This window comes from Hypanus sabinus, chromosome 17, assembly GCF_030144855.1.
Source record: "Hypanus sabinus isolate sHypSab1 chromosome 17, sHypSab1.hap1, whole genome shotgun sequence".
Lineage (NCBI taxonomy): Eukaryota > Metazoa > Chordata > Chondrichthyes > Myliobatiformes > Dasyatidae > Hypanus > Hypanus sabinus.
The window spans coordinates 54320030-55449540 of NC_082722.1; the positions used below are offsets into that span (position 1 = coordinate 54320030).

The 1129511-nt window shown below is 39.7% G+C and overlaps 4 protein-coding genes across 5 annotated transcripts; 2 read left to right on the top strand and 2 right to left on the bottom strand.

The window, feature by feature from the left end:
• Window positions 1-17300: 17300 nt before the first annotated feature.
• psmd7 (proteasome 26S subunit, non-ATPase 7) lies at window positions 17301-35399 on the bottom strand. The gene is made up of 7 exons (XM_059993122.1): window positions 35240-35399; window positions 33205-33296; window positions 32537-32629; window positions 31832-31929; window positions 30230-30310; window positions 28327-28418; window positions 17301-17929 (listed from the first exon to the last, which is right to left on the bottom strand). The coding sequence occupies exons 1-7, from the start codon at window positions 35311-35313 to the stop codon at window positions 17497-17499; spliced, it is 963 nt and encodes a 320-aa protein (XP_059849105.1). The 5' UTR covers window positions 35314-35399; the 3' UTR covers window positions 17301-17496.
• dhx38 (DEAH (Asp-Glu-Ala-His) box polypeptide 38) lies at window positions 35399-130707 on the top strand. Of its 2 annotated transcripts, none has more exons than XM_059993119.1 (27): window positions 35399-35494; window positions 46667-47051; window positions 48261-48451; window positions 49433-49582; window positions 53286-53460; window positions 54614-54732; window positions 55922-55998; window positions 61288-61443; window positions 63114-63275; window positions 64857-64964; window positions 70926-71038; window positions 74418-74555; window positions 81220-81406; window positions 82722-82907; window positions 83100-83240; window positions 85585-85695; window positions 89315-89431; window positions 90340-90447; window positions 91924-92036; window positions 100698-100906; window positions 103573-103727; window positions 106517-106672; window positions 108245-108379; window positions 109061-109186; window positions 110262-110357; window positions 116465-116586; window positions 126292-130707. In XM_059993119.1, exons 2-27 carry the CDS (start codon window positions 46732-46734, stop codon window positions 126374-126376), a joined length of 3756 nt encoding a protein of 1251 aa, XP_059849102.1. In that variant the 5' UTR covers window positions 35399-35494; window positions 46667-46731; the 3' UTR covers window positions 126377-130707. The 2 variants fall into 2 exon arrangements, with proteins under 2 accessions (XP_059849102.1, XP_059849103.1); XM_059993120.1 differs by having other exon boundaries at window positions 35448-35548.
• A 44886-nt stretch (window positions 130708-175593) lies between these two features.
• Window positions 175594-808357, bottom strand: LOC132406637 (early endosome antigen 1). Its single transcript, XM_059992439.1, has 43 exons — window positions 808137-808357; window positions 792224-792345; window positions 732727-732855; window positions 692615-692627; window positions 684687-684775; window positions 677145-677267; window positions 661673-661740; window positions 641208-641340; window positions 574261-574404; window positions 533208-533279; window positions 494138-494221; window positions 493701-493847; window positions 489732-489815; window positions 484375-484587; window positions 451166-451249; window positions 390491-390637; window positions 376597-376755; window positions 372344-372427; window positions 360460-360585; window positions 358702-358869; window positions 351588-351671; window positions 343206-343373; window positions 333613-333696; window positions 332193-332360; window positions 315580-315822; window positions 311972-312202; window positions 310017-310247; window positions 297454-297576; window positions 289589-289706; window positions 288130-288287; window positions 285903-286149; window positions 277983-278172; window positions 271309-271462; window positions 270287-270454; window positions 265317-265484; window positions 261351-261518; window positions 260421-260588; window positions 252258-252425; window positions 246695-246804; window positions 246037-246111; window positions 235882-235975; window positions 232899-232969; window positions 175594-176047 (listed from the first exon to the last, which is right to left on the bottom strand). The coding sequence occupies exons 1-43, from the start codon at window positions 808249-808251 to the stop codon at window positions 175960-175962; spliced, it is 5781 nt and encodes a 1926-aa protein (XP_059848422.1). The 5' UTR covers window positions 808252-808357; the 3' UTR covers window positions 175594-175959.
• A 303313-nt stretch (window positions 808358-1111670) lies between these two features.
• LOC132407205 (general transcription factor II-I repeat domain-containing protein 2-like) lies at window positions 1111671-1112788 on the top strand. The gene is made up of 2 exons (XM_059993488.1): window positions 1111671-1112579; window positions 1112665-1112788. The coding sequence occupies exon 1, from the start codon at window positions 1111973-1111975 to the stop codon at window positions 1112573-1112575; it is 603 nt and encodes a 200-aa protein (XP_059849471.1). The 5' UTR covers window positions 1111671-1111972; the 3' UTR covers window positions 1112576-1112579; window positions 1112665-1112788.
• Window positions 1112789-1129511: the final 16723 nt, after the last annotated feature.

Here is a 1129511-nt window from a genome sequence, read left to right on the forward strand (position 1 = left end):
TAGGAATAAAAACTGGTAGGGCTTGAAATAAGTATAAAAATTTCGGTAAAATCATCATTTTAATAGCATTAATCCGACCAATTAATGATAAAAACAAAGGAGACCATCTTGTAGTAAGTTGATGAATTTGATGAAGCATAGGTAAAAAATTCAGTCTAAATAAATCTTTATATTTCTTGGTAATTTTTATACCTAAATAGGTAAAGTTATCAGTAACAACTTTAAATGGTATCCTATCACTCAATAAAGTTTGTGCATTTAAAGGAAATAATTCACTCTTATCTAAATTTAGTTTATAACCAGAAAAAGTACCAAATTGAACCAACAAGGATAAAATAGCAGGAATAGACCTATCAGGGTCAGAAATATATAACAGCAAATCATCAGCATAAAGAGATAATTTGTATAACTTCTCATTACGGGTAATACCAAAAATATTAGGAGATTCACGAATAGCAATAGCTAAAGGTTCTAATGCAATATTAAATAATAAAGGACTTAAGGGACAGCCTTGTCTCGTACCACGAGATAATTGAAAAAAAGAGGATCTATAGTTATTTGTAAAAACAGAAGCAACAGGTTTATGATATATTAATTTAATCCATGATATAAAGTTAGGACTAAAATTAAAATTTCTCAATGTATTAAATAAATATATCCATTCAACTCTATCAAAAGCTTTTTCAGCATCTAATGAGATAACACATTCTGGGATTGTGGGTGGTGAAGTATGAATTATATTAATCAATTTTCTAACATTAAAAAAGGAATACCGATTCCTCATAAAACCAGTTTGATCTTCTGAAATAATCTGAGATAGTACTTTTTCTAATCTAATAGCTAAAATTTTTGTAAGAATCTTAGAATCTACATTTAATAGTGATATAGGGCGATAAGATGTACATAAAGTAGGATCTTTATCTTTTTTAAGAATTAGAGAAATATTAGCTTCATAAAAAGATTGAGGTAATCTCTTCTTAGCAAACGCATCATTAAAAATTTCACATAACCAAGGAGAAAGCAAAGAAGAAAAAGTTTTAAAAAATTCTACTATATAACCATCAGGACCAGGAGCTTTCCCTGAATTCATTGATGAGATAGCCTCTCCTATTTCCACCATAGAAATAGGAGCATCTAACAGGCTATGGTCTTCATCAGTCAGTTTAGGAATATTCAAATTGTTAAAAAAATTATCTATCATGGACTGGTCACCATCAAATTCTGAATGATATAAAGATTTATAAAAATCTTGAAAGGTATTATTAATTTCTTTATGATCAGTAGTTAAATTACCATCTGGTTTGCGAATTTTAATAATTTGTCGCTTAGTCGAAATAGCCTTTAATTGATTAGCTAACAGTTTACCAGTACGGTCACTATGAATATAAAATTGAGCCCTGGTCCTAATTAATTGATTTTCAATTGAAGAAGATAATAGTAAACTATGTTCCATTTGAAGCTCAACTCTCTTCTTATAAAGTTCTTTGGTAGGAGTCACGGAATAAATCTTATCAATTTCCTTGATTTTATCCACCAATAAAGCAATATCTAAATATCTTTGTTTTCTTTTACCTGCAGAATATGAGATAATTTGACCATGAATAAAAGCCTTAAAAGAGTCCCAAAGTATTCCTCTGTCGATTTCTTCAGTACAGTTTGTAGAGAAGAACAAGTCAATTTGCTGTTTTATATAAGTAATAAATTCTGGGTCTTGAAGCAAAGTAGCGTTAAGCCTCCAAGATCTGATATTATTGGAATAGTCCGAAATCTTAATAGATAACTTCAAAGGTGCATGATCCGAAATAGTAATAGAATCATATTTACAATCAATAACATCCGTTAATAGCCGATGATCAATAAGAAAATAGTCAATTCTAGAATAGCTATGATATACATGTGAAAAAAATGAAAATTCTTTATCTTTAGGGTTCAAAAACTGCCATATTTCTGTAATTCCCGAGTCAACCATAAATGAATTAATAAGTAGGGCTGATCTATTCGGAAGAGTACGAATAGGTTTAGATCTATCCATCGAAGGATTCAAACAACAATTAAAATCTCCACCCATTATCAACATATATTCATTTAGATTAGGAAGAGAGGTAAATAAAGGGACACTTTTAAAGCGTATATACGTGGACAGATTATTTCTTATTCTGTTGGTTTGAAGAAACGTACTAAGATGGAAACTCTCTTATTGGTTGATAAAATTAAAGAGATTGATAAGAAATATTCGATTGCTCCTAGTAAGGAGCTTTACAAACAAAGGGTTGAACTTCAAATGGAACATAGTTTATTACTTACATCCTCGATTGAAAATCAATTAATGAAATCTAAATCTGATTTTTACATACATAGTGATAAATCTGGTAAACTGTTAGCTAGTCAATTGAAGAATGCTTTGGTTAAACGTCAAATCACTAAGATTGGTCAGCAGAATGGGAGTCTGACAGTTAATCATGATGACATAAATAAGGCATTTCAAGACTTCTATACCTCCCTGTATCAATCTGAATTTCCTCAAGATCATAATACCATGTCTGATTTTCTTGGGAAATTAAATTTTCCAAGATTATCATCTGATGATCTTTTGATATTGGATACTCCTATTATGGATGTAGAAATTAAGGGGGCTATTTCCTCAATGAATTCCGGGAAAGCACCGGGTCCAGATGGTTATACAGTTGAATTTTTAAAAAAATTTTCCGCTACTCTTTCCCCTTGGTTAGGTAAGGTTTTTGAGGAAGCCATTAGATTGGGGAATTTGCCACAATCTTTTTATAGAGCTTCCATTTCTTTAATATTGAAGAAAGATAAAGATCCTACTAACTGTGCTTCTTATAGACCTATACCTTTATTGAATGTAGACTCCAAGATTTTTTCCAAGTTACTGGCATCTAGATTGGAGAAGGTATTACCCAAAATTATTTCAAATGATCAAACTGGTTTTATTAAAAATCATTATTCTTTTTTTAACATTAGGAGATTGTTGAATATTGTTTATACTCCCTCACATGACACTTCAGAATGCATGATTTCATTAGATGCGGAGAAAGCATTTGATAGAGTTGAATGGCCTTACTTATTTAATGTGTTGGAGAAGTTTAATTTTAGTCCGATATTTATATCATGGATTAAATTGATTTATCATACTCCAGTAGCCTCAGTGTTTACCAATAATCAAAGATCTCCCTTTTTTCACTTATTTCGGGGCACTAGACAAGGATGTCCTCTTAGTCCAATTCTATTTAACATTGCCTTAGAACCTTTGGCAATTGCCATCAGACAATCACAGGATATTTTGGGTATTAATCGTGGGACAGATATGCATAAGTTATCTTTGTATGCAGATGATTTATTACTATTCATTTCTAACCCGGAGAAATCCAATCCAGCAGTTTTATCATTATTGGCTCAATTTAGTGAGTTTTCTGGGTATAAGTTAAATCTTAATAAAAGTGAATTGTTTCCTTTGAATAAACGGGTCCCAATTTATGGAAATTTACCCTTTAAATTAGTTAATGACTCTTTTACTTATTTAGGGATCAAAATCACAAAAAACCATAAAGATTTATTTAGATTTAATTTTTTACCCTTAATTGATCAGATTAAAGGTTTGTTTACTAAGTGGTCAACTTTGTCTCTATCCCTAATAGGTAGGATTAATGCTATTAAGATGGTTATTTTACCTAAGTTTTTATATATTTTTCAAGTGATACCAATTTTTATCCTGAAATCTTTTTTTACTAATGTTGACTCTAAAATTTCTTCATATATATGGCAGAATAAAAATCCTAGGTTAGGTAAAACATATTTACAGAAGACAAAAAAGGAAGGCGGGTTAGCATTACCTAATTTCAGATTTTACTATTGGGCAGTTAATATTAGATATTTGTTATGTTGGTTGAAAGATGGGGGTGGATCTTTTGGCCCTTGTTGGGTGAGTTTAGAAACTAAATCGGTATCAGCTTATGCTCTGGGTTCTATTTTAGGGACTTCTCTCCCTTTTGCTCTTTCTAAATTGCTGAAACGAATTGACAACCCGATAGTTAAACATACTTTGCGTATATGGTTTCAATTTCGGAGATTTTTTGGGTTGACTCAATTCGTTTGAAATAGTCCTATTGTATCTAATTGTTTTTTTCACCCTTCCATTATAGATCAAGCTTATTCGGCTTGGAAAACTAAGGGATTACTAAGATTTTCTGATTTATTTTTAGATAATTGTTTCATGTCTTTTGAGCAATTATCCAACATATATAACTTGCCTAGATTTCATTTTTTTAGATATTTACAGATTAGACATTTTTTAAGTTCTGTACTCTTTACATTTCCAAATTTTGTGCCTTCAGATATTTTGGAGAGTTTATTTGAATTAGACCCTTTTCAAAAAGGGCTTATTTCAAAACTTTATAATATAATTATGAAGATACGTTTAGAACCTCTTTATAAGACTAAAAAGGATTGGGAAAGAGAGCTTAGTCTTAGTATTTCTAGTGAGAATTGGGATAGAATTCTTCAATTAGTTAATACATCATTATTATGTGCCAAACATTCATTAATACAATTTAAGGTTGAAAATAGGGCCCATATGTCCAAGGATAAATTAGCTCATTTTTACTCTCATATTAGTCCTATTTGTGATAGATGTCATTCTGAAATTGCGTCTTTAACTCATATGTTTTGGTCTTGTTCATTTTTGGAGAAATATCGGAAAGATATTTTTGATATTATTTCTGTGGTTTTGAATATCGATTTACAACCTCATCCTATTAACGCAATTTTTGGTTTACCGATCTTAGACTCACTGCATTTATCTTCTTCTGCCCGTCGAATGATTGCATTTCTAACTCTGATGGCTAGAAGATCTATATTGTTGAATTGGAAAGAAATTAATCCTCCCTCTGTATTTAATTGGTTCTCTCAAACTATGTTATGTTTAAATTTAGAAAAAATTAGAAGTGGTACTTTTGAGACTTCTATTAAATTTGAAAAGTTATGGAGACCATTTATTCAACATTTTCATATGATGTAATATGACTCTGTGCCAAGTTCATTTGATTTCCCAGCTTTTAGCTTATGTATTTTGAGAGGACCGGAAGTGACGGCATTGATGAATACTTATTTTTGTGAGATATTATAAACAGCCCCCTTTTTTTTCTCTCTCTCTCTTTTTTTTGCTTCTTTTTTCTTCTATATTAGTTATTAGATTAGATTAGCTACTTTGGCATTATATTTTTTTTGTTTTTTTTTCTTTCTTTTTTCTGTTTTCTTTATATCATATATTATGAAATATTTAGACTTATGTTCATACATATATTTTATGGCTTATGTTTTGGTAAACTCATTTATATTGTAACTATTATGTATATTTTTTTCATATGTAATGGAATTTATATGTTGGTAATTTCTTTATCAATATATCATTTGTATTCTGTCCATATTACTAATATTAATAAAAAGATTTAGAAAGAAAGAAAGAAAGAAGTCTGATGCAAAATACTTATTAAGCTCACTTACCATTTTTTTTTGTTCCCAATTACAACCTCTCCAGCATTGATTTCCTGCGGCCTGATATCTTCCTTCTCCTCTCGTTTACTCTTTATATATCTGAAAAACCTGCTCCTTTATATTGGTTATGTTGCCTTTGTATTTTGTCATTTCTCTCCTTATGGCTTTTTTTGATGCCATCTGTTGGATTTTAAAAGTGCTAACCGCACTAATTTTTGCTATATTATATGCTTTCTCTTTTGCTTTTATGCTGTCTTTGACTTCCCTTGTCAGGTAGAGTTGTATCATCCTCCCTTTAGAATACTTATTCTTCTTTGAGATCTATCTATCTTGCACTTTGTGAATTGCTTCCAAAAACTTCAGCCATTGTTGTTCTTCAGTCCCTGCTAGTGTCCATTTCCAATCGACTTTGACCAGCTTCTCTCTCATCATCTGTAATTCCTTTTATTCTGCTCTAATGACAATAGACAATAGACATTCGGCCCTTCTAGACAGCACCGCCATTCACTGTGATCATGGCTGATCATACACAATCAGTACCCCGTTCCTGCCCTCTCCCCATATCCCTTGACCCCTCTATCTATAAGAGCTCTATCTAACTCTCTCTTGAATGCATCCAGAGACTTGACCTCCACTGCCTTCTGGGGCAGAGCATTCCACATATCCACCACTCTCTGGGTGAAAAAGTTTTTCCGCATCTCTGTTATAAATGGCCTACCCCTTATTCTTAAACTGTGACCTCTAGTTCTGGACTCACCCATCAGTGGGAACATGCTTCCTGCCTCCAGCATGTCCAATCCCTTAATAATCTTATATGTTTCAATCAGATCCCCTCTCATCCTTCTAAATTCCAGTGTATATAAGCCTAGTTGCTCCAATCTTTTAACATATGACAGTCCCACCATTCTGGGAATTAACCTTGTGAACCTACGCTGCACTCCCTCAATAGCAAGAATGTCCTTCCTCAAATTTGGAGACCAAAACTGTGCACAATACTCCAGGTGGGGTCTCACCAGGGCCCTGTACAGCTGCAGAAGGACCTCTTTACTCCTATACTCAATTCCTCTTGTTATATAAGCCAGCATGCCATTAGCTTTCTTCACTGCCTGCTGTACCTGCATGCTTGCTTTCATTGTACAAGAACACCTAGATCTTGTTGTACTTCCCCTTTTCCTAACTTGACTTCATTTAGATAGTAATCTGCCTTCCTGTTCTTGCCACCAAATGGATAACCTCACATTTATCTACATTAAACTGCATCTTCCATACATTTGCCCACTCACCCAACCTGTCCAAGTCACCCTGCATTCTCATAACATCCTCCTGACATTTCACACCACCACCCAGCTTTGTGTCATCAGCAAATTTACTAATGTTACTTTTAATCCCTTCATCTAAATCATTAATGTATATTGTAAACAGCTGCGGTCCCAGTACTGAATCTTGCGGTACTCCACTGGTCACAGCCTGCCATTCCGAAAGGGACCCGTTAATCACTACTCTTTGTTTCCTGTCAGTGAGCCAATTTTCAATCCATGTTAGTACTCTGCCCCCAATACCGTGTGCCCTAATTGTGCCCACTAATCTCCTATGTGGGACTTTATCAAAAGCTTTCTAGAAGTCCAGGTACACTACATCCACTGGCTCTCCCTTGTCCATTTTCATAGTTTCATAGTTACATATAATGCTGATACACCTGACCTTAAGCTTCTTCCTCTCAAGCTATCACATTCTATCACATTATGATCACTGCCTCCCAAGGGTTCCTCTACCTTATGCTCCTTAATCTAATTCGTAACACAGCATCCTATCCAGAATATCAGATCCCATAGCGGGCTCAACCACAAGCTTCTCTGAAAAGGCATTTCATAGGCATTCTACAAATTTCCTCTTATTTTCCCAATCTACGTGCAAATTGAAATCCCTCATGACTATTGTAACATTGTTCTCTTTACATGCTTTTTCTATCTCCCACTGTAATTTGTATGCCCCCTCTTGGCAAGTATTGGGCCTATATACAACTCCCATCAGGGTCTTCTGACCCTTGCAGTTTCTTAACTCTACCCACTAGGATTCTACAACTTCCATTCCTATGTCACCTCTTTTTATCAATTTGATTTCATGTTTTACCAACAGAACTACCCCACTCCTTCTGACTACCTACCTGTCCATTCGATGCAATGTGTCTCCTTGGATGCTAAGCTCCCAAGTATGACCTTCTTATTGCCACAACTTTGTGATGCCCACAATGCCGTTCCTACCAATCTCTAACTGTGCTACAAGATCATCTACCTCATTCTGTATATTACATGCATTCAAATATAATATCATAATTCTGCCTTTTATTCTGTCAATTTCCTACCTATTCCCCCCTTTCCTATATATGGTTGGAACCTGTAATGTTTTCCCAGTTTGAGAAATTAGTCCAACAAAATATATAATGTAACAAAAAATCAGCTGTTACTTTTTCCCACAGATCCTGTCTGAACATCTGCAGGGTTTTGCTTTTATCTTAAATCAAAATGGCATGCTTTGGTAAATATATACAATATTATGTTACTGATCAAAGAGAAAATATGTTGTAATTCATTCTCAAACCAAATAAATTAAGAATGGTTAGCTAGACATTATTTTGTTGCTGTTTGAAACCTATTGTGTATAAGTTGGCTGTAACTTTTCATTAAAATGCCTTTGTCCACTTCATATGTGACAAGCTGGATGTGAGGTGATTTGAAATCACCAGGAATGTGAATGTTGCTGCATAAATATTATAAATATTTAAAAAATATATGTTTTCTTTACCCAAATGTAATGGACTGGTTTGATCAGACCCTGAAGACCCAAACTGATTCGAGTGTCCAGGAAGTGTGGTAATAAGCCTACAAGCACAATGAAGTACAAAGTGTACCTTAAGCCTAATTTATTATCATAAAACAAAGTATAAATAAACCACACTAAATACTAGTAAGTTACAAAGATTTCAGGACTCACAATTCTGATTGTTGCTGTCAACAGGGGACTTAATTGCCACTGTTGTTGGGGAACTCCGCATTCCAACTCATGAAATCACCCTGGGTCCATTTTCAGCGCTGATTAATCACAATTCCTCGGTCTAGGTAAAGTCCCAAGAACTGAGCAAAAGGTGCCTCAATAAATCGGGGTTCAATCCCCAAGCATTGAGAGACACACAGAGACAGATCAACTTTTTGGTCTTTTGTTCTCATGCACTTGTGCCTGAGTCCAAAAAGAATCCATCCAGCTGCTATTAGCAAACCAACATTATTTAACTTGTACAGACACCTTACATGCTGCAAGCTCACAAGGAGTTAAAAGTGTCACTTGGAATTGTTCAGACTTTCATCTAAAATTGTACAAAATTTAGTACACCATAACACACTAAAGTCTTTCTTTATTCAGTGATTTTTTAAAATCTTCATAATGTCCAAATAAATCAGTCTTAAATGTTGAGAGTTGCAGATGTTTGATGTACTACTGTTTAGTTTTTTTACCCAAAAATTTAACTTTATGAAGCTGAAGCTTATCCATGTCATAAAACAAAAATCACAGACACATTTCTCTAAACTATTCTACCTTTCAACTTCTAATACTCCTCAGGCTACAAGAAAACTTTTGAATAAAAAGTGAGACTGCTCTTTATCTGTCAATTTGAAACTTTAATCTTTGTGCTTTCTTTATTTTCATTTTTCTATTTTAACAGAACAATATGGGTACCATTCATCAGAAGAATTCTCTTTTCATTAAAATCTGCACACATTCCTTTCAAGTAGGTCTAACTCTTCCTTTGACACACTCTGTATCTGAGGTTTAGCAGTATTAGCAACATGTTGTTAGAGCACCATAATGGTATTACAGCACCAGCAATCAGCAATCAAGGTTCAATTCTCGCCGTTGTCTGTACGGAGTTGTACGCTCGTCCTATGATTGTGTGTGTTTCGAAGACGTATGGGTTAGGGTTAGTAAGTTGCGGGCTGCCTGCCCCTCAGCATATTTTTGGACTGTTCTGCCCGCAAATGACACATTTCATTGTATGTTTTGATGCTTTGATGTACATGTGACAAAGTTAATAATTAAAAACGTTAGGAACAAGTGTTCATGTAAAAAATATTTTTATATTCAGATTAAATTGCAGTTTTCTCCAATATTTTTTCTTTTGAATATTGAAATGGAAAATTTAAAGCAACTCAATTATTCTCTATTACCCAATGAAATTGTAACAACTTTGCTCATAGTAAATCAATGAAAACTGAATTCCTAAAAACTAAACAAGAACAGAACAAATTGATATAAGAATAGGCTATGTGCTTTTTTTTTCAGTATTTCCTTCATCAAATATAACCTGACTTGACCTCAGGTTCACTTTTTCCTCGGTTCCCTGCAATCCAAGACATCCCGAAAAGAACAAAATCAATCTCCAAGCCTTAAATATATTCAATAATTCAAACTTCACAGATCTTGAGAGATAGACAATTTCAATGATTCAAAGTTCCCTTAAGATAAATAATTCCCCTTTAGCTCCATCATAAATGGGCAACAACTCAGTTTGAAACTGTGCCCTGTAGTTCTAGATCAGAATCAGGTTTATTATCACAGGCATGTGTCGTGAAATTTGTTAACTTAGCAGCAGTAGTACAATGCAATACATAGAGAAAGAAAAAAAGAAGTAAATCAATCACAGTAAGTGTATATATGTATATTAAATAGTTTGATTAAAATTGTGCAAAACTGAAAAACATATTTAAGTTATTAACTCTGGGTGATTGATAAGTTCGTGGCCTAAGGTAGAAGGAGATGAGCTACTAACTTCAAACTTTCTGCATTTTCGCTCAAAGAGTTGAACTGCATGTGCATGTAATGAGAGCTGTATAACTCATTTCCGTCTACCTTAGGCCACGAACTTATCAATCACCCTTGCTGTGGACACTTTCTGGAGGTCCAAGATCTGTATGCTCCACGACCGCTGGACTAAGTGTGTAAGTGTAGGAGGGGACTATGTTGAAAAATAAATGTGCTAGGTTTTCTAAAATTGACTCCTTCCACCTTAGGCCCCAAACTTATCAATCACCCCTTGTGTAAAAATGAGATAGTGAGGGGAAGAAGCTGTTCCTGAATCACTGAGTGTGTGCCTTCAGGTTTCTGTACCTCCTACCTGACAGTAACAATAAGAAGGCATGTCTTGGGTGATGGGGTCCTTAATAATGGGCACCGTCTTTCTGAGGCACTGCTTCTTGAGGTTGGTATCCAAGATGGAGCTGACTAACTTTACAGCTTTCTGCAACTTCTTTCGGTCCTGTGCTGTAACCTCCCCCCTCCCCCATACCAGACAGTGACGCAGCCTGTCAGAATGCTCTCCATGGTACACCTGTAGAAATTTTCAGTCGATTTAGGTGATAAACCAAATCTTCTCAGTCTCCTAATGAAATATAGCTGCTGTCTTGCCTTCTTTATGGTTGCATCGATAAGTTGGGACCAGATCAGATCCTCAGAGATCTTGACACATAGGAACTTGAAATTGCTCACTCTCAGATTGCCTGGTGAGGGGCAAGTCTGCTGTCGGGATTTAATTTGCCAAGCCTTCTCAGAAACTTGTAGGTTTTCATAATATTGCCACTCATTTTTCTGATTACAATATTTATAGAACAAATCTGCTTAAAGTTTCCTCATGTCAACCACTTCATCCCAGGAAGCAGCTGAGCAAACCTTCTTCTGAACTACATCCAGTCACAGGTTAATCAGCATTTTATGGGGAAAGATGATGTTAAGACCGTGAGACATAGGAGCAGAATTAGGCCACCTGGCCCATTGAGTCTGCTCTGCCATTCAATCATGGCTGATCCTATTTTTCTATCTCCTCCTCAACCCCAGTACCCGGCCTTTTCCCCGTAACCTTAGATGCCACATCCAATCAAGAACCTATCAATCTCTGCCTTAAATACACCCAACGACCCGGCCTCTACAGCTGTGTGTGGCAACAAATTCCACAAATTCGCCACCCTTTGGCTAAAAAAAAAATTCTCTGCATCAGTTTTGAAAGAGTGCCCCTCTATCCCGAGGCTGTGCCCTCTTGCTCTAGACTCTTCCATGCATGGGAAACATCCTTTCCACACACACTCTGTCTAAGCCTTTTAACATTTGAAAGGTAGGTTTCAATGAGATCCCACCCACCATCCTTCTGAATTCCGGCGAGTACAGACCCAGAGCCATCAAACGTTCCTCGTATGATAACTCTTTCATTCCTGCAATCATCTTTGTGAACCTCCAATGACAGCACATCTTTTTTAAGATGAGGGGTCCAAAACTGTTCACAATACTCAAGGTGAGGACTCAGCAGTGCCTTATAAAGCCTCAGCATCACATCCTTGCTCTTGTACTCTAGAACTTTGAAATGAATTCTGACATGGCATTTACCCTCCTCACCACCAACTCAACCTGCAAGTTAACCTTCAGAGTGTTCTGCACAAGGACTCTCAGATTCCTGTATTTTCTTCTCCCTTAGAAAATAGTCTGCACATTTATTCCTACTACCAAAGTGCATGACCATGCATTTTCCAACATTGTATTTCATCTACCACTTTCTTGCCCATTCTCCTAAGCTGTCCAAGTCCTTCTGCAATCCAGAAATACTATCTGGGAGGTTCTGCTTCTCAGCTTTCTACGTCGCTCTCTAAATTCTCTTTTCAGGACCTCATTGCTTTTCCTTCCTATGTCATTGGTACCAATATGTACCAAGACATCTGGCTGCTTTCCCTCCCCCTCCAAAATGCTGTGGATGCAACCTGAGACATTCCTGACCCTGGCACCAGGGAGGCTACATACCATCTGGGTGTCCCGTTCACATCCACAGAATTTCCAGTCTGTTCCCCTGACTATCAAGCCCCCTATCACTACTGCTCCCTACTTCTCCCTCTTCCCCTTCTGCATCACGGACCCATGCTCAGTGCCTGTAATCTGGTTGCCGTGGCATTCTCCCAAAGTGGTATACTTGTTTTCGAGGGGAATGGCCACAGGGGTGCTTTGCCTATTTCCCTTTCTCCTGACTGTCACTCAGTTACTCACCTCCTAGAATTTTGAGGTAACTACTTCCCTGTAACTTTTATCAGTTATATCCTCACTCTCCCATACAAGCCGAAGGTCATGCAGTTGCTGCTCCAGATCTTCAAGGAGCTGCAGACGGATGCGCTTCATGCAGACGTAGTTCCCCAGGAGACTCTGGGTCTCCTAGTTCTCCAACATCTGGCACAAAGAGCACACCACAGCCATTTAAATGGTACAGTAAAAGAGAGGAAAAAAACAAAAAGGAAACCTTAACAGATGTTTTACACAGAGCCGATGCCTCTTCCGAGCTGAAGCCTCTTTTGAACCAAAGCTTATTGCTTCTACTCTCGCCTCTGGCCTGCTCCCAACAATGGCCGCTGTGTTTATCCTTTCTGTACTTTTATTTAGTCCGTAGAGCTCTGTTGATGCCACTGACTGGCCACGTACAATTGACAAACACTCTTGAAACTCTCTTTTTAAATAACCACTGCCAACCTGCAAGAAATCCCTCTTGGTAGAGCTCTGTTGAAGCCGTTGATGGGCCACGTGCTTCCAGAATTTGTTTATAATTTCAGATTTCCAGTATATTTTTAAAGTTTTCAGATACAAGGAGTGGGGTACGTAGGATATTAAGGAGAAAATTAAGAGAAAAAAGAATTTGACTTCAAACCAGACAGCTGAAGTTTTTTTTTCTGCACTATGTCTAAATGTTGCAGTCATACCTGATATCCCTGTAGAAAATTAAAACAAAGGGTAGTTTTGAAGCAAAATTATTCTTTTCTATGCAAAGGTCATATTACTTGGACAAATTGAAACCCATTGTAGATCTCATCCCTCCCCACTAATCTCCCTCCTGGGACAGCCCTGTAGAGGAAGAAGTGCTACACCTGCTCATTCACCTCCATTCAGAGCCCCGAATAGTCACCCTAGGTGAGCCAACACTTCACCCGCAAATCTGTTAAGGTCATTTCCTGTATCCGGTACTTCCAATGCGATCTCCTCTGTATTGCTGAGATCCTACACAGATTGGGGGTCTGCTTTGTCGGACTCCGTCACTCCATTCATAAAAAGTAGGATTTCCTGGTGGTCAACCATCTTAATTCCAATCCCTTTCCCATCCCAACATTTTGGTCCATGGCCTCCTCTACTGCTACAATGAGACCCTCTCAGGCTGATGAAGTAACACCTCTTATTCGACTGTACTTTTTTTCATAGATGCTGCCTGGCCTGCTGAGTTCCTACAGCATTTTGTGTGTGTTCCTCTTATTCTGTCTGGGTACCCACCCCCCCCCCCCCCCCCCAACTTGATGGCATGAACATTGATTTCTTCAATTTCCAGTAATTTTCTTATCTCTTGTTCTCTCTTCAATTCCCATCTCCCCTTTAACCTTTTCCCCTATCACCTTCCCCTGGTACCCTTTCTCCCATAGTCCACTCTTATCTTCTGTCAGATACCTTCTTCTCCAGTCCTGTAATGTCTCCACCTAGCCACTTACTTCAACATGCCACCCCACACAGCTAGTTTCACCCATCACCTTGCTTTTACTCCCCTCACTGCCTTCTTGTTCTGGCTTTTTTCCAGTCCTGATGAAGGGTCTTGGCCAGGAATCTCGACTGTTTATTCATTTCCATTGATGATGACTGACTTGCTGAGTTCCTCCAGCATTTTGTAGGTATGAGTCTCCATCATCCTTTCAGTGGGAAGAAGGGCATATTTATGTTAACTTCAGTCTGGGTGTCAGCTGCATTATGATTCTCTGCAATATTGGGAAGTTAAGTAGTTATAGTATACTGTTAAGAATTCACAAAAATAACTACACTTCACAGCAAAAGGAACCAATGATCTGCAGAATACTTAAAATATATGTTAAGATAACCTACTTATTTTTTGGTGGAATTTTTGGAATAATTCTGAATTCTGTTTCTCTAATGCACAATATAGTCTACCTTCAAAGGACACAGAAATATTTGAGTTTCATTTGTTTTATATTTCCACAGTGAGTGCAATTGAAGGCACCATAGTATCCAATGAAGAAATTGAACTATCACATTCTACATCAGATCTGGAAATACTTTGAGTGCAGTGTCTTGCTGAGGCAACACATGTACAGAGAACAAATTTACAATTACACAGTGCCTCTTTTTTCTCAAAAAAATGCACTTCACAGCCAATAAAATATTTCTGAATTCCAGCTACTTTGTTTTTGCAAGGAAATGCAAGTCATTTAGCAAATAGCAAGGTTTCAGAAATAGCACTGAATATATGCTTTCAAGTGATGTTGATGGAGAGATATATATTGGGTGGAACTCCAGAATTGCTTCTATTCATCATCATTTCATAGGATATTTTGTTCCATTGAAAGTAGACTTCCAACAAGAAATTCAAAGGACCAAATATCCAAAGAACAGCAGTCTCTGAGTGCTAAAGTACAAAGCCAGATATCATCTTATAACACTGGCTAACCATGACCATCTGATTCAGGGGCTTCAGAACATGTGCTTTCTCTAAAGGGAAATGAATAACCAGCAAATTGTTTAAATTCATCACATTAATCGATGACAGCGTTTTGCCAAATTACTTTATTACATAATATTAAACTCTGCACAAGGATGAGCAGTTTTACTAAAAATGTTACACAAAGTTGTTGTAGAGCAAAGAACATGCCACATATTCTGTGGTCAAGTTATCTCCTACTGTGCTCCTATAGAACTGTGATGTTTCCTGGTCCGTTTCTGAAATTGAAAATTGTTGTGGAATATGTGCATCCTGAGTTATTTGTACAGAAATGGTACTGCAACAAGGTTTTAAATATTGAGTCCATTTCCCCTTGTTGAATAGCTACAGGCAGCAGATGACTGAAGGCTCTCTCTTTGGACACGTTGACATTGTGTTAATTCCCTCCATGATCTCACTGTAATTTACCACTTTGGTTTGTAAATGGCTAGGTGCACACAGCGAGGGTATGTATTTAGTATGTGGCCTTTGTTACCCAATCTCTATTCACCTAGTGGTCCATCATTCACAACTCTGCAAATGCTAATACTGTACACATTGCCATTCCTCAATTAGAGAACTGATATGTAGCAAAACACTCTTCAGAGTAGCTTTTATGGCAAGTTTTAATTTAGAGTATCCATAATTGGTCTCAGCTATTCCTCGGTTAAAGTATTTCGGATTGTACTGTAGTTTAGCTTCTGTCGCGATAGAGTGAGATTTATCATTTTCCACTGCAGCCATTCTCACTGAAATCATCAGAAGTTAACTGGTTTCCTGTTGTGAAGGTTTTTTACCAAAGACCATACTTCCTCCATTATTATGAATGTCAAAGTCAATATTGTCAAATACAGCTAAGATTTGTGCCTATCTTTAATTTTACTCAGTCACTAAGTGTACTATAACAATCTGGTAGAGGCAGTTGTAGCTATCAAGCCCTTCATTTAATGTAACCATGACTAATGTATGATACTTTCAACTCCTTTGTGCTGTTTCTCCATATTCCTCTGTTCCTTAATACATCAAATGTTTGTCCACTTCCACTTTAAATATTCTTAATGCTCCACCTTCCAGAGCAAATAATTCTAGTGACTCACCAGTTTCTTGAAGAAGCAATTTCTATGTACCTTGGTTTAATTAACCAGCTCATTATCTTATGTTCCCTTGTTCCACACTCTCTCAATAATGAGTGTCCCAGCATCTACTGTCAAGCCTCCTTTGGATCTTGAGCAATACACACAGCATCTGCAGAATCTTGTGTTTGTGATTTGCCACTTCCTAGAACCTCAAATGCTTGAATAAGATCACAGCCCAAAGCTATTCAGTCTCTTTATAGGGCAATCCTTTCATTTATTGGCTTGCTGAATCTCATTTGTACTGGCCCCAGTAAAAAGTACAAAAGCTGTATGCTGAATTCCAGATGAGGTTTCACCAACATCCATATAACTTCAACACAACCTCCAATTCTTTTGCAATGGTCAAAATGCCATTTGCTGCCTTCTACTACTTATTGGATCTGACTGCTAGATTTTTGTAATTAATGCTCAAGGGCTCTTCCATCTCTCTTTACTTCACTTAAGTGTAGCCTCTCCTTTTGGATAATCTATCTTGAGTTCTCAGACTGATGTGCCTGACCTACATTGAACTCCATCTGCCAGTATTTTGCCTACTTACTCAACCAATCGCTATTCCATTGCAGAATCACAGGGACCCTCCACCTAAATCCATATAATCTGCAAATTTGTAAACTTTAGTTTTCGATGCAAATAAGTAATTAGTTGCAGGCCAAGAATTGATCCCTGCAGAATTCCATTTGTTACCTCCTCCCAGTTTGAAGAGGACCACTTATTCCAAATCTGATCTTCATGATACAATGAGTTTTCAAACCATTCTAACAAATTTTCTGCAACATATGGGTTTTTAACTTGTGCACCAACCTTTTAGGTGGCACTTTGCCAAATGCCTTTTGAAAATCTAAGTATACCACATACATAGGTTCCCTTCTATCAAAACTCATGTACCATCTTCAAAAAACCTGAGCAAATGAATGATGAATGCATTTTTAGTGCGGGGCAGGGTTGTGGGATTCTGATACAGGCTTGTTCATTCTTATTCTGAACATCAACTATGAAGTTGCTCAGACACATATATCCAGCCAGAAACAGGCAACATATGAAAAGCTTGGAACCAACTCATCTCAGTATCTTAAGGCAAATGGAAATGAAACAACCTAGAATAACACTATTAGTAAAGTAATATTTATAATGTTTCAAGATTTTAAACATGTACATTGTACAGATACAGAAAACTGCCCCATGCAAACACATCAATGGCTGAATATTTTGGCCCTTTTATTGCAGAAAGCCGAAGTATTAACATTCCCACTTGATGCCAAGTATTGCTGAAGTTCTGTTTGTCTTAAAAAAACACGGCACAATTTATTTTCTGTCTTTCTTTTCTTCCTTCTTTGATTCACATTTTTCTTTTTCTTTCTCATCTTTCTTTTCTTTTTTCCCCTCTTCTTTTTCTTGCCCTTCCTTCTTTTCTGCATCTCTGTTGGCAATTTTATTATTGATTAAATTGTGTAGAGCAACTACTGATCGAATGAGTGATGCAAGATACACCACCAACATCTGGTCGTTTGTCTTCAGGTAAAAAGCTTTCACAAACTCTTGCAAATTAACATCAGGTAGAAGATTGAAGACATCTTGCAGCTGGTAGATAATCTGATGGTTGATGGGCAATTTCCCTGTGGCCACTTTCTCCAAGTAATTCCTTATCTCTAAAATCTTTGAGTTCAGCCCTTTGAGGCCATGCACCTGGTTTGTGATTCGCTGTGACAGTGTTCCCACTGTGGTATCTTTAATATCTCTGTAATGGCAACACAAGCATAGAAAAAAAAGACTTTAGAGTCCATTTTTAGCAAATCGTAACAGTAAATGCATCATGAGTTTTATTCACTGAAAGTACATCTGCGCGGAGCCCAAATACAAAGTGTTCTTTGACTACAGACTATTTTATATCCTCAAAGCGCAGGTAATTTCTCAATGCAATTACTGAAATCAAAATATATTATGATCCTATTCTGTCAATCAATAAAATAGCTGCATATCAAATTATACCCAGAGAAGTTAGCAGTCATCCAAGTTGCACATTTATTTACATTCCAAAAAGACATTCTAAAGGGGGGAGGTAAATACTGAGAACATTGACAGAGATAAGAAAAGCGAGTAAGTCCCGAAAAGAGAATTTAGGAAGGTGGCTGAGAAACTGACGCAGGGGGATAAGTTTTAGATTTCTGTATCATTGGGATCTCTTCTGGGGCAGATTGCAACCAGAATCTGAGTGGGACGAATATCATTGCAGGCAGGTTTTGCCAGAGCTGTTGGGGAGGGCTTAAACTGATTTGGCAGGGGGGTGGGAACTAGAGTGATAGTTGGTTTATAAGTAGAGGCAACGTGTAATGAAACTGTCAGGAATGACAGGCAGATGATAGGCAACACACACAAAATGCTGGAGGAACTCAGCTGGCCAGGCAGCATGTATGGAAAAGAGCAAAGAATCAACATTTTGGGATGAGCCCCTTCATCAGGACTGGTAGGGCAAAATTTCAGTCAGTGGGATGAGTTGCAGTGTAAAAGAGGGACAAAAATAGAAGGGTGACAGATACAGGACTGAAGATGTTATATTTGAATGCACAGAGTGTATGGAATAAGGTAGATGATCTTGCGGCACAGTTAGAAACTGGCAGGTATGATGTTATGGGCATCATTGAATTGTGGCTGAAAGAGGATTATAGTTGGGAGCTTAACAACCAAGGATACACATTGTATCAGAAGGACAGGCAAGCAGGTAGAGGGGGTGGCATAGCTCTGTTGATAAAAAAAATGAAATCAAATCCTTAGAAAGAGGTGACACAGTATCAGAATACGTAGAGTTAAGAAACTACAGAGATAAATAGAACCTGATGGGAATTAAATACAGGCCTCCAATATCCAGCCACCATATGGGCTAGAAATTACAACAGGAGATAGAAAGCCATGTCAAAAGGGCAACATTACAATAGTCATGGGGGATTTCAATATGCAGGTAGATTGGGAAAATCTAGCTGGTGCTGGATCCCAAGAGACAAATTGTAGCTATTTTAGAGCAGCTGGTGGTTAAGCCCACTAGGGTATCAGCTATTCTGGACTGGGTTGGATTAGGGAGTTTAAGGTAAAGGAACCTTAAGGAGGCAGTGATCATATTATGATAGAATTCACCCTGGAATTCGAGAGGGTGAAGCTAAAGTCAGATGTACAGTCGGCCCTCCTTTTCTGTTCATGAAAATAATCACGATTGAAAATAAAGTGGAAGTAATAAAGCGATTGGAAAGAAGTGGAATGCCAATGGTCATCGGAAAAGTGTTAGGCTAGTCAGTCAATGATGGGAACAATTTTAATGGAGCATGTGAAAGGCCCTGCCCTGATGAAAGCTACAATTATTGAAATACGTATGTTTCTTAAGTGTTTTGTATGCATAGAAAGGTAAAATATGTACTATATATTAAGAAAAACATTTGACTGACACTAAATAGTACTGATTGTACCTGTTCCGACTTAAAAGACGGACTCAGGAATGGAACTCATTCATAACCCGAGGACTGCCTGTACTTTCAAGTCATTTCTAGATAACTTTTAATACCTAATGCAATGTAAATGCTATGTAAATAGTTGTTATACTGTATTGTTTAGGGAATAATGACAAGAAAAAATAGTCTGTACATGCTCAAACGAGTGCTGGAGAGAGAACTTCCCTGTTTTCCCTATCCGCGGTTGGTTGAATCCGCGGATAAGGAGGGCTGACTGTATCAGTATTACAATGAAGTAAAGGGAATTACAGAGGCATGAGAATGAATCTGGCCAAAGTTGATTACAAGGGGACACTAGCAGGAATGACACCATTGCAACAATGGCTGGAGTTTCTAGAGCAAATCAGAAGGCACAGGATAGATACAGCCCAAAGAAGTACTCTAAAGGCAGGTGACACAATTGGGCTGACAAGGGAAGTCAAAGCCAACATAAAAACAAGAGAGAGGCCATGTAATAGAGCAAGAGGATAATATCAAAGAGGATACCAAAAGTTTTTCAGATATACAAAGAATAAATGGTAGGTGGAAGTAGATATTGGACTGCTGGAAAATGAGAATGGAGAGGTAGTAATGGGGGAGGAGAAAGCAAAGAAAGGGCAGACAAACTAAGTAAGTATTTTTCATCAGTCTTCACTGTGGAAGACACTGGCCGTAAGTTCTAGAGTATCAAGGAGCAGAAGTGAGTACAATTGCTATTACCAGGGAGAAGGTAATTGCTATTACCTTAGTAAACAAAGGTCTGATGGGAGATAAGTCACTTGGCCAAGATGGACCCCAGGGTTCTGAAAGAGGTAGCTAAGAAATTGTGGAGGCATTGATAATGATCTTTCATTACAAGCATAGTTCAGGAGGACTGGAAAATTGCAGATGTCACTTCACTCAGGTAGTGGGTCAGAGGAAGCAGGGAGGCTGCAGAAGGACTTGGACAGACTAGGAGAATGGCAAAGAAGTGGCAGAGAGAATACAGTGTTGGGAAGTGTATATTCATGCATTTGGTAGAACGAATAAAAGCATGAACTATATTCTAAATGAGAAGAAAATTCAAAAGTAAGAGGCATAAAGGGATTTGGGAGTCCTCATGCAAGATTCCCCAAAGGTTAATTTGCAGGTTGAATCAGTGAAGAGGAAAGCATTCATTTTGAGAGGATTCAGAATCAGAATCAGGTTTATTATCACCAGCATGTAACGTGAAATTTGTTAACTTAGCAGCAGCAGTTCAATGCAATACATAATATAGGAGAGAGAAAAATAATAAGTAAATCAATTACAGTATTTGTTTTTTGTGTGCCATACTCTGCTAGAGCCTCGGCGACCACTTTCTTTTCAAGTGGTTGTCTAGGAGGTAAGATTCTGTGAGTGGTTCCCCACATCCTTCTCACAGCGCAGTGTTTTTTTTACGACGCCGAGTTGCTAGCCGGCACGGATGGAAAGTGTGCCCTGGAGCGGTCCAACTGGGTTAGAACTCGGGAACCTTCGCTCCGAAGTCCGGCACTGATGTCACTGCGCCACCAGCCGGCCCAATTACAGTACACATATGTTGAATAGATTAGAAAAACAAGCAAAAAACAGTAATACTGTATATTAAAAAAAAAGTGAGGTAGTGTCCAAAGGTTCAATGTTCAATTAGGAATTATTTGGCAAAGGGGAAGAAGTTGTTCCTGAATCACTGTGTGTGTGCTTTCAGACTTCTGTACCTCCTACCTGATGGTAACCGTGAGAATATCATCTTGCCCTCTGCTATCCGATTCCTAAATGGTCATTGAACCCTTGGACACTACCTCACTTTCTAAAATATACAGTATTTTCATTTTCTAACCTATTCAACATACATATACTGTAATTGATTTACTTATTTTATTATTTTTTTAATTTTTTCTTCTATATTATGTATTGCATTGAACGCTGCTGCTAAGTTAACAAATTTCACGTCACATGCCAGTGATAATAAGCCTGATTCTGATTACAAAATATAATGCTGAGACTTTATAAGCACTTATGAGGCCTCACTTGGAATACTGTAAGTGGATTTATGCCCATTATTTAAGAAAGGATGCACTGACATCGGAGAGGGTTCAGAGCAGGTTCACGAGAATAATTCTGGGAATGAAAGACATCGTATGAGGAGTGATTGATTGCTCAGGGCCTTTACTTGCAGGAATTTAGTAGAATGCGGGGGGGGGGGGATTTAATTGAAACCTATTTACTGTTGAAAGACATAGAGTGGACGTGGAGACGTGGAGAGGATGTTTCCTATGGAGTCAGGAGGAATTTCTTTTGCAATAGGGTGGCAAATCTGTGGAATTCGTTGCCATAGGCCAGGTCATTAGGTGTATTTAAGGTGGAGATAGATAGTTTCTTGATTAGACAGGGCGTAAAAGATTATGGGGAGAAAGCAAGAGAATAGGGTCAAGAGGGAAATGGACCAGTTATGATAAAATGGCAGAAGACTAGATGGGCCAAATGGCCTAATTCTGCTGAGAGTGATTTTTGGGTTTAGGTCATTTACATTTAGCAAACGGCTTTGGCTACCAGCCTTTTGTTCCTTGAAAATGTATTGTGGATTTAATTTGGAACAATGCATTCCTAAAAAGCTGTGAATCCCAGTCCAGAGGATGCTGGTGTCTGTGGGATGGATGTGAATCAGAAGGTGTTAAGTTTGTATGTAGTTTCAAAATCAGAATCAGGTTTATTATCACCGGCATGTGACGTGAAATTTGTTAACTTAGCAGCAGCAGTTCAATGCAATACATAATATAGCTGAGAAAAAAAAGTAAATCAATTACAGTATACATATATTGAATGGATTAAAAACATGCAAAAAACAGAAACACTGTATATTAAAAAAAAAGTGAGGTAGCGTCCCAGGTTTCAATGTCCATTTAGGAATCGGATGGCAGAGAGGAAGAAGCTGTTCCTGAATCGCTGAGTGTGTGCCTTCAGGCTTCTGCACCTCCTATCTGATGGTAACAGTGAGAAAAGGGCATGCCCTGGGTGCTGGAGGTCCTTAATAATAGATACTGACTTCCTGAGACAACACTCCCTGAAGGTGCCCTGGGTACTTTGTAGGCTGGTACCCAAGACGGGGCTGACTAGATATACGATTCTCTGCAGCTTCTTTCAGTCCTGTGCAGTAGCTTCCCCCATACCAGACAGTGATGCAGTCTGTCAGAATGCTCTCCACGGTACATCAATAGAAGTTTTTGTGTGTATTTGTTGACATGCCAAATCTCTTCAAACTCCTAATGAATTATAGCCACTGTCTTGCTTTCTATAATAACTACGTTGATATGTTGGGACCAGGTTAGATCCTCAGAGACCCTGACACCCAGGAACATGAAACTGCTCTCTCTCTCCACTTCTAATCCCTCTACAAGGATTGGTATGTGTTCATCTTACCCTTCCAGAAGTCCACCATCAGCTCTTTCGTCCTACTGACATTGATTGCAAGGTTGTTGCTGTGGTACCATTCCACTAGTTAGATATCTCACTCCCGTATGCCCTCTCCTCACCTCAGATTCTACCAATAACAGTTGTATCATCAGTAAATTTATAGATGGTATTTGAGCAGTGCGTAGCCACACAGAGTTATATGTATATAGAGAGTAGAGCAGTGGGTTAAGCACACACCCGAGGTGCATTAGTGTTGATTGGGAGTGAGGAGGATATTTTATCACCAATCCTCACAGATTGTGGTCTTCCAGTTAGGAAGTCAAGGATCCAATTGCAGAGGGAGGTACAGAGGCCCAGGTTCTGCAACTTCTCAATCAGAATTGTGGGAATGTTGGTATTAAATGCTGAGCTATAGTTGATTAACAGCATCCTGACATAGCTGTTTGTGTTGTCCAAGTGTTCTAAAGCCGTGTGGAGAGCCATTGAGGTTGCATCTGCTGTTGACCTATTGTGGTGATAGGCAAATTGCAATGTGTCCAGGTTCTTGCTAAGGCAGGAGTTCAGGCGAGCCATGACCAACCTCTCAAAGCATTTCATCACTGTTGATGTGAGTGCTGCTGGGCAACAGTCATTAAGGCAGCCCACATTATTCTTCTTAGGTACTGGTATAACTGTTGCCTTTTTGAAGCAAGTGGGAACTTCTGCCCGTAGCAGTGAGAGGAAGAAAGCATTGTATATACTTTGTAAATACGGAATTGTCCTTGGTGTTTAGTACATAAGTTGGGCCAGCAGACCTTTCCACTGAAAGAGTCTCCATATGATGCCTACTGTATCTTGTAATGTCAAATAAAAAAGCTGCTTTGTACCTACCAGTAATTTTCTCCAGCGATTTCATTCAAACAATAGCATTTGGTGTCAGGAGTGGGATGCCTTTGTGAACCATCATGTGGCCAGCTATCTTAGCAGTCTAAATGGGTGATTATTTTTAAAATTAGCACTCACACTTGCATCTGTTCCGGTTGATAGTGCACAAGAACACGAGGTATCATGGAGAGCTGGACTGATGGATACAAAAGTCGTGTGTGCGTGCATACGTGCGTGTTAATTCGGTGAGATGGAGCCACCAATTGCGAAGGGTGGTTACCGACGGTTTGGGACATCAGAGTGGGGGCACGTATACTTGTTTGGGGAGCTGCAGTTTAGTGTATACATTTTGCGAGTCTGATGCAAAGGAATACAGCAGGCATCATGGGTTCAAGTGCTCAAAAGTGGCAGTACATACTCTGCAATTTTAAGTATGTGCTGTTTAATTGGTACCCCTCTTTTATATTTTGTGTAGTGTGGGAATTAGTGTGGAGATATCTCAGGGAGGGGTTTTACCCAGAGACATCTACCAGGATGGCACCTATTGAGGTCAGGAATCCTGATGATCCAAGCCAGCCCTTGACAATGATTACGACCATTCATAAACCCTTCACCCTTGGGGAGAAACAGAGCATTTTGTCCGAGTTGCCCTCATTTAAAGTTGCCTGTGGGAATTCAGAATTCTGGCGTAAGCTTGAGGAAATGGTTGAAATTCACCAGGTACACCCTAAAGATATGCACATGTTGGTAAAAGCGAAGTGCCCGAGGAATATGTGGGATGGTATGGCCCGGGGGTGTGAGATGGGACATGGACAACTCCTGGGAGCACCAGTAATGAAGATATCGCTCTTTTAAAGTGGAAGTGAGGCAGTGACTGGGGGGGGATGGCGGGGAGGTTAAAGTAACCGGTGAGCCATAATGGCAATGACTCAAGAGAGCTGACGGGACAGCCATAGATTATGCAGAATGTAAATATCGAACGTATGAGTATTCCGGGTTGAATAATCCAGGGACAGACGACCAAGTCTTCCTGAAAATGCTGAAGGAAGGCCTGGGCTCAGCCCGCCAGGAACTTTTAGATTTACACATAATGGTGGGGTCGACCTACTCTGCGATAGTTTCGTGGGCCATTGAAATAGACTGAAGAAAGTGCAAGAGAAACCGTAAAGTGGCTATAGTCGATGCAGCTGCTGTGATGTCCCAGAGGCTTTGTTTTGTTTGCTGGCAACCAAGGGATGAAGCGAAAAACTGCTGCAATAGATGTGGACAAGTCAGGGACACTGAACATGTATAACCAATAGAATACACAACCTGGCTAGCATAGTCACAGCTGCCCCAATCATTTGAGACTGGAGCCAGCAGTTCCCAGCAGAGTGGGGTAGACACAAGCAAGACTGTGGTCGAGTGAAGATGAACCCATTTAAAATAGGGAGGGCCTGTGTAAACCCCATAAGCAGTACCCTATAACTGATGCACTGACTGCTGTTCAGGGTAGAGTGAAGGATCTAGAACACCAGTCACTCAGAGAGACTGCAGCAACCACCAACTCGCCTATATGGTCAGTTAAGAAGCCCAGTGGATCATATCCATTAACAATAGATGATACCGCCCTTAGGAGACGCCCAGATTGCATCCCATAGTGGCGGGCCCTGCAACATTCCTGAATGGCCTGTCTCCAGAACAAAGTTTCTCCAGTCGTGGATATTGCTAATGGATTTTGGGGGCTCTCCTTAGCACCCGAGTCCCATGATCAATTTGCCTTCACCTTGGGTGGGCAGCATTATGCATGGGCCAGATTCCACCAGATACTCCACAATAGTCCAGCCATTTTTCAAAGGCATGGCACTGACTTTGGAAAAGCTCAATCCAACAGGCACCGCCAACACTGCTGAATGGATTCTAGTTTAGGAATTCCTACCAAAGTGGGGAACCCCAATTTAGGTGGGCTCGGATCAGGGAGCGCATTTCATGGGGAAAGTGATGAAGGAAATGTGCTGACAGCTAGGGTTTTGACAACGGTTCCACATACCCCACCACCCTCAGAGTTCAGGAATGGTAGAAAGAAAAAAAAGCTATAGCTGAGACAGGAAAGACATAGATTGATACATTACCAGGAATCCTGATGAGATTGCGTGCAACCCTGAATCGCACGTTGGGTCTCAGCCTCTACAAATTATTGATGGGCCGAGCAATGCAACTCCCTTATGGGGTAATTATTGGTTGCGGGGAACCTGGGGCTTACAGGGATAGAATGATACATTATGTAAAAGATTTTTGTAACCAACTTGAAGTGTTGAAGGACTGAGCTAAACAACAGCAGCACATCGCTAATCAGAGAGAGCCAGAGGGAAAGGAGATAGTCCTTCCACAGCCCAGCAACCAAGTCATGGTGAAGGTGCTGCCGAAAAGGCCAGGGTTTGCCCCCAGATGGATAAGACCACAGATGGTACTCTTAACAAATGATACTTGTGTCTGTCTGCACTCAGCAAGACAGCCAGGGGAAACACTGGACTCAGGTTAAAGCATATGACTCACCCTCTTGTTGCTCCCACAGACAGAGCAGGGGATTAAATGTACCCAGTAACCATGTAATTAGAGAGAACCTAGGACAAGAACACTAGACAGCCACCCAGACCAAACCACAGCTGATGAAAACATACCCAGAGGAAACACAAAGGCAGAAGACCTCGGGAGCGTGGCAGAAGACACTGAGAGCATGATGGAAAACTCTGAACAGCATGCTAAGGTGTGCTGGTGATGGTACTCTGTAATGAAGGCTGGTTGCTGAAGGTAGTTGATTAGCTTATAGCATAGAATAGAAAAGATATTTGAAATAGATGGGGAGGGATTTTAAGTTAAAGCAGATTCAACAAGTTCCACAACTTCCACCACATTTCAAACTGTACACAGTATCTGAAGGCAGTCACCCCCAAGATGAATGAGGAGTAAACACAAAAGAGCTGAGCCCTTTCAGCAGTCAGGCCAGTGATCAACTGGGCAGTTTGGAAGGGGAGGGGTGCCACTGGGGAGAGGTCCTTGCAGTCATTGACTACCCCAACCCCTTCCTGTACATCAATGAAAGGGCCTGTGAGACTCATACACTTACCTTGCTGGTGCCCCTGAAAAGAGACAGTTTTAGCAACCAGAGAATGAAGGGGTGAAGACAAGGAATGAGATTAAGCTGCAGTTGGCCTGCAGGGAAACAGCCAACAGGCACAGGAAAGAAATTACATTTCTAAAGACTTGTTCAAATTTTTGGAGCAACCTTTCTGCTTCGTATTTGGTAGTTAGCAATTAGAGAACACTAGGTTAGATATTGAGGCACACAAAATAGGGGGGAATTTCAAGGCAGGGTGTTTTTGCTGACTACTTGAGTAGATCCTCCTAGGTTGGCCTTTCCAGGTACAAATTTACTTTTGTCCAGGAGGGCCAAGAGGAGAGACTGTTAGTGATTTTTGGGTTTACATTTAGCAAATGGCTTTGGCTACCAGTTTTCTGTTCCTTGAAAATGTATTGAGGATTTAATTTAGAACAATGCATTCCTAAAAAGCTGTGAATCCCAGTCCAGATGATGTTGGCGTCTGTGGGATGGATGCAATTAGAAGATGTGAAGTTTGTATGTAGTTTCAAAAGAAAGCATTGTATATACTTTGTAGATATGGAATTGTCCTTTGTGTTCAGCACATAAATATTGAGCCCCACGTTGGGCCAGCAGACCTTTCCACCAAAAGTGTCTCCTTAAGATGCCTGCTGTACCTTGTTTTGTCAAATAAAGAAGCACTTTGTATCTACCAGTAATTTTGTCCGGCGAGTTCATTTATGCAACCGGTCTAAGAAGAACAGGTTAATTTAGTATCCACTGGATGGTCATTGTAGAATTACAGAAGCAATTCTGATTATATCACAGGAAGGATGTAACAGCACCAGATAAATTATAAATAAAAAATACTCTGACCTTGACTGGGATAGATCATTTTAGCTGGGTGGAGAAATTAGCCAGACTGGGGTTGCTTTCCTTGGACTCAAAGATACTGCAGGCAGGTTTAATAAAGTGGGTAAAATGTGAGGGGCTGTCTCACAGTGACCAGTTTTCAGTCCCTCGGAAATGGATCATTGATTAAAGATTGGTTGAACAATAACAGTATTGAGAAAAAAGTATTGTGGTCTATAAATTATTGCCCAAAATTTATAGACCACATTGTATTTAAAAAGTATTTGATGTTTCATAGCCAAGTGTCCACTGATCAAGAGCTAGGATGCAAATTGGCATGAGTACACAGGCCAAACAACCCTCCTCTGTGCCTGGTATTTCTATGAAAGAATAACATAAAATTTCCATAATCTGGCCCAAAGCAAGAGACTGGCTCAGACAATGTCAATTTACCGTAGCAAATGCTCTACTCCAACTTCTTCAGCTTCTTCTGCCCCTATTTCACTGGTTACATGTTCAAATGTTTTGGAAGTTGGAGTTCCATCCTGAAGAGAGACCACACAGTAAACAATGAACTTTACAGCCACCCATTTGTTGCTGGAGAGGGTTCAGGTCAGAACACTCAATGTTATTATTTTTCTTTTTTAATTTCCCTTCTTATTTATAAAGCCCCAATTATTGTCCTGGTACTTAAGGATTGGTTTTGGGATCTCTACTTTTCGTGATTTTTATTAACGACCTGGATGTGGGGGTAGAAGGGTGGGTTGGCAAGTTTGCAGATGACACAAAGGTTGGTGGTGTTGTGGATAGTGTTGAGGATTGTTGAAGAATGCAGAGAGACATTGATAGGATGCAGAAATGGGTTGAGAAGTGGCGGATGGAGTTCAACCCAGAGAAGTGTGAGGTGGTACACTTTGGAAGGACAAACTCCAAGGCAGAGTACAAAGTAAATGGCAGGATACTTGGAAGTGTGGAGGAGCAGAGGGATCTGGGGGTAACTGTCCACAGGTCCCTGAAAATTGCCTCACAGGTAGATAGGGTAGTTAAGAAAGCTTATGGAGTGGTAGCTTTCATAAGTTGAGGGATAGAGTTTAAGAGTAATGATGCAGCTCTATAAAACTTTGGTTAGGCCACACTTGGGAGTACTGTGTCCAGTTCTGGTCACCTCACCATAGGAAGGATATGGAAGCACTGGAAAGGGTACAGAGGAGATTTACCAGGATGCTGCCTGGTTTAGAGAGTGTGCATTACGATCAGAGATTAATGGAGCTAGGACTTTACTCTCTGGAGCGAAGGAGGATGGCAGGAGACATGATAGAGGTATACAAGATATTAAGGGGAATAGATAGAGTGGACAGCCAGCACCTCTTCCCCAGGGCACCACTGCTCAATACAAGAGGACATGGCTTTAAGGTAAGGGGTGGGAAATTCAATGGGGATATTAGAGGAAGAATTTTTACTCAGAGAGTGGTTGGTGCGTGGAATGCACTGCCTGAGTCAGTGGTGGAGGCAGATACACTAGTGAAATTTAAGAGACTACTAGACAGGTATATGGAGGAATTTAAGGTGGAGGGTTATATGGGAGGCAGGGTTTAAGGGTCGGCACAACATTGTGGGCCGAAGGGCCTGCACTGTGCTGTATTGTTCTATGTTCTATTTATATATTTGAGTAATATTTCATTAAAGCAGTAAACTTATCATGGCCCATTCATAAACTCCTGTGGCTCTATGAAATCTGGCATGGCCCACATTGAGAACCACTAGATGTAAGCTTAGGTGATAAATATACAGAAGGATTTTAACAGAGTTTACAAAACAGCCTGTCTATATCATGTACCCCTTCAGCACTATTGATTTCCCCAACCATCAAAGTAAAATGATCAAAATCTATATATATTACTATTGAGATTCATTTTCTTGTAGGCATTAAGAAAAACAAAGAAATACATTAGAATTTACTATAAACTATACACAAAGATTGACAACCACTGTGCAAAAGACTAAGAGTGCAGAGAAAACAAAATACTGAGAATACAAGTTGTCAAAAGTCTTTAAAAGTCAGTCTGCAGGTTGTAGGGATGTAGTGAGTGAAATCATACAAGCCAGTTCACACTGGAACTGATTTGGCATCCATTTCCATCTGGGATCAGAATACACAGACTCATTGTTCTCTGAGTGAAGAGATTAAAGGAATTTTAAAAGAATATTGGAATGGATTTTGAAATCAATGAGGAAATTTTTCATATGTACTGAACAGAATACATCCTAAATTTGAGTTGGTTTCACCTTTTGAAGAGACAAAAATGACTGACAATATTTAAAGGGTTTATACAGAAGCCAACGAAGCAGCACTTACATCATGAACTTCTTCTACCGAAATGTAAGCTTCTGTAGGGAGCCCCAGATCTTTTGGCTTGACATCAATGATGACTAAAACCTTAAAGAATACAAAATCAATAGTTTCAATCTCAATGCTTTGAAACGTATAGTCCAATAAAAGAACATTGATTTTACTTTTCTTTTATCACTATCAGTCATGTTGGAAATACCTGAAATTAGGTCAACAGCTTATTCTATGACCATGTTACTTACAAGTGTTGCAAATTAATCTCAAAAGGGAAACTTAGGAAGAAGTATTTTACATTCTTTTTTTCTAATCAGATTGAAATAAGAGAAAGAACTGTTTGCAGCACTGTGCTAAAATTTAACATTGATTTTGGTAATCGATCTTTTTCAATTTGTTTCCATCTTGCCAAAGGTACAGAAAGTAGCCAACAAGGTTATTAGTTCCAGGGTATTCCATTTCCTTCAGTTGTATTTGTCCTGTAGCCTATTACTATTCTGTTATATTCCCATCCACTCTACCTTGATTCTTTTCCCATTTATCCACAATAAGAGGGTGATTTACAGGAGCCAAGAGCCAATTAACCTGCCTTCAAGTCTTTGGGACACATAAGGAAATCTGAACCTTCAGGGAAAGGTCTCAGGGAGAACATAGAAACTCTACACCAACAGTAGCCAAAGTAAGGATTGAACCAGGTCCATAGACTAACTCAGTGAAACTGTGTTGACTCTGTTGTATGTTCCATGCAGATCATCATTTAGTCATAGAAAAGCAGAGTACAAATAAAAGGCCTTGTGCCCAGGCAGTTCATACCAACCATGTCGTCTACCCAACTACATCTAATTTCCTATGTGTGGCCAATATCCCCCTAAACCTAACCACTCGCTGAACCTATCCAAGTGTTTCTTAAATACTACTCTGGTGCCTGTTTCAACCACGTCCATATGCTCACCACTTTCTGCATGGAATAGCTGCCCTTCAGATCCCTTTTAAATCTTTCCCTTCTTACTCTAACTCCCCGTTCCCTAGTTCTGAATTAGTTATGAACTAGGATCTCAATTTTTATCAAATCATTTTGATTTCACACTCGCTTAAAACAAAAATTTAAGCCAGTCTTTTACTCTGATCCATAAATTTTTGAAACCACCTTTCAATTCTTGCACTTTAAGGCTATGAATGTTTGATAAACAATTAATCTGTGGACATACTACAGGACTATTTATCTGACTGAACAACAGACTGAGAAAACGTAGATGAATCATCTGGTAGGAAATCATTTTTTCAAACTGAAATGTCATAGAACCACATACCCAGCAAGCACACCCCCCACCCCCCAAACATTGGATTTGTACAATAACATCTGGGATACTGCATATAATTACTTAATAGGGTAAAAACAAAATTATCACAATAAATCCTGAATATGACTGTTCAGTTAAAAGTCATTGCTACTAATTAAGAGATTTTGTTTCAGTACAGGAAAACAACAAAGCCACAGAATAATAATAAACTGTTTGGAACAACTGGTTAAATAATAAAAAATGCCTTACAAATTAATACAATTTACCACCAAACATTTAAGTTATTTAAAAGATGGAAAATCTAAAACCTTACGGAATTAGAACAGTATCGTTTCATGAGTTCATTGATGGCAATGTCATTTTTGTGCAACTTGGGTCCAGTGTGGTACCATCCAACGATCCTTTCCCTGGCTAAGACAGGTAGATAACCATCAGTTAAAATGCAGCTCAACGGATGTTAAAAGAACAGCCATCACACTTAACATTGATTGAACAGCACAGGGAGTGAGAATACATTAACAGAATCTACTTCTTTTAAAAAGAACATGAAGCATAACTGATTATATTTTTGCAAATTGAGCAACAATATTAATGAATCTTGTAACTAAACATTCCATAGTCTAGAATATTCAAAATTATTTTAATTATTTTTCTAAGCCAAGTAAATGCAGGTTTGAAACAGATTTTCCCAAATCTTTTTAAAATTTATTTTCCCTGCAAATTTGGCACCCATGGTTTTGAAAACCACCTTGCTCTCTGCTGCTCAGTTTATCTTTGATGAAACATATAATCTGTTCCATATTTCAATATTGCTTATGCCAAGGCAAAAAGTTTTCAGTGTTAAGAGAGGAGAAAGTGACAAACTTGTTTTCAGGGAAAGTCCCTGTATAATTTGTATTTTACATATCAATATGCAAATCCACACTGCCTGAATTACATTGATTTTAGTGCAAACTGTAAAGATATTCAAAGCTTGTAAAGTTTAAGCTTTATCTTCCATGTAAGTCAGAAATCTTACCATTTACTTTCTTAAACATCCCATACATATTCTCCAAATAATCATGATCCAAGAACCACACTGTATCATCCTTCTCATCTTCATCGAATGGAACTTGAGTGGAAATAAATAAATAAAGATGTTTTGAAATCCTGAACACTCCTGTTTGTGTCATATTGTTTATGGAGTTGCTTTCCACATTAGTAAGCGAATGCTGCAAAGCTAATAGTGCTTTAATTTCAAAACTCAAAGCAACAAAAATGTAAATTATTTAAAATGTGCATTATTGCTCATGATCAAAGTTTGCTTAAACTGCTTTTGTTGGAAGTGTAATGACTGGCTCATGTGTGCTTATCAAATAACCTTCAAACAAATTTAAAATTAAAAAATTTCCACTCAAAAAACCGGATTAATGATTACTGGCTTGTGAATGCGTACCAAACCATACAAACTGTTACACAGAGGTACATCACCTATTGTTCAAAGTTTGGGATTAATTTCTTATATGTTTGTATTCAATAGGAAAAAGCCAATTCCTTCAGTTTAGGAACAATATTATTGACATCTAGACTCAAATAGAACAATGTCAATTTAATCCCAAGTAAATAGTTGCAATTAATTTACAGGTGTAATGAAAGATTGTTAATCTGTCATAATTAATCTCATTCATCACTAGCTTTGATTCTTACCTGCAAAACTGTTTGAAACATCAAGTATCTTTTTGTGCCATGAACCCAGCAACACTCCAACCACTCGTTTTTGATTTCCAACTTTTCCTATTCTGAGCATTAAAATAAATTAACATAAAAGTAGTTAAACAATTGTAATCTTGAAAGATTCCTCCGAAACAGAATAAAAAATAAATGCTATTTCTTAGAGTAAGTTCTTAAATTCTTTTGTCACACAGCATCAACAATCATCAGTTCCTACATTATGGTGAAAACAACAACACTTAAATGTAATGTATGGGAAATTGAGTTTGTTACTGCTTTCATTTAGCTTTGTAAATTACTGCCAAGCTTAACCGGTTAAAAACCAAAACATTTATTTTGATTCATTTTGAACATTACTATATTTGCTCTGATTTATGAAAAGCGATAGGACAAGGTTTGTGGCAGCAGTTAGCACAGCGTAGTACAGCGTGCGGCAGCAATCCGGGTTCAATTTCTCTGCTGTGTGGAAAGGGTATGTACGATCACCCATGACTGAGTGGGTCTCCCAGGTGCTCAGGTTTCCTCCCACAGACAATGATGTACAAGTCAGCAAGTTAATTGGTCACAGTGGTGCAATGGGCTCATTGGCCTGGTTACCATCTTTAAATAAAACTTCAAATTGGTTAAATCAGTGTTTCCAGTGAAACCTATAATGTACAAAATATATTTTTCTGTAAGATTTTTTGTCTAATACACTTTATTTGCTGACATTAATACTTACATGCAAAAAGCAAAATTCGAAATGGTGTACATAGCAGTTTGTGGTGGCGGAGTAGAGGTACATCTCTACCAAAGGAGGTGTAAGATGATCCTTCCCTTCGCTAGCCTGCTGGTCAACCTTGGGCAAGGTTAGCACCTGTTTAGCCTCCCAGTCAGGGTCACGCGAAGCCAGAAGTCCTGATTATAAGACCACTGATACCAGGCAGACAGTCTCTGAAGAGTATTGATAATGGCTGGGCACTCGCCTTGTAAAGACATTGGCCAGAAGGCGGCAATGGCAAACCACTTCTGTAGAAAAATTTGCCTAGAACAATCACGGTCATGGAAAGACCACGGTAGCACTGGTTATATGACACAACAGTAACGAATGAGTAGTTACCATCTGTACTTAAAATTATTTGTCACTTGCATCCTGCTCAAAAGTCATATCAATTTATAGCATCTCATTTTAATTCATGTGTGACGTGCAGGTAAAGTGCTTTGCCAAGTCAATTTGAAAGGAAAACCTTGGATTTTTTTGACATACCCTCCAAGACATCTGATTACATTTTGAACAGTGACTACTGTTTTCAGTAGGAGGCAAAAGTGAAGTCTATGTACAATACATATAAGGTTCAGTACTGTCAATGAGTATCAGAAGAGTAGAGGTCATACAGGATTTGAACCCTTACTACCATTCAAAAACATCATGGCTGATATAATTTTGGCTTCTATTGCACTTCCCTGACGACTCACTGGGTGAGAATTTTTAACCCTTGTAGGGACGATGTCTCCCTTGTCACCAACTTAAATGGGCAATTCCTTATTGTCTTAACATTTACCGTCAAACCATCTTAATCTTGTATGTTTCAATAAAAATGCCCACTTCTAAGCTCCCAAATTTATACTCCGGCAGATTCACAGAAGTGTTCACAAACTGTACAGTGACAGATCTTCATTTTAAGAAAAGAATTCAGAAATTACCATTTCTTTTGCTAAGGCTAAAAATCTGGATCATAAACCAGCACCGAAATAAAGGATAACAGTTAACTTACAATTAACCACGGGTACAGGATCCAGTGCAAGATTGGGTACATGGTAACAAAGTCCGTATTTACGAAGAAAAATGGTTACCAATGCAAACTGCCAAGTAAGATTTGGGAGCGGATTTTGTGCAAGTGCTGTCAATGTGACTCAGCAGGGTAAGGCCTTGATCCCGCCCTACCGCGGCTCTATAAGAGCAACAAAAGCCCCTACAACGCCGCCGCACATACCACCACATGGCCCGGACCACCCCTCCTTTCCACCTTACCGATTGAAATGATCCACCACACTCAAGAGCACCAACGGGTGTACAACCACTTTCTCTACCACAGAATCCGGCATTGTGTCCGATTCGCGTTCAAATTAAACGCCGCCGCGGAGAGGGGAGAGAAAACACGTACGCACACACACACCGGAACTAGTCCCGGCGGCCGTGACCTCCCTTCCGGGGCTGCCCCGGCAACCACCGCGGTCCTGGCGTCACGGCGGCTGTGAGATGTGAAAATGTGTAACAGGAATCGAGGTATGTTATTAGGTTTTCTGTTCCTGGAGGCTGCGACATAACAGCGAAGCACAGGTGATGCTTTAGTGCTTGGTGTTTTAAATTCCTTATTCTTGATATGGGTGCCATTTGTCAGTTGTCCCGGAGAAGGTGAACGGCTTTTTAAATCCTTTTTGGTCCTTCTGAGGATACCCCTGTAGTGCTCTTGTTTAGATCCAGTGGCAATGAAGGAACCAAGTCAGAAATGTGTGCAACTTGGTGGTGGGGACGACCTGTGAGGTGTGATATTGATATACACCCGAATTCTTTACTGGTGTTGGACTGTACGGATTTGGGTGCTATCAAAGCAGTCTGCGTGAGCAATCCTGCAAATAGTACTGTGCCATTGTGTTGTAATGGTGGTTTGAGCAAAGGACTTCGATTTAGATAGTCTTCAGTGATTTTAGAATTGCACTCATCGAGACAAGTTCAAGTTCAAAGTATATTTAATATCAAAGTACCATATTTGTCACCACATGCTACCCTGAGATTCATTTTCTTGTGGGCATTCACAATAGATACGAAGAATCTCAATCAAATCAATGAAGAGCTGCACACAAAGACTGGCAAACAATAAATGTGTTAAAGATAAACTGCAAAAGAAAATCAATAATAATGCACACAATTAATTGATAGACAAATAAGTAATAAATAATAATGAGAACATATGTTGTAGAGTCCTTGAAATTGAGCCCATTGGTCGTGGAATTGGTGTTGAGGTGAATGAAGTTAACCTCTCTGATTTCGAAGCCTGATGGTTGAAAGGTTATAACTATTCCTGAACCTGATGATGTGGGACCTAAAACTCCTGTACCACCTCCTCGATGTAGTAGCAGTAGCAGGCCTGGATCACGTTGATCCTTGCTGATGGATGCTGCTTTCATCTGGCAGTGCTCCTTGTATACGTGCTCAAAGGTGCTTTTCATGTGATGGACCTGTGTCCAGTCAACAGTCAATATTCTTGCTACTGTGTATCAAAGTGAAGACTAAGCAAATTCATTTGCTTCAAAATATCCAGTTTCTAATCTGAGATAATTGCCAGTTTTTAGTGTTGGTGATCCAGTTAAGATATCTCCAAGATTCTGACAGTGTGTAAAGATGCAATTGAATGTCAAGGATTGGTGATCGTAATCTTCCACTTTTGGAGATGATCGTTGTTTGGCAGTTTCATGGTGCAAATGTTTTTTGGTACTTTCAAGCCTGAATATGATCTAGATCTTGCTGCACAGAAGCATTTACTGAGGAGTTATCAATAAAATTAAACATAGTGAAATGATCAGCGGACTTCCCCACCTCTCAACTCTCACTGATAAAGCAGCAAAAGATGGCTGGGCCAACAACGTTTCCCTGAAAACTTTCTACAGTCATGCCCTGGGACCAGGATGATTGTTCTTCAAGAGACACAAATATCTTCTTTCGTGCAAGCTAGGACCTGAGCTGTACAAGGATTTCTTCTTACTGTGCACCAGCTTCAGTTTTACCAGCAATCCTTGAAAACACACTTGCCCAAATGCTGTTTTTGGTGTCAATTACTCTCACCTTAGGTCCATATTTGACCATTGAAGTGACACTTGAGTGCTATTTGCTGGTTGTATTTATCACTTTACTGGTGATTGAGGGGCAATTAGCCAGGTGCATTTGTCCTGCTTTTTATGACATGGCAAACTAATTTTGGGCAAATTGTAACAGGTTGTATCTATCCTCGAGCAGATTGGAAAGAGGCATGAGATACTTGTGTGTTATTTTAGATTTCCAGCATGTGCAGAATCTCTTGAGTTTAGGATAGAGGATTTACAACAGTTGTAGTTCACATATCTTAGTAGAGGTGTACTTGTGAGGTAAATCAATTTATGACTCCACAGGCAAGGTACATTAGTCCTTCTACCGCTACTCTCACGAATAGATGCATCTGTCACAGTTCAATTGGTGAGAATGTTCAAGTTTGTATGTTTTTGTTTTTGGTTTTTTGCCTCCTTCTGTAGTTCCAATCTATGAGCTACTGTACATCCTTCACTACTAAATTGACCAGTTTTGATGCAACAGGGCCAAATTTTGTGATTGACTTTGAAGTCCCTCACTTATCCATGCTACTTTCAGTATTTTCTCCAAGTGTTGTCAATGTGTTGGAGCACTGATTATCTGTTCAGGCAGTCAGTGAGAGTCAGGAACTTGTTTGTGATCTAATGCTTTGGCCGTTAAAGGGGTCCAGTTTCTTTTCTGCCTGTGTGTTACTGTGATACTGTTACTGTTGGGTGTGCTTGGGAAGAAACAAATATTGTCATGAATGAGCCTGGCATGTTATCCCTGAGTTATGATTCTGAGGATGACTATTTTAAGCAGCACACTCAAAATGCAGGAGGAACTCAGCAAGTCAGGCAGCATTTATTGAACGGAATAGTAACAGTAACTATTTTAAGCTTTCTTTGACTAGTCTGTGGGGCAATTTTCCTAATTTAGATACCAGTCCCCAGGTGTGTACGAGAAGAAGTTTGCGAGGTTAGCTGGGCCGGGAGCAACTTTACTATGATCTTATTTGGTGCCTAGATTCATGCCAAGAGGTCTGTCTGGTTTTCTATTTTCTTGTTGTCAACATAACTATTAACATATGGCTAAGTTCGCCATTTCAGAAAGCAAAGTCAACCTCATTGGTCAGCAGATTTCCTCACCTGAAGGACGTTGAATTAAAGGTGAATAAGATGCCTTCATTGTTTGCAGTAATAATGTGTATGAGTTTATCACAGTGAAAGAAGGGTGAAAGATGTAAAGAGACAGAGAGCCTCGCTCTGTGCTGCAGAGTCTTCAATTTCCACTCTGGATTCTACTCTATGGAGCAGGATGAAAATTTATTGTAACACACACAAAATGCCGGTGGAATGCAGCAGGCCAGGCAACGTCTATAGGAAGAAGTACAGTTGACATTTCGGGCCAAGATGTCAACTGTACTTCCTATAGATGCTGCCTGGCCTGCTGTGTTGCACCAGTATTTTGTGTGTGTTGCTTGAATTTCCAGCATCTGCAGATTTCTTTGTGTTTGCGTGAAAGTTTATTGTGCTGCTTTTACAAAGACATTCATGGGAAGCTCATGATCAGTCAAGTGAACCCAGGGAATCTTCATCACTTGAGGGAGGGAGGCCCATGGTGAAGTGCTTGAGGGGAGTGTAATAGAGAGAAGTCCATTGCATTTGTGGGAAGTGTTGGAGAGTGAGCTGTAAAAAGCATGGTTCTGCAGTCTAAAGAACTACATGGCAAGGCATTGAAGGATACAGATCGAATATAGGCAAAGGGCATTAATGTAGATGGGCACAAGGGTTGGCATAGTCATGTTGGGTTGACTGTCCATCTCTGCTGTACAACTCTTGACTCTATAAAAAGACATAGGAGCAGAATTAGGTCATTCAACCCATCAAGTCCGTTCTGCCATTTCATCATGGCTGATCTGTTATCCTGCTCAATCCCATTCTCTTGCCTTCTCCTCATAACCTTTGACACCTTTACTAATCAAGAACCTATCAACCTCTGTTTTAAATATACCCAATGACTTGACCTCCACAGATGTCTGTGGCAATGAATAAGAGAAGTAATAAGACAAAGAGAAATTTTAGGCTTAAAATATTCTAAAAGGAATATTACACAAGTGTTCAAGAAGACTACATGGTATTTATTTATGGATTTGTACTATAATTATCCTTAGTCACAATTTTAAATGGCTATATGAACTTAAACATCCCTGCTAACTCGTTCATCATCCTTATCAATTCTTCTTCAATTTGACCCAGAATTATTGTGTTCCTTGCACTTTATTTCTTCTATTTTAGGAATTTAAGAAACATCCTCTCTTAGATCCTTTCCCTGCTTAGTACTAATTACTGCCATTAGTTGCCTAACAAATGCTTAAAACTTCAAAATTTGAAATGTTTATTATCAAAGTACATATATTTCACCATATACAACCCTAAGATCTTTTTTCTTGCAGGTATACTCAATAAATCCAACAACCATAATAGAAACAATGGAAGACCACACCCGACAGGGTGGACAACCAGTGAGCAAGAGACAACAAGCTATGCAAGTACACAAAGAAAGAAAAGAAAAAGACCTAATAATAATAAATAGAGAAGCAATAAATATCAAGAGCATGAAATGAAGAGTCCTTGAAAGTGAATCCATAGTTTCAGGAAACAGTTCAGTGATGGGCAAATGAAGTTCAGTGAAGTTATCCTCTTTGGTTCAAGAGCTTAATGATTGAGGGGTAATAACAGTTCCTGAACCTGGTGGTGTTGACAATGGTGATCAACCTGATGTAATGAAACAAGTACCGCAGTTGATTCTTTTCCACCTTTATTCATAGCTATGAGCAAGAACCCTCCTTTTGCACTCTCACAGAGTCAGCCACGGAGGTCTGTCTGTGAAAGCACAGAGATACAGAGTTTTTATACATCTTTGTCACGTATGCAGTAAACAATTTTTTAGCAACCCCGCCCTCCCCCCCCCCCCCCCCCCAGTCACATGCCCAGCAACTGTGATAGTCCATGACAAAGACCACTTGATCACCTCAAATAGAAGTAAAGTTCAGACACTGGGAACAATGTGCGCGATTAGATGATTGAGAGCAAAGTATAACTAGAGTACCACCTCCTGCAAGTGAGACAAGGAGACCAGCGGCGTAGCTTAACAGCTAATTCCTTACCTATCAGCAGGACAAAATTAACTCTTTACCATCTCAGTGTGAGTCCTGAGGGTCCTGTTACCTTCTACCCGTTAGCAGTAGTGAGAAGAGCATGTCCTGGTGAGGGTCTCTGATGATGGATGCTGCTTTTCTGTGACAATGCTCCATGTAAATGTGCTCAATGATGGGGAGGGTTTTACCCTTGATGGACTGTGCTGTATCCACTGCTTTTTGTAAGATCTTCTGTCCAAGGGCATTGGTGTTTCCATATCAGGCAGTGATGCAACCAGTCAAAATACTCTCCATCACACCTCTCGAAGCTTGTTAAATCTTCACAAACTTCTAAGGAAGTAGACAATAGACAGTAGGTGCAGGAGTAGGCCATTTGGCCCTTTTAGCCAGCACCGCCATTCACTGTGATCATGGCTGATCATACACAATCAGTATCCCATTCCTGCCTTCTCCCCATATCCCTTGACCCCGCTATTTATAAGAGCTCTATCTAACACTCTCTCGAAAGCATGCAGAGACTTGGCCTCCACTGCCTTCTGGGGCAGAGCATTCCACATATCCACCACTCTCTGGATGAAAAAGTTTTTCCGCATCTCTGTTCTAAATGGCCTACCCCTTATTCTTAAACTGTGGCCTCTAGTTCTGGACTCACCCATCAGCGGGAACATGCTTCCTGCCTCCAGCATGTCCAATCCCTTAATAATCTTATATGTTTCAATCAGATCCCCTCTCATCCTTCTAAATTCCAGTGTATATAAGCCTAGTTGCTCCAATCTTTTAACATATGACAGTCCCACCATTCTGGGAATTAACCTTGTGAACCTACGCTGCACTCCCTCAATAGCAAGAATGTCCTTCCTCAAATTTGGAGACCAAAACTGTGCACAATACTCCAGGTGGGGTCTCACCAGGGCCCTGTACAGCTGCAGAAGGACATCTTTACTCCTATACTCAATTCCTCTTGTTATATAAGCCAGCATGCCATAAGCTTTCTTCACTGCCTGCTGTACCTGCATGCTTGCTTTCATTGACTAATGTACAAGAACACCTAGATTTTGTTGTACTTCCCCTTTTCCTAACTTGACTCCATTTAGATAGTAATCTGCCTTCCTGTTCTTGCCACCAAATGGATAACCTCACATTTATCTACATTAAACTGCATCTGCCATACATTTGCCCACTCACCCAACCTGTTCAAGTCACCCTGCATTCTCATAACATCCTCCTGACATTTCACACTGCCACCCAGCTTTGTGTCATCGGCAAATTTGCTAATGTTACTTTTAATCCCTTCATCTAAATCGTTAATGTATATTGTAAACAGCTGCGGTCCCAGCACTGAACCTTGCGGTACCCCACTGGTCACAGCCTGCCATTCTGAAAGGGACCCGATAATCGCTACTCTCTGTTTCCTGTCAGCCAGCCAATTTTCAATCCATGTCAGTACTCTGCCCCCAATACCATGTGCCCTAATTTTGCCCACTAATCTCCTATGTGGGACTTCATCAAAAGCTTTCTGGAAGTCCAGGTACATTACATCCACTGGCTCTCCCTTGTCCATTTTCATAGTTGCATCCTCAAAAAACTCCAGAAGATTAGTTAAGCATGATTTTCCCTTCATAAGTCCATGCTGAACCGGACTGATCCATCTACTGCTATCCAAATGTGTCGTAATTTCCTCTTTTATAATTGACTCCAGCATCTTTCCCACTACTGACGTCAGGCTAACCGGTCTATAATTCCCTGTTTTCTCTCTCCCTCCTTTCTTGAAAAGTGGGACAACATTAGCCACCCTCTAATTAGCAGGAACTGTTCCTGAATCTATTGAATATTAGAAAATGATTACCAATGCTTCCACGATTTCTAGAGCCTCTAGAAGTAGAGGTACTGCCATGTTTTCTTTGTAATTGTACTTGTGTCCTCTGAAATGATAATGTTGAGGAATTAAAAGTTGCTGACACTTTCCTCCTCTGATCCCTCAGATGAGGACTGGCTCATGGACTTCTGGTTTCCCCCTCCTGAAGTCATAATCAGCTCTTTGGCCTTGCTGACATTGTGTCAGAGGCTGTTGTGGCACTGCTCAGCCAGATCTTCAATCTGCCTTGTATGTGCTGGTTCATCGCCACCTTTGATTTGGCCTGTGACAGTAATGTCATCAGCAAACTTAACTATGGTGTTGGATCTGTACTTAGCCACACAGTCATAGGTGTAAAGTGAGTAGAGCAGGGGGTTAAGCACACAGCCATGTGGTGTACCTGTGCTGATGGAGATTGTGGAAGAGATGTTCTTGCCAACTCAAACTGATTGGGGTCTGAAGTGAAGAAATCAAGGATCCACTTGCACAAGGATATGAACCCGAGGAGTTGAAGCTTATTGATTAGTTTTGAGGTGATACTAAAATTGAATGCCAAGCTGTAGTTGATAAAGAGCATCCAGATGTATGCATCTTGGATGTTCCAAAGCTGAGTGAAGAGCCAATGAAATGGCATCTGCTGTGGACCTGTTGTGGTGGTAGGCAAATTGGAGCAGATCCAAGACGCTTCTCAGGCAGGAGTTGAAATGTTTCATCAACCGCTCAAAACACTTTATCACTATGGATGTGAGTGCTAGTGGATGATGGTTATTGAGGCAGGTTACCATGTTCTTCCTAGACACGAGTATAAATTGAAGCCTCCTTGAAGCAGATGAGTAGCGCCTCAGACTGCTGAAGTGAGGTTAAAGAACTTAGTGAAGACTCCAGCCTGTTGATCAGAACAGGTTTTTAGTATTCAGCCAGGTACCCCATCTGGGCCGGATGCTTGCTGTGCCTTCACACTCCTGAAGGATGCTTTCACATCAGCCTCAGAGTCGAAAAATCACAGGGTCATTGGAGGCTGTGGGAGTTTGTGATGGTTCCTCAATTAATTCCTTTTCAGAGTCATACAGCTGAGAAACAAGTCATTCAGCCCACCTAGTCTATGCTGATCTTCAAGCATCCATGTACAATAATCAGGCATTAATTATCTCCTTGTACAAAGTAAATTTAATATTCAAGTACATACATGCCACCATATACAACTGGTGAGGTTTGTATTCTTGTGGGCATACTCAGTAAATGTATGCCTGTATTCTATAAACTTCCCAGATTTTTCCGCTCACAATGCTCTAAGGGCAGTTTATAGCTTCTGGTTATTAATGTGTCGATCAGTATTGTCTTTGGGAGATCAGAGATAAGTCACACAGTCAAAAGCAGAATGTGCACACTCTGCACAGAGTATGGAAGGTGAGGATTGAACCTGAGTTACTGGAGCTTATCTTAATGCTCTGCCTACATAATGCTGATGGCATGTAGCAGTGAAATTTACCTGAAGTTTTTTTTATGACTGCCCTTCAAGGTTTAACCAAATGGTTTAATTGTACTTTTACTTAGTTTTACAGTTATTACTGAGTCCTGTGGTTAAAATAGGTCATTGTGAAAAACGTTACTTTAAGTTAACCATGATGTAATTGAGGCTCTGCTGGGCAGGATGTAATGGTCTTATGATGGTGGAGTGATGTAATTTTCCCGCCAGTGAGAGGTCATGTGATGGCCTGTTTCAACAGGGTATAAAAGGAGAACCCCTCCCTGTGATGCAGGTCAGTTTATGGTTTAATTTGTCAGTGACTCCGTTCTGCTGTGTATTTGATTTTATGATGCAGCTTCGTTTTAAAAGTGGAGTTTTAATTTGTACTGTAAGAATTGTTGTGCCAGCAGTTCTGAAAGTCACTGCCAGTTAAAGTTCAGTTGGAGAGTGAAGAATTATCGAAGTTCGGGAAGCTGAAGGATCAAAGAAAGTTGATGTTGTCGACGGTAAAATAGGTTCTACCTTATTTAATCTTCATACAAGGAGTTAGTAACCTGTGTCCAAGATAGTTCCTGCATTCTGAAAGCAAAAAGAGTTGGACACAGCATTTTGCCAAGGAAAGGTCAGTGCCTTTAAGCTGTTTTATTTCATTCATCGTAAATCCTTCCGGCAAGGCATACTTTGGCTGGGATCAGCAGTAATGTCAAGAAAGAGAATTTATTACTTCAAGGAAAGTCTCTCCTAACTGCCTGCAAATCATTTTGGACTTTTGCAATACTACTTTAAAGAACTGAGTTCGCATTTCTCGCTTTAAGAACCGTTTGGGTTGCCGTATAGCAGTTGACTTCTGGTTAAGTTGGTCGTTAGTTTACTTTTGGGTTCTTTTTTGAGTAGTGTTTAATAAATGTTTTTGTTATAAAAAAACCTGTCTCAATTAGATATTCATTGTTGCTGGATCATAACAAAAATGCTAGATCATTGATATTTCAAATGTTCCCATTTGGACCCCATTTTCATCCCATTCTCCCTGCACAATTGCTGTATTGACTTGTTGCACCTTATCTAATGATATAATTTTTGTCTGGCTCGTCGGTCGTAATTAATCTAAGCAGAAAAAATGCAATAACACATTTATAGTGCAGCACAGAAAGGTTACTTTATCATTGTCTCAGTTCTGCAACATTCTCCTCGGGTAATTACAAAAACAGGGAGAACATAACGTATAATATGTGGTTTATGTTGTATCCACATCACCATTTAAATGTTAAATTATTTTAAACGCATTAACTCTAGCATCCCAAATGACCTCAACCCACTGCAGTCCACTTACTGTCAAAACAGATCTACACCAGACATCATCTCCGTGGCCCTACATTCATCTCTGGAGCATCAAGACAGGAAAGACCACCTGTGTTAGACTATTGTTTCTTGACAACAATTCACAACATGATCCTCACCAGTTTTTATCAACATACTGTAGGAAGCATCTATCCAGAAGCATCATGGCAATTGCTCTGCCCATAAACTGAAGAGAATTAGGGACACAACTTAACACATCACGGAAATCACCCTTCCTTCGGTGAACCATGTTTGTACTTCATGCTGCCTTGATAAAGCAGATCAGTATCAATCAACGATCCTACCCTCCCTATACATTCTCCCTTTTCCCCTCCCATCAAGCGAAAGTTACAACAACCTGAAAGTGTTTATCACCAGGCTCAAGTACAACTTCTATCCTGCTGTGATAAATCTACTGAATGCTTCCTTAGTATGATAAAATGGACTCTTGATGTCACAATCAGCCTCATTTTCACCTTGCACTTCCTGTTTACCTGCTCTGCACTTACTCTGTGCTGTAGCATTTTATTCTGCACTCTATGATTTTACCTTGCATTATCTCAACATATTATGTAATGAGTTGATCTGTATGAATGGTATGCAAGGCAAGTTTTGAACCAGTTTAGCAATTTATTTACCAAATTAAAAACTGAAGAGGTTAAATTTTGACCCATTGCTTCCTAGCTTATATATCTTCAAATTTCCATCTGGATAATATTTAAATATAAAGAGAATTTCTTACTCTAAGGTTGTGAATTCCAGACCTTTGTTACTTGTACATTGTAATTTTTTTAAACTTGGCATTAAACTTTTTAATTGACTTGAAGTTTTCAGACTTGATCTGTCAATTTTCCCTTAGTTATTGTATTCTGTGCAAAGAGAAATCATGTATGCTTCCAACAATTTTGTGTGCTTTATTTAATTCTCAATTGTTCAAAGAAAACCATGTGGCCTAGCTATAATTATTAATTCCTAGCAATATCATTGTATTCATTCTGGTACAATTATACCTTCCTGTGATCTGATGACCATCACTGGGCTCAGATCTCTGGCTGTAATTTCTGTCAGATTTTATACACTTATAGCTTGACTTCTACTGTTGCACTCTATATCACATAACCATATATTTGATATACTAAAATTGTTGAGAAATATTCAACAAACATACCAATTCTGAACTGCTAAAATGATTTTTGAGGATCATGTTTATAAGGGAGCATTAATTTTCCCCTCTGTATATTTTATAGCTGAGATTTATTTGTCATGTGTACATCGAAATATACAGTGAAAATGTCATTTGCATCAATGACCAATACAGTCCGAGGATGTGCTGGGGGCAGCCTGCAAGTGTTGCCACATCTCTGAACCAACACTAGCCTGTACTTCTTTTTGGAGTGTGGGAGGAAACCAGAGCACTCGGAGAAAACCCATGTGGTTGTGGGGAAAATGTACAAACTCCTTAGAGGTTGCAGTGGGAATTGAACCCCAATTGCAGTTTGCTGGTGCTGTACATTAACTGCTAATGTTTTGCATCATAAAGTGTGTCAAGTTTAATAAAGGGGAGCTTGGATGACCTTACACCTGAATAAAAGCTTAGATTACCGGCAAATGTGATCTTCTGTACATCTGCATTTAAATATACTCCCAAGATATGGGATAACCCATTTTACTGAGTAATGAATCATTGCAGTTACCCTCTCTAAGCATGCAGTGTTGATTTTTTAGTAGTTGTTCTGCTCATATAGAATAAAAGCAGCAATCTTGTAACTAATTTTGTGTATCTTTACATTAATGATCTTTATAATCTGTTTTTAGGTGCCTTTAATTAAATCCCATCAAGACGAGACCATAGTGGATTTTACGCGTTGCTACTTTCCGGCATGAATGATGATGATGCCATTCACAGGTTGGAGGGCTGTGACCCTGGCAGTCAGATTGGGGGATTGATAATAAAAAAGAAGAGTGCCACTGTTGATCAGCATATCTTCCGTGCCCCAGCACCAAAGACCTCACTACTGGGGCTTGATAAATTGGCTGCCCAGAAGAGAAAAGAGCGGGAAGAGAAAGAAGAAAAAGAAGAAAAGGAGGAAAAGAAGAAATCCAAGGTGTCATCATACAAGGATTGGGAAGAGGGAAAGGAAGACTTTGCCCCTGTTGATGACAGTGATAGCAAAGCTGGCAAAGCTGGTAAAAAGGAGAGGTAAGACTCTTTAGTTACATATGATACAATTAATGTTCACAATATTGTTTTGTTTTCTGTTTTATTATATGTCCAAATTTACACAAGCATCTATCCTTTCCATTTTGAGCATGGTAACGTAACACAGTTGATATCTGGAATAAGAAGATGTGAAATTTTCAGAATGTTTGAAGAAACCTTGATAGTATATTGCCTTTCAGAATCAATGGAGTACATATGAGTTCCTTGAAAATGGCAACATTGTGAAACAAGATGGTGAAGATGTCATGTGGCTTGCTTGTGTTCATTGGCTGAGGTGTTGAGTGCAAGGAATGCCAGTTGTATAGTGTCGGTTAGGCTGCACTTTTGTGTTCCACTGTAGTCAATTTACAGGAAAGATGTAATTAAGTTAGAGAGGGTGCAGAAAAGGATGTTGCTTGGATTAAATGACTTTAGTTATAAGGAGAGATTGGATAACCTTGGTCTCTTTTCCCTGGAGCAATGGAAACTAAAGCGAATGACAGAAATATATAAAATTATGAGAAGTTAAGTAAGAGTAGATAGCCTGAGCCTATTTCCCACAGCAGGTATATCTAAAGCTCAAGGGCATAGTGTAAGATGGAGGAAGTTTAAAAGGATCGAGGGGTAGATTTTTTCATATACAGAGTAGTTAGTATCTGGAATGAGCTGCCAGAGGAGATGACGGAGGCAGGAACAGTAACAATGCTGTACAACTCTATGACAAGTTTGATAGGTGTTGAATCCAGTGCATATAGTTTAGCAAACTGTTGTGTTCTTTTTAGCTTTTTCATTTGCAGGGCTGACCACTTTCATACTTCCCACCTTTAAAACCTCAGTCAGTTTCCACATGTATTGCAGAAGCCCCTATTGCCTAAGTGGCTCTGGCATTTAGGGCCAGGACAACTTTATACAGCATGTGTACAGTTGCTAACTATTATGTGTGAGTAGTTTATTGCTGGTTCCTAATTCTGCCTTAACTTAATAAGTAGATTGTGCTTAATTATTAGCATAAATATAACCAAAATTTACTGCAAAAATTAATGCATAATATTCTGGATATTTGTTGGCAGAAAAATTGTGTCTAAATCCCGTCTCAACTTCAAAATTTGGCGAGTATAATTGTACAGTTATTATTTAAGTTAATTTTAAATAAAAATTGTTGCAGTGTATTCACATGAGCATTGTCAAAAAGTGAACTTTTTCTTGTAGATACTATCGTACTTCTGGTGCGGAGACACCCTCACACACAGGTGGGGTTAGTGAAGAATTCAAGGAAAAGCATCGACAAAGAGAACGGGATCGCCGAGAACATGGAGTTTATGCGTCTTCAAAAGGCAATGATAAGGAAAAGAAAAGGGATCGAAGTAGAGACCATGATCGTGAATCAAGGAGGGACAGAGGTAAACTTTTAACTTTTTATTGGTGTTGTGAGTGTATTTGTCATGGTGGATTAAATTTTCTGCATCATTTTACCTAATTTTGCTGCTACCATTTAGGGACTTTGATATAATTTATGTTAACCTATGTCTCAACTTAAGTGCTTAAAAACTGGATACAGCCGTTTGTCCCCTCCTGACAGGACCGTCTCTCAGAAAGCTGATAGTTGACTGTCTACCTCAATACCCAGTAGCATTAATGGGACTGGACTAAGTCAGCTTGTTCTTATGAACGGGTTTAACTGGTAGGATGGATGAAGGAAACTATTGACTTTCAGGAGGCTCTTTAAAGTCCAATGTAAGTGGTGAATGTGCAAAATTAAAGCACATGGGATTGGGGTGATATGCTGGTATGGACTGAGAATATTTAAGTAGCAAGTAACATTTTATTTTTTCAATTCCATTATATTGAAGTTTATGAGTTCCTCTCATTTCAAAGTGTCTTAATATGTGGACTGTTATCTAATCACAAACAAGAGAAAATCTACAGATGCTGGATATCCAAGCAACACACACAAAATGCTGGAGGAACTCAGCAGGCCAGGTATCATCTATGGAAAAGATTACAGTCGCTGTTTCGGGTTGAGACAGGATGATCTTGGCCCATAATATTGACTGTACTCTTTTCTATAAATGCTGCCTGGCCTGCTGAGTTCCTCCAGCAGTTTGTGTGTGTTGCTTGGACTATGTTCTAACTTTGCTGTAATACAGTGTTGTTTAATTCTGATTATTGGATGTTCCATTTCATCAATCAATCCAATAAGTGATGTAGTATATCTGATTTGGAGATGATTTATAATCATCTGCTTCAACCATTTGTGAGCCTTTGCCACTTTGTTACTTCTGCAAAATACAAATTTCATAAGAATCTGCTGTAGTTTGGTTTCATGGGGAAAAAAATGTGATTTAGTTTCACTCAGGTAACATTTGTGTCGTTCTTTCTAGATGATCGAGAATGGAGCAGGTCCAATTCTTCTAGACTAAAGGACAAAGATAGGTCAGAGCGAAGTGAGAGAGGCTATAGAGACAGCTGCTCTGATCGAAGCAGAAGCAACAGAAAGGATGAACCAGGCACGCCCAGGCACAGATTGAAAGGTGAGAACAAATGTAGAGCAATATTCAGAATGAAAAATGTTTCTCAGTTTCATATGGAAGTAAGTGCAGTTTTCATGCAGTGTGAATATCGTTGAATAGTTGACCTGTTTCTTGAGATTCCATGTTCTTAAGAGAGTGGCTAGGGAAAGAGACATTAGTGATGATTTGTGTAATTAATGCCTGATTTTACTGGCATATTCACAGATCACAGAATGGTTATACCATCAATGGAGACCATTTAGCCTATTGAGTTCATTCTGACTGTATGTAGGAGTAATACAGTTGGTTCCACTTTCCTGCTATTTCTTCATAGTTGTGGAAATGCTTTCCCTTTAGATACTTTTGAACATTACAGTTAAATCTGCCTCCAATACTGCTCCGGTAGTGCATTCCAGACCGTAATCAGTGAATATGTAAGTCTAAAAGTTATCAATCATGTCAACTTGGTTTCTTCTGCCTGTCACCCTCTTTCTATCTCTGAAGGGTGTTGGCCCTTCTGTCAATTAGCTTATTGTTTTTTTCTTTCTGTTTCGTCTATACCCTTCAAAGCTTTTAAATACCTCATTAAATTCTCTTAAAATTTATTCTATTCCAATTAGAACAACCTCCACTTTTGTAGATAACAGATCTCCCAAAATGAGTGCAATATTCCAGTTGCGGCCAAACCAATGTTTTAATAATGGTGAAAACTGAAGACTCAGGTTCAATGCAAATTTTACTTAATTATTTTCAGATCTTGCTCTCTGGGAATAAATCCTTTTATATGACCTTATCTGACAGGATGATTAATATATTTCCACTTCGAGATCTTTTGCTACTTTACTCTTATTTTCCAAAATAATCTATTATTCTTAACAAATATAAAAGCTCTTAAATATCCATGTGAAGCTGATTTGCCTGTTCTCCAGATTTGTTTATTTCTATTTTGTCAATAATTGTGGAATATTGACACAACAAGAATTTAAGTACGTAATAAGGGTAGGTCAGTAAGCCTTGAGCTTGATCGCTATTCATTTTATGTGTTATGTGACCGGCAACAATGAATATAGAATTGAGTCAAGTTTTATAAACAAACATAAGCATTTATTGAAGTCTGCTCAACAAAAATGAAAAGTAAACAAATGACTAAATTAACTGGGAGTTAACTGCTATACGCCAACTTAACAAACAACCAAACTCTTGAATAGTTCTTAAAGTGGTAAATTTGAACACAGTCTTAAAATGGTAAATTTGAAAGGCCAAGTGATTTATACAGTCAATAAGGAGAGACTTTATTGCAACAACAATTTTCCGAAGAAAATGACGAATCTGCTGATCAAGAGATGCCTTGTCCAAAGGATTCATGATGAAGGAAATAAAATAGCTTAAAGGAACTGACCTTTTTCTGGTGGAAAGTGAACACGGCACAAACCTTCCTGATCTTGCAGGAGTTGTCTCAGATGCAGATCACTTTTCCTGAACGAAGATTCAATAAGGTCGAACCTGTATTAAACCGCCAAACGACACCAACTTTACTCGATCCTTTGGGTTTCCTGTACTTCGGTAAAGTCTTCACTCTCCAACTCAACTGAAAAGGTAAATCAAAGATGCAACAAACCAGAACCGGCAGAGATTGGTGAAACTGCCGGCACAACAGTTTTTGCTCCTTACGATAGAAAGTAAAAGCTCCACTTTAAAAACGAAACTGTGTTGTGAAACGAATACACAGCAAAACTAACAAACTGACTATCGAACAAACTCCAAACTAACTGCGTCACAGCAGGGTTTCCCCTTATACCTGTTGGAACGTAACATCATATGACCACACACAGGTGGGAAAATTACAACATGTGACCTCACACTGGTGGGTAAATTACATCACCCTACCATCACAAGACAATTACATCATGCTCACAAGATACTCAATTACATCATGGTTATAAGACAGTCACAAGATACCCACGGGGCATGTAACATTGATGTCAACTCCCCTTTTCTTTGCTACACTAAACCTATTATTTTGTTCATGCCTGAAAACCTGTCTTGGGTCTTGTATATCTTTAATGACTTGAGTTCTGCATTTCTCTGTAGTTGAGAATTTTAATGTTTCATAACTTTTTTAGATAAATAGTTCCTTGGCATCTTAGTATTAATTGGCTAGCTCTTTATCCTTAGGTTTGTATCCCAGTTCAAGGTTCAGATTATTCCTTTGTTTTGATGTTTTCCACCATGCAATTTAGATATTGCATTTTTGACTCTTAAGGTCTACCTTTTAATTCCAGGTGATTGACTGCCTTATCCTAGGGTGGATTATTATATTGTAGGTAAATTATTTGTATTACAATACCATTGCATACTATCACCAAGGTGGGAAATTTAATGACATTGAATAATGACTATCTCTTTGAAATCCTAATTGTTGGATGCTATGAGATCTACATTTTCTCTTTCTCTAATATTTTTCCTAAAATAGTAGTTAAGCTAACTTACCTAGGGTTGAGGAGTTTGCACTCCAGGAAGAGAATGAATAAACTTGCCCCTTGTTCACTGGAGTTTTACAAAGAATTTGAGAGATGATCTTGTTTTGTTATCAAAGGTTGTGAGAAAAATTGAGAGGTAAGTTAGGTAGCAAAGGTATGATGGCTGCCACGGTAGTGTGGCAGTTAGTGTGATGTTATTACAGCCTAGGGTGTTGGAGCTCGGAGTTCAATTCTGATGTTATCTGTACATAAAGTGTGGTAAATATGAAAATGTTTAACAATTTTCGTCTATTCCCCCAAAGCAAAAAAAACTGTTAAAATAACTATTCGAATGCAGAAGGTAAAATCCCTGATCTAGAGCCCTTCTGTCCACAGATTTTAAAATAAAAATAAAAATAAAAGCGTGGGTTTTCTCTGGGTCCTCTGCTTTCTTCCCACAGTCCAAAGATGAACCACTCAGTAGGTTAATTGGTCATTGTAAATTCTCCCGTGATTAGATTAGGGTTAAATTGGGGGTACGGCTTGAAGGGCCTGTTCCATGCTGTATCCTTAAATAAAATATGAGATGAGCAGTTTGCCATTTAGGATTTAGCTAATGAGATAATCCTTTGATAAAGGTTTGTAAGTGTATGAAGTTCTCTAACTCGAGAACTGTGGTAGACTCACAGTCATTGAATGTATTGAAGGCTGAAATCAGTGATATATTTTTGGCAAAGAATATCAGATGATATGGGGATGAAGTTAGATAGTGGATTTGAAGAACAGGATTAGTCATAATCTTGTTAACTGGAAAATATGAGTTCAAGGGCCACTTAGTCTACTTTTGCTTAATAATGTTCTTAGTTCCCTGGATGTATTCCAGTGACTTTCCTAAATATTGAGAAAGCTTTAGTTTTGTGGCAGACTGCTAGCACTGCTCTCTTTCTAATAATAGTGCCTCCTGCATTTTAGATTATTTTAAAATCTGTGGACAGAAGGGCTCCAGTTCAGGGATTTTACCTTCTGTATTCGAATAGTTCTTTTAACAGTTTTTTTGCTTTGGGGGAATAGAGGAAAACTGTTAAACATTTTCATATTTACCACCAGCCTTGCCAAAGCTACAATAAACTCTTTGTCTCCAGCTCTTTCATTTACAAGATATAGAAAGAGTGAATGTGAACAGAAGATACTTTGGTGGCTTAGACTAAAATGAAACAGGCCTGATTTTAATATTTTGTGTCACTTGACATTGCCTTGTTTTATAGATGCTCTTACTCCTTCCCGATCTAGCTGGGATGATGATGACAGTGGGAATGGAAGTTATTCCCATCGATCTCAGTGGGAATCTCCATCTCCTACTCCCTCACAAAGGGATTTGGATAAAAGTGAAAGAAGTTATCGAAGTTCAGGTCGGGACACAGATAGGCGTGATAAGGAAAGGTATGTAAATAAGAAATGCAAAATAAGAAAGCTACTTTTAAGTGTAAGTTCTAATACTGTCATTCTGCTGCTGTTTCATCTTTCCAGAAAGGAGCTCTCGGGTGATGAGGGGAGCGGGGGTGGGGTTGGGGGGAGATACTACTGCTTATGACTGATGCTGTTGATAAAGCATCTGACACTGGTACTGACTGCAGCAATGATTTATTGTTGAGGAACTAGCAATTTACATAGTTATATCAATGACAGTAAGCACATCCCCATGGATAGACAGGGCAAATAGACCAGTGATATTTGAGCCTGTGTCCATCGTGTGTTTTGCTAACTGATCTCAAATCAAACTCGTATAGTAACTATCTGACTCATTGTTAGTTGGTGAAAGTGTAGTGTAGCTTAATACAATATTTATATAAAATGTTTTTATTGAATTTAATTAATATTATAGCAGTATTCAGTGACCTGTGTTCATTTCCACTGCTATCAGTAAGGAGCTTGTATGTTCTCTTTGTGACCACATGGGTTTCCAATAGGTGCTCTGGTTTCCTTCCACATTTTGAAGTTGTATGGGTTAGTAGGTTAATTGGGTAGATGGGTGCAACTGGGCAGCACTGGCTCATTTGGCTGTTAGGGCCTTATCTCTAAATAAACAAAAATACAAGGATTACTTCTCTGTACATAGCAGGAAGTACAATGGAAGGATCTCACAAATACACATTGGATCTTAGGGAGGAATCGCATGTACAGTAGCTTTTGATTCCTCAGTGCAGTATTTATTTTATTATATGATACTTTGGCATGGATATGGTGAAGGATATTTATTGCAACCTATTTGAGATAGTGTAGATTATGCTTATCTGTAACATACAAAAATTTAATGATTGAAAGACAGTTGTTTTGTTGGTTATTTCTTGGAGCTAAAAGACACATTGTTAGAGACTTGCTGCAATATCTATATCTAGTACAATGCTTCTATATTAATTAATTGAATAATTATAATGTTTAACAAATCAAAAGTACAATGTTTTGTAATGTATACATGTGCCATCCTTAGACTTAATTATGTAGGTTAGAAGCTTACTGCCTTGCCAGGCAAAAATCTTAGCTAAATAGTTGAATGTGAAGAAAAAAATTAAGTAATGGGATTCGATTGGTTCAGATCTAGAAGGATCCATTATGAAGAGGATACACCTTTACTGACACCATCATATAAATTCAATGAATGGGCTGATGACAGAAGGCATCTGGGAGCAACACCTCGACTTTCTAAAGGCAAAGGTATATTTTCATGAATTTGTCTGGTTATTGAAATAGTTACTTTAAAAGCCTATTAATTTTTTCACAGAATTTTAGCTCTGTTGGAGCTAGATCTCAGTATTGGAGATCTTTATCTTGATGGCTATAGAACTCATCACAATAGGAGTAGGGATAGGCCATTAGGCCCTTCAAGCCATTTAATTTGATTCTGGATGATCTATGCTGGCCTCAGCTTGTTTGCCATTTCTCAATACCCCTTTTCTTCGATCTATCAAATACTTATGCATCATTACATTAAATACTCGCTGTGGATTGTTAAAATGCCAGAGATTCACTACCCTCTGCAAAAAGATATTTCTTTGTGTCTCAGTTTTAAATGAACAGCCCCTAGTAATTTTGTCCCCTTGTCCAAGTTTTTCCCGCTGGTGAAACTATCTCACCTCTCATTCTTCTAAGCTCAAGGAAACTGATCCAAACTATTTATTTCTGAAGGCTGGTCAACCAAGAGACTTAACGGAGTCACAGAGTCATACAGCACAAACAGTCCCTTTAGTTTACTCCAGACATGTTGACCATTGAGTATCATCTATTATTTGTCCATTTGCTTGCATTTGGTCTTTTATGCCTTGTGATCAAGTACTAATCTAGATTTTAAGCATGTGAGAGTTTCTGCCTCTACCACCCTCTCAGTACATTCCAAACTGCAAACACTTACAGGTTAAAAGAAAATGATTGAATGTTCTGTAATCTCTTGTTCTTTACATTGAACCAGCCCCTTGGTTAAAGACACCTCTGCTATAGGGAAAAGTTTACTACTGCCTATGCCCTACATAATTTTATACACATTTGTGTGTCCCTATCAGCTTTCTTCACACCAAGAAAATAAAGCCAGTCACTCCTCATACTTGAAACATTCCACCCAGTGTAACACTGGCGAGTCCTTGGCACCCTCTTCAGAGCAGTACCATCCCTTGTGAGGTGACAAAAAAAAAACTATCATAGAAATTGAATTTCTCAATGGAAAATGAAGGCAGATGTTAATTTCAACATCAAGATATAGAATTTTGTGCAGAGCATGCAGAACATTTCAGAACATGTGAATTGGAAGTTTAACATAATCAACTAATGGTTAAAAAACATTCCTGCCTTGCAACTTTGATTGTTGTTTTGCTGTGTTAGATTAAACTGTAAACATCTTGAATCAATTTAGGTAGAAGAGAAGAAGGTAAAGATGGCATTTATTTTGAGAATGAAGATGAGCAAAGGCAGTGGGAAGAAGATCAAAGGGTAAGCTTCATTTTTAATTTAAAATAAAAACTTGCACAAAGTATTGAGCACTTGTTTATTTTTTGAGAGTTGTTCAAATTTCTGTGCTGGATGACTTTTTTATCTGCCACTTATGCTCTATGTATGATGGGAAAAAGTATCTTTTGCTACATGGTATATGGAATCACTGGCAAAGTATATTTTTTATTGTCCATGCCTAATTGTTCTTTAGAAAATGATGTATAGCAGGCAGCTTTGTTGTGGATGATCTTGAATAATGCTGGGCCTGGACGTGCAGATACTCCTGACTTTGCTTTCTAGAAGCTTTTCCAGAGGAAAGACTTTGTAGAGTCAGGAGGTGAGTCATTTGCAATCAGATAGCATTTCTGATGCTTTTATAGCATCAATATTTTTGTGGCCTGTCCAACTAATTTCCTAGTTAGTGGTGATAGGATTGTGACAGTGTAGATCTTGGCAAAGGTAATACCATTGAAAATTAACTCTGGATAGTTGGATTTTCTTGTTAGAAATGGATATTGTCCAGCACTCATATTGTGCAAATACTTACTGCCATTTATTCATTACGTGTTTGAAGATTGTTAAGGGTCTCATACTGCATTTAGAAATGGAGTGCTTCATTTTTTGAAAAGTCAAATGCAGCATAGTGTAGTACAGCACAGGCTCAGGATCACCATGTCTGCACTAACTATGATGCCAGTGTAACTAATATGAACTGCCTGCATGTGACCTCATGTGCCTGTCCAAAGGTTAAGCATTGCTATTGCCGTCTTCCTTAGCAGCATGATCCAGGCACCTAACACACTCTGTATATAAAACATTGCTGAAGTTAGCTTGTGAGAGATGGTAAGAAACTCAGAAGGATGCTCACATGGATTTCAATAAATATAGTTTTGAATTCCTTAGCTTTGCCTTAGGCACCCAAGTTGTTGGTTGAAAAGAGGACAACTCTATGAACCCTATGAACAACTCTAACAACCCTATGAACAACTTCAGTGATGAGTGATTGGTCTGTGGCCTCTAACAACCCTATGAACAACTTCAGTGATGAGTGATTGGTCTGTGGCCTCAGTATAGTTTTTGTGCTTGGTTTTCATGCCCTCGATTCTCTCTATAGTCCCAAATTCTGTTTCAACCTTAAACATGAGTAATATCTCAACGTCAATAATTCTTATGGTTGAACATTTTAAAAAGAAATCACAATTTTCTGGGAGTAACATTTCCTCCTCATTTCATTCTTATGTGGTTGATCCCATTTCCTGACAATTTGTTCTTCAAGTTCCGGACACTCCTACTAGAGGAAACATCTATCAGCATCTACCTTGGAGTCTTGCAATGTTTTAAAAAGGTTGCTTCTTTATTGCAAACATTAGAGCAGGTGTTCCCAACCTTTTTTATGCCATGGACTCCTATTATTAACTGAGGGCTCTGTGGACCCCAGGTTGAGAACCTTTGCGCTAGAGAATATCCTATGCAATCTTAATCCTATGCAGTTTCGTAAATATGTGTCTATTGCCTTTAATGCATGTATATATGTCCTTGAATATGGAGACCAAAGCTATTCACAGTTGAGATATCACCACTGCCCTGTAGAGTTGAAGCAAAACTGTTCTATTCCCTCCTGCAATGAAGTCAGAATTTGTTATTTTGGCATGAGAGGCTAGCAAGTCATGGCCTTTGTTTATCTTGCATAGGGATGTACAGATCTCTTTGATCACTAAGATATTATAGTCATGCACAATTTGAATAATATTTTGTATTATTCTTCCCATACGGAACCACCTCAAATTTCACAATGCTCAATTTGTCTTTGATACTTCCTGTTTTCATTTCTAATTTAAAATTATAGCGAGAAATACAGTACAGAATTCTTTCTCCAATTTCACCAACTCACATAAGATCATACCATTCGGATAGACACAGAACAGTTTTCAGTGGTCAATTTTCCTATTGACTTTGGAATGTGGGAGGAAACTGGAGCACCCGGGACAAACTCATCACAGAGAGAATGTGAATTTGGTTTCCATTTACCATTGCATTGTCAGCAAACTTCTTTCATCACCTTTTACTTGTCCACCAGACCTCAAGACTACATGTAGGACAACAGAGTTTTGATCTGACTAATGGATTGTGCAACTGCTTTTGCTGTTCAGTGTGCATGTGAGAGTCAGTATTGGAACTTCAGCTTAGTACTTAGTCATTATGCAAGCCATGTTTCGTTCTCATGATGCCATTTTGTATCAGCTTTGGTTCTCTGGCAGTACAGGGGTATATTGGCCCTTAAGGTTGTAGATTGTGGCAAGTGTGTTAGGATTACCCACAGTGCCCCATATTCCCAGATACGAATTGCTACTTAATAATTGCTTTGATCTGAACACAGTGATAGTGCTACACAACACTATGGAGGGTATCCTTTCTGTGAAGATGTGAATTTGTCTTCTCAAGTCAAGAAGAGATGGACTTACAAAAGGTAGATTAGGAATACATTCAATTTGGATTATTCTTTGCATTGATTGGTTTCAACCTCTCACTACTACGGGCAGAGGTTCCCACTTGCTTCAAAAAGGCAACAATTATACCAGTGCCAAAGAAGAAGAACATGGGCTGCCTTAACAACTATCACCCAGTAGCACTCACATCGACAGTGATGAAATGCTTTGAGAGGTTGGTTATGACTAGACTGAACTCCTGCCTCAGCAAGGACCTGGACCCACTGCAATTTACCTGTCGTCATAATAGGTCAAGAGCAGACACAATCTCAATGGCTGTTCACACGGCTCTAGACCAACTAGACAATACAAACACCAGGATGCTGTTCATTGACTATAGCTCAGCATTTAATACCATCATTCCCTCAATCCTAATTGAGAAGTTGCAGAACCTGGGCCTCTGTACCTCTCTCTGCAATTGGATCCTCGACTTCCTAACTGGAAGACCACAGTCTGTGTGGATTGGTGATAACATATTCTCTTCACTGACGATCAGCATTGGCGCACCTCAGGGGTGTGTGCTTAGCCCACTGCTGTACTCTCTGTATACACGTGACTGTGTGGCTAGGCATACCTCAAACACCATCTACAAATTTGCTGACGATACAACCATTGTTGGTAGAGTCTCAGTTGGTGACGAGAGGGCGTACAGGAGTGAGATATGCCAACTAGTAGAATGGTGCCGCAGCAACCATCTGGCACGCAACGTCAGTAGGACGAAAGAGCTGATTGTGGACTTCAGGAAGAGTAAGACGAAGGAACACATGCCAATCCTCATAGAGGGATCAGAAGTGGAGAGAATGAGCAGCTTCAAGTTCCTGGGTGTCAAGGTTTTTGAGGATCTAACCTCCTCATATTGATGCAGTTATAAGGAAGGCAATACAGCGGCTATATTTTATTAGGAGTTTGAAGTGATTTGGCATGTCAACAAATATGCTCATAAACTTCTATAGATGTACCGTGGAGAGCATTCTGATAGGCTGCATCACTGTCTGGTATGGAGGGGCTACTGCACAGGACTGAAAGAAGCTGCAGAAGGTTGTAAATCTAGTCAGCTCCATCTTGGGCACTAGCCTACGAAGTACCCAGGACATCTTTAGGAAGCGGTGTCTCAGAAAGGCAGCGTCCATTTTTAAAGACCTCCAACACCAAGGGCATGCACTTTTCTCATTGTTATGGTAAAGTAGCAGATATAGAAGCCTGAAGGCACACACTCAGCGATTCAGGAACAGCTTCTTCCCTTCTTCCATCTGATTCCTAAATGGACATTGAAGCTTTGGACACTACCTCACTTTTTTAATGTATAGTATTTCTATTTTTGCATATTTTTTTCTTAATCTATGCAATATATGTAGTTGATTTACTTGTTTATTTATTTTTTATTTAGTATTTTCTTTCCTCTTTGCTAGATTATGTATCATTGAACTGCTGCTGCTAAGTTAACAATTTCATGTCACATGTCAGTGATACTAAACCTGATTCAGATTCAGATTCAGATTGTTACCTACCACATGAAGCCAAGCATCCATGTCCTTTATGATTAGACCAAATCAGTTAGTAATAATGTTCATGAGCAACTTTCAATGATGGGCATTTAACAACCCCATGCAAGATATATCCAGGGAATTTGACATATGCATTTGAGATATTGGCTGTGAGATATCAATGCGATAGCCATGGGGGATTTCAGTATGCTGGTGGATTGGGCAAATCCGGTTGGTTTTGGATTCCAAGAGGGGGTCTTTGTAGAATGCCTATGAGATAGATTTTTAGAGCAGCTTGTGATTGAGCCCACAAGGGGAAAGACAATCTGGTTTGGGTGTTGTGTAATGAGCCAGATTTGATTCGGGAACTTAAAGGAACCCTTGGGAGGCAGAGATCATAATATGATAGAATTCACCCTGCAGTTTGAGAAGGAGAAGATAAAGTCAGATGCATCAGTATTACAGTGAAGTAAAGGGAATTGCTGAGGCATGAGAGAGGAGCTGTCCAAAGTTAATTGGAAAGGCATGGATGACGGGAGAACAGCAATGGGTGGAATTTCTGGGGGCAATTTGAAAGGTGTAGGATAGATAGATCCCAGGGATGAAGTAGTATTCTAAAAGGAGGATGAGGCAACATCAGCTGACAAGGGAAGTCAAAGGCTGCATAAAAGGAAAAGACAACACTGTGATCATACAGTAGTCCTGTGGTACTAAGCAGGTCTGATAAAGTAAATATTTAATAATTTGCTATGTGATTGTTCAATGATTCAGCTTATGACTTAGTGAGACTCCTTTACTTTGCTCACTTTAAACTTGTGGGTTTTATTGTGAAAATTTATTATACTGCTGCACAACATCTTAAAAAAGTGAATTAAGTGTGTTATTAGTATGATTGAAATATTCACCAGTCTGAAATATCAAAGTCTGACGCCAGATTTTCAGAGCTTTAAGGCAACTTAAATTATGTTCTTAGTGGATTTGAATGCAAGATCAAGTATAGTATAACTGTAGAAGCCCAAAAAAACTGGCAGCGGACATTTAATCACTGGTGCATTATAAATTGTCAAGTCTGTCTGGAAAGTTTTCAAATGTGATTTTTCCATTGGTAATTTTGCACATTTTGATTATAGTCCAACTATGGTTGTAAGGTTTAAGGCAAGGCAATTTGCATTTACAGAATTTACAGACCATTTACAGAATCCTTGTAAAAGATTGGGTGTGAGAAGGTGGCTGGGAAGGTGCTGAAAGAAAACATAATTTTCAATTTTATTTGACAAATCATCTTAATATTATTTCATGTGTGTTTGAATTTTCCATAGCAAGCAGATAGAGATTGGTACATGATGGATGAAGGACATGATGACTTCCATAATCCTCTGGCATACACTTCAGAAGAATATGTGAGGAAACGGGAACAATTACTGCAAAAACAGACTCAGAAGAGAATTTCTGCTCAGAGAAGACAAATTAATGAGGTACAGATAATATTTTAAATTTATCTATCACCCTAGTTTGTTGAAAGCATCTAGAAAAAAAATCATACAATGTATAAATGTCCTATTCCAGGGTATTTCTAGAATATGCAATTTTAAGATGCATAAACCAACCAAAAACTCACTTTAAGAATCCAGTTGGTATTTTAAGAATCCAGTTGGTATTAACATGTGATGTTAGCTGAATCCTCTGTTTTCTATGCTTTAGAATTCACATTTGTCAAAAATTATAGATAATCATCAGGAACCTGTAAAAGATTTGGACAACTGCTTTCCATTTTCTTTCACATTTTATTCAAGTACAATTGATTCTGGTTATTGGGCCATCAGTTATTCAGGGCAGCTGCTAACTTTGGATAACAAATTAATTGAGAACAAAAATTAATCAAGAAAATAGCCAGGATTACATTTGTTTATTTGGGACACTATGCCACTTAATTGGGGCAGGAGACTTGCTGAGCAGCTTCTAACAAGTGTCAATCATGTGCACTTGTGTGGTTAGACACGACACTGTGCTTGGAGCGGACAATTTTTAAACAGTGTCTATTGTGTGTGTTTTCAAAGAGTAGTAGTTTTTGTCACTGATAGTTGGCAAGAAAAAAGCAGTAAGACAATTTGGAAATGTTTTGTTCACCATGGTTTCAAGCATTTAGGCTTGGAGACACCAGAAAAGGCCAGAAGTGAAAATGAAAAGATTTCACTACTTCAGTAAGTTAGGAATTATGAAGGACTTGAAGGTATTGACAATCATCTTGAATTTTAAAATGAATATGACTGCAGTCCATTATCTGCACTGGGTATCTGTGCTGATTTTGTTCAGTTGCAGTCCATCAAAAGAACATTGCAGCATATGGTAGATGCTGTATAACTACAGGTGGCTCCCGTCTTTTGAACGTTCACTTTACGACAGCTCGCTGTTATGAAAGATCTACATTAGTTATCTGTTTTCGCTAGCTGAAGAGTGTTTTCACTCATATGAAAAAAGGCAGCACGCGCCCCGTGCAGCCAGGCTCCTCCCCAGAATTGCATTCTAGCCACCGTTGCTTAAACACGTGCCTATGAACATCTGTGCTTTATCTCGATTTATTTTGTGCACCCATTAACAAGCTGAGTTCTAAGGTATCGGAAAAGCCTGCAAGAGCTCATAAGGGTGTTAAACTTAGTGTAAAACTAGACGTAATTAAGCGTTTCGATCGTGGTGAACTAAGTAAGGACATTGTCCGCGTATTGAACTTGAGTGTTTCCGCTGAGAGTGCTTGCGTGAGATTTTTGCTACACTAGACAGTGCTGCAATGATTGCAGAAAAGTATTTCTATTTTATATAGGCTGTGTATTTATCATATCATCCGTCTTCTACTATGTGTTACTGTTATTTTAGGTTTTTTGTGTTATTTGGCATGATTTTGTAAGTTATTTTTTGGGTCTGGGAACTCTCACAAATTTTTCCCATATAAATGAATGGTAATTGCTTTTTCACTTTATGACATTCCGGCTTACGAACCGTTTCATAGAAACGCTCTACCTTCGGACAGCGAGGGGAACCTGTATTAGGAACTAATACACAATGTTATAGTATCGTAGAGATTTTGGTAGTGTTCTAATTTGTTCTGTATTTCACATAAATATATAAATTGTTACTTGCTGTTTTGCAGGATAATGAGCGATGGGAAACAAATAGAATGTTAACCAGTGGTGTGGTTCAGCGTCTAGAAGTGGATGAAGATTTTGAAGAGGACAATGCAACTAGAGTTCATTTATTGGTGCACAATTTAGTGCCACCCTTCTTGGATGGACGGATTGTCTTCACCAAGCAGGTAAGTCTGATTTGAAGTTAGCCAACAGCCGGCTGTATTATTTTTAAAGTTTTTTGATAGCCTAAAATCAGGTTCTAAACCTGTCTCTGAATACCGTAATGCAGAAGTTGAGATTAAACAGAGCGTGGATTTATAAAAGGAAAATTATATTTAACTAATCTACTGGAGTTCTTTGAGGGTATGATTATTGGAATGCTTAATGGTGAAAACCAGTGGCTGTGGTGTATCTGATTTTCAGGAAGTCTTTTGATGAAGTCTCACACAGGAGGTTGGTCAACAAGGTTTGAATATGGATTGATAATTGATTATCAGATTGGAAACAAGAAGTGGAAATGAATGTTGGGTACAGTAAGAATTAATGCTTGGACCTCTGTATTTATGATTCTGATCAGTGATTTGCCTGAGGAGACCAAATGTTATGTTTCTAAGTTTGTTGATGGTACAAAACTAGGTGAGATTGTAAATATGGAGGAGTCTTTAAGAGAATATTGACAAATTGATTTGGTGTGTGTGATATATGGAAAATTCCGAAGATATCCACTTTGGTATTGTTTGTTTGTTTTGTGCCATTTATGACATGGATGATCATGGTCTTTCCATGACCATGATTGTTTTTGACAAATTTTTCTGCAAATGTTGTTACCATTCCCTTCTGGGTGGTGTCTTTACAAGACAGGTGACCCCAACCATTATCAATACTCTTAAGAAATTGTCTGCCTGGCATCAGTGGTTGCATAACCTGGATTGTGATATGCAGCAGCTACTCATATGGCTATCCATCACCTGCTCCCATGGCTTCACGTGACCCTGATCGGGGTGGGGGTGCATGGAGTACTAAGCAGGTGCCACACCTTGCTTAAGGGTGACCTGCAGACTAGCAGAAGGAAGGAGTGCCTTATACCTCCTGTGGTAGAGACTAAGCTCCACCCTGCTACCTAACTTTGGTATACATAACAGAAAAACGATATATTGTACATGGTGAATATTTATACACAAAGAGAATTAGGTAAAGTAACACAATGGTGCAGCAAGTAATTAGGAAGACAAATGATATGTTGGCTTTTATTGTGAGAGGATTTCTGTTTGGGGTAAATATAGTTTACTGAAATTAAATTGAACCTTGGTGAAGCTGCAGCTGGTGTTTTGGAATATATATAGTACTGAAAAGTTGCAGTAAATATTAAGAAGATAAATGTCATGCACAAAGGATGAGAAGTATGAAGAGAGATTGAGTAGACAAAGCTGTATTCTCCAGAATTCAGATGCTTGCAAAATACTACATAGTTTGACAACTTGGTTTATGTTTCCACTGGCTACAGAGTCTAGACATGGAGGTCACCATGTCAGAATTTTGGACTAAGCAAAAAAACCTCTTCAACGGGTGATGAATTTTTGGAATTATGAGTTCTCAGCCATTGATTTTATTCTAGGCAGAGCAGTTGATTTCTGGATATGAGGAAATCCAGAGATATTAGTATTGTGGAGGAAAATGGCAGAGCAGCCATGAACTTGATGAATGGTAAAGCAGGCTTGAAGGATCTTGTGTTCCTAATTCATATTCTGTTTTTTGTTTTTGTGCAGCCTGAGCCAGTGATTCCAGTAAAAGATGCTACATCCGATATGGCAATAATCTCTCGAAAAGGAAGCCAGCTAGTGCGTAGACACCGTGAGCAGAAGGAGCGCAAAAAGGTAAATGGATTGAAGAAATGTCTTGTAATTTTAATTGTAGGGATGACTTGTTACAAGCTGAGAGGATTGGTTTCTTTCAAAATGTGTAATTTGAATGAGAACATAAAGTTTGTAATTAAGAAACCTTTTGACTAAGAGCAATTCACTAATTCAAGATTTGAAGCCAATGTTTCTCTTCTTTAAATTATTAAGTAAATACTTTCCTGTGTAAACTTCAAGATGCCCACTGAATATCTTATAATTGTATGTCACTCTTTGACAAACACAATGGGACTTATTTACTTCTGATTACTGTATACGTTTTATATACAATATCTTTAGATTCAATTTTGAATAGTGCTATGATGCCTACCATTCTGGTATAGCTATTCCAAGGATTTACCATTGAATATATTTTTTGGAAACATAGAAAACCTACAGCACAATCCAGGCCCTTCAGCCCACCAAGTTATGCCAAATATACCTTAGAAATCACTGGGCTTACCTATAGCCCTCTATTTTACTAAGCTCCATGTAGCTATCTAAAAGTCTCTTAAAAGACCCTATCGTATCCACCTCCACCACTGTTGCTGGCAGCCCATTCCACGCACTCACCACTCTCTGAATAAAAAACTTACCCCTGACATCTCCTCTGTACCTACTCCCCAGCACCTTAAACCTGTGTCCTCTTATGGCAACCATTTCAGCCCTGGAAAAATGCCTCTGACTTCCACGCAATCAATGCTTCTCATCATCTTATTCAGCTCTATCAGGTCACCTCTCATCCTCTGTCTCTCCAAGGAGAAAAGGCCGAGTTCACTCAATCTGTTCTCATAAGGTGTGCTCCCCAATCCAGGCAACATCCTTCTAAATCTCCTCTACACCCTTTCTATGGCTTCCACATCCTTCCTGTAGTGAGAGGACCAGAACTGAGCACAGTACTCCAAGTGGGTTCTGACTAGGGTCCTATATAGCTACAACATTACCTCTCGGCTCCTAAATTCAGTTCCACGATTGATGAAGGCCAATACTCCATACGCTTTTTTAACCACAGAGTCAACCTGCGCAGCTGCTTTGAGTGTCCTATGGACTCGGACCTCAAGATTCCTTTGATCCTCCACACTGCCAAAAATCTTACCATTAATACTATATTCTGCCATTATATTTGACCTACCAAAATGAACCATTTCACACTTATCTGGGTTGAACTCCATCTGCCACTTCTTAGCTCAGTTTTGCATCCTATCAATGTCCCGCTGTAACTTCCGATAGCCCTCCACACTATCCACAACACCTCCAACCTTTGTGTCATCAGCAAACTTACTAACCCATCCCTCCAGTTCCTCATCCAGGTCAATTATAAAAATCACAAAGAGTAAGGGTCCCAGAACGGTTCCCTGAGGCACCCCACTGGTGACTGACCTCCATGCAGAATATGACCTGTCTACAACCACTCTTTGCCTTCTGTTGGCAAGCCAGTTCTAGATCCACAAAGCAATGTCCCCTTGGATCCCATGCCTCCTTACTTTCTCAATAAGCCTTGCATGGGGTACCTTATCAAATGCCTTGCTGAAATCCATACACACTACATCTACTGCTCTTCCTTCATCAATGTGTTCAGTCACATCCTCAAAAAATTCAGTCAGGCTCGTAAGGCACGACCTGCCCTTGACAAAGTCTTGCTGACTACTCCTAATCATATTATACCTCTCCAAATGTTCATAAATCCTGCCTCTCAGGATCTTCTCCATCAGCTTACCAACCACTGAGGTAAGACTCACTGATCTATAATTTCCTGGGCTATCTCTACTCCCTTTCTTGAATAATGCAACCCTCCAATCTTCTGGGACATCTCCCGTCCCCATTGATGATGCAAAGATCATCGCCAGAGGCTCAGCAATCTCCTCCCTCGCCTCCCACAGTAGCCTGGGGTACATCTCATCTGGTCCCAGCGACTTACCCAACTTGATACTTTCCAAAAGCTCCAGCACATCCTCTTTCTTAATATCTACATGCTCAAGCTTTTCAGTCTGCTGAAATTCATCACTACAATCACTAAGATCCTTTTCCATAGTGAATACTGAAGTATTCATTAAGTACCTGTGCTATTTCCTCCAGTTCCATACACACTTTGCCACTATCACACTTGATAGGTCCAATTCTTTCACATTTTATCCTCTTGCTCTTCACATACTTGTAGAATGCCTTGGGGTTTTACTTAATCCTGCCTGCCAAGGCCTTCTCTTTGTCCCCTTCTGGTTCTCCTAATTTCCTTCTTAAGCCCTTTCCTATTAGCCTTATAATCTTCCAGATCTCTAACATTACCTAGTTCTCTGAACCTTTTGTAAGCTTTTCTTTTCTTCTTGACTAGATTTATTACAGCCTTTGTACACCACGGTTCCTGTATTCTACCATCTCTTCCCTGTCTTATTGGAACATACCTCTACAGAACTCCACACAAATATCCCCTGAATATTTGCACATTTTTTCTGTGCCTTTTCCTGAGAACATCTGCTTCCAAATTAAGCTTCCAGGTTCCTGCCCCATAATTCCCCATACTCCAATTAAACACTTTTTTAACTTGTCTATTCCTATCTCTCTCCAATGCTATTGTAAAGGAGACAGAATTATGATCACTATCTCCAAATCCAAAATGCTCTCCCACACTGAGAGATCTGGCACTTGACCAGGTTCATTTCCCAATACCAAATCAAGTACAGCCTCTCCTCTTGTAGGCCTATCTACATATTGTGTCAAGAAACCTTCTGAACACACCTAACAAACTCCACCCCACCTTGCTGTACAGAGATGCCAATCGATATTTGGGAAATTAAAATCTCCCATCACGACAACTCTTATTATTTACACTAGAGCGTTGAGTTATTTCACTCCTCATGGGATTTGCCACCTTTATAAATTTATGTCAAAACAGCAGGTTATTATTGTTGTTTTATGATAACAGTTGAACCTTTATGTTTCAATTTTCCCTCATCACAAAATGCTATTTATGAAGATTGATTAATGAAGAATTGATTTTCAGGACTAGGTGAAGACCAGTTACACTCTATCCTTACTAGGGATAGAGGGATAGTGAGAATGGAAGAGTGAAATAGATGAAGTCTTTTGACTGTTATATGAGGGCAAACTGATTAAGAATATAGAGAGATATTCAGAAGAACCTGAGTGTAAAGTGCTGCCATTTGGAACAGATATGTCAGTGATGGAGGAACTATGAGAATGGAATGCAGTCTTTAGAGGAGTGGGTTGGGAGGACATGAAATATAAACTTGATAGGTTTAGATTTACAATGTGTTTGTCATTAACCTATTCCCTCTGATGGGGACAGGTATTGTAAAGAGAAGTGAAAAGCCCAAGATGAACCTTGTTCAGAATAAGTGCAGGTTAGAAAGTAGCAGCTAAAAGTTTTGGGTTCCTTAATGAGTGTAGAAAACAGCACTGATAGAGTCATCAATATACTGGAAAAATTATGTAAGGGAGGGTGCATGATTAGAACTAAACCTTGAGTTTTCACATAACTCATAAAAAGAGTGGTGTTGCTTGGGCATACGTTAGTTTGTAGCTGTGTCTTCCTCTGGATCAATACTTCCAGCACTTTCCTGCGGTACACTAAATTGCAAGAAGTAGAAGTAAATTCATGTGAAAGTAATGTAGATAAGTTCCTCAGTGATGGGAAGGATGAGGTAAAGAAGCATGTTTTGCATTTCCTGAAACTGCAGGGGTAGGTGTATCCATCCAGGCATTACTTTGAGATTGATAATCAATGCAATGATGAGTGATAACTTTTGAAATATCTTGGCTTTAAATACTTAACAATAACAAGTAATTTTACTTGACATCTGTAGCTTTCAATTCAATGATCTTGGTTTTATTTAAAAAATTCACATCTTTTCTGTTTACATTGGCTAAGGATTTGTTTGGAAAGCAGCACCATCTGTTTCATCAGCATTATTGATTTACTCTGCAGTCAGATCATGTTCAATAATAGTCTTAGAAGTTTCACAAAATGCCTCTGCTTCTTTTGGATTAATGATGTTCACCAGCGGCATCTACTGTTCAAATCCAAGCTCAATCTTGCACCAAGTGAACCATTCCTGTGGAAGGGCACATGGTTGCTTGATATTCAGTTTTCATTTTTTCATAGAGCCCCTTGGCTTTTTTTCCACTAGTGCTATCACTGAGCTGTCCTCCATTCTCTTAAGAAAAACAGTCAGATAAACATGATCAAGCAATCATTAATTTTTACCTTCTGCATTGGATAGTGCTTTTGAATGGTTTCATCTCTTTGGGTTCAGGAAGAGTTCTTTAATCTCTGTGTCTTAATCTTATAAATTATTGAGAATACAATGTTGAATTCTTTACAAGTTTATTAGGATTTTCACCTTTTCTAGTTCTTACCAGTTTCCATTTTCTGTTTCAACATTAGTACAATACAATCCCTCTCTGTACCTCTGATTGTACATTTTTCTGATATGGTACATAGAAGGGAGAAACATAGTAGAGTTAATTAAACTATTTAAATGCTTGATAGACTGAAGTTCGGCTTCTATGCTGTTGGTTTATGGGAGCACTTGAATGAAGTTGCAATGGAACACAGTGATTACACATTGATGTAATTTTTGGAAAAAGATTTATGAAATTGCCTGGAACGTTTTTCTGATTGCATGACAATTCTGGATGCAAAAATAATAGATAAAAACATTTACACCATTTGACAAAATCAGAATTCAGAGTAAATCTTGGTAAATAGGTAAGAAAAAGAACAGGATAATGGGATATACAGTAATAATGTGCAAAGGCAGAAAATTTGAAACTTTTCCTCCAGGTTGTTAAAAATAGCTGAGGAAATTGCAAATGCATTGGACAATATTTTCCAAAGATCATGGTTCAGAGAATATGGTTAGATTGAAAATTTGCAAGTATCATTTATTTAAGGAAGGCAGGGTAATGTAGCCCAGCAATGGCAGGTCTGTCCTTCAAATGTCAGTTAGGGAAAAGATTTAGGAATCTTTCTTTTGAGACAGAATTGTAGAGCAGGCCATCGTACAAATAAGTGAGCTACGATAATACTCAATTCAAAAGGCAAACTTATGCAACTTACATTTGATCCTATGAATGTAGGACAATGTCTCCACTTTTTGTATTTTTTCTTTCTTATCAGTTTCATGTGTTTTTGATATCATTCATTACAATGGTGTCGAGGAATGGTTAGCATGTTGAGTCATTTTGTGTGTATTTTATGACTTGTACAAAATTGACCTAAGGATGTCTGTAAAAACAGAACTTGTTCATTACACAGCGATGACCTAGGCATGTAGAATAATGTGAAGTGTAGGTTGCATCTCTGCAGTTGATTTTTGTGATTGCCAGGTGTGTGGTGAGTGAGGTGTTTGTGAACTTTCATAAGCCATTTCACGGCAATTTGTTTGGAAGATGAGTGAAAGAAATGCTCTTATTGATGGGATAATAAGCATCTGCATATCTTAAGGATCATTACTGGAAACTTGAACGTATTGCCAAGGATGTTCATCTTTGGATGCAAATCCAGTCAGTTTGGGTTGATATATTGCTTGGATAAAGTTAAAATCGTGTCATCTTCTGGCCATTGGTGAGACATTGCAGCTGAGTCACTCCTAAGGGATTTCCTAAGCAGAGATGAGCAATAAGCATTTCTCATGTTCACTAATTGTTTTTGATAACCATCGGAGGGTGAACTTTTGGAACTTACTCAGTGTAAGTAGCAGAATTTTCAAACTATAATGTAATATTGCTGAAATTGAAGTACAAGTAATATTTACTCACATTGTATTTATATTATATATATTGCTTTTAATTTGACAAATGAGACTTGTGGATTATTGAGTGAATAAAGATAATGGAATATGTTTTGCGCTGATAGAAGGTGCAACAATATATTGATAGGGCTAAAGTTTTAATATATTAATGCAAATGTCCTTTTCTTAGGCTCAGCATAAACATTGGGAGCTTGCTGGAACTAAGCTGGGAGACATTATGGGCATAAAACAAGTGGACGAGAAAGATAAAGATGTAGAAGAAGATGGGAATGTGGATTACAGGTACGTACAATTGCTGTTCCTTTTCATGCCTTGTGGCACATTGGGTGGCATTTTTTTCTATTTTGAAAACATTGACTGATTTTTTTTACAAGGCCGAGTTGCTAACTTGACCTAGCACAGATGGAAAGTGTGCAAGGAGCTTGCTGGATTTGAACTCGGGACCATTCGCCTCAACATCCGGTGCTAATGCTACTACACCACCAGCTGCCACATACAATTTTAATGTTTTAAAAATTCTTTAATTTTTGCATTTTTCTTCACAAATAATAACTTTCATATGTGTAACCTTTTATTTGGTAAAACAAAATGGTTGCTGGACAATAGTAGGAAAACAAGTTGGGAGAGACTATGATGTATGAAAAAAAAATTTCTTGATGGTAGAATAAGCAAAGTTGTGCAATTTAAGGCAAGAGTTGTGTTAATTTAAATATGATAAGATCATAAGATATAGGAGTAGAATTAGGCCATTTGGTCAATTGAGTCTGCTTTACCATTTCATCATGGGTGATCCATTTTCCCTTTCGGCCCCAATCTCTTACCTTCTCGCAGTATTCCATCATGCCTGAACTAATCAAGAATCTCTCATCCTCTGCCTTAAATATACCAAATGACTTGGCCTCCATAGTTGCCTGTGGCAACGAATTCCACAGATTCACCACCCTCTGGCTGAAGAAATTCCTCCTCATCTGCTTTCTAAAAGGGTGACTCTCTATTCTGAGGCTGTGTATTCTGGTCCTTGACTCCCCCACCATAGGAAATATCCTCTCCACATCCGCTCTTTCAAATTTGGTAGGTGTCAATGAGGTCACCCTCATTCTTCTGAATTCCAGTATGTAGAAGCCCAGAGCTATCAGATGCTCCTCATATGACAAGCTGTTCAATCCTGGATTCATTTTCATGAACCTTCTTTGAACCCTCTCCAATGTCAGCATATCCTTTCTTTGATAAGGGTTTCAAAACTGCTCTCAATGCTCCAAGTGAGGCCTCACCAGTGCTTTATGAAGACTCAACATTACATTCTTGCTTTTAAATTCTAGCCCTCTGGAAATGAATGCTAACATCGCATTTGCCTTCCTAACTACTGACTTAACTTGCAAATTAACTTTCAGGGAATCTTGCACAAGGACTCCAAATCACTTTTCACTCAGATTTTTGAATTTTCTCTCCATTTAGAAAATAGTCTACGCTTTTATTTCTTCTACCAAAGTGCATGACCATGCACTGCCCAACACTGTATTCCATCTGCAACCTTTTTGCCGATTCTCCTAATCTGCTTAAGTCCTTCTATAGCCGCGCTACTTCCACAAAACTACCTACCGCTCTACCTATCTTTGTATCATCTGGAAAACTTGGCCACAAAGCTGTAAATTCTGTCATCCAAGTCATTGACATGTAACGTAAAAAGAAGCGGTCCCAACACAGACTCCTGTGGAACACTGCTAGTCACTGGCAGCCAACTAGAAAAGGCTCCCTTCAGTCTGACTTTTTGGTTGCTGTCAATCAGCCAAAGCTCAATCCATGCTGGTATCCTTTCTGTAATACCATGGGCCCTTAATTTGTTAAGCAGCCTCATGTATGACACCTTGGCAAAGGCCTGAAAATCCAAGTACACAACATCAACTGATTCTCCTTTGTCTGTTCTTGTTATTTCTTCAAAGAATTCTAACAGATTTGTCAGGCAAGATTTTCCCATAAGGAAACCATGCTGACTACGGCCTATTTTATCATGTGCTTCTAAGCACCCTGAAACTACATCCTTAGCAATTGACTCCAACATCTTCCCAACCACTGAGGTCAGACTAACTGGCCTATAATTTCCTTTTATCTGCCTCTCTCCTTTCTTGAAGAGTGCAGTGACATTTGCAATTTTCCATTTCTCTGGAACCATGCCAGAATAAATTGATTCTTGAAATCCAGCTATATGTTTAATCTTGATCTCTACTTTTAATGGAAGAGATTTCTTTAGTGAGAGCTTGGAAGTGATTGCTGTAAAGCTATTGAAGGTTTAGACTCCCAAAGCATGATGATTTTGAAGTCCAGGTTGAAAACTGAAGGATCACTTGGATAGAACGGCAGTCATGGTACATCGAATCCAGAATTAAATCCTTCCTCTATTTGTTCTCATGTGGGTTCTTTGACTGCTATTTCTTTACATCTAACTGGAATGTTATTGGTTTGCTTGCTAAGCAGTGTCCTGTTATCCCTGAGTATCTATGTATTGGTACCTTCAGTTGGGCTTTCTCTGGAGATTAAGTATTATCAGTGTGTATTCTAGTAATCAGAATTGCATCTTTTATTTTTCATTGATGAATCACTACATCCAACTCTATGTTTAATCTTACCCTCTGCTTTCATGGAAGAATGAGGGCTTAGAAGGGATTGCTGGAACAGCTCAGTCATAATAGATTGTAAAAGCTAACAGAAGGAGACTGCAACTGTGAGAAAGTAGTGAAGAAAAGTTCAGAATAATACTGCTATGGTCAGTAAATTGTATAAAGGATTTGGAAATTATGAGCACATTATATTTATGGATGGCAGATTTCTTGAAGGGAGCAAATGCAGAGTGAAAGATGGTCACGTAATTTTCTTTTGCAAATTGTTCACAAATTGTACATGTGGCCATGCAAAGTAACAAATGAAAATTAGAAGTTATATTGCTTAGAGATTAAATAGTATAATTGTGATTCTGAACTTGCAGCAGACACCCTCTGGGAAATGCAGTGTGATTGCTCACAAACATCTTGCTTTATGACCTTTTGACTGTCAGGAGAAGAAACAACCTAATCTATAACTGAAACTGGCCTCAGCAGTGAAATAACAGTACTTCAATATACTCTGCCTTATGTTGTCTACATTCTCTGTGGTATCTTCATATATGCAAGTTAAATAAAATACTCAGAATATATATTCTGATCTCTGCAAATATAAATACATAATATATTTAAGTTGAATTTACTATCATGTGTAAAAGTGCAGTAGGTGCAGGTACAATTAAAAACTTCCTTGCATGCACTAGCATCACAGGCATGTAGCTACAAACAACACACAGAATCTAAATTATACATAGATTATACAAGACAGTGAAAAGAGAGAAAGGAAAAAAGAGCACAAAAACAAGACTTTGGTGTGTAAAAGTAAAGAGACAATCAGAGACAACTCCGTGGTAGTGTTAGAGGTGGTCCATTATGCTCTGTTGCTGAGGTAGGGTTAGGATTGTGTAAGTCAGTTCAAGAACCTGGTGATTGTAGGAACGTAGCTGTTCCTTAAGTTAGTGGTGTGGGACTGTATGTTGTCTCAAGATTCAAAAGTCATAGTTGTGCTATTGTCCTATTACTGTTGAACACACTAAATTGTCTTCTCTGATGTTGTTAATGTATAGAGTTGATCAAAAATTTGCCGACCACATGAAAGACAAGAATGTTGCAAACAGTGAATTTGCAAAAAAGAAATCGATTCTTGAACAGAGACAGTATCTACCGATATTTGCTGTCAGGGAGCAGTTGCTAAATATAATACGGTAAGTGATAATTTTATGCTTTACTAACAGATTAGTAATCTTTTTAGAAGAATGTAAAAGTCTTGAATGCCAATATGACCTGCCATTGATTTTTCTGTTTCATATGGTCATGTTCTTGGCTTTCTTAGGTTCAGAATAAGAAGCGCAATAAGTCTGTTCGTTCATTTTGAAAGACTCACATCTCATACTTCTTGTTTGATCCTATATCACTTGATTTCCATGGTGCTTAAATATCGTGTTCTTTGCCGAGAAAATTCTTAATCTGCAGCTTTCCAAGTCAGAGTTCCAAAAAATTACAACTGGCTAAAAACTTTACCTCATTTCTGTCTTATATGGCTAATATCTGATTCTGAGGCTTTGCTCTCAGTCACTTTCCTGATCTGTTCCTGTATGTAGTGAGAAGGCTTTGGGAGGGTAGCACTCCTGTAGAACATACAATCTTTGTTCTGCTTTTGTAGCCACTGTATTTATTAAGTTAGTCTAGTGAGTTTCTAATTAGGAATGTCCCATAACTGGTGGGGTATTTGATGACTATACTTTAATGTTATAAGGAGGTAGAGTTAGATCTGGAGGTAATGTTGTCTAGAAGGTTCTTAGGAAGGCAAGGATCAGGCGCATATCTTGCTGTTACAGCTGTTCATCATAGTACATGTCAGACAGAAGCAACCTATGGTAACAAACTAAGTAGAGAAGTAACAAAGAAACTGTAACAGGCTGTAACAGTAACTGCCTGTACAAATTGTAGCTAACTGGTTTTAACAAAGGAGCTTGAGCACATGGTTTCCTTTTATACTGTAAACCAATTTGGGACCTTTGAAGCAGGTACTGACACTGAATTACACTTCAACTTTGCAGACAAAAGCTATGGAAATTTATGAAACAAATAAATTAGAAAGCCAAGTTACTGAAAGTGTACAGGCATACAAACAAGCGTAAACAAAAGCTAAAATTACAAGTAAAAAACAATAAAACAATGGTCTTGACCCTAATCCAACAGATAGTAAAGTACTTCAATGGAAATGGCCATTTCCTTTGTCTGACCAAGTTCCAGGATCTTTGTAACTTAACAGTTCAAGCCTGGATAATGTTTAAGCTTTGTTGCTTGCACATAGGGACTGTTCCATTACTTGAAGAATTACAAATGAAAACTGAATACAGTAGTTATCAGAGTAAATTCTGACCTCACTTTTAGTTGGCAGAAAAATAATTAATAATACAGCTCTGGACACTTTAATTTGCTGCCCTGAATAATATCTACATTGATGTGTTGAGACTGGGGGATTGAATTCTAGCAAGTATCACCTTCTTCCCTAATGCTTGGAAATGTAGATTTTCTTCTCCCTCAAAATTTCTGTTTGTCGGTTATTTAGCATAATTCATTTGGCTCAAAAGAGGGAGGAAATGAGTGTGGCAGTTGCTTTAGATGCAGAAAAAGCATTTGATAGATTGGAATGGGATTTTTTATTTAAGGTATTGGAAAAATATGGATTAAGAGTATCCTTTATAAAATGGATTAAAACCTTAAATACTAATCCCAAAGCTAAAGTAGTGACAAATGGTCAAATTTCAACACCATTTCAGTTAACAAGGTCAACTAGGCAAGGTTGTCCATTTTCACCTGCTTTAGTTGTGTTGGCGATAGAACCATTAGCTGAATTAGTTAGAATGGACCCAGATATTCAGAGTTAACGAGGAGGAATATAAGATTAATTTATTTGCTGCTTTATTTAACAAACCCATTGTACTTGTTGCGTAAATTATCCTCTAGATTAGAAGAATATGGGAAAATACCAGGCTACAAAATAAATTGGGATAAGAGTGAAATTTTACCTCTTACTAAAGGAGATTATAGAATGTAGATTAATAACTCAATTTAGATGGCCGATAAACGGTATAAAATATTTAGGTATAAGAGCTGATAATGATATAAAGAACTTACATAAATTGAATTATTTACCATTATTGAAAAAAAATCAAGAAGATCTTGATAAATGGATGATATTACCAATAACTTTAGTAGGTAGAGTAAATACCGTAAAAATGAATATATTCCCTAGATTACAATACTTATTCCAATCCCTACCAATACAACTACCACAGAAGTTTTTTCAAGAGTTAAATAAATATGTGAGGAAGTTTCTTTGGAAAGGTAAGATGTCAAGAATATCGTTGGAAAAATTGACATGGAAATTTGATCTAGGAGGGTTACAACTTCTGAATTTTAAGGATTATTATAAAGAAAATCAACTTAAATTTATTGCATCTTTTTTTGATAAAGATAAACCTGCATGGATTAGAATAGAACTAGATAAGATAGGAGAAAATACACCATTAGATTTTATATATAAATGGGAATCTAAATGGATACGTGAAAAGAAAGAATCTCCTATATTAAAACATTTGATTGATTTATGGAATAAGGTAAATGTTGATGATGAGATAAAGAAATCTTAATTCAAAATAGACTTATTCCTTTTATAATGGATAATCAACTTTTAAATAATTGGTTTCAAAAAGGGATTAGATATATAGGAGATTGTTTTGAAGGAGGTATATTAATGTCATTTGATCAATTAAAGAATAAATGTAAAATATCAAATAACACTCTTTTTTGTTACTTCCAATTAAGGGCTTATTTAAGAGAAACATTGGGTCAAACAACGTTATTGCCAAAATCTAATGAAATAGAAACTTTAATCCAAAAAGGAAAAACTAAAAAATTTATTTCTTGTATTTCTTGATTCAAAAACAGACAATTAAACAAGGAATCCATAAGTCAAGACAAAAATGGGAAATTGACTTGGAATATTGAAATTGAAGAAACAAATTGGTCAAGACTATGTCTTGATAGTATGACAAATACAATAAATGTTCAGTTAAGATTAGTACAATATAATTTTTTACATCAATTATATATTACACCACAAAAAATAAATTAATTAAACCCAAATTTATCTGATCAGTGTTTCCGATGTAACCAAGAAATTGGTACTTTTTTACATTCTACTTGTTCTTGTTCTAAAGTTCAACCTTTTTGGACAAATTTAAGAGTTTTACTGGAACAATTTATTGGAACACAACTTCCACATAACCCAATATTATTTTTATTAGGCGATATTGAAGGGATAAAATCGAAACCTAAATTGAATAAATATCAGAAAGAATTCATAAAAATTGCACTGGCAGTAGCCAAAAAGGCTATTGTAGTTACTTGGAAATCGGATTCATACTTAAGTATAGATCGTTGGAAGAAAAATTTCCAGCTGTATTCCACTTGAAAAAATTACTTATAATTTAAGAGATAAATACGAAACATTTTTGAAAATTTGGTGCCCTTATTTACAAAAGACAGGATTAAGTATATAGGTGCTCCAAAGATAAAATAATTGGTTATTTGGGGAAAGAAATAAATATATATACTAAAGTTATTATGAACTCCGTGGAGCATGTGGGGATCTTCCAATATTCAGGCATTCTTTCTTACTTTCTTTTCTCTTCTTTTTCTTTTTCTTCTAAAGGCATGTTAAGGGGGAGAGGGGGAGGGTAGATAAATTTTTTTTTGCTTTCTGTAATCATTTGAAAACTCAATAAAAAAAAAATTAAAAAAAAATTCTGTTTGCTTATTGTTGTTAACAGAGTTTTTGGTACCGCAGTTGGTACTCAGAATTTTGGCTCTAGTCTCCAGGTGTTAGTGGGAGCTGTAAGATTGACAATGCTGAATGCTATATAATCTTATTGGATTTTGATACCAGGCTGTCTTTCTGGTTTTCTTTTTATTCTACAAAAATGAATTTAAGTTTTGTGTTTGTGCAATTAAGTGGCTTCCAAGGCTATTTCATAGAGCATCAATGATGTCACTGTGGGTCTGTCCATGTCAGTTAAGGACACCAGGTTTCTTCTGCTGTGTGCTATTAATAAGACACTGGAATCCTTATAGAACATTATTATTTTCTTACTAAGTTCAGCACACGAGGTGGCCATTTGGCCCACTGGGTACATGCAAACTCTCAGCAGAGTAAGTCCTTGTCATATTCCATCCTTCTCTCTTATCTGTCTGTGTGAAAGAAGTTTGTTAATGAAACCAAAGTCACTTGCAAAACAAAACTAAAATTAAAATTTTAAAGCTCATATGGACCAGAAATTGTTTTTCAGATGAATGGGATCTCTGATCCTGCTTCATGTTTGACATGTCATAAAAGTGGAGATGTCCAGCAATGTTCCATAGTGGCAGATAAGCAGCATTTGTTGCCCAGTAAGGCCTGACACAGAATATCTCTATAACTCTGTGTGTAAAGGTCTAAATGTCAATCAATATATTTCCCTTGGAAGTAGTAAAATATAAATAATGACTGACATAAGCAAAAACATAGTGGTGAAATGGAATTGAGGATCTTGTACGGGAGGCAGGTGGGAAGAAATTAAGAGTACCATTTACCGAGTACCATTAACACTCATTAGTGTATTCCAAAGCACTTTGCAGACTATTGGATAACACAAGTAGTAATTTACTTGGCATATGCAAAATCAGTTGCGTTTTTCAATGTTTACCACTGCATTCATCCTACTTCACATAAAGAAGTTAAAGTTGCCCCTCCCCAAGTATTTCTGGTTAATTGACAGTGACTAATGGTGTTCCACAGGGGTCAGTTTTGGGACTGCTTCTTTTCATGTTATATGTCAATGATTTGAATGAGAGAATTGATGGATTTGTGGACAAGTTTGCGGATTATACATAGATGGGTGGAGGAGCAGATAGTGTGAAGGAAGCAGAGTCTGAAGAAGGATTTGGAAAGATTGAGAGAATGGGCAAAGAAGTGATGGAATACAGTGTAATATGGGACTGTATGGTCATGCACTTTGGTAAAAGGAGTAAAGGGTTAGACTATTTTCTAAACTTGCGGCAAAATCGGAAATCAGAGATGCAAATGGACTTGGGAGCCCTTGTGCATGATTCCCTAAAAGTTAACAACAGGTTGTGTTGGTGTTAAGGAAGGCTAGTACAATGTTAGCATTCATTTCAAGAAGACGAGAATATATTAAAGTATGTAATACTGAAGCTTTATAAGGATGCACTTGATGATTTGTGAGCAGTTTGGAGCCCCTTAACTAAGTAAAATAACTTTGTGTGGCGTTCCACAGGAGATGCACAGGAATGATTTCGAAAATGAAAGTATTAATGTATGTAATGCTCTGTAAGGTTTCACTGCTGATGTAATGGTCTCTCTATAATGGTTTCTCTGTAGCAGCAATGTTTAGGTTATGATTAGAGATAATGGGGCCTTTGGAATGTATGTTAGCCAATGAGAGGCATGTTGTTCTTTCTTGTGGGTCTGGGAGCCGGGATTTCACGTTCTTTTGTTGGCGAGAGATAAAGAGAGAAGATGTGAGTGGACAGAGTTGGTAGACCGCTGGACGGAGTGGACTAGGAGCGAGGGTCTGAAGGTTGGTGACGTTTAGAGGAGGTCAATGGGAAACAACTGGAGGAAATTGTGTGTTCCTACGTGCACAATAGACTGTTCCATTAAAAATAGCCCATTTTCTTTTTACCTTCTTCACTAACCCTGTAATCAGATTAAGATTTGTAAAGTTCACTCGTTTAATTGCATATGGTGTGCTGTCTGGTATTTTGCGGTTTGGATTTGTAACCAGTCAACACATCATGCAGCATCCACACAAACAAGATTTCTCAGTTTGGTTGGGCCAGAGGCTGCCTTCCCCTAGACAGACACATGTTGGCTGAACCTAAGGGTTGCATGTATAAGGAGCATTTGATGGCCCTGTGCCCATGCTCGCTGGAGTTTAGAAGAATGGTGGAGGGGAAATATAATCAAATATTGAAAGGCCTAGATGGAGTGGACATGGAGAAAATGTTTCTGTAATGTAGGAGTTTAGGACCAAAGTGCACAGCCTCAGAATATGAGAACACTCTTTAGAATAGAGATGAAGAGGGATTTTGTTAGCTAGAAGGTGGAGAATCCGTGTAATTCATTGCCACAGATGCCTGTGGAGGCCAAGTTGTTGGGTATATTTAAAGCAGAGGTTGATAGGTTTTTGATTAGTAAGGTTATCAAAGATTATGGGGAGAAGGCAGAAGAGTGGGCTTGAGATAAATAATAAATCAGCCATGACGGAATGATGGAATAAACTCGATGGTCTGAATGGCCAAATTCTGCTCCTGAGTCTATGGTCTTATTTTGTAAGTCTAATAAATTATAAATTGGTACAAATGAACTGTGACAGCTGCATGCATTACGTTTTGGGGAATCTATCAGTTTGATAGCTGATGTTAAAATCTTGGACTTCCAACCAAAGGAAGACTTTGTTGCTCTTGCAATAATTGAGATACAGATTTATGGCAGAGAGTACTAACACTGTCTTTCTTTCTCACATTCTACCTGACTTACCCAATATTCTGACCCGGCCTAATGCTAAAGGTTTCTAGTATTTCTTGTGCTTATTTTAGGTGATATGTTGTTCACACTTAAAGTATACCTTCCATTCTGTGAAAGCAGAGGGATATTAATTCTTGAAGAAGTACTCAATGCACCTTGTGGTCAGATTGACTGTTAATTGTATGTTTAAGGACATAACCGGAGAAACCAAACTGTGGAAGGTGTAAGCAATTGGGAGCATTATTTAAATATTTTTTCCTTCATTCCTACAGTGATAATAATGTGGTCATTGTTGTTGGAGAAACTGGTAGTGGAAAGACCACTCAGCTAACACAGTATCTTAGTGAAGATGGGTATTCAAACTATGGTATGATTGGATGTACTCAGCCCAGACGTGTGGCGGCTATGTCTGTGGCAAAACGTGTTAGTGAGGAAATGAATGTGAACCTTGGAGAAGAGGTAATGAAATAATTTTGGTCTGCATTTTGTATGGTATAAAAATACCAATATGCACACTTGAGATACATGGCAATAACTTTTCTTTTTAATAGTACTAATTATGAAACAGTACATTCAATGTATTATATTCTCAATGAGAATTGAAAGCATCATCATTAAGTAAAGTTATTTAAAAAATTTTTGAATTTATTTTGTGCTCACAAGTTGTGCCTTACGTTAAAGAAAGCTTATCTATAATTCAAGGACATTTATATGCTTAGCTTACATTTACTTCAAGAATAGCATAGAATCAGATCTTCAGAAAAAGTCAGCTAATGAGAGTAAACAAGTTATGAACAGTGCTTCATCCAGATACTTGAACACTTTTTTAAAGAATGATTGTATATTGTTGCTAGTATTGTAATAATAATATAAAATGTGAGAATTTTATGATGCTGACATTTAGCTTTGATTAAATTGAAAATATTCAAATGATAAAGCACAATTAATAAAACATGTCAAGTCATACCTGAAGCAGGATTTGTATGTCCAAAGGAACAACTTTGCTATTGAGGGGTGACATTTCCCAGTGATAACATTCTGTATTCCATGGAGGATTATAACTCACTTGCAAATCTTCCATTCATTGAAGAGAAATCTCTACAAATTGGATATTGGTTCAGGCAGTCACGTTTTCAGTAAACAGATTTTCAAGTTGAGATGATTATTGAATCGATTATTTGAAGGGATAAAACAGGCAAATCTAATTGGGAAATTGTTAAGTCTTTGTACAGGTTTCTTGAAGCAGGGGAACATTCATTTGGAGATATTTTTTAAAAGTGTAGCAACTTGGAAGTGCAACTTTAAGATTATTTTTAGACCTGCCAACAATATGTTTATCAAAACTTTTCTATACTTTGATTTATGATATTATCCCTCTACTGCTTCATCCAACTGTACTCCATGCCTATATACTGAGATGCATTAGCTCATTGAAGGATAGCAAAACAGAAGATGCTGGAAATCCAAAACAAAAGAAGTGGTCAAACACCATACACAGACCTGAAATGTCAACAATTCCTTTCCTCCTAAAGATTGATTGTTCCTTTTTACTTTTTACTTTCCCAGTCAAGTTTTTTCACCTCATATCTAGGGTTGTTATTCCCGTGGAAGTGATCAGGGGTCAATTTAGATCAAATATCATTAATTAGGATATGAAATCGCTTCAGTCTAAAGGATAAAAAAGTTGGTTAATTTTTGTAAATACACTTCCTTTAAAATCTTTAAATTATTCATTATCACTTTTCAGAACTTCTGCATGTTATTATTTTCTTAGGTGGGTTATGCTATTCGATTTGAAGATTGTACTTCTGAAAAAACTGTCATTAAATATATGACAGATGGTATTCTACTTCGAGAATCTCTGAGGGAAGCAGATTTGGATCATTATAGTGCTGTTATCATGGATGAAGCCCATGAGCGTTCTCTAAACACTGATGTACTGTTTGGCTTACTTCGAGAGGTATGTATATTTTATATAAAGCAAAGCAAGTTATTAGTATCAGTTTTGTACATTAAGTATCTCACTTTGATATTTTTCTATTTCTATTTTTTGTTTTATTAGTTATGTTAAGTTGATTGACTTTATATTGATAGTAATGTAGAAATTTGAAGAATAATTGTTTCTCTGCAACTGATATCTATCTTTTTCTAGGTTGTAGCACGACGTGCTGATCTAAAGCTAATTGTTACCTCGGCAACTATGGATGCAGACAAATTTGCAGTGTTTTTTGGGAATGTTCCTGTGTTTCATATCCCGGGCCGGACATTTCCAGTGGATATTTTCTTCAGTAAGGTATAATACCTGTTGTAAATTTTGACTCATGTTGGTAGTTTAGTTTATTAATTTCTATGTGATATATAAGATGTCTTAAACTGCATAAACATAACATTGTAGATGCTGGCTCTCTAAAGCAACGCTCATGTAGAGGTTTAGCCAGAATTTGTGGAAAGCAAAACCGTTAACTCTTCAGATCTATGACCTTTCATCAAAAGCGGGAAGAATTAAAGAAAATGAGTTTAGTGGTTGAAGTGAGTGGAGAGGATAAAACAAAATAGAAGTTTTATGATCGAGTGGAAGGTGAGGGATAAAGTGACAAAAGGGATGATAGTGCAAAGTTACTAACATTGTGGGGAAGATTAAAGTCAGAATGTTTATCTGAAATTCTAAAGCAATTTGAAAGATCCTGAAATAAAAATATTAAAACTGCTAATTATCTAAAATTGTTGAACTCATTGTAGTGTTGGTTAGCGTGTGCTTTGTCCAGAAGATGAGGTTCTGCTCTTGTAGTTGTTATTGTAGGAGGAATGTAAGAGGGAGAGGACAGGAATTAGAGTGGATTGAGATGGAAGATTAAAATGACTAGTGATTGAAAGTTTTGAGTTAATTGTGAACTTAGTTGAAGCCTTTTTACAAAATGGCCACTTAATCCTTGATTACCCCAAGTGGAAGTGACCACATTGTGAGTAGGCGTTAGAGTAGATTAAGTACAAGGTTCAAGTTGATCACTCTTTCAGGCAGCTAATGACCTGTGTCCAGTGCAAACCCACGGATGCCTGGAGGTTTGATGTCTTTATCTTCAGTTCTGCTTCCTGTAGGAACGCCATTCTATTCTCCCAATTTTCCTGTATCTTTTGATCCGAAAGTACCAACTTTCATGCCATTGTTTCTGATAATAATTCCTCTTTACTCCAAGGTACAGTCTCCTGCACCATTGTTGACAGCACACTGGACTGATCCTGCTCTCAACCAAGAATGAGATTAAGAATTTCCTTGTTCTCACTTTGCACACCATTATCTTTCAAATTTAATAAATTATTTTCTGCTGTTCATTGTGCCTCCAATGTAATGGTACCACCAAACAAATCTTCCCTATTTATCTCCTCCCAGCATTCTGAAGGGATCATTCTGAGCAGTTCTCTTTGGTTCATTTTTCTATGTCCATCCATTTCTTCCCAAAGCATCTTCTTGTTGAACTACAAATAGAAAAGAAAAAATTCCAGGTGAGGTCCCGACATCTGCAGTTAGCTAAAAAATGAAAGATAATAAATGTGAATGTAAGAAAACAGGAGCATGAGGAGGACCCTCTTAGCTTGCTCAGTCATTCAGTATGAACATGACTGATCTATGTTAGGCATGATGTCCTCCCCCAAGCCAGTTCCCTATAGACCTTGATTCCATGATTTTCGAGAAATTTACTTATTTCCTTCTAAGTACTCACTATGAATTAGCCTCCGCAACCCTCTTGGATAGAGAATCAACACTTAAATAGCACAGTATATATTTATACAAGGAACAATCTATCTTAAAAATATTCAAAATCTGTGTCGTGGGCGAGTGATGTCTAATTTTTAAGCATTGATCAATCCACTTGAACTGTGAAGGGTATGGTTGCTGTGGTTTGGCATCTTATTTTATTGCTACTAATATAAGAAGGGAAAAGTCATCAGATACTTAAAAGATACTACTTTTTTCTTTTGGAGTATATATAGATTATACAAGATAAAATCCTGTGGCCGTCATTCAGTGTCCATACAGTTGCTTGTTGAATGGGTTCACTGGATTGATGACCCTAGGTCTTTATCTTGTCATTTTGATTTTTTTTCTGTATTTCTGTACATTTGCTAAGTAATGCTAGATAGTAAAATATCTAGTACAAACTTCATTAGAAGTGCCTATTGGGATCAGAAATCCTAATAATCAAACCCAGTAGTGCTTCAACTAATTTCACTATTCACTTAGTTAAGCTCTTATTAAATTACTCTTTTTCATGAAGCCCTCAATATATTAGACTTGCTCAGTTTCACTATTGCATTTTAAAAATCTACAAAATTAAGTCAATTACTTTCACGAATAAAATTAATAATTATTTTTGGAGCCCTGAATATCTTCTATGTACCCAGACTTTTCCCATGAAAAATGTTATGAATAATAAAATGGATTTAGGCAAATTATAGTAAAGATAATTTTTGGTATTTTATGGTTTAGCTACTAACTTGACAAAGAACCAAACTTTTACAAAACTTCTGTTATTGTTATTCTGCATAAATATAAAAGTAAAGTTAAGGCTGTTATTACCTATAATTGTTCATGTGTTACATTAGTGTATTTAGTGTTTAACTTCTGTATCATTTTACAGACCCCCACAGAAGATTATGTGGAAGGAGGGGTTAAGCAGGCTCTTCAAATTCATCTGTCAAATATTCCAGGTGACATACTGATATTTATGCCAGGTCAAGAAGATATTGAGGTAAGGGAGCCATCAATGAAGTTCCAAAATATTATAATTTCTTCTCTTTCATTTCTTTCACCCCTTTGACAAAATTCATAATGTCATAAAAAGGTGTCTTTTAATCACAATAAGTAGCTCTCTGAATCAGTAGGACATCAACACTGCAGAGAGCGACATTGTCCTACTATACTTGTGGAAAGCAGCATTGAATGATTGGCATATTGAGTGCATTGATTGCTGACCTTGCAGTCTGATGAGAAAATTGTCTATTTTTCCATTCAGCACCAAAAAAACAGTCACAATTAAAATCTGCGCTTTTTTTGTTCAAAATGACTATATGCTGTGATTTATTTTGCAAATTTGCTTTGGTAATGTTGGTCCTGAAATTTCATTTAAATCTTTGTGGAAGTCTGTTGATTGAATCGTAGCATAATTCAATCCGGAAAAAAAAAATGACATATTTATTAGATCACTGTTGTACGTCTTGACCTAGGACATGAGTGTGGATGAAACATTAGACAGTTGCAAAATTGTGTGCTTACTGGAGATATGGATCTGGAAAAAGTTCAGATTTGGGAATATATTTTGAGAGAATTCGAGTTAATGTACAAGGTTGATGATGTTTTATCAAAATTTGTCAAACACATTTTTTCCATGTGTTAGCTAACTGTGTACACAGTAATGTGTCTATCTGGGTCCACCAGATTTTTTTTATAATTCCCAAACCATTATTGGTTCATGCATTGATGTAAGTTAGGCATCTATCTTTGGAAATGCAATTAAAAAAATCCAGATTCTTCTTCTGCAATGCGCACAATTCATCTTCTTTGTTGAAGGACAAAGAGGTTGCAGTTCTTTTTATTGACTATATTTCAAGTGTAACCATTGACTAAATTGAAGTTGGACAACCATTGTGAGGCATCCTGTTGCAGTTGTACAAGATGTTGATTAGGTCACACTTGGAGTATTGTTTGGAGTTTTGGACACTCAGTGTAGAAAAGATGTGATAGAATGTGAACAAGTTCTGAAGAGATTCACCAGGATGTCAGTGTTGATAGGCTTCTCGACTGGCCAATGAAGAACTATGTTTTGTGCTCTATGACTTGATTCTAACCTCATCAATTTATTGCAAGTTGCAGTGAAAGCTTGCACCTTAAATGTAATGTCATAGATTCTTCATTTGTCAGTGAAGAGAGCTAGTGAGTGCAGGATCAACTCAGTAAGGAATTTCCAGAAGACTTTGGATTTGCCTGCATTAGGAGCCAGATATGTGAAAGCTTAAGCTTCCTTTGCTACCTTTTCTGTGTGTCATCTGGTGCTAATGTTGACTTTTAGTTAGAACATTGTGAAATTAAGTTGCACTTAAGAGTTTAGCGTCGAGCAGAAAAAATCTAGGCTGATATTTCAGTGCAGGATTTTCAGAAGGTATGTTAAACTGGCATCCTTTCTGTGCCCTCAGGATGAAAAGAATCCATTCTGAAGAACAAGTGAGTTATCCCCAGGGTCTTGCACAATGTTTATCCTTTGGTCAAAATTGCTTGAAAAATAAGCACATTATCTGATAATTATCACATCCTACGAGTATATAAATTGATTCTCACATGATTCCAGTAGCTGCAGTTCAAAGAGTTTAATCAGCTGTAAATTGTTTTAGGTTTTACTGAGGTTGTGAAAGGACTACATAAATGTAGGTCTTCCTAGTAGTCTCTTTGAGGAATGCCTACCCTGAAGAAGTTAAATCTTCTCTTTGGCGGATGTTCTCTCACTCCTTCCTCTCTATGATCTCTGCTGCCCTCCAACTCTTCGATCATATACTCACCCAGACTCACTACCACAGTATCTATCTTTCTTCCCTTTCTCCATTTCATCCTTGATGCCCATCCTTCTTCCCTTTCTCTCCTCTCCTTACAGGTTCTTTCCACTCCAGCCTTTTACTTTATCTACCCACCTGTCATCACCTATCACTTTTTAGCTTGTACTCACCCCACTTTCTTAATCTGCCATCTTTGCCCTTCCTTTCCTGTGCCGAAGAAGGGTCTTAGCCTGAAACGTTGACCATTTATTCATATTCCTAGATGCTGCCTGACCCCTTGAGTTCCTTCAGTATTTTGTGTATGTTGCTTTGGATTTCCAGGATCTGCAGAATTTCTTCTGATTATGATTTGCTGCTCCATTGTAAAGTCTCTTTGAGGGATGACTACCCTGAAGAAGTTTAAATCTGCTCTTTGATTGGAGTTCAGTGAGAACCTCTCTCAGTGTTCTCCCTGTGTGATCTCTGCTGCTTCCCAGCTCTTTGACCATGAACTTACCTAGACTTGTTATCACAGAATCTTCCCCTGGTGTTCCTTCTTTTCTTTCTGCCATGGTCCATTCTCCTCTCCCACCACTCTCACCAGATCTCTTCCACTCCAGCCTTTTACCCATGTCACCCACCCGGTTTCACTTATCATCCCCTTCCTTTCACCCTAAGCTCTTGTTCTGGCGTCTCCCATCCTTTCCATTCCTGAGGAAGGGTCTTGGCATGAAATGCAGACTGTTTATTCCCCTCCATAGATGCAGCGTGATTTGCTGAGCTCCTCCAGCGTTTTATGTTTGTTGCTTCTGTAGCGGTGTGCTACACACAGCGCTGAAATAACGACACGTAGTTGGTGAGCTGCAGTTGCAAAAGAGGCTTATTCAAACTTCGCGACCTCACTTTAAAGCCTTCCTGTTCCTGCCCTCCCCGGGCAGGAATGCGTATTCACAGTCCCGTCCCGCGTGCGGGCTTTTCCCCTTGCTGGTGAAGCAGGCTTGGCGCCCTCTTTGGGACCGGCCTCAATGCCAGCACGCGCCACTTAGTGAGCCGGTTCGAGGGCGCTGGGAAGTGGGTTGCCACACTACATTGTTTTGTTTCAGCTCGGGAGGCAGGTTAGCATGGTGGTTAGTGTTATGCCATTACACTGTCAGTGATCTGGGTCTGCTGTCTGTAAGGAGTTTATACATTCTCACTGTAACTGTGTGGGTTCCCTCTGGGTGCTGTGGTATCCTCCCGCATTCCAAAGATGTATTGGTTATGGAGGTTAATTGATCACATGGGTGTAATTATGGGCTTGTTACTTTGTGCGAAGTCTAAATAAGTAAAAGTAAATTCAGATTTTGTATTGAACAGAATGTATTTTCTTTCTAATCATGGTATTATTCTAAACATTTGTTTCTTCTTGCTCACTTGATATCTTGCTACTTCTGATGTCTTTCAACAGACCCAAGTTATGAGGGAAGGGAAGATATCGTAACAAATGTTCTGGCTAGGATAGTTAGTTTAGTTGAGGGAACAAAACTTTTGTCTTGGAAAAGATGAACCAGAAATGGGTACTCTCAATCTTGTAAGCTATAGAAACAAGGTCAATTGCCCAAATTCGCAGTCATTCTCTCTCTAATAGATTAGTTGATAAACTTCAGGATGCTTAAGAGGCCAGAATTGGATTAATGGTGAGAATGGAGGGCAGTAGTGTAGTGAGGGTTACAATGACAGTGACTAAATAGAAATGAATTAAACCATTAAACTTCACTGATTAATATTTGAGAATGGGTGTGAGGATTATTTGTTAATGACAAAATAGTTGATTTGTTTTAATGAAAACGTACCTTTTTCATCTAGGTGACTTGTGATCAGATAGTTGAACGTCTGGAAGAACTAGAAAATGCTCCCCAACTGGCAGTCTTACCAATATATTCCCAGCTGCCTTCTGATCTTCAGGCGAAGATTTTTCAAAAGGTACAAACATGTATTTTTCCTCATGAAGTGAGCTGAAAGTACGTGAGGTTTCAGTTTCTCTGTATTGACAAAATCTTAGAAATGTGTTGCAGGTGTCACCATTGAATTTGATTTGATGTTGCTGAAGAAAGTTGTTCAGATCCCTTTTCCTCCTCTCCTTGTTTTCTTGTACCCTTACAACTTAAGATTTCTTATAAATGCCTAGCAACCTCCTTGGCTTCCTTTTTGCCCTTGCGATAATTTGTAGTAGTCTATCAACATGCCGGCATATTTTTGGGCTACCATATTGAGATCAGCTTTTTGTGATCTCACATTCATAACAGGGTTCAATGTAGGTACTGTAACTCCCCGATTTATAACTTCAGTGTATTAAACTAAATTTACCCTCATCTCTATCTGAATAACTAAGTTATGTGATGTGGAGGACTTCTGCACATGTGTTTTTGTTTGGAAACATAGAATTGTTATGGCAAAAAGTGGAAACCATTTGGCTTATTGAATCTGCTTGAGCTCTTTATAAACGTTTTAGTCAGTTCCATTTCCCTGATCTTTCCCCCTCTTCCCTATAATATATTTCACCTTTAGATTTCCACACGCTGTCCATTTACATCTTAGCAGTTATATTCGTATTTTCTTCCATATTATATTCCATTGAAGCCTGGAAGATTTCACAATCATCCACTTATGAGAAAAGTTAGTTGTATGTAAATATGTATGTTTCTCTTAATGTACCGAACCTATGAATCACTAAGGACAAACAACTCTTGAACCCTCATTGTGGTTTGACTGAAAAACAGCAGGTTAATTTCCCCACAACATCAAATCAAAAGTTAAAAATAATACTGATGAGTTCACTGTGTCTGGGACTAGTGAAGATATTCATTTCTGTAATGTGCTTCTCTGTAAAGGCTCCAGATGGAATCCGCAAGTGTATTGTGGCTACGAACATTGCAGAGACGTCACTCACAGTGGATGGCATCATGTTTGTTGTTGATTCAGGATACTGCAAATTAAAAGTAAGTACCTACTAATAAGGAAGTGCTGGCAGCATCTGAGTAAATGCTTCAAGTTGAAGGTTCATTGTTTACATTTGGAAAGAGAAAAATTAATTAGCTCATTGTTGCAAAGAAGGTGGAGAGGGAATGGACAGAAGAAAGGGAATATCTGTAACTGGATGAGGGGAAATTGCCATGCTAAAGCTCTAAATATGAAGCAATCTGGTTGATAGATTAATGAGGGCAGCTAAGAAAAAAACAAAGAAACATGTAAAAGCTGTGAAACAAGGCCAACTGTCACAGAGAACTGAGGCTACATCCACACTACACTGGATAAATCCGTAACCGAGGCTTTTTCTCTTAGTTTTTACCCTTCATCCACACTAAAACGGCGTTTTCGTCCCCTGAAACCAGAGCTTTTCAGAAACGCTGTCTAAAATGTGTATTTTTGAAAACGCCGGATTGGCCGGAGCAGTGTGGACAGGGTAACCAGAGACTTCTGAAAACACTGTCAAATGGCCGTGCGCTATTTCGTTGTTTTGTTGAATGCAACCTAACTACTTCAGAACAGACGGCAACAGAACTGATGCCAGAAGAGTTAGAAATGTACTCACCAAATACTTTGACCCGTAACTTACTGAATAAATAACTATACTCACTTTGCCCTGTTTTCTGTCCTTGCTCGTATGAAGGTGGTTTACCTATTTATGCAAGTACTTTTCTGACAATAGATGTGTAACAGCCTAATATAACATTGTATGGAAATACAAGATAACACTGATGCAGACATATTTTATACATTTAACAAGGTGCTTTATTAATGCAACAGTTAGTCAGTTTTTCAGTGTTTGTCGTCAGCTGGGTCAATCTGTCCGTGAACTCCCTGTATGTTGCTTCCGTACGCTCCAGTTTTATTTTATTTTTAAGTTCTTCTGCGCGAAAGCCAACAGCTGTCCGTTGTTTTAAGTTTTTCTAGTCTGTAACTACACAAATGCACACTTTTATGGTGAGATTTGATACCAAACATGTTGCTTGTTTTTGGTAGATGTGTTCTGTGCATGCGCAAGAGGAGGAGATTCGCCAACATTTCCATTTTAATGTGGATAGAGATATTTTTTAAAACGCATAGTGTGGACACCTATCGTTTTTATGCGATACCGGCATTTTCAAAATTATCCCGTCTAGTGTGGACGTAGCGTGAGACAAAAAGGGAAGTTTTGGAAACCTGCAGCAGCTTGGGCAGTGTATGTGGAGAAAGAAAAGGCTGACTTAACCGGCTAATGTGAAACTGATTTGAGTTGGGTTTTAGAATCAATGAAATATTTCTGTAGGACTTGAAGTTGAATTTCTGTGGTTTTCGCAGGTCAAAATTTGATATTTTTCTGTCTGGCGTCTGGTTAGGAGAAGAAACAATATTAAAAAAAAAGTGTGAGAAAATTAAATGACTTGGTGTTCTAAGATACATTGCACTAATTTAATGTTTGACTTCTTATCCAGGTCTTTAACCCAAGAATGGGTATGGATGCTCTTCAGATTTATCCAATCAGTCAAGCCAATGCCAATCAGCGTGCAGGTCGAGCTGGGAGAACGGGTCCAGGCCAGTGTTTTCGGTAACAAATAATCTTTCCCTGAGTATAACTTTACAGATGTGCTGTATTTATATTTTGTTTTCCCTTTGTATTTCTTTGCATAATATTTGGAATCGGTGTCCCTGTGATTGTAGTATTGTGCCTAATCTGAATTGTGCAGTCTACTGGTATCCATTCTTAAGTAAGGATACATTAAGTACCAGTCCCTCCATGGAATTGCTTTACAAGTAAAAAACTACTTCATCTGAATATTAGCTATTGTCAACACATGGTAAAATTTCAAAAAACTGTTTAACTTTATAAAGCAATAAATAAAACCAGTGACTTTGTTTAAATTATTCTGGAATGACAAAAGTTGATGCTCTGAATCAAAGAAAATGGAAATCGTCTTCAAAAGTTTCATCAGTCTTTGCTACCAAATTAACATACACTTAGCCAGCTCACAGATTATGAACTTTTGTTGATTTGCTTAGTATTTAAACTTAAATGGTAATTTTATTCTTTCGTCAGCTATGGGTGAAGCTGGCAAGACCAACATTTAGTGCCCATCTCTAATAGTCCTCAATGAAATGATAATTAGCTACCTTCTTGAACTGATAGTAATTGTGTTTGAGAAAAGGTTGTTCCAGGAATTGGCTCCAGTGATAATGAAGGATTGGTGCTCTTAATTCTAGGGTTATGAAATATGTTGACTGGAATGGATACTTGTTTCTAGTAAATAGTCCACAGTCAGAGAGTTGTACAGTACAGGAATGAAACCTTTGTCCTATCACATCTATGCCAACATCATTGCCCAACTATACAAAGTAATTTGCTTGCATTTTTGATCTTTATCCTTCAATGGCTTAATTATTTAAGTGTCTGTAAAGGTTTCTTAAATGTAATGATTGTATCTGACACCACTACCTCCAGATAGTTCCACTTGGCGTAAAGCACATATTCTCTGTGAAATCTCAAATCTTCCTCATACCATAAACTTGTGCCTTCTTGCTTTTGATACCTCTACCATGGAAAGATTTTTTATGCCTCTTCTAATATTACATACCTCTATCTCTCAGCCTCTCAGGGAAAACAAATGCAGCCTATCCAATCTTACCCTATAACTAACGTGCTCTAATCTAGGCAATATTCTGGTGGATCCTCTGTGATCTCCAGAGAAACATACTTTCCAAAGTGGACACAAATCTCCAGGTGCCATCCAACCAGTGTTTTGGAAAGTTGCAACATGGTATTTTCCAACTTTTATATTCTGTGCCTTCTTCACCACCCAACCAGTTTTGTTGTTTTCAGAGAACGAGGGATGTGAACCCCAAGGTTCCTTTGTTCATCAGCATTTTCAGTGCCCTACCGTTCTCTGCATATATTCCAATCTCTGACTTCCCAAAATGCATCACCTTGCACTTGTTGGGATTAAATTGCATCTGTCAATGGTCTGCCTAAATTACTTCTGATCTATAACCTGCTGTAGCCATAAATGGCCTTCCTTGCCAGCCACACACCTCCAACTGTGGTGTAATCTGTATACTCATTAATCATGCCTTCCCTATTTACAGCCTTCTCATTAACATATGGTACAAACCAACCAGCAAAGGACCCAGAACTGATCCCTGCAGAACACCACTGGTCCAGCCTTCCAATAAAAAAAAACCCTTTCACTATCCTCCTCTGGCTCCCATCACCAAGCAATTTTGGATCCAATTAACCTGTTCATTTTGTATCCTATGTGTCTTAACTTTCTGGACCAGCCTACCATTCAGGAGTGTGTTAAATGCCCTACTAAAATCCAAATAAAGTACATGTGCTGTCCTGTCTTCATTAATCTTCTCAGTTACCTCCTCAAAAAAACTTCATCAAAAGTAGTAAGTGAGGCAGGATCCCCTTGCAGAAAGCCATGCTTGATCAGCTCCTGGCTTTCCAAATGTACATAAGTCCTATCCTGTAGGATTTTTCCAGTAATTTCCTTCTCATTTCTCTGAGGCTCACTAGCCTGTAGATACCTGGCTCACCAATGCTGCCATTCTTAAATTAAGGAACAACATTAACTATCCTCCAGTCTTCCGACATCTCACATGTGACTAATAGAGATGTACAAATCTCCATCGTGGCTCTAGCTATCTCTGTCTTTGCTTTTTATAGAAGCCTGATATAGATCTCATTCAACCTTGGGGACTTATTAACTCTTATGCAATCCATGATACCTAACACAACTCCCTCCTGTCTCCTTCTTTATACTGACTTGCTCCAGATTATCCACCTATCCTTCCCTGAATTCGATACATTTCATGTGAGAATCATAGAGACATGGAACACTACAGCATACAAACAAGCTCTTAGGCCCACCTGGCCTGTGCCAAACCATTAATCTGCCTGGTCCCATCGACATGCACCTGCACCATAGCCTTTTATTCCCATATCATCCTACTATTCAAGCTTCTCTTAAATGTTGAAATCAAGCTTGTATGCACCATTTGCGCTGGTTCCACACTCTCACAATCCACTGAGTGAAGAAGTTTCCCCTCATATTCCCCTTAAACTTTTCACCTTTCACCCTTAATCCATGAGCTCTGGTTGTAGTCCAACCCAACCTCAGTAGAAAAAGCCTGCTTACATTTACCCTATCTATACACCGCCTAAGTTTCTATACCTCTATCAAGCCTCTCAATCTTTCCTTATAACTCATATCCTCCAGACCCAGCAACATCCCTGTAAATTTTCTCTGTACTCTTTCAACCTTATTTACATCTTTCCTGTAGGTATAGTAGGTGTCCGAAACTGCATACAGTACTCTAAGCTTTACCAATGTGTTATACAACTTCAACGTAACATCCCATCTCTTGTACTGAGTACTTTGATTTATGATGGCCAATGTGCCAAAAGCTTTCGTTATCTTCTCCTGAGTAAATACAGATGCAAAAAAATCAGTTTAAGATCTCCTGCATCTTTTTGAGGCCCATGAATAGATTACATTTGTGATTGTCCAGAGGACCAATTTTGTCCCTTGCTATCCTTGCTATTCTTAGTATATCAGTAGAAGCCCTTAGGGTTCTCCTTCACCTTGTCGGCTAGAGCAACATCATTGTTCTCTTTTATCTCTCCTGATTTCCTTCTTAAGTGTTCTCTTGCAGTTCTTATTCTCCTGAAGCACCTCGTATGTTCCTGCCTACCTACACCTGCTATACATCTTATTCTTAACCAGGGCCTCATTATCTTTTGAAAACCAAAGTTCCATAAACTTTTTATTTTGACAGGAACATACAGACTCTGTGCTCTCAAAATTTCACTTTTGAAGACCTCCCACTTACCAAGTATACCTTTGCCAGAAAACAACCTTTTCCAATCCCTACTTGCCAGTTCCTCTATGATAGCATCAAAATTGGTCTTTCTCCAATTTAGAATCTCAACCCAAGGAACAGATCTGTCCTTTTCCATAATTACCTTGAAATTAATGAAATTATGATAATCAGATGCAAAGTGTTCCCCACACAAACCTCTGTCACCTGTTTCATTTCCTAATAGGAGATCGACTATCAGATTTTCTCTACTTAGGACTTCTATGTACTAATTAAGGAAACATTCCTGAAAACATTTGACAGTTTCTCCCATCCAGCCCTTTCACAGTATAAGAGTCCTAGTCAATATGTAGAATGTTAAAATCGCCAACTATCACAACCTTATGTTCCTACAACCTTATCTCTCTATAAATCCTGCAGACTGTTGGGTGATCTATATTATAATCCCATAAGTATGATCATACCCTTTTTACTCCTCAGTTCTACCCATAAAGCCTCATTAGATGAGCTTTCCAGTCTGTCCTGCCTGAGCACTACCTTAACATTTTCCCTGACTAGCAATGCCACACTTCCCCCTGTAATCAATTCTGCTCTATCACATTTAAAGAAATGGAACACCAGAACATGGAGCTGCCAGTCCTGCTCCTCCTGCAACCAAGCCTCACTAATGGGTATAGTGTCAGAACTCCTTCTGCTGATCCATGCCCTAGGCTAATCCACCTTTCCTACAATTCTCCTTGCATTGAAATATACGCAGCTCAGAAGTAGATAGGTTAATTGAGTTGGCAAGGGTCTGGCAGATAGAGTACAATGTTGGTAAATGTGAGGTCATCCACTTTGGAAGAAAAAAATGAAAGAGTTGGTTATTATTTAAATGGTAAAAATACCAGCATGCTGCTGTGCAGAGGGACTTGGGAGTGCTTGTGCATGAATCACAAAAGGTTGGTTTTCAGGTGCAGCAAGCTATCAAGAAGGCAAATGGAATGCTGGAGGGATTGATTTTAAGAGCAGAAAGCTTATGCTACGACTGTACAGCGTACAGGTGAGGCCGCACCTGGAGTACTGTCTTCAGTTCTTGTCTCCTTACTTAAGGAAGGATATACTGGCTTTGGAGGCGGTGCAGAGGAGGTTCACCAGGTTGATTCCAGAGATGAGGGGTTAGACTATGAAGAGAGATTGAGCCGCCTGGGACTATACTCACTGGAATTCAGAAGAATGAGGGGAGATCTTATAAGAACATAAAATTATGAAAGTGATAGATAAGGTAGAGACAGAAAGGTTGTTTCTACTGGTAGGTGAGACTAGAACTGGGGGACATAGCGTCAAGATTCATGGGAGTAGATTTAGGATGGAGATGAGGAGGAGCTGCTTTTCCCAGAGAGTGGTGAATCTGTAGAATTCTCTGCCCACTGAAGCAGTGGAGGCTACCACAGTAAATATATTTCAGATAGATTGGATAGATAAGTTGGATAGATTTTTGTGTAGTAGGGGAATTAAGGGTTATGGGGAAAAAGCAGGTAGTTGAAGATAAGTCCATGGCCGGATCATCCATGATCTTATTGAATGGTGGTGTGGGCTTGATGGGCCAAATGGCCTACTCCTGCTCCTATTTCTTATATTCTTCTGAGCCACAGAGCCATACTCAGTGCCAGAGACCTGACAACTATAGCTTTCGTCTGCTAGGTCATCCCCCAACAGTATCCAAAGTGTTACTGAGAAGAATTGCCACAGGGGTTCTCTGCATTGACTACCTATCCCATTTCCTGCTCCTGATGGTCACCTATTTACCTGTGCCCTGTACAATGGGTGTAACTACCTCCTTGTATGTCTTGTCTCAGCCTCCCAAATGATGCAGAGTTCATCCAGTTCCAGCTCCAGCTCCTTAATATCCAAACAGTAGTGTGGATATTGGGTACAAGTTGATTAGGGAGTTAATATTGGCATGTGCTAAAGGTAATGCAGTCGTTATGGGAGATTTCAACATGCAGGTGACCTGGGAGAATCAGGTAGGTGCTGGACCCCAGGATAGGGAGTTTGTGGAGTGTCTAAGGGATGTATTTTTGGAACAGCTTGTGCTTGAGCCAGCCAGGAACGAGGCTATTTTGGACTTGGTGATGTGTAATGAACAGGGATTGATAAGTGATCTTGAAATAAAGGAGCCATTAGGAAGTAGTGATCATAACATGATAAGTTTTTATCTACAATTTGAGAGGGATAAGGGCAGTTCAGAGGTGTCAGTGTTGCAATTAAATAAAGGAGACTACGGAGCCATGAGGGAAGAGCTGGCCAAAGTTAAATGGGCGGATGCCCTGGCAGGAAAGACAGTGGATCAGCAGTGGCAGATATTCTTGGGGATAATACAAAAGATGCAAAAGCAGTTCATTCCAATGAGAAGGAAGGATTCAAAGAGGGGAAAGGGGCCATAGTGGTTGACAAAGGAAGTCAGAGATTGTATAGCATTAAAGAAAAAGAAGTATGACAGGGCTAAGATGAGTGGGAATACAGATGATTGGGAAAGTTTTAAGGAACAGCAGATCTTAACTAAAAAAGCAATACGGAGAGAAAAAATCAGGTATGAGCTCAGTCTAGCCAGGAATATAAAAGGGGATAGCAAAAGCTTTTTTAGCTATGTGAAGAGAAAGAAGATAGTTAAGAACAATGTTGGCCCCTTGAAGAATGAATTGGGAGAAATTATTACGGGAAACAGGGAAATGGCAACAGAATTTAATGCGTACTTTAGATCTGTCTTCACCAGGGAGGACACAAGCAATCTCCCAGATGTATGGATGGGCCAGGGTCATAAGATATCAGAGGAATTGAGACAGATTGACATTAGGAAAGAAGCTGTGATGAGTAGACTGGTAGGACTGAAGGCTAATAAATCCCGGGGTCCAGACGGTCTGCATCCGAGGGTTCTAAAAGAGGTGGCTCAGGAAATTGCGGATGCATTGGTAATCATTTTCCAATGTTCCTTAGATTCAGGATCAGTTCCTGAAGATTGGAGAGTGGCTAATGTTATCCCACTTTTCAAGAAGGGAGGGAAGGAGAAAACGGAGAACTATCGCCCTGTTAGCCTAACGTCAATCGTGGGGAAGATGCTTGAATCCATTATTAAGGACGAAATAGTGGCACATCTTGATGGCAGTAATAGGATTAGGCCGAGCCAGCATGGATTTACCAAGGGCAAATCATGCTTGACTAATCTGTTGGAGTTTTTTGAGGGTGTAACAAGGATGTTAGACGAGGGTAAGCCAGTGGATGTTGTGTACCTAGATTTTCAGAAGGCATTCGATAAGGTACCACATAGGAGATTGGTGAGTAAAATCAGAGCTCATGGCATTGGGGGCAGGGTTTCAACATGGATAGAAAACTGGTTGGCAGATAGAAAGCAAAGAGTAGCAGTGAATGGGTGTTTCTTGGACTGGCTGGAGGTGACTAGTGGGGTACCACAGGGCTCTGTATTGGGACCACAGCTCTTTATGATTTATGTCAGCGATTTAGATGAGGGCATTGAAAACTATATCAACAAGTTTGCTGACGATACTAAACTGGGAGGCAGTGTGACATGCGAAGAGGATGTTAGGAGAATACAGGGAGACTTGGATAGGCTGGGTGCGTGGGCAGATACTTGGCAGATGTCATTCAATGTGAATAAATGTGAAGTTATCCACTTTGGAAGCAGGAACAAGAGGGCAGAGTATTGTCTGAACGGTGTAGAGTTAGGTAAGGGAGAAATGCAAAGAGACCTAGGAGTCCTAGTTCATCAGTCAATGAAGGTGAATGAGCAAGTGCAACAGGCAGTGAAGAGGGCAAATGGAATGTTGGCCTTTATTACAAGGGGAATTGAGTACAAGAGCAAGGATGTCCTTTTGCATTTGTACAGGGCCCTGGTGAGACCACACCTGGAATATTGTGTACAGTTTTGGTCTCCAGGTTTGAGGAAGGACATTCTGGCAATTGAGGAAGCGCAGCATAGATTCACTAGGTTGATTCCTGGGATGGCAGGGCTGTCTTACGCAGAGAGATTGGAGAGATTGGGCTTGTACACACTGGAATTGAGATTGAGAGGGGATCTGATTGAAACGTTTAAGATAATTAAAGGATTTGATAGGATTGAGGCAGGAAATATGTTCCAGATGTTGGGAGAGTCCAGTACCAGAGGGCATGGATTGAGAATAAGAGGTCAGTTATTTAAAACAGAGTTGAGGAAGAACTTCTTCTCCCAGAGAGTTGAGGAGGTGTGGAATGCACTGCCTCGGAAGATGGTGGAGGCCAATTCTCTGGATGCTTTCAAGAAGGAGCTAGATAGATATCTGATGGATAGGGGAATCAAGGGATATGGGGACAAGGCAGGGACTGGGTATTGATAGTGAATGATCAGCCATGATCTCAGAATGGCGGTGCAGACTCGAGGGACCGAATGGTCTACTTCTGCACCTATTGTCTATTGTCTATAAATATGGTCCATTAGAAGCTGGTTGGATTTCCTGCACGTGTAGTTGTCAAGGAGACTGGAGCTGGAAACTGGATCCTGGACCCTGTCTTCCCATGTCCCGTAGGAAGTGCATTCGAGTATCCTGTATGGCATCCCAGTGCTCTAAATGTGCAATAAGAAAGAAAGAAAGAATAAATAATGAAAAAAATAAATCTACCTATGGCCTACACCTCCCCTTGCTGAAGTCTTGATGAATCAAACTTTCAACTCCACACTCACACAATAGCTGCTCCAAAAATGGGTATTCAGTCTTAGATGTAACTACTTCTTATTGGTTCTTGCTAAGTGCCTAATTATGCAGAATCCAATATCTCTCTGGGAACTGTGGCATGCAAACTGTGCCGACTGCCCTTGCTCGCTTCTTTTAAGCTCTCCCTCTACACATTCTGGTCTCTTCTCGGAACAGTGGCACACAAAACTTGCCAACTACCCCCACTGTTTCTTTTTATACTCTCTCCCTCTATGCAATCCGGTGTAACCTCAGGACTGTGGCGCACAAAATGTAAATGTTCTGGGGAGTAAAGGTAAGAAATATTCATTTAGAATCTTACCTACAATACCTGGCTCGACACACAGATTACCTCTTTGGTCCCCATAGTGGCCACTTCTTTCCGTAGCTACACTCATGATTTTGTTGCTGCACGTATCATAATTGAGATATTGCATGGTGAACATTACGGTAACATCTTTGTACATTTCCCTAAACTGTTACTTTAATAGATTGCTGAAACTAAACATATTCAGTTTTAGGTGCATTTATTCTTGTGATTAATATTAAGTTTGACCAAGTATGCTGTTTACTAAAAATAATCTATATTTACAAATGGCAAAAGTGAATGAAGAAACATGTACTTTGATTTTCTTCAAATTAATAGATTTATTTATTCAACCACACAGGTTGTACACACAAAGTGCATATAAAAATGAGATGTTGACCACCACTGTACCTGAAATTCAGCGAACAAATTTGGCTAATGTGGTCCTGTTGCTTAAGTCCCTTGGTGTTCAAGATTTACTCCAGTTTCACTTCATGGACCCGCCACCTGAAGATAATATGTTGAATTCTATGTATCAACTTTGGATCCTAGGTGCTCTTGACAATACAGGTAATTAGAAAACTATACAGAAATTTTTCTAAACTTTCATGTTCAAATGTAATTGTCATCCAGCCATTCACATGTATGCAGCTAAATGAAACAATGTGCCCCTGTAATTTGCAAGATGCAACATCAATACATAGTCTCACACAGCACATAGCACATATAGTTAAAACTGCACATACAGTCACAAGTCCCTGAACAGCCTGGTCTGAAGTTTGATGGTGTATGGAAACATGTTTCTGCAAGAAAGAGCACACAGCGGTGGCTCAGCCGCAGTCAAAGGCAATCCAGCTTGTAATCCAGGGAGTGAACACTGGAGAACAGCACTGATGGGTGAACCATCCTGCAGGAGCCGCCTAAAACCGGCACGGATTCCAATGCACCCTTTGCGCCTCTGTCTGCGCATCACCCGAGGCCATGCAATTCCCCCATTGTTGGTATCCACCAGTGAACTAATAATTAACCAGACTTGCAGTATTTTGTGTTATCATTGTCTAACAGGGTCTTGCAATCACAAGAAAAATGTTTAAGATAAACATTTGCACCATTTGCTGTAGCTGTAGAAGCTCCTGTGACTAAACGCACTGCCATCTTACCAGAAGAATAGAATGCACTGTTCAATACTTCTGTGGGAAAATAGTGTTTAACCAAAGAATTATGGATTTTGCCAAGGGTGTGCAGGTTTAGCAATGTGACACTAACTTGCCAGATCTGTATTTAACCTAGATATGTTAGTTGGTGTTTGGGAAATCTCTGTGGAAGATTTTAAGTACAAATTTAATTGGAGTTCCAGGGTTTAACCTTGGATGCACGAATTCCTCGATCTCTTTCAAACTGAGATGCTAGTGAGAGCTAAATTATATGGTTTTAGAATGAAGGAGCTATTGTTGTAATCCCAATGGAGACACTTCAGTTTTCAAGCCACTATTCTGAATCACAGTGGATTAAGACAGCTGAGTGAGTAAAGGGGTTAAATTAATAGGCATGTGGATGAAAGAGCCAGTGTTCTTGTTATTACTATCAAGTAAGATTTATAAGCCACTACTGTTAATGTATTTGCGTGCAAGAGACGATTCTTAAGATTGCTGACTTCTGAAATCATGTGATGGCTGAGTGTTAACTTCATCTTTCTTACCCTAATGGTGTGTCTGAAGATAAGACCATAAGACAAAGGAGCAGAATGAGATCATACAGCTCATTGAGTCTGCTCCACAATTTGATCATGGCTGATTCACCATTCCCTCTCAACCCCATTCTGCTGCCTTCTCTCCATATCTTTGACACTCTTACTAATCAAGAACCTATCAACCTTCACTTTAAGTATTCCCAGTTACTTGACCTGGACAGCCATCTGTGGCAATGAATTCTACTGAGTGACCACCATCTAGCTAAAGAAATTTATTCTCTGTTTTAAAAGGACGTCTTTTAATTTGAGGCTGTGCCCTCTGGTGCTAGACTCTCCCACTACTGGAAATTGAATACATGTTTGAGTTGAAAGATGACTTGGAGATAAAAGGTCCCAAATTCTTGAAAAGTATTAAAGAACTCTGTAGCAAATACATTCCCTCATACAGTGATAAAGAAGATGGAAAAGTGAGTAGCAGTACAAATAAAGCATTTTGAGCTTGCTGAGTTGCTATTAGTTTATTAATGTCTTGCGTACTGAGATACAGTGGAAAAGCTGCTTTGTGTAGTCTTTGATTATGTTGTCAGTGTAGATGGAGGGCGACTGGTTTGTGTGATGGACAGGGCTGTGTTCACAATTTTCTGCAGAATTTAGTGTGTGTTGCTTGAGATTTCCAGCATGTACAGAATCTCTTGTGTGAGTGACACTATAATGTCCAGTTAAACTTTCTTTTGAGTATTTTGAATATTCAGAAAGTAGATGTGCTCACTTTGGAAGTACTCTGCCAATTTTTCCATCTGATCTATTTAATTTTGATCACAAGACGCAGCTACATCACACGCTGGGCCACATCTTGACAGTGATTGGTGTTTTTGAATGCAATTGCAGTTATTAGACCATTTCCTCAGAAACAACTCATAGACTTGCAGGGGCCCATTTTATTACTGTTAGCAACAGATGGCAGCAAATTGACCACAATTTTTAGTCAGTTGATTCCATTTGTCATCCAGCAACAGGACCTGGTTTTGCACAGACTTAATAACATTTTGCAGGGGAGTAACCTCTCTGGTAGGCTAAAATTAGAGATCTCATTCATTTCACTGCATGTGTCAGCCTGATGAATGGCGAAGACGATTATTATTTCCAATTATGTATCAAATTATTTATAATTTTCATTGCCTTTTCATGAAGATGTGCAAGTTTCATTACTTTGTTAGATTATTAATTGTTTACATTAACTTTAACTATTTTTAAATGTCCCTGAATATCAGACAATTTATTGTTAATATTATTTTTATAGCTCTACACTTCAGCTGATTTACTAACTGTAAAGTTTTCCTTTGTTCTGGGGACTAGGCTCTGGATATAAACCTCCATGCAACGACACTTGCTAACTGACTGCTGTGTACAGAGGGCCAACAATGCTGGTTTTCTGCATCTTGCCTAGATGGTACAGGCTTGTGGAAATCACAGCTGGTGATCTAGACGATGGGCCAAGTAATTTTATTAATCTGCTATTTTATGTAGTTTTCTTTTATCATTATAGGCAGCCTGACTCCAACTGGAAGGATGATGGTTGAATTCCCACTTGATCCTGCTCTCTCAAAGATGTTGATAGTGTCATGTGACATGAGCTGTAGTGCTGATGTCCTTATCATTGTGTCAATGCTTTCGGTGCCTGCCATCTTTTATCGACCAAAGGTATGTGAGAGAATCTGAAATCAGTACTCTTTTAGAGGTGAAACCTACTTTTACCCAAAAGATGCAATATTAACCACCCTCTGCTTACTCTTCATGTTGTCTTTGTTAAACTGACTGCATTAACATTTTTATTTATTTTAATTTAGAGATGCAGCATGTAACAGGCCCTTCTAGCTCAACTACCTCACGCTGCCCAATTACACCCATGAGACCAATTAACCTACTATTTTTGGAAGCTGGGAAGAAACTAGAGTACCCTGTGGAAAATCACATGGTCACGGGGATAAGGTATAAATTCCATACAGACAGCGGCAGAATTGAACCTAGGTCACTGACGCTGTTAATAGCATTATGCTAACTGCTATGCTGCTGTGCTGCCCTGAATTCAAGTAATATTATTTAATACGTGAAACTGCGGAGGCTGTAATCTGAAAAAATAATCAAACAGCTTGACCCATTGAATTACTCCAGCTGTTTGCTTTTTGCTGCATGTTATTTTAACCCTCTCCTTTTAGATAAACTTTATAGAATTAATATAGAATGATCATAATCATGAACAGAGGGAACTTGGGGTTTAAGTTCAATTTCCCTGAAAGTGGCAATAGAGGTAGATAGAGTAGTGAAGAAGTCATATGGCATGCTTGCCTTCATAGGTCAAGAGATTGTAAAAGTTGGTATGTTATATTACAACTTCACAAAACACTGTTAGACACCACTTGGAATATTGTGTGCATTTCTGGTTGCTGCACTGTGGGAAGAATATGGTTGTGCTGGAAAGAGTGCAAATGAGATTCACCAGGAGGTTACCAGGGTAGGAAGACTTGATTTGTGGGGAGAAATTGGATAGGTTAAATTTGTTTTCTTGAAGGAGGCTGAGGGATAATCAGATGGAGAGGTATAATATTACTTGGGGCATAGATAGGGTAGGTAATTAGAGTGTTTTACTGATGGTAGGGGTATCAGAGATCAGAGGACACGGGTTTTAAAGGGGATTTGAGGGGGTATCTTTCTTTACAGAGAATAATTGATACTGAATGCAATCATTATGTTTCAGAGATATTTAGACTGGCATTTATAAAGGTAAGGCATAGAAGGATGTGAGAATAATATAAGGAAGTAGACTAGTATAGATGGACAAGAATGTCAGCATAGATGTGATGCGAAGGACTTGAAGACTATGATTTTGTAATGTTATGTTTGCAATTAGGAGCCAGTTGTTGGATCTGGTATTTGTTTGTATTGTTTAAAGGTTCTGTGGATTTCAAAACTACTTGAAGTAAGCTTCAACAAGGTCTTGGTTTGAATTTTAGTTTTAGTGACAAAATCTGAATCTGATCTGCTGTCCAAATCATTAACTGTGTGGTCCCTGCTCCCAAGCCAAGCTGACCCTCCTTATTTGAGGGTCATTCTATAAATACAATGAGACCTTGGCAATGTTACCAGAGCCCATACACCCAGGCAACTCACAACATTTTGATGACAGTTCACCAATGTCAGAATCCATTTTATATTTACCCCACATCAAAACAGTTTAAGTAGACTTAATTCAATACTTTTAGAAATTAATTAATTCTCACTGTAATGGAAACTAATTAAAACATTAAAAAACAAGTTACCTTTCCTTTTTTTTGTGCAATGTTTCATTAATGATTGCCTACTCCTGCTCTTATTTTTTTGTGTTCTTGAATGGTGAGCCAATTCGAATACTACTTACAACAATTGGCTCAGATGTAAATCTAAGGGAGTGAAAGCGAATACCCCTGGCTCCTGTTTCTAATTTGTCCTTCACTGGTCAAGTGAAGTGAGAATCTGACCTTTCATTCACATCTGACGTACCTATCTCAGTGCCTGGCCATAGCTGCCTGAGATGGCCTGTAAGGATAATCAGTATTTTTCTGCTTAGGTTTGGATAAAGGTAGTTGCTGACAGCCCATTAATTACAATACTACCACATTTGAAAATATACCATGCTTCTACTTCAAGGTTTGAGTGTCATATGCAATAATCCCTGGATTATTTTTATAAATTAATTTAAGAAAAAATAATAAATAGTGATTTTATTGTAATTTGTGTTTGATCTACTCAGGTCCTTTGACTATTTAGTAGTTTAAATGTTGATTGTTAAATCATATTAAAATATGATGATGGCCATCTTGGTTAATTTTACCACCTTTTGCCACTTTAATAGAAAATTTATTGTTCTGTTAAATTCAAAATGGTGTTTTTATATTTCTTTTTAATGAAAAGCTAAGACCTCCATGTTATCTTGCAAATGGTGTGTTGGACTTCAGATTATAGCATGATGCAACAAACAAGTATCTCTTTTCCTCCACACCTTTTAACCTTGCAGTTTCTGAGTCTGATCTTCAAATATTCTCAAATCCATCTTCCTATTCAAATTTAGACACCTGTTTTCCTTTTCACCATCCAGAACCACAAACTGCCTGTTAAATGTTAAGATGATTTATTTTGATTGTTTATTTCCATTTCATATATTACGATTGTGGCAGCTGTGTTTGCTGTGTTTTTTTCTTCTTTGTCTAGATATTACTGTATACTTTTGGCCACCTTCGGTGGCTGCATTATTTATTTCAAAATTTGGTGCACTATTACAAGGTACACTGGAAAATAAATATTTGAAGGTCACTGAAATGGATGAATTTTAGTGTTATTTTACCCTTACAGGTGAAATTAAGTTACTCTGAAATGAGGACATCCATTGTGCAAAAACTGGTATCTTGTTTACTTGTGTTTCCTTCTCATGATCTGTATGTATTTAAAATTCACAGGGCCGAGAAGAAGAGAGTGATCAGATGAGGGAGAAGTTTGCTGTGCCAGAAAGTGACCATTTGACATATCTTAATGTTTACCTGCAGTGGAAAAATAACAATTATTCTACTATTTGGTGTAATGAACACTTTATTCACGCCAAAGCCATGAGGAAGGTAATATAATAGTTGATTTTTTGCTGTATTAATTTGTGTACATTTTAATGGGTTATTTGATTTAATTTCTTTTTGTATCAGAAACAATAAGGCCCTACTTAAAAACTGGAAGTTGTATGTTGTATATTATTAGCTCTTTAAGAAGCAAAACAGCCCTACCCGCCTAATTGTTGTTGCTGACCGCTGACCTGACTATTCCATAGTCCTTACTAAAAAGTGATGGTTCATAACAGCACTGTTATCATCAGATTTAAATAAGTTTTTCTTTAGTTTTTAAAAAAAAATTATTCTGTTTCCAACTCTTTTCTGCAGAAACAAATATGCCTACTAGATTTTACAAGTTACTACTATTATTTAAAAATGGATAATTGTCCTCAATTTTTCTGCCTCAAAAGCAACTTTAATTGATTCTGTAAATAGAGAACTGATATGGGCCTAATGAGCTAAGGTGGTCCCCTATGTCTTGTGGAAATCTGCACCGAAGTAACCAGATGAATTTCATGTACTGGATCTAGTCCCTTTACTGCAATATGAGAAATGTCACAGAAAGCCAGGCTGGACTGTACAGGTGCTCTTGTACATTCCAGCCTGGACATGTCATAAGATTTGTGCTTAGTTCACTTATATGTAGCCTTTACCATTGATGTTTTTTTCCAGATAAGTACTAATGTATTTTCCTAACCAACATTCAATCAGATAATCCCCATCCATTTTTTTTTATTTCTATAAAGCATATCCATAGATTCTTTGTTATAGCATCGGTACAAGATCCATCAAATATACCCATGATTTTTGTATCTTTGTTCCTTGACTTCTAGTGCTATAATTGTAGGTTTCTTTGAATAAAACACACACTTTTACTATATCATCTAATATTCCTTAAATGTTTTACATCCTGGTCATTTCATCTCTCAAGTTTGTCCAGGTTACTTTGACATCCAACTCTAGTATTGGCTTCTTGTTTCTAATTCACCTGTTTGTAAATGCCTTGGTGTGGATCAATGTCAATAAAGTAATATTTTTGTTTTTTTTTCTTTTCTAAGTTGCCCTCTTTTTATTAGTCCTCCTGGTTCTCTACCATTGCAGAAATAATTTTTCCTTGGACACAATTTTATTCCAATATGCAAAATGGCACTTTTCCAAATTCTAAATGGACAGATTACAGTTGAGTCTTCGGGCACTTAATTTATGAATGAAACAAATGGAAAATGCTAAATATTGAAACTCTTGCTAGTGACCTGATTGGCCATTAATTTATGCAATGGTCAGAAATAATAAAGAATTTATGTTGGTTATATTAAACCTATTTCCAGGTAGAACTGTTTGCCATGAAAAGCTGAATGAAAACTGAAATTCTTTTGGAAGAATATGAGATCTGAAGTATGTGGTCAATTGTATGTTTCCCATGACTGTCTGGAGAAAGTCCCGTTAGATTCAGCAGGGAACAATTCTGTATTGGATAGCTTGTTGGGGTTGACAAACGAATGCCATGAAGCATGAGAGGAAGTTAAAGGAAAAAATATGTATTGAAAGTTGTATTGGATTCGGTAACTTGCCTCTCTTTTATCAAAGGTTCGAGAAGTTCGATCTCAGTTAAAGGATATAATGGTGCAACAACGCATGAATATTGTAAGCTGTGGTACTGACTGGGATATCATCAGAAAATGTATCTGTGCAGCTTACTTTCATCAGGCTGCAAAACTCAAGGTCAGAAAGCTGTGTAATATGAAGTATGCTCTTTGTAGGTTTTGATTGACCATCTCCTCACATCCCTCCAATTGATTCTTTTATTTTTGTCAGTGTGCAGTGTTTATGGCATTATCACTATTGCTATTAACTGCTTCTTACTTTGGCCTCTTGTGCACTGTATAAGGAGGAAGTATAGCATTTTGTGAGTTGCATCTTCTTTATGGGTAATGATTGTTCTGAAGTGAAGTGGTTTTTGTATAGTCACTTCAAAATAATCTACTATGTGAATTTTTAACATAAAAAATCATGCCTTATTTATCTGCCTATGGATAGGTGCTAAAATTGATTATTTCTTACTTTCATTTTATTGCGTATATCATAATTTTTCGATAATTTTGATCCAGTTTTATAGTTCTTGTACTATTCTTAGCCTATATTGTGTTCCATGCCATGTATTCTGATCATTTGTCCTCACCCACATTAACTCCAGAATTTCTCTGAGGCGACACATCTTTTATATCCTTATGCAGTATAGACTACCACTAAACTCTCCACTCCCATCAGATATTAACTTTTTCCTAATACTGCTTTAATGAGATGACACATTTTGATAGGAATTCAGTGACAAAGGACAGCCTTGTAGTCATCAGCATTTTATCTATGAGAAGTAAGTATCTTATTTTATCATTTGCTTTGCAGGGTATAGGAGAGTATGTGAATGTGAGAACAGGCATGCCGTGCCATTTGCATCCAACGAGTTCACTTTTTGGCATGGGATACACACCAGATTATATTGTATACCATGAACTGGTGATGACTTCAAAGGTAAGCTTAAGATAACAGTTTCTGTTGAATAAAAATAGCAAATTATTTTTTAAATACTGTAAATTATATGTAACACTCTTCATAGTTTGAGTGAATTTCAGTGGAAAATAAATGGGATTTCAGTAGCGAAATGCATATGTGTTTCATCCTAGCATCTTGTGGCTACCCTGAAGATCTGCAAGGCTGTATAAATCTCCCAGTAAATTTATATTTTGACGTAAATACTTGTTTCTCTTTAAAAATATAGTGTCCTGTATTTGATACTCTGCTTTAATTTTATGGGGAAATATCAAGACCTGCTTGTACAATTTTCTATATTTCTTCACAAAACCTGCAACAATTTCGGAATTTCTACATGATTGCTGAATTTACTAGGTGTTGTTTTTGGGAGTGCACTTCAGTGTCAAAGTTCAGTGTTGCAGCAATTGCCTAGTACTGTGTGGAAGATCAAATCAAGTAATGCAGGGGCAGCTTTTCTTTTCAGCAACAGCTGCAAGGACAAGCTAAGTTTCATTAAGTACACAAGTTCATTTGAAATCTTTTTTCTTATTTTAAGTGCATTTTGCTGTCTTGCTAATTAATAAAATAAATAATAATTTTAATGTCTTTAGTAGTTTTGGAATGTTTCTGTGTGATAGAAATATTAATTGTTTTAGCAACTGCCCAAGATGGTAAGGTGTGGCTTAGCATGATGTTAGTTGTTTTTCCCTGTAGCTTTATGGGTGAGGCTTGATCTGCCCATTCAGATGGTGGCATTTAAGCATACAAGATCTGCTGCTGCATGAGGTTTACCCACTTTCAGGTGCAAATCTGTTCCCAGTTTACAAGAGTGCAGCAAATAATTTGGTACATTAAATCTCCATTTTGGTAGGGTATCTATCTGATGCCGGCTGTGCAGAGAAGATCTGAGGAATGCTAATCACCAAGGTTACTTGAATGAATATAGTGGGATGACTTTACTTGTACCAGCTACTTTGTTGAATGTATAATCTGTGCTTTTCCTCAGCAATATGTTTTTGCCAGAAAATATTTGAACTTTGACTTGATATGTGATGAATTCAATTCTTTTTTCTAGGAGTACATGCAGTGTGTTACTGCAGTGGATGGAGAGTGGTTAGCTGAACTTGGGCCAATGTTTTATAGCGTTAAGCAAGCTGGTAAAACGCGACAGGTATGATGGGGTAAACTTAATGTTTTACAGTCAATTCAGTGTTTTGCAAAATAGAAACATGGTTTGTATACTGATGATTTGTTCTTTTTTTGATTACCTGTATAAAGCAGAAGATTTGTGTATTTTCAAAAAAAAAATTAAAATGGCTGTGATGATAGAGGAATGGTGGATTCTGGTGTTAAAATATGAAACTTTAAGACGCACGAAGAAAATGTTAATTGACATGTGGAAACGAATGGGATAATGAAAGACAGCACAGATGTATAAAGACATTATTTTTTGCTATCTTGATTGATTTCACTGAAATAATTGAGAGGATAGGAGAAGAAGCTGCAGTTGATGTTATGTTTTATGGTCTTTTAAAGGCTTTTGGCCAACCACTTAATATGCATTAAAAAGACAGTAACAGCTTAGATATAAAATTGAATAAGTGTCATGCACATAAATTTTGTCTCCTCTTTTAATGAAAGGTTTACTTGGAAGTAGTTCAGCTAAGGTTCACAAGGTCAAGAAGAGTCATCTTCCATGAGTGGATGCAATGAAGGTATTTCCCCTAGGTAGGGACTCCAAATCAAGGAAAAATGAATTCAGGCGAAGGGACCACCCACTTAGAACTGAGAGGACTAATTCAAAATTGGTCTTGTATAACCATGAAGGATTAATAAGTGATCTGGTGGTTAAAAATTCTCTGAGATGCAGTGAGTACAATATAATTCCAAATACAATTTGAGGATGAACACTATTAGGTCATAACGAGTGTTTTCAATTTAAGTAAGGATAATTGCAATGGCATAAGGGGGGGAGATGTCTAAGATGGAGCTTAGAGAGAGGTCAGACAAGGAATAGTTGAAACGTATTGGAAGATATTCAAACACCTTGTTTATAATGCTCAACAAGGGTTATCCTAATCGATTAGTGAGATTCCATGAAGAAAGAGGCCTAATCCATAGTTAACGAGGTAAAGGTTAATGTTAAATTCGAGTCTAGATATGTCCAAAGTGGCAAGGGTTAGTGCTAGACCAGTGGGTTGTGAAGTTTTTAGGATCTAGTAGCAGAAGACTACAAGTTTCATAAGTAGGAGAACAATGGATTTTTGGAGAAAACTTGCCCATAGTGTTAAAAACAAACTGGAAAGATTTTTATGGATTTATAAGCAGTAAGAGGGCAGAAGGGTAGCAAAGATGTGTGGGATCTCTAGAGAATGAGGATGGTGAATTAATAACAGTAGAAAAGAAACAGCAGAATAATTTTCTTGAAGATATGACCAGTTTCATAAGATGTCAGGCAGACTAATGTCAAATAATGAGGCAGAACTTCCAAAAGTCCCAATTACAAGAGTGGCAGCATGATAGAAGTTGGTTAAGGATTGGGAAGTCCTTAGAACTTGTTAGACAACAGACTGGTATTTCAAGGGAAGTGGCTGCAGAGATAGTGCATTGATTGAAAATTTTCATAACTTGCTAAACTACAGGAGGATAACAGAAAATTGGAAACCAATCTGATAGCCTTTTTCAAAAGAGGAGAAAGTAGGAGACAGGGAATTACAGGCAAGTTAATTTAACAGCTATTATTGGGAAGATGCTAGAGTCAAAATCAAAGCAGGAAGTAGCTAACCATTTGGGAGAATCAAATGTCATTTCACCTGGTCAACAATATTTCATGAAAGGTAAATAGTGTTTGACAGATTTGCTTGGCTTCTTATGGAGAGTCAATAAACGATGTAGTGCATTTACTATATACATTAATGACATGGAGGAAGGAACCATATGTAAGTCTTCCACATTTGCCAATGATACAAACTCATGTGGAAGGGCATGTTGTGCTGACAATAGTGTGACTCTACAATGGGACGTTGATTGAGTGAGTGAGCAAAAGACTGGAAACGGATTTTAATTTGGGCAACTGTGACATCAAAATTTAATGTGGGGAAGTGTGAGGTCAGCCACTTCAGCAAGGAATACAGCCTTTACCTAAATACAGTAGTACCTAGAGGCTGTATAAAGGAGATTCATCAGTCTCATTCCTGAGATGAGAGGGTTATCCAACTAAGAGAGACACTATAGTTTGATCCTGTATTCCTTGGAGTTTCGGAAGAATGAAAAGTGACATTTGAACATATCAGATCCAAAGAGTCTTTGACAGTGTACACTATCTGAAGTTTCCATTGGTGAGGCATAGCTACAAGAGACTGGTCATTTAAAACTGAGGTGCATAGACATTTTTTCTTGCAGAAGGTTGTGAATCTCTGGAATTTTTTGCCCCAGCGAGTGGTGCAAGTTGAATCATCATAAGTATTTGAAGTGGAGGTGGATAAATATTTGATAGATTAGTGAATAGATGGGTATGGTGAAATAAGACCACAAGATCATAAGATATACGATCAGAAGTAGGCCATTTGGCCCATCAAGTCTGCTCTGTCATTCAGTCATGGACTGATCCAATTCTTCCAGCCATCCCCACTCCCCTGCCTTCTCCCCATACCCTTTGATGTCCTAGCTAATCAAGAACCTATCTATCTCTGCCTTAAATGTGCCCAATGACTTGGCCTCCACAGCTGTTCGTGGCAACAAATTCCACAGATTTACCATCCTCTAACTAAAGAAATGGTACAGAAGAGGTGTCAAGGCCAGCATAGATCAACCATAATCATATTAAATGCATGGCAGACTTGGCCCAATGGCTTCTGTTTTTTGTGTTCTGTTTTATGTTTGTGGTTCTTTGGAATGCTGCATCCCGGAGAGTAGTGGATTCTGAGTCCCTGTATGTTTTTAAGGCTGGGTGAAAATTGTGGGCATGATAGAAATGGAAGATTATAGGGACTGAACAAGTAAATGGAATCAAGACCAAAAATAAGATTAGTCATAATCCTGTTGAATAGTGGATGAGGCTTGAAGGGTGGTATAGCAGACTCTGGCTCCTGTTTCTTCTGTTCTAATGACAGAAATCATCAGTGTTGTGTTGTTTGCTGTTATTAGATGGAAGATGTGCCTAGGAACTGGGGTTAGGATCACTGCCAGATATAATTATTGACATTTTGGACATATGTGCACAAAGTGCTAAATTAATATTTCCATTTAATGAGAAATATCTCAGAAATATTGCATACAGTAGAGGTTTGTGATTGTCAGTGCTATTCTAGTGAACTGAAATTTCTGATCATGACTTGTGGATCCAGTTTCTGTAAGATTTGTTTGAATCTCATTTTGTTTTATCTCTTCTTTTGATAGTCTTTTCATATCCTTATCCATAATATACAAACATGGTAACATACTTTTATTTTATAAATGGGAGGGGGTTGGGGTGGGGTTAACATTATACTTACAGGGCTTCTAGCCACTAGGTGGAGATATGGCTAAGCTATAATAACAGATCATTAATTTCTGGTACTTTGTCCTACCCTGTTTGGAACGTAGTTCATTTTTTTCAGGAATATTTTATTGTGCATTTTAATTTTTTTGAGGTTCTTACATGTAACCCCCTGGGTCGCCTCAGGCTGGCTCAGCTCGTTTCGTCTAGGGGGAGCAGCCTTCGGCCCCGCCAAACTGGGTAATCAGCTGGTGTGGATGCTGTGTCATGTCCCCGCCTCGCCCAAAAACAGACAGTACACCATATGCGATTAAATGAGTACAATTTATAAAGGTTACTATAACTAAGTGATTAATAACGATACAGTATATATGAAGAGAAAATTAAAGAAAAGGCGCCAAACTTATCAAAGTCCAAACCACTTCGTGCACAGCCGTTGGAGCTCAATTACTGAAGGCTTCTGGCCACCATTCGATCCCCTCCGAACTCCTCGACTCGCAGCTCAGGACCCTCCGAACTCCTCGACTCTCCAAACAGCTCAGGACCCTCCGAGTGGTCAACCAAGCACATCTAGCTTCATCCCCCCCCCCCCCCCCTTGGAGAATCTCCCGGCCTCGGACCCCCCTTTGGGGTCCAATCCTCGCCCAGCTTAGAGCATTGCGTCCTCTCTCTCGACCCCCTCGCGCCGATCTGCCCAAAAGCCCGTCAACAAAAGCTTACAGACTCAGAAGAAAGAACATTAATCCCCATTTGGTTTACAAAGGAATACCATTCTCGTTATCAGTAAATTAGCATTCCTGCTAGTTAACAAAAAGAAACCCTTTCCCAACAGTAACAAAGAAAAAAGAAGAAACCCCCTTTACACACATAAACCTGATCATTTATGCCAGTGCCATTTTTTGTTCTCTGTGAAACGACTTTGACCATTTTGACTTTTTATTATAGGGTTGTTGATTTTGCAATTTACCTTCCTATCCTTCTGTGAGTAGCACCAGTTCCTGCAATAGCTGAAATTTAACTTCCTTTTATATGGGCTTCCAGAGCTAACGAATCTTTTGAACCTGGAAAATATCCTCTTGATGATTATAACCGTGTATCTTAAGATCTCCCTCTTCCATTGGTCTGCCCAGCTTATTTCCATAAATCACCTGTTTTAAGTCTTGCCTTCATCTGAGAAGATGGGAGGGAGGTTGTGTAAACAGGATGACAAGTTCAATGAAGTTAACTTGATTTGGACAGGAGATCAGATGCTAGATTATATGGTTCTACATGTCATTACTGAAATACAGTACTGTACAAAAGTCTTAGCCATGTATTTATGGCTAGGGTACTACTGTAGTAATTTTAGGTATTGCACTGTACTGCTATTGCAAAAAATAAAACCCACAACAGACTTGATGACATATGTGAGTGATAAACCTGATTCTGATATAAGACCATAACAAAAACACATAGGAGTAGAATTAGGCTATTTGGCTCATTGAGTCGGCTCCGCCAGTCAATCATGGCGGATCTCTTCCCTCCAGCCCCCCTCCCCCCCTTCCCAGCTCCACCCCTCGGCCTTCTCCCTGTAACCTTTGATGCTGTGGCCAATCAAAAACCTATCAATCTCTGCCTTAAATACACCCAATGATCTGGCCTCCATAGCTGCCTGTGGTAACAAATTCTACAAATTCATCACCCTCTGGCTAAAGAAGTTCCTCTGCCTCTCTATTTTAAATGGGCACCCCTCTATCCTGAGGCTGTGCCCTCTTCTCCTAGACTTCCCCCATCATGGGAAACATCCTTTCCACATCTACCTTGCAACTGTCCACTCATTGGAAACGCCTGCATACTTCAGCCTCAGAGCCGACTAAGGTGCAGGTTGCTTCGGGGGCTTGGTGCTAGCAGCATCAAACCGAGCATAAAAAAGATGTAGCTCATCTGGGAGAGAGGCAGTGATGTTGGCAGCACCATTGTGCTTATCTTTTAAGTCTGCAGTGGTGTGCAGATCTTGCCAGAAGTTGTGTGTGTTGTTGGTGAAGAGTTGTGTCTGGATCTTGTCCCTGTATTGTTTTGCTGCCTTGATGACATTGTGTAGATCGATGACATATCATAGGAATTTGACATTGGAGTTTAACCAGATAAATAACAGGAGGAATGAAAATGAAACAAAAATGCATATGATTTAATTCTGAACTACAACAGAGCACTAGAAATACTCAGCAAGTCAGGTAACATCTCTGAAAAGGAAACTGAATTGATGTTTTTTGTTAAAGACCCATCATCAGAACTGAAATTAAGAGTATAGGTTCTACCTTTCATCACCATCATTCAGGAGTGAAACCAGAATAGGATTTGGGCTAGTTACATTGAAACAGAAAGGAGAGAAATCAAGTTAAAGTAGTAAAGCAGAATATGAGTTGCAGGCAGGCTGTTGTTATTTCTTTAAACCAGTAGTTTCATATATTTTGTTTTAGAATGGAGTAAAATCTATAATTTTTAATTATGGGTTTGGATCCTTAATGATGGTAAATCTCTCCCCTTTTCTAAAACCAATATATTAGAGAGAAAATTTGATGAAATAAAATTGGATAAATCATAGAAGCATGTAGCATTGATTTATTACATCTCTAAACTAAATTCAAAAATCATGGTCTTGTTCTTGTCATGATGCACAAGTTGTGCTGTAGTCAGCAAAGTATTGAAGAGGGAGACACTGAATATTTATTCTCCAGAGATCAGTATATAATATTGCAATGGCTGTTCTGTGCTTTAAAATGATCCTTGAATTATTATGCATTTTAATGATAATCAAAAAGGAGAATCGTCGACGTGCCAAAGAGGAATTGTCGTCTATGGAAGAGGAAATGGCTGTGGCACAGGAACAGCTTCGGGCACGGAAGGAAGAACAGGAAAAAAAGAATAGTCTGAACAGTGTGAGGTAAGGTTTATTTTATATTTACCCCTAAATCATTCTCTTGATGTTGTTTTGCAGTTTTGTTAGCAGTTTTATAATATTGAATGTGCATATATGCTTAAAAATGTAAGCTATCATTGGAAATTTCATTACACCCTCAACTGCAAATGAATTCACCTGTTTTAGTGATGTAACAGCATTGCTTTGGCTTAGTACATTTCATTTTTCCCTGTAATCTGTTTATCAACTCAACAGCATTTAGTATTTAAAATAAAATGTCAGGCAATCAAAATGCATTTGATAGCTTTATTTTCAAATAGAGGATTAAATCTTACATGGTGTGTTTTTTTAAACATATACACACCAGTACTTGTAATCCTCTTCCACTCTAATCTGTTGTCCTAAAATTGCTGCTTTGACTTGTCAAAATTTTCAGAATAGCTTGAGAAGATAAATGTCAAGTTGAGATTTCATGTATAGGCTTCAGGATTTGAACAGAGAGCTTTCAGTAAATGAATATTTGCAATAGATTTTTATGCATGATCTTCAGCATACTGCAAATTTTCTTAATTTTTTGGGAAAAATATATTGAATTTTATTTTTTATTTTAATGCACCTATTGGAAAAATTCTTATTTTTTGCCATCTTTTCAATTTTGTATCTACAGAGGGCGCCACAGTTTCACTAGTACACATGTAATTTTCAGAATCCCAAACAATTGTTTGGGATTGAATGCGCTTCTAAAACCAATGTGGGGAGGTGGGGGGTGTAATATTGGTTTTAATTAAGGCTTTTATTGTGTAGACTTTCACAAGGTACTTCACAAGAGACACATTTAACTGCAGGTGTCATACCAGCGACTATTTAGTCCAGAGCAAGATCCTTCAAAATGAGATGTGATTAATTTTCCTTTTGGAGATATTTTTGTAATTTTTGTAGGACGTATTGTGGAAAATTCTCTTTTAAGCAGATTTTGTGATATCTTCCATTTGGATACTCAGGACTTCAAGTTAACTTCTTATTTGAGAGATGGTTCTTCAGGCAAGCAAGGGGGAAGAACTATAAATGTATTGCAACATATAATAGGAGCTGTAGAGATCCTACAAGGATATCCTTACTGGATTTGCTGGATGCATTATTTTTCATTCTTATAAAGGAGTATTTTTAAAGATATACTTGTTATTATTTTGCAGGCGGAAATAGAATGATGACTCTGAAATAGGAAACACCATAGTCTTTAAAAACATGTTAGGATATAATCTCTTATTTTAGAGTTAAGTTTGTATTTCCTAGCTGATTTTTCTTAAATAAATTACCTTGATTTTACCATCTGAATTTATTTGTATGGAAAAGCCCTGGGAGCAGAAGATTTAGTTTTATTTGGAACAGGGCCTTTAGCCCATGACCTGTATAAATCTAATCAACACTCAATCTAACCCTTCCCTTCTACACAGCCCATAACCCCACCCATGTGCTTGTCTAAGAGCCTGTTAAATGCCCCTGTTGTATCATCCTCTGCCACCCCTGGTAGTGTATTCTAGGCACATATCATTCTCTGTAAAACAAAAAAACTATCTCTTGATATCTCCTCTAAACCTTCCTTCATTCATCTTAAACAGATGTTTTATGGTATTGATATTTGCAATCTTGGCACAAAGCCTGAAATCTACTGTATTAAATGCTGCACTAATAGAGTCAAAAAGCCCTACAGCACAGAAACAGGTCCTTCAGTCTACTTAGTCCAAGCTGACCTGGTTTTCTGTCTAGTCACATCTATCTGCATCAGGATCACATTCATGTTCCTATCCAAACTTATCTTGAATGTTACAATTGAACCCACTTCTACAGCTATTGCTGGCAGTTCATTCACACTTACACCCTTCAGATTCTCCTACAAACTCCAAAGAAGTGAATTGTTGGAGAACCAGAATGTTAGGAAATTAGTGAAATTGAGCCTTAAACCAAAATCTGCTGAAATATTTGACACAAATAAAATAGGAATTGAAGTAAACTAATGTTACAACTAGGTTTTTCAACTTGCAGAAACATATTACATACGGAGAATTGTTATATAGTTTATGAGAATGAATAATAGTCATCTAACTGAAAATGTACTGTCAAAGAGTCATAGAACTCTACGGCACAGAAACAGGCTCTTCAGCCCTTCAATTTCATATCAGCCTGGTCTTCTGCCTAGTTTATTCTACCTGCTCCTGGACCATAGCCCTCCATACCTCTCTCATCCATGTACCTATTCAAACTTCTCTTAAATGTTCAAATGAACTTGCATCTACCACTGCTTCAGCAATTTTTTGTACTCGTTTTTATAATTTTTTTACATCTTTTGTCATTTCATTTATTGAGGAAAACAATTTTTGTACCCAGAGCATAATTTTCTTTTGGCAGAGAAACCAAAAGTTTTGCTGACCATAAATATTGATCCAACCAATTACTTTTTCTAATTCTGTTACATGTGTATCACATGCTCTGCCTAGTAAAAATACACCAGGACGCTTAAATGTTCTGCTATACTTAGATTTGTTGTTTATACTTAATAAGTTGCTAATCTAATTGAGGTCATATAACTCTCTCTTGTGACTCTTGCTCTGTGTAGAGTTTGTGCCTGAATTCAGCACAACACTTTTTCCAGTTCTTTGACAAGTGCATCTTACATTGATATGGAATTAAATTAACTTTTTACCACGCATTGAATTAAGACTTACCTGACATTACTCTATCAATAACCTGCCTTTGTACTTAAGGCAAATGTAGTTAGTGTTTTGCACATTATGTATGTCCTTATTTTGAAATTAAAGGCAGATATTAATCCTCTTTAATGTGTATGCGAACTGCCTGTGACCTTAATATAGCAACTAAATACATGGATTTGTATGATATATTTTTGATTAAAAAAGATCAATAAGTAATAACTCAGTGTACAACCTAATTAATCAAATAATTTATTTGCATCTTAAAGCTATATGTCAGTGAGCCAAAAAATCTCGGACATTTCAGTGCTGACAGTAATGTTGATTGGAATTTCTTCATTTGGAATAACATAATTAAAAATCTGTGCCTTCAGTTGTTTCCCAATGATCCCACATTCAAATGCAAATATTGTTATTGTCAGGTGAGCTGATTTCATTTTCACCATGTAATATGGAGTAACCTGATTACTTTAAATTATGCAGACTACAGTATGAACCTAACAAAGAAAAGAATTACTTAATTATTGCTCAGTTTCATCACTTCTAAAGTTTATATTGTAGAGGCATTTGTAAATTTCTCAAAAAACGAATCAAATTGAATTTAGTTGTATAAACCAATGATTGTTTTGGATTTTCTGATTTAGATAGCTGATGTTGTTTAAAATCATTGTTCTTGGTTTTTTTCCAGTATATTTATTGCATATATTTTAAAGTTATCCAGTCTACAGAATCCAGTAGAATTTTTTTATTTTATCTTCTGGTTTAAATGAAATGTGCTGGAGTAGTAAATATAACCTTCCAATAGTCTTGCAACCAAAATTGTATTTGCAATTCATTCAGAAATCACAAATGTTATCTGTACTTTGGATTCAAAAACCTCATTTCCTTGAATACTTTTTCCTCTTGCCTCTCCACTTTTCTATCAGAGGGTGACTTTAGGGTACATACGAAATATGAGAAATTACAATTTTAGGGATTTCCTTCATTCCCATGGCACTCAAATCATTTCTTTTCCACCCCCACCCCAAAACACCACCACTACCACCATCACCATGCATAGCCAATGTTTTTGTGGCTCGTAACAATAGCTTTACTGAGGAGTATTAACCTAATCAATATTAACAAATTCTAAATTAATTGTTACTTTAAAATTAACGTAAGGACATCTGTAAAAATGTATTTGTTTTATGGACATCTGTTTAAACTGCTGGCAGCGGCCTATATACCTTTTGAGATAAAACCAATAACTTCAGTTCTTTTTAAAATTAAGAGATTTAAAGCATTCTTAATATTCAATTTTCTCTACAATTTTCCCTCACTATTGTACATTTAAAGTAATCAGAGTAAGTAAATTGCACAAATGTGCAATCTATGATTCCGAGCAAAGGTTGGCATAGCCATATTTTACTTGCTTTTCCTTCTGCTAATTAGGCTCATGTTTTCATGTTTATTACTTTGAAGAGAGCAATAGCTTTTAAATACTTTAATAAAGCTGTGAAACTGAGTTACATTGGAGAAATGATGGTCTACCTGCCAGCCAGGGAATCTGGTATATTTTGCAGTTCTCTTCAAGATTGTTTCTAAGCATTTTAAGCAATACTGTAACGCTACTTACCAAAACATCCCCCATTGTGTCTGGAAGCAAACATTTTGTTCTTGTGGAGATCTAACGGGATTAAAAAAAAACAAAAATAGATTAAACTTAATGATAAAATTTGATTTAGCTTTGATGTAAACATATTAATCTCCTGATTCAGATGTTAATTTTAAGCACATCATTCTGACCATGACCCTTATGAAAAAAAATTCAAAATGTACTTAAGATATAATTAATTATGCATGCAGAGTTAATGTTTGAAGTATGGTTTTAACACAAGTTCATGTAAATATTTTAAATGTTCATCCCTCTGTTGCTTTAATCTGGTCAGTCTTTAGAAATTGTGATTATATTTTATGTTCTATGGGATTCTTGAGACAAAGCTGTTGTTAATTTATTAATCAAAAACATTAGAGGGATTTGTGCACATTTTTCATGTAATATTGTGGCTATCTACTATTGTCAGGTGGCCATCTGTGGTTGTACTCCCAAATAAATAAATAAATAAACAAACAAACAAACAAACAAAAACACACACACACACACACACACACACACGTATATATATATATATGTGTGTGTGTGTGTGTGTATATATATATATATCTGTGTGTGTGAGAGAGAGAAACTTTGATTTGGCAAATTGAATAGAAACAATATCTAGCACGAAAATTGCTGGGGGACCTGTCTGGCTTTTTCTTAGAGAACAGAATTGTTCCACTGACTTTCATCTTGGTTTTGATAGATTCCTTTAATGCAGTACCTCCTCCCCTCTTTTTCCCCCTCTCTCAAGTGAATGAAATAATAGCCTGCCATTTCTGGCACGAGAGATAAGAGCAATATTCTCTGATTCCATAGTCACCCAATATTGAATATAAAACACTGTGGTCCCTTTTTGAACTCTCTTTTGGGGAAGGTCACCTTTAGGGGTCATTGATGCAATACCAAATTATGATGCATAAAAAATGTGAAATCATAGCATGCCCAATGCATTTTGTGGATTTGCAAGCATTTTCAGTTAACCAGGCATTCTCACAAATAAGAATACAATATCTGTATTTTGCAGAAATATTTCACATGTATGCATGAAAAGAAAAATAATTTTATTATGCAGTTATCAGTGCTGATATAATAAAATATGAGCAAAGTGTATTGCAGAATATTGTGCAAGTGTTGAAAATGGGTGAATTGTAATTACTGTAAATTGTAAGGCAAATTATTCCAGGTCATCTGCTAAATAAGTCAACAGTCGTGAATTAGAAAAGAAAACTGTTCTAGATTTTCACTTTTCCTTCACTTAGCAGTAACTTAGAGAACATAGTATTGACTGATAATTTGAAAAATATGCAGGCCTTTCTTATTCAAAAAGGTGGTGTCATTGCATGATTAGATGCCATTCCTTTTATGATTTGTAGCTGGCAATGAGTTGGAGTGGGGTTGGGGGGGAAGAAACATTGGTGGGTTTCTTCATAGGAACTCATTTTTTTCATGGAGCCTGATGTCATTTGGACCTAGTTGAGGCTGTATTCCTTGCTTTTGTTTCTGCTTCATTTTCCATTTTCTTCACTCTGTGATCAATTTGTGAGAATATGTGGGCATTACAATTTAGGTGTACCTTGCCATCACCATCTGAGTATGTTCTATTTGATTGCACACTCTTCTCTTATCCCTTATGTGAAATCATGACCATTAATAGAACGAATAATCAGCCCTAAACTCTTTTTTGAAACTATACATGACTTTGTGTCAGTATTCATTGAACAACTTTTAGGTATGTTGATCTTTAACTACCTTTATTTAATATGTTCTTGAAAGATTCTTAAATGCATTTTGAACTCAGTTGTGGAGTATTATACTGTATTTAGTCATATTTGTCTTTAATTTTCACAGTATATTTTTGTTCACTTTTAAACATAGGAAAAGTAACATGCTTCTTTTTAATACTTTGAAAACCTTAAAATTGAAAATATTTAATGTCTGATAAAAGGAAATGAAATGATAGTGATGTGAAGTTAGCACATTATTTCCTGTTACTTCTGATGGTTAGCATGTCCTTGTATCTTTTATTCTCCTATCTTATTAGTTAATGGGCCACATTTTATTGGTATGGCCCTCTTAGTGCTAGTCACCTCACTGTAATTATATGCAAAATGCTGAAGGAACTCAGCTGGACAGGCAGCATTGACGGAAAAGAGTAAACGGTTGACATTTTGGGCCGAGACCCTTCATTAGGACCTGATAAAGTCTCTCATCTCTCATTCAATACCACTTTGGACAATATTGCACTTCCTCAGTTTCATTCCTTTCGTTTTCACTTCCTGGAGAGAATAGGACTAGAAATGAGAAATTTGTCATGAGGGGTAACAGAGCTATAAACATAAACACCACCAGCATTATCAAAGTTTCAACTGGATGAGTTCAACTGCGAGAGCTTATCACTTAATTGACAAATAACCTAACCAGTTTCCTGTATGGATAATTTGTTTAGGTAGAATGATGATTGCATTCCTCAGCAGATCTGGGGATATTACCTGGTAATGAATAAGATAGAATTTCCAATGTAATGCTTGTGTAATATACTTTCACATCTGATTATAATTATTGAATGGGTTAATGCCTACACAAGAACAATAAGAAAAAGAATGTGCTGTGAAGTGTCTGACAATTCACCAGCTGAATATTCTTAACTTTGGCATGTAAAATAAAATATTATCAACTATGCAAGTCTAGTAATGAAATCCAGACACAGAAGTATCACAAAATAAATAATCTGCAAATGTCCCAATTATATGTAATCGATACTCTTGTGAGACTAATACAATTTTTGGTCATATTTTTCAAAGGTTATGATATGATTATGAATTCCTGCAGAAAAATGACATGAATTAGAAAGCTTACACAGAAGCATATTGATTCATCTGAATGACGCTGTTAGACATTGTTGCGTTAAGTGATTAGCTGGTAAACGACAAGCTCAGAACTAATGTCAAGTTTGGGATTGATGCCTGGATGCAATTGTGGATGGGGAAGAGTTCTGAAGGCAAAATTATCTGAGTACTTGAGGAAGTAGGCAAATACTTTGGAGGAGATTGTAATGGGAATGATAGGCTAGATCACTTGAAAGCTCTTCATCATTTGACTTGATCAGCATAGAGAACCTGAATCAGGTTATTATCATTGGCATATGTCGTGAAATTTGTTGTTTTGTGGCAGCAGTACATTGCAAGACTATAAGTTATAATGAGAAATAAACTAAATAGTGCACAAAGAACATAAAATATAACCTTGGAAAACATCAGATATGTTGCAACCACAATATGCAGTCCAACATATGAAGAAACGTAAAGTAATGAAGCTAAAAATCTTAAATTAGTCATTATGTAAGATGAAGCAAAATACTGTGAATACTAGAAATCCAAATATAAAATACTAGAAGTACTCAACAGGTTAAGCAACATCTGTGAAGAGAAGAGCAAAATTAATTCTCAGTTCAGGTGATAGATCCTGGACTCTGATCTGAGCTGCTGAATATTTTCGACATTTCCTATTTTTCCTGTTTTAGCATTTAGATGCACAAAAGTGATTATTATTTCCATTGATTTGCTTTACCAACTGTGTTGCAAATGGGACACCCCACAAGTTGTATGTTCTGAAGGTTATAAGCATCTTTAGTAGAGAGATGGAGGAAGAACGATGGAATTGTTTGTACACAGCATTGATTCAGGGCTTGATGCTAGTGCAAAGCAAATGTCTACATTGTGATGCAATCTAATTTTCTAATTATTTGAATAATGCCTACAAACACATTTTTACAAACAAGCAATATATAAAAATCTTGTCAGCACGCATTCCCTTTGTTAGCAATTTCATTATAAATTCCTGTGTCCACATTGATAATGGAAACTGACTATGTAAACTGCTGTGCTGTAATTACACCTTTCTGCCAACGATACTGCTGGAACACCTTCTGAATGTGTACTCCACAGAAATACCGTTTGAGATAATACTTGTATTCTGAGTTTTTATCAGAATTGGAATTGGGTTTATTATCACTGACATGTCACGTTGGGCAGGTGAGGTTCATCAAATGTGGTTAGCAGCTCATCTAGGAAAAGGAAAGCTCTGATCTCAAATCTCCACTACCTTGTGGCTGAACCCATTCATGGAGAAGGCTTCAGGAGTAAATCCTGAGGAAAATTTTGGAGCTGGAGTCCCTAAGGAAGTCCAGCGTTGAGCTCAACACTGGCAGCTCCTGCGACACCTCTAGTGCAAAACTGTATCAGCCTCTGCTGTTCCTTTGGATTCATCAGCTATGTGAATGGGCAACAGCTTACTCTCTATATTGTACTGCCCAGATTAGTGTATCAAGTCAACAGCTGGGACCCAATATCCATGGTCAACCCCAGCCAATGGAGGGCACAAATGTCATGAAATGTGTTATTTTTTGGCAGCAGTACAGTGCAAGATATTAAAAAAAGACTATGTTACAATAAAGTAAAAAGAGGAATAGCAAGGGAGTGTTCATGGGCTGTTCAGAAGTCTGATAGCAGAGGAGAAGAAGATGTCCTTAAAAGGTTGAATGTGGGTCTTCAGGCTCCTGTACCTCCTTCCTGTTGGTAGTAATGTGATGAGTGCATGTCCCAGTTGGTGAGGGTCGTTAATGATGGACACTGCTGCCTTGTGGCACTGTTTTAAAGATGTTCTCAGTGGTGGGGATAATTGTACCTATGATGGAGCTGGCTGAGTATCCAACTCTGCAGTCTCCTTCAATCCTGCATATTGGAGCCTCCATGCCAAGCAGTGGTGCAGCTACTCAGAATGCTCTCCATGGTACAACTGTAAAAATTTGAAAGAGTCTTCGATGACAAAATGATTCTCCTCAATCTCCTAATAAAGAATGCCCATGAGCAGTAGCAGAGAGAAGATTGCCATTATATATGGAAGCTGGCATGTAATTATACATCACTGCATTAAGGAAATCTTCTCAATAATTTCTCTTTTAATCCTCTCATCAGTCTTGGACTATAACTATTTTGATGGCTGAGATTGTCTGAATGAACAATATTTGCTGCCCACCTGTTTTCTTATCTTCAGATTATGCTAGCCATTTATTTAATGTTGTTACCTGCAGTATATTGAAATTGAGCAGGAAAGCAAAAAAGAAAAGCTGCAAAAAGACGTTTGATAGACAAGATCATTTTACAGAAATAAAAAGCAGTCTGAATTGTGTTTTGACCAGGAACTGCAAACCGAAATTGAAGATTGCTTTATGCAACCATTCATGTAAATGGCTATTATTATAAACACTTTGAACCCAGTAATTAAAGGTGACTTGCCTTGTCTAATTTATACCTTTTCTATCTACCTTTCTTTTTCAATCTGAAATGAAGAAATATTCATAATGATTTTGTAATTGTTCTATAGGTCAGTCAAGATCTATACACCTGGGCGGAGGGAGCCGGGAACACCACTGACGCCACGCCATACACCAGCGCGCTTTGGACTTTGATTGTTTTTTAAACTTTTGTATAAAAACTGTCCAAATATTCATATCTTTAAATTTATATTTGTATATTATCCATGGGAGATAAAACTTACCAACATTTTTCTATTTCTTTAGCAAAACAAATTTTGATGTGTGGGTTTTTCATTTTGTTACAGTGGTATTAATGATGAATACATTTATCATCACTGTGGAGTGCATTTACGTCAGAACAATAGCAGTCTCTTTGCAGTCATCATGAGATTTGAGTAGTTGATCTGTGCCCAGGGAGTACAGGCAAATAACTTTCTTTGTGATGTACAGAAGAAACTTCCAATGGATATTTGAATTACTAATTTTTATGCTGCTGTTATTTCTTTATCACATTGCTTCGATTTGTAATTTTTTAAAAGAAGTCCTTGAAATTTTACTTCCAGATTAAAATGTGTGTAATGACACAATGCAAGATATTACAAATTGTAATAATCTAAAACATTGCCTTTTGCAAGGGGAATTACTGTACAAGAGATTTCTATCTACACTGGCTTTTATTGCATCTTCATCTACAAGAGATCTTCTGAACCAAACAAGTTTTGTTAAAAGGAAATGAAATGAACAGTCCTCAGTACAACAGAATGAACTTTTAAAAAAAGCATAAAGGAGAATACTGGATCAAACTTGGATTTGAAGGTCGAGAATAAATGGTAATTTCCAAATTCATGTAGTTGAAATCTTTTGCAAAAACAATAGGATCTATTAGGCATCCGATATTATTAGACAACTTTTAAGCAAGCAAAATTTACTTGCATTCCAATTATTTTTTTCTTTCCTACTCTTAAATTTGTCAAGCCAGGCAGGTTTTATGTGGAATGTTCTTCAAATATAGTTTTGCAACAGAGATGTAGCTTCATGCTTTATTAACAGAATAGTGCCAGTTTTCAATTTGTTATTTGGATGATTGAACAAAAACGGAAAATGCTGAAAACACTCAGCAGGTTAGGTAACATCCCTGGAGAGACGAACATGGTAACCTTTCAAATAAAGCAGAACATAGAACAGTACAGTATAGAACAGCACAGTCCCTTTGACCCACAATGTTGTGCCATCATTTTAACTTGCATCAAAATAAATCTAATGCTTCCCTCCCACAAAGCCCTCTGTTTTTCTTTAAATCATCATTTTTTTATTGGAACAGGGATTCCAGAAGAGATAAAAATGGTTTTAAGATAGGAAAAAGCTAGAGAGGAAAAGACTAACTAGAAAAAAAATAGAAAGAAGGCTGGAGCAATACTGTATATAAAAATGTATAATGGATAAATAACGATAGGACAAGATAACAAAAGCATAGAGCAGAACTGAAATGTTAATTCTCTTTTCTTTGCATTGATAACTACCTCTCTGGTGAATGTAACGAGTTTTCTGCTTTTATTTCAGATTTCATACACTTCTTCATTTTGCTTTTGAGAATTTGCACTCTAATTATATACAGTACTTTCAAAAGGTTTCTGTTGGATTGTTCTGACACTGAAATTCAAAATGCTTGTGATTTTAAAAAAGACAGCTAAAAATTTGCAAATCTTTTGGTTAACTGTTTAAATTTTTTAAAACTATTTGTATATTCCTAAAGTTGCATTCAGTAATATCTCAAAACACTTCTCAGCTTCTAATTATTACTCCCAGAAAATTAAATTTAGTTTTTTAAATATTCAATTTGCAATTTATATTTTATTTTAATATTTATTGCACAATTTTAGCCGTAAACTGGATTGCATCCTCCTTTAACATTCCTATTTCTCTGAACCCATCTTCATAAGCATGGAGTCCAAATGCCACAGTTAAACTGAGAGAAAATTAAATTTACTTGACTCTGCCATCAAGTTTTAACTTTGCTGAGGTTCTTCCATCCAACTGTTCTTAACTAATAGAGTTTTGATTTTGCACATCTCATAATATTGCCTTAAATGATATGATATTTTATGGTAGAAATCTGAATTTGAGTACTTGTACTTGACTGGAATCTCAACAGGTATTGCAGGGGTGACTTAAGAAATGAACTTGGACCATAATTGTCTGCAAGATCCCATTGAAATTCCATTGCATTTAGCTTCCATTTGTACTGCCCTTGGCCTCATCAGTGTTGTACAGTATTTCACAAACTTCAGCGGTAAAAAGCAGGTCAGGAAGGATCACTGCCTGGAATGTCAACTGTTTATTCCTTTCCATGGATAATGTTTGACTTGCTGAGTTCCTCCAGCATTTTGTATGTTATTAAGGATTAATGAAGACCACTACTGAAGTTGTACAGTGGTGCAGCAGTTCCTGTATATGGCTCAAAGGTCGAGAGAACTCTGTATGATCCTAATCTTGGATGCAGTCTGTACGGAGTTCTCAAATTCAAGTTTAATTATCATTCAGCTAAATGAAACAGCGTTCCTCAAGGTACAAAACAGTACCAACAATCACACACGGCACATAGCACATATACTGTACTGTAGTGCATATAGTTATGATAGCAGGAATATATACAGTCACAAAAAAAAGCCCAAATTTCTGAGTGGTATTGTCTGTAGATAGATGGTGCATGGGATGTTGTCCTGGACTTGTGCTTCTGCAATAACAAGCACATAGCAATTCCTCATCAAGCATTTTTCCCATTATCACATGAGGGTTTCTCCAAGGTTCTTTTGTTTCCATCCACATAACAAAGACATTTGGTTAATTGGATCCCAAAATTGTTATTAGTGCAGGTGGGTAGCAAGATAATTGTGGTGGGAGCATGATTTTGATGCTAGAGGAAAAATGGGATTAGATTAGGTGGATGGTTGGTGGTTGGCATGGATAAGTGAACCAAAAGGTCTGTTACCATGATTCTTGACTCTTATAAGACGATAAGATATCAGAGCAGAATTAGGCCACTTGGCCCATTGTGTCTGTTCATGGCTGATCCAATTTTCCTCTCAGCCCTAATCTCTCTTTTCCCCACATCCCTTCATGCCCTGACCAAACAAGAATCGATCAACCTCCACCTTAAAAGACTTGGCTTCCACAGCTGCCTGTGGCAAACAGTTCCACGGATTCATCACTCTCTGGCTAAAGAAATTTCTCATCTCCATTCTAAAAAGACGCTCCTCTATTCTGAGTGTCTTGTGGTCTTAGACTCACCTACCATAGGAAGCATCCTTTCCACATCCATTCTATTAAAGCCTTTCACCATTTGATAGGTTTCAATGAGGTCACCCCTCATTCTTCTGAATTCTATTGAATACAGGCCCAGAGCCATCAGATGCTCCTCATATGACAAGCCATCTAATCCTGGAATAATTTTCATGAAACTCCTTTGAACCCTCTCCACTTGCAGCACATCCTTTCCAAGATAACAGGCCCAAACCCGCTCACAATACTCCCAAGTGAGGCCTCACCAGTGCTTTATAAAGTCTCAACATTACATGTTTGCTTTTATATTCTAGTCCTTTTGAAAGAATGCCAACATTGCATTTGCCTTTCTCACCACAGACCCAACCTGCAAATTAACCTTTAGGGAACCCTGCAAGAGAACTCCCAAGTTTCTTTGCACCTCAGTTTTCTGTATTTTTTTCTCCAATTAGAAAATAGTCAACTCTTTCACTTGTTCTACAAAATTACATGGCCATACACTTCCCAACACTGTATTTCATCTGCCATTTCTTTGCCCATTCTCCTAATCTGTCTAAATCCTTATGTAGCTTTTCTACTTCCTCAAAACTACCCGTCCCTCCACCTATCTTCATATCATCTGCAAATGTTGCAACAAAATCATCAATTTCATCATCCAAATCATTGACATATAATGTAAAAAGAAATGGTCACAACACAGACCCCCGTGGAACACCATGAGTCACTGGCAGCCGGTCAATCTATATTTAACTAAACTTTAATAATCTTTCATTCCTAAAAAAATCATAAGCTGAACCTAAAAGTGAAAGGAAAATCAGTTTTAGAGAATTTGGAAGAGGTGAAAAAAAGCAAATGGCTGTACCATAGTCATGGTATGCAGAATTGATAGTTATAGTATAAGTTAGCCAATGGGAATATCAATTAGCTGTAAAATCGGCCTAGCTTCAAGTAGTGGAGAGTGATGACTATGCAAAGAGACAGTGGAGTGCTTCAATAGGCTGCCAGTTTCTTGTGTATAAAAAGTGCAGCTTTTTGCATATCAGTATCAGAATTTTCGTGTATGTTTGTGTGAAGCCATTCTTCAATAAATGTAAAAATATTTTACTGTAAAATAAATCCCAAATCCTGTGTTCGGAAACTTAGATTGTGAAAAATATGTGGAAGTGTTTATCCAATAAATGTAGAATTGTTTTATTGAAAACAAATACATCTGTGCTGTACCTTATGTTAAGTCAGAATTGCACTACAAGTATTTTTTAACAAATGACTCACTGATTGTCATTCCTTGAAAAGTTCAAAATTCATTAACTAGTCATCACTAATATTATGTAAATAGACCATAACAAATAGGCATTTATAAATCTTTTGACTTTGATAGTGGACCATTGTTAATGAAATCTATTCTACCTCCATGTTTCCTCTCCAAGACTTTAAGCCTTCTTTTTGCATTTCTGTTTGGTTGGTAGTTTGTCTTCTAAATTCCCTTTGCTGTGTTTATCTTTTACTGTGCAGCCGTGTTTGGGTGGCATGGTAGCATAGCCAGAGATCACCGATTGGTGTTCAATTCCCATTGCTGTCCTACAGAGTTTGCATTCTCTCTGAGATGCATGGATTTCCTCCCTGCTACTCTCTGTAAGGAGTTTGCATTCTCCCTGTTGTGCATGGGTTTCCTCCTGGTGCTTTGCTTTGCTCCCATGTTCCAAAGACACACAGGTTAAGTTTGGAGTTAATAAATTGTGGGCATGCTACATTGGTGCTGGAAGCACGTGGAAGTTATGGGTTGCCTCCAGCACATCCTTGGACGGTGTTGATTATTGATGCAAACAATGTGTTTCAACGTTTTGATATACGTGTGACAAATTTTAAAAAAGCTCATCTTTATTGTCATTCTTGGAATAATGTGGTTTTGCTCCAGAGATCTAAGCCAGTGACCTGGACCTGGAAATGATCAGAATGGAAAATGGTTGAGGGAACTTATGCTGGTGCACCTGAGGAAACCAGGTGAATTAGGATGTGACTCGTATCTGGTAGCATTTCTGTTGAAGGTTGATGTTTAGTGTTATTGGTTTATTAGTGTCATGTGTACCACTATACAATGAAAAGCTTGTATACTGATCAAAACAACTACGCTGTGCTTTGAGGTAGAATAAGGTGAACCAATAACAAAGCAGAATAAAATGTAAAAGTTGCCAAAGAGTGGGGTGCAAGTAAATGATAAAGTGAAAATCATAACAAGGTAGATCATGAGGTCAAGAGTACATCTTATTGTACAAGAGCACCATTCAAGAGTCTTAACAGTGGGATAGAAGTTGTCGTCGTGACTGGTGGTATGTACTTTCAGCTTTGTATCTTCTGCCTGATGGGAGAGGGGAGAAGAAAGAATGCCTAGAGTAGGTAGGGCCTTTGATTATGCTGGCTGCTTTATTGAGGCAGTGGGAAGCATAGATAGAGTTCATAGAGCAGAAGCTGCTTCCCGTGAAGTACGAAGCCAACAACTCTCCGCAGTGTCTTGCAGTCATGTGCAGAATAGTTGCCGTACCAAGCCATTATCCATTGAGACAGAATGCTTTCTATGGTGCATCAGTAAAAATTCCTGAGGTATGCCAAATTCTTTTAGCCTCCTGAGGAAGTAGAAGTGTTGAGGAGCTTTCTTGGCCATGATATCAATGTAGTTGGACCAGGATAACATATTAGTGATGTTCCTGCCTAAGAACTTGAAGCTGTCTGCCCTATCAACTTCACTAGCATCGATGTAGACAGGACCATGTGTGCTGCCCCTCTTTTTGAAGCCAGTGACCAGCTCTTTGTGTCCTTGAGGGAAAGGTTGTCATCACACCTTGTTACTAAGCTCTGTATCACCTTCCTGTACTTCGACTCATCGTTATTTAATATTCAGCCGCATGTGTTGGTATCATCTGCAAACTTGTAGATAGAGTCAGAGCAGAATCTAACCACGTATTATGAATAGAGTGGGAGGGGGCAGAGGATGCAACCTTGTGGAGCACCATTGTTTAGAATAATCATTGCCAAGGTGTTGCTGTGTATACTTACTGCTTTATTTGTGATGTTTTGGGAATGAAGTTGTCAGGGAACGGGTTATTTGGAATGGTTGGCTAAGATTACCAAAACAGTATTTATTGAGTTCAAAATTATTAGCTACACCCTATTGAGGTTGTTGATCAAATTGGGTCTTGGCTTTTGAACACTAGCTTGTGTCAGTAAAATAAATTTGAAGAAGTATTTTCTTCAGAACCAAAGTCAGGGTTGAGATAGAAATTGAGAGGTGGAAAGGTCTCTACAACACTCATCTGCAAAAGGAGAAGCTTGGAGGAAAGCCATGAAGAATGATTTCTTTAGGATAAATGATGTTGAGGTGAGTTTTAATTTAGGTTTATAAAATAGGGCTACAGCATGGATTGGACCCTGTCAACACTGGGTCTTAATGGTATGGATTTTGCTGAGTTTTGCTTTTAATGCTGCAAAGTTTTCACCCTTGTGAATTTAAGTCCTGAACTTTCTGGGCTACACTTTGTTTCATAATTATTAATCACTGAAATCATAAAGTTGAAGGAGCAGGAGGAGCGTGCAGGAATTTCCTTGCAATTGCACTGTGGAATTTGGACAAGATTGTGCTTGGAGAGGGGTTTCCAGGTCTGTTCATTTCAAGAGATTTTGGAGCTGCAAGGAAGAAAGTAAGAATAAGCTGTTGCATTTTTGTAATTATGGCCATAATAATGTTTTTGTTATGATTTTAAAGTGAATTGTTAAATTTACATTTACAATTTTAATTGTCTATTTCACTTTCAATAGGTTTTAGTGTTTCTGGAGCCTGTGGTACATCTTTGCTGTTGTCAACATGTTAGAGGAGTTTCTTGAGAGTGTTTCATTCTGACTTGTTTACATGGGCTGAGGCCATTATGCCACTGGTGGTTTAGCATCAGCAATAAATTTATTCTTACAGGTGCAAACAAGGTAAGTTTTAGCTTTTATGTAATTAAGAAATGAGACATTGTCACCAAACTCTGAGCGTAATAAAATCTCAGTTTTAACAGTAATTGTAGGTGAGATTTGGGTCAATGCCACAAAGGACCAAGAAATTATGGAGGCTGACAAGTTTGTCAAATAACACTTTCAGCTGGAGCTTGTTTGAGATACTGTTCAAGATGCAACCTCCAAAGTTCATCCTTAACAAAACTGCTTTTTAAGAAATTCACCAGCAATGCATAATTCTGAAATAAAAACAGTGCTGATTTCTAAATTGACAAATATTGCAATTATGCAGGTCCTTGGAAGATATTACATATTGGTGTATTTCACCGGATGCAACAATATAAGGTAGCTCAGATGAAGCTAGAGTGTTGATCAATGGAAATCAAATGTTGAAAGGAGAACTAGAAAATCTGAGTAACTTTTCCTCTCAACATAAAACAGAATTAATTCAGTGTCAGACTCTCAGTGACTGGAGTTAGCTACCAATATAAATGGCCCAAGTCTTCATTATAGTAGACCAGCTACCAGGAACATCTTTGTAACCATGCAGTACTGAAGTCAACAAATTAGTGTACAATATATAGACACAAGGCTTTCAGTCATGAGATCCATCAATGCTTTGTCTTTTTGTTTTTCCACAGTTTTCTTTGATGACTGTAATTGTGTTACTCTCTTTATTTACCATTATTTTGAAATGTATTAAAAGAGCCTTAATTTCTGAGGTTGTATCATTATCAGGATGTTAAATGCAAATAACGGTGCCATTTGTGGATTTGTTGGATGCTTTAAAGTGAGAATTACATCCTCCTTTGTGCATAGTTTTGACCAATTACAGGTTTTATTTCTCAAATTCTTTTGCTTCAGTTTGTTGATTGAGATACTAACTGAAGTTTAGTTTATAATACTTCTGGAAGAATTTATGTCTGGATTCTAACTTAATTTATGTCTTCAATCATTATTACATATCCTACCTCACCCTGTCCCTGATTTCTAAATTAATTAGCATATTTATATCTTAACATTTATTTACATAATACATAATGAATTTAAATCTGTTCTAGGTCATGGTTCAATTGCTTTTCTCATGACTATTTATACATTGACTTGATCTTTGTGTGCATGGTCTGTTTGGGTTCTCATCTGTGTTAATTTTCATCTGTGCTCAGTAATGAGTTAGGAATCCAATGCACTAACCTTCTTATCAAAAATTAAAAGCATTCATTCACTTTAACATATTTTACATTGCATAAAAACCTATTGTTTCCAATTTATCCTTAATGTGCAAACTATTAGGAGAGGGCAAATGATCCCTTTAGGGTTGGAGGAAACTTGGGGTGACTTTGTAAGGACTTAAAATTAATGATATTAAAATAAGACTTAAAATTAATAGAGAGAGTACAGAGAAGATTTACTAGAATGTTACCTGGGTTTCAGCACCTAAGTTACAGGGAAAGGCTGAACAAGTTAGGTCTTTATTCTTTGGAGCATAGAATGTTGAGGGGGGACTTGATAGAGGTATTAAAAAATAATGAGGGGGATAGATCGGGTTGACGTGGATAGGGTTTTTCCATTGAGAGTAGGGGAGATTCAAACAAGAGGACATGATTTGAGAGTTGGCAAAAATCTAAGGGTAGCATGAGGGGGAATTTCTTTACTCAGAGAGTGGTAGCTGTGTGGAGTGAACTTCCAGTAGAAGTGGTAGAGACAGGTTCGGTATAGTCATTTAAAGTAAAATTATATAGGTATATGGACAGGAAAGGAATGGAGGGTTATGGGCTGAGTGCGGGCCACTGGGACTAGGTGAGTGTAAGCGTTGGTACGGACTAGAAGGGCCGAGATGGCCCGTTTCCGTGCTGTAATTGTTATATAGTTATATGATAGACACACAGTCTGTTTGTGAGAAACAAGAAATCAAGAGGCCTCAAGTATATAAAACCAATCAAGAAGTTAAATAAGGGTTCAGAAGAAATTAATGCAGTGAATAGTACAATCTTGATGAAATTCACTCCCATAGGGAATAATTGAGGCTACTGGTACAAATACATTTAAGGAAAAAGATTTGGAAAATGTGCTGAGAGTTGAGTGAACAATGAAAGTTGATTGAGGTTAGATGACATCCCACATGTACTTTACTCCATTCACCTTAAAATTATGCACCACACATTAGCCATTACTGCCCTGGGAGAAAGTTTCTGACTGCTCTATCAATGCATCATCATCTTATACATCTCTATCAAGTCGCCTCTAACCTTCACTCCAAAGAGAAAAGTCCTTGCTTGCTCAACCTATCCTCATAAGACATGCTCTCTAATCTAGGCGGCATCCTGCTGTATCTTCCTTACACCCTCTCTGAAGCTTCCACATCCTTCCTATAATGAAGGGACTAGAACTGAACACAATACAGATTTTTATAGACCTGCAACATTGCCTCGAAGCTCTTGAATTCAATCCCCAAATCAACGAAGACCGATACACCATATGCCTTCTTAACCACCCTATCAGCCTGCATGACAACTATGGGAGATCTGTGTACATGCTCCCCAACATATCTCTGTTCTTCCACACTACAAAGAATACTACCTTTAATCCTGCACCTTGCCTTCATGTTCAACTTTCCGAAGTGTATCAGCTCACATTTTTCCAGATTGAACTCAGATATGCTACTTATCGACCCAGCTCTACATCCTATCAATGCCTCATTGTAAACTACAACAACATTCTACACCCTTCACAGCACTAGCAACGTTTGTGTCATCTGTAAACTTACTAACCCACCCTTCAAGTTCCACACCCAAGTCATTTGTAAAAATCACAAAGAGCAAGGCTCCCAGAGCAGATCCCTGGAGAACACCACTGTTTACTGACCTCCAGACAGTGGAGGTTTCAGTATTGAATGTGCCATGTCACTTCATTCAAAAATCTTATTTAAGAATAGGCCTTCAACTGTGACATTTTATCCAGTACTTCCTATATAAGTGTTGTAATCTTTTTTAATACATTGTTTTATTGTGGCCCCTGGACCTTTGTGATGATCAAATCTTATCATATTGGTTTGTATGGTTGGATTTAGTCAGGGTTTGCAATATAATCTTGCAAATTAACATAATCCTGCAAGTATAACATTCGTAATATTTAATTGTGTACTGTTTGACACTCTTGCTTGTTTCTTAAAAGTTGGTATAATTCTGTTGGAATGCTCCCTGTTTTGATTTCTACTCCAGTTTTGGTGATGTACAATCTGAATCCTTTAATGTCATAGTAATTGGTTAATCTGTCTCAATTATTAGAGATTAAAGATTAGCTTTAGTAGTCACCTGCACATCAGAGCACTGAAATGTGTCATTCTGAGGACTGTGTGGGGGCAGCCTATCAGTGTTGCCATGTTTCCGGCACCAATTTAGCGTGCACACAACCTGCTAATCCTAACCATATGTCTTTGGAATGTGGGAGGAAACCGAAGTACCCAGAGAAATCACATGCAGTCACATGAAGGACGTACAAACTCCTTACAGGCTGTTGTGGGAATCAAACTCCAGCTGATGATTACTAGCACTGTAAACCGATTGTGCTAACTGCTATGCTCAGAAAAGGAGACCCCCTCAGCCCGCTGCATGCTGTTATGAGCGAGAAGCTTGTCTTTTTCCTTTTAAAGTAAATTTGATAGTCCATTTCTAAATTTGTCTGAGTTTGCTTATTTTTTTCCATGTGATATTTACCTCAGCGTACCAGATAATTCTCATTAAATTTTGGGTGAATCTAAATCACTAAAGCTACAGTTCACTTTGAGCTTTGCAACAAAATGAAAACATGCCTGAACTTGGGATACTTGCAGTTGAAAGAAAGCTGAGGACAAACCTTCCTTCTCTGAGTCATAAAGTTCAAATACTTAAAATATTGAGCTTCAAATTTGTACTCATTTCTATATATTTGTGCTGATGACTTAACTGGTGGTGAAGGCTGCAAGGAACTGTGAATGCTTCTTGATGGTTTGAAGTGATTAAAAAGGGCTGGAGTTTTGCGGTGAAAGCAAGCTATGTTTTCTCTTACAGGAATAGAATTAGGTCATAACATCCTTCAACCTGTGGTGCCATTCAGTTAGATTATGACTGAGCTAGCAGCCGTTGTATCTCCATTTCCCTGCCTTGCATGTATGGAACTGAATACCCTTGTCCAGCAATCTTTTCAAACTTGGTTATGGAAATTTTAATTCGCTCAGAATCAAAAACATTTCTGGAGAGACAGTTCCAAGTCATTGTGTGAAATACTAATTTCTAACATCATCTCTTCTCTACCCTTTGTTCTGGACTAGAACACCTGAAGAATTTATCTTGTCTGTCCTATAAATTCACTAATCATTGAAGTTCTTCATGTTATTTTTGTTTGTTGCCAATGAAGTCATGGTGACATGCTCCCTGGAACTGCTGCAGTTCTTTCTATCATCAAATCACCGAATCATACAGCATAGGAATGAGCCCTTGGGATCATCATACTCCCATCCTGTTATTGGGTAAGGAGTTCTCGAAGGTAGACCAGAGATGTGGGAAGAAATCTCCTATATCTCCATGTCAGGTGTAACTTGAAGGGGAACCTGCAGGTGATGGTCCTTTGTGTTTACTTTCCCATTTTTCATCAGTGATTGACCATAGGTTTGTCAGGTGCTGTGAAAGCAGCCAAGGCGAATAACAATAGTGCATTGTGGCGATGATATACACTTGAACTAAGCAGTATCCCTGGCTGAATGCATGAACATTTAGTGTGGTTGATGATACGCAAATCAAACAGACTGTTTTGTTCTGGATCATGGGAAGCTATTGTGTTGGAGGCATAAGATTGTAGATGCTGGAATCTGGAACAACGAACTATCTACACTGAATGACTACACCAGGATGGCAATTCTCAGATCTTGGAGTGCTTTCTCACCTTCCTCACTTTAACCTCAGTGAATTGAATCCTGTTAGTTTATCATGTTGAATTAGTATTTTCAGTTATCTTTGTATTTCAGGTATTTTAACAGATCTGAGGATCAATATAAACGTTTCTAACAATATTCTTTCATATCACTGAGAGCCATTATCTATTCTCCAACTATATTTGTAAAATACTCCTGTAGACTTTATATTTAATGCAAACTTCTGTTCAGACTTTTGTTTTGTAATTTCTTACAAACTTTGAACCCCTGTCTACTTTGAGCAAGTCTCACAGTTCACAGGATCTAAGATTTTTACTTCATCTTAAGCCTTTTTAGTTTTAGTTTTATAATAACTCTCCTTTTTGTTTGAATAAGATTTTCATCTCAAATGTTGAGTCGTGCTCTTTATAAGCATGTAATATTTTTGCTGTAGCACCTTCGTTAAGGTCAGAATAAGTTGTGGATGCTGACTCTCAGGTGAGGTGTTAAAGTATCTGTTTTTTTAAGTGAATATAGGAGGTCCCAAAGAGCCATTTTAAAGAACATCAAATTTATTTCTGGACTTCAGAATCAGACTTAACATCACCAGCATATGTTGTGAAATTTGTTAACTTTGCAGCAGCAGTGCAATGATAAGATAAATATAGATAGATATTTTATTGATCCCAAAGGAAATTACAATGTCACAGTAGCATTACAACTGCACAGATATACAACTATTAGAAGAGAAGTGTGAAAGAATTAAAAAAATAAGTTACCTCAAGCAGTCTAACAGGAGGGGGGGGGGGGGGGTCATCACTTCCCCAGCTATAGGTTGACTCATTATAAAGCTTAATGACTGAGAGTAAGAATGACCTCATATAGTCCTCTTTGGAACAGCACAGTTGTCTTAGTCTATTACTAAAAGTGCTCTTTTGTTCAGCCAAGGTGGCATGCAGAGGGTGAGAAACATTGTCCAGAATGGCCAGGATTTTCTGTAGGGTTCTTTGTTCTACCACAGCCTCCAGTGTGTCCAGTTTGACTCCTGTAACAGAGACAGCCTTTCTGATCAGTTTATTGAGCCTGTTGGCATCACCTGTGTTAATGCCATTGCCCCAGCATAGAAGATGGTACTGGTGAACACAGACTGGTAGAACATGTGAAGGAGAGGTTGCATACTCCAAAAGACCTTGGACTCCTCAGGAAGAAGAGAAAGTAAATAACTATAGAGGGAAAAAATGGAATTACAGTAAAAATATACTGTATATATGTCTATTAAATAGTTAAGTTAAAATAAGTAGAGCAAAAAATAAACAGAAATTTAAAATGAAGTGGTGAGGTAGTTCTCTTGGGTTCAATGCGCATTTGGAAATCAGAAGCTGTTCTTGAGTTGCTGAGTGTGTGTCTTCAGGTTTCTGTACCTCCTTCCTCATGGGAACAATGAGAAGCGGACTTGTCCAGGGTGGTGGGGGGTTCTTAATGATGGACACCACCTTCCTAAGGCAACGTCCCTTGAAGATGTCTTGGATACTATGGAGGCTAGTAACCATGATGGAGCTGACTGATTTTACAAGTTTCTGCAACTTATGTCAATGTGCAGTGGTCTCCTCAACATCCCCCCCCCCCCCCACCTCACCGTACCAGAGGGTGACACAGCCAGTCAGAATGCTCTCCATGGTACATTTATAGATGAGTCTGATTGTTTTAGTTGACAAACCAAATCTCTGAAAACTCCAAATGAAATATAGCTGCTGTCTTTCATTTCTTTATAGCTGCATCAATATGTTACATCCAGGTGAGGTCCTCGGACACACTGACACTGAGGACGCTGACTTTGCTCACTCTCTTCACTTGTGTTCCATCTATGTGGATTAGTTTGTGTTCCCTCATCCTTCCCTCTCTGAAGTTTACAGTCAGCTCTGGTCTTGCTGACATTGAGTGCAAGGTTGTTGCTGTGACACCACTTAACTAACTGGTACTGTATATGTCGCTCTTGTATGCTCACTCATCTCTATCTGAGATTTTGCCAACAATGGTTGTATCAGAAAATTTATAGATGGAATTTGAGCTGTACATAGCCACAGAGTCATGGGATCAGAGAGAGTAGAGCAGTGGGCTTAGTGCACACACCTGTGTTGATTATCAGCGAAGTGGAGATGTTGTTTCCGATCTGCACAGATTGTGGTCTTCCAGTTAGGAAGCCAAGGATCCAGTTGCAGAGGGAGGCACACAAACCTAGGTTCTGTAGTCTTCTGATTAGGTCTGTGGGAATGATGACGTTAAATGCTGAATTATAGTCAATAAACAGCATCCTGATGTAGGTGCTTGTGTTGTTCAGGTGACCCAAGTTCACGTGAAGAACCATTGAAATCACATCTGCTGTAGACCTATTGTGGCGATAGGCAAATGGCAGTGGGTCCAGATCCTTCCTGAGATTAGAGTTGATTTTAGCCATGACCAACTTCTCAAACCCTTTCATCACCTTAGATGTGAGTGCTACTGGCAGCTGTCATTGAGGCTGCTCACGCTGCTCTTCTTTGGCACTGGTATAATTGTTGCCCTTTTGAAGCAGGTGGCATCTTCCGACTGTAGCAATAAAAGATTGAAGAAGAATGCCCTTGCCAGTTGGTTATTACAGGTTTTTAGAGCCTTACCAGGTACTCCATTGGTCCCTGCTGCCTTGTGAGGGGTTACCCTCTTGAAAGACAACTTGATGTTGGTCTCTGAGACAGATGCTGCAGGGATCCTCATAGTTGTGGTTTTATTCTACCTTTCAAAGCAAGCATAAACGGCATTGAGCTCGTCTGGTAATGAGGCATTGCTGCCGTTCATGATGCTGGATATTGTTTTGTAGGAAGTAATGGCCTGCAAACTCTGCCAGAGTTGATGTGCATCCAATTTTGCCTCCAATCTCTCTTGGAATTGTGTTTCAGCTCTCTGCAAGTCATAGCTAGTTTTCTATACAGACCTGGGTCACCAGATTTAAATGCCACAGAATTAGCCTTCAGGAGACTATGACCCTTCTGGTTCATTCACGTCTTTTAGTTTGAAAACAAGTTTTCGTAGGCACACACTCATCCACACAGGTTTTAATGAAGTCAGAGACAATTGTGCATACTCATCCAGACTCGAAGATGACTCCCTGAATATAGTCCAGTCCACTGATTTAAAGCAGTCCTGTGCTCACTCCTGTGCCTCCCTTGTGGCTGTTATTTATGCCTCAGCTGTGGATAAGCTGGTAATGGTGACATTGCTGTTTAAAACCATGTTATGTGCAAATAGGTAGTAAAATAACAATCCAAAATTTTTCAATAGGTGTAGATCAATCTAGAAGTCATGAAATATTATTTGAACTATTTTTCATCTGAGGTTTATAAAACTGTGATTTCCCCCGGTCTACAGTCAATGGGCAGTTTATTAGGTACACCTGCACACCTGCTCATGAATGCAAATATCTAATCAGCCAATCTTGTGACAGCAACTCCATGCATTAAAGCAGACAGACGTAGTCAAGAGGTTCAGCTGTTGTCCAGACCAAACATCAAAATGGGGAAGAAAAGTGATCCAAGTGACTTGATCATGGAATGCTTGTTGTGCGAGGTGGGGTGGTTTGAGTACCTCAGAAAACTGCTGATCTCCTGGGATTTTCACATATAGCCATTTCTAGAATTTACAGAGAATGGTGCAACCCCTCCCCCCCCAAAAAAAATCCAGTAAGTGATAGTTCAGTTGGTGAAAATGCTTTGTTAATGAGGAGATTGGCCAGAATGGTTCAAGCTGACAGGAAGGTGACAGTAACTCGAATACTGGCATGTTGCAGTATTGGTGTGTGGAAGAGCATCTCTGAATGCACAACCGGTCGAACGTTTAAGTGGATGGGCTGCAGCAGCAGAAGACCACGCCAGGCACTCAGTGGCCAGGAGGCACCTAATAAAGTGGCCACTGAGTGTACGTATCATCAGATTCAGAACTGGTGATTTAAAATCTTGATGCCTGCTCATCCTTTTTAGAACCACCATAAACTCCTACTACATAATGGTCAATTAATTAGATGATTAACTAATTCCAGCTCATTATTAAAATAAGTTGCTGTGTTCCTGTAACATGAAACAATCCCATCCTGTCAGAAGGTCTACTTTGGTTGATGAAATTATTATAGAATTAACTGAAAGTTATCGAGTGCTCTAAGAATTCCGGTCTCAAAAGTATAATGTAATTTTAATAGACTTTTTACTGTGGTAACTCAAACTCAGTTCAATTTCTGAAATGGATGCCAAAACAGAAAATGTGGGTAGCCCTAAGAGGTTTCGTTTTGAGGCTGGAAGGCTGAAATATGCTCACTTTCACAATCTTCATTCTGTGATGTTGTGAAAATAAGCTTGATGAACAACATCTTGAATTCTGTTTGGTCACTTTGCAGCCTTGCAAACTTGAACTGAACTCTGACTTCAGATGCACTTTGTCAGAACTGGTGATTCCTGCTCTGAGTCATCCATCTGTGATGTTGTCTCACTGTTTCCCTCTGCATTAACACAACCTGATGTGCTAGGTGTATTTTCCAGACTAGCATTTCACATCATTTTCAACTTCCTTTATGTTCACACTCTCTCATTGTTCTCATTTCATAGATTTTATTTTATTCCTCTTCTATTTTACAACAGTGACCAGACTTCAAATGTTCTTCATCGGCAGTAACTCGGTTTGGGATGCTTTATAAGGCAATATTTCAGTTTAAGTAGAATCTGATGAGGGGGTACTCAGTTGTTTAAATTGAACCAGATTGGTTCAGTTAGTAATCTATCCAACCATGGTAAATTCATCAATAAATGGCCATGTATTTTTCAAACATATAAATAGTTTGTTTATATCTTTTGTGTGTTATAGGTTTTTTTCACCTGTTATTGGACATTTTGAGTACTGGCCCACTGCTTTGCCACCAAACCACTAACTTCATTGATAAAAATCTTTGTATTGCCATGATGGAATGCAACATCATGCTTGCAGTGCATATCTACAGTTAAAAATTACAGGTCTGTTCCTAATTTGAGTTCCTAATTTAGATTCTGTCTTTAATTAAATGGTGTTAGACAGTGTTGTTTTCAATTACTTTCTGTACTACCGATGAAATGCTGCAACACCATCCCTTGTGGGCTTCATTTATTCAGATTCATTTATTTATCAATTACTCATCAAAGCACACAGTGCAATGCATAATGTTTGTTAACAACCATCACAACTGAAGGATGTGCTGGGCAGCCTGCAATTATTGCCATGCTTTCCGGAACCAACCACGTCCAGCAGAACAACACAAGCAACAAATTCAATAAAACTAAACAACATCCTCTCACCCATTCGGCCACTCGCACAGAGGTATGCCTCCAAAGCCAGAGCAGACCACCCCCAGGCCACCGACCTCCAGTCCTTGGCCCCGGACTGAAAGAATTACAGATATTCAGTCTCCAACCTCCAGTCCCTGGCACAGACCTCTGACCCTTGGACATATCAACTCGGGGGCATTGACCTTCGAGCTTTGTACTCCAAGCTTGTTAAACTCTGGACTTTGAGCTCTGGCTTCAGCCTCCAGACTTTGTCGTCCTCTGGGTATCAACCCCAGGACTCACTGGTCACGGGACTTTGAACTCCAGACCTCGACCTCTGGACTCGCATGGACCTCTGACCCCGAGAATCACTGAATTGGAGGGCTCACCAGCCCTCATCCTCAGGGCCCGCTGACCATGGGGATTCCTGGTATTTGCTCTTAGTGCTCGCCAACTCAAAATCCATCCATACTTCCCAGACTTAGATTACAAATAGTGTCAACTAGAATTCTCCTTATGAAGGACAAATTTATAGACATCCAGGATATTTTCTTTTCTCCAGAATGTTCAGCAAAGTTATTTTCTTGCAATCCCTGCTCATGCAGAGCCGTCAACTTTGTTAGATATGAAAAAAAACCTTTCTTGTAGGAACCATCAAGCTTCTCCATCATTTCCACAGCTCTCATCAGAAGGCTAGATTATGCCTTTAAGCTTTAGCATTGGTAACATTTTTTATAATGATGCAGAAGGTGGCCATTGTGTCTATGGTGTTAATGCTAGCCCTCAGTCCCATTCCTCCATTTATTCCCATGTAGCTTGTTTGCTTGATTATTCATTAACTTCGCTCCAATTCTCCTGCTATCCATCTGGACAAGTTGCCTAATGAAAGATTATCCTAATGGATGTAATCCTAGCTTATTCTTAAAAGCTTCTCATTGGAGATGTTTTTTACTTTATATTTTTTAACTTATTCATTTGCTGGATGTGGGCGTCACCAGCTGAGCCAGTGTTTATTGTCCATCCCTAGTTGCCCTTGAGAAGGCGGTGATGAGCTGCCTTTCTTGAACTGGTGTGGTCCCTGAGGTGTAGGTACACCCATAAAGTTGTTAGGGAGGGAATTCCATGATTTTGATCCAGCGACAATGAAGGAACAGCGATATACCATATTTCCAAGTCAGGATGGTGAGTGACTTGGAGGGGGATTTCCAAGTGGTGGTGTTCCCAGGTAACTGCTGTTCTCGTCCTTCTAGATGAGAGTGGTCGTGGGTCTGGAAGGTGTTGCCTTAGGAATCTTGGTGTGTGTTGCAGTGCATCTTGTAGATAGTACACACTGCTGCAGCTGTTCATCTGTGGTAGAGGGACTGGATACTTGTGGAAGGGGTACCAATCTAGTAGGCTGCCTTGTACTGGATGGTGTCAAACTTCTTGAGTGTTGATGGAGCTGCATTCATCCAGGTGAGTGGCGAGTGTTCCATTCCACTCCTGACCTGAGCCTTGTGGACAGGTTACATGCCACAGGATTCCTAGCCTTTGACCTGCTCTGGTAGCCATGGTGTTTATATGGCTAGACCAGTTCAACTTCCTATCAGTGTTAGCCCCCAGGATGTTGATAGTAGGGGATTTAGTGATGGTGATGCCACTGAATGTCAAGGGATGATGGTTACAGCCTCTCTTGTTGGAGATGGTCATTGCCTGGCTCGAATGTTACTTGCCACTTGTCAGGCCAAGCCTGGAATTTGTCCAGATCCTGCTGCATTTGGGTATGAACTGCTTCACTATCTGAGGAGTCACCAATGGTGCAGAACATTGTACAGTCATCTGTGAACATCCCCACTTCTGACCTTACGACGAAGGAAAGTCTTTGGAGTGATACAATTTGATCAGTAAAGGATCAAAAAATCAACTATTAGCTTCAAATAGATCACAGACTTATTTTCATCCCCATTACGTTTTCATTTTTCTTTGGGATGTGATGCCTCTGCTAAAATTGGCCTTTATTGTCCTTCCCTAATTGTCCCAGGGAAGGTGAATGGGCCTTAAACTGTTGGTGATGAATTGTCATCTTAAGCTCCTACCCTGCATGAGGTAGGGTGCTCCAGTGTTTTGAACTGATGGTATATTTTCAAGTAAGAATGATATGCGACGTGAAGCTTGAGACATAGCTGAGCCATGACTACACGCCTGCTGCCATAACCTTAAATCAATAGACCGTTGCGGCACAAAGGGAGACCATTTGGCCTTACAAGTCTTTCAATCCTGTTGTCCTGCTTCTTCATCCATGAAAAACATTTCCTTCTAAGTGGCTATCCAGTTCTTATTTTGAAGGCACTGAGTCTTTCCATTAGCAGTACAGGCAGAGGATTTCAAATCATCACTATTGTGAGAGGAAAATAGAATCTCCCATGCAGTTTGTATCTTAAGTTAATTGTTAAAAAAATGATTACTTGGTTTTTAAGTCATCTGTTAATGGGAACAGCTTCACTTTATCCTACTACCTTTATGTATCAGTTTAAAGTCAGACACCTTCACCTTGCCTCTGGAAAGTAATAGCTTTCCATGTTTGAAGTCAAGACTGGAATGAGATCTGGAGTTGTTGGTCCATACAAAAGAGCACCATTAGCACCATTGGTGCCACCTTCTATTAATTTGTTTAAGAGCAGAATAGCTGGATAGTAATTGGGTAAATTGAATCTGTTATAGAAAACCTATTTGACCTATCTGCATTTGTTGAGCATAATATCAGTATCGTACTGCAATAGCTTGGGTGGATATATGGTTGAGTTGAGATTGCATTGTGCTCTTGCTCATGTGGAAATCTTGAACTTGCATTCAATATCTGATAATCTAATTTTTAATGTGTTTGTAAATACCAATCCAAAATTCGCTTTATAAAACATGAGCAGAATTAAGCCAATCAACCCATCAAGTCTTCTCTACAATTTCGTCAAAGCTGATTTACTTTCCCTCTCAATCCTATTGTAATGTTTTCTCCCTGTAATCTTTGATGCCTTTACTAATCAAAAACCTATCAACCTCCACTTTAAAGATACCCAATGACTTGGCCTCCATAGATATCTCTGGCAACGAATTCTACAGATTCACCACTCTCTGACAAAAAAATTCTTCTTCTCTCTCTTTTAAAATGATGCCCTTCTATTCTTAGGCTGTGTATTCTGGTCCTGAAATCTCTCACTTTTGGAAATATCTTCTCCATGTCTACTCTAATCCTTTCAATATTCCAATGAAACCCCCCCCTCCACCATTCTTCTAAACTCCAGCGAGTACATGCCCAGACCCACCATTAACTCCTCATATAGTAATAATTTCTAACTAAAATAAGTCATTAAGCAGGTAAAGAAAAGTTATAGGAAGTTATAAGCAGGTATAGGAAAGTAAGCTGGCCAATAATATTAAGGAGGATACCAGAAGCTTCTTCAGATGCATAAGGTGTAAAAGAGCGGTGAGAATGGATATTGGACCACTGGAAAATGATGCTGGAGATGTAGTAATAAGGGACAACAAAATAGCGGATGAACCAAATAAGAATTTTGCATCAGTCTTCACTATGGAAGACACTAGCAGTATGGTGATAATTCCAGGTGACAGGGAGCATGAAGTGTGTGAAGTTGCCACTACTAGAGAGAAGGTTCTTCGGAAACTGAAAGGTCTGAAGGTAGATAAGTCACCTGGACCAGGCGGTGTACACCCGGATTTCTGAAAGACATTGCTGAAGAGATTGTGGAGGCGTTAGTAATGATCTTTCAAGGATCTCTCTATTCTGGAATGGTTCAGGAAGACTGGAAAGTTGCAAATGTCACTCCACTCTTCAAGAAGGGAGAGAAAGAGAGACAGAATAAAGGAAACTGTAGGCCAGTTAGTCTGACTGTAGTGGTTGGGAAGAGATTGAAGTTGATTATTAAGGATGAAGTCTCAGGATACTTGGAGGCACATGATAAAATAGGTGGTGGTCAGCATGGTTTCCTCAAGGGAAAATCTTGCCTGGCAAATCTGTTGGAATTCTTTGAAGAAGTAACAAGCAGGATAGACAAAGAAGAATCTGTTGATGTGGTGTACTTGGATTTTCACAAAGCCTTTGACAAGTGCCACACATGAGGCTTCTTAACAAGCTATGAGACTGAGGTATAATAGGAAGATTCTAGCATAAATAAAGCAGTGGCTGCTTGGCAGGAGGCAAAGAGTGGGAATAGAGGGAGCCTTTTCTGACTGGCTGCCTGTGACTAGTGGTGTTCTGTCTTGTTTTGGGACTGATTCTTTTTTCAATATATGTCAACGACTTGGATAATGGAATTGATGGCTTTGTTGCAAAGTTTGCAGACGACATAACGGTAGGTATAGGGGCAGGCAGTTTTGAAGAAGTAGAGAGGCTATAGAAGGACTTATGCAGATTAGGAGAACGGGCAAAGAAATAGCAGATTGTACGCAGTGCTGGGAAGTGTATGGTTATGCACTTTGGTAGAAGAAATGAAAGGGTGGACTATTTTCTAAATGGAGAGAAAATACAAAAAACTGAGATGCAAAGGAACTTGGGAGATCTCTTTCAGGATTCCCTAAAGGTTAACTTGCAGATTGAGTCTGTGGTGAGGAAGGCAAATGCAATGTTAGCATTCATTTCAAGAGGGCTAGAATATCAAAGCAAAGATGTAATGTTGAGACTTTATAAAGTGCTGGTGAGGTCTCACTTGGTGTATGTGTGCAGGGTTGGGCCTGTTATCTTTGAAAGGATGTGCTGAAACTGGAGAGGGTTCAAAGGAGATCCATGAAAATGATTCCAGGATTAAATGGCTTTTCATATGAAGGGTGGCTGATGGCTCTATGCCTGTATTCACTGGAATTCAGAAGAATGAGGGGTGACCTCATTGAAATCTATTGAATGGTGAAAGGCCTTGATGGTGTGGATGTGGAGAGGTTGTTTCCTATAGTGGGAGTGTCTAAGACCTGAGGACACAGACTCAGAATAGAGGGGTGTCCTTTTAGAACAGAGATGAGGAGGAATTTCTTTAGCCGGGGGTGTTGAATCTGTGTAGCTCTGCCACAGGCAGGTTTGAAGGCCAAGTCTTTATGTATATTTAAGGAGAGATTGATAGATTCTTGATTGTTCAGGCTATGAAGGGATAGAGGCAGGAGACTGGGGCTGAAAGGAAAATTGGATCAGCCATGATGAAATGGCAGAGCAGATTCAATGGGCCAAATGGCCTAATTCTGCTTCTATATCATATGGTCTTTCATTCTGGAATTATTCTCGTAAACCTGCTGTGGGCTCTCTCCAATGCCAGCACATCCTTTCCTAGATATCAGCCTCAAAAGTAACCCCAGTACTCTAAAAGGATTCTCGCTTTTATATTCTTGTCCTCTTGAAATGAATTCTAATATTGCTTTTCCCTTCCTCACTACCGACTCTACCTGAAAGTTAGCCTTTAGGAAATCCTGCACTAGGACTTCCAGGTCCGTCTGCACCTCTTATTTCCAAATTTACCCCCTTTTAGAAAATTGTTAACACCTTTATTCCTTTTACCAAAGTGCATTCCCTTCACTGATTTCCATCTGTGACTTCTTGACCTATTTTTCTATTGTGTCCAAGACCTTCTGCAGATCTCCTGCTACCTCAACATTACCTGTCCTTCCACCTGTCTTTGTATCATGGCATGAGTTTTATGCTTGCACATGAAATCTTGCTTTTTCTTTTACTTTACCCATTCATGACCCTTCCTCCCCAAATCTTGAGCTCAAAGTAACTTCATATAACTTGCTTCTCTCATGAATGAATTTATGTCATTAATATTCTTTTCTAACCATCCTTTTTGATCTGAATCCCAATGTCTTCAGCTTCTGATGACAGCCTATCTGGATTCCAATCATAATTAATATGACCTTTCTACTGTTGCATCAAAGTGATCTGGAAATATTTCTCAAACTTTCTGGTCATGTGGCATCTCCTCCTTCAGAGCTACACCTTTGACTGAAGTACGTCAAGTGAAGATCACTCTTCTTGATTAAGTGTGCAACGTCTTTATGGAAATATTATTGTCAATAAGAAAATCTTCTTGGTGTTTATTGGCTGTTTTAGTAAGCAGCTTCAAAGACTGTTCTAATTTTCTAATTGTTTAGGATTTTGCCAGGTGTTATTTTGATAAGGAACCTGTGATACAAAAGTGAGGTAGTAAAAATCTGAAGTTTAAAGTATTAAGTAAAATTGCTGGTAATCAATAGAATTATCATAGTAATGGTACAGGAAGTGATTGAGCTATTAGTCATCATTAAGGTAAAATTACCTGTTTTATTACCTGTTTTATGATCTAAGTCCAGGTCTTGTTTCTAATAAACGAATGAGCATTCATACACTTGGTGCAATTTATGTAATACTGATAGGAAGAACCAATTTCAAAAAATGAAGAAGTGTCATTGCTTTCTAGGGAGATGGGATTGAGGGTCATTATGAAACATTGGCAGCCAGGTTGATTTTAGCAATAGTTGGCTTAGATGAGTCAGCCGAACAAGCACTTGACCTAAAAATCACATCGGCCAGCATTAGAAGACTGTGGCTTCATGAATCATACTAGCACGATCTGGAACAGGCTGTTAATCTTACCAAAATTTAAAATTAATTCTCTTAAGGTGCACTCTTTGATGACCTCTTTAAAATGTATGCATAATTCTTTGGCAGTTGTTGACATTTTTTAAGATTGATAATTAACATTTAATTACTAATAAGTGATAACTAATTTCTCATGTGACTGGCATGATAACAATTTTGCATGCGTATTAGACAATGATAGAACAGGATTATGAATGTTTTAGTTTTAAAATTCGTTGTGTTTCAAATTTTGCTAAATTGTGATTTGTATTTCAGTATTAATAAACAATTAGATAATTCTGATCTAATGCAACTTTTAATAGCTTTCAATCTCTTTTCCCTAGGATAGCACGATGGATTATTTAGTCATTCCTGTAAAACTGTGTCAAATTATTAACAATGAAAACTGCCATTTACTTATGAGAAATCATAGGCACCAGTTGATGTTAACACTGGTTAATTACATTCTGTACAGGGACCCATGCTACCAATAATTAAATTATGTAGATACAGAAAAAGAATATTTAATTAGTGCTCGATCAACCAGAAAGGTGATTTGACATTTTCCATAATCATGATGGATGATCCTCCTTCTCCAGGGTGGCATTTTAAATCATGAGGAAACAAAAAAAAAAAATCAGCTGTTTTATGTTAAAGATGCTGATGTGACCTTTGCCTTTTCCATTTTCCCATCTGCATGTGTATCAGATTAATTTGTTTTATGCCAATTCTAACAACAGAGCAAATGCTCCTTTAATTCGCTTAATGAAGTGATGAGCCATCACACTATAGATTTTGCACTTCATCCATTTAAAAGAACATGCTCAAAGTGACCAGTCTGAAATATTATTTTATCTCCTCATTTGTTACAGTTTTGGCTTTGACTTTTCGGATATTATAGCCACAAAACTGTCAATTCTCAATTTTCATTCAGAGCAGACTGAAGTATTAATGAAAACTCTAAATGGTGCAGCCACTTTCCTAAAGCACGGAACTTCCCAAACCATAATGCATTTCAGCAACTGCAAGAGTTCCAATTTTCAATGTTTGTTGGGAGCCATTCATACTGGAATTTATCTTTTCTTTTGAGCAATTGCCTGTAATTCTTATCTTTGCTGTTGTATTTAAATATAAAACTATTTTCCTTATAAAGATAACTTTTCCTATTAATTGTCCTATAATAATGTAACTAACTGCAATTGGTTTATTAATTTTGGACCAGCACGGGAACACATGGAATTTAGAGCAAAAATGCACGAACTAAATACCAAGTGCATCAAATGTTATCTTGTCATTCTACACTTCTGTTGCTAAGGATATTCTGATAATCCCCTGATCCCGTGATTAAGAAAGCTCTTATCCAAACTTGATTAAGAGGTGGAAATTGTAAATCCTACTTGATTCTTACTGTGTCTTGTGGTTTTCAAGTTATCTTTGCATGATTGATTCCAAAGTCCTATGTAATTTGTTGTGGGAATTGATATAAAATTTAATAAAATACATCTTGGAAAAGTCTTTCTGAAAAAAATGTTTTGTTAAACAGAAATATTATGGATATCTAGAAGACTGAAATTGACCATTCTAAAGAAGACCTTTCACTCTGGTGGGATGCTAACTTTTTTTGTTATCTTTAGAGATATTGATGAAATTTCCTGATTTTGCATTTTTTCTGACTTAAGGCTTTTTCCCAACTGCCGACAATAAAGTATTGCACCTAATGAAATATATTTTAACAGTTAGAACTCTTATATATATCAGTTGGTATCCAAAGCATGTGAGCGCTAATGGAGCATAGGAGAGCTGGAGTACATGACCATACACCCTTGGAAATGCTTTCTTCTGCAGGTCCAGGTAAAATGAAGGGTTTAGAGAAATGTGCAAAGTTGGGATGGCACTAAGAAATTAAAATCTTCATCGATGTTATGGAGCTTGCTGAATAGTTGCTGAATGAATGGCTACTGCAGTATCCTAGATAATCACTACCCTCACTTTACTGTGGAGCATTGTTTTGCTCAAGGATTCCTAGTCTGCTTAAAGGCTACAGCATCACATACACATTTTCTTGTTTGAGCCCTGTCCCATGCATTATGTCCTAGAAATAGAGAGAAAGAACAAGGCAGCAGTAGTTGAAAAGGAATGTCAGGCTTGTACATAAAGTACATCCACTGGGGAAAAGAGAGCAAAATGGAATAATGGAAAATTGTCAATCAATAATCAGTTATAAAATTAAAGCAAAACCTATTTAAGAATCAAGAATCAATTTTTCAGACAAAGAATAGTCAATATCTGGAGCTGGTTCACTGTTAAATATTTTGAGCATTGGTTCAGTTTAAATATTGAAGAGTACTATAATCAAATTTTTGTTGCTTAAGGGTATTGATAGATACAGATTTAAACTGGTGAATTAACCTGAGCTGTAGACCAGCCATAAAGCTAAATGTGTGTTAGGACAGGCCCAATTGGCTAGTCCTGTTTTATGTAAATAGTACTTAGCATACTGTATGAGTAGATTTTGCATTGTTATATAAATTCTCCCATCAAAGGCTATGGGGTGTTCAAAATTTTCTTCAGTTACAGTTACCATCCAGATGACAACAATTTCATTACACTTATTCTTGCTGCATAACATAATTTCTAGGAGGGAACTGAATGAAAATAGGCAAGAATGCCATGATTTTACTGCCTAAAAATATGCTTAGTGGCCACTTTATTAGGTACACCTGTGCACCTACTCATTAATACAAAATATCTAATCATGTGGCAGCAATTCATCAGGTTCAGATGGAACATCAGAATGGGGAAGAAATGTGATCTAAGTAACTTTGGCCATGCAGTGATTGTAGGTGCCTAACAGGGTGGTTTGAGTAACTCAGAAATTGCAGATCTCCTGGGATTTTCATGCATGACAGTTTCTAGAGTGTACAGAGAATGAGGCAAAAAACAACAAAAAGCATTGAGTGAGCAACGTTTCTGCAGGTAAAAATGCCATGTTAATGAGAGTGGTCAGAGGAGAATAGCCAGAATAATTAATGCTGACAGGAAGGTGACAGTAACTCAAGTAACCAGCTGTTACGACAGTGGTGTGCAGAAGAGCATCTCTGAATGCACTGTATGTTGAACCTTGAAGCAAATGGGCTGCAGTAAAGAAGACCATACTGGGCTCCACTCCTGTAGCTAATGAAGTGGCCACTGAGTGAAGATCCTTGTTATTTTTAGCAGTTAGATTGAAACTGGAAATCTGCCATGCGAGAACTTTGGGGCTCAATGGTAACAACTCTAGCATTGAGTCCTGCTGAAGGGTCTTGGTCTGAAAACTCAACTGCACTCTTTTCCATAGATGCTGCCTTGCCTACTGAGCTCCTGCAGTATTTTGTGTGTGTTGCTTAACTCCAGCATATGGAATATCTAACAAATGGCCTGCTGTAGTTCTGTACCTGTATTAGTTTCTTAGATGTATTTGTATCTTTATTGAATGTATTTCTCTTAAAATTTACCAAGCAAGTGAAATAAGGAATATTTTCCTTGTAACATGCACTGTTAAATTTATTTTGCAATAATTCAACAGTACCTCCAAGTGTGTTTTTCCTTGTGAGCAGAATGCAGTAATGCAGAATGCAAACTGAAATGTGCATGGTAATGAACTATTGTTAAAATGGTAAATTCCCTAACTTAGACTCTCTATATACATGTAATTAAGCAATTAATACTGTTGTGTCTCAATGTTTTAAATGTTTTATTTGTTCTCAGCTGGTGCTTGGAAGTGCGGTCCGTTTTTGAGATACATCAATATACTGTTAGCTTACAGTATAAAACAAATTGCTGCATTGAAAGCTTCACTGGAGTGAGAAATGCTTCAGTTTGAAGATCTTCCAGCGGAACCACGAGAAGTTAGAAAACAATCATGTTTTAAGTTATTGAGAAATGGAAGAGGTGGAAGGTGCAGAAGGTGGAGAGTGTGTTACGGTGGATGCTAAACAATGGGTGAGAGGAATGTTACTTATTTAAAAAAACAGCTGATCTGTCTAAAGGAGAATAGAGAAGAGAAAGTAAGATGAGATTTAAGAAATAAAAGCAAAAGGAACTACAGGCTAGTCTATCAGTGGTGGCAAAATTACTGGAAGAATTCTGAAGTTCAGGGTCTACTAGCATTTGACGAGGAGGTTTCAGCATGGCTTTGAGTGGAAAGTGCTTGAAGGGATAACCAACAAGATAGATGATCTGCAGGGGATGTTGTCTATTTTGGACTTCAGTAGGACATCGACATGGTCCTGCAAAGTAGGCTGGTTTGGGAAGTCAGATCCCATGGAATCCAGGGAGAGCTAATTAGTTGGATTAGGATTGAGAGGCAGAAAATGGAGGGCAATGTTTGGGAGTTATTTCTCGGAATGGAGGCGGTTGACTTGTGGTGTGTTGTAGGGGTCAGTGTTGTGGGCTCTTGTTATTTGTTATTAGGTGACTTAGATGTGAATGCACAAGGCTTGATCAGAATGTTGATGGACGGTATGAAATTAGAAGGTGTTGTTGACACTTGTTGGAGATTACAAGAGGATCTTGTTCAGTTAGGGAAGAGTGCTGAGGAGTAAGAAATAGATTTCTCTACAAATAAGTATGAGGTGATGCAATTTGGGAAGTTAAAGCAACGTAGGATTTACATTGTGAATGATAGGGCATTAGGGAGTGTAATTGAACAGGGGACCTAGGTATACAAAAGCACAGTTCATTGAAAGTGGCATCATAGATAGACAGGGTGGTGAAAAGGTTGTTTAGCACGCTGGCCTTCAATCAAGTCACTGAGTATAGGAGTTGGGACATTACGTTGCCGTTGCATAAGTCACTTGTGAGGCTGCGCCTGGAATACTGTGTACAGTAGAAAGAGTGAAAAAAAGATTTACGAGAATGAAGCCAGGGCTAGAAGTCCTGATTTATAAAGAGAGGTTGGCCAGGCTAGGTCTTCATCTTTGAAATGTATTGCTGCCAGAGGAAGTGGTTGAGGCAGGTGCAATCGTGTCATTTAAGAAGTTCTCCGTTAGGCACGTGGATGGGTAGGATTTAGAAGGATATAGGCCAATGCAGGAAATTGGGACAAGATGGGATGGGCACTGTGGTTGGCACAGACTCATTGGGATGAAGATAGCTGTGACGTCTTACTCTGTGACTCTAGGCTGAGTAATTCAGTATTTCCCCACAGGAAGATGAGTAAAGTGTGGAAGTGTTTCTAAGTAAACCTGTTAATTTGGCAAATTTCTTTTCATGCTATGATCATGACAGGCCCCAATCCAGATCCTTCTGGTCTGGTGAACTGAATGCACAATGGTCACCTGCGTGTAACCCTGTCTATATCTTCCAGATAGGCAGCAATACAGACACAGAAGTGGCAGTACCTGGAGGCGGAGCCCTGGCCCAGCTTTGCTGGTGTTAATGTTAAAGTGACTTTAATTTTTTGAAAAGATAATTCAACTTCTCCTTTTCCTTACAGTTCCTATTGGAATCAATGAAGTCTTAGATCCTGTACCAGGTCTAACCCCGATCAGAATCTGAGAGGCCATTTCCTTGGCATTATGCAAAGTAATTCAAGGACTGAATGGATAGATTTGACCACCTAAATTTATCAGTGGGCATCAGAATTATGTATTTGATGTTGATTGCATGGAAGCCTGGTGCTTACTGTTGTATTACCAATTAAACAACAGCTGATTCCAGTAGCAGCACGTTCTTATAAATCAAAACCCATAAACTGTACATTACAATGTTATGTGAAAATTAGACAATAGGAATATGCTGCATTAAATAAAAGAATAACTTGGTACAAATATGTTAAGCACCCTTAAACTGCCATTTTGATCTTCTGGTTCATACTGTTTAACCATTTAATAGGTAGCAGGAATTAGGATCTGATATAATCATATCCTGATTCATGGAAAGTAACAGACTTGTAGCTATAGAGTGTCTTCCAAGACCTCGGTGTCCAAATAAAATTACTGATTAAACATGGGAAGAGTATAAGCTAGTTTTCACACAGCAAAACTCACAAGCAGTGATGTAATCTTGTGTACATAATCTGCTTTAGTGATGGTGGCTGAAGATAAATATTATCTGGGATACTGTGGATAATTCTGTTGTTCTTCTATACACAGGATCCCTTAGTACTATTTCATCAACTTGAGCTGAATAGGTGGTAGGTACCCCCAACAACATAGCAGTCCCTTGTTACTGCACTGGAGCATCAGCCTGGGACTTGAACCAATTAATTTCTGAGTAATGTGCTGGGGTAAGAGGTTTAGTTTCTGTCTCTTAAATTATTGTTTAATTAATTTTTCAGTGATAATGTGACAATCCAAGCCAATCTAATTCCATAATAATGATAGTGTTTTTAATATTTGGTAACTTAGTATAATAAAGAATGACTGTGTGTAAATCATATCCTGCTATAATTGTACTCTGGCTTAGCTCCTCACACTTATGCCTTTATCTCCCCAAGGCTCAAGTCACTATCTTCATACCACCCCATCCCTACTTGTTCTTTCTCCTGCCTCCATCACACCCTCACTTCTCTCCTTTGTGTTGCAATTTATAAAACTGAAAATGAGTGATAACAATCAACTATTACAATGAAAAATTACAAATTTTGTTCACCAACTAGTGTGGTGTAAACGTACTGCAAACATTTCTTGCCATTATATTTCTAACGGAGTTGTGCTGAACGTTCTACAGGTTTTTAAATTAAAATTAACACTATTAACATCTCATGGAAGGATGAATTTCTTCTTTGCATTTTGACTAGAATTCTGGCAATGCTGATATTGACAGCATTCTCAAATAAACTGTTAAGCAATTAGAGATTTTCTTTATTGTTCAGGTTGTGCAAAGACTGAGTTCTAATCTGATTTGTGGCAATTGAGATTGCTGTATTGAATGGCAACACGAGTGAATCTGCAGATGCTGGAAATAAATTAAAACACAAAATGCTGGCAGAACTCAGCAGGCCAGACAGCATCTAACACAATACCTTATCTCCCGCCTGGGTAGCCTCCTACCTGCCGGCATGAACATCCAACTCACAGTCCTCCATTGATACCCCTGCCCCCCCCCTTACCCCCAGCCCTATCTATTAATTCAGTCTGGATCTCTTTCTCTTTTTTCTCCCCTCAATATATCTCCCCCCAGCCCTACCTTTCTCTCTCTTTTATTTCCCATAATTCTCCACCTTCCCCTAGCCCATTTCCCTCCAATCTATCACTTCCTAGTTCTCTACTTTATCCCTGCCCCCACTTCTTATCCCCCCTTGACCATCCCATGTTGCTTCACTCCTGATGAAGGGTTTCGTCCTGAAACGTCATCACTACCTCCTCCCATAGATGCTGTCTGGCCTGCTGAGTTCTGCCAGCATTTTGTGTTTTTATTTGCTGTTTTGAATATCTATTTTAACTTTCCTCTAATTATGTTTCTCTGCAATAAGTGCTGGACAAAATTTCACAATGAATGTTTTAACATGCATAGAAGTTTTCATAGTGCAAGTACAAAGCTGCTATTTGTTGTATGTTCACTTTTAGTGAACTTCACTGTGTTGTTTTAACTGCTCTCAAGCATGTTGAAAGTTATATTGATTGAATCAGTTCAACATTAAACAATGGTAAGGGTATGGAAAGCAGCTTAAAATAAACATAAGTTGATAATTAGTGTGGATTCATAATCAAATTTGCATCAGTAAATTGGGAAGTACCAATTCACCTACATTTTATGCTTGGATCATACCAAATGGACTTTAAATGAGCAGCTGTCTGAAAGGGGTTGAAGCCACTTATGGTTTAAAGGAAAGTTTGGGGCATCTTCAAATTGTCTCAAGCGGCAGAAGAGATAGAGATTCAGGAGGTGGAGATGGAAGGTAAAGGTTACCTGAGAAAGCTAAATGTATGCACTGATTGTTAAGATTTGCAGAGTGTTGTCAGATAAGATACTGAATTGAGATTGAACAATAATTATAGACTTGGATTAGCTGGATAATTTTAAAGAGTTGGATCAGGCGCAATGACTCTCCTACTCTGTCTTTCCATTGTTTCTATTCTGATGCACCAGTAAATTGGTCAGGGTGTGAAGAGATATGGGGGCAAGGCAGGAGATTGGGGCTGACAGGAAAAATGGATCAGTCATGATGAAATGGCAGAGTAGACTCGATGGGACAAATGGCCTAATTCTGCTCCTATACCTCACGGTCTTGTGGTCTAAATGTGCACAATAGTGAATGGAAAAGGCTGGAGTTCAGCTGCATATTTGTACTCGTAGATCAAAGTGTTTTTATGCAAGTGAAATTTATTCTGGTTTTTAGTAACAGGAAAGCATACAGAATGGAGCAAAAACAGAACTCTGGAAGAACCCCATCATTGGGGGCAAGAGGTGTGAATTGGCATCTCAGACCCGACAGCAGGACTGAGAGGGAAGGAAGACAGTGAACAAGTGGCAGTACAGGGAGGGGGTGGGATAGAGAGGGGTCAGTGACAGGTTGAACGGGATGAGGAGGGAATGGTGGGCAGGTGAAACCAAGTGGAGGAGGTGGTGGAAGTCAGAGGCTGCTAAATGACTTAAGTGGAATCAGACTGGGGGAGGGGGTGTATGGATGGATGAACAAGTGGAGAAGAAATTAGGTGGATGGATGAGTGTGTGAGGGAAGAGAACACTGGGGCTGTGGGTTATCTGAAAATCTACCTGCACCTCTTACAACTTGGTCTATTGCATTTTGTGCTCTTGATGTGTCCTAAATGGACACAAGGCTTATCAAAGCTTCTAATACAGTTCCTCCCAAGGTTAAAAACTCCTGACTTATGTACATATGGACAAGCACTTGGTGACTGCGGGATGCATTTGTGGCTGCCTAGTAGACTTCTGGGTTACAAACGGTTGTCAGGAACCAAACAGCACCATAACATAGAAAGATCTGTAATGTAAACCTCTACTACTATGAGTCGCAGTGGGCGACTCATTAATCCCCAAGGCATCACCAGAATCTCAAGCAACAGTTAGGATTTTTCTGATTTTTGTAATAAGTGCCTGATATCAAATATTGTAAACAGGAACTCCAAATTAAGATTTTTTTTAGAAATGGGAGAATAGTACAATCAGTAAACATTGCTGGAGATTTTTAAAAAATTCATTGTCCTAAATGCACCATTAAATAAATGAAGATAACTCTTATTCAGTTCTACTTTGAGGCTTGCTATAACAAGTAACCATCACCTGCAGTAACAAGGTGTCACAGGAGACATCTGAGAAATAAAACCGCATTAGTAGTGATTATTGGCATCTTCCATTTCTTTCAGACAACTTAAGTGTTGTATATTGACTAAAGTGCTCTAGAAAAATGTTAGCTATTGATTTAGCTGTAAGGCTGAAAGTGATGGGGTGTTGCTCTGAACTAGTATGTATTAACCTTGACTGCTTGCAGTTAAAAGAGACACAGCAAATTCCTGAGCGGAAAACACTTGCGGTTAGCGGCAAATAATTTGTGTGACTTCTCTCATAATATACAACTTATAAATAGTTTCCTCAGAGGGTGATCCAATATTGCAAACTGTAATGGACAGACACAGTAGTTAATCCTATCAGAGGACCAGTTTATAAAGATTTAGGTACTCTCACCAGCTGTAATAGATTGTTTACCATTGAAATTCTTCTGAAACATTTTAAGCAAGGCTGTGCGCAAGGTAGGGTAAGCATTGTAACTACTCCCACCCTCAATAATCAACTGAATAGATACGTGCAATCAGAGGAACTGGACACATGTGCATGTTTACCAATAGCAAATGCGTTTACCCTGAGTATTAAGGACACATAGAGGTGCCACTCTAAAATCTGGTAAATTTGAATTCCTGTCGACATTCCAGAAATAGATAAAGGTGGAGGTACAGAATAACCAACAAAGCTCATCAAGTGTTGCCTTTATCTTCAGTGAGTAGCAATTTGAAAGTGGGCAATTGATATTTCAGCTACACAGATGTTTATTCTAACCCTATCAGGAACACCATCAGCACCAAACCTCAGTTGGAATATTGACCATGGAAGAGATGCTGCATATGTCAATCTGATTTAATCCTCAGTTTGATTTTATGTGGATAGATCACATAAACCTTATTTATTCTAATGAGATTAGAAGATAAGTTTTTAATTATTAAAGGAATTAAATAGACACATTTAATGAATATTTCATCTGGTGGGAGAAATGAAGCCAAATGGGCATAATCTGAAATTGAAAGATTTTGGAGTGAAACTTTAAAACAAAGTTTTTGTTATTAGAAAGGTAGTAGAAATTTGGAATTGCTTCTTCAAGACCTATAAGGGAATCAAAGTAACTGGATATATAGAGTTTCAATATAGCAGGGAGTTGGCAGAGGGTCGTGGACAGATAATGATAAAGGGACAAGGAGTGCCAAGATGGAATAGAGTGTAGGGAAGTGAATGGCCATGCACTTTGGTGGAAGGAATAAAAGCATGGACTATTTTCTAAATGGGGAGAAAATTCAAAAATCAGAGGTGCAAACAGACTTGGGAATCCTTGTGCAGAATTCCCTAATAGTTGAGTCAGTGGTAAGGAAGGCAAATACAGCATTAATATTAATTTCAGGAGAACTGGTATATCAAAGTGAGTATGTAACACTGTGGCTTTTTAAGACATTGGTCAGACTGCGTGGAATACTGTGAGCAGTTTTGGGCCTCTTAGCTAAGAAAAGATGTGCTGGCCTTGGAGAGGGTCCAGAGAAGGTTTACACATCTGGAGAGGAAGGATGCTTATGTGAGGATGCTGTTCTTGGACAACAGTTCAGCATTCAATGCTGTAATTTCTTCCAAGCTTGACAAGAAGCTCAGAGACCTCGGCCTTCACCCTGCCTTGTGTAACTGAATCCTGGACTTCCTGTCTTATTGCCAGCAGGTGGTAAGGGTGGGCTCCCTCACCTCTGCCCCTCTGACTCTCAACACAGGTGCCCTCAGGGCTGAGAACTAAGCCCTCTCCTTTTCTCTCTGTTTACCCATGACTGTGTCACCACCCACAGCTCCAATCTGCTAATTAAATTTGCTGACAATTTACATCAAATCTACATTATCTCAAATAATAATGAGGCAGCCTACAGAGAAGTCATCACCCTGACACAGTGGTGTCTAGAAAGCAATCTCTCCCTCAATGTTGCAAAAACAAAGGAGCTGGTCGTGGATTACAGGAAGAATGGAGACAGTTAACCCCTATTGACACTAATGGATCTGGGGTTGAGAGGGTGAACAGCTTTAAGTTCCTTGGCATCCACATCACCGAGGATCTCATGTGGTCTGTACATACTGGCTGTGTGGTGAAAAAGGGACAACAGTTGAAGAAGTTTGGCATGAGTCCCCAAATTCTAAGGACTTTCTACAGGAGCACAATTGAGAGCATCCTGACTGGCTGCATCACTGCCTGGTATGGGAACTGTACCTCCCTCAATTGTAGGACTCTGCAGAGAGTGGTGTGGACAGCCCAGCACATCTGTAGATGTGAACTTCCCATGATTCAGGACATTTACAAAAATAAGTGCATAAAATCATTGGGGCTCAGAGTCACCCCAACCACAATCTATTCCAGCTGCTACCATCCGGGAAACGGTACCGCAGCATAAAAGCCAGGACCAACAGGCTCCGGGACAGCTTCTCCCACCAGGCCATCAGACTAATTAATTCATGCTGATACAATTGTATTTCTATGGTGTATTGACTGACCTGTGGTACACAGTATTTATCACAAATTGCTATAAATTGCACATTGCACATTTAGATGGAGACATAACGTTAAGATTTTTACTCCTCATGTATGTGAAGGATGTAAGAAATAAAGTCAATTCAATTCAATTCAGAATGATCCAGGAAATGAAAGAGTTAATGCATGAGGAGTGTTTGTTGGCTCGGAATCTGTATTCACGAGACAGAGGAATAAGGAGGGATCTCATTGAAATCTATCAAATATTGAAAGACTTAGAGTGAGTGGATATGGAGAGGATGCTTCCTATAGTCAGAGAGGCTAGGACCAGAGGGCACAGCCTAAGAATAGTTGGCCATCCCTTTAGAACAGAGATAAGGAAGAATTTCTTTAGCCAGAGGGTGGTGAATCTGTGGAATTCATTGTCACAAATAGCTGTAGAGGCCAAGTCATTGGATATATTATAAGCGGAAGTTGATAGATTTTCAACTTGTAAGGACATCAAAGGCTGGAGAATGGGGTTAAGAGAGATAAGTTAGCCACGATGGAATGGTGGAGCAGACTCCATGCACCAAATGGCCTAATTCTGCTCCACTATAATATGGTTTAATGATCTAGCAATTGGCAAAGAGCCGAACATCTGACTCTGTTCCTCGATAGTACAAGATTTTAAGGAGCACTGTGTGACTCTTTAAAAAAAAATTACTAATGCTATTACTGGTCTGTGGTGCTCCAAAGTGTTTCAAGTAATGTTGGCTGAATATGTCTCCAAGTTGAAGTCAAGAACACAGAAGCTAATCATTAGATCTGTCTCCAATGCTGCAAAAGGTTAAATAATCATCTTAAGGTTCTTCGACAAACAGTGTTCCATTAATCTGCAATTCCCAGTCTGGAAACTGATTAGGGAGTCTTCTTTTAAATTGCTTTGCTGTAGATTAAGCTTTGTTGCAGCATATTGCACTAATGACTGTTTTAAACATGAACCTTCTACTTAAAGATCCAGAGCAACCCCCATGAGATAATTCATTGCAAAGAAGATCAGGAAAATCTGGGGATGAGGTGTCACTGGAGACTTTTGGCATCCAAGATCAGCAAAAAAAATTAGGCCTTAGAATGGAGAGAGGCTCAAGGACTGGACATTGATTCAGAGAATCACTTTGAAGGATTGGTGATGGGGGTTGTGAGCAGAGCTAGTGAGTAGACTGGGTTTATTACGGGTGAGTGGGAAGTCTGAAGAGTGCAGGTAAATGATTAGTGAGTTGGGATACCGGTCAGGAAACTGATCTTTTAAATTGTTTTGCTGCAGGTTAAGCTGTTCTGTTGCAAGTCTATTACACAGAACATAGGATAATACAGCAAAGAAATAAGCCCATCGACCCATGATGTCTGTGCTAAACACAATTCTAAATTCTAACTACAACTCTTCTGCCCACACGATCCATATTCCCCCATTTTCTGCATATTCATATCTCTACTTAAACATTTCTTAAACTCCCCGATCATATCTACTTCCACTACTAACCCTACCCCAACTTGCCCTACACACCCGCTTTAAACCTTCTTCTCACGTTAATTGCTAGTATTTGACATTTCCACCACTGGAAGAAGATTCTGTCTATCGTATCTGTGCCTCTCACAATGTTATAATTGTATCTTCTATCAGATCTCCCCTCATCCTCTGAAACTCCAGAGAAAACAATCCAAGTTTGTCTGGTTTCTTCTTGAAACTTACCCTCAACTTGAGCCAGCATCCAGGTAACCCTCTTCTGTACCCTTTCCAAAGACTCTGCATCCTTCCTGTAATGGGGTGATCAGAATTGTACACAATACTCTGTGCAGCTGAACCGAAGTTTTATAGAGATGCAATATGACTTTCTTACTCTTATACTCACTCTGACCACAGAAAGCAAGCACACCATACAACCTCCCTCCCACCCTGCCTACTTGCCACCTTCAGGGATCTTTGATTCAACATCAATACTACTAAGGGTCCTTTCCCTTGTATTGGACCACTCAGTCAGCAAAGACTCACATTTCCTGTCACTTGTTTGGGTTAGACCTCACCTGCCACCCTTATTTGTAACTGATCTACATCCTGCTGTATTCACCACTGTGAAAGCCAGTTCCGAATGAAAAGTCTCTGTGTATCCCATCCATCAGATTTTCTGCATCTTCTGTTCTGAGTGGTCAATAACTTAGCCTGCTTCAGAATAAAGTGGTCAGACCACGTCAGCACTGCCTGATGTGGTAAATACATTATTATTGTAAGCACGATTTGTGTGCCCATAGCTTTTCAGGCAAAATTCCAGAATGACGCAGTTTGAGCCTAAAACAGCTGCAGTCACATTTGACCCCAGAAAAATAATTTGTTTGAATTTTTATAGTATGATTTCTGCCTTATGCTGCAGTGATGAAGAAGGATCTCCCTCTCCCTTAATCAGTGCCCCTCTTGCACTCTTGCTCTCTCCCCCTTTCGCACTGTTACGTAACTGGATCACTTACCAGCAAAGATAGAGAGGTCCGTTGAAGTCTGATGTCACTATTTTCAAAAGTTTTATTTATAAAGGGGCACAAAAGTAAGGTTAATAGAAACATTCAGATAATGCACGTCATCAATACTCAATCTGAAGCACGGGTATAGTAATAATCATCATTAAGAAGTGAGCTCTACTGTTGTCTAGGGGTTAATAGATTGTCCGTTGGAAATATAAAAGTCACTCAGAAGTCTTGCAGGCTTCAGCCTTTTGAGAATCGCTGGGTTTCACGTGGGGCGACCGAGAGAGAGAGATTGGGGGAGAAGAGGAAAAACTTGTCGGGTCTTTATGAAGCTTCCTTGAAATCGGGGGAGTGTTGGTTCCCTCTCCCCGATGTTAGTTAAAAGCGGTTTTCTGTGATTCCAGCCACAAATTCCAATCCCGGAATCTGATGCACGTGGCTTCCTTCAGAATGGCTTCCCGCTGCTGCGGGATCACTCTCTCGTGTCTTCTTGGTGCATCTGAGTGGGCTGTCCCCCTGAGACTCTCCTTTATACTTCCTCACAGGGTCGCAGGTATCAATCAGGTTGGGATGATGCAATCTCTCTCTCAACCAGTCCACCTTGCCCGAGGGCTTTTCACATGGTCTCCATGAGACAATAGTCACTGTCGCCTTATTTTGCATCCCGGGTGGAACATGCTCTTCGGCACATTTCTCTCTCTCCCACTTCCTGAGTCTATTCAGCACGTCTCTCTCTCTCCCACTTCCTGGGTCTACTGACCCCCCCCTCAACGGGTGCTCTTGCGATTCTCACAAAGGAGGGGGCTGGGATCATAACAGCACTTTCTCTTGCTTTCACCCTCACTCACTCTCTCTTGCTGTCTTAATCCGAATCCCTCTTGCTCTCTCACTTTTGCTCTCTCTCTCTCGCCCTCTTTCTCTTGCTCCCTCTCTCACACTCGACCTCTTTCCCTCGCTCTCCCTCTCTCGCTCTCGCGCTCGTTCTCTTGCTCCCATACCCTTTCTCCCTCTCAGCCTCTCTCTCTCACAACCACTCTCTGGCCATCTCTCTCTCGTCCTTTGTCTCTTATCCCCTTCTCTCTCTCTCTCGCTGTTCTTCACACCCTTCCTTGCCCCTCTCACTAGCTGCCTTGTCCTGCTCTTGCACCCTTGCCTCAACACCTCAACTCAAAAACCCCTCAACCCCCTCACCACTCCCACTCACACCTCCCTCGATACCCTCTCATTCCTCCTGCTGCCCCTTCTCTTCCATTCCATTCCACTCTCATCTCCTCTCCTCTGCCCTCGCCCTCTCTTACCAACTCACTCTCTTGCACCTCCTCACGCCCACTCACCACTCTATTACCCTGCCTCCCCTGCTCCCCTCGCACTCCCTGCTCACGCCCACTCACCACTCTATTACCCTGCCTCCCCCTGCTCCCCTCGCACCCCCTGCTCACGCACACTCACCACTCTATTACCCTGCCTCCCCGGCTCCCCTCGCACCCCCTGCTCACGCCCACTCACCACTCTATTACCCTGCCTCCCCCTGCTCCCCTCGCACCCCCTGCTCACGCACACTCACCACTCTATTACCCTGCCTCCCCTTGCTCCCCTCATGGGCATGCTATGTTGCCACTGGAAGTGTGGCTCAGCACACCTTCATTCAGTGTTAGTCATTTTCGCAATGACATGTTTCACTATATGTTCGATGCTTTGATGTATAATACTACTCTTCAGAGCAAAAAAAAGATTGCAATCATATATGACTGTCAAATTATGTGTGCTTGCCAGCTATATTACATATGAAACAGTGGTTAGGCTGAAGCTACGACATTTCTATGACTTCAATAAGAGGTCCTTCAGCCTTTCACAATTATATTATGATGTGTGCTTTTCCTGCCTGTTCATTTCCCAACTTTAGCTGGCTTGCTGTTGAACATGTCCATGTAACCAGGACCTGATGGCAAACTGTCATCTGATGCAGTAGTTATTGCTACTGTAGCTTTTTCCAAAATATCAGTGTGCATATTGAACTGACTGAAATATCATGTTTCCAAGTACTATTTTCCATTTAAGTTGGAATTGATGTTTTCTCAAAAGTAAGATGGTATATCTTACAGAGTTTAACCTGTCATTGTCACTGTCATTTGTTTCTATGCTCATCATTCTGTTCTAGAACATACACTAATTTACATTGTTTTGCCAAATCCCTCAGACTGCCAGTGAAACCCCCCAATTATCTTTTCTGACTTCTGTTTACAGTCTAGTGAATAAGAACTGTGAATATTTTATTCTAGAAATATTTTGGACTTCTGCTGGCCTCTCCCTTCAGTTTCTCAACAATTTTTTTCAAAATAGGGCAGCTATTACACAATTTGGTATTTGTGTGTTGGATCCTTGGGATCTGACGTTTTCCAGATGGGAATCACTACATTCTGCATTTCAAATGTCACCTGCAGCTCAGAGATATTGTTGCGATGCATACTTCAATGCTAAAAACGCCTACATACTCCAAGCCAATATTGAAGGCGCTGATGATTTGGGGACATGCTATATATGGCATGTTTGTATTGCTTCTGCCAGCTCCTCATGGAATCATTTCCTGCTTCAACTAATCTAGTTTTTGTTTTGAGGATTGTCTTCAGTTCCGTCATGTATTGCAGATTTGCAAACTCACGTTTTGCATTCTGGGACTTCCAATAATTCCTTCCTCGGCAGCAGTGTAAAGTAGAGAGGGTGTTTGTGTTTCATATTTGAGAATAATATAAAATCGCTATGGCTGTGAACATTAAGAAAACTTGAGTCACTTGTGGCAATTGCAAGTGTGGAACCAATAATGTAGCAAGAGATGACCATGTGCCACAGTCTCTTAAAGTTGTAACAATCCACCGTCTATATCACCAAGGTAATCGTTGGCATCTGGCCCACTAAGTGATTTTAGAACTGGGACTACAGTTCCTACGCTTCTCCATCCACTCAATAGGTCTCAGAGATTACCCACTCCTCCACCCACCCACCAGGTCTCAGGGTCTCCACGCTCTTCCATCCACCACCAGGTCTCAGGGTCTCCACGCTCTTCCACACACGCACCAGGTCTCAGGGTCTCCACGCTCTTCCACCCACCCACCAGGTCTCAGGGTCTCCACGCTCTTCCACACACCCACCAGGTCTCAGGGTCTCCACGCTCCTCCACCCACCCACCAGGTCTCAGGGTCTCCACGCTCTTCCACACACCCACCAGGTCTCAGGGTCTCCACGCTCTTCCACCAACCCACCAGGTCTCTGGGTCTCCACGCTCCTCCACCCACCACCAGGTCTCAGGGTCTCCACGCTCCTCCACCCACCCACCAGGTCTCAGGGTCTCCACGCTCTTCCATCCACCCACCAGGTCTCAGGGTCTCCACGCTCTTCCATCCACCCACCAGATCTCAGGATCTCCATGCTCTTCCATCCACCCACCAGGTCTCAGGGTCTCCACGCTCTTCCTACCACTCACCAGGTCTCAGGGTCTCCACGCTCTTCCAACCACCCACCAGGTCTCAGGGTCTCCACGCTCTTCCACCCACCCACCAGGTCTCAGGGTCTCCACGCTCTTCCATCCACCATCCAGGTCTCAGGGTCTCCACACTCTTCCACCCACCCACCAGGTCTCAGGGTCTCCACGCTCTTCCATCCACTCACCAGGTCTCAGGGTCTCCACGCTCTTCCACCCACCCACCAGGTCTCAGGGTCTCCACGCTCTTCCACCCACCCACCAGGTCTCAGGGTCTCCACGCTCTTCCATCCCCCCACCAGGTCTCAGGGTCTCCACGCTCTTCCACACACCCACCAGGTCTCAGGGTCTCCACGCTCTTCCACACTCCCACCAGGTCTCAGGGTCTCCACGCTCTTCCACACACCCACCAGGTCTCAGGGTCTCCACGCTCTTCCACCCACCCACCAGGTCTCTGGGTCTCCACGCTCCTCCACCCACCACCAGGTCTCAGGGTCTCCACGCTCCTCCACCCACCACCAGGTCTCAGGGTCTCCACGCTCCTCCACCCACCACCAGGTCTCAGGGTCTCCACGCTCCTCCACCCACCCACCAGGTCTCAGGGTCTCCACGCTCTTCCACACACCCACCAGGTCTCAGGGTCTCCACGCTCTTCCACACACCCACCAGGTCTCAGGGTCTCCACGCTCTTCCACCCACCCACCAGGTCTCAGGGTCTCCACGCTCTTCCACCCACCCACCAGGTCTCAGGGTCTCCACGCTCTTCCTCCCACCCACCTGGTCTCAGGGTCTCCACGCTCTTCCACACACCCACCAGGTCTCAGGGACTCCACGCTCTTCCATCCACCCACCAGGTCTCAGGGTCTCCACGCTCTTCCACCCACCCACCAGGTCTCAGGGTCTCCACGCTCCTCCACACACCCACCAGGTCTCAGGGTCTCCACGCTCCTCCACACACCCACCAGGTCTCAGGGTCTCCACGCTCTTCCACACACTCACCTGGTCTCAGGGTCTCCATGCTCTTCCATCCCCCCACCAGGTCTCAGGGTCTCCACGCTCTTCCTACCACTCACCAGGTCTCAGGGTCTCCACGCTCTTCCACCCACCCACCAGGTCTCAGGGTCTCCACGCTCTTCCATCCACCCACCAGGTCTCAGGGTCTCCACGCTCTTCCATCCACCCACCAGATCTCAGGATCTCCATGCACTTCCATCCACCCACCAGGTCTCAGGGTCTCCACGCTCTTCCTACCACTCACCAGGTCTCAGGGTCTCCACGCTCTTCCACCCACCCACCAGGTCTCAGGGTCTCCACGCTCTTCCACCCACCCACCAGGTCTCAGGGTCTCCACGCTCTTCCATCCACTCACCTGGTCTCAGGGTCTCCACGCTCTTCCACACTCCCACCAGGTCTCAGGGTCTCCACGCTCCTCCACCCACCCACCAGGTCTCAGGGTCTCCACGCTCTTCCACACACCCACCAGGTCTCAGGGTCTCCACGCTCTTCCATCCACCCACCAGGTCTCAGGGTCTCCACGCTCTTCCACACACCCACCAGGTCTCAGGGTCTCCACGCTCTTCCACACACTCACCAGGTCTCTGGGTCTCCACGCTCTTCCTACCACTCACCAGGTCTCAGGGTCTCCACGCTCTTCCACCCACCCACCAGGTCTCAGGGTCTCCACGCTCTTCGTACCACTCACCAGGTCTCAGGGTCTCCACGCTCTTCCACCCACCCACCAGGTCTCAGGGTCTCCACGCTCTTCCACCCACCCACCAGGTCTCAGGGTCTCCACGCTCTTCCACCCACCCACCAGGTCTCAGGGTCTCTACGCTCTTCCATCCACCCACCAGGTCTCAGGGTCTCCACGCTCCTCCACACACCCACCAGGTCTCAGGGTCTCCACGCTCCTCCACACACCCACCAGGTCTCAGGGTCTCCACGCTCCTCCACACACCCACCAGGTCTCAGGGTCTCCACGCTCTTCCACACACTCACCTGGTCTCAGGGTCTCCACGCTCTTCCATCCCCCCACCAGGTCTCAGGGTCTCCACGCTCTTCCATCCCACCACCAGGTCTCAGGGTCTCCACGCTCTTCCACCCACCCACCAGGTCTCAGGGTCTCCACGCTCCTCCACACTCCCACCAGGTCTCAGGGTCTCCACGCTCTTCCACCCACCCACCAGGTCTCAGGGTCTCCACGCTCTTCCACCTACCCACCAGGTCTCAGGGTCTCGACGCTCTTCCATCCACTCACCAGGTCTCAGGGTCTCCACGCTCTTCCACACACCCACCAGGTCTCAGGGTCTCCACGCTCTTCCACCCACCCACCAGGTCTCTGGGTCTCCACGCTCCTCCACACACCCACCAGGTCTCAGGGTCTCCACGCTCTTCCACACTCCCACCAGGTCTCAGGGTCTCCACGCTCCTCCACACACCCACCAGGTCTCAGGGTCTCCACGCTCTTCCACACACCCACCAGGTCTCAGGGTCTCCACGCTCTTCCACACACCCACCAGGTCTCAGGGTCTCCACGCTCTTCCATCCACTCACCAGGTCTCAGGGTCTCCACGCTCTTCCATCCACCCACCAGGTCTCAGGGTCTCCACGCTCTTCCACACACCCACCAGGTCTCAGGGTCTCCACGCTCTTCCACACACCCACCAGGTCTCAGGGTCTCCACGCTCTTCCATCCACTCACCAGGTCTCAGGGTCTCCACGCTCTTCCATCCACCCACCAGGTCTCAGGGTCTCCACGCTCTTCCACACACTCACCTGGTCTCAGGGTCTCCACGCTCTTCCATCCCCCCACCAGGTCTCAGGGTCTCCACGCTCTTCCATCCCACCACCAGGTCTCAGGGTCTCCACGCTCTTCCACCCACCCACCAGGTCTCAGGGTCTCCACGCTCCTCCACACTCCCACCAGGTCTCAGGGTCTCCACGCTCTTCCACCCACCCACCAGGTCTCAGGGTCTCCACGCTCTTCCACCTACCCACCAGGTCTCAGGGTCTCGACGCTCTTCCATCCACTCACCAGGTCTCAGGGTCTCCACGCTCTTCCACACACCCACCAGGTCTCAGGGTCTCCACGCTCTTCCACCCACCCACCAGGTCTCTGGGTCTCCACGCTCCTCCACACACCCACCAGGTCTCAGGGTCTCCACGCTCTTCCACACACCCACCAGGTCTCAGGGTCTCCATGCTCTTCCACCCACCCACCAGGTCTCAGGGTCTCCACGCTCCTCCACACACCCACCAGGTCTCAGGGTCTCCACGCTCTTCCACACACCCACCAGTTCTCAGGGTCTCCACGCTCTTCCACACACCCACCAGGTCTCAGGGTCTCCACGCTCTTCCATCCACTCACCAGGTCTCAGGGTCTCCACGCTCTTCCATCCACCCACCAGGTCTCAGTGTCTCCACGCTCTTCCACACACCCACCATGTCTCAGGGTCTCCACGCTCTTCCATCCACTCACCAGGTCTCAGGGTCTCCACGCTCTTCCATCCATCCACCAGGTCTCAGGGTCTCCACGCTCTTCCATCCCCCACCTGGTCTCAGGGTCTCCACGCTCTTCCATCCACGCACCAGGTCTCAGGATCTCCATGCTCTTCCACCCACCCACCAGGTCTTAGGGTCTCCACGCTCTTCCATCCACCCACCTGGTCTCAGGGTCTCCACGCTCTTCCATCCCCCCACCAGGTCTCAGGGTCTCCATGCTCTTCCACCCACCCACCAGGTCTCAGGGTCTCCACGCTCTTCCACACTCCCACCAGGTCTCAGGGTCTCCACGCTCTTCCACCCACCCACCAGGTCTCAGGGTCTCCACGCTCTTCCATCCACCCACCCGGTCTCAGGGTCTCCACGCTCTTCCATCCACTCACCAGGTGTCAAGGTTTCCGTTGTACACCGACTACTCACCAGGACTCTGATTTCTCTACTCCCTTTAAACTGAAGTGCTGCTTGTTTTTGGTGTTCCTTTAAACTTAAACCTAGGTGTGATGTGGTAAGCAATACAACATTATTTCCTAATGGTGCTGCAGAATAATTCCAAGCTATATTCAGTTTTCAGGGATTTTCTATTTATTTCCTCATAACTTTCAAGGAAAGTTACATTTAATTCACAACAGATTCAGCAATTGGAATAAGAGCATTATTTTTAGTATGTCATCTGCCACTCATGTCTCCTTTCCCTGCCATCATCAGTTTGCAATTTAACCCCAATAAAAATAATCCACTAATCAAATAGAAATACATTTGACATTTTAATAAGTAAGCTTGATTGCCCAGTTAAGTCTATTGGAGGTCCACGGTACATAGAACTGGCAAATCTTAAGTGTCTTCTAATATATTGCTCACCAAGGTGATGTCTTAATAAATATGTATACCAAACATGGCAAATTTGACAGTCCTGAATGCATTGTAAGAAGGCAGTCTTCATATCTTACCTCCAATGTGAATCTGACTCGTAATGTCAAGAGACAATGAACTGGTAGGTTGTGTGACTGGCTGCTCTAGCCTGCTCCAGCATCACTGCATTGCTGTGCAGCCTTGTATACATTATAAGTGTACATGTATGTTTGTATGTGGCTGTTGGTTGCCTAGATGTTTTTCAATTGCATCCATGTATTCTCTCTACTAATATCAAAGCTGATGCATCTCATTTTGATGCCAAATTGGCAGTGACAAAGGCATAACAGTTCACTAAAAATGCTTCAGGAGAGTTGCAGTGACATCAGAGTAAATGGGCTCCTAGTTAAGTTTCAAGGTACACTGAGCTGGTTAAATCAAATTTTTATCATCCTATCCACTTTAGACTCAAATAATTGGCCTCAGTTGATTAGCTTCATGAAAGTAAAGGAAAATACTTAAAAGCTTCAACAACCAGTAGAGTTGTTGAACTGCCTGAGGATTTGGTCTTTTTAATCAGTTACAATTGTGGCATAAGATCTTTCTTTGATCTAGGTGGTTCTTGAAGTTAAAAGAATCACAGTTGTATGGCTGAAAAAAAGCAAGCAGTGGAGTAAGTTAACAAGCTGAATTTTAAGTCACCACACCATCTACAAAACATAATTAAGGCAGACAAAGTAAATATCATGCCTCCTATTCTCTTTTATATGTGAATAAGAAGAGATGGATACAATTCATGGGGTTGTCTATTCTGGTCTCTCCCTTCAGGAAAAACAGTGGTGTGAAGTTTTCACCAAAATCGAACAATTGCGTTTTCCAAAATAACCTTTATTTATCTGCCATAAACACAATCAGACCTCATCTCCCAGGTTTAGAGTAATGGTCTGTACCTTTCAACCTCTGTGATCTTTCATTTGTGCAGTTTTGTCTTGCTAGCTCTTTCCCATGTCAAAAAACTATTTTCTTTGACTATTGTTACATTTATTTCATGCTACCCTATCCTATCTCCCCATGATATTCTATGTATTTTCTATTTGCATTATAAAGTGATACATCCATATACAAGGAGAACAGTAGAAATGTTAAGTTACTGCTTTTGATACAGAACATAAAGATATGTGAAGGTGGCTTTCAGAATCAGTATCAGATTTAATATCACTGGCATATGTTGTGTAATTTGTTGTCTTTGTAGTCGCAGTACAATGCGATACATAATAATAGAAAAAATGTGAATTACAGTAAATATATATATAGTTTAAAAATTTAAGAATTAAAAAAAAATATTGAGGCATTGTTCATGGGTTCAATGTTCATCCAGAGGGAAAGAAGCTGTTCCTGAATCATTGAGTGTGTGCTTTCAGCCTTCTGTACCTTCTCCCTGATGGTAACAATGAGAACAAGGCATGACCTGGGTGATGGGGGGGGGTCCTTAATGATGGGCACCATCTTTCTGAGGCATCGCTCCTTGAAGATGTCCTGGATAGCATGGAGTCTGTTGCCCATGATGAAGCTGACAAAGTTTACAGCTCTCTGCAGCTCATTTCGGTGCAATATCCACTCCTACCCCACCCACACCAGATGGTGATGCAACCAGTTATAGAACGTTCTTCACGGTACATCTATAGAAATTTGCGTCATTGATGACAAACCAAATCTCCTCAAACTCCTAATGAAATATAGCCGCTATTATGCCTTCTTTGTAGCTGTATCAATATGTTTGGCCCAGGATAGATCCTTAGAGATATTGATATTCAGGAACTTGAAATTACTCACTCTTTCCACTTCTGATCCCTCTATGAGGACTTGTGTGGTTCTTTGGTGGTTTTCTGAGTGTAAGGTAGTTGCTGTGACACCACTCAACCAGCTGATATACCTTGCTCTTGTACACCCTTCTCGTCACCATCTGAAATTATGCCAACAATGGCTGTATCATCAGCAAAGTTATACATGCCATTTGAGCTGCGCCTGGCCATATAGTCATGAGTGTAGACAGTGTAGAGCAGTGGACCAAGCACCCATCCCTGAGGTGCACCAGTGTTGATTGTCAGTGAGGTGGAGATGTTATTTCTGATCCGCGCAGACCGTGGTCTTTTGGTTAGGAAGTCAAGGATCTAGTTGCAGAGAGAGGTACAGAGGTCTGGTTGCTGGAGCTTTTCAATCAGAATTGTAGGAATTATTGTGTTAAATGCTGAGCTGCAGCCAATAAGAAGCATCGATATTTGTATTGTTCGGGTGATCCAAGGCCAGGTGAAGAGCCAAGGGATCACATCTGCTGTAGACCTATTGTGCGATAGGCATATTGCAATGGATCCAGGTTCTTGCTGAGATAGGAGTTAACTCTAGCTATGACCAACCTCTCAAAGCACTCCATCATCGTAGATGTGAGTGGTACTATGTGAAAGTCATTAAGGCATCTCTCCCTGGTCTTCTTGGGCACTGGTTTAACTATTGCCCTTTTGAAGCAGGTGAGAACTTCCAACTGTAGCAACAAGAGATTGAAAATGTCTGAACACCCCTGCTAGTTGGTTGGCACAGGTTTTCAGAGCCCAATCCATTGAGGTCTGTTGCCTTGCGAGGGTTCACCCTTTTGAAAGGCAGCCTGATGTTGGCCTCCAAAATGGAGATCTCAGGGTCAGTGGGTGCTGCAGGGATCCTCATAGTTGTAGCTTTGTTCTCCTTTAAAAGCGAGCATCTGGGAGAGAAGCATCACAGCCATTCATGACATTAGGTTTTGCTTTCAGTATTAGGCTCATAACTATATTATTGCAAAGAGTATTTACCAAACAAAATGACTTGCACCATAGTAAATGGGAACATTCATCTGTAGAGTTGATCAAATATGCTTTATTTTTCTAATTACAAAACACACAAAGTTATGAGCTGACTGTTTATTAACCTGGTCTAAGTGTTTTTATGATTGTTAGGTCATTATTACACAATCAGTGCTTGAAAAAATATAATATTTTAAGATAATTTCTATAGTTTGTAGGCCCTACAAACAGGGCATTCAAGAAAAAGATGTAAACATTTTACATAAAGTCAGTACTGTGCAAAACAGCATTGTTTGTAATGGAAAAAGTTCCAATTTCATCACCACACTTAATGCCAACTATAAAGCATAGTAACATACTTTCTATCTTCATACTCAATATGATTTTTTAAACTGAAAAATAACTTTTAAAACATAGACGATGAATGATTCAATTTGGGCTTCAAGCAGGTAGACATCTCGGTGCTAGTTATTAATAAATAACTAATTGCTAATAAATGATTTCTTATTCATTTGAAATCTGACTTGGACATGTATTGAATATATAAAGATTAGACAATGAACAAGACTTATTGCTGCATACATAAACCCTACAGGAAAAAGGTAGTTGTCTTCATTTCACAAAACATTGCACCAAAATACAAACTTGTTTTGCATGTATATCATTCTGAATTGTGAACCACCAAACCATACTGTCTCAGAATAGAAGACAACAGTTTGATACACCCCATTCCCTGGGATTGCCCTGGTGCCTGAACAGGGTAAGTGTGCCCACACCGAGGCCCAGTCTGTATTTCTTTTCGAGTATCTAGTTGCAGGTCCAGTTGGCAGCAAGAGATTTGGGTTTTCTCGTGTTTTCTGTGCTGCTGTAGGTTCTTTTCATTGTGCGAAATGAGCTGAGGACAATAAAAACAAACTAAAGTAAGTCTATTTTCCAGATAGTAAACAGAAAATGCATTTTACTAAGAAAAAACAGATTTCTTGTTGCAGAAGAATTACTTTCAATCAATTATTCAAATGGTAAGCTGGACAAGATGAAATGCAGGATACTGAGGTAGCATCAGTGCGTAATGTGGCCTGTCCTTTAACTAATCTCACTGCTATCTCTGCAGAGCACCCTGAGATCAATAAGCAGTACTTTGCCATAGCAAAGTAGCTTGTAGCTCAGGCGATGGTATCAATTTCTAGCTCCAGGTAAGGAACTTTTGGCACCTTGAAATACAAGTGCTAATTATTATTTCTGGCCATTGAGTATCTGTGTTCCATCCTGGAGAGGTGGTGTGGTTGCTTCTCCAGCAGTTAAATTTGGGAGCCTTAGAGGGTGTCTACAGAAATTCATTGGAATGATCTTTGTGCTGATTTGGGAGAGGAGAGGAAGCCACAGGCAGGGAGGCACTCCTGTTCCTTTTGGTCAAGAGAACATTAAAAATGTACACCCTGGTGGGCCAGTTAAAGGCTTGGATCTAGATTCCTTATGTTTTGTTCAAGCCTGGAGTAAAAATAGTGGCGCTCAGATGATATTACTGGAGGCTTCTCTGCATATTTTAAGAGTTATAGAGTCAGCACGGAAATGGCCCCTCTGGCCCACTGAATCCACACCGATCATCAAGCCCCTATTTGCACTCATCCCTTCATTGACCCTGTTTTTTAGATGTTACACAATATGATAATACATTTCCCAGCCCCAGACCATCTCCAGGCGACAGACACCCATACACAAGAACAATCTCACTTGTTTATTCCAAAAAAAACAGTAGAGTTAGTTCCTTTTATCTCTCTTCACTTTCACTATTTGTGCGTTCTTATCAGCATTATGTATTTCTCATGCCATTCCTTACAATACCTTGGAGGTATGAATTGATTTTTACATTTTTTTCTGATTTATGGACAAAATCAAGTCAAGTCAACTTTTATTGTCATTTCGACCATAACTGCTGGTACAGTGCATAGTAAAAATGAGACAACGTTTTTCAGGACCATGGTGTTACATGACACAGTACAAAAACTAGACTGAACTATTTAATAAAAAAAACACAGAGAAAGCTATACTAGGCTACAGACCTACACTGGACTGCATAAAGTGCACAAAAACAGTACCAGCATTACAATAAATAATAAACAGTACAGTAGGGCAAGAAATTAGTCCAGGCTTCGGGTATTGAGGAGTCTGATAGCTTGGGGGAAGAAACTGTTACATTGTCTGGTCATAAGAGCCCGAATGCTTCAGAGCCTTTTCCCAGATGGCAGGAGGGAGAAGAGATTGTATGATGGGTGCATGCGGTCCTACATAATGCTTTTTCCTTTGCGGATGCAGCGTGTAGTGTAAATAGACAAGAACGTCTGTAAAAATGGAACCAATTTGTTACTCGGAGACAACCTCTAAGTAGAAAGGGAGCATGGACACTGAGGACACAGTGAATCGAAAGAGTTCACAGGAACCTGTCTAATTAAGTTTCCAGAAAGAGTGGCAAACTTTTTGTTTAATTGTATTCTTTATGATTAGTGTTTTTTAATGCTGCATCAAATCCAGAGTGGCAATCATTTTGTTCTCTTTTACACATGTACGAAAGAATGACAATAAAAAAATCTTGAATCTTGAAACATCATTTAGTGAGTCTGATGTTGAACCATTAGAATTTCTGCAGTCAGACTGTGGACGATCTGTATTTTTCACATTATATAACATATATAATATGAAAAGGAATGATCCCAACACTGACCCCTGTGGAACACCACTAGTCACCAGCATCCAACCGTTTATTCCCACTCCTTGCTTTCTGCCAGTCAGCCAATCTTCTATCCATGCTAGTATCTTTCCTGTATTACCATGGGCTCTTACCTTGTTAAGCAGCCTCATTTGCAACACCTTATCAAAGGCCTACTGAAAATTCAAATAAACAAAATCAACTGACTGTCTATCCTGCCTGTTATTTCCTCAAAGAATTCTAACAGATTTGTCAGGCAAGATTTCCCCTTAAGTAAACCATGCTGACTTTGGCATATTTATCAAGTGCCTCCAAGTACCCTGAAATTTCATTTTTAATAATGAACTCTAACATCTTCCCAGACAGGCTAACTGGCCTATAATTCCCTTTTTTCTGCCTTCCTCACTTCTTAAAGAGAGGTGTGACATTTGCAAAATTTCAGTTCTCTGGAACCATTCCAAAATCTAGGGATTCTTGAAAGATCTCTACCAATGCCTCCACAAGTTTTTCAGCTACCTCTTTCAGAATGCTGGGATGTAGTCCATCTGATCCAGGTGACTTATCTACTTTCAGACCTTGCAGCACCTTCTCCTTAGTAATCGCAACTATCCTTATTTCTGCCCCCTGACACTTTCGAGTTTCTGGCATACTGTTACTGTCTTCCACAGTGAAGAATGATGCAAAATGCTTCTTAAGTTCATCTGCCATTTCTTTGTCCCTGGTGACTACTCCATTTTCATTTTCCAACAATCTGATATCCACATTCGCCTCTCCTACTCTTTATACATATATCTGAATTTTTTTTGTATATTCTTTTATATTATTGGTTAGCTTATGTTCATATTTCATATTTTCTCTCCTTATGACTTAGTTGCCTCTTGTTGGTTTTTGAAAGCTTCCGAATCCTCCAACTTCTCACTAATTTTTGCTTTGACAAGCAGCTAGTCTGGACATCAGAAGTTTGGAGAGGAAGGGATTTCAATCAGGTCTATTGACTGAGGATAAAAGGCAGGAGAAGTTTGCAGCAGTGTAATAGAGCTTTGACCAGCTGCCAATTGACATATCGGATTAATTAGTAAGAGCAAATTAAAGGAAGGCAGAGGCAAGCGCAGTGACTGTCATCTGAGTGGACAGAGTCAGAGTGGTGATCTTAAGGTGTTAGATCTTCGAGGCTTCAATGAAGAGAAGCTTTACTCAGGGAGAAAAAAAGCTCAAGTTTTTTCCTTTTCTTTATATCTGCTCAGCTAAGTAGAGATAACAGGCAGGATAATGCAATGCTCCTTTTGCGGGGTGTGGGAAGGCAGGGAGACTGCCAGTATCCCTGACCACTACAACTGCGAAAAGTGCATACAGCTGTAGCTTCTAGCAAGCCGCATTAAGTTGCTGGAGCTGGAACTAGATGAACTCCCATTCATTCAGGAGGCTAAATGCATTAGTCTTTGCTGTGGAAGACACCAGCAGTATGGTGGAAATTCCAGGTGTCAGGGGCATGATGTGTGTGAAGTTACCATAACTAGAGAGAAGGTTCTTGGGAAACTGAAAGGTCTGAAGGTAGATAAGTCACCTGGACCAGATGGAATACACCCCAATGTTCTGAAAGAGGTGGCTGAAGGGATCATGGAGACATCAGTAATGATCTTTTAAGAATCACTAGATTCTGGAATGCTTCTGGAAGATTAGAAAATTGCAAATGTCACTTCTGTCTTCAAGAAGGGAGAGAGACTGAAGAAAGGAAACTATAGGCCAGTTAGTCTGAAAGTGTTTGGGAAGATGTGGAGTCGATTATTAAGGATGAGGTCGCAGGGTTCTTGGAGGCACATGAGAAAGCAGGCCATAGTCGGCATGGTTTCCTCAAGGGAAAATCTTGCCTGACAAATCTGTTGAAACTCTTTGAAGAAGTAACAAGCATTTTGATTTTGTGTACTTGGATTTTCAGAAGGCCTTTGACAACGTGCCATACATGAGGCTACTTAATAAGTTACAAGCCCATAGTATTACATGAAAGATTCCAGCATGGATAAAGCAGCAGTTGATTGGTTGGAGGCGAAGAGAGGGAATAAAGGGATCCTTTCCTGACTGGCTGCTAGGGACTAGGGGAGTTCCACAGGGGTCTGTGCTGGGCCAATTCTTTTACATTGTATGTCAATGATTTGGATGATAGTACTGATGGCTTTGTTGCAAAGTTTGCTTATGATATGAAGATAGCTAGAGGGGCAGATAGTTTTGAGTAAGTAGACAAGCGACAGAAAGACTTAGATAGATTAGAAGAATGGCAAAGAAATAGCAGATGGAATACAGTGCCAGAGAAGTGTACAGTTTATTGTGTATTGTGTACAGTTCTGGTCACCGAATTATAGGAAAGATATCAACAAAATAGAGAGAGTACAGAGAAGATTTACTAGAATGTTATCTGGGTTTCAGCACCTAAGTTACAGGGAAAGAATGAACAAGTTAGGCCTTTATTCTTTGGAGCGTAGAAGGTTGAGGGGGACTTGATAGAGGTATTTAAAATTATGAGGGGGGTAGATAGAGTTGACGTGGATAGGCTTTTTCCATTGAGAGTAGGGGAGATTCAAACAAGAGGACATGAGTTGAGACTTAGGGGGCAAAAGTTTAAGGGTAACACGAGGGAGAATTTCTTTACTCAGAGAGTGGTAGCTGTGTGGAATGAGCTTCCAGTAGAAGTGGCAGGGGCAGGTTTTGTATTGTCATTTAAAGCAAAATTGGATAGGTATATGGACAGGAAAGGAATGGAAGGTTATGGGCTGAGTGCGGGTCAGTGGGATTAGGTGAGAGTAAGCGTTCAGCACAGACTAGAAGGGCTGAGATGGCCTGTTTCCGTGCTGTAATTGTTATATGGTTATAAGTGTCTGGCCATCAACTTTGGTAGAAGAAATGAAAGGTTTGACTATTTTCTAAATAGAAAGAAAACAGAAAAAACTGTGTTGCAAGGAGACTTGCGAGTCCTTGTGCAGGTTCCCCAAGGTTAATTTGCAGGTTGAGTCTGTGGTGAGAAAGGCAAATGTGATATTAGCATTAATTTCCAGAGGATTAGAATGTAAAAGCAGGGATGTAATGTTGAGACTTCATGAAGCTTCTGAATACTTGGAGTATTGTGAGCAGGTTTAAGCCCTTTATCTTAGAAAGGATGTGCTGAAACTGGAGAGGGTTCAGAGGAGGTTGATAAAAATGATTCCAGGATCGAAAAGCTTGTCATATGAAGTACTTCTCATGCCTCTGGGCCTCTATTCACTAGAATTCAGAAGAATGAGGGGTGACCTCATTGAAACCTATCAAATGGTGAAGGGGATTGATAGAATGGATGTGGAGAGTATGTTTCCTATGGTGGGAGAGTCTAAGACCAGAGGACACAGCCTCATAATAGAGGGGTGTCCTTTCAGAATGGAGATGAGGAGGAATTTCTTTAGCCAGAGGGTGGTGAATCTGTGGAATTCTTTGCCACAGGCAGTTGTGGAGGCCAAGTCTTTATGTATATTTAAGGCAGAAGTTGATAGATTCTTGATTGTTCAGGGCATGCAGGGATACAGGGAAAAGGCAGGAGATTGGGGCTGAGAGAAAAATTGGATCAGCCATGATGAAGTGGTGGAACAGACTTGATGGGCCAAATGGCCTAATTCTGCACCTATATATTATGGTCTTATTATATACCCTCACTTTTCATTTTATGCTGTCTTTGACTTCCCTTGTCAGCCACAGTTGCCTCATCCTTCCTTTAGAACACTTCTCTTTGGGATGTATCTATCCTGTGCCTTCCAAATTGCTCCCCAAAACTCAAACTATTGTTGTCTGCTATCATCCCTGCTTGTGTCCCCTTCCAATCAACTTTGGCCAGCTCCTATCTTATGCCTCTGTAATTCCCTTTACTCCACTGTAATATTACAGTGTAGTATTGTAGTATATATGTAGTATTATGTAAATCATGTAGCTTCTCTGTCTCTCTCAAATTGCAGGGTGAATTCTATCATATTATGATCACTGCTTCCTAAGGGTTCCTTTATCTTAAGCTCACTAATTAAATTTGGTTCATTACACAACACCCAATTTAGTATTACCTTTTCCTTAGTGGGTTTCACTACAAGCTGCTTTTAAAAAGCCATCTTATAGGTGTTCTACAAATTCTTTCTTTTGGAATCCAGCACCAACCTGATTTTCCCAATCTACCTGCATATTGAAGCCCCCCGTTACAATTACAACATTGCCCTTTTTACATACCTTTCCTATCTCCGCTGTAATTTGTACCAAACGTCCTAGCTACTGTTCAGAGGCTGTATTTAACTCCCAGCAAGGTCATTTTAACCTTGCAGCTTCTTAATTCTGCCCACAAAGATCCTGCATCTTCCAATCCTATGTCACCTCTAAGGATTTGATTTCATTTTTTGCCAACTGAGCCACCCCACCCTCTCTGCCTACCTACCTGTCCTTTTGATACAATGTGTATTCTTGGATGTTAAGTTCCCAATTATGATCTTCTTTCAGCCATGACTCAGTGATGCCAAAGTCAATCAAATCAATTTTCCCTAATGTATTCCCTAATTTTGTTTTGCTGAGTTTAAGGATTGTAATGTACAAATACACAAACCTAATTTGAAGGATTTAAACATTATTTGTTACTGCCTTTGTGCATGGGAAATGACATCTCATGAATTTGATTATACCAAGAGGACGAATGAGGGCAAGACAATAAATGTTGTGCATGTGGACTTAAGCAGGTTCTTTGACAAAGACATGCTTGGTAGGCTGGGGTAGAAAGTACGTGCTAGTCAATTGGATACAAAATTGATTTAGTTGATTTTCGGATTGGAGATTTGTGCCAGCTATAGTATGGTGCAGGGATCTGTGCTGGCATCTGTTGTTTTGTCATATATGGTAATAATTTAGTTGAGAATGTAGGCAGATTGACACACCAAGCACTGGAGGAACTCAGCAGCCCAGGCAGAATCCATGGAGGGAGGTACGTTTGTAGATAGTTGACATTTCAGTCAAGATTTGTCATCTGCAGATGCAGATGATTCTGGCATCTGCTGTTTCCTATGTAGATCAGTAAGTCTGTGCATAATAACAAATTGATGGTACAGTGGATAATAAAGAAGGTTGTCTATGATAGTAACACAATATTGATCAGTTAGAAAAGTAGGCAAAGGAATGGCAGATGGAATTTAGCTTATGGAAGCGCAAAGTGATGCATTTGGCAAGTTAAACAGTGAATGACAAGGCCTTGGGAAGTGTTGTTAAATAGAGAGGCCTAGGAATACGAGTACCTAGTTCTCCAAAAGTGGTGGATGACAGGTGTAACCAGGGTGATGAAGAAGGCATACTGGCTTCATTAGCTGAGGCAGTGATGTCAACAGTTAAGATGTCATGTTATAATTGTACAAAATGCTGATTAGGCTGTGATTGGAGTTTTGTGTGCAGCTCTGGTCAATTTGTTACAGGGAAGATGTGACTAAGTAGAGATGGTGCAGAAAGGAATCACAGGATAGTGCCTGTCTTGGTGAGCTTGAGTTATAAGCAGGGGTTGGATAGGCTGGCTCTGTTTATCTCTGCCTGAGGGCTGAGATGACAAAAGCTATATACAATTACTAGAGGCATACATAGGGGAGACAGTGAGAAATTTTTTTTCCCCATGGTACAGATGTCTAAAACTAGAGGTCATCAGTTTAAGGACAGAGGGAAAAGATTTAAAGGTAATTTCAGGGGTAAACATTTTGCTTTCAGAGTGATTGGTATCAGAAATGAGCTGTAAGAGGAGATGTTGAAGGCAGGTACTATAACAATTAAGAGGCATTAAATCAAGTATTTGAATGAACGAGGCAGAGAGGAAAATGAAATTAATGTGGTAATTGGGATTGTATATTTAGGCATACGGTCAGAATGGCCATGGTGGGCTGAATGGCCTTGTTTCCATGCTGAACAACTCTTATAACTGAGTTTATGATAGAAAGAGCAGACTCAGAAATAAAAACTTTATTTTGCTTATAACAGTGAATGGGTAAGCTGTGACATTTATATTGTGACCACAGGATACAGGTAGATTGGTGATGCTAGAAGTAGGCAAATAGGGTTTAATGTGGGAAAGTGTAAGGTCATGAACTTCATTAAGGAGAATCAAAAAGTAGATTTTATAGAGAGAGAGAGAGAGAAAATGAATGAGTGGGGTACAGACTTGTGCTAAGGCTTGGTGATCTACATTCTTTGGAGAATGAAGGGTGATCTCATTGAAACCTAAGATCCTGAGGGGCTTAGAGTAAATGTAAACTTGTTTTCACTACTGGGAGAGTTTTGAATGTGGTGATATAGTTCAAATGTAATTTAAATCCAAGATAAGAAGAAATTTCTTCTTGAATAGGGTGGTAAATCTCTCAAATTCTGTATCCCAGAGGTTTATGGAAGCTGGACCTACAATTAAGTTGAGGTGGTTAATTTTTGAAAGATCATGAGGTCTATGTAAACCTGGCACACAAACACAGATGGAGTTTGAGGGCTGGATAGATCAGCCATGGTCATAAAGAATTATGAGGCAGGTTTGAGGGACATGGTGCCCTACTCCAGTTGGTATTATTTTTCTGTTTTTGTGTTTGGTACAGAGTATAAAAATAAAGTGACAGTTAGCTGTGCAGCTAAAACATAATCACAGTCTATATCTTTAATGGTGGAAAGAGACAGTGTACATCCTCTGCACGTCCACTCTATCTAGGCCTTTCATTGAAGGTTACCGAGTATTGAAAGGCCTAGATATATTTAAAGTGGAGGTTGATAGGTTCTTAGCAAGGAAGGGAGTCAAAAGGGAGAAGGTAGAAGAATGAGTTTTGGAGGGATAATAAGTCAACCATGATGGAAAGGCAGAGCAGGCTCGATGGGCCGACTGGCCTAATTATGCTCTTACATTTTATGGTCTTACCTTTCTCATGCTTTTTCCTATTTCTGACTCTATGCTGTTATAAATTGCCCATGATGATAAAACTATTTCTGTAATTGATATTTCACGAATAATCATGAATATCTTATACTGTTCAGGTAAAGCTATCATATAATACGGAAAGAGTTGTATGACAATTAGTTTCTTTTAAAAGCTCAGGATTTGTTTGCATAATATGTTCAGCACTAAATAGAACTACAAGTGATTTGCACCAGTGTTTGTTACAGGTAAATGATGCTTTATTGCTTTTGGATGATTTTGATGTAAATTATGAAAGGCAGTTGCAAATAAGAGGAGTGCTATTAACTCAGACAGATTTGTTTAACAGCTTGTCTAAGTGCCCATCATTATTATAATGTATGCAGGCATTTGATATTAAAGTGCTCAACATGGTGAAAGCATCATTTGTTGAGTTTAAAATAGACAGCATAGATAAGTCACCAGTTCTAAAATGTGAGCACTTTCTGAGATGGTATAATTGCAGCAATATTTAAATGAAACATTTAGAAAATGTCACAGTTTTTGTGAAATCTAATTGTTTTTTTCATGGTTTGTGATCATCAAAGTGAGTGTGAGCTGGAAAAATAGAATGCGTTTGGTTTTGCTGACAGTATTAATATCTGTGGGTTAGTTATGACATGAACATGTTACAGCATGAAACTCCCTACATTGGAATCAGAGTGCAAATGAGGTTTCCAGAAAATTCTCAAGAGACAGATGTCCATATCTTAATCTTCTACTCCTAAAGTTGAATATATTCCAATTACATTCAAATTTTCTCTGTAATATTCTGTGGGTGAGCTGTGATATAGGTTATTACTTATAGATCAAATTTTGTGTGTAACACTTGACTGTTGAGCACATACAGTAGACAGGAATGATATAAAGTGGTATGAAATCCAATTACTCTTGAAAAATGCAAACCAGAATTGAGTTCCTAGATTATGAATTAGTACTTTTCAATCTGCTTTCTAGCATGACTCTAAAGTTCTTTATTAAGTGCAGAATTGGGTCAGATATTACTCCTGAATGATTAGAGAAATGAAGATCTGACAGTTATATATTATCACAGAAGTGAGAAGCAGGAAATTTGGTCAAACATGCTCCAAACCAGCCTTCTGCTACCTTTTTATTTCATCCTATCATTATGTCCTTCTAGTTCTTTAACACTTGTGTATTACTAGCTGCATTTTAAATGTACCTATTACATTTGCCTCAACTCTGTAAGTGTCATTTCCCTTTTAATTCACTTCTAATTTTAAGGAGATTCTAATATTTATGACTCATTTTTGGGGCTCTCATCTACACTATGCTTATTCTATCAAACCCCTTCCATATTTTAAATAATTTTATCAGGTCTTCCCTTTAGCAAAAAAAAATCATACCTTATACAGTTTTCCTTAGGAGATAATCACTCATTCTGGTATAATCATAGTAAATTATTTTTGCTTCTTTCCCCATGACTCTAAATTCTTATTGTAACGCATGGAATAGACTTCAGTTCTGTACTTCCAGCTGCATTTGCATCCAGAATCTTGAGGACTACCTAAAGATCTCAATAGGAAATGCATCAATGCCCAGAATATCTAATATAGAATCTCATTGGCTTCACCAATCCACAAATGCAGCTCTTTCTTTATGAGGCTTATTCATTTATGAACCAAACTAACTAAAATGGAATCTTGGATATTTGTACTTCAATCATTCTCAATCAAAATGTGAAAATTTATTAGATGTCAAAGCCAAATTAGCAGAATAGAACGGTTAGATTTGTTGTCGAACCTGTAGGAATTAAATCTTGATTAAAAATTATATTGACAAGAAAATTAAGAAATTCATCATTTGTGAAACAAAAGTTTCAGAGTATAATAGATACCAAGATTGAGAATAAGAGAAATAATAATCAAAATATTGAATATTATCCAATACCTGCACGAGAATTACAAACAAATCACAATTTTTATTACTGGAGAGTTGGGGAAGAGGATAAGAGCACCATGATGGAAGATGAATGCTTTTCCAGGAATTCAGTGATATTATGTTTAGATGTCATGCAATGTAACAGTTCTGATAAAAAGACAAATAGCAGGGTTCTGTCAATACAGCCAAGGTTTTGTTTTTGGTGTTCTGAATATTTGCCCATTGGCCTTCCTTTATTAAAGTTTATTCAATGCTCTTACTAAAGCCAGAAAATATCTTTAAATCATTAAACAATATTGGAGAAAACTGAAATCTCACTGTTCTTTAGCAAAATTCAAAAGATGAAAATAGAAGCCTCAATCTAACAGTGAATTAAAATAATTTCCCTTGATTAGGCTAGGGTTAGATAGGTGGGTTGCAGGGCTGTGTGCCTGTACTGTGCTGTATCTCTGATTAATTAATTTAAAAAATCTATGTCCGGGTGCCTTTTAACTATTTTTAATATACCTGCCTCAACCACTTCCTTTGGCTGTTCATTCCATATACGGACCACACTGTAAGTTGCCCCTCAGGTTTCTTATAAATCTTCCCCTCTCACCTTCAATCCATGTTCTCTAGTTTGTGATTACCCAACCCTTTGAAAATGACTATGCACATTAACCTCATTATTGTACTATAAAATAACTTGCTCACTTAGGATTTTACACATTTCTCCTACACCCAATGATTACTTTCACCCATAACACCGTTGTTGATGACCGAAATTTAAATGGAATGAAGAGATGGATAGAGTGAGACAGATCAGCTGGTTGAATGGTATCGCAACAACTTTGTACTTAACATCAGCTAGACTAAGGAACAGTTTGAGGATTTCAGGAAGAAAAGTCAGGGGAACACATGATAGTCCTTTCTGAGGGGTCAGCAGTGGAAAGGATGAGGGGCTTCAAGCTCCTGGGCATCAATGTCTCAGAAAATCTATCCTGGGCTCAGTGCATCGATGTAGTCACGAAGAAGATATGCCAGTGGCTCTACTTCACAGGGATTTGAAAAGATTTAGTATGTCATCAACGACTTGCAAATTTCTGCAGATGTGTGGTGGGGAATATTGTGACAGGCTGCATCACTGTGTGGTGTGGAGGCTGCAGAGGGCTGTAAACTCAGCCAGCTCATCACAGGCGCAATCCTTACCACCGTCAAGGGCATCTTCAAGAGGCAGTGCCTCAAGAAGGCGTCATGCATCATTAAGGACCCTCACCATCTCAACGCTACCATCAAGGAGGTATGATTATTTATTTATCTTAACATATAGTATAGTAAATTTTTATGTCTTGAACTGTATTGCTGCTGCAAAACAACAAAATTCATGACATGTGTCAGTGATAATAATCATGATTCTGCCCTAGCCTACTTTACCTCAGTCCCCTGATTCCTGGCAACACCGTTGTAAATCTTTTTGCAGTATTTTCAGCCTAACACCCTCTTTCCTGTAGCAAAACACAAAGGCCAGCTGTCTCCATGCTGTCTAACTGTGACACTACATAATGAGTGTTTCCAGGCCTGAAACATCGATTCTTTATTCTTTTCCATTGATGCTGCCTGACCTGCTGAGTACCTCCAGCATTAGAACATAGAAATTTACAGCACATTACAGGCCCTTCGGCCTACAATGTTGTGCCGACCATGTATCTACTCTAGAAACTGCCTAGAATTTCCCTAGTGCATAGCCCCTATTTTTCTAAGCTCCATGTACCTATCTAAGAGGCTTGAAAAATACCCTATAGTAGCCAATTCCATCACTGCTGTTGGCAGTGTATTCCATGCACCCACCACTCACTGTGTGAAGAACTTACCCCTGACATCCCCTTGCTACCTATATCCAAGCACCATAAAACCATGCCCCCTCTTGCTAGCCATTTCTGCCCTGAGAAAAAATCTCTGGCTATCCACACGATCAATGCCCCTCATCATCTTATACACCTCTATCACCTCTCATTCTCTGTTGCTCCAAGGAGAAAAAGTTAAGTGCACTCAATCTATTCTCATAAGGCATGCTCGCCAATCCAGGCAACATCCTTGTAAATCTCTTCTGCACTCTCTCTATAGTATCCACATTCTTCCTGTAGTGAGGTGATCAGAACTGAACACAATACTCCAAGTGGGGTCTGACCAAGGTCTGATATGGCTGCAACATTACCTCACGGCTCTTGAACTCAGTCCCATGGTTGATGAATGCCAACACACCAAACACCTTCTTACAAAACTGTCAACCTGCGCAGCAGCTTTGAGTGTCCTCAACATAGAGCTCAGGATCTCTCTGATCCTCCACACTGTCAAGAGTCTTACCATTTCTATTATATTCTGTCTTCAAATTGGACCTACCGAGAATGAACCACTTCGCACTTATCGGGCATTTTGTATGTGTTACTCTGGATTTCCAGCTTTTGCAGAATCTCTTGTGTATGTCTAAACATGAATTTATTAATTTATATATGTTAGCTAATGTACAATGTCCAGAAAATAAAACTGCAGACCTCAGAGTAAGACTGCAGTACCAGAGGGACATCTGAGACATTATGTACTCCTCCTCAGAGAGAGTTGGCACACCCCCAGCTATCCAGACACAGCAATCCAACCTGAGGGGTTCACCATCCACAGCGTGGACCAGACAGTAGCACCAGGTTAAGGCAGAGGAGGGGGCATTTGCTTCATGATTAACTCTTTGTGGTTCACAGATGTGACGGTTCGGTCTCAGTCCTATTTCCCCAACTTGGAACATCTGACAGCTAAGTGTCATCAAGTGTTCTATCTTCTGAGTGAGTTCTCTGCTCTCATTCTAGTGCTTGGGTAACATCAGCCTGCCTCTGGAAGAACTGAGCACTGTAATGAATAATCACGAGCCAACGCACTCTGATGCTTTCCGATCATCGGGTGGTATTCAGCCAGGCCAGCTCGGAGAAGTCTCTACTACAACCAACAGGTCATCTGCAGAACCAGATGAACCAACACATTTGACAACTGTTATATCACCAACAAGAATGTTTACCATGCCATCCCACGCTCGCACTATGGCAACTGCGATCACCTGGCTGTACTTCTACTCTGAGCATAAAGGCAGAGACTAAGAACCACAGCACTAATGGTGAGGCATGGCAAAGATTTGGTCAAGGAGGGTGCAGGAGCGTTTACAGGGCTACTTTGAATTGGTGGACTAGACCATATTCAATGATTTATCTTGGAATGGAATGAAAATGCTGAGGCCATCACTGATCTCACCGAGAACTGTGTGTGCCTTGAAGGACATCCCAAATCAGAAGGTCTGGATGAACCAAGAGATTCACAGTCTGCCAAGTGTTTGACCTGTGGCTTTAAAAAAAATGGTGATATAGAATCCTGCAGAAAATCCATGCACAACCTATGGTGGCCATTGTGAGAGTGAGAAGGCAACTCCAAGTGAAACTACAGATAAAACTGGATGAATGACAGATGTGGCAAAGTTTTCATGCTGTTACTTCCTAGAAGGTGAAACCTAACAGCATAAATGCATGTGATGCTTCACTCCTTGATGAGTTCAATGCCTTTTTGTGTCTTTTGAAAGGGAGAATAATATGACACCTGTGTGAATCTTTCCAGTATCCACTGACCCTATGATCTCTATCTTGGAGGCTGATATCGAAACATCCTTTGAGAGGATCCTGACTGTGTACCTGTCTGGGTCCTGGAAACCCATACTGACCAACTGGCTAATGTATTCAAGGACATCTTAAACCTCTCACTGCTTTGGTCTGAGATTCTTAAGTGCTTCAAAGGCCAGAAAATCATTTCAGTGCCCAAGGAATGCAGAGTGAACTGCCTCACTGACTCTTCCCCAGTCGACCATAATGAAATGTTTCCAAAGGTTGATTATGGCTCGAATAAACTCTTTACTGAGCAAGGACCTGGGCCTGTTGAAATTCACCTATTGCAAACAGGTCTACATAGATGCAATCTCACTGGTTCTCTGCTGTAGTTCACCTATACAATTGCACGACATACTCACCATTCAACACCACATTTCCTCAGTACTAATCAACAAACTTCAAAACCTGGGCCTCTATACCGATGTCTACAATTGCTTACTATTTACAACTTTGTGTCGTAAATGCACCTTTTTATTTGTTACTTTATTCCTGGTAATATTACTTTATGTGTAATGTGTGTGAGTTATACGTACTGTACTTTGAATCATCTGAAGGAGCATTGTCTCATTTGGCAGTATACATGTGTACAGTTGAATGACAATAAACTGAACTTGATCTTGAATTCAATCCCTAACTTCCTTATTGGGAGACTAGTCAGTGCAGATAGATAGTAACGTTTCCTCCTTGCTGACGGTCAACATAGATGCACCCTAAGGATGTATGCTTAGCCCACTGCTCTATTCTCCCCACTCTCATAACTGTGTGGCTAAGCACAGCTCAAATGCCATCTGTAAATTAACCAATGGCACCATTGTCCTCCGTAGAATCTCTGATGACAACGAGGAGGCATACAGGACCAAGATAGATAGGCTGGTTGAGTTATGTTGCAATAACAACCTTACATTCAATGTCAGCAAGACCAAAGAATTGTAGACTTCAGGAGAGAGAAGTTGGGAGAACAGACACCAGTGCTCATTGAAGGGTCAGCGGGGTGAAAAGAGTTAGCATCTTCAAGTTCCTGGGTTTCAACATCTCGGGCCCAAATACATTGAAGTAATCATGAACAAGGCACACCAGCAGCTATACTTTGTTCAGAGTTTGAGAAGATTTGCTATGTCAACAAATTTCTAAGGATGTATGTATAGTGGAGAGCATCTGACCAGTTGCATCAAAGTTCAAAGTAAAATTTACTATCAGAGTGCATACATGTCTCCTCATACAACCCTGAGATTCTTTTTTTTGCCTGGTTTGGAGGCTCCTAAGCAGAGGATTGAAAGAGGTTGCAGAGAGCTGTAGACTCAGCCCTCCACCATGGATATAGTCCTCCCTACCTTTGAGGATGTCTTGTAAAGTCATCCTTCAGAATCAGATTCAGAATCAGGTTATCACCAGCACATGATGTGAAATATGTTAATATAGCAACAGCAGTACAATGCAATACATAATATAGAAAAACACTAAATAAAATAATAATAATCATAATCATAAATAACTAAATCAATTACAATATATGCGTATTGAATAGATTTAAATTGTGCAGAAAACACTAACACTATATATTAAAAAAGTCAGGTAGTGTTCAAGAGTTCAATGTCCATTTAGGAATCGGATGGCAGAGGGGAAGAAGTTGTTCCTGAATAGTTGAGTGTGTGCCTTCAGGCTTCTGTACCTCCTACCCGATGGTATCAGCGAGGAAAGGGTATGCCCTGGATGTTGGATGTTCTTAATAACAGATACTGCCTTTCTGAGACACCGCTCCTTGAAGATGTTCTGGGTACTACGTAGGCTATTACACAAGATGGAGCTGACTAAATTTATAATCCTCTGCAGTTTCTTTCGGTCCTGTGCAGTAGCCCCTCCATACCAGACAGTGATGCAGCCTGTCAGAATGCTCTCCACGGTACAACTATAGAAGTTTTTGAGTGTACTTGTTGACATACCAAATCTTTTCAAACTCCTAATGAAGTATAGCCACTGTCTTGCCTTCTTTGTAACTGCATTGATATGTTGGGAACAGGATAGATCCTCAGAGATCTTGACACCCAGGAACTTGAAACTGCTCACTCTCTCTACTCTGATCCCTCTATGAGGGTTGGTATGTGTTCCTTTGTCTTACTCTTCCAGAAGTCCACAATCAGCTCTTTCATCTTACTGACTTTGAGTGCCAGGTTGTTGCTGCGACACTACTCCACTAGTTGGCATATCTCACTCTTGTACACCCTTTTGTCACCACCTGAGATTCAAGATTCAAAAACTTTATTGTCATTCCAGCCAAACAATGGTTGTATCATCAGCAAATTTACAGATTGAATTTGAGCTACGCTTAGCCACACAGTCATGGGTATATAGGGAGTAGAGCAGTGGGCTAAGCACACACCCTTGAGATGCACCAGTTTTGATTATCAGCGAGGAGGAGATGTTATCACCAATCCACACAGATTGTGGTCTTTCACTTAGGAAATCGAGGATCCATTTGCGGAGGGAGGTACAGAGGTCTAGGTTCTGCAACTTCTCAATCAGGATTGTGCGAATGATGTTATTAAATGCTGAGCTACAGTTGATGAACAGCATCCTGATGTAGGTGTTTGTGTTGTCCAGGTGGTCTAAGGCTGAGTGAAGAGCCATTGAGATTGCATCTGCTGTTGATCTATTGTGGTGATAGGCAAATTGCAATGGGTCCAGGTCCTTGCTGAGGCAGGAATTCATCTAGTCATGACCAACCTCTCAAAGCATTTCATCACTGTCGATGTGAGTGCTTCTGGGTGATTGTCATTAAGGCAGCTCACATTATTCTTCTTAGGTACTGGTATAATTGATGCCTTTTTGAAGCAAGCGGGAACTTACACTCATTGCAGTGAGAGATTGAAAATGTCATTAGACAATAGGTGCAGAAGTAGACCATTCGGCCCTTCGAGCCTGCACCGCCATTTTGAGATCATGGCTGATCAACTACTATCAATACCCGGTCCCTGCCTTGTCCCCATATCCCTTGATTCCCCTATCCCAGGGGTCAGCAACCTTTACCACTGAAAGAGCCACTTGGACCCGTTTCCCACAGAAAAGAAAACACTGGGAGCCGCAAAACCCGTTTGACATTTAAAATGAAATAACACTGCATACAACGTTTTTTTTGCCTTTATGCTATGTATAAACAAACTATAATGTGTTGCATTTATGAAATTGATGAACTCCTGCAGAGAAAACGAAATTACATTTCTGCATGCAACAAAAACATTTTGAACTCCGAAAAAAAGACGTTGGGTTGAAAGTTACTTTTAAGTAAAATACTCAATGTCTATTTGAGTCCTTCTTGTATTTATGAAAAACGCCGAACTTAAATTTTCCGCCAGCAGCAAACCAAAAATATCATCAGCCAGCTGTCAGCCTGAAAAATAAAAGGACTATTTCACTGAACAATGAAAAAATATGAATATACATAAAATAATAGGCAATTAAAATATTTATCATACTTGGTTAATGGGATTTCTGCTCCTGGACCTCAGCGCACAGCGTCTGCACATCAGGGCTGTATGACGTCACCTTCATCTTTACACAGGATCGCAAGCTGTCATCTGTGAAGCATGCGCGATGTTTGTTTTTAATAAAGTTCATGTTGGAGAACACCTGCTCACATACATATGTGGATCCAAAGATCGACAGGACTCCAAGCGCATACTTTTTCATGTTTACATAAATGTCGGGCACAGCATTCCATGTTTCAAACACAAGTTGGTCCGGATTTGGAAGGTTTTCAATATCACTCCATTTGTGATTCTGAGCAAGAACGGCCTTCTGACGGGCAACATCTTCAAGGTCTGCTGTCAAGCGTCTAAACTTGGACACCCATATGTCTTTGTCGGCTATGTCGGCCAGTTCCATCTCAAGATCAGGTTGACTCACACCTGCCAATGCAGTCGTATTCAGTAGGGAAGGATCGATGCTTAAGGGAGTGACCGGGAAGGATAATGTGTTTTTTTCCTCTCTGAACTCACAGAAGCGTTTCCCAAACGATGTTTGCATTGCGATGATTGCAGAATGTAAATACTCCGAAATTATCATGTCGTGACCTTGTTTGAACTCTCTCAAATTGGGGAAGTGAGACAAAGTGCCTTTCTGTAAATCTCTGGCAAGCACTGTCAACTTGCGCTCGAATGCCAAGACATCCTCCAACATGTGCAGGGCTGTGTGTCCTTTCCCCTGAAGAGCTGTGTTCAGCGTGTTCAGGTGCGCTGTCATGTCTACCATGAAGTGTAGCTTTTCCAGCCACTCTGGCTGTTCCAGCTCAGGAAAGTTGAGCCCTTTGCTGCCCAGGAAAGTTTTCACTTCTTCCAGACACGCGACAAAGCGTTTCAGCACCTCCCCTTTGGACAGCCACCGGACTTTGTTGTGTAGCAGGAGATCAGAATATGCGCTTTCCATCTCGTCCAGTAACAAACGGAATTGACGGTGATTTAAACTTTTTGCCATTATTTTATTGACAATCTGAATGACAACATCCATTACTTCTGTGCATTCCGGAGGAAATGTTTGAGCGCACAGTGCCTCTTGGTGCAAGATGCAGTGAAAAGTCAGCAGCTTTCTGTCCAGCGACTTCTGCAGTAAAGCCACAAATCCCTTGTGCGTTCCCGTCATATTCGGAGCCCCATCAGTAGCTACTGACACCAGATGGGTGGTCTTTATTCCTTTGGCTCTTAAACAATTCAAGACAGCCTCACAGATGTCCTCCCCCCGTGTTTGGTCTTTTAGAGGTATCAACTCAATCAGTTCTTCCTGTGGCCCGGCAGAGTTTACATACCGGCAGAACAACGCTATTTGTTCAATATCGCCTTTGTCTTTAGACTCGTCACAGGCAATCGAGTAGGCCACAGCTGAATTGATGTCTTTAATTTGCTGTCTTGTGATGTCTTCTGCCATTTTTATGGTTCTGTCTTTGACAGTCTTTGCAGAGAGGGGCATATCCCTGATTTTCTGCACAATTTCACTCTTGTTTTTAAAGTCCGTGAATAGATGTTCTGAAATCTTAATGAAAGATTCTTTTATATATTCACCATCTGTAAACTGCTTCCCGTGCCTGACTATTTCCTGAGCGGCAATATAACTGGCGTATGTCGTTGATTTTCCTGACTTCATCCATTTCTGGAAATGATTTTTGCTCAGATCAACCTTCCGCATCAGTTCCGAAACGGCTTTTTTTCTCTCATCTCCATCCGGATATTTTTGAGCAAAGGCTGCGTGTTTACTCTGGAAATGCCTTGCGACATTTGACTTTTTGTTGTTTGCTAGTTTCTCATTGCATATTAAGCATACCGGTAAACCAGTCTCGTCAACAGTGAAAGCAAATGAATCTGTCCACGTATCATTAAACGTTCTGTTTTCTTCAGTCACTTTTCTTTTTTTAGAATTCTCCATAGTTGGCTTACCTTGGATCGAAAAATTAAAGAAATCGCGCACTGGCGGGTGTCAGGTATTGGCAGTGGTGACGTTTATTAATAGCGATAAAAACACGTTGCAGCGGTGTGTTCAGGCAGTCAGTAAACTGCAGTCGAATAACTTTATTCGAACTAAACAGCCTTGCTTCTAAGCCTCCCTCAACCCAGCCCCCATGGACGCAGATGCTGCAAAAGACACGTACTCACAAACCCCCGTAGGCAATCTCCCTTAGCCGGAATGCTGGCTAATTGAGAGCCGTTTCGGATGTGTCAGAAAATGTGTCGCCACACTTACATTGTACAAGATCACCATAATCTTCAAATTTAGAATTACATTTCAAAAGCTAACAAACTAACATAAAATACATTTTAATTAAATACTGACCAATTATTTCCCAAAGCCACAGGGAGCCGCAGCACAGAGGTGAAAGAGCCACAAATGGCTCGGGAGCCGCAGGTTGCCGACCCCCGCCCTATCCACAAGATTCCTATCTAGCTCCTTCTTGAAAGCATCCAGAGAATTGGCCTCCACTACCTTCCGAGGCAGTGCATTCCAGACCCCCACAACTCTCTGGGAGAAGAAGTTTTTCCTTAACTCTGGCCTAAATGACCTACCCCTTATTCTCAAACCATGCCCTCTGGTACTGGACTCTCCCAGCATCTGGAACATTTTTCCTGCCTCTATCTTGTCCAATCCCTTAATAAACTTATATGTTCCAATCAGATCCCCTCTCAATCTCCTTAATTCCAGCGTGTACTGTTATGATCCCAGCCCCCTCCTTTGTGAGAATCGCAAGAGCACCCGTCGAGGGGGGGGGGGGGGTCAGTAGACCCAGTAGGAGAGAGAGAGAGAGAGAAATGTGCCGAATTGCACATTCCACCCGGGATACAGAATAGGACGACAGCGACTATTGTCTCATGGAGACCACGTGAAAAGCCCTCGGGCAAGGTGGGCTGGTTGAGAGAGAGATTGCATCATCCCAACCTGATTGATACCTGCGACCCTGTGAGGAAGTATAAAGGAGAGTCTCAGGGGGACAGCCCACTCAGATGCACCAAGAAGACACGAGAGAGTGGTCCCGCAGCAGCGGGAAGCCATTCTGAAGGAAGCCACGTGCGTTAGATTCCGGGATTGGAATTTGTGGCTGGAATCACAGAAAACTGCTTTTAACTAACATCGGGGAGAGGGAACCAACGCTCCCCCGATTTCAAGGAAGCTTCATCAAGACTCGGAAGTTCTTTCTCTTCTCCCCTATCTCTCTCTCTCGGTCGCCCCATGTGAAACCCAGCGATTCTCAAAAGGCTGAGGCTTTCAGATTTCTGAGTGACTTTTATATTTCCAACGGACAATCTATTAACCCCTAGACAACCGTAGAGCTCACTTCTTAATGATGATTATCACTATACCTGCGCTTTAGATTGAGTATTGACGATGTGCATTATCTGAATGTTTGTATTAACCTTACTTTTGTGTCCCTTTATAAATAAAAACGTTTGAAAATAGTGACATCAGACTTCAACGGACTTCTCTGTCTTTGCTGGTAAGTTATCCAGTTATGGGATACGTAACAGTACAAGCCCAGTCTCTCTAACCTCCCTGTGTAAGACAGTCTAGACATCCCAGGAATTAACCTCGTGAATCTACGCTGCATTTCCTCTACAGCCAGGATGTCCTTCCTTAACCCTGGAGACCAAAACTGTACAGGTGTGGTCTCACCAGGGCTCTGTACAAATGCAAGAGGATTTCCTTGCTCTTATACTCAATTCCCTTTGTAATAAAGGCCAACATTCCATTAGCCTTCTTCACTGCCTGCTGCACTTGCTCATTCACCTTCAGTGATTGATGAACAAGGACTCCTAGATCTCTTTGTATTCCTCCCTTACCTAACTCTACACCGTTCAGATAATAATCTGCCTTCCTGTTCTTACTCCCAAAGTGGATAACCTCACACTTATTCACATTAAACATCATCTGCCAAGTATCTGCCCACTCACCCAGCCTATCCAAGTCACCCTGAATTCTCCTAACATCCTCATCACATGTCACACTGCCACCTTGCTTAGTATCATCATCCAAATCGTTGATGTAAATTGTAAACAGCTGTGGTCCCAATACCGAGCTCTGTGGCACCCCACTAGTCACCACCTGCCACTCCGAGAAACACCCATTCACCGCTACCCTTTGCTTTCTATCTGCCAACCAGTTTTCTATCCATGTCAATGTCTTCCCCCCGATGCCCTGAGCTTTGATTTTACCCACCAATCTCCTATGTGGGACATTATTGTCCTTGAATACCCCCGTCAGTTGGTTAGCACAGCTTTTCAGAGCCTTACCAGGTACTCCATCAGGACCTTCCACCTTACAAAGGTTCACTCTCTTTAAAGACAGCCTAACATCAACCTCTGAGACGGAGATCACAGGGTCATCAGCTGCAGCAGGGATCTTCACAACTGTAGTTGTGTTCTCCCTCTCAAAACGGGCAAAGAAAGCATTGAGTTCATCTGGTAGTGAAGTATCACTGCCATTCATGCAATTGGGATTCGCTTTGTAGCAAGTAATGTCTTGCAAACCCTGCCAGGGTTGTTGTGCATCCGATGTTGCCTCCAACCTTGTTCAGAATTGTCTCTCCACCCTTGAAATAGCTCTCCGCAAATCATACCTGGTTTCCTGATACAGGCTGGTGGTGTAGCAATGGTCCAGTGTGTTTTTTAGAACATAGAACATAGAACAGTACAGCACAGTACAGGCCCTTCAGCCCACAATGTTGTGCCGACCCTTAAACCCTGCCTTCCATATATCCCCCACCTTAAATTCCTCCATATACCTGTCCAGTAGTCTCTTAAATTTCACTAGTGTATCTGCCTCCATCTCTGACTCAGGCAGTGCATTCCACACATCAACTACTCTCTGTGTAAAAAATCTACATCTAATATCCCCCTTGAACTTGCACCCCTTACCTTAAAGCCAAATCCTCTTGTATTGAGCAGTGGTGCCCTGGGGAAGAGGCACTCTATCTACTCTATCTCTTCCACTCTACACTTCTACTCTACTCTGTCCACTCTATCTATTCCTCTTAATATCTTGTTTACCTCGATCATGTCTCCTCTCATCCTCCTTCTCTCCAAAGAGTAAAGCCCTAGCTCTTTAATCTTTGATCATAATGCATACTCTCTAAACCAGGCAGCATCCTGATAAATCTCCTCTGTACCCTTTTCAATGCTTCCACATCCTTCCTATAGTGAGGCGGCCAGAACTGGACACAGTACTCCAAGTGTGGCCTAACCAGAGTTTTATAGAGCTGCCTCATTACCTTGCAACTCTTAAACCCTATCCCTTGACTTATTAAAGCTAACACCCCATAAGGTTTCTTAACTACCCTATCTACCTGTGAGGCAACTTTCAGGGATCTGTGGATGTGTACCCCCAGATCCCTTTGCTCCTTCACACTACCAAGTATCCTGCCATTTACTTTGTAAAAAAGTTTCCTCTGGTATTGCAAGTGATCTGTTGATGGTAATTGCTTAGTGATTTTTTCAAATTGGCCTGGTTAAGATCTCCCAAAACAATAGTGATGGCTGTGGTGAACGACATATACCTGTCTGGACACGCCCCCTGCTGACTGCTCCTGTGGCCCCTCCCACTGACCCCTGTATAAAGGCGATTGGAGGCACTGTTTCTCCCTTAGTCTCCAGGATGTTGTGTGATGGTCTCTTGCTGCTGACAGTGCTTTCTTCCAGATAATAAAAGCCTATCTCTCACCTCACGTCTCCAAGAGTTATTGATGGTGCATCAAAGGCATTAGGACGAGCTGTTTCATGTTCAGATCATCTAAAGCCTGATTGACATTGGCCTGAGGTGGAACGTATATTACCAAAATTACCCCGGAGAACTTCTGTGGTTGATAAAAAGGTTGGCACTTAACTGCTAGATATTACAGGTCTGGTGAGCAGAATTCGGACAGCACTGATATATTTGTGGATCAAGAAGAGTTGCTCATGAGGCATACTCCTCCACCTCTGCTTTTGAGAGACTCTGTAGATCTATCCCTGATGGTAAGGACCCTCACCATCTGGTACAGTCCTTTTTGTTATTACATCAGGAAGGAGGTACAGGAAACTGAAGACCCATACTCAGTAATGTAGGAACAGTTTTTTTCCCTTCTACCATCAGATTTCTAAATGGTCCATGAATGCCTCCTCATTATTCCTTCCCCTCCCCCAACGTTTCCTAATTTTGTAATTTATAGATTTTTATGCCTTTGCATTGTACTGCTGCTGCAAAATAACAAATTTCATGCCACACATCAGTGATAGTAAATCTGATTTTGTTTTAGGAGATGACAATTAAGTATGGTTTGAGAAATAAGGTAAATAATTACTACATCGCAGATTATATGTTACTTTCAAGTTTTTTTGAATAAACTAGTTTGTTAGATTACATCTTGACATTACCCCCTGCATGGCAACAGAACACTAAATATTGCTGGATGCAAGATTTGTACTTTTATCCTGACAGCCCTGGCCCACAGTAGCAGATGAAATGTGGTTTCTGGTTAAAACCAATAGGCAGTTCTCTTCTAGATTACATTGATAGACACTGGGCCATTTCCTTTCTTAATGATTTTGGTACATCTAGAGATCTATTGGATTATTAGAATAATTTTACACAGTTTTATTAGAATAATATTTTTATAATATTTATTCAAATAAATATTAGAAGAATATTAGAATAATATTTGTTTTTTTGAAGTATTTCTTTGGCAACATATTTTTCAGATTGTTCTCAATAATTTGGAAAGCTAATGCAAACCCAGATGGATGTCAATATTGTTTTACTATTCCCTTCGTAACTAGGTGTAATTGCCTAAAATATTGTTTATCAGTCTGAGAATGGAGTGGTAAAAACATAATTGTTACACATAGCCGGACTGTATCGATATTTTATACCGATTTTTAAAGAAAATTCCCAACTGTGATTTTGGAACTGAATTAACTACTGGAGAGTTGAGATTGTTATGAGAAGGTTCAGTGCTTTGGCCCCATGAGGTCATGTGCTTATTATTTTGAAGAACATGTTGAACACAATGTGGTTCAGTCTATGGTACTTACAGCATCCATATTTAACAAGAGGCTACTACTTACACCAGACAAATGAGTTTATATTTCAGAATAGTCAAGGACATCGTTTTTAATACATTAGGCATGCAATTGTATTCAGTTCAACAAACAATTCTATGTTGTACTCTATTGCTGTATGATGTCATAGTTTAGAAACATAGAAAACCTACAGCACAATACAGGCCCTTCAGCCCACAATGCTGTGCCGAACTTGTAGTTACTTTAGAAATTACCTAGGGTTGCCCATAGCCCTCTATTTTTCTAAGCTCAATGTACCAATTCAGAAGTCCCCTAAAAGACCCCATCGTACCCAACTCCAACACCATTGCCGACTGTCCATTCCACACACTCACCCTCTTTGCATAAAAAACTTACTCCTGACATCTCCTCTGAACCTACTTCCATGCACCTTAAAACTGTGCCCTCCCATGTTAGCCATTTCAGCCCTGGGAAAAAGCCTCTGACTATCCACACGATCAATGCCTCTCATCATCTTATAAAATAGTTTGAGCCAGTTTGAGTCTTCAAGCTGTTTCAATCAACTATTTGTTTAAAATGCATTTACCTTAGTAATTGCAAATCATTGTACTCAAAATTTAGCAATTAAGAAAGACATTTCCTAGAGGTTTATGTTGCTTTTTAATATGCTGGTTCCTTTATAATTGCCATCCAATACACATAGCTATAAATGGTGTGAACTGTTTTACTCTGAACGATAATAATTAAGGTCTAGAAAGATTTCCTGGTAAGAAAGAAATCGAGAAATGCGGAGGCAGCCAGGTAAAATTGAAAATTGGTGATCTTGATGAAGTTGAAAAAGCCATGGCCGATTAAGTAAGAGAATTGAGAGCTGAGTAGAGACAATTGCTAGTATTATTGGCTAAGAAAGTGGAAAAAAGAGCCAAGACAAAGAAGATGTAAGAACTGACAAAGAGCAAAGACACTTAAGGGAAGTTAAGGACTGCATAAAAGCCAAGGACATATAAGATAGCAAAAGTGAGTGGGAAGTTGGATGATTGGGAAGCTTTTAAAATCCAGCAAAAGGCAACTATCAAAGCTAAAGAAGGGAAAAGATGAAACATTAGGGCATTAGGATGAAACAAGTCAATAATATAAAGCAGGATACTAAAAGTTTTTTCAGTTAAACAAAAAAATAAAATGAAGGTGAGAGTTGATATTGGACCACTGGAAAATGATGCTGGTGAGATAATAATGAGGGACAAAGAAATGGCAGACAAACTTAATGGATACTTTTCATCTGTCTTCACTGTGGAAGGCACTAGTAGTGTGCCAGAGGTCCATGAGTGTCAGGGAGCAGGAGTGAGTGCCATTGCTATTGCACAGTAAAAAGTGCTCGGCAAACTGAAAGGTCTTAAGGTGGATAAGTCACCTGGAGCAGATGGACTACATCCCAGAGTCCTGAGAGAGGTTGCTGAAGAGATAATGGATGCATTGGTCATGATCTTTCAAGAATCACTTGATTCTGGCATGGTCCCTGAGGACTGGAAGATTGCAAATGTCATTCCACTGTTTAAGAAGGGAGGAAGGCAAAAGAAAGGAAATTATAGGCTAGTTAGCTTAACCTTAGTGGTCGGGAAAGTGTTGGAGTCTATTATTAAGGATGACGTTTTGAGGTACGCGGAGCCTAATGATAAAATGAGTCAAAGTCAGCATGGTTTCTGTAAAGGGAAATATTGCTTGACAAATCTGTTGAGTTCTTTGAAGAAGTAATAAGCAGGGTGGACAAAAGAGAGGCAGTGGATATCATTTACTTTGATTTTCAGAAGGCATTTGATAAGGTGCTACATCTGAGGCTGCTTAACAAGAAAAAATCCTATGCCGTTACAGAAAATATACTGGCAGAGAAGAATGACTGACAGGCAGGAGGCAGTGAGTGGGAATAATGGGGCCCTTTTCTGGTTGGCTGCCAGTGACTAGTGGTGTTCCTCTGGGGTCAGTATTGGGACTGCTACTTTTCACATTGTTTGTAAATGATTTGGATAATGGAATTGATGGCTTTGTGGCAATGTTTGCGGATGATATGAAGAGAGGTGGAGGGGTAGGTAATGCTGAGGAAGCAATGTGATTGCAGCAGGACTTAGACAAATTGGAAGAATAGGCAAAAATGGCAGATGGAATACAGTGTTGGGAAATGTATGATAATGCATTTTGGTAAAAGAAACAATAGTTTGGGCTATTATCTAAATGGGGAGAAAGTTCAAACATCAGAGGTGAGGAGGGACTTAGGAGTCCTCATGCAAGACTCCCAGAAGGTTAATTTACAGTTGTGTCTGTAAGTAATGAAGGCCAATGCAATGTTGGCATTTATTTCAAGAGGAATAGAATATAAAAGCAAGTAAATAATGCTGAACCTTTATAAGACACCAGTCAGGCTGCACTTGGAGTATTATCAACAGCTTTGGGACCCGTATCTCAGAAATAATCTGTTGTCATTGCAAGGAGCCCAGAGAAATTTCACGAGGATGATTCTGGGAATGAAGGCATGAACTTATGAGGAGCGTTTGGCAGCTTTGGGCCTGTGCTCCCCGGAATTTAGAAGGATGCGTGGGGATCTCATAGAAACCTACCAAATGTTGGAAGGACTAGAGAGGGCAGATGTGGAGAGGATGTTTCCTATGGTGGGGGTATCCAGAACTAGAGGTTACAGCCTCAAAGTTGAGGGGCGATCTTTTAGAAGAGTGGTAAAGAGGAACTTTTTTATCCAGGGTAGTGAATCTGTGGAATGTTCTGCCATAGACTGAGGTGGAGGTCAAGTCCGTGGGTATATTTAAGGTGGAAGTTGATCACTTCCTGATCAGTCAGGGCATCAGAGGATATGGCGACTGTCGATAACACTGATGGAGGAACCAGTGGGTAAGAGCTGGCAGAGGTGTTGTATAAATATAGGTGAAAGAAAGTAATGCACAACAGCTCTCTGAGTGTGAAGAGAGTAAAAGATGGATATGATCGATGTTATTGGAAGAGATACAGGGAAAGAAGTGCATATATGATGATGCAAGTAATTATTATTTAATTGAAGACTGAGGTAGAGTTTAGAAATCTCAGTATTTATATAAATAATTGGGATAATTTCAACCAAGATGCTAATTTTAGTGAAGTTATTGTTTAATATGTTGGGAGGAAAGTATCAAATATAAATGCCAGTATTTGGATGTTCATCATACTGTGATCAAGTCTCTATTTCCAATTACAGCTTCCACAAACTGGAATATACATTGTAATGATGACCGGAGAGATTAATTTAATGGAGCAAAGATGACCGCCTATTGATATTACAGTGCAAGCTCATTCAGTTGCTTCAGTTCTAAGGTACTTATATCATTGTTTACTGGATGATTGGCTAATTAAAAATTGAACGTGATCTACTTTCTCTCTTTAAATGTACAAATACTTTTGTTGATGTAAAGTGGTTGCATTATTGTCAAGATATTGTCAGATTGGATGAGCTTCTGTACAGAATACAGATACTATGCAGGACGGTGTATTTAGACCCTGGAGTACTTCACCTGAATCCATTACAGTTTGAGCCCATTTCCATTTTCAAATCTCACCTTATAGCATTTTGGAATGGGAAAAAATCTGGTGCTCCAAATATAACGATAATAAATATAATTCTTTTCTCTCTGTTTTTAAAAAAACTTTGATATTTTATGATCTACTTGTGACCACAATAAATGTTCAATTATCTTTTATGCTAAATGGTACAGAGCTTGTGAAAGCACTCATATGTATCAAGTGCTTTAATCAGCTCTGGCCCCTGTTCAAAACCATGGTTAAGTATTCATTATCATATTAATTCTGAATCTTCAGTACTTTTCATTCTATGCCTGATTGTAGATGGGGAGCACAGTCTTGGTCGTAAATATATTTTAACTGAGATTCTGATATTAGGAAATCAATTTCTGTTTTTATATCAAAATCTTGTATTGAATCCAGAGACTGAGAATCACAGCACAGCTGTCAGTTTCCCTCATCACCAGACCTTCTCCCTTTCAATGCTAGTGTAGAGAGAGAAATTCGTGTTAAGAACTGAGGAAACAAATAATTCTGTAATAACATTTCAATCAAAGACAAATACTTTGACTAGAAATGTTCACCAAGTACAAGATACAACAAAGCTTGTCAATTTGTTTTTTGGTAATCAATGTTCCAATCTAACTCCATAGATATTGGAATAGAATTAGGCCATTCAGTTCAGTGAGTCTGCTCCAGCTTTCAATCATGGGTGATTTTTTTTCAAGCCCAACTTTCTTCCAATAACCTTTAACTCCCTTATCAATCTAGAGCCTATCAAGTTCTACCTTAAGTACCCCCAGTGACTTGGTCTCCACAGCCCTTTGTAGCAGCAAATTCTACAGAATCACTACTCTTTGGCTGAAGTAATTCCTTCTCATCTCAGTTTTAAAGGAACATCCCTTTATTCTGAGGCTGTGCCTCTGCATGCTCGATTTTCTTACTAACGGAAACATCCTGTCCACGTCCACTCTATCCAGGCCTTTCCATATTTGTAGGTTTCAATGAGATTCATCTTCATTTTTCTAAACTCCCGAGACAAAAAAAAGTCTTTCATTCCTGGGATCATTTTTGTGAACCTCCTCTGGACTCCCTCCATCATTCCTTAAACATAGAGCCCAAAATTGCTTGTGATATTCCAAATGCATCTGATCAGTGCCTTTTAAAACTTCAACAGAATATCCTTAATTAATATTTATTTAAATCGGCAATGATTATTGCCAACCATCATACAAATCTGTCATGCTATCCGGGTTCCTGAAGCAGCCAAGGAAATGTTCAAACACTTTTTCCAAAGCTGCTTATAATTCCAGTAATTACTAGTTTTGCAATACTGTTCTTTATGGTTGTTGGTATTCCTGAACATAATACCATTGTTAAAATGAAGTGAAAGAAGGATGCCATCATAATTATAGTACAGGACAATAAGCTTGTTTTAATTGAAAGTGAAGAGTATGTGATTTTATTAATCAAATAATCTTGTACTGCTATAAATTTCAAATGTTCTCATTGGAACACAAGATACTTTTCTTGTAATGATTACATGAGAAATTACTGTTGAGAATAGTAGCAATACTTCAAATATGTTAAAATCAAATGCCATATAAACATGTAAAATGAGATTGATAATTAGCTATAGTCATTTCCACTACTCCGTTCTATTAACCATCATATGGGCAGAATCCTACTTTTCAATCCTGTATTAGAATGGAAAATTTTAAAGTTTACATTCACTTTGCCACTTTTAAAGCATTTTTCTTTGAAAATCCATTCCAGTACTTCATGTCGCTAATGCCCACAAGTTAAATTTACCATGAGGAAAAAAACATGTTGCAAACCTGCATTTTCTCTTCAACACAACAACCTGTGAATTTATTTATGTTTCCATATTTCTTTATAAATATTTTATTACCATTATTACATAATTTGTTTCCATTACAAAAATTAGATATTTAAATAGAAAGCAAGAAGAATACTTTCAAAAGAAGAAGATATGAGATGCAGTTATCACAAAGTGACATCAAATGAATTAAATAAAAATAAGAAAGGCAGCATCAGAGATAAAACTGCAGTTGTTTAAATCGGAGGCAGCAGCATTAAAGCCAATTTCCTTTGATTCTTCTGACCTCGATATTAACTGAAGCTCTGACTACATTTAAGCGTCCACTTCTGTTCAATAAAATATGCTGCATAGTTTCAAATATATACAATCAAAACTAGAAGTACACATCAAATTGATGTTTCCTACTAAGCAGAAGAAATTTTGCTATTCATAGAGAAAGGTGAAATGCTCCTTCTAGGTTAAATGTAAGAGAACTAGAAGGTTGAGGGTGATAGTGAAAGAGAAAACATGAATTCTTCATACTCCCTTCAGAACCATCTACTTCTGAAAAGCTAAAGGAAATAACTGCAGACTATAAATCAGTGTCATGTTTGCCCTGCTTTAATTTATAGTGGAGTCCATGACAAAAGACTATTCTAATTGTCTTTCACTTTTCTGCTGTGACTTTGAAGGTCACAGTCCAATGAACTTAATTACTTACTGATGACAATCATGCAGAGCAACCCAGATTAACCCCTTATGTGCTAAAATGGTACTTGTGTAATTGAAGAAGATAGAATTAGTCTTCCACTGCTGCTCAATCCCTATGGAAAGAGTTAAGATGGAAAGCCACTTAATTGCAAAAATAGGAGGGAAAAAGAAGCTTTGAGTGCAGTCTCACAGCAGGAGGACTGACTGCAGTAGGATAGGAGATTCCTGTCACTTTGAATTAGATTGTTGATAAAATGAATGTGGCTGTGCTGTGAAATAAAGCAAGCAGAAACCGTAAGAATAAGAAAATAAATATTGCTATATTTTTATGATTTGAGAACCCATTTATACTTGTGAACCATTCTGCTTTAGATAACTTGCATTTAAAAATTTCATCTGATAATTGAGAATTATTCAAATGTTCCATATACAGTACATAATGCCACTTCATCAAAGTTGCTTTTAAGGATGGATAAGCCCGTTGCCACTAAACCTATAAATATAATTCATTCTTCTAAAGCAAATGCATGATAAATCAGTTATTATCAAATGAATAAATCATTTTTGATTTTTTAAAACATTTTTGGCTCAGTTAATTCAATTTTATGTTTACAGACTTGAAAGTAAATTCTTAATCTTTTTTTATTCTGTATTTTAGGTGTACAACTTAAGCAGAAAAAAACTTCTGTGATCATTATGTCAATCTTTTTCTTCACCGTCCATTTCATGTAACCTGCTTGCTCTTTTTTCCCATACACAATTTGTATCTTTTATTAACTCTAAAGAAAAGATATTCAGGTAGTCTCCATTAAGAATTATTGGATAACGATAAAGGAATAAATTCTGTGTGATTTTGCAATGTCCAATGATATTCTTAAATGAGATCAATAAACTCAACACAGAACAAAATGTTTTTTAAAGATATCAGCAGCAGTATCTTATATATATTGAAATAAGAGGTAAGCAGTTTAACTGAATTTAGATCCATTTTCATTCTCTGCAAATGCTGCTTGCTGCTATATATTTCTCAGAAATCCTGTTTCTATTTCAGATTTCTGGCATATAGAGAAGGATCCCTTTCTTATTCAATTCTTCCCAGTCTTTGGATCCTTTGGGATTCCACAGTGTCAACAGGAGGTTAATGCTTCTAATTTGTGTTTCATTCCATCTTCATTTCCTCTGAAGTTCTAACACAATCCTTGTCCATCTTTCTTGGAATTCCTGGTTTAAATCATACTAATTGGGTGTCTCCACAGAGTTGTTTGAATAATGTTATCCTATTTGATTATTTAAATGTTAATATATCATTTTCTGTCCTCTAGATCTATCAGCAGTCTTTGATACAGCTACTACATGGTCCTTCTCCAACCAGCTTGATGATGATGATGAGATCATATTTTCCTGGTTGTATTCTTATCTGTTTATTGGAGGCAGAGCGTTACCAGCAATGACCCCTTTTCCTTCAAGTACTGCACACCTCTGCCACTGGTTCTTTCAGAGGATTTGCCCTCAGTCCCCTCCTTCTTAATGCTACTTCTTGGCAACTGCTCCTTCAGACAAGGTACCAGTGTCTCTATGCAGACAGCTTCATCTCACCAATGTAATTTTGGTCCTTCCATTGTCTCTATATTTCTGAACTGTACAATTTCAAATGGAGACACAAGAGGATTTGGGAATGTGGAGCAAGGACAAACTGTTGGAGTCCTGTTATGGAGACTTAACGTGAAATTGACAATTCCTTTCGCTCAGATGCTGCTTGACCTACTGAGTTCCTCCGGCACTTTTATTTTCTTTGTAGGTTCCAACACAGTAGAACAGAAATTTCCTCAAACTGTTTATTCAATATTATTTTTTAAAACACATGCTGTGATTACATGTACAAATTTTAATTCTGCCTATGCAATTTTTGTAATCCAACTAGCTTGATGATGATGAGCATCCTTATTTGTCCATTGGAGGTTACAGCATTGTCAGCAATGGCCTCTTTTCTTTCAAGTGCACCTCTGCTGCTGATAAACGAAAGTGATGGGATGACTACAATGAACACCAACAATTGTTCTTGCTGATTCGAGCTGATTGTCTTGAGTTCATTTTGTTTTTTAATCAAATATAGTCAACCATATGAAGTGCTAATCTGGGTTCACACATGAACCAAGAATTTGGTTGGCACTCATGAAACTATAGCAATGTGATGGACCACATACATTATGTTCATGGGACTCTTGGAAGGGTGCAAGCTCATTTTTCCCATAAGATTTTTCTATCAATACAGCACAATCAAAAAGTTAAGATCTGGGGGTAGAAATGGAGTTTATTTGCGGGTGGGGTGGTATTGATACTATATGAAAGAGAGATTAGGATGGGCAGTAGTTGACTGTCAAGTTGGAAACATTAATAGTTAGGGAATGATGTGTTTGTTGGTTAATGTTTCAGAAATTGGGAGAGGACATTGGGATTGTTGCATCAAGTAGAAGATAATTAACATTAGGTGAGGGCTGTGAAGTTTTGAGGTATGGTGAAGTGAGTCCGCTACAGTTAAAGAAGAGTACAGAGCCCATCAGAGAGGAGTACTAATAAATTATTCACAGGGCCATTCTGAGACATGATCAGTGAGGTCCTGTTGTACTTCAGAAGGCTTTTCAGCTGTGGTGAAAGCTTATTTCTGCATGAATGGCCTGAGGGTGTCATGAGGGTGGTTGAATCTTATAGACCTGATGTCCAAATGTGCAATGGACGTCACTGGATGCCACTGCATATGTCTGCAGTCCTCTGAATGTCAGTACATGAGATACATCGTGTTAAAAGCCAGAATTGTGGATTTGATGGTAAGTCCTTGATTTTCAAAAATGTTCCTTTTTCATTGAAAATGGATAATATATCTCAAAGTAAAATGGAGCTTTGTGATGCAATTTCTACACAGCAATGACATCAGACCTATCAGCTTGTAATTGTTAGAAGTGGAACATTACTGAATGTAAGACTTAAAGATGAAGAAAAAGCATTATGTAAGTAGTATTATTTCAAAAAATTCATCTGTCAATAATAAACCAGGGTTTCCAGTAAATAATTGCAATTTTAAAGCAATTGATTGTGAATGTTAAATGAGCTAAAATACATGAGAAATATAAGAATAATGGACAATGAGAAAGAAACAAGACAAAGGAAAATGCATTTCTGGAGAAATATAGAAAACATCACAAAAAGAAATAGTGGACAGGGAATGGTTGTATAGTCTATTTTATCTGTGAAGACACTACTCATTTTTGAATGATATTGAAGGAAAAGTAGAAGTGTAGTTAAATACCATAACCTTGTGTCAGCAAAACAGTCCCAAGTTTTTCTGCAATTAAACCTGCTTGTCAACATAATTACTCACAACACTCCATATGAATGAGATATAGTTAATGGGCCAGATCTCTCTGACTAATTAATGGTGATGATTTTTAAGAGAACCTCAGCATTTAGATGGTAATTAATCCTATATATGCACACAAATATAGAAATTTTGGACCTAATTTCATTCAGTACCTTGTATCTGGTACTTAATTCCTCTGCCAGATTCCACATTAAATCTAATGGCAGAGGACAGTACAACTGAGCTTGGACTCAACCTTTGCATGTGCTGTATTAGATGTGATACAAAAACAGCTTCCATTGATTGGAGTTTTCTTTAGTTTACTGCTAATCATTCATAAATGTTTTAGACATTTTAGTTGACCATGATTTCTGAAATGTGTTACTAACATAATGTTTTAATTACTTCAGTTTTAATAGTTATTTCTGAATGCTAGAGCCACCAAAAACTATAAAAATGCCTCAACTTTTATAACTGGTAAAACTAAGGGCAGCCTTGTTGCAGCTGTTGCAGTTGTTCTAGGCCCAGGACCTAATCACTGTGCCACTGAAGATCCTGTTTCATCCCCTCCTGACAGCAGAACCCTGGCATTTGAGTCTTTAATGCAAGAAATACAGACCTGAGAACACTGGGTGGCTATTTCAGTTTGGAAGGGGTGTGTCAGAACATTACTGGGTCAACCACATTTGGATCAATGTGCCTGTCCTATTTAGAGTAATTTTTGCCATTCATCTGTCTTCCAGATAATTATTAAGCAAAAATGTTCACCAAGCAATTATCTCGAAGTAGGCACTGGATAAAATAAATTTCCTCACCTAATCCAACTTGAATAGACTTTTTTTAAAGTTATTTTTGCCTCTTGACCCTTTGAGTGTTTCTGAAAATATTGCAGAGAACGTGTTTCTATATTGGATTCCACAAGAAAAATACTTCTATTTATGTGCTTTGACATAAAGGATAAGGATGCAGAAGAGGTATAATGGGAGAGGTTTAGTTTATTCATTTGATTTAGAGATCAGCACGATAACAGATTCTTCTGGCCCAATGAGCCCATGCCACCCAATTACACCCATGTAACCAATTAACTTACTAACCATATATTTTTGTTTTACAATCAGGCAACAAAAGAGTGTTTTTAAAGAAAGGATGTAATTTTGTACAGTACACGCAACCCTTAGATGTTAATGGGAAATACTAAGTTGATGCCAATCACAAATGTTAAAGCCTACCACTGTGGAAGCTTCCTTGATAGTAAAATGAAAATCCTCTGTAGGGGTCATGATGAAAGTACAGATATTCTGAACTCTCATTTTTTAGGAGCTTCTAAAAGAAGCAAAAGTTTCCATTATCATCACTGCTTACATTTTCTATAAAATATTGTCAAACAGAATGTATTCAAACTAATTTATTTCAAAGCAGACTATGAAGAAGAGGGAGGAGAACCTCTTGTCTCAAGGCAGGAAAAGGTTATACAGAAAAAGATAAGGCAGAACAAGAGAAGCATTAGCCTGCAGATAAAGGAGACAGCAACATAAAGCTGGGTGATTTTAGTAAAGAAAAGCTGCAAAACTAAATGAAGTTCCATTATTCCCAAATGACTTAAAAAGATATGGGTTCCAAAGACTTCTATTATCTTACTTCCAAAATGTGAAAGTTATTCTCATATGCCATCATGTTGTCAAGATCTACAAGAACAGATTTTGAAGATTGCTTCAGATTTCGCTTTCTATATCTTCTAATAATTGCATAAGCTTCAACTGCAACAATATTTTACCTCCATGATTGCCCTTCACGTAGCTAAACCTTTAGAAAGGTTTGCTTGTGTGTACAGCATCCTAAGTAAATAGAAATTAGGAGTGGGAGAAGACCACTTGGCCCCTCAAGATTGTTCTGCCATTTAATAAAATCATGACAGATTAGCTTGCAATTCTTTTGAAATACTGTTAAAGTTAGCATGTAACCAACATAGTCACTTTGCACCTAGCAGGGTTCTACACAAAACAATGACTAGGTATTGCCCCAGAATTGTAGGGAGACTATAGTCAGTACTTTTTTTTATTTGCAAAACCTGAGCCAATATCTTGGTAGTTACCATGAAGCTCTGGGTACAGAGGAGTGTACGTAAACTACATAAGTCCCTAACTGGATCATGAGCTTTTCCTTCACTGGACCTAGTAGCATTTGAATATTTGACTCATTAATGTTGTATTTGGGTAAAATACAACATTATGGTAATTACTTAGCCTGAAATGCATGCAGCAACTTACGCCTGCCACGGAATCAGTTTCTCTATTAGGCATCAAGATGAAATAGGGCAGGCATATTGATCCAAATGTTGCTGGCTCAGGACGGCTGTAACCCTTATTCCTTCCCCACCAAACTAGCCATCCAATATCCTCAGGTCTGAATATCTGGCCAAGAAGGCAGAGAAGGTAAGGAGGTTGATATTGGCAGAAGATTCTGGGTCAATATGTTTTAATGATTTTGACTGAGGGATAAATTCTTCAAATAGCACTTTGTGACTGTTTATGTATACTTGAACAGGCAGGCAATATTAGTTTAATGTTTCACCCAATTAGAATCAGAATTAGGTTTACTATCACTGGCATATTTTGTGAAATTTGTTGTTTTGTGGCCAGTAGTACATTGCAATATGTAATAAACTATAAATTACAATATTAAGTATATATAAAAAAGAAAACGAGAGGGAATAAAGTGTTCATGGTTTCATTGTCCATTGAGAAATCTGATGGTGGAGGGGAAGAATCTGTCCCTGAAATGTTGAATGTGCGTCTTCAGGCTCCTGTACCTCCCCCTTGATGGTGGCAATGAGAAGAGAGCATGTTCTGGATGATGGAGGTCTTTTTGAGGCATTGCCTTTTGAAAGTGTCCTGGATGCTGTGGAAGCTGGTGCCCAGGGTGGAGCTGGCTGAATTTACAACTTTTTGCCAAGTAAAGGCACTTAAACTAATTCTGTTATGAGTGACGAACAGACCTGATGGGCAATGGGGTAAAGAGTTAACCATCCCCCCCCCCCCCCGAGAACCACAAACTATTACTGTTGCTATGCTGACCATGAGAAAGAGAGACAAAAAACATGGAAGAACATCTGCGACAGATAAGAGAGAGGGGGAAATTGCTGATTAACTGTATTGTGACTCCTTTTTGAATTATTTACTATTTCGCTGCAAGGACGATAGCTTGCTCATGGACATTCCTCAGTGGACTGCAGGAGTGGCCTGATTTGATGAACACAGTCATTCAGGATTGATGGATAGCTGAGTCCCCGTTAGTCGGGATAAAAAGACAGGTCTGGAGAGACACCCTCCAGACATGCCAGTGGACACTGATTGAGTGTTGGAACCCACAAGAAAGGTGGGGGCTTCGAAGACTGAACCAGGAGGTTGGTCAGTAAAGCTATCAGTATAAAAGCAGGGCTGGTGGGGGCTTGTGTGCGTGTCCACTCATGCCAGAGTGATGAGTCCACCACAGAAGAATGGTCTAGCTGGAGAACAGAGAGGTCATAACTGAATGACCACAATGATAGGACGGATTAAGAAAACAAAGGAAGGTTTGGCTGCTGTAGCTATTACATCTCACTCGCTCGCTCTCTCTCTCTCTCTCCCCAACAATTACAATACAACAACCATAACTACATCAGCACTCATGAACTGAACTGAACTTTATACTTTTCTATGACAATTCATTTACCCCTAGACTTCGATAGAGCTTGTTTATTATTGATTATTATTATTCTTATACTTTTAGGTTTATTACTGCTAACTTGTTTAATATGTATATTTGCATTATTGATGTGGTTTTGTTTATTTTTATTAATAAACACCTTTAGTTTGGTGCCACCAGACTCCAACAGATACTTCTGTCTTTGCTGGTCAGACACCCAGTTATGGGGTACGTAACAATTCCATAAAATAATTAACATCAGTTTAGATTAAGATGAGGCGGAGTAATAGAACTACATTTAAGATCTACTTCTGAGCCAAAAGTGCCAGCACTCAGCAAAGGCTAATTTGCTTAATTGCTGCTTGGCTTGCTCTTAATGTGCAATTTCTAAGACAAGCTGCAAAGTACGAAAGGGTTAAGATATGGATGGCCGCTGATTCATGGGCAATCTGCACACATGATGTTTTTTATTAATATTAAATTATTAATACTTATTTTATTAGTGATAATAATGATTAACATTAATATTTTTCACTATTAGACATTTAAATTGCAGGAATGCTCTTTCAATAGCATTTGCAAAGGTAAGCAACTGCAGAAGTTGGAAGGTCTAAATTTAAAAAAAAATTCTAATGAAGAATATAGTTCCTTCTAGCTACTACACAGAAGCAAATCATGAGCAGATGAAGTCTAAAGAATGGTTTCTAACATATTCTTGAGCCAACCACTAGCTGAGAAACCTACAGGGTTATATTCTTCACAATAATTGCACAATTCTAGCCAGCTGTCCTGATGAAATGAAGAAGTCTATTCATGATTGAGATACAATTTTGATGGCTGTCTGAAATGATTCCATGTATTGGGGATGCAATATGTAGTGCCAAGGAATTATAAAATGTGACTAACTGTTGAGTATCTGGTTATTTCCTTTGGACATAAGGCACGCTAAGTTTCAGTTCAAAAGCATCACCACAAACCAACCATCTCAGCCTGAGAAAGACATGTAGGAGATCCTAAAGAAAAGTAATAATCCTTACTAATTTATTTTCCTAAATGTTTTAAATGAGTTAGCAGTGACCATTATTTACTTTTTTGGAAAAGGTATCTAGTGATGGGGATGATGCTAAAATAGAAATAGGTTTGGATCATGAAGTATTTTTTCTCAAACCAGGATGACATTACTGTGGTTTTGATCCCACAAATTCATCAAAAAATTCACTGTAATGTGAATCTGCTACCATGTCTAAATATTCAGCAATTTAACATGGTCCAACATGAAAGCCTGCAGTCCAAAGCACTTTTGCCATGCTGCATTAAGTTCCACTCATTCATCACTGTAAACCTAATATCCTAAGGAGCTTTTCCAGTTTTTCAGCATGGCAGTTTGAAGCAGAGTCTCACCACCAGAGTGTCATTCTGGTTAACCGATACATTACAAACAAAAAGACAAAATAAAAATAACCAACATAAAAAACATGCTTGAATAAGCATATCAAATAAATATTTCATTTTAATCCCAAATAAATAGAGCATTCAATCGTTAAGAACCCCATCTGTACGGGCTAAAATTAATGAGGACAACTCTTTAAGCCAAACATCTGGGGACAGTGCAGCTTTCTCTTTATATTGCAAAGTCTACAAATTTCTATTAAAATATGGTAATTTGGCAAAGCAGGTGTGGTTTTCTGACCAAGAAAATTGCCTCGATTTTAACTTCAAAGAGGCTTAATTCAGATGAGATGAAATACTCTGTTGCATTAGTTTCACACAGATCTGAGGATTATAATGACAGTTAATAAAACTGCATCAATTACAGAACAAAGGATTAAATCTGCACTCAGTGCTACCCTTCTGATGTTTCCAACCATGTATGTGAGACAATAGAATATCTATAACTCTTAATTTTAAATAATAAGACAATATATTAAACGGAGGAACAACAACACACACAAAATGCTGGTGGAACACAGCAGGCCAGGCAGCATCTATAGGGAGAAGCACTGTCGACGTTTTGGGCTGAGACCCTTCGTTAGGACTAACCGAAAGGAAAGATAGTAAGAGATTTGAAAGTAGTGGGGGGAGGGGAAATGTGAAATGATTGGAGAAGACCGGAGGGGGTGGGGTGAAGCTAAGAGCTGGAAAGGTGATTGGCAAAAGTGATACAGAGCTGGAGAAGGGAAAGGATCATGGGACGGGAGGCCTCGGGAGAAAGAAGGTGGGGGAAGCACCAGAGGGAGATGGAGAACAGGCAAACAACTAAATATGTCAGGGATGGGGTAAGAAGGGGAGGAGGGGCATTAACAGAAGTTAGAGAAGTCAATGTTCATGCCATGAGGTTGGAGGCTACCCAGCCGGTATATAAGGTGTTGTTCCTCCAACCTGAGTTTGGATTCATTTTGACAGTAGAGGAGGCTATGGATAGACATATCAGAATGGGAATGGGACGTGGAATTAAAGTGTGTGGCCACTGGGAGATCCTGCTTTTTCTGGCAGACCAAGCGTAGGTGTTCAGCGAAACGGTCTCCCAGTCTGCATTGGGTCTCACCAATATATAAAAGGCCACACCGGGAGCACCGGATGCAGTGTACCACACCAGCCGACTCACAGGTGAAGTGTCGCCTCATCTGGAAGGACTGTCTGGGGCCCTGAATGGTGGTGAGGGAGAAAGTGTAAGGGCAGATGTAGCACTTATTCCGCTTGCAAGGATAAGTGCCAGGAGGGAGATCGGTGGGAAGGGATTGGGGGGACAAGTGGACAAGGGAGTCACGTAGGAAGCGATCCCTGTGAAAAGCAGAAAGGGGGGAAGGGAAAGATGTTCTTGGTAGTGGGATCCCGTTGGAGGTGGCAGAAGTTATGGAGAATTATACGTTGGACCCAGAGGCTGGTGGGGTGGTAGGTGAGGACAAGGTGAACCCTATCCTGAGTGGGGTGGCGGGCAGATGGGGTGAGGGCAGATGTGCGGGAAATGGGAGAGATGCGTTTGAGAGCCGAGTTGATGGTGGACGAAGGGAATCCCCTTTGTTTAAAAAAGGAAGACATCTCCTTCGTCCTGGAAGGAAAGCCTCATCCTGAGAGCAGATGCGGCGGAGATGGAGGAATTGTGAGAAGGGGATTGCATTTTTGCAAGAGACGGAGTGGGAAGAGGAATAGTCCAAGTAGCTGTGAGAGTCTGTAGGCTTATAGTAGATATCAGTAGATAGGCTCCCTACGTGACTCCCTTGTCCACTCGTCCCCCCCATCCCTTCCCACCGATCTCCCTCCTGGCACTTATCCTTGAAAGTGGAACAAGTGCTACACCTGCCCTTACACTTCCTCCCTCACCACCATTCAGGGCCCCAGACAGTCCTTCCAGATGAGGCGACACTTCACCTGTGAGTTGGCTGGTGTGGTATACTGCGTCCGGTGCTCCCGGTGTGACCTTTTATATGTTGGTGAGACCCGACGCAGACTGGGAGACCGTTTCGCTGAACACCTACACTCAGTCCGCCAGATAAAGCAGGATCTCCCAGTGGCCACACATTTTAATTCCACGTCCCATTCCCATTCTGATATGTCTATCCATAGCCTCCTCTACTGTCAAAATGAATCCAAACTCAGGTTGGAGGAACAACACTTTATATACCGGCTGGGCAGCCTCCAACCTGATGGCAACTTCCGTTAATACCCCTTCTCCCCTTCTTACCCCATCCCTGACATATTTAGTTGTTTGCCTGTTCTCTATCTCCCTTTGTTGCTTCCCCCACCTTCTTTCTCCCGAGGCCTCCCGTCCCATGATCCTTTCCCTTCTCCAGCTCTGTATCACTTTTGCCAATCACCTTTCCAGCTCTTAGCTTCATCCCACCCCCTCCGGTCTTCTCCTATCATTTTGCATTTCCCCCTCCCCCCACTACTTTCAAATCTCTTACTATCTTTCCTTTCGGTTAGTCCTGACGAAGGGTCTTGGCCTGAAACGTCGACAGTGCTTCTCCCTATAGATGCTGCCTGGCCTGCTGTGTTGCACCAGCATTTTGTGCGTGTTGTTGTTTGAATTTCCAGCATCTGCAGATTTCTTCGTGTTTGCATATTAAAAGGAGGTCCGGTCTGCCTATTTTTGAACATTCTGCTGGGCCATATTTAAAGTTCTGTGGCAGTAGTTTGCATTTTGCAGCTTGGCTGCCTGTCAGATGCACTACTTACTACAATGGAAAGGAAGGATATTAGAAACACATGACATTCTGCAGATGCTGGAAATCCAAAGCAAAACACACAAAATGCTGATGGAACTCAGAAGCTCATGTCCCTGTCCATTTGCTTAGCCTTTCTGCTGTATATTCCCTTGAAGCCTCTTTGTATTCTCCTCGTGCAGGACACTGCTGCTTGGCAATGCTTAAACACATGGTCCGCTCTAATACAGATTGTGAACTGCCAGCATCTCTACACAATCCCTATGGTTCACCACAGCTTGCATAATCTAAATCCAAAAAAATATTGCTTTCAGTCTATTAACCAATTGTCAATATATTATTCCCAAATGCCTGTGCTGCACTTCTGATTAATAAACTGTATGCTATCTAATCAAAGGCATTTTTAAAGTCTGAATACAACACTTTCTCAGGGGTTGTACTCTTCTGTCCTGGTTACAACCTCTAACAGAGCAGAGAAATGTGATTTCCCTGCCATAGATCCCCACACTATTATTTCTAAGTGCCTGTCATAATTTATGTAGTAATGCATTCATGCAAGTGGCCTGTAGCTTCCTGTAACACACAAAATGCTGGGGGAACTCCAGGCCAGGCAGCATCTATGGAAAAGAGTTCTGACAACGTTTCAGGCCGAGACCCTTTAGCAGTGCTGGAGAAAAAAAAGGATGAGTAGATTTAAAAGGTTGGGGGGGGGAGGGGAGGGAAAAACACTAGGTAAGATGGGTGAAACTTGGAGGGAGAAGGGTGAAGCAAAGAGCTGGAAAGTTGATTGGTGAAAGAGATACAGGGCTGGAGAAGGGGGAATCTCTTAGGAAAGGACAGAAGGCCGTGGAAGAAAGAAAAAGGGGGAAAGGAGCACCAGACGGAGGTGATGGGCAGGCAAGGAGATAAAGTGAGGGAAAAGGGCATCTGCTCTCAGGATGAGGTTTTTCATTCCAGGACGAAGGAAATGTCCTCCTTCTTCAAAGAAAGGGGCTTCCCTTCCTCCACCATCAATGCTGCCTTCAACCGCATCACTCCACACACGTCTGCTCTCATCCCATCCTCCCGCTACCCTATCAGGGATAGGGTTCCTCTTGTCCTCATCTACCACCCTACCAGCCTCTGCATCCAGCATGTAATTCTCCATAACTTCTCCACCCACTTTCTGCCTTCCACAGGGATCGCTCCCTATTTGACTCCCTTGTCCACTCGTCCCTCCCCATCGATTTCCCTCCTGGCACTTATCCTTGCAAGTGGAACAAATGGTACACGTGCCCCTACACCTCCTCCCTCAGTGCCATTCAGTGCCCCAAATAGTCCTTCCAGGTGAGGTGACACTTCAACTGTCAGTCTGTTGGGGGTCATATACTGTGCTGGTGCTCCCAGTGTGGGTTTCTGTTTATTGGTGAGACCCAACGTAGATTGTGAGACCACTTCACTGAGCCTCTATGCTCCATCTGCCAGAAGAAGCAGGATCTCCCAGCGGCCACCCATTTTATTTCAACTTTCCATTCCCATTCCAACATGTCAATACATGTCCTCCTCTACTGTCATGATGAGGTCACACTCATTTTGGAGAAACAACACCTTATATTCTGTCTGGGTAGCCTCCAACCTGATGGCATGAACATCAATTTCTCAAACTTCCGGTAATGCCCCCTCCCCCTTCACCATTCCCCATCCTTTTTCCCTCTCTTATCTTATCTCCTTGCCTGTCCATTGCCTCTCTCTGGAGCTCCTCCCCCCTTTTCTTTCTTCTATGGCCTTCTGTCCTCTCCTATGATATTCCCTGTTCTCCAGCCCTGTATCTGTCTCACCAATCAACTTCCCAGCTCTTTCTCCCTCCCAGTTTCACCTATCACCTTGTGTTTCTCCCTCCCCTCCCTCCAACTTTTAAATTTACTCCTCATCTTTTTTTCTCTCCAGTCCTGCTGAAGGGTCTTGGCTGGAAATGTTGATTGTACTCTTTTCCATAGATGCTGCCCGGCCTGCTGAGTTCCTCCAGCATTTTGTGTGTGTTGCTTAGATTTCCAGCATCTGCAGATTTTATCTTGTTTGTAGTTCCCTGTAATTTTTCCTCCCTATTTCTTAAATCATGACATGCAACCTTTCAATTTGTGAGAACCAGTCTAGAGTTGTTTTGTCATTGTGGAAGATGATAAATATTGTATACACTACCATTTTTTCCAAAACCTTGATACTTAGGTCATCAGATCCTAGAACTCATCAGCTTTTAGTCCCATTTATTGGTCCAAAGCCTTTCTCAACCCACCCCCAATTGCTTCCACCTCCTCATTCTCCTAGAACTTTTATCCATTATTTCCATGGAAGTTCTGCATTTCATTTTATTATAGCAGTCACAAAATATGTTTCTTTGTCATTTCCCTATATACATACATACATACATATACATATGTGGTGTGGGATGGAGATACGTCTCTACAAAAGAAGGTATAAGTGGCTCCTACCCTTTAATGTATTTGGCCCCACCACCATACCAGGCAGTGCATTTCAGGCATCCATGACTCTCTGAGTAAGAACCTTATCCCTCACATCCCCCTTAAACCTTCCCCCCTCACCTTCAATGCATGCTCTCTGGTATTGGACATTTCAAACTGGGAAGCAGATACTCCCTATCCACTCATTCATGATAAATAGAGGCTTTGATCTTACGGCTTATTCTTGACTCCTTGGTAACTCATGTTTAAAATAAGAGCTACAGAGAGAAATCAGAACTGATTCTTGATATTTACACATGAGTCTGTTTATTTTTGGAACCAAAACTGGGACTTTATTGGGATTAATGTACATGTAAAGACATGGATTACTTATATATTGTGAGAGATAATTTTAACTTAGTTCTTGGTTGCCTTGAGTTCGGAGTGATGCGATATAAATTGTGAGGGAGCTTGCCGACCTTTGTCCTGGAGTCAGCAGTTTTAACCTGCTCGGGTTCTAATGATATCATATTGCCCTGACTGCTGCTTTAACTGCTAGATTCAGGAGGGATACGGAGTCAGAATCAGAATCGGAATCATGTTTCATATCACTGGAATATGTTGTAAAATTTGTTGATTTGCGACAGCAGTACAGGCAATACATAATAATAAAAAAACTATAAATTACTAAAGAAATATTAAAAATTAAATAAAATAACTAAAATTAAAAAGAGAGCAGAATAAAAAGAATAGTGAGGTAGTGTACATGGGTTCATTGTCCATTCAGAAATCTGATGCAGAGGGGAAGAAGCTGTTGGGTGTGTGTCTACAGGCTCCTGTATGTCCTCCTTGATGGCAGTAATAAGAAGAGGGCATGTCCTGGGTACTGGGGGTCCATTATAATGGATGAAGCTTTTTTGATGCATCGCCTATTGAAGATGCCCTCGATGATGGGGAGCCAAGTGCCTACGATGGAGCTGGCTGACCTAGCAGCTTTTTCCGATCCTATGCAGTAGTTGCTCCCTACCAGATGGCGATGCAATCTGTCTCCACAGTATTTCTGTAGAAATTTGTGAGCGTCTTTGGCGACTTCTGAAGTCTTCTCAAGCTCCAAATGCAATATAGCCACTGTTGTGCCTTCTTCGGTACTGCACCGATCTGTTGAGCCCAGGATAAAACTGCTCACTCTTTACACAGCTGATCCCTTGATGAAGACTGCTGTGTGTTGCCTTGACCACCTCCTTGAAGTCCACGATCAATCACTTGGTCTTACTAACATTGAATGCAAGGTGGTTGTTGTGACACCATTTTTGGTTTTTGGTGTATTCAACATAACACGAAGATGAGTTGAGGCTGAATGAAGCCTAAATAAGTAAGTTTTTAGTATCATATGTAGAAAGTATGCTATTGGTCTGTGCAATACTTCTCATTTTAATCTTGGGCTATTGAAAAAAATCTTAAGGTAAATCTAAGACATCTTATCTTGGTGACTGGTGATAATGGTCAGAATGGCTATCAGGGCTTTTCTGCTAACCAACCAAAGTATATGAGTCTCCTATCCTTCTTAATTGTAGAGATCTCCAGAAAATCTTTGTGATTTTTCTGGTAGGTTACAAGCAAAATAGATGGACCAAATGTTATATCCTCTGTTGTGGCTACTGCATTTGCCTTTGTTGTGGCTACAGTCCACCTGAGGAAATTTGGCCATAGCAATTTGTTGCTAAAAAGGGACTAGGGTCCTTGTTTGCATAGGCAACCTATCTACCAGCAGTTTCAGATGGATGATCTTTGGCAATGTGACGTCTATGAAAATTTGAAGCCGACTGGCTATTCAATTCCATTTTTTTCCAGATGAATCTTAGGCAGTAACTAAGTCTTCTGACACATTAGTTCGTTTTAAATTTAGAAAAGTATTAATGACCATTAAGAAATGTTTATTCACAGATTACATTTTGGTTTAATCTTTTCAGGAATAACAGTGAATTATATTGAAGTCCAATTTTACTGTGTGGCAAAATGGTGCTGATGCTTGTTGTTCCAGGGGCATGGATTTCATCCTGCGTGGAGTCTGCTTGCTTTTTCATTGACTGTGTGGGTTTTCTCTGGGTGGTGTAGTTACCCCACGCATCCCAAAGACATAAATTAACAGGCTACTTTAACTGCCCTCTGAATGGCACAAAGAATCAAATGGTTGCTGAAGGGCCAATGTGAGAGACAATATGTAAGTTGCAGGGGTACATGGAAGTAAGGGGCCAATGGGACTGCTTCTCTGGCCTCTTACCGCGTCATTGAGTAAAAGGAAAAAATACTCATAATTATGACTGAAAATGTGTACGTTATATTACAATTAACAGCCTGACAATAATATCATTGCTTTTTTATAATATCATCCCAGGGCTGAAAGGGAATAATAATGCAGAGCCTCTAATAATGGCAGAGACTGTTTCACATATCAGTCAGAGCTGTTTTTTTAACTACATTGTTTAATAGCGCGTTCCATTGGAAAAGATGTCAATGCTTCATTGTTCAGGAGATAAATATGAACCAGGTAAAATGCAAGCAACTCAATAGAGTTGCTCCATGGAGGCTTTCTCAAAAAACGGAATGTTTTGTCAGGCCTTGTAGATATACACAGATGAAAAGCTGTTAAAGGCAAAGGATTTATTCTTTCCACGGCACACAAATCAATGGCCGCTCTTGGACAATTTTGGTTCTGTGTGCTCATCTCTATGTGCAGATTTTAAGAAAAATGTTGCTAATTTTTTATGCTCCAGAAATAATATTGAAATGTATAATATAGGTTAAGCTGTTACCTTGTATGGAACTGAGCCATTATTCGAACTTGCCCTGTTCCCAGTCATAACCTTTTGTGACTAAATTATGTTTTTGCTTTCCCGTTGGAATTAAATTGCCAAACACCATTCTCGCTGTGCACCAGCTAAATTATTTAAATGGTATATGGAAAATAATTGTATGCTACAAGTAGAGATAGGGTTAATTGGCTTTTTTCTTTGATAAGTATTTCATTGTGGAGGGTGAGTGACCTTTTGGATGTCAGTCATGCATTAAATTTTTCCCTTTAAGCTGGATAATGGAAAACTCTAGATTTCCTTTAAGTAAGAAGCAGTTGAATTGATTTTCTGTGGTGTAATTACCAGTCAATGACAAATCCTGCCGCTTTATTAAGCAGCTACATTAGGTTTCAGGTAAATGCTTTCACAAATACTTTTAGCTCTCAGGACTCTGAAAAAGACAGCCAAGCAAAAGATCACCATTGAATAGAAACTCTGCACTGATCCTTTTAACTTAAAGAGATTAACTGATCTAGTGCCATTAGTTACTTTGCAAAGTTTGCATCTTAAAAAATTTGCCCTAAACATTACCTATAATTACAAGTCAAAGATATTCACGCTGTTACAAAAGAAGTAGAACTGTCACTCACTACTTATTTCTTTCATCGTGACATCCTCTGTCATTTGGCAACTTCTTTTAGCCCTTTTTTTTGTGCCACAAACCAACACTATTAAGCAACCTGTCCTTGGACCCAAAGTTGGGAACCCCTGTTCTAGAGGTTTTGTTTATCATATGAGAGCTTGGATAAGTTATGCTGTATCGAGGAAATAATTTAGTGGGTCACTCAGCAACAGTGCCTTTATACCAAATGCAGCTTAGTGAAAATCCGTATCAGGAATGAGAAAGTGCTAGGAATTATAGAGCACATTCGGCTGGATAAATTCCCAGGGCCAGCCAAGATGCTAAGAATAGCAAGGAGTCTTTGAGAGCATTGTTGTCCAGATAAACCTTGGGGTCCCACGCAAGAGAAACTCTGCAGATGCTGGAAGTCCAAGCAGCACACACAAAATGCTGGAAGAACTCAGCAGGCCAGGCAGCATCTATGGAAAAGAGTACAGTCAACGTTTCAGGCTGAGACCCTTCAGAAGGAGTGGTAGGATGGCAGGCAGGACCCTTCCAGGACATAATTCTCTGGAACTTCTGCCATCCCTGACAGGATCCCATCACCAAGCACATCTTTTACCCCCCACCCCCAACTGTCTGCTTTCCACAGGGATCCATTGTCTATTTGTGACTCCATTGTCTATTTGTCTTTCCCCACTGATCTCTCTCCTGGCTCTTATCCTTGGCATCCTTGGCCTGATGGAATATTCCCCAGGCTGCTCCACGAGGCGAGGGAAGAGATTGCTGAGCCTCTGGCTAGGATCTTTATGTCCTCGTTGTCCACACGAATGGTACCGGAGGATTGGAGGGAGGTGAATGTTGTCCCCTTGTTCAAAAAAGGTAGTAGGGATAGTCCGGGTATATAGACCAGTGAGCCTTACATCTGTGGTGGGAAAGCTGTTGGAAAAGATTCTTAGAGATAGGATCTATGGGCATTTAGAGAATCATGGTCTGATCAGGGACAGTCAGCATGGCTTTGTGAAGGGCAGATCATGCCTAACAAGCCTGATGGAGTTCTTTGAGGAGGTGACCAGGCATATAGATGAGGGTAGTGCAGTGGATGTGATCTACATGGATTTTAGTAAGGCTTTTGACAAGGTTCCATACAGTAGGCTTATTCAGAAAGCCAGAAGGCATGGGATCCAGGGAAGTTTGGCCAGGTGGATTCAGAATTGGCTTGCCTGCAGAAGGCAGAGGGTTGTGGTGGAGGGAGTACATTCAGATTGGAGGGTTGTAACTAGTGGTGTCCCATAAGGATCTGTTCTGGGACTCTACTTTTCGTGATTTTTATTAACGACCTGGATGTGGGGGTGGAAGGGTGGGGTGGCAAGTTTGCAGACTACACAAAGGTTGGTGGTATTGTAGATAGTGTAGAGGATTGTTGAAGATTGCAGAGAGACATTGATAGGATGCAGAAGTGGGCTGAGCAGTGGCAGATGGAGTTCAACCTGGAGAAGTGTGAGGTGGTACACTTTGGAAGGACAAACTCCAAGGCAGAGTACAAAGTAAATGGCAGGATACTTGGAAGTGTGGAGGAGCAGAGGGATCTGGGGGTACATGTCCACAGATCCCTGAAAGTTGCCTCACAGGTAGATAGGGTAGTTAAGAAAGCTTATGGGGTGTTATAAGTCGAGGGATAGAGTTTAAGAGACACGATTAATGATGCAGATCTATAAAATTCTAGTTAGGCCACACTTGGAGTACTGTGTCCAGTTCTGGTCGCCTCACTATAGGAAGGATCTGGAAGCATTGAAAAGGGTACAGAGGAGATTTACCAAGATGCTGCCTGGTTTAGAGAGTATGGATTATGATCAGAGATTAAGGGACCTAGGGTTTTACTCTTTGGAGAGAAGGAGGATGAGAGGAGACATGATAGAGGTGTACAATATATTAAGAGGAATAGACAGAGTGGACAGCCAGCGCCTCTTCCCCAGGGCACCACTGCTCAGTACAAGAGGACATGGCTTTAAGGTAAGAGGAGGGAAGTTCAAGGGGGATATTAGAGGAAGGTTTTTTACTCAGAGAGTGGTTGGTGCGTGGAATGCACTGCCTGAGTCAGTGGTGGAGGCAGACACACTAGTGAAGTTTAAGAGACTACTAGACAAGTATATGGAGGAATTTAAGGTGGGGGGTTATATGTGAGGCAGGGTTTGAGGGTCAGCACAACATTATGGGCTGAAGGGCCTGTAATGTGCTGTACTATTCTATCTATCTATCTAAGTGGAACAAGTACTACGCCTGCCCCTACACCTCCTCCCTCACTACCATTCAGTGGCCCAAATAGTCCTTCCAGGTAAGGTGACACTTCATCTGTGAGTCTGTTGGAGTCATCTGCTGTATCCTGTGCTCCCGGTGTGGCCTCCTGTATATCGGTGATACCTAATGTAGATTGGGAGACTGTTTTGCTGAGGACCTACGCTCCATCTGCCAGATGAAGTGGGATCTCCCAGTGACCACCCACTTTAATTCCACTTCCCATTCCCATTCTGACACATCAATCCATGGATTCCTCTACTGTCGCCATGAGGCCACACTCAGGTTGGAGGAGCAACACCTTATATTCCATCTGGGTAGCCTCCAACCTGAGACATGAACATTGATTTCTCAAACTTCTAGTAATGGCCCCCCCTCCACCATTCCCCATCCCCCTTTCCCCTTTGCACCTTATCTCTTTGCCTGCGCATCACCTCCCTCTGGTGCTTCTCTCCCCCTTTTCTTTTTTTCCTGGCCTTCTGTTCTCTCCTATTAGATTCCCCCTTCTCCAGCCCTGTATCACTTCCACCAGTCAATTTCCCAGCTCTTTACTTCACCCCTCCCCCTCCCGGTTTCACCTATCACTATGTGTTTCTGTCTCCCCTCCTCCAGCTTTTAAATCTACTCCTCATCTTTTTTTCTTTAGTCCTGTCGAAAGGTCTTGGCCCAAAATGTCAACCGTACTTTTTTCCATAGATGCTGCCTGGCCTGCTGAGTTCCTCCAGCATTTTGTGTGTGTTGCTCAGAGTCCCAAAGCTCACTGAAAGTAGTGACACGAATGGAGAGGGTAGTGGAAAGGTATGAAACCAAGGAACTCAGTATAAGAGTTGGGACTTCATGTATAAAACTTTGGTTTGATCACATTTAGAGACTAGAACTGTTCTGGTCACCACACTACAGGAAGGACATGGTAGAAATAAAGACAGGTCAGAAGAAATTCAACAAGATGATGCCTGGAGGGATGTAGTTGTGGTGAACTATGTGCCTGTCTGGACACGCCCCCTGCTGACTGCTCCTGTGGCTCCTCCCACAGGCCCCTGTATAAAGGCGATCTGAGGCCTGACGCTCGGCCTCAGTCTCCAGGACATTGTATGATAGACACTCACTCCTGGTTCCTTCTTCCAGTCAATAAAAGCCGATATCTCGCCTTACGTCTCAGTGTGAGTTATTGATGGTGCATCAGTAGTTATTAGGAGAAATTAGATAGGCTGAGTTATATCTCACTGTAATGTAGGAAGCTGTGGGGTAGGGATGTAGGAATTCTATAGAGGTTTACAAAATTGAGGGATATAGATAGGAGTCTAGAACTAGAGTGCACATGTTTAAGCTGAGAGGGAAGAAATTCAAACGAGAGTTTAAGGGTACTTTTTTTTAACACACAGGGTGGTGAATAATTGAAATAAGCTGCCAGAAGAGATACTGGAGGGTTAAGATACTATTGCAACATTTGAAAAATTTGAAAGGATATTTGGACGTTTAAAAGGTCCTTAGATAGGAGGGCAAAAGGGATGGAGTTTAGAGAGACATTATGGTCAGCATGGTTGAGATGGGCCAGGCTGACCATAAAGTTTATTGATACCCATAAGTGAATATTTCTGTGATGAAAATGTCATTGACACAAATTCTTCAGGAATAAGGCAACAGTGAGAGAAATAACAAAAGAGGGTGAACAGTGTGGTGGCCGATCACAGTGTTTAGTTGAAAACAGTTGGCTTATGAATAAGGAATGGCATATGCTCAGAGAAGACCAAGTAAAGTAAATAAAAATAGGGATGCAGATTGAATGAACATAGCTACTGTGACTACCTTGTTTCATGACTCCATTTCTAATTTCCTCCAGGCTCCAAATTGCTTTTTACTTGGTTCTCTTGGCCAGGCACTGTTCCCATTTCCCACCCCCAAAACAAATAGGTAAGTGAAGATGATTATGATTATTGGAGGTCGAATCTCATCCTAGGATATCGCTGCAAGACTATTACAAATAAGCATTCTCATCCAGTCAGCTTCAGCAGCTTTTTCTTTGAACTTCCCCTCATTTTTTTCAGAAATGAGAAGGTATATTAATGAAGTAATCATGCAAAGTGCAGCAAGATTGAAGAACATTTGGGTCTGGACTGTTAAATGCAAAAAAACATTCAAACAACTCAAATTCCACGAGTGCCTAACAAGAAAATCTAACTGTATTATTTTTCCATTCAGATGTGTTATAATCACCAAACATTGCAAGTTTTAAGGGTTTGCCACTGACCAGAAACTTAACTAGACCAGCTACTTTAACGCTGCATCCATTAGAGTAGTTAAGAGGTATCCTGTAGCAGGTAACTGATCTCTTTAGTCCTTAAACTTTTTCTGTTATCTCCAAAGAATATGCCTGGATACTATATTATGTGGTAATATTTTTATTTTGCTCATTTTCTTTTAGTTTATTCTTGGTAAGCAAGCAACGCAACACTTTTAAGTTGAAGTTAACATCTTGGAATATACAAAGTTTAAAGGATCTGCACTCTCCATAGTTAAAGTTCAAAACAAGCAAACTGTGTTATAGATTGCTACTAACCATTTATTCTACCAAAATGGTGCAACCTAAGGATGTGAGCAGATTTTTGTCATTACATCCTGGGCTTTGTTAGACATATAGCTCTTAAAAAGTTTACTCCAGTTGAGGGCAGACTCAAGAACTAAGCACTTAGAACAAAGCAAAGGCGAGTCTTGAAGAACGTGAATGGATCTCTGTGGTTTCAACCTGTTCCTTTTATGTTTACTGATAAATTTTATTTATTTTTCCTGTAATCACACTGACTTGTGGAAACTGTGGTGATTTCTTTTGAACTTACAGTCCTTTAACATCTTGGACTATTTTTACTGTGCCCATAGTCTGTTTTTTTTAATCAATTATGCTATTCTTTGCACTGTTGTAACTATATGTTGTAATTATGTGGTTTTGTGCAGGTCTTGTAGCTTCAGTTTTTGGTCTTGTTTTTGTCTGGTGGATTGGGAGCTCCTTTCCGGGGAACACGCTAGACGGTAGCGTGATATTAATACACAGCAGTCTCTCCAGACTCTGGATTGGGGATTGCCAAATGTTACGTGGATTTTCTGGTGTAGTCTGTTTTGTCATATGCTTTTGTGATATCATTCTGGGGGAGCGTTGTCTCATTTTTTAACTGCATTGCATTTGTGGTTTCTAAATGACAATAAACTGAATCTGAATTTGAATTTCTTTTATGTATTGTGCAGAATGGGTGAAAAATAATAGCTATTCATATAAGTATAAAATGTCTTTAATATCAACTCCTATTGTGGTGACTATGCCTTGTGAATGAATATGCCACAATTGTCACTAGTTTCATTAGACTTGTGTAGATGAGTGTGTGCTTTCGAGAAAATACCAGACAACCCAAACCAAAAGCTTCTGTATTGAGAAATCTGCACTGAAAAAATCATGTTAATTCTGGGCCTGGCCATCGTATTTTTGTCGTTTACTACTGTAGTACAGTGTTAGCTAGTAGTATTCTCATACTCTAATCATGTAATGACATAATAATTCCTGTGAATTGGATTATGGCATTCAATGGAGTAAAGCTCAGAACCTGGCCTTTCAAATAGTCTTGAATGCTTTTCTCTAGCCCACAGCTCACTGAGATATTGCTGACCCACTTTATGTACCTTCAGAGAGTCAATTTTTGCCTGAGCTACTATGATGCCATAACTTTCCTGCTTATTGATTGCAGCACCTGAGATTGGGCTTAAACAAGTGGTGATTGACCATGGTTATTAATTCATAACAAAAATGGCAGAAGCAGATTAAATAATAGAGAAGTGTAGACAGTATGTTATGAAGTATCTGAAATATAGATTTGTACCAGCAGCAAGCAACCAATGGGTCTGTTGTGTGAAAAAAAATATTTTTTTAAGTGAAGCAATGAAACTGTCCAGGATCCTTGAACACTTGAAGAGAATACACTCTGATAAAGCAAAAAAAAAGAGCTAGGCTTATTTTCAGTCACTTTGTGAAACTTTCAGAAATGCTTCAAAACATGTTTGCCAGCACTTCACAACAAAACAGTGATGGTTTGTGTGCTTCATACAACACCTCATTGCTCATTGCTAAATCTGAAAAGCCGCATACAAATGGAGAAAAACTGATTCTGCTAGCAGTAATGGAGGTTCTGAGTATAGTTTACATAAGTCACCAGATCAAATAATTAACACAATTCCATTCAGTGATAACTCTTTTCAAAGACGAATAGATGAAATGACTGAGAATGTGGAAGACACATAATACAACATACTTAGGACAACAGAATTTGTTCTGCAATTGGATGAATCAACTTTGCCAGTCAACAATTCTTTGCTTCTTGGTTATACTCGCTTCATAAATGAGGAAAACATGGCTCAAGAATTGTTATTTGCAAGGGCACTAGAAACAGATACTAAGGATGAGTTAATATTTTGGGTTGTTGAGCAAGTTTTCTAAGAGAAGAGTATTCTCTCCTCCAACATTCTTACTTGTCCAACAGATGGACACTATCAATAATAGAACTCCACTGTGGAGTTAATACTTTCTTGAAAAAAGCTGCACCTAACATATTTACCATTCACTGTGTAATTCACAGACAACACCTTGTCATAAATCATTAAATATTGTTATCACAGCAGTAAATAAAATCAAGCCCTTTTCTCTCAATTCTCAACTATTTCCAGATCTTTGTATTGAGGATGACGAACAGTTTGAACACTTGCTGGTGCACACAGAAGTCAGATGGCTCTCTAAAGGAAACTGCCCGAGTTGCTTTTATGCTCTTTTTGAAACTGTGATAAAATCCTTTGAATACTCGAATGCTTCATTCAATACTCAACTCAAGAATATCAGGCATTACATTGCTTATTTGTCAGACTAATTCACAAAGTTTAACAAAATCAATCTTCAATTGCAAGGAAATAATGTGAATCTTAACAAGGGCAAATCAGTTGTTTCCATATCTCTGTCCAAATTAACCCTATTTAAGTGCAACATTGGGCATTGCTACCTTTTCCAATTTTCAAGCCTCTCTGAGTTGGAAGAGAAAGAAAAAATGATCTTCAAGTATACTGTTTCCACTTGGTTGAGCTGCATAAAGACATGTCAGAGTAATTTCAGGTTCAGGATCTTCTCTTGATCCAAATTCCAGATTGGCTAATAAATCTATTTCTTAACTCTTGTAATGAGGAACTTACAGGAAGCATAGAGGAAGAACTGATCTTGCTGTAAAATGACTGTGAGCTGAAGCCTAGGTTCAAAAAACCATACCAAGACTTTTGGTTGCAGAAAGAAATCTCTGAGTGCAATCCTGCACTGTAGAGAAAAGTCAAGATGTTTTTAGTTGCCTTTCCAACATCATATTTAGTGCAGTCACCTAACTTCTTATAGAGCAATAAAATAGAGTACGAATGTATGCACTAAAATTGTTTTTACTGTAATTAAATAAAGAAATAATTTTATTTGTAAATTTAAATAGATTTGAATAATTTTTACAATTATTTGTCACTACTTTGAATTTGCAGTTTCTCTTCTTTCACTGTGCATCAGAAATCAAAATTCTTTATAGCTGGAAAGGGAGAGGACGCCGCTGGGGATGTGGTATGAGAATCAAGAGGAATTTGATGGCTCTGGGCGTGTACTTGCTGGAGTTTAGAATAATGAGGGGGCATCACATTGAAACCTAGCTAATATTAAAAGGCCTAGATATAGTGGATGTGGAGAGGATGTTGGGGAGCTTAGGACCAAAGGGCACAGCCTCAGAATAGAGGGACTTTTCTTTAGAACAGAGATGAGGAGGAATTTCTTCAGCCAGAGGGTGATAAACCTATGGAATTCATCATTGGGTATATTTGTAATGGTGGTTGATCAGTTCTTGATTAGTAAGGGTGTCAAAGATTACAGGGAGAAGGCAGTAGAATAGGGTTGAGAAGGATAATAAATCAGCCATGATGGAAGGGTGGAAGACTTGATGACTAAATGGCCTAATTCTGCTCTTATGTCTAATGGTCTTAACATGTTTGAGGAGATTAGAATTTGGATTTTGAACAATTAAATCAGATTTCATTTGCCCAATATTCTAACTTGTATTCCTCTCCCTCCCCCACCTTCTTATTTTGACTTCTTCCCCCTTCCTTTCCAGTCCTGATGAAGGTCTGAGCCTGAAACGTCAGTGGCTTATTCCTTTCCTTAGATGCTACCAGACCTGCTGAGTTCCTCCAGCATTTTGTATGTGTTACTCTAGATTTCCAGCATCTGCAGAATCTCTTGTGTTTATGAGACCAAATCTATTTGTGTTAACTCATTGTTAGTAGATTGCTTCCTTGGCCTGTAAGCCTTGTGTTATTTATGAAATGAATTTGCTATGCCATAAGGAAGATATCAATGTAAAGATTCAGAAATTACATCAGTGAACGGACTTCAATTTGCTGTTGAATGTCAGTGCTCTTGTTAATTGAGCCAAGTTCAAAGTGTAACTGAGCTTTAAAAAAATGAAACATGGTAATATTCAGAGTAAAGTACTTACTCTTCATCGTGAAGTTGGCTCTGGAGCTGATGCATGACCCTGGGGTCTTCTGTTGAGTAACTGTGCAATGCCTGTATGAGAGACATAAATTAGCAAGGTTCAATAATTGAGGACAAATGGGATAGTTATTTTTCCAGGAATTATGTGATCAATTACTACACTGAAACAGAACAGAGTCCAGGTTCAAACCTTGTCTGACTCTATCATGATATAGCAACCTTAGTAAGCAGTAAAGGTTTATACCCAACCACTATTCCCTCTAAGCTACATGGCTGCACTCTCACTGAAATGCTCCCACACACATAGCCTTTGTTGCCACGCAGCTGGAATTTTGAAATATAATGTTAATATCATTTTGAAATTACGCCAACGTAATTTTAAAATCTATGCTAATAGAATTGTGAACTGCCCTGAAATTAATTATGTTAATGAATATAATCCTCACATTTTCTGAATAATAAATGTACCACAACCTTAATTTAAGTTTCAACCGGCAAATGAAACTTCTTATAAGGCAACATACACAAAATGCTGGTGGAACACAACAGGCCAGACAGCATATTAAAGGAGAAGCACTGTCAACGTTTCGGGCCAAGACCCTTCGTCAGGATTCGGCCCGAAACGTTGATAATGCTTCTCCTTATAGATGCTGCCTGGCCTGTTGTGTTCCACCAGCATTTTGTGTGTGTTGTTGTTTGAATTTCCAGCATCTGCAGATTTCCTCATGTTTGCTCTTCTTATAAGGCTGTGTTTTTAGGTATTTTAAAACTAACTAACATGATAGAAGTACCACTATTGTTGAAGCAATAAAAAAAAATATCAACAACAATCCTGATATTCAAAAGATGGTGATGTTTATGTCAGGTGGGGCAAATGTTATGCTTGAAAAGGATAATGGTGTGGCAGCGACTCTTTGAAGAGATATAAAGCAGCTGTCTGAGCAACTTTACATTGCACACAGAGAAGATCTGGGATTAGACAAAACACTGTTACAAACTGTGTATACAAAATTCAGCAGGTTATTGGTTAAAAAAGGAAAGGTAGAAGAACTAGATAATGTCACAGAATGTGAAGCTGTGTCATTTAGACCACTAAATGAAGTAAGATGGCTGTCATGACATTTTGTCGTTAATGCTTAGATAGATAGATACTTTATTGATCCCAAAGGAAATTACAGTGTCACCGTAGTATTACAAGTGCAGAAATATACAAATATTATAAGAGAAGTATAGAAAGAGTAAAAGAATAAGTTACCTTGAACAGTGTAACGGGGGGGGGGGGGGGGGGGGTCATCACTTCCCCAACTATAGGTTGACTCATTATAGAGCCTGATGGCTGAGAGTAAGAATGACCTCATATAGCACTCTTTGGACCAGCGCAGTTGTCTTAGTCTATTACTAAAAGTGCTCCTTTGTTCAGCCAAGGTGGCATGCAGAGGGTGAGTAACATTGTCCAGAACTGGTAGGATTTTCGGTTGGGTCCTTTGTTCTACCATAGCCTGCAGTGTGTCCAGTTTGACTCATATAACAGAGCCAGCCTTTCTAATCAATTATTGAGCCTGTTAGCATCACCCGTGTTGATGCCATTTCCCCAGCACACCATTGCATAGAAGATTGTATTGGTGACAACGGACTGGTAGAATCTGTGAAGGAGAGGCCTGCATACTCCAAAGGACCTCAGTCTCCTCAGGAAGTAGAGGCAACTCTGGCCCTTCTTGTACACAGCCTCTGTGTTGGTACTCCACTCAAGTCTGTCATCCAGGTACTTGAAGTTTTGATCCAGTATTGTAAAGAGCAAGTTAATGAAGGTAATGATCCAATCAACAACTACTGCCAGAAGATTTTGACCTGTCACCATATTGAGCTGCATTAACTGTCCTTAACGATGCTTTAGAGGATCTAGCATCTCTTTGCAAATTCCATCAGAAAACCTGTTTGAATACAACTGAAGTACTGCAGTATGCAAAAGGAAAAATTAAAAAGTTATGGTCACAGTCTCTTGGCGATATCATTTATTGGAGTGACAAAGTGAAAGATCTACATGCATCTCAAAGTTCTGACGTCAATACTATGCCTATTATTTGATTCATTTAATGTGTGTAAGTACTTAATTAATAGATGTCCTGATGGTGACTTAAGAGAATGGCAAGCTTTTGATCCTGTTGCTGTTGCAAATACAACCAGTTTTCAATTTGGAAAGGAGAATGTTGTATAATTGACCAAAAAAATTCAGCTACTATTACAAACTTCCATGAAAGTGTTGCCTCAAAAATATCACAGTAATACTGTGATTTCAAATTTGTTATTTCTGTTAAAGTTAGGACTGATTCAATTAAGACATTCACTGACATGTTGAACTATGTGTTTAGAAACAAAGAATTTGAAAAACTGTCAATTCTTGTTGACATCATTGGAACACTTCTAGCTTCTAGAGCTGCCTGCCAATGTGGATTCAGTCTTATGAATTCAATCAAATATAAATCCAGATACAGACTAAAGTGGAACATTTGGATGATCTAATGAATATGAAGATCTATCTTTCATCTGGATGCAAAATTAATTTGGAGAGTGTTTCTAGACAATGGATTTGTGATAAAGACAGATGAGAAAAAGCTTATAAAATGTGGAAGGTTTTCTTTGTTATACTGTATTTCATTATACCCTTAAATTAATAAATAAAATAATATAATTTTTCAATTTTCATTCTAAATATTCATAGCAGGCATATGATAAAAAACATTTAAAGTGCCAAATAGTTTTCAGGCTGTGCAAAAATTTGCTGCTCAGAGGAATGGTTGGCAGTTGTCAAAAAATAGTGAAAACGTTGCAGACAACATTTATTTATGAAACTATCAATTCAAACATTAATGCTGTATCACCCTTGCATTCCAATGACATCATTTGGGAGTTGAGGGGACACGAACGTGGACCTGCTATTACTACACCATCCACATGAAGTTCCTTTATGGAATTATGAAGCTCACCTTTAACCTCTCATTTGTTATTCTCTTCTCATTCATTTCAACTCTCAATTTCTTGTTCTCCTGCTGCAGTCGTTCATTTGTTTCCTGTAGATGGCTGTGTTGTGATAAAGATTTCAACAGCAAATATCATTACTACAGCAAAGATAAAGAAAACAAAGACAATGAAAACTAAAAATAAAGAACCAAAAATAAACATCTTGTGGTTATTATATAGATGAAAATGTACTACAAGATCTTTGGAAAACTGATTCATGCCATTACATTTTTATAGCTCGTCAGAAAATCAGGAACTAAAGAGTCCACATATTGATTTTTCCACTTAGATGGTGCGAGTGTAACTATTCTATACAAGTAATTTACAAGCCACAGAGCATGAATGCTACATTTCTGTGCACACCAAACTTCTCATTTATTCAATTTAAATACATATCATATGAGATCAAGAAAAGGCTTGCATCCATTGTAAGAACAAAATGGATCTTGAATCCGAACTGCATCTTTTACAGCCCATAAGTTAAACTCTCTAGATATCAGTGCAAAGGCAATACTTGGAATATAATAAAAACAGAATATGATGTAAAGATTCAGGCTGTCAGGCAACAACAGTTGATATTTCAGTTCAATAACTCAGAACGGAAAAGCAGAGGACTAGTGCTGCAAGCAAAGGAAATCGTGAAAGGATCACAAAAGTTATCCAAATGATGTGATGCATTCAGTGCCACCTTTTTCACAAATGAACTAGAGTAGCATTCGTGGATAGAGAAAAATTGACAATATTGAATCCCAAGAGCTGTGCAATGTTTCAATGAGGCATAATCTTGAGGAATAAACCTCCTGCTTCCATCTTGACACATTGCAACCTTCAATGCTGAAGTATGGTCATCCACTTGTTATATTAACTTAGTTTTTCTGTAGATTGTGGAAAATAAAACTGCCTATCCTGTATCTGATGGAATTTGTGCTAGGTAGTAACTCTCATCATTTGTGAAACAAGAAGATCTGAATAAGTACTAGGGACATTGAATAGTATTAAATTCTAAAATGATTTGTTGTTCAATCGAATCGGTGAAAGAAGGCTTTAGAAACAATCTATTCAATTGTTGATGGTATCGATGATTCAAGCTAGTACAACATTCACAAACTAGATCTGACTAAATGGCTGGTGTCAAGTTTCTATACTTCTTCCAAGATAGTAATTCTCTTTCTGAATAAGATTATACTTCTAACCTAGGACTACTTTGAAGAGATCCTCTGTTATTCAGTAGTTTGTTCACTGCAGTGTTACAGTTGCTAATCTTTAATCATAGGCCCGTGTATCTCGCATCAGCCATTCACCTTGTTTATATCAAATAGCAGCCAAACATAGAACCTAAATGTGTCCTGAAAAAAAAACTAACTATTCTTTAATCCTCTCAAAGTTCACTTTGTTTTGTTTTTGCATAATTGTTATTATAAATGACACAGCAGTCTTATTGCGAATATAATATACTGAAACTGCCTCATCCCATCTTCACTTTATAACCCTTGATGTTTCATATAAGGTAATATGTTCCATAGCTTATCAATGACGTTTAATGTGTTTGTAATGCCCTGGTTCATATTTTTACTGTTTGGCTGTGTGTATTTCATTTTGGCATTTCTGTTAGACCAGTCTGCTCTGTTTTCAGCTCATATTTGGGTTATTGTTGAAGATAAGAGAGAGGAAAAATGTGTGCCATCCAACTAGAATGGTCGGATTAAGGGGAGGTTTCTCTGGTGAGGGACACCAAGGTTGGGCTTGGGGCTTTTGTTTGAAAGGAGATGAGGAGAGAAGATGCTGGGGAGAACCAGTCCTAGCATACGATCCGGTGGGAGACCCGTTTGTTCAAGAAGGATTGCGAGGGACATTTGGAAGGCGGGGCGTGCTTTCACATTGACCGAGGACCCAGCGCATGAGTGATAGAGAAGTTCAAGATGAGCTCCCTTGTGCACATTTGACTATTTAATTAGAATGGCCTCTTTCTTTTTGTATTCTTTACTAACCCTTTAGTTAAGATTCATAAATATAATTCCTTTAATCGTATGCAGTGTAATGTCTGTTATTTTGAGGTATTAATCTGTAACAGGGTAGCAAATTACACAGCCTCCACACAAACCGGGGTTCGGGGTGGGATCGAGCGTGCCTCAATCTCATGAGTTTGGCGGGACCACAAGTTGTCTTCCCTAGACTTATGCAGCCAAGGAAACTAGGTGTGTTTCATTGTGGGGGCTCATCCAGGTTCGATTTGAGTGGAGGTTTGATAAAACGGCAGGCAAAGACTTTGTTTTAGTTTAGACTAGCTCTGACGTAACGGCAGTGGAAGTACCTGGTACTTTGTGTCCCCAGGAGTGGGTGGTCTGTGCGCTGTCCATACTTTCTGGGAGGAGGGGAGTGTAGGTGAGTGGGCCGATTTGCAAGCCAGCTCTCCCATAGTGGGGGGGCAGAGACTTCAAAGACAGGTTGCTCTCGTTTCTGCAGAGCGAGAGGAAGGTGTGTTCTGATTTGAAATGTCTAATGAGTCCCCCAGGGAGGAATGAGAATTCTGAGTTAGTGTCAGCCCTTATTCGCCATTCTCTGGCGAATAAATGGTCCAGCGCACAGACTGAGAGGTCCCGGTTGTTATCGGTGGGTGCAGCCACCCTGCACGATAAAGCTGACATGGAGTTGGACACCCTGAGGGGACGGACTAAGAAGAGGGGTGCAAGTGAATTGGTCCCGTGAGAAGGGGAGCAGGTGGTATTGTCCGTTATAACAGTTGTGAAGAGAGACACTTCGGGCGGGAGTGTGAATGATGGGAAACCCCTCTGAGAGTGAGCCTCCTGTGTATCTAAGCAGAGAGAGCCATTGGGAAACTTAGAGAGGGAATGGCCTGGCATCTCGGGGTGAACATGTTCCCAGCAATATATCAAGGAACAGCATAAAGCAAGAAACCCTATTCCTGAAGGCTTAGTGGGGCCAAGCTCCAGTGCATCACTACGGATACAAGGTGTTTATGCTAAAGCCATACTTGACACAGGCTTGAAGGTCACTTTGCTGTACTGTTTATTTTGCAACCAGTATGTGACACATTTACCATTGACGCCACCCAGTGCACTAGTGATCTGGGGTCTTAGTACAGATGCCCATCTGTATGATGGTTATTTATTGAAGCTGGAGTTTTTGGAGGCAGACGTGAGTAGCTGAGGCCCTTGATACATTAGATTTGGTTTGTCCAGACCCGGTCGAGAAGGACGAAGCTTCAATTCTTGTGGGGACTAATACACCTATTGTGAGGAGGCTCCAAGGCGAAAGTTGGAGTGAACTTTCATTAGACATTGTCCATTCATCCTCTGTTCCGAGCTGCTTTTGAGGAAGTGCGTGGTTGCATTGGGCTGGATGATGAGTATAAACGAGAACTGTGTGGTTCACTGAGTCAAAACCAGTTGTGTTATGGCCAGGGGAAGCAGCAAGGGTGATGGGAAACCCCAAATTTCCCAGAGTAACTGAGGCCAAGGCCCTCTTGGTGGATGCTCTGGAAGATCATGAAGAGGAGTGAGGATTACCTGCTGGGAGTACTGGTGAGTACCGAACTGCAAAAGCTTTTGGTTGTACAGGTGAATAGGATGACAGTGTCAGGAACACTTCAGAGTGGGAGGTCAGCCTCAGGCGGGGGATGCCAATGGCGCTCCTCTTCTCGGTGATGGCAATGTCTGGTGTCCCTGTGAGACAAGCCAGGGAGAAACTCTCTCTGAAAAGAGGAAAGTTGACTGCCGAGTCATTCAATTTTGGGGATTTCCCGGTACCTGGAGGTTGGAAGGAGGTTGATAGAGCAAATGTTGAAACTGGTTCCTACTGACGAGTTTGAAGTGGGTTGTTCCAAGAGCACTGGCTGCACCATCCAGGTGACAGAGGACACCACATTCAGACAAAGATTGCGGTGACTGGCACCTGCAGAGGTAAAGGACATTTGGCAGCATCTGCGGAAGCTGAAGGAAGCTGGGATCATCACTGAGTCCAGAAGCCCTTATGTGCCTCTGATAGCGGTGGCCAGGAAGAAGAATGGGAAGGTACGGATATGTGTGGACTTTCGGACTCTGAACAGGCGTACAGTCCCTGACCAGTATATAGTCCCAAGAATCGTGGACACGCTGGCCTGCCTGAGGGTGCAATGTGGTTCAGTGTGCTGGACTTGAGGAGTGGGTATTACCAGATACCCATGAGTGAGGCTGATAAAGAAAAGACTTATCTGAAGTATGTGTCTGGTATAAGAAGGGAGCTGAAAAAGGCTTATGAATTAGCTGAGGTTCTGACTGCCAAGCAGACTCAAAGAAATAAGAGGAGGTATGATCAAAAGGTTAGGTTCTGACAACAATGCCTGGAGAACAAGTCCTCATGAAGATTTTGGGGCTACCTGGTAAGCATAATTTGGCTGATCACTGGGTTAACACACCCTATGTGGTGGAGAGTCAGATGCCAAACGTACCAGTTTTCTGGGTGAAACCAGAGGATGGGAACGGGCCTGTCAAGATTCTCCATTGGAACCACCTTCTATCTCTGGGTCAAGAGGTGTGTGTTGACACCGAGCCTGACCTGGGCCCTACACCTAGTAAGAGGACTCTGTGGTGACGCGGAGAGACTGAAGGACCAGCAGCAGGAAAGGTTAGACCGGCCCCACCCCCCACCAACTCTGAATGGGATATGGACTTGGAGGATGAGGAAATGGAGGTGTGGTATATGCTGTTTTTTGCTAACTCCCACTAATTGAGGAAAAGTTTTCCAACCCTTCTCACACTGAGGCAGATGAAATTGGGGGCAGGCGGAAGCTATCTGTGGACAAGCAGATTTGCAGCTGGTCCATGAAGTGGGGATGAACTCTAAAGTAACTGGGAAAGAAGCTGAGCTCAGCCCAGTGGCCGAGGGACGGAAGGCACGAGGCAGGGGAGGCCTTGCTATGTAGGCCAGAAGTATCCCCAGGAGTGTCTGAAACTGAAGATGTAGATGATGGGATATGGAGGTCTCAAAAGAGTCAGGAAACCCCCAGACAGGCTAGCCTATGTAGCACTGGGGGAACAGGATGCTATGACTATCCGTCTGGTGAGATACGTCACTACTATTTACAAATAGACTGGAGGTGCTGACATCATGAAAGTCCTTTGAAAGTGGTGTTATTAATCTGAGATGACAAATTATTTCAAAGTTATGAGGACATGACTATTTTGGTGGGGGGAGAGCGCAATGCCCTGGTTCATATTTTTACAGTTATGCTGTATGTGTTTCATTTTGGTATTTCTGTTAGAGCAGTTTGTTCTGTTTTCATGCTTGTTTGGGTTATTGTTGAAGATACGAGAGAGGACAAATGTGTGCCATCCAATTAGGATGGTTGAATTAAGGGGAGGTTTCTCTGGTGAGGGACACTAAGGTTGGGCTTGGGGCTTTTGTTGAGAGGAGATGAAGAGAGAAGATGCTGCGGAGAACCAGTTGTAGCATACGATCCGGTGGGAGACCTGTTTGTTCGAGATGGATTGCGAGTGATGTTTGGAAGGTGGAGTGTGCTTTCACGTTGACCGAGGGCCCAGTTCATGAGTGATAGAAAAGTTCAAGATGAACTCCAACTTGTGCACATTTGACTGTTTAATTAGAATGGGCCCTTTTATTTTTGTTAATCTTTACTAACCCTTTAGTTACGATCCATAAATATAATTCCTTTAATCCTATGCATTGTACTGTCTGTTATTTAGTGGCATTAATCTGTAACAGGGTAGTAAATTACACAGCATCCACACCAACTGGGGTTTGGGGTGGATCGAGAACGCCCCAATCTCACGTGTTTGGTGGGGCTGGAGGTTGTCTTCCCTAGACTTACGCAGCCAGGCTATTTCATGATTTTTGCTGGATTTATTTACTTTTGCATTATTACTTTATGGTGCAAAAAGCTATTTTAAATGCTTAAGATCTTAAGAGTGAGCAACAGAGCTGCTTTATTTTCATACTAAGGTGTTATGTAAAGATTTCATCTTGTTAAGAGCTTTAGCTCAAAGTTTCAAACTTTAATACTTACCAAGAAAATGTGATTAGTTTTAACTAACCATTGTTTTGACTTTAATTTGAATGACATGGCCACTGGAATAAGTGATTATCTAACTCTAATTCTCAAGTAATATTGTTTGTTTGTTATGTGCCTTGTCGTATGATGTAGGTGATCATAGTCTTTCCATGACCATGACTGTTCTTGGCAATCTTGGAAGTGATTTGGTATTGCCTTCTTCTTCTTTACAAGATGGGTGACCCCAGCCTTTATCAATACTCCTCAGAGATTGTCAGCCTGGCATCAGTGGTCGCATAACCAGGACTTGTGCAATGCATCAGCTGCTCATAAAACCATCCACCACCTGCTTCCGTGGCTTCATGTGACCCTGATCAGAGGACTAAGCAAGTGCTACACCTTGCTCAAGGGTGGCCTGCAGGCTAGCGGAGGGAAGGGGTGCCTTACACCTTCTTTGGTAGAGATGTATCTCCACCCCAAGTATTATACTGTTAGCTTTACTTATTCAACCACTCTCTTGCAGTATGGTTACAGTGGTTGATCAAATCTTATGAATAATCCCTAATTACACATTATATCTAAACACGTAATATTAGCAAAACACATTTTGGGAAATAAAAGAATGAAAACTCTACTACATATGAATCAAAAGCATAATGATGTAGATGTTGAAATGTTTCAGCAATCCACAAAATTGGAGAGACAGAGAGAGAATGGGTGGTGAGTGAGCCAGCTTTTTCTGATACTTTAATAACCATCAGTGTCACACTTAGCCCTTAAAAAAACAAAGCTTTTGTCATCCTTGCTAGTAATTTATAATCAGTTTAAAAATATCCTTTTCTATACTTCTTTCCTTCCCTTTCTTGACATCGCCATCTCCATTTCAGGGGTGACTGATATCCTCAGAAAGGCCACAGACTCCTATAATTCTTTTGACTACCATTCACCCGGCGTTCTGCAGAACCTCCATTCCATTTCCTGATCTTCTGTCTCTCTCACATCTGTTCTTACTGTGCATCCTTCCACAGTAGTGCTTTCAAGATGCCTTAGTTTTCTTCAGCTAGACTTTCCACTGTTAGCAATGCCTTATTATATTACTTCCATTTCCCACACCTCTCCTTCCACCCAGAATAAGGATAGAGTTTCCATCTCTGGCTCCCACTCCATGAGCCTGCACAATCAAAGTATTATTATCCAAAGTTTCTGACGCCTCCAAAAATTGATACCATTACTACTTTCAAAAGCACGATGTACATTTCCCTTTGGGATAATCTGGTTAATACTTCTATTTCCACTAAATGCAGTCTGCATTTCAGAGGCATGAGTGATATGATACTTCCTCTCTTCTCATTGTCCAGTGACCATAATATTCTTTCCAGATGAAGAATGAACCACTTAAATTTTTTTCCATTTAATATATAACATTTAGTCTCTACTACTTTCGAGAAAACAATTCCAGATTGGATGATTCTTTTGTAGAACACCTCCATTCAATCTGCAAGAGTGAAAATCTATTTCTGGTGCTTGTTACTTTAATTCTCCATCCCATTCTCATCCTAGACTCTCTGTCTTCAATCCTTTGCATTGTTTCATCAAAGCTCAGTGTAATTTCTGCCTTTTAGCTCATATTTCCAGTGGTCAGTCTCTTTCTGTCTTGGTGATTTTCAATTTAATTTGTCTTCTCTGTTTGCTTGTTCCCACACATACCTTCTTAATTTCCCTGACCTGTATCCCCTCTCCTATCCAGTTCCAGCACACTTGCCTTCAGTCTCACCTGATATCCACCCAATCACAGAGCTCCCCATTCCATTTTTTGTGCAGTTTAAAAACTTTATCTCCTAACTTCTCCTGCTTGTGATGAAAGATTGACCACCTCGTATGCCTTTGTTCTTTCTCTCTACAGATACTTCCTGAGCTCTTGAGTGATTACAGCATGTCCTATTTTGATATACAGATAGGAATTATAGCAAAATTGTAAAAGCAAACCATAAAGTGTCCTGCTTGATGGCTCAATAATATCAGCACTGGACTCTGGAGCGAAGGTTCCCGCCTTCAAATCCAAGTTGGGTTGAGCGTCGAGCTAGCAACTTGGCCTCGTAAAAACAAGAATAGCTTGCTATGGAAACATTGTCATAACAGTGCCCCAATAATTCCACTGCCGTGTTAAGGGCTACTCTTAAACCATAAAGTGAATTCTAATATTAAAACTCAGAAAGTAAACAGCTTTATTCTGTTACTTTATTTAATACAGTGCCAATAATCATCGTCGTGGCTATCCCTCGAGGTCGAGGATGATGGTCTTTGTTCCATTGATCTATCACAGAGCGAAGACACCCGTGCGTGTATTTGTTTAACACGTACTTGATGTTGCACTCCAAGAACCACATGATACTTCACAAATCAATCAACTGAGTCCAATGGCATGGAAATCACGATGATTGCTAATAATGTAAAGATGGTTGATCTTAAACTACTCCTTTACTTTTACCTATTAATGGAGTAACCATAGAAACTCAAGAGACTGTAAATGCTGGAATCTGGAGCAACAAATAATCTGCTGGAAGAACTCACTATTTTAAGTGCACCTCAATTTAAAGTAAATAAGATCCAATTACATTCAATGTCCTTAAGTAGAGGTGAGAGGACAGTCACCGAGATGCCCACAGGTCACATGGATCATAAGGCAGGGGAGACAAGGAAAATATGATGTGCGGAAGAAAGGTAAAGTGATTCTATGACAGGCATGGGCAAACTACGGCCCGGGGGCCATATGCGGCCCGTTAAGCTTTTTAATCCGGCCCGCAGAACTTGATGAAATTATATTAATAAACCTTGTTAACGTTTTTTCCCCGCAATTCTGGCATTTTCCCAATAGATGACGCACTCTATATACATTGACCTTTGTTGAGGTGCAGCGTATTACTCCACATTTGCGCTTTACTCTTCGTTTGGCTCGACCTATTTGTGTGAACAGGTGTTCAGCATCATGAACATCAACAAAGCCAGCCACAGATCCACGTTAACTGACCAACACCTCAGATCCATCCTGAGAATCGCCACGACAAAACTAAATCCAGACTTTGATGCGCTGGCTAAAAAGGGAGACCAACAACATTGTTCCCACTGAAATTAAAAATAAGTTTCTTCGTTGTGTTATGTAAAAAATGCATTTGAAAATTTTTTTTCAATAAGCCTTACATGTTACATGTCATTTCTGTTAAGTGATGGACATGAGTAGTGCGCAGGTGCACGTACGTTCTCAAAATAAAAAATGCGCTCCAGATCAAATAACACGCTCCGCATACTGGCGCGCTGTCACTGTTCTGTCCTTGTGCTGGTCGTTGTTGAGTTTTGGCACAGGGGACAATTGAATAAGAAGGAGCAGGACAAGTAGACCTGCATCTCCTACCGTTTTTGAAATAAAGACAGGAGGAGAGTGATGATGATAATATCTTGAAGGATAACAGAATTTTCAGTGCTTTAAAATAATAACTGTTACTATTAAAAAAGCTGTATTTTATTCATTTAATTTTCAGTGTTTTAAAAGTCATTTCAATAAATAGCTAAATACCATGGGACTTCAAAGACAGATATTTTGTTGTAATGCATTTGTTCATTTTCATTTGAAATTAAAGCACATGTTTTCTACATATCCCATGATATTTTATTTTCTCTTATGAGGTGTATTACCAAAACACTCCGTCCATCTGCTCCTGGTCCGGCCCCCCTGTCAAATTTTAGAACCCTTTGTGGCCCACAAGTCAAAAAGTTTGCCCACCCCTGTTCTATGACCACATTTGCACAATCTCATCATTGACCTTGGCTTCCTGGAAAAATATTTACTTGCTTAGAAATATGATTCTACTTCTTAATAGTTAGAGTGATGTTTGCCCTGTCTGCTTTTGATCAATCCAGTTAATTGCTAAAAATAATTTTCTCATATTTGTCTCTGTAAGTCAATAAACAACAATGACCAAAGAGGAATTGGCTGTTTCCACTTTATAAATGAAGGAGTATTACCAGTCAGCACAGATCTGGTACGGTACTAATGACTCTGATATCAATACCGGGAAATCTGACATTTATATCATTAGTTCCCAACAACAGCACTTACTCTTTTTCAGTTGATAGTTGGAGAATTTGTTTAGTTTGCTCTTTGATCTTATTTCCAAGTTTTTCATTGGTTTGCCTGTGTGTTTTTGTAAATGGAAAGCATAACTTTTTAATTACTTGTGAATACGAGAGACAGGAAACATAATAACCATATTGAATTAGGCAAAGGTTACTCTAGTCTGCTATATCAATACCATCTCATTCTCTATTAAATAATAACTTACATCCTGTATATTCTGTCAATGTTTTCTGGTTTTATATTAATACTCAAGCATTCATCTTTTCTGTACGATGTAATGTTAAAGGGAAAATGTTTAATATTGTAAGACATAGGAGCAGAATTAGGCCATTTGACCCATCGAGTCTGCTCCAAAATTCAATCATGGCTGCTTTACTTTTCCTTTCAACCTCATTCTCCTGCTTTTTGCCACGACCTTTGACGCCTTACTATTCAAGAATCTATCAACATTCGCTTTAAATATGCCCACTGACTTGGCCTCCACAGCTGCCTTTAGCAATGAATTCCACAGATCCAGCCCTGGCAGAAGAAATTTCTCCTCATCTCTGTTCTAGCAATCAGAATATTAAACAATTACCTGCCTTAACAGCTATGCAGTTATAAAACATTAATACCAATGAAAATTCTCAGAGATACTTACTTTTGGTCTTTTACCCACTGATTAACATTTGCCACAACCAGTTCACTCTCTCGATGTAACCTTGAACTGTCTGACCTTGCACCATGCAAGGATTTTCGTAAGGTCTCAAGCTGAAACAACCCATCCAAAAGTCTAAGTTAAAATAAACTGATTGCAATATACTTAAAACTCAAACAACATAATAAGAGTACTGGCAGTCCAATGATGTTGTCATAAAGTCATAAATGTTTAGTGTATATTCATTCATGTATTCAGTTCCTTTTCAACTATGCAACTAAAGGAAAAACAGTAAAGTGCAAGGAATGACACCGTAGATGTGGATGGATAAAAGAAGAAAATAATGATCATAATGGAAATTAAGCTGTTAAAACTGGACGGAAGGGTTTGGTACAAAGAATCAGTAAATTGAGAAACACTGTGGCTATTGAATACCCCAAGGTTGAAAATTAGAAAGTGCAGAATTCCCCAAAAAAACCCAGCCCATGGACACTGATTGTATATCAGTTCACTTATCTAGTGGTTGGCTTTTCCTCCCATGCATCCATCCAGCCTCCATTTGCCTCAGGGTCATTGATCAGCACTGGTCCCAAACCTGATACTGGTCCTTAACCCTACTGCCCAATCAACTCTAATTTTCCCACCATTATCTTTTCCTTTCTCTTCATCACTAGCTGTTTCTAGTTCATTCAGCTGTAACTCTCCCATTATCAGATTGCAACTGGGACCTCAAAGTCTGACTCCACACACATTAATCACTTCTCATCCCCTAAAACTGCAAGGCAAAGCACATGAAGGCAATTGACCAGTAGTGGTTAAATGTGGTCCAAGGCTGTAGAATGCCTCTTTGGAGCATTTGATAGCATATACAATATTTCCTTGGCAAAACAGTTTTTTTCTAAGTAGCTCACAGACTATGTCAAAACCATTATCAGGTCCATAAACCAAATCAGTAATGACTGATACCAGCAAATAAAACAGGTGTAGACTAGTCTGGGAATTCTTATTTGAGAATTAATTAATAATAAGTATACAATACTAGTACATATATTTTGTATTTAGTACAAGCAGCCTTTCAGAAGTGTTACAAAATTAGTGGACTGAGTTTTGTATTCTAACTCCTCGTTCTAGATTTCACTATTTCAAATCACATTCATGTTAAAAAGTCTGGATTGACAGAAAATGTGGTATCCATATAAAATGAGATCAAATAATATTTCCAGTCATCTATTACCAGAAGACCCCTCCTGAAATAGAGACGCTGCAGTCTAAATTTCCCATTGCATTTAATTACCCAACAAAATATTTCAATATGAAGAATCTGTACTGAAACAAAGCATGTTAAAAAATAAGGTGGAAATAACCACTCTCTGGTGTCAATGAAGTGTTGAAGTGCAGACCAACACACTTTTCAACATCAATTTAAAGTGTGGCTGTGTGGTCATGAGGCAGTGTAATGAATATGGCAATTTCAGCCACTGCAGATAGCATGCTATATAAAAGCTGTCATGGTTGACAACATTCTGAATTCACTTTTTGTCCAACTGATGCACATCTCCTTTGGAGTGTCAATGAACAGACAGCTGGTAAAGGAATACAGCAGCTTGTTTTAATAGAAATCTTCATGCAATGGAAATTAGATTGAACTGTAATCTATATTTCTTACAAGGTAAGCTATATTAAGCAGTATATTTGAGAACAAATCAAAAAGGTTCTTAAGATGAATTGTGTTTAAGGGATGCTGGTTAATCCAAATGACACCCTATTTAATCAAGATGGAAAGAAGTTATTATGCTAAAACAAAACTGGTTGGTTTACCTATATTGTTATTTAACTGGGGGTGCTAATGAGGAATACTCATATACAAATGCCTTCATTCTTTCAATGGTGGTCTCCTTCTGATGCATTGCACCCTAAGGACAAACTATGCACTTGCATTTTAATGTTTACTTTCTCACAAATGTTCCACAGCTCTCTCACTCCTCTAGCTTCTTATTTTGATATGTGATTGCTTAGAAGTGAGGTGGAAGCCAAACCAAGTCTCATTTTAAATACATGTTTATAGAACTGAATTATGGATATGCCCCGTATACTCTCAGTGTTCTACCTATGCCAAAAAGAAATTAATTTAAATTGACAAAAAAGACTAAAATCTACAATTTTGAAGTGTAAATACAGGGAGTTTCTGCTGACTATGTGAAGCCTTATGAAATTTGTCCTCCTGAGTCCTATTGTGGTTTTTCCTTTGAAAGAGATTTATTACACCGAGTCATTATTCCTGATAGTGACGTGATGCAGCTCAGAGAGTTGCTGCCTTGTAACACCTGACCTTAGGTATTGTTTGTGTGCATTTTGTTAATTTTTCATGTTCATGTGGGTTTCCTCCCACAATTCAAAGACTTGCTGATTGATACATTAATTGGCCTTTGTTAATTGCCATGCTGTGTCGGTGAGTGGTAGAATCTGGGGAAGCTGATAAGAATATCAGAATCAGGTTTAATATCACCAGCAGTTGATATGAAATTCATTAACTTAGCGACAGCAGTACAATGCAATACATGTTAATATAGAAAAAAAAATACAGTAAATAAATATATAAATCAATTACAGTAAGTATATATTGAATAGTTAAATTTAAAATAGTGCAAACACAGAATTAATCAAAGTGAGGTGGTGTTCATGGGTTCAATGTCCATTTAGGAATTGGATGGCAGAGGGGAAGAAACTGTTCCTGAATCACTGAGTGTGTGCCTTCAGGCTTCTGTATCTCCTACCTGATGGTAACAGTGAGAAAAGGGCATGCCCTGGGTGATGGGGGTCCTTACAAATGGACGCCGCCTTTCTAAGGTACTGCTCCTTAAGGATGTTTTGGATACTACAGAGTCTAGTACCCCAGTTAGAGCTGACTTATTTTTCAACTTTCTGTAGTTTCTTTCAATCCTGTGTAGTAGCCCCCCCCTCCCCACACCAGATAGTGATGCAGTCCGTCAGAATGCTCTCCACGGTACATCTATCAAAGTTTTTGAGTCCTTTAGGTGACAAACCAAATCTCCTTGAACTCCGAATGAAATGTAGACGCTGTCTTGCCTTCTTTATAGATAAGTTGGAACCAGGTCAGATCCTCAGAGATCTTGATACCCTGGAATCTGAAATTAATCACTCTCTCCATGTCTAATCCCTCCATGAAGATTGGTTCGTGCTCCCTTGTCCTACTCTTTCTGAAGCGCATAATTAGCTCTTTGGTCTTGTATCGGAAAGTATGGAGAATAAAATGGGTTTATTGTAAAAGTTTTTGATTGGTGTGGACTCGGTGGACTACAGTCTGTTTCTGTGCTGTTTATTTGTCTCAATAAGTGTAACAATAGGAGCACTGACTTCCCATATAAAACAAAAATGTAGATAATATAAAGGTCCTCTCCTATGCACTGAATCCTCCTGTCAAAAAAACACAACTATATCCTATAATGTTCTAAAAGCATTAACACATATTAATAAAAGCATCAGCAGATTTCAAATAATTTAAAGGAATTATTATTTTATTATTTATTAATAAAACAATATAAAATAACGTCCTAAAATATACATACCTTTAATATAATAATCTTCAGTGCAATAACAGTTTGATGGGAGATGATGTGCCACTGAACCCTACATCTGCCCACAGTGATGTTGGGTGTCAGATTGATCTTTACTCTGGGCTAGCAATTGTTCACCTAGGATTTGGAGGCTGGAATCAAGATGGCAGCAGGGAAGAGGAATTGGTTCATCTCCCGTATTTTCAGCTGCCTTTATTTTTATAAAGAAATTGTGGAATATATCTCTACATATTCATGCTCTTTTGGAGGCACTTCTACCTTCATGGTGTCACTGAAACCATTTGGGATAGGGCTTACAGGTATTTTGGATCTCACATACAGTGGTGCTAGAAAGTTTCTGAACCCTGTAGGAATTTCTCTATTTCTGCATAAGTATGACCTAAAGTGTAATCAGATCTTCATGTAATTCTTAAAACTAGAAAAAGAGAGCCTAGTTAAATAAATAGCACCAAAACATTATATGTTAATTTATTTATTGAGAAAAATGATCCAATATTACATGTATTTGTTGGAAAAGGTATGTGAACCTCTGAGGTAATGCCTTCTACAAAAGCTGTTTGGAGTCGAGTGTTCCAATCAATGAGATGAGATTGGATGTGTGGGTTGTAGAGGTACCCTGCTCTATAAAAGAGACACACAAAGTCAGGTTACTGACAGAACCTGCACTTCTCAAGGAAGTTCTGGTTATTTGCACCATGTCTGGATCAAAACAACTTTTGGAGGACCTTAGAGGAAGAATTGTAAAGATGCATAAAACTGGAAAAGGCTACAAAAGCATTTCTAAAGACCTGAGTGGTCATCAGTCCACAGTAAGAGAAATGGTCTACAAATGGAGGAATCTCAGTACTGTTGCTACACTCCCTTGGAGTGGACATCCTGCAAAGATCACACCAAGAGCACAACATGCAATGCTGATGGAGGTGAAAAAGAACTTAAAAGTAACAGCAAAAGACCTGGGACAATATTCTGTGGACAGATGAGACAAAAGTTGAACTTTTTGGCAGAAATGCACATTGCTATGTTTGGAGGGAAAAGGGCACTTGAACTACAACACCAAAACCTCATCCCAACTGTAAAGCATGGTGGAAGGTTCATCATGGTTTGGATCTGCTTTGCTGCCTCAGGGCCTGGATAATTTGCAGTCACTGAGAGAACAATGAGTTCAAAACTGTATCAAGACATTTTACTGGAGAAAGTCGGGATAGCAGTCCATCACCTGAAACTTATTAGAAGTAGGATAATGAAACAGGACAATGATCTGAAAGACAAGAGCCAATCAAAAACAGAATGGTTTAAAAAAAAAAGAAAATTCATGTTTTGGAATGGCCGAGTCAAAGTCCTGACCTTAATCCTATAGAAATGTAGAAGGACCTGAAGCAAGCAGATTGTGCAAGGATTAACCAACATCCCAGAGTTGAAGCAGTTTTGTGAGGAGGAATGGCCTCAAATTCCTCCAAGCTGATGTGCTTGGACAAATCAACTGTTACTGGAAACATTTGGTTGAAGTTATTGCTATACAAGGGGATCACACCAGTTGCTGAAAGCAAGGGTTCACATACTTTTTCCAACAAATGTATGTAATATTGGATAATTTTTCTCAATAAGTAAATGAACAACTATAATGTTTTTGTGCTATTTATTTAATTGGATCCTCTTTATCTAGTTTTAGGACTTACATGAAGATCTGATCACATTTTAGGTCATGATTGTGCAGAAATAGAGAAAATTCTACATGTTCACAAACTTTCTAGCACCACTGTATCGGCACTGAAAATCAGTGGACAATCAGCACTGTATTTTAAATTCATCAACATTCAAAAAGTCTGTGGACAGTTATTTTCATTTTAAAAGTATTTGAATCTGTTGTTCCTTTTAAGATCCCAAATCTCAGCATTCTCTTGAGATTCCTCTTTCTAAATTAGACAGATACTGTATCACAAAAATTTTAAAAATCTGGCAAGAGATGTTACCTCTTCTGCTTTGGAGTGGTACCTCTCTCGAAGTGAAGTCAGTTCTACTTTCGTCATCACTAGCTCTTCTTCCTTGCTAGTAAGCTCCTTCATGGTTTCATGGGTCTTTCTCTGGGACAACATCACCTGGCTGCTGAGCTCCATTAATCGATTCTCATAAATGTGTGCCTGCAGTGTAAGAAAGATCTTTCAGTCAGATTATCTTTGCATTGCAATGAGGTCTGTTTTATCACCATTTTTCTCAATCTGACAACCACGTCTTGTTTATTTTCTTCTTGCTCTTAATCACTGACAGTGCATAACATATCTATCTGTAAAGGTGACTTTGTGCAACTTTCCTGACTAAATGAACAGGAAAGCGACTTGTTCTCAGGCTACTTATACAAGACTGTATTTGATTGTTAGGGAATATTTCACTGGACCTCTTAATGGGATAGCATTTGTCTTCTGGTTAGCGACTCCTTCACAGTTCTCAAGTTTTAGTACCAAGATTGTGGAAATACAATATCTGACATTTGATACTCAAAATAAATATGAAAATCTCATCAACTCATTGGAGATTATGGCAGATGACAGTTCAAAATGAGTTTTAAACCACAGAGTCACTCAGCACAGGAACGTGATCTACAGCCCACTGAGTCATTATCAGTTGTCAAGTATCCATTTACACAAAATCTTACGCTAATCCCATTTTGTTCTTCCTACCATATCCTAGCGCACATCTATGTACTAGGGTAAATTACAGCTAACTAAACTGCCCACCAACTCGTTTCTGGAATGTGGGAGGAAACTGGAGCACCCGAAGGAAACCCGCAGGGTCATGGGGATGCATGCAAACTCCACACAGATGGTGGCCGTGGTCAGGATTGAACCTGGGTGCTGACAGCAGCTCTACTAGCTGCACCACTGCGCCACCCCATAAGGATGGTGCAGAATACCTCAGTTTTAATGATTGAAACAGAGTGGGACAGGGAGGAAGCCATCTGCAGATAGCAGAGAGAATGGATGACATCCCAAACAACTTATCCTTCCATCCTGCAAAGCACTACCTACCCCACCTATGGATCCCCCATTAGATTTCAAAGCTTTCCCAGTACCTCTAGACTGGAGTGGAAATGCCATCATCCATGTCATGGCATGGAGCTCAGCAGCCAGGTGATGTTGTCCCAGAGAAAGACCCATGAAACCATGAAGGAGCTTACTAGCAAGGAAGAAGAGCTAGTGATGACGAAAGTAGAACTGACTTCACTTCGAGAGAGGTACCACTCCAAAGCAGAAGAGGTAACATTTCTTTCCAGATTATTTAAATTTTAGTGATATCTGGCTAATTTAGAAAGAGGAATCTCAAGAGAATGCTGTGTTGGAAAAAAGAGAGAGAGAGAGAGAGAGAGAGATACCACTTCTCCCTCTTCCAATGAGGCATAGAGAGATCTGTATTTACTGACAAATACCTTTATTGTTCAAACTAACAAGTATGTGAATTCATACACTAAATACCTTGTGTGCACACCTGCTAAGTATCCCTGACTCTCCTGGATAGTCAAAGAATAGCAAACATATTACCCGGGCGGAGGAATTTATGTTGGCCAGGCATTCCTTATTCCTTGTGGTCCCGATTCACTCTCCACGTGCTTCACGCAGGGTTATTCTCACTTGTATCTGCGATGGTTATTCTTTGAAGTTACCACCACCAACACCCACAAAGCATCCACTTTTATATCCATTACTTATCAATCCAAATGTTGCATTCCCATGTCATTGGCTGCAGGCCATGTGTCTGGCCTTTAACACCTGGTCATTGGCTCTGGTCCAAGCCAGCATCCATCTATTGTCCTCTTCCCATCAAGGGACAGTTGCTGACTCATGGCTCTTTGTTCTCAGTCAGCAATGAGCTTGAATCGCCTCAGGCATCCACAATCCTGCATGTTATAGCCAACCAAAGAACACCTCACAAATAACTCCTTATTTGGAAATGACCTCCAGTCCAGCAGATTACCTGAAGAGTCTTTGTGCCTTCTTTAAAACACTAATCAAGCCCAGCATGTCAAGCTCACAAAATGAAGAATAGAGTGTCTTCACAAAATGGCAGCCTCCACCCCCCAAACACACGGCAAGAACAAAGACCGCTCCCACTGTCCTTGATTTATTTGAATTCACTGATTTGAAGATTGTCATTCTTTCTGGCCAACAGCTGAGATTTGGGATCTTAAAAGGAACAATATGTGGAACAATTAAGTCCATTGCATTCTAAAGGAGGAGGATGAGCAGCCAGAAGTCTTAGTATATATTGGCACCAATGACATTGGTAGGAAAGGCGAGTAGGTCCTGAAGAGAGATTTTAGGGAGTTAGGTAGAAAGCTGAAAAACAGGACCTCCAGGGTAGTAATCTCTGGATTGCTGTCCATGCCACACGCCAGTGAGGGTAAGGATAGAATGAATTGGCAGGTGAATGCATGGCTGAAGAACTGGTTATAGGGGGCAGGGGTTCAGATTTATAGATCATTGGGGTCTCTTCTGGGGAAGGTATGATCTGTACAAAAGAGATGTGTTAGACCTGAACCCAAGAGGGACCAATATCCTGGTGGGCAGGTTTACTAGAGTTGCTTGGAAGGGTTTGAACTAATTTGGCACAGAGATGGTAACCAGTGTGATAGTGCTGAGGAAGAGGCCATTGGTTTACAGAGACAGTGGGTAGTGAGACTGCTAGCAAGGAGAGGCTGATGATAGGACAAAATTGCAGTTAATAAGATGAATTGCAAAGTAAAAGGCAGGCAAAACTAAAAAGGGTGAATACGGGACTGAAGGTGTTATATATGAATGCACAAAATATACAGAATAAGGTAGATGAACTTGTAGTACAGTTGCAGCTTGGCATGTATGACGTTGTGGGCATCAGTGAATCGTGGCTGAAAGAATATTATAGCTAGGAGCTCAATGTCCAAGTATACACATTGTATTGAAAGGATAAGCAGGTAAGCAGAGGGGGTGGGGTGGCTCTATGGTAAAAAATGAAATCAAGTCATTAGAAAGAGGAGACATAGGGTTGGAAGATGTTGAATCGTTGTGGGTAGAGCTAAAGAACTGCAAGGGTAAAAAAGACCGTCATGGGATTTATAGACAGACCCTCAAAGAGTAGGAGGGATATGGTCTACAAATTACGATGGAAGATAGAAAATGAATGAAAAAGTGCAATGCTACAATAGTCATTAGAGATTCTGATATGTAGCTAGACTGGGCAAATCAGGTTGGTGCTGGATTCCAAGATGAGGAATTTCTAGAGTGGCTACAAGACGGCTTTTTAGAGCAGCTTGTGGTTGAACCCGCTAGGGGTTCAGCTATTCTAGATTAGGTATTGTGCAAAATGAACCAGAATTGATTAGAGAGCTGAAGGGAAAGGAACACTTAAGGGCAAGTAATATGATAGAATTCAGCCTGCAGTTTCAGAAGGAGAAGCTAAAGTCAGATGTATCAGTATTATAGAGGAGTAAAGGGAACTACAGAGGCATGAGAGAGGAGCTGGCCAAAATTGATTAGAAATAACACTAATCACTAATGATTAGTGATAATCAGAAAAGAACACAAGAATCACTGATGATGGCAGAGCTGCAATGACTGGCATTTCTGGAAGCAACTTGGCAGTATATATACATTCCATAGGGGAAGAAGTATTCTAAAGACAAGAAGACACAACTGTGACAAACATGAGAAGTTAAAGCCAACATAAAAATCAAAGAGGAGGCATATAATAGAGCAAAGTGGGAAGTTAGAGGATTGGGAAACTTGTAAAAACCAACAGAAGGCAACTAAAAGAAGTCACTAAGAAGGAAAAAATGGAATAGGAAGGTAAGCTAGTTAATAGTATTAACGAGGATACCAAAAGTTTCTTCAGACATATAAAGTATAAAAGAGGGATAAGAGTGGACGTCGAATCACTGGAAAATGTGATAGGTAGAAATGGAGACAAGGATATGGCAGGTGAGCTGAATAAGTATTTTGCATCAGTCTTCACTGTGGAAGACACTAGCAGTATGCTAGAAGTTAGAGACTGTCAGAGGGCATAAATTGTCATTATTAGGAAGAAGGTTCTTGGCAAACTGAAAGGTCTGAAGATAGTTAAATCATCTGCACCAAATGGTGTACACCCCAGGTTTCTGAAAGAAGTAGCTGTAGAGATTGTAATGATCTTTCAGAAATCAATTAATTCTGGCTAGGTTATAGAGGACTGGAAAATTGCAAATGCCACTCCACTCTTCATGAAGGGAGACAGAAAAAAGGAAATTAAAGGCCAATAGTCTGACCTCAGTAGTTGGGAAGATGTTGGAGTCGATTGTTAAGGTTGTGGTTTCAGGGTACTTGGAAACACATGATAAAATAGGCCATAGTCTGCATGGCTTCCTCAAGGGGAAATCTTGCCTGAGAAATTTGTTGGAATTCTTTCAAGAAGTAATAAACAGCACAGCCAAAGGAGAATCAATGGATGATGTGTATTTGGATTTTCAGAAGGTCTTTGACAAGGTGCCGACAGGGGCTGCTTAACAAGTTAAGAGCCCTGGTATTACCGGAAAGATATTAGCATGGATAGAGGATTGGCAGATTGGCAGGAGCCAAAGAATGTTAAGAAATGGCTGCCAGTGACTAGTGGGATTCCACAGGGGTCTGTGTTGGGACTGCTTACTTTTACATTATATGTCAATGACTTGGATGACAGAATTGATGGATTTGAGGCAAAGTTTGTGGATGATAGGCAGAGGGGCCGGTAGTTTTGTGGATGTATGGAGGCTACAGCAGGAGTTAGACAGATTGGAAGAATGGACAAAGAAGTGGCAGGTGCTGGGAAGTGTATGGTCATGCACTTTGAAGGAAGAAATGAAAGGGTAGAATATTGTCTAAATGGAGAGACCATTAAAAAATTTGAAGAGCAAAAGGGTCTCAGAAGTCCTTGTGCAGGATTCCCTACCTAAGCTTTAATTTTTAGGTTGAGTTGGTTGTGAGGAAGGCAACTGTGATGTTAGCATTCATTTCAAGAGGACTAGAATGTAAAAACAAGGATGAAATATAAATATGATGCTTTATAAAGGACTGGTGAGGCCTGACGGAGTATTGTGAACAGTTTTGGGCCCTTTATCTAAGAAAGGATTTGCTGACTCTGACAGGGTTCAAAGGAGGTTTACAAAAATTATTCTGGGATTGAAAGGGTTATCATATGAGGAGTGTTTGATGGCTCCAGGCCTGCACTCACTGGATTTCTGAAGAATGAGGGATGACCTTATTTGAACTCAACGAATGTTGAAAGGCCTGAATGGAGTGGATGTGGAGGGGATGTTTCCTATGGTGGGGGTGAGTCTCAGACCAGTGGATACAACCTTAGAATAGACGGTGCCCTCTTAGGACAGAGATGAGGAGGAATTTCTTTAGCCAGAGAATGGTGGATCTGTACAACTTGTAGCCACAGATGGCTGTGGAGGCCAAATCATTGTCCTGTGGGGAGCTTAGCTTATTTTGATTAAAAGCCGCTTCCATTGTAATTGGTCAATTTAAAAACAATTTAAAAAATGCTTGAGTGCCATGTCACCTAGTGTTCAGTTTCAAACATTCTGGGTATAAAGAGTGGCAAATGTGGAACTTCTCTCTCCTTTCCTTTGTCTCCAGGGCTCCAGCACAGCACCCTTGGGAAAGAATGCTTCACATGCACTTTTAACTAATTATCTGCTTGTTGAATATTTACATATGTTGTTTGTGTAACTTAGGGGAACAAACGTTTGGTTTAATTTTTTACTGTTTGCAAATAAATGATCAATATACTTATTCTCAATCAGTGTTTCTGTCTTACTCACCAAACCCACGAACCTGATTCAATGTTACAGTCATTGGGTATATTTAAGGCAGAGGTTGATAGATTCTTGATTAGTCAGGGCATGAAGGGATACGGGGAGAATGCAGGAGATAGGGGCTGAGAGGGAAAATAGATTACCAATGAAGAAATTGGAGGAGCAAACTCGATTGACCGAATGGCCTAATTTTGCTCCTGTATCTTATGGCTTTATGGTCTTGTATCTGCTCACACATGACTGCACGGCCAAACACCTGAGGAATCACATCGTTAATTTCGCTGATGATATAACAGTGATGGGGCTCATCACCAACAATGATGAGACCGCCTACAGAGAGGAGATGGAAGAGCTCAAGGCCTAATGCCAGGCAAATAACCTCTTCCTTAGTGTCAACAAGGCAAAAGGAGATGGTTATCGACCTCAGGAGAACTTATACCACTCATCGGCAGCACAGAAGTGGAAACTGCAAGTAGTTTCAAACTCAGGGGAGTGCACATCTCTCGTACTCCTAGAATATATCCTGCACTGTCAAAGAGGCTGAAATGAGCTGGACTTTGCACATCTATACTCTCATCACTCTACAGAGGCACAGTAAAGAGGATCCTAACAAGCTACACCATGGCTTGGTATGGAAACTGCTCTACAGTGAAGAAAACGGATCTACAATGGGTAGTCAAAACCGTCCAATACATCACTGGCACTGGGTCGCCTGCCATCAAGGACAGATATTGCATACAGAAAGGTTCCGGAAAAGGGCCAGCAACATCATGAAGGATCCCACCCACCCTGCTTATGGATTGTCTGTCCCTCTCCCATCATGGAAGAAGCTACATAGAATCCACACCTGAACAACCAAACTGAACACCAGTTACTTTCCCCAAGCAGTAAGGCTGATCAACACCTCCACCCACTAATTCCACGACTACTTCGTTATTTCCCATCAGTCATCTTATGTACAGCCTCATGCCACTTTATGGACATACAATCAATCTATACAGTATATACAAGCTATCTTATGTATTTATTTTTTGTGTGTTTTTTATTATTATTATTATCGTGTTCTTTTTGTATTGTTTAGGGCTGCATTGGATCTGGAGTAACAATTATATGGTTCTCTCTATACTTGTGTACAGGAAATGACATTAAACAATCCTGAATCTGTAATTTTGAATGAGAGATATACTTTGAGTATCCTAAACCCATGCTATTTATTTACTAACTTGAAACATCAGCACGTAACCTTTATATCTAAACACACAGGAAAATCAATGGAAAACAGTTTATTACAGAAACTAATACAAGTTTAATTTGCAAAGCATTTTTAATTAAGTGTCTGCTGATTAAGCATGCTCGGAGTGTGAATACGTGGAGATGAGATTACATTAATATTGGCTGCTTTTATATTAGTGCCATATCTGGGTTAATCCTTAAGCAATCACTAAGTCACTTGGTCTATATAAAAAACATTATCATATTCTTATGTTTAATCAGTACTGAGGATGACCTTAGCAAAATTCATTGGGTCTGAAAAAAAAATAATTTCTTCATGCTTTTCACCTGCTACCATCTCTAAGGACTCTCAACGTAATTACATTTGTACAGTATTACAGAAATATTATAGTATGCCGTTCCTATTTCACATCTGATTTTGTTAATGAATCAGGATCTATTGTTTAAGATTCATGTTGGGTATATACTGCGAAAAAATGGACTTTAGGGTTCACCTTTCATTCCCTTGTTTAGCAATCCATTACACTGCTATTTAGGGATGATTTAATGAATGGTAAACTAAATTGAAGTTAAACTAAAAATATACAAGTTACAATAAGAATTCTGCTGAAATAGTTCACTTGGGAATTTTTTCAAAAGTGTGTCGATAGCTGCTCAAATAATGCCAACTCTGAGATACTTTTGAGCATGTATTCTACAAGTATGTTTATCTTGTGGTTTATAATTAGCAACTATTTTTATATGAAGTTTCCATTATATTTAAATTAACAAAAAATAATCATAAAGTAGATTATTTTAAAATAGTATAGCAGACTATTTATGTCATTGGTAAAAAGAAATAGAGCTGCTTGTTCTAGTTGAGTATGAAATGTACTTTCCCTTGATCTTTTTAACGGACCCCCAAAACAGAATGGTAACACTCACAAACAAAATTTATATCAACAGCAAATTGGTTAAGCTATTAGAGTTTGATTGCTGGCCCTAGAATCAAACCCAGCAAGAACTAAATGGATTAAGAGATAAGTAGATGTGAAGAAATACAGGTGAGAAAAATTAATCTACTGTGATGAAATGTAATTATATATCTGCACTTTTATATTACCTCCTCCTCTGCTCGCCGATTCAATTCTTGCACTTTTTTCAGTTCACCTTGCAATCTTTTTATCCTTTCCTCATAGATCGTACTTTCTTCTGTCAGTTGCATGTTCCTCTGTCGATTACATGCAATATCATTTTTCAGGCTTGCTATCTCTCGGCTCTTCTCAGATAACTGGAAAGGAAAACACAGCTAGCATTTGTATATCTAAAGGCAATGAGAGCCTAGGAATGAAGTGCAGTACTAATACATTAACCATTTTGATTAGTGGATATGGAGCTACCTTACACACCACTTTACTTTAGTCCACTTTGACTTTTAGTTGTTTATTTAAGCATCCTCTTACTATGTAACATTTCTAATCAAAGAATTTGGCAAGTAAGGTCATTAATTTTTTAATATAGATATAACCAATAGCAAAAGTGCAACATGAGTCAATTTTCCTTACTTCCACTAACAACTTTATCTTTAGTTTACATAAATAATCCAAATTATAAAAAAATAATTTTTACCTAGATGTACAACAGATTCTACAACTATTCTCCACAGCTCTCATCTGTTAGGGACCTTCATCTTTTTGTGGAGATGGTATGTATCTATTTGCATTAAACAAAGTGCAAAGGTGTGCCTCTAAATAACTACATTGAACAGAAATTGGCTGCTATGGTGGGATTTGAACTTGTATCTCTGGATCACTGGTCAGGTAATTTAATGGCTATGCCACCACCATATCCACTTATATTTTAAGAAAATGGTACTTATTTTTTTGTTCCAAACTATACAAGTGATCTAGATGGTGTATACAAAACTAATGCATAGCCTACTCCAAATATGGGGACAAAAATAAGGCATTCAGAAAACCAACAGAGGCACTGATTCATTGAAGCTTCGGAAGAAAGGAAAGCGCAAGTTAGCTTTAATTAACAAGTAACAAACCTGTTCTGTGTTTTCTTTCTGGGCGCCCTGACAAGTCGTTAGCTCAAGTTTAAGATCATAAATGAGTTTGTTTGCTGACATCAACTCATGGTTAGTCTTTTGTGCCTGTCCCTGGACTATGTCCAACTGAGACTGGAGCTTGGCAACTGCATCCTCATGTCGAGTCACCTATGGAATTACATTGTCAGCTTCAGAAAGTAAATCAGGCAACATATGAAACAGATAGAATTTTTTAACACAGAGAAACAGCATGAATATGCCTGCATTTGGTATTAAAGACATGGTAAACTTTCAGAAGCTTTTAATGTTTGAAGGTTTGAAAATGGATTGAATGATATCATGAATTTTGCTGCTATACAATCTAATTCCTGTGAGCAATAAAATGAGACACTTGCTTAACTTGCAATATCAGCTATATTTATTTCAGGTTCCACATGTAATGCATCAAGTGCCCAGAAGAGGCCAGATATTCATCTGCCAACTGTTTTCCTTTTCACGATTAACAAGCAATGGCCACCTCTGACCATCCAAGCTCTATGCCTTCCACTAAATTGTCAAGCCACCTGATCACCAACTCACTGATTGTTCATCAGGCCTTTGAAAAAATCATAGTTCCACACTCCTGATCGCCCTATGCCTCCATCTTACTGATCACTATTCATAACTGAAGCATAACCTGACCTACTCAATTCACTGTTCATCTGAAACCTTCTCTCCAATCTGCCAACACCAATCATCTGACTCCCACCCCATCCTGAAATTCACCATTTATCTATTATCCTCCCAGCCCATTGATCATGTGACTCTACAGTCCCTGTGCTGCCAGCCCATCAATTATCCACCCTCCAAATCACCAATCACAAGACCCCCAATTCTAATGATTATGTGATGTTTCCAACTCACAAAACTAACAGTCCTTAATCCACTATTTCAAGCCCTTAATCCATCAGTTCTTTGAATCCCAATCCATAAGTAACCTGACCTCAAAATTCATCAGTCACCTGACTCACAACCCATTGATCCTACATCTCCCAATTTAGTGACCAATCATTAGATACTCCAAATCTCAAATATGTGTCAGCCGTGTAACCTGCAGGTGCCCAGGACCCAATTTACCTGTCCCCACAATTCCCCAGCACCCAGCACTTCAATGGCACCACCCATAATGACAACCCACCCATTAGTCTCTGGGCCCCAGCTCATCAGTCACCCCAAAAACCAGTTACCCATTTTTTCAACTCAGTCATCATCAGTCAGCTCCAGCTCACTGATCATCTCTCCAGTCCCCAGAGAATTGAACTAAGTGACAACTCACCAGATCTTCTGTGTCTGCTGTTCTGCTGCCATCTCCCTACCCACAAAAATCAATCAAAAAACTCTCCCACTGATCATCTGACTAAAAGCCCATCAATTCTTCCAGACTCAATTTTTGTGTCCTATCTGGTTCCAATCTCCGTTGGCTATGCAGAACAGCCTTCCCCAGTAATGTTTCACAACTCTTCCTTCGCTACATTGATGACTGCATTGGTACTGCTTCATGCACCCATGCTGAGCTTGTCAATTTCATCAATTTTGCCTCTAACTTTCACCCGGCCCTTAAATACACTTAGTCCATTTCTGACACCTCCCTTCCCTTTTGCAATCTCTCTGCAACAACTCTGGATACAAACATCCTTTATAAATTTATCAATTTCCATGGTTACATTGACCATACCTTTTCCTACCCTATCTCCTGTAAAAATGCTATTCCCTTTTCTCAGTTCCTTCATCTTCTCCACATCTGTTCCCAGGTTGGGGCTTTCCATTTGAGGACATCATTAATGTCCTCCTTCTTCAAAGAATGGGGTTTCCCTTCTTCTACCATTGATGCTGCCCTCACCTGCATCTCATCCATTTCCCAAACATATACACTTACCCCATCTTCCCACCACCTTACCAGGGATAGAGCTCCTTTTGTCCTTCCCTACTACCCTGTGAGACTCAGCAACTAACACATCAACCTACTCAACTTCCACCATCTCCAAAGGGATCCTACCACCAATCATATCTTTACCTCTCTCTGCCTCTGCTTTCCACAGAGATTCCTTCTCCCGTGATTCATCCGTCTGCTTTAATCTTCCTACCGGCACTTATCCCTGCAAGTGGCCAAATTTAGCTGCCCATTCATCTCCTCCCTCATTTCTTTTCAGGTCCCAGAGATTGCTTCCAGGTGAGGCAACACCTCACCTGCAAATCTTCTGGGTTGACTATTGTGTCCCCTGCTCCCAATGCAGCCTGATCTACATTGGTGGGACCAGACAAAAATTGTGAGAACCACTTCATCGAGCTCCTCTGCTCCATCTGCCAAAAGCGGAACTTCTGATGACCAAACATTTTAATTCTGATTCCCATTCCTGTTCTGAAATGGCGATCCATGGGCTCCTCATGTTCCAAGATGAGGCCGCCCTTAGAGTGGAGAAACAACACCTTATATTCCGTCTGGGCAGCCTTCAACTTGATGGCATGAATATCGATTTCTCCTTCTGCTAAAAATATTTTCCCTCCCCCTCCCCTCTTCTTCTATTCCCCACTCAGGCCCCTAACCTCTTCTCTCCTGCCTATCACCTCCCCCTGGGTACTTTCCTCCTTCCCCTTCCTCTATGGTCCACTTTCCTCTCTTATCAGATTCCTTCCTCTCCGGCCCTTTATCTTTCCCACTCACCTGGCTTCACCTATCACCTTCTAGCTGTCCTCCTTTCCCCACCCCCTATCTTTTTATTCTGGCATCTTCCCCCTTCCTTTACAAGACAGGTCTTGGCCCATAATGTCGACTGTTTATTCATTCCCATAAATGCTATCTGACCTTCTGAGGTCATCCAGCATTTTGTGTGTGTTGCAGTGAATTTCCAGCATCTGCAGACTTTCTTGTGTTTATGAAATCTAAAAGTTTTTACCCTCTCTCAAGGGTTTTTACCATTATAAAGGAAAAGTAAAATAAAATACTCAAGTAACAGAATACTCTAAAAATATACTTAATAGAGCAGTAACAGAAATTTTATACTAGAAACTTGAATTTAGGCTGATTTACAACTTCATCGTTATTGTCTGAAATCGCCACATCACCATTAATTGTGTCAGCTAGTCAAAGACATTAAAATTATACAAATTGATTTAAATCATTAATTGTTTTAAAATTCTTTTAAAATACAATAATTAAAGACACTAAACTAATTCTGTTTAACTCTTCCATTGGCTAGGTATCTGATTCACTGTGAATCTACTCTCCCTGATTGAAACTACTAGTATGAACACAAAATGCTTCACAGCTCTGCTGCTAATCACAGTGGTGCGTCCAGCAGCAGAGAAACGAATTAGACAGTAGAAGTTCTGTTCTGGCCCTTTGGCCCACAATGTTGTACTGACCTTTTAACTTATTCCAAGATCAATCTAACCCTTCTCTCCCACATAGCCCTCCATTTTGCTTTCATCTACATGTGTTTATAAGAGATCTTGAATGTATCTGCATCTAACACCACTCCTGACAGCATGTTTCATGCACCCCACCGCTTGCTGTGTAAAAATTAGTTACCTCTGACATTTCCCCTTCCTCCAATCACCTGAAAATGATCTCTCTTATATTAGCCATTTTTGCCAAAAAAACTATTACATTTCTGAGATTGAAGTTAATTTTTGAGCAGAACAGAGGTAGCTTTTATCCACACAAAAACGTCAAGAAGTGCTCAAGGCCTACGTTGTGTGGCTGAAACCAACCTTCTACAATGATGAGGACAAAATCTGCAAGACTAAAAGTAATATTAAAAAAAGGACAGTATTGCTTATTATGAAAATTGGTTTGACCCTGCAATATTCATTGTTCTGTGTTTCTCTTATGTAAGAGCTAGATAAATATTAGGAATTTATTCCTTTTCCATTCAATAATGCTACAATACATCACTGATCCAATGGTGTGGTCACACTGACTCTTACCTCTTCAGCATAATATTTGCTTTGTTTGTGAGATGATAAAACATTTTTCTGGGCATCTTGTAACTCTGATTCACAGTTTTTGTATTTGTTACACAGAACTTGGTGCTTCTTCTGCAAGTTTGCTAAACTATTTTCAAGACTCAATATACAATCCTCTCTCTCCCTCAGCTGGAAAAGAGAAGATTATTTAATTATTTTAACTGGAGTATTTTGTTGCTTCTTAGAAGCTCTTCTCACAGATACTCTCTGAAAAAAGACTTACAATTATTAATCAAACTGCATTTAAAGTTTTTAGATATGACTATAAAACATAAGAGCAGAATTAGAGCTATGTTGAAAAGAATAACTTCATTGATAAGTATAAAGTCACTGATACTGTGAATTTGAATTTTTTAATATTTATCATTTAAACGACCAGTAAGTCTCCACTGAGGGAAAGTATGTAAACTGTTCCCAGGGTACGGCTTCCAATCCAGGACATCAGCGATTTTCTCCTTCTTCAAAGGATGCGGTTTCTCTTCCTCCGCTATTGATGCTGCCTTCAGCTGCATCTATTCCATCTCCCAAGCATCCACACTCACTCCACCTTCCCATCGCCTTAAGAGAGACAGAGTTCCTCTTGTCCTTACCTACCACCCTATGAGACTCAGCAACCAACTTTTCACTGTACAGTTCCTTGCAGCTGCACTGCCATTCAATAATAGTGTGCTTCAACTTTCATTTGGTCCTTGAGTTTTAGCATATTGATACTATTAAGTTAAAAATTAAACTTGTTTCAGTCATCAAAAGAAAGGTGCGTGGAATTTTTATTAGATTATCAAATGGTGCAATTAGCTTCTACATGTGTTATGCTTTGATTAAATTTAGAATCAGATTTAATTTAGCTTGTATGTAAGAATGATAATATGCCCAGCAATATTAGGGGAAATTAAATTGGAATGTTCAGTGCACTAAAGAACATTTCCTGAAAAACAATTGAAACTCTTGATGAATATAATAGTCAATAGAAGTTATTTTGACAAGGAAAGGAAATCATTAAATAAAAGGTAATTTTTAGTAAGAGGCAATCAGAACTGAATTTGTGAGAAAAAGTGGCTACACCTGAAATGTTAACTGTTTATTCTCTCCATAGATGCTGCCTGACCTGCTGAGTCCCTCCAGCATTTTGTGTGTGTTACCCCAGAACTCAATTTGTCTTTGTAGTAATAAAAATTCAACTCTGGTTTTAATTAATATCAAATTGTTATCACTTCCAGATGTTGTTATATGTAAATCATTGTAAGTTGTAAAATTTGTGTATGAATATTGCACTGTGATGTGTAGCCAACAGCGAGAGTGCAGGAGAGATTCACAAAGAAGTTACTGGGACTGGTGCACTTGTGTTGCACGGAGATATTGGACAGGCTGGACCTGTTTTCCTTGCAGCAAAGGAGACTGAGGGGTGACCTTGAAGAGGTAATGAAATCATGAGGGGCAGCGATAAGATGGATCGTCACCATCTTTTTCCCAAGGTAGAGGAGTCAAACACTGGAGGGCATAGGTTTAAAATGAGAAGGGAAAGCATGAAAGGACCCAAGCGTCAAGTTCCATATTCCACCACTGAGGGTGGTGGGATAGGGAACTAGCTGCCTTAGGAAGTGTTAAAGTCAGGTACAACTAGAGCATTTAAAATATATCTGTGCAAGTACACTGATTATTAAAAATGTAAAAGGAGACAGGTTAGAGCAGGGATTCCCAATCTGGTGTCTATGGACCCCTTGGCTAAAGGTAGAGGCCCATGGCATGAAAAAGGTTGGGAGCCCTTGGTTTAGAGGAATTCGGGCCAAATGTTGGAGAAGACACCTTGGTCAGCATGTATGAGTTGAGCCAAGATATCTATTTCTGTGCTGTATAACTCTATGACTAATTACTATGAAACATACTGCAACAGTTTTACTGAAACAGCTGTTTGATACAGAATGACAAAATAATACAATTTCTGATTAATAGGAATGATGAAAATAGATTTACATGGTTAGAATGTCAGTTTTTTATGCATTATATCCCTTCCACAAAAGGAGAAATTTACCCAAACAGAGCTTCATTTCATCCTGAAAATATTTTGTTTGGTTTATCCCAATGAAAGAGTTAATTTGTTTCATTTCAGGAGTCCAACCTAAATATATTCAGATCTATTCTACAGATTAAGATAATCATTTTTTCAATTAAATAATCATTTTTTTCAATTAAATATAAATCTCTCTCAAGAGAACATTCGGTTGAAGAGCAGATGTTTTCATTATTGACATTTACATCTATTTGTTTAACCTTTAGCAACCTGTTCAAACATATATCCAATATTAGTGAAGTTCAGTGCATAACAGCAGTTATGGTAATTCTGGGCTGTTCAGCATCAAAGTAACAGAGGAAATAGGTGTTATTACAATTAGTAATGCAATGACAAATGTGAATTCTGTAAAGGTCATGGAATTGGTGGGAGAGGAAGTATATCAGAAGTGTAGAGGACATGTCACCTCATAAAAAAAACTCTAGTGTGAATATTGTTCAGCATCAGAGACTTGCAATGTGTACTGACAAAGACTTCCAGCAATTGTTTGCTGGGGTGAGCTCTCTTAAAGCATGATCTACATACCAGTTACTTATAATGTGGACAGTGTGCCAACATTACAGTGAAATTTGGAACATGCAATAGAGACCTTGTCTACCTGCATTATACTCCGGAGTCGTCTGTCTGGACGGCATGCAGACAAAAACTGTTCATTGTATCTCAGTATACGTGACAACAATAAACCACTTACCCATTTGTAGAAGTGCTGATGCAAGAAGCAGAGTGGAGGGCTTGGGAATTATTTGAAAAGCAGAATGCCAGAAAAAATTAGGGGTACTAAAATGGATGCACCTTGGAATAGGCACGGAGATTTCAAACCATGATCTACATGCCAGTTACTTATAAAGTGGGCAGTGTACCAAAATTACTCTGTCCAATTGTTAACTACAGCCAAAACCAATTGCTCCGTTCATTGGCTGATATCTTCACAGGAAGCCCAGCTGCTTTTAGCGGCTAGCATCTCTTATATTTGGCCTACACAATTTAATTGGCCTGCTCTTTGTCAAGTAGGGGTGCAGTGCAGCTGTGGCATGTCTGGTGGGTGTTCTAGATCGTATTGTAATTGTGGAGAATATGAAGAACTGCACTACACAAGCTCAATGGATTTTGAATGCAACATCCCATGACATCCAGTGCAATGCTTACACACACAAGATGACAGCTGGATAATAATGACTTTGAATGCCAGCAACCATGCCCAGAAAACCTGGATGCAGACCTGCACATTTTCAATTAGTTCATATGTGGATATGGTCAGCGAATGTATTTTAAAATATTCAATTATCCCACCAAATAAGCCACTACTCAATGTACCACACATATCTCCATCACTCACATATATATTAACAATAGGGCTGAAATCTCTATATGCTTGTGCATTTTGCATCTCACCTCCCTCATCCCACAAGCTCTTCTGATTTACATGTTACAGATGATGCCAGCATTAACCAGCGGCTCATATATAAGTTCAGTAGAGCAGATGAAATTAGCCTCCAGCAAGTAGTCTGAACTAAAACCTGTAACCTGCTTTAGCCAATACAGAAACTTCAAAGTTAGGTGAGGACTGTGATAGCAATGTCTTTGAAGATCAATTTTGCCACTTCAGGCTTTGGGATCCTTCCAGGCTAAAGTTGGACATATTTGCAACATCTCAGATTTTTTACTATATAGGCATGATGTGATCTCAAACTACTTAAGATAATTTATCTGGCTGCCTTGGTGGGATTTGAACTCGCATTTCAGGATCATTATATAGGACGTTATTTAGGATTTAGGACAAAGGCAAACTTGTGATGAGAAAAAGAAAGAAAAGAAAGAAAGATGAGCTCTATTTATTACATGAACGTCAGAACAATGAAATGTGTTGTTTTTTGTTAACAATCAACACATTTCAAGGACTGTGCAGTGGCAGCCCGTGAATGTCGCCATGCTTCCAGCGTCAACATAGCATAGCACCAACACGAACCGCATGTCTTTGGATCATGGGAGGAAACTGGAGCACTGAGAGGAAAGATATGTGGGTCATGGAAAGAATGTACAAACTCCTTACAGGCAGCAGTGGAAATCAAACTCCAATTGGTGATTACTGGCACTGTAAAGTGATTGTGTTAACTGTTGTGGTAACCATGCTGCTTTGACCAAATAGCAAAGGTTATAAAAATGTGATTTGGAACCGTTAGGGATAAAGCAAGGTTAAAGGATCGAAAATGTTCTAGTGTCAAGTGATGCCCTCATCAGCGGCAGGTGTTAGAGCTTTGTGGGATCCTGCAGCAGCAGCTGACATGCCAAGCCAGAAGTAACACTGCTGTTCCCAGCATCATGGTGCATTTTTAATGCATCTTGCTTTATTATTGTAGGTGTGCTGGTTTATCGCAGCTGTTGACCCACAACAGGATGAGAAATAAGGAGCTTTTACCTCTAGAGTAGTGGCTGTGTGGATCTTTGCCCTTGACATGAGCTGTGCAATCACTGTTGTGGAGCATTTAAGACTTTTCCCAGATTTTATTGTCCATTGGATTACGAAGGAACGCAGACACAGAGCAGCAGATAACTTAATGAACGCAGCTTACTTACCAGTCTGCCAAACTCACTGTGTCCAAATCAATAGATTTCAATCCTGGTTCTATTTCATTTGTATTTAATAACTGTTAAAAGACTGCAATTAATGATAGTCAAATGAGTTTCCAATTATTTGTTACTACTGTACACTTCTGAACTATTAAAATAGAGTTGATGCAATTTTTGATAAAACTTTTTTGTTCAGAATTATATGTATTAAATATTTACTGTTAAATATCTAGCTCTTGGTAGTATACTGTGCTTGTAAAAAGATAATGCAGACATTTTAATAGTTTCTACTTACCACCAATACATTTGCTTTAAGCTTTGCATTCTGATTTTCAGTTTCTCTTTCCAGCTCTCCTAGTTGATCTTTCATTTTCTGAAAGTGCCTTTGTAAGTCTTGTTTTCTGGTCTGTTCTATTTTTAATTCTTCCTGCAATCGGTTGCGCTCCTCTTCCCTCTGTTGAATCTAATGGCAGGCAAAATTTGAAGAGAGTAACTGTAGTTCACAATAAAATTCTGGGTCATCGTTAAATCCCTCCTTGATACTTAGAGGATGGAGGGGAAAATTAATTGGGAGCAAATGAATTTAACTGCACCTTTCAGGTCCTAACCTATATAACTGCAACTGAGCATTGTAGGCACCCATGGCACTAACCCAAGAGTTGGTGAGATCCTCTTAAAAAAAAGCAAATCAGTCCAAATGATCTTACTGGGGCCTGATAATGGATATGGTAGCTGCTTGAATTTTCTGAGAATCCATGACCAGCTATGGTACACTGCAGAGAATTAAACTCACTGAAGCTGCATCTGATTTGGAGGAAATGCACCTCACACAGTATTCTGCAATGTGAATATCAATTAATTTTACTGTAAAGAGCTCATATCATTACGACATAACTACTGTACCCTGCAGTTACAAAATACCCACAAGCATACAACATTGTTGATTTTGCTAGAATTTCATACAGGTGTATGTATTATTTATTGAGAAACAACACAGAATAGGCCCCTCCAGCTCTTTGGGGTATGACACCCAGCAGTCCCTTTATTTAATTCTAGCCTAATCACAGAACAATTTACACAGACCAATTGACTTACTAATTGATACTTCTTTAGACTGTGAGAGGAAAGCCATGCAGTCACCGGGAGAACATACAAACTCCTTACAGGCAGTAGGAATTGAACCTGGATCGCCTGTACTGTAAAGTGCTGTGCTAACCGTGCTATCCCATACATATGAAAACTTCTATCAGGATTAAACTCCCTATTCACAAACAAGCTGAATAGAGGACATTACAGACATTAGAGAAGTTTGCTTACCTGGTCTTGTAATGTTTTAATTTGTTCTCTGCTGCTATTGACTTCTATCTCCATCTTGTAAATTGATTGCTGACGTATCAGTTCTTCCCTGACTGTATTTTCTTGACTCTGTTTATGCTGGGCATTCTCAATTTTGAGTTTTTCAATCTGTGTCCTGTGCATAGTAATGAAAACAAATTGAGAGCTCTGTTTGTCATCAAGGTTAAGACTTACCCATTAAAAATACATTTAATCTTTAGCATGCAGACCAGAGGTCACAAGCAACATTTTAGTACTGTAATAACAATGTGCCAACTTTAAATATCCTTTCCATACTTTACAATGCATTATTGACAGCCTAGCCTTAACTGATCCTCATATTAGAGATTCACTCCATGCGGTATTATTAAAATCATTTGAAACAAGAAGCAGTATACGTAACTGCTGTAATACTGATCACCTGTGTTTCAGTACTAGCTGTGTCTCTAGCCATACTGCTCAATGCAGTTACAATGCTGGCAAATAGCCAACAATGTAGAAAATTCCCCATATATGGCTTGTACGCTAAAAGCTGGTTTTCAGTCATGTCGAATACCACCCAATCAGTCAACTCTAAATATTCAGGAAAACAAATGAACGTATTATCAACAGTTCTGTCAGGTGGTACTCATGGACCAAGGGAATGAATTCCAAAGGTAAGTTGAGAATGACTGTCCATGACATCAAGGCAATTAAAGCATCAAAGAGCCCCAGTAAAATACTGAGTCAAGGGCTTCAAAATTTCAAACACTCTAATGGCTGGATCCATATCTCACACAAAGGGAGATGGTTGTGGTTGTTGAAAGTTAACCTTTCTCAGGCATTCCTCGGGGATTCCTCAGGCATTCCTCAGGCAGGCATTCCTCAGGGTGGCATCCTTAGCCCAATCCTTTTTAGTTGTTTCATCAATAACTTTCCTTCCATAATTAGGTTAGATGTGGAGAAGTTCACTGATGATTGTGCAATGCTAAATTCTATTTACAACTCCTTAGCAAAAGAAAAAGTCCAGAGCTGAATGTAGCAAGAGCTGGGTTACATTCAGATATGTTCAGATAAGTGGCAGGTAACATTCATAGCACAAAGCTGCCAGTATTCACCATCTTCACCAACAAACAACTTCGTCATCCATCTATCACGTTTGATTATCCCCGATAAATACTCTGAAGCGTTGACAAGAAACAGAAGAACAGGTTAGAGGTCGGATCTCCTGAAAGTGAGAGACTCCACGATCCACAGTGGAGTCAGAAGCATAATGGAATATTGTCCTCTTGCTTAGATGACTACAGTTCCTACAACACTCAAGATGTGTGACACCATGCAAAGTATCTTGCTTGATTTGTAACCAGACAATCATCTGAAATGTTCATTTCCTCTATAACTGCTGCATAGTGGGAACAGTATGTGCCACTTACAAAATGCATTACTGGCCCAGGAACTTTAAACAACACTTCTTAAATGCTTGACTTCTACCATTAAGAAACAAGGACTTCACACACATGGAGACACCACAACCTGTATGTTTCCCATTGAATCACACTCTTTCTTGACTTGGAAATATAAAGATGTCCTTTTGTTATTATAAGATCTAATTTCTGGAGTTCTTTCTCAACATTTTCATACCTTCACCAGAATGATCTACAACAGAACAAGAAGGTTTCCCACCAAGCTATTCCCAAGAACAATAAGGGAATAAATAAATTAACACAGTTACATTGATCTTCCTTGTCCTTCTCCCAATGAGGGTTTCAGAACTTATTGTTCTCATTTCACATCCACACTGAGCAACAAGGTTTAGTGCTTATAAGTATTGGTATGATTTTTAGGAAGTGAGTGCCAGGTGAGATATCTTTTGACACAGTGCAGTACAAATAATGCTGTAACTTGAGAGGAGTGGGGAGAGTGGACTACAGGAGAAAGGGAAAGAGGAGGGCCACCAGGCTGAGAAGAGGTATGAGGTCAGAGTGAGGAATACAAGAAGAGGGGAAGGGAGAGAATTTTGTTTCTCAGAAGGATAAATCAATATTCATGCCATGGAGCCTATCTTGATGGAATATAACGTGTTTCTCCCTGACCATGAGGGTGCCCTCATTGTGGCACAAGAGGAGGCCATGGACCGACATGTTGGAATGGAAATGGGAATTCCTGAGCCAGAAGTGATCAGGGTCACTACATATAGCAGCAACGTCAAATAATCAGGTTGTCCTGGGACATTTGTTTTACAGCAACAGCCAGGTTGACCATCCTATAATATGAAAGTATTGTCCTTGAAATGAAATTCTGTTATTGGTCATCCATCAGTTCGCTCTGCCGGCACCTCTGAAATGAAAGTACAGTCGTGCCAGGTGGCATATCCACCATTTTGTAACAGCTTCTGGGACTCTGTTTTTTCCAATGTTAAGTTTCCTCAAAATTCTATCCTAAAAGTACAGATATATTTCAGCCTTACTGCCCATCACAATGAAAATCATTGATTTGAAAATATATTGGATAATTCTGTTGTAATATAGTGCTACAAGTGTATTTCTAGTGGTGTTCAATATAATGGACAAAATGGTCTATCTATAATATTATATGAAATCACAAGAGCCACTATTCATATGGCACTATTTTACTCACTCATTCTGTCAGAGGAAATGTTCCTCATTGAGAAAATTCCCAATAACAAACAGACATCACAAACCACTAACTCCTAGAATGGATAATCAATACTGCCAACTTCTAGTCATTTTCTCCTCCATCCATGCCACCAGACCAATATAAATCCTAATCAATATCCCTGCAATTACATTTCCCAGGCTTGTGGCAGAAGATACTTAAGGAATTATTTCATGTCTGACAAATACCCAGTTTATTCTTCTTTCCATCACTTAATTACTGGTCCTACTTAATGCCTATTGGCATTTCATGTAGTTAACACTTCTGTTCACAGACTGTTCAGACATCCTTTTTCTTTAAATGATGATAGGAAAACATCCCAGCAGTGATGTCAGCTTGCTTTACTGATAATCCACTGAAGTGAATACTATTAATTTTATGGTTCAATTATTCAAAATTATTACAATGCTTTAACTAAAGGAGTTCAAGGCATATCTGTTTACTCTTAATGAAACTGAAGACAAATAAAAGATTTAAATTAAGTAAATGAAAATATTTAAAATCATGGGTACAATAAATGTTTTTTTCTGGAATACTATTCATAGTACAGAAATATGTAAGTTCAGGAATCTCTGTGAATTAACTTATCTACTCAAGTACTGTACTAATTTTTCAGGGGCACCCAATAACTTGGTGCAGGGACATTGGCAGGTCTATCTATTGAGCATACTGACCAACTTAATGCTAGTTATGTCAGTAAGATGTTTATAAGCAAGCCTGGTCCTCGAATGGACTAGGTCTCTTAGTGGGTTTATCAGTGACCAGTCAGCACCTTTCACCTACTACTCCCTCACTTTCTGTTCTGCAATTGCTATAAAGACATCCTTAAAATGCACAGGTGACTTACAGACCATTGCATCAGGAAGGGTAATATTATCGTCAACGATGTCTGCCACCCTTTTGATTCCCTTTTCTCCCTTCTACCTGCTTGGTGAAGATATTGGACCTTGAAAGCCCAGACAACCAGATTCAAAGGCAGTTTCTTACCCGCTACAAACTCTGCTATCAGAATTCTGAACCAAGCATCTTTATCAAATCCCCTCCCAGTAGTGCTGCCGAATGTTGGATCCTTAATTCTACCTCCTCGATTATTGTCACTTCAGCTTTTCTATTAGCACTACTATGCACCATTTCCTTCTCTTTGCTCTTGCTGCTGTATTTATTGTCAATTTAATATTACCATGTGCACTGGTTACTCTGAGTTTCATGCAAGCAAGGAATTTCATTACACCCTGGTGTATATGACAATAACCTAAAGTAACTAATTAACTACCTAACTACTAAGACCAAAATGATGACATTACAGTTTATATCATAAACAACAAAGGTAATTAATTACATTTAAATTTTTTGTTATGCTCAATTAAATTAGGTGAAAATGAAGCACAAATCAATACAGCAAAGTTGAATTCATAAGGCACATTACACAAAAGAGTCTCTGACATATGCACAGACACACTCTGAATATTTAGATACTATATTAGTTTGCTATTTGATACAAATTCTGTCAAAAAAAATGATGCTTTCCACCACTTGTGTGTGTGTGTGTGTGTGTGTGGGTGTGCGTGTGTATGTGACTGATACTGAGTTGAGATGTGTATTTACAGTGCATATATGACATCTTCTAATCAAATAGCCTAAGAGGATCTTTTCTTTCAAGACTATGACAGGAAACCAGGAGAACTTCACTGCCATGCTTAGCTCCACATTATGTACAAATCAAAAGCAAACCAGGACCATGTGAAGAATAAGGGTTTTTTTTTGTGCTAGTGATCCTTCATGTGTAGCACACAGAATCTGAAGAATAAGTACTATGATTAGATGAAATAAAGGCAGGAAGTTTTTCAGTAAAGTCCAAGAGAAGAGATTTGTGCACAAAGCGGTTGAGGGTAATGTACTTACGTGGATGGAGAGTTGGTTGGCAGAGAGAAAAAAAAGAGTTGGAACAAACATGCCCTTTTTCAGTGGTGGACAGTGAATAATGGAGAATTGCATGATTCACTGTGGGTATCACAACAAAAACAATCTAAATGAAGGAATTAAAGATAATACCATTGAGTTTGTTTTACCCATAAAGCTAGTGGGAGTTTGAGCTGGCTGGAAGATGTAGAGAGGTTCTGATGCTATCTGGATGGGTTGAGCAGGTGGGAAGTGTGGTATTACGTTGATTAGTGTGAGGTTAGGCAAAACCCTTTACATAAAAACAGGAAGCTAGATTATTATCCAAAGGGTGATATAATAGGAAAGTTCAAAGGTTCAGAGGTTTAGTTATTATCATAGCATGTATCCATATACAACTCTGAAATTTGTCTTCTCCAGATAGCCATGAAACAAAGAAAAAACATGAAAGTCAACAAAAAAATCTAAAGAGAACATCAACCCCCAAACATTCTCTCCTTGCAGAACAAAATGGAAAAGGACTGGAGATAACAAACAGAATATAAAAAGCTTAAGTCTGAAAAAGTTCACAGTCCATAAATGCAATAGTCCAATCCATAAACACAGAACCATGATACCATCCTACAATATCACCACCATTCATCGAAAGGCAGGGACATCACATGAGCATGGAGAAGCCTACCCGCCTGCCACAGTGCTAGGCTGCTCATAACCTCCTTCTCAGCAACGATCTGATACCTATATGTCCTTTTATACCAGTCAATTAAAGCAAGCATGCAAGAATAGCAGGTCATGAAGAAAGCTAATGATATGTCAGCCTTCATTACAAGAGGATTTGAGTATAGGAGCAGGAATATCTCCCTTTGTGAGACCACACTTTGAATATTGCGTAAAGGTTCACCAGACTAATTACTCGGATTGTAGGGACTTCTTCAAAATTCTGCTGGCTCCAAAAAGATTCTCACCAAACACATAATCCTCTGCAAGACATCAGTTCCTTTGCAACCTCCTTGTCTGCTCTTCTGTCCCACCAAACTCTTCCCATCATATGGCATTTTCCCCTGTGGCCACAGTAAGTGCAACAAATTCTTGTCTTCCCGAAACAGCCCTTCCAGATGAAGCACTGATGTGCTTATGCACCTCCTAATCTAGCATACTGCACTGGAGAATCCAAATGCAGTTTGATGATCATTTTGCAAAGCACCTTCTGTGGGCTTTTCCATTTGTATAGTCTGACTTGCTAGGCATGTCCCGCAGCCTTGCTATTGACAACACATGAACAATGAAGCATAATGTGCTTCCAAATGCTCCATTACTTCAATTGCTCTCATCTCATAAGATATTCCCCTTTTTCTACCCATCCCTGCTACACCTTCTTCACTGCAGAAAACTAAATTGTTTCCTCCCTTTTCCAGTTCTGACAATGGGTGTTAGACATGAAATATTAAATGTTTCTCTTTTCACAGATGCTGACTAACCTATGAGCATTTCAACTCTTCTGTTTTGCTTTAGATTCCAGTATTTGGGTAAGAGATTAAATAGAAGAGGATAAAAGCACACAACTGAATTACAAAATATATTTTACTAAGATATTGAAGGAAAATTGCTGTGCTACAATTTTTGCCCCAGATTATTATTGTAGGATAATCACAAAACAACCCAAATACACAATTCAGCTCTCATTTTAAATTCAAATCAATTGTCATTTTTATATTATAATGTAACTTTGTGTTGATACCATTAAATAGCACAGCAATTTTGGGAGCAGAAGAATAGAAATGTCGGGGGCAGAGTTGCTTCTCTGTAGGGAAAGGCTTAGATACAAAACTTAAGTGATACAGCACCACCATATGTGGGAGAGTGTAACTACAACTACTCAAGTTCATAGACAATTTCTGTTATAAATATAGGCATTGAAATTTATACTAGCAAATGCTGACACAAAATATATTCAGGTCGCTGGCTTTTAAAATTGATAATTTGCTTTTTGCTGCATCTGTGTTGATTAAATTACAAATCCACTTGATCTTTAACTGGAAACTTGAGTACATTAATTTATGATTAATAGGTCACAGTTGTAAACAATGCAGTAACTATTTTACCTGTAATATTCTTTCTCCTTTTGGTTCTTAACTGACAGCTCTTTCAGTGCTTTGAGTTCAGACTGTAATTTCCGGTTTGCCTGTTCATGTTGTACTGTTTCTGCAATACGATCACTGAGTTGATGCTGTGAGGTCTGCAGGCTGTTCTCCATCAATAAAAGTTTCTCCTCTTGGTGTGCCAGCTCCTGTGCTGTGAAGTAAAACAGCACTACTATGACAGGATTCATAATTTTGTTAATGTTCCAACAATTATCGCTGTAACAATGAAATTAATGCACAATACAATAGTCCCATCACTGTGGGAATTGTTTCATTATCAATCTATCATTTAAAATACTTACATTACTATTCTTATGCAAATATTCAAAATGCGAAACAAAAGTTATTGCTTGCTTGCTATAAATTGGATTTTAAATGTATATCAGACCCACTGGCAGAAAAGTAACAATCGAATATTACGAGTTTAAGGCCTCACTGTAATCTATTGAATTGATAATATAACTGGTAATGCAAGAAAGGAACAAATAATACATTTTATCCCCAAACTTGACTTATTTTAACAAAATGGGCCAGATTTTGTGACAAGAATGATAACAAGGCTAACAACATGCTGCGGGTTAAATCCAGAAGCTACTTTGGATAAATGCATATACCATAGTTCATTAAGGAGTACAGAGCTTCTTTTAAAGGTTTTGCACTTCAGCACAATGTGCAGCTCCTCTGCTAAACCCAATATTAAAATTAACAGTGAACTTGGGGATCAGTCACTAGTGCTAGGATTATAGCAGGAGTAATTGAACTTTCAACTTGATACCTACTGCCAAAATACTTCTCTGCCCTTTGCCGATTGAGAAACTATAGATACCACTGATCTTTTGGATGCTGTGCAGAATTACATGTAAAACTACACTCTGAAACCTGCAAATCTGTGAGTAGCTTCCCTGAATGTGCCATTTTTCATGGCCTATTGCAAAACACTGGCCATTGTACATAGGCTTAAAATTTTAAATGCTCCATGAATAATACTAGTCTTGTGTCACTTCTGTGATATTATGCATGTCCCAAAATAACATTTATGTAGTATGTTAAGCTGCATTGCCGATGTAAACCAATATTTATTGAATAAAATTTCTTTCATCATGATTTTAATACTTATTGTGTTTGCTAATGGTGAAATTTAGCTTTATCAATCTGGTGTTTATCTACGTAACAACAGGACTGTACTTCTAAAGTTGGATATTTATTATGAATTCCTTTTTGACATACTAATGGTGTAATATGTGATACAAATGCAAACAATTCTCTATAAATTGTATGTAATTAATATGCAATATCCTGCCAGAGTGAATAAATCTGAATAAATAACACTGTAAAATAAAATCAAATTTTTGCAGTGAAGAATGTTGCATGACTGACAAACAGATACCAATAAAAGATGTATAGCCTGGAGTACTATTTCTAGGATGGTTAGCTCTTTAAGTTGTGTATTTTGCATGATAATTTTGACCAAATTTTGGGGTAAGGTCACATTATTGATAACAAATTAAAGTTTTACACACTTTCAATAAGAATCATTTAGAAAATAATTTAAACATGCACTTGTAAAAGAGCTACACACACAAAATGCTGGTGGAACACAGCAGGCCAGGCAGCATCTATAGGGAGAAGCACTGTCGACGTTTCAGGCTGAGACCTTTCATCAGGACGATGTGATCCACCAGCATTTTGTGTGTGTTGTTGTTTGAATTTCCAGCATCTGCAGATTTCCTCGTGTTTGTAAAAGAGCTATTTGGTCACTTCTTTTTACTTAAACATTCAGCAGTACAATTTACCATGCAGTCCAACTAGAAGTATCAGATCTTGTGTGGGTCAGCAGGATTTGGGTATCTTTGTCATTGTTATTGTCATATCTTTAAAATTATCAGGTACAGGTAAGTAATGTTAATGCTAGTGAACACAATAAATGACCAATAGGATGTGTCAGCTACTGCTGTTTCAGTATAATAATGAGGTTTTCCTCCATCTTCTCTTCTCTCTGAGGAGGGATTACAGCCAACAGTTACTGAACTTGTCAGGTCCATAAATCTATGTTGAATGGATCAAAAAATTTAATTGTAGGGTAGGCAGAAGCTGAAAAAATCCTCATTTACTTCATTTCCACTCTTCTTTCTGGGGGTGGCATGATAAAACAGGACCTTTGTTCACGGAGGGAAATGTGACACACAAGGAAAAATTATTAGAGAGCAAAATGCCTAATAGGACTGAAATACACAAAATGCGTGAAGCACATCTTTATAAGCTACTAATTCTTGGTAATGATATCAATCTCTAAAGACTGTCTTTGCATACATAGGTTTTGGAATGAATCTTAAAAATAAAGACATGCATTTTAATTGCATAGGCAAATTAGCAAAATTATGTTAAGTAAAAAGGAAACGAGTGTTAAAATCTTTTCTTTTTACTTCTCCAATGTCTGAAAAGGATTGACCTCCTTCCATGGATAGTTTTAATAAGCTGCAAATTCTCATCCCTTGTTAGCAGAACCAGATAGTAAGAAATAAAAAGGTTCATCAATTCATTGCCCAAGGCAATGCTACATTTCTAATACACCAAAGGACAATTCTGATGATAGGCAAAAGGCTAAGAGATGCTGTATTTCTATAACGAGTAACTGATATACAAGGTTTCGAAACAAGATCATTAAGTCTTGCCAGGTCAGTCAGTCCCAAAGCAAAAATCACACAGCTTTGAGATACAAAAGAGGTAATCAGAATAATTACAATAATTCATTAATTATTTTTATACATTAGAGACACACTTTAAATCTTAGGTATACTTTAGTAATTGTTAACAAATGAGAGTGAAATGAAGTAACCTGAAGTAATGAAGGAAAAATGGCAAAAAACAGAATAATATATAGTATTTGGTGTGGTAGAGCAGATCGTTCAGGCATACGCATTTGGTGTGTGCAGAAATTGCAACATATTTCATATGGATGCATATTCCATATACTGTCCTAACATACTGCTAAATAACCAGCAATCAAAATGAACTGAGACTCTCAAAACAAATTTTAGTTTATTTGGTTTGTTATATTCATTTATTGAACTACAAGATAAACATTATTTTACATTATGGCTATATATACTGGAAATTCATATTCCATTTAAGTAATGTCTCTTTAGAAACAGTGCTTATTACCATAACACTATCTTCATATCGATATTTGTCTATATTTGTGTAATTCCCAGTACTACTTCTTGCCAAGTTTAACAAAATTAATCATATTTCTTGAAATCTTATTTCTACTGGTCTCTGTATGTCTAACAACAACTCTTAGAGCCTCTTTTAAGGGTATTAAAGAATACCAGCAGGAAAGCCTTCATTAAATTCTGCAACAGTGTCAATTGCAAAGTGCACGTGCATTTCTGAAGAAATTATTGAATCTGGAAAAATCATTGATTGAGAATAGATCAATTATCTCACATTATTATTGTACTGTTGTCAGAAATGAATATATTTAAAAATTATCCTTAATCTGTTACGTAAAGCACAACATGGGTTGGGTTTCATGAACCTGGGATACTACAAAATATTTCACAACTAACAAGGTATATCTTAGTATTATTGTTATGTTCTTTGCTAGAATCACGGAGGAAATTGACATTCTCTTGCGGCTGTACCTGGAATGAAATTTTGGATCGAAAAAACTGGGATTACTTTAGTCTTAAGTAGCAATCTTAATGCAGAATGTATCTGATTCATGGACACTTTAGGTAGATTGTCTTTTCTCATTTTATATCTTATTTATTTTTAATTCTTTCTTACTTTCCTTCTAATATTTGTATATCTGTGCACTTGTAATGCTACTGTGACACTGTAATTTCCTTTGGGATCAATAAAGTATCTATCTATCTTATTTTGTCAAATATGCTTCTCTTAACATGCTGAATATTTTGGTACAAATATTGACAAGGTTATTAGTATTATGTCATTCCTGTGTGAAACTGACACTGACTTGGGACTTTTACAATATGTGTAAATGAATCTAGTAAACCTGAATTGCTACCAGGGACTGATACTGCTATTTCCACCAGGAATGAGGGATACCATCAGTACTAATGTGAAGTTAAGCAACTTATAAGCTAGTCTTAGAACAAAGAAGTAGAGCAATACAACACAGGAACAGGCTCTTTGGGCCACAATATTGTGCTGAACTATTAATTTAGAAATCAAATGCCCAACTAAACTAATCCCTTCTGCCTACGCAATGTTTATATTGAAGAACTTAGTTCTTCATCTAATAATGACAAGCATGCTATATGGCTTCTTTAGTACCCTATCAAATTGTGTAGCCACTTCCAGAGACCTATGGACTTGGATCCAAGATCCCTCCATGCACCAATACAGTTAACAATTTTGCTGTTAATAGTGTACTATCCCTTTACAATTGGTCTTCCAAAGTGCAACACTTCACATTTGACTGGCCTAGCCTCCATCTGCCAATTCCTTGTCCATGACTGCAACTGATATATTTCTCAATGTATCTTTTGTCAATTTCCTGTGCTATTTACAACACTACCGATGTCCATGTCGTCTGCAAATGTATCAACCCACCTATCTATATTTTCATCCAAGTCATTTATATATACTGTTTCATAAACAGCAGAGGCCCTAGTATGAAATACTACTAGTCACACATGCCAAGCCAGAATAAGTCCCATCAACCATTGCCTTCTGTCTTCTCTGGGCAAGTCAAATTTGAATCCAAATGGCCAATTCACCTTGGATCCTAGTCACCTTAGTCTTCTGTATGCATCTCCCATGAAGGACCATGTCAAATGGTTTACTAAAACCCATGTAGACAACATCAGCTGCTCTACATTTATCTATCACCTTTGTCACATACTTGCAAAACTCAACTCAGTAGGACCTGACTTGCTCTGCACAAAGCCCTGCTGACTGCCTCTAAATAGGCCATGGTTTTCAAATGCACATAAATGCAATCCCTAAGAAGTTTCTTCAGTAACTTTGCTACCACTGATGAGACATTCACCAGTCTCTGATTACTATGATTATCCCAATTTCTCTGTTGAATAATGGAACAACATTAGCTACACACTATCCCTTTGGGACCATGCCTGTGGCCAGTCAGGACATTAAGACATTGGTCAAAGCCTCAGAAATTGTATCACTTGCTTCTCTCAATAATCTGAGATATATCCCATCAGTCTCTAAGGATTTATCCACCTTAATGTTATGAACCCCAACACTACCTCTTTCATTATCTCAAAATATCCTAGCAAATTAACATAGTCACACTGAACTCTGATGAGGACAGCTGTGAAGACTTGAGATATTGGAATTGGGAAGATCCAGCTCAAAGAAGACTGCATGTTAGAAAAACATCTTGACAGCCCAAAGGGGACAGGAAGCTAGGTGTGTTATCAGTGGATATGGGACCCTAACCGAATGTCATTGAACAATATTGCTGAAGGACTCATGAGAAAATGAAGACTCCAAGGCAGGTTCAAATAGGTAGAGACTTAGAATGAAAAATGCTGAAGATGGTCTGACAAGTGAAGTTAAAATTAACATTGAGTAATTAAGAATGGACTCAAATGAGAACTACCATATTCCTTTTAGCTAGACAATGGAAAAAACATTTTGGAGAGAAATGATTTCTCAACATTTCCACTGCTGCAAAGAGCAGAAAATGATAGTCCAGCACAGTGCAGGCCATTTGGCTCTTAATGCTGTGCTGACCTTTTAACCTACTCCAAGATCAAGCTAATCCTTCCTTCCTACATAGCTCTCCATTTTGATTTCATCCATGTGCCTATCTAAGGATCTCTTAAATGCCCCTAATATATCTGTTCTACCACAATCCCCAGCAATGCATTCCATGTGCTTACCATTCTCTGTAAAAAAAAACATACCTCTGACATCCCCCCTATACTTCCATCCAAATATATGAAATACCCTTTAATACTCTATTAAACTGTGTAGCCACTTCCAGAGATCTATGGACTTGGACCCGAGAACCCTTCATGCATCAATACAATTAAAAAATACCCTTTAATATCCTATGAAATGTATGGCTTCTTTTATTACCTATCGCTGCACTGGGAAAAAGGGTTATATAGCATGGGTACAGGCTACTCCATCCAACTCATTCATGTCAACTAAAATGTTCACCTGAGTTAGTCCCATTTGTGTGCATTTGGCCCATACCCCCCTAAACCTTTTTTATCCAGTGACTGTCTAAGTAGTTTTTAAACTTTATGATTGTATTTGTGGCTATCACTTCCTCTGGCCGCTCATTCAATTCAACCACCATCCTCTCTGTGATAAAATTCCCTTTAAATCTTCCCTTCTCGCTTAAAGTTAGGGTCGTCAGGTTTTGGACCCCCTTATCCTTAAAGATCATAAGATATAGGAGTAGTATTAGGTTATTTGGCCCATTGAGTTTGGAAGATGGTAAGCATCCACGTTTTCTATGCCCTCATGGTTTTTATAAGCTACTGTAAGGTCATTTGTCTGCTCCTGTCATAACAGACCCATCCTTTTCAATCTCTCTTTATAAATCAAGACCTCCAGTTCCAGTGACATCCTTGGGAATATTTCTAGTACCCTCTTTAGCTTTATCGCAAGAGTTTGACAACGACAGTATTGTTAATTAGTATATAATTTATCACTTTGATTAGGGCCATTTCAGTGCTGAGGGAAATGCAAGCTAAGTATTCTGTTGTAGAGAAGAAGCACACAGATTGATCTATAAAACAAAAAGGAAAGCAGAATTGGTACCACAGTAGCTGCTTAAAGGGGTCATGCATGGGTTTCTGAGATGGGAGAGGGGAAAGGGCTGTTAATATTATTAATGTGCGCAAGGTGCAACACCTTTCACAGAGTTAATGGAAAATGCTGAAATGACTCAGCATGTTGAGTAACATTTATGGAAAGAGAACTCTTATCTTAAGAATATGCACTGTGAAAGTTACTTCTCAGAGTATTATTTAAGCAATCTAAAACTTTAACCTTTTTTCTTTCCACAGATGTTGCCTGACCTGCTGAGTGTTTCCAGAATTTTCTATTTTTATTTTGGATTTCCAGCATATGCAGTTATTTGATTTTTACTAACAGCAGAGCATCTTAATCCCATCTGTTGGCAGCATCATCATACCTCTAAGTAATTTGATTGTAGAATCTTTAGAGTACATAAACAGGAAGTGTGTCTTAATATCAAATCAGGTACAGAAAGTGAAATAAAGAAATTTTAGGTTAAGATATTAGGTAGAAGTAAAAACTGAAGGAATTATACTTTATTTTTTATTTGTTTATAGTTAATTTTGAATGCAAGAGAGTTTTTTAAATATTGATTGTGATTTATTAAATTATCTAAAGTATTTAGACTGAAATGACATGACTGAACTCTTTGTATTTGGTTTAGTCAAGATCTACAATTACAGTATAGTAATTTCATAATATTTGATATATTCTGAAAGGAGCTAGAGGATAAGGTGGCATTGGGCACTTGCTAGATCTAGGCGTTAACTGTGCTTTCCAGAAGTTTCCAGAAGCTGATTTTCACCACAACATCTGGCCTTTTACTTATCACTGATGGGTGTTGCAAAAATCGGTGTCTCCAGTGAGATATCAGGTACTAATCCTTTTAGAAATTGATTAATTCAGTGAAGTACAAGAAGACCATGAAAAACCTGCAAGGAGAATCTTAAGTCATTTAAAATTAAGCATGCAGAAAAATATTCTGGAAAATGGAAATTGTACTTAAATAATCCAGATGTGATAAAAAAAGACACTTTTGGCAAGTAACTTGGGTATACGCTTGTTCTGTCAATGAGATAATGCATTTGAAATTTCATTGCATCAAATATAGCAGAAAATTCCAGCATGCCTTACCGAGCTCTCTACGTTGTTTGTTGGTCTTTTGTAGATCCTGTTTCAGCTGCTCTCTCTCAGACTTGATGGAATTGATATCATTTTCCTTTTGCTGCATTTCTTTTCCCAGCCTCTGAAGATCCATTGTTAAGGCTTTCACCATGCTGCCTTGCTTCTCAATTTCTCTTACCTTCCCTTTGATACTATCACGAGCCTGGAGCAGGTCTGCTTCGGACTTTCTCAAGAGGTCATCTCTCTTCTGTATTGCCTTTGGAGGAAACCATGGAGAATATGTACAGTGGAAATTCACTTCTAAGAGCATTATTTAAGCAGACCAAAACCAGTGCTTAATCACTTGGATCAAAAGTTGATTGTGCCCATCAGAGGCTGCATTAAACCTTAAATAAGGAACATCAAAGTGAGTATGCAGCTTCAAACACATCTATCACAGAAGAGCTGAATTAAGAATGCATCTACAGGCTGATGAGGAAGGCTCTCACCAGCAGATCTAACTTATAGCCCTGAAATATGAATCAACAGCAGCAAATTCATTAACTTAATGGATAGGGATTGAAATAAATTTTGTTGCTAAGATGTTGAAAGGCAACACGTTTTCTTTAGAATAAAAAGCTATTAATCATTGTAATCAGAAGGCTTTATTTAACTGAAAGGCTTGATTACTAGTTTTTCCTCCTTGTCAAATGTCCTTTATGATAATATTCAGTTATGTTTCTGAAATGTAAGTAGAACATTTTCATTTAGATTGAGTTACTGCATATAATTGACTACATTTTTAAAAAGCACACCATGTGTTAGTTTTATTTCACTTCAGAAAACTCCCAATGTATTACTAGGCAATTATAAATGAAAAACTTTTAGGACAGCAAATTAGTCACAAATTGCCTCAAGCTACTATCAGTTTTGACCAATGTTTATGCTAAAGTGTTAATGACTTTTTCCACATCATTAGATAAGCAAAGGCTGGATTAAACTAACTCTCAGGGGAATGCAACACATGTTGCTAAAGAGGGTAGAATCCTGAATAAATTAGTTATGCAGTAGGTTTTCCAGGAATTGGTCTAATGAAAATGCTTGCAACCACAGGCAGGTTGACCCCACTCATTGGTAATACATAGAGGAGAAATTCTGCCTTTGGGATGAAAATATATCTTCGTGAATCTCCATAATTCTTTGTATTCACTGTTAGCATTAATATTTATCATGAAAGAAAGATTTCAAATCTGCTATGTTCATTGTGATCAATTAATGTTATTAAAATATACTCAAATGTAATGCAATTTTTTGTTTATATCTTTTCTAGTTAGGAAAAAGACATTCAAGTTGAAATTGGTCTTGTGTACAATGTGCTAATATATGCATATTGAATTCCACCTACATCGATGTTACAATTCATTATCCTTGAAATCAAAGATGATTCTTGGTTGAATAGGTTCTGAAGTGATTATTGAAAACAATGTGAGATCTGCAGGTTCTGCCATAGTTGCTTGATGATACAGGCACCACCCCAAAAGGGTGGAGGTAATGCGCCACTTCTGCCATTTTCTTTGGGCTCCATTATGATCAGTTTCAAAAATATCTTTGTATTGTTATCTCTGTGCACCACGAACGTTTAGTCTTGGCAGAGCTCAGAGTGCTTACTTCAGGAGTTTTGATGTTGAGCATTGGAATAATATGCCCTCCCCCTCAGAGTCTGTGGTGTGTGGTTACAGCCTTAATGCCAGAGGTGTTGGGCCTGTGAGTCCACTGGGGAAGCTGAAAGCCCAATGGCTGTAAGTACGAGGTTGGAGGCCAAAGACGGCCTATCCTGGGGTTGAAAGTAAGCATGTGGGAGGAAGGAGTGGGACTTGTATTGGTGCTGTTGCTTTGTCACTTGTGTTCTGTGTTGTTCTGCCAAGCATGAAGAACATGCTACGTTGGCACCGGAATGTGTGGCAACACTCAAGGGCTGCTCCTAGCCAATCCTTGTGGGTGTTGGTTGTTCACACAAATCTCACATTTCACTGCATGTTTCGATGTACATGTGATAAATAAATGAATAAATCTGAATGTTGGCTAGGGGGAAGATACTGATTTGTTAATGCTACTAGTACAGTGCAATGCAAAACATCAGCTGATTAATTTCTACCCATTGCAGTTTCACATAAATTACATTTTCAATTCAGTATATTACTTTCCATGTTATTTTCAGAATAGACAGCTTGAATAATTTGTATTAAATCCTGCTCACCTGTTCTTGTTGGGTGCATAGTTTTTGACAGTTGTGGAGATTATTCTCCAGTTTCATAATCTGCTGTCCCAGTTTAGCTGTCTCCATCTGGTGTTTTTGTAAATCAGACGCCTTGTCAAGTTGCAGGTTTTGAGCAAACTTCTCCAAGTGTGTTATCTCTTTAGGTAAGGTTTAAATTAAAAATGTTACTGTGCGTTATGTAAGAGTGTAGTGGCAATTAAACTTTTTGTAATACCATTTACAAACTGCCAGTTGAGAAAGGATGTAGAAGTTGTTTTGAAATTAACTTTCTAATATATGACCATAAGATATAGGTGCAGAATTAATGAATTAGGCCATTTGGCCCATTGAGTCTGCTCTACCGTTTTATCATGGCTGATCCACTTCCCTCTCAGCCTCAATCTCCTTCATGCTCTGACCATTGAAGAACCTATCAACCTCTCCCTTAAATATACCCAATGACTTGGGCTCCAAAACCACCTATGACAATGAATCCCACAGTTTCATGCCTCTTCTCCATACTCAATAGAGCTGAATTCCATGCAAATAAAGAACATTCCAATATATCTCTGAGTGTGTGAAGTTATTTGCTGCTTGACTTTTTATGATGTCTTTGATGGTCTGGAGTGGATGTTGAGGAATCTATGGGTTTTTCATTCTCATCTCTATGTCAGTGTCTGTTAGGTTGCTTTTGCCAGAAGGATCAGGTGAGTCCAGGGGCTGTTATGGATGAGAAGCTTTGCAGATTGTCTGTAAGGAACAATTCTGAAAGTACCACTATGCCCGCACAGTCTGTGGGAACGATTTCCCAAATTAGGTCCCAGTTGTTATCATATTTCACTCTAGGAAAAATAAATGACTTACACTTGCATAACAATAAAAAAGTGTACAAATTAATTTATGGCTTTTGTTTTCCATCCGATTCTTCTGGCTCAACAGATTTCCTGGCCAGAGGTAGACGAAGACATGGAATTATTCAATAGGAATGTGGGAATGCATCACCCCTTCCTGCACCATCCCTTGTTGTCCACATGAACAATTTCCATGAAGGTAGAGGCATAATGTAGATATAAATCAGACAAAAGGCAGGTACACATCTTTCCTTTGTGGGGCCAGAGGACTGGTAACAGCCAGCCTGTCTTAAATTCTCAAAAACTCCCTGGACACCAAAGCAGTCACTTACTAGTAGGCAGACAAGCACCAAAATGGTTCTCATCTACTGGCAGCTGTGCATTCGCTCCACATGTATTCTGGCCAAGAAGTGTCAGAAATGCTTAGATAAAGTTCAATGTTTAAAATCACTGACATACTGAGCAGTTTTCTTGAGTCATATTTCATCCCACTTTATCTTACACATAATTCTCTTTGTTAAATTAACAAATGGTAAATTTATGAGTATTTAAAATATTATCAATGACATATTTCATCCCTAGATTGACAAGGAATGTGTTTATATTACCATTGTCCTTTTGTCCGGTTACAGTAGTTAACTGCAGGTTCATTTTATGCACTATTTCTTGGTATTTTTTGATCTCCTGAAAATATTCAGAGTTCTGAGTATTGGCTTGGGCAAAATCCTGGAAGTACAAATTTTAAAAAAGAAAAAAAAAATTATTTGATTAGCAAAAGTTAGCTCCCACTTTCATTTAACCACAGCAGCTGAACAAAAGCAATGTGGAAGATCTAGTTAAAAGATTTTAATTTAACTCTTCCCACATCACTGAAGTTAGTGGAGTTAATAGTATTGTTTCCAATAAATGCTGATTTGCACTTGCGCTTCGTTTATTTAGGAAAGAGTTGTGGACTTGTCATTACTTATCTCCAACTAAGCTGACAGTAGACTTGGATTTCTAGTTTCTGCCCACAGCAATCAGGCACAATGGGTACTATAACTCCCTTTTTATTTTTAAAAGGACATTATTAGTATTCAATGTAACAAAATTATGAGTCTTTAATAGATCAGGCAAATTGATCATCTATTAAACAAAATTTTTCCTTTATTTTTGGTGACTGATTTGCTTTTCAAAAAAATAATTTCAGGAATCAGAGAAAGCAAAACAATATCAACAGGAAAATGTTCAGAGTTCCAGGTAATGGTTTGTGCAAAATCCTGGAAGAACACATTTTAAAAGCAAAGAATGATTTGATAGCAATAGTCTGTCTTCACTTTCACTCAAATAATAGTAAAAGAATGTCAGCCAAGTTACCAACGCCATAAACTATATTGTTACTATTGCATGATAAACTAGCTTAGATTGTGATTCCTGGTCTTTTTTGCATCACTACATGTAGCTTGCATGAAAAGTTTCCAGGATTTGAAAGTACTGTTCATAATAAACATGACATGCTATATAATTTAAATAACATTGGTCGTATTTATTGCTGTTACATGATTCGAGTTCGAAGTCTGGAGAAACGCAGCTAAGCATTGCTGGATCTTAGGGTATTATAAGGTAACCCAGTGATAATGAGCAATACTCATTGCAATAATAAAACATTTATCATCCTTAACTTACAAATATAAAATTTTTACATGTTCAATAAGGTAGAGAAGAAATATTTATTTCACCAGATGGTGTGCAGTTAATGATCTATGCAAGACTATTTATTTTAATTGATAATATTCTATCTCTGTAAGATATGAGCTTGAAGCCTTTTAAACTGAGTATCCCATCTTGTTATGCAATGAACAACAACCTTCGTCAGAATGAAAATCTGGTTTATTATCAACGGCATGTGACATGAAAGTTGTTAACTTAGCAGCAGCAGTAGTACAATGCAATACATATATAGAGAAAAAAAACAAATAATAATTATTATTATAAATAACTAAATCAATTACAGTATATGTATATTGATTAGATTAAAAATTGTGCAAAAAACAGAAATACTGTTTTTAAAAAAGTGAGGTAATGTCCAAGGATTCAATGCCCATTTAGGAATTGGATGGCAGAGGGGAAGAAGCCGTTCCTGAATCGCTGAGTGTGTGCCTTCAGGCTTCTGTACCTCCTACCTGATGGTAACAGTGAGAAAAGGGCATGCCCTGGTTGTTGGAGGTCCTTAATAATGGACACTGCCTTTCTGAGACACTGCTCCTTGAAGAGGTCCTGGGTACTTTGTAGGCTAGTACCCAAGATAGAGCTGACTAAATTTACAATCCTCTACAGCTTCTGGAATATGTTGGCATAAACTGCTCTATAATATTTTGATATTCCATCATATTAAGAAGTTTGGATGCCCAAGAATATTTACATTATATAGCAGCATATGAAGTGAGTTCAATTAATGATGAAAATACCTTCATGATACTTGTGGGCAAAGGGCTGCAAGTCATTACTAATTGCTTGAAGAAAGAAAAATTTTCCTGCTTCACTCCTTTTCCCAAAATCTTTAATCTGTCCTCTAGTCTTTGCACCATTAACCAAATAGGAATATCTTCCTTTCCCTATCTTTACTAAGCCTGCTGTGATTTGTTATTTCTCTATTAAATCTCCTCTCAATTTCCAAAAGACCATAAGACATAGGTGTAGAATTTGGCCATCTTGCCCTTGAGTCTGCTCTGCCATTTAATCAAAGCTGATCCTTTTTCTCCCTCTACTCAGCCCCAGTCCCTGGCCTTCTCCCTGTAACATCTGATGGCGTGTCTAATCAAAAAGCTATCAAGCTCTCCCTTAAATATACCCAACGACCATGCCTTCCCAGCTGATTGTGATCATAAACAAATTTCACCACCCTTTGGCTAAAGAAGTTTCTCTGCATCTTTGTTTTAAATAGACAACCCTCCATCCTGAGGCTGTGCCCTCTTGTCCTAGACTCCCCCACCATGGGAAACATCCCTTCCACGTCTGTGACTTTCTTTACTCATGTAAAAACAAACCCAGCTTCTCCAACTCATCCACATGGTTAAAATCCCTCATACCATGAAGCAATGTGGTAAATTCGTCTATATTCTCCCAAGTGCCTTCTCATTGTCCTGAAGGGTGTGTCTAGGAGTGGAGTAATTGCATCCTAGTGAAAGCTTTGACAAATTTATAATAACTTTACTTCTTCTGTGCTCACTTTAGTTTATGAAGTCCCAATGTCTCATACATCTTAACTATTTTCTCAAAATGTCCTTAGTAGATTTATGCACTCAAATCTCCAGAACACTCGATTCCTGTATTTTATTTTTGGAACTGTTATTGAAAATGCCTAGACAGTACACAAAGATAATTGGAAGCAATATCACATGCTTTTTCATAGTTCTTAGCACAAAATGATTCCTTGTTCCTTTGAGTCTGGGACGTAGGTTTTTAAGACTGGAAATCCAAGACAAAATGCTGTAAATCTTGAAATAAGGGCATCAAAGATTCACATCAGAAATGAAATCACATTGTCTTCTTTTTTTTAAAGGTAACCATCACTATGGTAAGGGCAGCAATATCTGGTGATATTTGTAAAATCTAATGACCATATGACCATAAGAGAACAGAGCAGAGTTAGGCCGCTGGGTACATCAATTCTGCTCTGCCATTCCATCATGGTTGAATTCAAAGTTCAAAGTTCAAAGTAAATTTATTATAAAAGTACATATATGTCGTCATATACAATCCTGAGATTCATTTTCTTGCGGACATACACAATAATTCCAAGAAACATAATAGAATCAATGAACAGAGCGGAGAAGTGCCCAAAATGAAAAAGACGACGAACTGTGCAAATACAAAGGAAAAGTTAAAGAAATAATTATAATAATAAGTAAATAAGCAGTAAATATTAAGAATGTGAGATGAAGAGTCCTTCAGAATCAGAATCAGATTTATTATCACTGGGATGTTAACTTAGCAGCAGCAGTTCAATACATAATCTAGCAGAGGAAAAAAAACCCAATAATAATAATAATAAATAAACAAGTAAGTCAATTACGTATATTGAACAGATATTAAAAATGTGCAAAAACCGTATATTAAAAAAAGTGAGGTAGTGTCAAAGATTCAATGTCCACTTGGCAGAGGGGAAGAAACTGTTCCTGAATCGCTGAGTGTGTGACTTCAGGCTTCTGTATCTCCTACCTGATGGTAACAGTGAGAAAAGGGCATGCCCTGGGTGCTGGAAGTGTTTGCTGGAGATGTTCTGGGTACTTTGTAGGCTAGTACCCAAGATGGAGCTGACTAGATAAGCAACCTTCTGCAGCTTCTTTCGGTCCTGTGCAGTAGCCCCTCCATACTAATGATGCAGCCTGTCAGAATGCTCTCCACGGTACATCCATATAAGTCTTTGAATGTGTTTGTTGACATGCCAAATCTCTTCAAACTCCTAATGAAGTATAACCGCTGTCTTGTGATCTTTATAACTGCATCGATATGTTGGGACCAGGTTAGATCCTCAGAGATCTTGACAGCTAAGAAGTTGAAACTGCTCACTCTCTCGACTTCTGGTCCCTCTATGAGGATTAGTATGTGTTCCTTCGTTTTACCCTTCCTGAAGTCCACAATCAGCTCTTTTGTCTTACTGACGTTGAGTGCCAGGTTGTTGTTGCAGCACCACTCCAGTAGTTGGCAAATCACACTCCAGTATGCCCTCTTGTCTCCACCTGAGATTCTACCAACAATGGTTGTATCATCAGCAAATTTATAGATGGTATTTGAGCTTTTCCTAGCCACACAGTCATGTGTATATTGAGAGTAGAGCAGTGGGCTAGGTACACACCCCTGAGGTGCGCCAGTGTTGATCGTCAGCGAGGAGGATATGTTATCACCAATCCACACAGATTGTGGTCTTCCAGTTAGGAAGTCGAGGATCCAATTGCAGAGGTTTTGCAACTTCTCAATCAGGATTGTGGGAACATTGGTATTAAATGCTGAGTGAGCTACAGTCGATGAACAGCATCCTGACGTAGGTGTTTGTGTTGTCCAGGTGGTCTAAGGCTGTGTGGAGAGCCATTGAGATGGCATCTGTCGTTGACCTATTGTGGTGATAGGCAAATTGCAATGGGTCCAGATCCTTGCTGAGGCCAGACCAGTCTGGTTATGACCAATCTCTCAAAGCATTTCATCACTGTTGATGTGAGTGCTACTGGGCAATAGTCATTAAGGCAGCCCATATTATTCTTCTTAGGTATTCGTATAAATGTTGCAAGTGGGAACTTCCACCTATAGCAGTGAGAGGTTGAAGATGTCCTTGAATACTCCCGCTAGTTGGTTGGCACAGGTTTTCAGAGCCTTACCAGGTACTCCATCAGGACCTTCCACCTTGCAAGGGTTCACTTTCTTTAAAGACAGCCTAACATTGGCCTCTGAGATGGAGATCACAGGGTCATCAGGTGCAGCAGGGATCTTCACCATTAAGTGAGTCTATAGATTGCGGTAACATTTCAGTGATAGGGTAAGTGGAGTTGAGTGTAGTTATCACTATTGGTTCAAGAGCCTGATGGTTAAGGGGTAATGGCATTTCTAGAACCTGGTGGTGAGGGTCCTGAGGCTCCATAACCTTCTTCCAGAGAGCAGCAGAGAGAAAAGAATATGTCCTGGGTGGATTTATTATCTCTCTCAATTCCATTCTCTTGTCTTCACCCCAGACCTTTGATACTAGTACTAATCAAGAACCTGTCAATCTCTGCTTTAAATATACACAATGATTGGCCTCCACAACTGTCTGTGGCAATAAATTCCACAGATTCACCACCCTCTGGCTAAATAATTTCCTCATCATCTCTGTTCTAAAGAGATGTCCTTGTATTCCCCCACTATAGGAAGTAATCTCTCCATGTCTGCTCTGTCTGGGTCTTTCAACATTTGGTAGGTTCAAATGAGATCCTCCCTCATCTTTGTAAACTCTAGTGACTACAGGCGCAGTGCCATAAAACACTCCTCATGTGGTAACATTTTCATTCCTGGGCTCATTCTCCTGAACCTCCCCAGAACCCTCTCCAGTGCCAACACATCCTTTCTTAGATAGGGGGGCCAGAACTGTTTACAATGCTCCAAGTGCAGCCTGACCAATGCCTTACAAAACATCAACATGACATCCTTGCTTTTATATTCTAGGTCTCTTGAAATGAATGCTAACATTGCATTTGCCTTCCTTACCACTGTCTCAATCTTTAGGGAATCCTGCACACATTCTCCCAAGTTCCTTTTCACCTCTGATTTCTGAACTTTCTCCCCATTAATAAAATAGTCTTCGCCTTTATGACCGTAGTGCGTGACCATATAATTCCCTACACTACATTCCACCTGCCACTTCCTTGCCCATTCTCCTCATCTGTGAGTCCTTCTGTAGACTCCCTGCTTACTCATCACTACCTGCCCCTCCACCTATCTTTGTATGGCATCTTTGACATATAACATGCTTAGAATGCTTCGAGAAACTCCATAGATGAGTTTAATTACATGACAAAATGCCTGCCTATGCAGCTTCCCTTACAGTGTTCTATACAAGACTCCACTCTGAAATGCTGACTATGTTTTCTTTCCCACAGATGCAGCCTGATCAAGTACAGATACAGCACTTCCAGTATTTTCTTTTGTTTCTATTTCCATTATAAATTTATTTTGCTTACTTGCTTCTTTTAGAAATACATACATATATCTCTGAAAGAAATTATATATAAATAATTGGCAATAATTGGATCAAGGTCTTACTTCCTGTTAGTTCCAAGTTGCTCTGATCTTTCTAAAGATAATATTCCTTGGACCACTACTGTCTATCATATTGGTGTTCCCACATTGATGGCAGGAGGGGGATTTCAGAGAGGTTAGAAAGGAATGCAATTTAGGCAGGTCCATCAAAGGGAACGTCTGCTTTCTGTTCTATCTGATTGATAAGATGAGCCTTGGAAAGTAGCTACACTCCACTGTGAACAATTCTGTCCAGAGTAGAATCAGTTTTCCGTAGAGCGTTGTTGCACTGCACCCGCCCTGGCCTCTGTGAGTGCGCTTCTTATAGGTATTAAAGCTGGAAGAGGGGTGCTCAGCTATCCGGGGGTGGGAAGTAGTGGTTGCATAAGATCCGGTGTCTGCTCTAGCTTTTCAGTTTTGGTTTTAGTACGGGTCTATCAATTTACTTTGTGATGATCCCCACCAACTCTTTGTTCGTATGGAACATAATTGAGACGTTTTGATGTTAAGATCAAATTAAGAAATTTGGAAAGCCTTTTATTATCGATGATAATGAATACGTATAACCTGCCACACTTTTGAGGGGCAGAAACAGAGAGAGCTGGCATATTTAGGAAAAGCCTTAATGTATGTACGGGAGGATGAAAGGAGTAGAAAACCAATGAGACAGGATGGGAAAAGGCCCATGTGCAGAACAGATCTTCTGAGTCAAATTGATCATTTCTTTGTTGTAAATTCTATGGGAATTTTAAGTAATTTCAGTTTAATATATTGAGTTTTAATCTCTGAGTCATAATCAGGTTTATTGCCACTGACGTAAGTTGCAAAATTTGCCATTTTGTAGCATATTGCAGGCAATACAGATTACAATAAAAACCTGTAACTTGTACAGAAAGAATAATAGAAAGTAATAGAAACTTGCAAAATTGGTCAGCTCTATCATGGGTACCAGCCTCCGTGGTATTCAAGACATCTTCAAAGAGGGATGCCTTAGGATCATTAAAGATCCCTGCCACCCAGGACATACCTTCTTCACATTCTTACTGTCAGAACAGAGGTACACAAGTCTGAAGGCACACACTCAGCGATTTAGAAACAGTTTCTTCCCCTCTGCCATTCAATTTTTAAATGGACACTGAACCCATGACCATTACCTCACTACTTTATTATCTGTTATTTTGCACTATCTATTTTAACTATTTAGTAGACATATATATACTCAAAGTAACTCAGTTTTTTTCTCTATATTTATTTATCGTGTATTTCATTGTACTGCTGCCATAAAATTCACAAATGTCATAACATACACCAGTGAGATTAAATCTGATTCTGATTCCGAAAAAATAGAAAAGCAATGCAAAAGAGCCATAGTGAGATATTAGTCACGAATTTTTGGAGCGTTTGAAAATCTGATGGCGGAGGGGAAGAAACTGTTCCTAAAACATTGAGTGTGGGTCTTCAGGCTAATAGTATTGAGCAGAGGGCATGTCCTGGATGGTGAGGGCCCTTCAAAATGGATGTCTCCTTCTTGAGGTACCACCTCATGAAGTTGTCCTTGATAATGGGAAGGCATGTGCATATTTCTTAGTTAATGTGATATTAAAGTAATAGGTTGCTTCAGATTGTGCCCCATAGTTCTCAAAGTTACTGATGGCTTGTATTTTGAGAACAAGATTCAAAACATGTTATTCTGCAGTAAATGAGAATAAGGAACAAAATGGCATACCTTCTTTAGTTGTTCAAGATGAGCACACTGGAAATTGTACTCCGTATCAGCATGACTGTGTGTGGCTTTGTAGGAAGCAAAATCTGCTTGGAGTTTTACTACATTTTCTTCCCAACTGGCAGCCTAGAAAACCAAAAAAAAAACCAAGAAACACCTTTAGTTTTGAAGGACAGTAGAAACATAAAAAAAAATAGAACTCCAGGAAATACTCAATATGTCAGGCAGGGTCTTTCATTAGACCTGAAACATGAACTCTTATTTTCTTTTTCCCAATGGATGCTACTGCACCTACTGATTATTTGCAATTTTTTGTGTCTTCCTCTCAGATGTCCACATTAACCCACCACGTTTGCAATGGAATAAAAAAAATCAGAAAAATTCAACAGAGTTGTTATCACCCAGATTCATCTACACATCTACATAAAAACATAGAGAGAAATTTCTCATTTGCAAACAACCAACACACCCAATGATGTGCTGAAGTCAGCCCGCAGGTGTTGCCGCTGGTGCCAACATAGCATGCCCACAATGTTGAACACAACAACACAAGCAGCAACGGCAATGACAGCAGCACAAAACAAGACAACACAACCATATTAAGTCCCTTTCCTACCCTTTCACCCTCTCACACACACATGCCTACAACCCCAGGACGGGCTGCTCGTGGCCTCTGCTCCTTACACAAAAACAGAGTTAATGTTCAACTTAAAGTCTAAACTGAGAAAAACTAGAAACAAGTTTAATAATTATAGAGAAGGGGGCAGGGTGGAGAGGCCAAATGGAAATATCTATGATAGGTTGGAGATCAGGAGAGACTGAATGATGATGGTATAAGCTGAAAGAAGATGGTAAAGGATAATGTATAACAATAAGAGTTTGAGGGAGGTATAAATATAGAGAAACAAATGAAACCCAGCTTTAACAGAGGGGGAGAGAGGAAAAAATATCTGAATGCTGGGGATGTGAGCTATAGAAGTAGAATGGAGGGTTATCTGAAATTGTTGAACTCCTGTATGCATAATCAAAGATGAGCCGCTTCTCTTTATTTCCTTTATCACTGTTTTTGTTTCATTTCTTACTGTTCCATGCTCTGGTGAAAGGCTCTTTTTCTGAAACATTAATTATGTTTCTTTCTCCATAGATGTTCCCTGAGCTGCTGTGTAATTCCGGCATTCGTTGTTTTTATTTTACTTTTCCACCACTTGCAGAATTTTGCTTTTAAATTTGGCGGTGGATGCCTTACTAGAAAGTGTATCGCAGTTTACATATGTGCTCTAAGAATAAGAAAGAACTCTCTTTGGATGTATTGTGAATATTAACACTGAAATCTCTTCACAGTTCCCTTTTATATTATTGGCACAGCTGTACTATGTTCTAGGCTAAATCTATGCTTGATTAATAATATAAGAACGCCAGGAGCACAAATATTCCTCAGACAAAAAGATGACAGAAGTTGCAAAAGTAGCTCAAAAAGATGGTGAAGAAAACACTTTTTTTACATTTTTGGTACTTATAAATTAATGACAAATTGATATTTTGTTTACAGCAATGGTCTACCAGACTACGTCTACCTTGCCTACCTAAATAAATCATCTATTTTGAAAACACTCCATTGTCTGATAAAGGGAGAAGAACGAAATCTAGATTTGTTGTTAAACAAGTTATGAGATATGGAAAATGTGTTCAGAGGATTAATTTTAGGCAATGGCACTTCAATTTCTGACCTTTCTACAAATTCTGTAGTCATAGGACAATTAAAATATTCATGAGGATTTATGTTTTGATGAATAATTCTGATGAAATGCCATTGATCTAAAATATTAATTCTGTTATTTCCATTGTTACTTGCTAAGTATTTCCAGGAATTTTGTTTTTATTTCAGATTTCATAGAACATAGAGATGTCTAGCACAGGGACCAGCCCTTTAGCCTATCATGTCTGCATCAACCATAATGCCATTATAAATTAATCACACCTGCCTGCAAGTAGTCCACATCCCACTATTCCCTGCCTATCATGTCTGTCTAAATGCCTCTAAAATGTTGTCAATACAATATATCTGCTTTTAGCATCTCAACTGGCCGTGCATTCTAGGCACCTGCCATTCTCTGTGTAAAAGACTTGCCTCGCAAGACTCCTTTAAACTTACACTTTTCACTTTAAATCTATGCCCTCTAGTAATTTATTTTTCCATCATGCGAAAAAGGATTCTGATGATAAACCATATCTACACTTCCCAAAATTTTATATACTTCCACAGGTTTCCTTTCAACTTCTGATGCTCCAGAGAAAACAATATAAGTTTCAGATTACCTCGTCAATTCAGACTACCTGCATATTGATCCAAGTTATTAATATATATTTCAGGGCAGTGGTCACTGACCTCCAGGCAGGGAAAAAAACACTTCCTAATACTACCCCATCTTCTATGACAAATCCAATTTTGATCTAATTTACTTATCACAGATCCTGTATGACTTAACCTTCCAGACCAACCTAGCATGAGGGATCTGTTCAAACATTTTAATAAAGTTGATGTAGACACCATCCACTGCTTCATTCTCATCAATCAGCTTCATTGTTTCCTTGAAAAAAATTGATCAAATTTGTGAGATGTCAAGCAACCATGGTGTTATAATTAAATCAACTGAATAAATAATACATGGGACAATTTCAAAACCATATTATAGTGCAATTTATAAGAAAGAACAGTTGCATTTGTCATTTGTGATCCTATGGGCTGCTGATCGTGGGCAGGATAAACTAAAGAAAAATAAATATGGTTTAGTAAAAACACCCAAAGGAGGGCATGGGGAGGATGGAAGAGGAATCATGTAGCTCTAATGAGGGCTTGGGTGGGTAATACAGAAATAAATTTAAACAATCTCAGACTCATTGCAAACATGTTCTACTCTACGCTTTTATGGAAACAAACCATTTTTGAGCCAGAACAGAAATATAAATATTTAAATTAAAGTTGGCACACTCTGACTTAGCTTCCTTTACAGGTTTAACTGTGGCCCAAGTTCAGGAAGCTCAACATCTCGAAAGAGACAGCTTTGTGAGAACAGTCTTTGCGGATCAGCAGGAGCAGGAACACTACCAGGTCCCTATCTTGCTCCGTCTTAGACACTGGGAAAAGCCTTTGGCATTGGAAAACATCATCGCACCCCTGGTCAAGGATCACATCATTTCCCGTGTATCATGAATGGATTATTCTTGTCTGGGACGGGACACTCAGATCAAGGACTCAAACCCCATTGCTCCACTCATGACTTGGACCAAGTTTCATAGTCTGCTTCAGGTTGACTCGAAGACAAGACTGTCAATCAGGATGAGAATTAACCTGGGAACATACCAACAGCAAAAAGTTTTGTGTGTGTTGCTTCAGATTTCTAGCATCTGCAGATTTTCTTGTGTTTGTGATCCATGCTTTTAGCCAGAATTCCTCAGCATGTAATACACTATGCAGATTCTGGGATCCACATTTGAAATGTGGACACATAAACACACCCATTGATATGTCTAATTTGGATATCAACTGTCGCATTTGGGCTTGCGAATATCAAATAAGGTCTTTCCCTGTTTACAACAGGGTTCCATAACCTGAACGGTTGACAAGATGGAAATGTGACTCCCTCCCCCCCCCCCCCCCGGAAGAGCCAACTGTTGCCGTGCAGCAGCCGGCAAACCCAGCTTGCTAGTCTCACAAACGTCTGTGTCTACGTACCGGCCGTGCATCAGCCAGACGTTTCTGAACTGGGTAGTTGGCATTTAATGCCATATTCTGATGGAACTGCAAGTGAACTGGTAGGGTAGAGCAATTCAAGTCCTATGCTCTATCTCACTGAAAACTGTGGACTTAACTGGACAGATTTGCTCTGCTTTGTTCATCTCCCCTTTTAGTTACCAATGCGAAAGCTGAGCGGAATTCTTCAACATTCAAAATAGTTGCACTTCATCGGAGAGTGCCGCTTATACTGAATTGAGTCCAATTTTCAATTTTTCTTGCTTTTCAGGAAGCTTAGTTCAGTAATGGAACAATGTCCTCCTTGTACTGCTATGGAGTTAGTCCAAAATCAGAGTCTTTTGCCTTGATTTCATTCATTGTGCTTCTGCAGTTAAGCTTAATTATGCAATCTTCCAGTTTTGTGTAAAAATCAAACCAGAAAGGTCTTCAATCGTTTAAATGAAATGACATTATTCAATTTAGTCATGTTTATTCTATGGTAGCTAATAGAAATTTCCTGCTATTTTATAATTTTCAGAACTTGATTAAAAGATGTCAGACTGAATACTAATAAATTATTCAATGGGAAACCAATGGTCTGCACATGAGATATTGCAGGTAGTACAATTATTCCATCCTACTGTAGATTAACCAACCTGAGGTTAGTTTCTTATTTCATAGTACTACTCGCTTTTTGCACGATAGTGTCATTGGTTTGATTAAATGAATCAGTGGACAAGCACAGACTTTACTGGCACAAGCAATAAACTAAAACATGCTGTATCCAGGTAACCTAAAGCTGTAAATCAAAACTCCTGGCGAGGCTGAAAAATCAATCTTTTTGTGTTACCTCCAGGGCAAACACGATTTATAAATGCAGCATTCAGATAACTTCCAATTTAATGTTAACAAGGTTTTAAAGTCACACCTGTCTTAGAATGCAAACATTTTGCCTCAAAAACATGCAAAGTAATTTTATTGTGAAAACAAGAAAATTCATACCCATGATGATACATGGTGATCCAGTGATCCACATTTAACTTAGCTCTATAACCCATATCCATTATTGTACAATAAGCAATAATATACAAAGCTGTGTGCATCATGCTCCTAATGATCTGAGGGTACAGCAGCTGAAGATTATTTCATTAACATGAGAAATACCTAATGAAATATTTACTCCACAAACCACAAGAAGGACATTTTTCCAAATGAATCAGATAAAATAGAGGTTCTGCCACAAACGTATGCACTCAAAATATTGTAGAATGTCACTAATACCTCATTTCAAAATTATGGAGAAATTTCTGGAAACTCTATACAAGTTTCATCTTGTATATTGGGAGGGCAGACTAAAAATGAAATACTTTCTCTCACCCTTCAAGATCCTTTGTTTAATAAAGCACTGCATTAGTTTAACTTACTGGCTATCCTCCAGTATTTTAAGGTGAGATGCTGATAAATAGTGTCTGAAGTGCTGCTTAAGGAAAGCATAACATTTAAGTCTAACATCAGAATATTAAGACAACATGTAGATATCATCTTAGTTAGAATTTTTTGTGATTCAAGTCAGATATGTATGCTGTGGATTTAAAAAAACATGCAAGTCACCGGATTTCAGGCGGGTAAGCTGTCTGAAAAATGGATACAATTTAGGGATGAGTTTATACTCCATCTTGAGCTGACAATATATGATAAACTAGAACTGTCACAAAATAAAAAAAAATGCTATCATATTTCATTGGCAATAAAGTCACAGAATTGTACTGTTACTATCTGACCCTCAAATGAAACCTCAATGAATGCATTAGATACACAATATGCACACTGCAATCCACCTAGAAATGAAATAATCAACCTTATTGATTCCTTTCTCACCATCAGGAGTAGGAATACATTCTTCATGGAATTCAGCTGAAGGTGAAGTTAAAAAATTCAGATTATAATGTTTTTCCTGCTCTTTTCCAGACTTTTGCTATAATTTTCATATTCTTTTATCACATCCTTTGGTTCTATATTTGTTAAAAAAAACTTTCTTTTTCATTGACCCATCATCCTATTTTTATTTTAATACCTCTCATCCAATTCCAAATCTTTCCTTTGATTATTTCCTCCTATCCTCTGCTTCCCTGCTTCTGCATTTGGTTAAAACCTGTAACATTTCCCAATATTTCCAGTTCTGGTCCGGGTCATTGATTAGACACAGTAGTTTTCTTTTTTTTGCAGTGCTATCTGGCTTGCGAGTATTTCCAGCATTCCTGTTTTAATGACTCTAAATCTGATTAAAATTGCTCTAGGACATAAATTACAAATGTTAAAACACAAGCTGATATTAAGTCACATCAAAGATAATAGCCAATAAAACAAAATTATCAATCTCAGCTGCCTCAAAACAGAAGGTAAATATTTTGTGGGGCGCAAAATATGACAGTAATCTCATACAAATCCCCAACAGTTCCTTTAGTCTACTGTTATTATAGAAAATATCCATGAAGAGAAACATTCCAGGCAATCACTCAGCTAACAGAAACTCAAATCAATACTACCTTTCTGTCCAGGCGATTCAGTGTAACTAATGAAAGCCTTGTACCTTGATGACATATTTGCAAATTGAATTGTCATATAATATTTGCTTTGAAATCAATATGAAAACCCAAGATAACATAAAAAATTCCAATTTCACAGAAGCTTCATTTTTAATGGGTCATTGGTTTAGCTGTCGATTGAACATCTGATCTTTACCTTTTGGATTTAATTTGGAGTAGCTTAAGGTTGAAAAAAACTATCCTTGCTCCTAATTAAGGTTCATTAGATTAGCCCATGCAATACTGCATGTCTCCGGGGATTTGAGTATTTTCAAGTTTGATGATGTTTTTGTGTATGCTTTTATTATGTTGCATATACTCAGTGGCCACTTTATTAGGTACAGGAGATACTTAATAAAGTGACCACTGAGTGTATGTTTGTGGTTTTCTGCTGCTATAGCCCATCTACTTCAAGGTTCGACATGTTATTCATTCAGAGTTGCTCTGCTGCACACTGCCATTGTAATGATGGGGTTATTTGAGTTACTGTCGCCTTCCTGTCAGCTTGAACCAGCCTGCTTATTCTCCTCTGACTTCTTTCATTAACAAGGTGATATTGCCCACAGAACTGCCGCCCACTGGATTTTTTTTTTGTTTTTTGCACCATTCTCTATGAACCCTAGAGACTGTTGTGCATAAAAATCTCAGGCGATCAGCAGTTTCTGAGATACTTAAACCACCCCATTTGGCACCAACAATTATTCAACAGTAATAGTCACTTAGATTATATTTCTTCCACATTCTGATGTTTAGTCTGAATAACAGTTGTACCACTTGACTACGTTTCCATGCTTTTATGCATTTGCTGATTAAATATTTGCATTAATGTACAGATGTACTTAACAAAAATGGCCAGTGAAGGTAGTTTTGTCAGGTCCTTAGATAGTTTTTTCTTTTATCAATAAGTACTGACGTTTTAGGAAATTGTTATTTGAAAATGGATTGACCATATATTATCTTTAAAACTATTCTTCAGTTGTGTATTATCTTTAAATCTATACCTTAGTTATTTCCCATGTTAGCTCCTTAGTAATGCAACATTGAGGCACCTAAACAATAGAAATGGTCAATCTACATAAACATCAGAGTGAAAGGATTTGAGTGACAAAGGTTTCATGTTATGTGTTTCAAAAATGTCTATTTGAGTGCTTATCAACAGACTATCATTATGGTTTATAATAACAAATTATTTCAAGATATTTCAGGCCAGTAGATGAGCAGAGGGTATAAATTTTGAAGTCAGATAGATCAGGTCATACATCAGCAACAGCATGGTGCCCTGTATGTTGTTTTCATGGTGTCAGTTCAAAAGGGCTAGTTAAGGGATTATGCTCAGGGAAAAATGCAGTGCAGATCAATTTAAACACTTGAACTTGTTTTGGAAAAACATGCTATCGTAAACCCTGACAACTTCCTTTCTACATGACAGAACCAAACAAGGCATGTTGTGCAGCACTATCATCAAGCTGAAGTGGAAAAATTCAAAACAGATCTGGGAGCTCAAAAGAGATATCCAAGGGGCAACCCATTCATCGTAATAGGCACTTTCTATCCCATCTGTTGAAGACACTGGTTCTCACATTGGCATCATCAGTCACCTCAGAACCCAGGGAACCAGACAGGAAGCAATTTATCCTCAATAGCAAAATTCCACCCAAGAAGAAAAGGGTTACCAATGACAGCAGCATTACATTGCAATATAATCTGTGACCACCATAGATCAATTTGTATTGCACTGTGCACTTTGTATCAACCTAAGGGTTAAAATCCATGCTAACGAAGCAGCACTCTGGAGATTCTATAGGGTTAAATGTACCTGTTAAATAGCAAATAGCTTGTCATAGATTGCCCATTTAATTAACTGTACTTTTAGCCTTCTTGCATTCTAGAAGGAGGAAGCACCATGTAAGTCCTCACTTTAAAAATAACTGGAAAAGCTGAAATATTTTCAGACCTCTTTAATCAGATGTGCAGAGTTAACAATGTACCTTAGTTTTCTTAATTATAAAATATTGGGAACAACTTCCCTTTGGAGTTAACCATTAATAAAGGGACGAGTTGAGGTCAGGTCAAACTGAAGAAAGAATCTCAATACATTCTCTATGTCACATCATCTGCAATTTCTAACCTTTGTGTGCAAATCTATAAAGTCCTATCGCTATCAATTAGTTGAAAGAATTTGAGGTAAAATAACAGAAATTTAGTCATATTTTTAGAAAGCTTTGATGGGGAAGAGACAAAGATAGGAAAGGGGGGGGTGGTTGAGAGAGAAATACCAAATGCAGGAATTATCAGAGACTTTCTCATTATGCTTTGATGATTGTCATAGCTCAACATTTGTAAACCAAAGCATTTTGAAACAGACTAATGAAGCTTGTAAAGTTGGTCTGTAGTACTTTCAAGCTCGGAAAATTGCATAAATAGTTACAATTTAATGTAAGCTGTTGAATTAATGTTTCTAACTTAATTAAATCAATAATCCTTTTAGAGAGTAGGCACAAGGGAGATATTCACCCCCCCTCCCCTCTCCTAGTTTCACCTATCTTCTATTTGTACTTCTTCCTCCCTTCCCTTCACCTTCTTACTCTGACTTCTCATCCTTTTTTTCCCAGTCCTGATGAAAGGTCTTGGCCTGAAGCACTGACTGAAAGTTTCAGTGCAGGCCCATGACAAAATCATCATTAGCATCTCGTAGTAGCACTAACTTAATGTATCCATTTCGGACCAATGACAATTATAAAAGGATACTTTCTCATACTTACTTACCCAGTTATTTGACTGGGTAACTGCAACAAAACTTTTCAAAGCTATGACCACAAACACTAAAGGACAAAGGAAGCAGGATCATGAAACACCATAACCTGCAGATTCACCAATCTGATTTGGAAATAGACTGCATTGTTGCTTGGGGTAAGTCCTGGGATCTGACCTAAACCCTGTGCCACCACACTGAGAGAATACCTTTTACAAAAGGATTGCAGAAGTACAAGCTCTTCCCAAGGGCAAGAAAGGACAGGCAATAATTGTCAAAGGCACTCAATTCTCAAGCAATTGGTGTATTTAAAAATAATTAGAATAACAGCAATAATAAATTACATTAAAGTGCTGGAGGAAATTGGCAAGCCAGGCAGCGTCTATGGCAAGGAATAAACAGTTGACTTTTTAGGCTGAGAGTTGACTGCTTGTTTGTCTTCAAAGATGCTGCCTGATTTGCGGAATACCTCCGGCACTTTGCGCATGTTCCTCTGATCTCCCTCATGTGCTATCACAGATTTACACATATTCACAGGAAATACAACTATATATTGACAGCAGCTCAATGTGTGTATTTTAAACCTAACTTCTGAACTATATACGGTTAGACACCTTCAAAGATCTTCCAGTGATGGTATCCTTGGCCAGTTCAAAAATGAATTGAGAACTCTACATGAAAGCATCAGCATTTTCCAAGAGTTTCAGCTGAGTAACACCACAAGCTCAAGTCATCCATCAGCAATATTGCAGTGTACACTATTAAATTTTTAAGGTTATTTGATACTCAGGGTTCTTATTTAAGAATAGCAAGTTTGTCAATAACAACTTAGAAAATGGCTTCCTCATTGAGACCCCTGAGGATTAAGTCCAGGGAATATAAACATGAGAAGAATGAACAATTGATTTATGTGTGGGAGAATCCATTGGCAGCTGCAAGAAATATCTGTGCTTCTTGATACATGACTCTTTTTCCTGACTGGTTTTCCTTGCCACTGAATAAGCAATCTTGTTTACAACTTCTCTCTTCCTATCATAAATATGCCAGCAGTTAAAGATTTGTGGAAATCTAATTTCACAGTTCTGTAAATACCATCTCATCAGAAATACTTCCAAACCATGATAAGAATAATACTTCTACAGACACCCTCCATGACTTAATTCACACCAGAATCACTTCAAAGCAAAATTGTGCAATGTGTGAAACAAGTGACTGAATTGATCTAGTCAATCAGGCACACCAAGTTAAAATTATCTGTTATGTATTTTCTTACCTATTTCTTTTTATCATCGTTCCTGTCCATGTAGCCGATGAATGAGCAAACTCAAACTTGGTGTTCTGCCTAAGATCTTGTTTGGTAGGAAGAGTATGTGTTGATGTACTGTTACTTGTTGATTCTGGCACATGGTAATTTTGTGGATATAATAGTAATTGATTTCTCATAGTTATACAAATATGAAAGAAATTAAGCTTTTGTTTTATAATTGTCTAATATGCATTTGGCATTTCCTAAGTCACTTGGTCTACTTCATTGGACTAAAATTTTCATTGCTTTCATAACCTTCTTAGCACACTTAACTGAATGTTAATTAAAATGAAAAGTTTCAATTTGCATATATTCAACCATTATTAATAGTTTGCTTGTAGGAGCTGCAGATTACTCACCTACCAGAAAACTGTAACAACTCACTGCAATACAATGCTATTTACTTGTATATCAATTTAACTATTTTTGTTTTTTTACTGGTACTACACATACATCAGATTTTAAAGTTTTTCTCTGATTCTGATCGAATGAATAATTTGGGCTGATATTTACAATATAAAGAATATAGATGATGCAGACTATCTCCAAAAAGGTCTTAAATAGTTCCATCAAAAAAGTGATAACATGTGAAAAAAAATCTATTAGAAAGAAATTAGAAAGAAAGTCTGAAATCAAAATAAAGATGAGAAATTCATTTGCATAACACAAGGTTGTTCAAATTTATCCAATTAAAAGTCACTTGTTTTTAAAGGAAGAAACACAACAATTAACTCTGGGTCGTTTTTCTTACACAGAAAAATTGATGGAAATTTCCTGTGTCAGTCTTGTAAGCACTACATATTTCTGCACCAAAGCTTTGTGGGATAACATCATTCTCCATGCATCCCCCTTTTGGAGCATTGCAGAAGATATTGGTCCATTATATCCTGAGCATAAAATGGTCTAATGTTCACAGTGTCAGGGCCTGCAAGGTAGTAACTTAATTACATTAATGTGTCTCTGCATTTAAACAGTCCTCCCTCCAATCTCTAGGCTGCAGAGTACACAACCTCAAGACTCAACAATCCCTCTGAACCTCCACACGTCTGACTCGTAGCCTCAGATACTTCACCATTTGTAATCAATAACCCTTCCTCCACTGTTTACAGTTATCTAAACTCCTACTATCGTGAATCTTGGTCGCAACTGAAATTTGGTGCTTTTGGGGATATATGTCTGAATCAGATTCAAATTTATTATCACTGGCATATGTAGTGAAATTCGTTTTGTAGCAGTCATATAGCGCAATACTGTATACTTATTATATGTTACAATATAAAATATAGAAAAAACCTATAAATAGTGCAAAAATAGAGCAAAGTAATGAGGTACTGGTCATGGACTATTTAGAAATCTGATGACAGAGGGGAATGAGGTATTCCTGAAACAACGAGTGTGTGTCTTCAGGCTCCTGTGCCTCCTTGCTGTTGCTGGTAGAGTAGTGATGGAGCTGGTAGACTTGCTGCATCACAGCTCCTGATATTGATATTGAACCTGAACTCTTGTTCTGATTGTGCAAAGTTTTCACATTCTCCCCATGATTGTGTGGGTTTCCTCTGCGTGATTTGGTTTCTACCCACATCCCAAACAAGTGTGGATTAGGCAAATTAATGGATCTACATTAGGGTGTGGATGAGTGCTTGAATCTGGGCTGGGGAGAAATTGAAGGTAGGAAGAATAAAATGGGATTAATATAGAAATAGCAGGATTAGTGTAAATGATTGCTTGATAGTTGGTGTACACTTGGTAAGCTGATGGGCCAGTTTTCAGACTGTACCTTTCTACGGCTCGAAAATAAATTGAATTTAAATCTCCTCCCTTGCTTGGTGGAAGGATAGTATTTGAATGCTGTCTGTAACAAAATGCAAGTGGGAACAAATTTCACTTTGATTCCCACTTTTGCTGCAGGTGCCCTCGAATGAGAAAGTTACCATTGGTCAGTAGGCTAAGTTATGATGCTGTGTTCAGCATGCTGTGTTCAACATTAACACTTTCACATGGATTTAAGTCCACATTTTTCTAATGTTAACATGTTTAATTTATCTTTCAAATATTTGGTACTGTTGTGTCTTGCTATGTCTTAACATGTTAAATTCGATGAACTTTCCCATAAAATCCAAATAGGGGAAGTTTCTGATAAAATTTGTCAATAACTACAGTCAAAAGATGAATAAACATGCTCCTACTCACCTCATTGTGGTGAACTGCAGCCTGGTCCCGTAGACTACGGATGACCTCCTCACACTGGACACCATGTACTCTGTGTGCGGACAGATCTTTTTGTGCAGCTTGCAGCTGTTGAGTCAAATTATCAATTGCATCCTCGCAATTCTCCACTTGTCTGCATTTGTTTTCACACTGATGTTTCACTGTAATCAACTCATTTCGTAGCTTTTGGTGAATCTCATCTTGACTACAAAGCTAAATCAATGGAAGGGGAAATGAGATTTACAATCACCCATTCAACTCTTATTTGCATATTTTGAAGATGACTTTTGTAGTCAATAAATTAAAATTCCTCTTTGGGATACCTATCAGATGAGTTTCTTAATTCTCAAGACTCGGATATTAAAATTAATGAGCTTATATATTGTATAGCTTTTTCCTTAAAAGTGTTACCAATGCCATAAACAGAATATGAATAAGGAGGGGAATAGCATTTTTCTCCCTCATTACAATATTAAGAGATAGAGATTGCAATGATGATATGTACAATCAGAAAATGAATTGCTATAAATGATATATATTTTTGCTAGTTTATGAATAGCCCTCTACACAATTTGGTCCATATGTTTGTTTTTAATAAACAAAATTAGATTTTACTTTCATCCATTTTTCAAGATGGAAATGCTACTGACAAGGCTGATATTTATCGTGTTAACTTAAGAATGTGATGCTGAGCCAATTTCATGGAACAGTGAAGTCCTTCTGGAAAGGAACTCCCATTGTACGTAATACAGGGTAAGGGTTCCAGGATTTAGACCCTATAACAATGAAGAAGTGACAATTATTTCCATATAAAACTGATATGTGGCTTCCAAGGGAACCAGGAGGAGGCAAGAAGAGCAAGGTGAGTTGCCTCAATGATTATTGCCCAGTGGCACTCATGTTTACTTTGATGAAGTGCTTTGAAAGATTGGTCATAGTTAGAACCAATTTCTGCTTAAGCAAGGATCTGGACCTGCTGCAATTTGCCTATTGCCACAATATTTCTGCAGTGGATGCAATCTCACTGGCTTTCCACTCAGCCATGGATCACCTGTATAATAGTAATACTTATGTCAGACTGCTGTCTATTGACTACAGCTCAGCATTTAATGCAATTAAAGCCTCAGTTCTAATCAACAACCTCCAAATCTGGACCTCTGTACCTCCCTGAGCAACTGGATCCTTGACTTCCTGACTGGAGACCACAGTCTGTGCAGATGACAATAATCCTCCTCGCTGACAATCAATATCGGCGCATCTCAAGGATGCATGCTTTGCCCATTTATCTACACTCTCTACACCCATGAATGTGTGGATAGGCACAGCTCAAATGCTACCTGTAAATTTGCCGACGATGCAACTACTGGTGGCAGAATTTCAGATGGTGACAGAAGCATGATAGATCAGCAGGTTGAGTGATGTTACAGCAACAACCTTGCACTCAAATCAGTAAGACCAAGGAATGATAGTGGACTTCAGGAAGAGTAATACTGTGGTAATATCCTAATGGTTGAAATTGGGAGAGTGGAAGTACATTGCAATTACTCACTATATCTATTTGTCTAGGGCAGCTACCCTCCTTTGATTTCAGAGCTCTTTTCTTTAAATCTTAGCTTTAATTCATGATGCTGTTTTATACTTAGTCATTGTATTTTATAAGATGGACATTTGCAATAGTTGAATGTTGCAGCCACTGTTTCTTTTAATTTTAGAGTTGTTTGTTTTTAATTCAATTGTAACTTAGATGTCATTCTAAATAACTCAGACCTTATTTTAAATTTAGTCATTGTGTTTTAGTAATTGAATTGCCAGTAGGCTGTTTTGCACTGAATGGTGTAACACTTCAATCTCGTTACCCACAGCAATGACAACAAAGCTCTAACTAAAGATCTGCTATACTGCAGCCTTTCCAAAACAGACAAGAGAACTCAACTCACCTGTTTGTTTTTATCTTGCAAGTCTGCTTGCAGTTGTTGCTTTGCACTTTCCAGCTCTGTCATTTTGTTAACAGAAGTTTGGTGTTTTTGTTTATAAAGATCCAATTTGGTTTCAAGTGATTTGCACTTTTCATTGACTGTAGCAATTTGATTTTCAGAGTCAAGCTGCTGTTGTCTAAACTGAGCCATTTCTAGTTCTTGTTTGTGCACAATGTCTTTGAACTGGGATATCTGAAAGAAGATCCACTTGTGTATGTCAATTTGTTCAAAAGTGATAGAGAAATAGACATATTACAACTGGATAGCTCAGACTAGAAATGAACCTAAAACATTATATTAGCTCTCAGAAATATGACTAGATGTTAATTGATTATCTTTCAATCTTATTTTGGAACTGCTATCCCTAATGTTACCATTATGTCTATTTGCTGCTATTTCCCATTTGCACCTATTAGAAAATTGGTCTAACCTCCCTGGTTGCAAAGTACCTTACTTCTCTTGTCATTTTTCTGATGCAATTTGCACATGAGTACATAATCAATACACATTGCTCTCTGTGTCACCCTCTTGTAGCTGGTGGGAACTTCTGGCTGCAGCACTGAGAGAGCGAAGGTGTTGGTTGAAGTTGGTTGGCACAGGTTTTCAAAGCTCTACCAGATACATCATCAGGGCCTGACACCTTGCGAGGTTTCACCCTCTTGAAAGATGTTCTGACATCGGCCTCTGAGACTGAGATCACAGGGTCACTGGATGCTGCAGGGATTCACAGGTGTAGCTTTATTTTCCCTTTCAAAGCATGTATAAAAGGCATTGAGCTCACCTGGAGTGAAGCATCACAGCCACTCATGATGTTGGGCTTCTTTTTGTAGGAAGTACTTGCCTGCAAATTCTGCCCAAGCTGACTTGTGTCTGATTCAGTCTTTAATCTCAATCAGAATAGTTTTCTTACCCTTAAAATAACCTTCTGTTGTTTGCACCTGGACTTCTTGTATAGTTCTGGATCACCGGTCTTGAATGCAACTAGCCCTCGGCAGACAACGACACTTCTGGATTATCCTCTGCTTTTGGTCTGGGCATGTCTGGTATGTTCTTGAAAGCAGACATTCATCCACACAAGTTTTGATGAAGTCAGTGACAGCTGTGGTGTATTCATTCATACTTGAAAATCCATCCCTGAATATTGTCCAGTCAACCGACTCAAAGCCCTGACTAAGTGCTCCCCCACTTTCTTTAACCATACCTTCTTGATCCTCTCCACTGGTGCTGCAGTCTTTAGGCTCTGCCTATGTGCTGGGAGTAGAGGTACAGCTAGGTGATCGGACTTTTGAAAGTATGAGAGTGGGATGGTGGTGTAATAGTGGTCAAGTGTGTTGGCTCCTCTGGTTCTACAGATGACATATTGGCAGAATTAGTTGAGTGATTTCTTCAAGCTGGCCTGGTTGAAACCTCCCACAGTGATAGGGAAGGCATCAGGGTTCACAGTTTCATGTCCGCTGATAGGAAGCTAAAGCTCTTCCAGTGCCTGCCTGATGCTGGCCTGTGGTGGAATGTACACCACTACCAGGATGATGGGGGAGAACTCGTTAGGCAGATTAAATGTATGACATTTGACCACTAGATATTCCAAGTCAGGTGAGCAGGACTGATCATGCTGAGTTTATCATAAAACATATTCCACCTCTTCTGCCTTTGAAAGACTGAGCTGTCTTCTCTTTACAGAGAATGGTGATATCATTGGCTGCAGCGCTCCATCCAAAATTGCAGGTGTGAGCCATATTTCCATAAAGCAGAGTACACAGCAGTCCTTGATGTCCCTCTTGTACAGCAATTTTACTCTGAGGTCTTCAGTTTTACTTCTCAGAGGCTACACACTCACCAGCAGGATGGTTGGCAGTGGAAGTCTAAGGCCTCTGTATTTCAATCATACCTGTAGACCGGTGCACGTCTCTACTTTCGTTTTCTTAAAGGGGAACTGCACTCATGATCTGAATCTGCTGTCTTACGTTCATTGATTTTGAGTATCGATAAAGTTTAAAATATTTTAAAATAATATTGTTTATTTAAGTAGGCGTGGCTGTGACTGTGAATTTCAGCTGTAATAGTTTTAAATGGGAATATTTGATAATTCCTATTAGAGTTGCATGCAAAGAGTCACCTGTTAATGGTGCCATCCTACTAGATCTTACCTTAATCATGCCTTTCAGCTATCCAACATGCAGCAAATCAAAGGATCAAATTGGTATCCCTACATGAATAATGCTACATCGATCATTGTTGTGCTGCAATCTTCTCCACATACATCACTGATAAAGATGACAGCGTCTCTATTATCTGTCTCTGAGCAAGATGCTGTGATCAATGCTCATCCTATCATGATGTCTAACTGTGCAGAGGCTTGGGTCTATTTGACACATGTCAGCTCATTGGATTAGACCACTGAACCACTGCACGAAGGGGGAATGTAGCATCTCCAATCCCACTGCAGACCATTATTTTACCCCTCCTCTCCCACCATCCTTTCAGTTATCCTTTTCATTCCACTGAATTGATCTGGTAAATTTTAAGATTTTAGCCAGTTAACCTTTGTCTGTAATATGGCACCTGAATGAATTATGTAAAATGCAATGCATGCTTTTTCTTTGTGTTTGTGTCAATAGATGTGCCAAAGAACAAGCATGGGTACACTTAGTCATCTCAAGAACCAGCATAAGAAGACTTAGCTAGATACCAAACTCACAATGCCCTGTATTTTTTTTTTAGCAAGAAGACATCAGAACTTAGAAGTTATAGGTAACATAAGTGTATACAAGAACCACCACGAGTAGAAATATAATCATTACAACATGACATAAAACAGGTTTTTAAAAAAAAAAATTAAAAAAATACTGTATTTAACATTTGTCGTGAGAGTTTATTTTCTGATTCCAAGAACTATCAGCTGAGGAACTGCAAAGGGTGTAGAGAGTTACTTTTTTGATGTTATAAGAATTATAGTTTCTTTGAGAAATAACTTAAGTGTTAGATATCTAGTTTTTAAATGGAACTTCACCATTCAATGTTTGATTAAAAAAAATTGGCCATTATTTATTTATCATTATTTGATCAAGGCTTGGGCGAGAGTGTCTGATGTTGAAAGACCTGAAACACCTGATGGCCCCACGTTAGATCACTGATGTGTCCCATCGCATCCTAGAATGAATCTCAGCATCATAATAGAGCATTACTTAATGACTGGCATTTTCAGTTCTGTATCCATGTAACAGTGGGCATCTTAAACCACACACCTCCCCACCCCCATGACAGCCTGATCATTATCTGTGCAGCCTGCAGCTGATGTTCACAAGCTATAAATTGGGGCTTCAGCTGGTTTGACTTTCAGTTTTTCCCTTAAAATAAAATTAAAAAAATGATGCCAAAATGGTAAACAGACTATTTTTGTCCATAGTACCATTTATTTCTGCCTCACATATTCACCAAAAGATTTTATTATGGGAAGTTGGTGAAATATTATCATGCTGGAAAAAATGATACAACTAAAATATATGAGAACATTAATCTTTCATTAAAGGCACATGGCTACTGTAACAATATACTAAAACAATTCTTACTTCATGGAGCATCTCTTGGTGTTGCTCCTCTGCATTTTGTAAATCAGAATTTAGCCTGTCAACTGTGGACTTGTACTGTTGCAGTTTAGTCATCTTGTCCTGTAATTCCTTTGAAGATGAGTTAAGTTCTTTCCGGAGTTGAGCAGATTCATGAGTAAAATGATCCACACCACACTCGTGGGTATGCTTGAGAACTTCCAATTCCTTCTGAAGCTGATAAATGGATCTCTCTTGATTCTGGTTCTAAGGGTGGAATGGGAAATTTGAATTGCATTTTAATTAAAAGCTCGGACTATATTTTCTTGACCAGATATGTAACCACAGTATGTAGGAAGATTTTTCAAATATTGGTGCAATAGTGTTTGATGGCTCTTGGTCTAAGAGTACTTCAGATAATACCACCAAATATTTTTCTTAGTGGTAAGCATATTGAGGAGCATCACAAATGAAATGCATGCAATAAATGTTTCTAACACACAAAGTGATTCAGAACTTTTGGCAACCTTGGCTTAAATGATAAATTGATGACTCACTACAAACAATTGAGAATATGATCTAGGGTGAAGCTCTGAGCTATACTGAAGCAGCACTGTATTGTCACAGATGCTGCAATATAGAGCATATTAAAAGGAAGCACTTAATATTGTCACAAGTGAATACAAATTATCCCTTGATAGTATATGAAGATTTTTTTCCCTTCTGTTCCATTTAGGAGCATGAGCAGGAATTCAGATTTGGACAGATGGGTGGTTATACAGGTATAAACACATAGATGCACATAACTTATTTTTTTCATGTAAGATTGGGGTCTGCATCCATGCATGATTCTCTCTCCCATGTCCCTGACTAATATTAATATTTCAATGAATTCAGAAAAAAACCCATCAAACAGAAATTGCTGGAAACAGTCCACAAGTCAGGCATCATCTGTGGAGAGAAAAGCAGTTGGTACTTCAGGTTCATATCCTTTCATTGGAACTGGGAAATCAACTACGTCGCAAACATGTGGCTCATTAATGTTGGAATTATGCTGTGAAGAAGCAAAGATGAAGAGCAAAAGGGCCTATAACAGGATGGAGACTACTCAGTACTCAGACGTGAAGAAATTTATTCTCTCAGAGGTAATGAATTCCCTACTAAGTGAGTTGTGAAGACTTAGTTGCTGGATACATTCAAGACAGCAGCCAGCAGTAGATCTTTGTAACCACTCCAAAGAAATGTTTGGCCTTTGGATCATTGCTCCCCAGATGGATCAAGGTGTAGTTCTTAGAGGAGTTTTGAGATAAGTTTGTCTGACAGAACCTTCTCCTCCGAAAAGGAAGTCAAAACCTTTGCAGCTTTCTTCTGTTCCTGATCTTGATGGAGACTCATTGGACCCTAGGCTAAACAGCTAAATGCCTTCACCTTCAATATCTTCAGAATAGTCCAAAATCAATGCCATTCCAAATTTCTACCCCTGCACCAGCTTTCTTCCCAATAAACCTGCAACTGATTGGTTATGCATTTGACCAGCATTGACCAAGACTTCTACTTCTGATTAGACCTGACATCTTATGTGTAAACCACATTATGTGTTAAAAGGCAGATAGGAGAATCAATTCATCAACAGAGCATTGTACAAGAATTTCAGGTTATCCTATCATTGCATGAATTTTGTGCTCATCTGTTAGATGCACAGAACTTTATGTTACAATTGAATAGTAACATAAAGCATATACTCTGACAACTGAATTTTAGTGCATTATTTTCTGAGTACATGAACAATTACAATATAAAAGGATTTAGTTAAAATTTCCCATGAAATACCTTGTAAATTTTACTCAATTAAAACGTATAATGTAATGAAGAGGCAATGTAAGAATAACTGCACGTAAAATCTATCTGCCTAAATGTGGCGGGCTATATTTAGTATATTATTTAGTGTATTGTGCTTTTTCATAATTGACATTTGAATACTGGAAGAAGTTTGCTACTTTTTTTTACCATATACATCCCTTTCAGCTAATATTAGAAACATGAATTATCTTTAACTTTCCACAGGTGATTGTTACTATTTTGAATTACACACATGTACATATTTTATTTTATACAGAGAACCAATTAATTAATGAAGTTATGAACAACAATCTCAATATATATTTTAGATGGAATTTGGAATTCATGATCTTTGCAGATATTAAATATTTAAATAAATGACATCTTCCAAACCCTCATGCTAGGAGTTTAATTATGAATATCTGATTTTTAGTTTTGATTGTAGTAAAAGATGACAGCATTTTAAATGAATTCTCCTTTAATAACAAAGCTATAATGAATAGAGATGTAAACCACATATCGTGTTCCTTATCTTTTGATAATTAGTTAGTATCTGACAACACCTTCAGCAATGTATTAATTGTTCCCATGGCAGAACAATTTTAATTAAAGGAATTAGAGGATTCTACAATAAATGTAAATTTTCTATGCTGTGCAAAACATCATAGCAGTGCCCCCAGCACTGTTGAAACAGTGCTTTAAAATTTTCTTGAAAGTATCCTCAAAATAGTATCAGTAACGAGATGACTATGGAATACACTCATCACCTAAGAGGCATAAGTGCCTGAGACAGTAAGGAATTTCTTTTTTTTCTATAGCAATGGGATGTAGAATATCAAGGCTGTTGACAACAGATAGCTCAGAAGATGGAGATGAGTTAATAACTCCTTAACCGACTACTGAACACCAGCTCTTTGTTATATTGGAGTCTGAGAAATCTATTAGTACCTGTCACTTCTGTATCCTTATACTGGAAATATCTGAAATGACCACCAAGAACTTTACGTTAGCCACTTGAGATGAATGACACCAAAAAGTGGTAAACTTCGAGTTGTGGCACTGTGTCTGAACAATTAAATGAAAATGTGCATAAGACAGCACTTTGAAATACCTTCAATAGTATTGTGCCTTTCAGGCTTGCTACTTTAGGCTTTACATTACTTCTTTGCTTTCATTTTTATTTGATCATCAAGGTGGACTGTATACCAAGAGAATTTTTATAAATCAAACAAAGGAAGAGAGACATAAGAAATCAAACAATCTGGCTACATCAGACAGTTATCAAGGTGTCACTCAAAAGCACATTTTTAAATCTGACATCAAGATCAGATTTAAGGCCGCTGCAAATATTGCTACTAGTACATAAAGTAAGGCTGTGCTTCATCCTATAGGGTCACAGGAATAATAAGGTTAACATCCACCGCTTAGAATGCTAAATACTGTTCAGAAAATCCTCAAACACTGAAGAAAATTCAAGACTGCATTATCTTTGGATGATTTCATATAACCGCTCTCAAAACCCAATCTTTCTTTTATTAACCATATTAATTTAGACTTCTGTGTTGATCTCCATTTTTCAGCTTGCTTCTTCTTTGGACACATATTTTATTAAAGGTATAACATCAGAGGCAAATAATTGCTGATAATATGCATTTTCAAAGCATTCCAAATGATTATGACTCTGATAATAAGTACAAGGTTAATCACTTCCTTAAAACCTGCTGTCCCCATTTCCTCCTTTAAACACACCTTAAAACCTCCCTCTTCAATATCCTAATATTTACTGCTATACTTTCTTTGAAAAATGCTCCTTTGAATATTTAGCCACACCAAGAGTACAGTATAAATACAATTTAAAGTCATGAAGAATGTATCTTTTTCTCCACACAAACGTTTGAAGCCAGAGGAGTTGAGTTGAAAGTCACAACTTTATTTTTGACATTGCTCTTCATCAACTGCTTTTCATGATCGATATTTGAGTAACTAATCTCTCTCCCATATATAGCTTTTCTCTCAGTTTAATTTTCATCTGGTATATACATCCTGTCACAATTGGTTTATCTAACCTTTGTTCATACAGAACCTCCACCAATTAACTCAAACACCCTTTATGCATTCCTCTTGAATTATTATCTGCACCTATACTGTTAATCCACATGAACTACATATCTGGCAAAATATGTCAAATGACAAATTATTTCAGAAAACATTTCTTTCATGTGAAAGCACATAAAATATTTACATATGGCTATGAGAATATATAAAATGAAAATAGTTCAAAATTAGGCTATACTTAATATTGATAATACATTTCCCTTTATCCTTGATATGTTTGATGTTATAATATGTTGAATATTATCATTAATATTTCACAAAGCACTGCAGAGAATTTTCAAAAGATGAAAGCAAGGTGGCTGGATACAATATATTTATTTTAAAAAGAATCATTGATTTTCAAGACTGATAGGCATTGTGAGCTAATTTGAACAATAAAAAATAACTAAAACAAATACTTGTAAATTTGCAAAGATAAGGAAAATTAGGGAAATACTAGACAATTAAATCCACTAAATCTAAGCTCTTGCATAGTTGTCAAACCCCAATTTCTCAAGCTAACTAATCTGAAAACACCCTTTGGCAAATTAAAATGAGCCAGAAGTATGAACATGTTCCTGTGATAGTCTGCTTTTTTGCCCCTTGATTAATTTTGAATAGAGCTCAAACAGTATTTGCATATAATTTTAGTGTGTCAGACGTTGACATGGAACCCTTTCATCAACCAACCTTGTCAAACAGGAAATTCTGAATCTCATTTAGATTCTAATATAATTTTCATGATGCAGTGTAGAAAAACCGCCTAAGATAAACCACTTCATCAATCAAAATTAATAAACACTTTTCCAGAAGGCCGCTGGTCAATCAGAATTCCAATATCTCTGGACGATTAAATATACCTGTTTTCTAAGCCAGAGGAAAGAAAGCAAATGTCCAAATAATTTGCTGGCAATGAATATATTATTGCATCACCTTCAGTGATGAACCTTAACCTTGTTGCTTTTTTTTTGAGATTGTTGGCGTACTGGTTATCATTCTGTACAGGACGGCATGCCTGATTACCTGTAAAATGGGTTACCACAATCACTTTTCAAATGAAGCAGAAAGAAATCATTAAAAATTAATGTCATGCCGGTTGCTTCAATACAAGACAAAAGTTCATGTAAATCATTTTGAAATATCACATAATTTTCACTGCATAAGAATGACAGAAATGGATACACTATTATAATTTTAATTGTCATAATTTTAAAAGATAAAAGGTCAGACTAAAGGTACTAAATAATGATATTCCTAATGAACAACACTGAAAATTAACTGTTTTGATGCTATATATCCTCTTGCCAACATCTAAATGTACAGAGAATTTAAGATACAAGCACAGTGATGAAGCCTGTACCTTTGGGATTGACCTTGTAAGTGCCTTGGTCTATTATGATATGGTGCATTTCTATACTCTTAATACCACCAACACACATCCTACATTTCAGGTTTCTGTGTATGAAAGTAGAATAAATACACTCTGGCTAATTACAGGCCTATCAGTCTACTCTCAATCATCAGCAAAATGAAGGAAGCCATCATTAAGAGTATTGACAAATGGCACTAACTCATCAGTAATCTGCTTAATGATATTCAGTCTGCATTTCATCAAGAGCACTAGATCCAGACCTCATTATGCCCTTAGTCCAAGCATGGACCAAGATTGTACAAAGATATAATGGAGTCTGTACATGATATCAAGGCAGCTTTTGACTAAGTAAAATATCAAAAGAGAAAAATCAGCAATTGCTGGCAACATTTAACACTCAGTAGGCCGGACAGTATTGAGTGAAATTATGAGGAATAATGTCATAGCACAAATAAAAATGCTTATGATTCTGAAGGTCATTCATCCCAACCCCAAAATGTGCTCAGTGTCAGGAAAATGATGGTTAAGGGCTGTTTCTTAGACTGGAGGTCTGTGTGCTTCATGGTTGATACTGGTATCTTGCTTGTATATATATATAAACTACTTAGAAGTAAATGTAAGAGGTATGGTTACTAAGTTTGCAATGATACAAAAATACGTGATGTTGTAGACAGAATAGAGGATTATTAAAAAATACAGGAGGATCTTAGTAAGCTCAGGATTGGCAATGACTTTCATTCCAGATAAATGTAAAGTATTGAATTTTGGAAAATCAAAGTCGGGATGGACTTCACATAAAAGGCAGGGTCTTCAGGAGTGTTATGAAACAGGAGAACATAGAAGTGTTAATGCATTGTTCACTGAAAAAGGCATTATGAGTAGATAGAGTGGTGAAGGAGGTATTTGGCACCCTGGCCTTTATTAGTCAGGGGAATGAGGAGTTTGGAAGTTGTATTGCAGTTATATAAGATGATGGTGAATCCGCACACAGTATAGTGTACACTTTTGGTCATCCTCTTATATTATTGGAAAAACCTTATTCAACTAGAAAGTTTAGAAAATATTTACCAGGATGATGTCTGGAACCTGGGGAGAGGTTAACCTGAGTTACAGGGAGAGGCTCTATTGTCTTTGTTCTCTGGAATGGAGGAGTGACCTGATAGAGGCATATAAAGTCATGAGGGGCTTGGACAGGGTGAAAGCACATATGCCAAATGCTCAATCAGCCCGAAAACACACCAGCAAAACATGGACCACAGGTGATGAACAGTAGATTACAGGCTCCAACAATAGCAGGACCACATTTGCAAGAAAAAGACGTAAAAGAAGGGAAGGAAGTAATTTTGTGAAGAGAGTAATGCTCTGCTGCGAGCCACCTTAATGATCACCTTCTATATTGCACTGATAAAGGAATGTGACACGAATAAGGCTGCTTGTCTAGTGTTTTAAAACCAGCTCCAATATCTTGGGTCATATTACTGATGCCACATCATATACAAACTTAACAAGAACTTGCAGACTACTGAAATTTAGAGTCATAGAGAATATACAGCCCTTCAGCCCATCCAGTCCATGCCAAAATTCTTTAAACTGCCTACTCCCATTGACCTGTACTCAAACTAGAGCTCTCCATACCCCTGCCATTCATGTACCTATCCAAACTTATCTTAAATGTTGAAATAGACGTCACATGCACAACTCGTACTAGCAGCTCATTCCACTATCTGAGTGAAGACATTCCCCTCATGTTCCCCTTAAACTTTTAATCCTTCACCCTTAACCCATGAACTCTGGTTGTAGTCCCTCCCAACCTCAGTGGAATAAGCCTGCTTGCATTTACCCTCATAATTTTGTATACCTCTATTCAATGTTTCCTTATTACTCAGGTCCTCCAGACCTGGCATCATCCTTGTAAATTTTCTCTATATTCTTTCAACCTTGTTTATATCTTTCCTATAGATAGGTGAACAAAACTAGACACAATATTCCAAACTATTAGACCTCACCAATGTCTTACATACTGTGCCTTTAAAAAGTATTCACCCCCACCCCCTTGGGAGTTTTCATGTTTTATTGTTTTACAACATTGAATCACAGTGGGTTTAGTTAGGCTTTTTTGACACTGATCAACAGAAAAAGACTCTTTTGTGTCAAAGTGAATACAAATCTCTACAAAGTGATCAAATTTAATTACAAGTATAAAACACAAAATAATTGATTACCAAGCAATAGTAAGTAAAGGCAACTGGACTTGCTGTGTTGTCTAGAAGCCATTTCAACACTCATCCAAAAGGCTTCTTCAGTTCTAACCTGTGGTGAGTCGTTTACCGGTTTATGAACTCTGTGAGTTGTTCAGCAATCACATAAGGGTTGTTAAAAGTCATAGAGGTAATGAGAGGATCATCAGTCATATCTTTGCATGAATGGAGATGTGAACTGTGTGGAGACGCCTGGGTAGAGATATTAGAACTGCATTGTAGGTAGCTGATAGATGATGTTGTACCCAGCCCTTCTGTTCAGGGATGGGTTTTCCAGTTTGACAAAATGGCTTCTTTAACTCGTCTTTCAAACCACTGTCCAAAATGTGCACATTATTATCATCAAAGAAGTGTCACTTGTCCTTTAGGCGTAGATATACAGCTGTGTCTTGACCTGAGGTGGTAGTCCTCCTATGTTGGGCCCTCTGTTTATGGAGTGGTTGTTTTGTCTCACTGATGTACAGATCTGTACAGTTCTCACTGCATTGGATACATCTACAATATTGCTCTATTTATGTTTGGGTGTAGGATCCTCGGGGTGGAGGATTTTCTGACTGTGTTTGTAGGTGTAAAAAACACAGGGATTTGGTGTTTTTTGAAAATCCTTCTGTGTTTCTCTGAAACTCCAACTACGTACGGGGTGACTATGATTTTCCGTCAGCTTTCCTTTTTACCTCTGTCTGTTGGGCTGATGTCCTTGCTGGTTTTTGTTGTTGTCTTGATGAAGGCTCAGTCAGAGTAGTGGCAAGTTTTCAAGGCTTCTCTCAAATATTTGCTCTCCTTGTCTTTAGTACTTTCTTGGCATGGTGATGCAGTGTTCTGATAACCCCCAACTTATGTTCTAATGGGTAATGAGCGTAAAACTGTACTGATCTGTGTGGGTTGGTTTCCAGGAAACTTCAATATCCAGATGTTCATTTCTACTGACTACCAACCATGGATTAGAATTGTAGAAGTCTCTTGGATGGTGGTGAAACATCTTCTAGACAACACAGCAAATACAGTTGACTAGATTTACTACTGTTGGATATATAATGACCAAGATAACTGAAAACCTTTATAGACAAAATAATTGATTGCATAATTATTCACCCCCTTTTAATATTGACAAACCAAATCATCACTTGAGCAGCCAATTGGATTTAGAAGACACATAGATAGTTAAATAGAGATCTGATTTTGGAGACCTGTGTGCAGTTATGGTGTTTCATTTGATTGTAGGAAAAATACACCTATATCTGGAAGGTCCAACTGCTGGGAGACAGTACACTGACAAAAAGTACAGCATGAAGACAAAAGAACACTCCAAGCAACTCCATGAAAAGGTTATTGAAAAGCTCAAGTCAGGAGATGGAATCAAGAAAATTTCCAAGTCCTCAGAATCAGAATCAGGTTTATTATCACAGCAAGTGTCGTGAAATTTGTTAATTTAGCAACAGCAGTTCAATGCATACTTAATATATAGAAGAAAAAATATGTACATCAATTACAGTATATGTATATTGAATAGATTAAAAATCATGCAAAAGCAGAAATAATGTATATTAAAAAGATAGTGTTGAAGAGTTCATTTAGGAATTGTATGACAGAGAAGAAGAAGCTGTTCCTGAATTGTTGTGTGTGTGCCTTCAGTCTTCTGTACCACCTTCCTGATGGTAACAGTGAGAAAAGGGCATGCCCTGGGTGCCAGAGTCCTGAAAAAGAGGATGCTGCCTTTCTGAGACACTGCTCCTTGAAGATGTCTTGGGTACTTTGTAGGCTAGTACCCAAGATAGAACCAACTAAATTTATAACTCTCTACAACTTCTTTCAGTCCTGTGCAGTAACCCCTCCATTCCAGACAGTGATGTAGCCAGTCAGAATGCTCTCCACGGTACGTCTATAGAAGTTTTTGAGTGTATTTTTGACATAGCAAATCTCTTTAAACTCCTAATGAAGTATAGTCACTGTCTTGCCTTCTTTATAATTGCATCGATATGTTGGGACTAGATTAGAACCTCAGATATCTTGACACCCAGGAACTTGCAACAGCTCACTCTCTCCACTTCTGATCCCTCTATGAGGATTGGTATGTGTTCCTTCATCTTGCCCTTCCTGACGTCCACAATCAGTTCTTCGTCTACTGATGTTGACTGCCAGGTTGTTGCTGCAACATCACTCCACTAGTTAACATATCTCACTTCTGTGGGACCACTTGTTACTAGCTGAGATTCTACCAACCAATGTTTGTATCATCAGCAAATTTATAGATGGTAAATTTAAAGAAGTCACTGAATATCCCTTGGAGTACAGTTAAGTCAATCATCAAGAAATGGAAAGAATATGGCACAGTTGTAAATCTGCCTAGAGCAGGCCATCCTCAAAAACTGATTGAGATTGCAAGAAGGGAACTAGTGATGGAGGCCATCAAGAGGCCAATAAGTCTGACAAGTACCTACAAAATTCTCAGAATTTCACTTTTGAAGGCCTCACATTTGCCAGAAACCAGACTGTCCCAATCCACACTTGCCAGATCATATCTGATACCATCAAAATTGGCCTTTCTCCAATTTAGAATCTCAACCTGTGGACCAGACCTATCTTTTGGCATATTTACTTTGAAACTAATGGCATAGTGATCACTAGATGCAAAGAGTTCCCTGACGCAAACTTCTGTCACCTGCCCTGTCTCATTCCCTATTAGCAGATCTAGCATCACACGCTCTCTCGTTGGGACTTCTATGTACTGATGAACACATTTGACAAACACATTTTGAATAGCAGAAGTCCCAATGCAGAGCTCAGTTGAACTCAACTCATAACAGAAAATTAGATGTACTCATTGTGTTGATCCACCACTTCACATCCAATTTAATTGCCTCATTTTTGTTAACAGGCACCTTCGCAACACTTTGGCAATAGTTTTTTGAAAATTATGATATACAAGATAGTCTGGGTTATCTTTATCCAATTGTCTGGTTAAAGAATACAAGCAAATTAATGAACCAGGTACTGAGAACTAGCTTCCCTAGTAACTGTAACTAACCAATCATCAACTGCATATTATTCATTGTACTTTCAACGGGTTTTCCATGACTAAAGTTAAACTCCCTGATCTGCTATTTCCACAGACACTAAAGGTTCTGCAGATATTGGGAATCTAAAGCAACACACACACAAAATGCTGGAGGAACTCAAAAGGACAGGTAGTGAGCTTCTTCCCCAGGCTGTGAGTTGGTGGCAAGCAGCGTAGCAATTTGCATAATGCTTTACAATGCCAGCGACCTGGGGCTAATTCTCAGGCTCTGTTTTTACCTGTGAAAGCGTGAGTGTTCCGGTTTCCTCCCACATTGCAAAGATGGGCGGGTTAGAAGGTTTATTGGTCATGTGGGTATAACTGGGGGGCACCAGCTCGTTGGGCTGGAATGGCCTGTTGCTGTGTTGTATCTCTAAATAAATAAATATAAAGACTGATAAATACCCCAGCACCACTGAAGTCTCATCACTAGGACTGCGAGCTGTTTACTGTTTGTGGCAATATTTTGTTTCATGTGCTGTGTAATATATGCATTGTGGGACCACTGTGGTCAGGAGGAATGTTGTTTTGTTTAGTTTCTACATATGTACAGTCAGCCGACAATGAGCTTGAACTTGAACCTGATCAATAAAAAAGAATAAATAGTTGACTTTTAGGGCTGAGACCCTACATCAGGACTGGAAAGGAAGGGGGGGGGGGAAAGCCAGAATAAGAAAGTGGGGGAGGGGAAACACATGCTTGAAGGTGATAGGTGAGGCCAGATGGGTGAGGGAGGAAGTAAGAAGCAGGGAGTTGATAAGTGGAAAAGATAAATGGCTGGAGAAGAAGGAATCTAATAGGAGAGGAGAATGGGCTGTGAGAGAAAGGGAAGAGGAGGGACACCAGGGGAGGAGATAGACAGGTGAGGAGAAGTGAAGAGGTGAGATGGGATTCAGAGTGGGGAATGGAAGGAGAGGGGGAAAGTATTACCTGAAGTTCAAGAAATCGTTGTTCATGCCATTAAGTTGGAGGAATATGAAGTGTTGCTCTTCCAACCTGAGAGTGACCTCATTGTGGCAGTAGCGGAGGCCATGGACCAGATATTTCCTATGGTGGGAGAGTTTAAGACCAGAGGACATAGCCTCAGAATAGAGGAATGTCCTTTAGAACAGAGATGAGGAAGAATTCATTTAGCTAGACAGTGGTGAGCCTGTGGAATTCATTGCTACAGGCAGCTGTGGAAGCCAAGTATTTTTGTATAGTTAAGGCAGAGGTTGATAAGATTCTTGATTGGTCAGGGCATGAAGGGATACAGGAAGAAAGCAGGAGATTGGGGCCAAGAGGAAAAATGGATTAGCCATGATGAAATGGTGGAGCAGACCTGATGGGCCAAATGGCCTATTTCTGCTCCTATGTTTTATGGTCTTATGGACATATTGGAAAGGGAATGGAGATTGGAATTAAAATGGTTGGCCACAGGGAGATCCTGCTTTTTGTGGATGAAACAAAGGTGTTCAGCAAAGTGATTTCCCAATCTACTTCAGGTCTCACCAAGGTAGAAGAGGACGCATCGGAAGCATTGGATATGGTAGACAATCCCCAATACATAATTTGCAGATTAAGTATTCTTCTGGAAGGACTGTTTGAGTACCTGAATGGAGGTGAATAGGTAGATGCAGCACTTCTTCCATTTGATGAGATAAATGAAGGAGGGAGATTAGTGGGGAAGGAATTTGGTATGTCAAAAATCGAAAACTTCTATAGATGTACTGTGGAGAGCATTCTGAAGGTTCCATCACTGTCCAGTATGGTGGGGGGGGGGGGTCTACAGCCCAGGTCCGGAAGAAGCTGCAGACTTAGTCAGCTCTATCTTGGGTACTAGTCTACAAATTACCCAGGACGTCTTCAATATGTGGTGTTTCAGAAAGACAGCATCCATTATTAAGGATCCTCCAGCACCCAGGGTATGTCCTTTTCTCACTGTTACCATCAGGGAGGAGGTACAGAAGCCTGAAGGCACACAACTCAGTGATTCAGGAACAGCTTCTTCCCCTCTGCCATCCGATTACAAAATGGACATTGAATCCTTGGACATTATCACATTTTAAAAATATATATTATTTCTGTTTTTTTGCATGATTTAAATCTATTCAATATATGTATACAGTAATTTATTTATTTATTATTTTATTTTTTTTCTTTCTTCTAGATTATGTAATGCATTGAACTGCTGCTGTTAAGTTAACAAATTTCACGTCACATGCCGGTGATAATAAACCTGATTCTGAAACAAAGAACTTGAACATTTCAAGCTTCTAGTGCTGACTGTGAATGAGGATTCAGTCTTATAAATTCAATAAAATGTAAATCCAGGAGCAGTCGAGAAGTGGAACATTTTCATGATCTTGTAAGAATTAACACATATCTTTCATCTGGATGCAAAATTAATCAGGACAGTGTTTATAGACAATGGATTTGCAATAAAGACAGACAAGAACATGTTTACAGAATGGGAAAGATTTTCTTTGCTGTACTATATTTTATTATACCCTTCAATTAATGAATAAAATCAAAAGTATGTCATGTTTCGATTTTCAGTCTAAGTATTCATAGTATGAATATTACAAAAAATTTAAAAGTGTAACACAGTTTTCAGGCTGTGTAAAAATGCCCTGCTTGGAGCAATGGTGACTGTGCATCTGTAAAAAGAAGTTATAAGGAATGTTGATGATGTGCTGGATATGGAGCCTCATGGGTTGGTAGGTGAGGTCAAGAGGAACTCTATTCCTGTTAAGGCAGCATGAAGGTGCCGTGAGGGTGGATGTCTGGGAAATGGAGGAGATGTGGATGAGGGCAGCATCAATGGTGGAGGAAGGGAAACCCCATTCTTTGAAGAAGGAGGACATCTGTGATATTCTGGTAAGGAAAAGTCTCATCATGGGAACAGATATGGTGAAGACAAAATAACTGAGAAAGGGGAATGGCTTTTTTACAGGAGACAGGATAGGAAGGAATATAGTCAAGATAGTTGTGGGAGTTGGCAGGTTTATAAAAGATAGTGGTTGACAGTTTGTCACCAGGGATGGGGAGAGTGGTGTCAGAAATGGACCAAGTGAATTTAAGGGCAAAGTAGAAGTTGGAGACAAAGTTGATGCCGTTGACAAGCTCCATATTCTGGGGAGTATAATCTGCAGTAGAGCTCAATATTCTAGGGAATATTAAGACCTTCCATCACTTAGTAAAGTCATCTTTTAAGTGATGTTTTCCTCATTTACAACTCCCTGTCATTTCATCCTATTGTTGCCTGATCCTCATGGCCTCACAGCTGCCTGTTCTTTCCTTAATGGAAAATAGCTTGATTGCTTTAAAGACGTGAGCATCCTTGAAAAGAAAGTGCAGGTAGATAACATTCAGGCACTGCAGATAATTCAAAGGGAAATGGAATATTGGCCCTAATTGCAAGGGGGCTGAAGGACAAGCTTAAGCAAGACTTCTTGCAACTATATATGTCTTTAGTGAATTCACACTTTGAGACCTGCAAGCTATTTTGTCTCCAAGGGAACAGAAACATTGAATAGATCGGCCCACACTCTCTGGAGTTTAGATAAATGAGAGAGGTCATGGTCTTGGACACCATGAAGATGTTTACTCTGGTAGGAGGGTATAAACTAGTAAATAATGGACTGAAAGGAGGAAGAATTTCTTCTGAAAGGCGTTTATGAATTTATGAAATTGATTTGCAACCCTTGGCATACCCCAGATAACTGTGGCAGCAGAGTATCTTATTCATTATTAATGTCAGATACTGATCCAATGCTGATGCAGCACACTTTTGCTTAAACTAAAATAGAAGTTGTTGGTGAACATAAATGAATATGAAAAGTGCTTGCAAAATAAATTAAAAGGGCACAGTGAACTGAGAATTACTTATGCACTCAGAGCCTTACAAGATGTGGACTTCATTGTGGTGAATAACTCCCATCCCATCAAGCAATCTAGTATACAGAAGGCTGAAGTCTTTCACTACATAGTTTGGAAACTAATCCAAACATATTCAAAGCTTGACTAATTTATAGAAAACAGATCAAACAAAATGAGATCAAGACTCCTTTTTTAAAAACTTTTAGTTGTTCTCAACACAATTGGCCAGACAATGGGAGCATGACTCAAAGCAAAATGTAAAGGTCTATGAAGCTTTATATTCTGCTGTTACTTACAGGACAATTTATTGAGACTCAAACATTTCAGCAACTATGTTTCTAAGAATATTAGATAAGAATATATACAGTATATTGACAAATACCATTATAGTATTACCATCATGGTAGCAGTGTATATTCCACCTAAGGCCAATGGCAGGCACAATCAGCAATCACACCATGAAGCCTTCCCTATCATTGCAGGAGATTTCAACCAGGTGAAACCTAACATCATGAATGGCTGTGATGCTTCATTCCCAGATGAACTTCATGCCTTTTATGCATGCTTTAAAAGGGAAAATAGAACTACATCTGTGCGAATTTCTGCAGCATCTGGTGACCACGTGATCTCTGTCGCTGAGGCTAATGTCAGAACATTTTTCAAGAGGGTGAACCCTTGCAAGGTGTCCGACCTTGGTGGTGTACCTGGTGGGTATCTGAAAACCTGTACTAACCTAGTTGTTCAAGTCATCTTTGATCTCTCACTGCTGCAGTCAGAGGTTCCCACTTGCTTCAAAAGGGCGACAATCATACCAGTGCCCAAGAAGATGAGGGTTAACTGCCTCAACAAATATTGTCCAGTGGCCCTCAAATCTAATGTGATGAAGTGCTTTGAGAGATTGGTCATGGCTAGAATCAATTCCTGCTTAAACAAGGACCTGGGCCCGATGTAATTTGCTTACTGCCATAATAGGATTACAGTGGATACAATCTCTCTGGCTCTCCACTCAGCTTTGGATCACCTAGACAATAGCAATACCTACATCAGGCTGCTGTTTATTGATAACAGCTCACTGTTCAACACAATCATCTCCTCACTTCTAATCAACAAGCTCCAAAACCCGGGCCTCTGAACCTCCCTCTGCAACTGGATCCTCGATTTCCTCACCGGGAGACCACAGTCTATGTGTGCTGGAAATAACATCTCCTCTCTGCTGGTAGTCAACATTGGCACACCTCAAGAAGGCCGGCTTAGCTTATTGCTGTAGTTTCTCAACACCTACAATTGTGTGGCTAGGCAAAGCTCAAATGCCATCTATAAATTTGCTGATGACACAACTATTGTTGGCAGAATTTTAGATAGTAATGATGAGGCATACAGGAGTGAGATACATCAGCTGCCTGAGTGAAGTTGCAGCAAAACCTCGCACTTAGTGTCAGTAGGACCAAGGAATTGATTGTGGACTTCAGGAGGGGCAAGTCAAGGGAGCACACAGGAGTTGACATCAAAGGACCAAAAGTGTAAAGAGTACGCAGTTTTAAGTTACTAGGTGTCAACATCACTGAGGATCTATCCTAGGCCCAACGTAATGATGCAATTACAAAGGAGACGCAACAGTGGCTATATTTCATTATGCATTTTAGAAAAATGGGTATGTCACCAAAGACACTTGAAAATTTCTACAGATATACAGTGGGAAGAATTCTAACTGGTTTCATCACCTTCTGTTATGGAGAGGTTTCTGCACAGGATCAGAAAAAGCTGCAGAATGCTGTAAATTCTGCTAGCTCGATCATGGCACTTGCCTCCCCAAAGTCCAGGACACTGTCTTCCTCTCTGCCATCAGATTTCTGAATGGACAATGAACCCATGAACACCACTTCAGTATTTTTTTGCCTTGTTTTTGCATTACATATTTAATTTAATTTTTTTATATATAAACTTCTTATGATAATTTATAGTTTTTATTAACTATGTATTGCAAAGTACTTCTGCCGCAAAGCAACAAATTACACAACATACTTTATGCTGGTGATGTTAAACCTGATTCTGTTCTCTTCAGTTTCATGAATTTATTTTTGTCTATAAATTTATAGGTGCTCCCCACCATTTGATTAGGATCCTTACTTTTCACATCATGCCAAAACTTATCTCTCACCTGCTGGTCACTGATGATCTTCTCATGCTGGAGGTCCTGTAAAGCCTTCTCCTGCTGACGCATTTTCTTATCATGCTCTCTGCAGGCTTCGCGTAAGTTCTGTTCTTCAGCCTGTAGAGTTTTTACCTTTGCTTTTAAATTAGCTGCTACGCCTTGCTGGAGTGTGAGCTACAGGACAAGCAAACAAGCAAATTACTGAAATTTCTGTATATAACAATTTTCAAAACCAGTGAGGAAAGAAAATAAAAGATAAAGTGGTTGCTGTCACTGTTTGTCAAAATATAGTTCCTTCCATTAAATGATGCTGAATAAAGGGAAAACAACTAAAAAAGGAAAATGGCCAACTTTAAGAGCGTTGTAGTGGTTAATTATATTTATTTATTTATTTAGCAATACAGCATGGAACAGACCTTTCCATGCTGCCCAGCAACCCACTGATTTAACCTTAGCTTAATTACAAGACAACCTTTTAATGTTGTTGATTTATTCCAACAGTTTGAATAAAAATACGGTGAGTTCTTTGATAAGATTTGGTAAAGTTTCAATAAAATCATTCCTCATTCCCCTGAGCTCCAAAGAATATAGACTTTATTTCTCCAGCCATGTGATAGGACAAACTTTTCATCCCTGCAATCAGCCAAGTGAATCTCATTTGGTGACCTAGCTGTTGCAGTTTGTACTGAGGAACATCTTTATCATTGTGTGTTCCTCTATTAGAATCTTGCAAATAAAGGTTCTAGTTCTTGCTTTGTGAATCTTCTTACTTGGTTCTTTATCCTCTTCCACTTTCCCACATCAAGTTCTAAGTTTTCTCCCTTCACTTAACCTTCCTATATTCTGTTGCAGAGTTGAAATATCCTATCACAATATGCCCATCTGCTAATTTTCATGTTATGGGTAAACTTGAATATTTTATACTCTGCATCTTTCTCCAGGCTATTAAAATACATTGTAAATAACTGAGGTCCCAAAGCTGATCTTTGGGCTCATAAATTACCTGCTGGATGAACTCAGTAGCTCAAGTAGCATCTGCCGAGGTAAAGGACGGTCAATGTTTCAGGATCCCGCATGTGTCTCAGGGCTATTCACTGCTTACATCTTTCTAGATGGAAACATACTTGTTTGTTCTGACTCTGTTTTCTTTATGAGAACCAGTTTGTAGTCACATTTCACTGAGTATAATGTGCTCTTGTACATTAATCAGTCTCTTATGTGGCACCTTGATCTTCTGGGATTTGTTTGATCACTTTAGGGCATGATAAAGGATTTCCCAGAGTTTAATTTGGACCATTTTTTTCTATTTCTTTGTTTATCCTAAGCTATTTAAAAAAAGACAAGTTTCCTGAATCATTGGTCCTTCAAAATAACTAAAATGGTGACATCAGAAGTAGCCTAGGGAAATAACTTTCATAGCATTTACTTCCTCCTTTGCATTCCTCAAGTTTTCCTTGGCAGTTTTTAACTCTGATTCCAGCTTCAGAATAGTTTGATCCCTGATGTGAATCTGTCGTAAAGCAAACAGTTTTGGCCATGTTCATTAAAGGCATTTCAGAATAGCATATTTGTACAAAGTTTGAATGACAGCTTTTATCAATTTGTACACAAGAACACCTGTGTCATTCTGGATTCCTCTGACAGAGTCGTGCTGAGAAAGGTTGTGTGTTTTGCTCAATGAGTCATCTCCAATTCCTCGTCTTTTCACTTTGCCGCATTAAACTCTGTCAAGTTTTTATCATTTACTCAACCTAATTATATGCAGGTAGAGACCAGATATCCTCATTATAATATGCCCTTCCATTTTCATACTATGTGTAAACTTGGATCCCTGGTACTCTGTTTCTTCTTCAGGTCATTAATATACATGGCATTTGAATCTCAGAATGCATATATTTAGGACATTTTAAAACTACTAGGAAAAAAACTCAGGAACATTCCATATTCAATATTGAACTGAGCTAATCAGACTTTTTCGAAGAACCTTATATTTTCTAAAGTGCACTCCTTCCAAATAGAACAAATTTCTTTGAAGACTTTATCAGATTTCTTTTCCTTTTTATAAAGCATTATTTTCAATTATATTTAAAATCATTTTTAATTTGGACCAGGTCAACCTGAAACAAGTCCGGTGACCTTAAAGCTTTCAATAGAGAAACCGAAAAAAGTAAGAGTTTCCATCTTAATTGTGTTGATTTAAATGTATTTAATTATTTTAATGTTTTCTAGACATTTGAAGTTTAAGAATTTTACTTTAAGTAGTATTTTAGATGGTTAATGGATTTTTGAATGTTTCAATACATGGGCTTTCACATTTAACTCCCTTGGTAGTCTTTAAGCATGAGTAGAGGGCGAGGACCAAGAGATGAGGCTTAACCATTATGTGATTCACTATGTCAACGGGAATCTCAATGGCAAATGTCCTTCAACTCATCTAAATGTTATGCTATGCATGACAGTCACAAAGTTAAACTAATCAACATGACATATAACATGAAAGGAAAGATTCTTGAACCAGTCACCCACCACCCATATCTTGGTATTGAAATTAGTAAAGATCTTAACTGGGCATGTCACATCAATCAGATTACAGCCAAAGCAAACAAAATGCTGGGTGTCCTGCGAAGAAACCTCCACTCATGTAGTGAATACGTCAAGGTCATGGCATACAAGACACTCGTCCGTCCAAAGCTTGAGTATTGCGCAGCCATATGGGATCACCATCAAGCTAACAATAAGAAGTCCATCAAAAAAATCCAATGCTGCGCTGCTCGCTTTGTGCAAAATGATTACAGCAGGAAATTCAGTGTCACCAGCATGCTCTTTAAACTTCAGTGGGAACTACTTGAAAACTGACGTACTAAACTACGGTTAAGAAGATCATAACATCACTCCATCAAACATCCAAATTCATCACAGGGTCAGTTCAACTCGACAGCAAACTGGACCTTGCATACTGGAAACCCCCTTGTTCAACAAGATTTGCTCCCAGTTCTCCCTCTCCCTGAGATCAACAAGAGAGTGGAATCTTCTGCTGTCAGACCTGCGCAGTATTTCTGACATTAATATTTTTAAAGATAGACTTAATCAAATTAATTTAGGGGATCTAGTCAAAAAAGCTCACTTTACAATTTAGCTTTCACGCCGTTCACACCGACTGCGCGTTATAACAGCCGCTCGGCAGTGCTTGAACAGTACCAAGCAGAAGCAGAAGAACCAGCTAGCAAAGCAATACTGGGGGCGGGAATGCCATTTATGCTGTGGAAGGCCCTGCACAGAGCCTAGCCAATCAACTAAGAACTAGGATTCCAGAGCACTCACTCAAGGTAAGAATGGGCTTCCAGAGCAGATGATAAATGAGCTTAGCTGGCTCACCGGACAGCACAACTTCTAGGCCAATCTTTATTTTTAATGAATTTCTAAGAGTATCTTATTATCAATTTTCAAAACTCAAGTAATAAGACCTAACTGAATTAAAAATAACTTACTAAAATTAATTTTACCTTAAATTTAACTTAGCAAAAGCAAACTGATAATATTTTGAATGTTTATTCAGTTGCATCAACAGTAAAGTATATTTTAAGCCAGTTAATATCTTTGAACTTAAATCTAAATTTAAGTTTTATAAATATAATGTGCCATAGATATACTGAACATTCAGTTTAAATACTTATTACAAACTATTTTTATTATTTCATCCTTCATGAAATGTTACCACTAAGAAGTAATACATTGTGAAATTGGTGGTCATGATAAGCCTTTTAAAAAAATTAATTGTAAGTGTTTCTCGGATATTATAACCCACCCTTTCATTGTATCTATGTTTAAAAGAAACTATAACTGCACATATTAGCTTTAAAATTTAAAACTTCTAATGAAGTAGAGTCCAAGAATATAGAAAAAGAGTAATTTTCAAACAATAATATCAAAGCAGATTTTATTACTATTTATTGAACCCTGCTGCACATTGAAGTTTTAAGTACAGTTCATAATTAATTAGCTTTAAAGTGCATTGAAACATCTTGAAGACATAAAAGATGTATTAAAAAGTTTTTTTGTTTGCTTTCATTAATACATAGCACCATCTTCATCCAGCAGTTAAAAAAAATTGATATTACAGAGAAATGGGCCCTTTGGCTCAATTGGTCCATACCAACTACAGTATCCTCCCTGCCATGTTCAGCCCGTAACCCCGTAAGCTCTTCCCCTCCATGCACTTAATCACATGCCTCTTGAATGTTACAATTGTACCTGCCTTGATCACTTCCTCTGGCAGCTCATTCCAAATGCTTACTTTCCTCTGTTTAAAGAAGTTACCTCTCATGTCCATTTTAAATTTTTTTCCCCTCACAGCTTGTATCTGTGCCCTGTAGTTCTGGACTCTCCTTCCCTAGAGAAAAGGCAATGGCTGTCTTCCTTATCCATAGCCTTCATGATTTTATAAACTTTTATGAGGTCACCTCTTATCCTCCAATGCTCCAAGGCATAAAGGCCAACCACTCCCAATAACTCATGCACTCTAGTCCAGAGAGCATCCTTGTAAATCTCTTCTGCATCCTCTGCAGCTTGACAACATCTTTCCAATTGTGGGTGACTAAAACTGTACATAATGCTCCAAGTACAATTTTACCATTGACTCATATAAATGCAACATAACGTCTCTATTCCTAAAGTTAGTGCTGCTGACTGATGAAAGCCAGCATGCCAAATATCTTCTTTATCACCCTGTTGACTTATACGGCTGCTTTCAGTGAACTATTCACCTGTTTCGCTGAACACCTATGCTCGGTCCGCCAGAGAAAGCAGGATCTCTCAGTGGCCACACATTTTAATTCCACGTCCCATTCCCATTCTGATATGTCTATCCATGGCCTACTCTACTGTCAGGATGAATCCAAACTCAGGTTGGAGGAACAACACCTTATATACCGGCTGGGTAGCCTTCAACCTGATGGCATGAACATTGACTTCTCTAACTTCCATTAATGTCCCTCCTCCCCTTCTTACCCCATCCCTGACATATTTAGTTGTTTGCCTGTTCTCCATCTCCCTCTGGTGCTTCCCCTCCCCCTTTCTCCTGAGGCCTCCCGTCCCATGATCCTTTCCCTTCTCCAGCTCTGTATCACTTTCGCCAATCACTTTTCCAGCTCTTAGCTTCATCCCACCCCCTCCAGTCTTCTCCTATCATTTCGCATTCCCCCTCCCCCACTAAATAAAATCTCTTATTATCTTTCCTTTCAGTTAGCCCTGATGAAGGGTCTCAGCTTGAAACGTCATCAGTGCTTCTTCCTATAGATGCTGCCCGGCCTGCTGTGTTCTACCAGCATTTTGTGTGTGTTGTTGTTTGAATTTCCTGCATCTGCAGATTTCCTCGTGTTTGCTCTGAACTGATCACACTCTCTTTGTAATTCATTCTAACCTGCTTCGCAAGCAGCAGACCACCTAACTTAGTATCATCAGCAAATTTGTTAATTGTGTCATATACATTCACATCCATATTATTTACATAAATAATGGATAATAGAGGTCCCAGCACTGGCCCCTGGGGTACCCTACTAGTCATAGGTCTCCAGTTACAGTACAGACATTGAACCATCACCATCTGCTTCCAATCTGAAGCAATTCTGAAGCCACCACACTAGCTCCCCATAATCTTGCAGATCAGCCTGCTATGTAGGACTTTGTCAAAAGCCTTACTAATGTCCATATAGACACCATTCACTGCTCAACCTTCAGCTATCTCCTGAGCTGCTTTGCTATCAAAGGAAAGACTCCAAAAGATTTGTTAGTCATGACCTCCCACGTACAAAACCATGCTGACTATTCCTGATCAAGCCTCGACTATCCAAGTAATGGTAGCTCTTGTCATTCAGACTTCCCTCCAGTAACTTCTCCACATCTGGTCAGGTTCACCAGCCTGTAGGTCCCTAGCCTGTTCTTACTCTCCTTCTGGAACACTGGAACAACATTAGCCACATCTAATCTTCTATAACTGTACCAGTATTCAGAACACTCTGAAGTTTTCCTTATAATGGCATTGAAATTTGCATGCCATTTCCTAGTTTCTCAAAATTTCTAAAAAATTAGTGGATTCCACATTACAAAAAACATCACCTTGGTATCATTTCCTCAGTCTTTTAATTATTTCAGGTTCATTAGCAAGTTTTGTAGATGATATCACCATAGTGGGCTGCAACTGAAATACCACTGAGTTGGAGTACAGGAAGGAGGTAGACACCTTAGTTTCATAGTGTCATGACAATAACCTTGCCCCTCAATGTCAACAAAGCAAAAGAGTTGGTCATTGACTTCAGGAAGGGGGAGTGGTGCATTCCTTTTATGGCCAAGAAAGCTCCCCACTGCTTCTACTTCCTTAGGGGGCTGAAGAAATTTGGCATGTCTCTGTCATCCCTGACCTACTTTCACTGATGCAACATCCTATCTGGATGCATAATGGCACATGACTGCAAGAAACGACCATAAAGTTGTAGACGCAACTTAGCACATTGCAGAAACCAGTGGTCCCTCTACAGATGCTATTTGTACTTTTCACTGCCTCAGTGAAGCAGTCAACATAATCAAAGACCTCACCCACCCTAGATACTCTCTCTTCTTGGCTCTCCCATCAAGTAGCAGCTACAAAAAGCCTGAGGCACAAGGCTCAAGGACATTCTGCTGTGTTTAGGAGTTGAATGGACTTCTTGTTCAATCAGATGGACTCCTGACCTCAAATCTATCTTGTTATGATCTTGCACTTTGTTTACATACACTATATATTTATGTAGCTCTGACAGTTTATTCTATATTGTTATTGTTTTAGCTTGTTCTACCTCAATGGAGCATGTAATGATTTTATCTATATGAACAGTATGTAAGACAAGATTTTCATTGTAACTTGTTTCATGTGAAATAATAAACTCATTCCAATTTTAGTAGAAACATTGCTTCCATAAGACTGGACAACAAAGATTTTGCTTCTTGAATACTTTTGGATGTATCTTAAGGATTCTGGGCTGCTGATAATGAAAATCATCATGAAATTTCTCTATCATGCACCATTTTTTGTTATTTCAATTCATATTTCTAGTTAGAATAACTGATGCCAAGATTAAGGAAGGCATTTTTGTTGGTCCACATATCAAACAGGTCATCAATGACAGGCAATTTGAAGAACTTATAGTGGGACCTCAGAAAATTGAATGGAAGGCATTCAGGGATGTTGTTGAAAAATTTCTTGGCACTTACAGAGCACCAAACTATGTGCAGCTGGTTGACAACATGCTTCAAGCATACAAAACAATGAAGTGCATCATGAAGATTCATACATCAGGATACTCTTTATTGATACAGCTTGGTATTTAACACCGTCATCCCTCAAAACTGATCAGAAAACTCCAAGACCTGGGCCTCAATACCCCCATGTGCTATTGAATCCTGGACTTGCTCACTTGTAGACCCCAGTCAGTTCGAATTGGCAAAAACATCTCCTCCACAATCTTCATCAGCATAGGAGTATCACAGATATGTGTACTTAGCCCTCTGCTCTACTCGCTTTCCACCCATGACTGTGTGGCTAAGTACAGCTCCAACACCCATATGCAAGTTTGCTGATGACACCACCGTTGTGGGTGATGAGTCAGCAGATAGGAGGGAGATTGTAAACTTGGCTGAGTGGTGTAATAACAACAACTTCTCACTCAATGTCAATAAAACCAAGGACTTTATTGTAGACTTCAAGAGAGGGAAAGCAGAGGTCCATGAGCCAGTAAGCACTGGAGGATCAGAGGTGGAGAGGGTCAGTAACTTTAATTTCCTACTATCTTAGAAGACCTGTCCTGGACCCCTCATATAAATATAATTGAAAAGAAAGCATGACAGCATCTCTGCTTCCTCAAGAGTCTGTGGAGGTTTGGTATGTTATTGAAAACCTTTGCAAACTTCTATAGATGTGTGGTGGAAAGTGTGCTGAGTGGCTGCATTATGGCCTGGTATGGGAACACCAATGCCTCTGAGTGGGAAATCCTACAAAAGGTAGTGGATTCAGCCTAGTACACATAGGTAAAACCATTCCAACCATTGAGCACATCTACCTGAAACGTTGCTGTAGGAAAGCAGCATCCATCATCAAAGATCCTCACCACCCAGGCCATGCTCTTTTCTCACTGCTGCCATCAGGTAGAAGGTACATGTCCCTCAGGACTCGCACCACCAGGTTCAAGAACAGTTACTACCCCTCAACCATCATACTCTTGAACAAAGTGGAACAGCTACACTAATTTAAGGACTCATTTAAGGATCCTGTTATATTGTTATTTCATGCTCATTATTTACTGCTATTTATTTATTTCTGCATTTGAATGGTTTGTTTACTCTAACAGTTCCTGGTGTTTACATTTTACAGTTACTGTTCTAAAGATTTCCTAAGAATGCCCGCAGAAAAAGAATCTCAGGGTTGTATGTGGTGACATGTATGTACCTTGATAATAAATTTTATTTTGAACTTTGTCACTAAAGATTCATTTTCTGCATTCCCATTAAGTCTTCTTCCCTGCAAATCTTGGCACTGTCAGTGATGAGAATGGTGAAAGGTTTTACCAGGACATTGCAGTCATGGAGAAATGGTATCAGGGCAATTGGAATCCATCAATACTGGCTGATTATTGTTGGACACTTAAGTGAGAAGCTTCAGACACTGAGGGCAAATGAAAATCATCAACAAAGCAGTTTTAGCTTAGTTGATTGATTGCAAAGTGTTAGCACCATTATGCAATTAAAAGAATTATATTAAACAAAAAGTTAATTTCTTTTTTCTCCAAATTACTACATAATAAAATTTGTTTGAAATTATATATGAGTTCAGTTTCAAGTGGTCCATCATAAACTAAAAAAAACTTCTGAGGAAGAAACACTTTTGAAAAATTTGTGGCCCTGTGTTATTCCAAAAGAAGCAAGAAAGCAAGGGAATTATAAGATGAAAGGCAAGTGCAAGGTACTGTACAGTTGATTCTGGTTAACTGGAACACTAATTCATTGAAGTGGCTGCCCCAATTAGCTGAAGTTTTATGGAAATTGTTAAAAAGGCATAAAAAAGATAAATGCCATTTAACTGAGTAACAAATTATGCTTTTAAATAAAATACAGAACAAATTTTAAAAATTACCAATACTACTACGGTACTATAAAAATGTGTATTGGTTCTGAATAGTTCTCAACAGAGGAATTCATCCAACGTATGCTTCCGTGTTCTTTTGATTGGCTGTAAATGAACAAAATTGTCGCAGACACTTACTATAGATAATGGACTGTCTTCATATAATGCATTTGATAATTGCATCTTCAAAATCTTCATTTTAATTGTAACCTTCAAGATGATTGCAAATACCTTCAAATTTTCCGTAGTTCCTAACTTGTTGAAACAGTGAAATGATTTCATTTTCCCTCCTGGCCATTTCTGGCATCTCCAAGCCTGAATGCTTGAAACTGCAGTGAGCAAAATGGTTCTGAATTGTTTTACTGCTTACTCCTTGCCCACTATCAGTGACAAAAATCATTGCTTCTAAACGCAAACACAGACAACTGATGCTATTTAAAAACTGTTTCCTTTAAGCATGGTGTAGCGCTAAATGGCCAAGCAACTGCACATAACTGATGTTAGTTAGAAATTGTTTGGCAACTGTCTCCTATCCCAATTGAACAAAGGGAATCCTGTCTCAATTAGTTTTTGTTGCTTAAACGTTGTCACAAATAAGTAGCTGTCCCAATTAACCAATGGCACAATTAACCAAAGTCCACTGTATTTTATATGTTTTTTAGAACAATTTAAAAAAATTATTGCGATACAGCATGAAATAAGCCATTCCAGCCCTTTGAGTCACGTCAGTCAGCAATTCCCTTGATTTATTCCTAGCCTAATCACAGGACGATTTGCAATGACCTATTAACCTACCAACTGATATGTCTTTGGACTGTGGTGGGAAGCCAGAACACCTGGAGGAAACCCAGGGATCACCGGGGAGATTGTACAAACTGTTTATGGGAATTGTACCTGGGTCACCAGTACTGTAAAGCATTGTGCTAACCACTACGCTGCAGTGCACTCTCCTAATTTTAATCTTAACCTCTACAACAGGAGTAAAGAAAATGGGATTTAGTATCTTAAACACAGGAAACTCAACATTAGGAAATTCACTATCACGTTTATGACTTGCAGATATCAGTGCAGCAAACTGTCTTATGGAATGGCAGGATACTTAATTAACATCACTTCCACCATGCTATTGGAAACATAAATTAAAGTGAACAGCTGCTGCACCGAACTTGTAAGGGTCAGTAAATCTGGTGATAAAGAAGTTCTGGGTTGTATGGTTCACAAAGTAAGTGCTTTTCTCTGTACCCCTTGATGGCTTAATAAAACAGAAATGTTTCTCTCTCTCTCTCTCTCTCTCTCTCTCTCTCTCTCTCTCTCTCTCTCTCTCTCTCCCCCCCCCCCTCCCTCCCTCCCTCCCTCCCTCCCTCCCTCCCTCCCTCCCTCCCTCTCTCTCTCTCATCACTGTTCTAATGCAGTGATGATCATGGCCTCTCCTTTGTTCTGATCATTATATTCTATTTTCTGCCTGCCTGTATGTTTTTCCTTTCTTTCCACCACCAGTTCCTAATAACTAGAGACAGTAATGACACACTACTGGTGAGCCAGAATGTCCATTTTACTAGCAGTCAAATAGAACCTATTGCATGGCAGAATGCCATGAACACAAGTTGCAGGGCTCTTCCATTGTTTTTGTCTCTATCTTTCCTCAGAAACATGGGAGCAGTAAGTGTAACAATGTCACTCATAGATGATTTAACAAAAAACAAAATTATGATACAAAATGCTGGAGTAACTCAGCAGGCCAGGCAGCATCTATGGAAAAGAGTACAGTTGACATTTTGTGCAGAGACCCTTCACTGAGAGTGGAGAGAAAAAAGATGAGGATTCAGAGTTAGAAGGTGGAGGTGGGGGTAGGGGAGGAATTATGATACCTCTTGTTTAGATGCTTTGTTTTTCTCATGTAATACAGTCAAATCCATGTCTAGCTTCTGCTTCTCCAAGGTAAAGTTGGACAGCTGAAGTGCACGTTGGATTGATTCTTCAATTGCAGCTTCAAGCTCTTTCTTCACCTTTTCCAGGTTATCTTTTTTGAGCAACAGCTGTAAACAATAAATACTCTTTTTATATGTCATATTATAAATCATAACACATATTCCAATTATCATGTAAATGCAAATATAACAGTTACTATAGCAACAACTCAACTCTGCAATTTATAAAGATTAACCTTAGCTTTATTCATCATATGCATGTCAAAATATCAGAACATACAATGCGTTGTTTGCCTCAGATCAAATCAGCGAGGGTAGGGGCAGCTCGCAAGTGTCACCCTATAGCATGCACACAACTCACTAACCCTCATCCATACATCTATGGAACATGGAAGGAAACCAGAGCACCCAAAGGAAACCAGCACTATTATGGGGAAAACAGACAAATTCTTTACAGAGAGTGGTGTGAATTGAACCCTGATTGGTGATGGTGGTCACTGTAAAGTGATTGCACTAACGAGGAGGTTCATTTTACATCACGGGATTCCTAACCCTGAATCTGTTTATTAGTTGTGGCTGCTAGCAGTGGTGTGTATCACTAGGGCTGAAGAAACAAAGGAGTATATTTACTATGTTTCAAACAAACCTAAGTAAATTTTGTACCTAGCATTACTGAAACAGGTCTGCATTCAATATATACTCACTAACGGAGCCTGTAACCTGCTGTCAACATATGGGTTTATAAAATCTTTGCAATGCTCAAAATTTCAAAGCTACAAAGGGAAAAAAAAACATTTAGAAAAACCTGAATGTCTTATTTAATTAACAGCTTCTCTCACATATAGACTATGGAGGGCCCTTTCTGTGGCAATTCTCAGTGCTCTTTTGGTACCCCACTTACAGAGGCATCATCACCTCATGAGATTCTAAGAAATTTATTATGATGTATCACCATCTATGTAATTCTATTTTATTTTCTTTCTATTGGTAAACAATTGAGCTGATGAACTAACTATTGTCATGATAAATCATTCTTGTTTATGTGCCAGCTCTTTTCCTCTTCAGTTATGACAAATTATGTTCTCCATATTTTGGCGTAAAGAAGTGATTACTAAATTAGCTCTTCATTTAATCCACTGCTGACAATGTAATAAGGTTTGATGAACATTTTTGTTGTCTTTATCTGATGCTGAAATTTCAAAGGATTACTTTAAACATGCAATATCTCCATAAAGGTTTGTTTACTAATTTTATAATGAAAGTACTTTTAACATCATCCCTGAATATCACAATATTAACATAATTTAGCAGTTGAGATAACATTATTTTCAGATGGATAGATACTTTATTGATCCCAAAGGAAATTACAGTGTCAACAGTAGCATTACAAGTGCACAGATAGACAAATATTAGAAGTAAGAAAGTATAAAAAGTAAGTTACCTCAAACAGAGTAACCGGGGGGGGGGGGGGGGGGGAGGGGTCAACACTTCCCTGGCTGTAGGTTGACTCATTATAGAGCCTATGGCTGAGGGTAAGAATGAGCTCATATAGCCCTTTTTGGAGCAGTGCAGTTGTCTTAGTCTATTACTAAAAGTGCCCCTCTGTTCAGCCAAGGAGGCATGCAGAGGGTGAGAAACAATGTCCAGAATTGCCAGGATTTTCTGTAGGGTCCTTTGTTCTTCCACAGTCTTCAGTTTGACTCCCACAGCAGAGCTGGCCTTTCTAATTGGTATATTGAGCCTATTGGCATCACCCATGTTGATGCCATTGCCCCAGCACACCACTGCATAGAAGATTGCACTGGCAACAACGGACCGGTAGAACATGTAAAGGAGAGGCCTGCACACTCCAAAGGATCTCAGTCTTCTCAGAAAGTAGAGGCAACTTTGACCCTTCTTGTACACAGCCTCTGAGTTGGTGTTCCACGCAAGTCTGTCACTCATTGATTTTACCTTATTTAGAAATTCAGTACGGAAATAAGTCTGGCCCAATGAGCCCACACCACCCAGTTACACACCTGACCAATTAATCTAATCTGTATGTCTTTGGAATTTGGGAGGAAAGCGGAACACCCAGAGAAAATCTATGTTGTCACAGGGAGAACCTGCAAACTTCTTACAGACAATTACAGATTTGATCCCTGGTTGTTGGTATTATTATAACAGCTAGACTATTGTGCTGCAAAGCCCCAAAAGTAACTGAACCCATGCAAGATAAACAGTTCAGGTTTGAATTAGGTGCCTAATTCAAGTTAGGTGACAATTCCAGACCAATCTCGACAGCTGTGGCAGAAATTTAATACTCTCATGTCCTATAAAGTGAAACCGAGTGACATAGGTGACGACAAGGTTTCACTCCCAGATGAGCTGAATCAATGTCTTTTATACTGGCTTTGCCATCAAAGCATGGAGGAACTATCACAAACTCCCAGCAACCCGATGATGCTATGATTTCAGACTTTGAGGCCAACGTGAGATGGTCCTTCAGGAGGGTGAACCCACGGAAAGAATCCAGCCTAGATGGGGTACCTTTATGAGTACTAAAGACCTGTGCTGATCAACTGGCAGGTGTGTTCACTGATATCTTAAGTCTCTCGCTTCAGCAGTCTGGGGTACCCAGCTGCTTCTAGCAGGCTTGAATTACACCGGTGCCTAAGAAAAATGTGGTAAGCTGCCTCAATGATTATCGTCCAGCAGCACTTACATCCACTATGATCAAGTGCTTTGAGAGGTTGGCAATGAAACATATCAGCTCCTGTATGAGAAGCGACTGGGATCTGCTCCAATTTGCCTACCATCACAACAGGTCAACAGCAGAAGTTATTTTGTTGGTTCTTTTCTCAACCCTGGAACATCTGTTCAGCAAAGATGCATACTACATCAGAATGCTCTTCATTCACTATAGGTCGGCATGCAATACTCCCATCCCCTCAAAACTAATCAATGAGCTTCAGTTCCTAGGCCTCAATACCTCCTTATGCAACTGGATCCTTAGTTTCCTCATTTCCAGATCTCTGTCAGTTCAGATTGGCAATAACATCTCCACAATCTCTATCAGCCCAGGTACACTACAAGGCTTTGTGCTTAGCCTCCAGCTGTTCTCACTTCACACTTATGACTGTGAGGCTAGGCACAGCTCCAATGCCAGATTTAAGTTTGCTGATGACACCACTGTTGCAGGCTGAATCAAAATAAATTAATCAGCATATAGGATGGAGATTAGCTGGGTGGTGCCTTAACAACAACCTCTAACTCAATGTCAGCAAGACAAAGGAACTGATTATTGACCAGGAGGGGGAAACTGGAGGTTTGTGAGTCAGTCCTCAATGGGGGATCAGGGGTGGAAAAGGTCAGCAACCTTAAATTTCTCAGCTTTATCATTTCACAGCATCTGTCCAGTATCTGTCTAGTATTTAAGTGCCATTAAGAAGAAAGCATGGCAGACCCTCTACTTTCTTCGAAGTTTGTGAAGATTTGGTATATCTTCTAAAACTTTGACAAGCTTCTGCAGATGCGTGGTGGAGAGTATATTGACTGATTGCATCCCAGACTGGTACAGAAACACCATTGCCCTTGAACAGAAAAATGTAGTGTGTACAACCAAGTCCATCTCGGGTGAAGGCCTCCCCACAATTGAATACATCTACATAGAGCACTATTGTAGGAAAGGAGCATCTATTTTTAAGGGCCCACATCATCCAGGTCATACTTTCTTCTCGCTGCTGCCATCAAAAAGCAGGCAAAGGACCTCAGGACCCACACTACCAGGCTCAGGAACAGTTATTACTTCTTAACCATTAGGCTCTTGAATCAGAGGGGGTAACTTCACTCACCCCATCATTGAACTGTTCCCACAAACTTTGGACTCTGTTTCAAGGAATCTTCTTCTTATGTTCTTGATATTTATTGCTTAATTATTATCATTATTAAGGTTTTCCGTTCTCTTTGCATTTGCAGTTTGTTGTCTTTTGCACATTAGTTGTTTGTTCATCCTGTTGGGTGTGGGTTTTCATTGATTCTATTGTGTTTCTTATATTTATTGTGTTTGCCCACAAGAAAATGAATCTTAGGGTTGTATATGGTGACAAACTTGTATTCTGATAATAAATTTACCTTGTATTTTATACTCCATTGATCTTTATGTTCATTGAAAACAAAGTTCAAACTATTTTTAAACATTTTCCACATATCTTATCTACATTTATGCCATCTCATATATCAAGTTTGTTGTATATACTGTAGCTCATACAAATTCAGTTGTATTTTTCATGCCAATTAACATACCTGTATCCTAGGCACAGGGCAGACAGAAGAGTCATAAGAATATAGATTTTAACAAGCAGTTATAATTGCAACAGTATTTTCTTTCTACCTGAGGGTAGGCATCATGCCAAATGACAAAAGGCGCAGTCATAAGTTTGTACTGCAAGTCTGACAATTTCTCTTACATTTCATTATGTTTGTAAGCAAATAGGAAAACTTTCATGCTTTGAAAGGAAATAACCATTCTAACCTTGGATGATGACTAAATGTAAAAAATGTCCTAAAGTTGGAAAAAAGACCCTTTGGTAAGACGTACATTTAACCTAATGCCATTTCCTAGCTCTCAACCCATTTCCCTCCATATGTCCATATGCTTTCTAAGTGTATGTAATGTAATTGCCTCAACCACTTTCTCTGATAGCAGGTTGAATATATCTGCCATCTGCTGTGTAAAAGGAGTTGCCATTCAGGTTCTTATTAGACCTTTTCACACCTAATCTTAAAACATTATCCTCTAGTTTTCAATTCCCCAACTGTAGTAAAATGACTGCTTACGCTAGCTATAACTCCCATGATTTTATATATTCTGCGAGTTCATTCCTCAGCCTCCTGTGCTCCAAGAATAAAGACCCAATCTGTCCAATCTGTCCAATCTCTCCCTGTAACTCAAGACTCTTGAGTCCTGGCAAGACCTTTGCAATTCTTTTTTGCACTCTTTCCAGCTTAATTGCGTCCTTTCTATAATAGGATGAGCAAAACTGAACACAATACTGTACAAGGCAGCACTCTTAGATCTACAACAGCACCAGGGCTCTTCTGTTCAAAACAAAGTTCCTACCTTGATTTGTCCTTCCAAAATGAATCACTTCACACTTAACTGAATTATTCCATTCTCTGCTCCTCAGCCAATCCATCAAGATCCTGCTGCAATTCTTGATACTTCTCTTTACTGACAACACTCATCCAGCCATCCATTTTTCTTTCATTCATGTACTTATCCAAGAGTCTCTTAAATGTCCTTAATGTTTCTGCCTCTACCACCACACCTGGCAGTGTATTCCAACATGCTTTACCACTGTGTAAAAAACCTACCTCTGACATCCCCCCTATCCTTCCCTCCATTTGCCTTTGAATTATATCCTCTCGTATTAGCCATTGCCATCCTGGGAAAAAGGCACTGGATGGCCACTCCATCTATGCCTATTATTATTTTATACACTTCTATCAAGCCACCTCTCATCCCCTTTTCGCTCTAAAGAGAAAAGCCCTAGCTTGCTCAACCTTTTCTTGTTAGGCATGCTCACCAATACAGGCCACATCTTGATAAATCTCCTCTACAGCATCGCTAAAGTTTCCCATCCCTCCTAAAAAGAGGTGACCAGAACTGAACACAGTGCAGAGAGAGGGGGAGAGAAAGGGGGCATTGATGGGGGGGGGGCCTGGCAGGGAGAGAGAGGGGTCCTGGTAGGGAAAGAGGGGGACCCTTTTGGGGATAGAAGGGGGCCCTGGCAGGGAGAGGGAGGAGGGTCCTGGCAGGGAGGATATTGTCTGGCCTGCTTGGGGAGTGGTTGTTCTGGAACACCATCTTGCTGTATATTTACGTGCAGGATGGGGTGGGGTGCCTTTTGAGCTGTTCTGCATTTGGGGGGATCTGTAATGGGGTAATGTACAGGGCTTTATGTGAGTTCAAAGAAGAGATATCTTCCCTGCTTTGTGTAGTTTTTGGTGCTCTCTTTTGTATCTTGTTGAGTTTGAGACCCCAGGCTGGATTAAACTAACAGTGAATGTGTCACCCTATTCTCAATGCTTTAATTTTATAGACCTAAACAGTATTTTTAGGCCTAGTTATTAGGCTTAATTTAGACTATTGCTATTCAAGGAGTAGGTTTTATTTTTAGGCCTAGTTCTTAATTTTAGTTTAGGTCATTTTGGGAGTAGGTTTATTTTTTTAGGCCTAAAGTTAGGCTTATATGACGATCAGGTTTGTTTATTTGGGTCAATTATTAGGCTTAGTTTAGACTGTTTTGGGGAGTAGCTTTGTAATGTTTCAATCTAATTTCTTTTCCTCTGTTTCTTTGAAGGTTTGACCAGTTCATGCTAGTTTCCAGGCCCAGGATCTCCAAACACTGGATCCCATGCTGCTATTATTGTCTGCAGATAGGTCTGTTCTGGTCTTTCCTTGCAATATCATTGACTCTGTGACTCTGACTCTTAGGCTGTTGCCGGTCTCTCCTATGTAAATGATGTGGCATTGCTTACACTGAATTTCATATACTAACTTTTTCTGTTCGCAGGTTATCCTCTGCACTCCCTGGAGCCCACTTTCCTGGAGCTCTGCTGTGTATGATTCTTGATATTATAAGTGTTTGCATGCCTTACTGTTCCTCCCCCCACATTTTGGGGCTAGATGTAATGTAGTACGTCCCTCATGTTCCTACATCTCTTAAAAGCTATCACTATTATGAATTGAGCCAGTGGATCCCCCTCTGCCATGCTATTCAAAATGTGTTTTAATTATCTGTGGAGATTAACCACCATCCCAGCTGTATCGAGCTATAACATTGACTTGTGGCTCTTGAACTAAATTCCCCCTCTAATGAAGGCTAACATACAGCATGCCCTTCTTTTCAACCACCCTATTAACTTGTGCACTGCTTTGAAGGAGTTATGGATGTGGACCCTAAGATCCCTCTGTTCCACTACACTTTTAAAAATCTTCGACCTTCCAATATGTATCGCTTCATACTTTCTGGATTAAATTTCATCTGCCACTTCTCAGCCCATCTCAGCATCCTGTCTATGACCTGTTCTAACCTATGACAAACTAGCTACAAAATCACCAGCCTTCGCGTTATATGCTACTTCCACACCTAAGTCAATTATATAAAAAAAACACCATCAGGAAATTGACTAGTCACAGACCTCCAGGCAGAATACACCCCATCTACTGCCATCCTCTTCCTCCTTTGGACAAGCCAATCCAAATCCATGCAGTCAAGTTTCCATGGATCCTATATCTCCTGACTTTCTGAATGTGCCTGCCATGGGGAACTTGTCAAATGCCTTACTGTAATCCACATACATGCACCACTCTACCTTCATCAATTTGTTTTGTCACTTCCTAGGCTTGTTAGGCTCGTGAGGCATGACTTGCCCCTCAAAAAGCCTTGCTGACTATTCCAAACCACACTTTGCTTGTAAATTCTGTCTCAATCTCTTCCCTTGTTTTTGTGTATATTCTGTTCTCTCTCAGGGACTAATCTATCCTAACGTTTTTCAAAAGTTCCAACACATCCTCTTTCTTAACTTGAACATGTTTCAGCATATTAGCCTGACTCTCATTATTCAAGGTCCCCTCACTGGACCTCCCCTACCTCCTCAGACTCCTACCGTCACTCTAGTCATTCTCCTGTCTTTGCACATGTGTAGGACATCTTGGGATTTCCTTAATCCCACTCATCAAAACCTTCTTATGCCCCATTCTAGCTTTCCTGTCCCTTCTTAAGCCACTTCCTCACTAGATTATACCTCTCAGGAGCTCTGTCTAATCCTTACGTATGTTCCCTTTTTCCTCTTGACTAGATGTGGTAATTCTCTTGTCAAGTTTGGTTCCTTCGCCCTACTATCCTTTCCCTGCCTCAGTGGGACAAACCTGTCTATAATCCATGCAAGTGCTCCCTAAACAACTTCCACATTTTGGTTATACACTTCTCTAAGTTTGCGAATTACACACCCAAGTTCCTGCCTAGTAGCATTGTACAGTAATTTGTCCTCATCCAATAAGATACTTTCCCATACTATCTGCTCCTTCCTCTAGCCAGGGCTATGCTAAAAGTCAGGGAGTTGTGGTCACTTTCTCCTGACACAGCTTGAAATAATGTGTGTGATCCAAACCAAATCTGTAGTACATGCATTCACGTTGACGGAAAACCCTATCATTTATCAATGATTGGTTCTGATTAATGTCAACAATAGGTTCCAAAACTGGAAAAGATTCGACATTGACCTTGCTGAATTTAATAACTCAATGAGTATGAAAGGCAATTCCAGAACATTCACCTCAGAATAGCAACTGCTATATTGATGTTGCAAATTCTCTCTGCTGCTCTGCAAGGTGGACAACTTCTCTTCTCTGTTTGAAACCTGCAAAACATTCATGGAAATAGTTTAATTTTATAGCAAAAGAAATTTCTCCAATTTTAGCTGCATCTAACCATGCTGACAAACAGCCCAAATAATTAGAAAAAAAAAGTTGAAGACCAAGTAAGATCTTTTCTCTATGACTTGCATGATTTTCTAATTGTAGTGTCTAAGTAAAAATATAGTTCCCTTTAAGACAAGTTTTATATCAGCTACTACAATCTTTTCTCACAGTGGATAGTTCAGCTATGCTGCCAAGCTTCTGTTTCACTTAAAATTGCCTGGGTGGACAACAGTTAGATAATAATGTTCACTCTGCTTACACATTCTATTCAAACAACACACACAAAGTGCTGGTGGAACACTGCAGGTCAGGCAGCATCGATAAAGAGAAGCACTGTTGATGTTTCAGGCTGAGACCCTTCATCAGGACTAGCTGAAAGGAAAGATAGTAAGAGATTTGAAAGTAGTGGGGGGGAGGGAGAAATGCGAAATGATAGGAGAAGACCGGAGGGGGTGGGATGAAGCTAAGAGCTGGAAAGGTGATTGGTGAAAGTGATACAGAGCTGGAGAAGGTGAGACCCGATGCAGTCTGGGAGACAGTTTCGCTGAACACCTACGCTTGGTCCCCCAGAGAAAGCAGAATCTCCCAGTGGCCACACATTTTAATTCCACATCCCATTGCCATTCTGATATGTCTATCCATGGCCTCCCCTACTGTCAAAATGAATCCAAACTCAGGTTGGAGGAACAAGACCTTATATACTGGCTGGGTAGCCTCCAACCTGATGGCATGAACATTGACTTCTCTAACTTCTGTTAATGCCCCTCCTCCCCTTCTTACCCCATCCTGAAATATTTAATTGTTTGTTTTTTTTCTCTCTGCCCATCACTCTGCCTGTTCTCCATCTCCCTCTGGTGCTCCCCTCCACCTTTCTTTCTCCCGAGGTCTCCTGTCCCATGATCTTTTCCCTTCTCCAGCTCTACATCACTTTCGCCAATCACCTTTCCAGCTCTTAGCTTCATCCCACCCCCTCCAGTCTTCTTCTATCATTTCGCATTCCCCCCCCCCCCAACTACTTTCAAATCTCTTACTATCTTTCCTTTCAGTTAGTCCTGACGAAGGGTCTCGGCCCGAAACGTTGACAGTGCTTCTCCTTATAGATGCTGCCTGGCCTGCAGTGTTCCACCAGCATTTTGTGTGTGTTGTTTGAATTTCCAGCATCTGCAGATTTCCTCGTGTTTACATTCTATTCATTTTGTTTTATGTAGCTATTTAAACAGTTAGGGCAGTGCAGAGAAAACAAACTGATACTCTGATTTGACGGTGACTGAGAGGTTGTGTATGTGGAGGACCAACATCTTTTACTTCTCAACTCAAAGGTCTGGTCAATGGAATACTTTTACTTATTACACAGCTTTAATCTGACTTGGCTTTTAACTCAGAAGTCTACCTCATGTTTGTATTGGTCCAAACTACTAGTCCCAGACAAATGGATCGTGCAGAAGGGGGCAGATCCAATGGATTTATTAATATTAATATGGAAGGAAGGTCAATTGGACTTTGTGCTTGTTTATCTTCAGAATTGTAATGTTCAATATTTACTTTGGAAGAGCCAGTGAAAGTGGTGGCTTTGGAAGTTCCTTAAGTTTATGCTGCTCACAGACAACCTGCGCAGAACCCGGCTCAAACAGGCAGCGGCCAACTCTAAGATTGCATCTGTTGCTCTAAAGGACATCGCTTGCTGCCCCTGCCCCATCAGCCAAAATCAGCTGTAGAAAAAAGTTTTTGAGTTGAATCTTTTGTGAAAAGCCTCATGTGCATGCCATGGACTCGGCAGCTAACGTACTGACTGCTCTGTGACCTGAAGGCTGTGCAGGTTTTAAGTCAGTATATTTAGCAGTCACCCCATCAGTAGGAATTGTCTCTGGATGAGTAGCATTTCACCTCATAATGTAACCATGCAATTCACCTTAGTCCGAGGCTCAGGGGTCCTGCTGTGCAAGAGAAACCCCACCAGAACCTGAGTCACTGAAAACTCAAATCACCTACAAAGTCTGGGACATTTCAGGCTCTCAGCAATGAGCTGGCTTCATCAGCAAACAGGTGGCTTGCTGATCAGCTCTATTATCATTAAATCTGCTGACTCAGGCAATGTTAGAATAACTCAAGCCTGCTGTATATTTCTACAGATGGAACCGAATTGCAAATGCATTTATAAAATGGCACAGATATCAAAAAGGCAAAAGAAAAATGATCATTATTTCTTCCGAATATGATATTGCTATTGTACTCTACTAGCAGATCAACCTTGATCAACACTTTAAGGCCTCCATCAAACACACTGGGCAAATCTTGTTATTTTTTAATCACTTCAAGTATTTTGATTATTGTGCATTCAGAAAGGCTCAGCATCTCCTCAGGAAATCAAATGCCCAGGTAAACTTTACATTAGTAATAATTACCATGGTAAAGATATAAATAAGCATAAATTTAATAAGGTAAGAATATAACTACATGGTTTTGCAGAATATTACTTACTGACTTTGAATGTTATTCTATGGGAAACATTAAAAATATCCATTTGAAAACATAAACGATAATAGTGTAATTTAATAAAAGCAATGAATAGATTAGAATAGGAGTTGATTTTCAGTAAAAGGAACTTGCGCTCCAGTCTCTGTATTCCATGAGAAGCCAAATGCAGATTGGGTGACAGCTTTAGTGAGTGTTTGCATTCAGGGGTGACTCAGAGCTCCCTGTTGACTACCATTTCAATTCTCCACCCCGTTCTCATTTTGACCTACCTGTCTGTGACCATCTGCACTGAAATAATGAGATTATTGTAAACTTGAGAATCAGTGTCATATCGTTTGTCCAGGAACATTGTAGCTGTCTGTACTCAATACTGAATTCTATAACTTATGGTAACCAATGATTTCTCTCCGTGTCAGAGCCAGCCATATATGTTGCAGATCATATATTGATGATATAGGCTCTCAATCCGTTAACATAGCTGGGCCTTGCTGGACAGAGGCCTGTACTTCACTACTTTTATGTCCCTTTCTATGTAGTCTCCCTTTCTAACTGCCTCACTAACATTTCAGAAGTGGGTAAGTATACAGGAATTAATCTTTGGAATTCTCTACCCCAAAGGTTGCAAAGGCAAAGACACTGGAAGCACTTACAGGGGAGGCAGATAAATTTTTGAAAAATCGGGGAATTGAGGGCTTGGTGGATCTGACATAAAAAAAAGTTGAGTCCTGGGGCAGATGGCTCCTGGTTTGCTCCTTTTATACTGAGTGCTTTCAACATTTTTTTTGTTTCTGTCAAACTATATAAGCCTTTTTTGCCATGTACTTTACAATTACATTCTAATGCCACTTTGGACTAAAAATTAAGGAAAGAGACTCATCTTTGCATCTTGTATTAATCCACAAGGTAGTAATGGATGTATATGACTTCAATGGAAGTACATTTCAGATACAATGTACAATATTCTGCTGCTAGTGTACATTTGCAGTACCAACAAAGGGTGAATTTATAAATTGGACTTTCCAGGTATATTATCAAACACAGTGGTTTGCGGTTAATTGGGACATATTGGGACCAGCTGCTCTAATTAGGTGGTTTCATGGAAATAGTTAAAAAGGTATAAAAAAGAAATTTTTGAGTAAAAAAAATGTATTTAAATGAAATACAGAACATTTAGAACACTATCAATACTACTACAGTTCTATAAATCTGTGTATTAGTTCCAAATAGTTATCGATGGAGAAATTCCTCCAGTGTATGCGGCTGTGTTCTTTTGATTGTAAATGAACAAAATCAATGCAGGCACTTAGAGCAGATAATGGACTGCCTTCATACAATACTTTCAACTATTGCATCGTCAAGATCTTCATTTTCATTGTGCCATTCAAGATGATCGCTGATGCCTTCAAATTCTTCATAGGTCCTAACTTGTTGAAGCAGTAAAATAATTTCATTTTCACTCCCTGACCATTTCTGGCATCTCCAACCCTGAATGCTTGAAACCACAGTGAGAAAAATAGTTCTGAATTGTCTTACTGCTTATTTCTCACCAACTGTCAGTGACAAAAATCATTGCTTTTTTTTAAACTCAATCACACACAGCTCATGTTATTTAAAAACTGCTCACTCTAAACAAAATATAATGTCCAATGGCCATTAGCAAAAGCATGTGACTGACGCTAGTTAAAAACTGTTTGGCAACAGTCTTCTGTCCCAGTTAAGTGGTGTTGTGTCCCAAATAAACAAAGGGAATCCTGGTTATTTTCTCAATTAATTTTTGTTCCTTCAGAATTGTCCTAGATAAGCTGGTTGCCCCAATTAATTAATAGCTCAATGAACTCAAATTCACTGCACTAAAAGCACACAAATTTATTTTCCTGAGTGCAACTTAAAGAGCAGACTGCACAAAAGCAAACTTCTATTAATTGCTTCAGTTCAAAAATGTGTTGTATGTGCACCTTAAAAGGCACACTGCCCTGAGTCTTCTGCAAGAAATTTCTGTAGCGGCCAGTCACAGAGGTTGGTAAACTGGAAGATATCAAGGATCAGAATCTGGAGATGAAGACATTCTGGGGATCAGGCTGTTTAACATTGTGGCTAAGAGGTTTGTAATATATAACCATATAACAATTACAGCACAGAAAAAGGCCATCTCAGCCCTTCTAGTCCGTGCCGAACACTTACTCTCACCTAGTCCCACCTACCTGCACTCAGTCCATAAACCTCCATTCCTTTCCTGTCCATATACCTATCCGTTCCCCTCTTTTCCTTCGCTACATCAATGACTGCATTGGCACTGCCTCCTGCACGCATGCTGAGCTCGTTGACTTCATTAACTTTGCCTCCAATTTTCACCCTGCTCTCAAATTTACCTGGTCCATTTCCGACACCTCCCTCCCCTTTCTTGATCTTTCTGTCTCCACCTCTGGAGACAGCTTATCTACTGATATCTACTATAAGCCTACAGACTCTCACAGCTACCTGGACTATTTCTCTTCCCACCCTGTCTCTTGCAAAAATGCCATCCCCTTCTCGCAATTCCTCCGTCTCTGCTGCATCTGCTCTCAGGATGAGGCTTTTCATTCCAGGACGAAGGAGATGTCTTCCTTTTTTAAACAAAGGGGCTTCCCTTCTTCCCCCATCAACTCTGCTCTCAAATGCATCTCTCCCATTTCCTGCACATCTGCCCTCATCCCATCCGCCCACTATCCCATTCGGGAAAGGGTTCCCCTTGTCCTCACCTACCACCCCACCAGCCTCCAGGTCCAATGTATAATTCTCCGTAACTTCCGCCACCTCCAACGGGATCCCACTACCAAGCACATCTTTCCATCCCCCCCCCTTCTGCAGGGATCGCTCCCTCTGCGACCTCCTTGTCCATTCGTTCTCCCCCATCCCTTCCCACCGATCTCCCTCCTGGCACTTATCCTTGTAAGCAAAACATGTACTACACCTGCCCTTACACTTCCTCCCTCACCACCATTCAGGGCCCCAGACAGTCCTTCCAGGTGAGGCGACACTTCACCTGTGAGTCGGTCGGTGTGGTGTACTGCATCCGGTGCTCCCAGTGAGGCCTTTTATATATTGGTAAGACCTGACGCAGACTGGGAGACCATTTCGCTGAACACCTACGCTCTGTCCGCCAAATAAAGCAGGATTTCCCAGTGGCCACACATTTTAATTCCACGTCCCATTCCCATTCTGATATGTCTATCCATAGCCTCCTCTACTGTCAAAATGAATCCAAACTCAGGTTGGAGGAACAACACCTTATATACTGGCTGGGTAGCCTCCAACCTCATGACATGAACATTGACTACTCTAACTTCTGTTAATGCCCTTCCTCCCCTTCTTACCCCATCCCTGACATATTTAGTTGTTTGTTTTTTCTCTCTCTCTCCGCCCATCACTCTGCCTGTTCTCCATATCCCTCTGGTGATCCCCTCCTCGCTTCTTTCTCCCTAGGCCTCCCGTCCCATGTTCCTTTCCCTTCTCCAGCTCTGTAACCCTTTTGCCAATCACCTTTCCAGCTCTTAGCTTCATCCCACCCTCTCCGGTCTTCTCCTATCATTTTGCATTTCCCTCTCCCCCTACTGCTTTCAAATCTCTTAGTATCTTTCCTTTCAGTTAGTCCTGATGAAGGGTCTCGGCCCGAAATGTTGACAGTGCTTCTCCCTATAGATGCTGCCTGGCCTGCTGTGTTCCACCAGCATTTTGTGTGTGTTGCTCATATACCTATCCTATTTTTTTTTAATGACAAAATTGAACCTGCCTCTACCACTTTGGATGATTTGGATAGTCCCATCAAACATCGTGACTCATGTTGGAAAAGAGCCTGGTCAAATTCTTGGAGTAAGGGCATCAACTGAGAAATGGTTATTATCATGTTTCACATTGCAAAAATATATATTCAATTGCAGCCCAAAAATTAATATAAAACAAATTCTTGGCTTTTAATGGAAATATCTAATGAGCCAATCATGTGGCAGCAACTCTATGCAAAAAGAATGCAGACCAGATCAAGAGGTTCAGCTGCAGTAGAGATCAAACATCAGAATGGGGAAGAAGTGTGTTCTAAGTGACTTTAACCTTGGAGTGATTGTTGGTTCCAGACAGGGTGGCTTGATTATCTCAGAAACTGTTGACCTTCTGGGATTTTCACACATAGTTCTCAGAGAATGGTGTGAACAACAAAAAAAACATCCAGTGAGTGACAGTTCTGTGGGTGAAAATACCCTGTTAATGAGAGATGTTTGGGAGAATGGCCAGACTCATTCAAGCTGACAGGAAGGCGACAGTATCTCAATTACCACACATTACAACAGTGGTGTCCAGAAGGGCGTTTATGAATGTGCAAAACGTTGAACCTTGAAGCTACAGCAGCAGAAGACCACACTGGGTTCCACCTAACACAATAGCCACTAGTGTATATACATGCACACTATTACTTGTTTAAATAAAATATTGCACAAGCACAACAAACTGGATATACAGTACCTTGCTTTGAAGCTTCAAGATTTCACTATGTAGAGTCTGAATTTCATTTTGCAGTTGGTATATCATCTCATCTTTTTGTGCTGATCTCTTCTCAACTGAATCCTGGGTATTGTGGATAGATAAGAGTTCCGCATTCAACTGTCGAATTGTATCCTCACATCGATGCACCTACAAAATTGATAATCATCAATCTATATGATATTCACACAACCAGCAAGGCTCAAGGACATGAAAATAATTGTGTATAAATAAACTGAAATACCTGATGTAAGTATTAAACAGTAAGGCATCCTTATAGTTAAAATACATTGGACTGCTACTAATTAAAAAAATTATGTTTATTTCTTAATATACTTAGTCTGACGCAACCAGTGGAATTCATAAGACTTCAAGTGGTTTCCTCCTAGTAAGATCACATTTTTCTTTTGCCCTGTTACAAGAGGAGTCTATAGATGATTGTTCTAGATTATGTTCAGACATAATTTAGAATGCAAAATGACTTTAAGAGAAAACTATAGAGTGCCAGAAAATGTATAGTTAACTACTGTTGTATGGATTATTGGAAAAGTAATTGGATGGAAGGAAGCAGATTCACATATTACAAGAGGACACACACAGGCCCAATCAGAAATGTTACTGCACAGCACAACATTGTAGTGGGATAGGTCACAAATTCGTTCTCAAAAACCTGATTGTTTAAGGCTGTTGGGAATGTGCAACGATATCAAATAGTGTACAACATTCATTTGACTATGCATAAATAAATGGCTTGGGCCCTGAATGCTGAAAAAGGGTCTGATCCTACAGAAAAGTCAAGACATCAGTTGGCTTTGGTTAATTTCCGTCATTAAACACAGTTAGTAATCCCTCCCTACTCAATTGCCCTCTGGTCCTAATTTCTTCTTTAACATTTACCCACCTTACTGATCATCACCCCATTATACCACATTTTTTCTCCCATACACACACCCTTTCACCTTGCCAATTCCCTCCATAATATTTTCAATCTCACTCATGATGGCCCCTCCAAATATCTACCCCAGTCATCTTGCAATCAATTTTCATATATTGTATCTCAAGTGTCAGAATTATAAGATATCACAGAATATCAGAATCTGTGGCTTTGCACATATTTGCCATGAAATTTCTGTGCAGTGTCACTTTAAGATACATTTTTATTTGTGTTACAGTTCTTGGTCAAAATGCATTAGAGCCATTTTCCTCTGGGTGAATTATTCTGAAATTTGATCAAAAACCATCTTACCAGGGCTAATGTCAGCCAGGTGCATGAGAGAGTGTGTGATGTATTGAGTTGGTAGAAGATGGCATTTGATGATATATTCACTGAATTTCTCCACACCCATGAGGTCAATGAAATTCTTGAAGCAGTGTATTCAGATCTTCCGAATATTACTCCTGAAATTGACTACCACTACCTATCTTCTCCCATTGATTTCTGAATGTATGTCTGGAAGTTCTTAGAGTGGCTAAACTTAAAACAACAAATTAATGGAAAATCTTTTCTGGCTTTTTTTTTACCAAGTTAAGTTTGATTTTCCCAGCTTCCAAGTATCAGAATTTTCAGGACAACAAAAGATTATTTATCTTAATTCTTTTTAATATCTCAGTGACTTGTTTCGTATTTTAGTGTGCTGTAATGGGACCATATCTCCCCTCACATAGGTGATGGATAAACATGTTACAGGAAAAGAACATGATACAAGCTTAATCAAATATAGCTCAGAATAAAAAAGGCACCTCTTTTGTGGATTCAAGATGGAGAGATCTATAATCTTGCAGCTGTCTCTCTAAGTTCTGCATTGCCTTAATGCTGTCATCTCTCTCCATCTCTGCTGCTTTAAGCTGTTGCCTTAGATGTTCCATCTGCAATTCAAAATGAAAAATCTTTTGAATAAGAGAAAATTTATGACAAATTATTTTGTTAATGGACTGTATTTTTTAATAAGCAAAACACTAAAGAAATGAAGTTTGCTAGAGCTGTTCTGGAGGGTTTAAACTAATTTGGAAGAGAGTTGGGAACCAGAATGACAGTGTGAGATGCCTGCCAAGGAGCAAAATTGTATTCACCAGGATGAGTTGCAATGTAAAAGGCGGACAAAATCAAAAAGGGTGAACACAAGACAGCAGGTGTTATATTTGAATGTGGGTAGTTATATGGAATAACGTAGATAAACTTGTTGCACAGTAATAGATTGGCATGTATGATGTTTTGGGCATCACTGAATCCTAGCTAAAAGAAGATTATAGCTGGGAACTTAATGTCCAAGGATACACAATGTATCGAAAGAACAAGCAGGTCAGCAAAGGGGTGGCATAGCTCATTTGGTAAAAAATTAAATCAAATCAAAAGAAAGAGGTGACATAAGGTTGGAAGGTGTTGATTTGTTGTGGGTAGAGCTAAGGAACTGTAAGAGTAAAATGACCTTGGTGGGAGTTCCATTCAGGCACCCAGACAGTAGTAAGGAGAAGCTAAAGTCAGATATATCAGTACTACAGTGTAAAGGAAGTTACAGAGGCCGGAGAGAGGAGCTGGCCAAAATTGATTGGAATAGGACACTGGCAGGGATGATGTAGATCAGCAATGGCTGGAATATCTGAAAGCAATTTGGAAGACGCAGGATAGAGACAGCCTAAAGAGGAAGAAGGCAAGATGACACAACCATGGCTAACAAAGGAAGTCAAAGCCAAAATAAAAGCCAAATAGAGGGTATGTAATACATCAAAAATTAGTGGGAAGTTAGAGGATTGGGAAGCTTTTAAAAACCAACAGAATGCAACTAAAAAATGTCATTAGGAAGGGGAAGATAGAACACAAAAGTAAGCTAACCAATAATATGAAGGAGCTCACCATAAGTTTCTTCAGATATACAGAGTGTAAGAGAGGTGAGAGTGGATATAGTGGATATTGGACCACCGTAAAATGATGCTGGAGAGGTAGTAATGGGGGATGAGGAAATGGCAGACAATCTTAATAGATATTTTTCATTAGTCTTCACTGTGGGATACACTAGCAGCATGGTGGAATTTCAAATATGTCGGGGGCAGAAATGTGTGAAGTTGCCATTACTAGGGAGGAGGTTCTTGGGAAATTGAAAGGCCTGAAGGTAGGTAAGTCACCTGAACCAGATGGTGTACACCTCAGGGCTCTGAAAGAGGTGGCTGAAGAAACTGTGGAGGCATTAGTAATGATCTTTCAAGAATCACTAGATCTTGGAATACTAGATACAAGAATCACTAGCTACTGGACTGAAAGTGTTATATTTGAATGCACACAGCATAAGAAATAGACCAGACAATCTTCAAACTCAGCTACAGAACGACAAGTATGATGTTGAGGCCATCTATGAAACTTGGCTAAAGGATGGCTGTCCTTGAGAGCTGAATGTCCAAGGATATATGGTGTATCAGAAAGATAGGTTAGTAGGCAGAGGGGGTGGTGTAGCCCTCTGTATAAGAAATAATATTAAATCATTAGAAAGGGCTGATATAGGATCGGAAGGTGTAGAGTCTTTATGTGTTGAGTTAAGAAATGGTGAGGGTAGAAGGACCCTAGTGGCAGTTGTATACAGGCCTCTAAACAGAAGCCGGGATGTGGATTACAAATACAGCAGGAGATAGAAAAGCTGTGTCAGAAGGTCAATGTCATGACAATCCTTTGGGATTTTAACCTGAAAGTGGATTGGGAAAACTAGACCAGTACTGGACTTCAAGGGAGAGAATTTATAGAATGTCTAAGAGATGGCTTTTTAGAACAGCCTGTTGTTGAGCCCACTAGGGGATTGACTGTGCTGGATTGGGTGTTGTGCAATGATCCAGAGGTAATAAAAGAGCTTAAGGTTAAGGAACCTTTAGGGAACAGTGATCACAATATGATCAAGTTCGCTTTGAAATCAGGAGAAACTAAATTCCCATGTGTTGGTATTTCAGGAATAGAGGAAAATACCATGGCATGAGAGGGACACTAGCAGGAAGGACAGCAGAGCAGCAATGGCTGGAGTTTCTGTGAAAAATGAGGGAAGTGCAAGACAGATATATTCCAAATAAGAAGAAATTTTCAAATGGAAGAAGCACACTACTGTGGCTGACAAATGAAGTCAGAGCCCAAGTAAAAACAAAAGAGAGGGCATACAAGAAAGCCAAAACTATTAGGATTGGGGAGCTTTTAAAAACTTGCAGAAGGAAACTAAGAAGGTCAAGGAAGGAAAAGATGAATTATGAAAGGAAACTGGTGACTAATATCAAAGAAGATACTAAAAGCCTTTTTAAGTGTATAAAGGGTAAAAGAGAGTTGAGGGTAGATATAGGACCAATAGAAAATGACGCTAGAGATATTGTAATGAGAGATGCAGAGATGGTGGAGGAACTAAAGTGTATTTTGCATCAGTCTTCACAGTGGAAGACATCTGCAGTAAATCGGACATTCAGGAGTGTCAGGGAAGTGAAGTTTGTGCAGTGAAAATTACGACAGAGAAGGTGCTCAGGAAGCTTAATGGTCTGAGTGTGGATAAATCTCCTGGACCTGATGGAATGCACCCTTGGGTTCTGAAGGAAGTAGCTGGAGAGATTGCGGAGGCATTAACAATGATGTTTCAAGAATTGATAGATTCTGGCATTGTACCGGATGACTGGAAAATTGCAAATGTTACTCCACTATTTAAGAAGGGTGGGAGGCAGCAGAAAGGAAACTATACACCTATTAGTCTGACATCAATGGTTGGGAAGTTGTTGGAATCGATTGTTAGGGATGAGATTACAGACTACCTGGAGGAACATGACAAAATAGGCCAAGGCCAGCATGGTTTCCTGAAAGGAAAATCCTGCTTGATTAACGTACTGCAAATTTTAAAGGAAATTACAAGCAGGGTGGACAAAGGAGATGCAGTAGATGTGGTGTATTTGGCTTTTCAGAAGGCCTTTGACAAGGTGCCATATATGAGGCTGCTTAGCAAGATAAGAGCCCATGGAATTACAGGCAAGCTACTAGCATGATGGAGCATTGGCTGATCAGCAGAAAACAGAGAGTGTGAATAAAGGGATCTTATTCAGGCTGGCTGCCTGTTACCATGGAGTTCCACAGGGGTCAGTGTTGGGACTGCTGCCTTTTACAATGTACTGTATGTCAATAACTTGGACAATGGGATTAATAGATTTGTGGCTAAATTTGCCGATGATACTGTTATGAAGGATGCACAGCTCTGATGGGCAGAAGGGTGCAAGGTTGCCCATGTCCCCCTCCTTTGGGAGAATTACAAACCATTACTGTTGCCAGGCTGTTAATGAGAGAGAAAGAGATGGAACAAAACATATTGGGACAGGAACATTTGCTTCAGACAAGGGTGAGATAACATCGGGAGAGAGAGACCATATTATGACTCCTGTAAGACTCACGGCTCTGGAGAGGGCTGTTTACTTGGTACTATTCTGTTCATTAAAATTCCTCAGTGGACAGCCGGAGTGGGCTGGTTTGATGGGCTAAGCCATTCAAAACTGATTGACACCTGAGACCCCGTGCATAGTGATAAAAGTGAGGACTGGGGAGACACCCCTCAGACACACCAAGAGACACACTAGTGTTGGAGACACACCAAGAGACACACTAGTGTTGGAACCCACGAGAAAAGTGTGGGGCATCGGAGACCGAACGAAGGATTGGTCAATTTTAACTCAGTGTTTATAGCGAGGCCAGTGGGGGCTTGTGTGTGTGTCCACCCTTGCCTGGGTGACGAGTCCACCATGGAAGAATGGTCTAGGTAAAGGACAGAGGGGTTATACCTGAATGGCCACAACAACACATCGACGGATCAAGAAAGTAAAGGAAGGTTTGAATGACTGTAGCTGTCACTGTTTGCGTGCCCTTTCTCTCTCTCCCTCTCCCTCTCTCCAACAATTACAACAAAAGAACCAACAACTACCTCAGCCTGTATGAACTGAACTGATCTTTATATTCACATATGACAATTCATTATCCCCTAGACATCAATAGAGCTTGTTTATTATTGATTATTATTATACCCACACTTGTAGGTTTAGTTATTGCTAAGGTGTATTATCTGTATATTTGCATTGTTGATATTGATTTGTATATTTTACTAATAAACACTGTTTTGAAAATAGTACCAGACTCCAACAGACACTTCTATCTTTGCTGGTAAGACATCCAGTCACGGGGTATGTAACAATACAAAGTTAGGTGGAGGAGTGTGTAGTGTTGAGGAAACAGCGAGCCTGCACTTAGATAGCTTAGGGCAATGGGCAAAGAAGTGGCAAATGAAATACAATGTTGGAAAATATATGCTCATGTATTTTGGTGAAAGGAATAAATGGGCAGACTATTATTTAGATTGGGAGAGAATTGAAACTGCAGAGATGTAAAGGGACTTGGGAGTCTTTGTGCAGGATACCCTGAAGGCTAACCTTCAGGCTGAGTTGGTGGTGAAGAAGGCAAATGCAATGTTGGCATCCATTTCTGGAGGTATAGAATGTAAGAGCAGGGATGTGATGTTGAGGTTCCATAAGGCACTCCTGAGACCTCACTTGGAGTGTTGTGTGCAGTTTTGGGCTCCTTCTTTTAGAAAGGATATACTGACATTGGAGAGGGTTCAGAGAAGATTCATGAGAATGATTCCAGGAATGAAAGGGTTACTGTATCAGGAAGGTCTGGCAGCTCTTGGGTTGTATTCTCTGGAGTTTAGGAGAATGAGGGGGGAGCTCATAGAAACATTCCAAATGTTAAAAGGTCTGAACAGATTAGATATGGCAAAATTATTTCCCATGGTAGGGGAGTCTAGGATGAGAAGACACGACTTCAGGAATGAAGGACGTCCATTTCGAACAGAGGTGTGGAGAAATTACTTTAGTTAGAGGGTGGTAAATCTGTGGAATTTGTTGCCATGAGTGGCTTTGGAGGCCAAGTCATTGGGTGCATTTAAGGCAGTGATAGATAGTTTCTTGATTAACCAGGGCATCAAAAGGTATGGGGAGAAGGGAGGGGAGTGGGGATGATTGGAAGAATTGGATCAGCCCACGAATGAATGGTGGAGCAGACTTGATGGGCCGAAAGGCCTACTTCTGCTCCTATATCTTATGGTCTTATGGAATGTTTCTGGAAGACTGGAAAATTGAAAATGTCACTCCACTATTCAAGAGGGGAGAGAGACAGAAGAAAGGAAATTATAGGCCAGTTAATCCCACTTCAATGGTTAGGAAGATGTTGGAGTTGATTGTTAAGAGTTGTAGTTTCAGGATAGTTGGAAGCACACGATAAAATAGGCTTAAGTCAGCATGGTTTACTTAATGGAAAATCTTAAGAAGGTTTGTAAAAATTATTCCAGGATTGAAAGACTTGTCCTATGAAGAATGTTTGATGGCTCTGGGTCTGTACTCACTAGAATTCAGAAGAATGATGAGTTATCTCATTGAAACTATCAAACGTTGAAAGGTTTTGATGGAGAGGATGCTTCCTATAGTGGGAGAGCCAGAACTGAGGGGAGTCTTTTTAGAATGGAGATGAGGAGGAATTTCTTTAGCCAGAGGATGGTGAACCTGTGAAATTCATTGCAACAGGCAGCTGTAGAGGCCAAGTCTTTATGTATAATTAAGGCAGAGTTTGATAGATCTGTGATTAGTCAGGGCATGAAGGGATACCAGGAGAAGGTAGGAGATTGGGGCTGAGAGGGAAAATAGATCAGCCATGATGAAATGGTGGAGCAGACTCGATGGGCCAAATGGCCTAATTCTGCTCTTATATCTTATGACCTTATGGTCTAAGTCTAAACAATAAAGCTTTCAATTTATATTGCAAATCAAAGTTCTGAGAAACAAAAATAACCCTGCAGTTCTTAAAACATGGTACTCTACATTTAATATTAAGGATTAATACTTATAGACTAATAACATTTTCTAGGATTTGACGGCATAAACTACAATTTTATAAAAGTTTAATAAACATATTGATAAGCAGTTAACTTGATGTTCTGCCGTTGGCCTCCAAGACAGACATCACAGTGTCACCGGATGCTGCAGGGCTTTGTACAGGTGTAGTTTTATTTTTCCTTTCACAGCGTGAAAGGTATTGAGCTCATCTGGGAATGAAGCATCACAGCAATTCCTGATATTAAATGGTGACGAGGAGGCGTACAGGAGTGAGATAGATCAGCTGGTTGAGTGGTGTTGCAACAACAAACTTGCATGCAATGATTATGGACTTCAGGAAGGGGAAGTCAAGAGAACATAGCGCAGTCCTCATCAAGAGATCAGAAATGGAGAGGGTGAGCAGTTTTAAGTTCTTGGATGTCAACATCTCTGAAGATCCATCCTGGGCTGAACATACTGATGCAATTACAAGGAAGGCACGATAGCAGCTATATTTCATTCGAAATTTGAGTCAAACTGGTAAGTCACCAAAGGCACTAACAAGTTTCTACAGAAGTCCTGTGGACAGTATTCTAACTTACTGGTTGCATCACCGTTTGATCTAGAGAGAAGAAAAAGCTGCAGAAAATTGTAAAATCTACCAGCTCCATCATCAGCACTAGCCTCCTCAACATCCAGGACACCATCAAAAGGTGATGCCTCAAAAAGACGGCATCCATCATTCAGGACTTTTTCACCCATTACATGCCCTCTTCTCATTGCTACCAACAAAAAGGTACTGGAGCCTGAAGACACACACTCTCAACATTTCAGGAATAGCTTCTTCCCATCTATCATCAGATTTCTGAATGGACAATAAACCCATGAATACTATCTCAGTATTTTACTTCCTTCATTTTTTGCACTCTTATTTTATATATATATATATATATATATAACTATACTGTACATATTGCAATTTTTAACAACAAATTACTTATAGTAATTTATCAACCACAAAACAACAAATTTCATGACACATACCAGTGAAATTCAACCTGATTCTGATTTGTTCTTGGTAAACCAGACAGCATAATCAAAGTTCCCATCCACTCACTCTCTCTTCTCTGTCCTTCCATCAGGCAGAAACACATACCAGCACAAAACACGTACTATCAGGCGCAAGGACATCTTCTACCCCACTGTTATAAGACTATTGAACAGTTTCCTAGTACAACAACCACACCCTATGACCTTGCTTCTTATTGCCAACCTGCAATGCACTTTCTCTGTAAATGGAACACCATTCTGCACTCTTTATTGTTTTACCTTGTGCTACTTTAATGCACTGGTGCAATGAATTGATCTGAGTGAACAGTATGAAAGACATATTTTTCATTGAACTTTGGTATATGTGACAATAATAAACTGATTTACCAGTGGTAATGGGATGCATCAGAAGTTGAAGGTCAAGGAGCTGAAGATGCAGAACAGGATATAAGGCTGAAGAATAACTCATGGATTACATAGGAGAAGATTGTCGACAGTTTTAGTAAATAAGGGTGAGAATGTTAAATTGAAGGTCAAGGAATAGAAAACAGTCAGGAGTAACTTACTGTGTTTCAAAGTGGAGCAGATTTTCCGAAGGTGAAATATATAAAGATTATCATCGAAGACCAACAAAGGAGGACTGGAGTATATTTTAAACTTTGATACTCTAGATGGGTCATAGCAAATCATAGACTGAGTTCAATATCTGTCCCATATAAAGAACAAAAGTAGGAAGAAAAATAGTGAGGCAATGAAAAGGCAGATTGATTGAAAAAGAATGGACCAAGAATGATACTAATACAAAAAAAATCCCATACTTTTGAGAATCAAATCTGGCAAAAACATGTCACACCACATATATAATTTTTCATCAGATCATTCAATGCAGAGGTCACCTTAAATCAGGTGGGAAATTCTTTGAAGCATTTTCATTCCTTTTTTGAATTCATGCTTATGTTATCAAGATGCATATTTTTAACCAAAATTTGATTGCTTTTTTATGAATTATTGGAATTGCAATAACCTGAAGCTATATCAAAAGTAAAGAGTGCAGGCTATTACCTAGCCCACAGGGAAACAAAAGTCATGAATAAGCTACAATTTCTTAAAGAAAAAAATGTACATTCCATCAATTAGTAACCTAAGCTAAATCTATTCATCACTGGTTTATAGTCACCCAACTTACCCTCAATTGCAAACAACTAAACCAAACTTTGACCAAGAAAACTTAAGATAAAACAGAGAACATGAGATTATAAAAAACACTATATAAGGCTGTACAACTGGGTGACACACATAAAATGCTGGAGTAGCTCAGCAGGTCAAACAGCATCTGTGAGAATGCATAAACAGTCAATGTTTCAAGCCAAGACCCTTGTTCAGGACTGGAAAGGAAGGGGGAAAATGTCAGAATAAAAAGGGGGAGGGGAGGGGAAGAAGAATAGCTAGCAGGTTAATGGTGAAGCCAGGTGGGTAGAAAAGGTAAAGGGCTGGAAAGGCAAGAATTAATAGAAAGGGGAGTGGACCATACAAGGGAGGGAAGGAGAAGGGGACTCACGGGAGAGATAATAGCCAGGTAAGAAGTTAAGATCACTTTCTAAACAACTCTATTGCTTTTACACCCTTCTGTGATCTGTCTACATATCTGTTCTTCTAATTCCTACTAGTATGACTCCATCAAAGTGACTTCCAATTTCTTATTCCTAAGTTCTGTTCATATAGCCTCATTGACCAATCCCTTCAGGATATTCTCCCTTAGTAATACAATAATGTTCTACTTGATCAGCAGCCCCTCTTCGAAACTCCTTTTGATCACACAGGAATATTCTAGACCCCACTACATTGAGCTGTGAGTCCTGCTCTTCCCTCAATTATGATTCTGTGATTGCAACAATATTATAATTATACCTGCTTGTCTACACTTTCAGCTCATCCGTATTATCTGTGAGGTTCCTTGCATTAAATTAATTGCAGTTAAGCCTACCAACTATCACAGGCTTTTTTTTTGTATCTCACTACTCTCCCCACTGGACTTAAGTGTTTTATTTTTTAAATATGAATCAGTCTTCCCATTATCATTTTGGGCTCCATCACCCTCTTTACCAGTTTAAACTTGCCTAACAAACCAACATTGGTCCCCCTCTAGTTAAAGCTGTAACAGGTAATTAATGTACAGGTTACCCCTGCCCTAAAACCTAAAGCTCTCTTTCATAAACTGGAACTTCAACCATGTATTCACTTATAAGACCATAAGATAAAGGAGCAGAAATAGGCCATTCGGCCCACCAAGTTTGCTTCGCCATTCAATCATGGGCCGATCTAATTCTTCCAGTCATCCCCACTCCCCTGCCTTCTCACCATACCTTTTGATGCTCTGGATAATCAAGAAGCTATCTATCTCTGCCTTAAATGCACCTGTCCTATATTTCTATACAGGCCATTCCAAGGTTATGAATGTCTGATTTATATAACATAGAACAGTCCTGCTCGGTACAGGCAATTCAGCCTACAATGTTGAGCCAACCTCTTAACTTACTCCTGGATCAATCTAATGCTTCACTTCCACATGGCTCTCCATCTTCCTTTCAGGCCTGTGCCTATCTCAAGGGTCTCTTCTTTGTCCCTAATGTATTTGCTCTACCACCACCCCGGCACTGTGTCCCATGCACCCACCACTCTCTGTGTAAAAATCCTACCTCTGAATTCCCCCATACTTCTCTCCAATCACCTTAATTAAAATTATGCTCTTGCCTGGTAGCCATTTTCACCTTGGGAAAAAGATGCTGACTGTCCATTTAATCAATGCCTCTTAACCAGTCACCCTTTAGCCTCTTTCACTCAAAAGAAATTTGTGACCACTTCTACATATAAATGAATTCTCATGAAACTATCAAATCTAAAAAACAATAGAAATATTTCTCTCTCTCTACTTTCAGTAATTGTCTCAGTGTTACGTGTTTTTGGATGCCATTCATTGCAATACTATGGAGGTATGATTAGTATATCACGTTATTTTATAAATTTTATAACTTATGGACAAAATCAATTAATGGATGTCTACAACAACAGAACCAGTTCACAACATAGGGGCAGTTTGTTCTCACTATTCCCTCTGCATGCTTATTATGCCCTGCTCTTTGATTCTAAAACTAGGGTCCATCCTCTGAAGTAGGTTTGTATCTAAGGTTGCTCTGTCACCTATTTTTAAGGTGATTCATTAAATGCAGCTTGTCAACCTATTTATTACAGGTAAGTATATAAGGAGAAGAAAAATTTGCCTTGCGGTCTTTCACCTTCTGGGAATAGATACATGAGCATGAAAGCCTGAACGTGCAGACTTAATGGCAGCTTATTCACTGCTTCTATCAGTTTTCTAATCAATCATCTTACCAAGCCCCCATCCAGATATCAGTTTCAACAATAGTAGGCACGAAGCAGTAAAATGTTATAAAAACTGACCTGGTGTAGTAAAGAACATTTCCTCTTCACTGACCACTCCAAAGCTATGTGCTTAGCCCGCTGCTCTACTCTGTTTACCCCATGCCATCAGCTCCAATATCATTTAAAAGTTTGTCCACAATGTCACATGGCACCGGAATGAGATAGAACACTTAGTTAGGTAGTGGTACAGTCTCTTGCTTATTGTTAACAAAACCAATGAACTAATCTTTAAATTCTGAAAGGGATAGTGTGAGACCACATGGCAGTTCTCATTCATAAGACAGAGGTGGAGCGAGTTAACAACTTCAACATCCTGGAAGTTAACATTTCAGTTGAGCTGTCCTGGACCCAGCACACTGATGCAATCGTGATGATTTGCTGGCACCTCCACATTCTTAGAAACTTAAAAGAGATTTTGCATGTCACCAAACATCTTAACAAATGTCTACTGATGCACGTTTGAAAGTATTATGACTGGTCGTAGTATGACATGATATGATTTCAACTTTAAAGCACAGCCATGCCCACCATTGAAGGAATCTACTGTACATGAAGCACTGCCTGAAGAAGGCAGCATTTGTCATAAAGGATCCTTATCTGAGTCATGCCTTCATCTTACTGTTACCATTGAGCAGAGGATATATAGACACCTGGATTCAACATCATTAGGTTCAGGAACTGTTACTTTCCTACAAATATCAGGTTCTTGAAAAGATTTATTACCCATAGTCCTCACTCAGCAATAGGACTTAATGGAACACCTCTTGCACTACAATGGACTCTGTAGTTTTTGTTGAAATTGGATCTTGTTTTGTACAATTTGGTATGAATAATTACAACAAAATCATGCTAAAAGATGATTCACTCACAAAATTAAATCATCAATTGGAATAACAGCTCTAATCCTTACTAACAGCATTTACAATAGGAACTACTGTACATATACAAAGTTACTATGTTGTCATGATGGTGTTGCACAGTTCCTTGTAAAGGTTTATTTATGACATAGCAGTTTCTATTATAAAAATTGTTTCAATAAAACAATTGTTTAACAATATCGCTACTGTAATTGTAATTTATTTGTCGCATGGTCATGTACAGATGTAGGGAAATCCATACAAAGATGATAATATTAATAAAAACAAAAATAATATGATAATATTTTGGTGAATTGAAGTAATTCACTTAGCAACTATATTATACTTAAACATGCTATTATTTTGATAACTTACATTTTCTTATGTCAAACTTTTGAAAGAATACAATACAGAATTCTTACTGTTTCTTTAGTCTCATTCGCTTTGTCCTGCATGACAATCCTTTCATTTTTTAGCTTGTGAATCAATCCTTCTTTCCTACGTAACTACATAAAAAAATACAGTTAGCAAAAATAGATTTTTTACTTTATTATACTCATCCCACCGAGATGCAACACTGAGCATCATACTAAGTCATTCCTGCCTGTGGCCATCAAACTTTACAACTCCTCCCTCGGAGTGTCAGACACCCTGAGCCAATAGGCTGGTCCTGGACTTATTTCCACTTGGGATAATTTAATTATTTATGGTTTTATATTGCTATATTTCTACACTATTCTTGGTTGGTACAACTGTAACAAAACCCATTTTCACCCAGGATCGATAAAGTATGTCTGTCTGTCTGTCTGCAGCGACAATTCTATATTTTCTTCTGTGAAAGCCAGATATAGAAGAACATACATGTCCAAAATGGAATGGTGTGTGGCTTAGAAGTGACCGTGTTCCTGTACACGTAAAATCATAGAATAATATGGAACAAAGGGATTCTTTCCAGGTGGGTCTTGATAGAGAGCAGGTGTTGTGTTTATTCATATCTAGATGATGTAAGTTGCATGTTTTGAAGGCAGGGATTTGCATTTTGTAAATAGTAATCCCTGCAGTTAGAGTATGGTGGTGATATTGGACATGAATACTCAAACATATGGCTGATAAAGTGAACAGCTGCTTTCAATGGACTGTGTTAAGCTTCTTTAGCTTTCCCTGAAAAGGGAAATGGAAAGCATTCCATCACACTCCTAAATAATGACCGCATGTGATTCGAAAGGGTTCAAAAGATGAATTGCATCCAGTGATCACAGTGGAGCAACACAACGTAGGCAGCTGTTTTGAAGAAAACACCTTCATCCTGTCCACTGGAGTGATCCTGAGTTTCAAGTTGTCTGTAACTCTAACATTTTCATTCCATTCTGTTCATTTTATACTTCACCTCTTTCATGAAGAACAGCATGAAATCTTTATTCTGTACTCATTGCTGTGTTCCGGTCTCTAAACTGAATCATACCATTTTAGATAACTAAAGTATTCAGTATGTGTCTGCTGAAATTAGTAAGTCTTCATCACGCCTGTTTCAGATACTCCTCCATACTCTCCCTCTTCCCTCCAACTTAAAGCACGCATCCTTACTTTTCTGAGCTTTAATGAAACACCATAAACTTTAAGCCTCAACTCCGTCTCTCTTTCCATAGATGATGCTTGAGCTGCTGATGTTTCCAGCATTTTCTGGTTTTATTTCAAATATACTTAAATGATTATAAATAACCAATTTGGCAAAGGGGCCTGAAATTGGCATTAAGAATCCTACTTATGTTTTGAATGAACCCCATTTCAGGTGTGTAATCTTATTGTCTTGAAGCAGTTCTAATCAATAAGGACAGATGAGGCACGTGTGTGTGTGTGTGTGTGTGTGTGTGTGTTAGAGAACTGTGCACATGTGCCACCAATCATTTTGGAGGTTGACGACTGCTGGAATTGGGACAATTAAGACTAGGAAGAAATAAACCTTGGTGAAAATGATCTACAAAGCCGACATAATTAATAGGAAAACCGTAGAATATTTAAACACGATTTCTTTAATATGTAGCAAATTATAGGTTTGATGCATTATAATTTTCTTAAACACAAGGCATTCTGCAGATGCTGGAAATCCAAAGCAACATACTCAAAATGTTAGAGGAACTCAGCAGGTCAGGCAGCATCCATGGAAATGAGTAGATCACATTTTGGGCTGTGACCCTTTTTGGGTAGGATTATAATTTTCTTTGTGGCTTTAAATATACTGTATGATCAACATGCTGTTTTCCCTTTGAAAAGATTAAGAAACATAGATGCTAGTTATAAGCATAGCCCTTAACTAGTGCAAAAGCAACTATATTCACTGGGAATACCCAGAAAAACGCAAGAAGAATGATGGTAGGTTGAAAGTTACTAAATGCATTTGGGGCCAACTGCAACATTATTTTCATTCACTTTCACCAAATGCACCAAGACATGTGATACAGGTAGTCCCCAAGTTTCGAACGACCGACTTACGGACAACTCGTACTTACGAACTGAGGAAGGAGAATGCCGTCCGCCATTTTAAATCATTGCCGTTGAGTGTTTAATTTTGTACTTGGCTTAAATTTTTCTTAGTAAGATTCACCCTGATCCCGTCCTCCCATTCCAGTCGGCTGGTGGCGCAGTGAGATCAGCACCAGGCTCGAGTTTGATCCAGTGACAGGCCACTCCCGTGCTGGGTTGATGTCAACCCAGTGACTCCCGTACCATCCGTGCCAGGTTGATGTCGAGCTCGAAACTCGACCTTGTAAAAAAAACACTGCCACCTCCAGTTTAAGTTCCCACACGGAATATTGTGGAGGATCAAATACCCAAACCCAGCACAGCCCCCACTTGTCCCATTTAGCCTGTCTCACTGCGGTGGAGTTTCGGACCCGGGGAATTCAGTACGGTGGTCCTTAGGACTCAGTGGACCGCAACAGCCAGCGCAGCTCGGGACCTGCCGCCCGCAGTGTCTCTGTTCCATTGACGAGAAGCGATCGTGATTGAAAATAAAGTGGAAATAATAAAGTGTTTGGAAAGAGGTGAAATGTCAGCGGTCATTGGAAAAGCATTAGGCTACAGTCAGTCAATGATCGGAACAATTTTAAAGGAATACAGATAAAGTGTGAATAATGAAGCACGTGAAAGGCCCTGCTCCGATAAAAGCTACAATTATTATTAAGCACCGCAGTGGTTTAATTATTGGAATACATATGTTTCTTAAGTGTTTTATATGCATAGAAAGATAAAATATGTACTATATACTAAGACAACTGTTTGACTAACTGACGCTAAATAATACCGGATGTACTTGTTCCGACTTAAAGATGGACTCAGGAACGGAATGCGTACATAACGCGGGGACTGCCTGTATTAAAATGAAGCACTGCAAAAAGCCGTTCCACTTTAAAGTGTAAAGTTTTGAGGTTAGGCGATGTGATACTGCTGGAAGAGTGTTATCAGACCACAAGATACCTTAAGTGTTAATGCCACAAAATTGAGAAGAAAAGTTTGGTGGATAAAGATGGTACGTCTGCTTATACTGTATTCAGAAACCGGATGATGATCCAAACTGGCACAACACCTGTAGCTTATTAGCAACTACATACAGATGAAGACAGTTGCTGAGATGAAGAGCCTGTCATTCAGAGGGAATAGTGGAGGCTACAGGTGACAGCTTTACTGTCACCTGCCATGAGGAAATGGCAAAAAGAAGAATTTATGAAAATATTCCTGAAATAAATAAATAGGCAATGACACTTAGTAAGACATTTCTCAGGTAAGGACATGTTCAGCACAGCTTTGTGGGCTGAAGGGCTTGTATTGTGCTGTAGGTTTTCTATGTTTCTAAGAAGAAATGCAATTAAAGCTATAAGAATACAATCAAAATATAATGTAAAACTCATGCTTGAAACAAAAAGTACACTTGATTACAACTGGTATACATCTAGCAGCCTTAGTGTAAATTGCTTTAAAGAGAACAAAGCCAAAGACAATAAATATGGAAGGTAAAAAATATGGAAAGCAACAAATATGGAAGGCAGTGTTTAACCTCTTCTCTCACGGGAACTTCACAGGGCCTTGACCGACAGCTTTCAGTGCTCACGATCGTGACTCACTGCATAATGAGTAAAATGTTATCTACATAGGTACTGCTGTACATGATTGCTGATGTAGGGATATATATTGATCCTTGCATGAAAACTAAAATAGTCCTCTCAGGAATAAGACATCATATCGAATTATTGAAAGATACCTTGTGTATCTCAACATAAAATCTACAAATCCGGCATGCCTTACATAATAAATTGAATTTCCAGGTCAATGGTTCCTGAGAAGGCTATAGTTCATGAAAAATGAATGGAAAGAAGTGGTAGAGAAGGAATTATCACACAATAAAGGAGATATGTCATTTGATATAGACAATCATTTGAAATAGACAGTATATGAAAGTCAGGATATACTAATGATATTTTTGTAGATATATATTCACAAGTATATGAAGAACAAGTACATAGCCTGCTCAAAATACAGTATTTAAGGAAAATATATGGCATTTTTCATTTTTCAATATAACATATATGTTATAACCTTATAACCAAGTATATATATATGTTAGAAGGTTAAAACTGAAATGTGGATCTTGATGATCTATGAAGCAAACCCATCAACTGACCTCTGTTGACATCATATTCTGCTCAGTCTGCACAGCTAAATTCTCCATCTCTAGCTGTACATGAAGCTGCCCATTTTCTTCAGTCAATTCATGACAATGTTCCTGCAGTCGGGCTCTCTCATCCTCAAGCTGCTTGATTATCTGTTCAAGTCGTATCATCTATAAAAATGAGAATGTACTATGTAAATTTTAAGTCTTAATTTGACACATTGATGTCACATGAGTGTTTACTTTAAAGGGTCCATTTTTGAAACACAAAACCATTATCATCTACACATGCCCTAGTTTTTATACTATAATGTAAGTTGGTATCAAGAAAATAATATTCAATACTTGTTAACCTCCCTTCGAGTAAGTGACTATAACTTTATCAACGACATGGTGACACTGGCACTGCAAAGGTGGGAGGAAAAGTAAAGACTTGATAGCTTTGCAAGCATGGTTCTAAAGTAATTCTGGAATGTTGTGGACAGTTGATGGTAAGTTAAGATTTATTGCAACAATATATCTTTAGTTGCTTAGTGCAAGCACACTATAATCCAGTTAATGCCCAGAAAATGAAACCTTTTTTAATAAATTTTCATCAGTCATGAGGTATAATATTTTACATGCAGAGAGAAACCTAAGGAATAAAATTAAGAGTAGGCATTTTGGCTTCTTGTGCCTGCTCTGGCATTCAATAAAATCAAGTTTGATATCCTACCTTAGTCTCACTTTCCTGCAACCCACACATTCTTAACATTCAAAAAATTAATGAGGCAGTAGAATACATATAGAGGGAGCTTTTGAAACTAATATCCGGTAGTATAAGAATTTTTGAATAACTTAAAATTTAACTGTACATGAAATAAAATAGCAATTTTAGGAGCTTGAAGTATGATGAAATGCTAGGAGTAGACCAAAATAAATACACATATTTTGTTAACTGAAAATTTTATGGGTTGTTGCTTCCACACAACAGTTCAACCATATTCTGCAATAATATGCAGAAATTAACAAATCTGGGCCAGAAATGACCACATTCATCTTGAAGGATAATATTGTTTTTACTCTACATCACAATGCCTTAGAACTGAGCAAAATCTTAACTGTTCCTAATATTCATTACAGGCAAAAAAACTGCTAACACTTAAGTGGATTATTGAGCATAATTCTCTGCATGCTCACAGTCCTGATGCATTATGACCTCCAGTATCTGATACACAGGAAGGAACTATGTTGCACAGGACAGGAACAAGTGAAATGACACCTGACCCCTGTAAAAAACTGAGAATGAAAATACAACTTTCCAACAAAATCTAAGGTACTGTTGCACTTTGAATTTAACTGCAATGCATCAGTATGGTGATAGCAGTGACCTTTTATCAACAGTTAATTGTTTTAATAATATTTTGGAACCATTGTTTCAAAAAGACAATTTGTTCTTGAGGCTGCTGCAATCTATTATCTATTTTGCCAAAGCACTCCGAAAATCCCATGATCTCTTAACCTAATGTAATAATATTACTGTATACTTCTGTTAATTTGACACCATAATTTGCAAGCATTTAAGTTTTCTAATAACATAATGATGCTTTTATGTCAACTTAACTAATCGAAATTGAATCTTGGTCATTCAAATTAAATGACATTCTTTAGAATAAAATGCTCTATATTGCAATGGAAAATTGAAGTGAAGCAATCTATTTTTTCATTATTTTGTTTGCTTTATATTGTAAAATTCTTCACTCAATAATATGAGGCAGGAAAAGGCAGTATTCTCTAATACTGAGATCAAAGTCATCACTAGAGTCTGAAATGGTGATCAAAAGGAGTTCAAAATCAATTTGACTATTGATTGACTGGTTAGGAGTTGTGCTGTTCTGAATGAATTTTCAGTCATGGGATTTGCTATTGTGAAGATGTGCAATAGGAAATTAAGATTTTTATGTATAGTGACATAAATCAAATAACACTATAGAACTAACATGTTGTGGAGTATCATCAGATGGATATTGAAGCTTTAAGTGATTTGGTTAAGTTATGACAGCTTCAGAAGTAGACACTGATTTTAATCAATACTATGAAGAGAAAAGAAGAGTGTTTCTGAATACAATATTGGAGCAAGTGATGGGAGAGTAGAAGTTATACATCGTATAGAGGTCTTCATGATGTCACTTCATCTACAGAAAATCGTTTAAGTAGATCAAAGTGCAAAGTAAATTTATTTGTCAAAGTACATATAGGCCACCATATACAACCCTGAAATTCATTTTCTTGTGGGTATACTCAGTAACTCTATAAAATAATAACCATAACAGAATCAATGAAAGACCATGCCACCAGGGTGTTCAACCAGAGTGCAGAAGACAACAAACTGCAAGTACAAAAATAAGAAATAATAACAGTAAATGATAAGTAGTGAAAGTAAATTTAACAAGAGGCATGGAAGGACTTAATCTTTACAGACATAAAAAGGGAAATTTCAAAATAGCAGAAGGCCCAATAATTAAACTCCCTTTGAGGTGGTATGAGTGAATTGCACAGGAGATTGACTAAAACTGATGATCTTAAAACAATCATTTAGTAGAGTTTTGACAGACTTCTGAAAAAAAAAGACAGGTATCAACGATTTTTGTATCATACAAATCTGCACTAGTCACTAATGGTGAATTTGAATCATCTGTAAAACCTGATCATCATGTGATATGCTCCCATATTACTAATCAGGAATAAAACCTGTTAAAATAGAACATATCAAGCTTTGCGGTTCTCATTACAATTTCTCTAGGAGATTCAAAAAGCAAATATTGAAGGCCTATTTATTTATTTGGAGAATGGTAAGTGTCATTTCAGATTCAGAAACAGGTAAAAAAAAAATGATTGAAGAAACCTTTTAAATCACATTATTTTTTTCAATATGGCCAAGGAATAAAGTTGATTTTGAGAGTTATTCTCCTCATTTAAATCTGCCCAATATGCCACTTTGTATATTGAATAATACCCTGTGAAATACCAATGGAAAAGTACCAGAGAAAGAACAAAAGCACAAAATTCATTATCGTTGAGCATATATATTATTGCCTCTTGTCTTACTTAGTCTTACAAATTCAGTTTTATTTAGATTGGGCCTCAGAAGTGCAGTACAATGCCGCTCTATAGACATGTGCAGTGCAAGTGACCGGCAAAGATATCCATCCCTTTCAAGTCTGCTAATTTAAAAAGTGACTCTGTCAGTATATAGCATTAATGTTTCTTTAAAAGTCTGGTATGTAAACAGTCAAGCTGAGGTAGATATGATATCATATCTTAAATACAGGTAGAAAGATTGCCCAATGAGAAGAGATATTTTATTCTGGTATTTGCTCAAAAATTTTATGAGTGAACCTGTTAATCAGATCAGTAATCAAATAGAATAAACTAATAGTCAACACCACCATTGACGGTCCCAAGCCCAGCTGTGAAAGGAGGGGGTTTGGTCATGGGGCAAGGAACCCCATCCTTTAAACCTAAAAACCTAGAGCTACAGTAACTCCGCCAGAGCTCCAAAGACCTCATTCCTGGGAGTGGAAGGATCTTTGCCTAGAATATATATGAAGTCGAGTGGTGAAAGTGGAAGTCACAGGGCTGATCAGCCTTTCATTGGCTCAGGACAGCGGAATCTAGTGAGCCATTGTTGAATGCCCTATGCCCCAGTATCCAGCAAGCTGTTAAGGCTTTAGAAAAAGAAGAAGAAAAAACTAATGATCATAAAGCTACAGGAAAATGGAGATACTGATTTGCATTTTATACCTGCAATTCTGGTAAAAGCAATATTTCTGAACATCAAATCTCAATCTCTGTCAAGATTGTAAAACAGGTAATGAGGGAGCTAGGAGATTTTTTTTAAAGTTAGGTCCTGGTTGATCTAATTATGACAGTGAAATTAGCTTCTGCAGTGAGAAGTAATATTTGGGATGGAAAAACAAACCTGACCAGAATAAAACATAGCTTTCACATAACTTGAGTATCAGTCTTTCACCATTTAGGATGCAACATTTCTCAATCTTAATAATTGCACCTGAATATTTAGGTTCACATGAGATACATCATTCTTGAAATGTAAAAAAACTACAAAATTTCAAGCCTTCCTTCAAAGACGAGATAAGGGTAGGCTTTCTTCAATTCTTATATTCCCTAGTCACAGACATCAATGAATTCTTTTTATAAATAATATCATAATGAATAAACAGTACAAGGTATATAGCAAAGAAATGACTATACTTGTTTAAGTCAGAAGCTAACACAACAATATTAGGATCTCACTATAATAAGACAACGTTCCTAAATTGCGATGGAGTGAAAATCAAGAATCCATCAGTACTAATCCCTTTTATCATCACTTTGTCCACAGCCTTCAATGGCATGGTGAGTCAAATGATTGCATAAATACTTGTGAAAGCACATGCCTCCACCATCTTCTGTTTACTATAGGAAGAATTTGATTAAGCTAGAGAAGGTGCAGAAAAAAAATCACAGGAATATTGTGGGACGGGAAGGCTTGAGTTATGAGAAGAGAGTGGATAGGCTGGGGCTGTTTCCATTGGGGTGGAGGTGGCCAAGGGGTGACCTTATTTATATTGGTTTATAAAGTCAATGAGGGGCCTAGATTTGGTGGATGATCACAGTCCTTTTTCCAGGGTAGTGCAGTGAACTAGAGGGCATTGCTTTACAGTGTGAGGGCAAAGATTTGAAAGGAACCTGAAAGGCAAGTTTTTTTTTACACAGGGAAGACAGATATATGGATGAGCTACCAGAGGAAGTGGTACAGGCAAGTAGAATTTAACTGCTTAAAGACATTTGGACAAGTTCATGGATAGAAAAGGTTTAGATGGAGATGGGCAAAATGCAGGCACATGGGACAGATTCAGAGAAGCATCTAGGTTGGTAAGGACAAGTTGAGCTGAGGGGCCAATTTCCAGTTATACGATACAACTCTAAGACACCTACTTTGGCAGTGCTTTCCAAATTCCATCTTTCTCCTTTGGGTCCCCATCGAAACCTCTTACCCCATATCCTAAACCTCTTCCCTCTGGTTTCAGAAACCTTAGTTACATGGAAAAGTTTCCTATTGTCCACCCTAGCTATATCCCTTCTAATTGTGTGCACTTCAAAGCTCAACTTTATTTCTTATATACATATTTACATATATTAGCAATCTGCTGTGGTGTGTTGGCACTACATGCGGAAAAACTACAACATTCAACAATTATAAAGAATATATAATTATATAAAAATAAAGTTAGAGGTTAAAGTATGGATATGGAATAAAATGAGCTTATACACATAAATACCAGTAAGTAGTTACAGTGTAGACAGCATTATAAAAAGTGGTTAAAGTGCACTGCAGTGTCTGAGGTAATAGAGTGGGGTGGGGGGGAATAAATTGAATAATTGATCCGATTAACTGCCTGGGGGAAGAAACTTATAAGATGGTATGAAGTTTTTGTTTTAGTAGACCTAGAGCGCTTTTTGGAAGGGAACTTTTGGCAAAGGCTGTTTGTTAAGGTGTTCAGTGATATTTCCTGCCCACCTCTGTGTCCTGGACACATGCAAGTCCTGCCAGTGATGGTACACTGCAGCCAATGATATTTTCTGCTGGCCTGCCAGTTTGCTGAGGTTTTCATATACTATGAGGATGCTGCACCAAACCAGATAGTAATGGTTGATATGACGATGCTCTATCTTATAGTAATGTAGAATTGCACCAGGATGTGCTGGGGAAGATGTTATTTTACCAACTACAGCAGGAAGTGGATCCTTTGTCGGGTCTTTTTTGTTGATGAACAAGATGTGGTTCACCTACATGAGGTCCTGCAAAATAATGATGCCCAGGAACCTGAACGCTGAAATGGTGTTGACTTTAGAATGATGGTGCAGAAGATACACATTGCTCCTGAAGTCAATATGATCATGCCAAAGGTGTCAATGAAGCTCATGTAGATTACATGATCTGCGGTGTCCACATCAAGGCATTTTGTTAACTATTTAAAAAATTCAATCAAATTGGTTGGATGGGATGTCTCCCCACTCCCAACAAAATTACGCTCACTGGTTTGATGAATTCCTGCCTTTGCGAACACAGATTCGTTCTGTTTTAGGGAAAACATTTTTCCCTAAAACTTTTCTATCCATTCCATGAGTTTATCTAATGCTGTTTCCCAAGTGATGGTAATGCTATTTAATTCCACTCCACATTATTCAGTGTTAACAAGAGTAGGATCTTCTAATGCAAATACATGTAAAAATACCTGTTAACTATTTGACTAATATCTTGTTTCTCATAAGTATTTCTTCAACTTCATTCTTTACAGAGCTTTGGAACTTTCTTTTCCTTCATATACACTTAAGAAGCAAATAGCGTCTGTGATTTTTTTAAATATTCCTCATAAATTAGTTTTCATAATATAATTCTCTCTCTTTTCAATAGCTGGATTTGAATACTTAGAAATACTTTAAAGTTATGGGGTGAATTCATTTAAGTTTTTAAAATATAATTATGAACATGGTGTTGAAGACTAGTTTCCAACCTTTTCCAATTACAGCATGGCTTGTTCACACCTGGTTTTTCCTGCACACCTAATCCCGGCTCCAGCCACACTCCTAATCACATCAACGTGGAGTATGGAGTGCTGCAAGATAAACAGCTTTCTACTAATCGTCTCCACTCCCATTGGAAATTTGTTGCAGCTGGGATGCAGTGTTACAACAAAAAAAATGGATAAAGTTATTACACCAGTGGTCTCATAAAGCACCAACCCCCCGGCCAGTCTGCCTTCAATGATGGACATATCTACAGTTTCACTACTGGCTTCTTCGTCACCTAAGAACCCACAATACCAGAGTAACAGCCAATGATCCTCAATCCTGAGGGGCTGTCTAAGAACATACCAGAGTTCAGAGATGACTTAAGATTGTAGTGGCACTTAATAGGACTCCTGGGGGGTCTGAGCTGGAAGAATTCCAGTTCTTAATGGACTAAATATCACTTGTTCTATTTCACTCGCATAGAACTTACCTTACACAGCTGCACTTCAACAGGTATAGATTACTCAGCACTATGCATTTAGCCTCCTTGGTGTTCTCACATCTTTGTTTATAAACAACCCACGTTAGAGGCATGAATACTTTTCTGATTCAAAATAGATTGCAGTATGGTCAATAGCTACAAATGACTTTTATAACTGGATTAGGTCAGTAGGCAACAATGTAATACCTCTATTGATATCAATAGGAAAGGTAAGTGCTTGTTGTACCAATGAGTGCATCACTTTTATTTTAAGCCACATTTGCAAAACATATTTCTGAGCACTAGTAGTACTTCTATAGTCATCTAAAAGGAGAGAAACAAAAAAGAGCTGAAGGTGACATCCACATGACTCAATGTTGTAAATTGGTTACTGTCATTAATCTATTGTAACATTTAACATTGCGGATATCTATAGGAAATATTGATTAAAATTTTGAAAGGGAAAATTGACATTGTGATCAAAAAAATGTGACATGAAGTAAAAAATAATTACAAAGACAAGATGCATAGTCAATGAATTTTTTTGAAAGTATACAAAGTTAGTTTTTTGAATTTAATAGTACAGTGCATGTATTTTTTCGTTAGTCATTTCTTCAATGAGCTGAGATCCAATTGTTAGCTATAAAATACTGCAAAATTTATTCTATTTTGAGGTAATCTCTTATAGCTGAACACTATATTTTAGTGAGAGGTGATGCCCATGCATATGTATAGAGAAAGAAGGACATACTGGTTGTGATATCCTAGTGTATGAGTTTTAATTATCCTGTTTAGTTTAAAACAAAAGGGATCAATAAAAGTGCATAATTAATCTACAAAAAGATCATATAATAGATTTAATGAAAAGTCAATGGCCTGAAATATTAATTCTGCCTCTTTATCAACAGATGTTGCCCATCCTTTTCAGAGTTTCTAACATTTTTTTGTTTATACCAAATGTGCAGTAATTTGGAACTAAGATTTAGCATAGATTATATACATATCTAAAGGTCACATCATGTAGATTCCTGTTGAAAATGCAATACATTCAAATAGTCTGCTTCATGTATTACAAACTCATTCTTATTAAAAGATTTCATAATACAAATCCCTTAATAAATATGAAACCACCTGCCAAGAAACTGAAACATTATTAATATTCTGAAAAATGTAACTTATGAGGTGCCAAGTTTTACAAATTCAGTAATGCATTAAGCCTAAAATTAACAGAAAATTCTATCACTCTAATGTCACAGATGAAATTATGTAAAATTCTCTGCAAGTTCTGCATGATCAATGTCAAGTTAATAATGTAATTGAAACTGAGCAATCACTTTATCTGATTTTTCAGTTATGGGCACCTTTAGCTAATGTAGGAGCACAGCATGACAAAGTTTCCCAACAAAATAATCTATATACCTCTTTTACTAAACGTTTTCTATTTGATTAATCAAAAAAAAAAATATCTTCAGAGGCCGTTTGTTTGGTCGGGGTTGACCATGGATGTTGCGTCCCAGCTGTCTATGTGATACGTAAGCCAGGGCAGTACAATAAGGAGAGCAAGCTGTTGACCATGTACCATTGCAGGAGTTGCCAGTCAGAGTTGAACTCAACATAGGACAGCCTTAGCGACTCAAGCTCCTGATTTTTCCTTGGGGTTTATTTCTGAAGAATTCCGTATAATGGGTGCAGCTGCAAAGCAGCAGAGGTTTGAGATCAGAGTTTTCCTTCTCCTAGATGAGTTGCCAACCACGGCTGATGAGCCCATCTGCCTGAAGCGACTGGTTTTAAGGCACCAGGAACATGCCTTTACCCATTCTCCTGACAGCAGACACGGTTCTATTGGGTTTCAGGCTAGGAACTGAACTTAGTTGTCAGAGGCTATTCGACACACACCATTGGCAGCTTTTAATAGGTACTGGGAGCTTACAGTGGATTACGGTTAATTGGGTCATCTGTTAATTGAGGGAGCCTCTTATTTGAGACAACTGTTAAACAAAAACAAATTGAGAAATTATCTGGGATTCCCTTTCTTTATTTGGGATACTCTGCTGCTTAATTGGGACAGGAGACTGTTGCTGAGCAGTTCTTAATTAGCATCAGTCATGTGCTTATTGTTTAATCTACACCATGCTTAGAGCAATCAGTTTGTAAATAGCATCAGTTACCTGTGTTTGTGTTCAAAAAGCAGTGATTTTTGTTGCTGATAGTTGGTGAGGAAAAAGCAGTAAGACAGTTTAAAACTGTTTTATTCACAGTAGTTTTAAGCATTCAGGCTTCAAGATGCTAGAAATAGTGAAAATGAAATGACTTCACTACTTCAACCAACACACACAAAATGCTGGAGGAACTCAGCAGGCCAGGCAGCATCTATGGAAAAGAGTACAGTCGATGTTTCGGGCTGAGATCCTTTGGCAGGACTAGAGAAAAAAAGCTGAGGAGTAGATTTAAGAGGTGGGGGGAGAGGAGTGAGAAACACAAGGTGAGAGGTGAAACCTGAAGTGGGAGGGATGAAGTAAAGAGCTGCGAAGTTGATTGGTGAAAGAGATACATAGTTGGAGAAAGGGAAGTCTGGTGGAAGAGGACAGAAAGCTATGGAAGAAAGAAAAGGGGGCAGGAGCACCAGAGGGAGGTGATGGGCAAGCAGGGAGATAAGGTGAGAGAGGGAAAAGGGGATGGAGAATGGTGAAGGGGAGGGGGCCATACCGTGAGCACCAGACACAGTATATGACCCCAACAGACTCACAGATTGAGTGTCACCTCACCTGGAAGGTCTGTTTGGGATCCTGAATAGTAGTGAGTGAGGAAATATAGGGGCAGGTATAGCACTTGTTCTGCTTGCAGGTGAGGTGACACTTCACCTGTGAATTTGTTGGGGTCAAATACTATGTCTGGTGAGGCCTCCTGTATATGGCTGTGACCCGAAATAGATTAGGCAACCGTTTTGCCGAGCACCTGCACTCTGTCCTCCAGAAAAACCAGGATCTCCCGGTGGTCATCCATTTTAATTCCACTTCCCATTCCTATTCTGATTATTGGAAACAGAGTGAAGGAGTTTACTAGGACACTAATAGAAAATTTCTATTATGGGGAAAGAAAAAAAAGGCTGGCTTTGCTTTCATTAGAATGGAGGAGCTTCAAATTTACAAAATTATGAAGGTATGGCTATGGTAGAAACTGAATATTTTTCTCCATAACAGACCATCTGTAAGCACACACAAAATGCTGAAGGAATTCAGCAGGCCAGGCAGCATCTATGGAAAAAAATACAGTCAACGTTTCTAGCTGAAACCCTTCGGCAGGACTGGAGAAAAAAAAAACAGGGGAGTGGACTTAAAATGTGGGGGAAAGGGGAAAGAGAACCACCAGGTGATAGGTGAGACTTGGAGGGGGAGGGATGAAGTAAAGAGTTGGGAAGTGACAGAAGGAAAAGAGGATTGGAAATGGAGAGTGAGGAGGGTGATGTTGGAGGGCATTACTGGAAGTTTGAGAAATCATGCCATCAGGTTGGAGGCTACCCAACAGAATATAAAGTGCTGTTCTTCCAGCCTAAGTGTGTCCTCATCACGACAGTGGGGGAGGCCCTGAATGGACATATCAGAATGGGAATGGGAAGTGGAATTAAAATGAGTGGCCACTGAGAGATCCCACTTGTTCTGTCAGACAGAGCCATCAATCAACTTCCCAACATTGTTGCATCTGAGAAGATGGTGGAGGTAGGTACGCTCACAATCAAGTACTTGATCAAGCTCTTGAATTGCCAAGGCATGGAAGGCTATAGATCAAGTGCTGGCATATAAGAATTAGCTGAGGTGGGTACTTAATGGTTGGCAAATGGCATGTTGGGCCAAATGGCATGTTTTTGAGTTGCATGACTCTATAATACTTGATTAAACAAATATTGTTTGACTCTGTGGGAGAACTTTAAGTTGATCCCCCATCATGTACAAGCACATAATCTAAGCTAACACCTGAATGAATAAATAACTTATTTATCTGAAAGATTGATAGAAACAGGACCCTTCATTAAATCTAAACATTATTTGAAGAGCAATGAACTGCATTGCTAAAGACTAAGGCCTGGAAGATGAGACAAGATTGGAGACCTTTTCCTGTTGGCGAAGACTTAATGGTCTTCCTGCATTATAAATTAAATTAAGTCCAGCTTATATGGCAAGCTACTAATATCAATGCTGATGAACTGTGCGTAGTAGGAAGGGGCAGATATTTTGTCAGTCACATTGCATCACTGAACAAGAGTAATTCAAAGAAAACTGGTAAAAAGTTGAATTCAGATGTATTATATGCACAAAGCAATTGGATTAAATTGTATAAACTAACAGCACAAACACAACAAAGTAGGTCTGACCTACAGTAGATTTTAGAAAAGCTTGATTGATAGGGACCAAGCTTGGGAATTGAAAGATACTATTGTTGATGCTAAACGAGCAGACAGAAAGGAACAGGACAGAGTTGGTCTTATAGAAAAGAATTTTAAGGGCATTAGTGAAGTACAAACTAGGTCAGAAGAATAGGAAGCAGTCGAATGGTGATGGGATAACAAGGGTCAGTAAGCAAAATAACATCACTACCCAACTGAAAGAAGAATTAATTATTTAAAAAGAAGGCTCTGTGGCAATAATCATAGCCGACTTCAAACTTTATACATATTGTGTAAGTCAAATTAACTAAAATAAATTGAAAAATTAGTTCATGGAATGCAATTTAAAGAAAACATCACCATATGACAGTATTTTGTATTTTATTGGAGAGTGACAAAGTTGTTAGAAATAGAGTCTTGAATGTAAAGCTAATTATGTAAGTACAAGGAAAATATTGACCAAGATAGATTGGAAATTTGAATAAATGGTTTCTCAGTAAATAAGAATTTAAAGAAATGCTTCATAATTCTCAAAGAACTGAACATTCCATTAAGAAATAGAAACAACAAGGATAAAGTAATCCATCTATGGTTAAAGAGTTTAAGGATTGCATCAGATTAAAGAAGGGGTTTAAAGTTTGGTCAAGATACAGAGGCAGAAGGTTGAATACGTGGCTAAGCAGAAATGAAAAATATTGTAAGAGTTTCCATTAGAAAAAAACAAAGAGAGTCCTTTCTACCATCTGATTTCCGAACAGTCCAGGAACTTATGAACACTACCTCAAATTTCATTTTTTGCGGTATTTATTTGTTTTTTGTAATTTGATGTCTTTGTTTTGTACTGCTACCACAAAACAACAAATTTCATATTTTATGAAAATAATAATAAACTTGATTCTGATTCCTTAACAGTTAAAAATGACAAATAGTAATGGGAAATAAAGTGACTTGAGCACTAAAGAGATAAAGCACAGGCACTGAATCTTCAAGTCTTTGTAAAAGACAAACTAAATGTAACAGTCGAGAAAATACCGGAAACGTTAATGAGAAACTGATAACAAACTTGTGACTGATAGTCCTTGTTCCAGAGTTCTAACAGAGATGGCTATAAAAATGGTGGATGCATTGATGATAACTAAAATTCTCTAAGTTGTTGAATATAGTATGATATTTTAGTCTCTACATCTGACGAGATACTTTCTGTTTTGGGAGTGTTGTTTAAGTTTACGGGGTGTTTACAGAGATGAGTTAGTTGCTCTTTGATTAAAATTGACTAATATCAACTGAAAGTTCAAGAGGAGATGTTGTTAAGGTATACATGATTTTAGTAGAGATTAATAAGATAGCTGAATCTTGGAAAGTGTTTTTCCTTCCCAGTACCCTGAGTTTTCAGTAAGGCTAGGAAATTCAGTATTGACTATTATGAAAATAACAAGAAAATATCCTTTGACAAATGAAGATTGTTCCTTCTGATGTATTTCCATATCAAAGTTTAAAATTGATTATAAGTTTAGTAATCAATACCAAATTGATCAAATATGTTTTGTCATTAAATTTTTGCTGTACTTCAATATTGCCTGCCAGATTCCAAATAGAATCAGATGTTTTTAGTGCAGTTTATCTGCTTAGTTCAACGTTTTGATTGATGAATGAATAACATAGGAAGTAATTATTTAGACATACAGTACACATCCTGATCAAACAATGACATCCGCTGTTCTGTTTCCTGGTTCACTTCAGTTAACAATTCCACAATTGAGAAAAGAAAGCACTTTGGCTATTGGCAGCCTAGCTAATGTGCACACAAATTAGGGGTATTTAAGAGCGTCTTGGACAGGCACATGGATGAAAGAAAAATGAAGGGTTATGGGGTAGTGTGGGTTTAGTACTTTTTTTTAAGGATTATATGGGTCGGCACAACATGGACGGCTGAAGGGCCTGTACTGTGCTGTAGTGTTCTATGGTTTCATGGTTAAATGCAAGATTGAAATATCAGAGTGGTAATTCTTTCTTTTTTAGTAATTATTAATTGGAGCAGAGTGGAACATTTTTAAGCATTTTTCTACTTAAGTTTCTTCAAAATTTTTAGAACATTGTCTGTAACAGTGTTAGAATATTTAAATAGCAAACATTATTACGCTGGTGAAAATGACAAAGTACTAATTTTGACATCTTGGCTGAAAAATGAGGGGGGGTATTAATAATTACCTTATTATATGCACCATGACAGTTGCTAAGAAAGCCTAAAGCTCTCCAGTAGTTTACTATGTTGTTATCAGCTTATAATCTAAAAACACAAACTATTTTTGTGCATTCCTTGTAGAGCTAGTGCAGTTGTCTTCTGAGCCAGCTATTGAGATTGCCAGCATGAACACTGATCAATAAACAAAACTCAAAATTCTTAGATAATGTTTATTGATGAGTTGTTTTTAAATTTGCTGATCTCATCGCTTTAAAGAAAAGCATTTTTATATGTTCCATTATACCTTATCTTTAGCCTGGTCCTGATTATTCTGCTTTTGGCAGAGTTTTGACTCCATCTCATGAATTCTTTCTTCATACTGTGTAGCAGTCACTTTCAAGTCTTCATGTACACCATTAATTATCCGTAGTTGTTCTGCCTTTACTGCAACCTGCCATATAACAACACCGAATGACTATAAATATTCACATTTTCTAACATCATCTACATACTTATAAGTACAAATCCTTATATAAAACATTAAATTAGTAGAATAGGAGAGAAAACTTCACATGAAAACTTTTCTGATTTATTTGTTAATGTTTAGCATGGCATCAGATAGTAAAAATCACTGTCCCAAAGAGTTCCAATTTTATTCTCAGAGCTGAGATCAAAGTAAAAGTCCTCTTTACCAGATTTCTGGCATGTGTTCTCTGCTTGTTTCATATTTCAGACTGAATAGAAGGGTCATGCCTCTAACTAGCACTTAGATGGTACCTGATAGCAGCCTTACTAGGAATATTGAGCTGAAAGATTAGTAATGTTTACTTCTTAAATGATTCTTCATAAGCCAGGACTAGCAGAAATACTGCTCTGATCTCCATCAAAAAAAATTAAGCTCTTTTCACTATGATTAGTGATTATCACTCACACTATGATTATGTACAGCTTGGTTCAAATCTTACCTCACCAAAATTCCTCAGCGTCACCCTCCTGAAACACTCTGTTCTTCAGATTCTAATGACTTATACTGGCTTCAGATGCCCGGATCAAGTTATTGAGGCAGACTAGTTAATTGACCCAAGCATTATCTTGACAGTCAGAATGAGATTCTAGATTATCCTGCCAACCACATGCTCACTTCTTACCCAAAGATCTCAAATCGAAGTTTAAGCTACTTCAGATTGGGTGGGCACAACCTAATGTATATTATACCTTTGGCTTACTCACTATACCTTTTTGATATATAGTGAGTAAAATGCAAGTTGACCATAATCAGTAGCACATTGTAAAACTGTTTTGAGGTACTGCCCCAAAGAACCAGCTCTGCGATGGACTAAATATTTGATGTGTATATGTGTATGACCTTTTAAGTATATGTGTGAGAGAGGTGCAGGATGAGTAGCAAGCAGAAAGCTAAGGCAGGAGGCAAGCCGTACTTTTAGGCCAGAAGAGCAATTCTGGCCGAGAAAATAGCCCTCAGCCCAGATGAATCCAGGTTTGCAATTTGCCACCCACCAGCCTTTGCTGAGGATGTAAATATCTCTATGATGTCATTATTATGCAACTCCGTCTTTAATTCGAGACCAACTGCCCGAAGCTCAGAGGCCTTTTCAGTATTAATAATATGATGCAGAAAGCATTCCAAACTCTTACCGCCTCCCCTTCCTCAACAGTCCTGTTAGATGGGCCAAATCAGCTGAAGTAGTTAACTGATGCTCTAATGGACTATAAGGATCAGTTATCAATGTGTCTCTTCATATGAATTACTATAATGACAAGAATGCTCCCTCAATTTATTTTTATATATTAACAAGTTTAACAAAAGAGGTAACAGTTAAGTATAATATTTCACATCTCCTGTTATTTTTAAATTAACATTGTCCTAATCATAGATATCTGTTTCACATTTTTTAAAAAGAGCTACCTTTCATATTACTTTCAATAAATCCTGAATGATCCATTAAGTTTACAATCTATTAACACTGAATTACAGTCTATATAACATTATTTTTCTGTGTTAATGTCTGAAAAAAAGCATGTTAAATTTCTCAGCAGAGCTAATGACCAAGTTGTATTCAGTCACACTTCATAGTTTTTCATCCAAATGGGTAAAAATGACAGCAGTATGTTAAGGTTAACATGACAACATCCTTCAGGTTGTTATAGCCAGGGGTAGTAGTAGAGATAAGCTCCCACTGCCTACTAAATGTTCCCAATGGCGTGCATCTCAAATAGCCTCTGACAAATGAGTCCAGCTCCTGGCCTTCACATGTGGCTTAGCTACTAAGCCCAGTGGAAGCATTTCCACTGACAGCAGAAGGGGCAAAGGAGAGTTACTGGCACTTTAAAGCCAGTCACTTCAGGCAGGTGGGGCTCGTCAGCCGTGGATGGCAGCTCATCTAGTAGAAGGAAAACTCTGATCTCAAAGATTCAAAGGTCTATTTTATTGTCAAAATATGCATATACAATACAACTCTGATATTTGTCTACTCTAGATAGCCATTAAATACAGAAAGACCATGGGTATTGATGAAGGAAAAGACAACAACTCCCCCCAACTGGCACAAAAAAGAAAAGAAACAAAACTTGTAGACGGCAAATCTCTCCCTTGCCCACAGCAAAATACAGCCACAATAACAATCCCTGACCCCCTCATGTGCAGAAAAGAAAAGCAACAGTAGCACCAAATGCTCAATCCCACTACTTTGCACACCAAATAATTCACAGATCACCCACCAATCGTTCACAAGAAAGAAAACATCAAAAAACTGAAGAAAACTAATATAAAGTGCAGTCCAATAATCACATAGATCTCATAATATGGGAAACGTCTTTTCACCTGCATGTGAGGAAAGCAGTCGCATGAACTCAGACCCTCTGTAAAGAGTGACCACCGACCGGGGCCCAAACGCCGAATGCACTGATCTGGCTGCCGACCATCTCTGCTGCTGCCTTGTGGCCATATGCACTCGTGCGGAAGGCCTCAGGTGTAAAGCCTGAGGTAAAATCTGATGCTGAAGTCCCTACATTAAGTTCAACAGAGACTGGCAACTCCTGTAATGCCACTGGTGTAAAACTGCATCCTTTGGATTATTCGGCTGTGTGGAGTGGGGCTGCCTACTACACGGGCAATAGCATGCTCTCAATATTGTACTGCCCTGGCTTGCGTATCACGGAGAAGCTGTGGCAAAAGATCCGTGGTCAAACCCGACCACAGAGGGGCCTCTAATGGCCTCAAAATGATGGATATTAAATTTTAATTCATTCATTCCTTTATACACCTCTCCAAGGAGGTAATCAATAGCAGTTTAGACAGAGAAGTAGATTTTTAGTATTTGATCAATAGCAAAATACTCCCAACTCCTATATGTATTGTAACTATGCAAACAAAACAGTGGCCTTAGGCCAAAAAGATTGACTACCAGCCAGTATATTTGAAGACTTTGCACTGTAAATAAAAACACTTTAGGGACAATTTTATAACTACCTCCAGAAAGATCTTATTCCACCCAACCATCCTTTGTCTGTTCTTCTGCCTTCCTTACTAATTCCTTTGTACACAGAAGCCATAATTTGTCAAAATGTGCAGGCCCATAGCATTTCTTGTGATAAATGTAAATATTTTGCATACAGCTTGGAGCATGCAGTCTATCTGTTCATGCCTGGATGTTCTGGACACTCGGGCTGCAATCATTGAGTAGTGCCAGAGATTTCATGTGGTAACTCATATTGTAACACCCAAAACTTTCTGGATGCTTAAGTGGAAGCTCAGTTGCTATCATACCTATGCAAATAAAAACAGAAAATGCTGATTTAACAGGTCAGACAGCATCTATAAGTCATAGAATCATGGAAAAGTATAGCACAGAAACAGGCCCTTCAGACTATCTAGTTCATGCCAAACCAATAAACTGCCTACTCCCATTGACCTGCACCAAGATCACAGCTGTCCATACCCTACCATCCATGTACCTATCCAAACTTACCTTAAACACTGAAATAAAGCTTTCATGCACAACTTGTGCTGGCAGCTCGTATCGCACTCTCACAATCCTCTGAGTGAAGAAGCTTCCGCTCATGTTCCCTTTAAGCTTTTCACCTTTCACCCTAACCCATGACCTCTAGTTATAGCCCCACTCAACCTCAGTGGAAAAAGCTTGCTTGCATTTTATACGCCTATCTATACGCCTCATAATTTTGTACACCTCTATCAAATCTGTTCTCAATCTTCAACATTCTAAAGAATACAGTTCTAACCTGTTATTTTTCCTCATAACTCAGATGCATGAGTTCCCAAATCCTAAGGACACAATAGAGGCACAACTGAGAGCATCATGACTGGCTGCATCACTTCCTGGTATGGGAACTATACTTTCCTCAATTGCAGGACTCTGCAGAGAGTGGTGTAGACAGCCCAGCACATCTGTGGATGTGAACTTCCCACTATTCAGGACATTTACAGTGACAGGTGCGTAAACAGGGCCCAAAGGATCATAGAGGACCCGAGTCATCCGACCACAAACTGTCCAGCTGCTACCTTCTGGGAAATGGTACCGAGCATTAAAGTCAGGACAACAGGATCTGGGACAACTTTTTCCACTAGGCCACCAGACAGATTAATTCATGCTCACACAATTGTATTTCTAAGCTATATTGACTGTCCTGTTGTATATCTTAATGTTCATACTATTTATTATAAATTACTATAATTTGCACATTGCACATTCGGCAGAGATGTATCGTAAAGATTTTTACTCCTCATGTATGTGCAGGATGTAAGAAATAAAGTCAATTCAATTCAATTCCAAACCCGGCAATATCCTTGTAAATTTTCTCTGTACTTTTTAGACCATAAGACCACAAGACAAAGGAGCAGAAGTCAGCCCTTTGGCCCATCGAGTCTGCTCCCCTATTTCATCATGAGCTGATCCAATCTCCCCTTTAGTCCCATTCCCCCACCTTCTCACCATAACCTTTGATGTCCTGACTAATCAGATACCTATCAATTTTTGCCTTAAATACACCCAATGACTTGGCCTCCACTGCCGCCCATGGCAATAAATTCCATAGATTCACCACCCTCTGGCTAAGATTTTTTTTTGCATCTCTGTTCTGAATGGGTGCCCTGCAATCCTCAAGTCAGGTCCTCTCGTACTAGACTCCCCCATCATGGGAAACAACTTTGCCACATCCACTCTGTCCATGCCTTTCAACATTTGAAATGTTTCTATGAGGTCCCCCCTCGTTCTTCTAAACTCCAAGGAGTACAGTCCAAGAGCGGTTAAACATTCCTCATATGTTAACCCTCTAATTCCCAGAATCATTCTAGTGTATCTTCTCTGAACCCTCTCCAATATCAGCACATCCTTTCTTAAATAAGGAGCCCAAAACTGCACACGGTATTCCAAGTGAGGTCTTACCAGTGCCTTATAGAACCTCAACATCACATCCCTGCTCCTATGCTCTATTCCTCTAGAAACGAATGCCAACATTGCATTCGCCTTCTTCGCCACCGACTCAACCTGGAGGTTAACCTTAAGGGTATCCTGCACGAGGACTCCCAAGTCCCGTTGCATCTCAGAACTCTGAATTCTCTCCCCACTTAAATAATAGCCTGCCCATTTATTTCTTCTACTAAAGTGCATGACCGTACACTTTCCGACATTGTAATTCATTTGCCACTTCTTTGCCCATTCCCCCAATCTATCCAAGTCTCTCTGCAGACTCTCTGTTTCCTCAGCACTACTGGCCCCTCCACCTATCTTTGTATCATCAGCAAACTTAGCCATAAAGCCATCTATTCCATAATCTGAATTGTTGATATACAACGTAAAAAGAAGCGGCCCCAACACGGACCCCTGTGGAACACCACTGGTAAATGGCAGCCAACCAGAATGGGATCCCTTTATTCTCACGCTTTGTTTCCTGCCTATCAACCAACGCTCTACCCACGTATGTAACTTTCCCGTATTTCCATGGGCTCTTATCTTGTTTAACAGCCTCATGTGTGGCACCTTGTCAAAGGCCTTCTGAAAATCCAAATACACAACATCCACTGCATCTCCTTTGTCTAGACTACTTGTAATTTCCTCAAAAAATTGCACTAGGTCTGTCAGGCAGGATTTTCCTTTTAGGAAACCATGCTGAGTTCTGCCTATCTTGTCATATGCCTCCAGGTTCTCCGTAACCTCATTGTTGACAATCGACTCCAACAACTTCCCAACCACTGATGTCAAGCTAACAGGTCTATAATTTCCTTTTTGCTTCTTTGCCCCTTTCTTAAATAATGGAGTGACATTTGCAATCTTCCAGTCCTCCGGAACCAGGCCAGAATCTATCGACTTTTTAAAGATCATTGCTAATGCCTCCGCAATCTCCACTGCTACGTCCTTCAGAACATGAGGGTGCATTCCATCTGGTCCAGGAGATTTATCTACCCTTAGACTATTCAGCTTCCTGAGCATTTTTTACATCTTACATTTTTTTTACATCTTTCTTAATGGAAAAGATACACCAAGTTAACATTTCAGGTCAAAGACCCTTTCTCTGAACTGAGAAAGCAAGAAAACAAGTTAGGTTTAAGCTGCAGAGAGAGTGGGGGAGATGATGGATAGGATGAAGGGACATATCTCCAATAAAGTGAGGCCAGATTTTAGTAATAAAGCTACACTTCACCATGATAAATCAAATAGGTTGCACAGTCTCAGGGTATATCAATTAGATTGCTAATCTAGCTTCAATTTAAAGGTAAGCAAAAATTATTTTAACTTTTTTCTTGCTTAAGTCCTGGAGTGGCAAGGGTTAAAATATTCTGCTTCCACGTGTGCATAGGCAGCATAAATTTAAAATCTTCCCAGACAATAACATTTAAAAATTATTATATATATATACATATATATAGAATGTCTTCAATTTCTTAAAGCTAGTCTGTATACAATTCACATACCCTTTTCAAAGAATTTTATGCCCAATTATTGAAGCAAATCTGGAATTAAACATACTTCAAAGAAATGGCAGTTGCTATGGTGATTCAACAGAGAAGCTAACTGCATACAGTCACATGCACTGAGAACATAAAAGAATTATTAAAAACCCATAGAATGCCATCAGTTAACCTAAATAGCTGCAAGATATTATTGTGTTTCAGTTTCAATTTTGATATAATACTCAGGTTAGGCAATTTAGAAAACATTTATTATGCAGAAAGATTTTGCCATTATTTATACACTTTTAAGGTGTGTACCCTTCAAATAAAATTTGTCCGGTTTACAACTACATGCTATTACCTGAATTGCCTTTCGTTTCTGCATTTATCAAGATGCTCAGTTTCTAACGACATTCTAATATTGTGCACTTAAATGAATAGGCTTGTGACAATAATCCCATGCTTCATTAGCTACCCTTGTTTATCTTAGAACATCACAAAATTTGGGTAAGTAATGCATTCAATCGAAGTATTGTTTCTTAGTAAAAATGCTCCTTATCCATTGAGGGATATTTATGCAGTCCTTTGTGTTTTAATTTTTAAATTCTGCGTGTCTTTTTTCAATCTCCTGCTGTAACTTCTGGGGGAAATTAGAATCCCTCCTGCAAAGCTGTGAGGGACTGACAGAAATACTTTGGAATTTCAGCACTAATATTTAAGACCCAACAGTTATTTTGTAAAACAGGAGAAACAGAGAAATGTGGAGATTGTAAAACAATAATCCAATCAAAGAATTCAGATGACATCAGCAGTTGCAAGATTAGATTACATTCTTAAATTTGCTTACAGGTATCCATTATCATTTTTAATATATACCATACAGCAAATTTCCATCTCAAAATATTTCTCATATAACTGCGGTGGTCACTTTCTTTGATGTGGACGGTTATTGATGTGGTAATCTGATACTGCTGCATGACAAAGAACAAATAACATTATCATGTTTACCTAAGGAATTTGAAGCTGATAGTCTCCCACCGATATTCAGACAGTGTGTGAACCTCCCACGGTGATGTTCATGATTAGCTAAAAGGAATTACAGCTCATAATGGGACAGATCTTCTGCCGCTCTGAGACAGCCTGCCTTTGAATCATGCTGTTTACTTCAACATGGTTTACGATACAGAGGCTGCCTCGCTGGTTGGATGGACAGAGAGAGGCGTTCAAAGATGAATGTTCAAAGTAAATTTATTATCAAAGTACATACACATCATCATATTCAGCCCCAAGATTCATTTTCTTGCATGCATACTTAATAAATCTATTAAAGAATAATAAGCATAATAGAATCAATGAAAGGCCTCACCAAATGGACATTCAATCAGTGTGCAAAAGAAAACTGTGCAAATACAAAAAGAAAGAAGTACTAATAAAAAATATATAAACAATAAATATTGAGAACATGAGATGATGAGCCCTTGAATGTGAGTCCATAAGATGTAGGAACATTTCAGTATTGAGGCAAGTGAGTTGAGTGAACCCCTTGGGTTCAAGAGCCTGATGGTTAGGGTGTAATAATTGTTTCTGAACCTGGTGGTGTGAGTCTTGAGGCTCCTGTACCTTCTTACTGATGGCAGCAATGAGAAGAGAGCAAGACTTGGGTGGTGGGGGTCCCTATTGATGGATGCTGCTTTCCTGCAACAATGGTCCGTCTATATGTGCTTAATGGTGGGGAGGGCTTTACTCTTGATGGACTGAGCTGGATCTGCTACTTTTTGCAGGATTTTCCATTCAAGGGAATTGGTGTTTCAATACTACACTGTGATGCAGCCAATCAATATATTCTCCACCACACACATATAAAAGTTTGCCAAAGGTTTAGCTGTCATGCCATATCTTTGCAAACTCTTAAGGAAGTAGAAATTCTGCCATGCTTTCTTTGTCATTGCACTTAAACGCTGGGCCCAAGACAGGTCTTCTGAAGTGAATACACCAAGGAATTTAAAGTCGTTGACTCTCTCCATCTCTGATCCTCTGATGAAGACTGGCTCATGGACCTCTGGTTTCCTCATTCTGAAGTCAATAATCAGCTCCTTGGTCTTGCTCACGCTGCTTTAAGGGTGTAGTGCGGCACCACTCAGCCAGGTTTTCAACCTCCCTCCTATATGCTGATTCGTCACCACCTTTGATTTGATCTATGACAGTGGTGCCATGACACACTTGAAAATGCTTAGCCATTCAGTCATATGCGTAAAGCGAGGAGACCAGAGTAAATCACAGCTTTGTGGTGCATCTGTGCTGATGGAGATTGTAGAGGAGATGTTATTGCCAATCTGAACTGATTGGGTTCTGCAAGTGGGTTATTCAAGGAACCAAATGCACAAGGAGGTATTGGGGTCATGGTCTTGTTTCGTTAGTTTTGAGGGGATGATAGTATTGAATGCTGAGGTGTTGTCACTAAAGAGCAACCTGATGGATGCATCTTTGTTGTCTAGATATTCAAAGGTTAAATCGAGCCATTGAGATAGCATCTGCTGCTTTATTTACCATTAAAGCATATCTTTTCCAATTTAGATAACTTGCTCTTTTCTTTTGTTTATATCAGGACTGGTTATTTTTACTTGCCATTCCTCTCTCCATTTCTTGTCATTTGCACATCTTGGTCTGCCAGGCCTGACCTGGTCTTCACAACATTAGCAACACATTCCACAAACAAAGGAGCTTGACTACCAATTTAATAGCTACATTATTTCACCCTATTTCAGGCATTCCCTATCTACACTTGCTGAAGGGTCTCAGCCCGAAACGTTGACTGTTCATTTCCACAGACGCTGCCTGATCTGCTGAGTTCCTCCAGCGTGTTGTATGTGTTGCTCTATCTACACCCATTGCCATCCCCTACCTTCCCTGTTTTCAATACTAACTGGTTTTCTTTCTTTCTCCATAAGACACAAGAGCAGAATTAGGCCATTAGCCCCTTCAAGTCTGGTCTGCCATTCCATCAAGGCTGATTTACTATCCCTACTCCCCTGTCTTCTCCCTATTACATTTGACACACTGACTAATGAAGAACCTATCAAACTCCGCTTTAAGTATACACAATCACGCTCCTCTGTGGTAATGAATTCCATACAGCCATCACCCGCTGGCTAAAGAAATTCTTCCTCACCTCTGTTCTAAATGGACATCCCTCTATTCTAAAGCTGTGTCCTCTGGTCCTAGATTCACCCACTATAGGAAATATCCTCTCCACATTCACTCTATCCAGGCCTTTTGATATTGAATAGGTTTCAATGAGAACACCCGTCATTCTTGTAACTCTAGTGTGTACAGGCCTAGAGCCATGAAACACTCCTCATATACTAATCCTTTCATTTCTGAAATAATTCTCGCAAACTTCCTCTGAACTCTCTCCTATGCTAGCATATCTTTTCTTCGATAAGGGTCCCAAAGTTGCTAACAATACTCCAAAGCAACACACACAAAATGCTGGAGGAACTTAGCAGGCCAGGCAGCATCTATGAAAAAGAGTAAACAGTTAAAGTTTCAGGACTGGAAAGGAAGGGGAGAAGTCAGAATAAGAAGGTGGGGGAGGGGGAGATCAGAAGTACAGAAGGCCGATGATAGGTGAAACCGGGAGAGGGGGAGGGGTGAAGTAAAGAGCTGGAAAGTTGATTGGTAAAAGAGATAAAGGGCTAGAGACAGAGGAATCTGAAAGGAGAGGACAGAAGAGCATAGAAGAAAGGGAAGGGGAAGAGCACCAGAGGGAGGTGATGGGCAGGTAATGAGATAAGGTGAGAGAGGGAAACAGGAATTAGGATTGGTGAGAGAAGGGGTAGTTACTGGAAGTTCGAGAAACTGATGTTCGTGTCTTGAGGTTGGAGGCTACCCACATGGAATATGACATGTTGCTCCTCCAACCTGAGGTGGCCTCATTGTGGCATTAGAGGAGGCCATGAACTGACTTGTTGGAATGGGAATGGGAAGTAGAATTGAAATGGGTAGCCACTGGGAGCTTTCACTTTTTGTGACAGACAGAGCAAAGGAGCTCAACGAAGCAGTCTACCAATCTACGTCAGGTCACACCGGCATACGGGAGGATACACCGGGAGCTACAGATACAATAGATGACCCCAACGTGTGAAGTGCCGCCTCAACTGGAAGGACTGTTTGGGACCCCGAGGGGTATCAGATGAAGCCATGAAGAACCGTTTAGGGACCTGAATGGAATACAACCATTCAATGCCCCATACAGTCCTTCCAGGTGAGGTGACACTTCACTTGTGAGCCTGTTGTGGTCACCTATTGTATCCAGAGCTCCCAGTGTGGCTTCCTGTATATTGGTGAGATACAAAGTAGATTGGGAGACTGTTTTGTTGAACATCTTTGCTCTGTTCACCGCAAAAAGTGGGATCTCCCAGTAACCACCCATTTCAATTTTACTTCCCATTCCCATTTCAACATGTCAGTCCATGGCCTCCTCTGCTACCACAATGAGGCCACACTCGGGTTAGAGGAGCAACACCTTATATTCCACCTGGGTAGCCTCCACCCTGATGGCATGAACATTAATTTCTCAAACTTCTGATAATTGCTCCCCCACTATTCCCCATTCCTAGTCTCACATTATCTCCTTACCTGCTCCTCCCCCTTCCCTTTCTTCCATAGTCTTCTATCCTCTCCTATCAGATTCCCCCTTTTCCAGCCTTTTACCTCTTTCAATCAACTTCCCAGCTCTTTATTTCAGCCCTTCCTCTCACCTGGCTTCACTGATCACCTGACACCTTGTACTACTTCCTTCGCTCCCCCAACCTTATTCTCACTTGTCCCCTGCATTTCCAATTATGATGTTGGGTCTTGGCCCGAAAGGTCAACTGGTTATTCTTTTCCTTAATGCTGCCTGGCCTGCTGAGTTTCTCCAGCATTGTGTGTGTTGCATTGGATTCCCAACATCTGCAGTTTTTCTCATGTTCACAATGCTTCAAGGCAGTCTGACCATTGCCTTATAAAGCTTCAGCAACTTGATCTTAAATGCTAGTCCTCTCATAATGAATGCTAACATTGCCTTCCTTACCACAGTGTCAACCTGCAAGATATCCTTTAAGGATTCCTGCACAAGGACTCCCAAGTCCCTTTGCACCTCTGATTATTGAATTTCAATCCTGTTTAGAAAATAGTTTACTGCTTTATTCCTTCTACTAAAGTGCATGACTATACACTTCCCTACATTATATTCCATCTACCACTTATTTGTCCATTCTCCCAGTCTGTCTATGTCCTTCTGCAGACCCCCTGCCTCTCCACCTATCTTTGTATTGTCTGCAAAATTGTTCACAAAGCCTTCAATTCCATCATCCAGATAATTGACATATGATGTAAAAAGAATCAGACCCCATACTGACTCCTGCGGAATACCACTAGTCAATAGCAGCAAAACAGAATAGGCCCCGTTTATTCCCACAATTTGCCTCCCGGCAGTCAGCCATTCTATCCATACTAGTATCTTCCCTGCAATGTCATGCGGACTTGTGTTGTTAATCAGCCTCATGTATGTCTCCCTGTCAAAGAGGTTCTGAAAATCTAAGTAAACAACATTCACTGACTCTCCTTTGTCTAATCTGTCTTCTATTTCTTCAAAGAATTCCAATGGATTTGTGCTGCTTTGGCCTATTTTATCTACCACTAAACTCTAGCTAACTTGCCTATAATTTCCTTCCTTCTGCCTCTCTCCCTTCTCAAAGAGTGGAATGACATTTACAATTTTCCAGTCCTCCAGAACCATTCCAGAATCTAGTGATTCTTGAAAGGTCATTAATAATAACTCCACCTTCACAATCACTTAAGCTACTGCACCTCTTTCAGAACCCTGGGATGTTGGCCATCTGGTCCAGAAGACTTACCTACTTCCAGACTTTTCAGCTTCCCAAACACCTTCTTCGTAATAGCACTGACACTCACTGCAGCCTCCTGACACTCTCAAAATTCTGGCATACTGCTAGTGTCTTCTGAAGTGCAGACTGGCACAAAATACTTAAGTTCAGCCGCTATTTCTTTGCTTCCCCCATTATTACCTCTCCAGTGGTCTGATATCCACTCTCACTTCTATTTTCCACTTTATATATTAAAAAAAAATTGGTATCTTATATTATAGGCTAGCTTCATATTTAATCTTTTCTCTCCTTATGGATTTTTAGTTACCTTCAGTTAGTTTTTAAAAGCTTTGCAATCCTCTAAACTTCCCACTAATCTTTGCTTTATTATATGCTTGCTCTTTTGCTTTTATGCTGTCTTTGACTTCCCTTGTCAGCTACAGTTACCTCACCCTCCCTTTAGAATGCATTGTTGTAATGCATCTATCCTGCGCTTTCTAATCTGCTCCATAAACTCCATCCATTGGTGTTCTACTGTCTTCCTTGCCAGTGTCCCTTTCCAATCAGCTTTGGCCAGCTTCTCTCTCATGTCTCTGTATTTCCCTTTTCTTCACTGCAATACTGATTACTGCAATACATTATCTTCTTCCTCTCAAACTGCAGGGTGAATTCTATCATGTTATATTCAATGTCTCCTAAAGATTCTTTACCTTAAGCTCCCAATCTAACCTGGTTCATTACACAACATGCAGTGCCTTTTCCCTAGTGGGATCAACCACAGGCTGCTCTAAAATGCCATCTGATAGGCATTCTATGAATTTTATTTCTTGGGGTCCAGCACCAACTTAATTTTCCCAAACATCCTCTGTACTTAGGACCAGTCTGCTACATTGAGGAGAGACTGCCTTTTGATCGCTGGGGAATCGCTCTGCTATTGGAGAGGGGAGACTGTTTTTTGATTGCTGGTGAAATAGCTGTGCTACAGAGAGGGAAAGCCCTGCCACTGTGCCTGGAGAGTGTTACCCAGGCTTTCTGTGGTTTGGATATGAACCTGCACTATCGACTTATATTTCAGACTTTTAGTTTTTATATTCTATGGTTTTCACCTGATCTTTCTCATTTTTTATGTGCAGGGGAGGGGGTTTGGGGGGGGGGGTCGATGTACCTGTTCTGTTTTTGTTCGTTGTTTTGTACAGTGAGGGGGATTTGGGGATTGATGATTGTGCTGTCATTCTTTTCTTTCTTGGTTTTGTGGTTATCTGGAGAAGGAGAATTTTGAATTGTATACTTTGATAATAAATAAACCTTTGAACCTTTGATATTGAAATCCCCCATGACTATCATAATATTGCCCTTTTAACATGTTTTTTCTATCTTCCATTGTAACTTACATCACCCATCCGGCGTACTATTCAGAGGCATGAATATAACTCCCATCAGGGTCTTCTTATCTTTGCAGTTTCTTAACTCTACCCGCAAGCAATCTACATTTTCCAATCCTATGTCGCCACTTTCTAAGCATTTAATTTCATTTTTTACCAACAGAGCCACCCCAACCCCCTCTCCCTTCCTGCCTGTTCTTTCGATATAATATGTATCGTTGGATGTTAAGCTCCTAACTATGATCTCTTTTCACCCATGACTCAGTGATGCCCACATCATACCTGCCTATCACTGGACTACAAGATTATCTACCTTATTTTATATATTGCGTGCATTCAAATATAACACCTTCAGTCTTGTGTTCATCACCCTTTTTGATTTTGCCTGTATGTTACACTTCAACTCATCTGATTCACTGTAATTTTGCCCTATCATCTGTCCAACCTTCCTCACAGACTCACTGCACACTGGATCTACTTGTATACCAACTGTCCTATCCTCAGCCCCGTCACACGTTCCCATCCCCCCACCAAATTAGTTTAAACTGTCTGCAACAGCTCTAACAAACCTGCCAGTAAGGATATTGCTCTCTCTTGGGTTCATGTGTAACCTGTACTTAATTTTACAGGTTATACCTTCCCTAGAAGAGATCCCACTTATCCAGAAATCTGAAGCCCTGCCTCCTGCATCAGTTCCTCAGCCACTCTTGTCCCTGCGCCAACTACCACGTGGCACTGGGAGTAATCCAGATATTAACTACACTGGAGGACCTGCTCTTTTGTTTCTTTCCTAAATCCCTATACTCACTGTGCAGGACCTTTTTCTCCCTTCAATCTACGAGGAGTGATTGATAAGTTTGTGGCCTAAGGTAGAAGGAATCAATTTTAGAAAACCTAACACATTTATTTTTCCTACATTTACACACTTCGTCCAGCGGTTGTGGAGCATACGGATCCCTTCTTTGTAGAAGTGGGCGTCTTGGACCTCCAGAAATGGTCTACAGCATGGGATGATTGATAAGTTCATGGCCTAAGGTAGAAAGAGATGAGTTATTAACTTCAAACTTTCTGTATTTTCACTCAGAGTTGAACTACACGTACATGTAACGAGAGCTGTATAACTCATCTCCTTCTACCTTAGGCTACGAACTTATCAATCATCCCTACTGTGGACCACCTGGAGGTCCTAGATGCTTTCGTTACATGCAAATGCAGTTCAACTCTTTGAGTGATTATGCAGGAAGTTTGAAGTTAATAACTCATCTCCTTCTACCTTAGGCCACAAACCTATCAATCACGCCTGCTGTGGGCCACTTGTACAAAGAAGGGATCTGTATGCTCCACGACTTCTGGACCAAGTGTGCTGCAGCAAAACGATAGATTTCATGACAAATGCTAGTGATATTTAACCTGACTCTGATTCCATATGTTAACAGTATCTCCTAATTTTATTTTTCAAAATTTGTTAATTGACAACATCGCATCTTGAACTAATTCTTCATTTGGAAAATAATAATTTTTTTCCCCAAACTGTAAGTTACTGTTAATGCTGGTAGGTTTATAGAAACAGAGTTATAAATCACAGAAGCAGGCCCTTTGGTTTATCAAATACGCATGAACCATCACCCATTTTACACTTGCCCTACACCAAACCCACTTTATTTTTCTTCCTCTGCCTCCACCATTCATCTACATCGCTACTAAACTATTGACCACATTGTCATTGGGATGGGGGGGCTGGGGGTGGGAACCAGACCACTGAGAGGAAACTCATGTGAAAGGCATAATGAGTAAGCTTCACATAGATAGTACCAGATGATTGTACCAAGTGTTTGGAGCTGTGAACAGCAGCTGTACTTGCTGCACTATTGTGCCACCCCCAAATAACTTATTTTTATTCTTTGGTTCTTTCAGGCTTCTTGCTTTGTGGCTAATTTCTACATTCTTTGGTAATAAAAATACTTTGAACTTTGAATTTACGTTTGTTCATTGCTCCCCTTTAAGGTTTATTTGATGACTGTTGAACCCTAGCCATAGACCTACAATGTAAAAACACATTATTCAAATCCAAGTTGCCACTTAAAAGTTCAAATGATAATCCAAGTCATTGCTCTATTACTTGAACCAAGACTTTAAGACCAACTTCTAGCCCAAACACTGAGTTGCGTACAAGCATACCCGGGCCCTTAAACATGATCATCAACTTGGGGTTGGAAGAGATGATAAGTTGGCCATGATGGAATGGCCGAGCAGACTTGATGGAGTGAATAGCCTAATTCTGCTCCTGTGTCTTATGATCTAATGGTTTACCACTGCTCAATTTCTTAACATTTTACAAATGCTTCACAACTTTCCCTGTTGTCTTTTATGGTGTTGCCTCTTGAAACAGCTTGTATGCATCTGCTTGAAACCTCTTTATATCCTTTTCCACACTCACAACTTCATCTAGAGGAAGTATGAAATTTGGTCCTCTCAACCAAATTATTGATATAAATTTTGAAAAGCCAGGGTTTTAAAGTACCAAACAATGCCATGTCCCACTGATCACATCCTACCAAAATCAGGATGATTGTTTATTCCCATTATTTACTTCCTGCCCAGAAAACAATTATCAGTCTGTTAGTATATTATCCCAAGTGCTCCCTCATTCTAAATGCTCTAACTTTGTTAATTAGTTTCCAGTGTTGGATTTTATCACTCATTTGCAAAAATCCAAATACACCTCATTAGTCAAATATGGTTTTATTTTCATAAATTCATATTGGCTCTGCTTAATCCTATTATACAATAGACAATAGGTGCAGAAGTAGACCATTTGTCCTTTCGAGCCTGCACCGCCATTCTGAGATCATGGCTGATCATCTACTATCAATACCCGGTTCCTGCCTTGTCCCCATATCCCTTGATTCCCCTATCCATAAGATACCTATCTAGCTCCTTCTTGAAAGCATCCAGAGAATTGGCTTCCACTGCCTTCTGAGGGTGTGCATTCCACACCCCCATAACTCTCTGGGAGAAGTTTTTCCTTAACTCTGACCTAAATGACCTACCCCTTATTCTCAAACCATGCCCTCTGGTATTGGACTCTCCCAGCATCTGGAACATATTTCTGGCCTCTATCTTGTCCAATCCCTTAATAATCTTATATGTTGCAATCAGATCCCCTCGCAATCTCCTTAATTCCAGAGAGTACAAGCCCAGTCTCTCTAACCTCTCTGCATAAGACAGTCCTGACATCCCAGGAATTAACCTTGTGAATCTACGCTGCACTTCCTCTACAGCCAGAATGTCCTTCCTTAACCCTGGAGACCAACACAATACTCCAGGTGTGGTCTCACCAGGGCCCTGTACAAATGCAAGAGGATTTCCTTGCTCTTGTACTCAATTCCCTTTGTAATAAAGGCCAACATTCCATTAGCCTTCTTCACTGCCTGCTACACTTGCTCATTCACCTTCAGTGACTGATGAACAAGGACTCCTAGATCTCTTTGTATTTCTCCCTTACCCTTTACACCGTTCAGATAATAATCTGCCTTCCTGTTCTTACTCTCAAAGTGGATAACCTCACACTTATTCACATTAAACGTCATCTGCTAAGTATCTGCCCACTCACCCAGCCTATCCAAGTCACCCTGAATTCTCCTAACATCCTCATCACATGTCACCCTGCCACCCAGCTTAGTATCATCAGCAAACTTGCTGATGTATTCTGTTATTACATCTGAGATTATAGATTCCAACATCTTCTCAATTTTTCTGACAAATTTCGTGGCCCCAGACTGGGAGACTAGACCTTTGACTAAGAACCCTTACTTCCTACTAAGTCTTAGACAGCGTTTTTCCCTCCTTACAAAAGTGCTATGCCTATTCAATCATAGGTGCATTGCAAATAGCCTTGTGATTGCAAGATCATTGCCCCTCTGCATAATGACCATGTAATGTCTCCACAGAAACACTGGAGTTTCTGGGCAAATAATTCTTGTTACATTCTTCAAGGCAAATCATAACCCTCCAATGCCCTTGGCAGTTTATTTATGATATATTGTTCCTGAAAATGTGTGTTTGGTTTACTGATAAGTGTCATGATATGAGCCTTCTGCCAACGGAAAATCACTCTTGCTGCTCAGAAGCCAACGTTCTGAAAAATTTAGAGGCACTACAGACTAGTGATGGATGAAAGCATAATGACTACTGCCTGGAAACGAGGAAAAGACCAGCCTAAATAAATGACTATGATTACACTGTGGTGTTGTTTCCCAAATAACTGTGAAGTAAAGGTGGAACTAGCTTGTTAGGCAACATACACTCAGTGGCTACTTTATTAGGTAAGCCTGTATACCTGCTCGTTAATGCAATCATGTAGCAGCAACTCAATGCGTAAAAGCATGCAGACATAGTCAAGAGGTTCAGTTGTTGTTCAGACCTAACATCAGAATGGGGCAGAAAACTTTGTAAGTGGTTTGGGTATCTCAGAAACTACTGATGTCCTGGGATTTTCACATACAATAATCTCTAGAAAAAGGATCTAGTGCTTTCCTGGCACATAACTCTTCCTAAACTCTTCTTGGGCTTCCAGCCAGGTACAGGTATCAATTTTAAACGACGTTTTGATGACAAACTCTGCCACCTTCATCAGGAATGATGCTTGGGCATATCTACTCTGGTGGCATTTATACCCCCATCGTCTGTCCCTCCTGATTGGTTAGTCCTCGTTCAATTAGGTTTACACTGTACCAGCTTGGAAAGACCTTTGTTTTTGTTAAAATTCTTTTCCTCTAGTTTGATTTCAATGGTTTCCTTCACCAGGGGGCCCCAAAAGCCATTGATGCCCAAAATGAGTTTATCTGTCAATAGTCTCTAGAGTTTACAGAGAAGGCTGCGAAAAACAAAAAAAAACATTCAGTTCTATGAATGAAAATGCCTTGTTAATGAAAGAGGTCAGAGGAGAACAGCCAGACTGATTCAAGCTGACGTGAAGGTGACAGTAACTCAAATAACCACGTGTTACAACAGTGGTATGCAGAAGAGCATCCCTGAATGCACAACATGTTGAACCTTGAAGTGGATGGGCTACAGCAGCAGAAGAACACAAACATACATTCAGTGGCCACTTCCTTTGATATAGGGGATAGCTAATAAATTGGCCACTGAGTGTAGGTGGCATAGATTAGACAAGCTGAAGGACCCGTTTCAATGCTCTGTGACTGTATTGCATTTGGTTTATTATTGCACATGTACCAAGAAAAATGAAAAGCTCATCTTGTATACTTTTCATACAGATCAAATCATTGAGGAAGAATGAGATAAGACAATGACAATGCAGATAAAGTATAAAAGCTACCGAAAGAATGCAATGCAAGTAAGTGATAAAGTGAAAGACTGTGATGTCAAGAGTCTATCTTATCGTAGAAGAAGTCCATTCAACAGTCTGAAAGCAGTGGGGTAGATGCTGTCCTGGACCCTGCTGGTACATGCCTTCAGGCTTTTGTATCTTCTGCCCAATGGGAGAGGAGAGAAGAGAGACCGTCTGGGGTGGATGGGGGTCTTTGATTATACTGGCTGCTTTACTGAGGTAGTGAGAAGTATAGAAAGAGGCCATGGAAGGGAGGCTGGTTTTTGTGATGTGTTGAGCTGTGCCTACAACTCTCTGCAGTTTCCTATGCTCATGCACAGTGCAGTTGCTATACCAAACCATTATGCATCCTGGCAGAATGTGTTCCATTGCACATCAATAAAAATTAGTAGGAGTCAATGGGAACATGCCAGATTTCTTTAGCCCCCTGAGGAGATACGGGCATTGGTGAGCTTTCTTGGGTGTAACATTATAACGGTTGGATGAGGGCAGGCTATTGGTGATGTTCACACCCAGGAGCTCTCAACCTCAGCACTGATGATGTAGAGAGGTGCATGTGCATTGCCTCCCTTTCTGAAATCAATGTCCAGCTCTTTTGTTCGCTAACATCGAGGGAAAGGTGATTGTCATGACATCATGTAACTAAGCTCTCTATCTCATTCTTGTACTCTGACTCATCTTTATCTGAGATGCCCGCCCCAGCAGATGGAGTTAGAGTGGATTCTAGCCACGCGGTCATGTGTTTTCAGGGAGTAGAGTATGGAGATGAGGACACAACTTTTTGGAGCACCGGTGTTTAAAATAATCATGGTGGAGGTGTTGCTGCCTATCCTTACTGAAATATAAGTACTAAAATACTACAATATCATTGCTCCTTCGCCCTGTTCAGCAGCAATTGGAGGTCCTGCTGAGTTTCCCTCTCCTGTGCTTCTTTTTTCGATTTCTCATTCAATCCAACAATAAAGTACTAGTAGGGACAACTGAATACAATTACAAAAAGCATATAGTGGTCAGCTTTCCAAAAGAATTATTAAAATATTTTAAGGAATTGCAAATGCTGTAAAAAAAAAGTCCAACATTTCTGAAGTGAAATTAGTTTTGGTATGGCTCCCTTAAGCAATGTTTTCAAAAAATGTGTTTCCTGCTTGCTTCCAACATGATTTACAAATCAAATGCCTGCTCTATTTAAATCCCAAATTTAGGCAGATAACTGGAACATCTAGGTGCTAGAGACATAAAAATGATTGCAAACACAGTTCTGATGCACTTAACCTTGTTCCAACTTCCTAGTCCATATGACATAAATTTCACGCCCAGACAACAGGTATAGACCAAATTATGACTTGTACTCTCCCAAAGGAGTAACAAATTAAATCCATGAAAGATGGCAGAATAAACTAAATCTTTCCTTCTTTTGTAGCTTTGCAAATTCCTTTGAAGTGCATAACACTTCATTAAACTTTTGAATTTTATTTGGTCTGACATGTATTAGTAAAATGTCAGCATGAACATTTCTAAGGAACCATGCATTTCTGTGCTACTTCCCAAAATTACAAGCATCAGTTTCAAACCATTTCTAAATGGTGCACTGGTTAAAGCCAAACATTTCCTTCATAAACATGGTTTCAAAAACTATTTCCTCCTCCACCAAATGGATACCTGCCAGTCCAAATCAATAAGGTTCAAGACTGAAAAGAGGGTCATCACATGACAATAGATGCCAAACTATTTCCAGAATGCAACAAAAAGTTGGTATTTATACATCTTCGCCCTAGAATCCTGAGCTTCTCCAATCATTTTGCTGCTCTGCTGTAATGTCTCTGAGAGTTATGCCTGTTCTGAAGAAGATTTCCTCCTCTCCTTGATGGGAGTTCTGAGAGGCACACCTACACTGTTCTTGCTCTGTGATGTGTGCTGCTCTTTAATCATTCGATCACCAGCCATCTTGTGGTCCTTCTCCTTCTCCCCACTCTTTTATTTTGGATTCTGCCTCCTCCTTTCCTGACTGGAAGATAGGTCTCAGCCTGAAATGCCGACTGTTCATTTTCCTCTAGAGATGTTGCCTGACCTGTTGAGTTCCTCTAGCACTATTTGAGTGTGGGTCCAGCTTTCCAGCATCTGCAATCTTTCTTGTGCCTCCTGTTTTCAATTAACCATTTTTACCTTACTTCAGTGTCTAGGAATTGGCCTGCATACTAAATGTATCAAATCTAAGCACCATAATATTTTGGCAGATAGACAAAAATTGATATTTGGCCCACTAGAGATGTGAACAACACTTCAAAGATTCGGTTATAAGATCATTTAAATCCCATGGGAGTGTCCTGCCAAGGTCGTGAATTAAACTACTGCAGTAATAATATTGTAACTGTAGCTTCAGATAATAATACTGACACTGGATGAAAGAAAACAGAAATACATTCTGCACATTTTTAATAATCACCCTATTGATAAATAACAGATGTAAGCTTGAAGAAAGTAGAAGGTGGAAGTAATTATGCTGTTTTACAAAATGGAGCTTGCTTATTTCAGTCAGCAAATATACTGGACAAGACAAAGGGTGGCATGAAAACTATCTAGCTTGTATACTCCTTGGCTTTTTGTTTCTTCTTGCCTGGGCTTCTCAGCTTAATTGGGTCTTTCCCCAACTGTTTAGTTTTGGAATATTTGAGCTTCCATACCATTGTCATCACTATTATTTGTGCTTACATTGATCAACGAGTCTTCTGTTTCCCAGCACCACAATCATGGACTTGGATCTACATTTCTCATCTGGGATAAGAAGGCTGCCATTTCTGAGGAAGTTTGAAGAGCAGTTATACACAAAGTACTCTTGAATTTGAATGCAACAATCAGTCATACAAGTTGTTGAAATATATGCTGAAATGACTCTACAGGAAAAGTATAACAATATATGCCCACAGTTTATTTTTTTCATTTTATTACTGTTAAGTCTCAGCTACTTATGGTATCTTCCATGGAGGATGTTTGTAATCAGTTCTGGGTTTCTGGTGAGCGGGAAGCCACCAGTGTATTCATTCAACAGAGAATATACTTGCTACAGAGGGCAACTCTCATGAAATTATTTGCTCTATATGACATGACATTTTTGAAGCATAAAATAAGATTTAAGAGGCCCGTTTTCTGATACAATGCCCTGTGGATGATTAGCACCAGGTACGTCTTATGTGTTTACGTTGGGGACATACATGATCAGACCCTGCCCAATCCACATCCAAAACTCCTCCAGATTGCCCTTCCCCATTCACTATCGATGACTTTCTCCCTGAAGGCAAACCTCAAACTCTCAGCCAACGTTCCCATGGAGTCAAAAGAAACTGCAGATGTTGGGATCTGGAACCCCAAAAAAAGATGCTGAAAGAACTCAGAGGGTCAGTCACCATCTGCAGAGGGAAATGGATAGTTGATGTTTTGGGTCGAGACCCTTCACCTGTACAAAATCTAGGTCAGGATTAGTCCAGATGAAGGATCTTGATCTGAAATGATGACTGTTCATTTCCCGCCAAAGATTCTGCCTGACCTGCTGATTTACTCCATCATCTTGTTTCTTAATCCACATGACCACATAACATAGGAGTAGAATTAGGCCACTGGGCCCATTGTATCTGCTTCGCCATTCCGTCATGTCTGATTTATTATCCTTCTCTCCTTTCTCCTGCCTTCTCCCCATAAACTCTGACACTAATCAAGAACCTTTCAACTTCCTCCTTAAATATACCCTCGTGGATTGTTCATGCATTCATGCTGCATTTCACCGCTTGCTCCTCTGCCCAACCCACACACAGTGACCACAGCAATAAATAGTTCTTGAAAATCACATGTATTGCATTACAAATTACCAAGACCCTGCTTCCAGCCTCATTAGACATCTGCAGAATATACTTTAACCTAGAATTCCACCGGCTTCTGCCAAAATGCACAGTGAGACAAGCAAGCCCTTTGTTCAATTTCTAGGCATCTGTATCCAAATTTTGATCATTTGCAGGTACAATACAATTTCTTTTCAGAAAACAACATGATTGTTAAATAGAACATTTGACAAATGGCCAAAGTCATCATGAATACATGATATTTCCAGTTCGGTTTAGTGCTGTATAGAACTTAATACTATTATTTTTAATATCAAATGTATACACTTGATGCAATGTTTCCAAGTTCAAAACGGGTTACTTTGATCTAATTTCACAAACCTGTTGATAATGACCAATGTGTATAATAGAACAATAAGTTCTATTACATTTACATCTATTCCTTTACATTTCCACTTTCTCTCAGCATCAGCAATTAATAGCATTTCACATAATACACAACAAACTTCAGGACAGGAGGGATTTGTTGCAATATTAGCAGCTGAATCATTAACATGTTGCTGTAATTATCTTTCCTTTTGTCTGAGATCTTAATCCTTTTCAAATAAACAAGATATGTCCTGCATTAAGATAACCAGTAGAGAAATGCCAGAGAGCTAGTAATGCATTCCACTGGTAACATTACAATAGTAAATATAGTTTGTAAATTCTAAATTCATTAAAATCTATTAATTTACAATAGACTATTATCATCTATCAAATACATTAAATGTAGTGATGAACAACTGTTTAGTTCACACTGTCAATAGGAAATGGTCATCTGCTAGATGTGACTTATCTTAGTTGCCAGCATGTTTTCAACATCTGCGAAGTACATATATTTTTCAAAGCTATTACCAGCTTGACTACAAAGCCTTGGAATTGATTTCTTCGGCGAAATAAAATTAAAATGGCACTGGTGAGACACAGCATTGCTTTTCTGGCAGCAAACAAATCTACTAACCACTCTATTATTAACCACATCTTTTCTGGACAATGATCACTGTAATCAATAGCCTGTAACTTCCCTTCCAGGGCTGTGCTTTTGAACCTGTATAACCTGGCATTTTTGTAGTGTTCAGGAGGATTTGGTGACCTGGAGTTTCAAAGGTGCAGTGTGTTGCAGTGGTGCCCGAGGCCCGAGAGTGAGGAGCAAGCCTATGTTTGACCATACTTGAAGCGGACTTGGGGCTGAATAGATGTGTCAGGGCTCAGACGTGACACCAATGATTGAGCTGAAGTTTGGCCGATTTAAGTGCAGGGCCAGATCGAAAAGGTCGGAGTGTCAGGGATGGACAGATCGGTGTTTTGCTCGTTGCTCTGTGAGGTTTACTTGTCTCTGTGCTGAACTGAGGCTGTGACCTGCCACTAACAGGCTCCTGGACTGGCTAAAGCGATGAACTTGCTTTAAGCCACGGACTCATTTTCATGACCTTTGGTTCTGTGTGTAACTTGTTTACTTTTTATTGTTTGCACAATTTGTTCTTTTCTTTTTCATATTGGGTGTTTAATGGTCTTTTTGTTAATTGATTCTTTTGGGTTTCTTTGTTTTTGTGGCTGTAGGAAGACAAATCTCATGGTTTTATATAGCATACATACTTTATTAAAGAATGTACTTTGAACTTTGAGTAAATTAAACAATTGACCTAATGGAACATTAACAATAATAGAACATTGAACATAGAATAGTACAGCACATTACAGGCCCTTTGACCCACAATGTTGTGCCGACCCTCAAACCCTGCCTCCCATATAACCCCCCACCTTAAATTCCTCCATATATCTGTCTAGTAGTTTCTTAAACGTCATTACACAACTAGAGCAAGTATACCTTGTGGTTTTAGGTTGTCTCTGAAAATAAAACTAATGAAAGCAAAAGACCTAACTTCATGCAGAATGAGATTCACTCAGTGGCCAGTGTATTAGGTACAGCTTTACATTTAATTATTAATGCAAATATCGAATCAGCCAATCATGCGGCAGCAACTCAATACATAAAAGCATATATACATAGCGAGAGGTTCAGTTGTTATTCAGACCAACCATCAAGAATGGAGAAAAAATGTAATCTAAGTTACTTTGACTGTGGAATGAATTCTGGTGCCAGATTGGGTGGTTTGAGTATCTCAGAAAGTTCAAGTTCATGTTCAAGAGTAATTGTCATTCAAACATACATATATACATGCAGTGTGTAAAAGAATGCCTCTGAACGCACACCATATTGAACCTTGATGTGAATGGACTACAGCAGCAGAAGGCCATGAACGTACATTCAGTGATCACTTTATTAGTTACAGGAGGTACACTGTGTATAAAAGATACAGTATATGCAAATCTAATCAAAATTTAAATTTAGCCCAGAAAACTTTAATAACACAAAGGAAATCTTTGCAATTGAAGCAGGAAAATGCCTAGTAGAAAAATAAGACTAATAATAGAACATTGAACATACAGTAGTACAGCACAGTACAGGCCCTTTGGCCCGCAATGTTGTGCCGACCCTTAAACCCTTCCTCCCATATAACCCCCCACCTTAAATTCCTCCATATACCTGTCTAGTAGTCTCTTAAACTTCACTAGTGTATCTGCCTCCACCACTGACTCAGGCAGTGCATTCCATGCACCAACCACTCTCTGAGTGAAAAACCTTCCTCTAATATCCCCCTTGAATTTCCCTCCCCTTACCTTAAAGCCATATCCTCTTGTACTGAGAAGTGGTGCCCTGGGGAAGAGGCGCAGGCTGTCCACTCTGTCTATTCCTCTTAATAGGTTTACTTTTATTTTTTAGGAGAAGGAAAACTCTGATCTCAAACCTCCGCTGCATTGTGGTTGTACCCATTCACAGCTTCAGGAGTAAACCCTGAGGAAAAATCCGGAGCTGGAGTCCCTAAGGCAGTCCTATGTTGAGGTCAACATTGACTGGCACCTCATGTGATGCTGCTGGTGCCAAATTGTGTGGGCCTTTGCTATTCCTTTGGACTCAACAGCTGCATGGGCAACAGCTTGTTCTCCACATCATACTGGCCTTGCTTGTGTTTTGGCTTGCATAGACAGCTTGTCCACATCATCTATGGTCGACCCTGATAAATGGATTGACTTTTATTTTAATCTGTGTTAATGTATACTAAAATAATAGTCTCTTTTCCTCCCTATGGCAAGAAGTTCTCATTTTAGATGTTTACAGAAAAATAAAACCTTAATACTCTCTGAAATCTATTATTAATCTCATTTAAGCTTTCTAATCTTGTAAAATTATCCCTAAATCACTAAAAATAACATTGAGAAGTTATCTAAAACTATTCCATTTTCATCAATTTACTAGTTTTAAATTTATACTTTATAGATAATAGACATCTAAGTCCACACACAGATATTTAGACGAGGATAATATTGGGACAGTGGTTCATTTGGAATAAAGGTCAGAATTCTGAGAGGTGAATTGAGGCATCAAGGAATGTCGGAAGGTGTCAGGACACTAAATGAATGAGGTTCATGCCCGAGCTGGAGTTTGGCTCTGGAGCATAATGGGAGAGTGCAAGAGGTAACTGAAATCTCCTGCAGCAGGATATGTGCACCACATCTGCACAGTAATGTTCCCGTCAGGTTGTTTATCTAAATAGCACTAAAGCAGACCTTAACTGTCTTGTGAAATGACATCTAGATGTGGATTGCAAATCATTAAGTACTTCTGTATATGATTGCCTCTATGAAATCACATTCCTTGAAAATAAGGACACCATGATGATGTTGCTGCCCAAATTGTTAATATTGGCTATTAATTACATGCTTTTCAATATACAGAATTGTTTTTGGAATTTCATCTGGCAAAGAAAAAAGAAATTAAGACTAATTTATCAAATGGACCTTTATGGTTGGCTGTGGTGCAAAACCGCATTAAATCAGTGGGGACAAATAGGGTCCAGTTGTTTTCTATTAGCGCATTGAATGTGGCCAAATGACCTTTGAGTTCAGAAAAGAGCTGACAATAATTAAGTTATGAATCTAGGAACAGATCATTCAACAGTAATGGAAATAATAGTTTTGTAAATTGCCTCTTGGTAATATTCAGTTTGAATAGTCTACATATTTAATTTTGGAGTCAATTATCCTTTAATTTCAGAAAAAATACATTTCAGAAATGTCTATCAAATAGGATAGTCTTTAGTGAACATTGAGCTTTTGTAGATTAAAAAATAAGCAATCAAGCTTTGAAAATGTAAAGAATAAATCACAAACTCTTTAAACTGAAAATAAAAAATAGATGTTATCAGGAGGTTCATCAATACATTTAAAAGAAGAGGTGATTTATCATTTCATTCAAAACTCCCTAAAAACTGATAATCCTTCAATGTGTCTTGAGCAGTAATTGTATTGTAAAATTTCAGGCATGAATGTACAAAAATTTGATACAACCACTTAGAATAGTGGGAATATAAATATATCCCGGTGATAAGGTAAAATAAATTTTATGAATTTAAAATTAATTACAGTTGCAGGAGTAATTTCAGTGCCACTGTTTAAACGAGAATTAGGATTGATTTTTGTTTTATCTTTATATTAAATATGGTAAACAGATTTCATAGCTGCTTATTTTGCTGCAAATTCATTGGTTGATTTGGTAGGAAGGAGATCAAGATTTAGTTGTTTTTGAATGTGATACTAAATCAATGAGAAGAGGAGCTCAAGTACCTTAATGGAATGGTTTACTGACATTCCCTTGCAATTTGATCCAAAAAAACAGAAAGATTTACTGCTGAGAGGTTTCCTATTTGATTGCAAGACTTCAAGTGACAAGTCTTTCTTATTTTCAGCAAGGAAAAAATGTGAAATCAAATAATCCAGCAACTTCTCTCAATACATATACACACAACAGGAATGCTTTTTCATTGTTTTCAGAATCTGAGCATTGTTGAATGGGCCATGAGGAGATGGTGGCAACTGCCTTCTTGAATTGCCTCTGCTTTCCTGGTGAAGGCACTTCAAAGATGCTGTTGAGTAGACAGTTCCAGCACTTAGATCCCAGTGACAATGATGGAACAGTGATAAACCTCCAAGGGTGATGTGTAACTCTGGATGGAATATGCAAGTTCAAGATTCAACATTCATTTATTATCAAAGAGTAAATAAATTATATAACCTTGAGATTTGCTTGCTCACAGGCAGCTGCAAAGCAAGAAACCGGAAAGAACCCAATTAAAAAAAAGAATAAAAATAAAAATAAAAATAAAAGACTGACACTCAATGCATAAGAGAAAGAAAAAAAATAGAAATCATGCTAACAATTGAAGCGAACAATAACAGCTTTGCTGGTCTCATCCATCAAAAGCTCTGGACCTTAATGATTGTGGTTGCAGATTTGGAAGCTGCTGTTGGAGATATCTAGGCAAATATTTGCAATGGCTTTTACAAATTGCTCTCCCTGCAGTGGTTTCATTTACTCATTGCAAATGAAACTGAATATTTAACAATTAGTGAACATCCACAACTGTTCTTCTCATAGTGTACTTTACTTCCAATCCCACAAAAAAGATTACGATGGATTGATAATACGTTAGCATAAAACCAAACTATTAGACTGGAAATTATGATGCTTGGATGAAAGACACTGAAACACAACTTCAATTTGACATAAATGCTGAAAAATTGGAATCCAACAATTTCAGAAGTATACTATAAAGAAGTTTAAGTAATGTTGACCAGAAAACTATCAAGTTCAAATTCAAGTTTATTGTCATCTGACTGTATAATTATGCAACCAAATGAAAACAATGTTCCTCTGGACCAAGGTGCACCCATGAAATATATGTCACACACAGCACATAGAACAAAATTTGAGCTGGATTTGGTAGCGCTGTCACAAGAGTGAACAGCAGCAGGTTGAGCACACAGCCCCAGGGGGTTGGGGGACCAGTGCTCAGCATGATTCAATTTGAGGTGTTGCAGCCAACTTGAACTGATTGGTATCTTTCCATCAAGAAATCCAAGATCCAATTACAGAAAGGCATACTGAGTGCCAACAGTTTATCCATTAGCCTCCAATCGTGTTACACATTGAACTGAAGTCAAAGAACAACATCCTGGCATATGAGGCATCATTTTCTAAGTAAGACAGGATAAAGTGGAGGGCCGAGGTTATGGCACCATCTATACACCAGTCTGAGTGGTAGGCAAACTGAAAAGGGTCCAATGTAGCTGGAAGATGGGGTTTTATATGATCCATTACCAACTGCTCAGGGCACTTCATGATTGTTGAAGTCAGTGCTGCTGGGTTTTAATCATTTAGGTTAGTCACTGTCACTCTCTTGGGCATTGGAATGATGGTGGCTATCTTGAAGCCTGCAGGGACAGTGGACTGTTTTAAAGACGTTCATTAGGAACTCTATTAGCTGACCAGGTATGTTGTCCAGTCCTGCAGCTTTGCCTTGGCTGGGATCCTCCTCACCTTGGCTGCAGCTATGAAAGGTGGCTGTTCGTCAAGGGAGAGAGAGCTTTCCTCGATGTCACATCATTCATGGTGCACAGAAGGCATTCAGCCTATGGGGAAAGAAAGGCTTCACTGTTGTTGACATGCAGGGTGGACTTGTAATCTGTTATGGTTTGTATACCTTGCCACATATGTCATGTATTCCTGGTCTCATAAAAGTGTCTGTGAACTTTGTGTGACCACTCTCACTTTGCCTTCATGATAGCACGGCTCTTGCGGACCTTAGAGTCGTCCTGTCCCCCGATCTGACAGCAGAATCCTGATCCCTAAACAGTGCACGAACCTCTGCAGTCAGCCGTGGCTTCTGGTTTGCCCTAGCAGTTTAATGTCTAATCACAGAAATGTCCTCACTGCACATTCCTATGTAGCCAGACACCGATCCAGCATTTTCATCACTTTAGAAGTGATGATCGTAGGTAGCCCCCTCCCTGAATAAGCTCCAGTTCATGCTTTTGAAACAGTCCTGCAGCACTGAGGTGGCACCTTATGGCCAGGTCCAGATCTCCCTGTAAATTGACTTTTCTAACCAGTGGTCTGTATGCTGGGATTAGCAGAATGGATATGTGGTCTGATAATCCAAAATAAGGGCGGGGGGCAGTCTTGAAGGCTCCATGAATGTTGTATAAACCAAGTTTAATACATTCTCTCTCTGGTTACTAAGCTGTCACACTACTGGAACTTTGGCAGGACTTATTTTAAGTTTGCATGATTGAAGTTAACAGCAATGAAGAAACTATTGGGATGAGTGTCTTCAAGGTTGCAGAAGATGCCAAAGAGCATCTACAATGCTTCCTCAGCACTAGCACAGTGGGGGATGTTAATAGCAAAACTCACAATAGTAGTGAACTCCCTTGGAATTTAGAAGGGCCTCACTTCACTATTACAGACTCTTCTGCAGTGAGTAGTGGACCATTAATACCGAGGCATTTACACACTAAATCTTATCGACTTCCTCCTCGGGTCTTATCAGAGATCACAGCTTTTCTGTCTGCCTGAAAGGAGATTAGGCTTTCTAGCTGAATGATTGAGTCTGGAGTGGTGTCCTGGAGCCACATTTCTGTCAGGATGAGTGTGCAGCAGTTCCTCATCTCTCCCTGGTTCAAACGCAGATGTAGGGAATCCAGTTTATTTGCTGGCGATTAAGTATTGGTGAGTAGGATTGTAGGAGGCATGGACCTTTATGGGTAAGTTTTAAGTCTCACTTGGATATCAGTGTTCTTTAACAGCTTCTGCATCCCATGCACCACTTACAACATCCACTTCCCTGAGTAGCTGTAATAGGCCGTGGCCTGGAGGGGCAGAGGAAACTGTTAACAAGGGGTGTATTAGTAGCTAAATCCAGATGCCAACCTCATGTTCCTTCATGGAGGCTTGTTCTGCTGAGTCGCCTTCTACCTCGAAGTGACATATAAACATGTACTGCACTACTGGACATCTCTAAGGAACTCTGCATGCTAGTCTGTCCTTCATGTGGAAGGATAGTTTCAATTTTGCCTATTTCAGTGAAGGTACTTACAAACCAAGTTGTATTAAGTGAATAATTTTCCAATAAAATTTAATTTCAAACTACATGCAAGGCTTCTGGCCACTTCAGAAAGAAACAACACAACAAGTCTATTTCTGGCATTAAGGGTGGGGACAGTAAATACCAGCTACATTTTTCAGTTGAAAAACAAAAACTCATTAAAACTGGATTTGACAATGAATTCACAAAGTAGGTTCAAATTTCATCTTTAATAATATTTGTCTCAAGCCTGTAGAGAGTTTGATTTATCTGGCCGTTCATTCATTGAAGAAGGAACATTGCATATAACAGAGAAAAGCAAGGCTTTTGGGATGCTTTCATGAATTTTCTCAAGATATTCAAGATCCAATTTTGCTCAAATAGTTGAAAAACATTTACCTCTAAAGAGTAACTAGTATTAGAACTCCACCTCAACTGTAAAATGAAACAATCTTAATGAGAATTACATATAATTTATTACTATGTGACAAATCTTACTCAAAGAAAAGGATTTCAGTTCTGGAATTGCAGATTCTTCTTTATCTTTTTAAAGTGATATGCATTCAGCACAGATGATAGATACAAGCTTCACTTGACTGTGTCTGGGGAAGTCACATGTCAGGGATGGAATGAATGACTGAGACGTTAACGTGACTTCTCTCTACAGATGTTGTCTGATCTGTCAGTGTTTCTATCTTTTTATTTATTGTGGGAAAATATTTACATCCTTGCATCATTTTCGCAGCTGTTCAGCAATCTTCCAACATTTCCTCTGGGTATGATATTAGCCCCATAAAACATGAGCATCAGTTGCTGTTAACTCTAATCCAACCTAAAAGGTACTAATGAGCATATCATATGGTTTATTTCTTAATCTCAGGGATGCTGGGACCAGATCTTATGCTTGAACAGACACTTCTACTGATTTCAGCTAATAAACAGGAGATCAGGCACCAAGCCAAGAAATTTCAGGACAATTTGGCAGGAAGGGTTTGATATATTCATCAACCTTTTTTTTTACAGTGATAAGAAAGTAAATTTTCTAGACACAAAAAGACTTCAGATTTTGTAATCTGAGGCTGTAATCTACAGCAAAAAGACTAACTGAATTCGGGAGGTCAAGCTGTATCTGCAGTGGCAAAGGGGTAGTTGACGTCTTGGGTTGAGACCTTGCACCCGACTCAAAGCATCAACTACCTTAAATGGGCAGTATGGCAGCAACTGCACATTGAAGTCAAAGTTCAAAGTAAATTTATCATTAAAGTACATATATGTCACCATATACAACCCTGAGATCTCCTTTCTTGTGGACTATCACAGTGAACACAAGAAAAACAAGAGTATCAATGGTAGACCAGACCCAATAGGGTGGACAATAACTAATGTGCAAAACAAAACAAACTGTGTGGAATACTGCAATCCTGGATTTCAGTGCTTTAAAAGGGATAGAGAGGGGGGAAAAAGGGGAGGAGGGGTGGCATTACTGATCAGGGATACTATTACAGCTGCAGAAAGGGTGGGTAATGTAGCAGGATCCTCTTTTGAGTCAGTATGGGTGGAAGTCAGGAACAGGAAGGGAGCAGTTACTCTACTGGGGGTATTCTATAGGCCCCCTGGTAGCAGCAGAGATACCGAGGAGCAGATTGGGAGGCAGATTTTGGAAAGGTGCAAAAATAACAGGGTCATAATCTTGGGTGACTTTAACTTCCCTAATATTGATTGGCACTTGATTAGTTCCAAGGGTTTAGATGGGGCAGAGTTTGTTCAGTGTGTCCAGGATGGATTCCTGTCACAGTATGTTGACAGGCTGACTAGGGGGAATGCCACACTAGATCTAGTTATTAGGTAATGAACCGGGTCAGGTCACAGATCTGTCAGTGGGTGAGCATCTAGAGGACAGTGATCACCTCTCCCTGACATTTAGCATTATCATGGAAAAGGATAGAATCAGAGAGGACAGGAAAATTTTTAATTGGGGAAGGGCAAATTATGAGGCTATAAGGCTAGAACTTGTGGGTGTGAATTGGAATGATGTTTTTGCAGGGAAATGTACCATGGACATGTGCTCGATGTTTAAGGATCTCTTGCAGGATGTTAGGGATAAATTTGTCCCGGTGAGGAAGATAAAGAATGGTAGGGTGATGGAACCATGGGTGACAAGTGAAGTGGAAAATCTAGTCAGGTGGAAGAAGGCAGCATACATCAGGTTTAGGAAGCAAGGATCAGATGGGTCGATGGAGGAATATAGGGTAGCAAGAAAGGAGCTTAAGAAGGGGGCATGAGAAGGCCTTGGTGAGTAGGGTAAAGGAAAACCCCAAGGCGTTCTTCAATTATGTGAAGAACAAAAGGATGACAGGAGTGAAGGTAGGACCGATTAGAGATAAAAGTGGGAAATGTGCCTGGAGGCTGTGGAAGTGGGCGAGGTCCTCAATGAATACTTCTCTTCAGTATTCACCACTGAGAGGGAACTTGATGACGGTGAGGACAATATGAGTGAGGTTGATGTTCTAGAGCATGTTAATATTAAGGGAGAGGAGGTGTTGGAGTTGTTAAAATACATTAGGATGGATAAGTCCCCGGGGCCTGACGGAATATTTCCCAGGCTGCTCCACAAGGCAAGGGAAGAGATTGCTGAACCTCTGGCTAGGATCTTTATGTCCTCGTTGTCCACGGGAATGGTACCGGAGGATTGGAGGGAGGCGAATGTTGTCCCCTTGTTCAAAAAAGGTAGTAGGGATAGTGCAGGTAATTATAGACCAGTAAGCTTTACTTCTGTGGTGGGAAAGCTGTTGGAAAAGGTTCTTAGAGATAGGATCTATGGGCATTTAGAGAATCATGGTCTGATCAGGGACAGTCAGCATGGCTTTGTGAAGGGCAGATTGTGCCTAAGAAGCCTGATAGAATTCTTTAAGGAGGTGACCAGGCATATAGATGAGGGTAGTGTAGTGGATGTGATCTACATGGATTTTAGTAAGGCATTTGACAAGGTTCCACATGGTAGGCTTATTCAGAAAGCCAGAAGGCATGGGATCCAGGGAAGTTTGGCCAGGCGGATTCAGAATTGGCTTGCCTGCAGAAGGCAGAGGGTCGTGGTGGAGGGAGTACATTCAGATTGGAGGGTTGTGACTAGTGGTGTCCCACAAGGATCTGTTCTGGGACCTCTACTTTTTGTGATTTTTATTAACGACCTGGATGTGGGGGTAGAAGGGTAGGTTGGCAAGTTTGCAGATGACGTAAAGGTTGGTGGTGTTGTAGATAGTGTAGAGGATTGTCAAAGATTGCAGAGAGACATTGATAGGATGCAGAAGTGGGTTGAGAATTGGCAGATGGAGTTCAACCCAGAGAAGTGTGAGGTGGTACACTTTGGAAGGACAAACTCCAAGGCAGAGTACAAAGTAAATGGCAGGATACTTGGTAGTGTGGAGGAGCAGAGGGATCTGGGGGTACATGTCCACAGATCCCTGAAAGTTGCCGCACAGGTTGATAGGGTAGTTAAGAAAGCTTATAGGGTGTTAGCTTTCATAAGTCGAGGAATAGAGTTTGAGTCGCGAGGTAATGATGCAGCTGTATAAAACTCTAGTTAGGCCACACGGAGTTCTGTGTCCAGTTCTGGTTGCCTCACCATAGGAAGGATGTGGAAGCATTGGAAAGGGTACAGAGGAGATTTACCAAGATGCTGCCTGGTTTAGAGAGTATGGATTGTGATCAGAGATTAAGGGAGCTAGGGCTTTACTCTTTGGAGAGAAGGAGGATGAGAGGAGACATGATAGAGGTGTACAAGATATTAAGAGGAATAGACAGAGTGGACAGCCAGCGCCTCTTCCCCAGGGCACCACTGCTCAGTACAAGAGGACATGGCTTTAAGGTAAGGGGAGTGAAGTTCAAGGGGGATATTAGAAGAAGGTTTTTCACTCTAAGAGTGATTGGTGCGTGGAATGCACTGCCTGAGTCAGTGGTGGAGGCAGATACACTAGTGAAGTTTAAGAGACTACTAGACAGGTATATGGAGGAATTTAAGGTGGGGGGTTATATGAGAGGCAGGGTTTGAAGGTTGGCACAATATTGTGGGCCGAAGGGCCTGTAATGTGCTGTACTGTTCTATGTTTTAATACAAACAGAAAGAGAAAAAATATTAAATAAATAAGCAATAAGTATCGAGAACATGAGATGAAGATCCCTTCAAAGGAAGTTCAATTCAGTGGGAACAGTTGAATGATGGGGCAAGTGGAGTTAACCCTCTGGTTCGAGAGCCTGATGATTGAGGGGTAATAGCTGTTCCTGAACTTGGTATTTTGGGTCTTGTATTTTCTTCCTGAAGGCAGCAGTGAGAAGAGAGCATGGCCTGGGTGTTCAGGTCCCCGATGATGGTTGCTGCTTTCCTTCGACAATGCTCCACATAGATGTGCTCACTGGTGGGGAGGGCTTTACCCATGATTTACTGGGTCATATCTACAACTTTTTCCAGGTTTTTCCACACAAGGGCAATGGTGTTTCCATACTAGGTTGTGATGCAACCAGTCAATATACTCTCCACCACACATACAGAAGTTTGTCAAAGTTTTAGATATTGTACTATATCATCGCAAACTCCTAAGGAAGTAGAGGCACTGTTCTGCTTTCGTTGTAATTGCACTTATGTGCTGGGCCCAAGACAGGTCTTCTGAAACAATAATACCAAGGAATTTAAAGTTGTTGACTCTCTCCATCTCTAATCCTCTGATGAAGACTGGCTGTTGGACCTCTGGTTTCCTCCTTCTGAAATCAATAATCAGCTCCTTGGTCTTGGTCTTGGTTGTATTGTGGCACCATTCAGCCATATTCTCAATCTTCCTTCTATACGCTGATTCTTAACTACCTTTGATTAGGCTAATGACAGTGGTGTCATCAGCAAACTTAAATATGGCACTGGAGCTGTGTTTACCTTCACAGTCATAAGTATAAAGCGAGTAGAGCAGGGGGGTAAGCACAAACCTTTATGGTGAACCTGTGCTGAGAGAGATTGCGGAGGAGATGTTGTTGCCAATCTGAGCCGATTGGGGCTTGCAAGTAAGGAAATCAAGGATCCAATTGCACAAGGAGGCCCTGAAGCCAAGCTTATTGATTAGTTTTGAGGGGATGATAGTATTGAATGCCAAGCAGTAGTCAATAAAGAACATCCTAAAGTATGCATCTTCACTGTCCAACACATTTGACCTCCAAATTTTCATCCCATCTATTTAAGTTAATTAAGAGGTCAGGTACATTCCACATATGCCTCCATATTGTGATTGGATGCTAAGTTTCTACCCTAAGTGTCTTAAAAGTGATCTGTTTATTCATGGTGAATACAATGCTTCTGGTTATTTAAATTTATTGGCCTATTTAATGATGGCCTATTTAATACACGTTAGGGAGCAAACTAGCTTCAATCTAAACATTGCATGCTAATTAAAACTATACTTGTACCAATTAAACACTATTGTTAGACGGCTATAATCACATAATTCCCAAAACAATTATGATTTTCTCTTTGTTAAATCAATCAGCTCTAACTGCTTTACAAAATTCTAAAATCACTGGGGAAAATTTCTAACCAATTTATTCAAATTAATTAAAATTGTTTAATTATCTTTTTGCATTGCACTTTTAATTAAAATTAAATGGTTGTGGTGAACTTTATGCATAATTAATAATTGTATGTTTCATTAAAAGTCTTCAATAAATTGCTCATATTTACTGTCCCAATTCTAGAACTTCAGGGGGTAAATAAAATACTCCTATAAACAACCTCAAATTTAAGTGCAGCAATAAATCATATTCTTCTTCCTCAATTTGTATAATAAAATCATCAATTAATAATTTTCATTGTTTCTCCATCCCACCCAAAAATGGATGGCAATATTTTACTTTATTACATAAAACTTCCAAAAGCTGAGCTTAGATCACAATATTGACATACACTCTTCTGGACAGTCTCACAGGGTCAAAGGTGACATGCTTCTACTCAATTTCTAAAAGATTCAAGGTAAGTCCAATGTAGAGTTTGCAAACTCTGTCACATAATATGTAGGATAGGGGGTTTCCAATCTTTTTTTTACCATTGTCCCCTACCATTAAGCTATGAGGGGCCCATGAACCGCAGGTTGCGTACCTCTGATTCAGGAAGAGCTTGATGGTGTGGTTGTCTGGGTGATATGGTCATGGTGCATTTTCACTGGACTTTTCCTTGCTCCCGACAAAAATAAAGGTTATCATAATCACCCTGGATACTCCACCTTAATTTTGCCTGGTGATGGGGCAGGACTCCGACGACTGGATGTTAAATATAGTATTTTTCCATGGTGATATTGAGAGCATCTTTGACTTATTCCCCTCCTTCTCTCTTACTCTAATAGAAAAGGGTGCTTCTTTCAAAGACAGTTGCTAAAATCAGAGACCTCTCCCAGGCTACAATGTATTGAGATTATAATATTTCTAAGCCTGCTCTGAGGCACAGGCTACAGTGACTGCATGCCTAACTTCAGACTCTTGAAACACAAACCCTACTCTACACTCTGTTAGTGGGAAGAATTATCATACATATCAAGGAAAATCATGCAGGATTTCTAGAATTAATTTAATGAGATCTCCACTGTTCATATTATTTGTTGTTAAGATAAAGCTTAAACATAAATTTCAAAATATGCAGTGATATTACAATTGTTATGTCATTAACATGTTAACTGTCATTAAATTCTATTTCTTTGCAACAAAGTATATATTTTTGCTTTCTATTATCTCAAAGGGATGAAAAAAGAATGACTGACTTGATTCTTGAACTTCCTCCTTTTGCCTCTCGTCTCTTATGCTGGTTAATGCTGGAGCATTATATTTTGCTACTGTCAGAAGGTAGAGGGATATAATTCAGCTTTTAAGCAGAATGGGAACTGTAAGTTCTCTTGAGTAACAAGGTAGTATTCATCAATGGAAGAACACACTGTGGAGAAGAGCAGTTGGGGAAGGGTTTGGTAACTTAAGAAGTGTTAAAGATTGTGTACTTCAGGAATACTGAATAAATAAGTGAGTTTGCATTTATACCCTTCTCAAAACTAGTGAGGTCACATTGATTACTTATTTATTAATATATTGAAATGGATATAGGAGTATTGCTATTATATCTCCATCTCCATTGGAACCAACGGCTAACACTGCTGTCACAACATATTTGCTTCAGAACCGAGCACATAAGAAAGTACAAGCAGCAGTGGGTTATGGTTCCTCGAACACTGCCTGCCGTTCAATATGATTATGGTGGATCCACTTCAGCCTCATCTCCCCTCCTGCTGAGCCAGTTCTACATTGTCCTCAATTCCCCAATCTTTCAGAAATATACCTACTTCCTCAGGAAGAGATTTGAATCAGGTTTAATATCACTGGTATATTAGACACTAGGCTCTAGAATACTACAGCACAGTACAGTTTGTGTTGTGAAATTTGTCATTTTGTGGCAGCAGTACAATGCAATACAATATGTAGTGCAAAAAGACAGCAAGAAAAATGTTAAGTAGTATATATGGGTTCAATGTCTATTCAGAAATCTGATGATGGAGGGGAAGAAGCTATTCCTGCAATGTTGAGTGTGTGCCTTCAGGCTCCCGTACCTCCTCCTTGATGGTATTAATGTGATGAGGGTCCTCAAAGATGGATACAGCTTTTGGGGCATCACCTTTTGAAGGTGTCCTCGATACTAAGAAGATCAATGCCCATGACGTAGCTGGTTGAGTTTACAACTTTCTGCAGCTTTTTCTGGTCCTGTGCAGTGACCCCAATATACGACATAGTGATGCAACAAGTTAGAATTCTCTCTAAGGTACATCCGTAGATATCTTCAATTCCCCTGAAACTCCTAATGAAATATAACCACTTTTGAACCTTCTTTGTAATTGAATCAATATGTTGGGCCCAGGATAGACCTTCAGAGATGTTGATACCCAGGAACTTCAAAGTGCTCACCCTTTCCACTGCTGATCTCTTGATGAGGACTGGTGTGTGTTCCCTCAACTTCCCCTTCCTGAGTGCAAGGTTGTTGATGCGACACTACTTTTGGGTGTTGGTGATTTCGACATAACATGATGATGAGTCAAGGCCAAAGGAAGCTTAAATGAGTAAGTTTTTAGCATTTTATACAGAAAAGATGCTACTGGGCTGTACAATGCTGAATATTTAGCTCATCCCTTCTCCCTGTGTCTTTCATTTTAAACACAACTATTGTTGGCAGAACCTCAGGTGGTAAAGAGAGGCTGTACGGGAATGAGATATGCCAACTAGTGGAGTGGTGCTGCAGCAACAACCTGGCACTCAACGTCAGTAAGACAAAAGAGCTGATTGTGGATTTCAGGAAGGGCAAGATGAAGGAACACATACCAATCCTCATAGAGGGATCAGAAGTGGAGAGAGTGAGCAGTTTCAAGTTCCTGGGTGTCAAAATCTCTGAGGATCTAACCTGGTTCCAACATAGCAATGTAGTTATAAAGAAGGCAAGACAGTAGCATGTCAACAAATACATTCAAAAACTACTATAGATGAACCATGGAGAGTATTCGGACAGGCTACATCACTGTCTGGTATAGGGTGGGGAGGGGGGGTGCTACTGCACGGGACCGAAAGAAGCTGCAGAGGGTTGTAAATCTAATCAGCTCCATCTTGGGTACCAGCCTACAAAGTACTTAGGACATCTTCAGGGAACAGTGTCTCAGAAAGGTAGAGTCCATTATTAAGGACCTCCAGCACCCAGGGCATGCCTTTTTCTCACTGTTACCATCAGGTAGGAGGTACAGAAGCCTGAAGGCACACACTCAGCAATTCAGGAACAGCTTCTTCCCCTCTGCCTTCCGATTCCGAAATGGACATTGATCCCTTGGACACTACCTCACTTTTTTAATATATAGTAGTTCTGTTTTTTTGCATGATTTTTAATTTGTCCAATACATGTATTTTGTAATTGATTCACTTACTTATTTTTTGTTTTATTTATTTATTATTATTTTTTTTTCTCTTTTATATTATGCATTGCTTTGAACTGCCACTGCTAAGTTAACAAATTTCACATCACATGCTGGTGATAATAAACCTGATTCTGATTCTGACAAGTTATTGAATTTCATACTTTCTTTAGTTTGATTCTGATAAGTCAAATGTTGGTTTAATTATTAATGTAAATTCATTAATTAATTTATTTAAAATGTTCAAATATTTTTCCAAGTGTTTCTGGAGAGACATTTATAAATTTTAGCAAGAGAGGTCAAGTGCCCATCATCCGGTGATAAACAGGTCAGTTCTTTAGAAGGGCATGAGCAATGTTGGCGCTCTGTGGCTGCATAAAGTAAATGCACCAATGACACCCCACCAAAGGCGAACTTGAGGCAAAGCAAATATTAAAAACCATAGCACCCGTTGTTAACAGGAAGCGGAAGCCAGGTGTTCAATTGGATTTCCACTGTATTAATATTCTTTACATTAGGAAGTGCAGACTTCATTCAGAAAACACTATAAAGACATCCAAGCAATTTACAGTCAGAGGTGTTTTCAAATCTTCAGATTTTTTCCTGAAAGTCAATAATATTCAATTTAAATCACTTTGGAATTTTGCCAATTTTCCTTCCTAAAAGAAATGAAAATATTTCTTTGAGATCTCAGTCACACCTGGAACAGCTTTACTAGTATTGTCATGGTTGAAAAGTTAAAAACTATCCAGTTAGAAAGATTTCACATCTAGACTGATGAAATGACTGAGATTAAGACCTCATCCAATTCAAAAGAGATGTGGCAAACCTTGATGGCTTGCAATGCCTATATTTACAAATGTGGAAGATAGGGTCAATATGTCCCTAGGAGAAATATTGATAAAATATGTGGAAAAAATCTGTGCAAGTAATTTGTACCCATTCACTACTTTGTAGTAGCATGGTAAATGGGTGTGTTTTGTTCTTAAATAACTTTTAGCCAGTATTAACCATGCTGTTTATTGGCTGACTACACCATCATGAGTCCCAATATTACAATTGCCTAATATAAGCTTACTGCAGTTTGCACATGATCAAAACTGAATCAACTTCATGAGGAACAGATGACAGAGAATGAAATAATAATTTTCAGACAATGCCTTGTATGCCCTGGTGAGAAAGATTAAATGGAGGAGGGATGTTTTACATCAAAGGGAAAGCAAAGGCTCTGCAGGTATCTACTTAAAGGGTAAAGGATGTAGTGGTTTAGAATATCAGGCACATTGTCAGAGGATTTGTAAATTAAAACTTATACAAATCCTTAAAAAACTCTGACTTGTATAAATGTTTACAGATGTACATCTATTCACACACGGGAATACAGTTCAGTGATCATGATGATAGTCTACATCTCACCTCAGTCGGATATGAAGAATGCATTCAACAAACTACATGCTGTGGTCAACAGTCTCAAAATGGAATACCCAGAGGCCCTTTGCACCATTGCTAGTGACTTCAACCAGATCAACTTCAAGAGTGTATTACCAGATTAGAGGGGTGTCTTTTTAAAACAGGAGTGTCTTTAGTCAGAGGGTGGTGACTCCGTGAAATTCATTGCCACAGGCAGCTGTGGAGGCCAAGTCATTGGGTATATTTAAGGCAGAGATTGATAGATTCTTGATTGGTCAGGGCATGAAGGGATACAGGGATAAGCAGGATACTGGGGCTGACAGAAAAATGGATCAGCTATGATGATATGGCGGAGCAGACTCTATGGGCCCAATGGCTTAATTCTGCTCTTAAATCTTATGGTATGGTGCAATACTACCAGCATGTCTCCTGTTCCATTATTGCTATACAACCAGCCCAGCCATCCCTGTCCATACTTTGGTGATCAGACCATGAAGCTGTGCTCCTACTTTCTATACAAACAGAAGCTGAAAGGGGAAAGTCCTGTATGAACAGTATGCAGAATAAGCTTTTCACTGTATCTTGACACATGTGACAATACTAAACTGATACCAATACCAAAGGTAAGTGGGAACTACCGGCAGCTACTTAACTAGGATTAGGAATCCTCCTGGCCTATCCTTTCTGCCTCCTCCTTCATCTGGCTCCATCTGCTCATAATTTCTCCCACACTTGTTTCCATCTACCAGTCTCTGTCTCAAAACTCACCCCTCTCCCTGGTTTCATCTGTCCCATACCCAATTTATTTGGTTCCAGCTAGCACTAACCGTTCACACTTTAGTCCCGCTTCTTCATACTGACTGTCTTGCCTCTACACTCTCAGTCCTGATGCACGACTTCCATCTAACATGTCGGCCATCCCTTTGCTTCCACGGCTTCTTCCTGACCTGCTGAGTTTCTCCATCTGTTTGTTTTTTTGCCTCTCTGGTCTTCTGGATTATTGATATCATATTCAAGGACATATATTCTCTTAACTGAAGCAGTATGGCTAGGCCAAAAGACTACTCTTAAAAAACCACTTCATAATGCCTATGAAAGCCCTACACGTATAGATGATTATCTCTCAGATGTACATGTCACCAAACAATCTCACCACTGCAACCGATGAATAAAAGGGTAATTATCTACATAGAACATTTGCTCAAACTATCCAGATTATGGAAGGAGAGAATAGGAAAACAGAATTTTGGAAGTGGTATAACATCTGCATGACCATCAAAAACATTGTGGCATCTTGATCAGAGGCTGATGAATATGAATGGGGTTTGAATTTAAGGGCTCCTCGGTTTATACATAGTTTCAAGGGCTTTGAAGAAATGGTTAGTGAAGTGGCTGGTGAAGCTGCTAAGCTGGTTTCTTAGTGAGCTTGAGATGGAAGTCAATAATATCCAAATGGTGCTGGAATCCCACTGTCAAGAGCTGACAAATGAGAATTCATTGTTGAAAATGTGACACGCTGCAGAAGACGAGTCATCTTCAGTTGAACAGGTTCACAATACACGACTTGGCCGAAGCACTCGGTACTGGTACTCTGATACGTGACTGCGTTGCCTTGAAAAGATGGATTCCATTTCCATCAAGATTGTAAATTTCAGCACATCATCCAAAATAGTTTATATACCTACAAGACCATTTATAATGAAACAAAAGGACTTCTGTGCAGTTCTCCCTGAACAAAATATTAATTAACGCTGAACAGCTGTCTGCAATTTCATCTTCAGCAGCACCAACACAACCATTCTCAGATCCAGCCTTCTGAATAATTAATGAGACAACATCCTACAGCCATCATACTTCTTTGTTCAAGCAAGCCAAAACTAGGAATTAACTTATGTCAGATTAATGCTATATTAATATCTAATTAATCCACATGTTTTAACTTCTACAAGGTTTGTTTAATCCATGTTTTCGCTTTCACTTTATTGCAAAATACAATGAACTGTATTTACAATGATAGGATATGAAAATATAATATGAAATAGTAAACAATGCATACAAATCAAATGAAATCTGTTAAAACTCCCTTTATGGAATGGCTTCTGGAACTGAACATTTAAGGAAATTAATATCTTTCTGTATCAGACAACCTGGAAGGAGTTGGACATAAAAGTAAAGGACAATGGCATTGAATGAATAATATCATATTTTATCTGCACTGTACATTACCAGTGATATAAAAGTGGTATGGTGGCTTCAATGCACCAGGATTGAAAGAGGTTGCAGAGGGTTGTACACTCAGCCCCATCATGGTCACAAGCCTACTCACCATTGAGGACGTCTTCAAAAGGCAGTGCCTTAAGAAGGTAGCATCCATTATAAAGGACCCTCACCATCTGGACATGTTCTCTTCTCATTACTACCATGAGGGAGGAGGCACATTCAACATTTTAAGAACAGCTTCTTCCCCTCTGCCATCGGATTTTTGAATGGTCCATGAACCCTGAACATTCCCTCGTTATTTCACTTTTGCACTGTTCTTTTTACCTTTGGTTACGGCAATTTTTATGTATCACATTGTACTGCTGCCACAAAACAACAAATTTCATGCCATATGTCAGAGATAATAAACCTGATTTTGATGAGCAGACATCTCAATTTATCTCTTAATCTGAATCCCCAGCTGTGCAATTTTTAGGAATTAACAATAATCATTTTTGGAATATTTATGTGAGTTTACTGTTCATTTGTGGATCTTTCTGTTTATTCTGGTATGTTGCTAGATTCATGAGTGTAGAGGATGCCAATATGACTGGGTAGTCACCATCCTGATGTCAAAAAGCAAGGTATTACAATGTCAGATTACCAATTTTATTTTATCAAACAACCAATCCATTATGCTGCCCAATTATAAATCCTGATTGATGAAATTAAGCTTTTGATGAACTTCAGGTAGACTATACTTATTTGTGAACATGTAAAGGTTTTCCAACTTTTTTCCTTTTAGCTTTTCAAAATACAATGGGTTCAAAAATACTTCTCATTGGTCTATTAGAGTATCCAATAATCTTTCAATTACACACATATCAAAGCATTAAACATACGACTAACCAGTAGAAGGACAGTAAAAACAGGCAAAATTTCACAACTATTAAATGCATGTTGATTTGCAGAAGCTTGAATCTTGATGGAGGGTCTCGGCCTGAAGCTCTTTCTTCTTTCCAGATACTCCCTGACCTGCTGTGTTCCTCCAGCATTTTGTGTGTGTTACTCGGGATTTCCAACAGCTGCAGTATCTCTTGTGCTTGTGATATGCAGAAGCACCTTTTTAGGTTATCAACATAAGAAAGGTTGTACATGCTATAAATCAGAAGGAAAACCAGCAAATGTTGGATTTACTGAGCAGGTTAAAGACATATATGGAAAGTGAAAAACAGTTTCACATCTTCCCCTTCCTCTCCTCTTTTTGGAGCAGATACTGCTTCTTGTAGCATTTTGAAGGGAACAATCCAGACAAGAATTCCTGAACTATACTTTCACTTCCACCAACCACCTTCCATCTTTTCATTCAAACCACAGAGAATGCAACACTTGTCCTTTAGTATCTTCCTTTCTCAACACTCAGGGGTCCAATTAGCCCTTCCAGATGAAGCAATCTAGTATGCTGCAGTCAATGTTTATTATCTCCCCAACACTGGGGAAACCAAAAGCTTTTTGGATGATATGGGTTCAAGACCTTTCTGTCCATAGCCTCTTGAACCATTGCAACAAGGCCCAAAGCAAGCTAGAGGAACAATACCTCATCTGCCTGATCACATTGCAGTCTTCCTGAAATAAACCCTACAGTTTCACATCTACAATCTTCTCTGTATCAGATTTAACCATGTTATTTGTAATATTGGTAGAGTTCTTCGATCTCTTTCAGTACAGCCTAAACGGCTGAACACAGCCTACAGCTCTGTATTGCATAACTTTATTCCTCTATTCTCATTATCCACTTCACGATGGGCTGGAATGAAGAGCCTGTTTTCTCATGCAACCCTATGACTCCATGAATATCCATCCACTGGATGACATTATTCACTGTTTATCCTTATAACAACCAGAGCTTCACATCAGAGATATCCTCTTTGTCTGATTTAAGCCTCCATCATCATCCTGCATTTTAAAATCAACTTGTTGCCTCTCCTTCTCAGTTCTGAGAAAGGTCTTTCCACCTGAAACATAAACTGTGTTTCTCTACATACAGCTGCTGCCCGACCTGTTAAGCATCTCCATCATTTCCTGTTAACTCTCATAAAATGTTGATTTCCTACTTCTGCAAACAAATAATTGCTGCTTGATCCCAACAGTGACTCTTTTGAAGAGGATCAAGATCATATCAAGCAGAAATTGGGTTGACATCATGTATTTTTAGACAGGAGACAAGTTCCTAAAGTTGAAACTTAGAAAAGAAGCAGTGTTGCATATTTTGAATAGATATACCGATTCAGCTACTGATATTGATTCCTGCTTCATGGGTGAACAGATTCCTTTCCATGTCAAACTGCCCAGGTTTGTGTACTGGATTGCATAGCATGTAGAGAGCTGGGTTGTAACATCTGTAGTCAACTCTGATCAATAGAGGGCCTCAAAGGGAACACGTGCTCTTGCATTCATAAGACAAACCAACCTTTCCTGACTCTCAACACAAATTCTGCTACCATTCCAATACATCTCTGCCACACTTTCTTGTAAGAGTTTGATATCAATCCTGCTATCCATTGCTCAGAAATGATTATTGTACTTCAACTTTTCTAAATAGTATTTAAAATTTAGCTTTTACATTTAAAGATTAGCTTGATTTCAAGTTCAAGTTTATTTGTCATTCAACCATACATGAATACCCATGAATACAGGCAAACAGAACTCTGGAGCCAAGGTGCCAAACACAGCATAAGGCACACATAGCATTTATAAGCTAGCAATCACATACAAGATAACAGTAAAATACAATCACACAAAAAAAGTAGTCCAAGTTCCTGAATCCATGAATGTTGCAGCAGTCTGCAGTTGAATACAATACAGCTTGTCTCGGGAGCCATCACTAGGGGATAGGTAGTATAGACTCTAGAATGGACACTGTTCCAAACTGCCTCTGGCACTCTATTGGAGCACAAAGTGGCTGCAAACAAGCGACACCAGGACTTGAGGCCTAGTCATTGCCCTGACCGAAAGCACAGTGATTCCCTGCCATCCTCCTACACAGTTCATAGATAAACCAATGAATTGGACTTGCAGCATTCTATACTATCAATATCCAGCAGGATTTTGTAATCACAAAAAAGTGACTAGGATGATCCCTTGCTATTAGACTGCACACCTCCTTTGCACACCAATGCCTTTCTGTCACAGACAGCATCATGGCCCATACCAAGTCCAGCTCCTTCAGTTTCTCCGACAACGAACAACGTGCTGATGGGGTAGACCTGCAATACTTTTAAGTCTTGAAGTCCAGCATGGCCTTGCAATAATAAAAAATAAGCTTAAAAAAGTCAAAGCTGTCCACTTCCCTTCACACATGCTGCTTAAATTGCTGAATACTTCCAGCAGTTTGCTTTTCTTTAAACTCAAATTCTATATCCTCTTGACTTTTAAATGTACTTTCATTGATTACTACAAATGAAACCATAGAATATAACCTAAACTTCTTTGTTTTATCTATAAACTGCATTTCTGCGCATTTAACAAAGACACACATTGTAGATATTACAGACTGCTTTAAAAAAAAACTTTAACCGTGAACAGGTTTGATGTGAGAAGGAGCACATCAGCAACCCTCACCTCCTCATCCCAACAATCTGGATGGGCAACATTTTACATTATCTTTTGCAATTGGGGTCCATAATAAATATTCATTAGGTACAGGATTCTGATTTGGTTTTTATAAAACATTATTTGTTGACTGAAATCCCAAGGATGATCATTTCTTTTAAAATATGCACATGTCACAAGCACACTCATTCTCATCAACACCCATGGTGAACATCATTAAGATGTTTCCAGGAAAATTAATTGAAAGACTCATTAAAAACAAATTAAGAAAAATGTGTCGCGAAATGTATCTGCTCGGTTCATAAATCAATCCAAAGCTCATTCCAGACTCTAATAATTAACTGCAATTTATTTACATTGTAGTGACTGAATAAATTAAGATAAAGTCATGTGATTATATTAGTAACGTTAGCCATTTAGAACGTGTCTCTCACTGTTGTTTCTTTTTGAATATTAAACATGTTTTTCTATTAAATGCACATTTTAACCGACAGAAAATAAAACCTAATGTTTCGAGTCTGAATAAAGAACCTTTCTTAATAAAATAATAGAAATACTGATGTTTTAGATGAGTTGTCACCAATATTTGGACAAAATTTCAAATCAAGCCATCTTCATATAGTTATATATCAGGACATCTTTGTGTATTTATTCTGTTACTAATATTTTGACTCAGAGAGCTTGATTGCCCCATGTTAGTTATCTAAGATTCATCTTTTAAATGTAAAATAGCACCTGTAACAAGCACACTCAAAATTCAGATGAAAATATGCATAATATAAAAGAATTAGACCAGCAAGTAAATTTGTTTTCATGTCTAACATGGTGTTATTCTCACAAATCAATGAATATGTTGTATAATAGTTTTCTCCTTTTGCTTGTTCTTTCTTTCCTCTCTTTTCTATAACTGTATACCTCAGATAAACATTATGTGGAGATTTGTGGCAAATATGAATGTATATATACGTACAGTACCTGAAATACATCTTATGGAAATGTTGGTTTGATGATGAACTTCAATAAAAAATAAATTACAAAAAAAGAAAGAAATGTTTCTCTTGACTGCATGCAATGAGAGTGCAATGTAGATGCACATTCTGAAATTCAGTTTCATTAAGAGAACCAAATTTCAGAAGCGGACAGCAATGTAGAAATATTACCACATCATATGTTTAGTACAGCAATTGCAAACTAATTTCTGAGTTAAAATATCCTTACAACCTAATGTCTTAATTATAATATCTCATTAAAGCTACATTGGTGAATTAAGCCAATTCTAAACGTTTGTATTTCCTAAAAAATATCTGCAGTATCTGATAGCTTCAGTTTCCACATGGGCTTTGGGAATTCCAAGATGATTAAGGACAGTCAATAAGTTCTGACACAACAGTAACCTTCTTAACCCATAAAAGCAGAAGATAGTAAAATTTTAACACACCTAGCCAATTTTGTAACCACCTCCTTTCTTACTAATTATAGACATTGCTTAGATACAGTACTGTGCAAAACTCTTAGGCACATATAGACAAGGTGCCTAAGACATCTGCACAGTACTGTATTTGTCAATGTAAAGCAGAGAGTGAGTTTATAATTCTTTTAGGAGAAAAGGATGGTGAGACTGGTGAAAGTGAAGCACTGCGGGAGGGGTGTGAGACAGGTGGCAGAGCAGGATTGCCAGGGACAAAGGGTAGCATGAGTTCTGACACAAACAGCCCCGAGACACCAGGCAACGTTATTTAATTCCAAACAATTGGTTTATTGACCATCACAGAATGTCTCTCTGGTTCTTCCTGCTCCTTCCACTCTTTTTTCCCCTTTTCTAAATCATAATTCCCCTCTCCCTATCCCCTTCCCACTGTCAGTCCACAATAGAGACCCATATCAGAATCAGCTAAAGCTAAGGCTTTTTCACAATACTGTACATCTCCACAATCTTTCCTGCCATTTATAACTTCATTGTTCAAAAACCTCATGCAAACTTTTGTTATCGAGAATTGATTCCATTTTACATTGTTCCCAAAGGTCATGTAGCCTATGATCATATAGGGTGAACTTCCTATGGTCCGTGAGCCATCTTTATTTGCAATATGCTCATGCATATGGGGTGGAGGGGGAGGAGCTGCAGAAATGATTGTTTGGACTAAACCTTTTTAAACAGCATATGGAAGATTTTGCTATAAGATGCAGATGGTGAGTTCTGTAGACCATTTCATGTCTCTCCTAGTTATTATTCTCATCAAATAAATGATATACAAGGGCTTCCTGTAATCAACTTTTAGTATGTTAACAAAATCTCAAATGCCAAGCTTTTATTAGGCCAAAGGGTTGGTTTTTGGAAAAGCAGCTCTAAACTTTAAGCAGAATGGAACAAAAGAGGTATTGCTGCCTTATTTAGATATTTAGGACAGTAATAGGTAAAGATTCCTCACTCAGTGGACTGTGAATCTTTGGAACTCAACACCCCAATTGTTGTTGATACCAAGATCTTGCTGCACATTCAAAACACCATTAGATTTTTGGATCATAAGAGAATGAAGAAAAGTAAGAAAAATGGGCCTGAGGTCAAGGTTATATTTCTTAAGAAAAAGGTGGATTATAAAATTGTATGAGTAGGCATCCAAATGGAGTTCATAACTGAAAGTATTGAAAAGGGTTATTTTAGACCTAGCAGAAACATAATATTTCAAAATGATACAAGATGAAAGGAAACATCTTAAAGAGATCAGAAAACACCAGAAGCCATCATCATAAGACCTACAAATGACATAATATGATCAACTGAAGCTACTGACGTACATAACAAAGAGGAAAGTACAATAATAGAAGTTAAATAGAATACTGAGCTTTCAAGAAAAATGTTAATTGTCAGCCATGTGGATGTCTGTGTATCTTAGACATGCTTATCTAAGCATTGATATCCAAAAATGAGCTAAAGATCATATGCCCAAAAATTTGATCTCCTCCATGTTAATATCTTATTTTTAAAATAATGTTAACTATTTCCAGGTCAAATTTTGGCATGAAAATTTAACTGATACTTCAGATTATAATTTATCTACTTGCTTGATAAAATACATGCATCCTGGGTAAAAGTGACATCATTCACCATGCAACATTCCTTTCGAAATTAGTCCAACTTGCCAGGAAGCAATCACTGTGAAGCACTCCCAGAAAAGTTGGATCTTTACTGCTCAGACTGAATTGGGGATTCTCCAAAGCAGATCTTATTCATACCTTTGATCTTTTGGGCCCCTGGATCCCACTCTACCAACATAGTAGTGCTCTCCCCTCACCATCCACCTATCTCCCACAACCCCGAAACTCCCATTCACTTTCCTTGAATGCTTACCTGATCCCAGTCTCCAATCTTAGCCTACAGTCTTCAACCTTTTCCTAAGCCATTCTGAACTCAGCAGTCATCATAGATGGCACATTTTTAATGATAAAAATGCACAACCCCCTTTAAGTAGCACCAGATGCCTAGGGCACCACTAAAATTTGCTACCACTGTCTAGTGACTATATTAGAGGCCTCGAATTATTTGGTAGAAATGCTTTAGAACTTGCACTTTTTGATTGTATTGACAAAGATTGTTCAAAAATTAGAAAAAATAATTTGTTAATCTGAGAAAATAACGGTAATGAAGGAAAATGCTCATCTAGTTTAGAGGACACTAATCCAATTAAAACAGTTAAGGAACTTCTGCATATTGTAATACAAATCTATAATCTTCCCATGAAGGTTCAGAACAATTAACAAACACTAATCATTTCTTTGGAAGAGTAGCTTTTCCGACAATGCTAAATGCTTTGAAATAGCATACGTTTTTGCAATAGTAGCATAACATAGTTGCAAGTCTTATCTTTAATTTATACCCAAGGTGTTGCAAACCACTTTAAGAGAATACTGAATACTATTCTTGCCAGCTTTAGTTGTTTTGATAAATATATATATATTTAAAAACAACTTGCCTTTCTAAACTAGTTCTGAATAAATATCCGGACATGCAATCACTGTTTTCTCTTTGTCAATCCTGGCAGACTGGCTGTGCCTGTCTTTCTGGCATTTTCAGTTTTAGTGCAACTTTCTAACACGCTAGTCTGAGATTTCTCCACTTTTTCAGTTATGGCCTCAGGCATATCTCAGATATTAGTTGCATCAGTATGGGTGGCAGTGTCTTCAGCTGCCTTGATTCTAAGTTCTGAAACTCCTTCTCTAAACATCCTAAATTCCTATAAGACTTTAAAGACTTTGTGATTCTTTTTATGGTTAGCAACAAATTTTGTTTGATAGAAGCACCTAGGAATAGTTATAACATTTAAATTCCATAAAAATACAGATGCTCATTGTTTCTGAAGATGCACTACACTGTTTCTGCCCACAACAAAAGTAAGTTACAAAGGTACATTAGCATGTGCTTGTGCATTTTCTGAAGACTAAAGCTGTTCTCCATTTTTTATGAGATAAACTAATTTTTAATCTGGACCAATGTTCTATGCCACTACCAGCATTTGCAGAATTGGCATATTATTTATAATTCCACTGAACTGTTGACCAAAATGCAATAAATCAAACAAGTCATCCTGAGGAACATCAAAATTTTGATGTATGTGTTTCCCAATCCACATTGACACTACAATCGCTTTATCAAAAGGCAACACTTTAAACACCAACAACAGAGATTCTAATGGAATTGAGGCTTTTATCTTGCTTTAATTATCTTGTCTTCTGAATTACTGGTGCCCCTGATTTGTTATCATAATCAATAAAAGTTAGACATTGCATTTAAATTGTATCATAGGTCAGCAGTTCTTGAACACTGCTCACCTGGGAGTAGAGTGTAATATAATTAGAATTAAAATGTTTTAATGATTACCTGCAAGGGTGCTAAAATTAGGAATAAATCTCAATAGTCATCACTTATTTATTAACTTTTAAAAATATTTAATAGGGTCTCAGAAATTATACCTGTGCTTAAAATTTAAAGGATACATATTCCAGGTCCCTTCTTATTAAATTTCAGTGGTTCACAAACAATTGACAGTTAATTGTATTTTTATCTCCCCACTTCCTTGTGGACAAGCATAACTGCATACAATAAATTATAAAATTTAGAAATTTATCCTCCAAAATAACTCCCTACATTTGCATCAGGCACGAACCACATATTTTTGTCATTTAGAGTTCTGTAAATGGATCTAGAAACAGATGCCATCTGTCGTGGCAATCGAATGAAGGGAAATAAGTTGACTCCTACTATGTTCTAAGTGGTCCACGTGGTTACAGCTTGGACCTTTATATTCAGGGCCAATGTTGTGCAGAAAGGGCTGGTTGATTGATGCTTAGTCTAAGGTTCTACTTTCTCCAAAAATTTGTTCAGCAAATCACCAATGGCTTGCAGCTTGCACTCTAAAACTGCACATATGCTTGCAAGAAAATTCTGGAGCTCGATGACTGGAGATTAGTGAGCGATTGGTTCTAGAGATTAGTTTAAGTAGGTTGAACAGTTTTCCATGTGTCTTAAAGATTAGTTTAACTCCACCGGGAAGCTTGATGGAGATGAGGTGCAATACGATGGATGTGAATGATTGAAAACAGCATTAGGCAAAGACGCAACCGTATTTAATAACTCTAAGCCTTCTTTAATAATTACTCCATGATTCTCTTGACCATGCATCTCTCCCCACTGATCTCCCTCCTGGCACTTATCTCTGCAAGTGGAACAAGTGTCAATTAAGAGAAATATTCACCTACTATTTACCTTCTCCCTCATCATTATTCAGAGAACCAAACAGTCCATCCAGGTGAGGCAACACTTCACCTGCAAACCTGTTGGGGGTCATCTACTGTATCAGGTGCTCCCAGTGCAGCCTCCTCTACATAGATTGGAGTTCTGCTTTTTCAAGCACCTTAGCTCCATCTGCAAGAAGCAGGATTTCTGAGTGGCCAGCCATTTAAGTCCACAACCTATTCCCATTCTGACATGTTGGTCCATACTCTCTCCTGCCACAATGAGGTCCCCTTTAGGCTGCAGGAGCAAAACCTCATATTCTGACTGAATAGCCTCCAGCCTGACAAAATAAACATCAACTTCTCTAACCTAGTAATTTCTAACCCCTCCTCTCCTTTATCATCCCTCAGTCTGACTCCCCTCTTACCTCTTCTCTTCTCCTCACCTGCCTAACACCTCTCTCTGATGTCCCTCCTCTTTTCCTTTCTCCTCCGGTCCACTCTTGTCTCCTATCAGATTTGTTCTTCCTCAGACCCTTTATCTTTTACATCTATCACTGCCCAGCATCTTACTTAATCACCCCTCCCCCACCCACCTACCTTTCTCCTCACATGATCTCATTTATCACCTCTTAGATTGTACTCCTTCCCCTCTCCTGCCCATCTTCTCATTCTGGCCTTTTTCTCTTTCCTTTCCAGTCCTGTTGAAAGTTCTCGGCCTGAAACATTGGCTCTTTATTCCTCTCCATTGGTGCTACCTGACCTGCCAAGTTCCTCCAGCATTTTCTGTGTATTATGCCTTATTTAATATGAATCTAAATTTATTTGGTCTATTATTGGCCCATTGTTACAGAATGAAGTCAAATTTCTGAGGCAGCCAAATTTGAGAAGTATCTTCACACCGCCTCCCAATTGGTTGAGTCAAAGGCTTTTGTAAATAAAAAAAACACTATATATAGTGCTACTCCCAGTCAATGTTTCAAAGTTGTTCAGAGTTGTGTTTATTATTGTGTGAGATGAGTAGAATCCACAATGCAATTCTATGAGCATTTCTTCAGTCAGTAGGAAATGGTAACTGAGGAAAACTCTTCTGAAAATTTCAGACATCAGGGAGACCACTCTCTGTAATTAGCTTTCCTTTCTTAATGAAGGCCTCCTGGCATGTTCTACGCTTTCAGAGTGAGGAAGAACCAATGGATTTTTTGTCATTGGCCAGTTACTGAATTTTATATGCTCTTTACCACAAGTTTTAGGATATGAGTTTTATTTTGTTGGACCTCAGCCTGGAGAGCTGGTCCTTTTCCTTAGAGGCACAATGGAGAATATTGTTTTGAGCACATTAAAATAATACCCTAGCTTGAAAATCATCACTTTATCTTAATCTCACACTCTTTGGGAGTTCCTTGCAAGGGTTATAAAGTTAGGAACAGCTGCCTCCTCTGTAAATCTAATCAATGGTCGGGAAGCAAGGGATTTTTAAGCCAGGAATTCAACACTTTGAACTGGATTGGGATTCAATGTATCAATGTAATTTAAAACACCCAACTGGATTTGACTCCACAAGGGCAACTATAGACATCTCTACACCAAGGAAGTGTAATTGTTTATTTTAAATTGAATAGTTGTCATCTTAAGCCTACAATATGGGGAAGTTTAATGGGAATTCATAGAACCTAGGGACAAGATAGTATCATGTATGTTCCTGAAGTGGTCCCTGCACCTACTCTGTCGATATGTACAATATAGAACCTGCATTCATACAATCTTCCTGGATTTCCTCATGTTCTTTCTCAACCAAATTATGCAACCACTGTGTAATGTAAGGTGAATATAGCAGTCAAATCACACTCAAAGATCACCAAACAGCAATAAGATAATCACTAGATGATCTATGTAATATTGGGTAGGTTGAAGAAGAATTATGTGCCCGTGCTCTAAATAGCAATTGTCACTGGGATCTTTGATGATCGCAAGATCTCAATACAATGCTTTCTCTGAAGAATTATGTCTCCATCAATGTAATACTTCCCCAGCCTAATTCTAAAGGATTATATTGGGTTTCATGGTTAAGTTCTTGTGCAGGTAAAAAATGGCATCACTCAACTACAGGTAAGAATATGAAAAATAGTATTTCCTCATAAAGGCTACCAGTTATGCTAGGGTTAGCACAGAAAGCACATTGAGAATTTTGGAGTTGGAAATATTTATATAACTGAGCATATAGGAAGTGCCATAAAAAGTTCCGGCAAGAAAAACAGCCATAGAGTCCTATCAGAGATTTTGTTGTATGTACCATTTGAAAATTAACCACCTTATAAGTTATAGACTATGATATACAACTTCTAACATGACTTTAAGCAGAAAGATTTCGAAAGCATATCAGAGTCAAAACTATTAATTTAAACAATTTTTTATAATCAGGCAGAGTGCTCAAACAACAAACAGTAATTTTCAATGTTTTGTGTAGAATATTGGCCAAGGAGATGTTGAGTTGCACGTCAAAGGTCAAAGTAAATTTATTATCAAAGTACATATTGGTCACCATATACAACTCTGAGATTCATTTTCTTGCAGGCATTCACAATACATACAGAGAAGCACATAGAACAAATGAAAAACTACACACAAAGACGGATAAACAACCATTGTACAAAAGAAGATAAACTATGCAAATACAAATAATAATAATTAACATCTAAAAATAACACTGAGAACATGAATTGTGAGATTAAATAACTTTAACTATGTAATTATCATACAGAATCTAAATTGAAGTCAGTGTGGAACACCATAATAAACTATCATTAAAGACACACTGAGATCTATTTGAACCAAGGAAAGCAGCCTTCACAAATAAACAAGCCAGAAAATGCTGGAAATACGTAATAAATCAGGCATATGGAGTGAGAAAAATAGAATTAATATTTCACATTTATAACCTTTCGTCAGAGCACATCATTCTGCAGATTCTGGAAATTCAGCGAACACAGAAAATGCTGGAGGAAATCAGCTGGTCAGAGAGCAGCTATGGAAACAGTCAACATAACAGGCTAAGACCCTCTTCAGAACTGGAAAAGAAGGCAGAAGGTGAACTGAACCGTGGGGGTGGGGGGGTGGGAAGGAGGACTTGCTCGTAGATGATAGGTGAAGCCAGGTGGGTGCAAAGAGAAATGGCTGGAGAAGGAATCTGATAGGAGAGGAGAGTGGACCATGGGAGAAAGGGAAGTAGGAGCCTACTGAGCTCTTTCAGCATCTTGTGTGCATTGCTACTGACTTGAAATGCTAACTCCCTATCCATAGTTGCTGCCCGACTTGCTGAGTATTTTCAGTACCCGATTCTTATTTCAAACTTCCAACATCTATGATTACTTTGCTTTTACAATGGTGGTAGTGGCAGGGAAGATAAATTGTCTACTTGCAGCATTGTTTCTCAAACCTAATGGTCGCTAAACATCTTTACCATTCTAGCTCACTATCTGCAACAGTGTTGCTCTGGGAAGCATATCAGAAAGAGCACAATCTTTTTGAAAGATCTTCCAATCAGTGGGAAAGATAATCTGTTCATAATAGATTGGCTAATACATATAAGGTAAAATTAACACGCTCTTAAGAAACAGTAGCATTACCCAGCAAAACTGCTGCTTAGGAAGTTTTTGCATACAGACATTTTTATAAATTGTCAGATGCAAATCTATAAATTTTTCAGTTTACTGTGACTATTTCCCTAATCTCTTTCATCAATGAATCAGTTACATAACTGTGAATGAGCATTGTGTCAAAACAGGCAGGCAACATTTTAACTTTGTACTATATTTCTGGAATATCACCTACTGTAAATAGCGATGCTACCTAGTAATTCTTCCTTTGCTCAGAGCATGCATACGTGTTCAGTAATAAACAACCTTCTATCATATTGGCAGTAAAACAAGTAAAAGTTTCCAAGAAAAAAGATCACCACTTTGAATGTATTATTACTATATCTAAATTTGTCCTTTTCTGCCACCATTACACCTTAAAACTGAAAGCAATTTCCAGCACATACAGAGTTAAAATACTGCAAATCTGCTGCTATCAATAATATGCTGTTTCTCCACAGGGTATGCTGGTGCAGACCACAGCTGCTTGCTACAGAGAATCTGTGATTGACATGATCTCCATTCTTTAATGTACTATTTGTGCTGTAAAAATCATTGAAGCCTAGTTAATTGAGATGCAACTGAGTTTTCCATACCAAGACATAAATATTGTTGAATAACCTCTTTGGGCTTAAGAATATTTTTTGTGCAAGCACTGTTATTCCCTCAGGAGAACATTATTTGTAAAAAAATAAATTGCCGATGATTCTTTAAAGTTTATGATATTTCAGCATCTAATTTAATGCATGCTCCTCCCCATTTTTTATTTTGCTCTAATATGTTAAAAATTGAAATAAAATTCAAAGTACTAAATACAAAGTGAAATAATTATCCAAGTACGTAAATGTCACCATATATAACCCCATGATTCATTTTGTTGTGGGTGTACTCAATAAATCCAATAATCAGAATCAGAATCAGACTTTAATCGCCAAGTACCTGTGCACATACAAGGAATTTACTTTCGGCAGATGTTGTCTCTCTGCTCATAACAATAATAATGATAAATATAAATGAAAATATAGATTATACATACAGGTAACCATAATGGAATCAATGAGAAATTACACCAACAGACAGACAACCAGAGTGCAAAAGGCAACAAATACAAAAACAAAAGAAATAATAAACAAACAAATAAGTAATTGAATAAGTAGACAATAAATATTGAGAACAATTAAGTCCGAGGGAACAGATCAGTGATGGAGCAAGTGAAGTTAAGTGGTTATTACCTCTGCTTTAGGTGACTGATAGTTGAGTAATAGCTATTTCTGAAGCTGATGGCATGAGTCCTGAGACTCCTGTTGCTTCTTCTTGATGGCAGTAGTGAGAAGGAGGCATGACTTCAGTGGTAAGGGTCTCTCATGATGGATGCTGATTTCTGTGTAGAAGTGCTCAATGGTGGGGAGGGCTTTACTTGTGATGGGCATGGCCATATCCACTACTTTTTGTAGGTTTTCTGCTCAAGGACATTGGTGTTTCTGTGCTGGGCTGTGATGCAGCCAGTCAATATAGTCTCCATCTCACATCTATAGAGGTTAGTCAAAGTTATAGATGTTGTGCCAAATTTTTACAAACTCCTAAGGAAGTTGAAATGCTGTCATGCTTTCTATGTAATTGCACTTACATGCTGGACCCAGAACATGTCCTTTGAAATGATAACACTGAGGAATTTAAGATTGCTGACCCTCTCCTCCTCTGATCCCCCCATTGAGGACAGGCTCATAAACCTCCTATTTCCTCCTCCTGAAGTCAATAATCAGTTCTTTGGTCTTGGTTACATTGAGTCACAGGTTGTTGTTGTGGTAGCACTCAGCCAGATTTTCAATCTCCCTCCTATACTGGTGTCATCAGCAAACTTAAGTATGACATTGGAGCTGTGGTTAGTCACGTAGTCATAAGGGTAAAGCAAGTAGAGCAGGGGCTAAGTACAAGCCTTGTGGTACACCTGTGTTGATGGAGAGTGTGGAGGAGATGTTGTTGCCAATCCAAACTGACTGGGGTCTGCAAGTGAGGAAATCAAGGATCCAATTGCACATGGAGGTATTGAGGCCAAAATTTTGAAGCTTATTGATTGGTTTTGAGGGGATAATAGTATTGAATGTCGAGTTGTCGCTGTTAAAGAGCATCCTGATGTATGCATCTTCACTGTCCACATATTCCAAGGTTGAGTGAAGAGCCAATGAAATGGCATCTGCTGTGGACCTGTTTTTCTGGTAGGCAAATTGAAGTGGATCCAATAGCCATGCAATAGCAATAGCGGGCAGGATTGATAAGCTTCATCACCAACCTCTCAAAACTCTTCATCACTGTGGATTTAAGCGCTATTGGATGATAGTCATTCGGGCAGGTTACCTCATTCTGCTTAGGCACCAGTATATTTGAAGCCTGCTTAGAGAAGGTGGATACGTCAGACTGCCGAAGCGAGAGATTAAAGATCTCAGTGAACACTCCAGCAGAGTTGAGCAGCACAGGCCCTTAGATTTGGCTAGGTTCCCCATCTGGTTCAGATGCTCTCTGTGAGATCACCCTCCTGAAAGATGCTCTTAAGTCGGCCTCAGAGACCGAGATCACAGGATCATTAGGGCTATGAGAGTTTGTGAAGGTCCCTCCATGTTTTGATGATCAAAATGAGCATTGAAGGCATTGAGCTCATCTGGACGTGAAGCCCTGTTGACACCTATGTCATTGGGATTCTACTTTGTAGGAGATGGCATTATTTAAGCCCTGTCATAGTTGTTGAGCATGCTTCGGTAATTCAAGTTTAATCCAGAATTACCACTTTTTGTCAATAAAATTCATGTTTTTTTAACTTTCTGTTTAGACTTCTAGGGATATTTCAAACTGACTTAATACTCATCCAGCTTGATGATGTTACTGTTGCTATGTGCCGCAGTCAGTCCCCAATTGTAAATTACATCAGGAACAGAGCATGCCTGATTTATTGTGGGCATTTTTTTTAGTGATCAACATTCAAACTCTGTAAAATGCTAATGACCAAAAACTCCAGGCCATTATTTCCGTTTTACATTTCATTTCTCCATCACGTCTTTGTAAGCAGATTCCATTTTGAAACTTGCATAATAAATATTTTACACTCTGGAACTTTACACTGGGCTTAACAGTGAAATTATTGAATCATAAATTCAGGATTTATTGAAAACAAGATCTAATGATTTGATTAGATTGTGAACAAATGATGATGCTTCTTTTTTTTGTTTGTTAAAATTGTATTATAACATGCTAGTTCATTTTTAATAATTGAAATTGTTGACAAATTGAGGATTTCTTATTATTTAAAAATGAAAATCATCCAAACAACTAAGTTAAAAAGATCATTTCCCTTTAGGAAAGGAAAGCAACTGAAATTAATAAAGCACCTTAACAGTAAAAATAAAGTAATTACTAAAGTAATTGAACAGTAGCAAATTCTCAGACAAAGCAACTATGCATTGCTATATTTGCAATTTGAATTCCTCTCAGTTATCTCCCAAACTGGAACACAGCTTCTGACAACCAGAATCTTGAGAAATGCAAAAATATAGGCATTCAATGTAAAATTCTCCCTTCCAATCATATACCTGAAAAAATATCTTTCTTGACCTGCATACTGATTTTAACATCCAAGGTCACATTAAAGAAGCAGATTACATATTTTTGCAGTACTACATAACAACCAGTTGGTGGCTCTCTTTGACTATGTGTTCACACCTGCGCAGTCCAATGGCATACAAGCTATATAATTTCAAAATAGGATCGTTAGAAATTTACAATGCTTACCAGACATTAAAACTGACTCATAGTGCAATGACTGTCTAGGAGACAGATCAGACCAGACAGCTGGACAAGACAATGAGGAGCACAGAGCATTAATCGTTATCAGAATACATGAAAAACCTTTGTTTCATCAAATACCCAATTATTTTCTTTTCTGCTATTGCAAAAAGAGAGTAAATTCGCCCATTATAATTATAAATGATAACAGAGAACCACATACAATTATGCATATTCTGATTTGCTATGTGCCAATTTGTTGTTCATACCTCATTCATTGCAAGATTATATTTTGTTTTCATTGTTTTCATTTCAGCATCCACCTCTTCTAACCGCACCTTAGTCTCTTCCGCCTGAAAGATGAATATTGAGTGTGAATTTAGAAAGATTACCTGTGCTGTAAGAAAACAGAGGTTCTAATGTTATACTCCTTGCATGGTTGAACTCTTTTCTTAATTAAAGTCATTAATCAGATTATATGAAATTTTGGTATTGAAAATATACATTGAGAGCTGACAAGTGTCAAAATGAAACCTATGATTCATACATTCACATTCTGAACATAAATACCCTTTCTACGACTCTACAACTCTGCTTGCTGGAAATTAGAAACATATTAGCCCACACACACACACACACACATTTTTAAAAATTGTCAAGATTAACAGAAGCAAATCAGTACCAATATTAAGTATTCTTAGTACCAATGCCCATTCCTTTATTAACAGCTGATTAGATAAATAAACCATCACAGCAATGAATGAAAGTATGGCTATTCTATTCCACTTACAGCTATGATCTATAAATTCCACTTTCATTTCACTTTAAATCTACATGTTCTTATTTTTGATAATCTTACTATGAGAAAATACTCTGATTAATCTTTCTAAACATTGTGAAATTTTGTATTGGTTTATTATTGTCACATGTTGCAAAATACAGTGAAAAGGTTGTGTTGCAACTTGTTCATGCAGATCAAATCATTAAAGGGTGAATTGAGGTTGAATAAAATAAAAACAATGATTATACAGAATTAAGTATAAAAGCTAGAGAGAAAGTACAGTGCAGTCAAGGTGAAGGAGAATCTAAGGGATTCTGTAGATATGTTAAGGGCAAATGGATTGCAAGGGACAAAATTGGTTCCCTGGAAGACCAGAATGATAATTTATGTGTAGAAGCAAAACAGATGGGGGAGATCTTAAGTAATATTTTTTGTATCTGTATTTTCTTAGAAGACAGAGCTTAGAATTTTCTTACAGAGTTTAAGGAAGTGAGGCAAAGCAGCATCAACTTCATGGACCCTGTAAAGATCACAGAGGAGGAGATGTTTGCTATCCTGTAGCAAATCAGAGTGGATAAATCCTCAGGGCCTGACAAGGTGTTTCCTTGGACCGACCCTGAGGGAGGCAAGTACAGAAACTGCTGAGGCCCTAGCAAAGATATTTAAATCATCCTTAGTGACAGTAGAGGTACCAGAGGATTGGAGGATAGCCAATGTTGTTCTGCTGTTTCAAAAAGGCTCTAAACATAAACCAGGAAATTATAGGCCGGTAAGACTGACATTAGTTTTGGGAAATGTATTAGAAGATATTCAAAGGGACTGGATATATAAGTACTTGGATAGACATAGACTGATTAAGGATAGTTAGCATAGCTTCAGCTTTGTGTGTGGTAGATCTTGTATAACCAATCTTATAGAATTTTTTGAGGAAGTTACCAGGAAAGTGGATGAAGGCAAGGAATTTGATGTTGCCTACATGGTCATTAGCAAGACATTTGACAAAGTTCCACAAGGGAGATTGGTCAAGAAGGTTCAGTCGCTAGGCATTCATGATGAGGTAGTAAATTGGATTAGATATTGACCTTGTGGGGGAAGCCAGAGAGATGTTGTAGATGATTGCCTCTCTGACTGGAGGCTTGGAACTAGTGGAGTGCTGCAGGGACTGGTACTAGGTCCTTTGTTGTTTGTTATCTATATCAAAGATCTGGATAACAATGTGATTAACTGGATCAACAAATTTGTGGATGACACCAAGATTGGGGGTGTAGTGGAAAGAGTAGAAGTCTATCACTGCTTGCAGAGGGATCTGCATCAACTAGAAAACTGGGCTGAGAAATAGCAAATGGAATTTAATGCAGACAAGTGCGAGACTTCTCTCCTCCAGTAGGCTAAAGGGAACATGAGGGAAATCTTCTTCACTCAGAGTGCCATGTCAGTGTGGACTGAGTTGCCAGCATAAGTGGTGCATGTGAGTTTGATGTTAAGAGAAATTTGGATAAGTACATGGATAGTAGGGGTATGGAGGGCTGTGGTTCCAGTGCAGGTTGATGGGAATAGGATAGTTTCTGCATGGACTGGATGGGCCAAAGGGCCTGTTTCTGAGCTGTACTTCTCTATGGTTCTATGTAAACAATAAAGTGCAAGAGAGTGATGTAGATTGTGGGGTTAAAAGTCCGTCTTGTGCAAGAGCTCCATTCAAGAGACTGATAAGGTCAAAATAAATTTACTGTCAAAGTACACATATGTCACCTCAGATTCATTTTCTTGTAGGCATACACAGAAAATCCAAAAAAACACAATAGAATGAATGAAAGACCTCACCCAACAGGACAGACAAACAAGCAATGTACAAAAGACAAATACAAGAGAGAAATAATAATAGTAATAATAAATAAGCAATATTTATCAAGAACATGATGGACAATGCATGCTAGAAAGCATTGAGCTGATCAGCGAATGAAGCCTTCTTGTCACCTATTTTACTTGACCTTACTTTGTAAGAGGTAATAGTCTTCAAGCCCTGCCACAGCTATGGAACATCCTTCAGTGATTCAAGTTTAGTCCAGAATTGCCACATTGCACATGAGATGGCTTTTCGCAACTGGACCTCTTGTATCTGAATGCCACTGATCAGGCCCATGTAGATCTCATGGTTCTTCCATGGCTTCTGGTAAGGGAAGATTCTGCATGATTTTGTGGGGATGCAGTGACTCTTTTTATGAAGTCTGGGAGAACTGTGCTGTGTCCACAAATCTTTCTTACAGTCACATGCAGAGTAGTCGCTATCGCAAGCTGTTATACGTACATTAAGATAGAACGTTTTCTATGGTGCATTGATAAATGTTAGTAAAGGTTGACAGGATCATACCAATTTTCTTTAGCTTTCTGAGGAAGTAGAGGCACCGGTGAGCTTATTTTTGGCTATGAAATCAAAGTTTTTGGACGAGGACAGGTTACAGGTGATGCTCACAGTTAGGAACTTGAAGCTCTCAACCATCTCAACCTTAACACAGTCGATGTAGGTAGGAGCAGGGGCACTGTCCCAAGTTCTGAAGTTATTGACCATCTGTTTTGTTTAGTTCGCATTGAGGGAAAGGTTGTTGTCAAAACACCATACCGTCCTGTATTCCAACTCATCTTTAATTGAGATATGGCCAATTACAGCAGTGTCATCTGCAACTTGTGGATGCAGTTAGAGCAGAATCTGGCCAAGTACTCATAGTGTACAGGGAGTGGAAAAGGGGGCTGAAGATGCAGCCTTGGTGAGCACCAGTATTTAGAATAATCATGACGAGGCGTTGCTAACTCTGTCTTGGACAGTCCCATGCCTGGCTGTGAAAGGATCACTGGGTATGGGGCTAGCAATCCTATCCCAGTGCTACAGAAGCTTGAGACCTCATGCCTGGGAGAGAAAGGATACATCAAGAAGATGGGCTACACCTGGAGACAACGTAAAAGACAACTCAGGACAGTGGACGCAGGCAAGCTACTGTCGGTGACCTCTACCCCATTAGGGGTGATGGATTAAATAAGTAAGAGCTGTTGCTGTTTATCCTTACTGATTGCAGTCCTTTGGTCAGGAAGTCAAGGATCCAATTGCAGAGGAAGGCACTGACTCTCAGGGTCTGGCGGTTGGTGATGAGTTTGTTTGGAACATCGTTGAAGATGGAAATGTAGATAATAAACAATAGTCTGATGTAGGTCTATTTCACAGTCCAGATGTTCCAGAGATGATAGCAGGCCCTTTATCAGGTCACCCTTGTTCTCCTTTATTGTCCTTAAATCCTTAAATAAATTCAGCCTTCCAATTTCTGCACATAACAAAGTTCCTCCGATCCAGCCATCATCCCAGTGAATCTCCTCTTCATTTGGTCGACTGAAACAACATCCTTTCTACAGTGTAGCAACTAAAATTGCATATGTGCTCTAAGTAGTATCAGAATCAGAATCAGGTTTATTATCACCAGCATGTGATGTGAAATTTGTTAACTTAGCAGCAGCAGTTCAATGTAATACATAATCTAGCAGAGAGAGAGAAAAATAATAATAAAACATAATAAATAAACAAGTAAATGAATTTAACAAATCTATATTGAATAGATTATTTAAAAATGTGCAAAAACAGAAATACTGTATATTAAAAAAAGTGAGGTAGTGTCCAAGGGTTCAATGTCCATTTAGGAATTGGATGGCAGAGGGGAAGAAGCTGTTCCTGAATCGCTGTTGTGTGATTTCAGGCTTCTGTATCTGCTACCTGATGGTAACAGTGAGAAAAGTGCATGCCCTGGGTGCTGGAAGTAATTAATAATGGACACTGCTTTTCTGACACATCGCTTCCTAAAGATGTCCTGGGCTAGTGCCCAAGGTGGAGCTGACTGGATTTACAACCTTCTGCATCTTCTTTTGGTTCTGTGCAGTAGCCCCTCCATACCAGACAGTGATGCAGCCTGTCAGGATGCTCTCCATTGTACAACTATAGAAGTTTTTGAGAATGTTTGTTGACATGCCAAATCACTTCAAACTCTTAATAAAGTGTAGTCACTGTCTTGCCTTCTTTACGACTACATCAATATGTTGGGTCCAGGTTAGATCCTCAGAGATCTTGACACCCAGCAACTTGAAGCTGCTCACTCTCTCCACTTCTGATCTCTCTATGAGGATTGGTACGTGTTCCTTCATCTTACCCTTCCTGAAATCCACAATCAGCTCTTTCTTCTTACTAATGTTGAGTGCCAGGTTGTTGCTGCAGCACCATTCCACTAGTTGGCATATCTGACTCCTGTACGCCCTCTTGTTACCACCTGAGATTCTACCAACAATAGTTGTATCGTCAACAAATTTGTAGATGGTGTTTGAGCTATGCCTAGCCACTAATCATGTGTATACAGAGAGTACAGCAGTGGGCTAAGCACAGACCCCTGAGGTGCACCAGTGAAGGGGATATGTTATTACCAATCCGCACATACTGTGGTCTTCTGGTTAGGAAGTTGAGGATCCAATTACAGAGGGAAGTACAGAGGCCCAGGTTCTGCAACTTCTCAATTAGGGTTGTGGGAACGATGGTATTAAATGCTGAGCTATAGTCGATGAATAGTATCCTGACATAGGTGTTTGTGTTGTCCAGGTGGTCTAAAGCCGCGTGAAGAGCCAAGGAGATTGCCATTGTCATTGACCTATTGTGACTTTAAGCAAATTGCAATGGGTCCAGGTCCTTGCTGAGGCAGGAGTTCAGTCTAGTTATAACCGAACTCTCAAAACGTTTCAGTACCTTATAAAGTTGCAATGTAAAATCCCAACTTTTATATTCTATGCTTTGACCTATAAAAGCATATTATAAAACCTCTTTCAACACCCTATCCACGTGTGTTGCCATGTTAAAGGAACTAAGGACTTCAAACCTCTTCAAATGTCTGTAGCACCCTACCATTTAAAGGTGAACGACCAGAAATATCAGGTGACTTACACAAAATGCCCTGGAACTGGTTAGTGCAACTCATCCTAGAAATGGAAAATCCATCTTCAGTTGCACTTAAAAACAACAGCAGTTTGCAGATGAATTTCCAGGTGAATGTTCTGCAGCTGTCTCATGCAGATTCTTCAGTTTAGTAAGGCTAATTTATAAGATTATGATTTCCCTTAACTGTCCCGATTTTGAAAAATATTAATTAAGACTCCTCATCAAAACAAAACAGTAAATTTTGAGTAATAAATTTTCTCCTACACCACAAATGTTTTTTTTACCTAAAACATATTCTAACTGATTAAGCTACTTGGAAATTGCCTAATAAAGACAGAACAGATGCTGTCATAAACCATGATCATAACATCTGAACAATAGACACATTTGAAGCCCAAAATTATATAACAGCTTCAAGGCAAGTTCTAATTTTATAATCTTAATTACTGTGAAAGATGTGTAAGGCACATGAGGCCATTTAGTCCATTGTGTTTGGACTGGCTTAACTAATGCAATCCAGTTCAATCCCACTTTACAGCCCTTTGCCTATAACCATTTACACCAAATGCAGATCAAGAAGTTTTTTGAATATAAAAAGAGTTTTCACCTCAGCTATTTTTCCACACTCTCATAATCCCTTCATTGCTTCACTGTCCTGCTAATTACTGTTTACCTACCGGTTTTTAACCTCTTCGCTAAGGAAAATCATCATAGAACCAAGAAAACAGGGACATTTGCTCCTGTTGATTGGGTGCATCTTAAAAAGATGTCCTGTGGCTCCGTCAAAGAAGAACATATTTTCACTGGAGCTCTGGCCAACCACTCCTATAGGCAGTACTGGCAAGAATAAATTAATTTATAGCTGTCCTGTGTGGCACAGTTACAATTTTGACCCTATTACCCGAGTCACTGGACTTCAAAATGTTAATATTTCAAAAGCTTTGAATTATAGCAAATCCAACTGATCTGGGCCATATTTTTCTTAAACATTTTAAATACATTATAGACATCTGGTATATTTCCATTGGTGCAAGACATTGCAAAAATAACGAACACTGAGACAGGAGGACTTCACTTGTATAAATAATTTTAAATAACAAATATCTAGTATTTTCACTTTGTAATTATGTAATGTTACCCTTAAATGTTCTTATTTAAAATTTGTTGAATGTAAAAGAGAGTTGGGTGCAGTGCATATGCCTCTAAAAGTTTAGGACCAGTGTTTAAAACTAAAATAAAAGCAAAGAGAATATGAAGACAAGAGGCAAGATAAACTGATAAAGAACGAAAAGAATGGCAGCATACTTTGACAAGTCCTTGTTTGGAATCACTAAGAAGGTGATCCAGTCTGTGGTTCTTCTTAATCCAGAAGTGCATAACTTAAATAGTTTATCCTATGCAATGCAAGTTCCAAGGTTGTCGAGCTGAGGAGTGGTAATGGGGACAAGCTCCCACTACCTAAAAGTGCTCCTCATGGCATGCTCCTCAAATAGCCTCTGACAACCAAGTCCAACTCCTGGCCTTCTCGTGTGACTTAGCCTCTAAGCCCAGTGGAACTGTTTCTACTGACAGGAGAAAGGGTGAAGGCAGGTTCTGTTGCCTTAAAACCAGTTTCTCGGGTAGATGGAGCTCTTCAGCCTGGAAAGGCAGTCCATCTAAGAGAGGGAAAACTGATTTCAAACCTCCACTGCCTTGTAGCCATACCCACTCATGGGAAAGGCTTCTGGAGTAAACCCTAAGGAGAAATCCGGAGCTGGAGTCTCTAAGGCAGTTCGACATTGCCTTCAACCTCATTCTAGCAACTCCTGTGACGACACTGGTGCCAAGCTGTATCGGCCCTTGCCTTTCCCTTGGACAACATCGGTGGCATGGAGAGGGGAGACTGGCTACATGGGCAACTGCTGGTCTTCCATACAAACTTGCCCAGGCCTGAGCCCTGGAAACTATTCCAGGCACAGATCCATGGTCTTGCAAGACTAATGGATGCCACCACAATGCAATAGATTTTAATTAAAATCTACATACATCATGAATGAATATTGCAGATGTATTTTCATATAGAGGGCCAGAAAATCGAGAATATTGTTCACTTATACAGTGAATGCAGGTTTATCCCAAGCCTTTAAAAAAAACATGAACTAGGTCCTCATTGAAGTTGATAATGTTGCTTGCAAAAGATGGTTTGGGATTTTGAGTCATACAGTAAATTCCATGGGACTAATGAGCATTCAAAAGTTTTGGAGAGTAACTTCTCAGCATTGTTTTTTGCATGGATTATCTTAAACACTTTCTTCAAATCTACTTTTTGCATCTCCAAAGAGTCTTCAAGCCTGTTGAAAGCGAGGGGAGCATTTAGGATCATGACATTAATATTGTTGGATCTAACTTAATAATTGTTACTTTCTTGGCAGTTTAATAATTAATTGTCTGCTTGTCCTTCGAATAATCACTCATATACAAGTAACTGCTTACTATGCTTCCTAATGGTTACAGTACGTAAATGCTGTTGTTCAATGTGTCTCATCAGACCACAAGATCTTAAGACATTGGAGCAGAATTAGGCCATTGGGCCCATCAAGTCTTCTCTGCTATTCAATCATAACTGATCCTTTTCTCCCCTCCTCAGCCCCACTCCCTGGCAATCTCCCCGTAACCTTTGATACCATGTTCAATCAAGAACCTATCAATCTCTACCTTAAATATGCCTGACAACCTGGCCTCCACAGCTGCCTATGGTAAAGAATTCCACAAATTCACTACCCTCTGGCTAAAGAAATTTCTCTGCATCTCTGTTTTAAATGGACACCCCTCTATCCTGAGACTGTGCCCTCTTGTCTTTGACTTCTCCACCATGGGAGACATCCTTTCCACATCTATTTTGTCTAGGCCTTTCAACATTCAAAAGGTTTCAATGAGATCCTCCTTCATCCTTTTAAATTCCAGTACCAACCCAGAGCTATCAAACATTCCTCATATGATAACCCCTTCATTCCTGGAATCATCTCCTGGAACCTCCTCTGAACCTTTTCCACTGCCAGCACATCTTTTCTTAGATGAGGAGCCCAAAACTGTTCACAATACTCAAGGTGAGGCCTCGCCAGTGACTTATAAAGACTCAGTGTCACATCCCTGCTCTTGAAATGAATGCTAACATTGCATTTGCCTTCCTCACCACCGACTCAACCTGCAAGTTAACCTTTAGGTTATTCTGCACAAGGACTCCAAAGTCCCTTTGAATCTCAGATATCTTGATTTTCTCCCTGTTTAGAAAATAGTCTGTGCATTTATTTCTACTAGCAAAGTGCAGACCATGCATTTTCCAGCATGGTATTTCATTTGCCCATTCTACCAATCTGTCGACGTCATTCTGCAGCTTACCTGTTTCCCCAACACTACCTGCCAATCTTCTTATCATCTACAAAATTGGCAACAAAGCCATTTCTTCCATCATTTAAATAATTTGATATGCAGCCTAAAAAGCAACACCGATCCCTGCAGAACACCACTACTCAATGGCAACCAACCAGAAAAGGATCCTTTTATTCCCCTCTTGCTGCCTCCTACCAATCAGCCAATGATCTAACCATGCCAACAACTTTCCTGTAATACCATGGGCTCTTAACTTGGTAAGCAGCTGCATTGATGGCACCTCGTTAAAAGCCTTCTGAAAGTCCAAATATACAAGATCCACTGCATCCTCTTTATATGTTCTACATGTAATCTCCTCAAAGAATTCCAACAGGTTTGTCAGCCAAGATTTTCCCTTAAGGAAACCATGCTGACTTTGTCCTATCTCGTCTTGTGTCTCCAAGTACTCCATAGCCTTATCTTTAATGATTGACTCCAACATCCTCCCAACCACCGAGGTCAGGCAATCTGATCTATAATTTCCTTTCTTCTTTCGTAAAGGGTGGGGTGACATTTTCAATTTTCAAGTCCTCTGGCACCATGCCAGAACATAGAAATCTACAGCATATTACAGGTCCTTCAGCCCACAATGTTGTGCCGACCACGTAGCCTACTCTAGAAGCTGCCTAGAATCTCCCTACCGCATAGCCCTCTATTTTTCTAAGCTCCATGTACCAATTAAAAGACCTTATTGTATCTGCCTCCACCACCTTCGCTGGCAGTGCATTCTACGCACCCACTAGTCTCTGTGTGAAAAACTTACCTCTGACATCCCCTTTGTACCAACTTCCAAGCGCCTTAAAACTATGTCCCCTCGTGCTAGCCATTTCACCCCTGGAGAAAAGCCTCTGGCTATCCACACGATGAACGCCTCTCATCATCTTATACATCTCTATCAGGCCACCTCTCATCCTCCATCACTCCAATGAAAAAAGGCCAAGTTCACTCAACCTACTCTCATAAGGCATACTCTCTAATTCAGGCAACATCCTTATAAATCTCTTCTACAAGGAGTCTAATGATTTTTGAAAGATCATTTAATGGCTCCACAATCTCTACCGCTACCTCTTTCAGAATCCTAGGGTAAGTTCATCTGGTCTGGGAGACTTATGTACACTTAGGTCTTTCAGCTTTTTAGGAAGATGGAAGCGGAGTTAAGATGGTGCTAAACGGCGACTCCTTTGCTTGCATCTTCAGAAACAGCTCTATTTCCATCTTTAATATCATTATATTTCCCTTTCAGAATTCTTTTGAAGACCCTGACCTGGAGTTACATGTTGACTTTGGTTCTTTGCGGGACTGGGATCCGTTCTCGGGGTTTCAGGACTAGCCATTTCTCGGCACACCAAGGGGTAGGCCTGAGAGGTGGCCTAGTGTTTGGAAGCCTAAGGTCTCAGGGTTCTGGAGTCAGGAGGATCGAGGGTCGGTATCATGGCGGGAGACTCATGTGTCATTGAGGAAGCTGGAAAATCTTTCGCTGTGGGCCCGAAGACCTGAGATCTTTGTAATCTTCGGATAAAAAGCGACAAAATGGACTTTTTAACATCGTAAACCAGTGGGTTGTTGTTATGTCTCCTGCTTGCTGTGAAAATGGTGGACACCTCCCTCTCTCTTATTAGGGAGAGGGAGAACCTTTGGTCTCCAAATGCTGGATGAAATGCAATAGTCTTTGGAGTAACTGCAAGGTCTGTGCCTTTGCTATCGCTTAGCTCATGCTTATGCTCAGTAGTGGATATGCTTTTTGTTTTATCAGAGGGAGGGGGGATTGTTGCTTGCCACAGCTTACATGTGGGAGGGGGGAGCTGGAGGGGGGACTTTGTGAGTCTCACGTTTAACTGTCGTTCATTCTTTGGGGCACTTCTCTTTTTTTGTGGATGTTCTATGAAGAAAAATCATTTCAGGATGTATATTGTACTGTATACATTTCTCTGACATTAAATTGAACCTTTGAGCCTTTGTCCTTGTAATAGTAACTGCACTAGCTCTCTTCCCTCACACACTACAACACCTAGCACACTGCTAGTGTTTTCCACAGTGATGAAAAATACTCATTTAGTTCATCTGTCATCTCCTTGGCACCCATTATTATTTCTCCAGCCTCACGTTCTAGCAGTCCTATATCCACTCATCTCTTTTTTCTTGCATATCTGAAAAAGATTTTATTTTCTACTTTGATACTGTTCACTAGCTTGCTTTCAGATTCCATCTTTTCCTTCCTAATGATTCTTTTAGTTGCTCTCCGCAGGGTTTTAAAAGCTTCCCAATCTTGACTTGTCAATAATTTTTGCCTTGCTGTATGCCCTCTCTTTTGCTTTTACATTAGAATTGACTTCCTTGTCAGCCACTGTTGCACCATTTTGCGTTTGAATATATCTATCCTGCATCTTCATAATTTTCCCAAGAAACTCACACTATTGCTGTTTGGCTGTTTGGCATCTCCTTCCGATGTACTTTGGACTCCTCCTCTGTGTAATTTCTTTTACTCCACTGAAATACTGCTATGTCAGACTACTTTCTCCCTATTAAGTTTCAAGTTAAACTCAACCATATTGTGATCACTGTCTCCTAAGGGTTCTTTTATCTTAAGCTCCTTAATCACCCTGGTTCATTACATGGCATCCAATCCAGTATAGGTGATCCCCTAGTAGGCTCAATGACAAACTGCTCTAAAAAGCCATCACATAGGCATTCAAAAAAGTCTATCACTGGAGATCTATTTCCAACCTAATTTTCCCAATCAACCTGCATGTTGAAATCTCCCATGACTATCATAACATTGCCTTTTTGACACACTTTTTCTAGTTCCTGTCATAATCTGCGGTCCACACCACAGTTACTGTTGGGAGGCCTGTATATAACTGCCACCAGGATCCTTTTACCCTTGTAGTTTCTTAACTCAGCCCACAAGGATTCAATGTCTTTGAAACCTACGTCACATCTTTCTACTGATTTGATGCCATTCTTGACCAGCAGAGCTTACCCAGAGCCAATGCCTTTTCCAAGACAAAGTGTACTTTGAGCTGAAAACCTGGCACTCCTACTCGCACCACTGGCCTGCTCCCAATAATGGCTGCCATGCTGGTCCCATCTGTACTTTTAAACAAGCGTCGCTGACCTGTGAGAAACTTTATGGCTGTAGTCTGCTCCTGCTGATGATTGGGCCGTTGTCCCCTAGTGATTTTGTTACTATAATTCTCAAAAATTCTGTAAGCTTTTCTTCATGCTACATTATTTGAATAAGGGCTTTCTCATTGGTTGACTCCCATCTATGTAGTATAAAAAGAGCTGTACCACAAGGCAGCGCTATCTTAGATCTTTTTGCTTCTATCTCCCTTTGCTTAGCAGACCTTTATCGTTGTTCATTTCAATTTTCCTTTGTTCTATTAATGCTTAATAAAACGATAGTGAAACAACAAAGTTTGTGCCTCTGTCCTGTCTTCCTAAAGAATCTTGGATTATATTATCAGAATCCAACAATATGTTGCATGATAGAATGAATCAGTTTGTCTATACATGTCAGTTCTTTTCCTGATTTTTTCTGGTATTAACTGCAAGTACAGATGTTAAGGAGATATTCAGTAATGTAATACGGAGATAGTTGGATGTCCATTAGACTAGATATTGCTTTTCCTCCATAGTAGAAGATTAAAAAATCTGTGTTTGGTACGTAATTATGGTACATCTTCAGGTTTCAAAGGATGTTTTGGCTGTTGCCCTGCTTTGGATCTCAAGCTTTGTAAAACTGTGAGGCAAAAATGTGCTTCACTGTCTTCCATTCCTGAAGCCAGGCTCAAAAACTTGTCAGCATGGCCTCAGTTGGGCCTCTGCCATGGAAATTTTGGAAGGTGGGTGTGGAGGGATGGTCTTGATAGTTTGGAATGATAGAAGTTAGTGGAGAACAAATGGTGAGTTTTCTTTAGGATATGACAAAATTATGGTGGGAGATCAACAGCATGCTTCATGATATGGGGATAAAATATTAGAGAACATTGGTATTTGTATTAGGGAAGGAAGGATGAACATCAATGATACTGGAGCAGGTAGTGGTGTGATGGAAGTCATGTGCAGAATCTAGCAATGTTTATGGCAGTGGATGGGAGCAAGGATTATGAATATTTTTTGGGAGAAACAAAAAGAGGAAGAAAATACAAATTTAGACCAGGCACTTGGGCAGTTGGCTAGCAATAGGAATATGAAGCTGTGGGAAAGGCAGTCATTTTAGTTCAATAAATGGATTAATGTACTTACAGGTCATGCCTAGGTTATGACAGAAATTTGTTCCTCTGTGTAACCTGAACAATTGGAAATGGGACCACATAACAAATTCCCAAGGTAGCAGAAGATGCTTGCAGGTCTGTGACAGATGGAAAATTCATAAAACCAGTTTCCCAAATGCTATAGTATAAATAATTTGGGCACTCAGAAATTGGGGAGGACCTGTATCCTGAAAGCCTTTCAGTTCAACATTGTGCAAGAAAGATAATGCTATTCCAGAAGTGTTCTAAGGTATAGAAAAGGCACAATGCATGCCAGTGACATCACCTTTTGTGCCCTGTCACAGCAATCATAATAGGGAAAGAAGGGACAGATACATGGAATGGCAGGGCACTGATAAGTGTTTTAGAACAGAGGGTACTGGGATTATACGTGACCAGTTCACAGAGAATGGCCATACCAGTGGACAGGGTAGTGAAGAAAGGTGCTTAGTATGCTGGTTTCATCAGTCAGGGCATTAGGTTTAATAATAGGGACATCATGTTGCAATTAAATGAGTCGAGGATGCAGCTATACTTGGAGGACTGTGAGCAATTTTGGTTGTCCTGTTATAGGAAAGACATTGTTAAGTTGGAGAGGGTACAGAAGAATACAAGGATTCTACATGGATGAGAGGGCCTGAGTTACACAGAGAGGATGGCCACACTCTTCAGTCCCCTGGAGCACAGCACAATGAGAGGTGGCTTTATCAAAATATATAACATTATGAGGGTAATAGATAAGGTGGGCGGTGATTGTCTTTTCTCCGGGGTTGGGGAGCCCAAAACTAAAGGACACAGATAAAAGAGGGAAGAGATTCAAATGAAACCTGAGAGGTAACTTTTCTTTTACAGAGAGGGTATTGAGTACCTGGAATGAGCTGACAGAGGAAGTGGTCGACAAACTTTGTGTTCAAATGCAAGGTTTAACAAGTATTTGGATAGCTAAATGAAGAGCAAGGGCTTGGAGGGTGATGGACTGAATACACCACACTGTGACTGGCAGTGTGTGAATACACACACTGTTGTTGGCGCACGTCCATGCTGTATCATTTTCTCTATTACACGGAAACACACAGTCAATATTTCCATTAGTGCCATGCAACAGAAAATTAATCACAATTGTGATTTACTCTGAGTAAAATATTTCTTCAAATTGCATAGCATTAAAAATAATTAGGTTTTCTCCCTTCAATATTTTTCTAATCATTCTTTGTCCAGGACTTCAAATACCTATAAGCTCATGTCACCAATATCCATAGACGACCATTTTCACTCATGCTAGTAACCTAATTTTCAATGCCTTTCTAAGTAGTCAGTCAGAATATTTGTAGATAGGGACTAATTTAGTCATAGTCATAATTTAACCATAGTCTCAATGCAGTAGGTTTCGTTTAGTCACTGTCTTTATTTTTTTTGTGTGCAGCAAGTATCAGACTTCAGTAGTCTTTACAATATTGAGTTCAGTTGTGATGCTCTACTCTAAGTGGTTTATTAATGGCTTGTACACAATACAGAATAGATTTCCTGAGAGAAGACTGGGAATATAGAAATTATAACTACATTATATTTACCTAATGTATTCCAGATTATAAATAATTTTGATAATAGAAATTTATTTTTCCATTTGCCTTAGCTGATTTAATAACCAGAGAAGTTTAAATTTCTGAGAATGGGAACCACGTGGCTGTGGTGACATCACGTGCAAAGATGTCAGTACATGATTCGACAGAGCACTGAGCATACGCAGGATTGCCAGAATGTTCCAGCATGTGGCTGGGTTAAGACGTGTTTGTTTATTACTGTAAATAAAAGTTCTCTAATTCTTCCAGAATATGATTCTTCATTGTTAACCCACGGTACGTTTAAACAGAAGTAATGTAACATGGTGTCTGAAGTGGTTCTGGAAGAATAATATGGGAGAATCGAGAATTGAAGATAATCAAAAAAAGGAAAAAAGTTCTAACTGTAAATGGTAAAATGGAAGATTTACAACCCCCATCAAAACTTCAGCTGACTAGCAGTGTAGCTGAGAATTGGAGGATATTCAAGCGACAGTTTGAACTGTACTTATCAGTGATCGATTATGAAGAAAAATTGGAAAAAACCAAAGCTGCACTTCTGCTCCATGTAATCAGGAATGATGCAGTAGAGGTATATAATAATTTTGTCTTTGAACATGGAGATAATTTCAATTTAAAGGCGATAATGGACAGATTTGAAGTATTTTGTATACCTAAGCGTAATGTAATGTATGAGCGATATAAATTCTTCACATGTGCATAGAGAACTGCTGAAACAATTGATCAGTATATTATTGAGTTAAGAAAGCATAGTAGTACATGTGAGTTTGGATTGCTCATAGACTCTCTCATTAAAGATAGACTTGTTTGCGGCATTCAAGATAACACTCTGAGAGAAAGACTTGAAAGAGCAAGATTTAAATTTTGAAAAAGCTTTGGTGCTTTGCAAAGCTTCTGAGACCATGACGTCATAAGCTGGAGAGCTTTTTGTCAAAAACTGCAATGTGAGCGCTGTAAAAAAGTGCAAATACATCAAGAAATATAATAATACGTCGACGAAACTGACAGAGAGCAAGATGGCATTGGAAAGAAAAAAGTCATGTGATCATTGTGTATGGGTACATCTTCCAAATCAGTGTCCTGCATATGGCAATATTTGCAATGGCTGTGGTAAGATTAATCATTTTTCATGCTGTTGTAAAATTAGAAAGAAGGAAAATAAAATGAAACAAATAAATGCTGTGCTTGAAGATGAACATCAGGAATTTTATATAGATGTGTTTTGTGAAAATAACCAAAGTAAGAATTACTGGACTATTCCATTGCATGTGAATCAAAACAATATTCTGTTTAAGCTTGATACTGGAGCACAAATAAATTTTCTTGCAGAATCTGAGTATAATGCTTTAAAGCCAAGACCACAGTTACATCAGACAAATAGAAAAGTCACTGGGTGCAAACATTCCAGTTAAAGGAACATGCGTGGCAAAAGTATCACACAAAAATATTGTGCTCATGCTTTCATTTGTGGTCGTGCCAAAAAATGTATAGTCAATTCTGGGTTTATCGGCCTGTGAAAGACTTAATTTGGTGAAAAGAATTTTAGTCTTGGATAGCAACACAGAGTCAGAATACAGTGACTTGATGAAAGAGTATGAAGACTTGTTCAAAGGGCTTGGTTGACTTCCAGGAGAGCACTTGATTAAAACTGACAATACAGTGCAACCCGTAATACATCCATGCAGAAAAGTACCTTTTGCATCAACTGAAAACCGAGCTAGACAGAATGGAAAGGCTAGGAGTCATAAAAAAATTGATGAACCAACTGAATGGGTCAATTCACTTGTCATTGTTGATAAGAAAAATGGAAAACTGAAGATTTGTTTAGATCCAAGAGTCTTGAATCAAGCCATTAAAAGAGAGCATTTTAAATTGCCCACTCATGAAGAAATTATGTCAGTTTGCTAATGCAAAGTATTTTAGTAAATTAGATGCATCCTCCAGATTCTGGCAACTCAGATGAACCGAGTTCAAAATTGTGTAGCTTTAATGCTTTTTTGCTAGATACTGTTTTCTTAGGCTTCTTTTTGGAATTGCATCAGCTCCTGAAGTGTACCATACAACCATTCAAGTGTTATATGAACACATTGAGGATGTAGATACATCCATGGATGATATTATTATTTGGGGATCAACTAAACAAGAGCATGATGCCAGGCTCAGACAAGTCTTTGAGGCAACACGCAAGGCTAACCTGAAATTGAATAAAGAAAAATGTCAGTTAGGAGTGACTGAACTTACATTTGTGGGTGATATCATCAGCAAAGAGTGCGTCTGTCCTGATCCATTGAAGGTTTCTGCTATTGAGAACATGCCAAGACTGCAATGTAAAGAGGATGTTCGGAGGTTTATGGGAATGGTTAACTATATGGGAAAATTCATACCCAATCTCTCGGAACAGCTTGCTCCATTGAGGCAGCTAACAGAAAGGAGAAATGAATGGAGCTGGAACCATGAACAGGAGAAGGCATGGCAAAATCTCAAGAAAGTACTCACAGAAGAACCTGTGTTAAAATTTTATGATGCTGAGAGACCCATCAAAATCTCATATGATGCATCTCAAGCAGGCTTAGAGGCAGTATTACTGCAAAAACATGTTCAGGAATGGCTACCAGTGGCATATGTGATGCACTATCAATTACTCCAAAAGACTGGAAGTAGAGTAAACACTGACAGGCTTTTATTAACAACAAAATGGATCCATGTTCATGCTGGATGTCCCTCCTGGACAGTGGGAGGAGCAGTGACACAATCGCCTTTATTCAGGGGTCTGTGGGAGAAGCCACAGTAGCAGTCAGCAGAGGGACGTGTCCAGGCATGTCCAGACAGATATACATGGTTTACTACAATATGCATCTCGTTCATTATCTGATCCAGAAACAAAGTATGCCCGAATGGAAAAAGAATTGCTCAGCATTATGTTTGCTTGTGAGAGATTTTATCAGTTTGTGTCAGGGCAATCTATTGACGTTGAAACCGATTATAAGCCATTGATTGCATTGTTTAACAAACCTTTAAGCGACTGTCCTTTGTGAATTCAGCGAATGATGATCAAATTGCAAAGATATGTGTTAGATGTGTCATTCACACCTGGAAAACCATGTACACAGCTGACACACTTTCCAGAGCTGTGGATCCAACAACTAAAGATAGTCACTGGAACTTTATTGATGCTCAGGTATTCATTGATATGGTCACAGAAACCTGTTGCTCCCAAGAAGTTGGAACTGCTGTGTGTTGGGAGACAGAGGACAAAATTCTCAGTCAGGTAATACAAGTGGTGATGGATGGATGGCCAGATAATAGGCATGACTGTATCTCAGTAGTACAATATTATTGTACTGTCTATTGTGGATGGGATATTGTACAAAGGTAGTAGAATTGTTATACCTAAAAGTCTCCGTAAAGAAATGCTTGATAAAATTCATGAAGGCCACCTAGGCATTGAAAAATGTAAGAGAAGGGCACGGGAAGTGATGTTTTGACCCGGGATGAATCAAGAGATTGCAGAATTGGTGTCTTCTTGTCAAATATGCCTTAAATACCAACGTAGCAACCCTAAGGAGCCACTGCGTCCACATCCAAATTCACATAGACCTTATCAGAAGGTAGGCATTGATCTTTTTTATAACTAACAACAAAGATTATTTATTAATAACAGATTACTACTCATTGTATCCTGAAGTGTGTTGTCTGGGCAGAATGATTGCAGAAAATGTAATTACATGCATGAAATCAGTTTTTTCAAGACATGGTGTACCTGATGAAGTTTTCACAGACAATGGTCGACAATTCAGTAGTGAATGCACGAAACACTTTGCTCGTGAATGGGGCTTTGTTCACACAACATCTAGTCCATTCAGTCCAATGGATTAGTTGTTGTTAGCCTATCGCAGTACTCCACTTGAGTGTGGATTTTTGCCTGCTCAACACTTGATGGGATGATATTCTAGATCTAATCTGCCAATGGATGAGAGCCTCTGAGAACAGAAGAAGATGAACAAATGAAAAGGTGGAAAGATGAACACAAGCAAAGCAGAAAATATACTTTGACAGACATTCTCATCCATTTCCTGAACTGCATCAGGGAGATGAAGTAAGAATACAAGACAAAGTGAACACATGGACACAGAAAGCTAAAATACTTGAAGAAGTACAACCCGGATAATACGTGGTCCAAACAGAGGAGGGAGCAGTATTGAGAAGAAATTGCAAAGACCTCAACAAAGAGCCTACTTCAGGGATTAGTTAACAGATGCAGACAAGACAAAACATGTAAATATTAACAAGGAAACACAAGATCTGTGTGTATCACTTAGGAGCTCTACTCTTGTTCGTAAAGCCAGAGTCTGGTAGAGGCTTGTTGAATTGTGTATCTGCTTTGATTAACATTGTTAATTGCTTTTCTTTTTAAGGAAAAGAAGATGTGGTGTTATCATGTGCAATGATCTGCCAGTACACGATTGGACAAAGCACTGAGCATGCGTGGGATTGTCAGAATGTTCTAGCACGTGGCTGGGTTATTTATTACTGTAAATTAATATGATTCTTCACTGTTAACCCATGGTACGTTTAAAAAGAAGTAATATAACAAAGGCCTTTTGCTGGTGTTGAAAGTAAGTATATACTGGGATGTACAAGGTACAGTAGATGTACAAACAAACTGAACTGACGAGAGGGATAATTTCCTGAGTCCACTTGTAGCTTCACCAAAAATGAATGAAAAATATCTAGAATTAGCTTCAGATAATTCATGGAAGAAATCCCACAAAAAGGCAAAATGTTACATTTTAAAAGGGAAGGAAATTAAGAGTTAAGAAAATGTAATCAATAGAGAGAATAGGAATAAAAGAATTGTTACTTAATTACTTGATACAGTTGTGATTGGTAGAAAGCTTCCTTTGAAGTTATTATTTTTCTTTGGTTACCAGTACTTATTATCATAATAATCTGCATGGGAAACTCAATGGAACTTGTTTAATTTAGAAGAACAGTGACATAATTTTCATGTGGCTATTGGTAGAAGTATTCAACCCCATCATTCTACTCCCCAGATTAATGGGTAAATAAGATTTATGTAATTTAGACAAAACCTGGAGACAGGAAATGCCTTTAATTGTGGCAAGAACTTATGAGGAAGAACAGTTTTCTTTTTAAAATATTAGAAGGAGCAGCTATAAGGAACAGAGCCAAACAACCATCCATCCACTCTCCATTAAATCCTTACTGAATGCCGATTTTGAAACGTGTTTCAGGAAATTTTATTGAGGAAGGTCTTTGATATAATAGATAAAATGTACAAAGGACAGCTAACAAGGATAAATAGGTGGCCAGGGAAGTCAGAGTCAATTAGAACATGTCTGCTCAATGCTTTTAAAAATGTTATTATTTTACTACATTAAGCAATGTAATAAGGGCCAGTTGTACTTTTTAAGCATTTACTAACTATCTACTGTCTGCCCCTTAATTTACCATTGATCTGAAAAGAAAATGTTATACCCAGTATGGCTTTCTTTGTCCTTCACCTATGATTATCCTTTAATTTGCATGATTAAGTTCATTTAACACACAAATGCCTGTATAGAATGTATTTACTCCTTGCATGCACCTGTTTTCATTCCCATTTAAAAAGCATGCTGACAATAGTTTTCCTAAAAAATAAATTTTTCATTTTTGGATTGTGGAGGCATTAGTAGTGATCTTTCAAGAATCATTAGATTCTGGAATAGTTCCTGAGGACGGAAGATTGCAAATGTCACTCCATTCTTCAAGAAGGAAAGGAGGCAGAAGAAAGTAAATTACAAGCCAGTTAGCCTAATTTCACTGGTAGGAAAGATTTTGGAGTCTATTATTAAGGATGAGGTTTTGGGTTACTTGGAGGCACATGATCAAATATGTCAAAGTCAGCATGGTTTTCTAAAGGGGAGATCTTGCCTGACAAATCTATTGAAATTCTTTATGAAAATAATAAGCTGGATAGGCAAAGGAGAGCCAATGGGTGTTGTTTATTTGGTTTTCAGAGACTTTTGACAAGGTGCCGCACGTGAGGCTGCTTAACAAAATAAGAGCCCATGGCATTACAGGAAAGGCATTAGCATTGAGATTGGCTGATAGGTAGGAGACAAAGAATGGGAATAAAGGGGCTTTCTCTGCTTGGCTGCTGCTAACTAGCGGTGTGCCGCAAGGGTAGGGATTAGGACCACTTCTTTTCACCTTATAGGTCAAATAAGGAATTTATGACTTTGTGGCCAAATTTGTGGATGATATGAAGATAGGTGGAGGGATGGGCAGTGTTGTGGAAGCAGAGTGTCTGCAGAAGGACCTAGACAGGTTGGGGAAATAGGCAAAGCAGTTGTAGATGGAATATAATGAAGGGAAGTGCGCAGTCGTGCACCTTGGCTCAAGGAATAAAGGTATGGACTATGTTCTAAATGGGGAGAGAATTTAAAAAATCAGAGGGACTTGTGAGTTCTCATGCAGAATTCCCTAAAGATTAACTTGTAGATTGAGTTGGCGGTAAGGAAAGTAAATGCAATGTTAGCATTCATTTTGAGAGGACTAGAATTCAAAAGAAAGGATGTAATTTTTAAGCTTTGTAATACATTGGCCAAATCGCATTTGGAATATTGTGAGCAGTTTCAGGCCTCTTATCTGATAAAAGATCTGCTGGCATTGGAGAGTGTCCAGAGGATGTTCATGAGAATGATCCCAAGAAGAAAAGGGGTAACATATGAGAAACTTTTGATATATCTGAGCCTGTATTCACTGGAATTTAGAAGAATGAGGAGGGATCTCATTTAAACTTATTGATTATTGAAAGATCTGAGTGGATGTGAAGAGGATGTTTTCTATACTGGGCAGAGCCTAGGACCAGAGGCACAGCCACAGAATTGAGAGACAGTCATTTAGAACAGAGATGAGGAAAGATATATTTAGCCAAAGGGTGGTGAAACATTACCACAGATGGCTGTGCAGGATAAGCCATTGGGTATACTTCAGGTGGAGGTTAAAAGGTTCTTGATTAATTAGAGTGTCAAAGATTATGGCATAAGGCAGGAGAATGGAGTTGAGAGGGATGTTGGATCAGCCATGATGGAGTGGTGGAGCAGACTTGATGGGTCAAATGGCCTAGTAATTTATGCTCCTATGTCTTATGATCTTATGAATGTATTAAGGAATAAATGCCTAAATGGTGTGGGGAAAGGGGAATGATTCCCAGTTATAATTGGGGCATTTCTTCCTACTGCCATAGATGGAAAAAACTAACTAGTATTCAAAAGATGTAAACAGTAGAAATGATTGATTTCCTAAGCCAACAATTCTTTTACTCCATTGGTACACTTCCATTTTCTAACTAATATTCTAAAGATGATGTTGACAGAAAGCTTCATCACATTTACAAACTACATTAGGTGTCATATTGCAGGTTGACAGCACTAAGAAAGGCTGCAGCATCTCCGTATGAGATGTCAAGATTTGGGGTCCTAATGATCAAAGCAGCAGTTGCCAGTTGTGATGCGTAACATACTCGTGGCAACGGGGCCTGTTCTGGCTTCTCCCTGGGAGAAGATGGGTGGAAAGGAGGCAGCAAAAAATACCATATCTAACAAATTACCCCTTACGCTATAACACTGCCCCAATCCCTTCGTGCTGAATTTCCCACCACCACTTCAGATTACCTCAGCTTCCCTCCACCCTCCAGTCCTCCTCAGTATATCTCTCTCTGGCAGGCTCGATGTGATTTGACAGTATCTTAGAGTTCAAGCACTAGCTGCAGTCCATGAACCTGACAGTTCACTTCTAATGGTTTTATAAAAGTGACAAAAAATCATGACAGCAATATCTTAAAGAGAGGGCATTCCACTGATAACAACCTTTCTGGCAAAAAACCAAATTGTAACTCCTATTAAGTGCATCAAAAAGTGAGTGAATTCCTATTTCTGGGTCTCTGTTATAAAGAAGGATTACTTAAAAGGCATTACAAGGACAGATGAAGACAAAGGTTAAACACTGAAAAATATTATAGTATCATTAATGACATCTTAAATTCAATGGAACTGTGGAAGGGCCTTTCATAGCTTCAGTTGCCCCAAAATACAGTACAGCAAGTGCATTTGTCATGATGAAGCTGGACCATACAGCCCCTTTGCACAATCACTTTGCAAACAGTGTGATAATGTTCACAAAGAAATTCTACATGAACTTTGGCCTGACCCACACGCTTTGTTATCCTGTATTAGGCTGTGGTTGCATTGATCATTTGCGGCCATGTAGCTCCAAATGCATAGTGCCTTTTTCCCTTGGCAGGAATGGCTAATACAATAGTGCATAAGTTTAAAGGTTTAGAGGAAATTATGGCAGGGATATCAGAGGTAGTTTTCTTTTAAAACACAGAGAATGGGAAGTGTCTGGAGTGCACTGCTGGGTATGGATACATTAAGGACATTTAAAATCTCTCAGACAGGCACATGGGTGAAAGGAAAATGGAGAGATATGTGGGAGGGAAAGATTAAAATGATCTTTGAGTAAGTTAAATGGTCAGTGCAATGTATGTGCTGTACTGTAATATGTTCCATAGGGGGTATGTAGGACACAGTTGGTAGAAACTAAGGCACTGTTCTTAAGACAATAAGACACAGAAGAAGAATTAGACCATTCAGCCCATCAAATCTGCTTCACCATTCCATTATCACTGATCCCATATCCCACTCCACCTCAAAAACATGCCTTCTTGGCATATCCTCTGTTCTAACGGGTCACCACTCAATTTAGAAGCTGTGCCCTCTAGTTCTGGATACCTCCTGTACAGGAAACATCATCTCCACATCCACCTTATCTAGTCCTTTCAACATTTGGTAGGTTTCAATGAGATCCCTCTGTATTCTTCTAAACTCCAGTGAGTACAGGTCCAAAACTGCTAAACGCTCCTCATATGTTAACCCCTTCATTCCTGGTATCATCCTCATGAGCCTCCTCTGGACTCTCTCCAATGACAACACATTCTTTCTGAGATATGGAGCCCAAAACTACTGATAACACTCCATGTGCAGCCTGACAAGTGTCTTATAAAGGCTCAGCATTATCTCTTTGCTATTATATTCTATTCTCCTTGAAATAAATGCCAACATTGCACTGGCCTTCTTTACCACAGACTCAAACTGTAAATTAACCTTCTGGGAGTTTTGCACAAGGACTCCCAAGTTCCTCTGCACCTCTGATGTTTGAATCTTCTCCCCATTTAGATAGTAGTCTGCACTGTTGTGCTTTTTACCAAATGCATTATCATACATTTCCCAACACTGTATTTCATCTGCTACGTTTTTGCCCATTCTTCCAATTTGGTCTAAGTCCTGCTGCAATCACCTTGTTTCCTCAGCACTACCTACCCCTCCATCTATCTTAGCATCATCCGCAAACTTTGCCACAAAGCCATCAACTCCATCAACCAAAGCACTGAAAAACCATGTGAAAAGTAGCCGTCCCAATACTGACCCCTGAGGAACAACATTACTCACCAGCAGCCAATCAGAAAAGGTCCCTTTTATTCCCACTCACTGCCTCCTACCTGTCAGACTTTCTGCTACCCATGCCAGTATCTTTCCTGTAACACCATAGGATTTTATCTTGTAAGCAGTCTCATATGTGGCACCTTATCAAATGCCTTCTGAAAATCCAAATAAATGACATCTACTGCCTCGTCTTTGTCCACCCTGCTTGTTACTTCCTTGAATAACTCTAACAGATTTGTCAGGCAAGATTTCTCTTTACAGAAACCTTGCTGATATTGACTTGTTTTATCATTAGTCTCCAAGTATGTCAAATCCTCATCCTTAATAATAGATTCCAATACTTTCCCAACCACTGAGGTTGGGAAAGTGTTGACTGCCCTTATTGCTTTAAAGATGATTCATGTTCTCAGAAAGCATTTTCACTATTCTCAAATGTCTTATAGAAGACATTTAGAAACAGTTGAGGAAGAATTTAAAATCCTGAAGTATCAAAGTTATTTGAAATAATAGATTCACAGAGTAGAGTCATAGAACACTATAGCATAGTAACAGGCCCCTTAGTCCATCTAGTCCATGGCAAACCATTAATCTGCCCAATCCCATCATGTCCCATCAACCTACATCCGGACCACAGCTCTCCATATCCCCTCCAATTCATGTACCTATCTAAATTTCTCTTAAATGTTGAAATTGAACCTGCATCCACCACTTGTGTTGGCTGCATATTCCACATGCTCACAACCCTCTAAGTAAAGAAGTTCTCACTCATGTTCCCTTTAAACTTTTCACTTTTCACTCCTAACTCACAACCTGTGGTTGTAGTCTCATTAAACCTCAATGAAAAAGCCTGCTTGCATAAAGCCTATCTATACCCCTCAATTTTGAATACCTCATTAAATCCCCCCTCAATCTTCTACATTCTCAGGAATAAAGTCCCAACATATTCAAAATTTCCTTATAACTCAGGTCCTCAAGTCCTGGCAACATCTTTGTAAATTTTCTCTGCACATTTTCAATATTATTTACATCTTTCCTGCAGGTAGGTGACCGAAACTGCACACAACACTCCAAATTAGGCCTCACCAATATCTTATACAATTTCAACATAACATCCCAATGCCTGTACACAATACATCGACTTATGCAGGCCAATGTCCCAAAAACTTTCTTTGTGACCCTATCTACCTGTGACATTACTTCCAAGGAATTATGGACTTGTGTTCCCTGATCTTTCTGCTTCACTGCATTCCTCACTATGTATGACCAACCCTGGCTGGTCCTCCCAAAATGCAACATCTCACCCTTGTCCACATTAAATTCCATCTGCTATCGGCCCATCTTTCTAGCAGGTCCAGATTCTGCTGCAAGCTCTGATAGTCTTCCTCACTGTCCACTACACCCTCAAACTTGGTGTCATCTGCAAATTTGCTGATCCAGTTTACTAGATTATTATCCAGTCGTTGACATAGATAGGAACAACAAAGGACACAGCACTGATCCTTACGGCACTCCAGAGTCACAGGCTCCAGTCAGAGAAGGAACCATGTACTACCACTCTCTAGCTTTTCTTAAAAAGCCAATGTCTAATCCAATTTACAATCTCTTGAATGTTAAGCCACTTAATCTTCTTGCCCAACCTCCTGTGCGGGACCCTGTCAATAGCCTTGCTAATGTCCACTGCCTTGTCTTCATCAATCTTGCTGGTAACTCCCTCAAAAATCTCCTTCAGATTGATTAGACATGACATTAACACACAAAGCCATGTTCAGTCCCTACCTATCCAAATACTCATATATCCAGTCCCTTAGAATACTTTAAAGTAACTTTCCCAACTCCGACATCAGGCTCACTGGCCTATAATATTCTGGCTTATTCTTTTTTTTATTGTATTTCAATTAGTTACAAAATAAAAGTATGGAAAATGAAAGTATGGAAAAAAAATGTATATTACCCATCCCCCCTTCCCTTAACCCCTCCCCCCTAGCATCCCTATAGAAAAAAAAAGAGAAAGAAAGAAAGAAAAAAAAGAAAGAAAGAGTGCCTGGATATTGGAAGATCCCCACATGCTCCATGGAGTTCGTAATAACTTTAGTATATATATTTATTGGCCTATGCTTAAACAACAGAGTAATATTGGCTATCTTCCAGTCCTCCTGCACCTCACCCATGGCTAAGAATGTTTTAAATTTCTCTGCTAGAGCCCCTGCAATTTCTGCACTTGCCTCCCACAAGGTCCAAGGGATTACTTTGTCAAGCCCTAAGGATTTATCCACCTTAATTTGCCTCAAGACAAGAAACTACTTCTTCTCTGTAATCTGTTCATGGTCCGTGACCTCTCTGCTGCTTTGCCTTACTTTTATAGTCTCTGTGTCTGTCTCCCAAGAAAATACAGATATAAAAAAATCCATTGAAGATCTCCCCCATCTCTTTTGGCTCCACACATAGATGACCATTCTGATCTCCCAGAGGACCAGTTTTGTCCCTTGCAATCCTTTTGCTCTTAACACATCTGTAGAATCCTGTAGCATTCTCGTTCACCTTGTCTGTTAGGGCAACCACATGCTTTCTTTAAGGCCTCCTGATTTCTTTCCTAAGTGTTCTCTTGCGTTTCTTATACTTCACAAGTACCTCATTTGTTTCTACCTGCCTATACCTGCTATGCATTTCAAATTTTTCTTAACCAGGAACCCAATATTACATGAAAACCAAGGTTTCATAAACCTGTTATCTTTGCCTTTTATTCTAACAGGAACATGCAAACTCTACTCTGAAAACTTCACTTTTGAAGGCCTCTGACTTACCAAGTACACCTTTGCCACAAATCAACCTGTCCCAATCCACACTTACTAGATCCTTTTTAAGGCCATTAAAATTGGCCTTTCTCAAATTTAGAATCTCAAACCACAAGCCAGACCTAACTTTTTCCATAATAAATTTGAAACTAAATGGCATTATGATCACTAGGTGCAAAGTGTTACCCCTACACAAAGTTTTGTCATCTGCCTTGTCTCATTCCCTAACAGGAGATTAGTATCACATTTTCTCTAGCTAGGGCTTCTACAGTATGTACTGATTAAGGGAACTTTACTGAACGAATTTGAAAAACTCTTTCCCTTTCAGCCATTTTACAGTATGAGAGTCCAAATCAATATATGGAAAGTTAAAATCACCTACTATCACAGCTTTATGTTACTTGCAACAGTCTCAGATCTCCCTACGAATTTGCTTTTCTAGATCCCATGGACCACTGGGTAGCCAATAGTATAATCCCAATAATGTGTTCATACATTTATTATTCCTCAGTTCTACCCATAAAGTCTGACTAGGTGAGATCTCTCCAGTCTGTCCTGACTGAGCATTGCTGTGATATTTTCCCTGACTAATAATGACACCACCCCCCCCACCGTAATCTCTCCTGTTCTGTTAAATCTAAAACAACAGAATCCTTGAACATTGAGCTGCCAGTCCTGCCCCACCTGCAACCAAGTCTCACTAATGGGTACAATGTCATAATTTCACTTGCTGATCCATGCAGTAAGCTCATCTGCCATTCCTACAATATTTGCATTGAAATATACACAACTGAGAAAATTAGTCTCACCATGTTCAACCTTTTGATTCCTGACTTAGTATGTAGGCTTAACGTCTTCCTCCACAACCACCTTCACTATGTGTTCTGGCACTCTGGTTCCCAACCCCAGCAACTCCAGTTTAACCCCCCACCACCTGCAGCACCAGCAAACCTTCCCACCAGTGTATTAGATCCCTCCAGTTCAGGTGCAAACTGTCTCTTCTGCTACATGTCCCATCTTCCCTGGAAGAGAACTCAATGATCCTTGAATCTTAAGCACCCCCCCCCCTTGCACCATCTCCCATAGCCATAGCCACATGTTAAACTGTATGACCTTCCTATTTTTGCCCTCAGTAGCACTTGGCACAGTAGCAATACTGAGATCACAGCCATGGAGGTCCTGTCCTTTAACTTAGCATCTAATTCTCTGAACTCACTTTGCAGGACCTCAACACCCCTCCTGTCATTGGTACTGACGTGGACTATGACCTCTGGCTGCTCACCTTCCCATTTAAGAATGCTGTGGACTCGATCCAAGATGTCCCAGACCCTTGCAACTGGGAGGCAACATACTATCCAGGAATCCCTTTAGTCATCCACATCACCTCCTTTCTGTTCCCCTAACTAACGAATCCCCAGTCATTACAGCTGGTAACTTCTTTCCACCCCTGAACCACAGTGCCAGACTCAGTGCCAGAGACCTGACCACAGTGGTTTTCCTCTGCTATATCATCCGCTCAGCAGTGTTCAAAGCAGTATACCTGTTGTTGAGGGGAACAGCCACAGAGGTACTTTGGACTTGTTGCCTATCTCCTTTTCTGCTCCTGATAGTTGCCCAGATAATATATCTCGGCCCTGCATCTTGGGTGTAAGTATCTCTGTTTACGTCCTGTCAGCCCTCAACCTCCTACATGATCCAGAGTTCACCCAGTTCCATCTCAACTCCTTTACATAGTCTGTTAAAAACTGCAGCCAGATGCACTTTTTGTAGGTGTAGTTGTCTTCCTGCCTTCCTACAACCTGCAACAGGAGCATTTCACCATCCTGCATTGGCATCCCCACTGCTCTAAGTGTGGAATAAGAAAGAAAGAATAAATAATGAAAAAAAAACTACCTATGGCCTATGTCTCTCCTTGCAAAAGCCTCGATGAGCCAAAGCCCCAACTCTCCACTCTAACACTGACCCACTCACACAATGTCTGCTCTGCTTAAACCTAGCTGCTTTTTAATGGATCTTTCCAAGTGCCTAAATGTATTCAAACCAATGTCTCATGGGGAACTGTGATGTGCTGACTGCCCCCACTTGTTTCTTTTAAACTCTCTCTTCCTCTGTGCAATCCAATATCTCCTTGGAACCGCGTTGCGCAAAATGATCTGACTGTCCCTGCTCGCTTCTTTTAAACTCTCTCTTCCTCTACACAAGAAAATGTGTAAAATTTAGCACAATATATTGCACATTAATTAAAATAAAGCAAAAATAAACCACATATCTTGTCTTTTTAATGAAGGCCACAGACCCCATTTAAATTACTGGGGTCATCTGCCCAAATACCACAATAAGTTGCTCGAATTAAGAGAACTGAGAGAAAAGTGAAGTCAGATATATGTGTATTTGTATACTGGTAGATTCTACAGGTTTTAAATCACAGCACATGGGCACGCAAATCGAGAGGGTAGGTGCTGTTAGGTGCACTACAGCAAGGAGAAGTTTCTCTATGGACTCTCTCTGAATCCTTTGTAGTAACTGATATGTGCCAAGATACCAGACATAAATTCTGTTTTTCAAAGCAATGCCACAGACTCTTTTACATCTATCTGAAAGGGGAAATATGGTTTTTTTTAAAGCATCACATTCTACAATATAGTTCCTAAAACAATACATGTTCTTTAAAAATATTTTCAAACAAAAAATTAAGGCAGAATTAAATAAAAGTAAATAAAAATAAAAATACTAATTTCTAACATTAATTTTTGTTACGTTCATATGTTTCCTTAATTTTATTTTGAGAGAAAGATGAACAAGACCTAAATAAATTATGTTTTTTTTTCTGTAATTAAATTGAAATTATGGTGTATTTAGGTCAAGACAGTTCGGCATTTGCATTCAATATTTATGATAGGATCCACTGCATGGAAGGGGTAAAACAAGTTACAAGGAATGTTAACGAGGGTAAGGCAGTGGATGTAGTCTATATGGACTTCAGCAAAGCCTTTGACAAAGTTCCACATGGAAGGTTAGTTAAGAAGGTTCAGTTGTTAGGTATTAATGCTGGAGTAATAAAATGGATTCAACAGTGGCTAGATGGGAGATGCCAGAGAGTAGTGGTGGATAATTGTTTATCGGGATGGAGGCCGGTGACTAGCGGGGTGCCTCAGGGATCTGTTTTGGGCCCAATGTTGTTTGTAATATACATAAATGATCTGGATGATGGGGTGGTAAATTGGATTAGTAAGTATGCCGATGATACTAAGGTAGGAGGTGTTGTGGATAATGAGGTGGGTTTTCAAAGCTTGCAGGGAGATTTATGCCGGTTAGAAGAATGGGCTGAACGTTGGCAGATGGAGTTTAATGCTGAGAAGTGTGAGGTTCTACATTTTGGCAGAAATAATCCAAATAGAACATACAGGGTAAATGGTAGGGCATTGAGGAATGCAGTGGAACAGAGAGATCTAGGAATAACAGTGCATAGTTCCCTGAAGGTGGAGTCTCATGTAGATAGGGTGGTGAAGAAGGCTTTTGGAACGCTGGCCTTTATAAATCAAAGCATTGAGTATAGAAGTTGGGATGTAATGTTGAAATTGTACAAGGCATTGGTAAGGCCAAATTTGGAATATTGTGTACAGTTCTGGTCACCGAATTATAGGAAAGATATCAATAAACTAGAGAGAGTGCAGAGACGATTTACTAGGATGTTACCTGGGTTTCAGCACTTAAGTTACAGAGAAAGGTTGAACAAGTTAGGTCTCTATTCATTGGAGCGTAGAAGGTTGAGGGGGGATTTGATTGAGGTATTTAAAATTTTGAGAGGGATAGATAGAGTTGATGTGAATAGGCTGTTTCCATTGAGAGTAGGGGAGATTCAAACGAGAGGACATGATTTGAGAGTTAGGGGACAGAAGTTTAAGGGAAACACGAGGGGGTATTTCTTTACTCAGAGAGTGATAGCTGTGTGGAATGAGCTTCCTGTAGAAGTAGTAGAGGCCAGTTCAGTTGTGTCATTTAAGGTAAAATTGGATAGGTATATGGACAGGAAAGGAGTGGAGGGTTATGGGCTGAGTGCGGGTAGGTGGGACTAGGTGAGATTAAGAGTTCGGCATGGACTAGGAGGGCCGAGATGGCCGGTTTCCATGCTGTGATTGTTATATGGTTATATGGTTAACACAGGTAATTCTTTTGATTTGCAGAACTTCCAATCCACAAGACCCTGAGTTTCCATTTGCCTCTCACATCAATGGGGTGTTTGTGGGTGTAGTGGACAGTGAATAAGTCTTTCAGCGCTTGCAGTGGAATCTGGACCAGCTAGGAAAATGGGCTGATAGCAGGTGGAATTTAATGCAGACAAGTGTGGGGTGTTGCATTTTGGGAGGGTCCCATACCAGGGTCCCATAAACCTCTTCCCAGCCACCCATCATTCACTTTTGCCCCCTTGCCCTCAAATTCACCTACAACCCACATATTTTACCCTCTGGACACACCTCTCTTCACCTGGTTTTATCTGCCCTTCACCTCTTCCCTTATAGTTCCCATGCTGCTAGACCTGCTGAGTTCTTCCAGCATTTTGTATGTGATGCTTTCCCATTATTAATTTCTTCCTTATCAAATTCCAGTGCTGGTGGAGTCTGTGTTCACACTAAGCTACCTCACCCTCCCCTGGTTCTATCTACTCTTTATTTTTGACTGCCTCCACCTAATATCGATCTGTTTCATCTCCCAACTCCATCTCTTCCCCTCCTCTATTTGACCCCATCTGCTTATTTTCCTTAGAGGTATAGATTGACCTGACAGAGTTATACAAAATTAGAAGAGGACTCATACTTCCAGGTTAAGATACAGTTACTACCTCTCAACCATCAGGCTCTTGGGCTGGGGAGGAGGGGGGGATGACTTAGCCTGGCTTCACTTGCCCCATCATTGAAGTGTGAACTCTCTTTTTTGGACTTCTCTTCTCATGTCCTCAAAATCCATTGTTTATTTATTTATTTCCTTTTGTATTCAGTTTGTTGTCTCTGCACCCTAGTTGAATGCTCAATTTGGATGGTCTTTCATTGATTCTGTTGTGGTATTATTCTATAGATTTGAGTATGTCCACAAGCAAATAAATCTCAGGGTTGTATATGGTGAAACGTATGCACTTTGATAATAAATTTACTTTGGACTTTGGATAGTGTATAGTCAGAATCTTTGTCCTATAGTATTGTAGGACTATCACAGATAAGAGAGAGCATAGGCTTAATGTGCAAGGAAGGAAGGTTTAAAGGGGATTTGAGGGGAACTCTTTCTTAAACAAAATGAATGAGATAAAATTACAACATACAAGTGATTCTTGGACAGATGAGGCATAGAAACTTATAAACCCAAATGGCGTTGCAAAAATGTTGGCACAGATGCGATGAGCTAAAGGATCCATTTCAGTGCTCCACAACTCTATGATTATGACTCTTCTGCCATTCCAGTTTTACCTTTCACTTTCAGCATTCACTTCCACCTGCCTCTACCTTCCCTACTGATATTTCATATTTTATCAATTTCTTCCTTTAGATACACCTCTATCATCTTTTCTTTCTTTCTTTTTCAATCTTTTTATTATTATTATTAATATCAACATAATAAGATTAATACATAGATAATGGGATTACAAACATACACATTTCAACTGAACATGAAAAAATACATAAGCAATAGTTACAATATAAATGAGTCTTCCCAAATCATGGATGATACAAGTAACATATGAACAACGCAAACCTAGATATATCATATATATTAAAAAAAACAGAAAAAAGAAAAAAATTTATGCAAGAAAAACTTATCTAACAATCTAATAACTAATAAGGAAAAATCTTTTCTATTCATTCATCTTTTCTAATAGGTACCACCATCTGCCTCATTAATTCTTTCATGTTTTCCTCTTTTTCCTAACTCTCAACCCCTTCTCTGTTATCCATAACACAAAACAACACACTTTATTTCAGTTTTTTCCCAGCTTTGTTGAAAGTCATCAACCTGCAACATTAACTTTGCTTCACAGATGTTGCCTGCATTGCTGAATATTTCCAACACTATATTGTTTTCTTTTCAGTATCTGCAGTCTTTTACTTTTAGATTACTAGACAAGCAGGCACTCTTTTGTGTGACTGCCAGACCTCTTGTGCAAATGCGCTCTTATTAAGACTAGTAATGCACTACGTCTCTCACCCATAGGTTGGCATCCTGCACTTTCACACGTAGATTGTATATGGTCTTTTCTTTCTCACTGAGCTCTGCCAGTGTCTCTGACAATTTCTCCTCAAGCTCTTCTCTTGCGGACAGCAATTCTTTGGATCTTTGTGCTGCCTCTGCAGTTAAAGCTGATTTGGCTTTTTGAGAATTCAGCTTAAGATCTTGAATAGTGGCTGTGAGCTTGGCAATCTATGCAATGCAAACAAAAATCAAGGGATGACGAATGCTGAGAACAAAGTTAAATTACTCTTATTTGCAATCCGTTATGCTATTTTCCACAAAAAACAGATTTGAACAGATTTGAGGATACAAAGGTTTCATTCATTCAGTGTAATTATCAGAAGGAAAGTAACAAATACTCTTAAAGCTAAACATCTGGCACAGAATCTAGATGTTAGATATACATAAGAGACGAGACTGCAGATGCTGGAATTAGTAGCAGTAAACCATGTGCTGGAGAAGCTCAGCAAGGCATGTAGCATTTGTGGGAGGATAGAAACTGTTGACGTTTTGGATTAAAACCATGCATCAAGACGGCGTGTAGAAGTCAGATCACTAGCATTGAGAAAAAGAGGAGTGGCGAGGAATGATTCCAAGGCGATTGAGGAGGGGTATATGATGACAAGCATGTGGAGCTGGGTGGGGGAGGTAAGTTGGAAGACTGTGGTAGGTGTACGATAGATGGGGGCAGACAAATAGAGAAAAAAAAAACAGATGGAAAATGTGGGAGGAAGGGGAGCGTGACAATAGGAGACAGCTGCTGGAAGGAGATGAGCAGGAACACAAAGTACTACCAGAGCTGGATTTGGATAAGTAATGGAGGTGAAAATGAGACCCATTGGTGAGAGGTGAACGACAGTTAGAACCTATGTGTGGGGGACAAAAAGCTGTATGCAAAGTGGTGGATGGAACTAGGAGGGAAAGGGAATGAAGATGGTGAAGGGGTTTGGGGGGAGGGTGGAAAGGGGGACAGGAGGATCAGAAGGGGGAGTAAGGTGGGGTGATGGGAAAAATGAAAAGGGAAGGGTATCTACAACTGGAAAACTCAATATTCATGCCATGGGATACAATCAACTTTTCAATTTTAGGTAAACACATACCCCTCCTTTCCCTTCCTCTCCCCTTCTGATCTTCTGATCCTCCCTTTCTTGTCCCCCTTTTCACCCTCACCCCCACCCCCACCCCAGACCTCTTTTACAAATCAGTGCTCCCTTCTCCTTCTGGGCTCCACTCACACACTTCACACACAGATTCGACACCCACCAACCCCACAACTATCTGTCATTCATCTCTCCCAAATACTTCCCATTTTCACCTCATTTGCTTATCTGAATCCAGCATTGGTAGTACTTTGTGTTTTTGCTCATCTCCCTTGTGGTGAACTACATATACCTGTCTGGACACGCCCCCCCTGCTGACTGCTCCTGTGGCTCCTCCCACTGACCCCGGTATAAAGGCGATTGAGGCCTGAGCCCTGCCCTCAGTCTCCAGGATGTAGTATGGTGGTCAATTACTGCTTGTTCTTTCTTCCAGTCAATAAAAACCAATATCTCGCCTCACGTCTCGGAGAGTTATTGATGGTGCATCATCCCTCCAACAATTGTCTCATATTATCACACTCCCCTTCCTCCCACCTTGCCTTATCCGCTTTTTTTTCCTCTATCTCTCTTTCTCTACCAATCAGCTGTCACAGTCTTCCAACTCTACTCCTGCTCACCTCCCTGATTATGTCTGTCACCTTACAACTCTCAGTTCTCCAATTGCCACAGAATTATTTCTCGCCACTCCCTGTCTTCTTTTTATATTGGCCATCTCAGGCCTCTCCACTCTCAGTCCAGATGCAGAGTTTCAATCCAAAATGTCCATAATTTTTTCATTCCACTGAAGCTGCATGACCCACTGAGTTCTTCCAGCATATTGTTTGTTGCTGTCAGATAATAAGTTTGATTTATAAAAGCAACCTATCAATCACAATTATAGGTCACTTTAGGAAAGCACATGTATTGTCTGGTTGGCACAAAGAACTCTCCAATGAGCAGAAATTAGCCAAAGTGCAGATAAGACTCTAGTTAACAACAGAAGTATATTAGATCACATTGACGTTATAACATATGGACCATAGAAGACCTTGGAAAGGACAGAAGTAATAGGATATTTTCAAATTGTGCTTTATCCAAAATACTGAGTTATTATTACAGGGAAGAAGAAATGTTGCAACATTTGTGTGCAGTGATGATTTATTCCTTATAATAGGCAACACCACTGCTTGTAATCTACAAAAAGAGTGCTGAAAAGAATTGCTGATTCTACAACATGTGGATTGTGGGTAATGCACATTTACAACTACTCCAAAATTAAATAAGATCCCAGAGGCAGTGTGGCACGGTCTCCATGCCATCCCTCCCATCAGTACTGCTCTCCAGTATTCACTCAGTGGAAGGCAAGCTGGATTGATTTCACCTGCGGCCGCACAAGCACATGATGAGCGGATTGCTGAGGGCTCGTTCTTGCCAGCAACATCCCGTGCACCATCAATAAACAGGATACTCAGGAACTTGGGTATATTATTATTTTTTGTGTGACTGTATCATTTGTTTACTGCTATCATAATTACATGTGCTTTATGTGCCTTGTGCTATGCATGACTGTTGGAGCTATGTTTTGCACCTTGGCCCTGGAGGAACGCTAACAAGAGGAAATCTGAGCAACACGCACAAAATGTTGAAGGAACTCAGCAGGCCAGGCAACATCTATGGAAAAGAGTACAGTCGGCATTTCAGGCTGAGACCCTTCAGCAGATCCTGCACTCTTTTCCATAGATGCTGCCTGGCCCCCCCAGCATTTTGTGCCCGGAGGAACAGTGTTTTGTTTGGTTGGATTCATGAGTATTCATGTAAGGCTGAGTGACAATTAAACTTGAACTTGAACCTGTTAAAGTATTCACAGGCCTAATATCCTCAAACTGAAACAAAAAATTGCCTGATTCCAGCATCTGCAGTGATTTTGGTTAACCAACAAAAATCTGATTCCTGTTGAAATGCAATTCTAAAATAGCTTTTCCTGTAAATAACCAGTATCTATTGAAGCTAAGAAAATGTGGATGGGGAACAGTACAGATCCACTTGAATATGCTGGAAATAAAGAACTTTCTTTTAAAACATGCAAAACAGTTCAAGAAGTAACAAGTATTCTGGTAAAACAAGCAACGTTTTACATTAACTCAGCAATATACTTACAGAATTGGGAAAGATTGTCTAAAATTAATTTCCTTTTGTGTAGGAATTTGAATGAACAGTGATTAACAAAGATACTACAAAAGAATCCAGACAGAGTCAAATATTAAAAATGCTAAAAAAATGCATAAAATTAATTTGTTAAAAATAATAATTTCCTAAACATGGATAATATATTCTGACACCCCTACTAAAAACAATACTATGATTTTTTTTCTCTCAGGAGCCCTTTTTAACCCTTGTTAATGATCTTGAAAAGTTAAAATAAGTATAAAAATTTTGATTCAGGTTTTGTGATAAATTAATGGCCATGTTACAGACAACAATAATGTTATGATAAGATTTATGGCGCAAAATAGTTCATGAGGTACTGGATAGATATGTCTCACAGAGGAAGAAGTCCTCAAATGGCAGGGTGGGCAACTGTGGCTGACAAAGGAAGGTAAGGACTACCAAGAAAAGGGCATATAAAGTAGCAAAAATGACTGGGATTAGGAAGTTGGATAATCGGGAAGCTTTTAAGATCCAAATAAAGGTAACTAAAAAAGCTATAAGAAGGGTAAAGATGAAATATGAGGGCAGGCTATCCAGTAATATAAAGCAGGATTCCAAAAATTCTTCAGTTATATTAAGAGTAAAAGGGAGGTGAAAGTTGATATTGGATCACTGGAAAATGATGGTGATGAGGTAGTAATGGGGGACAAAGTAGTGAGTGCAGGAATGAGTGCCATTGCTATCACAAAGGAAAAAGTGCTTGTAAGACACTAGTCAGGCTGCACTTCGAGTATTGTCAACAGTTTTAGGCCCCATATCTCAGAAGGGATATATGGTCAATGGAGACAGTTCAGAGGAGGTTCATGAGGATGATTCTGGGAATGAAGCAGTTAAATATAAGGAGCATTTGGCACCTTTGGAACAGTATTCATTGGAATTTAGAAGAATATGGGGGGGATCTCATTGAAATCTACCTAATGTTGAAAGGACTGGATAGGGTGGATGTGGACAGGATGTTTCCTATGGTGGAAGTATCCAGAAATAGAGGGCACAGCCTCAAAATTGAGGACTGACCTTTTAGAACAGAGGCAAGGAGCGATTTTTTTAGCCACCGAGTAGTAAATCTGTGGAGTGCTCTGTCACAGACTGCGGTGGAGGCCAAGTCCATGCATATATTTAAGGCAGAAGTTGATCGTTTCCTGATCAGTCAGAGCATCAAAGGATATGGCGAGAAGGCTGTATGGGGTTAAGTAGGATTTGGGATCAGCCATGATGGAATGGTGGAGCAGACTCGATGGGCTGAATGGCCTATTCTGCTCCTATATTTTATGATCTTAAAATATTTTAATAAATTATAATGTTAATTATTTAACAAACAAAACTCTATGGGTTGTTTTCAAAGAAAGGGGCTTCAAATTGGTGATCAAACATTCAGATAAATAGGAGGGAAAATAGAGAGTGCATTGTGAAAAATTTCCCACCTCTGAGATAGCAGTGGAGGCAGGAGTGGGTAAAGGCAGATGTTCATGTGATAAAAGGAACTGCAAAACTGGCACAGTGGTTAGCGTCATGCTCGGGGTGTTGGGGTTCGGAGTTCAACCCTGGCTTCTCTTTAAGAAGTTTGTACGCTCTCCTGGTGGAATGCATGGGTTTTCTCTGGGTGCTCCAGTTTCTTCCCACAGTCTAAAAACATACCAGTTAGTAGGCTACACTCAGCAGGCCAGGCAGCATCTATGGAAACAAGTCCTGATGAAGGGTCTTGGCCCAAAACATTGAGTGTTTACTCTTTTCCACAGATGCTACTTGGTCTGCTGAGTTCCTCTAATACTTTGCATGTCTTGTTTGGATTTCCAACATCTGCAGATTTTCTCATGTTCAGTTACTAGGTTAATTGGTCATTGCAAACTGTCCCACAATTACATTAGGGTTAAATCGAGAGTTGTTGGAATTGCTGGGTGGTATGGTTCGAAGGGCAGAGGAACCTATTCTGTGCTATATCTCTAAATAAATAAAAAATAAAAACAAATACAATACTGTAACATGAGTGTAGCTGTGCTCTGGTTGTACAAGGCCAATGCAAAGTATATTTTGTTCAGAAATATATACCTCTGTGCTATATTCCAAACTGGAAGCCTTCAGTGCCTTGTTCTCATCTTCAACCTGAACAAGAAATTCCTTGTTATCTGCAAACTAGAAATAATAAGATAAAGTTAATTCATTTCATATGAATTAATTTGTTCTCTTCCAGCCCTTTTCTCTTTTTATTCTTGTTCTGGTATGGAGTTCCGGAGTTTTTGACACTATCATATATATATAAACTGTTGTTATTGCCCATGTTAGTTTAGTTTAGGTTTTTTTTTCAATATATATTTTTTTTCTTGCATTTTTAAAAAAAATTTTTTTTTCTTCTTTTGATGATTATTCTTGTTTTTTTCACGTATAATTAATATAGGTTACATTGATTAATGTACTATTTTTTGCTGATATTTTAATAAGATATTGTTATTCTATTACTAATTTAACTAAGTCTAATGTACCCATAACCTATTCAATTTCACAATGTTTTTTTATATATGAAATTCAATTAAAAGATTGAAAAAGAAAAGATAAAGTTAATCCCTAGAAGCAAATCTGTTGCAACTCCTTTTTGCAAATAAATGATCTTCTTTTCCTCTCCAACCTCTGCTTCCTAAAGAGTATTTCCAACAATTCATCAAAAAAGCTGATAATCAGGTTTCATTTCTGATGAAAAACATAATTTACTGAACACATTACCCAAGCTAATTTTAAGCTCAGTCTTTCTTTTCCAGACCCGTGTTTGCTCCTCTTATTAATAATCAAATATGCTATTCTATCACTTATTTTATATCTTGGGAAATAGAACTTGAATGTTTCACCTTGTAGCCAGCAAATTGTTAAACCAAGCTGAAATACACAAGCATTCCTTGCCCCTGGTCCGCTCATAAACCTACTTATATTTGTGTCTCCCTGGCATTCCTTACCCCAACCTGTGCACTTTGCCTGGAGTCTAGATTCCAACACACACTCAGAACTAAAGAACGAGCCAAACGCTCCAGCATTGGAATTTCCAAAGAAATGGATAGCAGGTTATCTAAGTTTTATTTCATCCTTTTCTGGCACATTGTCAACCTTTGTCTAATTATGCTGCCTTTGAAGCAGGCTGACATGTTTCATTATGTAAATATATATAAATCTTAGTTGTCATTGACATCAAGGCTCATTCCACCATCAGACATTACTGGTGGGAAGCAGAGAAACATGAGAAGTATCACCACACATTGTTTCTAAAGTACACTCAGATTGGGTGAAATGTAGAATGCTGTTACAACTTGTCATTTTAATTGTCTTCTGTAGTTTTAAGGTGGCAATAGAAAAAAAAAATTGCCTTTACTCAATAAACATTAATCCTGTTTTCTATTCCTATTTAACATAAATCTTCTACTTTGCATGCAGTTCTATTGTCATTTCCTCTTACAGCAATTTTGTATTGTGAAACAACAAATTTCATAAAATAATTTCACTACTTTAATAACATGCTTACTAATCCCAATAATTATAGAATTAGCTTATAATATGAAATATATTTAATTTTCATAATCAAGCTGTTCTCAAAAGTAAACAGGCATTAAGCATCATTATAGTGAGATAACACTCATATAGCATTAGCGCATTTTACATAAAATGATCAAATATTCACAAATTAAGTTTCACATTAGTTTTGCACCTTGCACAGAATGTTGCAGAGGCTTGCTGCTTTGTATAAATATAATTTCTACACCTACCAACGTTCCCCAACCAGCTGCTCAAGCTACTAAGTACCTCCTGAAAATTGTTTGTTTCTCCTAATTCCAGCTTCTACTGTCTCCACTGAACTTATCTACCCTTGATTACAAACAAGCTTTATGAACACACTTGAACTTGTTTACAACTGTATTATTCATCCTGGACCATCAAAAAGGTACGAAATGTAACCAAGACAGTACTACTCAACTGATCAAAAAGCACAACTTCCACAAACTACAGACACAATTAGACTAAATGAATCAAATCAAAATAAATTATCTCTACTGAAGTGCAGACTGTCAATACATAATCAACAATTTCAAATATCTAGTGTATTGTGCAAAAGCATTAGGCACATATATATAGGTAGGGTGCCTAAGACTTTTACACAGTACTATTGTAATTTTATGTATTGTACTGTACTACTGTCGCAAAAAAAAAACATGACATATATTGTATGAGCGATGGTAAATCAAACTCTGATTTAGGTCTCTATTGTGGACTGAAAGTGGGAAGGGGAATCATGGTTGGGAAAAAGGGAAGGGAAAGGGGAGGGAGCAGGAAGCACCAGAGAGACATTCTGTAATGTTCAATAAACCAATTGCTTGGAATCATATGACCTACTCTGGTGTCTCAGGGCTGGGCATGTCTGTACCCGCGCCACCCCTTCTCTGCCACCTTTCCCACACTCCTCCTCTGGCACTCCAATCTTGCCATTCCCAACATCCTTTTTTCCCACCAGATTTACAACCTCATTCTCCGCTCCATGTTGTCAAGTACAATACTGTGCAGAAGTCTTAGGTGCCCTAACTATATATATATATATATATATGCCTAAGGCTTGTGCAGTTCTGTATTGGAATTAAATGACAATTAAAGATGTAGAAAGTTTCTACTGCACATTATTGAATAAATAATCAGCAACAAATACTTCCAATACCAGCCATAAACATTTGTTAATTCACTATGCCAGACAAAACAATACAACCTATGTAGAAACTCGACAATCTCATATTTATAAGATTAATAAATAACTACATATATATAATCTAATTTCTGTGAATTATATACTCTTTTACTTGATGAAATTAATAAGTTCATAACAAAAGCTGCCATGTGCAATTGAAAGACTCATTAGGTATTTTCAAACCAATCAATGTAGTTAACTTAATTGTCTCATCAGCACGCGGGCAGTTTGGGATGGGAAATTGAATGTTGGTCTCACCAACAAAATTAACATCTTGTGGATGAACAAATAAAAACAGAAATATCAGACAATTTTCATGTAAATTGTATTATTCTGCTGGCCTTAATATTCAAAATCCCTGGGTCCAGATTCAAGAAAGGAAAAGAGGTTTTCTCCTCTTGTTTTAAGCATATAAACAGACAATGAGGCTTTCACTATTCAATGAACAAAAACTATCTTGACAAACCATCAGATCTTTATAAATCTATAAAAATGTAAATCACTGTTGGCCCTTACAATGTATGTATGAGAAGATGATTACACACAAGGTCTTTTTCGAAAAAGCATACTTCCTCTTTAAAGAACACAAATAGAAATTATGCAAAGAACCCGAGGTACTCAGACAGATTGTGTGATACAAAATCATAACAGATTCACATATTTAGCACAATAAAACAAAAATGAATTAAAAGAATGAGTGATAATTAAAAAATATAATGTGTCGGGAGTGCTGATTATAAGGGTGGCCTATTTTTCTAATACATTTCAGTTTTATTTGGCATTTGAAATTTAGACAAATAACCAATAATCTTGAGAACAGATGTAAAACTGTAATTTTGCATCGCTCAGGAATTCTGGTCGTCAAAGGTTCAATAAACACGAGCTAAAATACATCATGTTGGATAAACCATTGGCTGCAGCATTTTTGTTTAAATCACCTAAAATTCAATATTTTGTAATTCAGTATACTTCCCACATCTCAAGTAAATTTATAATTTAAGTAGAGGAATCTAATAATACTGTGTAATTATTTTTGAATACCCATTTTTCGCAATTTTCACAATTTAAAAAAATCTGACCACTTTGTAATTATGTTACCCCACCTTCTCTCATACCCCCCAAAACAAAAGGTGTAAATGTTTTCCATAGAAATAGAAAATGCCTGGTCCAAATTTATTTAGATATATAACAGCAATAAAAACAGCTAAAGCAGAGCTAAATATATTTTATTCATGCAAACCACAATCAAATTACTTTCAGATTAAGGCCCTGAAGCCTAATGATATAGTAAATATGCACTGTACCTGCTTTTGGACCTCTTTATGCAGCCCCTTGGTGGTCTCTAGCTCCTCTTTCAGCTGTTGCAGGCAGCTCTGCTTTTGTTCCAGCTTAGCTTCTCCTTCTCTTAGCTGTGCCTGAAGATGGTAAATCTTCTTTTCCTGTACATCCAACTATCAATTCACACACATATTAGAAATATTACATTTGTTCTATATTCTACAAGCACAGTCCTAGATGATATTAATAGGGCTGAATGAAATCATGGTATCATGAAATCATAGGGAGACTGTGCTTAAGTCTTCAGAAAGCCAATATGGTGGCACTGAGCTGCTTAGCCAATACTATTGATGTCCTTTACGGTCCAGATTCAAATCAGCCTAATCCATTTAGCATCATGTAATACATTTTGCAATACAAGTCATTTGCTTTAGAATTAAAACAATAAAGATATTGAAGGTACCTCAGCTGTTAACTCATCCCTTTTCTCTTGTAAAAGGAGGACCTCTTTACGGAGATGTAGGATTGTATCATCACGTCGCTCGAGCTGGAAAAGAGTTTACATTTCAAGAAAGAATCCACGAATGTCAACCAATGAGCAATTAGCAAGACAAGACAAGATATTGATTTGCTAAGAAAACCACTGCTGCAGCCATACAGCTAAGCAAGGTCCCATTTCCCCAGCTCCGCATCGAAAGGTAACTCTTCATTACCATCTGCCCTTTATTGATCACTGTTAAGTATCACAAAACCTGACTGAATCCATAAAATTGAGCAGGGGGTTAAAGGAAGCAAGTCAATGTCCTTTTCACCTTCACTTAAGTAAGGAATAAAACAAATCTCTCTAATAAAATACGCTAAAATATCTGTTGATTATTATCACTAAACCACATTCAGAATGTCTTTTTGCATAAAAATAAAACAATACAAGTCAAAATAGCATGAAAAGAAAAATGAAATTTGCAACATGGCCATACTACGTACCATAATTGTTCAATATCTTTTAGCCTTCTTTTACATAAAAATAAATATGTACAGGTTTAATATGAGCAATATAAGTTTGTTAAATAGAGTTCATTACTTTACACAAAAACAGATCAAGAAGCTATATCAAAATTGAATCAAAGATGCATACGGCTGGTGTAGAATTTAAAAATTAAAACGCACACACGCATTTTAAATTAACTGTAAATATGCTCATCAGTTAATAACCTAGAATTCTTCAAACCAAAACTATTTTTGCACATGTCCCTTTTATTAAATCTTGATCAGAAGTTATACAGGTGACATAAATAGAAAAAGTTAACATTCATTTATATTACTTTAAATATCCAGCTAAACCAGACACAAGGCAACTAGTGAACAATCTTATTGTTTTGAAAACAATAATTTTAGGAGAGGTAATAACACTTTAAGAGAAATCAGAATCATTATTATCATCAGCATGTATTGTGAAATTTGTTAACTTAGTAGCAGCAGTTCAATGCAATACGTAATATAGCAGAAAAAAAGTAGATCAATTACAATGTATGCATATTGAATAGATTAAAATCATGCAAAAAGACAGAAATAATATATTTAAAAAGTGAGGTAGTGTTCAATGGTTCAATGTCCATTTAAGAATTGGATGTTAGAGGGGAAGAAGCTATTCCTGAATTGCTGAGTGTTTGCCTTCAGGCTTCTGCACCTCCTGCCTGATGGTAACAGTGAGAAAAGGACATGCTCTGGGTGCTGGAGGTTCTTAATAATGGATGCTGCCTTTCTGAGACACCGCTCCCTAAAGGTGTCACGAGTGAATCTGCAGATGCTGGAAATAAATAAAAACACAAAATGCTGACAGAACTCAGCAGGCCAGACAGCATCTATGGGAGGAGGTAGTGATGATGTTTCCGGGCGATTCGAAACCCATTTTGTGTTTTTATTCCCAAAACGTGTCCTGGGTAAAGATGTAGGCTAGTACCCAAGATGGAGCTGACTAAATTTACAACCCTCTGCAGCTTTTTCCAGTCCTGTGCAGTAGCCCCCACCCCCCCCCCCCCCACCATACCAGACAGTGATGCAACCTGTCAGAATGTTCTCCATGGTGCATCTAGAGAATTCAGAATTAAATTGATTATTTGGACAGGTGGTTCAAAATACTAATGGATACATTGATGGTGTATACTTGAGATACTTTCATATTTTGTTCTTGACTCTTATGTTCTGGAAAATCATTGTTTATTGTCCATTTAGGTGCATGGATTGGCAGGAGGATCAGCTGTATAATCCTGTGAGAATCAACAATGACTACACAGCCATGCTACAAGTTGTTGATACTCTCAAAGCACTCCAGCTGCTTCTGCATTTCTATCAAAGTTCAATTTAAAATACCAATTTACCCATTTGGTGATTGAATTAGTGGCATTAAAAACAAGATGATTGCTTACTAAACAGTGGAGTGCTGATAGCAAAAAATTCTAAATTGGCCATTGCATGTCTCAAGGAATAATTGCTAATTTGTGACATCCTTCAGTGGAAAGAATTCTGCAGAGTAAAATTTTAGGCATAAATGTTCACAGTAGTTTCAAATGTTAAAATTATAAAATTTCATATATTACAATTCTGTTCCCAAATGAAATAAAAAAACATTTTATAATAAATTCACATTAATCCCAAGGTTATATTTCAATTTTGGTATTTGCAGACACTTCAGAAACTGTATATTAGAAATAAAGTGCAAGAAGGACAAAGAAACTTCATAGTGTTGAACCTCAACATCACTGTCAAGCTTGTAATCAATGATGCAAAAGTTTGGCACTCTCTGTTTTTCGAACATTGTTGATTGTATTATTCAACTTGCTTGGTTGTATTTGGTAGCATAGAGTTCATGAGAGATAACAGCCACAGAATTCCAGGACAATGATATCATTGACATTGATATCATTTTGATATCAAAATATCTGTTGTCATTTTTGCATATAATCTGGAAGCACACTTTGGAGTAATGGAGATCTATTTATACTTAAAATAGCAACAATCATTTCATTTAGTAGATGCAATAAAACAGAGATTAAGTCACAGGACTGGTCCTAAAGATCTGGGGTTGAGAGGGTGAACAGCTATACCTTCCTTAGCAAATACGTCACTGAGGATTTTACATGGTCTGTACATACCGGCCGTGTAGTGAAAAAGGGACAATAGCGCCTCTTTCACCTCAGATGGTTGAAGAAGTTTGGTATGGGCCCCCATATCCTAAGAACTTTTTACAGGGGCACAATTGAGAGCATCCTGGCTGGCTGCATCACTACCTGGTATGGGAAATGTCCTTCATTTCTGCAGAGAGTGGTGCGACAGCCCAACGCATCTGTAGATGTGAACTTCCTCCTATCCAGGACATCTACAAAGACAGGTTTGTAAAAAGGGCCTGATCATTGGGGACCCGAGTCACCCCAACTATAAACTGTTCCAACTGCTACCATCTGGGAAATGGTACCTCAGCATAAAAGCCAGGACTAACAGGCTCCGGGACAGTTTCTTCCATCAGGCCTTCACACTGATTAAGTCATGCAGATACAATTTTATTTCTATGTTATATTGACTGTTCTGTTGCATGTACTATTTCTTAAAAATTACTATGAATTGCACATTGCGCATTTAGACGGAGACGTAAAATTTTTACTCCTCATATCTATGAAGGATGTAAGAAATAAAGTCAATTCAATTCAATTCAATTCAGACTGCTGATCTGGAAAGGTGGATCTAAATGCCATCATAACCACTGGGGAATTTACAGTATATTAAAATATTTCAGGAATAATAAGATAGATCCAGTAATGGAAACCGTCAAACCCGCAGATTGGTGTAAAACACTCTGGAGTTCATCAATGTCCTGCAGCGAAGAAAATCTGCTAATTTCTGGGTAACATGCGACTTCAGGCATAAAGCAATGCGGCTGATTCTTAACTGAGCTCTGAGGTGTCTCATTCAAAAGAAATATCAGAAAGCAATTTAGAAATTCTATGAACTATGTAATCTCCTGTGCTCTCATAACAGGCTTTGATACATTTATTTGCTAGGCTTAATATGTATGATATGTTGAAGCTATTTGTTGTATGAGTATTTCTAATTGGAACAATTTTCTAAATTCACTTTAGAATATTCTCCTTAATATTAAGGAAACAGAATATGGCTCGGTGATGAATTTTCAGGAGACACTCATATAGTCAACAAAGCTAATCCAAAATTTCCAGTTGTTTATCGCATTTATTTTTCACTTCCATTTTGATCTTTTTTTTAAATAGCTATACAGTTTCAATAAAGCTTAAAATAAGTTTAAACAACAGTATCTTCCAAATAGGCACTTCTGGTTCCATCACCAAATTCAACAATTTCAGCTTGTTCTCCTTTCTAGTACTGGTTTAAGGTTCAAAGTTCAAAGCAAATTTATTATTAAAGTACATATATGTCACCATCTGCAAGCCTGAGTTTCATTTTCTTGCAGGCATACCAATAAATCCAGTAACCACAGTAGGATCAATGAAAGACTGCACCAACAGGGTGGACAACCAGCCTGCAACAGACAAAGAAGCTGTGCAAATGCAAATGAAAGAAAAAAATATTAATAATAATAATAATAATAAATAAGCAATAGATATCAAGAAAATTAGATGAAGATCTTTGAAAATGAGTTTGTAGGTTATGCTAACAGAAAGCGATGGGGCAAGTGAAGTTGAGTGCAGTTATTCCCTCTGGTTCAGGAGCCTGATGATCAAGGGTTAATAACCATTCCTGAACCTGGTGGTGTGAGTCCTGAGGCTCCTGTACCTTCTTCCTGATGGCAGCAGCAAAAAGAAAGCATGACCTGGGTGGTGGTGGGGAGTGGGGCGGGAGGGGGCTGATGATGGTTGCTGCTTTTCTGCGACAACACTCCGTGTAGTTGTGCTCAATTGTGGCGAGGGGGGGAGGTGCAATTTACCCAGGACAGACTGGGTGTATCCACTATTTTTTGTAGGACTTGCCATTCAAGGGCACATACCAGGCTGCGATACAGTCAGTCAAAATGCTCTCCACCACAAACTACAGAAGTTAATCAAAGTTATAGATGCCATGCTGAATCTTTGCCAACTCCTAAGTAGAGGCACTGCCTTGCTTTCTTTGTAATTGAATTTACATGCTGGTCCCAGGACAGATCCTCTGAAATGAGAACACTGAGGAATTTAAAGTTGCTGAACCTCTCCACCTCTGATACTCCGATGAGGACCGGCTCATGGACCTCCAGTTTCCCCCTCCTGAAATCAATAATCAGCTCATTGGTCTTGCTGGCATTGAATAGGAGTTTGTTGTTGTAGCATCACTCTTACATGCTGTTTCATCACCACCTTTGATTTAGCCTATGTCAGTGGTGCCATCAGCTAACTTAAATATGGCATGGAAGCTGTGTTTAGCAGTCATAAGGGTAAAGCAAGTAGAGCAGGGGGCTAAGCACATAGCCTTGTGGTGCGCTTGTGCTGACGGAGATTGTGGAGGAGATGTTTCCAATCCAAATTGACTGGGGTCTGCAAGTGAGTTAAAAGTGAGTTAATCAGGGATCCAATTGCACAAGGAGGTATCGAGGCCATGGTATTGAAGCTTATTGATTAGTTTTGAGGGGGTGATAGCTGGAATGCTGAGCTGTAGCTGATAAATAGCATCCTGATTACATATCTTTGCTGTCCAGGTGTTCCAGGGTTGAGTGAAGAGCCAGTGAAATGGCATCTGTTATGGACCTGTTGCACTAGTAGGCAAATTGGAGTGGATCCAACTCACTTCTCAGATAGGATTGATATGTTTCTTCACTAGTTTTTGAAACACTTCATCATTGTGGATTTGTGCTACTGGAGGATAGTCATTGAGGCAGGTTATCACGTTCTTCTTAGGCACTGGTATAATTGAAGCCTGCTTAAAGCAGGTGGCTACCTCAGACTGCCGCAGCAAGAGGTTAAAGATCTCAGCCAATGCTCCAGCTAGTTAATGAGCCAGGTCTTTAGTACTTGGCCAGGTACCCCATCTAGGCTGGATGCTTTCTGTAGGTTCACCCTCCAGGAAGGATGCTCTCAGAGACTGAGATCACAGGATCATTGGAGTCTGTGGAAGTTTGTGATGGTTTCTCCATGTTTTGACAATCAAAGCGAGCATAGAAGGCATTGAGCTGATTTGTGCTTCTTTATTACTCTAAATGCTACTATTTTAGCAGTAATCATTTTGTTCACTTTGTTTGGAAGTGTATCCTGGAAAAGTAAAAATACCGTATATGCTCGTTTAATTTTACCTAGTTCCTGCTTTATTCATCCTAAAAGAGACTTAATAAATGTAATAGCCACCATTTCCCTTTCAGGTTGAGTTGGCATTATGATTTTCTAAATATTCTGCAGCTACTTTATTAATAATGGATAACAGCATTTCAAAATGCCAGATCTCAGGACAACTATCTTATAATTTCCTGTATACTACCTTTGCCCCTCCACCTTAAATAAAGCCATAATATTTGCAATTTCCCAGTATGCTGGTATATTGCTTGAGTCTAGGAAATCTGGAAGATTGCAACTAATGCATCCACTCTCACTAAAGCCACTTCTTTTAAGACCCAGGGATATAGGCCATCACATCCAGATGACTTGTCAGGCCTTAGTTCCATTAATATGCCTATTACTCTTTCTCTTGTGATATTGATTGATATAATTTTCTCCCCTGCTTTTGTCTCCAAATTTTCTACTACTATTCCTCTGATGTCATCCACCATGAAGACAAAGTAATTTCCTTATTTTCTATGTTTAATTCCCCAGTTTTTTTTGGCTTATAAAAATTTAATTTTGGAAATTCTTTGTATTTTAGAAATCATTTGTAATTTGTAAAGCTTTTATAAGAGAAATTGTCTGTGAGTTTTCAACGTATTTTAAGAATCTTACCTAAATTTAAACAGGTATAATTAAAAATAAATGAATTGCATTTAAATTACTTTGTTAGCTGCAAGAATCTTCTCCTTGTAGTAGGAGAGGGGACCCACAGCCCAGACAGTGTGTGCTTGAAGAGAAGGTGGTTACAATATAACCTCCTTTCAGTGAAGGTACCCAGACCTATCCATATTGGATAGGGCTTAAGATCTCCATTTGAGCTTAGAACTTTGCAGACAGCAAACCCAATACCATCACTGTAGTAGCGTTAAATTTTTTTTGAAAGTTTACTCCTGATATATTTTCTCCTTTTTATTATACTTTTTATCACCTTTCATAAATCATTCCTAATTTACGATCTACCATTAAAATCTTGCAACATTGTATGCCTTTTTTCTAATTTGATAGCATCTTTGTCTTCTCATCAGCCATGGATGAATCATTGTTCTCTAGGAGATTTTATTTCTTACTAAATTACATCATGTTTTAGATATACCTCCTTAAAAGTCTATCTGTTTTGACCTTTTTTTGTGGCCATATTAGCTAATTCTGCCCATAATTTTAAGGCACGAGTTTCAACCCTAACCTCCTCACTCTCACACTGAAAGTCAATTTCTATCACACTGTGAGAACTCGTCTCCAGAGAATTATTTACTGTTGGATTATTTAACTTAATTAACTCTCTGGCATTATACATGGTCAGACAAAAAATTTTCTCTGTGTGCCTTTGTTGGTTACACAAAGAATTGTTTAAAAATTTGTCATATATATTAATAGTTCAGACTTAAAGGAATTGTTCTCAAAAATATCCAACATATATTGCATGAACACAATGTTGCATGAAGGCTACATTTACCTGTTAGATTTGATCAATCTATATAAAGATTATGATATGATATCTTTCTTGTAAGCTTCCTTTACATTTTTGATCTATACTCTGTAATATGGTGTAGCTATGTTAAGTGTCTTAATATTATTTTAACTAGTTATTTCGTTCACTTGGTGCTTCTCATCTCTACCCAAATAGCTTGGCTGATGCCACATGTAGATTTTTCTAAACCAAGATCATATGTTACTATATTAGCAGAGCTTTACACCATTACCTCCTTTATTTTGCTCAACTGCTCCATTGGTATTGATATATTATTGTTATATGTACCAAGATACAGTGTGTCTTGCATACAAAACAAATTATTACTTTGTACATTGAGCCAGAATAAACAATAATGATACAGAATAAAGTGTAAAAGCTAAAGATAAAGTGCAGTGTAGATAAAGTACAAGATCATAACAAAATATATTGTGAGGCCAAGATTTCATTTTACTGTGCAAGAGGTCTGTTCAAGAGTTTGGTAACAGTAAGATAGCTGTCCTTAAGCCAGATGGCACGTGATTTTGTATCTTCTGCTCAATGGTAGAGAAGACAAGAGAGGATGTCCAGGGTGATTGGGGTCTTAAATTATGCTGGCTGCTTTACTGAGGCACTGAGAAGTACAGAGACAGTCCATAAAGGGAGGCTGATTCCTGTGATGTGCTGAGCTGAGTCCACAGCTCTGCAATTTCTTGCAGTCACGTGCAGAGCTATTATGCATCCAATTAGAATGCTTTCTGTGGTGCATCGATAAAAATTGGCAAGAGCCAATGGGGACATGCTGAACTTCTTTAGCCTCCTGAGGAAGTATAGGAGTTGGTGAGATCTATTAACAGAAGATTCCATCACTTTGAAAATTTACATTTAAAACTCTTACCATGATTGCAATCCATATAAGCATGCCTTCAAGCAGTATTGTTTGGGGGGGGACATGTCCTTTTTTTTATTAATACATTGAACACTTTGCAGTTTTCAATATCAAAGACTTCATGTTCAGTAGAATAACTCTTATAATCAGAGATCTCACTTAGAAGCTTGTACAATGTGGTCTACCGTCACACCACAAGCAGGTGTAACTGTAGATGAAAGTCTGGGGTATGTGAGCAATGTTTTTTTTTTACGAGCAGAAAAAGAGAGAGACCTAATGGAAGTATGACATGATATGCTGTGAAACATACGTATAGCTTCAAGGACAGTGAAATAATGAAATATCAACATCTCAAGATTTCATCCTAAAGGCAATATCTATCATCAAAGATCCCCACCATCTGAACCATGTCATCCTCCCACAGCTACCACTGCGAAGGAGGTACAAAAACCTGAAGCTCCACACCACTGGGTTCAAGAGCAGCTACTTGCCTTCAATCATTTAGTTCATGAACCAACTGGCAAAACCTGAATCACTACAGTTTAGCAACACCATGACAGCTTTGATCACTTCACACTAAAATAGAATTTGTCATTTTTGTTCTTATCGTGCTTTGAATGAATTTTGGATGCCACAGATGTCACTGACTTCATTAAAACCTGTGTGGATGAGCTTTGCCCGCAAAAAATTACTGTACATTCCTGAACCAAAAGCCATGGATGAACCAGGAGGGTCGTAATATGCTGAGGGCTAGATCTGTGACATTTAAGTCTGCCGATTCAGGTCCATATAAGAAAACCAGATATGTCTTGTGAAAGGCTATTTCAAGAGACAAAAAACAATTCTGGGAGAGGTTAGGGGCAACATCGGATGCATGTCAACTCTGGCAGGGTTTGTAGGCTATTACTTCCTACACCAACATCAGGAATGACACCAACATCAGTACCAGACAAGCTCACGCCTTTTATGCTCGCTTTGAGAGGGAGACTAAAACCACTGCTGTGAAGGTCCCTGTGGCATCCGATGACCCTGTGATGTCTGTCTAGGAGGCCGGTATCAAGCGGTCTTTCAAGAGGGTGAACCCTCGCAAGACCATGGAGTAGCTGGTAAGACTGTGAAAATCTGTGCCAACCAATTGGTGGGGGTATTCAAAGCAATCTCCCACTGCTACAGTTGGAAGTTCCCACCTGTTTCAAAAGGGCAACAATTATACCTGTACACAGAAGAGCTGCCTCAACGACTATTGTCCAGGAGCGCTCACATCTATGGTGATGAAACGCTTTGAGAGGTTGGTTATGGCCAGAATCAGTTTCAGTCTCAGGAAGGACATGGACCCACTGTAATTTGCCTATTGCCACAAAATGCCTACAGCAGAAGCGATCTCAATGGCTCTCCAAGCAGCTTTGGATCACCTGGACAATGCAAATACCAATGTCAGAATGCTGTTTATTGACTATAGCTCAGCAGTTAACACCATCATTCCTATAGTCCTGATCGAAAGGCTACAGAACCTGGGGCTCTGTACCTCCCTCTGCAATTGGATCCTTGACTTCCTAAGGGTATGACCACAATCTGCACAGATTGGAAAAAAACATTTCCACTTAGCTGACAATCAACTCTGGTGTGCCACTGGGATGTGTGCTTAGCCTACCTATCTATGCTGTCTGCACACATGACTGTGTGGCTAGGCAGAGCTCAAATACCATCTATAAATATGCTGATGATACAAGCACCGTTGGCAGAATTTCAGATGGAGACAAAAGGGCCTACAGGAGCCAGATATACCAGTTAGTTGAGTGGTGTCACAGCAACAACCTTAGACTCATCACCAGCAAGACCAAAGAGCTGATTTTGTGGACTTCAGGAATGGTAAGATGAGGGAACACAAATTAATCCTCATCGAGGGATCAGAAGTGGAGAGAGTGAGAAATTTCAAGTTTTTGGGTGTCCATATCCCTGAGGACTTAACCTGGACACAACATATCGATACAGCAATAAGAAGGCAAACAGCAGCTATATTTCATTAGGAGTTTGAGAAGATTTGGTTTGTCAATTAAAATACTCGAAAAGTTCTAGAAATGTATCGTGGAGAGCATTCTTACTGGCATAATGTTTGGTATAAAGAGCTACTGCACAGGCTTGAAATAAGTTGCCAAATCTTGTAAAATTAGTCTGCTCCATCATGTGGTCTAGCCTCTGTAGTATTCAAGACCTCTTCAAGGAACGGAGATTTAGGAAGGCATCGTTCATTATTAAGGGTCCTCACCACCCAGCACATGCCCTCTTTTTATTGCTACTGTCGAGAATGAGGTTAAGAATCCTGAAGGCACACATTTAGTGGTTCAAGAACAGCTTCTTTCCCTAACAAATTTAACTACATATGCTGGTGATATTGAATCTGATTCTGATTCTTTCTTATAAAAATAGTGCATAATACTGAATGCTTTTATGTGCCTGTGATACTGCTGCAAGCAGGTTTTTCATACATGTATAGTACAAATGACAATGAACTCAACTTTCAGACTTTAAATGGGACAACATTGACAAACAGCATATGGTCAAGTCAATCAGACACATAGTACTGTTGTTATTACTGTTATACATATGAAAATCAATTCCTTCTGGAGAGGAGCACGATCATTTTATTTTACCAGTTCAAATGGCAACACTCTGTGAATTTGACTAGACACTTCTGATCAAGAATCATGCTTGCACAGCTAACTTGCTAATGGCAGCAATCACATACCTAATCATGTGACACAGAACGGGGAAAGTACTGTAAAGGAACAGAGCCTTTGGCCCAAGATGATGCCAAATTACTCTCGTCCCTTTTGCCTGTGCATAATCCATTATACTCCATCCTTTGCATATTCTTGTGCCGATATAAAAATCTTCTGAAAGCCATTATCATGCCTGCTTCCTGTGCCACTCCTCGCAGCACTTTCCAAGCATCTATCATTCTCTGCAAAAAAACCTGCCCCACATATCACGTTTAAACTTTCTGCCTGTCATCTTAAAGCATTCAATATTTCCAGCCTAGGGTAAAAGATCCTGGCTGTCTGTGCTATCTAGACCCCTCAAAAGTTTATAAACTTCTACTTGGAGAGACTGAATGATAAGGTGGTTGTACTGGCTTTATCGGTTCCATGTAAAAGGTTGAAGACAAAAGGTCAGAGTGAAAGTGGGATGGAGAACTGAAGCCCAGGGAGCTGGAAGCACAGGATCACCCTTGTAGACTAAACAGAAATGTGTGGAGCAGTCACTCAATTTATCTAAGGATTCTCATAAGTAGAGGAGATGACAGTACGAATACCGAGCATGATACAGTAGAGTGGATGAAGTGCATGCTTTGTCTGAAAGTTGTATTCAAGTCCTTGGATAATTTGAAGAAGTGAGAGTCACGTCTCCTGTAGTTTTTCTTTCATAAAAGATAGAGGCAGAATTAGGCCATTCAGCCCATCGAGTCTGCTCTGCCATTCCATCATAGCTGATCCTGGATCCCACTCAACCTTATACACCTATCTGCTTGCCATATCCTTTGATGCCCTGACCAATTAGGAAACGATCAACTTCTACATTAAATATACCCACAGACTTGGCCATCACCACAATCTGCGGCAGAGCATTCCACAGATTCTCAACTCTCTGGCAAAAAAATTCCTCCTTACCTCTGTTTTAAAAGGTTGCCCTGAATTTTGAGGCTGAGTCCTCTAGTTTTGGATACCCTACCATGGGAAACATCCTCTCCACATCCACCTTATCTAGTCCTTTCAACATTCGGTAGGTTTCAATAACACCCAACCCCTAACCCCCCCAATCCTTCTAAATTCCAGTTGAGTTCAGGCCCAAAGCTGCTAAATACTCCTCATATGTTGACTCCTTCATTCCTGGAATCATCCTCTTGAAACTCCTGAGGACTTTTTCCAGTGACCTCACATCCTTTCTGAGATTTGGGGTCTAAAACTGTTGACAATACTTCAAGTGTGACCTGGCTGGTATCTTATAAAGTCTCAGCGTTATCTCCTTGCTTTTTTATTCCATTCCCCTTGAAATAAATGCCAGCGGAAGTCAACCTGAAACTTAACCTTCTTGGAGTCTTGCACAAAGACTCCCAAGTCCCTCTGCACCTCTGATTTTTGAACCTTCTCCCCATTTAGATAATAGTCGACTCTATTGTTCTTTTTAAGAAAATACACTATCGTACATTTCCCAACAGTGTATTCCATCTGCCACTTTTTTGCCTATTCTTCCAGTTTTTCTTAGTTCTGCTGCAATCGCATTGCTTCCTCAGTGCTACCTACCCCTCCAACTATCTTCATATCATCCACAAACTTTGCCACAAAGTCATCAATTCTATTATCCAAATCACTGACAAACAATGTGAAAAGTAGCTGTCCCAATACTGACCTCTGAGGAACACCACTAGTCACTGGCAGCCAACCATAAAAGGCCCTATTTATTCTCATTCACTGCCACTTGCCTGTCAGCCATTCCTCTTTCCATGCCAGTGTCTTTCCTGTAATGTTATAAGAATTTATCTTGTTAAGCAGCCTCATGTGTGGCACCTTATCAAATGTCTTTTGAAAATCCAAGTAGATGACATTCACTGCCTCTTGTTTGTCCACCCTGCTGGTTACTTACTCAAAGAACTCTAACAGATTTGTCAGGCAAGATTTCCCTTTACAGAAACCATACTGACTTTGACTTATTTATTATTAGTCTCCAGGTACTCTGAAACCTCATCCTTAATAATAGACTTCAACACTTTCCCAACCACTGAGGTTACGCTAACTAGCCTATAATTTCCTTTCTTTTGCCTTCTTCCCTTCTTAAAGAGTGGAGTGAAATTTGCAATGGTCCTGTCCTTCGTGACCATGCCAGAATCAAGTGGTTCTTAAAAGATCATGACCAATGCATCCTTTATCTCTTCAGCAACCTCTCTCAGGACTCTGGGATGTAGTCCAGGTGACTTATCTACCTTAAGACCTTTGAGTTTGCCTAGCACTTTTTTCTTTGTAATAGCAATGCCACTCACTCCTGCTCCCTGACACTCACAGACCTCTGGCACACTGCTAGTGTCTTCCACAGTGAAGACAGTTGCAAAGTACCCATTAAGTTCATCTGCCATTTCTTTGCCCCCTACTACTACCTCACCAGCATCATTTTCCAGTGGTCCAATATCAACTCTCACCTCCCTTTTACTCTTTATATAACTGAAAAATCTTTTGGTATCCTTTTTTTTATTATTGACTAGTTTGCCCTCATATTTCATCTTTTTCCTCCTTAGAGCGTTTTTAGTTGCCTTTTATTGGATTTTAAAAGCTTCTCAATCATCCAACTTCCCACTCACTTTTGCTACCTTATATGCCCTTTCCTTGGCTTTTATGCAGTCTTTAACATTTCTTGTCAGCCATGGTTGCCTAGCCCTGCCATTTCAGAACTTGCTCTGTGGGACATATCTATCCTGCGCCTTGTGAACTATCTCAGAAACTTCAGCCAACTCTGCTCTGCCATCATCCCCATCAGTATCCTCCTCCAATCCACCTGGGCAAGCTCCTGTAATTCCCTTTATTTCATTGTGATACTGATACATATGACTTATGTTTCACCTTCTCAAATTGTAAATTGTAGTAGTTGCAGAGAAAAATCCCTTTCAAACACAAAAAGAGGACATGCGAAGATGTGCTTAGAGGTTGCATCATGTTGAAAGCACCAGAAATTGTAAAGGATAAGGCCAGTGTAATGCATAAATAGTCCAGTTTTGATGACAGATCATCAACATGTATTGTTAGCTCAGTTTTTCTCTCCACAGAAACTACCAGACCTATGGAAAAGAGTAAACAGTGAATGTTTTGGGCTGAGGCCCTACATTATGACTTCATCAGTCCTGAAGAAGGGTCTCGGCCAGAAATGTTGACCATTCACTTTTTTCCATAGGAGCTGCCTGTCTTGCTGAATTCCTCCAGCATTTTGTATGTATTCCGAGTATTTCTAACATTCTCTTTTGTTTCAAATTACCAGTGGAAATTGTGTGTTGGTATCTCCCTGATTCAACATTTTCTTTCTTCTCTGGTCTCATTCATCTATTGATATGTTCCGCAGAACAGATCTGCTGCATTAATAAGTCTTCATCACCCTCTTTCAGCCAGCCATGCCACCTTCTCTGTATTCAATCTCTCTTCTCACCTTAAGTTTCACCTTATCACAAACAGTAAGTTTGTCCTCTTATACTCCTTCCCTTCTGTGGAATTTAAATGTTTCTTTCTAATCGACCTGAAGCTTTAACTCCATATTTCCTTCTCCATAGAAGCTGCTGGACCAGTGAATATTTTCACACTTTAATGTTTTTATTTATGATTTCCAGTATCTGCAGTTTTAAATTAAGGTTTAAGAACTTGATTTTCAACTTTACAGATCCCAGGCTACACTGATTCAAATTCATTGATATTTCATTGCTTCTTTTGTATTTCTTTGTTCTACTGTGAATGCCCACAAGAAAATGAATCATAGGGTAGTATATGATGATGTATATGTATGTTGATAATAGATTTACTTTGAAATTTGAACTAGTTCTGATAGGTCAAGGTTTAATTAATTATTTATTTGCTACTCATGGCATTCTAATCATGACCCAGCTCATGACCTCTTTCATCACCTGCAGATCTAATAACCCCTCCTCTACTTCCTCTCTCTTTCTTCCGCATCCCTCTCTCCCTCAAGGCTTTGTTCATCACCACCATAATGTCCATCCTCAATTTGAAGTCCTAGTTCATGCTCCTCATCACTATCTTCTAAAACATTATCCATAATCTGATCAGCCCTTCAGTTTGATGGTTGAATTGGTACTCTCAAGCTTCAATGCATAGTTCTAACATCTATGCATACAATGGCATTCCTGGCTCTGATTCAATGACCTGAACCTGGGTTTCTCTCATTTGCAAATTTCCCTGGCCAGCCCTGCTCTAGATTCACCGGTTTTTATTTAGCCATGTCCAGAGTTGATAAATGAAAGTGAGTCAGGTACTTTTAGCAGAACCTAACATCTTGATCTTGGGCACAAAAGACTTTTTAAGAAGTGAATCTACGATGTTGGATCAACATACTCCTGCCAATGGATCTTTTTGTTGTAGTCTACAAGACCAGGATATTTTAATTCCTGGGTCTCTTGCAAATTCCTAATCAAGTCAAGTCAACTTTTATTGTCATTTTGACCATAACTGCTGGTTCAGTGCATAGTGAAAATGAGACAATGTTTTTCAGGACCATGGTGTTACATGACACAGTACAAAAACTAGACTGAACTACGTAATAAAAAAAACAACACAGAGAAAGCTACACTGGACTACAGACCTACACTGGACTGCATAAAGTGTACAAAAAACAGTGTAGGCATAACAATAAATAATAAACAGGACAGTAGGGCAAGGTGTCAGTCCAGGCTTCGGGTATTGAGGAGTCTGATAGCTTGAGGGAAGAAACTGTTACATAGTCTGGTCGTGAGAGCACAAGTGCTTTGGAGACTTTTCCCAGATGGCAGGAGGGAGAAGAGATTGTATGAGTGGTGCATGGGGTCCTTCATAATGCTATTTCCTTTGCGGATGCAGCGTGTAATGTAAATGTCTGTGATGGCAGGAAGAGAGACCCCGATGATGTTCTCAGCAGACCTCACTATCTGCTGCAGGGTCTTGCGATCCGAGATGGTGTAATTTCCGAACCAGGCAGTGATGCAGTTGCTTAGGATGCTCTCAATATAACCCCTGTAGAATGTGATGAGGATGGGGGGTGGGAGATGGACTCTCCTCAGCCTTCACAAAAAGGGCTTTCTTCACTATGGAGCTGGTGTTGAGGGACCAGGTGAGATTCTGCATCAGGTGAACACCAAGAAATTTGGTGCTGTTTATGATCTCTACCGAGGAGCCGTCGATGTTCAGGGGGAGTGGTCGCTCTGTGCCCTCCTGAAGTCAACAACCATCTCTTTTGTTTTGTTCACATTAAGAGACAGGTTGTTGGCTCTGCACCAGTCCATTAGCCGCTGCACCTCCTCTCTGTAAGCTGACTCATTGTTCTTGCTGATGAGACCCACCATGGTCGTGTCATCGGCGAACTTGATGATATGGTTCGAGCTGTGTGTTGCAGCACAGTCGTGGGTCAGCAGAGTGAACAGCAGTGGACTGAGCATGCAACCCTGGGGAGCCCCCGAGCTCAGTGTGATGGTGTTTGAGATGCTGCTCGATTAGGTTACTGGCAAAAAATGTTGGTATCTCTGGATTCTAACTGTCATTGAGTTAGCAAGAGCATCAACACAATGCATCAACATAATGGAGCATTGCTTTTTCGTTCCTGAACAAATTTTCCTACTCAAAATATAGAGATAAATATGGCTGATGCAAGAAAGAACATTCTATTTCTACCTAACACCAGGAGGTCCCTTGCATGGGGAAATAACACTCTGAAGTCCAGTTGGGCTGTAAATTAGAGTCTATCATCACCCTTTGATTTCTTTTGGCCCATCCTTAATCCAACTCCCTATTTTTTTATTCTAATATAGGATACTAAATAGCAAATTGGCATAAATAGTCTGCAGATGTGAATTTGCACAGTCAGGAAAGTTACATTCAAGTAATTAAGTAAATGTGGAAGAGAAGGATATTACCAATATTGGTGACTATGAACCTACCAGATTGTCATAGCTAATCATCTGAGAGGTAAATTTTATTCTCTTGATGTGCCTCCACTCCCACAGTAATTTGACTCTTAACTAACCTCTGAACTGTCTCAGAAATCCTTTCTCGGACCATCAAAGCAGGACTACTGCAGATGCCATTTCCTTGGCCTTACACTTATTTCTGGAGCAAGTGGACAACAAAGGTGTCTACATCAGACTGCAGCTCTGCCTTCAATCTTCTAGACCTTGGATTCAGCACTTCCCTTTGCAACTGCATCCTTAACTTACAGACAATCAGACTGCAATCAGTAAGGATAGGTAGCAATAACTCTGCTGCGATTATTCTCAACACTAATGCCCTATAAGGCTGTATGTTCAGCCCCTTAATTTACTCCCTATTCATAGAGTCACAGAGTCATAGAGAAAACAGCCTTTTGGCCCATTTAGTCCCTTCTGAACATTTAAAATGCGGAGTCCCATCAACCTGAATCCGGACCATAGCCCTCCATGTACCTATCCAAACTTCTCTTAAGTATTGAAATCAACCTCACATGCACCACTGGTAGCTTGTTCCACACTCTTAAGACCTTCTGAGTGAAGAATTTTCCCTTCATGTTCCCCATTAACTTTTCACCTTTCACCCTTTACCCATGAACTCTAGTTGTAGTCCAACCCAAGCTTAGTGGAAAAAGCTTGCTTGCATTTAACCTATCTATACTCTTCATAATGCTGTATACCACAATTAAATCTCTCCTCAATCTTCTCTGTTCCAAGGAATAAAGTCCTAAACTGTTCAATCTTTTCTTTTAACTTAGGTACTCCAGTCCCAGCAACATCCTGTACATTTTCTCTGTACTCTTTAGACCTCATTTACATCTTCCCTATAGGTAGGTGACCAAAACTGCACACAATACTCCAAATTTGTGTGTATGGGATGGTGTAAGTATTAGGGATTTGTGTATGGGACTGTATAAATATTAGGGATCTGTGTATGGGATGGTGTAAATATTAGGGATTTGTGTATGTGATGGTGAAGTAAGTATTAGGTATTGTGTATGGAACGGTTTAAGCACTAGGGATTTGTATATGGGACAGTGTAAGTAAGTATTAGGGATTGTGTATGGGACAGTGTAAGTATTAGGGATTTGTGTATGGGACTGTGTAAGTATTAGTTAGGCTGCACCAATATTTTGCACAACTTCAACATAAGATCCCATCTCGTGTACTTAATACTCTGATTTATAAAGACCAAAGTGCCAAAAGCTTTTTTTTTTAACAACCCTGTCTACCTGTGCCTTCAATTTCAATGAATTATGGACCGGAGTTCCCAGATCCGTTTGTTCTACAACACACATCAATGCCCTACTGTTCACTGTGTAAGACCTAGCTTGGCTGGTCCTACCGAAGTGCAATACCTCACACTTGTCTGCATTAAATGCAATCTGCCATTTTTCCAGCCAGTCCAGATCCCACTGCAAGCTCTGATGGTCTTATACACTATCCACTACACTCCCAATCTCAAATTTGCTGATCTAGTTAACCACATTATCATATAGATCATTGAAATACACAATGAACAACAATGGACACAAAATGGATCCCTGTGGCACTCCACTGGTCACAGGTCTCCAGTCAGAGAGACACACATCTTCTATCACTCTCTGGCTTTTCCCAAAAAGCCAATATCTAATCCAATTTATCACCTGATCTTGAATGCCAAGTGAGTGAACCTTCTTGACCAACCTCCTATGCAGGACCTTGTCAAATGACTTGCTGAACTCTATCCACTGCTTTGCCTTCATCAACTTTCCTGGTAACTTCCTCAGAAAAACTCTATAACTGGTAAGACATAAACTATCATGCACAAAGCCATGCTGACTATCTCTAATCAGTCTATGTCTATCCATCTACTCGTATAACTGGTCCCTCAAAATATTTTTCAATAATTTTCCCACTACAGGTAAACATGAGGTGATTCATTTTGATAGGTCAAATTTGATGGCAGAATGTAGCATTAATGTAAGGACTCTCGGCAGTGTGGAGGATCAGAGGGATCTTGGGGCCTGAGTCCAAAGCTGCTGCACAGGTTGACTCTGTGGTTAGGAAGGCATACAGTGCATTGGCCTTCATGAACCGTGGGATTGAGTTTAAGAGCCGAGAGGTAGTGTTACAGCTATATAAGACCCTGGTCAGACCCCACTTGGAATACTGTGCTCAGTTCTGGTCACATCACTACAGAAGGGATGTGGAAATTATAGAAAGGGTGCAGAGGAGATTTACGTTGCCTGGATTGGGGAGCATGCCTTACGAGAATAGGTTGAGTGAACTTGGCCTTTTCTCCTTGGAGCGGTGAAGGATGAGAGGTGACCAGATAGAGGTGTATAAGATGATGAGAGGCATTGATCACGTGGATAGTCAGAGGCTTTTTCCCAGGGCTGAAATGGCTAACATGAGCAGGCACAATTTTAAGGTGCTTGGAAGTAGGTACAGAGCAGATGTCAGGGGTAAGTTTTTTTACGCAGAGAGTGGTGAGTGTGTGGAATGGGCTGCTGGCAATGGTGGTGGTGGAGGTGGGAATGATACGGTCTTTTAAGGGACTCCTGAATAGGTACATGGAGCTTAGAAAAATAGAGGGCTTTGGGTAACCCTAGGTAACTTCCAAAGTAAGTACATGTTTGGCACAGCATTGTTGGCCAAAGGGCCTGTATTGTGCTGTAGGTTTTCTATGTTTCTGTGTTTCTACTGATGTTAGGTTCACTGGCCTATAATCTTCTGATTTATTTTTAGAGCCTTTCCTAAACAACTGAACAACATTAGCTATCCTCCTATCCTCCGTTACCTCACCTGTTGCTAAGAATGATTGATTATCTCTGCTATAGTCCCTGCAATTTCTGAACTTACCTCCCAGAGAGTGCGAGGCAACACCTTATCAGTCCCTGTGGATTTATCCTAACTTGCCTCAAGAAAGCAAACGCCTCCTCCTCTGTAATCTACTTCATTTCCAATGACCTCCCCCATCTCTTATCTCCACACATAGATGACCAATCTGATCTTCCAGAGGACCAACTTTGTCCCTCACAATCCTTTCACTCTTAACATATCTGTAGAATCCCGCAGGATTCTCCACTTCATCTGCGAGAGCAACCTCATGCCATTTTTTAGCCTTCCTGATTCTTTGTTAAATGTTCTCTTGTATTTCAATTTTGTACTTCATTTGTTCCTACCTACCTATACTTGCTATGCATCCACTTTTTTTTTCTTAATCAGGTCCTCAATATTTCTTGAAAACCAAGGCTCCCTAAATCTGCTAACTTTATCTTTTATTCTGAAAGGCACATACAAAAATTTCACTTTTGAAGGCCTCCCATTTACCAAGTACACATTTGCCAGAAATAACCTCTCCCTATCAACACGTGCCAGATGTTTTCTGGTACCATCAAAATTGGCCTTTCTCCAACGTAGAACCTCAACCTACAGACCAGACCTATCGTTTTCCATATTTACTTTGAAACTAATGGCATTGTGATCATTAGATGCAAAGTGTTCCCCTATATATACTTCTGTCACCTGCTCTGTCTTATTCCTCAGTAGGAGATCAAGTATCACATAACCTTTCATTGGGACTTCTATGTACTGATTAAGGAAACTTTCCTGAAGACATTTGACAAACTCTATCGCATCTAGTTCTCTTACAGTATGGGAGTCCTAGTCAATACATGTAAAGTTAAAATCACCTACTGTAACAACTTTATATTTCTTACAACATTCTGTGATTGCTCTAAAAAAATTGTTCCTGTAAATCCCATGGACTGTTGGGTGGTCTATAATATAGCCCCATTAACGTAATATTACATTTCTTATTCCTCAGTTTCACCTACAAAGCCTCACCAGATGAGTTCTCCAATCTGTCCTGACTGAGCAATGCCATGATATGTTCATTAACTAGTAACGCCACCCCTCCCCACTCTGTGACATCTAAAACAGAACCCCGGAATTTTGAACTGCCAGTCCTGCCTCTCCTGCAACCAAGTCTCACTACTGGCTAAAATATCATAATTCTATGTGTTAATCCATGGCCTGAGCTCATCTGCCCTTCCTATACAGTAATTTTTTTGCATTGAAATATATGCAGCTGAGAATGTTATTCATACTATGATACCTTTATGTCATTCATACCTTTTGATCCCTGACTTTGTCTTGGATCCTATCAGCAACTGTCTTCACAACCTCTCCACTATCTGGTTCCCATCCCTCTGCAACTCTAGTATAAAACCTCTCCTCTTCCCTCTCCCCTATGCAGAACTAGGAAACCTACCTGCTAGGATATTAGTCTCCCTCCAGTTACAACTGGTTCTGGATCTTCTAGCTTGTGCTCTAACTCAGTCTACAAGTTTGCAGATGGCAGAAAGGTAGTAGATCAGATCTCAAATAACACCGAGACAGAGTACAGGAAGGAGGAGAAGTACCTAGTGGCATGATTGCAAGAAAACAATCTTTCCCTCACTGTGAGCAAAAGAGTTACACATTGATTTCAGGAAGTGGGGCAGAGTACTTGCCCTGTAGGTATCAATTGTACTGAGTTGTAGATAGTTGTGAGCTTCAAGTATTCCTAAGTGTAAATCTCATCAACAGCTTTTCCAGCTCGACCCATATAGAACCTTGGCTAAGAAAAGCACCTCCTCAGAAAGCTAAGAGATTTAGCATGTGCTCATCAACTTTTACCAACTTATACTCATTAAATATAGAAAGCAGCCCACCTGGATGCATCACAGATTGATATGACAACTACTATGCACTTGACCGTAAGAAGCTGCAGTGAACTGTGGAGACAATTCAGCACATTATGGAAACCAGCCTCTCTTCCAGTGACTATATCTGCCCTTACTGCTGCCTCGAGACAGCAACAAAGATAATCATAGGTTGCTCTAGGTCATGCTCTTCCCCCACCTTCCAACAGGCAGAAGATAGGAAAGCATGAACACACACTACCAGGCTCAAGAATAGCTTCTATCCTGCTGTTATGAGACTCTTGAATTAACCTTGTGTACAATAAAGATAAACTTTGCACATGACAATCTACCTTGCAAAGGCCCTTGCGTCTTTTTTGTCCATCTTTTCTGTAGCTGTAAGACTACAGCTGAATGTTGTTATTGCTTTCCCTTTGTACTATCTCAATATATGTGTGTCTTCAAATGACTTGTTTGGATGGCATGCAAAACAGCTTTGCATTGTGTATCAGATAATAAGAAACCAATTACCAATTACTGATAGACAATAAAAGCTGGTCGAGCTATCAAAGCATTGCATTTCAAAAATGAATAAAGCTTACCTGTACTCTAGTTGTCATTATTCTGCCTACTTGAAAACATTGTCTAGATTCTTCGATTGTTCCTCTCTAGGTCATCAATCACTTTTGCACCCCAGGTTGATTCTTCAAATTTATTGTTGGGAGATGAATGACAGTAGTAGGAATACGTATCATTTCAACAGACACAAAACGTTGGAGGAACTGACCATTTCTGCTGCTCTTCTCAAGCAGATGCAAATCTTAAAGTCTATGCACTCCTTCAGTAAATTTATAGCTTGATAGTCATGGAGTACAGAAGAATGAGGGGGGATCTCATTGAAATCTATTGAATATTGAAAAGCCTAGATAGAGTGGATGTGGAGAGGATGTTTCCTATAGTGGGGGAGTCTAGGACCAGTAGGCACAGCCTTGCTTTAGCCTGAGGGTGATGAATCAATGAAATTCATTGCTCCAGACAGCTGTGGAGGCCAGTCATTGGGTATATTTAAAGTGGAGGTCGATAGAATCTAGATTAGTAAGGATGTCAAAGATTTCAGGAAAGAGGTTGAGAGGGATAATAAATCAGCTATGATGCAGTGGAAGAGCAGACCCAATAGGCTGCATGGCCTAACTGTGCTCCTGTGTCTTATGGTCTTATAGAGAGAGTTGTACAGCACAGTAAAGGATTATTTGGCCCATCATGGTCATGCTGATCTTTTTTCTGTGTCTACACTAATCTCATTTCCCTGCTTTAAGACTGCATCCTTCTATACATATTTACAGTTCTCTCTATAGATACAGTACAGCACAGGCCCTTCAGCCCTTAATGTTGTGCTGACCTTTTAATCTACTCTAAGATCAATATAACCACACTGCCCTCCATTTTACATCAGAAGATTTTCAAGATTCATTTATTATCAAAGAATGTATAAATTATACAAACTTGAGAGTTAAGCTCATCATATTAATTGGCACAAAGCTCAGCAGCCGGAGCAGACTTCATAGTCTCAGCACTATTGAGATGACTTTCATGGAGAACGAGTGAAACCAGCTCTCAAACGCTTTCTTTTCAGTCTATCTGGGATGGAGTTTAAATTGATCCAAAGACAGAACAGTGAAAGGCTCTGGCGCCCTGGAGTGAACATCGTGGAGAGTGTGCAAAAATCAGCTCTCACCTCCGATCTGTATTGTCTAAACAGCATATCATATCTCACACTAGGACACAGGCACCACTATTGTGAAAGGCTCCAAGTTGAGACCACACTGCCAGAAACTCACTCTGGGCCCAGAATCTGTTGCTCAGCCCAAAGCAGCTCTTGGAGCCCAGAGCGATCCAACCTTGTAGCCGGGCCAGTTGAACAAGCATCAGAACTTCTTGTCTCAAGACTTCTCTTTTCGGCACCCAGAGAAATCCAGCCTTGTTCCCGGGCCAGTTGAAAGAACATTGGAACTCCATCTGCAACAACTTGCAACACACCATCGTGGCTCATCCCTCAACTTCACCTCACCATCGTTCACTCCTTCACTGTTAGTGGCAATCATTATGTGGATCAACTCCATAAACTGATATTATATGGCTGCTGTAAAACTATTTTGAGCAGTTTTTATTTTAAAATTTCTTTACGAATACAGTAATTACAAGAAATACTATAAGGCAACATCTATAAGCAAGAAACAAAATTCATGTTGGTGATTTATCAACAGACGCACATCCTGATGAAACCATTTCTCTGTGTATTTTCAACATTTTCTGTTTTGTCCCAGAAATCCATCATCTGCTTTATTTTATTATTCTTTTTTTCCATTTATGTGGCTATAAGAGAAGGTTACATTTTTGGACAGACCATAAAACTGACACAAGAAATAATTGCAGTATTTATGATTATGCTGCAGTTATGATGAACAAGACCAGTTAAGTTCCTTTTTTGAAAACTGGCATTTGTGCTTTCTCAGCCATATAGTTTATATACAGTCAGCAAGACTTTCATTAAAACTACTCTTCAGAGATTTGTGATAAATCTGTCCCCTGCACACTTTCTCACTCACTGATTCCCGAGATTGACAATATTTATGTGGCTATTGCATTAACTGACCTGCAGCACTTCACCAGTTTTTCCCAAGCTGTTACTGTTTAGGATTTATTTATTCTGCAAATACGAAGAAAATTTACGAAATACTCAGCTCGGGCAACATATGTGAAAGGATCAGTTTCACTAAGACTCGAATAGGATTAGATGATGCTTGAAATCTTCAGAAGGCAAGTAGAAACTGTGTAAAGTGAAAGAGTCAATTTCCATCTCTGAGAAAGGGTGCAAATCCAAAACTTTAACTGATTAGTTTTCCCATAGATGCTATCTGACTTGTTGAACACTTCCAACATTTTGTATCCTCGGAAAGAATGGAACAAGAAAGGAGATGGAAAAATACCATGGCGAACAAGGACATAATTTCAATGTCAGGAAGAACAAGGAATTCCAATTGTCTGTGATGGAAGATCGAGACTGCAGATGGTCTTATTAGACCTTATGAACACAGCAATTTCTGAGTCAGAGAATTAGCACAGAGTAAGTCGTGAGAAGGCTTGGCTGAGGGAATAGCAAAAAAAATCTGATAGCTGTGGAAAAAGAGAAGATTGAGTAGCAGCTGTGCAACTAATAAACTTTGGCAAAGAACCTTGGGAGTAATTTTATATAGCATGCCTTACAAATCCAGGTCAAACACCCTTTTTGTACTCTGTCCAATTTTGCCAATCACCAACTATGGTAGAAGCTAGGCACACCCAATCAAGTCCAATCTTGTCAGTTTCCCAGGATGGTTTGTTACCTACTACACAAGTGATTATAGGGTAAACCAAATGCACTTGGTTGCAAGGTCAAGATAAATAGCTGCTGCAAGATTTTAACAGTCTAAAGGAAAGTAACTTGCTTGTTAAATGTCCAACTGAGATCATTGACTTTGCATGAAGGAGGGAGATAGCAAAACTAGTTTAGTTGGGAATCAAAAAACTGAGGAGAATAGTTTGTAATCCTCAACAAGCTCAAGGCTAACATAATTGTTCTTTTTACAATGTCTAATTTATTCACTCTACCTTACACTATTGCCCTACGATTCATCACACTAGAATTCCTTCCATGTAAAACCCATTTGTGTGTGTGGGGGGGGTGGGTTGGTACTTGTTTCCATACAAGACAGCAGGATGGACAGAACAAAAATCTTGCCCTTTATCTGATACACAATTAATATGAAATTTAGTGTGTGTAAATTGCAAAAGAGATGATATTGAAACAAGTGCCCTGGCTAATATTTATCACTTGTTTTAAAAGCAGATTATTTTCGTATGACACTTGTGGGACCTTTTTGGCTGTTGTGCTTCCTTATACTACATAGTTGCTGCATTAAAAACATTCATTGGCTTTAAAGTGCTTTCAATATATTGGAAAGGACATGTAAAGCACATTATATGTAAAATACTGCAGATGCCATAAATCAAATGAAAGGAAAATCTGATGAAATTGCACAGCAGGTTAAGCAGCATTTCTGAAAAGAGAAGCAGAGTTAACATTTCAGGTTGATGAAATCTCAATTAAACATCAGCATTTAATGTACCACTAGTACTGATTCTTGTGGTTGCCATTCATCTTAATTACCTCATATGAATCTGGAAGGATAATCTTTCTTGTCCTGATGAACCTGAATTTGAGCATTAAAGGCCTAAGGTATGCCCGGGTTTAGAATAATTGATTAGAGAGGTATGGACGGGCAAGAACAAACCCTGCAGAAATAAATACTCAGGAAGCCTTTTAAAACAAGGTCAGTCACAAGCTTTGCCTGTTGTTACAGATATCAGATATCAGAGTTTAAATGCTTTTCAATGTCTTTGATATTCACACATTTAAAAACTATTTGAAATACTTTTAAATGGCTTTTGGTAATTCAAATATGACAAATAATAATTAATTCTGTACCTTTCTTCCTCATGTTCCTATAATTCCCATTGAAGTCATCAGTCCAATTTGCCCTCATCTTATTTCCATAAGACCATAAGTCAAAGGAGCAGAATTAGGACATTGAGCTGATTGTGTCTGCTCCACAATTCCATCATAGTTGATCCATTTCCCTCTCAACCCTATTCTCCTGTCTTCTCCCCATTACTTTTCATGCCTTGACTAATCAAGAACCTATCAGCCTCTGCCTTAAATATACCCAATGACTTGGCTTCCACAGCCACCTGTGGCAATGAATTGCACAGACTCACCACTCTCTGGCTAAAGAAATTCCACCTCAGCTCCATTCTAAATGGAAGTCCCTCTATTCTGAGGCTGTGTCCTATGGTCCTAGACTTCACACCATTGGAAACATTCTCTCTACACCCAAGTTATCTTGGCTTTTCAACATTCTGTAGACTTCAATGATACACCACTTAATTCTTCTAAGTTCCAATGAGTAAATCTCCTCTGAACCCTCTCTAATGTCACCACATCCTTTCTTAAATAAGGAAAATAATTAAATAAACTCCCCCGCACCTTAAATGCAAACATTGCATTTGTCTTCCTCACCACCAGCTTAACCTCCAAATTAATGTAGTGCCCTGGTTAAGAACATGTTTTATTGTATTACAACTGTTGTGCTATTAAGTGTTTTATTTTCTGCAGCTTTTCTGTAAAACACAGTTTGTTCTGTTAATTAAGTTTCACAGTTCAGTATTTTGGTTTCTGTTAAAATAAGGAGCTGATCTTAGGAATGTTGTGTCAGCCGATCAGGTTTGTCTTGGTAACATTTCGTCCAGTGGGATGCCATGGAACATTCAAGAGAGCTGGACAGGATCAGATTTCTGAGGGACAGTAGGTTGGTTTTGGCTCTTCGTTGGCAAGGGTTGGAAGAAGAAGGAGGTGCGGAGAAGAGCACCAGATAAGATGCTCACAGAACCCCGCTGGAAGGAAAGACCCTGGTGTAAGGAATGCTTTGTGCAGATGAATAGTTCCAAGGATACTCCTGAGTTAGCCAGTTCATTCAAAATGAGGGAAGTTCGAACTGTGGCTGGTGTCTTTCATGCAGAATGAGTGTTCAGTGCATGAGTAATCAAAGCGAAACACCCAACTACTCCAGAAATGAGCTGCAACGTTTAGAGTATTTGCACATTTAGACTGGTTTAACTGTAATGGGCCTTTTTTTTCCTATTAGTTGTTTGTTAAAATTGCAGTATCTGTGAATATTCTTTCACTGTAATTTCATGCTGGTTTAAGGTCCATTAATTCCTGGTGAATGATAACTTTTCATGGGGTAGTATTTGCATAGCATTTACCTTGATTTCCATTTGCTCATCAGAACATTCCAACATTTTTTGGGGGTTTGTCTGGGATGGAATGCTGTATAAGGATTGATTAAATGGTTTATTTCTGTTTTAAGCCAGTGTTTAAACTAGTGTTTGTGGAACATGAGGTGTGCCATAATTAAGGTACTTTATTATGGATGCTGCAGAAATTAAGGTCCGCTGTGATACAACTACCAATATGTGTCTGAAGTCATGCTGTCCAATAGGATAGGGGTACCTAGAGAGCTGGGGCCATGGCCAGTTCATATCTGAGAGCTGATGAGAATGTAGCTGAAGTTGAAGATTTTAAAGGCAAGCTGTTCTCTTTTAGGCAGAGTGAGGGGAAGATAGTTTGATGTGAAAAGTCTAATAAGTCCTTCAGCTGTTGACTTGAATGCAGAACTGCTTGATAAATGGCAAGAGCCAAAGTTATCGTAGGCTGACAATGTTCTCTGGAGTCAAGGCCACACCAGATGGGGAAGAAGAATATAAGGCTTGGGCTGAGCACACATCTCAGTTACTGGATGAATGGCAGTGCTCAGATATTATGAGAAAACAGACAGATAGCGAGCTTAGAAGGTCCAGCGGCTGACATAGTGAGGTTCCTAAAGGCAGAAAGTCCTTTAGTCATGTCAGCTAACAACTTGTAAGCTCTGGAAGATACTTTGGCACTACTGAAAATTCAGCGAATCTTATGATGAAGTTTAGGCACACATTCCAGGAGAATGGAGAGAAGGCTTCTGCCTACCTTTTTAGGTTGGAGAAACTGCTGCACAGTTTGTGCCACAAAGGGGCACTCATCTGTCTGAGAGAAATTGCTTAAGGATGGAGCAAGTTGTGAAGGGCGTACTGTCACATGACATGATTGCTCCATGTATTTGAATGACTCACAAGATGCACCTTCCTCCAATTTTTACTGTTACTCAGAGAGCTAGAGAGGAGGAAAATATGATTGAGGAGTGGAATGTTTTCAAAAGCTGAATAATGTCTTCAGTGGTAGCCTCTGTTATTAAAGTGATCCTTGATACCACAGAGGTAGAGCTTTTGAAGAATGTGAAAAACCTTCAAATTAAGCTGACTCTGAGGATGTCTGCTCATGTTTCATGACACATCCATTAGGAAACCCCACCCACCTGTAGGAATATTAAACAGAGGAATGCTGCTGAAAGGGGGTCTTTTGACTAGGGAAGCAACTGGCATTTTCTGTTACAACTGTGAAGGGAATTTGACAATTCAAGTAAAACTGTGAGCAATGGGAAAGTAAGCCAGTGGTTAATCAAACAAGGAGAAAAAAAAGAAGCAAAATTACCATGGGACCCAGCAAAGAAACTGCCTAACTTCCCACAGCAAACATATTCCAATCAGTGTATCACCAGAAATACTAGAATGCAGGACACTATTCCTGAATGCTTAGTGGGGCCAAGCTCAGATGTATCCATATGGATTGCAGGTATTTATGCTAGAGCCATAATTAATACAGTTACAGATCCTTTAACAACCGGTATTTGATGCATTTACCATTGACACCTCTCGGTTTTTGGAAGCAGATGTTGGAGTAGCTGAGGATCTAATGTTCTGCCCAGATCCAGTAAAAAAGGTGAGGGTCTCATTCTTGTGGGAACAAATGCTTCCATTGTGAGAAGGCTTGTGGGACCATGCGAGGAGAGAAATGCAGAGAATTTTTTTGAAAAACTTTGTCCATTCACCTGGTGTTCAGAGCTGCATTTGAGGAGGTGCAAGTTCCTCCTAAACAGGATGATGAGCATGAATGAGGAACTGTGTGGTACACTCAGACTAAACCTGGCATGTTACATCCTGGATGAGCAGCAATAGTAACAGAGGACACCACTTTCTGAGAGAGACGTCTCATTGGTTAGCATCAACAGAGACTGAAGATGTTCTGCATCACTTGCTTAAACTGAAGGAAGCTGAGTTCAGACAAGGAGCAGGAGGAACTGAGTTGCTGGAAGATGCGAGTCATAGACTGGGTAAGGCACCCACACGAGGACTCTAAAGTCCCTTTGCACTTCAGAATTTTTTCCCCATTTATAAAATATATTCTGTTTTTATTCCTTCTACAAAAGTGCCTGACCATACACTTCCTGACACTGTATTCCACTTGCTACTCCTTTGCACATCCTCCTAATCTGTCCAAGTCCTTCTGCAATCTCCCTGCTTCCTTGACACTACTTGCCCCTCCACCTCTCTTTGTACTGTCCACAAACTTGGCCACAAAGCCATCAATTCCATCATCAAAATCATTGACATACAATGTCAAAATCAGTGGTCCCAACACCAACTTCTACAGAACACCACTAGTCACTGGCATCCAAAGAGAAAAGGCTCCCTTTGCCTCCTGCCAATCAGCCAATGCTCTATCCATGTTAGCATCTTTCCTGTAACACCATAGGCTCATATTTTGTTAAGCAGCCTCATGTGAGGCATCTTTCAAAGGCCTTCTAAAAATCTAAGTATACAACACCCATTATTTCTCCTTTGTCTATCCTGATCAAAGAATTCCAACAGATTTGCCAGGAAAGATTTTCACCACATTCTTAACAATCAACTCCAACATCTTCCCAACCACTGAGGTCAGAGTAACTAGCCTATAATTTCCTTTCTTCTACCTCTCTCCCTTCTTGAAGAGTGCAGTGGTATTTGCAATTTTCTAGTCCTCCGGGGCCATTCCAGAATCTAGTGATTCTTGAAAGAGTGTTACTAATGCCTTCCCAATCTCTTCAGCTATCTCTTTCAGAACCCTAGGGTATAGTTCATCTGGTCCAGGTAACTTATCTACCTTCAGACCTTTTTGCTTCCCAAGCACCTCCTTCCCAGTAATAGCAATTGCGCTCACTTCTGCTCCCTGATGCTCTTAAAATTCTGACATACTGCTAGTGTCTACAACAGTGAAGAATGATGCAAGATACTTATTCAGTTCTTCCACCATTTCCTGGTCCTCCATCACCAGTTCTCCAGCATCTTTTTCCAGCAGTCCAATATCTACTCTCACCTCTCTTTTCCTCCTTGTATATCTGAAAAAATGTTTGTTATCCTCTTTGATATTGTTGGTTAGCTTACTTTCATATTTCATCTTCGCCACCCCCCCATGGCTTTTTAGTTGCTTTCTGTTGGCTTTTAAAAGCTTCCCAATCCAGAACTTCCCACTATTTTTGATGCCCATAACATCATGCCTGCCATTCTCTGACTGTGCTACAAGATCACTTCCCTTATCCTTAATACTGCTTGCATTCAAGTATAACAATTTCAGTCCCTTATCCATCATGTTTTTCGATTTTGACCCCCCCCCCTTACACTGCAGCTCATTTCACTGATTGCAATTTTGCCCTATCATCTGCCTAACTTTCCTGACAGTCTCACGACACATTGTCTCTGCTTGTAAGTCAAGTCAAGTCACTTTTATTGTCATTTTGACCATAATTGCTGGTACAGTACATAGTAAAAATGAGACAACGTTTTTCAGGACCATGGTGTTACATGACACAGTACAAAAACTAGACTGAACTATGTAATAAAAAAAACAACACAGAGAAAGCTACACTGGACTACAGCCCTACACAGGACTGCGTAAAGTGCACAAAAACAGTGCAGGCATTACAATAAATAATAAGCAGGACAATAGGGCAAGGTGTCAGTCCAGGCTTCGGATATTGAGGAGTCTGATAGCTTGGGGGAAGAAACTGTTACATAGTCTGGTCATGAAAGTCTGAATGCTTTGGAGCCTTTTCCCAGATGGCAGGAGGGAGGAGAGTTTGTATGAGGGGTGCATGGGGTCCTTCATACGCTGTTTCCTTTGCAGATGCAGTGTGTAGTGTAAGTGTCCGTGATGGCGGGAAGAGAGACCCCGATGATCTTCTCAGCTGACCTCACAATCCGCTGCAAGGTCTCACGGTCCGAGATGGTGCAATTTCCGAAACAGGCAATAATGCAGCTGCTCCAACAGCCCTATTGCTCCCGTTCTCATCCTCCTGCCAAATTGGTTTAAACCTCCCCAACAGCTCTAGTAAACCTGCCCACAAGGATATTGATCCCATCAGTTCTAACCCATCCCTTTTGTACATGTCATACCTTCCTCAAGAGAGATCCCAATGATTCTGAAATCTGCACCAGTTTCTCAGCCACGCATTCATCTACCAAATCATCCTATTTTTACCCTCAATGGTGCGTGGCACGGGCAGCAAGCTAACGATTGTTATCCTGGAAGTTCTGTTTCAACTTCCTACCTAGCCCCCTAAACTCTCTCTTCAGGACTTCCTTACTACAGTTTGTAGGTCATAGGACCTATATCATTGGTGCCAATATGTACCAAGACTTCTGGCTGCTTATCCTCTCAATTCAGAATGTGGTGGACACAGTCTGAGATGTCCCAGACCCTGGCACCTGGGAGATGCCATGTCTCTTTCACATCCACAGAATCTCATGTCCACTCCATTAACTGTGGAATCCCCAAAATTTTCTAGTGATCCTGCAACTTACTCTCCCTCATATGTCCATCAAATTCTCTTAATACTTTTGCCACTCCAATGCATAAAGGGATAAAGTGTAGCAATGATCAAAGGAATAACATGCAAACATACATGGACAGCACCCAATCCTTACAGCAATGAACAAGTCATATCAACTGCTGAACCACCATGCTAGTCTTGTCTTATTCCTGTTCCTATTTCTTACATACTACTCATGTGCAAAGTGCCCATTTTTTTAGATTACTGACCAAGTTGGAATATACAATACAGCTCATGACCTTTGTTTGCCATTGAATAAAAAGTAGCAAATCACTTCAGCAGACCCACAAAGGGACACAAATTAATGGTTTCCCAATATGACATTGAAGCTTCACTCACAACATTTATGAATCCTATTTTTCAATGTTCAAGTGGAACAAGCATCAAAAAGTTATTCTTTGATGATGACAGCATTACAATGATATAGATCTAAGTTTTTGTGTGCCAGTGTGGTGATCACGTGCAGACTGATCAGTATGGACCTCACAAAGGTGTGTGGTACTTTTAGATTAGGGCTGACAACTGTGTGTGCGCATAAAAGCAATGGCCACACAAATAGCAGTTGGCCTGAACAAAGGTTTTTCAAGGCCTGGCTGTAACCCAAGTTCATCACAAAAATTACAAGGTACTTGTGATCTCTTCAGATAACTGATATCTGGAGCCAAGCAGTGATTAGAGTGAAAAGATATCCTAACATTTGTACGATTTTATGATTTTTACAGGCCTCATGAAATTGCAATTTACTGCAGATACACGAGGAACTGATGCTAAAGGCTGAACTCCAGTTTTGATTCCAACAGTAGAATATTAAGCAACTTGTTGGGGAATTTACACTCATATTCAACAACTGACTTTAAGTGGAATTAGAAGTGGAAATATTAGTAACTGTGCTAATTTTTTTTAAATACTTTGTGTCTTTGGCTACTTCTTTGTTTTATGTGTTTAATTAAATTATTTAATTTAATTAAACCACTTACTTAAATTTTAATAGATTTTTAAATCTGTGAATCTCATGGATTTTTAAACACTATTAAAATTCTTGACAACTTTGATAGCTGCATTCCCATCTCAGCTTTCTGTCAAAGCTTGTCAGGGGTCTCTGTACTGCATCGCCAAAATACTAATCACCAGTAATATGTTGTTGTCTAACTCAAGGCAGCAGAGTGGCAGCTAAATCAGCCCAGGTGAGCACGAGTGCAGAGGAATCGCAGGTAATAATTCTCGGCCAGGTCCAGCACAATCCAGTCCAATAAGCCAAGGAACAACAAATTTCACATCATATATCAATGATCATAAATTCGATTCTGATAATGCTTTTGATACTAAAGACAACTGTTTCATTTGACTTCTCCTTCAAAACCACTGGTCAAATTTCTTTTTTGTGTTTGGATCTGTTCTTCCTTAATACGTATACCAGATCTATTTTCCAACATTTGGCTTCTAGAATTCTGTGATTTATCAACAGCTCATCTAAATACTTTCCAATGCCATAAGTACCTGTCTCCATCACAACCTTGGGCAATGGGTCTCAAGTTTAACAACAACCTAGGTGAAAAACATCCTCCCTCAAATCCCTTCCAAGTCTCTTATCCCTTCCCATAAACCAGCTACTAAGAGCAAAAGTATCCCATAATGAATGCTATACCTTTTATAATCTTTATTAATCAATCAGACATCTCTCCAGAAAACGTCCAGCCTATCCAAATTTCAAAGTTGAAACTACAATTTATTATGAAAGTACATAAATGTTACCATATATTAACTTGAGATTCATTTTCTGGCAGGCATTTACAGTAAAATAAAGAAATAGAAAATAACTAATGGAAAACTCTTCATAAGCAAAGGCTGATAAACACCTATGGTGCAAAAGAAGACAAATTGTGCAACTAAAAAATATCGAGAACATAAGCTGTTGGAGAATCAGTTCTGAGTTGTGGTGAGTGAAGTTGTCCATGTCAGTTCAGGAGACTGATGGTTGTAGGTTGTAACTGTTCCTGAACCTGGTGGTGTGGGACCTACGACTTCTGTACTTTCTATCTGAGGCTAGCAGTGAGATGAAAGCATGGCCTGGATGATCAATGATGCTTTCTTGTGGCAGTGATTCATGTAAATATGCTCAATGGTGGGTAGGGGTTTACCTCTGACAAACTGGGCTGTATACACCACTTTCTTTAGACTTTACCATTCCAGGGCATTGGTGTTTCCATATGAGGCCATGATGCCACCAGTTATGATTCTCTCCACTGTGCATTCATAGAAGTTTATCAAAGTTTTTGGTGACATGCTAAATCAATGCACATTGTAGAAAGTACAGCTATTTTTTTGTGATGCCACTTATGTGCTGGTCCCAGGACCAATCCTCTGATATGATAATGCCTAGAAGTTTAAACCTACTGACCCTCTTCACCTTCGGTCCCCTAATGAGGACTCTCATTAACCACTACCTTCTTCATCCTTTAGTCAATAATCAGCTCTTTGCTTTTGTTGACATTGAGTGAGAGGTTGTATAGGTGGTACCATTCAACAAGATTTTCAGTCTCCCTCCTATATGCTGATTCGTCATCACATTTGATTTGGAAGACAACAGTGGTGTCATCAGCAAACTTAACTACAGCATTGGAGCTATACTTAGCCACACAATCATAGGTATAAAGTGAGTAAAGAAGAGGCTAAGCACACATCCTTCTGGTACATTTGTGCTTATAGTGAGCATGGGGACAACTTTGTTGCCAATCTGTACTGACTGGGGTTTGTCAGTGAGGAAATCAAGGATTCAGTTGCATGGGGAGGTATTGATGTCCAGGTCCTAGGACTAGTGATGAGTTTTGAACAGATGATAGTGTTGAATGATAACCTGCAGTCAATGAAGAGAATCCTGATGTATGCATCTTCATCGACCAAATACTTGAAGCACTTTATCACAGTGCATATAAGTACAACTGGACGATAGTTATTGAGGCAGGTTACCACATTCTTTTTGGGCACCAATATGACTGAAGCCTGCTTGATACTGATGGTTACTTTAGACTGCCGAAATTAAAGGTTGATGATGTCTATAAACACTCTAGCCAGTTAATTAACACAGGTCATTGGTACTCAGACAGGTATGTCTTCTGAGCCAGATGCTTTCCATGGATTCACCCTTCTGAATGATACTTTCACGTCGGCCACAGAGTCTGACATCACAAGGTCATTGGGGGTTGTGGGGGCTTGTGAAGGTACCTCCATGCTCTGTCAGTCAAAGCAAGCATAAAAGGTATTGAGCTCCTTTGGGAGCAAAAATTTGCTGTCATTTATGTTGCTTGGGGTTTGTAGGATGTGATGACATCGGAGCACTATCACAGTTGTGGAGCATCCCTCAATAATTCAAGTTTAGTCCAAGAGTACCACTTTGCATGTGAGATGGCTTTCTGAAGATAATTCCTGGACCTCTTGCCTGAATGCCAGTCCTGAACACCACTGAACTAGCCCTCAGCAGATTTCAAATCTCTAGGTTCAACCTGGGCTGCAGGTTGGGGAAGACACTGAATGATTTTTGTGGGGTACACTCACCCGGAGTGACTTTTGTCCATGACAACCCATGGGATATTCATGGAATGTGCATTCTCTACATTACTGATAGCCAAGCATTTAACCTCCAGAACTCAAACTCTGGAACTTGCTTCTTAAATTAGGCCTCTCTTCTGATTATGTTCTTGTGAAGTTCTTAAGGATGTATTACATTAAGGATGCTTGACTTTACTGTGTGTTAATAGAATCACACACACACACACATCCCCCCCCCCACCGTCCTTATCCATGGGGGATTGGTTCTGAGACCCCCCCGCACGGATACAAAAAATCGCGGATGCTCAAGTCCCTTATTTAACCTGAAGCAATGCCGTGGTCTTCAGGACCCAGCAGAACCCCGGACTTTATTTAACATGTTCAGAGCAGTGGACATTAGGACCCGGCGTAGCTCTGAATCCACGGTGTTTCTGTTCACGAAAATAATCACAATCATGATTGAAAATAAGGTGGAAGTAATAAAGCAATCGGAAAGAGGTGAAACGCCATCGGTCATTGGAAAAATGTTATAGATTACAGTTGGTCAATGATCGGAACAATTTTAATGGAGCGTTTGAAAGGCCCTGCCCCGATGAAAGCTACAATTATTACTAAGCCACGCAGTGGTTTAATTATTGAAATACGTATGTTTCTTAAGTGTTTTATATGCATAGAAAGGTAAAATATGTACTATGTACTAAGACAAATGTCTGACTAACTGACGCTAAATAATACTGGATGCACCTGTTCTGACTTCAAATCCAACTTAAAGACGGACTTAGGAGTGGAACTCATTCATAACGTGGGGACTGCCTGTACTTTTAAGTCATTTCTAGATTACTTATAATACCTAATACAATGCAAATGTTATGTAAATAGTTGTTATACTATATTGTTTAGGGAATAATGACAAGAAAAAATAGTCTGCACATGCTCAAACAATGAGTGTTGGAGAGAGAACTTCCGGGTTTTCCCAATCCACGGTTGGTTGAATCCGCAGATAACGAGGGCCAACTGTGTGTGTGTATGTGTATGTATATATGTAAGTGAATAAAGATAATACCTTTGATATATTGGCAATTTAATAAAACCTTAACCTTTCACTTTGGTTCCCAAACAATTGTCCTTAGCATTTATCCAGTTGCATGGTTACAAGAATATTGTTTCAGTTCCTCCGTCTTTCAAATGTTGCAAAGCAAGTATCTGAGGCATACCAACCTTGTCTCTCCATTATGACTGTATCAGATCTGCTCTATGCTATTGATTTTACTGAGTTGTATGCCTTCTATATTTTATACATATATGGGCTATATTTCTTCCTGAATTTGCATTTCAAACTATTTGCCAGTACCCTTTAGACAAAAAAACTCTTCTGGCACTGACATGTGAATAGTTTGATATAAACATGAGAAATTCTGCATTTGCTGGAAATCCAAAGCAACACACAAAATGCTGGAGGAACTCAGTAGGTCAGACAGCATCTATGGAAATATATGAATAATTGAATTTTGGGCCAAGACCCTTTTTCAGAAATGAAAAGGAAGGGGGAATACACCAGAATAAAAGATGGTGGGGGCGAGGGAAGGAGGAAAGCTCTAAAGTGATAGGTGAAGACAGGTGGGTGGGAAAAGTAAAGGAGAAGAGAGAAGAGTGGACCATGGTAGAAAGGAAAGGAAGAGGGGATCCAGGGGGAGGTAATAGACAGGTGAGAAGAGGTACGAGTACAGAGTGGGGAATTGAAGAAGAGGGGAAGGGGAGGGATTTTTTTTACCAGACGGAGAAATTGATATTTATGCCATCAGGTTGGAGGCTACCCAGTCAGAATACAATGTGTTGCTCCTCCACCCAGAGGGTGGCCTCATCATGGCACAAGAGGAAGGCATGGACCAACATGTCAGAATAGGAATGGGAACTGGAATTAAAATGTTTGGCCACTGGGAAGTTGCGCTTTTGGTAGATGGAGCTGAAGTGCCCTACGAAGTGGTCCCCAGTGCAGAGAGGTGGGGAGGTTAAGATATATTTAGTGGTATGATCCCTTCGGAGAATGTGAAAATGTGAAAAGAATGATGTGTTGGATGCAGAGGCTCATTGGATGGTAGGTAAGAACAAGAGGAAGCCTATCATTGTTAAAGAGGTGGGAAGATGGGGTGAGCACCGATGTTCGGGGAATGGAGGAGATGTGGCTGAGGGCAGTATCAATGGTGGTGGAAGGCAAACCCTGCCCTTTAAAGAAGGAGGACATCATGTCCTGGAAAGGAATCAGAAGCAGAATCTGGTTTATTACCACTGGCACGTTTTGCTAAATTTGTTAACTTAGCAGTAGCAGTTCAATACAGTTCATGATAATATAGAAAGAATAAATAAATAAATTACAGTAAGTATCTATACTCACTGTATTGATAATAGATAAAAAATTGTGCAAAAATAGAAACAATATATATTTAAAAATGAGGTAGCATTCATGGGTTCAATGTCCATTTAGCAACCATATGGCAAAGGGGAAGAATTTGTACCTAAATCGCTAAGCGTGTGCCTTCAGGCTTCTGTACCTCCCTCCTGACAGTAACAATGTGAAGAGGGCACGCCCTGGGTAATGGGGGTCCTTAATAATGGACGTCGCTTTCTGAGGCACCACTCCTTGAAGATGTCTTGGGTGCTATGTATCCTGGGAACATATGTGGTGGAGATGAAGGAACTGAGAAAAGGAATTAGCATTTTTACAGGAAAGCGGTATTATCAAGGTAACCTTGGGAATTGGTAGATTTATAAAAGATGTTGGTCGACGGTTTTTCTCCAGAGATGGAAGCAGAGAGATCAAGAAAGGGGAGGGAGGAGAACGTGGATTAAAGTCAGCAGCACAAGTCTGGTGTGGAAGTAAACACAGCCATTCTGGTTACTTATCTCATTGGGTAATTTTGCAGTTTCTCCATAGTAAATATTCAACAAGGCCCCAACCAATAAATGTTTACTTTTTTTTTCAAACCTTTCCTGACTCCTGCAGCATTGCTTAGAGAAGCATTGTTCCGAGATCAATAGTCTATTAGGGTTTTCCATCCACATTACATTGCTCTTACTACACTTGATTTATTCTATAAAATTATCAAATCAACAAAATATGGTCGAATGACAAAGGATTTTTGTAACTGATAAACCTTGTTCATTCTTCCATGATGTACTCAATTCCGTTATCTGTGAAGCAATACTTCCCGGATGGCATTCTGGGTACAATAATGTCAAAAGATAATTAAACTATTCTTCTCATCATATTCCACCTATTTAGAATACTGAATTCTTGGCTGAAAAATTATAAAAATACTAACATTTTCTTAATTTGATTTTCACCAGAGTTACAAATATATACAATTTTCACATGATCTTGTATAAGGGCAAAATTGTAAAAAACAAAATAAAGCAATGATTATTTTCTCAAGAATATCTGGTCTTAATGACCATAATTAATTCTGCTTGTAGACAACACTCTATATTCCCAGAATGCTATTATGATACTATTTATTCTCACCTGTTCCAATAAAGATCGCAATACTTTTTATTACCTCAAGTTTCAGTAGACTATTGGCTCTGAAGGACATAATTTCGTTCTCTTGTGTACTGTGAAGACTTCCAAGCTGTGAACACAAATAAATATATTTTGACGGGAACTGCCAGCACTTTCAAATATATTTCAATATAAACTTTTTGGGGATTTGAGTAAGTCATGATAGGCAGTAAGTCTATTTTTGAAAAATCAGACATCTTTTCAGCAGCTCAATGTATTAGAGATTTCAAATTAATTGAGCAAGAATTATAAATAATTAAGGAGTTGCTGGACAGGAAATTGATCTAGCAGGAGATTATCTTTCTGTTTATCACCACCCTTTATGACACCATTATTGCAACGTATATAATAGAGGCTTTAACACCTTCAGCAATATTTAAGTTAATATGTTTAAATGATCTTTGTCAATTTCCCAACATTCTGAATGTTATACAATTATCACCGTAAATAAAAATAAATCCATGATCTTAATCAATACAAACAATTTGCAAAGTATAACAATCTTACTTTACATTTTGTGAATAGTACAATGTTTCTATTAACACCACAAAAATATTTTACCGATATATTGAAATAAATTTATATTTTGTGTGGCAAAAATTAAAAATGCCCCACCTTTAATAAAGAGGTGAAAAATCAGTTATTAAATTACAGACTTATAAAATCATCTATTGACATCCATTGTCAAAAACATAGCTCAAAATATTGTGGGAATAAAAATACTAGCAGACTGGTTGCTAAAGCTCAACAATAACATGTTCCCAAGCCATATATCAAACAAAATATTGGGATGCACAACAAGCTGCAGAACTTAATAATCTAAATCCATCATCTTAATTGAAGCAAAGCAGTTGCTGGAAATCTGAAATAAAAGTAGAAAATACAAGAAGCACTGAGCAGGTCAGGTAGCAACTTTGGAGCAGAAAACAGTTTTCGGTCAATGACCTATCATAAAAGCAAGAAAACAAGCATGTTTTAAGATGCAGAAAAGGGAAACAAGGAGAGATAATGGCTATGATAGAGTAGAGGGGGGAGGGGTCATGCTTCTTTAGCTAATATACTTGCTTTAAAATCCGGCAAGAAAAAAAGAAACAAAAATACATGTTGGAATCTTTCAAGAGATAACTGTGACCAATTCAGATATTAGGTCATCACCCACCTTTAAAATTAACATTCTCTCATCACAAATGCTGGCTGATCTGATAGGAATACTAGATATTCTGTGCTCTAAAATTTCTTAACTATTCCCTTTGCTCTTTGGGTAACTTTAAACTGATGACCTCCTCACTATAGATTGCTCAGGTAAAAGAAATTTTAGTTTTTCTAAGCTAAAGCACATTAAAGATCCCTATTTATGCCTGTTAAAAATCCCGATTTAATCTCCTCTCAGCCAATTTCCTTGAATGCAAGTATATTAAATTTCCTTTATGCTACTGTTTCCATTGCCTAGTGAATTAATATGTTATGCCTTTTCTGGCTCTAATAATACTTACATTAATGTGGATTAACTGATGATGTGTACAAATATCCATTTATTTCTTTTATCTGGAATTTTATATTCCAATTTCTAAATTGAAAAATTATGTTTTATCAATTGCTCTTGGACTATCAAAAATTGTGCTTTCTAACACAAAATAATTGTACCTATTCTACTTTATTCTCCCTCAAACACATTTACATTATGCGCATCTTTCTGTCCTTATCTTGCCTTTTCCTGAAATGCTTTCTCAGCATTGGCTAATTCCAATAGTTTTACAACACCATAAAGGCAACAATGCCAAATGAGATGAGTTGATTGGAATAGGAGACGTCATTGAAAAATGTAAATACAATGAGTATTTATATTTCACATTCAACATGTATGGGTTGGTAGAATAAAAACCAAAACTTAGACTTAGCATGATTGAGAATTAAGCTTTTTTTTTACCCTCTGGTTTTCACTGAGATTATATTCCCTATAATGAGTACCCCTGGACAAGACGACTGAATGAGGAACAAAATCATCATGTGAGACACATCGCTCATAGGGAAATTGCATCAAGGTTGCATGGGTATCTCATGACCTGCAACCCTAATATTTATTCGTATGTCTTACTTTGCATGATTTGACTTAGAAGTGGCTGCAAATATGATTTAGTTTGAACTAAGTTGATTCTCAATCACATATTGTCAAAAGAACAAGTACTGGTTAATTTACTTTCATGTCAGAGATATGAATCTGCCTCCATTCATAAAGGACATTCAAGTTTTAAATAGTTGAGTTCAAAATGGACAAATTAGTAAGGGATGAGTATGAAATTGTTCTTGATGATACCCTGTGGCAAGGACTAGAAATGTTAATAATATTAAACCTGAGAAGATTACAGTTTATCAAAAACTTGATTTTGGGCAATTTGAAAATATTTCAATAAAATGGAGAGGATGACATAACTGGCAGGCCTTTAATTGTTTGCCATCATTATTTTTAGATCCCTTCTTGGCATTTTTATTGCTGTTTGTGTCATCATTTATTCATGCTTCTGAGAATAATATCCTCTGCCAGTTCTAGATTCCCAGTTGCTCAATTGTTGATGGCCAAGGTTACATTCTCACACATTCCCCCCTTCTTTCTTTAATACACTGCTTAAAAGTGAGCACTTTCATCAAGCTTTTATTCATTTGATATTATCTATTGTCAAAAATCTATTGTCAAATTCTGTTTAATAACAGTTTATGGAAAGGCCTTGAGTTGCTTAGCCAAAACAGTAACTCTTCAGGATTTTTTATAAACTAATTAAAGACACCATATAAATGCCAACCATTGATTGTATTTCCGCTTCATTTATACACCTTCTATATACCAGATTTTCCCATGATTGTATATTTCAGGAATAAGAAATCAGGGGGACACACAGCAATTCTTATTGGGTGAGCAGCTTCAAGTTCCTGGTTGTCAACATCTTTGAACATCTATCTTGGGCCCAACATATTGATACAATTAAGAAGGCACGCCAGTGGCTATATTTCAACTTGAGGAGAGTTGGTATGTCATTGAATGCTCTTCGCAAATTTTTACGGATGCAGTGAGGTGAGCATTCTGACTGGTTGCAACAGTGTCTAGTATGGAGGTGCCAATCCACAGAATCAGAAAAAAGGATTGTAAACTCAGCCAGCTCTCTCTTGGGCACTAGCCTCCCCGCCATCAAAGATATTTTCAAAAGGCAATGCCTCAAGAAGTGGCATCCATTATGAAGTACCTCACCATCCAGGGCACGCCCTCGTGTCACTACTATCATCAAAGAAGAGGAACAGAAGATTGAACACGCACACACAATGTTTCAACAGCTTCTTCCCCTCCACCATCAGATTTCTGATTGATCCATGAGTGCTTCATCACTATTTTCTCTGTTTTCGCACTATTTATTTATTTTTTAAATATATTCTTATTGTAATTTCTAGTAATTTTTATGTATTGCATTGTACTGCTGCTGTAAAAAAAACCAAATTGCACAATGTATGTCAGTGATAATAAACCTGATTCTGTTTCTATCTTGTTGGCTGGAATGAAAAGCTGGCAGAAGAGTACTGCGATGTATACTTGATTATCTGCCTTTTTCTCCTCTCATCCGGGTCGAGGATCCTCTCCATTGTGATGGGTAAGGGTAATCCGGGTTCTATTCTGCTTCTCGTTCTAGGTACTGCAAATTGGCATAAGTAAGTTTAAATCCAGTGTGGTCTAAAATGGATAGTTATCCAAGTAGTAACATCAGTACATTACTGCCCACATACAACTAGGTATCAGAACGTAATCTAGAGCAACTCTTCTAAATAAGTGTAAGGAGAATAATAAATATGTCGACTCTTAGAACTGAATAAAGTTCTGAACAACATTGCAGAAATAAAGAATCAGGTATTTAAGCTGCACAGTTAATAAATTACTTCCATTCATAATTGTAAGTATTAAATAGTTGGTTTATTGGATACTATTATGGTCTGCTAACTCAGTTCTTGAGATTTCAATCTGTCCAACTTAATAGCCAAGGCCGGGGTTCGAGGTGTCTCCTTTGATGGAACTAATTATTAATTTTTACTGCATTTAATAAGGAAACACCTCCAAGAGTCCTAGATGATTAGGTAGTGAGCTAGCCAGCTTTAGCTTAATCTTAAAGATGACCTTAAGGGAGAACAAGCACACAATTACACATTGCCAAGGAATCCACAACCAAATTCCAGTAATGCTTCTAAAAAGGTACAAAAAATTTTGTTATTTCTCACGCTTATTCACATGGATCATTTGTTGGTAAAATATCAGCAATATCATCACTTTGTGAAAAAGAGACCAACAAAATAAACTATGCTGAAGAAGTCTGTTTTCATTTCAGTGTCCAGCTCTGGTTAAACAGCCACAACAATCTTATGAGCTCTGCACTGACCTTCAGCATGCCGCACTGTATGATACTTTCAGCTTTGAGATCCACTGTTAGCTAATAAATTAACATTGACTAACTATGGAACCAAAGTAATTTTTACAGTAAGATCTTTGACATGATGATCAAGTGCTCAACCATTCACAATATATCCCACATCTAAGTTTTTTGAAAGTGAATACGAAAAGAGCAGCTGTTATTCAGTGAAAAGCAAATAAATTGTAGCTGCTGGTAATTTAAAATAAAAACACAAAATACTGTAAATAGTCAACAAATCAGGCAGCACCTGTAGAGAAAGAAATAGAACTCATGTGTCATATCTATGATTCTTATCAGGACTAGCTGTTATTCATCATTAGTTACCCTTGATGTTTCTTTGTATGAGAAAATATGTCAGTCAGATTGACCTCAAGTACTTAGTTAAAAAAAAAGTATTGGTAAGTAACTTTCTTGAATGCCTTAATATTATTGAAACCTGCCACTTACAAAATATAAAGCCTAATTTTTAGAATTGAAAAGTTCTAAAGCACTACCCTCAACAGGTTCTTTGATCTTTGGTATCTGTAATCATGAATTTACCCTGGGCAAAATTTGCTTGGGGAATCAAAACAAATAATTTGGTGAACACTTACATGCTGAGATATGCTCTACCCACCTATCTGGATCACAATTTTAACTATTTAACAGATCAGAGGCAGCAGAAAAGAAGGACCATTGCCAAGTTTAACATTCAAATTGTAACATTTGTCAGCTTTGAACTTAATTTGAACTTTCCACTGTGTAAGACCTACCCTGGTTGGTCCTACTGAAGTACACTTGTCTGCATTAAATTTCATCTGCCATTTTTTTAGCCCATTTTCCCAGTTAATAGATATCCCTCTGTTAGCCATGATAGCCTTCCTCAACACACCTCTAATCTTGGTGTCATCCACAAATTTGTTGATCCAGTTAACCACATTTTCTTCCAGATCATTGATACAGATGAGAAGTAACAAAAGACCCAACACCGATCCCCGCAGCACACCACTAGGGTTAGGCCCCCGGTCAGAGAGGCAACCCTCTACTACCACTTCCTGGCTTCTCCCATAAAGGCAATGTCTAATCCAATTTACTACCTAATCCTGAATGCCAAACGAATGAACCTTCCTGACCAGCCTCCCATGCGGAACCTTTTTAAAAGCCTTACTGAAGTGCATGTAGACAACATCCACTGCCTTTCCTTCATCTACTTTCCTGGTAACTTCCTTGAAAAAATCTTTAAGGTTGGTTAAACATGACTTACCATGCAGGAAGCCATGCTGACCGTCCTTAATCAGTCCCTGTCTATCCAAATACTAATATATTTGGTCCTTTAGAACTCTTAAACTCCATACTGAAGTATAGATGCATTTTCAAGGTGTGGCTACTTTTAATTCATCGAAAATGATGAAAAATTCAATATACATCACTCACAAGGTGTACCTTTGCTAACTCATGAATCTATTTGTTTTGAGACCCCAGACAATTTTTTCCCAGGGCAAATTCATGATTAAAGACAGAGAAATGATATTCATGACTGAAATGATAGAATTAGCAACAGACATGCAAAGATATCAACAATCAACCTTTTGAGATTAAATTTTATACCATTGATAAAAGTATGAAACTTTACTAGAAAGTATCTTCTGAAGTGCACCTGAGAAAAAGTGATAGTTACATTCTCAAGGATCAAGGATCACTTTATTTGGCATATACATTTTCTACGGTATGTTGGTACAACATGCAACAAAAAGAGCAACATTCAATAATTACAAGAATAAAATATTATATGGAATATGTTAGAGGTTAAAATGCAGATATGGTATACAATGTGCATAAATACATTAATATCAGCATGCACTCATAAATAGCATTATAAAAAGTAGTTTAGTTACAGCACATTGCAGTTATTGCAGGGGTGAGGGGGAAGATAACTGCAATAATTGATCAGACTAACTGCCCAGGGGAAGAAACTTTTAAGATAGTTTGAAGTTTTTGTTTTAATAACCCTTCTGTGCTTTCCAGATAGGAGCTTTTGGAAAAGATAGTGTTTGCAGTGGTTTTTCCTGACCACTACTTTGTTTTGGACACATACAAGTCCTGAGGTGATGGTAGACTGCAACCAATGACTTTTTCTGCTGACCTGGTTGTTCACTGTAGTTTTTGTATATTGTGAGAGGATCCTGCACCAAACCAGATGGTAATGGCTGCTGTGAAGATGCTCTGATTTATAGCAGCATATAATTCCCCCAGTATGTTCTGGGGAAAGTGGAATTTTACCAACTACAGCAACAAGTATATTCTCTGCAGAGCCTTTGTATTAGTGAAAGAGATATGGTTCTCTCACACAAGGTCCTGCAAAATAATGATGCCCAGGGACCTGAATGTTGAACCAGTGTTAACTGTAAAGTTGTTGATGATGTGTGGGTGGAGGAGAGTCACATTTCTCCTGAAATCGATATGTATCTACACTGGTTTGAGGGCATTCAGTTCTGAGTTGCGATTTCATCAGGAAACTATATTGTTTACTTCCTGGAGGGACTTGGGTTCATTGCCTCTGGTGATTAGTCCAATGACAGTAGTGTCATCCACAAACTTTATCAGTTTAACTGATGGATCACTGGAGACACAGTCATTGGTGCAAAGAGAAAATAGGAGAGGAGACCGAACACACCCCTGTGACGCACCAGTGCCGACTGAGCGGGATGTGAAGATGAGCTTGCCTAGTTTCACATACTGCCTCCTGTCAGAGAGGAAGGTTATGATCAATCATCTTACCTCATATGGAGCAGGAAAAAGATGACATTGTTCAGGTACATAGGGTAAAATATCTTTCATCTTTTCCCAGTTTGTCATAATTAACATGTAAATAAAGATCAAACCTTATCCAACTAAGCTTAAATAAAGCAATGAATATAATTTGCTTCAATTTTGTTCCTATCAGAATTCAGTGTGTAGAAATAGTGTTACTCTTCCTAGACAGAATAGATCTAAATCTCTACACTTCAAATAGCATATAGTGATACTTATTCTTTTAAAAATTAAAGAGACCATTGTGATTTCTTGGGAGACAAACTGATAGGTTTTCCATTAATCGGACTTAATGGAGTTGATTATTGTATGAAGCGTAGGAAGTACCACAGGCAGCTCTGTGCCTAGTTGTCCATATCATAAACAAGTAAGTTTTCCTGCAGTTCCATCTAAATGTTAAGTAGTAGTGCATTGTAAACAGAATGTAAAGATAATATAACAGAGGGAAATAAATCAAATTATTTCACATCTATTATGATAATGAGTCCTATAATGCTAAATTATAGTTCATAATGTAAGCTCAGTGGCCACTTTATTAGGTACAAGAGTGGAACCCAGTCTGTTCCTCTGCTGCAATAGCTCATCTACTTCAAGCTTTGATGTCTTGTGCACTCAGAGATGTTCTTCTATGTGCCACTGTTGTAATGCATGGTCATTTGAAATACTGTCGTCTTCCTGTCAGCTTAAACCAGTCTAGCATTCTCTCTGACCTCTCTCGTTTGCAAGGTACTTTCCCTACAGAACTGCCACACAGCGGATGTGTTTTTATTTTTCTAACCATTCCTGTAAACACTAGAGACTGTTATGGATGAAATTCCAAGGAGATCAGCAGTTTCTGAGATATTCAAACCATTCTGCCTGGTACCAACAATCATTCCATGGTCAAAGTCACTTAGATCACATCTCTTCTAGATTTTGATGTTTGGTCTAAACAACAAATGAATCTCATGACCTTGTCTCCATGATGCTGCCACGAGATTGGATGATTAGATATTTACATTAGTGAGCAGGTACATCTAATAAAATGGCCATTGGGTGTACTTTCGTGGTCTTTTGCTGCTGTAGCCCACTTCAAAGTTTGACATCTTGTGCATCTGGGGATTCTCTTCTGCACATCACTGTTGTAATGTGTGGTTAGTTCAGTTAATGTCACCTTCCTGTCTGCTCGAACCAATTTGACCCTTCTCATCTAATCTCTCTCATTAACAAGGCATTTTCATCCACAGAATGGCCACTCACTAGATTTTTTTTTGTTTTTCACACCATTCCCTATAAACTTTATAGAATATCGTTTGTGAAAATCCCAGGAGAGCAGCAGTTTCTGAGATACTCAAACCACCCCATCTGGCACCAACATTCATTCCACGGTCAAGGTCATTTTGATCACATTTCTTCCCCATTCTGAAGTTTGGTCTGAACAACAGCTAAACCTCCTGACCATGTCTCCATGCTCTTATGCATTATGCTGCTGCCACATGATTAGCTGATTAGATATTTGCATTAAAAACAAGCGTACAGGTAGCTGTACCTAATAAAGTGGCACTGTATTCAAATTTAACAGTATACGTACAAATAAAAAAAAACAGATGGACAACCTTTACCTTCATTGAAGTATTTATACTGTAAAACACTTAATTTGAACTGACAATAATGTAGAATGGAAAAAGAAGGTATTTAACTGTATTAAATGCAAATAATACTCTTCTAAGTCAGAGAAGATCAAAGCAAACCAAAGCTACCAATGCAAAATTCTCATCTTTATCTCTATCCGTGAAAGCATTGATGCAATGGACAAGACCCAGGTGGCTTATAGATCATTTACCTTTAATTACTATCTATGTAGTATCCGGAGGCTATGGTCTGCAGCAAATCAATAGAACAGCAGCTAAGATTAGAACCTTGTACTTATTGCTGAATCCACTTTAATAAATAAGCAACAAGAAATTGTTCTAAGTGAGGCATTCTCCTTTCTACCGAAGATAATTTTTACATCTAATTTTAATATATTATATAAAAGAGGAACTGATTATATACAAGTCCTGTTGTAGCAGCATTATATTTAAATTAAAATGAAAGAGATGTATCTCAGAGTTTCAGGTCAATTGTGGTTATGTAAAGCTGCACATAGCTACATTGCGCATTCTCATATAAAATGCTGATGTCAAGTCACTGTGCATATCTCTTTTACTCTCCTGTGATCAAAGACGATCACTGAGGCAATTACCAAGAAAAATCACCACATCATTTCATTTCTCCACTGCTTTCCTATAATTGCTTAATGCAGCTTTCACAGCCGCCATGTTATTGGTCTGCATTTATATCTTCCACTATCTACCTAGGATAATTAAAATTAAGCTTTCAGACCAAGTATAAACCACTGAAATTAACATACCAAAAATGAATATATCCTATCTATTTTACCTCACTGAATTAAGATACAAAAATGTTAATTGTAAGGCCTAGAATTTCAGAGTAGTCATTAAATACCTTGTAACAGCATCAGCAGCAATGCAAAACTGAGTATTCATGGTTATATGACCAAATTAATATAAAAGAGCTAGAGACACACTGCAAAACATGGTCGAGTTCAGAAAGAGGTGCGAAAGATAAAACTGGGTTGTTTTATAAATCACCAGCAATTTAGGGATTCAGACATCTCATCTGTGATTTCATCATCTGTCAAATTTGAAAACAGCAATACTGGCAGCATTCAAAATGCCTTTCACTGAAACAATGCCAGGCAGGAGGCTCATAAAATAAACTCACAGGCGTGTAAAATTTCCCCAGACAATTTTAATCAGAGCTAAACATGATTATAAAGATAATAATTTTAAATAACTCTCAAAATGGTGCTGTTTAGGCTGAAATTATAAATTGGTGCTATTGTTGCACTGTTTAGCCATCAATAAAAAGGAATTTCTTTCCCTTTAAATTCTGCTTTTTCTGTGTCAGTGATGAAGCAAACTGGTATACTAACCCTTCAGGCTTGTCAACATTGAAAAATAAATTAAAACAAAAGAAGCTGTTGAAAAAAATTGGAAGAATAGTCAGTGACTATGTTTTCCTGCTTGTTCTCTATATTGGTAATTCCTTGGTAGTCTTTTAAGTTATTTACTTTGTTCAGGCAAATTTCATTTCCCCAAGCCCAAAAGAACACATCACATAGTACATGAAAGCATTTTGAACCGGATAAAATAAGTCACATGATAAGGTTTTCATTTATAATTTTTTTTTGATTGATTTTTTTCTGACATATTCTGGTTTCAATGCAGGTTTGCATTTGATTCTAGGCAGTAAAGTTAAGTGCGATGTTTTACAAAATGTAAACAACTGCAATAACTAAATTAAAGTAGTCAGAAATTAGGGTCACTGCAGCAAAATACAGGGAAATCCTGGAGGAAAAACTGATGCAGTCTGCAGGAGAACTACAACTTGGGAGATTTGTTTTCTAGCAAGACAATGACCTCAAGCATAAAGCCAAAGCTACACAGGAATGGATTAAAAGTAACAAGGTTAATGTCCTGGAGTGGATAAGTCAGAGTCCAGACCTCAATCCAATAGAGAATTTGTGGCTGGACTTGAAAAGGGCTGTTCACTCATGATCCTCATGCACTCCAACAGAGCTTGAGCAGTTTGGTAAAGAATGGGGAAAAATTGCAGTGTCCAGATGTGCAAACCTTACAGAGACTTACCCACACAGACACAAGGCTGTAATTGCTGCCAAAGGTGCATCTACTAAATACTGACTTGAGTGAGGTGAGTAATTATGCAAGTATTTATTTTGTGTTTAATAAATGCAATATATTTAGACCAATTTGGAGAAATTTGTTTTCACTTTGACATGAAAGAGTCTTTTCTGCCAATCAGTGTCAAAAAAGCCAAATTAAATTCACTGTGGTTCAATGTTGTAAAACAACAGAAGGCAATAAATGGTTGTAGATGGGGCATATACTGCATGGAGGCTGGTGACCAGTGGTGTGCCTCAGGGATCTGTTCTGGGACCCCTTCAAATATAAATATTAATGGTAAGACTCTTGGCAATGTAGAGGGTTCTTGGGGTCCGAGCCCTTAGGACACTCAAACCCACTACACAGGTTGGCTCTGTGGTTAAGAAGGCCTTCATCAACCATGGAATCGAGTTCAAGAGCCGAGAGATAATGTTACAGCTATGTAGGACCCTGGTCAGACCCCACTTGGAGTCCTGTACTCAGTTCTGGTCACTTCACTACAGGAAGAATGTAGAAACCATAGAAGGGGTGCAGAGATTTACAAGGATGTTGCCTGGATTGGGGAGCATGCCTTATGAGAATAGGTTGAGTGAACTTGGCCTTTTCTCCTTGGGTCGATGGAGGATGAGAGGTGACCTGATAGAGGTGTATAAGATGATGAGAGGCATTGAGTGTGTCAATAGTCAGAGGCTTTTTCCCAGGGCTGAAATGACCAACATGAGAGGGCACAGTTTTAAGGTGTTTGGAAGTAGGTACAGAGGAGATGTCAGGGGTAAGATTTTTTACACAGAGAGTGGTGAGCACGTGGAATGGGCTGCCGGCAACGGTAGTGGAGATGGATACAATAGGGTCTTTTAAGAGACTTCTGGATAGGTACATGGAGCTTAGAAAAATAGAGGGCTATAGGTAACCCTAGGTAATTTCTAAAGTAAGTACATGTTCGGCACAGCATTGTGGGCTGAAGGGCCTGTATTGTGCTGTAGGTTTTTTATATTTCTACTAAGACATGAGAACTTCCAAGGAGGGAGGTGAATACATTCAATAGGCACTGTATGTTTGGTTGCAATAAACTGACATTAGAGATCCCAGACCTCTAACCTCTTGAGATCAGAGTATGGCACAGTTCATTTCTCAGCAATTGAATTAAAATGCACTACTTTCAGGGACTTTCAACATTTGTCCACTCCAACCTTTTAGGGCTAATGGTAATATTGAAATAATGTATAAGAACAGGGTGGTGCAATGAAATAACAGGAATACAATTTCAAATGTTGTGGATGATCGAACATTTTACAAAATGGCAATGAGTAAATAGAGTAGCATTCTGCAAAAGAGCTCTGAATGGTGAGAGAGCCTGATACATGAGAGGTACATTTTAAAACAGTAAATGAGAAGTGGTGCACACAAAAGCAGTGAAATTTAGTTAGTGTCATTTAGAAGGATTCCAAACAAAGAAGTAATACATCATAATATCTTTGAAGATAGCAATGTAAATTGGGATGGAGGTCAGAAAACATAAGAGACATTTATTTATTTATTTGTTTGTTCATTTAGAAATAAGCGCAGAATAGGTCCTTCCATCCCAATAAGCCACACCACGTACATCTTTGGGTTGTGGGAGCAAACTGGAGCGCTTGGAGGAAACCCACCCGATCACTGGTAGAATGAACAAGCTCCTTATTGACAGAGCCAGAAGTGAAATCTGAATTCCAAATGCCCCCAGTGTAATAGTATTGTACAGAGGTGAAAGTGGGAATGGGTTAGAGCATTGAAATAACCAGCATCTGGAAACTCAGGTTTACCCTGCTGGACCTTTTGATGGGGATCTATTGTGACTCAATGTGCATTTGGAATTTCCATTGTAGGGACCACATTGTGAGAAATTACTGCAATGTACTAAATTGCACAAAGTACAAATGACACACACAAGCTGCTGGAGGAACTCAGCAGGTCAGGCAGCATCTATGGAAAAGAGTACAGTCGACATTTCAGGCTGAGACCCTTCGGCAGGACTGGGGAGAAAAAGATGAGGAGTAAATTTAAAAGTTAGGGGGGAGGGGAGAGACAAACACAAGGTGATATGAAGTAAAGAGCTGGGAAGTTGACTGGTGAAAGAGATACAGGACTGGAGAAGAGGGAGTCTGTCAGAAGAGAACTGAAGGCCATGGAAGAAAGAAAAGGGGGGAGGACCACCAGATGGAGGAGATGGGCAGGCAAAGAGATAATGTGAGAGAGGGAAAAGGGGATGTGGAATGGTGAAGGAGAGGGGAAACATTACTGGAAGATTGAGGAATTGATGTTCATGCCATCAGATTGGAGGCTACCTATACGGACCCAGATAGAGTATAAGGTGTTGTTCCTCCAATCTAAGTGTGGCCTCATCACAACAGTGGAGGAGGGCGTAGATAGACATATTGGAATGGGAATGGGAAGTGGAATTCAAATGGGTGGCCACATGGAGATCCTGCTTTTTCTGGAGGATGGAGCATAGGCCGGGTGGGAGGGGTGAGAGTAGATATCAGGCTATCCCAGGTCTGCATGCTCTGTGATTGGACGGGTCTGAGTGAGTAAGAGGTATGAGGGCCAATCAGTCGGTGTGCCTGGAGTTCGCAGTCTCGTCATCTGCTTGTCCAGGGGTCAATACTGAAAATTGGAGCCAAAGGTTGATCTGGAGACTAGAGGCCTGTCCTAGAGTCGGAGGACTGTCCATGTATGGGGGTGGTTAGCAGAGGGGGTGGGAGGGAGGAAAGGGGCTTGTTTTGCTGTTATTGTTTTGTTGCTTGTTGTGTTCTGTGTTATTCTGATGAGCATCGTGGGCATGCAATGTTGGTGCCAGAATGTGTGGTGACACTTGCAGGTTGCTCCTGGCACAATGTAAACATTGTATGTTTTGATGCACATGTGATAAATAAACCTGAATCTGAATTTGAATAAATCTAAATCAGAAGGAAGAAGAAAGCCATCTCTGAAGCACTGGTTGAAAAAGTATCATCATCAGAACAGGTATGAAGGGCATGGATAGAGTAGGAAATGCAACAAAATCTTGAAAGGAAGAGGATGACTGCAAATGTAGTCAAGTATAAGGGAGCTAGAATCTGTAGATTTATAATGAAAATTGACCATTAATCTATTCCCAGAGATAGAGACATGAATGGAAAGAGTGAGAGATGCATCATGTGTAAGTTAGAGCAGGATGGGAAAGGGCAGTAGTAAAGGTAAGGAAACATTCAAGTTTGTATAAGCAAAGGAAGAAGCATCAACAGTATTCAATGCAATGGTAAGAGAGGTTAGGGAGCAGGCCTGAATAGGAATAAAGAATGCTTCATAAATCCATGATGAGACAGCTGTAGCTAGGACCTTTAGGTGTTCCCAAGCCTGCAATTTTGACTTGGGGAAAGTGAGAAGAATTGAAGAAGTTGTTCAATAGCATAAGCCAGGTTAACAAACTGCAGTGATGGAGGAAAACTGGTTGCACCTCTGTTTAAGGAAGAAGAGAGGGGTTCTCCAACTTTATCATTAAAGTATGGAGATGCAGAGAGTTTGAATGTCAGTGGTGAACATGATCTGGTTAGAACTGGGAAACTGGAAAGTTTCAGAGGAATCATGGATGGAAAAGAAGAAACAGTAAATCAAGTTAGGAAGAAATAGATTCTGTCGAACAAGAATAGGCTGAAACAATGAGCTGCAGAGTTGGAACATCATGCTCCAGCCTAGAGTATACTGTGCAGTTCTGGTTGCTATAGTAAAGGAAGGATGTGATTAAGCTAGAAAGAGTACAGAAAAGATTCACAACGATGTTGGTGGAACTGGAAGGTTTGAATTATGAGGTGAGCCTGGATAGGCTTGGACCATCTTCCCTGGAGGAAAGGAGGCTGAGTGTGATGTAATAGAAATTATAATACCATGAGGGGCATAGATAAGGTGGATGACCACAGTCTTCTTCCCAGGGTTGAGGAATTTAAAGCTAGATGGCAAAGATTAGTGATGAAAAGGTTAAGATTTAAATAGAACCTGGGGCTGAGGTTTTCTCACAGAGTGGTTGGTACATCAAATGAGTTGCCCAGGAAATGGCAGAGGTGGATGCAATTAGAATGTTTAAAAGATGGTTGGTCATGTTCATGGATATGAAAGGTTTAGAGAGATATAGGCCAAATGTAGGCAAATTGGACTCGCTCAGAAAGACATCTTTGTCATCACAGGTGAGTTCAAAGTTCAAAGCTCAAACTAAATTTATTATCAATCTATGTATGTCACCACCTTGAGATTGATTTTCTTGCAGGCATTCACAATAAAACGAAGAAAATACCATACAAAAAATACAATAGAATCAATGAAAAAATACAAACACTAAAAAGACTGACAAACAATTATTGTGCAACGAGAGACAAATTGTGCAAATAAATAAATAATACTGAGAACACGAGTTGTAGAGTCCTTGAAAGTTGTAGAATCAATTCAGAGCTGAGGTGAGTGAAGTTATCAAGAAGTTCAGGAGCCTGATGTTTGAGGGGTAATAACTGTTCCTGAACTTGGCGATGTGGGGCTTAAGGCTCCTGTATCTCCTTCCCGATGGCCATAGTGAGAAGAAAGCATGGCATGGATGGTGGTTGTCCTTGGTGATGAATGCCTTTTTATTGTGGCAGTACTCCTTTGAGATATGCTCAATGGTGGGGAGAGCTTTGCCTGTCATGGTCTGGGCTGTATCCACCACTTTTTGTGGAGCTGCACTGAAGGGCTTGTTTCTGTGCTGTATAAATCTATGAATCTCTGGTCAATTATATCAGTCTTATGCATAGATCTTTGAGGGGAATTTCAAGCAGGTTGCATGGGATTGCTGGACTCCGGAGTAAGAGGCTGCAGATGGAAAATCTCCAAAGAAAACAAGTTAAGTGACGAAATCTGGTGGGGTTTTGGTTCAGTTAAGATAGGAAGAGGAATCTGTGAGGCAATATTCAGCCTCTGCAAGGTAGGGGTTACTTTGTCAATCTGCTACAGGAGCATAGCCTCTTATCATGTAACTTTGAATGCAGTAGGATTTTGTCAATGCAAATTACATTTTACTAAATTTCAGATTTTTTCTATTGATATAAAGTTACAACACAGATAGCAGTGAAGTCACCAGAGCAAGCATAGGAAATTTTTGCTTGTAATTTGAAAGTCTGATTCAACAATCACTTGACCTCAGTTGAGTAGGTTCCATCAAGGTATCCCAGCAAAAGAATCTTTTAAAAATTAGATAACTCCCTAGATTTTACTGTCACTGAGAACTAATGGAATTTAACATCATTGTGTTTATCACACAGCAGCATGGTGGGGGAATATATTGCTAATTACTACTTTGCTGCTGATGTGTAATGTTCTGTTTCAGCCTCTCATAAAATGACAATGCCTTAATTCCCCTTAAGCTTTATAAAGTTACTGCAGCTGTGCATTAATTGCAAGTTGAACTTAAAATGTTAGGGCTACTACACAAAAGAATAAGTCCTGATCATTGAAATTTATGCTCCTGCAATTCCATCATTTTTACCAGCCTAGAAAAGGAGTAATTTAAAATTATGAATATTATTCATACAAGTGGTAAATTGTTTCTGAAGTTCTCTTATATACAATTATATTTTAATATTTCAATCCTTCCATACGTCAATCGCAATTCCAAGAAACCTGATGGAGCTGTGTGTCTTTCTTGAACAGAGCCACAAACTATTTAAATCCACCACCACATCCCACCACTGGATAAAATGTATATGCCTCATGAAAAAAGTCTCCTTTGACTTCACTGACTAAGATTACTGTGGGACATATACAGTATGATGTAGCTTTGCCTGCCATCCCTTCTTTACAGTACATTGATAGCTACTTTCAAACACACAAGTTTACAAATATCTGAATTCAGAGTAGGAATAGGTCACTTGTTCATCTTGCCTGCTTCTTTATTCAATTAATTAAAAATAGATTTGACTGGAGGCTTAATGGTCATCTGGCTATTGGTGGTAAATTTTCACCTGATATTTTTATCAAATATCTATCACTTTCTTTAAAAATATTCAAAAATTCTACCTCCATTGCCCATTGAGGGAGAAAATTCCAAATATTCCTGACTGGGAGAAAGAAAAATCCAACTCATCATTGACCTAAATAGGTAATTCTCTGTTTTCGGACCATGGTGCACAGCTGTCTTCCCCTACAAAAGCAAATGTCCTCTCCACATTCATCTCATCAAGACCTCTTCAGAATTTTACATGTTGCTATCAAGTTACTGCTTAAACTTCTAAACTCCAGTGGATGCAAGCCAATCTTGGAAGACCTTTCCCCACAACACAACCCGAGAATTTTGGGAATCAGTCTGATAAAATTTATCTTAAGCATTTACAATAAATTACCATACTTCTTTAAATAATGACACTGACACTTTTACACTGTACTTTAGATCTGATCTCACAAATGGACTATATACCTCCCTTCTTTTGTATTCAATACTCCCAGCAATAAACAATAGTTTCTCAACATTTATAGAAAATGCTTGTTTGTATTTTGCCAGAAAAACTGACAATGTTTTCATTTTTTCCAAATTGGAGTACTCAATTTGCTTGATCTTTGCTATTCATGTCACTTATCTACAGTATATCCATTTGTGACTGTTTTCGTGATTTGTTTACTAGCAATAATAACTGCTACTGTCCTGAATTAGAAATAGCATCAGTTGTGACTCCAGTGTCCACCTATAACATTCCTTCATTTGGTCTATTTCTGACTCTTCTTTCTTTCTATGATTTTGTCATTTTCATTTCTCAGAGAAATTGACTCCTACAACTACCTTGTCTGCCTTTTCTTCAGACTGTCCAAGATACGTATCCAGTATCTCTTGCAGTTTGCACACTTTCTGTAGATATTACTTTCCTTGCCAGAGCCTTCGATATGTTTCCTTTTTCTCAGCCAAAGATCACTTTTGACATGAGTTAAAAGTCCCTCAACTATTCCTATTCCATCTCCTGTTCTTCCATTTCCACTTGTTCACAAACCTATGATGGGAGTTCTGCTTGTACTTATCTTCCATGCTCATTGCACTATCCACTGCCATCTCCAGGGAGATACTACCGCTAAGCACATCTTATCATTCCTTTTCTTTGAAGGAATGCCATGCCTGGCTCACCTCTGAGTCATCCCCAGCATCTCTGTCCTTCCAATAGCAGTGGTGCTTAGAACTATAAGAGATACAAAATCTGTTCTCACTTTCAACCACCCAGCTCTCTTCTCCAGATGAAAAGACCTGTTATACAACTGACATATTCTAATTCTAATGAAATATAATCAACCTGAAATATTGGCTTGGATTTTGCTAAGTTGTGTTGTGGAGCTGAGTGGCAAATTCTTGAATGGCCATGGGGCTTCAAGCAATATCATGGAATTGTGGATAGTGAGTAAGGTTGTCAAAGGATGCAGCAAGATAAGGATCAGTGTGGAGAAGAAGTTTGATCCAGACAAGTGTGCGGTGTTGCACTTTGGTTGGTCAAATGCAAATGGCAGGAACCTTGGAAGCATTAATTACAGAGGGATCTTGGAGTGCAAGTCCACAGTTCCTTAAAAGTGGCAACACATGCAGCTAGAGTTGTAAAGATGGCATAAGGCATGCTTGCCTTCAACAATTGGAGCACTGAGTATAGAAATTATCATGATGTTGCAGGTATATCAAACTTTGCAGCATTGTTTGCAACTCTGGTCACCATGCTATATGGATGTGGTGGCTTTGGAAACGATGTTGAACAGTTTTACTTCAGTTGCTTCAGTTGGAGTTTATCAGCTACAAGGAAAGTTTAGATATTCTTGTGTTGTTTTGTCTGAAGGGTCAGAGAGCAAGGGGTGACCTGATAGAAGTATATAAAACTAGGCATAGACAAGATAGCTAGGCAGAGTTGTTGGCCCAGGGTGAATATTTCAAATATGTACTAGAAGGGCATTGGCTTAGGTGAGAGAGAGAAAGTTAAAGGAGATATGCAAGGTAAGTGTTTGTTTTACACAGATAGTGTTAGGTACCTAGAACATACTTCCAGTGAGATAGCAGAAGTAGATAAGATAGCAACGTTTAAGATGCATTTAGATAGACGTGCCGAGGAAGGGAATAGAGGGATACAGATCATTTGCTGTCAAATGGGATTAGTTTGATTGGCATCATGGTTAGTGCAGATGTAGTGGGCCGACATGCCAGTTCCAATGCTTGACTGTCCTATATTCTAATAATAGCCACAGGAAGGGCTTATTATAATTGTTATCCCAGTCTCATGCTTGGTTGGAAGTCTGAAATCATTCCAAGATGTGCATTAATTCATTGTGATATGCAGGAAATCTGCACTGCTCCAATTTGGGTCCCTTGGGAATCTCAGATCTTAAAGGCTATTATTAGCAGTCATGCATTGAGTCTAAAATTCCACCTTTCTGGGCTTCATTGCTCCTATTTTCCACTCTCTTGGCTCATTAAAACCTACCTATTAAACTATATTTCTGTGGTCTCCCCTAATATCAATGTCAGATTTTGTTTACATTCCTGAGAAGTACCCTGGGACATTATTGTGAATTTAAAGGTTCTATAGAAATACAAATTGTTGTTGTAGTTGTCTTCAATTAGGGTCCATAATTTAAATTATCAAACAATCACTAGATATTTATCAATTTCTTTATAATTTAATATTAGACAATAAAAATATTCAATTCTAAGACTTTTGCAGATATGTTTATACTCGAGAGGTTTGAGTTCATTTGAATTCAGACATGGTTTGTATGAACCATATTAACAATCATTCTTAAACTCAAATAAAATTAGAAAATAAAATAAAATTGCTTCTACTATTTTTCCTGTCTTCTACACAATTAGACTTCTTCACTACATAACCTGGCAAATGAATGAAACTTCTATCAGTAACAGTAATTAGTCTCTAACTTAAGTTGTGCTAGACAGGCTAGATTTACAAACAAACATCACTACTGTTTTCAGATCCCAGATTATCCAGAAAAGTGTGAAGTGATAACTTTGGATGTTTGAACTTGAAGGCAGAGTACAGCGTTAATGGGAAGATTTCTAGAAGTGTGGAAGAATAGAGGGATCCTGGGGTCCACATCTATAGATCTTTCAAAGCTGCAGCTCAATTTGATGAGGTGGTTAAGAAGGCCAATGGTGTGTTGTCATTCATTCTTTGGGTGGATCAAGTTCAAGAGCCACGAGGTTATGATACTGCTCTATAAATCCACGGTTAAATCAGACAGAATATTTTTTTCAGTTCTGGCCACCTCATTATAGGAAGGACGTTGAAGCTTTAGAAAGGGTGCAGAGGAGATTTACCAGGATACTGCCTAGTTTGGAGAACACGTCTTATAAGGATAGTCTGAGAGAACTAGGGCTTTTCTCTTTGGAGCAAAGGAAGATGAGAGGTGACTTGATAAGGTGTACAAGATGAAAAGAGGCATAGATTGAGTGGACAGCCAGAGACTTCTTCACAGGGTAGAAATAGCTAATTTGAAGGTTCATAATTTTAAGATGATTGGTGGAAAGTATAGGGGTAAGTTTTTTACACAGAAAGTGGTAGGAGGGTGGTATGCACTGCCAGGAATAGGGGAATAGCAGATACATGAGGTACATTAAATAGGCACGTGGACGGAAGCGAAATGGAGGGCTATGTGTGAGGGAAGGGTTAGATTGATTTTAGAGTAGGTTATAAGGCCAACATAATTGTGGGCTGAAGGGCCTGTACTGTGCTGTATTTTTAATGCTATGCATTGTGTGTGTCTCTCTCTCTCTCTCTCTCTCTCTCTCTCTCTCTCTAATGTACAGGTACAGTATATTCTAAAAAATAGACGCAGTTCAACAACCCTGAAAAACAACAGTTACATGACTTTCCTGACCAAGCTTATAAAGAAAAATCAGGAACCCAGAAATTAAATAAAACACTGTGCACTACATCTGTTCTTTACTACCTCCTGCCCTTCATTTTTCCTTTCCACCCACCACCATACCCCTTCACATTGTTTGATCTGAATTCTTCCACATTTTTTCCACTCCAACACCAATTTAGATGACTGTACTGAATTGAGGAATTACACATTAGCTGTGTAACTCATGCTTGAAAGAAGGAAATCAGCATTAAATACTATCCGTTAGGACCAAAGAATGATTAAAATATTGCTAAGCCAACCCTGGTCAATTCCACCCTGCAGCAAAAAATTATCAGGGAACTCAATAAATCACTGAGTTTTTCCAATTCAGGTCTGAAAATAATATGTTGCTATTTTACATCTAATCTATAAAAGCAAAATTCTATATATTTAAGATTTCAATTTAGTTATTTTAATAAAATATGAAATGTACTTGAGTTTAACATTTTCAGGAGTATCACATTCCAGCCTCCAATATGTGCTAATGATTTTGTTTGTTACCCCATATTTCATCTTCATTGCTCGTATCATAGCACCAAAACATGAAAATAAAACAGCTTTGTCTGAAAAGAACCAATGTTAAGATGAATCCACAATACACACATAGCCTCCTACTAGCAATCAAGGTTGCTTTTTCATTTTCCGTCAACTCCAGCCCTCAAAGCACGTAAGCTTCTAAATATTTATAAGTGCAATACTTATGAGGGTAGATAGCAATTTGCAGCAGAACCTGTCTGCATAGATTGTAAAATGCTCTGTCACCTCGGCAGGGTAGCTTGCCTTCGAGGTTTATGATTTTACCAAGCACACAGGGGTGCTAATGAATTTGTAGCGGACATCTTTAAAATGTGCAATGCTTATAATATTTTATTGTCTAAATTAGTATAACTCATACTTCAGACTACCCTGCATTAAAAGAGAAACCACAATGATGATGGCAGTTAAAGTAACTAGAAGAGAGCACAATTTGTCACTGCCATTGTGTGCTAACACCATGCTGTGATTTCCTCATCAGCCTCTTTCCCAGCGTCTTTAACTCCTTAGGGAAATGTATAAATAAAGGTGTGGACAGAACAAAATATCATACTTCTTTATAAAAATGAACTAAGAATCAAGTATTTTTAGGTTATGGCATAAAAATTTCATACCCCACATCTTCCCTGAAAACTGCTTAAAAAAATTTATCAAAGCTACATTCCCACCTAGGGCAGCTTGTTCAAAGTGACACATTGGGACATGTCGCATGTGTCAAGTACCGAAGGCTGAAGTACAAAGCAATTTCTGCAACCAGGAAAGTGTTCTCTTAAAAGAAGGTAGCCATGGCAAATTCAAATGGTCTCTTGATACTGTCACTGAAGAGTAATGACTTGCGCTGAGCTGTATGAGAAGCTAATGTTGTGTGACCGTGCCACCCTTCTCAACCTACAACCTCTGCTGAAGCAGCTGATTCCATTTTTTATTCAAAAACCCGCAATTTTGACATTTCAAATTTGAATGCCATCTACTTAAGATAAATTTTAATTAATTGTACATGTCACTGTGGATATGATGCTTCTGCACTAAATTTAACTTGGTCCAGTCAGCTAAAAGCAATTGCCAACAAGAATAGAATAATTTGATCTGCATTTCGCTTGTGGAACAGAAACACAGATCCGAATGTATGCAATGCTTACAATTATAATATGCAAACTAAAGAAAATTAAATTTTCCAATGGAAATCTTATTTTTTTAACACCTTGTTTAATTTGTTATGTTTCAGGGCAGAATTATGCATTAGATTGAAAAATGTGAAAATATAATCGGCCACAAAATCCATTAACATTTTGTCAATATTTGATTTTTCATTTTTTTGTGTTAACCAATGGATTTGTGTCAGATATGCCCTATGATGAATGAGTCTGATAGGAAATATTCCTTCCCTTTAATATGAAACAACTAAATTGAATAAATTAATTGAATTTTGTTGTAAATTATATCTAAAATTCTGTATATAAGAATGACACTAAACTATAGTTATGCTGTGTGCATATCTATATTTAAATACAATACAGATTCAAAGCATTTTAACTACATAGTAATAAATATATGGTCAAATTAAGCTAATATTAATCAGTTGCTTTCTTTAAAATTAAAAGGAAATAAGATGGAATAGACAATACTAGCTTTGTAACCTTGCTCAATTAAAAATGTGTTTCCTCATTTTATATTGTGCCAATAAAAGATGTTTCAATAATGACAAATTTTCTAAATTCTAAAATTATATGTCAGGTCAATTATTACTTTTTACTTTTTTATTAAGGTATAGGAAATCCTTTGTTACTGTACAATAATTCAGCATGACCTCGATAATATGCTTGTTCAGTTTTGGTAAATAAATGCAGAAAAACCTATTAAAATCATCCTTTATATTTCAATAATTTAAATGACTAAAATTCTTAAAATACTGAGATGTTACAGATAAACATATACAAATAATAGTTTTATCATCTTACGTTTGCATTGATATATGCTGGCCAGATTTTTAGCTTTACTGCAAATGTATTAATTTATAATGAGGTCACAAAAACTGCATACATAGGGAAACCGATGCATCATGTCACAAAGGTTCAGAAACCGGTACAGAGGAAAATAAACTAATTCAATCATTGTGGCATATTAAAAAGAACACCACACGCAAAACACTTTCAGGATTGGACAACTAACGTCCCTAGAAAGTCCGAAACATATCCTGACAATTGAAAAATTACAGCCTTATGGCCAATAAAATTTTTCTCCAGAAAGTCTTCATGAACTAGCCAATTCAAAATATAGGGAAATAAAAACAACTGCATTTGCCAAAATGTAGCATTTGTAAAATGATTGGATGTAATAATTAAATGTATTTACACAAATACATATAAGCTTTTTCTGCATTCTCTTAGATAATCTACACACGATAGTTAAAAACTATTACATTTTAAACTGATTATAGCAGCAGCCCTAACATTGCTAGCACATTCTCACTGACCTAATGATGATGGTTTTAGTTTTGTTTACTTTCACAAATGCATTCTAACTGTGCCCAATTTATAAAAATACAATCACCAAGTCAAATAATCCATTGGATTGAATGCATGGTTAAATATTAACTCTTCAGTTTGGAGATGGCCTTCCCTGATCCATCAATTTTATTACATAGTACATGAAGTATAACTCCAAAGCGCCTGTTGTTTATGCAAGTTTGTTTCAATTTTCTTTTATAAAAATTTAGTGCAGCTATGCTGTGCAGAAAGCTGTTGAAGATGGTCATATGTATTGCTCACAGATACTATAAATACCCAGAGTAAGCAGACTGTGATGTCAGTCATAATGCAATGGTAATTTGATGTCTGTGCTGCGAAATTGAACTCCAATGATCCAGTTAACTCTACGTGTTAAGCATGCATGGGAAAACCAATGCTTATGAGCAATAAGAACTTATCCAACCTCTACCATTTAGGATCTTCAAAGGTTGACTGTGATTCGTTAAAAGGAGAGGAGGCTGTGCAGATTGATTGGTTTAGGTTTGAAAAATTGGAACTTACAATTGAATTTCACTTGTGTCTATTTAAGTTGTATCTCAGCATGAAGGCTCTGGGGCAGGGGTTCCCAACCTTTTTCATGCCATAGACATCTACCATTTACTGAGGTCTCTGTTGGCTCCGGGTTGGGAACCCTTGTACTAGAGCTTCAGCATGATGGAAAGAGGACCAGAAGAAGGGCCTGCAGAGTGGTAGAAGAGCCCTGAATTAAAGTTCACAGTTCAAAGTAAATTTAATTATCTCAGTACATATATGCCGACATTTACAACTCTGAGGTTCATTTTTTGTGGGCATACTCATCAAGTGTATAGATCAATAAATATAACAGAATCAATGTAAGACTGCCCAACTAGAGTGTAGAAGAAAACAAACTGTGCAAAATGTCAAAAGAAGGAACAATAATATAATAATGAGAATATCAGATGAAGAATCCTTGAAAGTGAGTCGATTGGTTGTGGAAACATTTCAATGACAGAACAAGTGAAGTTGAGTGAACCCTTTTGGTTCAAGATCCTGATGGTTGAGGGGTAGAACCTGGTGATGTGAGTGATGAGGCTCATGTACCTTCCTCCTGATTGCAGTAGTGAGAAGAGAGCATGTCCTGGACAATGGGGGCCCCTAATAATGGATGTTGCTTTCCTGCGACAATGTTTCATGTAGATGTTCTCAATGGCTGAGAGGTCTTATCCATGAGGGACGAGCCATATCCAATACTTTTTGTAGAATTTTCCGTTCAAGGGCATTGGTTTTTCCACGTGATGTAGCCAAGCAACATACTCTCCACCACATATGTAAAAATGATCGTCAGAGTTTTAGACGTCAGGCTGAACCAACACAAACTCCAAAGGAAGTAGAGGTGCTGCCGTGCTTTCTTTGTAATTGCACTTACGTGCTGGGCCCAGGATAGGTCCTCCAATGGTTGTCTACTGAAGGTTTACTGTTCCCACTTCTTCTAAACTAACTTATTGGAGACTCTCCACATAAAGCAGAACTCACCTTTATTACGAGAACAGAGCACTAAGTAGTAAGTGCATGAATTAGTCAGGATACTAGTGCTCCCAATAGAACAAAGTATATTTAACTCCACCTAACATAGTGGCTTCAAAGTCATGTAGAATCTTGAGAAATATAAGAACTGTGAAGGATAAAATTCCCTCAGTGTCCACTTCATCCTCTTTCAAGTAGATAATGATGGTAAGAGCCTTAAAATAATGGGGACAGCTATAATCTTATAAAACAACAGTCTATTGTATTTATAGGGAGAAGTGCTGTCGATGTTTCAGGCCGAGACCCTTCATCAGGACTAGTTAGTCCTGACTAAGGGTCTCAGCCCAAAACGTCGACAGCGCTTCTCCCTATAGATGCTGCCTAGCCTGCTGTGTTCTACCAGCATTTTGTGCGTGTTGTTGTTTGAATTTCCAGCATCTGCATATTTCCTTGTGTTTGCTCAGTCTATTGTATTCACTATTTACAGTCAACACATCCAACACTTTTAGACCAAATAAGGGCTTTTTGGAGGCAAGATGGTGTCTGCTCAATAACTCTCTAGAGAGTTCATATATTATGAAAGACATACTGTTATTCACAATATTATTAAACAATCAAAGGTTTCATTATCTTGGTCACAGAGATGGGATCAAATTAAGCTGCTCATACCACAGAGAAATAATTATGTATGGATGGAGTTAGGAAAGCTAGATAGGCATTTTTAAAAATTGTTTTTAATTTATTCTTTTTTCAGAACTGAGCAATGATGACAATTTATTGGCTATCACTAAGTGTTCTTCAGAATATATTGATGAGCCACCCTCTAGAAGTCAGAACATCTTTCAGGAGGGTGAACACTCACAAGTCATCAGGCCACAGTGGTGTACCTGGTAGGACACTGAAAATCTGTGCCAATGAACTGGCTGGAGTATTCAAGGACATCTTCAGTCTTTCAGAGCTTCCCAACTACTTCAAAAGTGGCGTTAATCATATTGGCGCCCAAAAAGAGCTGACCAAGCTATCTCAATGACTATTCCCCAGTTGCATTCACAGCTGCTGTGATGAAGAACTTTGGTTAGAATTAATACCTGCTGAAGCAAGGACCTGGACATGCTACAATTTACCTACCACCAGAACAGGTCTATAGCGGGTGAAATATGACAGGCTCTCCACTCGGCCTTGGACCAGATAGACAACAGCAATATATACCATAGGCTTCTCTTTATTGATTTCAGCTCAGCGTTCAACACAATCATACCCTTAATCAATAAGCTTCAAATCCAGGGCCTCTGTACCTCCCTCTGTCACTGGATCCTTGACTTCCTCATCAGGAGACTGCAGTATGCAGATTGGAAGTAACATCTCCTCCTCCTCACTGACATCAACTCCAGCACACTTCAAGGATATATCCTTGGCCTGCTGCACTACTCTCTCTGTACTCATGACTATGTGGCTAGGAATATCGCAAACATAAACTATAAATTTGCTGATGACACAACTGTTGTCTGTCATATCTCAGGTGGTGATGAGGAGGCATTCAAGTGTGAGATAGATCAGCTGGTTGAGTGGTGACTGAACATCGATAAGACAAAAGAATTGATTATGGATTTCAATAAGAGAGGTTGTGGGAACACACACCAAGCCTTAAAAATGAGTCAGCAGTGAAAAGGGTGAGCAATTTCAAGTTCCTGGGTGTCAACATCTCAGATCTATCCTAGGCTCATCATATTGATGCAATTACGAAGAGGCTATCGGTTATATTTAATTAGGAGTTTGAATCGATTTGGAATGTCACCAAAGACTTCTAAGATGTACAGCAGAGAGCATTCTGACTAGTTGCATCAGTGTCTGGTATGGGGAGGTCACTGCACAGGACTGGAAAAAGCTGCAAAGGGTTATAAATTCTGCCATCTCCATTGTGGGCACTAGCCTTCCCACCATTGAAGACATCTCAAAAAGACAGTATTTATTATTAAGGACTCCCACCACCCATGATATGCCCTCTGCTCATTGCAGAGAGGAGGTACGGGAACCTGATGGCACACAGTCAATGTTTTAGGAACAGCTTTTTCCGTTCCACCATTCAAATTCTGAACTTGTAAACACATCACTATTTTAGTTCTTTTTCCACACTACTTTTTAAATTTAATTTTTATATACATTTCTTATTTTAATTTATAATAGATTTTATTCTGCTGCTGCAAAACAACAAATTTCATGGCATATGTCATTCATAATAAATCTAATTCAGATGCAGCCCCTCTGGTGAAGATACTACCGGCATGCACTTACGTTGGGAAATCCAGGATATATACCCAACAACAATGGAGGGCTGTCAATGTATTTCAAAATCAGGATGGTGTATAACATGGGAGGGAACCTGCCGGTGGTGGTGTTCTTATTACCTTGTTCTTCTAGATGGTAGAGGCTGCAATTTTGGGAAGTGCTATTTGTGGAGTCAAGACAAATTAAGTGTACACGCTAGAGTCACTAGGTGCTGTTGGTCAAGAGTATGAATAACTAGGAAGGTGAATGGGGTGTCAATCAAGCAGCCTATAGTAAAACTTGGCTTTGGATTGTTTGGAAATCTTAATAGTTTGGAATCCGGCTCATCAGGCTTCATTTCCTGCAATCTCTTTAAACCCGCTGGGTTTCATTTCCTACACCAACTGAAACTAACTAGGATCCTGTTTCCCATCTTCTATTAAACTCATTGTGTTTGTTTCCAAAACTACCTTTAATTTTACTGTATGCAATGGAAAAAAATATTATACTACTCTTTTATAGAAAAGAATGAAAAGTGTGTTGGTGGATTAAGAGGGGAAATATTCAATAGTTCTGAATATTTGCCAGTCCAGTATCACCAAAGCCCAAGGGTTAACAGTTTTACCACATTGTCAATATTTAATTGTATGAATGTTTAGATTTACTTTCATCTGTGCAAATATTCAACTGTGCTGCTGACTTATATTTTGCATATAGAGTGTTTGGAGGTGAGTCATCCAGGCTAATGAGCCTTTCAACTTGCTAATGTTATGATATTTATACCTCTAGCCCCATTGAGTTTCTGGTCATTGGTGATTCTCAAGATGTTGATGATGGAGATTTGGCTGTGGAAATGCCATTGAATGTCAAGGGTAGGTGGTTAGACTTTCCTTTGTATGAGATCTCATGTGGTCTGTACATACTGGCTGTGTGGTGAAAAAGGTTGAAGAAGTTTGGTATGGGCCGCCAAATCCTAAGAACTTTCTATAGGGGAACAATTAAGAGCATCCTGACTGGCTGCATCACTGCCTGGTATGGGAATTGTACTTCCCTCAATTGCAGGACTCTGCAGAGAGTGGTGCAGACAGCCCAGTGCATCTGTAGATGTGAAATTTCCACTATTCAGGCTCTTTACCAAGACAAGTGTGTAAAAAGGACCTGAAGGATCATTTGGAACCCTGAGTCACCCCAACGACAAACTGTTCCAGCTGCTACCATCCGGGAAACTGTACCGCAGCATAAAAGCCAGGACCGACAGGCTCTGGGACAGCTTCTTCCACCAGTCCATCAGACTGCTTAATTCATGCTGACGCAATTGTATTTCTATGCTATAGTTGTTGCATAGTTCTATCCTGTTGTGCATAATATTTATTATTAATTTCTATAAATTGCACATTGCACACTTAGACGGAGATTTAATGTAAAGGTTTTTACTTCTCATGCATATGAAAGATGTAAGTAATGAAGTCTATTCTATTCTATTCATTGTAATTTTACGGGCAAAAATTACGTGGGATATTACCCTATTTTCAAATGTTGTCAAGGCTTAGCTGCACACAGATATGGATTGCTTCATTTATTGAGTTGCAAATGATACTGATCATTGTACAACCGCCTTATGACTCCTGACCTCGTATTGGAAGAAAAGTCATTGGGAACCAACTGAAGATAGTTAGGCCTAGTATATTTACCAGGGAACTCCTGCAGTGATGTTGAGAGCTGGGATGATTAAATTCTAAAGTCAAAATCTCTTTTTCCCTTTTTACAAAAGCTACTGGAGTATTGTTGATACATTGACTTCAGTTTTAACAGTCCTGTCTGATGCCACACACAATTAAACACCTTGATGTCAAAGGCAGACTTTTCACCTCTGAAATTCACCTCATTTCACCAAGGCCGTTAAGAAATCTGGAGTACTTGTGACAAAACCCAAACTGGGCATTGATGAGAAGGAACTGTTTAGTAATTGTTGGTTGATAGCACTGTTGCCAATACCTTTCAACATCTTGCCCTGATGGCCAAAGTTAAACTAGTTGTGTAGAAATGAGATTAAGATTGTCCATTTCTTGGTAATAGGGCACATTGAAGCATTTTCCAGGACATATAAAATTGTAGAATGGAGGGGGTCATGGTGAGGGAAGATGGAAAGAGTTGGTAATAAAAGGAAGAGGATTGTGTACAAAGATAGTCATCTTCTATGATCTCTGCCATGCTACTTGGCTTAGAGGCTTTGGAAGCTACTACAATAACTGCCCTCTCTCCATTCCTGTGGGGAGAGGAGAAGCATTGAGCTGAAGAAGCTGAGTTTATCTCCCTCTAATTTGTAGCTGACAGAGTTTGTCTTCCAGTACTTTTACTATTGCAAAACAGAAGGAAGTGTGCTATCAATGTGCTTGTCATGACTGAATAGTCTGTGGAATGAAATGTACAGTACATGTATGAGTTAGAGTGTAGTGTGTTATCAGATAGGGTCTATGTAGATGCATATTTTAAGTAAATAAGTGATGGATGTAGTGGGAGGATTTGCTAAAATGCGCTCTGACCTTGATCTTAAGTGTAACTTATTACATTTCTTGTGCCACACAATTCATGTTTATCTGTTCAAAGCAATTCTAGCCCCCGAGAGAATTGGATCTCTTTGGATCTCTCAACTTCATCAGCCATAGCCTCCAGAACCACAACAGACTATCAGGATGTGATCACTTATGATCAGCTGTGCTTCTAGGAAACTACCAAAAGCAGTGGAATGGTTTTCACGTTGTTTGCAAACATAGTGCACTTCCCCTATTTGGAGTGAAATCGGTGCCTGTCATTTAAACTGCCGAGGGCTGCTCTCAAAGTTGAATCCATTGGACATGCACTATAGTAATACAATTTAAGAGATGCTTGGATAGGCACATGGATGATAGAAAAGATGGAGGGCGATGTAGAGGGGAAGGGTTAGAATGATCTTATAGCAGGTTAAAAACTCAGCACAACATCATGGGCTGAAGAGCCTGCACTGTACTGTAACATTTTATGTTGCAAAATGTACTAACTACTGAATGGATGACAGTCATGTTAGTGAGTTTTTTATGCATCTTGCATTAGGCCAAGGAATGAAGGTTCCCTGAACAATGCAAGTCATTATATGTATACCTAATTAATAAAATTAATTTCCTTACAAAAATGCACCTGTCTTTTTTAGATAAAAACTTTTAGGCCATATTTACTCTAGGTACATGAGAAACATAATTTTTAGTTTATGTAATTAGGTAGTATTCTCAGAAAAATCTGAAAATATCTGTAACATCTATGGTTACATAGAATCAACAATAGAAGGATTGTTACATCTAAGCATCTCTAAATTCTAATTGTATAATTATTTAAACCTCATTTCAGTTCTGGTAATGATATTTAATTTCAACATCAGGTTTTCCATTCTGTGCAAAGTTCTTCAAAAAATTTACTGTATTAAATTAGGTTTCTGTAATTGAGCATAAACTACAGCATGCTTACTTTTCTAAGAAGCAAATTAAATTCAGTACAAAATATCATAAAGAGCATAAATGGAAGAAAAATAGCTAAACACTCAGATTCTGATTGGGATTTAAAAATACTGAAACTCTTGCATCCAATTCTTTTTCTTCTTTTGAATTCTCCAACCCTAAATTTGATTAAATCACAAATGGGATTTACCCACCACTGCTTTCAATTTATATATAAATGTGGTGCAATTTAGTAGATCCTACTGCAAATAGCCTTTAAAGGTATGTTTTAAAATGGAAAATGTAACCTTGTGTCCTTGACTCCAGAAACCCTTTTTAAAACGTATAAATTCAGAAAGAAAGAGATTCCTTTGTATTTTGTGGCAAGAAATGATCCTTTCAGCAACTGTTTTTGCTTAGCTCCAAAAAAATTCAGTACAGTACTGCCATGCAGGTATATTCAGCTATCTGTAATAGAAAGTAACAGCTGAAATAAATTACTTAGGATGAAATTTGGCAGCATGATAGATAATTGGTAAAAAAGGAATTGCATTGAACCACTGATCATTCCGACTTCAGTAGCAGTAAATAAATAAAGTGTATGATTAACTCAGCATTGTGACCCTATTGTGGTTTGTTCGACATGCAGGTGGTATAAAACAAAAGGTACAAAAGCATTCTGACACAACATGTTTTTACACCATAACTAAATGTATCTAAACCAAAACAGAAAAGTCTAATACTTTTATTTTTTTCATATTGCTTATGTAGTGTTAATAAAAGTGTGCAAATATTGTCCAAGATAAATCAGCCAATTTATCTTCAAATCTATTACCTTTCCAAATAATAGTCTCCATACTTCCATACATCCACATATATCCATAGTCTCCATACATCCACAGATTCTGTGGATGACAGGAAATTAACTGAATTGAATTGAATTGACTTTATTTCTTGCATCCTTCACATACGCGAGGAGTAAAAATCTTTGCATTAGAACTCCGTCTAAATATGCAATGTGCAATCATAATGATTTAATGTAACATAGAAATATACTCAAATCAACGTGAGTTAATCAGTCTGATGGCCTGGCAGAAGAAGCTGTCCCGGAGCCTGTTGGCTCTGGCTTTTATACTGTGGTACCATTTCCTGAATGGTAGCAGCTGGAATAGATTGTGGCTGAGGTGACCAGGTCCTCAATGATCCTTCAGGAAGTTCCCAACTACAGGTGCGCTAGGCTGTCCGCATCACTCTCTGTAGAATCCTGTGATTAAAGGACATGCAGTTCCCATACCAGGCAGAAATGCAGCCAGTCAGGATGATCTCAATTGTGCCTCTGTAGAAAATTCTTAGGATTTGGGGGCCCATATCAAACTTCCTCAACCATTTGAGTTGAAAGAGGCACTGTTGTGCCTTTTACATCACACAGCTGGTGTGTACAGTACCCGTGAGGTCCTCGGTGATGTGGATGCTGGGGAACTTAAAGTTGTTTACCCTCTCAACCCCAGATGTATTAATGTCAATAATGGTTAGCCCATCTCCATTCCTCCTGTAATCTGCAACGAGCTCCTTTGTTCTTGCAACATTGAAGGAGAGGTTGTTTTCTTGATACTACTGTGTCAGAGAGATGACTTCTTCTCTGTAGGCCACCTCATTATTGTTTGAAATTAGGCCTATAAATGTAGTGTCGTCAGCAAATTTAATTAGCAAATTATAGCAGTGGGTGACAACACAGTCATGGGTATACAGGGCGTAAAGGAGGGGACTTAGTACACAGCCCTGAGGGGCTCTTGTGTTGAAAGTCAGAGGGGTGGAGTTGAAGGAGCCCAATTTCTGGATGAGAAGCATCTAGTCCAACCCATAGCTGTGACACATCACTTGTCAGTACACCAAAGGAGACTGCAGGTGTGAAAAATAAACCCATGAATCTCAGAAGGGCACTGATATTTATACAGCAAATGAAAGCAATACATCTGTGGAGACATATAGCATACCAGAAAGGATAATCAAACCACCTTGGAGACCGATTGAGAGTTGATGAGTGAATAAGGATCTGTATTTTCTCATTAACACTGAAGGTAATGTAAAATATTATTGTTGGAAAACACTATTACAGGTTTATGAGGACATAGTATTGTGTTTGTTTTTTTCTTTAAAGGGGGAAGATGTGTTATTATGTGTATACGTAATAAAGAACTTTAGTTCCCAGTGTGCAATGCGGGCAGTTCACCCAGAACTGGAAGTAAGGTTGGTGAGCTGATGGCGCGGTGCTCATATCAAGCAGAAGCCATTTTACTGTAAATAAATATGTGTTAATTTTACTATTGCTAAGTTTGCCTTCTATCAAGAACATGCATAACAAATTTTCAAAATTTGCAATTTTTTTCTGCTTTTTTCAAGAGCTTTAATGATGCTGCTTTGAAATTTTAATGATGATCAATTTACCTCACTATCTTGACCCCTCATTCCATGCTTACATATTGTGCTTAACTCACTCCTGTATAAGCTCTTCCATACATTTCCCAGTCACTGTCTTTTTGTCGTCCTTTTCACCTTATGGATTGCTGCTTGCTACACTCCCAGGAGAGGCAATCTCTGATCTTGCATTATCCAACTTCTTTTAATTCCTTCTCCTTGCTTGCTAATAAAATAAAACTACTACTTAATAGAGTTGCTTACAACTGAACTTTTGAACTCTTTGTTTATTTCCTTATTCCATTAGACTTCATGTTTTGACACATTTGTTCAGTGTTTACTCATCTCAATCACTGCCCTGTTTCCAATAAGATAGTTTTGGTTGCCCTCTGGTACACTACTCTTTGAAGTCAAAATGAGGATATCTGGCCAATAGCTGATTCAGCTTGCGATTAGCAGACTGTGTGCTCTAGAGCAAGTGTGATATGCTGAAAGCAGGCTCATTTTCTCTGCAGCTAATTGACTTTCAAACTTAACTATTATTCCTTTCATTCTCATTTCCAACTGCAAAGCTTGCAGACTTTTGTCAACTAGATCTGAAGCAACCATAAACATTCAATTTAAATTGATGCATATAAATTATTTATACTATGAAGATGAAGTAGAATAGGGATCATTAACTAAAAATTACAACCAGGCAGTACAGGAAATTAAAGGGTGTAGAAGTTTGCAACTTTCTTTTGTGAAATACAAATAATAATAGGTCTTGCTGAAGGCTTTCAACCTGAAACGTCAACTGTACTTTTTTCCACAGATGCTGCCCGACCTGCTGAGTTCCTGCAGCATTGTGTGTGCGTTGCTCGGTCAATTGTTAACTTTAATTTTTAAATCTGTTCGTTGTTATTAACCAAGCCAATGAAGGGATTTAGGGTTAACATATAATTATGGAGTTGGTTAATGATCAGACGTGACCCTGATGAAAGATAGAAGGGTCTCAAAGGGGCTAAATGGCTTACCCTTGTTCCTGATAATCTGCTGCATAACTCTCATCATCAAACCCAAACATGCATTCAAGCTTTTGTCTGCTCTCTTACTGATTTCCAGATCTTTCCTGAGTTTCTTAATTTTCTTCCTTTTCCCTCTTTGGGATGCTTTCCATCAACGTGCTGCTGTCAACTGTTCACATTCCATTTTTCTAAAAAGCCCTCATATTGTAAAATAACTCTGCCCTTTGTGGACTGCCAACTGGACTTTGCACAGCAAACATACTGACCATCCCTTTAAAAAAAATTGCTCATTTCCTGCTTTTGCAAAAGACCATTATATGATGTGGTTGAACTCAATGATTGAACATAAGTTTTGGTCTCTTTTACATCACTGAGACCATCCTTAACTGAGCTTTATGTTAATGATTCATTGAATTCTCTGAATACTGAAATAGGTTACTGAAACTTTTCAGGAATTCAATGATGAGTATAACTTTGGGAGATCTGGATATAATCATATTGTTGTTTGTAAAAGTTTGCTTTGCAGGTTGAGTGAAGCTTGTAACAATTATACTTCAAAAGTATATCAAATAAGTGTATAGTGTGTTCTGAGGTTATTCTATCTGTTCCAGACTATCTTGTACAGTACACTAATTTCACCTCCAGATTTAACTCTTTCATGCTCTTTTGGCTGATTTCAGTAGTCTGAACTTCTTAAATTTCGGCTCATTCAAAACTTGAATGCATGTAACGATAGCTTTAACTGTTTATCTGTTACTTCTGGTCTTGCTCACTAAGATCAGCATTCCCCACCCGTTCAATTTTGACTTCTCCTTAAGTTTTAATTCTTTTATGATCTTTTCCCTTCATCTTTGTATCTTTCATATAAGTACCGATTCTAAGTCCAAAAATATAATCAAGTTGTTGATAACTTAGTTTTCCTTGAAACTCAAAACCAATTGGAAAGGCAGCTTTAAAAAAGCACATATTTATACAATTTCTTTAATGGTCTCAAAACGTACCAATGTGCTTCACAGCCAATGAAGTGCTTTTGAAAAGTAATCACTGCAGGCAAAGCAACAGCCCATCTATAACAACAGTGTGATAAATATCGGACCATGGGCCAAATATCCTGACCTACTTGCCTGTACACTTCTCTGTGGTTACATTCTTGGGCAAACCACTTTAAAAATGTGCAAATTAGCAGCACAGACATCAAGGGCTAAAAGTTGCTTTCCTGTGCAATGTTCTATCAACTTTCATGTCATTTGTAAACTTAGTAATGCAAATCATTAATGTATATAAGAAACAGCAAGGTTCCCAGAGCCAATCACTGCAGTAAACCATTAGTTGCAGGCTTCCTTTACTACCTTAATAAAAATACCTTTATTATCTGTCTAGTTCTGACAAAAGGGTCTTTGAACTGAAGCATTAAATTCACTTCTTTTTCCACAAATGCTACTTGACCTGCTGAATATCTCCCACATTTCTTTTTTCTATTTTAGATGTCTAACACGTACAGATTTTTGATTCTCATCTAGCCAGCTGTTGCTGCATTTCAGTGCAAACTGTGTTACTTACAAAGATCACTCTTCCTCCATCTTTTTGGGGAGTATTCTGGAGTTATGTGAATATAGCAGATATTAATTCAAACAAGAACCAGTCTTCAGTTCTTAAAGTGGATTGTAAATTGCAAGATGTAAGTTGAAGTTAAAGCATACCTTTGCAAATAAATGGGCTGGCCCACAGACTAAGAGATACGCAAAATGGTGACCATGAGAAATTTACATATGCCCCAGCCAAACATTAAGACAATGGGGTTGAGTTAGTTGACTTGCATCGAACCAGGCACCATGAGCTAAGTTATTTGCACCAATGTGACTTGAGATCAGGCTGGCAGACCAGACTGCTGTCATTCATTATAATACCAAACATGATCAAAGGTAGAGGCAATTAATAGCTTTTGTGTACTTAGGATATTTGTGTACTCAAGCAACATTAATTTTGGGTGTCTGGCTCTCTGTCTTCAGAAGCTTTTAGATATTGTATGAATTAACTTGTGACAAAAGTGTTGAATATTCAGGGATGTATCCCACAGTTAGATATGTAATTCAAAGTAAGCACTGTCAACCCAAAATATTGAAGTGAACTTTGCCACTGTATCTATGAAAATTGTACTGAATCACCTGCTGTTACCTTTAATCTTAAGGGTATAAAAATGTGATGTACTTTTGGGTCTGTGAGCCTCATACTGAGAGGGTCTGCAGAAGAACGCCTGTTTGTTGTGATGAATAAGGAGTTACATATCATCAGCTTCAGTGTCTCCCCAGTGATTTCAATCACAGTCACAACACCCGCAACCATAGTGCCATTAATTGTGTTTGGGACTAATGGACTAGGCATAACATTTTCCTCAGAGTGATCACTTCTGCAGATCCAGAGAGAGGTGGTTAAACAAAGAATTTTTTTCTAATTCATCCTCTTTTTCTAAGTGTAAAATCAAACTCAAGTAATGTTGTGTGGCTTGCACAGTTTTGAGAGTTTTTAGAACTACATATATAGACTTCTTATGTGTTTTACCATAACCTGTGTGGAAGAGTCGGACAAGGGTGTGATAGTCTATTTTTCATTCTAAAAGAAGGAAAGACTCTTCTTTTGACATCTTGGCAGAAAGAGAATGTAAATTACCTCCCAAGTAAAAATGCACTTCTGCCATAAGCAGCTTTCCAGCTGACCACTCCACAGAAGTCAGTGGCTTTCCTTTCAGGTCATCCAATTTAATGGAAAATATTGAAAAGATTGGGCTAAGTGCTGATAATTATGGACCATGATGTCTGTTTACAGTTGAAACAGATGACTATTGTATTAAAATAAATATTTAATAAATATTTGTCCTAGATTGAGTTGTTTAGGAAAATGAAAGAATGATACCACTTTTGAAGTTTCATGATAAAGTGAAGAGTTAAAATTTTATCAGCAAATTATAATGTAATCACAAATGCCAACATTTAAATCAGAATTAAAAATAACTTAAGACCATAAGACAAAAAGATATAGGAGCAGAAGTAGGCCATTCGGCCCATTGAGTGTGCTCCGCCATTCAATCATGGGCTGATCCAATTCTTCCAGTCATTTCCACTCCCTTATCTTTCCCCATATCCTTTGATGTTTGGCATCAAGAACCTATCTATCTCTGTCTTAAATACACCCAGTGTTTTGGCCTCCTCAGCCACTTGTGGCAACAAATTCCATAAAGTTACCATCCTCTGACTAAAGTAATTTCGCCGCACCTATGTTCAAAATGGACATCCTTCAATACTGTCTCCACCTACCATGGGAAATAATTTTGCCATATCAAATCTGTTCAGGCCTTTTAACATTTGGAATGTTTCCATGAGACCCCCCCTCATTCTCCTGAACTCCAGAGAATATAGCCCAAGAGCTGCCAGACATTCGTCATACGGTAACTCTTTCATTCCTGGAATCAATCTCGTGAATCTTTTCTGAACCCTCTCCAATGTCAGCACATCCTTTCTAAAATAAGGAGCCCAAAACTGCACACAATGCTCCAAATGTGGTCTCACAAGTGCCTTATAGAGCCTCAACATCAGATCCCTGCTCTTATATTCTACGCCTCTAGAAATGAATGCCAACGTTGCACTCACCTTCTTCACCATCGACTCAACCTGGAGGTTAATCCTTAGGTTGCCCTGCACAAGGACTCCCAAGTCCCTTTGCATCTCTGCATTTTGAATTCTCTCTCCATCTAAATAATAATCTGCCCATTTATTTTGTTCGCCAAAGTGCATTACCATACACTTTTCAACATTGTACAGTACTTCATTTGCCACTTCTTTGCCGATTCCCCTAAACTATCTAAGTGTCTCTGCAGGCTCTCTGTTCCCTCAACACTACGTGCTTCACCAGCTATCTTTGTATCATCAGCAAATTTAGTCACAAATCCATTAATCCCATAGTCCAAATCATTGACATACTGTACATTGTAAAACGCAGCGGTCCCAACACCAACCCCGTGGAACTCCACTGGTAGCCAGCAGCCAGCCAGAATAGGATCCCTTTATTCCAACTCTCTGTTTTCTGCCAATCAGCCAAGGCTCCACCATTCTAGTAACTTCCCTGTAATTTCATGGGCTCTTACCTTGCAAAGCAGCCTCATGTGTGGCACCTTGTCAAAGGCCTTCTGAAAATCCAAGTACACCACATCCACTGCATCTCCCTTGTCTACCCTGCTTGTAATTTCCTCAAAAAATTGTAGTAAGTTAGTCAGGCAGAGTTTTCCTTTCAGGAAACGATGCTGGCTTTGGCCTATCTTGTCATATGTCTCCAGGGACTATGTAATCTCATCCCTAACAGTTGATTCTAACAACATTCCAATCACTGATGTCAGGCTAACAGGTCTATCGTTTCCTTTCTGTTGCCTCCCACCCTTCTTAAATAGTGGAGTAACACGTGCAATATTCCAGTCATCCAGTACAACGCCAGAATCTATCGACTCTTGAAAGATCATTGTTAATGGCTCCGCAATCTTTCCAGCTACTTCCTTTGAAACCTGAGGGTGCATTCTATCAGGTCCAGGAGATTTATCCACCCTGAGACCATTAAGCTTCCTGAGTACCTTCTCAGTCATAATTTTCACTGCACACACTTCACTTCCTTGAGACTCTTGAATGTCCGGTATACTTCAGGTGTCTTCCACTGTGAAGACTGATGCAAACTATGCATTCAGTTCCTCTGCCATCTCTGCGTCTCTCATTACAATATTTCCAGTGTCAATTTCTATTGGTCCTATATATATCCTCAACTCACTTTTACCCTTTATATATTTAAAACTATTATGTCTGATGAATTCATGGTCAGCAATCATTTTACTAATAAGAATATTTCCTTGAGAAGTATTTCAAAATCCTGTTAGAAATATCTCAAGCGATTAGGTAAAGGATAGTGTCAAACTGCTAAGCCACAAGAGTCAATTCCAGTTATGATTTTAATATTAGTAATCTGTGGTGTTTCACTTTCTAATCACAACTTTCTTATCATAGAGATATGCTCACTTATAAATAATGCTAAATTGTACCTGAAGACAAATCTCATGTGATCCATTGGATAAAGAAAGTAAAAGACAGATAAACTACTAATCTTAAAGCAAAGTTGACAAAGGGGCATGATTTAGCTATCTTGGGAAAAAATAAAAATTGTAAATGACCTTTACATTACTGTGGATTTTAGTTAATTGGATGATTCATTAACCCAGGCAGCTATTTATTTCAACTACTCTTAAAGAGTAAAAACAAATTGAGAATGTATCCATGATTGCCTTTGTTTATTTGCAATACTATGCCACTTAATTGGAACAGAGACTGTTGCCAAGCAGTTTCTAACTAATGTCAGTTGCGTACCCATCATGTGCCCGGTAGAAATTACACCATGTTTAGAGGCAAGCAATTTTTAAATAGTATCACTTGCGTGTGTTTTTTGTCACTAATAGTTGGTGAGCAATAAACAGTAAGACAATCCAGAACTGCTTTACTCACTGCAGTTTCAAGCATTCAGGCTTTGAGATGCCAGAAATGGCCTTGAGAGAAATTAAACAATTTCACTACTTCAGAAAGTTAGGACCCGCAATGAATTTGAAAATATCAGCAATCAACTTGAATGTTACAATGAAAATGAACATTTGGAGGATGTAATTGTTAAGAACATTATTTGAAGACAGTCCATTATCTGGTCTAGAATACGTACACAACGCTGGAAGAACTCAGCAGGTCAGGCAGCATCCATGAGAAAAGAGTAGCCAACGTTTTGGGCTGAGATCCTTCATCAGGAATCCTGATTGTTGATATTTTCAAATTCATTGTGGGTCCTAACTTTCTGAAGTAGTGAAATTGTTTAATTTCTCTCAAGGCCATTTCTGGAATCCTGATGAAGGATCTCGGCCCAAAACGTTGGCTACTCTTTTCTCATGGATGCTGCCTGACCTGCTGAGTTCTTCCAGTGTTGTGTACGTATTCTTTGATCCACAGCATCTGCAGTTGTATTGTCGTTTTTTGCATTATCTGCACTATGTCTGCACGGATATTGTTCATTTACAATTGATCAAAAGAACATGGTAGTGTACACTGGATTTATTTATTGTAACTATTAGGAACTAATACACAGTTTTATAGCACTGCAGTAGTTTTAGTAGTATTCTAATATGTTCTGTACTTTATTTGTATATATAATTTGTTATTTAGTTAAACAGTAGTTTGTCTTTTCTTTATACCTTTTTAACTTTTTCCATGAAAATTCAGTTAACTGGGGCAGCCACTTAATTGGGCCAAAATATACTGGTCTTGATGAGTCCCAATTAACTGGAACCTACTTTATATTGAGGTGATTATATTTAGTTAGGTTTGCCAAATAACAGGCTTATAAATCTAATAATACCAGAAATATATTTGTAGCCTGCTGACAACAGAAGTGTTACCTGTTTCAAGGCTTTGATCTTGCTTTCCAGGTGGTGGATATCCTGCAGCTGATTCAGCTTCTCTGTGTCTTTCACAGCCATCTCATTATGTAATTCAGTTATGGTGTCCTGTAACTCCTGAATTTTTTGATCTTTATCAACTACCTAAAAAAATCAGAAATAAGTCAAGGAAATAAAAGGGAAATTATCCATCCTCACCTTTTCACCTACTACCACCAATTTTACATGTTTCAAAAGATAATGTAATTATGTGATCAGTGTGGTTCTTGTTTGTATTACCCAATTGGCTGCTCTATGTGCTCTTTACCCAGCTCCATTTGGTCATCTAGGGAGCTCAGGTGAACAATTTCACTGTAGAATCACGTCCATACCTCATCACAACTAAATGATGTTACCACTGTTATTTTCCAGATATTAAACCATACAATAAGCCCAATGCCATTTTGATTGGCATCCCACCAAGTACTATAGACATCCAGTCCTTCCAATAACAGTTCCAACAGTTGGAGCAAAGTGCCTCTGATAGCACCATCCAATCTCTACCACTGAGATGGCCAAGCACATCAGGGGATATTAAAATACTACCACATACATATCCCTCTCCCTTTTAAAAGGAGGCATTGATTATGTGGATAGTCAGAGGCTTTTCCCCAGGGCTGAAGTGGCTAGCCCAAGAGAGCACAGTTTTAAGGTGCTTGGAAGTAGGTACAGAGGAGATGTCAGGGGTAAGTTTTTTACACAGAGTGGTGAGTGGGTGGAATGGGCTGCCGGTGGTGGTGGTGGAAATAATAGGGTATTTTAAGAGATTCCTGGATGGCCACATGGAGCTTAAAAAAATAGAGGGCTATGGGTAAAGCCTAGGTAGTTCTAAGGTGGGGAAATATTCAGCACGGCTTTGTGGGCCAAAGGGCTTGTATTGTGCTGTAGGTTTTCTATGTTTCTATGTGATTTAGGAAACATCACCATCCCGTTGTGTCAGAATCCTGGAAATTCTTCCCCCAGAGCACCGTAAGAATACCTTCATTAGGAGAAGTGCAACAGTTGAAGAAGGTGGCTACTGCTACCTTCTCAAGGATATTTAGAGATGGGCTGTCCTTGCTAAAAGTAAACAGTGTGGCACAAGGGCAGATGATCAGCAATTTTTGGGATTGCATCAGTGTTATAAACATCAGCCAGTCTTCTCAGTAAAATCTTGTTGAATCATAGACTGCAGAATTCTGCAGTGAAATGAATGTTCCTAAAATCAGAATCAGAATCAGAATTGGAACCAGAATCAGCTCTTTAGACTTGCTAACGTTGAATGCAAGGTTGTTGCTGAGACATCACTCAACTAACTGGTATAGTTAGTTCTCTCTTCTGTACACCCTCTTCTGTCACCATCTGAAATTCTGCCAACAATGAAACTGGAAGTATAATATCCCTCACTTCCAAGTAGGAACTTTTAAACTTATTGTGCAGAAACAAACACTGTGGAGCTGGATGACTACATAACATAGAAGCATAATAACAGCTGCCAAGAAAGAAATCACAGGTATGCACAAAGTGTTCCTTGTCATCAATAGCAGTCATTCATTAAGAAAATGAAATTGTTTGCAGTTTTCAAACAGAACAAAGTTGAATGAAAGGAGCTTGCAGGATGTTGAGAGTGAAGGGAACAACATTCAACACATGGAGAATTCTGAAATCAGCAAGAACCCTGGAGAACTACTCTGTTCCTTTTGTGTGTCTACGAGAAAAAACAATTACTGTACTTTCTACAGCAAAAGGGATATCAATCATCTTTCTAATGCAAACAGAGCTGGATTCTGAGTGATCTTGTTGATTTCTCTTGCGATAGCCAGAGTACCATTGCCCATAACTGCAAAAATCAATGCTGTTCTAGTTGCAGCAGTTGATTCTATATTTTCCGAGAAAATGCTCTGCAACTTTAACACTGCCTGGAGAATCTAAATCTCTTCATAAAACTACTCTAAGAACAGCAGGCATGTTGGTCTTAGATTGTCAGTCATGGCAGATAAAGATTAAACCACATAACTATTTTCCTTTCTTTATTGTCCTAGCCATAGTGGATTCCTAGAAGAGGTCTGCCCATCAAAAAGTATAATACCTAAAATGCTCTCACTGTTCAAACGTACAATGATGACTTCCAATTTAGGGTCTATTATAGATATTTTCTTGATGAGCTGCTTCTGTAAATAGATATAATGATGGCTTTCCCTTGACATACAATGTGACCTCTGTAAATGTGTGCACTTTTACTATTGTTTTTGATGATAGGACTCATGCCCATTCTTATAAAATGAGGTTGTGGAAAATCAAAAAAAGCAGTAGTTACTGCATATAAATGAATAGAAAAAGTAAATTAAAAATAACTGTACTTCCTACAATAACACAAAAAACACGTATTGCACAATGAGCAATATGATCTTATCATTTTAGAAGTTAGCTTCATGTGGTGAAAACTAATTAACCATATTTTGGTGCTAACTTATATTTGTCTCCTTATAGCTAGCTATACAATTGATTTGAATGAGGACTTCCTTCCACTCTTTAAAAAATTATGAAACTAACATAAGATTGCCCAGGAAACTACCCTTCTGAGCTTGTGTAAATGATCACAATTTAAGCAGAAATGGTGTGAATGATAACTGAAATATTTAGACTAACTAACATCACTGCACACAGTCATTTGAACCTTAATCTACATTTCTTCAAATAGGTGTTTTGGGAATATAATGGCTTAAGAGCTAAGTACCATTTCCTATGTACAATATATGAGGTGCTTTGTGGGACCTTAAAACACAATGAATCCTTTGCATTGCATATTAAACGCTGGAGGAACTCAGCAGGCCAGGCAGCATCTATGGAAAAGAGTAAACAGTTAAACAGTTAACATTTCGGGCCGACACCCTTCATCAGAACTGGAGAGAAAGGATGGGAAGTTAGGGTAAGAAGACTGGGAGGAATGGAGGAAGAAATACAAGGTATTAGGTGATACGTGAAACCAGGAATGGGGGGAGAAATGAAGTAAAGAGCTGGGAAGTCAATTGGTGAAAGGGATAAAGGACTAGAGAAGGGGTATTCTTTCACCAATCAACTTCCCAGCTCTTTACATCCCTCCCTCCCAGTTTCATTTATCATCTAGTACCTGTATTTCTTCCTCTTCTCTCCCCACCTTTTTACACTGACTTACCATCTTTTTTCTCCAGTTCTGATGAAGGGTCTTGGCTAGAAATGTTGACTGTTTACTTTTTTTCATAGATGCTGTCTGGCCTGCTGAGTTCCTCCAGCATTTCGTGTGTGTTGCTTGGATTTCCAGCATCTGCAGATTTTATCTTGTTTGTGAATCCCTTGCTGATTCACTGAAAAGGTAGATTTCCAAAAACACTTAAAGCAATTTGAATGGCTATTCTTTGTCTTTTTTCAGTTGTTTTAAATTTGAATTGTTTATTCAAAAGTAGCTACTTATATAAGCACTTAGCAGCTTCTCACTTCATATTTTAAAGTGCTTCCTTTGTCTTTTATCCAAATGTTCCATTTGTCAGATGATATAAGAGCTTGAAGCATGAAAACATTGTACATGTGCAGCAATTTTATTCTATAGAAAGACATAAAAGTTATTCAAATTGTCCACCCAAGGTTACTAGATATATAAAAGTCAAAAATGTATTTAATGAATATGAGTAAACCTTTTCCTGTCTGTAGACAACTGTTCAATAAATTCTTCTTTATTCACATACATTATAATTCAAAAAAATTATTTGCTAGAACAGAATCATAAGACAATCTCCTGTTTTAAAAGATTTGCTTTTTTTATAGTTACATAGGCCATGCATGAAATCACAACATTTCTCAATGAACTGCTCTTTCAGTCACAATACTGTTGACTTATTTACTCTTTATGAGCAAATGTTCTCCCATTTAAGATTTGATTCTTCATCAGCTTTTAAGCTAGAACTCTTGTAGTTCAAATTGGTCAAGGTAATACAATGTCAATATTCTCCACACCAGACCATTTCAGTCAACTCAAGATTTTGCAATAGCTGATGTTCACCAACAACCAACAATCAGTTCTGTTTTCCACATCTTAAATGGAGCTTTGGAAGGGATGTGTATAAAGGATAACTTTGCTCAGAATACCGCTACCACTTCCTTAGATTATGAGTTTCAAACAGTGTATTGTCCAAATTCAAACAATACTCAGCACTAATGTGTAAAGCCAACTGCTATAAACCTCCATGGATAACTAAACTCCAGTACCCTTGACTAAAAAAGGCACTGCTATACTAAGATAAGGAATGCCTACTGTTCATGCCCGAACTGCATTTCAGGAAATTTCATCACTTGGCTGTCCTTCTCCTACCTGCATATAGGCGAAGGCTGAAGAGCAAAGCTCCAGAGATAAGGACAACAAAGAGATGGTTATGGGAGGCAGAAGAGGAACTATGGAATTACTTCGAGTCAGTGGAATGGGTTGTGTTCAAGGACTTAGCAGAAGATCTGAATGAATACCCCAATGTTGTCACGGACTTTATAAAAACAGTTGTAATTGAGAGCATCCTACAATATCATTCAGTCTTTCTCAAATGAAAGCCCTGGATGAAACATGAGGTCCACAATCTGCAGAGGGCCAGATGAGTGGCATTCGGGTCTGATGGCCAAGTAAGATACAGGAGGTCCAGGTACAATCTCTGGGAGCCATCTCACGAGTGAAGTGGCAATTCCAGACTAAACTTGATTCACTGAAGGATACTTGTCAGCTGTGGCAGAGCTTGAATGCTATTACCTCTTACAAAGTGAAACTAAGCAACATAGGTGACAGTAAGGCTTTGCTTCCAGATGAGCTCAATGCTTTCTATGCTCACTTTGACCATCAATACCTGGCGATGACCCTGTGATTTACATCTCTGCAGCTGATGTGAGAGCATCCTTCAAGAGGGTGAACCCATGAAAAACATCTGGCCCATATGGGGTGCCAAGTCCTAAGTCCTAAAAACCTATGCTGATCAACTGGATGGACTGTTCATCAATAACTTTAACCTCTCACTTTGACAGTTTGAGATACCCACCTGCTTCAAGCAGGCTTCATTTATACCGGTGCCTGAGAAGAGCATTTTAACCTGCCTCAATGACTATTGTCCACTGTAATGAAGTGCTTCGAGAGGTTAGTAATGAGACATATCATATCCTGCCTGAGAAGCTACTTGGGTCTACGCCAACCTGCATACTGGCATAGCAGGTCCGTAGCTAATGCCATTTCATTGGATCTTCACTTAACCCTGGAACATCTGGGCAGCAAAGATGCGCACATCAGGATGCTCTTTATTGGTTACAGATTGGCATTCACTACCATTATCCCTTCAAAACTAATAAGCTTCAAGACCTTGGCCTCAATACCATCTAGTGCAATTGGATCCTCCATTTCTTCACTTGCAAACGCCAGTCCGTTCAGATTGGCAATAACATCTCCTCCAAAAACTCAATTAACACAGGTGCACCACAAAACTGTGTGCTTAGTCCCCTACTCTACTTGCTTAATACTATGATTGTGAGGATAAGCAGAGTTCCAAAGCCCAATTTAAGTTTGATGATGACACCACTGTGATTGACTGAATTAAAGCTGAGAGGTCTATGAGCCAGACCTTATCAGGGGGATCAGAGGTAAGTGCAATTATGAGGAAACCACAGCAGCACCTCTACTTCATTAGGAGTTTGTGGAGATCTGGCATGACATCTAAAACTTTAACAAACTTCTATAATTGTGTAGTGGAGAATATATTGACTGGCTGCGTCACAGTTTGCCATGGAAACACTAATGCCCTTGAATGGAAAATCCTACAAAATACAGTGGATATAGCCCAATCCATCATAGGTGAAGCTCTCCCAACCACTGAGCACATCTACATGAGACACTGCCACAAGAAACCACCAACCATCATCAGGGACCTCACCACCCAGGATATGCTCTCTCTTGCTGCTGCCATCTGGAAAAAGGTACAGGAGCCTCAGAGCTCATACCCCAGGAACGGTTACTACCAGTCAACCATCAGGCTCTAGAACCACGAGAGATAACTTCCATAATTGAAATATACTTTCAAGGACTCTTCATCTAATGTTCTCAATATTTATTGCTTGCTTGCTTGCTTATTTATATATAGAAATATTTCTTTTTATTTGCAGTTTGTTGCCTTCTGCACCCTGATTGAATGTCCAAGTTGGGCTGTCTTTCATTGATTCTGTTATGATTATTATTCTACAGATTTATTGAGTATGTCCTCAAGAAAATGAATCTCAGGATTATATATGGTGATAAATATGTACTTTGATAATAGATTTACTTTGAACTTCAAACTTCAGTTATCTGTGTATCCAATTCACCCCTAATTTGAGCATATCGCCTTTCTCTGCTTTGTTTCTAAGATGATACTGGATTCTGACTCTCTGATTAACTCTAAAGGACAGCATAAGTACTAACAGAGTAATAATTAAAAGGTTGAAGCCCTATTAGTGCTTTTATCCCTACATTTTATCTTGGTTCTTGGAATCTTCTAATAACATTTGAAACATTCAAGTGCCTAGTAGTTTACTCAGCTGAGGGTGGTTTGGGATAGAATATCTTCATTTAGTTTTGTCACTTTGTGACTGAAATCACTGAAATAAAATTCATTCTCCAGTGGAACATAAATCTAATCTAGGAACCTGACTCAATTAGCCACATCTAATAATGAATCAGCTGCAAGGCCTTCATTTATTTAAAAATGATTATTAGTCAGGATGCCCAATCACATTGTTTAATTACCCATGGGTAATAAGCATCATGTCCCTTAGGTATGTGCTTCCAATATGTCTACCCTTTTGGAAAGTTTTAGCAATACTGTTACCATTCACTACCTTACCCATAAAATGACCTGCTTTTGTAGTACAGATAATTCAGCAATATCACTAGAAATATTCAAATAATGAAAATTACCTTTTTGCTTCTATTCTATTCTTTGACTATCTATTCTACCTATGTTCTGTGAGTTATTCAGTCTTGAATTATGTATTGAAAGAATATTTCAATACAGAAAAAAAACAGAAAAACCTGTTTATTCTCTCATGCAAACTTGAGGTATTCCACTGGGTATTTTAGCCCCAGGTTATCATTTGATTTTTGAGGTTAGAGGTTTTGTCGGCAATGTCAACCCATTTAATACCAATCACTAATTACCCTTAAATTAAGTGGCTTGTTAGAAATTTCAGTAGGCATTTAAAAGTCAAATATCTATTGGGAAAGGACTAATTCTTCACCAAAGGACATTAGAAAACTGGATTTTTAAATGATATTTCAGTAACTATTCCTTTGATCTTATCACAGAGATCATGTTTAACAGCATTCATCATTATTAAAGTTGATCTTGGACACAAAATGCCACAAACTGCTCAAGCAGAGTAGAGTCAACATCAAATTTTCCATATTTCACTGTATGACTTACATTATCCTGTCTCAGCAAGCAAACCAGTACTTTTGTAAGTGAAATAACATGAAAGTTTGTATTTTTCTGATAGATACCCCTTTACTACCAAAAGAATTAGAGCTGCTAGAGCTTGTAAGAGAATATTTTACTATGTGTTGTTATATTCACTGCCTGAAGATCTCAACAATACTTTCTGCAAATATGGAGTTGTATCTTCAGAACTTCATTACATTAAAAGATATTAAAATATATACTTTATCATCTAATTTCTTCTTAATTTTCCTCCTCCACTTGTGCCTCATATACATTTACTTTCAATGTTACTCTTTTAATGTTACTTTGATCACTTAACTATTCTTCAATCTGAATGGATAGTTGCCTTTCCATTTCATCTTGGTCCCCAATTCCCTGTAGAGAACACTTCATCTTTTAGGCTCACCAAAATAGATTGCAGTACAAATTCCCAAATTTGCAGGTGTAATATAATTGATGGACATTGTTCATTGAAAATAACAATATAAAGAAAAGTAAATTTCTGTGAGTTAAGAAGGGATCTGCATCAAATTATTCAGATACATTTATGATTATTCTAATTTCTCTTTTTACAATCTAACTACATTTGTGACATATTTCATGATTTTCTTAGGTACTGTCAGTCCTGGATTTAACTATACTAAACTGTATTTAATTTTAATCATGTACATTCTCTGCTGAATTGTAATCTTTCTGTATTATAGGAATAAATCTATTTTGTATTCCATCCATCTTCTACTTAATGGTTTCCCTACTGTAGAATTAATTCTAATTGCTAATTTTCTGTGCAGTTAATCATAACTTTTTTTCTATATCCATGACTTCTATATCCCTTTTTCTAATTTTACATTGATTCAAACTATATTGATGTTGCCATTTTCAAATTGTCCTTGGTGACATTTATTTGAGACTCACTCAGGATAATGAAAGTCACAATATTATTGCCAAAAACAGTAACAGCAAAAAAAAATCATCAAAGCACTTCACATGGGTGTTACCAAACACCCAGATAACTAAACCAGGTAACAAAATATTATAGCTTGAACTTTTTAAGTTCTGCTGTTCGATTATTTCTGTCTTAGTTCTTCACTAAGTGTCATATAAATCAAATTTCCCAGATGAATTATAATCTTGTAAACAGTTAACATGCATATCTTAGTAATCTTAAAGTAATATAAAAATATTGAATAAAAATAAAGACAAAAAAAGACTACACTGAATTTCCAGAAGTGATTTTATTTATATCTATCTCCAATATGTTATTTCAAGTAGAACTGGAGATGTGCAGAATTCCCATTGATAATGTTCTATTTCAGATGACAAAGAGTAGCTTTGCACAGGAAAACAGATCTTCATAAAATCATCCAAAATTTATGATGCACTAAGTGGCTATTCAACCCATGGTGGATGTGTAGGTCAAAGGAAAGTTATCCAACCTTATCCTATGTTCTAATACTAGGTCCAGAACTCTGCAGGTCACAGTACAAGTACATATTCAAGTATTATTTAAATGTGATGAATCTTTCTGCATCTACCATCCTTTCAAGCTGTGAATTGCAGATCCTTATCATCCACTGGCTGTAAAAACCTTTCCACATCTCCTCACTAATCCCTTTACTGATTACTTTAAATCTATAGCCTCTTATTTTGATCCCTGTGCTAATAGAAAGAGATCCTTCTTAATTATGAAAACCAAGAAACTGTAGACGTTGGACGTTTGGAACTAAAACCAAATATGTTGAAAACACTGAGCCGACCAGACAACATTAGTGAGAAGAGAAAAAAAGCTAACATTTCAGATCAATAACCTTTCATCAGAATCAGGAAAAGTTACAATTCAAACATATCTTAAATGCAGGGAAGGCAAGTTTACCCTTTCTATTTACTGTCATTTTCCTGTCCAACTGATCATACCATTCATATCTCCCTCCACACTGTTAAATTCAGATGCAATTACTGAATCATCTACTTTCATGATCCTTAAGATTAAGTTTTAAGTCATTAATACATTTTACAAAAAGTATGAGACCAGAATCAGAATCAGAATCAGGTTTATTATTACCGGCAGGTGATGTGAAATTTGTTAACATAGCAACAGCAGTTCAATGCATTAATAATCTAGCAGAGAGAGGAAAAATAATAATAAATAAAATAAAACATAATAATAAACAAGTAAAGCAATTGTTTATATTGAATAGATTATTAAAAATGTGCAAAAACAGAAATACTGTATATTAAAAAAAGTGAGATAGTGTTGAAAGTTTCAAAGTCCATTTAGGAATCGGATTGCAAAGGGGAAAAAGCTGTTCCTGAATCGCTGAGTGTGTTCCTTCAGGCTTCTATATCTCCTACCTGATGGTAACAGTGAGAAAAGGGAATGCCCTGGGTGCTGGAGGTCTTTGATAATGGACCCTGCTAACTTCCAAACAAAATCAGAAAATGTTGGTACAGGTTAAACAACATGATTGGAGAGAGAAACAAAGTCATTGTTCCCAGTCAAAGACTTTTTAGTGGAAACTGAAGAAGTGAGAATATGAGTATATTTTAAGTGGCAGATAGGAGAGAGTAGAGGGACAGAAGTAATATTTGTGATAGAAAGGAGACCATGGTGTTAACAGTAACAATTACTTTGAAAACCAACAGTGATGAACAGAAGAGAGAAAAATACAAATAGAAGTAGAAAGTTATAACCACACCTGCGGAGTGATGGGGGAAAAAAGGTGGTTAACTGACGACACGAGTGAATCTGCAGATGCTGGAAATAAATAAACTTCTGTTTAGAAGTCCAACATTGTTAAATTCAATACTAAGCTTCATGGCTGCAATCAGTCAAGATAGAAGCTGAGGTGGTCTTCCTCTAGCTTATGCTGAGTATCACTGAAGCACTGTGAGAAGCAGAAGGCAGAGAGGACAATGGTAATTAAACTGTCATTTGGCATTTTTAAAGCAGAGGTTAAGTTCTTGATTAGCAAGGGCATCAATGGGAGAAGAGAATGGGGTTAAGAGCAATAATAAATCAGCCAAATTTGGCAATAATGGAGGAGAGACTCAATGGGCCAAATGGCCAATATCTGCTCCTATGTCTTATGGTGCTATGGTTATGGTAACTCTGTGGACTGAATGAAGGTGAAATGCAAAGTGGTAACTCAGTCTAATTTGGTTTCTTCAGTGTGGAGAAGAGTGCATTATGTTCATTGAAGGCAATACACTTCATTGGAAACATGAATGAACTGCTGCTTCTTCTGAAAAGATGGTTTGGATCTATGGCTGGTAAGTTGGTGAGCAAAAGGTTAAAAATGTAAAGTGCATAGTAAAGTAAAAAAGGGATCTGATTGGGGAGATGAAATTCTGGAGCAGGGAGTTGGTTTGGTTCCTTTAACACACTGAAAAGGGAAGAGAGAGGAAGCTGCGACTGGAGCTGAAATAGTCCTGAGGATTTCCACTGGTAATAGCCTTACAGTTACACAATCAATATCTTTTCTTTCTGCCACTGAGATAATTTTGGCTTCATTTTGCAATTCATTCTTGCATACTATGGGGTTTTACTTTTATGAACAACCTGCCATCTGATATTTTGACAAAAGACTTGCTCAAATCCATGTAGACCACATCAAACACACTGCCATTGTTGGTCTTCCTTGCAATCACCTCAATAAAAATCAGTCAAACCAGATCTTCCCTTAACAAATCCAAAAATTGAGTGATCCCAATTAATTTGTGCCATTCTACAAGAAGATTTATTCTGCCACTTATAGTCTTTGGAACAATAATCTGGAATAAAATTAATTACCACATGGAAGTAGGAAGAACAAAGCTTAATAATGAAGGCAAACCAATGAAATAACAAGAAATGTTGATGAAAGTGTAATAAAGAAGGGGGGCATCCCTCAAGAAGGACCTCGTCATCCAGGGCATGCCCTCTTCTCATGACTACCATCAGGGAGGAGGTACAGGAGCCAGATAATAATTTTTTATGTACTGCGCTATAATGCTTTGGAAAAACAACACATTTCACAATGTATGTCAGTGAAAATCAACCTGATTCTGATTCTCAGTGCTACGGGGATTATTTCAGTTCCAAGAGACAAAATGGGATAGCACAGATTTGTTGGGATCAATTGTGCAATTCACTGAAACTCATTCTTTTCCAGTCTCAGATGCACACAGAATTTCTACTCCCACCAAATTATGACTGTACCACTTGGCCAGTATAATCTGTATATTATAAATACAAGAAACATAACATACACCAGGATGTTGCTTATCAACTTCAGCTCTCATTTAATACAAGTGTTCCTCAGAGGCTGATTGGTAAACTATCCTCATTGGGTCTCAACATCTCTCTCTGAAATTGGATTTTGGACAGAAAGATGACAGTCAATCTGTGTTGGCACTGATACCTCTAGCTCCAACATGCTGAGCACCAGCATTCCCTAAGGTTGCATGCTCAGCCCGCTGCTGTTTATGCTGCTGATGCACACCTGTACTGCTAGACTCAGTTCCAACTGAATCATCACGTTTGCGGTAACATGACAGTGGTTGGCCTCATTAACGACGATGATGAGGTGGCATACAGAGAAGAGGTAGCGCAGCTGGTAGAATGATGTGAGCACAACAGCTTGAGCCTTACTGTGGACAAGATTGGAGAGATGATTGTGGACTTTAGGAAGGTGCAGGCTGACCCCTCCTCACTACACATAAACAGCACCTCCATGGAGAGAGTTAAGAGCACTTAGTTTCTGGGAGTGCACATAATGAATCTGGCACCTTAACATCTTTTTAGTCAAGAAAGCACAGCAGTAGTGAAGAAAACACTACTTCCTGAGGAGACTGAGACCAGCGAGATTTCCTTTCCCCTACCCTCATTCTAACCCATTTTTATAGGAGCACCATTGAGAGTGTACCGAACAGCTGCATCACCGTCTGGTACAGGAATTTCAAGGCATCTGACCGTAAGACCCTACAAAGAATTGTTGTGAGGACAATCGGGGTCTCTCATCCACCGATCTGAGATCCTTAGCAGGAGTGCAACGTACACAGGGTATTTAGCATTGTCAAGGATTCCTCCCACTCAGCCTCCAGTCCCTTTGAACCCCTACCATTAGGCAGGAGGTGTTACAGCATTAGAACAAGGTCTGTTAGGATGGAAAACAGCTTCTTCCCCCAAGCCATGAGACTACTGAACTCTCGGCCTCCGCCCAGGTCTTGCCATGTATGAAACACCAGTGCCACTATACTGGTGTTTTACTTTTTAATGTGTGATGTAAATGCATCTTATTATTGGTTCACTTATTTTGGTAATATTATTTTATGTGCTGTGTGTGAGTTATACATACTGCTGTTGTGCTCCTTGGGCTTGTTTCATTTGGTGGTAGACATGTGTACAGTTGAAATGACAATAGACTTGAACTTGAACTTGAAATTCTGCAGCTGCCGTAAATCCAAAGCAACACACACACAAACTGCTGGAGGAACTCAGTAGGTCAGGTGGCAGTCACAGAGAGGAATAAACTGTCAGGTCCAGATGCAGGGTTTTGGCCTGAAACTTGACTGTTTATTCCCCTCCATAGATGCTATATGACCCACTGACTTCCTCCAGCATGTTGTAAGTGTTAAGTTATAAATTGCCATAATGCGTAGCTGATTGTAACCTAGCATGGGATGAAGCTGATTTACATCATCTCCACACTTCTTAAAGAGATTTTGCCCCGCTTTTAACTTTTAACTATTGTCTTTAAATGAATATAGGGAAGATAGGGCAAACCAATGGTGAGACCTATTGGATGGAAAAGGAGGCACCACCAGAAAATATTTCAGTGGATAGTCAAGTCATCATGGAAGACTGTTGCACTTGAAATAAATATCGGGGTGACGCATATAGGTTGAAGAACAAATGGTGCAAAATAAATTAAATTCTTCAAATTTGTTGTCACAGATATTATCAAGTTCTATTTTACAACAAAGGTATCACTACCTTCAAACACTAATATGCGATGCATTCTAATTACTCACCAAACAATCCATCAATCATGACTGTTAACCATAGTCATGTGCCATACCATGCCTTTAGATACTTATTGATACTTCAATAAAACAGAAAATCCTGAAAATACTCATCAGATCAGGCCAACTCCCAAGGAATAGAGTTAACATTTCCAATGATATAAATGAAAATGAACATTTGCTGACCAAATCATCACATAGCAGCAGATAACAAATATCACAATTTCTTCAACATCAGCAACTGAAGTGATCTGATGTCTTCAGATTGCAGAAGTTGTGAATGCTCTTGTGTAATGCTCAGACTGCAGTCATCATGATCTGCAAATCTGGACACAGGGACAATTAGCAACTTAAGGAAGATAACAAAACATGGAAATTGTCACTATGTCTAAATATGGCCCATGGAGGGGGAGGGGGAGAGGGGGAGAGGGGGAGAGGGGGGGGGGGAGAGAGAGAGAGAGAGAGAGAGAGAGAGAGAGAGAGAGAGAGAGAGAGAGAGAGAGAGAGAGAGAGAGAGAGAGAGAGAGAGAGAGAGAGAGAGAGAGAGAGAGAGAGAGAAGTGGGTCAATAGTTCACAGACGTCAATGCGAAGAGAGTTGTTACAGGGAAAAGAAAAGAATAAACGCTAGGCTAATCAGGGCCATTAACTATTACTCTGAAATGCAAAACAAAGCCAACACTGTGGCTGGAAGGAATAATTAAATACAAAATGAATACTGCTAGTTTTCAGAGCCAGTTAACGCGACAGTATAAGTTCATAGGCAAAGCCGAATGCAAACAGGCAGCAAAATGTTGCTGTGTTTTGCCCAAGTATTGATAAGTGCTACAACGAAAAGATTGGAGTTAAATACCATCACAATGAAATAATAATTAGCTGCCACGTGCATATTCATGAACACAATTACCATATCTGCTGCGCTGCCCAATCTGTGGTTGTGACAGGGCCCCTCTCCATAGGCACAGACCAAGGCGCCACAGACCTTTGTCCACTAGAAGACTCAGGTTAGCGACTTGTCCAAGATGTCCTTCGCTGGGATCCAAGAACATTCTTCTGGATCATATCCTTCACCGTCCACTAAGTACTGGACCTTACTACATACCCAGTGAGATGGAACCATCTACCAAGCAGGGAGAAGGGGGAGGTGGGGCAACTGGGGCCAAGGGAGAGTAGTAACTGGCTTGATCTGGGAAACACAGAAAACTGGATGGATCTTCAGTGATGCTGGTAAACGTAATCTATACAACACCTAGATGACAGCCTTTTCCACTACAAACTGTTCCATGTAGCGCAGTGCCAATTTTGGGGCTCTCAATCTTCAGAGGAAGATCTCGATGCCAACCAGACCTCCTTTCTTGGCTCAACTGGCCTTACTTATTGGCAGAGCCTGGCAGGCATATTCTTTCTGGGTGTGCAGCAGAGAAGCCCTGGCTCAACTCCAGGCGCACGTGTAGCGCTGGATCAGCAGGAACTACATTAATCACTGATCAGGGAAGAGCGGGAGCTGGAATTCCTTCTGGCATTCAAAGGGAAACATACCCATGGAAGATGACTGGAGATTATTGTGGGTGATCTCTGCCCAAACCAAACGGTAGCTCCAGGATGTGGGGTTGGAAGAGGCAAGGCAGCGCAGGGTTGTCTCCAACTCCTGGTTAACATTGTTTGGCCATTGGATTGGGAGTGGAAACCAGAAGGGAAGCCGGCTGTGGCTCCTACAAGAGAGCAGAAAGCCTTCCAAAAGCGGGAAGTGAACTGTGATCCACAATCAGACACTGCGTCTTGAGGAAAGCTGTAGAGCAGGGGTAGCCAACCTTTTACATTCCATGCGTCAATTCTTTTCACACACCAGTTGGATGCGTCATACAAGTCTTGTACTCCCATTCAATTCTTGTAAAAATATGTTAATCAAGTCAAGTCGCTTTTATTGTCATTTCAACCATAACTACTGGTATAGTACACAGTAAAAACGAAACAACGTTCCTTCAGGACATATTTTGTATTTTACATGATATATTTATCTTAATTACTTACCTTAGTGAGACTTCTAACAAATATATTTTGTCTTCTTCTGATTTCTTCCTTTTTCTTAATCACATATTCTTTCTGTAACTCAGACCCAAGCACAAGCTTCAGTTTTCCTTCTATTTCAGTCCAATGTTGTGTTTTATATGCTTATTAAGATCATGTCTTCTATTATGTGAGAAAGTGTTTTCACAAACAATGCACAATGGTTTTTCTGATGGACCCATTATAAATATGAACTCATTTTCCCACTGTTCAATGCACCACTTCTAATCATCCAATGCACCACTTTTGGCGCATGCGCCGTAGGTTGGCCATCCCTGCTGTAGAGCCTGAACACATGTTGAACCATGAATGTGGCAGTCTCATGAGCCAATGGGAGCTTAGGGAAGGCAATGAAGTGGGCAGCCTTGGAAAATCGATGCACAATGACCAAAATGGTGGTGTTTCCATTAAATGGGGGCAGTCCAGTTATGAAATCTCCTGAGAGGTGGAACCGGGGCTGGTGGGACACAGGCAGTGGACATAGCAGACCCACAGGATGACGTTCTGGGTGTAGTTAGGACAGGCAGATACAAAATTGTGGACATCCTGGTACATAGATGGCTACCAAAACTGTCTCTTTATAAACTCCTGGGTGCATTGAATTCCCGGATGTCCAAACAGACGGGAGGAGTGACCCCTTTCCAACACATTGGAATGTACCACAGCAGGGACAAACATCCATTTAGCAGGTCCCCCACTCGGGCCTGGGTCCAACTAATGGATGGCCCTCACTTCCGCCTCTATTTTCCAGATCACTGGAGCAGCAATACACAAGCAAGGAAGAATACATTCTGGGTCAGTATTGTCCTCAGGTCTATCAAACTGCCGGGACAGAGCATCTGCTTTGGTATTCTTGCTGCTGGGACAATAGGTGAGGATGAAATTAAACTGGGTGAAGAAGACAGCCTACTGGGTTGACAGAAGTTGAGTCTCTTTGCATTCTGAATGTAGGAGAGATTCTTGTGATCTGTTCAGACCAAGAAAGGATGCTTTGCCCCTCCAGCCAGTGTCACCATTCAACTAGGGCCTCCTTGAGAGCCAGAAGTTCCTGGTTTCCAACATCATAGTTTCTCTTGGCTGGAGTCAAGCGATGGGAAAGAAAGGCACAAGGGTGCAGCCAACTATCTGCTGAAGAGCACTGAGAGGGGAAAGCTCCAACGCTGACATCAGATGCATCCATGTCTACTCTGAATGGATGTGATAGGTCCGGGTGTTGCAGTACTGGGGCAGCGGTGAAACGTCACTTTAACTTCAAAAATGCTTGGTTGGTGCTGTTCGTCCAATGGAATCCAGTGAACGTCTTTCTGGTGAGTGCATTTATGGGAGCTGCGATAGATCCGGAATTCCGGATGAAGTAGTGATAAAAGTTCATAAACCCTTTGAAGTGCCATGCCTATTTGACTGTAGATGGTTTGGGCCACTCTGTAACTGCATGAACTTTATTAGGGTCCCTTTGAACACTGGTTGGCGTAAGCACGTAGCCCAAAAAATGACACCTGGCCTTTATGGAACTCAGGCTTGTAGTATAGGTTATTCTTGAGGAGCTGTCTGAGAACTCTCTGATCATGCTGGACGTGTTCCTGATAAGAACGGGAATAGATAAGGATGACACCCAAATACATAAACAGGTTCAACATTTCCCTGAGCACATCGTTAACCAATGCCTGGAATACAGTGGGGGCATTGGCCAGACATAAGGCATCACCAGGTACACATGGTGGCAATTAGAGGTGCTGAAAGCTGTCTGCCACTCATCCTCCTCTCATGCGAACCAGATTGTAAGCATTGCGCAGATCAGTTTTGGAAAATATGATTGCTCCCTGGTGATGTTCGAACGCAGACATCAGCAGGGGAAGAGAGTTAGCGGTCCTTCACAGTGATGCTGTTCAGGGGCCAATAATCAATGCAAGGACAGAGCTTGCATTCTTGCTCACAAAACAGAAGCCTGCTCTTGCTGGCAAGGTTGACAGCCGGATAAACTCCATGGCCAATGCCCCCTTGATGTATTCCTCCATAGCCACTGTTGCAGGACAAGAGAGGGAAAAGAGCCAGACCCAGGGAGGACTAGTGCCAAATAGGAAGTCTGGCCAGTGTAGGGGCAAGGAGGTGGGCTTCCTTTTACTGAAAACCTCAAGAAGATCTGCATATTCAGCTGGAATCCCAGACAGGCCCACATCATTAGCTGTTACAGGAGGGGATACATGGAAAGGAGCTTGAGCTGGTCCCAGACAGATGGACAAGCATGCTGGTCTCCACTCTTGGAGTGCTTTCAGAGACCAATCTATCTGGGGTTATGTCAGGATAACCAGGGAGACCAAGTACCAACGGCAGTTCAGGCGAATCGACCAGATAGAAGGAGAGTTCTTCATTATGGTTGCCTTTGAACACCAGTTGTAGGGGTTCAGTGGAATGCTGGATCTGACCGGAGCCCAGATTTTGACTGTCCAGCGCTTTGATATTGATCTTTTCTCTTAATTCCTGAGTTAGTACCCCACATCTTTGAGTTAGAGTGATGTCTACGAGATTCCTGGCTGCACTGGAGTCGATAAATACCTTAACTTCATGAGTCCGAGACCTCCATGACAAGGAAGTTGCGAGCATTACACAATTAGGGGAAGCTGACTGAAGAGAGAGCCGACCTGCCAGGACTCCCCTCCCTGCTGACGGGTATCCTCTTTTACTGGATGCTTGGGACATGCCACTCGGAAATGTCTTGGATCATCACAATAGAGGCAGAAACCTGTTCTCCTGTGCCACATTTGTTCCTCCAGAGACAGGCTCATGCGCCCTACTTGCATAGGCACCGTGGACTGGGTGCTGGGTGTGGAACTGAGATGGCCAGCGGCTGCAAAATTGCTTTGGTGAGAACACTAATGGCTGTCCGCAGTGAGCTCGTGGGCAGTGGCTGTTAGAGCAGAAATCGCAGCCGCCTGAGCCGATTGTCTGCGGTGAAATGTTGAACATTTGCAGCTAGGGATGATACCTGTTCCTCCAGATGAAACTGGGCCTGTTAGCACGAGATTATCTGCCTCATTGCTTCCGTAACTTCACTCAGAACAGATTCAATTGCCTGTAGCTTGTCCCCTACTGACCAATGAATCTCAGGGCCAAGGTCAGCTACTTTCACTCTGCTGGGTCCATCTTTGTGTTGTTGAGACTTGCTGTCACTACATTCAGATATGGCCCAAGTGCCGAGAGAGAGAGAGAGAGAGAGATACTGAAGTGGGTCGATAGTTCACAGACTTTAATGTGAACAGAGTTAGAGAAAAAGGAAAACAATAAATGCTAGGCCAAACAGGGCCATTAACTATTACCCTCAAATGGAAAACTAGCCAACACTGTAGCTGAAAGGAATAACTAAATATAAAACAAATACCGCTAGTCTTCAGAGTCAGTTGACTCAACAGTCCAATTTCTCAGGCAAGGGTGAATGCAAGCAGGCAGTGAAACTTTGTTGTACTTTGCTCAAGTCTCTACAAGTGCTATGAAAAAAAGAATGGGGTTAAATACCTTCAAATGAAATAATAATTACCTGACACTTGCATATTCACAAGCACAATTGTCATATCTGCTGCATTGCTGAATGCGTGGTTGTGGCAGAAAAGTCATGAAATGTGGAATATATACTTTTTTATGTTTAACTCAACAGACCCAAATATGTAAACAAGAGATTGGACCAGAGGTGGCGTATCCTGCAGCAAGTAACTCACCATCTGGAAACCTAAAGGCTTTTTATCACCTACTGTCATGTGGTGGGGACAAGGGTGCTGGGAGAGGACCCACACGCAGGACACAAACACATCTTTCTTAGGTTCAATAAAATAGCGTTTATTACTCGCTACACAGAAAATCGGGAAATCAAGGATGACAAAGAGGAGCACGAACGTCGGACTAGGGGACGAGGGACTTGGATCGCCGTGGACCTGGGACTTGGAAACAGGGAACTGGAATCGCTGCGGCCATGACTTGGACAGTGGGAACATGGACAGCCGCGGCCCTTGGACTTGGACAGTGGGAACATGGACAGCCGTGGCCCTTGGACTTGGACAGTGGGAACATGGACAGCCGGGGCCCTTGGACTTGGACAGTGGGAACATGGACAGCTGGGGCCCTTGGACTTGGACAGTGGGAACGTGGACAGCCGGGGACCTTGGACTTGGACAGTGGGAACATGGATCGTCATGGCCCTTGGACTTGGACAGTGGGAACATGGATCGTCATGGCCCTTGGACTTGGACAATGGGAACATGGACAGCCGCGGCCCTTGGACTCGGACAGTGGGAACATGGACAGCCGGGGACCTTGGACTTGGACAGTGGGAACATGGACAGCCGTGGACCTTGGACTTGGACAGTGGGAACATGGACAGCCGGGGACCTTGGACTTGGACAGTGGGAACATGGACAGCCGCGGCCCTTGGACTTGGACAGTGGGAACATGGACAGCCGCGGACCTTGGACTTGGACAGGGGGAACACGGACAGCCGCGGCCCTTGGACTTGGACAGTGTGAACATGGATCGTCATGGCCCTTGGACTTGGACAGTGGGAACATGGACAGCCGTGGCCCTTGGACTTGGACAGTGGGAACATGGACAGCCGTGGACCTTGGACTCGGACAGTGGGAACATGGACAGCTGTGGACCTTGGGCTTGGACAGTGGGAACATGGACAGCCGCGGACCTTGGACTTGGACAGTGGGAACATGGACAGCCGTGGCCCTTGGACTTGGACAGTGGGAACATGGACAGCCGTGGCCCTTGGACTTGGATAGTGGGAACATGGACAGCCGCGGACCTTGGACTTGGACAGTGGGAACATGGATCGTCATGGCCCTTGGACTTGGACAGTGGGAACATGGACAGCCGCGGACCTTGGACTTGGACAGGGGGAACATGGACAGCCGCGGCCCTTGGACTTGGACAGTGGGAACATGGACAGCCGCGGCCCTTGGACTTGGACAGTGGGAACATGGACAGCCGCGGCCCTTGGACTTGGACAGTGGGAACATGGATCGTCATGGCCCTTGGACTTGGACAGTGGGAACATGGACAGCCGGGGACCTTGGACTTGGACAGTGGGAACATGGATCGTCATGGCCTTTGGACTTGGACAGTGGGAACATGGATCGTCATGGCCCTTGGACTTGGACAGTGGGAACATGGACAGCAGCGGCCCTTGGACTTGGACAGTGGGAACATGGACAGCAGCGGACCTTGGACAGTGGGAACATGGACAGCCGCGGCCCTTGGACTTGGACAGTGGGAACATGGACAGCCGTGGCCCTTGGACTTGGACAGTGGGAACGTGGACAGCCGGGGACCTTGGACTTGGACAGTGGGAACATGGACAGCCGGGGACCTTGGACTTGGACAGTGGGAACATGGACAGCCGCGGACCTTGGACTTGGACAGTGGGAACATGGACAGCCGGGGACCTTGGACTTGGACAGTGGGAACATGGACAGCCGCGGCCCTTGGACTTGGACAGTGGGGACATGGACAGCCGTGGCCCTTGGACTTGGACAGTGGGAACATGGACAGCCGCGGCCCTTGGACTTGGACAGTGGGAACATGGATCGTCATGGCCTTTGGACTTGGACAGTGGGAACATGGACAGCCGCGGCCCTTGGACTTGGACAGTGGGAACATGGATCGTCATGGCCTTTGGACTTGGACAGTGGGAACATGGATCGTCATGGCCCTTGGACTTGGACAGTGGGAACATGGATCGTCATGGCCTTTGGACTTGGACAGTGGGAACATGGATCGTCATGGCCCTTGGACTTGGACAGTGGGAACATGGACAGCCGCGGCCCTTGGACTTGGACAGTGGGAACATGGACAGCCGTGGCCCTTGGACTTGGACAGTGGGAACGTGGACAGCCGGGGACCTTGGACTTGGACAGTGGGAACATGGACAGCCGCGGCCCTTGGACTTGGACAGTGGGAACATGGACAGCCGCGGCCCTTGGACTTGGACAGTGGGAACATGGATCGTCATGGCCCTTGGACTTGGACAGTGGGAACATGGACAGCCGCGGACCTTGGACAGTGGGAACATGGACAGCCGTGGCCCTTGGACTTGGACAGTGGGAACATGGACAGCCGTGGCCCTTGGACTTGGACAGTGGGAACATGGACAGCCGCGGCCCTTGGACTTGGACAGTGGGAACATGGACAGCCGTGGCCCTTGGACTTGGACAGTGGGAACATGGACAGCCGCGGCCCTTGGACTTGGACAGTGGGAACATGGATCGTCATGGCCCTTGGACTTGGACAGTGGGAACATGGACAGCCGTGGCCCTTGGACTTGGACAGTGGGAACATGGACAGCCGCGGACCTTGGACTTGGACAGTGGGAACATGGATCGTCATGGCCCTTGGACTTGGACAGTGGGAACATGGATCGTCATGGCCCTTGGACTTGGACAGTGGGAACATGGATCGTCATGGCCCTTGGACTTGGACAGTGGGAACATGGACAGCCGCGGACCTTGGACTTGGACAGTGGGAACATGGATCGTCATGGCCCTTGGACTTGGACAGTGGGAACATGGACAGCCGCGGACCTTGGACTTGGACAGTGGGAACATTGTCAGCCGTGGCCCTTGGACTTGGACAATGGGAACATGGACAGCCGGGGGCCTTGGACTTGGACAGTGGGAACATGGACAGCCGGGGACCTTGGACAGTGGGAACATGGACAGCCGGGGACCTTGGACTTGGACAGTGGGAACATGGACAGCCGCGGACCTTGGACTTGGACGGGGGAACATGGACAGCCGCGGCCCTTGGACTTGGACAGTGGGAACATGGACAGCAGCGGACCTTGGACTTGGACAGGGGGAACATGGACAGCAGCGGACCTTGGACTTGGACAGTGGGAACATGGATCGTCATGGCCCTTGGACTTGGACAGTGGGAACATTGTCAGCCGTGGCCCTTGGACTTGGACAATGAGAACATGGACAGCCGGGGGCCTTGGACTTGGACAGTGGGAACATGGACAGCCGGGGACCTTGGACAGTGGGAACATGGACAGCCGGGGACCTTGGACTTGGACAGTGGGAACATGGATCGTCATGGCCCTTGGACTTGGACAGTGGGAACATGGACAGCCGGGGACCTTGGACTTGGACAGTGGGAACATGGACAGCCGGGGACCTTGGACTTGGACAATGGGAACATGGATCGTCATGGCCCTTGGACTTGGACAATGGGAACATGGACAGCCGCGGACCTTGGACTTGGACAGTGGGAACATGGACAGCCGCGGCCCTTGGACTTGGACAGTGGGAACATGGATCGTCATGGCCCTTGGACTTGGACAGTGGGAACATGGACAGCCACGGACCTTGGACTTGGACAGTGGGAACATGGATCGTCATGAACCTTGGACTTGGACAGTGGGAACATGGACAGCCGGGGACCTTGTACTTGGACAATGGGAACATGGATCGTCATGGCCCTTGGACTTGGACAGTGGGAACATGGACAGCCGCGGACCTTGGACTTGGACAGTGGGAACATGGACAGCCGCGGCCCTTGGACTTGGACAGTGGGAACATGGATCGTCATGGCCCTTGGACTTGGACAGTGGGAACATGGATCGTCATGGCCCTTGGACTTGGACAGTGGGAACATGGACAGCCGCGGCCCTTGGACTTGGACAGTGGGAACATGGATCGTCATGGCCCTTGGACTTGGACAGTGGGAACATGGATCGTCATGGCCCTTGGACTTGGACAGTGGGAACATGGATCGTCATGGCCCTTGGACTTGGACAGTGGGAACATGGATCGTCATGGCCCTTGGACTTGGACAGTGGGAACATGGACAGCCGGGGACCTTGGACTTGGACAATGGGAACATGGATCGTCATGGCCCTTGGACTTGGACAGTGGGAACATGGACAGCCGCGGACCTTGGACTTGGACAGTGGGAACATGGACAGCCGCGGCCCTTGGACTTGGACAGTGGGAACATGGATCGTCATGGCCCTTGGACTTGGACAGTGGGAACATGGATCGTCATGGCCCTTGGACTTGGACAGTGGGAACATGGACAGCCGCGGCCCTTGGACTTGGACAGTGGGAACATGGATCGTCATGGCCCTTGGACTTGGACAGTGGGAACATGGATCGTCATGGCCCTTGGACTTGGACAGTGGGAACATGGATCGTCATGGCCCTTGGACTTGGACAGTGGGAACATGGACAGCAGCGGCCCTTGGACTTGGACAGTGGGAACATGGATCGTCATGGCCTTTGGACTTGGACAGTGGGAACATGGATCGTCATGGCCCTTGGACTTGGACAGTGGGAACATGGACAGCCGGGGACCTTGGACTTGGACAATGGGAACATGGACAGCCGTGGCCCTTGGACTTGGACAGTGGGAACATGGATCGTCATGGCCCTTGGACTTGGACAGTGGGAACATGGATCGTCATGGCCCTTGGACTTGGACAGTGGGAACATGGATCGTCATGGCCCTTGGACTTGGACAGTGGGAACATGGACAGCCGCGGCCCTTGGACTTGGACAGTGGGAACATGGATCGTCATGGCCCTTGGACTTGGACAGTGGGAACATGGATCGTCATGGCCCTTGGACTTGGACAGTGGGAACATGGACAGCTGGGGACCTTGGACTTGGACAGTGGGAACATGGATCGTCATGGCCCTTGGACTTGGACAGTGGGAACATGGACAGCTGCGGACCTTGGACTTGGACAGTGGGAACATGGACAGCCACGGACCTTGGACTTGGACAGTGGGAACATGGACAGCCGCGGCCCTTGGACTTGGACAGTGGGAACATGGACAGCCGGGGACCTTGGACTTGGACAGTGGGAACATGGACAGCCGGGGACCTTGGACTTGGACAGTGGGAACATGGACAGCCGCGGCCCTTGGACTTGGACAGTGGGAACATGGACAGCCGCGGCCCTTGGACTTGGACAGTGGGAACATGGACAGCCGCGGACCTTGGACTTGGACAGTGGGAACATGGACAGCCGCGGCCCTTGGACTTGGACAGTGGGAACATGGACAGCCGCGACCATGACTGGGACCCTGGGGACTGGGACTGCCAGAAAACTCTTAAGAGATATGGTCGGATCAGAAGTTAATGAACATTTTTATTTACTGAGAATGTGGTAGGGCATTACATTTTAGAACTGCTGCAAAACTTGTGTTTAAGGTATTGCCAAGATACTGTCAAGTAAGCAGCTGACACACTGATAAATATGAAATAGGGGATACAGTACACATGTCAGGCGCTGTCATTATCAGGTGATTATTTTCCTGAAGAAACTGTAAAGGTGTTAGTTTTACCTGGAGTAAGGTGATCCAGATAAAACTAACACCAAGTGTCATAAACAGGTTGATGGTATGCAAGTGCTACTCAATAGACCTTTTGAAGACATCTTTCATCATTTTGCTGTGACTCAGAGTCAACTGGACAGTAGTTATCTGAGTTGGGGGTTTGTCTTTCATTTTATGGTAGAATGTAGCTTTGATAATTTTCCATGTTAAGGGGTAAATATTAATGTTGTACTGGAACAACTTGGCAAGAAGCATAACCAGCTCTGGAGTGCAAGCTGGTATGTTACCTGGTCCCAAAGTGATTGTTACATCAGGTGTTGTTAGAAATGATATATTGTGAGGGAATCAATTTGGCCAAAAACAGGCTTTTTTATGATGTTGGGTTGCCCAAGAGGAAGTCAAGATAGATCATTCAGTTGGCACTTGCACAGCTTCAAAAAATACATTCAATCAGCTTAACTTGGAGTAAAGCTTTCATACAGTATGTGGCACCTTTACCACTGGGTGGAAAATTCAAGTTCTGACATTTTGGCAGGCTTTTCATTTGCTCAAATGAATTTCACCAGTTTTTAAATCCCTTAAGTGAAGTTTAAACCATCCAAAAAATAAAAGTCATCTGTAGTGAGACTTTTATACGCACTAGTCCAAAATATGCCAGGGTCCCAACTGGCAATTCCCCATCTTGCCATAGTCTCATTGATTGTGCCTTAATTCCTGTCGGCTGATTCCCTATGATTGCTAGTCCTATTAATTACTGCTCACCTGGTTCCCATTAGCAAACATAGGATAAAACTGGGGCATCACATCCCTGCTTTGCCAGTTTGTTGGTTGCCTCTAGTGTGAGTAAACCTTGTTTCCTGATTCCTTGGGACTATCAGTTCTAAGCTCCGCATCATTTCCTGGATACTCTATGTAAACCTTGTCTCTGTGTAAAGACTCTCCTCGATACTGGTTCCCCATTTGTGATGGTGCTAATGTCTCATGTCTCTGCCTCTGCACCTGTGTCCTGCACTTGGGTTTGTCCTCAGCCTTGTCCTTGCAACAGAACAAGAATGAACCTAGCAGACATGGACCCTGTGCAAGAGGCCCTCATCTCATCAGCCAGGGCTCCCTACTGGGTGTATATGATCAACTGCTTGGAGAAATCATGAGAGATCTTTGTGCCCTGTCTGAGGATGTAAAGAAGGTCAGTGAGCAGGTTGACTGGGTAGCTGCTCCCCTTACTCCGTCCCTTCCAAGAGCCCAGTCTGATCAAACTGCATAACCTGGGATGGCTATGTCCCTTGGTTCGGCAATACCATCACCTTGAGAGCTGTACGTACCCGAACTAGCACCCTATGCTGGGGACCTAGGGAAGTGCCAAGCCTTCTTGCTACAATGCTCCTTGGTTTTCGAGCAACAGCCATGTATGTACACCTCGGACAGATTGAAAATTGCATATGTCATGGGGCTGTTACGAGGGGATGCCTTGGCATGGACCACTGTGACTGGGACAACTGACCAGAGGTCTGTTCCTCCTCCTCCTCCTCCTCCTTCACCTCTGAAATGAGGAATGTCTTTGAACAGCCCATTCAGGGTAAGGATGCTGCTAAGTGCTTGCTAACTCTGTCAGGGTGCACGAAGCATAGCAAAATCTTACATTGACTTCTGTACATTAGGGCTGACTCTGGGTGGAAGGACAAGGCACTATGGGAAGTGTTTTGGCAGGGGTTCTCAGATAAGATAAAAGATGAATTGGCAGTGAGGGATGACACGGACAGCTTGGACCCTCTGATCTCTCTAGCCACCAGGCTAGATAACCGACTTCAAGAGCATCTGAGAGAAAAGACCAGTTGCCCCACTCCTCTGGTCATCCCATGGCCTGTTTTACCATCTTCAACCTGCACTAACCTCTCTCTCTCTTCTGCTCTTTGCATAGTTCCCGCTCTGACTGTTCTGATGAGTCAGGCAACAGTCCCTTCAGAACCCCCAAACCCGGATGCAGATCCGGGCTACTGTGAATTAGCATCAACAGTCCCTACCTCTCTCCACCTTGGTGGACTCTGGTGCCAAGGGAAATCTGCTGGACGAGGACATAGCCACCTGGGCCAGAATACCTTGGGAACCATTAAGTACCACTCTGGAGGCCCAGATGTTGGACAGAAAACTTCTGGCTCGGGTCACCCACTGTACGCCACCCCTGACCTGGATTCTGTCAGGAAACCATCGAGGGAAGATATGATTTAATCTCATCCATTCACCTCAAGCCCCTATAGTTTTAGGATACCCCTGGTTGAACCAGCACAATCCCCACATTGACTGGTCTACTGAGAGGTTAGCCAGCTGGAGGCCATTTTGCCATGCCACCTGTCTGAGTCGGCTCCATCCCCTAAGGAGGCTATCGCGACCCCGTCTGTCGTTGAATCTCTTGTCTTGTAAGGAGTCCCCACAGAATACCATAACCTGGGACAGGTATTCAGCAAACAACGGGTTCTTTCCCTTCCTCTGCACTATCTGTATGACTGAGCTATCGAACTTCTCCCCAGGGCTTCGCTACCCACCAGTCGCCTATGTAACTTGTCCTGACCTGGGAATATAACATTAGTGAATCTCTCGCAGCAGGCATTATTCGACCCTCATCTTCCGCGGTGGATGCCGGTTTCTTCTTTGTAGAGAAAAAGGATGGGTCGCTTCGTCCCTGTATCAATTACCAAGGCCTGAACAACATAACTGTCAAAAACAAGTACCCACTGCCCCTCATTAACTTGCCATTTGAACCACTTCATGGAGCTACCATCTTCTCAAAGTTGGATCTTTGTAGCACCTACCATCTAGTCAGGATGAGAGAGGGAGACGAGTGGAAGATGGCATTTAATACACCATTAGGCCACTTTGAATACTTGGTCATGCCATTTGGCCTCACCAGTGCCCCTGCCATTTTTCAAGCCCTACTCAATGATGTGCTGCCGGACTTTATTAACTGCTTTGTGTTCATTTACCTAGATGACATCTTGGTATTCTCCACCAGCCTCCAGAAACACATGTCTGTCAAGTCCTGCAGAGACTGTGGGAGAAAAAATTATTTGTGAAGGCAGAGATGTGAGTTCCACATCACCTCGGTCAGCTTCCTGGGCTACACCATCGAGAGCGGAAGATCCGGGCGGTGAAAGAATGGTCCAGACCCACAACCCGCAAGCAACTTCAGTGGTTCCTGAGGTTTGCTAACGTCTGTCGCCGATTTATCAGGGACTACAGTCGGGTGGCAATGCCCTTACCTGACTTACCTCGCCTATAACACATTTTTGTTGGGACTCCGAGGCTGATTCGGCATTCACTGACCTGTAGAGGCAGTACACAAATGCTCCCATCCTGGTCCAACCGGACCACTCCCACCAATTCATTGTAGAGGCTGACACCTGAGGTGGGAGAAGTTCTGTCCCAACAATCAAGCCCAGACCAGAAGCTTCATCCCTGCGCTGCCTTTTCTCGCTGGCTATCCCCCACTGAACAACATTATGACGTGGGGAAGTGGGAACTACTGATGGTCAAGCTGGCGTTGGAGGAATTGAGGCACTGGCTAGAGAAGGCAGAACACCCGTTTATTGTTTGGACTGTTCATAAGAACCTTGGATATATCCAGATCGCCAAACGCTTGAATTCCTGCCAAGTCAGTTGGGCATTGCTTTTTGGACGATTCAAGTTTATCCTCACCTACTGTCCAGGGTCCAAGTATGAGAAACCTGATGCGCCCTCCTGCCAGTACAATTCCAAGGAGGACATTTCCAGCCCGGAGACCATCCTCCCACCATCTTGTATGGTGGCAGCCCTCACTTGGGAAATTGAGTCTATTGTAAATGAGGCCCAATGGGATGACCCTGACCCTAGCAACAGGCCTGCCAATCGCCTTTTTGTGTCCAATTCCATCAGGTCTCAGGTCCTCCAGTGGGGGCACATGTCTTGGTTCGCCTGCCACCCCAGGAGTGATTTCACGTTTCCCAAATAAAATCCGTTTCTGTCAGCCCCTTGTGTCCTCCAACTGAAACCCCTCCACCCGCCTGAATCATCGACGACCACCCGGCGTGCCCCATCCGGCGGCTACTGGATGTGTGCCGTCAGGACAGGGGTCTCCAATACTTGGTCGACTGGGAAGGGTGCGGCCCAGAGGAGTGTTCCTGGGTTCCTCGCTCCTTCATCCTGCACCCTTCCCTCATCCAGGACTTCCATTGGGACTATCTGGACCAGCCTAGAGAATCACCTGGAGACTCCCTGGCGGGTACTACCATGGTCCCGACTGGCAATTCCTCATCTTGCCATTATCTGATTGTGCCTTAATTCCTGTCGGCTGATTCCCTATGATTGCTAGTCCCATTAATTACTGCACACCTGGTTCCCATTAGTGAGCGTAGGATAAAACTCAGGATAAAACAGTTCGTTGGTCAACCCTAGTGTAAGTAAACCTCGTTTCCTGATTCCTTAGGACTGTCAGTTCTGAGCTCTGCATCATTTCCTGGATACTCTACGTAAACCTTGTCTCTGTGTTAAGACTCTCCTGGATACCGGTTCCCCGTTTGTGATGGTGCTAACACCTCATGACCCTGCCTCCATGCCTGTGCCCTGCACTTGGGTTCATCCTCAGCCTCGACCTTGCAACAAAGTAAGTAGGAGCAGAAAAAGGCCATCTGGTTCTTCAGGACTGCTCCACCATTCATCGAATTACATCTAATCTTAAATGTCAGTGCCATTTTGCTGCTCTATCCATAACCCCCTTAATATTTAGAAATGAACTCTAGAGTGTCTGGATTCCCTAAGTCCTCTGGGATATAAAATTCACCATTTGAGTGAGAAAAAAAATCTCTCCGTATTCCAATAACATTCTTACAAAATAATTAGACTTTACTAACCTTGTTTCCCTGAAACCATGTTGTGGTGAATTAGATATGCAGATGGTGCAATGTTGCATAGTTGGGGTGAAAACCTTGCTCTTAGGTGAAAACACAGCTTTAATACATTAAACGATAATATCAAAACTCCTGTTTCCACAAGGACTCCAAAATAAAAAGTGCTGACAAAGACAGAATAAGGTAAAGTGTTGGTTTACTTACTACTCACTGCTGATCTCGTCTAGCCTACAGGACTGGGCCTGCAACATTAGTAATGGTACTACTGAGCTATGCTTGGTAATGGGCAGTATAGTTCCCCACAGAGTACGTTTAAAGCTCTCAATAATTGTTTTCAGCGTTGTTAACGAGGAATAGTGCTGATTTATCCGCTACGGTACGACTGTAGGTGACAAGTGGTAGGGTTCCTCGCCTGCATTTGACCTCGCAGTATGGGACCTGAAGAATGACATAAACTTTGAAATGTAGCGAACGTCTAATAGGATTTTGCCACACTACAGGAATATGTTAATGAGTTGGTGCGGGTGAAGCAATATGAAGTAAATAGCAATATTTAAGGAACAAAAAGAAACTCAAAACTTCACACAACCAATATTTATAAGTATCAGTGAGTAAGGTTATTTAAGAAAACACTTTAGACCTTTTGATCTATAAATAATATTGTAAAGTAAATTTTCATAGACCTGAAATTACGCCACCTTGGTCCAAGATGTCAAGTACTTGAAAAGGATGTATTGAATAGTTTGTGGGAAAATGTCATACTGTAATGCAGCACAGAAACAAGCCCTTTGGCCCAACTGGTCCATGACAACTACAGTATCCTCCCTGCTAGTCCCTGTTGCTTATATTTAGCTCATACCCCTCAAAACCTCTTCTCTAAATATAGCTATCCAAATTTCTCTTAAATGTTGCAATTGTACCTACATAATTTTATCAACTTCTCATTCTCCTACACTTCAGAAACCAAAGATCCAGTGAAGCCAATCTCTCCCTATAACTCAAACCCTCCAGACAACACACACTATCTGTGTAAATATGAAGATGGATGGAGGGGCACATAGTTTTGAGGAAGCAGAGAGGCTACAGAAGGACCTAGATAGATTAGGGGAATGGGCAAAGAAGTGGCAGATGAAATACAATGTCAGGAATTACATGGCTATGCATTTTGAAATAAAATGGTTGACTATTTTCTAAATGGAGGGTAAATACAAAAATCTGAGGCACGAAAGATTTGGGAGTCCTGGTGCAGGATTCCCTAAAGGTTATTTTGCAGGTTTATTCGGTGGTGAGGAAGGCAAATATAATGCTAGCATTCATTTCAAAAGCAAGGATATAAAAGCAAGGATGCAATGTTGAGACTTTATAAAGCACTGGTGAGACCTCTCTTGGAGTACTGTGAGCAGGTTTGGGCTTGTTATCTTAGAAAGGATGTGCTGAAAAGTGGAGAGGGTTCAAAGGAGGTTCATGAAAACTATTCCATGATTAAATGGTTTGTTATATGAAAAGCATCTGATGGTTCTGGGCCTGTATTCAATAGAGTTCAGAAGAATGAGGTATGAACTCACTGAAACCTATCGAATGGTGAAAGGCTTTAATAGAGTGGATGTGGAGAGGATGTTTCCTATGGTGGGAGAGTCTACAACCACAAGACACTCAGAATAGAGGGGTGTCCTTTTAGAATGGAGATGAAGAGGAATTTCTTTAGCCAGAGAGTGGGGAATCAGTGGAGTTCTTTGCCACAGGCCGCTGTGGAGGCCAAGTCTTTTACGGCAGAGGTTGACAGATTCTTGATAGGTCAGGGCATGAGGGGATGCAGGGAGAAGGCAGGAGGTTGGGGCTGAGAGGAAAATTGGATCAGCCATGATGAAATGGCAGAGCAGACATGATGGGCTAAGTGGCCTAATTCTGCTCCAATATCTTTTGGTCTTATAAGAGTCATACATCATGGAAACAGGCCTTTTGGTTCACTTATCCATGCAAACCATCCACCTAAACTAATCCCATTTTTCCTCTAGCATCAAAATCATGCTCCCACCCCACTTATCTTGCCACCCACCTGCACTAATGATAATTTCTGGAATCCAATTAGCCAAATGTCTTTGATATGTGGATGGAAACAAAAGAACCTTGGAGAAACCCTCATGGGAAAAATGCTTGATGAGGAATTGCTATGTGCTTGTTCTTGTAGAAGCACGAGTCCAGAACAATATCCCATGCACCATCTATCTACATACCATACCACTCAGGGACTTTGGCTTTTTTTTGTGACTGTATATATTTCTGCTAATTATTTAAATAGAATTTTCTAGCACTGAGGGAGGAACCGTGGACTGTGATGAATTAAAGCATTCTGATAAAGAATGGTACAGGTACCACCGGCTGAATGGCTTCCTTCTATAGTTTTATGTTCCATAATTTAAAAGGGCATACGCAGTTTTAAATAGCCCATGGTTCTATTTCAAATATAATGCTTTCTTCTATTTAGATCCACTCCACTCCTGCCCCCACCCCCCTCACTACACCTCTATGCATGATTTTCTCAGGCTTTCCTCTACTGTCCTCGCTCAGCCCTACTCCTTAATAATGTTTTCATGATCATTGACATTTAACCCACTATTCCATACCTATCTGCACATTAGCACATCCAGTCACTAAATCCCTTAATCCTTTTTTCTTACAAGTAGCTTTAATGTTTAAATCTTAAGCAAAATACAGAAAATATTAATAGTATTTTATATACTAATTGATAAATGTCATTTGATATTACCACAGCTGTTTCTTTAAATAAGAAAACTGTGCAAGAATGACATAAGCAATAGATTCCAATACTTATTTTGAATACGCCCTCCACTCTGAGAACCCTCAGGAAATTGACCATTATTCTTATCCAATTTTATTCCTCCTATATTATCCAATCAGTCTTGCATGTGAAAATAAGAATCATATTTTGCTGCAAAACAACTAATATTTTAAATATAAGTTATGATTGACAAACTTAATATGACAACTTCTCAAACAGTTTAAAAAGCACAGGCACCAAATTAAAATTTACTCTGGAATTACCTGAGATTTGCACATTACTGACAAAAAATTTGAAAGAAATATTCACCTTCATTAGTATAATGTGCAATTGGAGGGGGCAGATAGCAAATTAACAATGCTTCTACAAAAACAAAAAAAAAATTCAGCCCACATGCTGTTTTAAATATCTAATAAATGTACATTATGTATGTGATCACTCTCCATGAAATGAATTTAGGGACATCAGACTGCGAAAGGATATCTTTGTCGACTCATTTCTACACTGACTATCTGCATTTTTACACTACATCATTTAATAGGTTATCTTCCTGCTTCTAAAGGAAAAACCAAGAATCTAAAAAAAAATCAAATATGAATCAGATTAATTTATTTTGAATAAACATAATGCTAGACTCCCAAAGCCTCCAGAAGTATCAATATTCATTCAATTTGGGGAAAAAACCTTTTTTTCATACATGTTTTACTATTTTGATATTCATGCACTTCCTGAAGATACAGTCATTTTTATTTGTCACACTGGCATCTAGCAGGAGGGCGCTCGTGTGTTGCTGTTTAAAGGATTCATCTATTTTAGCTTGATGGAAATCATCTCGGCCCACCTTTAATAGAATAATCTTCCCATTTCCACAACTAACACCACCCCCCATAGAAAAAAAACACTCAGTTTCTGCTTTTACAAATCAGGAGTGAATACACTGTAGAACTGATCTGAAGGCACTCACTTCTCCACGGGTCACTGAGCCGTATAGCTTTACAGCTATTAAAAGTATGTAGATGGCAGACCAGTACTAGAGCTGCCAAACTCACTTCCAGTAATTAAGCAGAGGACAAGATACAGGAATATAGGCTGGCAGCTGAATGTTTGCTATTTAAATAATGGAAGATTCATGTCCATTTCACAGGGTTGTGGGTGAAGTTAGTTGGACAAGAGGAAGCAATGTATATGGAGAGATTCTTCCAGAGCACATAACGAAGGCAGTTGGAATAATTTAGACCCGTATCAGTCCCTTGTGAATGCAAAAATTAAGCACCATTCAGACAGACTACGACAATAATGCTGAAATTAAACTGCTACAGAGATGTGCGAATTCTTCCCTGTAACTTATGTATCTTTAATCACAGTCCTCCGAACTGCTGTTTAGATTACACTAGCAGCACTACATCTTTGTAAATTTTGAGAAAACAAAAATCATCAATAATTTGTACATAATTTAAACATGTCAAACTGCTCATAAATAAATAATAACAGTACTCTCATTTTAATATGTGTTACTCACAATACAAAGAGGAACTGCATATTGGTTTGTTTTTAATCCTTTTACAACCTCCAACAGTTTTTCAATTCATGAACAGATTCAGCAAGGTTTGTGAAGGGATTTTTGTATAACAAGAAAACAGCTCCCATGCAATCCTATTTTTGAAAATATTCAGCAAGCAGTTGACCTGACATACTTTGCATTTCTGTAGAGAACTAATAAATATCTTCAAAGACATTATATGTTCCAGTGCAGATAAACTCTGCATTTAAAAGGATTAATCTCCAACTTTTGAATTGATGACTTCAAGGTGGAGAATTTCCCCCCATTTTAAATCCCAAAATGCTAAAAACCATGAGTCTTAAATACATGATTAAAAGCAATACTCTACCTAGAAATCTGCAGCACCTTAGTAAAGGTCAACTGAAAATGCAATGAAGTGAATGAATGTAAAATACCGGTTCTGAATTATGGAATTTTCTTGAAAAAATACTGAGGGAATCCTGTATATAAAATGGTGGAAAATTGTATTCTGATTATTAGTTAATTTTGTGATTTTACCTTCCATTTTTTTCTAAACCCTCACTGTCATTTTTCTTTCTTTAAAAATTATCTGTTTAATTATTTGTTGTTCATAAGCAATTAAATTACTTTTAAAATCATATTTTGATAATGTTTTCCATCATAATAGTCTCAAAATGCTTTTTATCAATTTTTTTCAAAAACCTTTGCAACAATCCTACAAGCCCTGCACACATACTTCTTATGAACAGAATAGCATCACATCTGTAATATCCTACTATGCAAAATGTTTGCAAATAATGCTTCTGACTGTTGACCATTTGAAGAAAGAACTCGTATTTTGATTTGTAGGTTGTATATAGGTTAACCACTGTGTGATTCTTCAGCTGCATTTAGTGATGTATGTAAAAATAAATTAAAGGATTAATGTTCTGATATAAAATGTATTAGAGAGCTAGATCATGGAATGATATATAGCAATGTTCACATATGAGAACTGTACCCATTTTTGAGTGTTCAAGTACATTATTTTCTAATGTGTAAGGCAAAGGTGAAATTCAAACATAATAGTACATTTATTGCAGAAAGCTCTAAGATGCAAATTGTTCTAGTAGGTAAATTATGTACATAATGCATAGGAATAAATAATATACTTCAGTTTTTAGGTTCAAATTGCAAATATTTTCATCCAAAAGATGAAAACAATAAGAAATTGTTTACTAAGTGGCAAGTTCTGAAAACATTAAAGACTGTGATGAAGATGCATTAATGCTTTCTAACATTTTGTTAGCTACAGGTCAGATGTTCTTCATAATAAGCCAAGGCACCAAGGATTGTCTGAGCAAATCACTAAAATAAAAATCAGACAGACAGTACTGGAAAATTGCAAACTACATGATAGTCAAAAATTAATTGATGTAAAATGGACATCACTAGCTATTCAATGAATAGCATTTAATCAAACCCAAGATAAATTCTATAAATTATTACATAAAATATAAAACAATAGAAAATAGAGAAATACAAATGAGAATAAGGGTGCAATCGAGAACTTTAAAAAGTGTAAGTCTTTACCAATGCTTTAAATAATATCTCTGCAAATATTGGAGAAATGCTTATGACATAATCACTAGAAAATGAGCCATATCTTACTCCATTTTATCACACTATGCCTAGCCTTATAAGTACTTATTATTATTGGCAGAAACCGCATGTGTATTTTCTGGATTAAAATGGGCAACTTGTTATACTTGTAAAGGATATTACATTGTGATACACCATCAATAACTCTCAGAGATGGGAGGTGAACAATAGGCTTTTATTAGCAGCAAAAGGGAGCACGGCATCTCGGAGACTGAGGGAGGAGCAGTGCCTCCAATCGCCTTTATACAGGGGTCTGTGGGAGGAGCCACAGGAGTGGTTAGCAGAGGGGCGTGTCCAGACAGGTATACATAGTTTACCACACATTGGAAGTAGGTTCACATACTGTATGTACATTAGCAACATATCAAAGACTGGCAAATGTATTTAAACTAGGATTCTGTGTCTACTTGCAGGACACGCTCTGAACACTGGATTGGCCTGAAACTAACCATGTGTGGACCTTGAACCAAACAACATGACATTAACAAGGGGAACACACACATTTTGGAGAAACTCAGCATTTCAAGCAGCATCTATGGCAGGAAATGAATAGTCGATGCTTCAGGCGAGACCTACCAACAGAACTCAAACGAAGAATGCAGAAGCCAAAATGAATAGGTAAGGGAGAGGGAAGGAGCACAAGATGGCAGGTGTAGTGAGTCCAAGTGAGGGGGGTAGGTACATGGGAAGGGGGGATGAAAGGAAATGATGTGAGAAACAAGGTGATAGGTGGAAGAGGCAAAGGGGTGAAGAAGGAAAAAGGTAGGAGAGGACAGTGGACCATGGAAAAAGGAGGTGGGAGCCAGAGGGGGGTGATGGGCAGGTTGTGAGGGAGCAAGAGGGGTATGGAATAGGTGAGGGGGACAAAGGAAAGAGAGAAAATAAAGAGGGGGGAGGAAAACCGATGGGAGCCGTTACCGAAAGTTAGAGAAATCAATGTTGATGCCCTCAGTTTGGAGACTATCAAGATGGAATATGAGATGTTGCTCCTTCAACTTGTATCGAATTTCTAAGTGTCAGCTGAGGAGGTCATGCATGTCTGTTGAAATGAAAGAACCCATCAACTCCTCACTTCTTACACCATTCCCTTTCATCTTCCTCTCCCCCATCCACCTACCTTCCACTGTCATCTGGAATCACATATTGCCTGCCCAGTTTGTGCTCCTCACCTTACCTTTTTATTATGGCTTCTGCCCACTTCCTTTCTAGTCTTGATGGTGGGTCCCAGCCTGAAATGTCAGCTGTTCATTTCCCTGCATAAATATTGCATGACCTACTGAGTTCCTCCATCATTCTGTGTGTTGTTCTAGATTTCCAGCACCTGCAGTCTCTCTTATGAACAACTATCAGAAATGTTGTACTTTGGTATTTATGGCTATGGCTTGTCCAGGGAGAACCTCTGGAATTTCGAAGGTTATAGGGTGATCTGATTGAGGCTTGTAGGATATTAAAATATTATTACTGGATAAATCTAGGTCACTGGAAAAATAAACTTAAATTCAGAAGCGACACACTTCTTCACACAAAACAGTAGTGGAAATGTGGAACTGCCTCACACTGTTAGCAGTGCATGCTTGTCTGATAATGCTAAATCAGAGTTCCATAGCCTTTTGGAAAACAAGTTCTAAAATGATTAAGGCCAAAAAATTCAGAACCAATGACTGCTATTTTAGGTAAAACATGTTCTGGAGCAAAACACAATTCGAACACACCACTTTTCGCAACTCACTTTGTGTACTTGTCATGATTTCCACTTTGGAAAACACATGGGGGTATCATAGTTTCCTGTAGTGCTCTATTTTAGGCATTACAAGGAACATTAATGCTCCCCCTTCCCTCTCCACAATACTGAAGCTCAACCATCCAGCTGCTTACAAACCCCAACTTACTAAACTCAGCTCTGACTCTTTGATCTCACTTCTGTACTACTGATCTCATGACTGACTATCCTAATTGCCCAAGGCCCATGGATTCACTCTGCTGTCATCTGAGGTCAATGACCCTCCCCTCATTAATAATATATAGAATAATTACCTACATGATTAAATTTCACAATGCAGGCCTCGTCTCCACATCCTGACTCCCATCTACCCTGGATGGTATTCCAACAGCCCTTACCCTTACTCTAGGAGCCATGCATCTATTTTTTGTATTTTGTGTTGCGCATTTATTATAGGTAATAGGTTACATAAGCTGGGGCATGGTAGAAGTGAATGAGTATAGTTAGATATTCATGCTTTCTCTAAATTCTTTTTAGTCTGGTTAGAGCCATGGAGTAGGTCGGGGGTGATTTTAAAAACCAAAACAAAAATTGTTATACCGAACAGTGACACAAAATACAATATGGACAGACAAAAAATAGATACATGGCTCCTACACTACTTTCAGGTCCAATCTTGTTCAAAGACAGGTTATGCTACACCCCACACTTACCTTGCTTGCTGACACTACCCAATCTACACCCCACTTTTGCCTTGTTCACCTATGCAGGCAAAAATTCACAGCCTTCTGCTACACCTGAAACCTGGCCTTGGTCATGAGTCTTGCACTGTCAACCTCCTGGGTATTACTAACTGCCACAAAAATATTTTTATTACAAAAGCAGACAAGAGGCTTGTTATTAGAGATCCGTCTCTGTTAAACAATCCACAAGACAGAAGGCATGAAAGTGATGGAATTATTTTCACATGTATGGATGCTGCAGCTCCCAAAAATTCTAGAGCTTGATTGGGATCCCATCCATCAGTAATGCCCACTGGCTGTAGCCTATACTATCTGCAAAATAGACTATGGTTACTAACTTACACTGCACCAACAGCAGCTCCCAACTTGAGACTTCTATCACAAGGAACAACAGGATTTTAGGCACATGGGAACACTATCAGTATGCCCCCTAAGTCATACACTGACATAACTTATTGTGCACTTTCATCATCATTATGTCTAAATCTTGGAATTCTCTCTCAGTAATATTGCAAGAGACTGTCACTATAAGAAGAGTAGCAGTTAAGGAAGCTCATACTATCTCCTCAAGGGTGATTAGGCATTGAAATAAACACTTGCCTTGGCAAAAAGGTCCATATCCAGAAAAACGAATGAATAATGAAATCTCGTTTAACACATAGCTCAATTCCCAAATGAGGAAGAGAAACAAAAAAAAAGTCAAGCAAATGAATACTGCATTATATTGTGAACGAAACTTAAATTACCCAATATTGTGGCAGGTTTGAATACTGCTCTGGATGGATCACACTTGGACGCTACACAACTTTCTAGACATCACATCATAAAGAGACCAATCACATTTTAGAAGCAGCAAACAATAAAATAAGAAGGAAAACAATTTTTTAAAGATACCTTACAGAAGAGTGTGTGCAACATAAATTCAGCAAGAGAAACCTGAGATGCTAGAAATATTCAGGATGTCAGTTGGCAATTGTAAAGATATATTTCAGATCAATGACCACCTTCAGATCTTGAATCAGCTTTAGATAAAGGAGGATGTAAGAAGAAGAGAGGCAGAATTGAGTAACAGCAAAAAAGCACCCCTTAAGAGGACAGAGATTAAATGACAATGGGCTGAAAGTGCAAAGTAAAATAAGTGGAAGTATAAAGGTAATAAATCTGAAAATACCAGAGGAGTGTATAATGTGAAATTTTTTTAAATGCTTGGAAATACTGATTATTTGTGATTGTCAAACAAGAGTCCTCAAGGTTGTAATGTGATGAGTTTATTATAATGACAGTAATAAGTTCAACAATTCAGATGATCAGCATTTGCAGCAATTACACTACCATACCATCTCAACTGCCTGCTGTGCCTAATGAATAAAACCAATTTAACATCTGTATACAATTCCTATTAAAAGTATGTTATAAATTAAAAATTAGCACATTCTTCCAGAAAATATCAATACATACACTGAATGATCAGGACTTAGAACATTTTGCTATAAAGTTGGTGCAAATCAAAACAGCAGCACTAGATGTAAAAAACAAGATGAAGGGCCATGACCGTCCATTTTCCTCCACAGATGCTATCCAACTTGCTGAGCACTGAGTTCCTCCAGCATTTTTGTTTTTGTTTTGCTCCAGATTCCAGCATCTGCAGTCTCTTACATCTCCATTAAAAATCTGAGCTTATTTAGCAAAACTGTTGGACGGTATTCTGAAATAAAACCAGAAAATGCTGGAAAGACTCATTAGGTCAGGTCAGAGATTAGAAGGATAGTTGCAGAGAAGGAAGGAAGTCAAATGGATGAGACAAAGGAAATATCCATGATAGGGTGAGGCCAATGTTGTCACTTGGATGAATTGCTGTCTATTTACATAGGTTAATGGGGTCAGGTAGAAGTTGATAGCATGGACTAAGAACATAGTGGGCTGCTATTAGTAGGGCTGTGTGTCATGTTCTGCTAGTTAGACTGCAATAATGGAGACAGAAATACTGAGTCAACTTCACATACATTATTTTGGTAGAAATGGCCTTCTCTAGATAAAGAATGTCGGTTACTTAAAGCTGGAGAGTCACACACACAAAATGCTGGAGGAATTCAGCAGGTTGGACGGCGTTTACGGAAATGAATAAACCATTTATGTTTCAGGTTGAGACTCCTCATCAGGATTGGAAAGGAAGGGTGAAGTTGCCAGAATAAAAAGTGCAGGAAGGGGAATGGAGGAAAGCCAGAAGGTGATAAGTGAAGCCAAGTAGGTGGGAGAGATAAAGGGCTGGAGAGGAAGGAATCTGATACGAGAGGAGAGTGGACCATGGGAAGAAGGAGAGGCACTGGGGAGTATGATAGGCAGCTGAGGAGAAGAGTTAATAGGCCAGAAAAGAGAATAGAAGAGGGAAAAGAGGAGGGGAAAAGAAAAATAAAGGGAAATAAAAATACCAGACAGAGAAATTGTTCATACTATGATGTTGGAGGCTAACTAGATGCAATATGAGGTGCTGCATCTCCACTCTGAGAACGGCTTCATTGTATCTAAGGAAAAGGCCATAGATCGACATCTTAGATGGGAATAAGGATAGGAATTAAAATGGTTGGAGAATTCAATATTCTGTCTGAAAGTCTGCAACATGTCGAGAGGGAAAATGCCACATCTTTCTCAAATTAGCAATGGATGCCATTGTATGAGAAGGCCACAGATAGAAAGGTTAGAATGGTAGTGTGATGGAGAGTTAAAGTGGCAGACAACAGGTAACTCAGGTTAGATCCTGTCAATTAAATGCAGGAATTTTGCAGTGATTATCTAAATAGATGGTTTCATTAATGCAGTGGAGCTGACATTGTGAACACTTGAAACTGTAAGGAAACATATGTGAATTGTTGCTTTACCTGAAAAAAATATCTGTCTTTGGATGGTGGAGAGATGAAAGGATAGGCGGTGCACCTCCAGCAGTTGTATGGGAAATTGCTGAAAAATGGGAATGATTAGTGGAGATGGAGGAGTGGCCCAGGGAGTTGCAAAGGGAAAGGCCCTTTCAAAATGCAGAAAAAGCACAAGAGGGGAGTACGTGCCTGGTAGTGGAATTGTGTTGGAGCTGTTAGAAATTGCATAAGATAATTTGTTGAATGAGGGGTCAGAGAATAGGAGGAAGTAGTGGAATGTGAGGACTAGGGAATTTTGTTTTTGCTTTGTACAGAGCAGAGGTACATGAGATTGCTAAATTAAAGACAAGGGCTCTGCAACTATCGTGTACAGTTCTGGTCACTGAATTATAGGAAAGATATCAACAAAATAGAGAGTACAGAGGAGATTTACTAGAATCTTACCTGGGTTTCAGCACCTAAGTTACAGATAAAAGGTTGAACAAGTTAGGCCTTTATACTTTGGAGCATAGAAGTTTGAGGGAGGACTTGATAGAGGTATTTAAAATTATGAGGGGAATAGAGTTGATGTGGATAGGCTCCCCATTGAGAGTAGGGGAGATTCAAACAAGAGGACATGAGTTGAGAGTTAAGGGGCAAAAGTTTAGGGATAACACGAGGGGGACCTTCTTTACTTAGAGAGTGGTAGCTGTGTGGAACAAGCTTCCAGTAGAAGTGGTAGAGGCAGGTTCAATATTTCCATTTTAAAAAAATTGGATAGGTATATGGACAGGAAAGGAATAGAGGGTTATGGGCTGAGTGCAGGTTGGTGGGACTAGGTGAGAGTAAGCGTTCAGCATGGACTAGAAGGGCTGAGATGGCCTGTTTCTGTGCTGTATTTGTTATATGGTTATATGTTATAACTATGGTACAGGGGAAGCCTTAGTTCAGGAAGGAGGAGGTGATTTCAGAGGCACCTGTGTTGAAATACAGGCTGATAAAGCAACTGGGAGAATAGAGAGAGGTTCTTCCAGGAGATAAGTGAAAGACTGAGCAATTTGGATGTCTGTGGGCTTGTTTATTATGAGACAGTCTCCTAATATGTACTGTAGAAGGAGAGACCCACAAAATTAAAGGAGGAATAGAAGATGGGACCATTTGTAAATGAAAGCACAATGGAAATTGGCAGCAAACATCAAGTGGTGTTCTGGATGGATGCTATCAAATCAGTATGAGGACAAACGTGATGTGACTATCTCTTTGCCTCTAGATATGCTGCTGACTTGCTAGATCCCTCTGCAGTTTGTTTCTTGCTCTATATTCTAACATCTGCAGATGTTTGTGTCTCAGTATGACAGTACAGTGGCATGCAAAAGTTTGGGCACCTACCCTGGTCAAATTTTCTGTTACTGTGAATAGTTAAGTGAGTAGAAGATGAACTGATCTCCAAAAGTCATAAAGTTAAAGATGAAACATTCTTTCCAACATTTTAATCAAGATTAGTGTATTATTTTTGTTTTGTACAATTTTAAAGTGAAAAAAAGGAAAGGCGCACCATCCAAAAGTTTGGGTCATCCTTAGGAAAGGCCAGGTGATGCAAATTTCAAAGCTTTATAAATATCCTGACTTCTCAAACCTTGTCCCAACAATCAGCAGCCATGGGCTCCTCTAAGCAGCTGCCTAGAACTCTGAAAATTAAAATAAATGATGCCCACAAAGCAGGAGAAGGCAATAAGAAGATAGCAAAGTGTTTTCAGGTAGCCGTTTCCTTAGTTTGTAATGTAATTAAGAAATGGCAGTTAACAGGAATGGTGGAGGTCAAGTTGAGGTCTGGAAGACCAATAAAACTTTCTGAGAGAACTGCTCATAGGATTGCTAGAAAGGCAAATCAAAACCCCCATTTGACTGCAAAAGACCTTCAGGAAGATTTAGCAGACTCTGGAGTGGTGGTGCACTGTTCTACTGTGCAGCGACACCTGCACAAATATGACCTTCATGGAAGAGTCATCAGAAGAAAAACCTTTCCTGTATCAGCATTAGAAGTTTGCAAAGGAACATCTAAACAAGCCTGATGCAATTTGGAAACAAGTCCTGTGGACTGATGAAGTTAAAATAGAACTTTTTGGCCACGATGAGCAAAGGTATGTTTGGGGGAAAAGGATGCAAAATTTCATGGAAAGAACACCTCTCCAGCTGTTAAACATGGGGGTGGATCGATCATGCTTTGGACTTGTGTTGCAGCCAGTGACATGGGGAACATTTCACTGGTAGAGGGAAGAATGAATTCAATTCAATACCAGCAAATTCTAGAAGCAAACATCACACTGTCTGTAAAAAAGCTGAAGATGAAAAGAGGATGGCTTCTACAACAGGATAATGATCCTACACGCACCTCAAAATCCACAATGAACGACCTCAAGAATCGCAAGCTGAAGGTTTTGCCATGGCCCTCACAGTACCCTGACCTAAACATAATCGAGAATCTGTGGAAAGACCTCAAAAGAGCAGTACATGTAAGACGGCCCAAGAAGCTCACAGAACTAGATGCCTTTTGCAAGGAAGAATGGGCAAAAATCCCCCAGACAAGAATTGAAAGACTCTTATCTGGCTACAGAAAGCGTTTACAAAATGTGATACTTGTCAAAGGGGGTGTTACTAAGTACTGACCATGCTGGGTGCCCAAACTTTTGCTTCAGGCCCTTTTCGTTTTTTGTTATTTTGAAACTGTAAAGATGGAAATAAAAAAGTAATCTTGTATAAAATATTAAAGAAATGTGTCATCTTTAAATTTCATGCTTTTTGGAAATCAGGTCATTTTTTACTCACTTAGCTATTCACAGTACTGTAACAGAAGTTTTGACCACAGTGCCCAAACTTTTGCATGCCACTGGATATGGCTGTTGGCTTATAAAATTACAGTCAAGCTATTAATTGTAATGTGAAATATTCAGAAATCTCATTAAAACATGGAAATGGGATTGATGGCATCCTAGGATATGGCATCATATCTGAGAGATGCCATAGACTTAATTGGCCAAATGGCTTCCTATCACCTTCCGAAAAATACACAATATTTCAGCTATGTTGTACATATTACAACAGGGACATTAAAGGTCTTTCTGCCCTCTTGTAGCACAAGGTTGCATGCCTTTCCCAGCCCAGAAGACATAATAGGTTGAAGGAGAGGAGCAATCACACACTTATACATTCAAGAGCCACAGGAATAGTTGGGAGATCATTAGGATTGCCTGTAAGTGCAATTCCGAACATTGCCTTCTCCTAAATAACAACACCCAGATTATCCATATGGACTTCTCATTCCTTTTCCTTAATTCAACTTGGCATTGTGTCTTTTCACATTTCAGATACACAAGGCACATCACACAGCAAGCCTTTGCTTCTTGACTTCTAGGAATCAGAGGAGGAAATCACAATTACACAGAAGTTGACCTTACCCATTTCTGATGAGCTAAGAGGGTGCAGCAAATTTAAAACATTGCAAATATCTTTTGCCTTCAAGTAAAGTGGGGCCAGATTTACAAAGCACATAACTCAGTTAAGCGAATCTGCAAAAATCAGGCAGCACATTCAAGATTCAAGATCGTTTAATGTTGTTTCCAATACATAAGAGTAAAAGAGAATGAAATAATTGTTACTCTGGATCCAATGCAGCACAAAAAAAAACACAAAAGAACACAACAGTAATAATAATAGTAATAATAAAAACACACACAACTATATATTTAGATAGAGGAATAGGAATTTGTTCACCAAGATTTGTGGGACAAGATTGAATACTGAACTGAACTCCAGAAGCAGCATTCTGACGCAAGTGCTCTTTGTTACAAGACACTCCCAACCATGCTAGCTCCAAGATTTAAATGTCAAGAATTGAGCTTTTAAGGAACACCTGAACATAGGTTCAGTGCTCAACTGTAAGCCGACCAGTGAATTTGTCCAGCATTTGTTTTGTGCTCAGTTTCTCAATCCTACCTCTCGCTACTCCAACATTTAGGTCCAAGCCATTCTCATCAAGGACTCTCATCACAGTACACTTGAGCCAACGTGGACCCAGCAGGGTATCAGTCTATTGTCTGCTGTGGCCAGCCACAGCAAAGATCTTCCCAGACAGAGCCTGGAGATTCACAACCTCAAGGTAGCCATGGGTCAGCTTTTGCAAGGAGGTAGCCAGAGTCACTTGGGAGAACCAGTTGGTCCCGCTTCAGAGCCAGCACATCTTCCAACCTTGGAGAGATTCGGCAGTACCTGGGCTCTTGCCATGGCTTCCTCATTCAATGCTTATTAGTATTTGAGTTCCAGCCATCTCAGTTCCCTTTGAGTGTGGAAAACTGGCCTTCATTATCTCTCTCCTGACTGTAAGAGCCCTGGCCTGGGCCACCAAGCATTGGGAATGTAATTTAGAGTTCTCTACAGATTTAGAGGAGTTCATGGCCATTATAAGGAAGGTGTTTCATCACTCCGCTGGAGCCAGCCGAGCCTCAGACTGCCTGATGAAGGTTCGATGGGGAGGTGGTCAGTAGTTGACTATGCAATTGAATTTTGGACCTTGGCCCAGGAGAATAGTTGGAACAGGGCAGCCTTGGCCATGCTACTCTGCCACGGACTCTGAAATGAACTGAAGGATGCCCTCACCTCAGAAGAGCCAGCAGAGAACTTAGAGATTCTCATGGACCAGTCCATCGTCTCAATAATTGTCTGGCAGAGCAAGAGTGGGACAATTTCAGAAGGTCGAAGAGAGCCAGTCTGTGCCCAGTCCCTATGCATCACAGTTCCACTCCCCAATCTCAGTCTATGACCAGCCCATTACCTGCTCAAGATCCACTTGAACCCATGCAGACAGTTGCACTAGACTCTCTGCTGATAAGAGGTTCCGGCATCAGAGTCAAGGTTGCTGCTCTTACTGTGGGGAAGCAGGTCCCCTGTGGGCTGAATGTCTGAAGTTGCAGCCACCTGGGGAAAAGCTAAGACAGTTCCATGTAAGGAGGACTGTGAAAGCCACCATGCCGAATCCCACGGATTCTGGGATTGGCTGAAGACCGAGTTCACCTGGGGCAAGAACCAAAGGAAGGTGAAAGCTTTTGTGGATTCGGGGGCAACGGGTAATTTTCTAGAATTAGAAACCACCCTTCAGTTCAATATACTGCTGCGAAGGTTGAGCTAATCCTTGGCTAACTGCTAGGTTCTGGGCAGATCCAGCAAGACTGTGGAATTGCAGATGAGGATAGGAGATCATGTGGAAGACACTAGTTTCTCAATTATTGATTCTGCACTCATACCCACGATCCTCAGGTATCCTTGGCTGTCCCAGCATAACCATCTGTGAACTGTAGAGAGGGGAGAATCATTGCTTGGTCCAGTCATTGTAAGAGGCTTTGTTTATGGCTTGGTATTCTGATACCCAGGGCCTATAGTTACTAATAACCTATAAGGGGACAGGCTTCAGTGCAAAGGAACCTGAGACCTTCTGGAGACCTAGTCCAGTCCTCAAGAGCAGACATGCTAGTTCTGGCCAACAGGACCATGTGAGTCCTGACACAGTCTGGTTGGAATCTCACAGGATCTAGAGAGAGGGAATTTCTAGGTCAGGAAATGACCAAGGAGATGCCCGAGCAGTTTGGGAGACTTGCTGCTCAGCTGCAGAGATCTAGCTGCCAGATCTCAAGGAAGAGAAAGACTTCTTTATAGTGATCCTTGAAGCCTGTTCCCAGGGATGCAAGAACCCTCTTTGATGCCTTGCTGCTGTTGCCTGTGGATTCAGACGGAGACTGAACTCTGATTTGCCTACTGTTTCCACGGATAAACTTAGTGAGTTTGTAGAAAGGACTCTGAAGGCCATCAAAAAAGTCTCAGGAGTTGTCCAGAGGAGAGAACAATGCCCAAGCAGATCAAATTCCACTCTGTTTTTAAGGACTTAGAAGCCTTCAGCAAAGGAAAGGCCTCAACTCTTTCACTGTGCCATAGACCTGCTGCTGGGTATTTGTCCTCCACAGGGTCGTTTGTAAGTGCTCTCAGGCCCAGAGAGAAGTGCCGTGGAGGAGTATATCCTTATCACGGGCTTCATTTGGCCCTCCACCTCACCTGCCAGTGCAGGTTTTTTCTTCATACAAGAGAAAGATGGAAGCCTGTGGCCGTGCATTGATTACAGGTGATTAAACCGCTAACGACCCAGAATCGCTACTCCCATCCTCTTGACTACAGCTTTCGAGATGCTTCAAGGGGTGAGGGTATTCACAAAATTAGATCTCCAGAATGTCTACAATCTGGTCTGATTCAGGGAGTGCGATGAGTGGAAGATGGTGTTCAATACACTGACAAGGCACTATGGGTACCAGGTTAAGCCTTTTGCCTCGCAGACTCCCCAGCCATTTTGCTAGCCTTTGTAAGTGACATGCTCTGGGATATTCGCCATAAGTATACCTTTGTCTATTTGGATGATATCCTAATCATTTCGAAGTCCATGGAGGAGCACATCGATCATGTGAGGGACATTTTAAAGAGGCTACTAGACCATGGACTTTACGTCGAGTTGGAGAAGTCCGAGTTCCATGTGACGACTGTTACATTTCTGGGTTTCATCATCTCTAATGGTAATCACGAGATGGACCGTACCAAGACCCAGACAAGGCGGAAGGTCCTGATGGAGTACCTGGTAAGGCTCTGAAAACTTGTGCCAACCAACTGGTGGGAGTATTCAAGGACATTTTTAACCTCTCACTGCTACAGTTCCCACTTGCTTCAAAAAGGCAATAATAATACCGGTGCCTAGAAAGCTAGGCACTGTGAGCTGCCTTAATTACTATTGCCCGGTAACACTGGCATCTACAGTGATAAAACGCTTTGAGAGGCTGGTTATGACTAGACTGAACTCCTGCCTCAGCAAGGACCCGAACTCATTGCAATTTGTCTATTGCCACAATAGGTCGAAGGCAGATGCAATCTCAATGGTTCTTCACACGGCTTTAGACCACCTAGACAACACAAACACCTACGTCAGGATGCTGTTCATTGACTATAGCTCAGCATTTAATACCATCATTCCCACAATCTTGATTGCGAAGTTACAGAACTTGGGCCTCTGTACCCCACTCCCCCTGCAATTAGATCCTCCACTCTTAACCAGAAAGCCACAATCTGTGTGGATTGGTGATAATATCTCCTCCTCGCTGGCAATCAACACTGGTGCACCTCAGGGGTGTGTGTTTAGCCCACTGCTCTACTCTCTCTATACCCATGACTGTGTAGCTAGGCATAGCTCAAATACCATCTATAAATTTGCTGATGACACAACCATTGTTGGTAGAATCTCAGGTGGTGAAGAGAGGGTGTACAGGAGCAAGATATGCCAACTAGTGGAGTAGTGTTGCAGCAACAACCTGGCACTCAAAGTCAGTAAGATGAAAGAGCTAATTGTGGACTTCAGGAAGGGTAAGACGAAGGAACACATACCAATCCTCACTGAGGGATCAGAAGTGGAGAGGTTGAGCACTTTCAAGTTTCTGGGTGTCTGAGGCCCTAACCTGGTCCCAACATATTGATGCTGTTACAAAGAAGATAAGACAGAGACTATACTTCATTAGGAGTTTGAAGAGATTTGGTATGTCAACAAATACACTCAAAAGCTTCTATAGAAGTACCATGGAGAGCATTCTGACAGGCTGCTTCACTGTCTGGTATGGAGGGACTACTGCACAGGACTGAAAGAAGCTGCAGAGGGTTGTAAATTTAGTTGGCTGCATGTTGGGTAATAGCCTACAAAGTACCCAGGATACTTTCAAGGAGCAGTGTCTCAGAAAGGCAGCGTCCATTATTAGCAACCAGGGCATGCCCTTTTCTCACTGTTACCATCAGGAAGGAAGTACAGAAACCTGAAAGCACACGTTCAGCAGTTCTTCCCCTCTGTCATCCGATTCCTAAATGAACATTGAACCAATGAACACTACCTCACTGTTTAAATATGTATTATTACTGTTTCTTTGCATGATTTTTAATTTATTCTGTACATGTACACTGTAATTTCTTTAATTTTTTCCCTCTTCTATATTATGTATTGCATTGAACTGCTGCTGCAAAGTCAACAAATTCATGACACATGCCAGTGATGATAAACCTGATTCTGGTTCTGATACTGGCCACCACCATCCAATATTAAACAGGTCCAACAGGTCCAGGTTAAGCAGAGCTTAAACAGCAGTTTACTACAGTTCCCATCTTGGTTTCTCCCAATCTTGGACCTTCCCTTCATTGTGGAGCTGGATGCTTCAGACATCAGAATAGGTGCCTCTGGCTGAAGGGTGCAAGAACGCTTTTGTTGTTTGAACTGACCATCTGAAGCTTGCCTATATTCAAGAGGTTGATTTCCAGGCTGATCAGGTGGACTTTGTTTTTTTTTTAAACCAAGATTTAGAACATACCCTGAGATGCCTGGCCTTGGAAAGACGTGCTAAGTGGTGTGACTATCTGAAGTGGGCAGAGAATGACCACAACATCTTACAGCACTCAGTGCATGGGATGTCACCATTCAAGAGGAAACAGGTCTTCATGGTGAAAAGACTTTTGGACTTGCATTCTGTTTGAAGTGTTCGGCAATACCTAGTGGACTGAAAGGGATTCGGACTGGAGTGCTGGGTGCCGGAAAGAGACATCCTGGATCCGACTCTCATCTGCAATTACCATCACCACCTCTCCGAGCCGCTAGAACCACCAGGAGTTAGCCGTAAGGGAGAGGGTCCTGTATGAGACCTTCCCAACCACAGATAGCTGGTGTGACCTCTTTAAGGGCTTAGTACATTCCTGAACATTTATAATCATGTTTTGGGCACCAAGAATTGAGTATTTAAGGAACACCTGAATATAGGTTCAGTGCTCAATTGTAAGCCTACCAGTGGTTCCATCAAGCACTTGTTTTCTGCTCAGGTTCTTGATCCCATTTGAGACCATGTCTGTATTTGATACTCCAGCATTTGGATCCAAGCCATCTTCGTCAAGGACTCTCATCACACTTTTGTTTTCTAGGTGTGTCAGGGCCAGGTACATGACAGACACTATGGCATCTGTCATAAAGCAGTTCTATCAGTAAGCATACTGATAAGTGTCCAGTGTGGCAGGAATGGAGTTTTTGGCCTGTGCCGTTACCAGCTGCTTAAAACGCTTGCTGACGAATGTGCATGCCACTGGGTGGTAGTCATTTAGTTCTGAAGGTGTAGAATTCTTTGGTACAAGGATGATGGTGAGGGCCACAACCTGGAAAAGTTAAGGGTTGAAAATGAAGACATTAACAAACTGGTGTGCACACTCCCTGAGTACTTAGCCTGGGTCGTTGTCTGGCCCAGCCACCTTACCAGGGGTGGGGGGGGGGGGGGGGCGGTGTTGACTCTCTGCAGATTCATTCTCATGTCTGCTGCTGATATAGAAAGTGGCTGCTCACCTGGGAGGGAGTAGCTTTCCTGCCTGGCCTTGTTGCATGCTTCAAAGCATGCGTGAAAGTTAGTTAAAGCATCAGGGAGGGAGGCATCACTGGTACATTTGGCACTTTTTTATAACCTTGCATAGTCAGTAATGCCCTTAATGCCCAGCCAAATATGCCGGGGATCGTCATCAAATAGGTGATCCTGAATTTCTTTGTGTCTTTGCCCACTTGACGCCCAAGATGGGGTTTCTCCAGGCTACTCTGAGAACTGTTCTCTCTCCAGACTTGAAAGCAGCACCCCGGGCCTTTGGTAGAGAGCACACCTTTGCATTTAACCAGGGCTTCTGGTTGGGCCTTGGATGACCATTCTTGAGGTACCAACCATTGTCTACACACTTACAGATATAGCCAGAGACAGGTGAGGCATATACTTTGAGGTTCACCTCTTCTCATGGCCTCCTTGAACATCTGCCAGTTATTCTGTTCAGAACAGCCCTGAAGCATAGAGATTGCCTCATTAGGCCAAACAGTGATGGTCCTTTCATCAGTCCCACAGTGGCGTTGCACATCCCCAGCAAGCAGACAGCAGCAACACACATTAAGCCCAGAAGGAAAGAAACTTTGCAAGAGTCAAGACACTGCAAAGGGGATCTGAGGTTCACTCAAAACATTTTAGAAGTGCTGGTGAAAACAGGAACACACATACATAAATAGACATGATAAAATTAAATCCACACAAGCACAGATCAATCTCACTCTTCCAAGATGGGTATACAGTTAATAGAGTGAATGCACTCAGTCTTTTCCCAGCATTGGTAAACCAAGAACTATGGGGCATAGGTTTAAGCTGAGGGGGTAGAAGTTTAAGATTAATGTTAGCTTTACATTGAAACATGCAATGAAATGCATCGTTTGTGTCAATGATAAACACAGTCCGAGGGTTGTGTTGGGGACAGCCGCAAGAGTCGCCATGCTTCTAGTGCCGACGTACCAGGCCTACAACCTACTAACCGTAACCTATAAGTATTTGAAATGTGGGAGGAAACCAAAGTACTCAGAGGAAACCCACACATTCATGGGGAGAATGTACAAACTCTTTACAGACAACGGTGGGATTTGAACGTCCACTTGCTAAACTCTAGCACTGTAAACTATTGTACTAACTGACAGCTACTAAGCAAGATGGGAGACTGCAGCTAATTCATGGAGTCACAGGAATAACTGTGCATAGTTCCCTGAAAGTGGAGTCTCATGTAGATAGGGTGGTGAAGAGGGCTTTTGGAACGCTGGCCTTTATAAATCAAAGCATTGAGTACAGAAGTTGGGATGTAATGCTAAAGTTGTACAAGGCATTGGTAAGGCCAAATTTGGAATATTGTGTGCAGTTCTGGTCACCGAATTATAGGAAAGATATCAATAAATTAGAGAGAGTGCAGAGACGATTTACTAGGATGTTACCTGGGTTTCAGCAATTAAGTTACAGAGAAAGGTTGAACAAGTTAGGTCTCTATTCATTGGAGCGTAGAAGGTTGAGGGGGGATTTGATCGAGGTATTTAAAATTTTGAGAGGGATAGATAGAGTTGACGTGAACAGGCTGTTTCCATTGAGAGTAGGGGAGATTCAAACTAGAGGACATGATTTGAGAGTTAGGGGGCAGAAGTTTAAGGGAAACACGAGGGAATATTTCTTTACTCAAAGAGTGATAGCTGTGTGGAATGAGCTTCCTGTAGAAGTAGTAGAGGCCAGTTCAGTTGTGTCATTTAAGGTAAAATTGGATAGGTATATGGACAGGAAAGGAGTGGAGGGTTATGGGCTGAGTGCGGGTAGGTGGGACTAGGTGAGATTAAGGGTTCGGCACGGACTAGGAGGGCCAAGATGGCCTGTTTCCGTGCTGTGATTGTTAAATGGTTATATGGTTATAAAGGGCCTATTCCTGCACTATACTGTTCTATTTTCTATATAGTTAGCAGCCTCTGGATAGTCTCTTGTTTCTGCAGAGTGGGTACTTGACTCTTTAGAAGCACCCCTTATCTCTTTAGAAGGCTACATATCTTGGGACGTTCCGTAAACCAATACTTCCATTTTCCAATCTATGACAGACTTACCTCATACTTCGGTGAAAACCACCTTCCATGGACTACCCTTGAATCTGAGCTGTATTGCAGTAGCAGGGGTCCAGTCAACTGGACTTCATCCACATCCCCACCCATGATTGAAACCTTCCTCACCCCAGCATGCACGAGAATACAGCCTTTATCATAACTAAAATTCGTCAGACTGGGAGCAGAGTCCTAACCTTCTAACTAGTTCTATATGGGCAGAAGGTGTCTGCAAATCTGAGGAACACACAAGGTGCAGAATGACGACAAGAGACAGTTCAATAATTGTAGTAATTGGTTTTGGTTTTTACTGTCGCGTGTACCGTAATGCACTGATAAAACTTTGTTTTGCATGCAATCTATATAAATCATTACATCACAGTAACAGAATGAAGAATAAAGTGTTACAGTTCCAGAGAAAGTGCAGTGCAGACAGACAATAAGGTGCAAGACCCTGACAAGGTAAATTGTGAGGTCAAGAGTCCATCTTATTGTACTAAGGAATCATTCAATTTTCCAATAACAGCAGGAGAGAAGCTGTCCTTGAGACTAGTGCTACGTGCTTTCATGCTTTTGCATCTTCTGCCAGTCGGAAGAGGGGAAAAGAGAGATTGTCTGGGGTGGGTGGGGCCCTTGCTTTCCACAGATCACTGCAGCTTCTTACAGTCACAGGCAGCAGATGCAGTAGCATGCTGTGATGCATCCTGATGCTTTCCATGTAATGGACTGAGAAAAGCTGGTGAGGTCAAAGGGGAATTGCTTGCTGAATTTTTTCAGCATCCTGAGGGGTGAGTGTTACCAGCGGGCTTTCTTATCCATGTTGTCTATGTGCTTGGAAGAGGGCCTCCAAGGTCTCAGAGGAATCTAAAGGGTTTTGTGCTTCCCAGCACTGAGTGGCCATTTCACTGGTGCTGGATATCTTGCTGCTTACTCACATTCGATTGTGAGAGTTCGGTTTTGGGGAACTGATTGCTACCATATAGACAATGGCATTGTACCACAGGTGACTCCGTGATACACAACATTCTTCTGCTAAACAGAAACACAAGGGACAGCAAGTGCTGGGACCTGGAGTGAAAAAACTAGTGGAACCAGAGGTAGTCAGCAGGTAGATAACATCCTTGCAGGGAAATGGATGGCTGAAATTTCAGGTCCAGACCATTCAACTGGATAGATTCTATCTGACCCACTGAGTTCCTCCAGTAGCTTGTCTTAGCTCATGGTGAAAGCAGTCACTGTGTGCCTGAGATGAATATGATTAGATCATCTCAGTTCCCTGCCCTCTCACCTGTAGCTCTTATCCTTCTCTGCCCTCTCCTCCAGAAATCCACACATTTACCATCATCTGGCTAAATAAATTCCTCCTCATGTCTGTTGTAAATAGACGCCCCCTTATTCTGAGGCTGTGCCTTCTGATCCTAGAGTCTCCCCCTTTAGGAAACATTTCTCACATCCACACTATCTAGGCCTTTCAAAATTCAATGGATTTTAATGAGTTCCTTCCCCCACCCCCAATTCTTCTAAACTCCAGCAAGTAGAAGCCCAGAGCCATCAAATGCTCCTCATATGTTAACCCTTCCATTTCCAGAATTATTCTCACGAGCCTCCAATAGACTTGTACATAGAACATTACAGAATGGTGCAAGCCCTTCAGCCCATGATATTGTGCCTGACTTTTAACCTACTCCAAGATCAATTGAAAGCATCTAATTTTCACTCAACCATATTGGTCCTCCTCTCTCATTTCTATTGTGCAGAGGAGATTCACTAGGATGCTGCTTGGACTTTAGGACCAGACGGCACAGCCTCAGAATAGAGGGACACCCATTTAGAACAGAGATGAGGAATTTCCTTAGCCAGAGGATCGTGAATGTTTGTGTGGATTTCATTGTCAAGGACGGCTGTGGAGGCCAAGTCATTGAAGATATGACAATCTACATATAGTCTTTAGAAGGCAGGATGAGTAAGCTAGGGCTTTTCTCTTTGGAGTCATGGAAGATGAGAGGTGACTTGTTAGAGGTGTAGAAGATCATAACAGTCACAGATCAAGTGGATAGCCAGAGCCTTTTCCCAGGGTGGAAATGATAAAAATCAGGGGGCATAATATTAAGGTGCTGGGAGGAAAGTATAGGAGGGATGACAGAAGTAAGCTTTTTTTAAACAGAGAATGGAGGGTACGTGGAACCTCCCCAGGGATGGTGGTAAAGCCAGATACATTAGGGACATTTAAGAAACTCCTATATGGGTTCGTGGATGATAAAAATGCAATGCACTGTAGGAGGGAAGGGGTAGATTGATTTTGGATTGTTTAAAATGTTGGCACATTATTGTGGCCAAAGGACCTGCAGGGTGCTCTAGTGTTCTATCTCACTCATTGCAATCTTTGCCCTACCCTGTCCTCTGTTGTTCTCCCACACCTAACTCCTGACCACTTACCCTACATCACCAGTTTCTCACACTCCATTTGCCCACCCTATCCTTCCCTCCTTCCCTTCCAATTCCCTTTCACTATTCCACTCCACCCCCCACCCCACATATTCCACTTTCCTTCCGCCATCTTTCTGGCTGATGTGTTATCTATTTTCCTCACAAGTCATCATCGAGGATGAAGATGTCAAAGCCATGCTCAGAGGGAGCCACATGCCGGAGATCAAATCGAGCTCATGGATGAAGTCCCGCCTTTACAAGCTCCAGGATGACTGTTGGATGGTGTGGTAGAATTCACATAAGATCCTTAAGATTGCCAGGAACCTAATTCGTGAGTGTTGTCCAGGTTTTGGAGGGATGGTGGGACAGAGCCATGTTTCAAGGAAGTTTACAAAAATACTCATCCAGGGCATCAACAACACCAGTGATTATTCCTTAATTACTGGTCTGGCACCATGCTGAAGCCAGTAGAGTTGCTGTCTCAAGGCCTCAGAGACCTGCATCCTGTCTTTTATTCATTTTATTTTATGTAGAGATATAGTGCCGAACAGACCCTTCTGGCCCAAAGAGCCACTCCACCTAGCAAGCCACCTATTTAACACAAGCCTATTCACAGGATACTTTACTATAACAAATTAACCTACTAACTGGTACATCTTTGGACTGTGAGTGGAAACCAGAGCACCCAGAGGAAATACGTGTGCTCATGGGAAGAACGTTCAAACTCCTTATGGATGGTGCTGGAACTGGACTCCAAACTCTGATGCTCTGAGCTGTAATAGCAATTGTGAGATCAAAAGTACAACTTTATTGCATTACAGTTTTTTTCCATGAGTCATAAACTGTCCTGAAGCGCGTCATCATATTCTTGAGCTGTTATATTTTCTGTCCGACACTTTTGTAAGTTCTACTGTGCTTTGTTTTGATATTGCATGCTTTCAAGTTTTTTTAAATCTGGATGAGAGCATGTTCAAGAGTGTATTTTTGGGGTGAGAGGGGTCTTTGATTATAACTGTATATTTCAAAGTACATCTGATGAATAAATCTGACTTTGAATCTGCAGGTCAGGCAGCTCTCTAAGGAGAGAATAAAGAGTTGACATTTCAGGCCGAAATTCTTCACCAGGACTCATCCTGTTGAAATGTCTTGGCTTGAAATGTTGACTTTTCATGTATCTCCATAGATGCTGCGTGACCTGTTGAGTTCGTCCACCGTTTTAGGGCGCCAGAGTAGCAAGTGTGATGCTATTGCAGCCTGGGGTGTCAGAGTTCAGAGTTCAATTCTGGCACCATCAGAAAGGAGTTTGTACATTCTTCCTGTGACTGTATGGGTCACAGAATTAATCCAGGAATTTTTCATGCTGTATTTGAATTTTGCTTGAGCTGTTATATCACTCTACAACTCAATAGGACATCTGTGGGGCTACATCAATTAATGATCAACACCATTACTTTCCAAATTTCTACTGTGATTTGTTTTGATATTTCACAATACTAACTGCGGGTAATCCTAGAGGATAGGGATGAACAAGCTAAGACATCAGAAGGCAAAATGGTTGAGAAAAGTGGTGATGATAATGGAATAGTGTGTTCAGAAATCAGCAACATGAGAGATCAAGATGTTAGTGTACATTACATGGTGATAAACTAGGCTTTAGCAGATTGCAAGGTAGAGCAATTTGAATGTGAGGGGGAGCTGAAGTATCTGCAATGCCTCTGAGGAATCAGTTCAATAACTAAAGTTATTCTTAAAGTTAATGCATATGCAGATAGACTTGGTAAGGGCACTTACTATTAGGCTTACCTGACCAATGCAGGAGCAGTCAAGGTGTATAGATCAGCCTATCTTCAAGTGCTCGCAGCAGATTATGTAAAATTGGGATGCCATGTTCAAGAATTTTCAGGACCAACCCCTTGCATAGTACAGTGCTCACTGGTCTGACTGTCAGCAGCATTAGAGATGCAAATGAAGTCCAAATATATCCCATGTAGCTGTGCCTGATCAGCTTGGTGACACGTACAAACACACTGGATGAACTCAGCAGGAAGGGCAGCATCCGTTGAAACGAGCAGTCAATGTTTTGGGCCGAGACCCTGCATCAGGACATCCGCTGTATAGTTACTATTTGTATTCTATGGAACAGCAACATGCCACTAGATTGCAGCTTAATATCCCTGTAGTGCATATTATTTTCATGAAGTCATTTATGAGAAAGATGGCAGCTTATGCTAGGCAAAGAGATGTTGCCCCTGAGCAGCTTACCATCCTTCAGGAACAAAAAGATGCTGTATGAGAATGAACAGACCGCAGTCTGTATGGATTGGAAATAACATCTCCACTTTGCTGATAATCAACTCTGATGCACCTCAAGGATGTGTGCTTAGCCCACTGCTCTACTTGCTCTACAGCCATGACTGCATGGCCAGGCATAGCTTAAACACCATCTATAAATTTACTGATGACACTACTATTGTTGGCAGAATTTCAGATGGTGATGAGCAAGTGTGCAGGAGCAAGACCGATCAGCTGTTTGAGTGGTGTCGCAGCAACAACCTTGTGCTCAACATCAGTAAAACCAAAGAAATAATTGTGGACTGCAGAAAGGGTATGATGAGGGAACACACCTCGCCTTAAGTAGTGGAAAGGGTGAGCAATTTCAAGTTCCTGGGTGTCAACATCTCTGAGGATCTATCCTGGGCCTAACATATCAATAGTGTTGCAAATAAGTCACGACAGCAGCTATATTTCATGAGGAGTTTGAGGAGATTTGATATGTCACCAAAGACACACATAAATTTCTACAGGTATACTGTGTAGAGCATTCTAACTGTCTGCATCACCATCTGGAATGAGTCTGTGGGGCACTATATAGCATCGAAATAAGCTGTAGAAAGTTCTGAACTCAGTCAGCTCCATCATGGACAATAACCTCCCTAGCATCCAGGACATCTTCAAGGAGCAATGCCTTGAAAAGGCAGTATCCATCATTAAGGATCCTCATAACTTATTACATGACCCTTTTCTCATTGTTACCATCAAGGAGGAGGTACAGGAGCCTAAAGGCATGCATTCAATGATTCATGAATAGCTTATTCTCCTTTGTTCGAAGTTCAAAGTTCAGAGTAAAGTTTATTATCGGAGTACATACAGTACATGTCACCACATACAACCCCAACATTCTTTTACCTGCGGGCATCTTGCTTACAGTAACTTTAAGCAAGATCAATGAACAACAAACTGTGCAAATGGACATATAAATAAATAGCAATAAATAACAAGAGCATGAAATAAAAAGATAGAGTCTTTAAAGTAAGATAATTGGTTATAGGAACACCAGAAATAGAATGAGTGTAGTTATCCTCTTTTGTTCAAGAGCCTGATGGTTGTAACTGTTCTTGAACCTGGTGGTGCAAGTCCTGAGGCACCTGTATCTTCTACTGATGCAGCAACAAGAAAAGAGTATGCCTTGGGTGGTGAGGATCTTTGATGATGGATACTACTTTTCTATGACAATGTTTCACATAGATGTGCTCAAAGGCTGGGAGGGCTTTGCCTGTGATGTACTGGGCCGAATCTACTACCTTTTTAGGGATTTTCCACTCAAAGGCATTGGTGTTCCCTTACCAAGCCATAATGCAGCCAGTCAATACACTTTCCACCACACATCTGTAGAAGTTTGTCAAGGTTTTTGATGATATGCTGAATCTCCAATGACTCCTAAGCAAGCTGAAGTGCTGTTGTGCTTTCTTTTCAATTACATTCATATGGTTGGTCCAGATCACTGAATGGACAATGAACCCATAAAGACTACCTCACTACCTTTTTCCCTTTTTGCACTATTTATTTAGGGTTTTTTTTAAATATATATATATATACTTACTGTAATGTACAGTTTTTAATTATGTATTGCAATGTATTGCTGCCACATAACAACAAATTTCAGAACATATGCCAGTGATATTAAACCTGATTCTGATTCTTCCAGTGGTATACACATTGCAACTCAACAGTGAATTTAACCACTCCAAATAATTAGCTATTCCAGTCTTGTATCTCCTATTTAAACATATTTGCATTTTCTCTCTCTTCTGTCCTGATTTGCAATACTGCACTTATATCCTCCTTTTAAACACCTTCCCCAAATACACTTTGTATTCACTTCCCTTGACCACCCTATTTCAGCCATCAGCACTTCCATTTCTGTTGTATTTTCTCACTTGGTCTCTTTTTCCCTTATATTTTGACAGATTCTCTTTTAACTTTTCCCGTTTCTGATGAAAGTGTATTGATCTGATGTGTTTCTTTCACCACAACTGCTGCTTGACCTGTTGCATATTTCTAGCATTTTGTAGTAAATTTATGTGCAGTAAATTTTCTACAATGCATCTCTTAATTTGTAGTCCTGTCTTGGAGAGGCATTAAATAGACATGTTCATGTGAAACAGCTGCAGTAATAAGTGATAAAATATGCAGCGAGAAGGCACAGTACAATCACTGGATCTTCTTGTTGTGAGTGATGCAAGATAAAGTGCTTCTAACGATTAGAGTCAGAACTATACTCCTTTACATCCAACTCCCACTACAGAATGATCCATTTGTGAAGTAGATTTCAGTGACTTGTTAATGTAGCAGTTAGCACCACTCTATTACAGCTAAGGGTGATGGAGTTCAAAGTTCATTTCCACCATCACCTATAAGAAATCTGGCAGTCCTCCCTGTGACTATATCTATTTCGTACAACAAAGCCCCATGACTGATGTAGGTATTATAGTTGGATTCCAATACTCTCAAGGCCTTTCATTATAATACCATTCTGAAGAAATCTGAGGGACTCACACGAGAGCAAGGAGCTAGGTCAGGAGAATACCTATCTCCATGAACAATCTCTGGGCAATGGTGGCCACTAATGATGTTGGTAGTTTGTTCTCCCCAAGGATAAATTATGGTGCTGGTGCTGCATTGAAATAACCTCTGACCTGTCCTTTCAATGAGTGGACCTGTTTTCTGTTGCTGAAATGTCTAGGTGTATTGAGTGGACCTCTGATGGACTCAAATGTGTCAATGGCTGCCTGCACTCGTGGGAAGCATTCGGGCCAATCTCAGTCGGTGATGCAATCTCTTCCTTACTGAAATAAATGTCCTCTTAAAAAATTAAGTTACTGTGTGTCCTTTCAGATGTAACTTCGGAGAGCAAAGATCTGTTGTGACACTCAGAATAATCCTGCAGGGAGGAATTTAACAGTCAAGGTCATTATGATTTCAATTGATGCAGCATCTGTGGCACAAGAACATAATAAAAGGTCTTCTCTGAAAAGAACACCAAAAATAGGAATAGGAGTATGCCATCAGGTCTCTGAAGTTTGCTCTGTCATTCAGCATTATTGTGCTAGCCTCAACATCTCTTCCTGTGCTAGTTTAGAGTCAACATAGGCAAAAAGTATTTTGATGGAGAACCATCTGTGATGCTGCAATTCTTAGTCATTGCCTGCCCCATCTTTTCTGGTATCAGTCAGTTTTTAGTTGGAAAACCATCACTATTAACATCTAAACAGTGACCAACAGTAGAAGATTGAATATTTTGCATGAGCTTTTCTGGAATCAGGCCAATAGTTGTGAAGCTAACAGAACCAATACAAAATAACTTACTATGAAAACTGCATATTATGTGCTCAGAATTTAGACAACTTACCCATAACTCGAGAAGTAACAGAAAACATATTCTCAGTTTGAACTTGTGTCCTACTCAATTTGTTGCTGTAGTAGATTTTTACCCATCATACCAACAAAGCCTATTACACAGATTAATATTGTGTAACCATCAAATGTGAAATCCTAATAAATATTTAATTGTTTAGTATATAATGTACTGGCAACGGAGAAAACTAAATATACAGTACAACAGAAATTAAAAATGAAAGCCAGCCTGAATTTTTCTGATGCTGTTTTGTATAAGTTTAGTTTATAATGAACAATTTTTCAATGTATTTTCCATCACTTTCATTTGTGGTGGTCAATGCTGCACCCAATGTGTTTTAATATTATTAATATTCTTTTTCAGATCTGATTATTTATTTGACATAAATATATAATCTTGAAGATAATATCAATTTTCAGGACCTTTGTACAATATGCCACTTTGATGTGCAGTAGGTCCCTGGACTATAATAAAGAAGAAAATAATATTGAAGATGTAATGATAAAAGATTAATGTACAGATTCTATCATATTGCAAGTCAGAATGACATATGATTGTTCTGTCATCTAGTCAAGCTCCATAACCCACTTCTCATTTACTCCTCCATCTTTTAAAATCACTTATATGAAATTATGTGCTGCTGCAACTATCCCTGATTTTCATTCTTGAGTCATTTTCTGCTAAAGTGCCACAGTATAATTCCATTACCCAAGCAAACTCCAAAGCATGCTTTAAAAAATATATACAAATAATTCTCAACATATAATTGTTAAATGCTATTTTTTTCTTGTCTTAGCAGCCTGCCAAATTAGCAGATTTCAAATAGCCATGTTTTTTAATGTGGCAATTTCTCTGAAACCTGCTTTCTTTTCCACAATTCATTAAATTTGTAACTGCATGGTAATGTAACTCAATTTTACACCTAAAGATAGTTAGGTTGAATGGCGACATTTTTCTGGGCTTAGACTATATTATAATTTTTTTCAATAAAATGTATATTTTTGTGGATTGATATATTATCAACTGATTATTCCCAGTATTTCTTGACTAAATATTTAACATACGTACTGTATATGCATTTGAAGACTGACATTGAAAGGCATCTTGCTTATCCTTTCTATGTTATTTTGCCTTTGGCATTTCAGATTCTTCAGCCTTCAAAGTGTACCCAGATGATACACCACTCAGAAAACCAGAGGAATACTTCACCAGACCCCAAAAATGTTTGCAGACCACAGCAGAGGGAAAACTCAAACAGGAGCTCAAGAAGTATATAAACTGTGCCATCCAACTAATCAATGCCTGTTTGTTACAAGTAAAATGCACTGATATCCAGTGCCTCTTGTGCATTTGTTGGTAACTTCTATCAATAGGACTGGTATCAAACATTGCTTAAAGGCAGTCTGAAATTTTTATTGGGAAGAATCCTAGTGGTTATAAAAACTAGGATTTTTTTCAAAACTGAATCAATACCTTGATCAATGTCTGCTAAAGCATGCGCAAGTTTTCAGATTATAGAAAAGCTTCCATCTAACTCTCACTTCATCAAAGTAACAAGTTTTAAACAGAAAAAAAATCTGAACAAGAAACTAAAGGTTTACCATACAAAATATCAATTGGCAAATATCTTCACATTTGGAAGGAGTAATGAAATGAACAACATTGAAAACAGAAGCAGTGAATGCTGGAAGCACTTGGCAGGTCAATCAGCATCAATTGGGAAAGAAACAGAGTCAATGATTTGGATCAGGGATCCTTTACCAGAAGTAGAATAGTGAAAGTAATGGGTAGTAAGAACAGAGAAACATCTGTTATGGGATGCATGTGAAAACTGTCACAATAACAATAACTTAAAAAATTGGAACTTGGAGACATAAAATAAAAAAAGATACAGATTGAAATAGAGATACAGTCATATCTTTGGTGAAAGGAAAAATTGCAGTTCTAGTCTAAAATTGTTAATTTCAATGATAAGTTCCCTGCAACATCCCAAATGGACGATAAAGTGCTGTTCTGTGAACTTATTAGAACAACGTAAGAGGCAAAGCTTGTTCTTTCAGAAACTAGTTCAAACATTCTCCATTTCTGGTTCAGAAAGTTCTTCCAGTGTTCTATTTTAGTTTCAAAACCTACTCTTATTTCCACTCTCCCCACAAATGTAATTGCATTCCCTATTTTAATTTGACCCTTTAATTACGTTTTTGGGTTGTGCCTTACATTTTGAATAGAAAAAATAATAACATAATTTCATTTTACCTCACCAAAACTCTCTTAGAACCATAGAAATTACAGCACAGATACAGGCCTTTACGCCCTTCTTGGCTGTGCTGAACCATTTTTCTGCGTAGTCCCACTGTCCCATATCCCTCGATATACCTCTCATCCATGTACCTAAGTTTTTCTTAAATGTTAAAAGTGAGCCCACATTTACCACTTCATCTCCTTTCTCCATTTAAATGAAATGCTTTGCAGGATGTAACTTACCAGATATAGCATTCAAGAACAGTTTCTAAACATAAATGCTGAGTGATTTCAGTAAGTTTCTTTGAGGCTATTGAATTCCATAAGCAATCCAATGCAGAATGTATCCAGAAAATTGCTGCAGGTTATTAGCCATCAAGTGGGACATCCAGATTTGTGTAGTAGCACTGAAAGTGATTGATACTTAAACTGCGAAACCCAGCAAAATCTGAGCCCACAAGTAGAAGGCACTGTACGATAAAACAGTATTTTCAACCAAGATTCCTTAATAATAGCTGGCTTGCCCAACAGACTTATCCCAAAGTTCAATAAAATTTGTGTTTCCTTAACTGGTACTTCTTTTTTTTAAATGGAAGTGAATTATATTCAAATTATATATCATAACTAAAAAATAAATATAATTTTGTATCCAATTGTCTCGTATGGTAGGTGTTTTCTCGTCACACTTTTAATCATTTTTTGTCAAGCCACTCCTCCAGCTCGTGACCGTATCAGTGGACCATGACAAAGCCATCTTGGATCTTGGCGAGAGGGCAGGTTTGGACCAGATGAAGGACGTCCTGAGTTGGGGTACCACAGGGGCAAACTGGGGTTTGTCAAGCATCCTATCAGCATACTGTTTGCACTATTTTGACATGTTGAACTTTGAGTCTATTTGCAACTGTCCATTCCTTTCTGGCAGCTGTAGAAAAGCCCGGGAGGAGTGAAGTGGGATCATTGATCAAATCTCTGCCAGGAGGCGTGTTGGTGTTCCAATATTGGCACAATTCAGTGTGTTTGTCATGGGAGTTGAGGTTTTTCAAGTTGAAGAAAAGTTTTTGGGATCTGGGTCAGAAAGTTGGAGGATCATTTTCGATGAGTTTATGAACTGGAATGTTGTTGGTCGTATTGTGGATACACTTGTAGAATTTTACCAAAGCTCCTATTCTACAGATCTCCGGAGGTAATATTCTGCGTTATTTAGAGTCACTGGACAGCTGGAGATTTTAGGCCTCCTCATAGAAGTATAGAGTTGTGTAGTGATAATGTTTGTGTAGGCACTTCTCTCCCAGGTGAGTGTACAATATTTGGTGACTGAGAAACATAGTGCCAGACTAGATGTTCATAGGACTGACCAGTCAGCACCTCATTTTGTTCCTGCTATCTTCCTGATCATGGCTAATCTGAATTTTAATTTCTTTGCAACATTTTGAAGGTGGATCTTATGTGAGAGAGAGCTCGATCTAGTGTGACTGCTAAGTACTTTGAGTGTGGATCATTGGGTAGTTGTCTGTCATTTAGTTTTATATTAAGTTTAAGTTTGGTTAGTCAGTTGTCCAGATGAAATATGGAAGTTACTGTTTTGTTGACATTCATATTTAGGAGTATATCCAATAACAAACAGAAACCAAACTTCACTCAAAAGGTACTGTTCCCCAAACACAATTCCCCAAAGTGGCTTCACTTAAAGCAACTTCACAATTCCACCATAGGTGATAGGTGGAAGAGGTAAAGGGATGAAGAAGAGAAAATCTGATAGAAGACAGTGGACCATGAAAGAAAGGGAAGGAGGAGGGGCACCAGAGGAAGGTGATGGGCAGGTGAGAAGAAGAGAGGGGTAAAAAGGGAAGCAGAATGGAGAATAGAAAATGCCAGAAGGGGAAGAGGGGAGATATTACCGGAAGTTACAGAAATCGATGTTCATGTCATTATGATTAAAGCCACCCAGATAGAATATGAGGTGTTGTTTCTCCAACCTGGGTGTGACCTCATTGTGGCAGTAGACGATGCCTTGGACCGATATGTTGGAACATAGTAGAAAGTCAAATTGAAATGAGTAGTTACCCAGGAAATCCTGCCTTTTGTGGCAAACACCCATTTTTACACAAATCCTACTGAACGTATTTTATTCTCCTCAATTGTCCATCAGCTCCCCCCAAGTTCTGCCACTTACACATTAAGGGCAATGACCATGGCTACCTAACTTATCAGCCTGCATAACCTTGAGATGCAAGAGGAAATTGGAACATCTGGAAAAACCCTGAAACGTCACAAGGAAAATATGCAAACTCCACATAAACAGAAATGGAAGTCAGGATGGAACGCAGACTATGGGAACTACATGGCAGCAGCTCTACTAGCTATACCACTTGTGCCACCTGTGTTAAATGAGAAGGAATATATCAGTAAACTGGACTGTTTGGTATACCCTGTTTCTGCAAGTAGGCCTTGTTATTCAGCCCCTATCTAACTATCCTTTTATCTCAATTACATTCCATTTTATCATTAAAAAGGAATCTTGGAGAATGGCAGGAAGGAGTTTCATCAATATGTGAAAAAGCAGACAGGTTAACAGATTGGCAGGTCAGGCTTGAATCTACCACTGTCTGAAAGGGTGAGAGATGAAGAAACTTGTAAGAGTCTGAGGGGATTGACAGGTTGTATGTTTCCCCTTGTACTAGAATCTAGAATTTAATACTTTCACCTCAAAGTGCCATAATTCATTAAATATCTATTCTTCAAGAAAGCCACGGAAGCAGAATTTTTGACTATTTTAAAGCAAATCTAGATGGATACATGCAAAGCAAGGGGGCAAAAGGTTAATGGGCAGACAGGAAAGCACTGTTGAGGTACAATCAAATCAGTCACAATTTTATTAAATGGTTGATTAGACAAAGTAACCTGATCTGAATCCACATATTTGTATAAAGAAAATATGGACAAGAGCTGGTGAGGATAAGAAAAGGCAAAAATCAGACATAGCTGAAATTACACAATTATAAATGTGAATAGAGATGAAAGCAGGATGAAAGAGGCAACAATGTTCAACCAAAGCACATAGCTAGAAGTGCAGGATGAATAATTCAGATAAATATGGTTCTGGTGGCATGTACGAAGAGAGGCAGGTACTACACAAAAATGATCAAAGAACTTGCGGAAGTAAAGCTGCAATATGAAAACTGAACCTGTTACAGAGGAGTTTCCTGTTTGATTTAATCACTGCAAAATAATTGCTTGTACATTGGATTATATCTACTGATCCAATTTATTTCAATATAAATAATATTTAAATAGCAAAAACTTCATTTTATTCTATAATGTAATACTACTTACCCTTATTAAAATTAGGGATTTATGAAAAACAGCATTTCAACTTTGACAGCAACAGTAATAGGTTCCAAAGCCAAAAAGTTAATGATATTATCTCTTAATTGCAGCAATATAGGTCTCAACATGACAGTGCAATGCCCCATTCTGCAAACCTTCCAACTTCATCGCTTTAGAGATGGACTCCAAGCAGAGAGTAGGAAATGTTTCACTGGAGGCGACACAGACAGCACAGTAGGGAAAATTGCCTATTATCTGCTTTTAGGAGCTAGCTTGTGCTAACTCAACAGCAACATCAATGGGAACCTGGGAGCAATTCATCCACTCACACAGCAAAGTAAATGTATTCTGTTAAAGCTAGAGAATACAAGGAAGTAAATAGGAAAATTTAATATCCTAAAAAAATTGTTTCTCTCACTAGGGTGATTCAATGGCATAGCAGTTGATTGCTTCACAGTTACATGGTTATTGGCTTCAGTTCTTGTAGAATATGATGAAAATGTGCCCTGACTTGTTAAGACAGTGACAAAATTGCCACTTTATTAACAGACCAGAATTTGAAGGTCTCAGAACCTTATGTAAGTGATAAAAATTTAATGTAACAAAAATGTTTTCTCTTCATCTCCTTTGTGGCTAATACACTAAGAACATCTACACTGCTTCAAAAATCACTTCAATGGATTCCAACCAACCTCATATTTTGACTGCTGTTGTTGATAAACAGCTTCTCGAAGTTGGGTTTGTAAGCTTTGAATCATCTGTTCTTTTGCTGCCATCTGGGATTTGACCTCTTCATATTCCATCATAACATCATCTGAGTTTGTGCTGCAATGTGAAACATAATATTACAATACTGTTCTTGCATATAGTAATAATTTAAAAATAATGGCCAAGGATTTTTCCAGCAGGTCTGGGATTTCTGTATAGAGAAGGACCAAACTTACTGCATCAATAATTTCTACTTTTCAATAACGTCCGTCACAAGATGCTCAAGGAGTCTATTCCTGGAGATTTGAATTACCCATGCTGGATAATTCACTTTTAGACCCTCAGATCCATCAAGTCCATTATTTAATTGGTTGTTGAGAAGACAGGTAAAGAAGTCCCTTTTTAAATAAATTATTTGTGCTGTGTTTGTTTTAGACTACCATCCTCAGTCACAGCCTGTAATATATTTTTTAGAAAATACTTTAAGTCAGCTTTCCATAAAAATCTGTGGCAAGTTTGTTCTTCTTATATAAATCATTTCAGAAAATAAATAGCTTTCACAGCTTAATTTGTGGAAAATGCTACTCTAGGCCATTACAACATCAGACCCACACCCATCCTTCTAACCATTACCTCTTGCCACACCGAATAATGAAAAATTATTTCCATTTTGCAGTAGTCCAATTAATGTAACTGCCACTGTATATTAAATACATTTTATGGCATCTAACAGCTAATCATTGAAATGGAGGCATCTGCATTGTTATAAGTACATGATTGAACTATTATGAAATGTACTACCCACAATAGGTCAAACAAGCTATGGAACTATATACAAGGCTGCGCTGTTTTATAAACCTATATAAAAATTACAGTCACTGCAGATCAATAAGGCAACTGAGTGCAATACTCTGAGATCTTCGAATATGAAACAAAATACTTCAATCATGTAGAACCACAAGAGTGCCTATAAGTAATAAAACTACCACAAAGCGGAAGGAAAACCAATGGTTTGGAAACTATGAAGTAAAATGAAACCCAGTTTCCTCTTGACGTGGCATCTATCAGATAGAGAACTCAAAGCATGTCATACATTTTCTGCCTACAAACAGCTTTGATATTCTTTCAACGTTTGTTGTATTATACTCAGTCACACACTGATCTCCTCTTTTTATCAGGATTAGAATGTGCCGTAGACTAACCTTATAAATGATGTGCCATTTATTCTTGTAATTTATTCAATACTACAGTAATATTTGAATAATATTGTCAGTATATTGTTTGATTAAGCATTCTTTGTTTGTTTACATAATTCATTATGGAGTAGATGTAGGAAGTAAGGAACCACATATGTCATTACGCCACCACATCATATGTGAGCACCTCACTAAAACTAAAGTAAGCAAGTTTCCCAGCTTTTTCGATTAGTTTCTGGAGTTACAAAACAAAACAGTGTCAATGAGGAAGTTTAAAAATGAACCTGAGATGACTACCTACCAGTTGAAGCCCAGGACGCTTTTTTCGGAAGGGAAGAGAATCACTCAAATTTTTAAAAAAGGCAGAAAATGGAAGAAATTAACAAGCAACAAATACAGTACATAAGCAATGAGTACCGGGTGATAATAATGATACATTTAAAAAAAAGTTAAAATGGCCGGCTACATGGAGTGAAATAGCTGGTGAAAAATGAATGCCAGTGTTGCTGAGTGCAATGGGTGGAAACGCATACAGTTTGCCTAGAAGTTTAACTCCTCCAACCAAACCAGCCAAAATGAGTTTTCATGACATTATAAATATAATGCAGGAATATAATGCATGGTGATCTTCTCAAGATGGCGACGCAACGCAGTTTGCAGCAGCCTCTCTGGAGTTGATATCAGTTATTTGTCAAGCGGGGTGCCATGCACAATCCCAATCTGATGAAAAATGGATGTGGAAGCACAGAGGAACATCTGGTAATCTCCAGGAAGGCCTTCTTCATTGCTGTTGCTGTTCTGAGGTCTGAGTCTCTGCTGGGAAAAATAGGCCCCCAGTCCATGGGGTTGCATTGCCGGTGGCCAGTGGCGGGGGCATCATAGTGCGCTCGGCAGAGGATGGTGCTCAGAGAGGCTGTGTCGGAGGGGATGATCGAAGGCTTGGAGGTTCGACGGACTCGGAGTCCGCTGCAGTTGGGGTGCTTTCACTGTGTGCTACGTCTGTGAGGCTGAGTCTGGCCGGCGGCACCGTGGAAATCCATAGCAGGGGTATTCCCTTCTGCCACCTGCGTTGATGATGAGTCTATCGGGACCCTGAGGACTTTTGGAAACTGTGTGGTGGTTTTTTTCGAACTTATAGTCTTTTAACATCTTTGGACTATTTTTACAGTGCCCATTGTCTGTCTTTTTTCTCAATTATGGTATTGTTTGCACTGTTGTAACTATGTGGTTTTGGGTAGGTCTTGTAGCTTTAGTTTTTGATTTGTTGGGTGGTAGAGTTGGTCTCCTGAATTAGTGTGTCTGGGTAGTCTTGTTTCGTCTGGTGGGTTTGAAGCGTCTTTCCGGGAAACGCGCTAAGATGGTAGTGCGATATTAGTATGCAGCAGCCTCACCGGACTCTGGATTTGGGGATTGCCAAATGTTATGTGGATTTTCTGGTGTAGTCTGTTTTGTCGCGAGCTTTTGTGATATCATTCTGGAGGAACGTTGTTTCATTTTTTTACTGCATTGCAGTTGTGGTTTCTAACTGACAATAAAGCGAAATTCAATTCAATTCGAATATTTAAAACCAAAACCATTGTTGATTGCAGAACACTTTAGGTTTCATAAGCAGAATCAAAAAGAAGGGGAGTCAAGTTCAGCTTACGTGGCTGAATTGAAGTAATTGCCTGAGCATTGTCAGTTCAGTAATGGGCTTAATGACGCACTGAGAAATTGTTTAGTTTGTGGAGTCTTGCAAGAAAGCATTTAAAAAATAGTTCCTACCTGAAGAACAACTCACATTTAAAAGAGCAGTTGAAATTGTTGTATCAATGGAGACAGCAGTCAGTGACACAACTGAGTAGCAGTCAGGAATGAAAGAGAGTGTGAACAAAATTGCAGTATCCAAATAGAAACAGGCCCGGCCAAACAAATTGCATTAACATTGTGGCAGGGGCTCACATACACCAGAACAGTGCAGGTTTAAAGGTGAAACTTGCAGTAAATGCAACAAAGTAGGACACATACAAAGAATATGCTGGGCAAACAAAAATAAATGGACTGCACAAGGAGGAGATAAAAAATAAAAAGTCAAGTTGCAGCTTTAAAAAGAGAACCAATCTGCATGCTGTTGATGAAAAATCTGATGATTATGAGATTATTACTTCTTTCTTTTTGTAGTTGCACAGTTTGTTGTGTTTTGCTCACTGGTTGAATGCCTAAGTTGGTGTGGTCTTTTGTTGATTCCATTATGGTTATTACTCCATTAAATTCCAGTTCCCCCATTTTTATCAGCACTGGAATGATGGGGATTGCCTGATGTGGGGATTGAGAGCTGTCATACCATGGTGCCGTGCAAGCTAAAATCTTAAGTGTTGGAGGAACTACATACTGGTCATTTAGGCGTGGTCAACATGAGAGTATTAGTTCAAAGCTTTGTGTGGTGGCCTGTGATAGATAGCCAGACCAAGCAGCTTGCCATGCACTGTTCAGGATGCTAATACTTCCAGAAGATGCCAAGAGCAGTACCTCTCCATCTCTTTTAGTGGAATGCTATGGCCTGGCAGAGCATTCATATGAAATTTCCCAGAACATTCATGGGCACTAATTTCTTGGTAGCAGTGGATGCAGCTACAAAGTGGCCAGAAGTACAGCTACTACAGCTGTCGATGTGTTGAGAAGCCTCTTCTCAAGGACTGGTGTTCCAGAACACTCAGTGACAATGGACCATAGTTTATTGCAGAACAGTTTCAGTCATTCCTGAAAATGAATGCTTTGCGAGCAATGTCAGCAGAATACACTAAAATGAATCAGAAGCTCACCGATTTCCTCTTTGCGTAACACAATGCAGCATACTCCACAATCAACAACTCACCAGCTATGCTGTTCCTGGGTCATCCCTTGTGCATATGCTTGCATCTATTCAAGCCCAATCTCAGAAGGAGTACACAGGACAAACAGCTGAGACAAATTGAGATTTCCTCAAACAAGGAGGTTTAATGATTTACTCCTGAACAAGCAGATCAGGCTGAGGGACTACAGAGATTATCAAAAGTGGGTACTTTTAAACATTAAGGACAGAAATGGATCACTCTCCTACAGAATGAAGATTGTGTCTTATGTCATCTAGAGACAACACATTGAACAGTTGAGGAGAGCAGGGAAGGAAGGTGTCCAGAGCTATCAGAACAACTTTTTGTATTTGAACATGAGATTGTTTCACAGCCTCAAATATCACCTGCACAGTTGAGTGACACCCCTTCCCCCCTCCCCACCTCCCCACCACCAGTCAAGAAAGACATTATCCCAAAAGAGTAAGAAATTCTCTACAGCGATTAAATCTTTAGACCTGAATGGGACTGTGCTGTGGATGTCTGTGTAGTATCATGTTATATAGTATACGGTATATATACAAGATGAGTAATGAGCAGTATGTTACATGTTTGAGTTGAGGTGCATTCTATATTGAGTTGGGGTTTATAGCTAAGCGGGGAGGAGTGTAGTGTATTCAATATTTCAGAAATGTTTGAGTAACATTGGAAATATATTGTTTGATTAAGCATTCTTTGTTTACATAATTTATTATAGGTCATATATAAGAAGTACATGAATGGCATACATCATTATGCCACCACGTAATATGCGAGCGCCTCACTAAAAAGAAAAACAAGTATTTTGGCTCCTGTGCCTTTCTTTTGATTAGTTTCTAAAGTTATAAAACATAACAAATGTTTTTTTTTTCTTATTACTGAAGTGTTCACAAATTTCCACAGCTGTCAAAAATGGCAAGAACTACTGTGTGGATTTCTTGAAAGCATTGCTCCATGGCGATGATCGAAGTACAGCCAAATTGAGAAATCATATCCTGAGCCATTTTTTTCAAGATTAAATTAAAAATTAAGGAATTTTACATCCTCTACCCTGTGCCTTCTAAACCGTAGGCTCTTTTCATAAATGAGTTCACCATTTACAGGAAAGCCAAAGCAAGAAAAGTAAAATCCACCAAAGTGCTCCTAAAACATAGGGAACCATTATCTTTGCATAAGTTGACACTAGATCAGAAGAGGCATAAAGAAGACTTGTCCCATTGCTGATGAAAATCCAGGTCAGGGATAATGCTGGTATTATCACAAAACAATAAAAAAGCTCAAGATTGGATCAAGAAAATGATTCAAGAAAAATGAATTGTTGCCAAATAAGCACAAACTCTAAGTAACACATGGGTAAAGCCCCTCCATCACTGATGTCTATAGTATTCACAAAACATTTATTGGTGCTACAAGTCTGTAACTGATATCAGTTGCAAGTTATATGTCATACATTATTATATCTTCAATTACCTCCATGTATAGCTCATATACAACTCACACTGCAAAATTATTTTCCCCAAGTACAGTTAGATATACTTTCTACAGGACAGGTTTTTTCACCTAAAGACTAAACAGAACATAACTTCTAGCCCTGCATCATTTTTGAAATAGAAACCACGCTGTTGGTTTATATCAGATTTAAGAATAATCCATAATGTTCTAAAGGAATATTTTTATGGAAGGGTTCAAATGACGTGTCTTAGACGGAAAATGTAGGCATGTAATCTACTACATTTACATGGAAGGATAATAAACTTGAACGGCCATGGTAGAACTGTTTGCTAGAAATGGATCATCCACTTTACATATTCAAATTCAAATAATAGATACAAACAATTGTTTCAGCACAGAAAGAAACTGCTTTTTTTTTACAGGGAGCATGTTGTAATCTTTACTTGGCTCTCAACAGAGCTTTGTATTACTTCTTCCTTCATGTATATTGCCAAGTACTTTTTGAAAGCTGCAAAAATTTCTATCATCCTTTCAGGCAACGAATCCCACAGAATATTTGTTCAATGAAAATGTTTTTCCTCATTCTAGCTAAATGCATTGTCTAGTTTTCTTTAAGAATGTGTTTGTATGGACTGTTTTTTTAAAGACAGTTCTATAAAATGCATCTGAAACACCAAAGTGTGTTTAAATGTAATAAGCGACTCACATGCTTACAGATTTGACTCTTCTTTATTGACTCTCTTCCTCCAGAACTTGCAAGCATTAGGCTTACCAAAGATCTGCAATTTTCTTGGTTCAAGAACATCAAATATTCCTGAAGCAAACTGAGGACAAATTTTATAACAATAATAGTAAAGAGTAACTGAAAAGTTTGGGGGTAGAAATTGTGTTGGAACCATATTGATTTCAGATAAGAATCAGATTTATCACTGAATTAAAAGACGTGAAATTTGTTGTTTTGCAGCAGCTGTACAGTGCAATGACATTAAATTAGTATAAACTATAAAATAAATAAATAGTTCAAAAGAGGAAAAATGAGTTAATGTTAATGAATACTGATGACAGAAGGTTAGAAGTTATTTCTGTATCATTGATTATGGGTCTTCAGGTTCTTGTACCTCCTCCTTGATGATAGTAAAAAAGAAGAGGACATGTTCCAGATGGTGAGGGTCCTTAATGAAGGATTTTGCCTCTGTGGAACACTGCCTGCATGTGGGGATCTTCCGATATCCAGGCACTCTTTCTTTTTTTTTCCTTTCTTTCTTTCTTTCTTTCTTTCTTTCTTTTTTATATAGGGATGTTAGGGGGGAGGGGTTAAGGGGGGGCAGGGTATATATTTTTTTCATGTATTTTCTTTTATTTCTGTAATTATTTGAAAACTCAATAAAAAAAATTATTTTTAAAAAAAGTTGTTCTTAATAATGGAGGGGATTGTACCAATGATGCAGCCAGCTGAGTTCACAAATCTCTGCAGCCTCTTGTGATCCTACCAATTGGAACCTCCATACCAGGCTGTGATGCAGCCAATTAAAATGCTCTTCACTATTCATCCATAGAATTGTGCAAAAGTCTTTAGTGACATATCAAATTTCCTTGAACTCTTAATGAGGTAGAGCTGCTGGCACCCCTTCTTTCGGATTACGTCAATATGTTGGGTCCAGGACAGATCCGCCGAGATGTGACACACAGGAACCTAAAGATGTTCACCCTTTCTACTGCTAACCCGTCAATGAGGACTAGTGTGTGTTCTCCTGATTTCCTCTTCCCGAATTCACATCAATTCCTATGACGGTGAATGCAAGGATGTTATTGCAATATCACTCAACCAGTTGATCTATCTCACTCTTGTACACCTCTTCAACAATCTGTGAACTTACAGATGTCAATTGACCCATGTTTAAGCTATACAACTGTAAGCATAGAGAGAGTAGAGCAGTGTGTTCAGCACATATCCTTGAAGTACGCCTGTGTTGAAAGCCAGTGAGAAGATGCTAATAGCGATCTACACAGACTGTAGAATCCCGAAGAGGAAGACGAGGATCCATTTGCAGAGGAAGTAAAGAATTCTAGGTTTAGAAGCTCAGGGATTAATACTGAGGCATGATGGTATTGAATGCCAAGCTGTGATCATAATCAGCAGCCTAATGTATACTTTGCTGTTGTCTTGGTGTTCCAAAGCAGAATGATTTAAGGCACAAGGCAGACACAATGAAAATCCAATTATAAGAGAACCAATGTCCAGCACCGAAAGAATATCCAAAAAGAAAATTTAGAATTACAGCATATTAGATACGTTTCAATCTCCTGCAAACATGACTCAATTAAATAAAATTATTGCCTTTAATTAGCTTTATGGAAGTTGTACAAGTTGCTGCAATTATGCATAGTACATAAGTGCAGACAGTACTCAATATAGTGTTCATCCTTTCATGTTAATAACGATTATAGCATGAACACTTGGCTTCATAGGGCTACAACAATGCCTTTTTGTGTAGAAAATAAATGGGTTGACAAAAGATTGTTTGTTTGTAAATTGGAAGAAGCAGACCATGTTCAAATTTCTTCAAGCCAGATTTGAATTTACTGGCTTACAGGGGGTGTACTATTGCTCCCAGATGCCTTGTATTAGTTTCATTTTTGTAAAATTGATGCTGCATTACAATTTTCACATTAACAATAGAATGTTTAATCCTAAGTATGTGTGATAATATTGCTCAGAATCATATTAGATGTTGGTGGTAAGTTGAGGCTAATTTTCTTAGTAAGGTAAAGTAAATATACCTCGACTATGAATGTCTTCAAATATTGATATCACAGAAATTTTCATGAGGACATTGGTGATATTATTCGTGCATACTAATTCAATGAAAGAAACTGTGTCTTTATACAGCTTATTTGACAAAGTAAAGTGTTTAAATGCATTTTACCAGACTATCATTTGAGGAAAAACTGACATCAGAAGCTAGAGTCCAAAAAAAAAAGCTGAATGATTCAAAATGGACAAATGCTGAAAATCTGCTATTAAATTAGAAAATGATTGAAATTCATCAGGACAGGCAGCATGCATAAAAAAAGTTGACAAGTTAATATGTTGTTGAAAATACTTCACAGTTTATAAGAGTTAATATTTGATATGCAAACTTTTTTTTCTCTGACCAGAGATGCTTCTTGATGCATTGGTCTTAAGAAGCAGAAAGGAGAAATTCAGAGTACCAGAAGTTTCAGTGAGTCTGCATCAGCCAACAAAATTTTGCCAATGCATTGGAACAGCATCCATCACTGGAAAGAAAGGGGCACATATTTCCAAATTAAGGAATCAATTTTTTGCTTAATTTGTTCATTTTTGATGATGTGAGTTTTTGCCAGCAATTAATTCCAAACCTAAATGACATTGAGAAAATGATAGTGACAATCTAACTGACGCTTTCCGGTCCTTCTGGTGAAGACATTTCCACAATATGTTTGGAGCAGTTATTTCCAGATTTAGATCCAGTAAAATTGAACAACATAGTTAGCGTCATGTGTGATTTAAACGTAGTGGTGTCTTCATGCACCTGAAGCCTTTCTCCTTCCTGTTAGTAGAGGGCTGCAATTGAGGATGCTCTTGATACAGCCCAGGAGAGAAACAGTACTGTCTTTTAGAGATTATATATGCAGCCACTGTAATAAATGAAAATAGCTAATCTTTAGGGTGCTGCCTATGATGCCAATCAAGCATTCTCTTTTGTCCTGTGCAGAGTCCAGCTTCAAGTGTTTTTGGAGTTGATCACATCCAAGCAAAGGAGGAGTATTCCATCAAATTCTTGTTGGTAAATAGTTTTTGGGATGTTAGAGGGTGAATCAATTCCTTAATGATACTAATCCTCCAACTTGTTGCTTTGGTTGAGTTCCCAGTTAATAGTGATCTCCAGGATGCTGAAGACATTCAGTGGTATTAGCAACAATAATACCACTAAATGCCGAGAGTATATGTTAAAAGTTCTGCCGTTAGAGAAAAAAAAGTCCTTGGCTGGCAATTCTGAAACATTAAAGTTATTTACCACTCCTCAAACCTAACCAGAATGCTATCGAGTTCTAGGTATGGTCTGCTGGCAATTTGAAATCATTAGCAATGTGCTACATCTAACCTTATGATGAAAGGAAGGCCATTAACAAAACAACTGTTAAGCTTATTGTTAAGAATACTATACTGAGAGCCCCTACAGTGACATCCAGGACTTCTTATTATTGGCTACCAAAAATCACAATCATCTCCTTTCTAATCACTCGAAACATTTCAACTTGATGCATATTGACTTCACTTTCGGCAGGACTCTTTGATGCCATGTTCAGTCAAATATACCTTGATGCTAAGGGCAGTCATGCTCATTTCACCGCTGGAAATCACTCCTGGTCCAATGTTGATGTGAACTCTTGAGCCGGGTAAATCCTCAGAAAACCCAAATTTTTTTGGGCATTGGAAAGCACTTTATTGATTAATAAGTGTGGTGTGATAGTACAGTGAATGAAACCTTCCATCACTTCACTGAAGATTGAAAGCCGCTTGATTGGGGATAATTATTTAGATTTATATTGCCATTTTTTGTGAATAGGACAATTTGTCACACTGTTAGATAAATGCTAGTGTTGCAGCTCGACTGGAACAGTTCGGCTAGAGGTACAGAGAAACTATCTCCAACTGAATAGGGTTGCCAGATTTGGGAGATATAGAACTGAGAGCAGAGTATTAAAAGTAAGAAAATAATTGGAATTGTACCTCTAGATGGAGAGAAGTAAACTTGACCCTCACTGTTTAAGAAAGAAAGGGAGAGAGAAAACAGGGGCCTGCTAAAGTTGTCAGGGAAAATTTTATAATTTCTATGAAAGATAATAGAACACAGTGGTGTCAGCACAGAATGAGAGGGAAATCATGCTCATCTAATCTACTGAAATTCTTTGAGAACGTAACTGATAGAACAAATAAAGTGAAATCAGTGGATGTATACTCAGCAGCCACTTTATTAGGCATTCCTGCTCATTAATGGAAATAGCTCATCAGCCAATCATGTAACAGCAACTCAATGTATAAATTCATGCCTACATGGTCAAGCGGTTCCTTTGTTGTTCAGACCAAACATTAGAATGGGGAAGAAATGTGATCTAAGTGACTTTTACCATGGAATGATTGTTGGTGCCAGATGGGATGGTTTGAGTATCTCTAAAACTGCCAAGGTCTGATTTTCATACACAACAGTTTCTAGAGTTTACAGAGACAGATGTGTAAAACAAAAACCATCCAGTGAACAGCAGTTCTATGGGTGAAAATGCCTTGATAATTTGAAAGGTTGGAGGAGAATGGCCAGATTGGTTCAAGCTGACTGGAACGCAACAGTAATTCAAATAACCATGCATTACAACAGCAACCTTGAAGTAGATGGGCTACAGCAGCAGAAGTCCATGAATATAATACTCAATGGCCACTTTATTAGGTACAGGAGGCACTTAATAAAGTGGTCACTGAGTGTATTTAAAGAGTAAGCTTTTGATAAGGCACACATACAGAGTTGGTCAACAAACAAAACAGAAAATGCTGCAAACACCCACCAGGTCAGACAGCGCAGCAGAGGAAAAAGAAAAAGTTAATGTTTCAGATGAAAGTCTTTCATAAGAATTGGGAAGGAAAGAAAACAAGTCAGCTATCAGTTGCAGAGTGGGTGAAGAAGACCATGCAGTTCTGGAGAGTGAGCAGTTAGGGAGGGAGTAAACAAAGAAACATAAAATCTGCAAAATACAGAGCAGTAAGAAATCTTTAAATGATCAGACTGTATTAATGGAGAAGAAACACTGAGTCAATATTACAAATGGAGTGAGAGCAGAATTGTTTCAGAAAATAATGAAAACAAGCTGTAAAATTCAATTATCAAGCAAGCTCAGAAAGAGGAGGTGTTGTTCCACAGGCTTACATTGTGCCTCTTTATAGCAGGACAGGAAATCACAGAGAGAAATGTCTAAGTGGGAGAGGTCACCCCATGTACTGAACAGAAGTAAAGTGGTAATCCAAACTGCAATTGGTTTCTCCAGTGACAGGAGACCACATCGCTAGTAGTCTGGGCTTCCAGTTGCCTCCCCCATAACTGATAGATTCTTTTACACTATTTCATCTGAGTGACTGCACATCTTGCCATTTACACAGGATCATTTCATGCTCTTCGTTCATGCACTAAAGGTTTTCAATACTATCCTGAGGTTTCCTTTTCTACTCTGAGGTGGTTATTGTACAGAAAAGACATGTAGACTGGACTCAAGAACCAGGAGGTCATAACCTCAGGATAATACATGTGCTATTTTGAACAGAACATAAAAACACAAGAAATAGGAACAGGAGTAGGCCATCCAGCCCATCAAGCCTGCCCCGCCATTCAATAAGATCATGGCTGATCTGTCCGTAAATTCAGCTCCATCTACCTGCCTTTTCCCCATAACCATTAATTCCCTTACTATGTAAAAACCTATCCAACTGTTTCTTAAATATATTTAGTGAAGAAGCTTCAACTGCTTCCCTGGGCAGAGAATTCCACAGATTCACCACTCTCTGGGAAAAAACAGTTTCTCCTCATCTCTGTCCTAAATCTTCTCCCCTGAATCTTGAGGTAATATCCCCTAGTTCTAGTTTCACTTACCAACGGAAACAACTTTTTTACTTCTATCTTATCTATACCTTTCAAAATTTTGTAAGTTTCTATAAGATCCCCTCTCATTCTTCTGAACTCCAGAGAGTATAGTCCTAGGCAACTCAGTCTGTCCTTCATTCCTGGAATCAATCTGGTGAACCTCCTCTGTGCTGCCTCCAAAGCCAGTATATCCTTCCTCAAGTATGGGGAGCAGAACTGCACACAGTACTCTGTATAGTTGCAGTATGACCTCCCTGCTATTGAATTCAATCTCTCTAGCAATGAAGACCAACATTCCATTTGCCTTCTTAATAACCCGTTGTACCTGCAAGCCAACTTTTTGTGAATCATGAACAAGCACTCCCAAGTCCCTCTGCACAACAGCATGCTGCAATCTTTCACCATTTAAATAATAACCTGCTCTCCTATTATTCCTTCCAAAGTGGATGATCTCACATTTACCAACATTGTATTCCATCTGCCAGAGCTTGGCCCACTCACTTAACCTATCTATAACCCTCTGCAGACTCTCCACATCCTCTGTACAATTTACTTTCCAACTCAGTTTAGTGTCATCAGCAAATTTTGCTATGCTACACTCAGTCCTCTCTTCCAAATCATCAGTGTAAATGGTAAACAACTGCAGGCCCAGCACCAACCCCTGCGGCACCGCACTCACCAACTGGAGAAACACCCATTTATACCAACTCTCTGCCTTTTTTTGTTTAAGCAATCCACTATTCATACCAATACACTTCTTCCGACTCCATGCATCCGAATCTTATTTATAAGTCTCTTGAGCAGCACCTTATCAAACGCCTTCTGGAAATCCAAGGATACAACATCCATCTGTTCCCCTCTATCCACTGCACTCATTATGTCCTCAAATAACTCCAGTAAGCTTGTCAAACAGGACCTGCCCTTTCTGAATCCATGCTGCATCTGGAACCACTCCTTTTTAAATGTTTCGCTATTTCTTCCTTAATGACAGCTTCAAGCAATTTCCCGATTACAGATGTTAAGCTAAGTGGCCTATAGTTGCCTGCCTTTTGCCTACACCTTTTTAAAAAAAAAGTGGCATGACATTTGCTGTCTTCCAATCCACTGGGACCTGCCCAGAGTCTAGAGAGTTTTGATAAATGATTACCAACGCATCTACTATAACCTCCGCCAATTCCTTCAGCACCCTGGGATGCTTCCCATCAGGACCAGGGGACTTATCTACCTTCAGGCCCTCTAGTTTGCTCATCACTATCTCTTTAGTGACAGTGATTTTATCGAAGTCCTCACTTCCCATTTCATCCATAACATCTTTCTTTGGCACATTAGATGTGTCCTCCACCATGAAGACCGACACAAAATAGTTGTTCAATGCCTCAGCCATTTCCTTATCACCCAATATCAATTTCCCCTTCTCATCTTCCAAGGGACCTATGTTGACTTTAGACACCTTCTTCTGCTTTATATATTTATAAAAACTTTTGCCATCTGTTTTTATATTTTGTGCTAATTTATTTTCATACTCTATCTTCCCTTTCCTTATTTCTTGTTTAGTTGTTCTCTGTGGCTTGTTCAAGTTTTCCTGAAGACATTTCTTAATCTGGAAGCTAGTGAACCTGGGATATTTTCTACAGTGGAATCAATGAAATTATTAAGCATATTCAAGAATGAAGAGAGACATATTTCTTCATGCCAAAAGAATTGAGAGATATATGGGGAAAGTAGGAATAAATAATAAAATGGGTAATATGCCACTAATGTTTTAGATGGTGGAGCAGGTTAAGAAAAGGGGGTGAATGGCCTTTTCTTCATATATTCTACATTTATATGAAAAAAACTTATAGCAAAGTTCTGACACACACTAAGATTCTTTTGCTTCTTCACTATTCTTAAAATCTTTCCATTTATTAGATATTTCTTACCTGTTTGCACCATCCCAAAATCCAGTCATCCAACTGACCAGACCATTAACATCCTTCCAAACTCAAAAGTTTTCTCTGCTCCCTTGTTAAGCACACTGCCAATTTTTACAACTGCAAAAATGTTACCATTCTGCTAACAAATCAGCTGAAATTGGGATATTGAGTTTGTTGGAGCTTCAGTAGGCTTAAAGGAAAATTAAGTACCTAACTTAAAAAGAAGACTCCCAAAATTTAAAAGCTTAATTTCAGTAAGAAATCTAAATCCTTTTTGTAAGGAAGCTTAAGACATGGGATGAGGATTATAATTATTGGAGTTTGTCTCTTTACATGTTAAAAGAGTATGAAAGTTAACAGCACCAATTTGGGATTTGAACAGAAAGGTCACTTATAAATCTTATAGGAGCATGTCTCACAGGTACCATTGAATCTCATCTCTGCGCATGGCCCACACATGCAAAATTGAAAAATCGTAGAAATGTAATGCAAATGTGCTGTGTGTGGAGCTGAATGGCACTTCACATTTCTCTATGCAGTTGAAAATCTTACACACAGAACTCAAAACAAAATTCATGGATTTTTTTGCAAAGCTCATAAAGATCCTGATTTTCACTTAAGTTTCATCTTTCATTGAAATGTTTTTCGCATTGTGCACAAAGGCAAAACACTTTGCAATCAGTTTCTAGACATATATTCTCATACTAAGTTAACACGTGAAGAAACAAATTCCAACAATTATAATTCCTTGTCTCAAAACATGAACTTCTTTATGAAGAGGATTTAGATTTCTTACTGAAATTAATTTTTTAAATATACCTTTCATGACCTCATGGCATACTAAAACATACTGTATAATAACCAATGAAGCATTTTAGAAATAAATGCAGCTACTGTGGCTACATTATCACCACAACAGTCAGATTACACACTACAATTTACAGTATCGGTTGATGGATGATCTGACAAACTATTGGTCTGCTTTACCATGGATGGTGCTGTGGCAATTTCATTTAACCATGTGGAGAGAATTCTACTATAATTTTTAAGTTATGACTTATAGATTCTGCCAGACTTTGTGGAATCAAGAGTCAAGTCCCACAGAATAACCAAGTTCTGAAATTTTTGTATTTTATGAGAAAAATAGTTTCTACACAACAGTGAACCTAAATACCAATGGACTATTTGGTAATGGTCATATCATTGAATATTAGGACAATAATCAGTCTATCGTTAGTTGAAAATAGTCATTATTTATTTATTTATTGAGCTACAGCACAGAATAGGCCATTCCAGTCCTTTAAGCCATGCTGCCCAGCAACTACCCCCCCCCCCAATTTAATCTGTAAATAGAACTGATATTGTATATTAATCGATAAACATTCCCACTTCCAATATTATGATGAATACAATATCACTAATGAAGTAGCTAAGATAGTTGGGCCTATGGCACTGCCTGGAGGTTATGATAAAATAATGATTTCATTCAGTATATAAAACACTGATAAGTCCACCTCAATGACAACAATTGAAGGATTAATTACATGGAACTGCATGGGTAAAAGTGGCAACCCTTTCCATTCAAGTTAACCTGACAGTGCTATCGAAATAATAGAGAGCACTATTTCCTTACAGAGGAAATGTTGTGATTGAACTGGTATTAGTTAAGTGCAAATTAAACATAGTTATAACAATGAAACCAAGATGATGGAAGAATAAATGTTTTACTTTTTTAAAAAACATTAACACTACTTAAACATTGACAGCTTAAATCATAGTACGCTGATATTCTTTTTTAATTAATGTTGTGAAATTTTTAAAAAAGGCCTTGAAACGCAAATGTTAAAAACCTGGGATATTTGACATAAGGTAAATTTGTTTGTAATTATATTTTATTTTGTTTTTCCAGTGAATTTACATTTATAATGCCTGACATTTCACAAGGCAAGGATAAATTATTCCACATGGAAATCACTCGTTACTTACTTAAAATAATAATCAGTATTGATGACAAAAAACTAAATAAGTATTGTTAAACTTCAAAATTATCTATGTTATTAAAGTCATAAATACTCATGCAGAAAATTATTTGCAGAAGCAATTTCTACATCATTCTATTACAAATGTTATTTTGAAATGATGTTTATCAAGTTTCTGAATTGAGATAGAAAATCATTTCTAAAAAAGATGCATGTACATATCTTTCTCTTTAGGCTTTGGATAATTTGCTGCAAAGTTCACTACTTGGCCATGATTGAAATAATTACAATAATATTTAAAAATCAAATGTCATTAAGTCATTAGCTTCTCTTTTCTGTAACCTCAAATTTTACTCATTTCACATGCATTACAGAACTGCACACTTGTCAGATATTAATTAAAGAACGTAGAGAGTTCCTTTAAAGCCAAATTGATAAGTTAAGTCCATTGTGTATCACTAAATATTAAAGATAAAAATTTCAAGTTGCATTATTCCTCATGAATTATTGATTTCATTTGGATTAATGAATACTGGGATTGCAAAGAAACATTACAGCATTTGAGTAAATTTTAAGATGAAGCATGATTGGAAAATGTGATGTCAACATGGTCAAATATTCTATTGACACTAACAATCTTGAATCCAAAATGAAGAATCACTACTTGTACAAGATACTAGGAGATTGCTATACTGCTGGAAATACATTTTTTCCCTCAAATGTTGCAGAAAGAAACTACGCAAAAACTACATGTGAAGGAAGAAACCAAGTAAGTGCTACAGGTAGCAATGCCATGAATTGGACATAGGACTTCAATATTTATCATGACCTTTAAAAGACCACACCTGAATCAGAATTGAAATAAGATTGCAAAGACTGAGATATCAGAATACCTCAACAGCCTCACCTCTCATTCCCAAATGTGATACCCCAACAGCATCACCTGTCATTCCCAAACGTGATACCCCAACAGCCTCACCTCTCATTCCCAAACGTGATACCCCAACAGTATCACCTCTCATTCCCAAACGTGATACCCCAACAGCCTCACCTCTCATTCCCAAACGTGATACCCCAACAGCATCACCTGTCATTCCCAAACGTGATACCCCAACAGCCTCACCTCTCATTCCCAAACGTGATACCCGAACAGCCTCACCTCTCATTCCCAAACGTGATACCCCAACAGCCTCACCTCTCATTCCCAAACGTGATACCCCAACAGTATCACCTCTCATTCCCAAACCTGATACCCCAACAGCATCACCTCTCATTCCCAAACGTGATACCCCAACAGCCTCACCTCTCATTCCCAAACGTGATACCCCAACAGTATCACCTCTCATTCCCAAACGTGATACCCCAGCAGCATCACCTCTCATTCCCAAACGTGATACCCGAACAGCCTCACCTCTCATTCCCAAACGTGATACCCCAGCAGCATCATCTCTCATTCCCAAACGTTATACCCCAACAGCATCACCTCTCATTCCCAAACGTGATACCCCAACAGCATCACCTCTCATTCCCAAACGTGATACCCCAACAGCATCACCTCATTCCCAAACGTGATACCCCAACAGCCTCACCTCTCATTCCCAAACGTGATACCCCAACAGCATCACCTCTCATTCCCAGACGTGATACCCCAACAGCATCACCTCTCATTCCCAAACGTGATACCCCAACAGCCTCACCTCTCATTCCCAGACGTGATACCCCAACAGCCTCACCTCTCATTCCCAAACGTGATACCCCAACAGCATCACCTCTCATTCCTAAACGTGATACCCCAACAGCATCACCTCTCATTCCCAAACGTGATACCCCAACAGCATCACCTCTCATTCCCAAACGTGATACCCCAACAGCATCACCTCTCATTCCCAAACGTGATACCCCAACAGTATCACCTCTCATTCCCAAACGTGATACCCCAACAGCATCACCTCTCATTCCCAAATGTGATACCCCAACAGCCTCACCTCTCATTCCCAAACTGGCAGTAAACAAAATAATGCAATATAAAATGAAACTAAAAGGTAGAATTTGTTTAATCCTCGAAGGCAAATGTGCATAAACTGAATAAATGATTTTGAAAATTTATCCAGTTGTTTTACTTTAGTTTCTTTTTTCCTCCAGTTCTTACAAAAATTTCTGAAATCCTATTTCTTGATTTACTAAAGTTATACAATAATTTGAAATCTGTTATACATAAAAGAGACCTGATTCTACAAATGTCAATTAATGATACATTTTAAAACGAAGTTTGGAGCAATGAAGAATTCTTCATACATTCAAGTAGTCTTCAAATTTAGGAAAAACATCTAATTTAATTTAAGTGTCATATACCCATTCTTGGAATCTGACAAAGGAAATGAATTCATTATAAAGTTCAGATTTAGATTTGAAATTGAGTTAAAATATATTAACCTGCCAGTTGTCCTACATACAATATTTATAATTCCTGTTGCCTTAACAAAAATAATTTTCATAATTATGTCAGATTTTAATTTTGAAATCTGCAATCCCATTTTGCAACTTATTGTAATAGTTTCAGACAGATGTAGTTGAATCTAAATTATGCTCTTCATTTACATGTACTAGTCGTAGGATACATGCAAATGAAGTCTATTTGCATAATGGATTCCTGTCATTGCTTCAGCCCTTTTCTTTGCCTCCTTTTCAGCAAGCTTTGATATCACAAACCAAGTTCTTTTTACAAAAAAAGGATTTTATATAGTGCAACATGCTCCTGATTTGTAAAAGAAATTCCTTCAGTAACTATCAGAAATTATCTGTATAAAGAAAGAACCTATGTTTGAGCTTTTCATCTTTCTTTTTCCTTAATTGCAGGAAATAACTTTTCTTTAATGAGATACTTTATTTTAAATTAAGCACCTGAGCCAATTAGTAAGCTCTGACCTTGTCTGAAAAAACAAGGAGGTTAAAGAAGAGTAGTATTTAAAAAATTTAAAAGCCTCTCCCCTTTGCCTCATCTTTTCAAATGTTAGATAAAGCGGTATGCTGATAATTACTTAATCAAATATGACAGAAGGGACTAATTTACTGATTACAATAAAGCCCGAGGGGGTTATGACAAAAATTTCTCTACAACTTCATTCCAGCTTTTATTTAAATAGGCTTTGATTATTTATAACAAAATATCATTGCAACATATTGTAGCAGATGAGACTGTAGAGCGTCGTCTCCCATCAGCTATAGTCCAATAAGCAGCCAGTGCTGTACTGCTGCTGCTGCGGGTTCCCTGCGCCAGCACGGCAGTAATGCCAAGCTATTGGTGTGTTTACCCTTTGGGAATGTTAACTGTAATTCTTCAGCTTTTAAAATCAATTAACCCTTATGTTAATTAGTGTCAAGTCTATAGAAAGCCGCCGCAAATGGCAAGAGCTGGCACACTGCCATCCATTCACTGGCAGCGCCACAGCTCTCTTGATAACAGCGGGTAGGTTAGGGCCCGTATGTACGTCTGTCAGAACTGTTGAGCCAAGGGAGATTATCCAGACCCCTACAGCAAACACGAAGTCATATCTGAAGGCGCAACTGGCAGGATTACCATGCGCTCTACTGTAAATCCTTCCTCAGAGGACATGTTTCAAGTTGAAAACAAGGATGTGTGCACTGTCTGTGTTTAATCATCTTTTGCTTGGCCGTGTAGAAGCGACTGCGGATACTTTCCCCCCTTCGAAGACAAAGCCGCCATGCCATCGACTGCCTCTTCGAAAGATGCCAGGAGATGAAAAAAAACAGTAGCAACGACTTGGTGCCAGGGGCAATATGGCCAACTGTCAAAGCATGAGCCAGTGTTTTGTTCGATGTCGACCTGTTTTCTATTCAAGTTCGTTTACAAAAGCAATACCAACAAAAAAAATACAAAGGAACTATTTTGGAGAAATGCTTTCCGTCCGATGCCATGGGGAATGACAGTGAACCAAGCGTACTTGTCTGTGGGGTACTGGCACTTAACAGAGGAAAAACAAGGAGTTGTGAAAAAATTATGCCTTGCACTTTACAAAAATGGGAATACAGGAAATTTTGGTGCAAACATCCTTCCTGACAGAACATTGGAGATTTACTACTTAATCTGGAGCTTGTTTTTAACCATCAATTGACCCAGGTACATAAGAAAAATAAAAATCATACTCTTGCAGCAGGCAGGCAGTCTGAGATTTATCTGCATTCAGTGCTATCACCAGGGAGATGAATGGGCCGATCTGTAGCCTTTTACAAGATCTACTATGGGAATGAAGGAGGAGGGATGCCACAGAGACGTGTACAAACTTGAAGTGAGAAGGTTTAAAGGTGCGACTTGGACAAATCCTACAATACATTGAATGGGAAAATTAAATGTTTCTCTTTTTATGGGAGGGATTGCCTGTTACTTACGGTGGAAGTGTTGCCGTGGATCCCGAAAGGTGTTCAGTTGGCATCGCACACAGCATTACCGACGAGAACTGAAAACAAAAGGGACAAAAAGTACAAAAGGAATTTAAAAATAATTATGTATGGATTTTACATGAAACAACAGCAATGTTACGGATATACTGCAACTTCGTCAAGTACTGCACATGATTCAAACTGTATAAACTGCCGAATCATTCTGCTGGTGACAGATTTTAACCTGGCATTTTCTGGGCAATTTCTAATGAGTCGTGGATATATCCTTTAATCTAAATTTTCATTTTCAAGTATCTGCTTTTGAATGTAAATGGAGGAGGTTTTTGTTATTAACGCATTTGTGGTGTGGAAAGAATCTTCGAGCATTTTGCTGAAACACAATGGCAGCAGCGCCTGTGAAAACCGACGTTCGGGGGAAAAGGCTCTCTGCAGAGGGATAACGTTAAATGGGTCACGGGCTCTACCAGCTGCTAGGTTCCATACGCCGCAATCAAAGTGAATGTTCTAAAATTATTACAGTCAAACAGTCATGTGGTGGCAGTTAACGTCCCAAGTGTTTAATCATCTTACAGTAGAATGGTTTTATGCATATTTCATTTGCATATCATTAAGCTGGTTAAGCATGGGGTATTCAGAGTGGAATGAATACAATAAGAGTCTCATATGATCCATATCAGAGAAGCTGGTCTGCTCAATGAACTGTCTGCTATTTTTGCTTTTAATCCAATGACTCTGTTACATTTCAAATATAGCGGCTAGAAACCATAATGGAATTCTAACTTTAATGTTTTTTTTAAATTGCCGGAGTAATATTTTTTAAACAAAGGATATTTAAGAGGACATACTCTCGACTACAGAAATTTTATTCCATAGGGGAAAAATGTTAATATTTATTTATTTTCTTTGAAAGTGAAATCCTTTTTTAAAAACTAAGTGAAAAAAGAAAGTCAGAAGTGAAGATTAAGTGAAATTGTGGATTAACTTTGCAATATTTATCTGTTTAAAAGTAGGACTACATGTGTCAACTACTATTGCACAAATTGGTGTGCATCTGATTCTGATAGCCACTATTAAACCATTAATGTGATTAATTAATTATTTCAGTCTGAAAGCCTATTATGCGTACACGACAGATACAGTGGAGTCTTTGTCACTTTCATACATGAATAACATAGTAATCGCAGGCCTTTGTGTATCTTCTCAATGGTTTAATTCATTCGCCCCAACATTGCCTAGTTCTGGGAGATAATCAAAATTACTTCCTGGGAAAACTAAAAAGACAATTAAGCATGGAAATCTTTTGCTGATGTACAACACATGAATTCATTTGGAAATTAGGGCACTTTGTTCCTTCCTTTGCTCTCGCTTTTGTTTCCAATCTTAATATTCAAATGAGATACATCGTGATCCTACTGTACAATTAGCTGGCGATAAAAGCCAGACACTGCTGACTGTGACATTTTGTGCAGTGGACATGCAGATGTCGCTGTTGTTCTTCACATGAGTATAATGATATGCAAAATAGCGAGCATCACTTGGATACAAAATAATTTAAATTTTATTACAAGAAATCTCTGCTTTTTCTTCTGGAGGAATGCCTTTATAAATGTAGCTCGAATCAAATGGCGTTGGAATTCTGAAGCATTTGCCATGGAATTATAAACATAATGACATAAATGTGCATGTAGTCATCTACTGTAGACCTGAATAGTACCAATTCAACTGCCTTCGAATGGATTTATCAATATGGATAACCTTTATTTGCATTACTGAATATTTGATCTACTTTACATACATAACTGATATAGAAAAATTTCTCCAATGGCTTTCACTAATTTATCCACCGGATATTATCACTCAGTCACTGATGATTTTAACACCGTTGGTGTTCAGGTCACCACTTTTCACTGCTGTTGGTAAGATGGTACTTATTTATATGCATGCACTGACTTTGCGTCTATGTAGACTGTCAAATTCCGTGCAAATGAAAAGTTAGCACTTGAAACCTTAATGGCATCTACATTTGCTAGCATTGATTAATATTTGCAATGTTTTCTATTAATACAAAAAAGACCTGCATATTTAATGAATGGCTTTTCAGCGGGAGCAATGTGTAAGTATATTTAACATTGTGTTTTTGTGTCATGAGAAACATCTCCTAAGCATATATTAAAGCAAATATATCGTTAGTAATCTATAATTCAGTGCACTATTCTCTATTAACATAGAGCAAATGGAAGAGATTACTTTTATCAAAATGTTTTCAGTAAGAATCTTTGAAACTGTGACATAACAAATAGACAAAATGAATAGAAGTCTCCTTTCTGGTTCAAAATGTGCTACAAGAAATGTTTCATTTGGTATCCTTATTTACAATAGTGACTGATATAAATTAGAATTAAGATCTTGAAGAATAGCGTGATTCACAGAGCATCAACCTTCGTTTTTTGTGTAATACCTGAGAAAAACAAGCTCTTAAATTATTATACCAGATTGCACTTTTGAACTCCCAACATAATATAGGAAATAAATAATTATAAGCATTGCATTGCTAAATTCCACCATGTAAATAGATCTTTTCTCATTAGAACATTCCTGGATCATTTTCAGTAACCACAATATATTAAAATGTAATTAAAATGGTGTTGAAATGTAATTAGTTTCAAACTTCGTTTATTGTTCATAACCAGTGGAGATGACGTTATATATTCTATGTGACTATTTGCAGACATGGCGAAAACCCAGTGTTGATGTAAAAAAATAAGAAGTGATTTTCTGGTCAAGGCTAGCTAGCAAAGATATCTCCTGGAAACTAAAATACTAAATCTTTAGATTACAATAGAAATGTTGGAAATACTCAACAGGTCAGGAGTTGCACTGATAAGGGATGACTTGAATTTATAAGTGCAGGGTACAATTCTGAAATTTGCAGATGACACTAAATCTTAAGTACAGTAAGCAGGAAGACAGATATTAAATGTCTTAAAAAGAATGTATGTCAAACTGGTGGAATAGCTGAACTCATGATAGATAAAATTCAAAGCCTTTGAGGAATAATGGGCAGAGATAGTACAAAGAGGGTCCTAGAAGTTTAGTGCATTATTTATAAAGGTGGTAGATCAAGTTAGTAAAAAGTTAACAAATCATGTGGAATCCTTCACATAAAAATGAAGGCAAATAAGGTCTCTAACTTACAAATGAAGGCATTTATTAAAAAAAACTTGTTTGGTTATTTGTTTAATTCTAGGCACACACTTTTGGTTGAGGGTTATGTGGATAGAGGAACAAGGTTTATCTTTCGAGCAAAGACTTATGATGTGTGAATAAAGAGTAAATGTTTCCAGTGGCTTAAGGATTACTAACTGGAGGATACTGATTCAAAATAAATAGAAAATGAATCAGAGGGGACCAGAAGAAAAACATTTTCTTGATGTTTGATATTTGCAATGTAATGCCTATCTGGATGGTGGATACAGGTTAAATAATAGCTTTTAAAAGGTAGGGGATGCATACTTTAATAAGAAATTGTAGAAATATGGACAAAGAGTAGGACTAATGACATATTAGATTATGCAATTGCATACACAATTACACAATACTTTCTTTCAGGCTAAAAATAAAATAATAACTCCAAATTAACTTAGTTTTATATAGATAGCAACTGGGATTTTAAATGGATATATAAAACAAAAATAAAAAAGATCACAGTTGATATCTGAAATAAGATCAAACAATGCTGAAAATACTCAGTACATCAGGAAGCATTTATGGAGAGAGAAACAACTATAATGTCAAATCTTAGATTTTGTAGTATTTTCTCATTTAAATTAGCATACTGCTTGGAAGAGATTGTGCTGTTAAATAATCTATATTGAAAACAATTCTGATTTCAGAGAAGAATGTGAGGCCAGAATTCCTCAATTTGTCCTTGGGGACTTGGATTGAAATGGAACCAAAGAAAGAATCTATTTGGCCATTATTTGTTTCACAGATTCCTCCCCGAAATGTATTCTACTGTAGCATACTCTAAAATACATACTCTAACTAAGGAGAAAATAGAATTAATACCATCAAAATATATTTGAAAGGAATGAATAGACCATTCTTATATATAGTTAATTAATCAGAAAATGAACTTTCTTTTAAAATGCCACTCACCAATGCTGAATGCCAAAAACATACACAACATTCTCAGAGCTGGTATCATGAATGGCAGATATTTAGGAATCACACAGTAGGATTCTCTGTAATTAAATGCATTCACCTATTCAGGAATGGGTATATTATGTCACTGCACCCCAAAGAAACCTGAAATATTAAACAAGCGTTTAATGCAAAATCACTATGAATGAGGGCACGGTGCTTTCCTTGGATACAACACCAAGACATAAGTTTCTGAGCCACCCAGTGACCACAAAACCTACTTACAAATTAGAATGCAGTTTTAGACAGGGAGAGTATTTGGCCATCCATGTCTGTATAGCTGGATAGATTCTGGTACATAATAGCAGCTACTTTCAGTTTCCTAGAAGAGGTGGTGATGTAAAACTGAGTATCATCACTGGATCTATGAAGCACACTTGTGCTTCTCAACTTCACAGATAAATACAGTAACAGAGGCCACAGTTGAAATCTTAAGTCTAGCTTCCATAATGAAAGGAAGATAAGGGTGGCCAAAGTCGGTAGGTAACATTAGGCTGATCAGTTAATTTGCTTTGTTGGTGGGGATGGGGCTTGAATTCACAAAAGATGTGCAAGCAGAGTTCATACTTGTATGTCTCTAATCAAGCTTCTGGTGAAATGAAAAAAAAATCAAAAAATTATCAGAATGACGAGGAGTTTCCCATATAATTTCTTGGACCAACAGTTCAGAATAATACAATTCATCTTCTTTACACACCCCTAATGGGTAAACAATTTCATGAGTTTTTTCTTACCCAGTACACAATCAAAATAAACAAGTATTGAGTGAGTTAGCCAAGAACAAATGATGAGGTCCCTGGGTTAATTTTTTGTTGGTGAGTGAATGAACAGAGATTGCAGATTCAAGAGTCTGCAGCAACAAACAAGAAGATGCGGGAACCCAGTGGGTCAAGCAAAACCTGTGGAAAGAAGTGGACAGTCAATGTTCCGACATCCAAAGCATTGACTGTCCATTGCTTTCCTTCTATTAATGCTACTTGACCCAATGATTTCCTCCAGTTTCTTTTTTATTTCAAGAGTTTTACCTTCTCTATTGCTATCATATTTTAAGTAACAAGTATTCTTACACTGATAAAATAAAAACAAGTTGTGGTTTTAAAATAGATGTTAGCAGATATTGAGTCTATATTTAAAAGGAGGAAAAGTTATTATTTCATTCAGTTGACCCCCAGGAAGATTGTATGCAATTAAATTTTAAAATCTAAGTGGAGTAAAAACAGTGGAGATGGACTAGCAGTTGGTATATTAAATAGAAATTTTACCAGCACCAACCTAATTATCAACAATGATCACATTGGCATTAGTTCAGTAAACTCTTGAGTACCATTAATTGGAAAGCACAGGAGAACTACAAAAAAAAAAGCTGCTATTTTGTAAGAGAAATGGCAAAGCAAATCAAATCCTACAGAAATTGCATTATGGGCAAAGTAATAGTGGGAGTCACTTGCCCCATAGATCTTTGGAAAGTCTGTTCCAAAATAGACTTCCATTAATAGCACTGACTATGGAGATTACTTGACACCAACTGTTTTTTTAAAGATCTTGTCTAATTCAGTAACTTCGACTTTAGGGTGCATGATCACTGGAATCAAAGGTACTGCTTTAAATTTGTTGCATTAGGCTACAAAGACATTAAAATAAACGTTCTTCCACACCATGAATAGTGCAGGGTCTTGGCGAAAGTGGCCAAATCTCCCCATTTTATTTTTGAACTTCACAAACTTTTTAGGTTCCAGCTGGAGACATGCAAAGGAAAACTTTGTTTCAGTATTACAATGTGAACTTTGCAATAACGTAGTACAAGACCTCTTTAAACTAGCCAGCAGATGAGCTGGGGTGCAGTGGAGTTACCAGAAATTGTCACTGTTAGCAATAGTTTTCATTCTCTATTTTCTTGTGGACCACTTGAAGTTGGAATTTTTCTTCAGAACCTTGCAGAAATTCTCAGGACACCCCTCAACCACCCATTACTTTATTCATCTTAGAGCCACGTTTTTGGGGACACCACAATAGATGCTAACAATTCTTCCCTTGGACTGCAGCAATGGCTAGCTTTTGCCACAATTCCCACTACTATCTTCGTGTTATCTGCACCAATTTTGGACTAGATTCAAATAATGCTTAACCATACAACATGCTTGAGTAATAACATTGAGATCATAATATCATAAGATATAGGTGCAGAATTAATTAGATAATTTGGTTCATTGAATTTGCTGTGCCATTTGACCATGGCTGATTTTTATTTTTAATCCCCATTCTCCCACTTTCTCTCCATAGTCCTTAACCCTTTTATTAATCAAGAACCTATGAATCTCTGCCACACAGTGAATTGGTCTACCTACATAAGGGTTCCATTACCTTAAGCTCCCTGATCAAGTGTGCCTCATTACGCAACACAACAGTCTGGTTTGGTGCAACATCCTCTCACAATATGCAAAAAGTATAGTGAACTTTCAGAATGGTAGAAAATGTGTTTGCTGCATTCTACCATCACTGCAGGACTTGTATGTTCCAGGATAAAGAAGCAGTCAGAAAATATCATTGTAGATGTTACCCACCCAGCAAACTGCCTTTTCCAAAAGCTCCCTCTGAAAAACACAATAGGACTACTAATACTAAAACTTCACACCAACTTACAAGTTAATCTAATCAACCATTCTAGTTACCCCCCCCCATCCCCTCTCTCAGCCATTGCACTACACTATAAGCACTATAAGACCAGAGGACACAACCTCAGAATAGAGGTGTGTCATTTTAGAATGGAGATGAGGAGGAATTTTTTTAGCCACAAAGTAATGAATCTGTGGAATTTCATGCCACAGGCAGCTATGGATACTAAGTCATTGGGTATATTTAAGGAAGAGGTTGATAGATTCTTGATTAGTTAGGGCATGAAGGAATATGGGGAGAAAGCAGGAGATTGGGCTGAGAAGGAAAAATGGATTAGCCATGATGAAATAGAAGTGACTAATTCTGTTCCTATATTTGATGGTTCCATAACCTTATAATTTTTTATTCCGTACCATATAATTGTTGAATGTTGTTGCTTTTTTGTTGCATGTAGTGCCAACACACCACAGCTATTTTCTAATACAGATAAATGTATATAGTAAATAAAGTTGATGTTATCCTATCCAATTCGAGAATTACCTATTCTCTAGTGTGATCTACCACAAGCTGTTCTGAAAAGCCATCCCATAGGCATTGTACAAATTCCTTTCCTTGTAGTCCACTACCAAGCTGTCTCAATGAGGATTTCAACCTGAAACATCAACAATTCCTTTCCTCACACAATGCTGTCTGATCAGCTGAGTTCCTCTAGCAAGTTGTTGGTTACGCCAATCTGATTTTCCCCATTGCCTGCATATTGATGTCCCATGATTACTGGAACATTGCCTTTTTCAATGTCCTGGTGTATTTTGTACCCTATATCTTGACTACTATTGGAGGCTGGTATACAACTCTCATCAAGGTCTTTTTACCTTTACAGTTTCTCAACTCTGCCTACAGTAATTCCACACCCTGTGATCCTATATCACTCATTGCCAAGGAAGGCCAGGAGCTTCATGATTCTTAAGCAATATTTAACATTCCTTTTAAAATCTCTTCCAATAGATTTTTAGAAATTAGTATCTTCTTGTATCACTGCAAGAAAGGGCTGTTTCACTGCTTCAAAGCAAGAGCTTAGATTGGTTGCTAGGCATTATTTCATCATAATATTCTGACTCAAAAAGGTACAAATTTTGTTATCATAACATTAAATGATAAATTCCAAGGGCAGTTAACAAGTGAGGAATTTTAACATTATTTATGTTAAACATGAATTGGAGTAGAAATTGTAATACTCGTGGAAATAGTAGTACCTCAGTATTAGCATTTACTTATTATTGTATAATTTTCTAAACATAGATTGTCAACAAACATTTAGCAATCAAAACCTACTTCAATTTTTTTTTCAAATAAAGATATAATATTGTCAATATATTGTGGATTTCCTGAGAAATACACTGCACAGCATGTGTCACAATAAGCCATTTTAGAGGAAAGATACTCAAGAGATTTCAAGATTGCAATTTCGCTAATGTGAGCAACTAAAGAATAATTAGCTGTTAATGGGAAATGTTCATTAGAATGATCGACAGCATTTATAAATACGAGTACTGAGGCAACTAGAATGGGCACATTAGCTGTAAAGGAAAATAAAACACTAATTTTCTTTTTATTTGGAACATTCTTCGTTCTCATACATGCATTTTAAGAACTTAGCTAAGAGCAGAACATGCCATCTTTCCTTTAGACCCTTTCATCAAGATTATGATTAATATTCTACCTCAGCATTATTTTCCTGCACCATCCCCATATCCCTTTGTGCCTTTAATATCGATAAATCAATTAATTTCTGCTTTAAATTAATTCAATGACAGAACCTCTGCACTCATTTAGGGTAGAGAATTTCACAGATTCACCCTCACAGCTTGAAGAAATTTCTCCTTATCTCTGTCCCAAATTGCCTTTATTCTGACACTGACTGCTGCTCATAGGCACTCCAACCAGCGGAAGCAGCCTCTCCACATCTACCCAGATAAGCTCTGAAAGAATGCTGGAAGTTTCAATGAAATCTGCTCTCATTTTTCTAAACTCTAAAGCCTTCTCAATCTATTTTCATTTGACAAACCAGCTTCCCAGGAACCAGTCTACTGAATCTTTGTTATATTCTCTCTACGTCAAAAGTATCCTTATTCAGGTAAAGTGATCAAAGGTGGATACTAAACTCCATATCCAGTCATACCAATGCCTTATACAATTGATGTTGTAGCGTTTTTGAAATTTGTAAATAAATAGACATAATATTTTGTTTATATTCATGCTATTTCCAGACTATATTAGATGTTAAATAGACTACAGTAAAGGCAACCTATGATGGAAGAATATTACCATTAGCCTATTGCATTAGCCTATTTCATTACATTAAAAAATCTGTATGCTGTAATCACTTACTTGAAAGAAAACATATTAGTGGTATACTTATTGAAGAAAAGAACATGTCTTTGATATATCCCTCTGGAAAACCAATAGAAACTTTCAATTAAGGATTAAACCATTTAACACAAGCAGGGAGTGGGATTTTTCCAAGGAATGTGGGCTTTTGAGGCTGAACCAGCATTTAATTTCCTATACCTAATTGCCCTGGATAGAGCAGAAGCAAGTTATTTTGGTTGCTTTGGAAGACAAGGACTTGAGTGAAAATCTCAAAAATAGAATCAAGCCTTTTACGGAAGAAGTTAGAAATTTGAAACCCTCTTCTACAAACAGAAATTGATACTAGGTCAATTGCTAGTAAATAAGGCTGATGGATTTTTATTAAAAGGAATATAGGATAAATAAAAAAGGGGTAGGGAAATCCAATGTTGTGTTATTACAAAGAAATCAGAGTTCATGAATGAAAGAAATAGTTTGAGGGGATAAATGGCCAACACTTATGTAATGCATTGTAAAATGAAACCAGATATATGGTAAATTTTGTTCTCATCTTTTGCAAAATACTCACTGTTTATTTTTCCTTTTACTTCGTACTAGTGTCTTATGAGGGAGAGCACAGAGAGTGAAAGAATTCATACTCCATATTTATTTGCCCAATATTGGAAAACAGTCACACAAGAATAGCTCTTTATTCCCTTGCAAACACAAAATTAATTGGTAAAGGCATACAAGATCAAGAAAGGTGGCATTTAAACAGAAATATTTTTATCCTCTCATTGTATCTTTCACATTATTTCATTATTTCCATTTTTACCCATCTTTCACAACTTTCATATCAAAGGCTCCCTGGCTTTTAACTTTAATGTCTTCTTTCTGAGATGTGGTTATTCTGTTAGGTAAATCAACAAATAACTTTTTGCAAGCTGATTATGCTCTTTTAAAATTATGTTAACTAACAAGTCCAAAACTTAATCTTCACAGATATTTTGAGTACTCCTATATTTCAATTTGTTTTCCATCCTATTTTGGTCATTACGACGTTATTTAAACAGTTACAGAATGCGTTAGAGTTAGGGTTCCACTCACTGCTGAGCATTCTTTGATCTATTAATACACTGTAAATACAATCTCTAAATAAGATATTTATTTCAATGATCATCCACCAAGCTTCACTAGTTCTTTTTGCAGAAGTGTATATTTGTGATAACCATGAACATTCAGTTCAATTCCAGAAGTCTCACATCTTATTGTGTAAAATAATGCTCCAAAAGTAATTCAAGGTGGGGATCTCTTTATTTATTTGGGGGCTAATTGCTCAAAAATAAAATGCTAAATCAGAAATAATGATGTTCACAGATTATTAAACACTGTTCAGATCCATTTACTTATCAGGTAATCAAGCAATTTTTTTTCCATATGCAGAAGACCAGGTGAGCAGTCAGGGTCAACCTATCTACTGGGAAAGTACATTTGTGCCACATAAAAGCCAAAACAAAATAACCATCTCTAACAAGATAGAGTTCAACTATCTTTCTTTTCCATTTCATAGGACTAAAAGTTCCATTGCTCATAGTCAATTCTCCTTGGGAGGATATTGGGAGTGGAGGGTTGGGGGGGAAAGGTCAAGGTTAACATTGATTAAAAATAACTCAGTTCTCAAATGCCATATGATTACTGTGGTTAAAGGACACAACCACAGATTACAGGGCCATCCTTTTAGAATGGAGATGAGGAGGAATTTATTTAGCCAGTGAGTGGTGAATCTGTGGAATTTGTTGCCGAGGGCTGCTGTGGAGGCCAAGTCTATGTATATTTAAGGCAAAGATTGATAGATTCTTGATTGGTCACGGCATGAAGGGATATGGGGGTGAGGGGAAAGGCAGGAGATTGGGACTGAGAGGAAAAATGGATCAGGCATGATGGAATGGTGGAACGAACTTGATAGGCCAAAAGGCCTAATTCGGCTCCTATAGCTTATGGTTTTACCCTTAAAGGAACACAGTGGAGGTCGAATGTTCTGCAGAAAGTTATGCACTCACAATTTTGTATCCAATAGATCCCAAACTATTTCTAATTGGTAGTAAATGAAAAACACTGTACTAAAACCAACTACTGTCATATTAATAACCTTTAAAAATGTATACCTAATCTAGATGCACAAGGGGAGGAACATAACACCTCTACAGACTTCAAGATTCAAGAGATTCAACATTGTTTAATTTGATTTCCTCTACACAAGTGTAAAGAGAACAAAATAGTCGATACTCTGGATCCAATGCAGCACCAAGAAAAACATAGAAGATAAAGAACCCAATAATAATAATTTTAAAAAACACACAATAAAAATAAATATAAGACAGCTTAATTGTATTGCATGTCCATAAAATGATGTTAGGCTGGAAATGAGGTGACTGGCAGGAAATAATGAAGTAGTGGTGGTGTTAGTAGGTGAAGGTGTTGATTAGCCTTACTACATGGGGAAATTATCAGTTATCGAGTCTGGTCGTCCTGTATTGGATGCTACGTAGTCTCCTCCCCAACGGGAGTATGACAAACAGTCCATGAGCAGGGTGTGTGTGATCCTTCATGATGTTACTGGCCCTTCACCAGCACCTTTCTGTATATACACATGTCCTTGATAGTGAGTAGGCTGGGCCAATGATGTGTCATTGTAGATCATTCCTGTCTGCCACAGTGCAGTTTCCATTCCAAACAGTGAGGTAGCTTGTTAGGATCATTCTACTGTGCATCTGTAGAACGTCGTGAGTATGGATGTTCAAAATTCAGCTCTTTTCTATCCCCTCAGAAAGTATTAGTGAGTTTTCTTGACTGTGTAGGATGTGCTATGGGACCCAGGAGTTTGAAACTGCTTACAGTTTCCACTGCTGTGCTGACGGGGGCTGGTGGGGGTTGTGAGTTCTCCTGAAGCTGATAACCATCTCTTTTGTCTTGTTGACAAAAAAAGGAAGAGGTTATTTGCCTAATAGCTCTGTAGGCTATCTGTTCGCTATTGGTGATGAGCCCCACCACTGTGTGTCATCAGTGAGCTTGACGATGTGATTGCTCAGGTGTTTGGCCGTGCCGTCAGGTGTGAACACAGTGTATAACAATGGGCTCAGCACACAATCCTGGGGTAGCACCCATGCTGAAGATGATAAGGGTGAGCGCTTGTGCATCCTGACTATCTGAGATCTGTTTGTTAAGTAAAACATCCTCCTTCACTCCAGCATTGTCTCAACATGCTCCAGCACATTAGTCTGTTCTATCTTGATCTCACATTTGCCAAAGTCCCTCTTCCTAATGAACATTGAAATAAAGTATTCACTAAGGATCTCCTTTATCTCCTCCACCTCCAGGCACATGTTCTCCTTATATCTGCAAGTAGTCCTAGCCTCACTCTAGGCATTCTTCTGTTTTTCACATACGTATAGAATACCTCAGGTTTTTTCTTAATCCTACACACCAAGGCCATTCTACATTTCTAGCTCTCCTAAATCAATTATTAAGCTCCTTCCTGCCTGATTTTGCTTCCTAAACCTTAAATATGCTTTCTTTCACTTGACTATATTTTCTACCTCTCCTGTCAACTTTCATTATAATCCTGTTCCTGTCTCAATGGGACAAACCTACCCAGAACCCTATGCAAGTGTTCTCTAAACAATCTCCTCACTTCCATTGTACATTTCCTCAAAAATATCTGTTCCCAATTTACATCCCCAATTTCCTGCCTAATAGTATCTTAGTTAGCCCTTCTCCAATTAAATGCTTTCCCATACCACCTGCTCCAATGCTTGTCCAACGTTATGCTCAAGGTGAGGGAGTCGTGGTCACTATTTCAGAAACGCTTGCCCACCAAAAGATCTGTCACTTGACTAAGTTCATTGCCTAGTACTAGATCCTGTATGGTCTCTCCTCCAATCGGTCTGTCTACATATAGCACCAGGAATTCTTCCTGGAGACACCTAACAAATACTGCCCCATCTAAACCTCTTGCACTGGGAGTGCCATTCAATATTAGGGAAGGTGAAGTCACCTTTGACAACAACCCTGTTATTTTAACATCTTTCCAAAATCTGTCCACTTATCTGCACCTCAGTGTCCCAGTAGCTATCTGGGAGCCCTGCAGAATACTCCCAATAGTGTGATTACTTCCTTCCTGTTTCTCAACAACACTGATTGAGTAGACGATCCCTCCCTCCAGGATATCCTCCCTTTCTGCAGCTCTGATACTATCCCCGATTAGCAACACCACACCCACCCCACCTTTTATCTATTCCCCTATCCCTGTCAATGGAAATTTAGGTCGGAAAATTTGAGTAAGGGAATACAGTCTAAGATGTACCACATGAAACAAGTTGGATTTGGAAAAGGTAATGAAATTTTCTAGTTTGGGACCGGTTCAGGAAACAAACCGTGCATTTACCTGTATACAGAATTTAAACTGGAAGTATGTTTTTATAAAAATTACAGCAATTTTCACATACAACATGACTAGTTGACTATATATGCATTGATAGCTTCATGTTTATATGCATAACTCATGAATTGCCCTTTTTAAATATTGTAACAAACACAAAGAGCAAAATTATCCCACCAACCAAGAACTGGTATGTATCTCATAGAATTAACTAAGGAACTTCAAATTTCATTCAACATGCAAATACATTTTTAAACAACATAGCTCCTAACATTATGAAAAATAGGAAATATTTGAATAGGAAGTGATTCTAAGAATGTCTGTAGAAGAAAATCAGAAAAAAAATCTACAAAATTGGTGCAGAAAGTGTAGAGCAGGGAAAGTTCACCTTAAACTGTCTACAGAAGTGGGACCAAGAATGAGATAAATATAGAAATAAACCAAGAGAAAAAGAAAGAAAGAATGAAAACCCAAGACTAAATTTATGAATTTCACCAATAGGTTGGAACATGTTTATCATTTACTCACAGATTGGAAAGGAACTGTCAGTAGGGTCTTCTTTCAGGGTTAGCATTTCCCTGATTTCTGCACCAGTGCAATGCAGTTTGGATTCAGGATTGTATGAAGATCAGCAATCAGCACATATACCTCCTGCTCAACTGCAGGACTTAGCAGTGTACAGCTAGTCCAAAGTATACATACATTGATAATAAATGTACTTTGAATCTTAAAATTGTAAGTGAAGGCAAGTTCTTTGTATATCTACTTAATGTCAGAGGTATATAGCATACAGGGTTTTCATCCAAACCTGTCCAAGCTGACCAAAGTACCTGACTGATCTAGCCCCATTTGCTTGCATTTGGTCTATATCCCTCATCTACGTACCTATCCAAATGTCTTTTAAATGTGGTATTGTACCCTCCTCTATACCTTCCTTTGGCAGCTCTTTCCATTTACCCATCACTATGTGTGAAAAACGTGGCTATCAGGTCCCCTTTAAATCTTTTCCCTTTCACCTTAAACCAATGCCTCAAGTTTCAGACACCCCCATTGAGAAGAAAACCAACTATCTACCAAACTTAAACCCCATAAGATTTTATAAATCTCCACAGGATTACACCTCAGCCTTCTCTGCTCCAAAGAAAATGGTCTCTGAATTAATGTTTTGAGTTTTCTAAATTAAAATGATTAATGTTATTTTTTAATATTTCTAAAATGACTTTCATCCCTCCACCATTATTATCACACTGCTGTTTCTCGAACTCGGTTGTGTACAAATTCAAGTTGTCACATTCATCAATATTAAAACAATGACAACATTTTTTAATATAGCATTTGGTTGTGACGGTGCTTCACTGCAACATTGTTGTGAAAGATGCTGCAAAAATTATCTGCTCCTGTGCTCAATGTCAAGACAGGAAGAAGGACAGCAGGTTCACTGAGCTGGCAGCCAATCACCTTCTCATTTCTGAAGCTCACAATGTAATGTCCTGGATTGGAATCTGTTAACGTTATAATAAGCTACAATTTATTATGGATGACCAGCTGTGAAGTCAGCATGATTCAACCCAAAGTCAAAAACTAAGCTTCATTAATATCTAACAGTTTAATAGCAATGAATAAATGGGATTTTCAGGCAAAATAATCAAGCACTACTTCAAAAGTATTATTAATTAACAATACCCTTTATTCTATCTTGTCTAGTTATTCTCCAGAAGACTCATTGTGATTTAAATATTGGACCATTTTTGCAGCAGAATGGTGTGTTAAGAGTATCCCAACTTCATAACTTTTGTTGATTTTGCATAAAGATATGGAAGTAAGAGATGCTACAGTAAAAAAAATTATAAAGAACACCTGTCTTGATCTGGTGTGCTGTAGAACAGTTCTTAGATTGCAGTTTTCTGTCTTTAGGGTTGTGTTCTCTAATTGTAACTTTAAAACATCTTCCTCACAGGACCCAAGTTTAAGTCGCAGATCCTTCAAGACAAAATAGGCAAAACAAAATGTTAAGGAGATTTACAACATTGAAATAACAACATAAGCATGAGTATCTTTTGTTATTGAACATGATGTGTAGATTTCTAAAGCAGTTTTTGTCTGGATGGACTGGTGGGGGGGTGGGGGTACGTAATCTGTGAAAGAGTAAGGCTGGCTATGATTGTTTCCATATATGTTTTATTTTTCCAATAAGGATTTCTGAAAGGATGTTTTTCTGGTCCACTTAAACTAGATGATTCATCCAAAGTAAAAAAAAATCTTTTGACTAACGAGGAAGAAACAGTCGTAGGAACAGCAAGGGAGAGTTGTCTATCTCAACTTAAATGTACAACTTAAACAATTCTAGACATTTTTTGTTCAAGACTTAACTCTGTTAATTTGTCAATTTGGAAGATAAACTGTGTTCCAATGCAATATTTTATCAGAGATAGTGCATTTTTTTCTATAATAGCTTTGTGAAAGCTGTGGGAACAAGTATCCCTTTGCATTCCTCAAATCACTACGGCAAGGTTAAACAATGGTCAGAATTTTTTAAATAAATGCTGATATTTCCAATATGGAGTTTCTTTCATTTTTATCCATAACCTTCAAAAAGCTAGGGACTTTCAGAAAGAATATACACACACAAAATTCCCAAGGTTTCTGAGATGGGACTATAAATAAAGACAAACACAGAATTCCCTAAACTAATGAGAAAGGCTCATTGGTGATTTTCTGAATCCTCTCTGAGGTTAAACACCTCCTTATCCTGGCTCTACAGATCCAATGAAAAGAATGGGTGCGAGGAAGGGAGGCGTTTCATTTATGGTTACATATAATAATTTTAAACATTTTTAATAAGTTAACATTGTTAGTCTTGTTCATCTCTTAAGCACCAGAGTTTGGACCAATGAATTGAGTAGTGAACTTAGGTTCATCTTGTAACAAGCTCTGCTATGAAAATACTACGGTGAAGAAATAACTGACTCTAACAGCCAACAAATTTTTATTATGTTTAATTATTAAATACCAAGGTATTTATAAAAAAGATTGCTTAACATAATTTTTTTCTGCAGTAACTATTGCAAAGTATCTATCTGGACATACTATCTCTTCTAAATTAAATAAACTTGATTTAAGCACAGAATTCCAGTCAAATAAACTTTGTTTCCATCACCGTATCTAGGTAAACATTTAACATCTGTCAAATGTTAGAATGTCAAAAAACAGCCATTCTGCAATTTACAAAAGGGATACCTTCCTGGAAAACATTCCATTAAGTAAAATTTTGTAAATCAAAATACGGACAAAATGCATTATGGGTATTTTGGTGCTATGTATTCCAATGGGAGAAGAATAGATGCTGTTTGTTCTGGTGAAAATTATTCATAAATTGAATATGTTCCCCAAAGAGTCAGTTCTGTATCAGTGAAAATTCAAATGATTGAGGAATCCCTTTATTGTGAATACTTGTACTCAGTTGTTCCTAATTGACATTTCTAGCTTCAATGGTCTGGCTTCTCTCTGAGGGTTAGAGCCGGGGACCCTGTTGCAGAGATTAATCATTCTAGAATGTAGATCTCCATGAAACAGCATATAACCATCATACAGTATATCAAAACAACTCTAACTAAACCTAGTAATAAACTTCAGAGAATAGCAACTACTGTGTAATTAATAAGCATACTGATTTCCTTAATCTAAAACTTTGAAATATATTTAAGTTTCAGGTAACAAACAGTTATGGCATTTGGATTTACAAAGACTTTAAAATGTCTTCTCATTAAGTATTCTTCTCCAAAACACAATTTATGTGATTCCCAATAGAATGATTATCAAAATAAATTCTGAACAAACAATATAAAGAAGGGAAAATATTTCTGAATTTAAACGGAGAATAGTGTTTCAATTAATATCATTTCCACATTTAAAATTTGTCAGCATACGTAAATTCTGATTTCTGAAAACCTAACTCCTGCCCCTGATTGCACAACATTATGATCTGCAAAAACATTGCTGGGTCCATCCAGAAAAATGCTTCAAATCCTATTATCTATTTCATAACAATTCAATTGTAGCAGCTGAGTTAGCGTTTTCTGCAAACTAAGTAACCCTAGCAAAATCTAATCAAGTGACGGAGATAAAACTTGCTGAACTTACTGCACAATCCTATCAAAAACGTAGTCAACTCATTACTTCCCACTGTCATTTGGCAAGCAGCAATAAATCAATACAGAAAAGCGTGTACGCTGTCCCTGGTGCGATAAGGATTCGTATTATAGAAAGAGAAGGTTGATTTGTTAATAACACATAATAGCAACCATTCATACCATGCATTAAATCACAAATTTCAGTTTCCATTTAATACAGCCAAGACAAAATTGGATTTTTTTTCAGTTCTCTCTGTAATTCCCACATCCATCATTTATTATTAAAGAGGTCAAACTACAGCCGGACAACAGTCTTTTATGAAAAACTATAAATATAAAATATTAACCTTATCCACATGACAGCAAATATGAGGGTTTTTCAGTTAATAATTATAAAATGATTAAAGATCTGTTGAGTTCGGGAGTCCTATGACATCATCACTATTTACTTTTAAGCAAGTGACCAATTTAAAAAACCTCAGGTTGATTACTCCTTTTAATGTATTTTAAATCTGATTTTTAGGCTTCAAATGATGCTACAAATATATCTATGAAGAAAGTGCACAGGAACCATAAATTGTCCTTCACTATGAGTAAAGGCTTTTCCACAGGATGAATTTTACTGATTTCCAGAGTCTTGCAATATCATGTATGCCATTTCTGGAGTAAAGTTATACTTAAACTAATACCCCTTTATTTGAAATATTTATTTAGTGTTCTTTTCTGGCAACTGTACTCTATTTATAAAATAATACTGATATATTCTGGAGTTTGAAATTTCAATGTCAATATTGCTTGAAAATTGAATATTAACTAATGGTAATATTTTCCAGCAATGTAATGATCCTACCATAAAAATCAAACAAAAGGCAAGAACTAATGACAATTTTGTTAATGACTTTCCATTAGGTCTGTAACTTGGGACCAATAATGGAAATATTAATTATCCCACTGTGGGATTGTTACTTATGTAACAAATAGTTTAAAATGCTTGAGTAACTGCAATTTTAATTAGTGTGAGGTAAAACATTTCTTTGTCTTTCTCTGCAACACACAGCACTCCAGAAATTCAATGCAATAGCTATCTGTGGATAGTGAAGTGAACCACCTTTTTAAAACACCACTATTCCTTTCTGGATGAGCATTCATGATAATAAAAGGAAAAACTATTACCCAGATTTTATAGAAAACTGTTGATCTTCCAAATCAATTCACTTAGCTATTTCAACACATTGACATTGCCATCTCAATGAGTCTTAACACCCCATAGTGTAGTCCACAGATGTGGCAACCTCTGATAACTTCCTCGAATCACACACTAGCCAACATTCCCCTCAATCCTATTTTCTCTTGTTAACTAAAACAAAAAATGACAAAATACTAGCAGGCCACAGACCATCAGTGCAAAGAGAAAGAGGGTCATGGGGGGTGAGGTGTGAAAGGGAGACTGGAAAGAAGAAGAAAATATCTTTGAGAAGTTGAACACCAAATATGTCAGAGTATTAAGTATTATAAAATATCATTGGGGGTTAGACAAAAGCTGAAACAAAGAGGTACAGCCACTTCTCTAGAGAGAAAAATAAATGGTCACCAAACTTAGTAAAAATTGAATATCCTGACCAAAGAGCTTCAAAATACCCAGATGGATGATGAGGTGCAGTTCCTCAGGCTTACGAGGTACGTGAGAAGTCAGAACAAGGATGAGGTTGAATTTAAAATGATGGGAAATGGTGAAACCCAGGGTCACTCATGCAGACAGAACAAATATGCTCTGTGAAGAGAACACCCAATTTGGGATTTGTTTCCTCCAATGTCACATCATGAGCATCCCACTAAAGTGGAAGAAGTAAAGTGGAATTTCGTAATCAGTGGTATTCCACGGGGATCTGTTTTGGGGATCCCTGCTCTTTGTGACTTTTCTGGAAGAATTGGATGAGGAAATTTAAGGCTGGATTATTAAGTCTGCAGATGACAGAGGTTTGTGGTGTTGTGAATAGTGTAGATCAGGGGTGTCAAACTCATTTTAGGTCACGGGCCGGATTGAGAAAAATGGTACTTCATGCAGGCCGGATCAGTTGTACACGCGCGCGCTCCCACAGCTTTCGTTGCCTTCATTTTTTCAACCTGCTCTCATGTGTCTCAGTCTCTGCTATATCTAAAATTGTTTCACTTTACGAATTTCATTTTTTATGAAGCAGATTGCCTAGCAAGCATTCTTTTAATGATTGGTATTAACTTACAGATGTAGATTACAAGAAAGTAGGCAACGAGAAAGAAACGATGCTATTTCGGCTAAGATTGTTTTGGGAGCCATACCTTTTCCATTAATAAACCATTTGAAATCAAGCATTAGCAAACACAAATGTAGACCTAATGCAGGGGTGTCAAACTCAAATACACAGTGGGCCAAAATTAAAAAATCGGTACAAGTCGAGGGCCGGACTGGTTCAGCGTTTATTGCAAAACTTATTGAAATTAACTTATTACACATATTAACCTGGAACTAACAAAGCTTAGGTTATTGCTTACAAAAACAACATTGAACATTAAATAAATAAAAAATCAGTTGCATTTATTTCTTATGGCTTTATCTGCAGTTTTTCCGGAGTAATTTCTAATGAAAACATTTTTCCACAGGCCAACACTCTGTGATTCACACTAGTCTAAGCCAGATACTTGGCATCTCATCTTGGATGCAAGTTCATCAATGTTTGGAGTCAGGCTCTGAGCTGAGGAAATCCTCAGAATTGAGTGAAGGTGTTCATCAGAAAGACGACTCCTGTGTGATGTTTTGTTTATCTTCATCAAAGAGAACAGTTGTTCACACAGATATGTGCTGCCAAACATAGACAGCATTTGAGCAGCTTGGGTACGCAGCTGGGGCATTGTGTCGGGAATGAAACGTAGAAACTGTGCAGCGCCTACTGAGTCACACTTTGCCTTGAGTGTGTCACTACATTGGAGTTCAATCAGCTCCATTTGTATGTTGGTTGGTGCACTTTCCACGTCAGCTGCAAATGGATTACTGAGCAGTTCAAACCTGCTTTTTTGGGCTTCAAAGTCGGCAAATTGCCGTGTGAAGTCGGCACCAAGTATGCTAAGATTTTCAGCAAACTTTGCACGTGGGAACACTGCAGTAGAAACCTGCTCTTTCATAGTTTGGCAACACGGAAAATGGCTAACGTTTTCTTGCTGCACCTGCATCTCCCACAGGCACAGCTTGGTTTTAAAAGCCCTCACTGCAGCGTACATGTCTGTGATCACAGGACCCCGCCCCTGAAGCTGCAGGTTGAGCGCATTGAGATGGCTCGTGATGTCACACAGAAACGCCATTTCACTAAGCAACTTTTTATCCCGGAGCTCTGTTGTGTCTTTCCCTTTGCTTTCCATGAACTGACAGATCTCCTCACGCAACTCGAAACATCTTTTCAGCACTTTTCCTTGGCTTAACCATCACACCTCCGTGTGATAGGGCAAATCATAATATTCTGAACCCAACACCTCCAGAAACGACTTGAACTTGTGGTGATTTAAACCTTTGGCTCTTATGAAGTTAACTGCTCGTGTTATGGTGCTCATTATATGTTCCATTTTCAAGGCTTTGCCACACAACGATTCCTGGTGTATGATGCAGTGATAAGCTGTCAGCTCACCTGCGCAGTTTTCCTCCCGCATCTTCTCCCGGATCCTGCCCACCAATCCATTCTTTTGACCGCATATCGCGGGCTTCTGTTTCTTGTCCAGATGCTTGTATTTGTCGTGGTGTTTCGTTTCATAGTGTCGTCTTACGTTAATTTCTTTAATTACAGCCACACCGTCTCCGCACACAAGACAAACAGGTTTGCCCTTTATATCTGCGAACATATACTCTGCCTCCCACCTGCCTTGAAAACCCCTGTTTTCAAAGTCCACCTTTCGTTCAGCCATTTTTGGGGTGAGGGATAGCTGAAAGTTGACCACACATGACTAGCGCCATAAGGATGCTGATGAGAGAATAAGACAAGCGCGAGCAATGCACTGGCAGTGCATTGTGGGATTTGTAGTATTAGTGGTGCATGCAATATACCGGCGGGCCAGCTCTAATAGAAAAAAAATGTATTCATTAATGATATTCAAGAAATAAACTAGGGAAACCGAATAAACACTAAAACCCCTGAAAACCTGGTACCTGAATAAACTCAGCATTAGCCATATCATATGCCATAGGCGCTTTGATTACTGGGGCCAGCTTTAATAGTAATTAGATATTATCTCGCAGGCCAAAGATAATTCCATCGCGGGCTGGATTTGGCCCGCAGGCCTTGAGTTTGACATATATGGTGTAGATAGTTGTCGCTGTTTACAATAGGACATTGTTAGGATGCAGACCTGGCTGAGAAGTAGCAGATGGAGCTCAATCTGTTAAAGTGTGAAGTGAGACACTTTGGAAGGTTGAACTTGAAGGCAGAATACAGGATAATTGGTAGGATTATTGCAGTGTGGAGGAAGAGAGGGATCTTGGGGTCCAGGTGCATAGATCCCTCAAAAGTTGCCATGCAAGTTAATAGGGAGTTAAGAAGGCACATAGTGTACCCACCTTCATTAGTCAGTGGATCAAGTTCAGGAACTGCAAGGTAATGGTGCAGCTCTATAAAACATTGGTTATACCACACTTGGAGCATTGTGTCGAGTTCTGGGCACCTTATTATACGAAGAATATTGAAGACTTAGAGAGGTGCAGAGATTTACCACAAAATAAAGACCAACAATCAATGTGAAAAAGAAGACAAAATAAGCACATCCAAAAAAAGTAAATAAATCATACTGAGGACATCAGTTGTAGAATCCTTGAAAGTAAGTCCATAGGTTGTGAAATCAGTTTAGTGTTGACGTGGTTCAATACAGGTTCAGAAGCCTAATGGTTGAAGGATAATAATTGTTCCTGAACCTTCATCCCAATGGCAGCAGTGAGAACAGAGCATAATGAGGATAATGGATGCTGCTTTCTCGTGGTGGCGCTCGTTGTAGATATGCTCAATGGTGGGAAGGGCTTTGCCTATAATGGACTGGGCTGTATCCACCTCTTTCAAAGATTGTTTTGCTCTTGGGCATTGGTATATCCATATCAGTCCATGATGCAACCAGTCATGGTACTCTCCATTGTGCATCTATAGACATTAATCAGTTTTAGGGTGAGATTCCAAAACTGCACAAACTCTAAGAAGGAGGGGTTTTGTTGTGCCTTCTTTGTAATTGCATATGTAATGTCAAGGAATTTAAAGTTACTGACCCTCTCCACCTCTGTAACCTTGATGAGACCCGGCTCATGAACCTCCAATATCTTCTTCTTGTAGTCAATAATCAGTCTTCTGATATTGCCTACATTGAGAGAGAGGTTGTTATTATCAGGCATCATTCAACTAGATTTTCAATCTCCCTCCTATATGCTGACTCTTCACTACCTTTGATTCAGCCAACAACAGTGGTGTTATCAGTGGTAACACCTTCAGTCTCCTAATGCTTCAGTCAGAGGTCTTCACCTGCTTTAAAAGAGTGACAATCATACCAGTGCCCAAGAAGAGCAGTGTGAATTGCCTCAACAACTATCACTCAGTGGCACTCACATCTACTCTGATGGTGCTTTGAGAGGCTGGTCATAGCTAGAATCAACTCCTACCGAAGGATGTGGACCCGCTGTAATTTGCCTATCAGCACAATAGATCTAAGCAGATGCAATCTCACTGGCTCTCCACTCGTCCTTTTGATCACCTGAGCAATAGAACTATCTACATTAGTTTGCTGTTCATTAACTACACAATCATACCCTCAGTTCTAATCAACAAGCTCCAAAACCTGGGCCTCTGTACCTCCCTCTGCAACTGGACCCTTGCCCACAGTCAGTGTGGATCAGAAATAACATCTCCTCCTCGATGACAATAAACATGGCATACCTCAAGGATGCCCACTGCTTCACCCACTGCTCTACACCCTCATTTGGGTGTCTTGGCATAGTTCAAAATCTATTTATAAAATTGCCAGTGACACAAACATTATGAATAAACTCTTCTTGGGCTTCAAGCCAAGTACAGCTATCAATTATAACCAACATTTCGATTATAAGATGTTTTGAAGATCTGTCGTCTTCTTCAGGGATAATGCCTTTAATTTAAAGTGGATCTAAAATAATGGATATACTTCCTAATCAACGCTTGGCTAGCTTGTTGTAGAATGCACTTAGCCTCTGGAGAAACCATCACGGAATGCAACCTCACAAACTTTGGGACGATGTTCTTGTCCCGGCATCTCAGACGGAAGGCTAAAGAACAAATAAGCCTCACCTTCCCTTTACGCAATGATTCAAAGCGATGAATATTGCAGTGAACTTCTTCCCTGTAGAAGTAAAAAAGAATCTAGTGCTTTCCCAGCATATATGATGAATAAACACTTCTCGGGCTTCAAGCTGGGTACAGGTAATGATTATAATGGACGTTTCGATGCAAGCTCTGCCACTTTTCTCGTCTCTTTTTGCACTACTTCAAGTCAAGTCAAGTCACTTTTTATTGTCATTTTGATCATAACTGCTGGTACAGTACACAGTAAAAATGAGACAATGTTTTTCAGGACCATGGTGCTACATGAAACAGTACAAAAACTACACTGAACTTCATAAAATCAACACAGAAAAAAAACTATACTAGACTACAGACCTATCCAGGACTGCATAAAGTGCACAAAACAGGTCAGGCATTACAATAAATAATAAACAAGACAATAGGCACAGTAGAGGGCAGTAAGTTGGTGTCAGTCCAGGCTCTGGGTATTGAGGAGGCTTGGGGGAAGAAACTGTTACATAGTCTGGTTGTGAGAGCCTGAATGCTTCAGTGTCTTTTCCCAGATGGCAGGAGGGAGAAGAGTTTGTATGAGGGGTGCATGGGGTCCTTCATAATGCTGTTTGCTTTGTGGATGTAGTGTGTAGTGTAAATGTCTGTAATGGTGGGAAGAGAGACCCTGATGATCTTCTCAGCTGACCTCACTATCTGCTGCAGGGACTTGTGATCCGAGATAGTGCAATTTCCAAACCAGGCTGCTCATGATGCTCTCAATACAATCCCTGTAGAATGTGATGAGGGTGGTGGGGTGGGAGATGGATTTTCCTCAGCCTTCGCAGAAAGTAGTGACACTGCTGGGCTTTCTTTGCTATGGAGCTGGTTTTGAGGGACCAGGTGAGATTCTCCGCCAGGTGAACACCAAGAAATGTGGTGCTCTTAATGATCTCTACCAATGTTCAGCTGAGAGTGGTTGCTCCATGCCCTCCTTAAGTCAACAACCACCTCTTGTGCTTTGTTCACATTCAGAGACAGGTTGTTGTCTCTGCACCAGTCCTTTAGCCGTTGCGCCTCCTCTCTGTATGCTGACTCGTCGTTCTTGCTGATGAGACCCCCCCATGGTCGTGTCATCGGCGAACTTGATGATATGGTTCGAGCTGTGTGTTGCAGCACAGTCATGGGTCAGCAGAGTGAACAGCAGTGGACTGAGCACACAGCCCTGGGGGGCCCCCCTGCTCAATGTGATGGTGTTGGAGATGTTGCCTCTGATCCAGACAGACTGAGGTCTCCCAGTCAGGAAGTCTAGTATCCAGTTGCAGAGGGAGGTGTTCAGGCCCAGTAGGCTCAGCTTTCCAATCAGTTTCTGAGGGATGATTGTGTTCAATGCTGAACTGAAGTCTATGAACACCATTCCAACGTAAGTGTATTTTTTGTCCAGGTGGAGGGTGATGGCAATGGCGTCGTCTGTTGAATGGTTGGGACGGGACGCGAACTGCAGGGGGTCCAGTGAGGGGGTCAGCAGGGTCTTGATATGCCTCATGATGACCCTGTTGAAACACTTCATGATGATGGATGTGAGTGCAATGGGACGGTAGTCATTGAGGAAGGACACTGAAGGCTTCTTCAGCACGGGGACGATGGTGGTGGCGCTGCTCAGGGAGATGTTGAAGATGTCAGTGAGAACATCTGCTAGCTGGTCTGCACATCCTCTAAGCACTTATTTTATATATACTGCACAGTAAATATAACTGCTGAGATACTACTGCAGGGTACTCTTTACTGTGTGATGTGCTTCTTGATTACAAAATCTGCAAAGACCAATGATCTTGTAGTGATACAAAACTAACTAAACTAGATTAGTGATATAGCGATCTTAACATCCAAATAAGCATAACTAAGCATTCCAATTAATGATTGAATAGCAAAGTTAGTGATATTATTAGTGTATTTAAATGTCTGCTTAAATTTAAATAACACTCCGATTAAAGGTAAACAAAATAAATTTCTCTCTGGCTTGCTCACTCTCTACTAGACTAAACTAAACAACTTATCAAAACAAGAAAATCTAACTATACTCATTTGCTTCTACCATGCCCCAACCCACGTGATAGATTACCACAATAAACATGTCATAAACTACAATACAGACAGAAAAAGGACAAATGGCTCCTACAATATATTTATTAATTTATTTATTATAGTAATTTATAGTTTTTATTATGAATTGCAATGTATTATTGCAAATCAAAAAATTTCTGAAAATATGGCAATGATATCAAACCTGTTTCTGATTCTAAAACTTAAATATGGCAGTTAGAGCTGAACTCAACCTCTTAGCCATAGGTACAGTATATTGTAAAGCAAGTCAAGCAGGGGACTAAGCACACAATTTTGAGTTGCACCTGTGCTGTTGGTGATTGTGGAGGAGATGTTATTGCCAATCCAAACTTGCTGCGGTCTGCAAGTAAGGATATTGAGGATCCAGTTACACACAGAGATATCGAGACCTAGGTCTTGAAACTGAGTGATTAATTTAGAGGGGATGATATTGTTGAATGCTGAGCTATCATCAATGAAGTGCATCCTGATGTATGGATTTTCACTGTCCAGGTGTTCCAGAGCTGAGCGAAGAGCCAATGAAACAGCACACGCTGTTGACCTGTTGTGATGGAAGGCAAGTTGAAGCAAATCCAAGTACTTCTCAGGCAAGGGTTGATATGCTTTTTAACCAACCCATAAAGCATTTCATCACTGCGGAAGTAGGGAAATAGGAAATGGAGAGGGCCTGCATGAGAACTCTATCAATTACAGATGTAGAAACAGCTACTTAAAGAAGAAGAAATACACCTTAAAGGCATTGGTGTGAAAAGTTTTGTTATCAGAGGAAGAAAAATGGGTGAATGGAATCTTTACAAGACTCAGAGTGAAAGCAGGTGGTTGAGGTAGCCTTGGGAGTAAGTGAGCTAATGAGATGTATAGTTGGCTATCCTATCTCCTAACTTGGAAACAGAGAAGCCAAGAAAAAAAGAGGCAGCATAAGGGTTAGTGTGGATGTGAGAACTGGGTGGAAAGAGGAACAAAAGTAATTTTAAAAAAGGCAAGTTCAGTTTTTGTACACTAAGTAGTTCAGATACAGCTGCTAATGCAGTGGGAAAAAATGGGCTTGAATAGGATTTAAACAAGGACAGCTCTGTTATGTTTTGTAACTTCAGAAACTAATCGAAAGAAAAACACAGGAGCTGGAATGAATCTACTTAGTTTTTCTTTAGTAAGGTGCCCACATATGATATGGTGGCATAATGGCTTATGCCATTCATATACTTCTTACATATATTCCATAAGGAATTATGTAAGCAAAGAAAGAATGCTTAATCAAATAATATTTTTAAAATATTACCCAAATATTACTGAAATATTATATACACTACACGTGCCACAAAGTGACAGGCAAGGCTAAATTCTTATTCAACTTCAGAAAATAAATGGAGTTGGAAAATGTTGTTCAATTCTACCAAGTCAATGACTGTGGTGTTGAAATTGGATTATATACAGCTCTGTTAATGAAAGAAGTGAAAGGCCCTCAAAGGAAGTTGAAACAATAAGTCTATAAGGATAGTCCTAGTACAGTTCTGCTTGAGGATCTTGGGGAGGAATTAAAAGCAGGTTGTGCTGGTTTGCGGGACTGTGAGGCTAGAAGCAGTGGAGAGAAAAATTCCTGAAGTCAGTAATTGTGTGATTTTGGATTGATATGGTCATGTTATAATGGATGGCATGTGGAGATGTCTGAGAACTGATTTTCAGCTTCTGTGAGAGAGAGGTTAGTTTAGCATGCCACAAAAGCGCTGCCCTTATAGGCAGGTTTCATGACAATGTCAGTTTTAATCATTACTCAAGGGAGGATTACATTCAGAATGAGTAGGTAGAGTATGAAAGGGCAGAGAAAAATTCAGGAGATCAAATGTCATGTTAGCAGTTAGTGATAAATAGAAGCAAAGAAGCTGGAATTAGAATAAAGTCCACAGTCTCAGCTAAGATCTCTTACCCAAAGAAATTGGAGTGAAGGCAAAGAATAGAAGAGTTGATGAGCACTCATCCCCATATACCTCTGCTCTGGACTGATCATTCAAAATCACAGACAGAAGAAAATGTGACAATGGGGAGTACCATGGAAAGCATTCTAAATGGCTACATCACTCTCTGGCATGGGGGTGGGGGCATACCACATAGGATTGCAGTAAGCTGCAGAGTGTTGTAAACATAGTCAACTCTATCATGGGCACTAGCCACCATAGCATCCAGGACATCTTCAAGGAGCAAAGCCTCAAAAAGGCAGTGTCCATCATTAAGAACCAACGCCCCCCCCCCCCCCCCAACACCCAGATCATGCCTTGTTCTCATTGCTACCATCTGGAAAGAGGTACAGAAGTGTGAAGGCACGCACTCACTGACAGCTACTGTCAACAAATCTCACAACATATGCCAGTGATATTAATTAAGCCTGATTGTGATGAGGTTGGTGGAAAATGAAAAGTGGGTAAGAAGCCAGTAAACTGTTTTCAACATTTGAAAGCTGTTGAAATTTTTAATCTTTCTTGGTTCTGTAGTAGAGAGCATTCTTGAGTATCTAAGAGCAGAAGTACAGCATTAACTATTGATTATCAGTTAAGGACAACACCAATGATTGAAAATATAATCAATGGATATTTAACTATAACATGGTATGAACCTTTAAGGTAAGGCATTTGTCAGACCACACTTTGAGTATGGTGAGCAGTTTTGAGCCCCTTATTTAAAGAAAGATGGGCTGCCATTGAAAAGAATTCAGAGGAAGTTCACGAGAATGATTCTAGGAATGAAAGAGTTAACATATAAGAAGTGTTTGATGGCTCTGGGACTATACTCGCTGGAAATTAGAAGAATGCAGGCGTGGATCTGATTTAAACCCTTTGAATAATGAAAGGCTTAGATAGAGTGAATGTGGAGAGGATATTTCCAAAAGTGAGTGAGTCTAGAACCAGAGGGCACAGCCTCATAATAGAAGGATGTACCTTTAGAACAGAGATTGGGGAGGATTTCTGCAGCCAGAGTGGCGAATCTGTGGAATTCATTACCACAGACGACTGTGGAGTCTTTGAGTATATTTAAAGATGAGGTTGATAGGTTCTTGATTAGTCAGGGTGTCAAAGGTTACAAGGAGAAGGCTGGAGAGCAGGATTGAGCAGAATGATAAATCAGACATGAAGGAATGGCAGAGCAGACTCAGTGGGCTAAATGGCCTCATTCTGCTCCTATGTCTTGTGATTTAATTAAGTCAAGCGACCATCATGGTTGATTTTTTTGTCCCTCTGAACCCCATTCTCCAGCCTTCTCCCCATAACCTTTGATGCCCCCAGTAATCAAGAACCTATCAACCTCCATTTTAAATATACCCATCAAGTTGGCCTCCACAGCTACTTGGTGCTACCAAGCCACTCCTTGTAATAGCAATGAAGTCCACTACCCAGACTACATATTGTGAGCTTGCTCCTTTCAGTGCTTTTTCCAAGTGCTCCTCAACATAGATGAGCTATGATTTATCAGTCAGGCAGAATGGTAGGAGTTAATCAGGAACAGAGATCTTTGCCACTTTTTGACAAGTCATTGTTAAGGAATCCCAGCGCTCATCCTTTCTGCATGTATGCCACTGTACTGTGGTCTTTAATGAGTACACCCCACTTGGTGGCGCAATAATATCAGCGCTGGACTCTGGAGCGAAGGTTTCCGAGTTCGAATCCAAGTCGGGTTGAGTGTCGAGCTAGCAACTCGGCCTCGTAAAAACAAGAACAGCTTGCTACAGAAACACCATCATGATGGTGCCCCAATAACTCCACTGCCGAGTTAAGGGCTATTCTTCTTCTTCTTCTTCTTCGGCCAGAGGGACAGAGTCTATTCAAGGATTGTGATTAAAGAGCCTTGTAATAGCTAACAAGAGGAGAACTGGCACACAGTCTTCTCAAATAAACAAACTTATTGACAATGTTGGACAATTGCTTGACTAGTTTGAGATTAGGTCTTTCATTTTAGAGCAAAGCCATCAGAAGCTTATGAAAAACAGTTTGCAGGAGGCTAAAGGAATTTGACATGTCCCTGTTGATAATTACCAGTTAAAAAAAAATTATTTAGAGATCCGGCGCAGGAGAGGCCCTTCTTAGCAATCCACCTATTTAATCCTAGCCTAATCACAAGACAATTTTACCATGACCAATTAACCTACGAATTGGTACACCTATGAGAGGAAAGCACCCACAGGAAACCAATTTGATCATAGGAGAACATACAAATTCCTTATAGATGGCACCAGAATTGAATTCCAATCTCCAATGCCCCGAACTATAATTATAGAATCATGTTAACCGCTACCACAGTGTCCAATCTTTATCAATGCACCATAGAAAGCATCCTATCTGGATTCATGATGACTTAGTATGGCAACTGTTGTGCACATGACTCAGAGAAACACTTGTTGTGGACACACTTCAGCACTCTCCCTTCTATGCACTTTGTCTACACCTCATTGTCTTGGTAAAGCAGCCAGCATGATCTAAGACCACGCCCATCCTGGACATTTCCTCTTCTCCCCTCTCTCACTGGGTTCAAGATACAAAAGCCTGAAAGCATGTACCACTAAGCTCAAGGGTAGCTTCTATTGTACTATTATAAGACTATAAAATAGTTCCTCAGTATGACAAAATGGACAACCTGCCTCACAATCTACCCTGCCATGATCCTGCACTTCACTTTCTCTGCAGCTGCTACCCACCATTCTGCGTTGTCATTATTTTAGCTTGATTTGCATTGATGCATTGTGTAATGACTCAATCTGCATGAATGGCACGCAAGACAAGTACCTCACCATATCTTGGTACCTGTAACAATAATAAACAAATGCAAATACCAACAGGTGTTCCACGCCAAAATTACCTCCCCTTTGAACTCCAAAACTATTCATCTTTGAATAAAAAATTCAAAATTACTTTTTTATTGCCTATTGATAACAAAGCAAAGGTGTTTGCTTGATAGAATTGGATGCATTTTAAGATGCCATCCAGGATCTAATATATACCATAAACAATACTCTACAAATTTATTGTAGCCTAACCAGCTAAACCAAATAAAAGCTTCATCTGCCATTGAAGGCCCTAGTTCTTAATGTTATAAATGGGGCAGGGAGACTGTTTAGAAGATTGTGAGATGACAACAATTTTAGCAAGTATTGATCCCTAATGGTGTACATCTGTTATTAAAGTTATCCAGGCTGCACACTTTTTTAAACTAATTACACCCTTCTTTCTCTTCTTTGAATTTGTACTACTCAAATAATTGTTTCCTTCTTGATGGTAATGATCCAAAACAAAAAAATGAAAAACTTCCCATGATCATTGATAAGATATGCTTTAGTTCCATTAAAATGAAATATTTGTACCAATAATAGAAAAGTTATCAATAGCACTGTTGTGTGACTCAATGTGTAGGGAAAAGGAATTACAAAAGCTTGCAGAAGTTGATAAATCAGATTTACTATTATTGACATATTGCTGTTTTGTGAAATCTGTTGTTTTGCAGCAGCAGTACTGTGTAAGAAGGATATAAAAACCTATAAATTGCAGAATTAACTAAAGAGTGCAAAAAGGAGGAATAATGAGGCAGTGTTCACGGGTTCATGGACTATTTAGAAATCTGATGGCGGAGGGGAAGAAACTGTTCCTAAATCATTGAGCGTGGATCTTCAGGCTCCTGTACATCGTCCCTAACGATAGGGAGCCCTACCTTCTGAAGATGTCCTTGATGTGGGAAGGGCTGACTTAGTCTACAGCCCTCTGCAGCCTCTTGCAATCTTGAGCATTAGACCCTTGACACCTGCCTGTGACACAACCAGTAGATAACTCTTCACCGTACATCAATAGAAATTTGTAAAAATCTTTAGTGACATACAAAATCTCCTCAAACTCCTATTAAAGTTAGGCTATTGGTGTGCCTTCTTCATAATTACATTAATATGCAGTGCCCAGAACAGATCGTCAGAGATGTTGATGCCCAGAAACTTAAAGCTGCTCATCCTTTCCACCCCGAACCCTCAATGAGGACTGATATGTGTTCCTCTGACTTCCCCTTCTTGAAGTCCACAATCAATTTCTTGGTCTTGCTGACATTGAGTGTAAGATTATTGTTGAAACCTCAACCAGCCAATTTATCTCAGCCTCTCTACCGTCTCATCGTTACCTGAGATTCTAACAACAACGGTGGTATCACTGGCGAATATATAGATAGTGTTTGAGATAGTGTCTTACAGTCAGGAATATAAAGAGAGTACTGCAGTGGGCTAACCACATATCCTGAGGTACACCTGTGTTCATAGTCAGTGATAAGAAGTTATCAATTATCTCTACTGACTGTGGTCTCCCAATAAGGAAATTGAGGATCAAGTTACAGAGGGAGATACAGAGGCCTAGGTTTTCTAGCTTGGTTGTTAATTTTGAGGGAATAGTGGTGTTGAATGCTAAGCTACCAATAAACAGAAGACTGGCCTATATTTTGCTGTTGTCTAGGTGCTCCATAGCAAAATGGGCTAGTGAGATCATGTCTACTACAGACCTGTTGTAGTGGTAGGTGAATTGTAGTAGGTCCAGGTGCTTGCTCAAGCAGGAGTTAATTCTCACCATGACCAACCTTTCAAAGCACTTCACTACAGCAGATGTGTGTGCTACTGGGTGATTCAATGAAGCAGCTCAACTTGTTCTTCTTCAGCATAAGTACGAATGTTGCCCCATTGAGGCAAGTGAGAACCTCAAGTTGCAGCAGTGGAAGATACAAGATGTCATTGAATACTCCAGCTAGTTGGATGGCACAGGTTTTCAATATCAGGCCAACTATACTGATGAGGCAAGGTTTCACCCTCTTTAGGAATATTCAGATATAAGTCTCTGAGAAAGAGATCACAGAATCACTGGATGCTGTGGGGATTTGCCCAGGTGTAGTGGCATTATTCTCCTTTCCAAAGTGTGCATAAAAGGTACTGAACTCATCAGAGTGTGGAGCATCACTGCCATTTATGCTATTAAATTTTGCTTTATAGGAAATAATGGCATGCAAGTTCTGCCACAGCTGTTGTACATCTAACTCTACCAATAACTTCACTTGGAATTGCCTTTTTTAATCTCAAGATGGCCTTCTGTAGATTGTACTTGGACTTCCTGTAGGATTCTGGATCGTCAGACCAGACTCTGTAAATTTTTTCTGAAGTGCAAATCCTTCAGTGACTGACCTGAAGCTTCAATGAACACTCAGTCTGTCTCATCCACAATAAGAAGGTGGAAAAAAATTCCGATCTGAGCTTAATAGACTAGCTTCAAAAAGACCAATCTACTGGCGTCCCATTCAATTTTCCCTCCCTTCATTGAGAGATGCTCCACAAGTTATTTAACCTCAGTTTAGTAATATATTCTCTTATACTTAAGATAATCAATTTTATTTGTCTAAATCATTTCACAAAGTAGAGACTAAATTTATAAACAGAAACATCATTTTTCAGAGTATAACAATTTAGAATAAACCTTTACAAGTCTGAAATAAAAGCAGAAAAAAATATGGGAACTACTTAGCAGGTCAGACAAGAGACAAAGTAAATGTTTCAGGTTGAAGACACTTTGTCAAGTTCTGATGCCTGAGTGTTTTCTCTTTATAATTATATCTTTATTTATCAGTGACTATCTTAAATTGGAACTAGTTCAAAAACATAACTTCGTTACCCTCCTAAACCACTCTAATCTTGCAGACCATTATCAGATCAACTTAGTCTCTCAAAAGGAGATTCTCCTTTCTGGCAGTTGTACACTACTAGCTGTGGCATGATCATGTAACTCATTTTGTACTTTCTCTAACACTGCCACATCTATTTTAGTCATGAGGAGACCAGAAATATAAGTTTTTTGTTCTTTGTTTTTAAATAAACACTAACATTGGTGCACAATTTTGTGGGTATCTTAACATGCTTTGCTATTTTTAAAGATTTCAAAATCTGTAGCCATACAACTTCTACTTTTCTTGGTCCCTTTAAACTCTTATTCCCCAAAAATAAAATGATTTGGTTATCCTTTCTGCTGAAAAGGCTCACATCACGTACATGTATATTGAAATATGCTTGAAATTTGGTTGCCCATCATGCAACCTTATTAATGTATTCCAATTGCACTACATAATTTCTCAACATTAGCTGTAATTGACAGGGCTAAATATAGGGCTGCCATAGAGCTACGAAGCACCACAGTAGTGTAGTAGTCAGTGCGATGTTGTTGTTGCAGTTCGGAGAGATCAGAGTTAGAGTTCAATTCCAATGTCCTTCTGTAAGGAGTCTCTGCATGTCCTTTCCCCTGGAATGCATGGGTTTCCTCTGGGTCCTCCTGAATCCTCCCATAGTCCAAAAATATACCGGGTAGGTTAATTGGTCATTATAAATTACCCCGTGGTAATTACCCCAGATTAGGTTGATTGTGTTTGTCAAGGGGTTGCTGGAGCGGGGAGGAATGAAGGGCTGAAAGGGCCTATCCCAGGCTATATTGCTAAATGGTGTTGGCATGTGGCCTAGTGGATAAGGCATCAGATCTAGTGATCTGAAGGTCTCTGGTGTGAGCCTCAGCTGAGGCAGCGGGTTGTGTCCTTGAGCAAGGCACTTAACAACACATTGCCCTGTGACGTCACCGGTCCTAGTGCCCTTCCCTTGATAACATCGGTGGCATCGGTGGGAAGGCTTGCAACTTTGGCAACTGCCGGTCTCCCATACAACCCTGCCCAGGCCTGCTCTCTGGAAACCTTCCAAGGTGCAAATCCATGGTCTCACAAGACTAATGGATTCCTATCTATAATTGCTAAAAAAAAATAATTAGACCAGTAACAAAGCAGTCGAGATGATGTAGTTTGAAATAAACTATGAAGTTATATTGAATTACACTATCATTCTCTTACACTATCACTGCTCATATGAAAACTCCCTTGTTCCTGGGTGTCAGCATCTATGAAGATCTATCCAGAGTCCAACATACAGATGCAATTAAAAAAGAAGGCATAACAGCAGTTGTATTTCATTAGGAATTTGAGGAAAATTAGTATGTCACCAAGGACACTCACAAATTTCTACAGAAATGTGGAGGGCATGGAGGGCATTCTAACTGGTTGCACCACTGTTTGCTCTGGATGGGCCTCTGCACAGGAAAGTTGTAAACTCAGCCAGTCCAACATGGGCACTAGTCTCCCCAGCATCAAAAGACAATGTATCAAAAAGGCACTATCCAACACTACCATCCAGAACATGCCCCTTTCTCATTGCTACTATCAAGGAGGAGGTTCAGGAGCCTGAAAACACACACTCAACGTTTCAGGAACAGATTCTTTCTCATTGCTATCAGATTTCTGAATGGTCAATGAACCTATGAACACTACGTACCTTACTATCGTTTTTGCTCTTTTACTCATTTGCACTAATTATTTAATTTTATATTTATATCGTTCCCTACCTATGTGTATAATAGACATATATAAGTACACACACACACACACACACACACAGACATATATATCCTTCTTATTGTAATTTATAGTTATTTATTAATATGTATTGCAATGTACTGCTGCAGGCAAAACAACAAATTTTGCAACCTATGCCGATGATATTAAACCTGTTTCTGATTCTCATACAGAACATAGAAGAAGAGATTATACTAAACAAAGTAATTCCTCACAATTTAATAAGGCTGCACTTTGCTGTGCTATTAAGCAGCAGAATAAAGGATTTACCCAAAGTTCGTCATAAAGACCACACTGATTCTCAGAAAACATACTAAGCAAAGACAAAACATTTACATGGAGATACTGAGAACAAAAAAAATCTAATGTGCAACTCCAGTCTGATGCTGTACACATAATAACTGCAAGTTCCGCAACACTAACAACAGATGTATATTTTCTGACTAGTTTTACTTGAATAATCACTACTGCATAGCACAGAAATACTGTAAAGGAAACGTTGTAATATATAAAAGAATGAAAGATGAGAATGCATTGAAAAATACAGGCATCTGCGCCAATCCATCTGCCAAATTGCCAACCTGGGTTACTTCCAAGCAAAGCAAAGTTACATTTTTTTCCTCATGGCTGGGCACCAAGTAGAATGTAGTAATTATCATGCTGAAGTGGGAATCATTGCCTAGGCTTCATATGATGATTACAGCATGTTAAAACAAGCCATTTAACTGCTATCCTGCTCAATAAGACATTTTTACATGGCAAAAAATGCACTATTTGTAACATATACTTATGAAAGAAGCTCCATAAATTAAATCCTTTAAATTCTTTGTTCACTAATTTTCCAACAACTTTCTCTTTAAAGGTAATGCAAATGTATTAACTTGACCCTTTAGGTCAAAATCTGCTGTAATTTACATTTTCCTTACACCTGCTTAAAAGTGCCAAAATTATCACAGCTCTGCAAGGTATACTTCAAAGCTATCAACTGGCCCTTTTACAAAAAATCTTAGGCCTAAAGGAAATTTTTTTGCTGCCTACCAGCAAAGTAAGTTTCTGTATAAATGTGTTGTTATTGTACTCTGTGATTGTCACCTCTCACAAAGTCTGAAAAGGATACAATAACTTCAGTCGCCTACAGGCTTGAACAGTGAGACAAACAAGTGAAGTGCTCATTAACTGGATTGCTTTGGCCTGGATGGAGAAATCTGCTGTTGACATTGGCGAAATTAGATAAATCTCTAAGACTAAGATGTGTATGACAGCACTAAACTGTCTTCACTATATTCTTCTGATTTGGGAAGGTTCGTTGAAAGTGAAAATGTGGTATTTTGACATTAAAGAACTTGAACGATGGAGAATTACTGACAAGCCATTTACCCCAGTTCAACTATTTCACTCAAGAAGAAATGGATGGGGGAAAAGATCATTGGCTCATTCCTGTTCCATCATAGAAAAAAAACCCACAACTGATCTTTTGTAACATACACAAAATACAGGACGAACTCAGCAAGTTGGACAGCATCTATGAAGTGGAATAAAGAGTCAAAGTCTTGGGCTGAGAACGCCATCAGAACTGGAAAGGAAGTGTGGTGAAGCCAGAATAAGATGGGGGGGGGAATGGAAGAGTGGGATGGGAAGTACAAGTTGGCAGATGATACCAGGTAAGAGGGAAAGAGAGGGAATGGGGAAGAGGATATGTTGTGATAAGCTGGCAATTGAGAGCTGGAAGGTGTTTTTGTCTTTTTTCAATGTCTAATATGCGCTGTATGTGCCTTGTGCTGTGTGTGACTGTTGGTACTGCGTTTTGCACCTTGGCCCTGGAGGAATGTAGTTTCATTTAGCTGTATTCTTATATGGTTGAATGACAAGTAAACTAAAACTTGAACTTCAAGGGCCAAAAAAGAAAGAATCCGACAGGTGAGGAAACAGAGGCGGGTGATGGGCAGGTCATGAGGGTAGGAGCATAGGGGTGGGGGTGTAAAAAGAGGGAAATGGTTACAAGAATTTAGAAAAACTGATGTTCATGCAAGAGGACTGGACACAACTTATATGATATATGAGGTATTGCTCCTCCAACCTGAGTCTGGCAGAGAAGCATTTTTGCAATTGTCATTGTCTGCATGTTGAAATAGGTGAAGCCTAATACACTAACCTAATACATAATACACTAACCTAATACATCCTTCGAACCCTTAATATTAAGTAATTTATTGTCTTTGTCTCTAACATACTTGCCTATTGAGCCTCTTTGGTACAGTGGTCCAAAGATACACTAACTTCTAGCTGAAGAGGTATCATCTCGGCTTGGAATGATTAACTGATTATTCTAAGATGGTGTATTCTAGTTCCAGATGCCCCAGCCAGAGTAAACATTATTACCGTACCTTGTTACTCCTTGTAAGAACTTTGTATGTTTCAAGATCACACAGTTTTCTTATGAAGTTAAGAGATAATACCTACACACCTAGTGTGTTTAATCTTTCTAACCTGCCATCATTGAAATTAATCAAACAATTACTTTTCATTATATCACAATTACTCTGTAGATCTGCAGCCCATCCCACTATTCCAGCCTTCATTTTTGCAGTGATCATACAATTGATCAAAACTCACATCTTGAACACTAGTGAGCAGAATTTTTATTCCTTTCAGACACGCAAGTCTTCCTTATGTAAAAATGTTCCCTAAACATATCATCCTAAAATCTCCACCTGCTTCTTTAAAAGCCTTCTCTAAACCCAAATTTTTGATCTTGCTTTCTATCATGTTTCCTATAACAGCACGATGCCTGTTTTGTATCCATAGCATAATTAAGTACATACTTTGGAGGTACAATTTAGTTATTAAGACTTTAAGTTATTAGTAATTCAATTACTACAATTTAATAATACAATTAGGAGGTGTTTTTGATAATGAAGAAAGTTATCATAGATTACAGGAGGATATTGGACAGTTAGGCTGAAGAATGGCAAATGGATTTCAATACAGATAAGTGTGAGGTGAAGCATTTTTAAAAAGTCAAACCAGCATTGGACATTAGTATACTGGCCTTCAGTCAGGGCATTGAGTATAGGAGCTGGGGCATTATTTTACAGTTGTACAAATCATTGATGAGGCTACTCTTCAATTACTGCTTTGGTCACCCTGTTTTAGGAAAGATGTGATTAAATTGGTAAGAGTGCAGAAAAGACTTATGGGATGTTGCCAGTATCAGTGCAACTGAATTGTAGGGAGATGAGTGTGAGGTATTTATTCCTTTGTAATGTGGAAGAATTTGGGATGACTGTATGGAAATATTTAAAATTATGAAATGCATAGATAAGATGGATGTTAACAGACTACTCCCCAGTTTGAGCAAGTCTAAAACTGGGGGGGGGGGAAATAGGTTTAAGGTGAGGGGAAAGATTTAAAAAGGCCCTCAGATGCAACTTTTTCAAGCAGAGGGTGCTGAGTAATGGAATGATCTGCCAGAAAAGTGATTGAGGCAAATTTAAAGTTGCTGACCCTCTCCACCTCTGATCCTCCAATGAGTACTGGCTCATAGAATTCTGGTTTCTCTCCCATGAAGTCTACAATCAGTTTCTTCAACAGTTTTTTCAATCAATTTCTTAAACTTTTATACAACACCTACCAAACATTTCTGAACATCTGGATATGCAACATCCCTGGTTCCTCCTGATGTCCCTATGAGTTGTATCCTCTGCATCTTCTCTAATGCTTCTACATCCTTATAATAAGGCCACCAAAGTTGAACACAATGCTCCAAGTGTGGTCTAACCAGTTTTATAGAGCTTTAATTGATTTCATGGCTCTTGAACTCAATTCGTCTACTAATGAAGGTCAATACATCATACACCTTCTTAACTATTCTAACAACTTGTGGACTCTAAGGACTTAGACCCTAATATCCCTCTGTTTCTTATGCTAAGAATCTTATCATTAATCTTGGACTCTGCCATCAAGTTTAAGATTCCAAAGTGTATCACTTCTCTCTTTTCAGGATTGAACTGCACCTGCTAATTCTCAGCCCAGCTCTGCTTCTATGTCCCATTGTAACCTACAACAACATTTAACACTATCCCACAATACCAACCTTCACAGCAACTGCAATTTTACTAACCCACCCTTCCACTTCCACACCCAAGTTATTAAAAAAAATCACAAAGGGCAGGGGTCCCAGAACAGATTATTGCAGAACACAACTAGTCACCAACCCTCCAAACAGAATGCATGCCATGTTCTACCACTCTTTTGTGGGCTATCCAATTCTGAATCCACACTGCCAATTTTCCATGGAAACATACACTAAATGCTGAAGAAAATCAGCAGGTCAGGCAACATCTGTGGAAATGAATAAACAAGATGTTTCAACAAGATGAAGGGTCCTGATGAAGGGTCTTGGCCCAAAACGTCAACTGTTTATTCATTTCCATAGATGCTGCCTGACCTGCAGACTTTCTGTATGCACTGGATTTCAAGAATCTACAAAATCTGTTGAATTTACAAGTTTTCCATGGATCGCACTTACTATGACTTAGTAGGAAAATTGTGGTTTTATTCTTTAACTGTTGAGACATCAGTAAATTTTGAGCATAGTGGGATCTATGATTGGGCAAAGTGCTGGAAATTCTAGTATTTTTTTTTTGATAACCAATCTCAGGCTCACAAAACTATGGTTCCTGAATATTCACTCTCCCTCCTTGAATAGCTATTTTGTTTATTACTTTCTGTTCTTTAGGTATGGTTTTTAAATCTAGCAGATTTTAGATAATTTGTCACTACATCCTCTATCTCTCCATTTGTGAGGTTGTGGTTCTGCTAATTTCTACAGGACTTTCACTTCACTACATTCTATTATTGTTATGAAATTTTCAGTTGCACACAATATTCAGATAATAAGACACTAAGTTATCTGTAGAAATTTATGTCAATGAGAGCACAGTGCAACAAATCACTAAATCAATTGCACGGATTTCATTTTGAAATGTGTGTTTGTTTTGTCTTTTTTAAATATACTGTACCTCCCATGCGGCCTTACATAATTGCAACAATGACCAATTTTTTAATGTCTATCTGCAAGTAAAAATAGGCTTTTATGACATTCATAACATTTAAATTCATTGAAATTATTAAAGGAAATTTCAAAATTCTGCAATAATCTGCAAACACTTGTACCAATTTACATCTTTCATTCCATAAAAGGAAAAATAAACAATGATTCTCTGAGAAAGAAAGCCTACAAGATTCTTCTGCAGATTAAAAAGTAATCCTGGCAGCAACAAATTCAGTATTGAGCTGCGAAAGAAATTGAGGCAAGGACAGGCAATAAAAATCTTCATAAGAAGCATGACTTTTTTTGCTTGGAAAGCCACGTTTTCTAGATAAGAGACTAGAATATACAGTCAAAGAGGTTTAAAGATTTTGTTCACAACATCTCCAATACTTTTGTAAGGCTTTTCTTTAATTAGCCCACATCACTTTTTAAAATCTAATTTTGTGTGTGGGGGGAGCAATTAGACAATGCAGGGGAATGAAGTTCTGTGGTTACATTTTAATGAAAATTCAAGAGTTGAATTATGGAGAAGTACCAGCAGTGATTATGCAATTAAGAGCTTTAAAAACAGGTGAAAACAAAATGTGACAAGACACAAAGGGAACTGACTTGAAAGAATTGCAATTTTATTTTCTTCTCATTTTAGAAGTTCACTCTAAATTATAATCATCTTTAAAAAAGTTACTTTAAAACTAGATAACAAATTACACAGCTAAGCTACCACTTAAGTAAATTATGACTAAACATGGCAGAGTATATCATGTATAGTGTGTTAGCTTTTTAGGAATCCGTGGAGTTCACCTGCAGGAAGTGCGTGCAGCTCAAAGGATTTTGCTTAAGAATTAATGACATGAACTTCAGATACAACGATACCTCAGTGAGCATTTCAGGACTCTTAGCCATGCAGAATATTCCAGGAAGCTTGACATTTCAGAAGAATAGAAAGAAAGGAAAAGGAGTGAGGGAAGTCTATTAATAAAGTATGAGATTACAACATTAAAAAAATGGTTATGGATGATTGATGAATAATCAGTTTGTATGAAGTTAAGTAAGAGCAAAGGGAAAATAAACAGAAATGGAAGTAGACTAACATTAGATATACTGTAGGTCTGATCAGTAATTACATAATCTTCTAAAAAAGGTACTGCATTAATTATGGGTAATGTTAATTTTTGTGTTTATTTAACAAATAAAATTGAAAAAAGTAGCTTAGATGACAATATCATAGAATGTATTCATGACAATTTTTCAGAACAGTAGATCCTGGAATTAGTAAGTGAACAGACCATTTAAAAATTTGTTCATGTTGCTTGACACAAGAATAACTTCTGACACTATAGTAAGGAAACTTTTGGTCATTATAAAATGACAGAATTCCACATTCCATTTGATAAGAATAAAGTTTTGAAATTGCAGAAAAGCTTAAATAAAGGCACATTCAGAGTTATGAAGGTAGAATTGTCCAAGGTGGATTGGGAAAATAAATTAAAAGGTAGATATTAGGATGCTGTGGTTGGCATGAACCAGTTGGGCCAAGCACAGCATACACTAAAAACATAAAAAAAACTATTACAATGGATTCCAGCTAATTAGCCCATTGGAGGCAGCCACTTATTTGGGACAATTCTTGAACAAAAACCAATTGGGAAGATTGCCAGGATTCCCTTTGTTTATTTGGGACATGATGCCACTTAATTGGAACAGGAGGCAAATGTTTGGAGATGCCAGAGACAATGGGAGTGAAAATGAAATGATTTCTCTACTTCAAGAAGTTAGGAATTACAAAGAATTCAAAGGTATCATGTTGAAAGTTACAATTAAAACGAAGATTTGGAGGATGCAATTGTTGCCAGCATTGTATGAAACCAGTCCACTATCTGCACTAGATGCATGTGCTGATTTTATTCATTTACAGTCAAGAGAGGACAGCAACGTACGCTGGATGAATTCCTCCATCGCTAACTATTAGGAACTGATACACAATTTTATAGTATTGTAATAGTATAGATAATGTTCAAACTTGTACAGTATTTCTTTTAAATACTCAGTTAAATGGCAGTTTGCCTTATTTATACCCTTTTAGCTATTTCCATGAAACTTCAGCTTAATTGGGCCAAAATGCACTGGTCCTGATGTGTTCCAATTAATCGGACTCCACTGTCCTTGTATATAACATTAAAAAAAAACTATCTCCATATATATTGTACATATATTCCTTTGAGAGATACAATCTTTTACACATGGATAATCCATCCATGGCTAATTAAAGGTAGGAATGCTAACAAATCAGAAAAAAAGATATATATGATCATAAACTGGCAAGATATAAAATAGCAAGTTCTATACATACATAACAAGGAAGAGTAAATAAAGTAAATGTTGGTTCCTTACAAAATGAAACCAGGTAATGTATCATGGGAAAGAAACAAAAGAAGCTTTAAATAAATAGCTGTATCTGCAATGTTTTTACTGCAGAAAACATTAAAGTCATCCCCAGCAGCAAGAGAGAGTTTAATCATTTGAAAAAACATACAAAGCAAGTCAACATGTCTAAAGGACAGCAGGTTATCTGAGCCTGATGGTCAACATTGTAGGGTCTTTAAAGAAGTGGCAGGGACAATAAAAGCTTTAGTCATGTCATTCCAGAATTTCCTAATTAATTGGAAAATCATAAATGCAACATTCCTGTTCCAACTTGGAGGGAGTTCATAATACAATTACACAGCGTCAACATAATTGAAAGGAAAATTTTGTCTATTTATTAGGCCAGATTTTGGACTTGGATTTCCAGAAGGCGTTCAATAATGTGCTGCATAGTTGACATCCATAAAATAAGGATGCATAGAGTTGGGAGTGATGTACTAGCATGGATAGAGGATCGGTTAACTAATAGAAGGCAGAGAGTTGGGATACATGGGTGTTACTCTGGTTGGCAATCAGTGGTGAGCGGTGTACTGCAGGGGTCAGTGCTGGGCCTGCAACCGTTCACATTATACGTTAATGATCTGAAAGAGGGGACCGAGTGTAGTGTATCTAAGTTTGCTGATGACACTAAATTGAGTGGAAAAGCAAATTGTGCAGAAGATACAGAGAGTCCGCAGAGAGATATAGATAGGTTAAGTGAGTGGGCAGGGGTCTGGCAGGTGGAGTACAAAGTTGATAAATGTGAGGTCATCCACTGGAAGGAAAAATGAACAAGCAGATTATTATTTAAATGGTAAAAGACTGCAGCATGCTGATGTGCAGAAGGATTTGGGAATCTCAAAAGGTTGGTTTGCAGGTGTAGCAAGCTATCAAGAAGGTAAATGGAATGTTGGCCTTCATTGCTAGAGGGATTGAATTTGAGAACAAGTGGTTATGCTGCAACTGTGCAGGGTACTGGTGAGGCCGCACCTGGATTACTGCATGCAGTTCTGGTCTCCTTAATTGAGGAAAGATATACTGGTTTTGGAGGCAGTGCAGAGGAGGTTCATCAGGTTAATTCCAGAAATGAGGGGGCTAGATTATGATGAGAGATTGAGTCGCCTGGGACTGTATATGCTGGAATTCAAAAGAATGAGAGGAGATTTTAAAGAAATATATAAAATTATGAAAGGGATAGATTAGATAGAGGCAAAAAAGTTGTTTCCACTGATAGGTGAGACTAGAACTAGGGGACATAGCCTCAAGATTCAGGGGAGTAGATTTAGGACGGAGATGAGGAGGAACTACTTTTTGCAGAGAGTGGTGAATCTGTGGAATTCTCTGCCCAATGAAGCTACCTCAGTAAATATATTTAAGACAAGGTTGGATAGATTTTTGCATGGAAGGGGAATTAAGGGTTATGGGGAAAAGGCAGGTAGGGTGGAGTTGAGTCCATGGCCTGATCAACCATGATCTTATTGAAGGGCAGAGCAGGCTTGACAGGCCAAATGGCGTACTCCTGCTCCCATTTTTTAAAATGTTCTTATAAACAATGTACGTTGTATAATAGTGCACTCAAAGTACCAGCTATGTAATCACATCTTCCATCTGAAGTGACAACATGAACTGTATGCAGTTGACATTGTTGTGATCTGACTAGCATAGTACATAGAACTACCAGAACCTCTTATTGACTAAGCCTTGGCAAATAAAAGAAAGTTTCTCATCACACTCCCTATATGTAATATCTAAATCATTCTCATATATTTTAGAAAACGTAGGCTAAGTATTAAGACTGTGGAATCCCACCAATAGCAACCGTCCAAGTCACAGCAACAACAGTCAAACATTAACTTTTGCTTTTCATAACTGAATCAACTTTGAATCCAATTTGCCTTTTCTCCCTTGGATCTGCCTTTACTTGTATGGCCAGCCTGCCATGTGGAATATAGTCAAAAGCCTTGCCCAAATCTCTAAAGACTAAATCGCGCATGCAGCTCTCATCTAAACTCCTGATTATCTTTTCAAAGTCTTCAAATCATTATTCAGACACAACCTTCCCTTAACAAATCCTTGCTGACTGCCCTTAATTAATCCATGTCTTTTTAAAGAATGGTTTGCATTAAAAATGCTTCTTATGATTTGCCTACAATTAAGTTATCTAATTGGCCAGCAGTTATTCAGTGTACTCCTTCCTCCCTTTGTGAAAAAAAAGACATATTAGCAGCCTTCCAATCGTATACCCAGGAAAAATTGAAAAATGATGGTCAGAGCCTATACAATTTCCTCTCTTTCTCCTTTAAAATCATGGAATATACTTCCTATATCATGCTGCACAAAACGGTATGCAGCATTAAAGCTGTGGGGTAACCAGTATTGTATATAATCCAACATATCCTCCCTGCTCTTACATTCTACATATTTGCTAATAGACTAACCTTTTTGCCTTTTAACCACCTTGATAACATATTCTGCGTCCTACAAATGATCTACGGCCACTTTCAAAAGGTGCTAAACATCCTAATACCCCTTCTCTTAAGCTTTTCCCATCCAATTTTTCTCCTCAAAATTACCATTCTAAGATAAAAATTTGTTTTTGTCACACATACATCAAAATATACAGTGAAATGTGTCATTTGCATCAATGATGAACACAGTCCAAGGATGTGCTGGGTTATAACCGTAACCCATACATCTCTAGAATGTGGGAAGAAACTGGAACATCCAGAAAAACCACATTGTTATGGGGAGAATATGCAAACTCCTTACAATTGTACAATTACGATCGCTGGTGCTGTAAAATGTCAGGCTAACTGCAATGCTACCGTGTTGTACACAACAATTCCTTGTGAATACAGTCAGAGAATTTATGAAAGCTCTTAACCACACCCTCTATTATTTTGCTCCCCATTAGTCCTCCTCTTATCATAGTATTGGGCCATTTCTTAATGCGGAGTGGTGTCAAAGAGCAGTGCGACATTATAGTGAAATAGCTGTCCCATGTTTGCCCAATAATGATTGATCATAAGACACATTTAGAGAACAATATAATTAGGTGCACAACTGATGCAGATAGCACTTCAGATATATTAGTAAATATATGTTATGAAGTGCCTGGTTGGATTTCCAGAGGGACGCAAAATAACCCAGGGATAACCATTATCATTTTTTCACATCATGGTCAATATATTTTCAATCATGGAACAGTGAAATCAACAGTACTACATAAGCTAAATTCCAAGCAACTGTTTTTATTTGAATGCCTATATGCACACATATCCAGCAATTAAGTCGTATTGTAGATAAATAACCTTGTGGAGCTGTTACATTAATCACAAATACTAAGATTAACCAAATCAACAGAAATCAGAAAACTAATGCATATAAAATTCAGCTCAACAAGTTGAATCTTCAAGAAACAAACCCAAGAGATAAACTTCAAGGTGGTGTAGATGAATCTGTCTTTACACTATTTCAGTACTTTAAAGTTAACTTTATTTTCAGTTGCATCATATAGCATTAGGTTGCACTGAGTGATACATGTAAGTGAAACTGCAGAACTGTTTCAAATCAATGACTAAAGATGTATTGCATATCCTCCATTTCATCTTGGATTGCTCAAAGCTGATGAACCAATCATGATACACAAAAAGCCTAGGATCAGCTGTAAATCAATAAAAGATGCTTTAAAAATTAGCCAAAGGCAGAAGCATTAAGGCTTTAGGCATTTTGTATATTCTGTATTCAGACAGATATATGGTAACAATGTTTATTCCTGCTTGTACACCACAGCTAATTTTCACCTAAAATTGTAGAATATTAATTAATTTTAATTTTTGCCAGATCATTAAATATGTTTCAGGATGTGAAAAAACAAATCTTGGTTTTTGACCTTTCGTTTATTGTTCAATTGTGAAATATGTATTTCATTTCACAATTCAATGACAATACAAGATGCAACCAAAGAAATTCCCCTAAAGGATTAATTACACTGGACAACAAAGATTTTTGTCCCGAAATACTTTTTGATGTATCTAATGGATTTTGGGCTGCTGATCATGAAAATCACCATGAAATTTCCCTAACACATGCCATTTAAAAAAATGCTTATATCTGTTACTTCAATTCATTATTCAAGTCAATTAAAATGTCGCCCACTATGTAAACTGAAAAGTTTTCTTCCTTGTCCAGGCATGTTTAGGCAAGTGGATACGGCGTGGCAGGATAGGTTTTAGAAAGGCTATTAAAGCATCTATGCATTGTGTTTACATATATCAGTTTGTGATCACATTGATGAGCATAAAGTAATTGTAATTTTAGGAGTATTTGTGATAGCAAAATGTCTCACCAATGTTGCAACACCTGTAATACTTTTCGTTATATTTGTGGTTAGTATATGCTTAAACCTCAAAGACAAAGCATGACTCCTCTTATTAAGAAAGCCTATGAGCTCTACTTTGGTGTAAAATTGGTGACCAAGGCGAGGTCTGGGCTCTTCACGTTTGTTGCGCAACATGAACTGTTGATCTTAGAGCTTGGCTTAGAGGTATTTGAAAGTCAATGCCATTTGTTGCCCTGATGACACAGCAAGAGCAGAAAGATCATATGTCAGACTGCTAGTTCTGACTTATCAGTGTGTCTGGTTTCTCAGCTAAAACCAAGAAATCCATTGAATACCCCAATCTCCCATCAGCCATGAGATCTCTGCCACATGATGATAGTCTTCCAGTACCGAAGCCATCAGAGACATGGAGTCTAGAGGAGGCAGATGTAGACACCACGATGCTTGAGCCAGGAATGAAAAACAACAATGATACTGATACAGATTTTGAACCCTTTATGTAGAACGAGCCTCACCTGATAACTCAATCTGAGTTAATTGGCCTGGTCAGAGACTTGGGTTTTTCAACGATGGCTCCTTGTGCGACTTCGTCCAGATAGTCAATTATTTTAATTAATTCACTTTTTCTATACCATGTACTTATGCTTTTTATCTTAATTGTGTTTTGGAAACTGTTGGAGCCTGTGGCTGACAGTTTGAAGTTCCATCAAGTGATCCAGTGCTCTACTATCAAGCATTAAATATCGACAACATGAGATGAAGAGTCCTTGAAAGTGAGTTCATAGGTTGTGGGAATCTTTCAGTGATGAGACAAGAGAAGTTGAGTAATGTTATCCCCTTTGGTTCAAGACCCAATGGTTAAGGCTGTTCGTGAACCTGGTGGTGAGAGTCCTGAGGCTCCTGTACCTTCTTCGTGATGGCAGTTGCAAGAAGAGAGCATGACCACGGTGGTGGTGGTGGTCCCTGATGATGGATCTGCTTTCCTGCGACAATACCATGTAGATGTGCTCAATGGTGGGGAGGGCTTTACCTGCAACAAGAGAAAATCTGCAGATGCTGGAAATCTGAGCAACACACACAAAATGCTGGAGGAACTCCACTGGTCAGGCAGTATCTATAGAAAAAAACACAGTCGATGTTTTGGGCTGAAACCCTTCAGCAGGACTGGAGAAAAAAAGGTGAGGAGTAGATTTGAAAGGTGGAGGGAAGGGAGAGAAACACTAGGTGATAGGTGAAACGGAGGGGGAAGGATGAAGCAAAGAGCTGGGAAGTTGATTGGTGAAAGAAACAGAAGGCCGTGGAAGAGAGATATAAGGGGGGAGGGGGAGGAGCACCAGGAGGCGGCAACGGGCAAGGAGATTACTGGAAGTCTGAGAAATCACTACCATTTAGGATAAGCAGAACAAGTGCTACTCCTGCCCCCACACCTCCTCCCTCGCTATCATTCAAGACCCTAAAAAGTCCTTCCAGCTGAGGCATCACTTCATCTGTGAGTCTACTGGGGTCATATACTGTGTTTGGTGCTCCCATTGTGGCCTCCTGTCTATCTTGTGAGACTCAACATAGATTGGGAGACCACTTTGCTGAGAATCTATGCTCCATCCACCAGCGGGATCTCCCAGTGGCCATTTATTTTAATTCCACTTCCCATTCCCATTCCGATATGTCCATCCATGGCCTCTTCCACTGTTGTGATAAGGTCACACTTAGGTTGGAAGAACAACACATTACATTCCGTTTGGGTAGCCCCCAATCTAATGGCATGAACATCAATTTCTCAAACTTCCAGTAATGCCTCCCCTCCCCTTCACCATTTCCTATCTCCTTTACCCTCTCTCATGTTACCTCCTTGCCCGTCCATCACCCAACTGTGGTGCTCCTCCCCCCCTTTTTTTTCCATGGCCTTCTGTCTCTTTCACCAATCAACTTCCTAGCTCTTTGCTTTATCCCACCCCATCTGTTTCACCTATCACCTGATGTTTCTCTCTTCCCTCCCCCGACATTTCAAATCTACTCCTCAGCTTTTTTTCTCCAGTCCTGCCAAAGGGTTTTTGCCTGAAATGTCGACTGCGTTTTTTTTCCATAGATGCTTGTGCATTGCAGGGCTTTACCTGTGATGAACTGAGCCATATCCACTACCTATTGCAGGATTTTCTGTTCAAAAGCATTGGTGTTTCCATACCGGACCATGATGCAATCAGTCCATATACTCTCCACCACGCATCTATAGATGTTTGTCAAAGTTTTAGATGTCATGCAAGATCTTCGCAAACTCCTAAGGAAGTAGAGGAACTTCTGTAGTTCCTTTGTAATTGCACTTACGTTCTAGGATCAAGACAAGTCCTCCAAAATGATAAGATTGAGGAGTTTAGAGTTGCTGACGCTGTCCACCTCTGATCCTGTAATGAGGACTGGGACATGGATCTCTGGTTTCCTCCTCCTGTATTCAATAACCATCTCCTTGGTCTTACTGAATTTGAGTACAGGTGTCCCCGCTTTACAAATGTTCGCTTTATGCCACTTCGTTTTTACAAAAGACCTACATTATAGACAATAGTCAATAGGTGCAGAAGTAGACCATTTGGCCCTTCGAGCCTGCACCGCCATTTTGAGATCATGACTGATTAACTACTATCAATACCCAGTTCCTACCTTGTCCCCATATCCCTTGATTCCCCTATCCATAAGATACCTATCTAGCTCCTTCTTGAAAGCATCCAGAGAATTGGACTCCACTACCTTCTGAGGCAGTGCATTCCACACCCCCACAACTCTCTGGGAGAAGAAGTTTTTCCTTAACTCTGTCCTAAATGACCTACCCCTTATTCTCAAACCATGCCCTCTGGTACTGGACTCTCCCAGCATCTGGAACATATTTCCTGCCTCTATCTTGTCCAATCCCTTAATAATCTTATATGTTTCAATCAGATCCCCTCTCAATCTCCTTAATTCCAGCATGTACAAGCCCAGTCTCTCTAACCTCTCTGCGTAAGACAGTCCAGACATCCCAGGAATTAACCTCGTGAATCTACGCTGCACTTCCTCTACAGCCTTCCTTAACCCTGGAGACCAAAACTGTACACAATACTCCAGGTGTGGTCTCACCAGGGCTCTGTACAAATGCAAGAGGATTTCCTTGTTCTTGTACTCAATTCCCTTTGTAATAAAGGCCAACATTCCATTAGCCTTCTTCACTGCCTGCTGCACTTGCTCATTCACCTTCAGTGACTGATGAACAAGGACTCCTAGTTCTCTTTGTATTTCTCCCTTACCTAACTCTATTCAGATAATAATCTGCCTTCCTGTTCTTACTCCCAAAGTGGATAACCTCACACTTATTCACATTAAACGTCATCTGCCAAGTACATCTGCCCACTCACCCAGCCTATCCAAGTCATCCTGAATTCTCCTAACATCCTCATCACATGTCACACTGCCACCCAGCTTAGTATCATCAGCAAATTTGCTGATGTTATTTTCAATGCCTTCATCCAAATCGTTGATGTAAATTGTAAACAGCTGTGGTCCCAATACCGAGCCCTGTGGCACCCCACTATTCACCACCTGCCATTCCAAGAGTATCCATTCACCGCTACCCTTTGCTTTCTATCTGCCAACCAGTTTTCTATCCATGTCAATGTCTTCCCCCCGATGCCCTGAGCTTTGATTTTACCCACCAATCTCCCATGTGGGACCTTATCAAATGCCTTCTGAAAATCGAGGTACACTACATCCACTGGACCTCCCCCGTCTAACTTCCTGGTTACATCCTCGAAAAACTCCAACAGATTAGTCAAGCATGATTTACCCTTGGTAAATCCATGCTGGCTTGGTCCAATCCTATCACTGCTATCTAAATATGCCACTATTTCATCCTTAATAATGGACTCTAGCATCCTCCCCACCACCGACGTCAGGCTGACAGGTCGATAGTTCTCTGTTTTCTCCCTCCCTCCTTTCTTAAAAAGCGGATAACATTAGCCATTCTCCAATCCTCAGGAACTGATCCTGAATCTAAGGAACATTGGAAAATGATTACCAATGCATCCGCAATTTCCAGGGCCACTTCCTTTAGTACCCTAGGATGCAGACCATCTGGACCTGGGGATTTGTCAGCCTTCAGTCCCATCAGTCTTCTCATCACCGTTTGCTTGCATTCGTACCTCATTTTTTCCTCCCCGTATTGCCTTTTTAGTTAAGTTCTGTTGTTCCTTAAAAACTTCCCAATCATATGTCCTCCCACTCACCTTAGCTCTGTCATACTTCCTTTTTTTTAATGCTATGCAATCTCTGACTTCCTTTGTCAACCACTGTGGCCCCTTTCCCCCCTTTGAATTCTTCCTTCTCTGGGGGATGAACTGATTTTGCACCTTGTGCATTATTCCCAAGAATACCTGCCATTGCTGTTACACTGTCTTTTCTGCTAGGCTATCCGTCCAGTCAACTTTGGCCAGCTCCTCCCTCATGGCTCCATAGTTTCCCCTGTTCAACTGCAACACTGACACCTCCGAGCTGCCCTTATCCTTTTTAAATTGCAGATAAAAACTTATCATATTATGATCACTACCTCCTAATGCCTCCTTTACTGCAAGATTGCTTATCAAATCCTGTTCATTACATAACACAAAATCCAGAATAGTCTTGTCCCTGGTCGGCTTTTGTACAAGCCAGTCCAAGAATGCATCCTGTAGGCACTCTACAAACTCCCTATCCTGGGGTCCAGCACCAACCTGATTCTCCCAGTTCACCTGCATGTTGAAATTCCCCATAACTACTGTGACATTACCTTTGCCACATGTCAATGTTAACTCCCTATTCAACCTGCACCCAATATCCATGCTACTGTTTGGTGGCCTGTAGACAACACCCATTTAGGTCCTTTTGCCCTTACTGTTCCTCAATTCTATCCACACAGACTCTACTTCTCCTGACCCTATGTCCCCCCTTGCAAAGGACTGAATCTCATTCCTCACCAACAGGGCCACCCCACCCCCTCTGCCCACATTTCTGTCCCTACGAAAGCACGTATACCCTTGAACATTCATTTCCCAGGTCTGATCTCCCTGCAGCCATGTCTCCATTATCCCAACAACATCATAGTTACCCAGTCACACCTGGGCTTCAAGCTCATCCGCTTTATTTCTGACACTTCGTGCATTCAGATATAGAATTTTTAGCCCATTTCACCTCTCTCTGTTTGAATTGCTGCCTATTGTGCTTAAATTAACCCAGCTCCCCGAACTCCCATCGGGCTATACACCCCTAGAATTTTGTTGTCCTTCCTAAATTTACTTATTCTTTCAACACATTAGTAACCTGTTTTTGCATTACAAAGAGGATTTTCACTTTTACAAAAAATTTTCCCATATAAATTAATGGTTCTTCACTTTACGTCATTTGAGCTTAAGAAAGATTTCATAGGAACGCTCTACCTTTGAAGCGGTGGGGGGGGGGGGGGGGCACCCGTATGTGATTGTTGTTGTGGCACCACTCAACCAGATTTTCAATCTTCTTCTTATATGTTGATTTGTCACTATCTTTGACTTGGCCTACAACAGTGATATCATCAGCAAACTTGAATATGGCAATAGTTATTATTATTTTGTTCTCTTTCTTTTTGGATTTGCACAGTTTGTTGTCTTCTGCACATTGGTTGTTGGTCTATCCTGTTGGGTGCCGATCTTTCATTGATTCTCAAACACGGAGAAATCTGCAGACGCTGGAAATTCAAGCAGCACACACAAAACAGTGGTGGAATGCAGCAGGCCAGGCAGCATCTATAGGAAAAAGTATAGTCGACATTTCGGGCCAAGACCCTTTGTCAGAACTGGGTCTCGGCCCGAAACGTTGACTGTACTTCTTCCTATACATGCTGCCTGGCCTGCTGCATTCCACCAGCGTTTTGTGTGTGTTGCTTTCAATGATTCTATTGAGTTTCTTATATTTACTGTGCATTCCTGCAAGGAAATGCATCTCTGGTGACATATATGTTGATGTTCAACGTCTTGGCGTTGTTGTCAAATCACGGTGACCCTGTCAATAGTGTAGTTGTCCATAGGGATTTTGTGGCAAGATACACTAGTAGGTTCCACACAGATACTGCTGCTGCCTGGGTTGGGACTTGGCCAAATCCGAACTTAGAACCATTCACCTTGAAGTCTAGTGCTGATGCTACTACACCACCAGCCAGCCCAATGTACTTTGATACTAAATTTGCTTTGAGTTTTTATAATAAACTTACATTGAACTTTGAATAGCTCACAGTGGGGCATTTGAAATGGGATAGCGTACTGGACTGAAAAGCTGTCTCAGATACTACTGACCAAGTGTTGATTAGATGATGTCCCTTCACTGTGTCTCTTTGTTCCATAGTTTCCAGTGCCTTTTCCAAGGTAGAACATCCTACCAATGTCTGATAGATTACCTGATATTGCTTTGTCTGCTATAGTACATTTAATTACAATAATTCAAGGAAATCAGCAAAGATACATTGGAAAAGGGGATTATCAAATAAGGTAACAATGGAAGCATTTCAGTTCTCTGGATATTGGAGTAATAGTGGAAGATTGTTACTTTTTTTTTACAGCATGGTATGCTCTTCCAGCCCAACGAGCTTGCATCACCCTGTTACACCCCAATTAACCATCTTTGGAATGTAGGTGGAAGCCAAAGCACCCAGAGGAAAGTCACACGATCACAGAGAGAACATATAAACTCCTTACAGACATCAACCCAGCTCACTGGTGCTGCAAAGTGTTATGCTAATCTCTGTGCTACCATACCGCTGCTACTCAGGAAAGGAGAAATATAAATCAGGGAAATAGAGGCTATTTAGGGTGGCAATCTTATTGCATTAATTTAGCAAAATAAACTTGTATTTGGAACAGGAATAGTTTATCAAAAGAAGGAAGTGCAGATTTACTAAAGGCACATAGTGTCTCATTAACAGGAGTCTTTGATGACATAAACAGGGCAGGATTATTGGTTTGAACTCTGGATGTATATGTGGACTTTTGAAGATGTTCAACAAAATATCAGAAGTAGTATTGCTCAGGTCAGAACCAAGAAGTTAAAAGGAAGTGGCTGGATAAAATGTTAAACGCAAAGTTCACTGCAGATGCTGGGGTCAAAGCAACACATACAACAAGCTGGAGGAACTCAGCAGGTCAGGCAGCATCTGTGGAAATGAGTAGTCAACATCAACATTTTGGGCCAAGACCCTTCGTCAGGACAATGTTGCTTTAGTGTCAGAAAACAGTGCAGAGGTAGACAGAGGATTTTTAGACTGGAAGGTGGACTGAAATGACACTTCTCAAGGGTCAGTTGCAACCAATTACTTCAATTGTAATAAACAAATTAGACATGAATGAATAAAACATTATAAGGACAACTTGAAAATGTGATGATCAAAATTTATTACGACTAAAAATGATAGTTGAAATGTGGTAGGTGCAGATGAAGTTTAAGATAAAGAGTGAAGTGCACTCTATGGGACAGTTAATAAAACAATTCTCTCATACCACTCTCCAGTCTCATCACCTTCAACCTACCAGTCTTCATATACTATAGTCAGTAACTCCTTCTTTGTCTCCAATTTCCCCTGTCTGTAAATGTTTCTAAATATTTGCAAGATCATCTTACATTTAAACTATGCAGACATGTGTATGTTACTCATGTTAAGAGCAGGTGACAAGGCAAAGCAATGGTTGGATGAGTAGGAGTGCCTCACTGTGAGACTGCCTGATGCCTGAGAATACGGCCAGCACCCCACTGGAATTCTGATAAATTACTCTGAAAAGATTATTTATTGATTGATCGAGATACAGCCTGGAACCGGCTCTTCAACCATGCTGCCCAGCAAACCCCAATTTAATCCTAGCCTAATCACAGGACAATTTACAATGACCAGTTAACCTACCAACCAGTACATCTATGGACTGTGGAAAGGAAACCGGATATAGTTATGGGGAGAACATACAATCTCCTTACAGGCACAGGCAGGAATTGAACCCAGGTCACTGATACTGTAAAGCCTTGTGCTAACCACTATGCAACTATGCCTTCCCTAGTTATTATAGTTCACTTGAAATAAATTTTAATTTGCAAAGCACAAAAATGAACCAAATTAGGCATTTAAATTTTAGACCTTTAATCATAATCTGTTACTTACTACTTACCTTTGTTATGACCATTTAAATCATGCAAGGTATGTACACTTTCTATACATTTGCATAAAAAGTGTTTCTTAACACCTCTAGCCAATTCTCAACTTACCAAGGCATTCTATTCATAGTTAAAAACTAGTTAAAATGCTTTCAACCAATCCACTTTATGCTTTTATTTTTTTGAAAAAAAATTTGCTTAGAAATTGGATTTCACCCAGTTTTGGAACACTAAAATATTGTTGCATTTAGGCATGGACTAAATTTGGTTGCTCCAAACAAAGTCACAAAATTTTGAAAGGAGGTGTTTGCTTCAACACAGAAACTAGAATATTCCCCATGGGACCACACTCAATTTAGTTGAATTGCTGATACCTCATTCTACAGTATGCACGGATAGGTGATAGGCTTTAAAAGGATACTCACTATAAATGTTCCAGGAGCAACACACACGATGACCATTACACAATGTTCTACAATGTTTAACACATTCCACCAACTAGACAGAGGTCAAGCCTTCAAAAGTTGGCTAATCAATAAATTGCAAGGAGGCACGTGCAATTTGAATACAGGCCTTTCAGCCCACTAGCTCTATCAATCACCTGTTTTTACACTTAACCTACCCTAACTAATTTTATTTTCTCCACATTCTCATCAAACCACCACCCCACCCTTTCAAATCTCCATACCTAATGAATACCAATAATGTGTTTTTGTTGCTACACTGCTAAGTAATCACCATTGATGTTCTGCACACTAAAAAAATCAAATCTTCATGCAATGTTTAAGCTTGAAGAGTACAACTGATCTGAAAAATTACTATTTTATGTAGTCTTCAGAGTTCTTTAAATTATATACACAAGGGATTGCAGATGCTGGAATCTGAAGCAAGAAACAATAGAATGGAAGAACTTCAGAAGACCTAGAGCATCTGTGGGAGAATTCGATTTGTATTTTTATTTATTTTGTTTCTTACATCCAAGGGAGTAAAAATCTCTATGTTGTGTCTCTGTCACAATATACAAGCAATAAAGAGGGGAAATATGGGAAAACATTGTCCAATCACTAAGATTGCATACGTAAAACAAGGAAATCTGCAGATGCTGGAAATTCAAGCAACACACACAAAATACTGGTGGAATTCAGCAGGCCAGGCAGCATCTACAGGGAGAAGTATAGTCGACGTTTCGGGCCGAGACCCTTCATCAGGACTCCTGACGAAGGGTCTCAGCCCGAAACGTTGCTTGTACTTCTTCCTATAGGTGCTGCCTGGCCTGCTGAATTTCACCAGCATTTTGTGTGTGAAGATTGCATATGTAATTGTTTTGTATATATGTATGTACAATAAGATACACAATCAGATCAATGTGTATTGATAACTCTGATGGCCTAGTGAAAGAAGCTGTCCCGGAGCCTGTTGATCCTGACCTTAATGCTGTGGTATCATTTGCCAGATGACAGCAGCTGAAACAATTTGTGGTTGGGGTGGCTGAAGTCCCTGATGATCCTCTGGGCTCTTTTTATGCACCTGCTGCTATAAATGTCCTGAATAGAGGAAGGTTCTCATCTACAGGTGCACTAGGCTGTCCGCACCACTCTCTGCAGTGCCCTGCGATTGACAGTAGTACAGTTCCCATACCAGGTGATGACACTGCCAATCAGGATGCTTTCTATGGTGCCCCTCAGGACAAGTCACCTTCATTGTCATTTCGACCATAACTGCTGGTACAGTACACAGTAAAAATGAGACAACGTTTTTCAGGACCATGGTGTTACATGATACAGTACAAAAACTAGACTGAACGACATAAAAAACAACATAGAGAAAAAAAAACAACAGCTACACTAGACTACAGACTTACCTAGGACTACATAAAGTGCACAAAACAGTGCAGGCATTACAATAAATAACAAACAAAACAATAGGGCAGTAAGGTGTCAGTCCAGGCTCTGGGTATTGAAGAGTCTGATAGCTTGGGGGTATAAACTGTTACATAGCCTGGTCGTGAGAGCCGGAATGCTTTGGTGCCTTTTCCCAGACAGCAGGAGGGAGAAGGGTTTGTATGAGGGGTGCGTAGGGTCCTTCATAATACTGTTTGCTTTGTAGATGCAGTGTGTAGTGTAAATGTCTGTGATGGTGGGAAGAGAGACCCCGATGACCTTCTCAGCTGACCTCACTAACCACTGCAGGGTCTTGCGATCTGAGATGGTGCAATTTCTGAACCAGGCAGTGATGCAGCTGCTCAGGATGCTCCCAATACAACTTCTGTATAATGTGATGAGGATGGGGGGTGGAAGACGGACTTTCCTCAGCCTTCGCAGGAAGTAGAGATGCTGCCGGGCTTTCTTTGCTATGGAGCTGGTGCTGAGCGACCAGGTGACATTCTCCGCCAGGTGAACTTAAAGAAATTTGGTGCTCTTAACAATCTCTACTGAGGAGCTGTCGATGTTCAGCGGGGAGTGGTCGCTCTGTGCCCCCCCTGAAGTCAACAACCATCTCTTTTGCTTTGTTCACATTCAGAGACAGGTTGTTGGCTTTGCAGCAGTCCGTTAGCCGCTGCACCTCCTCTCCATAAGCAGACTCGTCATTCTTGCTGATGAGACCTACCGCGGTCATGTCATTGGAGAACTTGATGATGTGGTTCGAGCTGTGTGTTGCAGCACATTCATGGGTCAGCAGAGTGAACAGCAGTGGACTGAGCACACAGCCCTGGGGAGCCGAGTGTGATGGTGTTGGAGATGCTCCTCCCGATCTGGACTGACTGAGGTCTCCCAGTCAGGAAGTCTAGTATCCAGTTGCAGAGGGAGATGTTCAGGTCCACTCAGTTTCTGAGGAATGATTGTGTTGAATGCTGAACTGAAGTCTATGAACAGCATTTCAATGTATGTGTCTTTTTTGTCCAGGTGGGTTAGGGCCAGGTGGAGGGTGATGGCAATGGTGTTGTCTGTTGAGCAGTTGGGACGGTACGCAAACTGCAAGGGGTAGAAAGTCCTGAGAATTCGGGAACTCATGCCAAACTTCTTCAGCCATCTGAGGTGAAAGAGGTGCTGTTGTGCTTTTTTTCACCACATAATCAGTATGTACGGTCCAGGTGAGATCCTATGTGACGTGTATACCAAGAAACTTGAAACCATTCATCCTCTCATCTACAGTCCTTTTGATGTCAATAGGGGCTAATCTGTCTCCGTTTCTCCTGTAAACCATGGTCAATTCCTAGGTTTCTTTGACATTGAAGGAGACATTGTTTTCTTTGCATCACTGTGTCAGGGTGTTGACCTTTCCTCTGCAGGCTGTCTCATTATTGTTAGAAATAAGGTCTATCAATGTCATGTCATCTGCAAATTTGATTAGCAGATTAGAGCTGTGCATGGCAACACAGTTGTGGGTGTATAAGGAGTAGAGGAGGGGACTCAGGACACAGCGCTGGGGGGTGCTCCTGTGTTGAGGGCTAGAGGAACAGAGATGAGGGAGCCCATCCTACCACCTGCTGGTGATCCAACAGGAAGTCCAAGATCCAGCTGCCCAAGGCAGGTGCAGGCTGAGGTCTCTGAGCTTCTTGACGAGCCTGGGGGGAATTATGGTGTTGAATGCTGATCTGTAGACCAAGAACAGCATTCTAAAATAAGCATCCCTCTTCTCCCGGTGAGTGAGGACAGTGTGCAGCACTATGGCAATGGCATCGTCTGTTGATCGATTGCATCAGTAGGTAAATTGTAGGGTGTCCAGTGCGGGTGGTAGCATGTTGCAAATGTAGTCCTTCACCAGCCTCTCAAAGCATTTGTTGATGTAAATGTTGTAATTATGAACATTGACAGTACATTTTCTTCACAAAAAGTTTGTTTCTTTAAATCAGATGTGACATATTTGGAAGCAAGAGATTTTATCTTGCAAAGGAATTCTGACAAATAAATGTTGATGCTGGATTGTATTGTGAAGAAGATAACTAGGTCCATATAGGGATCCAATTCAGCAGACTTCTTATAAGAGAAGTCTTTTGTTAACCTGTGCATCAAATCCTTCTATGCTATGCTTTGAGGGAAGTACAGTTCAGCTGTGACATCCTAATTGCCTTCTAGTCCTCCTATTCCTGCTCTCAACATTGTGTTTCTTGTCCTTGAGGCTCCAGATCTGCATGCTACCATTTTTCCTACAACACAGCTGCTGTTTTTGGTTAGCTGAATGTTTACTGCATGTTGCAAGAAAAGGTTTGAGAACCCTTTGCATTTCTCTAGTTCTCTGCATAATTACTCATAAAATGTTATCTGATCTTCATGTAAATCACAATAATAAACACAATCTGTCTAAAGTTTCAGGAAACTGGTTGAGTTTTCAGCAACAATTCTAATATTTGTATGAATTTTGTTGCATTGTTTCAGCTACAATGATATAAGCACAAATGTGAGTGAGCCACCATGGAAATGGGAGGTTGTATTTCATCTAGGTTCCATTCTCCTGACAGTCTGGCTGCTGAAAATATATATGGCAGTACTGACTCCCCAAGAATAAATGTATTATGTATTCTTCATAACTGATGCTGACAATGAGATTTTTCCCGATAATCCACAACTACTTGAACGCTGAAGGAGTGGAAACAGTTTCTGTTTAAGAAAATATTAGGGTCATTAAAATGCACATAGCTGCCTACACTTGTGGGAATTCTATACTGCTGAGAAATCCTTCTACTCAAATCCTCACTGGAATCAACGCAGTTGAAAGGATTTCTCAGCAACTGCAGTACGTTAGTTACTGATCCAGTCTGCAAAGAGCAACAATCCAATACTTCAAAGTGTAGAACAACAAAAATTGCAAATGCAACACCTGTGTAGCACCGGTCTTATCACATGTGGCCAGTCACCACACTCAGAGAAAATCAAATTACACTAGGTGCTAGCAGGCCATCAGAAGAATCCAGGTATAGGAAGGAAGCAGTGAATAGAAACCACACACTTCTGGAAATAAGGTTTTGTTTATAAGAAAAACAATATGTACAAAATACTTACATGAGTAAGAACAATTCAAAATTCCAACATTCTGTTTCAGTTCCAAATCTTAGATATCAACAAAAGCCAGATTCCTTCTTAATTAGAATCAGTGAGATTCCTTTATTACTCTAATCCAACTAATTAAACCTAACGTTATTCCCTATTTAAAAGTTTACAGACTAAACTTTCCTTTTTACTTATCCCTTGCTAGTTAGAAAACCAACTATAATTCCCATTCTCAAGTACTAGAGTTAACTTCAGTCTCAGTTCCAGGCAGTATATCTACAAGTTTAAATTCAAATTCAAAAATTATATGTACACAGTTTAACACCTTTCATGACAATTCTCCAACATCACAGCTCTTAAACAAAGTAAATCTCATTCAGTAACTTATCAAAGTCTTTGTAAAAATAATCAGTTGTTAAAGAAAATCAAATTCAGATTCTTTGAATGAAAATAAACTTATACATCCAACCACATTAAATCCTCTGCATCATTACACATTTTGTTCTCGAGCTGGGTCTTCATCCTGGGTGGCTCGCCATCTTGTTTCTGGGTTCATTGGAATGAAATAGTTTATCATCCACAGAAAGTCAATTCACAAACTTGTCCAAAAACTTGACTAAATCCATTGGTATGATTTTGCAGAACTAATTCCCGACTACGTGGTAGGGATTTTGGACACTGATCTCTGCCAATATTGTCTCGTTATAGCTGTAGCTTCAATAAATCTTTTATCGATATTGTCTCTCCTTCAGGGGTTTCACCCTGAGGGTTTAAGTTAGTAGGGTAAAGATAATCAATAGTAATTCCACTTTTAATAGTTCATGTCTTCAGCTTCTAATCGTTGTTACGTTTCTCTCCTTGTCCATTCCAGCCACTCTCATAGCATTTTTTTTCCAAATTATTTTTTTTAATTGATAAACCTCGTTTTCATTCCTTCACAGGTAGAACTTTCTAATGTTACAACTTTGGGTTTAATTAACCTGAGTTACACAAGATGTGGCAGACATCTGCTGCAAGCACTAATCCTGCGGGGAGAATGCTGTCAAGCGACATTGATCCTGACAAAGAAGAGCATAGCTGTTGGTCTTTCCTCCCCATTTCATACATCTCAGTGCAGACAACCTTGAAGAAGATAAGCTTTCAAACGGGTGTTCATCAAAATGGTTCAAGTATACTTAACATAGTTTTGTCTACATGCACTTGCCCCTACCCAAGCAGCTAGTCAAGGCCATATTGACATTTCCAGTAATAGAGTGCTGCCATTGCTCATTAGCTAAATACTTGAGAAAGCACAACTTTAAGAACACTGAACTTTAAGCAGCCTGTACAAAGATCTGAAGCTGCAGGGTCAAGATTCTCAAGTTGAGCAGCTTCCCTTTAAATAAAAGCAATTAACTACAATGATGTGTTCCTGGTTGTACTAAAACTGTTCAACACGAGGTGTGGATTAAACTTTTGAGCTCCAATTTATGTTCAAAGGTCCAGGATTGTGTTACATAAATGGAGATGTCATGATGTGTGCAAATGATGTGAGGGAAAGATCAGTTGTGAAAGCATGATGGGTAAAATAGTATTACACAGCACTAAAAATAAACAGCTCATGCATCTCTTCACATCACCATTATACCAGGACTCTCAGTTTAATAAGCAGAAGAATGCTGCAATAAGTTAACTGTTTTCCCATTTTAATCTCAAATCAAAGTTCTAAATGGTGATTAACTGTAGGTGGCTATTTGGCTACAAAATGAATAAAAGCTAGAAATTGCTCGCATAGGATTTAGAGAGTGCTCACCGGCCTCAACAAACAAAAATGTTTTACTCTTTCTAAAATAGGTTTGACATTATGTTGTAGGTCCATTCATAGTTGCAATGTTCTGCAGTCATTTTCACAATCAGTTCATCCAGCTTATTCGTACGTGTTTAGAAGATGACCTGATGGTTATAAAAGTTTACGACAATATAAATATCAAAGGAATAAATGACCAGAGATTTCAGATAAAATAGAAAGAAATTAACAAAAAAGTCCAGAGTTCTTAAATTATTTCAAAGGGAACTTGGTAGTATCTTGAAAAAGATCAAGGAAATGAGGCGAGACTAAACATTTGTTTCCATGTCCAGGAACATATTGGTCCTAATTACAATGAGAAAATGGTCCATATCTGTGTGTAATTTAGGAATGGGATGATTGATTTATGTATTCTTTATTCAGTCCTGAGGTATGGACATCATTTGGAAAGTCAACATCTGTTACTCAATGACTGTTGCAGTCTATATGTACTTAGGAAAGCCATTTGGTAGAGGCTTCAAAGTGTAAATATAGAAACATAGAAAACCTACAGCATGATACAGGCCCTTCGGCTCACAAAGTTCTGCCAAACAAGTCCTTACCTTACAAATCACCAGGCTTACCCATAGCCCTCTACTTTTCTAAGCTCCATGTACCTATACAAAAGTCCCTTAAAAGACCCTATCGTATCTGCCTCCACCACCGTTGCCGGCAGCCCATTCCATGCATTCACCACTCTCTGCATAAAAAACTTACCCCTGACATCTCCTCTGTACCTACTCCCCAGCACCTTAAACCTTTGTCCTCTTGTGGTAACCATTTCAGCTCAGGGAAAAAGCCTCTGACTTACATAGAATCAATGCCATTCATCATCTTATACACCTCTCTCAGCTCACCACTCATCCTCCTTCGCTTCAAGGAGAAAAGGCCGAGTTCACTCAATCTGTTTTTATAAGGCATGCTCCCCAATCCAGGAAACATCCTTGTAAATCATCTCTGCACCCTTTCTATGGTTTCCACATCCTTCCTGTAGTGAGGCAGAACCGAGCACAGTACTCCAAGCAGGGTCTGACCAGGGTCCTAAATACCTGCAACATTACCTATTGGCTCTTAAACTCAATCCCACGACTGATGAAGGCCAATGCACTGTATGCCTTCTTAACCACAGAGTCAACCTGCGCAGCTGCTTTGAGCGTCCTATGGACTCGGACCCCAAGATCCCTCTGATCCTCCACACTGCCAAGAGTCTTGCTGTTAATACTATATTCTGCCATCGCATTTGACCTACTAAAATGAAGCACTTCACACTTATCTGGATTGAACTCCATCTGCCACTTCTCAGCCCAGTTTTGCATCTTATCAATGTTCTGCTGTAACCTCTGACAGCCCTCCACACTATCCACAACACCCCCAACCTTTGTGTCATCAGCAAACTTACTAACCTATCCCTCCACTTCCTCATCCAGGTCATTTATAAAAATCACGAAGAGTAAGGATCCCAGAACAGATCCCTGAGGCACACCACTGGTCACCGACCTCCAGGCAGAATACGACCCATCTACAACCACACTTTGCCTTCTGTGGGCAAGCCAGTTCTGGATCCACAAAGTAATGTCCCCTTGGATCCCATGCCTCCTTACTTTCTCAATAAGTCATGCATGGTTATGCATTGCTAAAATACATATACACTACATCTTCTGCTCTTCCTTCATCACTGTGTTTTGTCACATCCTTAAAAACTTGAATCAGGCTGGTAAGGCATGGCCCATCCTTGACAAAGCCATGCTGACTATTCCTAATCATAATATACCTCTACAAATGTTCATAAATCCTGCCTCTCAGGATCTTCTCCACCAACTTACCAACCACTGAAGTAAGACTCCCTGGTCTATAATTTCCTGGGTTATCTATGCTCTCTTGAATAGAGGAACAACATCTGCAACCCTCCAATCCTTCGGAACTTCTCCCATTCCACTGATGATGCAAAGATCATCGCCAGATGCTCAGCAATCTCCTTCCTCGCTTCCCACAGTAGCCTGGGGTACATTTCATCTGATCCCCGCGACCTATCCAACGTGACGCTTTCCAAAAGCTCCAGCACACCCTCTTTCTTAATATCTACATGCTCAAGCTTTTCAGTCTGCTGCAAGTCATCACTACAATCAGCAAGATCCTTTTCCATAGTGAATACTGAAGTAAAGTTTTCATTAAGTATTTCTGCTATTTCCTTCAGTTCCATACACACTTTCCCACTGTCACACTTGATAGGCCCTATTCGTTGACACCTTATCCTCATGCTCTTCACATACTTGTAGAATGCCTTGGGTTTCCCTTAATCCTGCCTGCCAAGGCCTTCTTCTGGCTCTCTAATTACCTTCTTAAGCTCCTTCCTGTTAGCCTTATAATCTTTTAGATCTCTAACATTACCTAGCTCTCTGAACCTTTTGTATGCTTTTTTTTCTTCTTGACTAGATTTATTACAGCCTTTGTACACTACAGTTCCAGTACCCTACCATAACTCCCGTCTCATTGGAACGTACTGTAACCCCCTGGGTCACCTCAGGCTCGCTCAGCTCATTCTCGTCTGGGGGAGCAGCCTTCGGCCCCGCCAAACTGGGTAATCAGCTGGTGTGGATACTGTGTGATGTCCCCGCCTCGCTCAAAACCAGACAGTACACCATATGCGATTAAATGAGTACAATTTATAAAGGTTACTATAACTAAGTAATTAATAACGATACAGTATATATGAAGAGAAAATTAAAGAAAAGGCGCCAAACTTATCAAAGTCCAAACCACTTCGTGCACAGCCGTTGGAGCTCAATTTCTGAAGTCTTCTGGCCACCATTCGATCCCCTCCGAACTCCTCGACTCTCCAAACAGCTCAGGACCCTCCGAGTGGTCAACCAAGCACATCTAGCTTCATCCCCCCCCACCTCCTCGGAGAATCTCCCGGCCTCGGACCCCCCTTTGGGGTCCGATCCTCGCCCAGCTTAGAGCATTGCGTCCTCTCTCTCGACCCCCTCGCGCCGATCTGCCCAAAAGCCCGTCAACAAAAGCTTACAGACTCAGAAGAAAGAACATTAATCCCCATTTGGTTTACAAAGGAATACCATTCTCGTTATCAGTAAATTAGCATTCCTGCTAGTTAACAAAAAAGAAGAAACCCTCTTTACACTCTCCCTCCACCAAATAAAAGTCATGTCCTCATGACTACTAAATAACTCGCCACCTTTCCTGCCAACACACCGTAACCCAAGCACAAACAGTGACATCTCCTCCCCACACAGTAACCCTCACGCCCTGTTCCTCAGGCGCTACTTAGGCCAACTATCTGGGAGTTCCCTAACCCTTCTGAGGCCTCCGTACCCCCTCACCTAAACCCTTCAGGCTCGGACACAACTGGGGATACCTTGGGCCCACTACCAACTCCTCTCTCAACCTCTCACTCATGCCCCACACTGCACACAGCTCACCCTCCCCACTACACCTGACTCAATGGGAGAAGGGCCAAAGGTCTCTTCCTCAATCGAGGGAAAGTCAGCAAAAGGCAGCATGTACCACACATCCAGCACATCATCCATCGAATCTGTATTCTTCCTCATTCCTGTGATCGGTAGCTGCTGTTTGATCTTCTCCAAACGGAAACACGTGGCCTGCACTGCTCCCGCAGTCTCTTCAGCCTCCTGTTCAGTATTCACTGCACTTCTCTCCAGCTTTTTCTTCCTCATGACTTCTTCCAGATCAACTTTCAGGTTTTGCACTTCATTTGAACTGTCGATGGTCATCTTCAGGTTCCCTTCAAGCTTCCGCTTCTCTCTTCTGAGATTCGTCTGTAATTTCTTCACCTCCGCAAACTCCCCTCTCCGGGTTCTCAGTTTGCTATTACCCTCAGTCAGACAACTTTCTTCATTCTCTCCAACTTGTAAGTCTTCCGAATGGTTCCAGATCACTTTCTCCAGTCTCTCCGTCTTCATTTCAAACTTGATTCCGTAGAGACAGTCACTCACGAGCTGCGACCTTCGCCAGCCCTGGCACGTGTCCCGAAAACACTTTAACTCGGTAGTTCTCAGCTGCTCCTGCAACGACCTCACTTCATATTCTCCTGAGGCAAATCCAAATACCAAGAGATCATCCACATACACCAAAACTCCAAACGCCTCCACATCCCCTATGGTCTTCCACCTGCCCAGCAGGAAGGTTGCAAGGGCTCCAGATATGCCCTGTGGCATCTTTTCGGACCCGAAGACTCCTAGGGAATTTGTAACAGCCGTCTTCTCCTTGTCGGCCGCACTCATTGGGATCTGGCAACATCCACTCCTCAGATCCAGCACCTTAAACCACTTTGCACCACTTAGATAGGCCATCGCCTCTTCGGCCCTCAGGGCCATATTCTGGTCACTGACAGTGCGCCTCTTCAACGCAATATAATCTACACACACGCTGCCTACGTCTTCCACGGCTTCAGGGGCCAGTCGCCGCAACCTCTCTCTCTCCGAGGTGTCTTCAGCAGTCAACTCCGCTCCCTCGTGGTATTTCGCAGCGTCCACTAAGAGGGTCTCACCCTCAGATACTTCCCCCAGGCCATACCACCACTGGCTCTTGTTTGAATTCGGTATCGGCCCAATGCTGCTACACACGTCCACACAAGCAGCTCGAAACTCTGGGTGCATCGACAATGTCTCCAAACAGCGCTCACCCACCTCCTCTGGGTAGGCCCCCAAGCGCACCAGCAGGATATTGGTTCTCTCTAGAACAGAAACGCTGCCCATCTCAACAGGGTCCGGACACATCAGCATTAACGATTCATGAACCTCAGTCTCCTCCACATTTGCCTCCAAGAACTCCATTTTCACTGACCAACAACCGTCGTCTGGATAATCACCGACACTGGTACCCCGAATCTCCAGTGTCCTCAATGTCGCCAAGGGTAAATAACGGTTATGAAACAAACTGTACAGCAACTTAACCGGCGCCCCGGTGCCGAGGATGGCTTTAACTTGACTTCCATCCATCCGTAACAACACCTGTGCGCGCGGCCCCTCTAAGCCTTCAGGAATAGAGTCTGTTCCTTTCGGGAGTTCCTTGGTACATTGCTGGGAACGTGCTCCCCCAGAGACCCCAAGCCGTTCCCCCACTGGGCCTCCTCTAAGTTTCCCGACACCTCTCGAATCAACGGAACAACTGATCCCCTTGACAGATCCCCTTGGCACCACAAGCAATTTATCTGCCCCCCTAGGCAAAAAGGGATACCCTAAAAACTTCCCACCAATCTCCTGCCACGGATATGATAAGCCCCCCAGCTGCGGCATTTGACTTCCAGTCGAACTACATGCATTTTCCCACACTTTCACAGAACTGGCAGCGGTCACTTCGAGGTAATTGCGCCCGACAGTTCTAACAAAGTCACCAGCCCGTCCCTGTCGCTTTTCCTCAGCCAAGCACTGCCATTCACCCAACAACTGAGGGGTCCGCTCTGCCCACGCTTCCGCCCCTTTAGGGCTGGACATTATTCCAATAACCGGGCGGAGCCCACCACTGCTGAAACATCCCAACCTGTCATTCCTCACTCTCCAAACAGTACGGACAACCCATGGTCCCATCACCATTTCGTCAGCACTAGTCGGAACTCGAACAACGACCTCCAGGCTAGCAACAGCAGCCACCCCACCCAACACACACGCAGCGATAACCAGCAATCGCACACCCACAAAGGCACACCAACTCTTCGCCGCAGACACAATTTAAAGAGGGTGATCACACAGCTTCCACAGAAATCAATCCCGGACGAGCACCCCACAATGTAACCCCCTGGGTCACCTCAGGCTCGCTCAGCTCATTCTCGTCTAGGGGGAGCAGCCTTCGGCCCCGCCAAACTGGGTAATCAGCTGGTGTGGATACTGTGTGATGTCTTCGCCTCACCCAAAAACAGACAGTACACCATATGCGATTAAATGAGTACAATTTATAAAGGTTACTATAACTAAGTGATTAATAACGATACAGTATATATGAAGAGAAAATTAAAGAATAGGCGCCAAACTTATCAAAGTCCAAACCACTTCGTGCACAGCCGTTGGAGCTCAATTTCTGAAGTCTTTTGAAGGCTACCATTCGATCCCCTCCGAACTCCTCGACTCGCAGCTCAGGACCCTCCGAACTCCTCGACTCTCCAAACAGCTCAGGACCCTCCGAGTGGTCAACCAAGCACATCTAGCTTCATCCCCCCCCCCCCTCGGAGAATCTCCCAGCCTCGTACCCCCCTTTGGGGTCCGATCCTCGCCCAGCTTAGAGCATTGGGTCCTCTCTCTCGACCCCCTCGCGCCGATCTGCCCAAAAGCCCGTCAACAAAAGCTTACAGACTCAGAAGAAAGAACATTAATCCCCATTTGGTTTACAAAGGAATACCATTCTCGTTATCAGTAAATTAGCATTCCTGCTAGTTAACAAAAAAGAAGAAACCCTCTTTACAGTACCTATACAGAACTCCACACAAATATCCACTGAATTATTTGCCACATTTCTTCCATACTTTTCCCTGAGAACACCTGTTTCCAATTTAAGCTTCCAATTTCCTGCCTGATAGCCTCATAACTCCCCTTACTCTAATTAAATGCTTTTCTAACTTGTCTGTTCCTATCTCTCTCCAATGCTATTATAAAGGAGATAGAATTATGATCACTATCTCCAAAATGCTCTCCCACTGAGAGATCTGACACATAACCAGGTTCATTTCCCAATACCAGATCAATTACAGTCTCTCCTCTTGTAGGCTTATCTACATATTGTGTCAAGAAATCTCCCTGAACACACCTAACAAACTCCACTCCATCTAAACCCCTTGGTCTAGGGAGACACCAATCGATATTTGGGAAATTAAAATCTCCCATCACGACAACTCTGTTATTATTACACCTTTCCAGGATGTTTCCCTATCTGCTCGTTGATATCCCTGTTTCTATTGGGTGGTCTATATAAAACACCCAGTAAAGTTATCAACCCCTTCCCATTCCTAACTTCCACCCACAGAGACTCCATAGACAATCCCTCCATAACGTCCACTTTTTCTGCAGCTGTGACACTATCTCTGATCAACAGTGCCATGCCCCCACCTCTTTTGCCTTCCTCCTGTCTTTTCTGAAACATCTAAAACCCGGCACTTGAAGTAACCATTCCTGTCCCTGAGCCATCCAAATCTCTGTAATGACCACCACATCATATCTCCAAGTACTGATCCACGCTCTGAGCTCATCCGTTTTGTTCAAAACACTCCTTGCATTAAAATAGACACATCTCAAACCATCTGTCTGAGCACGTCCCTTCTCTATCACCTGCCTATCCTCACTCACACACCATCTCCAAGCTTTCTCTATTTGTGAGCCAATTGCCTCTTCCCCAGTCTCTTCAGTTCAGTTCCCCCCAACAATTCTAGTTCAAATTCTCCCCAGTTGCCTTAGCAAACCTCCCTGCCAGGATATTGGTCCCCCTGGGACTCAAGTGCAACCCATCCTTTTTGTACAGGTCACACCTGCTCCAAAAGAGGTCCCAATGATCCAGAAATCTGAATCTGACCCCTGCTCCAATCCCTCAGCCACGCATTTATCCTCCACCTCATTCTAGTTCTAAACTTACTGTCGCATGGCACAGGCAGTAATCCCAAGATTATTACCTTTGCGGTGCTGCTTCTCAACTTCCTTCCTAACTCCCTATAGTCTGTTTTCTGGACCTCTTCCCTTTTCCTACCTATGTCGTTGGTACCAATATGTACCATGACCTCTGGCTGTTCTCCCTCCTACTACAGGATATCTTGGACGCGATCTGAAACATCCCAGACCCTGGCACCTGAGAGGCAAACTCCATTCGAGTTACTTTCCTGACTCAACTGAATCACCTGTCTGACCCCCTAACTATAGAGTCCCCTATCACTACTGCCTTTCTCTTTCTTTCCCTACCCTTCTGAGCCACAGGGCCGGACTCTGCGCCAGAAGCATGGCCACTGTCGCTTCCCCTAGGTAGGCTGTCCCCACCCCTAACAGTACTCAAACAGGAGTACTTATTGTCAAGGGGTACAGCCACAGGGGTACTCTTTAGTACCTGACTCGTCCTCTTCCCTCTCTTGATTGTGACCCATTTGTCTCTGTCTGTCGTACATGAATTGCATAGTTGTGATATGGGAACAGAATGACAACAAAAGGTAAAATAATCTTAACCTCATCTGATCTTTCTTTCAAAAAAGTATGGTCTCATGTATAGATGATGCATATGGAAATGAAAATACATAAAATGGCCACATTTTATTTGATTTAAAATGGAAAAATTAGTTATCTTACAAGGTAAAATAAATTGATGGATGAGAAACAAAGCAAATTTCTTCCAGCATTAGACAGTTGAGAAGATTTACTGACAGTTAAAATACTTTGCATATTTGGTGACAACATCAGTTAATGCTCCAAGACATTTAATAAGTTAAATCTGCACAATGCCTAAGGGTACTTAAAATCCATTGGGTAAATGCACTATTAAAGTTCATCTTATTGTGAATTTGTGAATAGTTTACAATACATCTTTAGTCTCCCTTACAGTATATACAGACTTTACCTACAGCATTTTGTGCATGATGTTCTGAACTGTATCCCTTTGGACAAATATCAAACCATATGGAAAATAAAAAAATCTACAGTACAGTTACAGTCTGAAATATGTCAATGATTACCTGCAGATCTTTTTCCAGAGCAACTACTCTTCGGTTAGCTTCTCTTTCATGCTCCTCCGTTGCCTGAATCAGAACATCATTTTGTTCACTTAAGTCATTGATGTAAGACTGAAGAATCTGCACCTTCAACTAACCAAAAGAAAAAAAATGTAAATATTCCAGCATTAAATTTCTGTAAATCAGCCTCTCCTCTATGAACTCTGTCTATACTTGTTGCTGCCTCAGTAAAGTAGCCAATGTAACTAAAGACTCCACCCACCCCAGACATTTCTTTTCTCCCCTCTCCCATGAGGCATAAGATATAAAACCTGAAAGCAAGACCACCAGGCTAAAGGACAGCTTCTATACTCTTGAATTGACCTCTTGTATGATAATTTGGACCCTTGACATCACAGTTTACCTTATGACCTTGCACTTTCTCTGCAGCTTTTACACTTTATTCTGCATTGCTATTGTTTTACCTTGTATGCACTGTGTAATGCTTTGATCTGTATGAAGAGATTAACAAATACCTAATACATGTGTCCCGGAAAGATACTCCATGAACACTTGCAAATAAAAATAGATTGCACAGGTTTGGAATAGATACATATTTCCAAAAATGACAAGATGAAGCTAGAATAATAACAAAAAAAAACAAACAAAAATCTACAATTACACATTAGGTCAGGTAGCTTCTATAGAACATAGAACAGTACAGCACGATACAGGCCCTTAGCCCACAATGTTGTGCCGATCCTTTAACCTAGTCCAGGATCAATCTAACCCTTCCCTCCAACACAGCCTTCTAGTTTACTTTCATCCATGTGCTTATCTAAGAGTCACTTAAATTAGATTTTCCATGATCTGCCTGTACCACCATCCCTGGCAGCATATTCCATGCAAGTACCTCTCCGTAAAAAAACACTTACCTCCAACATTCACCCTATACTTTCCTCCCAACCCTTTAAAGTTATGAGCTCTTGTAATAGCCATTTTTACCCTGGGAGAATGTTTCTGGCTGTCCACTGGATCTATGCCTCTTGGCATCTTGAATGTTGCTATCAAGTTACCTCTTATCCTTCTCTCCAAAGAAAAAAAAGCCTTAGCTCACTCAATTTATCCTCATAAGAAATGCTTTCTAATTCAGACATAAGCCTTGTAAATCTCCTCTGCATCCTCTCTAAAGCCCTCACATCCTTCCTTTAATCAGGTGAAAATAATACTCCAAGTGTGATCGAACCGGTTTTAAAGAGCTGCAACGTAACCTCGTATCTCTTGAACTAATGAAGGCCAACACTCTTAATCCACTCTTAACCATTCAATCAACTTGTATTGCAACTTTGGATGTTAACCACCAAGATCTATCTATTCCTCCACGCTGTTAACCCTGTCTTCTATCTTCAAGTTCATCCTTCCAAATTGAATCACTTCACACTTCTCCGGATTGAACTCCATCTGCTAACTTTGCTAACTTTCAGTCAAACTTTGCATCCTATCAAAGTCCCATTGTAATCTTTGATAACTTCCTACATTATCCATGACACCACCAACCTTCATGTCTTCTCCTAACTTATCAAACCACCCTCCCACTTCCTCTTTCAAGCCATTTATAAAAATGACAAAGAGCAGGGGTCACATAACAGATTCCTGTGGAACATAATCATCACTAATCTCCAGGCAGAATACGCTCCATCTACAACCACCCCCCGCCTTCTGCCGGCAAACCAAATCTGTGTTTACGCACCCAACTTTCCCTAGATACCATGCCTCTTGAACTTAGAAACAAGGCATCCATGGGGAACCATGTCAAATTCTCTACTAAAAGCCATTTACATCACATCCACTGCTCTACAATCATTGGTATATTTTGTCACTTCCTCAAAGAATTCAATCAGGCTCCTAAGGCACGATCAGCCCCCTCACAAAGCCGTGCTGATTATCCCTAATCATACTATGCTTTTCCAAATGCTCGTAAATCCTGTTCTAAGAATCCTCTCCAATAACTTGCCCACTACTGACATGTGGCTCATTGGTCTACCTAATTCCCAATTCCCAATGTTATCTCTATTACCTTTCTTGAACAAAGGAATACTGTTTGCCACCTTTCAATGCTCTGCCGCTACTCCTTTGGCCAGTCAGGACACAAAGATAATTGCCTATGGTGCTGCAATCTCTTCCCTTACATCCTGTGACAACCCTGCAATACATCCCATCCCCGGGCACTGACATATCCATCCTCTTTCTTAACATTGAAATAATCCAGCATATCAGACTGTTCTACAATGACTTCACATTCAATCATGATCCCTTTCTTTGGTGAATACTGAAGCAAAGTATTCATTAAGGAACTCCACTACCTCTGACTCCAGACACATGTTTCCTCTTATCCTTGATTGATCCTATCCTCAACTCTAGTTACCCTGTTCTTCCTGTATGTCAGGGTTTTCCTTATGCCTCCCCCTAGTTCTCCAAAGTCTTTTGTGGAGAAAACTACTGAAGCTACCTTTCAAGTTGATGCCTTTCATAGAAATATAGAAAACATACTGCACAATACAGCTCTTCAGCCAACAAAGCTGTGCTGAGCGTGTCCTTACCTTAGAACTACCTAGGCTTACCCATAGCCCTCTATCTTTCTAAGCTCCATGTATCCACCCAAGAGTCTTTTAAAAGAGCCTATTGTTTCTGTCTCCACCACCATTGCCAGCAGCCCATTCCATGCACTCACCACTCTCTACATAAAAAACTTACCCCTGACATCTCCTGAGTACCTACTTCCATGCACCTTAAAACTATGCCCTGTCATGCTAGCCATTTCAGCCTTTGACTATCCACACGATCAATGCCTCTCATTATCTTGTACACCTCTATCAGGTCTCCTGTCATCCTCCATCACTCCAAGGAGAAAAGGCCGAGTTCACTCAACCTATTCTTATAAGACATGCTCCTTAATCCAGGCAACATCCTTGTAAATCTCCTCTGCACCCTTTCTTTGGTTTCCACATCCTTCCTGTAGTGAGGTGACCAGAATTGAGCACAGTACTCCAAGTGGGTTCTGACCAGGGTCCTACATAGCTGCAACATAACTTCTCAGCTCTTAAACTCAATCACATGACTGATGAAGGCCAATGCACTGTATGTCTTCTTAACCACAGAGTCAATCTGCATAGCAGCTTTGAGTGTCCTATGGACATGGACCCCAAGATCCCTTTGATCCTCCACACTGCCAAGAGTCTTGCCATTAATGCTATATTCTGCCATCATATTTGATCTTTCATTACAAATGGGAAAAGTTAGAAATTAAACTAGTGTAAGATGAATGGCAAAAAAGGTCATGATAGTGCGAAGATCAAGAGAGACTGAGTATTGCAAGTGGCAGTGGTGCTGGCTAAAAGGGGGAGAACAATGCCCTGTGGTTTATGTTTAGGGATACTTAACTTGCACAAATACCAGCAAATCCCCTTTGCTATAGTGCACATGCAGCTTACGTCCATGTTTAGAGGAAAAAACAAAAGTACTTATTCAAGTAACATGTATGGACATCAACTGGGATCTGATAGCCAAGTGCAGTAAACTTCAAAAATCATGTTTGGGACAGTGTCAGGGGTACAACATCAATGAGTCTAAAAGCCGTAAAATTCAAGGATCTTGCCAAGTTTGAAGTCAAGATAATGTACTGTACTGTGCAAAAGTCTTAGGCAACCTAGATTTTTTTATTAAAAATTTTGTTTTAGATGTATATTTTTAACTTCTGTATTAATGTGTCAGTAGAAAATAACATTTAGATTTCCAAATATTAATTTTCCAAAAAGTTAAATGCTAAAGATTTTTTTGTATTTCACTAAAGAAAGAAACATATTATATAATCAATCACTTTTCAAATAAAAACTTGATTACTTTGTACATACAGTGTCTATAAAAATATTTCCTCCTCTTGGAAGTTTTCATGTTTTATTGTTTTACAACATTGAATCACAGTGGATTTAATTTGGCTTTTTTGACACTGATCAACAAAAAAATATTCTTCTGAGTCAAAGTGAAAACAGATGTCCACAAGGTGATTCAAATTAATTACATATATAAAACACCAAATAATTGATTTCAAAAGTATTCACCCCCCCCCCCCCCCCGTTAATATGACACCCCAAGCCATCACAAGTGTAGCCAATTGATTTCAGAGGTCACATAATTAGTTAAATGGAGATATGTTTTTGGAGACCTATGTGCAGTCAAGGTGTTTCAATTGATCATAGTAAAAATACACCTGTATCTGGAAGGTCCAACTGCTGTTGAGTCAGTATCTTGGCAAAAGCTACACCATGAAGACAAAAGAACCTTCCAAACAACTCCACAAAAAAGTTATTGAAAAGATTCAAGAACATTTCCAAGTCATTGAAAATCACTTGGAGTACAGTTAAGTCAATCATCAAGAAATGGATCAGCTGTAGATCAACCTAGAGCAGGCCATCCTCAAAAACTGAGGGAATGTGCAAGAAGGGGACTAATGAGGGAGGCCACTAAGAGACCTATAATAACTCTGGAGGAGTTTCAAGCTTCAGTGGCTGAGATTAAAAAGACTGTGCATAGAACACTGGTTGTTTGGGTGCTTCACCAGTCACAGCTTTATGGGAGAGTGACAAAGAGAAAGGTATTGTTGAAAAAATATCACAGGAAGTCAGCTAGAAGAAGGTTCTATAGTCTAATGAAACCAAAATTAAGCTTTTTAATCACCAAACTAAATGCTATGCTTGGTGTAAGCCAAACACTGCACATCATCAAATACACACCATTCCTACCTTGAAGCATAGTGGTGGTTGCATCATTCAGTGGGGACACTTCACTGCAGCAGACCCTGGAAGGCTTGTGAAGGTAGAGGGTAAAATGAATGCAGTAAAATACAAGGAAATCCTAGAGGAAAACCTGATGCAGTCTGCAAGAGAACTGTGAATTAGGAGAAGATTTGTTTCCCAGCAAGACAATGATCCCAAGCATAAAGCCAAAGCTACACAGGAATGGCTTAAAAACAACAAAGTTAATATCCTGTTATAGCCAACTCAAGAGTCCAGACCACAATCCAACTGAGAATTTGTGGCTGGAATTGAAAAGGATTGTTCAGTCACAATCTCTTGCATCTGACAGAGCTTGAACAATTTTGTACAGAATAGGGAAAAATTGCAGTGTCCAGATGTGCAAAGCTGATAGAGACCAATCTGTACAGCCTTAAGGCTGTAATTGCTGTCAAAGGTGCATCTACTAAATATTGACTTGAAGCGGGTGAGGAATTATGCAATTAATTATTTTGTGTTTAATAATTGTAATAAATTTAGATGACTTTGTAGAGATCTGTTTTCACTTTGACATGAAAGAGTCTTTTTCTGTTGATCACTGTCAAAAAATCTAAATTAAATGCACCATGATTCAATGTTGTAAACCAATAAAACATGAAAACGTCCAAGGGGGAGGGATGAACACCTTTTATGGGCACTAGATAAAGACCATAAGACAAAGGAGCAGAAGTCGGCCATTCAGCCCATCAAGTCTGCTCTGCCATTCACCTTCTTCACCACCGACTCAACCTGGATGTTAACCTTAAGGGTATCCTTATGCTGGGCTGAGAGATAATACTGCCAAGACAATCTTTTCATCCATATATACATATTTTCCCCTATTCTCCTAACAAACTGATAAATATGAAATAAAAGTTGCCAAATTAATCTATCCAGTAAATATTTTCAGACTTACATATTACTTTAAGTTGGCAATACTGCCCAGATTTTTCATTTAATGTTTTACTCCAGGCATGTTTTTCAATTCTAGTACATAAATTCCTTGTGATATACATACTTTCAAATGAGCTTTTAATGGATTTTATTTGTATAGGGAACTACTTAGTAAAATGAAAGTACACATACATGAACGAAAATCTAGTTAAATTTAGTTTAAGGAATAAAGATTAAGGAATATTTTCTGCTGGTTAATTGGCAGATTAACATTATGTTTAGGGAAAAGAATACCCTGACATTCAAATAGTTTTGCCATCATGACAAGGGAAAGTGTTCTAACATTTTTGCCACTAGCTTAGTTGGAATTCAAGTATTAATGCCAAAATGATTTGTTTTCATTACTAAGTGAGGCAGGTGAGCACCTTTGGCTGCTTCTAATTACTTGTAGCCTTCTGTACTTTGGTAGTTATACTAAGAAATTCTAAGCAAAGAAGATCAAAATAACAGCACAATTGAAATAAACAAAAATGATGGCCAAACTATTAGAACTGACAATGCACTGAAATATTAACAGCCACTTGGAATAATAAACAACAGCATAGAATAATAAATGGCGAGCTAAAGCATATTTAAAGGCCAGAAACTGTTTGATGAACTTCCTTGAGCTGTTTTAAGAGATCTTAGAAAGGCTGAATTTCTTTAGTGAGAGGGTGGTGAATCTATGGAATTTATTGCTACAGATGGCTGTGAAGGCCAAGTCATTGAGTATATTTAGAGTAAAGGTTGATAAGTACTTGATTAGTCAGTGTGTCAAAGGTTATGGGGAGAAGGCAAGAGAATGGGGTTGAGAGGGATAATAAACCAGCCAGGATGGAATGATGGAGCAGACTTAATGGGGCAAATAGCCTAACTCTGCTCCTGTGTCATATGGTCTTAATTCAGTCACGTTTACAGAATTAAAGACTGTGATGAAATAGGCAGCAGTACTGTTTTTAATATAAGCTAATATCATAGGGCTATAGATATAGGGCACAACTTTGAAGTGTCAGTGTGTATGTGCATTTGCTGGGAGAAGCATAGCAGTGATTTTATGACTGGGTTAGCAATCCAGTAACATAATCACAAAATAGTAGCTGTGGCATTTAAATTCATTTAAAAGAAAAAACTTCTAAGATGCAAATATTAAATATGGTAAGTATAAAATAATTTTTTGTAAGAACTCATCTTGTTTACTAATAAGATTTAGAGAAACAGATCGAATATCTTTATCCAATTTGACTCTACACATGCAAAGAAATTAATCATTAACTGTTGTCTGAAATGGTGAAGAAAGATCCTCCCCCCACCAGTTGTACCAAACAATTATGAAGTTTAATCTATAGTACAGTGCAAAACTCTCAGGCACATGTTCAACTTTTTTTTAAACTGGTGTGACAACCCTTTGCCTGTAAAACTACATCAATTCTCTTATGTAAACTGTCATGCAGTTTTATAAGAAAATTTATTGGCAAGCTGTTCCAAGCATCTTGGAGAACTTGCCACAGTTCTTCTGCAGACTTTGAGTAAATCACGTTCTTCTGTCTCTCCCAGACAGCCCCATTGAAGTTGAAATCAAGGCTCAATGGAGGCCATTACATCCGAAACCAGATCAAAAAATCCTGACGTCGGGTCTCAGCCCGAAACATCGACTGTACTTCTTCCTATAGATGCTGCCTGGCCTGCTGTGTTTCACCAGCATTTTGTTTGTAAGGGAATTCCTTCATTATAAGGTTCAAAGCTGCAGTTTGCCAACATTTGGTACTTGATTAGGGATGGGGCAAAATGCTCAAGATGCTGAATGACAAAAAAATTCAGGGTGTTTGTGTACATGGATAGGTGACTATATTGGTTAATGTGTTTTTGCACATTGGCTGTCAGTCTTTATTTGTGTATACTTTTTTTCATAAATTCTATTGTATTTCTTTATTTTCCTGTAAGTAACTACAAGAAAATGAGTTTCAAGGTAGCATACTGTGATGTGCATGTACTTTTATAATAAATTTAAGTTGTCTTCGATTTGACTTAAATAAACAATAATGCACAAGTTCCTAGGCTTCATAAATGGTGGCATGGTATAAAAGTCAATACTAAAACTAAACATCAAAAATAATTTTGGTCCTAAATGACCTAACTCAAGTCCCTCTTTTCACCTTTGAATGTGGAAAGGATTTACTGGAATGGCTCCAAGATATATTGACATATTAGAGCTAAACTTGCATCAACTAGAGAAGATGTTCTCTTTAGAACAGTAGAGGCTTACAGGAATTTTAATCATGGTGTCTGAAATTACGAACAGGTCATAAAGGACAAATAATAAAACACTATCTACCCTTCAGACTTAAGATAATCAGAAGAAATGGATTATGATACTATAAAGCAACTCAGATTTAGGCATCAGTGGATAGAGGGTAACAGGTGGATGCTGTGTACATGAATTTCCAGAAGATATTTTATAAGGTACCACACAAAAGACTTATCCATAAGGCAAGGATGCAAGGAGTTGGGGGTAAAGTATTAGGACGGATAGATAATTGGCTAATCAATAGAAGGCAGATCGTTGGGATAAATCAGTCCATTTAGTAGTGATCGGAATTGCCACAGGGGTCTGTGCAAGGGGCACAAAATTCGTAAATGATTTGAAATAGGGGGCTGACTGTAGTGTATCTTTGTTTGCTGATGACACTGAATGGAATGGAAAAGCAAATTGTGCAGAGGATGTGGACAGTCTGCAGAGCAATATAGATAGAGTGTATGTGCAAGGGTCTGGTAGCTGAGGCATAATGTTGGTAAATGCAAGATCATGCACTTTGGAAAGAAAAATAGATTAATTTATTAAATGATGAAAGATTGCTGTTATGTATAGGGAGTGTTTGTGCATGAGTTACAAAAGGTTGGTCTGCAGGTGCAACAGGTTATCAAGAAGGCAAATGGAATTTTGCCATTCATTGCTAGAGGGATTGAATTTAAGAACAGGGAGGTTATGCTGCAACTGAATATGTGCAAAGAATGTTCATGAGGTTGATTCCATGAGTTGAAAGGGTTGACCTATGAGGAGACATTGAGTCACCCTGGATGATACTAACTGGAATGCAAAAGAATTAAAAGAGATCTTATAGAAACATAAAATTATGAAAGGGAGAGATAAGATAGTGACAGGAAAGTTGTTTCCACTGGTAAGTGAGACTAGAACTAGGGGACATCACCTCAAGCTTTGAGGGAATAGATTTGGGACAGAGATGAAGAGAAACTCCTTTTCCAGGGAGTTGTGAACCTGTGGAATTCTCTATCCAGGGAAACAGTAGGGGTAACCTGATTAAATATAGTTAAGACATATTTAGCTAGATTTTGCAAAGCAGGGGAATTAAGGATTGTGGGGTAAAGGCGGGTAAGTGAAGCCTAAATACAGGATCAGATTAGTCATAATTTTATTGAATGACAGGCCAGGCTCGACGGGATGGATAGAATATAGAAACACAGAAAACATACAGAACAATACAGCCCTTTTGGCCCACAAAGCAGTGCTGAACATGTCTTTACCTTAGAACTACCTAGCCTTTACCCATAGCCCTCTACTTTTCTAAGCTCCATATAGCCATCCAGGAGTCTCTTAAAAGACCCTATTGTTTCCACCTCCACCACCACCGCCAGCAGCCCATTCTACGCATTCACCACTCTCTGCGTAAAAAACTTACCCTTGACATCTCCTGTGTACCTACTTCCAAGCACCTTAAAACTATGCTCCCTCGTGCTAGCCATTTCACCCCTGGGGAAAAGCCTCTGGCTATCCACACGATCAATGCCTCTCATCATCTCATACACCTCTGTCAGGTCACCTCTCATCGTCCGTCACTCCAAGGAGAAAAGGCCGAGTTCACTCAACCTATTCTCATAAGGCATGATCCCCAATCCAGGCAACATCCTTGTAAATCACCTCTGCACCCTTTCTATGGTTTCCACATCCCTCCCGTAGTGAGGCGACCAGAACTGAGCACAGTACCCCAAGAGGGATCTGACCAGGGTCCTATATAGCTGCAACATTACCTCTAGGCTCTCAAACTCAATCCCATGATTGATGAAGGCCAATACACCATATGCTTTCTTAACCACAGGGTCAACCTGCGTAGCAGCTTTGAGTGTCCTATGGACTCAGATCCCAAGATCCCTCTGATCCTCCACACTGCCAAGAGTCTTGCCATTAATGTTATGTTCTGCCATCATAATTGACCTACCAAAATGAGCCACCTCATACTTATCTAGGTTGAACTCCATCTGCCACTTCTCAGCCCAGTTTTGCATCCTTCAATGTCCTGCTGTAACCTCTGACAGCCCTCGACACTATCCACAACACTCCCAACCTTTGTGTCATCAGCAAACTTACTAACCCAACCCTCCACTTCCTCATCCCTCATTTATAAAAATCACAAAAAGTAGGGGGTCCCAGAACAGATCCCTGAGGCACACCACTGGTCACCGAACTCCATGCAGAATATGACTCGTCTACAACCACTCTTTGCCTTCCGTGGGCAAGCCAGTGCCGGATCCACAAAGTAATGTCCCCTTGGATCCCATGCCTCCTTACTTTCTCAATAAGCCTTGCATGGGGTACCTTATCAAATGCCTTGCTAAAATCCATATACACTACATCTACAACTCTACCTTCATCAATGTTCTTAGTCACATCCTCAAAAAATTCAATCAGGCTTGTAAGGCACAACCTGCCTTTGACAAAACCATGCTAACTATTCCTAATCATATTATGCCTCTCCAAATGTTCATAAATCCTGCCTCTCAGGATCTTCTCCGTCAATTTACCAACCACTGAAGTAAGACTCACTGGCGTAAAGTTTCCTGGGCAATCCCTACTCCCTTTCTTGAAAAAGGGAACAATATCCACAACCCTCCAATCCTCAAAACCTCTCCTGTGCTCATTGATGATGCAAAGATCCTTGCCAGAGGCTCAGCAATCTCCTCCCTTGCTTCCCACAGTAGCCTGGGGTGCATCCCATCCGGTCTCAGTGACTTATCCAACTTGATGCTTTCCAAAAGCACATCCCTTTTCTTAATATCTACATTTTCAAGATTTTCAATCTACTGCAAGTCATCCCTACAATTGCCAAGATCCTTTTCCGTTGTGAATACAGAAGCAAAGTACAGTATTCATTAAGTACCTCTGCTATTTCCTACGGTTCCATACACAGTTTTCCATTGCAACACTTGATTGGTCCTATTCTCTCACATCTTATCCTCTTTCTCTTCACATACTTGTAGAATGCTTTGGGGCTTTCCTTAATCTTGTTCGCCAAGGCCTTCTCATGGCCCCTTCTGGCTCTCCAAATTTCATTCTTAAGCTCCTTCCTGCTGGCCTTATAATCTTCTAGATCTCTATCATTATCTAATTTTTTTGAACCTTTCATAAGCTCTTCTTTTCTTCTTGACTAGATTTTCAATAGCCTTTATACACCATGGTTCCTGTACCCTACCATAACTTCCCTGTCTCATTGGAACGTACCTACTCAGAACCCCATGTAAATATCCCCTGAACATTTGCCACATTTCTACCATATGTTTCTGAGAACATCTGTTTCCAATTTATGCTTCCAAGTTCCTGCCTGATAGCCTCGTGTTTCCCCTTACTCCAATTAAACGTTTCCCTGACTTGTCTGTTCCTATCCCTCTCCAATGCTATGGTAAAGGAGGTAGAATTGTGATCACTATCTCCAAAATGCTCTCCCAATGAGAGACCTGACACCTGACCAGGTTCATCTCCCAATACCAAATCAAGTACAGCCTCTCCTCTTGTAGGCTTATCTACATATTATGTCAAGAAACCTTCCTGAACACACCTAACAAACTCCAGCCCATCTAAACCCTCACTCTACGGAGATGCCAATTAATACTTGGGAAATTAAAAATCTCCCAGCAGAACAACCCTGTTATTATTACTCCTTTCCAGAGTCTGTCTCCCTATCTAGTCCTCATGTCCCTGTTACTATTGGGTGGTCTATTAAAGACACCCAGTAAAATTATTGACCCCTTCTTATTCCTAACTTCCATCCACAGAGACTCTGTAGACAACCCCTCCATGACTTCCTCCTTTTCTGCAGCTGTGACACTTTCTCTGATCAACAGTGCCACACCCTCACCTCTTTTGCCTCCCCCCTATCCTTCCTGAAACATCTAAAGCCTGGCAGTTGAAGTAGCCAATCCTGCCCCTACACCATCCAAGTCTCTGTAATGGCCACATCATCATTGCTCCAAGTGCTGATCCACGCCCTAAGCTCATCTACTTTATTCATGATACTCCTTGCATTAAAATAGACACATCTCAAACCATCGGACTGAGTGTGTCCCTTCTCTATCACCTGCCTACCCTCCCTTTCACACTGTCTCCAAGCTTTCTCTATTTGCGAGCCTACCTCCCTTTTCTTCGCCACTTCAGTTCGGTTCCCACTCTCCAGCAATTCTAGTTTAAACTCTCCCCAATAGCCTTAGCAAACCTTCCCACCAGGATATTGGTCCCCCTTAGATTCAAGTACAACCCATCCATTTTGTACAGGTCACATCTGCTCCATAAGAGGTCCCAATGATCCAGAAACCTGAATCCCTGCCCCCTGCTTCAATCCCTCAGCCACACATTCATCCTCCACTTCATTCTACTTCTATACTCACTGTCATGTGGTGGCCTCCTATTTCTTGTGCTCTTATGTCTCTCTCCCTCACCACCACTACCTTGAGAACTTCAGTTTTAGGAAAAACATCTTTTGTAAAATTCTCATAACTAAACTGACTAAACTGAATATTTTCATAGATCCATTCTTGAATAAATCACAGCAATATGAAAGACAAAACTGAAAGTGCCACATTACCGTACATTAACATCTGGGATAGATTCAATTCAAAGACTTTTTATTATTTTGAACTACTATTGAAAATGTTATGTTTTGTAACTTCAAAACATTAAATAAATTCAAAGGAAAACACTGGAGTCCAGGAATGCAGGTCTGGTTTTGTCTTTGCTTTAAGTGAGGCAGGTACGTATCACATGGTAGCATGATGACATGTACAATTAATGAATTTTTTCATATAACCCATACTTAATCATTTAAACTAACAAGAAATTTGAGTATTCTTGATGAAACAATTATCGAAATACTAAATGTACAACACTCCTCCCTGCTTAGGTATAAACTCCAACTCAACAGAGAATAGAGAACTCCTGCCTCAGCAAGGACCTGGACCTGTTGCAATTTGCCTATCACCGCAATAGGTTGACGGCAGATGCAATCTCAATGGCTCTTCATGCGGCTTTAGACCACCTGGATAACACAAACACCTATGTTAGGATGCTGTTCATCGACTAGAGCTCAACATTTAATACCATCATTCCCAAAATCCTGATTGAGAAGTTGCAGATTCTAAGCCTTTGTACATCCCTCTGCAACTGGACCCTCGACTTCCTAACCAGAAGACCACAGTCTGTGTGGATTGATGATAGCATCTCCATCATCATCATTGCTGATTATCAACACTGGTGCACCTCAGGGGTGTGTGCTTAGCCCACTGCTCTATTCTCTATATACCCATGACTCTGTGGCTACGCATAGCTCAAATACCATATATAAGTTTGTTGATGATACAACCATTGTTGGTAAAACCTCAGGTGGTGATGAGAGGGCGTACAAGAGTGAGATATGCCAACTATTGGAGTGGGGCCGCAACAACAACCTGGCACTCAGTGTCAGGAAGACGAAAGAGCTGATTGTGAACTTCAGGAAGGGCAAGACGAAGGAACACATACCAATCCTCATAGAGGGATCAGAAGTGGAGAGAGTGAGCAGTTTTAAGTTCCTGGGTGTTAAGGTCTCTGAGGTTCTAACCTGCTCTCATATTGATGCAGTTATAAAGAAGGCAATACAGCAGCTATATTTTATTAGGAGTTTGAAGGGATTTGGCATGTCAACAACTACACTCAAAAACTTCTATAGATGTACCATGGAGAACATTCTGACAGGCTGCATCACTGTCTGGTATGGGGGGGGGGGGGTGGTGGGGAGCTACAGCACAGGACTGAAAGAAGCTGCAGAGGGTTGTAAATTTAGTCAGCTTTAGTCGGCCAGATTTGGGAACATCTTCTTTCCAACTGTAATAAGACTACTGAACAGATCCTGACCTGGATCTGGGCCATACCTTCCAAATATCTGGACCTGACTTGCACTACCTTATTTTCCCTTTTCTATTTTCTAATTATGATTTATAATTTAAATTTTTATTATATTTACTTCGATTTGTACTTCAGGGAGCACGAAACACAGGAACAAATATCACTGTGATGATTGTACGCTCTAGTATCAATTGTTTGGTGACAATAAAGTACAAGTATCCATCTTGGGCACTAGCCTACAAAGTCCCTAGGACATCTTCAGGGAGTATTGTCTCAGAAAGGCAGCGTCCATTATTAAGGACCTCCAACAGCCAGGGCATGCCCCTTTCTCACTGCTACCATCTGGTAGGAGATACAGAAGCCTGAAGGCACACACTCAGTGATTCAGGAACAGCTTCTTCCCCTCTGCCATCCGATTCCTAAATGGACATTGAACCCTTGGACACTACCTCACTTTTTAAAAAAAATATATAGTATTTCTAATTTTAGTATGATTTTTAATCTATTCAATATAAGTATACTGTATAAAGTATATTGAATAAGATTTATTTATTTATTTATTTATTATTCTGGACTGGGGATTGCCAAACGTTATGTGGATTTTCTGGTGTACTCTGTTTTGTCATATGCTTTTGTGATATCATTCTGGAGGAACGTTGTCTCATTTTTTAACTGCATTGCATTTGTGGTTTCTAAAGGACAATAAATTGAATCTGAATTATTATTACTATTACTATTTTTTTCTTCCATATTATGTATTGCATTGAACTGTTGCCGCTAAATTAACAAATTTCACTCACATGCCAGTGATAATAAACCTGATTCTGAATGCATCTCAACTATATACACAAAATATTATATAATGCAGCTATAATATACAGACATCCACAGCATATTCAATTTTAAATTGTCCCATTCAGGCTGAGAGATTTCATCACTGTGGAAGCTTTCTTACTGTCATGGGGTACATCTTTCCTGACAAGAGAGATCACTCTGTTTAGCATGTGAGACTTGTTTGTGTCTATGAAACAATCTCAAGTTTTGGGGCCTCCTCCATGTTGGTTGTAGGAGTTGACTCTGAGATTCCAGAAAATGGTTCTGATAGTGTTAGCCACCTTTCTTTTTCATTTTTCTTCCTCTAGTTTGTTCATCTTGATCTTGGGAATGTGAATTTAGGTCACTGGAATATTCTCTTATTAATCCTTCTATTGGTCCCTTTATGATCTGATCACTCTCTTGGTTTCCACATCCACATCATCTGATGAATCCTCTGTTTTTGTATCTCCATGGACTCCTTTCTTTTTGGACATCTATTGATCCAGCTGGACTTTGGTCTGTGCATCTACTTCTACAAGTAGCTTTTTGTCTCACTTGCAAGTTCATGCAATAACCTTAATAGCCAAATGCTTGCAACTTTCCTGAAGTTTGTTGAACTCTCCTCCAGCTTAAATGCAAGCCACAATTCACAAGTAAATGTTTTATTAACATTTCAGAAGTTCTTTCATATACATTGCCTACAAAAACTATTGTAGTTGGACCACTGCTTTTATCACGATTCCTCTGAGCAGCATGATCCTTCCTTGGTCCAATATGCTTTCTGACTAGAGGCACAGAATTTGGCACCAACACCTGTTTGTCTTCTGTTGGGCAATGATTTATGGTGTTCAGCATGGAGACAGTGGTGGCATCATCCAGTATCTTTCTTAATTTACTTTCATTCATGGAATGTGGCATGCAAATTGTATATGGATGTCTTATCAAATTGTAGTTCTCAGTCAGTCACCTCCCCCCACTACCCCATGGTGGCCCTTCTGCTTGTACCACAGACAACCTCAATGTGGTTTGTTGGTTTTTGTATTACAGATATCATTCCCACGGGAGTTATCTCCTCGCCAGTATAAGTTCTTAGTTGAATATCTGCAGGCTTCAGTTTGGTATCTTGGAAATGCCTCTGAAACTCATTTTGTGGAATGACTGAATTAAATCAGTGTTAAATTCCATTTTAATTAATTTTCCATTCACTTCTGGCATTCACCTCCATTATTAATTTTCACATTGAAAATTTCAAGGCTACACTGTCCTGTGTCACTTATTTATCATATTTTTCATCGACAACATGCAGATTAGTGCTCCTTTTCAAACAGCAACTTGACTTTTTAGTGTTTTTTTCTTCCTTGTGCAGACCATTTATTTTGTCTGCCTGAAAGGCTCTTTGTATATATCATACTTTGTAGCATTTTCTGCAGTTTAGCCTTTAAATCTGCATTTGTTTGACGTATGCACCACAATGGTAACACAATTGGTTCAGCCAGGCTGGTTTCTGTTGAGACAATGCAATTTTGTTCAGATTCACTTTAATTCCTGACTGCACATCAATTGTCTCTGTTCGGGGGTTTCCACTGAAACAGCGATCAACACTGTTCATAGAAATGTAAACTGCGCTTCAATTAGGAGCAGTTTTTGAAAGCTTTCTTTTAAGATTCCACAAACTAAATGACCTAACATATTATTAAGCCCATTACCAAATTGACAATGCATAATCTCTTCAATTCAGCCACATAAGTCGAAATGGACTCCCCTTCCTTCTAATTCTGCCCATAAACGTGCCTGCAGAGACTAAACTCTCAGCACAGTCAACATCAAAATCAATGGACAGCCGAAGAAGAAGATTCTGCTAATGAAACCTAAAGTGCTGTGCAATCAACAATGTTTTTGTTTTGAAGTGTTCCTGCTTCACTTTCATAATAGTAGCAACGCTCATGTCTGATGGTTTGGTTGGAGCAGTCAAAACTCAAAGCAAACTGTATGCCTTTAAACAGAATGAAATCAGCAAAATTGGCACTCACTTCTCATTAGTTATTCAATTTGCTTCAAAATACTGTTCCAATAGCTCAGTATAAATGAGCCAATTACCCATTGTGTAATCAAATTTGTCAATCTTTCCGATGTAGCCAGCTATTTCTGCTCTTTCTTATGATTCTTTCGTTAATTCCCAATTTGTAGGGTTTGATGTCTGTGGCACATTACTATTCTATATTGAAGGTTTGTCATTATAGCTTCACATTTTCCCCAAAATCAAACTCCATTTGTCAGATCTTTGGCCATTTGCTTAACCTGTCCATGTCCCTTCTTTATATCCTCTTCGCAACTGATTTTCTTACCCACCTTTGTCATTAGAATATTTTGCCAGCATGCGTTCCACACCACATACAAGTCATTCATGTAGATATGGTCGAAATGACAATAGAAGTGACTTGACTTGACTGTAAAAAGATGCGTTCCCAGCACCATTCCCTGTGGTATATGTGAGAAGGTAGATTCAATTTGTATATACTATCTTTTCATGAAAATTGTGTTTCCGATACAATGTTTTTAAAACTTTGCTCCTCTTCAGTAAGTACTTTTATGCTTGAGTATCCATGGGGAGCAAGTGCAGTATCCACTGGTCCATTGAAAACTTTCTGCAACTGACAGGTACTACAGGGGCATCAGTATAACCTGGATGTTGAGAGCAACTATCAAAATCAAAAGTTGTAGCTTTTGGGTCAACATTAGCATTTTAAAATAAATTTACTGTAAATCTTCCTCCTAATGTGTGAGTGTTAGAGTCTGGGAGAGATGAAGGAAATGCAGGGAAAATAAGAATAGACAGAGTAAATAGGCTAGCATGAATTCAGTGGGCTGAAGGGCCTATTTTAATGCTGTAGTCCTCTATAAAGGAAAAATAAGAAATGACTGTAATGAAACTACCTCAAAGGAGGTAATGGTTTATTTGCAAAGCAGTATATTTTTACATTGGTTGGTGCAAACTTGATGTTCCAGACTGCTAAGAAATTATTACATTGTGCAAAACCAGCACACCATATATCACTCACATTCAAAAGGATCGTAATATGAACATACACAAGAACAACGTCTCTATGCACTAAGATATTGACTAAACCTGTGCCTCTGTAATTGAGATTAGCAATCTCCCTATCAAGATTTGTGGTGATAGACCTTGTACTATCAGAATCTGAAAACATTTTTCAGAATCTCTAAGGTAATCACAAATGCTAGGGTTGATTTTCAGGTATCAGTGATGTTGCAATGTCAGGGAAAATGTAGCCATTTTGTGTACAGTAAGCTCTTCTTATTTATGTTAAATCAGTGAAACTACGACCCATCGTTGGAGGGGACTGAACTAAGGACATGCTGAGATTGATAAAAATGTAAACCCTTTTCTTTTAGATGAGATTGTAGCAGTGTGCTACACACAGCGCTGAAAAAACGACACAAAGTCGGTGAGCTGCAGTTGCAAAAGAGATTTAGTCAAACTTCGCGGCCTCGCTTTAAAGCCTTCCTGTTCCCGCCCTCCCCGGGCAGGAATGCTGTGTATTGGCGTGTATTCACAGTCCCGTCCCGCGTGCGGGCTTTTCCCCTTGCTGGTGAAGAAGGCCTGACGCCCTTTTGGGACAGGCCTCAATGCCGGCGTGCACTGCTTTGTGAGTCGGTTCGAGTGCGCTGGGAAGTGGGTTGCCACATAACCCCCCCGGAACTGGCGATATACCCCTCAATGTCCTCGGTCTGTGTTGGTCACTGTTTGGGAGGTCTGGCTCTGCGCCACAGTGCTTGAATCTCGACCGGCTGCGCCAAGTCCACATGGGCCGGTTTGAGTCGGTCCACTGTGAAAACCTCCTCTTTCCCCCCCAATGTCCAGCATGAATGTGGACCCATTGTTTCGGATCACCGTAAACGGCCCCTCGTAGAGCCATTGTAGCAGTGCCTGGTGTCCTCCCCGTCATACAAAAACAAACTTACAATGCTGCAGGTCTGGTTCTGCCCATGCTGTGAAGTCGGTACGGGGGCCAGGTTACCGAGCCTCTCACATAGTCTGTCCAGGATTGCTGTGGGTTCTTCCTCTTGCCCCCTTGGGGCTGGTATGAACTCTCCTGGGATGACCAGGGGTGCGCCGTACACCAACTCGGCCGACGAGGTGTGCAGGTCCTCTTTGGGCGCCGTGCACATTCCGAGCAGGATCCAGGGAAGCTCGTCCACCCAGTTAGGCCCTTTGAGGCGGGCCATGAGAGCCGACATCAGGTGATGGTGGAAACACTTCACTAGTCCATTCAACTGTGGGTGGTAGGCAGTTGTGTGGTGCAGCTGTGTCCCAAAAGGCTGGCCATAGCTGACCACAGGTTGGAGGTGAACTGGGTGCCTCTGTTGGAGGTACTGTGGGCCGGTACCCCGAAGCGAGATACCCAGGTTGCAATCAGTGCTCGGGTGCAGGATTTGGAGCGGGACTGTCTCTGGCCATCTTGTGAACCAGTCTACGATAGTCAGGAGGTACCGCGCTCCTCGCGATACTGGCAGGGGACCCATGATATCCACATGAATGTGGTCGAAACGCCGGCGCATGGGGTGGAACTGCTGTGGCAGGGCTTTGGTGTGCCGCTGCACCTTGGCTGTTTGGCAGTGCATGCACATTTTGGCCTATTCACTGACCTGCTTGTGGAGTCCGTGCCAAACAAACCTGTTGGCTACCATCCAGATGGTTGTCCTGATGGAGGGGTGCACTTTGTGAATGCAGTCGAAAATGCGCCACTGCCAGGCTGCCGGGACAATGGGGCGGGGTTGGCTAGTGATGATGTCACAGAGTAGGGTCCTCTCACCTGGGCCTAGGTCGTAGGTGTTTGCTGAAAAACTCCGGGGGTCGCCAGTGACCCTCAATGATTTGCTCCAGCACTCCACCAACTGCCGTGTTAGATGTGTCCACTGTGAGGGCGATAGGGACGTCCATTCTGGGGTGCACTAGCATCGCGGCATTTGCCAAGGCTTCTTTGGTGTTAACGAAAGCAGCAGTGGACTCCTTGTCCCAGGTAATGTCCTTACCCTTACCCAACATCAGGGTGAACAGGGCGTGCATGATTTGGGCTGCTGAGGGAAGGAAGCAGTGGTAGAAATTCACCATAGCGACGAATTCCTGAAGGCCTTTGATTGTGTTGGGTGGAGGGAAATGGCGGACCATGTCTACCTTGGTGGGCAGAGGGGTTGCCCCGTCTTTAGTAATCCTGTGGCCCAGGAAGTTGATGGTGTCGAGCCCGAACTGGCATTTGGCCGGGTTGATTGTTAGGCTGTATTCACTCAGTCCAGCGTAGAGTTGACGGAGGTGGGACAGATGCTCCTGACGACTACTGCTGGCTATGAAGACGTCGTCCAAATAGATGAAAGCGAAGTCCAGGTCTCGTCCCACCACGTCCATTAACTGCTAGAACGTCTGTGCGGCAATCTTTAGGCCAAACGGCATGCGGAGGAACTCGAAAAGGCCGAACAGGGTGATGAGTGCCATTTTGGGGACGTCGTCTGGATGCATCAGGATTTGATGGTATTCCCGGACGAGGTCTAACTTGGAGAAGATCCGTGCGCCGTGCAGGATTGCTGCAAAGTCCTGAATGTGCAGCACAGGGTAGCGGTCCGGTGTTGTAGCCTCGTTCAGCCTGCAGTCCGCATGGTCTCCAGCCCCCTGTTGCTTTGGGCACCATGTGCAGGGGGGAGGCCCATGGGCTGTTGGACCGCCGTATGATCCCCAATTCCTCCATCCTCTTGAACTCCTCCATCGCCAGCAGTAGCTTGTCCGGGGGAAGCCTTCGAGCACGGGCGTGGAGAGGTGGTCCCTAGGTCGGGATGTGGTGCTGTACGCCGTGTCTGGGCATGGCTGCCGTGAACTGCGGTGCCAGAACTGATGGGAAATCTGCCAGGACTCTGGTGTACTCATTGTCCGACAGCATGATGGAGTCCAGGTGTGAGGCTGGCAACTGGGCTTCACCCAGGAAGAATGTCTGGAAAGTCTCGGCATGGACCAGTCTCCTCCCTCTGTGAGCTCGCAAAAAATCCGCCCTCAAGAGCGGTTGGGCTACAGCAGCCAGTGTGAGGTCCCACGTGAACTGGCTGGAGCCAAACTGTAGCCGTACTGTACGGGTGCCATAGGTCCTTACTGTGCTGCCATTCGCAGCCCTCAGGGTGGGACCCGGTTCTCTGTTGCAGGTGTCGTAATTCGTCGGAGTTAAGATGCTGATCTCGGCTCCGGTGTCGACCAAAAAATGGCGTCCCGACTGCTTGTCCCAGACATACAGGAGGCTATCCCAATGGCCAGCCGGCGTAGCCATCAGCGACGGCTGGCCCTGGCATTTCCCAGGAACTTGCAGGGCAGGCTACAGCGGCGGGCTTCTGCGCCCCACCGTTGGTGGTAGAAGCACCATTGTTCGTTGGTCTCCTCACCCCTGCCTCTGGGGTTAGTAGACTCTGCTGCTGGGCCTGGTCTGGTCTGCTGCTGGGAGCGTAGCCTGGTGATCTGTGCAACGGACGCCCCACTCTCCTTCTTGGCTTTCCACAGCATGTCTGCCCGGGCTGCCACCTTCCGGGGGTCACTGAAATCCGCGTCGGACAGTAGCAGGTGTATGTCCTCGGGCAGCTGCTCCACGAACGTCTGCTCAAACATGAGGCAGGGCTTGTGTCCTCCGGCCAGGGACAGCATCTTGTTCATCTCTGGTCCAAATATCGTTTGGGCTGTCGGGGTCACCAATTGTAGCGGTGTGCTACATACAGCGCTGAAATAACGACATGAAGTCGGTGAGCTGCAGTTGCAAAAGAGATTTATTCAAACTTCGCGGCCTCGCTTTAAAGCCTTCCTGTTCCCGCCCTCCCCAGGCAGGAACACTGTAGGGGGCACATATTCACAGTCCCCTCCCACGTGCAGGCTTTTCCCCTTGCTGGTGAAGCAGGCTTGGCACCCCTTTTGGGACTGGCCTCAATGCCAGCGTGCACCACTTTGTGAGCCGGTTCGAGTGCACTGGGAAGTGGGTCGCCACAAGATGTCATTTTAATATTGCATTTAAAAGAAGGCTTTTCTGTTAATCCAGGAGTATCTCAGTCCAATACAATAGAGTCACTTTATTTTCATATATTAAAATTCTTGGAGTGGAATTTAACCCCGTGACCCTTGGGTCATATGACCCTCGGTTGACTAGGTCAGAACCTAGTCAACTGAGCCACTCCCATCTGTGTTAGTACAGTGACATGGATCCATCTCTTTACTGAGAATCACAAAATTATTTCGCAGAAAGCAAGCTTTTCACATTGCCCTTAAGCACACAGAAGACTTCATAAATCTTTGGTAAATATGCTGTTACTTCCTATTGTCAACATGTTTAATGCCAGCACTATATCTGAAGATGCAGCAAGACCTTGTAAAGTTTCAGGTACTGTTAAAAAAATTGCGGCTTTATACTTTCAATATACAGTATTAAAAATAGGTCAATGGAGATGGTAAGCCAGGAGTTGCTCCCAACAGACAAGTGAGCTGGAATTGCGAAATGTATATAGATATACAGAAACAGATGGGCAGTTAACTACATAATCAGAATTCTAGATAGTTTTTTTTTGAAAATACAGACATCTGTAAGTCAATTTTGTTCACAAGTCCAAAAATGCATATTAAAAACACAAGATATGACAACTATACGGCCACGGTACTGGCCGTGGCATCAAAAGCATACAAGACTGCTAAGAAAGAATCATTACTAAAAGTGGAAAGGAAACTAGTTATGATGTTTGTAGGAACAAACATATATACTGTACATACATCAGACTTCTGGATTTAATAATATTATCGTGCTACTTCGTGTGCACACTCTTTGGGTGTTCTTAACTTGGGGGAAGCCTGTATAGATAGATGTACAGAAAAAATAAAAAAAACATTTGTGGATAGACAGAATATAGAACTTAGAATAGTAATGCACAGTTCAGAATAATTCAGCCCCTTCAGCCCATGATGTTGTGCCAATGCTTTAACTTAGTCCAAGATCAATCTAACCCTTCCCTTCCACAGAGCCCGCCATTTATCTTTTAGATAAATAAATTTATCACCTTTACAGCTACAAAAGCAGCAGTAGAAATACATTTCAAACATAATGATAAGTACCTATGTTGTAGAATTATATACGAGTGCAACGTATTTCCAGTCTTACAAATGCACTCTGGATGGAGATATCTGACACCAACTTGGGTTGACCAGACATTCCAAATTGACTATTGTGCCCAAGCCAGCATAGTAAAGCGAAGCACAAATGTTGCTACATCTTTCTTAGATGATGGAACCCCAGCAAGCACTTTTTCATATTATAATCTTACCAACATTTGAGTACTTTGAAGTAAAGGAAATAATTTCTTGCTGGGCATAGTCAAAATATACATCATGGTCTTTGCTTAGTGGCTGCATTTAGTTATGAACATAACTTCCCAACGTAATTTCTTTACTGAAGGGAAAAAAAAGAACAATTCTAATTCTAACAGTCATTCATTAAGATCCACAAAGAGGGCTTCAGAATGGCTTTCCAGATGCAGGCCAGCCAACACTGGATGAACAAAGTCTGATGTTAAAAGAATGGATGAAGATCTCAGGTTTCATGGAAGATAGAGATTTAAGCAAATACAGAAAGTGCAAAAGACAATGTTTGCAATAATCTAAATGGAGTTACAAATCCAATTTTTAAAAAAACTGTGCTTGTAAACAGATGTATCTTCAAGAATAAATGACAGTGATGCTCCCAATGACCCACTTGCTCCAAACTGCAGGTACCACTGTTGCCAACTCTGGTTCCAATAAACCCGGATGCTTTCAAACTGTGAATTAAGCGACCTCTAGCTCTGGCTCCAGTCCTGACCTTGGCCTCCACCACCTCCAGCCCAAGACCTTCCTCACTGCTGCCAGGCCCCTGGGCTCCCCTTCACCTACTGGGTCCACAGACCCTCCATCTTCTTCCTGCCCTACTTTCCCTGAACATCACGCCATCCCCTCTTCTCCAAAGACCTCAACTCTCCTCATCCCTGTGATCCCAGCTTTAAAACCTGTCGTATTTTCACCATTCCCTCCAACCTTCCCCTCTCTGAGGTGGAAAATACTGTGCTCAGCAACAGCCTCACCTTCATCTCCCTTTGGAGACAGGAGAAGAGGTCATCGATGCATGGTGGGGAGTTCTTGCCAAAGAAGTGAGCTCAGAGATGGAAGTTACGCCTCAGTGAGTTCCATGCCCACAATGACACCAAGCTCTTCTTCTGTCACTTCCATCTTTGAGCCCACTTCTTCGACGAGAATTCCCCACAACCCAGGGGCTGAGTTCTGTTCTCGGATGTGAGAATTCTGGGAGACCTTCAGCCTCCTGGATAACCATATCTGCACCAAATGCACTGAGCTGCAGTTCCTTAAAGAACATGTTAAGGAACTGGAGCTGCAGCTCATACAGAGAAAATGAGGAGGTGATGGATAAAAGCTACAGGGAGGTAATCACCCCAAAATTGTAGGAAGCAGGTACTAAGATGACTGTCAGGAGAGGGAAAGGAAATGGGTAGGCAGTGCAGAATACTCCTGTGGCCATTCCTCACTATAGTAAGTATACTGCTTTGGATATTGTTGAGGGTGACGACCTACCGGAAAGAGCCTCAGTGACTGGGTCTTTGGCACCGAATGTGGCACTACAGCTCAGAAGGGAAGGGGGAAAAGAGGACTGCAGTAGACATGGGATTCCATAGTTAGAGCAATATACTCGAGATTCTGTAAATGTGACAGAGACACTCAGATGGTATGTTGCCTCCCAAGTGCCAGGATCAGGATTGGTTTGGATTAGGTCCACAACATTCTAAAGGAAGGAAGGTGAGCAGCCAAAGGTCTTGGTACATATATGACATAGGTAGGAAAAGGGAGGAGGTCCTGAAAAGTGAATTTGGTGAGTTAGGTAGAAAGCTGAAAAGGAGAGTACTCCCTGGATTGTTCTTGTACCGGGTGCCTGTGAGGGCAAGAATAGGATGATTTGGCAGATGAATATATGGCTCAGGAACTGGTGCAAGGTATAGGGCTTCAGATTTCTGGGTCAAAGGGATTTTAATATACATGTAGATTGGAAAATCAGATTGCTGCTGATTTTGGATCCCAAGAGAAAGGAATTGTAGAATGCCTATGAAATGGCTTTTCAGAGCAGGTTGTGGTTGAGCCAACTGGGGGATCAGCTATACCAGTTTGAGTGCTGTGTAATGAACCAGATTTGATTAGGGAACTTAAGGTAAGGGAACGCTTAAGGAGGCAGTGATGCCAAAGTTTTTTTCAGATATATAAAAGAGCACAAGAGAGGAGAGAGTAGACATCAGATTCAGGAATGAAAGGGTTATCGTATAACGAGCATTTGATGGCTTTGTGCCTGTACTCACTGGAATTTAGAAGGATGAGGAGGATTTTCATTTGCCAGAGGGAGGCGAATCTGTGGAATTCATTGCTATGGTGGCTGTGGAGACCAGGTAATTGGGTGTATTTACAACTGAAGTTCTTGATTAGTGGGTCCCTGAAAGATTATGGGGAGAAGGGGTTGCAAGGAAAATGGATTGGCCATTCTGAAATGGCAGAGCAGACTTGATGGGACGAATTACTTAATTTTGCTCCTGTGTCTTATCCTCTCTGCTTTTTCCAGCCCCTCTGAACTTATGCCCACATACCTCTACTTCATTCTATTCCCTTGGTTCAGTCCCATTCTATCTACATCCATGACACTTCACATACTCTCAATTTCATAGAAACATAGAAAACCTATAGCACAATAAAAGCCCTTGGGTCCACAAAGTAGTGCCGAACATTTCCTTACCTTAAGAAATTACTAGGGTTACCCGTAGATCCTCTATTTTACTAAGCTCCATGTACCTATCCAAAAGTCTCTTAAAAGACCCTATTGTATCCATCTCCACTGCCATTGCCGGCAGCCCATTCCATGCACTCACCACTCTCTGAGTAAAAAACTTACCCCTGACATCTCCTCTGTACCACCTCCCAAACAGCATAAACCTGTGACCTCTTGTGGCAGCCATTTCAGCCCTGGGAGAAAGCCACGATTAATGCCTCTCATCATCTTATTCACCTCTATCAGGTCACCTCTGATCCTCCATTGCTCTGAGGAGAAAAGGCCGAGTTTACTCAACTTGTCTTCATTAGGCATGCTCCCCAGTCCAGGCAACATCCTTGTAAATCTCCTCTGCACACTCTCTCTGGCTTCCACATCCTTCCTATAGCAAGACGACTAGAACTGGTCAGTGAGGTCTGACCAGGGTTCTATATAGCTGCAACATTACCTCTCGGCTCCTAAATTCAATTCCACAATTGATGAAGGCCAATACATCATATGCCTTCTTAATCACAGAATCAATCTGCGCAGCTGCTTTGAGCGTCCTATAGACGCTCCCTCTCAAGCTCCCTCTGATCCTCCACACTGCCAAGAGTCCTACCATTAATACTATACTCTGCCATCATATTTGACCTACCAAAATGAACAACTTCACACTTATCTGGGTTGAACTCCATCTGCCACTTCTCAGCCCAGTTTTGCATCCTATCAATGTCCCGCTGTAACCTCTGAAAGCCCTCCACACTATCCACAACACCCCTAACCTTTGTATCATCAGCAAACTTACTAACGCATCCCTCCACTTCCTCATCCAGGTCATTTATAAAAATCACAAAGACTAAGGGTCCCAGGACGGATCCCTGAGGCACATCACTGGTCACTGACCTCCATACAGAATATGACCTGTTTGCAACCACACTTTGCCTTCTGTGGGCAACCCAGGTCTGGATCCACAGAGCAATGTCCCTTTGGATCCCATGCCTCCTTACTTGCTCAATAAGCCTTGCATGGGGTACCTTATCAAATGCCTTGCTGAAATACATATACACTACATCTACTGCTCTTCCATCATCAATGTGTTTAGTCACATCCTCAAAAAATTCAATCAGGCTCGTAAGGCACGACCTGTCCTTGCAAAGCCATGCTGACTGTTCCCAATCATATTATACCTCTCCAAATATTTATAAATCCTGCCTCCCAGGAGCTTTTATCCATCAACTTACTGAGGGAAGACTCACTGGGTTATCTCTACTCCCTTTCTTGAATAAAGGAACAACATCCGCAACCCTCCAACCCTCCAGAACTTCTTCCGTCCTCTTTGATGATGCAAATATCATTGCCAGAGGTGCAGCAATCTCCTCCCTCGCCTCCCACAGTAGCCTGGGGTACATCTCATCCAGTCCCAGTGACCTATCCAATTTGAAGCTTTCCAAAAGCTCCAACACATCCTCTTTCTTAAAATATACATGTTCAAGCTTTTCAGTCCATTGTAAGTCATCACTACAATCACTAAGATCTTTGCCATTGTGAATACTAAAGTAAAGTATTCATTAAGTACCTCTGCTATTTCCTCCGGTTCCATACACACTTTCCCACTGTAACACTTGATAGGTCCTTTTCTTTCACGTATTATCCTCTTGCTCTTCACATACTTGTAGATTACCTAGGGGTTTTCCTTAATCCTGTCCGCCAAGGCCTTCTCATGGCGCCTTCTGGCTCTCCTAATTTCCTTCTTAAGCTCCTTCCAGTTAGCCTTATAATCCTCTAGATCTCTAACATTACCATGCTCTCTGAACCTTTTGTAAGCTTTTCTTTTCTTCTTGACTAGATTTACTACAGCCTTTGTACACCATAGTTCCTGTACCCTACCATAACTTCCCTGTCTCATTGGAACATACCTATGCAGAACTCCATACAAATATCCCCTGAACATATGCTACATTTCTTCTGTACCTTTCCCTGAGAACATCTGTTCCCAATTTAAGCTTCCAGGTTCCTGCCTGATAACCTCATAATTCCCCTTACTCCAATTAAACGCTTTTCTAACTTGTCTGTTCCTATCTCTCTCCAATGCTATTGTAAAGGAGATAGAATTATGATCACTATTTCCAAAATGCTCTCCCACTGAGAGATCTGACACTTGACCAGGTTAATTTCCCAATACCAAATCAAGTACAATCTCTCCTCTTGTAAGGCCTGTCTACATATTGGGTCAAGAAACCTTCCTGAACATACCTAACAAACTCCACCCCATCTAAACCTCTCTAATTTCCCCAAAATCCCTGGTCCTGACTGCCTCTTTTTCACTGTGTGTGCCCAGTCGCTATACATTTCTAACCCCTCCAACAATAAAACCATAAAGCTCTCCACCTCTTTCACAACAAAAAATCAAATTTATTCATTTACAGGACGTGGGTGTTGCCAGTTAAGCCAGCATTTATTGCCCATCCCTTGTTGTCCTTGAGAAAGTGGTGATGAACTGCCTTCTTGAACTGCTGTGGTCCCGGAGGTGTAGGTACACCCACACTGCTGTTAGGGAGGGAATTCTATGATTTTGATCCAGCAACAATGAAGGAATGGCGATATGTTTCCAAGTCAGGACGGTGAATGACTTGGAGGGGATTTTCAAGTGGTGGTGTTCCCAGGTATCTACTGTTCTCACCCTTCTAGATGGTGATGGTCATGGGTCTGGAAGGTGCTGTCTTAGAAACTTTGGTGTGTTGTTGCAGTGCATCTTGTAGATCATACACATTGCTGCAACTGTTCATTGATGGGTCTTTTCTCAACAAAAGACCCAACCAGTTCTCCGCCATCAACAATCTCCTCCAGCTCGGAGAAATGGTTCCCACCCTCAACATCCTCTCCTTCGGCTTCTCACACTTTCTTTAAATTCAAGGGGTAGACATGGGCACCCACATGGGCCCCAGCTATTCCTTCCCTTTTCAGTGGCTACATACATGTTCCAAGCCTTCACTAGTAATGCTCCACAACTGTTTCTTCGCTACATTGATGACTGCAGTGCTATTGCTTCATGCACCCTCACTGAGCTTGTCAACTTCCACCTTGCGCTTAAGTTCACTTGATTGATTTCTGACTCCTCTCTTTCCTTTCTTGATCTCTCGGTCTCCAACTCTGAGACAAGCTGACTACCAACATCTTTTATAAAACCTACCGATTCCCATAGCTCTCTTGACTATACCTCTTCACGCCCTGTCTCCTGTATAAATGCTATTTCCTTTTCTCAATTCTTTCATCTGCTCCCAGGATGAAGCTTCACTTTCCAGGACTTCAGAGATATCCTTCTTCAAAGAATGGAGCCTCTATCATTGATGCTGCCCTCACTTGCATCTCCTCCATTTCCTGGGACATCCTGCTGCCTTAACAGGGATAGTGTTCCTCTTGTTGTCACCTACCACTCAATAAGCCTCCGCATCCAACACATCATTCTCCATAGCCTCTGCCATGTTCAATGGGAACCCAACACCAAACACATCTTTACCTCCCACCATCCCTCCCCAACCAACTCTCCGCAGGGATTACTCCCTCCATGATTCCCTTGTCCATTTATCTCTCCCTACTAATCTCCTTCCTAGCATGTAATAAACTGGATTCTGATCCTGAAAATTTCAAAGTAATACAACAATAAGTCAAAGTTAAGCAGCAAACACATGCCAATGTACCTTGATTTGATTGAGGTATACAAAATTGAGGGATATAAACAGGGTAAATGCAAACAGGCTGTTTTCACTGAGATTGGCTAAGACTGCAAGTTGAGGTCAAGGGTAAATGTGAAAAGTGAACTATTAAGAGGAACATGAGGGGGAACTTCTTGACTCAAAGGGCGGTGAGAGTATGGAATGAGCTTCCACCACAAGTAGTGAGTGGATGCAGGTTAGATTTCAACATTTAAGAGAAATTTGGATATGTACATGTTTGGGAGGGATATAAAGAGTTATGGTCTGGGTGGAGGTCAATGGGACTAGTTAGATGAATGATTCAGCACAGACTAAATGGGCTGAAGGGCCCATTTCTGTGCTATTGTGTTCTATGCCTACAATTCTATATACAGCAAAATATGAACAAAAGTGGAACCCGACAATACTACATCAGAAAATGTAATTTACTTATTATTGAAGGAAATAATAATAAGTTCTGTGATTAGAAATACTGATCATGATATTTATGGTAAGTATGTAAAATAATGCTCATTAAAACTGTCTGAACTCATTAAGATATCATTTTACATGAATTAATGCATAAAATGCATGGCTCATTAACACATAAATGGTCTCAATTAACATTTGTGGATGACATTTAACTTCTTAAAATACCAACATATACATTGTATAAACATAACTGAAGGAATATATAATAGCCAGATGTTTGTGAGTATATGTAAAGGTTAAATTTTCAACTTAAAAAAATTAATATCATTAATTTAGTGTTCATTTACATTCTATAATCTAGTTTTTGAAATTTTGAGTACTTTGGTCAATATATAAATATCCCATGTCCATTGAATTAACATAGATTGCTATTAATTACAGCAATCTGACCGAGATTTAATTTAACTACATTTTAGTTTATTATAAAGCTAATTAATTTTGAGCCCATTTTTGCCAATTCTAGAGAAGCACTTGTGCTTTTTTATCCAGAAGGATTATACATGCATTTTGCTATCCAGATGAATTGTCTGCTTGATGCTGTTGTGCAATGAGACATGCATGAAAAGATTTGAACCCTAAATTAGTTCTTTAGATCAAGGGTGGAATTGTTTAAAGAGAATACTGACACCCTGAAGCATCAAAAAAAAATGAAAATGGTGTATAAATACAGAATTGGCAAGAGATACTCTGTAGGTCAGGCAGAATTTGTGGAACACACAATAATACTTCAGGTAAATGTGATTTCTTCAGAATAATTTTGACATCCAGGGAAGTTTCATCCTCAGATGCTGGGGTAATTTCAACAACAACCATGAAAGATTTTCACCATTATCTTGTGGACAGATGTGTTAAGTAGTTAATTGAGAGTGCTTTGTTCTGAAGGATCTGCTGAATGCCGATCCAGAGCTCTGTAGAATTATAATACTATACAGCACGTGTAGGATGTTGAATCCACTGTGCTTGGTGCAGCTCTTTGGTACAGCTATCCAATTAGGACAACTCATATAATTTTACACCACAGACTTGCTATTATTGTTCCCTTGTGTATTTAAAAAAGTACATTCTACATCAGAACAGCTCACTTTAAAAAAAAATTGTTTCCTCACATCACTTTCAGTTCTTTTGTTAATGACTTTAGGTCTACATCCTCTGATTTTTGATCCATTAGTTCCCAGAAACATTTTCACTTATGAAAACTTCAGATTCAAATTGCCCTTTAATCCCCTTCTGCTTTTAGAAGAAAATCTAGCTTCCTAGCCTCACCAAGTAACTGGAAGTCACTCATCCCTCGCACATTTGTAGTAAATCTCTTGTATATACTTGCCAAGGTCTTGATTTCATAACTAAAATATGGTACTTAGAACTGACCATTTTAACCAGTGATGCTCATCTTATGATCAATTTTTGGCCCATCACTCTGAAGCGTGCATTCTTGAAAGGAAAGCTCTAATACTCAATTGTGCATGAGCCCAGGACAGATGGTAAAGGCTGGACAGAGGACAGGGGGTACCAACAATAATGCTGATTGTAAATGTAATGGTGCCAAACAGTAACAGTGAAAAGTTATTAACAATGGAAGACCATATAACTAATGCTGAAATAGGCTTCAATTCTCTAAGTAAAACCTGCTTTGGATTATTTGCAGTCTTACGCAGTCCAGGTGAGTCCAGATAAATGGTCTCAGTCTGAAATGTCAACTGCTTATTTCCTTCCAAGGATGCTGCCTGAACCACTGAGTTCCTCCAGCATTTTGTGTGCGAGACGAGCATTGTACATCATGGACATGATCTCATGGAAAATGGACGCTGCATCAAGCACAAAGAAATCAATTAACAATTTGGGACTACTAACTTCTGCTCCAAGACCCAATGTTTGGAAAACTCCGGATTTGGTAGAACTTTTATCCTGTACATTGCTTCACCGTTTATTAATAATAAGGTGAAGGATCCCACATAAAAATCATTACAAAGATAAATGTAAATGCAACCCCAGCCCTGTCTTGTTCTGCAAGTCTGTTTTTTAAATTATGTTTTCTTCCTATGCCTTCCACAAAATAAATTATTTCATACAATCCTGAATAAGTTTCAACTGCCATGCAATTGCCCATTTCAACACTTTCCCAAAATCTTGCTAGGTTCCTAGTTTTGTGTCATCAGTTAACTTTGAAATTATGCCCTGATACCTAATTGCCGATTACTATGTATGACAAAGCAACATCACTGCTTATATTTCTCTCTTAAAAACCCAACATATTACAACTGTCGACTTTTTACGTCATTATCAGTTTGTAACTTACTCTACTAAAATATCCATTTTTCTTTCATCCAAGAAGGTTTAAGTTTGTTATTTTCTATCTTGTGGTGCTTTGTGAAAATACCTTTTGGAAGTCCACATTTAAAATGCCTACACTTTTCTCACAAACCCTCGCCTTTACTTCAAACTGAATAAGCCCAGTTGTGTATAGTTACAATTGCAACTCTTCTAGTATGAAATTCAATGTGTCCTATATTCTCAGGTTTCCCTTTGTAATTATCCAGAATAAAAACACAGAAATGGGAATTGGAAGCCAAGAAAGGTACAGGTCATTTTTCTTTTCCCATCTTGCTTCCAATCCATCCCCATTTCAGAACAGGTGTGTTTACCTCTGAAGACCAGGAAAATCACTGCACTAAATCCTCCTCCCAGATAATGCAGGTAGTACAGCAAGTGCACTAATATTCTGCACTCCATGGACCACATAAAAATTATCTTCACAAGTTTCTAGATTAGAGCTATTGCATGTATATTAGCTATTTATTTTGAACATAACAACTGGAAATTGATTTTAACCCAAAAGTTAGTCAGTAACAAATCATTACATATAAAATCAAACTGAATATAATTTGTTCCTTTAGGGTTTCACCACTCAATAGCACTTCGGAAATGACAGAGTATATGAAAGGACAAATCAGTGACCCATGCTCTTCCCTACCTCAACAAACCCTTCTAAAAAGTATTAAACATATCCATGTTAAAAAAAAATTCATTGGATCTCCTCAAGCAAAAAGTATCAATTTGAAAATTAAATGCAAGCAATAGAACTTCATTTTCCTTTTTTTAATCATTTGGTGATTGTACAGGATTCAATACTACATATTAAGCATAAATGAAATTTTGTCTTAGCACATTACCCTGTAACTTTGCAATTTTCCCTGAAAGCCAAGGGCAGAGTTGCATTCATTTTCAGGCCCATTTCCTCAAATGATTAGGCGATCAATCAATCTAGCCATCAATCTCTTTAGTCAGCCAGGATTATCTATCCATCTATCATTCACTGTAACATTAAGATCAGATCAGGTATCAGAACTAATAGAAACGTCATGTTGAAACATTTAAGTAGCTCAAGCAAGTATATTTCAGTGATCTGTAGAATACAGTGAAGTGAAACCATTTACCTGCTAAAATAATCGTAGTTTTATATACAAACCTATTTGATATTAGCCTATTGATACAAATGAGTTAATAATTTAAAAGGAAATCACTAGATTTTAGATCTAAATTTCAAGATTACTGTTAAATGATTGCTACATCATTTTCTTAGGCTGATCCTTGGGGTTATGGACAGTTTGTTTCCTCTCCAGTTTCATAGGGTCAGAGGTGGCTGATGAGGTTCAAGTGGGACCTACCAACTTGAAAAGATGAAAAAGATGATGACTTTCAGCAAGAGTGGAGTGTAATAAAGGAGTTGATGCACTCTTTCAATAATTTTCATTTTGCGTTTATACTCCCCTTAAGAGATGAAATTCTCAGGCCCATCCCAGATATTTCTCCATTTTATTTAGTTATCAATCAGGGATTTCCATTTGTTGGTGAGATTAAATCTTGTTAAGATGATTCAAAAAATATTGAAACATTTTTCTCTCCTGGCAATTCTGGTGTGCTGTGACAGAGTTCAGAGAATATGGCTCTGGGCATGCAGGTAATGCCAGTACCCCACAAAGTGTGGGGCAAATGAAGTGTAAATGGAACCTCAATGATGGTATTGTTGGCCTAGGAGAAAACGTTTTATTTACTCTTTTTCTGAACTTAGAGGCCATCAAAAATGGCACTACCCCAGTGCTTTGAAGTACCAGCTCAAGACAGTGATTTTCTGAGACAGAGGAGGGCGGGATCATTGGTTTCACTAGGCCAAGAGTTCTCTATCAGGTTTAAGGTCCTGTTCTTCAAACATGCTTTTTCCTCAAACAGCAAAAAATTGGGGTGAACTTCATTATTGATGTCTACCTTTGCTGAGTAATGGATATTAAGATATGGTTAACAGGTCAAGCTTTCCAAAGGACCTTCAGTGTTATGGGATGGTGGTGGTGTGTAACCTTTTTTTCATAGATGTTTAACTTGAAGTTTAATTACTGCACAACATTCAATGAATGAGTCAAAAACTTGGAGCTTGGAATCCAAATGCAAGTGTTATCAAGTGTCAACGTATCACAGCTTGATGCTAATTTGGAGTTACCTTGAATCGAGAGTAGAAGAAAAGAATGAGCAGTTTCCCCATTTGTCCTGTGGATTGGCTGCATTGAGGCAGGAAATAAAAGCTATGCAATATATAATATTGAGGGTTGGGGCAATAGCACAGCTTTGTATGATATTAGATTACACTGGAAAAAGGCCTGTGGTGGATTCAGCTTGCATTTATCATGCAGTAGACATAGCAAATAAAGGGGAACATGGGGGAAAGGTATTCTCATACTCGGCATAAAATTGATTCAAAAGTGCTGTGAGATGATCAGAAAAATGAAGAAACAAACTCTATAGCATATAATTTGAGTGCACAAAGGGCAATGCTACAGAAAACTGATGACTGTTATGCAGAAGCTCTTGCACTTAGAGGCCTCTGTAGAGTAGGAAATCAGGGTGTTGCAAGGATGCCGGTGAAAGATGAGGATCAAGTGGAACTGGCAGCAAAATCAAAGGTGGTTGATGAGGTGGTTGATCCCAGGTTTTCATAAGTGGTGGGGTAGCTGGCTAAAGATAAAAACTAAGTGTATGTCAAATGACCCCAATTCAGGATTGCATTTAGAAAATGTGGTTGTTGTGGCAGTGCCCAACAACTCCAGGACAAATTTTAATAACATGAAATTCCTGGGCAATATGTAAAGAGGACAAAGAGTACAATTTGAACTTAAGTAAGAGAGATTTCTGCATCACATTTACTCAAGGACAACTTATACCAGGAAATGTCCACCTGAATTTCTGAAGCCACTCAGATATAGCTGTTACATAATCATAAGACCATAAGACATAGGAGCAGGATTAGGCCCTCAGCTCATCGAGTCTGCTCCACCATTCCATCGTTACTGATTTATTATCCGTCTCAACCCCATTCTCTCTATAACCTTTGACACCCTGAATAATCAAGAACCTATCAAGCTCTACTTTAAATATTCTCAACGTCGCGGCTCCCACAACAGTCTGTGGCAATGAATTCCACTGACACACCACCCTCTGGCTAAAAAAAATTCTTCTTCATCTCTATTCTAAATGGACATTGCTCTATTGCCCATTGCCTTCTGCTCCCAGCCTCCCCATAATAAGGAACATACTCACCACATCTTACTTTATCATGTGCCTCCAAGTACACTGAGGTCACATCCTCAATAATGGACGCGAATGTTTTCCCAAACACTGAAGTCACACTAACTCCCCTACAATTTCCATTCTTCTGCCTCCCTCCCTGCTTAAAGAGTGGAGCGACATTTGAAATTTTCCATTCCTCCAGAACCATTCCAGAATCTGGTGATTCTTGAAAGATCACTACTAATGCCTCCACAAACTCTTCAGCCACCTCTTTCAGAATGTTGGGATACACTCCATCTGGCCTAGGTGACTTATTTACCTTAAGGCCTTTCAGCTTCCCAAGCACCTTCTCTTTAGTAATAGCAACTACTTCTGCCCCCTGACATTCTCATATTTCCAGCATACTACTAGTGCCTTGCACAGCGAAGACTGATGCAAGTTCATCCACCATTTATTTATCCCGATTACTACCTCTCCAATGTAATTCTCCAGTAGTCCAATAAGCACACTCTCCTCTCTCCTACTCTTAATATATCTGAAAAAAATTGATATCCTCTTTTATACTATTGGCTAGCTTACCTTATTAGTTCATCTTTTATCTCATAGTTTTTGTTAATTGCCTTCTGTTGGTTTTTAAAAGCTTCCCAATTCTCTGACTTCCTACTAATTTTTGCTCTATCATATGCCCTCTCTATCCCATTTATGCTCTCTTTGACTTTCCTTGTCAGTCATGGTCGCCTCATCCTCCTTTTAGAATACTTCATCTTTGGGATGTATCCTGTGCCTTCCCAATTGCCCCAAAAACTGCAATTATTGCTGGTTTGCCATTATTCCTTAGAGTGCCCCTTTCCAATCAACTTTGGCCAGCTACTCTCTCATGCCTCTGTAATTCCCCTTACTCCACTGTATTGAATTAAATTGACTTAATTTCTTACATTTTTCACATTCATGAGTAAAAACCTTTATGTTACATTTACATCTAAACGTGCAATTTATAGTAATTTGTAACAAATAGCATGTTCAACAGGACAGTCAATTTAGCATAGAAAATACAATTGTATCAGTGTGGATTAATCAGTCTGATGGCCTGGTGGAAGAAACTGTCCTAGAGCCTGCTGGTCCTGGTTTCTATGTTGTGGTACTGTTTCCCAGATGTAGCAACTGGAACAGTTTGTGGCTGGGGTGACTTGGGTCCCCAGTGATCCTTCAGGCCCTTTTTACACACCTGTCTCTGTAAATGGCCTGAATAGTGGGAAGTTCACATCTACAGATGTGCTGGGCTGTCCACACCACTCTTTGCAGAGTCCTGTGATTGAGGGAAGTACAGTTCCATTCCAAGCAGTGATGCAACCAGTCAGGATGCTCTCAATTGTGCCCTGTAATGTTGATACATCTGACTTTAGCTTCTCCCTCTCAAACTGCACGGTGAATTCTTTCACATTATAATCATTGCCTCCTAAGAACTTTTTTTTAAAAACCTTAAGCTCCCTAAACAAATCTGGTTAATTACACAACACAGAATCCAGAATTGCCTTTCCTTTAGTGGGCTCAACCACAGACTACTCTGAAAAGCTACCTCAGAGGCATTCTGCAAATTCCCTCTCTTCAGATCCAGTGCCACCCTGATATTCCTAATCAACCTACATATTGAAATTCTCCATGACAATTGTAATATTGCCTTATTACATGACTCTTCTATCTCCCATTGGAACTTACAACACATAACCTGGCTATCGATTGGAGCCCTATATACAACTTCCATCAAGGTCTTCTAAGCTTTTCAGTTTCTTAACCCTACCCACAAGGATTCTACATCTTTTGCTTCTAGGTCACCTCTTTCTAAGTATTTGATTTCAATTCTCACCAACAGAGCTACCCCACCATCTCTGCCTACCTGCCTGTCCTTTCAATACAAGATGTATCATTGGATGTTAAGTTCCAAACTATGATTTTCTTTCAGCCATGATTCAGTAATCCCCATGCCATTCCTGCCCATCTCTAAATGCACTACAAGATTATCTACATTATTCCATATACCATGAATTGAAAATAACACCTTCAGTCCTGTATTCATCACCCTTTTCAATTTGGCCCCATGTTATACTTCAACATTGACTGCAATTTTGCCCTATCATCTGCCTGTTCTTCCTCACAGTCTCACTACACAATGCATTGGCTTATATACCAATTGCCCCACCTTAGTTTTATCTCTCCAGTTCCCCTAACACTGGTGTACTGTGCAACTAAATTGCTTTTCACACTCTTTCAAGGTTGTTGTTTCATGAAATACCAATGAAAATACCAGTGAAATCTGCAAGTAATTTTATCAGATGCCCTTCAAAATTATCATAATTGTTCGACAGAAAGGTTTTGACCATGCACTTACCTCAACAAAAGAGTTTTCTGTCAGCTGAGAAGACTAATGGGTCAAATATGTGCCATTTATCTCTGCAGCATTATGTTTCAGCCAGCAGCCTACGTCTTTGCAAATAATCTTATCATAGATGACCTACCCTATTCTACTCCAAGCTACGGAAGTAACAGTTCCGTGACATATGATAGAAAATTTTCACTTTCATCCCATGGATGATAAAATAATCATCTGACAAACAATTCTTGTAGCTTCAAATTATGAGTGCAGGCTTAATTATTGACTCCACACACAAATTTAACTTCAGAACATCTGTAAAGCAAATGATTAGAGTGAAAAGAAATAATTATGTCTACCAGCCTACAATGACTTCTGGCAACTGCCAGACATGACAATAAGGGTGCAGACTCATGAGGCTCAAATATTTTTGAGATTAAAGAATATTGTTTTTCAATTTCTCCATGTGCTTCAAATATCAATCAAGGTGCTATGCATCAAACACGAGGAAATCTGCAGATGCTGGAAATTCAAACAACAACACACACAAAATGCTGGTTGAACACAGCAGGCCAGGCAGCATCTATAGGGAGAAGCACTGTCGATGCTGCCTGGCCTGCTGAGTTCTACCAGCACTTTGTGTGTGAAGGTGCTATGCATTATCACTTTACAATCTAGGATAACTAAAAGTCTACTCTGGCATCCATATAAAAAATAGATAATGCTCAAGGGTATACTGGAAAAAAATTGAACATATTGTACAGAGCATCTGTAAATTGTAGAACTGAAAATACATATGCAGCTATATGCAGTTGAGAAATCTGTTGAGACATTTTTAGGGATACAGTGCTGATGACAAGGAATGATGGAAAAAATGGTTAAATTACCGAACTATTAATTGATTAAACTGGTATAATCACAGGGAAGCACTAGATCAAGTTATCCAAATGCAGCTGGGAAAATTATGTTCAATGAATTAAATAACTTAAAGTATGTGTATTTTTCCACAAAACTAATTTATTGTATAGAACTCAATGGTTTCTTCTGTCCATGAGTAGCTGGCCTGCATGAGATTGAAATGAGCTCTACTCTAAATTGATCTCTGAAATTATACAGAAGACCAATACATTAAATAACAGACAAAAAACTGAGAATACAACCCAGTGATAAGAGATGTCAAAATGGCAAAGATGCACCCAACCAGTAGACTGTGCAAAGTCCTTCTCATAAACCTTCCACTGGTAAGGCAGCAGCCTGAAACTAATCAACACACCAAATTTTTCTCTCAGATTTTCTGCTAAATCCTGCAGTACACTTAACTCAGATATTTTATTTAATTACTTAGGAATACAGTGTGGAGTAGGCTCTTCCAGCCCTTTGAGTGATGCCATGCAGGAACCCCAAAAAAACCCAATTAACCCTAACCTAATCACAGGACAATTTACAATGACCAATTAATCTACCCAGTTCATCTTTGGTCTATGGGAGGAAACTGGAGCACCTGGAGAAAAACTACACATCCCACAAGGAGGACATACAGACACTCCTTACAGAACAGAGCCAAAACTGAACTCTGGAATGCCCCAACCTATAATAGCATCATACTAACTGCTATGCTACTGTGACATGCTCAGGTCATGGCATAAACCTCAAAGATCCCAGACACCTTGAGAAGCCTCTCCCTTATTATCACTTACTATCGTAACATCAGTAGAACTGTCACAGGTCAAATCAAATGAGGTGATGAATCCACACATAGGAGGGAGTTTGAAAATCTGGCTGAGTGGTGCCATAACAACAATCTCTTCCTCAATGTCAGAAAGACCAAGGAGCTGATTACCGAATTTAGAAGGAAACCAGAGGTCCATGAGCCAGTCCTCATCAGAGGTTGAAAGGGTCAGCAACTTTAAATTCCTTGGTATTATTACTTTGGAGGACCTGTCCTGGGTCTGACACATGACTGCAATTTTGAAGAAAGCATGGTAGTTGATACTGCCTCTACTTCCTTAGGAGTTTGCAAACATTTGGCATGACATCTAAAAGTTTACAAACATCTATAGATGTGTAGTGGCAAGTATATTGACGGGCTGCATCACAGCCTGGTATGGAAACACCAATGCCCTTGAATGAAAAATCTTACTAAAAATAGTGGATACAGCCCAGTCCATCGTGGGTGAAGCTCTCCCCACCATTGAGCACATTTACATGAAATGCTGTCGCAGGAAAGTAGCATTCATCGTCAGGGACTCCCACCACCCAGGACATACTTTCTTCTCTCTGCTGCCATTTGGAAAAAGGTACAAGAGGCTCAGAGCTTGTACCCCCAAGTTCAGGAACAGCTACTACCCCTCAACCAGCAGGCTCTTGAACCAAAGAAGATAACTTCACTCAACTTCACTTGCCCTATCAAGGAAATATTCCCACAACCAATGGACTCATTTTCAAGGACTCTTCATCTCATGTTCTCGATATTTATTGCTTAGTTATGTATTATTACTTTCTTGCACACTGGTTGAACCCCAAGTTGGTGCTGCAGTATTCTATTGCTTCTGTTATGGTTATTATTCTATGGATTTATTGAGAATACCTACAAGAAAATGAACCTGAGTGTTTAAATATAGTGACGTTTATGTACGTTGATAATAAATTTACTTTGAACCTGGTTGAAGACCCAAGGGTAGACAGTGCAGATTATCCTACTTACTGTTCCCTTGGATCTTTGAACAAAAGTTTTTGCCAATCAGTAGCAATAACATTGATTGAGCTCTAAATCACACAAATCTCATTTGGGTTGGCAATAATTAGCAAGAAGCTACAATCTAATTGATCAATATCCCAGTAAGATACCTTTTATGAGTCCACGACGGGCTTGGAGTGACAGTTCAGCATAACCCCTGAAATTAAGTTCCACTTTCACAATGCATAATGGGGTAGATTCAGAAAAGTTTCAGCAGGTCTAAATCAGATAACGGAAGCAAAAAGAATTGTATTTCTATCACTTATTAACCTAGCTTTTTTCATATTTTGTAGCTGTCAGTAAGCAAAGAATGTAGAAATCATGCCATGAGCAGCAGTGATTCCATATCTAATGGAAGCAATTAATGTTCTATGATCCTGGTATATGCGGTCATGAATGATGCCATTATATAATTAAATATTAATTAATAGAAGATTCATAACACATAACAATTATGTCAACAGACTGTCTGAGCATATATTCCTAAAATTGAATTATCTTATAATTACCCGGACTCCAGTCGCCATTGTATTGGGGTCAGTACAATGGCTACAAGAGCTTGTCAGAATATGAACAGAAGAGTTTCTGGTGATGCTAGAAATATTAAGCAACAGTCACAAACTACTGGAAGAACTTAGTACTTGATGCTTTGTGCAGAGAGCCTTCATCAGGACTGGAAAGGAATAGAGCAGAAGCCATAGAGTGGTGGGGGAGAGAGGAAGAAATATAAGCTGGCATGGCTATGTAAGACCAGGTGAGGGGGAAAGGTAGATGGGTAAAGAAGTGGTGAAGTAAGAAGCTGGAAGATGATAGGAGGAAGAGGTAAAGGTCTGAAGAATAAGCCATCTTATAGGAGATGGCAGTGGGTCAAAGGACAGGAGGAATGGAACCTGTGGGAGATAATGGGCAGGTGAGAAGGGTAGTCTTTATTCCTCTCCATTGATGATGTCTGACTTGGTGAGTTCCTCCAGCAGTTTGGGTATGTTGTTCAGAATACGAGTTTCCAGCAGTGACTCCCACTGAACCCATAAAATCTTTTTATTATCTGCAATACACAAGGCAGAATATAAGAACACAAGAAATAGGAGCAGGAGTAGGCCATCTGGCCCGTCGTGCCTACTCCACCATTCAATAAAATCACGACTGATCTGTATATGGACTCATCTCCACCTACCTGCCTTTTCCCCCATAACCCTTAATTCCCCTACTATGCAAAAAGCTATCCAACCTTGTCTTAAATATATTTACTGAGGTTGCCTCCATTGCTTCATTGGGCAAAGAATTCCACAGATTCACCACTCTCTGTGAAAAGCAGTTCCTCCTCATCTCCATTCCGAATCTGGAGGCTATGTCCCCTAGTTCTAGTCTCACCTACCAGTAGAAACAACTTTTCTGCCTCTTTCATAATTTTATATGTCTCAATAAGATTTCCTATCATTATTCTGAATTCCAGCGAGTACAGTCACAGGTAACTCAATCTCTCCTCATAGTCTAAACCCCTTATCTCTAGAATCAACCTGGTGAACCTCCTCTGCATCGCCCCCAAATCCAATATATCCTTCAAGTAAGAAGATCAGAACTGCACGCAGTAATCCAGGTGCAGCCTCACCAGTACCTTGTATAGTTGCAGCACAACCTCCCTGCTCTTGAATTCAATCCCTCTAGCAATGAAGACCAACATTCAATTTGCCTTCTTGATAGCCTGCTGCACCTGCAAACCAACCTTTTGTGATTCATGCACAAACACTCCCAAGTCCCTCTGCACAGCAACATGCTGCAAATTTTTACTATTTAAATAATAATCTGCTCTTTCATTTTTCCTTCCAAAATGGATGACCTTACATTTACCAACAATGTTCCTCATCTGCCAGACCCTCGCTCACATACTTAACCTATCTATATCTCTCTGCAGTCTCTCCATATCTTCTGCATAATTTACTTTTCCACTCAATTTAGTATCATCAGCAAACTTAGACACATTACGCTCAGTCCCCTTTTCCGAAGCATTAATGTATATCATGAACAGTTGCGGGCCCAGCACTGACCCCTGTGCCACACTGCTCACCACTGATTGCCAACCAGAGTAACACCCATGTATCCCAACTCTCTGCCTTCTATTAATTAACCAATCCTCTATCCATGCTAATATATCACCCCAACTTTCTACATCCTTATCATATGGATAAGTCTTTTATGTGGCATCTTATCAAACACCTTCTGGAAATCCAGGTATGTAACATCTATCTGTTTCCATCTATCCATTGTGCTCGTTACATCCTCAAAGAACTCCGTAAGTTTGTCAAACAGTACCTGCCTTTGCTGAATCCATACTGCGTCTGCCTGATGAATCCATTTCTTTCCAGATGCCTTGCTATTTCTTCTTCAATGATTGCCTCAAGCATTTTCCCAACTATAGATGTTAAACTAACTGGCCTATAGTTACCTGCTTTTTGCCTATATCCTTTTTGATAGAAGGCAACATTGTGTTAGAAATTTTTTTGGATAATCTGGAGGTTTGTCAGGAAATGCATAAGACCAATCTTGATTGGTACAATATCTCCACCACCATCCAGAGGCTGAGCATCACCTGCAAAATACTGTATGGTTAGTTACCAAGTGACTTCAACAGGACATCCCCGAGATTCACAACCTACATATGTTCTTGACTCCTCTATAAAACAAAAACTGTCTACATTTATCCATATCATTGATCTATACAATCTTATAGGAAAGGTTCTTCCTTACTGTCACCTTAAATGGACAACTATTTATTCACTCCATCATTAATATGTATCAGTTGTAGTTTTGACCATCTACAAGAAGCACTTGCTCATTCTTCTCTGCATTATTGCCTACAATGACAGAACTGGAAAGTGGAGTTGCCAGAGGCAGTACGTGCATAGGAATATCGCCAGCTCCAGTTTGATTTTCAGAACTTGATATAATGATTAACTTGCTGCTGTTCTTATATCGCAGAGTCAAAATCCTGGAACTTCCAACCCAGATATGGGACTGTCTTGACCTTAAAGACTGTTTATGACCACTTTCTGAATGACAGTCAGGGATATCTATCAATTTCAGGACACACGAAATGCATCAAATACTGGAAATCTTGAACAACACACAAAATACTGGAGGAGCTCAGCAAGTCAGGGAGAAAATATGGAGAAAAATTAACAGTTGACATTTTGGGCCAAGACCCTTCATTAGGGCTGGAAAAGAAGTAGGCAGAAGTCAGAATTAAAAGGTGGGGAGGGTAAGGAGCACAAATTGGCAGGTAATTGGTGAATCCAGGTGTGAGGGAAGAGCTATGTGTGTAGAGGAGTGGGGATGAAAGGGAATGATACGAGAAGCTTGTTGTGATAGGTAGAAGAGGCAAAAGGCTGAAGGAAAAATAATCTAATAGGAAAGGACAGTATACCATGGTATAAAGGTAAGGAGGTGGGGAACCAAAGGGAGGAGATGGGTAGGTTATGAGGGTAAGGTGAAGAGAAGGGCTAAGAGGGCCACAAGAATGAGGAAGGGAGTGGTTACCAGATATTAGAGAAATTATTGAATTCTACATCTTGTGAATGACATTTACATTTCATTACTGAAAAAACTTAAAAATCTGCCAAAATATTTTGACCATAATATAATTTTCAGAATACTTCAGGTTTTGCTACTATATTATGCTTCAACATTGAAAACTTATTAAAAAAAACATTCCAGATGTCCCTAAGCATAGAGACAAGTAATCTTCCAACTTTCCAGAAACCTTTTTGAACAGACAATCCCTAAGGGAATAGACAGTTCAGTGGCATTGAGGAAAGCATGTGATGAATAGCACTTAGGATAAACATCTCATTTCTAACCAAGTGAATATAATTTTTATTCAAATCATCTGAACATTATACATTTGCTGTAGCAATTAACAATCAAGGTGTCCCAAAGGATATTAACAAAGTCAACCATTATAACACATAGGTTTGGGCATCACATTTTAGGAAATATATAAGGGTTTTAGATAGATGTACTAAAATAGGATGAAGAAGTTATGTGGATAGGTTAAAAAAGCTATGGTTCTTTTCTTTGGAAATGATAAAACTAATGTAACAAAGCATACAAAAAGAGTAGAAAAGATAAAAATATCCCTTTTGATGAAGGAATTGAGGACTACTGGAGATTAGCAGAAGAACCAAAAGGTTGACATGAAGAATAAGAAGTACCCAGCAGGTGGTTATATCTGGTATGATTGTGGTAGCAGTGAAAGCATGTGCAAATATAATGCAAGTTAAGAATACATAGCAAAGAAAGAGGGAAGGGGATAGGAGTAGCTATAACATTCTTATGCAGAACCGGTATGGACCCACCAGCCTGACCATTACAGAAAGAAATTATTCTGCAAAAGCTATAATACATTCACCCAAACCATAACAATAACAATACTCTCCTTCCATTCCATGAAGTTCCCTGTTTCATGTATATCTCATTTATCCAAACACTAGGAATTCTGTATGATCAGTAGCAGATAGCATGATGTTATTACAGCTCAGGTTGTAGAGTTCAATTCTGACATCATCCCTGTGGAATGTGTGGGCTTTCTCTGGGTGCTCCAGTTTCCTCACACATTCCAAAGACTTGCTGGCTAGTAGGTTAATTGGGTCAAGTCAAATTGTCCCTTAAATAGGACAGGGTTAAATTGGGGGTTGCTAGGTGGTGCAGCTCAAAGAGCCAGAAGGGCCTATTCGGTGTTGTACCTCCAAATAAAAATAAATAATTTCTATCGCTCTAATAGCCATTCTCCTATTTCAAGCATGCTTTACAACCTCAAGTATTTTTTTCCTACAGGAAAATAAACCCCACACAAAAAATGCCACACACTCAAATAAGCTTTTGCTGTTGTGATAATATCTACAGACATAGTTCAAAAGGATTCACTCAGGGATTTTAAACATTCCTCTCTGGTGTGAAGCATGTCAGTGTAAAATCTTTATTAACTTCCTAAGTACACTGTTATTGCTTCAGTACAAATTCATAAACCGGTAGATAATATTGATCAGCTGTCACTACAACACAGGCTGAAACCTTTAAATGTAAGTATTGATAGGACAACCAGAAGTACTTTAAATCATTTTTAGACTTTGTTGCGTCCTTAACAGAGTACAGAGTTCTCCTATTTAACTTGACATTTTATACTTCAAATAAAAATAGTCAAAAATGGCAGTTCTCACAAATGCCTTGAAATGTAAACTTAAATCAATCATGTTTGTCCATTTCTACTAATTGAAATGCAAGTTAACAAAACATACTCTGATCCTGCATCTCTGAATGCATGTCAAGATTCAATATAATTTCACATCATTTCCAGTACACAAGTGTAAAGGAGTCAAATGATTGTTACCTTGGATCTGATGCAGCACAAAAAAATATAATTAACATAAAGAATGCAATAATAAAGATAAATACACAAGATAGCTTATACACATACATAGATTGATTGTATGTCCAAAAAGTGATGCTAGGCACAAGAGTATCAGTCCCGTTGCATTCACATCCATCATCATGAAGTGTTTCGAGAGGCTCATGATGAGGCAAATCAAGACCCTGCTGCCCCCCTCATTGGATCCCCTGCAGTTTGCGTACCACCCCAACTGCTCAGCAAACGACACTATTGCCATCACCCTCCACCTGGCCCTAACCCACCTGGACAAAAAAGACACGTACATTCGAATGCTGTTCATAGACTTCAGTTCAGCATTCAACACAATCATCCCTCAGAAACTGATTGGAAAGCTGAGCCTACTGGGCCTGAACACCTCCCTCTGCAACTGGATCCTAGACTTCCTGACTGGGAGACCTCAGTCAGTCGGGAACAGGAGCAGCATCTCAAACACCGTCACACTGAACACAGGGGGCCCCCAGGGCTGTGTGTTCAGTCCACTGCTGTTCACTCTGCTGACCCACGAGTGTGCTGCAACACACAGCTCGAACCATATCATCAAGTTTGCCAATGACATGACCGTGGTGGGTCTCATCAGCAAGAACTTACAGAAAGGAGGTGCAGTGGCTAACGGATTGGTGCAAAGCCAACAAACTGTCTCTGAATGTGAACAAAGCAAAAGAGATGGTTGTTGACATCAGGAGGGCATGGAGCGACCACTCCCCACTGAACATCGACGGCTCCTTGGTAGAGATCGTTAAGAGCAACAAATTTCTTGGTGTTCACCTGGCAGAGAATCTCACCTGGTCCCTCAACACCAACTCCATAGCAAAGAAAGCCCAGCAGTGTCCCTACTTTCTGCAAACGCTGAGGAAAGTCCATCTCCCACCCCCCATCCTCATCACATTCTACAGGGGTTGTATTGAGAGTACCCTGAGCAGCTGCATCACTGCCTGGTTCAGAAATTGCACCATCTCGGATCGCAAGACCCTGCAACGGATAGTGAGGTCAACTGAAAAGATCATCGGGGTCTCTCTTCCTGCCATTACGGACATTTACACTACACGCTGCATCTGCAAAGCAAACAACATTATGAAGGACCCCGCGCACCCCTCATACAAACTCTTCTCCCTCCTGCCATCTGCGAAAAGGCACCGAAGCATTCGGGCTCTCACAACCAGACTATGTAACAGTTCTTCCCCCAAGCTATCAGACTCCTGAATACCCAGAGCCTGGACTGACACCTTACTGCCCTATTGTCTTGTTTATTATTTATTGTAATGCCTGCACTGTTTTGTGCACTTTATGCAGTCCTGGGAAGGTCTGTAGTCTAGTGTCGTTTTTTTCTGTTGTTTTTTTACGTAGTTCAGTCTAGTTTTTGTACTGTGTTATGTAACACCATGGTCCTGAAAAAATGTCTCGTTTTTACTATGTACTGTACCAGCAGTTATGGTCAAAATAACAATAAAAAATGACTTGATGACAAGGTGACTGAAAGGAAGTAATAATGGAGTGGAGGTGGTGTTGGGGGTTAATAGGTGAATCTGTTGATCAGCCTTACTGCTTGGTGAAAAGTAAATGGTTTTGAGTCTGGTGGTCCTGGCATGGATGTTATTTACCCTCCCCCAGACAGCAGTGGGGCAAACAGGATGGGTGAGATCCTTCAAGATGTTACTGGCCCTTTTCCATCACCTTTTTATATATACACAAGTCCTTGATGGTTGGTAGGCTGGTGCCAGTGATGGGTTAGACAGTTTTTACTACCCGTTATACAGATTTCCTATCTGCTACAGTGCAGTTTCTGTACCAGGCAGTAATGCAGCATGTTAGGATGCTCTCTACTGTGCATCTGTGGCAGGACACAAATATAGATATGCATAGACTAGATTTCTTTGGCCTTCTTAGAAAGTAGATGCATTAGTGAGCTTTCTTGACTGTGTAGGATGCTTTCTGGAACCAATGAGACATTGTGTGAGATATGTACTCCTAGGAGTTTGAAACTGCTCACAGTTTCCACCGCCTCACCACCAATGTAAAGAAGGGTGTGGGCAGGTCGAGTTTGCCTGCAGTCAATAATCATCTCCTTTCTCTTGCCTGGTACCAGGTCTCAAGCTCTTCCACCTCCTCTCTGTAGGTCCCCTTATCAATGTTGGTAATGAGCCTCACCACTGTAGTGTCATTGGGGAACTTAACATTGCGATTACTTGGGCATTTGGCTGCGCAGTCATGTGTGAGAAGAGTGTACAGTATTGGGCTCAGCACACAGCCCTGAGGGTCACCCATGTTGAGGAAGGGAGGAAATGTTGTGCTTCCTGACTATCTGAGGTCTGTTGCTTAGGAAGTCCAACACCCAGTTGCACAGTGGTGTATTTAGACAGAGGAGTAAGAATTTATTCACCAAGCTCTGTGGGACAATAGTGTTGCATGCCAAACTGAAATCCAGAAAAAGAAATCCATTCTGACATAAGTGCCCTTGTTTCTTAACTGTGTCAGAGCTAGGTTCATGACAGATGCTATGGCATCTGTCACAGAGTGGTTCTGTTTGTAAGCATACAAGTGAGTGTTCAGTGTGGCAGGAATGGAGTTTTTGTTGTGTGCCATTACCAGCCATTTAAAGCACTTCATGATGATTAGTGTCAATAGCACCGGGCAATAGTTGTTTCGTTCTGAAGGTGTAGAGCTCTTCAGTACAGGAATGATGATGGTTGATTTGAAGCATGCGGAAACAACAACTTGGATGAGTGAAGTGTTGAACATGTCCGTGAAGAAGTCAGTGAGCTTGCGTACACACTCAAGTACTTGTGCTGGGGTGCTGTCTGGCCCGGCCACTTTACGGGAGTTGACACTCTGCAAAGTCCTTCTCAAGTCTGCTGCTGTTATAGACAGCGGCTGGTCACCTGGGAGGGGGGGTACCTTTTGTGGCTGGCGTTGTGTTGCATGCCTTGAATTGTACATACAAGTTATTTAGAGTGCCTCAGAGAGAGGCGTCACTGGTACAGTCTACACTTTTCCCTTGCGTAGTCTGTAATGCCCTTGATGATCAGCCACATAAGCTGAGGATCACTGTCAAACAGATGTTATTGAATTTTTCATACGTGGCCTGTTTTTGCCCTCTTGATGCCTAAAATGAGGTTTCTCCCATCCACTCTGACAGCTAATCTGTCTCCAGACTTGAAGGCAACATCCTGGACTTTTAATAGAAACAACCATCTGCATTCAGCCAGGGCTTCTGGTAGAGCCGTGACATGGCTGTTCTTGAGGTACCAACATCGCATGCAAACTTACAGATGTAGCCAGGTGACAGAGGAGACATATTCCTCAAGGTCTGTGTCCTCTCCGCTTGTCACTGCATTATAATTGTTTTCATAAATGATAATAAATGATATTATCAGATGCTGGTAGATAAAATACAGTGCAGCCAGAGACATACAGCACAGGAAATGGCTGTTCAGCCCAACTCATTCAGGCTAACCACATTATCAATTTTAATTAGTGCCATTTTCCTGCAATTGGTCCATATACCTCCAAACTTATTGGACCCAAACATCTTTTAAGTGTTGTAATTGGACCCATCTCTACAGATTCCTCTGGCAGCTCACTCCATAGACAGTGGATTCCAGTTAACTGGGCCATCAGTTAATCGAGGCATCCACTTACTTGGAACAATTCTTAAACAAGAAAACACTAATCAAGAAAATAGCCAGAATTCACTTTGTTTATTTGGGACACTATACCACTTAACTGGGGCAGGAGACTGTTGCCGAACAGTTTCTAACTAGCATCAGCCATGTGCATTTGTGTGGCCATTGAGACACTACAGAGTACTTCAGGGGAAAATAGTACTAGCCTATCCAGCCTCTCCTTGTCACTCAAGCCCTCCAGTCTCAGTAGCATCTTCGTAAATCGTTGTGCATCATTTCAGCTTAGATGATAATTACAAAATTTCAAAATTGTCATTTACTGTTATTCTTACTAATGGATTAAAATGACATTAGAAACAGCACTTAAATTGATTTTATAGCATTAATATTTACTAAAATAAACAATAATTAATCAAGCACTAGATGATTACCTAAATTAACAACAGACTAATCCAATTTTCTAGTAACAAGGTTTACATTGTTCTGAAGAAGGGTCTTCAACCAGAGGCATTAATGGTTTCTCTTTCCACAGATGCTCCCTCATCTGAGACTTTACAGCACTTTTTGATATCTTTTTAATTATTGCATTTTTTTTTACCTTTAACAGTGTAATGAAAGACTTACGCCATTAATGGTAGCAATAGCACACGAAAATCCTAACATACATAAACGTACATGAATTTGCTCTGATTTAATTTATTCTTCAGAGTGATAAACTTCTTTATACAAGACATGTTCAATCCATACTATTAAATAGTCATCAACAGAGGTCCAAGGCTCCAGGGTAAAAAGGGATGTCGCATTACAAATTTGATTAGGTTAAAGAGCAAAACATGTGTCTTAAAGCTATTTCAAACATTAGCACAATATAGCAAATAACTTCCCCTGTACTGGATGTTGATGACTTTATCTTTTCAGCATTTGCATCTCCATTATAAAAATGGATTAAATTTATAGGAATGCAAGTTACTGTATCTGATGCCTCTGCACTGAGTTTCTATTAACAAATATTTCAAAGCAATAATAGGCCAGTGCATGATACGTGAAACTTGTTCAAAAGCAAACTTACGAATTTCATATTTCAGCATTTTAATAAATCTAGTCTCCCAAAGAAAAGAAAATATAATTTCCTTTAACTATTTTATGCGAAGGAGTACTTTCAAAATTTTGGTGTACAAATAATGAACATGCAACAGTTTGGTCATGATGCCAAAATATTAAGATTGGGGCCTGGGTAACAATGCACTAAATAAATTGGTTTCAGTTTTAGAACAGTCAGTGGTCTTAAACAATTGTCAATGTTTGTTTTGAAAATAACAGTAAGACTTACAGCACTCTATTTATATTCAAATGACAATTTATGGCAAACAACTGTTAAAGTTAAAATTGCCATTTTAGATGCATCATGAATTGTCAGGAAACAGACATCTGATGATACTGCTAACTATTTATAAATTTACTGAAAAACAAAATTTCTGCCCTAGCATAAATAAGTACAGTAAATTCACCAAAACATTTACTTTACTGATGTGGCAAACCAAACCACCTCTCCAGCATACAAAATTTTGTTTGAGATCCAGAGTTGCTTCTTCAGATTGACATTAATATTTGAGAATGAAATAATATTTTTAAAAATAGAATAATATATCCAAAAACTAAACACAGGATATGGCAAAATGTTGTGGCTTCCAATTATATCCCAGTACTATTGAAAATCTGCTCAAGAAATAGCTCTATGCCTAGCTAAACTTTTCCAATTCATTTCAGCTACTGTCTATTTGACCACTTCCAATCACCAATAAAATAGTATAGTTGACAACACTATCACTAACTAATAAATGTAAAAGTGGTACTCATGTGGAGCACAAAAGGGTAAAGTTAGGACTATTGGAAGCCAATCACCTCATCCTTGGCACTTCCCTGAGAGAAATGTCAAGATGATTTTCTTATGCTGAAAACCATCAATTGCTTTAATCAACATACACAAAATGCTGGAGGAACTTAGCAGGCCAAGGCAGCATCTATGGAAAAAAATACAATTGATGTTTTGGGCCGAAACCTTTTTTCCTTAGATGCTGCCTGGCCTGCTGAGTTTCTCCAGCATTTTGTGTGTGTTGCTCGGATTTCCACCATCTGCAGACTTCCCCCTGTTTGTTAGATGCTTTAATCAATAAATTTTCCTCCATCATATGTTCAGAAGCAGTAATATCTACTTATGTGATTCGATGTGCCTGTGATAATACTGCAAGTTTCTTATTGCAGCTGTGCCTACATGTACTTGTGCGCATGACAATAAACCCAACTTGAATTTGGCAGGATGTTCTATTGTCAGAACTCTCAAACAATCACCAAAAATCTTGTTTGGTTGGTTGTGAAATTAGATCCCCTCATCCTGTCAAATTCTGAATGTGCAGTCTGTGTTTAATTTCTGATTCATCAAGTCAGCAACAGTAGGATATGAAGGTGGGGTAAGTCTACTGTCAAGCTCTTTGTGGACTGTATTCCGGTTCTGGAAAAAGGATGCAATATTGGATTTCCCAGGATGGGCACAGAGACATTCAGTGAAAGACAAACTTTAGTCAATCCAAAACATCTTGGTCTTCCAATGCAAGGGGATATTCATAAGTGAATGTTCCAGGGCGCAGATATACATGCTGAGGAATGTATTTAAGCTCAGTGCACCCAACACATAGGCTTAGTGTTGAAGGATCACAGTCTAGGTCCTGCCACCATTGGGAACTGAGGATATGGATCCTTAGTAATATAATCTCAAAAATGTCATTTTTTGCTTTGAAAAAGACATGCCATGAATGGCAATGAAGCCCTGTAAGTAAATGTATTAATTTGATGTTAAAATGAATATAAATGTGTACTAGATATATTTTCTTTCTTTATAAATAAAAACATATTAGTGAAAATGTAAATAAAAGCAGGGGCAGGTTTGTAGAGAATATTTGTTTTGTGGAAGTTGATGCAAGGTCCATCCTCTCAGCAGCTTCAATGGCTTGGAAGCTGACCTCAGTGCACACAAAATGTCAGCTGCCCACTGCAGTTCAGGTGACCTTGGTTTGGATGTGTAGTTATCAATTGTTCAAAACTTTCCCATTAGTTTCTTAACTTGGCGCCATTCCTGCAGGAAGCCTGTTAAAGATGAGGTGTAAATTTGCAGCACAAAAGAATGTGAAGCGTCAGCACAACAAGGCTCTGTTGTAGATACATCTAACAGTATCAGGTCTTGCGTGCTGTCATGAAGCAAATGTAAAATGGTGACAAGTTTCTGTGGCAGTCAAATTTTAGGAGGGCATTCTACAGTCCTGAAGAAGGGTTCCTGACCAGAAATGGTAACTGGTTTCTCTCTCCACAAATACTACTTGGCAGTTCTAGCATTCTACAGTTCCTGCTGACTGCTGGATTCAAAAGTCTTTGGTGAGACTGGAATGAAAAGCTACGTTTACCGGTAATGGGCATTTTTATAGAGTTATCACACTTTCTGAATTCTGTCCACCATACCCCTAGCTGGATAGTCCATGGGAGTAATTCTTTCGCCACTTAACTTTACACTAAATTCAGTTCTGGTTATTCAGCAGATGTTTATGTTTCTGTCTGGTATCCAAAGAAAGCAATGATTTGAAAGAAAAACGCAAGCAAACTTGTCAAATCAATTTTCAAAAGTTTCAGTAAGAATATTATTGGTGTTTAAGGATCCTTCTGAACATAAAGAAATACAAAACATACTGATCTGTACATTTTCAGGATGTTGTAATATTGACTTGACAGTCCATCACAGTATGCCAATATTAAAAAGGTTAATAATTTGAATCATTTCAGTCATAAATCAGATAACTAGCTTCTAAAATGCTTTCATTTTGCACAGCAACGGTGCCTGATAAAGAAGCAGTTATCAATTTTAGCAGAAATCCAATAATAATATTAGGCTATTGATAAAATGGCAAAATCTGAATTACTGACTACATGGAGCTCATGATGGATTGCTTGATATTAAGGCATAAACAAAGCACATCCAGTCACCCACAATAATACCAACCTGTTATTATTTGTATAAATGCAGATAATTCATAGGGGTTGAAAATAAAAGTGAGAGAATCTAGCTGTGGTGATGTCATCAAACAGAACCCAATTACTTTTAAGAATTTATAGGCATAAAGCAAAAAGGGAAAAAACAGTGCACAATAACAACACAAATATGTACACAAGAATGAAAGAGAAATAAAAAAGCATTAATATACTTTGGAAAAGTGAAAAAAGATTCCAAAATCCATAGCCCAGGCTTGTAGTATGAAGTGATTACTACATCCCTCCAAGAAAGTTGCTCACAATAATGTAGCATTTTCTTAAGCTGTTCTTTTAACTTTCTCATTTAACAAAAGCGGCTATTATTATTATACATAAACTCTATAGGACCTTGATACCCGGAAGCTGTTAAATCACTTAGACCTCATGCAGCCAAGCACAAAGTTTTCAGTTATGCTATCGCTACCATCACAAAATCCAGACTATTATGTTTTGAAATATTTGTCTGAGGAATTAACTCATATATATACATACACACACACACACACACACACACACACACACACACACAGTATTTAAATGCGAGCTAAGTGATAATTATGGTTTAGTCCACCATTAAAATTTCATTTATAACTTATGCAACAAAGCACAACACTTTAAGGGGACTTTGCCACAAAACTAGTTAGTAAGTAATGAAATTTTGTCAACTGATTATCTTTGATTATAATAAGAAAAACTGTAAAGTATATAGTGTGGACCAGGGCTAAATCAGTGACAGCACATATATCTTGACAACTATCACAAGATAGTTTTGGAAATCTAAAAAAAAATTGTCTGTTACCCAAAACAGTGACAGTCAGTGATAATGTTTTGGTTACTCTAACCACTAAAGCCAGGCCAATAATATGTCATAGAAGAAATATTGCATTGCTTTAAAAAACAGCTACAGCAAGCACCCAGAATTATTTTTAAGCATTTAACTGCATTCAACAGAAAGTCAAATTCAAAAGACTATTTACACTATAAGGACAAAATTCTTAAGTCCTAGATTATTAAAAATCATCCCTCTGGCATTATTGAGAAGACCATTTACTCGTTTTGCTAAAATTGGTGTGCTTACAATTGTAACCATTCATCATGTATAGCTAATGTCATATGTCAAGGTTTGGGGATTAATTTCTACTGACTATTTTCTGCGTCTGTATTAGGAATCTTTTAAGACACAATTAGCTTTGACATTTTTGTGTTCCTTTTCAGCCTGTTTTAGATTTTGCTACCTTGTTGAATATATACCTTATTTTATTGAGGTCCATCAAAGGTCAAGGGCAAGGTTAGAGAAGCAAATCAAACAGTAACGGATTTTTTTCCCTAAAAAAGTAATATTCTTAATACAGCAGTGCAGTAAATGTCTCTATCTTCTGTATCCAATCATTCCCAGTTTTTTTTTCTTTTGCATGTCAGTGTCCATGAACCCCACCTTGGACAAATTTACAGTAAAAATCCTGTTTAAATTGAAGCCCTGGAGCTACCACACCTAGACTGAGACCCTCCACTTTCCAACTCCATTAAAATTGAAAATGTTAGACCAGTATGTTTATTTTTAAAATTTCCATCTACCAGAGCCCAACCCTCCTTGTAGGTCATGATACCAGCACCCATCACATTAATTCAACATAAAGGAGGTGTGGGTTATTAAGGGCTCAAATTTGTGCATGGGGAGTACAGGCAATGGGAGAGAAATAGCATTTTAACTTTATTGCTGTTTGACATGCTAAATATTTCCAACATTTTTGTTTTTGTTTTCTCCCCATTTGGTTTTTTTAAAGAGATCAGTACTAAAAATGTTGATCTAGGTGCACATTTCCAAAAAGCAAATAGATTCATCTCACGGGTTCCTGCAATGACAAACTTCCCAAAAGAGAAGAAATCAAGTTGGCTACACTTATATTCTCTGTTCAGATAAATGAATAGTGATCTACAAGGAGAATGCTGAAAGGATGTTTGCCATGGATGAGGAGCCTAGATCCAGTGGTCAGTTTCAGTATGAGAGGTAATCCATTTCGAACAGAGATGATGATAAATTTCTTCATGCAGAAGGATTGCAGAAGCTGCTCAAAAAGAGAGAGAAAACAAATTTCCGGATATTGAAGATATTCAGGGTTATAGGAATTGTGCAAGGAAAATGGAGGTTATATAGATCAGCATTGATCTTGATTAATGTAGAATAGCCTCAAAAGGACATGATAGCCTACTCCTACTTATCTTTTCCATTTCGTAATGAGCAGATTTGTAAAACTAGTGTTAATCCAATATTATTCAATGCAGAAAACATACTACCATAGAAATTAAAAATAAGAACAAGAGATTTGGGAAATCTGCAATGAAACAGAAAATATTAGAAATAGTCTTCAGGACAGGGGACACCTGGGGGGGGGGGGAATAACAAAAAAAAAACAGATTAATAGTCCAGGTCAACCTTTCCTCATTCTGATTCATATGTTACAATTTACAAATGTGTACATTTTTTTCTGTCCCACTTAATCACAATATAACTTGTATTTTCTTTGGTAAATTTATTCTTACAGATCTTACTACTAAAGTAAACATTGTTCACATGTGCCTTAATTGTGGATTATGCAGCCACTTGGGTAGAATGGAGGATTTTTAATATCTTATCTTGGAGTTATTTTATTACTTTTTAAATTACCTGATTCACTCCTTTACCTCTGCAAAGGGTAAGACTAGATTCCCTCAGGTTGGAATTTTAATAAGTTACTATCATGTGACCTCAAAAGAACAACTATACTTATGGCTATTCATGCTCTGTTCAATGTCTTTGTTCTTCAGTTGATGATTCAGCCTCAGCTTACATTTTCCTAAGGCTTGGTCCTCTCTCCTGCTGTATACTTCTCTCTTCTATCCATAACTTCTTGTAAATCAATTGAGCTTCATATTTTACTGCTAATTCCATTTCACATTCAGCTTTCTGTATAGTTTGTGATTAGTGCAACTGCATATGTCAATGCATTTCAGAATCAAAATTAATATCACTGGCATATGTTGTGAAATTTTTTAACTTTACAGAACAGTAAAATGAAATGCATGACAAATATAGAGAAACAAAAACTGAATTACATCAAGTACTGTGTATATATATGCCTATTAATTAAGTTAAAATAATCAGTACAAAAAAAGTGAGTTAGTGTTCATGGGTTTAGGATTCATTTAGAAATTGGATGGCAGAGAGGAAGATGTTCCTGAATCGCTGAGTGTGTGTCTTCAGGCTTCTGTACCTCCCCCCACCCCCAATGGTAGAAATGTGAAGGGAGCATGTCCTGGATGGTGAGGATTCTTAATGATGAACGCTGCCTTCCTAAGGCAACGCTCCTTGAAGATGTCTTGGATACTTCAGGGGCTTGTACCCATGATGGAGCTGACTAATTTTACAAGTTTCTGCTATTTATTTCTGTCTTGTGCAGTAGCCCACCCCCATACCAAACAGTGATGCAGCCAGTCAGAATGCTCTCCATTGTACATTTGTAGAAGTTTGAGTGTTTTAATTGACAAACCATATCTCCTCAAACTCCTAATGAAATATAGCCACTGTCTTGCCTTCTTTATAGCAGAATCAACATGTTGGAACCAGTTAGGTCCTCAGTTATTCACACACAAGAACCTGAAATCCCTCATCCTCTCCACTTCCAATCCCTCTATGAAGATTGGTTTGTGTTCCCTCATTTTACTCTTCCTTAAGTCCACAATCAGTTCTTTGATCTTGCTGATGTTGAGGGCAAGGTTTCCTGCATACCAGCATTTTTAAACAAGTTTTCTTGCTTTTAGTTTTTGAATGAAACAATTTCTACATATCCTTGAGAAGTTTCAGCCAGGATCTCTAATTGCTAATTATTACAGTGCCATAATCATGTAAACACTTCAGCCTTAGTACCTTGCCAAATGATGCACATTCAGCTTTCTAAAGGATTCTTAAAAATATTACTTTCCTTTCACCATACAGAGGTTCTTATATCTTCCTATGCAATTACTAACTATAGATCTGCAACTAGTGGAGGAATTCAATTCACACCTTTTCCTGAAAGAATTATAATTTGCTTTCTAGTTCCACCTACCTCCAGCATTAAGATCTCTGTCACGTCATTTCAAAACTTTCTCCGAGTTAATCAATATTTCTACAGCACTCTACTCAGAATTTGAACTTCCACTTCTTAAATAATGTTTTGGCCAGTTCTGACTTAAAAGCAATAAGTTGTAATCCCACAAATGGGTCATCCAAGAACTCTTATTCTACCCTCTGGCTCCATTTTTAAAAAATCAGGACTGATTGCAAATTCATTCATTTATTCTAATTCATTCTTGTTCAATGCCTTAAAAGTACATTCCTACTCTCCCAAGCCTTTCAGAAGATGTCAAATTTGGACTGACAGAACTTTAATTATTATTCATCATCCTATTTCTTACGTCCATCTTATAATTTTCCATTTTGGTGACAACCTCCACTGAGAGCCTTCAGCTTTTACCTTCGTCTTTCCATTCAAAACAAACCTTTAAACCCAACAGGTCCAAAAGCACACACTTAATGTGAACTTTAAAGGACTAGGTGTATAAAATAGCAAAATATGAAATGCAACTTCAAAATCAATGAGAATCTGAAGCAACAACCAGAAAAGGTAAATGGTTGCATAGATATTTTAATGTTAACCATTTTATCGCAAATTAATTTACTCTAAATTCCAATTTCATTGATTTTCTGCAGTAGGAAATTAACACTTTATGGGGAAAAATCATTGTGATAATAACACTTTTGAAAACATCCTTTGTCAAGTATTATATATTATGGACAATGAAAACATTTCAGTGGAAAGGGTCACGTTCACATCAATATAATTAGAAACACAAACAAATCAATAAATAAACAAATCATAAGTAAAATTGCACTGCATATTTATACAGTAGTAAATGGGCTGTACATTATATAGCAATATATTCTCAATTCCAACATCCATCTTTATATGTAGGAGATAAACAAGCAGTAGTAATGATGAATCTGAATTAACAGAAGCTAAAAGCTTTTCCATGTTAAAAAGCTAATGCATTTGATTGTATTGATTAAAATGTCACTTTTATTATAGTACAATAATGTTCAATAGTTTGCATCAACCAATCAAGATAATAACCTTTATTTTCCAATATTTGAGATTATACTTCTCAAGCCAAATTCCAATCAGAAACAAAATCAACATTAATTTGCTTTTACCATGAGACATCCAAAACTTAATTCTTTAATTGTTATCCAAAATATTACATTTAGATCTTCACATTAGCAGCTGTTTATACAAATAGCAAGCCAGTAAGTTATGCAAGGGATCTTAAATCCTTATTGAGTATGTAGGGTAATACAAAAAGTTACAACTGACTGATTTTCTAAATTAAGTTCATTAACCTTTTAATTCTAAGGTTCCTTGATTGATAGTAAGAAAATATTAAATCTACTTGCTGTAGTCAAAGCGGTAAACAAGTTTTAAAAAAAAACTGAATCCACCTTCTAGGCAGCAAAGCACAACTCAAGACCAGCAGTGATTGGAAATTGTAATGCCATTCTCAACATTCTACTAAATGAGATAGGTGCCCAGACTAACTATAAGAAATAACTTATAAAATTCATTAAATGATTATTTGCAAAAATATTACACCCCCATAAGACAACTTATTTACCAAACAAATCAGAGGTGTATGGGTTTCATGGATATTTTAAAGTTAAACCATTTAACTCCAAGCCTACCTACTTTAAGTTCTAACTCTGCTTCTGATAACTAACCACTGAATAATATCTCATATTCTATTTTGTCATTTGATTATAATTCTGATTTGTTCAAATGCACAGTTAAACTGCAAATAGAAGAACTTGTAGTTGACCAAATAATATAAACACTTAACATGGCAAGGAATGAAAACAAACCTCAAGAGTTTCTTCTCTTCCATCAGTTAAAGCTTCTAACCGGTGTAATCGTTCCTGATACAGTGATCGGAATTCACCCAGCAGTTCTCGCATCTCAGGGCGAGATGCATTTCCAAGGTTTCCTACAAAATGAACACTTTTTTATATAAATACTGTTTTCTTGCCATTTCTGCTACCCAAAACTGCCATGCATTCAAAAACACATGAAAGTTAAAATGAATCAACAAATGATTAAAACAGAGAGAAAAAAAAACAGTTACGTATGGCTGGCAATTAATGGTATGAAAGGAAGCAGTTTAAAAGGATTAAGATCCTCAATCCCAAGAGATTAGTGTCCTGGCCATTAGTGTCGCAATGCTCACAGATTGAAAATAATGTGAAAGCAAAAACAGTTCAGAAATAAGTAATAGTATTATCCCAAACTTTGAAACTGCCCAAAATGGCTAAGATACCTTCCTCCACTTGATTTATTTCTATATTTCAGTCTGGGCTTCTTAACATTGATAAACAAAATGACTATTTGTTCAATGAATATTTGTTCAGTGAATTTATTTTTCATAAAATCTCCAAAAAATATACCTCACCCTAAACAGTAACAAGTATCTATTCACACATAAGCAAGCTTATTATTCTTAGAAATTCAATTACTTAACACTTCTCAAGGGTATTTCCCATGAAATGATTCCTCTGGAGCAGAGCTTAGAAAATTTGCCCAAATTTTCCATGAGTAAATATCATTAGGCTCTCTAGAGACACCAAATTTTATTTATAGCAGTTTTGAATTGTAACTCCCTCAAATCAAGTCAAAAGATATCTCTAATCTAGTTCTCAACAATAGCATACTAGTTTCCTGCCTGCCCATTTACTTCTACAACTTGAAGTCCTTACAAATACAACACTTTCCCTGGGAGGTCAAAGCCCCAACTCCCAGACTCTCTGATCCACCAAACAACCCACCTCAATGCTCCAGTTCCTTATGAATAAATATACCTCACCCTAAACAGTAACAAGTATCTATTCACACATAAGGAAACTTATTATTCTTAGAAGTTCAATTATTTAACACTTCTCAAGGGTATTTCCCATGAACTCCACGTTCATTAGCCACCTAGCAAATATCTCTTAGCCACCTTGAATCTTGATAGTCCTTTTGCTTGGGCCCCAGCTATTCGCAACATATATCAATGACTTAGATGAGCAAACCAAAAGGAAAAATAAAACTTGTAAATGACAAAAAAAAAGCTGGATTGGATTTAGAGTTTCAAAGTTGATGAACTGAGGCTGCAAGGTGATTTAGACAAGCTGAGTGAATGCTAAATATTTGGATCAATACAAAATATTTTACTTTTAGGAGCTTGAACCAGAAACAGTCTCTGTATAAAGAGCAAGACATTTAGGACAATGACAAGAAGAAATATTTTCTACTCAGAAGGCATTAAACCCTAGAAATTCTACACTAATAATAAAGGCTGCAAAGGCCAAGTCTCTGTACTAAAGAAATGGACTGATGCATTTTACATTCAGAAATCTAAGAATATAAGTGAGTGGAAACATGACATTGAGATAGAGTATTAGTCACAGCTGCATTGAATGGCAGAACAATCACAAAGAGTTAAATTGCCCTAAAACAGTCATTCAGTTTGAGATCCAACCACTATATGGAGCAATAGCTAACCACTAAGCTTTTCAAATAAGAGCTTTTAGCAAGTGGATTGAGACCCAACTTTTTGAATAATGTTTAACAGGTAATTCATTTTCTTACACTCTACAACATGTGGGGGAAAAATATTTTGAATTTGGTATAGACAATATGCGATAGGAAAGCTAAGCGTTCAGAATTTAAAGTCACATTTTCACCCTCAAAATTTTAGAGGTTTCAAACTAATATAATTGAGAAGCACTTGCAACTCCAAGCAAAACATTTCAAAAGAAAAGCATTACTAGCACTGAGTCAAAGAGTCAAAACACCTTTTAGGGATACAATACAAGCAATGTGCAGAGTAATCCTCCTTATGATACAGTTTCAAAGGTATTAAGCTGAACCCATGTAGGTCATATACAAAATACTGATATTGTTCTAGGAACATGTGATCATGCATTTGATTCTAGTTCCAAAGTAAATAAGAGTGAGATATTCAGACCAATAACAACCAAAATGCAGGGAAAAATTCAGAAACAAAATAATGCTACAAATCAGAAATAAAAAATAAAAAATAAAAAAAAATAAAAGAACACTACTGCTGAGAACTCTTACTAGGTCTGCAGATGTAAAATCAGTCATTCCTCAGAAACTGATTGGAAAGTTGAGCCTACTGGGCCCGAACATCTCCCTCTGTAACTGGATCCTAGACTTCCTGACTGGGAGACCTCAGTCAGTCCGGATCGGGAGCAGCATCTCCAACACCTCACACTGTGTGCTCAGTCCACTACTGTTCACTCTGCTGACCCATGACTGTGCTGCAACACACAGCTCAAACTACATCATCAAATTCGGTAATGACATGACCATGGTGGGTCTCATCAGCAAGAATGATGAGTCAGCTTACAGAGAGGAGGTTCAGCGGCTTACGGACTCGTGCAGAGCCAACAACCTGTCTCTGAATGTGAACAAATCAAAAGAGATGGTTGTTGGCTTCAGGAGAGCACGGAGCTACCACTCGCCACTGAACGTTGATGGCTCCTCAGTAGAGATCGTTAGGAGCACCAAATTTCTTGGTGTTCACCTGGTGGAGAATCTCACCTTGTCCCTCAACACCAACTCCATAGCAAAGAAAGCTGAGCAGCATCTCTACTTTCTGCGGAGGCTAAGTAAAGTCCATCTCCCACCCCGCATTCCTCATCACATTCTAAAAGACCCTGCAACGGATAGTGAGGTCAGCTGAGAAGATCATCGGGGTCTCTCTTTCTGCCATTACAGACATTTACACTACGCACTGCATCCGCAAAGCAAACAGCATTATGAAGGACCCCACGCACCCCTCATACAAACTCTTCTCCCTCCTGCCGTCTGGGAAACACCGAAGCATTTGGGCTGTCACGACCAGACTATGTAACACTTTCTTCCTCCAAGCCAACAGACTCCTCAATACCCAGAGCCTGGACTGATACCTTACTGCCCTATTGTCCTGTTTATTATTTATTGTAATGTCTGCACTGTTTTGTGCACTTTATGCAGTCCTGGGTAGGTCTGTAGTCTAGTGTAGTTTTTTTCTGTGTTGTTTTTTTACGTAGTTCAGTCTAGTTTTTGTACTGTGTCATATAACACCATGGTCCTGAAAAAACATTGTCTCATTTTTACTATGTACTGTACCAGCAGTTATGGTCGAAATAACAATAAAAGTGACTTGACTTGACTTGTCTAAAAAGAGGCAAAGAAAGGTTATCTTCTCAAGCTAATACCTTTGAACAGAACCAAAATGTTAAGGATAAACAAACATTAACTTGCAAAGGAAGAATGAAGGGAAGGAAGAACAGAAGGGAAGGAAGAACAAAATGGAAGGTCTACAAGCAAGAATAAATAAATGACAAGATATTGGTAAAGGCAACTGGAAGAGCAGAAAAATTACCAGAAATTACTAAACGCAGCAAAAGATGAGCAGCTGGTCATCAAGCTGAAGTCAAACTTCACTATATTAATGCAAGAGCTCAAGGTCAAAATTATAGTGACTAGAAGTTCTAGTCAAGTTTGTGATTGAACACAAGTATTCCACTAAGTGGTCACTCAATCCGCACTTGAACTGCATGCGAATTCTAATGCAAAAGTGAAAGAATTACAAGGGGATCATTCCTTCACCTGGAAGAAAATATTTAAGGGCTTCATGGGAAAGGAAAGAAATTGATTAAGGGAGTCCTTAGCTGAGGAAAAAGGAAGACAAACTCAAAGCTCTGGAATAGCAAATTCAAGTCAAGGAATCTGCAAACATCAGTGAGTGTTAATACTCACCATAGCAAACCCATATCAATGGAAGTGCAGGAATTGCAAAAGGATGAAAAGAGCTCAATAATAATAACACTGATATGGAACTGGTATATATAATATGCATTAAGTACATCTTGCCTTTCTCTCCTCATTCTGAAGGGACTTTTCTCTTGGTGATATATTAGTTTACATCAATTATCAACGACACCTCCTACCACTCCCACAATGCTTTCCAACTCTATCTTTCCCTTATCACAATTATCCCAAAGACTAATTACTAATTACTTTTTTTTTCCATTAGTATATATATTCATTGTACACAACATTGTTCCCTCCTTATGAGGGAGGCAAAATATAAATTAGCTGGCTGTTTCTCAGAGCATCTTTTTAACTTCTAGTTATGATCCCAAACTTCCGATTACCAGTCGTTTTAGCTGTCCCACCCTTGCCTCTCTATCCTTAACTATATAGAACATTCCAATCAACCTCAACACAAGTCAAAGAAACAGCATTCTATCTTCCAACTCTGCATATGTTGAAGATGTTTATAATGAGCCAGAACTCAGTGGGAAATGCAGCTGTTTCATGCTGCAATGCCCACAATGACCCTGTGATTTTACTCTGAGGTCAATGTGACATCGTTCAAGAGGGTGAACCCACAGAAAGCATGCAGCCCAGAAAGGGTACCTGGCTGAGTACTAAAGACCTGAGCTAATCAGCTAGCTAGGATGTTATATTTAACCTCTCCCTTCAGCAGTCTGGGGTACCCATTTGCTTTAAACAGGGTTCAATTAAACCAGTGCCAAAGAAGAATCCACCTCAATGACTGTCATCCAGTAGCACTTACATCCACTGAAGAAGTGCTTTGTGAGATTGGTGATTAAACATATCCACCCCAACCTAAGAAACTACTTAGTTCTGATCCAGTTAGACCATATAGCCCATCGAGTCTGCTCCACCATTTCATAATGGCTAATTCAATTTTCCACTCAGCCCCAATCTCCTACCTTCTTCCTATATCACTTCATGCCTAATCAAGAACCTATCAAACTCTGCCTTAAATATACAAAAAGACTTGGCCTCCATAGCTGTCTGCAGCAAAGAATTGCACAGATTCACCATTCTCTAGCTGAAGAAATTCCTCTTCATCTCCGTTCTAGAAGGATGCCCCTCTATTCTGATGCTTACTCTGGTCTTAGACTCTCCCACCTTAAGAAACAATACTATCACCCTCTCAAAACTAATCAGTAAACTCAAAGAGCTAGACCTTGGGCTACTGGATCCTTGATTTCCTCCCTTGTAGACCCAATTAGTTCAGATTGACAACAATAGTTCCACAATCACTTTCAGGAAAGGTGCAAAACAAGGTGATGTCCTTAGCCCACTGCTCTACTCACTTTATACTCATGACTAAGCACAGCTCTAATGCTATATTTAAGTTTGCTCACATCACTACTGTCATAAGCCAAATCAAAGTTCATAACAAATCAGTATATTGGAGGGAGGTTGAAAATCTGGTTGAATGGTACCACAATAACAACCTCTCACTGAATATCAGCAAGACCAAGGAGCTGATTACTGATGACAAGAGGAGGATATGGGAGGTCCATGAGCCAGTCCTCATTGAGGGATCAGAGGTGGAGAGGGTCAGCAACTTGAAATTGCTCAGTATTAGCATTTCAGAGGATTTGGCTTAGGTTCAGAAATTAAGGGCCATTACAAAGATAGTACAACAGCACCTTTACTTACTTAGAAGTTTGTGAAGAGTCAGCATGTCATCTAGAACTTTGACAAACTTCTATATGTGTGCTGTAGAGAGTATATTGACTGGTTGCATCATGTTCTGGTATGGAAATAGTAAAGCTCTTGAAAGGAATAACCTACAAAAAATAGTGGATACAGCCCAGTCCATCACTGGTAAAACCATGCCTCAGCTAATCAATAATCTATCAACTTCTGCCTTAAATATACATAAAGACTTGGCCTCCACACCTGCCATTGAGCACACCTACATAGAGTTAGTATCCCTACAGTTATTCCCCCTTAACCATCAGAATCAGGTTTAATATCACCGGCATACATCAGTACAGTGCAATACACAACAAATATAGAACAAAAACCCTGATTTACAATAAGTACATATATATGTATATTAAAGAGTAAAAATAATTAAGTAGTGCAAAAGCAGAAATTTAAAAAAAAATCAGTTTCAATGTCCATTTAGAAATTAGGTAGCAGAGGGGAAGAAGCTGTTACTGAATCGCTGAGTGTGTGGCCTTCAGGCTTCTGTACCTCCTTCCTGATGGTAACAGTGAGAAGAAAGCATATCCTGGGTGGTGGCAGTCCTTAGTGATTGACACTGCCTTTTTGAGGCACTGCTCCTGGAAGATGTCTTGGATACTACAGAGGCTAGTATCCATGATGGAGCTGGCTAATTTTACAAATCTTTGCAGCTTACTTCAATCCCCCCATACCAACATTTTAGATGACACACCAAATTTCCTCACAAATAAAATACAGCTGCTGTATTGCCTTCTTTATAGCAGCATCAATATGTTGGGACGGGGTTAGGTCCCCAGAGATATTCACACCCAGGCGATCCAAATTTGTTCAACCCATCTCCCATGCAGAACCTTGTTAAAGATCCTGAGCATAACAACTACACTACGTTCATTAATGCTTTTTGATAACTCTCTGAAAAATTCAGTCAAATTAGTCAGATAAATTCTCCTCCTAGTAATGTCCTTGAGTGACTCAAGATCCAGTCCAGATGAGGGTCTCTCCATAGATGCTGCTTGACCTGCTGAGATCACACAGGATTCTTGCCCATTCAAGTGTAGATTAATCCTGCCTTTTATAATTTTTTTCATAACCTCCTTACAGCTGATGTTGGGTAGTCTATTATGTCATTAGATGGCTTGGTCCTACTGTCTTTTTTTTTGAATAAGGGTACCTTAGTCACTGTCTAATTCTAATTCTACAACCTTCTGCATCCTCTTTAGATCTGTGTATTGGAAACTCCATACGAGGCAGTGACATAAAGTCATTTGGCAAAAATTTAAAAATATACCAGGACCCAACAATCTCCCCCTTGCCTTCCATAGCAACCTAGGAGAAATCTCATCAGGCCCAGGAAAGTTACCAAAACTTTAACTCACAAAGAAATCTAATACCCTCTCTGAATTATCCTACAATGCCCTTCTCCTAAATGAAGAGAGAAATATTCATTTAAGACTTTTAGGATCAGAAATTTGATAACAGACAGAAAGAAGCTGTTCCTAAAACATAGGTTTTCAGGCTCTAGTACCTCCTCCATGATGGTAGTCATGAGAATAGGGCATTTCCTGGATCATAAGGGTCCCTAGTGATCTTTCTAAAGCACCATCTCCTAAAAATTATCCTCTATGTTGAGACAGGTTGTGCTCACAATTGAAATGGCTAATTCTACAATGCTCTGCACCTGTATTGGGAACTCTCATGAGGTGGTGATGTAAACAGTCAGAATGCTCCCAGTCATCTATCTGTTGGAACTTGCAAGAGTTGTTGATGATATACCAAATCTCCTCAAACTCCGAATTAAGTAATTCGGCCAGTGTGCCTTGATAGCATTGTGTTGGACCCAAGATTTATCTTCTGAGATTGTAACACTCAGAGACTTGAAGCTGCTCACTTTTTCCATGCTAATTCCTCAATGAAGACTTGTGGCTATTCTCCTGACTCCACCTTCCCGAAGTCAGTAATCAATTCCTTGGTCTTCCTGACACTGAGTGTGAGGTCGTTGTTCTCTAAAATCCTCTAGCACAAGATTGTCATTATAATTGCAGGTTATATTCTTGCCCTTAATACATTCATAAAACGAGTTGAGGTTTCCCTTCATCTTTTTCACCACTGTATTTCTTGCCCATTCTTTGCCCCCCTAATTCTCTTTCAAAATCCTCCTACACTTTCTATAGTATGCTTCCTTTACAACACCCATCACTTGATATCCAAGATTCCTGAGACTTGCCGGCCATACTATTTTTATGTTTTTTATGTTTTGAGACCAACTCCCGGATGTAGACCCCTCTTCAAGTACTTCTTTGCTCTTACAATAATGAAATCAGGTTTCCCCAGTTCAGGTCCACAATTTCCATCATAACCCCTTGCCATATCTAGTTTGAAACTTTGAAAATTATGGTTACTTCCTCCAAAATATTACCTCACTGATAAGACCTAAAGACATAAGAGAAGAATTAGGTAATTCAGCCCAGAGTCTGCTCTACCATTCCACCATGGCTAATTTATTATCCTTTTCAATTCTCCTGCCTGCCCCCCAGCACTTTAATCACATTCCCCAAGATATGTTCAACTACCTACATATTGTTTCAAAAATGTTCTCATGAACACCCTTTAAATATTTTGCACCTCACTTTTCACATTAAAATGATCCCAATTAATATTGAAGAAGTTAACCTGCTGATCATTTTCTAGCACTTTGTTATCGTTCTTTATTTCTACAATAAAATATGTAAGATAAAGATTTAAATAACATAACAGATGTGTTATTATGTATAAGAATGAACAGGCATTATACAAATTTCTGGTAACATCAGGAGTTAAAGTACAATTGGTGAAAAACAAAGAAAAATGAATAGTTTCAGGTCAATAATCCTTCAGCAAAACTTAATTTGGTAAATCAGCTTTTTGTTGTCACACTGAAGTACAGTAGCAAACTTATCTTGTATTCCATTTTATACAGATCAATTCATTACAAGAAGTGGGAACCTCAGACTGAAGCACAGTGGGATTAAAAGTATCTACGAGGATCCAGGGATTTTAGGAAGTTCTTTTGAATGGCCATTGACCTGAAATATTTTTTTCTCATTTCACTGATGCTGCTAGACCTGTTATTTCCAGCACTTTATATTAGGAGTTCAGTCTATTACTTTCACTAAAGTTGCATCAGGTGTTCAGTACTCAAGATTTTTTCATAGCTGAGTAAATTATTAGGTCAATGATTGAATGCAAGATGCTTTCGAAGTGGAATCATATTTTCAGCTCTTATTACAATGCTCGGGTTAAACAACTGATGTCCAAGTTATCAATTTAACTTTAAACCTGGTACAGCATACTTCTTCTACAAATAGATGCAGACCAAGAGCTGCAAAAGGGATCTGCAGTAAACTAGTGGAATGATATTGGGAAAGTAGCAGGTCCTTTACCATCGTTTGCCTTGAAATGAGTGAATAATGCTAAAATCCCTGTTCTTATTGCTTTATATTTTTGAATAGGATTGAGTCCAGCTGACATTGTCTGGTCAAAAACCCTGCCTAAAGTCAATGCCCAAGCACAAGTGATTAACAGACACTTGAGCGAGATGTTGGAGGCCAGCCAAAAATATATAAATCGTTAGTTCACTATGACTTACTACCTTCAGCAAAGAAATGTCAAAGCTGAAAGGATAAAATGGTGCAGATTACATGGATCATATACTGCTGTCAGAGTGAACTCAATCCACAGTGCAAGTCTCATTTGAGTGGTTAAAGAAAAAAAAAGTTGACCAGATTTTAGCTTCTGTAATTCCAGGTTTTAAAATTTTTGCACTTTACTTGAGGCAAGTGCTAAGAATAGTGCAGTAGAAATATGGAACTTAAAATTCATTAAACCAATAAAATAAGTGCAGAAAGGATTAGTAGATGCAAAATAAGTAAAAAGTAATGGAAAGAAGGATTTGATCGAAGGAGGAAGAAAATCAAATCCAATTCTTAAAATCTCCTAAAACTATGATCAACCTGAAGAAATTGGATTTCTCCTTTCTCGAGTCACTTTTAGATATTACCCCTTTTATTTTGTGTCTCTTATAGTTTATGCCTTTGCAATTATGGCAGATGCATTAATATTTCTTGAATACATAATGCATCATGGATTACACAATACAAACAGAAAACAGGAATAGAATGAACATAAAGACACCACATGAAGGTACCTTCATATGCCAAATAGATTTGACATGTGGATGCCATGTGGTAGTGCACTCAATTAAGTTTTTTTTTATGATATAATTTTTGATTATAGGCAGTCAAGTGACAAATGTCATCAGGGCACTGTGTGTGGGAATTGTGTCTCATGAACTTGATTGAGTCTTTTTTTGAAGAGGTGATGGATAGGACTGATGAGGGCCGGGCAGTAGACATTATCTTTATGGACTTTAGTAAGTTTTGCACATTGGAGGGCTGTGACCAGCAGTGTGCCTCAGGAATCACGAACAGCTCCTTTGTTGCTCAAGTTCAAGATTGTTTAACATCATTTCCAGTACACAAGTGTAAATGAAATAATTGTTACTCCAGATCTGGTGCAGCATATAAAAAAATACAATATGAAGAAGAATGCAATAATAAAAATATATAGGATGGTTTATATACTGAGATTGATTATATGTCCATAAATTGATGCTAGGGACAGAAGTGACTGTACATATGTGACAAACAGGAAATGATAAGTCATTGTTGGTAGTGGGGTGGGTGGGATGGAGTGGGGTGGAAGTGTTGGTCAGCCTTATTGCTTTGGGAAAGTACCTGTTTTTGAACCTTTTGATCCTGGCACCGTTGCTACATAGCCTCCTCCCTGATGAGCAGGGTGGGTGGGATCCTTCATGAATTATTGGCTTTTTACGGCACCTTTCTGTATGTATGTCCTTGATGGCAGGTACACTCTTTTTGGTGTTGCAATGGGCAGTTTTGACTACCTATTGTAAAGCCTTCTTGTCCATGGTTGTGCAGTTTCCGTGAGGTGATGCAGCATATTAGGAAGCTCTCTACTGGCAATCTGTAGGAGTCATGAGTATTGATGTGCATAGTCCCGTTCTCTTCAACCTCCTCTGAAAATAGAGCCAATGGTGAGGTTTCTTGATTGTGTAAGATGTGCTCATCAGAGAATTTGGCAAGGTGACAATATGATTATATCACTGAACTGTTCACACAACCAATGGATTCACTTTCAAGGACTCTTCATCTCAAGTTCTCAATATTAACTGCTTATTTATTTATTATCATTTCTTTTTTTCCTTTTGTATTTGCACAATTTGTTGTCTTTTACATATTTGTTGCTTGTCCGTCCTATTGGTTACAGTCTTTCATTGATTCTATTATGGTTCTTGAATTTACAGAGTATGCCCACAAGAAAACAAAACTCAAAGTTATATATGGTTACATATATGAACTTTGATAATAAATGTACTTTGAACTTGGGTGTTTGAACTTAATTCTAGAACTTAAATTCTAGAAGTTAAGTTTCAGAAGTAAGAGGCATAACAAGTGTAAGCAAATTGGGATTTCAGGCAGTGGAATGCTCGTCCTGTGCAATGTGGGATTCCAGGGTACCAAACAGTCTCAATGATTACTATATCTGCAGGAAGTTCACCCAAATTCAGCTCCTGACTGACAAGGTCAAGGAACTCGAACTGGAGCTGGATGCACTCAGGACAATCTGGAAGGCTGAAAACTTCATAGATGAGTCTTTTACTGAGGTGGTCACACCTAGAGTGCAGGCTTCAGATAGTAGATGGATGAGAATCCAGGAGAAGGGGAATAGGCAGTGCAGAGTTTACCTGTGGCCATTCCCCTCAGAAGCAAGTATACCCTTTTGAATACCGTTGGGTGTGGGGTGATGACCTATCAGGGCACAGCAGCAGCAGCCCGGCCAGTGGCTCTGTGGCTCAGCAGCGAAGAGTAAAGTTAGGCAATAGTAATGATGGGAGACTAGATAATTAGAGAGATGGACAGCAGACTTTGTGCCTGCAAAAAGAGAAGCCAGGATGGTGTATTGCCTCCCAGATGCTAGGGTCCAGGTTATTTCAGAGTGGCTGCAGAAGATTCTTAAGAGGAAGGGTGAGCAGCCAGAGGTTGTGGTGCATATTGGCACCAATAACATAGGGAGAAAGGGGGAAAAAGTACTGCACAGTGAGTACAGGAAATTAAGGAAGAGATTGAAGAGAAAGACCCCCAAGGTGGTCTAGATCTAGATTACTTACAGTACCATGTGCCAGTCAGGGCACGAACAGGATGATAGTGTAGTTGACTAATTGGCTGAGGATGTGGTACAGAGAAGAATTTCAATCTTCTGGATCATTGGGATCTCTTCTGGGGAAGGTATGACCTGTACAAAAAGGATGAGTTACATCTGAACCTGAGGGGGACCAATATCCTTGCAGGCAGCTTTGCTAGGGCTGTTCAAGAAGGTTTGAACTAAGTTGGCAGAGAGATAGGAGTTGGAGTAATAGGGCTGAGAATGGTGTAGTTGGTATAAAAGTAAATGCTGTGTGTAGTTGAGTCTTTGAGGAAGGACAGGCAGGTGATAGGGCAAAACTGCAGTTAGTGGGATGAGGTGAAGTGTAACATGGGGGCAAAAATCAAAAAAGGTGATGAATACAGGATTGAAGATATCATATTTGAATGTATGCAGCATACAGAATAAGGTAGATGATCTTGTAGCATAGTTAGAGATTTGCAGGTATAAAATTGTGGGTATTACTGAGACATGGGCAAAAAAAGATCATAGTTAGGAGCTTAACATCCAAAGTCCACCTTGTATCAAAAGGGGGTGGATGACTCGGTTAGTAAAAATTGAAATCAAATTCTTAGAAAGAAGTAGCATAGGATCAGAAGATGTAAAATCTTTGTGAGAGAGTTAAAAAACTGCAATGATAAAAAGACCCTCATAGGAATTATATACAGGCCAGAATGTGGGACATAAATTTTAATGCAAAAAAGAGATTGCATGTTGAAAAGGCGATGATGTACAATAGTGATGGGTGATTTCAATATTCAAAGATTCAAAGTATATTTATTATCAAAGAATGTATAAATTATACAACCTTGAGATCCGTCTACTTACAGGCGGCTACAAAGCAAGAAACCTGAAAGAACCCAATTTAAAAAAAAAGAACCCAATGCACAGAGAAAGAGAAAAAACACAAATCATGCAAACAATAGAAGAGAGCAGCAGCATTCCAAACCAAATTGAGTTCTTAGACTTGAAGCCCTGGAGCTGTCCAGAGTAGGCCCAGGCTTTGGTCTTAGTTCATCATATTAGTGTCGCAAATTGCCGTGAAGCTCACAGACATGAAGAAGTGGTATGACCACATAGAGGTATTTAAAATCATGATGGGCATATATAGGGAGAAATAGTCTTTTTCTCTGGATAGATTTAAGTTGACAAGAGAAAAGTCTAAAGGGACATAAGGAGTAGGTCTTTGCACAAAGGGTGGTGGTGGTGATGTTAATAATTATTTACAATAAATTTAGATGAGTGTATGGATAGGGGAAGTTTGGAGGGGTATAGGCCAAATGCAGGCAATTGGAAATACCTCAGGTAGGCAACTTTATTAGTATGGATGAGTTGGGCTAAAAGGCCTCTTTCTGTGCTGAATGACTCAATAACTTCACGTAACATATTGCTACACAAGAGACGATGATCATCACTCATACTTAACTATTATCAAGACCTCATCAATTTTTTTTTGGATTCACTATTGACAAAAAGTGGCCCTGATTTCGCAGTAATCTCTGAGCAACAACCAGTGTCATAGCAAACAGTCCATCACTCACCACCAGTTCACAAAGACCCTACCCTACATTGGAGGGAAATGATGTGACGGATAGGAGGTTGACCAGCCTAGAAAAGGGGTTGCAATTACTACTCATAAGTTTTTCCTCAAGAGTTATTGTAAAGAATTCATCATTTCAGTAGTTTGATTAATAGGACTGAATGTTACAATCCCTAAAGTTTCTGCACTGCACTTGACTTGAGTGGAAGTAATTCTTAAAGATGACCACTAGATGATGTTACTACCATTACGACACATCTTCAATTATGTACTTCAACATCACTGGGCGTTTTGGCCTTTTATCACAAGACACCCTCAGCCGAGGCAGGCCCACCACAGGCTGATCAGACCTAGATGTGTGTCACATGGTTAGTCTCCAGATGGTCACTTGGCAGCCCAGATAGCATCCCTTATTTTCAGCCACAGCCAGTGACTGCTCATCTCGGCAGTATTAACAAGTGCTTTGATTGCCTTCCTATGGGCCTGCCCTTTGACTCCTACTTCCCTTAGCAGCCTTATGGTGGAACTGGCTACAAAACCCCTGCACCCCACCTCAACTGGATGCACTTTTATGTTCCAGCCTCGCTCCTCTGCTTCAACTGCAAGGTTGGCATGTCGCAGCCTTTTCTGTTCATAAGCTTCATCCACAGCGTCCTCCCAGGGGACCGTCAGCTCGATGCTAATGACAGGAGTTGGACCAAAGGACCAGGTCATGCCGCAGGTTGGTCATTGCAATTGCAGATGGGAAGGTAAGTTTCTGGCCTAAATCGACACACATTTCCCAGTCCCTGGCTGCACTCAGTGGGCATGAGTCGTGAGGCAAGGGGTCAGCCCCCGGTTTCTCTCCATCCTGGATGAAAGATAGTAGCTGTGGGACCGTTGTCTAGGCATTAAGAGGCCTGACATTGGTGGTTACTCACGTTCAGCTGCCAAACACCTCAGCACTTGGTTGTGTCACCAGGTGTATCTGCCTGTATCCAAATGTTAGCGTATGGAAAGCATTTGCTGTATTAAGTAAAATATTGAGACAACTTCAAGGACTGGAAGACAATTAACTAGTTTGCTGAAAAGGTCAGGAGTAAGTCATCAAACAAATGCATATGGTATAACATTTCTTAAGAATACCCTAAGCAGCTAAAGTGTTGTAATGCAGGAATGGTCTTGGTGATTCATGTGGGATTTTTCAATTTATCTTGGAGCTATTTTCAAAGTTAGGAACTTCCAATCTGGGAATTCGATAACAAAATACTATTCAGTTCAGTGCTATAGGAATGAAAATTGACTCCCCCACCTAAAGTGTAAGATGATTCTCAGATTGACACTCCTTATATTTTGGATTCACTTCCACTATTGTCATGACACCATTGCTATTGTTTAAATCATTTAAAAAATGGACAACACCAACTTGCCAATATCTCTTTGATAATACCCCTCAAATCCATCACTTTACTGCCTGCAATTATGCGGCCAGGTATTCCATCTGTGTGTATTCTGCCAAGTTGCACATCATTCAGAGTTGGTACCAAGCTGTTTCTTCATTACTGGACAATATTCTGAAATATTTCATTTTAGAGCACCTCAAAATAACTGCAGCACTTCAAGAAGGCAACTTGCTACCAAAGATAAGATGTTTAATGCTGATTTTGACAGAGAAATCACATTCCATGGAGGATAAAATCTCCCAAAATATTTCCATTGTATCTAAATTTGTATGCATCAAATTCTAATAGACATGGCATACTTATAATGGGAATAAAACTGAACCACAAAAGTGAAATATATATACATTTCAAAATGATTGTTTGATCACCAAAAGTGGAGCATCTATTAGTACACAAAATTGTTATAATGAAAACAGTCTGTAATTTTGTTCAATTCTTGAGAACAAATGAAATAAACATTAAATCTGACCAAACTTATGCAAACTCTAGATCACTGAATATTTTCATACATTCTTTTTCATTGCTCACTTTCAGCACCGCTTAAATAAGGAATGACATCCCATGTAATAAGGGATCCCATATAATAAGGGATACAAATGTTTTAAGCACCTTACATATATTGGCAAAATACGTCAAATATCATTCCATGTAATTTTATCATAAGCATCTATTGTGCAGAAATCTTTTTGTAAGATGCTATAGTTAACGTGGAACTGATCCACCGTATCAAGTAATAATGCTTTTATTATGAAAATAAATGTTCGCCGTGTTTCAAGAAGTATTAGATAGTCGCTATTCTATTCGCATAATCATGAAATAATTGCAGATATGTTTAATAAGAATATCTGTGTATCTTATGAATCAAATCCTTCGAATTCAGATCACACAGATAAAGTGACAAACATAAAACGATTTCTTTTTACAAATGGCTTACTCATATACGGTTTAACGTTTTTATTCATGCCTTACCTGTACCAACAAATACAGTAGATGTTCTAGTTCTCCCGCTTCGGCCTTCTCTATCTCCCGCCTCCTCATCCCTTTCCCATCGCCCGTTCTCATCTCCATTCTCCGGATGGGCCATGACACCACTTGTCTCACACTCTGGACTAAGGTGTAAAACAACAATCTAAACTTTGGGGGAAACCGTTTTGACAGAACATCTATGGTGATAAACCATCCACTCTATGGAAGACATCAACTCAGTCACAGCAGTTTCCTCTCAAACTGCAATTTTGTGTTTGCCTCTGCAACCTGTCGACGCCATTTCGAGCCTTGCTATTGGTCGCCGGTGAAACCACAGAGACCGGTGAACTCGTCAGACGCGTGGGCGGGACAAAACTCGAAGGACGCATCTCATGTCGAATCAAGAGCAGGAACTGGAAAAGTCCATCCAATCACTTGCAAAGAAAGGCGGGACAACATGACGACCGAATAGCGAAAGCGTTCTTCTCCTCCAGGCCGTTTGATGAAGAGGAGTCGAGGGGAAGGAAAACAAGGTTCCTACATAAGACTGATCACTGAATTGTAAATGTAGCTTCGTTGTTCTGATATGCAAGGAATATTTTATAGTGCTGCTGTAATTTCTTTAATGGAAAATATATATATTAGAAATCAATGAGTGAGTGCGGGAATAATTATACTTGACTACGAAAGAAGCGGTATAGGCAGGATGGGCCGTAGAGCCTCTTCATTCACTGCATTAATCTGTTCTGTGTGTAACTATCCACGAAACAGTATTTTCTCATATCTCCGAGAACCATCACAATTGATTCTAGAAATTCGTTAGTTGTCCAACGAGTCATGATATTAAGAACCAGCTCGAGCATTCATCTGGACCATCACAATAGAAAATCTGCAGGTGCTGGAAATCCGAGCAAAACACACAAAATGCTGGAGGAACTCAGCAGGCCAGGTGACATCTGGGAAAAAAGTGCAGACGACGTTTCGGGTCGAAATCCTGGCAGAACTGGGGGGGGGGGGGGGGGAAGCTGAGGAGTAGTTGTAAAAGGTGGGGGAAGGGAGAGAGAAACAAAAGGTGATAGGTGAAACCTGGAAGGGGAACCTGACGAAACCTATCTATACCCCTCATCTCAAACTTAAACAGCCTATATCCCATATTCTGACACTCACCCTCAGTCCTAGACTTCGCAGTAGGGTAAACATCCTATCTGTGTCTCAAGAAAAACAATAGATTCTGCAGATGTTGGAAATCTAGAGCGACACATGCAAAATGCTGGAAGAACTCGGCAAGTCGGGCAGCATCTATGGATCTGTCAAGTTTTAAAGAACTCGATGAATTTGCCTTTTATTCTACATTCCAGTGAATACAAGCCCAGTCTATTCCATTTATCCTTATACAGCAAACCTGATACTGCTGGAACTATATAAGTAATTTCTTGCAGCACGCCCTCTTTGGCAAGTATATCCTACTCTCTACAAGGCCCTGAGCAACTGCAAAAATTCCTCCTATCATCCAGTTTCAAGGCATGCATACCTTTTGCCTGCTAGATGGCTTCATGTTGAACTTCATAGCTTCCACACAAGTATATTCAGAGCTCTTCAGACATCAACACCAGCAGGTCTCTCACAATTCTATTTTTTATTTTGATTTTCACTCAGCCCCTTGGCTCTTCTATCATTTAATCAGATCATAGCTGATCAGAATGTAGCCTCAACTATGTATTCCCATTTAAACAAGCTATCCTTTTGCCTCATTGTTTATCAAGAACCTGTCTATCTCTCCTTTAAAAATATTCAAAGACTCTGCTGCAATCACACTTTTTAGGAAGAGAGTTTAAAGGATTATGTATCCTCAGAGAAAAAATATTAATAATTGTTGACTTAAATAGGTGACAGTGATCTTTAGTTAATTTCTGTAACATGTGGAGGCATCCTTTATGCATCTACCCTGTCAATAGTATGATGATATTGAGTGTAACTATTCTAGAGTCTAAAACTTAAAACCTAAAGTATTACTGATGCAGGTGTTTCTAAGTATCCTCACTTTAGAGAAATTGTACTGTATCAACCTATAATTCAAAGACTTACTTAACTAGATTCTTTCCTGAAATTGTTTAATCACTACTTCGAGCAGTGAGTCCCCACCAAGGAGGAGATATTCACAACCACAGAGGAAATACTTCCAGCTAACAAAGTGGATTAAATAGCTACTTTATTTAATGGATCACATTTATTCTGAGGAATAAGTATAAAAGAGTTTATAATTCTACGAAGGATTTCCAGCTACAAATAGAAATCTAACAAACTTGAAAACTATATCAATAAGTTGCAGATGAACATGTTATTTGTCACAAAAAGAAGGTTCTGGGAAGAGATCCTTTTTGGGTGAAGGGTGAGGAGTGGACTCTTATGTGTTCATCTTTGTAATTTTTCCCCACCCTTACTGCTTTCTAATATTAATATCTGTTTTGCTAGTCATCTGCGTTAATGTGGTTAGATAACAGGAACCTTAGATCAAGAGACATTGTTGTTTCTTATGATTGGGTTTCAGTCTCAGTTTAGTCAACAGTAGGCTTCCTGAGCCTGAGCTCAGAGGATTTCTCAAGAGGATGTCTAAATAGTACTTGTTAAAAATTAACAATAAACATCTTGAACCTCAACAGTTTCTTTTGCTATGCTAAAAAGATGAGTTTAGCAAAAGATCCTCCCTACTCTAGGTGGTGAATATCCATCACAAGACTCATGAGGACATTATACGTTTTAGTCAAATTCTTCCTTATTCTTCTAAGATCCAGTAGATACAACCGTAGTCTGTCTATCTTGTCCTTATAAGACAACCTGCCCATTCCAGTTATCAGTTGAGTAATGCACAATTATTCTTTGTTAAATAGGGAGATCTATGCTTTACATTGTACTCCAGTTGAGATCCCATCAGTTCCATGATAATGAAGCCCAACTTCCTTATTTTTGTATTCAATGCCCGTAGCAATAAACAATAACATTCTGTTAGCTTTCCTATTTACTTACTGTATATGCATGCTAATGTGTGGTGTGTGGCCAAGTGGTTAAGGTATTGGACTAGCGACCCGAAGGTTGTGAGTTTGAGCCCTAGCCGAGGCGGCGTGTTGTGTCCTTCAGCAAGGCACATTTGCTCCAGTCCACCCAGATGAAAATGGGTACTGGCAAAATGCTGGGGGTTAGCCTTGCGATAGACTGGCATCCTATCCGGGTGGGGGGAGGGAGTCTTGTACTCTCAGTCGCTTCACACCATGGAAACTGGCATAAGCACCAGCCCAATGAGCCTATAAGGCTCGGGACAGACTTTAATTTTAACTTTAAATCTGCACACTAGTCCTTTGTGAAGAATAAACTGGAAAACATAGATCCATCTGCATCTCAGAGCTCTATAATCTGTCACCATTTGGATAATGTTTATTTTTCTTGTAAAAAAATGGACAATTTTACACCTTCCTACTTTTTACATAATCAGATTTTCCTTGTTATTGAAATGCTCCAATTCAAGCAACATCCTGGTGCACGTGCACCTCCTCTGCATTGTCTTCAGCACATTTACATCCTCAGCTCTTCTTTCTTCACATATTTTGTTTCAATCCAATTGTATCTGTTCTAGCTGACATCTGCCCTACGAATTATCCCATATCAACCCTTTAGCTAATTATGTACACTACTGAGTGCTGGCATTTGAAGGATGAATATTAAGTTTGGCACATTCGGTCCCTCTCTATCTTTTTAGACCTAGAATTACGACATCTTAAAAACAAGGTAGATGAGTGAGGATTATGCATAATCACAAAGGTAACCAGACAGCTGTAGGCTCTATTCTATAATTTGTGTAAATATAGCTTTGTGAGGGAAGCTATGTCAGATTTTCCTGGTGTTAGAAGTGCTTGATTATCACACTCACATCTACTTCAATGATTATTGTATTTCAGAGAAACAGTACTTTTCACATTAGCATGCTTTAAGTATGTGTATGCTTATGATTCTTGGGTACTGTTAAAACTAATGACCTAATTGTGGCAACTTTCCTGCATTTCTTAAAGAGGAGATGTCCATTGAATCCAATCACTACTAGAAGTGATTCTGCTGCCTGGGAGTGTATCTAGCAGCCTACTATAATTGGAATATACAATCCTTCATTAAGCCAGACCTCAGAATTCTGTTAAAGAACTCTGCATCCTCAAGTTGTAGGGGAAGGTTTAGATCGATCTTAGAGTAGGTTATAAGGTCAGCACAAGACCATGGGCCAAAGGCCGGTACTTTGCTTTAGTTCTATGTTCCAAGTTAAGTCCTGCATTCTGTAGAACCTAGGAAGCTCTAAAGAATAAAATTGCAGGGCCTAAACACAAGATATTCTGCAGATACTGCAAATCCAGAGGAACACACAAGATACTGGAGGAACTCAGCAGGTCAGGCAGCACCTTTGGAGCAGAATAAAGAACCAACATTTCAGCCCAAGTCCCGCTGGAGGCGCAATAATATCAGTGCCAGTCTCCAGAGCAAAGGTTCCTGAGTTCGAATCCAAGTCGGGTTGAGCATCGAGTTAGCAACTCAGCCTCGTAAAAACAAGAATAGCTTGCTACAGAAACACCATCATCATGGTGCCCCGATAACTCCACTGCTGAGTTAAGGACTATTCTTCTTCTTTCAGCCCAAGACCTTTCTTTCAGATTGATGCACCATCAATAACTCTCGGAGACGTGAGGTGAGATATAGGCTTTTATTGGCTGGAAGAAAGAACAAGCAGCAAGTGACCACCACACAACATCCTGGAGACTGAGGAAGGGGCAGTGCCTCCAATCGCCTTTATACCGGGGTCAGTGGGAGGAGCCACAGGAGCAGTCAGCGGGGGGGTGTGTCCAGACAGGTATATGTAGTTCACCACACAGATGGAGCCATTGGAGGAAGTATCACCAGAAATTTAATCACCTCACACATCCACTTAAGGTCATACAGATACTTACTTACCATTTCTCCTGTAGTCAAATAGGCATCTCTAACCTTACACATGCTTACAATTAAGCTACAATGGCAGGTAGAGAAAGCACACACACTACGCAAATTCACTTGTACTCTCCCCTCTCTTTTGCAAAAGAGTGGAGAGAGTTGTTGGGGATGTTATTGTACCTAGAGGCTCAGTTAGGAAGAGATTATACTGTTTTTTATGGTCTCAGCTGCCAACATACCATCAGTGAAGATTAGTGAGAGTGATGGTTTACACATATTAAATCCACTTTCTCAATTTACTTTGTATCAAACTTATTCTCTCAAATCCCAGGCCACACTCTGTAATTACATATTTGTGATTTAATTTCACAGAGGAGCCAGAAGTTAGATGTGGCATGTAAATTAACATAATTTGTTTATACTTTACATGATCTATATGTAATGTATCATCCCCATACAAGTGACTGATTAACAGTTATATTCTAGTTAACAAGTACTCAGGTCTGAAATCAATGATATACTGCTTAAAGAACATGCATTGTTTGATTAAATCTCTATGCCACAAACTTCAACTTCATTTTTAAATTGTATGTACCTTAGTCCTTTCAGGCTTAGATTTCATCCTGGGTTGCTTATATTCAACCCTAATTCTAATGCAACTGTCCACATTTAAAATCTATTACTTTAATAGAAATGGGTTTTGGAAGTGAATACAATGTCCAACAGCCTCAATTTTGTGCATTTAACTCCAGTGGCCTAAGATAAATTTCTTCCCTTTTGTAAGCTATATGTTGCACAGACATCTAGACATATCTATTGCCTTCCTTCTCACCACTCCTCACTTCCATTTACCTTCTTAAATGCACAGTAGATTAGTAGAATTAAACCAACTCACTTCAGTGCAGTAGGTAAAATGTAGTGGTCAGAACTGGCTGAAATGGTATGAATATAACAGTGAATCTGGAACTGCTTTGGAATGTTCAGGCACTAAGTTGGATTTTACTTACACATCCAAATCAATAATTAACGTTTTGGCTCAGGAAAATGTTAGCGTCTACTTATCATTTGATTAGTAGCACAAACAATGCCTGAAGAATCTACAAAATGAGTCACACCATAATTTGCCCTTTATAAAAATTTATAATGTCTGCCTGTGGCCTTTAGAAGTAATTACATGTGGATTTTTACATCTGGTGATTCATTGAGATTGCCTTAGAGAATTTCCTTAAATTGAATACAATTATGTAGAAATTTGATCACATAGCTCTGTTTATTTCAATACGGCATTGAAAATGCACTCTGATTATTTTGAAGCACAATCACAACTATTTCCACTCTATTTTCTGCCACTGGAAATTTGACCAAGGATTTTATAGTATGGGTTGTGCTAGAATGTTCAGTGCAATTTCAGTCTAAGATATAAATCCAGTGACTTTGTAACAGTACAATATTCAGGTAAATTATTATCCCATGAATAGCAATCATTGGTCACTCCAGGGTTAATCATATTTTTACTGCATAGTGCCAAACTAATACCCCATTGTCCCTCAGTTGCTTCCTAAAGTTCAGACAAAAGGCTTGTCCAGGCAACTCCACTTCTTATAACCCAGAAAGCACTCTTTCTACGTGGTCTGAACCCCTCCTCTTGACCCGCTCATCATCAAGCACTCTGATATTTCAACAGCCCTGAAACTCAGATTCTCAAAGGCCATAATGGCAACACTCTGCAAACTCTTGAATCTCCAATCATTTTCCCCGCTCTCCATCAGCCCTTCTATCCCCAATTCCAGATGTGGTCTGAGCAGTATATTTTGTATTACACAACAAGGAAATCTGTAATACCAGTTGATATTGCTTAGGATCTTGGGCCTCGGGTATATCTGAAGATTGTAGTGGCAAGTCTATGATAGAAGCATCCAGGCTAAAATATAAAGCAGAGGCTCCAACCTGGTGTTCAACGACTCCTTGGTTAATGGTAGGGGTCCATGGCATAAACATGGTTGGGAATCCTGGAATAAAGAGAGATCAGATAAAGAGGGGAGGAAGTAAAGACGATTTTGCCTTTTAAATGGTTTACACTTGAAGTGAAGAACGGTTCTAACTTGTGAATTGTTAATTTAGATCTGCTGGTGAAGGAAAAGGTGAGGCAGCAAAGAATTCTTTCATGGGGGCTCTCAGTGAATTGATATAAAGTTAACATCTAAGGAAATGTGGATTGAATACTCTAATTTCAATACAACAAGATAGGCAAGATTGGTTTTGCAGCAGAATAAAGTAATAAATATTGTATCCATTTAAACATATTTACAAATTAATATGTTTTCTAATGTTATATTCCTAGTATGTTCTTTCTGTGTAAAACTCTCCGATACATGATATCCTGTGAAACTTAATTCAATTTCAAATGATTACAAACACTAGAAATACACTTTCTCTTTTTGGAAATCATGATGCTGCAATAACATCAAAATTGTTCATCAAAACATTTAATCAACTTTCTTGCTACACTATATTTTTTTAAACCCAAGGTAACTTTCCAAAATTAAATTTAATCAAAGTGCATGAGTTCCATTATGCAGATTGAGAATAAGATTATTTTCTATACCTCTGAATTTAATGACCTGGATTTTGTTATATTTAATTAGGACACATTATTATAATGCATCTGGAACTTTCCAAAATCTCTTATCTAACCATTTCATAATTGTTAGTGTTTCTTTTATTTATTGAAATGGTAGACACATGTTTGGAAACAGTGAGTTTCAGAGGATGTGCAATGATTAACATTTCAGGTTATCCATGAGGATTACATTACATCTGCTTCTCCTCCCAATGTTTCCTATGGGGATGGGAAATTATATCTAGTGGTGGTAGCTACTTTTGTTTTTTAAATTGTTTAGATTTGCAACCTTATAAAGATTGGATTCATTGCAGATGATAACAGCCTAAACTCAATACAGTTCCCCAAGATTCATATTTAGGATTGACCTAAATTCAGTTCATGCATGGTGAAGTGTTAAGTTACTTGCCTGAGGCATGCACTGATTTTTTTTCAAAAATTAGGAGAGACAGCAGAAGATCACATCAGTCATTTAGTTAATCCAATATGAATCAATCTGGTTTGCAGCCCAAACAAAAGGACAGTGGGAGTTCCCTTCAGTCACATTTTCACTTCTATTATTTCTCTATTTCTGCTCACAGGTCATCATAGTAGCATAGCGGTTATCTCACACTATTACAGTGCCAGCTATCCAGGTTCAATTCCTGTCACTATCTGTAAGTTTATACGCTCTCCCTATGACTGTGTGGGTTTTCTCTGGGTACTCTGGTTTCCTCCCACATTCCAAAAACATAGGAGTTAATAGGTCAATTGGTCATATGAGTGTAATTGGGTAGCACAGGCTCTTTGGGCTGAAAGGACCTGTTCTCCTTCTTAAGCCCGTCACCCCTACTGGGGCATAGGCCACCAACATCAGCTCACCAGAGTCCTCTGTCCTGGGCTACTCTTTCAGGTCCAGGTGTAGCTCATCCATACGTCTTCTAGGGGAAAATCCATCCTCTCCCAGGGATGAGGACTTTGGAGCTTCTGTGGACATTTCTGTACTACTGGGTTTTTACAGCATGGGGTTGCTAGCCTCATGCCCAACCCTCCTCATTTAACAGCTGGGCTTGGAACTATCTGTGGCAAAGTTTGAAAGGTCCTGTTACCGTGCTGCATCGCTAAATAAATAAATAAATAAAGTTCTGTTTCCATTTATAGCTTTTTACAATGAATAGATATACCATTACTGACTAATCTCTTGAGCCAACTTTTAGGAAGCATGGTAAGTGGATTTGGTGGACTCATCATCGATTTTCTTTCTTACCTTTGTGAAAAATGCAAAAAACTATGCTTTATTCATCACTCCAACAAATCCAGATTTAAATTGTGCGTGAAATGCCCATTGTAAGTTGTGGTGGAATTATTAACAACAAATTAAGTTGCACTAAAGCTCAATGGCTAGAACTTGCTCTGTAATATGATTCAACTGGAAATCTGCAACTTCATCCAGGCTTTGTCCTAAACATAACAAAAATATGCACATAATTGAGTAGAGTTTTAATCATATGTTAGAGAATATCATGTCTAGCCGTAGGCTGAGCAACATTCTTTCTTGGAATGCTGCCATAGAAACAACGTAGTATTCCCATTTTTTTCCAGAAGTAAGGCTTCAATTATACAGCACCAACTGTACTACACTGTTCTTTCATGCTATCATCAATAACAGAGCATAGTAGCATTTGAGGGTAGCAGCTAGTAATGCTACATTTTACAGCATGTAACCTTGAGCATTAGGTAATGATACTGGTGCAGATCCTAACAATCTGTTGTCAGATGTTTGTCAATAGGCATGGATCAACAACATTAAGATTTTTTTTTGTATATACGCCATCTGTGTTAGTGGTCTGAAGATGGGATGAGAATCAAGTGTTACTGAAAATTAATAAATGTTTGCATGGGTAACCACAATAAGATTTCTGACATGTGTAGCTCATCACTGTAGATTTTGTTTGTACATCGTTATGGTTACTAAAAAGACATGGATAGTATGAATAAAACATTTACTATGCAAACTGAAACCTAACCGTTAATGAGCATGAAGCAATGTATGTAGGCCATTTAATTGGAATCATGCCTTAAAATGGATGTCTGCATTAATGCTCATTTTCTATTTAGGTCATTGAATCTTGGCAGAGTAAAGAAGAAATCTAATGAGGAAACAAAAATGAGTTTCCCTGAAGGAAATTGAATTAAAAGCACTTTTATGATGGTATAGTAAGTTGAACACTGTTTTCAATGCTAGCATTGGGCTTCAATATAACCCAGACTGATGAAATGACTTAATTCTGTTAGATAGTGGGAGTACTATTTTAAAATTCATTGTAATTCTTGATCAACCATGAAAAAAGATCTCGTGTTCGCATTGGTTAGCTAGTAAAGGAAACTTGGAAATTAGAAGTACTTTTCCAACTGGAAAAGTGTGACATATGAGTGGTATGCTGCAAGTCAATTAATGTATTTTTCAAAGGACCAACATTGTGCAATTTAATTGCTCATCAGGCCCAAAGTGTCTATCAGCGAGGAGTGGGATTAGGACAACGAGGATCATGGTGGGCTGTTGGATAGCATGTGTCAGGTTGACGATCAGTGGCTGACGAGAGGGTTAAAGTCACAGTGAGGTTAGCAGAGTTTGAACAGTGACTGATAGAGGAATATAGGGAAGCCTTAGTGAGAGCTGCCTTGAGAAATAAGATTTTAATTTAAAGTGAATTTAGATGTGCCTAGTTCCCACAGACTGAAGCCTATTATAATAAAGTAGATCTCACATATAATGTAAAGGTCTATGGTCTACTTCTGTGTAGAGAACACTGCATCTATCATCCTTTCCTACACCTCAATTCCTATGTACACAGTTAGACTTTGTATTTATCCTACTAGTTACCATATGCAGTGCTCTAGAATACCATGTGAATAAAGACATTTTTTCCCTGTCTTAGTCCTCAATGGCTGCACCGTTATCATTGAAGATATGACCACATGATGGAGTCTTTCAAACCTGGAGAAGTAGCCTCTCAGAATTTACCACATCAAGCTATACAAGAACTTTATTGCATTCAGTGAAATCACTGCTTATTCTTTTAAACTGCACCTCCTATATAAGGCACATCTTTCCCCATAACTGTGCCAGAAATCAATTGATGAACATTTGTTAGAAACTCTGTAAGGTCATAATCTTTCTCAAATGAAGTACTGTCTAATGTACATGTCATCAAACTAAAATCCTTTATAATTGGGACAAGATGAATGAAAATGTTTGGGAAAAGATCCAAAAGTGACATGAGAAAATGTAGTGAGTAGTTAGGCTCCGAAACGTGATGCCAATAGTTGTCGTGGAGGTAGATCCAATTATAGTGTTTAAAAGAGAACTGGATTAGTATCTGAAAGGAAAAAAAATATATAGCGATATAGGGAACGGATAGAAGAGTGGCAGTTGCTGGATTTCTCTTACTGTACTTAGAACCAGTACAGATTCAACAGGGAAAATCATCTTCCTTATATGTGTACTATGAAACCATCTTTCTCAAACACCAATCCCCTTGCAATCTCCAAGGTTCAGCTTTTGTGCCAGTTCATATTCTATGATGTTTTATGAGTTTTTCCAAACCATATATTTATTTTAATGTTTCTGCAGAGCGTTAGACTGAACTTAATGATGAAAATGTCCCAATGCTGGAAAAATAGATATCCTATAATTATAATATCTTTGGTATGGATGTAGTGTCTAAACCTGATCACTATGAAAAGTAATACAAAATAGTGGATGGGACTTATATTGATAATAATTTTTCCTCAGAATAATCTCTATAATCTGTTCAATCTTTCATTTTATCTGTTGCTGGTCACCTCGGCAGAGATCTGTGTCTCGACCCCAAGGCTCACCAATAACAGATTTATGCCCCTTATCTAAGAAAGCATGTGCTGGCATTGGAGAGAATGAGGAGGTTTATGAGAATGATCTCAGAAAGGAAAAGGTTAACATATAAGAAGTGTTTGATGGCTCTGGGCCTCAGCTCACTGGAATTTAGAAGAATGACGGTGATCTCATTTAGAAGGTGAGCTCATTAATGCTGTACAGAATATTAAAAGGTAGAATGGATATGGAAGGGATATTTTGAATAGTGAGAGTCTAGAACCAGAGGACACAGACTCAGAATATAAGTATGTCCCTTTAGAACAAAGATGAGGAATTTCTTTAGCCAAAGTGTGGTGAATCTGTGTAATTCATTGCCAGAGACAGATGTGGAGGCCATGACCATGTCATTGGGTATATTTGAAGTGGAAGTTGTTAGGTTCTTGATTATTAAGGGTGTCAAAGCTTACAAAGAAAAGACAAGAGATTGGGATTGAGGGGAAAAATAAATCAGCCATGATTGAATGGCTCAATTCTACTCTTATGTTTTATAAGAAACATGGAGGAAAATTTCCTTACTGCGTTCTAACTGACTCTGGGCTGGAAAACTACATTAATGCTTACATCCTTATGATTAATTTATTTCTTTATTAATGTTTATATTCTTAGTCAGAATTTCACCGTGTTTCTAGATAAAATTGTAGTTTTTTCTGGTGTACATTTGCATTCTATGAAAGCTCTGCCATCTGCAATTTAGGTGATTGATTGCAAAAATATTGCAACAACAAAGGAGTTGGTTGTGAACTACGGGAGGAATGGAGACAGGCTAGCCCCTATTGACATCAATGGATTTGGAGTTGAGAAGGTGAACACCTTTAAGTTCCTTGTCATGAACATCACCGACGAACTCATGTGGTCTGTACATATTGGCTGTGTGGTGGAAAAGGTACAGCAGCACCTCTTTCACCTCAGACGGTTGCAGAAGGTTGATGTGGGCCCCCAGATCCTAAGAACTTTCTATAGGGGCACAATTGAGAGCATCCTGACTGGCTGCATCACTGCCTGGTATTGGAACTGTACTTCCCTCAATTGCAGGACTCTGCAGAGTGTGGTGCGGAAAGCCCAGCGCATCAGTAGGTGTGAACTTCCCACTGTTCAGGACATTTACAAAGACAGCTGTGTCAAAAGGGCCCAGAGGATCACTGTGGACCTGAATCACCCCAACCACAAACTGTTCCAGCTGCTACCATCCAGGAAGTGGTACTGCAGCATAAAAGCCAGGACCAACAGGCTCCGGGGCAGCTTCTTCCACCAGACCATCAGATTTCTTAACCTATGCTGACACAATTGTATTTCTATATTATATTGACTATCCTGTTGTACATACTATTTATTATAAATTGCTATAAGTTTCACATTGCACATTTAGATGGAGATGGAACCTAAAGAGTTTTACTCCTCATGTATATGAAGGATGTAAGCAATAAAGTCAATTCAGTTCATTTCCTTTATACCCAAGAATGAACAGTGTGGTTTTGTTTTTGAGTAAATTCATCATTTAATGCCCTTGCATCTTCTGTGTCAACTTGCAATTTTTATTGGATTTTTACTCCCAAAACTGAGCTAGAACCACTCTGTGAGCAAACATGAGGAAATCTGCAGATGGTGGAAATTCAAACAACACACACAAAATGCTGGTGGAACACAGCAGGCCAGGCAGCATCTATAAGGAGAAGCACTGTCAACGTTTCAGGCCGAGACCCTTCGTCAGAACCACCCTGTGCTGTTTTACCCATAGAGCCTCTGATGGCAGATGCTACCAATTGACCACTATAGTATTCATGGTTGTGCCTACGGAGCTCCTTCTGTGTCTTTCAAATGCCCACTATCTGAGTGGTGGATCCCCCTTCACTACCACTGTCAAAGCTCTCCCATTGTTTGGTTTAGGCCCAGTAACAAAGGATCAGTAGTTGATTTTCAAATCAGGATGATGTGCAACTTAGAAGGGAATTTGCAGACATCCAGACTTCCTTGCTGCCCTTCTTGATGGTAGAGGTTTCAGGTTTTGTAGCTATTGTCAAAATAGCTGGCTGAGTAACTGCAGTTCATTTTGCAGATGGTACACAATGCTGCTGTTTGTTGATAAAAGGAATGCATGTTTAGGATGGTTGAAGAGATGCAAACTAAGCAGTCTGATTTGTTCTAGAATGTGAAGAACCTCTTTTTATGTCATCAGAGCTGTGTTCATTTAGGTAACTATTGAGGGTTTCATGGCATTCTTGATTTCTGCCTAGTAGATCACAAGAAATTTTTGTAGTATCATTTGCTGCAGATATCCAAACTCTGGCTAGTTCTTGTAGCAATGATACTTATATGACTAGGTCATTTGAGCTTCTGGTCAATGGTGACCCACAAATGTTGATGGATGGTTCTCGATGCTTGTAATGCCATTGAGATTCTAATGTGGATAGGTGACTTTCTCTCGTTGAAAATGGTCATTGCTTGGCACTTTCCTGATATGAATGTCAGTTGCCATGTTGGAGGAAACCAGGACCCCTCCACATACGAAATTAGTGACTTTAATGTATTGCATGTTGTCTATTTTTAAATTATTCTTGTTTCTTGAGAGGGGAATAACTTAATTTCATATGATGAGTAAGGAAATCGAGATGATGCAGTAGTCTGAACAGTCAAGCAATAGAATTTTAAAAGAAACCCTCAATTAGATTGAAGCTTCCCAAAGCATTGAATGAATTTCAGAAGCTTTCATTCAGGTTGTTTAATGAATTGCTTCACAGCTGAGAGAAAAGAAAATTGTATGCAAACGTCTGCCTTGCAGAAGTAACTCTTTTGTCTCTTTAGACTTGATGGGAGCAGCATGATGGTGAAGGACCTTAGATAAAGAGCATGAAAACAGAATCTACAAATGTAAGGGAATATGTTTGCAAATTAATACCAAATACAATATTTTTACAAACATAAGGTGTATTACTTGTAAAAATTATAAATATTTGCACTAAAGTGTTTGTTTCTCATCAAAAATTTATTATGGAGGATGAGGTAGAATTAAATATTAGATGAAAATCATGAAACTGAATGTAATAATAGATAACCCACTTAAAATTTCAAAATAAAGTTATTTTATCTTTGGAAATATTCAATATTTTAATGAATTTAATTGATGCTGTAAATCAATGTGATTTTATATATTACAGAAAATATCTGGCTAATTTATTACAAAGTACTTGTCTTAAAAATAGGATATTTAAAATGTATATCAAATGCTCTGTATAACCACAATTAGTGTTTTCTTAAAAAAAAACATCCAAATTATCTGCAGCTTGATTTTGTCAAGTCTGTGGAAGGCTTAAACTGAAAGATAATGTAAGGCAGGAGCTTGCACTAATTGAGCTGAAACTAGGATGAACACCAAAATAACTTTTATGTTGAGTTTAATGTATAGCTACATTGCTGTTATTAAAATTTCTTTTCATTTTTTATTTTCTTCTCATCCTGTTCTTTAAAAATGAATTAAATAGCCCAGTGTGAATTGGAATTTTTTGATCTCATTATTTAACCCAATTCTATAATATAAGAGATAGTAAGACAGAAAGTATTTATTGATAACAGTTATTGCCGTCTCTATATTACAACTTCCATTTCATCTCTTGACGTATTTCTGGCATGTTATTGCAAAAGGCTTCTGATGAAAATCCATTTTGGAGGAAGCCAGGACCCCTCCATAAGTCCACTTTGTAAAATATAAAAAAACATAAAAATAATGTATAGCATATGCTTCTGAATTTCTGCCCATATATTTCCAACTGAGAGAAACTAATTTCATTTAAGTGTTGGAAGGGAAAGATTTATAGGATTAAATAAATATCCATAGGAGTGTGCCTTGCCTTTCCTCACCCAATGAAAATGCAAGGAAGCGGCATAACCATTGCTACCTACAGTGCTGAGAAAGCAATTTGCAGAAAAAACTGCATTAGCCTATTTTTTCTGATTTTATTTTTTAAAGCAGTAAGAGAAGATGCACAAAGATGGTCTTCTCAGGTTTTCTGCACCAAGGTGAATATTATCAGATTAATTACCTACACAGCAAGGAAATTTTTAGGAATATTGTGTATACAGAATGTGAATCAAATGCCCAACACTATGTCAAGAAGCAAAAAAATGCAATATTACATCAAATGCAAGACTCACAAATGTAGCATCTTGGAGCTTGTTCTGAAGAACACCCACTCTGGGGTGATTTTCTTTTCTATCCTTTTAAATCATCAAAGTAAAATTGCCAAATTTATTTCAATTAGTGTCTCGGGTGATGTAGCTTGATATTAAACAATTGATAGATCTGCCATTCCTTTGTCCAAGATTAAATGAATAGCATATCATATTGTTCTTCCAAAATAATTCATTATAAATCTATGTTGGAATATTGTAGAAAATATAAGTATATATGTACAAAAATGTATAATTTTGTAGTGTCCTGTGCATCTGAGGATGGTTTATCTGTAATGAACTGTAATTTTTGAGGCTACTGAATAAGACTTCTTCAGAAAAAGCATGAGTGATTACAAAGTGAATTTGTACCAGCAGTAAAATGCAGTTACGCTGATTTTGTGAACTGTCATGATTCCTAGAATAGAAAAAGGGAAGAAGACAATAGAAGAAAAATCAATAACAACGAAGAGTACAAGCAAATTCCGTTTTTGTTGCAATTTGCTTGAAACTAGAATATGTTATACATCAAGACCTCTTTGTCCTTCTATTTCATCAACTTTCTATAAATGACAAGCTAAAAAGACATAGAAGTAGAGATGGAGATCACTTTATATTTACTCTCAAGGTCATTTTTGATTCCTCCCTCATAACCTATTTCCCATTCAATGTTTTTGTTACTTAACCATGTTTTACCCTTTGTGTCTGTTGTATTTGTTGAATTGGTGCAGTAGCAGGACTTGTGCCTCAGGTTCCAGCTGTACTGCAGGAATTGCACACAAAATCTACAAATATATTAGGAGACAATTGCATTTCGCATTAGATAGTAAAATGAAGCCTTTTTCTGGCCTGTTCAGTGGTTATAAAATATCCATTGCAATTTTTGAAGAGTAAGAATTTTATTGAACAACCAATACTACTCGGAAAGTTTTAACTTTTATCCCAAAATACTGAAAAGAAGAGTAACTGGAATAATATAACTGGAATTGATATAAAATAAAACAAATATGAAATAACATTAATTAACATGCAAAACCAGCTTTAATGTTATTACTTAAAGATGCAGGATGAAATTCTGACAAATCTATATTTAAAGTCTCGTGAATACTTGCAAACAGATGAAAGTAACCAACTGTTTCATTCCTTTTAAAATTGCTCAAGCATTGTAAAAATAGATAAATTAGATTTATAAATTATTCATGATCAAAAGTCAAAAGGGCATTTTAATAGGTTGACTGAGATAAGGCAGATGTTAAAATCTGCATATTTTTAATTAAAGGACTCTGAATTAAATGATCATAAATGGTCATCAATACATATTTATCTTTATGAACAGACAGTTCAACAGACAAAGGGATTCATGATTTTTTATCAGTAAATAGTAAAATTTAAAAGGTAGCTGTGATGCATATTAAAACTGTGGAGAATAATTAAATGCATGTAGTTTTCTTCAATGGATCCTTGAAGTTTAGGACTTCAAGGGTTTGTTAAGGACTAATTGCCGCCAATATATACAAATATCAACTTTTGTTAAATAATGCAAAATTGTAAAAAAGGTTTTATTGAAAGGACAGTATTTTGTAGTGCAGCATAAACTTATAAGGGTTAGATCGTATAAACTTGGACAGCTACATTTGCTTTCTTGTTACCTTGTTACTGTTTAATCATAAATTTAATTCTATTATAGTGTGCGAGATGATGATTTTTATAAATTGTTATTAGATGGAGAATTCAAGAACTTTGACCTTGTATAGATGGAATAATAATAGATACCCAAAAGAGGCTGGTGTATGAGCTAGAGTGACGTTCAATGAGATCTTCCCACATGTCAGCTACCTATTTCTGGTTGGGAAAATGGAATACCATAAAGTGGTGCCAAAGAAGCCTTACCAAGTTTTTTCAAGTGCAGCTAGAGATAGTATTTATTGGTGGATCACATTAACAATTAAGATGGTGAATGTGATGTCAATTACGTGATGGCCTTCATTTCCTGGGTGCTATTAAGTTGACAGACTGCTGTCTGAGCTTCACATTCTTTTCCACTTTTTTTGGCCAGACCTGGTTGTTGGTTCTACTTTTGACATGTGGCAGGATTAAATAGTTTTGAACTGATCTTTTGTTTGTTCAACTGGCTTATTTTGAATGTAGTATGCTGCATACACTAATCAACATATATTGTAGCTTCCCACTTTTAACTGACACCAATTTTTTTTTGCTACATCCAGTACTGTTTTTTGCTTGCTATTTTACACTTCTAATTAAACTAGAGTCAGAACCCTGGCTTGATGTAATTGCAATGTCAAGTTTGCTTGGATAAGTGCTTAGGCTTTTGGATGAAATATAATTCTGCTGCTGCCACTGGCCCATAATACAAATCGATGGCCAAATTCAAGCTGCTGCATATGTTGTAAATGTATCCCACTTATGAAGATGGATTGCCACAAAATACAATGCATGTTCCTCGGTATGAAGAGTAGATTCCACAAAAATATATATATTAAAGGCTTAAACAGTGTGCCCTAAGTTGCATAACAAATGATGCTCCAATTGAGACATGCTGAAGTCACAACAGATCAGTCAACTCCGCAGAGTCCTCTTTAACAGTTGTGCTGAATGCAAAGTTGTGCATGTCTACCAGTCCATTGTGCAAGCCAGTCTCCCCTCTATTAACTCTGCTACCATAGAAAATCATAGAAAGCGTGCAGAGGAGATTTACAAGGATGTTGCCTGGATTGGAGAACGTGCCTTATGAGAATAGGTTGAGTGAATTCGGCCTTTTCTCTTTGGAGCGACAGAGGATAAGAGGTGACCTGATAAAGGTGTACAAGATAATGAGAGGCATTGATCGTGTGGATAGTCAGAGGCTTTTTCCCAGGGCTGAAATGACTAGCACGAGAGGGCATAGTTTTAAGGTGCTTGGAAATAGGTACAAAGGATATGTCAGGGGTAAGTTTTTTTTACACAGAGAGTAGTGAGTGCGTGGAATGGGCTGCCGGCGGCAGTGGTGGAGAGGGAAATGATAGGGTCTTTTAAGAGACTCCTGGATGGCTACATGGAGCTTAGAAAAATAGGGCTATGGTAAGCCTAGGTAGTTCAAAGGTAAGGACATGTTTGGCACAGCTTTGTGGACCGAAGGGCCTGTATTATGCTGTAGGTTTTCTATGATGTCTATGTTTTTCCTACTTTGGTCATTCTCTCTTATCCCCTCTCTCATTGGGCAGAAGATATAAAAGCTTGAGAGCGTGTACCACCAGACTCTAGAACCATTATAAGACTCTTGAACAGTCCCCTCCTATGTTAAAAGTTGAACTTGTGATCTTAAAATCTATCTTATCCTGGCCCTTGCATTTTATTTGTCTATCTGCACTGCATTTTCTCTGTGACAGTTAACATTTTTATAAGTATACTGCTTTCCTTTTCACTACCTTGTCGTACTTTTATTTGGAACGATCTGTATGGATGGCATGCAAACAAAATCTCTTCCCTGTACCTCAGTATGTGTGAGGATTATTAATCAGTACCAATTGGGTACTTGTGAAAAATAGGGAAAAAACATCCAGAGGCTAGTTGATATCATTAAATTATCACAAAAAACACAATGGAAATTACTTTTACCAATTCATCATAGTGAAGTGCATCAAATAGAGAAAGAAGGACAAGGTCAAGTAGGTTTTAACCTTGGATTATTTAACTCACCTCAGTTCTGACATCTATGTTCTTCAAGACTAGGTGATCTTAATCAGTGGACATGGAAGCTGTCATACCCAGATAATGATCTGGGCACTGCTATCCTTGTTTTTCCTTGCATATGTTTAACCTAATGCAAGGAAGATGAATGTCTCTGGGACGTTGTTCTTTGTTTAACATAATTTTTCTGGTGGCCCAATTGAATTAGGAGTGAGAGAGGAGGCAACTCCCAGGTCGATGAGTGAGATTTTAAAAAGGAACATTCGCAGGCTTTTACTGTTTTTCCCGTGGTACCCAGGGACTTGGCCTCCATCGCAGCCTGTGGCAGAGCATTCCCCAGATTCACTACTTTTCGGCTAAAAAATTCCTCCTTACCACACTTCTAAAAGGTCGCCCCTCAGTTTTGGGGCTGTGTCCACTAGCTCTATATACCCACGCCATTGGAAACATCCTCTCCATATCCACCCAATCGAGTCCTTTCAACACTCAGTAGGTTTCAATGAGATCTAGCCGCATTTTTCTAAATTCCAATGTGCACAGGGCCAAAGCTGCCAAATGCTCCTCATATGGGAACGCCTTTTTTCCTGGAATCATCCTCATGAACCTCCTTTGGACCCTCTCCAAAGACAACACATCTTTCTGAGATATGGGGCCCAAAACTATTGACAAAACTCCAACTACAGCCTAACTAATGTCTTATGAAGGCTCAGCATTATCTCCTTGCTTTTATTTTCAATTCCTATTGAAATAAATGCCAACATGCATTTTCCTTCTTCACCACAGATTCAACCTGTAAATTAACCTTCCTGGAGTTTTGCACGAGGACTCCCAAGTCCCTCTGCACCTCTGATGTTTGAACCTTCTCCCCATTTAGATAATAGTCCACATTATTGTTCCTTTACCAAAATGCATTATCATACATTTTCCAACACCATATTCCATTTGCCACTTTTTTGCCCTTTCTTCCAATTTGTCTTAGTCCAGCTGCAATCGCATTGCTTCCTCAGCCCTACCTACCCTGCCACCTATCTTCGTATAGTACGCAAAGTTTGCCATAAAACCATCAATTTCATTATCCAAATCACTGACAAACTATGTGAGAAGTATTGATCCCAATACTGATCCTTGGCAACCAACTAGAAAACATCCCTTTTATTCCTACTCGCTGCCTCCTACCTATCAGCCATTCCTCTATCTATGCCAGTATCTTTCCTGTAACGCCATAGGATTTTATCTTGTTAAGCAGCCTCATGTGTGGTACTTAACAAACTTCTGAAAATCTAAGTAAATGACATCTACAGCCTCTCCTTTGCCCACCTTGCTTGCTACTCCCTCAAAGAGCTCTTAACAGATTTGTCAGGCAAGATTTCCCTTTATACAGAAACCAAGCTGACTTTGACTTATTTTATCATTAGTGTCCAAGGACCCTGAAACCTCATCCTTAATAATAGACTCCAATACTTTACCAACCACTGAGGTGACGCTGTCTGGTCCATGATTTCCTTTCTTTTGCCTTCCTCCCTTCTTAAAGAGTGGAGTGACATCTGCAATCATCCATTCCTCCGGGACCATGCTAGAATCAAGTGATTCTTGAAAGATCATGACCAATGCATCTGTTATCTCTTCAGCATCCTCTCTCAGGACTCTGGGATGTTTTGGTCTAGGTGACTTACCTACCTTAAGACTTTTCAGCTTGCCTCATACGTTTTCATTTGTAATATTAATGGCACTCACTCTGGCTTCCTGACACTTACGGACCTCTAGTACAGTGCTATTGTCTTCCACAACGAAGACAAATGCAAAATACCCATTGAGTTCGTCTACCGTTTATTTTTCCCCATTACTACCTCACCAACATCATTTCCAGTGGTCCAATATCAACTCTCACTTCCCTTTTACTCTTTATATAACTGAAAAACTTTTGGTATCCTGCTTTATATTACTGGTTAGTTTACCCTCATATTTCATCTTTTCTCTTCTTAGAGCTTTTCTAGTTGCCTTATATTGGATTTTTAAAGCTTCCCAATCATCCAACTTCCCACTCACTTTTGCTACTTTGTATTTTCTTCCTTGTCTTTTATGCAGTACTTAACTTCCCTTGTCAGCCATGGGTGCCTACCCTGCCATGTGAGAACTTCTTTTGTGGGACAAATCTATCCTGTGCCTTGTGAACTATTTCCAGAAAATTCAGACATGTCTGCTCTGCCATCATCCTCCTCCAATCCACCTGGGCAAGCTCCTCTCTCATGCCTCTGTAATTCCTTTTATTCCATTGCAATACTGATACATGTGACTAATGCTTCTCCCTCTCTCTCAAATTGCAGTACTTAGTTAGAGCAGTGAGGATGGCTCCAGTGGCTGTATTGTGTTCTTGGTGTGAGATGTGGAAATTCTGGGAAACCTCCAGTCTCCCGGATAAGGAGATGCATTGAGCTGCAGCTTCTCAGCAAATGTGTCGGGAAACTGGAGCAGCAGCTCGGTGACCTTTGGTTCATGCCCAAAACTAAGGAGCTGATAGGTAGGAGCTACAGGGAGGTAGCCATCCCTAAGTTGCGGGTGACTGTGAGGAGAAGGAAAGGAAAAGGGTATCCAGTACAGCGCACCCTTGTAGCTGTTACCCTCAATAATAAGTATACCACTTTGGAGACAATTGTGAGGGTGGAACCTAGGGTACTATGTTTGTTAACATGGAGCAGAGAGCAAGTTTGTAAATCTGGCAGAAACAAAGGATGTTGGGAATGGTGAGGGGTAGCACCATAGGGGGAGTGTGGGATAGGTGGCAGAGTAGGAGTGCCAAGGGAAGAGCTGGCATGGGTGCAGTCATACCCAGCCTTGAGACACCAGGCAAGGTAATTTAATTCCAAACAATTAGTTTATTGATCATTACAGAATGTCTGTATGGTGCTTTCTACTCCCTCCCCCTCCCCCTCCCTTCCCCTTTGAACAACCATAATTCCCCTCTCCCTTACCTCTTCCTACTCTCAGTCCACAATGAAGACCCATATCAGAATTAGGTTCATCATCACTCACATATGTCATGAAATTTGCTTTTTGAAGCAGCAACAGCAATACAATGCAATACATAAAATTATTACAGTACTGTGCAGGTCTTATGCACCCTAGCTACAGTGTGTGTGTATATATATATACATGTGTGTGTGTGCTTAAGCCTTTTGAACAGTACTGTACCAGGAGGGAACCACAGCAGACATCTCTCTGACACTGAATCTGATGCTGTACTCAGAGGGAAGGGGGGAGAAGACTGCAGTAGTGATACGTGATTCCATAATAAGAGGAGTAGACATGAGATTCTGTGGACAAGATAGAGATACCCAAATGGAATGATGGAATGTGGCCTCCCAGGTACCAGAGTCAGGACATCTCATAAACGCTGCCTGGGCAGGGCGAAAAACATTATCAAGGATGCATCTCACCCTAACCATGGACTTTTTACTCTCCTCCCATCCGGTAGGCGCTACAGGAGCTTCCGCTCCCACACCAGCAGGCACAGGAAGAGCTTCTTTCCTGAGGCTGTGACCCTGCTGAACCTCACATCACAGCGCTAAGCAGCATTGCACCCATATTGTCTCAGTACTTTTATATTTGTGTACTTTTTATTCACGGTTATTTTGTAAATAACACTATTCTTTGCATTTCTGGTTAGATGCTAACTGCATTTCATTTGGCTTTGTATCTGTACTTGGCACAATGGCAATAAAGTTGAATCTAATCTAATCTAATCTCAGATTAGGTCCACACATTCTAAAGTGGTATTGTGAGCAGACAGGAGGGTCAGTATTGGGACCACTACTTTTCACGTTGTTTGTCAATAATTTTGATAATGGAATTGATGGCTTTGTGGTAAAGTTTACATATGATACAAAGATAGGTGGGGGGGTAGGTAGTGCTGAGTAAGCAACGTGATTGCAGCAGGACTTTGACAAATTGGAAGAATGGGCAACAAAAATGGCAGATGGAATAAAGATGGGAAATGTATGATAATGCATTTTGGTAAAAGGAACAATAGTGCAGACTATTATCTAAATGGTGAGAGGGTTCAAACAGAGAGACTTAGGAGTCCTTGTGCAAGACTTCCATAAGGTTTATTTACAGGTTAAGTCTGTGGTAAAGAAAGCAAATGCAATGTTGGCATTTATTTCAAGGGGAATAGAATATAAAAGCAAGGAGGTAATGCTGAAGCTTTCTAAGACACTAGTCAGGCCAAACTTGGAGTATTGTCAACAGTTTTGGGCCCTATATTCTCAGAAAGGATGTGTTGTCATTGGATAGAATCCAGAGGAGGTTCATAAGGATGATTCTGGGAACGAGGAACATTTGGCAGCTTTGGGCCTGTACGCACTAAAATTCAGAAGAATGCAGGGGTATCTCATTGAAACCTACCAAATGTTGAAAGGATTAGATAGGGTGGATGTGAAGAGGATGTGCTGTATGTTGGGGTATACAAAACAAGAGGACACAGCCTCAAAATTGAGGGACAGAACAGGAGGCGTTTCGTTAGCCAGAGGGTAGTAAATCTGTGGAATGCTCTGATGTAGACTGCAGTGAAGGCCAAATCTGTGTGTATATTTAAGGCAGAAATTGATTGTTTCCTGATCTGTGAGGGTATCAAAGATTATGATGAGAAGGCAGGTGTATGGGGTTGAGTGGGATCTGGGATCAGCCATAATGGAATGGCGGAGCAGACTCAATGGGCTGAATGGCCTAATTCTGCTCCTGTGTCCTATGGTCTAAGTCTTGGTACATATTGGAACCTGACATGAGATGGAAAAGGGAGAAAGTCCTGAAGAGAGAATTTAAGAAGCTAGGTAGAAAGCTGAAAAAAGAACCTTCCAGGGTGGTATTCACTAGATTGCTGCATGTGGATGATTTGGCGGATGAATGCATAACTGAGGGACTGGTGCAGGGAAGGGGTTTCAGATTTCTGAATCATTGGGATCTCTTCTGGGGAAATTATGACCTGTACAGAAAGGATGAGTTGCACCTGAACCTGAGGAGGACCAATATCCTTGTGGGCAGGTTTGCTAGAACTGTTGAGGAGAATTTAAACTAATTTGACACTCGGATGGGAAACTATTGGGGCTGAGGATGGGGCAGTTGGCATACCAGCAGAGGCAGTGTGTAGTGAGGCTATCAGGAAGAATAGATGATAGGGCAAAATTGCTGTCAGTGGGATGAGTTGCTGCGTAACAGGGGCTAAAATCGAGAAGGGTGACGAATACAGGACTGGAGGTGTTATATCTGAATGCACGTAGTATACAGAATAAGGTAGATGAATTGTAGTGCAGTTAGAGATTAGCAGGTATGATGTGAGCATAACTGAGTCATAGCAGAAAGAAGATTATGGTCGGGAGCTTAACACCCAAAGATATGGGCAGGTAGGCAGTGGGGGTGGCATGGCTCCATTGGCAAGATAAGAGCCCATGGTAATTCAGGAAAGGTGCTAGCATGGATAGAGCATTGGCTGATTAGCAAGAGACAAAGAGTGGGAATAAAGGGAGCCTTTTCTGATTGGCTGCTGGTGACTAGTGATGTTCTGCAGGGATCAATGTTGGGACCGATTCTTTTTACGTTATATGTCAATATATATGGATGATGGAATTGATGGTTTTGTAGCCAAGTTTGCAGATGATATGAACGAAGGTAGAGAGGCAGGTAGTGTTGTGGAAACAAGGAGGCTGCAGAAGGATTCAGACAGGTTAGTATAATGGGTAAAAAAGGGAATATCTGCAGATGCTGGAAATCCGAGCAACACTCACTAAATGCTGGTGGAATTGGCAGGCCAGGAAGCATCTATGGAAAAGAGTACAGTTGATGTTTTGGGCTGAAACCCTTCGGCAGGACACTGGGCAAAAATGTCTCTGTTGGAACAGTGTTAGGAAGTGTATAGTCATACACTTTGATAGAAGGAATAAAAGTGTAGACAATTTTCGAAACTGGGAGAAAATTCAAAAATCCGAAGTGCAAAGGGACTTCGTAGTCTTTGTGCAGTATTCCCTAAAGATTGATTTGCTGGTTGAGTCGGTGGGGAGGAAGTCAAATACAATGTGAGCATTTATTTCAAGAGGACTAGAATATAAAAACAAAAAGAAAGCACTATTGAGGCCTCACAGAGTATTGTGAGCAGCTTTAGGCCCCTTATCATAGAAAGGATGTGCTGGCATTGGAGAGGGTTCAAAGGAGATTCACAAAAATGATTCTGGGAATAAAAGGCATATCATATGAGGAGCATTTGATGGCTGTGGGCCTATTCTTCTTGCAATTAAGAAGAATGAGGGGGGATCTCATTGAAACCCATCAAATGTTGGAAGGCTGAGAAGAGGATAAAGAGGATGTTTCCTATAGGTAGGCAGTTGAAAACCAGAGGGCACAACTTCAGAATAGAGTGTGTCCATTTAGAACAGAGATTAGGAGGAATTTTTTTTTTAGCTAGATGGTGGTGAATCTGTGAATTTGTTGCCACAGGTGGCTGTGGAGTCCAGGTTAATGGGTGTATTTAACGTGGAGGTTGATAGATTCTTGATTGAATCAGGGCATGAAAGGTTACAGGGAAAAGGCAGGAAAATGGAGTTGAAAAGGAAATGAATCAGCCATAGCAGTGCACACCCAATGGGCTGAATGGCTTAATTTGCTCCTATGTCTTATGGTCTTGTGGTAATAATTCCTGGGAGGTAGACATTTCTGGCATTTATTGTTCATCTATAGTTGGCCTCCAAACTGAAGTTAGCAGGGAAGATTCAACCAGCTGGTGTTTCTGGAATCATATCTGGACCAGACTTTGGTGAGAATCCTTGATGAAAATTGCTTGGACCTAAATGCCGCAGTATCCGAGGCTAGGATAGAGACACAGTTTCAAACCAGATCAAGAATCAAAGCACAAAACAAATACAAGACAAAATCATGAGTAGACTTACAATTGAACATCAAACCTCAGTTCTGGTGCTTCTTAAGTGCACAATCCTTGGCACCCAAAACATGATTGCCAATTAGTGGAACTGTCAAAATCTTTAAAGGAGCCATGTCAGCTCTCCACACTCTGGGGAGTTAGAGCATCTGAACCTCAGAAGCTGGTGCAGTGGGTGCCACGTCGTAACAGGACCCTCTCCCCCATAGCTGACTCCTGATGGCCTTGGCTGCTCAGAGAGACGATGATTGTAGTCAAGGATGAGAGCCAGATCCAAGACTACTGGTCTCCCGATGATGCCATAGCCAAAGCACCACACACCATCCTCACTCACCTGGAAAAGAGGGATGCATATGTTAGAATGCTGTTCCTGGACAGCATTCAACACCATAATTCCCTTCAGACTTGACAGGAAGCTCAGATACCTTAGCCTGCTCCCAACCTTGTACAGCTGGATCCTGGACTTCCTATTAGATCACTGACAGGTGGTAAGGATGGGCTCCCTCACCTCTGCCCCTCTGATCCTCAACACAGGTGTCCCCCAGGGTTGTGTTTTGAGTCCGCTCCTCTACCCCCTTTACACCCATGACTGTGCTGCCACACACAGCTCCAATCTGCTGATTAAATTTGCAGTTGACATGACATTCATCTGCCTTATTTCTAATGGTGATCATGCCATTAGTTTAGAGGCTGCCCAAACGGAATATAAGATATAGTTCCTCCAACATAAGTGTGGCCTTATCCTGACAGTGGAGGAAAGCCTCCAACCTGATGGCATGAACACCAATCTCTTAAACTTCCAGTAATGCCTCCACCTCCTCCCCTTCACCATTTCTCATCCCCTTGTCCTTCTCTCATGTTATTTTCTTGCCCACCCATCAACTCCCTCAGGTGCTCCTCCCCCTAACCTTTCTTCTTTCTTCCATGCCTTTTGTCTCCTTCACCAATCAAATTCCTCACTCTTGGCTTTATCCCTTCCCCTCCAAGTTTCCCTTATCGCCTGGCGTTTCTCTCTCCTCTCCCACCCCCACCTTTCAAATCTACTCCTCAGCTTTTTTCTCCAGTCCTGCCTAAAGATTTTGGCCCGAAACATTGACTGTACTTTTTTCTATAGATGCTGCCTGGGCTGCTGAGTTCCTTCCGCATTTTGTGTGTGTTGATCAGATTTCCAGCATCTGCAGATTTTCTCTTGTTTGTTACATAGTTCGGGAGTGTGCTGGAGGCAGTTTCTGGCACTGACATAGTATGTCCACAGCTTAATAACCTTAGCCCATACATCTTTGGAATGTGTAAGGAAATTGGAGGACCTGAAGGAAACCCATGCAGTCAGAGGGAGAACATACAAACTTCTTAAAGACATTAGAGAGAATTAATCCTGATCACTGGCACAGTAAAGCATTTTGTTAACTGTTCCACTACCATGCTGCACTCAAGATAGTCTATAGAGTAACCTTCTCTGTTTTGGCACATTTTCTTAACAAGATTGTCTAGTCTGAGAATAATTTTATTCTGTATGTATCTGTTACATAGGTCAATGCAGGATGGTCTATTCAGTTTTATTTTTATATCATTCTGGACAGTTTAGTTATTCCAGAGAGCAGGTAAGAATTAATTACCTTGCTGTGTATTGGAAGCCATGTCAGGCCATTAGAAATATAGAAAACCTATAGCACAATACAGGCCCTTCAGCCCACAATGCTGTGCCGAATATGTACTTACTTTAGAAATTACCTAGGGTTACCCATAGCCCTATATTGGAGTTCCGCCTCCACCACCATCGCCAGCAGCCCATTTCACTAACTCACCACTCCTTGCATAAAAAACTTACCCCTGACATCTCCACTGTACCTACTTCCAAGCACCTTAATACTGTGCCCTCTCGTGTTAGCCACTTCAGCCCTGGGAGAAAGCCTGTGGCTATCCACATGATCAATGCCTCTCATCATCTTGTACACTTCTTTCAGGTCACCTCTCATCCTCCGTTGCTCCAATAAGAACAGGCCGAGTTCAGTTGACCTATTCACATAAGGCATGCTCCCCAATCCAAGCAACATCCTGGTAAATCTCCTCTGCACACCTTCTGTCGTTCGAACAACCTTCCTGTAGTGAGGCGACCAGAACTGAAGACAGTACTCCAAGTTGGGTCTGACCAGGGTCCGATACAGCTGTAACATTACCTCTCGACTCTTAAATTCAGTCCCATGGTTGATGAAGACCAATGAACAGTATGCCTTCTTAACCACAGAGTCAACCTACGCAGCAACTTTGAGTGTCCTATGGACTCGGATCCCAAGAACCCTCTGATCCTCCACACTGCCAAGAGTCTTACCATCAGTACTATATTCTGCCATCATATTTAACCTACCAAAATGAACCACCTCATACTTATCTGAGTGAACTCCACCTGCCACTTCTCAGCCCAGTTTTGCATCCTATCGATGTCCTGCTGTAACCTCTGACAGCCCTCTACACTATCCACAACACCACCAACCTTTGTGTCATCCACAAATTTACTAACCCATCCCTCCACTTCCTCATCCAGGTCATTTATAAAAATCACAAAGAGAAGAGGTCCCAGAACAGATCCCTGAGGCACACCACTGGTCACAGGCCTCCATGCAGAATATGACCCGTCTACAACCATCCTTTGCCTTCTGTGAGCAAGTCAGTTCTAGATCCACAAAGCAAGATTCCCTTGGATTCCATGCCTCCTTACTTTCTCAATAAGCCTTGCATGGAGTACCTTATCAAATACCTTGCTGAAATCCATATACACTACATCTACCACTCTACCTTCATCAATGTGTTTAGTCACATCCTCAAAAAATTCAATCAGGCTCGTAAGGTACGACCTGCCTTTGACAAAGCCATGCTGACTATTCCTAATCATATTATACCTCTCCAAATGTTCATAAATCCTGCTTCTCAGGATCTTTTCTATCAACTTACCAACCACTGAAATAAGACTCACTGGTCTATAATTTTCTGGGCTCTCTCTACTCCCTTTCTTGAAAAAGGGAACGACATCAGCAACCCTCCAATCCTCCAGAACCTCTCCTGCCCCCATTGATGATGCAAGGATCATTGCCAGAGGTTCAGCATCCCTCGCCTCCCACAGTAGCCTGGGGTACATCTCATCTGCTTTCCAAAAGCTCGAGCACATCCTCTTTCTTAATGTCTATGTACTCAAGCTTTTCAATCCGCTCGAAGATATCCCAACAATTGCCAAGATCCTTTTCCGTAGTGAATACTGAAGCAAAGTATTCATTAAGTACCTTTGCCATCTTCTCCGGTTCCATACACACTTTTCCACCTTCACACTCGATTGGTCCTATTGTCTCATATCTTATCCTCTTGCTCTTCACATGCTTGTAGAACAGTGGTTCCCAACCTTTTTTTGGCCATGCCCCACCTAATCACCTCTAAAATCCTGATGCCCCCTGTGGTGATATATAATTCTTATTATTCAAAAAGTGAACTCCTATTCACCTGGAGGAAGCCTAAAAGACCATTAACTTGGTTTAAACCAACTTCCAAAGAACATGGCATTCATGAAAGAGAAAAATAAAAGAACCAAAGGACTGTTAAAGTTCTGAGGAAGAAATTACTAAGAAATTGTAAAAAAAAGAACATTAAGTGATATTAAAATAATAATAATAATAAATAAATAACACAATGCCGATTCGTTTCTACAGCATACAAAGATAGGTACACCGTTTAAAAGAGATGATGCAATGTACACACCTTCACACCACCAAGAACCGAAAGCTACTGCAAAAAGCAGCATTGGCGCGACCTCGTACGAGTTTCTTATGTGTTTGGACTTGTTCATTCATTCCTTCCTACATCAGTCAATTCATTAATTTAATTATGAAAGCCATTTGATGGTTGTAATGATGGTGATACACTATATATACAGTACATACGCAATTACACATGTACATACACACAAGTATTTTTATGTATGCATACTGTATATACACATATGTATTAACTCGCACACACACTCATACTCACACAGACTTACTAGAAAAAATTCACTGTTAATAACTCATTCTCGAATTGCCCCCCTTAAAAAATCAAAATACCCCCCTGTGGGGCGTACGCCCCACATTGGGAACCACTGTTGTAGAATAACTTAAGAGCTTCCCTTAATCCTGTTTGCCAAGGCTTTCTCATGGCCCCTTCTGGCTCTCCTAATTTCATTCTTAAACTCCTTCTTACTAGTCTTATAATCTTCTAGATCTCTATCATTACCTAGTTTTTTGAACCTTTTGTAAGCTTTTCTTTTCTTCTTGACTAAATTTTCAACAGCCTTTGTACATCACAGTTCCTGTACCCTACTATCCTTTTCCTGTCTCATTGGAATGTCACGTGAATACTCCCTGAACATTTGCCACATTTCTGCTGTACACTTCCCTGAGAACATCTGTTCCTAATTTATGCTCCCAGGTTCCTGCTTGATAGCTTCATATTTACCCTTACTCCAATTAAACGTTTTCCTAACTTGTCTGTTCCTATCCCTCTCCAATACTATGGTAAAGGAGGTAGAATTGTGATCACTATCTCCAAAATGCTCTCCCACTGAGAGACCTGACACCTGACCAGGTTCATTTTCCAATACCAGATCAAGTACAGCCTCTATTCTTGTAGTCTTATCTACATATTGTGTCAGGATACCTTCCTGAACACACCTAACAAACTCCACCCCATCTAAACCCCTTGCTCTAGGGTGATGCCAATCAATACTTCGGAAATAAAAGTCTCCTACCACGACACCCTGTTATTATTACACCTTTCCAGAATCTGTTTCCCTATCTACTCCTCTATGTCCTTGTTACTATTGGATTGTCTATAATAAAACACCCAGTAGTGTTATTGATCCCTTTCAGTTCCTAACTTCCATCCACAGAGACTCAGTAGACAATTCCTCCAATGCTTCCTCATTCTGGCTAAGATCAGCTGGAAAGAGTTTTAACAAACCACATAGGTTTTAAAGGCAATTCATTAGTGTCTGGTTACCTTCACTGATCCTACTATTTCTTGCAGATTTACTGAACTTCAGAAATCGTCATGATTAGATTTGAATTCATGTCCTGGCGTCTGAATTAAATTTCCTACATTAGTGATGTAGAATGCCATATAATGTAGATTAATGTGAAGTAGTCACTTTTGTCAAAAAAGAACTAAGATTAGATTGAGAAATCTCACAATACAAAGGTATTTGGGTGTTCTCTTACAGGAATCTGAAAACAAATATGTGCAGCAAGCAATTAAAAAGATAAATAATACATTAGTTTCAAGCATGTGGGTATCTATATAGAGTGTTGAAGTATTGTGTGTGAGTTTGGCTTCTTTCTCCAAAAAAGTATTGATGCACCATCAATAACTCTCAGAGACGGGAGGTGAACGATAGGCTTTTATTAGCAGCAAAACGGAGCATGGCATCTCAGAGACTGAAGGGGGAGCAGTGCCTCCAATCGCCTTTATACAGGGGTCTGTGGGAGGAGCCACAGGAGCAGTCAGCGGAGGGGCATGCCCAGACAGGTATACAGAGTTTACTACAAGTATGTACTTGCCTTGAAGGAAGTGCACCCAAATTTTTCTGGACTGATTTCTGGTATGGCAAGAACTGCCCTTTTGAGGAGGGAATGGATCAACTAAGTTGTATTCACTAGATTTTAGAAGAGTAATGGAAGATCTCTTCCAAATGTACAAAATTCTGATATGCTCAGCAAACTGAAACTTTTAAGGGGGAGTGCCAGGAATCACAGACTTGGGATATGGGGAAGACAGCGAAGACTGACCTGAAGGAATCCTTTGATTCACAAGGTGGTGAATTTGTGAGATTTTCTAACATTGAATGCTAAGGAGGCTAAATCATTATATATATATATATATATATTTAAGGAGAAAATAAAGAGATTACTAGATACCAAAAGGATCATTGAATGCAAGGAATGAGTAGGAATATGGTTTGAGAAAGAGAATCATCTATGATCATATTGAATAGTAAAGAAAGTTCAACCGTTGCTACTATTTTTCTTGGTTTCTATATTTTTAACAGGAATTATGGATATATCAAACAAGAAGTAATAAAAAAGATTGAACAAGTTAGGTCTAAAGGTTGAACAAGTTAGGTCTTTATCCTTTGGAACGTAGAAAGCTGAGGGGGGCTTGACAGATGTATTTAAAATTATGAGGGGGATAGATAGAGTTGACGTTAATAGGCTCTTTCCATTGAGAGTAGGGGAGATTCAAACAAGAGGACATGAGTTGAGAGTTGGGGGCAAAAGTTTAGGGGGGATTTCTTTACTCAGAGAGTGGTAGCTGTGTGGAACAAGCTTCCAGTAGAAGTGGTAGAGGCAAGTTCGATATCGTCATTTAAAGTAAAATTGGATAGCTATATGGACAGGAAAGGAATGGAGGGTTATGGGCTGAGTGCGGGTCAGTGGGACTAGGTGAGAGTAAGGTCTAGAAGGGCCGAGATGGCCTGTTTCCGTGCTGTAATTGTTATATAAAAGATAAGGAAGATTGGTTCTTAAAATGGTAGGCCACAAAAATAGAAAGGGAAAATAGAAAGGAATTGAATATTTGGAATGCACAAGATTCAAGACCCTAATGTGATGATGAAGAGTGATGTTGGTGTATTGTAGATGGTGGTAAAACTTCTGGACAGTCTGTTCTCTCTTGTGTTGTCATTCATCCTTATTCTGTTTGGAGCACAGGTCAGCTTACACTGGGAACTCCTAATCTACCTGATGGTGACTTTGGGGATGCCTCACAGCCACTGGGAAATAGTAGCCATAAACTTATCTTTATGTTCGAACTGGTAACCTGATGGCAATTTGGTTATTCCATGAATCTTCCTGAGCTTTTAATGAAAAATATGAATGCAACAGCAGCAATGAAAGAATAAAGGCATATTCAGTTCTCCTGCTGTATTAATCCCATAATTTTTTTCAATCAACAGGTGTGGTCTTTGATCAGTACAAACATTTAACAATTTTGTTAATCCAGCTGTGATGCTTTTGTGAAAATCAACGTATGACAACTGAAGAGACCTAGTTTAGTGCCAAATTTCTGTTAACACTTTAAACTCAGAAATAAAGCAAAATACAGCAAGTAATGTAATAGATCACTGATGGGTTGAAGACCAAGGAAATCACTCAAAACTGTCAAGGGTGTGCAATTTAAAGGGAACAATTGTACATGGTAACAACAGGGGCAGAAAATTAAACTAATAGTTGTTAGGCATTTATTAAAAAGATAAATGTTGACTCGCAAAGAAACAGCCAGTAAAATATCAAGCACTCGATGTTGATCTCCAGGCTATACCACAGGAACACTTCTTGCTATCAGTGAAAGCAAAATGAAAACACAACCAGCTGAAGGTAAGGGTGAAATTAGGTCCCAGATGAATCAAACTCAGTGGAGGTGGTTCAATAAGTACTCAATAATCATCAGCTGGTGGGAAAGATTTTGCTCACAGCACTTCTACTTCTACTAAGAGTTTGCCTGCTATAAGTTGGAAGTTTTATGAATTACATTAGGATTAGTGGCACTAAGGCTGCCTTAGAGTCAGCTCTATAAAGGAGCATTATGATAAAGCCAGGAATTGCAATTTCTTTTGAAAGACTTATGTCTGGAAAACAGAAAGAGCAGCAGCAAAGCAACAAGGAGCAAAGAACAGCCTGTCATTCTTGGCAAATGTTTATTATTTTTCAAGTAAGGATGTCATTAGCAAGGTTAGTATTCCTTAATATTCCTTAAGAGAGTGGGCCATCTTCCTGACCTATTGGAGTACCTTTTCTAGTTTAACTTAGCATCTATTATATACAGGACAATAAATTAGCCACTTAAGAGTCGACTGGACCTAAATTACATATATGTAGTAGACCAAATAAAGATGGTAGATTTCACCATTGAAAAACACTAATGAAACAGATGATTTTATGCCAATCTCTTTTTTTTGTGTCATCATTATTAAAACTATTAAGAGAAAACTGTTAAGAGAAACTTGTCACAAGGAAGGTGAAGGGATACAACATGGAAGATAGCATCAAGAAGAATCAATAAAACAAGCTATAGCTTAGGGGTTTGGTTCACAGGAAATCTATATTATAGATAGTACAAGCAGAGGATAAGGTTCCTGGACATGTCTCAAGTGTAATTCTTCAGGAGGCTCTGGCTGTTTCACTGGATAGTGATAGGCATTTGCAAACTATTGAAAGAAGACTTGCTTCTTGCTGGATAGTTGAATGATTAGTCAGTGACAAAGGCATCCCAGCTCTCCTCTCAGCTGATTAGATTATCATTAGATTCCTTCTAATCTTCTGTCAGTCATATCAAAATCTTCTGTTCTGTCCCCAACAAGTACATGAGAAAGGTGATTGATAAATCAGACAAACTTCAAAAAGCAAAAACTAAAGAATGTCGGCAATCAAGCTTCAGAGTCTGACTGGGTTCCTACACTGATGGTGCACAAAGTATTCCAACCATTCCTGTTCCTCCACCCCTGAGTTACTTCACGAGTATTTTTCAACTGTAAGGGTGTCCACTTAAGTAATAGGTAGTTCGTATAAACATGAAAAGATTGATGCACCATCAATAACTCACTCTGAGACGTAAGGCGAGATATCGGCTTTTATTGACTGGAAGAAGGAACAAACAGTGTGTGACAACCATACCACATCCTGGAGACTGAGAGGCCAGGCTCAGGCCTTGATCGCCTTTATACAGGGGTCTGTGGGAGGAGCCACAGGAGCAGTCAGCAGGGGGCATGTCCAGACAGGTATATGTAGTTCACCACAAAGATATTTCTGTAAGTTGGAATATGTTTGCCTGAAATGGCTTAGATTTTTTACTGTGGTTCATGCTTCCTGTCTTCTTTGGGCCTGTAAGGGGAGACAATAAGGAAATACAGGATAGAACTTAGAATTAGATTATGAAAACCAGAAAACATATATCATGAGTTCTAAGTAAAGGAGGAGTAATGTTAGAGTGAGGATAGTAGTTCAGAAAATTCTGGTGAGGAATGTTTATGCATGGAGATTAAAAACACAGAGAGCAGAAAATGTACTCAGTGTTGCTGTATAGGCTCTCAATCAGTTGTGGGACATGGGAGGTGATACCAAACTGAATACTAGAGGCATATATGATAAGGTTACATCTGTAATTCTGTGTGATTTTTATCTATTTATATTAAATAGGCCAGTTTAGCAATTTTATTCCTAGAATGCATTTGTGACGTTTTGTTTGTATGATGTGTTGAGGATCTAACTCGAGAACGGGCCATCTAGATTGGGTTTTGGGCATTGAGAAAGGATTAATTAATATTTTTACTCCATGTTGTGCATTATGAAAGAACAATTATAACAGTTTTACAAGTCTTAATTAAGTTGGAGAGTGAAAGGATTGATTCCAAGACCAGGTGATGTTTTGGAAATATAGGTCATAGTTGACCTGCCAATGATGACCTTTTTCTGCCTGATGCCTTTGCCCTTCTTGGTGATAGCCACTGCACCCACAGTGTACCAGCAGAGTGGTTGAAATGGTGCTAGTCAGGTGGGCTTCTTTACCCTAGTGTGTGTCATGCTTCTTTTGTGGAGAAGTGCCCACTGGTGTGGATGAGTGTGTCTTCTCATATTGTACAATTCTGTGATTCTTCATTTTGGAGCTGCACTCATTAGGAAAATCCAAAGTTCCAAGCACATACAATTCAGATTAATTGGTCTAATTTTAAACTGAATGGAGGAGCAGAGATAACACAGAAGTAAATGTATACAGCACTTTGCAAGGTCCATGATAAGGAAACTGTCACAGCAGCTTAAGAAATCATTGGCTTTATTAATAGAGGGATAGAGTACCAAAGCAAAGGTGCTACATTAAAACACAGTCTAGTCCTCAGATAAGGTACTGTGCTCACAACATCAAGTTTCAGAAAAAACTGCAAATGTCCTGAGAGGGTCCAAAGAGATATACTTTTTTTTGCAGAGATGAGAAACCGCTTATAGTCTAGTGGTGTTCTCCATAGTCATGAGAGTGTGAAGAGTGACAAAGGTGTTCAAAATCATAATTTTAATGGAGAAAATAGAAGAAACTTCTACTGGGAGAAGCAATGATAATCAGAAGATGTGAATTGAATATAATTGGCAAAAGTATAGGAGATAAAAAATGAGGCAACCCAGTTTTTGATCCTTATGGTCAGAAATGTACTGCATGAGAGGATGTAGATTCAGTAATAACATTCAAAAGAGAATTGATAACTTATTTAAAGAAAGCAGGAAAATGGGTTTAGTTGAATTGTAGCACCAAAGAATTGTCACAAATAATGATGGGTCAAATATCCAACATCGGTGCAGTTTGATGCGATGATTAAATTTAGTGTGCACTATCTTTGAAGTTGAATCTATTATCAAAAGAGTGTATGCCCTTTTACCCTAAAATAAAAGTGATTAGAATGCAAGTCAAACACAGTTCCATGTGGACTTGTCTTTATGATATTTCAAAGAAGAATACTTGTACTGAAATGTTTTTGATTGATAAATAAGTCAATGAAGATTTGACAGTTATTTTCAGCATAATTTCAAAATGTTGAAATGCTGCAAATCCAAAATTGCATTAGACATTTTCAATACCATTTCAGATAAATGAATCCCTCACTTACATAATGCTTCCCTCAACTTCAACAGTGTTTGAAGTTCTTGAAACCCATTTTTGATAAATGACATTATATCTTGAATGTATGACAAAGGAAAGTTACATGATCAAAGAGAAGAGTTGGAAAAAGTAAGCTACCAAATTTAGATCAATATCAACTTTAGGAAACTACTTTGGTTACTGACTGGCACAGAAGCATTTTTCTTTGAGCCTTCTCTGTACTGCACATATTTAAACATGGGTATCAAGAAAAAATTCTCCATATGACAACTGAAAGTCTTCTAACTGCACTTTTGATTTTTTACCAAATCATAATAGGTGAGAATTTCTACATGCTAATAACACTCTTTGATGTTGCAATAAGAAAAATAATTGATGAAGCAACAGTATTTAAAGAGGAATGGGAAGTCAAATCATTACTGATTTTACCTTTGAATTACAGTTTGCATTCAATTGTTTCACATTGATTCTTGTGCTCAGTAATGTGAACATTTTTAATACTGAAGAGTGGAATCAGGCAATCTCTTTCACCTCTGGCTATAGTAAAACACAGAGCTGTAGAAATTTGAATGTGCAACTCTATTTATTTTAGCATTATATGATTAAAAATGTTGATCCAAAATATCAACTGTCAGTTTCCCACCACAGATCCGCCTAAGCCACAGATTTCCACCAACAGTTAGTACATTTTTTGCTCCAGATCCCAGCATCTGCAGCTTCTTGTATATCTGTGATATACAAGAGATGGTGAGAATGATACTTAATACCATCCCGATCTGACACATATCAGATGATGTTATTCTTTGTACAATACTTAATTTGGAACATTGCAGGGAAATAAGAAAATGGTAGCATTCATGGAAAGATATACAGAGTTAATGTTTCAGATCAACGATCTTATACCAGAAGTGGGAAGGTTTTCTAAGGAAGAATTTTCAACCTAAAATGTTGATTCTGCTTCCCTTTCCACAAATGTTGCATGAACTCCTAAATATTTTCAGCATTTTGTGTTTTTATTTCAGGTGTTCAGCATTGTTGTTTCAGATTAATGAAATTAAAATAAGTTGTTTTGAAGAAAGGAATTGTTGGTCGCTCCTCGAACAACTATTGTGTGAGTCTGGATCGGGACCCACTAAGGCAAATCAAGGTTTATTTACTTTCTATCATGCGGATCTGCCAACCCACTCATTGTACGGACACCCTTCGAATTCCCAAATGACCCAGTCAATATCCATGGTTCACCTTTTGATATTCTTCATCATCTAATTGCTAAATAGATTATCTAACTTTCCCCATTATTTCTTCCTGGTTGTCAATTCCACTAATCTAAAACATAACAAGGTTTCCAAACTCCCCTGTTGCCAATGTTCCTCAATCCTCATGTTCCCAAACTCTGTGAAAATAAGCCAATCTTATTCCCTAAAGCCACATCCCCCCACCACCACTTCATGCTCCTGACTCTCTGATTACCCAATGTCTATGGTTTCTCTTATCCCCAAATGCTGCCCCCCATACCTCCGAATCATTCAAAATAAGATTCATCCATACAGGGCCACCTGAATCACTATCATTTTGAATCCATTCACCCACCCACACTTGTTCTGAATAAGATTAAAAATCCTTCAAGGGGTCTACCTTTAAGTAAAATACATACATATGAACTCTGTATCCCTCTTCAACTACAATTTGAACATCACGTCCCACTTTTTGAGAGTATGGTTATTTACGTTGTCCTGGCCAACATTGCCATAACAGTCAATGCCACAAAAACAGAAGAAACTGCTTATTCATCCTATTGCTCTTCATGGTATATTGTGCACAAATTGACTGCCGTGATTTTTCTGAAATACAAGAGAATTTGTGGAAGTATGTTAATTAACTGCAAAGTGCTTTATATTTTAAGAATGAGAAAAATACTATGAGTCAAATTTATTACTGTTTTATTACTGTGCACTTAAATAACATTTGTTTAATTAATATTGTTGTTTTACAAATAGAACTCAAGGATAAAACTACTATGAATTGCTGTCTTTTGCATTGTAATTTTTCAAAAAAAGTGAAACATTGTGTCTTATCTTTTTAGATAAATATTTTAAAAAGATACATATTCTGAATTTTATTATGCTGCAAACAGATGTAATTATATCTAACTGGTATAATTATTGCTGTATTGCTAATTTAGAGGTATTTCATTGCAAAGCATCACATTAGGTTTCTATCAGTATTAAATAAATTGCATTACACATTAGTTTTCATTAGTTACATCTCAATCCTATGGTCTTGGCTAAAAACTGTAGCTAACGATAAATAAAAATCCAGATTCTGCTGTACAGAAGCTCTCATATAGTTCCTGCATACATAAAGGACAAAATAATCATAAAACAAGCTTTTTTTTTCAATCTTTTTATTAAATTTCATATATAAAAAAAAACAACACATAATAATGAACAGATTACAAATTCAATAAACTTGAAATTACATTAGTAATAGGATAATAATATCCTATTAAACATCAATCGACAAAAGGTACATAAATCAATCAAGTCTATATAAATATATATGAAAAAAAAACCAAAAATAATCATCGAAAAAAGAAAAAAAAAATTGAAATTATATATGAGAAAAAATATATATTGAAAAAAAATACTAAACTAAACTAACATGGGCAATAATAGCACTTTATAAATATATAAAGGTGTCAAGAAAAGAACTCCGGAACTCCATACCTGAACAAGGATAAGTAGAGAAAAGGATCTGAAATAGGCCAAATTAATTCATATGAAAGTGTCGAATAAATGGTCCCCAGGTTTCTTCAAATTTAATTGAAGAATCAAAGATAGTGCTTCTGATTTTTTCCAAACTCAAATAAGAAATGGTTTGGGAGAACCACTGAAATGTAGTAGGAGGATTTACTTCTTTCCAGTTTTGTAATATAGACCTTCTGGCAATTAATGTTACAAAGGCAATCATTCGTCTGATTGAAGGGGAAAGCTGATTGCCATCTTCATTTGGTATACCGAAAATTGCAGTAATAAAATGGGGTTGTAAATCGATATTCCATACTGAGGAAATGACATCAAAAATGTCCTTCCAATAGTTATGTAAAGTGGGACATGTCCAAAACATGTGAGTCAATGAAGCCACTTCTAAGTGACATCTGTCACATTGAGGATTAATATGCGAGTAAAATCGGGCAAGCTTATCTTTAGACATATAAGCTCTATGTACAATTTTAAATTGTATTAAAGCATGTTTAGCACAAATAGAAGAGGAATTAACCATTTGTAAAATTTTTTCCCATTTATCTGTTGATATATTACATCGAAGTTCTTTTTCCCATTCTTGTCTAATTCTATCCGATATTTCTGGCTGTATCTTCATAATCATGTTATAAATAAAAGCTACTAATCCCTTCTGACAAGGATTAAAAGTAAAAATCAAATCTGAAAAATCCGATGGAGTTGAATTAGGAAAAGACGGAAGAATTTTATGTAAGAAATTTCTAATTTGTAAGTATCTAAAAAAATTAGATTTAGGTAATTCAAATTTGTTGGATAGTTGATCAAAAGACATCAAAATACCTTCAAAAAAAAGATCACGAAAACATTTTATACCTTTCCTTTTCCATATACTAAAAGCTTGATCTGTCAATGAAGGTTTGAAAAAAAAATTACATAAAATAGGGCTGTCCAGAGCAAAGTTTTTCAGATTAAAGAATTTGCGAAATTGAAACCAAATTCGTAGTGTATGTTTAACAACAGGGTTAGATATCTGTTTATTGAATTTGGCTAAATCAATAGGAAGAAAAGAACCAAGAACGGAAAATATAGAATATCCCTTAACCTCACTACATTCCAAATTTACCCACTGTGGGCACACAGGTGAATCCAAATCTAGTTTCCAGTACATTAGGTTACGAATATTATTCGCCCAATAATAAAATCTAAAGTTAGGTAAAGCTAGACCACCATCTTTTTTAGACTTTTGTAATTGCCGTTTGCTTAACCTAGGATTTTTATTTTGCCACACAAATGAGGAAATTTTTGAATCAATATTATCAAAAAAAGATTTAGGAATAAAAATTGGTAAAGCTTGGAATAAATATAAAAATTTCGGTAAAATCATCATTTTAATAGCATTAATCCGACCAACTAATGATAAAAATAAGGGAGACCATCTTGTAGTAAGTTGTTGAATTTGATGAAGCATAGGTAAAAAATTCAGTCCAAATAAATCTTTATATTTCTTGGTGATTTTTATACCTAAATAGATAAAGTTATCAGTAACAACTTTAAATGGCATCCTATCACTCAATAAGGTTTGCGCGTTTAAAGGGAAAGCTTTTTTAACTATTAAAAACAATTTAGTGTAGTATATGCTAGCAGAATGGAATGTACTGTGCAAACCCCCTTTAGTGGGATTGAGGGACTATAATCTCTATAAATATTGGTCGTATAATCTAGTAAATTTATAAGCATGTTTACAGAAATATGAATTTAAGTTCTGTCACCTTCACTGCATTGTTTACTTACTACCTTTTCCCCTTAATTCTCTAAAGGTTTAGGTTCTTTAAACCTTTACCGCTACTTTTATAACATGGTTGGTCTTCCATGAGGCAAGCTGCTTTGTTGATTATTATGATGTACATTATAATTTTTTTCTTAATCAGGTATAAGCTTAACAATTATAGCTATAAATAAGCAACACAAGTACAGTATCCTGAATTTTTGTCAATTAAGCCATGAAATTAAAAGGAGGCACCTGAATGTAATTTTCTTAACCTATATAAATCATATCTAAGTTCTACTGATTATGAATTATGCGTAACCTACTTTGATTAATATGGTAAAAAAAATCAATCCATTACATTTTTCATTTGCTTAAAATTTTGACATTTAGCTCTCATAATTCTTAAGATTTTGTACTTTCTTTTTCCCTCAAGAAGGGTTCCTTTCTCTGAAACTTAACCAATTTGCCCTGTAAATGCATTTCTGTGATTGGCCACTGGGAGGTGTGTGAGATTGGCCCGAGGTTCCTCCAGAATACCTTCCCTCCATTTGCTTGACCGTTTGCTCGGTGTCTCTTGTCAATGAGTAGCAGACATCAAGTACCTGCTATTTGAAGATTAGCAGCAGGAAGAAGTAGCTTTTCTTTTGGTAAATTAGGTTTTAATATCTTTCTTTGATCTTTGTTTTGACTTCTACTTGATGTTATATTTTCATACTGAAGTTATTCATGCTCTTTGGTTTTATCACCTATATGTCAAGTTTTACCCAAAACCAGTGCTTAATAAATCCCCACATTTTTTTCACTTCAATGCCACTTTTTTTTACTGCCCATGGCAGATTGGAGCTGAATCTGTGAAAATTCTAAATTCTGTGGCTAGAGGGAATTCGAAGGATTCAAACTTTTAAACATTTAACTTTAGCCTATTAATAATTATATGTTCATATTAGACATTTTCTGCCAGAATAATAAAGAATTTGGGTATAATCTATTATAGGTAAAAGAGGAATCTAAAACTTAAAAAACAAACGGAACCATGCTTTATATTGCTCAGTCTCCTCAGGTGCCAATGTGAATAATGATTGCCAGAATCAGAAGTTGTGAATGATAATAATACTTGAACAACAAAGCACTTCTAATCTATGGTTTTTTTGGAGGACGTAATTAATAAAATAGATAAAGGGAGCCAATAGATGGAATATATCTGGATTTTCTGCACATCTGATATATGTTATGCTTATGTAAAATTACCATAATTGGGAGTTTCATTTAAAGTAAATATTCATATAATATATAATATTCACCATTCAGGGACCAACAATCCTTCCAGGTTGAACTGCAATTGACTTGCATTTCTTCCAATCCAACATATTGCATTCAGTGTTCAGGATGTGATCTCCTGTACACTGGAAAACCAAATACAGGTCGTCGGGTTATTGTTTCATGGAGCATTTCCACAAGGCTGACCATGGACTATCATCATCTGTCACTTTAATTCTCCATCCAAATCCAACTGTGACTTCTCTGTGCTTGCATCCTTACACAATATCAGTGATTTATCTACATGAAACCTTAATACGGTTTTTTTGCCTCTCCATTGATACTGCTTTTGTCGGGTATTTTCACCTTTTTTATTTCAGTTTCTCAAAAAATTATGTTCTGCCACTTGCAGTTCCAGACTTACATTTTACCCTCCACATCCGAATTGCCTTCCTTCATCTCTTAACCAGGCACTCTTAAGGCATTGTGTTTCCTGGATAATCTTGGCTTCAGCTATCAAAAGTATTTGTTCTATTATGTCCTTCCTAGTCTCTCTGCAACTTGAAGCCATTTGTTTTCTTCCTTTGAAAGTTCTGATCAAGAGTCATTGATCTGAAAATTGCAATAACTTTATTTCTCTCTGCTCTGAGACTATCAGTTCTGTTGAATATTTTAAGTACTTTGTTTTTATTTCATATTCCCAGCATTTGCCAGTTTTTTGTTATTCTAGATAAAGAATTGGTTAAAGGGTAGAAAGTACTGAGTTGGTATAAATGGATAATGTTTAGGTTGGCAGGCTGCCATTAATGCACTGCCACAAGAATCAGATATGGGTGTTCAAAAAATTGACAATCTGTATTAATAATTTCAATTAAATAACAACGTATTGTATGAAATTTGCAGATAATGTGTTGAGAGGTACAAGGAAACTGCACAGGATAGCAGGTTAACTGGATCAACAGACAATATAGAACCCTAAACATCAAAACAGACCCTTTGACCCACAATGTCTGTGACAAACTTTATGCCAATTAAACTAATCCTTGTTTAAATTAATGTTTATGTTTTATTATTAATGTTTATTAATAATTAATTTTTAAATCAAACATGATCCAAATCTCTTCATTCCTTGCATATTCAATGTTTTAATGTTCTAATGTTCATGTTTAATTGTCATTCAACTACCCATGAATTTTAAAGAATACAGCCATACAAAACAGCGTTACACAGGGGCCTTAAGATACAAACCACAGTTCCAACAGTCATACATGGCACAAGGCACATGTAGCACATATAAGATATCATTAAATTTCAGTCACACAAAAAAAATGTAGTCCAAGACCCTGAGTCCGTGAATATTGCAACAGTCTGCAGTCGAACACAATACAGTTTTACTTCTGAGTGGACGCTCGGGGTCAGCACCGGCTCTGTCTCTGGTGGAGTGCTCCGACTCCAACGTCTCTTTCCTGGGCAGTTGTAAACAAGTGACAGCACATCCTGAGGCCACACAGCTCCCCTGCCATCTATCACTGTAGTCCAGCAATAAATCAGTGAAGCAGATTTGCAGCATTCCACATTAACAATGTCCAACAGGGTCTTGCAATCACAAGAAAAGTGACTGAAACGATTACTCACTATTTGACTGCACAACACCTTCACACACCAACTCCTCCAACGCCTCCCTGATGCAGGATGCAACACGACCTGCACCAAATACAGTTCCTTCAGTTTCTGCTCCAATGAACAACTTGCTGATGGGGCAGACTTGCAGTAGTTTAAGCTGTTAATACCTAGCAGGGTTTTGTGATAACAAAACATACACTTAAAAGAGACAATAACACCTTTGGATGACACCATAGATGCTGTCGCCATAGAACGTGTTGCCGTTTTATTGGAAGTCATTTAAGAGATTTTTATATAGACATATTTTAACTGCTTCCATTACCATTCAAGGCAGTGTGTTACAGGTTATAAACAAAATCCCTGCATCCTGTTTAAATTTTCCTCCATTCACCTTATGCAATGCTCTCTGGTATTCAACGTATCTATCCTGGGAACATGATTCTGGCTAGCAACACTATCTGCCTCTCATAGATAGTGTACGATTGCCATGGCGTTGTAGCAATTAGCACAATGGTATTACAGCTCAGAGCATTAGTGTTTGGAGTTCAGTTCTGATGTCCTCTGTAAGCAAGTTTTTACGTTCCTTCCCATGTGCGCGTAGGTTTCATCTGGGTGCCCTGGTTTCCTCCCTCAGTCCAAAGGTATACCTGTTAGTAGGCTAATTGGTCATTGTAAATTGTCCCGTGATTAGACTAGGGCTAAATCAGTGGGTTGCTAGGTGGTGCGGCTCAGAAGGCCAGAAAAACCTGATAGGCATTTTATCTCTGAATAAATAAATAATTTTACGAATTTCTATCAAGTATTCCTTAGCCTCAGACACTCCAGAAGAAAAAACAATCCAAGTCTGTACAACTGATTAAGAAAAATGTAGCTGCAAGATTATAATGAAAGAAGGGAATAAAATTACACACACAAAATGCTGGTGGAACACAGCAGGCCAGGTAGTATCTATAGGGAGAAGTGTTGTCGACATTTCGGGCTGAGACATCCCTTCTCCAGCTCTGTACCACTTTTGCCAATCACCTTTCCAGCTCTTAGCTTCAGCCCACCCCCTCCGGTCTTCTCTTATCATTTTGCATTTAACCCTCTCCCTCCTACTTTCATATCTCTTAGTATCTTTCCTTTTAGTTAGACCTGACGAAGGGTCTCGGCCCGAAACGTCAACAGCGCTTCTCCCTATAGATGCTGCCTGGCCTGCTGTGTTCCACCAGCATTTTGTGTGTGTTGTTTGAATTTCCAGCATCTGCAGATTTCCTCGTGTTTGGTAAGGGAATAAAATTATTCATTTTGGCTGAAAGAATAATAAAAAAGGAATTTTTCAAATAGTAAAATTAATAAATATTGGTGTGCAGAAGAATATGGGAATTTTCATACATAAAACATGTACATATAACAAGCAAGTACAATCTGGATTGAGAAAACAAGTGATGTAGTGATATTTATTGTAAGAGAACTGGGATACGAGAGTAAGGAGTACAAGCTGGATTGATTAGTGAAGAAATTTCCTGACAAAGGTTGCAAATTTTTGGAATTCTCCACCTAAGTTGACAAGCATATCCAAGGCTGTGATTAATAGATCTTTGACACTATGGAAATCCAGGGAATATAGAGAATGGATAGAAGAATATTCATGAGGCAAAAGATCATTCATGAAAATTCTGTATAATGGAGAAGATACAAAGGGATAATGGCCTCCTCAGGCTTCTAGTTCTACCCATCCAGGTTGCTGATCATATTTGCCACGGTTAAACTAAGCATTTCACTCCTAACCTATATATATATATATATATATATATATAAGAATGTTGAAATTGTCTGGGTAATGAGAATCATAAACTTCAATTTCATGATTTTTGCTGTTATGAATTGGAAGGAAAAGATAAATTGAAATAAGGTAGTGCTACAGGGAATATAGTGGTACAATCTAACATTTTCAACTTCTGTATCATTTTGGGCTTTGTCTGAAGTAACTGAAGTAAAATGGTTTGCTCCACCCTTTCAACATCTCTCTTCAATGACCAGCTTTTCTCATATCTTATTTGATCAATAAATAGCCAAAGTCCAACAGAACATTTTTCCAACAGTCCTGACGAAGGGTCTCAGCCCGAAACGTTGACAGCGCTTCTCCCTATAGATGCTGCCTAGCCTGCTGTGTTCTACCAGTATTTTGTGTGTGTTGTTGTTAGACCATTTTTATCATCTTTTTACCAGATGGACAAAGGTTTGTCATCTGACGGACAAAGGGTTTGTGTTACATGCTCAACATCGGCAACAAACAGTTCAATATATGAATTTTTCAATATGTTTAATTTTTATCATTCTGTAACAGAGAATCATTGAAGATGCTTAGTCTAACACAATTAAATAAACTGTTATTATGAAAAAGGATCTAGTGCTTATATTTGAGGTGTTGCATTTCCCTCCTTCTTTGCAATTTAAAGGGAATCAAAGGTCATCCACTGCTACTATTTTTCATTTGATTCCATGACACATAATGACATTGCTGTGTTTAACCAAATAAGCCACTGATAGAAGGTAAAAAAAATTTTGTAAGTATATTCTAGATTTTAAAATATTTACTTCTTGCATAAGCAGAATTAAATATATACGTATTGTACAAAAAGATAAAAGAGTCAAAAATATTTGATAAACCTTTGATATTTTCAATAAAAGATAACATGTATTGGTGAGTGCAATTTAAAATTTAGTCAATTAACTTAACTGTGATCTGTATCCTTTTTTTCAAGTAACATGTATCCACAAGAAATTTATTTTTAAAAAATTCCTATTTACATAGAGTTGATTATGACACATCATTATCAATATAAAATCCAGCAAACAATGCCTTCCCCACATTCACCTCCCTATTTGCACACATGCTAATGAACAAAAAAAAACTAAAGCTAAAGGATGATTTGTCTCTGGGCTCAATCTGTGCACAACTTCAGTTGACGAAATCCAAGTATTGAATACAGGAGTTGGGATGTTCTGAAATTGTATAAGACACTGATGAGGCCTAATTTGGAACATTGTGTGCAGTTCTGGTCATGTACCTATAGAAAAGATAACAATAAGATTGAAGGAATGCAGAGAAAATTTAGAAGGTATTACTAGTCTTGAGCAAATGAGTTATAGGGAAAGGTTGAATAGGTTAGAACTATACAAAAGTATCAGTGTTTATGATACGGTAAATGCAAACAGGCTTTTTCCACAGAGGTTTAGTGAAACAAGAGCTAGAGGTCATAGGTTACAGGTGAAAGCTGACATGTTTAAGTGGAATATGAGGGGTATCTTCTTAACTTCTTCACTCAGGGTGGTGAGAGTGTGGAATGAACTGCCAATGAAAATGGTAGATGTATGTTCTATTTCATCATGTGAGAGAAATTTGGATAGGTATATGAATGTGAGGGGTATGGAAGACTATGGTTTGGGTGCAGGTTAATGGGACTAGGCGGATTAAAATTTGGCATGGACTAGATGGGCCAAAGGGCCTTTTTCTGTGCTGTGGAGTAATACTCATAAACCACTAAATTTGAACATCAATCCAATTTACACTTTTATGTCCTATTCAGTTGAAGTAATTCAATTTTAACAAATTAATTCAAGGAGTAACAATGGAAAATGGTAACATTTATAGGTTCAAGATGAGAACAAAGAAGAAATAAAATTGAATAATACTGTCAAGGGAACTCAACTATACTATAAAGAAAACAATGGAAAACACTCAATAGGTCAAACAGCATCTCGTAAAGAAAAACGGTGTTGACATTTCAGCTCAAAGACGACAAAACAACCTATTAATTACAACTTACACAAAATGCTGGAAATCTCAGCAGGTCAAGCAGCGTCATTGGAAATGAACAAACAGTTGATGTTTTGGGCTGAGGCCCTTCTTCAGAACCTATTTAGTACTCTGATGAAAGGTTGAACTTGCTTTCCTTTCCATAGATGCTACCTAATTTGCTGAGCATTTCTACTCTTTCTAGTTTATATTTCTGATTTGCAATACCTGTATCTTTTTCACTACAGTACTGAAGCTTTGTTACGTACAATAGATTGTAAAAAATAAGCCAATCATAACTAGCTAAAACCTACGTAATGCCCTGGTTAAGACTTTATTGCTAATGCTGTGACTTATTTCATTTAATACTTCTTTGGAGAGGCAAAGTGTTTGGGTTACTGTTAAAGATAAGGGCTTGTGATGTTCAGCTTAGGAAAGTTGGGTCGGCCAATTGGAATGGTGGAATCAGGAGAAGGTTCTAGAGAAAGCAGGATGGAGAGGTATTGTAAAGGGGTCAAGGCCCTTTTCGGTGGGAGATGGCGAGAGAAGAAGATCAAAAGGACCAGCAGTAGGATTTTATTCAACTGGAATGCGCGATTCAACGGAGTCCAAGATGGAAAGTTCTATTGGTGATCGGTGAATAGGAGTTGGTGCCGTGAGTACCTGGACACCTCCAGCTTTGGAAGATCTGAGCTCCACCTTCGTGCACATTTGACTGTTTTAATTACAATGGGCCCTTTAATCGTTTTCCTTTCTTCTTTAATAACTGTTTAACTAAGTGACATTCATAAATACACCTTTCTTATAATTGTATACAGTGTACGATCAGTTATTTCTTGCTGACAGGTAATTGCAAGTGGGCAGCATTGACACAGTATGCGCTCAGATTGGGGTGCGGGTGGTTGAAACATCCCAGTGCTCCCAGTCTGGCAGGACCCAAGATGTATGGCGTTCTCACCACTGAGCCTATTGGCTTGAGAGCAAGGGGCTAACCAGTCGTGTTTCTAGAGACGCCTGGCATTAAAAGGGTTTCACCTAATAGTCAGCTTATTAAAATATTTTATTCTAACTCTAGAGAAGAATTGTAATTCATGCTTTACAATCATTCTCAGGCTGTAAATTTGATTAGTTTGTTGGCAATTTAAGATAACAATCGGACAATCAGGAAAGACATTTTGGGGAGGAGGGAGAATATTGTTATCTTATTTCCATTCGTAGGAATGTGTTGGTGATTGGACAGTTCCAATAGGTTGCCTGTTTTTCACACTGCCTGATTTTGCTTTCGACTGAAGTCAATTTAAAGTAAAGTGTAGTACTATTTTAAAATGTACTGCCAAATTTGCTAACTGACTGTTTAGTTTACTGAGTATTTAAAATTACTAATAAAACAAGGCTTGGATTTGGGAAAGGCACTGTGAGGGTTTTGTGTTTCCATTTATAGTTCCATATGATAACAGATATTTTGATATATTGACCTCTACAGTTTATTCGGATGTGCTTTTTTCCTGAATTGATTGTAAAAAAAATTCTACACCATGCTGTGGTTCGGACTAAATGAAGTTTTGAAATACCATTCTAAATTGCTAAAGAAAATCATTGTGCAAAGTTCTGCAAACATCTAGGATTTTCTAGCAAATGGAAATTCCACTAAAGTGGCTGGGCTCATAACAATCAATGGAAGTGCACATGAAAATTTAAACCAGTTTGCTGTAGTTTTGAGTTACACAGTGGTTTTGAAGCCAAAGGGAAGATAGACACAGTCAAAAGTAGCTTTGATGCACCCAAAAACTTAATTTCTGAGGTCACTAGCCAGAGGGACAACTGCTTAGTCATATATGTATGAGGGTAACCCAGAGAGAAGGCAGCCTGTTTGCAACAAGGTTGTGGTGAACTACATATACCTGTCTGGTATATACCCTGCTGACTGCTCCTGTGGCTCCTCCCACAGACCCCTGTATAAAGGCGATCAAGGCCTGAGCCCGGCCCTCATTTTCCAGGATGTAGTATGGTGGTCAACTACTGCTTGTTCTTTCTTCCAGTCAATAAAAGCCGATATCTCAACTTCACATCTCAGAGAGAGTTATTGATGGTGCATCAATTTTATTGACTGGAAGTTTCAAAACATGGAAAGTGTTTTACATCCGGAAATATTGGATTTGGACCTCCAAGACCCTGAAGCAGCTCTTGCCTTTGAACTCTGGCTTGCATGCTTCCAATCATACTTGGAGGAGGTTAATGCAACTGAACCCGCTGTTATGCACCGAATTCTCCTCTCGAGGGTCACCCCAAAAGTTTACTCACTTATCAGAGGCCTGCCGACCTACCAAGGGGCACTGGACGCCCTCAAAAGACAGTACCTGCGGCCAGTGAACACCGTCTACGCAAGACATCGCTTAGCTACCCAATGGCAGCGGCCTGCAGAGTCGAGCGCCGAGTTTCTCCGAGCCCTACAGACACTCGTGTGAACTTGCGATTGCAAAACACTCACGGCAGAACAGCATGCGGAGCTCCTCATACGAGACGCCTTTATTACAGGAATCAGGTCACTGTATGTGTGCCAGTGGCTGCTGGAAAATGCCGATCTTACCTTACGCTCGGCGATCGAGATGGTCGACACGCTGGAGGCTGCTCTGCACAAAGCTGACGCTGTCCAGCCGTGCAATCCCCCGCCGGTTCCGTGGACACCTCAGACCCCACCGCCGCCAGTTCCGCGAGCGAATTCGCCAACGCCACTGCCAGTCGCGATTCCACGAACTCCCCGAACCCGACCACAGCTACTGCCAGTCGCAAGCCCGCGCAGTGTTACTTCTGCGGACTCAAAAAGCACCCCCGAAAACGCTGCCCGGCCTGAGAAGTGACCTGCTCCAGCTGGGGGAAGAAGGGCCATTTCGCCAAGGTCTGTAAGTCTAAACCACGAGCGGCATCGAGCAGTGCTATGTGTGAGGCATGGGGGCCGCCATCTTGCCTGCCTGCCTCGTGCGAGGCATGGGGGCCGCCATCTTGCATGCCCGGATGCCAGTGGCCATCTTTGTCGGCACCAACATGCCCCGCCCCCTACCCACCGGTGCTTACCGGGCACCAAGACGGCTGTTCAACTCTGGCTTCCATAACCCTCGACCAAAGCGCCCCACACCAGCTTGCAAGGTCAATGATGGACATCCTGGTGGAGGGGCACAGGACTAGCTGCCTGTTTGACACGGGCAGCACTGAGAGTTTTATTCACCCGGACACAGTGCAACGCTGTGGACTCGTGACACAGCCGGTAAGCCAGAGGGTCACCTTGGCTTCTGAGTCGTATTCCATAGACATCCGGGTGGGTTGTGTAGCGACATTGGTGGTGCAGGGCACAGAATATTGGAACTTTGCACTACTGGTCATGCCTCAACTGTGCGCGCCTGTGCTATTGGGGCTGGACTTCCGGAGCCACCTCGAAAGTGTGACTATGGCATATGACGGGCCCCTCCCAACACTCACTGTCAGGAATCCTCAGTTTTGTGGGACTTCATCATATACCCCGCTACTGACCACACACACACACCTTACCACACGTCCCACCCAGCACCATGCCGACAGCTGCGCTACTGACACCACTTGCAGCCTCTCCACCCTCAAGATCCCTCCCCCTCTGCTGTTCGCCAACCTGACCCCCGACTGTAAACCTGTGGCAACTAAAAGCAGGAGGTTCAGCGCGGGGGACAGGGCCTTCATTCAGTCGGAGGTGCAGCGGCTACTCAGGAAGGGGATCATTGAGCCAATCACAAACCCTTGGAGGGCCCAGGTGGTTGTCGTTTGGACCGGGCAGAAAAATAGGATGGTCGTGGACTATAGTCAAACCATCAATAGGTTCACGCAGCTTGACGCGTACCCCCTACCCCGCATCGCGGATATGGTCAACCAGATAGGTCAGTACAAGGTGTACTCAACAATAGATCTGAAATCCGCTTATCACCAGCTCCCCATCCGCCCAGAGGACCGCCCCTACACCGCCTTCGAGGCGGGCGGCAGGCTCTATCACTTACTGTGCGTCCCATTCGGTTTCCCAGATGGTGTCTCGGTCTTCCAGAGGGAAATGGACCGGATGGTGGACCAGTGCCAACTGAAGGCCACATTTCCCTATCTGGATAACATCACCATCTGTGGTCACGACTGGCCGGATCACAACGACAACCTCCAATGATTTTTCCAAGTGGCCAAAGCCCTGAACCTTACTTATAATAGGGACAAGTGTGTGTTCGGAACCACCCGACTCGCTATCCTTGGGTATGTCATGGAAAACGGGGTCATTGGCCCTGATCACGACCGTATGCGCCCCCTGTTAGAACTCCCTCTTCCCACCACTCTCAAAGCCCTCAGACGGTGCCTGGGCTTCTTTTCCTATTATGCCCAATGGGTCCCCCATTACTCAGACAAGGCCCACCCCCTGGTCAAGTCTACCATTTTTCCCCTCTCTGCCGAGGCCTGCGCGGCCTTCAGCTGCATTAAAGGGGACATTGCCAAAGCAACAATGTATGCGGTGGACGAGACCATTCCCTTCCAAGTAGAGAGTGATGCCTCTGATTTCGCGCTTGCTGCTACCCTCAATCAGGCAGGCAGGCCAGTAGCATTCTTTTCTCGTACCCTTCAAGGCTCTGAAATTTAGCACTCCACGGTGGAGAAAGAAGCCCAGGCCATAGTGGAAGCTGTTAGGCACTGGAGGCACTATCTTGCTGGCAAAAGGTTCACCTTGCTGACCGACCAGCGCTCGGTTGCGTTCCTGTTCAGCAACCAACAGCGGGGCAAAATCAAAAATGTTAAAATTTTGCGGTGGAGAATAGAACTCTCCACCTACAACTATGATATCCTGTACCGGCCTGGAAGGCTCAATGAGCCCCCTGATGCCCTATCCCGGGGAGCGTGTGCCAGCGCACAGCTCGACCAGCTATACGCCCTCCATGCAGATCTTTGCCACCCGGGGGTCTCCCAATTTTACCATTTTGAGAAAGCCCGGAACCTGCCGTACTCTCTTGAGGACGTCAGGACGATGACCAGGGACTGCCAGGTCTGCGCTGAGTGCAAACCGCACTCCTATCATCCTGAAAAGGCGCAACTTATCAAGGCCACCCGCCCCTTTGAGGGACTGAGTGTTGACTTTAAGGGCCCCCTTCCCTCCACCGACCGCAATGTCTATTTTCTCAATATTATCAACAAGTACTCGCAGTTCCCCTTTGCCATCCCCTGCCCTGACACCACTACCACGTCCGTCATAAAAGCCCTGTGCCAGCTCTTCACTCTGTTCGGATATCCCTGCTATATCCACAGTGATAGAGGGTCCTCCTTTATGAATGATGAGCTGCGCCAATACCTGCTGACTAGGGGCATTGCTACTAGTCGGACCACGAGTTATAATCCCCGGGGAAATGGACAGGTGGAGAGGGAGAATGCCACAGTGTGGAAGGCCACACTTTTAGCCCTTAAGTCAAAAGGGTTGCCAGTCTCTCGATGGCAGGAGGTCCTCCCTGAGGCACTCCACTCTATCCGCTCCCTGATATGTACATCCACCAATGCCACCCCTCACGAGCGCCTATTCTCTTTTCCCAGGAAGTCTGTCACTGGGACCACCCTACTGGCTTGGCTGACGTCCCCGGGGCCAGTGCTGCTCCAGAAACATGTGAGGAGCAATAAATACTCCCCGCTGGTCGAGAGGGTTCATCTTCTACATGCGAACCCCCAGTATGCTTACGTGGTCTTACCTGATGGGCGGGAGGACAAGGTCTCTGTCCGCGACCTGGCGCCCGCAAGAGCAGCAGACCACTACCCCGAACACTCCACGGTAACTATGAACCCTGTATCCGAGGTGACACCGCGCACACCAAGCCCTACACAGAATCCTCACGACACTCCTATACCGGGCGTCTCGTACGCGCATATACCAGGCACACGTATGAGGGATCACTGACGCCTAGTGGGCTGACGCCTCCAGTTAGGCCGGAACCAGCACAACCACCGTCTCTGGTGCAATCACCACCGGCACCTGTGCAATCACAGCCGGTGCTACGTAGATCGCAGCGACAGATTCGACCACCTGATAGACTTAACCTGTAAATATACATTTAAGAACCTTCGCCCCATGGGGACTCTCTTTTAAAACAAAGGGGGGGTGAATGTGGTGAACTACATATACCTGTCTGGACACGCCCCCTACTGACTGCTCCTGTGGCTCCTCCCACAGACCTCGGTATAAAGGCAATTGCGGCCTGAGCCCAGCCCTCATTCTCCAGGATGTAGTATGGTGGTCAACCACTGCTTGTTCCTTCTTCCAGTCAATAAACGCCGATATCTCGACTTCACGTCTCAGAGAGAGTTATTGATGGTGCATCAAAGGTCTGGCAGGATTCATTACCAAGGTCCATATGGTCTTTGAAATACAACAGAACCTGATGGATTAATTTTTATAATGTGACCCACTAAAGAGTAGATGCAGTATTTGAAATTTTAAAGAATAACTCGGTGTTGGTTGTTGGAGAATTTAGCTGGAAGCATGTGGAAATGGTTAACCCTGACACTTTAGCACCATTCCATTTTTGTTCTGTTTTAAAGCAAAATTAAGGTCTTATTTATTTCTTATGCTAATCTGAAATGATTGATTTTGCATTATCAATCTCAAGAATGATAAAGATCTTTGTATCCTTTCTAGCATTGTTGAAAACCCACAGGCCTGAAGAGTGGATAAAGTTGTTCCTTTGTACATAAAGAACAACAGGGGTAAACCAGCAAATAAATCCCATATAAGAAGATACCAGGTACAGTCATCAATTCTTGGTGAGTTGGCTGACATCAGTGCTGAATATTACATTTGGTTCAGCATTTCTGGGGTGAAGAATGGAGTGAGAAAATCCTCAGTTTACGCTACTAGTAAAGTTGTTCTTGTTGAAAGTGCATGTGCATCAGTAGCCTCTTCTCATAGCTCAAACTTCACCATGTAGAAGGACAATAGGTACATGTGCGCAGTGCCATGGCAAGTTCTTCTCTTAATCTCACCATCTGCACTTTGGACAAGGACACACTGAGCCAAAATCCTGGAAGGCTACAGAAATATGGTCAACATACACCATGCAGCAGTTCATGAAATAAAAGCTCACTATCATCTTCTCGAGTACAAGTATGCAAAACAACGTTGAGCTTGTGCTCATGCTCCCCATGTCTAAAGAGTGAATAACAGGATGTCAAATGAGGATAAGCTTGCGCTCAGTAATGATGCTTCAGTAGTGACCCCTAACACATGACAAAATGGCCCTTCAGGTGATGTACTGTATTAGCTCTTTCATAGAGCCTATAGAATGACAGCTTAGTAACAATTATCACAACATGAGAAAGTAGTAAGTAATTTCCCATAAAATCCTGCATTTGTCTTTGCACTATAAAGTGACTGGGACTTGATAACTTATCACCCTTGAATACCTTGATATATATTTTATTGGGTTAAAAACCTCTGAATTGCCCTGTCTAACATAACTGTGCTATTGAGACATCACAACAGTATATTTCCCATCCTATATTACACAAAGTGCCAGAAGCTCTAAAAGTATCACATTTGTGGCCTTAGCAGAATTAGTTACAAACACAAGTTTATTTTTGTAGCAGTCAATAGTAAATCTAAATAGGTTATTTTGCATATAAACTTACATTCTAGCAGACAAAAGAATCTGTGAAAACAAGCCATATTTGTGGCCATTGCTCAAACGTTTCATTTATTACAGATACCTGGAGATTGGAGTTGTCAATTTTTAGTTGCAGTACTTTTGGGACTAGTAACAAAATGTTTTATTGCCATTGCCTAACAAACTATCTTCTGCTTCAGGTTCTTTTGGGACAATTTTGCATCACAGTCTCTTGTCTATAAAAACTAAAGGTGAATTTCAACAGATATTTTGCTTGTGTTTGTGTTTATGGAACTAAAAACAGGTTGAGTACCCATTAACCGAAATGCTTTGGGCTGGAAGTTTTGGATTTTGCTTTTTTTGGATTTTTGTATATATATTGAGATAGCTTGGGATCGCCGTAATTTCTGACTTGAATTTAGGTGCTACCAGTGAACAGTATTTGTCTTACACTTGTTCTTCACACATATGTACTGGTGCAGCTGCTCAGTGTGTTAGATTTTCATCAATGACGATCCCGGCAAGCACATCAATGAATTTCTTTGCTCCTTTGTGATAGCAGACGCTTTATCAGCGCAAATCTTCTTTCTTAAATTTCTGCCGCCAGCCTGCTGAATATTAACAATTACCTTCTATTTTCAGTTCGTCCTGATGCTGCTTCCTCTACGTTGGTGAGACCCGTCATAAATTGGAGGAGCATTTCGTCGAATTCCCCTGCTCCATTTGCCAAAAGTGGAACATTCTGGTGGCCAAACATTTTAATTCCGATTTCCATTCCCATTCTGACATGTCGGTCCATGTCCTCCTCTTGTGCCAAGATGAGGCCTCCCTCTGGGAGGAGGAGCAACACCTTATTTTCCATCCGGGTATCTTCCAACCTGATAGCTTGAATATTGATTTCTCTGTTCCATAAAAATGATCCTCCCTCCTTCTTTTATTCCCCACTGGTCTCTTACCGTTTCTCACCTGCCTATCACCTCCCCCGGGTCCCCTCCTTCTGTTTGCTCCATTCTCCTCTTCTATCAGATTCCTTCCTCTGCAGACTTTCCTACCCACCTAACTTCACCTGTCAACTTCTAGCTATCCTCCTTCCCCTCCTCCCACCTTTTTATTCTGCTCTCTTCCCCCTTCCACTGTTGCATGCCTTGTGACAGTGAGGATAGGAATAGAATGAGGTGTCAGATAAGTGCATGGCTGAAGACTTGGGGCAAAGGGCAGGGATTCAGATTTCTGGAACATTGGGACCTCTTCTGGGGCAGGAGTGACCTGTACAAACGGTATGGGTTGTACTTGAATCCAAAGGGGACTAATATTCTTGCAGGCAGGTTTGCTAAAGCTCTTGTGAGTGGTTTAAACTAATTTGACAGGTGAATGGGAACCAGTATGATAGAGCTGAGAATGAGCCAGCTGGTTTACAAGTCAATGATGTAATATGTAATATGAATGTAAGGAAGATCAAGCCAATGATTGGATACAAATGCAGACAGTGCAAAGATTTAAATTGTAACATAGAGGCAAAATTCAAAAGGGTGAAGAATACAGGACTGGAGATACTGTTTTTAAATGCATGTAGTATTCAGAATAAGCTGGATGAACTCATGGTGCAATTAGAGAGTAGACGGTATAATACTGTGGGCATCACAGAGTTGTGGGCTGAAAGACGGTCAGTGTTGGAGCTTAATATCAAAGGATATACTTTGTATCAAAAGGATAAGCAGGAAGGCATAGATGGTGGTGTGGTTCTGCTGGTAAGAGATGGAATTACATTTTTAGAAAGAGTTGACATAGGGTCAGAGAATCTCTAATCTGTGTGGGTGGAGTTATGAAACTGCAAGAGGTAAAAAAAAACATTAGGGGGATCACATATAGGCCTCCAAATAGAAGCCAAGATATGGGGTTGAGATTTGTAATGGGGGATGTCAATATGCAAGAGAATTGGGAAAATCAGGTTGGTGTTGGATCGCAAGAGAGGGTATTTGTTGAATGCCTATGGGATAGCTTTTTAGAGCAGCTTGTGCTTGATCCAACTCAGGGAAAGGCTAACTTAGATTGGGGGTTGTGTAATAATTCATATTTTGTTAGGGAGCTTAATGTAAAGGAACTCTTAGAAGACAGTGATCATAATGTAATTGAACAAATACTTCAGTTTGAGAAGAAGCGTAAGTCACATGTATCAGTATCACAATGGAATAAAGGGAATTACAGGGGCATGAGAAAGGAGCTTGCTCAGGTGGAATGGAGTGGGATACCAGCAGGGACAACAGCAAAGCAGAGATGGCTGAAGTTTCTGGGAATAGTTCACAGGATATAGGATAGATAGTTTGGACAGAAGAAGTTCTCAAATGGCGGGGGTAGTCAACCATGGCTGACTGGAGAAGTTAAGGACAGTATAAAAGCCAAGGAAACAGCATATAATGTAGCAAAAGTGAGTGAGAAGTTGGATGATTGGGAAGTTTTAAAAATCCAACAAAAGACAACAAAAAAGGCATAAAAAGGGAAAAGATGAAATATGAGGGCAAACTAGCCACTAATATTTTTGCAGGATACCAAAAGATTTTTAGTTATATGAAGAGTAACAGGGAGGTGAGAGGTGATATTGGACAACTGGTAGATGATGCTGGTGAGGTAATAATGGGGGACAAAGAAATGACAGGAGAACTTCAGAAGTACTTTGCATCATTTTTCACTGTGGAAGACAATAGCAGTGTGCCAGAGGTCTGTGAGTGTCAGGAGTGAGTGCCATTGCTATTACAAAGGAAAAAGTGCTAGGCAAACTGAAAGCTGTTAAGGTGGATAAGTCATTGGACCAGATGAACTACATCCCAGAGTTCTGACAGAGGTTTCTGAAGCGATAACGAATTGATTGGTCATGATCTTTCAAGAATCACTTGATTCTGGCATGGTTCTGGATGACTGAAAAACTGCAAATGTCACTCCACTCTTTAAGAAGGGAGAAAGGCAAAAGCAAGGAAATTATAGGCCAATTAGCCTAACCTCAATGGTTAGGGAAGTATTGGAGTCTATTATTAAGGATGAGGTCTCAGGGTACTTGGAGACTAATGATAAAACAAGTCAAAGTCAGCATGGTTTCTGTGAATGGAAATCTCGCCTGACAAATCTGTTAGACTTCTCTGAGGCAGTAGCAAGCAGGGTGGACAAACGAGAGGCAGTGGATGTCATTTATATGAATTTTCAGAAGGCATTTGATAAAGTGCCACACACGAGGCTGCTTAACAAGATCAAATCTCATGGCATTACTGCAAAATACTGGCATGGATAGAGGAATGGCTGATAGACAGGAGGCAGCAAATGGGAATAAAGGGACCCTTTCTACTCACTGGAATTTAGAGGAATGTGGTGATGGGGGGGGGGGGTTCTCATTGAAACCTACTGAATGTTGAAAGGACTAGTGAAAGGGTGGATGTGGAGAGGATGTTCCCTATGGTGGTGATATCCAGAACTAGAGGGTACTGCCTCAAAATTGAAGGGTGACCTTTTAGAACAGAGGTAAGGAGAAATTTTTTTAGCTAGAGAGCAGTGAATCTGTAGAATGCTCTGCCAAGGACTGTGGGTAAGTCTGTGGGTATATTTAAGGCAGAAGTTGATAGTTTGCTGATGGGTTGGGGCATCGAAGGATATGGTGAGAAGGCAGGTGTATGGGGTCGAGTGGGATCCGGAATCAGCCATGATCGAATGGCAGAGCAGACTCAATGGGCTGGCTGGCCTAATTCTGCTCCCATGTCTTATGGTCTTATGGCCTTTTCTGGTTGACTGCCAGTGACTAGTGATGTTTGTCAGGAGTTAGTATTGGGACTGCTCATTTTCACATTGTTTTTCAGTGATTTAGATAATGGAATTGATGGCTTTGTGGCAAAGTTTGTAGATGATATGAAGATAGATGGAGGGATAGGTAGTGCTGAGGAAGCAATGTGATTGCAGAAGGACCTAGACAAATTAGAAGAATGGGCAAAGAAATGGCAGACAGAATACAGTGTTGGGAAATGTATGATAATGCACTTTGGTAAAAGGGACAAAAGTGCAGACTATTATCCAAACAGGGAGAAAATTCAAACATCAGAGGTGCAGAGGGACTTAGAAGTGTTCATGCAAGACTCTCAGAAGTTTAATTCACAGGTTAAGTCTGTGGTAAAGGAGGCAAGTGCAATGTTGGCATTTATTTCAAGGGGAATAGAATATAAAGGCAAGGAGATAATGTTAAGGCTTTACAGGACACTAGTCAGGCTGCACTTGGAGTATCGTTAATGCCTTTGGGCCCTACATCTCAGAAAAGATGTGTTGCCATTGGATATAATCCAGAGGAGGTTCATGAGAATGATGCCGGGAATGAAGGGGTTAACAATGATGAGTGTTTGGCAGCTTTGGGCCTAACTCACTGGAATTTAGAAGAATGTGGGGAGATGTCATTGAAACCTACTGAATGTTGAAAGGACTAGATAGGGTGGATGTAGAGAGGATGTTTCCTATGGTGGGGGTGCCCAGAACTAGAGCACACAGACTCAAATTTGAGGGATGACCCTTTAGAACAGAGGTAAGGAGGAATTTTTTTTAACAAGACAGTAGTGAATCTGCAGAATGCTCTGCCACAGACAGCTGTGGAGGCCAAGACCATGGGCATATTTAAAGTGAAAATTAACAGTTTTCTGATTGGTCAGGCCATCAAAGGTTATGATGAGAAGGTAGTTGTATGATGTCAGCCATGATGTAATGGCAGAGCAGACTTGATGGACTGAATGGCCTAATTCTGCTCATTTGTCTTATGACCTTATGGTCTTATAGTCTTCCTTTTCAATCTTGTAGAAGGATCATGGCCCAAAATGTCAACTGCTGATTAATTTCCATAGATGCAGCCTGATCTGCTGAGTTTCTCCAGCATTTTGTGTGAGTTGCTTTAGAATTTTGCTCGTATCCTGATCAGCATACTGTTAGGCGACATACATTGACTCCGATGCTGATGAATCCATTCTTTCGATACACAATCGTGATCTTCTTTTGCCTTATGCTGTGTTTTTCCATTTTTCATTAACTTCTGTTCATTGCATATGTGAGCCCACTTCTCAGAACTGACTGTGGTATGCAGAGACCTGTGCACTGCCTGAGAACCTTCCTGGTGGCTTGTGGAATTTTCCATTTGTGGCGTTAAGTCAGCACACAAAAAAAAATTCGGATTTTGGAATTTCGGATAAGAAGTATTCAACCTGTATTCATTTCAGTTCAATGACTTGAAGTAAATCACATTGTGACTGTTTAGAAAAATTTCAGGATGGTAGCATCTTGACACTTAGGATCAACTATTATTTATATGACAAAACTATATGAGGATAAGAGTAATGATGAGAGGTGGTGCAGAAAAAGCTAAATGAGCAGGCAATAACGTGGGCAAATAGAAAGCAGTGTGCCCATGACATTGCACATGAAACATTGTAAGGTTATCCTCTTCAGTAGAAAAGGAACAAATGCTGAACATTTTTTAAATGATGAAAGAATGGGAAATATTACTGTTCAATTACTGGGACATGGATGAACTTGCTCCGAAGTCACTGAAGGTTAACATGCAGATGCAGATGCAGGCAATTAGGAATGTAATTGCATATTGCTGCTTATTACAAGAGGATTTGAATGGAAGGATGAATGTGTGCAATATGAATTAACAAAACAAGATCTATAAGTAGATCTTTTAACTATAACTGTGAAACATCTTACCACAATTATATAGGGCCATAGTGAGACCACACCCTGGAATACTGCATACAACTTTGTTTCTTAAGGAAGGGAAATATGCCAAAGAGGGAATGGAATGAAGATTTTTCTGATGGATTCTTGGAATGATGGGTTTGTCATTTGAGAAGAGATTCAGTAGGTGAGGCCTCCATTCTCTAGAATCTAGACAGTTCAACAGAATCAATATGGAGAGGAATCTAGAACTAAGAGCCACATTCTCAAAATAAGACGTAGACTATTTAAGAAAGAAATGAAGGGAATTTTCCTCAGTCAGGGATTATTAAAATTTTGGAACTTTCTACCCCAAAGACTGGTGAAAAAGAAGTCAAAGACTTTATTTAAAGCAGAGATTGATTGCATTCAAAACAGAATAAAGCAGTGCTAGCTTTTGGCTTAAATAGCTACTGTAAATTGGCTCTAGTGCAGTGTGGTTTTAACAGGCATGTGCTAGAGATGAGGTCACAGGGAAATAGGGGGAAAAATGAAATTGGTCTGAGATCCAATGTTTACTTATTAGGCCGAATGGTCGCCTTCTATGTCATAATGAGTATGAAATGTAATGTGATAGGTTTCTGAATATCAAAGGAATCAATAGGTATAGGAGAGGAAAATTAGATAAATTGCAGTGCAGAGGAGGCAGCATAGTGAGCACCAAATGGGGTGCACAAAATTAGAAGAATTACTAGTGACTTGTCCAAAATGAGTGTTTATGTCCCTGGATAGTGGAAAGGAAAGAGTTAAGTGCTGTAACTCTTGTGGTTGTGTTTACGATGCTATGAAAGGAACAATGAGAGAGATGTATTAATGGAAATAGAATAATGCACTGAAGAGCAGCAGAGGGAGTAATCGCACCCAGTTGCTGAAGAGAGAGGACAGAGGAAGGTGTTTTTTTATTGTGCCATCACATAGAATGGAACAGAAACTACAGAGCTTGATTTGATGAATTGGAATTGGAATTAGAAAAATCAAGGAGTAAGCACAGAAATACTGGAAATGAAGCAGATGCATTGAGAGCCCTGTCAACTATGGTTGACGGGAGTCCATGGTCAGGTACAAAGGAGGACATCTGAGAGGCACTGGTGTGGAATAAGTCCCTGTCATAACAGATGCAATGGCGCTGGAGAGCCTGGAAGAAGGGAATGGCTCCTTTCTACACATAGACTGGGAGGAGTTGTAATCAAAATAGCTCTGGGTGTCTTTGGGCTTGTAATTGATATTGGTCTCGAACATATTCAGATGAACAAGTTAAGAAGGGGAAAGGAAGATTCAGAGATGACCTTGTGAAAGTAAAAGCAGGGTGAAAATTGAGAGCAAAGTTGCAGAAATTTTTGAGTTCTGCATGAGAGCAAAATGCAGCACTAGTATAGTTGTAACCTATACAATTTACAACTATTACACAAGCTGATGCATTAACTCTGTCTCTTCATACTCCACTGCCTGACCAGCTGGGTGTTTCCAGCTTTTTTTTGGTTTGTTTCCAGACTTCAGTCTCTGCAGCTATTTGCTTTTGTGCCAGTGTGATTGAACAGCATGTCTCAACACCTTCTGGTTCAAATTGCTGATCAAAAGAAGCTAATCAGATTGGCATTAATGGGTAATGTGTACTGGAGTGTGAGTTTGGATAAGTACCCCTTTGGGGCATTAAAGATTTGGACAAATGCATCTGTTGCTGAAGAAAATGAATATCAGTGGCAATAACTGATAATGTTGAGCTGATTTGTATGTAGATAAGGTACAGAGGAGGAAACCTAAGCTGAAGGCTGAGCTTAATTTAACATGGCATGCAGGTTAGTTGATAGAGCAGAGATGTTTATGTAGGCTGAATAATAAATTCAGAAGTAGCTTTTCAAAGTGATACTTGGGATAATAATTGGTATTATATATTTACTTACATCACATCCTTGTAGTATATTCTTACTGACATCACTGTATACTGTGATTGTCCTTCAATGATGGGAAGTTGCTATTTGTACATTTTATGGATCAAAAAACAATGTAATACATTTATTTTTAATATTTGCTGATTAGGTGGGAATAAAGTCAGTGATTGTGTCATGACTACCGTAATGTGCTCAGTTTTAATTTTTGTTTTTCATAATGAGCTGCTTGCTCAAATTCCTGCTTTCCAAATCTCTCATGCATGCATTATTCCTCATCGCAGTCCTTAAGGAGTTTTATTATTTTACCACATAGGATGCCTTTTCCACAAACAATGATGATTTTATAAGGGTTTCACTATAACTTCTATGTTTCACCACTGCCCCTGTTTAATCTATGGCAAAATTTAACAGAGCAGTCAAGTTAAAAATATTGATAGAAAAAGCACAGCCACATTTGTGCAAACCTTTTCTTAACGAAAAATTCAAACATTCATAAAAAAAAACAATATGTTAGAAACAGACATTATGTTTTAAGTATGATTAGTTCATCGCGCGGGCACCTTGCATTCATTGCGAAAGGCCAGTAAATTACCTTTCAGCCTTTGAATTATTTCTGCAGATCCTATTACACAAGAAAAGAAGAAGCAGAACAAATTTTATGAATTCCTGTATCCAGCTGTCCAGAAATCTGCCGAAAAGTACAGGCAATAAAAGATGCATTTGTTTGCTATTCATCATGTTGTCATCCTTCGATGCAGATATTGGATAAATGATCTGCAAAGGGGCAGCTGGCTGCTTGTTACACACATTCACATATTCCCCACAAAAAAAGGCAATTCTTCCCCTAAATCATCAACCACTGGATTTATTTTCATATCACATCCATCACTGTGACTGACAGATTTTCAGCTACAAAAAGAATATGAAAAGATCCACTAATGATGGTTTTTGAGTTGAAATAATCAGCACACTACTTTTAATCGGTCAATGATTGCAAAGCATCTATAGAGATGAAAACTACAGAAGGATAGCTGAATTGCTCAAGTGCATCTCTTTGTTGATCTGGAAATCCTACTGTGAAAGCTCCCAGTGAATCTTTAGTCGATGTTAGACCTTCCATTGTAGATTTTGCTTTCTGATCCTTTGTCTTTGTATTTTTTTCAAATATGTGTTTTACCAGTTCCTAATAATACATAGATTCAAACAATAGTTTTGCAATTTGATATAAATCTGCTCAAAGATGTAAGAAACCAAGTTTGAGATCTTCTTCTGTATATGTTCTTTGACTGCAGACCAGTGAATAAAATGAAGTGTTGAGGCTGTTTCCCATGTTCATGAACCACAGCTCTTAAGTTTTGATTGCATCAGGCACTTTTTGTGAGTGTCCTGAGATTTACAGCAGAATGATTTGTGATACTGGCAGCTAATGTTCCACAAAAATGGAGCAGCGAGGCCTGTTAATCTGTTTGCTGTAAGCTGGTACTTGTTATAATGATGTTTATCCTATCAGAGGTCAAACGCCATAGACTTTAACGCTTTCCATGCCACAAGAGAATTTACATGACGATAAAAAGGGTGAATTTGGCTCATTGTCATGGAAGAGTAAGTCAAGCATACATTCAAATTACAGTTTATAAAGTACTATAGAGAGATAAAAAGATTGGAATGGCTGTGCATCATTTTCATTAATGTACATAATATATTAATATTTGCAAAATACTTTGTGATTCAATATTTGATACAAATCATTACATGTCATATGTGGCTTTTAGCTGAGTAAAAAAAAAGTAATGCTTATTTTTATTATAATAGACCAAATTGACCAGAGAGGAATTTATGCAATGACTTGTCCCCCTGTAGAAAATAATTGGATGTTTCTTTGTGACTACTTTAAGGAGACTATAGTTTAACTGCTGTTTTGTTTTTCATTAATTTCAAAGAAAGAACATATCTAGGATGTGTCAAATCAGGTACCCAATGCCTGCATACCTGTTTTGGGAAATCAATAATGGTTTGCTGTGACTATATATTTAGCATTGTCAAACCATGTGTTGTGGTGGAATCCTAGAGGACACATGAGAGAATTCCTTACAGGGCAATCCAGTAAAGAAGAAACTGAAAGCAATGGATTTGACATTTTTGACAAAATTAGTCTTTTATGTACACAATACTTTTATAACTACTTTTCCCATGATAAATAAATAGCAAAATTTAAACCCCTATAGGCTGTTGTTATAATGTAATAATATCAATGTATATATTCAGAAAATGCTCTGGAGAGCTAGTTCTCTCATATTTCTGTGCTTCTGTATCTTTTCAAGGAGGCACTCCCCTTGAAGGAGACAGCATTTTCTTTGTTTGTTCTGCAGAGACAGTTTTTCAAAACTAATAAGAAAGCAAATTTACAAAATAACCACTTTAATGTTGCCTTGCCTTTCTCAAAATATTCCACATATTCTCCATAACAAGTAAATAGACTGAAATGAGTCTAGTCAGTAAACAAGGATAGCCAGAAAATATTTACACTGATACTTCACTATCCAGTCTGGTCATATTTTAAAATATTAAGAAATTCATGATGAAACAGTAGTATGTGCACTTAATAGTATCTGTTTTTTTAAATGACATAGCTCACAGAATGAAAGCAATCCAGCAATTCTAATAATAAGTATTGTACAATTCTAATATTAAATATATAATAACTAATTCCAGGAATTATATGAGTAAATATTTACAAGGAAGATCTCATAATATTTAGGGATGTACTTGTCAAACTGGCCATTTTTATATGTATCCAGAATTTCCCAGCAATCAACAGAAAATTACTTCTTGATAACCTGCAGTATTGGCGTCAAATCATTAATCTTGGTGTGTGAATGTCATCATTCATCAAGGACAGAGTATAGTGACAGTCACTGCTAGCACAAAACTGACCAAGACACAAAATAAAGCCTCCATAATTGAAATTGAAACGGTCCACATATTCTGAATAATAGGTATCAGGGAGTGTTTACAGTGCCCTAATCCAATTTTAGTGTTCACATACTGATACCAACCAGTCAAGCTTGGTTTATGATGTCACCTGAATCCCTGGATTAGATTATGCCTTTATAATTTCTTCTAGGTACCTATTATTCTATATTTATGCACAGTACAGTAAGCACCCACCATTTTCACTGCTGTCTATTCCTTTCCTTGAAAAGTTATCTTTTGAGAAAATTATAATGTAAAATAATGTCTGATGATAAAAAATTGCATTGTAAACTTCCAATTAACATAGTATACACTAACTACACCTTTAAGAATTTTAATCTTTATCCAAAAACCTTGATAAATACAGAGTAAATAACAGTGAGAGGAAGAGGAGCTCAATACAGGCTCTGGCTGATTTCATGGACACACAAGAAACTACAGATGCTGACATCTGGAGCAGTAACAATCTTTTGGAGGAACTCAGCATCCATTTTGAGAGCACCTATGTTCAGTTTGCAGCAGGCGTCTTGAGCTCCAGTTGCAGTACAATTCAGCTCCCCTTCCCATTCCCAAGCTGTCCTGCCCATACTCAGGCTTTCTCTACTGGCAAAATGATAGTATATAGGCATCCATTAGTCTTGAGAGACCATGGATTTGCGCCTTGGAAAGTTTCCAGGGTTATATGGGAGACCGGTAATTGCCCATGCTGCAAGTCTCCCCTTTCCATGCCACCGATGTTGTCCAAGGGAAAGGCAAGGGCCCATACAACTTGACACCGGCATCGTCACAGAGCAATGTGTGGTTAAGTACCTCGCTCAAGGACATAACATGCTGCCTTAGCTGAGGCTTGAACTAACAACCTTGAGATCACTAGACCAATGCCTTAACCTCTTGGCCACGTGCCAACACAATGAAGCAAAATGAAGCCAAATACAAACCAGAGAACCAACACTCTATATTCTGCCTGGGTAGTCTACAACCCAATGGCATGAATATAGAGATTTCCAATGTCGGGTAATGGGGACAACGTTGCCTTTTTTTTCTCCATCTGCCTCCCTACCTCTCTTTGCTGGACCCACCTTTCCTGATTCTCTGGGTCCTCCCATTTTCTTCCCCTTTCCTTTCTCTCTCTCTCCACCCACCCCCCTTGCACCCCCGCTTTTGTTGGTTCTCATCTGTCATTCGCCTGCCGCAGTCTTCCAACTCCATGCCCACTTACCTTCCCTACCTGGGACTGGCTGCCTGTCACCTGACACCCCTCCTCAGTTCACCAATCACCTTGAAATCTTACTTGGCACTTCCCCTTCTCCTCTCTAGGCTGGCCATTTCACCTCTTGATTTTCAGAGTTTCAACCTGAAACAATCACAATTTCTTTCCTCCCACAGATGTTGCTCGACCTGCTGAATTCCTCGAGTAGGTTGTTCATTGCTTGGGGATGATTTCATGATCGTTTCCACCTCTCTAGCTCTTCTCAGCTTTATGAATACTTCAGAGTATCCATGTACTATCAGTTTGTTTACAAGTCAATATTATTTTATGTAAAGTTAAGGAAGAATAAAACCAAATGTTTCTTATTTTTTGCCATAAATTCTGTGTCTGTGCCATTCCCCCAAGCTAACCACAGCTACCAAATCTGGATATCTTGCTTGATTTAATGTTAAGCTTCAAATATTTCATACTGACTTAGAAGTGTTTGTTCCCAGATACCTCAGAATATTAACCTATCTCCCGGATTCTCCCCTTTATCCACATCCAAACACATTTCGTAAATGAAGCTTTCCGTCACCTTAGTTGTTGCATCCACCATAATCCACTACAATTTGATATCTGTTTTCTTATTTTGTATTTTAAAACTGTCATGGAACATCACCTACATGAAAAGGCATTATCTATTATACAAATTGATTCTTAGAGAGCATTGGACAAGCTACTCCTTAAGTACGGTACTATCAAATTTTAGTTCAGAATCAGAATCAGGTTTAATATCAGTGACATATGTTATGAAATGTGTTGGTTTACTGCAACAGTACAGTGCAATATGTAATTAAAAACTAAATTAAAATATGTATAGATATATAAAGTAAAAGAAGTACTACAGAAAGAGAGTAAAGAAGGTAGTGAGGCAGTGTACATGAGTTCACTGTGTGAGGGACAGGAATAAAGTCCATAAGCTAGAAAAAAATCAGGAAACATTTAATTAATTGAAATACTTTTTTCCGTATTGTTGTTCAATTATATTATTCCCTTGTCTTTTTAAATTATCTTCAGACCACCTTGCAACATTTGACTTTTTCCTCCATCATCCAGTTTGACAGGACTATTGTTTTATTTTTTGATACCTATTTTTCTGATCATAGCCAGGACAACTTCTACCAAGACCTTTTCTTCCCATCCCTGCACCAACATTTTCACAGATACACACAGAAAACAGTCAACATTACTGAATTCCTCCAGCATTTTGTATGTGTTGTTCAAGATTTCCAGCATCTGCAGAATCTCTTGTGTCTAGGTTTTCCTACTGTTTTTGCTGTATGTTGTTGACTACCAAGAACGTGGGGTCAGCACCTAGAAGCACACAGATAACATCAAGCTCTACTTCTAAGCAATCAGAGTCATATTTTATAGTTCTTTCTACAAACTCCATACCCCCACTCCTGGCTGGATCCCAATCCTATATCAGAACTTTATGATATATAGATGTTTCTTTGCTTTCCTGTCCGCAATACCTCAGCACAATGCTAAGGAAACTAAATAATATCGGCAACAAGTATAGTTCTCAATAACAGCAAAATGTCAGACATTTAGTTTCCATCTTGAATGATTAAACATGTTTTTCAAGGCAAACAACATTATCAAAAATATTGAAGTGTACAATGCTGGAATCTCCTAGGGAACTGTTAATGTGTTTGATGCAAATTAGCTCCAACATATATGCAGTGGTGTCTGGTTTGCCAATACCATAATAAAAGTTTTACTAGACATTAAGGGAAATTGTGGAAATTTCATAAGTGTTTTTCAGTCCAAAGTTTGATCTTTGCAAGACACACTAGCAATCAGGTGAATAATGAGAAGTTATATTTCCAAACTAAAGGCACTGTCAACTTGGGTTATTTCTTGACTGTGAGTTAGAGGACTGTCAGTGATGGAGTTGGGCAGCAAAAGCATAACTGCTTTCGCTGGAGCTTGATTTTGTAGCAGCTTAGGAGATTGAGAGTTCTGTGGACATTGTACGGTACAAGAGAGGTATCACAGCATGCGGCGGATTGTGGTCTGTGTATGTAAGAGGGCATAAAAAGGCATGGAAATCCCTAGGTCACAATCTTGTATAATGCAACTGTTCACTATGAAGTGTGGCAATCTGTGTGGTCATTCTTTGGGTATCTAAGGGGCTTCAGGGTGTTCTTCCAAAGCAAATCTACTGCTGACTACAAAGGGGCACACATCACAAGGTCTTGCAAGAACAAGCTGATCCATGTGAAAACAGAATTAGATGGTCTAGAAATATTCCAAAGACAAAAAGACAAATGGTGTAGCATCCGCAAAGTTGTCCTGATGACAATGATGATAGTCCAGGACCAAGCATCTCTGGAACTCTGGGATACTATTTCCTTGCGCAGCTCTCATGTTAAGATCATCATGACAAATAGTGAAGAACTAGAAATGAGCATTGCAATGGATCATTCAACTTGAGTTCTAAGCTTTGACACTTATAGATGGAGGCTCAACAAGACATTGTTGGCCTGTTAAACATTATGTTAAAAACATGTACATGGCAATGATATTCAGTTGATTGTAGCAAATTATATTTAGCAATCAATTTTATTTTTTCTTTTTATTTTAGTTAGAGATGCGGCATGACAACAGACCCTTCAAGCCCAACACATCCATGCTGCATAATTATAGTCTTGTGACCAATTAACCAACTAAACCTTTCACTTTTGGGGTATGGAAGAAAACCAGAGCACCCAGAGGAAGCCTACATGATATGGAGAAAACGTGAAAACTCCTTACCGGTAGCAATGTTGTTGTTAGGGGAAGGATTCTACTGTGAAAGTATGGATTGGGCTTAGATTTCTCAGTTATATAACGAATGCAGAGCTAAATGTGTTTCTAATAACTAGGATGGCATTAGCCTAGTTAAAGATTTGTATAATAGTATATTGGCATAAAGCCCATAAACACATCTGCCAGGAAGTTCCTTCATCTTGGACATTGATTATAAACCATTTCTGGTTCAGAGTCTGTTATCCCAACCATAGTTTCCTTCTATCTCACAGTAGGATTGCACTATACATAATTGAATGGATTCCTGGTGTGGTTCCCATATGAAATACCAATCCTAAATTTGAGCTGAAGCATTTATGAAATGATCCACTGATGTTGAAATTTCTGGTTAGAGCCAGTTGGATTTTCAACAAAATGTTGTTAATGACACACAACTACAATCCTTTCAGGTGGTATAAGTCAGGCACAGAGGAAAATATTTGATCTGCCTGGAGAAGATGGCATATGGCAACATAAACAAGAAAAAGTAGAGGCATTACAAGATCATATTCTTGGTGAGATTTTCACTCAGAATGTGGGATCATTTGCATGAAGGCTTAGGACCAAAATGACAAATATTGGCTGAGGATCAGTTAAAATATTGAGGATCTAGTCAGAAGTTGTTCTGCCTGTTAGAACTACAGGACCCAACCATCCAAAGTGTCAATACTAACATGGAGCTATCTGGCTTGACTGTTTAAACCATTATATCAACTATTTCAAGTTGCATCAGTTTCATTCTTCATCTTGGTGGGTTATCATTCTAAGTAGCTTAAAGTGCAACTGGGGGTTACAAAATTATTTAATTTCTTGCAACAGGATTTGCAACTCGTAGTCCATGGAAGAGCTGGTTTTACACAACTGCCCACTAAGCACATTTGACAGATAATGTCCTTCATCAGCTGACATTCAATGTGGAAGTTAAGCTGGACAATATGTTGAATTATTTCAGAAACCTCAGAAATTTGAAATTCCTTTTATGTAGAGGTCTGGACCTCACTCTACCAGTAAGCGGTCGTCAGCAGAAATGCTGATGATTCTTACACAACCCAATTTGAAAGGAAAGATAGAAGCCAAGAAGAGGAGAAAGAGGGGAAACCTCCCAGTATAAAGTCTGGAAAGAAGATTCAGTGTGGGTGAATGTATAAATAACTTCCTGGACAGGTGGAATAACAAACCCACGGTGCAGTGCATGGAACCAGGAATCAATGGTATATGCAAGAAGATTCATATAGACCATAGATATTCATCTACGATGCCAGAGAAAACAGAAATGATGATGGGCTTGGATGATCCAGAGGATGTTGTGTCATTGTCTCAATGTTAACCATTGCAATATTGTTTCACATGCTTGCACCTTTCAGTTAAAATCTGACTGTCACAATGTCAAATCTTTCTCTGCCCTTCTATGCTGAGTGAATAATGTGATACCATAGCACAACACCAGAAAAACTAACTGATTGTGCTCCTAGTAAATGATCCACATCATGAATTGGTGTCATTTCCTCATGGGTCAAGACATATAAGTTGAAAAAATGTTTATTTATTTGCTTTTTTTCCACATAAATTTTATAAGGGCTAAGTTTTATTCTGTATCCAAGATTTTTTTGGTTGTAATTTGTGAATCTTGTGACGGCAAATCTCTGTTACCCTAACTGTCATAACACAAGGGTCAGTTGCACATTATATATTATTTGTAAAATCTATGATGAGGGACAGGTGTTAATCACAGAGGCAAATCTTTCGAGAATGAAGTTAAAAAACACTTCCACGTGCAGAGTGTGGTAGAAATTCAGAATTATTCTCTGCATATAGCATTTAATGCTGGATCACTCATTATTTTTAATTCTAAGATCAATAGATTTTTAATAGCAAAAGGAATAAAAAGAAGACATGTATATGGAGGTAGGCCATAGATCAGCAATGATCTCATTGTATGAGAGAAACAAACTCATCCTCATGATTGAATATTCTTAATAGCTCACTCTAGTTCCCATGTTTCTCTGTTCCCAGGTACCACTGAAATGGTCATTGATCCATTTATCTTCTCCAGGATTAATCCAATGTTGCCTGGATGGTCTTCAATAGAGTCACAGAATCATAAGCACAAAAAAGGCTATTCTACCCACCATGTCCATGCTAGCCGTTATAAACCCTTCCATACAAATCACACTTACCAGCACTTAGACTGTTTCCTCATATATCTTGGCGATCCAATTTCTCATCCAGTTGTTTTTTAAACATCAGGAAACTACTTGCCTTCATCATGATCTCAGGCATTGTTTTCCAGTTTGTAGCCATTTTTCAGGTGAGAAAAATGCTTCCTCATGTCCTCTTTAAATCCTCATCTTTGTGTTAGATGTCTCTGTTGATCTCACTGTCCAAGCTCTCTACTGTATATTCTTTATAATTACATATACCTATATCAGATACGCCACCTGCCTTCACCACTCTAAAGAAAACAAACCCAGCCTATCCAGTCCCTCCTCATAATTGCAACATTCCATCCCTGGCAGCATCCTGGAAAATCTCTGCATATCAAGCTTGCATCCTCTGTAAATGCTAACCATGGAAACCTTCTGCCTTTTTCACATTCTGCACATATACCTGTTTGTCCATTACTTCTATCCTGATTGACCTACATTAGCTCCCAGTGTTTCAAATATAATATTTCAAAGGTTATATTTAGGTCTCATGGTAACTTTCTTACTCACTATTACTGTAATATCCTCCATTTAGTAATGGACTTGTTCAATTATTCTTTTACTTTATCATTGGTGGTATTGCCTTCAGCTGCTTAGTTGCTTGCTATGGAATTTCCTTATGGAATTTTGCAATTTTGTCTTATCCTTTAAAATCCTCCTTTAAATCCAGCTGTTTTATTAAGTTTCTTAAAGCCTTTTCTAATCTTTACTTCTTTAGCTTGCTGTTCATTTATACACCTCTCTGAATGGCTTTAGGGCATCTTGAGCAATAAACGTTGTCTATAATACAAGTTGCTCTTATTTTATGATCCTGTGATGGGAATAATTATGTTGAAGTCAAAGCACCGTTGTTGTGTATACCCATCAACTCTCATTGTAGACTGACCATGCCCAAGCATATAAATATATTTATTGCTCTCTATACAATGTCCATTAAGACATCAAACAATTCCCTCTGTAATACCATATGTACTCACTGTTAAAATAAAAAGTCATCCTTGCTAGATATACATGTGGACATTGATTATAGACAAGATTTAATTCAGTTTAGACAACATCCATTAATTTATTGTTAAGCTTTATTCCAATGCAAATTATTTGTGGAACTTGTGGACAAAAAAATGGAGCAGAAGTGAGAGAAGAATAGAAATTTCAAAATTAAAATCCAAATAATGGCCACTCCTATTTCAAAATGCCTTTTATGCAAATGGCACCTTATAGAATCATTATTGGACAAAATATTGTAAATATTGGGTCAGAAGACTGAAAGCATTGCAAGTAGTCATAAGGAAAGGCATAAAAGGAAAGGAATTTAGATGTTGTTGACAAAAGACAAAGTCATCAATGAGGGGACAATAAAAGTAAGCTGAAAAAGAGCACACAGTACTCTATTAGTGATCGGGTTGGATCTAGATTGTAACCGTTTCATTAGTTGGAAGAAGTAATGAACCTCGTTGTATTCTGCAGATTATTTCCCTCTCAGACAAAAATGGCTGAGAAAAATTTCATGATTTTAGTCTTATATGCCTCTCCATCTCTAGATGAAGAAGCTCAAATATTTGTACATGAATATAATGTTCAGTATGAGTATCTTGCTTCGATTGAAGGGAGCTCAAAATGACTTGAGATGTATTCTACACTATATATATGAGTCCTTTTGTGAAAGGGGTGTCTGTAGGGTTAACAAGCAGCAAGGACTCATTAACAGTGCTATTTAAAGAGTTTGTCCACTGTATAAATATAAATAGCTTGTTTGGTCCCTGAAACTGCTAGGAAATGCCTGTTGTCTTGGCCAACAATGAAAGCCATGCAATCACTAGAGACAACATCAAGTAGTCAGAATGTTCAAGAACAACTCTGCTGCCAGGACTGTTTGGGAAAAGCATTGCTCTACAGCCTCAACTGTTTATCAGGGTTAGAGTTTGTTTGCACGGTTTTGCTAGTAGGAGGAACTAGTCCTTAGCATCACCTGAGCGCAAGGCTGAGGAGTAAAAGAGCATGAACAGCTGTGACTACTGATGCAATACCTGCCATAGGGTTTGTCCTACTTCTGGAAGAAAGAATGGAAAATAAAAAAGAACGTTAATTGCTGCTTATAAAATATAGATGTTTCGTAAAATTGTTTATGTACAATGCATAAGGTATATGGTGTGAAGAAGAAGGGTCAAAGAAGTGGTAAGTATGTGGACATAGGAGAAAGATGTAGATGAAAGTGTGATGCAATGACTGTAGGAAAATGAAGGGACCTGTAAGGAATGTTTGGCACCAAAAAGCTGAAGGTAGTGGATGAATGATTAAAAAATAACTTCCTTTACGCCTGGTAAAGGAAGACATTGAAATGAAATTAAAGAAAAATAATTTTAACAAAGATGAGGGTCTCGCTCTAAGTTAGAACTGAAAATTGATTGTAAACAAGATGGGAGAGTGGAAACCTGATTGGGTGAGGACTAGCCAATCAGGAGGGATGGACTGTAAGGGTATAAATTCCACCAGACTAGACTTGACCAGGCATCATCCCTGAAGAAGATGGCAGAGTTTGTAACTAAAACTGGTTTTAATTGATACCCATACCTGACTTGAAGCCCGAGAAGAGTTTATTTGTCATACTTGCTGGGAAAGCACCAGACCTGTTTTCAGTGAATTTCTTTGGATGTTGCATTCATTATGTGGGAACTAAGACTTGGTCTCCCAGAAGTAGCAGAGGAGTTGGCTGAAGGATTTGCAGCAGTCAGTGGGAAAAGGAGAACCTGGTAACTTCCAGCACTGAATATTTTCAAATACATCATTCTAGCTACTCTAAATTACACTTTCCCTTTAAGTGTGGGTTGCCTTTAAATTGTGTTGAAGACACATGATTTCCTGAACTCCTGGAATAGGCAGGCAGCCAATAAAAAGAAAAGATTTAGCTGGCTACATGCCTGAATCATTATAAACAGCTGCCAGCAACCAATTTCATGTGGTTTCTGGGTGTGGCCATTTTGCCAGCAGCAATATTTCCCAGCCATACTATTTAAGTTGAATTTTGGGAGAAATTAGAAGAATTTTTGATTCCCTTTCCCAAAATCAAAATGCAACAGGAATCCCACTCTTTAAAGCAGTAAATCACTTTTCAGTTAGTTACTGGGAAAGTCTTGTTTGTCATTATTTCAAACTTGGTTGTTACCTCCTTTGATGAAACCACAAAAAGCTAGCAAGCTGGTCCAACAAGTAGTAAGAAGACAAGTGGTATTTTAGCATTTATTGTAAAGAAGCTGGAGTTTAAATATTGGAATATGTTCAAAGTTCAAAGTAAATTTGTTATCAAAGTACATATATGTCACCATATACAACCCTGAGATTCATTTTCATGCAAACGTACTCAGTAAATCCAATGACCATAATAGGATGAATGGAAGACAACCAGTGTACAAAGCAATAAATTGTGCACATATATTAAAAAATAATAAATAAGTAAGTATTTAAAACATGAACAACACACACAAAATGCTGGTGGAACACAGCAGGCCAGGCAGCATCTATAAGGGGAAGCACAGTTGACGTTTTGGGCTGAGACCTTTCGTCTGGACTAACTGAAAGGAGAGATACTGAGAGATTTGGAAGTAGTGGGGAAAGGGGGAAATGCGAAATGATAGGAGAAGACCGGAGGGGGTGGGATGAAGCTAAGAGCTGGAAAGGTGATTGGTGAAAGTGATACAGAGCTGGAGAAGGGAGAGGATCATGGGACGGGAGGCCTCGGGAGAAAGAAAGGGGGAGGGGGAGCACCAGAGGGAGATGGAGAACTGGTAGAGTGATGGGCAGAGAGAGAGAAAAAAACCAAACAACTAAATATGTCAGAGATGGGGTAAGAATGGCATTAATGGAAGTTGGAGAAGTCAATGTTCATGCCATCAGGTTGGAGGCTACCCAGCCGGTATATAAGTTGTTGTTCCTCTAACCTGAGTGTGGCTTCATCTTGACAGTAGAGGAGGTCATGGATAGACATATCAGAATGGGAATGGGATGTGGAATTAAAAACTTCCATTAATGCCCCTCCTCCCCTTCTTACCCCATCCCTGATATATTTAGTTGTTTGTTTTATTTCTCTCTCTCTCTCTGCCCATCACTCTACCTGTTCTCCATCTCCCTCTGGTGCTCCCCCCACCCCCTTTCTTTCTCCCGAGGCCTCCCGTCCCATGATCCTTTCCCTTCTCCAGCTCTGTATCACTTTCGCCAATCACCTTTCCAGCTCTCAGCTTCACCCCACCCCCTCTGGTCTTCTCCTATCATTTCACATTTTCCCCTCCCCCCACTACTTTCAAATCTCTTAGTATCTTTCCTTTCAGTTAGTCCTGATGAAGGGTCTCAGCCTGAAACTTCAACAGTGCTTCTCCTTATAGATGCTGCCTGGCCTGTTGTGTTCCACCAGCATTTTGTGTGTGTTGTTTGAATTTCCAGCATCTGCAGATTTCCTCGTGTTTGCTATTTAGAACATGAGTCGAACAGTCCTTAAAAGTGAGTCCAATGGTTGTGGGAGCAGTTCAGTGATGGTCCAAGTGAAGTTATCCCCTTTGGTTCAAGAGCCTGATGGTTGAGGGGTAGTACCTGTTCCCGAACCTGGTGGTGTGAGGTCTGAGGCTGCTGTACCTTATTCCTGATGGCAGCATCAGGAAGGGAGCATGACCTGGATGGTAGGGGTTCATGAAGATAGATTCTGCTTTCTTGTGACAATGTTCCATGTAGATCTGCTCAATGATGGGGAGCATTTTACCTGTAATGGACTGGGCTGTATCCACCTTATTTTGTAGGATTTTCCATTCATGGGCACTTGTTTCCATATCAGGCTATGATGCAGCCAGTCAATATACTCTCCACCACACAGCTATAGAAGTCTGTCAAAATTTTAGATGTCATGCCAAATCTTTGCAAACTTCCAAAGAAGTAGAGGTGTGCCAACTTTCTTCATAATTGCACTTACATGCTAGGCTGAGGACAGATCCTCTGAAATGATAAGATTGAGGATTTTGAAGTTGCTAATCCTCTCCATCTCTGATCACTTGATAAGGACTGGCTCATGGACCACCAGTTTCCCCCTCCTGAAGTCAATATTCAGCTCCTTAGCTTTGCTGACATTGAATAAAAGGTTGTTGTAGTGGCACCTTTAGCAACATTTTCAATTTCCCTCCTATATGCTGATTCGCCACCACCTTTGATTTGGCCAACAACTGTGGTGTCATTAGCAAACTTAAATATGCCTTTGGATCTGTGCTTAGCCACGCAGTCTGAAGTGTAAAGTGAGTAGAGCAGGGGGCTAAGCACACAGCCTTCTAATGCACCTGTGCTGATAGAGATTGCGGTGGAGACTTTGTTGACAATCCAAACTGACTGGTGTCTACAAGTGAGGAAATTGAGTATCCAATTGCACAAGCGATATTAAGGCCAAAGTCTTGAAGTTTGTTGATTAGTTTCGAGGGGATAGTAGTATTGAATGCTGAGCTGTAGTCGATAAAGAGCATCCTGGTGTACGCATCTTTGCGGTCCAGATGTTCCAGGGTCTTCTTACATAATAAGCGATATGGTAGCATTATGGTACTTTAGAGGTTCCGCAGGCTAATTCTTTGCATGAGAGGGTTGCCCTATGAACAGAGCCTGAGAAGGTTGGACCCTTATTCCTTGGAGCTTAGAAGAGCTTGTTCAAGAATATCAGAGAGAGAGAGAGAGAGTGTGTGTGTGTGTGTGTGTGTGTGTGTGTGTGTGTGTGTACGCACGTGCGTGCACACAGAGAGAAAGACATGAGGCAGTGTTAAGCATTCTAAAACCTTTTCAGGTTCTCTGACCAGTTAAGTAAATGGGCCACTTAACCGGTGCACGCGCGCACCCTCAACTCCTGGTGGAGGCATCAGGACACCATCATGACAAGCTTTTGGCACCGATTTTTTTTGATGATTGCTCATCCTATGGCATGTCTTGAGCATCTGAAACCTGGCAGACCCCAGGTTGAGTTGTTAGCTGGATACTCAATCCAGGCACGAATGGAGAGCATGCAAGGGAGCTGGCTGGATTCGAACTCGGGACCTCTCACCCTGAAGTCCAGTGCTGATGCCACTACGCCACCAGCCAGTGTAAGTTTATCATCATATCTACAATCAAATGCTATAATGTTTCTCCAGACCTCAATGCACCCACAATACAAATGTATATCACACACAACACATCAAACAAAATGATACCACAAATAAGTTAACAAAATATAATTCAAAATGTATGTTAAGTGCTCAGCATAGGTAAACAGTAAGCAGCTCACTATCCTCCTGACAAGACCTCTGTAGTGATAGGGTATTCAACAGCCTGGGGAAAAAGCTGATATGTAGTTTGGAGGTCCTAGTCCTGATTTTCTTGTTCCTCCTTCCTGATGGTGGTAGGTCAAAGAGATTGTGGGATTAATGGTAGGGATCCTTGACAATGCTTCAGGCCTTCTCATACTATTTGAGAAGCTCTGTATACCAATTCATCATTGTTCCTAATGAGGCCAACCACTGTTGTATCATTAGTGTACTTGATGTGTTTTGATCTGGATCTAGCAGTGCAGTCATGAGTCAGCAGTGTGAACAACTGTGTCAGCACATAGCCCTGGGAGACTTCAGACATCAGTGCTTAGTGTGAAGGAGCTTGAGGTATTGCTGCTAACTCAGACTGACTGGGCTCTTTTCATCAGAAGTCCAAGACCCAGTTACAGAGTGGGGAGTTGAGTCCTAACCAGGACAGTTTACCCACCAGTCTTGAAGGGATCATTGTGTCAAATGCCAAGCTGAAGTCAATGGATAATATCCTGGTGTACGAGTGTTTCACTTGAAGTAATATTGTTCATATATACAAATGGTGCATGAACATTACCTGATGTTCCAACAATAGGCTGAACATTATCTGTCTGTTAACTCAGATGGAATAAAGAGGTTTTGCAGATGCTGGGTATTCAGAGCAACACATACAAAATACTGGAGGAATTCAGCAGGTTAGGCTGTATCTATGGAAAGGAATAAGCAGTTGATTCTTTGGGCTGAGACCCTTCAACAGGACTGCATTTGGGTTGAGCAGAATATTGGTATTAGACCAAGAATGGATGAGCCATTATGTTGAATGACAGGCCTGAGGTGCTAATTTCTGCTCCTATTTCTTAAGATCTTACAGGTTTCTCTTTAGTTGTAAATACTTGTTATTGGGTGCCATTGCTGGAAGGTCAGCTATTTAAATACTGAGAATAAAGAGAAGCCGCTTTCCAAACCCATTGCAGTCCTTGTTCTGAGAAAACTCCAACATTTTGTTCAGGGAGCAGGACCGATATAATGAGTGAGTAAGACCACGAGAAAGTAATGTTATGTGTTAAAACCCTCCATGTCATGTTAAAGCATTTGAGTGATAATTAACACTCCCTTTCCAGGTGGTGGGGGTCATGGCTTCTCAACGTGACAGGAAGAAACATGTTTGCACCGAACTGGGCCTGACGTGCAAGGCTGATTTTGATGACCCTTTACCAACTTGAGGTATGGACCATGGCTCAGCCTCAGGTAGCTGACTGAAGAAACGCTTGTCTCCAAAATGCCATGAGCAGAGTTTGAGTAAAAGACAAAAGTGGGGAGAAGAGCCTTGCCTTCAGTCAAAGCTGTGAGGCACTTCAACTCTTCTTTCAATGTCACTAACTTTCAGAGCTATTTTAAAATGATTGGAATTGGAATAATTAAAATAATTAAATCTATTTAAGGAAATAAAAATTAAGTTAATTAAACATAAATATAATTAAAACATTAAACTGATGCAAAATAATTACCAGTAGGTTGGAAATTGATTTGATTAGCACCTGTTGTGTTTCACAATGGTCTAATTAATTAACGGAGTAAATCATGCTGGCAATCATTGCCTGGTGAAACTGGGACCATTGTAAAACAGGAACAGATGCTTGAATTTGCTAATCATGTTCATGAACCTAATGTTTCTCTACTATCAGATGTATACCTCAGGTCCTCATCCTTATCAACGCTCACCTTTTAAACTTTGACCTCTTTTCTGCAGAAAGTACAATCATCTTTTTCCATTTTTCTATCCGAACTGGCCAGTAACCTGTAACATTATATCAGTGTTTGTCTCCCTACAGGTATTGCATGACCTATTGGGTTCTTTCAGCATCCTCTTTCATCTCTGATTTCCAGCAACAGCACTGTTCTCTACCTCACAGTTCTATCACTGTTTTCCCCCTCTGCCTCATTTATATTTTATTTATATTTCTTCCAGACTGGTTAGCCGCTATTACTCTCTCTTAGCCAATGCCAATTTGCATCAACTGTGTTCTCTTGGTCATGACCTTATTATAGACATACACTTGCTCTCTTCACCTCTTCCCCTTCTCCACAACTTAAAGCATTCCTATTTTTCTGATAAAGTATCATTAGTCTGAAATGTTAACTACTTTTCTCTCCACAGAGATTGCCTGTCAGGTGAATGTTCCCAGCATGTTCTATATATTACTGGCTTTATTATTGGCACAAAATTAACTTATACCTTTACCAATACAAATTGGAGCTCAAAGGTGCAACCTACAACCATTGTGAGAGGGCCATAGTGGAGGTAGCGACGTTGTCACCAATACTTCCTTATTTCCCCTGCCCCAAACCTTTCTTCATCATGATTCCTGCTGAGGTGTCATGGTGAGCTGTTTCTGAGAAGGATGAAAACAGCAGGTATCAAATACCTATGAATTTGGGTCTGTAAGCTGGCTCAGCTCTAGGTCTGGTAGTTGAAATGATGCTGAGTAGCAGCAGATTATCATATCATTGTCTACCCAACCCCGTGATAGGTTGTCCAGTGAGCAGGTTCGGGAAAATGGTGTCCTCTTCACCATGGCATCAAATCTCCCATAATGGTTTCTTTGGCTGTGTACTCACTCGTGCTGCCAGCAAACTATCCCAGAGTGCTCGTTCAACTAGAATGGGCGGCAGACCAAAGGCTGTCCATCTTAGGCAAGTACTTACTATGGATAAGCAAGGTCATCTAAATGGATTCAAAGCCAGGCTACAGCCATAAAAGGAACACATCACTGAAGCCCACATATAACTATGTGAAAGAAGAAAGACACTAGGGTTTAAAGTTCAGACAAAAATTACTGTGAATTTTGATTTTTTTGTATTATGCTTAACACATTGAGCTGTTGAAATGTATTGCCATTTTCAGAAAATTATGCTCTTTATTATGCAGAGATAAATGACACCAGTATGGCAGCTGCTGGTGTGGCTGCAGACACGTGCTTCATCTCACCTGGAAAGGTTGTTTATGGACTACTGCCAGCAGGCTGATATATAGGAATCCATTGAATGAGTACTGTATGTCAATAGATAAATGTTTTAGTGCACCCTGTGGAACATGAAAAGTTATCTCTGCAGCCTGCAGTGAGTTACAAAGGTGGCTAATCAGTTTAACTATATGCCATATCTTTGTGTTGGAGAGTGAATTGCTTCTGTGTGTCATCTTTCTGCTTATACTTAAGAGCAATCTGCTCACAAGCTGTAATCATTTGCTCCTGGAGAGCAAGCTGCTCTATTATACTACTCCTATGTCCATCATGGGCAGCGATCTCCTGGTGAGTGTCACTTCTCTGCTCATTGAGGATATCCCTGCATATCACTGTTTTCTTTTGAGCTTCAGTGTGTGAATCCCAGACATTTAGTTGGCTTAGTGTGACACTGCATAATAGCACAAGAATATTATGTGGCTTCTAGCTGGACTTCATTGTAGTTGACACCTGGAGCAGACAAGTGTTGTGGGCTTAATTGTTACCAATCAGCAACAAACATGCATGATGCCCAGAGAGAAGTCATTGTTTTCCCTATTCTCAAAGTTTTTGTCTTTTCCTGATTCAAGCAAGAAATGCCTGACATCCAGCTAACTATACTACATCCACGTCCACATCAACCTAGTTGAATTGAATTGAATTATCTTTATTACCTACATCCTTCATATACACGAGGAATAAAAATCTTTACATTATGTCTCTGTCTAAATGTGCAATGAGTAATTTATAGTAATTTATAATAAATAGTATATACAACATCACAGTCAATATGACATAGAAATACAATTGTCTCAGCGTGAATTAATCAGTCTGATGGCCTGGTCGAAGCAGCTGTCCCAGAGTCTGCTGGTCCTGGCTTTCATGCAGCGGTACTGCTTGTCGGATGGTAGTAGCTGGAACAGTTTGTGGTTTGGGGTGACTCAGGTCCCCAATGATCCTTCAGGCCCTTTTACACTCCTGTCTTTGTAAATGTCCTGAAAAATGGGGAGCTCACATCTATAGATGTACTGGGCTGTCCACGCCACTCTTTGTAGAATCCTGCAATTGAGGGAAGTACATTTCCCAAACCTGGCAGTGATGCAGCCAGTGAAGATGCTCTGAATTGTGCCCTTGTAGAAAGGTCTTAGGGTTTTGGATCTTAGGATTTCTCCATACCAAACTTCTTCAATCTTCTGAACATCTGAACACATTTTGAGTACAGTATAGAGATAAAACTCCTGCACCAGATTCTCAAAGTCTGGTGCCATGCTGCCACTTGCTGGTGCCTGGTTCTAGTGTACCTCTTATCAATCTAACCTCTGATGACATCAGGCTTAATGATGCACACTACTGTTCAACATGGACTTTATTACTTGAAGTGTAGAAGATTGAGAGAAGATTTGATAGAGGTATACAAAATTATGAAGGGTATCGATATGTAAATGCAAGCAGGCTTTTTCCACTGAGGTTGGGTGAGACTACAACCAGTGGTAATGGGTTAAGGGTAAAAGGAGAAATGTTTAAGGGGAACACAAGTGGAAACATTTTCAGAGGGCCGTGAGAGTGTGGAATGAACAGCCAGCACAAATGGTGCATGTAAGCTCACTTTCAACATTTAAGGGAAGTTTGGTTAGGTACATGAATGGTAGGGGTGTAGAGGGCACTGGTCCCAGTACAGGTTCATGGGAGTAGGCAGTTTAAATGATTTGACACAGACCAGATGGGCCAATGGGCCTCTTTCTGTACTGTACTTTTCTATGACTCTATATTCCTTTCCTGCTCTATCAGCTTCTCTTCCTCTATCCCCTCTTCTTATGGAGAAGGAATAATAAGTGGTGTCTCCCAGTGATCAGAAGATAATTGCCCTTGTAAATTGCAGTCAAAACACCTTGTTGATCAAATCAAAGGGGATGTGGTAATTAGATTGGAACAGGGCAACTGCCAGATTGTAGAACACATTTACTCTTGAGGTAATTCAGGGGTTGTGGTGCCTTTTAATCTTTGGCTGGAAGATGGTTTCCTCTATTAATGTCAGGCTGTTTCTCACTACTTTTCCTATAGAGAGAAAATAAAGGATCTTAAGTTTCTTTATCATCTCTTCTGGAGGATTTTTTTTTGTTTAGTTTGGGTGGGGTGTGGGGTTGGTGAAGGATGGGGTTAAAAATATCAGTGGTAGAGTCATAATTTAGAATGGGGTGGGTTGTGTGAAAGGTAAATGTCAGCAAGTCCCAGGCGCTCAGTCTGTGCTTGGAGGTAACCTACTGCACCTGGAATGGCTGGAAGCTGACAATTCTCTCAGGATCTCTTGGCCACAGCTGATTGCCCTGCAGAAACACAGAAAACCTGCTGCACAATACAGGCCCTTTAGCCCACAAAGCTGTGCCAAACATGTCCTTACCCGAGAAACTACCTAGGGTTACCCACAGCCCTCTATTTTCCTAAGCTCCATGTACCTATCCAATATACTGAGTTTATCACCTAAAACTAGGGTCACTTTATATCATAGAAGATACCTTTAAATATCTTACAAGGCACATAAAGTGAGATGTTCCACAAAATGAGTAGTTCATTCTGCCTGAAAAGAAGGTTGATATGAAGCTCTTTCAGGAATCAGAAATGGCATATTCAACACAAGGTCCAACTGGAAATAGAGTTATTTCAAAGGGCACGATCTGTTTCCATTATGCTTTTTTTTAAATTAATATGAAAGTCCATAGTAGCTTGATTTATATATATATTTTATTAGCATTTAATGTTACAATCCAATTTGGCTAAATTTTGGCTGGTAAAGTGGGTGGAAGCTAATGGAAGCTTCTGATACAAGTGATTGAAGAAATCATGGCAGACATTTCCCTTTGTCTGTTTCTCAAGATTATCGCAGCTTTCTCAGCACACGTGCTTGTGATTTAGTCATTACTCGGAAAACTGGAAAATTGTCATGTGGTAAGAAGCATTGTGTATTTACAGATGTAACTGTGTCAAATCATTGAAAAATACCACCTCATTTTAAGTGGAAATATATCATTACACATAGTTTTTAACTCATGCTGTTGATTTGTTTAGGTAAATTATAAATTGCAATAACAAAATTGTCCTCCGTGGTACACAACTAATAATATGTAACCATGGATATGACAGAACATCTGGAGGCTGTGACACCAAAGGTTTCTGTCTGAACACACAGCAATATATCAGAATGTGACATGTCATTTTTTTGTCTTATCCAACATTTCTTGGTTATTCATTGCAATACAATAACATTTTATTAAACTGTTAATTATTTATAGGTGCAGCATTACAGCTCTATTAAACATTAATTCACACAGAATATTAAAATGAACTGTTTCCAAGCCTGGAAGACAAAGGAAATAAGAAACATAAATATTAAGCAAATGGAATGAAGCTAAAACAAATCACAAACAAAATGTTCTAATCTGATCAAAAAAATACAGTCCATTTTAAACTTTAATTCATGATTATGGTTCAAATGAGAGACTTGCAAAGAATGTAAGAAGGAATTCTGACAATAAGATAATTTATTTCTGTTTAAGGTTGCATTGTTTGTACTACACCAAATAAGAAATAAAGAAAATGCTTCTTTGTATATTCATACTTTTATGCTAGAATGCTAGGACATGCGCTATTTTGCATAAGGTTCTTGTTTCAGGTGATATCAGGGAGTAGTGAGGCAGTGTCTGACACTGTAACAATTACATGTGAACAAATAACCTTATTTCACGTGCCACTTCCTTACAGCTGACCCTAACAACCCTATGTGGCAGCTGTCTGTGCTAAAAATGAACAAAATGTTATAAAATCAGTAATGTCAAATAATACCATTTTTGCAATGCCACAGAAGTGAGATTTAGATTTAATAAACCTACAATTTGGAAGTATGTTAATCTACCATCATTTTAAGTTCACTAACTTACTTTTGTTCATCGCCCTGTTCAGGTATCGTGGGTTTCATATGCAAATAAAGTACTCTGAGCAACAGTGCTAAAGCCACGTTTGGGTATGTAACAATGGAAAGTCATGTGATTCTGGACACTTCCAATGTTTTAACATTCAACACGTAAAGTTAAAAGTAACTTTATTATCCAAGTACATACAGGTCACCATATACAATACTGAAAATCATTTTCTTGTGGGCATACTCAGTAAGTCCAAGAGCCATAATAGAATCAATGAAACACCACACCAACAGGATGTGTACAATCCAAGTGCAAAGGACAACAAATTGTGCAAATACAAAAGCAATAATACCTGTAATAATAAATAAATAAGTTTTAGATGTCATGCCGAATCTTCAGAAACTTCTATGGAAGCAGAGTGCAACTGTGGTTTATTTGTAATTGTGCTTATATGCTGGGCCCAGGAAAAGTGCTCCAAAATGATTACACTGAGATATTTAAAGTTGTTGACTCTCGCCACTTCTGATCCCCTGAAGAAGACTGGCTCATGGACCTCTGGTTTCCTCCTCCTGAAGTCAATCAGCTCCTTGGTCTTGCTGACATTGGGTGAGAGCTTATTGTTGTGAACCACACAGCCAAATTTTCAATCTCCCTTATCGAAGCTGATTCATCACCACCTTTGATTCAGCCAACAACAGTGATGTAATCAGCAAATTTAAATACGGCATTGGAACTGTGCTTAACCACACAGTAAACTAGGGGCTAAGCGCACAGTCTAGTGGTGTACCTGTACTGATGGAGATTGTGGAGGAGATGCTGCCAATCTGAATTTATTGGCATCTACAAGTGAGGAAATTGAAGATCCAATTGCACAAAGGAGTACTGAGGTCAAGATCTTGAAGCTAAAAGATTAGTTTGAAGGGTTACTGTACACTCAGTATCCAGTTTATTAGGTACACTTGTATACCTGCTTGTTAATGTAAATATCTTATCAGCCAGTGATGTGACAGCAACTCAAAGCATAAAAGCATGCAGATATGGTCAATAGATTTAGTTGTTGTTCAGACCAAACATTGGAATGGGGAAGAAATGTGATCTAAGTGACTTTGACCGTGAAATGATGGGGTGCCAGATGGGGTGGCCTGAGTATCTCAGAAACTGCTGAGATACAGTCTCTATAGAGTTTACAGGGAATGATGTGAGAAACAAAAAGCAGCCAATGAGTGGCAGTTCTCTGGGTGAAAATACTTTTGAGGTTAGAGGAGAATGATTCAAACTGACAGGAAGGCGACAGTAACTCAGATAAATAAGTTTTCCAGCAGTGGTGTGCAGAAGAACATCTCTGAATGAACAACACATCAAAGCTTGAGGTAGATGGGCTACAGCAGCAGAAGGTACAAACATACACTCAGTGGCAACTTTATCAGGTAGAGGAAATACCTAGTAAAGCGGCCACTAAGTGTACAACAACTCGTCATTTCATGGTTAATCCACCCTTTTAAAATGATATTCCACCTTTCTTGTATTCACATATAAATTTCAAAAATACGTATTGTTATTTAGACCTAAGTCCTGTCGTGCGGGCAGGAAAGTGGGAAATGGAGTCCATATCAGAGGAATGTGAAGTTATGCTTTAGGGCAATGTAAACCTTTGAACCAAAAATCATACACAGTGAGAAACTTGGAGATCATGATCAGAAGTTCCTGAATGTTAAGAAGATATATGAGCCAAACCTCTTATTAATTCAAACATGGCACATAAGAAATTCTATGTAAGAACATTACATAGAATGTAACATTATATAGAAGCTAGAACTGTATAAAATACAATTGAGTTCAGAGGGTAAAGCACTACATGTATATAGTTCAAGTCATCTGCATGCTCAGAGTTGTTCATTGCCATCCACACTCTTTTACTCTGGGAATTTAGGGGCTTCTCAAGCTGCCTAGTCACTTTGCTATCTAATGTCTACCATTACATATCCACAGATATATTCATTTCGTCGGTAATCAATACATAATAATGAGATTTTGTGAGCCGTATTCTCAAAACAAAGTACATGACTGATATATAAAACGTTTTGTCAACTTAATTCTGTATGGTCAGCTTTGAATGATCATTTTCAGATTTCTGTTTTTTATTGTAATGGTTCTCCACAGAATTTTACAAAATTAAATGACTTTTGTCATGTACGTAACAGGTTGTTAGATACAGGTATCCTATACCACATCTGTAAGACACACTGACTATTCTATTTTTCCTCTACTGAAGGTGAGTGTTTTATACACTATTCATTACTAAATTTTAATTTTATTTATTATTTTGTGTTACAGTGCAAAGTAATCACCCCAGCAACCCCTGATGACCCCAATTTAATTCTAACCAGCCACGGGACAATTTTCAATGTCCAATTAACCTACCTGGTACGCCTTTAGACTGTGGGAGGAAACCAGAGCACCTGGGAAAACTAACACGTTCCACAGAGGTTCCTAACAAAAGACACCAGGATTGAACTCTGGACTTTGAAGCCCCAAGCTGTAATAGCATCGCACTAACCACTATTCTACCGTGGCATCCAAATGTTATCATTTTATTCCTTTTGGAATAAGGAAAGTGAGAGTTTATGAAAATTTTATGTTTCATATGTCAAAAATACATAACATAATCTTTAAATTTATCAACTATGACTTAAATTTTATTTGAAAGAAACTAAAGATTTAAAGCAATATCTTTGTGTTTCATGCAGTGTGCAATTGAGTAATGAGTATTGGATTTTCCTTGTGTTTTCTATCCTGGTCTTGATTCCACCAACAGGAATTATTGTTACAGAAATATCTCATCAGACAAAATTTGAAGAAATCATGGTGAAATTTATCTTAATTCCTCTTTAAACTTTTTCTTTAAAGAACAGCAGGACTTTTTTTCCACACAGTTGCAAAGTGCTGCCTTCTGCTTAGTCAAATACTTTCCTTAATTATAATATTAGAAAACTGGGTGCTTGTTAGAGTTTGGCCACTGGTCATTGGTATTTGCCACAGCATTAATGAAGCAGCCCGTGTCCTCTAATAAGTTCTGTAGGATTTCTCACAATTATTAAAACTGCTTGTTGACTTCCCTGCCCTAGGTTGTAACACTACCTGGGGGATCACTAACATCATATAATCTCCATTTTCAGGTAAAACAAAGAAACTGATCTATGTGAGGGAGGGGAGGGGGGAAATGGAAAAGCAGAAGGTTGATAAGAAATCAGAAGGATTAAACCTGTCTTAAGGTTTTCTTCATCAGCTTTTTATTGATCTTTTTTTTTTGGATACTTCACTTTCCAGTTAAAAGCAGTAAACACAGACCTCTTTTATGTTCTTAGTTAACCATTAAGAGCTAAAAGTTCTGAGCCAAAAACAAAACCTCACCCATTTCCCTGACAACATTGTTGTTTGGAACTTTTTCCTCATTGGAGGAAGGTTAAGTTCAGAGGTAGTCATGACTCACTAAATTTGCGCTTCTAGGCATGTGTTACCATGAGAAATCTCTGCCTTGTTACCCATGTGTTACTTTCTTCAGCTCTTTCTGTGCTGTTTGAATCGGGGATGATAATGAAAATCTTTGACAGTACTACAAACCAGGCACAGATCTACCTAGAGGAAAGTGAAAAGTAAACATTTTTTATATACTATAATTTGAATGACAAATCTTTCTTATAGAAGATAGGTCAACATGTTGGGCCACCGCTGATTATTCCGGTCACACTGTTTTCTGAGGGAAATGCCAATGAATGCAATTGATTTGCAAGAATATCTTCAACTTCAATTATGTTCAATTTATACTTTCAGCCTCAAAATGTCAACTAGGACCTGAAGTGTTAATAGTGCATAATCCTTTAAATCTCAAGTGGAAAGTTCTTTAGCTGCTGAACAGATCTTCAGCCATACGTTAATAGGTGGAACTCCATGTTAGCCGTCTGATTGATACTAAGATCTGCAAGCTCTGCTTACTTCCAGTTGACATTCAGTCCTCTTCAACAACATGGTGTTCATCACGATATATCCATAAATGCATTGGCACATTTCAGAGCTGGAAGGATGTTCTTTGTATGAATGGCCAGTGTTGATCCCAATTTCTTGACAGTTATCCGTCATCGGCTAGTTAGAAATATGATTTTGGCAACTGAAAACATAATACTGCTCCTGCATATGTGTTTTAATCTCAGTGATTACAGTAAAAAAAAACACAATTGCATCTATACCATTTTTGCTAACAGCCTTGGTACTTGCAAGAAGAAAATCTTGCTCCTGAAAAATATCACACCAATTATAAGAATAATTACCTTTGTTAAAATTGTCTCTTAAGGAGTGTAATGACTGCTCTTAGTTTGGACAATGCAGACGCCCATTGGGACAATTGGTTCCTTTTTGTATCAGAAGATGACTCTTGCTTCTCGTTCTATTCTGACTCACCAGGAGATTCATCTCTATCACTCACAATCACGGTCTCCTATGCAGAAAATACAAAAAAAAGCAAGACAGTCATTTATATAATGTATTTCCCTGCTGAGTGGAAAATGGTGTTAGCTTTGTTCAAAAATCACTGGCTACTTCTGATGGTTGTGTAATTGTGGCATGCCTTTTGTTTTCTTGTCTTCTGGTAATTCAGAACTATCAAAAATCAAAAAATGCACATTTTGTTTTGTACCCATAAACTTATTTATGAGGCTTGATGCTATATTCCTCTACTTAAGTTCTGCTGTTGAAACAGACATAGTGATTATTACATTGTATCCCGTGGACCATGCACAATGATTTTTAAACAATAGCGAGACATTAGAGTGGTTAGGTTACAAGGCCACCCAAATCCATCGCTCCCCTTTCAAATCAGCATGCACCCCTATAATCGGTTTGTCTTGGTGACTCAAGTACTGCTCCTATCTATTGTACAACAGACAGATGTTCTGCTATGTGCTGACTCAGATGGATTGCCTACTGCTCTTCCCCAAGATACAATGTTGTACATAGTTTGGGAAATTACTGATGGACAAAATATCTTAAATGTAGATAATGCCTTTTATGGCCTCTTAAGATGAGAATACACCATAAAGCTAAGTAAAGCTTTGAAGTATAATCATGTTGTAATATTGAGAGTTGTTACAGCCAATTTTCACATGGTAGCCTTAAATTTGCTACTTTTGGGACAGGAACCATCAAGCACAATGATATCAAAGTACTTGAACTACTGATTGATAAAACATCTACCATCCCTAAATCCACAACCTGATTTATTTTCACTGACATGTGGCATGTAATTTGTTGTATTGTGACAGCAGTACAGTGCAGGACTTAAAAATGACTATAAACTACAAAAGTAATGCAAAAAAAAAGAATGACAGCATAGTGTTCATGTGCTCATGCACTCTTTAGAAATCCGATGGCGAAGGGAAAGAAGCTGTTCCTAAATTATTGACCAGTGGGTATTTAGTTTCTTATACCTCCCACCCAATGGTAGTACTGAGAAGAGGGCACGTCCTGATGGTGATGGTCCTTAATGATAGATGCTGCTTTCTTGAGGCACTGCACCTTGAAAATGACCAGCAGAGGGAAGGATTGTCCCTGTGATGGGACTGGCTGAGTGTACAACCCTTTGCAGCCTCTTTTGAATCTGTACATTGGAGTCACTGCCATTTGATGATGCATCCAGTCAGAATGCTCTTTGTCATACATCTGTAGAAATTTACAAGAGACTTAGGTGATGCATAAAATCTCCTCAAACTCTTAATGAAGTATAGTTGTTGGTGTGCCTTCTTTGTGATTGCATCAATACTTTGGGCTCAAGGTAAATCCTCTACGATAGATCCACCTAGGAATTTGAAGTTGCTCATTCTTCCCACCACTGAACCCTTAAAGTAGACTGATATGTGTGGTCCTGACTTCTCTTTTCTGAAGACCACAATTAATTCTTTGGTCTTGCTGATATTAAGTGCAAGGTTGCTGTTGCGACACAACTCAGCCAGTTAATCTATCTCATTCTCATGTTTCTCCATGTTGCCCTTTGAGATTCAGCCAACAACTGATGTTTGACCCATACCTCGCCACACAGTCATGAGGGTAGGGACAGTAAATAGTGGTCTCCTTGAAATGTACATGTGTCAATTGTCAGTAAGGAGGAGATATTATTAAAGATCCACTGTGACTATGGTCTCCCAATGGGGAAATCGAGGATACAGTTGCAGAGGAATGTACAGACTGCCTGGTTTTGAAGCTTGTTGTTTAGTACCGAAGGGATGTTGTGTTGAACGCTAAACTGTAATTGATAAATAGCAACCTAACATAGATATTAATGTCGTCTAGGTGTTCCAAAGCCAAGTGGAGAGCCAATATGAAATGCATCTGCTGTAGATCTGTTGTAGCTGTAAGCAATTGCAGCAGGTACAGATCCTGGCTCAGGCAGAAATTAATTCTAGCTGTAACAAACCCCTCAAGGTAGTTCATTACAATAGATATGAATACCTCTGAGCAATAGTCATTGAGGCAGCTCACCCTGCTCTTCTTGGGCACTAGTATGCCATTTTAAAGCAGGTGGGAACCACCAACTGTAGCAGTGAGACGTTGAAGATGTTCTTGAGTACACCAGTCAGTTGGTTGACACAGGTCTTCAGTACCTGGTCAGGCCTGTTGCCTTGTGAGGGTTCACCCTCAGATGTTGTGGGGATTTGCACGTACATAATGCAATCCACTTTTTCAAAGCATGCATAAAAAGCATTGTGCTTATCAGGGAGTGAAGGATCACTGCCAATTATGCTGTTAGGTTTCACCTTATAGGAAGCAATGGCATTGCAAACCCTGCCGCTACTGTTGTGCATCTGATTGTATTGGTGACTTCATACAGTATTGCCTTCTTGCTCCTACGATGGCCTTCTGTAGGTTGCACCTGAATTTCTTGTAGGGTCTGGATTGCTCCTCTTGAGTGCCACAGTTTGAGCCCTCAGCAGCCTGTGAATCTCATTGGCTCATCCAGGGCTTCTGGTTTGGGAAACCCGGTATGTTCTCAAAGGAAAAAAAAATCCAGGCAGGTCTTGCTGAAAATGGTGCAGCCCATGGCAGATTGGGTAATGAGTCTGGTCAGGTGACCGATCTTTCAGTGGGTGTGCTGTTAGGGAACAGTGACTGCAACTCCTTAAGTTTTAAGGTAGCTATAGATAAAGAAAGTATGTACCTTGTGAGAGAGTATTAAACTAGAGCAGGGAAAATTATGAGAGCAGCAGTTGAGAACCAGGGAGTGTTAACTGGGAACAGCTGTTTTTGGGCAAGTCCATATCCGACATGTGGAAGGTGCTTAAAGACCAATCTTACAGAGTACAGGACAGGTATGTTCCAATCAGAAAGGAGGACAAGAATGGCAAGGTAAAAGAACCTTGGATGTCAAGGGAGGTGATGAATTTAGTCAAGAAGAAAAAGAAAATGTATGTAGAGCTTTGGAAGCTAGAATCAAACAGAGCCTTAGGGGATTATAAAGAAGCCAGAAAAGAACTCAAGATTGGAATTAGGAAATTCAGGAGGGACCATGAAAAGTCCTTGGCAAGTAGGGTTAAAGAGAAACCCAAGGCATTTTAGACATACATCAGGATCAAGAGGATAATTAAGGAGAGAGTAGGACCACACAAGGATTAAGGAGGGAAACATTTGCTTAGATGAAAAGCATGTGGATGAAGTCCTTAATGAGTACTTTACATCAGTATTTAGCAAGGAGAAGGACATCGAGGATAAGGAGATCAGGGTCGAGAGTACTGATACATTTGGGCATTTTGAAATAAAGGAGGATGTAGTGCTGGGTCTCTTAAAAAGTATTAAGGAGGATAAATCCCCAGGGCCTGGTGAGATATACTCCAGGTCATTGAGAGAGGCAAAGAACAGATTGCTGGGGCAGTGACAGATTTCTTTGTGTCCTTTCAAGCCCCAAGCAAGGTCCTGGAGGACTGGCAAGTAGCTAATTTTGCTCCATTATTCAAGAAGAGAACCAGGAATAATCCTGGAAACTATAGACAGGTGAGCCTCATATCAGTGGTAAGGAAGTTACTGGAGAGAATTCTTAGGGATAGGATTAAGGAGAATCTGGAAAACCATGGCCTAATTAGGTAGAACCAGCATGGCTTTGTACAGGGCAAGTTGTGTCTTACAAACTTGATAGAGTTTTTTGATGAGGTAACGAGGGTGATTAAAGGTAGGCAGTTCTGTGGATGATATTTACATGGAGTTTAGTAAGGCATTTGTCAAGGTCCCTCATGCTCATCCAAAGGATTAAGATGCATGGGATCAATGGTGAATTACCTGTTTTGATTCATAACTGGCTAACCCATTGAAGACAGAGGCTGGTGGTTGAAGTGACTTACTCTAGCTGGAGGTCTGTGATTAGTGGAATGACCTGGATGAAAACGTAGATGGGTGGATTAGTAAGTTTGCAGATGATATGAAGATTAGTGGTGCTGTGCATAGTGTAAATGACTGGCAAAGAATACAGTGGGATATAGATCATTTGCAGATATAGGCGGATAAATGGCAGATGAAGTTTAACCCAGCCAAATCTAAAGTGTTGCACCTCAGTAGGTCAAATGTAAAGAGACAGTACACTGTAACATCCTTAACAGTGCTGATGAGCAAAGATCTTAGGGTCAAAGTTCATTGCTCCCTGAAAGTGGCTATGCAGGTTGATAGAGTGGTTAAAAAAGTATATGGTATGCTTACCTTTAGTCATCAAGGCATTGAATACAAAAGTCAGGAAATTCTGTTGCAGCTTTATAAAACTCTAGTTAGGCTGTATATGGAACATTACATACATTTCTGGTCACCCCATTATAGGAAGGATGTCAAGGCTTTGGAGAGGGTGTAGAAGAGATTTACCAAGATGCTGCCTGGATTAGAGGGCATGTGTTATAACAAGAGGGTTGTTTTTTCTGGAGCGGCAGAGGCTGAGGAGAGATCTGAAAGAGGTCTATATAATTATGAGAAGCATACATAGAATAGACAGTATGTTTTTTCCTAGGGTTGAAATGTCAAATACAGAGGGCATGCATATAAGGTGAGAGGGAGTAATTTTAAAGATGTAAGAGGCAGGTTTTTTTTAAAGTGGCAGGTGCCTGCAATGTGGAACCTGGGATGGTGATAAAGGCAGATACGTGAGGAGCTTTTCAGAGTTGTCTAGATAGGCACATGAATATGAGGAAAATGGAGGTATATGGATATTGTATAGGTAGAGGGAATTAGGTTAGTTGGTCTTTTGATTATTAATGTATTTGGTTTGACATAATACTGTGGATGGAAGGGCCTGCTCCTGTGTGATACTGTTAATTGTACTGTACTTTATTCATTAAAACCAGAAGATGAATTCTTGAATATGGTCCAGTCCATCAATTCAAAGCAGTCCTGTAAACATTCTTCCATCTCCATCGACCATGTCTTCGTGGTCCTCACCACTGGTTCTGCAGTCCTCAGTTTCTGCCCGTGTGCCAGGAGCAGCATTACAGACAGGTGATCGGACTTGCGAAAGCACAGCATGGGATGGCAAGAAGGTGTAAAAGTAAACACCTTACAAGGCTGGGGTATAAATTTCCTTGATTATGCATGTCCACTTTGTATATTGTTGGGCTATTTCATGTTAAAAATACATGGGAGCAGAAACAATGTTTGATATCCATGCATTATTTCCAGCAGGAATGTCTCAGGATTCCAGTGGTTTCTCTGATGGCTCTTTTCCTTCCTTGATCATGAGATGCTGAGGCTAATCAACACACTGCACCACTCTTTCATCAAGTGTGCTGAATGGATCAAGTGCAGGCAACATGTGTGCATACAGATGAGGTAAATAATATTTATTGCATTTGGCTCATCTTTCAGGCTTTTATCAATGTCAAACTTTTCAAATATGAACAGATGAATATGTGCAAATTCATACATATCAATCACTGATAAGAGTCAAAAGCCACAGTCAATAGTACCTGAAGGATGTGATCAGATCCAGATTAATGATAAAGTACAGCAATCCTCTGTTTTCCAAATAACTGAGCTGCTAAAATACTCTGGATTTTTCTTTGGAGTAACTGTCTTAATATTTAATTTGTAGCCCAATAAGCGTATTCTTTGCACATTTTTGCCATATTATGTTTATAAGTTGAGAGTCACGAGTTTCTGAACAGTTTGAAGGTATTAAGCTGAAAATCTGATGGTATTGTTAGGGCCTTTTTGGGTTGGGACATATAGCAGATATTGATTTCAGCGACCGATCTTCAGATCTGAATATGCATTGAAGGTGAAATTTAAAATGCAGCTCAGAACAGTAAAATGCAAACTGGACAGACCAGCAAACAGGCACTTAACTAATTGTCTATATAAACACAAATCCGATCAACATCCCATTGCATGGATACGACACTAATTAACACTTATTTTAGGTGTGATGGTGGGAAGATCCAAGCATTTGAAAACTGTTACACGTAGTTCAAAGGAAGCATTGTAAATATGGGTTTGACTGAGTTGTCCTGAATTCTTCTTTGATCTTAGCATATAAAATATTGTGTAGTGTTGGGCCAAGCAGACCTTTCCTTCTGAAAGTGGTCTTAACCTGATGCCTTCTGTATCTCATTTTGTTGAATAAAGAAATTACATCATATCTACCAGTACTTCTCTCCAGTGACTTCTTTCACACAACAACGTTATAAAGCTCCACAGTTGGAGCTTTCATAGTTTGGATGAGATGATATACTATTTGCTGTCAAAGATGGAAGAAAGTTAACTGAGTACCACTTGAATAAAATGTACATGAATTGTCTAGGCTGCTGATTATCTTTTGGTCAAAACTATAATATCCAATTAAAAAGCTACTGATGTTTCACAATATCCCAAGTTCTTAGCAGAAATTTTATCAACTAAAATTCTTAGCTCTGATCTATATAAGAAGATATTAGGCAGATGATCAAAAGTTATGGGTTTGAGAAATATCTTAAAGGAGACAATGAAGAGAAAAGGAAATATGGAGGAAGAGCTGAAATTAGTAGGAATGAAAGATCAAGGATTTGCTTTATTTGGATCTGTTTAATGACAAAAGACATGAAGGAAAAAGGGATGATATGTAGGAAGAGAAAGACATTAACAATCATTGTCATTACAACATAACAAGAGTTGATAATTTTTGTTATCCATCTGTTTGAAGGACATTGATGTGTGCAGATTAATGATTCATTTCACGTGCTATAATAGTAACTCAATAGCAAGTATAAAGTCCTTTTGGATATTCTAAGGTTATGAAACAAATCATATAAATGAAATGATCTGACAATATTTTTTGGATCTAATTAACTCACTAAATATTGGTAAGGTAACTGTAAGTCTGAAGCTCCATTGACTATGGCTGGTGAAATACAGGTGACCCAACCCCATCTATGGATAGGCCACCTCCAATTGAAGGTTGACTTTAAACTAACATTGATTAATATTCCATCCTCCATTTCAATTACAAAAGTGAGAATATGGCTGAGTTCCAAATTCCATTTCACAATGAAGTCAAATAGGTGTTGAGAGGACCAATTATATCAATAGTTTACAGTTTTGCTCCAGATGTGGATATTTGCATGTTTTGGGATCTAAATACAACCATTATATATCCTAAACAAGATTACATTTCAAGCTAAGAAAGTTTCATAATTACAAAGTCACTGGCCTGATGGTAGTAGAAATTACCTGTTTGCAGTACTTCACTTTATTTAATCATGTTTGCTGTATAGCCAATTTATTAATGGCAGACATGCCATTGACTCTACACTTCCAGTTTTCACATGCGAAGATATATGAAAATCCATCTATGTATGGCATTACTTGCTTCATTTTTTATTGATAAACTAAGTAATGGAAATGTGAAAAACTTGACTTTAGAGGTAAGAGTGCCTGAATCAAATACTTGAAAGATCTGCACCCTGCTGTTAGGATTCCCATTTAGCCACTGTGATGTAAGCATATCTTTTCTCCCATTATATATTGCACAATAGACAACATAATTCTAACCATAATTTAAGGTTTGTGAGAGGAGCTTACTGTATATAATGTTGTGGACTGGCAATAGAAAGAATTTAAACTATTAAAGAAGGAAGAGTGTAGGAGAATTGAGACAAGAGTAACTACAAAAATGGCAAGAAAATGTCAAATCTTTATAAAAGAACAAAGATTGTGGTAGAAGGCATGTAAGGAAAGGATAGCTAATGTAGGAAAGATAATAAAGCATTCAGAAACAAGAGAAAGTAAAACTTAAAAGCACAGCATCTAAATGTGTAAAAAAAACAGCAAAATAAGTGCCACTTTTCAGCATTTTGCAACTATTTGAATTTAATTTCCCCAATACAAGTTGTACTTGTGTTTTAAGATTAGCAGGAAACCGACAATATTAAAGCTAACATCATGAGAAAGTTAATTAATAATCATGTAGCTAATGGGCCTTTAGGGAAGGGTGGTCATAATATTATAGAATTTTATATTAAGATTGAATATGATGTAGTTCAATCTAAAACCTGGATCTTAAATCTAAACCACAAAGGGGTGAAGCATAAATTGGAAATAGTAGATTACCAATCACCATCACTACAACCAACAGCACAGGTACACCTCAAGACTGTGTGCTTAGCCCTCTGCTCTATTTACTTTATATTTATGATTGTTAGGCTAAGTACAGCTCCAATGCCATATTTAAGTTTGCTGATGACATCATGGTAGTTGATCGAATCAAAGTGATGACAAATCAACATATATTCAAATTCTGGTTAATTGGTTTAACAAAAACTTCTTACTCAATGCCAGCAAAACCAAAGTAGCAAGAAGAAATTGGGGTTCTCATTAGAGTATCGGAGGTAGAGGGGGTCAGCAATTTAAATTCATTGGCGTTATCTTTTCTCAGAGGTTCTATCTTGGAACCAGCACGTGTGCCATTTCTAAGAACACACGGGCGCGCCTCTACTTCCTTAGACAGTTATCCAGTTCATCAAACTGACTGCTCTTCCAACCATTGAGCAGATTTACAAGGAGAGCTGCCACAAGAAAGCAGCACCCAACATAAAAACCCTATCATCAGGCTGTGCTCTCTTTTTACTTCCACCATCAGGGTGGAGGTAAAGGAGTCCTAGGTCCCACACCACCAAGTTCAGGACCTACGACCATTGGGCTCTTGAACCAGCATGGATAATTCCATTCACCTCAATACTAAACTGATTCCTCAACCTATGGATTCACTTTCAAGAACTCTACAACTCATATTCACAGCATTGTTTGTTTACTTGTCAGTTCATTATTATTATCACTACTATTATTATTTGCATTTGCAGTTTGTCTTTTGCACATTGGTTGTTGTCAGTCTTGGTGCATAGTTTTTCATTGATTCTATTGTATCTCTTTGTTCTATTGTGAATGCCTGCAAGAGAATGAATCTCAATGTGGTATATTTTGACATATATGTACTTTGATAATAAATTTACTTTGAACCTTAAAATTTAGATTGGGAGATTACATTAGGGGATAGAAGAAACAAACAATAACTAACATTTAAAGAAGCTTGTGATAAATATATTTCCCTTTAAGGTACAAAAAACCCATAAAGTGAAGTGATCTAATCTTGCTAACAAAGGAAATTAAACATCAAAAGAAAAGGCTTATAATTTTTTTCATAAGAGCAGGAACCCTGAGGATAGTCAACCATTTCAATATTCAGTAAAGGCGGACCAATAAGCTGGTAAGAAATGGAGATATTACATGAGAGTAATCTAACAAAATTACTATTAAAGCTAGCACAAATCTGTGGAACAAGGAAAACATTTGCAAAAGTTCATATGGGCCAGGACCGAATCAAGAGAAATAATATTATGGAGTAAGGGAACAGCAGAGAAAATTGATCATCATTTGTGTCATACTACAGGTCCAGAGAAAATGAAGACACGAGAAAATTAATATTTGTAAAGAAATATTGTTGTGGAAAATAATGAGACTGAAAGCTACTAAGTTCCCTAGACATCAAAAATGGTTCCCACTGTTTAAGAAATAAAGCTGAGACAAAATGGGAACTACAGCTTTGTTAGTAATAGGGAAAATGCAAAACCTTAGCAGTCAGGACACTTAGAAAATAATTATAGGAATGGATATAACCAACATGCATTTGTGAAAGAGAAACAGTTTGAGAAAATTGCATGGGTTTTTAGAGGTCTTGGATTCCATCCAGTTTCATTTTAGGTCCTTGGCCTGAGGTGCTCAGTAACTGCTCTCTCTCCATGGCTCGTTATTTGTGCAGTCTATTATTAAAGTTATCGTTCATTGCCGAATTGTCTCTGCTGCTCTGATTTTAGGTCAAGCCTCCCCTATATGTTTCTGACAGGATGGGTGAGCCAGCAACTGACCCAGCAGAGTCTGCTCGCCTAAAGGAAGTCTTCCACTGACATGAGTTCGCAATCCAGAGGCAGCAGAAAACCGTTGACCATCTGCTCTCCCCTCTCAACTAACTTTCCATCTCGTTGCAACGACTCCACTCCGGGAGCCCTGGATTCCAGTGCCTGAACGCTTCGACAGATCTGTAACCTGAAACTGCAACTTCCTGTCCCAGTGAGTCTTACAAATCAAGCTCTAGCCATCTCTGTACTCCATACACTGAGCCAAGACTGCCTTCGTCATCTCCCTCCTGAGTGGTTGAGCTCTGACCTGGGCCTTTGCTAACTGTGACAATAAAAATGCCATTTGCTAAAAATATTAGGAATTCAACGCTGAGATGCGCCAGGTTTTCGGCCATCTGTGAAGTGGAAGTGAGGCAGTAGATGGATATTTTGCCTGCTTGGTATTGGATTACATCGCAGAATTCTGGGCCCTCGCGGCAGAGTGCAGCTGGAATGCAGAAACACTCCTGGCCCATTACAATCACGACCACTTGGAGTGCTTGAAAGACAAGCAGTCTACCCAGGAGATGCCCAGCAACCTCAGAAATGTTATCACTCTGGCCCTCCATATTGACAAGCGCCTTTTGGGACAACCCTCCAGATCAGCAGCCAGAATCCCATTTCCATTCCCAGAACTACTTCAGGCTGCTGGACCCTCATCAGCAATAGCTCCAGATCGCAAGCAGTTAGGGAGAGCTCCTTAAACACCCCCACCCAATAGCATGATCATTGGTGGAGAAACAAATTGAATGCTTACCGTAGAGCATCTGATAACCCACGTTTCAAATACCCACTCTGTTCAGGAAATGGTACCACCAGATAGAGACCAGGGGCCCCCAGACACTTATTCCAGTAGCATAGTCTGACTCACTCTCTCTGTCCTCATCCACACCCCGATGACTCTACCTGTTCAGGAGGCACTGGTAGAATCTGGCACACCAAGCAACTTTCTATTGACTTACCCAATACTCCTCTGATCTTGGGTTATCCCTGGCTCTCCACTCATGACCTTCACTTTGCCTGGTCTCCAGCTCATTGCTGAGTTGGGGACCTAACTGCTGGACCATTTGTCTGCAACCTCAGCTGACTTCATCCCATAAATCCGTAGAAATAGGAGAAACCCTTGCCCTCACCAAACCCCTGCACGAATACCACAAATTAGCCATTACCTTCAGTAAAAGGGAAGCCTGTACCCTTCCACCTCGAAGACCACATGATCCACATCCTCCAGGGCAGGGCCCCTCCTCGAGGTTGTCTTTCCTTCTTCTCTCCTTCTTTGAGACACGAACTTTGAATAATGACATCGCCGAAGCACTAAAACATTGGACCATCCCAGCCCCAAGTTAGTGCAGGATTCTTCTTTGTCAAAAAGAAAGATGCTGGCCTCTATCCCTGCATCAACTGGAGTCAAGAAAATCACCATTAAGAACTGCTACCCTCTCCCTTGATGATAGCGCATTCAGAACACTCCATGGGGCCAGATTGCCAAACTGGATCTATGGAGCACATACAACCTGATCTGCATCTGCCAGGGGAATGAGAGGAAAATGGTGTTCATAACACCCAACGGCCATTACGAATACTTGGTGATGCCTTTCAAATTTCCAACAGTCCAGCCGTTTTCCAAGACTTCATTAACAAGATCACCCAAGATATGCTACACAGGTATGATTTATCTACCACAATGACATCTTCATCTTCTTCAAGGACCCGCAAGACCATGTCTGTCACATCCATTCAGTCCATCAGCGCCTCCTCAAAAACCAACTGTACTGCAAGTTAGAGGAACAACAGTTCCACATCCCAGTCATTTCTTTCCTGGGTACGTCTTTTCATCCCAAGGTATAACCTTGGACCCAGAGAAAACACATGTGGTTCCTCAAAAATCTGAGCACTTCTCAAGCTTCTCCATCTTCTATCTCCATTTTTCCATGAACTACAGCCAAATTGCTGCTCCTCTCACTTCCCTGAGCAAATCACCTACCTCATGGAAAACCTGGTCCACTATCATGGACTATACTTTCAAGGAACTCAAGAACTGCTTCATTACCCTGCCATTTTCTGCCATCGGAACCCCTCCAGCCCTTTTGTTGTAGAGGCAGGTGCATCTGACGTGGGTGCCAGGGCCATCCTCTCCCAGCGAGGACCAAATGGAAAGACACACCCTTGTGCCTTCTTGAACAAGTTCAACTCTACACAGCTCTGCTATGGAGAAGGAGACAGGGAGCCATCAAATGGGCCTTAGAGGAATGGAGACATTGGCTGATGGGAAGCACCAATCCCTCCTGCTCTGGACTGACCACCAGAACCTCACATCCATACAACATTCCACCAACTCAACCCATGTCAGGCTCACTAAGCCCTCTTCTTCAAGCAATTCATCTCCACCATCTCCTACCAACCCAGCTCCAGGCACACTAAGTGTGGATGCCCTGTAATGACAGTTCAATCCAGCTGAAACAGAGATCGACCCTCATCCCATAATTTCATCCTTGCCCCAGTTCTGAAAACCAGATCCAACAGGCTCTATAGCACAAGCCTGCTCCGCCAACGTACCTGACAACTGCATATGTGTGCGGGCAGCTGTGCCCTCTGAGGCATTCCAGTGGGCCCAGTCCTCACCCCTCTCCGGCTGGTTCTGGTGACCCACCATGACTGCAGTTTTTCACTGCCTGCCCTTAATGCGCCCTGTCCAATTCCTCCGACTGGTGGCTATCTAGGCTCCTGCAGTTCCTACCAGACCTCAACATCCATGGTCCCACATTGCCATGTATTTCATTGCAGGTTTGCCACCTTCCAATGGGGCAATGGTGATCATGACAGTGATGGACTGGTTATCCCAGGCTGCCCACTTCATTGCCCTCCACAGACTTCCATTAGGCGCTGAGGTGGTGGGCCTATTTCTCCGATATGTATCTCATCTCAATGGTTTCCCTCAGGACATTGTGTCAAACAGGGGCCTATGGTTCATCTCCTGCTTCTGGTGAGCCTTTTGGTCCTCCTCTGCACCTCACTGAGTTTGTACTCTAGCCATCATCCGCAGACATATGGTCATTCAGTAAGAGACAATCAGCAAGCAGAGAAGTTTCTATGATGTTTAACCACCTTTAACTCTTCCACATGGAAGAAGTATCTGCTTAGGGCTGAACTGTCCATGATCTACACACCTGCTCTGCCATGGATTTGTCAACCTATACTTCATGTCCACCAACTCCTGTTGTTCCCCACAGAGGAGCGGACAGTGAAGATCTTGTCCTACAGGGCACCTGGTTTCCCACTTCCAGAATGCTTGAAAGAGGGCATGGAGAGTCATCCAAAGTTGTCAACCAGACTACTCCGGTCTGGAGACAGTATCTGGCTGTCCACCCGAGCTCTGCCCTTGCACACTGACTCATGCAAGCTCTCACCTTGGTTCATTAATGCCTTTAAAATTATCTATCACATCAACCCAGTCACTTACCATCTCTGTGTCATGTCTCAACCCATCTGAGCATGTACCTCCAGAACCTAGGATGGTGGAAGGTTGTCCAGTGTACACGGTTTGCCGGTTGATGTATTTACATCATTGTGGACAGGGTGTGCAGTATCTGGTTGACTGGGAAGGATACGGCCCAGGGGTGAGGTGTTGGAGCACAAGCAGGCACCTCCCAGCCTCCGCTCAGCTAATAGGAGTCGCATGCCACTCAATTCCAACTCATCACCTGCAGTCTATTTAAACTCAGCTCGCACCCACAGTCTTGCTCACTCATATGGACCAGCCAGCCTTAACCAGTTGTTCCTCACTTTCAGTTACATTATTGCCCTGTTGTGTTCAGTATCTGTTCTTTCGTTCTTGTGGTTTCTCATGAGGTGCTCTTTGTGCAGTCCATTAAAGTTCAAAGTAAGTTTATTATCAAACTATGTGTATATCACCATATACAACCCTGTGATTCATTTTCTTGTGGGCATACTCAATAAATCCAATAACTATATTAAAATCAATGAAAGGCCACACCAGTAAGGCAGACAGGCTGTGCAAAAGGCAGCAAACTGAGCAGGTACAAACAAAGAGAAAAAACATAAAGAAGGAAAGAAAGCAGCAATACATATTGAGAGCATGAGATGAAGAGTCCTTGAAAGTGAGTCCATAGGTTATGGGAACAATTCAGTGATGGGGTTAGTGAAGTTGAGTGAAGTTCACCCCTCTTGTTCAAGAGCCTGATTGAGGGGTAATAACTGTTCCTGAACCTGGTGATGTGAGTCCTGGGACTCCTGTAATTTCTTCCTGATGGCAGCAGTGAGAAGATGATGAGAAGATGATAACCAAGGGCACAAAGATGGGTTACTGTGTCCTAACTGTTTACAATCTATATCGAAGATCTGGATGACTGAACTAAATACATCTCAGTTGATACAAAGCTGGGTGGTAGTGCGAGTTGAGAGGAGGATGCAGGATTTCTTGAAGAGGAAATATACAGGATAAATGACTACAATATTGACTACTTTATGGAAAAATAACTTCCTTAAGGTTTTATAGCCAGGGGTGGTAATGAGGACAAGCTCCCACTACCTATTAAATGGCGTGAGCCTCAAATAGCCTCTGACAACCAAGTCCAGCTCCTGGCCTTCATGTGGGGTTTAGCTACTAAACCCAGCAGAACTGTTTCTACTGACAGGAGGAAGGACACAAGCAGGTTACTGGTGACTTGAAACTAGTCACTTTGGGCAGATGGGGCTCATTGGCATGGTTGGCAGCTCATCTAGGAAAAAAAAAGCTCTGATCTCAAACCTCTGCTGCCTTGCAACTATACCCACTCAAGGGGAAGGCTTCGGGAGTAAACCCCAAGGGAAAAATCCTGACCTGGAGTCCCTAAGGCAGTCCTGCGTTGAGCTCAATGCTGGCTGGCAACTTCTACGATGCTGCTGATGCCAAACTGTATCGGTCTCTGCTGTTCCTTTGGTTTCATCAGATGCATGGAGAGGGGGAGCTTGCTACATGGGCAACAGCTTGCTCGCCATATCGTCTTCCCAGGCTTGTGGTAGCTAGGCAGCTACGATGCAACATCCATGGTGGGCCCTGACTGATGGAGGCCTCTCTCACTCACTGTGGAAAAATGATGAATTATCCACAAGGGTAGAAAAAAAAGTCTTATTTCTAAATGGTGAGAGATTAAAAAGTGTCCATGGATCAGAAGGACTAGGGTATTTGTGTGCAGGAATCACTGAAAGTTAACATGCTGCCACATAGCCCTTATACTAATTGCATTCCTTTTTGCTTCTCCCAGTAAAGTGATAATTTTTAGTGATTCATCTACAATCACAGACAGGAGGCAGTCATTTATAACTGTAGTGTGCAGAAATTTCTACTTACAGAGGATAGGGAATCTCTGGAATCCTCTGTCCCAGAGGATTGTAGAGGCCATTATCACTAGAGGTAGATTGGAGTATTGGCAGCTATATGGCATAGGCACAGATGAGGAGCAGAGGGCAGTCTTAAAGGAGCAAGGTAACCTATTCCTATATAAACCATATAACCATATAACAATATAACAATTACAGCATGAAAACAGACCATCTCAGCCCTTCTAGTCTCTGAACACTTACTCTCACCTAGTCACACTGACCTGTATTCAGCCCATAACCCTCCATTCCTTTCCTGTCCATATACCTATCCAATTTTACTTTAAATGACAATACCAAACCTGCATCTACCACTTCTACTGGAAGCTCATTCCACACAGCTACCACTCTCTGAGTAAAGAAATTCCCCCTCGTGTTACCCTTAAACTTTTGCCCCTAACTCTCAACTCATGTCCTCTTGTTTGAATCTCCCCTACTCTCAATTGAAAAAGCCTATCCACGTCAACTCTATCTCCCCCCTCATAATTTTAAATACCTCTATCAAGTACCCCCTCAACCTTCTACGCTCCAAAGAATAAAGACCTAGCTTGTTCAACCTTTCCCTGTAACTTAGGTGCTGAAACCCAGGTAACATTCTAGTAAATCTTCTCTGTACTCTCTCTATTCTGTTGACATCTTTCCTATAATTCGGTGACCAGAACTGTACACAATACTCCAAATTCGGCCTTACCAATGCCTTGTACAATTTTAACATTACGTCCCAACTCCTATACTCAATGCTCTGATTTATAAAGGCCAACATACCAAAAGCTTTCTTCACCACCCTATCCACATGAAATTCCACCTTCAGGGAACTATGCACCATTATTCCTAGATCACTTTGTTCTACTGCATTCTTCAATGCCCTACCATTTACCATGTATGTCCTATTTGGATTATTCCTACCAAAATGTAGCACCAGCATTAAATTAAATCAGCATTAAATTCCATCTGCCATCATTCAACCCACTCTTCTAACTGGCCTAAATCTCTCTGCAGGCTTTGAAAACCTACTTCATTATCCACAATGTATCATCTGCACATTACTAATCCCATTTACCACCCCATCATCCAGATCATTAATGTATATGACAAACAACATTGGACCCAGTACAGATCCCTGAGACACACCACTAGTCACCGGCCTCCAACCTGACAAGTAGTTATCCACTACTACTCTCTGGCATCTCCCATCCAGCCACTGTTGAATCCATTTTACTACTTCAATATTAATACCTAACGGTTGAACCTTCCTAACTAACCTTCCATGTGGAACCTTGTCAAAGGCCTTACTGAAGTCCATATAGACAGCATCCACTGCTTTACCTTCATCAACTTTCCTAGTAACCTCTTCAAAAAATTCAATAAGATTTGTCAAACATGACTTTCCACGCACAAATCCATGTTGACTGTTCCTAACCAGACCCTGTCTATACAGATAATTATAAATACTATCTCTAAGAATACTTTCCATTAATTTACCCACCACTGATGTCAAACTATTCCTGCTCATATATGCTCTTGTTAAAAGAGGAAATCTAAATGGACTGTGAAAGTGAGAGCAGGTTGGAAACTGGCAGCAAAGATTAAAATTTTCCAGTTATGTTCAGGAACAAGAAGCAACAGCAGTATCACAACACAAAACAGCAAGCAAGGAAAGGATGTTGAGTTGGGGATTGAGGATGGCAGCATAAAGCTGCAACATAGATTCATACCTGTATCCCTCAAAGATGCAGGAATAGATTAGACTAATCTGTACCACATTTTATTCAGAGAAAATGAATAGAATGCAAAGTTGTTCAGAGTGGAATGCTTAGCTGTGAATGAGGTTGGCAATGGATTGAAGGTCACAAAAGAAGAAGAGCATTCTGATGTGAGTTGGAGATGTGCTGTGATTGCACATTTATGGTGAAAGTGAGCTGCTGAGAATTAGTCAGTATGGGAGAGCAATGGAAGTGTGCAAAATGTAGGTAAGCAGAGACTGGATAAGAAGGAAAAGAAGATTTATGGCAAGAGTTCTATGGGATTAGAATAGACTGAAATGATGGGTCTACTGGAAAAATTCTGCTTATGGTTCTCATGCGGAAGTAGGCTTGTTGTATGTTACTGACAGTAGAAGAAAAGCACAACTTGAATAAAACAACCATTGATTGATTGAAATAATCCAGTGTAGTATTGTTTATTTATACAATGTAGTATTAGTTGGCCCTTAAGCAACGGTGGTGCTAACAACAAAGAAAGCTGTGAATAATTAAGGTATAGTGAACTGAGTATATATAGCATGACAGTGTTTAAACTGTGCACTTGTCTGCAAAGTTTTGATTCTAACACCTGATTAATTTCTGAGCATGTATAGTTTTGATGAAGGATTTTGAGTTTTGCTATTCTAGTAGAGATAACAAAATAATGAGCAATACCAAAATAGCAATAGACACAAACTAAATACATATAAGCTCATGGTCAAAACTGAGAAGTTTTGCAGAATGAATGGTACTTCCACATTTTAATATTTTAAACTCTGCTATTCAGATCGATTCAAAGGACTGAGCAATGAAGTTTGGACTAAATTGCAAGAGATGTTTATGGATTAATAAGTTAAAGAACATTATCAGGTTAAGAAACAAATTTTGGGGCTCTTTCAGAAGGATAATTTTTTTCATGAAAAGTGTTGTGTAGACATTTTTGATGATCTGAATTGCAACCTAAACAGTAATCCAGAAACGATTAGCATTCAGATTGTCTGCTTCCTGAGATAGCGATGCACAGTCCAGGGGTACTCAGGTATCTATGCTGAGCTTTATTTCATTGTTTCTTTATGACCAATGAGTTTGTGACATACTGTGATATTTCAAAAGCACAGCAAGCCTTTTTCACTAAACCCCTTGGAACATAAAGTATTTCAAAAAGATGAACTTTTCTGATCTGTGAGATCTGTAACTAGTCATGCAGTTGGTCTTGTGAGGAAAGCCCTCAAAGAAAAATCCAAAACTAAAGAGGCAAAAGTAATTAAGATTAAAAATGGCAAGTGCATCAGTAAAATTTCATAAACAATTCCAACCAAGCACACAGCCTCCATGAGTCATAAACTTTTACTCTTGTGTAAGAAACATGTAAGTACTAATGAGCTGTTGCCAACATAACCTGACTTCTGGAAAAAAAAGGATAAAACATTGGTTCAAAGAAGTAACTGGTTTCGACATCACACTTGATCACATTAGTACATGTTATATGTTATAGAAAAGAGATAGCTATCAAGCAAGAACTGGAAGCAAGAGTTATGAAATCACCTTTCTGACAAGACCTTACAGATGATCAGCTACCCATCTGAAACTAATAGGAGTTGTGTGAAGGTGTGTAAATTCAGTTCACATGATGTAAAAGGATCCTATTACCACTGATATGTTAAAAACAGAATCAATACTTGGAGGTAAATAATGATTGATACTCAACAAATTTATATTCCAGTTAATGGAAAGGTTTCAAGGAGAGGTGAGCACTCCCAGAAAGGCTAATCCAGAAAGTTAAGGACAGTTGTAAGCTGAAAGGGAAATCATATAAAGAGGCAAAACTTAACAGCTGACCAGATAAATAAATCCATAATCTAGCAAAGGAGGACTACAATAGATCACGAAGAAAGCAAACGTGAAATTTCAGGGCAATCTGACTGAAAATTTAAAAACTATAGAAAATATATGTATCATACATATATATATATATATATATATAAAAATATACACACACACACACACACACACACATATGCGAACGAAGAAAGAGATAGAATTGGAAATTGAATTGGTTTATTATTGTCACATGTTCCAAGATACAGTGGAAAAATATCTTGTATACTGTTCATACAGATCAGATCATTACATAGCATAATGAGGTAGAACAAAATAAAACAATAACAGAATGCAGAATAAAATGTAACAGCTGCGGAGAAAGTGCAGTACAGGTAAACAACATCATAGCAAGGAAGATTGTGAGGACAAGAGTGTAAATGTTCATACCAGTGAACTATTTAATTGTCTCACAACTGTGGGATAGAAGCTGTCCTTGAGCTTGTTGGTACGTGATTTCAGGCTTTTTTATTTCCTGCCCGATGGAAGAGGGGAGAAGAGGGAATGTCTGGATTGGGTGGGGTCTTTGACTATGCTGGCTGCTTTACTGAGGCAGTGAGCAGTATAAACAGAGTCCATAGAGTTCATGATGTGCTACACAGTGTCTACAAAATTCTGCGGTTTCTTGCAGAGGGGTTATCATACCAAGAAAAATACAGCCTGAATACAGGCTGGCTGGTGGCACAATGGCATCAGCACCAGACTTCGGAGTGAAGGTTCCTAGGTTCGAATCCAAGTCAGGCCACCCCCGCTTTCCATCCGTGCCGGGCTGAGCTAGCTACTTGGCCTAATACAAGGGTCGAGTCAGGAACATTCATATTGTGACCCAGTTACTCTGAAAGGACCAAGAATGGCTGACTGTCTGGCAAAAAAAAGCTAAATACTGGCTCCTCTAGAAAATGAAGGAAATAAGGTAATGGCAGAGGAACTAAATGGATATTTAGCATCAAGTAAGTAATGAGTCAACAGCCAGACCTGTTGCCTAGGCTGCAATATTGGTTTCAGTCTTCTCTTGTGGGTGGCCTTTATTCAGCCTTCTGGGTAGAAGCAAACAAAATCTCTCTTGCCCTAGTCCATTTCTCCTGGAGTGTTGGACTAGATCTTTGGCCACAGGAAGCCTAACCTGCTCAGGGAATAGGGGCAGGGAATTCCCAAATTAGTATTCAAAAGGGGATATCCCATGCGCTGAATGCTGTAAAGTGTTGTGGGCGTCCTCTGCCCACATTAAGTGATTGCACCACTCGTCCGGTCTTTCAGAGGCCAGGCACCTTAGGGTTTGTTCCAAATCTTGGTTCACCCACTCCGTCTGGCCATTGGACTCTGGGTGAAACCCAGAAGAAGGACCTGCTGCTGCCCCAATCAGCCTACAGAACACCCTCCAAAAACGTGACCCGAATTGTGGACCACGATCCGACATGATATCCATCAGAATATCCTGGAACCCAGTTCAGGATCATTTTAGCTGTCTCCACTACAGAAGATAGTCTGTCCAAGGTAATGATTTTGGAGGCCTTTGAAAATTGGTCTACGGTTACCTTGATAATGGTCTTTCTCTTGAAAGAAGGAAGACCTGTGACAAAGTCCATGGAGTTGTGTGCCCATGGGCTGTGCAGAGGGTGAAGGAGCCCTTGAGATTGGGTGTAGGGCTCCTTGTTCTGGGCACACACATCACATGCCTACATGTCTTGATGACCTTCCTTGCCATTCTAGGCCACCAATACCTTCTTTGAATGAACTCAAGTGTCCTGGCAATCCCTCGGTGAGCGGTCATTCTTGATGCGTGTACCCATTGAAGAACCTGAGACTGGATGGAACTCAGAATGAACAGCCGACCCAGAGGGCCGTTCTGAGGAATCTCCCCTTGCGCCTGGGACTTGCAAGCAGGTGTGTCAATTCCCCTATGAAGTGGCGCTATCACCTTGGCTTGGGGCAAAATGGTGGTAGGCTGCTCCTCTCATTCTGATTCATTGAACTGATGGTACAAGGCATATGGCCTCTGTTTCTTTGACCCTGGTCAATAGGTCAGGATGAAATTAAAGTGGTTAAAGAAAAGAGACCACCTGGCCTACCTGGAATTGAGTCTCTTGTCTTCCGAATATAAGTCTGGTCCTTGTGGTCTGTCCATACGATAAAAGTGTTCTTGGACCCCTCAAGCCAGTAATGCCATTCCTCCAGAGCCAACTTGACTGAGAGCAATGTCCCAATGTAGTAATTCACTGCTGCCGGGGGTAGTCGCCTGGAAAAGAATGCATACGGGTGCAGCTTATTGTCTGAAGGTGTCTGTTGAGACAACACTCTGACATCTGGGGTTAGAAGGCGTACTGGCTCCGCAGAACGACCGACTGGCTCCAAGCTCCTCTGGCTTCCTCCTTGCCAAAGTTGACAAACGGCGACCTGAAGGTTGTATATCTCCAGGCTCTGTCTGGAAATCTTCTCACCCTGGCTAGCCACAGTAGACGAAAGACTCTGATATCCAAAACATGATTGCCAATTACGGGATGGTCCTGAATTTTTAAAGGGGACGCACCAGCTGTCCATATTCTGGAGAGTTAGAATGTCCACGTCTACCATTGGCTGAGTGCCATAACACTGGGGTGGTACATCATTAGAATAATAGAGGAGGTTCCTCACCCAACCTGGTCCCTCCTTGTTCTGCAGCAGAAGAACATTATACTCTTGTGCTGCCCAAGCAAACCCTTGCAGTGGCTGCACCAAACTTCACTGGTCCTTTTCAGAATGGCAGGCAGTGACTACTGGAGTACCGCAAGGCTCAGCACTGGGACCGCGGCTATTTACAATATATATTAATGATTCAGGTGAAGGAATTAAAAGTAACATTAGCAAATTTGCAGATGACACAAAGCTGGGTGGTAGTGTGAAATATGAGGAGGATGTTAGGAGAATGCAGGATGACTTGGACAGGTTGGGTGAGTGGGCAGATGCATGGCAGATACAGTTTAATGTTGATAAATGTGAGGTTATCCACTTTGGTGACAAGAACAGGAAAGCAGATTACTATCTGAATGGTATCAAGTTAGGAAAAGGGGAAGTACAATGAGATCTAGGTGTTCTTGTGCATCAGTCACTGAAAGTAAGCATGCAGGTACAGCAGGCAATGAAGAAAGCTAATGGCATGTTGGCCTTCATAGAAAGGGGAGTGGAGTATAAGAGCAAAGAGGTCCTTCTGCAGTTGTACAGGGCCCAGGTGAGACCACACCTGGAGTATTACGTTCAGTTTTGGTCTCCAAATTTGAGGAAGGACATTCTTGCTATTGAGAGAGTGCAGCATAGGTTCACAAGGTTAATTCCCGGGATGGTGGGACTGTCATATGTTGAAAGATTGGAGCAACTGGACGTGTATACACTGGAATTTAGAAGGATGAGAGGGGATCTGATTGAAACATATAAGATTATTAAGGGATTGGACATGCTACAGGCAGGAAACATGTTCCCGAGGTTGGGGGAGTCCAGAACCGGAGGCCACAGTTTAAGAATAAGTGGTAGGCCATTTAGAACAGAGTTCAGGAAAAACTTTTTCACCCAGAGAGTTGTGGATCTATGGAATGCTCTTGCCTCAGAAGGCAGTGGAGGCCAATTCTCTGGATGCTTTCAAGAAAGAGTTAGATAGAGCTCTTAAAGATAGTGGAATCAAGGGATATGGGGAGAAGGCAGGAACGGGGTACTGATTGTGGATGATCAGCCATGATCACATTGAATGACGGTGCTGGCTCGAAAGGCCAAATGGCCTACTTCTGCACCTATTGTCTATTGTCTGTGTCCCTCAGCATGTACACCTGCAGCCTGGAATGTGCTAGTCAGTAACTCTTCTCCACGGACATCTCAATATGCTATTTCCATACTGAAGCCACTCTTATTAGTCACAGAAATCAGTCACTAGACCATACCTACATTAAGCATGTGACCGTTTTTCTTTGAGCAATCACAGTATATTCATATGGAAGTCAGCAGTCACCAGGATAGACTGTGTGCTTTGCTAGAATAAAGGGTTTCCCTTAGCTGCAGGTCATTATTGACCCTCTACATGCACCTGTGAGGGTGCCTACCAATGAGTTAGAAGCCTTCAGAAGCAAGAAAGACTTTAACTGTCAGGTCAATGACACTGTCTGCCTGTGCGATAGTGAATTTTGTACAAAACATCAGATCCAGAGAGCAGAGGTATAACCAAATCTATAGGACTATTTAGGGCAACTTTGTACATATAATTGAAGAGTTGTAAGCTCTCGACAGACCAGAATGCAAAACAGAGTTTATTTTTGTTTCCCTCAGCAGGAGGAAAATAGGTGCTAGTTAAATGGAAGCAGATCAGGGGTTCCCAATCTTTTTAATGCCATGTACCAATACCATTAAGCAAGGGGTCACAATATATATATATATATATATATACAATGACAGAATATATATGCATATATATTCTGTCATTTAATACTGTGAGCAGCCATGGGCTGCCGCCCCACCAACCCTTTCCTTGACAATTACTCTCAACTGCTACGATTTCTCTCCTGGAGCACCAGAATAGGTGACCAACCCACGTGGCTTCCTAACAGTCGTGGTCTGCTTTGTGTGTCAGGCAGTAGCTTTTCAATAATTGACAGGAAATCGGCAAATACACGCTAAAGTGATCCATCTGCTGAAGTCAGCTAGGACTCTCATTCTGGACGGAATTCATTCATTAGTGCTCTCCTCTGTTTTCTTTTCAGAATCAGGTTTATTATCACCGGCATGTGACGGGAAATTTGTTAACTTAGCAGCAGCACTTCAATGTAATACATAATATAGAAGAAAAAAATAATAAATAAATGAGTAAATCTTATTCAGTATACTTTATACAGTATACATATACTGAATAGATTAAAAATCGTGCAAAAACCAGAAATACTACATATTTTTAAAAAGGGAGGTAGTGTCCAAGGGTTCAATGTCCATTTAGGAAGCTGTTCCTGAAACGCTGAGTGTGTGCCTTCAGGCTTCTGTATCTCCTAATTGATGGTAACAATGAGAAAAGGGCATGCCCTGGGTGCTGAGGGTCCTTAATAATGGACGCTGCCTTCTGAGACACCGCTCCTTGAAGATGTCCTAGGTACTTTGTAGGCTTGTACCTAAGATGGAGCCGACTAAATTTACAACCTTCTGCAGCTTCTTTCCGTCCTGTGCAGTAGCCCACCCCCCCATACAAGACAGTGATGCAGCCTCTTAGAATGCTCTCCACGGTACATCTATAGAAGTTTTTGAGTGTATTTGTTGATATACCAAATCTCTTCCAGACTCCTAATAATGTATAACCACTGTCTTGCCTTCTTTATGACTACCCCAATATGTTGGGACCATGTTAGATCCTCAGAGATCTTGACACCCAGGAACTCGAAACTGCTCACTCTCTCCACTTCTGATCCCTCTGTGAGGATTGGTATATGTTCCTTCATCTTACCCTTCCTGAAGTCCACAATCAGCTCTTTCGTCTTACTGACATTGACCACCTGAGATTCTACCAACAATGGTTGTATCGTCAGCAAATTTATAGATGGTATTTGAGCTATGCCTAGCCACACAGTCATGAGTATTTAGAGAGTAGAGCAGTGGGCTAAGCACACACTCCTGAGGTACACCAGTGTTGATCATCAGTGAGGAGGAGATGTTATCACCAATCTGCACAGATTGCAGTCTTCCAGTTAGGATGACGAGGATCCAATTGCAGAGGGAGGTACAGAGGCCCAGATTCTGCAACTTCTCAGTCAGGACTGTGGGAATGATAGTATTAAATGCTGAGCTATAGTCAATGAACAGCACCCTGACATAAGTGTTTGTGTTGTCCAGGTGGTCTTAAGCTGTGTGAAGAGCCATTGAAATTGCATCAGCCATTGATCTATTGTGGTGATAAGCAATTTGCAACAGGTTCAGGTCCTTGCTGAGGCCGGAGTTCAGTCTAGTCATGACCAACCTCTCAAAGCATTTCATCACTGTCGATGTGAGTGCTACCAGGCAATAGTCATTAAGGCAGCCCACATTATTCTTCTTAGGCACATGGTATAATTGTTGCCTTTTTGAAGCAAGTGGGAACTTCCACCCGTAGCAGTGAGAGGTTGAAAATGTCCTTGAATACTCCCACCAGTTGGTTGGCACAGGTTTTCAGAGCTTTACCACGCATTGTGAGTGTTTACTCTCTTTAAAGACAGCCTAACATAGGCTTCTGAGACGGAGATCACAGGGTCATTAGGTGCAGCAGGGATCTTTACAGCTGCAGTTGTGTTCTCCCTTTCAAAGTGGGCACAGAAGGTGTTAATACTGGTGTAGATTTCCTAGAGCTGATCAGTAAGGGACTTTTATGAAAAGTGGCAACCTAAACCAACCACTCCATATTTCTTGCGTCTTTATGGCACCTTTTTCTTCATTCCCAAATCATGATGATGTACTTTTGAGGTGAAATAGAGTTTCATTTAACATTGCACCTGAGAGGCAAGCAGAGAGACCAGCACTCCCTGAGAAAGAGTTAGACTTGAAATTACAACTTCCAGAGTCCAGATTCTTGAGGGAAGAGCATCACTGCTTTAATCAAATAGGTGGAAATGGATCCTGAATTCCAAACTGGAATAATACAAGTCAACATGGAGGGGAAGAATAAAATTTCAAAGGAGCCATATTCATCCATAATGAAGAAAATTCTACTGAGGCCTTAACTGAATAGGTTAACGTTGGTGAGAAGAAGCCTTTTTTACACCCCTACATGTCCTATGCAGATATTCATTTTAGTAGACTATCAATATTGTTCATACATGCATCACTGTTATTGTTTCATATTGTGAGTGCTTATCTCAAATACTGGTCAGTGAACAGTGGTCATAATTGTAAAAAGCCAGGCTCTCAACTAGGAAAGCCAATTTGATACACTTGAATATCCTAAGCGTTAATCCTCTCTCACTATAATGTGTTCAAAGTATCTACAGGATAACTACTGAGAAAACAAATGCTAGACATCTCCCCTCTTGTTAAGAGCATCTTCTGGTTCTGATTTATTTCTCCACAATGTTTTATAACAATGATTAAATTTTCCATTTTCTGTTAGAACACTTGAAATAAGATGTGAATGCTGGCCTTTGAGCATCTGTCTTCCATGCTATTGGTCTGCTTTCTGCTTGGCATAAATTGATTTACCCATGATCTCTGTTCTCCTCTTCAGTAAGAAGAGTTGTGTGGAAGTAGGAAGGCACTGTGTAAAGAACAGGTAAGCACACATAAGCTGTGTAAGATTTACAGCCTGGATTTATTTGTGCATGGTTGCAAAACTGCTGTGAAAAGTTCCAAATAAGCATTCACAATTATTATACACATGAAATAGATAACAATCATTGCTGACTTGTTCCCATCAGATTGAATATATTTTATTTGATTATATCTGCTTTTAATTGATGTGAATTGCTAAAAGAAATAATGTTCTATGCCATGGTTGAAATTCTTGTGGGTTTTACAACAGCTCATAGATGGGTTGTATTTCAAAAACAGATCTTTTTAAGAAATCAGTTTTCTTACTTGATTAGATGACCTGTAACATTTTACTAAACCTCTCCAGCAGCCATCATGGAAAAATTGTTTAAAAAAAATAGCTTTTTGTTCTGTGAAATTGATCACTCCTGCATGACGACTTCTGTGTCCAGTTTCCGTCTTACCTCTATAATTTACCCACGATACACCTCAACAGTCAAGGCTGTCATTTTTTTCATAGAAGAAAATGAAATCCAGTTTTAGCTCACAGTGGGATCGACAACTGAATCCTACGGGAGTAAATTGGTATCAGAAGTCTTGAGATTTAAAATCTCCATATGCCATTATTTTCTTTCTGTATTATCTCCCAGTGTCCTGGAGCCATCAGTTACCTGACCACCATTTAATTCACTCTGTCATGATGAAAGCCTGCTCAAAGAGAAACCCTCTTCATTTTATTCCTTACAGTAAATCTGTGCAGTCCATTTTTTTCAAGTGCCTTACACTTGGGTTTCATGGTTAAGGCAGATTGCATCAGAGCATAGCAGGCAGATGATCTTTCTGGATTTTCAAAAGCAAATTAAAAGCCTATGTCTACCTTACATGAAAACACATCATTTCTCTTTTCTTATCTAAATCACAATGGCTCTGTTGCATCTCATTTCAAATGATGTTCTTTAATGTTTTTGAATTAATTTATATAGTTCTTTATAATAGCTTGTTTGAACATAGAACATAGAATAGTACAGCACAGTACAGACCCTTCGGCCCACAATGTTGTGCCAACCCTTAAACCCTGCCTCCCATATATCCCCCACCTTAAATTTCTCCATATACCTGTCTAGTAGTCTCTTAAACTTCACTAGTGTATCTGCCTCCACCACTGACTCCGGCAGTGCATTCCAGGCAGGCAGTTTTCTTGCTTAGTCTGGTGGCCACGATGCCCAGGCAGGTGTAATAATACCTTTTATTCCAGTTCTTTGTCATATGTTCCCTTGTCAAATTTCTAGTTCTATGCACTAATCTCCAACTTTAAGAGGAGTGACCAGATCTTGAATCTCCATTTTATCTGGGAGCAGGTTACTAGGAGGTGCGGGATAGCAATCCTGGAAAATCCAGACCTTCAGCGTTTCTCCCGTAAGAGTGAGCGATCAGCTTTTCTTTACACCTTCACTGACAGTCTGGCTGAAACGGAAACTGGTCACAAACATACATCTAAGGGTTCATCAGGTCAAATGTGGATTTAATGGCTTAGCATACCATCACATCAATATACCACGCAAGCAAGGGTGGCACGTAACTATAAATATGGTTGTGAGGTTATACCCATGAGGTCACCAAGCAATTGTGCAAAGTCCACATACACACAGCACCCGAGGTCAGGATCAGTGCCGGGTTGTCAGAGCTCTGACCAGTAGCTACACCCATCACAATGCTTCTGAAGAATCAACATGGTTACCACAATACCACAAGTAAGTGTCTTTTTTCCAGACGTCAATCATTTTAAAAATGACCTACCTTTCCAAGGACTCTTCTGTGGCATAACAATTGTCCATTTGTAAATCTTGGTGGGACGTAGGAGGGAGAGGTGAACTAACCAATATTGCCAGAACTTCCAAAAACACTTCCCTGGGCAAAGTACAATTAAATCATAACATTTCTTAAACTACTCAGTTCCTTTCTGAATAGAAACAACATGTAAATCATGTTATTGATTATTAAAATCAGAGCGGCTTTTTAACCATTTGTGCAAGAAGAAAAATGTGAAAAGAGCCATTGCTTCCACAATATTCAGAACTGGAAAGAGTTAATATTTTAAATACAACAAGAGTTAATATTTTCTCATGTGTTCTCTTTATATGTAAACACTTACTAATATGTCTGAATAAGAGAACTTGCATCTCTTCAGTATACTAATATGTGTAAATTATCCAAATACAAGTACCCATCTACTAGGAAACTCACTGATTTCCACTGACTCTCCGTGCAAGAATGAAAAGTGAGATTTTTAAAAATAAAATTTAATTTTGCCTAATGCATTCTATTGGAAGGACTTAATACATTATTGAAAGTTGTGTTGTTACCGTCTTTGGAAACTAAAGTCAGCTGTAATTTCCATTATGTGTATAATTTATTTTGAAAAAAAAGCTAAAAAGGGGGAAGAAAAGAATATGTGTTTGGCATTACTTTGATCTTTCCACCTTACTGCAGTGATACATCCTAAGGTATCAAACACGAATAGGAATCTTAAGTAAGGTGCACTTTAGCATTGAAAATTACAGCTCATTATTTAGCCATTGCCCTTTCTCCTTTGAAACTAAAAGAAAGGTAAGATGAAAGAAAAAAAATGAACAGACATGACCACCTTAGGTTTTCTAAAAGGGAAAGAAAAAATATCCACCATCTATCTGCTCCTCTCCTATAAAATTATTCTAACAATGTACAATGACTACCATTTTCTAGGTGCAATTTCCAGTTATTCACAAAAAAAAGCCTGTGCTTCAACAGGGCCTATATTGCTTTTTGTGAATTTAAGTGTTCAAATGCAATTACAGCATGTTTCTGATCCTAAGTATTCAGAAACCTCTTGTTCTTATTTGCAAACAAAATGGGACTTTTTAGTGGTTGTGATGTGTCTGCATGCAATTAACTATGGGCCAACAATGCCTTATTTCTCTATGATGACTGGAATGACATTATATGCCAGGACTTGTTTGCACTGTAATGACAAGTAACAGGGGACCCAGGTCTCCTAGGTAACCGGCTGAGCTCAATATATCATACCTCGTTACAGCAGTCAAGCGGGGGACATTTGGTCAAAAATTAATATATCAAAAAAAATTGTCCTGTATTTGTTATAGAGCACTGATAACCGACCAAAATGCTAGCATTCTTAATTTAACACAGAAGCTGGTTGGCAGTGTAAATTACTACTCTGTGACCCAGGTTCCAGTGTGTCTGCATACCAGTGTTCGTCTGATTTAAGGAGTAATAAAAACCATAATCGAGGCACTTTAATTTTGATGTTTTTGTAGATTTGATAAACATACATTTTCAGGTTGCTGTTAAATCGTCATCCCTTGAATGTTGCATAGGAAGCTATTACAGTCTGCTGGGTTCTTCAAGTGTTATGCAACTAGAACATTAGAATTAGTTAAAAAGTGTAAGATATTTATTAAAACAAACAAGAAATAATGTACTGTGTATTTTTAAAAAATTTAATATGTAAATGTTTCTTGGAGCTACTGTTAAATAAGAATAATGATTAGATAAAATTACAGGTGTGTTGTTCTATGCTACTAGCACTGAACTTCAAATCATGCTAAATTAAGCAGTTTTTAACTTTTACTTTTTAGTATAATCTTTTATTCAATGCAAATCATAATTAGCAGTTGATAATATGGTCAAGAAATAAATAGACTATACTTGATTTATCTTTTGAAAGTTAAATTTATGATGTGAATTGTAATAATAGCTTTTGGTGGGCCTCAGTAAACGGCAAGTATTTGATTTAACATCAAAGATTCTAGAGAATATGCAATGGAACAGAGTTGTGCTAAATGTGTTACTTGCATGCATTGCTTTATTGGTAGTCCAGAGCAAAATAAAACAGATGGCTTTACTGCTGTTTCTATTTGTATGCATACACTTTAATAAAAATTAACTGAAAATGTTCATTTTAATTTCAAGACATTAAATCTGATTAGTAGGGCAAGGAATAGTTTGGTGATTTCTAAGTTAATGGCTGGCTCTTGCAATTGCATCTATTTTTTAATATGAAACCATATGCAATATCATGTCCACACTCAAGATTAATATTGACCAAGTGCTCAAAGATTTCAGAGTTTGAAGTTCCCCTTATTTCTATCAATACAACAAAACGAATATGATGTTATAACAGACTGATGTTTCTGAATATTGTTTTTGCAATTTATCAAAGGCAGTTACTAATTTCTTCTTCCGAAACTTTCTAGCATTTTCAGTTAAATTTGTGATTTGCTTAAGAATTTAGTAAACTGTCACTGCATGTGTCCTCTGCGCTTCAAATAAACGGCTTTTCATTGCTTTATCTTCTGTTCTTTTACTGCCATTTTAGAGATGAGTTTTACATTAATTTCTCTACTGCTTTAAAAATTTGCTCTTCAATTTTACTTGTGTCTATAAGTTCTCCATATGTTCTCCATTAAATTGTATTGATTTTCCAGTTAATACGAATTGCCTGTCTTCCATAAATTTTCTTATATCCCCTATAGGAACTGCAGAATACAACATATAATCATCAGCTGCTTAGGGATTTTTTTTAATATATATATGAAGAGACATTTTTCCCCTTTGCTTTTAAGATCATTTTGACCTGGTGCAGATGTGTTCTTGGCCTACTGGGGTCTGAGATTGCCAAAACCTAACACACATAAAGCTTCATTAGAAAAGTTAAAAAACAATTTTTGTCACATTATTAATAGAAGGCTCAAATGTTAAAGTTATGAGAGAACGGTATTTCAGCTTTTCTTGATTCTTTCTCATTTGCATTATAACATAAGAACCAGCAGGAAAATAAAAGTTTTTATTTGATTCTTTAAAATCCTACATTCAGTATAAAAACCTGGATCATTGGACAGGATTGACATTTTTTGATGAAACAATCAGTTTTCAGTCATGCATTTGGTGCATTAGTTTCTAGGACTTCTCAGCAGATCATTATCCATCAGACGTTAGCCGAATCTTTTTTTTCAATTCCATTTTATTGCTTGAACAGCTTTTAATCCAGTGTCAGCCTGATACACAATGCATGCTTGCCATGCTTTCCATTTTGACCAGTTTCATTCAGTGAGGCTGCAGTTCTGTCTTGCTTTACAATGTGATGGGCAGTGTAGCACGCACCCACTCAGTCACTGCCAAACATGTGCAAGTGGCACCTATTGAGTGGAAAATAGTCACATCTAATCTACTTTTTTTAAGGTTAAGCTCTACCACTAAACATTGATACAAACTGAAAAAGAGCAGGTGCCATTAGCTGAATTAACTTGCAGGCGCCTGTCATTTGTGCAAAATTTGTGCTTTAAAAATAATTATAGATAAACAGCAGAGATTGTGGTGTTTATGCTAGGAAGTCTAAAATATTAATTTCTAATATATACTCTAGCCGTAAAGCTCTAACCAGTTATTAAATCACTCACTCTTCTTTCCCCTGGGGGAAAGAAACAGGGGAATAAAAAAAGCATGGTCTGCTCTTTTTTATCCATTTTACCAGGAGGTAGCACTGTTTGCTTAAATGTACAAGAAATGGATACCGTGAGATCAGAAGAAGCAAAGCTTGTTAGTTAACCTCATTTCTGGTTCAAGAATCGTGAATTTTCTGACGCTCTGTAGTGGATAGAAAATCAAAATCTTGCTAGTGTGTTGATCAATCTTTATTTAGATCTCTTCTGTTGTGGGCCAACAAAAAATCTGTAATTTAAAAACCTTTTAAAATTTATATCTTAGTCTGGTCCGTACATGTTTTCCAAATTAAGAGGGCTTTACTAAAATCCATGGTTACTTACTCAAAATTAGTGAAAATATGTTATTAATAAAATTGTAACCAAATAAGAAAGCAGATGGACTCTCTTTACAGCATTTTCAAATGTCTCATGGGATCGAAGAACTCATATACAGCAGTTGCCTCTCACAAGGATTAAAAATGATTCCAGATTTCACAAAAATTAAACACACTTTCTTATTCACATTGTCTGGTATTGTTGTCTAAAATTTAAACTGTGCCTATCTAGCATGCACAAGAAAAGACATTCTCATTCATCTGTTGAAAGGAAATTTCCTTCACTTTGCATTAAACAAGAAAGATGGGATTTGATCTAATGGTGGGTTTTTGTTCAGTGATTTGAAAAATCACGGTCAACTCCATTAAACGTCCTACCTACAGTATGTGTTAAGTGTTTGGGCTTTCACTTTAGGGCAAGAAAGCTTGTCAAAAAGTTTAATCTCAAAGTAACCTTATATTTTTTGCACTAATTATTATCTTTACTTTTTCCCTTTGTGCATTTTTTCCTTCTGTTTGCTGCTCCCTTTAAATGCCATTTCATACGTGTACTCAGGCAACCCACTAACACGAGGAAATTCACCCTCTGGGAGAAAGCTCAAAGCAAATATTATTTTAGTTTAGAAATGTGACTCAGGCATTATGGTTCATATTACTGTCATTACAATAAAGTCTGGTTTCATTCATTTTTTTACTCATCTTTTGATATCTATGTAGTAACGCACGATGATGGTGATAAAACAATGGCATTCATATGCATAATCCAGTTCCCTGATGTTCCTTATTAATGGAGAATGAGTGACATTTGTTGCTGTTTTTGGAGTTTAATGTGCCATCAAATATATAAAAGCATGAAAAGGCCTTCCTGAGAATATGACAACTGTAACACCAAAACATGATTTTGCCTGAATCCACTGAGAAAAAATTCAGAACAGTAGATTCTTCCAGTGAGTTCCAAAATTCTAACCTAATTGAAGGATTCTGGATGACATCATAACATGTGAAGCTCAAGTGGTTTATAAATGTCAGTTGAAATTCCAAGATTAGATTACAACCTTTAACTTGGTTCTGGTACTTTCTATTTTAGAATATATATGTTGCGTATAAAATTTTTTGACATTCACTTTTTAAAAAGGATTTTTGGAGAGAATTACATGTGCAGGAACATTCCAATGTCTCAGTACAGAGCCAAATAACATTTACAGAGGATATAATGTTTCTCTTGATGGCATTATTACCAAATTACCACAAAGTAAGCTGCAGTAGATTGTGTGGAAATTCCATGCAGAGCAACATATTATAAGTGGGCACATTTCAGTAAATATGTAGGTTTTATTAAAATCAGAAAAGCATCTGTTTATCTAAAGGTCACTTATATGTTATTACCACTAGAAATCGCTCTGCCATTGTAGATAAATTAGACAGTATATTTGATAACCATCATGACAGACATGAATTCTTTTGTCACTTGTTTTCCCTCATTAATAATCTGAACTGTACTGTTGTTCATGGCTACTGCAAAAAAAAACATTCTTGTGATTTTCAGAGAGAAAGAAAATAAATGTGTTTTATATCTTTGAAGAGAACACTCACCTTTCCAGCATACACATTGGATAATTGGTGATGGAAACTAATTTCTGTATATATTTTATGTCAATAACGTATGTCTATTTTCCACAGTAGTTGGTTTACCTTTATTTTAAATTTAGTCTCTAAATTTCAAATTTAATGATCAGTTTCAAATATGTTTAATATTGCCTATTAGGAAAAAGACAATAAGACTAACAAAATTCTTCTCCTTTCTGCAAAAAAGAGAAATTACCACACAGTGGCTGTTACAAAATCCATTATCAATTTAGTTATCCATAAACAAGCAATTCGTTTTGGACTTAATGAAAATGATAACCAAAGCTTCCTGACTACTAAGGTGCTGCTCATAGTGATGGTCTTATTTCAACCAACTTCCTTACATTTGACTACAATGCTGACCTGCACTTCCGAAATGTCATTATCATGCTGAAATCATCAACCACACTCTTAGACAACTCGTCAGCTCCACTTTAGGTGAAGACATATGAAGCTTGATAATCACTGATTAATATTAAGGGCAGAACTTCATCACATGACCAATAACAGGAACATAGTTAAGTAGTAAGAAGACAAAGGAGAGTTTTTTTTCCCTGAGCTGCTGTACTGGTTTTTAAATATTAGCATAGCAGGAAGTGACTTATGTTGGTGATATATCTCCAAAATTGGTTAAAAAATTTCCACAGATAGCTTCTTGTTGACCTCATCATTGATGATGATTGTAAATGGTTTCAGAGGAATGCAGAGAATGGACTTGAGGACGCATTGCCATCAAGAAGCTTGTCACTGTACTCTTACTCTAAATCCACTACAGCCAGGCTTGTGAAATCACAAGCATTGAAGAGAAATATATGGAGATGCCTCGAAAATTATCACACACAATTCCAGAGTTTAGAGCCACACTTTGAACAGATGACTTCACATAAAGTGGAGCTGCCAAAAGGCTGTGTTTGTCAGAAGTTAATCATCTCCATCCCTGGATTGCCTCTACAGGAATTTCATAGAACAGTGTATCGTGCCCAGTCACTTTCAGGTTATTCATCAATAACCTTCCTTCCATCATCAGATTGAAAGTGGAAATTATGTTGATGATCGCTCAGAGTTCATTTCCGTTTGTAACTCTCAGAAAACATAGCCATGTCAAAGTGCAATGGGATCTGGACAATATCCAGCCATGAAATGCTAAAATTTACACCATAAAGTTTCCAGTTAATGCTATTTCCAACCAGACAGAGACTTGCCACAACGGCACCTTGAATTATCGTGGAGTTCCCAACTATTCACATCCTGAAGACAGATAACTATGATGGCCACCAGAGTAGATTAACATGATCAGCATCCTACGAAACACTCAACAATCTAGAAGGCCGGGACTATAATGGAATATTCTCCACTTACTGTAGCTGGATCACTACAGCCCTGAAGAAGCTTGACACCGAAATCCAATCTGCCCACTTGGCTGGCACCACATCTCCACCATTAACACTGTGTATGTGTATGAACTGAGAACAGAAATATGAAGAGCACCTATTGGTGCTCACTGCTTCAAGTTCAAGTTCAGGTTTATTGTCAACTGACTGTTCATATATACAAATAAATGAAACAATTTACTTCTGGACCATGGAGTACCCACAATACATAAATCACACACAACACATTAAAATAAAATATTAACACAAATAAGTTAACCTTTCTCTCAATCTCACACGCTCTAAAGGGCACATTCAGCAGCAAGAAGAGATTGACAACAGAAGCTATTAAAAAGGATAATTGATCAGAAGCAGCTTAATCAGTTGTTAGGGGTTGATATCTTCTACCTGCAAATATTATTCTTTAAGTGTTAGATGCTTTCCATTGTTGTTTCAGTCTGCTACATCTATGTATGGAGTGGTGTGGAAGGTGCTTGAGGATTACTTACTGCCAAAATGTTTTGCTCAAACCAATTGCCACCACTCACTTAATATGCATTTGAAATAAAACTCAATTTAAAAGATAACCAGACCGATGGAAAACAAGGCATACCATTGGAAAAGCACAAGAGTTCTCAGTGGTAGGCTATATCTGCTTAGGGAACTAATGGAAATTGTATTTGTGAACTGAATCTGAAAATAATGTGTATGAAGTCTAAACGTTAACAATGATATTATGACTAAAATCTGCTCATTGCTGCAGTTACAACTTCGGGGTCAGGAGAGAATCACGTTGTCAGCAGTTATAAAAGTGACCTATTCAGAGAACTATTACTGGAACCCTTTTAGGCTAGAGATGGGAATATTTGTTGCTGGGCACAGTTTTCCATCAACTGGTGTGCAAGAGAAGTTATTGATTCTGCCTGGTCAATGTTGGCAAACTACGCTCCCATTCTCTGTTAGCTAGCAGAGAGAACAGATGTCTTTGCTAGATCTGCAGGCATTCCCACAGTGCAAACTGCCCTCATGCTGCAGTGGTGCTGATCTATTTTGACATCTGCCAGAATCAAAATTATTTCTACTCCCTTAACATTAGTCAAAATGCCACCAAAGGCATGCAGCCGAGGGAGACTACCGTGTAAGTGAACGCCTTATATCCTGGCATCGTGCAACAACCCACTGTGCCACTTGGACTTGAGTTGCCATGGCAAATCAAAAGCATGCCTGGTGACTCCAGGACACAACTCATGAAATGCACAGCATTAATACAATAGAAGCTGTTCTGCCTTATGGAGTGTGATAATACTCTCCAGTGGGGGTGAAACAGAGCTCTAACTTGCGGATAAATTCTGGAGGAACCTTGCAGTACTTGGCAAAGAGATAGTACTGACAAGTGTTGGTCTCCTGCATACTTCTTAAACTCATTATAATTAAAGGTCAGTTTATGCTGCCAAGTAGACTGCACGTAGCTATGCAGCAAGTGTATAACAAGGAGGAAGAGGAAGATGTTCACTTTTGGTCTAAGGCAATAAAAGAACCAAAATTTGCATTGTGTGATCTCAACTATAATAGAAGTTTATGGAATTTCTTAGCAAGTTATCAGCATCTGCGGAGAGACAAACTGTCCATGACCATTTTCGGAACCAGAGAAAAAATTCGAGATCAACATGTTTTCAGAAGTGGAAGGGAAGTGGTGGAGACAACAATGGAAGTGTGAAATTGAGAGGAGATGGGGGGGGGTGTTGAATGGTGCCAGAATGGAGACCCCTGAGAGAGGGTGGAGGCTTGGTATTCACAGCTGATCTGCCTGGTGGAGATGGAAATAGAAGGAAATGAATGAAAACGGTGGAGAGGAGGGAAAACTGGAAATCTGAGGTGCAAAACATTGCCATTGCTGGAAATCTGAATTAAGAGAGAAGATTAGAAACTCAAAGCAGGTTGGGCACATCTGTGGAGAGAAAATTTGGAGCTAACCCCCAAAAGGTACCTCAAAAACAACAGGGACACCGAGGAACCTATCAATGGGCAGACTTTGGAAAAGTGCCAAGATAATAGGTTCATTGTCATGGATCACTTCAACTTCTTTAATATTGATTGGCACCTGATTAGTGCAAGAGGTTTAGATGGGACATAATTGTTAGGTGTTGAAAGGATTCCTGATACAATATGTGGACAGGCTGACTAGAAGAGAGATCACATTGGATCTAATACTAGGTAATTAACCTAGTTAGATGACTGATCATTTGGTGGGTGAGCATTTTGGAAATAGTTGACCACAGTTCCCTGACATTTAACATACCCTCAGACAAGGATAGGAGCAAATGATGTGGGAAAGTATATATTTAATTGGGAGAAGGCGATGGAAACTTGAGAGCATAAGTTGAGAACAGAATTCCCTCCAGTAAATTCCCCACAACTGGAGTTAGGATCTCCAGCATGCAGTTCCCTAGCCTATCCTTGCTACTCATCTTGAACAATGGAAGAACATTAGCCATCTTACAGTCTTCTGGAACATCATCAGCGGCTAACAAAGAAGCAAGCTTCTCTATAAGGTTGCTGTGATTTCTTCCCTGGCCTCACATAAGGCTTGGGTTTGTACGGTCAGGCCCTGGGGATTGGCCCACCTTAATGTACCTCAAGGCTGCAAATATGTGCTTCTTCATTATTTTCACATGACCCAAGACACTGGGTCTTATTACCTCACTTCTTTGGTATCCATGATAGTAAGCACCAAGGAGAAATAGACATGAAAAATCTTGGCTATCTCCTGTGGCTCCAAATGTTGATGGCTTTGCTGGTCCTTAAGAAGACTTAGTCTCTCCCTAGTCATCCTTTATTAATTGGAGAGCCCCTTGAGGTTGTCTTTAACCCTGACACCCAAATCCATCTCATACTTTATTTTTGCCCTTCTGATTTCCTTCTCAAGCCAGTTTTAAAGTTTTCATATTCATTGAGGGATTCATCCCTAGCTGCCTAAAAAGAAATGTACACTTTCTTCTTTTTCCTTATCAGAGTCTTGATAACTCTCATCAACCAGGGTCCCTGAACTTGGTATGTCTACCCTTCATCCTAATAGGGGCATGTTACCCCTGGACTCTTGATGTAACCTTTTTAAAAGCCTCCCATTTACCAACTATTCCTTTGTTTTTAAATAGAGTAACCCAGTCAACCGCAACTAGTCCCTACCTAATGCCCTCAAAGATGGCCTGTTCCAGTTCAAGAGTTTAACCTGTGAACCTGTTCTATCTTTTTCCATAACTACTTTAAAAGAATTGTAGTCACTGTACCCAATATGCCATTTCAGTTATTTGGCCTGCCTTGTTCCCTAAGAGGAGGTCTAGTATTGCTTCCTTCTGAATAGGTCTTGTATATATTGCATGACAAAATTCTCTTAGATGCAGGAATTGCACCCCATCCCAGTCCTTTCTGCTTTGGATGCCCGGTCGATACCAGGAAAATTGAAATCTCCCACTAGCACTACCCTACCATTCTCACAAATATGGGTGATTTCTTGTCACATCTTCCCCTCGAGTTCCCCCTGACTATTGGTGGTGGGTGGTGGGGGGAGGCAAGTCCACAATTCAGTCCTACCAAAGTGGTCATCTTATTTCTAAGTTCTACACAAATGTTCCCATTAGATGATCAGAACCCTTGAGGTCCAGCATTTTACTTTCTGACCTAACTCACTATACTCATTCTGCAGGCTCTGACCTCTTGTTTTTCCTATGTCATTTGAACTAATGTCTACAACAATCTCTGGTTGCTTGCTCTCCCCCTTGAGAATTTTCTGCAACCACTCAAAGACCTCCTTGACCCTGGCACTCAGGAGGCAGCACACTATCCGGGTGTCTCTTCTGCAGCCAGAGCCTCATCTGCCCCCCTACTTCTATCAGCCTACCTGACTACACCCTCTCCCTGACTTCTGACTTCAACCTGAGCTATGCAGAATATCCTGTAGCCTAGAAAATGGATTAATCTATTTTTGTCGTTCTATGATTTGAGCATGAGTTTCAAGACTTCAAGCAAAAAGTCTTGAAACTGGTCAGAAAGACACTATATCATATAGCCCAGATAATCATTCATTGATATATTATTTTCAAAGCAACTTGCTGCATTCCCCTAGCTGATTATGAGTGCACTGCTGCTACTGTACTGCAGCAGCGGTTAATTTGGTTTGCATTGTGGTCCATAACTTTGTAGAATCTTTATGAAAATAATCTTTCTATGAAGGAGTCCCATAGTAGGCAGCTGTCGATCCCAGTGGATCATGGGTTTGTGCCTCTGATGGACCGTGTCCTCTCCAGGGTGCAAGCCTGGGTGGGAAGATTTGAAGAACTGGCTGTTGCCCATGCAGCGGGTTCCCTCTTTCCACGTCACTGATGTAGTCCAAGGGAGGGGCAAGCTCCGATATGGGCTTGACACCAGTGTCGTCGCAAAGGTTGCCAGAGTGAAGTTGTAAACAACATCAAACTGCCTTAGTGTCCCCGGCTGCAGATTTCCTGCTTGGGGTTCACTCCTGAAGCTTTTGCCATGGGTGGGTATGGCTGCAAGAACGGCAGAGGTTTAAAATCAGTTTTCTTTCTCCCAAGCAGGCTGCCGTCCAAGGCTGACGAGCTCCGCCTGCCCAAAAACGCGGCTATCCCCACAGAAAATGCCACCTCCCTGGCTGAACTGTAGTTGTTGAACAAGCCGATATTCCTTGATGGAACCTTGCTCCTGGTGACCTCTCTGATATGCATCAAGGTCCCCTCACTCTCTTTCCTCCTGCAGTAGCTGTGATCCTTGATGTGCAAGGTTGTGCAGCATGTGGAAGGTGTCAGAGAAACCTATGCATCTGTTTGTTACAAGGTGCTCCAGGAGTGGTGCAGGCACAAGGCTGACAGACTACATGAGAGAGATATTAAGGTTAAGAGAGGCATAGAGGCCTATGTCTGTATCCCATGGTAAGGGGTGTGTCAGGTTCTAAGTATTTTACCTTTCACACTTAACCTATGACCTCTAGTTCTAGTTTTATCCAACCTTTATGGAAAAGCCTGCTTTCATTTACCCTGTGTATACCCCTCATGATTTTGTATACTGTACCTCTATCAAAATCTCCCTCATTCTCCTATGCTCCAGGAATAAAGTCCTAACTTATTCAAATCAGGTTCTCAGTTCCTGACAACATCCTCGTAAATTTTCTCTGTACTCCTTCAATCTTATTGACATCTTTCTTGTAAGCTGGTGGCCAGAACTGCACACAGTACTACAAATTTGGCCTCACCAATGACTTGTACAACTTCAACCAACATTCTGTCTGCTGTACTGAATACTCTCGTTTACAAAGGCCACTGTGCCAGAAGCTCACTTTTGAAACCCCTTGCGGATTCATGTCAATAGCTGCTTGCATCCTTAGGATACCAGCAATGCTGGTAAATTCTAAAGCCCAAGATACAGCCTTGCCCTCTCTAAAGTCAAAGCAGACAGAATAATTTCTTCTTGAATACAGTGCCGGGAGAGCACTAAACCAGAAAACATGGTGAAGATCCTGCAGTGAGGGGGCTGATAGAAGAAAGCAGTCCAAGCACAAGAGTATGTTCTTCCTGAAGAATGTCACTTACCTTTGCTGGTATCCATGGAAAATCTTGTCATCAGGGAGATACTTTTCTGAGGGAGTAACTCTTCACCAATGGCTATGTCTCCATCGGTGCTCTGGGTTCCCAACTCATTTGGAGAAAACATTAACTGTTAGGTTAAGCATCCACTGTGATCTTTAGAATATGTTTGAGTGGCCTGAATTCAACTGTGAAGGCTGCAACATTTTGCTTTAAATGGAGAGAAAGAGAAAAAACAAACTAGCACGATGTGCTCCCAATTTGAATGAGAATGATCTGTGATGTTTAGTCAGAGCGTGGTGAATCTGCGGAATTCATCACCACAGGCAGCTTTAGAGGCCAGGTCTTTATGTATATTTAAGGCAGAGGTTGATAGGTTCTTGATTGGTCAAAAAGAAGGCAGGAGATTTGGGATAAGAGGGAAAATGGATCAGCTATGATGAAATGGCAGAGCAGACTCGATGGGCCAAATGGCCTCATTCTGCTCCTATATCTTATGGCTTTATATTGATGCTATGGATCTGTTGTGGTAATAAGCCTTGTGGGAATAATGCCATCATTAGGGATGTTTCTGATATGGGGAAAGTAGCAACCATGCTCATATGGATCCCAAATGAATGTGCCAAGACCAATCTTACAATTGACATGCCACAACTTGGGAATTTCATTTTTGTGATTCAGTTCAGGTAAAATCAGTTATGCATTGTGTAGGGCAAAAAAAAATCATGATGTACTCCAGCATCTAAGTTTGCATTTAACTATATTTTGAGGCAGCACTTCTGCATGGAACAGTCTGCACATTAAACTTGCACCTGGACTAATTCTGTTCCAGTCATCTTAAAAACATATTTTCTGGTAAACCATTATCTGGTAATAATTATAAATATAAGTTGACTTCAGATGTTTATATTTAGCAATGGACCTGCACTCAATACAAATATTGAAACTTGAGAAATGTATTTAAAAGGGTATTAATGTTACCAGTCCACATTATCTTTGGTCCATTTGTTCAACTGCATGTTTCTACAAAAATACTGAACCTATAATATAAAACCTGATAGCAAACTTTGCATTTCTAAATAAAATAACCTTACACTTGTATAAGTTAAATAACATAGGGTTTTTAATGCCCTTTCAGTATGCCTTTCCTTTTTTGACATTGAACAAAAAACTTTTATGACACTTGGCATGCACTGGATCTATGATAATATGCAGCTGAAGTTTACACAAGGCATGCATTACTCTGGCATAATAATATAGAAAATGTTATAGTGAATCTCACTTAGGTGAATTCCTAATAAATATGTATTTATATTAACAAAAGGGAAACAGAAAATGATGTAGAGCTAATTAAAAGTAACACAAACATAAAATGTTTCTTATTTTGGAAAGTATTCCTTTTTAATTATGAGACAACACAGAAAGTTTCATTTACATTGTACTTGGATTTATGATAAATAAACCCCAGATGTGAAATAAATTGTGGAAAACAGTATGCTCATTGAACAGAAGCCAAAACTATCATTTAATTATCATTGCAATCAAAATGGGAATACGAACTTCAGCCCAACCTCATTCAGAGTAAATGCACTTGGTCCTTCATAATTGAAGTATGCGTGAGCAGATGGATGGAAATTTGTATCTTTATGCATGATGTGTAGTGTCTATGAGATGATTAACAGGAACTGTGTTCTAATTTTAAATCCTTTGTTATTCTGTAGCCTAGAAATGATGGCAGGGTGGAGGTTGGGAGTGTGGAGAAATTTGGAGTGAAAGGGGTCGGGTGCTGATTTTAAGTGACTCTCCCCCACAGAAACTGGCCAGATTAGTGGCTAAATTTGAGTGCTGCTTCATTTTTGTCCCTCAGCAAGGTTGACCGTGTGTTTTGGCTGGAAGCCAAGGCTCCTGTTTGATTCTGTAAGTTTCTTTATTAACATATACTGGGGTCATGAAGCATAAGGTTCAGGATTTTGTTGTGCTCAATATGGTTGCCACATTTGCTTACATACTTTTATTACATGGGAAAGGAGAAAGGGAGTCATAAGGCAATGCATACAACTCAATCTTCATCTCTTCCCAAAATCTTCATTGTTTTGATCTTATAAACTAAATGAAAGCATCAGATAAAATGAACGAAATTGGTCTTTTGTTTACAAACAAAAGGTAAATTTAAGAAAAAAGTATTTAAGTTAATCAGAAACCTTCCTAATCATAAAGTAACAATGAAAGGATTAAAAGAAACATACAAAATTGCTGACATTTAAAATGGGACACAAATGGATCTGGTGTAAATATTCAGAACATAATAAAAAACAGGAAGTGCTGGAACCACTCAGCAGATCAGACATCACCTATGGAAAAAGAAATACATTTAATGTATCAGGTGAACATTATTGAATAGCACCAGCAACCATGCCTTACCTTCTTCAGCCACACTAAAGAGTTTGTCTACATCAACTGGGAGAAATGGTGAGGCACACTGTTAAAATTAGGTTGCCTACAGAAATTTGTTTCCAATTGAAACTTCAGTACAGCATACAAGTCATGATCCTAACCATTAGGTTATCCTAATTGAGGACAAACTTAATAAGTATTTTGCATCCATGTTTATTGTAGGAGACACTAGTAGTATAACAGAAATACTAGAGTGTTAGGGGGCAGGAGTTTCGTTGCTATTACAAAGGAGAATATGCTGGGGAATCTGAAAGGGCCAAAGGTAGATGAGTCACCTGGACTAGATGGACTATACCCTAGAGTTCTAAAAGAGGTAGCTGAAGGGATTGTGGAGGCATTAGTAATGATTTTTCAATAATCACTAGAATCTGGAAAGGTCCCAGAGGACTGCAGAATTGCATATAAGAAGGGAGGTGGGCAGAAGTAAGGAAATTTTAGGCCAGTTAGCCTGAATTCAGTGGTTGGATAACTGTTGGAGTCCATTATTAAGTATGAGGTTTCGGGATACAGGCGTCCCCCGCTTTACAAATGTTTGCTTTACGCCACCTTGCTTTTACAAAAGACCTATATTAGTAACCTGTTTTCACATTACAAAGAGGATTTTTGCTTTTACGAAATTTTTTCCCATATAAATTAATGGTTCTTTGCTTTACACCATTTTGGCTTAAGAAAGGTTTCATTGGAATGCTCTAGCTTTATAGGCGGGGGGGGGGGGGGCACCGTACAGGCACATGATAAAATAGGCCAAAGTCAGCATGGCTTCCTTACAGGTACATCTTGCCTGATAAATCTATGGGAATTCTTTGAGGAAATAACAGGCAGAATAGACAAAAGAGAGTCAGTGGATGTTGCTTACTTGGATTTTCAAAAGGCCTTTGACAAGGTGCATACATGAGGCTGCATAACAAGTTAAAAGCCCATAGTATTACAGGAAAGTTACTAGCATAGAAAGATGATTGGCCTACTGGTAGGAGGCAAACAGTGGGAATAAAGGGGGACTTTTTGGCAACCATTGACTAGTGGTGTTCCACAGAATTTAGTATTGGGACCACTTCTTTTCATGTTATACATCACTGATCTGGATGACAGAACTGATGGCTTTGTGGCTAAGTTTGTGAACGATACGATGTAAGGTGGAGGGGCAGGTCGTGTTGATGAAGCAGGGAGTCTACAGAAGAATTTAGACAGATTGGGAGAATGGATAAAGAAGTAGCAGATGGAATATAGAGATAGGAAATGTATGGCTAAGCACTTTGGTAGAAGGAATAAAAGAGTAGACTATTTTCTAAAGAGGGAGAAAATCCAAATATCAGAAGGCAAAGGGATTTGGAAGTCCTTTAGCAGGACTCCCTAAAGGTTAATTTGCAGGTTGGGTCTGTGGTGAGGAAGGCAAATGCAATGTTAGCATTCATTTCAAGAAGACTAGAATATAAAAGCATGGAAGTATTGCTGAGGCTTTATAAGGCATTGGTCAGATTGCAGAGTATTGTAAATGGTTTTGGGCCCCTTATCTAACAAAAGATGTACTGGCAATGGAGAAGTACAAGAGAAGTTAACAAGAATGATTCTGGAACATGTAAGGAGTGTTTGATGGTTCTGGGCCTGTACTCACTTGAGTTTAGAAGAATGAGGGGGGGTATCTCATTGAAACCTGTCAAATACTGAAAGGCCTAGATAGAGTGGATGTGGAGAGGATGTTTCCTATAGTAGGTGAGTCTAGGACCAGAGGGCATAGCCTCAGGATAGAAGGGTGTGCATTTAGACCAGAGATGAGAAGGAATTTCACCAGGGAACACTGAAACTGTGGAATTCTTTCCCACAGATGGTTGTGGAGGCCAAGTCATTGAGTGTATTTAAAGTGGTGGTTGATAGGTACTTGATTAGTCAGTATGTCAAAGGTTACGGGGAGAAGGCAGGTGAATGGGATTGAGAGGGATAATTAATGGGATTGAGATGGAATGGCTGAGCAGACTTGATGAGCTAAATGGCTTAACTGTATGCTGACATGTGTCATTAAAACAAAGGTGGGAATTTGGTTACTGGATAATGCAATTTGGCATTATTCTCAACCTAGATAGAGTAGGCTTTAAATCTAGACTTAAACTGGACTAATCTAGACAAAGTCACCAGACATCTTCAAGGATAACTTCAAGGATCGATGTCTCAGAAAGGCAGCGTCCATTATTAAGGACCTCCAGCACCCAACACCCTTTTCTCACTGTGACCATCAGGTAGGAGGTTCAGAAGCCTGAAGGCACACACTCAGCAATTCAGGATCAGCTTCTTCCCCTCTGCCATCTGATTCCTAAATGGACATTGAACGCTTGGACACTACCTCACTTTTAAAAAATATATAGTATTTACATGATTTTTAATCAATTCAATATATGTATACTGCATAAAGTATACCGAATAAGATTTGTTATATTTTCCTCTATTGAACTGCTGCTGCTAAGTTAACAAATTTCACATCAAATGCCAGTGATAATAAACCTGATACTGAATTCATGACCAGTGCCTCAGTATGATTAATACCTTTGTTCCCTGCATGCCAACAACCTTGTGCTACCTTTGAATTGCTAAGATTCCTCTCAAAGAGTCATCTTTATTTGTTATCGGCAATCAGCAGACAATAGCAAGCCAAGAATATTTTTATATAATTCATGAATTGATTTGTGTCATTCTCTCATTAGAAATTACTTGGCATGGTCAGAGTCTATGACTAAAATTTTATACATTTAAAGGACAAGTAGACCCAGAGAGAAGTGGAGCATGAGAAAAAGGCTCAGTCTATTAACCAAGGCTTGCAAGAGTATCTTTGCATAAAGATGCTTTTGAAGAATTTTGACCAAGTTTTGTCAGACTCATCTAAATTTCTCAGAAACTGTGGTGCTACATAATGTATCATGCACAGATTATTTGAGTATTTCTGTGGGGTAGTTTTGAAATGAGGTGTTCATATTGTATATTTTTGATGGAATTTGTCAACAATTTGACATCAAAGGTAGCCAAGAGTTCTGTATCATCACTATAGAGTCTGCTCTGCAAACTAAAAGAAATGGGAAATGTAGAACAAAATAAACCTGTATCCTTTGAATGAGTTGTGGGATGAGATTAAGTGCTGCCTCTCATCATATTCAGTATCTTCATCAAAGACTTGTTAGCATTGTAAGGGACAAGCAGTGAATGACAGGAAGCTTTAGAGAGGCTGCAGAGGAAATTTACCAGGTTCCTGCCTTAATTTGGCAGTGTGTCTTATGTGGAGAAGTAGACAAACTAAGTGTGTTCTCTTTGGAGTGAAGAAGGATGAGAGGTGACATGATAGAAGCATATAAGATGAAAAGAGGTTTAAATTAAGTGAACAGCTAGAGACTTTCATGGGACAGAAATGGCTAATATGAGAGTACGTAATGTTGAGGTGAGTGGAGGAAAGTATAGGGGGATGGCAGAGATCTGTTTTTCCAGGAGAATGGAGCGTGCTGCCAACGGTTGATGGAGGCAGATACATTAGGGCCATTTAAGAGACTCTTACATAAACACATGAATGAAAGAAAAATAGAGGGTTATGTGGGAGGGAAGGGTTATATTGATCTTGGATTTGGTTATAAGGTTGGCCTCATTGTGGGCTGAAGGGCCTATTCTATGTGCTAGAGGTGCTGTGGAAGATGCTGTTTCGAGTGCACAGGGTTAACAAGGCAATATTAGACTTAGCCTGGAAAATCTTTAGAATGGTGCTATCAAAAGATTTTTCTTGTCAGCACAATTCTAAAACAGATCAGCTTGCGGTGCATTGATCAATTCTCCTTCATCATTCAGGACCTGAAGAAATGGATAAAATGGATGCTCTGGCCTGTATCTGAAGTGTAGGTCTCAACTACAAAATCGACTTAACGAAAAACATAAAGTGCATTTAGGGAGTTGGATTGTGATCATTGCTGATCATCCAAATTCAATACCTTCTTCCTGCTTTCTTTTCATATCATTTTGTCCATCTCTATCAACTGCTTGTTTGATATGTTTAATGATTAGGCTTTAACTGCTTTATGTGGTAGAGAATTCCACAGGTTTATTATTCTCGGAAACTGTTTTTGTGAATTTCCGTTGTTCCATTCCATTATTAATATTGAGATAAAATACTGTGATTCCAATATCTCCATGCATGAAAGTAAGATCTGCCACTGTCTTTTGGGGGTAATGCTGTATCAGCTGTCTTTAGCCTTAGCATCCTCAGTCACACCTTACTTAATCCAGGCTGCAGTTCCTGTTACAAATGCTTTAGAAAGATAGAGTTGTGAGTGAAGATTAACTTTGATGGATTCAAATATTCAAGGGGAAATTTGTACCTTGCAGTGACAATGCAGTCATTTTTCTAGTAAGTCTCAGTATTGAACATATCTGAAACATTACTTAGATTAAATTGTATCCTGTCCTTTCTATAGCTCTCTGCTTTCTCTCCATCATTCTCTCTCTTTGCTCAAATCTGTTCCTGTAAAATTCCTCCCTGGTGAGGTTGGTGCTGCTGTTGTTCATGGCTGATATTATTAACACTCATTTTTCCATAACACTCATGCTATTCCCGACTTCACTCAACCTTACATTAACACAAATCTCTGCAAAATAGAAAGAGCTCGGTGTTTTGTAAATTACCTCTGATTTTTCTTTTCTCTTCAAAGTCATTGAAGTTGTTTCTAAATCAATTACCAGTTTTCCTGGATATTCTTCTTTAAAAACGTGAAAGCAGGTTTCCACAACTGGAACCTCAACAAAAAAAAATCCACTTTGTGCCTTAAGTCCTTCTGCAGCTAGCTTCCCAATTTGGTTTGATATTGCATCCTTCAAGTATTTTGGGCATCTTAATACAGTGATTACACCATAAAAAAAACGTTGCTGCTGTAGTAACTTAACAGCTGTGTATTTTCAGCATTTCCTTGAGGGTTTGCACATTCTCTAGAAATTCAAATGTTCATAATTTTATTTTACGGAGAATTTTGCTTGGGCTCTGAGTACATGTTGGCCATTGGCATGCCAGTGGCTACATTTAAGGAGTTTGAAGAGATTTGGTATGTCAGCAAACTTCTTCATATGTCTGGTGGAGACCATTCTGATTGGTTGCATCGCTGCTTGGTATGAAGGCTCTGATGTGTAGGAGGTTGTAGATTCATCTAGCTCTATCACAGGCACAAACCTCCACACCGTCAAGGACGTCTTCAAAAGGCAATACCTCAAGAAGGCAGCATCCATCTTCAAGGACGCTCACCATCCAGGATATGCCCTCTGCTCATTACAACCAGATAGGAAGCATAGCGACTTGAAGACCCATGTTCAATATTTTAGGAACAGTTTCTTTTCCTCCACTGCCAGGTTTCTGAATGGAGCATGAAGCCATGATCACTAACTCTTTTGTACTATTTATTTATTCATTATAATTCACAACATCTTTTATGTCTTGCATGTCTTGACAAAAGCAACAAATTTCATGACATATGTCAGTGATTGTAAATGTGATGCTGATTCTGATTTTAATTATTATTCAAATCGGTGAACATCAGCAGTGTCACAAACCACTGGTTGCTTCCTTTCCAAGTGACAGAGTAAAGTGTGTGTGGAGTCTACAGATGAGATGAGACATGTAATAAGCTAGGTGATGGAAGCTCAAAAGCAAGTTGTCACAGAGCAATCTACCACACAAACAGGCAATGAATACTGTACACTGGAACACATTTAATGATTGCCTCAATAATATTAACTGGAGAAGGAAGTACAGTACTGATATTTCTGATATAGCTCTATTGGTTTGATATTCCTGTCACTCAAAACACGGCCATACACAAAACCAGAAAGTGTTGGAGACACTCAGCTGGTCAGCAACTTGGCTAATGTTTCATGCTGAAGACCCTTCATCATCAGAATCCTCTGCTTTGTTGTGTGAGCAGTACGGTCTACAAAATTAATATAATTCCCTCATTCTAAATCATTAATATATATCATGAATGGAATGAAAATTTAAAAAGTTGGAAAACTGAAAATGCAGGGAGCATTCACCAAGTCAAGCAGCAACTGCAGCAAGAGAATACAAGTGAACTTTTCAGCTTGAAGGATGTTGTACTCCAATATTAACTCAATTTCTTTCTCCACAGATGCTGCCTGACATACTGAAGGAGTTAAGATTGGATGAGACTGGGCAATTATTAATGGGAAGCAAGGAAATGAAATAAATTTGAATAGATAATGTATATCCTCACAGTAAAAACAAAACACCAAAGGCATACCGATGCAGAAGGTAAGGATAAACTTAATCATGATCACACAGGAGAAAAGGTACTAGGTAAAAAAATTGAATTAAAAGCAGACAAGTTCTGCTGCAAAGGTTGCCTGCATCCTTGGTCCTAAGAAGAAATGGCTGCAAAGATAATGAATGCATTAGTAGTGATCTTCCAAAAGGTCTAGTAGATGGGAAACTACTAATGTAAGCAAGACCACTACATGGATATCATGCAAAACATTTTTTTACATTGCCTTAGAACATGTGACAATAATAACCTAATTTACTAGTCAAGAATGGATGGAGACAGAAATCAGGAAACTAAAGGCATTTTAACCTAAAGTCTGTGATGGGGAAAATGCTGGAATATGTTAACAAGGAAGTAGTAGCAGGATATTAATTATTTATTAAGATACAGGGAGGAATAGGCCCTTCAGTCCCTTTGAGCCGTGCTGACCTGCACCCCCCGATTTAACCCTAGCCTAATCATGGGACAATTTACAATGACCAGTACATCTTTGGATTGTGGGAGGAAACGCACCCGGTCAAGGGGAGAATGTACAAGCTCTTTACGGGCAGCGTTGGGAATTGAACCCAGGTCACTGGAACTGTAATGTATTGTGCTAACCTCTACACCGCTGCTTCAGCCACTAGAAAATAATAAAACAATCAGGTAGAATCAACATGATTTTATGAAGGGGAAATTATGTTTGCTAAACACAATAAAGCTCTTCAAAACTGCATGGTGGATAAAGATTTATTAAATGTGATGTATTTAGATTTGCAAAAAGCATTAGACAAGATGACACGTGAAAGGGTTCCACAAGATAAGAACTCGTATTGTGAATTATTATGGGCAGAGGTTTGGTTAAGTAAGAGAAATGATAGCTGAGATAAATGAGTCATTTTCACATTGGCAAGTTAGATGCTGCAGGGATTGGCACTACTTAAAATGTTTTAGAGAAAGAATCAAGAGAATTGTAAGTGTATGGAACTGATGATAGGAATATAAATGGGAAGGCAAATTGTGAAAAGAACACAACTGACCTGCAAAAGGATATAGATTGGTGAAGAGATTGAGTAAAAATGTGACAGATGGGAAAATATCAGAAAAGTAGAATATCACTAACTAGAGAGAGACTACAGAATACTGCTTTAGAGGGAGTTTTTGATGGCTTCATATATGAAAGAAAGACATTAAATATGCAAATACAACAAACTGCAAGGAAGGCAAATGGAATGTTCCTCTCGGAGGACCACAACCTTGTTGGGTTTGGAGAACTGCGTTCCTCAGTAACCTGGGGAGCTGTGTTGGCTGGAGTCAGGACTTAATGCTTTGGCTCTTGGTAGGGTCACCCCACGCCAAACAGGTCAAAGGGTAGAGGCCAGACTAAGAGTGGTCCACCGGTCCTCCAGGTTCAGGGGTTCAGCTTAGGGCTAACAACCCTGACTGGTAAAACAAAATTGTTACAGTAACAGCAATAGAGTCCTTCTACATCTGAGTGTGACGGTGTTTCTGAGTCTCCATCTGGGACTTGCACGACAGACAGCGGAGAAAACCAAGAGGAAGCTGCTGACATGATAAAAGAAGACCTGAACATCTCCAGAGTTGGAGGACCTTCAATGCTGCACTAAACACCAACAGTGTAATGGGCAATAAGTAAAGTAAGTAGATAGAATGCTGGCATTGATACAAGAACGTCTGGAGCATAAAAGTAGGGTACTCTGCTGCAGTATCTATACATGGCACATCACCTGGAGGGTTACAGACACAGGAAGGATTGGCTTACGTTCAGAGATGGTTAACAAGGTTGATTCATGTGACAAAGGGAATGTCTCGTCAGCAATTTGGACTTTTACTCATTAGAGTTTAGCATGAAATGTGGTCCTATTGAAACATTTATGATTCAAAGGGATCTAAGCAGAGGGAATTCTGTAAGTACGTTTTCACTTGGGGGAAAATAAACCAGGAGGCATAGACAAAGGGATTATCCATTTAAGATGTAAATGAGTTATTCCTTCTCTCAGGGGCTTATGAATCCTTTGAATTATTTGTCCTATAGTACTGTGGATACCAAATCATTGGTAATACTGAAAGCTGAGATGCACTAGATAATTTTGAACTACTGAGTGTCAAGCATTTTAGGGGAATAGGCCATTGTCAGATTGCTATAATCTTTTTGAAGGACAGAGCAGGATTGAGTGGCCATAAAACCCAATTCTGCTCCTGTATCTTGTGTTATTAAAAGTCTGAAAGAATGAGAATATTCATTCTTTGCTTTGTTTTTAAAAAAGTCTATATTTTTACATTTGCTTTGGTATGGAGGTCCTTAAACAGAGCAATTGCAGTAAAAGAAATGAAATGAATCCTTTAGCATAGCCGTGGACAAGGATAGGACTAGATGATATGGGAAAATATTTAATTGGGAGAAGACTAATTATGATGCTATTAGACAAGAATTTTGGATCATAAATTGGGAACAGATGTTCTCTGGGAAATGCATAGCAGGAATATGAAGGCTATTTAGGGACCAATTGCATGGAGTTCTGGATAGGTTTGTCCCACAACAGGGAAAAGATAATAGGCTGGAGGATCTATGGTTGACGGGAGAGGTGGAATATTTAGTCAAGAGGAAGAAGGAAGTATGCTTAAGGATTAGGAAGCAAAGATCAGACAGGGCTCTTGAGAAGTATATGATAGCCAAGAAGGAGCATAAGAAGGAACCTGCAAGAACTAGAAGGCGCTAGTGAGTAGGATTAAAGAAAGCCCCAAGGTATTCTATACATATGTCAAAAACAGGAGGATGACTAGAGTGAGTAGGACTACTCAGGGAAACCTGCCTGTAGGTGAAGGAGGCAGGAGTAGAATAAGCTAATGTGTTGGAGCTCATCAAGGTTGAGAAAGGGGCAGTGTTGGAACCTTCTGATAAACATTAGGATAGATAAGCCCCTGGAGCCAGATGGGATATATCACTAATTACTACAGGAAGTGAGGGAAGAGGTTACTGGGTCATTGACTATGATATTTGCATCCTACCTCGTCGCAGGAATGGTACCAAAGGACTGGAGGATGGCAAAAGTTGTACTATTGTTCCAGACAGGTAATGGGAACACTCCTGGGATTTATAGACCAGTGAGTCTTACATCAGTTATGGGCAGACTATTGGAGAGGATTCTTAGAGATAGGATTGCGAGCTTTTAGAGAAGCACAGTCTTATTAGTAATACTCAGCATGGCTTTGTGAGGGGCAGGTCACGTCTCAAGAACCTGATTAAGTTTCTTGAGTTGACGAAACAAACTGAAGGTTGGGTGGTGGAAATGGTGCATATGGATTTTTGTAAGGTGTAAGGTGTTTAACAAGATTCTCCACAGTAGGGTCATTCTGAAAGTCATGGAATTCATAGAAACTTGGCTTTGTGAAATTGAAAATGGCTTGACAATGGAAGGGTGGTAGTAGATGGAGCACATTCTGCCTGGAGGTCAGGGTGTAGGGGTGTTCTGCAGGGATCTGTTCTGGGACTCCTGCTCTTTGTGACTCATATAAATAATGAATGAGAAAGTGGAGGGTGGGTTAATATGTTTGCAGATAACATGAAGGTTGGTGGTGTTGTGGATAGTGATAAGATTGTCATAGTTATATATGACAGGTTGCAGAGCTGGGTGGAGAAGTGGCAGATGGAGTTCAATCCAGAAAAGTATGAAGTGATATACCTTGGAATATCAAACCTGATGGCAAATTACAAGGCTAATAAAAGGAATCTCAGCAACGTGGGGTAACAGAAAGATCCCAGAGTCTAAGCCCATAGATCCGTCAAAGTTGCATACAAGTTTAGATGCTGGTTAAGAAGGTGTAATCTGTACTGATCTTCATCATTTGGAGGATTGAGTTCAAGAGCCAGAAAGTAGTGCTACAGCTTTATAAAACTCTGGTCAGATGAAGAGTATTGTGTTCAGCTGTGGTTGCTTCATTATCGGAAGGACGTGGAAGCTTTAGAAAGAATGCAGAGGAAACTTACTGGATTAGTGAGCCTGTTTTATGATGAAAAGTTGATTGAAGGAGGATGAAAAAGGACTCGATACAGGTGGATAGATTATGTGAGGCATAGATTGGACAACCTCAGGGTAGAATGACCAACACCAGAGGAATCAGTTTAAGGTGAGTGGAGGTAAGTTTAGGGGAGTGAGCAGAGGTAGATTTTTTACAGAGAGTGGTAGGTGCATGGAATGTACTGCTAGTGGTGGCACAGGAAAATAAGTAAAATGGTTAATAGTTGTGTAGGGAGGGAAGGGTTGGATTGATCGTGGAATAGCACAACATTATGGGCCAAAGGGCCTGTACTGTGCTGTACTATGTTCCATGTTTACTGAGTTGTATTTAATGTAATCACCTTTTGTTTATTTACTCACATTGTAGCTTGGCAATTAAAACGACATTGTCAATGCACGAGAGATTCTCCGGCAGAAGGTTATTTACGATAGAATTACATAAAAATGTAAAACTTTGGTGTGTGTAAGTGAGATTTTTTATTAATGTTTTATAGTGATCTAGAAAAGGCGATGGTGAAATGCAGTTTAAATCGCTTTCTATGTGTTCACAACACATTAGGGAAAAAATCACCTTATTATCAGTGTAGACTCTGCTCTGCTATTCTTGCAATGATGCTATCTGTGTTGATGGTTATCTATAGCAGGATAAAGGTGGGTTTTCAATATAATGCCACTCACTAGGGCACCCAGTGGTAAACTCCTCTTAGTTTGAGGTCAGGGATGTTGACAGAAGGTTAATAGCTCAGGATGGGAGTCAGGAACTGGGAACATTTAAAGTTCCCGTCAGCTCCAGCAGGCCCGTAGCTTTAAGTGCATAGACCACAGAAATTCTGCACATAGAACCAGTTTCTGAGCTTTGATTAGTTCAACGTAGATTATCTCAATGGTGGATTACTTCATTAAACACTCACTATGTGGTATGAAACAGTTTGCATGGTTAACAGTTTTAGTTGACTAAGTTTGGGAATTCATTGCAGGTGGAAGCAATCCTACGGGAGGGACACCGCTGAGCTCAATTAGTTGTACTTTGATTCCTTGACAACAGGAAAAGAAATGGCAATGCCATTTGTCTGACTTAAAACATACGAGGCAAAAATTCTGGCTGAATCGTTGAATGTTCAGTGATACTCGTCTGTTTTTACAGAAGCATTCATAATTTTGAGAAACAATGAGCTCCGGTGACCTAAATATGAAATGAACTTCCAGGTGTATCTGAGCCTGACAGTTGAAGGAGCTTAATTATTTTCAGAAAAGACATCATCATTAATATAATGGTTTAGAGGCAGCATAATTCAGCAGTACATGCTAATTCACTCCCCTTGCATCATTGGTCTTAGTGACTTCCAACAAGCTGCTTCTCCTGTGATGTCAGTCTTCAGTAATTAGAAATATTCCTTAAGTCAACAGAAATAGCTATAAACTACTGGAGAGATGTTGAAATATATTAGGAGTATACTGGCATCGAAACTCTTATGTTAGGTTGAATAGGTCAATCAACATCTCTTTGAAATCCTGTTATACTCATCTTATTGAAGTTGAAAGCTTAGATACATTTGCTCATTGTTATGCATGCAATAGCACTTTTATTAAAATGTACTTTATATTACAGTGGGACGTTGAGACCTTGTCTATTCGTACTTGTCTGGAAATGCCTTAACCTCAGGAGACTCAGTCAGATTAGTACTTGGATGGGAATTGCTTGGAGCACTGAGTGCAGTAGGCTGTACCTGGAGAGGTAACTCTGCTCAAGGGTAACTTATGATGCAACACACACTGCTGCCAGAGGTCACAGTGACTTCAGGAGTAACGTTGATGTTGACTTTCAGAGCTTACTACAAGTGTGTATGATATTTGACTTCGGGCTCTTATACTAATGTTCGTTCAGCTTATTCAGATTCAGATTCAGATTATGACAGCATACCTAGTTTATTCTTAAACACAATGGGCTAGATCAGCTTGCCAGCAGCTCCAGAGGTAAGTGACAGTGAGCGGCAGTGCATACTGTAGTGCTATCTTGGCATCTGCACCTATGCATTGAAGTTCAGATGTGGTGCAAGTACTGGTTTGGGTGGCAGGGTGGAGATGCATCTCTACCCAAGGAGGTGTAAGGCGCTCCTTTCCTTGGGCAAGTTTAGCCGCACCCCCCCCCCACCAATCAGGGTCAAATGAAGCCATGGGAGCAGGTGGTAGATGGCCGTATGAGTAGCTGGTGGATATCACGATCCCTGGTTATGCGACCACTACCACCTGGCAGACAATTTCTGAAAAGTATTGGTAATGGCCGGGGTCTCCTGTCTTATAAAGACACTGCCCAGGAGAAAACAATGGAGAAACACTTTGGTAGAAAAATTAGTCAGGAATAATCACGGTACTGTAGACCATGACTACCAAAGTCATACAACAAGGCCCATAATGATGATGATGACTGGTCTTAGAGACCCAATACACTTTATATTGGCCCTTCAACTTTTATACCAGCTGAAGTTGGTATACCTAACATGGTCCCATTCATATGAATGGGATCACTACCTTCATTAAAAAGGTAACTTTAGCCAACTTGACCATTTTTGTTTACTTCATTATATTTTTGTTTAATTAATTTGTGTTAGCCTAATGTACTTATGTGTCAATACATTGCTTTTTCATTAGCTTGTTTCCGTTTGGGCTAATTATCAGATTCATTTAAGATCACTTTAACAGTATAAGCTTAAAAGGGGCATTAGAGTGATTGTGACGGTGAGGGTGCAGGATATGCCACCAGGCATACACCTCTTCATTTGTGGTAGGGCCAAGGACTTGTGGTCAACCACAGGAGACAAGCACCGGCGGCAGCTTGGATTAAGCATAACCTGAGCAACAAAGTGGAGATTAACCTGTGAATTTGTGTCAACTTTGAGAGGAAGGCACCAAAAATTGTTTTCCATTTCACAGGTGATCAGAAAAACTGCATTCTGTATTACTCCCTGTCTTTTCTTTATAAGCAGCAGCTTTCCATGCAACAAAGTAGAAAAACAATTTCTTCACAAGAATCTCATTAATGCTTACTGTAACAGGTCAAACACCTTACACAGCTATTTCAGATATTTTTTCAAAAGTCAAATTATTCAAGGCATAATAGTAAACCATGCAAAATTAATGCTAATGATATTTCATTAGGCGGTCACATGAAAATACGGATGAATGATATAGTCAGTATTCAGTATATAAACCATTAAATCGTTTCCAGTATGTGTTTTCTTCTTCTTCTTCAGGCTACAATCCTCTTTTTTTTACTGGGAGATAGGCCACCAGCTTGCCAGAAAGCTCTACCCCGGGCCAGTCTTTCAAGCCCAGGTGTAGCCCATCTACACGTCTTCCAGGTGAAGATCCGTTCTCTTGCAGAGCTGAGGTCTTTGGAGCTTCTGTTAGCGCTTCTGCAGCACTGTGTTTTTAGGCCAGCCCCATGCCCAACTTTCCTCCTTTTTCATCAGGGCTTGGGACAATCCAGGACCAAGTTCCTGTACGTGTGGGTGTCCATAAAAGTGGTTGCTGTAATATTAAAACAGTGTGACTTCCTCATTCATTGGATAGTTAAACGAGTTTTTTGTACAGGCAAAACCCATAAAAAGAAAAGGATTATAGGGCTTGGTGTCTGCTGTGGAAGCCAGAGTAAAGGTTTAGAAATACCATCCTGAAACTACTGGTGCTAGAATTGGGATGCAGTGCTTCTCACACCAGTGAAGAAGACAGATATATGCTATATTAAGCAACACACACAAAGGATGTTGGTGGTCAGCGGTCCTGACGAAGGGTTTCGGCCCGAAACATCGACAGTGCTTCTTCCTAGAGATGCTGCCTGGCCTGCTGCATTCCACCAGCATTTTTGTGTGTGTGTCTGTTGCTTGAATTTCCATCATCTGCAGATTTCTTCGTATATGCTATATTATATGGACTAGAATCAATTTTACAGCTTATTCCATGTTGAAAGTTGATTTTTATCATGCGCTGTCTGACTTTTCAGAATGACAGTCATTGCCTATAGAATCTTTTACCTAATGCACATTGACCTTAGTATTTTTTTTCTTTAATAGGAGAAACTGACATTGAAGTTTATTTGGACTAACCAGCAGGCACTCCTCGGTGACAGCATTACGATAGTTTAACAATGAAGATGACTATTATTCTAAAGCACCTGCCATCCAATTCCTCCAATTACAAACTTCCAAGTATCCAAAGATATATATTTTACTTCTATTATAAATGTATGTTTTAGAATGTCTAATCCATTATTTTAAATCTAATGTCATCTGCACCAATGATTCTTTTCCTCTTAATTATACATTTAGCTCAGTAAAATGGAATTGATCTTATCTCAATTGAACTGTGTTCAACTTTTGCAGTAGTTCTGTTTTTGAAGGATAGGCTTTGACAGACCACAACTACTGTATGTGCAGTGACACATGTAATACAACTGGGCTTTACAATTTAGCTTTCACTGCCAAAAACTAAAGAGCAACGATATAGGAAAGATAAAGCAAATGGTTTTGTTCTGCAGTGCTTCAGTTGCCAAAATTATTCTATTTTGGTTAAGAAAGGATTTGGACAATCTAGGAGGATTATATTTATGTGGCACAGCCCGATCTGAAGCAAGAGGAACATATGAGTAAGCTGAAGGCAAGCTCCTGTTTCAAACACCTGGTCTCCATTAATTTCACATCCCCATATCCATGCATCCTGTATCGGACTGGTATGTAAATTAAGCCACAGGCGCTTTAATCTTTATATCATTAAACTGGTAAAAGGTCAACATGGAGTTACAACACATTTTTGCTCTGAATTCTTAACAGCAGACTGACTCGAGTGGAAATCAAGGCCTGCCAGCATTTAAAAAGAGAACAATTATAGTATTAAGAACCCACTTTTCCCCTGGCCCTTTTCCCAGTGCTAAATGAAACTGTACCTTTGTGCCTCATGTTGAAGTTATTTATTCTCCTAAGCTTAGCTGATCAAAGGGACTGCTAAAGCAAGAACAGATAGACAGAGCTAATAGGTACTGAAAAGGCATTAAAATCTCATTGTTGCCAAAACATATTCCCTATTCATTTGAAAAAAAAATGAAGCATTCCTTACACATATTAACCTAATTATTTGGGGAAAATGATCAGCTCTTGTGTGCGTAGCTAATGTATTTCTGTCAAGGTCTATTTCTACTCAGTTTTTCTCAAAGTCTTTCTGATGTTCTTCATTTAGGAGTAAATGAAAACAGAAGTTGTTGTGAAAACTATGAGAACGGCTATATGTTTCATGGTGTAAAAAAAAATTCTGCTCTCTGCCAAGTACAAAGGCCCCAAAAATTTAATTCCACTCCTCTGAGGCCTATAACTGGGTTTTAGATTATAACCATCAAATCTGCAGAGGCCTTGCAGTAATATGCAAACTCCATAAAGATCTGTCTAAAGGTCAGCATGCATTAGAGGCTAGAGTTCATAGGCAAGCAGATCCAAACCTCTTTATATGAACAAAATGTGAAGATACACTGGCCGCTGACAATATTTTGATTTGAATGTGGATGACAGAAATTTGAAACTGCAACTTTCCTACAATGATGCTTTGGTACTAAATGCGGCTTTGTGTCAAAGAAACATAATCTAATTCATGTACCATCTGCCTTCCATATCGTTCTATATTATTGCAGTATTAAATCTATATGAAGTGAAACTTGGATTGATTTTGATTTATACTTTTGAATGCCTCTGTTAATATTGATATAATATCCATCCACATTAAATTAAACCTTTTACTCAAAATATGTAGAATAATTTAGGTTAGGATACTGTCTCAATAAACACCGTCCATGCTTATCCCAAGCAATCACTTACATTGACAAAATAATACGAACCACTTACTATTATCAGTTAATTCTATTACAAAGGTGCTGCTTTTAACACATGAATAGTACTGACTTAAAGTCCTTGTTAAATTCTATTTAGTTCTAATACCTGGGTTGTGGAGTGCTGAGGAATGATGTCTACCTCTTTTATCTGTTTGTAATGTCCTAAGAGCAGATAAAAAGCTGGTCAAATTCTCCCCTTTCCTGTGTTGTTAACTGTGCAAACCTCTGATGGATACTTAAGGCTGCTTTAGTCAGCTGTTCCCTAAATATGGAGGATCTGCTGGCATCAATTCAGAAAGATTATTATCTGATTTTCAATCGATATGTCAACAACAAAAACAATACAGATTTGTCAACAACAGTTCCCACCACTTTTTCGCTGGATTAAGGATCCTAGATCTTTGCACCTTGAATATTATAGACACAAGGGAGTTTGAAATATTTAATGTTTGCTGCCAATCGTACACAAATTACAGTCAGTTTGGTACTTTCTTTATTGAGTGGCACTGAGCAACACATAGAAATCAGGAACATGTCAGACGTAGAGAACTAATGGCATTTTCTGAATCTAACCCAAGATAAAATAGCCTAGAATTGACCCACAATGTTTTCTAGTATTGATCATCATTATGGGTCACCATAATATCATTTGTGGAAGTTGTATAAAGATTGAGAACTTCAATTGCAAGGTTCACAAAATAGCATAGCAGGGATTCACCCTGTAACATTGTCATTATTCCCTTTGAAATGCTGCAAACTCTCACAGTTGTTAGCATACAGCCCATTGTGAGTACTCTAGGCCGTCACCTTCTAAAGGGCAGAGCATAATGTAAGTAGCACTCTTCCAGTTACATGGTTGTGTTGCAACTGAAGAGATAAATGATGGAGAAAAGTAGGCATGTGTTCCAAAGTGGTTAGAGGAGTCTCATCAGCTTAGTGAAGTCAATGCCAATAGGAAGGGTGTTCCATGTGCATGAGCACCATACAAACACTCTAGGCAAAAGACAGAACCTTGAAAAAGAGATCTCTGAGTACAGGATCTGCGTACGTGGAATGCTGCCTTTTGAGGAAGCCTTTGATGAAGGCAAACGTCTATTCACATTTGTACATCTGAGAAAAAGTAAACTCTTTATTAAATACACCTGTACACCTGTTTGTAGTTATGCAAATATCAAATCAGTCAATCATGTCACAGGAACTCAGTGCACAAAAGCATGCAGACATGGTCAAGAGGTTCAGTTGTTGTTCAGACCAGACATCAGAATGGGGAAGAAATGTGATCTAAGTAACTCTGATGATGGAATGATGCCAGTCAAGGTAGTTTGAGTACCTCAGAAACTGCTGATCTCCTGTGATTTTCATGCACAATTAGTCTCTGGAGTGGTACAAAAAGACCAAAACACATCAAGAGAGTGGCAATTCCGTGGGTGTAAATGCCTTCTTTATGAGGGAGCTCAGAGGAGAATGGCCGAACTGTTTCAAGCTGACAGGAAGGCACCAGCAACTCAAATAACCATGAGTTACAACAGTGGTGTGCGGAAGAGCGTCTCTGAATACATAACACATTGAACCTTACAGTCGATGGGCTATGCAGCAGGAGCCCACGAACGTACACTCAATGGGCACAGGAGGTACCTAATAAAATGGCCACTGAGTGTAGCTGAAGCCGTTACTCCTTCAATGTGTTAGGAAAGGGACAAGAGTGTCCCACTCACTGAAAAAAAATAAAGAGAGAATAAAATCTCTCCAACGTAATCATGAGCATTAAGCTGTGAAATATGGCAACGATTTGCAGCAGCCATCAGGAATGATCCTGGGATTGGGAAGTGAAGAGTTACTGTGGTACTGACCTCCCGAGGCAAAGCAGTCAAGGCAAAGCCGTGAAGTTGCAGCCCAGTAGGGACAAACTATGCAGTTTGCATGATCGCCTTTAAGTAGCAAAATCTCTGTGAGCTTCATTAGAACAAGGGATGTCATTGCACCCTGGTGTACAGTATATGACAATAAACTAATCTAATCTAACCTAATCTAATCTAAAATGTGGTTAGAAAGGTCTGGCTATTCTCTGACTAAATAAAAACTGTCATATTTAAAAAGTCACTGCAGTCAATTTTTGTGTGTGTTTAACAATTTGAACAGGGGAACTGGAATTAACACAGAGAGATGAATTTCTAATTCCCAAAGATTTTATTTTTTCTTCGGTATTTTTTTTGTTGACATTATTGAACTCAAATTGCATTGCCTAGTATTTTCCAGCTGCTTTTCTGGGGTACGGCTTGTTTTAAGTGCAGGACAGATCTTCGGAGATCACGCCTTGATATACAACACAGAGTCGTGTAAATCCTCATCAAAAAGTCTTAGGATTTCAGTAAAACTTAAAGAGATACCCTCCACCTTGGTTAAGAGGTTAAGGCAGATAATAAATCAGTCAGGATGGAATGGTGGAGCAGACTTGATGGGCTGAATGACTAACTTCTGCTCTACGTCTTATTGTCTTGTGGTTAATGCCTACCACCTTTTCTCAGCGGATGAATTCTACCTTCATACACCATCTGGAAGAAAGGTAGGGCAGCAAAGACAGAGGAAGAACATTGAGTGGAAGGATATAATGTCCTTCCCCCACAGCCTGCAGTGACACCTCTGATACAATTAACTGTGTCTTGGAAATTATCTAGCAGATGGAGTTTGTAGGTGTGTTAACACCATAAGACATAGGAGCAGAATTAGGCCATTCAACCCCTCGAGTCTGCTCCACCATTTGATCATAGCTGATTTATTTTCCTTCTGAACCACATTCTTGTACCTCTCCGTAACCTTTGATGCCAGTAGTAATCAAAAACCTATCAACATCTGCTTTAAATATGCCCAATGACTTAGCCTCTACAGCTGTCTGTGGCAATAAATTACACAGATTCTCCACCCTCTGGCTAAAGAAATTTCTCCTCATCTCTGTTCTACAAGGACGCACTTCTATTCTGAGACTATGCCCTCTGGTCCTAAACTCTCCCAGTATTGGAAACATCTTAACCACGTCCTCACTATCTCAACCTTTCAATATTCATCAGGCACAAATACCTGTAAGCACAGGTTGCACAGGTTGCAATGAAAAGCTTACTTGCAGCAGCATTACAAGCACAAAGCATCATATAAGCAACATTTACAAAAAGAAAAAAATATATAAACTATTTTTACAAGGAAGAACACAATTAGAATTTTTTTTAAAGCCTAGGAGAACAAATACGGAGAACTCCTATATAACATTATCCTCACTTAATCAGTTTATCACAGAAACCCCAATCCATTATAGTATCTGTAGGAGTGACCATCTTATGGTGCTTGTGGAGAACATAGACCATCTTAGGACAGAGAAAGGCCTGTACTGTATTTATCCACTGGACTAAGGGTGCAGATCCAGGTCAGCTTCTGTGAGCTATCAACAGCAGAGTTGTACTCTACCACAATCTGAAATCACACGGCTCAGCATTTTCCTCACTCCTCCATTAATGTTAGTCAGAAGGCAAAGGCGGAAGAAAAATATTCCAGGAGCAGCATTAAACTTTCCTTTTAATGAGCTGCCAACCTAATGAAACCATTGTTTTAAACAACACACTATGCAGCAGGTTGAGACAAAGTGATGCACCAGTGAAGAAGCGGATCAAATCTCTGCAATCTTGCCATCCTTAATAGTGAGGAAAAACCAACAGGAGGATAATGAAAGAAAACGCCTGAAGCCGTTGGCAGATCCGGTGGTATCTGTGGAAAGAGTTACTATTTCTGGCTAAAACTCTTTCATCACAACTAAGGCAGAAAATGTTTCTATGTTTTCTGCCCTCTATGTTGGCAGGATTTTGTATCTGAGTGTGGAATGGAAGGCTGAAACATTTGTAAATTCTTTAGCTAGAAATACTGAAACCATTGTCGCAACAGAAGCCAATTTGGTTAGCTCCAAGCAGTGATATCAAAAACGGCCAAATACACTGGATGTAGCAAAGGCAACACACACAGAATGTTGGAGGAATCAACAAATCAGGCAACATCTAGGGAGGGGAATAAATAATCAATGTTTTGGGCTAAGATCCTTCATCTGAACTGATTAACACTCACTGTACAGTTCCATTTGCAGCTTCTCATGTAATAAAGCAGAACTGGCCAATAGCTCACCAACTGACTCCCCAAAGCCTGTCCTCATTCAAGATTCAAGATTGTTTAATGTCATTTCCAGTGCACAAGTACCAAAATAATTGCTACCCAGGATCTGATGCAGCACAAATGAAACACAGTAAGATAAAGAACACAATAAACATAAATACATTAGATACAGTAGCTTATATACATAGATAGATTCCAGATAACGTGACACTAGGCACAGGAGTGTCTGTACATAAATGACTCTGACAAGAAATAATAAAGTAGTGTTGGTGGTGAGGGGTTGTGGTAGGGTGGGTTAGTGGGTGGAGGTGTTGATCAGCATTACTGCTTGGGGAAAGTGATTTTGAGTCTGGTGGTCCTTTATTTTACAGGCAAATGAAAGAAGTGGAAAGTAACACATTCAAACTGCTGGAGGAACTCAGCAAGTCAGGCAGTATCTATGGAAGGGAACATACAGTTGAGGATTTGAGCCGATACCTTCAGCTCCAGCTGCACTGAAGAAGCTGAATACCGACGCATTGAAAATCTCAATGCATTTAACAGATATGCCATTCAACAACATTCACAATATTTTGCCATTCCTTCAACTTTGGATGAAAATGCTGCAACTTCCTTCTTGAGAACATTGTGTATGTGCACTGTGTATGAAAATAGTGGTCCATTACTTTCTCAAGGGAAGGCAGGAACAGACAGCAAATGCTCACGGCTGGCTTTGCCACTGATGGCCATATCCAATGAATGAATTAATAAATCTTCAAAAAAAAACTGTAGTACTTTGAATGAAGATATGTATTATTGTTCCTGCAGACAACCGGTGACTTAAAATAAAAGTGTATGGATGGCTTTCAAAGTTATGGTAATATAGTATTTTATAACAAATTGCACAAAACAATTTTGTCAAATGTTTTAAAAAATTTTGTTTACAGTAAACTTATGTCTCCAGGTTTTTTTCTGTAATAACCTGTCAAGTACCACTTGCTTCTTGAGTTGTAATATTTAACCTCTGCAGATTTGGAGGTTCTATTTTCTACAACTTGACATATACTATTTTCTCTGCTGGGATTAGTATCTGGAACTTGGTCCATTTATTATCTGTTCTTTTACGCACTTAATGAGCATAAAGTGCAATTTGTTTCCTGTTAGATTGCTCTTGCTATCTAGAGCAGGGAGATAGAATATTACTTGTCTGTGCAGGCCTGACCATATTCTTACTCAGTATGCCTTCTTTTGGGTGAGCAAGAATTTGAGTGATTGATGTGCATCCATTACTGTCTGAAAACGGGTGTAATATTTCACCTCTGATTGAAAAAGAATCGAAGTTGCAATTGATATCTTCCATCATAGAATTGTAGAGAAGGATCTCCATTGGCCCATAATTTCCATGAAAGCAGATCGCGCATTTGTTTTCCCCTACCAGCTCGGTGCATACTCAGCTGGAGCAGTCAACTTTGCTCACATGACCTTCAGCCCTCCAGTTGGTAATCCCATGGAATTTGACAGTCCTTAGACTCAAACAACTGTTGGACTGCCACATAATATCCTGTCCTGTTGTACATAATATTTATTTTAAATTACCATAATTGCACATTGCACATTTGAGTGGAGATGTAACATAAAGATTTTTACTCATGTATATGAAGGATGTAAGTAATAAAATCAATTCAATTCAATTCAAAAAGCAGAATGTCAAAAATTATTAAATTGATGAAATAATTAAAAGGTTAAAAATCAAGAAACTTGGAATACTTAAAACATTTAAATACTTTTAACTTAATGAAAGCAATGTAAATAACTTGAAACTTATTTCTCTCTTTCCCCTTTGAAGTGAATGCAATCACTGAACCTCCCACCAATCTAGCCAGACCCACGTTTACTTGGCTAGACTGTATTTGCCAGTCTAGCTGCTGAGTAACTGCAGGATGAGGGCACTTGCTGCTGGACCCCAGGAGAAGTTCAACAGCAGCGGACTCCGGGAGAACTGCTGGAGAGGACATCAGGAAATTCAATCATCCACATTTGCAGGGGAACCTCGAACTTTCTAGAGTTACATGAAGGAGTGCTGGTAGTTACATGTAGAACTACAGATATTTCTCAAAAAAATCTGGGCCATTGAGATCTTTCACTTTTATATCTGGTAATGTCAAAAATAAAACAACATCTACAAGAAGAAAAAAATTGTTTGAAATTGAACTACTCAAATATTTGAATATGAGTGCAGTGCATTTGTATGAAATCTGTCTATTGTTTTACTTGGATTAATCAGTGTAGAAAATTTGTTAATAATCAGAGCTTAATTCCAAGAAACAGGTTAAAACTTCTATTTTAATATACAAGTAATCTGAGCTGCAATCAAACTAGAAAAAAATCACATCTCCCTATTACATGTGCTGCAGCCATTTCTCCTTTATGTAAGTTAAAAAAGAAAGAGTTTATTACATTAGTAGCTTAGCAACAGGCATAGACCATTACATGGTTGGCATAGCAATGGGGAATGAATATAATGACATCATAATCTTACCATACAGGCATCATCAGCAAAGCTTGTTTTCTTATCATTTTGTAATTAAAAGCTGTTGCCTCATTATTTATGATTTAGCTAAACAATTCTTCCCAATTGAAAAAAAAGTTATTGAGTTTTGTTTCAGTATTATTCGGGGGCAAGAGGAAGGATATGAAATAGCTTGACTCTTCCAGCAGATTCCTGCTCTAACTTTAGAGGAACTCTGGTAGAAAATGGCTACACATCCCACTTGGACCTCAGAATGTCGCTCTATCATGTACTGGGGGTGCTATTGGCTCAACCACAAATGGACCTGGAAGGAGCTGCTTTCCTGGTCAGAAGGATCTACTTGAAGGGTGTAAGTGCAACATGGTAATGTAGTGGTTAGCACAACGCTTTACAGTACCAGCAATCTGGCATCAATTCCCATCACTGTCCATAAGGGGACTGTACGTTCTCCCCACGATCGCGTGTGTTTTGTCCCACAGCCCAAAGCGGTCATTGTAAATTGTCCTTGATTAGGCTAGGATTAAATCGGGGGGGTCGTTGGTCAGCGAGGCTCGAGGGGCTACACTGTATCACAATAAATAATTAAGTGTTAATTCCCTACAAAGTGTTGATGGAACAATGTAAGTAACAATTACATGTGTGTGACATACTTAAATTCTTTCCATCAGCAAGCAATGTGGGATTAGCTATCAAATGTAAATTTAAATCACGGTGGGTTTGGATAGGTGTGCTGTGGATCACAACCAAAGAAATTATCTGAAATCCCAAAGACCAGATAAATATAAACAAAATGCCAGAGGAACTCAGCAGGCCAGGCAGCATCAATGGAAAAGAGCAAACAGCTGATGTTTCAGGCCGAGACCCTTCATCGGGACTGATGAGGGGTCTTGGTCTGATATGGTGTCTGTTTACTCTTTTCCATAGATGCTGCCTGACCTGCTGATTTCCTCTAGTATTTTGTGTGCGTTCTTTGGATTTTCAGGATCTACAGATCTTCTCGTGTTTGGACCAGGTAGATTAGTTGGATTTTTATGTTTATCACTGTTACAAATTAATTTTGAAGGATCATAAGATTTTTTTTTTGCAAAGGTAAAAAGTAAGTTCTGGGACTTCTATCACAGATTTGCTTGTTAAGTACAAGAAAATACATCTTTAGTGACACCAACATTTCCCAACCCACCATTATAATTAGATAACAACACACACAAAATGCTGGTAGAACACAGCAGGCCAAGCAACATCTATAAGGAGAAGCACTGTCGACGTTTCGGGCCGAGACCCTTCGTCAGGACTAACTGAAAGGAAAGACACTAGTTAATTCTGACGAAGGATCTCGGCCCGAAACGTTGACAGTTTGGAATAAAATAATAATTTTGGTAGCATGCAAAGAACATAGTGGGATAGATTGGACTTCTGGAATTGTAATTCAAAAAATGAAGCTCTTGCATTAGGATAAGCAGATTAGATAAAAATACTTCTACTTGTTAAGTAATAAAATGTTTTACCAATGCAAAAAGATAATTTTATGGTCCTTCACAAATTACTTTGTAACATTGATAAACAAAAGTCCATCTGTTACCTGGTCCAAACACAAAAAACCTGCAGATGCTGGAAATCCAAAGCAATGCCAAGTCCAAGAGAGTTTGGAAGTTAAATAAAATATCAGTGATTTTAAATATGAGATATAGATCAATTTTACTCTTATATATTGCAACTGATTTAAACAAATAACAAGGACCTCAAAGAGCAGTTCTCTCAATATGATACCATTGAGAATGTGGTAGTTTCCTATATTATTTGCAGCTATTTCCTTAAGGCTATGAACTAAATGCAGGTTTAAACAGGTACTAGTGATTCATTCACCACAAACTCTGTCAAGCTTAATTGTCCTAGCTCATGCTAATTTGTTATTGTATTGTTGTTTTTGGAGCAGTACAAAACCACAAGAAATTCATGCGCTGAAGCAATTTATAACATGTCAGAATAGCCTGCGGCAACACTGTCAAAAGTTTATCATGGAAATAAAGGCCTTGATGTGCATAGATAAATGAAAGAAACATCTTCTTGCTTTTGTTTGTATAATTTTAACCCTTATATAAAATATATATATGTATAATTGATTCTGTGATTTGGCAATCTTGGAAGACAAGACTTTATTTCATCTCGTAAGAACATCTGAAGAATAATTCCATAATACACCTTCAAAACTGCCAACTATCATCACAATTGATGTGCAAATAGTGCAAGTGATATCATTTTGCAACATAATATCTTCTTGATGACAATCTTCAGTCCATTCTAACCTCAGCAAATGTTGTCTTGAATATGTCCTGCAGCTGTTGCATACAGCCCAAAACTTGGCAATAAAATTAATGTTGCTAAAATGAACGTAACATTTCAATTCATAACTTGCCCAAAGCAGAGGGACTGATTTTCAGTGGATAGATGGAGAAGAGCAAGAGTTGGAAATGGTTCTTCAGATGTTTTAAAATAAAACTGGAACGCCAGCTTCCCCCTTCTGATTTTAAAGTGGCGGACTGGGAAATGAACAGCTCCCACAATGTCTTCCTTTTCCCTCTTCACAACCCCTCCAAAGCTCCGACAATGTTTCCAGATCCGAATCTAATCCCAGCCCTCAGTGGTGAGCAACATCCTCTCTTCTGGCCTTTTCACTTCCCAGTTGTGGTCAGTCAGTTGCCGTCTGGGAAACAAGTCTAGCCGGCTCACCAGGAAGTCTCTACCCCCAAAAGCCGCCACCACTATATACCCACCCACAGCTCCCCCTTCACCCTCTGGTAAACATCAAAGGCAACTGCAAAAATAAGCATGTGTGACAGTACCAAGAGAGAAAAAAGAGTTTTGTTTTGCATTGAGTAACTGTTTTTGTAAATTATATTTGGTCCTCGAGTTATAAGTTATTGCAATCATATGGGGGTTCAAAATATCACATTTGGGCTAACAAATAAATCTTCCAGTCCCTTTTATGAGAATCACTGCATTTTAAGGAGTCAGTACAACATATATATGGCACCTGTTCTATTTCATAAACTCAGATATTCTGCAGATACTGGAAATCTTGAGCAACAAAATGCTGGAGGAATTCAGCAAGTCAGGCTGCATCTACATAAGGGAATAAACAGTTGATGCTTTGGGCCAAGATCCTTCAGTGAGGCCTGGAAAGGAAGGAACACACTCAAAATGCTGGAGGAGCTCAGCAGGCCATGGAGTATCTATGGAAAAGAGTATACAATCACATTTCAGGCCAAGACCCTTTATCAGGACTGGAGGGAAAAACAGAAGTCAAAGAAACAAGGTGGGGGAAGGGGAGGAAGGTGATAGGTGAAACCAAGACAGGGGGAGGACTGAAGTAAAGAGCTGGGAAGTTCATTGGTGAAAGAAATACGGGGCTGAAGAAAGGGGATTCTGATAGGAGAGGACAGAAGGTAAAGGAAGCAAAGGAAGTGGAGGAACACTAGAGGGAGATGATGGGCAGGTAAGGAGATAATGTGAGAGAGGGAAATAGGAATGGGGAATGAAGGAGAGAAATTAATATTCATGCCTTCAGGTTGGAGGCTACCCAGACGGAATATAAGGTGTTGCTCCTCCAACCTGAGTGTGACCTATTAGTTTGTACCTGTTCCTCTCCTTCCCCACCTTCTTACTCTGCCGTCTGATCTTTTTTCCTCCAGTCCTGCTGACGCGTCTCGACCTGAAACATCGACTGTTTACTCTTTTCCCATAGATGCTGCCTGGCCTGCTGAGTTCCTCCAACATTTTGTGTGTGTTGCTTGGATTTCCAGCATCTGCAGATTTTCTCTTGTTTGAGAAAGGAAGGAGGCATAAGCCGGAATAACAAGAGTGGGTAGGGGAAGAAGTACAAGCTGGCAGGTGATCGGTGGGACCAGGTGAGAATGAGGGTGGGGGGGTTCTGGCTTCTTCCTCGTCCCTTTCCTGTCCTAATGAAGGGTCTCAGCCAGGAACGTTGATCGTTTATTCCCATCCACAGGTGCTGCCGGGCTTGCTAATCTTCAGCATTTTATGTGTGTTGCATTAGCTCTACATCATCATAGTTTGGCTACCACACAGGAGGAGGCCATTTGGCCCATCATGTCTGCACTAATCTTTATCAGAACATTTTACTAGTTCCACTCCTGGCCCCTTCACTGCCGTCTTGCAAATGTTTATTATTTACACTTAGTTCCTTCTTGAATGCCATAGTAGTTGTTGCCACCACCCCAAGTGCAGGCAGTGCCTTTAATATTTCAGTATTTGATTAATCAATTGGAGATAAACAAGATTGTTTCCCAGTATACAATGCACATCAGAAGAGTTTATGTAGCTGTGTTTCTGTTGCCGTGTATAATGCAGAATATGAAGAGTATCACTGTACACTAGAGGTCACCCTTATAGCCTAAAAGCAAAGATATTGTGATTGTTTGGCAGTATATTCCATCTGGTATCTGTTTTATCACGTCAGTGGTCTGCTGTTACTTATTTACTTATTTATGTTAGTTATTATAATTGGTCTAAAATAATTGTACAAAGGCAAGTCAAAAGAGTTGTGCACCCAAATTCATACTTCACAGACCAATAAAACTCTCTAGAGTATACCTGCAAGTGAAAATTCACATAAAGGCATAATAATATTCATAACATTTACAAATGACTTTGTTCAAAACTTTTAGTAAGTAAAATATCCCCCCAAAAAAGCTATGCTGTAAAACATCAAAGGTGAAAATGAAAGGAAAGTAGGTAAAAGGCTTTTGCTTCTTACCTACTGAACCTCTAGTTTCAATGTCTTTACTAACTAATGAGATGGCTTCACAAAGTCGCAAGCAGGATTCCGAACCGTAAATGGCTTCCATTCAGGGAAAAAGCTGAAGGAATTAATACTCATAAAGGATTTAGGGTAAAACTCAGCAAGTAAAAAGAATTTGATGGATGACAGGTTGTTGGCTCAAGTGGGAACCTGCTTGATTATGTAAAGTTCAGAGGGGAAGTAAAAAAATAAAGTAGGCAAAAAGAGAACATGAGAAAAGGCCAACAGCAAACATAAAAGGAAATCCAAAAATAGTCTACATGCATATGAACAAGAAAAGAGGTTGTAAAAGGAGAAGCAGGGCCAATCAGAGATCAGGAACAAAAAGTACTTACGGAGGCAGAAAACAGGACTAAGCAACCAAATAATTACCATCACTCATTTTTCAGCAAGGAAGAAGAAGCCGTTGAAGACTGAGCAAAGGAAGATTTGTCGGGATAATGAGCAAGGCTGTAAGGAAAAGGAGCAGGAATAGGCCATCCAGCACTTAGAACCTGCCCCATTGTACATCACAAATATGGCTAACCAGCTACCTCAGCACATTTCCCAGTGCTCTCCCCATTTCTGTTGACTCCCTTAATACCCTGAAATCTATGGATCTCTGGTCTGGATGAGCATAGTGGCTATAGAATAGAGAATTCCAGAGGTTCACCGGCCAGTACATGAAGAAATTTCTCTTCATTTTAATTGTAAATGGCTTACTTCTTATTCTTCAAAATATGCATTCTACCCTCAGATTTTACAGCTAGTGGAAATATGCATTCTGTATTTAGTTTGTCACGACCTTTAAAAATGTATAATATTTCATTGATATTAACTTATTCTTCTACAATAAAGGGAATACAGTTTGAATCTACTCAATCTCTCCTCACATGGCAAACCCGCCACCCTAGAACCAGGTGAGTGAATCCTTGTCGCAGTGCTTCCAAGTCAAGTAAATTCTTTAAGTAACAAGGCCAAAACAGTACTCCAGGTGCTGTCTCATCAATGCCCAATGCAATTACAGTAAAACCTCCTTCATCCAGCAATCAACTTCTCTAGTAATAATGGAGAACAAACCATTTTCCCTTTTAATTGCTTGCTGCACCTGCTTGTGGCTTTCATCCACTTATGTACAAGCAAAGCGGTGCCTTTGAACGTCAACTTTACCCATTCATAAATACCGTTCTTTCCTGTTACATGCACTAAGTTGAATAACCTCACATTTTTCCACACTGATTTTCATCTGTCATATTTGTGCCCACTCACTCAATTTGTCTGCATCCCTTTGAAGCCTTTGTGCATTCTCCTCAGTTCTCATAATCTCACTTCATAAATATGATCAACAAACCTGGAAATATGGCACCTGGTTCCCTCAGCTAAACTGGTGAGATGGACTTTTAAATGTGGTGCCGAAGCAGTGATTGCTGTGGTGCTTCATCAATCACAGCCTGCCAAACCAAAAATGATCAATTTATTCTCACTCTTCGCTATCTCTTCAGCAATATTTCTCTCAATTTTATGAGCTCTAGTCCTGTTGATAACCCCCTGTTCGAGAGCTGATCAAATATCTTCCAATAATCTAAATACCCCATATCCACTGCTTCCCCCTTTATCAACTCTACTACTGTAGTAATATCCTCAAAGAACTCAAGCACATTAGTCAAATATAATTTTCCTTTCATAAGTCCACATTGGCCCTGCTCAATCTTGCTATTCCTTCAAAGCATTCCATTGTTACATCCCTTATTATAAATTTCAGCATTTTTCCTACAACTGATGTTTGGCAAGCAGTCCTTTGCTTTTTTTTTTCGTTTCTCAATTCTTAAATAATGGGATCATGTTTGCAACCACCCACTCACCAGGAACAATTCCAGTATCTCTAGAGCTTTGGAAGATAATAACCAAAGCATCCACTAGTTCTCATTCCTTCATTTCCTCATTCTCACTGACTTCTTTGTTCTAAATCTGGTAGGTATTATGTGCCTTCTTCTATGCAGACAGTGTATTTTTTTAAATTCCTGTGCCACTTCCTTATTCTCTTGTCTATGTTTGTAAGCTCACACTTGTCCCCATAAAAGCTCTTAACAATCCAATTTTATATTTTATACCTGCCTACGCTCATATTTTATTTTGTATTTTATTTATCTCAATTTCTTTGTTCTCGTTTGCTGAATTCCAAAATGCTTCCAATCCTCAGGCCAACTGGTATTACTCGCAAATGTATACGTCTCTTCCTTGGATTTAACACAATCATTAACTTCTCTTGTCAGCCATGGATGAATCACTTTTCCTGCTGGATTTTTGTGCTTTGAGCATTCATTTGCAGCCCCAAAGTATTCATGTGATGAAAAAGACCTGGGGTTACATGTACAAAGTTTATTGAAAGAGGCAGAGAAGTTTAGGACAGTAGTTAAAAAAATATATTTGCCTTACTAATCCTTGGCTGAAACTGCACATTAGCTTTCCGTGACATGTATTTAAGAACACCCTAGTCCTCTTTAAATTCAACATAACCCAGTCTTTAATTATTTGCTGTTCATCTGCATTTCTGTTTTGTGCACCGTGGTGAATAACCTCCTTTTCCCACGCTATATTATCTCTGCCATATTCTTGCCCACTTAGTCTGATTGTCATTTTTGAAATGTCTGCATTGCCTAATTCTGCCCCTGCCTCAGCTTATATAGCCAGCTGGTGGTGTAGTGGTATCTGCTCCGGACTTCGAGATGAATGGTCTTGGGTTCGAATCTGGTTGGTTCTTATGCTTTCCATCCGAGCTGAATTGAGTATCGAGTTAGCAACTGGACCTCATAAAAAAACAGAAAAATGTTAAAGAAACTGCAAGGTTGCTGCCCAATGTGCCAAAAGGCACAAAAAGGAACTTAGATGTAACTCTTACATTGTATTGATTGCAATACCTTCCATGCAAGCCACCTATTAGCTAATTCTGTAAACTAAATGTCATCCAAAGTCCATTCCTTGCTTCTATGCTCACTGATTTACATCGACTCTATATTTACTATGGTGCTAAAATCTTCAGCCTTGTTCTCAAATCTACCCACAGCCCTACCTCTGTCATCTTTCCCAGTCTTACTGAGAGATCCAACATACCTTTGCTCCTCCGATTTTCCTCCCTTACTGGTTCCACACTTTCTGGCCATCCTCTTTCACATACCCATTAAAACTCTATTTCCTCATTTTAGGTGCTCTTAAAACCAACCTATTTGCACAGATGTTTGGACATCTGTCCTAATAAATCCTAATGTGCTCAGTGAAAAAAAAATGCTTGATAACATTGCTGTGATGTGCCTCAGGGTATTTTATTACATTAAAGGTGTTGTATAAATGTATGCTGATGTACAAAGGCAATTCTGACTTTGAAATTGCAGCTGTCTACTCTCTTGCTAAACATCAATTTTCATTTAGAAGTATAATCCTAGAAACCACCCTTCGTGATCATAGTGAAAAGATGCTTAATGTATTTGTGCCACATTCCATTGTCAGCTGGTTTATTGAAGGATTGACCAGTTAAATAACATGGGTTAATGCCTGGAGGAAGATTATAGGCAGAGGAATGCCATAGAAGCATATTAAGCATTTGTCTCCTGATATAGGAAACAGTAATTTTCACCTTTTAACTGCATGCAATATATTTAAGACCATTAATGTCAATTGCTTGGAGTTCAGATTCCTAGGCAATGTATGTTTGTGTTGACCATTTCAAACCACAAAGACATGTTGAACACCAGCTAACAAACAGCTCTTGTCTAATTTTTCCAAGTCCTGTCCATTTGGTAAAGAGTCTTTCTGCCACCTGCGTCTCTGCAACATTTTTTTTTACTTACTCATTCCAATCATCAACTGCTAACAATATGCTCATTTTGTAAACCTCTCAATAATCTTCTTTTTCTAGAAAAAAAATGGCTTGCCAGCCCTTGCAATTGCTCAAACCATAAGATACTAGAATTCCATCTTAAGTTATCTTCATCGGTTGCACCAACTGAGAAAGTAAAAGTGTGTGCGCTGAGAGAGACTGTAATGTTTATTTTTCCATGGGCTGTTGGCATTATTTGCAGAGTGTGTTAAGTAATACATGGAAAACAGAGAACTCTAGAGATTCGTCTGATTTGTTTGAGGCTCTTCTTAGACCGCAGGTGTGTGCACAATGCACATATGACCAAGATGTCATGCAATTATGTCAGAGGTACATTTATATTCAAAAGTATGGCCCTTTCCCTTTAAAAGAGTGAAACAACCAAACAATATCTACAAATGTATAAGTTCAACTGACAGTTCTTCAAATTCTCTTCAGCTTTCACAACTGTACAGATGGGAATTGTATTGATACTGGAGACTCAGTAGGTCTAATGATATACCATCCAACTACGGCCTCGTTGAAAGTATCTCTTCTTGGTTCAATTCAGTCATATTCTTTGTCAACTCTTCAATAATTGTAGAACTCACTTCAGGTCTATACTAAAGCTCAGAGTTCTCCTAACTATTCCCCTGGGTATCTTACACTGAGATCAAGTAGTCTACATTAACCTTTCTGAATCTCTCACCTATCTTTATGAGATAATTCTCAGAGTTGTATATCTCCCTAATCTCCACGATATTTCATTTTCTCATTTCCATCCTGCCTCAAGGTTTTGAACACACATACTTCATCATGTAATCTGAACCTTCTCTCTTTATAAAGTGTGCCACAATGTTTCCCTTCTTTCAACTGCTTTTTCTTCCCTCTATCTTTCCTTTTGGACTCAGCTGAACCACACACACACTCAGACATAATTTTGGGCCGTTTCTGAATCATTTCTGCAAAAGAATATCCTGTTGTGGAATTCAGAACTTATCTGTAAATCAGAAGAAAACCTGTGGGTCAGTGCTTCAGAGTAAGACTTTATCTGCCGTGCTTCATTAGTGCCTCTTTCACTGTATGTATTGATCTTCCAGCTTTCCATTTGAGATTGGATGATAAGGAGGTGTGAGACAGTGTTTGATTCCGTTTAGTTTCACAACTTGTTCAAGTTTAAATGAGTAAAATTTTATATCATTATCCGACATGGTTTCCTTAGAATAACCATCTGCCCCCCAAAATGGATGAGAATATTTTTATTGATGTGCTTAGTGATGGTTTGTACCACACAAGATTTACCTCAACCAGTTAAACACAGGAAGATGTGCATATCTTTTGTAGAAATAAGTAGATCTATGTAGATTTGCTGGAATCCACTTCTGCATTTAGATTTAAAATAGTTAATGCTGGAAACACTCAGCAGGTCAAGCAGCATCTGCGGATAAAGAAATGGTTAACTCGAGTATCTTCTGAAGAAGGGTCAGATCATCTGATAAAGAGTCCCAGACCTGGACGGTTAACATGTGAAACTGTCTTTGTCTCAGCCTCATCAGGCTTCTCCTGGATTTATTCTCCCTTTACCAATCCCCCTTGCTGGTCATGTACAGAACTCAAAAATTTCAGTACCTCTGCTGCTAATTTTTGAGTCTTTCCTTTCCTTTCTCCACAGTTACCTTGAATGCACTTCCTCCAACCTTACTTCATGCAAGGAATCTATTCCATTCACTCAAGTTACCTTTGGTCTAAAGATGCCACTTTCCACACTAATGTTTCTGAGATGCCTTCCTTTTTCTTTAACTGTGGCTATAGCTCCAACATAGTTAACAGGTTTCTCAACTGCATCTGTTCTATTTCACACAATTAGCCTTACTCCTTCTCCTCCTACCTCATGTCCTCACCTGACGCCACATACATATCTTTCCTTGCCCTTCCTCTTTCAGCATTCGGTGGGGACACTGTCCTTCTGGTAGCTTCCCGTGAAATACTGAAGAGCAACCCTTTGGATTTCTTCCTTTATCAGGGTCTTGGCCCAAAACGTCAACTCTATTCCCCTCCATAGATGCTGCCTGACTGACTAAGCTCCTCCAGCATTTTGTGCCTGTAGCACTGGGATCAGTTCTCTTAGAGATTCAACCAAGGTAATATTCACAAATACTATCATACTATTTATCAGCCTTGAGCAATCATATCAAAAGTGATCAATTTAGATGGGTGAACTAGTTACAAAGGAAAGATGTAATAGAAATAGTTCTAAGTGATGCAAACTGTAGCAATTAAAACATGGATGTTCATGTTTGGAATCCAGCTTGTAACACCTGTGTGGTGAGTTAAGTGTTGGCCATGTGCCCTGCTATGCATAAGTGTGGTTACTCTGCAGATGTGCTTGTTTGTCTTTGATTGCAATAGTTACAACTAAATCTTAATGTAAGTTTCCATTAATGTCAACTCAACGTGTGGTTCAAAGATGTTCAAGTATTATTTACATTCTTGTTAATGTACACTCCTTCCTTGCGTCTTTAGTAGTGAGGCTGAACTGAGTCCTCAATAAAATGACAGCAAACAAGATGTACCATTTAACTCTTTGTCATGTGGCTTCCTTCATCCGAAACTTTAAGCTTACATGCCTTCCATACTGCGATAAATTGAGATGTTGGGCTTGCGGTATAATGGGCAATGGGTATCCCTTTTAATAACTAGGAGACCCATGTTGGCCGGTATAGTGAACGGGCTGATAAGATTAACTTCAGTGTTCCAATAAAAACCCTCTGTACTGGTTCTTGGACTTCTTAACAGAAAGGCCACAGTCAGTCCACGTGGTCAGCCACTTCTCTAGTCCCACGATGCCGGGCACTGCCATTCCCCAGGGCTGTTGGCACTGCTGATGCTTAACTGTGTCACAGGACACAGATCGAACCATATCATCAGGTCTGCTGATGACATCACAATGGTTGACCTGACCAACAATGATTCTGAGTCGGAGTACAGAGTGGCAGTGGAGTGGCTGCCGGACGGGTGTGAAAACAACAACCCAAGTGTGAACATGGAGAAGGCCAAGGCAGTGATTGTGGACTTTGGGAAGGTGTAGATGAACCATCCCCCTGAGCACATACATGGCTCCTCCATAGGTTCCTGGGAGTTCATATCACGGATGACTTCACCTCAATATCACCTCCATGAATAAGAAGGAACAACAGCTCCTCCACTTCCTGAGGAGATTGAGGCAAGTGAGCCCCTCCCCCATTCTTAACTGAATTTTACTGGAGAACCATTGAGAACATCCTGACAAGCTGCATCTCTGTCTGGTAGGGGAGCTGCAGAGCATCGGATTGGTAGTCCCAGTAAAGGCCAAGAGGATGATAGGGGTCTCCCTACAATCCATCAGGGACATTTATCAGGAGCACTGTGTACACAGAGCCCTTGGTATTATCAAAGATACCACCCTTCCATCCAGCATCCTCTTTGACATTCTACCGTCAGGCTGGAAAATCCGATGATAAAGACGAGAAGAGTCAGGATGGGAAACAGTTTCTTCCCTCAGGACATTTGGCTTCTGTACTCTCTGCTGAATCACATTCCAAGTGCTACAGGACAATTTGTACTGCACCCTACAATATTTAATTTTTGCACTTTGTTTATCTATGTGTAATTCATTTCTGGATTTAGTTCTTACTTTCCTAAGTTATTCTGTCTACATGTATGTTATATGTACTACAGTGTTTTATATTCTGGTCCAGAGAAGCGCTGTCCCATTTGGCAATATACATACACTATATATGTATATATACACTATATACATGACAATAAACTAGACTTGCAACACACACAAAATGCTGGTGGAATGCAGCAGGCCAGGCAGCATCCCTCACCACCATTCAGGCACTTATCCTTGTAAGTGGAACAAGTGCTACACCTGCCCTTACACTTCCTCCCTCACCACCATTCAGGGTCCCAGACAGTCTTTCCAGGTGAGGTGAGACTTCACCTGTGAGTTGGCTGGTGTGGTATACTGCATCCGGTGCTCCCAGTGTGGCCTTTTATATATTGGTGAGACCCAACGCAGACTGGGAGACCGTTTCGCTGAACACCTACGTTCGGTCCGCCAGAGAAAGCAGGATCTCCCAGTGGCCACACATTTTAATTCCACGTCCCATTCCCATTCTGATATGTCTATCCATGGCCTCCCCTACTGTCAAGATGAAGCCACACTCAGGTTGGAGGAACCTGCTTATATACCAGCTGGGTAGCCTCCAACCTGATGGCATGATCATTAACTTCTCTAACTTCCGTTATGCCCTTCCCCTTCTTACCCCATCCCTGATATAGTTATTTTTCTCTCTCTGCCCATCACTCTGCCTGTTTTCCATCTCCTTCTAGTGCTCCCCTCCCCCTTTCTTTCTCCCTAGGCCTCCATCCCATGATCCTTTCCCTTCTCTAGCTCTGTATCCCTTTTGCAATTCACCTGTCTGGTTCTCAGCATGCCACCTCCTCCGGTCTTCTCCTATCATTTTGCATTTTCGCCTTCCCCTCCTACTTTTAAATCTCTTACTATCTTTCCTTTAAATTAGTCCTGACGAAGGGTCTTGGTCTGAAACGTCGACAGTGCTTCTCCCTATAGATGCTGCCTGGCCTGCTGCATTCCACTAGCATTTTGTGTGTGTTGCTTGAATTTCCAGCATCTGCAGATTTCCTCATGATAAACTAGACTTGACTTGTTTTGATGACTCATAGCCAAATCTGCCAGAAGAACATAGCCCTGGAGAAGGCTGTGAGTACCAATCAAAGACACTAGAGAACTATAGCATCAACGTCATTGCTATTCAGAAATCCACACAAAAGACAGAGAAGAAATTAATGTATGCAAGGCACGTAATGCAGTAATAGAGGTATAAGGGATGTAATGCTTATTATACTTTTATTTTAGCTCCTTTGTGTTAAACTGATGTTTTACTTGTTTTTGGTACAATTTCTCTCTTAATCTAGTTCTCTGATCTTCTATGTTTTATTTATTTACTCTTTATTGGTTTTAATTTTCTAATCCTAAAAAAAGCTACTTCTGTTTCCCCTCATTTTCCCTTGATCTATTTGTGCATATTCAATGAAGTTTTCTGAAGAAAAACAGCCAAAATAAAGTTTGATTGGACTCAAAAAAGGCTCTGTATATTTATTTTGTGTACTAATGTAAGGGAAGAAGAGTTGGCTGGCTGAGTCGCTGGTCTTGGTGATGATGAGAAGGACCAGGCAGCAGAAGTTCACACATATATTTGTAAAAGTGAAGCTAAGTCTTGAAAATAGGCAATTCTATTCAGAAACAGGCAATGAGCACCAAATTTGCAATTACTTCGTGTTCCTCCAAATAAACTGTGATCATGAGTTTAGATGAGAGCAAAAGAATGAGAATTGTCCAGGGCAAGCAGATGGGCAAGAGGAAATAGCAGATCCCATAGTTGGCTTCCAGCAGTGAACTGCTCCACTAATAATTCAATGTGGAGCTTATAAACTACTTTATATCAAATGTTTGTCCTGTTTTGGGATTAGATAACATGATGGCCATATTCAAGAGTTAAATTGGCAGATGAGTCACAGCATATCAGTAAATGTCTCAACATGAAAGCCTGCTCTTCTTTACCGTGTTTATGAATGAGCCGTCGTGGAGCAATTCTGTTCCCACAGTCAAGATGGCAGAATAGCAAAAGAAGATAGATCCACAATGATTTCTCAATTTTCAGACATCTTTACATTACCTTCTTGAGGCATTAATGCTTTCTGAGAATATTGTTTCATAGGTATTAGTTGGACCAACTGCAGAAGTATTGAGGCCATGATCACCCAGCGTCAGCTGCAGTGGCTGGGGCACGTGATAAGGATGCCCCCACGTCAGCTACCCCACAGAGTGTTATACGGCCAAGCTACATCATGGTCAACGCTCAGCTGGAAGGCCAAAGAAGTGCTAAAAGGATCAGATGAAGAATGCTTTAAGGAAGTGCAAGATCTGACACGAGGACTTGGAGGATGTTGCTGCTGACCGTATCACTTGAGAACAGCTGTGTAGGGATGGTGTTCATATTCTGGAGATGGAAAGAACAACCGGAAGACAACAGAAGAGAGCCGGGAGAAATGCAGCCATGGTTGTCATCACCACCACATATACATGTCCCACCTGCAATGGAGCTTGTGGGTCCAGGATAGGACTGTATAGTCATCAAAGACCTCACCGTAAAAGGAATGGACGTTGTCATCGGATTTCAATGGACAACTGAAGAAGAAGAGGAAGAGAGAGGTTGCTCATACATTTCTCATGCAAATGATGTTTACTCATTGCTGATCCTTTACAGTGAATGTGGGCAGGCTTTCTCACCAAGTTAGCTTTCATAAATTTGCCTAGTGTGTTCTCACAGACCAATCATGTATACACTCTTGCAACAGAGGGCATAGACAATAATCACAGCTTACACCAACTGTGGATTTCCACTGCATTGTGTTATTGAGTATTCGGGGCATTGGTAAGATATAAATCTACAAAAACACAGCCAAGAGAACCTAGCATCTGGAGGCATTGACTTCAGGTCCAGACAAAAGAATTTGAATCCCACCATGATAGCTGTGGAACCTAAATCCTCTGAACTTATGTCAAAAGTAACAACCATAAAACAGCTATTGGAACCATTGTGTCAAGCACATCCACTCCATCTGACAAAAGTGGAAATTCCCGAAGACAAACATTTTAATTCCAACTCTCATTCCTGTTCCATCATGTCGATACATGGCCTCCTTGTGTGCCAAGATGAAGCCACCCTTAGGGTGGAGGAGCAACATCTTATATTTCATCTGGGTAGCCTCCAACTTGATGGCATGGTAAAAGAAAATCCCTCTCTCTCTTTTCTTCTATTCCCTACTCTGGTCTCTTACCTCTTCTCTCCTGCATCCCTTCCTCCTTCCCTTTCTCCTACCAGATTCCTTCTTCTCCAGACTTTTACTTTTCCCACACACTTTCCAAGTATCCTCTTTCCCCTCCCCCCACTTTTTTTATTCTAGCATCTTCCCCCTTCCTTTCCAGTCTTGATGAAGGGTCTCAGCCCAGAATGTCAACTGTTTATTCTTTTCCATAGACGCTGCCTGACCTGTTGAGCTCTTCCTGCATTTAGTGTGTGTTGTTTTGGATTTCTGCAGACTTCCTTGTGTTTATTGTTTTCACAAACCTATTTGTTTTACTCATCTCCTTGAGAGAAGAAAATATAATCCTTGCCTAGTCAGAACATATCTGACTCCAGATTTACCAGTATTGTTGACTGTTGTCTGCCCTTGAAATATCAAAGTACTACAAGATCCAATTGGGGTCAGAAAATAAATACCAGTCTTGCCAACAAAATTCACATCCTGTGGCCCAATACAATAAAAAATCAAGGCATCTGATTCCCAGTATGGGAAACAGCACTGACTCATTATAAATTATTGATGTAAGGGATATAAGCAGAGTAACACCACCATATCATAATTAATACCATACCATATCATAATTAATAATTAATACCATATCATAATTAATAAAATCAAAATAATTAGTATAATAAAGATAAAAATTAACCACATTAAAGAAAATGCTGTTATGAAAAGAAGGGCAATAGTTTATTTTGTTGTTAAAATACTTTCAGACTACAATTTGAAATTAAAGAAAAATAATGAATAGATACATGCTGACATACTCACTCCAACTTTCTTAAACAGTAGAATATTCTGTTGAAGACGATTGGCAGACAGTGCTACTTTATCCACAATTTTATATATTCATGATTGTTCTTTCATCTTCTCAATCTACCTCATTATAATTTCAGTCACTCTTTGCTACATTTCCATGGTCCCTGGATAATTTATAACTATGATTCTCAATCCCTTTCCCCATGTCTGCTTGGATCTTCTCACGCATTCCATTCATGAAGAATGTTGTCTACTACATCTGGATGTCACAGAGATGATTCCAATAAAGTTCTGCCTTTGGAGAGAGAAATTCCACGGTAAACTATGCTCAATGGTCATTATATTAGGTAGATCTGTAGACATGATCTCTAATGCTAATATTTAATCAACCAATGAAGTGGAAGCAACTCAATGCATAAAAGCATGCAGACATGGTCAAGAGGTTCAGTTGTGATTTAGACCAAACATGAAAATGGGGAAGAAATGTGATCTAAGTGACATTGACCATGGAATGATAGTTGGTGCCAAACGGGGTTGTTTGAGTATCTCAAAAACTGCTGATCTCCTGGGATTTTCATGCATAATAATCTCTACAGTTTACAGAGAATAGTGTGAAAAACAAAAATAAAATACTGTCAGTGCGTGGCAGTTCTGTGTGCAAAAATACCTCGTTCATGAGAGAGGTCAGAGAAGAATGGCCAGACTGGTTCAAGCTGATGGGAAGGCAGCAGTAACTCAAATAAACACACGTTGCAACAGTGGTGTGCAGAAGAGCATGTCTGAAAGCACAACATGTCAAACTTTGAAGTGGATGGGCTTCAGCAGCAGTAGACCACGGACGTTCACTCAATTGCCACTTTATTAGTTACAGAAGGTACCCAGTGAAGTGTGCAAAGAAAGCAAATAAAATGGCAAGCATTAGAATTAGATAGAAAACTGAAATGCTGCAAGAACTCAGCTAATCAAGCATGATCTCTGTAAAGAGAAGCCAGTCAGTATTTCAACTCAGATCTGTGGGAAGAATGGGACTGTGAACAGAACAGGTTGGCAATGGCCCTCCTGCTACTTCCCACCTCCACCAACAAACTCTTGGCTAGGTGGCAGGGGCCTTTTGAAATCCTGAGGAAGTGAGGTCCAGTCACCTATGAAATGCTCCATCCGGGGAAAGGAAAGGCTTCTCAGGCATGTCATGTCGACATGCTGAGGGAGTTGAAGGGAAGAGTGGGCCTAAACCTTTCCTTGATTGTCCAATAGATGGAGAGAGACGGAGGAGAGATGACTGTAGTCTTGGAGTGCTTCTCCAAAGTCCAGCATGGGCCATCTGACCACTCAACAACAGGAGGGATTGTGCTCCTCTCTCTTCCCAGGCCGGACAGCAATGGCAACACACACCATTTTCTCGAAGGACAGCACTCCCATTGGGCAAGGACTTTATGGAGTCCCAGAGAGGTTGGGGGAAAGACTCAAGGCTGGGAGTGCTCGAACCCTCTGAGAGAGAGTGGTGCAGCCCAGTGGTGAGTGTACCAAAACCTAATGGGTCCCTGAGGGTTTGCATTGACATCCGAAAAATCAATGCCATCTCCAACTTCAATATCTACCCTATGCCACGGATTGATGAGCTGCTGGAAAGGTTGGGCCATGCCAAGTTTATAACAACCCTTGACCTCTGCAAGGGTTATTGGCAGATCCCACTGGCAAGTGACTCTGGTGAGTACATCGCATTCAGCACTCCCCTTGGCCTCTTTCATTTCAGAATCATGCCATTTGGGCTGCATAGAGCCCCAGTGACCTTCCAACGGCTGATTGACTGTGTGCTGAGGGAATGTGAGAAGCATTGTGCGGCCTACCTGGGTGATGCGGCCACCTTCAGTATAAGCTGGGAGGACTACTTGAAGCACCCTGAGGACGTCCTGAAGTCTGCAGCCGCTGGCGACACTGAACATTCCAGAAGTGCAAGAGGGCCCCTGCTGAGATGGTACCTGGCCTACCAGCTAGGGTGAGGACTAGTTCATCCACTGGTTGACAAGATCGAGGCCATCAGAAATAGTTCCCAGCCCTGCACAAAGAAACAGATCTGGTCCTTCCTGGGGTTCATCGGGTGGTATCGATATTTTATCCCTCAGTTCGCCACCTTGGCAGTCCCACTGACAGAACTAATGCTGAAGTCTGCATAGAATCCAGTCCAGTCAACTGAAGAATGGGAGGAAGCCTTTGTGGCTCTGAAGGAGGCTCTGTGTTCTCAGCCGGTCCTCATCAGCCCATTCACCATCCAAGCTGATGCCTCAGCAGTAGGGATTGGAGCAGTCCTGGCCAAAGGGAAAGAAGGAGAAGAACAGCCAGTATTGTACCTTAGTCAGAAGCTGCTACCATGGGAGATAAAATATTCCTCTGTTGAGAAGGAAGCTCTTGTCATAAAATGGGCTTTAGAGAGCCTCTGGTATTACCTGCTAAGCAGAGAATTTGTGTCTGGAGACTAACCACAAAGCCCTCATCTGGATATGAAAAATCACAGTGCACACATCATGAGATGGTACCTGGCTCTACACTCAACCTCTGCCATAAGGCAGAACCATACAACGTCATGACAGACTATCTCACCCGATTGCCCACCTTATGCAATCCAGACGAGATGGGTGCTGATGTGACTGAACAGGTCGGCAACACACATTCTCCCTCTAACCTTGCCCCCTTTGCCCAATTAGTCATTCCTCCTCTGTCTGTCCCCAATCTAGTTTCCCCAGTAGTTCACACACATTGCCCTCCCGTTCTGCAGTTCTTGGGAGTTAACCAGTTACACACCCCAACAGTAAAATAATTGCTAGCTCGGCTAATCAAAACAATCCCTTCAGTTAACGTGCTCTACTTGTTTATAACTCATAAAAATAAGAATTCTGGAAACAGGCATTCCAGTTTCCAGACATCCCACCTCCCCGGAAATTCCGGGAGTTTCCCGTATATTGATAGTGGCTCCCTGACACCTGCAAATAATATACAATATCCTGGAAATCGATTTTTTTGAGAGGGAGAGGGAGGGGAAGAGGAAGAGCGAGAGCGAGAGGGAGCATCCTGATTGGTCTCTTTTTGTGCTAAGTAGACCTATCAGTTTTCTCTGTGGGCGGGTTTTACAGTCGACCTCAAAAATAATGACAGTGTTGCTCGCTGCACTGTTTGCAACAGTGACTTTTCTATTGCCCATGGTGGGTTAAAATGTAAAAGACATGTTGAGGTGAGTTTAACAGCTGTCATCCATTCATTAGCATAGCTAACGTTATTTAAACTAGCTGGCTAGTTGCTAAGGAGCTACTCTATTGATGTCCTACTTGATGAGGCCAAACTCCCTGTAGACTTGCTTAGAGTTGTAATAGAATAAAAAACGACTCCATGATAATATAAGTGCATATTTTAATGTCACATTTTCTGCAACTTGGTTTACAGATTAGACAAAATCACTAAACAAAGTATTACATACACCCTTGGAAGTCATCCGAAGGGGGTGGGGATATGGGGTTGTGGGTGGGGGCAGGGGTGCTACCTCTCTGAAATTGTGGTGCTAGCTCCCTGAAGTGAGTTTTTGCAGGGTGGGATGTCCGAGTTTCATTTATTATCACTCACACCGTTACATCGCTTTATAGACAGCAGAACAGCCCCAAAAGACCCGACAGACAATTTGGGATGTCCTAAAATAATGCCTGGTTTAGGGGGAACATTTGCACTAAACCTGACACAGGCAACACCAAGGATGGGAAGGTCTTATTCTTTTATATTCATCTGAGCACATTGGCCCTGACCTGTTGGTTTAACTAAGGCATTTGTTGTGGAATGAAACTGTAGGATGTGAGAATTCCTATTTAAAATGATCCAATTCTGCATCTGAAATAATTATTATGGTCTGATCACATGATTGCCCGCTCCACCACACCCCCCACCCCCAATTCTGGCCAACAGTAGAATTTCCTGGTCTTTCTAGGCCAGGCAGAGGCTTTGCCAGAGAGGTGTGGAGGTTGGCTTTGACAATTGGTGAATAGTTATGTTAGAAAGATAAAGACGAAAAATGTCATGGAGAAAGCTTCTGTATATTTGTAAGTTTTTGTACATACATTTTTTTTGACATTTGTCTACTTGTAAATATTTTTTTTCTTCACAACTTTTGGGCTGCTTTTGTACTTTTCCCTCCTGGCACTAAATAAAACCCCTTTCCTCGAGAAACATAGAGCAATAGATACTTTATTGATCCCAAAGGAAATTACAGTGCCACAGTAGCATTACAAGTGCACAGATAAACAAATATTAGAAAGGAAGTAGAAAGAATAAAAAACAAGTTACCTCAAACAGTCTGACAGGAGGGAGGGTCATCACTTCCCTGGCTATAGGTTGACTCATTATAGAGCCCAATGGCTGAGGGTAAGAATGACCTCATATAGCACTCTTTGGAACAGCGCAGTTGTCTTAGTCTGTTACTAAAGGTGCTCCTCTGTTCAGCTAAGGGGGCACGCTGAGGGTGAGAACCATGGTCCAGAATTGCCAAGATTTTCCGTAGGGTCCTTTGTTCTATCACAGCCTCCAAAGCATTCAGTTTGACTCCTATAACAGTGCCAGCCTTTCTAATCAGTTTATTGAGCCTGTGGCATCTCCCATGCTGATACCATCGCACCAGCACACCATTGCGTAGAAGATCACACTGGTGACAAAAGACTGGTAGAATCTGTGAAGGAGAGGCCTGCATACTCCAAAGGACCTCAGTCTCCTCAGGAAGTTGAGGCGACTCTGGCCCTTCTTGTACACAGCCTCTGTGTTGGTGCTCCACTCAAGTCTGTCATCCAGGTGCACCCCCAGGCACTAGTGTTCTGTTGCAGCTTGCCATCTATTTTTTTTCAACTGATGACCCTCGTCGGGCATGCTTACCCACCCGATTGCGAGGTATGACAGGGGGACATACAATTTTCAAACCATATCTAGGAGGCAAGTTTGAGGTGTAAAACAAAAGACCACATGGAGATAAGCCAAGTCAGATCAGCTGATTGAGCAAGAGTACTGGGATGGGAAAGAGACAAAGTATGAGAATGGGAAGCAACGAAAGAGCATTCTACCCGAAGTTAGAGAACTCATTGTTGATTCCATAAGGTTGCAAGGTGCTTAGATGGGAGATCAAATGTTGCTCCTCCAGTTTACATTGGTCTCAGTAAGGCAGAGGTGGAAGATGCAAACAGAAGGGTCAGAAAGGGAGTGTGATATAGAATCAAAAGTAGCATGTAATAGGAAGTTCAGGGTCATCATGGTGAACTGAACACAGGCGAAGCAATCACCCAATTCATGTTAGGTTTCTCCAGTGTAGAGGATGACAAATTGTGAACACTGAACAAGGGGTCAACATACACAAACTTCTGGAGGGACTCAGCAGGAAGAAATTGAACAGTTGCCATTTCGAACTGAGACCCATCATCAGGATTCCTACTTCAGTGTTGATGAGGGGTCTTGGACGTGAAATGTTAATTGTTCATTTATCTTTTACTGAAATCCTTCAGCATCTTGTGTGTGTTGATCCAGATTTCCATCATCTACAGTCTCTCTTGTGTTTGCCCAAATGAGTTCAAAAGTTCAAAAATTTAAGAAGTAGTTTTATTATCGAAGTACATTATGTCATTATTACGTCATGTACATTATTCATATTCTTGTGGGCATTCACAGTATTTACAAAAAATACAATAGAATCAAAGAAAAACTACAGCCAAACATGGACAAATTATCAATGTGCAAAACCACAAATTGTGCAAATATAAAAAGAAACACAAAATAAGAAACAAACAAATTAATAAATAAATAAAATTATATTTAGAACATGAGTCATGGAGTCCTTGAAAGTGAATGCATGGCTTGTAGAACGAATTCAGTGTTGAGTTGTGTGAAGTTTTCCACTCTGATTCAGGAGCCTGATGTTTCACTGTTCCTGACCCTGGTGGTGTGGGAACTAAGGCTTTTGTGCAGCAGAGAGAAGAGAGCATGGTCTGGATGGTGGGTGTCCTTGATGATGGATGCTGCTTTCCTTCAATGCTGCTCCTTGTGGATGTGCTCAACGGGGCGGGGGGGGGGGGGGGGGGGAGGTGAAGGCTTCACCTAAGATGGACTGAGTTGATTCCACTACTTTTTGTAGGCTTTTCTATTCAAGGGCATTGGTGGTTCCACACTAGGCCATAATGCAACCAGTCAGTATACTCTCCACCATGCATCTATAGAAGTTTGTCAAAGTTCTCGATGGCATGCCAAATCTATGCAAACTTCTAAAAAATTAGAGTTGTTGCTGTGCCTTCTTTGTAATGGCATTTACTTGCTGGACCCAGGGCTGATCCTCTGAAATGTTAGCACTGAGGAATGTAAAGTTATTAACCCTCTCCAGCTCTAATCCCATGATGTGGACTGGCTCATAGAGCTCCACTTTCCTCCTCCTTTAGTCAGCGATCATCTCTTTGGTTTTGCTGATATTGAGTTGTTGTGGCACCATTCAGATAGACAGACACTTTATTAATCCCAAAGGAAATTACAGTGTCACAGTAGCATTACAAGTGCACAGATATATAAATATACAAATACTAGAAGAGAAGTAAGAAAGAATAAAAAACAAGTTACCTCAAACAGTCTAACGGGGTGGGGGGGGGGGGGGGTCATCACATCCTCTGCGAAAAGGTTGACTCATTATAGAGCCTAATGGCTGAGGGTAAGAATGACCTCATATAGTGCTCTTAGGAGTAGCGCAGTTGTCTTAGTCTATTACTAAAAGTGCTCCTTTGTTCAGCCAAGGTGGCATGCAGAGGGTGAGAAACATTGTCCAGAATTGCCAGATTTTCAACCTCCCTCCAAGCTGCTGATTCTTCACCAACTTTCAAGTTCAAGTTCGTTTGTTGTCATCTGACTGTACATATATACAACCAAATGAAACATTTCTCTGGACCATGGTGGACCAACAATACAGACATCACACACAGCACATAAGACAAAATATTGTCACAAATATGTTAATAAAATATAATTCAAAACGCATGGGAAGTGCGCAGCACAGGTAAACAGTAAACAGTACAGTAAATAGCTTGCCTTCCCCCCCCCCCCCCCAGTGATGAGACTTCAGTGATCTCGTAGCCTGAGAGAGGAAACAATTACCCAATCTGACAGTCCTAGTTCTGATGTTCCTGTACCTCCTTCCTGGAGGTTGTAGGTTGAAGTCCTATGAAGTCACACCGGCAATGACTCCTTAAGAAATATGCCTTGTTCTCCTGCCTCTGTTGATATTTGTACAGATGATGTACCCTTTGATAATGATATTGATGGGGTCGGAGGAGGTGGTTATTTAATTGGATGCACCACTGGACATTGTCACACTTCAAAGGTCAGATCCTTCTTTGAAAGGTCTTTATGAAGAAGTTTTTGCTGGGTATAACTATACTGCATACTCAGGAGGGTCAGTTCTCAGCATTCACACCTAAATTCTGTATCTGGATAAAGATTTGGACAGTAGAAAGTTGGCTGCAGGCCTTTTGTGCTCCATCTGGCACTCAAAATGCCTTGGGCAGGGCACCTTAGGTTACACAGAACTTACCCAAGATTAGATAGTCGATTTTTCTGGCTTTCCATGTACATTGACATACCAACATATTGCAACACCTATAGAGTGCCTAAAAACCAGCGTTCTCCATAAATCTGAACAAGCGCCCCTGCATTCCATGAAAAGAATTATCATACCTTTCAGACACATTGTAGTGGACATGGTTGGCCCATAGGAGAGGAGCAGCTCAGGGTATGTGACTATGCTACCAGGTTTCCTGAGGCATTTCCTGATGAAGGTTCTTTGCCCGAAACGTTGAATGTTCTCTTTTCTATAGCTGCTACCTGGCCTGCTGAGTTTCTCCAGTGTTGTGTGTGTGTGTGTGTGTGTGTGTGTGTGTGTGTGTTGCTTTCCCTCCTTGCTCTGTTACCACACCAAAGCTAATCAGTGCCCTTGTCCAGCTCCTTTCTTGTGTGGGTATTCCTGAGGAGATTTTACCAACCAAGGAACAAACTTCAACTCTTGTCTGATGACTTGTCTGCATAAGGAGCTGGGACAACAGCCTTGAAGACCACTCTATACCACCAAGAGACAGATAGTCTGGTTGTGAGGTTCAATCAGACATTGAAGTGCATGTTAAGGAAATCTGTATCTGACATGGGGAAAGATTGGGATAATTGGCTGCCCTTTTTATTCTTTAGGGAAGTTCCTCAAGCATCCACTGGGTTCTACCACTTTGAACTTCTGTATGGCTGGCCGGTACAGAACCCCTGGATTTGCTAAAGTGGTGCTGGGAGGTACCAGATGATGCTTCTGAAAGGCAGGGAGTTGTCCATTACATACTGCAAATGAGGAACCATCTGGAGCAGTACTGAGAGGAGGCCTGCCCTCTGTGGGAGAGGGGTAGGGGCTGCCAGGAGTTCACACTAAACAAGAATAAGTACAAAACTAATATTGTGTTTTCTTGTAGACATCATTTTGAAAATACTGGTATTTTTACTTCCTCTAATTTTTGCTAATTTTTGTAAATTAGATTTTTGATGCTGCTAATAAACATCCTTGCACTAAAGGGCTAAGAAGCTCCAGCCATTTTTTCTTCGGTCATAACCACGTTTCTAACAATCTGGCGATGCAATCATGAGTCAGCTATGAACAGCAGTGGGCTAAGCACACAGCCCTGGTGGGCACCAGTGCTCAGTATGATGGAGCTTGAGATATTACTGCCAAATCGGACTAACTGGGGTCTTCCAAGATGTCCAAGATCCGGTTACAGGGAGGGGTGTTGAGTGCTAACAAGGACAAATTACCCACTGTTCTCTGAAGGATGATTGTGTTACACACCAAGCTGAAGTCAATGAACAACATCCTGGCATGAGACATCATTCTCTATGTGGGTCTTTGATTCAGCCAATGGCAGTGGTGTTACCAGCAAACTTAAATATAGCATTGGAGCTGTTCTAGCCTTACAGTATAAAGGAAAAGGAAACTAGATTGGAAGGAATTCTCCTGGATTGATAGTTTGGACTCCTGGATGGGAAGGGGAGAGATGAAATGATAGGTGTTGTATTTCTTCTGATTGCATGGGAAGGTGACATGGGATGGATGGGGAGTGAAGGGCAGGGATGGAAGAGCAGACCACGAAATCATAATGTGAGAGGTGCCTGTGAAATGCAGAAAGAGAGGAGGAAAAGATGTGACTGGTGATGGTGCCACTTTGGAGTTGATGGAAATTGCGAAGACCATAAGGCAGAGGAAGAGAATTAGGCCATACGGCTCACTAAGTCTGCACTGCATTCCAACATGGCTGATTTATTATCTCTCTCAACCCCATTGCCTGTCTTGTCCTTGCAGCCTTTGATGCCCTTGCTAATCAGGAACCAATTAATCTCCGTTTTAAATGTATCCAATGACTTAGCTTCCACATTCATCTGTGGCAATCATTTCCACAGATTCAACACCCTCTAGCTAAAGAAATTCCTCCTCATCTTGTTTTTTCTAATGAGTCGTCCTTCTATTCTGAGGTCATGTCTTCTGGTCTTAGACTCCATGTTCACTCTATCTAGGCTTTTCAATATTCAATATGTTTCTATGAGATCCCTTCTTATTGTTCTAAACTTGAGTGAGTACAGACTCAACCCCATCAAAATTTGGTAACAGCAGGACTCCATCTTTGTTTTATCTCTGGGGAGAGGGCTTGAGATATGCAAAAAGCAGAGAAAATGTGGTTCACTGTGATTTGATATCCACCGTGGCAGAAGGGAAGCCATGTTTCTGGAAGAATGAGGACTAGCATTGTCCCACAAGGATTGGTGCTGGAGCCCATGTTGTTTGTAATATAGGTGAATGGCTTGTGGTTGTGAGCTTGTAGATGACATGAAGATCACTGGAGTTGTTGATCTTCTGGGAGGTAGTCTTAAATGCTGAGAGATATTAATGTTTAGATGAAATGGGTTGATAAATAGCAGATGGCACTTCATCCACACAAATGTGAGGAGATTGTATCCAGAGATACCGGCCACGTGACAGATGCACTGCCACCTGGCTGGTCGGAGGACACACCACATGCCAATCAACATTTGGTCCCTCCCAACTAATCAATGCACACCTAAATTATTGGTCACCTTAATTGGATTATCTCGCCCAGCCCCATGCTATAAAAGGTGAGACTTGTCGCTGAATTGACCTCTCTTACAGACCACCTCATTGAAGGTAAGTGCATTGATTTATGTTTGGGAAGGTCTATCGTTTGTCCTGGTAAGGGAGCCGCAGCTATCCAAGGTCAAGGGGGATAGCTGTTGTAGTGCTTTTCCCTTGTTCTTTGTATGTGTAACCGTACCCTGTCCCCACACCGCTTCCTGTGTATTGTAGTTGCTTGTGTTGACCCGACTTCCCCTTGTAAATAAATTCCTTATTATTAAAACTGTGTGTGTCCAGACCTCTACTGTTGAGACTCAAAGAACCGGTTATTTTCCATCACAACAGAGATGCATTTTGGGAGGATCCAAAATGACCCAATGAGCCTAGGATATACACAATAAATAGTAGGGTCTTGGGGAGCATTGAGGAACAGAAGGACTGCAGAGTATGAGTCTGTAGTCTTTTGAAGGAGGCAATGGAGATAGATGATGTGTTAGGAAGGCATATGGGACACTGGCCTTCATTAGTTGGAGAATTAAGTACAAAATAGAGTGGTTATACTCTAACTATACAACACAGTGCTGAAGCTCTGCATGCAGTTCTGGTCACCATGGTGCAGGAAGATCGAGAGTTTTTCGGAAGAGATCCATCAAGATGTTGCCTGACGTGGAGCACATCTGTTATTAGGGGAGGTTGGAGAAGTTAGGTTTTACTCCCTTGGAGCAGAGGAGTTTGAGAAGACATGATTGAAGTATTTTATAAAGCTATGAAGGATAAACTGCAAGAAAATTTTCTCCATATTAGAGTTCAAAGTTCAAAGATCAAAGTAAATTTATTATAAAAGTGCATATATGTCACCAGGTACAACCCTGAGATTTATTTTCTTATGGGCATACACAATAAATCCAAGAAACATGATAGGATCAATGAAAAACCATATCCAACAGGACAGACAAACAACCAATGTGGAAAAGACAAACTCTGCAAGCACAAAAGAAAAAAAAATTAATAAATAAGTAATAACTATCGAGAACATGAGATGAAAATCTTTCAAAGTGAGCCCATAGGTTGTGGCAACAGTTCAACGGGAGATAAAACCAGTGGATGTAAGCATTGAGTAAGGGGGAAGATTCTAATGTTATGGGGAGGAATCTTCTACACACAAAGAGTGGCAAGTACTTTGAAGGTTCTGTGTAAGAGCAGGATTGCTGAGAGCATTCAAGAAGTGTCTAGATGGATATTCGAATTTATTAGGCATAGAAGGCTATGGACCAAGTGCTGGGTAATGTGCTTAATTACGGAACACCGCCCACCGGTCAGCATGGATAAATTGGGCTGAAGGGCTGCCTGCGTGCTGTGTCGTTCAATGGTTCTGTCACATGTCAGAGACACCGGAGTGAAAGGCCCTATGATTGGAACAAGTGTAGTGGTGATGAAGAATCTGAGAAACAGGAATGGTGTCATTAACAGGAGGCTGGGTGACAGGATGTATATTGATGCTTGCTGTGGGAGTCAGTGGTACTGTAAAACAAAATGTGTAGGGAGGCAAAGTGCATGGAAGTCACTTAGGTTGACCAATGAGGATTAAAATCCTTTCGGTTGACATTACAGACGCTGTTCACTTATATCGGCGTGAAAGCTCCCTTTTCATAATACTTTAAGTAAACCTTTCGTTAAGATGATTTCAATGCAAAGAAGACAGTGACTTGCAACACTTAAGGATAAAAGTATTTTACATGGAAAGCAATTAGCTCTACTGGTATCTTCTGCTCAAAGTACTTTTATCTATCACCCAATTCCTCCTCTCTTTAATATTGACACCTATAAGTACTGCAACGATGGAACAGGCTTGATACGTGTTGGTTTGTTTACGCTCCCTTTAATTCCCTCTTTAACTCCTTAAAATGCACTAATGGTAGTTCATGCAAGAAGGCAATACAGGATCACATTCACTTTGCATGGGCAGTAATGTTTAAATTTAACTAAAGCTCTTCCCAGACAAAATGCGTTTGCATGTGCAGTAATTAAAGCGATCTTATTTCAGTGAAGTTTCCCCAAGTAAAACAGCCAAAATAAACAGGTTGTCAGGATTAGAAAAAGCTCTTTGCTAAAATGCACAGCTGGTCTGCATTAGTAGTTTAGTAAAGCAACAATAATATCGTCATCTGGATTGTAAACATGATGAAATTGCAAATTTCGGATAGAAGTCAGCTGAAATTTTGCTTTCAAAAACTGAGTAAACATTAAATATTAATCAAATTGGCCATGCCAATTTCTGTATTATCTTACCACAAATATTCCCAGTTCATCTCCACTGTATTCAGGGTAACATTCAGATGTTAAAGTCAGGGTGTGGTTCTGTAAGGAAACCTTAAGAATATGTAATCATGGCTCATATTGTATGACAAGTAATGGAAACCTTATATGTTATGTTTCGCTACCAGAAGTGATGCTGGTTTATTTCATTGGGAAACTTTAGAAGAATGTTAAATTTAATGTTATTACTAGCATGAGTATTAGTCATATAGTAATTTAATTAAGCAGAGAAGAACACAGCCCTTGCATTTGGGAACAAACTTATACTTCCCTACAGAGAAACAGCACAAGACAAGTTTTGAATTCTCAACTGCAATAGATCTCAAGGAATTAAAGTATGTGCCCCTCCTTTCATTGTCTTGTCTTGGCTAATAGTACATTTTCTCCTCAGCTTTTGCAAGCAACTCAGCAGGGAAAATAAGAAATAAGACAAAAGCTTTCACTTTTTAACACAAACAACCAAATGAACAAACACTGAACTGCAGACTGTATTATCTTTCTCATGTTGAGTGAGCTGATTTGAATACAGATTTCTACAACATGTGACTGCAATCAACCACTGCTCCTGGTTGATTCAGAGTAATTGAAAGTCAAAACTTTGTATAAACTGAACTCTTCAAGAGAAATGTTCACAAAAACAAGCTAGATATCTCATTAGAATCCACTATATGTAAATGCATCATCTGTTCTGAAACCAACCAAGGAAAGGGTATAGGCTTAATTTTTGCCTTATCTTGAATTGGTTTATTAGAGCTAGGGTGGCAGTGTTGTTGGGGATGAGGTACTTTAATTATCTCTATGCAAGAAGAAATAAATGAAAACTAGAATCAGTAAAGACAACTTCAAATGTGTGAGACTCCGGTAGGAGCTTGAATTGGACTTGAAGTGCCAGTGGTCAGGATCACTGAGAATAGTTGCCATACCAAGCCTTAAACATCTAGATAGGATGCTTTCTATTGTGCATCATAAAAATTGGCAAGGGTTACCAGGGACATACCAAATTTCTTTAGCCTCCTGAGGAAGTAGAGCATTGGTGAGATTTCTTGTCCATAACACCTATGTGGTTGGCCCAGAACAGGCTACTGATGATCATCTCTAGCACCTTGAAGCTCTCAGGCCTCTTAATGTCAACACTGTTAATGTAGACAGAGATGCACTGCCCCTCTTCCTGAAGTCAATGACCAGCTCTTTTGTTCATATTGAGGGTGAGGTTGTTCCCATGACAATATGTTACCAAGCTCTCTATTTCCAGCTTGAGGAATGGCATACTACCATGGTATCATCTGCAAACTTGTAGATGGAGTTAGAGCAGAATCTGGCATGCAGCCATGAGTGTACAGGGAGTAGAGGTAAGGGGTGAGGATACATCCTTGTGGAGCATCAGTGTTTAGAATAATTGTGGCCGAGATGTTAATGCCTATTCTTACTGATTGAAGTATGTTGGTGAGGAAGTTGGGCATCCAGTTGTTGAGAGGGGTGTTGGCTCAGAGGTCTCAGAGTCTGGTGATGAATTTGCTTGGAATGTTCTTATTCAAGGCAGAGATGAAATCAATAAACAATAATCTAACTTAAATTTTATTGTCTAATCCCAGTTTATTGCCTGCCCCTATTGCTCTTGAGAAGGTGGTGAACTGCCTACTTGAACTGCTGCATTTTGATAAAGGTACTTCCACAGTACTCTTATGTGATTATAGAGAGAAAGAATGTTCTGGGTGGTTGAAGCAGGCTGCTTTGTCCTGGATGGTAACAAACTTCTTGAGAGTTGTTGGCACTGCACTCATTGAGTTCTGAAATTACACAACATAGAACCTTACCCATCAGGTCTCTTTTAAGTTTCTGCCCCTACACTTAAAACATCTGCCCTCTGGTTTTGTAGGGCCCAACCAAGAAAAAGACTACCTCTCCCAACTAAACACATAGAGACTGCATTTGGTGGAGGAATTCAGTAGATAGAACAGCGGCTGTAGGAGGAATGGGAATGCTGACATTTCTGGTCGAAACCCTGCATATGAAAAGCCAGGCAACACTCTGGTGAATCTCTTCTGCACTCTTTCAAATGTTCCCACATCCTTTCTCTAATGTGATGACTCAAACTGTGCAGAATACTCCAACTGTAGCATAGTATCCTGTGTTTTTGTACTCAATACCTCGACCTACTATATGAAGTCAAGCATTTTGAATGCTTTCTTCACTACCTGATGCAAATCTGTTGCTATTTTCAGAGAGCTAAGTTGTTGCAACACAAGGTCCCTCTGTCCATGAACACTGAGGTTCCTGTCATTTACTGCATATGTTCTGTTGGTATTTAACATCATAAAATGCATTACCTCACACTTGTCGGGATGAATTTCCATCTGTGATTGCTCCACCCAATTTTCCAACTGATCTATATCCCTCTGTATCCTTTCACAACCTTCTTTGCTATCTACTGCTCCACTAATTTTTGCAAAAACACCAAATCAGTCCACTTACATTCTTAAGTTATTAATATATATATGATAAACAACAATGGCTCCAGTACCTATCCCTGTGGGACATGGTGTCAATATATTCCATCATACTCCCAACATGTGCCTTGAACCTTCTGAAAAGGCTTTTGGATGAGTTCTTAGAGACCTCTGACATTTTATATGGTACAATTTCACCCTAAAAGCAAGGATGTAATGTTGAGACATTAGTGTCACTTGGAGTATTCCTGGCAGTTTTGAGCCCATTATCATAAAAAGGATGTGCTGAAACTGGAGAGGGTTCAAAGGAGATTTACAAGTGATTCCAGGATTGAATGGCTTGTCATATAAAGAGCATTTGATGGCTCTGGGCCTGTATTCACTAGAATTCAGAAGAATGAGGGGTGACCTCATTGAAACCTAACACATGGTGAAAGTCCTTAATTGAGTGGATGTGGAGAGGATGCTTCCAATGGTGGGAGAGTCTAGTACCAGAGGACACAGCTTCAGAATAGAGGGGTATCCTTTTAGAATGGAGATGAGGAGGAACTTCTTTAGCCAGAGAGTGCTGAATCTGTGGAATCCTTTGCCACAGGCCAAGCCTTTGTGTATATTTAAGGCAAAGGTTGATAGATTCTTGATTGGTTAGGGTATGAAGGGATACAGGGAGAGGGCAGGAGACTTTAGCTGGGAGAAAAATTGGATCAGCCATGATGAAATGGCAGAGCAGACATAATGGGCCAACTGGCCTAATTCTGCTCCTATATCTTATGGTCTGATGGTCTTACAGTCTTATAGTTTAAGATGGTGCTGGTGAAGTTCAGTGACTGCTTGCCAGAGACAAACAAAACAAACCAAACTGCCAGCTACTTTATTGATCACACTTTTTCTGGTAAACAATCACTGCAATCAATAGCCTGTAACTTCCCTTTTGGAGTTGAGCTTTCGAATCGCCTGTAACACCTGGCATTTTTGCAGGGTGAACTGACGTCTCCAAGGTGCAGGATAGTTGTAGCGTGGCATGTATGGGTCGAATCGAGGCAGCCTGGTCCAGGCACAAGAACAGGGAGTGTGTTAAAGATTGGCCATTGCTGGAGTGCACTTGGAGGTGATTCTATGTGGCAGAACTGAGGTGAAGTGAGAGGAGGCGAGGCAGAGTTGGGGTGGTGGGGCCTGGTCCCGAGAGTGAGGAAAGACCCAAAGCTTAATCTGTTTAAGTACTAGGCCAAATTGTAAAGGTAAGGTATGGGCTATATTGAAGCAGCGGGGCACAGACCCAAGAGCGTGGAACGACTGAGGTTTGGACAATTCTAAGCATCAGGCCAGGGTGTCAGGGCTGGAGGTGATGGGCAGGCTGGTTCAGTTCCCTGCTCTGTGAGGTTTATTCGCCTCTGCACTGAACTGTGGCCTACAACTAATGGGCTCCTAAATTGGCTGGAGTAACGACGAGCTTCGTGGACGTGGAATCAGTTCTTTGAAGTTCAGTTCTGAATGATGTTTGCTTACTTTTATTGTTTGCACAATATTTTTTTCTGCACGTTGGACGTTTGACAGCCTTCATTTTTTAAAATTGGTTCAATTGGGTTTCTTTGTTTTGTGGCTGCCTATAAGGAGATGAATCTCGAGGTTGTATATAATATACATACTTTGATTATATATGTACTTTGAACTTTGAGGATACTTAGCCATTGACTTGCTATTCTAACAATGTAGTAGTGTAGCTGATTGAGTTGAGTTTTGGGTCAATGTTGACCAATAGGAAATTGATGGCAGTTGACATTGCAATAGCAACATAACTGCTGTGCATTGACTTATGGTAAATTTTGCTCTCTGCTCTCTCAATACTGTGGAGCAATACAGTTTGAAATGATACTGTGATGATATATGGGGCTGACTACACTCATGCTGGATGGTAGGTCAGTTGAAAAACAGAGGATGCTGTTCAAAGAAATTTTTCCTTGTGTTCAACAAAAATACAGTTCCTATAAAAAGTATTCACATCCCCCCCCCCCGAAGTTTTCATGTTTTATTGTTTTACAACATTGAACCACAGTGGTTTTAATTTGGCTTTTTTTGACACTGATCAACAGAAAAGTGAAAACAGATCTCTACAAAGTGATCAAAATTAATTACAAATATAAGACACAAAATAATTGATTGTATAAGTATTCAGTCCCTTTAATATGACACACCAAATCACCACTGGTGCAGTCCATTGGTTTTAGAAGTCATGTAATTAGTTAAATGGAGATCACCTGTGTGCAGTCAAGGTGTTTCAATTGATTGTAGTAAGAAATACACCTGTATCTTGAAGTAACTTGGCAAACACTACACCATGAGGACAAAAGTGCACTCCAAGCAACTCTGTGAAGCACAAATCAGGAGATGGAATCAAGAAAATTTTCAAATCACTGAATATCCCTTGGAGTATAGATATGCCAATCATCAAGAAATGGAAAGAATATGGAACAACTATAAATCTGCCTTGAGCAGGCTGTCTTCAAAAACTGAGTGACTATGCAAGAAGGGGACTAGTGAGGGGAGGCTATCAAGAGACCTATGACAACTCCGGAGGATTTTCAAGTTTCAGTGGCTGAGATGGGAGAGACTCAGCCCATCTCATACAACAATTGCGCATACAGCAATTATTGACCAGATAATTCACCAGTCGCAGCTTTATGGGAGAGTGCAATGAGAAAGCCGCTATTGAAGAAAACTCACATGAAATCTTGGCTGGATTTTGCCAGTAGGCATGTGGGAGACTTAAGTTGGCTGGAAGAATGTTCTTTGGTCTGATGAAACCAAAATTGAGCTTTTTGGCCATCAGACTATACACCATGTTTAGTGTAAGGCTGATACCACACATCATCAAAAACACACCATCCCTACCATGAAGCATGGTGGTAGCTACATCATGCTGTGGGGATGCTTTACTGCAGCAGGCTCTGGAAGGCTTATGGAGATAGAGGGTGAAATTAATGCAGCAAAATATAGGGAAATCCAGGAGGCAAACCTGATGCAGTCTGCAAGAGAACTCTGACTTAGGAGAAGATTTGTTTTCCAGCAAGACAATGATTCCAAGCATAAATCTGAAGCTACACAGAAATAGCTGAAAAACAACAAAGTTAATGTCCTGCAGTGGCCAAATCAGAGTCCAGACCTCAGTCCAATTGAGAATTTATGGCTGGACTTGAAAAGAGCTGTTCACCTGTTCACTCGTGATCTCAGTGCAATCTAACAGAACTTGAGCAGTTTTGTAAAGAAGAATGGGGGGGGGGGAATTTGCATTGTCCAGATAATGCAAAGCTGATAGAGACCTAACCACACAAACTCAATAATTGCTGCCAAGGTGCATCTACTAAATACTGACTTTTGTAAGTAATTTAAATCACTTTGTAGAGATTTGTTTTCACTTGGACAAGTGGTAAGGGTAAGGGTGGAGAGAGCCAGCCATGGATAACTAGGAAAATAATAGAAGGCATCAAATAGAAACCTTATTCATAGAGTGTTGCCAAAACTAGTGGGGAACTAGAATATTGGGAAAACTTTAAAGAGCACGAAGAACCTTTAAGCAAGCAATAAAGTATGGGAAGATAGACTTTGAAAGTAAACTGGAACCTTTTTTAAAAAGCAGTAAACATTGTTATCATTATATAAAGCAGAAAAATGTGCCTAAGGTGAAAATACTGTAGGTCCCTTGGAAGTTGAGAAAGGGGAATTAATATTAGGCAATGTGAGAATGACTGAAGCCTTGAATGACTGTTTTGTGCCTGTCTTCACAGTGCAAGACATGTCTAACATGCCAAAGAGAGATGTTATGGGTCTGATGGGAAGTGTCCTCAATTAAATCACTGTCATTGAAGCAAAGCATTGACGAGCAAAGTAGTGGACCTAAAGATAGACAAGACTCCTGGCCCTAACCGGATGCCTCCAGGGGCACTGAAGGAAATGGGAGACATTTACTTAGGTGCGTTTGTGATAATTTACAATATTCTCTGGACTCCTTGCAGGTACCAATGGAAGACGGTGAATGTCACGTCACTGTTTTTAAAAAAATATATATATTGTAGGCAAGTTAGCTTAACGTCTGTAGTCAAGAAAATGCTTGAAGCAATCATTAAGGCCGTAACAGCAAAACATCTGGATAGAAGTTGTTCCATCAGACAAACACAGCAAGGATTCATGAAGGGCAGGTCCTGTTTGATAGTCTTGCTGAATGGAGGGGAATGGGTGGATTTTGTATACAGATTCTAGCAGGTGTTTGATAAGGTGCCACATAAAAGCACCTATAAGACAAGAAGTTGGGGGACAATGATTCTGGGATGGGGGGGTGAAATATGGCAAGGATAAGGAGGAACTGCTTTCCTCAGAGTAGTGAATTTTGTAGAATTCTCTGCCCGAAAAAAACTTAAGAGCTGCCTCATTAAATGTATTTCGGATACAGTTGGATAGATTTTTGCATAGCAGGGGAATAGAGATTATAAGGAAAAGGCAAATAGGCGGATCTGAGTCCACACCAGATTATTGAATAGTGGAGCAGGCTTGAGGGGCCAGATGGCTGATTCCTGCTTATATTTCATATGTTCTTATGAAATTCAAACTCCCCTTTATTAATTTTGAAACTGTAATAATCTGTCATTTTGACAAAAAAAGGTTTCATTGAAAAATTGTAAAACTTGATAAAGGTGATCATCTGCGGTCGGTTAATGCATTTACTTATGAGGACTGCTTGCATGAATCTTAGTGTTGTGTCCCAGAAGTACTCAAAGAATTAGAGCTGAGGTTTGTTTGTATGGGAACTGTTAATTGTGTTAAAATCTCACTAAGGTAATTTGATTATCAGCTCACACCTTCTGAAAGCAAAACGTATGCAGTTGGGAAAAGGGGCAAATGATAGGACGCCTGGTCGAGTGGCACTGCAACAACCACCTCTTGCTCAACATCTATAAAACGTAGAGCTGATTGCTGGCTTCAGGAGGGCAAATGGGCACCCATCTACATTGGAGGATCAACAAGGGAGAGAGTCAGCAGCTTTAAATTGCTGTGTATTAACATAATTGGATTACCCCTGAGACCAGCACATAGATGTAATCATTAGGAAGGCCACCAATGTCTTTACTGCCTTAGAAGATTAAGGAGGTATGGCGTGTCACTGAACACTGTAACAAACTTTGACAGACCCACTGTTGAAAGTACCCTGATGGGTGTGGTACAGCAATTTGAATGCACAGGTACACAAGATGCTGAATAGTGGACTCAGCCCCAGTTCATCAGCGGATACATCCCTACCCACCATCAGAAAAATCTAAACACCACCTCAGGAGGGCAACATCTATCATCAAAGATCTGCATCATCCAAGCAATGCCATTTTCTTGCAGCTACCATGAGGAAGGAGGTAGAGAGTAGCTTGAGGTCCCACATCACCAAGTTCAATAGCAGCTACTGCTCACTATTCCTGGAGTGCTGCCAATATTCGACTAACAACTATGTCCACTGATTGTATATTAAAAAAAAAGCATGAAGTTTGAATGGCTTCTGTCTCTGCCTCCATAGAAGGAGAAACATGATTCATCAGCTACAAGAATCATTTGATTCTTGAACAAACTGGCAAAACCCTAATCATGACAATTTGGCAATTGCATGGTGACTTTGCACTAAAATAGAATATTCGTTTTAATTGTATTTTTCTCTTGTAAACATTTTGCACACTTTACTTTATAATATTTTTCTTGTGAATATTGTGCAGGAAGTGTTTAAAAGTGAGCAGAGTTGAAAAGTGATGGTTATTTCTTCAGCGGTTTGAACAGAGCACAACTGTGCAAGCGCGTGGAGCTCGGCCAGTGAGAACAGCGGGAAGAGTTTAAAAAGAAGACAGACCTACAGAGCCGGTGTGGGAGGAGTGGGCAACGGAGTAGTGGGAGACAGAGTAGGAAGGCTTTAGCTCAATGGGGCTTCAGCGATGAAGGGTCGAGGTGAGGTAGGCTATCTGTCTAGAATATAGACAGAAAGCATGTTTGTGAGGCTGGTTTTCTGTGCTCGGTGTCAGACGTGGGAGGTCCTGGAGACTCCCAGCCTCCCAGACGGCGGCATTCTGCACCAGGTGTGTCGAGCTGCAGCTCCTTAGGGACCCTATTATGGAACTGGAGATGCAGCTTGATGACCTTCGTGTGGTCAGGGAGAGTGAGGAGGTGATAGAAAGGAGCTATAAGTGGTAGACATTTAAGTGGGTAACAGTCAGGAGAAGGAAGGGCAGGAAGCAGATGCTAGAGAGTACCCCAGTGGCTGTCCCCTTAACAATAAATACTCCTGTTTGAGTACAATTGGGGGAGATGGCCTACCTGGGGAAGCAACAGTGGTCAGACAGGCAATTCTGTGGATGCAGGAAAGAAACGCGGATGGTAGTTTGCCTCCCAGGTGCCAGGGTCTGGGATGTTTCTGATCGCATCCACGATATCTTCAAGTGGGAAGGAGAACAGCCAGAGGTCGTGGTACATATTGGTACCAATGACATAGGTAGGAAAAGGGAGGAGGTTCTGAAAACAGACTACAGGAAGTTAGGAAGGAAGTTGAGAAGCAGGACCTCAAAGGTAGTATTCTCGGGATTACTGTCTGTGCCACATGACAGTGAGTATAGGAATAGAATGAGGTGGAGGATAAACATGTGGCTGAGGGATTGGAGCAGGGACAGGGATTCAGATTTCAGGATCATTGGGACCTCTTCTGGGGCAGATGTGACCTATACAAAAAGAACGCATTGCACATGAATCTGATGAGGACCAATATCCTGGCAGAAAGGTTTGTGAAGGCTATTGGCGAGAGTTTAAACTAGAATTACTGGGGGGGTGGGCACTGAACTGAAGTGACAGAGGAAAGGGAGGTTGTCTCACAAATAGAGAAATCTTGGAGACAGTATGAAAGGGAGGATAGGCAGGTGATAGAGAAGGGATGCGTTCAGTCTGATGGTTTGAGATGCGTCTATTTTAATGCGAGGAATGTTTTGAATAAAGCGGATGAGCTTAGAGCATGGATCTGCACTTGGAACTATGATGTTGTGGCCATTACAGAGACTTGGATTGTGCAGGGGCAGGCTTTAGATGTTTCATATAGGAAAGGGAGGGAGGCAAAAAAAGGTGGAGCTGTGGCACTATTGATCAGAGATTGTGTCATGGCTGCAGAAAAGGAGGAAGTCATGGAGGGATTGTCTACTGAATCTCTGTGGGTAGAAGTAGGAATAGGAAGGGGGTCAGTAACTCTACTGGGTGTTTTTTATAGACCACCCTACAGTAACAGAAACATTGAGGAGCAGATAGGGAGACAGATTCTGGAGAGGAGTAATAATAACAGGGTTGTTGTGGTGGGAGATTTTATTTTCCCAAATATTGATTGGCATCTCCCTAGAGTGAGGTGCTTAGATGGGGTGGAATTTGTTAGGTATGTCCAGGAAGGTTTCTTGACACCACATGTAGATAACCTTTAAGTGGAGAGGTTGTTCTTGATCTGGTATTGGGAAATTAACTTGGTCAGGTGCCAGGTCTCTCAGTGGGAGAGCATTTTGGAGATAGTGATCACAATTCTATCTCCTTTACCATGGCATTGGAGAGGGATAGGAACGGACAAGTTAGGGAAATGTTTAATTGGAGTAAGGGGAAATATGAGGCTATCAGGCAGGAACTTGGAAGCATAAACTGGAAACAGATGTTCTCAGGGAAACACATGGAAGAACTGTGGCAAATGTTCAGGGAATATTTCCATGGGGTTCTGTGTAGATACATTCCAATGAGACAGGGAAAGGATAGTAGGGTACAGGAACAGTGGTGTACAAAGGCTGTTGTAAATCTAGTCAAGAAGAAAAGAAAAGCTTACAAAAGGTTCAAAAAACTAGGTAATGATGGAGAGCTAAAAGATTATAAGGCTAGCAGGAAGGAGTTTAAGAATGAAATAAGGAGAGCCAGGGGCCATGAAGAAGGCCTTGTCAGACAGGATTAAGGAAAACCCCAAGGCATTTTACAAGTATGTGAAGTGCAAGAGGATAAGATGTGAGAGAATAGGACCAATCAAGTGTGACAGTGGAAAAGTGTGTATGGAACTGGAGGAGATGGCAGAGGTAATTAATGAATATTTTACTTCAGTATTCGCTATGGAAAAGGAACTTGGTGATGTAGTGATGACTTGCAGTGGACTGAAAAGCTTGAGCATGTAGATATTAAGGAAGAGGATATGCTGCAGCTTTTGGAAAGCATCAAGTTGGAAAAGTCACCAGGACCAGACGGGATGTATTCCAGGCTACTGTGGGGAGCAAGGGAGGAGATTGCTGAGCCTCTGGCAATGATCTTTGCATCATCAACAAGAATGGAGAGGTTCCAGAGGATTGGAGGGTTGCAGATATTGTTCCCTTATTCAAGGAATGGAGTGGAGCTAGCCCAGGAAATTATAGACCAGTGAGTCTTACTTCAGTGGTTGGTAAGTTGATGGAGAAGATCCTGAGAGGCAGGATTTATGAACATTTGGAGAGGCATAATATGATTAGGAATAGTTAACACGGCTTTGTCAAAGGCAGGTCGTGCCTTACAAGCCTGATTGAATTTTTTGAGGATGTGACTGAGCATATTAACGAAGGTAGAGCCGTAGATGTAGTGTATTGTGGCAACCCACTTTCTACACAGGCGAACTGGCTCCAAAATGGCGCACACGTCGGCAGAGAGACCAGCCCCAAAATGGCGTTGGCCGCCTTCTTCACCAGCAAAGGGAGAAAGCCCAAGCGCAGGAAGAGAATTTTGCAATGCACCTCTGACGTCATTTCCGTCCGGAGAGGTCGGGAACGAAACTGCGTAAGAGTCAGTGCCGCAAAGTTTGAATAAACTAGTCTGGAGTGCAACTTACAGACCGCGTGTTGTTATTTCTAGCTCTGTGTGTAGCACATCGCTACATTGGTGACCCCGACGGTCCAAGCAGGATTTGGACCAAAGATGACTGACTCTTCATCTGTTCATGCAGTTTTGCTAAAACTGCCAAATTTCTGGACGTTGCATGTGGTTTGACCAAGCAGAAGCCCAGTTTCAGATTTGGCAGATATCTTCTGATTCCACACGTTACTATTATGTGGTGAGCTCCCTTGACCAGGAGACAGCCACCCAGGTTGAGGATTTCATACAGTCACCCCCGGAAGAAGGCAAATATGCAGTATTCAAAGCGCTGCTCATAAGGACCTTTCAGGGCCTCTCACGGCGTGAGTGAGGTGCCCGCTTGCTGCACCTGGACGGTTTGGGAGACAGGCCACTGTCAGCATTAATCAACAAGATGCTGGCTCTGGCTGAAGGGCACAGGCCCTGCCTCATATTTGAGCAGGCATTCTTAGAGCAACTGCCCGAGGACATACATCTGCTACTGGCTGACACAGATTTCAGTGACCCCCGGAAGGTGGCGGCCCAGGCAGACGTGCTGTGGAAAGCCAAGAGGGAGAGTGGGGCATCTGTCGGACAGATTACCAAGCCACGCGCCCAACAGCAGGCCAGACCAGGCCCGGCAATGGAACACACACAACCCAGAGGCAGGAATGAGGAGGCCAATGAAGAGTGGTGTTTCTACCACCAGTGGTGGGGCACAGAAGCCCGCTGTTGTCGCCCGCCCTTCAAGTTTCTGGGAAATGCCAGGGCCAGCCGCCGCTAATGGCTATGGCGGCTGGCCACCAGGACAGACTCTTGTACGTTTGGGACAAACAGTCGGGTCGCCGCTTCTTAGTCGACACCAGAGTGGAAATCAGCATCTTACACCCAACGGGGTAAGACACCCACAACAGGGAGCCAGAACCCACCCTGAGGGCTGCAAATGGCAGCACGATACGGACCTACGGCACCCTCACAGTGCAGTTGCAGTTCGGCGCCAGCCGGTTCATGTGGGACTTCACACTGGCCACCGTGGCCCAACCACTCCTGGGGGCGGACTTCTTGTGAGCTCACAGCCTGCTGGTCGACTTGCAAGGGAAAAGACTGGTCCATGCCAAGACGTTCCAGACATTCTCTCTGGGTGAAGCCAAGTTGTCGGCCCCACACCTGGACTCCATACAACTTACAGACTGTGTGTCATTATTTCTAGCTCTATGTGTAGCTCATCACTATAGTATATGGATTTTAGCAAGGCATTTGATAAGGTACCCCATGCAAGGCTTATTAAGAAAGTAAGGAGGCATGGGATCCAAGGGGACATTGCTTTGTGGATCCAGAACTGGCGTGCCCACAGAAGGCAGAGTGGTTGTAGACGGGTCATATTCTGCATGGAGGCCAGTGACCAGTGGTGTGCCTCAGGGATCTGTTTTGGGATGCCTACTCATTGTGATTTTTACAAATGACCTGGATGAGGAAGTGGAGGGATGAGTTAGTAAATTTGCTGATGACACAAAGGTTGGAGGTGCTGTGGATAGTGTGGAGGGCTGTCAGAGGTTACAGCAGGACATTGCTAGGATGCAAAACTGGGCTGAGAAGTGGCAGATGGAGTTCAACCCAGATAAGTGTGAGGTGGTTCATTTTGGTAGGTCAAATACGATGGCAGAATATAGAACTAATGGCAAGACTCTTGGCAATGTTGGGGATCAGAGGGACACTGTGGTTAAGATGGCATATGGATCATTGGGCTTCATCAGTCATGGGATTGAGTTTAAGAGCTGAGAGATAATGTTGCAGCTATATAGGACTCTGGTCAGACCCCACTTGGAATACTGTGAGTTCTGGTCACCTCACTATAGGAAGGATGTGGAAACCATAGAAAGGGTGCAGAGGAGATTTACAAGGATGTTGCCTGGATTGGGGATGATGCCTTATGAGAATAGGTTGAGTGAACTCGGCCTTTTCTCCTTGGAGCAATAGAGGATGAGAGATGACCTGATAGAGGTGTACAAGGTAATGAGAGGTATTGATCATGTGGATAGTCAGAGGCTTTTTCCCAGGGCTGAAATGACTAGCACAAGAGGGCACAGTTTTAAGGTGCTTGGAAGTAGGTACAGAGGAGATGTCAGGGGCAAGTTGTTTTACGCAGAGAGTGGTGAATGCACGGAATGGGCTGCCAACAGCAGTGGTGAAGGTAGAAGTGATAGGGTCTTTTAAGAGACTCCTGGATGGATACATGGAGCTTATAAAAATAGAGTGCTGTGGGAACCTGGGTAGTTCTAAGGTAAGGACATGTATGACACAGCTTTGTGGGCCGAAGGGCCTGTATTGTGCTGTAGGTTTTCTATGTTTCTATCTGATGCTTGTGCCTCTGATACTGCTTCTGGTAAGTTTTTCATTGAATCTGTGCATATATGTACTAATGTAAATGGTAATAAACCTGCCTTTGACTTTTTTGACTTTAAAAGCTCGCTTCACTTATACTGGTTGTACTTCTGTTGTTCTATTGTACTTCTATTTGGTTCATTAACACTACATCTTATAGCAAAAGAATAATGGCAATGTAGAATGTGAGAAACATCAAATGTGTTATTTATTATCTTAACAGTAGAAATAGAGGCTTTATAGATGATATATTTCAATCTTTTCCCTTTTTTTCTATCTGATGCAGCGGTGGTAAGAAGGTACTATTTGAGAAGCAGACAAAAAGGACAAGCTATTGATTGAATGGAACCATGTCTGAAAAAGATTAGTGAGTCCCATTCTATATGCAGTCCATTTGATATTCCCCTGATTCTCAGGGACATTTTTTGCCCTTAAATGCGACACTTTTATAGTGACTAAAACAGCTGTTGCTCCTTTGCACTTTGTTCGATCAGACACAAATAACTCGACAGTAAGGTCAGCTTCTGAAGACATTTATGTACATATTGAAAGCTATGTCATCCAATATTGCTCAATCCTTAAGACAGATACTTGATTGACTATCTTTTGGAAAACCGTAAAAAAAAAAGAAATCAATATCATGTTTTTGGGTATCTTCATCCATTCCCTAAGACTATAAATGTAACTCAATTACAAACTGTCAGATTACCGAGTACAGGAGGATCCAGGTAAAAGAAAATGGAATTCCTGTTTTTAACACCTGGTAAATTAGGCAAAATAAATGGAGATGAGATGAAGAAAGGCAGAGAGCTGTGATTGATATTCCATAACTCTGCTGACTCAAGCAACAGACATAAGTGAGATATGGCCTAAGTACAGTATCTATTATAATATATTCATCCCTCATAACAGATAAAAAAAAATCCTAGAAGTTAAAGGTTTGAATTAGAATGACATCTAAACTGACCATTCACATTTTTTCAGCTTGTCGTCCAGCTTTTGTTCTATATTCTGTATCGGTCTCCTGCCCTCTATTCCTTGAGTGCTGCCAATATTCCTATATCCACCAATGTACCGTACATATCAATGAATGGCTTCTGTCTCTGCCTCCATAGAAGGAGAAACTTGATTCATGAGCAACATAGTGGCGAAGTGCTTGCTGATGCTGATTGGCTTGGAGTGGAGTATTATCTCAAGTGGAAGGATGCTTTCTGAAATCCTTACACTCCCTGCAAAATGCACGAGGTTTCTATATGCTCGTAGTTATCTTATGAATTCTATTTGACAGGATGGACAATACATTTAATATTTCACCGTATATCTCTGGGAGACTTTGATGATTTTCATTTAATTTCTCCAGTTTCTGCTGTAGTGAGTCATCCACCAGCAAGCCAACATTATATTGTTGCCTCAGTACATCCCACGGTATCAAATATTTTTCCATGTGCAAAGTGGCCCTCATAGCTGCGTTCTGTTCCTGAGGTGCGAATACTTGAGCTTGTACTTGGTGGAATATCCTGTCACTGTTACTGCAGCCATGAGCTCGGCACTACTTCCTCTCCCTCAGTTGCCTCCTGCACCCTCTGGCCACGGGATCTCCTCTTTCTTCACTTCTCCCTACCATTTTCTCCACAGTACCCTTGCAGTAGTGATGTATGTGAGTCATTGTGACACCTAGCCAAGAGATCATATCAGGCAATGCCACTTGCCAAAAAGAAGTATGTGAGGAAACTGCTCTATAGCTATAATATGAAAGTTATGATCCTCAGGCACCATTTTAAAACTGTGTAACAGCAATATACATTTCTGTTTTAATCTTCCTTTTTGGGAGAAAATGAAATTCTAGGCTATATTTCTTCAGAACTCATCTGGCTTCTAGAAGAGGAGTGTTGTTAATCCTACTGTTGGAATGCAATCAGACTTGCTTTATTGAACATTCATCAGCCTCCCTCCTGCTGATATTTTAAATTATTGGTGCCTACAGTTTGATAATCAGCACAGAAAGGGATGCAGATTACCTTGATGTATGGTTCAGTGAAAGCCTACAGATGTCACCTGTTGAAATGATCAATGAAAAGCCGCAGAGCTAAAAGAGTTGATGAAATTCAGAAAAAACAGGAAAATTAGAAGTTAAACACACAATATTCTGTAGATGTTAGAAATATAGTGCAACAGAATGCTTCAGGAACTCAGCAGTCCAGGCGGCATCGATGGAAAGGAATAAGTCATCCATATTTTGTGCCAAGTCCTGATGAAGGCACTCGGCCGAATTGTTGAAGGTTTATTCTTCTCCTTAGATGCTGCCTAACCTGCTGAGTTCCTCCAGTACTTTCTGTCTATGTTGCTGCAGTTAGAAATAAAATTGTCTTGGTTACTTGCTGAGCCCTCTAAAAACATGAAGCAACTCACGATTCAGAGGCCTATCTTTGCACAAATACAATCATCACAAGCATACACTTAATTTCATGTATAGTACTCACAAAAAATTTCCAAAATGAACTTACAAGTAGTTGCAATTGTTAACTAATGCTCAGAACAACATACACAACCAGTGGGAGGTGTCAGGTCCTGATGGTGTACGGACAAATTGAGCCTCTCATGGTCGAAGGCTCCCAACCACTTCAGAAGATGTAGCATTCATACCAGTGCTCAAGAAGAGATGGGACTTGAGGACCTGAGTTATAGAGAAATGTTGAATTGGTTAGGACTTTATTCCTGGAGCGTAGGAGAATGAGGGAATATTTGATAGAGATACAAAATTATGCGGGCTATAAATAAGGTAAATGCAAGTAGGATTTTCCTACTGAGGGTAAATGAGGTCATGGGTTAAAGGTGAAAGCTTTAAGAGGAACAGGAGTGAGAAATTCTTCACTCAGGAGGTGGGAATAGTGTGGAACATGCTGCCAGCAGAAATGGTGGGTGTGTGTTTGATTTCAACATTGACGTGAAGTTTGGATAAGTACATGGATGGGACGGGTATGGAGAGCTATGGTCCAGGTCCAGGTTGATGGGAGTAGGCAGAATAATAGTTGGGCATGAACAAGAATCAAAAGGCCTATTTCTGTGCTGTAGTGTTCTATGATTCTAAGTACAGGGTGAGCTGCCTCAACAACTCTCAGTTCATCGCACTCACATCCACCGTAATAAAATACTTCAAGAGGTTGGTTATGGCTAGCATTAACTCCTGTCTGAATAAAGACCTGGACCTGCTGTAATTCACTACCACTGCAATAGGCCTACAGTGTATGCAATATCACTGTCTCCACACGGCTTTGGAGCAGCTAGACATACACCAGTATGCTGTTTATCAAGTCCAGCATGGTGTTTCATACCATCATTCAGTATTAATCACCAAGCTTCAAATATGGGTCTCTCGGCCTCTGTCCCTCCCTCTGCAACTGGATTCTCAATTTCCTCATTCGGAGTCTGTAGTCAGTATGGATTGATAATAACATCGCCTCGTCACCGACAATCAACAAAGGCACACCTCGAGGATGGGTGCTTAGTCTACACTCATGGCTGTATGTCTGGGCACAACTTAAATATCATTTACAAATTCAACGACACCACTATTCTCAAGGTCTCAGATGATGATGAGGAGACATATGAGAGTGAGGTGGACTGGCTGGTTGAGTGCTGTTGCAGCAATAACCTTCAATTACAGCTCAGAAAGACTATCCTGGGTCCAGCTTACTGAATCAATCACAAAGAAAGCATAACAGTGGCTCTACTTCATTAGGAACTTGAGGTTTTGGTACTTCACCAAAGAATCTTGCAAAGTTCGACAATGCAAGGTGGAGTCCATTCTGGCTATCTACATCACAACCCACTTTGGAGGCTCCACTGCATAGGATTGCAAGAGGCTGTAGAGGGTAGCAGATTCTGCCAGCTTCATCATGAGCACAGCCCTCCCTAGCATTGAGGGCATCTTTAAGAGGTGGCACCTCATGAGGGCAGCATCCTTCACCAAGGATCCTCACCATCTGGATCATGCCCTCTTCTTGTTACTCCCATTAGGAAGAGCTACAGGAGCCTAAAGACCACACTCAGTTATTAAGAAACAGCTTCTTCCCCCTGCTATCAGAATTTTGAATGACCTTTTAAGTCATGAACACTACATTGTTATTCCTTCTTTGCTTTCACAACTTATATACTTTATAACTCTTGGTAATTTCATGCTTTTGCACTCTACTTCTGGCAAACAAATTTCATGTCATGTAAGTCAGCTCCATTATGGGCACTGGTCTCCACAGCATCCAGAACATCTTCAAGGACCGATGCCTCAAAAAGTCGGCATCAATCAATAAAGATCCCCATCATCTAGGGCATGCCCTGTTCTCATTGCTACCATCGAGAAGGAGGGTACAGGAGCCTGAAGGCACACACTCAATTATTCGGGAACAGCTTCTTTTCTTCTGTCATCAGATTTCTGAATGGACATTGAACCCATGAACACTACCTCACTATTTTTACTTACATGTATATACACTGACTGTTATTCAAAGTTTTATTATTATGTATTAAAATGTACTGCTGCTGCATAACAACAAATTTCATGACATATGCCAATGATATTAAACCTGATCTTGATTGAGGTATACTGCTATGGACATCTTATGCATTAACTCTACCTTCTGCTGATCTAATCAGTCTCCTGTTGATATCGTTTGTAAGCTTAGCCTCAGATTGGTCACTATTCTCAGCTTCTACAGATTTCCTTCTTTTTAATCAGATTCATCATTTGAGGATGTAAATAGTTATGACAATGGAACATGTGGTAAAATGAAACTCCAGTGCACACCAGTATCAGTATTCACATGTAACAATCAATGTTTAACTAATGTAAATAGCATTCTGAAATTCAGCCAGGCTGTATTTTATCTCATTAATTTTATTTCAGTTTTCCAACATCTGTAGTTCTCTGACTTTCAGTCATTTGTTTTAATTATGTTAATATAGATCTGACATTTCCTATATTTCGTGGCTTGTTCAAAAATTGTTATGATTCATGAAAGGAAAAACAACAACAGTTGCCATCCGTCTCGCATTCCATTCAGGATACGTGGGATATGAAATAAATGAAGAGAGTCAGCAGAGCTCCAGGCAATCAGTGTAGAAACTCAACTTTTCCACTCCGCACAGCAGTAAGAGTGTTTGAGCAGCTCAAATCATATCTTGGCAAGACTCCTGTCTCCACTTCTCTCTTTCAACAAAAAATATTTATATTTGTATTCCTTTACTTGTTAGCTTACAGGATGGACGTAGGTGTTGTTGGTGAGGCCAGTATTTATTGATCAAAGATGGCGCCTATAAGGGGCGACTTATTGTGTACAGCTCCGATTGGAATCATCAAATTTTCCTGTTCAGAAGTACTCCATCTGAAATTCACACTCACAACCATGGGCATTTCAGCAAGGAACAGCATCTTAAGACATTTTAAAAATCTATCAATACTCAAAATCGATGGAATCCAGACTGCAGACTTAAGTGGCAAGCACAGTTCCTCTTTAAGAAAGAGGAAACGAGGAAAGTGTCCTGGGCTGCAAGTACAAATGAAATTGTGGGAGATTTCAACCTGGTCACCTTGAAGAAATCCCTGGACAACAGCCACCACCTTATCAGCTGTAGAATCAGAGCAACCAACAAAATTGACCACTGTTATACCTCCAATGCTGTTATACCACCATCCCATGCCCATACATTGGAAAGTCTGCTCACTTATTGTACTTCAACTCCGAGCATATAGACAGAGACTAAAGACCACAGCACCAGTGGTGAGGACCAAGAAGGTATGGCCAAGGGAGGTGGAAGAGTGCTTACAGGACTACTTTGAGTCAGTATTCAGGGATTCATCTTTGAGTCTGAATAAATATGCCACAGTTGTCACTGACTTCATCAAAACCTGTGTGGATGAGTGTGTGCCTTCAAAAAAGGACTGGCTATACCCAAATCAAAAGCCATGGATGGACCAGGAGAGTCATAGCTTGCTGAAGGCTAGATCCATGGCATTCAAAACTGCTGATCCAGAAATATACAAGAAGTACGGCTACCATTGATGGAAGGCTATCTTAAAAGCGAAAAAATTGTTTCTGATTGAGGTTAGAGACGGAATTAGATGCACAGTGTGTGCAGGCCATTACTTCCAACAAAGCAAAACCTAACATCATAAGTGGCAGCAATGGTTCACTCCCAGGTGAGCTCAATACCTTTTATGCAGGCTTTGAAAAGAAGAATAATACGACATCCGTGCAAATCTCTGTCTCAATGGCCAATGTCAGAACATTTTTCAAGTGTGTGAACTCTCACAAAGCATCAGGCTCTGTTGGCTTACCTGGTAGGGCTTTGAAAACTGTTACAACCGACTGGTGGGAACATTCAAGGACTCTCACTGCTGCAGTCAGAGTTTACAGCTTGCTTCAAGAGTGTGACAATCATACCAGTGCCCAAGTAAAACAGGGTGAGCTGCCTCAATGACTATCACCCAGTGACATTCATATCTACTGCGATGAAGTGCTTTCAGAGGTTGGTATAAGACCATAAGATATGGGAGCAGAATTAGGCCATTCAGCCCATCAGGTCTGCTCTGGCATTTCATCATGGCAGATCCAATTTTCCTTTCAGCCCCAATTTCCTGACTTCTCCCCATATCCCTTCATGTCCCTAACCAATCAAGAATCCATCAGCCTCTGGTTTAAATATACATAAAGGTTTGGCCTCCATAGCTGCCTGTGGCAAAGAATTCCACAGATTCCTCACTCTCTCGCTAAAGACATTCCTCCTCGTCTCCATTCTAAGAGGACCCCTCTCCATTCTGAAGCTGTGTCCTCTGGTCTTAGACTCTCCTACCATAGGAAACATCCTCTCCAAATCCACTATCAAGGTCTTTCACCAGTTGATAGATTTCAATTAGGTCATCCCTCATTCTTCTGAATTCTAGTTATGGCTAGTATCAATTCTTGCCTAGGCAAGGACCTGGACCCACTGCAATTTGCCTATCACCACAATTGCTAAATTGAAGATGCAAACTCATGACTTTCCACTTGGTCTTGGATCACCTGTATCATAATACTTATGTCAGACTGCTGTTTATTGACTACAGCTCAGCGTTCACCACAATCAAACCCTCTAGTTTGAATCAAGAAGCTTCAAAACCTGAGCCTCTGTAACTAGATCCTTGATTTCATCTCCAGGAAACCACGGTCTGCATGGATCAGAAATAACATCTCCTTCTCACTGACAATCAACACTGGTGCACCTCAAGGGTGCATCTTTAGTCCACTGCTCTACTCATTCTAAATCCACAACTGCATGGCTAAGTACAGCTTGAACCCCATCTATAAATTTGCCAATGACAGTATTATTGTTGGGAGAATTTCAGGTGGTGACAAAGAGAAGTGAGACGCATCACCTGGTTGAGTGGTGTTACAGCAACAAACTTGCACTCAGTATCAGTAAGACCAAGGAATTGATTGTGAACTTCAGGAAGGGTAAGTCGAGGGAACACATGCCATTCCTTGTCGAGGGGTCAGCATAGAAAAGGTGAGCAATTTCAAGTTCCTGGTTGTAAGCACCTTTGAGGATCCATATTGATGCAATTACAAAGGGGGCACAGCAGTGGCTGTATTTCATTAGAAGTTTGAGAAGAATTGGTATCTCACCAAAGACCCTCACAAATTTCTACAGATGTACTTTGGAGAGCATTCTAACCGGATGCAACATTGTCTGGTATGGACGAACCACTGCAGAGGATTGGAAAAAACTGCAGAAAGCTGTAAACTCAGCCAGCTCAGTCATGGGCACCAGCTCCCCAGCATCCAGGGCACCTTTAAAAGGTAATGTTTCAGAAAGGCGGCACTTATCATCAAAGGCTCCCATCACCCAGGACAAGCCCTCCTCTCATTGCTACCACCAAGGAAGAGATCCAGGAGCCTGAAGAAACACACTCAACATTTCAGGGACAACTTCTTCCCCTCCACTATTAGATTTCTGAATGGACAATGAACCCATGAACACTTCTTCAGTATTATTCCCCTCTCTTTTTGCACTTTTTAAGTTTATTGTAATATATAGTTTTTATTACTATGTATTATGAAGTACCGCCGCACAAAGCAACAAATTTCATGACATACTGTATGCCAGTGATATTAAACCTGATTCTGATTATTTCCCATGCCTGAAGCAAATGACAAGGCTTCCTACTTGAATCACTACATTGTGTGTGTTGAGGATTTTAGCTCAGTGATACAAAAGGGACAGAGGTATACATTCATTCAGATGTTTATGTGCCTGGGGGGGGGGGGGGAGAACCTGGATGACCCTGAGCCCTTCATGTCTAAGTGATAGAAATAACAGGGGGCAGGGATTCAGATTTCTGGATCATTGGGGCCTCTACTGGTGCAGGTGTGACCTGTACAAAAAGGATGGGTTGCACTTGAATCCTAGGGGGACCAATATCCTGGCCGGGAGGTTTGCTAAGGCTACTGGGGAAGGTTTAAACTAAACTTGCTGGGGGGTGGGAACCAAACTGAAGTGACAGGGGAAAGGGGGTAAGCTCACAAATAGAGAAAGCTTGGAGACGGTGTGAAAGGGAGGGTAGGCAGGTGATAGAAAAGGGACATGCTCAGACCGATGGTTTGAGATGTGTCTATTTTAATGCAAGGAGTATTATGAATAAAGCTTAGAGTGTGGATCAGCACTTGGAGCTATGATGTTGTGGCCATTACAGAGACTTGGATGATGCAGGGGCAGGATTGGCTACTTCAACTGCCAGGCTTTAGATGTTTCAGAAAGGATAGGGAGGGAGGCAAAAGAGGTGAGGGTGTGGCACTATTGATCAGAGATAGTGTCATAGCTGCAGAAAAGGAGGAAGTCATGGAGGGGTTGCCTACGGAGTCTCTGTGGGTGGAAGTTAGGAATAGGAAGGGGTCAATAACTCTACTGGGTGTTTTTTTATAGACTACCCAATAGTAACAGGGACATCGAGGAGAAGATAGGGAGACAGATTCTGGAAAGGAGTAATAATAACAGGGTCATTGTGGTGGGAGATTTTAACTTGCCAAATATTGATTGGTATCTCCCTAAAGCAAGGGGTTTAGATGAGATAGAGTTTGTTATGTGTGTTCAGGAAGGTTTCTTGACACAATATGTAGATAAGCCTACAAGAGGAGAGGCTGTACTTGATCTGGTATTGGGAAATGAACCTGGTCAGGTGTCAGGTCTCTTAGTGGGAGGGCATTTTGGAGATGGTGATCACAATTTTATCTCCTTTACCATAGCATTGGAGAGAGATAGGAACAGACAAGTTAGGGAAACATTTAATTGGAGTAAGGGGAAATATGAGGCTATCAGGAAGGATCTTGGAAGCATAAACTGGAAACAGATGTTCTCAGGGAAATGTATGGAAGAAATGTGGCAAATATTCAGGGAATATTTGTGTGGGGTTCTGAGTAGGTACGTTACAATGAAACATAGAAAGGATGGTAGGGTACAAGATCTGTGGTGTACAAAGGCTGCTGTAAATCTAGTCAAGAAGAAAAGAAGAGCTTACGAAAGGTTTGGAAAAACTAGGTAATGATAGAGATCTAGAAAATTATAAGGCTAGCAGGAAGGAGCTTAAGAATGAAATTAGGAGAACCAGAAGAGGTCATGAGAAAGCCTTGGCAGACAGGATTAAGGAAAACTCTAAGGCATTCCAAAAGTATGTGAAGAGCAAGAGGATAAGATGTGAGAGAATAGGACCAATTAAGTGTGACAGTGGAAAAGTGTGAATGGAACCGGAGGAAATATCAGAGGTACTTAATGAATACTTTGCTTCAGTATTCACTACAGAAAAGGATCTTGGTGATTGTAGGGATGACTTGCAGTGGACTGAAAAGCTTGAGCATATAGAAATTAAGGACAAGGATGTGCTGCAGCTTTTGGAAAGTATCAAGTTGGATAAGTCACCGGGACCAGACGGGATATATCCCAGGCTACTGTGGGTAATGAGGGAGGAGATTGCTGATCCTCTGGCGATTATCTTTGCATCATCAATGAGAATGGAGAGGTTCCAGAGGATTGGTGATGTTGTTCCCTTATTCAAGGAATGGAGTGGAGCTAGTCCAGGAAATTATAGACCAGTGAGTCTTTCTTCAGTGGTTGGTAAGTTGATGGAGAAGATCCTGAGAGGCAGGATTTATGAACATTTGGAGAGGCATAATATGATTAGGAATAGTCAACATGGCTTTGTCAAAGGCAGATCGTGCCTTACGAGTCTAATTGAATTTTTTGAGGATGTGACTAAACACATTGATGATGTATAGCCATAGATGTAGTGTATATGGATTTTAGCAAGGCATTTGCTAAGGTACCCCATGCAAGGCTTATTGAGAAAGTAAGGAGGCATGGGGTCCAAGGGGACACTGCTTTGTGGATCCAGAACTGGCTTGCTCACAGAAGGCAAAGTGGTTGTAGATGGGTCATATTCTGCATGGAGGTTGTTCACCAGTGGAGTGCCTCAGGGATCTGTTCTGAGACCTTTACACTTTGTGATTTTTATAAATGAACTGGATAAAGTAGTGGAGGGATGGGTTAGTAAATTTGTTGATGACACAAAGTTTGGGGGTGTTGTGGATAGTGTGGAGGGCTATCAGAGATTACAGCAGGACATTGATAGGATACAAAACTGGGCTGAGAAGGGGCAGATGGAGTTCAACCCAGATAAGTGTGGGGTGGTTCATTTTGGTAGGTCAAATATGATGGCAAAATATAGAATTAATGGTAGGACTCTTGGCAGTGTGGAGGATCTGAGGGATCTTGTGGTCTGAGACAATAGGACACTCAAAGCTGCTACGCAGGTTGACTTTGTGGTTAAGTAGGCATACGGTACATTGGCCTTCATCAATCGTCGGATTGAGTTTAAGAGTCGAGAGGTAATGTTGCAGCTATATAGGACCCTGGTCAGACCCCACTTGGAATACTGTGCTCAATTCTGGTCGCCTCACTACAGGAAGGATGTGGAAATCATAGAAAGGGTGCAGAGGAGATTTACAAGGATGTTGCCTGGATTGGGGAGCATGCCTTATAGAATAGGTTGAGTGAACTCAGCCTTTTCTCCTTGGAGCGACGGAGGATGACAGGTGACTTGATAGAGGTGTACAAGATAATGAGAGGCTTTGATCATGTGGATAGTCCTTTTCCCCAGGATTGAAATGGCTAGCATGAGAGGGAATAGTTTTAAGGTGCTTGGAAGTAGGAACAGAGGAGATGTCAGGGGTAAATTTTTTTTTATGCAGAGGGTGGTGAGTGCTTGGAATGGGCTGCTGGTGATGATGGTAGAGGTGGAAATATAGGGTCTTTTAAGAGACTCCTGGATGGGTACATGGAGCTTAGAAAAATCGTGGGCAATGGGTAAGCCTAGTAATTTCTAAGGTAGGGACATGTTCGGCAAGCTTTGTGGGCTGAAGGGCCTTTATTGTGCTGTAGGTTTTCTATGTTTCTATGAATTTCGGAGGTTCTGTTGAAGGAGCCTTTGTCAGTACTACTTGTAGATGTCACATGCAATGTTGGCATTTATTTCAAGGTGAATAGGATATAAAAGTAAGGAGATAATGCTGAGTCTTTATAAGACACTAGTCAGGCTGCACTTAGAGTATAGTCAACAGCTTTGCACACCATATATCAGAAAGAATGTGTTGTCATTGGACAGAGTCCAGAGGAGGTTCACGAGGATGATCCCAGGAATGAAGGGGTTAACATATGAGGAGCATTTGGCAGTTTTGGGCCTGTACTCACTGGAATTTAGAAGAATGTTGGGGAATCTCATTGAAACCTACCAAATGTTGAAAGAACGAGATAGGGTGGATGTGGAGAGGATGTTCCCTATGGTGGGGGTATCCAGAGCTAGGGGGCATGGCCTCAAAATTGAGGAGCAACTCTTTAGAACAGAGGGAGGGGGGAATTTTCTTCTGCCAGAGTAGAAATTCTGTGAGATGTTCTTGCCACAGACTGTGGTGGAGGCCAAGTTTGTGCATATATTTAAGGTAGAAATTATCGTTTCCTGATCAGTCAGGGCATCAAAGGATATGGTGAGAAGGCAGGTGAATGGGGTTGAGTGGGATCTCGGATCAGCTATGATGGAACTGTGGAGCAGACTTGATGGGCTGAATAGCCTAGTCCTGCCCCTATGTCTTCTGGTCTTATGGACACCTGTTATATCCAGAGAGTGCTGCTAAGACAGGCTAAGTTGGTGGATGAGGCACTGATCACTTATGATAGATGGGATCAAATTCCCTTCATGTTGCTGTGGATAACTATACCATCATAGTCACAAACCAGCAGAAAGTGAGAGAAGTGCTTTATATGACAGAGCCAGCACTGAAATAATTTGTTCCAGAATACATAGCATCTCAGCTGATCTAGTCTCCTAAACTTGTATGAAATAGAAACAGAGCAAGAAGCCAAAGATAGAGTATGAATTAGAAAGTAAATTGAAATGACAGACAACTGGAAGCTCTGAGCCACATTTTTTTTAGCTTGAAGTGCTTCGCAGAGGAGTCATCTAGTCTGTCAGGATGGAAAATACTACACGGTGGGAAGCAAGTAGAATACTTACTGTTTGTTTATTTATTTATTTATTTATTGAGGATCCTCTGAGCCTCATCATCCAGTGTTCCCCCAATTTAACCCTAGCCTAATCACAGGACAATTTACAATGATCAATTAACCTACCAGCTGGTATGTCTTTGGACTGTGGAAACTGGAGCACCCAGAGGAAACCCACGTGGTCACGGGGAGAATGTACAAACTCCTTACGCGCAGCAATGGGAATTGAACACAGGTTGCTGTTTTGAAAAGTGTTGCGCTAACCACTATGCTACCATGCCACCCCACAGTACAAGTAAATCAATACTTCACCTGGAGCATGATCTGGGGCCTTGTGCAATTTGAGGTGGAAAGGCAAGAGTTTCACTTTTTGCACTTACATGAAAATGTGCATAGGGTGTGGAAGGGACAAAGAGAGTGGTCAAGAAATAGACTGGAACTTTGAGAGGACAAGATCTCTTTTGCATGAGGCTAGTTCAGTAAAGCTTCTGGGCATTGGTGGTGACCCAAGCTCATTAACTGGAGCAATCAATGATCATAAACCTATTAAGTAATGGAGGTGATGAGACTTCCATTCTGCAGGTGGTCACTGCTGGCCATTCGTAAAGGACAAATGGTACTTTCAGGCCAGACACAAAAACACATTGTCCTTTTCCTGAAGAACCTGGAGTGGTTTTGATTACTGTTGGGCAACTTAATGGTCACTATTACTGGTGTAGGCTTTTATCATTCCAGAATCTTTTGAATACTTGAATTAAGTTTGCTACCCAGTCAGAACTTAACTCATGTCTCTAAGTTAAATTGTTCATGTCCCTCATCTCAAGCTACTGATCCAGTAACTTCACTGTCATGCCACCAAACCACACTGGTACAACTTGTCTTGAGGGAAGCCTGGTTTTGGTTATAAGACTTCAGAATCATGGACTTACTACATGTTTCCATTAAGTATGGATCCTTCTGTTTCCTCTTTATTGCATCTTGGGTGATGAATGGCCATATTTATATTGTTATTTTGTTGAATGGGAATGTTTTGTGGTGTGCCTGCATCTCAAACAATGTAACCCTTCACAAACTGTAAACTACATCTGAACTCAACACTAAGAGATTCAATGTATTTTGTTTTGCAAATAAACATTACTTCTCTGGATGTTTATTTACTGTGTTGCAGTGCATTGGAAAAAAAATCACACAAGAGAAATTAAGCATATTTGCATATGTCATTATTTGACAGAGGTTGAGGTGGGTCTTATGACCCCTGGATGGTTACAAACTTTTTACACTAACTATGTTCCTTCATTGCTAACAAATGGGATGTTTATAAAACCTTCTCCTGCATTTAGGTTAACTAGCCATCTTTATTAAAGCAGCAGGACCTTCATGGGATGTAGGTGGTGGTAATGAGTTAGTGTGTTGATAGCATGCTGCTCCCAATGCTTGGCACGCATGTAGTATTGTGTTGTAGTTTCACCAGATGTGCAATGATTCAACTCACTTCTCTGAATTGTATAATTCCCTCCAAATGATATGTCTCCGGGCTGACAGCTCCTTTAAGTGGTGGCGATGGTGGGTGTTGTGGTGAGGCTTACTGCCAAGCAAGCCTCCTGGATTGCCTGTGCTGTGGTTCTGATGATTTGTAACAAGAAAGGGCGTACATGTGAATGTTCTTGCTGCACAGAAAATGACAGATTGATGACACATTTTATAATTCATCATATTCATACACTCATAAAGAGATACAGCAGAGAAATAGGTCTTGCAGGCCACCAAGTCCGAGTGGATCATTAAGCACTCAGTTTCACACTACTCCCACCTTTATCCATTTAATTTTGCAACATTCCTATCAAATGCGCCCCCCCCCACCAGTTCTATCACTCATCTACAGATTTGTGGCAATTTAGAGTGGCCAAGTAATGCGCACACTTGGAACGTGGGAGGAAACTGGAGTCACGGGAGAATGTGTAGACGCCACATAGACAGCATCTGAGGGCAAGATTGCACCTGGGTTACCAGAACTGTGAGGCAGCAGTTCTGCTAACCATGTCACGTTGCCGCTCCTGCACCATCGTGCCATCACTGTGTCGCACCATTCATTCTGACTGATGTACAGGAATAATGCTTAAGGTTAGGGATTTCAATTATACAAACTAGGGACACATTCCTCTCTGAATATTTGCATATGCTGCAAACGCTATATTACCTTTTGTCTGGTGACCTTTATTATTGCGTAACTTAAAAGACTGAGGTACATAACTTGCAGCGACCTATGAAAAGAAAAAAAAAAGTGTATTACTGATCCTGGTGGTTTAAAGTTGAGAGGTGGGAGATTTAAGAGGAACCTAAGGGGCAACCCCTTGGAGGATGAGCAGTATTTGGAATGAACTGCCAGAGGTTATGTTTGAGGCAGATACTTAACAACAATTAAAAGATACCTGCACAGGTACATGGATTGGAATGATTTATTGGGATACGGATCAAGCTTAAGGTAAAATGACTAGCTTCTATGGGAATTTCGATCAGCACAGACCAACTGGGCTGAAGGGCTTGGTTCCATTCTGTGTGGCTCCAAGTAACCAACAGTTTGTCAGCTTGAATTCTGCACTGACAGTTTGTGGTGGTTGTACAGATTTGTGGCCGTATACATCAGCTACAGTAAATTGTCTTCCTTGAGAAATGCTTCAGTATTGCATTTGGTTCTTTGCCATGTTGGAGATGAGAGTGACAATAGTCAGTCATTCTAGTCTTTCGCTGTTGTTTCACTCTGCCTTGGCTCTCCTGCCTTGTTCCTGTTGTATTCGTTTCCAGCCTGAACTTTGCATGGTTACTGGACATTTTAAGTTATCTAAATACAGAATTAAGAATGCCAAATACCTGTAAATTGTTTTGATTAACATCAGTGGCCAGCGAACATGCTTGAAGGACTTCAGTCTATAACATGTTGCATCTCTTGGCATTTTCCTTCAGGTTAGTCTTTTTTTTTTTGCAAATTTCACAATGAATTAAATGTGTGTTTAGAATTATGTCCAGGATAATGACTGGTCAGACATATCTGGTCTACTGACAACTCACAAAATTTATGCCACATTTGAATTCAAGACTCCATCTTAAATATATGTCACTTGATTCTCACCTGCTATCTGCCTTTTATCAACATCATATAAAAAGATGTCAATTGTACATGCGTGTTAACCTAATGAGTTCACACTTCCATGGATTGTGTCATGGGTCTTCCTCCTACAAAGGGGAAGACAATTGTGGATCACTTTTCATAGGCCTGCAAATTCATCGATGCTGCAAGGAGAGATGGACAAGGGCAAGGGAGATTTTGTTAGCTTCTACCCGGAAGGCTGAAGTCAAGTCTAACTGCAAGAGAAGACCAGGACCATTTTTGCAGCCTGGGCAACAGGTCTGGCTGTTGTCTCAGGATTTATCACTCCAAGTGGAGTCCAGAAAATTAGCATCCAAGTTCATTGGACCCTTCAGGACTCTCAGGAGAGTAAACCCGGTGGCATATACCTTGCTACTGCTCAAGACCCTCAAGATCAATCCCACTTCCAAATTACAACCAGTGAACACCAGCCCGTTAGCCCCACCACCAGCAGCCCCACTGCCACCCAGGCTTGTTGAACATAGAACATAAAAATTTACAGTGGAATACCAGCCCTGCAGCCCACAATGTTGTGCCAACCATGTAAGCTACTCTAGAAACCACATGAATTTCCCTAGTGCATAGCCCTCTATTTTTCTAAGCTCCATGTACTTATCTAAGAGGCTCTTAAAATACCCTATCGTATCTGCTTCCACCACCACTGCCAGCAGTGCATTTCACTCACCCACCATTCTACGTGTGAAAAATTTACCCCTGACATCCGCTCGGTACCTATTTCTAAGCATCTTAAAACCATGCCCCCTCATTTTAGCCATTTCAATGCCTTTCATCATCTTATATGCCTCTATCAGGTCACCTCTCATCCTCTGTTGCTCCAAGGAGAAAAGGCCAAGGACACTCAACCTATTCTTAGAAGGTACTCCCTCCAATCCAGGCAATATCCTTGTAAATCTCCTCTGCACTCTCTCTAGAGTACCCACATCCTTCCTGTAGTGAGGTGACCAGAACTGAATGAAGTACTTTGTGGAGAGAAACAGGTTTTCACCATGAAAAGAATTTTGGACTCACTTACTGTTCGAGGTATTCAGCAATACCTCGCGGATGAGAAGGATTCAGATTGGAGGAGCGGTGCTGGGTGCTTGAAAGAGACATCGTGGATCCGGCTCTCATCCGTGACTACAATCATTGTCTCTCCAAGCAGCCAGGACAGGCAGGATTTGTTCATAATGGAGGGGGTCCTGTTACGACTCACAACCATCCGCACCAACTTCCAAGGTTTAGATGCTGTAGTTATTCAGTGTTCGGATAGCTGGCATGACTCCTTTAAAGATACAGGACAGTCCCACTAATTGGCAGTCATGTTTTGGGCACCAAGGATTGAGCATTTAAGGAGTGCCTGAACAGTAATTCTGTGTTCAATCGTAAGCCTTACCAGTGATCCAGTCTAGTGTTTGTTTTGTGCTCAGTTTTCGATCCAGTTTGGTACCGTGTCTCAATTCTTGCTGTGGATACCCCAGCAATTGGGTCCAAGCCATCCTCACCAAGGACTCTTATCATACAAAGCTGGTGATGAATCAGCATATAGGAGGGAGATTGAAAATCTTATTAGTGGGTGCCACAACAACTACCTCTCTTTCAATGTCAGCAAAACCAGAGCTGATTATTGCTTACAGAAGGGGAAAACCAGAGGCCCATAAGTCAACAAATATTCCTTAATTTACAAAACAACTACATGCCTGAACAGTACTTCATTGGAGAAACTTTCATAAAGGCAATTTTCATTATGTTCAAAGTTAATAGCTCTGATTTTGTGCCAGAACTCAGAAATTTCAGTTATAATATTTAACCACTTATAAATACCTCAATACATGTATCTTATCTAAAAATATTAATTAACAATTTAACCTGATGTTAAGATAATGAAAGCTATACATAAGTTAGCCTTTGAGGATACTTATCAAGAGGAACATATATCTGAGGAGTGAAAACGCAGAGATGTTTCCTTCTGTGTGAGAATTCAGAATGAGGAGTCAGTGTCTCAAGGTACGACCTCAACGATTTAAGATAGATAAGGTAATTTCTGCATCCCCCATCCCCACTCACCTCACCAGTGGGTTGAGAGTCTTTGGAACTCACCTCATTTAAGACTGCCACAAGCAGTATCTATTTTGAGGCAGGTTTTTTTGAAAACAGGTTAAATATTACTCATGGAGGGAAGGCATGTGGAGCTGAGGTTGTAATCAGTTACGTTTTTATTGAACTGCACAGTAGAATAAGGGGCCTGTTTTTGATTCATATTTTCATATGTAAGTAGTAGAAGTAGGTTTGCATATGGAATGATGGTGGTGATTGTGGTTATGGTGGATGATGGAGATGAGAGGTAGAGTTGTCACATAATTGATGATGTTTCCTGGCTAATTTATGAAATTGGCCGTGAGAGTTCTTTGACATGAGATTTCAGAAAATTCTACTTCTTGCTCTACATCATCAAATCCAGCCTCATTTGCCAAACCACCAAAGTCTTCCTACTTTTTACTCTTCAAAAAGCTGAAGGTGCTTTCTTGTCCACTTGTAATAATACGTGGAAGGCGTACACTTCCAAAAGAGCCCGTCTCATTCAAAAATTGATTAAGGGAGTAGCCACGCTCGTTGATAACTTTTCCCCAATTTTTTGCTGCCACAGAATCAGCACGCTGCCTTCCTTACAAGATGAGCATTACCTTGTTAAAATCTTGCACCTCATCGTTCGCCTGCACTGCACTTTCTCTGCAACTTTTCAACTTAATTCTGCACTGTTAATGCTTTATCTTGTTCCGCCTCAAAGCATTGTGTAATGATTTGATCTGTACGAACCATATGCAAGACTAGTTTTTTACTGTATCTCAGTACATGTGACAACTAACCAATACCAATAAACCAATGCTGGTTCTTGGAACGTTAAAACCTAACATGGCCAACCTTGAACATATCACCTCTTTCAGAAGATTCAAGGAAAGCAGATAATCTGGAACACAGAAGAAGGTCTTCATGTCCTGCTACTGAAATCAAGCATCCTTTCCATTTGTGTTAGGTTGCATGTCAAGGGTGTTAGTGCTGGTAGGTAAAACTTTTAAAGTTTGTAGACCAGTGATGGAACCAAGCACTCCGAGGCCACTTTTTCAAAGCAAGGTGCAATACAAAGCCCTTTCTACATTGCTCCAACAGCATTTCTTGGTCTTAACTTATCAAAAGAATCCCTTACTACACTGTAATGTTGTTTGTATTGTTTTTACATCAGTCATCATTCAGTTTCTCAGATTGACATTTCATCTTGTTACACATGCTTATTTGGAATTATTTTAAGGAATTTTATTCTGGAGCCTTGGCTATAGCAGCTGAACATTCATCTCTGTTACAATACACTCCCAATTGTGCCAGCTTCCAGGATTTAAATGCTCTAATTCTCTGGAATATGGATAGCTGGCATGGCCCCTTTGAAGATTCAGGACCGTCCCACTAATTGGCAATCATGTTTTGGGCCCTAAGGATTGAATATTTAAAGAGCACCTGAACTAAGGTTTAGTGCTCAATCATAAAGCCCTACTAATGATATCGTCTAGCATTTGTTTTGTGCTCAGATCCAGTTTGATTCTTGCTTCGGATACCCCAGCATTTGGATCCAAACCATCCTCATCAAAGACTTGTCAAAAATCTCATCTTCTTGCCAGATTCGGCAGCTTGAGCATGAATGTGAAAAACAATCTAATTACCTCAATATTTCATTTAACTCCTCCTTCCCTTTCTTGTTTTTAATTCTTCAGTTCTAGAGGTAGTTATTCTGATGGTGGGTGGCAATGCTCAGAAATCAGAAGAGGTGACAGCATAGGGTAAAGGGGCAATCACTTTGCAAAGCACTTCCACTGAGCAATGTCTATCCTAATGCTTGTCATTTCATTTCCCCCTCCCTCTTCCTCCCGGACATCATCATTTTCTACCTCCCACAAATGTCCTGATAAAGATCCACAGTAGCTTGAAGAATACTGCCTCTTCTTTAACTTCATCCATTTCAGACACAGCACTGTTTTCAACATTTGCAGGTCAGAATTACTGCTCCTATTTTGTCAAACAACAATTGCTGGTAGTAACTCTGCTTTTGTCATTTTCAACTCCTTTGGACTAATTGTATTTTTCCATAGTTCTGCTTTCACCCACATTTGCAGTAGCATCCTCTTGGTCAAAGAATATCTGTTATTGCTTAATTTAACATAGTTTACATTTTGTTCTCCATTTGCATTGCCTGGACTACTGGGAAAGTTCCAGTCTTGCTATTTGGAGCACATTACATTGATAAGGCAGCACAAGCTGATTATACTTACTTGTATGGTCTCATCCCATCAGAGATATTCACTTACCTTCCCTACAATTGCTTATATGTGAAAACATTAACTGTTATATTTTCCATAAATATTGCCTGGCCTGCTAAGTGCTTCCAGCATTTTCTGTTTTTATTTCAGACTTCAAGCATCTACACTTTCTTGATTTCCATTTCCATTTGAAGTACTTGCCTTAGTTATGGAATTGCTAAAGAAAGCACCAAAGCTTTGCAGTGAAAATGGGTTCTTACAAAGGAAAGGTACAGTGAGAAGATCCTATCAATCTTATTAATCATTCACAGACTACATAAACACTCTTTATTCTGGGTTAGGTCATGGAAAGGGAGATGAACGATATATTCAAAGCTTGCTTGAAGAAACATAGTGCCCCCCACTAACACCTGGGAACCTCCGGCCCAAGATTTCACAAAGTGCAGAAGAAACCTTTGAGATGGTCTTGGAAGCCTTGAATCCATGGATTTGGAACAAAGGCCCGTGTAGGTAGTGGAAAGAGTGTACCACCTCACAAACTAACTGCATGTCTGTTTCATCAGCCACGTTCTGCTCAATCTGTGAACACGTTGGCGGTTCCACATTGTGGATTCTGAGGTGACTGAGGAGACCAAAACCTGAGTGGAATCTCATCACCCTCAAAGTGACGGACTGCCAAGAAGAAGAATAAACTCATCTCAGTGTAGCAATGTTGAACCCATCAACTGCTGTATGTTTCACATGGAAAAGACCGTGGTATTACAATGAAATGCCAATTCTATTAATTATTTCTAATTCTTTCAAGAGTGAAGGCAATTGACAAACTTTACTGAAGAGTCACTTAGCTTTGTGTACTTTGTCCATTTTCTTGGAAGCTAAAATTAAACTGTAATGTGTAACATTAATCATCTATAACACGTCATATCTGCACATAAAAAGGCCAGATTTTACAGGTTTTATTTGTATAAAGTGACACTAAGATAATGCCCAAAAGAATTTAAAGTGTAACTTTTTGCATCAGGTGTTATTGGCAACAACAAAATAAATCCCACTGTTAGATTTACCAAATATTTCATTTGTTGGCCAATATTACCCTGCCAGATCATCACTCTATTTTCAAAGCTCGAGAAGAAATAAAATGCTTATTAGAAATGAAGAAAATAATGTCTTTTGAATCTTTAAACTCGAAAAATATCTATTAGAGGGCTTATGATTTGAAGGCTGACATCTCAGTACTTTCTTGCTTCTTTCATCAGCTTGGGATCTTTCTGAAAGGATGTTATACTTGAATTCTTGTCTTTGATTTTTCTGTTCAAGGACATGCGAACAGATAGTGGCCCCACTGAAATCCTAAGGCTTGGCAGAGGAGAGATTCAGGCATGAATCCGCACCGTCATTGATCACATCAGGGAAGAAGAGGGTATACCAGGTGACCTTAGAGATATTATAATCCTGATTTTAAAGAATTAAGTCATAATGTGATAACTCAGAGGGATTTCCTTGATATCTGTCACAAGGAAGGTCATTGTCAGAGTCCTTATTACCCATCTGCTCATGACTCTCACTATGAATTCTATTATTCTAGCGGCACAAATGTTGTCATTTTTTTACCATGAAACAACACCAAAATGTAATGGAGGGAGAAGCACCAGCTATTATTATTGGCCTTCAATTCCGTTGAATGGAAGCAACCTCAAATGCAACTCTCCACAAGTGCTATCTCCTCTTCGTATTTGCTCTACAATATCACACAAGCCCATGAAACTAACCACTGGCCAACTTCAGTGAACATCGATGTTAAACAAGGTAACATAATAACCCCAGACAAGAGATAATCGTCCGATGCTGGAAATCCAAGCAACACACTGAAGTGCTGGAAGAACTCAACAGGCCAGGCGGCATCTATGCAAAAGAGTACAGATGACATTTCAGGCTGAGACCCTTCAGGAGGACTGGGAAAAAAAGATGAGGAGAAGAGTTAAAAGGTGGGGGGAGGGGAGGGAGGAACGCAAGGTGATAGGTGAAAGTCGGAGGGGGAGAGGTGAAGTAAGGAGATGGAAGTTGATTAGTGAAAGACATATAGGTCTGGAGAAGGGGGAATCTAACAGGAAAGGACAGAAGAAAAGGGGGGGGAAGGAACACCAGAGGGAGGCAATGGGCAGGCAAGGAGATAAGGTGAGAGAGGGAAAAGGGGATAGGGAATGGTGAAGGGGAGGGGGTATTAATGGAAGTTCTAGAAATCTATGTTCATGCCATCAGGTTGGAGACTACCCAGACAGAATATAAGGTGTTGCTCCTCCAACCTGAGTGTGGTAGTAGAGGAGGCCATAGATAGACATATTGGAATGGGAAGTGGAATTAAAATAGGTGATCCCGCTTTTTCTGGTGGACAGAGCTTGAGTGCTTGGCGAAGCAGCCTCTAAATCTACGTCAGGTCTCAGGAGGCCACACCAGGAGCACCGGACACAGTATATGACCCCAATAGACTCACAGGTGAAGTGTCACCTCACCTGGAGGGACTGTCTGGGGCCCTGAATGGTGGTGAGGGAGTAGGTGTGGGGGCAGGTGTAGCACTTCTGCCGCTTACAAGGATATGTGCCAGGAGGGAGATCAATGGGGGAAGGGATGAAAGGGTAAGGGAGTCACATTGGGAGTGATCCCTGTGGAAAGCAGAAAATGTGGAGAGGGAACGATGTGCTTGGTGGTGGGATCCCGTTGGAGATGGCGGAAGTTGTGGAGAATTATGTGCTGGACGGGGAGGCTGGTGGAGTGGTAGGTGAGGATAAGAGGAACCCTATCACTGGTAGGGTGGAGGGAGGATGGGGCAAGAGCAGACATGTCTGAAATAGAAGAGATGCAGTTTAGGGCAGCATTGATGGTGGAGGAAGGGAAGCCTCTTTCTTTGAAGAAGGGGCGCATTTCAAGTTCTGGAATGAAAAGCCTCATCCTGAGAGCAGATGTGGTGGAGACGGAGGAAATGAGAGAAGGTGATGGCATTTTTACAAGTAACAGTGTAGGAACAGGTATAGTCCAGGTAGCTGTGAGAGTCCGTGTGCATATTAACCCCAATGTGTCTCTCATTTCTTGCCACAATATTTCATATTACCTCCAATAAACTTCCCCCGGGAATGAATCCAATCTTCAGAATTTATGGAACAGCGCTTCAAACTACAGCAACTCCACCCACCTGTCCCATCAGCCTCCTCTACCCCATCTGTAGAAGCGTCTTCGGGACCCAACTTAGTCTTATTAACTAATTCAGAATCCACAAAATCAGCATGAAAGCCTAAAAACAAATACAGAACTTGCCTCAGTAGCGGCAATGTTGAACCCAGTACCAGTGCATCAGAGTGAAAAGGAATTTAACAAAAGAAAGGTTACAGTAAAACAACTATTAATCCTTTTCAACATGCCCTAAGTAAGGCAAATAAGATTCAGAGTGCAGAGGAGCCAGATAGATCCTTGCAATTTTTGACCCTATTAGAAACTAAAATGGATATAAAATTAGGTTATGGTATAGTTATCCTGTAATCTGCAGTATTAATCATCAGTAATAGGCCAAGGATGCATATTAAAACTCCAAATTTGTACAGAGTCTATTTATATAAGGTGATGCTAAAATAATGCCTAATCTGAACTAAAGTACAATCTTCTTTACTGGTCAGTTTATTCTGTTAAATCAACAACACTCTATTCTTAAAGCAGGAGGTTTACAAATGAAGGAAAATAATGTCTGTTGAATCTCTGAACTCAAAAATGTCCATTATAGGGCATATGAATGGAGATCTGGCATATCAATACTTAAATACTTTGCTTATTTTGGTGGCTTTGAACCTTTGCAAAAGGACGCTGCATCAGACATCCTGTCCTTTGTTTTCTTTCGTGTTATCATATCGGTGACTAGTGGAGTGCTGCAGGGATCTGTCCTGGGACCCCTGCTATTTGTGATATTATCAACGACCTGGATGTGGAGGCGGAAGGATTGGTGAGTAAGTTTGTGAATGACAAGAAGACTGGAGGAGTTGTGGATAGAGCTGCAGGTTGTCAAAGGTTACCAGAGGATATAGACAGGCTGCAGAGTTGGGCAGAAAAATGGCAGATGGAGTTCAATCCGGATAAGTGTGAGGTGATGTATTTTGGAAGGACAACCCAGAAGACTGAATACAGGATTAATGGTCAGTTACTTAAGAGCGTGGATGAACAAAGAGACCTTGGGGTTCAAATCCACAGATCCCTCAAGGTTGCTGCACAGGTTGATAGGGTAGTTAATAAAGCCTATGGGATGCTAGGCTTCATTAACAAGGGGGCTGTGTTCTCAGGTTCCTCCGTTCTCTCATTGTCATAGGCTCAGCATCTTTGAATTTCCTAATATACAGCATTATCTCAAAAATCAAGGTCAGTTGATCAGTATTTCCTCAGGGCTTCCAAGGATCTGGAGAAGGTAGAGTATTCCTATTATTACTCTGACCCTGGAATAATCATGCATAAATTGAGGAATGTTGACCTGTATCCCCAAGTCCCATGTTCTTACTTTACTTCAACACTGGACTTGGGATTGAAAGAAGCATGATAACGTACTGCTCTGTATAGCTTGAAAAAAAGGCATTCACATTTTAAAGAGACCTTATTTTACAATTACCATAAAAAGGTGTTATTTTATGATGACTTCTTACATCTGTACACCATGCAAGAGGCTCATTAAAGTTTAAATAAGCTTCTCCCCCTCATTACTTTGCAGAGCAGTAACAGTTAATGCACTTGCAATTAATGTTTTTATGCCTTGTATCTTGCCTTGTGTATCACTGTTACTTTAAAGATTACGCCGAAGCTTTCATGCTAAACTTTGCTCAGAAGCAGCACAAAGGTGAGTCGGGGCACAGAATGTGCTCTAGTTTGAGAGATTTAATGTCTATCACCAATAGCTGCTTAGTAGCAGCATAACAGTCCAAAATTGATGCCTGATACTTGATGCACCATCAATAACTCTCTCTGAGATGTAAAGGTGAGATATTGGCTTTTATTGACTGGAAGAAGGAACAAGCAGTAGTTGACCACCATACTACATCCTGGAGACTGAGAGGCCAGGCTCAGACCTCAATCGCCTTTATACAGGGGTCTGTGGGAGGAGCCACAGGAGCAGTCAGCAAGGGGCATGTCCAGACAGGTATATGTAGTTCACCACAATACTAATGATGAGAGAACTACAAAAAGCAAGAATATTTTGATCTCAACCTCATGAATCTAGCTACTACAGATGCATCTGTCAATGAAAGATCACTGCAAAAAGTTCCATCTTTATTTGAAGGATAACCTGCACTTTGTAGGTGTGACTGTGTAGCAGAATAAGTAGAACATCTTCAGAAATTAGCTTGCTTTCAAAATTGAGCATCCATGAAGCACTTATGGTGTCCAGCAATAGTCACTGAAGAGTATTCTGCTATTATTAGGTGACTAATCCTTGGGGCTTGGAACTTAAATACAGGGAGGTTATACCTGTAACAAGACTGCCATTGCCTGTTGTTTTGAGATTGTGCTTGGATAAGGGAAGTTTAAAGCAGATTTACAGTGCAGAAATTACCCTAAAATAATTCAAAGTTCAAGTTCAAAGTACATTTATTATCAAAGGATGTATACATTATACAACCCTGAGATTCGTCTCCTTACAGGCAGCCACAAAACAAAGTATCCCAAAAGAACCCATAAAAAACAGACCGTCAAACACCCAATGTGCAGAGAAGGGAAAAAAAACAAATGATGCAAACGTAGGCAAATAGCATTCAGAGCGAAAGTGGGTCTACAGACACGAAGCCCAGAGCAGGTCTGAGCCACAGCCTCAATTCAGCGCAGAGCCGAGGAAACGTTGCTGAGCAGAACCGGCCGGACTCTTGCCTTCACTCCTGACAGACACACTGCCTTTACAATGCACCTGGCCCGGTATTTAAATCATTCCTTGCTCGAGGACCCGAACCCTGTCGCATCGATATGCCCTGGGCTTGGACCCCACCACCATGTTTTGGCCCGCACCTAACCTTTCCAACACGGCCTTGCACTTAGATCAGTCAAACCTCACCCTCAGTTTAGGTGGGCAGGCCTGAAACCTGCCTCTCCTCCACTCTGACTTTACTCCGGTCCACTCAACTTTGGCTCAAATATGCCTCGCACCTACACGTTTCAACCCTCAACAGCCTCTCCGTTCTTTGCAGTTTAGTTATGACAAATGATTGGAAAAGTTGAATGATTTGCTTTAAAACAGAAAAGACAGAGGGGAAATTGAACTGAATTATATGAAATTATGATTTATGAATTATATGAAATAATAAGAGGCCAGGAAAGTGTAAAGAAGTATCTGTGCAACTTGCCCTAATACGTAAGATGAAGTGGTGAAAGAAAAGTGGCATACCATCATGAAAGAATTATGAAACTATCGGTTTTAAAATAAAGACTGCAAAAAAAATTCTAATTTTTTTGAAATTAAAAATTAACCCACATAATGGGATCTTATGAAGTGTCTGTGGGGCACAAACTGGGAGGTTTCCTTCATGGTTATTCAACCTTCTCTGCTTTGTAGCTTTACTGAACATTAGTGAGAAGAGTTAATTGATCACACACCATAAGTCCACATCCTGCAGAGAGCCAGGGGAAAAAAGGCAAGCATGCATTTTAAATGCAAAATTATTTCCAGTGGTCATTTCATGCAGTAAAACAACAACATTACTTGTTAACAAATATTGGGCATGTTAGTATTTTATTTAGTCACATGACAGCAAAGTTATTTATTTATACTCAATGAACTCAAGTTATAAAAGTTTGGGTGGCACCATGCTTCTTTTTTTCTGGTTTTCAGCTGTTTAAACTGAGTGACATTTCACATTTAAACATTTCATCTGCAGGTGGTATGATCTCTGATATTCATCCAGCATCAACAAAATTCAGTCTCTTTATGAGAGATTCTTCTACCTCCGGAGACTGGCTTAGGGAGAGCACATGAAATTACAAGCAGACGTGTTCTTGTTATCAAGTGCCCATATGCAACAACTTTTCATTTTTGAGAGCTAGAAAGAATGTGGCTTGACTGCAGAGCTGTGCACAGCTTAAAAATGGAACATAGGAAAACAAGTTTCTTTACTGTACAGCATACACTTTTATAACAGCACCATTTTAACTCTGTCGGATTTGGCATCTACTTTTGTCTTGCAGGGTTTAAGGTTCCTCACTTGATACTATGTCATATTTGTCAAGCACAATCATGGACTATTTATTTATTTACTTATAGGGATGCAGCACAGAATAGGCCCCTCCAGCCCTTTGAACAGCTCCGCCCAGCAGTCCCCTAGTTTTATCCTAGCCTAATCACAGTACAATTTACAATGATTATTTAAACCCTACCAACCAGTGCGTCTTTGGACTGTGGGAGGAAACCGGAGCACCCAAAGGAAACCTAGCCAGTCATGGGAAGAGCGTACAAACTCCTTACGGGCAGAGGCGGGAGATGAACTCAAGTCGATGGTAATGTAAAGCATTGTGCTAACCACTACACTACTGTGCTGACCCAGTATTAGGAGTATCCCAGCAGGTCCTCCAGGTTCTGTGAAGTTTGGCCACTGCCCTATAGATACTATGGTTTCCTCCATCAAAACTCTGACAGGGTCATACAATACATTAGCAGCACAAGCGTATGACAGAATCATTGGAGCTACAATCCAGGCTGAAAGTGAACTACTTTGATACACTCCTGAATGATCTACACTTGCTTTTGACAGGTTCATTGACTCTTAATAATATAAAATTTTGTTTGTTATTGATAACTGTGCCCAAATAATGAAAATGAAATATATTCCAGTTTAAACTTTAAACTTGTTTCACCTTGATTATTGTTCTTTTTAAAAACTCTTTGAATTTTATTACAAGAATCAATATTTTCCTCATCTCTTAGGCATCAGTTTGTAGGTGAATGACATATAAAGTTGACATGAACATAATTGGAAAAAAGATTATTTCATTTTTATAAAATTACATAGTAACTGGTAGAAGACTTTTCCAGTCAACAACAAACACCCAATAAAGTGACTTCAGACAACTAAATCTAGAAGTAATCTGGAATGAACCCAAGTTGTCACTGACTCAGATAGCTTAAAAAAAGCAATGGCAAAATGTGTAGTTACATGGCAGTTGCAATGTCACAATGGCTCAAATCCACTTTGTAACAGTGCCACTTGAAATCTTCTCAAGACTACGAAAGCAGAACAATGCCAGAGGGCATTTGACAGAATTAAGAATAAATCATTGTATCAAAATTGATTTTCAAAGAGTTTCATATTAACTAGGAACTATGTTCATTCATAATCAAACCTGGGCACAAACAGGACCTCACTTTTTCCATACGTATTATTTCTGTTTTTGCACCATGTTTAATCTCCAATATACATATACTGTAATTGAGTTATTGATTTATTTATTTTTCTTCTATATTATATATTGCATTGAACTGCTGCTGCTAAGTTAACAAATTTCATGACACATGCTGGTGATAATAAACCTGATTCTGATTCTGATATTCCAGTCTGACAGCAAGCCTTTGCTCCTGTCGCATCCGTGTGACTGATGAACAGCTCACAGGTGAACAAATACAACAACATTTACATTGTTAGAGCTCAGCTGTTTCGTGGAAAGGAGGGCACTTTTCTCCCTGAAATTAGGGTTATTTTGGTAAGTACCTTAGAAAAATATTGCAACTGAGTTGTGATATTACTCACTTGAAGACAGTTTGATAAGTTAGTAATTGAACAAATAGACAACAGTATATTAGGAAAACTATGCCACAGTTGATAAAAATTGGTCTACATCAGTGGTTCTCAACTTTATTCTGTATGTAACCCATTTGTGGCTTTCATTTAACTCTGTGGCTCCTACCCTCCATAGTATCCGTTAGTTACCAAAGTTGTTTTTAGTCAATATACAGTCAATATTTATATTCAACAGGTTATAGGTATTGTATGTTAACTCCAATGTTATAGATGTATTTGAAACATAAAGCTAATTCAAAGCTCTGAATATGATACCTTATTTATAATATATATAATATCCTTCCAACCAACAACAAAAAAACACTAAATATTGTTACTAGGGTATTTAGTGAGATCGGTGTGACTAATGCAAACTGGAGAGCTCTGGGATATCTGGTTGCAACTTGGTTAAAGATAATCGAAGATCACTTCTTTTTGTTGTGTTTGTTATTAAGGTATAGTTGCAGAGCACACCTGGATGCCAGCATGCAGAATACTCAACTGAGCTTTATTATTAACCCTGCTTGAACTCTTCCCATACGGGCATGGCCAACTCAGTGGCATAGCAATAACACTATTAACTACCATTACATTTTCCCTTCTTGAAAAAAACTAGGTATGTATTTATTGTCACTAGAACTGCATTGAAATTATAGTCACTGAAATTGAGCGATTCAGTTCACTTTATCCATAGCACGTAACTTGTGCTCCTTACATAAACGTAAAAGAGTATGTCTGACATTATAATCGTCTTTCTCTTTGTTTTCAAGTCTCTCACTCTCTTTGTTTCCCTCCTTTTTCACCAATTACTTTTAATGTTAAGATGAGTCTTATTTTCAGAATCAGATTTATTATCACTGGCAGGTGTCATAAAATTTTTAACTTATTTTATGAAATGTTATCAATATTAGAACTCTTTAAAAAATCACTAAATCTAATGGAGGTCAGGACTGATTACCTGAACGGTCTGACAAAGAGAGGGAATTATTCTGCCTCTTCAGTCACTTGCCCTAAGCTATTAGGCTATGGAGTACATCTCTACGGTGGGACAGATAAACGACTCGATCTGGTCTAGGTTCCTGGATGTCTTGGAGTGGATGGAGATTCTTCAACTGGTGTGTCCACCTCAGGTAAGTGGTGCTCGTCATAAGGTAAGTGTTCAGTGGCCCAACAACAATCCTGTCTCTAATGAGCTCATCTCTCAGATTCCCGTATACCCAGTTATCTGACAGAGCATACAACGCTGTGTTGAAGTCATTTACACCTTCATCAGGCTTCTGTTTTCTGGAGTTGAACTCTGTCCACTCATATATCAATAGGTTCAATTTACTGTCAGAGAAGCATATACAATATACATCCTGAAATTCTTTTTCTTCACAAACAACCTCGAAAACAAAGGAGTGCCCCAAAGAATGAATGACAGTTAAATGTTAGAACCCCAAAGTACCCCCCCAACTCCCCTCCCTCCTGTGCATTAGCCAACAGCAACGTGATGACACCCCCACTCTCCCACCAGCAAAAAAAGCATCGGCACCTCCCCCCACCAAGCACTCAAGCATGCAGCAAAACATCAATAAAGACACAGACCTGCAGTTCCCCAAAGACTACTTGTTCATCCAGTAATTCGATATGTCACAGGCTCTCTCTGTCACTAATAAGGGAAAATGAGGTGTCCCTGTTTCACAGCGAGAGGGGAGACATAACAAAAACTACCTGCCGACATGGTGTTGAAAGTCTGTTGCATTGCTTTTTCTGAGCTCTGTGCCCAAAGAACTCGGGTCTCTGGGCACACCGCCAGCTCGCTACTTTTGATCTTCCATGTATTCCCACAACACATCAGGCAATGGCGACACCGACCTCAAATCCATCCGCTAGCAGAGCAATGGAAATCCAGCACCCTGAAGGCGTGCTAGTCCTGCAGGCCACCTCTTTGGCATATCGAGAAACAGTCCGTCGTGAGGCCCTGAGAGCGGGTCCCATTTCCGCAACGAACCAGTCAGCGTGTAACTCCAGGTCAGGGTCTTCAAAAGAACCCTGAAAAGGAAAAAAATGAGATATTAAAGATAGAATTAGAGCTGTTTCTGAAGATGCAAGCAAAGGAATCGCCATTAGCTCTGCCCTCCCATTTCACTTTCCCATGAAATATTCCTTGAATTTGTCCTGTACTGTTTTGTACTCCTTTTCTGTCACTCCACATTCACCCATGATGTCATCTGCTTTGTCACCCATGCAGTATTACTTGATGCTCTTCTGCAGCCTGGATGAGATGTCTTGTAACACTAAATCTCTCAAAGTCCCCTGTTTTAGAGAAATCAAACATCTTGGGAGGCTTTATTAAGTAATTGGGTGTAGGTACTGCAGGTATTTGCTCCATTTTTCTGTTTGTTTATTTAGTTATTGTTTTATTGATTTGGACTACAAAAGTCTTCTTTCTCTCCCAAAGAGTTTGACTGACTACTTTGCTGAGCCTGTGTCTCTATGCACTTCCCCAGGCTAGTGGCCCACAGATTATTACAATGTACCACTTTTGGATTTAGCTTGAAGGCTTTGCCTGGCAACTTTGGCCCTTTCTCAGCTCATGCCACATGGTGCAAGCAATTAGCAACTAACATAGGCAGTTCAGGTTGATAAGTCACTGGATAATTTTCATAGGCAGATGAGAACCAGAACAGTCTTACTGTAAATTATTTCTTGTTGTGGCTCTCACTTGATCTGTAGCACCAATTCATTGGCAATCAACCACTTCTGACACCATGTTGCGTTTGTTATTGAGAGGTAGTGCAGACCACACCAGGATCCCAGCATGCAGAATACCCAACTGAATTTTATTGATAATCCTGCTTATACAGTATGTGAACTCCTCCCGTGTGGGTGTCACTAACTGAGTGGCATAGGCATAACACTATTAACTACCACTACACTTTCGCAACATCAGGACAGTTATGTGCTTTTGATAGCAGGTCAAGAGCTTGACTAAAACCACAGCCAAATAGCTAAAAGGTGGGAAACCCAATTAAAAGCAACTTTGCCTTCTCCCAGAGCTGTGGGAACTTATTTTAAATATCACTAGTTATCCAGTATTTTTTCTTGCTGCGTTTGTATTTTACTTGGGCTGTTACATCACTCTGCAACTCAATAAGGCATTCTTGCAATGTCAACATCATTCACCCCAAATGGATTCATCACCCAACCCAGAACATGAAGCAGGTCTCTGAACCAAAATTTCATATCAGACTGTTTCAAATGATTAAGATATACAATCAAATAATCATCTTGCAATTCTAGTTTAAGAGTAGCCAGTGAAGGAAATTACATAAACTCACTACGTCCAATATTGCTGCGGAAAAGTTTGAGTTTTCCAAGGAAAATGGTAATAGCCTCTTCGGATGATATGAAATTGCAGTTTTTTCTTTGTAACTATTTAATAAATACAGTTTTTCAATATGCCTGACAGGTAAAATATGTCAGACTTAACAGAGACAAATTGTTCTCCAAGCTGTTTATCACTTAGAAATGCTACAATACTATCCCAAAGTGCAGAGAAGGAAATGAACTTTTGATAACCATCGGATCTCTGTATGCATTAGTAGATGCTCAAAATCTTCTTCATTTTCCTCACAAAGTTGTCAAAAAAGATCTTGAGGTGCATTTGATTTGAAGTTGACAGTTGATATGACAGTGGCAAGGGCATCACGCAAACATGCTACCAAAAGCTGATGGTGGACGACACAGTGTATGCAATACAAATGTCAGGCAGGCACTGCATTTTTAAAATGAGAAATTAATCCTTGTTATCTTCCTACCATTGAAGCAGCACCACTACTTGCACAAGCCATCATATTTTCCAACAGAATATTTCTTTCTTCACTTCTTAAAATATTGTTTCACCTTTGGAGAAGTTTTCAGGCAGAAAGTATTTCCTCATTGGTGTAATCTCATGTGAAAAAGTATCACTATTGAAGATCTGTGTAAAAATAAAACCAGGTTTTTAGGCTGTTCTTAGATGCATACCATATTTTTAAAAAACTGCTATTATATGAGGAAGTTCTATCTGACAATAAAGAGCATTGTATACTTGCCAAAAAAGTGAATTAACTGCTTTTCAGAATATGCTAAGTATCAGGGATTTAGTGAAAGTTGCAGTTGCAGAAAGATAGTGATGCGGTAGTAGACTTCAAACGTTCTCACCTGTCTGCAGTTTAGCCATTTCCGGGAGATGGCATCTAAGCATTAAATGCAGCCTTCGTGTCATGATTTATAAATATTATAACACACGTGGGTCAGTGGAAGGCAAACTGAACCAGCCTCCTGTAGGCATATTCCCTGACTGGCTTCGCTGTAGACAGCCCTGCACAATCCTCAATATGTTCGTGATGCTCAGATTCATTTCAATTAGATTACTTGGGCCATGCCCAAGTTTTCCATATGACTCCCCACCTGGTAAGGGTTTTGACATGCAAAACATAGAAACTTCTGAAAGCTTTTGAGTTGGAATTAGATGCGGATGGTTCCCTATTAACACGTAATTATCTATAACAAAGTAATTGCAATCACTAGCTGGTGGAAACACTTTGCAGGGTACCCTGCCTGCTCACTGTATAATCAGTGAATTGGGGGCGGATGTGGAGTGGGACGCAGCAGACCACCCTGAGGGTGTGAACGGTGATTTGTGCATGGCCACGCAGTGGCAGAGATAATGACTGATGGTCTGTGCCAACCCCCCCCCCCCCCCCCTCAGACACACAGACTAAGCTGTTTTGTTTCTCCATTTTCATCACCTAGCACAGAGGTTCCCAACCTGGAGTCCACAGATCCCTTGCTTAATGGAATTAGTCCTTGGCATAAAAAGGCTGGGAACCCCTGCCCTAACATATTTTCCCATTCATTTCATTCAGGGTTCCAATTATATTACATATACTTATTTATTTATACACTGTATTTTATTAATATTTCATTATAACGGTGAACTTATCAGGACCTTTTCAGAAACTTCTGTTCCCCTCCCCCCAGTTTCTTGTTTTCTCTTGGGGCCCCTATGAAATCTGGCCCCCTGGGGACCATATGTCCCATGTTGAGATCCACTGTTCTAGAGGGCGTGGAATGGGTTTGTCTCCCATTTTTTTCCAATAAATGTCAGAAACATGATTGGAGGCAAATTAAACTCGTCCAGTTAAAGTGGATCCAATCAGCTGTCAACTCCACCAAACATCTACCAGAAAGTGGCATGTTTAGAGACTGAGGGAATGGATTGTGTCATCTCTCTCAGGCCCAAGTTAGGTTAAAATAATAAACACAAGGGATTCTGCAGATGCTGGAAATCTTGAGCAATGCAATGTACAAAATGCTGGAGGAATTCAGTGGGTCAAGCAGCATCTATGGAGAGTTTAATCCCGAAAAGGCCAGACTCCGTACTGTAGATGCTTCTTGACCCGCTGAGTTCCTCCAGCACTTTCTGTGTTGCTCTGCATTTAATCTATGGAGAGGAATAAACAGTTGGTGTTTTGGAATGAGAACCTTCATCAATCATCTCACCCTTACTTCACCCCCTGCTCAGTCGTGTCAGCCTCAATTGTGTTCAGTGGATCCTCCCATGAGACCAAACGTCATGTATCTGACCAAACACACATCTGTTTATGTCATATGATTTTGTTCCGTATCCCAGAGGCATGTCATAGAACAGGAACAGACCCTTCGGCCCACAATATCATGCACCATCACGTCACATGATGCATCTTACATGTCATACAGTGACTGCATAGGAAATTGGAACCAGACAAGTCCCATGGATGAAATACACTCAGAAACAGAATAAGAATCAGGTGTAATATCACTGATAAATGTCGTGAAATTTCTTGTTTCTCTACAGCAGTATAATGTAATACTTAAAAAATGTTTTAAGTTACAATAAGAAATAAAAAAACAAGTAATGTTAAATGCTACAAAGATAACTGGAGGGGTAGGTAGTGCTGAGGAAGCACTACTGAGAGAGCCCATAGGAAGTTCAACAGGATGATTCCAGGAATGAAGGGGTTAACATATAAGAAGCATGTGACAGCTTTGGGCCTGGACTCACTGGAATTTAGAAGAATGCATGGGAATCTCTTTGAAGCCTACTGAATGTTGAAAGGACCAGACAGGGTGGATGTGGAGAGGTAGTATCCTGTGGTGAGGGTATCCAGAACTAGAGGGCACAGCCTTAAAGTTGAGGAGCGACCTTTTAGAAAAGAGGTAAGGAGGATTTTTTTTTAGCCAGAGAGTAATGAATCTATGGAATGCTGTGCCACCAACTGCAGTGGAGGTCAAGTTTGTGTGTATACTTAAGGTGGAAGTTGAAAGTTTCCTGATCGGTCAGGCCATCAAAGGATATGGCAAGAAGGCAGGTATATGGGGTTGAGTGGGATCCAAGATTAGCCATGATGGAATGGTGGAGCAGACCCAATGGGCTGAATGGCCTAATTCTGCTCCTGTGTCTTATGGTCTAAAAGAGAGCAAAATTGTGAGCTATTCCTGGGCCATTCTTAAATCTCATGATGGAGGGGGAAGAGCTGTTTCTAAAATGTTGAGTGTGGGTGTTTGGTTCCTCTACCTCCTCCCTGATGGTTGCAATTAGAAGGGATGTCCTGAATGATGGAGGTCTGTAATGACATATGCTACTTTTCTGAGTCATCGCCTTTTGAAGAAGTCTGTGCTGGTCAGGATGCTAGTGCCCATTCTGGAGATTTTATTTTTTGATTCAGCGCATTGGCACCTCCATACCAGGCAGTGATGCAACCAGTCAAAATGTTTTCCATGGTATACCATAGAAGTTTTCTAGCGTCTTTCATGACATACTCTGTGACACAGGGTAGTAGATGAGTTGTCTGCGGAAGTTGTTGATGCATAATAACAGGCTCTTTGGCCCACCACATCTGTGCTCACCATGATGCCAACTTAATGAACAGGCAGGGAATAGATCTGCCCGTGGTCTGTATCATGCTTGATCACATATCTACCTAATGCCTGTGAAATGTTTCCACCAAATGCTGCTTCCTTCAGCTCCCCTGGCAGCAGCATATTCCTGGAACCCACCATTTCTTGTGTAACGCACAACTTGTTTCGCACATCTACTTTAAATCCGCCCCTCCTCCACACCTTAAAGCCATACCTTCTGATATTTGACATTTCCACCCTGGGGAGGAGAAAAAGACTCTGATTATTGAAAGAAAACATTGGTTTTATTTGTCATTGGATCATCAAAACATATAGTGAAATGCGTAATTTGTGTCAATGGTCATCACAGTCAGAGAATAAGCACTATTTTTTGCACCTTTTCAAATATAGTATCATCCTTCCTATCATCGGGTGACCAGAACTGTATGCAGTGCTCTAAATGTGGCCCTACCAACGTCTAATACAGCTGTAATATGACATCTCAACTCCTGTACTGAATATCCTGACCAGTGATGGCTGACATGCCAAATACCTTCCTGTGGCAAAATTCAAGGAACCATTGACCCATCCTCTAGATTTTCTGTCTACAACATTCCCCAGGGCTCACTGAGTTCCCCCAGCAGCTTTGCTTCTTTTCGCTCCAGTGACAAATGTTGGACTGAAGAGCAGTAGTGTAGAAGTTGTCCACATGGACATCTAGAGAGGCCTTTGACAATGTACTACGTGGAAGGTTGATCTGACGGAGTAGATTATTTGGAATTCAGGGATGGTCACAGATCCCTCAAGGTTGCCGCAGAAGACATAACGTGTGTTGACCTTCATTAATCAAGGGAGGTAATGTTGCAGCTCTATAGAACTCTGGTTAGACTACACTTAAGAGTATTGTGTTCAGTTCCGGTCACCTCATTATAGAAGTATGTGGAAGCTTTAAAGAGTGTGCAGAGACTTACCAGGATGCTGCCTGGATTACAGAGCATGCCTTATGAGGGAAAATTGAGTGAGTTAGAGCTTTTGCCTTTGAGCAAAGGAGAATGAGAGAAGGCTTGATAGAGATTTACATGATAGCAAGCAAAGAGTGGACAGCCAGCATCTTTTACCTGAGGTGGTAATGGCTAACACAAGAGAGCATATTTGTAAATTGATGTACAAAGTAGGGTTTTTACCTCCTTTTTTCATTAACCAGAGCCTCAATATCTCTTGAAAAGCAAGGTTTCCTAAAACTGTTATATTTACCTTTTATTCTGACAGGAACATACATGCTTTATACTGTCAAAATTTCACTTTTGAGGGCCCCCCAATTACCAGAGAACAGTGTGTCCCAATCCACACTTGCCAGATTCTTTCTGATACCATCAATATTGGCGTTACTCCAATTTACAATCCCAGCCCACAGACTAGACCTATCCTTTTTCATATTTACTTTGAAACTAATGGCATTATGGTCACTAGATGCAAAGTGTTCCCCTATACAAAATACTGTCACCTGTTCTGTATCATTCCGTAAAAGACCATAAGATATAGGAGTAGAATTAGGTCATTTGGCCCATTACATCTGCTCTGCCATTGCATCATGTCTGATCCAATTTTCCTCTCAGCCCTGAACTCCTGCCATCTCCCCATATCCCTTCATGCCCTGACCAATCAAGAATCTATCAACCTCTGAATAAATAGACATAAAGACTTGGCCTCCACAGCTATGTGTGGCAAAGAATTCCATAGATTCACCACTCTCTGGCTAAAGAAATTCTTCCTCATCTCCATTCTAAAAGGGCACCCCTCTATTCTGAAGCTGTGTCCTCTGGTCTTAGACTCTCCCGGCACGGGAAACACTCTCTCCACTTGCACTCTATCAGGACTTTTCACCATTTGATATGTTTCAATGAGGTCACCCCTCATTCTTCTGAATTCCAATGAATGAATACAGGCCCAGAGCCATCAGCCATATGACAAGCCATTCAATCCTGGTATCATTTTCGTGAATCTCCTTTGAACCCTCCCCAGTTTCAGCACATCTTTTCTAAGATAAGGGGCCCTAATCTGTTTACAATATTCCAAGTGAGGTCCCACCAGTGCTTTACAAAGTTTCAACATTACATCATTGCTTTTAAAAAGCAGATGAAGTCTCACACACTCTCTTGTTGGGACTTCTATGCAATGATTAAAGAAACTTTCACGAAGATATTTAACAAACTCTATCCCATCTAGTCCTTTTACAGTATGGGAATGCTTGTCAATATGTGGAAAGTTAAAATCATCTTCTACAAAAGCCTTGTGTTCCTTGCAACAGTCTGTGATCCTCTACAAACTTATTCCTCTAAATCCTGCAGACTCTTAGATGGTGTATAATATAGTTCCACTAATGTGGTCATACCTTTCTTATTCTTCAGTACTAACCATAAAGCCTCACTAAGCGAGCTTTCTAGTCTGTCCTATCTGAGCACTACTGTGACATTTTCCTTGACTAGTAATGCCACCCCTCTCACTTCAATCCCTCCAGATCTGTCATGTTTAAAATAACGGAACCCTAGAATATTGGGCTGCCAGTCCTGCCTCTCCTGCAACCATCTCTCTAATGGCCACAGTATCATAATTTCACATGTCGGTCCATGCCTGAACTCATCTGCTTTTCCTACAACACTTCTTGCATTGAAATATACACAGCTCAGAACATTAGTCGCACCATGCTCAACCTTTTGATTCCTGTCTTAGTCTGAGGTCTTTAACAACCTCTCCCTCCACAACCTCTGCACTATCTACTCTGGCACTCTGGTTCCCAACCCCCCCCCCCAGTCTAGTTTAAACCACCCCATGCAGTATTAGAAAAGCTTCCCACTATAATATTAGCCCCCACCAGTTCAGGTGCAAACCACCTCTTCTGTGCAGCTCCCACGTTCCCTGGAAGAGAGCCCAATATCTGACATCCTCCTTCCTACACCAACTCATTATCCACATGTTAAGCTGTATGGTCTTCCTATTTCTGGCATCACCAGCACAAGGCACAAGCAGCAATCCTGAGATCACAACTCTGTAAGTCTTGTCCTTTAATTTACCACCTACCTTGCAGAACTCACTTTGCAGAACCTCATCATTCTTCCTTCCTACTGCACGTCATTGGTGCCTACATGGACCTCGACATCTGGACATTCACCCTCCCACTTAAGAATACTTAAGATCCCAGACCCTGACATCTGAGAGGTAACATACCATCTGGGAGTCTCGTTCTTGTCCATAGAACTAACGGATCCCCCATCACCACAGCTCGCCTCTTCACCCCCTCCCCCCTTCCTTTCTGAGTCACAGAATCAGACTCAGTGCCAGAGACCTGACCACTGTAACTTTCCTCTGCTAAGTCACCCCCTCCCCCCCAACAGTATCCAAAGTGCTGTACCTGTCATTGAGGGGGATGGCCACAGGGATACTCTGCACTGGCTGTTTAACCCCTATCCCCCTCCTGACTGCCATGCCTCCTCTGTCCTGCACCTTGGGTGTAACCACCTCTCTATATGCCCTATCTATCACTGCCTCCACCTCCCGAACGATCTGGAGTTCATCCACTTCCAGCTCCCATTCCTTTGCTAGAAGCTGCAGCTGAATGCACTTCTCATAGGTGAGTGGGCTGGAGGTCTTGCTGCTTTCCATCATCCCGCAAGGATGAGTATTCAGCTTTCCTGCCTGATGTCCTTACTGTTCTAACTGTGCAAATATAAAGAGGAAACAAGAAATACACTGGGGGGAAAAACTACTCGCAGCTTTTTTGCCTTCTCCCACTCAAACCTCTCTCTGCTGAAACCTCGAGGAGCTAAAGACATTGGGACGGGAACATGGATAGAATTGGCTCAGAGGCACATGGCCAAATGCCGGAAAATGGGAAATCTTATTTGGACCTTTTGGTTGCCATGGACCTATAGGCCTAAGGGCCTGTTTGTGTGCTGTATGACACTATGACTCCAACATGCAATGTTTCGTGTCTGCAGTAATACAGGGTTTTCCATTTTCGGCATTGATCAGTATAAAGGTCAGGGGAGAGTGTGAAAGTGCTGACCACAAAATAACCATATAGAAATTAAAACTAATGCCTCTCCTTCCCGCCCCACCCCCCCCAAACAAACACCGGAGACTAGACCTCAGGGTTTTTTTCTTTACTTCCAATATTTGGTATTGGAATTGGCTTATTATTGTCCCATGACACAATGAAAAGCTTGTTGTGCATACTGTTCATACAGATCAAATAATTACACAGTGTATTGAGGTACAAGAAGGTAAAATAATAAAACAATATGCAATGCAGGTGAAGAAAAAGGTGCAAGATCATAACAAGGTAGATTGCGAAATCAAGAATCCACCTTGTCATTCCAGAGGACCTTTTATAAGAATGTAGACTGCAAACATTACAGTACAGTGCAGGCCATTCGGCCATTTGTTCCGCTCTAAGATCTATCTAACTGTGTTGCCCTTAAGGCATTTGTTTAGCTTTATTACATTTTCGCTTTAGTAATTCATTTGTAATTATTTTCTGGTTAAAGTTAAGGTTGTTGAAAGTAAATTCGTTGTCTGTGATGTATCGCGCCAGGTGATGACATCACACCCGGTTTTGCCGCATCTTGTGGGAAAATACCGGTTTGGAGCCACAGGAAGTCGGGGGCTTATGTATGCAGGATCAGCGTGAGGAAAGTTTCTTTCTATGCACTAAGAAACTTCATAGAAGTAATGCCGTAAGTTCATAAGATAATCGATATGCTGAAGTAAAAATGTTAACGCTGATCCTGTTAAAAGTAATGATGGTTGATAAAGTTTATTTTCTTTGCTATTGAAAGCGTTGCTGGATAGTTTGTGTTGAAGTTGATGGCGTAGGTAGATCCTGACTGTATGTTGTACTTTAATGTAATATAGCTTGTTGTAGTTTTACTTTTACAAGTATTTATGATATAAGTGCGATGCCAAGAAGGAAACAAATACTGTATATATTTTGTATTGTTTTATCAACAGTTTTCACCATACGTTAATGTGGAAGAGTGAACAGTAAACGGTCAATCTCACTGCGATCATGCCTCATTGACTACGGTTTAAACTCGGTGTTTAGTTCAGAGTTTTTACACCTGAACGAGAACACTACACTAACTCTTCCCTCAATTTTTCTCTCATGCTCAGTTCATGCTCTCTTCTTGCTACTGCCATCAGGAAGGTGATACAGAATCCTCAATACTCACACCACTGGATTCAGAACAGCTATTAACCCTCAGTCATCAGGCTTTTGAACCAGAGAATCTTCACTCGACCTCATTTGCCCATCAATGAACCGTTCCCAGAACCTATGGACTCACTTTCAAGGACTCTTCATATCCTGTCCTCGATAAATTTTGCTTATTCAAAGTATGTTTATTATGAAAGTATGTATGCAGTATACTGTAAAACCCTGGTTACATCTTCTCATATGGAACATTACAGCACAGGTGTGCTTGTTGCATGCTTGCCGCTTTATTTATTTATTTATCTAGTTATTTATTTATCTGTTTGTTTGTTTATTTATCTATTTATTTATGTATTTATCTTTTTTGTATTTGTACAGTTTTTTAAATCTTTTGTACACTTGTTGTCTTTCATTGATTCTATTATGGTCATTGGATTTATTGAGTTCATGGGCAAGAAAGTGAATCTTAGGGTTGTACAGTATCTTGTGAAATACAATATTTGTTAATGTGGAGCAGAGAGCAAGTTTGCAAATCTGGTGGGAGCAAAGGATGAGAGGGTGGAGCACTGTGTGAGGGGTGTGGGACAAGTGGCAAAGAAGGAGTGACAGTGAGGGGGGGGTGTGCGGGTGCAGACACACCCAGCCCTGAGACACAAGGCAAGGTTCTTTGATTCCAAACAATTGGTTTATTGATTATTACAGAATGTCTGCCGCTTCCCGCTCCCTCCCCTCTCCCTTCCCCTTTACCCAACCATAGTCCATAATAAAGACATTTAGCATATCAGAATCAAGTTTATCATCACTCATATACATCATGAAATTTGTTTTTGTTTCCTTTATGCAGCAACAGTACAGTGCAAAACGAAATTACTGCAGTACTGTGCAAAAGTGTTAGGCACAATAGGTATACTGTATATATGTGCCTACTGTTCTGTACACAATATATGCCTCAGACATTTACACAGCACTGTGTATACTTTGATAATACATTTACTTTGAAGAATTTCTTAATTGTCCCTACTGTATCTATACAATTATCAGAGATAGATAGGGTAGAAGCTTTCCTTGAAGCTGCTGGTATCTGCTTTTCTATCTCCTGCTAGATGGGGGAAGAGGAGGTAAGAAACAATGTAGGAGCAACACACACAAAATGCTGGAGGAACTCTGCAGGCCAGGCAGCATCTATGGAAAAAAGTACAGTAGATGTTTCAGGCCGAAATCCTTTAGCAGCAGGAACGCGGGAGGAAGTTTTGATGCTCGCTGCTTTACCAAGCAGTGAGAAGAGTAGGCAGAGCCCATTGAGGGAAGGTTGATTCCTGTGATGCGCTAAACTGCATTTTTGTGTAAAGGGGGTTTCTTCTTTTTTCTTTGTTACTGTTGGGAAAGGGTTTCTTTGTTTTGTTAAAAGCAGGAATGTTTCTTTGTCGCAAGAGAGTGCTGGAAGCTTGTTTGGGTTAAAATTTACTGATAAAGAGAATTGTATTCCTTTGTAAGCCAAATGGGGATTAATGTTCTTTCTTCTGAGTCTGTAAGCTTTTGTTGACGGGCTTTTGGGCAGATCGGCGCGAGGGGGTTGAGAGAGAGGATGCAATGTTGTAAGCTGGGCGAGGAACAGACCCCAAGCGGGGGTCTGAGGCCAGGAGGTACTCCGAGGAGAGGAGATGAAGCTAGATGTGCTTGGTTGACCACTCGGAGGGTCCTGAGCTGCGAGTCGAGGAGTTCGGAGGGGATTGAATGGTGGCCAGAAGACTTCAGTAATTGAGCTCCAACGGTTGTGCACGAAGTGGTTTGGACTTTGATAAGTTTGGCGCCTTTTCTTTATTTTTTTCTGTTCATATATACTGTATCGTTATTAATCACTTAGTTATAGTAACCTTAATAAATTGTACTCATTTAATCACATATGGTATACAGTCTGTTTTTGGGCGAGGCGGGGACATCACACAGCATCCACACCAGCTGATTACCCAGTTTGGTGGGGCTGAAGGCTGCTCCCCCTAGACGAGAATGAGCTGAGCGAGCCTGAGGTGACCCAGGGGGTTACATTCGTTTCATCACGTGCAATGTCATAATGAGCTAGATTGTGAAGTCATGGGTCGAGATTATTGTGCCAGGGATGACTGGTTTCCATGGTTTCCACAACACTCTGTTTTTTTTGTTGTCATGTGCAAGATCATAATGAGGTAGATTACGATGCCATGAGTCCATCTGATTGTAATACAGAACTGTCCAATCATATGATAACTGCAAGTTAGAAACTGTTTCTGTCAAAACCCATTGCAGAGATCTGTGCCCCTCTCCACTGAAGAGGGAGGTATCTTATTACTTTTCACTGGAATATCATATGCATTTCTGAAGTTATTCCTAGGAACAGTCTAGGAGCTCCACTTACTCATCATGTTGGTGGTCCTCAGACTGTTGATGGGTCAGTCTGCCATCGTCTTCAGTTGGTGAACCAGCTGAAAATTCACCAAGGAAGGCCCCCGCGACTGAGCCTGAGACTGGCATGACCCAGCCAGATGATTGTGGAAGGAATGGAGGAGAGCAGAGATGAATCAGGCTTCAGGAACTGGCAGTTGCAATCCCTAGGCTCAAGCTGACTGTCAGACAACTACTTCTGGAGGTGGCTAGCCTGAAGAAGAACCCAGGGGGTGAAAACTGGGGACCTGGAAATCAGAGAGTGAAAAACAGAAGTGGGAGCAGAGGAATGGTCAGAAATAAGCAGGAACAGAACAACAAAGAGAGGCTGGGGTCTTGGTAGGGGGACTCCAAAAATGTGTATATCAATGAGGGAAGGGTGTGGCTGAGTGAGAGGCCAGGAAATATGCAAAGGAGGTCTGTGGGAGAACACGTTAGCCAAGGAGAGGAAGTGACCATGGAAGGGGAGGTCAAGATGAAAAAGTGGGCAGCTGAAAGGAGGTCAAAAAGTCGGCAGAGACAGGCAAAGAAGTGGATGGGGACTGCACAGTGGGTGTTCCAGACTTAAAAGATAAATACTCAAAGACAGGACCATGAAGTCAAGAACTTGGAAAGAGGAGCCCTTTGATTTCATAAACACAGAAGGGTGGAACCACTTGAAGGTTGGATATGCTGTGTGTTCAGAAATGCTCTTCTACACACCACTGCTGGAACACACCATTATGTGAGTTGCTGGTGCCTTCCTGTCAGTTTGAACCAGTCTGGCCATTCTTCTCTGGCTTCTCTCATTAACAGGTTGTTTTCACCTACAGAATTGCCACTTAGGAGATGTTTTTTCCATAGTCAAAGTCACTTAGATCACATTTCTTCCCCATTCTGATGTTTTGTCTGAAAGACAACTGAACATCTTTACCATGTCTGTAGGCTTTTTTTTGCTCTGAGTTGCTGCCATACGATTGGCTGATGAGATATTTGCATTAACAAGCAATTGCACAGAGTGTTTAATAGTCATTGTTGTGTATTTAAAATTTCAGTAATATTTGAGTAGCATTGTAAATATATTGTTTAAGCATTCTTGTTTATTTAAATAATTCCTTATGGGTTATATGTATGTAACCTTCAGGGTCGGCCGGGAGCATTAGCCTAGGGAAGACAGTCTCCGGCCCCACCAGCTGTGTGAAATTTGAGGTGCAAAACCTCTTGTTGTGTGATGTGTTACCCTGCTACAAATCAGTACCATGAAATAACAGACAGCACATCATATGCAATTAAATAATTTAGCTTTATAATTTTTAATTTGACTATAGGGTTAGTAAAGAAAACAAAAAGAAAAAGGGCCCAATTTAATGAAACTATCTTATGTGCATGTTGGAGCTCACGGTTTTCCATCTGTTAGCCCTCCATCGATTTCCCCTGGGTGTCATTGACTCCCGGCCCCTCACTCCAAGTCCTCTCTGTCCTGCTGTTTATGACCTCTGATTTCTTGTGTCTTCTCTTTTCATCTCTCGCTGAACAAGAGACCTAGAACACCTCGCTCTCAGGCACACAATAAGAAAAAATACTCCCTTCATTGGACGGCACACATTCTAAAGCCCCCATTATCTCTAGTCATAACCCAGACACTGCTGCTACAGGAAAACCATTACATCAGCAGTGAAACCTTTCCCAGGGTGTTACATGTACATGGATACATCATCACACAACTATGTGATACTTGCCTCACTTAAAGTAAACTTGAAGTTAAACTCAGATTTTGGATGCCTACATGTCTTCCTTTGAGTTACTTTGATGTATTGAAGTCATTAAACGTAACAGTGGCAATGAGGTATTTTGAAAACAAACTTCGGATGGCTACTGACCTGTTGAAGTGGACGAGCTGTTTGAATTTAAAGAAAGCACAGTGAGGAACAGCAAGTAAAAAATCAGTGCAGCAGCTGTGGAGACAGATGAGTAAAAAAGTCACAAAATGGAAGAATTCACGGGTTCGTAAAGAATGAGTACCGGGTGATAATAATCATAAAAAAGAGGAGAGATTCCTGGCTACATCAGAAAAATTGATGCATTTAAATTATTATACATGTAATTGGCTCACTTAAACTGAGCTAATTAAATAGTATTTTCAAGCAAATGAAATAGCTAATGAGAAACAGGTATTAATTTTGCTGACTGCATTGGGTAACAAGGCATGCAGTTTGCTTTAAAGTTTTAACTGCTCCAACCAAACCTGCAGATATGGGATTTTCTGATATTGTCAAAGTAATGCAGGAACATTTAGAACTGAAACCATTGTTGATTGCAGATGCTTTTAGTTTCTTAAGCAGAACCAAAAGAAAGGGAAGTCTATTTCAGTGTATGTGATTGAATTGAAGAGATTGTCTGAGCATTGTCAGTTCAATGATGGGGCTTATTTATGTGCCAAGAGATTGCTTAGTTTATGTAATCTTACAAGAAATCATTCAAAAACTGCTCCTTAATGAAGCACAACTTTCATTTAATAGAGCAGTTGAAATTGCTGTATCAATGGAAACTGCAGACAGAGATGCAATTGAGTTGCAGTTAGGAATGAAGATGAATGTGAACCAAAGTGCAACAGAAACCAGCCTTGCTGAACAAATTGTGTTACCATTGTGGCAGGGGATCACATTTGCCAGACCAATGCAGATTTAAAGGTGAAACTTGCAGAAAATGCAACAAAGTATGTCATACGTAAGGAGCATATCGGGTAGACAAAAATAAATGGTTTGCATAGGAAAGAGAAAATGCTAAATTGTCAAGCTACAGTTTCAAAAAGAGCACTAATCTGTATGATGTTGATGAAAAATCTCATAATGAAGAGAGTGACACAGAACGGACAAGTCTTGAGGTTTTCAATGTGAAAACTAACAGGAGACAAGCAATATGGCTTATGCCAGAAGAGAGCATGAAATTATTTAATATTGAACTGGACACAGGTTCGGCTGTTTCAGTTATTCCACAAAGTGAGTTTGAATGTCATTTCAAGGATATTGAACTGAAGCCTGCAGATTTCAAACTAAGAATGTAATGGAGAAAAATTTAACTCCTGTGAGAATGACATTTGTAACAGTGAAATACAACAAACAACAGGCCATGTGCTAAAAACATGAGGACCAGCAGGTGGAGATCCATCCACCTATGTGACCTCCACAGCTGCCTGTGGCAATGAATTCCACAGATTCACCACTCTCTGGTTAAAGAAATTCTTCCTCATCTCCATTCTAAAAGAATGCCCCTTTATTCTGAGACCGCGTCCTCTCGTCTTAGACTCTCCCAACTTGCCACATCGCTGTATGGAGCCAACTGAAAGCAAATTAAGAAAGATACCAGATAATGTCACAACTGTCCCTATGCTGTACACCATGAACCATTGCCCAATTGGGGGTAAGTAGGTGTAGGTGCCAAACTCTGTGCCTCTGGTTGGAAAGCATACTGTGTCAAGGAAGGACCATGCTGCTCAGAGGAATCATAAAACTGATGAAAGTAATCGGCTGACCACAACAATATTTGTTGGCAACATATCTGAGATAGCTTCTGGTATGTTAATCACACAGTTCCTTGCTAATGTTTTAAGCTGGAAGAGAGTTCAAGGAGCTTCAGAAAAGTTACACGCATTCGGATTTTGTGAGTATGAAGAACCAGAATCTGCTCTGGAGCATTCAGGTTATTAGACCATAAGATGCTAAGACATAGGAGCAGAGTTAGACCATTTGGCCCATTGATTCTGCTCCATTATTTCATCATGGCTGACCCATTTTTCATCTCAGCCCCAACCTCATGCCCTCTCCCCTTATCCCTTCTTGTGATGATCAATCAAGAATTTATCAATCTCGGTCTTAAATATACATATGGACTTGACCTCCACAGCTGCCTGTGACAACAAATTCAGATCCACCACTCTCTGGCTAAAGAAATTCTTCCTCATCTCCATTCTAAATGAATGCCCCTTTATTCTGAGGCTGTGTCCTCTCATCTTCAATTCTCCCAGCTTAGGAAACATCCTCTCCACATCCAGTTTAGACCTGTCATCATTCAATGGTTTCCAATGAGGTCATCCCTCATTTTTCTGAATTCCAGTGAATACAGGCCCAGAGCCATCAAACAGTTTCCATATGACAAATTGTTCAAACCTGGAAACATTTTCATGAACCTCTTTTGAACCTACTCCAGTTTTAGCACATCCTTTCCAAGAGGGCTAAAACTGCTCACAATACTCCAAGTGAAGCCTCACCAGTGCTTTATAAAGACTCAATATGACACCCTTGCTTTAATAATCTAGTCCTCTTGAAATGAATGCTATCATCACATTTGCTTTTCCCAGCACAGGTTCAACCTGCAAGTTATCCTTAAGGGAATCCTGCACAAGGACTCCATTTCTTCTACCAAAGTACATGAACATACTCTTCCTGACACTGTATTCCATCTGCCACTTCTTTGTCCTTTCTCTTTATCTGACTAAGGCCTTCTGTGGTACTCAAAACTACCTGCCCCTCCACCTATATAGGGATCATCTGCAAACTTTGCAACAAAACCAATTCCATCATCCAAATCATGAACATGTAACGTAAAGAGAATTGGTCCCAACTCAGATCCCTGTGGAACACCACTAGTCATTGGCAGCCAAACAGAAAAGGTTCCCTTTATTCCCACTCTTTGCCTCTTGCTAGTCAGCCATTACTTTATCCATGCTAGAATTTTCCCTGTAATACCATGAACTTGTAGCTTGTTAAGCAGCTTCATGTGTGGCACCTTGTCAAAGGCCTTCTGAAAATCCAACTACATATCATCAATCGAACCTCTTTTGTCTGTACCACTAGTTATTTCTTCAAAGAATTCCAACAGATTTGTCAGGCAAGATTCTCCCTTGAGGAATCCATGCTCACTACAGCCTTTTTTATCAAGTGCCTCCAAGTACCCTGAAACCACATCCTTAACAATTGACTCAGTATCTTCCCAGCCGCTGAGGTCAGACTAACTGGCCTAAGATTTTCTTTCTTTTGCCTCTCTCTCTTCTTGAAGAATAGAGTGACATTTGCAATTTTTCAGTTTTCTGGAACCACTCCAGAATCGAATGATTCTTGAAAATTAATTACTAATGCCTTTACAATCCCTTCAGCTATCTCTTTCAGAACCCTGGGGTGTACTCCATCTGTTTCAGGTGCTTTTAGACCTTTCAGTTCCCCAAGAACCTTTTCCCTAGTAGTGGTAATTTTACACTTCATGACCCCTGACAACTGGAACTTCCACCATACTACTTGTGTCTTCCACAGTGAAGATTGATGCAAAATACTTAGTTCATCTGCCATTTCCATCTTCCCTACTACTAGCTCTCCAGCATTGTTTTTCAGCAGTCTGATATTATCTCTCACCTCTCTTTTACACTTTATGTATCTAAAGAAACCTTTGGTACCCTCTTCAATATTATTAACAAGCTTACTTTTGCATTCCATCTTTACCTACCTTTCAATTGCCTTCTGTTGGTATCTGAAAGCTTCCCAATCCTCTTGCTTCCTGTTAATTTTTGCTTTATTATGATTACTTGCCCTGAAGAGCTCTTTTGTTATATGAACTTCAAGTGGGTGACAAAAAGTTGCTTGTAAAAGTAAATGCAAAAACAAAAGCCAGGCTGAATAAATGAAAGGCCAAAAAGAAAGGAGTCAATGGAAATACAAGAACAAAGGATTTGTCAGATGATATTGTGGATGAGGAAACCAAGAGGAGAGATCAGTAAAGGGAGCAATGGAAGGATTAATAACAGAATACTTCAGTGAACTCAATGGACCTTCCCAAGACAAAGATGCACAAACTAGAAGAAGAAAAAGCATGGAAGAGGTGGAGAGAAAAAAATGTGAATGAGAAAGGTGTGAAAGAGGGAGGGAACGTAAGAAAGAAAAAGAAAGGGACCAAGTAGATCCAGAGAGAGAAAAGAAGAAGAAAGTTGTTCAGAGCTGTCAGAAGCACTTCCTGCAGTGTCAGGCAACACACACAAAATACTGGAGGAACCCAGCAGGCTAGGCAGCATCATGGAAAAGAGGAAACAGTCAACATTACAGGCTGAGACCCTTCATCAGGATTGGAAAATATGATGACTAAGAAGGTGGGGGGAGGGGAAGAAGAATTACAAGGTCGTAGGTGAAAGGTGAAACCGGGAGGGGGTGGAGGGGAGTAAAGAGCTGGGAAATTGATTGGTGAAAGAGATAAAGTGACAGAGAAGGGGGAATCTGACGAAAGAGTGTGAAAGACCATGGAAGAAAGGGAAGGGGGAGGAGCACCAGACGGAGGTGATTGGCAGGTAAGGGGATAAGGTGAGAGAAGGAAATAAGAATGGGGGAATGGTGAAGTGGGGGGAGTGGCATTACTGGAAGATCAAAAAAATCAATGTTCACGCCATCCAGTTGGAGGCTCCCCAGATGGAATATAAGGCGTTGCTCCTCCAACTTGAGCTTGGCCTCATCATGATGGTAGAGGAGCCTCCGTGGAATTAAAATGGGAGGCCACTGGGCGATCCTGTTTTTTTCTGGTGAACAGAGTGTAGGTGCTTGCTGAAGCAGTCTCCCAATCTACGTTGGGTCTCACCGACATATAGGAAGCCACGCCGGGACCACCGGATAGAGTAAATGATCCCAACAGGCTCTCAAGTGAAGTGTCGCCTCACCTGAAATGGCTGATTGGGGCCCTGAATAGTAGTGATGGGGTGTAGGGGCAGGTTCCACTTGTTCCGCTTACAAGATTAGGCTCCAGGAAGGGGATCAGAGAGGAGGGACATGGGGATCGATCCCTGAGGAAAGCAGAAAGTGGGGGGAGCTTGGTGGTGGGATCCCATTGGAGATGGCAGAAGTTGTGGAGAATTATGTGCTGGATGCAGAGGCTAGTGAGGTGGTAGGTGAGGACAAGGGGAATCCTATGCCTTGTGGCAGGCATAGCAGGGACCCAAGCAAGTGCCCATTGCCTCACCTTTGGTTTGAAGGAAGCGGGAGGAACCAAAGGAGAAATTATTGAGAGTTAGGACCAGGTCTGCCAGACAGAAGAAAGTGCTGGTAGAAAGGAACAGAATGGGTTTGTTGTCCAGAAAGAACAGAGAGTTTTAAGGTCCTCTTGATTGGGGATGGTGTTACGGACCAGCAACAATAGATGGAGAATGGAGTCTGAGAATTAATACTAAACAACTAAATTTATTAACATTTATGTAGAAATATAGAAAATAAAACAAACGACTAACTTAATCAGAAGTTAACGATATTATGCAACTCTAGCTCCCAAACAGTCAAACTTAGAAACAATTCTTAACAAAGTCTTACGCAAGCACAGTCTTAGACTGGCAGTTTAGAAAGTCCAGGTGATTCATGAAATAAGTGAGAGGAGAGACTTGTATATTCACGATGCAATGAAGAGACGATCTTGGAGATTTACAATATAGCAGAGAAGCAACCTCGCGGAGACGAAGAAATAGTTACTGTAGTTTGCAGCCACGGAGTACCGTTTCCAAAGAGTCCAAGAAGAGTGAGATGTCACGGAGTAACTGACAGGGAATGTCTTTTTCGCCAAATTGGTCACCACACAACACCTGAGACCATGCCGGGGTTAACCAAAAGTGTGTGCCACTGTCCATGTATGGATATATGAAATGTCAGTTGCATTCGAAATGCACAGAGCGCTGCTGGGAAACCCAATCCTTTGGGTTCGTTCGAAGCCCACAATCTTCACTCTCACTCTTTCTTCCTGTCAATTCCTTAACGACTCCTTACCGAGCGGCTTCCAATTTCTCTAGCAATCAGTGTGTGTTTCTCTTTTTATGCTGTCGGTATAAATGAAGCTTGCAGAAATGAAACTCTGGATTCCCAGCAAAGCGAAACTATGATCACGTGATGCCCACAGGAATCGAAACTACAAACTTCCAGCAAAACAAGACTATAGATACATCACACTTAGTAAATGAAACTAATATCACGTGACATCCACAGGAATCGAAACTGTGGATCCATAACAATGGAGATGTATAGAGACTGGACGCCCATAGCATAAAGGAGATGACTGGGACCAGGGAACTTGAAGCCTTAGAGTTTCAGAGTCAACTTTGACAACCACCACAGAGGAGGTCCCAGAACCTGGGATTGTTTCTTAGCTACAAGACTCACATGTTGAGCAGAGTGTTCCCTCTTGTTAGGGAAGATGTTATCCCACTAGAGTAACAAATTCTCCACAGCATTTATGCCTGAATGGAACAATTTAAAATTTACCATGCTGTGGATGTCTGTATAGTAGTTGCATTATATAGTATCCTGTGTATAAGAGATGCATTCTCTATTGAGTTGGAGTTTATAGCTAAGCAGCTGTGTATTTAATATTTCAGTAATACTTGAGTAATATTGTAAATATAATGTTTAATTAAGCATTCTTGTTCATTTAATTAATTCATTATGGGTTATATGTATAAATATATGAATTGCATAAATCATCACGCTACCACATCAGCATCTCGATTAAACTAAACTCGAAGTTAGACTCACATTTCAGACTCCTGTGTCTCGAGAGGGATAAATAATCAGTCATGATGGAATGACAGAGCAGGCTGAATGGGCTGAATTATGCTACTATATATTATGTTGAATTTACTGTTCATTTCCTCCTCTCGTGAAACTGAGTGCAAGCCAGTTATTGTATTTGTCTACAATGCAACCAGCACTATGTTTCAAGGCATAACATACCAAATGGTAGAGGAATTCAGCTGATCAGGCAGCATCTATGGAGAGGAATAAAGAGTCAATGTTTCACCAGGACTGGAAGGGCACTGAAGCCAGAATAAAATGGCTTGTGTTTTAAAGCCTTTGAGGCAGTTGAATATCCAAGTTGTAGAAGGCTGCACATCAAATGCTGATATCTGGGACTCATATAGAAGGCTTGACATTGAGATAGTGGGCAAAAAGGGCCCGTTTCTGAGCTGCGTTGTTCTATGGCACTTCATAGCCTGACAAATCCTTTAATTATCTGTAGTCTCCCATCAGCATTAAGCATTTAACTGGTACAGTGCAGTAGAGTTGCAGTTAAGGCAACACTCCTCAGCACTGGTGATCTCTGATCAGGGTTCATTTCCATGTTCTCCTTGTGACTGCGTGGATTTCCTCCAGGTGCTGAGTTTTTCTTACATATTCCAAAGGTTAAGATTAGTAAGTCTATGTTGGCATTGCAAACATGGTGACACTTGAGGTCTGCTCCCCGTATAACCTTGCACTCTGTTTGTTACTGATACAAAAACACCGCATTTCACTGTATATTTTGGTGTACATGTGAGAAATAAAGCAAATCTCTTTTTCTTTAATAAACCTAAGCTGGCACGATCTCATCTAGTACCCTGCTGATATCAGTGAAAGGAAAATGCTTGGGGGTGACTATGTACAGATTGTTTCTGTCATATACACCAGGATGCAATGAAATTGCTTGCTCACGTGAAGAGTTGACAGAGTAATCAGTACACATGGCAATAATTCCAACAATTAATACAGTGGTGAGTGCAAAATAGCAGAATGCAATCAGGAGTCCTGATGCACTGTGAATCCCCAGATGAATAATGTAAATCTTAGCTGTATTTCTGCACCTTGGTCAGGCAAGTGCTTTATTCCATGGAGGACAGGATACTCACTGTGGGGTGACCTTATCGAGGTGCATAAAGTCACGATGGGCATACAGTTGTTAGAGTGAATGCACTCTAACTTTTTCCCAGGGTTGGTGAATCAAGAACTAGAGGGCATAGGCTTAAGGTGAGAAGGGGGAGATTTAAGATTAACATTATTTGTCACACTTACATGGAAATACACGGTGAAATGCATCTTTGCGTCAATGATAAACTCAGTCCAAAGACTAGTGTGCTAGGGAGAGCTCACAAGAGTCGCCATGCTTCCAGTGCCAACATTGCTGACCCATAACAGTATGGCTTTGAATTTGGGAGGAAGGCGGAGCACTAAGAGGAACCCACACGGTCATGGGGTGAATGTACAAGCTCCTTCTAGGCGGTGGTGGCAATTGAGTCCCAATTGGTGAATAGTGGCCCTGTAAAGTGTTACACTAACTGACAGCTACTGAACAGAATGTGAAACTGCATCTAATTAAAGCAAATGTTAGGCCATGAAGAGTCACAGAGCCATAAAGCAGAGAAAAGGCCCTTCAGCCCACCACCTCAATGCCAACCCATCTTACTAGCTCCAGTTAATAGCACTTGATATATAGTCTGTTACAACTTGAATGTTCAAGAGCTCTGAAGTTACTTTGAGGTGGCACTGATTCTGGTTCCGAGAGCAGCAGTATAAGACAGATCTGGTTCAGGTGAGGGTTCAATAGCAGTGACTTGCTCTTAAATTGGCATTTACCACACAAGGAACACTGCAAAGAGGGAGTATCCGTTGTGTCAAAGGATGCTGTTGACATTAGCTCCAGAATACAGTTACATATTCAATCTGCACAATGGATTAGAGGGCATGCACTTAAGACGAAAAGGGGTAAATTCAAAGCAGATGTGTGTGGCAAGTTTTATTCCACACAGACAATGGTGGTCGCCAGGGGTGGCAGTAGAGCCAATTGTAATAGAGATGTTTTAAAAGGCTCTTAGGTGGGTACATGAATGTTCCAGGAATGGAGGGATATGGACATTGTGTGAAAAAAAAACTTTCCATGGACTGTCCTTGAACCTGAGCAACTGGTCTTTATCCCCATCCCCACCCATGGCCCAAGCTTTCTAGATAGAGTGGATGTGGAGTGGACATTTCCTATGGTGGGGAGTCTAGGACCAGAGGGCACAGCATCAGAATAGAGGGTTGTCCATTTAGAACAGAGATAAGGAGGAATTTCCTTAGCCAGAGAACTGTGAAGCTGTGGAATTCAGATGCCTGTGGAGGTCAAGTCTTTGACTCTATTTAAAATAGAGGTTGATAGGTGTCAGCATGTCACAGGTTATGGGGGGAAGGCAGGAGAATGGGGTTGAAAGGGAAAATAAATCAGCCATAATGGAATAGCAGAGCAGACTCAATGGGCTGAATGGCATAATTCTGCTTCTATGTCTTATGGTCTAATGATGAAATTGCCATCGTCAAGTATTGGCAAAAGTTCAAGTTAAAATAAAAGTAATGGAATTAAAAGCCGACATTGCCCTACAGTTGAGGAGTGGTCATTTATATTTGAGCCGCTCAGTAGGGTGGTGGTGGGGAGGGTGCTGTGGTCTGTCACTCAGTAACATGGGACCAAATGAATCCCAACCATTGAGAGACTAGTGGTGCACAAACAACTGGTTTGGCCAATGTTGCTGCCAGTTTGGGAGGAGCTGGTTTGGCCAGTGGTTCTGGCACTGCCAGTTTGGAAGGAGCTGGTTTGGCCAGTGGTTCTGGCACTGCCAGTTTGGAAGGAGCTGGTTTGGCCAGTGGTTCTGGCACTGCCAGTTTGGAAGGAGCTGGTTTGGCCAGTGGTTCTGGCGCTGCCAGTTTGGAAGGAGCTGGTTTGGCCAGTGGTTCTGGTGCTGCCAGTTTGGCCCATGGCATTGGTGCTCCCCAGCTTGGAAGAGCTCTTCAATTAAGACTGACTTCATCAGTCATATTTACATTTGCAGTGGACTCCAGCTAATCAGGGCAGCTGTTTATTTGGGACAACTCTTAAAAAACAAAATCTATTCAAGAAAATAGGCAGGAAATTCCCTTTGTTCATTAAGGACACTATATATGCCTGGGACGGAAGACTCGCCAAACAGTTTCTAACTGGTACCAGTCATGTGCACTTGCTGTTAGACCCTACATGGTGCTTAGAGTGTACAGCTTTTAAATAGTGTCAGTTGTGTGTATTTGTGTTCAAAAAGCAGTGATTTTTGTCACTGATAGTTGGCAAGAAATAAGCTGTAAGACAATTCAAAACAGTTTTGCTTAATCTGGTTCCAAGCATCAGTCTTGGAGTTGCCAGAAATGGCCAGGAGAGAAAATGAAATTATTTCACTACTTCAAGTTAGGAATTACAAACAATTGGAAGGTATTGACAATCATTTTGAATGTAAAAATTAAACTGAAGATTTGGAGGATGCAATCATTGAAAGTATTGTATGAAGGCAGTCCATTATCTACACTAGGTGTCTGTGCTGACTTTGTTCATTTACAGTCAATCAAACAAATACGCAAGCGAACACTGGATGAATTCCTCCAATAACTATTAAAAACTAATACAGTTTTATAGACTGTAGTAGCATTAGTAGCATTCTAATTTGTTCTGTACTTCATTTCAATACATAATTTGTTACTCAGTTGAACTGTTGTTTGTCTTTTTTTAATTATTTGCATGAAACTTTGGCTAAATGCAGAGCTGCTTAATTGGGGCAAAATGGATTGGTCCTGATGTGTCCCAGTTAATGCGGAATCCACTGTATTAGGATCCAAGGATCATCACTTTGTCATTGCGGAGAGGATTGAGATCCTGAGACAATGCCATTTGGAGTTTAGCCATATGTCGTTTAGCTCCTGATAAGGTCACCTATGGCAGTAATAGGGCAAGAGGGATGTTCCAGACAGAGTGATCCAACCGAGGCAAACTTACTTCCAGTTAGGAATGTAAAACTTACTTAGCAATTGCAAAACTTAGTAAAATTTGTAAAACTTAGAATGTAAAACTTAATAAAACATAGTTTGTTAGGAATGACAAACTTACTGGAGCTCTCTGAGGATATCATGAGTGCAGTGGATAGAGGGGAACGGATGGACATTACTTATTTGAATTTCCAGAAGACGTTCGATAAGGTGCCGCATAAAAGACATAAGATAAGGATGCATAGAGTGGGGGGTGATGTATTAGCATGGATAGAGGATCGGTTAACTAATAGAAAGTAAAGAGTTGGGATACATGGGTGTTACTCTGGTTGGCAATCAGTGGGGAGTGGTCTGGCACAGGGATCAGTGCTGGGCCTGCAACTGTTCATGATATACATTAAAGATCTGGAAGAGGGGACCGCGTGTAGTGTATCTAAGTTTGCTGATGATACTAAATTGAGTGGAAAAGCAAATTGTGCAGACAATACAGAGAGATATAGATTAGTTAAGTGAGTGGGCAAGGGTCTGGCAGATGGAGTACAATGTTGGTAAATGCGATGTCATCCACTTTGGAAGGGAAAATGAAAGAGCAGATTTTTATTTAAATGGTAAAAAAATAGTAGCATGCTGCTGTGCAGAGAGAATTTGGAGTGCTTGTGCATGAATCACAAAAGATTAGTTTACAGGTTCAGCAGGCTATCAAGAAGGCAAATGGAATGTTGGCCTTCATTGCTAGAGGGATTGAATTTGAGAGCCAGGAGGTTATGCCTGTACAGGGTACTGGTGAGGCAACAGCTGGAGTACTGTGTGCAGTTCTGGCCTCGTTACTTGAGGAAGGATATATTGGCTTTGGAGGCGGTGTAGAGGGGGTTCACCAGTTTGATTCCAGAGATGAGGGGGTTAGACTATGAGGAGAGGTTGAGTTGCCTAGGACCATACTCGTTGGATTTCAGAAGAATGTGATGAGATCTTATAGAAACTTACAAAATTATGAAGGGGATATATAAGATAAAGGCAGGAAAGTTGCTTCCACTGGTAGGTGAGACTAGAACTGGGGGACATAGCCTCAAGATTTGAAGAAAGTTTAGGATGGAGATGAGGAGGAACTGCTTTCCCCAGAGAGTGGTGAATCTGTGGAATTCTCTGCCCAGTGGAGCAGTGGAGTAAATGTACTTAAGACAGGGTTGGATAGATTTTTGCATAGTAGCGGAATTAAGGGACATGGGGATGAGTCCATGGCCAGATCAGCCATGATCTTATTGAATGGCGGAACAGGCTTGATGGGCCAGATGGCCGACTCCTGCTCTTCTTTCTTATGTTTCCTCTCCTCACCACGCAGGAAAATGCAGCCTTTGTTATAACTAAAGTTCCCCAGTCTGGGAGCTCAGAGTCCTAACTTTCTGACTAGTTCTACATGGGAGGAATAACTCTACAAATCTGAGGACCACACAAGGCGCTTCACCATGTCTCTGCAGAATGACGACAACAAGAGACAGTTCAGTACCTCTAATTGGTTTAGTACTGTCACGTGTACCGTGATACACTGATAAAACTTTGTTTTGCATGCAATCCATATAAATCATTTCATCACGTTGGTGCGTTGAGATAGTACAGGGGAAAAATAATAACAGAATGAAGAATAAAGTGTTACAGTTCCAGAAAAAGTGCAGTGCAGACAGACAATAAGGTGCAAGACCTTGATAAGGTGAATTGTGAGGTCAAGGCTCTATTTTGATATATGAGAGAATCACTCAATTGTCTTAGAACATTGGGAGAGAAACTGTCCTTGAGACTGGTGGTATGAGTTTCAAGCCTTTGCATCTTCTGCCGGTTGGTAGACGAGAGAAGAGGAGAGTTTGTCTAGGGTAGGTGGGGTCCTTGATTATGATGACTGTCCTATTGTGGCAATGAGAATTGTAGACAGAACCCATGGTCTGTGATACACTGAGCCATGCCCACAGCTCACTCAGCTTCTTACAGTCACAGGCAGAGCAATTGTCATACCAAGCCGTGATGCATCCGAATGCTTTCCTCATGACACATTAAGAAAAGCTGGTGAGGGTCACAGGGGACTTGCTGAACTTCTTTAGCATCCTGTGGGATGAAAGGTGCCTGTGGGCTTTCTCAGCCATGTCTTCTATGTGCTTGGACCAGGACCTGCAATGTCTCAGAAGTGCCTAAAGGGCTTTGTGTTCCCCAGCATTGAGACAGGGCTATTTCAGTGGTGCTGGATATCTTTGTGCTTGCTCACGTTCGATTATGAGAGTTGGGTATTGGGGAACTGATTGCTCCCAGATAGACAATGGCATTCAGCCCATTGTACCATGGGTGACCCTGTGATACACAACATTCTTCTGCTGTGACCTGAGCTGGAAAAACAAGCAGAACCAGAGGTACTCAGCATCCATGCTGGAATATGGATGTTGAAATTTTAGATCAAGACCATTCAGCTAGATAGATTCTACCTGAACTGCTGAGTTCCTCCAGTAGCTTGTCTTTGCACATGTTGAGAGCAGTCATTGTGTGCTTAAGTCGAATATGATGAGATTATTTCAGTTTCCTTCCCTCTCAGCTGCTGCTCTTACCCTTCTTTGCCTTTCCTTCTGCTCCTTTCTATCTTTCCCCTTGCCCACCCTCATTTTCACTCGTCTCTTCTTTCCCACAACATATGCTACCACTTCTGCCCTTCTCCCCACCAATTGCCACCTTCCACCCCCAAAGCTCATTGTCCTTCTCTGGCCGTCATTACCTTTCATATAAGGCCATAAGACAATGGGCTGAATGGCCCAATCCTGTTCCCTCAAACCTGCTCCACCATTCCATCATGGCTGATTTATTATCCCTCTCATGCATTCTCCCTGCAACCTTTGATGCCCTGACTAATCAAGAACCTATTAACCTCCATTTTATACTCAATGACTTGGCCTCCACAGCCATCCATGGTAGTGAATTCCACACATTCACCAGCCTCTGGCTAAAGAAAACCTTCTTCTCTCTGTTCTAAATGGGCGGCCCTCAATTCTGAGGCTAAATCATTCTTGTAAGCCTTCGCTGGACTCTTACATAGAACATAGCAGCACAGTACAGGCTCTTCAACCTACTCCAAGATTAACTGAAAGCTTCCAATTTTCACACAACCATTAATGGTCATCCTCTTTCCTTTCAATTGTGCAGAGGAGATTCAACAGGATGCTGCCTGAACTTGTTCAACCTATCCTTATTTAATCTTTTAAAGATAGGATGAGCAAACTAGGGCTTCTCTCTTTGGAATGAAGGAGGATGAGAGGCGACTTGATAAAAGTGTACAAGATCAGAGCAGGCATTGATCAAGTGGATGTGCTTGTTGTATCTTTTGCACAATCCACTACTCTCTGCAGCTTCTTACTGTCCTGTGCGTTCGAATTGTAGTCTCAGTTATGATGGCACGAGTCAAGATACATTCAATGGTACATCTGCAGAAAATTATATTGTGACAAACCAAACCTCCTTAACCCCCTAAGAAAGTAAAGACACTGGCATGCTTTCTTTATGATTGCATCTATGTGCTAGGTTCAGGACAGGTCACTATGGAAGAGCTTTAATGGCTCAGATTTGCCTGAAACAATAAGATACTGAAACCATCTGCAGCAGTGTGAACAAGCTTTTGAGGAAACCAAATGATTTGTTTCTCATTGGTGACGTTCCTGATGAAGAGTTGACTATTTTCTCTGTGCATTCAGTGACGCATTGAGCATTAAAGCAGTCCACTCAGCCCATCGATCCATACTACTATTTGTTCTCCATATGAACCTCCTGGCATCTTAACTGCATGCCTTCCAATTGATGTTTCCAACTTCCCAATACTTCAACACATAGAAATGGCCTGATTCTCCTGTGCCTGATGGTATTGTCGAGAGCATCCTAACTGGTTGCATCACTGTCTTGCTATGAATGAGCCACTGCACAGGATAAGAAAAAAAGTGCAGAGCATTATAAACTAAGACAGCTGCATCATGGACACTAGCCTCCCCATCACAGAGCCATATCTTCAAAAGGCGGTATCCATCATTACAACCCAATCACCCAGGACATGCCCTTTTCTCATTACTACCATCAGAGAGGAGGTACAGGAGGCTGAAGACACACACTCAATGTTTTAGGAACAGCTTTCTCCCCCCCGTCATCTGATTTCTAAATGGTCTATCAGCCCATGAACACTGTCTCAGTATTCTTGCTCTGTTTTGCACTACTTATTGATTTCTTATTGGAATTTGTACTGTGTTTTGTACCCTGGTCGCAGAGGAATGCTATTTCATTTGAAAATGTAAGTATGTTGAGGTAGTACAAAGGGGAGCACAATAACAGAGAGTAGAAAATGGCTACAAAGAATGTGTGGCAAAGGTACACAAAGGTACATATATATGTTATATGTTATAAGGTAGAAAATGAGCTGAAGGGTCATAACAAGAATGACTGTGAGATCAAAACTTTTCATCTCTATCATACAAGCTCCTTTTCAAGAGTCCTACAACATAGATCACAGCACAGGCCCTTTGGCCCACAATGTTCTGCTGATCATTTAATTGACTGCAATATCAATCTAACTCTTTCATTAGGGGTCTTTCATTATATGGTATGTACATTGGGATAAATAAAGTTGTATCTGAATCAGCCGGTTAGGCAGCTCTCTATGGACAGAATAAAGGGTTGACTTTTAAGGCCATGTCCCTTCATCATGACTCATCCTGGTGAAGGATCTAAAATCAAAAGATTAACTTTTTAGTACTCTCCATAGATACTGCCTGACCTGCGGAGTCCCTCCAGTATTTTAGGGCACCACTGTAGCGTAGCACTTGGCATAATGCTTTTGCAGTTTGGGGCATGAGAGTTCAGAGACAATTCCAGTGCCATCTGTAAGGAGTTTGTACATTCTCCCTCTGACCACATGACTTTCTCCTGGGTTTCAAATATGTCCAAACATGTAGCAGTGAGTCCATTAATTGGTAATTGCAATTTGTCTTCTGATTAGACTAGGGTTAAATAGGTAGGTTGCTGAGTGCAGCAGCTTGTTCTGTACTGTGCTTTCAAATAAATAAGTAAATAAATATCATTTTGTGTGTGTTTCCAGCATTTGCAGATTCTCCTGTGTTTATTATTCTGAATCCTTTGTTCCAATCTCTGCTTCTGTTTTACTCCCGCCCATTCCCCCGGCCCCCTCAGTCTCAATCGACAACATCCAGGGATTGTGGCCGGGTCACCAGACAGAGGGCAGGCAGCAGTATGCTATGGAGATGCCCACTGACTGCTGCTTTGCCATTGTCTTTAAGGGCAGCAAGATGAACCTGGTCCTGGTGGCCACCAATGCAAAGGTTGTCTGGCACTGGATCAATAGCCCCACCAAACTCAAGAGCAGCGGATCCAGCATTATCAAGAGAGAGCAGCTGGACGAGAGTTCTTCATGGAGTGTGGCATGGGGGCATGCCAGTGAGGAAGGGTGCCTCTCCACCCATTGTCTTCTTCCACAGCAACCCCCAAGTCCACCCTACGCCAAGTAGAAAGTCAAAAGCAGCAGGTGCATGAGAATCACCTTCCTTCCAGGTCATGTTTCCCCACATAAGATCATAAGGCACTGGTTGTCAATCCTTTACTCTTTGCGGCTCACTTGTGACTTTCATTTGTGTCCACTAAAGACACCCTCCATTGTCCTTTGGTGCTTAACTGCTAAAGATCTTTTGGTATTAATCTAAAATACAGTTAATTTGTTTTAATTAGTAATAGATATTATTATATAAAATAATGCTATCAGTGTATTTGAGAAATAAAACTATTTCAAAGCTCTGAAAAGGATATTTCATTGATAATACATGTATACAATATTCTCCCAACCAGCAACAAAAGGGTATTTAATATTATTTGGATGTTTAGTGAGATCCTTGTGACTAATGCAAACTCAACAAGTTTTTGAATATCTACTTGCAACTTGGTTAAAGATAATCAAAGATCATCTCTCTTCACAACATCAAGATTGTTTCAAGCTTTTGATAGTAGGTGAAGAGATTGACTGAAAACACGTTCAACTGGATATGAGGTAGGGAATCCAATTCAAATTAATTTTGCTTTCTCCCAAGCTGTGAAGCCTCATTGTGAATAAAACTGGTTATCTAGAAAATTTGCTGAATAATAGCAGTAATAATCCTTTTGCATAATATGAGATTGTGCAGTTTTTTTTCCTTGTAAGTGTTTGTTAATAAATTCAGTTTTTCCAAATGTATCTGACAGGTAAAATAAGATGGTGATGATTTGTTTTCCAAGGTGCATATCACTTAGAGATGCTATGGTACTATCCCAAAGTGCAAAAAAGTGACGAAGACGATTATCTTTTGATAACTGTTGGAATTTTGTATGCATTAATAGTTATTCAAAATCTTCGTTTTACTCACAAATCTGTGGAAAAAGACAATTTTGAAGTGCATTTGATTTGATGACATTGACAGCCATTGCTACAGCAGCAAGGATGTTGTGCAACCAAATGCTGATCGTGGTTGACACAGCGTACGCAAAAAAACGTCAGGTACAGCAATTTGTTAAATGAGCAAAGAATCTTCTGTATCTTCCTATGATCAAAGCAAAACCACCAGTTGCACAAGCCATCTCGTCTTTCAGCAAAGTATTGTTTTCCAAGAAATAGCTCAACTTCTTCAAAAATTGTTTCACCTTTGATACCTGTCAGAAAAACAGCATTTCCTCACTGGTATAATCTCACAAGAAAAAGCACCAGTATTGAACAAATATTTTAACATAAAACTAGGTGGTTCTTAGATACATGTCATAAATATTTGCTTAAAATATTATGTATGAAAATTATTTCTGGCCAATAATAAGTTTGTATTCACCAACAGAAGTGAATTGAACTTACTTTCAAAATATGCGAAATATCAGAGATTTAATGAAAGTTGTGGTTGTAGATAGTGAAACGGTGGTAGACTTCACGCGTTCACACCTGTCTGTGGTTTAGCCGTTGCTGGCAGGTGACCCCACTGCAGTAACTGGAGTCTTCCTGTCACACTTCACAAGTACATGTATTGTTGTACGCATGGGTCAGTGGAAGCCAAACAGAACCAGTTTCCTGCTGCATTCTTGCTGATTGGCCATGCTGCAGACAGCCCCACCCAACGTTCAGTTTATTTGTGATACTCATAATTGTTTTAATTAGATTACTACAACACAGGCCATGCCAACCTTCCCATATTAATCTCCTTCTGATTAGGGTTTGGATATAGAAAATCTAACAACTTCTGACAGTCTTTCAGTTGAAATTAGATGTGGATGGTCCCCTATTAACATGTAATTATCTATAACAAATTAATCATAATCACTAGCTGGTGGAGCACATTGCAGGATATCCTGGTAAGTCACGCCCGCCTGTTCACTGTATTTAGGGGTGGAGGTGGAGTGGGACTCTGCGGACCATCCTGCAGGATGTAAACGGTGATTGGTGCATGGTCAAGCCGGAGCAGAGAAAATGACTGATGTGCTGCACCCTCCCTCCATCCTCCAGACTCTGTGTGATGTAGTGGCATCTGCACCAGACTTTGAGGTGAGTGATGCCGGCTTCCATAAGACCATAAGATATAAGAGCAGAATTAGACCATTTGGCCCATCGAGTTAGCGCTGCTATTCAATCGTGGCTGATCTTTTTCCTCCCCCTCCTCAGCCCCACTTCCCGGCCTTCTTCTCGTAACCTTTGATGACATGGCTAATGCTCACAATACTCAAGGTGAGGCTTCACCAGGGCCTTATAAAGCCTCAGCATCACGTCCCTGCTCTTATATTCTAGACCTCTTGAAATGAATGCTAACATTGCATTTGCCTTCCTCACTACTGATTCAACTTGCAAGCTAGTCTTTTGGGTGTTCTGCACAATGACTCCCAAGTACCCTTTGCATCTAAGATTTTTGGATTTTCTCCCTGTTTAGAAAATAGTCTGCACATTTATATCTTCTACCAAAGTGCATGACCATCCATTTTCCAACACTGTATTTCATTTGCCACTTTCTTGCCCATTCTCCTAATCTAAGTCCTTCTGCAGCCTACTTGACCCTCAACACTACCTGCCCCTCCACCAATCTTCATTTCATCTGCAATAAACCATCTATTCCATCATCTAAATCATTAATATACAACATAAAAAGAAGTGGTCTTAAAGTCCAAATATACAACATCCACTACATCCCCTTTATCTATCCTCCTTGTAATCTCAAAAAATTCCAACAGGTTCATCAGGCAAGATTTTCCCTTAAAGAAACCATGTCATTGTCCTATCTTGCCCTGAGTCAGCAAATGCTCCATAACATTATCCTTAACAATTAACTGCAACATCTTCCCAACCACTGAAGACAGTCTAACTGGTCTATGATTTCCTTTTTGATGCCTTCCTCCTTTCTTAAAGAGTGGAATGACATTTACAAATTGCAAGTCCTCTGAAACCATGCCAGAGTGCAATGAGTTTTGAAAGATCAATACTAATGCCTCCGCAATCTCTACCTCTTTCAGGTGGGGGGAGGATGTGAGGGGGGCAGTACCAGAAGCTCACGTCTCCTTGTCCTCTGTTATTATTTTTCCAGCCTCATTTTCTTGTGCTTCTATATCCACTCTCATTTCTCTTTTATTTTTAACATACTTGAAAAAGCTTTTATTGTCCACCTTGATATTGTTAACAAGTTTGCTTTCATATTTCATCTTTTCCCTCCTTATGATTCTTTTAGTTGTTTTCTATAGGTTGTTAAAAGATTCCCAATCCTCTATCTTCCCACTACTTTTTGCTTTATTGTATGCCCTCTCTTTTGCTTTTACATCAGCTTTGACCTCCCTTGTCAGCAAAAGTTGTACTATTTTGCCATTTGAGTATTTCTTTGTTTTTGCAATACATCTATCCTGCACCTTCCTCATTTTCCCAGAAACTTACGCCATTGCTGCTCTACTGTCATCTCTGCCGGCACCTCCTTCCAATCTACTTTGGCCAACTCCTGTCTCATACCACCGTAATTTCCTTTACTCCACTGAAACACTGCTACATCAGACTTTACTTTCTCCCTATCAAATTTCAAGTTGAACTCAATCATATTGTGATCACTGGCTCCTAAGGGTTCCTCCACCTTAAGCACCCTATTCGCCTCTGGTTCATTACATAACACCAAATCCAGTACAGCTGATCCCCTTGTAAGCTCAACAATGAACTGCTCTGATAAGCCATCTCATTTTGCATTCAACAAACTCACTCTCTTGAGATTCATTTCCAACTTGAATTTCCCAATCGACCTGCATATTGAAATCTCCCCTATCATAACTTTGCCCTTTTGACACGCCTTTTCAATTTTCTGCTGTAATCTGTGGTCCACATCCCAGCTACTGTTTGGAGGCCTATATATAACTGTCATCAGGGTCTTTTTACCCTTGCAATTTATTAACTCAACCCACAAGGGTTCAACATCTTCTGATGCTATGTCACATCTTTCTAATAATCTGACGTCATTCTTTACCAGCACGGCCATGCCAACCCCTCAGTCTACTTTCCTATCCCTCTGATACAATGCGTAATCTTGGACATTGAGCTCCCAGCTACAACCATCCTTCAGCCACAATTCTGTGACGGCCATAACATCATACCTGACAATCTGTAAAAGTGCAATGAGATCATCTAATTTTTTTTATACTCTGTGAATGGAGATCTAACACTTTGAGCACTGTATTTGCTACTGTTTTTGATCCTCCATCCCTGATGCACTGATACTCACCCTGCTGGCTGCAATTTTGTCCTGTCATCTGCCTGCCCTTTCTGACAGTCTGACTGCATGCTATCTTTGCTTTTTTACCATTTGTCTTATCCTGAGTAATTTCACTCTGGTTTCCATCCCCGTGCCAAATCAGTTTAATCCTTCCCAACAACTCTAACAAATCTGCCCACAAGCATATTGGTTCCAGTCGGGTTCAGGTGCAACCCATCACTTTTGTACAGATCATACCTCCACCAGAAGAGATCTCAATGATCCAAGAACCTGAAGCCTTGTTCCCCCGCACCAGCTTCTCAGCCATGCTTTCATCTGCCAAATCATCCTGTTGCTACCCCCACTGGCGCGTGGCACAGGCAGCAATCCAGAAATTACTTCCCTGGAGATCCTGCTTCTCAGCATTCTGCCTAGCTCTCTAAATTCTCTCTTCAGAATCCCTTTGCTTTTCCTTCCTATGTCATTGGTTCAGATCCAGCTAGCTCCCTGCACACTTTCTATCCGTGCTGAGTTGAGCATCAAGCTAGCAACTCAGCCTCATAAAAAAAGCAGATAAATACTAAATAAATGTGAAGTTTCCCACCCAATGTGCCACAAGATTCAGAGAGGAACAGCAACAACGCCCCCACCCTCCCCAACACACACACACACACACACACACACACATAGCTGTTTTGTTCCCTCATTTGCATCAGCTAGCATATTTTCCCATTTATTTCATTCAGGGTTCCATTTAAAATACATATATTCAGTTTTTGTTTATTTATATATTTTAGTGCTATTTTATTAAAACAGTAAACTTATCACGGCCCATTCTTGTTTATTTTCTTGTGGACCTGATGAAATCTGGCATGGCCCTTGGGGTTGCCAAATGGCCAATGCTGGAGCCATATTAATATCAGTTACAGTCCAAATTAATTGGTGGGAAGCAGATTCCTTCTCCATCAAGCTAGTATTGGGCAAAGTTGCCCACTCTCCCCTACTTTGTTGTGTATTTGCAGAGAATCCTTTGCCATATCCACCAGGAAGGACTTGGGCATAAGAGATATAATGTGGGGGCTCTCAGATCAAACCCTCTCAGTATATTTATAATGGCAATGTGGTCTGCTTGGATTCCTAGCTGACCTGCAGATTGATTTAGCATCTCAGGATCCAAAGCCAATCAGCGGATGAGGATGGTCCATTATAGTCAAGTCTTTTCAACTGATTGTGCTTGACATCTTGTTCAGAAGAGCTAGAATGTGCAGCAAAAATTAGGAGTAGCAGATCTATCAAAAGTTGGACTCTCTCTCAGTAATGGGTAAGAACTTGGTCATCAGGCATCAGGTCTCAGTGTTGTACGTAGTGAAAGTGTAGGCCACATCCCAAACCTGCACTGTGGTAGTCTCCCACGCCATTTTCAGTTTCAGCTGAGGATCCAAGATGGAGCACGTCCAACAAGTGATATTGCACTAGTCTCCACAGAATGGGGGAGGGAAGCATACCCAACAGTGCTCTAATCAGCTGGCCACCTTTTATATGAGTTTATCGAAACCAATGTACACAATTGTCAGGTGCTATGGTGACTGTATAAAGTGGTTGATGCTGTGAATGTAAAGAAAGACGTACTGTTTTGTATTTCTTGGACATACTTTTGTTATAAATAGATTATTTTTGGAAAAGAAAGAAAGTGTTAAAGAGCAACAGCATAGTAGTATTTGCCACAAAAATCATAGAGGAAGAATGCACTAACTATTTTTATCAGCAAGTTTGTTTCTGTCCAGTGGTACTTGCATCCAGCCTTATGCTGTCTAAGGAGACAGACGACACTGCAGATGCTGCAGTCCAGACTAAAACAAAAATGAGCTGCTGGAGGAACACAGTGGGTCAAGCACCATCTTTGGAAGGAAATGGATGGCTGATGCTTTGGGTCGAGAGCTTTCAGTGGGACAGGATACCGTCTGTTCATATGCAGACTACTTTTGAAACCATACTCAAAGCTCAGCAACTGCCTCTCTACAAGTATTAGAACAATCCTTTGAAATCAGGATAAGTTTTCCAGAATTCAACATGTTAACTGAAATCCCTCATTTTTGATATAATATCTTCGATAGGACAAAAGTTTATATGAACACAGGAATGATGAAACAGATAAAATGTTGAGCTGCGTACCATCTAATTGCTGCCATGTTGAAAGGATTATGAAAAACACATCAGTGAACAGAATACTAAATCATCCTCACATGAACAAAATCTCTGATATCACTCCTGAAAGCAGCTATCATTTCTTGGCCTCTGCAACTGCTGATACTATAGAGCACAGGGGGGAAAAAAAATCATGCAATTACCATCTGCTGCTCAAGAGAAACTACCCACTTAAATTCATCAGATTTACTTCCACCTTCACCATCCCAACATCAACATCTGTCAGAAACCTAACAATTCTAACAATGACTCAACGATGTGATTCGTAGAGCTGCCTCACAGTTCCTGTGGCTGGGTTTAATATTGCCCCCTAGTATGTAGGTGGGAATTGGAGACTATGAGTTTTATGGGAAGGTGGGTGGGATCAAGCTGGATTAGTATAGGATTGATACATGGAAGTTTGATGGAGCCTGTGCTTGATTAATCAAAGGGACTGTTACCGTACTAAAAGATGTTACAGCATCAGCTAAAGAGGTCACGCTAATACGTCAAAGGCTGGATCCCCTGCAATGAGTTACTCAACTCCCAATTTCACAAATAACACAGCATGGAAACGGGTCCTTAGATTCAACTCATCAATGCTGAGCAAAGTGCCTTTTTAAGCTTGTCCTATTTGCTTGTATTTGGTCCATATCCCTCTCATCATCTCCTATCCACAAACCTGTTCAAATATCTTTTAACATAGAACATAAGAGATAGGAGCAGGAGTAGGCCAATCGGCCCCTCAAGCCTGCTCCGCCATTCAACAAGATCATGGCTGATCCAATCTTAACTCTAGTTATCACCGAATCCCACAAGGCAACAGTGCCAACCAACAGGGCACCATGCCGCCCATTTTATTTTATTATTCATCCTGCCCAAACCCATGTGATCACCTGGGGGAAAAAAACGATTTGCCAATTGAGGAGAAAAAATCTGGAAAATTCCTCTCCGACCCATCCAGGCTATCGAAAACTGGTCTAGGAGATCACACGGCTGATCTAAACCTAGCCTCACGTCCACTTACCTGCTCGCTCACCGTATCCCCTAATGCCATTTTTATCCAGGAAAATGTCTATCTCTGTTTTGAATTTATTGAGTGTAGTAGCTTCCACAGCTCTCTGGGGCAGTAAATTCCACAGCCCCACTTCCCCGAGTGAAGAAATTTCTCCTCATCTCAGTCCTGGAACGGCATCCCATTATTTTAAGATTATGCTCCCTAGTCCTAGTTTCACCAATAATTGGGAACATTCTCCCCGCATCCATCCGATCAAGCCCCTTCACAATCTTATATGTTTCAATAAGATCGCCTCTCATTCTTCGGAACTCCAATGACTAGAGTCCCAATCTACTCAACCTCTCATCATTCATCAACCCACCCATCCCCGGAATTAACCTAGTGAACCTTCTCTGCACTGCCTCCTTTCTTAAATATGGACACCAGAACTGTACGCAGTACTCCAGGTGTGGTCTCACCAATACCCGGTACAACTGCAGTAAGACCTCCCTGTTCTTATACTCCATCCCCCTAGCAATGAAAGCCAGCATTCCATTGGCCTTCTTGACCACCTGCTGCATTTGCATATTAACTTTTTGTTTTTCCTGCACCAGGACCCCCAGATCCCTTTGCACAGAAGCACTTTCCAGTTTCTCTCCATTTAGATAATAACTTGCTCTATTATTTTTCCTGCCAAAGTGCAAGACTTCACACTTGTCAGTATTATATTTCATCTGCCAAATATCTGCCCAATCACTCAGCCTATCTATGTCCCCCTGCAGGGTTTCAATGTCCTCCGCACTCATTACACTCCCTCCCATCTTTGTGTCATCAGCAAACTTCGATACATTGCACTTAGTCCCTTTCTCCAAATCATTAATATAGATTGTAAAGAGTTGGGGTCCCAACACTGACCCCTGTGGAACACCACTAGTCACCAACTGCCAGTCTGAGAATAAACTATTTATCCCAACTCTCTGTTTTCTGTTAGAAAGCCAGTCCTCCACCCATGCCAGAATATTATCCCCAATCCCATGATTTTTAACATTAAGTAATAATCTTTGGTGTGGCACCTTGTCAAATGCCTTTTGGAAGTCCAAATACACCACATCCACTGGTTCCCCTTTATCTACTCTATATGTTATGTCCTCAAAGAACTCCAACAAATTTGTCAAACATGACTTCCCTTTTGTAAAGCCATGCTGACTTTGTCCTATTAAGCTATGTTTATCCAAATACCCTGTTACTGTTTCCTTAATTATCGATTCCAACATTTTGCCAACCACAGATGTTAGGCTAACTGGCCTATAAGTTTTGTACTTGTACTCTACCTGCCTCTACACCTTCATCTGATAGCTTCCATTAACCCTCATACCACCCGCCCCCCAGAGTGAGCAAAACTTGCCCTTCAGGTTCTCTTTAAATCTTTCTCCTCTCACCTTAAACCCATGTTTAGTTTTTGATAAATCTGCCCTGAGAAAATGACTGCAACCAATCACCTTGCTGATTTTCCTCACAATCATGTATACTCAGTCTATAAGGTCACACTTGAACTTCCTTTGTTCCAGAAAAATCAGTCCCAGCCTATCCAGTCACCCCACATAACCACAGCCCTCCAATCCTGTCAGCATCTTTGTGAATCCTTTCTGGATTAATCAGATCCTTCCTATAGTATTGTGGTTAAAATTGCACACAATATTCCAAGCGTCATCTCACCAATATGTTGAACAGCTATAAAATTACATTGCCACTCCTACACTCAATACCTTGTCCAATGAAGACAACTATGCCATATATCTTCAGTAGTTTGTCCAATTGTCTCATCTCTTTTGGGGAACAATGTACTTCTATCTCTAGGTCATTTTGTTCTACTGAACTCTGCAGGGCCCTGTTTTCACTGGTTTCACTTCCCAAAATTCAGCACTTCACATGAGGCCGAGTTGAATTCCATCTGCCATTCTTTTGCCCAATTTTCCTGTTGTCCTAAATCTTGTTGTAACCTCGGAGAGCCTTCTTTACTGTCCATTATACCACTGGTCGACATCATCCACATACATACCTACCATGCCACTTACATTCTCATGACAAACAGGGGATCCAGCACCAAGCCTTGCAGCACACCACTGATTACCAGCCTCCAATCTGAAAAATAACCACCTACTACTATCTTCTGACTCCTTCTACCAAGTCAAATTTGTATCCAATTCGCTACTCACCATGATCTCACGCTCAGTACTACTCTACCTAATTCATGAGGTACGATCCCCAACACACAAAACCATGCTGTCACTCATCAGTCCTCAGCCATCCTGTAGTCTTCTGGCACCTTGCACGTGGTTAAGGAAAACTCCCTGCCCAGGTCCCAGTGATTTCTTCTCTTGCTTCCCACAATATGCTAGAATGCACTCATTAAAGGAATTATCCACCTTTACGGACCTCTTTTTTATATTTTATCACTGTTTTATATTACATCACTGTTTTCATCCCTGTATTTCTTAGCTTCTATGACTTTCTCCAATGTAAATACAGATGAGAAGAATTCATTTAGGACTTCACCCACCTCATGTGGTTCCACACATGGACACAATGATCCTTCAAGGGACCAATTCTCTCCCTAGTTAACCTTTTGCTCTTTGTATAGTTTTAGAATATTCTGGAATCCTCTTAAGTCTTACTCATCATGGAATTGTCATATACTCTTTTTGTCTTCCTAACTTCTTTCTTAAATGTGCTTCTATATTCTTGAAATTCCTCAAGGGATTTGCTTGATCCCAGCTTCCTATACCGGACACACAACACTTTTTTTTTGTTCTTGACCACAGCCTCAATGTCCCTTGTCAACCAGGGTTCCTCAATCCTGTCAGCCTTGCCCTTTACCCTATTAAGAACACATTGGTCCTAAACTCTCCCCATCTCATTTTTCAAAGCTCCCACTTTTATCTGGCACAGGAGTTTGTGTTTATAGTGGTTGACATGGCTCATCTGTAACCTCCTCAATGAACGTGTCTTATAGATTAATCCTTGGGAAATCAATACCTTAAGACCCACTACAGGTACAACATTTTGTACAATGTTATCTTCTGCCCATAAATTTCTACCCTGTTCACCTTCAGACCACATACAAAATGCTGAAGGAGCTCAGCAGGTCAGACAGCATCAATGGAAAGTAATAGGAATATATATGAAACAGTCAACATTTTGGGATGAGATCATTCATCAGGATAGGAAAGGAAGAGAGATGAAGCTAGAATAAGAAGGTGAGGGGAGGGGATGTAGTACATGCTAGAAGGTAAGAGGTAAGGGGGATGGTAGGTGGGTCAGGAGGATAAAGTGAGAGGCTGGGAGGTGATAGGTAGAAAAGGCAAAAGGACTGAAGAAGGAAGAGTGGACCATGGAAGAAATGGAAAAAGTGGGGTGGGGGGGGGGGGGACATCAGAGTGAGGTGATAGACAGATGAGGAGAAGAGTAGGGTTAGTAGGAGAGCCAGAATGGAGAATGGAAGAAGTGGGACGGGAGAGGGGGAAAAATTACCAGAAGACTACCCAGATGGAATATATGTTGCTCCTCCAACCTGATAGTGACCTCTTCATGGCAGTAGAGGAGGCCGTGTACCAGCATGTTGGAATGGGAATGGGGATTAAGATGATTGGACACTTAGAAGTCCTGCTTGTTGCAGATGGAGCAAAGGTGCTCGACATAGCAGTCCCCCAGTCTTGTTGGGTCTCACCAATGTAGAGGAGGTTGCAACGAGAGCACCACATACATTAGACTACCCTAACAGATCTGCAGGTGAAGAGCTGCTTCTCCAGGTAGGACTGCTTGAGACATTGAACAGACGTGAAGGAGGAGCTGAATGGGCAGGTATAGCACTTTTTCTGCTTGCGGGGACAAGTGCCAGGAGGGAGGACTAGCTGGGAGGGATGAAAGGACAAGGGAATTACAGTGGGAGGGAGAGAATCCCAGTGGAAAGCAGAGAGCAGGGTGAGGTAAGATCCTGTGAAAGATGGTGGAAGTTGCAGAGAATGATGTTCTGGGTGAAGAGGCTCATAGGGTGGTAGGTAAGAACAAGAGGAACTCTATCTCTGTTAGAAGAATAGGAGGATGAGGTGAAAGCAGATGTACAGGAATTGGAGGAGATAGGGGTGAGGGCAGAATCAATGGTAGAAGAAGGGAAATTCCATTCTTTGAAGAAGCAGGCTTCAGATCACTATTGATTTGTTATAAAGTGATCAAAAACAGACCAACACCACCAAAATAACCTCACCAAAACTTGTGATTCTATTGTGAAAGCTAATCAAAAAGAGGACTGAGAATCTAGTTAGTATCTATAGGGGCAAGTGAGCATTTACCCCATAGACATACGGAAGGTTGGATCCTGTAAGACCCTTCCTAAATTTTGGTCTAAGGATTGGCAGGGTACTTTGATCATGTAGCGACTCGAACACTGAGACGAATAAAAATTTGCAGAAGGATTCCATCTATTTCAGTATTTTTAAATACTTTTAATTTGAAAAAGAAGTTTTAGTTCACTTGTCTTTTACTACATACCTGATTCAGTAAGGGGGGGCAGCAATGCCTGGTACATTTTGGCTGACTATTGGATCCTTAGCTGAGAAATCAGAAATTATAATTCAAAACAAATGAGCTCGAAATGAACACTGGAAGAGTGGGCCAAATGGTCCCTTTTTGCTGCAGCTTCAATGATTCTATCATTTAAACAAAACAGAAAATTTATTAAAAATATTTAGCAGAAAGAAAATAATATTCCAACTAAGTGAAGAAGAACATACTGGGGATTAGTGAGGTATACTGTATGCATTTTCCATCTATTGCACAGGGACATTTGAAGTTAGATTACTAAATATATTGCATATCAGAGAAAATGGGAAAATGAAATTAAGTGATTGTGTGGAACCTATGCCAAATGCTCAAAATGGAACAAATGCAAATAGTTCAATGTCTGAAGGCAGGCCAGCTCACAACAGCTTCCCTTTTTGCTGTCAGTGGTGACCTAAAAAGGATCTAAAAATGATCATTCTGATAATCGAGCTGATGGACTACAACAAAACAGGAATAGTTACTTGTCGGTTCTCACAAATCCCAGGGTTAGACAATCGTTGTACATAAATTGATGTGACAGTGTAAGGGGTAATTAGGGCCTCAAACTAAGTAGTTGGTCAACAGAGTCTTTAGTATTCATGGTTGCGATAGCATCTGATAGTCAACAGGGAGTCCAGGATAAAACCTCCACCCTGAGAGTTATTAAAACAACAACCTTTGTAATTTGAGAAAACTGCTGGGTTGTTTCATATTAGAAAGTTCCAGAACAAGTCACTAGATGAGTGTAAATCCTAAAATATTATCAACTGATTACTGCAAATGGTATATTTATAAATTTGTAGTCAGAACAGTTGTGTTACTGCAGTAGTAAAATAATTACCCAAAAAGTTAATTTGTAATAAGGTAGAATTGTCAGGGCACCGTTAGGCTGCACTGTGGCTGACGTTAACATATCTTGGTCCCCTTTCATAAATGAAAGCGAATACATAACAAAAATCCTGCAGAATTCATATTGAAATATCACTATAGTCCCATAGTCCTGGTAGATTCTCACACCACATTAGCTACAGAGTGGAAGCAGAATGCAGAAGGCAGCTACACGCTGATATTGGGCTAACGTATGCTGGGAAATGCTGGTAATTTTAGACAGAACTGCTGGCATTTCTCTGCTTAAGTTCTTCCAAGTTGGTATTCCAGCACAAACATGAAAACCACAAACTTGCTGGCTGCTCCTTATCCCTGATTTCCCAATTGTACTCTCCAGTGGCAAAGCAAAAATGCAGCAAATTCCCAGGATTCATGCAGGGCATTTGCCTATAAATCTTAAACTGGTTCGTCACTTCTTTCATTTCAACAGAGGCGAATTGCTGTGAGTGACTTGGTAGGCTTTAGGTAACCTACATTTGGTCTTACTTATTAGATTTACCTTGCTTTTAAATGTTTAGAAATTTAATAACTTTAATTAAATTCTTTTCTCCGAGTTACATCTTTAAAATAAAATATATTTCAATAATTTTTGAATGAGCAAGTGTTGTTGAGAATGGGATTTGATCAAGCAGCCAATATATAAGAGATGGTGCTCCATGCATTTCTGTTGCTGTGGGGGAAGCAGTAGATGAATTAAGGAGGAAGACCCATCCAGAGGGCCCAGGTGCAATCAGGCAGTGTATTGAAGAGGCAGTGGGAGGAGATAACTCAGATGGTGAATGCCTGCAGTCAAAGTCCTAGATACAACACTACAAAATATTCAATGGCTTTCTGTGTTTGATTAGCCAATGTGTCATCAAATAAAGACAAGTGTACTATACGTCCCAGGCACTGCTTAATGTTGTTTCTTCCCATCATCAATTTACCAATGATCAATTTACATCATGACCGAGTCATATGGTCTATCTTGCACTCATGCCCTTAACGGTGCTGCAAGACTTGAGTTCAGATCTCACACCTTGCCCATGGTAGCAGCTTTTCAAACATGTAAACCATGTCACTGAATTAAAGGTGCAAATTTCTGACAGACTCCACTCTCTTGCAGATGCACCTGGCACTGTGACAAGCAAGGACAGATTAACCTGTATTATCTTATCACAATAGAGGAGACTCTACCATCTGAAAATTTCATGTCCAGTGGCAGGCCTGAAATATTTGAAAATAATTATCGTCTTTTTATCCTTCCTCACACCTCACTTTTCATTTACAAGCACACGTCTCTTATTTTTCCCCTCTTTCACCAGGTCTAATCTCGTATCTTTTTCTTTAAGCTAGACCAGCTGCAGCTAGCAGTACTTTGGATATTTTACCTTTGGTAAATTCAGAAGTGAAGCAAAGATAAATTGCATAATGCTGCTGGGGCTGTAATTGTTAGCAATAATGCTATATTTATCACCAAAATGGACTAAACAGCTGCATGCACGACAATTCCATCATTTAATCAAAATTGGTATTCAGAATTGGATAAATTATTTTTTCCCTCCCAATATATTTCATCCAAACTACTCCCACTTAATTGCGCAATCTCCTCATGGAGCATGCTGAGTTATTGTACATCTGATGGTAATACATTTGTCTGCATACATTGCCAATTTACATTAGATTTTTTTTTCTTCAGATTGATTCCTGCATTTTAGTTGGACATTTCATGCTGGCAAGTTCTCATAACTAAACAAGCTTCAGCCAAGAGACAGATGCAGCACTTACCATTGTGTTGGTGCAATAAAATTATCCTATACTTGAATAATTTCACTTTTCTTAGTGTTTTGTTCCACTTACCATGTCTCTGAAATTCTGCTTGAGAGAGGTATTCTCATGCATTAATTTCATTTTAAAAGTAAATTATTTAGTTGTTTATATTATTCAAAATTTACAGAAATCACTGAGCCTAATGCATACGATTAAAAAAGGAGATTCTGTGACAGGATTCAATAGTGGTTTTCATTTTTATAAAGCATTAATAAGAAGTTGTCCTGGGCCTTCATTACAAACCTACAAAACAAAAATACCAAGTTGAACAAATATGAGAGATAAAAGCTATACTGGGTCAATAGAAACAAATGATCTGAATGGTTTTTAATCATAGACAATGGAAATAATAGATTTGACATCTGGTCATATTTGGCCTGTGAGCAGTCTAAGGAGACAAAGAATCAAATCAATTGTGCAGACAAATTCCATAAAAGAAGTAGTATTGTTAATACATTAAATGCTGTTGAGAATGAGATTATGGAGTCATAGAAACAGGCCCTTCCCCCAACTCATCCTTGCCAACCAGGCTGGGCAGCAAGCTAGTCACATTTGACCATGTTTGACCCATATCACTCAAAATTCCCCTTATCCATACCTTCTCTTTAAAATAATTTAAGAGTTTACTTATAATTTACTGATTTTGTTTGTAGGCATGCTTAAGTACCCTGAAATAATCTGTAAGATTGGCTTGTGTGAAATTGCAGTCGTTTAATTTTTTTAAACAAATACTGTACAGATTATTGAGGTTAATGCCAAAAAATATCCAATGGGTACCACCAAAGCTAATGGAATACACAAAGGTAATTACCTTGCCAAGTTATGGATTGCCTACAACTCTTCCATAGTCACTAACAGGCTGCTTTTATTGGGTTTAGGCATGGTTGTAGGTGAATTTTTCCAATTTTCTGACAAAAACAATGACAATTCCACTCAGAATTGTAGGCTTTCATTCACAAACCAGTCAGAGGTTTTGAACTCAGGAGCAAAAGCTTAGTCCCCTCGAATGGTGGCTAACCCTAAAAAAATACATCCTGTGGGTTATTCCAAAACGGTGTGGATTTCTCAGCAATTACACGGAAAAATCTGACTGCTAAACCCAAGTGATAGTTCTGGACCCAAGAAATGAGTTATTTAAAATGTCTTTAATTATATTAATGGGTTATTAATATAATTTTACTCAAATTTAGTGGTATTTTTAATTAAGTACTACTGGTGCATTTTAATATGTAATGGACACCTTCACATAATTTTAATTACCTGAGTAACCTGGCCAGCTGGGAAATCTGGGTCAGGTTTAAACGGTTCACAAGCCAATTCGGGGGCACCCGGATCGGGAAGACCCTCCCTTACAAATAAATCGGTCATGGAGCCGATTGTCTGAGGATGTGCTGTGCTGAACAACCTGCTCCAGGTAAGAGCGAGCTCCGAGGGTAGTGAACTCAAGCTCGGATGAGTGGAATTGGAAGATCGTAGACCGGTAACTAATTGGTGCAAAAAAAGTCAGAAGAAGGGCCTCGGCCCGAAACGTCGACTGTTCATCGTTTCCACGGATGCTGCCTGGCCCGCTGAGTGTGTTGCTTTGCATTTCCAGCGTCTGTAGATTTTCTCGTGTTCGGGATTCCTGAGGGAAACGCGCGTCACGGGCTGTGATCTAATCTAACGGATATGTTCAATACCGCTGAGTGCTTGCTATTGGGCCAAGTCTTGAGATTCCCTAATATCTGTGCATGAATTGGGAATACACAAAATGCTGGAGGAACTCGGTAGGTCAGGCAGCATCCGTGAGGAGGAATGAAGTGCCGACGTTTGGGGCCGGATGTTAATGGACATGATCACAGTAAGATTTTTAAATGAGTAAGATCCTCAGATGATTCTAATTGCAAAGGGCAGAACTCAGTCGTGATAGTGACGCCTGAATTAAAAAGCGTGAGTATTGTAAAGAAGCCGGAAACACGTTCAGAACTTTTTCCTCAGCCTTTGGTAGTCATTGACCTTAAACTCCCGCGATAGCACGGACTCTCCTAGTCCGCTCTGGCAGGTCTTTCAACTAAACTTTTCCATCCAGACAAATAGGAAATCGTCCAAAATACTGTGACTCATTATAACGACAGGAATTCGGACTTTTCGTTGGTGTCTTTTAAATACCGTACCCCTTGCTGATGACGGCTGTAACATTATCCTTTCGTGTTCACAATCTGTTGTGACCAACGCAGCCACGTCAGCTTAAACTTCAAGCACTCTGAAGGTGACGTCTGTGGCGATAACATTATTCTCCAATAATGTATTAAAAAGACGAATTAAAGAGGGGAGTGAAAATTACACAAATTTTAATAATTACCATAAATGATATGGAAAGTAATTATTTTTAATTACGAGTATTTTTAAACATTGCTTAAAATACTAAAGCAATGAAATGTGTGTATGTGTAAGAGACTGAATACGAGAACACCCGGTTAAAATCGGTACTGTGTAGTTACTATTTAATGACAAATTCTCTGAAGTTATAAATTAGCAGATTAATCAACAAAACAGAACATACTGTTTTTTGCAGCAGTGCTATTTTATGAAAATCATTTATTAAAACAGTTGTAGTTTTCTTCTGCCACCTTTGAATCATGTTTAATATGTTGTGAAATTTGTTTTGCAGCATCACCACAGTGCAATACACAAACTATAAATGACTAATATATTTATTATAAATTACAATACTGTATCCAGTGCTCCTGATGCTGCCTCCTCCACACTGGTGATTGGAGGATTGCTTTATCAAGCACTTCTGCTCAATCCGCAAAAATCTTGATTTCCTGGTGGCCAACCATTTTAATTCCAATCTTCATTCCCATTCTGACAGACAGACAGACATACTTTATTGATCCCGAGGGAAATTGGGTTTTGTTACAGCACCAACTAAGAATAGTGAAGAAATACAGCAATATAAACCATAAATAATTAAAAAGTTAATCATGCCAAGTGGAAATAAAGTCCAGGACCAGCCTATTGGCTCTGACACTCTGAGGGAGGAGTGTAAAGTTTGATGGCACAGGTAGGAATGACTTCCGATGACGCTCAGTGTTACATCTCGGTGGAATGAGTCTCTGGCTGAATGTACTCCTCTGCCTAACCAGTACATTATGGAGTGGATGACACATAATGTATTATCTAAGTACTTGTATGTCATGATATACAACCCTAAGATCTATTTTCTTGCTGGCATTCATAGTAAATACAAGAAACAGAATAGAGTCAATGCTTTCATCATGCCTAGCAGGATAGACAGACAACCAATGTGCAAAAGACAAACTCTGCAAATACAAAAAAGAAATAATAATAACAATAGTAAATAAATGAGCAATAAATATCGAGAACATGAGATGAAGTGTCCTTGAAAGTGAGGCCATAAGTTGTGGGAATAATTCAGTGATGGGGTGAGTGAAGTTGTCCCCTCTGGTTCAAGAGTCTGATAGCTGATGAGTAATACGTCACCCAGAACCTGGTAGTGTGGGTCCTGAGACTCCTGTGCCTTCTACCTGATGGCACCAGTCAATCAAGTCAAGTCAATTCACTTTTATTGTCATTTCGAGCATAACTGCTAGTACAGTACATAGTAAAAATGAGACAACGTTTTTCAGGACCATGGTGATACATGACACAGTACAAAAACTAGACTGAACTACATTTTTTAAAAAAACAACACAGAAAGCTACACTAGACTACAGACCTACACAGGACTACATAAAATGCACTAAAACAGTGCAGGCATTACAATAAATAATAAACAGGACAGCAGGGCAAGGTGTCAGTCCAGGCTTCGGGTAGTGAGGAGTCTGATAGCTTGGGGGAAGAAACTGTTACATAGTCTGGTCCTGAGAGCCCAAATGCTTCAGAGCCTTTTCAGAGATGGCAGGAGGGAGAAGATATATTATGAGGGGTACGTGGGGCCCTTCATAATGCTGTTTGCTTTGCAGATGCAGCGCGTAGTGTAAATGTCCGTAATGGCAGGAAGAGAGACCCCGATGATCTTCTCAGATGACCTCACTATCCGCTACCGGGTCTTGCGATCTGAGATGATGCAGCTGCTCAGGATGCTCTCAATACAACCCCTATAGAATGTGATGAGGATGGGGGGTGGGAGATGGACTTTCCTCAGCCTTCGCAGAAAGTAGAGATGCTGCTGGGCATTCTTTGCTATGGAGCTGGTGTTGAGGGACCAGGTGAGATTCTCTGTCAGGTGAACACCAAGAAAGAGAAGAAAAGTGAGAAGAGAGCATGGATGGTGGGGGTCATTGATGCTTAATGTTGGGGAGAGCTTTACCTGTAATGGGGTGAGCTCTGTCCACTTCTTTTTGTAGGCCATTGGTGTTTCTGTACCCTCTTCATCTCTGATCCCCTGATGAGGACTAGCTCATGGACTGTAGTCAAAGAAGAGCATCCTGATATATGCGTCTTTGCTGTCTACATGTTCCAGGGTTGAGTGAAAAGCCTGCGAAATGGCACCTGCTGTTGGCCTGCTGTGATGGCGGGCAAATTGACTGTTTCAAACTGCTTCTCAAGTGGGAATTGATATGTTTCATCACCAACCTCTCAAAGCACTTCATCCCAGTGGATGTAGATGTGACTGGATGATCGTCTTTGAGGCAGGCTGCCATGTTCTTCTTGGGCACTGGTATATTTTGACAGTCAAAACAAGCATAAAGGCTTTGAGCTCATCTGTGGAGTGAAGCCTTGTCACTTGATGTCTGTTTGTAGGAGATGATGGCATTCAAGCCCTGCCACAGCTGTCAAGCATCCTTCACTGGTTCAGATTTGGTCCGGAATTGCCACTTTGTACATGAAATGGATTTCCAGAGTTCATACCTGGATTTCTTGTATTTTATTTGGCCGCCACACCTGAATGCCACTGATCTAGCCTTCAGCAGGTTGTAGATCTTGTAGTTCATCCAAGGCTTCTGGTTGGGAAGGACTGAATGATTTTGACTCTCGAAGTCTAACCCTGTTGTGAGGGGTGGAAGTGGGTAAGGCCAGCCAACAAGGCTCTGGTTAGGCCAATCCCCCGTGGAGTGGATATAATGGATTACAGAAACATTGATGCAGGGTAGAGGATATTTTAGCCTGGCTTTGAGCCCTTCCCTCTTCCCTCCCTGAAGGTCATGGTGATGTACTTTCTTCCACTTCGAGGTGCTGTATTGGCATGCTTGAGAGTTAAGTCTGCTAAGTCCTTCAGAAGATCATGAAATTGCTAGTTCATTGAGACAATTCAAAAGTATGTTGCTTAAAGGGAAGTTACAGGCTGCAGATTGCAGGGAGAGTAGTTCAGAAGAAATATATTTAGATGTTTTGTCCCTGGTCTCCTCTTCTGCTGTGATGAGGCCACTGTCAGGTTGGAGGAGCAACTCCTCCTATTCTGTCTATGTCATCTCCAACCTGCTTCAAGGACTGGTTTTAGACTGGTTTTAGTCAGTAGGTGGAAACCAGAGGTTCGTGAACCAGTAATCATCAGAAGATCAGAGATGGAGAGGGCTAGTAACTTTAAATTCTACTGTCAAGACGAAGCCACACTCAAGTTGGAGGAACAACACCTTATATACCGGCTGGGTAGCCTCCAACCTGATGGCATGAACATTGATTTCTCTGACTTCCGTTAATGTCCCTCCTCCCCTTCCTACCCTATCCCTGATTTATTTATTTTCCCCCCTCCCCTTTTTGTTCTCTCTGCGCATTAGTCTGCCTGTTCTCCATCTCCCTCTGGTGCTCCCCTCCCCCTTTCTTTCTCCCTAGACCTCCTGTCCCATGATCCTTTCCCTTCTCCAGCTCTGTATCCCTTTTGCCAATCACCTTTCCAACTCTTAGCTTCACCCCACCCCCTCTGGTCTTCTATCATTTTGCATTTCCCCCTCTCCCTCCTACTTTCAAATCTCTTACTATCTTTTCTTCCAGTTAGTCCGACAGTGCTTCTTCCTCTAGATGCTAAACACAGAGTACACTGCAGATGCTGTGGTCAAATCAACACGTACGAACAAACTGGAGGAACTCAGCAGGCCGGGCAGCATCCGTTGAAATGAGCAGTCAATGTTTCGGGCCAAGACCCTTTGTCAGAACTGAAGAAGGAGGGGGCAGGGGCCCTATAAAGAAGGTGGGGGGAGGGTGAAAGGTGCCAGTGAAAAACCAATCGGAGGAAAGATCAAGGGGTGGGGGAGGGGAAGCAGGGAGGGATAGGCAGGAGAAGTGAAGAAGGAACGTAAGGGGAAAGCACTATGGGTAGTAGAAGAAGGCAGAATCATGAGAGAGGTGATAGGCAGCTGGAAGAGGAGGCAGAGTAAAAGTGGGATGGGGGAAGGGAGAGGGAGGGAATTACTGGAAGTTGGAGAATTCGATGTTCATGCCAAGGGGCTGGAGACTACCCAGACAGTATATGAGGTGTTGCTCCTCCAACCTGAGTTTGGCCTCATCATGGCAGTAGAGGAGGCCATGTATGGACGTATCCGAATGGGAATGTGAAGCAGAGTTGAAGTGGGCGAGACCCGACGTAGATTGGGGGACCGCTTCTTCGAGCACCTCCGCTCCGTCTGCCACAACAGACAGGATCTCCCGGTTGCCACACATGCTTTTTTGAGGCATCGCGTTTTGAAGATATCCTCAATGTTGGGGAAGCTAGTGCCCATGATGGAGCTGGCTGAGTTTGGAACTCTCTGCAGCTTTTTCCAATCTTGTGCAGTGCCCCTCCATACTAGATGGTAATGCAACCAGTTCAAATGCTCTCCACGATATATTTGTAGAAATTTGCAAGAGTCTTTGATGCCATACCAAGTCTCCTCAAACTCTTAATGAAATATAGCTTTTGGTGTTCCTTCTTTATAATTGCATCAATGTGTTGTGTCCACGATAGGTCTTCAGAGATGATGACCCCTCAGGAACTTGAAACTGCTTTCCTATTTTCTACTGCTGATCTCTCAATTAGGATTGTCCAACTGCATCACCTAAACTCTTCCAGACTCACAAGAAAGAACAACATCCGGCTCATTGGCTAGCATGCCCCATTATCTCTAGTCATAACCCAAACATTGCTGCTACAGAGAAACCATTACCTCAGCAGTGGAACATTACAGAGAAGTCATTAAATTAGCAGTGAAGCCTTACAACGTGTTACACTTTTAAGTATGTTATTACCACACAACCTTCAAGTGTGTTCTTTGTTTGAAGTTGAACTGGGATACTGAATGGCAAAGACTGAGTTGGATTGAGCTGAATTCATAATGCTGTATTGTTGCATCCCAAAGTTCTGATGGATGCTTCGTTGCTTCAGCCACATCATGGACAATGAGCAAGTCAGAAATGGCAGAAGCAAAGGTCCAATGCACAGTCAGGGCCGTTTGCCTTCTGATGATTAGTGCTTTTCAACGAAACAAAGACATTCAGAAAATGTTGGTAATCTTCTAAGAAATCGAAGAAATTGAAAATTAATACATTAATTTAAAACCATATTCAGCTGATGTAAATTGATTAAAATCATTAAATATGTTTTAAAAGTTACTTATTTAAGTTAAAGTGTAAACCACATTCTTACAAATAAATTGTATTAGATGCACATGTTCTAATAACCAATAAAAGAGCTATGGAATCAGATATAATTGGTATTTGTGGTGTACACTTTTCATCATTAAAACTGGCACAAAATTATTAAAATCTACAACAGAATGCTATAATGGTTAAGGGGCTTAATGGGCATATCGAGCTGTTGTCTGAACTTGATGCATATAATTATTTTAATAAGGAATCCTACATCTGAATCAGGATCTGTTTCAAAACTAACTTTTTGTGCACCTGAAATGTAATTTCATAATCCCACCCAACAGATTATATCAAGAGCACCTAGCAAGCATTTGACAAGTAGCACTTAACCAGATTCCTACTTTCATTGAGGCAAGACAACAATTTATTTATTGTTCTAGGTTTGGTGAATTTTTGTTAAGTACATTTAATGAATGAAATTAATTTACTTCGATCAGTACAAACATAACAAAAAGCATCAACGATGATTTCATAGGACAAAATTACAACAAAAAACATAGATATTCTTAAAACAGACCGAAAGGCTGTAGGCTGATTATTACGCTTACCCCTCTTATTTATACAACATATTTGGTGTCAATCATCACATCAAAAACAAAAAAATTCATAATCTTAACACAAAATCCAATTCCAAGTATCATTTATCTACATTACTCCCATTCATTTTAAATCATGTATTTTGTGTTTGTTCATTAAATAATTTTTAAATAATTTTTTAACTTGTTAATTGTGCATATTTTTAAATTCTCACTACAACTGTTCCATGAATTCACTCCTTTGACTGAAGTACAATGATTTTCACATGTTCCTCTCAAATCATGTTGACTTTCTCTCATTTTAAACAACCTTTGGACACTTTGTGGTAGCTGTCCATTTTTTACTTTATACATAATTTGTATTATTTTAAAATCTACAAAATCTCTGAACTTTAAAGTGTTTAGTTGAATAAATAGTGGATTGGTTGGCTCATAATAACTTATATACAATTCATATAACTTTCTTTTGGAGTAGAAAAATTGAGTTTGTATTTGTTTTTTTATGTATTTCCTCATACCTGTACACAGTAAGTCATGTATGGGACTATAAGTGAACAGTATAATTATACAAAGATTCCTGATTTAAGAAATCTTGCGCTCTGTACGGTATTGCAATAGATTTTGACATTTTTGCTTTGACATAATTTACTTGTCGTTCCTAGCTTAATTTACTATCTATTACCACTCCTAAAAAATTTTGTTTCGGATGCCTTATCAATTTCAACATCACTTATTCTAAGTTTACTCTATGAGTTTGGTACACGGTTTCCAAATATTATGAATTTAGTTTTACTTCGATTCACTGATAATTTGTTAGTATCAAATCATTTATTTATAATTTTGAGTTCTTTCTCCACTGTATCCAAAAGTTGTTTCAGATGTTCCCCACTACAAAATATAGTATCATCAGCAAATAATGTACATTTTAATGTCTGAGAGACCATACATAAATCTTTTATACAAAATGAACAGCATTTAGAGAATGCGTTTTTGAAGAACTTGGTTATCTTGTTTTTGGCTGAAGATTCAGATACTTTTTGCTCTAGTTCTGAGATTGATTTTGAAATTGAGCATGTGGGGTTTTCAAAACAAACTGTTGGTTCTTGTTGCATAAAGGAAATTAATTTGCAAGATGGCTTTTAATAGTAACAGACTCTGTTGGAATGATAATTAAAGGGACATGCACAGTATCGGACCACAATGATTTCAATTTTTTATGCCCTTTGCTCCTTCAAACCACTTTATGGGACAGCAGCATAAATTAGTTTATTGTGATTTGGAGGCATTTCAAACAAACCAGCCAGGATCTTGCCCATCTGTGTCCTTACTGATTATCGTGACTTAAACCTTATCTACAAATACCCTTGCGGTGATCTTGCTTCACCTTTGTGATTACCTCCTGTAAGGAGGGTGGTTGGTGCTTTTGCTACTCCAAGAATAGGAAGCGGGAGGATTGATGCTTTTGCTGCTGTTTGTGCGTGGAGGGGGAGGGGCCTTTGGGGTTAGGATGCTTCGTTCTTTGGGGTTTTTTCTGTTTTGTGGACATCTGCAAAGAGTAAGAATTTCAGGTTATATACTGTATACATTCTCTGATATTAAATTGAACCATCAAATCTTGATCTCTTCTGATTGGCAGTCACATTTCTGGATTGGCTATATTGTACATCATGCCAATGTTAATCTTATCATTAAATGCCTCCTTAAACCAACTATTTTTGATGATAGCTCTTCACCTCCATTAACTCTTCCTTGGACTCCTGTCGAGTGCTGTGAAATGTGGGATGTTGTTATTGATTCTTTCAACTACTTCATCATCCCTGGGAACGATTCCCACTGCATGAATTGATTCTGACCTTCTTGTAATAAATTAGTTAAAATATTTCACTATCTGCTAAAAGTTGGCATAAGTTTACTTGCAAACTGCTAACTGTGTGAGAGGGAAAGCTGAATTAAGAAAGCTGCAGCTTAAATGAGAAGTTCATGATAATAATAGGATAATAGCTTGTGGAAGGATGGTGAAATATGATTGGTACTAACAACATTAAGAAATAAATCATATTTGGGTGTTTGAGGGACATGGGGAAAAGAAAACAACCTCTATGTTTTTAGCTTTTAGCCAATTTTTCAATTATAAGATACTAAAAGGATTCTTTCAACTAATGCGAGAATGAATAAATCATGGGAAAGATCACAAGATTACTAGCACAAGTGACATCATGTAAAAATGCAAGAAATTGGTATAAACAGCAGATAAAACAATAAATATTTAAATCTTAAGGCCATGTACTGCAGTGAGAATCTGAATGAAGCTTTTCAGCTAAGTGAGTTCACATTTTTCTTCAGTTTTTTGTATGATCAACATGAAAATATGCAATCAACCTCAGCAAGTTTTCATTAACTTTATTTAAATCATGCTTTATATTATACTTACCATTACACTCTAAGGTTCTGAATTTGATCATCTGAAAAATGTGTGCTGGAATCAAAATCTAAGAAGGAAATGCAACCGACACAGAGCAACTCGCAGATGAAATTAGACTGCACCACATTATCACAGCTGGAGCATTCTGTCAGCAGCAGTCTTATTGTTTTGCATATTAGTGCGCCTTCACAGGTTGTAATTTCAGAAGTTGTTGGTTTTAACCTAACTCTCTGTTATTCAGGCCTGGGGCTAGAAATTTGTTCACACGATTTTAATAAAATGGTGCTATGGAGTTGAAAATTAGTGGCCATTATGAAATCTGTTTCTTCATTTGCAGCTGAAATATTCATTCATCCTTGCACTTCTATTCTTCTGGCGTGAAACTCTTTCAATAGTCGTGCTACGCACGAAGTACGTCTATAGTGATTTTTTTTAAACTTCACTGGAGTAAGGAGTATTGGTTCTTATTTACTTACACCAGTTCCTTTGAGCTGGTGCTATTTAAAGAACTGACACAGAAGTTACACTCTTTGCTCTCAGTGAAAAGTCTGATCTCCAAAAACATGAAACATAAACACATGGCTGTGCCTTGACTGCTTTGCACATGGAGGCCAGGTTGCGGTCACTGTCAGATTCTTAACTTCCAGGTTAATGTTGTGTCTGTGCACAATTAAATAAAAGCACACTCGCGGGAGATGGTTCTAACTAATGTATTCGTATTGCAGCGAGAGAGAGAGAGAGAACAATGCACATGCATGGACAACAGTGCATGCGCGACAACAGATCAATACGTAGTGCTAAGGAGGGGGTGGTCACTGTTCTAAAAATTAGATCCATACACTACATTCCTCCCCCTTTAGATTAATGCAACATAAACTGTATATGTACAAACATTCAATCTCTCTTTATTCCAAATAACCATACTTCCACAATAACAGTCTATAACTAGCTTCAGAGTTCTAAAGGTTCAGTCTTTTGGGTGGTTCATTGTTACTCACAATTTGTTCTGGTAAGCCCTTTCTGGTTAAGGTAGTCCTCAGAGTTGAGACAGTCTTTGCTGAGGTGGTTGACTTCAGTGGTATATCCGACGGCCACTTCGAATGAGCATCCACAGCAGTCAGAAACATGGAGTCCATGAATGGCAGCTAAGTCAAAAAGTACTCTTTGACATAGTGAAGATGGCCACTCTTCTGACTGTAACAGTCCCTGTGGGGGTGCATTTTGAACTTTTAGGCATCCCAAACAGCTTTTAGCTAAGTCTTCAATCTGTTCATCTATCCCTTCTCAAACACCTTTTGATTAGCATTAAGCTGCTGTGACAGCCTCTAGTTAGTATTACCATTTGGGCTGAAGTTGCCTGTTGATGCCACACAGAGCTTTGATTGGCTGTCTAGTTGGATTTTTCTCAACCATTCACATCTGAAAAGTGCTGGTCCTCCACCTTTCAATGTGTAAAGCTGTAACTGCTGTATTTGGCCTTCATATATCACATTTACCTTAAATTTGCCTTTGGGAAGGATACTTTTTTCACCTGTGTAGGTCTTTAGCATCATTGAGGTCTTCTCTAATAGTATCTTAGAAAACAGTCTGTTATAGTCGGTCTCTGAAATTATTGACAAAGCTGACCCTGTCTCCAGTTCCATTTTCAGTTTCACACCAGACACATCAGTTGTGATCCAGATGATTTTGTGATCTGCTTCAGTTATACTCTGCAGTTCTAGGCATGACAGGTCACCTTTGTGAGATTCTATGTTGTCTGATTCTGTTTCACATTCAGTCACTTTATGGATTTGCTTAATTTTGTATTTGAGACTTTTTACTCGGTTGTGCTTTTGTCTGACTTGCACATTCTCTCTATGTGACCTTATTTGTGACACTGCAGACTTTTTCTTTGAACCAATAGTGATTTGCATCATGGGAAGATTTGCCACATCGATAGCAGTTTTGACTTTTTGCACCATTCAGGGACATTTTATGCATTTCACATTCTAACCTCCTTTTCTGTAGTTCTGAATCCTTTTTGGTTGCAGTCTCTAACGATATTGCAATGGTCAATACCTGTTCTAAGGTCAGGTCTCTTTCGGATAGTAGCTTCCTTTGAGTGCTTTAACTAGGCATGCCATATACAAGCCTGTTCCTTAATGCAACAGAAAGTCCATCTCTAAAGCCACAGCACTGGGAAAGTTCGTGCAGTTCTGCAATGTACTCAGAAGTGCTCTCATCCTTTGACTGGTTCCTTTTGTAAAGCCTAAATATCATAGCTATTACCAGTGGTTTAGGACTCGGGTGATTTTGAAAAATTGTAACAATTTTATCGGATGTCTTGCTTGCCAGCTTTGCGGGGTGACTAACTTGCATAAGAGACTGGATGTTCTTGGGCCCATTAAACTAAGAAGCATAGGGCTTTTCTTTTGCTCCTCCATGTTATTTGTGTTACAATATAGTTCCACCCTCTCGATATAGGACTCCCAGCCTTCATTAACACGATCAAATTCATCAGCTTTCCCAGAGGAAGCCATCGCCATGTTATTTTCACTTTAAATTCGGTGCATCTTTCATTATGCTGCACTCACGCCTTTGTTCATGTCCGTGATGGCTTTCTCATGCTGTTTAACTCTCGCTGCTTCGTCCTGTAACTATTAGTGCAGTTTATGATATTTTCTGACATTCAGATTCGTACTCCTCGCCAATTTGTTGTGTCTGTACACAATTACATATCAATTAAATAAAAGCACAGACATGGGAGATGACTTTAACTGGTGTATTCACATTGCAGTGAGAGAGAGAGAGAGAGAACAGTGTGCATGTGTAGACAACAGTACACACTCAGACAACAGATCAGTAGTGCTAAGGGGGGGTGGGGTCATTGCTCTAAAAGAAATAAATCCGTACATTACAATTACAAAAGACATTACATCCAGACTGCACACCATGAAAGGAGATGCTCTGTATTCCAGTTTACAGAAGTAGGCAGAGCACACATTAGCTTTGACCTACGTTGCAGACTTTATCAAAAGTGCAGCACTAAGGAACTACTCCATATCTTCCAAAACCTCCATGGCAACCTCCTACTGTACAGACCTGGCTGTAGGTTTGCAGAGTCTGTGATGCTCATACACAAAGAAAGTCCTCCTTGTAGGCACTGTTCTTTATTTTATGTAGGCTCCTTTGACTTTATGGTAGCCACAATTCCACCATTCTTCCTATTTATTTGTTTAGTAGTGGTCTCCCGTGTTGGCACGTGGCCAAGAGGGTAAGGCGTTCATCTAGTGATCTGAAGGTCTCTAGTTTGAGCCTAGGCTGAGGTTGCATGTGTGTCCTTGAGCAAGGCACTTAACCACGCATTGCTCTGCAATGACACCGGTGCCAAGCTGTATGGGTCCTAATGCCCTTCCCTTGGACAACACTGGTGACGTGGAGAGGGGAGACTTGGGCAACTGCTGGTCTTCCATTTTTAAAAAAATGCCTTGCCCAGGCTTGCACCCTAGAAGCTTTCCAAGGCGCAAATCCATGGTCTATCAAGACTAACAGGGGCCTCCTCCTCCTCCAGTATTCTCCCCTGTGGAAGGAATGTTGCTTGCATAGTAACCTGGATGTAAAGATTGCACTTGCTGCAAGCAATTTCAACACCTCAACAGGAAATATTAGGCTGAGATTGGCAAGGTTATTACACAAGAAGCTCAAATCACTGTTCTATGAAATTTCAATTGGTGTTCTATCTCCATGTGTGACTTGCACAGTTTTAGAATGATGAACGATGCTGTCTTACATGGAGCAATTACTGAGCTCTAGTTTCTAATGAGTAGGTCACAGTACATTAGGTGTAATGCACTCAGTGACTGCTTTAGTTGGTACACCTGTATACTTGCTCCTTAATGCAAATATCTAATCAGCCAATCATGTAGCAGAAACTATGCATGCAGACATGGTCAGGAAGTTCAGTTGTTGTTCAGACCAGACATCAGAATGGGGAAGTGATTGACTGTGGAATGATTTTTGGTGCCAGAGTATCTCAGGTGGGGTTTTCACCCATAATAGTATCTGGAGTTTACAGAAAATGGTGTGAAAAACAAAAAAAAAAAATTCAGTGGGCGGCAGTTCTGTGAGCTAAAATGCCTTGTTAATGAAGAGAATGGCCATACTGGTTCAAGCTGACAGGAAGGCGACTGTAATTCAAATAACCAAGAGTTACAACAGTGGTGTGCAAAAGAGCATCTCTAAACACACAAAACATTGAAGTGGATGGGCTACAGCGGCAGAAGACCACACAGTACCTAATAAAGTGGCCACTAAGTGTATGTGTGGGTGAATTTGCTTGAGCAGGTATCAAACCAGCCTCGGCCTGGCAAGCAAAATCAACACGCAACAGTGTGCTTCAGATTTCTAGATAATATAAGGTGTTGCAAACAGAATTTCAACCAGATTGGGGTTAATGATGCCTAAAAACAAGTGTCATCCTCTGTGTTCAATCCAATTCTGTCTTAAGTAATTATTTCCCTTTTTAGGCAAATGATGCAGAGTTCCATCCAGTTGTTTTTCAGTTGCTGCTGACAGATTTTCAGTCACATGCCAAAGTGACCACATGTAAGCATATGCACTGAACATGATCAGTCTGTCTGACTGTGGGAGATGTATTACATGTGAATGAACTAGGAAAAGGCTTCAATAGCTTCAAATAATTCACTTTCATAGAACTTATATTTCAATTTTTTAAAAAATAAAAAACTTTGTATTGTTCTCCTAACTGGTAAACTTGATTTTTTTACACCCGGAAAGACTTTTAACTGCATTTCCATGCTGTGGATTATTTTTCAGCTAAATAAATTAGATTTATATCATATTTTTGATCAAAAAGCAGGAATTCATTGACATTGAAAGTTTACAATAAAGACAGGAAATAAACGCAGATGACCAGGCAGCATTGATGAAGAGAGAAGCATTAATGTTAACTCTCATCTGAATTGGTCAATTCTGACAAAAAATTAGAAGTTTGTTATTTGAAACTTTTGAATTCAGCATTAGATCCTGAGGGATGTAATGTTTTAGCTGAAAAGATGAGTTGCTGTTCCTAAAGCTTGCTTTGGGCTTTATTAGGACAATGTGAGAGAGAAAAGGACTGGAAGTCAGAAAAGTGGCCCAGAGCCACTTGTTGACTGAATGGGGTGTTATATAAAGTTGTTATCCAATCTGTGTCTGTTGCTCCAATGAAAATGAATCTGCATCTTCAGTTGGAAATTTAAAGTTCAAAGTAAATTTATTATCAAAGTGCATATATCACCATATATAACCCTGAAATTCATTTTCTTGTGGGCATACTCAATAAATCTATAGAATAATAACCATAACAGAATCTATGAAAGATAGCTCAACTTGGGCATTTAACCAGACTGCAGAAAACAAGAAACTATGCAAATACAAAAATAAATAAATATCAAGTACATGAGATGAGGAGTCCTTGAAAGTGAGTCCATTGGTTGTAGCAACTTTTCAATGATGGGGTAAGTAAAGTTGAGTGAAGTTATCCCCCTTGGTTCAAGAGCCTGAGGGGTAGTAACTGTTCCTGAACCTGGTAGTGTGCATCCTGAAGCACTTGTCCCTTCTTCCTGATGGCAACATCAAGAAGAGATCATGTTCTGGGTGGTGGGTGTCCTTAATCATAGATGCTGCTTTTCTGCGACAATGCTTGGTGCGGATGTTCTGAATGTTGGGGAGGGCTTTACCTGTAATGGACTGGGCAGTATCCACTACTTTTTGGAGGATTTTCCATTCAAGGGTGTTGGTGTTTCCATATGGGGCTGTGACACAGTCAGTCAATATACTCTTCACGACATTTCTATAGAAGTTTGTCAAAGATTTAGTGCATGATATGAGAAGAGTTGCTTCTTTACCAGATGGTGGAAAGGGTAGAATTAAAATGGTCGCTATTGCATCTTCTCCAATTGCATGTGAATGTGCCACAAAAAGAAATGTTGTGGAGATGGAAGAGACAACAAAAGCTTTGCAGAAGAAGTTATCACTTTAGAATGCTGACAGCAGGATGGGGAGGAAGAGGAGGAGAAGATTAATCCATTAGTGGCATCATAAAAAAAAAGTGGTTGAAACTATAGAGATGATCTGTCAAATGTGAGGGCTGCTGCTGTGGAAGGTGAGGAGAGAGGGTTCCCTTACCTTGTTCTGGGTAGGACGAGGGGGCAACTGCAGATATGAACAGATGTAGTTGAGAGCCCTGTCAACTATAATGGAAGGTAAAAGTCTTTATAGTGCAAACAGGAGAAAATCTGCAGATGCTGGAAAATCCAAAGCAACACACACAAAATGCTGGTGGGACTCAGCAGGCCAGGCAGTATCCATGGAACATCTTTATGGTGAGTGCGTTTAGGATAATCCACATACCAAACTCCCTAATTTCAATCAGATCTCTTATAGGAAACTCATCAGTATAAGGCAGAACTGCAGAGAAAACCAAATGTTATGTAAACCCACGCCAAATGGTCTATACATTCAGTATAACAATATACTGGAGAAAATACCCCATGCTTCCTTGTAATTTATCAGCTTCTCACAAAGTCAGAAGAACATGTGGTTTTGAGATATGTGCTTCCTGAGAGAGACATTTTGTTAGCAGGAAACTAAAGAGCAGCCAATCTTGAAACAGCCTAATGATTCCTTAGCACTTCTAAAACAGCTAACAAGCCACTTAGCTATTATAAATGTGGAAACATTTGCTCACCCAGCCAAGGAGTGCACAATGTTTTTGTTATAAGGCTCACCAGCAATTTATCCATGAGGCTCAGATGCAGTAACCCAGCTCAGTGTAAAGTCTATGGTTTTAATTTTGGGACAGGGAACAAATTGATTTCCAGGTTGGTAACAGCTGAACAATTTACAGGTACTCAAAAAGAAAACTACTAATGATTGTGAATAAATGAACCTTATTTCACATGACTGATATGTATAGAGCCTATCTTGACATTTAGTCATACAAAGGCTTATTTTTTATTTATTAAGGTACAGTGCAGGATAGACCCTTCCAACCCTCTGATCCATGCTGCCCAGCAATTTCCCTATTTAATGCTGGTCCAATCACAGGACAATTTACAATGACCAGTTAGCCAACCAACTGTTACATCTTTGGACTGTGGGAGGAAACTAGAGCACCTGGAAGGAAACCCATGTAATCACAGGGAGAACATACAAACTCCTTACAGGCAGTGGTGGAAATTGAAGCCAGGTCGTCTGTACTGTAAAGTGTTGTGCTAACCACTACGCTACCATGCCTCCCTTTTCTAGAATTTGATAGAAATAAGACAAGCAAAATTTTTAATTATGTGTAAGTTTTTTTTGGGTTAACACTATCTTCTACCCACTGAGCAATGTCTCTTTTTGGTTTGGGATGTAATGTAGATTTAATGGTATACTAAGAATATGGAGAAAACTGTTTGCCGTGAAACACACTGTTACCATAAGACAAACATGCAAGAGATTTGGTGGGCTGACAATGGGCCTTGGTGACGTACACTGGAGCCAGTAGGGCTCTGGACCTAACAGGTAAAGGAGTGTCTATGACCTAGGGTTGGAATAAATTAGCTTGTTGATTCAGCCATTAACTTACCCCTTTTTCAAACAAAAAATTCTTTACAACACATGTTCTCAGTATTTTTATTTGCAGTTTGCCTTTTTTGCACAATGGTCGTTTGTAGTCTTTGTTTATGCATAGTTTTTCATAAAACTCATGTATTTCATTTCACCTGTAAATGTCTGCAAAACATGAATCTCAAGGTTATAAATGGTATATACATACATTGATAATAAATTTACTTTGAACTTTGAAGATCTTCACTTACATTCAAAGCCAGGGTTCAGCTTATGTGCTTAACTGAACTGATATATACACACACTCTGTACTTAATTTGCAAATAACATAAAGTTATTTGCAGATTTGTATATCATTATATTTACTTGCTTCCTCCAAGTCATTAATAGTTGTTGAGAACAGTTTCATTCACAAGACTGAACCCTGTGGTACCCCACTGTTTACAGGTTGCCAACTTGAAAGTGAACCCCTTATCCCTAATTTTTGCTTCCAGTCATATATCCATTCCTTTTTGTGAAACAGCTTGCCAAATGCATTCTGGAAGTCCACATAAGATAAATCTACCACTTGTCCTCTATCCATTCTGGTTCAGAGTTCCTCAAAAAAAAACTTCAATAAATTTGTCATATCTTCCTTAAGTGCATCTGTACCATTTGCTTTTGCCATTTGCTTAATAATGTGTCTCACAGTCCTTCCATTCTTAGGAAAAAAACATTTTCTTTTAAACTTAAGTTCCCTATTCAATTCCTTGATGGTTATTTTATAGAGATGGCCTCAGGCTATTCTCTTTCCTACAGGTGGAAATCTCTTCATATTTACTTTATCAAAACCTTTCATAATTTTAAAAACTTACATTTGGTCATCCCACTGTCATTTCTGCAGAGAAAACCTCCCAGGACCCAGTCGTTTCATCTTTTCCTGATATGTTTTCCTGCTCAATTTTCACATTGTTCTTGTAAATCTCCTCTACACCCTCTTGGGTCTCTTTATCCAACTAGACAGTACACTTCAAGGAGCTAGATAGGTATCTTATGGCTAGGGGAATCAAGGGATATGGGGACAAGGCAGGAACAGGGTATTGATAGTAATTGATAAGCCATGATCTCAAAATGGCAGTGCAGGCTCGAAGGGCCGAATGGTCTACTTCTGCACCTATTGTCTATTGTCTATCACTAAATGCGGATGCACTATATGCAAAGCCAGGTTAATTAAAAAGCACCTGAAATATTGGCAATGATTTGAATCTAAGTAAATCCTTTCAGACTTTACATGCCTACAATTACTGGAAGAAATAATTTGATTGACTGCAGGAATAGTGAACCAGATAGGATTAGAGGAGGCTGTTGAAGGAAGGAAAAGACAAGAATGTAAAGTTAAACACTAGGAACTCTGCAGATGCTGGAAGTCCAGAGGAATACACATAAACTGCTGAAAGAGCTCAGCAGGTCAGGCAGCGCCTATGGAAATGAATAAACCATTGACATTTTGGGTCATCACCCTTCTTCAGGGCTGAGATGGAAGTGGGAAGATGCCACAATAAAATAGTGGGGAAGGGGGAAGAGGCTAGCTGGTGTTATGTCCGCAGTCCCCTCCTTTGTGAGAATTGCAAGAGCACTAGTTGAGGGGAAAGTCTGTAGTTCCCAAGTCGAATGAAGAAATTTTAAACCTGGCAGATCATTTACAGAGTGAGCCGGGAGATAGTGGGGCCCCCCACTCTATTGTTATGCCAGGTTGGGGTGTGAAGAGGCCGAATTCGAAATGCTACTTGAACAAAGAGTTCGAATTAAAAACCAATAGCCTGAAGGGTCCTGACGAAAGGGCTAGCCACCTGAGTAAAATTAAAGAATTGGGTGGAAATGGTCTAAGTTTGGGACACGGTGTTGATAAAATAACCCCTATGAACGAGGCAGGCAGAAGTTTACCACGCCAAATTACTCAAGATCCCCATGGGGGATCTCACCGGAAAAGAGGCGACGGTTAATGGGGATGCCATTTTAAACAGCAAAGCAGGTTGTACGGGATTGCGCCAAAGCCTGTGAATAATAAAGACAGCCCCCTTGGAAACCTGCCGGTTAAGTAAAACAACCGAAACGATTAGTATTCACATAAACTTTTGTAGATGCACATAAGCGAAGATCACAACTCCTTAGTTTTGTTGCTGAAAAAAAAAATAGGTGGTTATTAAGTTGAGGACTGATGCTACGAGACTTTAGTAAGGTACAAGATGTTACAATATTAAAGGAAATGCCACTGTAATCATTAACCGTTTGGATGCTGAATTAAATGTATACCTTTGTTGCTCTGTAGTGAAAAGAAAAGCTTGTGTATTGTGTTAGATTCTAAAATCCTGTAAGACTCTGTACGAATCCGTTTTTAACCGCTGGTAAAAAACGCCTTTAAGAGGGGAGGTGTTATGTCCGCAGCCCCCTCCTTTGTGAGAATCGCAAGAGCACTAGTTGAGGGGGGGTCAGTAGACCCAGGAAATGGGAGAGAGAGATGTGCCGAATACCTTGTTCCTCCACGATGCAAAATAACACGACATTGACCATTGTCTCCTGGAGACCACGTTTGTGGATTGGGGACTATGCTACATGCAAGCCCTCGGGCAAAGTGGGCTGGTTGAGAGAGAGATTGCATCATCCCAACCTGATTGACATCTGAGACCTCGTGAGGAAGTATAAAAGAGGGTCTGAGGGAACAACCCCTTTAGACGCACCAGAAGAAACGCTAACAATTCCGTAGTAGCGGGAAGCCATTTGAAGGTAGCCACGTGCGTTCGATTCCGTGGCTGGAATCGGTGGCAGGAACCACGGAAACCAGCTTTTAGCTAACAACGGGGAAGCCCGCTCCCCTGATTCAATGGATTTGCTTCATAAATGACCCGGGCAAGTTTCTTTTCTCACAAATCTCTCTCTCGCCCCAACAAGTGAAAACCCAGCGGTCCCCAAAGGCTGAAGCCTGCTGGAACTGAATGACTTTTATATTTCCATCGGACAATATATTATCCCCTAGACAAACGATCGAGCTGTTACTTATTGACGGTTATTATTAGACCCGCGCTTTTAGATTGAGTAGTGACGACATATATTAGCTGAATGTTTGTATTAATCTTATTTTTGTGCCCCTTCATAAATAACTCTTAAAAAAATAGTACCATCAGACTTCAACGGACCTTTCTATCTTTGCTGGTAAATGATTCAGTTACGGGATTTCGTAACACTGGAAGGTGATAGGTGAAGCCAGGTGGGTGGGAAAGGCTGGAGAAGAAGGGATCTGATAGGGGAGGAGGAGGGGATCTGGGGTAAGTGATAGGCAAGTGAGGAGGTAAACGGTGTGAATTAGAAGAAGGGAGGGGGAGGGATTTTTTTTATCAGAAGGAGAAATCGATATTCATGCCATCAGGTTGGAGACTAGCCAGATGGAATATAAAGTGTTGCTCCTCCACCCTGAGGGTGGCCTCACTTTGGCACAAGAGGAGGTCATGGACCGATATGTTGGAATGGGAATGTTTGGCCAGCAGGACGTTCCGCTTTTGATGGATAGAGCAGAGGTGCTCGATGAAGCAGTCTCCCAATTTACGATGCATCTCACCAGTGTAGGGGAAGCTGCATCAGGAGCACAGGACACAATAGACAACCCCAACAGATTCACAGGTAAAGTGTTGCCTCATGTGGAAGGACCATTTGGGGCCTTGAATGGAGGTGATGGAGGAGGTATATGGGCAGGTGTAGCACTTGGGCCACTTGCGGGGTTAGGGGCTGGGAAGGAGTTTCGTGGGGAGGGACGAATGGACAAGAATTGCAGGGGGAGTGATCCCCGCAGAAAGCGGTGGGGAGGGGGTTAGGTAAAGATACGTTTAGTGGTAGGCTCGCTTTGAAGATAGTGGAAGTTGCAGAGGATGACATGTTAGATGTGGAGGCTGATGGGGTGCTAGATAAGGATAAGATGAACCCTATCACTGTTAAGACGGCCGGAAGATGGGCTGTCCTGGAGTGGAAAACTGCATCCTGGGAATAGATATGGTGGATGTGAAATAACTGAGAAAAGGGAATAGCATTTTTCTGGAGATAGGGTGGGAAGAGGTATAGTAAAGATTATTGTGGGAATCGGTAGATTTATAAAAGATGTTGGTTAACAGTTTGTCTCCAGAGGTCGAGAAAGGGGAGGGAGGTGTCAAGAGGTGGACCAAGTGAATTTAAGGGCAGGGTGGAAGATAGAGGCAAAGTTGATTAAATTGATGAAGCAGCACCGATTCAGTCGTCAGAGTAGCAGAGAAGGTGTTTGGAGATATTACCAGGGAAGGCTTCAGAAACGGACTGTTCTACAGAGCCAACGAAGAAGCAGGCATAGTTGAGGCCCATGTGGATGCCCATGTCTACCCCTCAAGTTTGGAGGAAGTGGGAGGAGGCAAAGGAAAAGTTGTTGAGGGTGAGGACCAGTTCCGTCAGACTTAAAGGGTGGCAGTGGGGGGGGGGAATTGGTTGGTTCTTTTGTCATGAAAGAAGTTGGAAACTTTGAGGCTTTCTTGATGGGGGATAGAAGTGTATAGGGACTGAACATCCACGCTGAAGATGAGGCAGTAAGGTGGGGGGCAGAGAAATGAAAATTATTGAGGAGATCAAGGGCATGAGAAGTGTCACTGACTTTGGTGGGAAGGGATTGAACCAAGGGGGACAGAATGCAATTGAGGGATAGGGACATGAGCTCAGTGGGGCAGGAGCAGGCAGAACAATAGGCCGACCAGACAGTCCAGTTTGTGGATCTTGGGTAGGAGGTAGAAGTGAGTAGTGTGGGGTAAGGGAGTTTGGTGGCAGTCCTCCAGAGTTGATGAAAGAATTTGAGGAATGTGTCCAAGGTGACTGCAGTGGAAAATGAAGCAGAAGATGGTGGATATAAGCATATTAAATGTAGTAGAATGAATGGTACACATGTTGGACATGCTGAGGACGAGTTTTTAAATTCAACATGCTGGCATTGAGCATACACTGGCGATTTGTGGATAGAATTAGGGAGATCATTAGATGAGTAATTCATAGAGTTTATATTTTTATGACATGTATGCATTTGGAATGATTGTGGGGGAAGACTTATAGTGAAATGTGCAAACTGCTGAATTTGTTATCCTCCACAATCCCATATATTTGCATAATTATGCACAACTGTTTCTGTTGCTTGATCTGCCCTTCCCTTCCCCCCAGCTGACTCCATCTGCCAGTCAACTCCTCCTCATCTGGATCAACCATCACTCGCCAGCTCTTCCCCTCACCTAGCTATCTTCCCTCTACTCTTTTCCATTCCAGATGAAAAGTTCCAACCCAAAATGCCAACTGTCCATTTCCCTACGTGGATGCTACCTGGCCCACTGGATTCACTTCTGATACCAATTTGGATCTGAGTGAAGCTCCATTGGAAAAGGCAGTATGAAAATATAGTTAAAAAGAAAATAAGAGTTCAATTAAATTTGATAACTTTTAATGACAAATGGGCCTTCATGAAAGCTTAAAAAGCATAGCAGATTTTTGGCTGTGAAGCTTAAATAGAATTAAGGAACTGTTAGAATAAAAGGGAAAGACTACTGAGTCCTTTGATTAGAGCAATGAACAGTGTAATCTCAGTTTGAAGGAGCTAGGTCTTTGTGAAGTTTTTACACGGAGTTTAGTCCTGTTTGTAACTTCATGATACCAGTTCCAAGAATCACAATGGTATCCAAGAAAATGGAAGCAGGTTGAATGAGGGAGTTGTCTAGCACTTAGTAATTCCTTTGGTGTGTTATCTACAATAGCTTTGTAGGTGGCATAACTCTTTGTCTGTTTGCCAATACATTGAGGCAGCTTGTAGTGTAGGATTAGTTTTCAAAATATCAGTATGATGTTTATGACAATCTTTATACTACAGAGTACAACTGTTCTTTGTTCGATCACAGATGAACATTATCAGCTAGACCAAACTTTATTGCCGTTGCTAATTGCCCTTGAGGGAATGGTCAGCTGTTGGAGCTCTGGCATTAATGGGGTATAAATGACATTTGCCTCTTTTCAGCTCCTGCTGTACAACAGCACATTACTTCTTGATTTGAGGTGCTAAGTACCGTACATAGTCAGTGAAGGACTACAGGGTAATGCTACAGGGAGAAAACCTCAGGATTTTGGACTCAGAATCAGTAAAAGATTGGCAAGTAAAGGAATTTTCTGGCAGGTGAACTATCTGTCCTTTTTGTTATATTTACTTGCACTTTCATTTCCATATCTCAGTGCTGTTCTTCGTAAAATTAAGTGAATGTTTTTAATTACTCTCAAAATGAGGGAAATTCAGTTTTTCCTTGTAACTTCCCTGAAATAGATTCCACTGATTGTTAATGATACTAGTGTGACTTTTTCATGTGGTAAGGGCATACATAGGAACCTAACAATGACTATTTCAAAGGGGCATCTTAAGTGGATGGATATTACATGCACGTGTGCCTTTCCATGCATCCTTTTAGGCCCAAAGAATATTATGAAGGTCTAGCTGGTACCATCCAACCACCAATCTTCCCAAATGTGTACATCCCTCCTGATCAGCTAATTGTGAGTATAGTTACTGTGCATAGCCATTCACTTAGCCAGGTAATATGGAATTTCCCCAAGATACCCACCAAGTGTCATCTGTCAGATTTCTTCCACCTTGGAGCAGGGAAGAGGAAATAAACCTCTTTATATACCGTGTGTAACAGAGGCATTCAGATGACGTTTGTTTATTCTCTACAGCTCTGTCTTTATTACCAATACTCCAAATAAACATATCTCCAAACTCCTCGACCTGGACTCAACATTTCCCTTTGTAACTGGATCCTTGACTTCCTGGCCAACAGGCTGCAATCAATAAGACAGCAAAACCTGTGCCAGGATTATCCCGGTCACTGGTGCTCCAGAAGTCTGGGTTCTCAGCCCCCTACTCTACTTCCAATGCCCTCATGACTGTGTGGCCAGTTTAGTTTGCAGATGATATCCCTGTAGTGGACTGTATATCATATAATGATGAGTTGGCGTACAGGAAGAAGGTAGCCTAGTGATACAGTGCCATGACAGCCACCTTACCCTCTGCATCAACAAAACAAAAGAGATGGCTATTGAATTCAGGAAGGGGGTGGTACACTCCTGTTTACATTAATGGGTTGAGTGCTTCAGGTTTCCTGAAGTGAACATCACTAATGGACCATACAGGTCCAATCACGTTGACACCATGTTCAAGAAAGCTCACCAGTGCCTCTACTCCCTGGGGAGGCTAAAGAAATTTGATGTGTTTTGACTCTTTGATCTCCAACCAACTCTTATTGATGCACCATCCCTTCCAGATGCAACACAACTTGCTATGGCAACTGTTCTGCTGAAGAAACAGAGAGTTGTGGACACAGCTCAGCACATCATAGAAAGCAGCCTCCAATATGCAAATAGTTTAAGACATTGAACTGAAAGGGCTGGATTACCTTTCTTACCAGATAATTAACTTTCTTGCTTGTACTTGATGATTTGGCTGCATTAACTATTTTGGGTTATCCGGAGGTGACACGAAGGAACACTCCCAGAACATGTGGGTTGATGCTTTTTTTAAAGAATGACGCATTTGAATTCTTGTGAGGCATTTACAATGTAAATGAATTCTTAAACAGATTTTGTTTGTATTAATATTAGAGATTTAATTATGCAAATTCATAGGTTACATACTAACATATATCTCTCTAGAAAATAGCCTACTGTTCTGTCTTATCAGTGTGTGCATCTGGTTTCAGACTATCAGCCTTTGTTCAATTTAAATCAGTCATTTAAAACACACCAGTGTACTTTCATGACTGGGCGTTTCCAAACAGCTCCCCCTAACTCTTTATTGACTTTGCAGTTTCTTAACCTTGTGCATCTTTATTCCCATCGCCCATGTTTTAACTAGTGTTTCTCCTACACCTGAACTAAAGCACCAATGTATTCATTGTTTTGGAAATTCCATTTGGGCTTAGGACCTCTCTGGGTTACGGAAGACCAGACTTACAGAAATCTGACTTCATGCAAATTCTCCCATGAATTTTTAAATAATTTATAAATATAGCACAGGTCATCTTCAGGTTATGGCAGATTTTCTTTCCTGTGATCTAGTCATAAGCTGAATAGTTCACAAGTTGGAAATGTGGGTGTGATTTGTTCTGAAGAAGCTGAAGATGGCTGCAGCCTTGAAGCAGCTGGTAAAACCGTCCTACCGATCTCCCAAATGTTTGTTCGTATGTACAGGTTGTATATATGGTATGTCAAGCATTTGTAAGCTGAGGAGGACCTGTAGTAGTAATAATAATAATAATAATAATAATAATAATACAATGTTTTGTGGTATTCTGTAGCAACTGGGTACTTTATACATTCCATAGTTTGATTATGAGCCACGTTGGGGTGAATGTTCAGAGAGATGGAAGAGTCATAGGAAGTTTATGCAGAGCAATACAATTTGAGTAATTAGATGTTTTTGATATGGAAAAATCCATCTACAGACACTTCTTGGGAATGGAACCTTTATGTAATCTGGATACTGCCTGTATTTGCATTTTGACTTGATATGGCACTTCAGTATATCCTTAACCAACTGACAGCCCAATGGTCAATTAAATTGGCTTCTTGTGTTGGCACGTGGCCTAGTGGGCAAGGCATCAGACTAGTAACCTGAAGGTCACTGTTTCGAGCCTCAGCTGGGGCAGTGTTTGTGTCCTTGAGCAAGGCACTTAACAACACATTGCTCTGCGACGTCACCGGTGCCAAGCTGCTTGGGTGCTTGGGTCCTAGTGCCCTTCCCTTGGACAACATCGGTGGTGTGGAGAGGGGAAGGCCTGCAGCTTGGGCAACTGCCAGTCTCTCATACAACCCTGCCCAGGCCTGCGGCTTGGAAATTCCAGGCGCAGATCCATGGTCTCTCGAGACCGATGGATGCCACTACCTTACTCTAAAGAGCAACGTTACTTCCTTGGGGAATTCTGGTACATAGAAATCACAGAATTGCTGTCCAGACTCAACAGCTATCACTATAGTTTATTTTAGGTTCTATAAGCTTTCCAATTTTATTTTAAGGGATCAGAACAGAGATTTTAAAAATGCATTTACAGTGCAAAATAATCAATGATGTGAAGAAATTTATGTTTCTCTTTGACAGTAAACTGGCCGAGCTAGTCTTGAGATATACTTTAATCTGAAGCAGAGTGAGAGTCCCTGGAGATGGTAATGGACCATCATTTTGTCTTGACACCGCATAGAGTGCAAATCCAATGTGGCCTCAAACCTCCAAAGTGCTGGGGAACCAATTTAAGCATTAAAAAAAACATGACTTCTTCCTCTAAAACTCAAAACTCAAAATTTTCCATTTTTCAGCGGAGGCTCTACATTTGGATGTTCATGCTCCAAGCTTACTCTTAAGCAGCAGGGCTAAATTTCCAGCTAGGCAGTAGCCAACAGTATAAACAGAGCCCATAGTGCAGTCTCTGGTCTCGGACTAAACTGCAAACTCATCCTAACATAAGCTGTAACAGGGACCAGATTGGCCAATTCATGCCAAACATCACTGATTATTACTCCTGATCGAGTCGCATTGTACACCGTAGTTAACTTGCTTTGGGGTTTAAATGCTAACTACCCATTGTAAAACCTCAAGCTTTCATAAACTAGGGGGAAAATCACTTCAAAAACATTGAAGCATTTTGTCAGCCTTACATGGACTTTTGCCCCTGGGTCTGCTGACAAATCACCCTACCATATCCTTCTCATTTCTAATGTGTTTATCCCATCACAGCCTGACTTAGTTGAAGAAAGCTGTTCAATAATTAGAGAAATTCCACATCCAACTCTCCATAAAAACTGCCTCATGGTTACATCAAAATTTGGTTGGTCTGAAATCAGAAGTTTATCTGAATAATCTAATATAGATGTTTAATAGCAAGTGCCATATTTGATGATGTGTTTCTTTTGAAATGACTGTTTTTCCCATCAGGCATGAATGTATTCTGCCAACTTTTTTTAGTTTATTATTGTCACATGTTTTGAGGTACAATGAAGAGTTTTTGATTGCATGACATCCAAACAGATTATTCTATATATAAATACATTTGAAGTAGTAGAGAAGGAATATAGGGAGAATATATTGTTATAGAGAGAGTGGAGGTTGGTTAATAAAGTACAAGGACCCTGTAGAGTGCAAAATTATGGATTTTTATTATACAAGAGGTCCACTGAAAAGTCTAATAACAGTGGGCAGAAGCATGAGCTTTTGTACTTTTTGTTCTTGGATAGGAAAGAAGAGAGAATAACCAGAATTGGAGTGGTCCCTGATTTTGTTGGCTGTTTTTGTGAGGGAGGGGGAATTACAGAGAGAGAGAAAATGGATGGTTTTTGTGATTGACTAGGCCGGGGGTCGGCAACCTGCGGCTCCCGAGCCATTTGTGGCTCTTTCACCTCTGTGCTGCGGCTCCCTGTGGCTTTGGGAAATAATTGGTCAGTATTTAATTAAAATGTATTTTATGTTAGTTTGTTAGCTTTTGAAATGTAATTATGGTGATCTTGTACAACCTAAGTGTAGCGACACATTTCCTGCCACATCATAAAACGGCTCACAATTAGCCAGCATTCCGGCTAAGGGAGATAGCCTACGGGGGTTTGTGAGTACGCGTCTTTTGCAGCATCTGCGTCCATGGGGGCTGGGTTGAGGGAAGCTGAAAAGCAAGGCTGTTTAGTTCGAATAAAGCTATCTTTGACTGCAGTTTACTGACACCGCTACAACGTGTTTTTATCGCTGGCTGTCCAGACGGAAGGTGCTGAAACGCTTTGTCGCGTGTCTGGAAGAAGTGAAAACTTTCCTGGGCAGCAAAGGGCTCACCTTTCCTGAGCTGGAACAGCCAGAGTGGCTGGAAAAGCTACACTTCATGGTAGACATGACAGCGCACCTGAACACGCTGAACACAGCTCTTCAGGGGAAAGGACGTACAGCCCTGCACATGTTGGAGGATGTTTTGGCATTCGAGCGCAAGTTGACAGTGCTTGCCAGAGATTTACAGAAAGGCACTTTGTCTCACTTCCCCAATTTGAGAGAGTTCAAACAAGGTCACGACATGATAATTTCGGAGTATTTACATTCTGCAATCATCGCAATGCAAACATCGTTTGGGAAACGCTTCTGTGAGTTCAGAGAGGAAAAAAACACATTATCCTTCCCGGTCACTCCCTTAAGCATCGATCCTTCCCTACTGAATACGACTGCATTGGCAGGTGTGAGTCAACCTGATCTTGAGATGGAACTGGCCGACATAGCCGACAAAGACATATGGGTGTCCAAGTTTAGACGCTTGACAGCAGACCTTGAAGATGTTGCCAGTCAGAAGGCCGTTCTTGCTCAGAAACACAAATGGAGTGATATTGAAAACCTCACAGATGACAGCTTGCGATCCTGTGTAAAGATGAAGGTGACATCATACAGCCCTGATGTGCAGACGCTGTGCGCTGAGGTCCAGGAGCAGAAATCCCATTAACCAAGTATGATAAATATTTTAATTGCCTATTATTTTACTCATATTCATATTTTTTCATTGTTCAGTGAAATAGTCCTTTCATTTTTCAGGATGACAGCTGGCTGACGTTATTTTTGGTTTGCTGCTGGCGGAAAATTTAAGTTCGGCGTTTTTCATAAATACAAGAAGGACTCAAATAGACATTGAATATTTTACTTAAAAGTAACTTTCAACCCAACGTCTTTTTTTCGGAGTTCAAAATGTTTTTGTTGCATGCAGAAATGTAATTTCGTTTTCTCTGCAGGAGTTCATCAATTTCATAAATGCAACACATTATAGTTTGTTTATACATAGCATAAAGGCAAAAAAAAACGTTGTATGCAGTGTTATTTCATTTTAAATGTCAAACGGGTTTTGCGGCTCCCAGTGTTTTCTTTTCTGTGGGAAACGGGTCCAAGTGGCTCTTTCAGTGGTAAAGGTTGCTGACCCCTGGACTAGGCTGAATTTATATCTCTACAATTTCTTGCAGTTTTGAGCAGAGCAGTTGCCAAATCAAGCTGTGATGCATCTGGATAAGATGCTTTCTGTGGTCTTATCTATAAAAACTGGTAAGGAACGTCAGACACGTCAAATTTTCTTATATTTATGGAGAAGTTGAGGTACAGGACATGTTGGTGATATTGACAGTAGGAATTTGAAGCTGTCCACCACCTCCAGCTTCCTGAAGCCAATGACTAGCTCTTTTGTTTTGCTGACATTGAGAGAACGTTTATTGTTAAAGGCACTGAGGCTACGTCCACACTATAAATCCATAACCGAAGCTTTTTCTCTTTGTTTTTACCCTCCATCCACACTAAAACGGTGCTTTCGTCCTCCGAAACTGGAGCTTTTCTGAAACGCTCTCCAAAGTGTATAATTTTGAAAACGCTGCTCGGGCAGATCAGTGTGGATGGGGTAACCGGAGAAATCTGAAAATGCTGTCAGATGGCAGTGCACCATTTCATTGTTTTCTTGAATGCAACCTAACAATTTCAGAACAGACGGCAACGAGACTGAAGCCAGAAAAGTTAGAAATGTACTTACCAAATACTTTGACCCATAACTTACTGAATAAATAAGTATACTCCCTTTGCTCTGTTTTCTGTCCTTGCTCGTATGAAGGTGGTTTACCTATTTATGCAAGTACTTCTCTGACAATAGATGTGTAACAGCCTAATGTAACATTGTATGGAAATACAAGATAACACTGATGCAGACATGTTTTACACATTTAACAAGCTGCTTTATTAATGCAACAGAGTTGGTCAGTTTTTCAATGTTCGTCATCAGCCAGTTCATACAGTCCGTGAACTCCCTGTCAGTTGCCTCCACACACTCCAGTATTTGTGGGTTTTTTTAACATTTAAGTCCTCCTGCGCGAGAGCCAGCAGCTGCCCGTTGTTTAAGTTTTTCTAGTCTGTAACTGCACAAATGCGCACTTTCACGGCAAGATTCGACACCAAACATATTGCTTGTTTTCCGTGAATGTGTCCTGCACATACGCAGTATGAGGAGATTCGTCGAAATCTCCATTTCAATGTGGACAGAGATACTTTTAAAAACGCATAGTGTGGACGTCTATTGTTTTTACGCGAAACCGGTGTTTTCAAAATTATCAGGTCTAGTGTGGATGTAGCCTAAATAGTTGACCAATGCCTGTACCCAAAACAGGTGTTAAATCCTTTGGTCTTGAAATTAATGTGTGCCATTTTCCCACCAGCAATTTCCCTAAAGCTGTTTCTGAAAGTGTTTTAAAACAAATTTAGACATTCATTAACACCAAACTAGTGGCCTCTGAACTGGTTCTTAGGTTGCGGTATAGCAGCATTTTCCATCTATGGTGGACTGCTGACAAGGAATGGTGGGAACAGAATAGGATCCTCCATGTCTCCATGGAAATGAGAGGGAGTGGCAATACACTGAGGAACTAGAACAAGTATTTGAAAGTGTATGTTTGTATGCACACATGTAGGGGGCAGTTTCATTGAGCAAAAAGCATATGAGTTTTTATGAGTAATGGCTTATTTGTAAGTTCAGTCAATGAACTGATATGAGTCAAATACCACAAAATGCAAAAACATAGAAACGAACTCAATGATTCATTGCTGACCATCATGCACCCTTTACACTTATCTCATTTTATGGTCTGTATAAATGGTGCTGAGATTGACAGGGTTGAGAGCTCCTAAGAGTGAATATCACTGATTGTCTGCTCTTGGCCAGCCACATAGATACCATGGCCAAGAAAGCTCACCAATGACATTATTTCCTTAGGAATCTAAAGGAATCTGGCATGACCCCATTGGCATCAATTTTTATCAAAGTGTCACAGAAATCATCCTATCTGGATGCATCATGCTTTGTACAGCAACTGTTCTACCTTGACTGCAAGGACACAGCTCAGAACATGATGTAAACAGGTTACCCTTCCATGGACTCTACCTAGACTTCTCGCTGACTGCATAATCAAAGCAGCTAGCACAATCAAAGACCCCACCCACCCCAGACATTCTCTCTTCTCTCCCCTCTCATCATGTAAAAAACACAAAAGCCTGAAAGCATGCACCAACAGCCTCAAGGACAGCTTCTACCCCACTGTTGTATGTCTACAGAATGGTTTCCTAGAACAATAAGATAGACTCCTGACCTCAGAATCTACCTTATTGTGATCTTGCACCTCATTGTTTACCTGCGCTGCACTCTTTTTGTTGCTGGTGCACATTATTCTGCATCCTCTTTATTGTTTTACCTTGTACTACCTCAGTGCAGTGTGTAATGAATGGTATGCAAGAGAAGATATTTGCTGCACCTCAGAACGTGTGACAATAACAAACCAATTCAATTTCCAGTTCCAGTACATACACTAAGGCCATTAGCCTACCAACCTATATGCTTTGGGATGTGATAGAATACCAGAATATCTGTAAGAAACCCATGTGGTCAGAGAGAGAACATGCAAACTCCACACAAAACATCAGAGATCAAGATAGAATCTAGGTAGCTAGAGCTGTGAGTTGGAGCTTTTACTGGCTGTGCCACTGAGAAGTCAAGGGATTTACTTCCAGACCACAAGTAAATCAAATTCTGATATTTTAAACAAATAATTTTCAAATGGAAAAGAATCTGTTTGATCTGTTGAATATCATAGATAAATTAGAATGTAAGAAGTATGAGTATTTTATTGCCTAGCTTTAAATTCCACTGTTGCCTGTTTTTATTCAAAAAGTATGGTATATTTTAGGATAAATTGCATTATATATTCTGAAAATAGGAATTCAAGGATAACTTAAAGCATTGTGAACCTCCTTTGGAATTTCTAATGATAATATTTATGGAATTTTTTTTTCTTGTGGTAAATTGTTCAATGCTGTGGCTCTGAACTTACTTGTTCACTATTTACAATTTACATGATTATTAATCTAAAGAGTACAAGAAACATTCTTAGCCAAATAGAATTGAGCATTATGATTAAAATTCTGGGTCTTTTAATGAAGCATTTATTGATGCACTAAATTTGCATGGAGTGAGGAAAATAATGCTTATTCTTTTTAATTCAAAATGATTATTAGAGTATCATGTTAATGTCTCATGTCAAAGCCAAAAAAGTTTTTGAATCAAAGTTACAAAAACAGTTTGGCAATTGAAAATTTATTGTTTGTGGCTCCGTGCAAATTGATTGCTAGATTTCATAGATTACAACAGTGTCTAAACAGCAAAAGTACTGCACTGCATTTTGGGATGTCCTCAGATCATGGAAATAAATGAAAAGTAAGTACAAATGATTCCTTCATTTATGATGTTGAACTCTCTGAGAAAGAATTTCAGCATTAGTTTTCTTTATGAAAGATTGTCTACATTAAATTCCACCTGCTGTTCTTTGGCCCATTTTCTTGGCATTTTCATACCATGTCATGATGCATCTACATAGGATTCTTTCTATGTTGCATCTATAAAATTCTTTAGCCTGCTGAGGAAGTAGAGATGTTGGTGAGCTTTGTTGGTTATGGCATCTATATGGTTGGACCGGGACAGGCTATTAATTTCTGGGCAATGATCTTCTCCAAGAAACTCTAACCATCCACTTTTATATTCAGATGAACTGAATATTGTCTCTGAATAACTGACTCACCCAAGATGAACATCTTGATGCTCACTATTGTTTAGAAAATAAATTAGAGGAGCCACATAAATAATATTGTAGCAAGAGCATGTCAAGTTGTCTCATCAACTGATACCCCAGTGCTTTTCTGACAAACATAAGGCTCGAGACAGGAGCATGGTGGAAAACTCCATTTATCTTAATGACTGGAACCCACTTTATTAGGCACCCAATTTATCTTACTGTCTTAAACATTCACTCTGTTCTCTGCCACAGCACCTGTGTGTGGTATTACATTTAGTGGTTAGGCCACTCTAACAGCACTTCTCAAACCCTTGACCTCTGCTACCAAGAAAGAAAAGTGGAGCGAATATTTGGGTCAACACCATCTATAGTTTCCCTCCCAAGAACCAGACAATCCTGTCTTGAAATTATATTTTTTTTCCCTGCATTGTAGCTGATTTAAATCTTGGAATTCTTAGCCTAATCACGTAACAGATCAAGGTGGATCATACCTGTATCTCGACCAAGGCTCTGTTTGGCAATCAATGCTGGCTTTGACTCTCATACTGATATAGCCCACCATTTTAGGTCAATTTCAATAATAACAATATGGTGGATCCTTGCAATGGTGGTTGGTGTCTGTCTGTCTCGAAGGACAATGGGTGATCACCATAACAAGCCTGGGTGGGAGGTATGGAGATCCTGAGATGCCCAGTCGTCAAGATCCCCGTCAACCTCACCAGAGCAGTCCAAAGGGAAGCTTATGAAGCAATACGTTTGTCACCAGCCTGGCTTCAGGAGCTGCCAGAAGCATGTTCAATGACGTCCAGCCCCCTCCGGATTTGCAGTTGAGGTTTACTCCCATAGCCTTCCTCTCTCCTGAGGCTGCCCACAGGGCAATGAGGCTACTTACCCATAGCTGGAGATCTGGCTCACGAGCACCAGGATGTGCGCACACGTCAGTGGACCTATGTGCTACGTGTGCAGGGCCAGACCTCCTCCCCATCCTCTGTAGTTCAGACTGAGTACGAAAAGAGTTCAGTTTCTGTGCGCCGCCAGTGAGGAGGCTAAGTACTGGCAGGAAGAGACTTGCACATTGAGCTCTCCGTTTCGTGAGACTGCTAGCCAGTGGAAACTGAAAGTGAGAGCAACAAACACTAGCCACTACACTACCACACTAGACACATCACAACAATCATTTTGATCCTTGCAGTGCCCTTTTGCATTAAGATGCAAGAGATAGATGATGGATAACTTGTCAGCTTCCAAGCTCAGGGTTGTACAAAGATTTTGGGCTTCTGATGGAGAAATTTCCTAATGGCTTTATTTGTGGTATCTTTTGTTTATGGCCCCTAATCTGGCCTCACCCACAAGTGGAAACATATGCTCTACAGCAACTCTTTAAAAGCCTTTTATAATCTTTAAAATCTTGGTCAGGTCACTCTTCAGCTGTGGAAACTCAAGATAGCTCTAATACATATATTAATACATATAGGGGAATCAAGGGATATGGGGACAAGGCAGGGACTGGGTATTGATAGTGAATGATCAGCCATGATCTCAGAATGGCGGTGCAGACTCGAGGGCCGAATGGTCTACTTCTGCACCTATTGTCTATTGTCTATATCATTTTATGCTCTTTTTTTTGCCTAATCTGGTGCTCTTATGAGGTGTCTGTAGCATGTGAATCAAAGTCTGCTGATTATCTACTAAGGTTAAGTAAAGACTAGTGGAGCTCTGGCTTTTTGACTTAGTTACAGGCATCTGTATTACTGGGATTTTCTGGCATCCACACAGGTGGGGAGCAGGCATGTGGCCAAAGAGGTAAAAGCCAAAATCTACCTTTCCCAGTTATTGCAGCTACTCCCTTAGGAAACACGTCATCACGTCCTCTGCTCTGCATTAAACCAGTGCCATAGTGATGTTGAAATGTGTTATTCTTGCTTTGAAAGCTACCAACGTGGGCAGACAGAAGAGTCAGGAGTCCAAGTTTATATTAAAACTATCACTAGATGCTTGCAACCTGGATCACAACACATACTCTCCTTAGCATTCTTGAAATCAGCAAAAATACTCAACACTAACTGGATCTCAACTCTGTACTCTCCACCATTGAGCACAGTCCTTCATCGTTTCTGCTAGCTGAAATAGAATCCTACCATCACTCAATCTTTCCTTCATTTCACCCTCCAGCCTTCTGCTTTCCAATGAATTGAATGAGAGTTGCAACACTTGTTCTTTCTGCTTCCCTTTCATCATCATCCAGTGACCTAAAAAGCCCTTCTAGGTGAGACAGAGAGAGGACTGTCGTCCTCATAATCTGTTGCATTGGGTGGGGGGGGGGGGGTGCTGGGGAAGGAAGTGCAAAGGTCAAAGGAAATTTGTTATCAAAGTACATATATGTCACCATATACAACCCTGACATTAATATTTAATAATACTTAATAAAACCACAAATGAACAAATCCAGAATGGTATCAACAAAGGACCACACTGACCTGGGGATCCAGCCAGTGTGCAAAAGACAACAAACTGAAAATAGAAAAATAAAGAAATAATAATAAATAAATAAGCAATAAATATTGGCAACATGAGACGAAGAGTCCTTAAAAGTGATTTCATAGGTTGAGTAAACATTTCAAAGATAGGCAAGTAAAATTGAGAGAAGTTATTGAAACTTTTGATTCAATAGCCTAATGGTTGAGTGGTAATAACTGTTCCTGAACCTGGTGGTGTGAGTCCATTGGCTCCTGTATCATCTTCTTGATGGCAACAGTGAGAAGAGAGCATGACCTGGGTGGTGGGGAGGGCCTTACACATGACAGACCCTCCAAAGTGACATAACTGAGGAATTTAAAGTTGTTGAACCTCTCCCCCTCTATCCTTTGATGAGGACTGGCTCATGGACTTCTGGTTTCCTCCTCCTCAAGTCAATAATCAGCTCCTTGATTGTGCTGACATTGAGAAGTTGTTGTGACATCGCTCCGCCAGATTTTCAATATTCCTCCTATATGATTCATCACCACCTTGATTTGGCCAACGACAGTGGTGTTATCGGCACACTTGAATATGACATTGGAGCTGTGCTTAGCCACACAATCATAAGTGTAGAGCAAATAGAGCAGAGGGTTGAACACAGAGCCTTGAGGTGCTCTTGTGTTGATGGGGATTGTGCAGGAGATGTGGTTGCCAATCCGAGCTGACTGGGGTCTGCAAACGAGGAAATCGAGGATCCATTCACACAAGGAGGTATAGAGGCCAAGGGCTTGAAGCTTATTGATGAGGTTGAGGGGATGATGGTTTTGAATGCTGAGTTGTAGTCAATAAAGAGAAACCTGATGTGTGTATCTTTGCTGTCTAGATGTTCCAGGATTGAGTGAAGAGGCAATGAGATGGCCTGTAGGCCAGTAGGCAAATTGAAGTGGAATTGTTCTCAGGTAGCAGTATGTTTCATCACCAATGTTGCAAAATATATTTCATCACCATGGATGTAAGTGCTACATGGTGATAGTCATTGAGCAGGTGGCCATGTTCTTACGTATAGGTGAAGTTCACTTGAAGCAGGTGGTTACCTCAGACTGCCTAAATAAAAGGTTAAAGATCTTAGTGAACACTCCAGCCAATTGATTAGCACAGGTCTTTAGTACTTGGCCAGGTACCCCGCCTGGGCTAGATGCTTTTGTGGGTACACCCTCCTGAAGGCTGCTCACGCGTTGGCCTCAAAGACTGAAATCATCGGGTCATCAGGGGCTGCAGGAGTCCTTGATGGTTTTTCCATGTTTTGATAGTTAAAGCAAGCATAGAAAGCATTGATCTCATCTGGAAGCAAAGCCCTGTTGTTGCCTATGCTGCATGATTTGATGTTATTCAAGCCCTACCACAACCATTGAGAATCATTCATTGATTCAAGTTTAGTCTGGAATTGCCCGTGAGATAGCTTTCTGGAGATCGTAACTGGACCTCTTGTAACTTTCTTGGTTACTGGACTTGACTGCCTCTGACCTGGCCCTCAGCAGATTGTAGATCTCAAGGTTCATCCAGGCTTCTGGTTGGCATAAGGGTTAAATCTTGATGGTGTGGACTACTTTGGACAAGTGAGTGACAGTTCAAAGGAAAATCATGCAACTTGTAAGCGAGAAATTTCTGTGAAAAGTGAAAGTTTGGTTAAGGTAGCCCTATAGTAAATGGAAAAATTGTCCCCCAGTAACATTGATACATTTCTGCCCACACTCCTCACAGTTTTTTTTATCTCTCAGAATTGGAAATGGATGCTACTATTTTACTAATTCACAACCTCAATCCCCACCAATTCCAGTGAACTGCATAAAGAGTGGGAGATTGTAACTGTTGAAAGGGTGTGAAGACATTGTTGGGTTTGAATGGTGGTGATTAAGTGACAATGATGGCACAGGTATGAGTGCAATTGAGAGGGCAGCAGGTACAGAGTGTCACAAACAAAATGCTGGAGGCAGCATCCATGGAAATGAACAGTTCTGAGCTGAGACCCTTCTTCGGCACTGGAAAGGAAGGGGTAAAAGGCCAGGATATAAAAGTGTGGGGAGGGGAAATCGAATAGCTAGATGGTGATGGGTGAAGCCAGGCAGTTGGGAAAGGTCAAGGGCTGGAGAAGATGGAATCTGGTAGGAGAGGAGAAAGGGAAGGAGGGAGGTGATAGGCTGATAAGAGTTAAGAGACCAGAGTGGGAAACAGAAGAAGAGGGGAGGGGAAAGGAATGTTTTACTGGAAGGAGAAATCGATATTCATGCCATCAGGTTGGAGGCTACCCAGGTGGAATAGAAAGTGTTGATCCTCCACCCTGAGGGTGGTTTCATTGTGGTACAAGAGCAGGCCATGGACCGACATGTCAGGAAAGGAATGGGAATTGAATTAAAATTTTTACCAAGTTCTGCTTTAGGTGGATGGAGTGGAGGAGTTCGACAAATCAGTTGCCCAATGTACAATGGGTCTCACAAGTGTAGAGGAGGCCGCATGGGGAGCACCAGTTACAATGGATGACACCAGCAGGTTCGCAGGTGATGTGGTGCCTCACCTGGAAGGTCTGTTTGGGGCCCTGAATGGAGGTGAGGGAGGAGGTGAATAGACAGGTTTGACACTTTGAGACAGGTGAAGAGACACTTAGGCTGTTTGCAGGTGAAAACCCCGGTTTCCTTGGCTGTGCTAGTCTAGTGAAGGTGCTCTCAAGTCTCGCCAAACTCGTGAAATTGAGATGGCTCATCCCACCCCAAACCCTGGTTTGTGTGGATGCTGTGTAATTTGCTACCCTGTTACAAATTAGTGCCACAAAATAACACAGTACACTGCATGTGATTAAAGGAATCCATCTCATGTTGAACAAGAACCCAAGATTAACCTTATTGTCCCTCACCAAGAAAACCTCTTGCTAATTTTTTGGCACACATTCCACATTGTCCCTTATCTTCAATAATAACCCAAACAGGCTGAAAGCACAACAAACTGCTCCTACAGAGCTGCTAAATGAAATACCTACAGCATAACAGTAAAGATGTGAACCAGGGCATTATACTCTTCCCCTCACCGCAAATAGTCATGTCCTCATGATTTGGAAATAATTTGTCATCCAGTTATTAATAACACTGTTTTCAAAGGAATTTCATGATGTTAGGGCCTCCAATCCATTTGTAAATGGTTTTGATATATCTCACTAGTGGATAGTCACAACCCTCTGCTCTCCCAATGCTACATATGCCAGCCTATCTGGGGGTCTCCTGACTCTTTGAGACCTCCTTCTCCCATCATCTAGGTCTTCAGTTTCAGACACACCTTGGGATACTTCTGGTCTATCTGGCGAGGCCTCCCCCCGTCTATTTCTGGTGCCTTCCGGCAACTCAGGTCCCTTGGCCACTGGGCTGAGCTCAGCTTCATTCCCAGTTACTTTAGAGCTCATCCCCACTTCATGGGCCATCTGCAAATCTGCTTGTCCACAGATAGTAACTCCCCCCCCCCCCCACCCTGATTTCACCTACCTCAACATGAGAAGGGTTGGGAAACTCTTCCTCAATTAGTGGGGAGTTAGCAAAAGGCAGCATATACATTTCCTCATCCTCTGAGTGTGTATCCCATTCAGGGGTGGGGGACAGGTCTAATCTTTCCTTCAGCTTGTCCTTCAGTCTCTCCACGTTGCCACACAGTCTCCTTACTAGGTGTAGGGTCCAAGTCAGGCTCTGGGTCAACACACACCTTTTGCCCCAGAATCTTGACAGGCCCGTTCCCATCCTCTGGTTTCACCCGAAAAATTGGTACGATTGGCATTTGACTCTGGTCATCCACTGGTCAGCCAACTTGTGCTTCCCAGGTAGCCCCAAATTCTTTATGAGGACTCTGTCTCCAGGCATGTGTTGGGAGAACCTAACCTTTTGATCATACTTCCTCTTATATCCTTAATTCTGCTTGGCAGCTGAGACTTCAGCTGATTCATAAGCCTTTTTCAGCTCCCTTCTCATATCAGACACATACTTCAGGTAAGTCTTCAATGGTAGATCTTCCTTGCCAATCCCAAAACAGAAGTCAATGGGTAACCTCGTCTTGCACCCAAATATCAGATAATACAGCGAGTACCTGGTAGCTTCATTCTGTGTACAGTTGTAGCAGAGGACCAGGTGTCCAATATGTTAACTCCACTTGCTCTTTTTGCTGATCTCCAAGGTTCTGAGTGTAAGACCATAAGATATGGGAGCAGAATTATGCCATCTGGCCCATCGAGTCTGCTCTGCCACTCAGTCATGGCTGAGCCTGTCTAGCAAGGTCTGATTGAACCTCTTGGGCTGGGGATCACCCTGTGAGTGATAAGGCGTAGTCTTTGACTTCTCGACTCCAAGCTTGCTCAGTAACACATGAATGAGCCTGCTCTTGAAATCCCATCCCTGATCACTATGCCTCCTGGGGAGGCCATAATAAATGAAATACTTCTCCCATAGCACTTTGGCCACTGTGGACACCCTCTGATCCTTGGTAGGGAAGGCTTGCACATATCTGGCATAGTGATCCGTAATGACCAAGACATTTGCCATGTTCCTGGCATCTGACTCTATTAACAGGAAGTCCAAACACACCGGGTCAAGGGGCCCCAGAATCTGCAAGTGGGACAACAGAGCGGCCCTCATAGGCAGTGTTTTCCTCCGTATACATCAAGAACACAACTTGCAGTACCCTTCGACTTCTGACTTCATTTGGGGCCAGTAGAACCGATCTCTGAGCAATCCTTAGGTCTTGTCAACCCCCAAATGGCCAGAATCATCATGAAGTGACTTTAACTCGATCCTCTGATACGTCTCCTGCAGAACCAGCTGGGAACACTGAGGCTGGTCCGGAGGCGATGTGACCCAATATAGGATCTGGTTCCTCAACCCCAATCTGGGCCCTTCTCTCAGTAGTAGAGACATGGCAGAAGGTTTCATCTTGTCTGCTTGGGTTATGTCCCCTTTCGCAACTGCTGACCAAACAGTACCAATACAGGGGTCATCTCACTGAGCAGCTGCCACTTCCCTGGGGCTCAATTCCGGCAACTGTTTTGTCTTCAGAGCAGTCAGGTTGCAGTAAGCCTGTGGAGTGGCCCCATCAGAAGCTCCCAAATGATCTACCACTAGGATCTGCCCTTGCCTTTCCTCTGCCTTCCCCGTGATGGAAAACTAGCATATGACTTTCACTCCAGGGGCAGAAATGCTCTCCCACTTTTCGTCCCTGTCCAGCCCTTCATGTGTATGTCAGGAGAACACAACAGCATTAATGTTCTGACTTCCTGGCCAGTACTTCAGACTGAAATCATAGGCAGACAATGTCACCAACCGCCTGTGACGCCCAGTTTCGCCAGGGTCAGGATCTAAGTTAATGGGCTGTTGTCCATCCTCCCCTCAAATTTGGCACAATCTTGTCACTTAGCATATCCACCACAGCCCATTTCAATGGCAGGAACTCCAATTTGTCTGTGGGATAATTTCACTCATAGGTTGACAGACTCTGGCTGACAAATGTGACAGATTGCACAACCCTGTGCCCTGATCCTGATACAGGACATCCCCTAAGCCCTCTCTTTTGGGATCTGTAAGCAATACATGCTGCAACCGGAGGTCTGCAAAAACCAGCCTAGGCACTTTTATCAGCAGCTCCTTCAGCAACTGAAAGGCCTCTTCATATTTTGCATCCCGTTTTGCTCCAAAAGGCTCTGAAGGGCTAAGATAATCTTTACCATCCTCTCCTTTTTGTCCTCCCTTCCTTAACCAAGGGAGGGTAACAGCACAGAAGCTAATTTAAAGGATCTTTCAACGAACCCGCAATAGTACCTAGAGAATCCAAGGAATGAGCACAAAGCGCTCACAGTCTGGGGCCTTGGCCATTTGGTCACCGCTTAAGACAGATCTGTAGCTTCATGTTCCTGACACTGTCATCCTGTTCACCTGTACAATCGAGGGCTTCTGCAGTTCGGGCCTCACCAGTACCCCAGCAGGTAGGCCCAACTCCCCTTTGTGGTCTTCTGGAGTATCCATCAAGAGGGCCTCAGGCATTCAGGGAAATTTGGTGTTTGGCATCACTCTTGCTACTTCCCCAGGCTGCAACACAACTGGTTTTGATTGGGTAAACCACACAGTTTCTCGTTTATGCTCTTTATCCAGCCCAGTGCGGCACACATTTCCTCAAAAGCAGCTCAGAACACAGGGTGAATGAACATTGTATTCAGAAAGCTCTCTCAGACTTTCTCCTTGCAGGTTCCCACTAGCTTCCTCACAATTGGAGTATTTGTCCCCACAAGAATTGAAGCTTTGTCCTTCTTGACCGGGTCTAGACAAGCCAGCACTACTGTATCAAGGACCTCAGCTACTCCCACATCTGCCTCCGAAAACTCCAGCTTCATTGACAAGTAGCCATCGTGTGGATAGTCATCTGCACTAAGACCCCAATCCCCTGATTCACCTTCACCTTCCACCTGCCAGGATCTCTGAATGGCATCAAGGGTAAGTGTGTCAAATACCGGTTGTAAAACGAACGGTACAGCAAAGTAACCTAAGAGCCAGTGACATGTAATGCTCCAGCATAAATACGCTTAATCCGGAGCAATACACTGGAGCTTGACTCCACTAAGCCTTCAAGAATAGGGTATTTTGACAGAGGTAGCAAAGGGGTTCTGGGTCTTTACGGATCTCACTAGGTTAGCAACTGGCCCCTCCAAACTTTCAACTAATTGCTGTCTTTTTATGCCACTTCTCCAGCAAATGAGAGGTCTGCTCCACCCAAGTCTCATACTCCACTTCCCCCTCGGGGGTGGGCTTCACCCGAGAACATTCTCAGCTTTCGATAGCTAGGACCCTCACCCCAGAGCCATTTATTCTCCGGAGAGGTAAGGGCTGATACTAACTCAGAGTTCTCACTCTTCACTGGGGGACTCATTAGACATTTCAAATCAGCCGACTCCTTCACAAAACTCTGCAGGAACAAGAGCAACCTGTCTTTGAAGTCTCTGCCCCCATCTATGGAAGTCCCGGGTTGTGATTTGGCCCACTCGCCTACACTCCCCTCCTCCTGGAAAGTATGGACAGCCCACGGCCCCCACTCTCCCGGGGCCTCAATAGTACCAGGCAGTTCCACTGCCGTTATGTCAGCACTAGTCTGAACTAGAACAAAGTCTTTGCCCGCCATTTTATCAAACCTCCACCTCAACCCCTGCAGTATCCATGGCTACGTATCATAATCACTTTACCGAACCATAGTTTAACACAGACTTTAACACACAACCCACTGGATCAATGCTCAAGGCAAGCACACAACATCCATCAAAATCGATCCCAGACGAGCCCCCACAATGAAACACCCAAGTTTCCTTGGCTGTGTAAGTCTAGGGAAGACACTCTCAAGTCCCACCAAACTTGTGAGGTTGAGATGGCTCGTCCCACCACAAATGCCGGTTTGTGTGGATACTGTGTCATTTGCTACCCTGTTACAAATTAGTGCTACGAAGTAACAGACAGTACACCACAGATGATTGAAGTAATTATATTTATGAATCTTAATTAAAGGGTTAGTGCAGAATAACAAAAAGAAAAGGGCCGATTCTAATTAAGCAGTTAAATGTGCACAAGTTGGAGCTCATCTTGAACTTCTCTGTCACTCACACACTGGGCCCTCGGTCAACGTGAAAGCCCACACCACCTTCTGAACGTCACTCACAGTCCATCTCGAACAAACGGGTCTCCCACCAAATCATATGCTATGCTAATTCTCCCCAGCATTGTCTCTCTTCATCTCCTCTCAAACAAATCCCAAGACCAACCTCATTGTCCCTCACCAAGAAAACCTCCTGCTAATTGAATGGCACACATTCCACATTATCCCTAATCTTCAACAGGCTGAAAGCAAAACAAACAGCTCTTACAGAGCTGCTATATAAAATACCTACAGCATAACAGTAAAGATGTGAACCAGGGCATTACAAAGAGGTAAGTACTGGGAGGAAAAAGTGGTGAGGGATCTATTTTCAAGGGAATCATGAAGAGAGGGATCTCTGCAGAAAGTGGAGGGGGGTTGGGGAGCTGAAAATGTGTTTGATGATAGAGACACTTTGGAGATGGCAGAAGTTGCGGAGAATGACGTGTTGGGAGCAGAGGCTTATGGGGTGGTAGGTAAGGACACGAGGAACTCTTACCACTGTTAAGGCGGCATCAGCAAAATGGAGGAGATGTGGGTGAAGGTACCATCAATGGTAGAAGAAGGGAAACCCCACTCTGTGAAGGAGGAGGACATCTTTGATGTCCTGGAAAGGAAAGCCTCATCCTGGGAGCAGATGCAATGGAGACAATGAAACTGGGAAAAGAGAATACCATTTTAATAAGAGACCGGGTGGAAAGCAATATAGTCAAGATCAATGTGGTAATCAATGGGATTATAAAAGATATTGGTCGACATTTTGTCGCCAGTGATGGAGATAGTGAGATCAAGAAGGGGAACAGAGATGTCAGATATGAACCAAATACAGAGTGTGCAAGAGGTAGAAACTTTGGAAAAATGTAACTGAAGAATGACCTAAAGCTGAAGAGAAATGGTGTGAGAATTCTGGAGTTCAAGGACTAAGACAGATATAAGTTGTGTTCCTTACCTTAGCAGTCCCGTCAGGATTATTCTTCATCTGCCATTAGACGTAGATCTCGGGTAGAATGCCACATAATTGCTGACCTGTAATGCCTATCCATGCTGACAGAAGTCGAGAAGCTTCCTTAACAGCTTTTTGTCACCTTAGAAATCAAAATGTCCTTCATCTTTCTTGACTCTGCAGACAGAAACCTCATAGCAGCAACTGAGAATCAGAGTGGCAGTATCTTGCTGCCTTTGGGTTAACTGCCTTCTGTACTGTAAAACATGGATGTTATTAAGACAAAGTATGACTTGCCAAAGAGTTCAGTCATTTTTTAACTGGTGTCACTGATGTCTTATTCCTGATCCATAATGAAGAGTTGCTCTTAAGCGCCAAGAAACCATGGCAGCAAAATATAACTGAACATCTATTTTATTGCTCTCACCAATGTCTTTACACCAATTTTCCTCCTTTTTTACCCCATAAGTTAAACTTCCTCCCCAGTAAGCCTTATAAAACTATGTCTACTCTTGTCAAGTTCCACTTTATTGCAGTTGTTCTAACAAAGATGCTCAACTTCAATAGCCAAACTAATTTGAAATCTAGAAGTTATATTTTCAAATATAGCTATATTCTTTTTAAGCAACATACACAAAATGCTGGAGAAACTCAGCAAGTCAGGCAGTAAATATGGAGGGGAATAAACAATTGATGTTTCAGGCTGAGATCTTTTGCCAAAACTGGAAAGGAAGAAGGCAGAAGCCAGAAGGTGGTGGGAGGGGAAGGAGTACAAGCTGGCAGGTGGAAGGTGAGTCAGGTGAGGGGGAGAGTGGGTGGGTGGGGGAGGAGGATGAAGTGAGATGCTGGCAGGTGATAGGTGGAAGAAGAAAAGCACTAATGAAGGACAAATCTATTAGGAGAGGACAGTGGACCATGGAAGACAGGGATGGAGGAGTGGAATCAGAGGGAGGTGATGAGAAGCTAAGAAGAAAAGATGAGTTGGGAACCAGAATGAGGAATGGAACTTGCTGCTTCATTTGCTGAGATCCTCCACCATTTTGTGTGTTGCCCAAGATTTTCAGTATCTGCAGAATTTCTTCATTTTATCATATTCTTGTTATTATGTTTAACATTGCTATTTTGGTATTGCTTTTTTGGAAGTAATCTTAAATGTTTAACATGATAGCAGCAATAGAGCCATGGAGTCAGGCTGACCACTAGACTATATGGTTTAAAATGTGAGACCATATTTGTTGCCTAACCTTACCACTTGGACTTGTGCTTTCTGTCAGTGGACCATCTGCCTAGCTTATTGAAGAACCTTGTTCTACTGGACAACTTGGGAACGTTCTGGTATTCAGAGTGCACCTTACTGCAGCCACTTTCCTGGTTCCTTGGAACATGTTTCAGAAGCAACAATAATGCTTTGTTACTGGTAAGGTGTGTACTATGCTACAGCCACCATTTACTTGTGATCTGCCCTTTACAGGCACTGAGTTAATGGCCTCTGAAGAGTTAGGCAGACTTGCAAATAATGGTGGTATTTTACTGAAAGCAAAATAATGATGGGAAATGTCATTTGTGCCAATTTCAAGAATTTGTAGATGTGATTTCCAGAAGTTATTCTGGAAGACTGCACAATAATGCATACACAAATACTTTGCTAGTTAATTGATTGTAGTTAATCACACCCCTGAACAATCCATTAAGGGAAAGGT

Bases quoted from the DNA above. Each gene is read 5' to 3' on its own strand.
- psmd7 (XM_059993122.1), bottom strand. From the start codon at position 35,313: ATGCCGGATTCTGTGGTAGAGAAAGTGGTTGTACACCCGTTGGTGCTC. The intron at 33,297-35,239 runs GTAAGGTGGAAA...TTTAATGCTCAG, and splicing joins GTGGTGGATCATTTCAATCG to AATAGGAAAAGTTGGAAATC. The intron at 30,311-31,831 runs GTAAGGTTTTAG...GTATTCTTTAAG, and splicing joins AACGATACTGTTCTAATTCC to GTTTTAGTCATCATTGATGT.
- dhx38 (XM_059993119.1), top strand. From the start codon at position 46,732: ATGAATGATGATGATGCCATTCACAGGTTGGAGGGCTGTGACCCTGGC. The intron at 53,461-54,613 runs GTATGTAAATAA...CGATTGGTTCAG, and splicing joins GATAGGCGTGATAAGGAAAG to ATCTAGAAGGATCCATTATG. The intron at 92,037-100,697 runs GTAACAAATAAT...TCAACCACACAG, and splicing joins GGTCCAGGCCAGTGTTTTCG to GTTGTACACACAAAGTGCAT.
- LOC132406637 (XM_059992439.1), bottom strand. From the start codon at position 808,251: ATGGCCCATCCGGAGAATGGAGATGAGAACGGGCGATGGGAAAGGGAT. The intron at 732,856-792,223 runs GTTTGTTTTCAT...TCTTTTGGTTAG, and splicing joins GAAGAGAAGAAACTCTTGAG to TTGAAGGTGCAGATTCTTCA. The intron at 312,203-315,579 runs GTAAGAATTGTT...ATCTTCTTTCAG, and splicing joins ACCAAGAGATGCTCCATGAA to ATATCCCAGTTCAAAGACAT.
- LOC132407205 (XM_059993488.1), top strand. From the start codon at position 1,111,973: ATGGTAGACATGACAGCGCACCTGAACACGCTGAACACAGCTCTTCAG.